At 46.2% G+C, this 864,420-nt stretch overlaps 3 protein-coding genes across 19 annotated transcripts; all 3 read left to right on the forward strand.

The window, feature by feature from the left end:
* Positions 1-21,774: 21,774 nt before the first annotated feature.
* Rbp6 (RNA-binding protein 6) lies at positions 21,775-814,470 on the forward strand. Of its 12 annotated transcripts, none has more exons than XM_076819583.1 (16): positions 21,776-22,857; positions 25,635-25,675; positions 371,114-371,195; positions 507,427-507,511; positions 537,822-537,863; positions 598,825-598,917; positions 672,988-673,036; positions 754,052-754,134; positions 755,635-755,719; positions 762,031-762,063; positions 762,741-762,824; positions 792,415-792,519; positions 793,519-793,584; positions 800,891-801,168; positions 802,613-802,677; positions 803,137-814,470. In XM_076819583.1, the coding sequence occupies exons 1-15, from the start codon at positions 22,793-22,795 to the stop codon at positions 802,652-802,654; spliced, it is 1,233 nt and encodes a 410-aa protein (XP_076675698.1). In that variant the 5' UTR covers positions 21,776-22,792; the 3' UTR covers positions 802,655-802,677; positions 803,137-814,470. The 12 variants fall into 12 exon arrangements, with proteins under 12 accessions (XP_076675699.1, XP_076675705.1, XP_076675698.1 ...); XM_076819582.1 differs by having other exon boundaries at positions 803,165-814,470; XM_076819585.1 differs by lacking the exon at positions 792,415-792,519 and adding an exon at positions 780,384-780,455 and having other exon boundaries at positions 803,436-803,573.
* A 486-nt stretch (positions 814,471-814,956) lies between these two features.
* On the forward strand, positions 814,957-816,356 carry Vps20 (vacuolar protein sorting 20). The gene is made up of 4 exons (XM_076819702.1): positions 814,957-815,148; positions 815,227-815,336; positions 815,416-815,858; positions 815,921-816,356. The coding sequence occupies exons 1-4, from the start codon at positions 815,083-815,085 to the stop codon at positions 815,965-815,967; spliced, it is 666 nt and encodes a 221-aa protein (XP_076675817.1). The 5' UTR covers positions 814,957-815,082; the 3' UTR covers positions 815,968-816,356.
* Positions 816,357-829,569: 13,213 nt separating this feature from the next.
* LOC143373577 (uncharacterized) lies at positions 829,570-850,881 on the forward strand. 6 transcript variants are annotated; one of them, XM_076820984.1, is made up of 5 exons: positions 829,570-829,871; positions 842,398-842,500; positions 846,056-846,306; positions 848,658-848,911; positions 849,798-850,881. In XM_076820984.1, exons 2-5 carry the CDS (start codon positions 842,485-842,487, stop codon positions 849,799-849,801), a joined length of 525 nt encoding a protein of 174 aa, XP_076677099.1. In that variant the 5' UTR covers positions 829,570-829,871; positions 842,398-842,484; the 3' UTR covers positions 849,802-850,881. The 6 variants fall into 6 exon arrangements, with proteins under 6 accessions (XP_076677099.1, XP_076677100.1, XP_076677097.1 ...); XM_076820982.1 differs by lacking the exon at positions 829,570-829,871 and adding an exon at positions 837,557-837,836; XM_076820985.1 differs by lacking the exon at positions 842,398-842,500 and having other exon boundaries at positions 829,582-829,871.
* The last annotated feature ends 13,539 nt before the right edge of the window (positions 850,882-864,420 follow it).

The following is an 864,420-nucleotide window of genomic DNA, read 5'->3' on the forward strand; positions in this document are numbered from 1 at the left end:
GAAACATTGCCGTGCAATACTGCAGTGGCCACGTTTGTGCAATGTTTCGGGAATATTGAGCACACAATACTCGCGGAATATTGCGCATATACTGCGGTATAATACTCGCGGAATATTGCGCATATACTGCGGTATAATACTCGCGGAATATTGCGCACACATTGCCGTGGAATATTGCGCACATGCAGCGGTACAACCTACGTGGAACGTTCCTGCAACGTCGACCACAGAATACGGTGTTACGTTGCACTCGTAACCTATGCGGCGCGTTGCCGCAACGTCGATCACTGAATACGGACTTATATATTTTCACTCGCATCCTACGCTTGCGTTCCTCGAATGTCAACACACAAAATACAGTCTGAGGTTCCACAGGCAACCTCCGAGGAAATAAATGTGAACATGGACAATATGTGATATAAGTAATTAATACAATTACTTAATTAGCATTATAGGTTTGAAGCAATCTGTTAAACTGTATACAGCAACAGAAGATATTTGTAAAGAAGTCTGAGCTGTGAAATGTAAATCCACAAACACTAAAAACTAGAAAATAAAAAAAAATATGTTAAACGATTGTAAGCATTAAAAATGCACTAAAAACTAAAAAAAAAACTTCTCTTGTACTACGCAGGATATTTCATAACAGAATATGAATCGATTTAATACAGCATCAAGCGTCGAAATGAATTTGTTGTGAGATATCCGACTCCACGATTAGGGAGATATAATGGGGTTTGTCAAAACGAGCCTTCGTTTTTGAATAATTTGAGTTTAAAGTTTTACACGGTAGTAATATAAGTTCGGTGCCGCAGGTCGTGGGTTCTCGAATCCCCCTGGGTTAAAAGAATTTTCAATGACAAAAAGATACACGGGCGTTATAATTCTACGATTCTGCACACATTCGTGTCGTCCCGTCCCACACAGACACGTTGGTATACTTTATTATATACCGTTATTTGTATTTTTGGCCCTACTGCCCGAAACGTTGCGGGACCATTGCTGTGTAATATCTCCGAAACGTTGCGTGACCATTGCTGTAAAATTCCGAAACAATGTTGCAGAAATATCTCCTGCAATATTGCACAGGGGCGTACATAGCAATTTACTTGTAACGTTTCGGGGAAATCCCGTGCAACGTTCCAAATGTTGCACCGCAACATAACTGACACATTCCTGCAACAAAGTGCGCTGTAGGGGTTAAAGCAAGAGAACTTTAAATATTACAACCTTCTACAACATGGCACAGCAGTACTTCAACATTTCACATCATTAAATCGAATGCTTCACAAGCCACATCATCCTCGAAATCAATCTTACCCTATGCCTTGGTACGGCAAATCCTCGGGCGTTCCCAGGGCAGAGACAGCGGCAAGAGGAGTGCCGCGAAACAAATCTGTTTACAATCAGGCCGGGATCAAGGGAGAAAGTTTACGATAATCGAAGTTTGATCATACCTTCTGGAATGTTTTCAAATAGCCGACCATCGGTACGTAACACTGCCAGGGGGGGGAGTGTAGTCACCGTGTGCCATTTCGCGGGAGGGGGTGGGCGAAAGGGGTGGTGAGCTTGGAATTTGCGTTTAAAAGTTTCCAACGGTTCCGTTAAGTTTCAACGGTTGCTCGGCCTAGTGTACGACCCCTGCTGGCTAAGTGTATCCAAAGGCGAAGTTCGACGTGCACGTCGCTGCTATTCCTGAGCGTTCGAGTGTGCGTCTGCACGTTGTTTGTTTTCGAGGACGAGCGACGCGGAAGGGGGCCGAGCGGAAGGGGGATAGGAGCAGAAGAAGAAGAGGAGGACGAAGGAGAACGGCAGGAAGCGCCAAGGGGGTGAGGACTGAGGAACGACACGGGGGCGGAGGTGGAAAAAGGTGGTCCAGTAGTCGTATTCGATGCAAAATCGCGAGGAATCGGGCTTCGAGTTAAATAGACGACAGTGGCCGTCGCTCGTTTCCGCCCGGGATGTCCGTGCCGGCCCCTGCGAACCCGGGGTTTTGCAATACTTTTTTTCCGATGTTTACTAAACAGAATAACCAGACCCCCCGTCTAGCTTTTGTAATGGAAAGCTCCGGGTCGAACCCTGGACCCCAGGAGCTCCCTTCTATTCGCCGCCGACGCGGACGTCGCGAGCGGAACCACTTTGTCCGAGTGAACTTTTCGAGTTACTTTCGAGAGATTCGGGCGAAACTCTTACAGGCTTTTCGATCGATCGATACATTTTGATATTGTTTACAGTGCCTCGATTTCAAGCGGCGCACCGCCCTCTGGCACCAGCTGGAAAATTCTTTTAAATATTTTTACCATTTGCCTGCTCATGGACTCGAGAGGTTACTGTTTTTGGGGAACAACTCGGCAGCGAAAGACAAGGGTGGCGTACGCTGAAGTTGCAAATTGGGTGCGTGTAAATATTTTTTCGATGTATGATGTATTCCGCAGAGCGTTTCTGAGATTAGTTGCATGCCTGCGCGAATAACAAAACGAGCTTCGCGCGTTTATGCGTCGAAACGTGCGCCGGAATAAGGAATTTATTTTTTTTCCCCACCAGCGTGCACCGAGCGATAGACAAGGTCGAACGTTTCTGATAGTGGATTATCGGGGATCCTCCAATTATTCGACGGATTATCGTATCGTTTGTCTACCGTGCTGCTCATGCTGCTCCTCCTCAATCCAGTATTTTTGTTCCCTCGAAATGGTCACGGGCTTCCGTTATTGTGCACGTTGAATTCTGCCATGTCTGCCTAACAAAAATTTGTTTGCAATATTGCTACCGTGTGTAAGTAACGGATAGAACGGTAAATAAAACGGTGAGCACGAAATTGCTCGCCGAGATTGCCCTATTCCTGTTCGACTGTAGAAGAAGCAACTTGGTTGACGCGTGGATAAAGGGACAACAAATGATGGCCAATGAAACTTGCTAAAAAGCAGGAGCGCGTGGGAAAACAGTTAGAGGAACAGAAAGAAGAGGGCGTAAAAATTTCCTGCCGGTTTTTGCGCGCCCCCGAAGAAAGGGAGAACTCGCGCAAACTCCGTTTTGAACTTTCGTTCTTTCGCCGCGGAATTTATACGAGCATCGACAATGTCAGCTTCATAGCTGCGCTTCAATTCGCGACACTTCCGGCGCAAGGACGCAACAACTTTTCTCGTGGAAGGAAAGCACGCCCCGCAATTGTGTATCGACGACGCCAGGCATCGGGGGTTGTTTTATGGCCAGTCTGAGGGCTTCGATTCACCCCATGGAGACGCTCCTCTCTGTCTGGCTCGCGGAACAGGAAAGGCTCGAAGACGGAGTATCGGCTGCCTCGTGGCTGCTTCTTGCAGAGTTGACGATAAACTTTGGTATAAGTTAAGTACGAACAGGATGAAGATGCATTACCCGGGCGCGTCCCCCAAGATGGCGACTGATACTAAATTGAAGGGGGGGATCAGCCTTTTCAAGCCATAAGTGAAACGAAAATGTAACTCGGTTCTTTGCTTTCTCATTTTTTAGTAATTGCAAATCCTTTCATTCTGCTTCCTCCTCTCTTTTCTCTCTGGATTGCGAATCGTGCACGTTTCGGGAAGTTCGTGAAGTATTCTACTACGAAAATCTGAAGACTCTTGGCGAGCTTCTTTGTACTCACGTTGAATGGTACGCGTATCTATAATATGACACAAGAGACAGGTAAGCCTCCTGTCCTATTACGTTATCGGGAACATTGCTCATTTTTATCTCGTTAGACGTCATGCGGGATTAAGTAGTGTGTATTCGCATCGGATAAGACCCACTTCGTTTTTGCACAGCTGCTTTTACGAGTGCAGACTTTGTGCCTCGCGTTACGCCTCGATCTAACGCTTCGTGGAGCCGACCATAATAGTTTTCGATGGCGAGGGCCGTCAGAATATTTTCTGAAAACAGGTCAGACGTCTATTCTCGCTGCCGAGCACGATGAGAACGAAAAAGGCGAACATTAGCGGCAGATTGCAGAGGCTTTCCTTCGCAATGCTGCAGCAAATTCCTGCCTACACCGCTGTTGACCCTTTATTAACACCGAAGAAAACGACGCGAATTCTCAGGAGCTTTCTTTCGTCGTGAGAAGCGACAATCTCACTTGCACAGTACAAGCTTGATCTGCCGCAGGATGCAAAACCTCTAAACTAATTATTAGGGGTGAGAGTATAAAAGTTCTCGTATCAACACGCTTGTAGGGACAGTCGTTAAATTATAACAGAAGCGAGTGGAGAGCATTTGCATTACCGATCTTATAAATCGAAAGAGAAACGTCAGATGCAGGGCTGACCGAGGAGGAGCGATGTTAAGGTGCAGCGGAAGTCACCGGAGGTCAACGCGTATCTTCTGTTCCTCAGAGCGGTGGAAAGTTGGTGGAAAGCTGGTCGAAAGCGAGGACCATCCGGGACAGGGGAAGTAAATTAAAAACTGCGATACACCATGGGCGTGTCGTTGTCTAGTTGACGGGCCTGGAGGCGGCACTCGAGGTTCGCCTGCACCCCCGACGACCGCACCATCGCCGTTGTCGCCGGCTCGCGTGGGTGTAGCGCAACGTGACGGTGGTGTAGCAGCCGGCAGCAGGATAGCGAGAGCGGTAGCAAGGGTGGCAGTGGTGGTGCAAGCCTGGAAGGCTTGAAGGGCCTGAGTTGGCAATAGTGGAGAGCATCCACTCGTTGCGACACTCGTGAGCGGCCTCATTGTCTCTCAAGAGGCTCCTCGCTTCTCCAGCTTCGCCCTTTCTCCTCTTCAAGCCCACCTAACACCCCCTTCGCTCCCGATTTCGTCCTCTCGCCCTCATCCCCCACTTTCGGCCCAGTCTGCAACGTCCCCTTGCCCCGCCGCTCCTATTCCCGGTGCCCCCTTTCGGTGACATCGCCCCCCCTCGATCTAACAATCCGGCAGCTTACCCCGCTGCCACCGTTGAAGTCGCATCGGGCGACACGTTGGTCGGTGCAGCAGGTTACTGCCTCTCTTCACTTGTCCTCCTGCTGTCTTCTTTTCCTTCTCGTCCCTCCCCCAGGCCTCTTCCCCGTTGGCTGCGCCGCTTTCCAGCTTCTTCTTCGACGAGAACAAGGGGAAGAGGGTAGAAAGAGCGCACTAGCAACGTGCTCGGTGACGCGAAACCGTGGCAAAGCACCCAACCTTAATAAGCTTATGCAGCACTCTCCAACTATGTTGGAGCTAAGCTCGACCCAATATCTTCCTCGACGTCTTCCAGACGACATCGGGGCATCGTTTGCCTCGCCTTTCCCCGATACATACTTCCGTCTGACGGAAGTCTAGTGCGTCGCGACCTGCGTATCCAGCAACTTATGCACCCGGGGATCTAGATCTCGCCGGCGGGGGTGGCTTTGCCTCGCAACCGTTTATAATTATGCCTCCGTTTCTGATCCGGCGTCGAATCCGCCGACTGTGAACCGGTGGCGTTATTCCCGCAGCGTACACCCCGTAATGGTGTTACGCGAGTGCGATAATGGGTCAGGCGGGAATAAAATTCGCGGCACGGTTCCGTTAGTCAGCTCTTGGCAACTGCGCCCATACGAAAGGCGCACGAGACGCGATCGGGCACGTTGCGAGACAATGGCAACTAAATTCCGCGGGTTCCTACATGCTGTAAGATGGGCGTCGCTTTTGGCGAGGGTGAAACGGGACGAGGCTCGTGGAAGACAGACGAGAGCGCAGACGAGCAGGTAGACAAGGCGATAGAGAGGAGGGGAGACGTAGGGGCTGGTTGGGAAAAGGGAAAAGAGAGCGGGCGGTCGAAGGATAAAGGGAGAGGAGGATGCGAGGATGGGGGGTTGAGGGAGCGGTTGATGAGTGGATGGAGAGAACCGCGAAGAGGATGGGGAGGGTAGAACCCGGATCGGGGTTTGGAAGCGGGGGGTCACGTCCAAGAAGGGACTGCATCTTCCCTTTGTGGGAGTGCCGTAACGCTGGGTAGACACTTCCTTTCATCCGTAGCACCAGGCACGATGGGTCGCGCGGCGTTTTGCCGAGGGAACCAGAGGCGGAGAAGAGGGAAAGAGCGCCTAGATGGAGGTAGAGGAAAACGTCGTTTGAAATTTTTACGTTGCGCCACGGTTATTCTCTCATGGATTCACTTGGATGAGGTATAACGACGTCGCCTTCGACTATTCTCATCCAGCATCCCCCTTCTCTCGAGGTATTTTACGCGCGCCTAAATTGCATTTTAATTAACTGCCTCGAATGTATTCATTAAATAGAGTTGTATGCAGATCCAGCTTGTTGCGGTAATTATTGAAGCAGTTTCAACGCTGGCAATTTAATAATTAACGATATTAATGATATCAATCGAACTGTTGATTCGGTTTAGCGGTACCAAGATATTAATAATCTATGAACTTACAGCAAATATGTTTTGCGTGAACCGTGGCTTGACAAATAATCGGTTACCGTGTACGTTTACGCAATGTGTGTCTACTCGTCGGTCAAACCATAAACATCGCCTGGTTTGTTCTCCGCTTTCATTTATATGCCGCAGTAGTTGTCGCAGTTCCCTCGAAAATTATATTAGGATAGTGTTCTCGATAAGGGCGAGAATCAGCCGCTGGCGAGGGAGCACGGGGTGAGAAACTTTATTAACCGTAACACGTGCCTCGACATTCGAATGCTATAATCGTAAACGTACATCAACCGACAGTAATGAAGTTTAAGAAAGCAAACACATTAACGTTACGCCACTCATAAATGCGAGATGAAGGCTTTCAATATTCTGCCCGCGGCGAACGTGGGGTTGAAGCGCGTAAGACGAGGAACGACATGGTTATTGGTGTCGAAGCCACCCTTCTCTCCCTTCTGACTCTTACTTTCTAGACCGACCGATGCTCCCCCTCTCCCTCAGCCATCCCCGTCCTCCTTCCGCACTCACAATTGGAATTGTGAGAGTCGACCCCTGGTGTAACAACTTTCCTCGCAAGATAGGGGTTGATTCCGTTTACCTCCGTGGAAACAGGCAACTTTGAAAAATATTTCAAATTCGCAGAAAGCTGTGTCACTCTGACATACGCGGTCTACAAAGTGGATTCCTTTTGATTTGGAAATCACAGTGTTCGATACACGCATTCGTTATCTCCCGTAATCATTCGCATTCCTAATCCTTGCGATAGCGTGTAAAACAAATCGGCGATAGCCAAGTCCAGAGTACGCAAACAGATAAGAATGAATAATGGAACGATGAAGTAAAGACCAGATGGAAGCGAAGATAAAGAGGAAGAAGCGAGGGCGAGCGAAAGGAAGCGTTTGTGGCGGCGAAGCGGCGCAAGAAGATTTAAAAGAAAAGACGTAGCGGGGGAGTCGCCACCCTTCTCAGCTTCATCCCCCGCTATTCCTCCTTTCTTTCGTTGAATTTTAAAAAGTCACTTTCCCCAGTCTCCCTACCTTCGACCTGACCGTGATTTTGCAAGCAATATCTCAAATTAGCTTGCAAAGGTGGCTGACCCTACGCCGACCAAGCCGTCCGCGCTTGATTCCCGCTCGTGTCCCGTGGCTGGGTGGCTCATATTCTTTCTCACAGTGTCTTCGTACCGCTCCCCTCCGCTACGTCTTCCTCTATTACGCATTTCCGGCTCGTTGGACCGGAAACGCTAAGATAAGGGGGGCCTACGGCACTCTCTCCCCACGTGGAGGAGAAGAGAAGACAGGGTTAGGTCTGGGTGTGTCTTATCCAGAAAATATTATGGGCACGTGGCCGGCATCGATCTTACGTGTAATGGGTCGGTGAAACGTGCGCGATCGAATTCCTTTTCGCAGCTCGAAATACCACGAGAATCGACCAAGACGCGCTGCGAAGGAGCCTCGAGCGCTGCATGCAAAAACCACGATCTTCGCCCTTGTGGTCACGCAATAGTAGACAAGAGATTTCCATAATCTTTCGCCGCGAATAAATTAACGCAGAAACGTCTACGCTTGTCGGAGTAGCTGGCTGAGCCGGATTATAAGGATCGGACAATTCAATTAGGGGAGACCGGGGCAAAGTGGGACGAAAAATGTTTGAAGTCGAATAAAATTTTTCCCTTTCGATAAAAATGGGTGAAAATAGATTTATAATGTAATTTGAACATTACTGTTGATAAATGACGAATATCAATACTTAAAACAAACTTAAAGTATATTAAAATTCAACTTGAAAAGAAAGTGCAAAATCGACCACTTTACCCCATATATGGTAGCTACTCTCTGGGGTAAAGTGAGCAGAAATAAAATACGTGTTTTAATTAAGAATATAATTATAAAATCAACTTTATTAGAACTTTTCAACTATTTAAACTATTTTTTTCTTAAATATATTTCATTAATACAAGCTTAATGTTAATAATCTGTACTTTGTAAATTTGTACTTTGTGTTACTAACCTAAACTCATTTTTTTTCTTATATATTAAAAATAATTATTTGCGAGGACGCTGAAACCACCACGCCGCGTCGTTTCCCAGGTAGCTGACAAGTTAGGTTATTGCGCACATCACTCGCGCATCTTTTCTTTGCAGCTCAGTTTACCCCGGTCACTTTGCCCCGAATGTGTACTCGGTGGAAAATTAATTATTTAATAATGTTAGGATTAATGTTTTCTCAAACGCGGGTACATGTATGTTTATAAGCTTGTTATAAACACGCAGAAAAAAAATGGAGTTAAAATAACACATTTAAGACTCATTTATCCAAAAAGCTAAATTGAAAAAAAAAACAATTGAAAGTCTCTAAAACTTCATTTTCAATTTTTTAAATGAATTTCCATTTTTCGATACCTGAATGTGCATAACTATCATTGTCGTATTACATTTATTACGTCACCAAAATTTGTAAATATATTCTATTGTTAAAGAATAAATTAAGGAAGCTCATTTTACTCCGGGGTTCACTTTGCCCCGGTCTCCCCTAACTCTAATGCCCCACAGTGTCTTGCTTCACGTAAGAAGAAATAATTTTGGTAACACTGAATGTTCTTCTCTGCCAGCCGTATGAGAACGATTTGTGTTTCTTTTATTCCGATCGATAAAACGTACGCTCATGAATATTTCGGATACGAAAATTGTGCATTATGATAGGTGGTACATGTACACCGAACTCGATGCTAATTCTAATGCTATTCTAATAGTCTGAACGAAGTAGGAGGAAAGGTTGGGTAGTTTACAACAGGCAGGTCAATCGATATTCGCGAGATGATAAAACCGCGGTCTTTGCCGCAGCTGAACGTTTCCATATTCATCGCGCTTCTCAAATACTTTCGTGCCCGCTATCGCACGATTTCGATATAATTAATCCACGTCTCCTGTACTTCACAATTCCACCATGCAATAATTGCGTTAACATTACCGTACGTTTAATTAGTTCACGATACATACGTCTTCCTCTGCGTCGAAGTCCTTTCGAGGATCAGTAGGTACTAACAATGGGGCCGTTCGCAAGGGTTACATTGAAACGAGAGACTTTTAAACCGCGACGATTAACCAACATCTGGGAAACGGTTTCAAGCCGCTTTCAAAGGCAGCGACTGTTTTTTATCGAAGCTTCAAGCACCATCAAAGTCGATGAAATGCCTGACGTTGCAGCCGCATCGCGAATTTGTCGTGGCGTGAAGTACGCCAGGACATGCACCCTACGCCTCTTACTTTTCCGCCACACTTTTCCCTCTCTTTCCCACTTCTTCATCGTTGACGACTCTGGGAAACGCCCGACATCCCCTTGCGACTGCACCCGACTCTTTCCCGGCTAGGCCCCTTTCCCTTTGGCGCCCTCCTCCACGGTTCCGCCGCGGTATGAATATCGTCAGCTCTTTTTCACCCTCGTCGAACATATTTCAACGACAGTAGGCATCGAGAGGCTCGACGGATGCTCCAGCCCTCCGCCCCTCGACACAATCCCCGAATATGCCGCGGAATGCTCGATCGCTCATTCGCTTCAATTGGGATATCGTCGCTTCCGTAGCGGAAGGATCATCTTAAAGGACGGTCGCCGCGAGAAGGGATGAACCGGCGCAAGAGCGGACCGGCTGGCAGGTTCAAAGGGAAAGAATATTGGTAAAGTGAGAGGAGTTTAAGTAAAGAGATGAATATCATTACTTTCACCATGGCTCATCCGTATTTAATTTCGACGGCTCCTCCCGAGCCTCGTGGAAAACTTCTGTCAACCCCTGTTTATCGAATTCTGATTGCTCGTCGTTGAACTAATTGACGATATTCACGTTAGCCGTATCACACGGATGAATATCCCGAGACTGGCGGCTTTTGCAGGAGTCAACGGAAGAGCGATTTATCGATAAGCATTCCTCTGATGCAAGCCCATTAGATGCGTCCTTGCTCCATGCAATCATTCAACCGTTTTCTTTTTTACAAACTTCCTCTTTCCTCTGTTTAGCACTTTCTTTAAAAATCTCCTCATCTCCTCGACCATCTTATTTTCCTTCCCACCTTCCTCGCAGCAGCGACGCTTTGCATCATTTCGAAGAGATTAATTCTCCGCAGCGGCTGCTCCGCCGTTTCTTTCTCTTCGTTTCGCCGGGGCCGAGAAGCTGGGAGGTGGCGAGAACAAGGCGGAAGGGACGAGGCAGCCAGAGACCTATTATCCGCCTTACTTCGTTATGTCCCTTTATTTTATTTCACCTCGCGTCGGCCCTTACGTATTCCCTGCCATTACCGCTTATGTCCCGTCTGCTTCCGTCTCGGTAACCGCCGCTTTGCGGTTTCCGCCAACGATGCGCCGTCTATACTTTAACCACCCTTGTTTTCCTGTCGCCGATACCACTTACTGCCCTCGCGCGTATTCGTTTCTGCTGCCCGCTAGCGGGCGGAAGCAGTTTGATCTGAATTCTACCCTTATCGAAGGGCGTACACGTGTATCGATTGCCAACCGCCGGGGATCCTTCTCTAAGTAATTCAAGACAAATCGTGCGCACTTGATTCGACAGTGCCGCAGGTTCGAATAGTTGTGACGCTTAAGCGGCACTGACGCCACTTTAGTCCTGCCGCTGTGTACGTGCTATCGCACGCATCAGTGACGCGTATGTGGGCGATGTGATTCTACGCGATACCGATAACGTCCACATGGTTGATATCGAGTGTCACGGCTATGGGTAGTGGCCATCGCGATCTACCATCTGCAGATTGCCAATATCCACCTGTACCTGTCAGGGATCAAGTCTGTCCGATATCTGACATATGGGGGATCATGCGACTCGTGCTTCATGGCTACTAAATGATCGTCAATTAACTCTCACAATATCATTATCAATTGATACGTCCCAGAGATTCCCTCCGATACTTAACAATTGGGGAATTTAAAGCCTTCGGTCGCGCAGCTAGAGCGCGCCAGTTGGCGCTGCATGGGGGTCGTCACCCTCATCTGGTCTTTATCAATTTCAAAGCAGTGGCGTTTCGCAGGCTATAGTGCAACTGCTCACCAGGCGTATACATTTTTATTAAGCACACGTAATGGAGTTAAGTTTCGCTTCTGTGGACTTTGTAACTACGATGATGCAAAGGCAATCGGGGACACCGGATCAAAGAAGGGGATCCGAGTAGCCTGGGACTTCCTCCAACGGGGTGTGCAATAATTGAGATTCCTCGCTGTAATATTCCGCGCGGAGCGGAACTGTCACGGGTAAATTATAAAGTAGCAACTAGAGCCTATTAGCTCAATCCAGCGAAATAACGCCATACATGAGAAGCACGTACTTGATCCAGATCCGTGGATTGCCCATAGGCACTCGAGGGAAAGATGAGCCAGAGTACTATCTCCCGTGCAAAGATGGTGCCACTTGCACGATGAGCGCGATTCTGCCACACATTTCCGCTTCCCCCTTTGAACGATATATCATTGTACGCGCACTGGAACTAATATAAACGTTACACGCGTCGCTTCATATGTATAACGATGGGACGATAAAATCGCGTGTAACATCTCCGTCACTTTTATTTTAACGCGAAATATTCCGACGGCGCTGCTCCGTTTTTACACGCCATCGATCGAGTCATTTTATTATTCGCCATCCACGCCGTTTAATGGTTTATCGAACCTTGAAAAATGGTGTGCATGCGTTTCGACGGGGTTCGTTGTTTTCAGGGGGCTCGAATCCAGGAGACGAGTGATGAGATCAAAAACGCCCGGGCGCACGCAAGTGTCCTGCACACGACCCGCCGTGGCCCCCCAAGTGTCGTGTTTCTAACGAGCTGGATGGAAAAGTCGTGGCAGTTTTTCTTAGCTTCGTAATGCGCTCCTAGCACGTGGTGGAATCACGAATGGGACGATGACAGTGATGGACACTCGGCCGGCTCTGATTAATGATATTCTGCCCTGGCTGCGAACGACGGCTGCCAGTGTCGTGGTGCGCAGCCCAGTCGCAACTGGTATTATCGATGACCTCAACCCTTCCTCGGAGCGCGGGAAAGTCGTTAGGTTGTCCCGAACACCAGATTCGAGAACGTCTTCCTTTAAGGGATCGACGCCATTAGCTGTACGAGGTGCTGTTCTTTAAAGTCCCCTCGAGGGTTGCGAGAATAATAGATTGCCCCGCTTCACTGATTTCCATCGTTTACTTAAAGCCCGAGTGGGTCGGCTTTCGGGGGCACTCCGTTTGTCTTTGAGACAATTGAAAGCTTGCGGCTGGAATATTATATCAGGATTAAGATTTTATTTATGTATGTAGAAAAAGTACGATCTGGCACTCTTCGTTGTAGTTGAGTTTGTGGCATTTTCAGTGCAACGATATTCTTTGTTGCAATCGTTTGCAGTATTTCTTAGGGGCACTTCGCGGTCGTATCGCGCGAAAATGTACGTGACTTTTATGATTTTTTCTAGAAAGAAGTACGCAACGTATGGGTCTGAAACTTTTTGCCTTTTATTCTGATACAAATGTAAAGTATAAAACAATTTTTTTATTTCATTTTTGCCCTCTGATGCGCATAGCATACTGCATCGTTGTAAAAAAACAGGCCTAGACTATCGCCGCGATAACTTTAGACAGGATCATCCAAAATTTAAAATCCAAAGATATTCCTTAATTACACATGTGTGGTTATCGCGCTACCCTCGGACAGTGTTAAGAATCAATGTATAACCGATACAGACAAATATGTTTAAGACAGGGCCCCGAAACATGGATTTTACGCACAAAAATGTTTCGTAAAAAAAATTTGAGTGCCTGAAAATTCGCAACGGAGGGCAGTGCGGAGGCCAGTGCAATTACGAGTAGAATCGTGTTTGAATTTTTAGATTCGATCAAGAATTGCATTTTTTGTCGTGGCGATAGTGCGTGAAAAATTGTTTCGGGAAAAACGTATTTAAAGTTTGACGCCGAGCGCGTTCGTCTAGTGACGGGGACTTGCCCGTGAGCACCGTATTTTCTATGTGTGAATTCGATTAAAACAAAAAATTGATTCTTTTTCCAGATCAATAAATGAAAATTAATTAAAAGAAAAATCACGTCTGCGCCACAATCCATCTTAAAAAAAAACACCTATTTTTAAGGCAGTCGCACTGTTTTCCCATCTGAAACTCTTGTAAAATCTGTATCGTTGGGAATTTCGTTCTAAAGCTTTACCGGGTCATTCTTCAGATGTGGGATGAAAATATGTAAATTTTTTTTGTTGATGTTTTCACCGGGAAGTGCCCTTAAACTTCGATGGGAATGGTGACCGCTCTTGGACCCTGAGGGCTAGTAAAATTATTTCGATTACCCTCTCTACCACGGACACAGTGTAATCACATCGATTACCATCGTAAACGCGGTTGCACCCAATGCGATAACCGCTTCTAATCAACTTTTCACGCTTTTGTCCCGACGGGAAACGCCTTTCTGCGGCAAGTAATGGGATTAGTCCTCGGTGCCGGAGACGCGTTCGTGACGCGTGAAGGCTCCGAGGCATCGATGGACGGGTTCGGCCTTAATGACAGGACTAATTGATATACTCTCCGGAAAACGTGGGTCGCGAAGTCAAACGTGCTTAGCCGGCGATCTTCAAAATCCCTTTGATCCTGCAGGGGCTCTCTTGAGAACGGATCTAAACCATCCAGTGTCGGTCGACCGATAACCTCGCAGAGAAACCGCGGTGTCCCCTGCAAGCGTTCCATATCGCTGGGAAGCGTGGCCTTTGTGTTCACCGCGACAATCCTCCGTTACTTTCGACGAACGATTCGCTCGGCACGCTCTTAAACCGGGTTCGCTGGAAAGTTTTCACCCTAAGTCAGCGTGGCATGCGTTACATATTAGATATCAATGCCTTAGTATCCCTCGCATAGACGCGCTACATTGTGGATCGCCGTATATAGTATAATATAACAAAATCACAAATCAGAAAATTACCATTCAGAAAATTCGAGGGAAATGAATGTAAGTGGGAAGCTAAATTGTCAAGAGGATTAATATAAAATGACGAAAGCATTATCGCGTAATTCGAACCGTAGGATTTGGTAATTAATTTTTCCACTTGGCGTCCCGAATAACAGCCCCGGTGAAAATAATTACTCTCGAAATGCAGCTCTCCTCGTTTGCTCGGGGCACGGGAACGTTGATCTCTGACCTTAACTCCTTGGCCTCCCTTTCCATACTCACCTCCACCTACGATTCTTTGTCAGTGGGCTGCACCCCGACGCTATCACCCTTCCGATGGCTGGCACCCTTCCTCCCAGCCGCTGGCATCGACGCGATCCGCATTCCCGGCTACGTCGTTCAAACACCTGCCACTGTTTGCTTAGGATGGCCGGTGCGAGCGCGCTAATTGACTGGTTTCAACTTATTAGTGTGTCTGCAGCGCATTTTAAAACTGGATTAACCGGACGTGCCGGCCATAGGGCGTCCGTACGTACATACGTGCATACGTACACAGGGGCGCGCTTCGCAGGTCCGCCCTGTCGATCGATTCTCTTCAACGACCTTCCGTAATTTCATCGTCAAATTTATCTTAGTCTATGTGGGATGGCGGGGGCCACGGTGAAGCCGATGGCAGAGACCGGAGGTGATGAGGGTACTAATAGAAACTATCTCAGTTTGAATATGAGATTTACCGAATCGGCTATTCAAATTCGGGGAACTCACGCCGAGACGGAGCTCCAGATCCTCGTAATCCCTTGTACCTGATTCTACAGATTCCGCAGCGGCAGCGGAGGGATTGAATGGAAATACTTTCGGATTGTTCGCCCCGGCAACGTTGTGTTTACTCAAATCGTCGGCAATGTTCTCACGAGCGGCACGCTCGGATTAAATGCATGCCGGTTGTCGCGGGGCTGCTCGAAACCGAGGGAGATCCGTTTACCCGTTTAACACGTATCGCGCGATTTATAAACGCCGACGCATTGCCACCCCGCACTTAACGTCACATTGTCCCTGGGCAAAGGCTTCGCGGCTGACGCGCGTCAACCGCGCGGGTACCTCGGAGCGTGTCGAAAGAGAAAAGAGCGGGCAACGCACGGAAGTCGTTAGCGGTGTCGACTTGTATCTTGATCCTCCCTCCTTGCGATATGAAAAATTGTTTCTGGTTGCGAAACTGGGTTAATCTCCGGGACGCGAGTAACAGCTTTACGCCCAAGCTACCGCGACAACGTGATTTTCAATGCGCCCCTGAATGGGGACGGAGCGGTATAGGATCGGATGGAAAGGGAGGGGTGGACAATTGTTCGCGTAAGAATAAATTTGCGAAAGTATGGAGTACGTAGTTTATAATCAAGTAAGACAATAGAAGTTCCGTTACTGGTGGCCCCTCGTCCCACTGAAAGGGACAATCGGCGCCGGAGAAGCGCGGGCTCTATTATCCGAATAGTTCGTATTGAAGCCAAATATCCGCGTACCGTTATCAAAATTTCGGTTGCAAGCTCGCGCGAGGGGCATTCGTGTTAGCTCGAACACCCAAGGGATGGTAAGGCACATACACAGGGATACGCGTGAATTTCCCATCGCCCCGGTTGCGCGGGGGCTTTTATTTGGTGCGAAATGCCGCGAGGCAGTCAGTTTGTGCGTGCATAGAGGGGCGAATGGAACCTCTCAATCAGACGTCGAATAGGAACGCGCGTCGCGCGAACGAAATTCATCGATCAACTCAATTAACTAATTGTTCCCCCCTTGTAGTTCTCCGGTGTTCAGCCCATCAACGCCTTCCTTCCCGCGCGCCGACGATTCTTCCAGGGAGGATGCGCCAGCAGAGCTGAGCTCGCACCTCGACGGGAACGCTCGGGCAACGTCCGCGCTACGTTCGTTATATTTTCTGCATTCGTTCAGCACGCTTGCCACCCTCCGCTCGATTTCAAAGGACTCTCGAAATGATCCACTTGGCTGGCGGAAACGGCCGCGTTTATTGGTCACTGATGGCCTTTGTATCCGGCTAACTCGCCAGCGGCTGCTGTGAAAATTACTGCTTAGAAACTAGAAAACAGCTATTGAGGATGACGCCCAGCGCTTTGAAGGGACGAGGTATCGTGGTAAATGGTTAAAAGGGGTTGTATTGTGATCGCACGGGGTCTGGAATAGTTTTAGACTCCCAATGTGGGGTGGATTTCGAAAAGAAGTGGGGAATTTTAATATTGAATTGATCGAGTCTATTGGAATTTGTATAAATACTAGCAAACTACCTCCGCGCTTCGCTTCGGGACTAAGAGATATTAAGAACTCCATGAAAACACATTTCACTTCCTTTCACCACCCCCTAGGGGTTGATTCGGGCAAAATCTTCAAATTGGCTTTTAGGCATTTACGTGGGTAACCTTCTGAAATAAAAACCAAGTTGATGTCTAATCGGACCGAAGAGATTTTAAGAAATCCGTCGAAACACATTTTACCCCTGTTCACTCCCTTAGGGATTGATTAGGGCAAAATGCTGAATCTGGTTTTTAGGCATTTGTGTGGGTAACCTTTGTAAGTAAAAACCAAGTTGATATGTAATCGGGCCTACGATAAAATAAGGAATCTGAGAAAACATATTTCACCCCTTTTTATCCACTTCGGGTTGGCATTTCAAAAAATTCCTTCTTATCAAGCACCTAAGTCGCAAAAGGAATATGCCCTCTGAGTTTCATGTTTCTAGGGTCAGCGGATTGGGCTGGACGATGATGAATCAGTGGCACAACGATTATATAAGTATACACGTAGATTAGGGTGGCCCTTAATTATACGTGCCAAATTTTTTTTTGTATTTCTTTGCTCTCGTCCCTTAGAATGGTGGCATTTCATAAAAAAATAGTCCCTGAAATAGATTATTGCAGTCGGACAACAGGAAAGGGTGCCAACCAGGCCTTAAAGTTTAGAATTCATCGATGGTTTGAATTTGAAGAATTTCTCAAAAATGGTAAGCGCTATCGAAATTTTGTTCAAATAATTTTAAAACAGCATTCAGTTTTCTACAATTACTGTATATATAATTTTTTCGTGCTTCCAACCATTTTTTAGATCAGGCCTGTTCAAAGATTTGCTCGCACGAGCTACCGCGAGTTGCTCTTCGCTTTTGAAGGCACCAAGCCAGGCCCTTCGCGCCCCTCAAGAGCGGAAGGTCCCAGTGGTGGGGCCCGCAGTTGCTCTTCGAAGACAAGAGCAAAAGTTGGACGGGCCTGTTTTAGATAATAGCGGATGAATATAGAGAGGACAGCACTACGCGCGTATAGACAATACGTCACGCGCGCGAAATGCGGACCTCCCTATATTTAAACCTTGTTATCTCAAAAACCGTAGGAAGCACGAAAAAATGATGTATACAGTAATTGTAGAAAATTGAATGCTCTTTTAATATTATTTCAACAACATTTCGATAGGGCTTACCATTTTTGAGAAATTCTTCAAATTCAAACCATTGATGATTTCTAAACTTTAAGGCCTGGTTGGCACCCTTTCCTGTTGTCCAATTGCAATAATCTTATTCAAGGTCTATTTTTTTATGAAATGGAACCATATTAGGGGGTGAGAGCAAAAGAAATCGCAGGTTGAAAATAAGGGCCACCCTATCGCAGATAAAGAAGCTTGATGGTAGAAAGTGTAATGACTCAAGTGTCCATTCTGAATGTGATGATGTTCAATCACAGTCGCGGTGTGGGTCGTGAAAGAAACTTGAAATCGGTAGCTCGGTACGGATGCAGGAGCAACAGAAGGGAAGTAAAACGAGACGAGAGAAAATCGATAAAAATTTGATCAACCTCCTTACGGTTCGATTGCACCGATCGCTGTGCTAGTCGTTGTTTCCCTTACCATGTACTCGCGATCGCGCGAATGTCTTGAAACCGATGGTCTTTGCGTCGACAAGAAACTTGTCAAGCATGACACGAAGCTACGAGTTTCCCTGTTTCCCAACGTCGCCGACGAGGAATATTGCCTGCGACGAGATGCGCAACGCAGCTGACACATGGCATCGAATATGCTATCTGCAAGGTGCCGATCAGAAGAATCCTACATTGCTCCAAATTCGTTAAAAAATACACGTAAAACTATAATGACTGACTCAACAAGTTCCATCCCACCCACTGACTCCATCGTGCAAAGAAATCCTTCCATCCTAAAGCACTCTACTCTAAACACTATCTTTATTACGATTCACCCGAGGTGCGAGGTAATACGAGCATAAACTTCGGGCATCCGCGTTTCCCATTGTTCTGGCAGTCTGCTCGAACCGAGGGAACACTTCTCTTATTCTACTCGTTTATTGCGGAATAATAACGCGCTCCCTCTATATTTAGAAGCCTATCCAGACTTGACCTTTCACAATTCGCCTCGTTCTAGCTTCCTTCGCGGGCGGCGTAAAAGTTTCCCTAGCGCGTGTCGAGGAAACTCGATAAATCGTAGCGCGAGTACCGCGCCGAGAGAACGATAGAATCTAATTTCCCGCGGATGCCTTGCCGGGGCGGACCTTGAGCGATCAGGCAGCGTATATACGCGTCCGCCCACGCAACGGGCAGAGGATGCGTTGCACGTGTTCACGCAGCGTGCGTGCGTGGTCCCTCTCGAATTATGCAAATTCGCTGCAGCCACCGGTTGTATGATCCGACGCTAACCCAGACCAAAGGGTAAACTAATGACGATAGCTCGCCACCGGCCTAGCATGGAGCGTCTGGCTACAGTGGCTACGTGCTACTAGCAAGCTTGCATCTCGGGGCCGGCTAAAATCCCCGAATAGTGATTGGCAGGCCCCCGACGGTCCTCTGGGTCTGTCATCAGAACTGGCCGCGCGTGACTGCGACAGACTCGGGCCTGGGGAATCATTTCTTACGTCCCGTGAATGCCGATTTGATTCGATTCGAACGGTTGGCTCCTACGCCAACCATTTTCCATCGCAATTGATTACTTCTATTTTCGGGGAGCGCCGCCCGAGAGACGAGGAAATCTCTCGGAGCGGCGATCGCTGGCAATCGAAAGTGGCACGTTAATTTAACGGATTATTGCCGTCGATCACGGACATTGTTGCCGCGAACTGCTTCGGGGGTTTAAATAATTAAGGGTATCACGGGCTGGTCGATATCACCGATCGCACATGCACGAAAGTCTTCTGTCCCGGAGCAAGCGTTCTGCGAGAAGCTTCGGGACATGTTCCGGCAGATCTGACGGTATAAAGTGGTTAGAATGTTATTCTAGTTTATACCCCTCTGAATGGCAGACTTTCATAAAATATACGGGGTACCTAAGTTGAAAGTCGGAGTTACGTCGGTGGAACGCGGAGTTGAAGCAGTGCTTAGAAGTTGTGTTAATTTTGGAGTGGTTGAAATGGCAATATAAATCGCCCTCTGAATATCACTCCACGTGGAAATGCGGAGGTTGGGTGTAGGGAGATAAAAATGTTCACTCTCGCGGTCGCGCATTAATGTAGGGAAAACGCATCGATGACTTTAATAAAATTGCACTCTTGGCGTATCGACGGCAATCGCGAATAGGTGATGCGTGACTTTTAACGTTCAATCGATTGGTGCCGCGAGAAGTGTATATAAATTTTACCAATCGAACGATAATCGTCGATTCTTCGAATTGAACAGCTATCCTCGCTAATTCCGTAATCACCGGGCAGTGTGTTACGGCACTGTTGCCGCACAGAAGTAACAGTAACGAGGAACACAACAACTGTGCGCGCGTATGAGTGTCTTGCGATGTCGTGGGCTCTTTATTTGCTCTTGCGCTGGTGGGAGCAAGAACACAGATACCACTTCGAGGTGGTCTAATACCAACGACAAGCCGTTCCGCCATAAAAGGCACGCCGCGTTTACATTTACTCGATTTTCAGATGGTTTTACATTTTGATAGCGAGCTGGAGGGGCATTTTACTTTACACGGAGACACAATACAACGTTATGCGTAAACGTTGCAGTTTTACACGAAACATCGTTCCGCGAAATGGGATCGAATTGCACGTTAAAGCGTCATCACCAGCAGATGCCAATTACTAACTGCATTTAAATTACGGTGGAAAGCAAATTTCATTGTATACGATGGTGTGGGCGTTATATCATCTTTTAAGTACCTCGCAGTTTCGAGTGCGCATAAAATGGCGCTAATAGAATTTCTCTTCCAACGTTCATTCCGATATACGATAGTTTTAACCTACTGTAACTTTCGAGCAATCCTATACACGCTCGGAAGTTCGATTTCGGGTCTTTAAAATGTGCATATAATTACAACTTGGGGGGAAGTTTAAGGCGCAGCGCAAGACGTTCTATTCGGTTTCTGGTTCTCTTTTTCCCCCGAGCATATTTTTCCCCGGGTGCTTCCAATATTAAAACTTTCCGGTAGAAACAATGAATTCGGGTCACAAAGAGTTTAACTCATTACGCTCTGCAGTGGCCGTTTTTATCGCGGTTCAATATTTCTCTCTAAATCCTCGCCAGGTTCGTCCTTGATGTATTCAAATTGCAGTCGCACGCGGAGCGTTTATCGCTTTCCACCTGTGCATTAGATCCCGGCGAACAACAAAGTATTGTGACCACGGTGTGTCATTAGTGGGCACTTTCGCTTCGAAACAGCCGATGAAGCTGTTCGATACGTGGCTGCAGCAGAAATTAATGGTACAGAGGAGCAAAAGAGCGAGGAGGTGATGCCCGGGCGTGAGATTACTTCAGCTCTCGACTAATCGCGCGAAGACACGGCAGGGCGGAAAAATTGCCCGAGAAGGGCCATCCGTAAAATTCCCCAAACATTCCTCCCCTCCGCGGAAACTTTAATTCGACGAAAGGTCAATCACGTAGCCGCTTATAACACCGCGGCCGGTGGATCGCGTCTGCGAGAATCGCTGACGCGTGAATCGGGGGAAAGCTCGGACCGCCAGCCGTTTCCACGTTATTGGCACGCTCGTGTTCGCCTACTCGCTCGCTGCGCTCCTCACCGAGTCGGCACACGCTCGGCGGTCGCGCGTGTTCGGTCCGTCGTGAGGAGGTTCTCTCGCGGCGGAAGGAAGCTAGAGCAAGTCGAGCAAGTAGTGCAGGCGAGCGGGTGGTCGGACTTTTTCAAGGCGAGAAGCGAGCGAGGCGAGCAGGCGAGCAGACCGCTGTCGGAGGCGGGTACGCGGTCGCGATCTTCCTCTCCCCGCTTTGGTTGGCCCGGCGCGTAGGGACGGCGCAAGCGCGAGATTCTCTCCCACACCCGGTTGACGAGCACGAAGAGAGAAGGAGTTAACTGGAGGAAGGAGGAGAGTGGACCAGGGAGAGAGACCGGGAGGGCCGGGAGAGGCAGAAGGAGAGAAAGAGAGAGGTACAGGTTGCGTCCTGCTACCATCGCCGCCACCGCCACCGCCACCGCCGACGCCGCTGCCACCGCTGCCGCTCTTCCCCACCGCTTCCCAACCACCCCCTCCGCCGCGGCGCCCCTTCCCCCCGCCCCTCGCCCCCAGAGAGCGCAGTGTCGCGTCGAACCTCTCGCAGAGCGCGTCGCACGTCCGAGTACCGGCCGCCGCCCGTCATCAGTAGTCGCCGTACCGCGCAGCCACGTAACCTCTCACCTTCTCCTTAGTTTTTAGTAGTCAGTAGTAGGGGAGAGTGTGGAGAGAAAAAAAACCCAGAGAGAGATAGAGAGAGAGAGAGAGAGAGAGAGAGATCAAGAAAGGAAGCAATAAGGAGAGGGAGAGCCAGAGAACAGGCGAGAGAAAGTGAAAGAAGAGGAACGAAAGAGGGACACAGAAAAAGGGGAGCAACGAGAGCCCGACAGTCGGTCTTTCCCGTCATCGTGATCTCTGGCCTGCTGATCGCCGTCGTCCCCCGACGCCGCCGTCGTTATCGTGGTTCACGTTGCCGTGGCCGTACGCTTTCGTGACCGTTGTTGTCCTGGTCTCGGGTCGACGTGACCAGCGCGGTTATTCCGTCGACTTCTGTACACACAGTGCACGAGCGAGAAACGCACGCGCGTACGTACGGTTTCGCTCGTTCCATCGTCCTGTCGTCGATAATCGCGTCGAGGCTCGCCGTGTGTCGCGCGACGACCAGTGAACGCGCACCCTCAAGCCCCGAGGACACTGAGCACCGCCGGCCCGCCCGAGGGACAGGGAGACAGGTGAGAAGAAGGAAGAAGAAAGGGAGCGTGGAGAACGGAGCACCACGCCAGGGGTGAGAGCGCCAACGACACCGAAAGGAGCCGGGGGAGAGTTAGTCGCGGTGAGAGCGCGTGTCGTGACATCGGGGAAGCATCGACACACACGCGAGTGGTTGCTTGCCATCGGCGGGCCAAACGCGACGCGGTTCGCCTGACGGCGTGATCGAGGCCGGTATAGTGCCAGAGAAATATCCAGGGCGGCTTATCGGCGACACCGGCTGCCACTGTGTACCAGCCTGTTACCGTCGTTGCCGCTGCAGCAACCCCGGACACGCGAGAGCGTTGCGACAACAACAACTAGCCGTGCGCCGCGCGCCGCTATGGAGCCCCAGAACCAAGAGATCGTGGCGAGCGGCTCGCCAGCCGAGGTGCCGAACGATCCAGGGTACGAGAAACGGATATATCCTCATCCCAAAACAGACCTACACTACCATCCACCAGCAACAACGATCGAGCCGTGCGTGAAAAATCGGAGCTAAATGATATGTCGACGAGAGTAAACGTTCAAGTGTGTTGATATGCCGCGCGGAACCACGATGTCATCGGCCGGGATCGTGTTGTTTCTCGTAACCTTGTGTTTTCTGTTGCTCCGCTCCGCGCGAGTGTTTGTTCCGTTGCTGCTTCTTATAACGGTCCCGAGACATCACCCACCGGCGGTGATGTCGAACCGCTGACCACCGGGTGCCCGCCGGTCGTAAACGCGGTCGCTCCGACATCGCCGCTCATAAATCGCTCGCAACGTGGTCGTTGCTGTCGCTCCTGTTGTTGTTGTTGTTGTTGTTCGCATGTTGCCGTCGCCCGAAACCGCGGAACGCATAGTGTTTATGTTTGCCGGGCGCGTGAATATGCGTGCCGCGGCGCTCTCCTCGAACCGGTGGCGCCTTCTTTCACCGCGTTCACCCCCCCAGACTCGATGAAACGAAAGGAGGGAGGCGACGGGGGAAAGTTAGATGAATGGGAAGGAGGGGCAGCGGGGGCGATAGGGGGAGAGGGTCGAGGGGAAAGAGAAATGACTTAACACCTTTGAATTTGCCGCCAAGCATAGAATTCGTTCCTTGGAACCTCGGTAACCAACGAACGGGGGATGATCGCATTGAAACCGGATCACGTGGGGAGGGTTGGAAATTAGTGGCTCGCAAGGGTAAACGCCATCGCGTCTCGCGACGGTCAGATTCTTTCGCTCGGTGCGCGTTGTTCCCGTTCGCCACGTGACTCGCGATTAAAAAAAAAAAAAAAACAGGGGTGCTTGATCGTCGGTCACCGGCTTCGGATATTTCGTTTTCTATGGCCGTGATTTTATATAGATCGTTTAATCGTAAATAGACCGGGGTGGAACGACCATGCGTTGGAATTGTTTCAAGGGAGGGTGACAAGCGTTTAGCGATTCCGATGGAAAGTTGGGCGAGTTAGTTGGTAGCACCGCTCGATCCGTTTTCCCGCGATCGATCCCCCGGCTACGTATGGTCAATGGTTCGTCCTATAAATTCCGTTGAACCTATCAACCGGGTATAGTGCGGTAGCCTACTTTAGTTCTTCGTATCGCGAAGACCTAAAGCGGGAAGAGGAGACGCAGCGCGAGGGGCGGGTTGGGAGGGAGGGTGGACAGGAGAAGGAGGAATGCGTGGGCGAGGGGAATAGGTTATATCGTGCCGCGGAAAATCGATGTTCAAATGCGCCACCACGTGATTACGTCCACTACGCGAGAACGTTATCTTCCTGGATATACTGTTCGGCGTGATAATCTTTGCTTCCCGCTACTGCCTGCGCATTACGCTGCTCGCGTTTAGGTGTACCTTTAAAATATAATTAAAACGCGATGGGGGGGGGGGGGAAGGCCTCTCTACTGACCCGCGAAATACTTTCCTCGTTCACTCGCGTCGATTAATGACTAAACCGGTGCCACGTTAATAATAACGCAGCGTGGACTGACATACGTGTGACGCGCTTGATTACAGGGACCGCGACATGATTACCATCCTTAATTTATACGCCGCTTGACGAACGACTCGTTTTTTAGTGTAAAAGCAATGTTTGCATAAGATGCACGCACCAGGAGCTGCTATTACAAGTAGCAACTCCAACGAGTATATGTTCATTGTTCCATGGCAGTCTTTATGATCCCCGGCAGAAATGTTTCAAGGAGTGGTTGCGATTAGGATAATCATTGTTATTAGGTCTAGTAATACACGTCGCTGTAGTGAAATTTATAACCAGGGCTCACGGTGGTAATCATCGGGTAACTTGGAACGCGCGAAAGCACTTCGCGCGTGTAAATTCACGGCGATTGTTCACACGCTTTTATTTTAAATAACGACGTCGCCGACTCGGAATAGGTTGATCGCGGATTCTTCAGTGAAGCGCGACGCGCGTAAACGACGCTCCTGTTCGAAACGTATTTATATTACGACCGCCGGTTGTCTACGCTGCCGCGAACACGCGGAAGTTAAGCCGGTGTACGAAAGCTTTTATGACACCAATGACGATGGCGTCTCTCGTAAACTGGTTAATAAGTACGATCCGGTACAGTGAAGCAGCAAAGACCGCGCGACGTAAACCGCGGCTTGATTCATGGCCCGGGTAGAAGGACGGGACATTTCATTCCCCTGAACTGGTGGGGGGAGGTTCATTTTTATTAAACTCTCAGGAATCTCGTGAAACGGGAACACAGACGGAAAACGGTTCGCCCCGACAGTCGCGTGGATTAAAGCGAATGGACAATGCGGATATCCGTGATTTCGACGATGCAAATTTTTCAATAGGGCACGATCGACAGATCCATCGATATATTGAGCGGTGAAGGCGCCACGGTTCGGGGGTTGAAACCGGGGCGGGTGCGGGGAGGGATGCTGTGTTTATTGTGTTGCGCGCGTGGTTCGTTTGGCTTCTTTTCCGCGCGTACGCGGCGATCGGCAATCGAACGGGCGTGTAAAGATGAGTTTCTCGTAGAAAGGCAAAAGGGGAGGAAAAGGAAATTATTCCAAAGTTGTTCAGTTGTTGGTTGATGTGTGGTGACACCTGCCGTCGACAAACGGAGACTGCGCAGGGGGTCACGAAACCGGAAGTTACCCTCTGCTGGCAGTCTCCCCCGTCTTCCTTCATCATCTTCTGCCGACGACCGCGGCCTGATGCTGATGCTGATGGATTCATCTTTCTTTTTTCTAGGAAAATGTTCATCGGTGGTCTATCTTGGCAGACCAGTCCAGGTATGTGATAAAGTGATAACGTTTCCTTTAAAAAAAAAAAAAAAAAACTACCCCTTGATCGTGGCTGACAGTCGTCGCGCCGTTTGAATTCGCGCGCGCCACGATGTTCGATTGCGAATAACGAGCGCTACTCGCATTCACGTGTCAACACACATCGGCTCTGCCTTGTCGCGCTGAGCTATTTGTGCTATGAATTCACTTAAACAATAAGCGAATCGACGCGATATTCATTAGTAACGTTGCATTCGTACTGTTCGTACGTGTGCACATGTGAGTTGTAGTTTGGACGACAATCTGTCGTTCAAATGGTAATAAATCGTACTATTCGTCGATACCGATTTAGGTTATTATACGCTGAATTTGATTAAAAAGAGATTAACAGATATCCTAGTCAATAGCTCCTTCTTATCGATTTTATATCAACAAAGGTGAAGCTCTGAATCACTCGACTGTCTTTAACGCCGTTTGAATTTGCGCGCGCTGAGAGGTTAGATGTGGGATCGCGAGCGTGCCCTATTGTCCACACGCCATCGTGCGTCAGTTCGGTGCATACGTCCGGTTCAACGACGCTCTGCTTGCGTCCTTTAAATTCATTTACAAAGAAAGTACAGTAACGTGTTAGTTAGCAGTGCTTTTGCAGCTACTTGTGTGTCGAGACGAATAGAGCGTGAATCAGGTGTTTTTCCTTCGCGTGGTTAGAATGTGTACAGCAAGGACTGAATTTTGGAGCACGCCCGGACGATCTATCATTTAAACGGTAATCCACTTCAACTATTGTGAATATATTTTCGAACCATCATATTTCAAACATGCTTAGATAGAAATAGACCTGCATGATATTCAAGAGCCTCTTTCCATCACTTTCTACACCGATACAGAAAGATGCTCCAATACTCCAGTCAGTGGTTCCCAACCGGTGGGTCCCGACAATGGTTCTTTGTATTTTTTTTAAATTATTAAGTTAGAATTGTATTCAGAAATATCTATTTTTAACGTGTGTTGTTTACTTAATTAAATTTGTCTTATCTTATCTGAGGGAAGGGGGGGGGGGCAGGTTATTTGAATATTATAAAAGCGGATCGCGACTTAAAAAATGTTGGGAAATACTGCTCCAGACCTTTGAACGTCTGTACTACATTGGTAGGTTAGGTTCAGTAGCTATGGCATACTTCAATTCTAATACGCAGCACTTAACACGAACTAGCAAAATACAACCCGCGCTTCGCTTCGAGCCTAAGAGATTTTATGGACTCCATGAAAACACATTTCACCCCCTTTCACTACCCCCTTAGGAGCTGATTAGGGAAATATCCTGAAATTGTTTCTTAGGCATTTATGTCTTAGACCATATGAAGCCACGAGTCATAGTGAAGCAAAAGTAACGGACAAAAGTGACGTCACTTGTGGGCAAAAGATAATTCAAAATGGTGGATAGTACCTCATACCATATATACAGGTGAGGTTATATCTTTTTCTGTGAATAATTTTTGAATAATTATTAATAAAGGTGGAAACATGTTGTATAAAGAATTGCAAAGACAATGATTGAATTCAGGACTTCTTCTTTTGTATGTATAGATAAATATTACATCGAGTCATTGTATTTTCAATCTACGTTGAAGGAAATTAAGGGGACCTTCTGGTCTAGAGCCCAACAAAATAGGTGATCTTTAGCAATTAATTAAAGGAAAACTACTATACATAATTTAATGGGACTTTTTGCATTGTATCAAGGATGTCTTAAGTTATAGAAATATATTTTTTGTTTTATAATTAATCATTGCAGAAGGCACTGGGGAGTCGTTAAAGTCAAGGAGTCAAAAAATTGATCCAAATCGGTGGGACCTGTATCTCCAAAAGTTATTATCCGATTCGACTGAAACTTTTTTATTTGGAAGAATATACTTCTGGCTAGGGGAGAAACCAGAAAAAATTACAAACTGACATTTTTTTAAAAAATAACGACACTTGACGTTTGAAATCACTTTTCCCTATATTTTTCATCTTTCAATGCCTTTAAAATTGACAAATTTTCAATTTTTGTAATTTTTCCTGGTATCTCTCCTAGCCAGATGTATATTCTTCAAAATAAAAAAAGTTTCAGTGGAATCGGATAATAACTTTTAGAGATACAGGTCCCACCGTTTTGAGAACTCTGTTTCGAGAAAAACGCGTTTAAAGTTTTACGTGGGCGCCGTGTGGCCGGTTGTTGCCCATGCATTTGCCGCTACTCAAATGCCTATAACTTCGGGAATTTTACGAATTTCAACAAATCGAAAAATGAAATAAAAAAAATCGACTTTTAGACCGGAAGGTCCCCTTAAGGTAGTTGCTAACCAACTATGTTAGTCAAATTAGAGTTGAGTAATAAATGATAAATATAAAGTAGTATGTTACTATAAAAATAATAATAATAACTTTTAACATCATGTATATATATTTTAAAAAATTCAATGTTAATATAAATAATTGCAATACGAAAACAGAATATTAAATTGGTTAACGTAGTGAATTGGAGCAGCAGATCCGACAACGTCGCATACATTTGGAGCGTATTTTATAACCAAAATATCAGAAAAAATGTTCATATGAATTTGAATCGTCGTTCGCTATTTAAATGTCTAAATATATCGATTGCGCGACGGTGCCACGTTGACTGTTCTACTGTAGTTTCTAAAAAACTTGCACGTAAACCAATTTTTTATGGGCATTTACGAAGAAACGATGTGGTCAGTTTTGCAGAAATTAATAAATTCATTTCCCGACATTTCGATGTACTTTTGTGCCAATTTTGCTACACTTCTTGAATACAGTTTTCCTGTTTCGGAAAAAAAACTGAAACTATAACCCTGTACTTTTTGACTCTGCCATATGCCACTGTGGTAAAATGCATCATCTTTAATTAACGATTTCTCGATAACTATGTGATAAATCGATTTTAAACTTTGTACAAGGGTTTATTGTATTCCAAATTAGTTTTGAACGAAAATTGAAAGTATTCTTGAATTTAGTAGATTATCCAGGAACTGCTTTAACATGAAATGGAGCAGCGCCTTTTCATCGATGTTCGTACCGATGAAGGGAGAGCGCCTTATACGCTCCTCGCTCTCTTATACCGTTTGAATTTGCGCGCGGTGACACGTTAAATTCGGAATCACTGTCATTCAATTGTTTAAACGCCGTTGTATCCTCATGCTTGCCGCGTCGAGCGAATTTACGTTCGCGCAGGTACTGTTTATTCAGAAGGAGCGAAAAGTGACGAGTTGTTTGACAGTGTCTTTGCGTCCAGTTTTAGATCAGCAATCAGAAACACAAGATTCTTAGGCGGTCGTCTTTCCTTTGTTTCATTTGCATGCTTTCGCGTCGAGTATCGGAGTATACAGGCGCGATCTTCTATTGGAATGGTAACGCACTGCAATTTTCATGAATATTACGTCAAAGAGTAATATTTTGAATCTACGTAATTACGATTTTCAATTGAGCGAGCTGATGTTGAACAGCAGCTTTTCATCGATTTTTGCGTTGATTGAAAGTGCCTTTTATATTGGTCGAATGCGTGTACACTGGAAGTTTATGGTTTGTACTTTGGAGCGTGATTTATTATTTAAATCGCGTATTTCCGCGTATAGTTAAAGGGAAATTAATTGAAACGATGTTTCAGTAGCTTGTTTTATATCGACGAGGAAAGATGCTCACAATCAGGCTTCTTTTGTATTATTTGAATTCGTGTATGTCGAGAGTATCGAATTACAAATTTGGAGCGCAATATATTGCTCAAATAATAATCTAGGTCAAATGATTCTGTTACCGCTGAAAGTCGAATGTAATTACTTACGAGTAAGAATATTTTATTGATACACGAAGATTTATGTTACGTTGTAGAGCAGCAGTTAATGCTGAACCTCGCTTACTCGTCATTTTAATTATAATTTTAATTGTAATGGTGCAATAAAGTCATTTAACAATATTTGCACGAGATATGGGTCATCAAGATGTTGGCCATTTCAGCTTTTTAATTAAGTCAATATTTAAGCGTAACGTGAATTCATGAAAATGCACATCTATTTGTGCTTTAATGTTAATATAAAACCAAAGCCATCGGTTGCTAAATGCAGCGCGTTTGCTAATGAGAATATTTACCTTATATACATATTTACAAATGCCACGTTAAATTATTGCGTTTTCAGCTTATTCAAAAAGAACTGAGTCGATGTGTTATTCAATAGCCCCTCTGCATTGATTTTTACGTCGGCCTTCTGTAATAGAGACATGTGTCGTCCATTTGAGATATCAGGGTAAAAAATTCTTCTCGTCTGTCGCTCAATTTTTTACCACTTAAGTATCGCGATAGGAGCAATCGATTTTCACTATAAACCGCTATGAAAATGCAATTTCCTTTACTGGAAACTTACACAGAATTCATTTACCCCTTCTTCTTTTTCCTAAATATCCAACTTATATATTATTAGGCTTTTCGATGCACATTATCAAGTCATTTATCTAGTCATTTAAGAGGCGTCTAAAACTGGCGATCCTTATCGCGCGTCCCCTCAAGTAATCGATCTTCCCGTACTACATTACAGAACAATACCTCGTGTTTACTAAAAAAATATTGAAACAAGGCAGTCTGTTAACGAGAAAAGGTATCGCCACGAAGGAACGAAAGAGCGTGCGTGGTCGGCCAGGTGCGAATTCGAGGCGTTCCTTTCGACGGCCGCTCGCGTGTTCGGGTGTTCGGGTTAGCAGTCCTTTTATCTTCGTTAAAGAGACTCGTGCCGGCCGAGAGAGAGAAAAAAAAGAAGGAAATCGCACGACGAGAGGCTGGAACGCGGAACGATAATCGAGCCGCGGCCAAATGGCCATAAGACGTGTCACGTGCTTCGTCTTTCGAGTCAGCGGCTCGTCGGATGGAAAAATGGGCCTGCATAAAGCGTGCTCGCATGTGTCGCGATAAGATTAACGAGAATAATTGATAGGCTGGGGCTTTGCAGCGCGTACGCCATGATTTTCAGGAAAACGCGACACGCTCTCGCGTGTTTAACGGTTCGACCATTCCTCGTCTAGCCGCTGGAAAAATCGTGGTCGATCTTGTTTAAGTGTCAGATAAACGGGGGTTCGTTTTACATCAGCCACAGAGGAAACGGGTTAACTGTCTAGTCATTATTATTTAACAAACCGAATCTTTGCCGATTAAAAGGGGCACGAGATTCTTTGGAAGGGTAATTTCGTAATCTCGCGAGCGTAAGGGTGGATTTTTCCGCTCGCCGTCAGATAAGTCTGTGAAATAATTAGCGATGCATCGTTGCAACGATCAACGTGTCCTCCAGTCAGTTCCAATTAAAGGATCGTTCCGCTGAATTATTTAATTACACGGAAGAATGTCCCCTCTCGCGTCGTCACGTGCGGAATTCATAGGACGGAAAAATTCGCGTTAATTTACGTGACATTTAATTAACTCTTCAAACGGCGTCAAGAGAAATCCCCCTTGTTTTTTGATTGCTCCGTTTTACAAGCACTGGTGTTTGTTTCCCCCGTGACGAACCCGCGGATGCCGAAGCTGCCAGATTTTCCGTGGAGCGGTTGTTAATTTCGCAGCGCCCGGTGTTCTCCGCGGAGCAGAAAACCTCGCCGTTTAACGGGGGAAAGGAGCGTTTAGATCACCACCGGCGATCGAACGAAGACATATTTGTCTCCCGCTCAATTAAAATAATCGCGGCTCGGCATGGTGTGCAGCAGCATTGCGAAATTGCGGTTACTCGGAGCGATGCAGCTACTTCCGCGACGTTTTCTAGACGGGAGCGCGTGCGTTACGTGTATTTTCGCGATATCTAATCGGGAAGAGCGCGTGACAGGTTCTCCGCGATACCTAGCGCAGACAAACGGATCCAAATTCCTCCTATTGTGCTCCGTTTCGCAGGTGCGCGATCCCCAGAGGTATCGCGTACTAAATCGTCGTCGCGGTTCACATACTATCGCGAAAATTTCTGGTTAGTCGTTCACCGTCATGGTGGCCCGATAAGAAACGTTCGACCGAAGTATGACGTTCCGTAAAAATTGAAAAACGAGCGACGCGAACGAATCGGAATTTAATGTCCGAGATACTGAATCGTCGAACAGCGCACGACGAATATTTCACAAAATTCACAAAATTGCAATTACACAGCCCTGCAAATATTTCAGAATGCCTCCTAGAGTCCCATCTCCATAAGAAAAAAAGATGGACGTCTGACCTACATCTGAAAGTTCCTTAAATATTCCATAATCCCGACGCACAATGCGCGCTGGCGGCCGAGTTGTTCGGGAGAGTGCTGATATTTCGGGAACGAGCTCGAGGCTTTTTCTCAATTACGTACGTCGCTGGAGTAGTTTTCGTGCCTCTCCATCGGCTTGCACAGGGCAGCGTCTCCTGGAAAAAGAATAAGAGGAACGAAGGCGGAGTAGGCTCATTAGCGTTATTTGCCGTCGTTACGTAAGCCGTGTGACTTCATATCGCTCGGCTCCTCTTCGTCGCTCGTTGCTTCTCGCTCTGTCAGTCTTCCCTGCGAGCCGATTGCACGCGAACGAACGGAAAAACTCGTCGGGAGGGCCACCGTCCTTTCCATTTTTTCGCCCCGGGTCCACCGTCTCGTTAAAGGTCGGCGATCGAATTCGCGGAGGTCCCCGCGAGGGGGTAGCGAGTGGTAGCGAGTGGCGGCGTTCCTCAGGGGTGGGAGAAAAATTTGGAGTATCAAGGACGGTCACCCGCGGCGTATTATCAATGAACGATAGCCGATCGATGCAGCTCGCGTTCCATTTCCACCTGTTAGGCTTCCTTTCATCGGCGACGCAGCGAGAAAGCGTGTCTGAAGTAGAAAAAGCGGAGCAGTCGTCCGGCCGTTGCACGCCGGCAACCGTCGTAAACCGTGTTTTGCAGTACTGTTCCGCAAAAGTTCATAGGTACAAAGATGCAGTGTGTGGCGCACAGTAACCGTGGGAAAACGGCAACGAACGCCAGAGGGATACGCTGGGCTCTATCGTTTATCGCGGATCATGAACACGGAACGAGTTACTTTTACAGCGGTGTATCGAAATAATTGTATTCGCGGAAGCGGACGCACTTTAATCAGGCTGATTAATTCTTCGCTGTTCTCCGGCTAACTAGGCTTTCGAAACCTGTTCACATCTTATCACGATAGGCCAGCTAGTTGAGCATTTATTATAAGAAACAGTGGCTGCATACACTGTCGTGCAAAAGTTTGGCTGACGAGCGGATTATAATGCTTGCAAAACTTGGTATCGTCGGGTAACACAAGCGATACGAAGTTCGTCATTTCGTCGCACTCGTTTCTTTGATTACTCTTCAGAATTTATCACCTCCTTGGATCACATCTTATAATTACCATGCATTCTTCCCCGGGTCTCGTAAGAACTCTCTCCAGTCTCGCCTTGGTGTTCAGTAGTGTGTTCTGCGGTAATCCTGTGTCTTGGGTTAAGAAAGTTTCTCTCCGATATAGATATCCGTGGAGAATCATCAAGTTTTTGCGAAGCTGCCAGTAGGCGACCGTGCTGTAAAGGAATCTTTATACGAACCTCTTCGGAACCATTATAGTTTCTGCATCTATTTCTCCCGCACAGTCAGTACTTTTGCGCAGCACTGTATTCAATTAAAAGAAGCACGGACCGGGCATCGATTTAAAGCGCAATTAGCTGCATCTCGTGCGGAAACCAATGTCTACATGCGTTACATAAATAATGCAGCGTTGAGTAAAGTATCAGTATGTATCTGATGCGCTTGTGTTCCTTCTCCCCGCTTTTCCCACTGAAAAACGTCCCCGAGAGAGAGAGAGAGAGAGAGAGCTCCTCTCGTCTCGAGGCGGGACGTCGCGTCGCGGCTTGAAAACCACGGAGAAAAGACTCGCTTGTTCTTCTTTTCGCGGCCTGTCCACGGTCTGTCGTTAAGGCGGTCGTGCACGGAAGACCTTACGGTGCGCGCCGCGTCGGCGCGCCCTGGTGCATCGCGTCACGACGCGGTACGACGCAACGATTCGCTTGCTGCACGACGGCATCTCGAGCACAGCGAGCGAGCTTGCCTGGCCGATCGCGCACCAAGGCGTGCAAAGTTTCCCGAGCCCCCTGAGTGTCGCATTGCCAGCTGCATAATCCCTCATGCTGGGGCGTAATGCGGGAATCGCTGCTTCTGGTATCCAGTCACGGCGTCGGGGATCATCGTCGTTACCTCCGCTTGTATGCAATACTTCTCCGTTTTGTCGCGTGCCAGGCGGCTGTGCATGAACGTCCACTTTCTACTGAGAGTATTTCGCGGCTCCGTTTTCTATCCTCGCGCGAAAATGTAGGCGTGATTCCATGCGACGCAGAGTTTCTTCTAGAGCCAGCCACTTAAGCAGCGCGATCTTCGTGAAAATAGCTTCTCGCGTAGTTGGCAATGATTATCAGTGGCTCTTTATTCAGCGATTCCTCGGAGATATGTATTCTTTAGTAGTGTTCGGGTTAAGCAGATGGAAAGTGAATGTATTTGAATAATGTTTGGGATTTAAGCAGTATACATTTCTCTTTCGCGAATCGAGCCTGGCGCACGTGCATGCCTTTGAAGAGGCTTGTCTTCGTAGAGGTAACTCATTCAAATTTCACCGCGGAAGACGTCGACCCGCGTTCTCTTCGAGACCCAATCATCAGGAGCACATTCGTTTTTGTTTGATTTCGCGACGAGGAATACTTGGGCTCGCGACTGTGACGACAGAAATTTCTAACCGCCGCGTCAGCCGTGTTTGCAAATTCAATGAGATATTCGCAGTCCGTATCAGTGTACACATTATACGTAATGCGATTTCAAAATGCGGCTCGCTATGCAAAGAGTGATTACATATTAATCATTGGCATTGCCGACTGGGGCAACACGCGTCCCATCGTTCCAGTCTCTGCACCGCATAATTTGTTATTTGGAAAATTGATCGACAGGCGGTTGGGAAATCATTTTCCTCTGCCGTTCGATAATTGAACGTTTAAATGATTGCGGATATTACATGTTGGGTAGCGGATTTCTTCGACAAAGCGTCTTACGATCGAATCGCAATGAAATTAAGAGTTTCACTTTGCTCCTCTTCTGTCGTTGCTGTTCCCCCACACTATTTCTCCGAAATTATCATTTTCACATCTCACGCGGTCGTGCTGCCGAGCAATTACATTTTTCAGTTGCCCGGTTCTTTACACCGTATCCAGAGTTATCGCGGCTCCGAGCCATAATCTCGCTGTTCACGATTTTATCGCGTAAAGGACCGCTTGCACGTGCACGCGTCACAGTTTAACGCGAGCACGTGCCAGGAGCGTTGCAAGGATATTCGAGGTTTCGGCCATTTTTTCCCTGTCAGAGTGCCACGTTCCAGCGCTGTTTACCATCCCGCGAAGATTACGGGGGACACATCCCTTTAATCCGCCGCGTCCTCCGCGATTTCAGGCATCCTACGTCGCTTCGCACAATCCTCGCGGAGCCTTTTAGCCCGTCGACGAAAACGCGCCCGAGGCGGGCGTGCCGGCGCGGAATAACATTTTTCTTGATACCCTCTGCCCACGGTTGCAGGGAATACAGTTTGCGAGGATCTCGAGCGCGCGATGGCTTTCGACACCGATGGCTCTTCAGTTTGACGCGATTTTCAGTGGGTAGCGAGTTCAAATTACTGCCCGCGCTGAATCGTCTCGATTCACTGGAAAAACAAGTGACCCGGAGCTCGAATGTATTCTCTCCCCGCGATTGTCGCTGACAATTTTACATGTTCCATTATTGTCGCCGAGCTGAGCGACGAAACAAGCCCTGCCGCGATTTGCCTTTCAATTCCTGCGAAACTGCTTTTGCGCACCCTGTCGCATGGATACCGTAGATCCCACTTCGGCATGACTCGAACCTTGAAACGGCATTTTTTTCGACCGCCGGATAGCGGTCGTCGTAGTAACTTGTTGTGCTTGTACGTTGCGTGAACATTACAGTCACCGTCAGCGAAATTTTCAAGTCATTGAAACGGTTCGTCGCGAGTTTGGGCCGGTTCCAGGTATTGTCGAAACAATGTGGCACAACGGTTAGAGTTTACAAGCGTGCATCAGTTTACACTCAACTTTCATCGCATTCTGCGTCGGCTAACGACAACCACCGCCTTTGTGCCGGCGAAGAACGGCTGCCGCGACATGCAACTGTCCGGTTCGAATTGCTCTCCGACGAGTTCTCGGTTTGCGCAACCCCCCGGTTTGCCAAAACAGCGAGCATGAATTAATTCGCGTTCGTACTAATTAAACTCAGACTTAACGGGGTGGCAAGGAAAAAATCCTCGAAAGTGTGTGCTCGCCGTTAGAATTGCACGGTGCACGGGCATGGTATTGCAGAAAGAAACCAGGCAATAACAGTAATTATCATTCTGCATTTCATTCGATTTCTTTCGCGTAGCGCCCAGTCCGCAGCGAGTGGCCGCGCAGTAGAAAAAGTACAGTCACAGGTCAGCCGTCACGCGACGTCCGACCGTAATCAACCTACTGGAGTTTCACGCCTGATTCACTCCTGCGAGCTTCCTGGTAATTCTTGCGATATATTAATAATACTGCCAGTGTCGAGACACCAAATCTCGATACGTTGAAGAGACACACTTCCGTTGCATTCGCTTCGCCCTCCGATCCGCACAGCTGTACACGTCAATATCATCTCCATTCTCAGTCCCTGAACTCCATGAATTTTATCAGCCACTGTACACACATGCATGCAGCATCCAAGCCGAAAGGCCGCGTTATCGCGTAACAGACTCGGGCGCAGCGTAATTCATAGGGTCGCGAGAAGAAAGCCGTTAGAAGCCGCGGGCAGGCGAAAGTCTGTGACGCTTTTCTGACTTCGTTGTCGTCGCGGCCGTCGTCGCATTCGTCGCCGTGCTCGTGGTCGTCGTCGTGGTGTCTGATGCAATCGAGCGCAACAGACTCTCCTCGACTCTCTCGCTATTTTTAAACGTAATTGCACCCGGCCGTTTTAATGGGCGAGCGGGTACACAGACGGAGATGAAGAGAAACGGCGCCGGGCGGGGACAGGGGAGGCGGTGAAAATTTGTCGACGTGTCTTTCGGTGTGTCACGACGTTAACGAGCGATCCCGAATCGCGGAAATTTTCCGAGAGTTTTCTACCTCCGGTGTTGGCCGCTCTTCTTCTCCGCGCCGTGGCGGCAGGCGTTTCATAGAGAGAGCGTTCAGCGCGCCGTTTGCCTATCCCTCCGGAGCAACGAACAATGGAGGGACAAGCCATCGAGGTTAAATTCATTCTTCCCGCCGCGGCGGATCGTGTTTCGCCTCGCCGTGGCTCCGCCGGTTCTGACCAGGTTCCTTTTCCAACGAAAACGAGGGCCGGTCGGCCGCAGGATCGCCGCCGCGGTCGCCCCGTGGCCGCTCTTAAACTAACGCCAATTAGTGCGGCAGAGTACGGCGCGGAGTACACTATAAATAGAGCGTTAGGTAGGTCTGGGTTGAATTGGGTAAGCGTTAAGTTGCGTATTAACGGCCCCGCTAATGACGCACCGCGCGAGCGTAGGGGTCGGCGCGGGGGGGATGGGGCGGTGTGTCGAGTGTCACACGAGCGGGCCACTCGAATTTGATTCTAATTCTGTGGCCGCGGTACGCGCGCCGAAAGATATCAAACGCGATTCAGAATACGCCTGGGGAACCCATAAAACACGCTGATCGGTTGTCACGGGGCCAATTCAATTTCGCTCGCGCGTGTAAAGCGGAGGAACGGGCACGGGGTCGCCGCAATTTTGGATCGCCGAGGTCGCCGATGCTCGCTATTAAACATATTCAAAAGATGCCCGTACATCCTGCGAGGGAAGTACCGCTCTAAGCGGCGCTGGCACACTGTCGTTTATCGCTTTCCATCGGAATTGAACTCGTCGCCCTCGGACACGCTCCGTGCCTCGGGCCGAGAGCGAGACACGCGGGCCCCCTTCCTGCCGTTGAATTTCCGATCAGCCGATCTTTAACTCCGTTACGTCACGTTATCTAAGAGCGATAACCTTAAAAGTTGAACGGTCGCGAAGGCTCGACTGCGCTTCTTTCGGCTCCACGACGGTTCCGCCGACGGGTCTGAACAAAAAGAGCTAAACGGCAGGCTGGCAAGGGGGAGGCAGACAGAAGACGGGATGCGGAGGCCGGGAACGGAAGAAAAGGAAGAAGAGGGACCCGATCGGTCAGCTGACTGCTGGCCGGGGTCGTCCTTGTCCCTCTTCGGCTCTTCCTCGCTCATCTGAAAGCCGCTAAAGGGGGCCTTAATTACGCAACTAGGTCGAAAGGGGCGTCTAATTTATTTCCAGCGACATAGGTGACTGCTTGCGGGCCTCTCCGCGACAGCTTGCTTGTTAGCGCAGCGGTATTTGTTAACATAAAGGGAGGTCAATGACTCTCGTGGCATCGTTTAGGTTTTACGTTTCCATCGTCACGTTTCCCCACCTCTTTCTTCCTCCCTTTTTTTTCTGTCTAGCGTTACGCGAAATACCGCGTTAAAAGGGTTACGAAAGAGAGCTCGATATCTGCAGCGATGGCCATTGATTGGGAAATAGGATTCGTTTGGAGGAATCAGTGGGATCTATGTCATTTTGTCATGTTACAAGGTTGGAGGTTGATTGGGTATACGTGACGCGGTTTAATCGCCTTGTAGGTGGCTCTCACGAAGCACCGAGGCTTAATGAGTAATTCTAATGAATTTCTTGTGTCGCATGCGGCTATTCGCGAGCGAGGAGCACACTGTGTCGTGCATCAAACTTTTCTTGTGGTTTTCTGTGCACCTTGGTACCGATTGTTTTAATCGATTTACGGGGAAACTTCGTGACTCTATTAACGAAGCTAATCAGCTACAATTGGTACCGCTAATTTCGACGTAGGTACCTATATCCTGCCAATCGGTAAGCTCGTGGATTTTTCGCTAAACTTATCCTTCCTCTCGCCATGTTTTCCTCCCTGAATGTTTACGACATCAGTAACGAAATCGTTTAACAAATATTAAGTCACGGTTTCCCGAGCCTGCCTTATTTAACAGCACTTGCCGTTCTCGGCTCCATGGGGATTTTTTTTGTTCGTGCACTTAACTTGGTCTATTTCTACGCTAAACCAAATATGCACGGGAGTACTTTGCATACCTGAAATCAGTGGTTGCCAACCACCGGCAAGCTCCCGGCACGCGAGGTTATTTTTACTGGCACGTGAATAATGCGAATAAAAAAGAAAACGGTTTAAAGGGAATATGCATACTGCACAGTCACATGCCTGGCATTCTAAGCAGCGCGAATTCGCGAATTCTACGATAAACTGTACCGGGCCGCGTATCTCGCAAGTGTTGACTCCATTATTTTTAGAGCGACAGATTCGGAACGAGTGTGGATCCCGCTGTTTCCTGAAATTCTCGATGCGATAGGCATTTTGTCGGGTATTCGTAGAGTCGCGTGTGCATTACGTTACTCTGCCCGAGTAAAATACGAGCATTATCGAGGATATCGTTCACCTTTCTCGTCGACTGTCACGCTTTCGTTTCGCGTCATTGAACAAACAGCAACCTTCCCTCCATATCATTCAAATTACGGCTTTAATCTGCCACAATGTCGCGTGGAATATCTGTCGTCGGTGGGGCTCCGGTTATCGATTCAGCTAGGTCTCCAAGAAAAATGCTGGTCCCTAGCGTGGAACAATTTTGCAGTTAAAGGCTCGAAGCTACGGTGTTATTCATACGTGGGACGTGCGCTGAAACGCGAGGACGCTAATCGTTTACTGTTTCTCAATGATAAATAGTGTGGTTTCGAATTTTCCTTTGGAACGTACTCTGCCGCATTAGGAACGTATTATGCGCTTAGGAATTTAGGTAAGCGGTTCGGAAATAGAAACACTTTGAAATGAAAGCATAGAAATGACGGTTCGGTGGTAGGTATAAGCTATCTACACAATTTGCAGCTGTTCCTTCTTACAAACTTTTAGAGTTCTACTTTTATCTCAGTTCTATTACAGTTTCATTCTGAATTGCAGCTGGAATTGTCAGTCGGATGTGTAATTTATTCACTTGCTATTTACCTTCCGTTCCGAGTTAATCTGCTTTTAATAGATGCATAAACTTCGAGATCTTTGTTAGAAGAATCACTTGAGAGTCCACGTACCTACCCTATACGCTCTCACGAGCCCGTGTGCCCTCGACGGCAAATGGAATTCGTGCAATCTTGAATCCGGAGCAACAGTCGTTCGCACGGCTGATGATCACTCTTATCCAGCATCATCCGATTCTGCCGGCCTGCAAATCCCGAACAAGGCTCGCGTTGTGCCGATACGTAACGCACGTATGCCCAAGAATCTCGTAAGCACCAGTTCTGGTCGTCTTATCGGTCGGACCGTTGTCGCGATACACTTGCATCGTTGTGCTCCCCTTATTCTTCGTCCCTTGTAGGAGATAAGGCAGGCCCTGAGAGGAGATCAAAAGCGTTTTGTTGAACACCAGCAGTTTCTCGCTTATCCAGACCAAAAAAGGGTGGAGAGATCCTGGATCTATCAGATGTTGTCGGAATCCAGCTGTTCAAATTAGGACTGGGACTATTTGTCGAAATTTTCGGTATTCGAATGTTCGAATACTTCAGTTGCTCAATTATTTGGCGAATACAATTCGAATATCCAAGTATTCGAATACTATTCGAATACTTAAATATTCGAATAGTATTCGAATACTGTTACTTAAATATTCGAATAGTATTCGAATACTGTTACTTAAATATTCGAATAGTATTCGAATACTGTTACTTAAATATTCGAATAGTATTCGAATACTGTTACTTAAATATTCGAATAGTATTCGAATACTGTTACTTAAATATTCGAATAGTATTCGAATACTGTTACTTAAATATTCGAATAGTATTCGAATACTGTTACTTAAATATTCGAATAGTATTCGAATACTGTTACTTAAATATTCGAATAATATTCGAATACTGTTACTTAAATATTCGAATAGTATTCGAATACTGTTACTTAAATATTCGAATAGTATTCGAATACTGTTACTTAAATATTCGAATAGTATTCGAATACTGTTACTTAAATATTCGAATAGTATTCGAATACTGTTACTTAAATATTCGAATAATATTCGAATACTGTTACTTAAATATTCGAATAGTATTCGAATACTTGGATATTCGAATAGTATGGTGTGAACTATAAATCAAGTTCTTTAGTTTCATTTGTCAGGGTGAAATCTTGTAAGCTAATTTTGACCCACTTCACACCATACTATTCGAATACACCAGTATTCGAGTAATAACATTCGAATGCTCAAATATTCGAATAATAACATTCGAATACTCAAATATTCGAAGTTTATTCGTAGCATTCGAATTCTTGTTAAATATTCGAATAGTCCCAGCCCCAGTTCAAATCAGCCAATCAATTGGTAACCTCTGCTCTGATAAATCGCCAGGTGGATTCCATTCGCGGTGGAATAGTTTCTCCCGTGGCTCCCAGTCCTGGGATGCAAGAACTATCGACGGATTTTCTACACAGAGCAATGGATCTAGGCCGTGTCATGAGCTTGACCTATGTCAGTATCGACAGTGACTCTTCCTCTTGAACGATAAGTGCTCGAATTATTTCGATTTTGAATGGAAAGATCCTAATCCAATGGGTCCTTCCTCCTTTCGCCATCTATTCTCCCCAATTAGGAATCTCCTTTCTTCTTCATTTCTTACACAATTGAAAAGAACTACCCAGTATGTACTTTATCGTTCAGTAACGTATCGAGTATGTGCTTTAAAAATCTCCACATGCAATAGAATTTCACGATACATGATTAATTCTCCACCTAACTCCCCAAAACCTCGATTCCATAATCACTATCAGTGGCATGTGAAGTTGAAACTGCTAACGCTACCATTACGAGCGGTCTGAACCTTTCGAAATTCAACCTGAACGTACCTCCCCCGAAAATCACTACTCTCTCCTATTTGGAGCAAAGTTATTTAGCCCAAGATTGGGACATGCATAACCCATAAGTAGGGTTCGACCAATTTGTCCTCCGTGCATCGGTTCTATGATTTTTGCACGAGTTCGTTTCTTTTATCCCTTGGAAATCTGCGCCAGATGGTCCCGGCCGTTTTTCCCCCCCCGCATTTGCAGGCCGCGCGCGCGGCGTTCGACCGCGAAGCCCAGCCTCGAAGCGAGTCGGCCGAAAGATAGGCGGCCGGCAAATTGAATAACCCGCGAGCCAGGGAATAACGCTGATGCAAGCGTAAATGTTTATGTTACGTGTCGCTCGATAACGTTCGTTATCGGTCGTCTTTGAACCGCGGCGCAACGAGGCTCGCCTCGCGCGCCGGATGTGATCTTACTCGCGCCCAAGTAAGAAGGAAATGACTGGCGGCCGAAGTTGCACGAGGCGAATTTCAAGAGATCGCACGAAAATAGAATACCCGCCTCGGTGCGCCCGTCGACCCGCGACATCCTCCGCTCGTGGATTCGGCTCGCGCGCGCTTTGATCCGTTATTTTCGCGCCTCTCCGGTGCATCGTTAAAAGGTGCACTCTATCGCGGCGAATCGACGGAAGAAAAGCAGAGGGAGCCAGCGGGCCACAGCTAGCGGGTTATCTAGCGGAGCAGAAATGAGAATCATGTAACGTCTTCGCCTCTCCAAACAATTAGAGATCTCCTAACGAAAGGCAACCGCCGCGAAAGAAGCTCGACTCCGCTGGGAAAAGTTCCCGCTCCGAGTGGCGATTCTCGCTTTTGTTCGAAGGAGAAAGCAGCGAACGTGGGCTCGTTGCGATTCGCCGCGCGGAATTTCTTCCTTTGAGCTTGCATGATTCTGTCGAAGAGGCTCGGTGCCCTCGAGAAAGTCGGCGCACAAGTAACGTCGATTAATTTTAACGTCAGCCCTGGCTCCCGCCTCCGCTCCTCCTTGACGTTTCGCGAACACCCACGCGTGTGATCGGTACCGGAATCCCCGACGCTGCATCGTGCGCGGCGGCTCGGGGTACAAGAAAAGGGGGAGGAAAATAACGACGCATGGTGATGAAGGTGGGAGCCGGGGCTGGAAGCACGTGAACGGAGCAGCGGCTGCAATACGGATAGATGCGCATCGGGAGGATTTCCTGCGCTATTGCGAAGTGGCATAGTCTCGTCCAACAATGCCAGTCATACTTCTTTTTCATTCTCTTTCTGACTTTTCTCACCGCAGCATCGCTCCGTCCCTCTCGCTGCCGCTCTCCCGGGCATTCTCAACGCTCGAATTCATTCAATGTTTCCAATTAAGGGGTTAGTCCACTTTGCGCCGGCAGTGAGGTGTGACTCCGAGCTGCGGATGCGGCGTTCTCGCACGTTCTAGAACTGCATTCGACCGAAACGCTTATTATTAAGCCCGGCGCTCTGCCGTGCATTTTCCAGCGTGCATTATTCAGATCGAGGGAAAATTTCGAAGATCCCGAGCGTTCATCCTCTCGCTGGCCGTCCGTTGCGATTACGCGCGAAGAGGTTTTTCCGTGAAACGCGCGTGTTATTACATCGTTGCGCTTGTTGCTCGAGCAACGTGTACCCAAGGGAAAATGAAATTCAGTTTCTTCTAGATAATCGTGCATTTGCATAACGCAGCTATAGTCTGTCAACGATACTTCGGCAACGTCGTCGTAATGCTATATAATCTGCGAGCGAATCTGTGTTCTAATGTGTTGTTTCGGTATGCAAATGTCGAAAGGATAATCGCGACGATCAGTATTCAGATTATTGAAATTACTTCTCGTGCCAATTTCGTCGATAATCATCGATCTATGAACAGCTGTCGATAGTTATTAGAATTTAGCCGCGGCCATCACTGCTCGTCCATGTTCAATGCTGTTATATTCATCGAAGTTTGTGGAGATGTATATCGATGTTTGTAGCGTGATATCTAGTTTTACGTAAAGACCGATGCTCCAATTTCCCCCAGGCTGGCGAATAATTATTATATCCGTGATTAATCATAGACGTAAACAAACGGGAATCGTGTCTCGTGCGTCGGATATCGGTAGCTCGCAGACGCTCGCTTTCCTTCCCTCATTAATTTACGATTAACCTTTCGCCGATTCATTATTCTACTCGCGTTCCATGTCCTCGTTAACTGTAACAAATACCTCTTTGAATGGTGCTGCAACGAGATTGAAATTAATTGAACGACCTACGGTCTAGGAAGGGGCATTTAAAATCCGGAGCTTTTGACGCGCCCGTAATCCTCTCCGTGAATTAGTAACTGAAAACTCCAATTACAAGCTGTTAAATGGCCAATGAAACCAGATCTATTATTAAACTTCGCGGCGAGTTATCCTTCCTATTGTTCGAGATCTGTTGTTTTAATCGGCTACACGAGAATTGGTTGCAATCGTTTACAATTTATAACTGCACAGAGTAGAACATGCCACTCGTTCGTGAAATAATAATTCCGCCGCGCAATTCCTGTCGCATTTTCCGTTGCTTTTGTGTTCCCCATCCTCTCGTATCTATTTCATTTTTTACTACAATCGAACCTGTCCCAGCAATCATCCAGCGTGAAAGCTGCCCCCTATTCCCTGCATCTTACTCTTTTATCGCGTCACTATTTATCGAGACGCTCGAAGGTGCGGATTTCCCTCAGGCTCATAGAATTTGCCAGAAAATTCTTGGGGGAATTTGCCGTCGAAGCGTTCGGCGGAAAAGATCGGAGGCTTCTGTGCGCGCTGCGCTCGGGAGGTCACTGCCACGAATGGCAAGGAACGAGAGAAGGCAGTGTGTCGTCAACACCGATTCTAATTTAGATAGTCACGGTTAACCACGTACTGACAATAGGTCGTTTCGGATGATCCCGATAAGGTTACGTGCCCCGCTCCGTTCCGGACACGAATACGCGCCAATCTTCGCGGAACACCATCGGTTTTCGCTACTCCGTGGTATCGTAACTCGTGGATTAGTTTTTTTTTTCAATCCTGATCATTGAAGCTTAAGTAGAATCTTAGGTTTAAAATTCCTAATCTAGTTAAACTATATAACCAGTTCCTAATTTCTGCGACAGTATACCGGTGGCGTGGAGTCTCACAGACTCCTGCAGAATTAGTTTCCCTATATCTTCCTTCTTTCCATTCGAAATTGCTTCGCAGGCAATTGTTTCAACTTTCAGTGATTTTGGACAAAACATGCGAAAGCATCGTTTGAAATATGTAATAATGTCACTAATAACTCCAGGATAGGTATGTTAAAAATAAATTTAGGCTTGACACTGTCAAATTATTAAAGAGGAGCCTGTGACTCCACGTTATCGCTCGTGTCACAAAGTGGGACGTCACCGGTTAAGGGTTAAGTATCACAAACTTATTACCATGCCTCTCTGATGATTTGATCAGACACTCTAATAGATTCTTAGCCTTGGTGCTCAGAGAGCCACCAGTACCTATTACTCCACCGCGGGCACTGCTGCCTGCAAATAACCCGCTTCTTCCCAACAGCGGTTCCACAAAGGGGTTAATACCGAGGGACTCGCGGTTCTGAAACATTGACGCGATCGAAACGCTGCCGTGCCGTGGCAAAAATTTATCCCCCCGTCATTTGCCCATTTTCCCACTTTCCGTTATCACGAGCGCCCGTTCGCGCTCCGCCCTTTTCGTTCAATTTCGATTCTTCTTTTGCTGGCCATTATCGAGGCCCTGGCGTGCACGTCGGCCGTATAAATCACCGTTAACGTCGAACGGGGCATCTATTTTGTTGGAGTTGGCCACTCGACGCTGTATGAAATCATGGCGCTCGTATTAGCCGCTGCCCAACGAGTGGGTCACATTTCCGTGGCGATGCCACGCTATTGGTTAGGTCGGGCTGTAGATAGGCGCTCTAACGACACGGGCACGCACACACGCGGGCACACGGAAGATCGGGCACGCACACGGCGTCACGGATAAACCACCCTGTGTGTCCGTGTATCGAGCCAGTTAGTCGAACAACGGTTACTTCTTAATGGGCTCGCCGCGCTCGTCTATTACCTGGTCTAGCCTGTGTTCCCAGCGCGCACACACGCGGCATCATCGCCACGTGGGTATAGGCGCTGGTGACTTGCCGAGGAATACACATTCGAGCTGTTGCGCCGCGACAGTGGATTCATAAAGCCAGTAGATGTAGCCTTCCACCCTCCGGACATCAGAAATTCTCCCCTGCGACGTGTGTGTCGAGAGCACTAATCATGGCCGCCGCAGTTACGTTTTTTAGGTTGCACGTTTTTCACAGCCCTGTGCTTTATGAGCTTCCGCCGACCATTCGTAAGGAACACGCGAAGCTTCTGTGCAGCTCCGCTGGAGGGTTGGCCCGTTAGCCAAGGGTGACATGGTAGATGGGTCGCCTGCGCGAGCGACTCGAACATGTCCTGCATCAATCCAATATAGTCACCCTCTTTGAGGGACAAGTCATCGCAGATAGTAGCCATCCATGCTTCCAGGCGAGCCGTTCTCACGCGTAGGGATCTTCCATCCGATTCAGACTACAAGTCTAGCTTCTGCGGCGCAGTTGTTAAATACACCGAGCTTGCGCTGGGAAACGGACGGTTTATCTGCGCGTTATCGAGGACAACAGATTCTATCCTTGGAGCCAGCTGCACGATATTATTTTATCATAAGGCAGCGGCGCAACGGGTCAGCGGATCAATCCAGCGGTTAAACGTCCCCCTGTGCCGCGACATGGGCTCGGCAGCTCCTCTGCGTCGCGCTAGATAAAGGCTGTTACGGGCTGGCAGCCGAGGAAAATCGAGTGGACGAGATAGGTACGAACGCTGGAAGCCGAGCGGGACGTATCGCGAACGTCGGTTCGGCTTCGCGGCGAAGTGAAAGGAGAACGGTTTCGTCGGATCGAACGAGCAAATATTGAAATTGTGGTTAACGCGGCGCGGTGAGACCCGGATTCTTTCTGGGAGGGACGACTCTCGACGGTGCAGCGCGCCTATCCGCTCGGCTCCGAGGACGAACCAGTTTCCGCTGTGTGACGAGGTAATCGAGAAGTTCGGTCGATAAATCACGGCAGATATCGAAGATGGTATCTTGATAAAGTCGTGCGAGGGGGATAAAGAGAAGCGACGTCTCACTTGGCGAAGTCGTTGCCTAACCCACTTAGGAAGCGGCGGTTCTGATTGCCTCGAATCGCTGGGGTGCTAATAAATCAGCACACGAGCGTCCCGGCTGCTTTCTCTTCGAGCAACTACACTTATACAGGAACAGCATCCCCGGCGGGCGGTGCAGTGTCTAGTTGAAACACTTGGACGCTTCTTATTTGCCGCGATAACACCGTAGTCGGTAGATAGCCGCGGTAGGCAACAAAGTCTTAGCGCTACCCGGCCCTTAAACCCCTCAGAGTCACGGATGGAATCGTTCCCATGCACGCACATGCACGAGGAATGAACGAGAGGCACTAGCTGCAGAGGATTGCCGGCTATCTCAACCGTTGCATTATCTGTCTACGAAGGGAGAATTACCTTTGCACCTTGAAGAGGGAGAGGGAATCACTTATCTACCGTAAAGGGAGATTCCTCGCGCTTCAACGGGGCTCTAGGTTGAAGGAGAGAGGGGGATACCTATCAATCGTTATCGCTACTCCATGGATGGTGAACGCAGCTCGTTATCACGCCGCAGGATTCAGCGTACCGTCACTGTCGACCCACTCACCTTGAAGCGGTATCCTCTCGCGCTTACGCCAAGAGTTCGATGAACCGACGGTGCTTCCTCGCGAACATTTCCAGCTGGTTCTGATGAAGCAGGGTATATCGGAGCGATCGGCAGTCACGTCGGCTAAACGGGCACCGAAAATTGCCAGCGGGAGGCTTGATACGCGCGCGGCAGTTCGCCTGATGGAAAACGACACAACGGGTAGGAGGTACGTCGGCGCAGCCAGATGTCGCGCGCTCAGGTTTTAATAAAGTCGTGGATTTCCGCGTCTGAATCACCGTAACAGGGCCGGCTATTCGCTCGCGACGCTCGCGAGGGTTACGATTTGCATGAGATCTGAAATTGCGACGGCGCGAGGTATCCCTGGCGGTTATCAGAATTCGCATTACGCGAAACCCTGCTCGCCGTTCGTCGCCGGGCGCGGCGAACATTTCCAGGGATTCGGGGGTTTTTAATCTCGGCGGGCGCTTTTGTCGCGTGCCGGCGCGCACACCGCTACGTGGCATTTCATTACCGCCAGTCGACGATGCGTCTGGCTGCGTGTTTAATTCCGGGCGCACCCGGAAACCCTCGCGCGTAAATTGTTCTTCGGATGGGAAATCCACTTTGAGGGGATAGAAACTTGACACCGCGGGGAAGGTGGAAGAAGATACCGAGGAACTCGGATGTGATACCGAAGTAAGCTCTGCAACTCCCCTCAGCAGCGGAGGTATCGCTGATGGGGGGGTGTACCAGCGGCGGAGTGGTGCACGCCGAGGCAGATAAGTGGGATTCGGTTGCAGGGAGAGCTCCGCGCCGGGGGTTTGAACAAACATCGAATTTTACGCGACGATAGACGTTGCTCGAACCAATCAAGGCCGAGAGCTCGGCGCGAGAGGTGAAGCATTCAAAGCAGTGTCTTGCCGATGACTGTACCGGAAGAAGTCTCGCGGCAAAAAGATCTACAGGGTCTTGGCTGGCTGCGGCCTCGAGGGAACGGAGGGTGTTTAGTCGCCAGAGAGACAAAGGGAAATAAGACGAAGAGCCGAAGAAGGAAGGCCAGAAAGAAGACGGGGAAAAAAAGGAACGACGAGGACAATAAGAAGATGAGAAGCTTCGGAGATAGAAAGCGGTGCAGAGGGTGGAGGAGGGGCGTTCTGGAACCGCGACCAAGAGAAAGAGAAAAGTGCGAATCAAGGGGAGGGGAAAGGTAAGAAGAACACAAGAAGAGGTAAGAAGAGGCAGAAGAAGGGAGAAAGGGAGATTCGCCTGAAGAGCGCCTACCACCGCATCATTTTGCAGCGGTATCCACGGTTCTCTGGCGCTGACTGGGTTCCCTATCTATCCCCGAGTCTATAAGACCGATAATGCAACCTAGTTTGGCTCTATGCCGGCCCGAGGAATCGTTACTGTGCTTGGTGCCGCGTAATATTCATGATAAAACTTTCACGACGCACTCGGTGTACCTGAGGCCTCGGCAACGCGACACGCCGTCCCACAATAGGGCCACTTTTTTATTAGCCTCGCTACTGTATCAGCGGCGACGAGTTCCTCCGTGGAATCGTGCCGGAGATACGGGCCGAAGAAAGAGAACCAGTTACCATGTAAAGGTATTAATGACTTCGTTACAATCGCCACTCCCGCCGCGAACGGGTTCAATTTTCCCAGACAATTATCAACGCCCAGGATCTGCACGGCACGGCAGTGCAGGCGTTGTAAATTCGGGGCGGTTGAAATTCCAGAATGGAACTGAGAAAATTCTAGGCGCAGGCGGTGCTCCTCTGTTTGCACACTTACATTTATAATAAGCGATGAGCTGGCGTGCTGCGTGCAGCAAAAGAGAGGCCTGAAGATAATTTATGCGCGCCGTATAGTAGTCGCGAGGGAGAGGGTATGCCGTTGAGCGGGACGAGCGAATTTTTCCCCAATACTGTGATTTACAATAGCCGGAAGAAGACCCACACGGCGTCGGCGTGAAAGCTGGTAACGGTCGACGGCTACGGAGGATTTGGCCGCCACTTGTTGAGTAATCTACTTAGTTCGGTAGATGAAAAGCCGCGGGAAAGACAGAGGCGGGCAGAGGAAGGAGGCCGAGCGCCGAAGAAAAGAGAGAGGTCGGGGAAACCGTTGGATGAGGCGATGTCTCTTATGCACGCGGCACAAGCATTATGTCTGTGTACGCTCGCGAGGGAGACATTTCCATTCTATCGAGTTTACGTGCTTCTTTCCCCCTTTGCCGGGCCGATTCTTCTTCAGTCAGCTCTTCCGCCAGCGCATTCCCGTGCCGACATAAATTTTCTGGCCCGCGGTTCATGAAAGCGTCCAAAAATATCTGCCGCCCACGTAGTCACCCGCAACTTTGCCGAAGCCGCGTGACGGTTGTGGCTCGCACGAGACTACGGGAATTTCGCGGTGAATTACACTCAAATGCACTCTGCGTCGGCCTCGCTACTGGGAGAACGGCAATCTCGCGTAGCCGCGGCTTCGTTTTCAGAGGGAACGCTCGTTTCTCGATCGGGAACGCGGCTGATCCTCGCGAACGCCGAAGCGAGTTTGTCACGCACGCGGCAGAGACTGGGTCGTTTATGACGCATGATATTTTTTCGTTCTACAGTCGTTTCGAGCTGCTTTTTGGAATCTGTTATTCATGCCCCTGGGAAGCTTCGTTGAACGACGAGCGCGGCTTATTTACGATGCGCGTGCACCACTGGCCGTAATCGTGAACCACCCTCTATTGATAAAGAGACGTTCCTTTTAGGATTCCGTTTAGATCTAATACGCCGTGTACAGGGCCGGGGAGTTTTAGAACGTCGCTGTGTTGCTTATGTAATTATGGTACAGTAATGATACTGTACGATACCGTACTACTTAGGTTCCCTGCTTCGTTTCTGAAATAGTTCCGCAGCTTCGTTAAGTGTCGAGATTGAAACCTTGCATCTCGACACGCTCTCTGAGATTCGTGTGGAAAAAATCGCAAAGTGCACACTGCCGAGCCGGGGAACGTGTCAACCGTGAACGACTGTGCCGTGCAACGATATCCGAGACCGATCTTGTTTCATCGATTTTTTTGATCCCCCGTCGACGAGTTCCGATCGACTTTCTCACGCGACACGTTTCTCCGTGCAGCAACCAAGAGAGAAATCGCGATTACGATCTTATTTATAAAGCCGTTCGGTGGCTGGGATTTGTTGACTCTTAACCAACAATACGTTGCACGAGCTTTGTGTCGTGGAATTGTTTTAAACATGTCCGCCGTGCACCTGGGGCACACGTCGCGGCAATTTCGCCCTCTTAGCGTATTCACACAGCAGACAGCTACGAGAGGCTTTCTTTTACGGTTAAAAATAAAGAACGATGGAGTTATTTTGGAACACGGATGTCCACCATTGACCGCAGACTTTGGAGCGCCTAATTAGGTGAACGGGCACTCACGAGTTGGAAATTAACCGGAAGGAAAGGCAGACTGCAGGGAAATGCGGAAAGTAAACTAGAGAAAAGCGTGGAAATTGCAGAGCTTTCATGTACGTGGGAACGGTCTTTTAAACTTTTCAATAGCGAACCTTCAAACGTGCTCTCTAATTATTAAAAATTATCACTCGCCTGTTCAAGGCACGCGATTCTATCTAAAGTTGCCGCAGCATCGGCCACTGTTCGTCCCATTTATGGCACGTTGACAGGTGTTTGTGTAATTTACATATGAATCGAGTATAACCTATACACATTTGCATTTAAAATTGATTTACTCTGTCCGATCGATTGCAATGCAAATAGTCGCGTTTTATTTATGAACATTTCATTAATTGACGCGCGTTGTTGTTCTGTTCCTGCAACTGCGTGCATGCACCGCGGTCGTTTTAATACACTACCACTACTAGAAAGTAAATACAGACGAATGCCGCATAAAAAAGCAGAATCTTTTACACGTCTCTGGGTATAAAAGTTCATTCGAGGCCACTTTTTTTCCCGCGACTGATATTCAATGTAAGTTTTATGCATTATTAATATTCACAGTTTTTCGCGCCAACGTAAAAAAAACATGGAGGATAAAAATTGTATTGTACCGCACGTGGTTAAGTTCATCACAGAAGGTTACGGATTTCCATTTGAAAGTGGAGTTTCAGCCCTGAAACTACGAACCCCCAGAATTTTTATACAAAATGACAAGGTTACTTTTTTGTTTTAATTCCTCCAGCACCTATGCGTTATTTCGAAAAATCAGAACGCTTTTCTGTCTCGTCGCCAGCATTCTCTGCACGCGAGTGCATACACGCTGCACCAGAGACGGTATTGAGCCGTACGGAGTGGATGATTCATGGATCGTTTGTTCGAAGCACACCGCATTAATGGCACGCGTACATCTTTCTATAAAATTTATAATCGAGCAGCGGCGGCGATCAGCCGGCGAATGTTCCGATATTCACGGTGAATTATCTTCGGTTGCACACGGTTCGGCGGTGCATCCCCCTGGCTGCGCGGAGCGCATCCCTGTCGCGGGCAAGCGGGCGGTGTCACGTGCCCGTTTGATCGGCCACGCATCGGCGTGCTTTCGTGGGACCCGCACACGCGTGCACCTAGGAAACGCTGGCAGAAAGAGCGATCCGCGGCGCAGAGAAGTGTAACGGGATACACGCGTCCGCGTTCGCCATTGCCCACGCGCCCTGCACTCGTCACATGCATTATTTTGCGATGGTTTATGCGACCGCGATACGTGTCTGCACGCGTGTCTATTCATCCTCTCCGTTCCTCCGACGCCTCCCTCCGGTTCGCGCTCGTCGGGCGTAGTTCGCGCGCGTACCGTCGGTGCCGCGGGGAGAAAGAGAGAGGCGAGAAGAGGATGCAGTGGGAACGTCGCGTCGGCTCGAAATGGACGGAGAGGCGAACGGGGAAGTTAAGCGCATGTGTAAGCGACGTGTTAATGACATTACGTAATAGTGAGCAAGCCAATCAATATGGCAGACACTGTGTGTGCACTCGGTGCACCATCGCGTCCCCTTCGCGTTCTATTGCAGCGGCTGGCCGCCGCGCCGCGCCGGTCCCTGCCACGAGGAGTTCCTGTATCGACGCGGGAGAGGAGATAGAAAAAAAAGAGGTCGAGGTTTATCAATTCACGTTCGTTAACCTGTGTCTCCCCCAACGGTGGACGTGACTTATCGATTCTGCGTCCCGTTTCGCAGGAACGTGGCCACGAGTCGTTTAAGGAACGCGCCGAGAGGCAAGAACAGCTATGATCGCGGCTCTCCGATAACTGAAATTGAAATCCCTCTTGTCACGCTTGCTACTGTAATATTTGCCGCATCAGACTCCAGTGCAGTCAGCGGCACACTGAGACTCCTGTGCTCTCATACGAAAGCCTGTCTCCTTAGATTTCTACGAGGTAGGCCTCAGCTGTTCGCGCAGTAGTATGGCCCAGGCAGTAGACAGACAGGGTACATAGTAGACAGTGGACAAAATTAGTGCAAATCAATATAGTTTTTATTGGGAATAAATTTGAAAATGAACTGTCGTGCTAACGATTCTTTTTTCCCCATGCCGCGCCGGAGGATGTATTTCTATATTTCCACTGTTTTGAACGGTTGATTAATCGCCGAGGATGAAGAACAGGACGTAGACGTCCGTAGAAGGCTGTGTACGTGGAACTGGGTGGTAGAACGCGCGAATCTGTTGCTGCCGTTTCGCGACATCCGCCAAGGAAACAGAGAAATAATTGCAAACGAGGCATGTCCGGCGTGAGGGGGGAGAGAGTGACATTCGCGGCAGGAAGCGGCGGCATGCACCGGTGGACGAGCGTCGGGCCAGGACGAAGCGACGAGGAACGGGTGTGTTTACATCGGTGCGTGATCGATCGTCGCGTGTTCCACGGTCGCTGTCGGCTGCAGTTGCGTTGTTTCCCCCGATGCACTGCGTGGGATTGTGTGCTCGGTCACGTGTTACGGCTTACGCACATGCCTGTCACGCTACGTCGCGGGGGAAAGAGGCCGCGAGCCAGCCGATCGGGGCTCGTTAGGATGCGATGCAATTGTCTACGCGAGCTCGATCAGCTGATAGCCGCGGCCTTTTTGACATGACAACTCGGAGTAACGTGGGCACGTGCCTGACATAGGCAGTGCCGTTTAAATACTTGTGCCCCCCTGGAAAGAGAATTGTTGACAGCGCTGTGGCAAAGAGTGAGTTGTTAAAGTTCAGTGGGACCCATATTATTGGGAATTAGGCCATGGATACTAAAACACATCACTAGTTTTAAATCTTGATTTATTTAAGACACTCGGAAAGCAACGGCTTTATGCTTTGAAACGATCCGGCAGAATGAATTCTCGAGGAGACATTCGTTAAGCACGCGGACTCCATCGGTTTGTCACGCTATCGATATAAATATCCTGACATAAATATTTCAGCAAAATATGTCTTCTTATGCAATCCAGGAAGTAATATGAAAGAGAATTTTTTTGTATCAATACGCTTTCATTAATTACACAAAACCAACACATATTACTCTGAATTGTTCTGTGTCTGATGAGGAGTGACGATTGAAGCTTGTATTCTGGGCAGAGGAATTAAAGTGGTGGTTATTCTTAGAATTTTTATAATTTGTTGTTTTTTCTGTAGTTAGGAAAAGTTAATATTAAGTGGATATTCTGTTTTCTATCAGAAGATTGGTAAATGTGAATCGTTGGTATTCTCCCATTACCTTGAGAATCAGGCACGTTGAACAGTTATTATGTCATCCCAGTGTCGTCTATTGTGTCTGCCGTTGTCCGTATGCCATGTCACCACCCACATAGAGTTTGCCTTGCGACAAGTTCGCGAACAGAGAACAGGAGTTTTTCTCTACGTCAATCAAGATACTTGTGCCTTGAAAGTTGTCCAAGTCAATTTGTACAAGCGCTAGTTGCTGTAATTGCCATTTCCGTGTCAATGCGGGGGACGTTGAACGAAAAAAGGAATTCTTCGTAATTTACTCGTTTATCTATGTAGTCTGATATTCTTCATCCACATTCTAAGCACGTAGGCACACTGAGAACATACATATGCGAATAAAGAAACGAATGCAAATCATTACCGTGCGAAGGAACAGTAACAGCTTCATCGCCAAGGGTACGCGGAACAAACACGTTACTAAGGGTACCCTTCGATCGAAACGCTTGTAAAATACGTGATTTTCATGAATTAAAAAAAAAAGAAACTGAACGACATGTAGTAAAAAAGCTTTTTGGACTTTATTACTACATATTTGAAGAATAAACAAAAAAATTATTGTTTGAATTTTATCAATTTTTGCCTTAGATATACAGCATTCACTTTGGAAGTTGGAGCTCTTGACGGGCGCCATTGTAAAAAGCTTAATTATACACCGATTTCAAAAACTCTTACGGCATTCTAGTCATAATTAGACTCGCTATCACCTTATACACACAGAGTAATTTTGGATCACCCTATTTTTATGGACAGATTTATGCGTAGAAAAACTGATTTTTTGCAACATTGTATTTAAACATGTGCTAAAAATCGCCGGATTGTTTGTCTGCAATGAAGACGGATAAGGCGATAACCATTCACATATAGTTTAAAAATATTTGTAGTGTTTTTATTTCAGACGATCTTGTCACAAGTTCTGATGGTGCCCGTCAAAAGCTCTATATGCTGTCAAAAATTGATGAAATTCAAACAATAATTTTTTTTTTGTTCTTCAAATATGTAGTAATAATATCCAAAAAGCTTTTCTACTGTATGTTGTTCAGTTTCTTTTTTTTAATTCATGAAAATCACATACTTTTCAAGCGTTTTGACCGGAGGGTACCCTTAATGTTTCTCATGAATCATGCTTCGATCAAACATTCTAGAACAGTGAGTAATACATTAATCGCCGCGAACGTTAATGAAATAAAGCGTTGTCGAGCAGGTATTCTAGGAACACCCACGATCGCGCAATGAAAGCCTGCGCGGAATACAAATTCCTTAGGAAGCATATCGGGTCGTCGATTATGCACCGACTATCTCGGCAAATATTTAGAGGGCACCTTGGTAAACCAACAGCGAAACAATTTGTCAGGGCCACGATGCAACTTGTTCACGGGATCATGCTACTTGATTGCCAGTTTCCTCTTCGCCTTCTGGTCGCGTCTCACATTTTCCCACCCCCTTCGGCGTGCCATCGCAAGCTCACGAAGGGCAGCATTACGCGTGGCTGGATTCGCCTGATTCAAGGGCGCATTGTATGATCCACAACAGCGAAAGAGACGCGAAATTGCTGGGGAATCTGGCTAGCGTGTATGCGTGATCGATCGTCGCGTGTCGCCCACTGCACGAGACGTTGCATCGCGCCGTGTGCGCAGTCACGTGTCGCGTCATGAAGAGCAAATGACTACGTCATGAAAAAGTTTCAAGGATCGCGTGGGTCTGCGTCTGTGCATCGTGTACGTCAGACATGTTCCCTTTAAACTCGCACAATGGACACGGGAAAATTGAATCGCAACCGCATTGTTCTGATCGCATTTTGTACTGGAACGATGCTCGGCTGAGTTTCTTTCCTTTTTTTTTGTTAAGGGGGTAGACTACCGTGACGGCCCAAAAAGTAGGTAATATTCTGATGCAAATTGTAAAGAAACTAATCAGCCGATTAAATTGCGGTTTAGCACTTGATTTTGGCACTTTGTAAAGCCTTAAAAACCATTATAAAAATTAAGAAATTATATGTATATATATGTCACGAGGTGGCTTCGAACTGATGGTCTTTCTTAAACGGTGTACCTCCCAACTCAAATTTGGATTGTCTAAAGCAAAAAAAACAAAGTTGTCTATTAAGTATAATGTTATTCCTAAGCATTAACGAACCCGTTTTTTAATATTTTGAAAATTCGCTGAGAAACAGCGTGTTGAAAAAAAGGATGCCAATTTTCGCGACGATTCGTCTGTAACTCCCGTAAAAAACGAATTTTCAAAAAATGGTCCATTAATGCTTAGAGAATGTTAGAACAAAAATGTCTGCAAAATTTGGTCACAACTGCATCAATACAGATTGAGAAACCATGTACACCGTTTTGAAAATTATCGATCAGCGCGCAGACATTCGAGTGTGCATTCGGCTCTGTATCTCCAAAACTAAGCTATATTTATATTTCAATCATTTCGCATGTCATTCTATGGATTTTAAACTAATATTTAAGCAAAAAGGAATATTAAATTTTTCGACCGTTTTAGAGTAGTCGAACCCCTTAAAGAATTTAGGCTTCTTTGCGCGGGAGATTGTGTTTGGGTTTAAGAATGGATTCTTGAGGCCACACGTGTCAAATGTAGTTTGAGTATCGATTCAGTGGTGGATAAATATGAAAGTAGGAAATTAAGGACGCGAGGGTGATCGATAGTACCGCGTTACCATCGTATGTTACTTCGTGCGCCTGAACGTCACGGACTTCAAAGTTCAGGGGTGAGTCTCAGACTCCGCGAAAGACAAATCTAATTTCGCGTCGCAGCGGCGAAAGGGGGTTCTGTTTCACGGGTAAAGGTATCACGGGTACAAGCGTAGGGGGGATTGACGAACGTGAAAAACTCGCGGCGCGGGAAGTGAAAATTACACGAATTCACCCCACGACTGATCGTCTCTCATTACACAGTTGTGCCCTGTCTCGAGATTGCATTTACATCCGCACCCGCTTAACGAGATTCTATCTGCATATGCATCCGAAGACAAACTGCGTTTAACTGCATTCTGTCGCGTCCACAGATTGGAATTACGCGATTAAATTCCCCGGAGTCTTTTCCCTCGGCGCACGCTCCTTTCGGCACGTGTAAGTGGCCGTTTATTGGCCCTGCCCGGGAAAAATATTAGGTTGTCCCACGAGTAACGCAGTTTTCTCGTAGTATGCGAGGGAAGAAGAGCAGAATTCATCGCGGTGTACACGTTTCAATTTGATGTGAATGCTGGTGGAAACGGAGCCTCCGCTTTGAAGTAATACTGCAGTTTAATGAGCGCATGGGCTGAATATTTTGTCTCCATCAGGAGCTTGAAACGGAGCTGATGAAATATTGTATTTGATGAGCTATGCAATTAATGCAATTGTACTGTTGGATGCAAGAAGGGCCTCTGTGCTAAAAGTCAGTTTCTAGAGAATTATCTGTAAACATTACGAAGATATTTTTTATTCATAGTGAAGTTGTTGTGAAACTGTCTATAATAGTTAAAAATTGGATACATCCCCTTTGTATTTTGCATTATTAATATCAGAATTATGTAATAAATTAATCAGTGAAATTAATTTTAATTATAACTCTTTCAGACCCTTCTTACATAAAATGGAGAAATATGGAAAAAATGTTTCTTAACATTATTTTTTATTATTTATTTAATATTTGCATAATATTTGAAAAGATATAGAATATTAAAAGAATTAGTCATAAAAATAGTCATAGATTGTGCCATGTTCAGGTTAATGTTTGCCTCAGATACGAGTTAGGGTTAGTTGGTGAACATCGATTTACAAAATTGACCATAGAACTGTCAATTTCAAAGATGCGGCAATGAAATTTAGAGGGCAAATGTAGAAAAGAACGAGGTATCTAAATATGCATTTTACGGAAAAATGGCCAGAGTGTCCTGAATCCGTTCTTGCATCCAACAGTACAATTGCAGCAGTAAAAAGACGTGTCTTCCGGTTTCGGGTATTTACTCAAAATAGTTCTGCGTTACACATGGCACGATCTAATTCTAACACATCCTGACTCTGTTTTATCCAAGTGAGCCTACATATAGGGCATCTCGCTTCAGGTAACCAGACACCACTTCGTTCCGTGTCGCGTTTTCTTCGCCGAGGGGGGTAAGTGCGCCACCGATGGAACGTAACGTAATAGTAACGCAAATATTTCTCGTCTAGCACGGCGGAGCCCGTGTCGTCACCGTTGCACGACGACCAGAGGGGTCACCAGCCATCGTCTTGCCTACCATACAGAGATATTGCCACCCTCAGGGAGGCTTCCTCAAACACCCCTCTGTCTGTCCCAGCCGCCGTCACGCGGGGCTGCTAAATCCCACGACCCGGGAATCGATATATCGGAACGCTTCCAGTGCGTGATGTAGTTTGAGATTCTGTCGTGCCGGCGTAGACAGTCTCGCGTTTGCTCTTGATATTAAAAACCGGAAGCTTCCAATTTCTTGATCATCAATTGAGGGTGCAAATGGTTGATAAAGGGAAGACAGTCCAACAAATATATTCATTTCTCTACTAAAATATCGCTTTTATTGGATTCTGTATTTCCCCACTTCTGGCCACTTCTAGTAATTACTGAGACACGATGGGGTACAGAAGAATAAGCAAGCTCTTACGTAAAGACATGATTTTTCACGTTGAATAGGCACTTATCAAACCATCGAGTATCTGCTTAAGTAACCAAACATGCATCCCGTGTCTTCAGTCCTCTGCCTCCCTATCGAAGTTTCATTGAAAGCCATGCGTAACACCTCATATAGTGCCCGTGTCAGGTACGCGGGCGATTCCATGCCGACGTGTCGTGTACTGAATTGTGTTCGGTAACCTCATTCGGGGCTTATTCCGGTAAGACGACAGAGAGACAGAGAGAGAGAGAGAGAGAGAGGAGGAAGTCCTACGAACGCCGGGCTCGTAGCAGCGACAACGAGGACGTAAATCAGACGAAACTGCACCGTAGAATTAAGGGACTCTCTCTGGCGTCTTGTGTTCTTAATGAATGTAGCGCTGCCTCTAATTAGACGTTCTTAATGCAGAGCGTCTACCCGCGGCCAGGACGGAGAGAAAGTGTCGTCTTAACCGCTATTCATAAATGATTCGGCCCCGAGAATCGAATTTAACCTTTGCGGTCGAGAGATAAGTCAGCGTGAAATATTGCGGACGCGAAACGGTATTGCCGCGCGCGAACAGTGCCTATTTTGCGTTCCCTGGGAAATGCGGCGTGATGAGTTTAATTGAAAGTGTCTCGTGAAGCGCGGGGTGTTTCGAAACTGCGGTGTCTAAGGCTCTGGCCACAGCTGTCTCTGGTAGCAGGTCTGAACATAGTGAACTTAGCAACGCCGTCATCAGTACTATTTGAATTTTTATGAAGCCTTTCGCGATCGAAATCGGACCACGGCACGGCCGTCTTTGCTACCGGGCGGAACATAGTCATTGGATTGATGGGTGTTGCAGCACCGCAGGTTCCGGCCTGTACTAGAGACGACCATGCTCTGGCCTTTCTATGAACGATAGAGTACCATAGGAGCACGGTTCCCTCAGCAGTCAGATACGTAGCGAACATTTCTTCGAAACCCTAACTTATCGTTCTGCGAGTGATCGTCCGAAGAAGTTGAAGCACTTCACTGATTGTCGAACCTCTTTGACAGCACGTAAGGCAACCCTCTGCAGGAAGCCACTCTGAAGAGGAAACGTTCCCAGACCCACGTTTGTATACAAATTTGTTATTAACCCCAGGTAGAACAAGCATCTAAACTTAGACGCCTCATTTCACTGGCACCCTGTAAAAGGGAATTGAAACGAGCCTCTATCTCCCCCCGCTAACGAAATTTTCGCATTCCCCTTCCCGACATTGTTACGTAACACGTTTCGAGAATAGTTTGTAGTTACTTGGGGGGAATGTCGAACACTTGCCTGCAACGTTCGCAGCATGTCGCCTAAGACGCTAGCACTTGCATGAAACAAGCGGGTTGACAATCGACGAACACATGCGTGGATATTCGACCGCTCGATCGCTTCGACGTTCTTCTTGATCAACGAAGATGCACAGACCCAGTACTTATGTCATGTACGGAGCCGCGAACGTAACAGGTTGCTCGGTCAGTCGCACGGTGTTTAACAGCCGTTTCCGAACGCGTGATGATGTCACCTTATCTTTGGTACCCGGTGGAAGTGAATAGGCGGGTCGAACAGCGAGTGGCACACGAACTAGACGGCGCAGTTCCTGTTTCGGAGGGTCACTGAATCCGGGACGCGGTCTTCCTCCACTGGTTACCTCCGCCGAGTTCTCTCCTCTTTGCCCTTCGTTCGCGGTGCACATTCATCCCACCGCCCCCCCCCCCCCAGCAGTGCCGCCACTACCTTGGAGGACCGAATACGGATAATTATCCGCAACCTATTACGCGCTAAAACCTTGTCATTGCGATTATCGTTAGAGCGTAAAGCTACCGTTCGCCGGTCGGAAGCTCATTCCCCTCATTCTGCTCAGACTTCCCCTCTTCGTGGCAGAGACTGCGGCTTAACGTCGCGTTGAAAGTGTCCTGTACAGAACGGATCGTCTAGATTTCGCGGCCGATCAGTCAGGGTGGGGAGGGGAGGTTTTTGTTCGCTGCTGAACGATGTCGTTCCCTCCCTTCTATTTCTGGGAGGACGGTAGATCAGAGGAAAATATCGTTTGGCTGTGTCTCGGGGGAAGATCCTAGGCTCCTGCGAGACTTGGCTGGTAGCTTTGTGTTCGGGGAGTTTCACGGAAAGGAGCTTGATAGATTGTGCTTCCGAAGGATAGGGTGTGAATCTTTGAGAAACTGCAGGCAGTGCTCTCCCTTTGTTTCATACTGTTGTCGATTCCATTGTTCAACAGTGGCGTAGAAGAAATATGTATTGTTCGAGGGTGGCTTGTCAAGCTCTAGGAACTTGAGGAACCTACTAATCCATCACGTACTATGCATTGCTTTTTAGCACATGGTTAGCTTCTTTTAAGGTTCCTGGTATTGATCATCTTTACAGTCACTCGGTCACCTAGGAGACCGATGTTGCAATCGATTGGTGGCCATTTTCCCTAAGGCACCGTCATCTTTGTCCCAGATTCCCGGCACAGCACACAGCCCTAGGCTCCAAGTGTCCCTTCGTGCCCTACGTTTGGTTCGCTGCTCCAAGTCCCAGGACTTGGACTTCGGAACGTAAAGATGAAGACTTCTTGAACATTGTTCGCAAGTAGACGCTGAACCGCGACGCGGCCGCGGTATTTGGCGCGATCGAAGTTTACCACAACGGCATTAACATTAATTCCATCAGTCTCCGCGATACCAACGGTTTAATAGGCGGCAGTGGGCGAAGTTGAATTCCCGTTTAACCGGATAACCATTGAACAATCCGCGGCAGCGGCGAAGCCGTGCTCCCGTTTGGATTGGAGGAGCACTATTTCTCTGTTTGACGGTGCTATGGAGCTGGAATATTATATTCGCCGCGGAATTATGCCATCTATCAAAATACCGATGCCTAGGATAATTGATGCTATCGGAATAGCGACGCCAGTCATGCTAGACAGCACATGGCGTAAAATTGAATATCGATTAGACGTTCTGGGAGGGCTCGGAATGGGGCTGGTCCCGCCACGGCGAAGTTATTAATTTCCCTACGTGGTCGAATCTCTCGATTAAACGCAGGCAATAACGTCGAGAGTTTATAATACGGACTTAGCGTTAATTAATACATCGGCGGGCTAATTAGAAAACGCCGCGACGCCTCCGCGCGCCCTCTCTGTGACGTGGATCTCCATTATCGTTTTAGCAATCACGGGCCCGTCGTCTGGAAGCGTTTCCACGGACCGGGCTCCGCGCACGGGAATCGTCGAAAGACCAGAGTTAACGATCAAATCAATCGCCTTCCACGAGGCAACAGTCCACGCTTCGAAATGGAACAGCAGCTGGTAAACGGATTGCCAGGCAGCAACGTTCCTGTGGGCAGCGACCAACAATAACGGCTAACTCCCTGGCCCGGCTCGGCTATCGATGCTAATCGATCGTCGGACGATATATCTGCGTTGACATAACTCGGGAATTTATCGGCGCCACCGCACACGCCGGCATAGCTCGATATGCTAATAAAGGACTCCCGCGCCGTACCGTTCGGCGTAACACGAACACCGTGCTGGTGTTACGGCTATGTGGGTTTAACCGTGTTCCTTACGATAACGACGAATGTTCGGCTCTGCAGGCTGATGCGTCAACGTGCACCTTCCAATCTCGTTACTGATTGCTGTTTGACCATCGTTTGGAAATCATTTTTGACGCATTGAAACGTTCTGACGTTTACGTATCAGGTTTCTCATGTTGCTGGAGTACGAATATTTTATTTCTTTGCCATCCGGATTCAAGAATGTTTAGTTAGGTATTAACGGGCGGTCGATGAGCAGTCACCTGTCCAAAAGGCCCCTCAGGGCCCCATTTCCCTCAAAAATTATGATTTTATCCAAACACTATATTTTTTCGCTTCCACTAATTTGCATACCACAACGCGTATGCATTTAATTGTAAGTCTGTTATGTATACAGGGTATCCCAAAACGTTTGCCACCTGGCCTTTTTTTGTCTTAAGGGGTCATGCTCAGTCAGGAGGCCGAAAAAAGGGTGGTCTTTGAAAATTTTTTACTCAAAAGCTATAACACATTTCTCAAAAAATCTTTTTTCCTTTTAAGCATTGCATCTAGTACCGTGCATCGTAATTTTTTTATTTAAAAATATTTATCAATAACTAAGTTATTGTCCATCGCTCGAAGGTTCTCTAAAAATAAAGGCTTCTGCGGTGACCACTGCTGCTCGAAAGTCGATCATCTAAAATAAAAAATTCAAAAGAATTTACTTATTGTATTATATTATCTAGTATTTGAACGAAGGACTTTTTAATCCGATGCTTAGTTTTCTTGTAATTGACAAAAATCAGGCACGATTTATGATAAAAATTGAAACTTTTACTTTAAACATCAGCCATTTTTTCCCAAATAAATATTTCGAAAAATCCTTCGTTTAAATACTAGATAATATAATATAATAAGTAAATTCTTTTGAATTTTTTATTTTAGATGATCGACTTTCGAGCAGCAGTGGTCACCGCAGAAGTCGTTGTTTCAGAGAACCTTCGAGTGATGGACAATAACTCAGTTATTGCTTAATATTTTTAAATAAAAAAATTACTATGCACGGTACTAGATGCAATCCTTAAAAGGAAAAAAGATTTTTTGAGAAATGTGTTATAGCTTTTGAGTAAAAAATTTCCAAAGACCACCCTTTTTTCGGCCTCCTAATTTCTTTCTCGTTTGGGGGCACTAAGTCGCTTAAAATTCAACATCGTCCAATACCACTCTACAAGCGGTTGCAAGCCTTGCTGAACTCGTTCCGAGATAATTTTATCGAATTAAACCCATAACGAGGATATATATTTATCTGCATTCCTTTTGTTTTCTCCCCCTTTCCCTCGAAGTCATACTCGAGCAGAACGCTACCTTCGTCGACTCATAACATTTGCTATCCGCTAAATTATTCGTCATGCCATATTCGCGAGCTCTGAAATTTTCCGGCAAGGCGTGCCACTGTTTCGTGGGCCGTTGTTGCTCCGTTTGTTTGCCAGAAGCGGAGCCTGCTGCCTACACGATGAAATTTCCATCGGCAGCTTTATTCCGATTTTTGCGAATGTTGACGTTCCTTTCTCGTCTCTCTCTCGTCTCTCTCTCTCTCTCTCTCTCTCTCTCTCTCTCTCTCTGTTTCTCTTCGACGCTTCGTCCAATAGCGGGGGTGAGGTTTTATTTCCACCCCTCTCGACACTCCACTCTCCCTCTGTTCCTTTCTGAACACCCTACGGCACGGAGATCCGTTTCCAACTGCCTCCGTGTCAGCTCTCCTAGCGAAAGGGAGAGAAAAGAGGGATGAGCTACTCTCGTTCTCAATCGATATTTTAAAGGGACTGAGAACGCTTTCGAACTTTGCCAAGTGATTTGTTTTTAAAGCGCAACGGGCATACGTGCTTCAGGGTGGGTGAAGAATTCTTCAGCAACTTGGGAGTTGATCCTTTCCACTCGTGTTGATATCATGGCGTTTGGAATCTTGCAGGTAGTCATCTACTTATTTCGAGTAGAATGCGTTATGCCAGCAACCGAGGTCTATGCAGTTGCACAGGTCTTCGAGGAAGGTCTGTAGAATTCTCCTTAAACTGTGTCTACGCGAGTCGAATACAAAACAGATGGCATAGTAACGCCCACGACCAGTCCTCCAGATCGGAGGCCAGAGAAAAATGGGAGGAAGTTGCCTCGGGAAAATAGGCGAAATCTAGAATTGTTGCTTCTCGCTAATGCGCTCATTATCCGGTGAGTGGAGGCAGGGAAACTCGAGGGTTGAAGTGGCACGGTGAACTGGAGAATCGGTGTTCGATCGATATGTAATAATTTCTTCTTAAAAAAAAAAAAACGGAAAATTGTTGAGCTGGGCTCTGGTCCTACACACTAAGGTCTTGCTTGCACAATAAAAGCAAAAAGAATGCTCCTCTCAGGCTACGTTCCAGAATGGATATATTAAAAGACAGATGGACTGTGCTGTATGATGTAAAACATGTATCAGGTCTAACGAATTCCAAGCAGAAAGCCAAGCGCTATTCGATTCCCTTCGCGATCACAGAGCCAGAAAGCACGGCGGAATAAAGGCAGCAGCGAAAAATGATGCCTGATATTCTCGTGGATCATGTGTCTATCACGGCTCGCCATACTGTTTCGTGTCTCCTGCGAAAATATTGAGAGATGAGGCGAATAGTAGCTGTGGAAGATGCCAGAGGGAAGGACTGTGTCGCGAAGGTACGAGGCAAAGGGCGAGGCAGTCGTTTTGTCACTTAACGTTCTCGCTGATCGACGAATGGCAGCGGGAAGCGAAGTGACTCTGGAAACGGATTGCGGGTCAAGAATGGGGCAAAGTAAACGTGGCTCGTCGGCGCAGCGCCGTCGGGCGACGGCTGCGGGAAACTGCGAGGAGCAGTTAAAAGAAACGATGCTCGGTTCGGCGGAGGATCGGCGCGCCGAGCACGGCTGAGGGTGTCTGATCGAAGGGAGAGAGGTAAACAAGCGTGGCGAGGCGATAAATTTCAGGGAATCCAGGGAACCAGCCAGCGAAACGGCGCAATTGTTGGAATGGCCTTCTCGCCCCGGTGGTCGCGATTAGTCAAAAGAAATTAGTTTCCCTGCCCACCGGCGAACGCGAGATGTTTATTCCTGTTTATCATCGCAACACCTGCCCGTATGGCCGCGCGTTGCTCTAGTTCCAGATTTATTAGCCGCCAGGCGCAGAATAATTGCTCCCACTCTGTCGACGGGCCACTAAATGGACACCGAAGATTTTTTGTATTCCCCGGAGCGAGGGCGGTGTGTTAAATACGAAGTGTACGCGCGCGGGAATCTGAGTACAGTGGGAATTGGAAGGTACTGTGTCTTGAGTATCGAGGTACATACATACTACGAACGTCTCTGGCGCTGCGAAGCTTCATTTCCCTGTGTAAAGCTGTCTTCCAGTATCTAAGCCGGGTGTTAACGCGAAATCACTGTCGAATAGTGTTTCCCCCGGTATCTTTACGCGCTGTAAGTGTCCTGCATTACGACAGATACCGGCGAATAAACAGTGAAGTTCGAAATAATGCCACGGGCGAGGGAGTCATCGTGGAAATAAATTGCGAAGTACGCGGCGCCATATCCGGGCAGAGGAACGCGCAGGAAGCGAGGAAGTTGTATAGGCGAGCCCGACTCTCCCGCCTCGTCAGTGAATCGAGGCATAAAGTAAACAAGAATGCTCGCGCAACGAAATTAGAGAAACGGGAATGGGCTGGAAAGCCCGGGCAAAATAAACCGTACACATGGAAAACGTTCCGTCGCCGAAAAGCTTCGTCACGTAACACCCTGCGAAATTATACCAGCGATAAAGCTGTAATAATTACCGCGATAATAAGTCGAATGAGCTGTGAACGCGTTACTGCCGGGACAAACGTGCGGCGTTTGAACGGATCAACACGGTCTCGCGGGTAATTTCGACTGTAATTTGTCGTTTAACGTTATTTTCAAACTAACGACCCGAGGTGTTCGTGATTCGCCGTTTTGCCAAGGAGGGGGTTGAGGTAGACGGTTTCTGCGTTGCTGAGTTATGAAAAGGGAATTTTTCGAATATGTACTACTAGGTCAGTGCTAATTCATTAGCTGCAAATAGTGGAAACCTGGATAAATCATGTAATAGCAAGTCCAACTTCGTGGAATCCATTGACCTCCTCGAATCCGACATTTTCTAATATCAAACTTCGTATCAAGCTTTCAACCACCGGCAAAATTGAGGGGATGTTCCGGTCTGGAGCTCATAAAAATAGGTGATCTTTAGGAATTAATTAAAGGCAAGCTAATACAGATAACTTAATGAAACTTTTTGCGTTGCATTAGGAATGCTATAATACTATAGAAATATATTTTTTTATATATAATTAATTATTGTAAATGGAAGTGGGGATTCGTTGAAGTGGAGGAGTAAAAAAAATATTAAAAACGGTGGGACTTGTAGCACCTAAACCATTGGTGTAAAATAAGGAACAAAGTTAGATGATTAAATGGCATGAAATTCCCTAGAGGACATAGCTTTAAAAATGTCAAAAAAAAATGAAACTTTTGACAAAATAATGATACTTTGAAATCACTTTTTCCCTGTTTTTCGTCCTTTCGCCGCCTTTAAAAAATACAATTTTTCATAAATTTTAAATATTAGAGGTTTCTCGACTGCATAGAAGTATATTCTTCAAAATAAAAACGTTTTAATCGAATTGGATTATAACTTTTCGAAGAACACAATTTCGAGGAAAACGCATTTAAAGTTTTACGTGAGCGCCGAATCAAATGCCTGCAACTTCAAAATTTTTTTGAATTTCAAAATATCTTTTTAAACACGTATTCGTAAAAGGTTGAACGAAAATGAAATTCATTCGAAAAATGAAATAAAGGAGATCGCTTTTTCGACATTTTTAGACCGAAAGCTCCTCTTAAGATCAATTCGATGCAGCCTTCGATTAGATTCGCAGTCATTGTCGATCACTCCATCCGTCGCTATCAGAACGAATACACTGGAATGCAAGCTCATCTATCCAGCTATCGGGTTGCGTTAGAAAATCCTTGAAATTCAGGAAAATATCAAAAGCATTATCCTCGATCCCGGAGAATTAGCGGCGTCGTGCTTCATTTTGTTTCCCCTGTAGCTTCCATGTTACGCCGATGGAAAATACATCGTGCAACAGAATCGCTGGCATTCAGCGAATTAATGAACGCGTTGCGCAAGAAAAGGAGCCAGAGGAGGCCCGATAATCGGGAAAACTAGCGTGTCGGTTGTCAATAGGTACGTCCGCGTGGCGCGGCCAACAAAGGGAGAAAGTTCAGGAATTATCGTGCAGCATCTTCGCGAGCGAAGCGTGCTGAGGCTGCCAGGATGCACGGGAATGGAAGACACGCCGACAGATTCAGAAATTACAGCTCGTAAACTCGGCCACTGTGGAAGGTTACGGAAATTGGTAGCGTGCACGCTGTTACGCAATTTCATCATGGTTACACGTGTCTCTTTGGCTTAAGGGAAGGTTGAGTACGTTGTCCAATAAATCATGCGAGAGTTGGGCACCCTGTGAGTCTTTCCTGCACGACGTTGCAGTACCTTTGCCACTCGAAGGATCTGCGAGTTGATGCGTGACTTTTGGGGAATTTCCTTTTTTATTCCAATAGTACTGGATCAGTGGCGGATTTAAGGAAAAAGGCCCAGGTGGCAAACGTACTGGGACACCCTGTATACGTGAGAGAATTGCAAATAAATTGCGCGTATGGTATGAAAATTATGGGAAATAAATAAAAAAATAGAGTCTTTGGATAAAACCATTTTTTTTTGAAGATGGGACCCTTGGGGGGTGTCTACTGGCCAGGGGCCCAGGCGCCCGTTAGATCTGCTACTGGAAGTACTGAATTTTACGTATCGTTAAGGCCCGGTACAGACGAGCGGCTTGCGGCAATTTACCCCCGCGTTTTGGCAGAACATAGATTTATATGAAGCAGTTCACGTGGGACGCAAATTTGAGCGGCTACCAGGCGGCATGTTTGCGTACGTTTTGACGAACGCGCGTACCGCGAATGAACGCTGCCGCGAAGCAGTACATTGTTTTATATAAGGTGAATGTCCCAATTTCTGCTCATGTCCCCATTTCTGATAATTTCGTATCTTTCTTATTATTATATGCGTTACGTTTGTACTATTGTTGCAACAAAATAATTCTAAATTATTTAAACATTTACGCGAGCGTTGCACGAGCTTGGGTCAATACATACATCGCTATTTTTCACGAGCAGAAATACGGACATTTATAGCATTATATATTTAATTACAAATTACTAATAGTTAAACATCTTGAAATATCTTTCTTAAATAGTTTTTGAATTGGTTGATTTATTACTAAAGAATTAATCAATTACTCTGCAAATTTTCATCGCAAACAAATTTTTTACACCTTCTCCATGACGAGTTACCTCTTAAATCAGCAGAAATTGGGACATTCCCCTTGCAAGCAATTCACACGATCGTTTTGCGTTTATTTAACGCAAGAAAGTGTCTCTCTGAAATCCATAAACATAGAACTAAATGCTCCTTTGAGAAGAGAACGCAGCACGCGAATCCTGGCGTTGGAAAGCCGCTCGTGTGAACTGCTAGAAAAATTTCACGCGCGTCTCGCGGCGGCAGACTGTCGCAAACCGCTCGTCTGCACCGGGCCTAGTATAGCTTAATTAGTAGTGAACCTTACCAACGATCAAAATGTAAGAGGCAACAAATCCCCTGGTTCGAAACACGCAGATGATTCCTGGACGGTATTCCGCAGTAGGTATGTACATCGGATTTCATGCGGTGTGTTTCTAGCCCCGCCGCTGGCTGCAGCTTCTCCCATTACTCTTGCTTATTACGTAACTCATCTGGTGGAGGGGAACGTGACCGATGTACGGTAGAGATTACGGTTGCAACAATGCTGGAATCGCCACCCCCGTCGCGAAATTTAAAGCGGCCGCCACCTAGCCGTGGCTCGCGATCCTCGGCGTTGCGTCGACTGTTGAAAATTCCTGGAAGTTGCCTGCAGCCCCATAAAAGTTTATATACGCCCAGGTCCACGGCGCTCGCCCCGAGGAACGCGTAAGGGCGGCCCCGGTTCTGTCCGCCACCTGGTACCTTCTGACACTAACAGTCAGAGCCGGCGATAATCTTTACGAGCCTCTTTCGTTCGGATTACAAATAGCTCCCGCGTATGCACCGACCACCGTTCTACTTATATCTTTATCGCTATTAGCGGCGGCCCCGTAATGGCTCGTAATATACGGCTCGATTCAATTTCGCGGAGCATTACGGAGAAATAATGCCCGTGAACGGCAACGTATCGGCCCTGCTCGAGCACGGGGCGCCGCGCACGCTACAGTAGGAAGAAAATCAAGTGGGCAATCAAGGGAAATCTAGGAGCTGTTGAATTGAGATTAAGACACTGCCGCGTGGTGTCAGAGAAGTTAGTTAGATTGTAAGTCTTAGTGAAGTGGAGGGAAGATTTATTCTTAAGGGGGTATTGGAGTGTAACTGTCCGTTTTCCAGCGACATTTTTGAGAATTTATTTAATAAAATCTATAAGGTTATACTATCAGGCAGGTCTGTGAAGATAGCACCCCCAAATTCGAATTTTTGGAAAAACTCAACGGCATTCGTTTGTCCATCGTTTGCCCACGTTTGCCCATAAAACAATTTCGTTTGCCCACCCTTGAAAAAAAAATTATGGCAAAAAAAAATTTTCATCAGCACCCCCATGAAAACATTTCAATGATTTGTCGGTGGGAAATGATTGTCCTTCGTTTGCCCACGTTTGCTCATACAAAATTTTTTTTGCCCACCCTCCAAAAAAAGTTATGAACAAAATAAAAAATTTGTCTTCATCACCCACGATGAATGTATTTCAATTTTTTAAAAGAAGGATACGAATATACTCGACCTGGCCACGTTTGCCCACTCTCAGATTTCATTTGCCCACCCTCCAGAATTTAAATAAAAAATAAAAACCTCGAAGAGAAGGGTACAGGTGAAGCGATCGCGTTAAAGTTCGATTTTTCTAGAAAATATTATCAAATTCGTTCTTTCAACGATGCAGTCCGTTAGTTTAGATGTAGAAGAGATTTGCCCATGCATTAATTTCGTATGCCCACCCTCCAGAATCGAATTATTAATATAGCCAAGAAGTGCGTCGTTGGAAAGAATTCGAGAGTATCGCAGACATCTGTTTACGTTTCGGCAGTGGCACTCGGCGCTGCCACCCTTTAGGGTATCAGCGCTGCGTGTCGTCATCGAACATGCCAAAACATAAACATATGTCTGCGATATTCTCAAATTGTTTCCAACGACGCACGAAAGTCAGTCGGTCTCCAGAGTTCGGACGCAACTCTTGCGAGACCGTGCATTCATTTACGGTTTGTGAAGTGACTGTGAGATTATATTATTTTCCGTTGTGCGATATCATTGCGGTAATTAGTGAAAAATGACTAGAAAACCACTCTGGTGTTATTCTGCACATGCTGCAGATGTGTGAAAAGTGTGAAGTATTCGATGAGCGATACAAATTGAAGTGGATAGCATGTCACCAAACACCTTTAACCTTTACGGTAAGAACAATCGATTTTGATAATTCATTCGAAAAAAAAACGAACGGAAAGGTATTCGGTTCAACGGGTACCGCACTTCTTGGCTATCTTTATTAATAATTCGATTCTGGACGGTGGGCATACGAAATTAATGCATGGGCAAATCTCTTCTACATTTAAACAAACGGACTGCACCGTTGAAAGAACGATTTTGATAATATTTTCGAGAATAATCGAAGAAGATAATACATTTTTGTTGGTCCGAACCTTCATAAATAACCATTATTAATAAAATTCTGCTTTATTTCATTAGAAAATGAAATATTTCATTAAAAGGCAACTCTTATATCATAGTAACAACTTACCCCAATGCGATAACAACTCGCCCCATATAGGGGTAAGAAGTTCCGCTTCGATCAGCCACAAATAAATTACTTTCTATGGGAAACCTATTACAATATATTAAACACAAGCTTAAAATCAGAAGATATAATAAATTTAACAAGAAATTAGTCAATAGTGAAGAGAATAACTACATTATTTTCCAGTCATTTTTTATGTTTTATCGAAATCGCAACTTTTAGCCCCGGCCTCCCCTACTACTACCTTTAGCCCGTTTTTAGTAAGCTTAGCTCTTCATTGTCCTGAAAAATGGGCACCTCAGAACATTTGGCACCTGGGCCTTTTTCCTTAAAACCGCCACTGCTGTCATGTTACAATTCTCCTGCTATATATGAACACGTGAGAAATGAAATGTTGAGAACGTGAATACAGTTTCTGGTTTCATCAAGCTTGGACCAAGTTGACGAAACTTGTGCGTCTTGAGATTGAATTATCCTATTAAGTTTCGTTTCTTTGATGCACGGCGCACGCAGAATAATTTACGATTTTCAACGAATGACAGGCATTGGCAGGTATATAAATCTTGTTGATGTATCTTAATCGCACAGTGTCAGCAGCAAGCACGCCGGTTTTAATCGACGGTGTGCACCTGTACGGGCGCGTGAAGTACCAAACAGAAGTAGCACGCACGAGTGGACACGTGATCCCGCACCAGCGAACGGGCTTTTCGAAGTTTAATTGTGACTGGTCGCGCAACGTTGTTGATTAACATCGTTAGTTAGCTAACTGGAGTCGAGTAATTTATTCTCGGCGATGCATTACGGGAATTCCCATTGATACGCGTTGCAGAGTGTCAATCAGTGGCACTCCGCTCGGACTTGGCGCGTTAACGACGCGCGTTTCGGTTAGCTGGCTGGCGGAAGGAGTAACAACCGATCGCAATTAACTGCAGTCATTATTACACTATCCGTCCCGGTTACTTTCACATTGGCAGCCCGGTGTATTGTCCCGTATTTAGGAAAAGTAGCCATTCAATCTGTCCCCGTGTCATTTCGCGATACGCGCCAATCATTTCACCCCGTCCCTTCCTTTCATGCGCGCACAGTCGAATTTCCGCACGGTCTCGAGTTGCGGGAGGATGAAAGTCATTCCTGCAGCGGGATGAATTTCAATGGACCCAAAATCTACGGGCTATTTAACTTCGCCCAGCGCGTAGTCGCGGTAATTTCGCGCCAACTTGCTGGTGGCACGGTGGCGCGTAACTTTAACAGTAATCACTGTCTTCACCGGCCAGCGCGTTTTCCAATTTTAATTACCCGTTCTCGCGAGCCGTAGCTAGAGCTGCACCAGCCACTTCGCCTCGCCTCTATTTCGTCACAGAGCTTCTGCTCGACGGAGCGTCTTAAAGGTCCCGGCGCAACGTTAGAGCACCGCTTCCTGTCGTCTAAATATACGATTCTCTTATGTCAGAAGTTCCGAAATGGCTGTTCATTCCGCGTGCCGGCGTCCACGTCAGTTTTCGTTAACTCGCTTCCAGGCGGTGGGTCGCGACGTCGACGTAGACGTGGTCGTCGTCGTCGTTGTCAAGCGATCGCGTTACGCGATTTGAATATCGTGAAAACGCGTGCCGCGATAGTGATCGTATAAACTTCTAGCTTCTGCATGTTGCGAAACTTTCGACGAAAATAGAAATTCCGGGGAGATTACGATCGTGGCTGATTATTTTGATGCTTTTCCAGCTGGGTGTACTTCTAGCGCCTCCTATTCGCGAGAGCGCGATTGATTCTGTCATCGATAACTAATTACCGAGTAATTCGGACGGCGAAGCCTGATTTTCATTAGACTAATTGTTGAGAAGATCAGCTGGCCTGCTGGTTACCTATTGCGTGCGTCGAGCTTAATTATAACGAAGGCGGAGGCGTTCGAGCGAGTCGCACGCGATCATTTTTATCAGTTCACCTGGTTATCAAGTTCATTGGTGATAGGCTTTAGCTGGATCGACGCGTATCGAGCGACCCGAATGGAACGTTGCGTGATAGATTCCCGCGCGCCGATAATAAATCATCGCGGTTCGTTTCAGTTTCCACGCTTTTATCGTTCTGTGGAAATTTTTCCAAAGAGTCCCATTCAGGATGGAGGATTTGTGTCTCGCCTTTGCTGAAAGTTTAGCAGATCTTCACGAAGCTTTTTCTGGGTAAAAAGGGTACGATTATATTTCAATGGTAGATCTAGGACGAGAAGTTTATCACTATCATTTTTATACCTGCGTCACATTCATTGTGTATTTATGTGGTACTCACATGGAACATTATTCAATTGATGGTGAAATCGCGCAGATTTTTTTATATAGATCGAAGGTATATGTCACAAAGGTGACAAAAATGTAAATTAAAGATGCTCCCAAAAGATGGTCTGACCGTAAAAAATCAACACAAGTGGAACAGGGGAAAGAAGAAAAGTGAGGGAAAGAGAATGGCAAAACCGTCTTTTCAAAATGAATTGTCTTTAGTATATGAAAATACATTATGGTAAATGAATGATAATAGATTAATGATAGATAACAATTAGAAAAAATTAATGATAATAAATTATAATACTAATGATGTCGCGCAGTATATGGGGGATCTGTTGATCAAGGTGTGGAAGAAATAGTGTCCACTCGTTGCAGTCATTGTGAAAATTATTATTGCTTCAATCACTTTTTTAAACCTTCTTGTCGACAAGTTTATCATAAATGTAATGGTTAATTACCCACTGCTGTGATTTCATTAGTATTATCATTTATTATCATTAATTTTTTCTAATTGTTATCTGTTATTAATCTATTATCATTCATTTATTTTAATGTATTTCCATATAATAAAGATAATTAATTTAGAAAAGACGGTTTTGTCATTCTCTTTCCCTCACTTTTCTTCTTTCCCCTGTTCCAATTGTGTTGATTTCTCAAGGTCAGACCAGCTTTTGAGAGCATCTTTAATTTACATTTTTGTCACCTTTGTGACATATACTTTCGATCTATATAAAAAAATTTGCGCGATTCCATCATCAATTAAACAGTGTTCCTTGTCAGAGGACTTCACTTCTGTTGTTGTGCTCTAATGTTCTACTGCCCTCTCTCGTCATCAAACTAATTTTGCTTGCCTTCTGTGAGAGACACTTGTTTCTGTGAAAATAATACTTCTTCCAAATCTTTTCCCGTAATTCCTCCTAAATCGTCAAGCTATTTGCTATAAATCGAAAATAATACAGCGATTGTGAGGTGTCGAATTTGAAGTGACCCACATTCAAGGGGCATTATACTATCGTGCTTTACTTCGAAAACAATTACATGGTCAGCAGATTTCAGAGACATTAATCCCAGAGCAATCTAACAGGTTGATAGTGCGGCAATCGTATGTTACTTCTTTAAACGGAAACGTTGCTTCATAGCCGAGTAGAGACCTAATGGTAATCGCAGACGCAAGAGCAGAAAGCCCAGTGTCTGGCGATTGTGCTCTAACCACGAAATAATTGCATGCATCGTAAGTTACGCTAGTCCGCTCGCCAGAGGAAAGGAGGGAAAGTAGTGGCGTTGACAGGAGAGAATGAAATCCGCTCGAAGGAGCAGCGGAAAGGAAGTAATATAAATTATCCTTTCCATTATCAGAGACTCGTGACATGGCAACAGTAGCATTACGCTTGCTCCGAGTCGCCCACGGGGCGAGCCGTATTTTTCTACCTTTTGTTATGTCGCGCACGTAACTAATTGTTTTCAATAATGTGGGACGTCGAAAGGGCTTGTTTACCTTCTTGGAATAACTTTCTTCCGAGCTTGTTAGTGGGTACGTCTCACTTTACCAAGTCTTCCACAGCAACACCGGTCACATCTCACTTGAGAATTTACATGATTACATTATTGAAATTGTCGCGCTAAAATTTGAACCGGTTCCGTGTGCTCGGGGTGTACTTAGGAAGAAGTAACTCGAGTTAAAGAGAGATGTATATAATTTTGGTAGGGCTTGAACTTGTAAATAAATCGTGCGCGAAGTTCGCGATTAATTGGACTCGTTGGCGGAAAATTTCATCGGGGGAATTCGATAGAGAGACGTATCAACGAGGCGTTTCAGGTCGATGGAATTCCAGCGGGCGAGGCGGATCGTGTTTGTGGATAGTTCGTAAATTTACACGGGGTTCTGGCAGCCCTTACGACTTGTCGTCAAGATGACCGTTCAGCACCAGCCAAATTGAAAGTTACATAATTGATTCGGCGAGGAATTCAGTACGTGGCACCAGCTGCTTCGAGGTATCCCCATAAATGTAGCTCGACGGAGCAGGGATCGAATGAGAGTGTCCCGCAAACTTTCTCCAACTATTCGCTGATTTTCCAACGGGGCACATCGATCCGCGGAACAGTCGGTGTTTACGTTATCGATGTCTGTCGAAACGTACAGAACCTGTAACAGATTGAATTGGTCAAATTCCGCACCCTCTGCTAGCTAAATCCATTTTCTATTTCTCGAATTTATTTATTTAATATATAACAGTAGATAATATATATTCCACGTGCATGCACTCTTACTTTGTACCTTTTTTTTTGTACGTTACTTTTACTTTACTTTTGCGTTTTCTCAAGTTTAGCTTAATTAAGATCACTTCACTCGTTTATTCTTACTTTTTGTAATGTTTGTTTTGTTGACCCCATTTTAGTTTAGATTATAGTTCACGGTTAGGCTTGCCAACAGTGTCACCACTGCAGCCTCGCCTTTAATCCTCTCTTCTATGCCTTTTGTAAATACTCAGGTTTCTTCTAGAGTAACAAAGACTATTATTAATAATAATAATTACACTTCCCCTCGTCTTGCTTAGAAGTAACTGGTGAAACTTCGAATGCACCACTGCAATTATACTTTTAGAGCTGCATTCCACAGTAATCGTTTTGTCGCGCTTTAAATAACATCGGTGAAATGCAAAACAATGGCTAAGACAATTAGCAAAATAAGCTGTATTCATTATACAAGTCATCGCGAGCGATAAAGGAATAAGGTCGCTTTAAAATTCACTAACAATAGGTCATTTACATAGTTCGTTTAGAATCGCGACACAACGCGGTGTCTTTCAGTGTCTGGTTTTTAATCAAGGCTTCGCTTCAATACCGTCGCCGCCGTTATTTCTTTCGCGGCTTCGGGGAAAGTGAGAAAAAGACGCGGGGAAGTGGGCGATGCAAGCGCAATTAATCGATATCAACGCAATTAAACCAGCTACACCAGCCGCCGCCGGGAGCACAAATGCGCCGATAATTTCGCGATTTTATGCAAACGATAATGTGCCGTTTAAATCCCGTAAATCGAGTAATGAACCATTACGTTATAAACGGAAACGGGACGATCGAGTCTCGTTGCATTTTCCATGCTCGATGGAAGGTTCCTTGTAGAATTTATACCACGTCGACTTAATTCCTCTTACGATCTTGATCGCAACTTTCATACACGTTATTCGACTCATCGATTGGCTGACAAAGAAATTCTTCTTTCTGGTAAATCAACGATCGAGGAAATAGTATTAGATATCGTACACATTAAAATCAGCCGGGAATAGACCACTTCGTGTTTGTTTAGGGCCCACAGTGAAACGCTTAGATCCTTCTCAAAAGTGAGAATTCACACCAGCGCGATTAACGATTAATTGTCGCGGGGATTCGCTTCGGAGCGGGCTAACCGCGCGTCGTCTCGTACCAGGTTACAATCTCTTGCCGATAAAAATTCAAAACAGTTCATTGTATTCAAATTTCACCTGGCTGGCCGACGGTCGATGCACGAGGAACACTTGTAGAACAACTGCGTACCAGCAGAAAGGGGAGAGACTGCCCGAAGGCCAGGCATGGTGGTCACGCCGCCAAGACGAATTCAGTTAAGCTTGTGCGTTCCTCCACGTTTCCATCGACGGTCCGTTTAGCCGAATCCTTCGTGTTCCTTGACCCCGTCCTCGAAATCGATACACCACCGACACGTCGAGCACGTCGTGTTCTGGAGATTTTATGTAATCGAAGATTGCTTCCACGCTGGGTATTTAGGGCTCTCGAAGTTGGGTAATTCGTCCTTTCTGATGGGTTCGATAACTTGTCTTCAGAAACGAGTAATTGTAATTCGAGCACGATGGAATTTGAGGACCTTGCAGCAAGAGGGGTGCAGCTCCATCTTTACCAACTTCGAGTAAATTAGAAAAAACTGTTTGTAAACTCATTGAAGAATATATATTTTCCATGCAATAAGTAGTAGGTATCGAGTTGACGAGTTTCTATTTCTATCTTTGGCAAATTTTTCAACTCTGGGGCATTCGTATTCCGCAAAACAGTAAGGTGAATGTCCCAATTTCTGCTCATTTAAGAGGTTACTCGTCATAAAGAAGGTGTAAAAAATTAGTTCGTGATCAAAATTTGCAGAGTAATTGATTAATTCTTTAATAATAAATCAAACAATTCAAAAACTATTTAAGAAACATATTTCAAGATGCTTAACTATTAGTAGTTTGTAATTAAATACAATGCTGACTTTTCAGATAAAAATAAGTTACATCTTTTATGGAGATGTTTTATAACGCAACAGTAAAGCATAAAATAATGATTAACAAAAAATAAAATGCCTTGGAATAGAAATAGAGGTTACAAAATATATTGACTGTGAGGCTATGTCGCTAAAATTTTTGTGAGTAGAAATGCGGACACGACGGTGATTCACTTGACCCTAAACCTAATCACCTGTTTTCTACGTAAAAAAATTAAATACAGTAAAAAAATCTACATCCAGAGCACAATACAGTATCTGCTTTTGTTATCAAATAAGAACTTTTACTGGAAAAACTATTTTCTGCCCAATTATCGAATACCAATAGTGACGCTGTTTCTTAGTACAACCAACTAGAACACGGTCGAGAAATCATGAGTCCCTCATTTTAAAAGTTTATCGTTGCTTATGCTGCACTTTGATTAGCCCCAAGCTCGTGCAACACTCGCGTAAATGTTCAAATAATTTAGAATTATTTTGTTGCAACTATAGTAGAAACATAACGCTTATAATAATAAGAAAAATACGAAATGAGCAGAAACGGGGACATGAGCAGAAGTTGGGACATTCACCTTAATGGGTGTAGAATCCCCCAACAAATCGCTTATTTGTTATCGGATTTGTATCAAACTTGCACCAAACGATGTAGATTTTATTTAAATATATCACAGTTACGTCATGACTCAAAAACTGTTAAAAATGAAGCTGCACCCTTCTTGCTGCAAGGTCCTTATTTGCGAAATTTGTAATTCTTCTAAGCTGTGCCTTCTTCCAAATGGTGTGGAAGGTTCGCGTTAGCCCTGACCTTCCACCAGTGCCAGCCACCGACGAGCCCATCGTGGAGGCCAGAAATCGAACCGCCATGGAACGAGAGGATCGTTGTCGAGTGTCTGTTACCGCGTGAAATCCTCCCCTCCGGTTTGCACAGCTTCCCAAGGAACGGTATGCGATTTCTGCAGCGGTTCAAGGGGGTGGGGGGGAGGCCGACGACAACGACGCCCTCGTCGCGGAAGCGACAAGAAAGGAGGAACGTTGACGATAGTCGGAGGAGGTGGACGAGGCTTTAGGCTTGGTCGCAGCTTACGCCAGGGCGGCCGTGTGGGCGCGTGGGTTTCAGTTCGACCCCGAAAGCGAGATGGTGATACGGCACGCGGGTGGAGGAAGTAGGAAAGAGCGAAGGGAGGATAGAGGGACAGGGACAGCAAGAGAGGGTTGGGTTCGCCGGCTCACAGCTATTGATTTTTCCCGCCAGACTGGCGGCCTCTTCGTTCCACTTTCGATCCTCTCCGACTTTCTCTTTCCCACCCTCGTTCTCTTGCTCCATCTTTCTCATTCATACCCTCCCGCCTTCCAGCTTTCTCGATTTCCTCCCTTCCCCCGCTCCGACCCGGAAATACTTTCCCTCTCTCTTCGTCCCGCCGCCGTCCCGTGCATTTTTCGCCCCCGTTCCCTCTCGCTATCTTCCTCCTTAACCCTTTTCTCGCCCGCTCCCCCGTCGCCGCCCCTTCGTCGCGCTTTTCCCCGTTGCCACGTGCGTCTGCACTACACGCGTGCACGCAGAGAGGTGGCGGCTCGCACACGCGTAGCAGCGCGCAGCCCCACGCGTGCGTCCGCCCGTGTAAACGGTCTCCTCTGCATCCACTTCTGTCAGGGTGCCGGCTGACGAGAGGCTGACGACGCTGATTCTCGCACCCCCCTGACCACTCGCGCCGCATAGGTCCTCGCATCTCGCGACCGCCCCTCCTCTGGCCGGCGACCGGTCTAGTCTCCGTTTAATCGGCAATAACTGCCGGGGAAAGCAACGATTATTTCGATCGTTTCTGGATCGTTTGTTCCGCGCCGATTCGATCGTGCATCCCCCCCTCGAAATATCTCGGCGCGGCGGTGGACGGGCGGTAACGGGCGGGAAACGAAACGATAGTTCGGAATGTCTTTCCTCGATGCGAATTTTATTCTTCGATTCTTGTTTGATCAGTATTTCCCGTACCCGAGGAGCACCCACCCCGCGGGACGTCCCATTATCCCGTAATGGTATCTCCGGCGGAGTAATTACGTCGAGATGCCTTACTTACTGCTGTCCGCCGATTCTTTCGTTGCGGAAAGTTTTATCAGTATGTCAAGCGAAGTGCCCGCCTTTTCGCCGGAATATGGTAGCCGGTTGTTAAGCGGCAACGGCTTGCGCCGTCGCATTATGCAGCAATTCTTTTATTGCGCCCCGTTGCGTCGGATTTATCGCGTTACTTGCCGGCCGCTGCGAAGTTGCGTAATTAAAGGGACGGGGGATTTGTTGACTGTTTCGCAATTATTGCGGCGGGGACGAGCTGGGTAGGTACTTGTGTTCCCGTGCAATTTCCAGCGGTGACCGGAGGAAAGTTTGAAATTGATAGGTTTATTCGTTACGTTACACCATTGCGCTCTGATAGATTCCATCTGTACGGTGTAATTACTGCAGATAACCCAAGATCGAATTCCCTATTGGAGGTTCAACGAGATCGGCTGATCTCAACGACGCGTATTTCATGTCGCGAGACGGGTAACTCCGCGATATTCATTCCCCTAATTTCACACGACTCATCTGTCATTACTTCGTCGGGCCGTATCGTATCGTAACGTGTCATCTCACGGTTCCTATTCCCCCAATCCCTTTTTCACCCCGCGTTGGGGCCGCGGCGCAGGCTAATCGGTCATAAAACCAGGTACGCGCACAGACAGCCCGGAATTTCTTGAATGAACGGCTGGTTGATGGATCGCGAGCTTAATCTGAAGTGACAGGTGAACGGTAGCGTTCCCGGCACGACACGTTTCCCTCTTAAACGCTATCTCGGTTCGTTTGTACACACGGGGCATGCGTCTCGCTGGCCCTTGCCGCTGGCGTTATTAAGAGTTTATCATGTTCGACCTATCCGCCCGGTAATCTTATCGGGTCTAGACCGTTTATCAGCTTCCTTGGCCTTCTTCTCCGCGGCCAGAAGCAGAACGCTCCGTCACGGCGTTATCTCGGCCAGCGCGAGTGACAGGTCGTTGCATCTGCTCGCTGCAACCAGGCCGCTCGCCTGCCTCTCGCAGGCTCTCGTTCGCAGCTAGCCGACGAGTTCACGCGCGTGCACAGCGGCTGTTCCGTGACCGTGCCCGTTGATAATACTCGCGGGATCCTGCGGAAGCGACTCGTTACAGTGTAAACACCGGCTTTTCCGCGGGAGAACGAAACGAAAGCGAAGTCTGCGAAGACTGTTATGACTTCGTGCAGTCGGCAGGTTTTATGACACGGAACGGCGTTTGATGGTCGGGAGCTGCTGGGGGTGGGAAAAGGAATAGGAGGAGTAGCGTGTTGTTTAGTTCTGCACTTAATGCAGCAGGGGCAAAAGATTTTAGCTCTCCAATGCCACTGAAGATGTCACATCTGAAGTCTTGTCATATGGCAGAGTTTTAGCTATTTATACACACATCAGCGATAGATGATCTTATGTACTGGCCCAGACGAACTCAAAATTCAATTAAGGGGTTATGCCTAGTCAGCTTTAGAAAAAGGACGCGATTTTCGGGAATTTTTTCTGGAATATCTGCTGTATATTTTTTTTACAACTATTCGCTTATTTTAAAAGTACATGTATGCAGCAACTCTCAGTAATTTTGTTATAGAAAAACGTTACAAAATGGAAGAATAACAAAGATGTTTTGGAAACCACTGTATCGATCGGCCTAAACTTTTGCAGACAAACAATGATGGTGCGCTACCAAAATCCGGTGCCTTCTTAATTTTTTTATGAAAGTCTCGAATTTTTACGGACCATATCAGAGGTTTGCGCCGAAATGACACATGTTCTACACATCCTGTAATTTTTTCCAAGTCGAATTGAACCTCAATTCGTTCGCAATCAGGAAAAATGAAGAGAAACAAATATTCGAGAAAAACGCATTTAAAGTTTCAGGGCAAAGGCGACGCTATAGGTTGCCGCTTGACGTTTTTACCTGTCAAATCTACAATCTTGCAAATTTTACTATAAACCAAGCGGCATTTTACTGAGAAATGATAGTACTTTCGGAAAATGCAATAAAAAATCGATTTTTCTACTGCCTAGTCCCCTTAAGTACCCACGTGAATGCATCAGGATTTACATGCAGGTGCGATTTCGTCACGGACGGCGAGGTTCGCAGTGAATGGAGGTGGTCGAAGGGAAATACACCAATATTCTGACCTGTCGATTTACACTAAAGATTAGGCGGCTCGCGCACGTAGCCGCTGAGACGGAATATTCAGATATGCAGCCAAAAGCTCCCGCGTTTCACGCGGCGTTCTGGAGTATTGACTTTCGTGACTCGCGGCGCGGACATTTTCAAAAGAGACTGCTGGCCGAAAGTGGAAATTACTCAGAGATTTTTGCCGCCTTCAATAATTATTACAATCACTCTCTCCTTCGACGCTGCTGCGGATAGTGTCGGCTTTCGGGTAGATTTTATTGGCCCCCGAATATCATTGATCGCCGAAAAGGCAATATTTATCTGCCTACCCGTCGATGGTGGAGGATTTCAGTTACAGTAGCCACTCCGGTGGATTTCGTTCGGCGACACGTTTCGATTCCTCCCGCAGCCCCGGAACGATTCGATCCGCAATCGTTCTCGCGAAAATCGACACGTCGAGAGGGTATCCGAAGCCCAATGATGTTTTGGTTTCACGCGGCCCCCGAATAATCGTAATTAAACGCGGCCGGGGAAATTCGTTTCGACGCTGCTCGATGTCGCGCGCGTATCGGTTTTCCCGCGAAATAACGTATCGCGGCAGCGACTCTGGAGCCCCGTTTAATTATTGTTCCCGACGTCGACGTCGGCGCAGGAAAAAGGGCGAAAAAACCGGCGGAGGGAATAAACGTCCAAGTTCCATGGAAACCAGCCGCGGTGCCGTTCCAAGTTCAAACTGCGCGCGCAACGACGCCAGCCAGGGGTCCTCGCTAATTGCTCGTTGCGTCTCAATCAAGATCGACTCGCGTTTCTTTCCCCGAGACCCCGTCCCCCACCCCCGGCCAGCTTTTATTTCCTTCGCCGTTCGTCCGCGTGCTTTGTGCGGATTTACCTATGGGCTCGGGTTACGCAACTCGAACGCGGAAAGTATTGGCAGAGAAGCCCGCGGGAAAGAGAAATTGCAAATGCGATATACGCGGAGTTGGACGGGACTCGTGGAACGAGGAGATTGGAGTAGACGCGGAACAACTCCAAACTATATTCCCGTGATCAAGTTGATTGGATAGCGAGTCGCCGAACAATACGACGCGTTCCATCAGCGGCTGGAGAAAAACGAAGAAGTCTGGCCCGGAAGTTATGCGATATTGAATTTTAGGGAACTCACTTTGCCAACCGTCTACGACTGGCTCTCGTGGTTTCTATTAATCATATGCTGTTATTCGGGATGTTGCGCCACTGGGATGGTGTCCGCGCGTTCTTCGGGAAATCTATTTTAAGGGCGGATCGCGCCTTGTTGGCCCGAAAAATAGGTAATTCTTTGTGAATTTTTTATGCAAAAATGGTTCGACAAATTAATTTGAGGTTTGGCAGGCTGTTTTATTGTGTCTTGAACTATTGTTCTGTATTTTTGTGTGACAGTGAAAAACAACGTTGCAGATACAAAGAGAGCGTTGAAAAATAATCGGGTGGTCTTGGCGTTGATCAAAGGTACTGTAAGGGTTAGCCGAAATACAAAAAGGAAAAGAGATTCTTAATCTATATGAATGTGGCTATCGGTGGTAGTAGATGCATTAAGAAAAATAAAAATATGTTAAAATAGCAGCCTTATGAAGAAGATGAAGCGCCCTGATTTGAGTCTGAAAAAGGTTTTGCCTAAAAATCACGAAAACTTCTTTAAATAAAAAAGGAACGATAACAGATACCGCAACAAATCGGCGACGCGATTATTTTTCAACGCTCTCTCTGTATCTGCCATGTTTTTTGTCACTGTCACACAAAAATTCAGAACAGTAGTTCAAGACACAATAAAACAGCCTGCCGAACCTGAAATTAATTTGTCGAACCGTTTTTATATAAAAAATTCACAAAGAATTACCTATTTTTCTGCCCAACATATTTAGAGTAATTAATGGAAAATTCTTATGGTGTCGAATTCGGAGATTTTAGATCGAATGTGAAGTACTATTCACTTGCAATTAAATTCCATCGTAATCTGAACGCAGTAACTCTATCGTTAATGAATCTTCGAACGAAGATATTTTTCCTTCCGTCAGTTTTTATTTCCTCCGTTGCTCCTCGGCCGATTCATACGATGCACATCCAACGGCATCGAATTGGAACGATGCAAAGAACGTGCCCCAGTGCGAGCACAAAGGAAAAACTGCACGGAGGAGTCCTCCACTCTGTTTCGTGATTCATAAAAAGTATTCTACTCGAGCTGGCACGTTGTGCTGCGCTATGATTCAGTGCAGTCGATCTCCTCGTCAAAATCCGCTCTTTGTCGCTGGCACGTGCACATCGACAATAAGGAACGGCTTAGAATTCTTCGCGCGTAATGTGGCTTCGTTGGTCGACGATTCATCATGCTCGCCACGATTAGGTGTAATTACGTGGCATGGTTAATTATGATAAATGTGGAGGCCGAGTGTAAATTATTTATCTGCGAAAACCGGACGAAGTTCGTTTGATGGTTTATCGGGAACGCAGTCGCTGCTGTGTCAAATAAATTTTACTACTTACAATGGCATCCATTCAGGCGAATTTGCAGGGAGATTGATTCAATACGCTTTCACGAATCATGGCTAAAAAAAGAATTTTGTCGAGGCAGCATAATCCTCGTGAAATATGTATACACGCGATTTTAGTTTGAACCGACGATATGCTGCGAGCGGTTGCTCAGTCGTTCGTTCACGGAGTATAATTTTTTCATAGAGATCCGCGGATTGGGGTCGGGAGGACAGCTCGTTAAAAATTAACGTATAATACGTTGCGTCGAGCCGAGCGGCTGCGCTTGTAATTTTCTGCAAAATTGATCCCCCTTTTATAAAGAAATCTGTATCGGGGCGATCAAAGCGCTTTCAAAGTTTTTAGCGAGCCGGCTAAATATCGGTCGCGTCGATCAAAAGGTAACTTCGATACCACGCTGCTTTCTGGCCGAAGAACGTGCATACACGGGAGAGAGGGAGGGAAACACCCCGCTGGCAAACGAGATAAACTTGTCCCGCTGTTAATTTGCCGTAACTTTAACAGTTTGCTCTCAATCCGATTTCACGTGCGCCGGGTCAAAATGTTTCTTTTTTTTTTACAAAGTCGCGTTACGTTAAAACATTATATCCCGCGCTATCGTGTCGATGGATGTGTGCCCCAATTTCGCTGCGTTATGCAAAGGGCACATGAACGAAAGCAAGTTAATCTTGTTTGCGGTAGGAAAAGTGTGCACAGTAATCGATCTCGCGGCCATGTGCTTACAGAAACACTAATAGAGTAATAAGATAGGTTGATCCTTGTAAAGTGTCTGATACGGTTATCTTTAGACGTTGGAAATATATGGGGAAAGTGGTTATCTGAAGAATTTTCAGGTCGTAGGAGTGCCATACAGTAGGGACAATTATCTTTCAGATAGAGGTGTTATCTTTAGGTCAACTTCATTTCTTCTTCTAATGAAATTGATGCCCCTATTTTATCTCAGATAGAAAGGGTGTTGCAAGACGTATTTCACCATGCATTCCTTATTCGAAAGCCCTGAAGATAAAACACGTTTAAATTAGGGATTGCGATATGTTTAACAGGGTTTACCGGTTTCTCGTGAGAAATACCCTAAAATTTTTACCGGTAATTTGCCAAATTTTTACCGATAATTCGATAAATTACATATAGTAATATAACGCATATATGTGTTCATTAATTCCATCGACATCTACTACGTTATCAGTAAAAAAAAACACTTCAATTACTAATAAAGACGAAAACCGAAGTATCTCATGAAGAACCAACTCTGATCCAAAAGAAAACTAAGAATCTGAATCAGTCATGGAAAAATGGACGTATTTTCAAGTAGAAAAAGTAAGGAGAAAATATACACTATGAATGGCACATGCCTACCCGGCCAACAAGTGTAGAATCTGAGAGCGCTTTATCCGTGGCTGGATTATTTTGTACAAAAATTAGGTAGCGATCAGGAGACCAAAGTTTAGACTTATTAGGTATGCCTTTGCGTGCTTATTTGATAAAAAGAATTGTTAAATAAAAAATATTTAATTATGTATGTAAGTTAAGATTCTTTTCACTGTTTTCGTGGTGACGATCCATATTAATAAGTATTGTCAATAGTTATACAAATATATCTATTTTGTGTTATATTATTTTTTATTTTATGTTCAGAATAGTTTTATTTCCATATATTTTTATAATGCTCGATTAGACTTAAAAATAGTTTTTTTTTGTAATGTTTACTCTTATATTTTCAATACCTTAAAAAATACCGGTAAATTATCGGTAAGCCGGTTTTGATTAAAAATTTTACCGAATTACCGGTAATTGACAAAGTCGGTAATTTTGCAATCCCTAGTTTAAATGTCATCCATCAACCACTACCTACTTCCCCCAAATTATCTTTAAAATTCTCTGAAGACTCCCGCACAAAGCATAATTATATTCACTCTACCTGCCTCTAAATGGAACGTTTGTCAACTAGACTACTTCTTTCGGTACATTCTCGGTTTTCGCAAGAAACCGAGCCGCCCTGGGAAACTCGCCGCGCAATATTCCGCTCGCAATTAATGAAGAAACCTATACACCAGAGCGAGAACACATTGCCGTGAAATCGCCCTCGCTCCTTCAACCCCCGACAATGCGGACCTTAACAAATACTTGAACCTTCGAGACCCAGGATTTTGCAGGGAAGTACGCGTACCCTCGTTCGCGGAAATCAATATCTTTTTTTTTTCTTCTCAGCCGTGCGCGTCGACAGAGATTCTCGTGCCACACGCTCGCGACTTGATTCACCCTGCACCAGGCTCTTTCTCTCTCCGTTTCCCGTTCATTATTCGAATTTCGCCGTATAATTCTCGCGTGGCACGGTTTCCTCCAAAAAGGAAGAGAGCGCGCGCGAAAAAGGCGGGGTGAAACAAGCGGGAAGGGAAAGAAAGGAAAAAAGGAGGACGGCCGGGTGTCGCGGCGTTAAACGCGAGAGAAACACATCCGTTGGCTTTCGTCGACGGCGCTGAAGAGATCGATACGCGGGGCAACGGATTTAAAATGGAATTAGAGCAATTCATTTCCCGCTTCCTCCCGCGAGTTTCCAGCCTGCTTATTTGCTGGAATCTTTGCTCCGCGTAATAAACGGTCGTCCACGAGCATCGGGCGGCCGTTGCGACTGGCCTCGTTCCCCTCTTCTTTCGCTTTTCTTCCCATCCCCGCCCCCCCCTGCTTTCTCTCCCCTCCTGGGGCTCTTTTTCATCCCAGCGGCAAAATCTCCGACCCGTTTTCCAGCCGTTGGGAAGCGCGCGCCTGCGTGGGCGGAGAGGCGCGCGTTAATGCGTGAACACGTCTCCCCGCGTATTAAGGCCGCCGCGCACCTCTTTACAATCCTCCTGTTCCGCGGGCCCCGTATTAAAACAGTTTTGCCGGCTCGCAATCTTCTCTCCGGCGTCCATTGAAACACGAGCTCCCGCGGAGTTCCGCCCCGTTCGCAGGCCATTCAATGCGTGCTCGTGGATCTCCCTCTTAGTTACCTTTACGTTACTTGTGGGGCTACTTGTAGCCAGACTCGAGTTTGCACTCGTTAGTTGACCTCCCCCGTGCTCGGTAAGAATCGAGCTTGATAGCTGCTCGGGGAATTGGTGCGTTGCAAGATAGCGTCTTGATGAGTTGCTCATCCTTTAAAGCCGCTTCGCAATGTCTGAGAAAGGGTCCGTGCTCCTCAGAGTGCATGGATATCCTAGTTTCTCCCGAAGCAAGTTTATCCGAACCCTCGATTATCGTAATTCACCATTACAGTCTTTGGAACGCAGTTCCCCACAGCAGAGGAGCCCCATCAACAAAGCAACCCTTCCCCGGAATCCTGCAGTCACAAAGACGCAGGGAAATCTCGGCGTGACGATAATAGCGCGGTAAAATTTCGATTTCTGGCATTGTACCGCGGCTAAGAGGGGGACGAAGATTCGCCTTAGCATTTGCCAAAGGATTCGGCCCCGGGGGACGCAATATTCCGCGGGATGTGGGTCGTGAAACGTACGAGCGAGGACAGTAAGTGGAGTTCGCGTGTGCACGCGGGAAGATCGACGAGTCTCGTCGGAAGCCATGGGGATAGAAAAGAACGCGGCTAGGCGGGAGGGGTTGGGCACTAGCGGGGGAGTAGGATCTAAACGAAAGTGGGGGTGAAGGAACGGTCGGGGGAGCATAAGATAAACAGAGGGAGAAATGTTGATCATGGGGGTGACTTTCGCGATGTCGAATTCGTGGAAACGCGTCGTAAAGCCCAGGGCTGGGCCGCACACTTCGGTTTGAATTCCTCCTCGCAGTTTTACCGGAACCGCGCGATCCCCGAGCGAGCCGGGGAATCTCTTTTCGACCGGGTCCTGCACAAGCTCCCGTCTTCGTCGTCCCGCGATTCGTCACAGACAATGACGAATTCGGCCGCGAACGCAGCCCGCCACGGTCGCCGGTGGTTTATGACGCTCGTATCCGGCCCTGCGGTACGTCGGTTTCGCGGTTCCCGGCCATTTCCAAAAGTCAGCCGTGTATTTAATTACGGCCAACGCGTCGTAATGAACGACCGTGAAAGTGGCCTCATATCGAGCAGCCGCGGCGAAATTATTGCGCCGCTTGACATGCCTCCGGAGAAGGACTGGCTGGCGGGTGTATAAGGGTGAATCAGCTGTTCAGACAGTAGGACGTCCGATTATTTTTCACGGTATCTTGTTTCACTAGGGACACTACCTTGGAGAATTCAACTTGCGACCAGCAATAGACGGAAAGGAAGTGTCCTATTTAAGAAAAAAAAAAGAAAAGGGAATGCCTGTTTTCAGGGGTTTTTCGTGCTCGAGTTTTATTTTCTTTAACGTGGAAGTTTATACCTCGGTTCAGTCTTCGTGCAGATGCCTTACGAGAATTTATTACAAGCCTTTTTCGAACTGTATCGAAGTTTATCCGGGGACACGGCGGAACAGGAACTTTTATGGTTGCCGTTCGTTTTTACAGCCCAATTTTGACACAGCTTGGTTTAGACCTAAAAACAGAGAATCGGGGGCAGACCTCGCGGCCGCTTACAGCTGAAAATCAACGAGGAATCATTCTTTCTGGATCGAAACACGGAATTCCGCATTACAGATGTTTTTCGTGCCTGGGGCAATCTCTTTGCACGTCCGGCGGAACGTTTATAAGAGGAATGGCCTGGGAGGGACATATTTTACGCGCGCCTTTCAGCAACGACTGTCGCGCACGAAATCTTCGCGACAAAAAGTATCATCGAGTGCAACGCGAGTTTAGTTAAGTTGAGCTCGCTGAAAGTTTTATAGTTTTTGGAGCACAGCGCCGCGCAAGTATCGTGTCTTGGAATTTCGTCACAAGTTCCAGGCAGTTATCCCCACACGCCACCGTGGGGAAAATGGTCATAGCGCGAGGGAAAATTGTCTGCAGGTTATAAGGGATCCCACCGCACCGTACTGACGCTTCAACACGTATAGCAAAACGGCAATGAATATTTACTCAGGGGAAGAAAGTTAACCCTTCGTGGTCACACCTTCTTATAATCGCAAGTTGGTCACACGGAGTTCACTGTACCCCAGCGTCATTTTTTGAGTTACCATTATCGTAGTTTTGAATCTTTTAATTATTCAGTGATAATCGTACGTTCACAATACTTATACGATCATGGTGTAATAGTCTAGAAATGTAAATTTTGATATGATAGAATTTGTAGTTGAAAATGAGCGATTTTCCACGGTTGTGGGGAAAAAGCGATTTTTTATTTTTCTTTTTTACTTTTCTATCTTGCGATAAATCCCCTTTGGAAGTCGTAAAGACACGACATTTTAACTCGAAAATTATTCTTGAGGTACAATACACCCCGTGTGACCAAGAAGGGTTCACAACCCTCTCGTACACCAATTGGATGAAGAGTTTATAAGCCTCCAAAGAATTTTCTACCCACGAAGCATCAAATTTTCATAATTTCGCCGTGAATAAAAATGGAGCATTCGGGATTTGAAAGGGGAGGATTTTATGTAGGACAGCAGCGCGAATTTTGACAATTTTTTACCGTACAGAATAACCAGATTTACCGCCAATGTTATGATATTCCGGATCCTGGAAGTTACATTTGAAACTGGGTCAAAATCGCGGTGTACAACCTGGAAAATATGCTGGGACAGCTTCCCCAGGAGCAACTTTGCAACAATATGAAACGCTTTCATGCGTGCAGCCCTGGTGGAAATTCTGTGAACGAGGTCTGCCGTAAACTTTTCAGATCAAGCACCAAGACTCCAATATTATTATTCCATATCTTTCAATTTATCGTTTCGTCATTTTTTAATTCCCGCGAGAAAATTATCCATGAAAGCCGCGGATGGGATCCCGCGCTTTTCACCCCGACGATCGATATTAATATTTTCCCGGGCCGTGATTGTCATTGATTTGGATCTGCAAGCCCGTTACCGTGATCACATCTCAGTCGCGAGGGGATCCGCCACGACCGGTTCATTTTTACGCTGGCGACCAATGATTTATGACGTTCCGTCGATTCGTAATATTAACCAGCATGATGGATCTCCGTTGCAGCGCGGCTGCTCGTAATTACATTCGACAGCCATACTGGGAAACACTTCCTCTTCGTTTCTCCTTAATTAGCTGAGCCGATTATACGCAAACATCACCGTTACGCGTCGCCGCCTGAAAAAAAGTATAAATTGAATCGGGAGAAAGAATCAAATCCCCCCCGTCCGAGGACCATTAATATTCGTCCGCGGAGTTTCGTATTCGCGCGAAAGAACGGCGCAAATTTTCGCGCCCCCCCTGAACGCCTGATCGGCGACTCGGTGGGGCAAAGAGCGCTTCCAGCGTCTCTTAAACAGCTGACGATTTCGATGACGCGTATGCGCGTCGCGACAGCGCCGGATTAAAAGCAATTAACTTAAATAAGGCAGCGTTAATAGTGCCTGGAAATTGGAGCATTCGGGCGACTGCAGAGCAGCTTTGAAAACATTACCGGATAATCGTTCTAGCCGGTGCGCCCCCGGAGTCTCTCACTTGCTCGGGGCCGAAATTAAAGAAAAAGTATCTCCATTCAGGCGCTGGTAAAAGGACATCCGCGTCTTTCAGCGGAAGTCGGGATCGGCGGGGGAGGGGTGCAGCGCAAGTTTCCTGGAATCTAACCTACATTACGCGAATTGTGTTCGCGGGGCATTGTCGCAGTTTATCGGGCCACCGGAACGCGGCTATACGAAATTGTTGCATTTAAATCCGTCGGATTGGCCCGTCCGCCTATTCTGACGACGGGAAGCGAGCTGGGCGCAGGAGCAAATAAACTGCGCGATTTTGCATAGCGAGTGGGGAGGGGGGTTCTCCTCGGTGCTGGGTACGCGACAACTTCGGGAATCGTCCGATAAGCGAAGATACGAATGCGGGAGCAGAGCTGCATTCGGGGACTAACATGTACCTGGAAAATGTAACGTTTATTATCGTTACTCGCCGAGATTCGCGTATTCGCGTGCAGCTTGTACAACTGAACGAGCCTGTTGCTAGGGGAATAAGGTGGCTGATAGAGTTTTGCAACGAATATCCGAGCATCGAACCGACTGCCTTCGAATAGCCAACAACATTCCGTGTCTCTGTATGGGTCAGTCTGAGATGGAGGGTTGACCCGGGACACACAGAAATCACCCGCCCGATCAAGTGGCAAAATTCTGTAGGATTTTAATAATCTCGTTTAAAAACAATTTATTAAATTATAATTACAAAAAATATAGGTATGTAAGGAATATTGGTTTGATACACAGAACTTTAAGTCGTAAGCCACGCTCGATCCGATTCACTCTTTTAACAATAGGCACGATTTTCACTAGGATTCTTAACGACTGTCTTCAACGATTGTTCTCGCAGAACTGCCACGGTTCGCACCGGTCTGCGTCGGTTCGGGCCAGTTTGGCGTACGTACCGGTTGCCAGCCTGGGCGCGCGACTTTTGAACTCTCTTCGAACACATTCATCCCTACAATTCTAATTTGCAAAACGTAAATAGCCACGTACGTTGGCGTCGTGGATTTACCGTTCTACCGCGGACTGGGCAAAAAGGCCGAAGGAAGATCAAAGCTGCGGCAGGTCGGGAGTCGAATGTAGGGGGAAAAAAGGGGTGTTCGGACGGAGAATTAAAGATAGGAGGGGGAGGAAGGGCGTGAGAGAGTAACGGAGAGACGAGAGCAGGTCCCTTTTTCCATTCAGTCGAATCGTTATGAGTCGTGTAGGTATAAACTAGCAGTTCGATCAGACGTGATGGCGATATACGGCACGATATTGCGAGAGGATAGCCCGAAGAGGAGAGTATCGATATGGAATGTTCCCTCATCCTCCGCCTCTTCCTCTCCCCCTCCGCTCTTCTCCCTCTGTCTCTCTGCCTGTCCTTCTCCGCAGCTCGCACACCCCCGCGTTCGCCCTCTCTCTTCAGCCACTTCGGAACTTTGAGAGTGCTCCAGAGAAGGTCAACGATCCCTCCGGGGATTTTCAGAGATCTGGCGACTGAAACCACCGGTGGGATTCGTCACGACTCAATTCGCTGGCGCGAGATGGTAAAAAACGAATCGATTGATCTGGAGGTAGGTGTATACGTGGCAGGTGAGGGGCTTCCATGCGCGGGAACAGTTATTGGGGCCTGGAATCTAGAATCCCGCCTTGTGCTCGTTCGCTTCCAGCCTCCGCGCTTAGTTACGCTTCCCGAGGGATGATATCGGTCCGGCGAAAGTGGGATTTAAGCGTAACGGACCGTCGGAGGCATCAGGTTCGTCGTAAATTAGCTACCAGCGTCGGAATATTAAAGCAGAGCACGTCACACTTGCGCGAGCCAGCTGATGGAGCTCTTTCGGTGCGGATAGAGACTGTCTGTCCAGGCACTGTCAGCTTCTCCTTACCTCGCGCGGCCTGAAACAATGCAGAAGTGGCTCTTTGATTTCCTTCCCGGATGTTCATTGATCCCCGCCATTCCCACTCCGGCTCGCAGCGCTGAATGAGTGGATCAAACCACTTTTATCTCCTGTTCATCGAGCAGCAGTGAAAAAGAGATCACTCGACCTAGATTCGTTGTTCCAACAACCCCTCGATACGATTAAAACTTGTCGCCCGTGCTTGCCACGTTGAAATCCGTTCCGATCGTTGTTCTTCTAACGGCAGCAACGCGTTTCGCTGACTTCTTTATCCGCGGCGAGTAACGAGGGGGTGGCCGCGCTGGCCGACGCGTTAAAAAGTCAGGCGTGCCACGAAAATCCCGGTGCCGCTCGAGTGTTTCGTGCATAAATCGCGGCCGTCGGGAAACTTGAACACTTTGTAGTTTTTATTCCGCGATTATATCTCGTTTCTTCGAGGCGGAATGCGAGGAAACGCGCGTCTCCGTACGTGTACGTTTGTGTTGCGCTCTGGTGCAGGCGAAAGAGACGAGCGGTGCCGAGCGCGCGTAAAAGTTAAACGCTCCAAGTTTCTCCCACCTTTTTCACGCGAGTGGCTGCCGTTTTTACGAGCCCGTACGTCCTCTTCCCAGGACGTGCGTGTGCTCCTAATGCGAGCAAGTTTGTATACGACCACTCGTGTGCGACTTGGGCTTCCGTAAGCAGACTACGCGGGCTGGCGCGCTTCTTCTTGTGTATCTGTCACGGTCGAGGGAAACTTCGGCGTTATAATTTCTCCAACCCTACGCGAGACGGGATGGGGGTGGCCCTACGAGCTCTCGCCTGACCGTCGACAATCAACCGTGGGGGATAATGTCGGTGCCTCTAGGATTCTCTACGTAATCTCTGGTCTGTCTAAATATCAAAGTGAGCCATCGATTGCAGGGTAATAATTTCTGGGACGAACGGCTTTCGTTAGCGATATTACAAGAAATTAAAGCAGTCTGTTAAATATGTAACATAAAAGTCCCAGGGTGATAGTGAAGCAAATTTGTGCGGCTTGAATAATTCCATCACGATCAGTTGTGCAGGTCGCTCGTTTAATAATCACCGAAACAAAAAAGCCAGAGATGAACGCCGAGATACGTTACATTTTTTTACAGTCCCAGGTTATGATTAAAAGTTTTGCTATACCATGTAATATGCAAGCGTAGCTCATTTGCATGCAGCCGCTCCCCGAGAACGAAAAGCGCGATCTTCCGATTCCCCGTTCCAATTGGCCGCGCACGCGCGCGTTAAATATGAACCGAACTCCGTGGAGCGGTGTTATCATTAACCAGCGTTATTAATTACGCGGCCCGCGACCCGTCCCCGATTTATCGGCAATGAGCAGCGGGAAGAAAACGTTAACTAATATGCGTGAGCAAAATCGATGGCTCGCGCGGCCCGATCGATCCAGTTTCGGGTGACGCGTACAATTTCCCTCCCGCGGCAAACGCTGGAGTGTGTAAATACCGCGGTGATAAAAGCGGCCGGTGTTCGGCCCAAATTGACCTCGAATTTCGGGGAGGGGAGAAAAAAAATCCGTAAACGCCAATCCGCGCGGATAATACGCGGCTGTAGGGGCGTCGGTCGCGCCAACGCCTCTTCGCAGCGGAAATTAATTGCCCGCGGCCCGTCAGTTGCACTTTTTGACGATCCGCCGAAACTGCCAGCCAAAATATCTCGTAACGGTACACCGGCCGACAGATCCGCGCAATTAACGCGGCCGCATTGTCGAAGACGCGGTTCGACGGGCACGTTCTGCGTTTCAACGGTGATTGAAGTAACGGAGGCTACGGATATTCAAGATTAATCTGCATAAATGAACCATCTGTGAAACACTTCGCCGCGAACCGGAACCCGCAATTTCTTAATCAGAAAATGCAGCGACGCACAGTGGTCGAAAATCGAGAAAACCTGCCCGAAACGTGAAGGTGGCCTTTGATTTGTACGAAAAAAAGTATACTAAGGTTCTCGAGGTCGCTGATTACGTCCGATTTGGTCTAAACTTGGGGTGTTTTTTGGATATGCGCGTGCGTCATTTTGTTTTTTGCAATTTTTACTTCAGATTCGGAATTAGCGACCTTGAAAACCTTAGAATACTTATTTTCGTACAAATCAAAGGTCACCATCGTGTTTTGGGTAGGTTTTCTCGATTTTTGACCACTGTGCGATGTCTGGAAAGGTCTTGCACTTTCCTGAACAGTCCCTTAGAGCAGTGATGAGCAACCTGCGGCTCGCATTTGTTTCAACCATAAATCTATGTCAGGAATAACAAATTCACCCCATAAATTAAAATTCCTTGATTAGTATATTAATTAACTCTACAGTGCACACGTAAATTAAAATTGCACCATTGCACACGTTAGGACCTACAGGCTGATATCTCCAAATCTAGGAATGCATGGACATTTTGAGAAAATTAATATTTTTAGACTATTGCACTCAATTTTTATTATGAAAAATATTTATTACAAAATGAAATACTGTGACAAATATCTGTTTAGCACTACAGGTCGTCGTTATCTGAATCCTTTTCAATAAATATTGAACAGGCTTACAGGAAGCTGCATAAAATATGGTGTGATTTATTTAAAAGGTTCCTTTTTATATGCAGTTAAATGTTCACTTGAGCCTTTCAGGTACAGTCGAACCTCGATAACTCGAATCTCAAGGCAAGGGAAAAAATCTTCGAATTATAGAGGTTTCGGCTTATCGAGTTTTCGAGTAAGAGAGGTTCAACAAACAAAAATTCGACTTATAGAGGCTTTGTGCTTTGCGACTGTTTATTTTTCGATTTGTGAAGCTATAAAGCAAGAAAAATTCAAGTTTTATAGGTCAATAAAATTGTTTATTGTATATCTACCTATAATCAAATATACTTACAACTTATGTACAGTAGAGCGTCAGTTATCCGAATCTCGGTTAACCGAACCGTCGGTTATTCGAACCAGTGTAGCGGTACCGATTGATTGATTGATTTTTGCATAGTATAAATTAACGCAGTAGTACTTTTGTATTTAATAAGTAATTTTAGGTGTAATTCCTATAGTTAGGAACTGTGCAAAGTACATGCATGTTTCATTCTCCGAACTGTTCGATTATCCGAACAATTCGAATTTCCGAACCACCTCTGTCCCAAGCAGTTCGGATAATTGACGCTCTATTGTACTACATATATACCTACATATATAAAAATAATTATAAGACACATTTTATGCTCGAAATATTACTCTTTATTACATATTAACAAAAATTGTGATTTTGCTTTGTGCTAGTCTTTTAGTGTAAAATGGTATTGTGAATCAATAGCATTTTTAATCGTGAATAATGCAGAGAAAACATTTTCCTCAATACTTTGAGATCTTTCTACAAAATTTCGTAATAGATATATAGAAGCAAACCTCGACTTGTAGAGGTCGGAGTTCTTCTAAATTCGACGTGTAGAGGTGAAATAGATAATTTAACATACAAAACATAGTTCGAGTTAAGAAAGGTTCATTTCGAGTTGCAGAGAGGTATTTACAGCGGAGCTGAAGGGAATGGAAAAAAAAAATTCGTCTTACAGAGATTATCGAGTTATCGAGGATCAAGTTATCGAGGTTCGACTTTATTAGGTTTTCACTTTTGGCCCACTACTAAAGGGTGTTCATCACTGCCTTAGAGACTCTTCCGTAGAAACAGTATCGACTGTATTGTCTAGTTTCTGTGTTGACAAAGAGACTCAAGCCTTAATGAAGAAAAACGCATAATGCTTATCAGATCGTTGAGCAGCGACTGGTCTCGGAAGTGGAGAGCTCGTGGAAGTTGAACGGGTCCCGTTTGCACGATCGCGACACCTCGGTTGCTACCTATCGCCGCCTATTGCAGCCCGGTCTCTGGCCTTGTTCTGGCCTCACCTAGCCATCGAGACGCGCACACCATGTCCGGTGTATAATGCAGCAGGCAAAGCCAAGAGTCATTTATGCCGCGGGAGGATGTGGGAACACGGGGCAGGGTGAGAGGGTGGGTGAACGACAAAGGTGGGGCAACGTTTGAATCCCCAGTCACGTGTTCGCCCACACTCATTCATTTGTTCGGTGACAGTGGTGCTCAACCGACCGAGTGGGAGGCTGGGCCACCCATCCAGTGGATATGGGTCAATCGTACCTCGCTTCATTTGCGTATATTAGCCCGAACGGCGGTCGAGCGATCGCCGTGACGCATTCGAGGAAGAGTTATTCGTATGGTCGATTTAGAATGTAGCGATGGAGCTTTTATTCTGTTAATTTAAAGGGGCGACAGTCTGTGCCATTGCTTCAGCCGATTGGCAACGGCGATTAAAAAATAATTCAGCCGCATTTCTGGCATTCAATTGCACCTGGTTATGCAGAAAGCTACCAACCCTCAGAACGACCAAAAATTAGTGTAAATACAGTATGGATCCTATAATTTTGTGATCTTTATTTTGCAAAAAGTCACCAACACATAGGACAACTTTTACATTACACAATTATCGCAACTACCAAGCCATACTTGCATTTTAGACTTAAGAAACAAAAAGTACAGAAAATTTAAAATAATATTAATTATTACTCACTATTAAATAACCCATTTAAAAACATTGCGAAATAATAACATGAAATAAAATATACCCAATAGAAATAAAGCTACTTTGCTTTAACAATTAATATACTCAAACTGAATTCATTGTCAGCTTCAGGGTCGGTAGTTTTCTGTATAACTAGGGCCAATTATCGCTGCACAGTACCTATCACGAAATACGTTCAAACGTTCGTGGTACTTTTCCTTTACGCAAGTTTCCCGTGTATTTGTCATAGCAGAGTACCAAGGATATAATTACACCACTAACACGCGCCGGCGCGTGTTAACCGCCACGCTCGCGGGCACCGATTCGCGGAATTTCGCGTTTGTCGAAGGCTGCTCGATGAATCGGATCCGCGTATCGAGCGATTCGCGGAAGGAAAGACCGAGATTCCATGCTCGATATTTCCACCGCGAGTCCAGCTCACGTGGAAATCGATAATCATAAGTCTCCGTTGATGGGTGTGTCGAAAGATGGATTCGATTTAGCTTGCGGAAGCGACGACGACGGTTGGCGCGAATAACGCTAAAATAATATTAATCGGAACGTTTCGGAATCGCTGGCGCTTAAGGGTGCCCCACCTCCCTTTCTCTCTCTATCTCTCCGTCGCTAGATTTATCGTTAAATCACAGCCACATAAATTTACATGTTAACTCGCGCACGTGCGACGGTAAATCAAAACTTCGGGGCCGACCCTATTGCGACGAGCACGGACAAATTTCCCCCGGCGATATTTATGAGGATATTTTCGAATTAACGCTTTTACGCGGATTGCGCGACTAAACTGCCTCTCCCCCGGACGAAATTAATCGACCAGCCGCGACGATTCCGAGCGAGAACTCGCCCCTCTAACCGGCCCTTTCTTTCTGTTACAGGTGAGTGTGCAAATCCTTTCTCCGCGCACGTCGAACACAGGAACGGAGCCGCGGACGGCCGAGACGGTGAGTTCTCTGTATATTTCGGCCCGTCGCGGTTCGAAGGCAGCGAGTCAGAGGGCACGTAGCTGGGGAAAAAGAGGGAAATCGATGGTGAAATCGTGTGTGCCCCCGCGGCATTCAGAAAGGGACGCGTTCGCGATTACGCGGTTATAAAGGACTGGATAGGGTGGCTGGAACGAACCAAATGGAAATCCTGATTTCATTCCAAGACGCGCAGTCTACGAGGAAGGGAGCTAGGGGGTGGGGGGAAGTAAGGGTGGGAGCAGGGCAGGGGTGGTCGGAATGCAATTTAGACGAGCGCAAATATAGATGTCAAGATGTTTACTATTAGTTGGACGCGGTCCAAGTCTACCTAGCTAGCTGGATTTCCGTATGCGACCCTTGTACTCCTAGGCCATTCGGTGTATGTACCGCTTTTAGGTGTCGTTAGCCGGAAAGGGCGATTGGAATAAAAGCTTGTAATTGCCTCTTTCGGCGGTCTCTTAAGGGGTGCCATTCTGTTCGTCTTTATCGCGTTGCGTTTCCCTCTTGAATTACTCGGGGGTTGCGCGCATTGCGAGGCTGCTGTTTGGCCGTTCGAGTTCTTCCTGATTTTCGGTTCAAAGCTTTAGCAATCGTAGCTAATAAGCTATCGTCAGCGATCTTCTCTGCGAGATAATATACAGAACGGAGATAAAAATCCGACGTTCGATCCATTTAGTCGTTCGCGGAATAGGGTCGAGAATTGTTGCGGGGAAGATGTCGCTTTTATTGGCCAAAGCCAAGGTTAATAATAATTCCACCGAATGGACGGAACGATCGCTTCCGTATCAGAAGCCACCGTGGTCCCTGGGAACTGCGAGTCTCTTCGCCCGCACGTTCCGCAGCCGTACGTAAGATGACAGTGCTTGTAACAATGCGACGTTTCCGATTTTAAGGCTTTCGATACTATAAATTGGCCGGGTCCATTATCGTTCCCGAGCGATTCGAGTGCGATTCGAAAGAACAACGCAGGCCCTTCGGTCGAGGGTCTCCAGAGATCTAGTCCTTTTAGTCGAGGGGATGAGGGCAGGAAGCCAGCTCGTTCTTTCTTTTTACTCGGCAGCTCGTGGCTCGTCCTTTCTCTCCTGGATAAACTGTATCTCTCTCTCTCTCTCACTCTCTCTCTCTCTCTCTTTCTCTCCTCCTCTCTCGTTCTGGACGAAATCTCGCCTCTTACACAGCAAACAAGTATACCCGACCGCGAATCACCGCGCCTTTATCGCGTGTTTCCCGCAGAGCGATTTTTGCTCCATTTAACTTTGATTATAAGTCGTCTCGCATTACGCGAGCTTTAGCCCGCAGCTTAAGGGACCGAAATCACGCTCAGGAAATCTACGGAACTCGGGCGCGCATTCCCTGTCTCTGTGTGCTCGAGAAATCTACCGTGGCTAAAGACTCCGGCTGCTATCTCGTTTGCGCAACGGGCATCTTTAAGGGAGGATTTTCGGTGTGCTCCGCCCTGGCTTCGTTCTTCAAGCATTTATCGTGGAAAGGCGCTCCCCCGCGACGAGTTATTCGTAGCTCGCGCGCGATACGACGGGCATTCGGGGGCTGGGACCCGGTCGTGCGAGCGATCGCTCTGCATTTCGTCCGGGCGCGCGGCCGTTTGAGCGGATAATAAATATTGGCTCGAAACTTCCGCGTCAGTTTATTCGCGATTGACTCTTTGGAAGGAAGTCGCATCCGTTCTGCTTGATTTTCCAGCAACCGGGTCAAACTTTCGTGCGGTTCGATTCCACTGCACCAGCCAGGACCGAACTTCGCGCGCTCTATCTTCAATTCTGCACCGAAGCGCGCGTGAAGAATTAGACGTTGACTCGTTACGAACAATTATTAACCCCCTACCGGCAATTTTACATTGACTGTCTAATAGTCCCGATATAAATTCGTCCACCATCAACACGAGTTGAGTCACACCTACACAATCTACCCTCCCTCGATTCTCTTTATCCAGATCAAACGCTCCTTGCTACGCGAATTAACATCAGTAATAGGACTTCCACGTAAACCTCCTTCGACCTCCACAGCCCGTGTAATTGCGAAGCATATGCTGACACGCGTTTCTCACGAGTATCGCGTAAAAACACAAGGAGCGCGTACTCGACGGCGTCGGCCGTTTCCTGCGTTCGCTTCCTCTAAGACCGTCTTCGCCGTATTGGAACGCGTAGGCCGCGTCCCGACTCTCATGAGCGCGTTTAATACGTCTTCCTCTGTTATCGCGAACGCGGCACGTTCATCAGCGCTCGCGCCCGCGCGCGCCCAACTTCGTCAGATTCCTGACCCACGATAAGAGGTCTGTCCGGAGCGAGCCTGCACCCGGTATAAATATCTTTGAGCCGTTACTCGGGAACGCGGCTCGCTCGCGCGCTGATCTTCCTCCGCGGTATTTCCGCGTGAAGTAAATTTTCCCGTGCCCGGCAGGCAGGCGAACGGCGATCGTGCGTAAGCGTTCAGCGTCAGCCTCGCCTGGCGGATCGCGGCCGGAGCCACGTGTGGCCCGTTGCGTCTGTGCACGGGTGCACAATCGCACACGCGATGCGCGCACGATGCAACTCCCGGCTCCGCTGTTGCGCTACCGCCGCGCTATCTGATCGCTCGTAACAGCCTCGACGGACGATGCATCCAAATGCGTTCTGCCGGGACTTCTTCTCCTCTCCGCGATCCTTCTTCGCGCTGCCTTCCCCCCCGGATTATGGAAATCTCGAGGAACTTGAACTCGCTACGAGCTGGTTCACTTAGATGAATTTCAGAGAGGAAGGTTTGTCTAGCGGCGTAGTGCGAGAATATTGGTGCTTCGTGTCTCTCTGTCTGGCTCGCTTCGGGATTCTCTGGCCACCCCTTGCTGTCTCTCTCGGCGCTCCTAGTTTCCGATCATGAAGATTTGCGAGGTCTAGTGTGGCGGGGGCTAATGTGTCTTCCTGGGGCTTCTTTTGCCCAAGACTCTTCAGGCCTCTGCGTCTTCCTACCCCTACACTCCGTCATCTTTCCTCGTTGAAACATCTTGCCCCGGCAACTTAATCAGCTCGTTCTCTCCGAAAGCTGAACTGCATGAATGGCTGAACGTGGGTCAGGGTGAGACTGTCGCAAAGATAGGAAGCTGTTGACGAGGACTCCGCGATGGTTGATCTGGATCTCGGGGCTGGCGGTGTTTACAGGTCGCGGGCGAAGACAACCTCGTGGAAGACTAATGAGATTCAGCTTCCTTTCTTCATTAAGCCACCTACCGCGGCTGGCAAACACGCCGCCGCGCAGTGATCCTCATCCAGTGACGTCTCAAACGTTCAGGAAGTAATTTAACTTGAATCTCCCGACGGTGTCGATGCCTCCCGGCCAAACGAGCGTTTACCATCGGATTTTAATATACTCTGTTTAATATACCGGCAGGCGAGGGTGGCGCGGAACGGGGAACGGCCTCGTAAAGAGGCGGCAGTGTCGCCGCGCATGTGGAGCACGGGACAATCTTACGCCCGTTATGTAAGCAACGATAAACGTAGTTTGAGCAAGGCGATGAGTCCATGTGAAACCATCGCGCGGAACGCGTTATCGTCGACTTATCTATGGAAATGCAATACCTTTTTGCAGTGGAACTGCACTCAGCCGCTGCGTTACGTCTTCATGCCCCGTTTACGCGTATCGAACGGCTGAGGTGCTCGAGGGGTCCTCTTTGCACGACGAGAGCAGCGCTTTAATTCCTTCCTTACGTCAGCTTCTCTTCCATTCTCGATTCCTTTGCCTCCCCGAGTGTTTTATGCTGTTCCCAGCAGATTGCCGTATTCGGCGCGACTCTTCTTCCCCCAGAGCTTTTATGCAGGGCAATATTTTCAAGCGAAGTTGTTAAGTATCAAGGCGTGGCAGAAGAATACTTAACTTGTCACTCGAAATTGCGAGCCGTCAAGTTTTACCCGCTGAGTGTTCCTGAACACTTGCTTAAACTTTCAAACTACATCCCGCTAACCAGGATACGCGTACGTGCGGAGGGGCATCCCCAAAAGATACCTCGAACGAAGTGCACCCACGGACCTACATTTATGCGGAATCTTTTTGAAATATTTTATGTTAACTAGGCGAGCCGAGGGTGCGCTACCCAAAGCCGGATGAAACATTTATAAGCGTATCGTGCAACACCCGATATTTTCATAACTCTACAGTTTCCACGGAAACTGCGCATTCCGCGTCCTCGTGGCTCCAATAGTCGGATCCGTGACTACTTGCCGAAACTAGCCCGCTAACCTGGGCTTGCGCCGAGGGCAGGCGGTCGTAGGGCACTCGGGGGCATTTGATAGAGATAATTGCCTCGTTACTGGGCCGCTATAGCAACATGCAGGACGCGATAATATGCTGTCGATCAAAGCCAACGGACAGCTGATCCCGTTCTACGGAACGGCGATCAGGTTGTCCTGTAGTTGGGGTATTTAACCGTGCAATAATCATATGTAATACCATCTCGTGGCCGAGTGTCTCTTCGTTTTCATCCCCTACTCAAATTCTCCGTGGGCCTAGTTCTCCGCTGATTTCCCATGTGGCTGGTAAGCCAGCGGATCTATACGCTCGTCGAAGAAAAACTCACGGTAACAAGCAAACACGATCATCATCCCCCGGCGTTCGTATTTTAGTCGAGCGACCATTAGTTCCCTTTCTCTATTGCTCGCTCTATCGCGTCCACCGAATCGTCCGGCACTGGTAAAAAGTTGGAATACCCTATCGGGCCGCGTCGGTTTTGCAAGGACTCGCTGTGTTTCGCGTATTTTCACAGTTCATTCCGCGTCGATCGTCATCGCCTGAAAAAATTCAATTTCGCGCCGAGCCCCGGCGTATTTATCCCAGCGCGGGAACGCGGAAAACGCTCCTCCACACCGAGACAGGCGAGGTTTATACAGATGAACTTGTCGCTGCACGGTTTACCTTTGCCCGCTATTTCTGGCTCCATTTACTGTAAATCATCGGTTGGTATGATCCGCTCCGTTTTTACGCCGCCTGCTAAAGTACCACCGGATATATCCGATTACGTTTGATCGCATCTTCGAATTTATTTTCAAGGCCCGTCCACCGCACCGGAACACGTATCCTAATAAATGGACTTTCGGGATTAATTTAGGACGGGCGCTGCGTCTCCGCGTCGGATTCGCGCGGTGGCTTTTTAAATGCCGGCTTGTGTAGAGATGTTCAGAGACTTCCGTTGAACCGAAATGATGGGCCACGAGTTACTTGGTCGTTGGTCGTGTATTTATCTCGGGGCTGTTCAAATTTTAGTATCCACGTACAGAGCGACACTCTGATACTCCGATTCTGCTTTGAATTCTGCGAAATTTCCTAAGTATCGGCAAAGTGTCGCGACGACCTCCAGTCGAACGAGACCTCAAAGGAGAATTTGGAAGTGAATTACACGCCTCGGCGATGTATCGCCAGAGTCGTTCGGTAAATTAACTTAATAGCCAGAGTTATGCAAGTGGAGTCCAAGCCACGTATGTGCGTCAGTGGATTTTATGCCTTCCTCAGAATCGTTTTCAATCCGCCGCAATAAAAGCGGCGCGTTCGCGACTTTTCCCTGCTCCGGTTTCAAAGTGCACAGACTTCTTATCGACGGAATTAACGCGAATGCAGTAACGTGGAAGAAAGCATCGGTAAATCGTAACTGATGATCGTTAAACTATGCCGTTTCTTCTGAAATTTTCCACTTTTTTGGGGGGCACCGGCGCCGGCAGCGTACGCGCGTTGCTCGATTCGAGAAGTAGAAGAACTTGGGTGCAACGTTCGAAAGCGATGGGCGCCGTATAACACGTCATCGAATCCCTTCGTTCACTTTTACTTTAAACGACCTTTCCTGCTCTGGCGAAAGTCAGGTGATCTACAACTGCGGAGAAGAACTTCCTGGAACAAAGTTACTCCGCCCGTGGCAGGGATCGAGAGTTCGTAGGTTATTACAGAGCGACGGTGTTGGCCGTGGAAGTCGATCGGACGCAGCGATGAACGACAAACTTGCTAAGGGTACGAGTTAGACCCACTTTGCGCGCGTATTTCGGAGCAGGAAAGGTTCGAGTCTTCGGCGAAGACTCTGATTTTAAGTGTCTAGGATCTCGTATGTACTTCATTCGATCTTGAAGTAACTGGAAGAGGCAACGTGTCGCCGTTTCCTGTAAAATATACCTTCGGGTAAGTTCAGGTGAGTCGGTGGGGCATGAGAGTTGGCGTAGCCGCTATATGTATTTCAGACTCTATGTATATCCAAACGCGCATTAAATTGCTTCTCTAGAAGCCAATGAGTTGAATGAATAACGTCATCTCGCTTCCTTCTGCGTTTTTCTGGATTTATAGGCTATAAACGCTAAGTTCAGGTTACATTTAACCCCTTTGATAAAACAATAGTGTGCAGAATCGTATTTAAAATATACTTCTAAATTAATTTTCTTTTAATGGTTTGGATAATAAGATAGTAGAGACGTTAAGGTGGGACTATACTTTTGGCAACGTTAAAAGGGGCAGGTTTGAGGAATTTTTTCTGGAAAAATTATGAAGCAAATCATTTTGAACTTTTTTATGACTTTATATTTAACTCTTGAAGATTCGAGAAAAAAATTTATATATGCATTCTAGACGCCGCTATCGACGCATCTTGCTACAGCGTCGCCGTCGACGTTGCAAAACGGTGGGGGTAATTTTGAGAAAACTATTCCACCAATCGATTTGCCCTTACATATGCAACTAGATATTTCCAAACTATTGTCAATGGACCTCGAAAACCAAGAAAAGGTCGAAAATTGACAAAATTGTAGAGGTTAGGAAAAGAAGTGCGATTTTGCAGGAAATTATTTAATCTATTTATGCAACATTAAAGTATTAAAATTAATTGTTTCTATAATACTAGAGGTCCATCGACAATAGTTTGGAATTATCTGGTTGTATGTGTAAGGGCAAGTCGATTGGTTGAATAGTTTTCTCTAAATTACCCCTACCAATGCATATTTTTAACATAAATTTTATTTCGCATCTTCAAAGATAAATATAAAGCCATAAAAAAGTTCAAAATGATTTGCTTCGTAATTTCTCAAAAAATATTCCCAAAAATCTGCTTGTTTTAGCATTGTCTAAAGTATAGACCTCCCTTAAGAGACAATGCAGCGAAAGTATTTGGTCTTATTCACCTTGCGTTTCAAAGTAAACAAGAAGGTCTTGCAGAAAGGAGAGATGACGAGGTTATGATTAGGATAGATGGTTTACTTTCAAATTGGGGGTGGGAGATTACTCACTTTCTAAACGTTTATTCTATAAATTAAATTTACAATATTTCGCCAGGGATTATTTTTTCATTATTTCTTTCTTTTTATTATTCTATTTTATTACAATTGTTTATTTATTTTATTTATTCACTTCCGTATTAATTTGCTTTGCTAATCGCCTTAAGTAGTTCACTTTTTGCTTGATGTGTTCTTTACTTCTTTAGAGTAAACAAATGAAATTTCAATAAATCTGTGGTCGTAAATAATTTTCTTTCTTCTTTGTTATTTTTTCATGAATGATTATGTGGATCATCTCTCTCACGGACGCGAACCATCCTTCCTAACGACGGTAGCCATCTTTCCTAGCACCTTAGGAGACATGGTCAGATGTCATGACTTAAGTTTTCATTCCGATTTTCAGCAACTATTTTCTTAAACCAAATATCGACCACTTTTTTCTGAATCAGCATAAAATTCTAAACACATTAGATTTATTCTGATAAAATAAATAATATCAGTAATATCGGCATTAGTTTTAATAGCCATTTTAAATTAGGTAGTCCGACTGTCCTCAACATTGTCTCTGATTCATACAGAGACTACGATTTCATACATTTCGCCTCGATCCTCATCTGTACCCCAAAACTATTCAGGAACCCTGCACAGTCCCCCCACCCAAGAACTTTCAAATTCTGACTGAAATTCATTACCAATTCTCAGTTCAGTTCGGCTCTAGTCCCAGTGAAAGCCAAACCCCAAGTCACTTCCAAATTCACTTGTGCCCCGCGATCTCTGTGTGCCAACGAAACAGAAGTCATCCGAAGTCCCCACCCACGGACGTTAGCTATTCTAGGATCCATTACATCCAAACCCCGTTAGACTCGTTAACTGCTCGTAAAGTCCTCATAGACGCGTAGCCCTCCCCCTTTACCTTGCAGCATAGCTAATCACGTCAAAGACGTCTCTTAAATGATCAACCATCCGTCCATGACCACAGCGCCGTCTGGATCCAAATGATTCATGCCGCGTGATCGCGCTTGCCGGGTCACGGAGGCGCGAGCAACGACGATCGTTCCACGTTCAAGGGGACATCGATCCAGGTGCCGGCGGTTCGTGTTTTCCAGGAAGCGTGTCGTCGAGCGGCTCCAGGTAGCAGCCTCGCCCGCGACGGGAGGTAGAGGAACGTTACCGTCGGTGGCAGTTACGAGGGCTTCTCGGCTTCTCGGCTGCCGCTGCCGCTTTTTCGGCCGGCGAAAATTATAAAAACACGGTGTTGCGGTTACCGCGAATATACGAGGTTCGGTTTACGAGTGAGCAAGCAAGCGGGGCGATGGTTCGCAGCCGTGCGAGTACACCAAGGGCGAGTCGGATTATGGGGATCTGCGGTCGGCAGGTCGCGAAATTATACCCGTAAAACGAGAACAAAAGAGCGAACGGTTCATACGTCCGTCCCGAAGAAATTTTATGGTGCTGCGGGGCTGCCACGGCGAGGGACGTCCGGGGGAGGGGCGCGACGCAGTTTAACATCAATTAAACCGTCTAAAAGCTGCCTCGCTTGGCAACCCGACGGATTAATTCTGTTATTTAACGCACGGCCTCACTTTACACTTGTTCCCCCCATCGCGCGGTTCTTTCTCGGCGTAATTTTTCCCCGGCGCTCGGCTCTTGAACGCGCTCGCCCTGCTCCTTGCGCAGGTGTCCAGTTACGATCTCGAAACAGTCACGTACGGCTCGATAATTCCGTGTTACGTAAACGCTGGCCGGCGGTTGCCGCGACGGAAGCCGCGGAGACGGGGGGAAATTCGATTTTTGTTTCGGTTTCCGAGGCGAGACTTATCGACGTCTCGCGCGAATCATAAACCAGTGGGAAACGACGCGATAAAAATTCATCACGTGTTAAAGGGTGGAAGAGAGTGGGCTGGACGCGAGGAGGCGCGGGGAAACGGTATCCACTTTACCCCCGGCCCGTGATCCTTTGCGTCGGGATCATTTATGACGTTTAAAAACTCGTTAAAAAGTTGGCCGATGCGAACGGGTATAGATCCTCGCCCCTTCTTCGCCCTGATCCACGCCACTTTTCGTGCCCCCCCCCCTTCCTCTGCCCGGCATCGGGATTATAAAAGTTTGATAAGGCGATAAATAATTATCCGCGAGCCCATCGCGAGCTGTGGCTAACTTTTGAGTTACTCCACAGTTTGCAACCCCCTCCCGCGCGCTCTTTCGTTCCTCTACCTTTCGCTATCGTTACCACTAACTCGCACCCCTCCGCCATCTCGCCCTTCCCCCTTTTCTTCTCCCTCTCTGTCCCAGTGTATTCTAAATTTCCCTTGCTTTCATTTATTCCACCTTCCCGCGATTCCTTGTCCTCCTCCTCACTCAAGCCTTCTATCTTCCATGCTTATTCCACTTGCCTCCACTTCCCTAGTCTTTTTCTTATAATTACAGCTAATTTGTCTTCCCTGTCTCTTACCCTTGCTCTTCATCTTCTTCTTCCTCTACCTCTACCGCTTCTGCTTCTACTAATTTACCTTCTTCACCTTCTACTTCTGCCTCGTCTTATTTGCCATCTTCAATTTCATCTTCTGCCCCCCCTCTTCCTCTCGTCCAGCTTCCCCATATACATCTACTTCTTCTTTTGCCTTGGCTCCAGCTTTCTAATTCTCCTTTTTCTCCCATCCCCTGTCCCTCAGCATTTTCTTCTCGCGTTACCATCAAACTTCCCAGCTCCTCCAGCCGGTAGGCACTTCGCGCCAGGGCGAATAAGGTTCAACTCCGCTCCGGTTATACGAGTGCAACGAGTCCCTCCTCGCCTTTGCTCGTTCCTGTGTCCTATGTCGACGTCGGCTATATTCGCTGTCGTATCCATACCGCGCCTCGCGCTCCTCGAGCTTTACGGCCACTATCGAGCTTCGTGACTGGGAACTCGAACCCACCGCCCTGTGGATTTTCGACTCCCAACGGAGGGGAACGACCCGGGTCCTTTCTGTAGGCTATAATTTTCCCCTTCCACGAGCGTTATACACCCGCGGTTCCGCACGTTAGGAAGGAACTTATTACATATAACTTTCGGATGACCCTCTCTACAGTTTCGGGGGGTCGAGAGGGGGGAGGTGAAGGCTGGAACGGCCGCTTTCGTGCACGATTTATTCGTGGCTGGAATCGCGCGTGCCTTCACGAATGTCCGGCCCTTATTGGACACGGGTTCGTTACAGGAAAATACGAGGCATATCGATTGCTTCGGGCTGGGACATGAATCGTGGTTTATTTCTAGCCTTTTCCTGTACTTCTTCAGACGCTCGACTTTTCTTATTGGAATAGGGGAAAGTTTTGATCGTCGAGCAATCTCAGATCCATGGTTTGTTACGTTCGTTACTTCCGTTGAATTATAGCGCACTTCTCGGTGCAGCTACTGTTACGGTCGATACGTACCTACTTGTCGCGTGATCCATTGGAACGTGGCGGACCTTTAACCCTTCGTGGTCACACTTCTGTAAAGCTCGACGGTGGTCACACTGTATCCAACGGACCCGGCCGATTTTTAAACAGTTGCCGTAAGAATTGCATCAGTCCAATCGAGTCCCAAAAATTAGAATGCATATTTTGAACGCTGTAAAATATGAAATAGTCGCGTTTTAGTAAGAAATGAAATGACAACGCGTTCCAAAGAAATCGGAAAGGAAAGCCAGTAACTTACCGGTATCAAGCTGCAAAGTTAAAAACCGGGTCTGTTGGTCCCAGTGTGACCATGAAGGGTTAAATGATAAATTGTTTCTTTAAATATATGTGGTAGAATTCTACAGAATGCATTCCTGACTTCCTCAAACCACCCAATGACACTCTCTAATTGCATCAACAGCGGTATCCACGTAGAATCAAGCTGCAGTAGAATACCCCCCTTTATGATCAGACACGCCGACTAATTGCTTCTCCACTATCTGACAGTCGCTCTACCATAGAACTTCCACTAATAGGTGTACAATTATTCTACATGTAAGCACAGGTGTCCACAGGTTTAGGCCAAACCCCACAGCTTCCATTCCGCGTTACCTGCCACCCTCCCAGCAAATTCAAAGACACCGCGATTAGTCCCACTGATTTTTATCCCCCCCTCATTTCGGTGGTCGCCCGCAGACTGGAGACAATGGCACCAATGCATCTTAAGGCGACGAACAGCGCGGAAAGGAGCGTGCCCGAAAGAGAAGGGGTAGGACGGGGAACGGGAGCTATGGGGCGGCTGGGGCGCGGGCGGGAGGGGCAGGTAAATCGTTGCATCGGTAATGGCCGCCATTGTGGCTTGATGAGGCGGCCGTGTGTGCGTGTACGTGGGCGGCTGGCATTGTGTGGCTCCCATCCAGCATTCAGACGACGGAGGGGGGTGAGGACACACCGTGTATTTCGGGGGTGGCTCGAAACGCCGGCGCTATCGGTCGGCGCAGGATAGCAGCTAGCTCTCGGGATTATGCAGAGCCGAAAGCGAGCTGTGCACCGGCGGAGCAGAGACGGCGACAGGAAGTCGAAAAAGGGTGGGACAGAGAGGGACGCTAAGTCAACAGGGCCGCGTGCACGCGCGGCCGCGCGTCAGCCGTTGCCATTCGCGAGGACTCGCGCGAGCACGGCGAACAGAGACGGCTGCTGACGAGTTAGAGAGATGAATCTCGCCCAGCTCGCGGGACAATTTATATGCTAATTTATATGCGCTTAATAACGATGTCCAACGGTGGTTATCGACACGCCCTTCGGGCAGCCGCCGATTAAATCGATGCGAGCGTCCGCCTCTGTCGATTTCTCGGCTGAAGAGGCATCCACCGACGGTTGAAAGCTACCGACTTTCCCCGTAGGTTTAGAACAGTGCTAGGATGTCGATAGACTGAGCGACAGAATTGAACCATTGGGGACAATGATTGCGTCTCTCCCCCTGCGTGGATTTTTCTAGCTACCCCGCTATTTCACTGCCTTTTTCTTCCAACTTCTCCAATTCACGTCCTGCACAGGGTGTTTATAAAATTGTGGAACACTTTTTTTATTATTTTGCCGAGTAGAACCGATCCTGAAAAAATGTTCCACATTTCTATATACCTATGAGGTTTCAAAGCAGAATTTCTGCATTAGGTCAGTATAATTACTGCAAAATTAATGCTTGCAAGACAAGGTTTGAGCTCTTAATTTCGAAACTCTCATTATCTCGCGCAGAGTGTTTCTTTTGGTCGTTGAAGGTACAGTACGATTCGTTCGTCCTGTAATCGCTAAATAGACGAAAGAGCCGTGTTTCGGCCTCGAATCGATGGAAGTACTGTAATCGAATCCAGTCGTTGAATGGACACGCTATAAAAAGTGATCGGAACGCGCGGGCGACGTGTAACAGGTTGCATCGCTTGCAAAGTAATTAAAGGCGTTTTAATTAATAGAGTTTCGAGTATGTATGCGAGAACAGCAAGCGGTTACGCGTGTCGACGATCAGCTCGTTACTGGGATCCGCAGCGTTCAGCGCTGATGAAAATTAGAGGCCTGTATTTATAGGAAGGAGGCGTTAATGCCGGCCACTTTTAGCGGATAAAGATGAACGGTGGTCGCGGTTTTTCTACCCCTGGTCGAAAGTTATATTTTATGAAGAGAGGATTAAACTTCTCTGGACAGTCTGTCGACTGAACTTGGATGACTCCGATAGAAATCGAGTCGGGCCGAACGGTGCTCTAAACTTCCCACGAAATCGTAGACAAACATGTCAAACGATTTTCCCAATATATCTGAAAGTTTTGGGAACTGCGTTTCGGGCGAAACAACTTCGAAGCATCGAAACACGTATCGCAATGTTACGCTTCCCCTTCGGCCGCAACTTGGGCAATTTCGCGAAGTTCCAAGGGTGGGAACGGATAAAAATCGAAACGCGACGCTGCTAGACGAGGTTCGAAGCGCATAAAAATGTAGGCATCAATCTTTTCAACGATCCACCGCGCTAAGTCCATATTTGACTCTATTAAGTACATAGAATCTTCAGAATGATCTTCTCACACGCTTTCTATTAAGGGGGAACACCACTGTGACCGTCGGAAAAGTAAGCCATTTTTAAGATATTTTTTCAGGCATAATTTACAGTTTTTATAGAAATATTGTATTACCTACCTTTAGTACGCTGTCTTAAGAGACTATAGAAGAAAAAAAATAGAAAAACATCCATAAGTTTTAATATATTAATTAATCTTCTAGACCCCCACACGCGAGCTGGTCGAAGGTGTAACTATCTACACTCATATAGTTTATAAAAAAAAATTAAATTTGATTTCAGACCTGCTGTTCCATAGTTACACTTTCAACCAGCTCGCGTGGGGGATCTAGAAGATTAATTAATATATTAAAATTTATGAATGTTTTCCTATTTATTTTTTTTGTATAGTCTCTTAAGACAGCGTACTAAAGGTAGGTAATAAAATTTTCTATGAAAATTGTATATTATTCCTGAAAAAATTCATAAAAATGGCTTACTTTTCCGGCCGTCACAGTGGTGTTCCTCCTTAAGTAACTTGCAACTTCGTAATTGGGGTGAATAGTGGTATTAAAAGTTCAGTGGTGTCGATACATTATATTAAATAACCGAGTGGCTCCACATCCATTCCGAACTTTCGATGCTTCGCAGAATTTCTATATTTTTAAAAGGAGACATATTTTTCTTCCCTCAGAGTTTTTATTAGCAAACTAGTTTTTATATCTTCGGTGGGAAAAAAAACCGCGAGATGGATGGGATACAATCCAATTTGACTTTCTGCCTCGATTAATTCTGCTTTGACCACACGCGACCATTACTTTGATGAAACGGAATCCGTTGTCTGCTCCGAGGGCCACACTTTCATTATTCCTTTGTCCAGCTTTTCAACTACTGCGGAATAAACGTAAGAGATGTGCAGTAAACGATACATTTACTCTATTCCCCATTGCAAAGCTCAGTCACCCCACACTTTTCACTTCAGCCTCGAACCTGCACCCAAACGTAGCTGAAATTACACCTGGACAACTCGAATACCCAGATCGGTATAATTGAAAAAAAAAAAGCGTAGTGTCGGTAATTCGACCACGTCTGATGAATCGGTGGTTAAAGTGGCTCCATAAACACAACCGGATATTACCCTTTTAGGAGCGTTCGCAGCAAATTGCGGCGCAGGGAGACGATCAAACTCCGCGAAAGCCCCGGCCCCGCTAATTGATGCACGGGCTTGATGCGAAGTATACCAAGATCCAAAGGTCGGATTCCCTCTCGGGAAGGTTGGACCACCCGGTAGGAGACTCGAGGAGGTGCACGTCATCGAACCTCCACTCTCGTTTGTTCGGTGCTCGTTTAAGGAAGGGCAGGAGATCGCGGCAGAAAACCAGTTCGTCTGATCCCACCGTGCTCGTCCTGCTGTCCCATGCCCGGGCCCTATTTGCTCGATTTTTCCCTCCGCTCTAGGCCGTCTCTGGCTGAGTACAGGTTGCGTCACCGCGCTCATTCCCCGTTGCGTACTATTAATTTGCGAAAAACGAGGGCAAAGCGTTCGCCATGCACGCAAATTGGCCCCCTGCCTTCCCTCTAACATCGCGCGTCGTAAATCGAGCCTCGAACTGTTCAGTGACGCCGGATGTTGCCACCGTTTCCCCCGTCCTTCTCTCCGCTCTCCGCGCTCTCGCCATCTCCCTTCGTGTATCTCTTTCTCCCGCGCGCCGGCGGGGGGAGGAAATCGCCGTTGGGAATCGTCGAAAGTCGAGAATTTATTAGGTGACGGATAGTGCCGGATAAAACGGTCCGTAAAACACGCCGCGGGGCCGGGATTAGACCGTGGTAACGACTATATTATCCAATCGACTTTGAAGCTCGCGCGATTTAGCGGCCATCGCCGGGCAAATCCCCCGCCCCGTCTGATGCTGCACGGACGCAAGGGGTTTCGAGCGTTTTATGCGGCACGGATCATCGTTTCGTTCGTGTAGCATTGCAGCGCAGGGTGGCTTGTTAGCGCGAGGGAGATATTTATTGTTCAAGTCACTTTTACAAGGGAAGTTAGGCAACCCGAAGAATTAGAAAATTATGCGAAACAAACCTATTTTTTGTTGGCGGCGTGGTGCGGTTTTAGGGGGTGAAATCACGTCTTGAAGAAAATGCAGAATTCTCTTTTTCGTGGAATATCTCGAGAACGGTGAGAGATATCGAAAAGAAGTTTAAACAAAAGTTGCATACCTTTTTCATACCTACAAAACTGCGTAAAAATAATTATCTAGAAATTTATACTTCTCAAGTTACTCCCACCACAAATTCTTAATTCGATATTTATTTTTACCCAGTTTTGTAAATATAAAAAAAGATGCAACTTTTGCTTAAACTTCTTTTCAATGTCTCTCACTGTTCTCGAAAAATTCCACGACAAAGAAGATTCTGTATTTTCTTCAAGTGGGGTCTTCACCCCCTGAAACCACACTGTGACAAAAAATAGATTTGTCTGTGAGGATGAACTACTCTACTTGCACACAGAGGTGCATAATTTTCTGAATTTTCGGGGTGCCTAACTTTTCTTGTTAGCGTGGTCTAGTTTATTTTACAGGCACCTATGATTCTTATCACGGAGAATGGAATTCCTCACCCCTTACTGTTCTGAATTCGACTTTGAAAACTTGAAGCAAGTAAATAGGAGTTAAGCAGTTTCTGCTTAAATTCATTGACAGATTCACTGTAGGCCCCTTGGGATAGTAGTATTACCCTAAACATAGACTTCAGTTTAGTCCTTTCACGACCCAGGTAACCGCCAGGCGATCCCGCTTTTATCCGTCGCGGGTGCGCGCAATAGAACGCGGCGTAAGTAATCTGCTTGGCAGGCGATTTCAGAAAAGAGCAACAGTGTTACGTTCTCCGCTGTATCGTTGAACTGTTGCCAGTCCGCGGGACCGTCCTACGGATAAGTTATACGAAAATCCCGGCGGCGGCGCGCATTTGTCAAGCTAAACGCCTCCTCCGCTTGCCAGCGTGCGGGAGGATCGTCGCTCTACGGGATTCTGCTTATTGTTTAACCGTGTCACGAATTTAGCACCTCGTTAATAAGCAGGGGAAGCGCAAGAATGCGCGGCGCGATGTTCGTTACGGGGATTACCCGAGCTGGTCGCTGGAGCGAGCAGATGTTTCACACCGGCTCTCCGGAGGGATGAAAGCCGCGGGCCTCGAACCGGAAATCCCCCTTTAATATCGTTGACTTTCCGGCGGAGCCGCCGCCAAGGGGGAAAATCGCCGATCTCGCGGGCAATCTTCTTTCGGAATCCGCGATTATAATTTATGTCGCGGCGCGCGCGGCTCCACGCTCCGGGGGCTGTAGACTTTGGGTACACAAAAGGCCTGGGCGTACCATTATGAGGACGAGGCAGTTACGTGCAGGCCGATGAAGTTCCGTAAAGAGATTTTCATTATGGATGCCGGAGACTGAAAGACACTGTTCTCCGAGAGGTTATGAAAATTTAACACGCCGGAACTCTGGTTCCAGCCTAGGATCGTGACGTGCCTGCTCTCTCCCTCTCCGTCCGTAACCCAGCTGGAATCCTCTTTCTCTGCCATTCGCCCCTTTCCGCGACATTCTTTGCGCTCTCTGGCCTCTTTCACGGTGGCCTCTCTGGTTTTCACTGGCACGCGGATAAAACGATATTCCGACGGCCGGCGTATGAAAGACGTACGGGCTGCCTGTTTCTTAAAACTACTCCGACATGCGCGATGCCATATAGGACCCTGCAGCAAAATCTAATCGCTGCGAATACATTTCGCCGGGGAATAATATTACGGATGGGTCTCGTAAAGATACAAGCGATACTCGCCTTTCTACCTCGTTATCGCGCCTACCAATTGGCGTTATCTGGAACTTGATTAACCGCTACAGCCGCGGTGAAATTGATTAAAGTAGTAATGAAGTAGCCGCGTTTAATATCGCCGCACTGCACCGTGTAAGCATCGTTAATCTATCCAGTTCTGGTTTCCTTCAAGAGCCTTCGACCTTGCCTTTCGCCAACGGGCGATTTATTTCTACGGCGTGCGCGTGCACCTGCAGGAAAAACGTTCGCCTCGTAACGCGTCGCATTCCACGGCCCGGATAACATTTTCCCGGCCGTGCTCGTGTTTCGGCCGGATTCACCGGGGATTCGCCGATGGAACGCAGGCACGCGGCGTGCCTGCGTGCGAGGGAAATTCTTTTCAACGGCTCCCCGTTCAAGTGGCCCGCGCGTGGGTGCGTGCGCCCGGCCAGCCGCGTGGTCCCATGTCTGAATTATGCAAAACAATTTCCATTCGGCCGCGTGACTGACCGACGGCCGATTTAATCCCCCCCCCCGTGCACGGATTGCGGATACCTTCGCTGATGCCCCGTCTCGCTTTCCGCGTCCGGGTTCGTCCGTTTAGAAGAACAACGGCATTTATTCCCGTGGGATTCTAGTTTGAATATCAGGGGAAATCATCCCCCAGCTGGCAGCTAACGGAAGATACTCCGAAAGTCTTTATTAAATCCCGGAGCAGGTTTATCGAACGCTTTCACTTGTAACTTTTGCTAAATGATTGAACTTTGAGCTGTTTAAGTAGTACAAGACTGTCAGACTTCAGACAATCACGGCCCGAGTGTTTCAAACTTCTAACAGTTAATTGACTCTCTTACGCTCGTACTTATATTCCAAATCCCAGCTGACTTTTATAGAACACTTGACCCACGCAATTCCGCCGGAATATTCGCGAGAATTCAGGCGCTTTCAATATCAGCGGGCTCGGTTTCTACTGCTTCTACAAGTAAACACTTGCTCGGCGATCGAAGAAGACACCGGCGCCGATCTCGAGCCGTGGAGCAATTCCTCAAATCTTCCGCGGCATAAGGATCCTCTCGTGAAGAAGGATCACCACGTGCTAACCGGCAAACTGTGTACCCGGCAGCCACGTCATCGCCCGGCTCGTATCTCTTTCCCCAGGCCGAGATATCCGTGCGATTCTCTCGGCCTGAAGAACTCCAAGGATGTTTGCCGAGGCGAGGCAAACGGTGTACCTAATCCATCGACCTCGAAGCCGCCAGCGCGGTGCACTTGTGCCGCCGCGTCTCTTGTGTCTACGTGCACACGAGGATTCAGATAATACACGGTGTTCGAGTACACGCGAGAAAACTGGCTGGCTCTTGTGCCCGTGGGTAACCGAGAGTGTGATGAACCCTGGACGAGAGAGGCGCACATGGCTTTCTCACAGGACGTGCAACTCGGTGGCCGCTTGTTCGACGTCACAAGGCCACCGTGCAAATCCTGGCGATCTTCTTCTTCGTCACATTTCCCAGCGGTCTTCGCTGGGAGGGGTTGGCGGCAGCCGATGTGGCTTTGCGAAGTCAAGGAGAGTAATTTCGGAGTAGTACCCGCAGTAGGTGTTGTAGTGGCTTTGGAAGCGGGGAATTTGTTGATGCGGGCAGTCGTATTTGTGGAGCAAGGAAACCAAAGGTTTAGATTCGATTCTCTGTCGTGAATAACACAGTAGTAATTTGGAGGAAGTTGTGAGGTCGTAGGTGTCTCGGGAGAGCATACTGGTGCTAGTATTCGGTTACTTACGTTAGGGAAGACGTAAACTTCGATCCGTGGGTGGAGAAATAATCACACGCTTCGGAATGATAAAATGTGGACTCGTTTCGGATCCGACGTCTACAATTGTTATCTTGGCCTGACGCGGTTCCAGCGTTTATTGGTCTTTAAGAAGTTTATCGGTGTCTTCGATGCGAGCTTTACGGCTGCCGAACCTCGCCCGTTATTGCTCGTAGTGCGCTTCCCAGAAAAGTGATTTTGAAGAATGATGGGGCAAATTAGTGAGACGTGAAACTGTATTCGTAACAATTTCAGACTGAGGCTCTTTGCCCGAGCGATGGAACATTTGAACAGACAGCTTCATCCGTGCTAGCGGAGCCCAGTAAATTTTCATCGTTGCTCTTGGTTTGTCACTTCCTCCATAAAACCCATCCTTTCGTCCAGTTTAGCGAAGGTGTGTCACTGTAACTATTTGGAGCACCGTTAAACAGCTCGATACAGTATTTTCGCGAGAGGATAACAAAACAGGAGCGAGCAAGGTTCCGCGATGATCCCAATACGATAACCCAGTGGCACAGCTTTCTTCGTACCTCCACGAAACTATTGTCGACCGGTATTTACGTATTACGGCAGAATTTATGGTCCATATCTGCAGCCCGGCTTTATCTTGTCCCCGGGCTGATTGCAGGGTGAAGAGGAGGTCGCGAAGGTTTATCTATTTAACGAGCTTCCTGTTTCCTCCGTTTTTCTCTCCCTCGCAGAGAGTGTTTGTTCCTTCCAAACGGCCGGGAACGATTTCGCGCCTTAATTCCTTAAATGGTCCCGCGAAAAACCGTCGTATCCACAGTGCGCCGTAGTTAATTGTGTCTTGCGAAGAAAGAGCAGACAATTATGCCTCGCTGTTCCACGCAATCGTGATTTCACGATATCATGTTATCGTGAAATCACGAAACACCTGTTAACTAACTTCAAAAGCGTATTGGCACAGATCGAGCCCCGACCATGAATTATTTCATTACGACCTTAGTCACCGCGGCAGATAATTTTAAGTCCCAGCAAATTCTCCATAAAACGAACTAACGAGGCCCTAATTTCTATCTCCGTGAACAAAGAGCGAAACGAATCTGGGTTCGCGAATGCACAGTGGGTACTTAATGAAAGCATCGCGGGCCGCATAGTTGGGTCTGCGGATACACAACGCGTAGTTAATTCAACCGTCAGGATCCGCACAATGTATGGAATGGCCGGGAACACCTTTGGCCCACAATTAACCGAGACACTGTCATAGAAACCGCTTGGCGGTGTCGGGGGGGGGGTTGGGGGGGGGGGGCAGGGGTTAAATGTAAACAGTTGCACGTAACTTCGAGTTACGCAGTTTCTTCGATGCAGCACGGCATTGTGGCTGCTATTAACGCGGGGGACGCGCTGCTGCGGAATTCAAAACCTATTGTCCCATCCACCGTGTAGCATTTCGCTCAATTTCCACGATAACAAATCGTCCCGACGTCTCGCGCCGCTCCCCCGTCGGCGATTACACGACGTGCCGAGTCATTAAGATCTAGTCTCGTGCCACTTTCTCCACCCGAAACGATGTTAAGGTTAAGGGGACCGTGGGCGTTTGATGACTGCCATCAAACTGACAGTGTGGAAGAGTATTATGTTGTAAGACACCGAACAAGCTACACGGAACGGTCTGAGCAGGAAAGTTTGTAACGGATAGGCCTTGGAAGAGCACTCCTACGTTACGCTGATAAATCTTCTGATCGCTTGGACGGTAGAGTAAACCAACCAGTAATTGACCGCATACCAGTGAATGACCATTAGGCTAAGAAATGTCAATTATAAATTTAAACATTATTATATGTTTATAAGTGGAGTGTTGCACTTTTAATATCCTATATTTTTAGTCACGCGTATTAAGCAAACATTAATGAGTACAATTCTTATTAAAAGTACGCGGTCATTTACTGGGCTTCTACACTTTTTGCATTTTATAATTTTCTTTTCTCAAATTACGATAAGGATAAGTAATTATTTTTATAGAAATTTCAAGGAAAATAAATTTAAATGCAATTTTAACAGTTGCTTTGTTGTTCTATATAAATATATTCAGGTGTTAATCTCAAGGGTCCATAGATTCAACAATTCGGTCATTCACTGGTTGGTTTACCATACATTAATTCACCAAGACGTAGCTACGCAGATAATTATGTGTTTGACTTCAGGCACGAGTCAGGTCTTGCCTGTATATCTTGGATGTCTTTGGACTCTTTGGTGAATCAAGAGGCCAAGGTAGATTCCTATGAACGGATGTTCCGTTTTCCTATTTCCATTCGTTTCCCACAGCTCTTCCGTTTTTACCAGAGCGCAAGAAATCCCACCGACAGACGAATCCACGAATCGGGCGAGCATATTTTCGCCTCTTCTATAAATTTACCGCCCGTTTGCTTTCAAGGCGGTCAATTTTTTAATTAGAGGGAACGCGCCGCGAGCGAGTCACGTGCAAATAAAGCGTGCAAACAAAACGAGCGCGCCGATGGACGGATCGTAGAAGATAAAGCGAAAGCTTATCAGATAACCGTGCCCTGGTTGTGTACAAAACTGGATGTTCAGTTTTATCGCATGAAGTTATTCCGAAAAATAAATCTGTCCGAATTCGTTGAAGATGTGCTCCAATATCGGGGTAAAAAGGATTTATCTTGCCATCAGTTTTGTCTGTTTCAAATGGAAATAAAAACAAAGCAACAGCGACAGTGGGAAAAGTGACAGAGAGGGAGAGAGAGAGAGAGAGAGAGAGTAGAGGGGTGTGTATTTGCATTCGCGATATGCATTGTATCTGTGCATGCATTATGCACCAGAAATACGATTACACCTGGCGGGGCGCGCAGGTAATCACCTTTATTTACGTCCCGTAGGCACTGTCAGCCAAATACCAATCGCACGCGATAAATGGCGGCTCTTTGAATCGCGAGACGTTTTCATTGTCGTCATCTCTCCCTGCGCGCATCGATAGCAGCCCAGCATCTCGTAAGTCATGCGACGATGGGGCCCATTTGACTGCGGCGCTTTTGTAATTCTCTTGTCAGTCGGTTACAATATAAACGATTTATCATACTCGCGCGATGACGTTTAAAACGCTGAAATATATCCCCGGGACCTTGCTGAATTTCGCTGCTTGCGTTCTGCCAGTTTGTTCTTCGTATTTATTAAGAAAAACACCACTGACTGTGCGAAATCTGAAGCCTATCAGTTCAAGAATTCAAATACATACAGTCACCAAATAATTATCCATAAAACCACCAAATTATTCGCTGATACATGCTTCAGCGATTGAAAAATACACGATCCGTTTCAAACAAGTGTTCTCCACTCGTACACGCGAAGCAGGAATCGTCGATCGCCCGTTCTTCCCGGACATCAGAACACTCAGCCCCCGAGAAAAATCTGCAATTTTCCCTGAGCCGGGCAACGCGTTACGTAGCAAAAACGTCCCCGTAATTTCCTCCGGCGGTTCGTCAGCGCGAAACACGAGACGCGGAGGCACCTCGCGCAAATTACGATTTCAACCTCGTTATCCGAAAAGCGAGCGCGCACCCTTTGCCTCCCCTCGCCGCCAAGATACTCCAATAATCCTCCGAAACAATTATCGGCTGACAGGCTGGACCGTGTAATTCCGCGGCGGCACGGCAGAAAGAAACAAAGTCGAGGGGGGGTTGGGCAGGGGCTCGTCGATTACCAGAACGACCTCATCCTGCTTACTTCCGCAGTCTAACTGGCAACCGTTGCAAACGTAGTGTCCGACGATTCTCGTCGGGCGTTCGGTAATTGCATCGCTGTTCGCTTTTCCGTCTGTCACGGCTGCGATTCCGGCCAACAAAACGCCTTGCGTCAAAGCCTTTTCCAACCGGCCGTCCTCCGCCGCCTCTTCAACGAGCCCCCCCCCCCACCCCCCCCGCCCCTCCCCTCTTTTCCTCTGTCCTCCCTTTATCACGCGCCACGACCTCTGTCCTCCAACGTCACGGGGAGACCTCTTCCCTTGACGGACACAATGTCTGCTGGGCCTGGGGCAACCCATTAACAGCGCGGATCCTCTAGCGGCGTCGCTGCCTATCCAGGATCACCTGGGAACGTGACGCGCCACGAGAAAGCCGCATGCACGCGGATCGGAAGGAAAAGGGAACGACCGGACGAAGACGGGACGTTTGATTGAACCACGAGATCGGAGGAGCCGGTAGACGCGGTATTAAACGCGCTGCCTCGGATGCAGAGGGTGGTCTGTCTTGTGACCGTACTGTTTCTACTTGAAACTGATGGAGCGGAGTGATGCGCTGGCAAGGGGCTTTCTGGATTATACGAGATGTAATGGAGGGTAATGAGTCTTGGCGAGGTAGATTGCTTTTGAAAATTCAGGTTTTATGGTCAGTCTGTTTGGGGGGAGAAGGGTTTTCGTCGAGCAGCTGATAGCGATTATTTTATTCAGGAGATATTGAATTAAACTTCACTTTTTTTAAATCGAGTGCCACGTGTTCTTTCCGGATTGAAGAAAAGGGTTACAGGTGGCAAACGTTCTGAGGGTCTCATTTCTTTGGAAAAATGAAGAGGTAGTTTACTAAAAACGGGATAAGTGTGGTGGGACAGAAAAAAATACAGCTTTGAATGATATCATTTTTTTTCTTTAACCTTCGGTTGTCACGCTGGGTCAAATTGACCCTGCAACTTTTTTAAGCAAAATACTTTTTGTCGGAACTCTTATTGCTTCAAATTATTCATAAGCATGTTGGCACTTTAAATGTCAACTTTCTACGATGGGCATATATTCTACAATGTTCAAACTTTATCTCAGAATTTTTTAGACTTAATTTAACAAATAGTTTTTAAATAAAAACTGGTTGAAAATTGGCAGGGTCAAATTGACCCAGTGTGACAACGACGTTTGAAAAAGTAGGTGTGACAACCGAGGGTTAAGGATGGGGGCCTTCTGGGCAGGGGCCCAGGCAGCAACTGCTCATCAACACCCCGTTAAATCGGCCACTGTTTTTGAGTAGTGGAAGAATGATATCAACACGAAATTCGTTAGAGTCGCAAAGTAGTTATGTAGTTAGGGACGCTGCGTCTGACCATTGACGAACCTTTTTTACTTGTCCCCGTTCGAAGACGCGGTCGGTAGCATTCATGTGCCGCTGCAATACTTTATGCACCGTTATTCAGAATCTAAGTTAGATACATAATTAATACATAATTATAAAACAAGAACATCTAAAAACGTATCGACTCCTCTTAATACGTATACAACCGGAACTGGGTATACAAAGAATTATTTATTGCTTTTGAACGAGGCTCTGATATTCCTCCATTTCTCCCCCATTACGTGTATGCAGATCACACACGATCGTCCATAGATCTGAGCACCTGAAACGTCAGGCCGAAGTGTCGATCGTAAGACATTCCAGCGTGGTCTCACGGTGCGTGTCACGCAATGCGTGGGCATTCGCTGGTTCCGTGACTACACGGGCTTTACGACAGGGCTCGCAAGTACGTGTAAATTGGAATCCTCCTCTCGTTTCTTGTCGGGCTTCTCGGTTGGCAAAAAGCGGAAGATCCGGGCACCGGTTCGAAGAAATTCCCCGCGCCGGCGTGGCTGTGTTTGCGCGAGCTTCGCGTGTGTATAACGATCGCATTGTTTTTGCTGCGTACACGCATCGCGTCGCCGCGGGTACAAGTTTATCGTGCCTGAGGAAATTGATAATTGTGCTGGGCGATCGCATGATTCGCCTCGGTTCGTTCCCCCCTCGGAGCATCGAGCGTTCCCCGTAACCCGTTTAAATCCGCTCCTCGTTCATGGTAATTTTTACAAGCGTGCACGAGTATCCGTAATAACGCTTGAATAACAACATCTGACAGCGTTCGACTGTCCTCTGGTCACTCTCTGTATACACATCCGTCCACTCTAATGAAAGACTCCATCGAGTGAGCTCACTGCAGGCACGTAAGGGACAGATAGAAGGCGACAGTGTAAAAATCTCCACCAATAATCAAGTGATACACCCTAGGCGCTGCTCTCCTTAAGGGGGGATTCTCGTCTAACAGCCCCAAAAGTAAATGATGTTTAAGAATTTTTTTTTAAAAAACTGTTGGTCATATTGGATTAAACTCTTTTGGGATATAAGGAGGCATCTTTAAACTTGCAGAAAATATTTTTTTTTATGTCGATCCTTCTTAGTATTTATTAATTATTGTGGGATCTTGTCCACCTCTTCGACGATGTAACTCCTGCTGTCGGGATGTGTAGCACTTATCACAGTCATCTGATTGTAAAAAAGAGAGAAGTTTCTTGAAGTTAGATAGTTTACGCTGGGATTGGTCCTCTTTAAAGAAAAAAAATGAAAAATTGAAAGAGTTATAGCGTTAGAAAGAAAAAGTAAGTTTTTTCTTTAGACAAATCTTTCATATTATTCTTTATATCGACGAAAAAAGTATTATATATAAAAATTAAAAGTTTAGGTCCAGTCCCAGCGTAAACTTTAAGAAAAAGTTTTTTCTGTTTAAAATCAGATGACTATTGCAGGTGCTATACCTGACGCCAATATCGTCGAAGAGGTTAACACGATTCTACAATTACTTATTATTAATTAATAACTAATAAGAAGGATCGGCATAAACAAAAAATTCTACGAGTTTAAAGTTGTCTCCTCATATCCCAAAAGAGTTTAATGCAATATCAGCAATAGTTTTTGAAAAATAAAATCATAAATTTCGGGGGCTGTTACACGAGAATCCCCCTTTAAGGGGTCGTCCTTAAATTACTTATGGCTTTTTTTAGGATGTCGCGAATTTCTTACGTTTTCTTACAAGAAGGGGAGAGTGAGTCAGGTAGCGTTTTACGTAATATTTTATCAACCTAATTTTCAATATGAGTAGCCTAAAAAACGCCGTTTCATCGCACACACCAAACCGAGTTACATGAATTAAATAAATCTTTAAAAGAATCTTTGAATAACTGAAAAAAGCAATGTATAAAATACGACGTAAAGAAGGGAGGAGGGTGGTGGAATATAAAACCTTACGAATTCTTATACTTGGGTAGGGAGAGGGTAAGAAATCGCCAGAATTACCCTTACGTAATTTAAGAGCGGCCCCCAAGCGACCAGCGTGCAAAGGGCCTCGCTCGTGTCCTGGGAATCTCCGTCTGCATTGAATAACCGCGGATTCGCCGGTGTTATTGTTATCCTCCGGACCTGCGAGGCGAGGCAACAGCGGCTGCCCATTTCTCCCTGGCTGTGGGAAGGCTTCTCCGGGGCCGAGAAGCAGGGAAGAAGCGGCTATCTCGCTTGTATATCGACGAGCGCGAAAAACCGCCGGTCGGCTTGGCGAATCGCGCCCACCCCCCACACCGCCGCTTCCCTCTCCCTTATTTACGATCCCGCTGGAAGCGGGGCTTCGCGTAAAAATAGCTGTAAATTAGGCGGCGTGACGTTTACGTTGCGGTCGGGTTTTGCGTATGCACTGGCCGTTGCGCGGCGCGTCTGCGGCCGGTTGCGTCGACATGCTCCGCAAACAGACACGCCTCGCCTTTGTCGAGATGGACCGGGAGGACATTCCTGGACCGCGGAGCCGCGACAATGTTGCCTTGGGGACGCTAAAAATGCGCGAAGAGCAAAACCGACGCGGGGAGGAACCGCGGGACCACTAAATATTTGTTCCGCAGCGCGGTGTGTGCGCAGGGGGGCTTTGATTGTTTTTGAAACGTTTCGAGGAGAGTTGCGAGCGAAGACGGGTTTAACGATCGTGAACGCAACCCGAGGCGGCTCGCCGAGTCTACGCGAATGTTGTGCCAGTATTTGTTTGAACTGCGCATCCACTCGGGGTAGAATCGTAATTTTCCGGCGTAACGGACGGGGGTTGCAATTGGAGCGGGCGAGATATCGAAAGTCTGGTACACCGGTTTAACATCGAAAGGAATACGGAGTGGTTGAGGTTTGAAGTTTGAAACTGAGGGGGGAATTTGCAGCTTGAGATTGACGGAAGATTGAGCTTCGAGAAGTTCAGCGAGGGGGTGATGATCGAATTAGACTTCACGTGGATTCCAACCCGGAAATAGAAAGTGCCTTGGGATTAACGAAAGCTGAGATATCTAGCAGGTCTATTTACTCGGGGCGAGCGCGTATTATGCGGTCGCAGGACAATTTTGAAGGATAAAGGATGCGATTGTCGGAAGGGGAGGTCCTCGACGTAGCAGAAGGGTAACGATCGAGGCTAACGAGATTGATTCTACGGGCGTAACAAACGTTGCTGGAATCGAGAGACCCTCGCCGGGGTCGAAAGGGCCAGGACAGGTCGAGCGTGACGACCGTTGGGTCCTCCAAAGATCGGATAATAATTCCCGACCAGACTCAACGTCGATCCAATCTTGACGAGGCGGAAGTCCACGGGCCTGGTCCCGCTGATCCGGAACACGCTCGTTGTACACGTACACCCGCTGGTCTGTGTGCACGCGGGTTCAGTGCTGCGGCAAATGACGAGCTGACAGTATATTCGGGAGGAAGAACCGATCGAGAGGAAGAAGAGGAGGCGCCGAAGGAGAACGCTGCGGAGTCGTGGAACGAAAAAAAAAAAAAGAAGCAAGAGGGAAGGGAAGAACGAGAAGCCGGAGAGGACGGAAGGGCGAAAAGGGGAAGTTCGAAGGGGAGGAAGAGAGAGGAAGGCGAGGGATAGGAAGAGACCGAGGGGCCGTTTGTACGTCTAGACGTAGGTCCGTATTCGCTCTACCGTGAATCGAATAAATGGTCTCAGCCCTCCTCGTCCGATGTCGTCTCCTCCTCGACTTTCCGCCACGGCAATAGCTTTCCGTCGCCGCGATGCGATTAACCTTGAGGACTTCCTATGCCCCACCCACCCTCTCGGCTTTCGTTATGGGCACGCTCGAGTTACGTGGACTACCTTCTCGATCTTGTTCCTGGCCGTCGAGGGCCGTCAATGGGCGCATTCGCGCGGTTTGAGCCCCCTTCTTGCATTACGACGCTTTGATCGAATCGCGAACCTCTCGTCGACAGATTCGCCCTCGCTGTAACGCCTCCCCGATTTCTTGCGTTTCAACACCAGCCTGCCGATCCGACGCGTACGATTTACCTCCGAGAATCCACCGTTCCAGTTCCCGTCGGATTTATAAGGAACGGAACATAAGTTACCCAAGTCTGTGACGAGTTCTTCCAAGTTTCTATCATGCTGCACCACTTACCTAGTTTCTACAACTTGGTCAGAAGCTACGTACCTATACGGCGACACGATGCGCGCGCAAGAATCCCGATAATGCCCGCGGGGATAAATCTTTCGGTCGCGTATGCACCTTCCCGCCGGCCGGCTCGCGTTGGATACGGTTGCGGACAAGTCGATTACCATATCTCGAATTTCTCCGGGCCCCCGAAAGGGGGCCACGAGGGCGCGTATCGACGACGCGCGATCGCCCGGCAGTAGGCAGAGCACGGGCACGATAAATTAATTAATAATGCCGGTGGCCGATAACGTCTTAATTGCCGCGATCCCTCGCGCAACGTCGTCGCCGGAAGGGCGGGGTACTTACGGCGCTACGCAGACCGCGTTTAATTAAATTAGCAATTAAAATGCCGGCTCGCCGGTCACCGTTCCGTTCGCCGAATCGTTTCGGGGTGGAAGGGAAATCGTATCGGCGGGACATACGTCGCGCAAATACCGATCGCGGCCCGACGTCGTTCGGTTTTAATCCGCGCACGGGCCGATTCGATTTGCACGACGAAACGAGAAACGGGCGAAGGGAGGGGGTTGGTGGTGAGCGGAGGATCGCGAATGCACGCGGTTGCTGCCGGTTATCGCTTATCAATCCGACGATTTGCGATGAACGCGGCTTTCTCTGCCTGTCCCTTCCATCGACAGCGGGCTTTCGCTGCCCGTTCGATTATTGTGATCGCCGGTGACGAGGGTCTCCCTGGATTCCCCGATTCCGTCACACTGTCTTCGGGGATGGCCTTGGGTGTTACTATGTGGGGCGCCCTCGAAGCTGACGATGTCACTGGGTTCCTTTCAAGTAAAGATTAATCGTTCGGGGGGAATGATTATAACTCTCGAGAACCTATGATTGTATAATAGTGAGGGAGTTAAAGGAAAATATAATATAACTTTAACACCACACTCTCTTTAACCCTTAACTGGTATGTTGGGGTCGCTCAAGACCCCAGGCACGCAAAGTTCGCTGCAAAATTTTTGCTTGTCTAAGCTTGTAAACTGTTTTTCTAGTTAATTTTATAATAATAGTTTAACTTTCTAGGTTTCTATTATTTTACACATTACCTAAGAACAAAATATTCATAGAGGTTGATTCAGGGTCGACTTTACAAATTTCTGTGTCCTTTTTTATTTGGGGTCGTGGCGGACCCCAAATAAAAAAGGACACAGAAATTTCTAAAGTCGACATTAGATCAACCTCTATGAATACCTATTTTGTTCGTAGGTAATGTATAAAATAATAGATACGTAGAAAGTTAAACTATTATGATCAAATTAATTAGAAATTCAGTTTACAAACTAAGACAACCAAATATTTTGCAGCGAACCTTGCGTGCTTGGGGTCATGACTGACCCCAGGATACCAGTTAAGGGTTAAGGGTTAATATAAAAACGAAGATGTACGTGAAATACACAATCTAAGGAATCGTAAAATCACAGATAGACACGACGCGAGACGTTACCTCTAAGGGCAGGTAAAAGTCAGAGGGTGAATGAGAGCGCGCTTCACCTCTGGATGCTTTTTATACAACCCTCTCAGAGGGACGCGTCCCTCAAGCGACGCCGAAAACGCGCGGCAAATTTCGGCGCGAAAAGCGCGTCCCCGCGCTGGAAAAAACCCCGACCTGGGCGAGCCTGGCTGCCAGATGCATACGTGGCCTAGCATACGAAAAGTCGCGTCTCCAATATGGAGGCGAAGTAGTGAACAAACCGCTACAATAGAACTGTCAGTGCAAAGGAGATTGCTTTTGACCACGACGAGAAAGATTCCCATTCAAGTTTCCTAGATTTCTTTCTAGTTGAATATTTCATTAACCCCCTTGCCGGTGATCAAGGCCTGCGCAATGGTAAATGGTATAGGGGTTGATTCACTTCAAAAAGAGCGACGAAAAAGGAGTCCTAAAGAAGAACAGAGAAGCGTTTGACCGGTCGTTTTTGGAGTTCCTTGTGCGGTGCAGGGAACATCGATCGTAATTTGATCGTCGCGTCACAAGGCGGGTTATAAAGACGCAAAACCGTTGCGGATTGGAGCGGGCCGACTGAACCCGCCCGATGGACAATAGCAACGGCCACTGGCTCGATAATTAAACTGCGGTCTTTCGTACTTACGAGTGGTAACAGAATCACGTTAATTCAGCCGTTTCCCTGCACACACGGCTCCCACTAAAGATATTCAAATTACACGTCAATTTTAACCATACTCCCGCGGGGACACGGTCGACAAACCCGTGGCCGCTCTCGACAAACTCGCGGCATTATTGACTAAACTAAAACTGATCCCCGTAGACAGCTGTCTGTGCACAGGCGCAACAAACGGATTCAATTCAACGATAATCTAGTGAACGATCAAAAGGGGTGGACAGTTTGATAGAGTAACGCAAGGCTGTTCCTGAATTTTACCTGATTAACAAGGCTTAAACGTCACTCGATTTACAAACCCGAAATTTCACGTCCCCATCGTACGAGGGAATATTCCGCTGCCTCGAGACATCTGTGCTACAAATTCGGGGCCCACAAACCGTTCGTTCCCAAGGCAAAAATCTCACAGCAAAGTAACGTTCGCGAGGCGGTTGTTTCGCTGCGCGAGGCGGGAGTCAAGAGTGATTCGTGTCCCGCTTATTGTGTACACGGGCGAATTAACGGGGGATTCCGTCACTTGCCACGAGTGCAAAAGCTCGCGTCAGTTTAATTATCGGGCGAAGGGAGCCGCTATTGTTCGCCGTCGGAGTTCGCGGCCGGTTTCGCGCGTTTAAATCCCGTTCCAATGATTTCAATGGCCACGGGCCCGCCCACCCGCGGCACGTTCAATGGCATTTCGCCGCGCGAAAACCGTCGCCCTGACGTTTGTCCACGCCGATTTGTCCGTCCGGCGATTTTTGATTCCTCTAATTAATCCGTTGTCCCCGATAATTGCGTTTTTGTTCCATTTATTCTTTGTCCGCGGACCGGTTTAGATTGCGCCCGCGTGCCAGCGCGCGAATTCGATTCGCCCCCCCGTAGCTTCGCACGGGACAATGGCTCGTCATCGGCTGGCGATCGCTTCGCGCGTTATCGCGAACCGCAAACACTGACCAGCGCTAACTATTGCCAGGGCGACAATAAACCCGCGAGCCTGCCCGTCGATAATAACGGAGCAAACATCGGGGCCGATTTTTCTGGCTCGTCTTCCGTTACGCCGTGCCACGGGGATGATAAACGGTTGACGTAACGGCTCGGGACGGAGGCGAGAAAAATGACGCGCCGGCTGGAGCGTTGCGCAAAGACTCGGTTCAACGAAACGATAAGCATACGTCGGATACGCTGTTCTTGGAATGGAAATAGACGTTAAAGTAAATTGCTTTCTTGTCGCTGTGACGAGGTGTCGAAATTTTGCGGGCACTTACTTTGCGTCGGGTCGAATACTTGGAAGCGTTCATTATCAGGGAATGTGGGCGCAGGGGTGATTAAAGGGGAGGCATACTATGGTCTGTTTTTTATCTGCCTTGTTTTCTAATTGTTTGCTATTTTGTCTGTAATGGGGATGCTTCTGTGAATAGTCGAGTTCGATTTTTATATATTTTTATGGAGTATTCAGGATCATACACATGAATCCGAAAATTCTTAAGATTTTTAGAGATTGGGATTTTATAGTGGAGATTAAGATGTTTGCATGTTGTATAACAGATTAGCAGAATTTTGTGGGGAATACTTGTGTGACTGCCCGTTTCTCAACGTCATCTTCAGGAATTTATTTAACAATAACTATAAGTTTATACTGTCTAGCGTTTTACCTGCATATTAAGGTATGTCTGAAGTAATACACCGAATTTTTTTGAACTTTTTCATCGCACGTATACATTATAGATATAGGCGGTGGCGCAAACTTTTTCAATAAAATTCTTTTCCCACGGGCGTCGGTGTGGGAACTGTTCTACTCATCCAAAATGAGAAAACTAAGGTTTATTTTCTTTATTATGTTTGTCGCTATTGTTGGAACCACAGAGGCTCCCTAAAAGAAAATTTGCAGAATGACAGAATTTGGAAAAAAATAGTTCGATTTTTGCTGATAAATTTAACTGTTTTCGTTCTGTAGAATTAATTTTATACAAGATAGGAACTCGTCCGAGGTTCCAACCATAGCGACAAACATAATAAAGAAAATGAACCTTAGTTTTTCCATTTTCGATGACTAGAACAGTTCCCACACGAACGTCCGTCAGAAAAGAATTTTTTTGAGGAAGCTTGCGCCACCGACTATATCTACAGTGGCTCGCATTAATATTCGGACACTTTTTAAAATCGACCTTTACTATTCTTTTCGCTATTCCAACCAAATACATTTTTTTTTTTCAAAACGACGAAACGCGTCAGTTAGCAAACTAATCCTTCTAGCTTCTCAAAAAAACTCAAGTTGCTTGGACCAATTCTAAAAAAGTTATGCGATTTTAAAATGTGTCCGAATATTAATGCGATTCACTGTATGTATATATGCGATAGAAAAGTTCAAACAAATTCTCAGTATTATTTCAAACATACCTTAATATGCTGGCAAAACGACAGATAGTATTGACTTATAATTTTTGTTAAATAAATTCCCGCCGATGGCGTTGAAAAACGGGCAGTTACACTAGAGTACCCCTTTAACTACTTATGCAGTCAGATCGCTCGAAAATGAAGTATTTTTTGCGAATTAATTACAAGGAGATGAATGCAAATTGCGACTAGTACTTTTGGGTAATGTTTGTTAATACTATAAACAGTAAAAAAAAATTATTTTAATAATATATACATATTATGACACCGCTACATTTGCGTGATATATATAGGTGTTTTTTTCTGGAGCCGCTGTAATTTTGCAGTGATTCTGGCCGTAAGAAATTGAACTGTGAAATATCCTCTGAAATTGATACTTTGCCGTGGCCCCCATTCTGCCCTGAACGTATTAAAAAGGAAAACAAATCAAAATTATAAGTATAGCGATTGTGAAACGGCAAATTTTAAAGAAATGTGATTTTTCGCCAGGGAGAAGAGCCATTTCATTTTTTTCGTTGTCAAAATAGGATTTTTCACAGATTTATGCTTAAATTCAGGTCGTAACTGGATATGTTTCACATATGTGAATTATTTTTTCCAATCCATTTGTACCTCCGCCTCTTCGCAATCACTGCAAAACGAAGAGGAAATATGATTCCGAGAAAAACGCGTTTAAAGTTTGGAAAGAGGAATTAGTCTACCTGCGTGCACGTAGAAACGGTTTATGACGCGCTCGACCTTTCCGGCTGTAAAATCCTTAATATTGCGAATTTTGACATAAACCAAACGGCATTTTACTCGGGAAGGGTGGTACTTTCGAAAAAGGCAACAGAAGAAATCGAGTTTCTGACTGCCTAGTCCTCTTAAGGGTAAATGAAAGTAGTCAATGGCAAGGCGCAGTTGTGTTTACAAGTTGAACGTACCTTTGTCGACCGGGGCATTGAACCCGAGCTATCACTCCCTACCACTCAAGCTTCTGTGTTTTGAATTCCGAGGCACCACCGATGTCCTTCGACGGGGCTACGGGAAATCAGTCATTGGCATTGCTGCCGTGTTATCGCAAGGACGCCTCCCCGAGCGCGGGTATTTCTCAATACCAGAGGCATTTATTTCGTGGCAGAAGTTGCATTTTCATATTCATTACGCGATACGTAAAGTAGATTCGATTTCGTTAACGACGTTCAACACGCGATTAAAATTCAAGAAATTAACGACTGCATGAATTGAATAAATTATTATCGGCAACGCGTGTGTAACCAAGTTTCGCGTGTGTGAGTGCACCTGGAGTTTGATATTCAACCCGCATGCCCTGCACGAGTTTTGTGTCGGATTTGAAGCCTTCAATTCTCTACATCCCGCAAACGAAGCTGTAGATTGCAGAATGAGATACTTCTCCCTTCCTTTTGGCATCAGGATGTTTCATTTTTGGTTGCTTCCTTGTAAGTTTTTGAACCTTTAACCTTTTTAGTGTTTTACCTTTTATAGATATAAAAATGACAATTATGCCTTAAGATAGTACGTTTCTTGGTCTATCATTTGAGCCCAGATTCAGTCTTACGTTTTACGCAGTGACTGCCGTTGTTACTTTTGTCCTGCAGGGGTAGGACGAAAGTAACATACGGTGGGGGCGAAAGTAACATTAATTATTTTGAGGAGCATTAAGTAAAACACTTCTTCCAACGCAAAATAGGATTTTTTATTATAAAAGAACGATAGAAAAAACATTTAAATACACATATTTTAAGTAACGATACAAACAAATAAATTTTAAATAACGAAAGGTAGAAAGCATAACCAGCTTCGGACATTTCTTTGGTATTGTGTATTTAGTTGAATGATAGGTAGTAAATTTTTCCTACTCCGAATTAAAATTATGTACATACAGTGGCTAGCATTAATATTCGGACAGTTTTTAAAATCACATAACTTTTTTAGAATTGGTCCAAACAGCTTGAGTTTTTTTGAGAAGCTAGAAGGATTAGTTTGCTAACTGACGCGTTTCGTCGTTTTGAAAAATAAAATGTATTTGGTTGGAATAGCGAAAAGAATAGTAAAGGTCGATTTTAAAACTTTATTTTTGTGAGCTTGTAATGAAAATTAAAAGAAAAAACGTTTGTAGATTGCAGTAAGTTGTATACGTGCCTAAAATTTCATCAAAATCGGTTAACGTTGCTCCGAGCTATAAAAATCGCGAAAATTCCCGAATTCAGCGATTCTCGACCTTATTCTGCGATCTTTAAACGTTTATAGCTCGGAGCAACGTTAACCGATTTTGATGAAATTTTAGGCACGTTTACAACTTACTGTAATCTACAAATGGGTTTTTTGAATTTTCATTACAAGCTCACAAAACAAAGATTAAAAATCGACCTTTACTATTCTTTTCGCTATTCCAACCAAATACATTTTTTTTTCAAAACGATGAAACGCGTCAGTTAGCAAACTAATCCTTCTAGCTTCTAAAAAAAACTCAAGTTGTTTGGACCAATTCTAAAAAAGTTATGCGATTTTAAAAAGCGTCCGAATATTAATGCGAGCCACATAGTGAAGATCACCCTTAGTGCAGTCTTTGTGGGACTAACCCTTAAAATCTAGACATTGAATCCACTTCTCTCTCGAACAGCTTTCACTGAAAGGGTCCAAACAAACCAGACATAGACAATAATTATCATCTGAAGAATTACTATCCTGTATGCTATTTTGCTCGCCCAAATAACGTGTTACTTTCGTCCCCGTAGCGACGTGTTACATTTGTCCCCAGCCATGTTTTTCAGAATAGAAATGTTATACCATACAAACTATACAAGACTTGTTGAAATCAAGTACAGGAACTTCTAAAGACATTATCTAAGAACGCTCTAGCAAATAATTGGTTTAATATCCACAGTGTAACTATGAATATTAGCAAAAAAAAAACAAAATAGGAGAAACTAACCTGAATGGTCTAAATAACAATTTTAGCTTGCCCACAGTATACTAGCGTCACTCACAAGGAAACATATCGAACCCGAAAATTCTGATTGTAATGAAACTCCGTACGATTGTAGAGCATGTCGGAGTATGTAAGAAACGATTTTTTTCTGCGGAAAAACACTCTGAGGGGGTGAAATCAGCCCCCAAATTTTCAGCGATTTTTCGTTTTTCGAGTATAACTTTGTAACGGTGCGAGGTAGAAGAAAACCGTAAATGGACAAAATGTTCAGTGTATGATGCCGTATAACGCGCTGCAAAAGAAATGTTTGTACATCCAACAATTTATAAATAAATTAAAATTTTCGTTACTTTACATATAATTTCTAACCGCGAGGGTTGGGGACGATCTTTTTCCGTGTAGAAGTTATAATTCGCAATGGTTTACTAAACTGTAAAAGGAACAAATTTTGGTTCATTTGTTTATTTGTTTACAAAAATTTTTCGCCTTTGTCCATATTACTACCATCTGCCACTTGACAATCGAGGATTTTTTTTTATTTATAAATTGTTGGACGCACAAAAATTTCTTTTGAAGCGCGTTATACTGCATCAAACACTGAACATTTAGTCCATTTACGGTTTTCTTCTACCTCGCACCGTTACAAAGTTATACTCGAAGAACGAAAAATCGCTGAAAATTTGGGGGCTGATTTCCCCCCCCCCCCTCAGAGTGTTTTTCCCCATAAAAAAAATCGTTTCTTACATACTCCGACATGCTCTACAACCGTAGGAAGTTTCATTACAATCAGAATTTTTGAGTTCGATATGTTTCCTTGTCAGTACAATAATAGAGACACTATACATATGTAACTGCGTAAAGCAAACGTTTTGGAAATGTTTGTGGAAGGGGGGAGAAGGTGTGTTACTTTCCTGACGCCGTTACGTTTATCCCGGCTCCCCCTATTTTGAATTTTGAAGTGCACAGGATGGCGGACAAAAGAAACAACGTTCCCCGCGGTGACAGTAGCTTGATTCAACAGAATTTGTAGAGTAGTCCAAAAGCATGTAAGAGAAATACCATTTCTTCCCTGGTTTTATCACTAATTTCCCATAAAATCCTTCCAGCAATTATCATTGCGTAATTAATTCCATATATATATATCGCATTTGCATGACTAATGACACCAGCGTCGAGCGTTCCTGCCGCGGAGCACAGTTTGCTCGGCAGTTGCGCAGTCAAAAGGGAAATGCATTGCGTGTCGCTAACGCAATTCCCGTACAAATTTCTGATTCATACGATCAAAGAAACTTTATCGCGTACATGCTAGACACCTGATCTACCTCGCAGCCTTTCCTTCTCCATTCAACGCGTAGCCCTCGAGCCTCCACTGACACAGAACGAGCAAGGACAGCCCCTTCGTTTCCCCTGTTCCTCTGAAAGCCCTCTGCAAATCCGTGCAAACCGGTTAATTCCCGAAAAATCGCCGCCGCGGCGGACACCGTGGCTCCCTTCCTTTCGGCTATTTTTTTAAAAGTCGCTGGGCGGCCGGGGAAGACAAAGACGAGAGGACGAGAGGTATACGAGCGGAGTTACGCAAAAGTCTGACCGCGGGACCACTCGCGGAGCGGAACATTTTTTCTCGACGGTAATTGGTGTTCGGGCCTCATTGTGTAACTGGTATCGCGGTGGTACTCGCCGCGGTATCGCCACGTTCGATCTTCAAGGCTCGCTTGCGAGCCTTTTGGCCGAACGGTTCACTCCCTATGACGCTCCTTTCGTCCACCATCAAGATAAGGCCCCTTTTCGCGGTCGCTTCTCCTTCTCCTGCCCCTCTGCACCCTCGCCTCTTTTGTCTCGGCCGATCCGACGATCCTCCGCGAGGGTCGCGGCGGCCCCCTCGCCGCGGCCGGGGCGTCATAACTGTCGATCTAGAATCCTCGATCCACGGGGCGGACGTCGATCGTAAAGCGAATTTACGGCGCCCCGATAAGCCGTGCCCTGCGCGTTAACCCGACGTACGCGCGCGAGATACTTCTAAATGGATCGCGTACCTGATAATGGAATGGATTAGCCAGGTAATTTGAATAATGAAAGGTGTTTCCTGATACGGCAAGCAACGTGGTCACCGGTGCCGGCTCGAATCGCGGTAGGTACTCCCGATCGGGAAGTGGCATTGAAGTCTCGCTCGACGCGGTAATTTATGCAAAATTCGTTTCTCCGCTGGAGCACGACGGGATAAGCGAGCCGCGCGGCTCTGGCTGGACGTTGTAGAGGATTATTAGCGACGCTCGAGTTTCGCTCGGACATTGGACTCGGCCGAACTGCTCCACGCCGAGTGTTCTACCGCCGAATTGAATCGAGAATAGTTGGACTGTATAAATTAGACACGATAAAATGTTCGCAGTCCCCCGTGCGGTAGGTAGTATACTTGACGTTGATTTAAATAACTGTGGTCGGCCGGCAGTCAAAGTTTAATCCACTTCGATTAGCAATTTATTATACCGACATTCTGTGTAGGGTAAATCCTTGATTGTCGGTACACTTGATATAAAATAATCATTTATTTTATCAGAATCCTACTGACATAAGTGTGTTTGGATGTTTGTTACTCAATCACGTCGCAATTACGCAACGGATCTTTCTGAAGTTTTGTCTAGTAGCAGGAATAACATATAGGATACTTTTTACCCCGATTTTTTCAACCGAACTGGACCAAATTTTGTATAATTACTCTTTAGAAACCGGCAGAAAATATAGGCTACTATGAAATCTGGACATCCCACCCCTTCTCCCTTATTTCACCCCCTAGATATTCCGTGATAATCGAAGTTTTACCCGGGCAACGCCGGGTAATTTAAGCTAGTAAATCTAATATGTTCAGAATTTTCTACTGATTCAGAAAAACTGGTCGATATTTGCTTTAAGACAATATTTGCTGAAAATCGGTCAGGTGCCGGGAGAAATGGTTCTCGTCATTGGCGTTGATCCTGTCGTTAGTTTAGAAAGGAAGGGTTAATATCCAAATGCTTCCGCTGCATTGTTTCTCAATACTTCTACTATCTTATTATCCAAAACATTCCCCCAAAGATTAACTTAGAAGTAAATTTTAAATACGATTCAGGACACTACAGTTTTACAAGCGGTTAAATGTTGTCCCGACTTCCAATTACCTTTTACAGCCTATAAATCCAGTAAACCACAGGGCGAAGCGAAGTGACGATACCCATTCAACAGTTCAACTTCTAGAGCAGCAATTGGTCTGCGCTATAACGCGTTTTAACGTACAGAGTCTGAAATATAACAACTGTACCAACCCCCCGCCGACATCCCCGGATTTACCCCACCGAAGAACAGTAGCAAGTACATTTTCCTCTTTAAATATCCCAGAAACCTTGAGAATCAATTGGCATTTAGTAACGAAGTGCTTCTAATTACTTCGAGCAACGTTCAGGCGCTCGTACCAGCTAATTCCTCCAATTCTCGTGGAACAGTTGCGAAAGGTAGTCTTCCAGTTTCCCTCGTGTAAAAACCTTTAGGCAACGCGTTGTCATCAGTTCCTCTTTTCCCGTTCAATCACGGGCGCCCCGCGCGTCAGACGGAGCCCGGAAGTTTCGCAATCACGACCCCTCGTCGGGGTGAAGGTCGAATGTTTTTTTTTTCCCTTCCTTGGGTGCGCGGCTCACGCGACACCGGGAGCATCGCGGAACTATCCCCCCAGGTTCCCGCGTCCGCGTTGGCCGGTTCGTACGTAATCTGTCGTTGATGAGCAGCGGATCGGTTTCTTGCCTCCGAGGGCCCCCCTCTGAGTGATTATCGCAAAAACTGGTCGATCCTCTCGGCCGTAACCGAGGACGCGGCCTCTGCGCTTGTTAAGAGATGAGCTCCGTCTCTGCACTCGTCCAGCCAGCATCCCCTGCGCGTCGCCTTTCATGCTAATAGCCCGCGTTTCTTTGCTCCCCCCCCTGGAGACAATATCGTGTAGCAAGGTCGTTCCGCAACTTCCGCGAGTGTGTGGCTACCTTCTTGCAGGCGGTGGCTCGGAGTGAACGCCGGAGCGTGTAGCGTCGCGCTCGGATAATTCTACGATCACGGTGTTTCTCTGTAATCCTATTCTTTTTGTCGCCGTTGATGCTGGCTGTTAACACTCGAGAGGCTATTCAGAGCAGCCGGATAAAAACTAACGACAAGTGTGGTGAAATGGCAGAAGGAAGGAAATTGGGCAAAAGATGCCGCGGATAAACTTCACTGGCACCTTTGATCTTTGGCTCGGGTAAATTAGATTGGAAGCTGAGTTCGCTTCAAATGAAAAGCTTTGCCCCTTTCGAAGCCTCTGAATAATTGCGCGCCTGGCGGAGTCTCAGCTGCAAGGGAGTAACGTTCTGCCATTCGATTTCCGCGGCTCCGCGGCTGGCAATCGCATAAAAATGCACGTACAGACGCATCGCCGCGCCGTTGCGTAACCGAAGCTGTTAAATGACGTACAGGCGGCGCATCGCCATCGCGGTGCAATAGCGAACCGGTTTACAGGCGATCCAGCGCGTAGATCGCGTCATCGATCGCGCGATCCTCTTCCCAGCAGCCCGTTAGCGGGGATCCGCGTTATTTTCGAGGAAGAGAGCAGCAGGTATTGATTACTCAAGGATTCTTTCGCTGCTCTTCCCCAGCTCGAACGCTCGCCGGTGAATAAAGCGCCCTACTTCGGGCTCGCGCGTGCAAAACGTAGGAGTAGGTACGCGGTGAAATAAAAAGCTCCGGCCGGCGCGCTCTCTGTCTCTCCCTTCCCGATTGAATTGAAATTCTTTGACGGAGAGAGACCCGCGCGATTCCCCCTCCCCTCCCCTCCCCCCCCCCCCCCTCTAAGCGCAAATGGAAATAGTTGATTAACGCTTTTTGTGTTTGCTCGCTTTTAAGCGAATCGGAGGATCCCGATTGCGATTTTCTTGGCGCGCGCGTTTACGGGTGAAAGTTTTATTAGAGGCGCGGCGGAATCGGCCCGATCGAACCGGAAGCGATTGGATACGTGCGAACGAACGCGACTAGGGTGGCACGAGAATGCTCTTGCTTCTCGTTCGAACGAGGGAAAGCGACGGGACGCTGCCTGGCTCTCTGGTAATTCAATCCGTCGATGATTATTCTCGGGAATCGCATCGGTTTCCTGGGAATTTCGATTTCGATAATGAAACAAATCTAGAGAGCCCCGTCTGGGGCGCTCGTGCCTTTCGAGGTGCACGACCCTCGCGCATATTTGCTTTGGGTGCGCTTCGCTCGATAGGTGCCTCGAACTCGAGCTATTCTTCAAACTTTTCATTAGATGTTCTTGCGTTTCTAGCTTCCCTCGAGCATTAGAACCATACTCCTCCTCCACGCTGAACAGGAATCTTAAGGGGTTATACCTAGGCAGCAGGCCGAAAAGAGGCGAATGTTTGTGATTTTTTTTTTTGAAGAAGCGGAAGCGTATATTTTTACAAAACTTTTTGCGCTTAAAAGAGAAACATTTAAAGAATATTTGGTAATTTTTTCGGAGAAAAATATTTAGGTTTATAATAAAATAATAACCGATATCCAAGAAGCATTTTTAAAAATTTGGTTTTGCGGTGAGCACTGCCATTCGGAAACGGATTATCTAAAATCAAAAAACAAAAAAGATTTCGTTAGTATATTAATGTATCCTCAGGTTGGCGGAGAGAATTTTCCGAAATATTAATTTAAAACAAAATGGCGGCTATTTGAAGTTGAAATCCACATTTTTTCGTACAAAAATCACGCGAAAAATCATGATTTCAATTTTAAATATCCGCCATGTTGTTTTAAATTAATATTTCGGATAATTCTCTCCGTCAACCTGAGGATACATTAATATACTAACGAAATCTTTCTTGTTTTCTGATTTTAGATAATCTGGTTCCGAATGGCAGTGCTCACCGCAAAACCAAATTTTTAAAAATGCTTCTTGGATGTCGCTTGTTATTTTATCATGAACATAAATATTTTTCTCCGAAAAAATTACCAAATGTTCTTTAAATGTTGCTCTTTAAAGCGCAAAAAGTTCTGTATGAATATACGCTTCCGCTTTTTCAAAAAAAATTCACAAACATTCGCCTCTTTTCGGCCGCCTGACTAGGTACAACCCCTTAAACAGACAAAGCCTACGCACTCGTTCCCCGGAGCGAATGTGCTAATAGAAATGAGCACTTTGACGCAGCATGTCTTAATGTAAATAACCAACGCCCCATTATGCATGCACATATATTCTGGAGCATTCATAGGGCCGCTAATTAATGGCAATACGACTGTTGGGGCCGCGAGGCGGTGCACGCTGCGTTAAACGTAAGTCACTCGATCTGCGGCTCGTTTTGCCCTGGCGGGAAGACGGGCCTGAATATTCTCGGGGAATTTCTGGGAATCATTAGTGATCCGATGTTGCTCTCGGCGACGAGCAATCGTCGATTTAACAGCACCGTTAGCCCCGACCGTCTTTCGGGCCAGGCCTCGGTGCAACCACCTCTCGACGTTCGTTGACGCTGACGACTCCCGTCATTGATTAATGATTCGTCCGGCCGATCCACGGTTAATCGGCCCCCGGTGCCAGCGAAACTGTTCATCTCCGCTAAATAATTGGTTCGCGCGCCCGATACGCGCGTTTCACGTGGACAATGACGCGCGTAATTCGTAAATCAAAGCGTCGAGAGCCACGGATTAATGTCGCCATGAAAGACTACGATATCCATGCTTAATCCTCCCGTTGAGTAATTCCCTGACGGATTCGTGGCGCGGACAGGAGTTTTGTCTCCTCAGCGGATGAACTTTGAAATTTATTTAACAAGTCCCTGAAGACACTTCGGGATAGCGTAACGATAGATATTTCGTGGAGCACGATTAGGTGCTACGAAAGAGTACTTCAATCCCCGTTGTGGATTCGTTCTGGCTACTGTCGAGCCCATTACAAGATGCTGTTGCGTATTCAGAACACACCGCTAACTGCTCTTCTAATCGACTGCCTTCGTACTAATTGCGTTCGCACAGCACTGTGAATAAGTCAGTTGATTATCCAGATCGTTACTTCAAAGTTTGCTGGAAAGCTTTGCACCTGCTCCTCAATTAAAAATCCAAATTACTACAAAGTTCGATCACCTCTCTCGTAGTTGTCGAGGAGGAGGTCGGGGGGGGGGGGGGAAATGATTCGAGCGACTAATAGCGCCAAGTTAACGAATGGGTGACAGACGGAGAGCGGGGAGGTAAGGAGGGGCGAAGAAGACATCCTGTCTGAGGCAGTTTCTTCCTGGAAGCTGGCTATGATTCCTCGAATCATTAAGCGAGGAAGAGGGGGCCCGCGCTATCCGTTGCAGCCAGCTGATTGCAAACGGCTGGACACTCTTCAAACAGTTGGCACCACCGTGTAATTATCATAAATCACCTTTCGCCGGTCGGCCGCGTGGCTCTAGCCACTCTGTAACTTCTGGTATCAAAGGTTTCTTGGCAAGGCCGTGAGTCCTTTCGCGGATTCCGTGGTGCTACCACGGAGCTGGTTCGACGCTGACCGGTATCCGTGTTGCCAGGCAATAAATTTGCCGAATTAATTCGCCTTTTGTGCGGCTTTCGCCCGTCGGTACTGTGTTCTCATAAACCAGCACGATTAACGGCGTCTGTCATATTCTTGGTGGCCCAGGGCCTGTTCCGCGTTCATCGAATTCCACCCCCTCTAGATGCTCGATTCATTACGGGCACTGCCGTTGAAACGATTCTCAGAGTATGTTCGATTCTGCGTCATCGAGTGTAATTATTTATCTAACACGAGCGACATTCCGTTCGTGATCCTTTAGGCATTAAATGAGCCGCGCTGGGAACGCGGAAAAAGCCCCGCGCTACCGGAATTATTTATTCAACACCTCCCCCAAAGTGAACCCTCGAATTTGATGCGCGACGAAATCGAATTCGCCGCAACGAATGATAATTAAACCCAATAACGAATCCAGCGATCGTTGATCGAATTACCTTCTAAACGATTTGCATACGTTGGGGCCTGTAAAATTCCGGCGAATTCGGCCAATCAGAGCCGGGATAATCTCATTTCAAACGCGCCGGAAATTACTGCAAACAGTCGCGTTAATTATCCAGAGATCGCCGCGTTTCGTTCGCACCCTCCTGCTGGTTTCTCGCCGTTCTTTTCCGCCTTCTCGATTTCAGCCTGATAATTATCGCATCCGAAACCGTGCGCGCGAGATAGATTGACGACAGATTGATCGGGACGACGAAGGAGGTCGTCAGGAACGTCGGGTAATTGCTTGGAAGCGCTGCGTCGATGGACGCGTGATTGGCATGTCTGTCCCTAGTAACTTACACATCCGACTGGCCTTTGACTGTTAACCCACGTATAAGGGATGTCCGCGTTCCTCGGGGGATCGTATTTCACTGAGCGAGAGTTGGGAAATTCAGGAATGCACGCACGATGCGGCAGAAACTATTTGAATCTTGCAAAATCGACTTCGCGGAACGAAATTGACCTTTAAAAATACACGATCGAAATTTCTGTTTTATCGCAGGAGAAAGGGATCGAGAACGGACCCCTTAAATCTCTTGTAATAACATTGAAAGTGCCCTCCCATTAAAGATTCTACCGTCCACTGCCTTTTATCTTTAAAGCCGACGACTTACATTTACGTTCAAAGCACATCGAAGCTCTCGTGACATGAAAAATGGTGATCGCGAGAAATCAGCGATTGTTACACGACCGAGGGTCGATAACGATCCAGGGCGATGCATGAACTCCGCCCTCTCGATCCCTAGACCCGCCGTTAATTGTCGCGCGGGAAAAAAGGTAAAACACGACCGCGGTAAATATTTAAGAAGAACAAGGTCGTTTATCATCTCTGTCATCGCGGATGCATCGTGCAGCCCGGGATCTACGGGGGTTCGCGTGTATGTCTCCCGTGACGTGTCGCACCCGGTGCACGCAGGTGCAGCCATTCACGCGCGATGGCAACAATTTATTGTGGGCAGCAGCCGTTGGGAATATTAAGCTCGTCGAGAAGGAATCTGTCTGTGATTTGGATAGCTCAATCGGTTGTTCGCTTTCGCTTGGAGGCGACATCGTTTAGCAAGATCATCCCTCAGTTTCTGCAGGAATGCATCTCTTTTCTGGTTAGGCAGTAACAGCTTGGTGGAACTTTCGATAAGCAGGAAAGACGTGTTGGGCATGCTTTAGCGTTGCTACAAAATAAAAATACTTTCGTCGGGGGAAGCAGGGTTGTGGAGTCGGAGTCCGAGGTCAGAGGGAATTTCTGATTACCGGAGTCGGAGTAACGAAAAAATATATGCCGACTCCAACACCGACTTCATATTAGTAAATTTTATAAAAATCCGAGGCTGTTGAGCTCTACGTGCTTATACACGCTCGCGATATATTTTTGTTTAACACTCGTACGACGAATGCAGGGTCATTTTGGCCCAACTTTGACAAAGTCAGGCTCCGACTCAGTTCTCAGATTACAAATGCCAACGGAGTTTTCGAACGACACTCGTTGTCGCTCTAAAGCAACATTGTTGGCACTTCGTTTCGTTATTGTTTCGCTAGGGTGATCGGGGTACCTACTTTGAAAGAACACATTTCTGCATTCGTCGAAGCTCGTGGCCGCAGTAGCCCAGTTAGTCCAGTTTCACAAAGTTTGTTAGCGTAGCTTTAGCTTTTTATACTGTAGATATAATATATATACTCCTCTTTTTTTTTACCCCCGATTCCGACTCCTGCATTTATAATAGATTGTTAATATACTCAGTACATATGTATATATATATAAATAAATTACTAATATTTAATATATATATATTAAATATTAATATATATTATATTAATATTAATATATATATATATATATATAATTTAATATATATATATTAAATATTAGTAATTTATTTATTTATATACGCATGTACTGAGTATATTAACAATCTATTATAAATGCAGGAGTCGGAATCGGGGGTAAAAAAAAAGAGGAGTCGGAATCAGGGTCGGAGTCGGGAGTTTTGACTGCCGACTCCGCAGCCCTGGTGGGAAGATTCGTTATCTTCCAGATAATTGCAATGTCCCTTTCAATACGTGTCCCTTGCATCCCACCTGTCCCCTACTAATAGCTTGGAGGAACTTCCGATAAGCAGGAATATCCTTCCTTCTTCTCAAATTGTAGTATCTATATTATCGTTCGTTATTCACACATTCTTTCCACTATGACATACTCAAGTACCGCAGCTGGTTGACAGAATTTACACATGTTTCTTATAGGAGCGAGTGGGTAGGTTTGGATCAGATTTCAATTAATCTCTAATATTGATCAAAATGAGAGAGAAACACGGTTTAAATGTGAACAGTTATAATTAGTAAGGTTTTACCATCAATGTTCCATCATCATTTCATTTCATTATTCCAAAGTTAGCTTTAAAATTATAAAAGTTCTAAAAGTAATTACTTGACCCATAGGTACCTCCCTTATGTGGGGAGGTTTGAGCCAGGCAATGGGGATAAATGGGTCGTTTAATTTTTGTATAAGTTTTGGTATAAATGTGGGACACTTTTATATATGTAGGTATGTATGTATTTATTACTTACAGCGTGAAAATATATGTATACGTATAAAAGTAACGAAGTAAATAAACAAAATAAAAGCTCTAAAGGAGTAACATAATAAACATAAACGTATTGAAACTAGTTAATTAAATTTTTACTCTAGATTTTCAAAACTAATCAAGTCAACATCGAATTTAAAAAAATCTGTGTCCTGCTCGTACCAGCTACGTTGTTCGGAGGACATAAGCGCAATATTTTATTTATACAATATTTTCTCGGAAGTATTTCTTTCTCTCTCTCAGTATTTCTTTTATAAGTAAGTGGCGTTGTAGGCCTGTCAAAAATAGTAGCTAAAGCAGTTCATTAAAAAGAAAGTGGGGATGTGTGAACGTTCATAATAAAGCACCTGTATTAGTCAAGCAACGTGCTGTAGGTTACAATTTATAATCCATAACTGTTGCTTGAATATAATATCGTCAACTAAAATTTATTTCGTTTACCAATTTAGGTTAAACTTACCACGAAAATGCACTTCTACTTATAGAAAATTAATAAGCGCTTTAACAAACTTCCCTGTTATTTTACGAATTCCCCTGCTACTGCTACAACGGATGATACATATGCGAACAACGTATGCCTAACAAGGATGGAAATACACTAACTGACCCAAACCTACTCTCCCCACTCGCTTACGATTCCCTCGTGCTGTAACATCGCGAGTTCGAGCTTCGAAGTGCTCTCGAGGCAAGGTTCCTCCATTCCTATACAGGCTTGCAGAGCTAAAGTACTACATAAGTTCATCCTCGATCAACCCGACCAGTATCGTCCCTTCCAGCCCCTCCGCTTTCGCAGCCACTCGGAAAGACTCGTCAGGATTTTTCCAGCCGCGTAATTGGTAGACAAGGGTGAAAGCCGCGTCAGTCTAACCAGCGACCGCGATCTATAGGGATCAAGCGGCCAGGGGGTGGCAGGTGAGGCGGACTTGCAAGGGCCGATACGCGGCCGCGGGTAGTACGCAATAATTGATGATTACCGGTGAGTCGGTGGCCCGTGTAATTAAAATAAATTAATAACGAGCGTGAAATAAAGCGGGAGGCTTGCGGGCGGGGAGGGGGGTTATTACGGGCGCGCGGGGTTGTTAAGGGCCGGCCACTCTCCCCGCCTCGGAAGGGACAAAAGAAGATGGAACGTGGAAAGGAGAAGTCGGAAGCCCTCTCGTATTCAGATTCAGCCGAAGGAACGGCTCTCCGTGGTTCCGTGCCCCGAAAGATTTTCGTGCCCTGGAAACTCCCCCGCGCCCTTGCACCACCCCTCCAGGCTGATGCTTTTCCGCCAAGGCGTTGCGATTTAATTAAAGGTCTGCCCTCCGCGCCGACCGCCACCCACCGTGGCTCCGTTCCCGTGGCTTTTCTTCCCGGCCGGTTAACGAACCTAATTTTTCGTCGGATTGTAGATTACGCCGAGGGATTCGTTCGAACTCGATCCACCATAATTCCGGTCCCTCTCGAGGCAAGACTGCGACGGGGTTGCGAGCCGCGGGGTCGTTCGTTAACTCGCTGGACGAGGCCACGGTGAACCCCGGGCGGCTAACTGAATTTTATAATCGCGGACGGTGTTATTAAATTTGTAGCTCGATACCGTGGCCACGGGGTCCCGCGATCGGGCGGAGGGGAGGGGGCGAGTCGAAGGCGTGGCGAGTCCGTTTTAAATTACGTAAGGATCAATGCGCGATTAGGGATCGGGCTATTGGTATTCATTTACGTTCGTTAGCCACCCCTCTGGGTAATGAACGTAAGTGAATTTCGTAATGGCGGCCGGTGCCTTCTCCTCCCGGCTCTGAACTTCGCGCATTCGCTTCGTAATGTGTACAGGTCGCTTCAAGGAACCCGCTTGTAACTGCCCGTCGCAAAGCCTCCGCAGCAACTTTCCGCTGACAAATTAAGTACCCGCGCAGCGATTACTTCGTCTATCCATATTTAGCAGGACTTCTCCTGCCTCTATTTGAATTTTATTATCCAGTCACGCGTGTCGTCCATAACCCTGAGACAAGCTGTACAGTGTCGGGAGCTGGGCGTGTCAAGAGCGGACGTTAAAGACGCCAAGTTAATTTAAGATTATAGTGATCAGCGCGCGATGCATCGATGCGGCATTAGTATCCCCGTTCGTAGCCCGCTCCTACCATTAAGAGCGTAACCGAATTTCGTGATCGTTGTCCATCGGCGAAATTGCCGAACGGTTAAGCCGGGAGATCGGCATCGTCCCTCGTCCTGCCTCCGCGTCAGATTTTTCCTCGAGGTCCTATCGAAATGACTAACGACCGCCTCTGTAATTGCGACTCGCACGGATTATCATTAAGTTCGCACGTACGTGGCGAGGCGGGGATGGCTGGGGCGCGATGAAAGCCGCGCGGAGACGCGTAATTTCAAATTACAAGGCAGGATCGGTAATTACCAGGGCCCGCTTCGTTACGAGCGTAGGAATTTCTGTCAGCGTTACTTTGAACGAGCGCGAAATCGCGCCGCGCCGCGCCGGTAATAAAGGAATGTCAATAACGAACGATATCCGGCAATTACCGGTGGCCATCGCCGCGGCAAAATATCGCTTCGCGCTGCGACGAAATTGCTTTACGCACTTCATTAATGTAATTACCAATTGCTCGATGATTATATTTAATCGGATCGATTGGATTTCGCGCGTTCCGGCCGCCTACCCCCCTCAGCTAGGGCTGATGCCGAATGCGCTTGATTATCGCGGTGCATCGTGACAATTGCTTCGGGATTTCAGTTCGAAACGTCGGGATTGTGTACCTATGTTAAAACGCTTGCCGGGATGGAATAATCTTGCAAAGGAATCACGAAGTTCGTATGTAAATCAGTTCCGTTTTAATCCCTCCGCAGTCAGTTACACGCGAACTCTGCGCGCGGCGCATCTGCGGTATATCATTCGGCAGGTATTGTCTAATTCCGGGAGCCGCGCGTTTATCAGCAATTTCTATGGATTAGTTTGGGCTAACGTAAATGGTGTTTGTCGACGCCAGTAATTAGGGGTCGAATTTCACGATCGTTTATGTTCATCTGTTCCTCTAATTCGCTCGCTCGGTCGTGAACGACGCGGCGGGTCGGTCGGATCCGCGAATTTCGGACGAATTTCGCAGTTCGCAGCGGTTTGACGGGTGGTTATTGTGAACCGATCCGTGGCATCGCGTCCCATGCGGTCGAAAGTGTGTTTCGAACAATTCAGACAGTCGAGAGCGTCTCCCGTTTACGTTCAAGCTTTGTAACCAGTTCCCGATTCGATCGCCCGCGGTACTCGTTCGTGGACGCAGCAATCGGTTCATCGAGGTGTGCGAATGAACCTGGGTGGAAGGGATCGGGGGTTTGCGGACACGTTAACTAATTAACCAACAAATTAGTAACATTTCGTCGATGCTCGGAACTTCGGGGCATTCGCTTGCCGAGCATCCGTTCTGCAACCGCGGTGATCTACATACGTGCGCGATGACAATCCTCCGCCCCTCGACCTCAGCCCGCCGTAGCCGGCGAGTTTGATTCTTACCCCTTTGGCAGCTTCGCGATACCTGCTGCGACAATTAGACGCGTTCACTCGATTACCGTGGAAATTCTCCGTGACGAGCGTTAAAAGCATTATCGTCGGAATTAAGGGAGCAGTGGGAGGCTTAATTTTAAAATCTCATCATCCCCCATCTCATCAACACTTTATCAAAGTACGTGGTACCACTTTCACCGCGTTAAGTGTTAAGAACGAGGCGAAAGTAATACTTGCCGGGGCTTGCAACTCTTCCCTTTCTGGGCCGCGATTGGAAGCCTCCAATTAGGTCCCTCCGGGAACCCCTAATTCAGGCTCTCCAACAGTAGCCCATTAGAAGCGAGTCCAAACGCAATACCGGACAATTTCCTGCGGAGCGGGGGTGAAGGTTGGAAGAAGTCCGGGAAACCTGCAGCAGTGGCATCAATCACGCTTTACAGCGAGTTCGAAGTATTCGGATTCGCAACCCCCCCACCCGTCTCGATCACTGTCAGCTTCGCGAACGTTGTCGCGGAAGTCCAATAAAGTGAGCTGGTGTCTAGGCTGGTGCTGGGCCAGGTCGTCGAGTGCGTTCGGCAAAGAGATTCGCGTGCTTGATACGATTTCCAATTCCCGACCGCCATTTCCACCAGGCCTGTCCCTCGATGACGTCGCAGCCGGTTGTTCGCTCATCCGAGCGTACACAGGACGACAGATCCTGTTCGCGTGGAAAAGAGCGACCGCTCGAATCGGGAGGGGACTCCATGGCAACCACTTCGCGGAGGTTAGGGTAGCGCTGACGGATCAAGAGCATCCTGTCGGGAGAGTGCACCGGGTCGTTGCCCTTGACCTACCGTCGTCAGGCCGCCACTACCCCGCTCTCTCTCTCTCTCTCTCTCTCTTTCTCTCTTTCTCTCTCTCTCTCTCTTCCATTTGCAAGCTGTGACGCCTGTGATCGTTCGGTGACGCGACACGATGACGTCCCGTCGGTGGAGGGTCATTGAACACTCCGGTGTCATCGCGTTTCGTGGTCGTTCTAGCGTTATTAACCACGGGACCAGCGTTAATTGCGTTCGAGAGTGCGCATTGTTTTCCTGTTTTCTGGTACAATTAACATCTATCCTGATATAGGGGGTGTTAGAGAGTGTTGCTTGTAACGTGTCTAGACGCCGAGAGACTGGTGCAAAATGGGATGTTTCGATTGACACTCTTTGGGAATTCAAGAAGGGTTAAATCTGTTCCCCGCATGTTGCTCATTTGAAACGTTTTTGGCAGTTGTATCTACATACACGCTGCGAATAAATGGTACTTACAGTGTTATTAGAGAGATTCGGGGTAAAAAAATCGAATTTTCTTTTCTCGATTATTTATGCTAGCCATAAGTCTCAGAAGTATTTTGAAAAGGATTTCATTGAGAAATTTGAAAAATTGGGGGAAGGTACAGCGTAAAAAGTAACGGGCGGTCCAATGCAGGTAAACGCGCCGTGGCAGGCTTTAAAGCCGTTTTTCGCAAAACTGTGTTTCTCAAGACGGTGAACATCGTAACTCGAGAACGGATCGACGTTTTTTGTTGAAATTTTAACTGAACCTACAAAACACTTTTCTCTACAATGTGGAACTCGTTCACTAAGATCGTATAACTTTAACAACATTTAAGGCAACATTTATCACAGAAGTACTTCAGTAAAATCCTTCAAAGTTGATATTTGTTGTATAGCTCCGTGAATTTTTATTAAAAGTTTTCGACCGAGTTCCATATTGTGGATAAGTGTGTTTTGTAGGTTCAGTTAAAATTTCAACTAAATATATTAATCCGTTCTCGACTTATGATGTTCACCGGTTTAACGCGTGCATTACGCAGCGCCCACTTTGACGCTTTGCAATTCCTTGAATTTTTAATATTTTTCTGGTTTCCTGGTCTTAAAATGTGTCTTATATACACAGTAAAGTATTGTAAACCGTGCAAATGGTATGAACTATTAGTCGTTCTTAAATCCAACTCAAAAGGAACCGTTCATTTTAGCCGTCTAATATCCGTACGCTATCGCGTTTCTTGTAATAAGTGAAGCAACTCCTTCCCTTGCGTCATCAATTTACTCAGCAAAAACTGCTAAACCAACGATCAGCCTGTGGTTATGTGCGCGTAGTTTCATGGGAAATCTATTACCTTTAACTTATCACAATTAATGGAGCGTTTGAAGCAGTATACCACTTAGACAGCCCATTCTGAAGAGTCCATTTCGAATCCGTTAAACGAATCGCTGAGCCCGTTTCCAGGGAATCAAGCCGCGCGATAGATTGATTCGCAGGCGTCATTCGACCCAGCGTGCCTTATAAACATGCGGTAACAGCGGCCGGGTTCTTTTTTCCATTCCCGTTGCCATTAATCCTGCAACAGCTTTGCACGGATTTCCATTCGACAAGGCCCGGAATCGGCCTATAAATTTCGCGAGGTGCGAGACCAGCTGCATTAACATATTTCTGACGAGTTCGTTTCCCGCGCCGGCGTTCGCTCCGTTTCTTCGTCGGCCGCGGAGTTTTTGCATATGCATGAGATGCGTTGACACCGCGCGTGCAAGGGGATCCATAAAATTGCCGCAACCTTTCAGAGGATAATTTCAACGATGAATCTTGGAGAGCCGTGCCGAGATCTGAGGATCTCGGTAACGCTTTAAAATCAGACCAATCCGTTGTAACTCTTACTGGAATCTAAAGGGGATTCCAAAGTCATTGAACGTGTATATCACAAATTGCAAATTCCCAGCTCCTGAAGGTATTAGATCAGTTTCCCATTGCTTCTCCAAGCGTGCACTGTATCGCGCGTTGCACACATGTAAACGAGAGACGATACTAGTGTTGGAGTGCAACGATTCTCACCGTAAGGGTTTTTAGTCTTAAGGGGGTATACCCGTTTGAACCCTCGGAAAATGTATACATTTTGTGGATTTTTTTACAAGTCAACGGTTTGATGCAGATTTCCCGTTTTTTAACTATGTTTACATAGTATTATGAACTACTTATAAAAAAAGTTTCAGTTAAAAAACTATTGTTTTTCGGAAGTTACGGATACATGTCCGAAAGTCTCTCGATTTTAGACGGCTAAACGGTGGCCCTAAAAACTCGCGCTACGTTCAACCAATTCACTTCCAATTTTGCATGCAGAATCATAATAAGATTCCGCATCGTCCAACGAAGGCTTTTTTTATTTCGATTCCCCGTTTATTATTTATAAAGGAAAAAGGTGGATTTTTCTCTTAGAAAAATTTAACTTTACCTTTGATCTCTCACCATTTCTTTATTTTTCAAAATTTTCAAAATCGCCTTCGTTGGACGATGTGGAATCTTATTATGATTCTGTATGCAAAATTTGAAGTAAATTGGTTGAACGTAGCGCGAGTTTTTAGGGCCACCGTTTAGCCGTCTAAAATCGAGAGACTTTCGGACATGTATCCGTAACTTCCGAAAAACAATAGTTTTTTAACTGAAACTTTTTTTATAAGTAGTTCATAATACTATGTAAACATAGTTAAAAAACGGGAAATCTGCATCAAACCGTTGACTTGTAAAAAAATCCACAAAATATATACATTTTCCGAGGGTTCAAACGGGTATACCCCCTTAAGGGGCTGCGTTTCCCCAAACTAGGAAAAACGGGGAGGGCGAAGGGTCTTGGCCGAACCGTGAAGTAACGACCGTAGTCAGTCTAAGAAATGTGACCACTCCGTGCATATCGTGTTCTGACTCCTAAATTTAAGTTCCTATTTCTTGCATACCTTTATACTTTATAAAATAACACTAGTACGTGGATACACTGTGCATTGTGCACATAATAAGCCATAGTTGTGTTCATAGCGTGACATTAATTTTCTACCTCTGTGAAGTAATTTCCAACAACTAGAAACCCCCCGCAACAGAAGATCCTCATTCACACCGAATGCATCGCACCAAACAATTTTCATCACAAATGGGAGAGGATGAACAGACTTCCCGAGCGACCAAAGCACGCCCAGCGTCCATCGGCTGGTTCGCACGGGTCGCGTTGCTCCTGGCCCGATTTGAAGAGTTAGTAAATCGCAAGTTCTACGGAGAGCAAGGGCGAAAGAGGGACGGAGGGAATCGAGAGGAGGACGGTGTAGAAGGGAGACAGAGCGTAGGTCGTGTAACGATGCTCGTGGCGATAGTTCCCCGGCATTAATAACGCGGGTGGAACACGATTTTGCGCTCTTTATTGCCGGCGGGCAGCGTTAAGGGCGGGCTAGGGCGCACATATCGGTACGGCCCATCCATCGTCCAAGATCTCGTGGTTGTGCACGACACATCCGCTTACGGGATATATCGCGTAACGGCGGCGCGTTGCTACGCCGCTAAGGTGCCTCGTTTAACGTGCCACTAATTTATTGCCACGGCCAAGCACCCGGCTCATTCCGTGCATAAGGACCTTGCCCAGAACACGTTAATGAAACTTAGTGGGCTAGACGGCCCTATGAACCCTGTGGATCGCGCTTAAACGGCCGCTCAATTCTGAGGGAATTCGGTCCTCGAGGAACTGGTTTCTTGAGGAGGCCCTGTTCCTGGGCTCTCGAGGAACTCGTTCCTTGGAGGACTCGGTTCTCGGGGAACACCAGGGCTAGAAACACGCCCTGAAAAGAATTTAGCGAGCCTCCATTTGTTACGACACGTCTACTCGATTTTGTACAGACAAATTCGGTTTCATATTTTAAACGCACGTGTGCACGATACGCATGATGTTTGGTATTTAATAATAATAAATTAACTGGCGGAAGACGTGCCCGGCTTCCAAACTGACGGGATAGCAAACCAAATATTTGATTGTCACGTTTAGTCCCGTTCACCTCGTAACTGGCGGGTTTATTACCAGCCAGCAACCACTTCGCTCTCCCGCGCGAACATCTTGCCCCGGAGCACAAAAGCATTAATGAAAGTTTGTACAACTGACGACCATGTACTGCAACGTTTATGCGCAGTATTTGCGGTATCACCGGCGCTCGTGTTTTGCGGTCTGGACACCGAATATTGACGTTGTTCGGGCTATCATTTCGCTCGAAATTACAGTCGAAAGTGTTCCGCGCTTCGGATTAATAAACGTGCATACAGTTATCGCTGTCAGGGCAGCAGTGACTGAATGTACACCGGCAGCTGTATTATTATAATTACAAATGCCCTCAAGTATATGGACATTGAAACACATTCGGTGTTGATTGGAGTTTTAGTGTTTGATGTTCACTTAGCGGTGTAACTTGACGTTAACGAATTCACGCGAAGGTAACGTGAAACGAAATTTGTTGTCTTGAAGCACAAAATTGAGAGGAGAGACTTGAATTCGTGTCGCAGTTGATATCTCATGTTTCCGAAAGTTCCGTAATATCGGAGTTAAAGATTTGAATTGATTTTAAAAGCTAATTGAAAGTCAAATCCTCAGGAAACATTGTGATTCCTCGTATTTCTACCATATTTATAATTTTCAGAATTCATTTCTCAGCAGATTATTATCTGCTGTTATTCGTTAATTACGTTCGTTATTTATCATTAAAATACTCGTCGCGCAGAACGACCGTATGCTTTGGAGTTCGCGGAAGCAAGTGGAGAAAATAATACCCCGAAACAGCGAGAAGTAATGCCAGCAGGAAACAAGAAGCACAGACCCATAGAGCCGAGTTAAATTGTACTGAGAAACAGCAGTCCGTCAAAAGATTCATATCGGTGCATTCTAGTAACATAATTATCCGAAACGATCGTCCCGGCGACGACGACGCTTGTGAGAAAAACGACAGCGGAGGGAAAGAAACTCCCAGTTTGTATTACTTTACACGGAGCCAGGAAACACGGTCGAGCGGTGGCAGCACGTCGACAAAAACTTTACATTCGTCATGCCACGGAATTACGTGTTTTCCACTTGCTGGACAACGCCTCGAATCTCGGAAAGATCGCGAGGATTCTCAGCGTCCTCGATCGACGCCATAGTTGCATTAAATCTGTAATCCCGATATTAATTACTACAGCATCAGCATCCACTATGATGCATTTACTACGGGGGTCGAATGAAACAGTTAACTTTTATAAATAAAAATTATTTATCGACCTTTTTAATTTTTAAATATTTTTTTTCTGTTTAAAGTTAACTTCGTACATTGGCACTTTAACTCTGTTGTAAAAGTTCAGGTGTAACAGTTATTTTATGTCCGATTAATGAACGTTCTGCAGTATCGTATGATTTTGAACAGACATTTAAGGGTAAAATATAAAAGTTAGGAATACTTTTTTAATTCGTATTATTTAAGGATTTGGAAGCAGGATAAATATAGAAGGGAAAGCACATTGTGATTTTTATACGATTATTTTCACCGAGCTGTTTAAGGTTTCAACTTCAGATCTCCCCAAAGATCTACCCCGCAATATTTTCAGGAAATCTGCTTGCCACAACTTTAACTTTTTCAGAGCAGAATAAATGCCCCCTTTTAACTAGAACTTTTTTCTACTTTCAAGAAAATAAAAGTGTCTTATTTACACAAAAATATGTAAAAATGGAATAGAAGTTTCAGTTAATACACTGTCTTTTATAACAGTTTTCTCGGAACAGAAAAGATAATAGTCATAAAACTAGTTATTTCATAATTACCTGAAAATTTTAACAGTTTCATTCGACCCCCGATTTGCTAGCCTAGAAGATAAACAGTGACTCCAAGATGATCAATTTTCTCTGCATGATTTCCATTCAAATCTCGCGGCATCTTTCTCTCAAAGTGGTCCTTAGAATGCTCGCATCCTTTGGTTCGCCACGATTTCAAACTATGAAAGAATCAATCAATCAAACAGACGATACACGTCGTGGAGTGATTATGGTTTAATTGATTCATCGATTTGTCCATTCCTTTTAGAGGGGTCCACCGTTCGCTCGCTTCATAAATCACGCGCACCTAATAGCGTGAAACGCGACGTCTCGGATTAAGGATGAAAACGTCCAATCATACGGACGTCGTGCTCGAATCCCCTTGCACAATGATTTGTTGCCACGCGAAATCGTAACCCCGCGGTAGTCGGCGCGATTTTCGCCATCCCTCGATTCGTTATTGAGATACCGGATCGTGTCGGATCTATGGACAACCTCGACACGGATATGTCTCCGCGATAACGATCGGCCTCTCCACAATGGCCGGCCGGGTAGAAGCGAGCTTCTGCTCTTACAATGTGCGCGCAAAGACCCCCATTATGAATGGGCACGTGCACGTCGTGTACGCGCTGTGAAATCACGGTTTGCGCCTGGGAGCATCAATTAAGTCTCTTTTGCGCGGCACCGATGAGGCGGAAGGAAAGTTGCTTGCAATCAAAATTGAGCGCACGAGATTGGAGGATGCTTCGCACACTTTGGTAGCCTCAAATTACTCGCGAACTCCACAGTACTTACACGAATACATGGAACAACTGCTCCTTTCCAATTTTCTCAGCTCCTTAAAATCGAAAGTGACTCTGAACAGTCTCAGCTTCACCTCCATTTTTTTCTTTCAATCTCAGTTCGTTACAGCAGAATACCCGATGAAGAGTGCCCCCTTTCCAACCCCACTTTCTAGGAAACAAAGTCTTGGGAGGCACGCAAGGAAGTGTCCTCGATCTGTGGCGTTCTTCCCGCAAGATATTTCTTGGAGCGTGTTGCAATTTCGTCGATCGTCCCGCTGGTAAAGCTAATCCGAAAAAATGCATCCCCCGATGGAGTCGACGCTCGTGGAAATCTTTCGTACGCATTAGAGCCGGGGGAGGGATCTATAGGAAATTTATTCACCCGAGGGGGTGGCCGTAAGGGAGAAGGGCGAATGCCGCGAGAGGCTCTGAAGGGAAGCAAGGAAATATCCCGAGACGTTCTTCGACCGAGGCGATTCACTTCCACTCGCTCGATCTCTCTCTTTCCATTCCCGCTTTCTTTTCCCACCTTATCCGAGTAAACCATCCGCGAAGCAGCCGCCCCATGGTTTTTCGCCAGTTACTTTGTGCGCCATCGGTACTGCCGTGCACTCGGAATCGATACGCGCGCGCTCCTGCACCTGAACGCCGCTGACATTACGGCTCCATCTTTGGTTTTGCTCCCATAATACTGGCTTGTCATTCGACAACGAGGATAACGAAGGGATTTCCTTGGGACACTCGAACTGGAGGGTGCTCTTCCCTTCCTACGATATCCTAGGGATCTCAAACCCTCGGGAACATTCTTCCCTTACTTCCCTTACCACCAACAGCATCCGCGAGAGCTAGGGAACGTAAATCGGTAATATCTCGCAAACTGCCACCGGCAAGATCCGATGCGAGAAGTAATTCCCGAGTTCCTGAAAAACGGGAAAAATCAATTTCAAGCACTTCGTTTACGTTCCGAAACGCCGCCGCACAGATTCCTCCAACGTTCCACCTGATCGTTAATCGCGAATGCTCTATCATCTCCCGGAGTAACCATCCTCGAGACCGGGGGGCCCTCGAACACAGTCGATCAGAATGCTCTTGACGCCGAAATTCGCCGGTGATCTGGGATCGATGATATATCGCGGCCGATTGAATCCCTCCGGCTCCGCGGCGAATTTTTCCGCTGGCGGAGGAGGCGATAATCTTTCACGGTGGTCGGGAAGGAATTGTCAAGGGTTGAAAGGCTCCGTCGCTCCCCCCCCCCTCTCCCGATGACCCGTTTATTGAGCCCGAGCGCTCTTGCGGCTGACTATACGCTTTCACGCTGGAATATACGCGTCAGCCTCTATCGTGCGGCTCTATTCAGCCGGCGGATATATGTCGCATTAATTATATCTCTGTCAATGCGCTGTCGGCCGGAGTAGCCTGGACCGGTTCATGCGGCTCGCGTGTCAGTAACCACAGCTAGCCATTGTTCCTGGGTGGTGCGAGCCGGTTGCCAGGCTAGTTAGATACCTCGTCTGCTGGTCGTCCAGGGAATTGTTGAGCTTATTAGCTCCAAAGCGGTGGCCGCGGCGCTCCGACCCTCCCCGGCCCAGCCGGGGGTAAAAGGACGCGCAAAGAGCTAATGGCGGCTTTGTCGCCTGCTCAACCAACGGGGCGGGAGGGGAGAGATTGTTCTTTGGTGTTTTCGAGCCTCCGCCTTGGCACCGAGCTGGCAACTCGTAGACGCGATTGCCTGGCCTGGTCGACGAGATGGCTGGAAACTTGGGCGACGCTCTAACCAGAGATCACGGCTATTAGATGCCGCGCGCCGCTTTGTTTCTTCGCAGCTTTTGATTCTCCGGGCTCCAGAGAATGGGCAGTTACGTAACCGCGAGTGCACAGTCGCCGAGCGTTGCTAATCATCGTAACTACCGGGGGGGTTTAGGTAATGACATCGGTCGGTACGCCATTCACGTAGCGACAACTCCGCCGGGGAATTGCCGAAGCGTTTTTCCCCCGCGGAATTATAATCGGCGAGCGTCTAACTTCGCCATCGCGTTCCCAAGAATCCGAATGTTCCTGCGGTCGACTGGCAACGCGAGATTGGATTTACCTGTTCGATACGATCGCGGCGCGGTTTTTGTCGGCTGGTGACTCTTTCCAGGGGTGGAGCGGATCGTAGCCCGCCGCAGAGGGATATCTATGCAAACGAGAACGGCCGATTTCGCCCGGGTGGCGGAGAAATTTCTCCCGCAAGTTGATTACGCACGAGGCCGCACGTTAGCCGGGGCGTTTTTAGGTTCGTTACGATTTGTCGCGATGCAACTGGGTGAGCGATAAGGGACACTTTATATTTACTTTTTTATTTAAGAAGTTTCTTATCTCGCGCCGCGTTTTCACGAGGACCTTGGCGGGGACCATAAACTTATTCTACGTTCCCGAGATAAGAGGGGCATTATGCCGCATTTCTCCATGACTGTGCGCCCGAGCAACTTCCCAGCTTAAACGCGACGAGTCGATCGATCGCTCGCGTGTTTGCCGTTCGAGGAATAAATTCCGACACGCTCCGTGTTTCAATCGCAGAACGGAGGAAGAGAGAGAGAGAGAGAGGGAGAGAGAGCGGAGAGGGAAAGGAGTTCGTAAGGGTAACGATGATTTTGTTGCATATCGCGTTGTGTGTACAACGCTGCTGGTGGCTGATTTGCGCAATTTTCCTACGTTCACCTCGCTCAGTCCAAAGAGGGCAAGACAAATCGGTTCCTAATGCTAATGCTAACATGCATGATAACGGTAATGAGTAATAATGATTGACGTGCTCGCGAAACTCGATCGTTTAGATCGAAATCTACTCGAAGCCTATGCATATCGGTCGCTCTGGATCCAATTAACACACGTTGCCGCTTTTTATCACCCTCTCTTGCTCAACCATACACAGTACATTCGTTTTTTGATCGGCAACACGGTTTCTTAATGAACTTGTTGCGTTTCCGTTTTTCTCGCACTCTGTCTCAGTTGATCGGCCCCCCCTCGATAAGTAGGTATCTAAATGCATTCCACATACCTGCTCGCGCTTCTTTTCACTTCGATTTCACATCCCCGGGATACCCGCGCGATTGTGACCCCGAGAAACTTCGCAACATTATGCAAATAGAATCTATTTACCATCTACTTACGGTGATTTGTCGTTTCCTTGTACGCCCGGGACAAATATGAGAATTCGCTGGGAGGGACTCGGTGTTTCCAGCGGGAATGCTGGCTGCTCTGCTCCCCTCCCAAGACAGGCGTGATTCTCGTAAAAATCCTGCCGAGTAATTCTAAAATTTCTGACGTCTTCCGCGACTCTTCCTCCCTCGTTCCCCCGTAATGCACCGCTCGCCTCGCGGCCGCTGTCCCGCCGAGTGAAACACTACAACGCAGTGACACACTTTGTCGCCTGTCAGTTTCGGTCTTCGAATGGGCGCCACCCGGGGCTTCGTCCGGCATTATGAGCACCCAATGAGATTTAATAACCGGCAATCCAGATTGACGAGTGTAATTTCCCCGCTGGCGTGGTTCTCACCGCGCGAGTTCAACGGAACCCGTGGAACAAGTGGCGGAAGATGCCCGAGCGGTTGATGCGTGGTCAGGCGTGTGCACGCACGAGGAAAAGCCGCGAGTGGTGGTGGATGAGAGGGCGAAGGAGGACGAAAGGAGGACGGGACAAGAGGACAGCCGTCACGCTCGTTATTTTTCATCCAATATTCAACAAAGGTTCATTGAATTGAACCTTACACGCCATCGCGGAACACCGAGCGACGTATGCAAATGGCCGGTGACAAATGATCTTGTTCTTCCCCCGTGGCTCTTCTTGCCTTCGCCCCAGTGTCTACTCGCAGGTATTGTGAGCCCTCGCGCGCCTCGTCTTTGAGCCCGTGGCGGACTGGAATCTTCTTCCATGGCCGTTCGATGCATTCCCGTTCATCCGTCTCTCGTTCCCATGCGTTCGAGCGTGAGCCATTCGAGAGCAAACAGGAGAGAGTGAGAGAGAGAGAGAGAGTAACGGGATATATCGGGGTGGCTCTTTCTGAACAGCACCGCGGCGATTCCAGCGCATCTGTCTTCTACGGTACATGTATTTTTCATTTCCGGCTCTCTTCCGCGCGAACGTCTGACCTCGTCGGAAAGAGGGAGGCTATCAGCCCTTCTGTCGGGGATAATTGTCCGCCCTTCTTGGTAAGGGATATTTGAAAGCACCGGGAATTTGATCGATCGACTTCGATTCGTGGTCAGCAGCTATGTTTGTAGCGGAATGTCAGTGGACACTTTGTGACTGCGAATATGGAAACGAATAAAGGGCTTGACAGGGTTAACCTGCGGCATAATGGACTCGACTTGCTTGTAATGCAGTCATTGCTAGGCGGTTGCTGGATAAATGAACTTTGTTCGAGATCCGGGTGAATATTGACCGAACTTTGTCTGACTTGCGAGTGACCGTAACTACTGCGTGCGAATTGATTAATAGTAACGGAGGGTAGGTTAATTAATTAAGAACTTTATCTGTTATAAACTACTCAGTGCGCACGAAATTATTCACTGCCAGAGAAGAAGTTTATTCGTCACTGCTCCTACCCTAATTTTAATATACTTTCCCGTTTCTGTTCTTTCTCCCACGTAGAAGAACAGCAAATAATCGATGCACTTTAACAACAGCTCCGCGATCAGTTTCCATCTCACGAATCCCTTATTTCATTCCCAGCGAACGAAAGCCATCGGCTCCTTTCACTTTCCCGCGAAGAAAGGACGCATTCTCGAGCCGAACGATCTCACGTTTCCTTCGCGAGTCTCGTAAATCCTGATCGAAAAGATGTAGAATCGTATTCTCGTAAGGCACTCGACATTAGACTTCTTCCTACCGGTTCCGGCCCTCGACGACGGCGTCTCTTTCCGTTGGTTTTTTACCCCGCTCAATGGAAGGGAGGGGCAATGGTTGATCGCTCGAATCCTGTTACACGGCGCGTCGGTTTTTAGGTCACAGCAATTATCGTAATCCCCTTGACAATGGAGGGAAGCCGTTCCGTCGTGCACACAGAGAGCGCCGCCAACGATGCCAGCAATGCCAGAAACGGCAGCAATAACAGACCGAGAAGAAACACAACGCGGTCCGGCGTTGTTCGCTGGCGTGAATACGCGCTCGCTGTTGCTTTTGCGTCCTGCCTGTTCGACGGGGCGGCCAGCTAAGTCCTTCACCGAGCAACCCTTACGGCGAAGCCACCCTTCCGACGAGGAGGGTGGACCGTTCTCGCTCGTATTCGCTGCGGGAAGAATAGAGCTCGGCTCCTTTTCTTTTTTTCTTTTTTTTTTCTCGAATTCGCGACGGCGATCGATGCTTTCGCGAAGAATGGCCGCCATTCGGCGCAGAGTGTGCTCCCGAAAGGGAGAAAAGGGGCCGTCGTCTAAAGAAGAAAGAGGGAAGCTGGTGCCGCGTTTCAAGGGACAGGAATGTTTTTTATCGTGTCAGCTGGCCTCATCGCGTAGATAGCTGGCCACTCGTTCCGGATTATGGCCCGTGATTCCTCTTCATCGTGATTACCCTTGTGGGAGTTAATTGTCCTCGGTGGAACGCTGGCAGGACGTGGTGCTCCGCGGCCCGGCTTTGGTGGGAAATCTAGGAAAACATAATTTCGTCTCCCTTATGAAATTGTATCGTATCATTGTCGGTATCTTCTCCAGGATCTCGTCCAGGATATCGCGTAACTTTTTCAATCATCCCTTCGGACAAACAGGTCTAACGAATTCGTATTCGATACCTGGCTGGATAGGGGGATCGAGGGGATGGAATCGCGTTCCTTATCGCCGAGTAAATCGCGGAGATTTCTCGACCGTGGAAGTGGGGATCTCTCAACAATAAGATTCGCGAGCGAGGAGGGTGCGAGACGGTAAAGGAAATTATTTAGCCCCCATTAACGTCACTCGCATTTACTCGTCGCGATGTCTCCACCCTACCCACCCCCGCTGGCTCTCTCACGCTCGTGCACCCTCCCCATTCCTCCCTGTTTCACCCCGTGCTTCTCGTTCTCTCTTTCTACGCCCTCCCCCCCCTCGCCCCTCTCACCCTCTACGCGACCCTTGACGCCTGAAACTCGCCGCTCGTTATTTAACCTCCACGAGCTCGACGAGGGAGCTGGTGGATTTGATTTCATTCGTTTCGCGGGAGAAGGATAATATTATGTTATTCCCGTAACTCTAATAATAACCCGGCTACTTGCGCTAACGACCTAAACGCCCGTGCTAGTTAGCTCCGAATGCTTCATGCAGGGAAAATCGTTCCTAAATCGTTTGGCCAAACTTTACCACTTGGTACTTTATTCGCCGTGTCCATGTACAACACGAGACACGTGCAAACGTTGGTTTACAAATTCTCCCCTTCCGGGTTCGTGGCCTTTTATGTTTACACGTTAAGAGTTACACAGTGCAAATGTTTGCACGTGGCAAAATGTATAAATAATTGGAAATTAGACCATGGTTACTGAAAACACATCTGTAGTTTTAATTCTTAATTTATTTAAGACACTCGGAAGGCTACGGCTTTATGATCTGAAACGATTCAGCAGAATGAATTCGCGAGGAGGGATTCGTTAAGGAACCCTATGGGTTGGTCTCGTTATCGATATACACATCTTGACATAAACATTTCAGCCCCTGTTCTCTTATGCATGCCACGATGTAATATAAAAGATAAATTTAGCATCAATAAACATTCATTAATTAAACAAAACCAACAAAAATAATATATCATGCATTGAATTAAAAATCATTGAGCGGATAGCAGAGTTGAAGGTATTTCTTAAGACGCAGGAAAGTGACGAGACGAATCGCCGGACTCTGCGGAAAAATTTCATTTAATTGCCTTTATCGCACGCATTAAATGCGCAGTCGCTCCCTTCAAGGGAAGCTTAAACTTTAATTGAATCCCAAAGAAATTTACGAGCCGTTTGTGGAGGCACCTGTTGTAAAACGCACCGGACAATAAATTCCGTTCGTCCCGTTATTTAAGAGCAGACTTTCTGTTCGTTCTCATTTCCATCCGGCGGACTTACGAGCTCTATTAATATAATGGACGATATACGTTAATCCCTTTCTTCTTTGCAGCATTAAATTCCGCTCTATTTGCCGAGAATCGCGGATAAGTGGATGCTTAATATCGGTTTAATGCGATTTTATTGTTCCGCTTAATATATCGCGCCGTGTTATTCGGTGGTATTGCCACGTTTTTGTATTCTACACCGCGGAAATTCTCCGGGAAACTCGGTAAATAATTTCACTCCACTTTCGGTAACTACTTCCCTACCACGCGCATTCGTTCGGCATTCCTACTCCGCGTTTTCCGCGTATTTTTCACTCCGTTATCGTTAAATTACGTGCCAAAATTCGAGGAGTCCTTGTTATATTAAAGTGGCAGTCAGCAGGATATTTCTATCATTGATCTATCTAAGTGGTCTGAGTAATCCTTGACCTGATATCGTGCAAACACGGATAAAACTCCCTCTGAAATTCCCACTATTATTATCGCGATCCACCTTTGAAATCTTTTCTCGCGCCCCAACTAATTCCGCTCTTCAGCATTCGATACCGACTCCCAAGCTGCAGCCACGGGAAATAAATGTCGCGCCCAAGAAGAATTACAAACAGTCTCCCGCGGCTTTCGCGTGTCCCATAAAAGCAACCTCCATTTCCCCCGACGTGCCCGACGAGGGCAGTCAAGTACAAATTGCGGGCTCGACTCGGTCAAACGCAGAGCGATAACTGTTTGTCGCGCAGAGACACCGGAAACGCTCTCGCGCCAGAATTTCCACGGCACTTTTCACCGCGGCGACAGGGAAACAGAAAACTCGGCCCCACGTATTCCCGGCGCGTTCCTCTTCCTCGCAGCTACCCCCCGTTCCCTTCGCCGTCCCGCGGTAGCCAAGAGCCAATATTTCCTCGCGACGCGCACGTTTGCGCTCCGAGGCTGGACGGTCTGCCTCCGCGGGCACGTCGACGATCGGCGCTGCTCTTTTATAAATATTTATCCTCATTTGAATCCATCGGGGCCAGCCTTCTCGGCTCGCTTGCCTTCCCGTCTTCTTCTTCTCTCCACGGACGCCCTAGTCCTCTCGACCGTGGTCGTGTATTTGTTCTTGCAAATCTTTTATACGTTTCGTACGCGGATTTGCATCCATAACGGCCCTGGCCGCTCTCGTCTCCCCCGTGCCATCCACCTCGACCCTGCCATGGCACTGTCTATACATATTTTTCCCCTGTTCCGTGTCGACGATGCCGTCCCCCTTGCTCGAACACTTCCTGGGAAACTTTGTTCGTGCTGTTTGAACTGGGACCTGTCGGCGCGTGGAATTTCTGGCTGCTCCTTGGAAGAATTCCCTCCCTGTCTGTGGACGGTGGGATCCCGTAGAGTCTTGTACGAATTAGTTTGGTTTCGCGTGATTGTATGGCGTAACAGGTGAAGTGAGTTTAGTTTTAGGTGGTTATAGTCTTCTAGTCTCAACGTGTATGCACGCGAAGAGGGTGCATCGGGTAGAACGAAGCTTAACAGGATCTCAGAATGCTAGGCCACAGTATATTCCCAAGTATTCTTGAAACTGAATTGGAGAGTTCAAGGCACAGTGTTGGAACAGCGATCTGTCATGTATTCTGGGACACACCTTCTCTTCACCTAACCCCGGGGCCCAGATTTTCAACTCGGCGACCTACAATTCGAGCTATTGATTGCAACAAAAATGAAACACGCCGCAATGCAGCAGCGTAGACAAACACGGGAACAGTTGCCGCGGAGTTACCAGTCACGTGCAACTGAATGAAACGGAGGCTTTAACATCGTCCAGCTGATGGGAGGCCGGTCGTCCTACAGACATCCAATTCCCACATATTTTGCGCGTCGCTGGCGGTAAAGAAAGTCAACTCATTGGCACGACCTCTTTAGATCTAACGAACGAACCAATTGCTCTCGTTGTCGGTTAGCGAAAAAGAAAAGCTACGCAAAAAGCACGGCCGCGCCGCGCAATTGATTCTCCCTTCGCGATCCTGGACACACTGGAACGCGTTTGCTCGTCTCGTTATCCGGGCATTCCGTACGAACCTGGGTCAACGAAGACAAGGGTTCCAGGGGGTCACGGTGGCCAAGAACGCCCGTTATTATTACCCTTCCGAGAATATTAATTAGAGGCGACCACGTCGTGGAAAGCCTTGGTAGCCCGCTTCCGAGAAAGCTTCCCGCTGCTTAACTCGCTTTTCTTCGCATTAAGATCTCGTCGAGATCCGAGCAGCCCTTTTTCAAGGGTGGGCAGACCAACCACGGAACTTTTTATCGTGACTCCTTCCGACGATTCACTTTTGTCCAAGTGTTCCAAAGTTTCCGTGATTTAACGGTAGGGCGCAGCTGTTCCGCGATGAAAATGCTGCTGGACTTTCGGAGATTTCAAGCAATGTAGTAATTAGTATGTAGTAAAAGCACGTGTGTATCTTGTCTGTTAGATTCGTGATTTTATAGTTCCTCGTGCGCGTCTGAATTTGAATCTTCGGTCAATCTTATCTACACTATTATTCGACAGCTTGAAGTTCATGAAAATTTTAAATTTGTTGTGCTCGATGTGAGATTAGGATAATCAAGTTTTGCGGGGACGTTTTACTACGCGTGGCTAATTACAGACATTTCATTGAACGTCTTTCTCTATTTCTTCGAGTGGATGAACATTTTCGATGTACCGACGGGTTTCTTCGAAAAGGGACACAGCCCTACTGTCCCCGTGTTCTGTGAGCACAAATACATGAAAGGGAGAGTTGAGCACCGTCGGGACAGAGCGGAATCACGGAACGGTTGGCCTGGCACTGATGCACTTTCCTCTCTCGAATCTCGCTTTCGGTCCAGACGCCCTTGAGTCTGATTATACACTGTAACCCCCGCGCCCCCTTCGTCGCTGCTGCCACTTTGGTTCCCTTCACCGCGGCCTTCTCGTCACCCTTTTCACGTCAGGTGTCTAACCCCAGACGTGCTCACCTAGCACTACAGCAGCGTTTGACATCAAGGGATCGACCGAATGCATTTGAAGCCTGACAGATTCGCGCTGTCATCGAGATCGCGCAGTAAAGCGTCGCCGGTCTGTCAGAATAACAGCGGGAAAGGTGTCGAACACGAAACCTCGGCCGCAAACTTTACATTCTTTATCTACGCAATGGATGACAAACAGACCAGTCAGTGACTCAATAGTGATTCACCTGTTTACCAAACTTCGGCTCTTTCACCACGATACACTGGCAAAGTGAATTCTCCTCCATCACGATTTACATTTGAACCACCCAACAGTGGAGTCTAAAGAGACCCATATTTGTTTTCAAAGAAAACTCGAAGAAAATTGTATATATTTTTTAAAAATTTAATCGAATGCAGTGTTTTTGGCACTTACAAGGGGAGGACACCACCGATTTTTATGAGCCTTGGCACGATGGATCTATGTAAAAAAAAGTAATTAGGTGTCCGAGCATTTCAGCCAATGGGCCTTAATAATTGAGATACTTACATGTAAATTATTAAAAATTTCATAGTGGCCATGGGGTTTTAGTGGGTAAAAATCCCACACTACCCTGACGTCCGCGGGAGATTCCCTTCTGGAGGCGTCGGAGTGCCTTTTGAAGATGTCTCCACGTTAAAAAAAACTTTATAAATTTTTTTTATTAATTATTTTTTTTATAATTTTTTTAAACTTGGGGGAATCTTCAAAAGGCACCCCGACTCCTTCAGAGGGGAATCCCCGGGAGCGGGGTAGTATGGGATTTTTACCCATTAAAACTCCACGGCCACAATGAAATTTGTAATAATTTCCATGTGAATATCTCTATTATTAAGGCCCATTGGCAGAAACGCTCGGACACCTATTTACTTATTTTCGACATAGATCCATCGTGCCAAGGCTCATCAAAATCGGTGTCTACCTCATGGTCTACCCCTTGTTGGAGATAAATTCCCAAAGATGCGGTATTTCTTGACCTGGCCAAGGTGGTCTAACCCCTTAAGAGTTCGAACTCCCAATCAAAGTACTGTGTTCCACAACACTCCACGATTTTGGAAGAAGTATCTGAAATTGGAGTGATCAACACACGAGCTGTTAGGGAGCCGTCTCTATTAACTAGACAGACGTTCCAGTGGCGTATTTCAGCGAGCTTTCGTTACGCAAGCTCGAGCGTACGCTCGCGGACCGTTTGGCTCCGATTTGCATCGCGCGGCCTCGCGGAAGCCGCCGAGGCAGCCTCCGCTACGTTACTTAGCGCTTCCGTTTCCGCCGTCGGAGCACCTCGTTAGATCGAGTCGCTCGGTGTCGTTGGCGCGCACCCCCGTGGGGCCCTCGACGCTTTTTTTTCCCGCCTCTTTTGCTGCGTCACAACGAGGTCTCTCTGTGGCGCGTATGCGCGAGGAGCGGCGTGCAGGGAACGGGAGGAAAAAAGAAGGGAAAGGTAAAGAACCGAGCGGCTCCTGTTGCCAAAAACCGAAATGAAACGCGCCTGGGGGAGAGGAGGCTCTGGTGGTCGGCCACGACGACGACTGCCAGAGTCGTCGTTGCCATCGTCCTCCTTCTTGCCGCCGATGATTGCGACGGTGGTGGTGGTAGGCGGTGGTTGTAGTCGAGAGCTCTCGTTTCCCAGCGTGGCCACGAAGACAAAACAAAAATCAGGGGGCGAATAAAACTGGGAAGGGGGCCACCGCGGACCTCTTCTGCCTCGGTTGCACAATAAACGGGAGGCTGGCGTCCTGGAGGCTGAAGGAGGAGAGCCTGAGAGAGAGAGAAAAGGGGGAGAGAGCTGGGCGGTGAGAGGGTTGAGGAATGCGATGTAAATGTAATCGTACGATCGCGTAACGGAGGCAGTAACCGGTGGGGAAAGCGACGGGGTGAAGGCTCCTTGGGAGAAAAGTTGTGGCCGAATTAAGTGGCTTCGAAATTTTTTGGCAACGCGCGCCGGTGGTCTTCTGTCAGCGATCTTGCGACGCTAATGATGTTTACTGTTTGAGGTAGGGAGTCATAGGTGATGGGAATACGGTTCTCTGCTAGAATGGTAGGATGAAAGTAGAATATATTTGTCTGATCAATGCTACACGCGGGCACGTACGTATGTATGCACCAAACAGCCAAGCTGATGGATCACGAGATTTCTGCATCCATCTCGCTGCAAAATCCTTTATTATTTGTAAAAGGAGACGTTCAAGTGCTGCGAAACTAATTCCCCAACTCCATCAATCTTTACTGAACACGAGATGCTTTGTTCTTCGAAGCTGAATGAAAATTTTGCTATTCCGGGCCGAAGCAACTCTGACGTTAAATCTCGCAATCAGGTTCATTCAGGCCGGATCAGAAATTCAGCCACAGGAAACCGTTTATAAATACGCGGAGTCTAGTTGCATACTCTTGTCACCCTGTACGCTACAGACAAACTGCTTCGCTTCAGCGCGACGGAGCCTCCAATAAAACAGACACCAGTCCTCTCCCTCTGCCACCAACCCTTCATCAAGCTTCTCAGACGTAAGGAAAACAAGAAGCACAAAATCTCCGCCCCGGGTACTTAATCTCCATCAGCCAGCGAGACGTCAAAGCGATCAGGTGGCCCCGACTGATCGCTCAATCTTGTAATCCTCTCTGGAGATCGCGAAATCACGCGCGTTGGTATCAGCTGACAGGATATAATCGCTTATCAAGTGTCGACGAGCGATTTCATCAAAGTTCACGCTCGCGACTCGTGCGCCACGCTTCTCTTTCCGCCGGCCAGGGAGAGTTGGCATTATTGGCGAGCTTCTTTCGCGTTCCTCGCTAGCTCGGTTGGGTTAAAGGACTACGGCTGTAATTAAATCAGTGGCCCATTAGCGAGGCCCATCAGACCCGCGTCGTCGTCACGGATTCCGTCTAATTAATGCAAAGCAATGCCGATGGCAACTGATATACAGACAGAATCGCAGACAAGTTCGTGGGCAAGAGTGGCTGGGCGGGTAGGAAACGGATCGGGGTATGTGTGTTGGTAGGCTGCCACTGTCGGGAATAACCGGGGAGATTTGCCAGGGTTATTTGTTGTGCGGGGTGCAGTTTATACGTTTACATTTCGCGAGCGTGTAACTCGCGTATGATAGGCTGTAAATTATGGGTCAAGTCGGTTTTAGTAAAGCGGTCTTGTGTGCGCTGAAGGGGGACCCGGTTATGTTTGTTTTGCGAAAGGGAGGCAGAGACGGGGCTGGTGGCTCGCCCTGAATTAGCGGTACATGTTATCCTTGGACGAATATGAAAATGTTTGCTTAATGTGATTTAGGTAACTGCTTTTTAATTTTCTACTATCATCTGCTCCAGTTTCTGTGGGGTGGATGTAATGGATTTTAAAGTAGCTCCAATTACTTTTAAATCGACGGGATGTATTTTAACCCATGAACGACGGAAATTTCATTCACATCTCAGAATAAACTTTCACCGCAGAGTTCGAGCCTGCCCTGATTTAAAATTCTCATCTTCGAGTGATAATACTGATAACAAGTGACGCGCGTGGTTTGATATTTAGGATGAGTCAAAGTGGATCCTATACTCCCTGCGCGGATTAAAATATCTGTGGCAGAAGCTACTGCCAGAACGTAGAAGAATACAAGTTCAAAGCAGGGAATTGTATCGTTCGAATTACATCAGGTTAACCGCCACACGCGCGTTTAAAGGGGCTCAGTGAAACCGCGAAAGGGTTACAAACGGCCACACCGTCGATAGAGTTTAACCTTTGCAGGCCGCGCTCCATTGACGTGGGCAAAGATAAAGGGCCGGTGATCTAGCGAGACGGTTCGCCAATGAGGGTGGCCAGAGGAGGTGAAGATTCGACGGTCACGTAATCGGAGGGGCTGCTGGGACATTTGTTTGTCCTGCCCGAGTGGTGCATTGTTACAGAGACGCCCAGTGAACACGCGAGAACCCCTACTTAATGGGGTTTCTGTGTTTGACGCGCAGCTACGATCTTTGTCTTTTCTGTTCGTTTCCGGCCCTTCGATTGTCGCACGTTCGCTGAAATTAAACGCGGGGCCATCCGTCGGACATTCGCCTAGCTGCACGAAAATTTATCGCCGCTAAATCCTAATAATCTCGATGGTTACTGTGGCTGGAAGGAATCTAAGAAGATTCTTGGAACACGTTCGAGTGGTATCCGAATGGATATTTTTGAGGATGCAATTCATCAAATATATATTTCGATTTCGTGATCCGCGATAGGTAAAAATTAATTGTTTAGGTTTTTCAAATACTATTGCATAAAAATTGTGTAGGATAAATGTCTAGGATTGGGTTAGATTTGGCTTTTGATTTTCGACAGAATCATCCCCTCGTGATTTTCCTACGAGATTGTGAAATTAAATTTTTTAAACAATTCGAGGTTGTTTAAGTTTTCATTTGCACCATCGGTGTATGGTACACGGACTGACCCTTCAGAGCGAAGTAGAAGTTACATGAATCTCGTGTGAAGTGTCGAGCGACGATTTTGACGAAGTATGTTTTTTGTGCGTCGAGTAGTTTTCAAAGAGCATTAGAGGAATGAAACTTCACGGGGAATTCTATCTCCAAACTTGAGCTACAGTAGCTAAGAAAAAGGACGCGTCTTTTGCTTTTGGCTGCTCTACAAATCTGTAAAGTTTCATAAAAATTGGCGTAGGACACTTTGCGAATATTCCTTGTTAGTACTTCCGACTTCCGCGGTACATCCATTTGCAGATTAAAATGGGTCACTGTGTGTAGGCCGGCTGCTTTCTTTCCCCGGTAACTTTTGAAGAACGCAACAAAAGGGCGAAAAACGCAAGTGGCGTGGTAATTAAGTTCAGTAACTCGTCGGGGTTTAACTGCATTACGCGCGAAATTTCCCAACCATCTACTTTATTCCCGGAGGGAGGGACGAGGAGGGAAGAAGAATGCACCGCGATGCATAAGCGAAAACGATTGCAATTAAAACGCCGGTCCCATAACTTTTTCCCCCTTTGAAGTAAAAAGAACGCCGGGGACACATTTTCGCGGACGGTTGCGTAACAGGGGGCACAATTTACGTTACAATTATTTCGGATCGCGTAATTAGAAGGAAGCGGGCATTATTTCGCGCAATTTTCATACGATTACGTCCACGTACTCGTGTTTTTGCGCTCGTCGTTGCTTCACCCGTAAGTAGGCCAAAGAAAGAACTTGGCATAACGTCTCACAAGGGGAGGACACCATGTGATAGACATCGATTTTGATGAGCCTTGGCACGGTGGATCTATGTCGAAAATAAGTAAATAGATGTCCGAGCGTTTCTGCCAATAGGGTTTAATAATAGAGATATTTACATGGAAATTATTAAAAATATCATAGTGGCCGTGGGGTTTTGGTGGGTAAAAATTCCACACTTCCCTGGCGTCCGCGGGAGATTTCCTTCTGGAGGCTTCGGGGTGCCTTTGGAAGATGTCTCCACGTTAAAAAAAAACTTTATAAATTTTTTTTATTAATTATTATTTTTTTATAATTTTTTTTTAACTTGGGGAAATCTTCAAAAGGCACCCGGACTCCTTCAGAGGGGAATCCCCGGGAGCGGGGTAGTATGGGATTTTTACCCATTAAAACTCCACGGCCACTATGAAATTTTTAATAATTTACATGTAAATATCTCTATCATTAAGGCCTATTGGCAGAAACGCTCGGACACCTATTTACTTATTTTCGACATAGATCCATTGTCAAGTCTCATCAAAATCGATGTCTGTCGCATGGTGTCGTCTCCTTGTCAGCTGGGCAGGGTATCGAAGCATTTCAATACTTGATTCCAAAATTCAAGATCGAAGATTGATAATTGGCAGGGTCCACTTAGCAACCAGATTTATGATCGCCGAAGTGGTTGGCCGACGATCGTCCCGCAAGACAACATCGATTTTTCCCTCCGCCCTTCGCTCCACCTTTCGGCCGCGCGAAAATGCCAGGGCTGGTCGTTAACGCGGGAGGCAAACACGAGATCGCGTCTGTCGCGAGCGAATCTAATGCAGTTTAAGCGTCCAGGGTGCATAAAGCGAATTCATAAAGCGACACGAGCCCTGCAATAATCGAGATCGTAGTCTCGGCCGAGTGGAGCACGGCGGGCGAGCCTGAAGATGGAGGGGATGTTCGCGGGGCGGGAGGGCAGAAATGGAACGAAAGAGGGAAAAGAGGGACAGGGAGAGAAAGAGAGGAAAATCTGGGAGCTTCGTTGGCATCCGGTCTACTCGGCACGGCAGACTCATTAAGGGGTTATTTCAAAGTTTAACTGAATCGAGTCGAGGGGGAGAGATGATAAAAACTCAGACCTCCCTCGCCCCGTCTCTGTTGGCCGCCTATAACCCACCCCCTCTGCGCTCGGCGCTTCTCTCTCCCTCCGCAGTACCCTGCCCCCTTCTCACTGTCCCTTTTCGTCCCGCGGCCATCCCCTGGCTCGGATAGACTTCTTTACTCCCCCCTCGGCCGACACTCCGTACCGTCGGCAATATTAATTAACGTCATCCTGCAGCCGCAGTCTAGATATTTGCAGTTTGTTAGCTGAAAAGTCGCTAAGTCGCGACGCTCGTTTCTCCGTCTCTCCTCCGCCTTCCTCGCCCCCTTCCTTTCCGCGGGACTCTTCTTATTTCTTTCACATGTACACCACCCCCGCCCTGTCGTTCGGGGGTTTCTTTTTTTCGCGAGCGGACTCCGGCGAACCCCCTCCCCGTTCGGTGCACGGCTGAGAACGCCCGAAGGTCCCGAGGACCAGGGAGAGGCACGAGGTCGTGTATTAAATTAATCTTCGTCGAGGAACGGAGCTTGATAATCCGCTTAATCGCCAATATCGAGGGAAAGAGAGGCGAATGGAGCGGGACAGGGACGACGGGAATGGAGGCTCGATGGCGTGTGCGTGTGAGTCGCGGAAGGTGTTTGCACTGAGCGCATCTGCACGAGACAGCCATTGAATCGAAATTCAAGCGCCGAAAAAGAATGACGTATTTACCCGGGTGGCGTCGCCACCCCCGGGCCCTCCTTCTCATTCAATTACAAAGTGATCAACGCCCAGTCTCGCGGCAACACGGTTAACGACTCCAGATGGAGAGCTTTGTACGGCTTTCCGCTAGCTAACTCACTTCGCGCTCTAAACCGCGCTCGGGCTCGCGAACCGTGCACCAGCTCACCCGGCGATAACGCGCGAACCTGTTATCCTAGTTTCTTTGATCCTTTCTTCAATTTCCTTTTTCTGTTTTAATCGCAGCCGCTTCGAGATATCGGGATCTAATAGCGAAACCGTGGTTCGCCGTGCGCGCGTACCTTTTAAACCATGTAACAGGTTCCAGGTGTTTTAGAACACTTCTGTCGCGTGCAGGTTACTTTCGATCGACCCAACCCGCACGGCACCTCTATAGACGGAGACGTAAGCTCCGGGTCTGGCTGCCATCGTTCGGCGCTCGCGCGGAAAGCTGGCTCTAAATTACCATTTATCCAGATATTAGTCAGGAACCGTTGAGTGGCATCGGCTGCAGCGGATGTGCCACCAGTACGAGCGCGATCGGCTCAGCCGGCTAATAGACGCCTGAAGACCTCTCGGAGACCGAGCTAAGGCAGCCGTGCAAGGTGTCTGTGCCCCGTGTTGGCGGCTATCCGGTGGCGTGTAAACAAATTGGCAGTAATGACGTCGCAATTTGTCAGATCGGTCGGGGCACACGTACGCGCAGGGGCTCTTAAAGGTGGTCGTGGCGCGTGTATGTTTGCATATGCGACGCGCGAGGGGTGAGAGATTGGTGTCTGATGTGGCGGCCGTACAGGTATACACACCTGCCTGATTTGCATACGTACGCGCCTACCGCAGGTGTTCCCTGGTTCCGCTCACCAGACCGAGGATGAGATTGCGTCATTTCACGGTGCTCCGAGGAACGATTCGATCCGTCCACCCGGACGATCGCTATGAGATTCCCCGCCCGGGATTCCCTGCTGCTGCAGGCGCTTCCACGAATTTCAGGCGGGTTCTTTGAGACGCTCCGCAGCTAGGGATTTAAATGGAAATTCGGTAGACGTGAACGTTCACCGTCTGTATCGAATGGTACAGATGGGAACAGACGAACTCTCAGTGAATTTTCTTTTGTCGATTGTTCGCTTTCTCGAGGGAGGATCGACGTGATCGATCTGTAAATGGGTACAGGTTGTTGGCTAATTGGAGGCTTTGTAGATAGCATTTCGACGAAGTTCTAGAGACCTGGTATCTGCGACACAGTGATCGGTTAGGCGATACTGTTCGAAGGGGTATTCGTACGTAGCATGACGAATCTGATAGCCTTCGTTCGATCACATACTCTAGATAAGCTATTTATTCTGTAGCTGCATTCCTGAGGGCTGATTAACGCATTAATAATCATGAAGCTGCAGTTTTTGAGCCACGCTTTTCCTTCTTATCTTGAAATGTATCTCTTGTGCCATTAACGGTGTCTTTCACTGGCGTGGTCGTAAGAATTACTCGGGGATTTGTCGTGATAATTTAGCGCGTGGCACAGTAGGACTGCTCTTTGTCACTTGTGACCTTTGGAACTGAAAAGGAGGATTGGAATTTTTCATTAGAGAATATGTAATCTTACGAGCTCGTTATTTTCCACCGCGCAGTACTTAAACGTGTTTCCATCCGAATATTCCTACGATTTCTCTTCATTTCGCGGAAATTTTTCAACGCGGAAGGCAAGGGTAGCCCCTCCCCCTTCGCAGAGCAATAAACAATTTCTGAAGCGGTTACACGAGCGAAACCATTAAGAGAGTGCATTCCATTTGGAGGAACAAACCGCTCCAAACGTGCTCCCGGAATGGTTAATCTTACAAGTTCCACCCCCAAGCCGTTCCCTCCCTTAACGAGACTTTTATGGTGGAATATGCAACTACATCCGGTCAAAAGTCGTTTTAACTTTCGCGACTGTTTGCGGCTACGCGTAGACCCTGCAGAGACGCCCGCTGTTTAACTATTCCACGCGTCTCTTCCTAGTAAATTTTCACTCAAAACTCGCCGCGTCACAAGCACAGATCCTTCATCCATTATTAGAACACCCTCTTTACTCGATTAAATGACACGCTAACCAAGACTCCGTTGTTTCTGTTTCAGGTAAGAAGGCACATCTGAGAAATTAGCTGGAAACTAAAGATATAAGAACTCGCACTACGATTCCGTCAATTGTGAGTAATAATACTCTATTGTGTCACATGTACCTGCTTCGCGCGTAGATTTCTATGTAATAAATCAGGCACTTCGCGATCGCGAGACTTCTGGGTTACGAGGGGCGAGAAATGGCCCCCCGATATCCGTCTAGAATCCAAAGTCACACATCAAACTGTCCCCCCGAAAATAACACTAAATTCTTCGGTTCACATCGCTGTAAATATCCCCGGTGAACTTTTAATAAACCCGTCCGAAAACGAACAACGAAAACCGAACAATAGAATCTAATCGACAATGGCCGCGCGCTTTTTCGATATCTTCCTTCCGCACGGGATGCCCAGATAGATCAAAGCCGCGTGGAATGGGTAACAATGGTTTGACAATAGGTCTGCTTTGACATCAGTAGGAGGACAGTGGTCAGACGGGAAGGTTTGCGGCGCGGTTATAGGAGAGCGAGGGGGAAGGAAGCGACCGCTCGCTTTAATTACGCGGGGCCATTGTTGCGGCTGGTTGTTTATAATTAATCGTTCGAAAGCCTGTCTCTGTGGACGACAGATATGACGGCCAATAAAGTACGTCGCCGCACGCCGACGGGGAATTTCGTTACCGTGGAATTTCGGCTCGCGAGCCGTCCAAATCGAAATCCGCAGCTGGACCGTCTCTGTAGGGCCGATCGGCACGCCAAGTGTCACCCTTGTTGTTACTTTGATATTACCGGAGACCAGGCTCGATCTGGGGGCGCAAAAAACCAAAGAGCGTCGGGCGATATTGCGAACGGTGGCTCGGTTCAGCGTGATCGCTAGACGCGCACGCTCGACCGTATCTCGCAGACATTTTGATTGAGTAGGGCGAAACGAATCCAGCGACGCGCTTCAAATATTCGATGCTCGAAGGTGACCGTGCCCTGCGATCGAGGAGAATTTTTTCAGCCAAGGTTTCTGGTGATCGAGCGCGCCCTCAAATCGATCCGCTCCATCTCGGCACAATTATTGCACCCGGCTATAGCTCGTTTAAGTCTCATCTTCCGGAAGCTGGCTGCCTATGCCAAATTCAAACGAACCGTGCTTAATTTCGAACCCTGCCAAATTTGGCACAGTGTGCCTTTTGCCTTCGCCTCCCCTCGTCAGCATTAGCTACCCTTAGATCACTGTGCAAGCAATCGTCGAATTTTCCAAACACTCGGTGCATTCAAACTCGAATGCATTTCCAATTAGCATCCGAAATTCCCTTCGGCGTGTGTACAATTACGCTAACAAGGAACTCCGAGTAATCAGAGTACAGCGAAGGGTAGGTTGCGCTTTTCGTTTATCCGGAGAAGAAACTCCCATCCTCTTTGCATTCCATCCGCGAGGAAAGGTCGGCCGTTTCTGACAGCTCGCTCGTCCCCAGTGAAATAATGCAGCCCCTTGGGGCAAGGGGAACGATATTCCTCGGGGGCTTTTCCCGTGGAAGCCATTCGATAAAGTGATTAGCTAAGTTCCGACGAAACCGAGGAAAAAGGTGGCGAGAGTAGGAGTGGCAAGGGGTTGAGATAAAATGGCGGTTAGCCAACAGTTATTGCAAGTCACTTCGGTGCCATAGAATGGTGTTATCTTCGCGGGCTGTTGGTGCCGTTGCTCCGTATTCACCAGGAACGGTTTCACGAAACGATGCACAGCGACGTGGACCAGCGATGCACTTAATTGACCGTAAAATCGAGGGATTCGTTGAGTCTCGCCGCATGCTAAGTATCCCGTGGGAACGGCGAGATTGTTGAGTGTCTGTCGCTTTCGGTACGTTCACGGTGACGCGTCGCACTGCGGCACCGCCTAGCACTTTGGTCTGTTGAGAAAAGTAGCTTCGTCGGTGTCACCTGCTGTGCGCAAATCGATGTCTTTTCACGAGCAAGCCCGAGACGCGCAGGGGAACAGGAGATAGTGCGGTTATACCTGTTCTGGATTGTTTTATCGACCGTATGAGTCTCGTTGGCGACACGTCAAATTGGTATGGGATAAAACAAACTGCAAGCGCCAAGTAACAGCGGCTTGTAGTGTACAACATGCTTCGCTTCTCAACGCGATCAAGATTGATATTGACGTCACGCGTTCATCGCGTACCACTTACGCGCGTATTCGTTCTTTGTGTTGAACGCGCGTTGGGTACGTCGCTTTTCTTGGATAACGAAGTGCAATCGTCTGAGCATTGAATTCCAACACTTTGGCATGGAACGTGTTTGTTCGTTGCGTTTTCCCATAGAGCTCGGGGCTTGTTTCGTGGGCGATTATTGATTATTCCTTGGAAACTCGTCCCCAAGACGGGAACTGGTGATTTCAGGTACCTGAGCTGGCTCAGCGTTGAGATAATACCTTGTATGTACCTCATGAGAGTATGTAAGAATCTGAGTAATGGCTTTCTATCGTGGATGATAGGATGATCAAATTCAGGACTTTGCAGCAGGGATTGCAGCTCCATTTTTGACAGTGAATTATGACGTGTAATATATGTAAAAAAATCTACATCGTCTGGTGCACGTTTGATGCAAATCCGATAACAAATGAGCGATTTATTGCAAATTTCGAACCTGCAGCCATTACTGTTTTGTGCAATATTTTTGTTTTGGCTAGCTTCAGATTTGAAAAATTCGCCGAAGATAGAAGTAAAAACGTATCGACTCAATAACTGCTACGCATTGTATGAAAATATATATTTTTTCAATTAGTGTTCTCTTTTTAATGTTGAGTCAAAGTAGTAATTTCATAAACAGTTTTTCCTAATTTACTCGAAGTTAGTAAAGATGGAGCTGCACCCCACTTGCTGCAAGGTCTTCGATTCTTACTCCAAAAAATGTTCGTCTCAAACCTTCTCTAAACCTTAGACCAGTGATGAGCAACTGGCGGCCCGCGGGCCACATTTGGTTACAGTACATCAAAGTTAAAAAAAAAGTTTTATTGTAAATCAATGTCAGAAATAACAAATTCAGCCCATAAATTAAAATTCTCGGATTAGTTATATTTATGTATTTAATATTACGGCCCGCGTAGGATAGTAGCTTTCCACTTGTGGCCCACTTCTGACAAACGGTTGCTCGCCACTGCCTTAGACTAGGGTTGACCAACTGGTGGCCCGCGAGCCACCAGGGCACCTCCGCCTTGCTGCCACGCTGAACGGTCCCCTCCGAACCTCCCAAACTCTGACGATCGCAGTCGATTCCTCCTCCTTCCCTTCTCTTTTTGACTGCGATCTTCAGAGTCTGGGAGGTATGGAGCAGAGCCGTTCGAGTACTCGGAAAAAGCGAGCCGAGCCTGACTCGGCTCGAAGAACCGGACCGGGTACTCGAAAAAAACGAGCGGCTCGAAAGAACCGAGTAGCTCGAAGAAAATATGGCTGGTTCACGCGGATGCACAGGAAAGACGATGCAGGCGCTATTGCGAGCAACCTTGTGGCGAAGGTTGCGCAATAACGAGCAAAGCGTGCACGTGGTGCCGGTCTGTGACGCAGCTGGCCACACGTAGGTGCATCTATGCACGCATGCACGCATGCATCTGCACACGCAGACAGATGCACTGTGCAGTGTAACTAGGCACGCTCGGCCCTGCCAATTGACTCAAATGCACATTTACCCTACATCCTCGGCAATTACATAATGGGGCTCCGTTGGAGCGCGGTTCTGGTCGGCCGACTTTTCAGAATTTTCAACGTGCAACCATTCCGCGATGCTGTCTCTTAATCAGCGTAATAGGTGGAGCGATACCGATAGATTGGGGCGAGGAATTTCATTTTTAATACCGAGGCGAGGTACTTCAAGCTCAGACACCATACAGATGTAGGATTAAGGTTCTGAAGCGTGAACTTCCTTTACTGCGTGTAAGGGAACCGGGGAAGGTTAATAAAACGCAGACGTGTCGTTCGTTCGGCTAGTTAGCAACAACTACTTTATTCGACGAGTCGGCTAAGGACGGAGGCCTACCTCGATCGTCCTCCGTTTTCGGCCAGACGATCCACGGCGAACGCCTTGTCGCTTGGCGCGCTTCACAAATATGTAATTCTGTTCTTACACGTGGCTGTAGCTGCGAATTTAATAGAGCACCTTGCAGCAGTAGAGGTGCAGCTACATTTGACTAACTTCGAGTAAATTAGGAAAAACTGTCTATAAAATTATTGACTTAACATTAAATAGAGAACACTAATTGAAAAATATATAATTTCACACAATACGTAGCAGTTATTGAGTCGGTACGTTTTTACTACTATTTTTGGCGAATTTTTCAAATCTGAAGCTGCCCGAAACAAAATTATTGCACAAAACAGTAATAAGTGCAGGTTCAAAATTTGCAATAAATCGCTCATTTGTTATCGGATTTGCATCAAACGTGCACCAAACGATGTAGAGTTTTTTTTACGTACATTACACGTCATAATTCAAAAACTGTCAAATGGAGTTGAACTCCTCTTGCTGCAAGGTGCTCAGTTGTCTTCTGCAGTTTTACGCTAACATCACACGAGTACAGATACAGAGCCAGGTCAGATATCTTTCCATAAATCACGAACTGCATTAGCGAGGCCCACAACTGTAGAATCTCTAACTTTCAAATCCGTGGGAATCAGTGGAAGAAGATATTAATGGCGTAAATTCTGCCCACGCGGCATTGTATGAGTGTCAGGTTGCAAACAATAATAATTTAAACGGTCGGATGGGTTCGCGGCCGAGTGATCCCGAAACGAGGGAGGTTACATGGGATTCTGAACGTTGGTCACTTCCTGAGTGATTTACCGGTATCCGGGCTGATTAGCAAGCTATAACTAGATTCAATCCCGCGGTGTTTAGAAGCCACGGCGAAGTTACGCGAGGCAAACGAGCTAGCGAACGTACACGACGATTACGCTGCTAGGTAGACGACGGTGTCGTCACGGTTCCCCGTCACGGCACTCCGGCGAAACTTTGAACGTGTAAACTTTTGATGAGACATTTGAAGGAAATACAGCTGCGTGCTACTTACACGCGCCGCGACCGAGTTTAGTTCCGTCGAATGCACCCCGGGACGACGTGAATAATTGCTGCCTCTGAATGTCTCCAAATATTTCGCCGCTTTTGCGCCGCCGACTGTTCCGTGCCGACTAACTTCGCCCCCTTGTGCTCAGACGGCTGATACACTGTTAATTATTTAATTCACCGTTACCATTTACGCGCGACTCGGGCGCGTCGCGAGCACGGAAAGCAATCAAATGAAGTTGGAACGAAATCAAGTGGCTGCTCGTGGCTGTGGATAAGGAGCCGCGCGTACCACTGATTCTCTCACCCCTTCGCGCAAATCTACCCGCACAAGGGAAGCTTCTGTCTTTGTCCTAGAGGCTTCGGTATCCCTAATTTAGCAGCTTGATTTTAAGACTTTACTGAACGAATTAGCGATATCGCGTTACACTGTTCGCGCCGCAGCGCATCGCACGGATTCCCTCGTCTCCGACTAGCCGAATGCCATAAGATTCCGTAGCCACGCGCGACTAGCAATCTACTTGACGGACAGTCGCGAAGATCGAGGTCCGGGGATCCACGCATTTGCCAAGAAATGGACCCGGCTCTCTGAACGAACTGCATTCAATGTCGAAGAAACGGACACCGTGCGTGGACCCGGCAGGCACAATGCTTGGCATTAACGACTTTTACGCGTCATAGTCTCCGCGGTACGGAGCGACATGTTTTATGCACGACAGCCTATTGCCCGGAGGATTTACGAGCGTGTAGCCGAGACACTAAACGTGAACGCTGATATTTATGCACGACCATTCAGCCCTGGGCTTCATTGTTTGCCGACCGAATAGGACAGGCCTCTAATTACGCGTAAGAAGCTGTGGAGGCGCGCAAAGTGTTGCGTCCTCGCGGAGGAGACCTAGCAGGCCACCGCTTGCCCATTTCTCGTTAGAGGGCTAATGAATGTAATCAGTGCCCATAATTGCCGTATTGTTCGATCGCCTATTAATTATCAGAGGTTTCTTAATTTCGCCTGGCTGCCGTTTAATGGAGGCGACATCCTGTGTTTGCCACGGCAAGCTGTTGGAGCTGCAGTTGGCCTCGTTCGTTACGCGCCCGCCGCGGTCGAGTAGCTCCCGAAGGGAAATTAAACGGGATTGTCACGTTTTTCCGATGCGGCTTAATAATCTCGTACCCGACGCTACGCGGAAACACCATTGTAGGTCATATTAACACCCTCTCTCCCTCCCTCCCTCCCTCTCCCGCCATGGATATTGAATAAACCATTTCAGAGCGGGAACGGTGTTATCGGTAGGCGTTGCTTTCACTCCCGGCTCGTTCATGGCCCAATTACTCATTTCGGGGTAACTGTGTTTCAACATTCTCTTCCCTCGTCACACTCCGCTCCTTTGTGTTCTTATGGGCTGTCTGGGCGTTTAATTCTGGGTTAGCGGTTTAGCAATTTAGACGCGCGCGAGCTAGAAAACGACTTCCGTATCCTTCTCTCCATTATTCCCCCCTTCGTTTCTATGGTAATTAGCCTTTTCCCGTGAGCCACGGTTCACTGTGCCTGGCATCGGCGATTACACTTGCCGCGGTCCCCGCGTTACATTTCGGCTTTCCTTTCGACGACTGTAATTGATGCGTGTTTCGCGAAAATTAACACGACGAATGGATTGTAAACATTAGTTTTACTTTTCTCGGCATCTGTGATCTGGAATGGGACAGAAACGAAAATGATAAACGGAACATTTTTCCGAAGCAGAAACAGACAGAAATAAAAACCGCGGTTAATAACGCCACTATTTTAAAAAAAAATTAATTGAGCGCGCCCCCTATTTTCGTCATGAATCTATTTGTGCCTTAATGTGAACAGTAGATACCTCCTGTGACTTCGGATTTTTATTTTCTACCTAATTTATTTTTTTTTGTACAGTTTATATTGTTCCAGGCTTTCTGGTGTAAGCTTAAAAACTCTCTATTTTTATATAATACATCATATATATAATATATAATTATAATGTATAATATTTTATAATATAACATATTCATACGAATTTTTTTTTATAAATATGAAATAACCGGTCCGGAACAAAATTTGTTTTCCGTTCCAATGGAAACGATATATTTTTCAGCAGGAACGATATTAACCGAAACGAAATTATAAGTATCGCAGCTGAACCGGAACGAAATAAAAAACATTTTGTTCCAGTTCCCTGCTTGGCCTGCGGATCGCGAAACACCGTGGACTTGAATTTAGTGAATTAGAGTTAGTAGCGTAGAAGCTAGGATGGTATTCGATTAGAAAATTTGTCAAATAGAGAGATATAGATCCTACGAGCAGATTTTGTCTATAAGCAATGGCGATAGGTACTTTGTAAACGAATGCTCGGGGCAATTGTTATTAAAGAAGCGAACGTGGCAGGTAGAGATAAGCTACTTTTGCTTACCACGTCCGACAATTTGAGCATTGGTGTCGGCGTCATTTTGATCGATTACTTTTAAGGGCGAAACGTCACGCAGCATAGCGTGGACTTCGATAATCATCAGACATTACGGTTCGCCTCGCTGCGAAGTTTATTATTGCACCGAACGTGTTCACTGAGAAACTGAAAAAGTGAATTAATTTACATGTCGCCGTGCGTTCTGTCATCGATTATAAGTGCACCAAACGATCGCACTTTATGCGTAAGAAATATTCATATTGCCTGTATGATAATCGCGGCTACATTGCACTCATTCGCCACGATTAATCGTGATGAATATTACACTTCCGCGTTGCCCGCGTTAAAAAGTATCTCGATGGTCATGCACGTACAGAGCACATTTTTTTCTGTGCGAAAATTGATCTCATTTTGCACCTGCAAACAGAAAAGCCGAGGGTTTTCAATTATGAGGAGAAATACTATTGAATATTGTTGATGAGAAATGTATAATGTAGTTAAGATCAACTACCTCTCCCTGTTATTTGCGCAGATGCTTTCTTGTAACCCTTCGTTGACACTCTGGGTGTGAGCCACCCATAAGCTAATTTTGACGCTCTGTACCTTCTATATGCAAAATAAATATCTTTTCTCCAAAGCCGACTTATAAACTATTTTTATTCTGAAAATATTATATCTGAACAACAACTCTGTAGATTTTTAGCTTCTAATATTGAAATTTGTAAAAATCACAATTTTTTTAAAAGTTTCTTCGATTTTTCTCGGTATATGGTAACCTAGAATTTTTCTACAGAAACTGCGATTAAATTGCAATAAAAAAACTATTAGAATATATAGTAGAGACCTCGAAAATGACCCATGATTTTTTTCATAACGATTGGATTCTTTGGATGAGAATGGTAGTCGTTCAAAAATTGCTCTGGGTGTGAGCCACCCAGGTATGTCAAAGTTGATAAAAAAAAGGTGTGTCAACGAAGGGTTAAAGATAACTAATTGTAAGCTTTTCTGTGGCAATCCTCTGCTTTACCTAAGCCCAAGGAAAGTAAACAAAAAGTAAATGGAGGTATATACATAGCCCTTTGAGCTTGGTCTGACATAGCATCGCTTTTTCTACTTAAAAAATGCATGAACACCTAAAGAACTGTCACAGAAATAAAATTGAAGTTCCTGCTTATTGTCAATATGTTCATATTCTATACCCCTAGATTTATAATCGTTGATAAGTTGATAAGAATGGTCTGTTGCCCTACAATGAAAGTTTGTGTTTACTTTACTTTGCTCACATTCTTTCACTGACACAAGTAGGAAAATAAAGTTTCAACGTCATTCCATAGTTTTCTTTGAATTTATTATATCAAGTGTATAAACATGACAATTGAAGAGTCCTCGGAGAACACACTGTAAGTGCCAAAAATAAAATTTTTTTCAGGAGAGACAAAAAACTTCCCTGATTTTAAATTATTTACGAAACTTGATTTGTTTGGATTGCTAAATATGCTTAAGGGGACCTTCCGGTCTAAAAGTCTACTTTTTTATTTCATTTTGCGAATGTTCAACCTTTTCGGAATACGCGTTTAAAAGGATTTGTTGAAATTCGTAAAATTCCCGAAGTTATAGGCATTTGAGTAGCGGCAAATGCATGGGCAACAACCGGCCACTCGGCGCCCACGTAAAACTTTAAACGCGTTTTTCTCAAAACGGTGGGTCCTGTATTTCCAAAAGTTATTATTCGATTCGACTGAAACTTTTTTTATTTTGAAGAATATACTTCTGCCTAGGGGGATACAAGCAGAAAATACAAAAAATTGAAAATTTATAATTTTCAAAGGCGTTGAAAAGATGAAAACTATAGGGAAAAAGTGATTTCAAACTTCAAGTGTCGTTATTTTCTAAAAAAATGTCAGTTTTGTATTTTTTTCTAGTCCCCCCCCCCAGGCCAAAAGTATATTCTTTCTAATAAAAAATGTTTCAGTCGAATTGCATAATAACTTTTAGAGATGCAGGTCTCACCGATTTGACGCCTTGACTTTAACAACTCCCCAGTGCCGTCTTCAATGATTAATTATAAAACAAAAAATATATTTCTATAACTTAAGACATCCTTAATGCAATGCAAAAAGTCCTATTAAATTATATATAATAGTTTTCCTCTAATTAATTCCTAAAGATCGCCTATTTTTTGTGGCTCTAGACCAGGAGGTCCCCTTAAGTATATAATAATCCAAATGCATCACAAAATTTTCTATGTTTTGCATTAATATATTCCAAATTCGTGAAAAAAAGAATTGTATTTGTAGAAAACACTGTGTGCCACCTCTTAGTTGTAGAAAGAAACTGAATGTGCCATTCATTTAAATTTGCAAGCACTGTAAGTGCCAAATCTGTTTGTCCCTGTCTAATTAGCTCTTACAATTGTTTTCTTCGGAAGTGGCGTTGGACGTACCAGCGTTACCATCTTATACCCCTATCGGTAACTTAGTTACGAAGGGAGATTGCATTAAAATTCTATACTATAGTATAGTACTTGGAATATTCGAAATTCTCGTGGTTTCAAGACAATTTTTCCAGCGCTCACCTTCGGAATTTACCACACAGTTGGCAGTTCGTATTTTCACGTACGGCAAATGCGTTTTCAGTCCAGCCAGGACGAATAAGCATGCCTTGAACAACGATACAACGTCGCACACATATTCGCGAGGTAACGGGCATGTAGGTACACGCGTGTACATTTCTAGAGCAAGGTATTCTCTCTCGTTATTTGTTCGAAGCCAATAGGCGGGCATTGCTACCCATGCAGAGTTGAATTTTCCGCGTTCCCTCTAAAAGGTCAGTCGCGTAACATTCCGATTGCAAGTTGTAAAGTTTCAACGGCCGGTGTACCATAAATGTTTTCGCTCGTTAACCAGCGTATTCCCTTTTGCTCTTTAAACGATTGTCACCGGAGAGGGATCGAAAAATAGTAGTATTTGCACTTTGCCAGAGAAGAACAGCTAGTTTTCCGAGCAGCGTATCGTTTCGAATTCGCTGTGTGTTTGCTTTGTTATTCCATTTTCTTTGCAATCCTTTCAACAGAAAATACAATAGGTACCAGCTGACCGTGCTGCTAAAACCAATCAAATTTATCACAGTTACCCAGGCTTCAAAAACTATCATCCCATGTCAGTACATCCCTTCCTCTGCCACTATCATCCCCTGCCCCCAACAAGATACTTCGCATCCCTCATTCCCTAACTGATACCAATCATTCTAATCAACTCATACGTCACACGACACTCTCGACGCATGACCAGAGAAAAAGCAGTGGCCTCAGAGTCGTCCCGAGTTCTGGAGTGCTAGAAACTAGGATTGGCCGGCTGACGAACCTGATTACAATGTCGGTATCGTTCCCCCTGGGGTGTTGCGAGTCTCCGTGCGGTCTCTCCCCTTCTCCCGATGTCTCTCAAATCCTCGTTCTCCCCAGCTATGACTATTCCACTGGCATCTCTAGCTGCCGGGGAGCGCAGCGTCGTAATCACCAGCTCTAACTCCCGTTACTGTTACTGGGCTCTCGCGCCATGCCTCCCTTTGTCTCGCGGATCTGCCTCTGGTTCCGCTTGTATAGCGGCGACACTGTGCCACGAGCATACCCAGCGACGTGTACGTGTTCTGCGCCTGGATGTCTGTTTCGGCCTACCCTGCCGCGTTTCGATCCCCTTCGCCCTATGTCTGGTCCTCGACGTCATCCCTCGCCTGCGCGGCTGTGTACGTGCCCATAGGTGAGGAGCGGTCCGCGTGATTTCACGTCGGTGCGCGCGTGTATGGGCATCCACCGCAAGAGTTACGACGTGCTCCCCGCAACAGGTCCGTCGCGGTTTCCCCCTTGGCGCGGTGGCCAAGGGGAGAAGTACAGGAAGAGGGTGGACCGAGGGAACAGAGAGACGGGAAAGGAACCGGGTGATAAAGAGGAGACGCCGTCTGTCGCCCCCTTCGCGTTGACTTCTCGATCTAGCGGCGTCCAGAGGAGCGCTTCTCGATGGACTGGCGGGGAAGAAGTTAGGGGATTCGGTAGTTCATGGGCCAGACGAGGGAGGCTGATTGTTAGGAGCGTTGGTGAGAGGAGATTTTCATTCGCGCTGTTTTATTGTCCGCAGAAATGAATTTGTCGCGGATGTGGTTCGTGGTAAATGAGATTTCGGGACGGAATTGTGTGTATTTTGGAGAATTTGCATGATGGAGATGCCTGATTGTAGGTTTGAAGCTGCTGCTGTGTTCTTATCGCTGAAGAGCTTCCTATTTCAGATGCCTCGTTAGCGGTAAAAGGTTATTTATTTTCAAGCAGCTGGTAGTTGCTAACTGAGAGTCGAGACAATAGGGTTAGATGTCGAGGGTATTTTTGCTCGGTGGGAGGTTTAATCACAGAAATTACACAGAGTGTCTTACATCGGAAGTCAGCCCTTTGTGGTGAAAATATTTTTTGCATGAGTTTCCATAATCAGAACAGTCTCTGACAGTTTATGAACAGCTACGCATAGGTTTGATACTAGTCGAGTGCCCGCAGCTAAGGGTGTGTAATTATAAAGAGCACGCGTGTATTTATACGAATATTTTATTTACTCCTATCCCCAATTGAATATCTGTTTTCTCCGTGGGCGATCGCCTATTTCATTGTGCTCTCCATTATGAAACTAACATCGATAAAATTTAATCAAAATATCTGTTGTTTACGCAGATGTCGAAGTTGCTCCGGCGCAGGGCTAGCAAAACATTGAAAAGCGTAAACAGAAAAACACCGTGACGTCAATCTTCCGTTTCGTATGATTGAACGGTGGTACGAGAGCTTTTAAAAACTATCCAGCTTGCAATACTGTCGTCAATAGACATCGGAAATTAAAGAGTTCTCAGTAAACACGGGAACTTCATCGCAATACCGTGGCGTATGCACGAACATTCGAGTGCGCTCGCGAAATCTGCGGTGAGCAGTGAAAATGAATTAAACCAAGCCAACGTTCCGACATAAATTTCGGCGATCAACAACGATCCCCCTTTCGCCGCAGAATTTTGAATATTCGATAATTCCGGAAAAACGAATTATCACCTAGAAATTCAAGCAGCGTAAACTCTTTGTATGTTGTTGTATTCCGTATTTTTCATATTACTTTTATTTTATTAAATAACTTTATACAAATAACGGAAACTAAGACGATTACAGATGAATACTAGATTATAGATTCAGAACTAGATTCTCGTGTCCAGACTATTCGGACTGAAGTGCTCAAGTGCTTCTGCCTGGAAGAATTGCGTGTAATATATATATATATGTACGGTTTTCGGTAAGCTGAAAAGCGGGGGTTGTCCTGAGTTTAACGGTCGTTAAGGGATGAGGCATAGAGATCGAGGTTCAAGGATGAGTAATAGGGTACGGATAAGGTCATAGGACTTCAAGATGCTTACTATTGCTATCTGGAACACTAACGCGTTGACTAATACTTTGTTTAGGATGCTTACTATTGCTATCTAAAAAACTAACGCGCTGACTAATACAGAAATAGATTTAAATGACGTTGGTATACAACAATGTCAACACTCAATTTACCTAGGATTTCAATAAATTTTTCCAGCAACTTCTTACTTACCAACGCGTCCAGATTCTACGCGCAAAACTCCAACTGTTCAATCGCCCCGAAAAACTGTTCAAGTGCCCCGCGAAATAGTTACACTTTTCCGCGCCCCTCGCCCGAAAACTCCGCGCCATCGATTTACACCGTTTAACCAAGCCGTGCCGCCCACGTTCCTCCATCCTCCGCTTTATTTATCACATTCCGAACGTTCCGTTGAACTTGGCCGTTCGTTATCGTCGACTCCCATCGTACGTCACGGATCAAGCCGTACGGCAAGCAGTTTCGAGCGTACAAACGGGGCCCCGTGTTCGCGCATAAAATAGTGTTTTTATGGTTACCGACGACGAACAGCGTTTCGCTGGTCCCGATTAAACAATGGAACCGTTTCTCCCCGTGCGCAACCTACGCCCTCTCCCCTCTCTCTCTCTCTCTCTGCCTCTTTGTCCGCTCCTCTCGCTCTCTCCCTCTGGCCGATTCTCCCTCCGACTGCTGCCGGTGGCAGTGTATAAATCAGGAAGACGACTGTACCCACCAACGACGATGTATTGTAGAACGGGGAACGCGGAGGTGGAACAGAGCACCCAGGGACCGTTTCCAGAGGAGCCGGGAGAGGGACAGGGGGCACACGCGATCGGTTCCGCTGCATCCGGTGCAACGGTGCAACCACGATGCATTGTAGGATCCTCCGTGACTAGAATCGCGGGCATTCTACGTCGCGGCCACGCTTCGCGCTCCTTTTTTTCCCCCGTTCCTGACAATTTCGAGTGCCTTCTTGGCTACCCTGCTCGCTCGGACTCCCTCCATCCTCGATTTAGACGTAGTACGCTGTTTGCTCTCCTAGAACGACGGGGATTTAGATCATTCGATTCGGCGGCCGGTACGTGATGTAACCGCAACTGCTCGTTTTCGTGGTAGAAATGTATCGTCGGATGTGTCTGTCGGGCCGCAGAAATCGCTTAAAGACGGAATTGACATTGTTTGCTGGCTGGATCGCGCCCTTTCCTTTGTTTGTCCCCGGGGTTTAGGTGGAAGGTGTTGCTTGGGGGGAAGTGATCGCTTCGGTTCGTCATACTTTCGCCCTTTCCCAGCATCAGAAAGCTACTTCATGGTTTCCCCTCGGCTTTCTTTTCCTTTCAATTTCTTGCGCAACCCGAGACTGGAATTTGACAAAACGGAAACGTCACGTAATACTAAAAGGAAACAGAGTTATTGTAGTAGTAAAATCACAGCGCGTTGTTCGAATGCTGCAATTCTCAGCGCATCATTCGTCGACGCTCGTATCCTGCGCGGTAGGAAAGAGGCCGTTTCGATGTGGTTCGCGTTGTCTCTCGGAATGGTCCTCGAACTTCCGGCGGCGGTGGGATTTCCGCGCTGACGAAATCCGTTACGCTTCTCGGTCGCGGGAAAAAAGGGGGAACGTCGTAAATGAGAACCGTAGGCGCGACCACAATCACCTCCCGGGACAGTGGCAACAAATCACGGAAAAGATGACCGATGCTATCTGCGCTCGAATTGCTGTTCCATTGCGCTCGATTGTTGTTTCGAGCAATAAATGCCCGCTGCCCGGTGCGTAACGGCCGTTGATAAAGTTTAAACGGCACGATAAACAGATAGGGCCGCTCTATCTGTGATTTCGCGATGCGCCCAGGATCGATCTGGACGATTGCTCCCGCGTTTCGAATTTGCTTTCACCGATTAATGCACGCTAACGACCCTCCCCGTGTTATTCCGTTGCCTGCGCGCCGCGGACGCTGATGATTAATGCCGTTCGTTTGTTGACCGGTGTCTTAAATCAACGCGCACGTTTTCGGCGCTGGCCCGTGTCAGTGTCACGTCATCGTGCTCTACTTGTACGATTTCCAAGTTTTCAAGGTTCTACGGGTTCTCTGAGTTCTCTAGACTGTTTAAGCTCTCTAGGCTTTCCAAATTGATATAGGGGAAATATGGGTAAAACCGGGACGCTAAGGATGAAAGCTCATAACTTTGACATTATTAATGTAAAAAAGAAATTGAAAGTAGGGTTCATTAGACTAAACTCTTTATTAATTAATAGTATAAATCCATTTGATTTAAAACAATAAGAAATACAAAAAAATTATGATTTAAAATTTGGTCCGTTTTTACGGTTTTACCCCATGGCCTGGGTAAAACCGGGTACCATACTAAAAACTGGCCCTAGCACCTATAGCAACGGAATTCGTCCAATTCTTCAGTCCCCCAACCAGTGCAGCCTTCGTGAGCCCACTTACAACAAGCTGTACACTGCACCCACCCTTCATTCAATTTGGATGAACCATATGATTCTTGGACATAAATGCAAATGTCTTCGTCACCACTGTTCTCATTATCTTTCGGTATTTTATTTAATTTTCTGGCTTTCTTCCTCTTTAGTCGTAGCCCTTTATTAAGATTAGTTCAATTTTGATAACTTCCTCTCTTTCGTTTCTTTGTTATACACATTTTGTCCAAAATCGGGTACCCGATATTACCCCGTACGGTTTTACCCCAGCATACAATTTTGTAAATATTACGGATTATCAACAATACCATGGCGAAATACAAACAAACTGTCTTAGTTATTTACACTTTAATATGAAACAATTAACTTAATTCACACAAGAAAGTACTTACCTGAACACTGTCAAAAGTATTGTAGGTTCTTTAAGTATCGAAAATTAGATCATAGCCTTCCAAAACACACCAGACGATATAACCTCACTATGCACGATTGTAAGACGATCGTCTTTTGTTGATGGAACAATGCACATCGTGACAATATGTGGCTGCAACGACGCGGGAAAATTTAAGGCCATTTTAAAAATTTTGTCCATATTTCCCCTACTCTTTTTGAAGCACTTTTAGCTCTAAGAAAACAAGGACTGTCGATTTTTCGTGATTTTGCGATTTGTGATATATTTTGTTCGTGGCAATTGGGACGACAAAAGTGGCGAATCACAAAGGGTTATGAAGCTCAAATACCCCCGTAAAGTAACGTTAAATGTTTGGTATAGGTACCTAGGGTGACCGTACCTAATATCGCCTTGCAAATGTTAAATCGCTGTCAATTAAATAATAACTGATATTATTGCATGCAATTCGTTTCGAAGTAAAGAGAAATTATTCATCTTTCGTGTAGCATAAGATAGAATCGTTAAAACCTACGAATTTTTAATTAGGAATTAAAAAACGTAAGACATGCAAAATCCGGTCTTGAAAAAGGTGTACCTAATATCGTCTACTGAAGGAATATTGATTAATTCATGTATATATGAGTTTTAAAGCCATTTTCACATGTGCTTTTATTATTTCTTGCTCCATAAATGTTTTCTATTAATCTTTGATTTTATTTTTACTAGAAAAAATATAGAAATAGGATTTTTTTAAATATTTTATTTTTACGTTCGGATGTACATATTGGACAGATAAAGTGTATTTCGGTTGCTCCGCAAATTTCGTGACCCCATCTGTAACAAACATTACATCAAAACCATTGTTCGGTAGGCGGTATTGAGAACACGCATACTGCTAAAAGAAAAACCCTGTTTCCATTACGAAAAATACTTGAATCGGTTTCATTCCTTAAGTACATCGTTAATTAGGTATTTCTAGTAGATAATTTTGCATTCGCAGAATTATTAGACCTGCCATCTCCGAATGTAATGTAAAATTATAGCAGTCCACTAAACTTTTACCCCTAAGATTCTCTAAAATACTTCCCTTTCTGTAATTGTTGATCACATGACGCTGCAATTACAATATGTCTTCCTACATATGTTTAGGTACCAATTCAGTGCATAACCAATCAATGTTAGTGCTTACTTTGCGAGATATAGCGAGTGGCGATATTAGGAGCATGGGCGATATTAGGTACGGTCACCCTACTGGTTAGAAGTATGAAATCTTCACTCTGCAACTGGAACAAAATACGGTATGTTCCCACTCTTTGCCTATACCCAAACTTTAAGACGCTGTCGTCAAAGTAAAACAAGAAATTATTTAAGAAGAAAATTATATAAGAAAATTAAATTCATCGAGCCCTGCTTCTTTACCAGTGAACTTCGTCGTGGTAACGATGGTAGTATCTAGAGCTAAAAGTACTTTCAGAAAAGTATAGCAATTTAGAAAGCAGAGAAAGCTTAAAAAATCTAGAGAACTTAGGGAACCTATAGGACCTTGAAAAGTTGAAAATCATACCAGTAGGACACGATGACGTGACACTGTCACGATCCAGCGCCGAAAACGTCCGGGTCGATTTAAGACAACGTCGGTCAGCAATAAAGTATTAAAATTTTCTGGATAAAGCTGTTTTGCGACATTGCCAGTTTCTCCTACTTGCTCTTCATGCCTGAAACTCGCGCGAAGTGTACATATTCGCGCCCGATCTCGAAATCTCCAGAAACTGCAACCGTGCACCATCGGGGAGTGGCATTTTTCTGTAGTTGCTCGTGTCAAGGTATCTCGCGCAAGCGATTTACAAATGTCCCTCTGGTAAATCCTCGCGTGACAATAAAGCCGTTCTCCACGTGTGCCGTTTCCCAGCGCGGGATCGTAAAGAAACATCTTACCCATGCGGCCATAGACACCAGTGATTCGTTGCGCTCGACACGGCCTCGTAAAAAAGCGACTGCCCTCCTAAGTTCGAGGGGCTTAGCTTCTTTATTCTTGGTCTGTGCACGACGTACAGAGAACTTTGAGGGCTTTACGGTCGGGCGAACGAGTCAGAAATTTCCCTAAGCAGTAAAACGCCTCTACGCTTGATCCACCCTGGCAGAACCGTTCCCTTTGCGCGTATTTATTTAACATTCCGACGAAATGGGAGCGGGACGATGCTGCCGGATATGTGGGCAGAAAACCACGAAACCCCTCAGCTTTTCTCCGACAGGCTTTTAATATTCCGCGCCGAGGCGCATCCGGAGGAGGGAAATTCTCGAGTGAAAAATCGGGGAAAAGAAAACAATCCGGGTGTCTGGTCAATATGGGGCTCTCTCGGCGTGATTTCTCGATAAACGCCGGGCGATATTAAGAGGAATCTGTGCGCGTAAAGCGTGTCCGTACGGAATAGAAAAGTTTGCACTGTCGAATAAGAGCGGAGCGCGCGCTCGCATAATTTTAAGCAGCCAATATTCGTGGTTCGCTCGGAACCTTCGTTCGCTCGGAATTCTCCGATCAATTATAAACAGCGGCGTATGTTCGTTAATGGGTCACTTAGTATCAGAAACTTGCAAAGTCCAGGTGGCCCAGTCTGACACCGTGAGCCCAGAAGTTCGCGAACTTGCCCGGCTAGCGAAGTGTGATCACGTACTTTTGAACGGTAGTGTGTATCCCCGGGCCAGTGGAACGTTCCCAAACTCCTGTCCTTTGAACCCACGCAGCCACTTTCTCTGTTGGTCAGCGTGGGTTCTTGCAGCAGCACGCGCAAGCCACGGCGAAGGATGTTATTTAGCGAATGGAGACGTACATTTCACGGCGCCTAGGACTAATCAAATCTTAATAGGGGCGCTAATAAGAGGGCATTCGACGCGGCCAGAGACGCAGAGGCGGGAAGGACGCTGGCGAAGCAGATGGAAGGAGGCACGGCTTTCGCTCTTTCTCCCTCGAATTATCCTCTGCGGTTTCGCGAGCGGCGCATTCCGACGGATATTCGTCTCACGTCCCTACCTCGGGCGAAGCAACAATTATTATTACTCCCGGCCCGCGACTTTTGCAATTTTATCTCGCCGCCCCTCCAGCTCCTCCTCCTCCTTCTTCTCACGGGCCGTGCAGACGACGAAGACGCTCCTCCGTCCGCGGAGTGTTCATAATTATGAGCACGTGACTCGTTTAATTTCCTGCCTCAACTCGCCCCTGCGCCTGCACCGACCAATTTCCTCCTCAACGACCGATCGACCACCATTCGACTTCTTCGTCGAGCGTGAACGATACCACTTTTTCTCCCGCGTGGCCCCGTTCTGGATCATTCTTCTGCGACCAGGCTGTCGAGGTGAAAAAAATGCTAGCTGTCCGACGATAATCACTTCTCTCTCTCGATATTATTGATCCAGGGAAGATCGAATTGAAGATAAATTTACGTCAAGCGACGAATAAATACTTTGCGACAGGAAAATAACTAAAATCGATTGTGGAAATTTTCAACGGCCAGGGTTTCTCTGGAAACAGAGGAAACTTGAACGTTTCCGGGCGTAAAATTAGGGTAAATGGGTGTTAAAAAAAAGAAACGAAAAAAGAAACGGAATGAAACATCTGAGATAGGATTTAAGCTCCTCTGTCGCATTGGCCGCGTCTGGATAGTAAACTTTCAGATGAGATGGCTTTTATCTTCTGGCTGAGAATGGGCGGGTTAGTAAATTTTTATCTACGCTCGGATGGCACTATAATAACGCGCTCTCGAAGGAGAACCATACAGCCGATCGAGTTACGACCTCATATATGTATCGGACAGTGGACGGGGATACGGCACGTCCAGAACCAGAATCAAGAACCAGTCCTGAATCCTCCTCCGCGGGAGGTAGGCATCGAGTGACCTTTGACCTGGGAACCGGGGCATCGGCTGCTTTCTCACGTAACGGTTACGACACTGCCTCGGCTGCGGCAAGAAAAGGCCGATGTCGATTTTAAGATACATTACCGATGCCTTCGGTGTCTGAAAGATAAATGTCGAACAGCTCACGAGTAAAATCCACCGCGGACAACAATGAAACTTTTTAACAGAGCCAATCATATTCCGCGGATACGTGCCAAGTGTTTTAATCACCTCGAGCCCTAATACTCTAAATGGAACGAAACTAGGGCGGGCTGCGCTGGTGTTACATGGTCCGCACAATTTCTTTCCGTTCTAATTCGTAGGGATTTATAATCAAGCCCAGAACGAGAGTTGTATGCAAATGAGACGGAGGGTCTTGATGGTAGGAATGGTAACCAGCGGATGTTACACGGCCCGAGGGTTTAGTATTGCGCTAAACGCTTACAGTAATCGCTGTTATTATGGCTGGTGATTACCGATCGAGCATCTACTACCTAGCTCGGGGTAGACGTAAGGGGTTGCGTCTATCTAATCTGCAGACGTGCCCTTCAGGGTATAGCAACTTGGTGGGAATGGGCTGTGATGGTTTCAGAACTACGGGCGATGTTGGTTCCTGAACTTCACTTTCTTCCCTGATCCTACGCACCCTGAAACCTTCGCGCAGACACAACACACGAAAACAAACTCGCCACAGTGTTCCGCGCTAAAATCTTCGTACCCATACCTCTCCCCGAGCAATGAAGCTCGTAAATCATTTACCCCGAGACGCGCGTACAACCGTCCCGAATAATCTCGACGAAAAATCCGCACCGCTACTCCCTAAATCTGAAGCCTTCTCCACCCAGGAAGGAGCCACCGGCAAACAAAACTCTGCCTGCCCATTGTAATCGATTCACACCGTCGGCGGAACGGGAACCGGGCGCGTTCGCCTTATTTTCCTCGACAGCGTTGAATAAATCAAGAGGCAGCCCCGGCACCGGCGATCCGCCCGCGCGGTTCGAACAATTTCGAGCGCGTCGCCGCGAAGAAAGATCGCGAGGCAGAGTCGAAGTCGCGGATAGTACACACACGTAGGGCTGGGAACGATCGGAGGGGTAGGTGGGGCGGGAAGGCGGCCAAGTTGGACGTGCACGACCACGTCGCATGATCGCTGAATTATCGCCCGGGGATGTAGCATAAATATGTATGCGCGAGTAGTATTCCGGATTGTGGAATGCAACGGGAGCGTGCAGCCGGGGCGCTACCGTGCGCTGTCTCTCCCTCCATCCCCCGGTGTCTGTCGACCGCCCCTGCCCCCCGCTTCGTGCCACCCACACGTCCCACCTTTTCGTGTCCCTTTTGGCTTCCCCCTCGACGGCACGTTTGATTCCGCCGCTGTCTCACGACTCCGTCCACGGCGTGTGTCGTATGGCTGCGGCCGCGCACGCGTGTCTACGTCTAGTTAGTCACTTTTCCCGACTACTTCCTAGCTTTCGGGCCGGAAGCCCGCGGATGGCGGGGCTGAAGCTGGCGCGGGGGTGGCAAGGGCCGGTCGCTCGGCCCGCGCCGCGTCCGGACGAAGATGGGGCCGAGCGTCTGTTGCGGATGGACGGGGAGGGACTACCCGCTTGTGTTTTCATCCACGTTCCGACCCGTCCTGAATTATGCGCCCGTGCACCACGAGGCGTGGGTGTACCCCTGCGCCCACCCCCTTTCTTCTGGCTCTGCTTCTTCGGTCTGTACCGGGTGATTCTAGAAGCTGGGACACGGGCTGCGGGCTGCAGAGACGGCTCTTCTGTGTCTTTACGAACATGTGTCTTCTATGAGATCCACCGATGCAGACGGGGGCATCGAAAGGTGGTTATGCTTCTCGAGATTCGTCTCTGCATGTTTGTCGAAACATTCGTAAATTAGTTACGTCCTGCATAAAGCATACAATTTCATTGAAATGAAACAGTGCTCTTATTACACTCTCTTAGGTGCATTTTCCGAAAAACAATGCGACTCTGGAAACACTGAGATCGCTAAATAGTACAGTCCATCCGTCCACAAAGATTCCTCTATTTTCACGTACAATGGAGCTATATGGGCCTGGCCCAGTTTCTCGAATCACCCTGTACTCTCTGTATTCCCTCTTCTTACTTATTCACCCTCTGACTCCTTCTGTCTCGCCCCGGCTTCCTCTTTGTTTATCCCCTTTCCACATTTTTCTCCGTCCTTCCGACGGGGTCTCTGTCCTGTGTCTGCGGGCTCCGCGATGCCGCACGCTTCGTCGCTCCGCGCGCCTATCCCTTTCTCTTTCTTCTGCCTCCCTTTGCCCCCTCGTTTATCCCCTCGCCCCTCGCGCGAGTCGCGGTCGCGGTGATTAATCTCGCCGGGGGCATTCCCGAAGGATACTTAGCCCTGATCTACGAGCCGGGCATCGTACGTCGGGCACGGCTCTTTTTGCCCTCCCCCTCCCCCTCCCTCCCGGCGCTTTTTCTCGCCGCTGGAGGACGAGGAAAAGGTGGAGGCTGGGATTTTTCGAACGATACTCGAACGGGCCTCGATTAAGTTTCGCGCCGCGAAACACGATCCCGCGAAACGCGATACCTCGAATCGCGTTTAATTCCGATTCGGCTGGCGGTGGGCTTTATCGCGATCGCGGCCCGCGACGCCCGTCATTTATAAAATTGCGCGCTATAAATTTGAACAACAATATTCGCGCTTTCCTTCCTCCGCTCTGTTCGTTCCTCTTCCCGTCCCATCGGGATCCCCGATGTGTGCAGCCGCTTCCATTCAGTTTTATCGATTCACACTGCGTCGACCATCGAGTTTGCATAGCTGGTAGCTATTTCAAATATTAGGTTTAGACAGTGGGGCGGGGGGTTCGTGGATGGATTGGACGGTTCAATTGGTGCAGCAAGTCTTCTGGTAAATAGAAGAATTGGCTTCGGGCTGTGGAAGATTCTTCCGATCCTCGGACTTGAGAAGGCATTTTGTATAATTCTTTGGTGGGTAGGGTGGATGCATTTGTGGCCACTTTAAGGTATTGTACCAGTTTTGACTACTGCTTAACCCTTAACTGGTATCCTGGGGTCGCTCGTGACCCCAAGCACCCAAAGTTCGATGTACAATTTTCGGTTGTCTAAGTTGGTAAACTGAATTTCTAATTAATTTTATAATAACAGTTTAACTTTCTACGCTTCTATTATTTTATACATCACCTAAGATGAAAATATTCATAGTGGTTGCTCTAGTGTCGACTTTACAAATTTCTGTGTCCTTTTTTATTTGGGGTCTGCCACGACCCCAGTATACCAGTCACGTTTGCCAAAAACAGTGTACCAGTTAAGGGTTAAAAAATATAATATTTTTCCGTGTAAGCAATAAATGTAACCTGATATTTCTGGCGGCATACTAAACAAAATATTTAGCATGTGAAATTCTCCACGTAATAATGATCTGCAAGCAGTTTAAAAATAAGTGAATTATGCACTAATGGCCACAAACGGTAGACCTACCCTAGGTGCTTGAATGTTGCTTATTCCGGGGATGTTGCAGTTTATGTTGCTTCTAATTCCCTTCGATTTCGCTACTAAATCTTGATTGGCGCTTGTCAAATAGAACAGCAAATTGGCATGGCCGTTGTCTACACTGGTCCTAGAATATTTACTTCTCTGTCGAATTGGCTGACAGCACACAGAGATTACCCAGAAAATTATCCAGCTGCAATATTGCAACGACTACTGTGCGCGCATAAAAAGATCAATTCGGTGAGTGAATAATTCCAACACAATGCATCGTTACCATTATCACAAGTGCATTAATAGCACATAAAGTACGGAATGCGGAGTTCATGGAATCGTAACGATCCCGCGGTGCCCGGCTTCGTTCCATTTTATCGATTCGTGACCCGACTAGAGCGCATATTAATAAAGGTTCGACGGACAATCCTCTTACGCTGATGCGATCGCCTCAATTATAGTGCAGCCTCTGTAAACGATGGAATCGGCCTCGCTTACCAACACTTCTGACCTCTTGAATCTGTAACGCGGCACCCTCTGAACGATATACGCTACACCACCGCCATCGTGAACGGAGGATAAATTTCTAGCGTCGTATTCTTTAATAAACCTCAAACCCGACTGCGAGCTGCAATAACGAAATCGTCCCCCGTGGCTGTCTTTATACCGCGCGACACCTTCTTTTTATCGCGAACCCCGTTGCCACTGTGCACAACATTATCGTCGTTTCGTTGACCATCCACCGGGCCCACTGAAGACTGTGAGCTTCAAGGCCCGTGGATTAGAAGGAGGTCGAGGAATTTCTCAGAATTTTTGGAATTAGGTTCGATCAACAGCAGATCGAGGCCGTCTCGAAATAAAGATAATCAGCAGCCTGAACTCGGTCCCCTCTCTTCAATCTTCTTCTAGGAACGCAGAATACTCGGGTTTTTTTTTAACTGGGAATATCGTTATTCAGGTATTGTAACAGCTTTTTGCTTTCCCTTTGGAGATGCACTTAGGCGACAGGGAGCCCCTTTGTTCGTCTATTAATATTTGAACGGGAACAAAGACTCCGAAACGGGCCAATTGGTTACCACGAGTCCAGGCAGCCACTCTCTATCCCGTCTATAAATACATGAATGTTGCATCGCGGCGCGGCTCACGTACATAGGTAGGAAGGTGGAAGAAACGCTTTCAGATGGCCAAGCTCTTTGAACTATCCCTCCGTCACTTTCGGCCGCGAGCAACGTGCCGCTCCTCTCGCGGCATTTATTGCATCTACTCAGTCCTCTCATTAGACCCGATGCCGTCTTGTTCTGCGGTTCCTCAGATCTAACCGCGCCTGGCCGCCGCCACCCCTCTCGCTGCAAATCATCCAGTTTTATTGCGAATGCATCCATAATCCCGATTGTCCTATTTCCCTTCGTTTACCAGTGCCTCCTTTAAATTGAATTACCGGGGGAATTAAATTAACGACCATCCCTCCTGCCGGCGCAATTACATCCTTTTCCACGTTTCTATACTCTGAGCTAAGAGACACTAAATTACGAACACAATGGGAGCACGATCGTTTATTTGACGCGGGGCAGTGCGTGCAGATGACAAACGGCGCAGCTGCATTTTTAAGGCGCAATCGTTGGTGCATCGTGGATTCGGACGAATTGAGAACCCTGCAGCAAGACGGGTGCAGCTCCATTTATGACAGTTTCTGAGTTACGACGTGTAAAAGAGATTCTACATCGTTTGGTGCACGTTTCATGCAAATCCGATGACAAATCAGCGGCTTATTTCAAATTTTGAATCTGCACTCGTTACTGTTTTGCGCGATACCTACGAATGCTCCAGAGTTGAAAAATTCGCCAAAAATAGAAATAAAAACTTGTTTTATCGCGTGAAAATATATATTTTTCAATCAGTGTTCTCTTTTTAATATTGAATCACAGCAATAATTTTAGAAACAGTTTTTTCTAATTTACTTGAAGTTGGTAAAGGTAGGGCTGCACCTCTCTTGTTGCAAGGCCGTCAATTTGTGAATGTCATGGAAAGTGATATCATTAATCTGTATTCTAGTGGTTCGATATATTTCAAGGTACCTTGAATAATGATAGTATTAGGTACCTGTGGATATATGTACGCAGTCGATACCAAATGGGATATTCTGACGCTTTGAGCACTTGAAAGGCTAGTACCTATAAATATAAAAATGAAACGTCACCCCTAAGGGACTCGGAAAGCGAAATATTCCACTAGAATCCCGTGAAAAATAGTTTTGGTGGTCACGGGCAAAGCCTATCGTTTCACGAGCAAGGGTTTATAACCGCCGGAGCTTGATATTGGCGCGCGGGGATTTTGTCAAGTTTCGCTGTCACGTTAACCGGGCTGTGACGTACAGCTGGATTGTCGATGATAAACAGCCGATGGACAAATCATCGAGATATACGGTTCGGCCACGTAGCCGAATTCGCGACGCGATTCCGTGATTTACATGTAGTGATCGGCTGACTGTCCTCTGGCGACTATCAATTGAGAGCAGCGCCCGGTACGTTGCCTGAGCACCGCGATTCGTGTAAACGTTGTAATACTTGTCCTAGCAGAAAGCCATTTATCGCTGTCCTCTCGTTGCCCATACGCAAATCACGCTTTGTCACGTCGATGGTCGCGGGGCTTTGCGCGTGTCCGTAAAGCCTTTCATCGTTGATACGCGGCATCATTATTGCTGCCGTGTGGATTAGCGGAGTTACTCGGTTCACTTGGGAGGCTGTTGAATCGGAAACAACCAGGATGAGATATAGTTTGAGAGACTCCTGTTACACTTTCAGAAGCTCCGTTGTGTTTCGATAAAAGTCTTTCACTGAATATTGCGACCAATAAAGTTGAACTCTGGGTTTCATCAAAGTTCACCCCTTTCGGTTCGCTCGCGATTACGCCTCGTGTTTAAATTATACTCCGTGACTCGCGAATTCGGGACCAAATCGCGCGATATCGTCGCAATGCTGTACGGCGCGATAAAATTACGTTAACGTTTACACGGTTTTTGAGCATTCGAACGCGGTTCCACGCGCGGTTCGCCGCTGCTCCCGGCGTCCCTTTGAAGTTACGAATGATTAACGCGAACGAATTATTGACGACGATTGATCGCAATTTACAATTTCTGGCGTGTTTTCTGCGACGAGACAGGGTCGCGCGACCGCTGATCGAACCACCGCAAATCATTACCCGTCGTTTCGCATGCAATTTGCGCGAACGCACTGTACGCAAGCATATCGCGGCAGAAAGCTATTTGCCACCCCCTCTAATGGCGGCCTGCGGCAAATTAATTGTCACGTGGCTCCGAACCTTCCGTAGCACTCGTGTCCCTTGTAAAACGCACTCGACCCCCTTCTGGATTGCTGGCTAGTTTATTGAGAAATGGGCAAACGGTTAGTGGCAAATCTTTTGCACAAGTTGCGTATACATCACCTTGCAATTTCTTGGCACTTTTGCATGTCGAATGAATTAAGTATAGATAGGCAGGGGAGACCGCGTCGAATCGGATCACAGGGCGAATTGGATGAAAATATGAATTTAGTCCATATTTCTTATATCGCGATAGAAATGAGCATTTCGATCGTTCGTAGTACCTCGTCCCTCTCCCCCGCACCTACCGCAAAAGCCCGTTAATTGTTTTAAGTCATTGCTGGCATACGTTTTCAGTGACATGGACGCGTGCGAACGTTACAATTTTGGTCCGAATTTAACTTACGTAATCAGCAATTTCATATTTAAAATAAAAAGAAAGCTTGGAAATTCCAGTGTGTTTATTATTATTAGTTTGCACGGTGTGCGAGTTTAGTATTTGATGTATTTTAGACTATTATATCATAATATGTTTATGTAATCTACACCCTTTGAAATACTTATATATGGGTTAATTGGATCACGTTATTTGGGGTGAATCGGATCACTCTTTATTTTCATTTTAGTATTTTTATGATTATAAATATGATAATTGTTTATATACGGATGGTTAGTACGGACATAAAAAACAGCAATCAGGGATCATGGTGTCCATAAAAAAATAGGGTAGATGTACCGTTTTTGGACATTGCACTGTTTTTGGCCATGTGCATAATTATCTAATTTTTAAATTGTTTGCAGATCGTTATTATGTGGAGAATTTCACATGATAAATATTTTGTTTAGTATACCGCCAGAAATATAAGGTTACATTTATTTCTTACGCGGGAAAATATTATATTTTTTAAGAATTAGCCAAAACCGGTACGATACCTTAAAGTGGTCACAAATGGTGCATCCACCCTAAAGGAATCTGTGAGAAGAATTAAATTTAGAGAAATGACTAAAGAAATAAATAAATTAATGGTCTTAAGATGATGGCATTGTATTTACTCTGGTGAAGAATTAATTCGTCCACTTTCAGAAGATTATCTGAGAAGAGTGATGCCACGAGAATTGTGGTGATAAAGGCGGCAAAAAGCGGCAATATCCTTACGATCTGTGTGCTGAGTAGTGTCACTTGACTTCACTGTCATTAAATTAGATTTTCTTATGAAAATTTAATCTTTTTCCAGAAATTTATGGGTTATCCGATTCGCCCCGAACCTTGGGCGAATCGGATATTTCTCACTTTTTGGTTTTTTGTTTGCCGAAGAAACATTTCTAAGATTAATTTTATTTTCTATTATTAATCTTAAAGCCAAAGGTGTACTGGTCACGAATATATAATACAAAATTAGTTTTTTAATGTTTGACTAGTATTTTTTTTACCGTCAAACACGAAGTGATCCAATTCGTCCCGGTTTACCGTACCTACTAAGGAAATGAAGAATATGATTAATATTAATTTATATTGTAGGGAGAATTTAATAACTTTTATTTCTAAGCTAAGTGACACTAGCGAATGCAATTTTCTTGCAATTTCAGTGATTTCTTTTCTATCGATTTTAGTCCACTCTGTCTTCCCTCCCCACAAATTTATCGTCAAAATGTTTTCCATCGTATTCTTCCAATATTATCATTTTCAACAAACAGCAGGACCAATTAGATCCTCTGGCCACTTTCTGGCCACAAATATAATACCTTATCGCGGGGACACCAGAAGTCAATTATAATTTTCGATGATATTGAGTGTATTTGTTTTGGGTTCGGGTGGGAAATTAATGCCGCCGTGATGCAACGGCCGCGCGAGTTTGTTTACAATTATTATCGAGAAAATTCATCGAGGACCGCTAGCTCGATACGATTCGCGAATGTTGGCCGTGCAGTTTTTGCGTCGAAGATACGATCTTCGTTGGTCGCGGAGCCACCGTAAATTGAAATCTCCCGATGTTGCTGCACTCGTGCAATCGTTTGTTACTGATAAATGCGATTCCTACAAATCTGTGGATGCACTGGCGCTACGTGCGTGCGAAACTTCATGTTTCGAAGGGAAAAATTTATGAAAAAATAGCGAAACCTTTATTCGTCTTCGTTACACACTTTCATATTTAACCACCAAAGTTTTTCGGACAACATAGTAGGCATTATTAAGGTGAATGTCCCAATTTCTGCTGATTTAAGAGGTAACTCGTCATAAAGAAGGTGTACAAAATTTGTTTGTGACCAAAATTTGCAGAGTAATTTATTAATTCTTTAATAATAAATCAACCAATTCAAAAACTATTTAAGAAAGATATTTCAAGATGCTTAACTATTAGTAATTTGTAATTAAATATATAATACTCTAAATGTCCGTATTTCTGCTCACGAAAAATAGTTAAAAATAATTTAGAATTATTTTCTTGCAACTATAGTACAAACGTAACGCATATAATAATAAGAAAAATACGAAATGAGCTGAAATGGGGATATGAGCAGAAATTGGGACATTCACCTTAGTGAATGTTTCACATATTTGCCCAGTGTAGCAGGCATCAAGCGACATTCTGCAATTATTGCAGGTAATTCGCCAGTAACAGCGAGCCTCTTGGAGGCAACTCGTTTACGAAGAGAAAGAAAAGGAGAGTCGAATAAACGGGATTCAATCTAATTACCCGTCGGATGCGCCGGAACTCGGAAACAAGGGCTTGTCACTCGTCCCACCCCTTCCGGTTGCCGATGTTATTCATTTGTTCGCTCGGAACGCAGTCTCTCGGCCTGCATCGCGGCGGTGCCTTCGCGTTTTTGTCCCCGCGATCTCAAGCTGCACGGGCTTTTAAGTACTTTTACCTCGGCCACCCCGATCCAGGAGGATCGCGTTCCATCAAGAAGTTCGCGGCGATGCATGCTCCGCGGACGCTAATTGAGTGGTAATTAAATAGTCGATACTGGATGGACCTTCGACAACCTTTACAAGCGACTCAACCGATCCCTGCTGGAACGGTAAGCTTGACGTATTATGCTTGCTCCAAGAAGAAGGGACTCGGCCATAAGCGCCAGCTTAATTGGGGCCGATTGGTCACGATTAATGGCCATGGAATTTACACCTGGACTCAGCCGATGCTATTTTGAAATCGTCGAACCGAAGACTCGATCGCCCACGGTTTTTGCACAGTCTGATTGATCTTCGACGACCTCGGGCGGCTCGTCGGCCGTTCTTACGATTCATCACGGCGTATCAACGATCGAATTTTGTCGAGTAAGTGTCCACTAATTGGCGGGCCCATTTGAGAATCGAGCCGCATAAAAAGAACCGTAACTCTAATTACGGGTTGTAAGGAGCCGAGTACTTGGCTTTAGAGGCCATTGGGCACATCCTTCGCGGGTCACTTCGATCTAAGAGCTCATCAGTTCCGGCTGTATAGAGTCATTTGCGAGGGGGAGCTTCTTCTTTACCACCTGGCGGCGTTAATAGAGGGTTATGCAGCTGGAACCTATAACCCTGTACATTACAAACCTATTATCGAGGATAAAAGATTTACCGATCATTGATTTGCGCTTCGGTGGTAGCGTGGGCCAGTGTCTGGCGAAGCTACTCCTTCGCGCTCTTCGCCTAATTACCGAACCTTTGCAGATCCATGCAACAGTTCAAATAAGAAAATTCAAAACTCTTTTGCGCTCGAAGCACTCGACGCGATCAACCTTCTAGAACACTTTTAATATCCCCTCTGCTCAAACTGTTCCTCGAATGTGACTCCTGCATTTTTCACGTGCTCGAAGTGCATTTTGCGTCGCCCTTTGCACGCGCGGGAGCGCGGCTTAACGATCGGCCTCGCCGCACGGCACACCTTAACCCGTCCGCGCGAACGCTCGCCTCCGTCGACGGGCGAGCAACGTTTTACGCACTTTTTACGCCGCCTCGTGAATTTACTCGTCGTTGGAGCCTACAAAATTGCGCCGGTGCGGCTCGGAGCGCGCGATCGAAGCCGCGTGTTCGGCCACGCACCGGCCTACGGCGGTAACGAAGACTGCTTGAATTTATGGCGCATAAACTCGCCCGTTTCGTGTGCTTTTACGAGGGGCGCACGGCCTCGTGACAGGCCCCGCAAAGCTTCGACTATCATGCGAAAACCTTCGCCGGGGGCTCCTCGTCCTGCAAGCCGAGCTTCCTGCCCTATTTAATAAACGGTGATTTACACGCGTTTCGCCGCTCCGACAAATTCTAGCCGCGAGCCTGCGAGCCGGCTCTCTTAAGCCTCGCACCTGCAAAGGAATTATTTTGCTGGAAGATCGATCGAGTATCCCTGCGGCGGGCTCATGGGAATTCTGCAATTAGAGCCGGCGTTCCGTTTAAAATCTCGCCCCTTAAGGGGGCAGACCACTGTGACGGTCCGAAATGTAAGGGTGTTTTCGGGAATTTATTTCAACCAAACAACGCAAGTTAATCAATGTATTGATTAGTATAGTTAATAATGTACATGTCGAAGGGTAAGAAAAAATTTTTTTCAATCAAATTCATAAATCAGTTTCCTGTGTACTATTTGTCGAAATATGCGCTGCAGCAAAATCGTGCTTGTCGCTTTGTTGATCCGAATTCAAAAAGACAAAAATATTTAGAAACTAGAAGCCTACGTCTATTACCTGACGATCAAAAAAAGTCCAAATCGCAAAATATTACAAAATAGCGGGTCACTGGAAAAAATTATGTTTTCGGGGTACAAAATTCGGGAAATGTTGGTAAAAACAATAGAAGCAGTTCGTTAATTGAAGAAAATGATCGTCACGTAATAGCGACGGGTTTTTCGTACAATAAATGCCCTTGCTCGTGTCAATTGGACGTACCTACAGTTTTCTCTATAGACTGTCAACCCGGTTGAAAAATGTCATTCCGAGGAAAACGCGTTCAAAGTTCCGCGCGGCTCACAAGGGAAGATCCCGAACCCGAGAATTCAAAAGCTTCTAAAACTTTGTGAATATATAGGGGATTTTCTCCTGATTACAACGCAATTTTTGTTCGCTGCCCAAATTCACTCTAAGCGGGTGGAATTAACCCCTGAAAATTCGGCTATTTTTCGATTTTATTTTGTAACTCGCAATCTGTAAGAGACAGGAAAAAGGTTCCAAGACAAATGTTACTTCTTTTAATTAGATCTATCATTTGGCGAAAAAATATTTTACAGTTCACGAGTTATAACACAAAATCGGAAAATAACCGGATTTTCAGCGGTCAATTACACCCCCTTAGAGTGAATTTTGGCAACAAACAAAAATTGCGTTGTACTGAGGAGGAAATTCCCTTCATATTCACAAAGTTTCAGAGTTTCTCGAATTTCCGGGTTGGGGATGTTCCCTTGTCAGTCGCGCGCTTGACACCGCTTCACAGAAGAAAAAAAATCTCCGTCAATTTTGCGAATTTCTGCATAAAATTTGGAGAGAGCATTCTTGAAACGTACGTCTTTGAGAAGATGCGAAAAGGAAAAATCGATATTTCCGATTTTTTACCCCTTAACTGGGGCAAGACCGGCGAACTTGTCGCGCGGGTTCAATGATTACAATCACATGACAGGGGGGTGAGTACAGTGTTGTGTCACGTGTAGCATTCGCCGCGGGCAAGGGGAATTAATTCGTCTGTAATTATCGTTAAATACAGGGCTAGTCACGCTATTTCCATGGCTCGTGCCTCGCACACGGCCGACGACAGAAAAGGATCGTGGGGCAAAAAAGTTGAGTGGCGTGCAACGATGCACTGGGTGGAGTGCAATTGCACTCTTTCTTTTTCACCACACCACGCGCTTCCGCCTATGTAATTTCGTTCTTCCGAACATTCGGCGCGGAAAACCGCTGTAGTGAGACGCCCGTCAACCGAGTGCCATTGGTCGCCCGAATGTTGTGCCACGGGGCTAATCCGCGCGAAACAGAGATGGAAAATCATTACACTCGGAGGACGTGGCTGCGAGAGCCCCGAACCGCCGGTGTATTTTCAGCGAAGCTGCGGGGAACGGAGTTCGAGGCAAGTCGGCGCGCAACGAAATTATAAACGAGTTCCAATAGATCGCCTTAAGCCGAAGCTCGGAAGTTCCTCTAACTTTTGGTAGATCGATTTAAGCGGATTTCCAAGTGGATGTTTTAATAGACTGTGATCCGCGCCCGTCGCGGCACCCACCCCCCGCGAATAAATTCCCTATCCGCCACCCCGGTATCGCTTGTGCTCGAGAATTTATCGCCGAAACGAACATCGTCAATTTCCGAGCGGCGGTTTTCACGGGCGTTTACTGGTTTATTCGTCCTCGCCTTTGATGCCTCTCGCTCGGAGTTCCCGAGTCTCGCGCGGCTGCTCCTTGAAAAGGAGAAACGGTGTTACGAAGAAACGAGGGCCGGAGCAAGGGACGTGTTCGGATTTTATTAAGGATCGCGGCAGAATTCGCTTCCTGCGTTGCTTACTCCGCGGTTAACGCACCTAGTAGTCTATTTCGTGCGCCACCCCCACGTGCACTTAACCGCCGGTGGAAATACTGAGTGGAAAATGCCACTGCGACAAGTGTTTTTAATTGAAACGTTTATTGCTTTTTTTTCGGGTGAAATTCTTACAGTGGCTGGATTTTTAGCTGGTCCGTTACTGTTTCATGCTCTCTGCCTCGATTCAAGTGGATTTTCAGCCACCATTGCTGTACGCTCGTTATTGCATCGTCCTTTTAGAAGTATTTAAGCCGTGGAGATTGACAATCAACTAACCAAACTGTATTCGTTTCTGTTTCAGGTAAGCGAGAATGTGAGACTAAGCAGCGACAGAGTAGAGGTGTAAGACTTCGTAGAGCAGTATCGTAGCTTCGAACTTGGTTAGTGATTAACTCGCCGTTTCTGATTAGGGGTAAGTTGACAGACAACGAGGGGAGAGTACGAGGTTCACTAGCAGTTTCTCTCAAATTTTGCATGTACTTGGTGTGAATTGCATACAGCTAATTGATAGCCGCGATGCAATCAATTTACTTGTCTAGGTATACACACATGTTCTCTACTTTTAAAACATCCATATTATCGCTCATTTAAATTAAGGTAAAGGCAACTCTTTGAACTCGATTTTCCCTACAAAATGTCGAGTACAACACCCAACTTGTTCGCTGCGTCATTACACGTGATTATTTGTATGGAAAATTTGAGTCAATTCACTGGTTCAAGTCTCAAGTACTCCCTCATGGTTCAAATCTACCCTGCGTAATCCCGCGTATGCCGCAGCGAAGATTCCTTAAACGAAAAGTGGAGGAGTCGAGGGTCCCTAGGAAAGTCGTTGGTGAATCTTGGAACGTGCAAAACTTGGGCCGAAAGTTGCATGTGCATAGGTACACGTGGGCGCAGTTGCACGACCTCGGAACGGCTTTCGTTCCACGGTGTTATTCTAAGCGACGTGCTGCCCTGGGAAAAGGGGCATTAGTCATTTTCCGCGCTGACAGCCGCTTTAAAGCGGTTTCCTCCGAAGCCGTTATTTAGCCCGCTACTGTTCCAGCTTCGTGGCCGTTTTGTTGCCCCGTGACGTGCGGTTTTTCGCGCTGTTGTGAAGGGAACGAGATTATTTTAGGAGGAACAGCCGTCGATCAGAGATTTTCTATTACATAGGCGCTCAGAGATGTGTATAATTATTGCTGTTAGTCGATCATAGTTGTCGATGCTCCCTGGGTAAAGTACTAACCTCCATTCTTCAGTAGAACGGGAGAAATGCAACGAGGGGGTAAATTCGTAGGTGACATTAAGCTTTGTGTATTTCATTGAGTGGTTTAGACATGAGTATGTAATTTTTGGAGAGTTGTAGATTCCTTAAGAATTAAAGTAGTACAAGTCAGTCCTACGCCAGCCTATGGTATTCCGATACTAGGTATAGCTGTAGGATTCTTTTTTTTTATGGCTAACGCACAAGATCGTAAAATAATAAAAGAGGTTTATTGACACCATGAAACGAAAAAATAAGATAAGATAAATATAAGCAACAAAAGTTGATACATGGATCACGCTTCGGAGGTCTCAACTCAGCTGGCTCACGCCACCGTCGCGCACAGTGGGGCATTTCGAGTCGAAACGCGGCACAAAACATTTTCTGACTGAAATCATATATTAATCGCTTATTTTTTCATTTCATTCAGTTAGGACGTATATTTGTGGTCTTCTTGGTAGAGAATAATTAATGAAACTTGTTTATTTAATTGTATGGGTAAATCAATTTTTGGGGAAGATTTGAAATCATAAAACATTGAATAGTTATAAAATCTTTATTTATGTTGCTTCAGATCCATTTAACAAACATATTTCAATTAATTATAACAAATATTACAAGCCGCCTTCGTTGCAATTGATCGTTACGATTTACGACACGCACCAGCTTCACTCTGGTGACTCCTCCACTGGCTATGTACAAATTGCCGATATTTCGTGCACGCTGTACGTAGAAAAAAGCTCCGCTCCTTTCGCATGTAAAAATACTTCAATTCCTTTGAATTTCAATGGCACGAAAGACGTTTATGTAAAAAAAAAACGCGTCTTGTACCCCTTGCCCCTCTAACTACCCCAGTAGCAGGTAGTAGCAGCCAATTTTTTCTGTGCGACAAAGGTAAGGCTTCGCCCTTTCCAATGCGACCGATAAGAACACTGAGCTCCACTAAACTCCCGTAAAAAATAAACAATGAAAAGGGAGAACATTCAGTAAGGTATAATTCTAATAATATCAGAGATATCAAAATGAAATTTGGCAAACTTCAAACACATACCACAACACTTAATCCCACTAAAAATTAGTTGAATTCAGCAAAGAACAAAACTATAAATAACAATACTAGTTCTGAAGAGTTTCGAGGTTGTCCTCTTCAAAACCGTGTAGTCGAGTTAAGAATTATTGAATGTAGAGCATAATAATGCTACATTATGACCCAAATGTGCTATCAACTACCTGTAAAAAGAAATTTAATTATGGATATTTAAAAGAAACAAAAGTATGCCCATATTTTTGTAAAAGGACTTAGTGCCGCGTTTCGACCTGAAATGCCCCTCTTTCCACGCCGATCGCTCGCTGTCGTAAAATTAACAATCCTTTATAGTTTATATCTACCATAGACCGTTTCTTTGAACTTCTCAAATGTAAAGATATTCATGCTTCGAACCCGGTACATTTGAGAGTATCGAAATTTCTAGGTAGTATCGAGAGAGTATCAAGGATTTCTATCTAAAATTTTCTTGGAGGCTGTAAACAGCGTGAGGTAGCTGTGATGAGCGTGTTAGCTCCGAAAGTGCATCGAAAATCGTGCAACGGCGTGGTAAAGAGAGGTGAGAAGATGAAGGCAGGCTAATATAAATCCGAGATTAAAAGTGGCCAAAAACATCGTGGGGAGCTGACGTGTAATATCTTGAAAGCATCGAACAGCAAACCGCGGGGAAAATGTGCTGACGGGAGAGGAAAGCTTGCCCGGTTGAAAAGCGGTTTTCTCTTGCTGACAGTGATTATACATAAATTAAACATCATAATGCCGGGGTGCTAGGATCTAAAAAACCATCATTTTAGCGCGCAAAGTCCGTGTTCAGCCCGGCTGTTGACTGATATCGTGTTGTAATTATAACGATGAATACATGTCGCGTCGTGCGCTTCAAGGATAAAGAGCTGCCTTGCTCCTCCCGGGGAAGAGTGCAGAACAAAGGTTTTGGTTCGCGTTCCAGATATTCCACCTGAAATTAACGTTTCAGCCGTGTTTAATAAATTGATTGCGGGATTACGCGGAGCAATTGCACGGGGGGAATTATTAGATGGAGGATCGTGCTTAAATAAATGAAGTAAATAAGATAAATAAATAGCATCATCAGGAGGTCGACTTAAACAGGCTCAAAATCCTGTATAACAATAATTTAATTCCCCTACGTAATTGCTTTCCTCTCTTCATTCCACGTGACTCCTAACCTCGTGCATATTTCCTCCTAAAGGACAGTGCATTCAAAGTCACTCCCCCTAAGACCATACCACGGACAGCCTAAGAAATTCCAGCCACACTGCCACAGCAACTCCGTGCCACCTAAGAACTCGCAATTCTCCTCTAATCAACACGAAACCCTTACCTGTTGTCCGGCGTACCGGCAGCGTTTCTTGCAGCATCCCGCGTCGAACGTAATCCTACGCTTCGATCAATCTAACCGCAGCAACGCGATACAAAAACCCGGCCGCGGGGGCGGCCAAGTCTCTCTCTCTCTCTCTTTACCAGATTCGCGATTTCGGCGCGAATGCGTTAAACGAACAGAGTTTTTCGCCCGGCCATAAATTACCGGTCCACTAAGCGAAACGCGATACCCGCGAGAACGGTTGCAGCCAGAGGGTGGGGCGATGGGTGGCGGTTGCAAAACGTATCTGCACGCGGGGGCAAAAACAATTTTTCCCCGTTTCTCTCTCGAGAAGCAGCGCGATTTCCAAGTCCAGGCCAGGTCGTACCCCCTTCCCGGCGCTCGTCCTTTCGCCCCGTCCCCGAGCCGGGTGGCGGGTCTCACGAACCCTTAAATCATTCGGGGCTCGACGTGCGCGAAAATATCCGGAGAATTCGGAAGTAAGCGGCTGTAGACTCGCTCCTTTTTGCGCGACGTGTCCCTCGTCGGCTGCTTGGGGCAAGGGGGGGGGGGGCTGAAGGGGCACAGGGGGTGGCGTGCATCTCGGGCGTTGGACGGAGACCGGGTGCACGCCTACGAGGGGAACGTGTCCCAAATAATCCCGAATTCGAACGGACAAGTGGGCGGACCTGGCCCAGGTCCAGTGGTACTTTCGGCGCGGCGTGTAGAGTGTGCCACCGGGAGGATGAAAAGCATTCAGCCCCCGTTTTCGAAGGCAGGAATCGTTCTCCGAATCCCTCCTTCGCCGTTCCTATTCGCCTTTTTCATCGTATCGTGGAAAACGCGTCGGAGATGGAGGGACAAAGAGAGCATTCGGTCTCCATTTTCCAGCTAGGGAGCCCTCCACGAACCTTTCGTGTCCCTCCTCGTTGCTTGTCCTTTTCTTCCTTTTTTTCTCCCCCCTACTTCTGCTGCTTCCCGATGAAAGGGGAGCGTTGAGGGGCGAAAAGTATACAGTAGATGAACGTCGATTATCCGTAACGATAGGGAGGCAGAACACTTCTGACCACCGAGTCTTCGTGATGGCCGATCGATGAAGAAAATGGGGAATCAACAGAGAAAAACATTTTCGGTTCGAATTAGTCCGTTGGAATATTCAATTATAAATCTGACAACCTAGTTCACTCGTGCCTTCGTAATCGATCTTTCAATTAAATCACGTTCGAGTATCCACCAAGTTCTTTTGCATTCTCGTTGCACATCCACCAACAGCTGCACCCATTTCTTCCGTCAGGATGATCATTCTTCTTCCTTCGATTCTTCGTACGCTCTCTTGGCGGCCCGGCGTGATTCACTTGGCTCGTTTCGTGCCCCCTCTTCGGATGCACGCGCGACAGATTCACGGACAATCCGCGCCCGACTGTAAATACTACTCCGCGCGTCGTTTACGGCCGCGCCCGTTCCGTCGCGGCTCGGCCGCGTTGCATTTCTCCCGCGGACGGATATCTCGTCGCTCTGCAATGTTGCTTTAACTAGCTGCACCGCGCCGCGGATATTAACAAAATCCAATCTAGCGAAAGAGTAGCGGGCGCGTCCGCGCGCGGGCTGTCGCCGACGGAATTAGAAGCGGGCAGGTTATTCTCGGCCAGAGCCGTTCACGATGTCGTCCCTTAAACATCTTGGATGTCGTTTACGACCGCCTCCTGTTTGGACACGCTGTCCGTGCTACGTGTATTTTACACGGTGTCGCGGAATGGATAAGGTTCGTTTGTCACGAACAACGCCGACGCGGACGATGAATTATGCATGCATATACATATGCTGGCATGCTGGGGTAAATTTTATTGGGGCGACAAAACGATCGGCTGCGTTTCGAGGTTGATCGGCTGGTTCTGCTGTCTGTACATTGTTTGCTGCCAAGGGGAAAATACAAATAATTCCAGCATTCCGGGGGTAATTCTGAGGAGAGGATGTCGTAGTAGTACAAGTCTAGCTTTCGCCTATCATAAATTGAATTAATTCCTAACGCTCGAATTAAATGTAATTTGTCACTTTCGGTGGCCAATTATCCAGCTATATCGATCCTCGAACTTCCCAAAACGCCACGAAAGATTGCCACAGGAAAGCAGAGGGCGAGTGTTTTAATTAGAGCTGTTCGAGGAAAAAGCGAGCCGGGGTATACTCGGTTCGAATAACCGATCCGAGCCGAGCGGCTCGGATGAAGCGAGCGGCTCGAAAGAAGCGAGCGGCTCGAAAAGAAGCGAGCGACTTGAAAGAAGCGAGCAGTTCGAATCTATTTCTGGAATATTAAAACTTTCGAGCTGAATATGAATGCTTAGAATATTGTAAGCTCTATCAACCCTTTCGCTACTATGGATGACTATATTCGTCCAATGCAAAGCGTTTATATTTCAAAAATAGCAACCATGCAATGAAAATTTTCGTATGACAGTTACAAACAAAGAACATTTACGCTGAAAAACTGGTCATTGCAAATACAATTTTATAAACAAAATTATTTTATTTAGATTCGAATAAATTAATATAAAAACGAGTACGAGTATAGTTTCCGGCAGAGGCAACTGTAGCGAAAGGGCTAAGAAAAGGCGTACAGTAATAAGTTCACTGATTCCGAATCCTACGATAGGATTTGTAAAATTAATTTGTTTCAACAATTTGTTTAACAAATTATATTGTAAAAATGTTTTAGAATAAACATATTTGTTTAGTTATTTTCCCTGTAGAACACGATTCTATATGTACCAAAACATGTAATTTTGCAATCATTTGTTTAAACAAATTGTTTGTTTAGTGGACTAAGCAACGCCATTTTCAACGATATATTTATTTATATTTCATTAAGGTTAAAAAACCTTGTCGGGCAGTGTAATCATAATATCTATTTCATTAGAAAACCATAGGATAAAATATCCGAAACATTTATCATACTCGATATAGCGAACTGTTATAATAATATCGATCTGCACGAAAGATGTACATTGCACATACATTGTATGTATGGATCTGCTCGGATCGTTCGAGCTACTAGATTGTTTCAAGCCGCTTGCAACACATTCGAACTGCTCGGTTCTATCGAGCTGCTCGCTTCATTCGAGCGCTCGGATCGGTTCGGAAACCGAGTCTCGGCTCGAATCGAATTTCGAGCTACTCGAACAGCTCTAGTTTTAATAGAAGCAAACGACTCTGAGAACAATGTTGGTAAATGGAGTTTCGGGCTAGCCGAGCCGCAAACGGAACCGCTCCGTCCTGGCCGGAATGAAACGCCAACTATCTGATCCTTAATTAAGAAAAATGCACGGAAGTAGGTAAAAGCGAAAAGTTCTCGGGCAATTGGGGCGCGGCACTGGAGAGGTTGCGACGCTCCGCGGAATCCTCGAGCGGAGCGCGTGTTTTCCCAGCTCCTGGAATTATCAATTTAGGCATTAGGACCACTTTCCAGTCGTTTCAGCGGCCGTAGCCAGAGTTTGCCTTGGCGCTCGGACTCGGCAGGTTCAATTATTCATCCCGAGCTATACCCCGTTTCTTCTTTCGTTTACTCTTTTTGCCAGACGCGAAGGAAACCGCGGATTCTTTCTCTGCTCGTTCTACCCATTCGTCCTATCTTATCTCGCTCCCTCCCTCTTTCTCTTTCTCTCTCCTGCTGTACGTCCTTGCCGGGGCTACCCAAGACCAAGCCGAGAAACTTGCAGCTCTCTTTCGTCCGCTGGGTTCTTCTTGGGATTTCTAGAGAGGCAAACAATTCGTTCGTGTTGTTCCTTTAATGAAAAACGCTTCCAACGGTTTCTCTAGCGGTGGCACTTGATCGAACGAGCCGCGCGATAAATTCATTTGTGTCTCCTTGGAGCGTCCTCCGCCGTGGAACGAGAAACATAATGCCGCGGCAAATTGAATTCCTCTGGGCCGTCTGCGCGCGGATCTTTCCGCGACGATAACTCACTAACGACCGCGGCACGGCAATTTCTTTTAAATCTCTGCTTGGCGAGCCGTGCGTCGCGTGACGGAATACGCGACGCGTCTTTGGTGATGCTGGAAGGCGACGCGGGGAAGGTTCTTTGGGAGCGATCACGCGTCTTCTATCCAATTCCCTGCAAATGGATCTCAAATAGTTAATGTGTAGATAATGTGGATATATCTTCACGTATACCTAATTCATACATGTTCGAGTCAGTTAATTTTGGATCAAAGATCTTTCTCCATTACCTATCCAAAATTAGAGTCAACCTGTTCGTCTCGCGGGAAGCAATTTTGGCACTCAGATTTCAGAAATGGCTATACACTAGGTACAATCTGACTCCCAGAATTGGCTCGTGAAATTTTATAATACCTAATCATTACCAATCTATATTCCCGCGAAACGAATACCTGCACGATCTGGTACATTATCAGACAACTGGTGCAAGCGTCGACATCACTAGCTACTCGATACCCCTGTTGAGAAGAGAAAGTTAAAACGTTACGCTATCGAGGCCAGGAAGGGCCGTCAGCCTATTGTCATGTTTATGTAGAGGACACGCGTCTGTTTTTTTCCAAGCGTAGGGCTGTTGCTCAGTCATATATTTTCGACTGCTCGAGCCATCCCTTAAGCCGGAACTAAGGTTCCCAGGGATTAAGGGTTCCACCCGGGTGGCCTGCATCGACTTGTTTAGACTGTCGCCAAAGCATCGTAAAGCTATAAATTAAGTACCGATGTTTCGAGATTTGGAAAGTTCCCGTTCTCACGCCTCGCAACCACCCTCGAGATTCACACGCCTTCGCCAATAGACAGTTTTCTTTTACCACCTCTCTGTTACAACTCCACCAATAGTTTAGTGTTGTTAGCCCTGTAACCTTAAGACTCCACCCCTGCGAGGAATCTCGGAGTCATCGTTCGCGAGCTAAAGCGCCGTCGAGGCAGAAGCAAATTAGAAACACGCTAAGAACCATCGAGCTCTGCTCGCGAGCAGAAGACTTTTCATAAGACTTGTACGTCGTGAAGATGTGCGAACATCTCCGATAATATTTTTGTTGCTGAGTTTCTTATTTCAAATATAGACTAAGTATTGCGTTTTAAATTGTGTGCGGTGTTTTTCTCAATCACCCCCATTGCGTGCTTCTCATTTTGGAACATCAGTTTTCAAATTCTTGGGCTCTTGCACGATATCATAGTGCAGGAGAAGTGGTCAGAGAATCGTGACGATTTACAACCTTCAACCAAAGCGACGCTCAGCCATAACAACCCCCGACGTAGATCTTCTCATTACGATCGTTGCTCTTCTTTGAAGAAACCCTTCGCTCGTTCGAAGATCGGGCGCGAAATGTCTCGGCCAATGGAATCGCTCCTCCACCTAGCGCCCGCATTGCAGGCTAGCCAAAGGACGATTTACGAATCGTCGTTGATGCGGGATCACCCTCCCCTCCATCTGGCTGCCTTTGCCCCCTCTATCGATCTGCAGCAGGGGAGGATTTAGGGACGCTTCGTTAAACCGCGGTGCAAAAAAGTTCGGCCACCGATTGGGCCAACGGTCCTGGAACCCTCTCGAAGGGGTGGAGAGGCATTCCTGCCTCCTCCAGCTACCCCCGGAGCCGCGTCTCCTTTCGTTCAAGGATGAATCCCCCGGGTGGATCTTCGTCGACGATGGCTTTTGGATGGCCGCCCAATCGTCGCCACATATTCCTATCGGCATCCTGGCCATCTCTGTCACTACTCATTCCATTATCCTTCCCGCGTCCTTCCACCGCCCCGTTATCCTGGCGCGTCGCTGCCGCGATTTATGCGCGCAGCCGCGGGGGCCGAAAAACGCAAACACCTTGGACATTATTACCTTTATTAAATCGGACGGGCCTGGTCGTCGCCCGTCTACGCGCGCCCCTCGACCGCGAAATCTTCCCATCCAAGCTTTACGGTCGGAATGGAGGCGTGGTTGGAGCCGATCCAGCGGACCATGGCTCAACCCGGATGAAGAAGAACGCGTGCAGACGCGCCCCGCTTCATCCAGGCTTCCTGGCCCTTCGGAAAATTCACTCGAACCGACGATCGTGCTTCAACGGCACACTTTCCGGAGGGGGGGCTCCGTTGAACGCAGTTAGCCGAGCATTGGTACTTTCTGTTCGATTTATCGGCACCGGGGATGATGCTCGAAGGAAATGCAGTTTGATGGTGTTGGGATAAATTACCCTTCTTCGTGGGAAACAAGGGAACATTCGGATTTGCGTTTCAGGGCGATTGGAGTAGCGTAAGGAATGACGAAGTAGTGTGCGGTAACGGCAGAATTTCTATCAGCGAGATGAAAATTTAAAACACGAATGGGAACACAATTTAATTACGAAAATCTATTAAATACTGTTTTATTAAAAACGAGACTCGGTAATGCGGAGCGAACTAGTTGCACTTCGTTGCTCCTATATCGGAGTTTATACAATAAATTTAATTAAGCATTCTGCTCTAATTAGAACCTAATGGTTCATTCAAGAGGAATGATTCTGAACAGTGGATCCTGTTCGTCTAAAGCGATCGATACAAGACACGGTTGAACGGGAAGATGGCTTTCATAAGTCGGGCGTGATTTCAATTTTCCTTGCGGGTGTCACTCGGTAAATAGTTAATATTCCACGTCGGTGGTCTCTGCCACGGAACCATTTGGAATTTTAATTCGGCAGCCGACCATTCCCGTTGCTGTTTCGTCGCACCTTGCCCGCGTTTATTAATTTCTTCGCCGTTACCCCCGCGGAACACGATCCCGTAATATAATCAGCTCATAACGCGCTTCTCCCTTCCCAGCCCTTGTTCCCGTCGGGCGGCCAATCTCACCTACTGAACCATCACTCAACCCCGACCTTCCGCGACGTATTAATTATGTATTAAGTCTTTTCGCAGCGCCTGGAATTATGCGTGCCGTGCATACCGTGTGGCACGCCAAGTGTCGTGAGATTTCTCTGCGGAGCGCGACCATGGAATATCAAAGGAAGCGTGAATTTTTCTGCCACGGGCAATCGAGGTTTCCAGGGTAATTGGTCCGAATAGGGGGAACCGAGACACTTCCTCGCGGAAAATAGAGGCAATTTGAACGGGGGTAATCATTGTCAAATATTAGTCCTGGAGCAAGTGCGTCTGTTAGCTTTCACAGAGTACACGTAGGTGATCACTTGGCAAATGAAAAATATTATCCAGCGACGGTGAACATATTCGACGGTAATGGTGCAGCCAGGATTTCAGTGCTAACCTTGTTAAAGTCGAGTACTACTTCTAATCCGGCGGCTTAAAACTTTGCAATTTATATACGTAAAAAATACAGTGCCCCAACAGTTTGGAAGGAAAGCGGAAAAGTGGGGATAGTGTTTAAGACAGAATGACGAATTAGCGTTGGAAGACGCTTCGTGACCCCGTTCAGGCCACTGCAAATTTTGCTGGCTAATTAATCGTTCTAAGGTAAAAATGTCGAGGAGCGTGCTCGATCGATCAAAAGTTTCGCGATGCAACAATTAAAACTCCTCTCGTGAACTTTGTTTGGCCGCTCACGAGGAGATCGCGATCGACGGCTTGCCCAACCTCGATTCCAAACTTCGCAGAAGTCGGGTCTATTATACGGACGTCTCTTCTAGGTTAACAGACATTCCCAGGTAATTCTCTGCTAATTAAAATCTTGACACAAATCCTGCTGTCGGATGATGTTGGCGGTGGCCAGGCGAGGACACGAGGGAAGCGGACTAAAACTGAACAATGAAAGAGTGCAGCGAAACGAGACGCAAGGATGATAGAAGGCGATAAAGAGATCAAACGAGGGTAACCAAGGGTGAAAGCTAAACGAGGAACAGGGGGGCCAAAGGAATACGGGGCGAGAAATGGGGGAGACGGAGGAAACAGGAAATGGAGACAGGAGGGTTGGATTTCACAGAGGTATAAGGTTACGACCTTAAACCAGCAGTTAATTAGAACCGGTCGGTTCCGGGGAATTGGATTTTACGTTCGGTTATTTTATATTCCACCTGCAACCGTGACGTCTGCCGCGCTGGGCTGGGAGGGGCGAAACGCATGTGAATCCGCCAGATGATTACCATTGATACCAGATAATAAGCTTAGTTAAAACTGCCTGGTGCTGCGTTAGCCCCTACTGCTGGTGATAAAAGCGTGCTTTCACGTCGAAATACCACCGTCGCTGTTTCACCTTCCACCGTCCCTTTTATCGACTTTCCCTCCCTGTCGCGCACCGTTTCTCTTTTCCGCGGGCCAGCGATTTTCCACCGCGCATTTTTCCCATCTCGCTTTTTGCCGCGTGCTCATCTCCAGCGACGCTCCGTGTACAGGCAGTAAAAGGAATAATGGTCGCTGCTTTCGCGGGCGAACCAGAACGCTCCTATCCGTGGAGACTCATTAAGGGGTCATTCTGGTTAGACGGTTTGAAAAAAATCGATTTTTTTTAAACATTTTTCGAAGGTACATATCCTCAAGAATGTACTGTTAATTTTTCATTGAAAAATTCCAATTATTTTAGCTTCTACATTGGCATTTTGTAGGGAGCGCAGAGGCTGGGCCTCTATAGACGAAAACTTTGAACGCGTTTTTCACGAGACGTCAATTTTTCACATGGTGCGGGTAAAATCTCAAAATCTGTCGAACCGATTGCTTTATAAATTGAACTGCTTATTCTACACACCTATGCCTCTGGCCGGTACTACAACCAAGTATTTCTGTTCAGTCTAACCTACTTTGAAAATCGAAAATAGCACAGACAACACAGACGAATCACATTGATTCTTGTATTTTGCCCGCCAATTTGTTAATTTTACGGATAAATCATTTATTCTAGTTCGGGCCGTAGCGACAGTCATTCTGATCAATAATCTGTTTGTATTTTTGGATTCACATAAGTCCAACTGCTGAAATCACCTGCACGAGCGAGGCATGAATGTTTAAACATGCCATCAAAATCGCCTGCAAAACCATTTTAAAAGCAATAATTGTATTACTTTTATATTTTTTATTTATCGTAGAAATGTAGTTTAATCAATAGAAAAAGGTTTTATTCCATTACTATGATTCCTGTCTTCGCAATAAATTCCTGAAAATCGCTGAATTTATCGGCGCGCTAACCAGAATGGCCCCTTAAGTAAACTTACTACAAATGTTTACTTATCACAAGTTGCACGAGCCACTGTATTACAACAAGAATGCAAGTTCACGGGAAATCCTATGCCACGAAATGAATCGTTCCCCGTCAAATGTCTCGCCTGGTGTATCTAACAGCTTCATCCAAAACCCTGCATGTATTCAGATATCGTTAATCGAATGTTCCAAAGCAACTTCGAGTTCACCAGCTAAAGCAGTGACCACCATTTCTTCGACACGCTGTACACGTAGTCACATACATCCTGACGGTCCTCGGGACTCGTGCACCGAATTAGCCAGCCACATTTTTCGAGGCTCGTTACCGACACTCGCCCGCACACTTTTCGCTTATTTTTCCGTTTCGCGCACGGTCCCCGATGTAATTTCGCCCCGTGTCACGCGTTTGATACGACTTTATACGTCACGGCGCGGCGGGCCGCAGCCCGTTGCAATCCTATTACGCCGTCAGAACAACCGGCCGAATAATCGTACGCTCCCAGGGCTCTTTTTAATTCCGCCGATTAGATCCCGGGCAGCTATTTTTTAGCTTGATTCATACACGCTCAGATGCCTTTATACGCGCTGTTACGCGGTTCGCCGTGATTTCTCTTGCCTGCTACGCCATCCCAGCCCTCCTCTCGTTATCCCGTTCCACCCCCTCGGGTGCTTCGTCGCTCTATGTCACGGGAACGTAACCGCTGTTTACATTGGCGAAATACACTTCCAGCCTGCTCTCGGTAATACACCTCCGCCTTTGTGCGGGCGAGTTCAACGCCCATTTGAATTAACTCATTCGTGAACGGCGGCACGTATTAACGCGGATGGCTCGGAGCTTCTGTTTGTTTTAAATTAATGAACAAGGAGGCGGGGTTCGGAAAATCTCTGGGACGCCAGAGAATTAACAGTAGGTACTTGAGGGAAATGGCAGACAATCGAGTAATTTACATTCTAATTACTTCTAAAATTTATTAAAAAATACAGTCATTCAATTAACACTGAAATACAACCCAATATGCAAATTGCAGATTGTGTTGAACCTGGGGGGTGGTGCGGGCGGAGCTTTGTAGAAACAACAGCCACCCATTTTCAACCTTAATTAATAATAAATCGAACAAGTGCGTTGAGAATATTCCGTAGGGTTTTTTTTTAATATCTTCATCAAATTATGCCATTCACCCTGAAATTTCTTTGGCGGTGTGCGTTACACAATACTTTCAGCAAGAATCCTTGTATTCAGCCTCTGGTCTGCCTTTCATCGAGCGTCTGTTCCCGGAGAAACGTCATGGGCTTTCCCCGCGAAGCGCTGGCTCGATTAATTTCGCGTCGCGCGAAAAACAGCCGTGGAAACGTCCAGGGGGCGCACGATCGCTCGGTATCGCGGCCCTCCGGCCATTCGTTTCCCACCGAATTTATGGTTCCGTAGGGTGGCGGGCGACAATGGTGTCGAGCTGGCTAACGAACGTGCCGTGGCTTAATTTAAAACCACCGGCGAGCAGGTCTCTTCCTTTCGATTACGGGCTGGACAAGTCTTTCCTGGAGAACCGGCCCCTGGCCTCTCTATCTTTCTTTCTCTTTCGTTTTGCTTTTGCGGGTCACCCCCCTGGTGGCCCACCCCCGTCCACCCCCGCCGTTATCCACGGCGTTTATTTAGTGGACTCGTGTTCACGAGGTGACCGCGCGACCGTGTACATAAATCCAGCTGGCCCCTGCCCCCCCCCGGCCCACCCTCTTCAACCCCGATGTCTTTGTCGTCTCCTCTCTCTCTCTCTCCCTTCCTGTTGGGGGTGTGATTCGGTACGTTGAGTCTGCGACGTAAAAAGAGTCACGCTAGTATTTGGATACGTGCAAGTGTGAAAATGATTATTAGCTGGATTAATGCGAAGGGTTTAGAGATTGCGATACAGCTGTCTGATTTTTCTGCGGATGTCCACTGGGAATCGCGAGAAAATTTTTGTTAGGTGGGTAATAAAGAGGGAGAATAACAGTGTGTGCTAACAAGAAGGAAAGATGTGTATACAAATGGGAATTTTAATGCTGTCTCTTCTTCTGGCCTCCTTATGATTGACTCATTTCCCTTAATTTCATGGAAAAGCTCTTAGCCACCTGACGAATTCAGAGAAGCTTCTTCGAGGGTCATTAGAAATCATTTGGCAGGGTTAGCAGACCACTGTTTTAAGGTAGAACGTGGTAATACCTTGTTCAAATTCTAGAATACGAAGACTAGGAAGCCAAAGTTGAATTTGTCAAGCGACAGCGGCAATTGGTTTACCCTTTCGTCTCCTGCTTCCGCAGTTGTCTACGTCCTTTTCTGATTCTTTCTTGTTCCAGCAATCGTAAGGAATTTTGAGTCGACCGCGACGAACGCACGGAAGAACGGGGCCAAGTTGAAACCCATCGTGTCTTATGAAGTTGAGATTGATGCGTTCCGTGACTCTTCCGGTATATTGAACGGGGTGAAGAGTAGGTCGAGTCGGTGGTAGAATCGATCGAGGGATTACGTGCACGAGGGAAACGTATCGGTCTTGGAACTTTAAGCACGTCCCGCGAAAAAATATTGCGAATGTGACTTTTAGCCTCCTTTCTTTCCCGCGACACTCTCGCGACGGAATTTACTCTGTTTTCGCGACCCTCCTCCCAGCTTCCATTGCCTGTCGCATTAATACTGAATTCGCTTCAAACTGCAACCGCGAGTTTTTCAATTTAAGGACGATAGCAACCGGGGACCGGTACAAAGCGGAAATCGCTGCGCCTAGCTACCTCTCGCGCCACTCTTCCACATTAATCATCCTTTGCGAGTATCCTTGTTCCCCGTCATCTTCAATGTTTACGACGATCTTATAGCGGTTGCAATTAATGCCACCGGTATGTCAGTCCCTCTGAAAGCTTGCCACTGGAATACGAGAAAAATGCATCTCCCGTTTGAAACTCGCGTAGACGTATTCCGCTTACCTCTTGGTATTCGTGTCCTTTTTAATTATACAACGGGAACGGCGACGTCGAGGACGATAAAGAACGCTAGAACCTGCCACGAAGGAATTCTTTCAAATTGGTCATCAAGGCGCAGAAGGATTTTCTATTAATCCCATCCCTCGTTCTATGAAATACCTGTTTCAAAACACTTCAACCTATCACAGTGTTTTCATCCTCGCTACTTCATCCGGGTATAAAATAGAATATTACAGATCGCAACAATTTCATCCACGAATTAAATCTCCCTTCGTGCATACATCCTTCGCTCAAAAACAGAATGATATTTCCATCGCCCATAAAATTCTTTCCCCAGCATGAAATTATGAAGGGAACGCAGAATAATCATGACAGCTGGGCCACTTTGAGTCCAAACGCGCCCTACATATCTCACAGGTTCCGCTACTCGCGAATGAACCTTTCGTTGCCCCGCATTCGCCAGGTGTTTTTTTTCTTCTCGCATTTCGCCGCTGGAATGTCCTCGTACGTCTCGTGACACATTTCTGAACCGGACCGTGCAAATTTCGCCGGGCTGGTTGCGAATTGCGAAAAGAAACCGGGGTTGCAGAGGCACGCGGGGGCGTATATGCAAGAGGTCCGCGCGTATCCCGTGAGGCGCGAGGCCCGCACACGCGCGCGCGCCCCCGTGCTCGTGCAATTATGACGCGCGGGCACGCGGAGTAGCGCGTGTGTGGCCGAGTGTATAGTCGAGTGGACGTCAGCTTCTCTCTCCCTTGGCGCATTAGCATTCGACGAACACGCATTGCCGCACGTATTTGCAGATATAACGCAAATAAACCTCGCGAGCATGCCGCGCGCATGTTCCGCGCGTAATATTCGCCCGGCCGACGAGGGTATTGTCCGTCCAGCGAGGGAGCGCTTCCAGCTAGCTGCCACCGTCGCGTCCCGCTCGCCCTATTTTCCCGTTTTGCATTTTATTCGCGATTGTTCCCCTCCGTCGTTCCACTTTCTTTCCTGCCCGCCCCCCTTTCGGCGCGACGGCTCCTCTTGCTGCAGTTTATCTTGTTCCGTCTCCTGTTGGATCTGTTGCTGCGTACACCGTTGCGTTCACGGGGTGGCCTACTTCGCCGCTGTTTGCCATCCCTGTTACGATTTTGATTCGCTCGCTTTTCTGCCCCCCGCCTTTGTGAGTTAGGGGCACGACTGAGGGCGGCGGTCGAATAACAGCCACGTCTGAAGCTGCTCCTTGTTTTCGCGGAGGAGCGTTAGGGCGCAAGGAGTTAAACAACTAAAAGACACCCCCCGGAGCTGCAATCTGCCGCTGGCGAGTGCCGTATTCAAATGGGCGCGATGAATCAAACATGGCCACCCACGGAAAAATCACTGACTCCGTCGAACTTACTGCTCTATCGGTAAATCTTTCGCGCAAATATTCAAAAGTCCACAGTGTCCAAGGACAGAGCTACCCTCGTTCGTTGTTTCCGCGTCTCGCGTCCTCCTCTCGCGCTCCCTCACCCTCTGCCCTTATTCTCCCATTTCTCCCCGTATCTCTCGGTTCATTTACAACACTGGATCCCCTTTTTCTCTTTTGTTTCACGCTTCTCTGCCCTCCTCGCCCCGTTCTTCGCCGCCGGTATTCCGGCGTGTTCCTCTTTTGGCTCCCTGGCAAACGATGCACGGCTCCGGCATACATACGCGCGCGCGTACCTATACAAGCCAGTGCATGTACACCCGGGAACTTACCAAACGGCATCTCTGTTGGCTCTTTTTTCGCCGTAACCGTTGCTCGTAGTACCGTTGCTAATTGCGAATATGCCCATTACCGTTATTTACAAACGCGCCCGCGAGCCTCGTCTCGGCTTCTCGTTCCAGATTTCCGCGGAATCGTCGAATCGCGTTCGATCTTCTTCCGTTCTCGTTCGCTTCGCCCCCGCGGCTGTTCCCCAAATCTTTACTCCTGGCTTCACCAGTGCCTTCCTCTGACCCCGTTGATGACAAGTGGCATATAAATGTAATTCCCGAAGTCTCCATACAACTGTGAGATCAACTTTCGAAGCTACAAACTGATATACATACCGCAGCTTCCCCCTGTGCCCAGGAAGTACGCTTCAACCGCTTCCTCTGGCTTGCAACTTTAAAAGACCGTGCTTCCAAAAGGAAGCACTCGCGGACCCACCTGTGTGCAACACTTTTTATCAACGTGACCAGCGGGACACGCGAGCAAAGTCTGAACAAACAACAGGGGAACACCCTGCCACCCCCCTACTCCTCTCCCCCTGTTCTTCCTTCCCCATGTCGACGCGGATGGGAGAGCTGAAAAATCGCGGCCGAACACAGAAGCCGGAAGTTCTCTGCAATCTCGACTGCATTGTACCATATAGCGGCGGAGTGGGTCGTTTGTAAGAATTCTCGCGAGGGAGCAGGGGCTGGGCTGCGCGAGACGAAGGCGGACACGAGAGGCGCGAAAGAATTTTAATGCCTCGTTTCTTCCGTTATGAAAATTCGTGGCGGGTGGGTGGCAGAGAGGGGACGGGGGAGGGAAAAATGCGCTCGTTAAATCGCCCCTTTGTGTCTTTGGAATCTCTTCGCGGAGCGGCGAGCGGTAACAGGGCCCTTTTCTACCCCCGTGGCGACAACCGCTTCCGAGATAAGGAGGAGTTTCACGAAATTACAGTTAGCGATGATTCTTAAAATTCAGACAAAAGACGCGCTCGTTCGTTGTCCCTCCGCGACACGCGCGCTCGCCCGTGTTTGTTTCGCCCAGATTAGGGGACTTATCTCCTGTTTTGTAAAATAGGACGGTTCGCCGTAACGCGACGGCTGTAAAATGCGAAATGGAAGTCTTGCTTAACTGCCGAATACCTGCGACGGTACCATTGACGATTCGCCTTGAAACGAAGACGCTGGTGCTAGGGAAAAGTCAACGTCAAATGGCAATTACAGATATAAATAGGACGTAATGTTTACCGAGGCGTTCAGACTTGATATCGGAGAAAAGGTAAATGGAGATTCTATATCCAAGTCTCACTTTAAAGTGCATTATAAAAAAACTCTACCGTAAACTGGGGTGACTTTGCCCACTTTTGAACTTTAAATACCTTTTTTAGCACTCCTAGTGCATTAAATTTTTTTAAAAAAAATACTATTATACGGTAGAGGGCGTGTAGATTTAAATAGGCTTTTAAAAAAAATTCTTTCCTTAAACTACGCTTTTAAAATGCCATAAACATGGTGGGCAAAGTTACCCGCTCAGTTGGGGTGACTTTGCCCACGTCAAATTTTTCAGTGAAAGCATGCCTAAAATTCATTATTGAGTTATGATTGAGCAATCGTTCTAATTCTAATGGATACATAAGACTAGTATTATCAAAATATATGTTTTAAAAAAAATTATTTAAAAAAAGCCTTAAAATGCGCGCTAGGTATTTCACCCCATGCCGAAAACACGCCTTTTTCGTTCCCGGGTCGTCGCTAAGATTCGTCTCGTCGTAATTAAGTATGTTCGCTTTCGGGACGCCTTCCAACGTTTTCTCTATGTGGTAAAAATATTTTACAACCGTCTCGACACCAACAGCCGCACTGGCGCGAGAAATATTTTGACACCTTCTTTCGGTCAGTTCCGTTTTGTGTCTTCTCATGAAGCCCATGTAGTATCAGTCCTGGCCGGGTGTATTGTTAACGAATTTAACAATATTTTTCCCGGCCCTGTCCCAGGATTGTGTAAAAATTTTGTACGAAATTTTAAGGTTTATTTCCTCTCAACAGCACAAAGTTCGGAGATCACAAAATTCACTTGGAAAAACAATTTCGTTTGTGTAATTTTTTACTCTGACTGAAAAATCACCATATGATTGAATTCGCTATTGTTTTTTTCGTTTGACCTTGGAGAAATTATTGCTATCGATTACAAACCACCATACGTTCTAGTCACTTCACAATAAAATAAAATAAAGTTTTTCCGAAAAGTGGGCAATGTCACCCCCGGCGGGCAAAGTCACCCCAGTTTACGGTACCTATATTACGATAGCAGCCGCCTACAATTATGCAGTCAAGATGACCGCGTCTCCCCATTTTTCAAGCGATAAAGGCAACTAACCTTTCGCCCCCTTTCACCGCAAGTCTCTTTTGATTAAAAGAACGTCTTCGCCGGGATCGTAGGTAACCGATATTAAAGATCCCGCGTCGACTGAAAGAGACCCACCCGCAGGACGAATCGACCACCCTTTTTAAGTGTCCTTCGATGCCCGAGACGGCCTTGAATGAAATATTAAAGCGCTCCGTGGAACCGCCGTATTACCGCGAAAGTGGCGTAACTCCAAGTATAAATCTTCCCCTCTGCAGCGTCGCTGTTTCCGGTCGGGAGGGGGGGGGGTGGGAGCCGAGAAGAAACGGACGGGTCCAATGATTAGAGCAGAAAATAATGTTTGCCCCCGATGCTCCGTATAATGCCAGGAAGCAAACAACCCAAGCTGTGGGTTGGACCGAATTCTGAAATGATTTTTTTCCCAAGACCACCCTCTCTACGGGCCTCCGCGCGAGCGTTCCCCTTCTTCTTATTTCCCCCTCTGTTACTTTTTTTTATTTCGCCACCCATCTCCCGCCAGCCATTTATATCACCGGGTAGGGGGAGGCGGGGGCAGACAGCGAGGCGGTGAGGCGGAATAAATCGCGGCTCCTTTAGAAGTGCTGCCAACAGAATAGAAACATCGCCTTCGCCTATCAATTATTTGCCGTGCAATTTACGAGGGCCAGCGGCGGACGTCAGAGCGGGGTTGGAACAGCGGCTACGCGGCGGGTGGGGGTACGGGAGGGTTGCACAGTGGCTCGCTCGTGCACGTTGCAAATAAACTCACCACCGCGGCAAGGAGATGGCATCTTTACTACGACCTTTCGCAACTTCCTGACTGCCTGCTCGCCTGCGAGAACCCCTTTCACTCCCCCTCCTCGGCGTACCCCCGGCGTGCAGCCGGTGTGGTGGCGTGGCTTCTTGCTCAGTTCGACGTACACAGTCCAAATATTTCCATCCCTATATTTTAAAGATGAGCGGGCCGATTTATGGCCTTAGCGAGCCGAATGGCGCTGCGCTTCCGACTTCGCCGCTGCTCCTTGGGATACAAATTGTTCTGTTTTTCCACGGGAGAGTAGGTACGCGAGGGCGATGTCCCGCTGACGGTTGTCCTCGCAGGGGTCGCTTCTAACGAAGGCCGAACTTTGCTTTGTTTGCTGATGCCGAATGAAGATTCCTCTCGTACCGCGGGGGCAATTAACGAAGTTCTGGAGTCTCTAAGCTACTCGCGAGCTTATAGGCGGTGTTCCCCATTCATTCGTTAATTAATTTACCCATCGAGGCATCCAGATACCATAGAATATATAAATTCATTATTTCTGCGCAAGGTAATGAGCAGCAAAATTGACTGCTCGGATCTCGTAGCGGAGATTAAGTTGAATGCGCCCATGGTCAATCTTAGAAGTCGTCCGCTATTTGAATGCGTTCGTACAGTAATTATACGGCAGACCCTATAAACCGTGCTATGCGTCAGTTCAACGTACAATTCGGTGGTGTGATCCCTTCGTGAGTTCCTCAAATGTTTTCGGCGAACGGATGCGTTGTCGATTGCGAAATGTTTAGCTGAGGTGTAAATGTGTCAGACTCTAATTAAGCTTTGTCACTTATGTAATTAATGGGATCATCCCGCGAAATAAATAAAATAAAAATAGAATAAAATAAAATAAATTGCAGATCATTTGTGGATTATGCTCTAGCAAAAACTTAATCCGAAATCCTGAAGATCGTCGGATCTCCGAATGGGAATTTAAATCTCTGCTAGACGAAGTTGCCTGCTGCACAATGACATACAAGCCGCAATAACAATACAACCGCTGTAATTCAATCTTCCTTTGTATCTGATTCACTCCTTAATCCGTACAAAAGCACGATCCTCTATAATCGTTTCGTGCGGCGTACAACGCCGTTCCGTAAGCTGCCTTTCTCCCTCGCATTCGCTGTTAATTGCCCCGATCGTAATAGTTTATCCGTGTACCACCGCGGGCACGATTTACCCTAGGATCCGTTTCGCGCGCGCTCGGCCGCAGTACGCAGCCATTTTCGACTAGGCAGGTCGCGTTTTTAAGCCTCCTCCCCAGGGGGTGGGGGGGGGGTGAAATTCGTTAATCGCACGGTTAAATTTTCACCGTCGCCGCGGCCGGTTTTGACGCGATAACGCGTTAATTATCGCCTGGTAATATTTCGCCGCAGCGTCGGCCCGTATTAATTTCAAAAAGGGGCCCCTCCATGAAAAGCGCCATTCAGCCTAATTACGGGCTGCGGGAGACAATACGCGTCGTTCTTTTCCCCCCATTCTCAACCCCGCTCTCCCTCCCCGCCGACCCCCTATCGCTCTCTCTCTTTCTCTCTCTCTCCCTTTTTCACTCCGCTCCCCAGCGCTGCTTTCTTCGTCCCCGTTTCGCCGACCCGCTCGTTCCTCCCAGGACGACGGCTGGGAGTTTCATTTTTTGCCGTCGCCCGTCCACCGTTCGCGTATTCTCGCGATCGTGGAAACGGCCGAGTCGGAATGTTTTTCCAGAGCGTAAAAACAGAAAGTAAGGATCTCTTAATTCGGCATTCACCGTCACGATTAAATCCCCGCTGCCGCTTTTTATCGTCCATGCCCATTAAAAATATCGCCTCGCTGACTCGGCTGCGCCCGTCAGAGGGTGCCCCCCCCCCTCTCCTCTCTCCGTCGATATTTCTGCGTCCGCGACCTTCGTGCCGATTACACTTCCGGCGAAGGTATCGGGGATAAATCGAACTCCGGGATCCCTGGGAGCTACGGAGGAACACCGTGACGGATGGAGATTTGAGGGGCCGCGATTCAAACAGTTGGACCCGTGATTTATCGACGCTACGAACCGCCGGAATTTTCGGTATCCCCCGCACAGTTATTCCGCCATCCATTAATGAAAGTGACATCACTGAAAATTTGTTCACCGTACGTGGAGAATCCACCTGTTCCATCCATCAGTCGTACGTAATAACGTCTTCCTCTTTTTACCGCACGTATTTGAACGTGATCCGCCAGCAGCAATTGCGAATTCCGCGTGCGTCGTTTATAGACCGGATAGCACGGCGGGGCTGGATCGATGGGAAATATTTGACGACTCGCTCTAAAACGGTTAACGAGACATTTAACTGGACAAAACAGATTACCACCGCCATTCGAAATAATCAAATTGGCCGGTTGGGTCGCGGCCAATGGGCTCGTATAAATACGCGCGTTTGCCTACAAGTTTCTGATGAATACATTCATAATCGACGCCGGTGGCCGCGAATAGATTCACACCTGCCGCTGGTCACGCGCGATCGCTGATCAATCTGTGATATTAATTTGCTGATTACCGCTGCCGGTAATTCGCAAAACCATTTACCATTCACTCGACGGCCGTGCTTTTTCGTTAGATAATCAGGCGAATTTACGCGCGCCGCGCTGTCGGCCCGTTTCCGAGGCCAATTGAAAGGGCTTTCCCGTTCGTAAGCCGGAACAGGAGCAATCGCAACGGGGATCATCGTCAGAGTCGGCAGGATGAAAAGTAGTGTGCGTGCGTCGCGTCGGCGGCGCCAATAATTAATTCCGGCGAGCTTTTCCATATTATTTGCGTCGATTGACTTTCCCAACCAGCTACGCTTCGATGGTCCTCCCGAAATTAATGTGCTCGAGAACCAACGATTCTGTTTTGTACCGATAAACTCGTTAGCCGTTCAACAGTGACTGGTGGAAATTGAAACGTAACTTTTGAGGTGTGCGGGTTTCGGCAAACACAGTGCCACCCTATACACGCGCACCACTATGCTACCCTATCTTCAAGGTAGGGGAGACCGGGTATGGTTGTTTCATTTTCTGATTTTAATTTTTTTACGGGTCATAGCTGCAGGGAAGTTCGTTCAAACTTTGATTAATATATAAACTACGTACGTCCGACTTTATAAAAAAAAATGGACCTGTGGATTTTGTCAACTAGATTAGGAGCTAATTCGCATTATTTGCAGGAACTATTTTGTGACAATATACCCCGAGGTCGGGTTGGTCGTCACAGTATCTGGGGTTGATTGTTGCACATTTGGGTAGCTCAGTTTATGAATAAAAAGTCGATTCAATTATGAAAGTAATATCGTTCCGGGGGCACCTCTCCTCTGGACGTCTTCTTCTTATAAGTTCGCGGCATTATTATTGAAAACTGTTGCCAAACAAACAAGAAAATAATATCACATGATAGGTACAGCAAGTTACAGCGGGATTAGTTTTCACATGCGGCAAATATCTAACCCCAAATGTTCTGTGACAACTTGCCTTAAACCGTTAAACAATTTCACCTCTCTGTTCATGTATTAAAAAGTTTAAAAAATGGGGGATTTCCTCCTGATTACAACGCAATTTTTGTTTGCTACTCAAATTCACTCTAAGGGGGTGGTAATTGACCCCTGGAAACCCGGTTATTTTCCGACTTTGCGTTGTAACTCGTGAAGTGTAAAATATTTTTTTACCAAATGATATAGATCTAATTAAAAGAAGCAACTTTTGTCTTGAAACTTTTTTTCTACCGCTTACAGTTCGCGAGTTATAAGACAAAATCGGAAAACAGCTGATTTTTCAGGGGTTAATTTCAACCCATTCGAGAGAATTTGGGCAGCAAACAAAAATTGCGTTATAATCAGTAGGAAATCCCATATAATATATTCACAAAGTTTCAGAATTTTTTGAATTTTCCGGTTCGGGATCATCCCTTGTCAGACAGTCCTTTTCAATTAAATACTTTTTTACCCACTTTTTACGATTTACAGGAGCATTCTTTTGGGCAATTATGTGTATTCCAATCATAGCACAACACAAATCACGTTTTTTATTATTACGTTCAAACATATCTCATTTCTTCCAACTCCGTTCGAGTCTGCATGACAACTGAGAAAACTTTCAGCGAAACGAAAGTGCACAGTTTCGATGAAATCCGCGGATAAACCAGCGGTTTTCATCCATTAACGCGCAGTTTAATCTGTGACCAATTTATCCAACGCGATTTGTCCGTGAACTTTCGTCGTATGTTAGTGGTTATTTACAGTTTCGATCCGCCGCAGACTTTGATCGCAGGTTCGTCCGCGACGGATGAAGACCGCGGGGAAACCTCCCCGCGTGTGGCCAGCTATTCGCGGTCTCATCGAAATTCATTCGCTCGTCTGCGTGTAGTTCGCTTTGCGTCGACAGCTGGCGCAGCGCGAGAACGCTCTCTGGTCGGCGTCAGGGTCCCGAAAACCCCGTCTCGAACTTGGCGAAGTCGGGGCGCAGGAATCGGCAGCCTCGCTGTCGAAAAGCGGAAGATAATCCCACGCATCCATATGCATCGGCCGCATTAGCATTCCAAATAATCTTCCCCCGACTGCCACGGGGGATGCACTTTGCCGCGGGACTTCCGGATTATCCCGGTTTTTCGGCCGGACCTCGAGCGCACGCGGCGAGAAGGACGCGTCGCAGAAGCAGCTGGGGAGGGAGAAGCGTGCACAGGAGGCTCGAAGCGCGCGGCAGTCGGTAGCGAAACGGCCGCCATAAATCCAAGGGGTGGGCGAACACATGCTTTGCATAATATAAGCTTCGCCTTTGCGGGCGAACCTGGCTCCCCCTTTCGCCGTTTCGTCCCGCTTGCACTCTCAGTTTCCGCGAGACCGGAACTTTCATCCGCGTTAGCGAGTCCCGCGTCTCCTCCTTACGCGGGCCTCCATTCTTCGACCCTGCTGTATCCTCCTTCGTCCGCGCCTCTTCCACTTCCTTCACCGGCTTCTTCCCGCGCGCTGGCTTCCCGTCGCCACGCTCGGTGTCTCTTTGAACGAGTTCTACCGGTTTTCTCGAGGAATCGAGCCGCGGAGAAAAGGGCCGCGCGGGGGAGTAAAGGGGCTGACGGGAAGGGTGAGGAAGGAGAGAGAGAGAGAGAGAGAAAGGGAGGAAGGAGCGAGGCAGAGGCTGGCTGCCACGGATATAGATAGAATCTGTCGATGAGAACCCAGGACCTCGGCTTCCATCCGAGATTTTCACGACGATAATCGTCCCACTCGAGATCCTCGAGACGAAGAAAAAGGGTGGCCCCGTCGGGCGGGGGCGGGGATCTTATTCCTTCCCGCAGACCGGGGGAATCGTCGACCTTGGTAATCCGGAGGGCTTTGCGGAGGGAAAGAGAGAGTGGGTATTGTACGCTTCCTATGAAGCAATCTGCTTGATGATTTCCAGGAGGGAAAGGAATAGGACACTTCGGCCGTTTGCAAAACGATCGTTCCTCGCGAGGCCGGCCGACGGTCCGATTGCATTAACGTGTCGACTCGGTGAATTCGGTGCTATAACAAACGGGAAACAACGCCCGGATGCCGTCAATTCATACCGATTGCCGGCATTTCGTGTACCCTCCATTGTCGTCCCCTCTGTTCACGGAAGTTGTAACGCTTTTATTCAACGTTTCGCCGTGTTGCGTTTGGTCCCTTTGGGATTGAATCTGCGGTGCTGTGAATCGCCGGCGAAACGGACTCACAAGGACTTTATAGACTTCGTTCTCTTTTACGCGGCAAGAACTAGAGATCATCCGGGGCACCATCGCCACATTTGTTGCGCGAAACTAGTCAAGTCTTCTAAAATTCCAAAACAAAATTCCTTCGTACCAAAGAACAGATCTTTTAGAAATCGATGAAACTGAGGGGACCAGAAACGAAGCGCATAAGAACTTTTCAAATATTTAATCGGTCATCCTCCAACAACCCTCTGGCCATATTAATTATGTCGAGATATTTAATCCGAGCTTGATTCATCGAACGGTAGCTAGTCAAGTTTTCTAAACACAAAATTCCTTCGTACCAAAGATCAGTTATTTTAGAAGTCCATGAAACTGAGGGGACCAGAAACGAAGTGCATAAGAACTTTTCAAATATTTAATCCGTCATCCTCCAACAACCCTCTGGCCATATTAATTATGTCGAGATATTTAATCCGAGCTTGATTCATCGAACGGTAGCTACATCGCTGTGCGAAGTTTCTAGCCTGCCTTTTTATCACGTGGCAAAATTTTTCGCGTTGGGAAATGCCGTTATCAATCCCGCGGTAGAAGCGTTGGAGAGCTTATTCCAGGTTACGGCGATGAAATAACGCGATAGCGGCCCGTTTAAACATCGATAAAGCTATCTTCTCGAAACGTATCACCGCCGCGGGTCCGCATTTATTCAGTCCGCGTCGTAGCCGGCATAATGAGTACACCTGTAACACGAGTTTCTTTGCCTCCCCCACCGCGAGCTCGAATCTCTCGTCGCTTATAATACGATCGATACGTATCGGGGTTGTCGCTCCATTCTTCACGCACCTATGGCCGACACACGATAGGAATGTCCGCGCGTTGCATAATTCAATTTCCAGCTGCCGTGAGCTGCTCGAGTTTCACGGGTCTGTGCATCGCGCCGGTTACTCAACTTGGGATTACGTGTCACTCGATTTAAAACTTCGCTGAAATCCAATTTCATGACGATCACGGACGGTCAGCTGCCGGCACAGATAAGGCGTTAACCCCTGCATTCGAAGTAATCCCGAGTCAAGTGGGTCGATGCAGGGAAACTGGACCTCAACGAAGATATGGTATTAAAATCTCTTTCCCTTTCTACGTCTCCTCCCGCGTTCCTCCGATTTATAGCGTGCGGGGACATTTCTCCATTTCCATTCCATCGCGAAACCTGTGACTACGAAAAGTAGAAAATTTTTAAGGTGAACCATGGGGTTGTTCCAATTCCTCGACTGTTCTTGTTCATGTTCTCGCATGTGGGATCTGATTGTCACTTTCTCAGTAAACAGCCCTTCAAAATTAGCACCCGAACATCAGCACACAGCTATCAATTCCCGTGTACCTACCGCTTGTTTTACGAAACTTAGGAGCAACTTTCTCTCCCGGAGATTCTCCCTCGAACAAGCGGGACGCACCCAGGGGATATCAATTAAGCGTTTCCCCTCGGCCCGTGTTCGGTCACGGAATTAAGAAACAGCCAGCGCAGAGGGGGCGAGAAACGAGGCAGGCTGAGGCGACGAGGAGCGCAGCCAGCACGCGCTCGAAGCCTGCGATTTGCGTGCCCCTCACGTTTTTCTGCAACGCGTACCTCGCGTCGCGATCCCGCCGTAATGAGAGAGCACGCACGTGCGAAAAGCCGTGCTTCCCTTCGCCCTGGCCTGTGACACGTACGCCACTCCCTTCCCCCCCGGAGCCCTTTGTATCTCGACGCCCTTTATGCAAATCGTAATGACCGCGAGCATCGCCGAAAGTCCACGGGGCTATACTTATTGTCAGCCGCCGGCGCGCGCTTACCTTCGTACGTGGATAATCTTGGGCTATCCGTTCTCCTCTCGTCGTTGCCGCGCGAATTAACCGTACGAGGTAAAAATCTGCGGCAGAGAGTCCTCTTGCCATCCCACGGCGCTGGGATCGATGGGAATCTTTGCCAACTGAGAATTAAATTGTGTCGTGGAAATTAAACGGGTCCTTTACTCCAATTTTTCCTTTACTTCGGAATTCGAGGGTAGGAAACTATATAAATTATTAATATCGTTTTGGTACCATTTGTGCCCAATGTTCACCCCCGTCGTACGGTATAAATGGCTGGTCAAAGCGGTGGTGATATCGCGAAACGGGGCCCATCGGAATGTTTCACCCGCAAATTTGTATCCAACACAGTAGCTAGCCTGCTCAACAACCCCCTTTGCACGTTCGGCACGCGTCTGTCTCCCTGTGTCGGCGCAGAGAGGATCATGAAAGACGGGGGAGGGTGGAAGAGGGGCAGGCGACGAGATGACACGGCTCTTTCGGCTCGCGGACCTGTTGATCTCCACGAAAAATTCGAGGGACGAACATTGTTCACTCCCTGTCGACGTTTCTGCCGGCCGCGGCCACGCTGGAACGGAATTATCAGGGACGCGACGATTAATGAGCGCGAAGACGCTCCTCGGTCGAAATTACCGCGGCCATTTTTCCGACTGAATCACGCTGATACGTGGGATCTCATTTGTCAGTGATACGGCCGAGGGATTATAAATTGTGATGGATTCGCGGGGATTTCGCTGCGCGGGCTCCAGCGAGTGTTTTTGATTTATGAAGACAACGGGCGGATCGTGTCCAACTGCGTGATCGTTTCGCTTGGACTTCTGTGCTGCCGACTGATTCGATTATTCCCATTGGATTTTAATTAAACGCAATCTGGGTACGGCTATTCAAGCTATCCAGGCAATATTCAGTTTATAATCGGTCATTTTCGCATTAAGCCGGGTCCACATTTATTACCGCACCGCGCTCTGTTATCGCGACCTGTTACCTAGCTAACCGGTCAAATGTAGACGATGTTCTGGTAAATTTTGAATTTAGTTTGAACGTCTTCGCGTACCAAGACTCGTTACCATCTGCGCACAACGCAAACGTAATTTTATCTGTCTATAAGTTTTTATGTTGGCTGCTATTTATTTGAAATTTTAGGTCCGATAATAACGTCGCACCAATATAAACTACTTGCAGCGTACACTAGCGGACAAAAAAGTTAACAGTTTTTTTATTTGTTCTATTTTTGTTATTTTTAGCATTTGGGGCTGTGGTATGTTTAATATGCATATTCTGAGGGAGAATTTAAAGCTGTATAAAACCCAGTTAAAGTTGAATTTATTTGACTGATAAATAAATGTGTTATATGACATTGAACGGGGTAACACATTTCTGGAGCCGGCAAAGATGTTACCACGTTTAGTAACTTTTTAGGATGTCCCAAAAGCTTAAGTGTGCCTTCACAAAATATTAGACTTTTTTTATTAATGTTCAAAAGTGTTCACTTTTTGTTGGCATTAAAAGTGTGTTGTCTTGTTTAATGTTTTGTAGGGTTTTGTTTGTTAGTTAAATAAATTCAACTGTAACTGGGTTTTATACAGCTTTTAATTCTCTTTCAGGATATGTATATTAGACACGTACTGCAGTTGTGAGTTGATGTTGAAAAATAATAGAAGCAGGGTGGTTCGAAAAAGTGGGAACTTCTTTGTCTGCTACTGTATGTATAATTGCGTTTGCCATCACCTTCGCGATTTCTTTTTTAAACGATTTTATTCAGATTCGATCCTCTGTTTGTATGTTTGTTTGTTTAATGCAGGTGTGGTTCAAATCTGGCAACTCAAATTTAACCCACTTTTTAAAAAATATTAACTCTTGAGCGGGTGAAGAAAATTATCCAGTCATCAATAATCCATAACCACAAATCCAAACGACTTGAAATCAGCCACTCGCGTTCTTTACGAAAACGACAAAAAGCCACTGCGTTCGATTACCGAAAATACACAATTTATCGAGAAATGATCCGTCACGTATGTACGAATAGTAAAACTAAAAGTTTGCAAACTAAGCAAACTGTTGAACTGCATACAGCAATAAAAGATATTTGTAAAGAAGTCTGAGCTGTGAAATGTAAATCCAAAAATACTAAAAACTAGAAAATAAAAAATATATATAAAAAAAATTTTATGTTAAACGTTTTTATTAAAAATGTAGTAAAAACTAAATTAAAATGCACTGAAACCTAAAAAATAATTCTTTTCTTATACTTCAATTTTGACGGTGTTAATATTACTTTAAATAAAATTGTGGGGCACCATGTGCAACCAGAAGTTGAAGTATTAAAGTGATTCGTATCCTGTTTTGAAATATCATGCCCCGCGATTTTATGTAAAGTGATATTAACACCATCAAAATTGAAGTACAAGAAACGAATTATATTTAGTTTTTACTACATTTTTAATAAAATCGTTTAACATAAATTTTTTTAATATATATTATTTTTAATTTTCTAAACAGTAATGAATATAAATGTAGGCTGCTGCAGCCACATTTAAATACATGTTTCCACTTTGACAGTCACTCATTACGTCGGAGAGTAATGGGGGCGGCTAACACTAAACAGATTCAGAAACGTGTCCTGCACCGAACCTCGTTGCCACTAAATAAAGTAACACGGTAACAAAGCGAGGTGCGTTGGCAAATGTGGGCCCGGTTTTAGATATCTCAAATATGGACACTACAATTTTCAGAAATTTCCTTTTCAGGAATATTTCGATTCGACGAACACATCTCGATTTGGATTTCACTCGCGTATTCCTGTTTTCCGTCCCTCCACTGCATCCACCTACAGACTCAATTTTCCTCCTTTCAATTAAAACAACTAGCGTCAATTACATCCGATATACGCGCAATTTGCCCCCAAATCTCTGTAAACTGTGCACAGTGCCGCGAACGGGGCGTCGATCGACCGATTAACGCCCCAAGTAACGAGTAAAAGTAACAGCATCGTAACGGTGCTCGAAGCGTCGATTACACGTAGACACGTCTGCTTTAGCTGACCCATTCCACGGGAAACGACATGAGAATCGAAAGATCCCAAGGGGGATGGGAGGGGGTATAAAATAGTACGTTGGATTCCAGCGCGAATCTATCGCGGAGCGAGGATTACGTGGAAACCCCTGACGAGATATCGACTGCTAACCCGTATCGGTGCATCGATGGACTTAGGTGCCTTATATCTTCAACAACTATATCCGTCTCGCTCCGACATATCGCGATAGATTGCGAGGCGCGCGTGCAAAGAGAAGGGAGGAGAAGAAAAAAAAATGAAACGGAGAAAAGATGAAGAAGCACGGGAAAATGGGGATGGGCGAGATCGGAAGGGAGGCGATAGAAACGAGTACCATTTTCCTTCATCCCTCTCTGTCACCGTTGAATCCCCCGCAATCGTCTTTTTCCCGCGCTCTGCCTCCACCCTTACTCTCCTCATCCCCGTCTTCGTTTCTCGTCTTCTGCTTCATTTCTCCGTCTTCTGACCGGATTCCGTACGTGCCCTCTTGCCCCGCCGTAATTTTCCACGCTGTGATATCCACTCTCGATCGCGGAGCGTGTCGGCGTTTAGTCTTGCTTTTATTTCGGGTTGAAACGAAATTGAGACCTCGATACGCTTCCACCCCGTGCCGGATACAGCCAGACCACCGCGGGATCCTCGCCTCCTCTCTCCTCGATACGTTTCCAAGGTGAACGATCTCCCCTGATTTCCGAGGGGGTGGGTCGACGGAGAGGTTTACGAAATCTTCTCGCGTTCTCTCGACGTGTAAAGAAGCAGAATCGCTTCCTCTGTTTGTAAGATGCTCCGAGTTGCTCGGTTCCTTTGAATACATCGCGTGGGAGGGTCAACTAGCGTTCTTGGCACGCGGCGTGTTTCAGAGCGTTCGACCGGTTAAACGAGATTAGGAATGTTTGTTTATTTAGAAACGTTAGAATCTACGTTGACATAGATCCGCGGCGGCTCTTTTTCGTGGGGTGTTACCAAACTTTTTTACGGATATCGAAGTTAATATCGAAATTAATTTTCTGCTTCTGTTTTGCAATAAACACGTTTAACAATAATAATAATATTGGCTTTTATAAAAATTGCATTGCGAAACACTAGCACGCGAATTTGCTAGCTACATCTTTTTACAATTCGAGCACGCAGTATTTTCACAGCCGTCTAAACCGCGGGGTTAGAAATTCGGCGAAATTGAAGCTGTCGACACTACTAATTGGCGAAAGATTGAGAGAATGAACCCTTTTTTTCGTGCCACGGGCGGGAAAAAGAAAGGTAACTGGAATAGACGAGCGCGCTCTAAAACCGGGGCGTCGATTGATTTTCGCTTTATATCGATCGCGCCGATGAAAGGTGCTCTCGGAAAACCGAGCGAATTCTAATTACTGGCCAGCCCAGGGAAGATCGACGTCGAGCAATCAACTTAACCGAAACTTATATAACGGCTTTTATAGCGCCGGGCGGCTGTTTGAACGTTGAAAAACGAACGGGGACTTTAAAATGTACGACAGGAGGTACGTGCCAGCGCGAATTCGGAGTAATTTATTTCGTAATCGTCACAGCTGTTGCCCTTAACTTCGTTTCTGGCGAGCGAACACTGTCCGTTCTCAATTTTTGCCCGTACTACATTCTCGCTCGAGTTTCGTAGCATTAAATTTCGTGAAAAAGATCGCTCTTTTTAATCTGATCCGAGTGCCCCACCCTCCCCCCTAGAATTTCAGCATTAATTAAAAAAGCAAATCACAGTCATCCGCCAACGACGCTGCGCATCGATAAGATTGGCTTATAAATACTTTAGGAAACCCAATTCCTCCCAAAATTGTCCACCTAATGGCATTTGCTCTGCAGCCCCGGCCCATCCCCCAGCGATTTTCCTTTAATGCAGCTCTTTACCTCCTTCCCATCACAATACCCTGTAACCTTTTGAGCACGGTCCATTCTATCCAGGTTGAATCCGTGGCCATCTATCGAAAACCTCGGCTCGTCGAGCAAAGAGGTCGCAGTCTCACGAAAGTCCTCGCTTTTCAGGGGGTGGTTTGGTTTCTGCCGTGGGTGGAGGGGCGGGGCGGTAGCAGGGTAATGAGAATTGAAACGTAACGGCGGAAGGTAGCTCCTAATCCTTGGCTCCTCTGTGCATGGATTGCTTTTCCATTTATCCCTGGGCAGGACTACGAAATTAGGATGATCCCACCGTCGCCCCTTCTTCCCGCTGCGCTCTCCCCTGTGCGCTCTGCTTAGCTTGCGCGGCGTGTCGCTCGATAACGTACGATAGCAAGTGTCCGTGATTAAGGAGACCGTCACTTTGGATCTTGACTGTTGATTAAACCTGTCGCCGGGAATTATGCGCAACGTTGCCATTAATACTCGACCGACGCACGCTTGGAGGAGTTCGCTGAACCGATCGGGGAGTTTCGGGGGCATCGACGAGCTGACGATAAAATACGAGCAGTTTAGTGGGAGTACTTGATAGGGGGGAGCTGTACTAGTATACTTTGGGGGGAAGATTGAGCGTTACTGAATGATTAGTTGATTTAGAGCGTCGGCGTGGAGAAGGGTGACACATGCGAGTATTGCGCAGGGTGCTCCGAGTGCCCTTTCGATCAAGTGTAATAAGTTTCAAGCAAATACTGTAAGAACAAATGCTGGTTACCCCCAGGGGCTCGATCTAGTTCTTCCGCCGCTCTGGGCAAAAACGAGTTTTGCCGCCCTTTATATGTTTTAAAATATAATTTTTGACAATGAGCGAAATCTTTCGTAGGTATTTGTTGAATAACAAAAGCTTTACCTACCTTTTTATCGCTTCTCCAAAAAGTTGCACGTTTCTATTGATTTTAATCTTCTCTTTTTATCAATTTTGCCGCCACCAAATTTGCAGCCCTGGGCAGTTGCCCTGCTTGCGCGGCTTGCGCCCTCCTAGATCGGGCCCAGGTTACCCCTGGAACTAAGGGTGGATCTTAATACAAGTGCCTATTTCAATATTACTTTCGCAATGTTGGTAGATACTTGTATTTTGTTCAACACGTCAAGACATAGTATTACGAAGTCCCAGCGGTCCTTGAAGCTCTCTGTACATTACTCATCCGGCGAATTAACGATTCAGGGGAGAAGGGAGCGAGAATATCGCCAGCGGAGGAGACAATCAACATGAAATAAGGCGAGCCAGCGACACCATCGTTTTACATACTTTGTGAATAAAGCGAGGCACCGCCGTCCCCGCGGAAATATTATGGTGCCGTAAATACCGCGGAGCTCGTTAGAACGTGATAAATTGCTGTTCGCCGGCCGGCGGGTTATAATATCAATTTAATCGGCTGGCAGTGTCGTTCGAAGCGCGTGGGCTCGCTGCGAGAACGTTTGTATCGCGGTAGAATGGACGTGTCGCGGCCAGAGGATGAATTAGCGCGAAGTAATGCGTCTTCGGATTCAACTTCGTGCCACCGAATTCCTGGTGTTTGTCATGGTAGCCAACGTTAACTACTTACCACCCGTCGTTTCCCGACACCACCTCTGCCGTAATTAAATTCAGCAGCACGAGGAGGTTTACATAATATTGTGCCGCGAGTGGTCAAATTAGGGTGCGCGGAAAAGCGTTGGTGCCGTTTCTCCTGGCAACGAGTGTAGAATACTTCTCGTGACGTTCGTACAATCTGTGCTGGTTACTCGAATCTGTGCGAGCATAGAACCGGGCAGTTGTAGACCTAGATGAGTACAGTCTTACGGAACTATTGACCTAGATAAGCATAAGTTTACGAGCTATAGGCGCAGAGAACCGCCTGGAAAAGTTCTAGTACCGTAGAACTACGAGCTGGGTATGGAAACTAACTTCTTGTCATTCAGCGAGGAATACCCACTTTTCAATTCAGCACTTGGTGGTTTTTATTCATTCGCCGAGGGCTGGGGCGATAGCAATCCGGATAACGTGCATATTAACACGGTGTTACACTCGTTAATTGGTTCGCGCGTGGTCCCGAGGAAGTATTAAATTCGACTTGGCTCCGGCACGAAGACCATCCCTTCAATTACACTTTACGCGGCCCCGGAATATCGCAACGGCGAGAATCGGAGCACCGTGGCCGCAGTTGATCCGCGGTTTAAATCGCTCCTCCAATTTGAACTTCTACTTCGCAGAACGCGGAGCGTAATAGGATCTAACTGCAGCCGAACAGCTGTTCCAAGTCGGATTTCATTGGTATTGTTCCCGCCGCGACAGCCAGCTATCTTCATCGATTTAACACGCGAGATCGATGACGGTGGAAAGAATGTCCACGAGGACGGCTGGTCGTGCGACTTATTTCGCCGGATTCGCGGAGAATAGAGAGCGGAGATTCGGCAGCGGTGATAAAATCCTTCTACTTAACACTTGAGAATTTACTCGAGAATTTCCAGCGATAATTACACCTGGCTGTGCCAAGCCGTGCTCCCTCGCGAGTACAAATTAAATCGGCATCCATTTCGCAAGTTCCCGGCGCGACAGGCATTTCTTAATGAATTCTTCGTGTTCGTGCGAGAAGTATCGTTACGAACTTTTCGAGGTTCGGGATGAAAGAGCCTCCGTCGCCACTCGGAACGCGAGTAATCCCCGCTATTGGGACAAACGGGGCATTCTTTCTACCTGCGATCGATCGGGGCTTCGAAACTTCGTTTGATGTCGCCAAAGCTTTTTTTAAGCATGTGTCTACCGGAGTGGAATTCGATTTTCCCCGTGTTTCTTTAGATTCCTTTGGTCCGCGAGAAGGAGATTGATTGCGAGCGAAAATACACGAAAGTGCCCACTTACCTATTAATCTCCTTCTCGCCGTAAGCTGTGCTGCACCTTGCTCAAGATAAATTCATAAATTCAGGGGAACGTGTTAATCTAATATACTCTGGAAGCTATTAATCGTCTCTCGACCTTCCAAATAAGAATCACAATGTAGGTAGAACGCTTCCATTCAATCTCGCAAACTTCGTATTAATACATAGCACAGCCTCCACTTCGCGCCGCCCAAAATATTCCAGAACCAACATTATGAACTCCACCCTGTGTAGGCGTTATAATCTGTGTCATCGCCGTACTTAACGATGTTACGCCTGCCGCGTGAAAATCATATACCTTTCGATTACACGCAGGTGAACCCTGTCGATTTGCATAGTTTGATAAGATAACATTCACTCGTTTACATGTCGCAACTTCTCCTTGCCACCCTCTGCTCCGTCCTCCAGTTAGCGATCTTCATTCTCTGCTCTCTGCCTCTCTTCTCCCTGTCGTTTCTGCCTAATTCCCGATGCCAGCACGGAGAAACTCGCCCGAGCGCTTCTAATCAGCGGCAGGACTCCTCAAGTTTCTCCGCGTCGAGTTACAGTTCGGGCAGGGTGCAGGGGGGGTTGTCTGGTTCCCCCCCGCTTCCGGTGTTCACCGTAACATCCCTCATCTCCGCCATCTTACGCGACTCCTCCAGCAAGCTCGCAAGAACCGGCAACTTTGATCCCCGATTCTGGTTTTACCTGGCGAAAGCCTCAACTTCCACCATTCTCTCAACCTTCATCCCCCGAGCTTGTTCCTGTCGCTGGCTTTTTCACTTGGACTTCACTAATTCCCCCACGAGTAGACACTGTAACGGCTGGTGGAACTGATTTTTGGGAAGTAAATGTAATGGAGCCTTTCTCGGAGGTGGTATGGTTATGACCAAAAAGGGGATGTTTCTTGGAGAGATTTTTAAGGTTTATAACAGGTGAATTTGAGGTATGGGTGGTTAAAGAAGAATGCTTTAACTTCTGGTTCTTTTCTCATAAGATGACTAATATTTTGATAGGAATCGACTCGATTCTATCGTCCTCCATACGCCAGAAATTGTGTTGAACACCAAAAACTCATGTTCATCGTTCCATAATTCGTTCCTCGTAGCGACCCTGTTGGACGTCGCCTAGACATGCGCGTTTTGACATTTCCCCGAAGTTTGTCTTCGAGGTTCTTTCGACATCCTGTTTCTAAATGTCGCAGGGAACGTTCGCCACGGATCGTTTGCGGCGCGTCGCGGTTGCAGTTTGAAACATTGAAGCACTCTGTCCATCCATTAAATTTAGAGTCTGACTCCTGTGGCCCTGCGAGCGTAATTCCACAGTGCATGTTTTACCAGCACTGTTGCGCAGCAAATTATTGCGGTATGTTGCTAAACAAAAGCAAGGCACATTTAGGGAGCGATTTCTTTTCGGAGCATGGCTGTTTGGCTATTTATAAGGGCGTTTGGGCACACACGTCCAGTCTAGATACCTTTTAGGTGACGCACAGTGCGTGTACCAGACCTCGATTTCGTGTCTGTAAATTTAGACTCTGTTGAAACGTGCCGATGCACCTCGGAGGGTATCGATTCTTCGAGATGATCGAAATCAGGGGTTAGAATCCACGAAGCATATAGGGGAGACCGGGTGTGGTTGTCACACGGGTAGGTTGCCACAACCGCTATAACAAAGAAACTATAAACAACGAAGTTTCGCTGCGGAGTCGCATGAAGACACGACGTGTCATTGTTTCTTTTCGTGCGCTCAAAGTAAATTACTCTGTATTTTCTATGAAGTATGTAAGGGTTATTTCTTAGCACTGACTATAATATTGTTGCATTATTCTCGTAGTTTAGAGATTTTTCTAAATTTCTGTAATGATTTTTTTTGCATTGTTTAAACATTTTGGTACACGAACAGAGAGGTGAGATTGTTTAACGGTTTGGGTCAAGTTGTCACAGAACATTTGGAAAGAAGGACAAAGCAAAACGAGCTATTTTATCCGATAAAGGAAGAAATAAAAGAAAGAGAAAGGTATCAACAGTCAACAAAGAAAATGAAGAAAACTATTGCCTCGTGTGCTTGCCTCTGTATTCAGAAAGCAAATCCAGAGAAATTGGGGTTCAGTGATAAAGTTGTAAACTGTTTGTTAATAACGTTTCTCAGGTTAATTTTGTGTTCAAGACTATAGCATTTATAATTATAATAAAAACGTGATATTACTTCCTTAATTGAATCGGCTTTTTATTAATAAACTTAGCTATCTGAATTTGTGACAATCAACCCCAGATACTGTGACAACCAACCTCGGGGTATATTGTCACAAAATAGTTCCTGCAAATAATGTGAATTAGCTCCTAATCTAATTGGAAAAATCCACAGGACAAATTTGTTTTATGAAGTCGAACGTACGTAGTTTATATTAAACTAACAATTTTTTATGAGCCTTGGCACGATGAATCCATTTCGAAAATAAGTAAATAGGTGTCCGAGCGTTTCTGCCAATGGGCCTTAATAATAGAGATATTTACATGGAAATTATTAAAAATTTTAGTAGTCGTGGGGTTTTAGTGGGTAAAAATCCCACACTACTCTGGCACCCTTGGGGGATTCCCTTCTGGAGGCGTCGGGGTACCTTTTGAAGATGTCTCCATGTTAAAAAAAATTTATAAATTTTTTTTATAAATTATTTTTTTAAAAATGTTTTTTTAACTTGGGGAAATTTTAAAAAGGCACCCCGACTCCTTCAGAGGGGAATCCCCGGGGGCGCCAGTGTAGGGTGGTATTTTTACCCATTAAAACCCCACGTCCACCATGAAATTTTTAATAATTTCCATGTAAATATCTCTATTATTAAGGCCTATTGTCACAAACGCTCGGACACCTTTTTACTTATTTTCGACATAGATCCATCGTGTCAAGGCTCATAAAACTCAGTGTCTACCACATAGTGTCCTCCCCTTGTAAGTCTAAATAAACTTCCCTGCAGCTATAACCCGTAAAAAATCAAAATAAAAAATAAAGCAACTGTACCCGGTCTCCCCCACCTACTTCAAGTTTCGTTCCCTCCAGTGCCACTCCTAAGTAATTCGAGGTCCTGAATTTTGAGAATCTCTATATAGATCACTGTCACACGATACCTACACGTGAGTCCAATTTTGGTCTCGCACATCAACAGACTGGACAGACAAGTTAAACACCACGATTCACAAAAATCAATCGATTAATGACGACCGCCGCGAATGAAACACGCTGGCAGGAAGTCCAGATATAACCATTCATGCGGAGATTGCCATCGATTCATTTGCGTCATTAGAATAGGATATTCGATCCTATTGCGCAATGCGCACGAGGACGAATTAACCCCGCAATCGATCGGCGTTTTTGCGCGGCGACAGTGTCGCTAATTGATCTGTAATCACGCACGGGTACCCGATCAATCAAATCGAATCGCATCAAAGGCAGTAATAATTCATGGATCGAGCCGGGACCGCCGACGCGTTTCTATTTACCCGAGTGAGAAATCCGACGATTGTTTAGTCAGTGGGAAACGATCCCGCGGCTCGTCGGTTTCGATGCTACCTCGCGAGCCACCGTCCAATGGATACCTGATTGTACGTCAGAAACGTAAAGGAAGTATCGATTCCATCGAAGCAGTAATTTCGCTCCACCTGTGCGCCGCGTAAACGTAGGCAGGTTGGAAAATATAATTTAGATAAACGGCTCCGTTGGGATACTTATTTATTGCGCGGTCCGCAAAAGTGTACAAAGGTGCATGCACATGGGAACGGAAAGGATCGATTGACTAACGTTGCGCATAGATCCCTGCTGTAACCTTCCACCTCGACACGGAAATTTTTCCGTCGCATGAAATCGCATTGGTTGTTTCGGGATTCTCTGCTAATAATTCTCGCGTTCCCGTTTTCCTACGGTCAAATTTCTTCTGTCGCTACGTGCGCTCCAACATTTCGCACGCGATTCCTCGCGCGGCATGTAGATTGACTCGTATTCAGTGGCTCGGAAACTTCGTGCGAGGCTGTTTGTAAAAGGCAGATCTTCCGGATCAGTGACTTAGTGTTTTAAGAGACAGTCGATACGAAATTGATGACACGGTGGACATAATCGAGATAGATGGGCACACGCGAGTGATTTCTTAATACAAGATCGCCTCGTCAATGTTTCTTGCCACCCATCCCCCTCTCGCGAAGCATCGTCGATCTTCCGCTTGAAAAGCGTGAAACACCTGAGAAGCGACAGTCATTCTGCCGCTCTTAAGCCGTGTCGAAAGGAACGGAACGGCGGTAGAACGAGTTTAAGGCGGGTCTACCTGCGGACAGGTGTTGGAGCGATTTACATGTAACGCACGTGGGCGTCGATCCCCGTCGCGAAACAGGTGCGTTGATTAATCGAGGCGAAGCAATACCTCTTTTCCTTGACGTCGTTATCGTTAATCGGTTTACCTTTCCATTAAGCCGGGGATGTCAATTACCGACGCTTAATCAATATATAAGCGCCGATAAATCAATAAAATCAATTACGGCCTCGGAGCCGGATGTGTATCTCTGTGTGTACAGGTGCGAGTTTGCCAGCGGGCGCAGCGACGCTGCCGACTTTAACCCGTGCGTATTAATTGAAACTAAAACTGCCGATAAATTTGCGTTAACGACGGGCAACGTAATTTTAGAAATTGTCTCCTCTTCTGCGTCCTCATCGACGCGGTGGCTTTAGAACAGGTGCGAGAGTACCGCGCGAGGATGATAGGAATCGATTCGGTCGTTACGTGGAAACGTAGTCTCCTTCGAAAAAGAAACGTGAATTCTGTGTCCTCCTGTTCAGTGAAAGGAGAAGAATAAAAGCTGCAGGATTTTTTCGATACCTTACACTTTCATCCAAAGGGAACGAGTAACAAGTGTTAAAAGTAACATCCCCACTTCCCATCGGGGTAAAGCATCGTACAACTACCAAGGTACCATATTCCGTGAAAAAAAAAACGCTCGAGCCGGATGGCGGCAAGCCGCATTATTCCCCGGCAACAAATCGTAATAATCCGTTTCGCCGACAGACACCGGTGGGTATCACACGTTCGCGCGGAATGGCACTGCGAGATCGATCGAGATTCCGCGGTTACGCGATCCTCGGCGCATCGCGGGCGGAACAGTGGCGCGAACGGCTATAAATAATTCATGAGGAAGCCTCGATAACGAGTTTACGAAGAATCGGAAACAAGGAAAGCCCGCGGAAAACGGTTCCCTCGGATCCGCGTGCCGACTCGTCGAAAGCCTCGCGAAATAGGTAACGATTCGCGTGGCGAGGGCGAGGTGGAAGAGGGAGAGAGAGAGACTTGCGCGAAAAAGGGACGCACGCTAAAGAGGGAATAAGGGCCCCGGCTAAGCCATTAATAATCCGCGTTTGCAAGACTCCCTTTTCTTCCTCATTGTCGGCGCCGCTAGGGTTTCCTCGGAACCTATCTACCGTACAAATGCATATTATCCGAGCGGAGTATATCCGACGTGGTACACGCCGGACCACACGGCTCTAACGTGTTTTATTAGCTTATGGCTGTCCGCTGCAATTTTCAGGGCGCTGTCCTCGATGGATTTCGACAGTGCTGGGGAAAAGGAGGAGGGGGAGCGAGTCGCGTGGTCTTTGAATTGATTAGGAGAAAGCTAGTCTTAATTTTAACGCCTCGACTATTACATTTTAAGTAAGGATTAATTAAAGCATTAATAGGAAAGGTGTCGACCTTTAGACCATCTGCCGCAGACTATCGTTGATACAAGTGTCGCGAATCTTCTTAGCAAACGCTCGTGAATGCCCGTTCGAAGAAGCAACGGCTTCGAGGAAGCCGAAGTATGCAACAGAGCAGGGCGATTCCCGCGGTGGAAAAAGAATTCCAGCATTCATAAAGTTCGCCGAAGCGCGTAAACGCGAACTTGGAGCCGCTCGAAAGAATCCCAAGTATCTCCAACCCTTCCATCTCGCTCGCCTGCGGTGTGCTGCCTGCTCTGCGTGCACGCAAACGCTCTCTGCGCGATGCAAATGAAAACGACAACCTGCAGCGACACCGACCAGCGTAATTAATTGTTTTTAATTGCAAATGGACCGGGACAAGGGGGTGGCTCGAGCGCCAAAGACGAGTCATCAGCGCTGTCTGCGGAGGAAGTAGCCCCGCGCGATCTTCCCCCTTGTCGTCTCGAATCGACGGTTTCCCAGCGACTGTTTCGAGCTCGCCCGACACGACACGGCCCGTTTCGATAATGGAAAATGTTGGAAGTTTCGAGTCGCGAAACCTCCTCGCAGTTCGCCGTTCGTCGACAGGCTTCCCGGAGCAATTCTGACGAAAGTGAACGCGTTTATCGCTTCCCTTTGAGGATTCTGATTTGCTGATACCGCTGGTTGTCTGGTCGTTTGCAAATTGAAAGTACTAAACACGAGTGGCTTTCATAGCGAAGCTGGAAATCGTCGTATTCGCCTCCAGTTTTTGCTTGATGTTTCACAAATTTCACGAAGGATTTTGGGTTGAATGAAAGACGAAGTGGCAACGTGTGACAGTAATTTATTGCAGTTCCTATTAAATTGCCCATATTAATCAAAATTGGACATTACTCCCATCGTTGAGAACGGTAACCACGAGGCATGTTAGTTCAGAAAACAATCCAGATAATCCAATAGCCGGGTGTAGCGTTTGCGCGAGTGGAAAGCTAGATCGCAATGAAAAGAATTAACGTAATCCAAATATAGGGGCAATTGGAACAGCGTTTAATTGATTTGGAGCGGCCATTAGGATGATAATAGAGACGTAGGTTCTTACGAAAGGAATGTGATCGTTTGCACCAACGCTACTAGGGAATGGAACGTCTGTTGGGTGTGAAATAAAGAAGCAATTCTAAGATCGAGTCGATAGGAGAGCGAAACTAGGATTCGCGGTGTGGGTGACTTTGTTACCTTATTTTATCACGGTGCTCCAGCGTTTTGCAGCTTTTCAAAAGGCGAACGCGTCGCGAGTGCCGCAAAATTTAAACTTACGAGGCAGAGCTGGAAAGCTAGAGTTGGAAGCGTGCGCTTTGATACGCGCCACGATGAGGCCGCGGGTGCTAATTATTGTCGCTAATTAAAGCCTTCGTTTTTTCCTCTGGTCCCATTCTTCCGACGGTGTGCCTCGTGCGCGAGTCCTCCCTCTCTTTCAGAGCTGACGGATTGAGTAGCTTATTCGAGCGGCACTCGCTCTTCAACGTCAGCTGCTCGTACGTGTCGCCCCCTTTGTTGCATTGTAAACGCGATTCTGGAGCGCAGTGTCACAGTGTCGTGGGGTATATTATATAGGATAGCCAGGGCGGAGGAGAACGGTTGCACGGTGCGCCTGGCTCGAACGTATACACGTAATTGGCACTTAAACTATCAAGGAAACTCATACGAATCTTAAATTAAAAAAGAGAAATAATTATCATATTCGAAGCGAGCCATATAGATCAGTGTTTCCCAAACTTTTCTGCGTCACGAGCTTTTATTTCATAATATTCAAATAATCTGCGACCCCCCTATATTAGATAAGGTAAAGAAACATTAAAAAATAGGTATTTCAGAATATAATTCTAACTTAATAATATTAAAAGAATCTCAAAAAACCGTGGCGAACCCCGCGAGAACACTTCGTGACCCACAGGTTGGAGATCACTGGTATAGTTCTTGAAAAACTCCCTAATATCCCCCATCAGCCCCCGTGTATCCCTGAAAACCTCGAAGGTTTCATCGCTCTCCAATGCAATAATCATTCTCATGCTGAGTTTACACCTGACGAGTGTTCGGCCGAGTGAGCCCACTGAGCCGAGTACTCGCCCAGTCTGAACGCATATTCTAGTACTCGGCCGAGTAATCCGGCGGGGAAGATTTTCACTCGGCCGAGTAGCAGACCGATGCGAGTCACTCGTCAGGAGTAACCTACCTTCAGGTTCCAATGCTACCGCGCTGGGTACACGGACCTTCTAAGTCGCGCAACTAAACCCTAATGCTTAAGCTAAGCATTAGTTTACACCTGACGAGTACTAGAATATGCGTTCAGACTGGGCGAGTGCTCGGCCCAGTGGGCTTACTCGGCCGAGCACTCGTCAGGTGTAACCTACCTTAAATCCTTTCCAAACCACTACCAACCTCGGTACATCGACTCTATCAATCCCCGTCACAACATTGCCTCCGAGTCACCGACATACATACCTTCCGCGGAGGTGTGCGTCGTACGTGCATTCGTGTGCATAGGAGCTTTAGGGCGCAGGACGGCTGGTGCAGAGGGGGAGGAAGCGTGTTGCATCGGAAGGAGGTGAAATCAGGAGCTGGGAGGGGTGGTGGCGGTAGGGCGCAGGTAGTAGCCGAAGGCAGGATAGGGTGGCGAACAACAATACCGGTAAATGAACCGGCGGTAACTCTCGAGCAACCCCAGCCGCATCTTCAGCGACGTCTGCTACTCGAGATAGTGTCCTCCTATGTATGCCGCCGGTACCTCGGCTGTTTTCCTCTCCTCGTTCCTCTGGCAGCGTGCTTCAGGAGGGATGCACGGAGTCGCTGCGGTTTCAGGGACCTGCATGCCCGCGTTCCAGGGGGACGTCGGCGCTCGTATCGCGCAAACGTGTGTGCCTAGGCTGCAGCGCACCCGTCGCGTATCAGTGGAGCCATAATTACACGGGACTGCGATCGACGAGCGGGTTATTAGGCGCCGGAACCCGCGATGCATTCGCCTGGACAAGGAGAACCATCTCTGAAGTTATTCGCAGAGATTCCAACGGCGAGCGCGTGCATCTGCCCCCGCGAGGGGTGGTGGTTGCGACGGATGATCGATGAAAGCCATTCTTAATACGTATCGCATGCAGCGACACCGTTTTTAGCCAGAATATCCAGTGAAAATACTGTGGAAATTGGATTCAAAGCACGTAATCTCGATACCTGCTGACAAAGTAAACAGCGCAGAGTTTTTATCCGCGAGAATTCAATTTCGCTAATTCATGAATCCAGCCCCTCCGTTTCCATTTCGTATTACCGCGCTTCGCGAGGTCTCTGTAAAAACAGGGAACGGTTTAATTATAAGAATAACGCGTTTACATATCCAGGAACAATATTATGTGCCACGGCGGCAGTGCTCCGCGTTTAATTCACTACATCCGCGCATGGAAGTGTAACGAGCGCCTACGTTGTTACCAGAACGACCGAGTTTCATCCCGGTCTTCTCGCCCGCCTTCTTTTTTCCTCGTCCTTTCTCGCTCATTCTTTTTCACCGCTATTCCACGTTGCGGCAGGAATTATCGGATTTCCTGGGACGCGGAAGATGGGCGGTAGCTTCGCCATCGAGGGTGCGCTGTTATGGTAGCGGTGTAAACGTTGCTTCGCACTTGGTGAATAGGATAGACACGTAGGAACGAGGACGCTATCAACAATAGGAGATTTATGTAATCTATAGAAAACGAAACTAGCAAGATTGCCGCGTGAACTCTGTTATATACTTATTCGAAAATACCTTGGAACACAACGTTCACGCTGGAATAAAGCGCGGGTTGGTTTGAGTTTTTATTTGAAAATATCCGTGCGCCTCGGAGCTCGTTAAGTTAGCGTCGAAGCTCGGTTGAAATTATGCTGCAGTGGTAGCCCACGTCCGTGCAAACTGCCGGATAATGTTCAAGCTGGAATTCGATCTTTAATTCGATTTCACGAGCGTTTCGAATTTACATATTACATCTCGGTTCGGCGATCAGTCTGGTAATTAATACAAGTAGCACGCCCGCGGAACGTTTCAATGTTTCAGCCAGCGTCCACAGGTTTCTTCTCACTGTTTTGCCCGGGGTGTATTTAAACGATGGTATAATGGAGCTTCATCAACTTCGCAGGAGCACTGCGTTATCGGAGGTTTAATAGGATGTAAATAATTCGCGCGCGCATTGGTAATTGAATTTATGCAACACGCGTGGACTGCTTTAATTCTCGATATAAATTCGTCCCCCTTTTCCCAACGCCTGCGTGCAAAAGTTTCTTTAAAGTCTGGCGTTTGACGCGCGAATCAATTATTCCTCCCTTTCATGGAAAGCTTTTTTATCATTTCTGTTTCACCACTTCCATTTTGAACTCGTTAAACTTCATAGTTTTTCAATTAGATTTTTGCTATTTAAGTGTCCGATACTCGCATAAAAGACGGTGCCGAGGCTTTTGCGGAGGGGACGTTTTAATTCGTTGAAATATCACGTGGAGCAGAAATCCAAGCGCGTATAGACCCCTCCTTGGGTCCTTTATAATGCATTGTGCACGACATTCCGATCTGTCGGATATACATAGGCGCGCGAGCGCAAATTTGCATATCGAGGCCGCGAAGAAAGTTCGTAGATAATAACGATTCCACTTTGCAACGTCCACGCCGACGAGCGGCCATAAATAGCGCGGCTAGAGCAGGTCTCTGGGTCTATAGCAAGATCTTGCAGTATTTATATTGCCCGTCGACGTAAACGTATAAATGTTGCAAGACCGCCGTTTCCTGGTAGATACGATCGACCTGCAGGTGGTGCAGCGTGGAAGCGGCTTATAGACACCAAACGGAATAGGGGCACCCGAGTGATATCTAATGGTAATTCTCGGCTCTACTTTTTTTTACCGTGTGTAAAGTCAGCCGAGTCGATGAAATCTTTGCCGCTGGCCTCTTCTAGGTCTCTTTAATCTTCCTCACCTCTGTTCGCCTTCTGTAACACGATCTCCAGTCGCTTTTCATTAGCTTCTGTGCATCGAACTGTAATCCGAAAACGCAACCCTACGAATTTGCTACGCAGTAACCGCGTAAGCAGTAAACTTGCGACAGGATAAGAAAGCACTTGTCTACTGAAAAATTAAGCGACTAAAGGGACTATCCAATGCGAGAGTCACGCAATGGAATCGTTAGAACCTCGACAACCGGGTACAAGCTTCTTTGACGCATAGCGCGCCACTGCCTGGCGCTGTTAAAATGAAGAAGTAGGTACATTGTGACTCAAGCCTTTCTAGGATAACATGATCTACGAATCAACGTACCTACTTCAGTATTCCCTAGCGGATAGAATGCCGTCTACGTTCAAAGGTAGACGTATCTAGCCGACAGACGACTACGGAAACTTTCTTGCAGACTTCCACAAATATTCCCGCCAGGAACGTGACGCGGTTCCAACTCAGCCGGGAGCTTTTTTAATCTGCCCCTCGTGTGGCAGTTTACGCCCAAAGTCTCGCGAAGGCTAATTCCGCAGAAAACGGTCCGTCGAAGACGCAGCACGTCCGCGGCACGTACACCTCCGCCGATCTCTTCTCTATCAAGGGTGTCCGTGCTCCGAATGAAGCGCGACGTAAATGGACCGGCCCGACTGTCGGCCCCGCGTCCCCCTTTTTTGGCGAGATTTTTCCCCAATCAAAAGATCGACGCTCGGCCGTATCGCGGCCGAATTTTATTGGCGTCCGTACGCTACCTTTAAAAGAGAAATACAGAAGCGGCCGGGCAGAGATGCGGTAACGTTCTCGCGGGCTTTGCCAACGCAAGCAGAAATAAAATATTTGAAACACGCGCCGCCTGCGGATTTTCGTCCTTCCCTTTCTATCGCGCCCCGACGGATATTTCCGTCCCCCTTCCCCCCCGCCGTCCATACATCTCTGCCCCTCGAGTCTTCGCTGCTCTTTTTTGCCCGCCCGTCGCCCTACGTTTCCGCTGGCCGATTCCGCGCCTGCTAATCCGTCGATACGAGATTGGTCGGCGCGGTGGGTACAATGCGCGCCAAAGGAAGAGCAAGATCGACGGGAAGGGGTGGTGGAAAAAAAGTAGCGCTCCGCCGGGCGGCGAGAGGGTTTCGGTCGGCTTGTTCTGCGAGGCGCGTTGTCGAGTCGCGCGGATCAGAGAAGGGGCTGGACCGGCCGCTGCTCATCGACAGGAGACGCATTACATTTGGCAGCGATTTCACTCAGCGAGATTAAGCTTATTTTCGCTGGGCCGATTTTCCTGGCACCGTGCGGGGCACCCCTCTGGGTACGTTTCTTCGTCCCCTCGTCGCGGATCCTATCTGTTCGCTCGCCTGTCTGGCTTCCTTTCTCCTCTCCTTGAGTCGAGCCTGTCTTCCTCGTCCGGCACTTCGTCCCCGCCTCCCCAACCCCTTTCCTTGTCGTCTTCCTCCCCCGCGTGGGAGCCGCGTCTGCGAACGCTAGTCGTAGATATCTGCCGGAGCCGATCTCCGCCGACAGAGGGGAGGGAATATCTCCCGGCGAAGATAGGATCCCGCGGCTCTACGAAAATATAATCCGGAATGGGGTACGCCGCGATCCCGATCGGAGGGGATTCGTTGCACGGCCGGAAGCAGACGCTCCGCAGCTCGCAGCAACGCGATTTCTTTTTAAATCGGGCTCATCGGTCCCAGTTGCGGCGGGGCATTGCTGGGAGCGCCGCTGGAATCGGCGCGATGACGCGAGGCAGAACCAACGAAGCCTGCAGGAGCCACCGATCATATTTGAGAGGCTCGGGGAGTGTGCTTTGCGGAACGATACTCCTATCGCGAGGGAACCATGCGAGAATTGATTTCCACTGTTTTGTTGGTTCCTACGGGGGCTACTTTGGCTTGTCTGCATTTAGGATAGGTGTCTTCTCGTGATCACAGAATTGTAATTACATACCTACATATGTAGTTAAAGGATTTGAATTTTTAAATGTCTTCCCCAGGGCTTGGGACTTGTTTCATGAGTGATTATTCCCCATGAAGCATGTTCTCAAGACGGGGCCTGGCGATCCCGGGGTACCTAAGGTATTCTATAAGCTCCAAGGAGGTAGGACACGATTCTATTCTTAAGGGGAATTCTTGTGTAACTGCCAGTTTTTATCGTCATCTTCGGGAATTTATTTAACAAAAACTATAAGTTTATACTATCTGGCGCTTTGCCTACATATTAAAGCATGTTTGAAGTAATACTCAGAATTTTTTGGGTCTAGTTTATTCCAGATATACATAGATATGGTCGGTGGCACAAGCTGCTTCGAAAAAATTCTTTTCCGACGGACGTTGTCGTGGGAACTGTTCTAGTCATCAGAAAATGGAATAACTAAGATTTCTTTTCTTTATTATGTTTGTCGCTATGGATGGAACCACGGACGAGTCTCTATATTGCATAAAATTAATTCTACAGAACGAAAACAGCTAAATTTATGAGCAAAAATCGAACATTTTTTTCAAAGAACTGGCATTCTGCACATTTTTATTGCTAGGGAGCCTCTGTGGTTCGAACTAGGGCTGGGACTATTCGAATAATTTAATATTCGAATATTTTACAAGTATTCGAATGCTACGAATAAACTTCGAATATTTGAGTATTCGAATGTTATTATTCTAATACTATTCGAATACTGATTTATTCGAATAGTATGGTGTGGAGTGGGTCAATATTAACTTACAAGATTTCACCCTAACAAATGAATCTAAAGAACTTGATTTAAAATTCACACCATACTATTCGAATACATCAATATTCGAATACTTAAATATTCGAATAGTATTCGAATACTTGGATATTCGAATTATATTCTCCAAATAATTGAGCAACAGAAGTATTTGAATATCAAAAAATTTCATAGCAAACATAAGAAAGAAAAGAAACCTTAGTTTTTCCATTTTGGAGTATTAGAACAGTCCCCGTACCAACGCTCGTCGGAAAATAATTTTGTTGAAGAAGCTTGCGCCACCGACTATATCTATGTATATGTGCGGTAAAAAAGATGATTATGCGATAAAAATATTTACGTTTATAATAAAAATACAACGACATCCAAGAAGCCTTTTTAAAAACGGTGAGCAAGATATCTCAAAAACTATTGCACCAATCTTTCTGAAATTTCGGGGGCTTATTTTTCTTTTCTATTGTATAGTTTCGATTTTATCAACGAAACACGACCATTAGTGATAACCATGAAGCCATTTTTCATTGATATGATCAAAACTATACATTGAAAGAAAATCCTTCCGGCATTCAGTAGATTTTTATATAACAAATAAGCCCATAAAATTTTAGAAAGATTGTTGCAGTAGTTTTTGAGATATCTTGCTCACCGTTTTTAAACAGGCTTCGTGGATGTCGTTGTATTTTTATTATAAACATAAATATTTTTCTACAAAAAATTACCAAATGCTCTTTAAATGTTGCTCTTCTAAGTGCAAAAAGTTCTGTAAAAATATATGCTTCCGCGTTTTCAAAAAAAATTCACAAACATTCGCCTCTTTTCAGCCTTCCCGACTAGGTGTACCTAACCGCTTAAAGCTTATATTCATCACTTTTCGTGGAATTCCCGTATAAATATAGCTGCTAATAAATGAAGGAAAGCGATCCTGTAATCAGGATTATTCGCTTCACAGGATTAGACGCCAACAAGCAAAGCAATCGCCTTTAGTGTCTGCATATCCCCAGTGATTATACAAGATCAAAACAATGTCCTCTGACTGAGGTCTGGGAACGTGGCGATGATGGAATCGCTGTCGCGATGGAGCCAGCGTGAAAGGACGCAGATTCGGATTATTGTCTAAAGCGACTCTCCTTTTGGAGTGGATGCCATTCAGCCGGATAAAGCCGGACCGGAAACGACAGCGGCGTGGGTGGGGTCGCGATGGTCGAATAATGGACCAGCCATCTCCTTTGAAGTCCCCTTCAGAGTTTTGGCGTTAATTGATGCGAGTCCGTAGTTCGAAAGATCACCCAGCACTTCCAGCCAGCTTCCTCGCTCTCTCGACGACCCTTCTACCTCCACCCTTCGCCCTCCCCCTAACGAGAGCAGATTACGTCGAAGGTTACAGATCCACCCTCGCCCCTCTTCCGTGCTTCTTCGAGTTGTCTTCATCGGACTGTCCCTGTCGAACATTCCCGTGAATTTTCCTCGCCCGTAATTAGAAGATCGCTGCGAACAGGTTTCCCCTTAGTCTTGGCGAATCCGCTGGAATGTTCAAATAGGGACGAGAAAAAGAGACGTTTTTCGCTCTATTCTTATCGTCACGGACAGAACTATTTGCGGCTCTGCGAGGGAATTCTACTGTTCTTGGTCTGGACAGGAGTTCCACGGTTCCCGAGCGGAAAAGGGTTCGCTTGGTAGTTGATTATCAGCCTTTTCGAAACTTTTTGGCCGAAACTAATTCACTCAGTTTCCGCGGCGAACTTTCCGCCGAGTGGTAGAATTCAATTGGCTTAATTAAACGCCGTCTGATCCGAATTTTTCTGCCCCGAAAACCTTCGGGGGGCTTTTATTGAAATTACGTCGGGCGAATGGGGTTTATTTAGAGCGAGAACGAGGCTACCGTTGTTCTGCAGATTTCACAGTTATAGGTCTTGTTTAGTAGCGTTCGTCCTACCTGTTCGGTGAACGTGCTTCCATTCCCCGGCATCCAACGAAATCGCTTGTGTTTTTAGCTTCCGATAAGAGGATTTTGGGTATATCCGAATCCACGTAAATTCAGAAGAATGTGTGCCCGGTGCTCGCGTTTTCATTTGGCACAACGTTGCGTGAAATTATTGCGGACCAGCGTCATTATACACCCCCGGCAACGTTATTACTCCGTTGATCTGGAATACGCGATCGCGGCATGAAAATTTTCCCACGGAACGGCTCCGTTTTGTAAGCGATAATAAACATTCATATTTAAATATTACCCATTAACCGTTCGGTCTGCCATTGCTCGCTTTGAATGTGTCGAGTAAAAACGTTACGAACCAACCGGCGGTTATTCGAAACCGTAACGAAATGAGAGGTATGCGTGAGCCTGTTACGTGTTTACCCGGCGTTTATTTACCGCGGGAAAACAAATTTTCGATGCCACTTTATACATTCTTTTATTGCCCCGTTGGAATCAAACAAATCACATTATTGCTACGTATCGTATTCGGAGATGACGCAGACGAAGCTGCATGTTGGGTGGAACACTTGCTCATTCGTTATTCCATTCCACCCTAAATTTGCGAGACATTCAGCGTGCCGTTTTAAAGGGGAATGATTTTGAATTCTAAGCGGGCATCTTTCGCGAGAACAGAGGGAAAAGGAGTCGCTGTAAAACTTGCGTGATCGAGTTCCATCGTATCCGCGCGCAAAGTGTCGAGGAGATAGAGCTTATGAGTACCTTCGCGTGTTACCCGAGAAGCCGTTCCGCGGATCAGGCGCCCACGCTTCGATACTTCGGAATAACTTAAGCCGCGTAACTGGATCTCGAAACCGTTCTTTGAAGCGCGGCCGTGGAAGAACGTCGTCGGCGGTTCTGCTTCGGCTCGATAATGATAACCTTCGTGGGGATCGAGATTCCGGACGACGTCTTCGCTTCGGGAAGGCGAGAGAGAGAGACTCGGTCTCGACGGATCGACTTTCTGCTATGCCGTGTAAGTCGGTTGACACCGTAATCGATATATTTTACGACACCTTGTTTACTGGTCGCGACCGTGCGCCCCCGTGATGCAAATGGGATGCACGGTGTTGGCCAGTTACCTTCAACTTGCAGCTTCTCACGTTCAGTGTCTGACACGTTGGTGAGGGTGGAAGTCATTAGCGTTTGGAGTGACACTGAAAAGTATTTATGCTGCCGTTGTCACATGGAGACGTTGGTACTGATATCGAAGCTAGAAGTTTTTTTATTATTGGGAGTAGTTGGTTATAATATTTCAAGCTTTACTAGCAGTGTTGTCTAAAGTTTCCAAGGTATACGTTCATTAATATATTGTAATATATCTGTGAGAGATAGTTGAGCATGTTCGAGAAGAGACTAATAGAAGCACTAACTTACTATTTAAACAATCCTTCATTTACCCTCATCTCTCTCTCTCTCTCTCTCTCTCTCTCTCTCTCTCTCACTCAGGGAAATCTGGTAACAATCTAATCTAATGTTGAGAAGCTTCTCGGGGAAGCAGTTAACCCAGATACATTCCCATAGTGCAGCGGCATAAAACGCGAGGGACTGCGTAAATTAGAGGGCTAGGGCGAAGGGCATTTTGGCCGTGGCCGTTTCTACCCACGCATATTTAATGCCTTGTCCCTGGTCGCCAAGGTATTCCTAAATTCCGTCGCCCGGGCGCCACTTATCTCTGATTTTGTAGTCTCCATTGTGCCAGGGGGGCCGGCTGTCGTCGTGCATATTCGTTCACCAGGCACGTAGGCAAAATTTAGTTTTGGACACGTCTCGTGTAACGAGTGGTGTTACGAGGGACAACCACGTTTAACTATCCTTCTCCGTTCCATCGTACACCGCGAGGCCTTGGAGACTTTCGTAATCTCCCGGTGCACGAACAACCACCCTATCGCGATCGAAGCACGTTAAATCTACGTCTCATTGCCCAACTGGGATCGAAGGGACAAATGCGTGATAATACGTTTAGTTAAGGACGACGCAGTTTCTGAATTCAATCGCAGAGAGCTTTCACTTTTCGTGGAACTTCGGGGAGCATTACGTAAGGCAAGATTACAAGGGAAATTTATGGGTAAAGGGCAGAGGTTGGGCGAAGTCAGTGAAATAATTAATTTACGGGGTGTTTTATAAAGATGGAGGGAAGAAAGTTAGAGAACAGTTCCCCTTTAATTTATGATTTGTATTCTCTTTGGGTGGAAGAAGCTTGTTTCGAAATAAGCAGTGGGTTTGTGTAACTTGATACTAGTTGTTATTCGTCGTGGATAATGAATGTATTATTATGTAGAAAATGGAAAAATTATAGGACAAGTCGAACCAGTTGAAATTTTCGAAAACTCCAGAATGAGACAAAGCGGTCCTCTGTCTTCGAGCCACTATGAATTATCGAAACCATAACATAAACGTCGAGCTTGATTTCCCACCGCTGACCTACCTCTTCATGTTCCCATTCCAATGTTCTTGCGTATACCAAAATTTCGAGCAATCAGTCTCGAGGAACGTTTGTCACGACTGGATGCTGTTATCGATATAGAAATCGTAGTTTGAGTAATGTACCAAGTGAAGTCAAGTGAAATAGAGTTCATTACGATTAGATTTCAAGGACGTGTTCAACTATTACGTGCTAAATTTATTTAAAGTCATAAAACCAGAATGATTTAACACTTTTGGCACTCGAGACATCGCGATAAGTGATAATACGTCTGTTAAATCTGTTTAAACATATTAGAACGCCTACAATGAACAGTACAATTTGCGTGAATCTGTGTTTGCTCGCGTTTCGTGTATATTAGTGCATGTGCAACCTGCATCAGAAGTAGGACTCCCAGATTTCAGTCGCCTGTATTCCGAGCACGAAGCACAATACCTAAGGTAGATGATTTTGATACTTTTCAGAACTTTAAATTTACATATTTCCGCTTGTTCTATAATTTTCGAATACCCTTATAGTGCATGTACAATATTCAAAGTGTCTGTAGAAGAGAAACATTTTCCCCACCCTTTAAGAATCTAGCTCCCTCGATAATTTCATTTATTTTATTTATTTATTTATTTATATATACATATGTATGTATATGTTTGTTAATTTTTGTGTTTCCACTTTTATGTATTAGTCCTCTACTGGTTTTCTCTATTCTCTATGTACCAAAGGGTTTCCCTGTGTATATATATATATATGGAGGTTAATAATTCTCGTTAACTTCTATTTACTTTCACTGTATTTTATTCATTCTTGCTTGTTTCCTATCTTGACACTATTTTTCCCCTTTATTTTGTTAATTTTTGTGTTTCTACTTTTATGTATTAGTCCTCTACTGGTTTTCTCTATTCTCTACGTACCAAAGGGTTTCCCTGTGTACATATATATACGTATTAGTACCCTTTGGTACATAGAGAATAGAGAAAACCAGTAGAGGACTAATACATAAAAGTAGAAACCCAAAAATTAATAAAATAAAGGACAAAAAATAGTGCCAAGATTGGAAACAAGCAAAAAGGAATAAAATACAGTGAAAGTAAATAGAAGTTAACGAGAATTATTAACCTCCATATATATAATACATAATATCATAATACATAAAAGTAGAAAATATAAATTTGGCAATTTTTTACTTTTCACCAAATTTTTACCTTTACTTGGAGCTATCGATCTAACCACGTATCCCTACTGAACCAAAGAAACTAAGATTAAAAAGCATTCTCGACGCACAGTCAGAGAAACTGATTACCGTATACGCGTTCAATTAACATTCGTTATTTGCTTCTAAACGCGAGTCATTGCCAAAACGAGAAAAACTTCGTAGCCTGTGTCGCAAGGGTGGCGCGGGGGGTTTAGACGGGGGGGTTGGGTGGAAAAGAAACGGGAAAGCGTGTTATGCTCGACGGGACCGAAAACCTTCGTGTCTGTCGTGTGTTTCGGAGCGAAAATATTCCGGCGGGGGTGGAAGTGCGCGATTCCGCGGCGACGTCCGCGTCTTCGTGCTCCTGGGGCAAAAAATTTCGAAAGCCCTCGAGCTGCTTCGCCGAACTCGCTTTTACCCGGGCGAAGGAGAGTCTGCTTCATCATCCTGGGTTAGCAGCTGAGATCCCCTCGTGCTCTTAAGCCGGGCAAATCCTGCTCGGCCGTGGCGCAATAGCAGTGCAAACAGTTACGTTGCCAGGTCTGAGATTTTTTCTTGACGCCGCCAGCCCCCGGCCGCCCTACCCAGCGATACCGTCGCGGGGAACCATTCGATTTGCTATCCGTGTTAACGAGACTCTCGTTTTTCCGCGCGCCTCCCGCCCTGGGGGGATATCCAGCTTCGATTACATTTACCGGAAGGCTCGTCTTCGTCCAGGGGCACTTAGCGCTCGCACATCCGCCGATCCACCACTATTTGCTCGCTCGTTAACACATTTTCGACTGTATCCGCACCCCCCGCCCCACCCAGCCGGCCGCGGCGCTCCGTTTCCAGAAATTCTCCACCAAGAAATCGACGTTAATTAAGGCGTCCCAATTCTACGGGTGCTAACGACGCTCGCCGATAAACTCGGCCGACCAAGAAAGTCGGGATCTACTCGGAACAGGGCTCCGTGAATGGAATATACATTAGTAGTCTCTGCACCCTCTCTCCGACAGATTTCAGCGGTGCCTTTTTAAACGTTTCATTACGCTCTTTTGGTAGGCACCTCGTTCGGCGGACACTCGCCTTTGATTCTCTGTTGCTAAATTAGTCGCCGGGAGGAAGAAGTCCTCCCTTAATTTAGTATTCGCGATACAATGATAATCGGAGATTTTCGAGCGATTTATACTCGACTCCGCTCGTTTCCCTCAATTCCTTCTTAGATTTCACGCTCCACGTAACCCTTTGCGCTTTCGAATTTCGCCCATTTCAAATTGGATTTAATCCCCGTCGCGTCACGAGTGTTCGAGAACCGTCCAAGGGAACGTATTACCCGCTCCCCCTCTTCCCCCAGACGCAACAGCTCGCCAGACACTCGCGCTTAACGACGAGCGAAATGGACCAAAGAAAATCCTGTTCATCCACCCCCGCGCCACCCCGCCGGGTGAAACTCATTTGTCGTCGACGGTCTGAGAGCGGGCACGAGTTTCCACGACTGCTCGAGCAGTCGATCGGCCCCGACGTCGCAATCGTCGTGCTTGTCAATTTTTTCGTTCCGCAATTAAACGCGGCCCGCCACCCCCTCCTACCTCCGAGGCCATCGACGGTGTTCGATCCCGCGCCGCGACTAAAACCCATCTCTGTCGGCTCGGCCGGGGCTGTCGATTTATATTCGAGGGTCGTCGTAATCGCGCAAAGTACGGAACACGAATCAATTCCCTAGCCTGGAGGGTCGCAAGGTGGCGGCTGGCTGCGGATGACGGCGCGAGGGGGAGCGGTCGGAGGGAGGCTGCTGCGCGGTTCTCGTACGAGAAACTTTCCGGGAGTTCGGTTAAAGTAGCCGATCCGTTCACTCTCTCTTCTCCCCCCCCCCTCCCACCTCTCTCTCCTCCTACCCCTCTTTGCCCAGCCCTTTCGAAACTGATCGCAAAAATCGGCTTTCGACCCGCGGATGGAGTCGAACGGATCCTGGGGTTGCTTTCGAAACTTTCCTTGATAATTGATTGTTTTGCCAGTGGAGTGGCTCTTTCAGCGGCCCTTCGCTTGGCTAGCATCTTCTCCCCCTTACTGCATGCCGTCCGCGCACGTTCAGCTAACGTTGGAGTTCCAAAATCGCAGTTCGAGTAGCCTCTTCGTGTAGCTTCTTCGTCGTTTCCTCATCTCCTGGACACTCTTTGGTAATTCTATGGGGCAGTGGATGGGTGAGACTTGTACTCCGGTGTATCGTTAGTTACATGTTTTGTCGAGGAACCAGCGACGACGACGTGCAGCGGGTAGGAGAGGGAATAGCAGGCTTCCTGTTGTCGTCTGATACTGTATTTACGAGAAATATCAGGCGCAGCTGCGAATGACTTCAGTTGTCATGTTGTGGGCTGACTTGTGAAATAGATAGATTTATTTGTCTGGGATGATATTCCTTAGGAACTAAACCATGGTAGTAATAGGCATACAGCTTTGTTACTTATTATTATTGTTATTATTACTCAATAAATGTGCAAAGAAAAGAACCAGTGATGCATTAAAGCAGATCCAAGTAAAAGGCGAGGCTGCGGTACAATGCGGTTAGGAGGCTATCCTAACTTATCTATTCTTCAGTAGTTACCACTTACGTAAACCCTGAAATGATACGACGCTCGTCTCTCAACTGGTTGGCGGTGGACGTTAAAATACGTTTAAGTGGTTACGGCGAGCCACGCCGATAAGCCAATTTGAATTAGGTTATCGTGTTTATTCTGCGTGTGTAGGTGCATAGACACCAGGGAAACGAGAGGAGCATAAAGGGTCTCGAGCTTGGAAAAAATCCATTAACGTGTTTGCCTTATCTGCGGGAGCTACTAAAAGCTCCGGCGAGATTTATTCTAAATTCGATGGCCGTTTAACATTCGCCGTTTCATGCGCGGTTTGCTCGTTTCCAGGGTTGATCCTCTTTCCATGCTTGCGTTTCAACTGAAAGCTTCCGAAAATATGTATACCGTCGATGGAGAAACATTTGGAATATCCACCTTTGTCGCCGGGGGTGGCAAACAAAGTGACCAGATATGCATGCAAATATCCGCCGGTACAGAAATACGGTAGATTTTGAAAGTGAAATTATTTTGCCCATGAAACTGAACGTTGGAACAGCGATCAAATAATATATCGGGCGTATGAAAATATGAAATTTTATCCGACCTCTGATGAAATTCCACGAAAAATCGAGCAGGTATTTTTAACGGGATCGTTTGTGTTTGCTTTTAATCATTTTTACTGTTAAATCGATATTTCTTCTCTGCGCCCTGCCGTGTAAATAACATCTACAATGTGAATAACAGTATCGTTGGTTAATGAAATTGAAAAATTCTTTCACGTAACTTGTCCCATCGAGGTCGCAATATATCGTTGCGGTGATTCCATGCAGGGCTCAGTTTTTCATAGAAGTGCGCATAGATATTTCGACGAGTTCGCGTGAATAACCAGCTGCAAACTAGACGCGAGCGATTAAAGTTGCAACTTCGAATCGAGCACCAGTTCGATATGCCATCGAATCCATTAGATTTGGTAACTGGTTCGTTCCTGCGCGTTTATCAATAAAGAGCACCTGTTATTTTCCCTCGAATTTGCGCCCACACTTTCTCCTTTCTGCAATTGGGATATCTCAGTATTCCAAGATAACGCGGAAATAAATGACACTTTCTCATTGACACAGCAAGTAGGTAATCGATTTGATATTTGATGGTATTTTTTCTCTAAAACTTTTCTGCAAATTGAGTTCCACTTTTTCTAACCCAGACCTAACCCACACTTTCTCCTTCCTGCAATTGGGATATCTCAGTATTCCAAGATAACGCGGAAATAACTGGCACTTTCTCATTGCCACAGCAAGTAGGTAATCGATTTGATATTTGATGGTATTTTTTCTCATAAACTTTTCTGCAAATTGAGTTCCACTTTTTCTAACCCAGACCTAACCCACACTTTCTCCTTCCTGCAATTGGGATATCTCAGTATTCCAAGATAACGCGGAAATAAATGGCACTTTCTCATTGACACAGCAAGTAGGTAATCGATTTGATATTTGATGATATTTTTTCTCTTCAATTTTTCTGCAAATTGAGTTCCACTTTTTCACAACACTGACTTATAGATCGCTTCTTCTCTATTCATTATTTTCTATGTTCATAATCCTCGTGTTTCGTGGCTCGCAACACCCCGAGGCGATTTCGCGCGAAGAATTACCCAGCAAGAGATTTTCATTTTTATCTGCTGCCACGGGTTTGTCAGGCTTGGTTGTCGTTTCTTTTGACGATCCCGGAAACATAACCACCCATTCAGATCGCGCGCACTTGTTCGGGGGGGGGGAGAGAACAAAACGGGGTGAATGTCGATAATACCGTTATCAGGGGGTGACCGTGTGTGTCAGTTCGGTAATGAGCCGAGCCAAAGTCAATCATCGTGCTGTGAATAGCACGTTTGCAACACCACCGATAACGATTTCGACAATTTTCGAGCGGTTATCTCTGCTGCCATCCCGCGGCATCGAGCCACCGCAAATTTTCTATAAGAGTTTGGAAACGTTACGGTGGACTTCACGCGGATATCGAGCGTTCTCATGGGTCACTGCTCGCGAACACTGATACAGAAATATTATTTACTACCGAGAATTAATTACGAAAATTCGTTTTGTTTCTATAAATACATAGAGGTGGGCACATATCAGAAATCGAAATATCTTCGATAAGCGCAAACGGTGCTATTTCCTACCGAGGCAAAGCTTCCATCTATACCACGACAATTTCGTTGCCATCTACCTTTTTTCTTGCCACTTCTACCCGAGGGGAGAAGCACCTCGTGGCACACGCCTCGCGGAGCCACGCGCAGGCCAGGTCAGTAGAAAGCTGCGCGAGAAAACGAGGAGGAAAATAGCGGGGCCGGGCGGGGAACGCGTCCCTTGGTCCGTGGAACGAAAGCAGAAAATAACAGAGCGAACAATTTGAGAGATTACAGAGGCCCGTGTGCTGGTTTCCAATCGGTTGAACTCGGACAGGCGGGCCGCATACCGCAGCCAGACCTCCCTTTCAGCCTTCCCAGGGCGGCCTTTTTCCCTTCGATGCCCGGTGTCGGCGCGAGCCAGCGTCTCCCGCGCCGTTTTGCATTTTGCATTCTGCATTTTGCGTTTTGCCACGCGCGCACCTCCGACAAATTTAGCGTAAATAATGCGAGCATTCGCGTTCCGCCGCACTGCAGAGCCGGAACGCTCTGATGCTGGGGCGTACGTGCATACGTGACCGTGGTTGCACATGCATTTCAGCCCGCGCATGTGTATCCTATCGTTCGAAACTTTGGTGGAGAAAAAAAATCCACCGGCTGCATCGGCCAACCCAATTTAAGCTCGGCTCTTTCTGTGGCGATTGTTCGAGCAGTCGACGAATCCCTTTCTCCCGAACGTCACGTTCGACTTCGCCACGGCCTACAAAAAACACTTTTATAACCTTCTGTGTATCCCTTCGCGGATATGAACATGAATTTATAAATCTACAAATTTTACATTGTCCTCGTAAAGCCATCTTCAGCAGCAACACTTGAAGATCGTTTAGGTCGGCTACTCCGATTTAAGGGGAAACACCACTGTGACAGCTGGAAAAGTAAGCCATTTTTAAGAATTTTTTTTCAGGAATAATTTACAGTTTTCATAGAAATTTTTTATTACCTACTTTTAGTACGGTGTCTTAAGAGACTATACAAAAAAAAATAAATAGGAAAACATCCATAAATTATAATATATTAATTAATCTTCTACGCCTCCCCACGCGAGCTGGTCGAAGGTGTAACTATGGAACAGCAGGTCCGAAATCAAATTTGATTTTTTTTTTATAAACTATATGAGTGTAGTTTCTGTTGTACATACCGATTTCTTAAACAAATTATTTTTGTAAAAATGGCGCGCTTTAGAAGAAAAGTTTCGAAAATCCGCGAATAAGATGGACAGTTTTTCGAGTGTATTTCAAAAACTTTGCTCTCAATCAAAGAATCCGTACGTACAACGGGAACTACACTCATATAGTTTATAAAAAAAAAAGAAATTTGATTTCAGACCTGCTGGTCCATAGTTATACCTTCGACCAGCTCGCGTCGGGGGGTTCTAGAAGATTAATTAATATATTAAAATTTATGGATGTTTTTCTATTTATTTTTTTGTATAATCTCTTAAGACAGTGTACTAAAGGCAGGTAATAAAATTGTTCTACGAAAACTGTAAATTATTCCTGAAAAAAATTCTTAAAAAATGGCTTACTTTTCCGGCCGTCACAGTGGTGTTCCCCCTTAAGAAGGCAGACTTGAAGGACTAGTAGTAAGAATTTGAATTTGTGGGGACTTGAGCATTGGACTTGAAGGTCTGTACTTGAAACCGCCGAGTATGCGCGCACGTGATAATCTGTGCGCAGAAACGGCGCGCGATTGTGTATCGGGGGTGAGCGTGATACGGTGAGATGTACAATCCACGGGCTTTCACGTCGTGTCGCGTGTACACGGAGATCCTGCAAGGTGCTCGGAAGCTTGGCCTCCCATCCTCGTGTTCCTAGCTCGCCCTGTGACCGGTTATAGATTCGCGTGCGCACACGTGACTGCACTTGCACGCACGTGCACGCGACGCGCCGGCTCACGGGCTCTGACGTACGAGGATTCCAGGATGATCCGTCTTGATTTAGAAGCAGACTACGCGCTTGTGCCGCCTCTCTCATCCTCTCTCTTTCTCCTCCGCCAGCGCAGAGACACCGACTATGCGGATTGAATGCCGGTTACGGAATTAATTCGAGCCGCGTCTGTTTGATTGCGATTCGATTGGATCCGCTCTAACCCGAAAGATTACCGCTGCCTGTTTGGCGGCCAATATTACTGGCTCGCGGGTGCCTCCGCCGTGGGGAATATGCTGTTCATTAGCCTGGAAGATGGCCTTCCCTAATCCCCGCGTGAACTTGGATCAGTCTTGTAGTCTTGCACGAACACCAAGTTCGTCTCCAAATTTACCAAGGACTCTGCGAAAACACACTTGTACTCTGCAACTTCCTCCGAACTCGAACGATTAACAATTCCCAGCGAGTTCCTCGCGAGGCGCAAGCAAGTACGCAAAGAGGGCGAACTTTCGCCGGTAACGGGAGAAGCAGCGCGCGCCCGCTTGCGAGAGAGAATAAACGTCAGGACTGCGGGTTCACGATTCAACGGCGTTCGCGGCAACGCGAGAGAGTTCCGTCAACATTTCTGGCAGCAAGTCGGTCGCGAGATTTCCATCTGTCACGAAAGGATGCCGGGCTAAGAGGCGACGCGACGCGGGGCGGTGGAAGGGACGCGAAGGCGAGAAAACGTTTTCAAACATCCGGCGTGTAGCCCCGCGTCGCCGACGCGAAGTGAGACGCCTCAGACGTTGACGGTGGATGGCCGTCGACGTGGAAGCCCGTCTGAATCCTGGGGGAAGGCTCGAGGAACCGCGAGAGGGTCGGGTGGAAACGGGGCGGTGAGAAACGAGCGGGGAAGACAGAAGCAGACGGAAGAGAGGCGAGCCCCGCGAGAAGAAGCCGTGAGGTAGTTTATTTTGGACACTGATTCGAGGCGAACGCTCGGAAATTTGACATTCCCGGCCAACTTTCCTCCGCGTCGGCGGCTTACTCTCTACGCTTCCGGCGTGGATGCCCGCTGGGAACGTGTTACCCTCGGGATATTCCCTGTTTTCGGGGAGGCCACCGCGCGGTCAAATCTTGGAATACATAAGCGGGTCAGGAATGAATTTTGGAAAGTCACCGACTGTCGCGGCGATTTCACGTGTCCTCGTGGATTCGCGGCTGAGGACGTGCTGCTTTAGCATTCCAGAGGGAATTATCTTAGTACGTCGTAGGAGAAAATGATTGGAGGAAAAGTGTCTGTTTCTTTCAACCTTCTAGCTTCTTTGATAGACACCTTCTTGTATCGTCAAACGCAACGGAGATAATTCATTGTAGAGCTTTTGCTGTTGGTATGTAATAAGTTTTCCAGGACTCAGAAAAAGAGTATCGTCTTTTTATAATTTTTTTTTAAAGTGTTACATACACCTAGAATGGTCGGAACGATCGATTTTTCCAATAAAGAATTCGCAGAAGCTACAACATCAAAGGAAAGCCATTCTATGGCCTCGGAATCGACGACTTTCTGTAAATTAAAAAGAATGATTTCACTTTAACCCGTACTTTAAACTTTGAACGCTGTTTTCTCGAAACTACGTCTTTCAAATCAGGGCCAATGATATTTCAGAAACTACTGTAACGATTTGAATGAAACTTGGTACGATTATTTCTCACATCAATATCTAGTCTCTGTCATACGGATTTTTTTTTGTAGTAGCCACAGTTTGGTTTTAATCATTAAAGAACTGATGAAATTTATCTGAAAAATTGCATTACGGGGTTGAATTAGAGTTCAAACACTCATATTTTTCTTGAAAATGAAATTTTAAAAATAGCATATGATAAAGACTACTTAGTTTCTTTTACATACTATAAGGGACATTTTTCTTTCTTTTCTTTTGGATTACACCCAAAGGAAATATTTTTGGGTACTGCAAACTCCTTACGCGACGACCCTGTTTTGTTCAACAGCAGCTATAAACAAGACAAATTTCATTTTTTTCTTGGAAAATGTTCTGTAAATTATAAGCTTTGAAGTGCATATTACGAGTTTTGATTAACGAGATTACTTGTAGGTAATCAAATTTCATAAAGTGTTCCCTCTTTTCACGATCCTAGGTGTATGTAACCACTTAAGCAGTGTTGCGAAAGAAGCGAACCTGCGTCACACGAATATGGGGAGTTGCAATTAATTCCAGCGAATCTATCTATACCCCGAGTTCCGGCTACACTTTAACACCCCATAGGAAAGAGACCTCTTGACCCGGCGCATCTTTATTAACACACTGTCCCGATTTATTTCTGGATCGATTAATCCTTCCACGGTGTGTGCGTGTAGAGAAAGAAAACGAAAGCTTCGCGGAAGCCTGTCGCACGAGGTACATTTATAACGGCCTCCGCAGCCTGTCGCATTAGATCTCGTCGTTTTACGCTGTTACTTACGCGGAAACAGTGAATGGAATCGTGAATAGAATCGTTTCGAGCGAAGAGTCATCGAAGAACTTGCCACCGCAGCCAATTGAATACCCCATCCAATTACTCTCGAAAGTATCACCTAGCACTACATTTCACGTCCCGCATTCGCCATTTCGGAAACGCTGTTTCATCGCGAATTACTTATTCCCAAGGAACAGGATTCTTAATGAGCATACCTACCTCGCTTGCAAACTTGTCTCGTCGCATTCACTTCGATATCTCTATTTAGAAGCAAACTTCCCTCCGGTATCGCCATAGCGCGACGCGATGCTAATTGCTCCTAGACACAGCGAACTACCCTCGACCGAGTGGCACGGAACTCCGTCCCGCAGCGCCGAATTAAACCAAATTTGATTCTTCGCGGGAGCGTGTCGCGCTGCCCGCAACTGCGGTGCCTGGCGTTTCTAAAATTTCTACCTGGTCGCGCCGAAACGCCCGTTCAGGCGAATCATTGCGGCGACTAAAGCCAGCCATTTCACGCCGCGGAGCGCCCGTGGTCCAGAGTGCCGCGAAACATTGCCCAACCCAACGAAGGGCGAACATCGCGTCAGGTATCATTGTCTCTTCTAGGTTCGTCTGTGGTGGTTGGTGTCCGCGGCGCGATTTCAACGCGGGTCGTCACGCACGCGTTAAAAGAGATAGCGTGCTCGACACGCGAGCCCCTAACGTGGTCGAAGGAATGGAGGGTATCAGGCGAACGATACGAGAGGGTGTCATTGTTTTTACTCGCTGATAAGGGCCTGGTTTAATGGCCTGTGGAGTTTTCGCGATTTGTCAACGCGTTTCGCATTGACACTCTCCGGGTAATGCACACTTTCCCCTCGCGGTGCACTCTGATTCGGCTTTATCGTGAGTCCTAAATAAATTTTGTTCGATCCGGAGATATCATTTATGCGGTATCCAATAATGGAGGGGTAAATATAATTGATGAATCGTTTGCACACCCTTTAGGGAGGTTCTTCCTTTGTTATTTCTGATGGTAGTGTAGGCTCGGTAATTCTTTTATTCGATCCTTTCTTATTATAAAATATTGTGGGAGCTTGAATCAGTGGTTGATTTAGTTTCTGCATGCATTATAAGCAGTGGGAATTAATTATGCGTTGCGCTCCGTATTCGCAGAGTTGTCACACCACTGTGTTATTAACATTCTTTAGCCGCGAATCTGACGTACCTAGTCGGTTGCGGGCTATCGGGGTTGTTAAGCAATATCACGTCTGAGTAGTAGCTATCTGTCGCGGAAAGTACATTTCCGTGGCAATTCTGCGACTGTGATTAATTTGCATCCATGAATTTTGAAGCGAAATTTCCCGAAAGATGAATAATGCAGAAGAATAGTGAACGGCATGGTAATCTGGAAACGAAAGATTACTCCGTCGCGGTAATCGTCGCCGGCAATCGGCAATTTCCGGCAAACGCTGCGCTAACTAATATGCAGCTAATTACTGTTGCACCGCCCGGCGCAGCGTAATCTCTCAAATTGCTTTACGTAGCCTTCTGTTTCTTGCGTTTCTGTCTGTCGTAAAGTCAGGGGTAATTGCACGGCGGCTGTTATTCAGCGATAAATAGTAATCGATGTATAAAACATGCGAGCGAGCACATCTGAACACGCGTTGCCCGTGAATATTCCCTCCTCCGTTATTAACACGCCGCTAAGTGGCTCTTTGCTAATTACCCTGTTGCTTATTATCTTTATTGCGCATCGACTTGGCCGATATCGAAATTTCGCGACACGCCCCTGTGCACGGCAGGTTCGATTACGCGCGGCGGTATTCTGTTACGTCCGGAGTAACTCGATAAGGTGAAATATTTATGGTTGCTAGGCCATTTCAAGGATTACGGCAATACATCGAGGACGGGTAATGGTACGAATTTCGCGGGGCTCTGTTGATAGTAAATGCTCGCCGCGTTGGATATCCCACATAGCGCTGGGAACGAGTGCGATATATATTCAACAATATCGATCGTTTCATTACATAAGTGACGCGATCAATTTCCACCTATACCTCGTAGGTAGCAATTGCATAGCTCGGCTCGGCGCGGTTGAAACGTAAGAGTAGCTTCCCCTCGTTGCCCGTTTAACAAGAACGCGGCACACCGTCTCAGGGGTGAGATGGTGTACCCTCACCTTCACCCCCTACTTCAGCAAATTGCGAATCATCGATGAGTGGCGGCAGAGGGTTAATAGATACCTCTTTTCATCACGCGTCTCTTCTTTCGCCCCGTCCCTGCAGGCTCGAATGCTTTCCGCGGTAGTCGGTTCATTTGCTAGGGTAGTTTGGTAGTTTCGCAGTTTTCCTGTGAGGAGGAGAGGGGGACGGTTTCGGCGGGTGTTCTCGGCACCGTCGTCCATTCGTATCGGTGGAAAACGGCTTCGGAAACTCGGAACGCTGGACCGTGGCCAGGAATTTATCCCAGCCCCTTTCCCTTGGCCTCGTCTGTACTGCAGGTGGAGCCAGCCCCCTGGTCTCCGTGTAAACGCCGTATTTATTGCCTCGTTCCCGATGTAAATGCGCGTGCCGCGGATTATTGGGGAACTGATCTTCCGATCTCGAGGATAATTCCCGGGTTGCAGGCGGCTCTCTGCGCACAAACGGGATCGTCAAGCGAAGCGATCGCCGGGCGATCCGCCGAATTTCGGCCGGGCCGAGGGGGGCGGCCGGGGGCTAAATACGCGCCGCCAAGCGATCATGTAAACCCGCCGCACGAGCAATTGCGAGCGCTGCCTCCCCCGCAACGAGATAATATATCAATTGCGTCTCTGATATATGCGCGGGATCGCACCTATCCTCCGCGCGAGTCATGCCTTCCAGCTTAGTAACACTGGAATAGCTTGGCCAGGGAACCGATTGCCTTGCGGAACGTGGACGAATTGTCGTTGGACCGGAGCAGAACCGGCTAATCGGTTTACCCGGTTTCGCGAAGCTTGCCTCGAATTGTGCAGCTATAAATGCATTCGGACGTGCTCCTTTGTAGTCCCCATCAATACCCAGTGTTTTCTAATTAAGAAAACAGAACGTGCTGGGTTTCCATAGACTTCACTGTCTAATGACTCTACTTCTACTACTTCCAATTCCAATTGTACGCTTCTTCGCGTAGGACCCGGGCTATCTATCACAGAGCCTATCCGTGTAAGCGTACAGAAGCTGCTAGCTAGACTGATCGTTCAGTCCCGTTTCCTTCACGCCACGCCTTTAGGGAATCCTAGATGCGAGCCTACAAGCAGTCTCGGCTACGTGCACCGTCTGTCCGACCAAGGATCCCAGTCTGCGATACCCCGCTGCTAATAGGTGTCTGCGGTTCGAGGGTCTTCCGTGGCCCTTGCAAGGATAATCAGGCCACAACAAGGCAGAACCCTCGAAATCGAGCCTCGCAACCGCGATATCCAAGCCGCCTCCAGCCACGCGTAGTTGTTCGGCGGTCTCTCCGCCGGCCGTCGTGAAACATTCACGCGATACCAGCATGCCTTCTGCTTTAGCGTGCGTGTCGCGTGAGAGATGCGTTTTCCTCCGCGCGGTGTTCCACGGGCCCCGTGTTCCTACATCTCTCCTGAGCCTGGTAACAGAGCCTGCGGACGTGACGTTAACATGCCGCCGGATTGTCAGGGTGGTGGTCGCGGTTGGTAGCACTGAACTGGAGACCCGATGTCTGCGGTTAAGTCGAAGCCCTGGATATCAAGAATTCATGTCTGACCTACACAGCCCTCGCCGGGGCCGTGCCGCGCTCTTACCGTCCGCTCCGCGCTTCTCCAGCGATTCATAATCGCTTCGACGTCCCTTTTCGCCGGTCCAAACTTCGACGCCCCGCAGCCGGGCCCTGTTCGCCTCCCCTGGCCCTTCCCCACGGATCCCGTCGGCCATGCACGAACGTCCGATGAAACTTTTATGCTCGCCGAGACTTCCACGCGGAGACGATACGGTACGGTCTTATGGGAAAATCGATCGACCCCCGCCGATCGGATAAGAACGCTTGAATTACGTCCTCTCCGCCTGGACGTCCAGGCTTTATTGAAATCTTTTTTAAAGGCCGCCGTGATTGGAGAGATACGCCAGGCTAATGGTATTACACGTTCGCCCCGCATTTATGATTTCTTTCACGAGGTTTTTATGTCGGAGGCGCGTGACACGGTTCTGTAAGCGCGACGAAGGTCGGGGATTCGAATGTGCTCGTCGTTCGGGTTGGTCATGTTTCGGGGATCGGGGACGGGGGAACGGATAGTTTGTGGGTGGGAAGTTAGAGGTGCGTTTGGAGTTTCGCTAACGTTAAAGTAGCTTCGCGGTGAAAGGTTGGTAGAATAAATATGAGCAGTGTTAATGACAATGCTTAGTTTCTGGACTGAGGAAGATGAGTTCAGTGGTCGTTAAAAATGCCAGCGCAATGGGCGAAGCAAATTACTTAGCCGGGAAAGTTTCATAATTACGTCGGTATAGGAGGTGTAAATATAGCATCAGGTTGCATGTGGTGTTTGCCGTCGCAGAACCAGTTAACTTGCTTTTAATCATTCGCGAGTACACGTGCTGGCGACGCTTTTGGTAAAAGAAATTACTAGTTAACGAGTTAATTGAGGTTGCAGGTAGAGTTCTTGATGCGTTTCTCGCGGGGATGTGTGAAAAGCGAAATTAGGGAACGTGGAATATTGGTTCATTCGGGTGCATGCATATAGAGTGGAAAGGGTAGCTCATATAAGTTAATATATTTTAAATATTACATTTAAAGTAGAAACTGTCTAAGGGTAAATTTGCACTGCGGTTTAAACTGCTACGTTAGACGCGCTCACGGCGTGAACTATTGATCTACGTCTGATCACATACTGGGCGTTTCTACTTGTCCGTCTCGCCAGGCAAAGGAGAACTTTGCAGAAGGGAAAAAGGAATCTTTTCTACTCTCTCCTTATTATATTGTTGCATCGTATCTCTGATATAATCTATACGCTTCGTCTAGACTTCATCTGTATTTCAGAGAGAATATTACAACAGACGTTACCGACGCGCTCATTCGCAGTATTCTATAAGTTCGCGTAATGAAGTATTCCCGAATAGGGGCTCGATAAGCAGCGTTCTTTTCGCGGTGGCGCGACAGGGAAACTTAAAGTCTGAAGTGGAAGACAAAGCGATAGCGGTCCATGAAAATTACTTTCTCGTCCCGGGGAAATGGCTCGGGAGAAGTGTATATCGGCGAAAGAGTGCGAGCGGGCGATAAAAGGCGACGGCTTCTGGAACGAGTCGAGATCAATTTGCGATTTCGACCTCTCGTTTCGCGCTGAAACTCGGCCGAAGTCCCACCAATCTAGACCGTAAATAACGACCGGAAGTTCCCAACAGCGGAAGATCCCTTGGCAGGTCTACACTTTGTCAGAGACGGATGATGCGGCGCGTTTCGGCGCGATCGAATCGGCCGGTGATTTACGACGGGCCCTGGGATAGCAATCGTTCTTGTTTCGAGACGATTTCGATATACGCGAATTACGAAATCGAGCAAGAAACGGGCGCGATCGGGAGACTCCGCGCCCGGCACGCTCGCTGCCGGAGAAACAACAGGCTGGACGTAATCGTTACGATCGATAGGGACGATGCACGCTCGAAACCGCGGCTCGTTGGCGATTCCTTTCTTCCACTAGTTCCTTGTGCAACGTGCGCGCGTAACATGGGTAACGAAATTGCGCGATCGTATTCTATTCAATCCAGACGAATCGATTCGATGTACGATAGCGGAATCTCGTTTGGAAAGGCGCTGAAATATTGTGCGATCGGGGAGTTCGCAGAATTATATCAGCTGAATAATTGCGGAGGAAGAATAAATTTTCACGAAAGTACGTGCAGTCAGGGCCTCCGTAATCTCGCCTGACTCTTCCCAGTGGTTCTTTGATGTTAAACCTACTGTTACTGATATTTCAAACGGTACCCTCGCGGCGTGCGCGTTCTTTCGGTTAATTTTAACACGATGTACGTAGCAGGATTATCAACGGGGTGTTCGGTTATAGTTAGCCGCGATTCTCATCTAAATTCTCGCCGGCTAATAAATTTCTGACCATACGCACAACTGTGTTTTCCCTTGGCATACTTACGACGCCAGATGCCGGCGTAATTCTCGCGACGCGAAACGGTTGTCAGCTGCAAATCTAGCTGGCGTTTACCGTGACTCTTGCGGACACCTGAGAAAAGGGGGCTGCTTTCTATTGTCATAACGTTATTTTGTAACGTCTCTATGCCTGCGTACGTTCGCCACCACAGTATGTACGCGTCTCTGGACCCTGCTGGATAAAATAGGCATTGTGTCTTGCCTAAAGCTTTAGTCTGCCGTGATTTAAAGCCCGAATGCCTTCTGCTTCCTCTGAACCATATACAGAGTAATTCAGCAGTTTAACCCTGCAGGGACTAGTGGGACTCCAGAGTCCCATTCAGTCTAACACATTTTTATTTACGTTCTATCAATAAGATCGAGATTTGATAGGTATAGCGATCTTTAGTAGGCAGGCAAGAAACTGTTTGTATCATCAGAACCCGAAATTAAACTTTTTACTGTTATAAACAAGTGAATCTAGTTGAGGCTATTGGTCGTGATCTGTGCCTGTTGCAATTTGTCGACTATTTTTATAAATTAAACAAAACTTTTTATAGTGAAATAAGCATATGTATATATAGTAAAAGTGAGTCCTAATTTACAAAATACTGTATGGGTACTGCATTCTATTTGCGTTATATATAGGGGCTTTCGGGTTAAAGTTATGGGACGTGTATGTCTCACCGAGACTTAGGAGTAAATATTTATGAAAATTGTTAAGTACTTATATGTCATTACAATTTCTTTAAATATTCGTACTATTCTATATTATTTGTTAAAGTACGTGGACGCCAAAGTGCCATCTTTTCGAATAGAGCTACCAAAATTTCTAAAACTCGCAAGCAGGTACCCACGGCAGACATAAGATTTGATTCATCATATCATTTTCCATTATTTGTACTATTCTATATTATTTGTTAAAGTACGTGGACGCCGAAGTGGCATCTTTTCGAATAGAACTACCAAAATTTCTAAAACTCGCAAGCAGGTACCCACGGAAGACATAAGATTTGATTCATTACATCATTTTCCATTATTTAGCGAAATATAGACAAAGATGTAGGGGAGACCGGGGCTAAAAGTTCCGGGGGTAAGTTGTTCCGACGGCTCTATCTTCAAAATAAAAAGAGCGTTGTACTTTAAATTATTTTTTCCGTGTGAGTTGATCACGCCACTCTGTCGCCCACTTTAATAGCGTCCGCGACAGCGAATTGTGTGGTTGTAAGCAAGGATCTATTAGTCGCGTACCAGATAAGTAAACATTTTTTTGCCCATGCATTAATTTCGTATGTCCACCCTCCAGAATCGAATTATTAATAAAGATAGCCAAGAAGTGCGGTAGCCGTTGAAGCGATCGCGTTAAAGTTCGATTTTTCTGGAAAATATTATCGAAATCGTTCTTTCAACGATGCAGTCCGTTAGTTTAGATGTAGAAGAGATTTGCCCATGCATTAATTTCGTATGCCCACCCTCCAGAATCGAATTATTAATAAAGATAGCCAAGAAGTGCGTCGTTGGAAAGAATTCGCGAGTATCGCAGACATCTGTTTACGTTTCGGCAGTGGCACTCGGCGCTGCTACCCTTTAGGGTATCAACGCTGCGTGTCGTCATCGAACGTGCCGAAACGTAAACAGATGTCTGCGATACCCTCGAATTGTTTCCAACGACGCACGAAAGTCAGTCGGTCTCCAGAGTTCGGACGCAACTCTTGCGAGACCGTGCATTCATTTACGGTTTGTGAAGTAACTGTGAGATTATATTATTTTCCGTTGTGCGATATCATTGCGGTAATTAGTGAAAAATGACTAGAAAACCACTCTGGTGTTATTCTGCACATGCTGCAGATGTGTGAAAAGTGTCAAGTATTCGATGAGCGATACAAATTGAAGTGTCGTTCGAATAAAGTGAGAAAGAAGTGTGTGCAACATTTTTTGGACAACATGTCACCAAACACCTTCAACCTTTACGGTAAGAACAATCGATTTTGATAATTCATTCGGAAAAAAACGAACGGAAAGGTATTCGGTTCAACGGGTACCGCACTTCTTGGCTATCTTTATTAATAATTCGATTCTGGAGGGTGGGCATACGAAATTAATGCATGGGCAAATCTCTTCTACATCTAAACTAACGGACTGCATCGTTGAAAGAACGATTTTGATAATATTTTCCAGAAAAATCGAACTTTAACGCGATCGCTTCAACGGGTACCGCACTTCTTGGCTATCTTCATTAATAATTCGATTCTGAAGGGTGGGCATACGAAAACACAAGCTTAAAATCAGAAAATATAATAAATTTAACAAGAAATTAGTCAATAGTGAAGAGAATAACTACATTATTTTCCAGTCATTTTTTATGTTTTATCGAAATCGGAACTTTTAGCCCCGGCCTCCCCTACTCTTTGCATTCTAAATAAACCGTTTTCATTTTGCGAAAAGTGTAATGTATATCTGTGTTATATAAAAGCAACAGTTGTTTTTACGATTACCATAAAAAAAACAGAATAGATATTTAAAATTATAACATTATTTTGCATTACTACTTACTGTTCAAACATGATTTCCCATATTAAAAAAATCATTTAAGTACATATTTATGTTGTTTTCTATATTTTCAATCAATGTTAAAAAAAATACCCGTAGTTCCGGGCGGGACTTCTACGTCCCATACCATAAATCAACGATTTTCACATTCTCAATATTCCAACCAAGTAGCTTCCAAATACGAAGTATAAAATAGATTATTTTAACGCTCGAAAAAATTCTACGTCAAGATTAAAACATCCCCATACCTAGGGGGTTAAGATATGGAAATATAATTCATTAGAACTATTTTCTTTATATTGAAGTGTAGAATATCACTGCTGTGGCGGTCTGTATACCAAGTTTCCAAAGTATTATACCTTATGAAACTACTACAGTTAACAGTATTGATTATTAATGAACATTAGCTAATGTTGATTTTCTTTTTTGTTACAGGTAAGAATGTTTCCCGTTTCGTATAATCAGAATGAAGTTGAAGAGACAATGTTCAGCATCATTTTCGTGAGTCTGTGACGATTAATTATAATTAGGAATGGAATATGCAACGAACTGATTTGTTAGAATAGTGTAATGGTGATTGTGGAGGAAGAGTAAACACTAAAGTACGTTTTGAAGTATCATGTGAGCGTCGAGACGGCGATGGTGCGCGGGCCGACGATTACAGAACGCATCTCGGGGGTTGTTTTTCCGCACAAAGGGGTGACTCAAGGGAAATCCGGCCTCTCACGCCGTGTATATGCACGCGAACCCGAGAATTCGTCGTTCTCGGTGGATTCTAGTTTTCCGCGTCAGCGCGTAGATGGCAGTACCGTACACTTTCGGATTTGAAAGCTGTTTGAAAGCTCTTCCTCCCTCCGCAATTGCGTGCTCCTTCCAGTGCATCAGACTGACGCCAATCGCCTGATCTCCGCTTGTAGGGTCAACTCGAGGACTTTTTCTTTCATCAACGAAATCTTCCTCAATTTCTTCTTTTGTCTGACTCTTCCTCGGAAGCTCGATAGAATTGGCAGAAGTATAAACTAAATCGTTTCGCCACCCTGTCACCCCCTAATCTAGAAAATGTACAGCCCATGTCAATGTAAAAGTTACAATTCAATTCAAACGACCGATGATCGCAATGACACCTATTCAAACTAGGGCTGAGACTATTCGAATAATTTAGTATTTGAATATTTTACAAGTATTCGAATGCTACAAATAAACTTCGAATATTTGAGTACTCGAATGCTACGAATAAACTTCGAATATTTGAGTATTCGAATGCTACGAATAAACTTCGAATATTTGAGTATTCGAATTCTACGAATAAACTTCGAATATTTGAGTATTCGAATTCTACGAATAAACTTCGAATATTTGAGTATTCGAATGTTATTATTCGAATACTATTCGAATACTGATGTATTCGAATAGTATGGTTTGAAGTGGGTCAAAATTAGCTTACAAGATTTCACCCTGACAAATGAAGCTAAAGAACTTGATTTATAATTCACACCATACTATTCGAATACTTAAATATTCGAATAGTATTCGAATACTTAAATATTCGAATAGTATTCGAATACTTGGATATTCGAATTATATTCGCCAAATAATTGAGCAACTGAAGTATTCAAATATTCGAATACCGAAAAGTTCAACAAATAGACCCAGCCCTAATTTGAATACTTAAATATTCGAATAGTATTCGAATACTTGGATATTCGATTTATATTCGCCAAATAATTGAGCAACTGAAGTATTCGAATATTCGAATACCGAAAAGTTCAACAAATAGACCCAGCCCTAATTTGAATACCTAAATATTCGAATAGTATTCGAATACTTGGATATTCGAATTATATTCACCATATAATTGAGCAACTGAAGTATTCGAATATTCGAATACCGAAAAGTTCGACAATTACCCCAGCCCTAATTCGAACCCCCGAGGTTTAAAAATTCAGTCCCTCGTGACTCTCCAGGCCGAACCTCCGAGAATTCGCCACCACAATTAGGGCGCATCAAACGCAGCTCGTTTGCCATTCACGATTGCCTCGATTTCCGATTACCCCGCCAAAATTTCCATCACCCGCGAATAATTTTCAAACGTCCTCGTCGGTCGGACACGCAGACAGAAGCAATCCCATTTTTTACACACGCGTACTCGTGGATTCTGGGCAGACCCGACCAGGCAGCCTCGCTATTTTCCCCTGTTCGTTTTTCGCCAGACATGCGTCGTCGCGCGAGAACTCTGACCGTCGAAAATTCACAGCCGCTGACATCGGGGACAATTGTGTAACGAAATCGCGCGGGAACGGCGGCGAACAATGCGCGGCAATTAGGTCGACGATTACATTTAACGAATCGCTTCTCATCCCTCCTTTCTATGATAATTCCCGTGACACGGAAACGCGGGAGTTTCTACGCTAAATGATACTTAGGGGAGAGCAACTGTCGAACGGAATTTCGTGAATATCCGTGAGGCTAGCAAAGTTTCGTAATGACTCAATTAGAGGACTCGGCGAGAGTCGATTTCGAGTTGACGAGCGGCATACTTCGCTTTCTTTAAATCCCCCGGATATATCGCCGTCCAGTTTGGTATGGTTTGGTAATCATGATTCATTCACGCGATTTTTTCAGCGTCTCGCTACGGGCGATAATTGAAATTCGGTGTTTGGCGAATTTTCGATGGCCACCTCGCGAGCCCGCCTCCCTCGTACCTTTGTCGCTCGTTCCGTCCCGTCCGTGTCCATCCCTCTCGCCAATTGCCGGCATGTGCCGTCTTGTTTTATTGCCCGAATCCAATAATTAACTTCGTTTCACCTGGTGGCCGCGTCGCATTGTCCTGTTTCAGTGATCGCTCGATGCGGTTTCGCTCGAAATTATATGTCAGAACATTGCACTATCGATGTACCTTTCCAATTACCGTCCTTGCTGGCGTCCAGTGGAAGCATTGGGAACATCGAACGGTAATTTCTCATTCCCCGAATTACGCAAATTTCATAACTCGCCCACGAAGTAATACGAGCTCGCGCATTACCGTGCTTCAAGCTGAAAATTTCAATTTTCCGCCGTGTAAACCCTTTGAGCTGTTGAATCTGCCACCGATCTTCGACGCCTGAAGCCTTTTCAAGGCAGTTTGGACAATCGCCAAATAATTTCATTAATATTATTGATAATATCTACAGTCCCCGTAACGCCGCGAAGCGCAGACTTGGATCGATTTTCTATTTGCTTCAGCGATGATTGCAGACAATTGTTCCGTCCGGATTGCCTCGATGATTTTTTGATGATTGCGCGGAATGACGTCGCGATTACGCGAAATTGCAACGATGCGAAAGCAACGATCAATACCGGCCAATTAATCGTTAATAAATAATCAATAGTGCACGGCTGGAGCCGGCCAGATTGTCGGTACGTCCTTTGTTTCAAATATGGTGCCGCGACTGCGTATAGAATATACACGTATCGGTGCATATCGGAATACAGTTCGGAATTGCGAGATACTGCGATCAGCGCGATTTACATGATTGATTACGCCCAAGCTTTCGCGACTTACCGCTTTCCACGCGGATTCCTTCGTCCTCTTCTGCTGGAAATTTATCATGCGTGGAGATTAAAAGGTTCTGCGCAAGTAGGCACTTCTAAAATAAACGAGAGAGAATGTCATTGGCCGAATATTTAATATTTTCGATATAAATTTCGTATTCATTGACGCTTGCAAAGTATTTGAACAGTGATTCATGTGCGAGGTCCAATAAACCTTGAATGTTTAATGCAAAGTGATTTGGGCGATGGCAGAAGTTACAGACGAATTCGTTACGTAATTTCGATAGGGAATTTTGATCTATGGAGATTATTGTTTAACTCGCATGGTCCTTTAGATATTCTGCTTACTTTTCCACGTTGGCGAGGACTTAGCCAGAAGTTCGATCGATAGGCGCAACTCGATTCCCAGGGAGGTTACATTTGTTATCTATATGGAAATAGGTATCACGGTCCTAAGACGATTTTTGAAATCGAATTGTTCCCCCGTCGTGACTCTAATTTGATTTCTTGCGTAAAATTCGATTCCGCCGCGATGATGTACGTAGCATATTTCCTCGGCGTATAACCCACGCGAGAATAAATCTCGATTCTACGCTTTAGCGGAATTCTGGCTTCGCTGTACGTTTCCTGTTGTTCGCCTTAAGCGTTTCCCTTGGAATAATCGCGGAAACCCCTTTCGCATTTTACGTTACCGAATAAGGAGATTCCGAAAAGCGTTTTTAAACCGATTTTCGATAATTCCTGGATATTGTCAGTGTTTTACTTCTTTTATGGCACAAGAGGGCCAAATGGATATCGTTAAAAATGTGTCCGATATCTAGCACATTTTTTACCTCTCCCCCTTTTCTTATTTTCGAAATTCTTCCCTCGATTAAGCACAGAAGTTAAACGACTATATGATGCCTTCTCATATTCTTCAAATTACTTTTAATGTACAATCCAGAAACCATAAAGTCGAGCCCCATTCAACCCTCCATGGCCACACGGTGTGTATCGCACCCCATATTTCTGTAAATTTTTGGAGCTTAATAATAAAATTAAAAAATTTGGTGAATGTCAAAAGAAAATTGCTTTTATCCACAACTAATTTTTCAAATACAAATTTCGACATATCAAAATTACATTTCTAGAAAAAGGCTATTAGAACACTATTGTGTGAGTATTACAATTGTACAATTATGACTGAAAAGTTAAAAGATAGAAAAATACGAAAATGGTAACTCAAAAATGACGCTGGACTGTAGTGCACCCCATGTGACTAATTTGTGATTATAAGAAGGTGTCACTAAGGAGGGTTAGACGAAGTACCACAGTACAAACATCGACTTTTTTCACTTCCCCATCTTCACCCCTTTTTCCCACGATTTTCCCTGTCCATCCACTTAATCGCCCTTCGCCTAAAGCGACGCGAATCAAACAAATTTCACACCGCGACCAAGAGCGGTCGCCCTCGAGCTTCATCGCGACACTTCTCGTCCGCGCTGCAAGATAAAGCTCCGTCTCGCGAAATTAATTCCTGCCGGCGGTTTAACGTAATTAACGCGGTCGGGAACGCGTCGAGCAGCCGCCGGTGATTCAAGCCGCGGTTGGGACAGGCCAACTTCTTCGTCCCAGCTCCCCTCCGGTCGCTCCATTTCCCCGCGAAACCAACCTTTTCCCTCGCGTCGAAGCGTATCATCCTAGGACGTCGCGTCGCTCCTCGTGGGATTCGAAAAAGAGCACACGCCCACCCTGCCCCTTCTAACCCTCTGTAGCTTGTTCGCGAGTATTGCGTTCGCGTCGCGGTACGGCGAGTAAGAAAGAAATGCGGCTGTAACACGAGACGACGCGATCCAGTAATGCCGGTGCACCGTGTGTAATTTCAGATCGGCATTCGACCGCGATTTAATCGCTCCAACGTGTCGCCCCTGCTTCATCCAGCGTCGTTCTAGCGCCGGCGGCGTCGCGACCTTAAGGGCTCCCCCAAACCAACGCGAATATCCGCTACGCGCCGCGGATCAGATAAGACAGCAGTTTTTTTTTATACGCGGTGGCTTATGGGCAGTGTTATCTAATCCGCGGCGGATCCGCTCCGCGCCGCGAAATTCACGTTGGTTTGGGGGAGCCTTTACCTGATCCGCGGCGGTGAGCGGATATTCGCGTTGGTTTGGTGGACCCTTAAGGGGGTATACCCGTTTGAACCCTCGGAAAGTGTATACATTTTGTGGATTTTTTTACAAGTCAACGGTTTGATGCAGATTTCCCGTTTTTTAACTATGTTTACATAGTATTATGAATTACTTATAAAAAAAGTTTCAGTTAAAAAACTATTGTTTTTCGGAAGTTACGGATACGTGTCCGAAAGTCTCTCGATTTTAGACGGCTAAACGGTGGCCCTAAAAACTCGCGCTACGTTCAACCAATTTACTTCAAATTTTGCATGCAGAATCATAATAAGATTCCACATAGTCCAACGAAGGCGATTTTGAAAATTTTGAAAAATAAAGAAATGGTGAGAGATCAAAGGTAAAGTTAAATTTTTCTAAGAGAAAAATCCACCTTTTTCCTTTATAAATAATAAACGGGGAATCGAAATAAAAAAAGCCTTCGTTGGACGATGCGGAATCTTATTATGATTCTGCATGCAAAATTGGAAGTGAATTGGTTGAACGTAGCGCGAGTTTTTAGGGCCACCGTTTAGCCGTCTAAAATCGAGAGACTTTCGGACATGTAACCGTAACTTCCGAAAAACAATAGTTTTTTAACTGAAACTTTTTTTATAAGTAGTTCATAATACTATGTAAACATAGTTAAAAAACGGGAAATCTGCATCAAACCGTTGACTTGTAAAAAAATCCACAAAATGTATACATTTTCCGAGGGTTCAAACGGGTATACCCCCTTAACAGCCATTAACCGCGATTTTCCCGAATTCCTACGCTTCAGATGCGTCAATTCACTGGAATCACACCTTTCTACTGCGTCGATAATAACGTTACATTTTTATTCCCTCGCATTCGCAACGTATCAATTGGATCGCTTGTGGTGGAATGAAAGGCCGAGTTGAGAGGGAGCTGGGATGTTACAAAGTCACCTAGCAAACGCGTTCGTCGTTCGAATCGATCAGGAGGTCGCTTAAACACCGACTGGTAAATGGCTTTTAGAAGGAAATGAAAATCAAACGAGTTCGCGCTTAACCGCTCGAAAGAGGAAGCCAGTGTCAAAGGGCGGGCAGGCGGAGGGAAAGAACAGTCGGTGCATCGGTACTTACACCGCTGTGAAAACTGATTTTCAAAAGGGCAATGATTTTTTCGCTTACATTTTTAACGGGCGCCCGAACGGAACATATCTATCCAAAGCTTTGGCGATAAAAACAGATTTGCTCTTCTTGTTTCTCGCGTCGGTGCCCCTCCCGCAGCTACACGCTGCGCAAACATCCAGTTCAAGGCGCGTTGAACATTTTAATTTCGCGCGATAACGAGACGGAAACGAATGGGAACTCGCTTTGGGAAATTCAAACCAACTGAACACAGTGCACGCTGCACTTTCCCCCGTTTATCCCTTTAAATTCTCTTACTTCGAACACACACACAGTTTAATGCACCTTAATCTCCCGGGAACTTTTAATAATTTGGAAGACGATAGTTGTTTTCTTCTCGACACGTTCTTCTAATTCTCATAGCAGCACTTACATATTTATGAATAGGCTGACCCTTACTTATACGTGTGGATTTTTTTTTGTATTTCTTTGCTCTCACCCTCTAATACGGTTCCATTTCATAAAGAATAGTCTCTGAAAAAATTTATTGCAATCGGACAAGAGGAAAGGGTGCTAACCAGGCCTGAAAGTTTAGAATTCATCAATGGCTTGAATTGGAAGAATTTCTCAAAAATGGTAAGTCCTATCGAAATTTTGTTCAAATAATATTAAAAGAGCATTGAATTTTCTCCAAATATTGTATATATAATTTTTTCGTGCTTCCAACCATTTTTTAGATAATAGCGTTTGAATATAGAAAGGTTCGCACTACGCGCGTATAGGCAATACGTTATGCTGTACAGGTGGGGCCTGCGAAATGCGGACCTCCCTATATTTAAACGCTATTATCTAAAAAACCGTTGGAAGCACGAAAAAATTATATATACAGTAATTGGAGAAAATTGAATGTTCTTTTAATGTTATTTGAACAAAATTTCGATAGGACTTACCATTTTTGAGAAATTCTTCAAATTCAAACCATTGATGAATTCTAAACTTTAAGACGTGGTGGGCACCCTTTCCTGTTCTCCGATTGGAATAATTTTATGCAAGGACTATTTTGTTATGAAATGGAAACATATTAGGGGGTGAGAGCAAAAGAAATCGCTGCTTGAAAATAAGGGCCACCCTAATGTGTGAAGGGTAAGGGGGAAAAAACGAGAAATGTCCATTTTTCGTGATTTTGTCATTTATAGCATATTTTGTTGGTGGCAACTGAGACTGCAAAACTGTCGAATCACAAAGGGCTATAAAGTTCAAATGGTCGCGTAAGATAACGTTAAAATTTTGGTATGCCTTCTGGTTAAAAACAAGTAACGTCCACTCTACACTGCAACAAACCACGGTATGTCTCCACTCTTTGCTGAAGCATAAGATTCAGTCATCATGGTAAAACAAGGGACTGTGATAAGGGAATGCCTATTCCCCAAAGACATGCCCATTTCCCATTCAGCAAGTGAGTACAGAGCATACACAGAACTCCTGCTTATTCTAAAAAAAATTTTGCGGTTCTAAGCCTCAGCTATTTTATGACACAGCATCTTATGCTTAACGAGTAAGTGAGAAATAAAATATCTGACAATTAATAAAACGAGTGGCTTTCCTAGTTTTGATAATAATAGAAGAGGAAATTTCTTATTTTGTTTCACTATGCTGCCGTGCTCAAACTTGAGAAAATATTAAAATAATGTAAAACAATTATTATTTTCAAGCTCCTTTTTTGCTGATGCTTAATTAGAGTATAAGCTTCACATCATAAACAATGCAGATAAATTCGTTGAATTTTATTTCTTACTGGTGGACTGAAGTATTAAAACTTAATTTTCTCAATAAAGCTTTTGTTTGACATACCCTGTTTGCCCCTTACCCTTCATATTAACCCTTAATTTTCACTTGCTCCGCAAGAGTACACTGTATATGTTCTGAAAATACATTCATACGTACACACGTCCATATTTCCACCTGCAATGTCAACCCCATAATAACACACCCCCGTTATGAAATTCAAATCATACAACGCAATGTTGCACAAACCCAGAGCACTCAATTCGACCCATCCTGAGCTCTCGCACTAACAATAATCGAAGCCATTAAACATTTCCCATGTACGGTAAATTCTACATCACCTCGAGTTTCAATCTTCTCGCGAGCCTGCGACTATAAAACTCGCAACACTCTCCGAAAGCGTGCAAAGAATTAACAATCGCCACCCGTTTCGCTCGCCCATCGGTTCACGATATCCCGCCGAGGGAGTCGAAGAAAAGGGGGTGGCGCGAAGAGCGTGGGACAGGTGGGCGGCTGGCGCGAAGAGTAAATCCTCGGCGACGAGGCGACAACGTGTTCACGTGGAAAGTAAAGGAAAGTGGTTTTCCGCGACGGTGGTACGAGCAACGGAAACGACGCCGTCTGGCCCTCCGCCGTTCGTAGTCGGTCGCTTAACCTGCCGGCTTAGCGCAGGAGTTCCGCAGGATAGATTGCTTTAATTTAAGTGGAGTTAGGCTACTGCATCTCCGGTACACACTCCGCGAGTTAGGTTATGGGCCGAACCCGCGTCGAGGTTCGGCTTAATTCTCGAACCTCCCTCCCCCCTTTGCGCCTCCCCCTGTCACGCTTTCTCTCTCTCTCTCTCTCTCACTCTCCCAGCCTTTTCCACCCTCCGCCATTCTCTCTGTCTCCCTTGCTCCCTCAATCTCTATCCCGCGAGTCAAGCTTAACCCCAGATTAGTCGTAGTCTTGCGCAAGCCGTGGAATAGTGGAAGTTGCTGGATCACGGCGTATCCACTCGCCGGCGAGGCGGAATCGAACCTGGCCGACTGCAGTATCCGCATCCACTCGACCCCCTCTTGGAATCCGCCAGCTCCACGTCTTCCCGTCTCTTTCCACCCCGGGCCCGTCGCGTTTCCGCTTCTTGTTTGCTTCCTCCTGGCTCATTCCGACGGCGGTCGTCAGCGGCCACTCGGGTAACTCGACTCGCCAATTTGCGGAACGGGTTTGCGGGGATGGATACGCTGGGCACACGCTTGAAAATAATCTTCCCCGCCCGCTATATTGCCCCCATCTTCCGAGGAGATCCCGGGCTCCGAGGATCCCAGCACTAGGCATCGATTCGTTTGCCGGTTCAAAGCTCGCTGGACGATCGTCCGGCGGATCGTATGAGAATACTTTGACGGGCTAATTGCACGGTGGTGGAATTACGCGACTGAAATTACGACAGCTGATGCGGGGCAATTATTTGCGAATTAGATTCGCGCTTCGACATGTCACTCGGCTATATTCCAGCGTCGCTGGGTCCCGGAATCGAAGACCACACCTTTATTTACCCCAAAGAAATAATATCCAGCGGTGCTGACCCACATACTCCGCCGTGAATAGACACCGTGTACTCTGACCTGGCCAGCCTACTGATTCGCGGTGTAAATTAAACAATATGCGGCCAGCTTCGAGGAGGATATAAATATTTCATTGGGCCACAGGCTGGCATTTGTCTCGTGTCGGCTGACACGACCGAAATTCGCGAATTACAATTTCCACCGTCGAACGAAGGCAGCCGGTGGCACGGGACAAGCTCCTCGTCCTGGCACTCTTCCCGTGCACGCGCCCCGATTCCCGCATTAACGCGATAAATTCGCGGTTGTAGCAGGCCCCCGCGCGCGGTCACGCCGGCGCGAGAGATCATCCGCGCCGCGATCATCGATCTTTCACCGGTCGGATCGTTGAACGGAGCGGAAAAGAACCCGCCACGATGGCAAAATCCCCGTGATCGGTGTCGCGCTGGTACGAACATCAATTTCCCGGGCTCTCGCGGGGAATCGACGCGTGTATCGTTATGCTCGGTGTAGGGCGTGATCGGCAGTGACTGGCCGGTAATTTACGCGAATAAAGTGTCTTTAGCGCGAGGGATTGGCGAATTAAGAGCTCGTAAATTGATTTGTAAATCAGCCGTGTGGATTACTCTGCACTGTTGGGGGTTAGGGTACGTTCGTGTTGGAGCTGCGATGAACGATTAGAGCGACGATAAGAGGGAGTCGTCGAAATACATTATATTGTTTTATAATGAAAGTGTTTACATCGGAGCAGCCAGCAGAGCAACGCTTAGTAGATGACTAACGATAAAAGCGGCGAGAAACAAATATTTCTCTTTCTTCGCTATTATCGCCGATCTCATCGACATGTAATGAGAAACCTTAAACGACTGAAACAGTACTATTGTGACAGCTGTAAACACATCGGCGCTCTTATCGTCGCTCTGATTCGTTATCGCAGCTCCAACATAAACGTACCCTAACAGCATTTGCAACTACCCTTCTGCAATCATCTCTTCTAAGCACAATTCTTCTGCAACCCTGAAGCATTAAAATCATTATCGAATTCATATATTCCCAGCCATCTCGTGGCTCAGCACGTGTAACAATCGCTTGGATCGACGTAGGGGAGACCGGGGCTAAAAGTTGCGATTTTGATAAAACATAAAAAATGACTGGAAAATAACGTAGTTATTCTCTTCACTATTGACTAATTTCTTGTTAAATTTATTATATTTTCTGATTTTAGGCTTGTATTTAATATATTGTAGTAGGTTTTTCATAGAAAGTAATATATTTGTGGCTGATCGAGGCGGAATTTCTTACCCCTATATGGGGCAAGTTGTTATCGCATTGGGGTAAGTTGTTGCTAAGATATAAGAGTTGCCTTTTAATGAAATATTTCATTTTCTAATGAAATTAAACAGAATTTCATTTATAATGTTTATTTATGAAGGTTCGGACCAACAAAAATGTATTATCTTTAAAAGAAAACCAAAACGATTTAATAAACATAAACATTATCTTTGGTATAAAAACTATAATCTACTAATGAGTCTTACACTCAACTGTATGCAGGTACCTACTTATTGAGATTTGTACTTGTAGCCTACTGTGGCCTCTTGTCCACATTGTAGTATTTTAATAAATCTCGATAGAATCATGTGACAGATATTGAATTCTCTACCGACAGTTTTTATTCATCTTTACGCATAACTTCGATCGAAGTCGTGTCCCTTTCCGCTTTTCATTCATATGTTCGCACCTTAAAGCACAGCAGAAACAATTTATACATATAATGTTAATTATAATTTTTTTTTCTTGAACAGGTTATGAAATTAACCAGTAATTGTTTCACTGAAAAACAGAGTTGAATTTTATTTATACTATTTACATTAAATTTACAGTTTGTACAATGGTCTTACCTGAAAAACAGAGAAACGGCAATAAAAGTTAAATTTCACCTCTTCTCTGTTCAGTTTATCTAACTTCTTATTAATTTTAATTTATAGCAAGTTAATTACGGATAATTATGGATTGCACATGTGCTCTACTTCCCTATCTCTCTCTAATTTTTGTATGCTCAGTCGTAATTGATGCGCCAGCTGTCAATCATACTCCGAAGCGTGCGCTGAGTATCCAAAGCGCGCTCAAATTCAATTAAAGAGGATATTTTCTCTTTACATACATTTGCGGTGGGGCAAGTTTTTACCGTAACAACGTGCCCCAAGTCACGGTAACAACTAGCCCCACCTACACATGTAGCAATTTCAAAGACTATTCTGCTTATACATATATTGAAACGATAAACACTATTACACCATGTTCTTAAATGTCCTTTGATCCATTAGAACGAATCAATCTATAACATCGACGTTAAATAATTGAAATAGACCAAAAAATAATGATAGAAAATTTTTACTTATCTGGTACGCGACTAATAGATCCTTGCTTACAACCCCAGAATTCGCTGTTGCGGACACTATTAAAGTGGGCGACAGAGTGGCGTGATCAACTCACACGGAGAAAATAATTTAAAGTACAATGCTCTTTCTATTCTGAAGATAGAGCCGTCGGAAGAACTTACCCCCGGAACTTTTAGCCCCGGTCTCCCCTACAGATGAATATACGCTTCGCGAAAGTCGCAGTTAATCGTCTCGTCGTATCGTAGCGATCTCCACGTTTGCAGTCGCCTAGATATCTTTCGTAAGAGCGCATACTTGTAGCCTGTCACTTAATAACGCGAGCATCCCCGCGAACCCGTGCGCCGCGTAATAATTCATCGATGCGACGATTCATATGCGCAGCTAAATCATTCGTCGCGAGAAATAAATTCCGGCCCTTGCTCGACGCCATTTGCGTCACACCGTCGCCGCTGTCCTCGTGACCTTTTCGTTTTGCCTTCGATCTCGTCCCGCTCTCTCCCTTCCACCTCCTAGATAATCCATGCCGCACAATCGCCGAGGGTAACGCAAATTATCGAAGATTCTATTCGACACTGTCCTCCCTCGCCTCCCTCATCCGCCATTCTCTTTCACCGCGCCGGGATTAAGACCTTAAAACCTTATCTTCGGAAAACACGACTCGCCGCCCCCGACGTGGGGATCCCCGTGCTCTCGCTGGCAACTCGGGAATGGGTATAATTCGTCGCTATTCCTCGTCCAGTAGGAACGCGCGAAAACTCGGCTGTTTCGGTTCGCGCCAAGCTCCCTGCTTCTTCGCAGGACACCTCTGCGCTTACTTTTAGCTGCATCCCTGTGCCTTTGTTGGCCTGGTTTGAAGCCAGAAGTCTGATAGAGTTTGGTGTATAGGTGATACCACGTGAGATGAAATTATGCGTGTCTCTTAGAACTTAAGTGTTGGAAATTACTCCGCAGAGGTTGAAAATAAATGTCACACTACAAACACAACTATGGTTTATTGTGTAGATAGACAATACACAGTGTGTCCACGTATTAATGTTAATTGGTTATATATAAAAGTATACAAGGAAAAAGAAACTTTAAGAGACGGAACGCGATCTGCACGGTTTGGTCACAATTTTCAGACTGACTACGGTCGTCTCCTTATGCCCCGGTCAAGACCCTTCGCCCCTCTTCTCCAGAAAAAGAGAAACGCAGCCCCTTAGTCCTAACACTGAGACTCGTTGAACTCCAACATTAAGAAATACTATTCTAGTAGGTACCTCGATCAACCGGGTCCACTATAATACCCTACTTAATTCCATTCCGACAAGTGGAAGAAACTGTCTATAACGAGACAAGAAGTCCGACGCCTCGATCATGCACGAGGGAACGGGAAATGGTATTGTCTCGCTTCCCGACCCTGCTGGTTTTATTAAAAATCGAAGAAAGGGAGGGAAACAAAGTCTCCGCGGACTGTTGGTCGTGTTGGCCGCGTCGTTCGCGGTAGACGTCGCAACGGGGAACCATTAAAACCAAGTCGACGGGTGCCGGCGTTGATTGTCATCGGGTGTTTTACGAAGCACCGCGTAGCTGGCTCTTGTTCGTTCATGGGATTGATATGGGGGATAGGAAGGGGGACGGCCTCGTCGTTACGGCCGATTTTATCACGGTCGTCGTGCTCGGAGCGCGGTTCGTTTCTCCCGTGAAATACGAGTCACCGGGTGTGCCACGTTGTTCAGCAGAAACCGGATTACAGTCGAGCGACGTCGTGCGATCGATACGATTCACGCCAGTTAACTTTAATCCACTGATCAATTTTTCCTTTTCCCCTTCTTTCCTTCCTCGCCGCTGTTTTTGTAACCTGCGAAATTTTCCAACCCTCACCCCCACCCCTCCACCACCACCGCCACCGTCGCGCGGAAACAATTAATCGTGTCGCGCGAAATACGAGAGACATTCCTTTCCTTTTATTTCGACGTTTGAACGGGCAGAAGGGACGAGGATTAGGGGATGGAAATGCGGAACAGTGGAGAATTCGCTTTCCTGACATTAAACGGTTACGAGACTAAGGAGTCGTACTTCAAAGACCTCTCAACAAAGGGACGTTTTCTTAACAACTACTCGTCCCTTCTCACGGACGCAACTCTGATTTCTTAATAATGAGAGAGGAACGTCCACAAACACCGATCTGGACAGGTTCAATGAAGTCTTCGTCTTCATCTCGAGCCTCCTCCACGACCATTTGTATTTCGCGTTCCATCTTCACGCGAGAGTTCGCCGAACCCTGGACAGAATCGGACAATATTCGTGGGTCGCGTTCGTGCCGCGACAGTTATTGTTTTTTAATTGAAGGCAGCGCGCGCGCCGGCACATGTACACGCGGCGAAAGTCTCCTGGCCCCGCGTGAAAGGCGGCACCACCACCACCACCACCACCACCGTCGCGTCGGGTACTGCCGTCTGTAAAAAAGTTGGCTTGGAAATTTTTTCAATTAAAAACCGTCGGCGCGTACCGCGTCCAACGAGCTTCAGCAACGGCCAGAAACTGGGGTAGGGGAGGGTGGATGCGCCGGGGTGTGGCGGCGAGAGGGGTTAGTTTTAATTACTGTAGCATCGTTACGCATCGCCCGCTTCGGTAAGACCGGGCTAGAAAAATTCTGGCGACAGCTGCGACTGTCCGCTCCGAGCGTGACGCGCGCAACCCCCTGAAATAACGTAAGGAGACGAACGCCCCTGAAAGGAATGGGGTGCTGGACATTCCCTGGCTGAATCCCTCCGAGGCTCCTTTTGAAACGTAATAATTTTAATCGTGAGAAAATCTGTGGCCTAAAATTTTCAAAATAATTGCCTAGAATGCTTGCGTGTGAATTTATATTAATTGGAGATCGATGTGGTGAAGGTATCAGCTTCTTCAAATGGATCGTTGCGAGTGTATGTAATTGTGTTTTCAAGATCTGCGTCATTTAGTGCGTATAGTCGTCGCTGATCTAATCTGCATATCAATATACAGTGGCTCACAGCCATAATCGTACACTCTTTAAAATCGCATAACATTTTTTAAATTGGTCCATACGACTTGAGTTTTTTTGAGAAGCTAGAAGGATTAGTTTGCTAAGTGATATGCTTCGTCGTTTTGAAAAAAAAAATGCAATTGGCCGGAGTAGCAAAAGAAATAGTAAAGGTCGTTTTTTTTCAACTTTGTTTTGCATGCCTGTAACGAAAATTCAAAATACCTGTTTGTAGATTTAAGTAAGTTATATACGTGCCTAAAATTTCGTGAAAATCGGTTAACGTTGCTCTGAGCTATAAACGCTTAAAGATCGTAGAATAAGGTCGAGAATTGCGGAAATTCCCCAAAACAACATTTACTATTTTCTTTTGTTGCTATTCCGACCAAGTGCATTTTTTTTCAAAACGACGAATCACGTCACTTAGCAAACTAATCCTTCTAGCTTCTCAAAAAAAAACTCAAGTCGCTTGGATTAATTTAAAGAAAAGTTATGCGATTTTAAAGAGTGTACGATTATGGCTGCGAGCCACTGTATTTAGATTTTGGGGAGGATGAGGATGAATCAATATGAATATCCTAAAACTCACAGCTCTGTGGATCAGCAAAGCATCTTTTTTAGAGTATCTTTCGCACCTGAAATTCTACACTACACACTGAAAGAATGGTAGGTTTAGAGTCTTCAAAGATCTAATTAAGGGGGGACCCCACCCTGAAGCCACTTACAAAAGACAAACTTAGGGATTTTTTTATTCGTATAAATAAAAATATAGAGCTTGCATTTTTATATAGTTTTGAAGCAATCTTTATTTTGCTAGATTTTTTTTTAAATTGTACAAAACGGCCGCGAACAAAATGGCTTCGCGGAGCACTGCAAAAAATCTGGCCCACACTCTTGAGAATGACTGGATCGTCTGAGAAGGAAATACAAAAAATATATATAACCTGGAATATATTATCTTCCATGCGTCATAGGATTTTTTTTAATATTTCAATTATTTAATTTGTTACAAGCATTTGAGTGCAAATTTGTATGTCAAGAATTAAAGTCAATTCTTCAAACTGCTATAATTTCCAAAATAATTCGAATTTTGACAAAATCTTACTCTACATGGAAGATAATATATTCCAGCTTTTATACCTCTTCTGTATTTCCTTCTCAGATGAACCAGTCATTCCCCATTTTTTAAGCAAACTTTTTTTTCTAGGAAAATAAAGATTGCTTTAAAACTATATAAAGAAATCCAAGCTCTATATTTTTTATTCATTAGAACGAAAAAACCCCTAACTTTGTCCTTTGTTAGTGGCTTCAGGGTGGGGTCTCCCCTTAAGTTCCATCTTCTCCCCACATTTTTCCGAACTCTTCGAAAACTGCTGTTTCAGTAGCTCATGTTTTATGACGCAAGTTCGACATCGATCTCTTCCTTCTAAAAATGGACAGCGGAACGTTTGAAGAAGTTGCGAAGGGGTAACTCGTTAGTTTCCGCGAGAATGTAAACTGTTCCGCGGTGTAAGTAGTAAAGTCGCTATTGCGTCAAACGGCATTCAATGGGATTGCCGAACACTCCGCAGCGAAGTGTTTCCTACAATAAAAAAGGAGAATTAAGTGGGGGCGCAATTAGATCGCTCCTCTGTTTCCCGTAGCAACGTTCTCTGATTGCAGCGAAGGCGTCGCGGATGAAAAACTAGGAAAATTGAGTTGCCCGTTAACTCCGGCGGAAAACATTCTGCTACCGCAGCCGTTTCTGTTTGGAAGTTCCCTAGTTGTCCAGGATGGCGGTTGTTCCCGGTCTCCCTTGGTCGAATGCTCGCTTGAAAGTAAACAGTTATGAAGCAACGGGGATTCCCTACCCCGGAGAGGCTTTCTTATCAGGAAAGAATCACATTTTTCTGCTAGAAGTGATGTGGGTATAAGACAAATCTCATTTGGTACTTCATCTTTGGAGACTGTCTCCCTTAACCACCCTTGCGTTGCAGTTCGTAAATTTAGCCTGCTGTATGTCTGACATAAACCGAGCAGATTCGTCGTGAATTCTATTACGAGCGGGCGCGGCAGTAATAGATAATGGAACACAGATTAGATGAAATTTCCTTGCTGCGTAATGCATGGCTGACCCATTCACGCGAGCAGGACAAGACTCTTGAAATTCGTAAATTGCATAATTTTCGAATGCGCTGTAATGCATTTATCGGCGAGTTCGGCGAGCAGAAATCGATGGACCATCGGTTGCAATATTTGATAATATGTAGTGTCATATTTGCCACAATGCCGTTACGTTGTCGCAGGAAGCGTGTGTATGTAGGTGCGCGCGTTGTATCGCTGGCACGCTTACACAGCCGCCGCCTGACTGCAACGCAACACAGTTGCAGATTGCAGCGGGCTTGGTTTACGATGCAACCGGCTACCTAGAGCTTCTCTGTTCTCTCGTTCGCCAGCGTGGCTGTCACTAATCAGTGCAACCGACCGTCGAGTAACGCGCATTGTACAGACACGTTTGTCTAATATTCGCTGGCAACGCGAAACGCCCGCGCGTTCGATTGCCCGTGATCAATTCAAATTTAACGCGTCGTTATTTTCGGTATTAATTGCGTTCCGTTCGAAACCAGCGAGAACGCGGCTAATGTCGTTCAGCCTCGGATTACTTACAATTAGAAACTATAGGTACCGCCGATCTGCTTCCATCTATCCGCACAGAAATCATCCCCAAAATTTATAATAACGAGCATCCTCACGTTCGATACAATTATTCCAAAAAGTGCCCCTCGGCGAAGGGGAAGGAAATTTTATGCCCCCCTCTTTCGCGCGATCCCCCTGTCGCTAGCCAATCTCCTCCCTCTTGCCTCTAATTTTTTCCTTCCTCGCCATTTACCGTCATTAACATAATTGAGACAGCGCTAGGACAGATCGTGCCGGCGCAAGCGACGATCGGAGGCAGGCCCATATCGCGGGGACGTGCTTCTGAAAGTGTTTAGCCGCGGATGGCGCGAGCGGAGGCGCGCAAAGCGAGAGTATACAAGCGAGGAGCGTATATTTATAGCGGGTTACGGAGGTCGTCACGTGGGAATAGACGCCCGGCGTCCATTGACGCGATAAATGTCGCCGTCAGCCATTAACGACGCTCGCCTTGCCTCATAATCAATGGAAGCTATCCGTCCCTCCTCCTAACCCTCTGTCGCTCATGCTCTGGCTCTCTCGTTCTCTCTCTCTCTTCCTCCCACGCCGACCTGTCCCCGCTGTTTCCACCGAGTCGAGCTCGACAAATTAATTTTCTCCGTTTTTCTGCCTTCCAATTACCGTGCTGCCATCAGATCACGTTGTCCTCCAGTGGAGATGGTTGGGCAGGCTCGATCCGCGGGTATTAGCAGATCCTTCCGCGACATTTCGAGGCGGGTAGCGCCGTGTCGCCTTTGCCATTCGGATCCGTCGGAACGTCGCTAAATCTGTTTACGGGCTAACGCGGTATTTTCGCGGCGTAACGCGCCAGTAGATCAGCCCCGTCCGTCGTCAGACGCGGAAACGTCGCGTCGCGTCTCGCCCGCTCCTCCGTGCGCGTATGGCGCGCCGACAAATTGGCGGCTGGTGTTACGGATACACGCGCGTCCTTCTGTTAACGTCGTTCTGTGCCGCGTGAATTTTTTCTTGGGAACAGAACGAAATGGTCGAGGGGCCGCAGGAGTCGCGTGATAAATGCCGATGCATGTACGTACGTGTGATAGTCGCGAGAGCAATTAGATTCTGAATCAGATTCGTTTTGTACAAGGAGCTTGAACCGTGTTTTTATAAATTACGCTAATTACTAAAGTGTTTGATACCGTTAGGATACAAGAATTTATCGTGACACACGATTTCCCCGCGATTTACATCACCATGAATATTCACGCATTATTTAACAGCTGTGAACTGTTATTTATCCCCTTTGCTCCGACCTCAAGACTTTAATTCGATTAATTCCTCAAGGATTCCAAAGAATGACAAATCGCTAGTTCACGTGACCGCCGCAAATGCAAAGCCAAGCAGTCAGGGGAAAGGCAGCGCCATGATAACCCAATAAATTGCGCCTGTCGCGCTGTCGCTATTTCATGCATAAGTTAAAAGGAGTAACAACGTACATCTGAATCCAGATTACACTGTTATACATTACCCCGGTCACATTTGAACCGCAATTTATGGTTCCTCAAAAACCAGTGTACTTTAGCACGGTTGCCAGCATCGCGGATTTTGTAAACCACCGCAAACCGCGCTACATTTTTCCTAGATTGTATTCGGTACAGCATCGTCCATTTCGGTAACCTCCAAAACTATCAGCATCCCTCACACTGGACTCCTAATCACCTACTCAACGAACGAAGACGTCACCAATACCTGACACTCGACACGAAAGGCAGCACAGTTTGCTGGTGCCGCCATGACCACATCCAAGGATCATTCCCTCGGATCGCACGACCGATTTACAGGCCACTAAAGATTCTTTGAACGCCGACGTCCACGAGCAATTTGTTCCCCGGCGTATTTCGCAATCCTGCTCGGCGGTAGCGGGGCCCGGTGTCCGGTTAACGAGGCCGTCTCATCTGGATACGTATCTCGGTGATCGGTTCGAGATCGGCCAGGTTGAAAGCCCGTGGCCGGGGCGTTATAGGCGCCAAGAGGACTCCCGAGCCCGCATCCGCCGTTAACAAGATAATAACCACGCGATTACACGTTTAATTCGCCGTGCTTAAGATGCGTGGCGGCGATAAGACGTGACAAATATTGCCCATAACCCCGACGTAACAGCCGCCCACCGCGCTGACAACCGTGCGGCAGCGTGATAAAACGACGCCAGGGCGACCGACGGGGCAGAGAGGAGAGAAAAAAGGGCGGACACGTGTGCATCCGTGCGTGCATATAAAACTGGCACGACTGAGGGGCCTGGGGAGGGAATGCGGGGGCCGAAGAAGAGGAAAGGAGGGAACCTGTTCTGCCATTCAGACGCGGGCGCCTGGCCTCCTGAGGATCGTTCCCTTCGATCGTCTACTCTACCTGGCACGATTAAAGGGACACCGTACGGAGAGATGGCAGAAGCAGATTCGCTGGCCCCCGAAGTCGGCTTTGTGATTGGAACGGGGGACCCTGGCGTGCGTGGATCGCTTTATTCACGACTTCTCGGCCCCCACTGGCTTACATCGTTCTCTTGCGCTTCCGGTGTATGTAGATCGCGGGGAATTCGTTTCTCCCCGCGGTTCACAGCGCAGTGGATGTTGAGTTTACAGGATGATTGGATTCTTTGATCCATTTCTCAAAAATATACCCTACATCTGTCGAATTCTGTCTTGCAGGAGTGGTTAGACTTTCTGCTTCATTCCAGGCGCTTCCCCTCGCCAGTCCAGTCTGTCGAATTCTTCCGGTGGACACTTTAAAGGGTTCAGAGAAATTTCTGGTGTCTAGACTAGTGGAGACAGCGTTTCGGGTTCTTGTCAAATTTGAATTCTGAGCTCCCAGGCAGATTGGAGAGACTTGTCGCGCAGCAACGCGTTCGCGGCGAAGTGTTTACGAGGCACCTTGGCTTCATCCGGTGTTTCCTCCGCGTAACAAAGGAAACGTACGAAAAAACGTAAAACCCGGATGGCTTCTTTTCCGCGTCGCGGCGGCGACGACGCCGTGCATCAGCCGGGGCATAAGAAATTCAAGCCAAGCGTGAAGCATGCACGTGGAAATTAACAACTTAACTCGGTTACCCAAGAAGAGCCCCTGGTACTCCCTTGGAAGCACCGCGTTAGCGCGAGCTCGACCCGGAAATTCGTCGAAGCACGACGATGAAACTTAACCCATTATATCCCACCGTTCCCCGCCGCCCATACTCCGCGCTATCCCCATACTATCTACGTCGTTATTTCCCTTACGTTGTAATCTTTCACAAGGGAATCGCTGACTCGACTTATGTGCATGCGATTCCCGGTTCAACTCGAATTACGACTACCTGCACCTACCGCGGCAGCTAGCTGGAAAAGTCTTTGCGTGAAGTTTGTCGTCTCCGCGCGGTAGTTACGCCATTACGATAAATTCTCGAAGATAGTGGCGTGTATCGAATCGGGCGCACGGCACTCGATTAATATTCCCTTGGAATGGGAGTTCCGCGAACATAATTTCGTTGATACATCGTCGATACAAACTACACGCTTGCATGGATCATCCTTTAGAGTTTTGGACGCTTCGCTAGCCCGAATTTGCGGAGAGAAGATAGCTGGGCGTTTGGAAATGAATGGTGCAGATAGAATCAGTAGAACTTTCGCTGCAACTCGATAGAAGCTTCGTTATATTATATACACTCGTTTCTTTCTTGGCTTTCAAGGGAACATCCCGAACCCGGAAATTCGGAAAATTCTGAAACTTTGTGAATACGTAGGGAATTTCCTTCTCGTTACAACGAAATTTTTGTTTGTTGCCCAAATTCACTCTAAGGGGGTGTAATTGACCACTGAGAATCCGGTTAGTTTCCGATTTTGTGTTATAACTCGTGAACTGTAAAATAAACTTTTCACGAAACGATAGATCTAATTAAAAGAAGTAACTTTTGTTTTGAAACTTTTTCCCTATCTCTTACAGATTGCGAGTTACAAAATAAAATCGGAAAATAGTCGAATTTTCAGGGGTTAATTCCACCCGCTTAGAGTGAATTTGAGCAGCAAACAAAAATTGCGTTGTAATCAGGAGGAAATCTCATATATATTCACAAAGTTTCAGATTTTTTTGAATTTTCGTTTTCGGGATCTTCCCTTGTCAGTGTGATAAGATCTGAACATATTTTTCCTAAGATTTTCGAAGATGTCAATGTTGAAGGTAACATTACCAATTCGTACAACTTTCAAAACGAATAGCAATAAGCTATTAGCTCATTTTCTCATACACCAACTCCATAAGCTCCCAAGAGAGAACAGATCTTTACTCCATCGAAGTAGTTATCCAGAAAATCGCAATTGCATCACAGAGAATCTAACGATACTGAATTCTCATCTTTCAAGGCAACATCAGACCTTTCTCTCGTGTCTTTAATACTTGTCTCTACACATTTGGTCAGGGAATCTTCGTTTCCCATGCGCACCTCCAAGAGAGCAGCGGAAACATAAATATCTAAATAATGAAGAGTCCTGAAATCGCGCTGTCATTCTCGTAACACGTTGAATTTGACGCATGCCAGGCCGCCAGGATTGGTCTCTCAAAGACACGCTCAACGGTTTCGCTAGCTAGTGGGGGTAGTGATGTCAGGACCTGAGGGCTTTTCCACCGCGTTGCCCGGTCGTTGTCGCCAACGCATCCCAGTCCATGAAGGCACGCTAAGGGCACATTTGAAGAGTGGGACGATTGGTCAAGGCCCGTTTTTCCAAACCGGGAAGGAGGGTGGATAGATTTCGAGGAGACTCGACGACCAGCGGATGATCAGAACGCTTTGAAACTCAGAGCATGTCATACGAACTCCATATTTACATTATAATCGCTTTGTTAACTTTATTCAGTTAAGTTAATGTTTAAATACATATTGTTAAAATCGGAAGAAGTTTCCCTAACGAGGGTGGTCCTTCACAGTCGGCAACCATTTGCAAATTTGAACAAACTCCGAACGAGTCGAACTCAGTCACGGGGACTTAACGACTCGCGTCTCCGCAAACGCGTAGCCGTTAAACGAATTACGTGGAATTAAATCGTCAACCACCCCCGTTCGTTCGTTAGACGTGGGTAAACGAGCTGGAGGAAGAGTGGCCTTTGTCGTCGCCGGTTTTAGGCGGTAGTTTAAATTTAATCGAGTGCCGTTTGATACGTGGCAGGACAAAGCACAGTTGAAACCTCAGGCATCTTTGTGTGAGCGATCATCGGTTTATGGCGGCCGCGTAGCACGGCCGCGCGTTCAATTCCACCTGACTTCGCGACTACCGAAGGCGAATTGCGGCCGGACTCGGCACGCCCGGCACGAGTTTAATTCACCTGGAGTAAACTATGGTGACCATTGTACATTATCCTCCGTCCTTTGTCTCGTCGCTACGTTGACGTTGCCAGTGCGAGCTCAGGTACCCACCCATCACACGCTCCACTGGGCCTAGCACAGTGCTCCTGATAACTACGGGCCGCCGTTTGAACTTTCGGCAGTGCGGAAAGCACCCACTTGTACAGGCTACGGCGTCGATTATTCGAATTCAACTGTTTTGTCAGAGGTCACTCATTTGAACAAGGTCACTTCATTTAGCGACGTCTTCTAATGGAGGCAGAACTAATAGCGTTCCCTATGCAGGGTGTTCCTGAAGCGTTCAAGTGACTCTCCCGTGTCTCTTGTTCGAAACCAGAAAAAATATCTCCAACGATATCCAAGGGAGCACTATAGTCATTCGCATAATCTACCCCGCAATCAGAATGATTTCATTTCTCCTCCGCGGCAGCCGCAAATGAAATGAACCGTAATTCCCCAGGCGCAACTAATACCTGCCCAATAATGGCCAAAAACGGGGCATTTCGGACTTGCTACGGCGCGGAATTAAATTAAACGCAGCCAGCTGACGATTAATGGAAGCAAACGCGAGCCCGGTGTGTAAATGGCGCTATTCCCGCGCTGCGACGTAACAAATATTAACCCGGGGGACTGCCGTAACGCCCGGGATCGTCATCGTCGCTGTACTACGTGCGTCAGAATCTCGACCTTGCGTTTCTTTCTGTCGGCGAGCGGAAACGCTGTAACAATGGCGGGCCTGGCCACCGTGACGGTATCCAGGAACACGGTCGACCCGGCTGCTATCGCGGCGAAACAGAAGTCATTTCACGGGACTGTCGCGGAAGCGTAATAACGCTTAGCCTAGGCCGAGCGCGCGCGAAATGCGGGGGCGCATCTCGTGGCGCGGATTCGGGGCAAAAATCCGCGGTAAGCGGGCAATAAAGCGTAACGCGGCGCATCACCTCGCGACGACTAATTGCCGCGACGAGCAATAATCGGCCGCGCACGCGGACAGCAATTATTTTTACGACAGCAATGATATTGTCCATTTATTCAGCGGTAGCTGGCCGCAAAGCGGCGAGCACCGTCACACTGCCAATATCCCGTTCGCCAGCCGCGATGCTAACGCTCCTATAAATCCTTGGCGGTTGCCTGGCTCTGGATGGCTCTATTCGACGCTGGGCCACGTCCGTTGCCAGCTTTCCGTCGGTTCCATGCAGCAATTTTTGCGGATTCGCTCGAATATAGAGAACACATCGTCGTTGGACTTGGAAACTATTCGGAGGGAGAAATAGCGCGTTTGGAATGCTTAAAGAAGGACGATTTGAGGAACGAGTGTTTCTCGGTATCCGAATGGTGATAGAGGAGACAGTTTTTCAAAGTTTCGGAGACGCGTAGTCGCTTTCCTGCGGGGTCTGATCATAGACGGTCCTATTCCACTTCCCAGCTGACGCTCTGCTTCTCTGTTGCGCTCCTGTCGTACTCGTGTCGTATCTGGAATTATGTGGAAACTTGCTTCAAATACAAGTTACAATAATATTGAAACTCTGAATGTTACGTTGCAAGGCACCGAAGAATAGCAGTGCGGCCAGCCGTAATATCACTCGAGTAACAGAGCGTCGGATGAGAGGAAGGTTCTACTGTATTTCCCACTGCTTTACTAAGTTTCTACGTTACTCGTTTACTTAATTCCTATCGTGAATGCCGCAACGTACACCTTCTCCAACGGCCGCAGTCAGTCGTCGGTCGTCACCGTAGCGAAACGGCAGTCGTAACGCGGTTCCCCGCGAAAGACGCAAGAACTCGATACAGATAGTTACGGTGGAAACGTGGGCGTGGACTAGAAAATTACGGTGGAGACGCTTATTAAGCACGAAGAAGAGAAGAAGCGGCCACACGTCGCGAAAGGACACTACAGCAATACAAGAAACGAAACGCGGTGATTGCGGTTTTCGTTCCTTTCGCGACGGGGGAGGAGAGCCTCGTTGTTTTCCTCCACCTTTCTCCTTTTCTCGTGCTCTTTTTTTCTCTTCTTCCTCCGCTCCTCGCTCTGCTTAGCCATTGTATTTTCGCGTTCTTTGTGTCTCTCGCGTTTCTCTCTCTCTCTCTCTCCCCTCTCTCTCTCTCTCTCTCTCTGGTTCTCTTTACCTCTGTTTCTCTCCATTGTCCGAGGCTACTGGTCGTTGCTCGGGGTTAGATTTATGGCGCGTTATTACATGCCCGCGATTCGTTTCGCCGTGTCCCGCTTTGTTGGCGAACAGTTCGGATAAAGAGACGAATATTCCGCGGCCGATGCATAATTCTCCGCGGTCGCATAATTCTGAACAAATTTAATTGGCTGTCGTGCGCTTTCTCGTGTCACACGAATGTTTATTCGCGAAAGTTTTATGAAAACGTTGCCCCCGGTGCCGGGGAAAAAAAAGTTACCAACACGCTGTATTTCATCGGGAAAATACGGCCTCGCCGAGCGATAATAGTCGACCGGTGTCGAAATCCTCGTTGAAACAGCCGCGTCCTAAGTTCTATGTACCGCAACTATAAGTCAAGACGAAAGATCAACTCTGTCGTCTCGGTGTACTCTTCTGGCAAAGGCAGAGCGTGTCGAAATTTAGGTCGGACGTCGAACTTGGCGGTTTTTCACGATCGTCATAATCGGAATCACTTTGCAACCTTACTAGGGGAGGACACCATGAGGTAGATTTTGATGAGCTTCGGCACGCTGGATCTATGTCGAAAATAAGTAAATAGGTGTCCGAAATTATTAAAATTTTTATAGTGGTCGTGGGGTTTTAGTGGGTAAAAATCCCACACTACCCTGGCGTCCAAGGGAGATTCCCTTCTGGAGGCGTCGGGATGATTTTTGAAGTTTTCCTCAAGTTAAAAAAAAAATTATAAAAAAATTTGTAAAGTTTTTTTTAACTTGGGGAAATCTTCGAAAGGCACCCCGACTCTTCAGGGAGGAATCCCCGGGGGCGCCAGAGTAGTGTGGGATTTTTACCCATTAAAACCCCACAGCCACAATAAAATTTTTAATAATTTCCAAGTAAATATCTCTATTATTCGACATAGATCCATCGTGCTAAGGCTCATCAAAATCAGTGTCTGCCTCATGGTGTCCTCCCCTTGTTAGTCGAAAAAGAATATATTAACGGATAATTTCTGTTGAAACGTGGAAGACTACTTATTGTTAGAGAGATTGATGTTCGATTTACTCAAGTTCCATTTTGAGAATTCGCATTTTTACCTTACGGTTTGCCTCTGGCATTCCAGGATTGAAGTTTCAAGTAGCTTCGTTACACTAGGAACGAAAATATTCATGGAAACAATATTTCTCCATCAATGAGACTTGAGCGAATGTTTACTCGACCAAAAAATAAGGGAGAAATGATTGGAGTGAATCTGCTGTCGGTTAATAATGGGTCGACGATGTACAAGTAAAGGTAACTGCGGTTTTATCGGTATTTACCTTCATGCACAGTACAGTTACGCGCGGCGTGCAGTACAGAAGCATTCGTATTTTTGAGTGCGCGATCGTAGTAAAGTTTGGTATAATTAGTTTACGCAGACCCGCCGCCTCGATTAACAAATGAAAAATCGCCCGATATCGTTGACGCTGTTTTAAACTCGCATTTCAATTGCAGGGTGAATCGCGCAGGGATTCCTATTCCAAATATTCGAGTGGTTAGCCGCACACTCGAATGAAAAATTAATATCGCGGATATTATTTGAACATTTACATCTCCCACTGAAAATCAACTGATCATTTCTCTGTGAAATACCTGCAGGTCACAGATTTACAAAGGAAATCTTCCCGAATCGCTCTTTGACCTGCACCCACAGGCACGTGGTACACTGCGTTGAAATGACAAAATTAATTAACGTCAAAGTTTCTCGTGCATTCTGTTTAATTGAAAATCTCGACAAAGTGTATACGCAACGTTAATTCTTTAAACGTGGGAATGCTTCGCGCCACTAATCCGTTGCGCGAGTGGAGGCCCGTATTTACGGACAAAAATGACGAGAGGCCGTTTTTTAAAAAGCACGGAAGCAACGCGTTTCGGCGGTCGGTCGGAACGAAAACGAGGATCGACGGCGGGCTGTAGGCGCTGTTTAAACAGTGGCCGGCGCTATTTGCATGTAATTACCGGGCTGGCGATTTAACATTAGCAACGCTGCATTTATACAACACTGTGCCCCGTTGCACCATTCGTTACGCTTCCGTCGCGTTCCGTTGCGTACCATTCCGCCTCGCTCCGCGCCGTCCTCGAAGAGCCCGCGGTAATTGTCCCGCTGCCTATCCCATGTACAGAGATTTCACGGACAACCGTTTTCCATCGCTTTTCCTGGAGCTCGTTCGCGAGCGACAAGTTTTGGAATTCGTTTTTTTTTTTTGCGGGGCAGTGTCGCTGGGTGTCCGCCACTTTCATTCATGAAGGTGTTAATGGAAAATTTAAAACGAGAAGTGCCAGTGCTGTCCACGAGTAGTGGGAGCTTTTTAAGCTGGGCGGTAATGCTGTAAGGCCTCTTTAGGTACAGTAATCTAATGAATGGAGGGATAATGATCGAACTGTTCGAGGCGTGTAATAAGAATTGATCCGTGGGCATCATTGAGTACTGAGCTCTTCGTGTTTTATTCCTCAGAGATGGTAGCTATCGAATTTGGCGATTCGCAATATGGAAATATGATGTATGGAGAGAGTCTTCAGAAGATTATGATTCCTTTCTTTTGAAAGGCCTTGGGAAGTAGGTCGGCTACTACTTTATAAAATGACTGGGATAAGGGAAGGTATGAACACGAGGGAGGAATATTATTCAAGTGTACGATAGAATGGTGTGCATATGTATCTGCCTTCTGGGGAATTATAATTTAGTTATTGGATACGTTATTCATTCTCGATTCATTCTGCCGCAGGAAAAGGTCACTGAATTTGATAGAGTCCAATCAAAACTTCTAATTCAGTACGTGCTCTGTATGGAGGAATAGAGTTTGTCCAGTGACACCTGTAAATTCAAAAACCCTGTTTTCCTCCGCTGGAACATTTTTCAAACACGAAAACCCTTTGATTCTGGACAGGTTACGTTGCTTCGTTTTCGGCAGGTTCGCAGTCTGTGAAACAGATCAATTGAACAACGTCACGAAAAAAGTATCAATCACTATTTTGTGGGACATACCTTTTCCCCTGCGAGAACCTTCCATTGCCCGATTCCACTTTTCATCCACCAACATTCACTCTAATTCTATCATATAATAAATAATAATATTAATGCCTACTAAAAATTACATTACCTCAAAATTTACACATTATATTGGCCCCAACATCAAAGAATCAACCTACTTCCACACCTGTGACATTCTCAAATCACGAATGGAACCTTCCAAGAGAGGAAGTGCAGCATATTTAGAATATTGTTGGTAATTTAGAATACCGAAGTATCTAATAAACTGCTAACGTTATTTAATTTGTAAAACCGTAGATAATAGGGGCTAATGACCTGTTAACTAATGGCATTTGTGGATCAACCACCATTTAACATTTTCGACTTAATCTGCAGAATAAGAAAGCGTGAATCTGCAAAACTTTCAGCAAGTATTCAATCGTTCCAATCATGGTTAAAAGATGTCAAAACTTTAGTGTTAAACACTTAATCTACTCATTTGCATGCTCCTTCTATGGTTCCGTGTCAGTTTTGCGATAATTTCTAGAATACAAAGTGTGACATGAAATTTTAGGTTTCAATGCCATGTTGCTAATTCGTAATACCGAAGGTGAAGGTAATTTGGAGTAGTTCATAGCTTGGCGATGCTTTTGTTTCACGCGCAACAGCTACCGCCGCGTCGATTTCGACCAGCGCTGTCCATTTGTAGGTATTTACCCAAGATTGTTCCTATATTGTGATATTTGAGCCTGATTAAATCATGAAAGCAAATAATTTTATTATCTACATGGTTCTTTAAGTTTATGAAGTGAAGGTAAATTGTAGTACCGGTATTCCAAATTACCTGCACCTTAACGAAATCGATACTTACTTTCATTTGTCATTTAGGCCAAAGTTTCAGCTACTTTTTCTTTTTTATTATTACTGACAGTTTGGAATATAAAAGTTTATTAGTTTCCCTATGATATTATGCAGTTTCATCTGTTCCCACCCGCTTGCGTAATTTTTTATTCGTCTTAAACAAACTGGTATTCCAAATATACTGTGCACTTCCTCAGCCTACACCCCATTTCCTAATGGGCCTAAAATTCGCAAGCTATTCCACCTCCCTCTCCGGAATAACTTTTCATTCACACCTACACCGATTCATCATCACTTCCATTCCTTAACAACGATATCAGCCGGTCGCGCTCGCAACCTCTCAATCAAACTCTCCCCGTCGGAAAGATCATCCTCAATTTCACGCTCATGCACGCAGAGCAGCGTTAAACTGCTTCATCCAGTGCAGCCGGCCATTTCGGCCATCATTAGGCGAGTTCGGACTATAGTTGGACCCGCTTGCCGTTCCAATGAATTTTCCACGACGCCCGCGCGCCCGCGCGCAGGGCGAAACGAGCACCGTCGCGCCTAGTTTCTCTAACAATCCCGTCGGGCATGGTTGGTCCCGGTGATTCCGCGTTAAAGCGCGGTACCGTCGCCATTGGCTCGGCTAATTTAAACCGGGGCCACAATTGGTCAATCCGCAGGATGATCTCCCCATTGACCGACGCAGCTGTTATAAGGATCTCAATGAGATGAGCGACATGGTCAGGTGGCTCTGTTAGGCCCGTCCATTCTGTCGCCCGTCTCTTTTCCCTTTCCTCCCCTTCTTTCACCTGCGCCCGAGCCGCCGCGTTCCAATTTGGCCGTTGCTGCCTCTCGTTTCTCAGCCACCACGGGTATTTATAAACTGAAGAATGGCGCGTTCGAGCGGGAATCGGCAACATTTCTGTTGGCCTGCGCCACCCCGTCGCGAATCGCTAGGCGCGTTCCTCGTTGACGGAATTACAGCGTGTCCACCATACGCGATTCGGCGGAATGTTTACGATTCGGCGGCGTCAGCTGCGCAGCTTCTTTGAGGCCAGGATGGTCGTTAGAGAAATTGCGATTCTTGAGTGGCCATTGCTTCTCTGAGAAGGGTTTCATCGCGAAGGTGTGCGAAGCTCAGAGACAATCGAAGAGAAACCACAGGTGGGAGGTTGTTGATAAAGATAGGATGGTAATGGGTTGCTCGTGAGATTTCTTGGGGGTACCAAGATCCTTCTGTCTGATTTTAAGCAATGCAGGAGAGTTATGGCTCGTTCGTGATGTTTGATAGAGTTGGTAGGTTTATACTGTTGAACGTTTGCAGTGTGTTAGGGTGCTTCATATTATAGGATTAAAATTAAAATATTACATTTTTTTACTTTGCTCATGACTTGATTCCTATTAATATAAAAGGAATATCTGACAAATTTTAGGAAGATTGAGTAATATTTAGAGGTTGCACACTTTTCACAATAAATAATATGTAGCGGGCTAAGGAAACACGATTTCCAATGATAATTATTTTTATCCTCAAGTTCTTAAAAAAGGAACTAAACTTCAAAGGAGACTTAGACTTAGAAAAATGTACATTTTATTATTAGCATTATTGTTCACGGCTATACAAATTCTGTACCTTATTATTTTACTCACACTTTTAAAACCTGAAAAAGCGAAAATATGTAGGGTAGACCGGGGGTGGTAATGACAGGGGGCAAATGTATCACGCTTATACATGGATAGTAAACAAAATAAGTTTTCGTTACCCTAAAGTAACTTTTTCTTAGTGACTTATAATTATAATGTAAGCACTCCTTTTGCAAGTTTTTCCTTTTTTTATTCTGTAATTTGCCCCTTTTTAAAGTAATACTGATCGTTACTTAGCACTTTCAAGTGTCTCGTTAGTCACAATTTGTAATTGAAGTTCAAAAGCATGGTCGGGGGCGATTGTAACATCGGCAGCCGGGGTTGGTTGTCCCGCAACAAAACCGAATAAATAGTGTCAAAGAAGACGACTAACATTGTCTTGTTTGCATAGAATCCATGCAGTGTTACAATCGACCCGGGGGTACAGAGACGGTTGCAACAAACACTTTACACTGTAACGTTAGAGTTATAACACTCCGCTTCTGATTTTTTATTAATAACTTGGATATTACTTGACATAAGGTGAAACTGTTGTGGCTCAATAATGTCAGATAAGTAAGCAGCATTTCTGTATAAGAGTTTATGTTGTAAATGTAACAGTTCCTGCGTAATCGTATTCCAAAATCAAAGTGATATTACCGCCCCAGGCCTACCCTAGTGATAAAACTGTACAACCCCTAAATATTATTCAATTTGTCCAAAATTTGGCTTACAGATCACTTAGATGAATAGAACCAAGGGGGCGAGCAAAGTTACATGAAAATAGCACCTTTGGAATATTGAAACACCCTAAAGTGTATCCCTATCCACATTTCATAAAAGACTGTTCTTTTCGCGAGGCATTGGCTTCATTTCCTTCTCACCCCACTAACAAATTTGCGAGAGTTTTTGTCCGCCAGGAGATTGAAAGCAATCGAGAATAACAAAGTGGGATGCTACGTTCTGTTTTTCCCTGTCGGCGGGCGAGTGATTTTTCCAATGTCTGAGTGCCCTACGGAATGCACCTGCATTCCAGAATTTCCTTCGAAAGAAGCGTAACAAATTCGCAGAATTTAGACGCCTCTGACGAAAAATGTTCGCGGTATGTCTGAATACCAGACATGGGAGGCACGAATATTTCACGCGAGACCTCCGACACAACTGCTTTTAGGAAATGGAGTATGTACTTTCCCCGTTGTGGACTGGTTATTATGCTGCAACACTCGCTGCAAAAAATTTCAATATTCTTAAGTAAATGCCAATAGGCGATCGACTTACAGCTTTACAAACGACACGGTAACTTTTCCATTTGAATAAATTGTCTTTGATATAAATTGGCACTCCACCCCTCGAGATACATTTCACACTGTGTACTCCGTAAAGAAACTAATTACCTCTGTGTCAGATGATTATAACGTCCCTTAAATTACCAAAAGCTTCGCAATGAAAATTGGGAATATTCAGTAGTCAAAAGCCGCAGCGATACTGTACTGAAAGAATCCACTCTGCCAAAAAGCAATCAATTCCATCGAAGAAATTTAAAATGTACAGAGAAAGGGTGAGAGAGGAGGCACAGAGGCGGAGGGATGACAAATGTCAGGATCTGGGGGTCGCCAGCAACCGATGAAAAACGTTTCCACCGACAGTCTGTAAATCGAATATTACGGGCGACGAGCGTTTCGAGCGAGCCCCGTTTCCCCGCCTCGATAGCCATTCTTTAATCCCGCGATCGACGTGAAATTATTCAAATCTCGATTTCCGCTTAATTGTCGGGATTTCAATTCGGTCGACCGTGCGCCACGGTCGTCTACGAACTTCGAAATCGCGCCGCGTAGCATTTATTTCGCTGGCGTCAATCATCTACTGTGCGATCTAAAAAAGGAAACTTCTATATAATTACGTTAGATGCTCCATTATCGCCTACAGAAGATAACAGGAGAGATCTAAAAAGAAACCCGGAGAGTTCACATATGAAGATCAAAATCATCGAGACACAACGTTGATATTCAATTAATCTCCACAAGTAGAACAAGTTTATCCATAGCTTCATCTGGGTGGATTCCTGCCTCTGGGTTTACTGGACATTTATCGTGCATCTTTGCCAATACAGCTGAGCGCTTCTAAATCCTGTGACCCCTTTTAGAGCAGGCCATGTAACGGCCGAACGGGATCACCTGTACATTTTGGCAATCCAATTGTATTTTTGGTTGAATCCTTGCGCGAGCGAGCCTCAATCTCATCGAGTCCGAAGGTCTGTGAAGATAGCACACCCAAATTCGATTTTTTAAAAAAACTCAACGGCATTCGTTTGTCCATCGTATGCCCACGTTTGCCCATAAACAATTTTTTTTTTGCCCACCCACCAAAAAAAAGTTATGAACAAAATAAAAAATTTGTCTTCATCACCCACCATGAATGCATTTCAATTTTTTAAAAGAAGGATACGAATGTACCCGACCTGGCCACGTTTGCCCACTCTCAGATTTCGTATGCCCACCCTCCAGAATCGAATTAAAAAATAAAAACCTCGAAAAGAAGGGTACAGGTGAAGCGATCGCGTTAAAGTTCGATTTTTCTGAAAAATATTATCAAAATCGTTCTTTCAACGATGCAGTCCGTTAGTTTAGATGTAGAAGAGATTTGCCCATGCATTAATTTCGTATGCCCACCCTCCAGAATCGAATTATTAATAAAGATAGCCAAGAAGTGCGTCGTTGGAAAGAATTCGAAACTATCGCAGACATCTGTTTACGTTTCGGCAGTGGAACTCGGCGCTGCGACCCTTGAGGGTATCAGCGCTGCGTGTCGTCATCGAACGTGCCGAAACGTAAACAGATGTCTGCGCTACCCTCGAATTGTTTCCAACGACGCACGAAAGTTAGTCGGTCTACAGAGTTCGGACGTAACTCTTGCAAGATCGTGCATTCATTTACGGTTTGTGAAGTAACTGTGAGATTATATTATTTTCCGTTGTGCGATATCATTGCGGTAATTAGTGAAAAATGACTAGAAAACCACTCTGGTGTTATTCTGCACGTGCTGCAGATGTGTGAAAAGTGTGAAGTATTCGATGAGTGATACAAATTGAAGTGTCGTTCGAATAAAGTGAGAAAGAAGTGTGTGCAACATTTTTTGGACAACATGTCACCAAACACCTTTAACCTTTACGGTAAGAACAATCGATTTTGATAATTCATTCGGAAACAAACGAACAGAAAGGTATTCGGTTCAACGGGCACCGCACTTCTTGGCTATCTTTATTAATAATTCGATTCTGGAGGGTGGGCATACGAAATTAATGCATGGGCAAATCTCTTCTACATCTAAACTAACGGACTGCATCGTTGAAAGAACGATTTTGATAATATTTTCCAGAAAAATCGAACTTTAACGCGATCGCTTCACCTGTACCCTTCTTTTCGAGGTTTTTATTTTTAATTCGGTTCTGGAGGGTGGGCATACGAAATCTGAGAGTGGGCAAACGTGGGCAGGTCGGGTATATTCGTATCCTTCTTTTAAAAATTGAAATGCATTCATGGTGGGTGATGAAGACAAATTTTTTATTTTGTTCATAACTTTTTTTTGGAGGGTGGGCAAAAAAAATTGTTTATGGGCAAACGTGGGCATACGATGGACAAACGAATGCCGTTGAGTTTTTTTGAAAAATCGAATTTGGGGGTGCTATCTTCACAGACCTCGAGTCCGATGGGTTTCATTCCGCAGTTTCCTCTCCTCCGGCCCCGATATTTTGTTCCACAATCGAACTTCCAGCGGCGAGGGCACGTGTGCGGAAAGCAGATACGAAATTACGGGGGAATTTAATTAATTCAAAGTTCGCGGCCGGACGATCTCGCTGCTCCTCGTCGCCACCTCCAGGAGCAATTGTTCCTGGATTAACGCTGGCCACTGTCTTTCCGTTAATTGAACCCCCCCCCCCCCGCGGACCGTCTTAACGGCTCGTCTCGATTCGAAAGAAGCCGCCCAAAGGATCCTGGCTAGGAAGAAGGCGTGAGTGGAAGTGGATCGTGCTGATAAGACCCGTCATTGAAGCTGCGCCTCTCGAACGTCTGGGATCAGCCATTGTTGCCGAGGAAATTCGTGAATTTCTCACTTGGCGTGATAGATACGAGATATCTCAGATGTCCATTCTGAAATTGCCGATTTGGAGATGCACACGAGTAGGAAGTTTGTGAATTTTCGTTGATAGAATGGTTATGTTTGGACCATTCACTCTTGGCTTGTTCTTAAGGGGTTGTGCCTAGTCAGCTGGCGAAAAAGAACCTGATTTTCGAGAATTTTTTGTGGAATATCTACTGTATATTTTTTTTATAACTATTCGCTTATTTTAACCGTACATATATGCAGTAACTTTCAGTAATTTTGTTATAGAAAAACATTAAAAAATGAACGAATAACAGTCACTCTCGCGGAAGCTGTTTTGATATCGGTGAGCAAGATATTTCGGAAACCACTGTATCAATTAGCCTAAACTTTTACAGACCTCCTTTATATACCAAGGACTAGTAGATGAACGAAGGATTTTTTATTTTAACAAAAACTATTCTTAATTAACGCAAAACGAACAATTCAGACATCGAAAAATCGTGGTTTTGCTTTAAACGGCCGCCATTGTGTCAAAAATGAACTTTTTGAAAAACCCTTCGTTCATCTACTGAATTCAACCATATATTAACAGAATCTTTTGGAATTTTTAATTTTAAATTATCCGTCTCAGAGAAATCGTGCTCACCGCGCAGCGCCTTTATCAAAACAGCTTACGCGAGAATAGCTGTTATTCGTTCATTTTTTGTTTTTCTATAACAAAAATACTGAAAGTTTTTGGATATATGTACTGCATTGAGCTATAAACATACACAATGGTGTACTGTTAAAATAAGCGAATAGTTGTACTTAAATATACAGTAGATATTCCACAAAAAATTCCCAAAATATCGCGTTCTTTTCCTGGTTCAGCGCGGGAGTTTCATGACCATTTTTCAGAATTTTTTATGGGCAATCGAAGTAAGTGTAGTACACAAACTTTTTCCTAATACCTTAATCGTCCTTTTAACTATATTTACAAATCTTTTTGTAAAAGAAACCCTTTTAAATTCTATGTACGCAGGCGATCCTTCAACACTGTATCCATCAAAGCAAGCGTAGAAAATTCTATTTACTGTTACCGTTCCACGTCCCTAATAATAACTCCTTTTAGTCAGTGAAATATTCTGCTAAACTCGGACTTTAACGACTGTTTAACTGTATCGCGTTTCATCGCGTACCTGCGCGAGAAAGATGGCTGATCCTAGGTATTCCGAGGTGCAACCGTTAACGTTGAATCCGTTTTCCTGCGCGAATCGCAAACGGAAATGAAATTAAATTTATTGTGTCTTGCCGCGGGCGGTATTTCAGCGCAGACAGGAACGTGCATAGGTGTAACGAGGGGGAGAGGCATTACGGTCGGTAATGGAAATATTTAGTTCGCATTAACGCCAGGATGCTTAGCGAGGCGGCGAGGAAATGTAAATTGGGTTTAGTTTATGGATCCGCGGGCTATAAAAAAGGCGGTAAAATCAAGCGATCGAGCGACGCTGAAAATCGCTCGCACGAATCGGCTTCATATCAATACTACACAGCACGACATTACAATGCAATTTAACGCACATCAAAATAGGGCATCAATACAGTGCACGTACAATTTAGAACACATGCAGTGTAACGCACATTTTTTTAGTGCACATCAGAATAACGCACAGCAAGTTTTCACACAGAAGATAATGCATATACAATTTAGAACACATGCAGTTTAATTAGGGAATTCAATCCCGGGATCGTAAGCCCGGGATTCCAGCTGTTTTTTGGATTCTAAAACTCCCGGGATTTGATATATCAAGTAATAATTTATCTCGAGAATTTCGAGAATTTTTAAAAACGTAAATTAGTTTATGAACAACTGAAAAATATAAAAACGGAATCCAAAAAACAGGGGGATCCCGGGATTGAATTTCCTAAGTTTAACGCACATTTTTTTAGAGTATATCAGGATTGCGTACAGCAAGATTTCACGCACAACCAATCATCTCGTCGCCGTCGAATGTTTCATACAGGGGTTTTAACCCGCCCGGAGCGGGTTACTAGTAACATAAGACAGTCTGGTTCAGACAGCCACTTTACGTACTCTGGTCATCCGGTCGAAAAAATGAGCAATCTTTATGAAGTTTTTATGCAATGAATAACAAATATAATAGTGCAAAACTTTTCACATAATATTCATCTACTTGTGCCCTGCTCAATTTTTCGGCCAGATACCAGAGTACCCCCTTAAGTGGCTGTCTGGACTAGACTGTCTTATGTTACTAGTAACTGGCTCCGAGCGGGTTACAATCCCTGGTTTCACAGCCGATGGTATTAGTATTGGTTGGGGCTAGATCGGGGCGGAGAGCGCGCGCCCGCGAGCGGACGCGTAAGGCATGGTAGCGAACCGATGTGACTTTGGGGATGTTCACAATGAGACTGCGGTTACAAAATTTCAAAATTAAAAAATGGGGGGACGGGAGCGTTCCCGGGTAGGAGGGCCTCCACCCACGTCCAAAAAAATTTTCCCCCAAAAAATTAAAAAATTACAATTTTGGGGTTAGGGTCCACACCCCCTCCCTACCCCGTATCGCGCGATGGGGTCAATATCGCTATTGTTGTCAGAGACATCATTCTGAACATTTCCCTTTAAACTTCTTGGCGGTCGGCTTTGGTTTGCGAGATATTCGCCAAAAACTTTTCTTAACATTAGAATTACCGTGTTTAACACATACTCATATCGGTTCGCTACCATGCTTTACGCGCCCGCGAGCGGGCGCGCACCCCCCGCCCTGATCTGGCCCCAACCACTACTAATACCGTCGGCTGTGAAACAGATTTCAATACTTATATTAAGTCGAAAGTTTTTTATTAATATCTCCGAATCTAAGGCCGACCGCGAAAAAGTTTAAAGGGAAATGTTGTTCAGAAAGACGACCCTGACAAGTTCATCGGCAAGTTTACCGTGCTATCCTGTTGTAAACTAAATAAAATCTGTGTTAAGCTGCATGTGTTCTAAACTGTATGTGCACTATCTTCTGTGTACTATTCGGATGTGCGCTAAATTGCATGTGTAATATCGTATTGTGTAGTTTTGATATGGAGCCCACGGATCGAAGGAATTACGGCGATTATACGTGTAACGATCTCGTGACAGAGGATCCTCGCGGTTACGAGAAGGTTAATAATCCTTTTCCACCGAAAATTGCCAATCAGTTGCGTTAGTGAAAAATAGAGAGTGGATTAATCTTGAACTGTGAACTTGCGTTCAAGGAAATCCAACGTGGCTGTTGTATACAGCAGGAATTTAATTGATTGAAAGGGGAATGCTTGTGATTGATGGGGATATATTAGTTGTTCTGCGCGATTTGTTATTTGATCAAGTTTTAGAGAGAAATCTCTTATTGCAAAGGAGAGAGGGAGAAGTAATGGGAAAGAATGGAATTTCTCGTGTTCCTAGATTAAATATTGGAGGGGAGCAATTAGCCTAAAAAGACACTGGTTTCATTCACTAAAACCAGGCATTAAACTCTTCATTAATAGTTGATCCCATCGAGGTGCCCGCTGAAAGCGTGAATCTGCCCTGGGGGGCAACTTTTAATATCTCACCTGCTTCCCCGTGAGCCATTTAAACGAGATTTACGAAGTCTTCTTACATTCGACTGTCTTAAATAGTGGCCTCACTCGTCGCGTAATAAAGTAGGTTCTACCTCTGGCACCCGGTGTTCTTAGAATACCCGTGGCAGAGGCCATCGATAAATCAAGCTGGAATTCGTATATTAAGTGAAGCCGAGTTCATGCGTTACAGCAGCCCCTGCAATTAGATCGTGCACTTATTAGAATGCGAAAACGTGAGCCCGAAATAAAGGGGGCAGAATTTTCATGAAACAGCCTCGCTTTTTAGTGGCGCGTTGCATAAGGTACGTGGCAGACATTCCTTCATAAAGCTTCACAAGTTTCCTATTTTATGTAGTGGTTCAGGCAGTTTAATTCGTGGCACTCATAGTGGTAGGCAAATACTTTAGATTACAAGATTTAACCCTCGGAAATGGTGACCATGGTCGCGTGAGACGAACGCAGGGTCAATTTAACTCATAGCAACATTTCTGTTGTACACGCGTTTCACGAAGGAATTGAATATAAAATGTATTAATTAATTAAAATTATAAATACATATATACATAATCGCACATAAATAAGTAATAAAGAAATACATAAAAATAAATTTATTTATGTACATAAAACAGGTGAATCTTCTGTAAGATTTTTACAAATAAATTTACTGCAATTTGTGCATTTCATCCTTTATTTTGTGTCATTGCCGACACAAATATAACACCGTTATCAACATTGTCAAAGTTGGATCAAAACGACCCTGCATTCGTTGTACAAGGGTTAAACAGAAATAAGTATATTCTAGTAATTCAATCGTCAATTATTGCTCTTCCTTTACAAACTACTTACAAGGGAAGATTCCCAACGCGAAAATTCAAAAAATTCTGAGACTTTGTGAGTATGTAGAGGATTTCCTCCTGATTACAACGCAATTTTTCTTTGCTGCCCAAATTCATTCTAAGGGGGTGACATTAACCCCCGAAAATTCAGCTATCTTCTGATTTTATTTTGCAACTCGCAATCTATAAGATAAAAAATAAACTTTCAAGACAAAAGTTACATCTTTTAATTAGGACTATCATTTGGTGACTTGCAGATCTTAAAGTTCGCGAGTTGTAACACAAAATCGGAAAATAGCCGGAATTTTAGGGGTCAATTTCACCCCCTTAGATTGAATTTGGGCAGCAGGCAAAAATTTCATAGTAATCAGTAGGAAATCCCCTACATATTCACAAAGTCTCAGAATATTTTGAATATCCGGGGTCGGGATCATTGCGTGTTAGTAGGAATTATTTCATTAAGGTGCACGTGGAATAATTGTTCTTCAGCCAAGTGTCAAAAATACCTACTCAGGATCCTAGACACTTGAAACATTGTAGCGTAATGCCTGGCATTCATTCCCCAGTGATATACAAACAAAAGATCAGGTGATTCGCTGAACATGTGCCCAGCTAGTGTTTACTTTGTCGTCAGTCATCAGGTCGTACACAAAGAGCAGGCGATTACAAAGTGGCAGGTGTAGCTTGTCTGCGAGCGTCTCCCGGAAGTGACGAGTGACGTCCAGAATAACCTCGCAGGACATTTAGAGCGGCCCTCGGAACACGCTCATAGCCAGAAACCTTATCGCGATTCGGGTGGGTCGACGTGACGATTGGTCCAGAGCCAAGAACGGCGACCCCACGGCTATCTCGATGTATATCCAGACGAAAACGAAGAAAATTTGATGTCTGGACACGTTAGAAATTTTCTGACCGTGCCTTTTGATCTTATTTCGAGAGCGTATGCTTTATTTTCGGGATCGTGCCGCGAATAGCGGAGTTCGGTTCGCCCCGGTGTACGCTTCCCTCTGCTCCCTTTTTACCGTAACGCAATTTCCGCGGGAACGTACGTTCCGCGCCGCGTGTTCGAGTATTCCTGTACTACCGCGCACTGTATTAATTCGCTTGTAAATTTATCCAAGCCGCGCATTCACGAACTTTATCTCCTCCCTGTTTGCCAGGGCGTCACTCGCCTGTCGCAATTTATCTGCCGGCCGAATTGGCAGCAACTTCCAAAAGAAGCTTTATTCCAACAATCCCAGCGTTTTCCTAAAATTTCACGCCGCTGAAGAGTCTCCTGGTCGCAATCGATACAATTCCCACCACAGAATTCATTTCCCCCGATACATATCCGAACTCCCGATCGAAACACCCATGGAACCAGGTCAGTCATCCCTTATTTCTCCCCCCGAACGGCCTGATTACAATCTTCGAGAGCGGACTACTCGATCGAAATTACAGGGGCGCGCAGCTGCACCCCTTTTCTTCATCCTGAACGTGTCACTGTTGCCTCCTTTTCGAAAGCGGGAACTAGGGTCACGTTATTAAAGCTAGTCGATAATTTCTCGCTTTTCAATCGAACGTAGTCGTCGCGCGTAAGCCCAAGGAGCGCAGAAACGGCCCTTCGCCTCTCTGTTCTCATCTACGTAGTGGAGCAGCTATTGTTCCCAGTTGAAATACAAATGTCGCCGCCGTGTCGTTGAGCGTAATCGCGTTGGGCGATTAATAACGGTGGCGGCTCGCTGGTCGTTTCCCAGCGACGGGGGTAAAGGAAGGAGGGGTGAGAATGGAGCGAGGGCTGGAGCAGCGAGAAGTGCCACGGAGGTTGTAAGCGGCGGGGTCAGAACGGTTAAAGGGAGAAAGGAGACAAGGTGGAAAAATCAGCCACAGCGATGGCCCGTAGGAGTCCCTTCAGAAGGATCGCGCCACGATTCTGGTCACGCGCGTTTGCGGGATTAGGTTCTGTTTCCGCGAGATGGCCAGCCACGTATTACCTCGCGCCCCGAGTTTACACCGCACGATTACTTTGCGACGCGGCACCGAATTCCGTCGATGTCGTCGATGCTCCTGGTCTGGCTGGGGGCGTCGTAATTTACCTCGCGCGGCCCTTATTGAAATCGATTAAATGGAAAGGGGAAGAGTTAGGGTCCGGCCACCTTTTGCTCACCCATTTCGCTCGCGCCAATAGGGTTTGTGGATTCTATAGCGCGGCAAACAGGATTATTGTCTAGATGTAATAGTCCGTCGATTGGCAAAGTCTAGAAGGCATGTGTGATGATAGATGCCTGCGAGGTATGGGGTTGACAAATTAGAAGTTAAGAAAAGCAGGGTTATCTTAACTTCTAATTTTTCAACCCCATACCTCGCAGGCATCTATCATCACACATAAAATTTAGAACAATACTGAAAGCAGGGTTATCTTAACTTCTAATTTTTCAACCCTATACCTCGCTTTTAGGGTTATCTTAACTTCTAATTTTTCAACCCCATACCTCGCTTTCAGGGTTATCTTAACTTCTAATTTTTCAACCCTGCTTTCAGGGTTATCTTAACTTCTAATTTTTCAACCCCATACCTCGCAGGCATCTATCATCACACATAAAATTTAGAACAATACTGAAAGCAGGGTTATCTTAACTTCTAATTTTTCAACCCCATACCTCGCTTTCAGGGTTATCTTAACTTCTAATTTTTCAACCCTGCTTTCAGCGTTATCTTAACTTCTAATTTTTCAACCCCATACCTCGCTTTCAGGGTTATCTTAACTTCTAATTTTTCAACCCTGCTTTCAGCGTTATCTTAACTTCTAATTTTTCAACCCCATACCTCGCAGGCATCTATCATCACACATAAAATTTAGAACAATACTGAAAGCAGGGTTATCTTAACTTCTAATTTTTCAACCCCATACCTAGCTTTCAGGGTTATCTTAACTTCTAATTTTTCAACCCTGCTTTCAGGGTTATCTTAACTTCTAATTTTTCAACTCCATACCTCGCAGGCATCTATCATCACACATAAAATTTAGAACAATACTGAAAGCAGGGTTATCTTAACTTCTAATTTTTCAACCCCATACCTCGCTTTCAGGGTTATCTTAACTTCTAATTTTTCAACCCTGCTTTCAAGGTTATCTTAACTTCTAATTTTTCAACCCCATACCTCGCAGGCATCTATCATCACACATAAAATTTAGAACAATACTGAAAGCAGGGTTATCTTAACTTCTAATTTTTCAACCCCATACCTCGCTTTCAGGGTTATCTTAACTTCTAATTTTTCAACCCTGCTTTCAAGGTTATCTTAACTTCTAATTTTTCAACCCCATACCTCGCAGGCATCTATCATCACACATAAAATTTAGAACAATACTGAAGGTATCCTCTGATTCGTCCTCGTTGTCTAATATTGAAGGAATTTTATGCAACAGTCGAGCGGTGTCAGTGTGGCAAGTAAACTGTAGTGCAGCTCTGCATGTACATACATATATTAAAATGTCAATTTTAAACTTTCCTTTGACCACCACTGCACATGGGAGAATCTCGGTAATTGCAGGGAAGCCGGGCCGAAAGTTCGTGCAATTATCCGGATAACCAATCCAACACATTTAAAACCTCACTTTCACAATGTTTCCTCACCACATATTGTCCATCCTTGAAATTTCATACTCTGGGATTGAAACTTTCCCTTTCACTCCGAACTTCCGTCGTCCATTGCTATCCCACACTCCAACAGCGGAATTTCTCTACCATTTCGTTAAGCGCTGATTTTTCTAGAAAAAAGGCAACCTGTAGAGAATACGGATGAATAAAGATTACCGTTAAGCGAAATCCTGAATTAGTTAATTGAGAGCACGTTTACTGAAAACGTTATCTTTGCCACTAATACTACAGAGCCCTTTCATTTAGAATTCAGGGAAAGGAGAGAAGTCCTTTTAAAACGTTCCTGTTTGACGTGTAAATATATGAATTAAAATTCTATTTTCCAATTTCCCTGTTTGTTTAGCGCACTTCCCTTCAAACGTTATACCTGTTGGCTTTCCACTAAACAATTTTACAATTGAATTATTCCCGCAGCGCCGCGACAGAAGCAACCTTCTGTGAACGTATTACATAATGAATATTGAAACCTAATTTTCTCAGGAGCTTCGCTTTGCCGCGCAAACAACTAAGAAGATCTGTTGAACGGCAAGGGGGAAAAGACAAGTCACTCGACTGAAGCGCTCGGGCGCGTGCTCAAGGAATTTATTATTAAAAACGAGAGCCCCTCAGCAACTATCTTAATTCCCGGTTAACTGCTTTCCGCAGCGTTTGCGGTTACCACGAGGTTCTTGCATCAGATGTGCTTAAACTTCGCCACATCCTTCACTGAGGTATTCGCCAAAGTACTGAAACGTGCCAGCACGAACTTCGCGTAACCAGGAAGTTCAGCCTAATACTCGCAACCTTTTTCCATTAGCACGTCCGCGGGACGTTTTATGCTCGTCTACGTATTTGTTCCACTTCCACCCTTATTCATACACGCCACCCTCTCCCCCTTGAACTGAGAAAAATTGGAGGAGGTACGTCGCGGAAATTCCATGCGTGCACACGTTCGATTAAACTTCTAAGATTAATTGTACAGAGTTCATTTGCAAAATACGCTAGAGCGCTATGAATAGTGAAAACACCTCTAAACCCTGCGACGAAGCAGAGTTTGCTCTGCTCTATTCTGTCCTCTCGTCTTCACTTCTTTATGGGCGATCATCTTCATGGAGATCGTCCAATTTGCTACGAAGCATCCGGTATAAATGAAACGCATTAACACCAGCCAGGAATTTATTGAGAGGCAGCGCAGGTTCTTCTAAAACATAGCCAGCGCGAAGCAACGGTGCTCCCGATTTAATAGGTTCTGTAAACTAGATAAATTGGACTCTAGCGCGGAGGTAAAGGGACGTCCCTAAATTTAGCGAGTCACCGTGCTCGCGAGCCGAGCGCAAAGAACCAGCCGCTTGTTTCCGTCGCTCCGGAGAAACTTACGACCTCCCCCAAAGGAACTTATTAAATTTCATAGAAGTTTTATTCCGCTCCTAGAGCAACGCCGATCCGACCATCGCGATCTATGCAGCCAGCTTTTTAAGCTGCCCGCGAGATTAAAACGTCCTTCCGCGGATTCTGCGGCTGGCGGTGAACTGTGATTAAAAAGGGGTGGGAGATTACGGGTGTTTACTGTTTTTACTCCCTGGTGTTTATTAATGAAATGTAGAAATGGAAGTGGGTGAACGATGTTTATCTTGTTTCCCCGTGCTGGTGTGTACGTTCGCGTTTTACTAATTGGTGTTTTTCTTTCTGTTTCAGGTGAGCACTGCAACTTATATCCATCCAGTCGTACGTAAGTTTATCGATGGCGAAAGCGCCTGTATTTATATTCCGGCCCCAGAAACTTAAGAGAGCGCAGCGTTCGTGTACGTAAGTGCACAAGCTCCTTCAAATTCGCCTTACTCTATAGAAAATAATATAAGATCCTACATAAATTGGCAAGGTTCGTTCTCACGAAAGATTACTCTGAATACACGAAACTTTCTACGATTTCCATCGTACTCTTTCGGTACTGAATATTCAAGCTCCAAGTTCCAAGAGAACAAACTATTACAGAAGACGGTAATCCCTTGTACAATTTCCGAGACAGTCCAGTGCGAGGTATCTCGAAACGTATTAATATTAAGAAACAACGCTGGTTACCAAGACATCGTGTATTAATTATCTCGGCAAGCAGAAAGTGGTCCAGATTAACAAACTGCTTCTGCATAGAACGAACGTAAACGTATACTTCGTAGTCCGTGGAAAATCGCAGCAATCAGATCTAATTATACAAACACAATCTCCTTCCCGTCTCCCTTGCACAATCTACGCAGAATTCCACCGTTCTCTTCTCCCATATGAACAGCGAAAACGGCCGAACAATAAAAGACGAGACAGAAGCGAAGCTCGTATTTCCAGGCTCCGTCGTTTCACGGTAATCGGTTAAAAAATTGTAATCGACTCTAAAAGGTGGGGAATAAAATTAAACCGGGCATGCCGCGACGGGGAGAGAGGGTGGAAGAGGCAAACGGCGAAGATCCCGAGAGGGAATAAACTGAAACTGGTGCATCATGGACGCGACGGTTCCTAAGACGATATCTAAGTGTCTATAAACATCGCGGCGGTACGAGGCATGACGCGAAATAATTAATTCGCCAACGAGCCAGCTCTTCCGCGGAAGTTTACCGTCGACGAGAAACTAGTCCCTGAATCGTCGACTAATGCTCGGAGACTCGCGAGTGGCTAATTAGGTATTATAATAGCGTTGAATCGGTATTGAATCGCACCAAAGCGGGATGAGAGACTGAGGGAGAGAAAGTGAGAAAGGGTGAACGAGAGGGAGAGATAGAGAGAGGGGGGAGAGCGGGGAGAGGCGCTTAGAGAACACCATTTCGAGCTGGGCCGACTTTGAATAATCTCGCGTTGGGAATAATTAAAGGTGAGATTTTAATCGGAGTAACACACGGCCCCGGGAATTTTACATCGAATTGACCTGGTTCCCGCCGCAGAATCGATACGATCGCGGTCGACGGGATTCCACGCAATTACAAAAATGTACCGCGGGAAAGGAGCCGCGGTTTCATTCGAGCGCGGGCCTTTTCAGACGAAAGTAATGATTTTCCATCGGTGGCCGGAACTTCCTTCGCCCCCGGGGGTCGGCTATGATTCCGTGGTTGCGCGAGGTGGCGAGCCGATACGCGTGCGAGGTTACGTGAAATTGATTAGCGATATGCAAGTGGAAAGCAGTGGATGCTAACAAGGGGGCGGGAAATTTTTTTTGGAGCTTCTCCACCTGTTCCCCTTGCAACGTTGCGTTATTTTGCACAACGCGTAGATCGAACGGTATTTCCCGTTTCCCGAGCGCGCGCTCCTATCACTGTGGCGATCTGATCGCATCGCGTTTTGCGAACGGGAGCTGCAGTTGCCTGTTGTAATACTTCTGACGGTCTGGGGAAGTTGAACGAGGGGCGGGGGAAGGAATTAAGGAAGACCCAAAGCGGGAAGTGAAAGCTGCTCGTTCCCGACAGCCACGTCGTAACGGAGTAAAGCTCTTCCTTCAAAGTCAGCGGATTGCGCGCGCCAAGCGCAAGCGCACACCGAGGCGCAATTCCGTCTTAATAAATCCCACTCAATTTCATCGGGGCGGGCGCAACAGAGAAATTTTTCGACAAATCATCCAGCAGCCGTCTGTCTCCGCGTAGCAGGAAGGCGGAGTAATTTCCTCGAGCGGGTTCACTTCGTCATGTAAGGAGGATCGGGGCGAGTAACGTTCTCGGGAAATATATAGAACTCGGGGCTCCGGCGGCGTTGGTAAGGGTGCACCGGGCGGGGAGGGGTTAAATGCATTCGAAACGACTGTCAGACGCTGGCTGGGAAAGATAGATTGATGAGAGCTGCATTCGCGTGCCGAACTAAAACTCCCTCGTTCGTTTCCGCCTCGCTTCTGCTAACGCGGAGCCCTTCTCGGCCTGACTTAGGGCTTTCGTGAATTTTCATTGCGTCCGGCATCGTCGATGCAACATCGATGTTTGGCAATTTGCCTCGAGTTGCGAAGTGATACTCCGGCATTGTTTCTTTCCGTGGATTATACCTTGGGATGAATTCGGGGTGCTTTTTAACCAGTCCACATATTTCGTTCCCCAATCGCCGTTCGATCAACCGAAATCAAACCGAGGATTCAGAATTTCATACCATCGAGTGGTGCGAGAATTTCGGCATTTTCAACCGCATTGAATTTTCCGTCGGCGTCAATGGAACACCTCACGTTCAACGAGCATCGCTTTGCGTCGCACGTAGAACGTTTCGGGGGTCCGGACCGAAGCGTATCCCTCAGATGCTGGCGAATAAAACCGCTCGAGCGGCTCTTCTTCATTACCACGGGTTTTTGGCCCTTCTTTGTCGCGGCGGGGCTGCTCCGCGCCGAATAAAGGATAACGACGCAAACACCCCTCCCGGGGAATCCTCTCGTAAATCGTACGAAAAAGAGAACGCACTGATTGAGATCGGTCAGTCATGCGGGACGATTATACGGTGGATCGAGCTTCGATTGCGGGGCCTCTGCTATCGGGTTGAAAAATTAAATCGACCGATTTACCCCGAATCCTGCTTATCTCTCTCTCTCTTTCTTCTCTTCCACTGTTCCTCTCGGTACGTTCGAGACATCGAAACGGGTTCTCGCCGACGAAGGGAAGTGCATCTGGATCGTTTGCGGAATAAAGGAGAGGGGCAGAGCTGGGAGGGGTAGGGGGGGGGGGCCAGAAAAAGAAAGAAAGGGAGATTCGTTTCCTTTCGCTGCGGTCGATGAGGGTGGCGGAGGTAGATTTATAAGAAGGGAACCCTGCTTGAAATCTCATGCAAATCAATGCAGAGTAGAGGTGCCTGCTAGAAGCGGCCGGGGGTAGAAGGTGGAACGTGTTGTCGATCGTTCTGTGCAGATACACGTAGATACAGCGCGACCTGGGAGAACGAACCAGCCAGGCACCCGTAGGTGTGTGACTGTATTATATATCCCCTATCGCTGGTTTATGCAGCCATAAATAGCGTTTATACGCTCGGTAAAGTATTCCCGAAGCACCGGCGGGCCCTGGCTTCCCGCCTATCCGCTATCTATTCTATTATGCCTCGACATAGTACCTACCTACACCTACCCCCCAATACCGGGGAGCAGCACCCCTCCCCTCCTCTCACCATGGCTTTCCATCGGCCACCTCATTCTTTTATTCCCTTTCGCGTACCACCTACCCTTCCCCCATCGTCGAATTCCATCTCTCACTCGGCGATAAAGTTCCACTCGATATCTCCACGGCTCCTTGATCCGCGCCGCAGCACGATTCTTCAGACGAACGGTTTGTACTCCCGTAAGGTGAACTGTTCTCGTTCGCCAGCCACCTTCGATCCTCGGAGATTGCAGGCCGGTCGCGTGGAGAACCGTTCGCGATGCAATCGTTTGCCTGCTCGTTTTAACGAGTAAATCTTTACGTTATTCCGCTCTCCTAGCGGATCGGACTCCACGGATTTGCTCCCCCTGCGCATCCAGGAGCTCACGGACCCAGCTACCCTCCGCGCCGGGAAATCGTTCTCATGCGATGCCACTTCGATTTTACGGAATCGCGTAAAACACGTCTCGCCCGACGCACCGCGGCGTGTCTCGCAGGCACCGTGGAAGAGAAGGGACGCGAATCAGTGTTCGGTGGAGGGTGTAATCACAGAGTCTCCAGCCTGACTCGCGTCGCGAAAGAGGCGTCGCGCGCGTTTTCTCCGAGCAGGCTGCCGAAGTCAGCACCGTCGGTGCCAGATAACGCGCGCGGCCCTTCGTATCCTGCGGCGACGCGGGCGGGGTTAAAGAAGCTGCAAGCGACGTGAACAAAAAGCGACGGGGGGTCGGTCGGGGCGAAAGTAGGATTGCCGCAAGACACGCGGCCTCGGCTTGCATCAACTTCCGAGTGTGCTCGCTCGGGTTTATTGAGCCCCGCTGAACGCCCCCACCCCTGGGCAACGGGCGCGCTATACGGCCTGGCCTGGCGAGGTGTGTAACGTATTCGATCTAATGCATTCCCGCAATAAAGTTTATTGCCGTGTTGCTTGCGTAGCGGGCTCGATCCATTTCTCGCGTATTCGCGTGTTCGCCGGCGCTCGGGCGCTCCGAACCTAGCCCGGGACTCATAGAAACGCTGCCGCTATGCGGCAGCCTGCAGCCCCGATGAAAATGGGGATCCGGATTTGCATTGAAGCCGGTCCGCGCGCGGCTCGGGTCACCTCCATTCACGCGGCAGAAACCCAGATGCATTTGTTCGCGCAACTTCGAGACCTAGAGACGCGGTAGCGTCTCGACACCCTGTATATGTCGACTGTCGCTACCGCTGTCATTTACTCGTCGCCCGGCTAATCCAACCTTAATTGAAAGTTATTTTATTAATATCTCATCACGCCAACAATATTTCCTAAATTTAAAGGCATTTTTCTGGTGTAAACCGCATATAAGCTTTCGAATAAGACCAAATTCAATAAAATCGGACCACGCATAACAGAGATATCGTAATATCGTCTCATGGATCTGTCGGAAACGGTAAGATTTCTTTTTCTTCTTCAAGGAAATGTTCGTCAGTGTAATACGTATATACGCGTTACACGCATATTTTCAGCTAAAACGAACTAATACATGTTTCGTTCGTCAATCGCTATCTTCACTATGCAAACCACTCCAAATTTTGTCGGCTTGCCATCAAGTTATGACCAAATTAGATAAGTTGTCAAAATTTGAGATGCCACGTGTTTTTACAAATATGTATCGTTGCACCATTGAATTGCAACCAAAATGCAGTGTCAAACACAAGGTAAGTTGGCTAAATTTGAAATACAACATGTTTGTATATCATCAAACTGTTTTTAATTTGTATTCTATTACTGGAACTAGTATACTGGAACTAGTAAAACTGCTAAAAGTAATTTTAAAAGTAAAAAAAATACACCAAGTACATGAAAAAGTCGAGGACTGAAAAGAGTATTATCAAATCAAATAAATCACAAAAATAGAAGATAATAATAATAAAAAAAAAAAGAAAAAAGATGTGAAATCAAAATGTACATAAAGGTGCTTTCCAACTGCGCTTAAGATGACACAACTACATATACGTAGCTAAAATGCAGTGTTCATACATTGTGTTCATTCCATTACTCATATCGCCGACATTTTAATTAACCCATAAAAAAGAAACCCATTTACAAACATTGTCGTAAATTAATAGCTTTACAAAATTAATTATATACAAAAATTGCGCCAATTATAAAAATGGCTATTTATACAAAGAAAAAATTGTATTAAATAATATTAAGCAGATATATTTGTATACAAATAAATATTTTAATACGAATAAATATTTTATTCAAAATACTTGGCACTGCGAAACCGAAAAAATGAAAATTGTCTTAGTATTAATTAATAATTTACAATAACTCCCTTACAATCTAAAATACATAATATACATATACATGCTAGAAACGCTGTCAGATTTATTCTACATATATTTAATTCTAATATCATACGTAGCATATGCACACGCACGTTATGACGCACGATTAATGAAATTTATACATACTTATTCAGTTTAGCAACACCAACTCGGAGCGCAGCGCCAAGTATTTTGAATAAAATATATATTCGTATTAAAATATTTATTTGTATAAAAATATATCTGCTTAATATTATTTAATACATTTTTTCTTTGTATAAACAGCCATTGTTATAATTGGCGCAATTTTTGTACATAATTATTTTTGTAAAGCTATTAATTTACGACAATGTTTTTAAATAGGATTCTTTTTTATGGGTTAATTAAAATGTTCGCGATTGGAAAGCATCTTTATGTACTTGCAGCTCATTTTGATTTCACATCTTTTTTTATTTTGTGATAATTATTATCTTCTATTTTTTGTGATTTATTTGATTTCATGTACTTGGCGTAATTTTTTTACTTTTTTGAAAATTTTTTATGGGGATCTCACTATTTTTTACAAAGATAATTCATGTACTTGGCGCAATTTTTGTACTTCTTTGAAGTTTTTTTTATGGGGATTTCTGTTTACCGCGAGCTGTTATTGGAAATAACGATCAGCGCGGGGTATGCAACGGGGATGGGGATGGTGCGTCGCGGCGGAGCGGAGCTTTGAGCGGGACACGTTGAATGACATCGCGACGCTCTTGGTAAGTACTGTCAAGAGCTTGTCACCCTTTATAAAGACCGCCAATGATCCTCCTCCGCGTATCGCTCGGCCGTCGACATCTTTTGCCAAAAATTTGTTCCCGCCTGACGCTGGGGGCCGCCTACTAGGAAGACACACTCTCGTTCGAGCTTTGTCAGCGGCAACGTTCCGCGTCAAGTTTAAGCGTCATTGCCGAGCAGGCAACACGCGAAAGTTTCGCAAAGTAAACTTAGCCTCGCGCGAGCGGCTTGGCTTCACGGTTAGCAATCGGCCGGCTAGGTAGCCGCCTGGTTGGCTGGCTAGCTGGCTGGCTGGTTTGCCGGTCCGCTGCTCGCGGTGGTTTTGTTGTTTCAACTCTGCTCCCTTCAACAACCTCTCCTCGTTTCGCCCTGCTACTCCTCCCATCTCTCTGTCTATCTCAACCTCGATTTCTCCCGTTCCCGTCCACCTACTCTTTCGCTCCTCGACCGAGCCACTGGCACCATTGTGCACCAGTAGCTGCGTAGAAGAAAAAAATGCCCATGTAAATTACCCTCGAGGAACAATGCCCCCTCTGGGGCCCCCCTCGCGGTGATTCCTCTTCCTTCAATGGCACAGCCTTGAGACGGCGATAGCGGCCGAGGTTCTGCAGCTACTTAAAACTTGAAGACGCGGGGAAACTTTCCTCCTCTCCCCGATGATCGACGACGAGGAATTTTTGGGGCTAGTCTGAGCGACGCGAGGCGACTTGGGAAGTTGACGAGGGGGAGGAGGGTGGTTCGAGCGCGGGGGCCTTGGTTAACAAAAGGCACCGGGCGTTCTTGGATCTCCAGCGAGAGAGGGCTCTCTGCACAACGGCTTTCGATATTTGCCATGATCGTTGAACGGTCGTCGGGGACAGTGAGCATCGCGGGAAGGGAGGGGGCGCGCGATTCAACGCGCATTGTGATCGTTAGAGCGTCATTAACTGTTATGGTGGTCGCGTGGGGTACAGTAAAAGGCTTTACGGCAATCGTAAAGGGAGGATCGACGGGTGGATAGGAAGGGAACGATGCGGCAGGATGTATAATAGTGGACGCTGGAATTCATACTGGATAGAGATTTATATCTTCGCGAAACTGACATTAGTTTCGCGCGAGTGCGTATCGTAAACAACGAAGAGGGTAGATGACCGAAACGTTCCGAAGAAGACTTAATATCGGGTTCGCAAACGTGTGTTCTCTAATTCCTTCGCGGAGCCGCGATAGGTACATCCTGCGTGGGCGTAGAAGGTTTCTAATCACTGCCTCACACACTGCCTCTTACCATTCCCGTTGAGGAGTACCCATAACGTTCGCGTCCTGGTAGAAACGCGAGGCGAATCCAGTAATTTAACGTGGTCGAATTATGGGAATCATCGCGCGTTAGTCGATCTAATAGAATACTCAGGAACTTGGCGGGCGCGGGCAGGAGGAGAAGCCAGACGCTTCGTCAAAGTCATCACCCGTCTAGCCCGGCGACGTATTCCCATTAAACCCAGTCGAAAACGACGAGAGGCAACGAAATTGTTTCTCCGAGCCTACGGAAACTTTTCCATCCCTCCCGCGCGTGCATACGTAACCTTCGTTCTAGCTTCTGACAGGGAGCACCGCGTGACCTTGTCTCTTCGCGTGGCAAAAGTCCCGACGGCTGATTCGTCGATCGTGTCTCCTTTCTCTTTCGTTCCGCACGCGAGCAGCGCGTCGTAAGGAGCCGGAGGAGCCCGGCGGATCGATCCATCACGGTGAAACGCGCATTTCTCATTAAACCCCCGCGGCCCCCTCCCCCACCCAGCGCCGAGAAATTATGAAGCGAGTTTAATTGTTCCGGGGCCGACACCGCCCCTATCGTTTCTGGCACCGGCTCTTTTCCACTTGTCATTACACCGGTCGATTCGCGATAATGACTCGCTCCCCCCGCCCAAGATATTCCACAATTCCACGGTTCCACGGCGCGGAAGGAACGCGCGGGCGGGCAACGGGGGACCGGAGGATCCGCGCGATTTATTCGTCGCGAAACCCGCGGTACTGGAACAGTACGGGGGCGCGAACTTTTTAAATTGATTTGGAGCGGGGCCAGCACGGCCGATTTTCTTCCAGCTCGTTCGTCCGCCTTTGGTCTTCTTCCCGGTTTTTCGCGGCACGCCTAATTGGTTTTATTATGCCCGATACGACGGCGACTGGCCCGCCCGCGATAAGAAACGTTCTAACGACCCCTCCACCGGCTGGTCCCGATCGAGCGGCGGATAAAGCCGCGCGCGGCAGCCTCGAATAACTCCCGGAATTGATGGCGGAGTTACCAGGCCGAGAGGGGGCGGCGGCGGATGAATAGAGAGCTTCGCGAGTTATTTTGCGGCCACTGCGAGTCGACGTTAATGCATGCGATCGCTCGGTCCTAACGTTCGGACGTTTAAAAATGTCGAACGTGGGCCGTTGGTTACGCCGCCAGGCGATAACCGGGCGGAGCCTGGGGAAAGTTATTCGATTCGATTAATTCCTCACGAGCAAGCTTGGGAATTTTGAAGGGAATCTTGGAGGGAATGAAGACACTGTTCGCTGTGAATATATTTAGCACCGAATTATAGTAAGCTGAATGTCCCAATTTCTGCTGATTTAAGAGGTAACTCGTCATAGAGAAGGTGTAAAAAATTTTGTTCGTGATCAAAATTTGCAGAGTAGTTGATTAATTCTTTAATAATAAATCAACCAATTTGTTGAGCGGTACGATGTTATTTTCAAAACTCCAAGCGCATCGTATTGTGTTCTGTATCTAACACTTTGGGACTAAGAATTTACAACCGGCGTAGTGGAATAGGGGCTCTTTGACCGAGTCGAGATTACGCTTCTCCAGACTTTAAACAGACGGCACGACGTCGCGCTGATTGATTTGGTTTCGCCGAAATCACACTTTCCCTTTCCAGTCATTTTTCGTCGTTGAAGCTACATCAGTTTCAACCAAAGGGCAATAGTTTAGACCACCTCCTAAGTCACACCCCCGCAAGGGTTTCGTGGTCTTCGTAGCGCCAGAGAGAACACTTTGTAAGACAGATCAAACAAAACCTTCTTACTGTCAGCATCGACAGAACAGCATACAGCTTTCTGAGACATTACAATCGCGTAGTGTTACAATTATAACTCAACCTTGTCCTTTACTTATTTCAATCAGTAGTGGTTAAAATATATCGTTATTGTTAATTGTTGCGCGCTGTAGTGTCTGTTTGATTTCATTAAACCTAGCACACTGCAATCACCATCATCCAGTGAACTCGTGTGGCGTAAAAAACCGCACGGAGTGTGACATTGTGCCGTCGGAGACTTGCACCCTCCAAGTAGAAAGGCGACATTTTGGCCACAACACAATTCAAAAACTATTTAACCCTTAACTGGTACCCTGGGGTCAGTCATGACCCCAAGCACGCAAGGTTCGCTGCAAAATATTTGATTGTCTAAGTTTGTAAACTGAATTTCTAATTAATTTGATCATAATAGTTTAACAAAATAGGTATTCATAGAGGTTGATCTAATGTCGACTTTACAAATTTCTGTGTCCTTTTTTATTTGGGGTCTGCCACGACCCCAGTATACCAGCCACGTTTGCCAAAAACAGTATACCAGTTAAGGGTTAAGAAGGATATTTCAAGATGTTTAACTCTTAGTAATTTGTAATTAAATATATAATGCTCTGAATGTCCTTATTTCTGCTCATGAAAAATAGCGATGTATGTATTGACCCAAGCTCGTGTAAAACTCGCGTAAATGTTTAAATAATTTAGAATTATTTTGTTGCAACTATAGTACAAACGTAACGCATATAATAATAAGAAGAATACGAAACGAGCAAAAATGGGGACATGAGCAGAAATTGGGACATTGACCTTATGCTGTTGGATTAATTCGGTGTTCATTATCGAATCGAACATCTCGTTGCTCAGTTCTCTGCCTCCCAGGGGCGTGACACCGCTCTTGCCTCTCTTGTTTCCTTTGACGGGAGCTGTCCCATAAATACACAGCGCTCGAACACCGAAGATTCCCTCGCTGACTGCTCCTCCCAGAGAGTGGCATTCCTCTCGATTCCGCTCGGCCGTGGAACGCGTCCCTATCTATCATCCACGCGACTGCCTGCGGTCCAAGAGAAGAACGGCCCTCCGGAAAAGATCGGTTCACCTGGGCCGCGCGCCCTAGCCTAGAAGACCAGGAAACCCAACCGCGCTCTATCCCCCGGCCCGACTAAGACTGATGGTACCGTGAATTCGGCGGTAATGAGCCAAACCGTGTCACTGGGCGGGCCGCGTAATTAGAAATTGCCCGGCCGCCTTACAATGTGCACAGTCCGCGGTGGATTTTAACGATTCGTTTAACCTGGCCGAGACGCGTGTTCACGCACGAAGAATCCGTGCTCCGCCATGCGCCACGGCTGCCCATTAATCCCGCGGCTCGGACGTCGTCATTAAAATACCGCGTGTTTCGCGTGCTTGGAGTAATTAATCCTGGATTTGTTCCCCGACGCGAATGGGACAGCCAAATAAGCCCCCGTGAAACTGATCGCCGTTGCTAACGACACGATAGGCGATCCTTCAAGCGGCCCGCGGAACGCGCGAACGGGGGATTTCGTAGCAGGAAACTGGGCCCCCAGGCGGTGTGCCTCCTGGCGTAATTCCGGCGTGCTTCCACCAAGAGTCTGCGCGCGATCGACTTTGGTCCCCGTCCGCGGAAGGCTGGGTAATTCATGAGACCCGAAGATTCATGGCGTTCGATAGAGCGGCGGAGGACCGGCCAGGTGGATCACTGTCTGCTGGAAAAACACTGACGAAGCTCGGCGCACAGTGGAGGTGCGCGTCTCCGGGCGAAACATACCAGCCGCGCGATCAAAGGGGCTCCCTGGGATGGGACTAACAAGGCATCTGGCTAACGTAATAATGGTTTTTGCAATGGCAGCGCGGTCGGCAGAGCGTGTCCACATGTCTGTATCCGTGGCTACTTGTTGACCGTGTTCTTAACCGTGCAACTCCCACCCGGTCACCCGGTGAATTATTGTCCGCCTGCAACCGGAGGTCCCTCGCTATCTCGCGGACGAATCTGCGGAATTTATAGCCCGGCAGCCGCGAATGATACGCAATTATGGCTCTTTACGGATATATCGAGCCGTCGAGATCGTCGATACCGATCGTGGATCACGCCCCGCGTCCGCGGATCCCGGTTTTTTTTTTCTTTCGCGGTAGCGATCTATCATCGAGACGCGAGCGTTGGAACGCGCGAGTAATCTGTCGATCGTGGGGCTAACAGCCGGGAGCGTCGGATCGCGGGAGTAATCTGTCGATCGAGGGGCTAGCAGCCGCGAAGGCGCGAGTCGCCACGTGACAGTGACTGTTGCATTGAAAGGGAAATATGATTGCGTGGACACGCGGTATTTATTGGAAAATTGAGACGTTAAGTGGGCTGAAAGGTGGTAATGAATCCATCTTGATTAATGGTTTGCCGCGTTTTACCTGTGCTGCGGCGTGGAAGATCGAATCGTGCCTGATCAACGACCGGTCTTACGCTGCTACACTCTTCTGTAAGGTTGAAGTCACAAGGCCTCACTTGCTTTTTTAATAATGACTGACGCGTAAAAGATATATTTTCGCAACAGGTACAATTAGTGGTATTGAAGCGTATAGTTACTTAGAGTTCACTGAGTTCTAGAGTAGTATTACTCTGATTGCAAGTGGTTGAGTGGACATAGTGGTGTCGCGATCGCTCGCAGGAGAACTAGCATTTCCCTTTCCATGGAGCTTGTCGAAAAAGTGGTGGTTTCGGGAGAAGCGTCGAAGACAAAATTATTGGTGGAGACGTGTCATTGAGGACAGTGGTGAGGGTGAAATAGCGCGAGGAAAGCTAAGTCCCTCCCGCGTGTTGGGAGCCGGTGAAAAATGCAGGTATACGCGACGCGGACTTTAAGCCTTGGCGTGGTGACCGCGCGGCTGCAATGAAACGCGCATCTATAGTTGCCATCTTAATCCCTCGGGACTTTCCAAATTGGCTGTGCTAATAGCCACACTCCGTAGGCTTGCAATTGTGATTTTACTAAGGGTCCCGAGTTTATAGACGTGGACGGCAAGCCATGTGTCCGCCAGATGACAAACGCTGCTTGTAGGGAAAAGCCTGACCATCGGCTAGGCTATAAACCTGACTCCTCTCAGTTACTTATATGGGTTTGTTGTAGGATACGTGTGATTTAGGTACCTTGCGAGTTTAACGTTGCAGTGTTAAGTCTGTGTGTAGAGGGTCGTTGTGGATTGGAAAAATTTATCGTGGAGATTGAATTAGCTTTCGCCTGACTGGGGTGATTTTGTAGGCGTCAGTAAATTGGCGATTTTCATGATTCTTATTGGAAAACTTGACGATTAAACGATTTTATTCAGTTTCGATCCTCTGTTTGTTTGTATTATGTATGTATGGTTGAAATTTAGAAACTCAATTTTAACCCACTTCCAACTATACAATAGACTTGAAACTTTGCAGGCGTAGTTTGGATGACAATACAGAATTATGAAAAAAAATCCGAAGGGGTGAAAAAATTACCCGGTCACCAATACTTTAACCCATAATCACAAATCCAATCACGATTTCAAATTATCGCGGTTCCTGTCTTGGAGCAAAATCGGTCGACAGTATATGTATATGGATGTCGCGTACGAGAAAATGTATGTGAACATGAGCAATGTGATATAAGTAATTAATACAATTACTTAGCACTATAGGGTTTAAGCAAACTGTTAAACTGTATACAACAAGAAAAGATATTTGTAAAGAATTCTGAGTTGTGAAATGTAAATACATAAACACTAAAAACTAGAAAATAAACAAATTTATAACAAAAATTGTAAGTTAAACCGATTTTATTTAAAATGCACTAAAAACTGAAAAATAATTATTTTCTTGTACTACAATTTCGATGGTGCTTTTTCACTTTAAATAGAATCCTGGAGCAGGATATGTTATAACAAATTGATTTCGACGCTTGATTCTGTATTAAATTGATTCATATTCTGTTATGAAACATCCTGCTCCACGATTTTATTTAAAGTGAATAAACACCATCGGAAATTGTAGTACAAAAAAAAAGAATTATTTTTTAGTTCTAAGTGCATTTTAAATACAATCGTTTAACTTAAAGATTTTTTTTATATTTTTTTTATTTGTTGGAAGTATCGATATTCGTTTGATACCTTACGAAATTATCGCTACTTCTTTGATACCTTACGAAATTATCGATGCTTGTTTGTTGCTGTACGAAATTATCATTATTTATTTGATAATTGTTTGATCAGATGGCAAAACCTGTTATGATATCTACTTGAAAATATGTATATAATACCTGCTTCATGCTTGTACGAAAGTATCGGTTGCGATTTGCAATTTAGTACTTCACGAAAATATTATTTATTACCAATCATGATTTGATAATATAACAATGAAGTAGGAGTAGGAATCAATATCGTAAACTATACAATTGAATTTTTATTAATAAATGATGTACATATACATTATTCCTTAATGTGTAGAAATTGGTGCATTACACAATGTTATTAAGAACTAATGTTTTGTTTACTTTATTATTCTTTAATCGATTTCTTTTCTTACTTACTAACTCTCCAGACTTTGAAAAAAAAACGCGTTCAGCAGGCACAGGGCTTGCCATAATACAACAATATTTTTTACCAACTCGGCAAGAATGAAATATTTGTTTGCATTTTGCTTCCAATAAATAAGAGGATTTATTTTTCTGGATAAATAAGTTTCTTTAAAATAGTTATGTAATATTATTAGTTATGTATACTGTAATTGTACATCGACAGATATCGACATTTTCAGGTAGGTACCAAACAGGGATCGATACATTCGCATATGTAAGTATCAAAGAAGCATCGGTTCCTTTTGCTACCTTTGACTTTGATATATATTAACACCAGATCGAAATTTGTAGAACGGTATCGATGTGTACCGATACGGTATCAGTCTCATCACTAGCTATGCTATTCACACCCTGTTACCATCAGCGTTTCCGAACGTCACTGCGCAAGTAGAAGCAGTCGATCATAGACAGACATCATAGCTAATCCCTCCGCAATACCGCGCTCACAATTAGCTTAGGAGTCTTCCAAGCCGATTTCCTCGAAAACAAGACGTGGCATGAGTAATTTCATTCCCCAATTTCGAATCACTTTCACACGACGAATCGCCCGCTTTCGCCGCTGCGCTACAAATTACACCCCCCATTCAATATTTATCACAGCCTTTGATCAGAAATCACAGTCGCCGTGGAAACGAAGTGTCTCGCAAACGCGCCGAGTTTTAGGCTGTCCCGATAAGGACTGCCTCAGCACGAAAGGGTCGATCGTGGAAAGTGACTTCTCCTCTTTGTACAGAATCGCATCGTTATAATCAATGACGCCGAGATTGCATCAACGAGATTCATTTTGCGGGTAGACTCGTTTTCCCTTCGCCGTAGTCAGCCCGGCACTTCCACTCTCTCCTTCTCTCTCTTTCTCTTTCTCTCTCCCTCTATCTCCCTTTTCCTCTCCCTACCTCTGTCTGTTCGCCTCGCCGCGATCTGTCGAAATGGAAGGGAGAATTTAGCAGTCTCGCTGGGAAAAGGAGGGAAACGGATCTACTAGAAGGGTTCCGTCTGATGGCGGTAGACGAACGAAGTTAAGTAGATTGGGGAATTGAGGATCATTTTAATGCTTGGTTAAATTGCGTAATTGTGAGTGGCGCCCGTGTGGGACAGAGAGGCCGGGAGAAAAACGGGACGGAGGAAGAGGGACGATATTCGACGGGGATTCGCCAGGAGGAGGCGAGGGGGAGAGGCGGAGAACACGGGGGGGACAGTTGAATCTTGGTTAGGTTCGTATTTACATGAGAAAGAGCCGGAGATTTATAACCCGTATTAAAGTTACTACGAACGTGGCCAGGGAACGCAGTCGCGTTTCCAGCGGGAAGAACGGGATAGTGGCACAGCTTCATTCCACTGCGCGCATTGATCTGTTTCACTTGTTTATCCGGCATAATTAGCGCGTTGTCCGCGGGGCAGCATCGATCGCTGCTGAGTGAGCTTTAAACGGCGTTAATTAATCGAACGCCACCGTCTTCCGTTAATTAATGCCGCGAACGTTGAAAATAAGGCGCAAAGAAGGTCGCTGCGACGGGGTTCGTTGAATGCCCGTTGGTAACGAATCGGAAATAACGTCTTCCACTGTCCAACCGTAACGGTCAGGAGTCTCTAGGCTCTCACACTCGTCTAACGTTTTCTTTAATTCGTCATCGCTTTGAATACAAAAGCGACACATTCGGTCCCCTCTCGTTTCGGGCCGTTTAGCCCCCGTGCAACCCGGAAAACACACTTGGCGGTCCGTGCCTCTAGAAGCATCGCTTTACACAGCACCACCACTATCCCTCCTAAAACTCCCCAGTGGAGCAGACACGGCAAACTTGATCCTACAGGAGAGCGAGTGGATCAGGCGGAGTTGCGCGATAACTCCTCGCCTTATTACTCTGGACGCTTATTTCGGCGCAATTACGTTTCCCGCGTGTTTACACGGGCGCTGAAAGCGGACGCCGTCGGGGCGGGGGAGAGAGAGAGAGAGAGAGAAAAAAAAAGGGAAGTCACTAATTTACAAGGCGCACCCGGAGGAATGCAGCGCGCTGTTTTTCACGAGGGACGTAAACGAGCATCCCCCGGAGCCCGAAGAATCTTGCACGTGCAATAAACTCTCCTCCTCTCTCGTTGCCGGTACGAGAGAGCCACGGCGAATTCACGTCGCGTCTTATGAACCCTGTAAACCGACTGCGAGCGACGCTTTAGGGCCCCATCACCCCCCCCCCCCCTCCGCCCCCGCCCCCTGTTGGAAACAAAACACCGCCATAAAGTATCACAGAAGCAGAGTCGCCTAGAGAGGCACGTAGGCCTTTATAAATTTCTCTCGAACTCATCCCGACTGGCGTCGCTCGCAGAGGGATATCCAGTTTTCCAAGTATTCTCGGCACGTGCTGTTGCTCCCCGCGCTGGCTGCGCCCAGGAAGCGGCGTGCTCCCGCGTTGTTCCGGTCCCCGGCACCCCAGCATGGTTTTTTAAGGGTCGCGCGCAGACAATCGCCACTCGAGCAGCGGCCGCGGCTACATACGTTCCCATTCTTCCCGAGGACAGCTCGGAACCCTGGCCCGGCTGAAGGATAGGCGGCTGTCCCGGGACGACATCGGGCGAATATCCGCTCTACTCTTCCCTCCATTGTCCGCGGATGACATTGTTATCGATGATATCGAGATTAGAGGTTGCCTGATGAATTCGAAGCGTCCTCCCGGGAGCCGAGCCGCCCCCTCTCTTTCATTTTCTTGCGGTCGAACGGGCCGGAGGGGTGTCCACCGTTCGCCCCGATTGAGGAGCAGCCCGACCCGACGGATTAGACTCGTTACGCCGATACGTTAAGCCGAAGAACGCGTCGTTAAGGGCCGAAGGGACGGGGAACCCCTTAGAGTCGTGGAGCACGATTGTTCCTGGCCAATCTGTCTTCCGGATCGTCCTCTGTCCCCTCTCGTGGTACAAGACGAGAATTCCCTTCCCTCCTTTTTCCTGGAGAACTTGCCTCGTTGATTTATTCCGAGGATAAATGAGAGTCGGACCGATTCGCAATCAACTGGTGGGGATCCGTCGATCACGGCGGAGGGGGCGAGCGCATTGGCTGATACCTTGATGAATTTAGAGTGACGGACGAATGAGGGTTCAAAAGGTGAACGATAGTAAAAGTAGTATGATGTAATTCTACGCGGAGGAAGTAGAGCGTTCACTTTACGCGGTGCACGGAGAGGGAATTCATGAGAATGTATATTGTATAAGGCGTGACAGTTTGTGTACCTGTAGGGACGTTCCATGCGAACTCGAATAGATTTCGGAGTCAATTTTCGTAGATTGCTGAAATTTAATTATGTTGTAGTCTTTAGTGATATTTAAACGTACCTGAAAGGATTTTTCAAAATTTTGAAAAATGTCGATTTTACAGCTGTTTGAAGTTAAGTGCTACCTTTTTTTCAATACATTATTGCTATGGAAGTAGTAAACGGATGGAGATGAGCTTTACAGTGCTTATAGAGAAGACATTGAAGTTTTAAGAAAAAATTATTTCAGTTTAAAAAAAGTTTGAATCATTTTTGTGCAATTATTTTAAACAAATGCAGGTTTTTAACATCGGGCGCGATTTTAAAAATCTGAAAAGGAGAATATAGTTCTATCCTTCTCCTTGATGGACAATTTTTCGAAAATATGGACATTTTAAAATTGGCCTCGTAAAAATTGCCGAAAGTTGACGCTGCGTCGCCCAGCACCGGCTCGACTGGTCGGGCCGTGCGGTACCCGCAGCGGCCAAGCGGCTATACCTGATATTCTTATACAGGATTCTCGAAAATGGTGAGTATTCGAAAAAAAAACTGAAGGAGCAAAACTCTTACAGTTTTTTATATCCAACATAATAAGGTATCGCAAATTTTGGTGTTCGCAATATTTTCCTTGAAACGAGGGTGACTTTCAGTTTTTTTAAATGGAATGCTACATATTTGATTACCCAATATGAAAGCGACATGACCTTCACGGCCACACAAGGTTAGGAATGAAGTAAATATATTGAACTATCTATCTAGTAGATTGAGTTTCTTCCTTTCATTCCTAATCTTGTATGGCCTTCAAGGTATAGTATACCACATGGTTGAATTTGTCTTGATAGTCGCTTTCATATTGGGTAATCAAGTATATAGCATTCCATTTAAAAAAAAAACTGAAACTCACCCTCGTTTCAAGGAAAATATTGCGAACACCAAAAATTCAGATACCGTATTATGTTGGATGTAAAAAACATTCAGAGTTTTCCTCTTTCAGTTTTTTTTTCAAATACTTACCATTTTCGAGAATCCTGTATAAGAATATCCAGGTATAGCAGCTTCAACTTTCGGCAATTTTTACGGGGCCAATTTTAAAATGTCCATATTTTTTAAAAATTGTCCATCAAGGGGAAGGATAGAACTACATTCTCCTTTTCTCAAATTTTTAAAATCGCGCCCGATGTTAAAACCCTGCATTTGTTTAAAATAATTGCACAAAAATGATTCAATTTTTTTTTAAACTGAAACAATCTTTACTTAAAACTTCAATGTCTTCTCTATAAGCACCGTACAGCTCATCTCCATCCGTTTACTACTTCCATAGCTGAAATCTATTGAAAAAAAGGTAGCACTTAACTTCAAACAGCTGCAAAATCGACATTTTTAAAAATTTTGAAATATCCTTTGAGGTGCGTTTCAATATCACCAAAGACTACAACATATTCAAATTTCAACAATCTGCGAAAACTTACTCCGAAATCTGTCCGAGTTCGCATGGAATGTCCCTGTAGACAGAGTTCTTTACATTATAATACGTTTCACAAGTTGTGCTCGTAATAGGCGTTAACAGGAAGCACTCTAACACTTGGAAGCCTCAGCAGTTGTAGTTCCCTCTTCCTACAGAGTTATCTGAGATTCGAGTTCCGAAAGAAATCTTGCAAGGCTTCCACCTGAGCGCTAATGTTCTTTCGGCCGTCCCCCTTCATTCCCTCGCGTCTTCGTTAACGAACAACGGCGCATTTTCAGTTCCGAGTCGCTATCGCGGACGTCGTTAACGCCGTCCAGCCGCCTCGCCTTTCTTAACGCGATGTTTATCGACATCCGCGTTTTCCATTTCACCTAGAACAATGCCAGGCGATCCGTATCGATACCATCAGCCGTAATTTCCCGTTGGCGCGTCCATCCAGCGACCAACTCGTAAATCATTCCTCCGGACAAATTGCACACCTGGAATTATTCCAGTGCTCGGCTCAGGCAACTCAAGAAGGAAACAGTGCCAATCCTTTCATCAGACCCGCCACTTCTTCTTGAAGCCGGGGACCGTAGATCAGTCATCTTGACACAACAATTATCGACATTCGTGCAATACGCTGCAGCACGACGACGAGCGGGGGTGAAATCTCTTTTAAACATATTTAAACAGTCGAATCATTTGAACGGTGTCGCTCTGCCTCGCTAGGTTCCGTTCTAACAGTAATTCGATGCCCGTGCCCACGATTCGCGCTTGAGCTCCGCGTGTTCATTTGCACATCCAGCAGTGAGAGGCCGATAAAAATCGGCCGCTGCACGGAGGGCCGAAGGGAATAATAAGAGTTATGTCCGTGGGAGTGGTCGCAACGTTTTAATTATCGCGGCGGCGGTCGATGTAACCCCGTTCTATGCGCGCGCAAATTTATCAAATGCCATTTAATCGGATCAAGCAGCGGCGCGGTCGGCCCACCCTTTTTTTTCCATCCCCCTCTGTGGCCCTTCGACCTCCGACCAGAGAGAACAAAAGTCGAATATTTGCGACAGCTAGGGTTCAGTTTGCACGCCGGCAATCACACACAAAGTCACCCCTTTCACGCGTTCACCCTCTCCCTCTACCTCCGTCCTCTCCCCCTTTCGCTTCTTCACCCCCTTCCTGCCCCTCCTTCGCCCTGCCTAGAACTCTACCATTTTCTCCTCTTTCTTCGTCGCTCGCGTCTATCTTTGCTCACCACCTGGCTGCACCACCCCCGCTTTTTTTTCGCAGTTTTTCCCCTTCCTACCCCTCTGTCCCTTCCTCGTTGCTCCGCTCGCTCGATCTAGACCTCGGTTGTCGTGTTAAACGTCACTTGGCGCTTCGCGTTCGAGCATTGTTGCGCCCATTGTCGCGACGTCGAACGCCCGACGTCGATGCACACACAATGTAAATGACGGTGGAAAAAAAAAACGAAGTTTACGTATGAAAAAAAGGGGGAACCACGGGGGTGGCTGGCAGGAAGCACGAACGCGCTCAGGGGGTCTATGTCGCGGCGAAACGTTCGCGGGGTTATTTCTGGTCGTGGGCAGGTCGTAAACGCGGCCCCTTTTCAGTGCAATTGCTTCGAGGAATCGTTTCTGTTGATGGCTGCTGATTTATGCGGATATGAAATGGTCTTTGTGCTGAGAGCTGATGCATTATAATATGTAACGGAGGATCCGTAGAACGCGCAGGTATCATTCCTGTTCGTTTGACGAACTACCGAATACGTTGGAAGCAGTTTCAGAGGCCTGTGACGAAGCACTTGGCAAAGTACCGTGTAAGAATTAAAAGCAGGAGAGCGTGGAGTGGATAAAGGGCACCGCAGTGCACAAAACCGCACAGTGGCGAGGGAAATAAAAATCGGTGTCGCAGCAAACGCCCGTACCTTACCCGCGTGATTAGTCTACGTGGCTCACGCACGTGAGCCACGCGAATATCGTTATCCTTGCATCGGCGCGCTGCGAACAAATATACGTACACGCACGTGACGTTAACACGAGCATGCGTGCAACATTAACGAGCCACTTCAACGATTGCATGCCACCGGGGGGGGGGGGGTCGCCTTCGTATGGGTGCACGTTACTTGACACAAATATCATTTATGGTTTGCCTGGGAGCAATGTTTCAGATAACGTCAGATGAGAAAGTAACTTCGCCCGAGATCGCGACTGCGAACTTTACGTTCTTAACGATAGCGTAATGTTATTTAAATTCCAATGTGTGTTTAAGTAACATTACACGTTTCAGCATAGATTACACGATATACAGGAGCATCGATATAGAAGGAGGAATTATAGGAAAGTGCAAGAGAGATTTGTAGAATGAGAGAAGATCACCCAGACAGACGAGCGTCAGCCAGTTAATTTATTCCAAGAGAAAAACCTATAAAAAGCACAAGTTTCGTCCATCCCTGTCAGATGTGCGTAAACGGGGCAAGCGTACGGTCCTCCGACAACTGCCGCCCGTCGATAGCAAAAGCGACAGCGAATAAATCTGCCGATCGAACTGAGCAGGGGGCAAAGGGGGATGAAAGCGACCGGACCGCGGGTGGACTTCCTAAAATACATTTTCGCTGATTCGCCAGCCGCCGTTGGTTGTCTAGAGCTTGGAGAGCTGCTCGTCGAGCAAGGCTCTCTCGCGGTGTTTTTCCGCATTGCCGGCGAGGGTGAACAGCGTGGACGGGCACAAAAGTTGGTGGAAAAACTTTCCGACCGTGGGCCAAACGCAGACTATCCGGAATCGCTGGTTATATAGGAGTTCCGGGCAGCCTGAAAAGGGTGAGGGATGGCCGAAAAGAGGGAGAGAGAGAGAGAGGGTGGTCCGTGGAATTGCGGCCCGCATAGCGGAGTCAAAGCCGCGGCACTGCGCTCTCGGATCCTCCTGCTCGACTACCGCCTTTGTACGTTTGAGGTTTCGTGGCCAGTAAAAACTGCGGGCAGTTCGAGGGTCTGGGGGTATGCGAGCCCGGGGGACGGAAGCGAGCCTAGGCGAGGGGTTCGAAAGGTGGTAGTCTGAGGACTGGCCGGGTCACGAGGAAACATTTCGTGTGTTTCGCGAGCCGGCTGCCTCCGTTGGGCAGGGTCAAACACTGGTCGGCTTAGATCCGCACTCGGCCGCGATTTTCCGGGTGGATGGGAAGAAAAAGTGGACGGAAAATCGGCCGCGATTTCCACCCGTGTTCGAATGAAATTTTCAAGGGGGACTCGGGTGCACGCGAGGGATTAGAATTTCTCTTGACGCGACTGCGGCGGAGGTGTTTTCACTCTGTTACGGGACACAGTAGATCAGGAAAGGGAGCTAGTTCATTGGGAAATTCGGGACGAAAGTTTACTACAAAAACTTAACGTGTTATTATATCGAGCAGCTACCTGAAAAGCTTTCTTAAAGTGAAGGAATAACATCGGACTAAGTATCTTCGAATCCCCGTGGCAGTACGTTAGAGAAGAGCCTGCTGTCTGGAATTGGAGCGAATCTCATCTAGCGGCGAAAGGCCCCCAGAATTCCCGATGACATGGCTGCGGAACAGCCGTGGAAAGAATTTCCCAGCCGTTTCTTTGCCCATCCGAAAACACATACTAGTGCACGTTTGTGGGAGGGAGTTGAAAAAGACTTTAGAACCGACGGAGCACTCGCCTTTGGCTTGACGGGGAACAGCTGGCCGCGTCTGACGCGAGGCAACCCAGTTTGCTAAGTTTCGAGGACAGTCGTTCCAGAGACTCTGAGACCGGGACGTATGGAACCGCATCAGCCCTCGTCCACTTTGATTCACTGCGAAATACAAATAACAAATTGCTCGGGCGAAGTAAAATAGGTAGAAGACAGTAACTCGCGGCCGTCGAGGGCGGCCAAACACCGAGGGTAGCTACTGTGACGCAACAAAACGATAGGGTAATTCTGGATGAGATGGCCTTGGGGGTGAGATGGTTCGATCACATTTATGTTCTAGAACATTGCGATTTTTAGTTGTTTTTAGTGGTATATTGCGTCGCTCGTGCTTTCTGTTTGCTTTCAGCTGTGAAATTAGGTAAGTTATTTGTAGGGTGGATGCACCATTTGTGGCCACGTTAAAATATTGTACCAGTTTTGGCCACTTCTTAAAAAATATAATATTTTTCCGTGCAAGCAATAAGTGTAACCTTACATTTCTGATGGTATACTAAACAAAATATTTATCATGTGAAATTCTCCACATAATAATGATCCGCAAGCAATTTAAAAATGAGATAATTAAGCACATGGCCAAAAACATTGACTATTCTCGAAAATTTTCTACGTGTCCTTTAAATGATTATTTACTGACATTTTGCGAAAAAGTAATGACTTTTTTAATGCAGTGCGTTAATATAATGTTTAGGGGTTATATTTACGTTCTTACGATGAGATATTGTCGTAGCATTATTGAAAAAACAAGCGAGTCAGCGCTTCTCGACTCTCGGGTTAGTTGGCCCATCATAAAATCATGCATAATAGCTACTTAGTAAATGTTTTTGTGGAACATGCCAACGGAATACAGACGAAGATATAATCAGCGTAGGAAGTTATGGACAAACGAGGCATTGTTGAAACCCTTAGAAACAGTTCAAAGTGGCAAAATGGGTGGGTTGATGACCGGGTTTGTTGTATGAGCTGTAAAAAATGGTTTCACGAAGGAGGTTCAAAATTTGTGAACTTAAGCAATAAGTGTGGAAAAGTTCTGTGCAAGAAAAACAAATAATTTTTCGTCTTATTAACCTCATAACATGTACCTTTCATATGGGTCATCTCACCAGGATTGTCCCGGAGAGATGGCCTTTCGCATAGGCTGCAATTTTATTTTATTTTTTTTAAATGTATGCTTATTTTTTTAATTCAACTTTATATTATTTATCTAACTGTATTTCCTCTTGCAAATATATTTTTGTCCCTTATAAAACAACTAAATTCACGGTGTACTGATTGTTTTAAAAAAACTGGGCCATCTCTCCCCGACTTACCGTATCGACTCGCATCAACCCACATGGCCGAAGCTCAGGAACTGGAACGAAGATGGAACGGTGGATAGAGAAGGCTGGTCGGGGTCAGAGGCGGATACGGAAGGATCCCCTGGTTCAAAGCTACCTCAAAGGTGGTTACATTAGGCCGCGCGGTCCTGACTGCATTCACATGTTTCCACAATATCTATACGGTGGCCTCTCTGGGTCGGCGGTTAGGCCACCGACACGGGATCCAGGTCCCACGGAACACGATTGTTGCATTATTCGGGGGCCGCAGCTTTCGAACTTGCGGCGTGGAGCTTGCGACGGCCTCGTTCCACTACGGAACCACGAGGAAAGAATTAACCTCTTGAATACACGGTACCCAGGACTGGCTTTTAGTCGGTGCTCCTATTCTGGTTTCGCAGCTTCTTGGCCTTTTTTCTCCTCCCTCTCGGTTTCTGTAATGCCCCGAATCTTTCGTTTTTTTCCCCCCTTCGCTCTCGTTTCTCGTGGCTGGAGAGCAAGGAGCGGAGGTCGGACACGAAAGGCGAGCCCTTCTCGTTGAATTTCTTTCACGCAGGATGCTTTCTTGATGCCTCGTCTTATTATTACAAGCGATTGGTCCTCGTTGCTTTTTATTCCGTGTACATCTCTGCATTCTCTCTGTTCGCAGAGGTGCTGGAATTACAGTGACCCACCTATCCGCGAGAAAGTTCATAAAAATTCACCAGAACCTCGTCCAAACACAAGCGCGAGAACACCGAAATATCCTAGCGATCGTTCACGTAATTCGACGTTGGAACTTCTTTCGCAGCATCCTCGAACGGATAATAACACTCCTCCGCAATTTATTCGCCGCGTTCGATGCTCCGGTTGCGCTTTAATAGATCGGCAGCGGAACGGCGGCGGTCCGCCGCGGGTAAATCGAAACGCAGGGGAATAGGGGGCGTTCGGACGGGCGTCCAGAATTCCAGGAGGAAGAGGAGAACAGTGGCGTTTACGCCGGGAGGTTGCCGAGCCTCGACGTTTCATTTCCGGCAGCAGGACGGAAGTTTCCTTTTCCGTATGGAGGGGTTGTATCTTGCTCGCCGCGGGTCAAAGTGGCCAAACACGGGGGGAAGAGCGTGGGGGGCGAGGAAAAAAGGAAAATGGCCGACGGAGGGTTCCGCAGCGAGAAACAGGCGGCTTAAGGAGTTTAAATATACGTTGGAAATTAAGGCTGCTTGCACGCAAACTGCGCGACCCGGCGTCGTTTCCTTTTTTGCCTCCTCCTATTCCCTCGCCGATTTCTTCCGCGAGGATGCTGTTGCTGCGACGTCGGAACGGAAGAGGGCAAGACACGCGACAGTACATTCGTCGCGGTTAATCGTTTCCTGCCGAGGACTCGAAGCCAGGAAACTTGCTCCCTGCTAGGTCAGAGAGGTCGGAGATGCTGGGGGGAGGACTGCGTTTGCAGAAAGTCTGCGCCATTATACGAGATGTACAGGAAAGTTTTTAGCGAACTTTAAGCATCACACTCGTCGAGGGAAGAAGGAAACGTCGAAGAAGCATGCTTTCGAGGGTCATTCGTTTTCGAGTTATGGAACGTTGCGTATAACCGAACGCAACGGCCTTCTTATCAACGCGCGTCTTTTCTACAGTAAGTTTCTCTTCAGACAAATCCACGTTTCCCCCACTTTCAATCAGCCTGTCCTGCGGATGCTGATTTTCGGGGGACACCCAGCTTGACACTCGTCGTTTTCTTCTGAATAATCACCGGTGTTCGAGACGCGTGGCCAACGCAACGAACACCCTGGCTCTGACTGAAAATAGGCACACCATGAGAGCGGCCTCGCTCGCGCCTGTAGTCGCGCATATATCTTTGTGCCACGTCTGGTACAACCTGGAAGTGGTTATTGAGACGCACTTAGTGATTCGTCTCTTTTTTTTTCTCTCTACTCTTCGGGAACCGGGGTACAACGACGGAAGATTAATCTGTACGAGAAACGGAAGATGAATGGAGCAGTGATTCGAGAAAAATTATGGGAAAAACTGGGAAACCTCGTTTCAGTGTATCTTTCATCCGGCGTGTTTGTGTTCCTCTTTGTGTCTTCCTGGTGAAGATTTGTGCGTTCGGAAGAGGACGTTTTCTTTCGTTGCAATTTTCTTTTCTTGAATGATTCATTGGTTGCCCCTGATTATAATAATAATTAAGGGATTGCCTATTTGAACGGCTTGCGTATCAGTGCAAAATGATCAGTGATTTATTAATATTACACGGCTAGAATTAGTTGCGAATTGAGGTGGACGGATCGAAAGAGAGGTAAGAAAGCGCAGCCAGGTGAAAGAGTGTCGCAATATCCTTCGATGGATTGATCTTTGGCGCGCCTCCCTGTTCAGCGCCCTATTGAGACATCTCAAACCTGATCGCTGCAAGTGAAACTGTTAATTGTGTCGAGCCTGGCTTTGGGATACAATTTATCTCGTCGCACATTTAAATCCTTGAGTTCTTATGGGCTTCGTTACCGTCCAATTCAATTGCTTCCATTCCACGCGAATACTTCAGTAGCTCTTCTTGTTGTCGAAGCTCCATTCTTCCTTCGGAGCGTTGAATGGGGCGATGCTCTCCTCCATTTACTCTAACAAGGGGCATTACTACAACTTTTCAGGATAATTAGAGCCGTGTTTCAAAACCGATTTATAATATTATCAAGGCATTGGCATAGTCTTCTAAAAGTTACAACGAAACTTACCTGGCGTTTGGGAAACAGCTTCAGTTAGGTACCAATTAGTTTAACAGCGATGCGATCGAGATTTTTTTTTCCACGCTTGAGGTTTCCCTTCTTTCATCGATGGTTTACGGGCACCCAGGGGAATTAGTCGGTTTGTTCTCTCACATATGAGCTTGTAAACCGTGCACGAGAAAGCGAACGGATCAGTGAACTCAATACGTTAATTGGAAGCCGACATTTTGTTTTCCACCACGATAATTGCTCAGCGAATTTGGGAGCCATGGTCCGGAACATTTTGCTCCCCGGCGCTGGCACAACTCGCCGTTATTTTCTTGTCACTCTTTCCCTCTGTCTGGTTACGAGCAACGTTTTTCCGAATGGCCATTCCCAGCTTCTCGTTACTGTTCGATATGTCTCGTTTAATCCTCTGTATATGCAGTGTAATAAATGATTCGAGTTGTCTAACACATCAGAATGTCGACTATAAAATCGTTTGCACACTCTGAATTTTAAGCGGAGTAAAGGGCCCAAATTTCGTCCCCCATTTGTACTTGACTCTGTGGAGGGTGTATAAAACGTTAGAATCAGCTGGCACTTGGAATGAATTTTTTCCTAACGTTTCTCTACGTATCCACGAATCGCGAAATGTAATTATGTCATGTCAATACGAAATAATAAACAAAATGTGAAAACCTGCAAAGTGTGAGATCTGGAAGAAAAGTGTTCCTAATTTCGTCCACCAAGAAAATGTTTGTAAAGCGGTAAATAAATTGAAATATTAATTTTTTTATTGATACAAGTGATCTTAGAGTTTACGTGTGCAAGCAATCGCGGGAAATGAACGTCTTCTTTGTGGATGATCGGCAGCATATTTCGTGGAACCACGTGAAGCATTTAGTGTATCTACAAAACATCAAACATTTCTACTAAAATTGCTTGAAAATCGATTAAAGATAATCCACTCCTGTAATTGTTCATATTTCAGCCCTTTTTAGTTCAACTAATAATTTTTTAGAAAATCGTTCGCAATTTCCTGTAGAGTTCCTAATTTCGTCCCCGGGGACGAAATTTGGAATTCGCGCAGTGATTGCCGTCAAAGTTATTGCGTGTAAGAAACAGCAAGACATGCCCGAACAAGTGCTACAACTTCGAATTCGAAATAACATTCGCTTCTACGAGTGACATGCAATCACCCTGAAGTCTGTAAAAACTCACCGTGCTCGAAAACCTTCTTCTTCGCAAACACACAATCACCTAACCTGTTACTTGCAAGTCTGTCAGAATACTGACGTATACTAATGCAACATTTACCACCAGATGACACTGAAAGTGCAACCATAGGAATCGAGAAATGCAGGGGGGCGAAATTAAACGCGGGTACGAAATTTGGGTCCTTTACTCTACTCACAAGGAGAGTATTTTAGGTGTCCGCCTCCGATCATTTTGATTTTTGGATATGTCATAGAGGACCGAAAAATAAGAAATACGTGTTTTTTTATTTTTCCCTGTTTTCATATTTGGGGGGTGAAAACTGCGTTCAAAGTTAGGGTTGAAAAATCATTTTTGTGGAATATCTCGAGAACTATTAGAGATAGGGGAATAGTGTCAATGGACGAATTTTGTGTCTTTGAATGCGAAATATCACTGACTCACCAGATTTTCAAAAATCCAAATGATTTTTCAACCCTAACTTTGAACGCAGTTTTCACCCCCCAAATATAAAAACGGGGGGAAATAAAAAACACGTATTTCTTATTTTTCGGTCCTCTATAACATATCCGAAAATCAAAATGATCGGAAGCGGACACCTAAAATACTCTCCTTGTCAAAGGAATTGGGGATCACGAGGATGGTGTTGTAGAACCATTCTAATTATAATGGGGATGTGAAGTGTTACGATTAAAGATTTGTCGGTGATGATCATTCGGTGGAGTTTAATAATTGAACTTATTAGGTCATCGAGTTGATGGACCCCTGTGATTCTATTCCAGTGAATATTCCTGCCGTGGTTCTGCGAGTCTTGTGTTTTCAAGCCCTTTGGGATTGCGAAGTCGAGTCGCGGGACAAACCACTGCGCCTTTAATCCTCGGGATTGGCTCTAGCCCCGTGACCCAACAACCTAACATCAAATTCGAACAATGCCTATAACCTCTTACCATCGTGCCGTACAAGGGTTATCGGGGCTAATAGAGTAGGTTGCAGCAGGCAACCAAGCGACGCCAAGTTTAGCAGCGTGGAATCCAGCCCAAACACGACCGAAATAAATACTAATCACGATTCTTAATCAACGGATCCTGGCCTCTATATATAAAGGCCGTAATTCTATCGCTGCCAAATCATTTAGTACCTCGAGAATTATTTAAAGTAAAGCCCATCGCTTGGTGAAACGTACGACCTTCGCGGAGACGTTTTTCTAGAATCTAAAGTAGTTTCTCTCCTGCATTATTTAAGATGGGACTCATGAATCCCAGTGTTCTTCTGCATCAATCCTCGCTTCTACTAAACACCTCCTCAAACTGGTATTCCATTTCACCCTCTGTATTCACTCTTTCATCTTCCTGTCTCTCAACCTTCGTAATCGTTATTTATTCAGAAGTAAAGCACTCGGAAGTTCGATTTAAATCGAAGCTGCTTCTTCAACAAAATCCAGTCTACCTCAAGTTTTCTATCCCACCGACCCATAAGGATGGTAAAAGAAATAAACGTCGACGAACATCGGTCAATGAGACCCACGTCCCGTCATCGTTAGCCCATTCTTCTCCCAGATATTCACGGATCGCGAGTCCCGTTGCACAAATGCGCTTGGCATAGTTTGCCACTCCGCACGCGCGATCAGAGTTCCCTCTGCTCGTGAGTTCAACCCTCCCCTTAGATTCTAATTATACGTGATCTATGTTTGGACACCGGGCCGATACTTTCTGGCATTGACAGTACCGCTTTCGTTTCTTTCTCGTTCGACGCGTGCACGCTTCTCGCGATATCGTTTCGCCACGGATCGACCCACTCCACGGGCTGCGTCTCGATCCACGGATACTCGTGAATGGAAATTTATTTCGGTTATTTCGGCCGTATTACGGCTGGCGATTGTTCCCCCCTCGCCAATTGGCAATGCGCAGGGGGTGGTCTTGCAGCGTTTGTGGTGACAAATTTGACTTGAAAATTTCATGCCAGCAAATGGAAATGGTAATCAATTCGTACGTCGAATCGTTCCTCTGTATGCAACCAAAAAATGGTCTCTGTATCATTCCCAGCGCAATTCCGCTCTAAATAATAAGGGGCCTTCCACTTGAGTACCCTTCTCGCTGCATAAAACTCTTTAGTTGCTCGCGAAGCCCTGTATTTAATCTAATTCCCGATTTCGACATCGATCCCTCAATGCTCTAAACACTAAAGAATTTCAAATGTGTCGACTCGATGCAATTATTTTGGTGAAAATTGAAATTACCACGAAGGATCGAATCCACAGCACTGCTCTTATCCCTTCTATCCCTGTAAACCGTGGAACAATCGATTCTACGGTTTTCTCGGCGGATGGTCGCGTGAAAACGATCTGAGCCGTTCCAATTAATAGATTCGTTCACCGATACATCTTCGTTGGCGATATTTCTCGAAACGCTGGCAGGGTTTTACGTACCCGACGGCCATTAATGGGCCGCGCAGACATTCGTACCGATACGCTCGAATTAAAGCGACGTTTTGACGTCACCGATACATTGAATTCAACAAGACCGGACGGTCGGGGTTAACGGAGGTTAACTCGAACATCTACGCACGGTCTCCGCTCGGTTTCGTTCTTTTATCCTCCCATCCTTCACTGGCTGCCCCTCGTGTCTACCCCTCGTTCTGGTTCTCTCCTCTGTTCGCTCTCCCCCTCCCCGACTTTAACATCGATATCGGGATCGCGTACTCCGGGGACACCGATAGAGAGAATCGGGATCTGTTGCATCATGTATCTGGGTTGGTTGCATCGCAATCCAGAAGCGATGCTCTACGGACCAGAGGATTCCACTCTTATCGCGCGGGTCAGTTCTCAGCGGGATTATCATTATGCCTGGAAAAACCGCCGGGGCTTAAATTGCGTCGTGCCCGAGATGCTTTGAATTATGCCCGATCGGAGATACACTTCGCGCCCGCTGGCCAACGACGGGAAACTCGGGGGACGACGGAGCCGCGCCACGAAATATCCAACGATTCCGAGGAGCATCGTGCTCGTGACCCAGCTACGTAGGAGTTTGCGGGTGAGAATATCTTTGGTATCAAAAGAAGGACGTTGAATTACAGTGTGACAGATTGATTTCATTTGGGGCACTAAGCCTTTATAAATCTTTATAAGATCGTTCTCTGATATCTGCCACACAATTGAAGGCTGAATAATGAACTCTAAATATTCTCAGTGCTAAACTTGCCATCGGAACTCACAATTCTACCTTCTACCGCGTAACCATATGCAGTTCGTTAACGCGAGCCCCGCCGATCGACAGGCAAATGAACGTGAGCTTGCGGAGTAAGGGCGCCGGATAGGCAGGGGCAGAGGGGGCCCGCGGCGAAAGAGCGAAACGCGAATAAAAACGAGGCGGAAATCGGATTAAGAAATCGAGCTGGATATTGCATTTTTGATCGGGTTCTGCCGGTCGAGTGGTCTCCGCGGCTCGTAACCGTCCGGGGGTTTGCTATTGGATTGAATTATTAAATTCAATTTTTCGAGTACTGAGAGATTTGAATTATTAAGCCGGCCTTGACGCGGCGACTTTCTTTGCAATCGCGGCGGCCGCCGCGCGCGCTCCACCCCCGGTTTCTCTCTCCATCTCAGTCCCCGTGGCACCGCGCTCCGTCGTTCCGCGCTTCGCCCCACAGGCAGAACCTAACCAGTTACGGGAGGGGGGCTAATATTGTATCGGCGCCCATTGAAAATGAAACTGCGACGGCGGAGCGGGGTGAGGGGAACGGAATCTGGATCGTACCGCGGGCGATCGTCGATTCTTGGAGAATTTAAGCGAGACACTCCGACCATCGGAACGAGCACGTCGAGTTTCCCTTCAGCCACGTACCTCTGGCCCCCGGGGTTAGGTCTATCCCGGGTTCATTCATAGCGCTGGAAATCGAAAAACGCTCGACAGTCGGCAGCTGGATATTCGTGCGAGCCGGGGCGTAATATCGGCTCTCTGGAGAGATCCTGAGGAAGCCATCCGGCTCCCATTTCATCCCCCTTCCTAGTAGTCTACGGGATCGTGCGCACGTCGTGGCTGCCCGTATCGCCGGGCATCGGTTATCCGCCATTTATTCCTCATAAATCCGTGAACAGTCTCGCCCTTATTCGGGGCTAATTGAGCACAGGGACGAATTTATGGGCACCGCTCGCGGGCTGCGTTGCTCCGCCACGCTTCTCGGCCCATCCACCGGCGGATCAGCTGCCGTTTGATCTATCGGATTCAATCGCGCCTCGTTTGCTTTGTTCTTCAGCCGCGATGTTTCCAACGCGGCTCGAGCGTTTAAAAAAGAGGGAAACGGGATTTGTCGACGATGCGAGCGCTTAATGGCGTGTCCCGGAATTATATGCGTCATATATTCCTGTGTGCAGCTCTGAAACACAGCGGTACCTCGCTGGTCAAACAGTCAGTGTATTGTTTTGTAATAATTCTTTCGTTATATGGAGCGCGGGCACAGTGGCTTTTTGTATCGGCAAATCGAATGAATTGAGAATCGCCCTTTGTCGCGCGTTTATCGTGTGATTGAGTTGATCGCTGGATATTCCCGTTATTCTGACTTTCATGTGTGACCAGGGGCGCGTGAAAGGTAAACCAGAGTGCCAGTAGTTATTTAAAATTGCCACTGGTTAGTTATAAATTTTTCGTAACGATAAACGCTCGGTTTACCGAATTTCTGGTATAACCCAGAAGAAGAGTGTATTATACAAATATCTTCCTCGTAAAAAGCGACATCGTTCGCACAGTGGTCCGATGCGGAAAGACTTGTACCACTGCCGTGGATACAGGTCGCTTCCAATATCCAGGATTTACCAAGCGTTTTAATCCTCCATCGGGTTGGGTCTCGCGCGAGCGCTCCCCGAGAACGCTATTATTCAACGGGGGCAAGATAAAGCGTGTCGGTGGCCTCATCCGAAGCTAGACGTCGGTTCCCTTAATAGTGTCCGGCTAGGCGGGATAGACGAGCTGGAAGCGAGACGAACGGCGGAGGCCGGAGGAAACGCGGAGGAGAGGATCTTTACTGGCTAGTTTTCCGCGCGATTTCCCGCGAGAAAACGAGAAAGGATTGAGGGTCCGAGATTGGAGCGAAACGCCAGCGCTCGGCCGGAAAGCGAACCCGTTCCCCGAGCCGCGGGCGAAAGGGGCGGGGAGGGTGGACGAAGTCGAAAAAGCACGGTTAGAGCTTCTTAAGTTGGGCGCCGTTAGAGGTAGCGGAGCAAGAAACCAGCAGGCTGAGACGAAGGAGAAGTGGAGGAGTAAAGAGGAAGGAGACGGAGGAGGCCGTATAAGTGAGACGTGGAACAGTGGCTTAGCGTGGAGTATTATCGTATGAGAATCTCTCATCGGATCCAATAGTTCGAGCGCGCGGATGTGGAATAAAGCTCATCAAGGATTCAGCCCGCAATCCGTATTCGATGAATTAAAGATGTCGCCGGGAGTAACAAGAATGAAATCTTCTTCCGTCTCCGTCCCGTCCGTACCGTTCCCCTCGGCACTCGCGCTGTTTCTCTTTCTTCCCGACCCTCCTGCTCCCTCGCCCTCTTCACCGACCACCCCCGGCCAAGATTTTCTCCGTGGAATCACCTCGATACTTACCCGTCTCATTACGAATAGGATTAACCTCAGCCAGCCGCGTTCGTGGGATACCTTATCGGGGACAGAAATCTATGATAAGGAGAATTGAATTTCAATGGATAAGCTGCGTGGATCAGACGCGTTACTTGATTTTCCGCGGCGAGGAGCTGCGTCTCCGTTCTGGATGCTGCGTTTATTCCTGGTAATTTTATGCTGCATCGATGTTTCTTAGACGTGTAACATTTTTTACATATGATTAGACAAGGTGCAGGGTGTTTTGGAATTAGAAATGTAGACTAATTTGCTGGTGGAATTAGAAATGTAGACTTAATTTGCTGGTAGAGGTTGTAAGTAGGGACACGATGAAGAAGAGTCGAAGAGAATTACAGATTTTTGAAACGAAGTTTTAATTAACTGCAAAGCAAATGTAAGTAGGGGTTGATTTCCAATTTGCTGCTGGAAATGATGTATTTTAGATTAATAGAATTAGTATGGTAGCTAAGTGCGCGAGATATCGATTCACGAGATGAGACGACGCAGAATATTAATCCATGACGATGCATCCCTATCGAGGTCATGCACCAGTTGTTGACACGCTGAACTCCCAATTGACTTGACCGAATACGGTTCTATTGAGCACAGCACAGTACCCACAGTCATTGAGGGTTTTTTTTCATAACATGAAACTCCAAGCGTCAATGAATTTTAGCAATCACTCGGGTTGTACTCCACCGAGTGTCATCTCACTCGAAATTCTCTAATTACTTCGGCACGCGAGACGACGAGATCAATCTAGCAAGCTTGTACCGCAGAAGATCGCTCCGAAGAACAGCAAGCCTGACGTTTATGCAGACTTCGCATCGACACCGGCACACCTATCCTTAAGTAGCGACTTCAGCCTCGGCCGTATAAAATTATGGTCTCCCACATTCCGTCAGCGCTGCAGCAGGAGACAATTTAATAGAAAATTCATGAACACACCAACCGATATCCGTCGGCTTCGTTTAACAGCATCGCTCTTGAACCGACGCTGCCAGGTCTCCTCGGCCGTAGGTATTCATCGTCGCTTTTGCGCCGCGCGAGGAGCGAAATGGGTCGAAAGTGGGTTAACCGCGAAACAGATGCGAATAGCGGAGGCGAATGGACAAATAGATGGACGCGGAGATAGAGACCAGACCGTGGGTGGATGGAGTAGGGTAGGGGGGGGGGTGACGAGTGCGAGGTAGACAGACCCGAAAAAGGGGGGAAAAAGGAGAAGCAATCGGAGGATGGGTGGGTTCGTCGAGGGAAGGAGGAGGAAGTGTCGCGGCGCCAAAGAGCAGCGGTATCAGGGCGAAGTGTCAGCAGAAAATCGCGCGAGTAAGTGCGCGAAAGGCAAGGGAAAGAGAGGGGGCCACGCTGGTTGGAGGAACGGCAGGGCAGAAAGAGAACGAGGGGGCGGCAAAGGGGTGGGTAGATTTGTACCTGCGTGGTTGCCATCATTAGGATGGTGGGCCATAGCTGCAATGCGGGCACCCATGCGACCGAGTGGAGGGGCAGAGACCAGGGTACCCACTATGCACCGACTATGCACTCTCACTATACACCGGCTATGCACTATCACGAATTCTACGAGAGTGGGGTTGGCTCGCGGCCAGGTGAGCTCCAGGTTCTGTCATCCCTCCCTATGCCGCTACGTTTCAGCCTATATGCGCCTACGAAATCAAGCAACCTTTCCCCCGAGCTGTGCCTCCCCCCCTCCCCTTCCCAACCACCATCCCCCCCCCCCACCGACTATGCAGATCGGCCTTCGAGGGAAATGACTAACTAATACGTCTTCCTCGTGGTTCACCGAGCCCCGCGGAGCACGGGGCGCACACGCGAATGCTTTTATCTTGCCGCGGTGCCTGGTTGCTCGCAATTTTCCGCCATTACCGATATTACCGATCCTCTTCTTTTTATTTCGAGTCTCATCGACCTGTCTTCGGGACGTAGCCTGCCCCCAGTCACTCCAACCTTCGGCAGGCCTGATCACGCTTGCGGAACTTTAGGCAGGGTAATCATCCTGAATTTATGGCAGCGATTTTAAAAAGCTGATTACCTCGCGGTAAGTCTGCGCCGTATTATCCGACGCTCGGGGAAACTGTCTTCCTCGGTCGTGCTCATTCTTTGCCCGGCTGTTACCCGACGAATGTTCCCGCTCTAGAGGAGAGAGAATATCGGAGAGAGCGGAATCCACAGCGGATTCGACACAGCGGTCAATAGTGAATCACTAAAGTGGAGATACCGGGATTCTTCTCGCGGTGAACAGATTGTCCTAAGTTTACACTTACAGCGCCGTTAATGGTCCGGCGTAAAAGCCGTCGGGAATACGTATCGCAGTCTTTTTGGGATGCTGCGTATTCGCGAAAATAGACCGGCACGCGAAGGAGAGCAACGTGAGAGCGGTTCTCGCCAATCCTCCGCTCCCCTGGCCCCCACCCTCCTCGTTCTACCGCTTCTGCCGCTCATCTCGAGCAATATAGCCCGTGGTGGACGGATAGGGTGCCAGAACGACTGCGTGCGCGTTCCTGGTCCAGGCCAGCGTGGCAATGTTTATTTGTTTATTCGGTGTACACGACACTATGGCGTCGTCGGATAATTGCTGTCGTCCACCACGGGACAACTCGGCGAAACTCTGCGTGCCCGCCCGTTCGGCGGTCGGGTTTGTTGAACCATGTCAGCGGAGGAGAATGTAAATCCGCTTTGTTGGGGGCTCCTGGTCGATGGGCGGTATTTTCGTCTCGTTATTTCTCGCGGCCGATGCGCGATACTCTTTTTACACGGATGAGTCCATGGCGGAACCTGCCCCGCTGCGTCTATTACTCGAATTTCCGCAGCTGATGGATAGGTGTTCGGTTTGAGACGCTTACGTTGCGAGTTTGGGAAGCTTCTTTCGCGAAGACAGGGCTGGGTTAATACTAATGATAAGGCAAGCTTTGGGTGTAAATGCAGGCAGCATGGAAGCACAATTGAAGGGTATGTTGGACTTGCAACAATGCACATTCTGCAGGGAATGTCTAGGAATCTCCAAACAAGAGAATTACTAAACTTTCTCTGTGTACAACGCGCAGTGCATTTTGGGCAAACTTGGAACCACCTAGATGCTACCTATTTGGGTGAAAACACCCGGTTGTACTTGTTACAAAATAACTAATAGGGAAACTGTATTGCTGGAGCATTCCTTCAGTTATTCAGTAGTATGTGTCAATCATATAGCAGGCATCAGACACCTCTCCGTTGAAAAACTTACCACGTACATCAAGTTCTACTCAGTTCAATTGAAAACCTCAGCCACTCTCAGAGAGATACCTAAAATTCTGAGGTATACACAGAATTCCCAGCAAATCTGCCTCTAAAATGTCGCGTAAGCAACAAATCTAATTTCACTAGACATCGATATTAAATTTGGTCAGAGAATCTGTAGCGTATCCACCGGCTCTTCAGTCCTACGCAACCAAAGTGCTGATAAAGAGCGGCGCTCGTGCTATTTCATGTCGCTTCCACACTCGAGCGCAGTTATCAATTCGGGGGTAGCCGAAAAGATTGCCCAGCGGAGCAAATTCAGGATTACCATTCAGCCCGAGAATGTTGGTACAATCCTTCCCTTCCTTCCTTCCTCCCTCTTTTTCTGGCTGCCTGCATGCCACTTCCCTCTCGAAAGATCTTCCGTTTCGCATCATAGAGCTCGCTACGTGAAATCGAGTCCTCAGAACATATTGGTTGGTACTGTCGAGGATCCGCAGCCACGGCTGCCGGGGCGATAGTGAATAGGAGGAAAAGGGATGCCCGGCCCAGCGGGTTTCATTCAAATGAGATCCAACCTAGAGAAAGCGAGGGAAAAGAGGGCTGGCGAGGGTCGCGCGGCAGGGCAATAGCATAGAGGCAGAGGCGGAGGCAAGGTAAGAAGACGTAGAAAAGAAGGGGATGGAAAAAAAAGGGGGGGAGATCGCGAGCGTTGGTCTTCTCGAGTGTTTTTCTATTCAGAGAGGACTCGCATAAAGTTCTATATACCAAGTTCTATCCCATTCTATAGGGGGAACGTGGATAACCTAGGAGAGTAGGGATAGAAGACGAAGGAGGAGGCGAAACGGGGTGGTTCACCCATTCCAGGGTGCCGTTCATTGAAACGAATGGCCTTATCCACCCGTCTCCCTTCCTCCTTTTGTCTACCCTCTCCCTTCATCCTCGCAGTTTCACCTTGTTACACCTTCGTCCTCTCTCTGTTCGCGACCCTCGAACGCCTTCGTTCTTCCCGTATGATCTCTTCCTTCCCTCCGGTTCCACTCATCCTCCTTCCGCCATTCGTCGCGTCCCCGTCGCCGCGAATCCGCCAGGATTACTTATCCTTCGCCAAAGGACGCTCAAGGCTCAACCTAAAGCATCATTTGAATAAACGCGGAGTTACTGCTCCGTGCTACGAGCTCCCGCTAGAAGAACGGTGGGGGAGGCGGATAGATAGATAAATAGATGGATTGAGAGAGAGAGAGAGAAAGAGGGAGAGAGCATGATCCCGCGACTGTATTAATGGCCTGCGATGTCTCCGGGCAAAAAGGGAATTCCGTCCTCTCTGTTATCCCGGGTATAAGATTCTTGTTGCCGCGGATGATGTTTCCCCGACGAAAGATCGCGATGAAACTACAGCGCGACGGGCGAAATGTTAATTTTACCCTTTACCCTTAATTACTATTCTGCTTCCCATCTTATTGTAAGGTGCAAGGTAGATGAACAGCTCTTTGAACGAACTGTGACAATACAACAGGACTTTATTAAAATCTGCGTGGGAAAGTACAACGCGCTTACGAATACAAATTTCCATCAGTGCCTCTCAAGTTGATGAACAGCCAGAAACGAAGTATTAACTTCTCGACGATCCCCACTGTAATAACTCTGAAACCACCCTGAAGACTCCACACTTGAAGCTTTTCAATCAAAGTTCCACTTATCGCTTTACATTCCTGTCTCCCGCGGAGTACCTACACCCTCGATTCGCAGGCCTCGTTTGACAGACGAGACTCGCAATCACCGTGGTTCGTTTCAAATTTTATTAGCGGCGCTTCACGCAGAGCACTCCCCTGTCCGTGAAACATTAAAGCGCTCTCGGTATTCCGAATCCGAGCGGCGCGATTTTCTTAAGTCGGGCCGCTCTTCAGCCGAATTGCAGCGTCCACTGTTTATTGAGAGAAAAATCCTCGTGGCGAACAAAGCCGCGGAGGTCGGCCCGATCCATCAAAGGGCCGGGTACTACCCTCCCGGGGCTGCTAACGGGTGGCGTTATTTCCTTGCGGCTGGAGACACAGGTTGCTCGCGGGGTTTTAAATATTTCAGGATGGCGTGCAACCTTTGCGCGCGACTCTCGCGAAAACAGCGGTCGCCGGAGCGTAGGCGACCTGCTCGTCGACGAAGAACGGGTAGAGGAGGGTTGGAGAGGGCCGGGGGTGCGCGCTGAATTATTTCGTCGGGACTATGAGCACGCCGGGAATCAGGGATCAGGAAGGGTACTCTCTCTCCTTGGGCCAAAGTAATTCGTTCCGTATCGTACTGCGTGGAAAGAGAGAGAGAGAGAGAGAAAAAAAAGCATTAGCGGGGAAAGACGACGGGAGAAATGGACGCTTGACACGCGAGCATTTTAGCGTTAACAGCGTTACCAGGACGGAATCGAAAGCAACCCCTGTCATACGGACTTCCGTTTCGTGTCACGAATGAATAGCTTGCGAGACTCGTTCTGTGGCTCGCTATAGTTCCCTTTTTTGTTTGCTGCGAACGGTGCACGATAAGTAAAGATTTTCCGTTGCATGTGGCGCTCCGTACGAGTGCGTGGATTAATGAATGTCTATGTGTTCCATAGAGTCAGCTAGGACATTGCAGAGATATACGTGACGGCGTGTGTAATTGAGTTATTTAAGCGGCATTACAACGCTTTAACATTAACACCCCTACATTTCCTGGGCAATCAAGTCAAATGAAAAAGACCTAACATCATTCAGAAACGTGCTAGCGTAATCAAACCGTTTCTCTCCGTTCTTTATCATTATTCAATTCTACTATTTAATTTTCTCTTCTTTAATTTTCTTACACATACCAACCACACCTCCGCAGATACTCTTTCTATCCGGAGGTCCATAGAAGTGGAGGTTCGACGGGGACACGGGATCCGAGCACTCTTCGATACAGCTCGTCTATTTATAAAATTAGCCCGATACAGGGCGTCAGCCGTTGACAGGCTTAAAATATTCAAGCGGCGCGCGTCCTCTCGCATAATTCTGCCGTTTGAGTAAATTGGCACCATTTGGCTCGTCCAGGCCGCCTCGCCTCGCTCCGCGAATTTACGATTCCGCTGGTTCGCCCGTGCGCGCCACGCTCCCTCCTCCCTGGACCAGCCGCGATCCTGTTGGATCCTATTCCGGAAGACAAGATAGGCCTGATAAATGTTGACGAATACGCCAGTCCCGGGCTAACACAGGCCCGCGGCGTGAACGCGCCAGGTGCTCCCGCGCGGTAATGCGATTGACTTTATCTTCGGTAATCGCGTACAAGTGGGAAAGCCGTTTTCTTCGCTTCTCCGCGCTCGGTGTCCCTTTGCGCGTTTCCCTGGACCATCCGACTAGTCGTTATCCCCCCCTCCCCTGTCGTCGACCTCCCCTGCTAATAAAATAATTCCCCGGCACTGGCGGCCCCGGCTATTTATGCCGCGCGAGCGTGTGCACTTCGTCCTGCGCGCTAATGCGCGCGAGATTAACGGTTTGAAATCGTTCTACGGGCGAGTGTCAGCCGGCCCGGCGAGAGTGGCGATCGCTTGGCGGACGTGTTGCTTGTCGGGAACACTTGCGTTCTCCTTTCATCTTCCGGCCTGACGGCTATTGCTCTCCGTGAAAGAGATCTCTTGGCCGATCTAATGGCTGAACGCTGCCAGCAGGCTAGAGTGGCGGTCGAATCGCTCGGGCTTGCTGGACGAAGTTGCGTGCCGCTGCGGCTGGGTTGTGGAATCGCAGAATTTTGCAAATGCTTGTGGGATATAAAAGGGAGGGATTTGTGGTGGCACTTCGGTGCTCGAGGCTCTGGAATTTGATTTTCAAGGGCGGCTATTTAAATGTCCGCGATGCAGATCGAAAATGCGCAAGCAGATCGACGAGTGTCCCTCTTCGGACTATTATGCTGTTATTGGGAAATTAATATCTCTGTTTAAAATGGATTTTCAACTGGCACGCTAGACACGTATTCGCCTATTTTATAACGCATTAATTGTCACTGGCGTTAAACGCATTACGGTATCAGGCGACATAATGCGGTAATTAATTTGTCGCGAATGATTTATCCCTAATAAGTTTTATTGAAATGCATTTCGAACGCGCGTTTCAAAGCGTCAAATGCACGGTAATTAATGTTATCGTATTAATAGTCTGCAGTAGATTGAGCTGCCTGTAATTCCCGAAGAAATTAGGAGCTTTCGCGAAGGGAAATATCGTCCGTACTGCCATTTAGTTTTGTAAATTCCGTAACAGGGGAGAATGCTTTTCTGCAGTGGCGAGTATTGCTTACTGGCGTCCCCCGTGTCGGCTTCGCCCGAGATATTAGCGTGACTGCTTCATGTTTATTAGAATTAATATCTTTTAAGGAAATTAAGTATTTTGAAAGAAAAGGTTAATTTCTTTATAATATTTGGTAAAATATAACATTCTCTCCTTTGGGCGATTTACTTTTCCTCCAGCGCAACATATACCAGGCGCTTCTTCGTTCCATGTTAGTAACGCGTTTTTGAGTCCGTCCTAGAGTATCCAGGAATAACGTGTTCAAATTTCAGGAAGATCGGTTCAGTAGGTCTCGAGTTTTGCGCGAACATAAAATCGGCTCTCTCTTTATATAATAGTAGAGATGTTACAAACGAAGCGCACCAAGGATGCTGGTAAACAAAGAAATTTTAATAAAACAGTGAACCGAGAGTATTCCAACTTCTAAGTGACTGAAATTACGTATCGACAGGGACGAATGAAAATATAAGGCCGCTCGATTTCTCACGGAAAATTGGCAACGCCTTGCGCCCATAAAACAGCGAATTACAACGACACCCCTCGAGATTCATACCATCCAGCTGGATCACGCAAGAAAGACTGCATCGTCTGAGAATCCTCGCGTGAAAAATAAGTTCAGCCGGGGAACAATTAAGGGAATGATGTCCGTAAATTTTCGTGGGACACAGAAACGTTTTAAGGGTGTCCCCTCGCGAACGACGTAATTGCTTCCATCAATCCGTACCGAGACAAATTAAAAGAGCATCAGTGAATCTGCCATGGCAGCTCGGATCTAACGACATTTTCATGGGCCAAGAACGAGAGAGACGGTCCTGAAATTCGGCAGCCAAACGAAATGCAAAGATCGTGCAAAGGAGGAGGCGAAAGAGTGTAGGAGAAATTCAGTCGGATCTGTTCATATTTTCTTTCCCTTCAGAGAGATCAGCTATTCTTTCACAATCAGTCCATATCTCAACGGTTTCTGATCTCATATTCTCGTGCAATAAATTTCAGTCTCGTCGAAAGCAGTGTAAGAAGAAGGAAGACAGAGAGCAATACTTCATTATTCTGTGTAACGACGTACTACCTGTATTGTAAAATTAGGATTTTCCATAAATTCTTAACATCCCTCGGCATCATTAGTGTCGCGCAAATAACTGCAACATTCAAATTACTCGTTACTCGTTACGGGCAAAGAAGGGCCACCTTAATTTCCCGAGAATACTAATTAAGTATCACTAATTAATTCCGTAGGATGATGTAATTTATGCGAACAGCTCGTTACCAAACAGGTGGTATTCACCGGCTAATGACCTGGGAACACCAATAATTCATTGATTAACGCCATCTACTGAATAAACAATAAGCGCTCCACCTCGCTTCCACCCCCGGCCCCATCCCCCCCCCGATGCCCACTTCCTTTGCCCCATTAGGATACGACAATCAAATTTAATAATAACTCTTATGATTATTAAATTAAATTTAATAATCCTCGAGTGTTTTTTCAGACCAGCCAGGGGAAACTTAATACTTTTTCGGAATACCATTAAAAGGGATTAACTTAATAGGTGGTCTCATTACGTCTTAATTGCGTACAGCCTACGCTTTAGCTGGACGCTTCGAGGAAGTAGCGGTGAATTCAGAATTAGGATTCGTTCGTCGACCGTCGCGTCGGCCAGTAACAGATTCGTTTTCGAATCTTCTTCTGGGATTGTCCCGTTCTTTACGGCACGGGACAGTCACGAACCGAATGGACACGAACGGAGGAAGCAAAAGGAAGATAGCCAAGGAACGTATGCACGATACTGTCCCTGGCTGGCGTATCGTGATGGCGCATCTGCAATTTATCGAAGCCGAAGACCGCTCGCGACCGAATGGGCAAGTAACTGCCGAGCATTACGGGCTCTTCAGAGCGATCTGGATAAAATAGCGTATAATTAGATAGGGTGTAAGATATATTTGGAGCGTGTCCATGTTGGCCTACGGCCAGAGTTCACCCTTTTGATATATACGTATAAAGGAGGTCAAGAGGGTGCCCCCGTCGGAGGGATAGCGTCCAGGAACGGTTGTGCATGGTACACGGATTGATGAAATCTCCCGTAAATTATAATGCGTTATTAAATTTCTATCGGGCCCGCGCTGACGTTAACGGCGTGGCCATCGTCCGGATGTTGATATCGTTTAACGACGGAGCACGTGGATAACCTGATCTTCTTTGACGTCAAAGGGGTGGTTGGTGGGAGCTCGAAGTGTAAATGTTTCAATGGCTTGGTATTTCAATGTTCTATGAAAAAGTTTTATCGACGTACTTGCTTGCAAACAGCATCATTCACCCCCTATTGATTTGAAGGCTGATTCCTCGAGGCTCCCTATTTGGTCGACCCTCCCTGCTCGTTTATTGTTTAAATTTCGTATGAACCGTACTAAAATCCTCAGTACCTACGCATAGTACACACAGAATGTTGTAAAGCTTTGGGGGCTGCGATAGACACTCGACCGGCCAAGAAAGAGCTTAGGGAAAATTCCTTCCCTTTATTCTCCAGAGGTTGTTGACTAATACGATGTGTTTTCTCAGCGGCGAATGAAATATCTCGCATGGTGGACACAATGTGCCGGGGTAACAAACGACGCGGAAATGGCGATAAATTTTTAACAGGGATTGTACTTTACACGACGCGTGAAGCAGGTAGAAAGCTCATTGCTTTACTTCTTAGGAACGCAATTCTCCGCGCCAGTTATTTGTACGATTTTTGTGTCTTTTGTCTATTCTATATTGCAAGATTTTTTAGGTGGCATAAAGACGGAGCTACCACGAATTAAGGGGGTATACCCGTTTGAACACTCGGAACATGTGTACATTTTGTGAATTTTTTTACAAGTCAACGGCTTGATGAAGATTTCCCGTTTTCTTACTATCTTTACATAGTATTATGAACTACTTAAAAAAAAAGTTTCGGTTAAAAAACTATTGTGTTTCGGAAGTTATGCATACATATCCGAAAGTCTCTCGATTTTAGACGGCTAAAAACGGTGGGCCTAAAAACTCGCGCTACGTTCAACCAATTCTCTTCCAATTTTGCATGCAGGATCGTAATAAGATTCCACATCGTCCCACGAGGGCTTTTTTTATTCCGATTCCCCGTTTATTATTTATAAAGAAAAAAGTTGGCCTTTTCTCTTAGAAAAATGTAACTTTAACTTTGATCTCTCACCATTTCTTTATTTTTCAAAATTTTCAAAATCGTTCCCGTTGGACGATAGCTATTGACATACTTTATAAGAAGATTTTATTGTTTTTTATTTCAGACACGACATACAGCTGTTTTCAGGACCACCGTTTAGCCGTCTAAAATCGTGAGACTTTCGGATATATATATACATAACTTCCGAAAAACAATAATTTTTTAATTGAAACTTTTTTTTTAAGTAGTTCATAATACTATGTAAAGATAGTGAAAAAACGGGAAATCTTCATCGAGCCGTTGACTTGTAAAAAAATCCACAAAATGTACACATTTTCCGAGGGTTCAAACGGGTATACCCCCCTAAAGCTGTTATGAATTCGGAAAGAAGCGAATGTTCGATATCAGATATTCCTTAATTACACGCTGCAGCTTAACTTGTCAAGTGTGCGCAATTAATTTTCTACGGTGTTACGCTAAGCTAAAGCTCTCTCGCGAACGCACGCGGCGTGTTCATAAATGACGGGGATTACGCTCGGTACTGTCGACTTACATTGTTATCTAATAATTCTAATTAGCGTTAACGAACCCCTCCGTTCCGTTCCACTCAATGTTTCGTGCCACTGAGAATTGAAATCGGCGGGGTTTTCAGTGAAAAGAAACGGCCTTTGAAATCACACACAAATCAATTTCACAAACATATCATTAATTCTTTTCCTCCGATAAAGAGTTTCATCTGGCTTCATATTTCATATTCAAATAAGAATTTTGAGAGTTGACTTTTCTACTTTATAAACTCAGGTACACATAAGTGGATGCAAGCAATCATTATTTAGTTATAGACTCATAACTTTTTCCATAATAATTCCGTAACAGCGTGTCATATTTCCTAGCATTTCTGTTAAAATTTACAATATTTTCTGTGAATCGTTCAGGAGATTTAGTTTGTCCATACCCTGGGTAACAATGTTCACATCGGACCTTGGAACCGTTGCGTGCCTCAGTGTTTCTAGTTCGATTCACAAAAGGTCTGGTCTGCTTCGAGAGCGACTATGATTCTCGAACGAGGAAAAGGGAGATAAGACCCTCGCGATTATTCACCGTTGAAATTCAGTTCCTCGAGTTCAGCGATGCACAGGCCCTCGCCGTTCAAACGAAAACTCCCCCGCCGTAGCGACTGATTTGCTAAAATTATTCTTTAGGTTGGTAGTAACGAGCGTGGTGTTGCCGATAACCGACAGGAAACGGCTACTCGTAAATTTTCCTCGTATCATATGATTCACGGAATGGTCTGGTAGTTTCATTATGTTCTCTGTAATTGGCGACTGTGCTGCGCTCCGAAAATGGATCCTACTTTCGCCAACGATAACCACCGGTGGTAAATCATTTTTAACGAAGAAGTCATCGATAGGAATGGTTATTGTCCTCTCTTCAGACAATCGTTTGCATCTCGTTATTAAAGATTTTAGTCAACTTCGCGATCACTTCGAGAAGATACTTCTTTAATATTTCTATGTTCATGTTTGTGAGGGGTGTATGTAAAATTCAGCGGACATTAAGGTGACTAGGCAGTCGAAAAATCGATTTTCTTATTACATTTTTCGAAAGTACTATCTTTTCTGAATAAAATGCCGCTTGGTTTATATTAAAACTTGCAAAATTGGTGATTTGGCAGCTAAAAAGGTCAAGCGGCAACCACGGCGTCGCCTTTGCCCAGAATCTTTAAACGCGTCTTCTCGAATCTTTTTTCTCTTGGTTTTAGCCTAGTTGCGAATGAAAGGAGGTTCAGATCGACTTGAGAAATTTACAGGATGTATAAAACATTTGCCATTTTACGCGAAACCTCTGATATGGTCCGTAAAGATTCGAGTTTTTCATAAAAAAAATTAAAAAGTCGCGGATCTTTAGTAGCGCAAACCCCCAGACGACCAAATTTTCCTTGAAATAATCGTCGTTTCTCGGCCACCAATTTAATAATTCTGTGTCAATTTCAGTTTTTATTGGTTCCGCGGGAAACTACGGATGTAACCAACAAAAATCATACCTTGAAATTGGATTACGTCACTTATTAAGACCAATATTACCTGAAAACTACAGAAGGACGTTAAAATGTTTACCAGTTAGCACCGCTATTTTTAAAGCACATGTATACATATTTCATACCAACTTTTTCCAATCTCTATGATAATAATAAACATTGGGTAAGAGGGTGCATCCGGATTCGCTTTAATTTTTTTACAAATACATTAAAAAAAGTGTTTCTTTCGCGGAAAAAAACGACTGCCTCTTTCCGACTAGTCCCTTTAGGCGGAATACAATTAATAAGAATATAAAATTTCAGTTCAATTTACTTTTCCATCTATTCTGACTCATATGCATCCCTCTCACGAAACACAAGAACTTTGTTACAAAATACAAAGCACTTTTAAGTAGTGTAGGTCAATAATATCGGTCCCCCATTTATTTCGAGCAGCCCTGCTGTACTTGCAGAGACCTCGTTCTCCCTTACAGCGTTCTACTTACCGAAAATACTCCATCTGCCTCGCCATCGATATTTCAACCCTTAAATCCCCCATACGCCACAACCAGACGATTAACCGCCACTTTGTTATGATTTCAGAGAGCCTTAGGGAGTACTTCACCAAGTATGGGGACGTCACAGAAGTCATGGTCATGAAAGACCCCACCACGCGACGATCAAGGTAAGCCAGACTTCACGGTACTAACCTAGGGAACGTACGCCCAGAAAGCTGCGGCTCTCGATCGTCGAAACATCGCGGAACGTGTATCCGCCTTATCGTCCACTCAGGCTTCTTCCTGCTATCGAGGCGTTTTTATGCGTCGCGATATCAGCCCGAGAGGCATCCGGAGTTTTAACAGCGATACGAATACATACCCGCGATCGCTTATCATCCCGTGGTTTTATGGAACGTCGTTCCCTTTTGATCCTGAGTTATGGGGCCGTTTGACGGTCGACCCAAGGATTCCTAGACCCCTTATTAACAGCGCCGCGGCATTCCGCGTTCGCGTGCTCGCGTTTCCTCCTGCAGCCGCGCGGACATGCAAGCTGCGTTATATTCCTGCGCATTATGCTAATGGCGAGTTGAAATTAAACCGCCGAGGACCGCTAAAGTAACTCACCGTCGATTCATCGGATCGCGCGGGCATTAGTCACGATAATGACGATCGTACATTATGGAGGCTCAGAGTGGATGGAAAAGAGGGTGGAAGACACGAGATAACACTTACAGATAGGCCGTTAACCCTTCTCCACTGTTCGCATGTTCGTGGATTCCTATCGCGGATACCAATGACTGTAAAGTCCGTATATTTTATCGCGTTGACGACAACGGAGCAGATTTACACCCTACACCCTGTTCCTCCGCACCTGTCTGTTCCAACAGGAACGCCGATGCAAGGTTGCGCGTGATGTTTCATCAGGGAACCACTCGGGCGAGGCGTACGCAACGGTTAATGTGGTATTCCTCAGCCGCTATTCCTCATTTTACTTCTTCGTTAATCACGGGGACGCGCGAAGCCGGTCCGCCCGCTCGCGGGTTACGCGCGTGCATGACCCATTTCGGCGTTGGGCGCATAACATTAATAATGACACGTACACTTATAGTCATCCAGCACGCGCAACGTATTCGAAGATGGTAGGCCCAGATGCGCGCCGGCCAAGAATAGACTTATCAGCCAGATAAATGTGACAACGAATGCGAGCTAGCTTTACCTGCTCGCCACGAAGCGATCCCAGGCGCCCATTATTTCCTTTCCCCTATCTACCGCAGATGCATCGCACTTACCAACTCGCCGCTTGCTCGCTGCACCAGATACAGTCTACTCGCATCTGTGCGCGCGGATTTCGTGCCTGCTATCCCGCCCTATCGCGAGCATTATCATAAACAGCCAGGCCGACTCGAAAATGGGTTATCAGCCGGCTCGGTGATTCGATTAGCGATTCTCGAAGGCCATCCCCGTCGGCGATAGCTTGATACAATGTACGAATTTATCGGCGATTTCGTCGAGTTTTCCCTGCTCCACCCCCCCTGGCCTCTGTCGCTTGGATGCCCGCTCATCCGTGCCTTCGCCGTGGAAAACTAAAATAATCTCTCCAGTGGATATCGGTGACGTCGCCGACACGCGCGGACACGCTGAAAATTTCTGCCCGTGTCGGTGAACGGGAGCACCAGTAAATACGGGAAGGCAAAAGTGACTGCCACGCGAAGATTGGCACCTCTATAAATAACGGGGCCTGCAGAACGGATACATATCGACATCTTGCACTTGCTACATTTTCCTTTTACGACACCCTCCTCCTCGGCGCTCCTCAGCGCTCTCGCGATCTTGGCCGCGGTGGCCTCGTTGGAAAATTCCGAGCTCTATCCAGGCCAAATGACGCGCAATCGAAATATATTATACAGCTCTTCGAATCGAGAACCGACTGTTCTCCAAACTCCAAGCTTTCTTCATGAGTATGTTTACTGAAAATTCCATTATTTACTTTGTGGCTCGTTCAATTAATGCAGAAATAATTCGATGATCACTTCTGCGTAAGTATTGACCCTGTGGGAGTTCTTGCTTTGCTTTTCCAGTTAGGGTGCATCCCTTCTCGTAATCGACCGAGAGGATCATCTCGTCGTAAAAGAATCGCAGTGTAATTCAACTGTGATTGAACGCGGAGTATTATCAATCTGTTTGGGCGGCAGCGTCTTAGCTTCGCACGAATTGAAACGTTTAACGAGCAATTTCATTAACGTGTCCCGCCCCACTCACGGTTAATAAGAAACGGTGGCCGGGAAATGCGAAAGATTTCAAGCACCGACCTCGGCTCCCTTTGTATTCCCAGCGAGATAGTTGCTTTCTATTAATTCAGATTGCCGTGCAATTTGCACAGTTTCCCTCTAATTGTATCTTAGCAGCTGATGCAAATTGTCCAAAGTTCCGGTTAAGTTTCCGAGTCGTAATTGTTGTGTCGTGACTTGGTAACCTTGCAGCTTGATGCTCGGTACTTAGACGTCGGCGGGGCGCGGTTAACAAAAATGGGGGGGGGGGGGTGTTCTCGCCCGAAAGGGCGAAATCGAGCAACAGTTTCAAAGTGACGTCGGCAAACAGAAAATCCACGCGCGGCGCGGTACGAACGTTAAATGCCGGCATCAGAGTAATTACCGGGTTTTAAGTGGAGGAAACGAGGGGACGACAACGAGCGCGACGTCGACGAGGGTTGAAAGACGGGGGCGAGATCGATGAAGAGGGTGCGTCGAGCCGGCACAGGTGGCTGTGCGGTGACAAACGGGAACGCGGGGGGCGGAGGGGGGCCGAATTCACAGTGCAAAGTGCTTTCCGAAAGTGGACAGGATCAGTTTCCCAAATCTCTCTGCTCGTGAAGGTTACTGCGGCACTTTGTACCGAGTACGTTTCAGAAATAGTCAGTGATAAATACTTTTCGTGGCAGCTTTCGAACTTGGAAAATATGTTCTCAGGACGGGAACTGGTTATCTACAAAACTAAAATTGGGGTTTTTTCATGCTATAGCCAGAACATTGAGAGCAACAACGGACTAATCCTGGGATTTACTCGGTAAATGAAGGAATAGGCGATCTAAGCTTTCGAGGCAACGAGTGATTTTGTTATGCCATATGGTTTTAAATTGGAAAAAATTAACTTTTCTTATTTTATATGATTAGTACAGACAATTGGAATACATTAGTGCTAGTAATTCAATTTCGCAGAAAAATGTGGGTTACTCCGTTTTTATTCTCAATGCCTCGTAGGTATACAACAGGACTGCGAAGGTAATATTGCGAGATGAGAAGAAGACCGACTACCCACAAGCTGAAATGTCACAGGGGCAAGGGGTATCGTCCGCGCGCTCCACCCAATTCCTTGCAACAAAGTCCGCCGCGTAACGCAGACCGCGAACGAAACTAATCACGACAGCCCGCGGATAGGGACAGCCGCTAAGAACCTAAAAGTAGAACTTCTTGGAGGGGATAGGGTGGAGCGAGCGGGCGATCCCTCTTGCCCCTGTGACATTTCAGCTTGTGGTAGTTAGTCTTCTCCTCATCTCGCAATAGTACTGTAGGGATGTTAAGCCACGTATTCACCTGCGCATTCGGTGCGCACCGATTTTTTGCTCGTTCGGAGCTCTGCGCGCGTTCGCCGCGCATTCGGCGCGCGTTAGGGGTTGAGTGAAATTTGCGGCGTCCATTTCATGGTATTGTTCGGACCCGAATGCGCGCCGCGCCCCGAACACGCGCCGAACACCGGACGAGCAAAAAATCGGTGCGCGCCGAATGCACATTCGGAGCGAATGCGCAGGTGAATACGCGGCTTTAGGTGATCAGGGCAGGAGTAAACTGCACACTCGTGGAAAAGTAAAAAAGCTTATTTATTACAAAGAACAGGTTCAGGCGACGATGCCTCTCGTTTGACGGACTCTGCAGGACTGACTTCATCCATTCTTGTCTTGCGCTCCCCGAGATTCACACTTACAACACACGCTCTTGACACCCGCTCGGGTCACCCAAACTCTCCACGTGCATTCGACGAAACCATTCGAACCTCACACCCCTGACGCGTTCGACACTCTACTATAAACATCCGCTCTCGATCCCAATCGCTCTGACCCAAACATACTGTAGGGTTTTTAGAAAGTGTGACGACTCGATATACATATATAATGATTTATTCATATGGATAAGTAAAATATAAGTAAACTTAAAATCTGATCAATTAATACATCTTCCCGCAATGCGCAAGACACGAAGCGCTCTCCGCCAAGTCTCTCCTCAATCTAGCTTTTCGCACCGCTGACCCGACGGTCCCCAAACTCCCCTGCACCCCCGCGCCAGTCCCCTCGGAAAAGCCACCCAGTGCGTAGGGCACTTGACTTCTAGAAACGCTGACGCCATGCATCCTATCAATGCGTCTTCACCATGCCTATCGCTCGACTGCCCCGACAATATCCGAAGCAATACAATAAACGAAAAGGCTCCAACAGTTCTGGCACCCATCCGCTGGTCTAAACGGAAATGTCCATCCACACCACAATACTTTGTCAATCGAACAGTCTTCGCACTCCCTCAGTACAACAGTGGAATAGCTAAGTAATATGGTAGCCATAGTCGCTCAGTGGTGTGAAGTGTCTGTTTGATTCTGTTTAGTACAGTTTAAGGTATAGTCATCATGCATTCCACTGTGTCATTCCACTAAGAACTCACTAGTAACTTATACCTTACGACGCTTAGGTATCTACCACTATCACGTGAGATTTCATTCGCTGCGTAGCCGTGACGTCGTAGAGACGTCCCAGGAATCATGGATTCCAGGGTGACACCGTTCCCTTGATTATTCATTACACTCGTCATGGTGTACTTACCGTAATGCGCTCCACGAAGTGCCGCACTTTCATGATTTACGCTATTCCTGGGTGAATAGCGGACGGGCTAGTCCTTGCTTTTGATGTACCCTCGAATGGCTGGTGATCAAAGCGTGGTATAAACATGCAAGCGGCAGTAAAGTCCAACGCGCCGAAACCATCGTACTCGCAACGTGGCATACTCCGGGCAGTTTGGGAATTAAGTTCCCCGGCACTTTGACGTATGACTTGACACTGAAACGGGAATAAGAAGGACAAGACGCCGCGGGGGCGACACCGTTTACGATGATTTGATGACGCGTTCCCGCGCCCCGACGCTGGAAAGCGTGTCACCGCTTTGCCCGGTTCTTTCATCTCGATTAATCCAGCTCTCCGGGTCTTTTAACTCTCGTAACGGGGACGCATCGTCCGTGCGACTGACTACCGCCTCCTATTCGATCAACTAGGAAGCGTCGTAATTTCCAGAGCGCGTTGCTACTTGCGGGCCTTCATCTTCGCATTAATGAAAAATTACCACTTCCCACAGATTGGGCTATAAATATCAAACAACCCGGCCACCGCTTCCAATATTCAGCAGCTCGGCGGTTAACAGAAGGCCAGCAAAAAGCGCGCGCTCGTGTGTACACGTGTTTCGCGTTGGAATTACCAACTCGACCGCCGAGGCAACGAGAGCCAGTAGTAGTTCACTTCGAAACTCACGACATCCGCGACGAGCGAACAGTAAATTATTTCCTCCGCTCGCCGTTTATCTTCGGCCCCGCCGTCGCCTTATACGGTATGTGAAATTCATTAACGCCAGGCTATACTACTAATTGGCGCGTTTCTATAACGGCGTGTTGTTTAAAGGGATTGTACGGCGATAATCGCAGTTAAATTGTCGCGTAACTCTTTAAATTGCCCCCGTCCCGGTAGCTCTAGCGTCGCGTACTCTCCCTCGCTTTGCTCTTCTCCGTTTAATTAATTGGCCAGAAACTTTCAGCCGTCCGCCCCGGCTTCCTCTCTCTAATTATTCATTCCTTTCATTCCCGCGAGAGCGAGAGAGAGCGGGAGAGGCGAGGAGGCTGGCGCAGGGAGGCAGGGGGTGTACGAAGTAGCCGGACAACAAAACGAAACACGGGACAACTTACTTGCGCCGAGTTATAAAGCAGAAGCAACAGTCGGGCCTATTCACACCCGCTTATATTATGCTGAAATAAAGCTGGTAGAATCAAAGTGCAGACCCCACCCTCCCTTTGCCAGCCCCTTTCACGTTCGCTGCATTCTGCCCTTCTGCCTCCTCTAGAGGTGGCCCGAAGTCCGATGGCAATGAGGAGTTCTGTTCCTTCGCCCCTCTGAAAGGAACCTAAGTACTCGTGAACATGCCGGTAACATGCTGTTGGATAATCGAGCATTCACTTCTAAGTTAAAGTAAAGATCCGTATAGTGCTAGGATTAGCATTTTACAAATTGAACCACAACGAACGAATCAGGAAGAAAGATACATTCTATAGCACATATTCTAGAATACGCGTTGAAATCAATGTACCAGTAGCTACCTAAGCAAACTCGCCTAAAATATCTAGCAATCGCTATTATCGCAGGGAAATCTTCATCATCCAGGAATTTATCGCCTTAAACTGCTGACTATCATTCTCAGCTGTCCTTCCATCGCAACATGACCGAGTCTTACAGCGTTGCAAGGGGGTCACGGATAACCGCACCGAAAATGGTTCAATTACTTTCGGACAGGCGAGTTTCACGTCCATGTCACGTGACGCGGTATCAACCGGGACGTGTCCCCGATAGATTTAAATTTCTTCCCCGACGATCTGGGAAATTTCTGTGGCAGGTGGAAGCCGCTTAGAGGACGGCTAGACGGAGAGGATGAACGAGGACGACAGGCGGCGGAGATAGAGGAACGCGGCTATAGGGTTTGGGAACAAGGGTGGTTGAATCCCTCAGCGCCACGTCGTAGCTCATATCTGCCGCAAAGGGACGTGGAACCTGTATGCAGGAGGGGCGAGGCATGGGGTTACTCTGCGGGTTGTAAATTAATGGTTAGCCCGTGGCATTGGGGGGTTCGTCCTAAGGGTTCTGCTTGATCTATGGGCGGCGTGTGTGCTAGGTCAAACGGGTCTTGCTCGCTGATACGAGGGCCACGCGAGAACTATCTCCCTCTTTCCTTGATCGCGTGAAAATCGATAGCCAGGCCTGTCCACGCAGCTCCTCTCATTTTTAGGTACTTTCGTGCCTGGCCGTTGCCCGTTCGACGCGCTATCCGCGCTCCGTAATCGGCACCGAGGAGCTCGAGTTATCTGCGCGGACCTGGAGGTGCTGATCCGCGTCCTCGGGATGCAAAAGCCATTCTAGATCGAGCCCCTCCTTCGCGATTTATACGAGCGATTGGTAGTAACGATGGGGTCCTGGCAACGATCGACGCACGACGCTCGGTGTTCGAGAGCAGTTAACTTTAGTGCCCAAGTCTGGGAGTCATGGCCGGCGTAGAAACGAGCAGCCTCGGTGCAGCGGTGCTCGTTTCTGCTACCGTTTGCCGTTCAAGGTCTGGGATTAGTGGCACTGAGGAATTGTGGGGTAGAAAGTGAAGAAACCATTGCGTCTCTGACAGTGGCGCACTTCCGTATCTTAACATAATCACGCACACCGATCGTGACTGTCTTCCTTTAACATTCTCAATCTCCTAATCCTCGTCATACCATGTTCCGCTACTGTATACGACTTTCACAGAGGAGTAGTACCAACATCTTCTACCTTGCGCAGTCCACTATGTGCCTCCTTTTCGTGGCATACACTATACTCTACGATATCCAAGATCGGCGCAGGTCTGCGCAATCTCCCAGACGGTCATCGCGAATCCACTATCGAACAGCAATCGCGTCTAAAAGGAGTTCAGTGTCAGAACGGTACTTTTGAAGTACCTGGGCCGTTATTCCGCCCGTTAAATGAATCGACATCCTCATTTTCTGGCGATTTCACCCCCCCCCCCCCTCTACCTCCCACCCACTGGAAAGAGACGGCCACGAGATAGGGAGAGAATGATGGGGCGCGCGGGAGGGGGGAGCGAAGCGCTCTCCTATCGACAGTCTCATTTCCTGCTTCGAACTTATCAAGACAAATACACGCTGAACACGCTCTCCTCCGTTCTTCCAGCCACTCTTGCGATCAGAAAATATCTCTAATGAACAAACTATCCGATTTGAGCCCCCGCAGCCCTGCCAACCACATTGCACCACGGTGCCGGCGCCACGCTCCTCCCATCAGCCTCGAGAAGGTTGGAAGTCTTCGATAACCAATCTCAATTTCAGCGCGATGTATCCGTTATTTGGTGCCTAGCTTCCATTTTGGACCCTTTTTCGCATCTCTCTCCCTTACCTTCTGCCCCCTTTCGCCCCTGGGAACTGGGTGTTCATGCTCCATGGGGTTTTGTTTTATTAGAACGGTTGGAAGTTACGTCCTCTGTGCTTCTCTCTCGCGTCTTCTGTGCTAGATGGCTCCGAGGAACCGACCACTTTGGAGTTCCCTTTTAACTGGACGCGGGATGTTCGGTGGGCGTAGGAATCTTTTGGTGGCTTCTAGCTTGTGGTCACGTCGGGCCACATCGTTCGCCTGGTAATGAATGATCCCACTTCGAAAGTTCACTTTGAAAAGGGAATTCTATGGAGGAGGCTCTTCAGTGTTCATCGTTGCTCGGAGATCCTGGTGAATTCAGTTATTAAAAGATAAGTGACTATTGTGCAAATTGGGGCGCATAATTGGCTCCAATTTAGCGGCCCAATTCTGTAGATTATTCGGTGCTTGATTCTCGAAGGATCGAGCATACGTATAACACTGTTCGAGGGCAAAAGGATGTATTCCACCCGCTGTGTCTGATGTCTATTGTATTAAGCCCGTGCTTCTCAGTCACTGATCGTCGTGGGATCGCACCTCGCGATCAACGCGCCCACGTATAAGGCGAGTTTTTCCTTTACATTAAACAATGATGCACGTAGGTTAACTTTCGATTTTACAACGGTGTATTTTGCCAAGGCAAGGCGATGTACTACAAAATAGGCACGGAGGGCTTCCTAAGCGGCGACCAGCATGTCCCAAAGACCGAACAAGAGTGACCGCGTCCAGGCGGCCCGGGCGTAGCGTCCTTCCCGCGACGCTTCCGTTGGGCCTGGGTTTTTCCCAGTATTTCCCGCGTAAACGGTCCCAGCCGATGTATTGGGCTTCCGGACGGTAGGCCGCGGTTCCGGGGCGCCATTTTAAAACTGCGCCCTTTGGATTTTCTTACACACGCGACAAGAAAGCAATTTGAAAATCCCGAATTACTCCCTCCGATTGCTTCGACCGGTACCTCGCTCGTCCTGCTCGCTGAAAATCCCATTACCCCACCACCGGTCGAGTTGCTGCAACGAAAGAAACGCTTCGAGTGACGTGATTCGCCATTAGGGGAATCGAACTTAATTTGCGTGGCTGTTCGCTTTATTAGCGAGCCGAGTTCACTCTGGGGAGGGACAAGTTCGTCGCGAAACTTTCTCGTTGTCCGAAATTTCTCGCCCGAACGGCCCGGGCTTCCCTGGGATCGCGGGGCTAAACGGATGGGAAAGGAAGAAACCGGAAGGAAAGACGTCGGGGTCGCGAGGCGGAGGGAAACGATAGGAAGAGTCGGCAGAGCCGTCTAGCCGCCGGGCAATCTGTTAATTCGATCGTAAATCGTCGTTAGCGGAAAATTTAGTTGGAACTTAGCGGCGATAATTACACAGGTTTTGCAGCGGCCGGCGCTGCTCTTGAAAACCAGACGAGATGGAATGGAAGGGAACACGACGTCGGGGAACGGCGCGAGAGGGGGCTAGGGGCGGCAGCTGAAGTAGAATTTATTGGGCGATAAGCGCCCTGCAACTTTCTTCCCTTACGATCGTCATTCTTTATCAGGCCACTCGTGGTCGACACCAGCGTATCGAGGTCGAGATACCAGGCTTTATGAATCGGGATTATTAAGGTCCTCCCCGGATCGTAGATCTTCCTTCCCTGTCCCGTACCCTTTGCCAGCCGCCGATCGCCGATGAAAATGTCGCCGTGCGCCACTTCCTCTCCTCTATCTTCATACCCCGCGACTCGCTGTAAAACCTCCCGCAGACAGTTCGAACTGCTTTCGTTGTTCCCCCGATTGCGCGCCATCGTTTCTCCTTCGCGGTGAAATCTATTTCGACCAGGCGCTATGGGCTGTTTGATAAAAGCAGGGGAAATCGTTCCCTCCGCTGATGGATTCCGTAAAACACTGGCCCCTGGCATTTGTAAATTTTCCGAGCGGCAACTGACGCGTCCGAAGGAACTTTGAAGTTAACGATACTATTAAGCACCGTCTCGTGGAACGCAGGTTATACAACGCTGCCAGAAGCGTATTATTCTACACGTCCCGGGCAACGCAACCCCATGTCGCCCTCGTATCTCGAGGCATCTTCGAACTTCCGTGTTTTCCGCAAGGAGAACAGGGTTGAAGGGTGGTCGGCGGCAGCTCACCCGCTGGTTATAAGGTTTTCCGGTGATAGGCTGGCCGCGTGGTCGAAACCACCGCGGGAGCGATGGATGGGAAAGGTGTTGAGTAATTTATCAGGGGTGGCTGAAAGGTGTGGGTTGCGATGGCACGAGATTCCCGTCGGTGAACGCGCGTGGATCGGCGTAGCGTGAAGTCTTATCTGGTCAGCGGGAGTCCTAGGGGTGTTCATAACCCCGTTGCGGCCGGCCACGATAATCCTCTTAGATACCTCGCGACAGCAATGGAACGTCATAAATCTGATATCCGTTATTCGCGGGCGTTACGTTCTACCGGGTGTGGGAGGGGAGGACAACTGATTCCCCGTGCGCGGTATGCTTCCGTTGCGAGCTCCGCTCGTGCACACGCCCGCTGCTGACAGCGTAGCTGGGCGCAAACTGGTTCGTTACTTCTGATTGCGAGCGGGAGCGTGATCCGCATAAATTGCGCTCATTCCCTGCTCCGCAGTCGCTGTATTGTGAGCAACAAAGGGGCAATGGTAAAATGAAAATACACAGTGGAATCTCGATTCACCGTTTCGCCGAACGTCCTATTATATTTGGGCACCGTTGAAAAGAATGCTTGTCCGTTTCAAGAGGAACGAAAGACAGGGTGGAAAGTGGGAGAATCTTCGTCTCTTCAGGCTGAACGTGGAACGGGAAGTAGGACGTCATCGGGAAATAAACAGTGCGATAGAATTACGCTGTAACGTTGCTTTTCAAGACTCCCACGGCCACTCAGACCCCGTGATAATATACCAGTCGTCGATATTACACGCAGGGAAACATCCGCGGAGGCCCCGTTCCCCGAGAAAGGAGCGGAAATCACGGAAGATCCGAGCTACGGTGCTCCGTCTCTAGCTTTTTCTTGCAGCAGGCCCGCTCGAGACCTCTTCCTCCCGCCGCGTTCGACGGTGTTCCGTGTTTCGCGGCGAAAACACGCGATACCCGCGTTAACTCCCGCAGGGCGCAGCGGGTGTCCTCGCGCGGGCTCGCATTAACCCGCCCCCGCGCCGCCCCTCCGCCTCCTTCAACCACCCTTCGAGCCCCGCGAGTCTCTCGCCCGTTAACTCCTCCACGGACGTGCACACAACGCGTCGGTCGGCTTTCTGCTATCTCGAGTTCGCTTAAGCGTATGCACGAGCCTCCTATCCACCCTCATTTATTCTTCGGCGAACCGTGCGGATGTGCCGGCGTTTAATAACGCGTGCACGCATCGACCGTTAAATTTAGCCTCACGGAAATTAAGAGTTTACCTCGGTTAATCGCCACGAGGCCTGCGGGCACGCGATTCCAGCACGGATTCTTGCGTTACTTCACGTGCACCGTCCCGAGGGTGTCGGAGGGTTCGCGATGGTAGCGAGGCTTGTTCTTCTTCGAACCCGAGTGGAACATATTTACTCGGTCAAGTGTATTCTTTATTAAGGGGGTATTCTACCCAAAAATTCTATGTTTTTTTGTTTGATTTTCAAATATTTTAGGGTTTCGAAAATATGGCTCTAAAATATTAAGGTGAAATTCGAAAAACTCCCAGAGTTATAGGGGTTTAAGGCCGCAGCGTGGCCGGCAGTCGTTCCCTCGACCCTTGTATCTAAAGAGGCTTTGACTGCCAGCAGAGAAGAGAGAGCTGCCCAACATGATTTTTTTGTAGCTCAGGAAGGTTTCCTCTACGGTCCTGGTATATCAGGTTAGCGATAAGTTACAGAAATTAGTTGTTATCTACCGCAACTTCAGTCGTATAGGTCGTACTGCATGAAAAACTTTAAATGCGTTTTTCGCAAAACAATTTTTTTAGATCGGGCGCACATTTTTCTCAAAAACTACTGGACCAATTGACCTAAAATTTGACACACATTCAAAGTGAATCTGTACCTATAGCCGGAACTAGAATTATATCAATAGTTTCAGTACAACCTCCCCCACACCTTGTTTTAGCTCAAGGAAATTCGAAAAAATCGAATATAAATTTTTAAACAGCTGTGATTTCGGTAACAATGTCCGGACTTGGTTACATCTAGTTCGGGCGATAACTACACTCATATAGATTAAAAAAATCTTTGGTACTTTCGATTCAGATGACTAGGACGGCCGCAATTCGTGCGCCCGATGGGGTCGGTTTTTGATGACATGACCTACGCTTTGGCGTGTAACTTGTACAAATTTCAATATAATGCATTCCAAAAATTTGTGTCGATAGTTCAAACACTACTAAACATGTGTGCAAAACCCCTGCTCTGTAGATGCGATAGGTTTTCCAGAATTAATTTTCAAACATCACCTTCAAAAACGAGTGTCTAGACTAGAATACCCCCTTAATAGCTGAGTGAAAATGCAAGCTTCTAATTCCGTATCTTTATCAAAGTTCAATTTCAATATCGTTTTCATAGAAGGTACCAAGCGTTCCCACGCACACTGTCGATCATAACGTAGTTCTCCCCCAAATTGTCGCGCCAAACATATTCAAACTTTGCTGGGCATTTACCGCGAGCATCGCCGCGCGGTGTTCCCCCAAGACCCTAGACACGAGGCAAGGGAGACTTTATGGAAACCCCGTACATCGTTTCAGAGCTATCGACTGTTTAACAGCGCGCTTTTATGGCGCGCCCCCGTGATACTGACGGCTAGATGGTTGTGCCAGCCGCGGGGATACGCTGCGACACCGTAAACCCTTATACCCGTCTGTCCTCCTGTCTTTCTGTAACGTCAGAACAGCGACTATTTGTTCGGCGAACGACAACTCTCGAGCACCGACGCGATGACGATTCGGCCGTGTTCAGCTCCTCGCGTTCTTTTACGGGTGCGCGTGAAGTTATAACGTTTCACGACAGCGTCGCACCGTGCAAATGGAAAACTGCACGTTCCATCGAATGATCTCTGCGCTCCCCTCTTTCCTTTTTATGGAACCCCCGCACAGCGCGCTTTGGCCTGTCGCGCGCAAATTTCCCCCGTGCAGCGCGAAGAAACTGTTCGTCGCACCCTTCAAATTTCCCCCATGCAGCGCGAAGAAACTATTCGTCGCACCCTTCAAATTTCGCGCTCCAAATTAAGCTCTGAGGAACGTGATCCCCGGAGGGATTGGGTGGGTCAGTGTCGCTGTAACAGGCAGTCGGGTGCAATTGTTACCCCGGCGAGTTGCGGTTTAACGCTAAACTAATTAAGCAGAATTAGAGTGCAGTTACCTGCGAGGCAATTCCATCGGTTATTTTCAACCGGAAATCTGGAGCGGAGTCGGTCGACCTGAATAGCCGACGTCCCTCAGTATGGAGGAAAACGCCGCAAATCCAATTATAAATTAAGGATCGCGGGAATAGAACTCCTGGTAAAAGACTCTTCGTGTATTCGCGGCTATCCCGCTCGAATAGCCGAACTTTGTCCTCTTTTCCTTTTTAATGGGCGTTTTCCCGCGGAGCGAAACGAATGGATCGGCGCAGCAATTTATTTCTACACGGTGAATATGATCTGCGGCCACGTAACGCGCGATTCTCCGAGACAGAAATATCGCCGAGCCTCGCGGCGAGCACGCTGAAACCGAGGAAGTAACGAGCTGATGGTTTAATCAGGCCGTCGAATTCTTCGCGATCAATTATCCCGCAACGATGGGGACGTAACAATGCAACACGACGACAGCATCTCTCCGAAGCTGCACCTGCGACCGCGTTCCTTTCGCGTGCGACTGCTCGGCGGCTTCGTGCACAGGCACGCGATATTAATAAGCAACGTCTGGCGTGGCTGCATTAAACAAACAGTCGAAATTACGCTGAACGCGGAGGAGCCGCGCGGTAGACGGTCTGGAATCGAGCGGGGAAAGTGAACAAGTCTGCAAAAATCGACGAGCCCCTTTGGCCTCTATTCAGGAACACCTGGCCGAGCACCTGCGAATTCTATTTCCCTGAAAACGCGACTCGACCATCGGCCATATCGTTACCGCGGCCTGGCGTCTAGCACGTGAATGCAGGCCTGGAACGTCATTAAGCAAATCATGCAGACCGGTCTGTCTGAAATTTAATGGGTATTCGCTCTCCATCGAGCACGCCAGACAGCGGATTTCTTGTTTTCCTCTTTCCCTTTCCTCGTTGCCGGGCCACTTCCACCAGGTACTGCGCACCCGTGAACGCGATAAATTATACGATTGTACTTTTTGCACGGGGCCACAGCGTTCGGGCGATTTATGGGCCGCCATTATTCATTATTTTTTCCAAGATTCGTCGGAGGGGGCATGAATTAACCCTTTGAGGGCTGATCTCCTTTTCATGCGGGAATTATTCGTCTGAATAAATTCTGCTTGATGACCGCGTAAGTCTGTAATTACGCCATATATTATCCGGAGTGAATCGGGGAAAAAGGAGCATACAGCGCTTCGGTTATATGGGGAAGAAGTATCTCGTTAACATTTTTTTTCCACGTGCCCGACGCACAGTGGTCCCAAATCGCAAAAAGCTGGCCAAAATTCAATTTTCGAGGTATATAACAGATTTATGCTATTATAGCAGATTTGTTGTATATACATCAGTGCGTCAAATGCCGCTTGAATTTCTAAAATATGTTCATTGGTTGTTGAGATATAGGCTGTCAAAGTTGACGAAATTTGATGCTCCTTAATGTCTTGAAAATGGAAGCATGTTTAATGTGTCAGAGAAAGTTTATCTGAAAAGATCCATATGTGAAACAGTTTACCATTAGAGTAGGTGTTATAAACATAAACTTTCCACAGAGACAAAGTAAAGTATCTTTGAATTTAACCTTGTAATTCTCTTCTCAATGTATCATAAATCCAAGTCACGTTTTAATAAAATGGAAGGAAAGCAGAGATGAGTGTCACCGAGTGTCACGCTATAACAAGTTTCTTGATATAAAGTAACATGTCAAGTATGATATCCAATTGAGAAAATTTGCGGAAATTTGCGGTTTTTTAAGATATTTAAATTTAAAGTGCCAAGTGTATTTAGTATATGAATAAAACAGCATTCGTTATTTCAAACAACACTTATAATTCACAGTTTTTTTTTATTATTTTTGGCAATACACTTGCACTATTGTGACCTACTAAACGCAGAAATGTTGAGTTTTTCCACTGGAATCGGAAAAACTAAAATTGTCAAAATAATTTTTAAAAAAGTTTTGAAATTAACGTTCATATTAAATTCTACATTCTAATTATATCGTTTTAGTTCAAGAATCGTAAAATAATCAATTTTCACAAAAATTAACTTAAAAACAACGTTTATACCAGGGATATTAGATCCGTCATCTGTTTTTTTTTGCGATTTTGGCTTCAGATTCGTAATCAGCGACCTCGAAACCTGTAGGATACCAAGTTTACACCAAATTTGATATGTTTCTGATATACGGCTCCGCCATACTGGATTCGTCATTTTGTTTTAAAAATCGTGAATTTCAGATTCGTAATCAGCGACCCCAAAACCCCCCGAGCACCGATTTCTGAGTAAATTGTAGTACATTTTAAGAGGTTTGCCGCCTTTCAGCGATTTGGAACCACTGTGCGACGTTCGACTCGTCAACTGTGCGCCGCAATAGAGGGTTGAAAAGAGAGGCTCTGGTTTTCGATGTCCCGGATCATCTTCCCGCCCAGATATACGCTTCTAAATATAACCGCTGCTTTCTGCTCGCCAATCAAGAACGACCTCCCCTAATTTATTCATGAGCGATGGTTCGAGCGGCATCGGAGCGCCACCCCTCCGCTCCGCGGCGAGAGCTAACTTACCCCAGAAATTGTACGCGCAACTTCTAACGACTCCTGTCGTTATTTCTGACCGAGCGTAACAAGAACGCTCTAACCGTGGCGCACGAACGTATTCAAGAGCAAGATAGTCCAGGTAAGTTCGGAACTTTAACAGGCCCGCGAGTTACGCGGGGGCTCGTGTCTTCGCGGCGTTTTCGCCCCCGCTCGTGTCCGAAAATTCACCGTCGATCGATCCACTCCCCCCATCGCGGAAACGAACGGCGAAGAATGCCGTGACGCGGCGTACTTTGTCACGTAATTAAATTCGCGATAGCTGGAACGAGCTCTTCCGCGATCTATCGGCCGAAACGGCCAAAAACTATCGCGAGTTTCTACTACATCGCTGGAATACCCGGGGAGCTCCGCAGTCCTATATAAGTTCGCCCCCCCCAACAATGGGAATTAGCCGCGGCAGTTCGGTTGAACATTTTAATTGCGATCGACCTGGGAAGCATCGTGAGCCCCGGCGACGGGGCACGACGGTCGGCCGGCCTGCAGCAGGGAACCACCGTCCAGAACTATCTTCCATCCTGATGTTTGCGAACTAACTCGGCTGACAGGCGGGCCGCACACGCGCGTGTTTATGCACGTTCGTCTCTGTCGGCGGGACCGGCTTGCACGCGGGATAGATCGCCGGTGACCAGTTGTTAAGGTAGTTCGCCGTGTTTCGTGCCGCTGTCCGGATCGTAATTCTGCTAATTAAATCGGCCCATCGGTGACAGAGAGGCATGGAGGTACAGGAGAAAAATAGTTTGGCCGACTCATGGAGGATTCACTTTGTCGCTTGATCACTGGGACATCAGTCAATTCGCTGTAATGGAGTATGATTAGACAGCTGTCATAGGCTTCCGGACTTATGCGTTTTCAATCATTTATTTGGAAGATTTCTTGTAGCCACGGGGAACTGAATTTTGGGAGTTAGGCTTGATAGTCGTGGAGATGAAGTAATGGCGAAGTACAGCACTGTTTTGTTGACAGTCTTCCATTCTTCGTCGTTTCCTTCGTTCCTCTTTCTAGGGCCAGGTACCATCAGCCAAGTGTTCCTGCTCTTTTAGTGGTCAGTAAGGTACATGGGGTCCTGACGCAATCTTTAAACGACTTAGTGTTCGCAGTGATTCACTCGCAGAATTTAATCTTGGGGGGAGCCGAGTTGAACAGATAAAAATATTTTGAATGCGAATTCAATAAGATTCATTAGGTGATTATACAAATTTATTTGAAGAATAGAATGCAGTTTTCTTTTCTTCTTACTAAGCCTCTTTTGGGGGGCAGGCCCCCTTAGCCCCCCTCTGGGTGCGCCACTGAGTGTCCGTGATCCCTGTTTCATTCAAGTACTCTACGTAGTAACTCCAAAGTCGGTAAAAGAACGGAATGCAATCAAGAGCAGTAAATTGTCTGCTCACTCCCGTCTAAAGCATTCCATTGATCATACCGTTGGCGCGTAATAAAAATTTCCACGGAAGAATATTTAAAAAAAAAAAAAAGGAATCACGCCACGCGCTGGAAAAGACAAAGGTATCCGCGAAAATAGATGAGCGTTCCATTATACGCGGCTGGGGATTGAGTATGTTGAAGAGGAAGTAGAAAAGCGAGACAGTGAGAGGGTGTCTGTGGATGGGGGTGAGAGAGAGAGAGAACGAAGGGTGGCCTGCTGGGGTTGGTTGCCGCGCATAAACCCACGCTGCGCACAATTACAGTAACTAATCACATTGTTTTCGTAGCAACGACACAGCGTAATACGTCATAACATCCTTGCCAACCCCCCCACCAGCCCCCTGATACTTTACTTAGCCGCGACGCGAGCGTTTCCCCCCTATTCGCCTCGAAACTGTTGGCCAACACGACAGGGAAGTAGGGAATATCTGTTGAGCCACGGTCAACGCATCAGTTCCTCGTTCGCGACAGTGACAGACCGACGTAAATGCGTGATATTGTTTATCCATCGCCATAAACCGTCAAGCATGCATCCCCGGCACCCCCTTTTGTAACGCACGGTCGCGTGATTGTGTTAGAAATAATTCTGGGAGGATAGAGAACGTACAGGAAGAAAGATATTTTACACTAAAACGATTGGTTCCGTTTCTAGATTTTATTTCTATCAAATTTCCACGTGCTTCTAATTAACAACGGCCTACAAAGGGAACTTATGTCTCTTCTTCTTCACTCCAGTCTTGTTCAGCTTCGATCTCCAATTCCGCGGAGCCGAGTGGCACCTAACCTGTGACGGATGTTTTCCTTTTTCCTTATCTCCTGTCGTGCCTGAATAACCGCCCCGCTGCGGATGGTGCCTTCAATTAGCGAGCGTGCGGGGGTGCGTTGGCGTATTAAAAAACTGGCGGCAGACGGCCCGGGCTGAAATGTATTTTAAACGCCGGAGAAATTGAAACGGATAAATTAAACGTGGCGGCGCGAACTGTACGGGAAAATAAACTCTCCTTTTTTGGGGGGCGTCAAACGAAGAGGATTCGGTACGACTCTGTGTCAACGGAGGGTAGACAAACCGAGCTGAGCAAACGCGACGGATGCGCATTGGTTTCGGTTCTCGCGCCAGTATTTTTTTCACCCCCGTAGCCAGCTCCCTCTCTATTTCATTCTTCTCGTCTATCTTTCTCCCTGTCAGCCTATCCTCTCGTCGAGTCGATCTCTATACAGCCTCGAACGCCGCGAGTTTACGGGCGAAACCGTTAAACGATATTTGAAAAATTCGCGACGTGAGCACAGAGATGGAGAGAGAGAGAGAGAGAGAAAGGAGAGACTGCTATCGCTGTAACACAGACCCCTTCCGACGATCGTTGGATTTATGCGCTGGCGCCGGTGTCAAGTGATAAAACGAGGAAACGACGAGCTTGTTAGTATCGACGATTACGGATCGACAGTGTGCGGTCATCGAACACCTTTTTTATTACAGTCATTTTTACCATCGGCCTCGGAGGGTTTCGGTTATTCGAGAATTTCGCCATTCGTAAGCCGACGATTTATTGATCTACGGACTCGTTCATTCGCGAACATTGCGACACGGTTATGCTATTCTTTTTTCACCGCCACACCCCCTCCTGTTTTTTTTTTTTTACCGTGTTTCGGTACACGTCAAGTTAAACTAGTTGTTGCGTTCCTGTTGTATTCCCTTCTATTTTTTCGCCTTCGTGTTGCGTGCTCGTTTTTCTCAATAGATAGACAATGTTTCTGCTGCCACGGTGGTTGGGAATTGTTTCAAGGTTCTGAGCGATCCAAGCCTAACCACTTGTGTAAGAATTAATCTTTCCTTATAATTATAATTTTACACTCTGAGGTTTCGTAGAGAGTGGAACGTAACATTGGAAAATACAATCATACGTGTATGTGCAGGGAATGAAATAGAGAGAATTCCCTGGTAAGGCGGGCAAGTAGTAATGCCCAGTATACGATCAGACATAGGCCATTAGTTCCCGGCCGAGGACGTAGCTCACGTTACGCCTCCAATTGAGTTACGAACGTATTACTACTTAGTAAGTAGACCATTGTGTAATATTGAATCTAGTACTGTAATCTACCTTCCTGATCATGTTCAGATTCACTCAACTGTATTACCTACGTATATAATTGCAGTATTGAAGCTACCAAAACAGACGAACTCCTACTCCACTCGTTAGTTACTTGCAAACTTATTACCAACCCTTTTAATTTTCATTCTGCTCCCCACATAACAGGTATTTCTGCATACAGATCGAGTGCACGCCGCCTTCGTATCGCAAAGAACGTTTTCCCACGTCTTTTCTAGCGACCCAAAAATCAATCCCTAACACTCGATCAGTCCCATCGAATACCAACAATTTTTCCGACGATAATCGTCGTCTATTGTTGAACAGACTTCGATTGGCGAGGCACGACGCCTGTTCACGGACATGAAACACGGGGATGCGATTATGCGGCGTACAGTGGATGATGTTTAGCACCGATAATGGGCGTTCGCATTAACGATCAGCACCGTACGATTCCGGCTCGTTAAAGTCATTCGATGACGTCACCAGTTTCGCAGGGTTCAGTTAATCAGTCGACCAGACTACGTCAGACTCGTAGCAGTCTGGCCCAGGGATAATCGTGTTACCCGGGCGATTCTGATTAGCGACGTTAATTAGAGAATAGCGATGATGCGTTGCGCTGTCGAGAGCTTTCGGTGCCCGATGCTCGGTTCCCAGGCGCTAGCCTTCCATTTCGCGGAACTTAATTATCCGATTAGTCTACCTACGGAACGCCACGGCGCCCGCGCGCTCCCGGTCCCTTTTCTGCTCTTCAGCTCGCTGGCAATCGGTCGCCTCTTCATCGCATTGCTCGTATTTGGACTCGTTCTTGCCACTAGCTTCCTTTTCTGAATCCTGATTACATTGGTGCTCTATGCGGATACGGTAGAGGAGCTCGAACGTTGCTGTAAACTTGGGTGCCCTGATCAAGAATTTTAACGATTCTAAACGTTCTGGAGTATCATTATGAAATTGACGCCATAAATACACGAGGGAGCTTTGCAGGTGCATTTACTATCGTTTCAAGATTTAGAAACGGATGCATCATAATCTACGCTGGGGGTGCTGAAGGAGTTTGAATGAGCAATAACGCCGTTGATTCCAATCAGTCAGAGGTTGATGAACTGAATGCGATTGGATTGAAGGATGCAATTGTATGGGAATACATGCAGAAGTAGGATTGAACGTATAAATTACATGAAGTGTATTAAGATATGAAGGACTCAGAATTGAAAACAAAACCAAATTTTTGTTACGAATGGTATACTTTTATTTCTTATAAATCGTCATTAGAGTTTGGTGTTGCATTCTTTCTTATAATTTGTGCCACTCAAGCTACTTCCCTAGTAGCATTTATTGCTGGCATTTTGATGGCCAACTAATTCCCAACTTGGGGATACTGTAGGCTAATCAGAAATGCTACTAGAGTTATACTTATTACAATTTTTGCAATACTTTTGCAAAGTACACATATCACGTGCATTATATACATCACACTTCACACTTCATAATACTCACACACTGCACTCAACATAGGAACTAGTCGCCTAGCGATCATGCACAATGTGGTAAGTATTCAGGTAAGTTATTCGGCGCCCTGCGAAAACGCAACAAAGTTGCGCAAGACAAATTCATTTCAACAGTGTTGCAAATTAAATCTCGGTGTTCAAGAAATAAAATCCCGGCTTGCAACTTTGTTGCTTTTCCACAAGAAGTCAAGTTTCGATTTGCAACTTTGCTGCAGGTTAAAGACCACTTGTTTCAAATTCAAATGCCCGATTCTTGCAACCTGCACGACCCACAAATGGTGGTTTCCCACAATGGGAATTCTAGACGACCCAGAAGGTGAAGCAAAATTTTCTTTCCCCACAAAACGTACTTGCTCCCGCAAAAAGCAAAGTCTCGGCCACGCAAGCGCTTCTTCTGCCCTTCTTGCAGGTGCAAGAATCGTGCAAACAATTTCGGAACACCTTGTTTTTAAAGTGCTGCACTTTCAAGAGAAGCAGACTTTCGCGTTGCACCTGCAAGAGAAGTTTTTGACAGTAGACCTCTTTGTTGCACCTGCAACGAAAGCAAAATTTCGGTTTGCAACGTTATCGAGACCTTTGGGAAGGTAACAATGTTGCAAAGCGGGGTTTTGGTTTACGCACGCGCAAATTCCATGTGCAACATTGTTGAAAATAATGGGTCATTTGCAACTTTGTTACGTTTTCGCGGGACGCTTAAAAACGGTTTGCAAACTTATGAATAATATTGTATGTTGTGGATTGTGTGTTGTCTTTTGAACAGTCGTACATTGTATAAAATATACTTTACAGTGGAGTGACTGTATGTGAGTAGTGAATAGAGGATAGCGACAGGGTAGTGTAAAGCTACTGTAGACCTGGTGCAAAAGTACTATAAATGTATTGTGGAAGTACTGTAAAAGTAGTGCAAGTGTAGTGGGTAAGTTGTGTCGAAGTAGTGTTAAACTTTCTTGGGATGTGGTGTAGAAGTAGTGTTTAGGTTGTGCGGAATGTGGTGTATAAGTATTATACGAGACGTAACTGAGTGGCATAGCCCATAGTAGTCATAGTGTCAGTGTAATATCGAACTAGTGGGTGTCGTGTACAAATATTACAATTGCTATTAGTATTGAATGTGGAGTAATGTGTATCGTACAATGTACACTGTTATGCCGTTTCCTGCAAAGTTTACTCTAATCTAATCTCTAATTGCAATGTGCTATTTATAAATTAACAATATGCATAGTACTGTGAAGGTGTTCAACGATGAGAAGCAAATGCTTCGTCTCCATAAAGAGATAATCCGTGAAACACTTTTGTATATAACTGATGACTAGCAGAAATGTAATGTGAGACGTCAATTATATATAATCGATCGGATATATTTAACAAAATGGTGCTAGAAGCACGGAGGATTGTAGGTGTAATATTACCGTGTCGATTGCATCCGCAGTGAGTCTAATAATATAGTAGAAATTAGTTCAAACCCCTGTCTACACATTCTTCGTGTACCTACGTGTCGTGACACTTCCACGAATATTTTAATAAATGTTTTAAACCAGAATGGGTTTCGGAAGACTGTTAGACTTTTGATGCAGCAACGGCACAACCGTTTCGCTGACATCGCCGTTTATTTTCCCAGTTAAGCCACCCTTTCCTGCAACCAAAGTGGATGGCGACGAAAAGGCGGCAGATACGGGCAGGCCGTGGCCGTAAGGAATAATTGAAACGTCGGAGATGTTTGATTCATTTCCCGCGGCTTTTCTTCTCATTTTACACAGAGCCCCCCCGCGGATTGGTGGCGCGGTCAGGATTCTTCGACGGGGCGCGGCAGGGGCGAGAATGGGAGAAGAAAGGGGCGGAAGGAGACGCGGACGGGGGTTAGAGGAGACAGAAGCCGCGGAAGATCGCGCGATACGACATGAGAAACGTCAAAGACTACGGTATATCTGATTGGACGGGACGTCTAGGCTCTATAGGAATGCACTTATCCGATTGGCTCTGCAATTCAGCCGTGTCAGCTTCTTTTCCCGATGCGTCGTACCCTGTCTCGCCCCCTCGGTGCCTCTCGCCCCTTCCTGCGCCCCCATTCGATAGACAACCACCCACCGCGCGCGGCTGATTCTGTTCTACGAACTTTCATATCAGATAGGATTTGAATTTCCTTAAAATAGAGGACCGTCGCCATGCCTCATGCACGATTCCTTTCCGTCTCCCCTTTCTTTTCCTCTTCGTAACGCCCGCTGAACAGGTCCCATTGACGCATAAATGTGAAAGTTTGCCGTCGTTGGGTCATAGGAAATTTAAACATCGCAACTGGATTCACCCGAGAAACCAAGCCTGTTTAGCCGATTCTTCTCGCGTTCTTCGTTCCGGCTGCATGTTTCGACCTCCTTAAGGGATTTCTGCCCGCTTATATCGGGAGAAACTCCACTATCGTTTCATATTCAACGGATTTCGAAAGCGCGATGCAAATGAAAAATGTATCGTAGGCGGCTACTGTTTCGGTGGCCCTGCACGCCTTGGTGAACTACGGGCGAACGTTTCCCCGCTGAAGTTTTCTACTCGTACTTGCTTCCACTTACTTCCGTACGTTGAGACGACTTTAACTTATCTCTTTTGATGCATTTCCCTTCGCTCCTAGTATTTCAAAACGGAAACTAGAACAAAAATGCAAACCGAACCAGCAGCGAAACTCGGCGCTGAAATAGTCTGGCGAGAAACGACATATACTACTTACAAGTGAGAAATTCCATTCAACGTCGCGCGGCCGACCCTTTAGCGCCCAGATCACGTTCAAATTTGTTGGCAACGCACATTCTATCGCCAGAGAAGAGATCCTAACGATCGTAAATATAGTCGAAACTAGCTTGGAGTTTCATTAGCCGGGATAATGTGTTTACTACCGTTCCAGCAATACGCGGCTGTAACCCTGCGTTACATGTTCGCCGGCAGCCATGAAGCCAGCTGCAACCACCTTTCCTCATAGTGGCCCTCCCGCCGTATCGTTCCAACGTACGTGCAAACGGTTGTTCGTTCTGGTGAACCTTGGCTGAACCGGTCATGAATAGTGCATGGTGGCCCATGGTGGTTCATGGGTGGTATGCGCGCTACAGCGTAGCAACCGAGTCGTTCCTTGTGCCTGACAGTGGCCCAGGGTTAGTTCGCAGCGAATTGAACAGTACACGTCATCTAATATACAGGGTATCACGCATGTTCCACGATGCGTCATGTCGTTTTGGCTTGACGTTATTTATGACCGCGTTGTGAATGCTTTATGTCACTCTGAATTTCGCGATGTTCCCCCTCGAGTGGATTTGAGAACACTTTAGTCTGGTCTGTAATCTCTGCATATACTCTTACGGCTTCCACGATCCTGTCCCCTCTACCTTCCTTTCTTTCCCTGTCAAGCAAACCCTAATATAGTTAAATTTCACAACAGCAATCCCTATTAAACGTCACCCACTTAATAGCATCATATCACTCACCCCGTCGTCCTTTCGGTGTATTAAGATCACTGTTTTCCTTACCTACTCTTCTTTCTAATGTTACTACTTGATTCTATTTTACCTCCTTCCACCACCCCTACGTTACAACAGCCTCTGTTCTCCACTTCCCTAATCAACTTGCTGTAATAACCCCCTTATTCATCTCCCAGCTTTGCTCTCTTTCTATTTACCTTCCATTTTCCCCATTTCTTCATTCCTCTTAACCCCTTCGCCATCTACTTCTACATCTCGCTTTGCCCATCTCTCTTCCAGTTATACAACCACAGACTCTAACCCAGACCACCTCTGGGTGCTCCCGTTGCATCCGGCGATGCAAGCCACACATGCACGCACGCACACGCCCGCAGAAACTTCCCCTCTAACTGCTAGTACGCGTAACGCTCACCACCGTCGAAGTTCAGCCGTATCTCTTGGACCTGTTTGTTTACAGCCTCCAAAGTGTAACTCGTAAAACCCCGAGTGATTTATGCGTTTCGGCCGCTGGCCCTGGTCTGGCCGCTCTTTTCAAAGTCGTTCCGCTAACCGCCGCCACTTTTTAATGATCCCACGCTCTTGGCACTTGGCCGGCCCTCTCGCCCGCTGGATTCCCTGGGAAATCGCTCGTGACTTCCCACCGACGTTCCCGTGCCCCGGTGTTTTTCGTCGGCTGTCGTGTAGGTAAGTGGATCGTCTTCGCGTCGCCGCGAGTTTTACAACGGACATAAGCACGGCGATACCGCGATAGCTGTCAGCCGTGGACGCCTGGGATGACTCGCGGGATACGTTCTGCGGTGAACAAGTCGAAAACTCTCGGGGAAAGGTTAGTGGCGAGTCCAGTTTTTAATATGGGGCCTCAAGCACCTCTGAAGTTTATGATTAATTGATGCGAAGCTTATACGTCGAACTTCTGATAGCCAAGGGAAGTTTGATCTGACTGGGAAAGCCGACTTCTTACCACGGAATTCATCGCGAAGAATTGATGGAATTGATAATCAAATAATTATGAAGATACTTAATTAGTTAACTTTCTATCCGTGCACTTGAAAACTCAGTACAGTAATGTGTGTGCTGTTTCTAATTTTCGAGATAGAACGTTATATTGACGCTTACACTGAGCGTTGAAAGATTGTTCTAATCTGCAGTCCGCAATAGTGAAATGATAAAACGATTTCTAAACGTTTGCAACGTTCTCCGCTGAGCACGTTCGTCCAAGAAAATATCGTATCTGCGATCGCCATTACTCACTTTCTTCCCTCCCGCATCGATGCGATTATTTTACTCTATGAAGCTCTCTCGCCCAACAACAATCCCTTTGAACCGCTTACAAAGGATGTTTAAGGAGGGGGGGAAGAAAAATGTTCCGGCGTTAGCGAAAACGATCGCGCAAAACCCCGGCCCCATTGGAAACAATCGTATTCCGTGGACCATATAACGGACGTTCAGGAAGTACGGGATTTACGTCTGTTGCGTCACAAAGGCGAGGCGAACACAGCCGGTAGTTCCGGTTTCTTTCGATGGATCCTGCCAGAAAAGGGGGAAATTCGAGCGTCCTTTGTAGACGGTCCGCGCTTTGAGGATTCCGTAAGCCCCGTCCTCAAAGCAAGTTAAACGTCGAACGGTGGAATCGATGGGACGAGCTTTTATTTATCGACTCGACCGAAATATCTAGCTGAACTTAACGCTTTTGCCACTCTCCCACCAATAGAGTTCTTAAAATATATATACGCTGCTAAGCACGTGATCGACTTGCACCTGTGTGAAAAAGTCACTTCCCTTTTCAGTGGACTACTGGTAGAGTTACCTCTATTTACCTCTGTCATCTTCAGTTTTGACCTGCTTATGAAGGGTGATCATGAATAAGTCGCTGTTGCTACGTGTAAAGGGTTCAGCACAGACATTCAATGACACTCGAATGAATAAATGTATGAAGCTGTCGTTCTGTAAAAGACTCGTTTTGATTCCCACGATGGCACAACGATTTTCGCTTTCGTTGAGCGTTTATTTTCGAAAGCGTATCATTCGTCGCTCTGCTCAGCTTCAAGGGCGGTTCGGTTCCGCGGGGGACAGCGTCCACGTGCCTAAACAAAGCTCACGCCGAGCGTCGCGACGATAAAATAATTAAAATGCATGGGCGGTGGTCTTGCACGGTTCGCCGTGGCGGGCGAATATTTTTTTCTTCCCCCCTCTCTCGCGTCCCGCGGGAGGTGGAAACGGCGCGGAAATAATTCTCGCGTGCACGCCGAAAAAAGGAAGGGCGGAAACGAGACAAGCTGTGCTCGGTCGGCGCGCGCGTGCCTCGAAGAAACGCGGCTGGATTATTTGCTGGACACCGGACGAGAGATTAATAGCCGAGCAGTATTCGCGTGACACGTGAAAATTATGTAACCAGCTAATTGAAGTTGCGTGGCGTGGAATGGTCTTCGTTGCCCGCGATAGGGTGGCTTTTTATTGGGAAGATGGATGGATGGACGGATCCGTGGGTCTAGGACAAGTTTTGTAGAAGCTGAAAGAAAAATGATACTATGCGTTAAGGGCTCATTCCGGTTAGACGGGTTGACGATATCGATATTTTTTTTTAAACATTTTTCGAATGTGCATACCCTCAAGAATGTAGGGGAGGCCGGGGCTAGTTGACTAATTTTTAACATTTCTAATTTTTATAAATAGACCATTGGTATTTTGTTGACTTGCTGCACACCAAAAGTTTGCAAATTTCGTTAGGTATGCAGGCTTAATTTTTAAAATTGTTTTAATTGAGTCTAGGTCGTAGTTTTTATTATATTTAGAGTAGTGAGACGAATAAGTCAACAAACCCCGGTCGTGGGGTTAGTTGACTTGACATTTACTTTTCAGTTTTAACCCATCAATATAGTATATGAAAGGGGTACATATATGTCCTACGACCAACAATTTTTTTAAAGTTTTTTCACTCCTTCACACTGTTATTTTTTTATTAAGTATCATGGTGTTAGATACTGTAATTATTTTCTACTTGTTTGTTATGGTCTATTTGGAAGGCCTGAGAGTTTGAAGGGAGGATAGGGTGTAAAACTGTTAGGGGTGAGTTTGGAGGGATTTGTGGTGGGGGAAGTGGATTTGAGCAGCTAAACTCTTTGCCTTGACTGCACCTTCAGGATAAAAAGTGCAATTTTTAGTGGTATTCCTATGCTTAGTCAAGTAACCCCGTCCGATATTGTCAGCATGTTAAGGGTTGTGCGTATAAAACCTCCACGCACCGCATAAAATAAAATACCCTAAATTATAGTGAATGTATCACGTTTCCACAAAATATTCATGAAAAACAGAAAGCAATACTTGGTGAACAAAAATTCATAAATAGTCGAAACAAAAATATTTGCTTCTCGCCGACCTCTTTAGATTTTGCATTCTCACTGATAGAATACGCAAGGTTTTGTTACGGTGACACATTAAATTGCAAGCTGGTAATTCATATGCTTTAATATCGCGAATCGCAGCATAATTTATAACATAATACAACAATTAAAGGGAATTAGTCAACTAGCCCCGGTCTCCCCTACTGTTAAATTTTCATACAGAAATTCCGATTACTTCAGCTTCTACAGAGACATTTTGTAGGGAGTGCAGAGGCTCGGCCTCTATAGATGAAAACTTTGAACGCGTTTTTCTCGAAACGCTATTTTTTCATAACTAGAAGATAAAAATCTCAAAATCTATCGAACCAATTTCTTTATAAATTTTACTGCTTATTCTGCACACCTGTGACTCTCGCAGGGACTGCAACCAAGTATTTTCATTGAGTCTAACCTACTCTTAAAATCGAAAATAGCAGAAGAAAAAAGCTGAAAAACACTTTTCTTGCATTTTGCCCCCCCATTTTGTTAATTTTGAGGTTAAATCACTGATTATTGTCCGACAGTCATACTGATCAAGAATCTGTTTGGATTTTTGGGTTGAGATAAGTGTAACAGCTAAAATCGCCTTCACAAGCGAGACATGAAATTTTAAACACATCATAAAGATCGCTTTCAAAAGCATTTGAAAAACAATAATTTTATTACTTTTATATTTTTTATTTACTGAAGAAATGTAGTTTAATAAATAGAAAAAAGTTTTATTCCATTACTATAATTATTTCCGTCGCAATAAATTCCTGAGTATCGTTGAATTTATCGGCGCTCTAACCGGAATGACCCCTTAAAGTAAATGGGGATAATATTAGAAATGATAGAGACGCATTTCGGTGTATGGTAGGAATGGATTTCTTTATGATACTGCTCATTTTCCGATATGTAACTTGAAACCATCATTTAATACTTCTTCGAATAATACAAAATAGAGAAAATTGATTTCGTGCATGAGAGTCTAAAGAAAATAAACACCTCAAATACTACATAGTAATTGATGTACATACATGTAAATCACTTAAACATTCTCAGAACAATGTAGGTAACTATTCTGTGCACCATTTTCTAGTAGGTCTGCCTTTTATGTCATGAAAAAAATGATTCATACCTTCACATAAATGGGAGTCGTAAATATCGTACACTTCGTACTCCTTTATTTCGTTGCTTATTCGCTACCACGATACTGTACTCCGAAATATAATATGGAAATTGATATCCTTGGTGAACGGACAGTCAGAAATTTTAAACCCCTGCCACCGTCGCATTATACGCAGATTCCTATTTAACGGAATCGTGCAGCTGCATTTCCTTCAATTTCGCTCAGTTTCGCAAAAATCCATCAGCAAGCCTAATGTAGGTCAGCCGTGAAAAGAGACACGCGCGCGTGTGTTGGATGCTCCTCGGGTGTGTCGGTGAGGCGCACGCTTATCGCAGGCAGAAGTGGCGGCTGCACGCGCTGGCAAGTTAATATTTCACGTAAAGGGTCGAACGCTGGAATTGCGAGGGGCGGCTGCCTCGGAATTGATTGTAGGGAATTCTTACACGAGCTCCCCCTGCGGCCGGTTTCCCTTCAAAGCGATGTCAATGTTGCTGGAAGTGGGGTGATCGTTGCACCTCGTGCTTTGGGGAATTCTATTTTCATATTTCTCGCGAATTACGCCCGTCGTCGAGCACTCCACTTGGCGTTTTTCAACCTACTTCGCGCTGAATTACGTACGACTCGAAATTGGGCTGCTGTAATAACACGAAGTAGAATACGAGGTTGAGGAGTAGAAATAGATAGTTGTTAGCGGTGGGAATATTTAGCAAGACTAGCCGGGGATTAAATAACGAAGTCGGGGGGAGGGTTTGATATTTCACGAGAGCGTTAATTAAACATCGGCTGTGCTTTCTTAACGTACCGCGTTTTTGTTTCGCTGCAATTCAGGGGATCAGAAGCAGAAAGTCCGGTGCATAAAGGCGAGCTGCGGGCAGAAGTTACTGCTAGGTGGTCAGCGAGTATCTCTTTGGCATTAAGCTCCTCCCTGAAACAGACCCACTAAATCAGCTTAAGTACTTTTTGAATAACACCGAATGGCACGTGCGACGGCAGCAAGCAGTATTACTACGCGGCTTGTCAAACGCTGCCCAGCAAAGTGATGGAAATCTCGCTTTAACGAGAATGCGTCGACGAAACGCACTTAGCATTAAATTTTAGAATTTACATTCAATTCCTTTGCTGTTATAATTACCCGCGTAACGAACATCACAAGTTCCACGTGAATGCGAGGGCGCTGAAGCTATTCCTTAAGTTACCCCTTTTTAGGTAGAATTACTTGCTCATAGGACTTCTAATTTACCCGCGCCATTCTAAAGTGTCGCGCTAAAGAGAAGAGAATGGTTTCTGAACCGTAAACAATTCGAATGAAAACTTAAAATACAAAACGGCTCCTGGAGGTCCACGATGCTCGGCTCCATTCCCAAGGGGGGCAAACGTAGCCGACATTTTTGCGAAACGTAGAGCTCGGTCGGTGATAAAATACAGGCATCCCGTTTCATCTCCAGAACATCCTCGAATTTCAAGGAAATATGCTGTCCGGCCAGCCGTTACGACGACTCCATCCCGAAAGCTACTCGAATCTCTCCCTTCTCGCCCTTATTTTCTCGCTCTGACCTTCTCCCGCTTTCATAAATGCGCATAATCCGCGCGAAACGTACGGCGGATAAATTTTTCGCGAGAACGGCGCGAGAGGATGCAGAAGAATTCCAACGGGGTCCCTCTTTCGAGCGCCTCTTGCAAATGCTCCCTCCCTCCAAGGACGTGGCAATCAGTGGACGTTGCTGCCCGTCCCGATGCTTCCCGCCTGCGACTCGATGACTCGGGAACAAGCCCGCCGGGGGACCGAGGATTAGAAGGGAAACGATAATGAAAAAGGGAGGAGAAAGAGGTAAGGAGGAGCTGGAATTTTCGGCGGCATTTTCGGGGCGCACCGGTTGGCCTCCGCCGTGGCGCGGGTCCCGCGTATGTTTAAAGCTAATACAAGAAGAAATTGAATAACTTCGTCGAGCAGTTTCGCGTGTCCCAATGAGAGGCGGGAAAATTGCGACACCGCCGTAACGGCGGGAAAAAGAAAGGAGAAAGGAGGGCGAATCGAGCTCCTTCGCTTCGCCTTCAGTACGCGCAAGGACATTCAGACAGCGCATTACCACCCTTAAAAGGGACCATCCAGCCACGGTTTTTCCAGCCCTCCTCCCCCTCGTTTCGCCGTGCCCGTACAGCGGGCCAGAACGAGATGGCGAGAAAGATGCTTCGAATCTACTGGGAAGTTGAACAGTCTCGCGAAAACTTTTCAAAAGGGTAGAAAGTAGGGAATCGCGCGAGGGGGCGCGAAGGGTGGTTGAAGAGGGAGGTAATGCATGCACTGGCTCGGGTAAAGTCAAAAATAAAGGATGATGTAGATAGCAGAGAGTTTTACGTTCTACTCGTGCAACAGAGAGGGATGAAAGGGAGCAAGATCTGCAATCCGTTAGCCAGGGGCGAGGAATAAACAAACCAGCTAGTTACAGACTCTGGTGCTGCCATCTTACGGTCCCTGCAGCAATCCGAGGTGGTAAAACGCAACGTGCCGTTTTCATTCGTTAATTTATAATTACGATAATCCCGTGACCCCGTCGATGCGCCTTCCTTCAACGCCTACGTCCGCTTTGTCACTCGCGCGGCTGCAGCTTTTAACAGGGATCAGTCACGGATGTGAAGGTTCCCTCTGCTTATATTTATACACTGCGGCCAATAGAATCGCCCGGTGCAACGGTAGAAATTGCATCCCCCTTCTGCGTCGTTTTCAATTAACAGCGTGCCTCCGCAATCTTCGTTAGGCATTTAATTGGAAGTGCCGTTAATTTCATTTTTAACCAGCCGTAATGCCGCAATTACGATGGGGCTCCCTTTCATTTTAATTTACGCGGCCCGCGAGCGGCCGTCAGGCAGCAGTAAACGTTTCAGTTTAATTTACAATCGCCGCCTCGTGACACGTCCCTTTATCTCCCCCCCGGGGGAGGTGTGAAATTAAAATTTTATAACGTACTCTAATTTCCATTAGCCGACAGGGGGGAGGTGGTCGATGGCGATAAGTGTGCACGTGTGGTGCCGATCAAACGGCTCGGCCAGCCCGTGGATGTAACGCGTTAATCTGACACCGATGTGGAAAGACCACGGGTCGGCGTTATCGCGACGCGATGAAAAGATTACGTGGGAATTTACAGCCGGTGCTTGCACCTCGGAACGACACCGACTCCACCCTTACGCAGTTAGATTATCGCACGGTTTTATGTAAGGAAAGTGTAGGGGGCCGCCGATGACATTCGACGACAGTGGAAAGTCCTTAAAGCTACCACAATCTTCAGTGTAGATATACACGGTGAGATTTGCGTGACGTAATTTCCAGTGTTCTTTAAAGTACCCCGCGGAAAAATAATGTCTGTACTCGTCGCTGTGTCTGCTCTAAATTCATCAGCAAATGTGCGCCAGCAAGATGTGAATAAATAAGGAGAATGGGTCGTCTGTAGTCAGACGTGCCTACTGCCTGTATGACGAAAGCTGTCTTCGCAAATATATTAAGCGTTTTGGATTCATGCAACTGTAAACTGTTCAATAGACAACGTGAAATATCTCTTACATCCCACTTTTTTAATACAGAATATTTTTCAATGCTCTTATTTTTTTTATTCGATTTTGGACTTAACACGCTCCGTGCGGGTGACGTTACCGTTGCGTCATGAGGAATTCCTATCCTACGGGGATGACGTGCACGGTCGCGACATGGGCCCTGTGCCAATAAATGTGGAAGGAAAAGTAGAGCTTTGCAGGCATCGTGTTTTCTTTTTGCGTAAGCATTCAGTACGAACGTTTTTATCAGTATGTGCAGCCGTTACGAATTTGAACTATTTTTCACCATTCTACAGCTGTTTTTAGTATTTAGCAAAGTAACTTGCATTTCTTCTGACGAATTCTACTTCTTATCAATATTTTTATTCAACTTCTTTATTAAATATTGGGGAATATACAATTTTGAGGTGGTAAACGTTGTGAAAAAAATGTAACATGATGGAATTTTTGCGACTACTTGCGCGGTGTTCAACGAAATTTCTAATTATTATTTATTTCGTACACTTTCTTTATCAATTTTTTAGTTCATTTTCATTACTAGTATAATGAAATTATGAACTGGTTGTGAAAATACCATAAAAATAATATTTATTATATTTCACCCACATTGTTTTGTCTACGAAGATAAATTTTCAAGTTTTGGAAGAACTCTTTTTGCTTTGTCATTTGAACGTGGAAAATATTCGCCCTTACCGAAGGTAATTGTTGTTCAAAAAATTGTTTCAGTCATCTATTTTTGTGGGCATATTTTCACAATATTTTGTCATACAGTCATGCTGAAAAGGAAGTGGACTGAAAACATCGATGCTTCTTCATTCTTAAAATCCAAAAACATCACAATTTATAGCCATATGTAAAAAGGCGAGCCGAAACCTGTTTTCCAAATTAAACCCCTACGGTATGGCGGGTGACCTGGATGCCACGTCATGCCTTTTTTCAAAAAAATAAAAATTATTTCTGGTTAAAATGTTTCAAAATGTCGAAAGTAGCATAAACGGGTAGGTACATACAATTTATAAAAAAATCAATTTCCGCCACCTGGGACGGTCAACTAATTTTGGTGCCGCACGGAACGTGTTAATATTGCGCCTCTTTCCACTGGATGTATAATACTTAAGCTACCAGCGATAGTTATGAAGAGTTATTTCAAGTGAAGTCGCCTGATCTGCCAATACAATGGCCTGAACAAGATTTTCAAACGACGTGTCCCCAATCCTTCGCGAGAGAGGACGTCGGTTGTTCGTTCCTTATAAATCAAATTGGAATCGAAAGGCGATAATTACGACGGCGTAATGGCCGCCTTAAATATGGACGAGCACTCAATCCTTTTTGTTCTCTCGTTTGGTGGCACAGCAAGTAATGTAAACTGACTGACAGACCGAAGGAAAGACCGAAAAGGGGTTGGGTCACACAATGGCTTTCGATGCCTGGAAGGTAGACGGTAGAAGGAGCCGGGGGAGAGGGCCAGCAAATGGATCTCCTCCGCATCCCGGGGCCGGAAATGAACGAAATGGCCGCTAAGCGAAAAGGGTTCCTTTCTTTGAGCCTTCCAAGCGTTCCAGAGATGGACGCAACGACTCGCTGATAACTGTTGCCGCGTGAAAACGGAATTCTGATTTCTGACCGTCTGCCCCTTTCTCCAACCATTTACATATCGATTCTGATGTATATTTACCTTGTAATCGGTTGTCCCAATTTTCTAGCAATTTTTTACAACTGAGTGATAGAAAACGATGACGCGTAATATCTTAACGAGCATCTATTGCTACCGTGTCAAAGTGTCATATATCTTGAGGTTGTTTCGTACGTTTCCGCGTGGTGTACGTGTCCTTGTGGCCCCGAGAATGTGTGGACGTTTAAGTAATTCATCATTTTCATAAATCAAAAGCAGGAATAAACGACAGTCATGCTTGGGGCCTCACCCTCTCCGGTATCTGTGATCATTTTTAAGATTAGACTGTTCGTTTTTATTCCGCGCAAGCACGACCATCCGTTTTATACACTAGGGGTGGGAGTAATGACTACAATAAGGCCTGAAGATGATGCGGCATTAGTGTCGGGCTCGATGGCTCGCATATTTGTCAATAGGTGGCTGTTAATGACAGGGCGTCGTCCCTCGTCTCGTAATCCCCCAGGATTCACCCCTGTTTTACTCACCCTTCTGCCTTTCCCCCTCTACCTTTCTCTCTTTCTCGCCCGGCCTTCGTCCCTTTCCAACGTTAATCCCGCCAGCACCGACTACTTATCCGTTCGCTTATAATCCTTCTAGCTTTCAACTTATTAATTATGCCAATTTGAGGGACAGCTGTCGAAGCAATTCACGCGGCCATCCCTCCTTGCGTGATGTAAATGGCAAATAGGAAATGAGGGGGCGCTGCTTGAACCTTGAACGCTGGTACACTCTTCTATAAAACACTCGTTTCATGCCATGGATTTACAAATTTTTGATTTTCACTTTCTCGTACCAACGGTCAGTCAACTAATCCGCGATAAAGTACAGCGAAATATTACAGGAAATAAGCCAGGGGAGAGATAAAAATCACTGATCCAGTTCGAGGTGCAATAAAGCCTGTCGTCGCTAAGGTAGCTCGCAGCAACATGCAAATTCACGGCGACAGAAATTCGCCCCGTATAAAACCTACATTGGCAGTGCTCGGGCAGGCTCGCGACGTTCTGTAACGAAGGTAACCGATGAAGAGACGACGAGGGAAGACAGGATCGCGGTCGTAAGCAATAAACTTACGCCTCGCGGCGCACGGGGATCGTGCCGCAGAGGGCTCTAAACATTCTGCGCGTCTATAAGGCGTTAAGCGCAGTAGCTTTATTGCCTTTCGGCCAACCAGGATAGAAACGAGAGGTGGTTTTATGAGCGTGAAGCTTAGCCCTGTCCTGATACCCGGTTAACTCCCGCGATCGTTATCAAGGCGCAGTCATGGCCGTCATTGTATATACTAACGACACAGAGGGATGTGTGAAGTTTCTCCCTAAACGAATTTGCCTTTGCTCGCGCCGCATTGAACGAAATTTACAGCGTTACGTTTAATGCATCTGGTTCGCCGCAAGGCATTCCCGGAGCAGTTGATTACTTGTTGCTTTTGTGCCCTGCTGATGCGCGGCGCTATTTTGCGCGGGGTGGAATGCTCGGTTCCTTTCCTGAAGATAGTTTACGGTGTATGCGAGCGATGCCGTTTGGAGGAGCCGGTAACAGTACGAGGCATTTTATGTTCCGAGTCCTTAGGTGTTTAAACTTTTTACTATGAATACTTGAAGGGGCGTAAAGCGTACCTTTCCTTCCCCCTCGTGTCTCGCACGAGAGTTTACTAAACTGGAAGAGATTCCGGTTCAGTAAAGAGGCAATTTAAACCGAGACGTGCCTAAAAGCGTGACAATACGTGTTCACGTTGTGCACATTCTCGCCCCGCAGAGGAGCTCATGCGCAGCCTCTCTAAAAACCACATTACGCGTATGACACAGTTTCGCGCTGCCACTAGAAACAACAACCACTCTTAGGCGTCAGATTTAAATACGTCGCTGGACGGCTGTTCCGTAGCAATCGCAGGATTACCCCCGAACTTCTTGCCTCGTTACGCGGCAAAAATTCCCCGATTACCGGAGCCACGGTTCCCCAGAATCCCAAGTAGCCCATTGGCCAGTGCTCGGAGCAAGGGGAACTGGATCAAATTTATCGCTGCATTATTCGGCAGCGAGTAGCTTAACGACTCCGCGCCGAGCGCCAGCAGCCAGTGGAAAAAACGGCTAAACATTAACTAATTCCAGCGGAATATGTTAATCGCCGTGGCAAAGCCCCGGCGGGAGCGAGAATGCCCCGCAGGTGTTACCCTGATGGGCGGTGCGCAGCGGAGCGCGCGAAAGCACCGTTCTTATCAAAGACACCTTTGCATACTTCGCCGGTAGCCGTGATCATTCTCTTTTTCGTCGCGGCACCTGGCCTGGCTCGCCGTTCGACGACGCCCAGGACGAGGAGGACGCAATATTCAAGCCCTTAACTCCGATCCGTAGGCGTCGCGCACCCTCCCCGACGCTTAGCCGCACTCGCTTCCTCTTAGCTCGTTCCAGCCGTGCCGCTCACGGCTGATCCATATGTAACGCGAATGAATATTCAACCCCGGTACGAGCCTCTGCACCACCACCATCGCCGCCATCTCCACCGTTTCCTATCGCCGCACCATCGTCCTCAACGACGCCGACGTCGCAACTGCGAACCATAGTCCTGCTCGTTTCCACGGTCCCCGTGTCTCTCGCGACGAACCCGAGCTCCTACTCGCGTTTCTCGGTCTCCGTGCCGCCCCCCTGCCCCAGCCTGCCGCCCTCGACCTTCTGTCTCTGTCTGCCAGCCGCAAGATCTTAAGTGCACTGATAGCGCAAACGACGCGCTATCTGCCTGCGTCCTCCTCCTCCTGCTCCCACATCGCGTTCACTGCGTGCTCTTTCCTCCCGCGGTGTTCGTTGCCTCTTTATCCCGCGTACTTGTGATTGCTTGGGATAAATGGGCACGCTGAGGCATGGCGAGAGATCGTTGGGAGGAGGATGAACGGAGAATGGTAGATGGGTGAGGTGAAGGCAGCGAGAAGGAAGACACTGGGATACGATGTCTGACAGGAAGATTCGAGTCTTTGGTTTCTATGCTGGAATTCTGCATTCTTCTTTGAGAATGTATAGCAGTGTTAAGGTATGTTGCTGGGTGATGAAGTAAGTGGGAAACCAGGGATTAGGGGAAGGTGTATTGGTGGTAGAATGCAGGGAGCAGGTGGGTGAAAGGAAAGGGGAAGTGTAATAGAAAATCGCGAAGAAAGCAATGGGAAGGCCGCATTAACGGAGTATAAATTTGCCCCAGGTTCAAAGCGTACCGCGAGCCGACCACTTTGCGAAATTAATAATCCAGATAGCGGCTATTGACGGTATCATGAAAATTGCACGACTCGCGGGACGCTATCAGGGACCCAGTGCGGCTGGAAAGAATGAAGATGAATGTCGAGGCGTGGTTTAATTGATTTTTTAACGGGACGGCTGAGCCGCGAGCCCAATGGGTTTTACGTAAGCCAGGGGTTCAAGTGTGTGCTCCCGCGAACACGGACGGAATTTGCATTGGTTTGCAATTCGTCGCGAGCGCGGAGGCCCGTAAGAGTTTTCTTCCATGCTTTCAGCTATGTAAATATTTCTTTGCCGGTGGATACGAGATTTCCTTCAGGACGTTCAGCGAGATAGCGGCTTCCGCTTTCCCACTGTAACAATGTCAAGGAGGATATGGAGGGCTGAAGATGAACAAACGCTCTTACCCGTTTTGCTTAAGATTTGGCGTTTCCTGCTGGCCCCTTCTCTGCTTGGCGTTCCTTAATGGTAGACGACAGCTTTATTAGTCTGCGCGAGTGGCGCACTGTTACAGAGGATGGATTAAATGTATAATTGAAGAGAATATGTGAAAGAAAAGAGTAACTTTAGAGGGGTAAAAATCACAGAGTCGATGTGCAATCTGCTTTGACTGGTCATTTTAATACTGAAATTTTAGTAAACCTCTTGCATTTATGAATAGAATATCCTAAAATTATATAATCGGTTTAAAGAAATTAATGTTCATTAGTTGAGCCGCTTCAAATATCTGTTTTAAATTTCGCGGTAGACGGGCGATTTTCAAGCCATAGCGTGCGAATTCTTTACCGTCACCATGACATGTAACAAAATGACGATCGGTAGGGTAGTCCGCTTTAGCTGTGAGTCAGGAAAATGTGTTTCATCGTGTTCAGAGTGAAATACAAAGTAAAAGCTCAATTAAAGTATATAAGATAATTATTGTAATGTCTAAAGTTCTTGGCTACTTATTATAAATTAAAGCAAATTGTTGTTTTTACATTTCTTCCCGAGTTACTAGAGTATGGTCAAATCTCTCCACATGGTGGATCATATCTCCCAGCGCTCGGGGAGAGATGAGCCAAATCTTATTTATTATAAAATTTAATTTCGTGCTTACATTTATTAACTTATTAAAATGATATAACCCTCAAATTATAGTCTGATAACAAGGCTTTATTGTGACATAAATATAAAATCGATGCATTTCATGCCCTAGATTTCACGAGCCTTCAAGTAAAAGGTGTTTCAACTCTCCCGGACTCCCCCTACTATCCACCTCAAATTTCTTACTTTACTGCGCTGTCAGAATTGAAAGTCACCACTTATCCCCATAAAATCAAACTTACAAGACCTGCCGAATATTCTGCCACGAATTTGTACAGTTTTCCAATTTATTTCCCCGTCCATCGAATGTCCGGCGTGTTCAGTAAAGCTTCTTATAGCGGCGATCCTCGCGTATTCGACGTCAAACGATAATATGTCGGCGGGGAAACTTTGGCTATTAGCAGATACATGTAGGGGGTTTTGAAAGATATCCCAGGATCGTCGGTAATGGTTTATCGCAAAAGTTTCGCCGGAGCATTGTGTTAACGCGCTTAAAACGTCTCTATATTGTTCGTGCGCGAAGAATCGCAACTTTCGAGCGCCCGATGGAACGATCTCTCATCGTTATCATTGAACCGTGAAAGAATTGGCTGCGCTTTAATCGCACTTGTTTGGCCTAGGAACGATAACGCCGCTGCTAAACGATCTCCCATACGAATGTGTTTACCGTGAAAGTTCGCCGCGATTTACATTCGAACATCGTCATTGAAACTCGAAGAAGAGAAATCTGCGCGAAGAAACTGCTCCTGCGCGAGGCATTACGCGTTACCATTAACCATATATTCGGCTTTGCGCTTGGGTCCCGAAGCTCGTCGCGCTGTTCAACTTCAGCGTCCTAATTTTTCCGCTGCTGAAAACGTTCCGTATATAAAATATCAGAAAAATTATTTCTCACATCATAAGGAATGGAGAATTCAGGTACAATTTAGCAATCTGAAACTTTCTCTTCAAGATAGAGACAATTGAATTTTAGAATCGCACGTAACTGCCTTTCCCACTATTTTGAAGTATCCTGTAGAATAAAAATCTCACAACTCCAGTGATTCTGATTGCATTCCTCGCAATTAATTTGTCGACAAGCACGCGACAGCTAAGCAGAAAAGTAAGAGCGGTCTGCGTACAGTATATCTACGATAATAGTTGAGGCAACGTGTTCCAAATATTCCCGAGGATTTGGTCCTCTTTGGGCCAAACCCATCCACTTGCTCCCCGCCAAGGATTTCCTTCGATCCTTCGGAAGAGAACGGAGCGAAGGTCCTATCTTTCGGTGAATCAAGCCTCGGAAATATCGCAGGAATTGCTCGGCCCGCCGACGATTACAAGAGTTCGGTGGAAAATAATTTTTGTTTGAATGCTCCCGAGGATCGATCCTTGGAAGGAGCGCGGCGAAGGAGCTCACGGTGCTGGAGGGTGCTCGAAGGTTTTAGTGGAAACGGTTGAAAGTTGGAAGAGCGTTGCAGCGCACGGCAAGGAAAGAAATTTATGGCAGTTGGGTGAGACTTTATGCGATCTGTTCCGAGAAATTGTTTTATGCGCTCCAACGCTCGAAGAAGTACGCGTGTGCGCCCTTCCGCCATCGATTACGAGCTGTCTCCAAGCTTTATATTCGATGCCTGCGAGTACGCGATTCGCGTGCTAGCGCGAAATGCAGAGTTGAAGCTAACGAAAACGAGAGAGATGCACGATTTGCCTGTTAGCATTATTTTCGATCACACTTTCTCATCTCGTCAGGTGTCGGGTATATAAATTTGCAGTATCCAAGCACGTTGCTTCCTCTTCTATATTATTCTGCAGCAAATCGCAATCGGAGTTTACACCTATGGCTGGGTCCGCATGCACGTGCATATAATTCGAACAGAAAACTGGTCGGAGACTTTATTTCTAGTGATAAACCCTTCCAAATTAAGTTACAAGCGGTCGGAGAACAAACTTTTATAATCGGAGGCTCGTCAATCGGAGGACGCCCATTGCGCGAGAAAGAGAAATGCGTCCAGCGCGATTAGTCTACGGAGAAAGGTAAAAATGTTCACCGTGTGTCTCGCTGGCGCATTGCACGCCGTCCCGCGCGATGAGATTATTTATTAGCAATATTTTTCACCGACGTGTTTTCGCGCCGTCATTTGTTTCGCCGTGCTAGGCGACGAAAGTGGAGGACGTTTATTTCGACCGAGTCCGCGTTCAGTTTCTTACGTCGCAACCACCGCCTCCGCCGACCTCTTCCTCAGGGGGATGGCCGCGTCGAACGGGGAGGAAGAAGACGACGAAGAAAACGAGGAAGAAGCCTCGCAGTATTCGTGGTATGCGCCAGCCAGTATGCTTTGTCCAAATTTTTCTGGCCATTTATCTACACATCCGTTCCCCTATACCATTGATTCCCTTGCAGAGGCCACCCCTTTGTCACCCACCCCCCTCCTTTCATTTCTAAAGCCAGCACGCGTCCTGCGAGCCTCGCCAGTCCCTTCTACACCCTCCGAGTCCGAAATGCCTTTGTTTTTTGCTGACTACCTTGCGATAGCGTCCTAAGCGCGATTGCAATTTCCGCGGGGTTGCTGTTTTTTTCCCCCCGAAACCCCCGCGATTCCGTTACCCCTTCCACGGGCTCCTTCTGCCGTCGGTGCGGGCGAATTTTTTGCGTTAATGCTGCCGGAAGAAAGCACGGAACGGCCTATCTCTGTTCTTCTGCAGGCTTCGTCCCTCTCGCCGCTGGCTCGGAATTTTCGATGAGAAATTCCTGACACTGGCGAAGGGTCGGAAGGAAAAAAAAAATGTGATTGCGGACGCTAGTTGCGATTTCCGTTGTCGGAGGACCGTCTACCCTCTGAAGGATTACTTTCTCCCCCTTTCTGGTGCGCTGTTGTCGCCGCAACGATTACCGCCGAGTACAAGAAATTCTTTCCTCAGTGAATGACATTTCTTCTGCCATTCTTTGCTGGAGTATTTTTTCAGGAAGTCTAGGATAGGTACGGATTCTTATTTCGTGGGAAATCTCAGCTTCCTGCAGAAGCTCTTATTCGATGCTCATTAGGGATCAGGTTCGAGGTCTTGGTTTAGGGCACTTTTTTAATTTCCTAGGAGAAAATACTCGGGTTCGTGCACGTGTGAAGTTAGCGAGAAGATAAGTGAAAGGTAGGTGTGGTTGACTGGGTGTGGCTTTTGAAAGATTCGTGATTAGTTCGAAGATGGGGTTCGATGTAAGGCCATTAGGAGTTTACCGTTGCTGCTCAGGATGACGAAGAGAATTTTAGGTCACTGATTGATGATTCCTATAGGAGGGGTGTTAAATTGAGGGTGTTACTTGCTAATGTCTCTAAAATTAGTTCAGATCTATCAAAAGTTTGGCAAGACCTTCTGTTCCCTGAGGGTTATCTTCAGTGGGTCATCATGACATTAAGTTAACTTTTTTTATAGATGGAGTTTTTTCCATTTACAAAGCACAATGCAGTGTTTCAGGTATATACGTTTGTAGCTTGTTCCTTCGCGAATAAATAGACCATACAGAATCAAAATTACACTAAGCTAGGAAAGAAACGTATCGGTTAAAGCCCAACAAGAGGTGCAAGTAGTAACGCCCAGTATGTGGTCAGACACGGGCAAGTAATTCACACTGCGAGGGCGCGTAGTGCTACGCTTCAAATTGAATTACGAAATACCTCCCTGTAATAAACTCTTTCAGTATTAAACATGGTACCGTAAATTTCTGGTTCCATTTTCTCTTAATGCACTATTTTTCCATCACAACTTCGACGCAATCACTCGAAGTCAAACAATCCCCGGAATCTATTCCGAAAGACTCAAAGAATCAATCTAAAACCGCATCACGTTCCTCAACAACTCGATACAAATCGCATCGCCATTACCACCACTGATTACCCACACCTTCCCCGAATTTTATATCCCTTAATTCTCCAGAATTCCTCCCGAGCAAGTATCACGATCCATCGCTCAACATTTTTCAATCGCCGGACAGAGAACAGACTCCTTCCTCCCGCGCAGTATCCCCCAGCCGTCTTCGACACCCCCTCAAGTATTTCGAAAATATTAGCTCAGCACTCGCCGTATGCTCGCGTCGACCGATCCAAGGAAGACGGACGCCTCGGCGGAAGGGCAATTAATCAAAAGGCTCGGGGCTGGCTGACTTCGGTACGACTGCTAGTAGCGATACACGTGTACGGGCACGGTTACTGCGGCGACTATCGTCGTGAACGACATCGATTCTTGGGTCGCCACCTCCGTGAGGTTGGTCGGTGATCGATCGTTTTAGGGTTACCGCAAACACACGGGACACGCTCCGCTTCGATTCCCGCCGGGCCTCCACGGAGGCAGTGATCTTGACGGCCTTTGATACCGCTTCATGAATGTGTAAAGTAGGTAGTCCCTGGTTCCAACGGATTCCCCGGCTCGCTTGGAAACGCGCAGAAACTATGGTGGTCCAACGGTAACCCCTTCGATAACGGGAACAACCTCGCAGCGGCTCGGTCTTAGCCGTTACGTTATCAGGAAACAATGGCTGTTTTGCCTGGCTCTCTCTCTCGTCCCCTGACTTTGATCGTCGGCTGTCGGACTAAGTTTGTCTTACCTGCACGGGATCCTTTGAACGATCACTCCTCCCATCGAAATTCTCTCCTAATGGAGCATTTCGGCTGGAACTCCCTGTCGGCCCCGGGTATTATCGGACTCTTATTATCGTGTTACCACGGTATCGGTTGTACGAAGTTTCGCGACGTGATGCGTCAAAGTTTCCCCTGTAAGCGTACCTGGGCTCGTAACACTGACGTGGGGACTTTCGTTTTACTCGACTGAAATTTGGTTTTCTAAAAATGGTAAACAGTAATAAGTCGCTGGGATAAAATTACAGCGTGTCTTCGACGCCTACATACTCTTTAGCAAAAGATTTCTCCTTAAAATCTAATGATTCTTGTGCACACTATTGCACGACACATCAATACACTAGCACCTTCCAGATTTTTCTAAGAATCATTCCCCTGTCCATCACCATCGCACACCGAACATCCCCATTTCACCTCCAAATATATGCCTGCACATCACAGTTCAATCTGCAGAATTTCCCACGTCACGATCGTCAGGAAGGATCGCTCTATCGGCAACCGAGTGGTGTGCGAATCCATCCGAAGCAAAGGGAAACGCTTTCTTCCCGCCTGGCAGGCCAGTGTCCGGTACCAGGTATCCATTAACGAGGGATGTTTTGTCAGTCATCGAGCGGCCAGTCCGCGTCATTAGCGTCTCTGGGCCTATCCTCATCAGTCATCCTTACCGCCGCGGATGGCAAACCGAATTCGCAATGCGCCGTACCAGATTGATGGATCTATCCGCTCCTCGGTACATCCTTGCGCACCGCTTCCGGGCGCAAAATTTCTCCGCACTCTTGCGCCGGCAATCCAACGGCCATTAGTTATCAAATTATTTCGTTTGCCGAGCATGGACGTTAGGAAACGTTTATGCACGTGTCACGATGATTTATGGGGATATATGCCGTAAGGTTCAGCGCGGCTGGCGCGCGACTTAGGGACATCCCCGAGCGTCCCGCGGAAATAATCGATGGCGGTGGAATTATGTGGGTCGTGACTCAACCGGCCGCGCATTCGGACGATATTGCCCGTCAGGAAGGTTCCGACAGTGAAGCGATTGCGGCGGAAGATTCGCAGCAATTCAGGAAGGACGAGATTCTTCTCCCAGGGAGACGTTGGTTCTTAATTTACATGCTTAAGGAGGAGAGTTCAAGCAATTTCTGTTTAGTATGAAAGTTCGTTCTTTGGGATGATGCTTGTTGGGAGGGCGGAGGAGGGGAGGGGGGAAGGAACCGTGGGGATTTATGAAGGATGAGACGATTTTTTAAAGCAACTTTTCCCCAGTATTAATCTTGACGTTTATGAAGATTTCAGACGATTTTTTGCGCACCACGAGGGCGTATTCTGCGGAACGATTGCTGTTAAAAGTTCGCCGGAGTTTAGAAAAGGGGGGAGCCTTTTTTTTCATAAATCTGGAGATTCAATTTTGCTATTTACGATTTCTTTCCTATAGATTTCCAATATCAGGAATAAGGTGATTTTCGTTGGAAATCCCTCAGAGGCAGGTCTTTTAAAAATTTTCACGATGAAAAGTTGAACGCGCGCCCGAGATTTTCCGATGCTGGCTCGTGTACGCCTCGCCAATCTGTTATTTTTCCACAGGCGTATGAATATTCCGGAGCAGCAGCGCGAGGAACCGTTTCGATGGTAAAAGGAAGCTTAAGTACACGATAAATAAAGCTTCGCCCTGGCGAGGCGCGTAAAGGGGAAATAACGTTCGCAGTCTTTGCTTAAAGAAAAGTAATAAGAACTCGGCGGCTCAAGGATTATTTAAAATTTAGAATTCCCTTAACTATTACTGCCACAAATTCGCGTCATCAACGCGAGCCGTTCGATCCACTGTCCCTCCTTTAATTCAACGCTCCGCTCGAATTGAGCCGCGACAGAAGCTGTCATACTATCTCATAATCGTCGCGCGTTCTCCCATTCCCTCGGAATTATTCATCAAAAAGAAAGCAAACGGCGTGCAGGGAAAATAAGAAACGCCTCGTTAGCGGAACCACTCTGGCGACTGCAGGAACCCTGACGGTTCTGCATAACTTTGGTTGTCAAAGGAGCTGCAGTTTATTTAACGTCAAACCGACCTAGGGGACCGTTCCCACCGATACTCCGTTCCAAAGCTGACAATTAACGCGACGCGGCGCGTAACCGGCGCGGAAACGGATCGCGGTGTATTTTTAAAGCGGTCTTGCCAGCTGCTGGCTTTCGCGGATAAGTGTCGCGTCGCTGGACATATTGGAGGACCCGCGTGTCCCGGTCGTGCCGCAAGAATCGAATGGGAACAATTTCATTAGAGGGAGAACGCGTGGCACACTCGCGGAGCAACGCGGGATTTTACAGGGGGTTGCGCGCAACGTGTCGCTGATTTATCGAGCCTGCACCGTGTCACGCGCATACCAGTTGCATTTTAATTATTCCTCGCTACGCATTAAAAAATTTGTACCCGTTCGCGAGCCACGGGGGTGAATAACGACGATCGTTTCGCGCAACGAAACTTTTGCGTGCCCCCATGAATCTCTCGCGCTGCGAATTCGGGCGATCGTTAATCCCTACCGCGTTTCATTGGCGTCGAGAATTAATCTTTTTCCACTGTTGTTTCGAGTTTGAGATATCTTGTCGCGTGCGCATTGGAAAAATGTTTCGGGCGCGATGATGTTGTAATGGAAAGTGGGTAAAATCGTGGAAAATACAGAGATGCTTTGTACTAACTTTTGAACTGTTGTATGGTAACTAGATAGTAATGCAATCCGAGAGGAAGTTGAACTTTCATTTTTCTTAATGTTAGTTAGTTTTTAGTCATTTAGTTAGTTATTTAGTTATGATTAGGCTTCTAACATTATTGTACCGCAGCCTCGCTATTTACTTCGCTTGTCTTTCTGTATTATTTTCTTCTCTGGATGTGTCAAGTAATAAAGACGAATAATAATAATAATAATAATAATAATATCACTTACTAAATTTATAATCCGGGGCTTTATTTTCACGATAGAGCTAGCTGAAGTTTAGTAGCACACCTTGCGGTATACGGTGCTTGAACAGCAGTCACAGTCGCCCTCACACGCGAGGAGCACTGAGAGATATGTATACCTATTTTCACGTCACATCAGTCAAATTCTGGTTTTCACCTGGATATAGCAGAACGCGTTACGATTAACATCGCTCAAGAGGTTGTCTCGTTATCATAGCTCGAATAATACTGAACACTCGAAGCAACCTCGACAAGGGTAGCGGTGTTTCTCCTGAAATTCAGGCAGGTATGTAGTTCGGAAAGGAGGGAGATTCGGACGGTGCTAGAAATATAGGGATAATAACACGATCACTATGGTGTGAGATGAGGCCCATAGGAGGCGTCCATTTATGAGGAGTTCGGAAGACCAGGGACCGTGGAGAGTCGGCGTAGCTCGGTTTCGATTCCCCGCGCCGTGGCTCTCTTTTTCCGACTCCTACAACTTTATGACATCCACTCGGTGGGGGCACCTTAGCAGGAGGGAATATTTTGCAGTAAATTAAAAGCATACAGTAGTGCATTCGATCTAACTGACAAGGGAAGATCCCAAACCCTAAAATTAAAAGAATTCTGAAACTTTGTGAATATGTAGAGGATTTCCTCGTGATTACAACGCAATTTTTGTTTGCTGCCCAAATTCACTCGAAAGGGGTGAAATTAACCCCCAAAAATTCGACTATTTTGAGATTTTGTGTTATAACAGTGATAGAAAAAAGTTTCCAGACAAAAGTTACTTCTTTTAATTAGATCTAGCATTTGATAAACAATTATTTTACAGTTCACGAGTTATAACACAAAATGGGAAAATGACTGGATTTTCGAGCAAACAAAAATTGCGTTGCAATCAGGAAGAAATTCCCTACATATTCACAGAGTTTCAGAATGTATGGAATTTCCGGGTTCGGGATGTTCCCCTGTGAATTTACTGACTACAACATTAAAATTCTTAGAATATATTCAATCAATGCATTCGAGTTATATCGTTCTTGCCATTGTTATGCAATTGCGAACGACACCACGACTGTCATCCTGCTCGAATACCTAGAATTTGAATTCCCAAGCCCTTTAAAGCACACGCAGAACACTTTCCCTCGACTCGCAGCGTGTCTTGAATAGGTGATGTCTCTGAAACTTCTCAAAGATTACCTGCTTTCTATTAAGAGAAAGGAAGACAAATGAAACCAAAATTCCAGCGCCGTTTGCGTTGATCGAGAACGGGGAATATCGCGTAAGGGGGCACAATGGATCTTTTCACTCGAATCGACAACCCTTTTCTGATTTCCTCGGTAGTAAGGGAGACAAAGGACGGCGGGGAAATGCTGACTAAACATTTTTCGCCATTGGATATTCTTGATAAAAAAAAATCCGTTCGATGAAAGTACGCGGCTCGCTAGACGAGAACGTAAAGGGTGTTCTTGAAATTTTATGAAAAGGGGACGCGCCGGCGAGAATTTATTATTCCTTATATGGGCACACGCTACCAGAAATGAGAACGTACTTTGAAGCCACGGAAATGTAAGGTAAAACTACTGGCTGTAGTTAAGACTCCGAGTCTCTTGACATTTCCCTTCGAAGAAAATGTTTCTCCTCATTTTGAGAATGCTCTTTCTTCTTGAAAGAGCCCTTTCAGCAGCGTTACTTTATACGCAATACTGTACTGAAGTTCTCGATTAAATTCTGTTGCTTGAATAAATGAATTTCCGGTTACATTACAACCACCACGCTGTAGCTGATTTACTTAAAAATATATCAGGTTACTTCCCTCGAAAATTGTTTTGAACAATGGGAGTTAGTTTTATGGAATACTTCTAGGAGCAAATGCTTTACAAATGCAACAGCAGTGATATTTCTAGATGCACTATTACCTAATATTTAAATTTTAATGCAGTCAGTAATTCCTTATCAATTTACTTGAAGGACTCTAAAGTAATAAGTTATATATGTTCCATTTCTCTTCCATCCCTGTCTTTTTACAATTTAGTTAATGTCACAGCTATACCTTGATACTCCCTCCCAATTAAATTGCCAAAATAAGTTACCGTAAATATGTCGAAAACACTCTAACATCGTCGTCGCAAGAAAACAGTTGATGCAAAATAAATCTGTCGTCTATCAAGTCAGCCCAAGACTTCTCCGCAGCACCGTCCATTACAAAATTGCAATCGACTCCCCCAAAACGCTATTAATAAAAAAAAAAAAACGTACGCATTCAGTAAACTTCCAAGAAGAACTCAGAGCGACAAAGGATCGCGCAGATTATTCTTATGGCGCACATCGAACGCGAGATGCCTCCCCGCTGGATGCTATTATCTTTCCCTCCTCGATCGTTCTCTCTGGCAAAGATGCCTCGGCGTTCCCCGTTTGGCGCTGTTTGATTCGTCGCCACACGCGCGCGGCTTCAATGATCCGTAGCGTTCGCTTTCTCTAATTCCGGGGACGTTCACGCATCCGGTGTGAAATTTTAATATACCGAGATTGCGGATCGCGCTCCACATTTCCGACTACATTCAGCCGCGGCTGAGGCGCGGGAAATGTAGGTCTTGCCCGGGATGTATCTCCGAGAGGGGGCGGGGGGGGGGGGGGGGGGCGCCGGGGAGTGTGGCCCACAAACGTTCGCCAGCCCTCGGAATGAAACAGGAGCGATTCGGGCCGCGGCTTTCGAATCAATTCGTATTCATTTAGCGCAGGTGTTGCTAACGGTGAAAAATCGTTCTTACCTTTCTGGTGCGCGAGGTCGACGAAAGGTACTCGTTACCCAGCGCCGCGAAACGATGCTGCCACAGAAGGGTGGATACACTAGGTGGTACCTTCGAATGATTTATCGTTCGCGACACTCGCCTCCGTTCCTTTGATAAAAATAGCTTCGAGTTCCTCGCGGGCTTCGCTGGAGGAATGGGTGGAGCGAAGTAAACGTCCCCCGCGATGTCGTCCGGGGGAGAAGTTGAATTTCCAGCCGACGAAATATGCCCTGTCATTAGGCCGCGCTCCCACGGAACGCCCACCGACGTTTTTTTCCTTTTTTTTTTGGCTGTTGTGTTTTAATGAAGGGACCCACGACCACGGCTTCTAATGGCCTCGCGATTTTCATCGGTTTTATTCTTGGGAACTCGGTAGTGGGTTAATTCGTGGGGAATTTAAATGGGCAGTGATATTGATATATATAGATAAGTGGGAGTATAGTATGGCAAGAATATCTGAAGGCAGAAATACATTCGTAACTTGTGATAAATTGGGTGCTATTTATTAAAGACTACTTTTCTCTCCATTCGCAATTTGATCTAATATTGATAGATGAACGGGGACATGCGCATATCGCAACATTGGAGATTAATTAGTATCAGATTTTATGGTATCGATTGCGAATGTTTTAATGCTAATTTTAAAATTCTCCACGCAATTTGCGCGTTCACACGTTGTGTTTAATTCATTCCAATATGCGTTCGAAATACGATATTGGAAGGCCACTTCGTTCGCGATATTTTAATGAAGTTCCTCTCAAATAACTGCAGTAATTATAGGATATACTAATTTCGTAAGATCCCTGCCCGTAACGGCGCGGAAACAGCCAATGTTTTATTTCATTCGATTGTTGTAATTCAATCACTCATCATTATCCTTCTGTTTCCTCTGTTTCAGGTGAGTAATTTACTGTTAACCTCGTTCCGCAGCTGGAAATTGCTTTTACGCGGTAAGTCGCTTGACTGTGAACAAATTGGTTACAATTAATGGAAATTTCGCTCTATCTCCCTCCGTGCCAACGCTAGACCGAGCCGTGCCACGTTCGTTCGGGGTTCAATGAAAATTCAACGCTGGCCGCACTTATTTAGCGATAAGTGATTCAATTGACATGCTTCCTTTCACTGTAGCAGCCGAACATTTTTTGACTTTATGAAATCAGATATCAGTCGAACAACGGAGAAAAGTTAGAATTTTCTTTCCAAAACAGAAAGCATAATTTGTCGATGAATGTAAGAAGTTCTGTATCTATGCGTTAGTAGTTATAATTAACTGATAATATTGCTGAAACGCAGTGGGAGATATACCGATTCGAAACACTGGCTAATTATTCACGCTTTGGTAGCAAAATTACAGTTATTTTTTCTGGCGCCTAATGTCAATAAACATTAGGTAATAATTATGACTTAGTAATTATCGTATCCGACTTAGAAGAACCAGAGTTATTCGTCATATTCAAAAAGGGAGCTAGATAAATGTATTCGCAGCAAGGAACGCAATAGATGATCGTATGTCTGACTACATATGTGGCCATACTACTTGTTGGTCTCCAGATCTGCTTGTTTATTAATTAATCCTGAATTACTACATGTTAGTTTTCATTTCGACTGATGAATACTTCCCGCAAAATGCAATGAATGCATTTTCCATTAGTTGTAAGCAAACTGTTATTAATTTCAAGTATGACACGAGCATTTAACCGGAATTTCACGCAGAGGAACAAACTACTACTATGCTACGAACGTTGTAGAACTTTATGCACTCAACATTCTCAATTTTTCCAAGCCACTAAAAACCACTATCTCACATTCAACTATTGTAATACACCTCACGAACTTCAAACATTATTAAATATCGTGGATCCATTGAAACTGTTGCCCGTCGAATTATGTTGAAATTAAAGTAACAAAGGACAGCACAAATGCTCCTCTGTGTCCCCGCAAATCAAACACGACCCGCGTTGCGCGTAAAAGACGAAACGGATCCCCGGTAACGCTGTCGCGTTCGATGAAATAAAAAGCTGCATGTCGGTGCTCGATACGAGCTGCTCATGCAGCGGACGTCTCGCGAGGGTCGGGATTTGAGACGGAAGGGGGGGGGGGAGTCGAGTAAGGATGAAAAAAGAAAGGAAAGCGGAGGGAAACGAACGGGAAGAAGAGGAGACGAAATGGCCAGGCAGGCAGGGGAGAAGAGCGTGGAGTAGACACCGTCAACCGATCGCCCGTGAAGCTGGCACGGCGAGTAGAAAAATTGTGTGATACACGTCTGTGGAGGGTCGGATTCACCTCCAACGAATAAGCCGGGCTTGATAGCGAAAACCGTCGATTCACACTCAGCGGTAAGGTTAGAAGGGACGATGAGAAAGAGAAGAAGAGACTGCTGGGCGAGGGTTCGGGAACACGAGGGGTGAACGAGGGAGGGAGAGGCTCGAGCCAGATGTAAGAGAAGGATTATCTTGCGTCGGGGCTTCGAATCTGATAGTGACTGTTCCGGAGGGTGTTTTCAAAGGTTGGCACGGGGGTTAAGCGGGGTGAAGGGGTGTGCTTTTAAGGTATTGGCCTCCGATGGGAAGCGAGCCGAGCGGAGAAGACCGCGGCAACCACGTTCACGAACACCCTGACGTATTATACCGCGTAAAATTGAAGTTCCGTGGTAAATCCGTGACGCTACTTACCCCGAGAAACGTTCCTGACCTTATCGAGCCCCGCATCGATATAAATCGCCCGATGAAGCTTCTCGTTTTGTCGCGGCTTTTAAAGCGCCCCGCGATCGTCGCGACTTCTCGTCGTATTCCTATCTCTGCTGGGTTATTGTCATCGACCGCGGGGCTCCTCCAACCGAGCGAAAGTTCAAAGGTGGCCCTGTTCACTCTGTTGATACGAGGGATTGTTTCTTTCGTCGCAACGCTGGACAGAGGCGAGGCTTAATAGGTCTCGGTGTGCCTCGGCCTTTTAGCGAACTCTCGGCTTGCGGTTGATTTATTTGCCATCCGGCGTAGTTTCCGGGGCTGGGGGCATTAACTGAGTTTGACGCGTAAACTTATCATCGGCCCGATACGATAAATTACTGTCTTCCCTTTTACCGTCCGGCCGTGACGTGTTTCCCTCGCATTCGGTGCTGCATTCCAACTCCCGGGGGCAAACTTTGGGGTGGAAAGATGCGTCTTGAGTATGCCGTTGTCGCACGGGACTTGGGGACACGTTGAAGAATGTGTCAATAGAGAGAGAGAGAGAGAGCGGTGCACGCATTTGAGTGGAATGAATAAGAAAGTGCAATCGACCATCGTTCCCATTAATTCACTTCTTATTTCCCAGGCCGTGCTCCTTCTTTCCCCTCTTCGAAAGCCGATGCACCGAGCTCTAATCGCGTCGAAATCTCGTGCCCGAGCTGAGCGGTTCTTAAATCAGAGTCCCCGCGGCGGGAACGGTGGCGGCAGGTGTTGCTCGCCAGCCAAGTTGATGAAAGATGACGCGCCGTCACCTTAGCTGAAGATCCTTCTGACTGGTGGTTTCCATCGACCCTGTCAGTTCGAGCATGAAATTACCAGCGTGAACGGTACAAGAGCGCCCGTGCCAGGGCGGGAAGGGTATGGGCGGAGGTCGATGGCAACAGGGCGAAGAGGGCGGGACGGACGAGGCGACGAGAACGCGAAGAACGGCGGCGAGGGGGAGGAAAGTGGCGGGGTCGGCGAGGGGGGGATCAATTATTGTCATTCCGGGCTGTAGTCGCTGGATCCTGATGGCTGGTTTCGCGTTGTATGTTGCTCGGTGTGCCTGCAACACGACAATCCGTTACCGAAGGCAACCTCCGTGCCCGACCTCTTCGCATCCGTGTTCACCCACCGCCTCACGGCGACCTCACGGCATACCAGCGTATCACGGCACGGTAATTTGTCACGAATAACGCTTATTAGCCGATTCAGCCGTTGCCCCCGCTACGGTCATTTATCGACGCGTCTACGATACCCGTGAATTTCATTAAGACCACCCTGCCTCGGGACATTGCCAGCCGACCGACTCGTCTCTGGTATGCGATGATCGTTACAGCAGCCGAGTCTAACGATCGGCCCCGTCGCTCTTGGATCACCCTCCTTGCACGGTAATTGCGAGTAATCGATTCGAGGCTATGGCTTCCCGGTAAACGGACGGTTACAGGGACTTTGCGCATTCTTAGGGGCAACTGGGTCGTTTCTAGTTCATAATCTTTTCGATCAATTTCACACAGCTACGGGGAACTATACTGCTGACAAACATTCTGTTTGTACCAACTTGAAGATTACGATTGAGAACATCATGGTATAGGGCAGTGGTGAGCAACCTTTTGTCAGAAGTGGGCCACAAGTGGAAAGCTACTACTCTACGCGGGCCGCAATATTAAATACATAAATATAACTAATCCAAGAATTTTAATTTATGGGCTGAATTTGTTATTCCTGACATTGATTTACAATGCAACGTTTTTTTCTTTAAATTTGATGTACTGTTTATTAGTAATATATACCTACATATTATAATATAAACAGGTATATGGTATAGGTATGAAATTTTTTAAAAATGATCGTCGTAATCGACTCGGTGACGAACGATTAAACAATTGTATTAGAAACCACTTAAAAGGGCATTAAATAAAGTACCAAATAAACAGTTTTCAAATTTTGTTATCACAATTAAGTTAACAGAAATGAAAAAAAAATTAAATAACCATAAAAAATATATAATTATACAACATTAGAAAGGGATAATTGTATCCTATTTTTTGGCGCAAAATTCAATCGGGGGTTATCTTTTACAGTTCCAAAGATATATGCCAATGTTCAGGCGGGCCGTAGGTCAGCAGCTGGCGGGCCAGATGCGGCCCGCGGGCCGCGTGTTACTCATCACTGGTCTAAGATAAATCCGGGAGACTATATTCAGCCTCTACATCTGCGTGTATGCAAAAGTGTGTTAAGATTCAGAACAATTAAATCTCTAAGAATCAACTGTTTCGACCAACTCTCCGGCCCAACCGCGTCTCCCGGATTTACCCCATGTGTGCTCAAAAGGGAAACACAAAATAATTAGGCCTTAATGTTTGAAGAAAAGAAACGTTATATCGATACGTATGTTGCACGATTTCGTAGGGTCCGTGAGAGATATTTGCAGTGTCCGAAGGTTCCCGCTGCACTAGCCAATAATCCCATCCCGCGAGTTGATCATCAACTCGCCGTCTGCGGTATGGATCCCGTGATCACGCGATTAAGCAATAACGTTCAGCGTAAGTACACGGTTGTCGAGGATCCAGCCTGGCTACACCATCCTCCGTGTGCATCGAGCGCAATTTAACGGTCGACGAGACGCATCGTTGATCCGAACGAGGAAATAAATGCCTGTCGCTGGCAATCAGGCTGCTTTTGTGGAAACACGCGCGATTCCGCGCGAAATACCCACGACTATTTATCGCTAAAAATACGCTTCCGGCGGGGTGAGCAGGCGGAACAAGGCTTTTAATTGGATTGAACGCAATTTGGGTCACGCGGAAGAAACACGTGATTATCATTACCACCTCTTATGGGGCGATGCGTTCTCCGTGTTTTCCGCTGCGTGCTTCGTGATTCTAGTAATGGCAGGGCTCCGCAATTAATGGACTGTCAAGGAGCTTTTTAAACAACCCGCCCCAGCACTTCGTAATGCTACAATTCTAGCAAGACGATGAATAGAATCAACTGCAGAGAGATGAATTTTTTCCCCCCCCGAAACCTCATCAAACTCCGCAGAATCCGCCTGTACATTCTGCTCAACGGAGGGTTCCGTTTGCGAAAAATATTCATCAAAAATCCGCACGCGCGTGCACCGTTTGAAAAAAGAGTTTCGCAGGAACCTACGGCTTTAAATACGATTTCATTGTCATTAATGCGTCCTTCGTCGTTTCATCAACGGAAAAAGTGGTTTAATTTGCGCGCGGCAGTAAAAGTGCCTGCGTGTTGTAAAATTCTAAATTGAAATACATGCACATTGGGGGGGGGGGACAAAAACCGAGTAAATTGTTGCTCGCGCGGCGCGCCAGGCTGCTGCGGCTAATTGATTCCCATGGAAATGAACATGACTGCGAACGAATGCGGATCGGTTTGACACTCGATATTGCTGTGCTTTATGCTTTCACCGCAGATTTTAAACGACGCGAATGAAATTCGAGAAACCGCCCGCGAGACGTGGCCGACGCGAGGGATGACGGTCGCCGGCGTAACGGACGATTAAAAAGCTCGTCACGAATTGTCGCGGGGATCATAAGTCATCGTCGGGGTGCGCGACGATTCGGCCAAAAGTTCGGGGAAGAGAACAGAGGGGAACGCGGGGGTGGAAAAAAAAATGCATCGAGTGAGAAAGTGGGTCGCGTGTAATGACTCTCCCGCATGGAGGCGATTTCCGCGCGGGCGGCGGGAGGAGGTCCGGGAGTGGGGGAGGCGGGGACTCCTTGATTTCGCGATAAAGTTATTGCTCGGCGGAATTTAAATATGCAACGTGTCCGACGCGGTCGCAAAAAGGAAGAGCCGGGGCCGTTCTCTACGGCACTGCGCGATTCCCGTGGAGGGAAAAATTTTATTTCGCGGCGGCCGCCTCGTAACAGCTTGCACAAAACTGTCGGTGATATACGAGCCCGTGCAGCTACCTGGAACGGGGCCATCCGCATTAAAAATACAAGGCAACGCCAAAATTGATGGACGAGCGGTAGCTGTAATTATTATTATAAATCATCGCGGCCGGCGGACACGAACCATCTCCTCCCACGCGGCCGACTTGTATTGTCTACTCGCTCGTGACGTTTTATAATTTATAAAATAACGAGGACCCCGGGGGGTTGGAGGCTTTCGGGGCGGGCGGATCGGCAAACTCGACCGTTCGACGTTAATATTTTGAAAAACGGTCCAGTGATTTTTGGTCCTGCAGATTTCAGGTAAATGAAGTGGGGCTGCTTCTGTTATTCGAAGGTACAGGAAGGCGTGATTGCGTGTTTAATGCGAAATGTTCAATGTAAATCACATATTAATTCACGTGTCGATAGGAAAAAGAAAGAAAGAAAAGAAATGAGTTTCGCGGAATATTTAGGGGCTCCTAAAGCGAACATTTTTACTGCCAAATATGACAGGCGTTTTAAAACGTGTAACTACGTGGAATTACATGTTTCTCCATCCCACAGTAGAGTGGTCGCATAACAGTGCGTTTGGATAACAGAGATTGGCATAAAAATGCAAGACTAATTAATAAAGCCGCGATATTCTTCACGACCGGCGTCCATAAATCACGGGAAAATGTGGAACAGTCAGAGTTCGTTAGCGAACCGTAAAGCGAAACATCAGCTGTATTTTACGTTTCATTTTTTCTCGTTTTTCTTATGGCGCTCGTATAATTTAGTGATTCTGTGGGTACCAGTGGAGGCATAAAACTGGACGCGTGATAGAGAAGCAAGGCTGTAACGTTTCGTATTTGGAAACAGCATCTAAAATAAAGCCTAAGGTGAATGTCCCAATTTCTGTTCACGTCCCCATTTCTGCTCATTTCGAATTTTTCTTATTATTATATGCGTTACGTTTGTACTATAGTTGCAACAAAATAATTTTAAATTATTTAAATTATTTAAATTTCATGACCAGAAATACGGACAGTTAGAACATTATATATTTAATTACAAATTACTAACAGTTAAACATCTTGAAATATCTTTCTTAAATAGTTTTTGAATTGCTTGATTTATTACTAAAGAATTAATCAATTACTCTGCAAATTTTCATCGCAAACAAATTTTTACACCTTCTCTATGACGAGTCACCTCTTAAATGAGCAGAAATTGGGACATTCACCTTATTCGACTATTTCTAATCATAAAGTGATTGCATTTGAATGTGACATTCAGAAAATTATACCGGAGCAGTGTATTAATTAATGTTACTGTTCCATTCGTCCGTATGAAATATCTTTGAAAGCTTGATATCGGAGAAGGGGGTGTTACCTTTTTGATTGAATTAAAGTGAAATAAATATTCAGTGAAATATTCACATTAACTGTAATACAACATGCTGGAAAAATGTATCGAATTACCTATTGAAATGTGCCTGTATTTGATTAATTGCAGATATCATTCACTCCCACGGTTTTCAATGTGCGTAGCATTGCTTAAAATTGAAAAATCACATATCGATATCAAGCAGATTTATAAATTTCTCGTCCATTACGTACTTCGTACATTTTTCATAAGGGTATGTAGATACATAGTTAATTAGCTAAAGGTACTAAAAATAACCACATACTTACTAAACGCACTAGAATATATAAAGGGCCAATTCGCTTCGTATTCGAGGTGTTGGGATTCATACACAGTTCTACAAAATGCTCTGATTTACCAGCAACGTTTCTACACTAAGATAGCCAAAAGCGGAATGTCTCATAGCGTATTCGGACGGTTGCACTGGAGCGCGCTGAGTGTAAATTTTTTCACCAATGCGACCGTCCGAACATACTATCACAGAGATCAAACATCCCAGAACACCAATTTCTTTACAAATGCAATGGTGCACCTTGCATCCACATGCACCGTGCCTCCAACTGCATCTTCGCTATTCTCCACCATACACCCTTATCTACACCAAATCCACTTCCAAAACCGTCCACATCGCCGCCAAAATTTCTCTGCAACTCTGACATACCCCAGGTTACCACCCTTACGACAGACTACATTCCGCAATCACTTTCACCTGTCCTCGGTCCAAAACGCTAATCCCAGCCGGGCAGGTGGTGGCTAGCAGCAGGGGGATCAGGTGGACGTGTACAGGTCCCGTGGTGATCGAGCATTTCCACCCCGCTCGGACATCCAAGGTACAGCGGAGGTCTGAAGACGTCGGTGTCCGTAGGCGGAGCGGGCGCGGGCTCGTGGTGCAGAAGCAGAAGTGGGATTGGTCGTGGGGGTGGCGCGGAGAAGGACGGCCGGCCTGCTGGTTCTCTCCTAATTTGACGCTTTCGATAAATTTAACAAGCTCGTCACGAAGGAAGGGCCCTGTATGTCCGGGCACGATGCCAGACTCTTGGCGCGTCCGACGCCGCGCACACCCGACACCATTACCTTCCCGTATTCCTGGCCGTGCCGTGTCCCCCGGGACACGCCGGGTCGTCCACTTGGTAATACGCTTCCTCCTCCGGCCTTTCCACCCGCCGCGCCGTTCCTTCCGAACCTTCTGCGACTCCTTCGCCGTGTAGCTCCGCTTTTGCCGCTTCCCAGACTGGCATCGTTAGGATGCTTTTGCTCTCGCGCCCCCCTCGCCCCCTCGCCCTCTCGAACACGCCGCTGGCAAGCCCCTCGCCAAGCCCCCTCAGTCCCTCCAACGATCCTCCTTATATCTTTCGTTCCCGTGGAAAATTCGCCTTTAAGGCCGGGCTTGTTGCGAATCGAATGGAAAACTCGACGACTGGTTCGGACACTTGGACCGTGGGACGAACGTGCGCACGTACACGTATTCCCTGGGAGATGCTCGTCTCCCATGGACAAGCGAATCTTTTTCTCATGCAAAGTACCAGAATCGCGTTTTGGCTGCAGTTCGACGCAGCTCAGAGGCTTTGGCTCGTGGTGCTCGTTCAAGTGGACCTGCAAGACTCGATGGTAGGGAAGACAGGAATGGATGAGGCTTTGCCGACGTTCTTTTCTTCTGTTTCAAAGCTGTCTTTCTGGTGTGAGCAGCGTTAGACGTTGGGGTAGATGCGTCCAATTCAGGTGGATTAAAGATTAGATGAATATTAAAAAAGGTGTAGGTTGTTTCATTTTGCGAGGTCATTTTGTCCAGTGTGATGTTATAGAACTTAAAAGCATGTCCTGAGGTTGATCATGAGTCTTAAGATCTCTGGCTACCGCTAGTCTCTCTGTCGAATTTATTTAAAGTTCCTTGATCATCGCGAACTTCTAGCAGGCCAGCTCACTTTCTTCGTCATTTTGTGGCATCTATCCGAGCTCGAATCTTTCTTTACGATCTCTCGGACCGGAGTTTCTGCTTGCCTTTCCGTGATCGCCAGAAGTTGCCGGTCCCGAACGGCTTTCATTAATAACATAGTGAAATTTCCGCGGCCCGAAGACTGTCCGAGGGAGTTCTGCTGGTTCTTCATTCCATACTCCCGCAAATCCGTCGGGATTTGAGGCAGCAGCCACCGGTTTCTTCGGCGGAGACATAAACAAAACGAAAGTGAACCGGAAACGCTCAATATTTGCACGGTGTTCCGGGCTTTAATGCAAACGAGACGGAAACGAGACATCTGGCGCGTACAAGACTTTCCCATTTTCACCTCGCGACTGAAATTCTAGATCACGATGGGACAGAATTCACGAAAATAATTTCGCTCGGCGCTGAGGATGATGTAAAACAGATGAAGCAGAATTTAACAAAAATCCAGCAGAAATTGGCTGTCAGTTATCGAGATCCGATACTTGACAACCTTTCAATATCACGAATTTAAGTTCAGTACTTCTGGAATGTCTGGCATGTTTATAAATCGTAAATAAGATCATCATCGAATTCTAATATCCAGCTTGGTCCATTGATCTTGAGCACAGTTTGACCAGCGCAAGGCAAACCCTAAGAGGCTTCGTTAAAATTTGTATTTTTTAAGACCCCGAACCAGCTGCTTTGGCGAATCCAGACTACTCTATTCTTAAAAATATCGAGGATCGATAAGCCGCCGCCGCGGCCTCGTCATCGTCCGTTCCCGCGTTTCCACCGACCTTCCCCCGGAGTCAAGATCCGCGTCCCTTTCGGCCCTTATTCGTTCCTTCCTCCGCTGTTCGCCGTAGCAGGTAAATTACTCGATAACTTTTACTCCGGCCGCGCCATCGGCGTCCGAAAACTTCGCCGCAGCGGGGAACAGTCTCGAAGAGTTCGAGGATGATCTGACAGCCAGCTGGTGCCCCCGCCTGCATATATGCAGCCCGTGCCTTGCGCGGCCCGCGAGCCGTCTGTCGGAGTTCATTTCGTTCGGGACTTAATAAACGTTTTATATGCGAGAGAAAAAGCTGCGACGCCGTTCATAAGTTACGCCCGACGGCCTCGCGGAGCGTCCAGAAACGATATCGTCGCCCCTTTACGCGCGGTCTAAATTTCCTCCACGGCCCTTCCGCCGCGCCTTCGCGCCGAGGAGCGTGATGGTACGCGCGAAGGGGCCGCGGGGCGGTGCACGAGGGACAGGGTGGAAGTGGTGAACTGCGAATTTCGCCCGGGCCGTCCAATTTTGAAGAAACGAGGCGAGGAGAGAGCGTACTCAGAGCAAACGGGAGCGACCTAAGAAGCAAGATTGGAAAGGAAAGGAGGGAACAGGGCGGGCGAGAAGGGAGGGGGCCGAAAGTAGGAGAGAAAGAGTGCCTGTCAATCGTCGAGAAGGTGCGCAGCCGAGGCAATTTCGCAGGGGTGGAAAATCAGGGCGATTCTTGAAGTCAGTAAATTTTCTCTATCCTCCGCCCTCCCGCCGCCTGGCCCCCTCGCCCCGCTTTGGCCCGTGCCTGGGGATGTATACGCTCCTCGAAGTGGCCGAGAGAGACGGCGAAAGGGCTGGGGAAGGAGGAGAGGAACCGGCGGGGGAGCCGATGGGGCAAACGTACGTGGGCATAACCGGAGCAAAGTGAAAATTGCTGGGACCATTCGGTAGGATTGACCTTACGTGCCGCCCTATATCCCTGAGACCGTTCGCAACGGGCTTGTACACATGCCGCGTATCGTGGGCCACGTGTATGCGCTTCGCGTCGCGTCTGTGTGCACGCGTGCACGTACGCGCCACGGGGACGTTCCACGGTACACATAAATATCTAGGATTTTCTCGGTACGATGCAAGTACTTCTTAGGCCACCTTTCTCTTCGAGATTGTCGGGGATTTCGCAGGATAGGCGGCGCGAGGAATTGCAGAATAATTCGTCCGTTCGTGAGATCGACGGAGGAACGCTCGCGATGATCCTGGGCGACTCGCTGCGGGAGATCCGGCGTCTTTGAGGCTCTGGTTTCTCGCCGGTCTTTGTACTTTGCTCGCTACCGGCGATGTTTCGGTGATACGCACGAGTTAAGACGGAATTTTGCGGGAATACGTTTCATCCTCGTGTAGAAACGGTATAATGACAAATAATCTCTGATCTGGTGTAGAGGGATAATGATCTGACTACGATAAAAGATAAAGCGTTTAACCCGGGAGTAGGCGCGCCAAATAACTTACGTTAGTAGGCGCACGTCGGTCATTTCGACCGATGGTGATGTAATCAGAAATAACTTAATGAAATGACTAAAATGATATAAATAATGCATAACATTGTATTTTACTTATTTCGGAATCGTTATACGTAAATAATTTTCATTTTTTATGATAAAATGATTAATCGTATTATAATATTATGGGTTCTGGAAAATTTATTTTTATAAAAATGATACATTTTAATTGACTTTAAAAATAAAATGTTATATAAAAATTTGTGCGAATGCAAAATATAAAATTATATTGTCTATTTAGCAATTTGAATTTATCACTTGATTTTTAATTTTCAATAATAGCAATTATCTGATATATTTTATATTTATATTTGTTTTTCAAAAGATATACTTATAAATTTATGGTTTCATAAACGTATTAAATATTTATATTTTCCTCAGAGTAGGAACTGCATCTTGAGAATAAAGAATAAATACTTACGTTTCCTTCGCTCAAAGTACATGCCTCCTCTACATCTGATATCTCTATATCCGCAGAATCAATTTCCGAATCTGTATCGTGATCGGATTACATAACATAATCGGAATCTCCTGCGGAATCACTGATCTCGTCTTCAATGTTTTCATTCAATAAGAAATCTCGGAAATTAGTATCAGCCATGATTGCCACACAGTATGCGTCGTATGCGACAGACGAAATGAGACTATGGTCGAAAAGACCAACGCGTATCAATGTATGATTTAAAACCTACACGAGTGCACTAACAAGGGGAGGCCGCGACATCTGGGATTTTGATGAATCTCATATATGTTGTAGCGTAGGTGTAGTAGACCAATATATGTCTCACATGTTGGGTCCACTACCCCAGAGTTTCTGAAATATTAATAAAAAAAAGATGTTTATGCGTTGATGAACAGAAGCGATAGCGAAGTTTATTGTAATGATGAATAGCGGCGCGTGTAAAGGGCAGGTCTCGCCCTGGAACTTTCACCGGTTCGATTCGCACTGCAATCATTTGTTTTCTATAAATGTATTTTGTATTGTTTTATTCCTCAAAAGATAAAATACTATTTTTTACATTCTAAAATATGACATTTATATTAATGAATCAATGAAATTCACGACACCATGCACATCTAATAAAAGATGTATAGCCACAGGTACATTTTTTGTTCTAATATCAGGTGGAAATTGCACCTGATTTACATTTAGAAAAATGTTTCCAGTGTCTGTAAACATCTTTGTTTATTAATATTTCGGAAACTCTGATATCGCGGCCTCTCCTTGTAAGTGTCGCTCCGTAACATAAATAAGTCAAGAACTCCTTCAAAGAGGAATAGCTCCACGAAAAAAGTAAACAATCCAATGCCATGGATCATGTTTAAAACATATGAAATCTTCGGTCGAAAAGACCAACATGCGCCTACTCCCGGGTTAAACGATTTGAAAGTGTTAACGGGTGCTACATTTATCTGACAAGGGCATGTGCAACCATTAACACGGGAGCTTAATTAATACCAATTCCAACCAATTTCCTTCGTTTACGATATTTAACACGACATTTCTCAAACAATTACCGGATACACTAATTTCGAAATGCTCAGTGAGCGTATCGAAGAGTTTAAAATGGGTTCAGCAATTACGCAGGGAATAGCAGCAACGGTAGCTAGAATATGAGAGGGAAGCCACGAGGAAACGGAGCATATTCCGGATTATGCCCTCTTGCATCGAATATTCCATGAATACCGTAAAACCGTGAATTGCTTCTCCAATTGCAAACTTATTGCCAGTCTTGTCCGACCGTCTACGGTTATATCCAGCCTTCCATGGTAACCCGCGGGGCATATTGCGCCACGTCGATCGCCAGACGCGGCCGGAGCCGATCGGACGGTGTCTGACATAGTCGTTTAAAAATCTTCTTCCGCCAACGCCTCGCGCTCGAACCCTTATCTCTCCTTAATTCTCTCCTCCACCCTGCGATCTTTCTACTTTCACGTCGCTGGAACGAAGGTCAAGCCCCGCGCTATCTAACACTCCCCCGAGCCTCCGCGCTCCTCCCGCCATCCCCCTCATCTGCGGACAGGGACACGCAGCCTGTCTGCGGATTACGTCGAACCCGAGATCGTTCCCAGTGTCCTCCCCGGTTTCTTACTCTCGCCCTCCCTTCTTTTCGACAGATAAAGTGATATGTTCCCGAGATTCGGCCTAACCCACCTACGAGGAGGGTTAGACGGGCGGAAGGACGAGGGGACGAGTGAGAGCGGGGGGAAACACGGAAAGGGAACGATGGGGTGTCCGCGCGACTCGAAGACAGTCAGTAGCTGTCGCAGCAGCTCCCGATGGTTTAATCTGCTCGATTTTTTTCCCCGGACCTGGCCAGTAGAGACGCACGGGCGAGTCGAGTGGAAGCCAGGGGCGAGGGTCGCAGAGGCGCAGACGGTTGCGCCAGTGCGCCCTGGGCCCGAGGAACGACAATAGCGGGGGGAGTGGGCGAGAGAAAGCGATCGGGAAAAGGAATTCGTTAGTGAAAACTGCTGCCCCGAGGATCGGGGATCTTTTTGGTTGAATTGTCGTCTGGATAAAGCGATGGAATGCGGTTACGCTGTGCTCCCGGCCCGCGCCACCAACAAAAGGAATTCGATCGTTAGCCCGCCGCTCGGAATGAAACTGTTACCCTGGGCCCGGAACGTACGATGCACGCCTCTCAGTTTCCAGAGTTCCGGCGCAAGATGCTTCCCTCTGGTCTCGAGATAATCTCTAACCCCGCACTCTAGGAATTTCCGATCATCGTTCCCGTTTTCCTGTCCAACTATGCTCGCCACTGTGCAACGGGTACACTGGCACCGAATTTTCCGCACAGTGTGTTCGTGTTCCATCGTGGGTTCGGTTGAGAAATGGTATTGGTCGTTGATATAACTTTCGCGATACGTTTCCACTTTTATATAGAACCGTGACGGTGAAAAGCTTTGTGGGACTGAAATGATTATTTGGTAGATCAGGTCGCTCAACAGCAGTCGATTTCATTAAGTTCGATTCAAGTTTACCATTCAATACGTCGACTAAGGTGAATGTCACAATTTCTGCTGATTTAAGAGGTAACTCGTCATAAAGAAAGTGTAAAAAATTTGTTCGTGATCAAAATTTGCAGAGTAATTGATTAATTCTTTGATAATAAATCAACCAATTCAAAAGCTATTTAAGAAAGATATTTCAAGATGTTTAACTATTAGTAATTTTGTAATTAAATATATAATGCTCTAAATGTCCGTATTTCTGCTCATGAAATTTAAATAATTTAAAATTATTTTGTTGCAACTATAGTGCAAAACGTAACGCATATAATAATAAGAAAAATACGAAATGAGCAGAAATTGGGACATTCACCTTATTCTACTTAAAATTTCTTTCAACTCGATTTCTATGCGAAATTTTTTTGTGCTCGTTGTTCAAACATACGACAGTTCAATTCTCACGGAAGAAGTGGTGGTGTCCTCTGAATTCTACATGCACGTTTAGCCGTTTAATTTATCAGGAATCGATTGCCATCTGATGAAAAACTCTAAATAGTTAAACGTTGCAATTAATGACGTAACTAATGGACCCGCAATTGCGCAGACGCATAGAATATTAATTAAACTGTTATTGCAGCGACGTATCATTGGTGAATTCATGGAAATTACTCAATAATGATAGCTCGCGCATTCGCCACGAGCAGTGTCCTCCAGAATTTGTGAAAAGGCTTATCAATTTGTTACATGATAAAATGGAATTGTTGAATCCTTCGGCGCTGTCCCTCGACTGAAATTGCTTTCGCGAAAAATCACCACCGTGGTAGGGAAAGTTCTAAAAGACGGCCAAAGAGGTCGGTGAAATTAGTCGAGGCCAGCTTTCTCGCATTTGACTTTATAACGTTCAATAAAATGGCCCGAGTCCTTTACCTCGCAAATTTCCGCGTCGAGGAGCTTTTGGAGTTCTTTCACTGAAAAATAATACAGGCTGGCGGGCGTGGGAGGGGCGCGCGGGACGAACGATGGGGGAAACTGGGCACGGGCAGAGTGATAAGAGCTAAATCGAACTCTCAAAGAGGCCGATCGGACAGTCAGGCGTGCGGACAATGAGAGGGTAAATCGAGCCGAGTTGTCTAATGCATATTAATAAGGGGCCAGAACGTCCGCAAAACTCCGCTTCAATTCCAATGGTGCTCGTTCCAAGACGCAATCCCCTACGATCAACTGCTTTTTTCTTCCATTTCAACGATTCTTCTGCGGAGAAAAAGAGTTCCATTCAGGAAGGATAATTGATTCCACGGTATTTCACCAGTCAAAATTTGTCTCGTCCCGTGGAATTGGAATGGAGCGTTATTCCGAAAGATTATTTCAAGCTTGATTGAATATTTACATATCACGATATTCTTTGTTCCCGTAACATTGGCTATTACGTACTCCCAAATCAACTGAAACATTGAAAGCACCGTCGCGCGAGAGTAACCTACTCCAATTTTTGTTCCCAAGTGTTTTTTGAAAAACCATGACCATCGACACTCCGCCGCGTAACAGCCCCGGGAGATTCATTTTTCGACGTTTACACGGTATCCAGTTTTCATTCCGCGAACGCGAACGCTCCCGCGAGCCACCAGCCGGTATTTGTACACTCTATTACACCCTATGCATACCCACAAATACGTGCGTATGCTGGTTTCCATTTGGCGCATTACAACCACCGCACGGCGAGCCGGTAGGTAGGATTCTAAAGACCATTAAGGATAATAAGCCACAATTTCGACGTCTAAATCCCTTTACCAGTGGCAATTTGTTACATCGGGGCAATTTACCGAAGAATCGTAAAGGGTACGCCGTTTAAGCATACCTATTCAAGATCCCATAGTGGAGGGATCGAGGGATTAGGGACACGGAGAGCGGAGGATATTTTGTCAAGTGAGAAACGCGAGACCTTAATAACACATACACGAAGGAACAACAAGAAAATTATACTTCAATTCCAGCTAACCAGAACCGCAATCTCAGAGCATCCTACAACTTAAACATTCCAAGTCTCTCATCTCCGCCGACCCGCGCACCCACGGTTCCATTCAAAGGTACTTGGTATTCCGAAAAACAACGAAGACAGCTCTATTCGTAGAACAAATTCAGCTCGGTCCAGTGTCTTTTAACGACGCTCCCTCCGGCTGAAATATCGCTGCGTGGTACGTTCATTAGTCGAAGGGAGTCCCTTGCAGCCGGGAATCTCGTCTGAAAAAGGGGGGAAGACCGTAAAACAGTGGCTCGATGAGTGGCTCGAAAAGCGGTCGACAGGGAGTAGGTAAGTCGGCCAGGCTCCTCTAATGCATATTGATAAGGGTGGAGCGAGAACTCGTCGTTCATCATAGTCGAATCGACTGAACGGTCGTCGCTCCCCTCCGTCGTCCACCACGTCCCCGTCGTCTTGGGGGACGTGATTGACGAAAAAGGAAGGTGATACAGGCGTCCCGCCACGTCCCACGCTCTAAGAGGCGGGATTGTCTGGCGAGGACAATAGGTGTAATCATATTCGAGCGGTAAATTAACGCCCGGGCATAAACACCTCCCGGACGATATTAGGTCGGAGGGATATCGTGGGTGGTTTTATAGCGTCGCGGAATTACGGCTGACATTGCGAGATTAAAATGGGCTACTGCGGCAATTTTGCGTGCAGGAATGAGCGCGCGGGTATTAGCATAGAGAAGAGAACAGCGCGGGGGGGAACGAATAAACGTTTATTTATGGTCTCGCGCGGGGAAAGTAAGTTGAGTGCGTTTCACGCGTGGCTGGATAATAACGGGGTGACAGGTGGTGCCTTGATTTCCCTGCGCCGCTAATGGGAGCGAGATGATGTTAGATCGTAGATTACATACGGATGAAGATCTGCCAAATTAGGGTTTCGTGCATCGCCAGTATCGTAGAAATGGACTCCTCTGAGCAGATATCAGATACACCCTGTACATCCCTCTCGCCGTGAAACGATTTCTGGCCCCTGTTAGACGCTGGACTCGCATTCACCCTCGTCCTTTAGCCGTGCCTCCTTGCCTGGACTCAAGCCGGATACGTCATCCTAGTCTCTGCTCGGGATAAATACTCGAATCGATCGTCGAGAGCCTTCGACTGGCCGTTGAAAAGGCAACCAGGAGTGGGCTGGACTCTGGGGCTGTAAATTGTCCCGGTAACTGAACAAGTTAAATTCCCGGAGCTCTCTGAGACTAGGAAGAACGATTCGTGACGCGAAAGAGGCGCGAGGTTGGGAGGGGTGGCTGGCGAAAAGAGAAGAAGCTCCGGCTTGGCGTTTCACATGGTAATCCTCTCATGAATATCCTCAAAGGACACTACCTCTCCCCCGTGGCTATACGCCTCTCCTGCTTCATCTGCGCGCCTGGAACATCCGCGCGGTCGGGAAGTCGCGGAAGACGCAGACGTATTGCTGCCAGCAGTTACGCGTCAGCCTGACGCTGCGAGGAACTTGGGGGGGGGGGGGAGAGACCTCACCCACTCATTCGATTAGGTCGAAGCAAAAGCTTAGCGGCACGCGCGCCCCTTTGGAGCCGAGTAATTTGATTAAAACTCCGATGACGCGTGTAGGTGTCGATGTCGAGGATCCGCCTGCGAGAACACCCACGGCTGCGACTCGCGCGATACGCCGTGGCGGGAAGCCGTACGAGGGCGACTTCTCTCGCTTCATCTGCATTCCGACCGCCTTTCGCCGACGGAACGCCGGCACTGGCTTTATCTTTTTTCATCAATCGAACGCTGACGGATTCTAAGTCCACTGTCACCGCTGTACACGTGATACAATATCCCCGTGACGAGCCAGCGCGGGCAGCGAAGGGCGGGAGGTTCGAAAATTTCGGAATCGAGATGGCGGAAGTTTGGAGAAGTGCCAGGTGCCGTACGTTTGAAAATGATACCTACTTTGAACGTTGAGCGGAGAGGGTGCGATTAGCTGTGGTTCCGTCTCTATTCGTACACGTAGAATGTAAAGTCCCCGTTTGCGCGTGCACAGTGGCGCGGAAAGTCCTCAATGGCGACAGTGAAAGTTCAGTCCTCCAGTTACACCAGTAACTCCGAGCAATAATTCTCGAGCCGCGTGTCACGTACGGCTTCGATAAAGCATAAACGGATTGAATGATCCGGGTGTTCCGGTTCGATCCATTGCAACCCCGAGCGGCTGTACGTCCGCCGCAGAGAGCGTCCGAGTTCCGAGCGGAAAGAATCGCAACGATCTGATCAATATCCATGAGATATAGCCGGATAATCGAAGCCAGGAATTTCGCAGCGTCCCATATTACGTTCTTTCAATCTTCCGTTCTGTTCTACGGCGGAGGAGGAGGCGTGCTCGATGGGCGCACCAGCCCCGAATGTTACCCGAATATATACGGGGCCTCTACGACCTCGGTCCCCGTTGAAAAATATGAGGCGATAGGCGAGGGGGGCTGCGAGGGGAAAAGGGAGGGCGGCACAGGGTGGAAAGCGACGAGCAAAAGCGTTCTTTCACATGCTAATCCACCAGGCGGGCTACGTTCATGAATACCTACGGTCAAAGCACATCCCTCTTTATCTCTCTGTGTCTCTCTTACTCCGCTACCCTCTCGCCCCTTCCTTTCAGTCTGTCTTCCTCCCCTTTACCTTTTACCTTGGCTGGCTGTCTCCGTTCTCCTTCCGCGGCACCCCCGATCGCTCTCTGTAGCGTAAGGTACATCGTTGCACAGCCATCCCTCCCTCTCTCGCCCCTCACGGCAGCCCCTGTCGCGCCTACGAGAACCCTCTGTGAAGCACCCCCGTCCGTCCTCCAACCCCCGTGCGGCGAGGAGGCATCGCTGCAGCAGCGACAGCAAGAAAGGCCCTCGAGAAATGGCGCCGCTTTGTGTCCCGAATTTGTGCCGCACCGTTCTCCCGTGTTCCTTTACGAGGGGCGATAAGTCAGGAGCCTCTCGCCCTCTCTCTCTCTCTCGCTCTCTCCCTCTCTCGCTCTCTACCCCTTTCTGCCCCTATATCGAGGTTCTCCCGGTACTCCTCGGTACGCTGACCTTAGCCCTCTGTCTCTATTCGCCTTTCTTTCATTGGAAACGCAATCTATCTGGCTCCTAGTCATACTGACGTTCGCAGGGGGTCGCGGACGTATCGCGATCCCGTTCAAAGCAGGGCGATGATGCCTGTCTGGTGTACGACCTTCGCGTGCACGCATTCACTCCTGTTCCGTTGCTTCCAACCCTAGGAGCTGAGGCTTGTCTCATGGGTGATTGTTCCTGGGAAGCGTATTCCTTAGAACAGGGACTAGCGATCGTGACCACCACCAGAGTTGGCCTAGCGGATAATGTTTATGCCAGAAAGGAACGTGGGGCGTAGGTCTCGGGACCTACTAGAATGACCCGTGAATGGATGCTTGCGTCTCGCTCGACAGGTGCACTCGACTTACGAATGCATAGCCATGTTAACCAAAATACTTCCAGGACTCCAGCAGTATCCGCTTTCGCCGTCGCTCATGATACCCACTGATAACCTCGTGAAAATAAGTCATCGTCCATAAAGACCCTGAACAGCCTCATCGAAACTTCATCCCCTAAAAAATAGATGATCCCAGCGCCAAATAACTGCCCCGACCAGTGTCGCCTCTCTCCGTTTCCCAGCCCTCTCCTTCCTGTTGATGGGTTATTAATATAAAGAAGACTGGTTATAGAAAAAATCACATATAATACTGTAGGAGGAATAATAATCACTGGTTTAATAGCAAGGTGTATATATACAGTGACTCGCATTAATATTCGGACACTTTTTAAAATCGCATAACTTTTTTAGAATTGGTCCAAACAACTTGAGCTTTTTTGAGAAGCTAGAAGGATTAGTTTGCTAACTGTCGCGTTTCGTCGTTTTGAAAAAGAAATGTATTCGGTTGGAATAGCGAAAAGAATAGTAAAGGTCGATTTTTAAACTTTTTTTGTGAGCTTGTAATGAAAATTCAAAAAACAAACCCGTTTGTAGATTTCAGTAATTTGTATACGTGCCTAAAATTTCATCAAAATCGGTTAACATTGCTCCGAGCTACAAACGTTTAACGATCGCAGAATAAGGTCCAGAATCGCTGATTTCGGGAATTTTCGCGTCGATTGTTAATCGACGTCATTTCGGTCGCTGGCAAAATAATGTCACGCTACGCATTTTCGGTCTGCTTTGACTTTGACGCTTGCGCCCGCGTTAGTATTGGACTTCGCGGCCCTACAATACGAAAAGAACGCCCGTGTCGGATCGCAACGCAGCACAACCGTCTTGATTCTGCGGAAAGAACTAGAACTAACAAAACACGATCGCGACCATCGCGATCTCCAGTGACTGAGCCATCCGTCATACCCCGGTGGTGCCCCATTCAGGGCGCCCTTAGTAGAGTATACTGCGCAGCATAAAGTTTTTCCTTCAACACTCCCGGACACGCCGGTTTCTCCCCGGGAGGCTGTATGCAGCGGAGGCGGCGTCACCGCAGGAGTCGAAAAACGCCGCGGTCGTTCAATTTCGTACCGCGAGCACCGCGTAATTGGGAGCATGCTCGGCGGGCTCGTTGCCGAGAATTTAGTTTCCGGTTCGCGGTAGACGGTGGCCCCGTGTACGCGTGTCCGTGTGCCAGTCGGCCGACGATGGTGGATAGTCGGTGTGACGATACCAGCGGCGGTGACCGTGGTCGGGGGTGTGGGTGGGTGGGTCAGAAGAGGGGCTGCAAGCAGAGGGTGAGAGGGGAGGGGAAGCCCATCGGTGTACTGGCGATGTCGGGTGGCGCGCGAAAGGGATGGCGATCCCACGTGCTGCGCTCCCATGCATAGAGAGGGCTCATGTTTCCCTAATGCAGCCCGATAAATATTTAAGCATAACGTAATCGGTCGGATTATCCAGCGAGAGAAAGGGAGACACGGCGCAGGGAAGACGGCCGCGGAGGAACAGGGAGCGAGGACGCAGTGCAATCCGTAATGCTCGGTCGTGTCCCCTATTGGCTCGCGAAACGGTGTCTTTCGTAATCCTGCACAGCCACCGTACAGCGATCTGGATCGGAACTTACCTAATACGCCGATTTAGCGACGCCCGGGGCTTGAATTTTTATTGGGCTTACGCTCTGGGAAATTGTTTCCGGGCGCGCGGATCTTCGAGGGGCGGTTGCGTCGGAGGCGTTCGAGGAGGGTCCCCCGGCTCTCCTCGCGGAGCCGTGATCGACGGGATGACAGTGAATAATGTGTCACGGCGGTGAATTTGAAAGGGACGATGGGCAAACGTTGATTGCGGGGGGGGGGGGGGGGGAATCGATTAATCCGAACATTGATACATCGTGCCCCGGTTTTACCTGTAATTTCAGTCTCGTCGTGCCATCGACCAATTTACCTAGTCGCCGAGCCATGTGGAATGTCCAAGTTGAATGTTCCACCGATGTCTATCGATTTTCGAGTCCCTTTGACGCATTATCGACTCCCCGCGGGATAAGTAAACGTCAATCCTCGCGCTCATACAACGACGTTCACCGTGGCAGCGAGTCACGCGGTCGCGTTGCTCTTTTTCGAAATTCATTTATCGCCAGGTGGGGAGGGGTTGGTGGGTGGGTTGCCGCTTTTACGAGCGACAAAATACCAGCCAATCTGTCCACCCCGCGACCACAGCGGCAAAATAGTTCGGTAGAAATCGGCGATAGGGGAGTCGGTTATAGGAGGGGACAGTGTGGGTTACCCCGTGTGGGTGGACAGCTGAAGGGGGTCGTCGGGGGTGTCAGGGATGCAGCGGATGAGTTCGTCCAAAAGCGGCAGGAGGTGCACGGGGTGGTTAGGCAATTTTACGCTCTCCCAGTTACAAAAACCATTTACGCTTAAATGCTCTCGCGTCCCCCAAAGTCCCGCAACCCCTCGATGTCCGCCACCGCCCTTCTGTCCACCACTTTTTCCGCCCTCCCTCCCGCCCCCCCTCCCACCGGTCGCTGGCCTCCTCCTCTTCGAAATTCGCTGCCGCCTACTCGCCCCATGCCGTGACACGATGGACAGCCACCCTCCAGGGGCTTCGATGTCCTGCAAATGTCCGGCTGGAATACCGTGGATGTATCGCGATCGAGCCGCCATCGTCCCAAAAACGAAACCCGCCACCACGGATAGGTTTATCGTTAGCAGCACCAACGTACTACCTATAAAAAGGTTGATAAAAAGTTAGCCAGACCGTTGCGCGTAGGTGGTGACGCTTGTCCGTTTTAAATTTTTGTTCCATTTTTTTTTTTTTCGCGGGGATGTTTCGTTGGGGTGTGCTTTGACTGCCGGATAAATTTTAGAGCGGCGCTTCGCTGCGATGTTCTTTGCGGTGGAAATTCATTTACCCAGTTCTGCAAGGGTGGGATAGTATATTTTGTATAGGAAATTATGCAGATGCGCAGCTTGATAGTAGAGTCATAAACTCTACTTAATCTTTTAGCAGGATGGTACGAGAACGCAATAACTCAGAGGCGTTAGAGTTATGTTGCAGGTGAATATGACTGTAGGATGAAACTGTCCCGGCCAGCCAGTTGCGCAACGTTACGTTGTCGGTGGCTATCGTAACATATTAAGGATTTAGCGACGCATTTGCAAGCATGATGGTCGGAAGAATGGAAAAGTATCAACGCCGTTTTACGGCGAAACTCCGCGGATAAAGTCATGAATGCCAAACTAAGTGCTGAAACAAGGCGAGGGAAATGAAAGCCCGACCCTCCTGGTCCCTACGGTCGATTTATCGATTGACCAGTTTTGGATATGCATACAAATGTCCAACGATAAGCGCGCGTGTGCCTTTGATAAGCTCATACCTGAGCGGTATACGAGTGCAGCCAAATAAAGTAGTTCGTGCGACTGCATGCAAAGGGTTTCATTCGTAGAAGGGAGCGAGAGTTCCGAAAGTTGCGACGGGAGAAACGAAGGAACTCTTTCATTAGAATCGGCCTCACCTAATTCTCAATAATGGCGAGATTTCTTCGGGACTGCAGACTCGATGTATCACGATTGAATCCGTTCAAGTTTCAAAGGTATCCGAATGGACTCGATACGTGTACGCTGCAATTCCAAGATTGGAGTCAGAGACCTCGGTTCTGACGTGACTTGGGTTTCTGTCCTTGAATACAAAATTGCCGCGTTACAAACTTACCATGTTTGACAAATTGTCCTGGAGTTGTTCGAAGCGGCAACCTTTTGCAGTCGAATACCTTCGAGGATTGTCCTCCCCCCACTACGGGTACATCAGCACGAGCTCACCACTGTGGACTTGTTCTGTGCCTTGTGGGATATTCCTTCGCAAAGTCTCTTCATTTCCACTGTCTTTTCCATTCGGTGCACTAGCTTGATTTATGCAGACGTACAAACACATCGATTCATCAACAGAAGTCACAATGACGTCGGACAAAATTGGGCATCACCACAGCTACTGTACAATGTTCAAACGCACCCCGTGGATTAGGCAAAAAATGGTGCGGGAATATCTATCATGATTTGGCCGGGGATAATGAACATTTAATTAGGGGAGAAAAACTGGCGTCAGTACCGGAAGCTAGGTGCGTGTCAACGACACCGATCGTTGGCCCGAGCTAGAGCCTAGAAATCACGTATTCATCGTCGGTCCATTCGTAACCCGTTGTGTGGTCAAGGAAGGGGTGAGATATGACGAACAGCAGAGGAGAGACAGAGAGGGCAGGAGATGGTGGTGCTGTGGGGAAGGGGGAAGCGATTAATTTCACAGCGCGATTCATAATGAAGCCCCATCAATCACTGCCGCCAGTTACGCACAGAATCGCGCGCACGGCGACGCTGGCCGAACGTGGGCGATAATTAATTTCGAAAAATTATTAATCGCAATAATGTCCTCATTTACATAGCACCGTGCCGGTACGACTGTAGCGTTAATCAAGCGATTCGTTAAAATGCCGCTGGTACGCCCAGTCGTCGGCCACTTGGTTAAAGATAATTTAGCTAATAGAGTGTGAGGTATAACAGTCTACCAGGGCCCAGAATAATACTTTCATAGAAACTTCCTGACAAGTTCCTTTCGAATTCATAGTGTGGAAGTAAAGTTTCGCTTCTTTGTAAGATGGATCGATGCAAATGGGGGTATAATACAAGGTTAATCCTAAATTGTTTGAAAAAGGTGAATAGAAACTTTGGAAGATTATTGTATCACATATTTTCATAAGTTTACGCTAAGGCATCTGTGGTAGTGAGAGTTCAGATTAATAATACAGAATATTTTATTTGTTTCAGGTATGTAAAGGAATTTCTATCAAGGATTACAATTGTTTCCTGCAACTGGCTCACTGGTAAGGCAAAAACTTACATAGCACGACCTAAGTGCGATACAAAGCTCTTTTTTCGCCCGGGAAATACGAGTAGTCGTTTCTTAAATTGATCTCGCGAAAGTTGTTAGAAGTACTGCGGCTTGGAGATAAATGTAATCGCACAGTGACTAGGGGACCTCGAGGACGCGGCGGAATTAAGTAGTAGAGGACGCTGCCTGGTCAGACATGGCTGCTTCTCCTCGCGCACGCTTTGAAATGAACGACCCCTTTTTTTCTAAATCACGGGTTATTAAATAGGGTGGAACGCAAAAATCAAGATTGTGTGATTGTTTTCTAAAGTGAAAAGGACGTGCCTTTAGTGATTCAGATCAAGCTTGCAAAAGCTAAAGTGCCGCGAGAACCTTGAAGTATTAACTATTAACTTTTTGCTTTTTAAACATGTTTTTAAGGTTCTGTATATGCTATTTTTTTTATAGTCTTACCACGTTCACTGTTCAGACCTCTAACATAACTACAACAGAACGCTTATTGTTAGTTTAAAGAGTTTAACGCTCATCCGTTCTTCATTTCGCGAACTGAATCTGTCCCCCGGTGTCAAATTGACACAGTGGTTAAAGATCGATGAAATGACAAGGTAAACAGTTATTTTTCGATATTTTTTTATGCAAATTGATGAGTTAACATTTGCATCTTAGATGTTTCACAACTTTCGCATAAAATAAAACTATGTGCAGGACATATTGCTTGTTTACAAGAATCGCAAATTATGATTTTATAACAGTATAACTTATTACGGGAAAACTATGTTAAATTGACAGGAGGGGCGGATAAGGGTTAAACATTTGCGTTTTCATTTGCCTATATAATGTATCGTCACTGCTTTGTCGTAGCTGCTTTCTTCAATTGTTGGATAATAGTAAGTTATCTTTTAAAACGAAGTGCTATCGTATGATAAAATGAAATTCATAACATCAATAAAAATAATAATAATAAATTGTGATCCTATATTTCGTTCTACCCTATTACTAAATCTTACAGTAACAAAAATATAGCATGCATCACATTTTCCAATTACTTTTATCCTTCGCATAGTCGCTTTAAACAATTTGCTCAGACACCAATGAAACTTCAGAGAACATACAAGTTACACCCATTCCATACAGACAAAATTAATATTCAAATAAGTATCATTATATTCCCTTCTTGTCATTCGAAAAAATATTTCTTCTAACAACGAATTGACGTGTCTTGTTGAACAGACTGTGGATAAAACTGACACACACAGATGGTGAAACAGAAGCTCACTATTTAACCTTTACGCCCCGTGTATATACGTATATCGAAAGGTATATACCGTGATACGGATCGTGGTTAACAACCCGCGACGTCGTAAATTGATAATAAATGTCACATCCGGATTGCAGAATAAGAACGCTCTGCTGTGGGAAAGCTCCTGCTGCCAGCAATCACTTAGTCGTTCACTCCGCGGAGCATGAACATCGCTAGCATTGCTTCTTCAAGATCGCAAATCCGAGACATTGAAATATTCCATTAAAACGCCGATGAAAACGGTTACCGTTGTCGACTCTGACGGAACATTTTTCTACCACGCTTTCGTAGAATAATTGATTCTCTGTACTCACTTGCAAAATTTCCATCTACACCAGTGTAATTTTCGCGAATCAATGTTAATCGGCAAAGATCAGCTGTTTCCTAAACACGTGTATACCTGGTGTACCCAAATATGGTTGTACACGGCACGGAATAGTATAGTTTGCTGATGAACGTTGAAATCGGCGAACGAATTACAAACGAGGCTAGCGCGTGATCCCAGCCCCGTCATTATCGGTTAAGCCCTTCGTTTGACCTTTCCCCCGTGCACTCGCGTGCGACATGGAACCTAATAAAATATGAAAATTGCAACTTCGGTGGCTCGAGAATTTCATAAGAACCAGCTGGATGTTGAACGAGATCTCCTGATTGCATTCAATGTTATAATTTAATCAATAATCAACCCCAGTTTTTTCTGTCACTTGAAACCTGCACGCCACCACAGGGAATGGATTTTGCGATATCATGCAGTGCAGTCATATCGATAGCTGGGTGCACAAATATTGTATGTCAACTTTTAGCGTTTTGCTGATTTTTACACAGCATAAAGAAACAGTGAAGAGTTATTTGTTGCATGTAAAAACTCAAATTTCTCAAAAAGCGTATATACATACAATATTTGTGCACTAAGCCATCGATATGTCCCCACATGGTATGCTAATATTCCAGAAGATCGTTTAAAACTCAGTACGAACGCTCTTGATATTCTCTAAGCACAAAACGATACATTTGGTCATGCATTGAATTACTTAAGGAGGGTATACTCGTTTGAACCCTCGGAAAATGTGTACATTTTGTGGATTTTTTTACATGTCAACGGCTTCATGAAGATTTCCCGTTTTTTTACTATCTTTACATAGTATTATGAACTACTCATAAAAAAAGTTTCAGTTAAAAAACTATTGTTTTTCGGAAGTTATGCATACATATACGAAAGTCTCTCGGTTTTAGACGGCTAAACGGTGGGCCTGAAAACAGCTGTATTTCGTGTCTGAAATCAAAAACAATAAAAATCTTCTTATAAAATATGTCAGTAGCTATCGTCCAACGGGGCTAATTTCGAAAATTTTGAAAAATAAAGAAATGGTGACAGATCAAAGGTAAAGTTACTTTTTTCTAAGAGAAAAGACCACCTTTATTCTTTATAAATAATAAACGGGGAATCGGAATAAAAAAAGCCTTCGTTGGACGATGTGGAATCTTATTACGATCCTGCATGCAAAATTGGAAGTGAATTGTTTAAACGTAGCGCGAGTTTTTAGGCCCACCGTTTAGCCGTCTAAAATCGAGAGACTTTCGGATATGTATGCATAACTTCCGAAAAACAATAGTTTATTAACTGAAACTTTTTTGTTAAGTAGTTCATAATACTATTTAAAGATAGTAAGAAAACGGGAAATCTTCATCCAGCCGCTGTCTTGTAAAAAAATCCACAAGATGTACACATTTTCACAGGGTTCAAACGGGTATACCCCCTTAACCACTCGCCCCCACAATCATACAAATATACACATACTCTTAGCGATTTCAGAACATACATGATACCTTCTTTCCGAACAATTCAATCATACATACACCCCAGCAAGTCTTGCTTCCATAGTAGTGTTAGAAGACAATCAGAAAGTCATCAACTCCATACCCTTTATTGTACTTAATTACAACACGTAGCTCGCGCCCAAGGTACGCTGCAAGTTACGCACCCACGTTGCAAAAAAATCGCGGCATCGCACCCACACAGGAAAGGCGAAATTTTTCTTTCCGCCGTTGGTACGATGGCAGTGAAACGGGGGAACGAGTAAACGGGCGCATTCGCCGAAGTAACTGCCAGACAATCGATAGGTCGCCTATCCCTGTAACGCTTCGTTGTGTCTCTCAATTTCGACCGGGGGGCTTCATGAATACCCAATGGCCCGGGAGGAACTCCGAACCGTTCTAGGAACACCGGCTGGCACCGAGACCCGCTTCCATCCCTTCGAAATCGACGTTACAACACGCGATCCAGGGCGGCGTAGACGCGCGTGGCCGCCCAGTGATTCTGATCAAGCAATAAGACGACGATTTTGGGTATCCTCGCAGGATCGCTTTCGTTTCATCCTCTCGATCGGCCTTAAACGTAACAGGTACGAGAGACAGACAGACCCCCTCTGTATCGCAGCGTCTAAACTTTCTTCTCTGCCCCACGTCTCGTTTCATGTAACTAAGGGTTGCAGGTTTGCAAGAGTCAACAACGACGATTAATCGGCGAAGTGGTTGTACAGCGGTTTAGGAGGCAACGGACAGAAAAGCATTGCGAAGGAAGTCGAAAGGAAACGCAGCACTCTGCTACTTAGTCCGCGAGTCGATTCGAAGTTGGCACTGTAAATCGCGTTTTCATGAGTTTCTTGAGAGCCTGCCGCGCGGCATTAAGGGTAAATGGTATGGTCTATAAACGCTAACCGCTCCTTGAGTGCAGCGCGGATTTGGTGGGGCACCCGGTAGAAAATTAGGTCGACGTCTGGTACTTCAATTAAATCCCTACCCCGGGGCTCAACCACTGTCCAGTTTCATTTCAGAAGTTTCCGCACAATGGACCATTCCTATCCGGAAGATCCGTTCGACACGAAGCACGCGGAGAGTTCCTGACTCATGGATCCTTCTGCCGAAGCCCCGCGACGATAACCTCGCCGTAATTGGTCTAAATGCCTGGGCCTGCCCCCCTCTCCCCGACGGTCCCGCCTCGAACCAAGAACTTTCTAGATTAAACGCTTAATTACACGAGGGCTATCTCTTTCGGCCAAGAAACCCTGCGAGCCCTTCTCTCAGCCGCGAGATACCGCGTTTCTACGTATGCTCTGCTCAGCTCTGTATTCACCTCGGATCAGTGAATTGAATTTCTGAATACTTTCGATTCCCAATCTTCTTCCATCTTCTTCTTTCATTCAACTGCCAGGTTTTCTCTCAGAACTGTGTCTCTGATAATTCGTTCGCAGCATCTGTTCATCTTGCTTGAATAATTCCTCGTCATAAATAGTTCCCTTATGCAGGGTAATTGAGTGCAGGCGTGTTTCGTAAACATGGATGCTGCATTTATCGCAGCAGGTGCTCTGAATTACATTCTCCGCGTTCAAGGCGGATGCAAGCAACCGAATACAAAAGGAATAGTCCCTGCAAAGGGACTAACTGTTTGTAAGATTGCTCCGCGCCCTCTCTAATTCTTTGATCAACAATCCCTTTTGCGTTCCACTTGAGATAACTGATCTAAATAAACACATGACTGTGCGCAGCACTCGGATTTTACGAAGCTGCAGTTTGTAAAGTCAAACGTAATTTGCATTCTTGTATCTTGTCAGTCTGGCTTGATGAAAATATGCGTACACGTCAAACCGACGAAAATTGACAAAATGATAAAACTCGGATAATGATAAACCACCGTTTCAGAGGTTGTACCTAGTCAGGCGGCGGAAAAGGGGCGAGTATTTGTGATTTTTTTTTGAAGAAGTGGAAGCGTATATTTTTACAAAACTTCTTGCGCTTAAAAGAGCAACATTTAAAGAACATTTGGTAATTTTTTCGTAGAAAAATATATAGTTTATAATAAAGTAACAACCGACATCCAAGACGCATTTTTAAAAATTTGGTTTTGCGGTGAGCACTGCCATTCGGAACCATATTATCTAAAATCAAAAAACAAAAAAGATTTCTTTAGTATATTAATGTATCCTCAGGTTGGCGAAGAGAATTTTCCGAAATATTAATTTAAAACAAAATGACGGCTATTTAAAATTGAAATCCTGTTTTTTTCGCGTGACTTTTGCACAAAACAATCAGGATTTCAGAATTAATTAGCCGCTATTTTGTTTTAAGTTAATATTTCGGAAAATTCTCTCCCTCAACCTGAGGATACATTAATATACTAAAGTAATCTTTTTTGTTTTTTGATTTTAGATAATCTGGTTACGAATAGCAGTGCTCACCGCAAAACCAAATTTTTAAAAATGCGTCTCGGATGTCGGTTGTTACTTTATTATAAACTTAAATATTTTTCCACGAAAAAATTACCAAATGTTCTTTAAATATTGCTCTTTTAAGCGCAAAAAGTTTTGTAAAAATATACGCTTCCGCTTCTTCAAAAAAAATTCACAAATATTCTCCTCTTTTCGGCCGCCTAGGTATAACCTCTTAATGCGCCTGTAAAAATTCCAAGCGAAGCTGAAGCAATGTATCCATTCTGTTAGAATTTTTCACTATTTCATGGAGGATAGGTTGAAGGGAAACGGTGCCAAAGCATTCGGAAAAGTACCTCCGAGCATCGAAGGGGGCCTGGTATTGCGAATCTTTCACGAGTCGATTGAAATGCCCCTCGACTTCTCCGAGCTACCCCTCTAACTGACTATCGAAATTTCTCCTGGTTCCTAGAGATTGGTCATTAACCGTGGCTACCCCATTGTTCTCTATCGCGAACTGGCTAAGACGTACACAATACGGTCTCAGGCTTTCCATTATCTCCGAGATTATCGCTGGCTGTTGCAGCGTGGTCTTCGAGTTCCTAACTTCGGCGAGGTCGGAGGCAACGCTGCTGGAATTTTAAAAAACCCAGCTCCACCCTTCCGTTCAATCTTACGTATAAACGGCTGTTTTAATCGTGGCGAATGATCGGATCTCGTTGCATGCTTTTACTACGATTACGCGTTCCCATGATGCGGCTCTTTATCAGATTGGAAATGAGCTGGATGCTGGATCCTCGGGGATCTGAAGTAGCACGAGTCAGTTTAGAAACTGGCAGAATACGGTACTATACAATTTATACATGCACGCATAAATTGCGGTGAGAATAATCAGGCACCTTGTTTCGAATGCCTAATATCCCACTTCGGCATAGACGTGATTGCGAAGCAATCAAGTAACGTGCAATTTCCTGTAAGATACAAGCGTATGAAATCCCGCCTATAGTCAGAATTTATTCGAACGTGTGCAAATCCTCGCAGGGGTCCGCTGTAATTTTCCTCGACAGGTAGGTAAACAAGAAAAACGAGTGTAAAGAGAGCGTGTGTTAGGGCGTGCACAGGTACGTACGGGGGTTGGAGAAGTGGCCGGGCTCGGAGAAAATAACGTAATTGGCTAGCAATACCACGGTGGGTCGGCTCGTTAAGTTTTATTAATCCGATGCGAAATACAAGAGCGCGGCAGAGAAGTTCGAATACGGAAAGTCCCTAGAGCACGGTGAACGGGATAAAGGGAAAGAGGCGAAGAAGGAAGGAAGGAAAGGAAGGCAGGGAGAAATAAAGAGAGGGTGTAGGGGAGGGCGGAGAGAGAAGTCGATGCTCGGACTGACCCGAACCAGTCATTCTTAATTAAATATAATTGCGGAGGTCAGGTCGATAGGGTCTCGATATGCTTCGATTTCCTTTCGAAGCGAGACCCATCGGGGAAGCTTTCGCGAAGTTGCGCCGGAACCGAGGCTGCTACTCTTTTTCTTTCGAAGCCGATGGCCTTCGATGTTTCCGAGATATCTATCTCTTGCCCTCGTCCACCCCCCACCCCCCCCCCCCCCGCAACCCCGAAAAGCTCCGCCTTTGAAGGAGATCTTGGAAACTTTTTCAATCGGCGACCTTTCCCCGATTCGAAGGCATCGATGGCGTTGGACGGAATATGAAGTATTCGCCAACTATTTCCATCATTTTATGGGCCCCTCGAACAAACAGCTCGATGGCAGCATTGTGCTGGGTTTCGGGATCATCGTGATGAAATTACATGGTGGATGATTGTATCTTTAATCAGTGACAGCAGGAGTCAGGCCAGGTACGGGCAAGAAGCCTCGTCTGTTTTTGTGGTGTAATCAGGTTACGTGCCTATGGCTCCGTGTAAATGGAGACTCATTGATCCTTTTTGGTGGACTAAGGGGGATCAGCTCAGAGATTTCGTGGACGTCAAGGAAATAAGAAGAATGGGAGGGGGCGAGAGGCTCTGCACGAGGCTGGTTCTCTCTTTCCCACGAAGGTAAACACTCCCGACCGATCGCTACGGTGGCCACGAAACGAAAGTGTGGAACAAAAAGTAGATAAATGGTGACTGGATAGTAAGGGTGGGCCAATCTATCACGCCCCAGGGGAGTGTTATTGACAGTGCAAGAACTGTCTAACCCTCGACCTCCCTTTCTCCGTGGCCCCCTCTCTCCCCGTGGCTGTTTTCTCGCTCTTGCCCTCTGTGTCGTCTTCTCTGTCGGTGTTCTACTCGAGGATCCTCGCTGAAACTCTGTTTCAGAAGCTGCTGCGGTGGTAGAGCAGTGCCTGAAATCTGGAAACGCGTTATTTTGCTGTTGGTTTGTCAAGGAGGGTGTCGAACATCTGCTCGAATTATCTAAACGAACGATTCTACTGAACATTTGTCATTTGATTACAATATGTGATGTTGTTTGAACACCAAGTTGATGCAGGTACGCGAATGATATTAGTGTGATGTGTATAGTACGAGTAATAATTAACAGAACGGTATTGAGGACCGACGTATCACGTTAATGAATTGAAACACTCGGTTTATTGTGCAAATAAGACATGTTCGTTGTTGCATGGTACAATATAATTACACCACGCTTACGAAACATAACAATACGAAAATTACCGCTTAATTGCAAATAAATTTAACAGTAGCTTGATTGAAATGCTTTAAGTGCATGGAACACATAAAATGAACACACAAATATTCGTTCAAATCCGACGCTACACCCGGATGAAAACATATTTTTACAGCAACAGCATCGAAAACAATTTGCTTAAAAGCACGTTTCTTTAATTAACTTCGCAGGGCGTGGAAAACACAGCACGCTTCAGGCCAGCGATGCGTGCGATCGCGAAACATCAAACTGCATATTTCCTGCATTATTTTCACGGATTTTCATATTCCACTAACCCGATTGCGTCAGTTTAACCCATAAACACAAGCCGGACTGGCCACAGGGGGGGGGGGGGGTGTCGAGCTGTACAGGGGCGCCAGAAAAAAGGAGAAAACAAGAATAGAGAAAAGAAAAAATAAGAACGAAATTTGGTTTATTTGATTAAAATTGATTTAATTTTATAAATCGCCTGCAATTTTGCTCTCAAAACACAGAACTGACAATACTACAGGCACATCACAATTGTGATTAAGGTAACCATTCCATGGTATGCGAGGACTGTCGAAAAATAAATTAGAACATAATTTCTAATATCCTAATATAATAAATTAATATTATTAATGATATGGCAATACAAAGTCATATATTTAAATATGTTAATGTTTATTTCTTTTATTTTGTATATTTATTATCTTTATTCTTGTTGTTGATTTTCCTTTTTTTTCGTGGAAAAAATGTCATGTTTTCTTATCGTACAGAAATTGTTTGGGGCCCCAAAATATTTCTTGCAACCGGGCCCCTTTATAGAGGAAGCCGGCGCTTAACTAAATTAACCACGGCGTAGAAGTTAACTAACTTCAACGCGAAGGAAATCCTCCTGGAATGTCATTGAAAGCCGCCAGCTCGTTAAATCATTACACAGCGCTTACACGGAGAAAAGTTGAGTGTAATTTTCATTTACCCAAATTTACTTCTTCGGCTGAGTGGCCCGGTGGCAGGACATCCAACCACGGGCGGCGGGATAAATCCGTAAACACGGCCCGAGCCGTGTTCAGCTTTTAAACTCATCCCCTGAAAAGAGGGGCCGGGAGGAGGAGGCAATTTTGTGAAAGTTATTTTACTCCCGACCGGATATTGACTTCTCGACGTGTAACTCCCCTTAAATGGCCGCCAGTAACATTAGCAGCGTTGACCACTTGGGCACACGTGCGCCCTTCTGCCAGGATGTACAGCAGGCTCGCTTGCAAGGCTGGGATTTCCTCCTCGAGACCGGAAGCTTAAGAGCGGCTCGCCCGGCGGAGTTTAGCTAATGCCTAATGACGGGTCGTTTCAAATATTTACCGCCCGATTCCGCGAACTCCAGCCACCACCGTAAACGCGATTACGCCCGACCATAGGGTGTACGATAGCTATCCCTGCCGGAGAAATCCCAGTAAGAGCAGCCATCGATCCGGCTGCCTCGTGAATTTTCTCGAATTACGCAATCGCCGGATCAACTCGAAACGTCCATGCCCGCCCGATGCTCTCATAATCCGTGGACCCTCGAAATTCATAGGTATCGTCAGGATAGTTGCTAGGTGCCCACCGCGCAACGTGATCTGGGTTAGGTCTTCAATGATCGTGTTCTCGATTATTGCACCATCGCGAAGGAATACTCAATTACAGCATTAACAACTGACGTGGCTTTGCGAAGCTTTGTTCAACCGAGTGATAAACAATAGGAGATCAACAGGTGATGAAAGTAGGTGAACTTTCAGTGACTTTTGATATTCTTATTCACTTATCTCTTACGCGTTTCGAGCACCTCCTATTAACTGAGCAAATATATAGTTCGAACGCGAGAATATACCGTAGTCGTAGCTTGACAGAAGCCCGCGCTAAATACAGCCCAGCAGTCAAAGTGTTAATGGAACCATCGCGATCTCCGCGCGCACTTTTGTGCCGTGGCGCGAAAGGAAAAGGGGCCACGCGTCGAATCGTGAACACGTCTGCCGCCATTAGGCGTTCAGTTAGTTGGGCTGCATCATGGACGACAACGCTCATTGTTACCTTCCTCTATTTTGTCCTCCTCGGCACGGGCGCCGTCGCGTTCGTCCCTTTCCCGTCCAACTGAGCGCGGATGCTCGTCCTTCCTTCGGGGAAAGAATACGGGAAACGAGGGGTGGCTGGGAGGGGTAGGGGGGCAGGAAAGGGTGGCGTCGTTGACATCGCGGTGTCACGAGCGAAGGGGGACGCCGGGACGAGCGAAAACGCGGCACGGTGCTTCGCATTGTTTCGAGTTGAGTGGCTTTGCTCCGCTGTCATCATCATTTTCAATTAGCACGTGATGACTGGGTGACGCGGTGTTCATTGAGCGGGCGCGCCCTCAGCGGCGAGTCGAGTGACTTATTAATTATTAAGCTGCCTTCGCGTATTACGTTAATTAAAAATTCAGATAACACCGAACAGAGTACTCGTTTCCGCGGCCGAAGCCCGCGCTCGTTCAATGGTTCTCCATTCGCGTTCGTCTTCCCTTCGACTGCGTAACTTGGAGAACTCTCCCATCCTCTCCACTTCTCCCCCGCTCGCTCTGTCTATCATCCTCCTCTTTCCCTCTTTCCATCCAGCTCCCTTCACGGGCTTACACATTCGACCGCCTTAGCCCCTTTCCGCCTTTATTGCTCCGCGCACCTTTCGCTCGCTTCGTGACAAATGAAATCGCGATTATTTATCATCCGGGGGCTATTATGTCTGCCCGATGGCAGCTGCGCGTTGCCGCGTCGTTTCGGCTTCCCTTTATCACGGAGCAATCTGATTAAAAGAGGCGTTATCGGTGTCACGGGGATGGATCGCCGTTGGAAGGTATCGAGGACTTAATTGCCGATTACGAATCTTGGAAGCTCAATGCTGGAAAAATAGGGGTAGTACATAGAGCGACGATACACGGTGTCGAAATCGCGATATCAATAAAAGATATTTCGTGGAGTATCGAACTTCCTGCGCTCTGCTCGTACTCAGGACTTTTTGAAGAATCCTAATCGCAAAGCTCGCTAAGCCTAAAATTCCTCTTCCAGATTGTCTGAAACTATCCTCACTATTTAGCAGATCTATCTTCAGCAGGCCAAGTTGCAACATTTCAGTGAGGGAAATTTTGGGAATTCTCGATTCTCTCATTTCTCTTTTCCTCGCCCCAGCCATCGTCTTCCTCCCCCCCCCCCCCATCTTCCCCCCTCGCTGGCTAGCGTTTGCCAGCTTGGGCGGAATTAGCATAACCAAAGCAGCTTTGATCAATCGTAACGGCACCTCGTTGCGCGACTATGGCCATTAGTATGCACCATTGACCATGAGTCGGCACCGCGTAATTAGCATAATATAGCGATATCATAACGCGCGTAGAGGGAAATGTGTTGGCCGCGGCAATCGTTGGCTAGGTGGACATCGAGCTCCGAGAGAGAGACGGCCTCTCCTGGCTACCCCCTTGGGATACCGCTCTGACGTTCAAGCATATGCGAAAAGCGGTTTCGCCGACTGCCATAATGAACTCGGACGTCGTAAACCTCGACGAAACTGCCTGGAGTGGTTGCTGCAGATTCTGGGACGATCGCGGTGAGAATCCACTTCGTGCACGGCAACAGTTAGTTTAACGAACTCCTTCAATTTTAATCCATTCTAATTAACAACTGTTCTGCGAAACATTAAAAGCGTTCTTCAAGTATACGCGAGCGCCGCGCAACAGGGGCTGGCCCTATACTCAGCACAAACCACCCGTACATTACAATAACATCAACAGGCAAAACTAGCCGATTCGCTAAGTGATCCATCATACGCGAAACTGAATACCGAGCATCATCCCCGTGACTCGGTGCTAAAACGAAACTAATCTACGCCCGGCGGATAGCCCGTTCACGCAGTTGAACGGCAGGCTGGCCGGAACAGGATCGTGAACGGGGTAGAACGTCGCGGATGTCATTCCGGCCGTCGATTCATTGATTATCGATTCGGTATCGGTGCCCGGGACTATGGAGAGGCTTTATGCGCGAGTCACGTCAACCGAACAAACACGATGGTCGCTGCGTTCGTTTGGCCGTGCATACACACGTCGAGAGAGAGAGACGCGGAGAAAGAGGGAGGGAGAAATCAGCAGGCAGATCGGTAGGATGGGAGATTAAGATACGATATTTGCGGGGTTATTAGATAGCAGTTGCAATTCCCCCCGCGCTCGCCGCGCGCAATATCGATCGTGCATTTACCTGATGAGCTAGCCATGCGTTATGAACACCCGCAGGGATGGGTAGTCGCTCCGGTTTCATATGTAAAAAGTGCCGATGATTACGGACGGCTCATCGTGATTCCGTGCCGTTTCTTATTCACTCTCCGCGTCTCCGTCCCTCTCCCACGCGCTCTCTGTTCGCCGCTGTTCCCAGGGCTGCTGCTGGACTTTTACCCGCCCCCGTTCGCCCGCGAAACACTCTCGTCCCCGTGGGCCGAAGCGCACAGCGGCGCGTAGTCGCGCGCGGATCGTCAACGGTTTCGAAGCCAATGACACCGACGGCCAATTTATGAAACGCAACGACCCGTGAAAGCGATCCTTTATGAAATACATCGTGCCACCTCTACTCTCCCGAAGGAACCCATCAGCTGTGTCCCGCTTCCACGAGTAATCTGAATTCATTGGATCGGGACCGACGGTGGCTCGCGCTTACATCGCTAATGCAAGCTGGTTCGGACGTCCACTGTTCCGTTGTTGCTGATGACGTCCGGACGGACTTTGCGCTGTCACGTATTTATTGCTTCCTGGCGTGGCGGGCGAAAGGGTTGGCTCGCTGAATGGCTGACACAGGCTAGCGTCCGATTGACAATGTGTACACTAAATAGATTCGTTGGACTCTGAAGCGAATGCTGAGCGGGATAATGTGGGCATTGCTACTCGTGGCACCTGTCGGACTTTCTTCTTTGCTAGTCGAGAGGACGTAGGTTGTGGTTGGGGTTATTGATTATCACTTAGGTGTTATTGATCGTGATTGTAAAGTTCCCGGATTCCAGGGTACGCGCGACAAAACTGTTTCTATAAATCACCTTCACTCGAGTACAACTAACTGATAGCAGTGTCCTCGTTACGTTCCACAGGACTGTGCTGGGGAGAGGGTTCTTGCGTTGCGCTGTTGTCATGTGCTGCAGTGATTATGAGAGGTTGTTAGAATTCTGTTGAATATGTATGGCTCATCGCGGAATACGGTAATTTTATTAAGGAATTTCTGGATCCTTTGTCGAGTAAATTAAAGGCACCTATGAGGCCGGAGTACACAGGTGCTTGCCACTTATGTGGATCCGAAAAGATGAAGGTATTCGACTGAATAATTTGAAATGTTTGTGACGATGAAACGTTCGCGATGAATAGAATTCGCCGAGGTAGGGGGATTAATAAATTGGAGAATTATTTACGTGCTGGAAAACTCTGCAAGTTTCCCCGAGTATTCAGAGCTTTCGTTGCGTAAATAATTCCATGCAATTATATAGAACAATGGTTAAAAATTGCAGCGTTTCAATCTTTTTCGGATAAAAAATAATTGCTCGGGAAACACGTCAGTTTATTTGCACGGTCTACATTTAACTTCGCGAAATGCTGACGTACAAAACAATATTTTTAATGGAAATGTGATTCCGCATAGAATCGAATTCCTAGAATAACGGTGTGCAATATTAAATGGATTTTAAGTAAAATGGGGCTGCAAATTAATTGCATTTCTGTGTCGAAGTTAACGGAACTGCGTTAAGTAGTATCAGCCAGTGACTTGTTAGACAGCCGCAGATCCAGCAGAACTTCCTGATTCTTGTCAACCGATGTACAGTCAAACGGTACAATTTCCTGCTTCTCCATTTACAATTCTCGTGCTGCGGTGGTTTCTCGAGCAAATGCCGATGCAAACCGCGTTAATAAGCCGTCTTGGAGTGAGAGAGAGAGAGAGAGGAAGCAGATTGTGTTCACCGCTTTAGAAATCATGTAATACGAGCCCCTGGCCATTATGAATCGAACTACAGTCAAATGCCAATCAAGCTTCATTGTAAATCCGTAGCTACGTACGTGGCCTAATATTCACCACTTCGGTTGCATCTTTCAGAGGTTATTGGAGCATGTATTGTGCCCTGAATTCCCTCGAGGTAACTATGACGAGCAGAGTCGTACAAAATCCTCGATGGTTCCTCGTTTTTCTCCTTTCTTCTTTCACTTGTCCCGGTGCAACTTATCGGGCTCAGCACGGGGAAAGCGTCACGAGGCGATTCCCGATTAAACACAGTCTCTAGGAAGACTAGAGATCGAGGTGGCCTAGGTGCGACAATACTTCACCCTTGACTTCCTAAGTGGATCATTATAGGAAGCTGTCTGTGGCACCTCCGACACGGAAATTGCTTGTGCGTTAAGCAAATACCAGACAGATATTCCCCGATAGAACGAGCCGACCAGATTCTAGGTCGTTTTAGCTGTCGCTCTTATCAAACCCCGGTGATTATACTTTGTTGCGATAGAACAATACGATAGAAAGGTGTTCTCCTTCAAACTGGAGTTACACATATTATCCCTTTTATTCGAAACGTTCATTTGATCTTGACTTTGATCCACTACAGCATCCACTGCACTTATCTCAAGAGGAGCATATTCCCCGCATTTGTGCTTTTGACGCAGCTTCGCCCATAATTCAGGAAAACTTGCATCCCCCTCGAAGAAAATGCACGCGATACATCCAGCCATCCAAAAAGAAAGGTACGAGCAATAAAGTTTTGATGAACTTCGCGCGGCAAGTGCGCCGCTTTATCATCGAAACGCTAACCCGCGGCTTTATCGTTCCCATTACAATGCACAAAATCCTCGCAGCGCGCCGTGCGCGTATAAAAGTCGCGTAAAAGCCCCATAAAAGCTCACGTGTAACACGTGCGCGCAAAGTGTCACGTGCTAGTGCGTTTCGCAGGGTCGACATGGTTCGTTCGTGCGCGAAAAAAAAAAGAGGATCACCCACCCGAGACGATTGCGAATGGTGTTTTCTGCGTCTAAGCATTGGGGGAAATGATTGCGCTCGTTATTCACGTGGTCGTTATTTAGGTCTGCTCGGCAAGTGTTTGACACACTGTTTTAAGATAGAAAGGCGGAGCTACTGTAACTTCTACTTTGCGGTCCTGCATCATTATAATCTCGATTAATCTTCGTAAGCACCGTGCCGAGCCACGAACTTCTGGACGAGTTACTTCATTACACTGCTCCAGAATTTATTACAAAGGAGTTAATGGAATTCGTCTACCGCGTACCTGATTTCTTTTTCTTCCTTAAGTGAATCACCCGGTGAATTCGACTGCGCGCGTTCTCGGTTCATCGCCTCTCGTGCAGAACCGTTGCGTTTCCAAATTGTACAATTAGCAGCGAGTCACCCGCCGTGTTTACGAGGCCAAGGATCGTGTTCAGCGGGCGTCTGAAAGAGCTGTGGAAACTTACGTGTGCGGGTGTGTCGAACACGCGGCCGTTACCCGCCGGAGAAAATTATCGTGCTCGTGCATAGGAGAAATGCGAGAATGCCATGGAAACGAGTACGCGGTACCGAAGCGCCGTACGCCATTAACGGTTATCGAAATGGCTGTCGAAAAAAAAGAAAAAAAAAAAAAATTCCATATCCAGCGCAGAGTGGAGAGCTCCGTGCGGCGGAGCAAGCGGCTTTATGAACGAGATTTCATTTCCCGAGAAAACACCGCCAATACGCGCGGGCTTAGAGAGCCGAACCGATTTATTCCTGGGAATTCAAGCCGACCGATTCGTCCGCTGCTTTGTGCAGGAATTAGAATCCCCTTCTGTGCTCGCGCGTCGCTCGATTAAACGGTTTACCCCTCTCCCCGCGCCACCCCCCCCCCCCTGCCGCCAACCTCCCTTTTGTGCCGAATTCGGAGAACAAATTTTTGATGACGCGGATTTGTCTTGGCTGCCACCGGCCTGCGCCAGAGCCTGTCAGTTTCCAGAGGCTGATTCGGATTACCGGAAAGCTGGCTCTGAAAATGCATCGCGGTACAAATACGCTGAACGATCCCTGTTATCTCCTCGGTTTCGTGGATAGAATTTCAGTAGGAGCACGTGGCTTTCGGGTATTGTAGCGAAGGGGATGTTTCCGAAGGAGCATATTCGGGAAATCTCTTGCGAGGATCTTGACACGCGCTACCTATCAAACGGGATTCCTCAGCGACACCGGGGAGACACCCGCGACGTCCGCGAACCTTTGGCGCGGGTAGGCTTCAATCGACCGCGTGGTAATTTAACCTCGATGATCTTAACTGCTCCGCGGTGGGTGGGAGGTCGCGAGAGATCGAGGGTACGAAAAGAGGAAGGGAAGGAAGAGAGAGAGCAGGCAGGCCGAAGGAGGCAGATTAACAGGAGCAAGAAGAGGAACATAAGGGGTATGGCGTAGCGAAAACGCGGCACGAGGGGAGGGGCGGGGGATGTGAATAATTTCGAGTCGTTCGGAGCCAGTCACGCACACCTCGCGTGTTAATCATCCTGACTTATGTGCGGCAGCGCCGGTATCGCCTGGAACAAGCGATGGTGATAAACGTTCGATGCCACGGCGGAGCGCCTCCCCGGCTCTGCCGGCCGAGGAAACGCGGGAAAGTGGGTGCGCGAAGCTTGGAATTAATATTTGTACCTGAGAGCCAGGCTTAGGAGAAGCGACGCGACGGTTGCAAGCCGTTTAAAAGTCGAGGCCGCTTGCCGCTAGGCGGGAAATTGCTAGGAGAAGCTGAACGCGAGCAGATCCTTGTCTCTCTTCATTGGTACCTTCACACTCCTACGGTCGCAGTCTTCAGCTAGCTTTTCTTTCCTCCTCTTGCCACCGTTTTTACTCGGCGAACCTCTCCAACTCTCTCTCTCTCTCTCTGCGGGCAGTGATTTAGGCGTTGTAAATCTTGCCATGGCCGCGCGTACAATGGGCCACGGAAGGACTGCGCTCGATACGAGGATAATTGCCTCCTCCGTTGGCCTGCCGGTATCCTTGAAAGCTTCGCCGGGTACTCCCGTTTCCTCCCCCTGGATGGTCGGATCGGCGATTAATCTACTCCGCCGCGGTGCGCTCCGCCGCGAAGATCGTTTAGAGGAGATGGCGTCGAGAAATAGACGAATCGCCTGCTGGAAATCTGAATCGAGCTAACCGGAAAGTTCGGAAGCTTAAAATATTGCCATACTTCGGAACTGGATGGGGGCCGCGCCCCTTCCACCGCCCCCGTCGACAACTTTGATTTGTGATATTTCATGCGAGCCGCTCAGTGAAGTCTCGCTCCGTTGTATCGGTGAATTTATTTCGGCGTAAACTAACCGAGAGAATTTCGCTGCGAGGAAACAGCGCCAGTGAAACTGACGATCGACGCGTTCAACGAATTCCATTCCACTGTCTGCGAAGCCTCGGGTGGCTTCTGCCCAGTTTCACTTGCGAACTCATTTGCGGCCTAATGGAGACACAGAAAGTTCAGACTGAACGGAACTTATAAGGAGCAGAGGAACATTTTCACAGGAACTGGTGATGTAGAAGTATTGGCGTCCGAGTACGAAATAAAGAAACCTTTCTACGTAATGCTATATAAAGATAATCAAATGGACCTAGTTATACAGACAGCTACCAATCCTCAAAATGGCAAAAAAATTACTTAAACACAGTACGGACCCCATAATTTTGTGATTTTTGTTTTACAAAAAATTACGAATCTATAGAACAACTCTTATATTATACAATTTTTAAAACTGCCGAGCCATAGCTCCATCTTAGGCTTAAAAAACAAAAGTTGCAGAAAATTTAAACTAAGTAATATTAATTATACTACTCCCTATTAAATAACCCATTAAAAAAAAAGCATTGTAACACAATAACAAGGAGTAAAACATACGCAAATTAGAAATAAATATTTTCTTTAGCAAATCTTCTCTATTTCTCTACTTCTCGTCAACAAATCTTCAAACTAAATCTACTCAGTTACAGATCACTGGGGTTGCATAACTAGGCCCAGATGTTTATTCACAAAGCAGTCTGAATTCCCTTGCAGCGCATTAATGCAGTCAGTGTAGTACAAAAAAAAACACCAACCTTTAACTGTTATTACGGCCAGGCGAAAAAGCTTCCGAGTGTCTTGGAATTTTTTAGCCTGGCGCGACCGCGAAGTAGTATAAACATATTGTGGCTGCGCCGCGGCGTGTTTCCCTTCAATTTCATTCCCGTCGAGTGGCCCTGGTGTGTTGGAAATTTGTTAAAAATGCGGGCGACGCGCGTGCACAAGGTAGAGAACGGGAAAATTGGTTGGCAACAACGAATCCATTTTCCAAACCGTTGAAAATGGGTATACGCCTCTGGAAGCGAAACTGTTGCAGTATGGCACGATGAACTTTAACGCTCGGCCGGGCAACAATAACGGCGCTTTTATCGGGCAATTTTTAGCGAACGGCTCGGAGACCGACGCGGATCCTGGCGCAAGTGCCGGCTAACCATTAAAACATTAGCGCAAGTTAATACTTTATGATCACCGACGTCACGGGAAGCTCGCTGGATCCTGGCCGTCCTAATCTCAATGAGTATTGGCAGCCAGGAAGATCGGGGGTGTGAATTTTATCGTGAAAGCGGAACTGTGTCATGAGAAGCATCGGCTATAAAATCTAGGATAAACTTTAACCACGAAATTTATACGGGATATCTGAAAAAATGTAGCACTCATATTCCCATATTTGCACACACGTGCGCTTCTCTCCTGCGCTCTTAAGGAGTCATGCTCAGTTAGGAGGCCGAAAAAAGGGTGGTCTTTGGAAATTTTTTACTCAAAAGCTATAACACATTTCTCAAAAAATATTTTTTCCTTTTAAGGATTGCATCTAGTGCCGTGCATCGTAATTTTTTTATTTAAAAATATTTATCAATAACTAAGTTATTGTCCATCACTCGAAGGCTCTCTAAATAAAAAGGCTTCTGGGGTGACCACTCCTGCTCAAAAGTCGATCATCTAAAATAAAAAATTCAAAAGAATTTACTTATTATATTATATTATCTAGTACTTGAACGAAGGATTTTTCGAAATATTGATTTGGGAAAAAATGGCTGATGTTTAAAGTAAGAGTTTCAATTTTTATCATAAATCGTGCCTGATTTTTGTCAATTACAAGAAAACTAAGCATCGGATTAAAAAGTCCTTCGTTCAAATACTAGATAATATAATACAATAAGTAAATTCTTTTGAATTTTTTATTTTAGATGATCGACTTTCCAGCAGCAGTGGTCACCACAGAAGCCTTTTTATTTAGAGAGCCTTCGAGTGATGGACAATAACTTAGTTATTGATAAATATTTTTAAATAAAAAAATTACGATGCACAGTACTAGATGCAATCCTTAAAAGGAAAAAAGATTTTTAGAGAAATGTGTTACAGCTTTTGAGTAAAAAATTTCCAAAGACCACCCTTTTTTCGGCCTCCTGACTGAGCATGACCCTTTAAAACTCCTGAATAATGCACTATCCTTAGATTTGTTTCTGTCATTGTTGCGTGGTTCGATGTCCGTGTCCCATCAACGATGTATTTTGCTAGCACTAATAGAACGTTTTAAAGAATTGTGTACCCCTGCAGTGGTAACCGAGTGAAACAGTAAACGGTAGGGGAGACCGGGGCTAGTTGATACAGGCGAATTATCTCGACACTGTTTATGTGTAGCTCCATTTCAGCGAGATATATGATGATTGTTGTTCAATTCTTTCCTACGATCCAGCGTACGTGTGTGTACATTGACGTTAACAATCGTTCTTTTAACTGTTTTCGTTTATATAGAGAAAAAGTAAATAGTTTTGATACATCCAAATTGATCGTCAAAATAACATTTTTTCATTCATTTTATATGTATTTTCTCAACTTTTCATTTACAATATATTAAAGAGGAAAGACTAAAGTATATTTTAGCACATTTGTTATCGAGTAATTAATTCAAACAAAAATATAAAAAAAATTGAAAACTGAAAAACGTATCAACTAGCCCCGTTCTCCCCTAGGTATTGAAGTTTTTTTTTAAAGATATAGAGCCTAAATTTTTACCGAAAAGCATTTGCGTTAACTCTCGGCGGCATAACGCAAGAATTCTCTGTTGCGGGGATATGAAAAGCTTCGGTGGAGAAATGCGCTAAGTGCTTTGTAAAGATGAAGCTTAGAGGAATGATAACCGTCGTTCCCATTTTATTCTTTAAAAGGAAAGTTCGTCTTTGATGTATCCTCGCTTCTCGATTCGCCCTCGTATAAAAGTAAAACGCTCCCTGCGACAAAAAATCACTTCCCTGCGTAAATAAAACCGACGACGGGCGAAGCGTGCTCCACGGCGGTCGCGGGACTTTGGAAGAGTTAGAAATATTTATTGAAATCGGCAAAGGGACGCGGCGAGTTTTAATCTTCGCAGGGGCCGCGAGTATGTTTCCGTGTAGCGGCTATTTACTTGGGAACGTCCACGCGAAACGGTAAACAGTTTTAGGAAATCCGTTCCCCGTGGAATTTGAAACTTCGACAAAGAATCCGCCGCCCGTCCCATTTCTCCTGTCATTGCCGAGGCGGAAATTCGCGCACGGTCCGGCGTGCATCGTCGGCGTCCGGTTGACGAATACCCGAGGAAGCAATACTTTTTCGTAATGGAAGATCGCCAGGCGGTCAAACGCCTGGGACTGAATTTCATTAGCCAATCCTCGCCGACATCGATTCCGTCTATACGCGTGTTCGCGGCAAGAAAATAAGACGCGCTGAAAGAGAAGAATATCCTCCCTGCTTGGTTACGTTCGGTTGAATCGATGTTATTTCAAAAGAGATACTTCCCTGAAAAGAGATACCGAGAATCGTCCCAACAAAGAAAAGTTTTCCATTTTTCCTCTTTATTATGTAGCCACTATTGTGTACGTGCTTGTGCTTCTTCCTACATAAAGATTTAGTTTACCGTTTAAAGTAACGACCACTTCAGGTACAACGCTGTTCCCATTATCGCAGGGATTCAACAAACCACCGAGCCTTCCATCGCTTAACGTCCGCCCAACGAGAGAAGCGAGAAAAGAAAGAAGCCAGCTCGACGCGGATGAAGTTAAGGCCGCTAGGTCCGAGAGGACGCAGGGGAAACAAAGGCCATTCTTCTCGCGAAATGGAAAATTATTTGTTTCTGACCACCCGCTGATAGAAGCTCCCTTGGCCGAGCTGGCTCTCGGCCTTCGGCCTGGCGCGTCTCACCGGCCCGCGAGGACGACACTGCCGCGGGAAACCGCTGGCTCGTCGCGCGTTCAAAGGCTGCGAAAGGAGGAACGGAAATAAGAGCAGGTGACGCGGACGGCGCGGGAGGGAACGGGGACGCGATGGGGGAGGCAAGATCGTCGAGGCGATACGCGGGAGATGTAAGGAACAACTTCGCGGCAAGTGACGAGAAGCCGACTTTTAACCGTCAACGGTGCGACGAGCGGAAGTGGATGAAGCCCGGAGGAAAAAGAGGCGTCGCGGGGAACGGGGAGGATGGTGGATGGGCGAGGCACGATGGAAAAAGAAAGCCCAGGGAGAGGATACGACGACGGGGGTGGATGCTGCAGCGCAGGCGACGAACTGAGATTACAGCAAGGCGGTAAATAACACGTCACCCGCTACTCCGTTTACTTTGCGCCGCCATGGGTGACGACGCTGGAGTTTCAGCGAGGAGAATACCCGTGCCGTCCTCATTCTTCGAGGCGGAGAGAGGAAAAAGATGTCTGCGTGAGGATGAATGGTCAGGCGTCCGGGAGGCGATCGGATCTTAATTAAATTCGCGGTGAAAAAAGGGAGGGGGGAGCAGAGTGGAAATGATCGATGCGAGGACCCTTCGATTAGGCTGCTTCGGTCGCAGTATGCCGCAAGAATCGCATGAATATGCCGAGAGCCCTGAGTGTTTCCGACAAGGGAATAAATATCCTGATCGACGCGAGACTGTCCAACGAATATTGCTCGCCAGAGAAGAGTCAGGGACAAATGAAATCGCCGCGGCAGTTTTCCCATATAATCCTCCGCCCCGCGGAAAGTATTCGCTCGACGTGAAAATAGCCGTCGCCTCGGATGATAGGGCTCCGTCGCGATGATGTCATCGGCGGTGATCTATGATCGATTCCCAATACAGTCGGGGAGGCCCCTGAACAATGAATTCACCTTAAGAGCATCAAATGGGCGCACCTCGGTGAAAGCCACTTCATGGTAATTACATCGGCGATCCCCCGATCATCTGGAAGGCGTTAAAGCGCGAATGAAATCAGCCGGGGAACACGGGGCAAAGGAGGGGAGGGGGGGTGGATGGAAAAAAGGTACCCCGAGGGTTTACAGCTCAGCGCCACCCCCGTTGCGACGGAGGATGATGGATCGGTTCGTGCTGGAATAACGGCGGCGTTCCGTCCTAACAGCCATTTCGTAATTACACCGGCAGTGATTCGCCCGCCTTTCGTCTTAGCTATCGGGACCCATCAATAATCTTTCCCCGTTCTTTCGCATCTTACCGTCGCCGTTTCGCCGGGACGCGCGCTACGTCTAACCGTGACGGGGGCGCACCGCGTGTCTATTCCTCTCGATGATTTTAGGCTAAAGCACACTTCCGCGAGGCTGAGGCCGCGGAACTGCCGGGGAAGCAAGCGAAGGCTTTTAGAGGATATTACATACCTCCTCGAAGGATATTAAATTCTGAGATTTATCTCGCCCTCTCCGCGTCGCCCTATCAACCCTACCGTGTTCAGCCGCCCGATTATCCAGTCCAAGTCCGACCCCCGACTCTGCTACCCTTGTCTGTAGCTGCTACCCTTGATTGCAGCGACGCTTTTTGGAAAAGTTATACCACAAAGAGCGTAACACCGTCGACGGTTTATGAGGTCTGTGTTTGTTCTCCGCCTTTCTTACTGGCGGATTCGCTCAGCGCTCGTTTCGCATTGTAATTAAAACGGAGAGGGGGTATTAAAATGGGGTCTCCATCTTGCGGCAAGCGTATCGACTGGGTTTGAATGATGAAACCTGAATCGAGTGTACAAGGTGCAGGCGAAAGGGAAGCACGCTGTATTGAGGTTTGGTAAGGAATGCCGATAGTAATAAAGGAAATTGTGGTAAACTTGTATTTAGCATTGGTATACCTTTTCGGTTACTTATGTTCTAGAGGCGACCATTCACGGTTAGGGTAAAGTAGCCGAATATGACGACCTCTCCTAAGTTTCTGTTGTCTTCGTTTCTGACGAACTCTTGAATGTCATAGCGATGCTATTTCTTTACTGACTAATCGTGTATTAGTTGCTTTGTCCGCACAGTGGCATTGTAATCAATTGAGCGTCTTGAGCAAGCACATATTTCTGAAATACGTTGCAGAAAGTGTTTGAAGTGGTTCGATTTAATTACAAATACCTCTAAAGTGGTAAGTGTATAATGATTTTTATTTGCATAGTGCTTACAATGGAGTTTAAGGCTTACTAGTTGTATAAAATTAAATGATGAAGACTTAACTTCGAAGCTACTTAACATTATCATGTTATTGTTTCCGAATATGAGACCCGTGGAAGTTCAACTGATGAGAGTGAAGAAGAAATTGTTGCGAATGATGAAAGTGATTAAGAAAGAAAATTATGATACAGAATGCTTGTTTTGCACAGGTCTTTATTCTTCAGATGTGCTAGCTGGTGAACAATGGGTTAAGTGTACGTATAAAGTGTTACGATGTTCGTGGTGGGCCCACGAAGACTGCGGTAATGAAGAAATAGATTTCACATACAGACTTTATAAAAAAAGAAAGAAAAAATAAGTTTCCATAAAAAACACACTGGGTCTCTTATTAGGATCCAATTTTTTTTTATCTGCTTATTTGAATGTCTTTCGTTTATATTTTATTACGAAGAAACTGAATTTTTGTTATAGTACTTTCCAGTAGGTTGCCAAAGAATGCACATTCTACTTTTAAAACGTGCATCGAATTTTAATAAAAGTGTTCTCAGTCAAGAGTTATGATGTTCTTAAGAAATGGGTCTCATATTCGGCTACGTTACCCTACTTGATTGATTCTGAGCGGTTCTGAGTAGTCGTGCAACATTTACCATAGTTTATACGGTAAATCGTCGGGCGAAATACGAAAACGCAGGGATTGCGATTGCACAGATTAGCTGTACAGTAGAATCGAAATATCATTTCACGGCTTGAATAATGGAGAATTATCCGCGCGGAATTAATTCATGGTCGTACAGGAATCGTTCTCGATTATCGCATCCCTCGTGGTTTTGTCGGAGAGAATTAGGGTTATATTTGCACTCGTATCATGAGCGAAACTGTATAGTTGAAATCCGCCACATTACTGTTCTCGACGTTTTCGAAAGCTGTTATGGTTGCCATTACCTCCCATCCGAAATTGGGTGAAAAGCCTTTAATCAGAAGAAACACGATTTCCCATCTACCTACAAATAGCCCAAGTTCAATACAGACGATGAATAGGGTACCCGAGTGGAGAGCACCTACCATAAGTCAGCCAGCACTGCAAACCTAAAATGCACATTCCGTGTTACCCGTAAGGAACCTGTGGACAAATCACTTACTTCGCCCACTAAGTATCCCGACATTAACGTTTCCGCAAGCAGCGGTGACAGATGATCGCACGAGTTATCAGCACTATCTCGCGTCTGAACGCGTCACGCAGCATCCAGAAGGCTACAGCTCGGGGAGGGTACTCAATTAACCGATCCATGTCGTCGGGGTAGGGAAAGTTTCCCTTTGAACATAAATATCAAAAGGCAGAGGCACCGCGGCCGGAAACGCGACGGTGTACACGTGCGCGAGCATGAAATCAGTAAACGTCGGCTGTCGGGACCGCGTCGCGACGCGTGTGATTCTACTCGTCGGTTCCGTGTCACTCGGTTTCCCAACGACTGCAGGTAACTAGGTGGAGGACAGTCTCGCCGTATGATAGAGGAAACTAATTACTGGTCTACAAAGGATACGCGGCGTCACTCTGATTGTCACCCTATCCCGGAAACGTCAGGACCCCCCGCAGCCTGTTGTGCGGTACACGCACCCGAGAGTTCGGCTGCCCCGCATTTATTATCACGGCCTCCGTCGGCGTCCGTATGATTAATTGTCCCGCGCGGGGTTTCTTTAGGATGACTTTGCCCCGGCGGAGGCACGACATCGTTGGATATCGATTTAAGTCGTCGACGCGGCGTATCAGGAGGGGCCCCCGCCGGGGGAGGGGCACGAAAACGGTTTTTTTCCGCCGCAGCGGCACCGACGAAAATTCGCTGCGGATGACGAGGGCATTAGTTATGTTTTTCGATAACGGCTCAACGTCGGAATAAATTACGCCTCTTAAAATTGGCTCGCCCCGATGGCGGGCTCGTCGAGCTCAGTTTCGCTGGAATGACGCAAAGAAGTCGGTAAATGCAACTTACGAGGACGGCGGCTTGCGTGTAACGAAGGCAACTAAGTGTTCTGTAACCTGTTATCGAAATGGTGAACCGTCGGAGCCATTAACCGGGGAAATAAATTTCCTTTTTACGGGGGAGGGTGGTGGGGACGCTCGCTCGGCCACTTCGGCGGGGGAGAAGAGGACGTAAAACCAGAACGCCCTCCTGGAACGATAGGAAATCTTTAATGGTTGAATAATAAAAGCTAATCGCCTATGGGGATATGATTAAGTGACTCGCAGTAAATTCTATGGCACGTAAAAAAGTATATTAATGCGTTTCCTACTGTGCACTGAAACCCAATTAGCGACGATACAATTTTGCCTCGGTTGTATACTTTCTTCCTCGATACTTCAAAGCTAATGAACGTGAAATTAATGAACTTCCTGCGCCCGTAACGACGATATGATCCGCGTGGCGAATAATTCATGCGACGAATATCCGTTTGTGTACACGCTGCCTTCATTATTTATCGCGAAAAAAAAAGAAACAAGCTGTCCGACGCATTGATATCAGGTCTTTTTTTTAGTCGACCGCTTCGTTGCAGGGACAAAATACCCGTCCTGCCAGCATTCGTCCAGAAACTACATAATTATTATTCAATTTTGTCGCAAGAATATCGTTAGCATCAGTCACGGCGTCCTCCAGTCATTTCTGTGCTGTGTTCTGTTTCATTGTAACGAAAGTATCCTTTCCATTCTTCCTTTCCTTTTCCCCCGACGACAACGTATTTGACCGGCCCTGGCGTTATTAGTATCGACATTTATGGAGAGAATAATAGACTTCTGCTGAGCACAGAAATTGGATATCCTCGATGTTAAACACTCGGCTACACGCTACGTTCTCTTCTTAATACAATTAATTGAAGCTTCAATACGAACATAGATTTCCTTTTAGCTCGCATTGTTTCGAGAGAAATGAGATAAATTGGTATGTACAGGTAAATTGAAACCATTTTTGGGTGAAGACCGTTTGCCTGTTACTTTTTCCGCGGTCAAGCGTACCTTTCCCCGACTTAAATAATCTGGGTCAATTTAGATAGAGTTACGTGCTGAGGTTCGTGGCTGTATGTATTATTCAAAGATTCCAGATAGAAGCTATATCGGTGCATTTCTTATTTTCTCGTCGCATCGAAAGCAAACACGAACGTTCATCCGAGAGCCCGCCAGTGCCATAATCCTCCAGGAAAATGAGCTAAATTTGGCTCGCTAGTCGCTTTTGTTTCTCGGCGTTCCGCAGTTCCAGCCCTGGGGCACCAATCTACCGTCGAACACTGGCCTAACTTTATTATCGTGGGCAAGTGGATATTTCCAGGGGTATAATCGGGGACAGGGGGGAGGTTGTGTTCGCAAAGTCGGCGGGACGTTTTAAGCTTTCGACTATTTGCACCTTTTAACGCCGCGTTCCTGTAACCACGCCGACCATTTAAGCGTACGACGTGCCTTTTAACCAGATAGCAGATTGTCTCCGGCTAGGACTAGCAACCCTTGCGAATTACCCGAGCGCCGTACTCCCTTCCCTCTCACCCTTTCTTTTTCAACCCTTCCGTAGGTCTCCGTCTCTCTATTTCTGCCCACTTCTCCGCCCCCCCCCCCACTCCCTGTGCTGTCTCGCAACGTGCTTGAACGTTAATGTAATACGCAAGGTCTAGCAGCGTTAACTTACACAGTGTGTCCGAGGATTACCGCGCCGTTGCTTATCTGCCCTCGCCAGCTTCGTGTTGGTATACCACGACGACGGTTCCCCGTCGGAGATATGCACGTTTCAATTTATTACTCACTGCAGACAGACTCGAATTCCCACGTATACCTTTCCGCCGTCCCCTGAATATTTCAGATTTCCGTCGCAACGCCGTCGCTGTAAACTAGACCCGAGCGTGTTGGCCACCTTTTGTCACGTAGCCCGGCATAAATCTCCCTCAGCGGGAAACGGAAACGCGGGCCCTTCGATATTAATGGAGAAACGGCTACGTGGCGAGTTTTAAATTGTCAACGGCGCAGTAACGAGGCCAGCCTCACTGTGCACGCGGAGGGAAAGTTCTTTTATTGTAGCCGCGACAGAACCTCGCAGAGAAGGGGCACCGAAGATGCGCCCTGTTCTTGCGCTCTCAGGATTTCAGCATAGCGAAGAGTAGTTTTAATTAGTAATGTAGCGGTTTATTCGCTACTTCGCCTCCGTATTGGAGACGCGACTTTTCGGTTGCTTGCGTTTTCCCCCGTGGGCCTGGGTGAGTCTGGCTATGGCCGCGTATGCATCTGGCAGCCAGGCTCGCCCAGGTCAGGGTTTATCCAGCGCGGGGACGCGCTTTTCGCGCCAAAATTTGCCGCGCGTTTTCGGCGTTGCTTGAGGGACGCGTCCCTCTGAGAGGGCTGTATAAATAGCCTCCAGAGGTGACGCTCGCCCTCACTCCGTTGGAACTGCCTGTAGTGGCAACGACTCGCGCCGTTTAGAGTAATAAATTGTTAGTTCACTGATTCGCTGAGTATCACCTTTTCTCGCGTATTAAAAGGAGTGTGGTGAAAGAGACCTTAGTTTTCATTATTCCATTCGCCCCTCAGTAAAATGAAAGGTGGATTCAGAAAATGCCACTTATCGACGTTCCCTGGGGGTGGAGTGTTGCGATCCGGGGGTTGACAATGTCGCGCATCTAGAGGATTGATAAACGTGACGATCTGCATCGGGAAATCTACGGCCGCGCGTAGAATCGTATGTTATTCAACGCGCATTACTGGAACAGATGAAATGCCAACTGAGCGCAAGCAGAGCGCCAAGTGAATCGATAATCAGCGACAGCCCCCGTTCGTTTTCGCCCGCTGGCTGCCAAAACTCGACAGAACAAGCGGAGACGCGAAAGGAAATGGGGGTTGACGAAAGAGACACAGGCGAGAGGGTGGCGGGGGGCAAGATAGACGAATGAGTGACGGACGAAAGAACGAGAGGGCGCAGAGAATAGGATGGAAGGCGATTTCGTCGCGAGGAGTTCGATAACGAAGATGATTGGAAGCACGATTGGTGGCAACGGTAACTGCGTTAACGTGGTAATAATAACCAATCTCGAGGCGATTTCCTCTCGGCTGTACCAATCAGAAGACGCGCCCCCATTTCCGTGCCTGGACCCTTCGCGTGCCTTGCGCCCGAGTAATCGGATTTTTGAGCGGCTCGTTTTCAAATCTCGAAAGTCGCTCGTTTCGACGATGGAACGGTGCCGGGTCCCTGCGCGAAAACAATGCTCCCCAGCCATTCTTTTTCTCCGCCGAGGGAACCCAGGGGTCCTCGATGCCGCTCGACTCCCAGCGATAACAGTCTCCCTTATCAGATCACGGTAGATTCGCTCTCCGTAGCGTGTGTCGCCGATACGGTGCCAAATTTCAATCAAACTTGGCCAAATTTCAGGAGCTCCGGCACCAGGTGATCGGGGCACATCGTTCAGCCTCGGAACGATCTTCCGACATCACCGGTGCGAGATAGTTTCGAAAGTCCTGCCGTTCGTAATGTCTATCGTATAACCGGGAGTATCGCGATTCCTGTTTGGATCGTTTTAACCCCCATTTGGGAATTGGGGACGAAACATGCGCCATTCTCATGTATCCCGTGGCATTGAATGCAGCCAGCTCGCGACTGGATGTTTGTCTCTATCGCGGCAGCGAGTCTGCACCCCGTGTGCTGTTTGTAGTTTGCGCAACGTACACGTTGCTTAGCGTGGCCGTCGTGCAAACAGTTGTAACGACACGGAAGAATCACGTTCCGTTCCGAGCGCGGGCACCCCTTTACATCGTGTTCCGCCCCGTCCTTTTCTGCTCCCTTCCCTTTTTAGCGCTCGGCGTGCCTCCCCCTCGCGGCTAAGCTGCATCCAATAGCCTTTTCCCGGTCGTTTCTTCCTTCCGAGCACGCGACATTCTTGGCGGCGGAAGAGGGCACCGCGACACCGGTGTCCTTTTGCTTGTCTGGCGCAAGGATCGTCGTCTCGATGGACGGTAAATCGCGAGAGGGCCCCCCCCCATCCCCACCCGATTGCCTCTAAGGAAAGCGTTTATAGAGCTAAGCCAACTCGTAAAGGAGGCGTGTCTTGGCTCGGAGACAAAGCCACCAGATGTCCCCGACGGCCACACCACTGGCCATCCATGTCTCTTCCGGTTATCCCTTTATTCTTGCCATTCGATCCTCCACTCTTCGTATTCGTTTCTCGCCTCATACTTGTTTGCTACCTCCCCTAATCTACTTTTAAGACTTTCGGCTGGTAGTGTAGATTCTGGTAGTGGAAAGTGAAGGAAAGCCTCGGCGAGCTCGATACCACCATGTTTCTCAGAACTAGACACATTCCTGTCGCGGACTTCGAAGTTTGATAAAAGAGAAGGTGTAAGTTGATTGACATTGAGAGACGATTATTCTAGCAAAGGCTGGTACGCTCTCTACAGCGCTGATTTTCTGCATTGCCGCTCTAAAATGACCCCAGTCAGTGCCACCTCACAATTACCACTAAAATCGGGCACTTCCGACCATTCAGATTTTATCATCCTGTCAAACACCACCAATTCTCATCTACGCACCAGCACCGCGGTGAAGCGTTCAAACACTTTGCCTCGTTCCGTCCAATAAAATCGCTGTCGGCTTTATTAAATCGAAAACGTAAATTTCTCATAATCCCCGGCGCGATGGCAACACACTCCGAACACGCGAGAGCACACCCTCGGAATATGTATAATCGCGACAGTAAAATCCGCGTTCTCGTAAATTGAACGTGAACGTGGTTGATCAATAACACCGGTGAATTCGTTAAGAAAGAGAGAGAGAGAAGAGAGAGAGAGAGAGAGAGAGAGAGATAGGGGGAGAGGGGGTGGAAAGCGTCAGGTAATTTCGTTGGCTAGTCATTCACCCGTCTCGTCGACGTTTCCGTCCCTCCGAAGTTTTTGAAAGAAAGTTCCGACGTTTCTAGCCGAAGATTCGTACGAAACGAACGAACCGGAAAGGAGATGGCGGCGGAATTGGCTAAAAGCGGAGGTGGACTGTGGGAATGTAAGGGAGAAAGGAGGGTTGTTGGATTCTCGAACGGAAAAGAGCCGTACCACGTTCCCCGTGGCCGGGGCTAACTTAGACTCTTTCCACGGCAAGTTCGGTATAAGTTCCAGATATAAGCTCTCCGCCTTATTTTGCTCCATTTCCTGACTCTTAATTACTTTGCTAATTCTTAACTAGGAACCTCGGCGTCGTCCCGGGCTCTGAAATAACAACTCGCATCCCCGCGGCACCCCCGGCCGCCCCTCGCCTTATCTACTTACCTCTCGCTCCGAACTGTTTAAACCGAGGCGATTCTTTCTTCCTCCCTTTTTCTCGTCTTCGTTACCCGGCCCCCTCGCGCCGTTTCCCCGCCAAGCCAACAACCAATTTCGTTCGCCGTTAACATAGGATCGTTTATTTGCAAAACGGCTCCCGTCCGTGGACGAGTTATTTGCTACGAACTTGCCCTCGGTGGATACCTCGCCTTGGATACCACTAGCAAAGTTACTTACCGCGGCCGGGTGGTTTTGTTAATACACAGGGCCGGGCGTAATTTGTGCCGCAACTGAAAGAGGGATGGACTGTCGTGTAAAAGTAAGTCGAGAATCTGGTATGCAAGTTTCTTATCGAGGGGTGCTACTGTCTACGAAATTGCTAAAGTGTCTGCCTATTGCGCGCCGCTTCCACTTGTCCACGTCACTTTTCACGTGATATACTGTTCTTGTTGTACATGTTGGATTCATTCACGTACTAATTCTGCTATATGCTTCGGATAGTTGGGCGCACGCCAGTACGGCCATTGAAATAAAATCACGAGCACGGGGCTCGTAACTCATCTTGCTGTGATCTCCCTGTCGCACAGGTACTTTCATCCTCCACCGTACACAAAACGTTTGTGATACACGACGCTCCGAATCGGAGCCCATATATCCAGGTCGAATCAATGATTGGCCCACTGTATCAAGCATCTCGCTGGAAGATCGTCGAGTTACTTGGAGATGCAGGGATCCATGCTAGCGCGTCATAAATTCCGTTATCGGCAGGCAGTCTCTCACCACACCCCTTTTTCTGAGGCAGAATGGGGTGGTCCGGTCGGCCGTTGTTAAACTTGCGGCCAATAAATCACGTGAACTCGTATAAATTTGTTACCCACGAAAACGTACGTGGATAGCCCTCTCGCACCCTTCCATTTCTTCAGCCTCACCCCTTAGCTTCTCCTCGCTGCCGCTTCCTCTTCTTCCCTCCTGTCCTCTTCCTCCTTTCTCCCTCCTGCCACCCGAGTGCGTTTCTTACGGAAAGAGGAGATTCTTCCTCCCATTCGAGTGCTTCCTTTCTTTTCTTCTCCCTCAGCCGCTTTCAACCCTATCTGGCTCGCACGCTGGCTACCCTCTCACGACGGCGCGTTTACGATCGTTTTCCACGTGCATTTTTATCCGTTGCGTAAATAACTACTGCGGCCATAAAACCTGATATACCGCCGATGCGGATTTATATATCGCCGCCGCGATAGATGCACCCTCTCACGGATGGTCGGCCGTCCGACTGGCCGACCGACCGCTGCCGCCTCACGGATTTATAGGTGTTTTCTATGAACGTCCGGGAAAGAGGAACAGCCGTGCCGTGTATGTACAGGCGGGGGTTTTATTTTCCCCTGCGCATTCGATGCATCGTCTCCGCGCGAAAAGCTTCGGATAAGGAGCGTTGAGCCGTAGAGTGCAACTTTGGGCCGGTACAGTTGGCTGTATCGTGGCAAATAAGCGATGAAATGGGGGGGATCTATGGTTCGTGCCTTTCGACGGAGGATGCAAAATTTAGCTTATGCAGATTAATCGATCGTGTATCGAAGTACTGTACTGAAGATGAAGGAGAACACTCAATGCGGGAGTCTCATCGCAACGTACACCACTGCAATTCTAATGTCTGCGAAAAAGGTTCGAGTCATGTGATGTCTGTTTAAGGGGTTATGCCTAGTCAGGCGGTCGAAAAGAGGCGGATATTTGTGAATTTTTTTTGAAGAAGCGGAAGCGTATATTTTTACAGAACTTTATGCGCTTAAAAGAGCAACGTTTAAAGAACATTTGGTAATTTTTTCGTAGAAAAATATTTACGTTTATAATAAAATAACAAGCGACATCCAAGAAGCATTTTTAAAAATTTGGTTTTGCGGTGAGCATTGCCATTCGGAACCAGATTACCTAAAATCAAAAAACAAAAAAGATTTGGTTAGTATATTAATGTATCAGGTTGACGGAGAGAATTTTCTGAAATATTAAGTTAAAACAACATGGCAGCTATTTAAAGTTGAAATACTGATTCTTTCCTGCAAAAATTACGCGAAAAAATCAGGATTTCAACTTTAAATAGCTGCCATGTTGTTTTAACATAATATTTCGGAAAATTCTCTCCGTCAACCTGAGAATACATTAATATACTAACGAAATCTTATTTGTTTTTTGATTTTAGATAATCTGGTTCCGAATGGCAATGTTCACCGCAAAACCAAATTTTTAAAAATGCTTCTTGGATGTCGCTTGTTATTTTATTATAAACGTAAATATTTTTCTACGAAAAAATTACCCAATATTCTTTAAATATTGCTCTTTTAAGCGCAAAAAGTTCTGTAAAAATATACGCTTCCGCTTCTTCAAAAAAAATTCACAAATAATCGCCTCTTTTCGACCGCCTGACTAGGCATAACCCCTTAACATAACTGGACACTTTCTATTGCAGATGCTTCTACGGTGCTCAAAAACAATTTTCCAGATTTATATGAATAGCACATTAGGAGGGTAACAGATCCTGCCCGGAGTGCAACTGTAGTTGTAGCAGTTTGCACTCAGGGCGTACTAGTCGACGCCTCTCGAACTAGGGAGCAGCTACATTTTCCTAAATTCTTCCCTGCCGTTCATCATCGTGCAATCGTGAAAAGAATCCGGAACATGGCAGGCGCGAAACAGACGCTGTTAACAGTCCGATCGTGTGGCCGTTAGAGAGAAGGGATATCAAGAACGTAGCTAAGTGAATCGGGGACAGCCATTCGGGGTAATTAGCGAGACGCCTAAATCACCGGAGCAGCATTGGCGACTGGCAGATAGGCCATGCCGCCTGCGGGTACCACGATGTTACTGGTACTGAGGAGAGAGGCGCGGGCAGGAGCGACGGTATTGGGATGGAAACGCGGCAAGAGGGAAGGAGAAGAATGATCCTCCGTTTCTGCTTTTCATTCTACCTTCGCCTCAATGTGCATTGATTGGACAATGCTCGGCATTCAGCGTCGTGCCGCTGCTCTGTTTCTACCTATTTACCATGGCTGCTTGCGTCGTTTTGTACATACAGATCCTGCTCCGTCCCTGGCGACGTTAATTTCAACCCCTCGAGATTATTTCGTTAGGCTGTTTTAACGAGGAGAATTACGCCTCTGATTGGACAGTCGCCTTCGATCTCTTCGAGGTATTTCTTATAAGTGTGGCGGAGTATTGATCCACCATTAGCATGTAGACTGAGGTAGGATGATTAGATTTAGATTCTGAAGGAACGTCGATCTCCATAGAACGCAGGAGAGCCGCAGGGATGAGACAATTCTTCGGGTTCGCGTTTTAATTCAGCTTCGTCTGATTAATTCAATCCGAAGACTTACAATTAGTCACGGTTGAATGAACCAGGGTCCTGTGGCGCCAAGGACGCGACAAAGGAAATGTTAATGTCGCCGCGGCCGACTAAGTGAGTCGTAACCCTCGGGTAACAAACTGGCCGCTGATAGTTGCGGTCGTCCTAATCAACGGATTGCACCCTCAGGAGTCGGAGTTCCGACAAAATGAAGAGAGAATGAAAAAGAGGGAGAATGCGAGAGGCGAAACGACCGTGCGACCCCACGATGTGCGTGCTTCTTAATTAAATTTCTGCTGACCGAGATTGCCTTCCGAGATGCGCGAAGGAAGGACTCGAAGGGTGGCAGCTGACGTCGCATCGACGATAGAGAGACCGACTGTGTTGGTTAACTACGTTACCAGTCGTTCTGTCACCTAAATGCTTGTTAAATTGAAGAAACTTAGCAAGCGGCTTGGTACTTGAGCTGCAGTTTCAAGCGTTTGTAACAGAAAATGGGTCCGGCTTCGTAATGATTGACTTGTACTACTGGCGATAGTGGGAAACGAGCTGTGGGTTAAGGATTAATGCACGATTTCGGCAATAAGTAAACTAAATTTAGGTTAAAAAGGTACTCCTGAAGTACCGTGACACGTTTTTCGCCCGAATAATATTTTCTTTGAGTATCAAAGTTTTCTGTGCATAACTTAATTGCTGGATCAGGTGTCGCAGTCCTAATACCTCGCATTGTCGAAGCTTATCTATCCAATGCCACTTGTTTCCCTCGTCACTGCAGCAGTGACCAATAAAGATAGCTATACAGAGGTGATAGGAGCATGCACATGGTCGTTTCGACCAGAAAAGTGCTTCAAAGAAAAGCACAGACCGAACTGAGTGAGAGGTTGCAAGTCGATACGTGGACTCCAGCACGGAACACCGTGTAGTTTAGATATTCTCAAGCCGTTGCATATTGCAAGCCAGCCAACCAGATTACAGAAGGTGTTATAAGGTTGATACAGCTGAGCCCGTGGGTCGAGGGGGAATCGTTTGTGACGTGCTAAGATGTCAGTCTAAAGCGAAACGATAACATCATCCTTGTAGTCATCTACGTCGTTTTCAAGTTTCTGGCCGCATCTCTCGCGTTACAGGGTCTAGCACTCACTTTTCTAGGTAAACTGGCTTGCGATACGACGTGGTAGAATACACGCTGCTTTATGGGCATCGCGAGTCGGTAATTTGAATGAATACTGGATGCCATTTTCTTGGTGCCATTGATGTTCCCTTAATCAACTTTGTTTTAACTCGTTCAACGAAATTTCCTTAATTTTATTATATCGCTAGGTTTTTTCGTTCCGTGTTTCCATTGATGATGGTTCTAGAGTAAAGGCAGGTAATATGGAACATCTGATTTACAAAGCTTGTGAAAAGTAGGGGAATTTGTTTTTTTTTAATAAAACTGACATGAGGGGGCGAAGGAACTAATGTTGGGAACAATTGTTTTGCAATTTTAGTAAAAACAACTGAAAAGAGTGAAAATCGGCCGTTCGAAAAAATGGGTCCTAATATGGAACACCTAGGAAATTTATAAGCCAAACTCAAAGATCTTTACTTTTTTTTACTAAAAATGAAGATTTATTAAGTAGAAGATACAAATAAATAAATTTACATCATTTTTGGAATTTATTCCTGCTTTCTGCGTCTCCTACATTGGGTCTACTTTTCATTGTCATTACTTTTATAATTACCATCGCAAAATAAGCATTTCGCATCACCGTTTTCGTTGCCATTATCAACTTCATCTATGTTACTCGGTATGTTCCATATTACGTACACACATGTTCCGACAAGAAATTAAGAATTATACTAAGAAGACAGTAACTTTATTGGTTAACTATTGTTGAATAATCAAGCACACGTATTTAATGATAAATTATATCAAAATAATACTTTGTAACATACCTTCGCTACAATATTTAACTGTTTGATGCACTTTTCAGAAACTTTTACACCCCACGAAAAATATAAACGTTTCTCTTTCAATGATGGAAAGCCCGACTGATACTCAATTGTCAGTATCATCGTCTATTGTGTCTAGGGATCTAAGTAGTACACACGATCGCCTGAAGAGTTCGTTATTTCTTTATCGAAATTTTACGAAGTTCCATATTACCTGCCTTTATCCTGTACAGTGTTAAGTAGGTTCCTAAAGCTGGCGAAGGTAGACGATCAGGGTGTACTTTTAAACGTTGTTCACTGCATCTCCCGCGTATCCTTCATTATCAGCGAGTATGGCTTGCTGTTGAATTACAGCTCAGCTCTCCAGAATCACCTCGTATGGTATAAAACAGTCGTAAAGTAAAGGGAAAAAACAGCGCACACAATACCCCCATTTCATTTATCATTCAAGCGTGCCGTTTCTAGCCTGAAGTCTTATTCTCGGAAAGTATTTCCTTTAGTACACGCAATAAATTTTTGCCGTCCCATTGGTCGTTTGTATTTCTAGCAGTAACTCCGCTTGATAACTTCGCAGCGATGGCGATTTCGTTTTACGGGAGTTTAATTCCCGCCATAAACTGATTCCATTTTACATTCGCGTAAATACGAGAGCATGCTTCCGCTTTTCCTTTTTTTTTCTCTCTCTCCCGTTCTTTCCTCCTGCCCCGCGCCGTACGGAATACCTTTTCGGTGTATTTTATTCTATTTTCTACGTGTTCTCCCCACGGCTGCCCTTTCAAGACAAACTCCTTCGACGGTGTTTCGAGCGCGGGGCAATTTACTCGAAGAATTAACAGCCGTGGATGTCTCCCTGAAGACCGGTAAACCACCACGTCAGGAATGTTTCTCTTTCAGCGGAATAACCGATATAAAAATTGCACCGTGTCCACGGTATAAATCTTGAATTTATTCCGCGGCACCTTCTGGTATGATTATTCCGGGCGAGGTGTTTAAAATTTTATGAATCCGGCGTTCTGTCAACGGTAAAATTAAAATCGCCCGTCGCGGCTGAATGTTGAATAGACGCGACTGTATCGTCGTGTCGAACACTGGACTCGCGATATTTCATTTCCCACGGTAATCCTGCGTTGGGTGTCGTATGTGACCAGAAGAATCACGATATTCGGTAGGGGAGACCGGGGCTAGTTGATACGTTATCCAGTTTTCAATTTCGTTCATTTTTCTTTGAATTAATTACTTAATAACAAATATGCTAAAATATGCTTTGGTCCCTCCTGTTTAATATATAGTAAGCGAAAACTTGAGAAAATGCATACAAAATTAAAGAAAAAATATTATTCGGACGAAGGCAAAATGTATCAATTTACCCCACTGGGGGGCAAGTTGATACTGCTCTGGGGCATGTTGATACATCTGTAAAATATGCGTTTAATGAGTAACTAATAAGTTTGAAAAATATAATTTTAATCTATAGTTACCTTTCCAATAATATAGACTAAAGATATGAGCAAATACGTATTCTGGTAACCAAACAGATTTTTGAACAAACATAGAAAAACATTTTTATCTTCATTTTTTTTATGTCTGGAATATCCCACTTTAACATGAGGTGTCTTCTTCTTTTTGTTAATATATTTTAATAAACTCATTTTGTCAATATTGTATATTTTCGCGCTTTGCCTTAATGATATCGAGTCTTTCTGCATTGCTGCACACGCTTTTTCAAAAATATCTTGCGATATTTCGCCACGATTTGTGTTTTATATATAATTTGGAAGCATTTTCCTAGAAATAAAAGGAAAAAATTAAATTAAAAATAGTCGGGGAAATTTGATACACTGTGTCAACATGCCCCAGAGAAGACGTATCAACTTACCTCACAGGAATTCATTATGTATAAACATGTCCTTAAAAAAATGTGGAGCATATAAACAAAATAACAAAACGTAATCACCTTACCTTCAACAGACTCAATGCGAGATGGAAGTGAACACAACTATTTACTGTTTCTCTATATAAACAAAAACAGTTAAAAAATGATTGCTAACGTCAAGGTGGGCACACATACGTACGCTGGATCGTAGGAAATAATTGAACAACAAACTTTATATATATCTCGCTTAAATGGAGCTACATATATACTGTGTCGAGATAATTCGTCTGTATCAACCTGCCCTTCTATCAACTAGCCCCGGTTTCCCCTATCATAGTTTCTACGAGTACAAATAATTTCATCGTAGTTAACGGAAGAATAACACCTGTGACCCAGAATTTCAAAGATAACAACTGAGATAGAATTTGGAAAGTTGGGCATCGAGCTGTACCTAGCTTGGCATTATCAGTAAACTTTTCACGGTGCACAAATACCAAAGAGGATAACGGAACGACCTCCCACTTATGGGATCTGATCGCGACGATCTTCGAGGATCAGCCGATTGCACCACTCCAAGGTGGCGGACCTTAATTGCGACGACCTCAGGATCGTGGAACGACCCCTCGAGTTACACAGATCCAGTGGCCACAACTTCAGACTCGCTGAAACGGAACGCGAACACCCTCAAGTCAATCAGAATCCTTAACATAGGCATTCCTACTTCCCAAACATCCTTTAAACGAAAGAATTCACGGTGGGTAGCAAATATATTCAACTATCTTTCCAACACACCTTCCCTGAAGTTATATTATTTCAACTTGAAATTAGCTTCCGTGAAAGAAATCTCTTCCCTCTCGTTGCTTAATGACTTCCATCGTAATCTACGTTTCTCGCAATGTGCCTTAACACGCGTGACTACTTGAACTACCCTGAAAGAGTCTCCCACGTTAGACTGCACCCTCCTCGATTTTTCCAGCGACGTCCCCAGAATCGTCTCAGCTTTGGAGCATTTTCAGCCCGAGTTTACGCATTAAGCAGTCCGCTCGTCACGCGAAACGTAAACACGTGCCGTGGAGAATAATCCAACACGTCGTCCCGATTTATTCGTCGGAGAGGGTGGAGGAGGAGGGTCAGGTGCGAGCGTTCTTCCCTCTTTTGCCCGCGATCGCCGTGGGCTGATTTACTTTGCCGCACCGCGTGACTCGAAGGGCGCGCACGGAGGCGCCGCTGGTTCTGTTAATAATTCGCGGCGGTTGTTACCCCGCGGGCTTTTCATCCCCCAACCCCTCCGGTACGCCGTCGCGCTACCCATTTCACGGCGACGGCACCACCAGCAGCGCCGGCAGTAACGCAAACACACCGCCGTCTAATTCGGTTAGTCGGCCCGCAAAAATTATATCCAATTACGTTCTTACGGCCCTACGAACCAGCCAGCCAAACGCTACCCCTACAAGAACTTTCGGCTCTGGCTGCTGCCGTTGCTGTATTACCCGCCATCCACCTCCCCCGCGATATTTTTCTACGTGATCTTGGCGTTTCGTCGACTACCGAAAAGCGATCGTTCGTGGGAGAAGCTTCTAAGTGTTGGTTCTATTATTATGGTGTTTTGATCCTTCGATTGTTTCCTCCAGGCGTGCAAACTGGGTGAATCTGCGCTCGTTATTATAGTATTGTAATAAGCAATTCTACTGGCGTGTTTCTCTCGTTTGTTTATTCGATTAATTACTACGCGGCGCTTGCTATTTAAATGCGGTCCTCGCGTTTAGGACGTGGACGCAGACGTATCCCAAATAATTGATACATTTAGGGAGACGGTACTTGATATCAACAGGTTTGACCCACCACGCCGAACGAGGAGGAATCTTCAATCCGATTCTACAGTTTCGCGGGGAATTCTTCATTTCTTTGAATTCTTTCCTGGACCGTCGAACTTTTCTCACTGAGTACCACCTTCTTTTAACAACATAGTTGAAAAGTTATACCTTTCGTCCCATCCAACGATATTATCCAGCAATTATCGTACGAGAAGATCACCCTGCGTCGATGCATGCACCTTTTCCCTCCAGCATACGGTTCCTACACCCCCGCGTCAAACCGCGAGCAATTTAGTACCCAGTTTCTTGCCATTTGTTGTAATCGTCCCCAAGCGTTCGCGCGCCTTCAAAACGCCAACACACACTTCGAAGTAGAATTACCCCGTTCGCCGCAGCCGAGAGTTTCCCTCCTATTTTAAGTCGCACGCCAAACGAGCGCTCGTATTTCCTCGGGATCGCGAAGGTAGAAGTCCCCGTGTCTCCTCCTCGGCAACGAGCAGTAAATACACCGCCCCTCCTCGCCCCCCCCCCCTGCAGGCTTGTACGTAGGTGCGTGGTAGAACGGGACGAATGGATGAAGAAGAGGTTTCACTCGCACCATCCGGCGTGTTCTCGAGAGACTACGTGTCCCAGGACTCAATAAACCTCTCCACTTCCTCGCTTTTCAAAGGCAGAGGAGATTTTCCCTCCTGCAGGTGTCTCGCCGAGTGGTTGGTAAAGATTCGAATCCGCTTTCTTCCTCCTTTCCTCATCCTCCTCTTCCTACTCCTTCTTCTTCTTCTTCTTCTTCTTCCTCCTCTTCTCTGTTTCCTCCTCATCCTTCGTTCCCTTCTTTCCGCTCCTCTGCTTCTCCCTCTCGCCTACGCTCAACCATCCCCCCGCCTACCAACGTCTCACCCCCCGGGGCTGCGCGCCCGGTTTTCTGTTTCCCTGTATTCTTGACGTCGTCGCTTTTCACCGTTGGCGTCGAGTAAACATTCAAGATTCCGCTGCCGCTGCATCCATTGGAAATTGGCAGATTTAGATAGCAGGAGCGAGGTAAATCCACCAATTTTCGACGAGCCCGCCGCCCAGAGAACTCTATTCGCCGTTTGCGCTACGACCGGATGATCCTGCGTGACAAGGAGCGTCCATCCGTTTCGGACGCGTCTCCCTATGTTAATACCATGCCTTTGTTTGCGGAAACGGGGACTTATGTCCGGGGGTACGTATGGACGCGCAGAGATGTTGTGAACAGAATTTCAATGGGTACCAACGAATTTCAATTTCGCTTTTATAAGTGCCAAAATGAAAACTTGTAGACAACTTAGCGACACGTTTCGACACCTTCATTAATGGCTTCAAACGCACCCTCTGTTCCGTCTTACGAGACAAAGGCGGACTCAGGGCGAGGCGAAAATTCAACGTCTTTTACGGTGGGCAATTGCCGTTTTTTCGACTATTTCGCAAGTTTGGATCAGTATATACCGTCCTCCATTGCCAACTCGCGAACAATACAGTCTTAAACCGTGACCCTGGCTGAACGCTTCGACTAAACACATTAGCTAGGTTTGCTAGCCAAATGTCTGGTTTTTCCCTTGCTACGTCACCAAGAAGGAGAGGCTCTTCCTCCACTATCAAATTCGAAAAGGAAGTCTCCTCCCTTTCAAGGAAAGACTAGCCAATCAGCAACCTGACACCTCCCGAAATTCTGATGTCTTGTCTACCTTCGACGTCGTAAAAGGCTGGACTAGACAGAATTCAATCGTCTCTCGAACGAACGCATCGATCTCTCGTGACAAACTCATTCAGCACGCTACTGATGCACACGATACGGTTGACTTCACGTGATCTAGTCAAGCATTCGTGACTAAGACTCTGAATCAACAGCTCTCTTATTCTAGTCATCGTACGGACTAGCGCGTTTAGTCTAGTCAAGCATTCGTGACTAAGACCATCGATCAAAGACATTCTTACTCTCGTCTGGTCATCATACGGACCAGCAAGTTTTTCTTTCCGACGAGTCAATTAAACAATCACTCAAAATTAATTTGGCGAGTGACAGAGTTGTCAGCACCGCGTACCACGGAGTCACTTGGGCCTTACAACCCCAAGAGAAGGAACCATCCTTCGCGCGTGTGCTGATAGCTAACACCCTCCGCGGAACAGTTTCACACCCCTTTATTTCGACAGTTTCATCTCCCGAACAGTCTTCATTAGTTCGCTCGTTCATTGCTCCTTTAACCTATCCTTTGGCAACCTCGAAGCAACAGATATTACTTTCCATCGCGGACCAGAAAAGGAGGCTGACGAATCTAGAGGCGATAGACCGTTCAGCCATGGTTTTCAGTTCCATTGTGCCTCGTAATGCCCACTTTAAGCGACGCATAAGTGCCTCTATACAGCGCTTAAGGAAGCTTGCGCGTACAACAGGCTGCCCTCTCGCTTTCCTGGCACACGGAGCTGCACACGTGCCCACCCACACATGCTCGCGCGCGCGTGCATACCCGACAGGATCAGACCCTCCCTTTGGCGCTTAATTTACCGTGAAAAGAACGTCATTACGCGGACGTCTATATTGTAACATTACGCGTCCCTTTCGTTTTTTTATGATGATCAGCGGAACCCCGTTTTACGTGTTCGGCGGGCCACGCGGAAGGCGCACGAATCCCCGGTGCATTGTTATGACAGACGTTTACGCTTCCTATGCATGGAAGTAATAAACTGCCGGCCGCGGCGAATAGAGACCTCCGACTCTGTCCTTTCACGCAGTCCTGACATTTCCACCGAGGGTGTTTGCGCGACCGGCGAGTCGGGCTTTGTGCGGGGGTGTCTTCGCCTCGGCAGCATCGGCTCCCCTCCCCCGCCCCCCGCTTAGTTTCCTTTCAAAAGTTTGCGGAAGTATGGAAATCTGTGTTCGCGCACGGCAGTCGTAGGCGAGCGAGATCAAAAGCAAAGAGGCGGTAGGGCTGGTTGTGTTTTCCGAACGCCGAAACACTGAGATTCCCCGTCGCTGGAAGTTGAAGAATGTTCGGGATATCGAGGAGGGAGTGCGTAAGAAATTTGTTCCGTATCGGTGGTTATTCGGGGGGAGAGGGCAGCTTTTGGAAGTGATATTAATATCTGTTGGGATGATTAGAGGTGATACGCAGAGAGTAGGTAGCAAAATTGCGGTACATTGGCCACCTTTAACACTATTCCTACCGACACTTCAAGTATAGGTACCTATTCCTACCGCGACCGGTCAAATGACCGGTCTTTAGCACAATTTATATTTTTTAATATAGAATGGAGATAATAGCCAATTTGACAGTATAAAAATATAGTTTCTTTTATTCAGCAGTACTAAATTTAAGTTAATATCATGTACATACGTATATTTGAGGAAAAGTCGTGAAGTTTGAAGGCGATTCAATTACGTTGCATATAGGAAATTCTAATCGAAATTTTAAAAACGGTCATTTGACCGGTCGTGGTAGAAATAGTGTTAAATATCGTTTGCCGGCTTTGGCTCGCAGGAACGTAGCTGTACACGTCCGTTAATTCCAACTCTAACTTTAATTGTATTAGTTATTAGTTCCATTATTTTATTGTATTATTGTTTGTTTATGTATGTACTGGCTTTTCTTCTCTTTTCTCTTACATTGTTTATTTCTTAACTTTATGAACAGTTCATTGTAAATTAAAGGGTCTTTACCCGTGGAAATGAATAATAATAATAATAATAAAATGAAAGAAGTGACTCTGGTGATGAATAATCGTTCATTCCTCAAATAAAACCCATAATTTGATTAATAATAATAACTATAACTCTAATAATAATTATAACAACAATCATTATAAATTTCTTCACAAATTCAAATACAAGTAACTGGAAATGGGTGACTGCTACCTAATGTAAGCAAATAACTAAACACCATGCTACGAATAAGTTTTTACACGCATACCTGTATCAAGTATCCTTCCGTTTCCGCTTCTGTTGCACCGTAAACTTGGAGAATCTGCTTCCACTACTCGTCACGCAGGAACGAATTCTCACTTCTCGAAGCGTTCTAAACAGCCGCACACGCGAAAATTCCGCCGTTATTGTTGCAACACTCCGCGAACGTTACAACGTGGCGAACACATTGAAATTCCACGTAATTTCAGCCAGTGGCGGAACACACCGCCCGCGGCGGCTCTTATTTACCAAAATTATAACGTACATACCTCTCAGCATCCACCGCGTAAAGACACGTCTGTGTACGCGCACAGGGATGAAAAACACATCGTCGGCTCGCAAATTCCGCGCGAGCAACGCACCCTCCCACCGTCGCACGTGTGTAACGCAACCGCGGCCGGCCCCAGCCGGCATAAACTTATATTAAACAATAACATGCAAATAGAACGCTTTATACCTCGGACGGTATCGCGTAGGACCGGCCCGGGCTCGTGATTTCCCGTGCAGCCCTCCGCTTCCGGCGCCGTGCGCACGCCGAACGACGCGCAATTCAGTTTCACGGCGGGAGCGCGGACGCGGAAACGGCGAGGGCGGGAGAAAGATCCTGGCGTTTCAGGGTCGTAATTAAAAAATGACCCGAAATATCCGACGGTGGCCGTAACTCGGGATTGTAGCTTTTATTCAACGAATCTCGGTTACGGCTCGCTCGAGGAACGGCAGAATTTAGCCTCGCCGCGAGACAGAGGAGGGCAAACAGCCGCGGAAAGAAGGAGAGAAGGATGGCTGTGGACGGACGAAGAAAGAAATTAAACCGTTTAAGGATCTTAATTAAAAAATGACTCAAAAGCGGGCCATCCAGTTGGCTGAAGCTTATCGCGTTTGCCCAGCAAACCTTGATTACAGCTCGCTCGAGGAAAACCACTGGCTGGCTGGGTTCTTATTCATACGTTACCGGTCGCGCCGCGAGTCTGATTAACAACGTGCCGTTACTACTCGCCCTCTCGCACTCCGCGTGAATTATTACGAGCGAGCTTGCACGCCCCGTAATTAGACTCCTTTCCCCCCCCCCCCCCCATGGATTCAGCGACGAGTGCAACGAGGGCTTCACCAACTCGACGATCGTAAACAGTTTTATCCCCGAAGATAATTCGCCGCGGCGGTAAATTGGGGACGCGACCCGCGACGGCGAAATGCGACGTCTCCTTTCACCGTCTGTTGCGAAAGTGGCGAGCGATTCGTTCGCCTCCTCCTGTTGATCGTCAATAACGTCCCGTTGCCCTTTAATGAAAGCCCGCGATGCCACTGGAATAAAGTATAACGACGTGCAAACCGAGGGACGGGGGCTCTTTCAAACGCTTTTAACGAAGCTGCGGAATTATGCAGGGGAACAGAAAAGAAATCGCGGCGAAGGTGAAGAGGAACGTGGAAACGCGACCGTTACTCGGTGGCTCGGAAGCGTTTCGATTCAAAGACAATTATTATGTTAATAGTATTTTGCGGTTGCGGTGCTCTCTGAGATTCTCGCGAAAGGAGCAACAATAGGGCGAATAAAATACGCGAATCTATTCGCGCAAGCAACGAACGCGATTTTCGAAATCCCCAGCTACACACAGTAACTTAAACTGGAAATTTTCTTCCGCTTGCTCTTCAAATTCATTCGAAGTTCCACAACAAGTGTGTTTCCAATGCTGTCCACGAAGTCACGGAAGCTTTTGGAGCTAACGTTCCCGTTTAAAGCGCATTCAATGCGAGCTAACGAATTTGTTTTTATGTATTGAAAGAACGAGGTGGCGTTTTGTATATTTCTGATGATATCTTGCGATCGAACGCAATGGAAATGCACACGTCTGCCTGACAGTCGTGTCACGTTATTGTCACGTGTCGCACGAATGTTTTCCCCTTAAAAGGACTCTGCGTGTACTCTTCAATACAGAGTGCATCCTGGATGCCCGAGGCAGGAAAAGTTTACTTCGATATACGTGTATACGTACGTGTATATATGTATGCGAACGTGCCGCGGTTCCATTCGATCCTCTACATGATCCATTTTCGATGAAAGTCTGCGGAATATCAAGTTCCAAGCTCTCCCGTAACCCATTTCTAGCTTCTCCCCTATGTTTCTTCAGTTTTATTCAATCTATTTCTATAATTCCGTTTTATCGGTTTCTACGGCTGGCATTCAAGGGTGTAAAACCCCCGCTTCGTATGGAATAATTTCCCACTGATCGTTATTAAATATCTCGGTCCCGGATCGAAGACAGCGGGGAAGGGGCAAGATTGGAATTTCAAGTTTGCCTGGAAAACACTTCTGTCCCCAAAGGATATTAACGTTATTGTGCTCGGCACACTGTTGTGTTATCCTGTCCTCGAAGTGTGTATACAAAGGAATTTTAATAAACTCCCCTCTTCGCGGATATCAAAAGACGGACGGAATCTTATTATGTTTATCGTCACGTATCAACGGCACGGACGCAAAATATTCAGATACCCTTTACGAGGAAATGATACGTCGCAAGATAAAGGGAATAACTGAGTCATCGGGCCGAAGGAAATAACATTAACGTTTCTTTCCTGCGTGCGGTCCGTTTTATGGCAATTTTTTCCTCGCGCGTTGCTACGCTGTTATCGCGTTCCCTAAACCGAGGGGTCGGGGGATATGTGCCACCGTTATCCCCGGTTTATGAATATCGGCCACTAGCAGGGGGAATGAAAATCTCATTTTTCTCAAATCGACCGCAACTTCCGCGCGCCCTTATGACACACCCGAGGCTCGTAAATGCAGCCGCGTTATGTTTTTTCTTCCCTAGCAGATTCCTACAACCACGCTTCCTGTAACTTCCGTATTCTGCCTTTCATTTCTAAACGCAGCTACTACTGCATTAGGTTTCACAATACTATGCGACTAGTAAGGGGAAATTAAAATACACTTGTGCATTTGAGGACCTTGCAGCAGGAAGTGTGCAGCTCCCTTTTTACCAACTTCGAGTAAAAGAGAAAAGACTATTTATAAAATTATTGCTTTGACTTTAACATTAAAAAGAGAATACTAATAAAAAAATTAATATTTTCACAAAATAAGTAGTAGTTATTGAGTTGATAAGTTTTTATTTCCATTTTTAACGAAGGAATATTTTACAATAACAACATTAATACTTCTATGTTTATTTATTTGCAATAAATCTCTCATTTGTTGTCGGATTTGCATCAGACGTGTAGCAAACGAAGTAGAATTTTTTTTACGTCAGAAACTGTCAAAAATGGCGCTGCGCTTCTCTAGCTGTAAGGTCCTCATTTCATGTTATTATAAAAGCTGATTCTAATATCAACATCACACATCTGCTACCCACAAAAAAATCTGTCCCCATAGAAACTGAATCTCGATACGTTTAAATTATAATTATATCAGCAATCGTCGATTTTTCATCACAGCAAAGTGCGCATCTCCTCAACAAACCGCCGGGCTAAATAATTGCAAAGCAGTTCGACTATTCCACACATGTACATTGACCCGCATAAAACTTAACACCACTTAATCCGCAGGTGGTTGAAACGACGCGACTCAAACTAATAAAACTAATCTCCACTTACTATAATCTGTACAACATACACGCTACGCGATAACTAATAGAAAGCGACCCCTCAGCCCTCGTTCTGGATTCGAGACTAAATCCCAGCATTCGGGCCTGGCGCAACATGTTGCGAATGCACGAGGAGAGGAGGCTAAGAGACCGGGGGGGGCGGTCAGATAAAATGCACGAAATTGTTGCCGGTATTCATCGTCTTTCGGGGAGAAGAAAGGGGGCAGGGCGTCTCAGAATGCGGGGAGGAAGCGCGCCACGGTCCCAAGTATGCGCTAATGCAGCTCGTAGCTCTCGCGGGAGTTTGCTACAGTTCCGCCGTCCCCCATTTCCGGTGACAGAATGCGCGGTCCTTATCTGAATCTATGCGAGCATTTATGCACCGGGAGGCGGCCCCCCGGCAAGCGGACGTGGAGCACTTGCGCGTTCGAGAATCTGAAAATTGCATTCCTGGCATCCGGGCTCTGGTGAACGGCGATGCCGCCCGGGCGATTTTCCACGGTCGCGTAAGTGCTCTAGCACAGTGGGACTCGCGTTAGGGCTGGCCTCCGAGAATTAGGCTGGGGGTTGGAGAACTGCCGTGGGGGGGGAGGGTGGGGTTCGTGCCGATGCTTCGTTTCCGAATCGTTTCTGCGACCGGAAACTGGAACGAATTTAGCCACGCCGGCGAGAGGGTCCGCCTAAACGTTTCGCAAATTAAGACGGTGGATCGATCGAAGGGGATGCGATCACTATTTCGTTCACTTTTCGTGCCAGTTTGTCCGATTCTTCTGCGTTTGATTATCCTCGGAAGCGATGGCGAAGCCTGCGACGACTATGCTGCTACAGGTAGCTTGCAGATGGTGCTCAAGAAATAGTGGCGTGGTAGTTGCTTACAGGGTAATAAGGAACAAGTTCAAGCATTCAGCTGCTCTGCAAGAGGCGACGTACGGTTTTGCAGAGCAGCTCGTGCTCTGTCACTCGAAGGGTTTTCAACGATCGAAGATGAACAGCGAAACAGCGTGGCGGAAGTGTTACGGTATCGGCGAGGGTCACTAGGGGGTAGCGGTAGGATACAAAGTTGGATTGCAAAATGGCAAGCCACGGCAACGCAGGATTATTGTACGTACAAGAGATTTACCGCCTCTGGCCCTTTTGCTCAGGCAAAGGGCGGCCGAGGTCGCTATGGCAACAGACAGGCGGAAGCCAGAGCCTACCCTTCCATTTCCCCGGATGCAAGCACCCGGCGTCTCGCTCTCTTGCGTCAAGTGATTCTCTTGCATCGTCCTGCAACCTCTTCTCCTTCCCCTCCCTCTCTACCTCTTTTTTGTTTCTCCCTTTGGCCCCTCTGTGTCTTCTCCTGTCGTCTTCTCTTTTTCACTCTGCTCTCTAGCCTCCAACGGCGCGTCGTTACGAATCTTCGCGTTCCTCCTTGGTCCGAGCTCCATTATCAATTCTTTTTGCCAGGGTCGGCTCTATAGGATGAAGCGAAGAAAATTGTCGACGATCTCCGGCTAGAATACATTGGTCCATTCACAGACTGTATCGAGCGACTCTGACCGGCGTATCTGGAAATGCAGAGCTGAAGTAGACCCTCTCGTGCTTGTTACGTTATACGAGGAGAAATGAAATGATGGAATCTCTGAATCAGCTGCCATGCAACATTGAAATGTGCATTTCAAGTGCCCCGTCGAAGGAGCGCAGATACGTCCTTTTAGCTTGAAAACAGGTAAATGATTTCCGGGGTTGATTCAATGGATTTTTAAGGACCCGTCATTGGTAGCCTTAGGAGCACAATACGATTGTTCAGCGGAAGATCTATGGAATAGACACAAAGAACAAATGCTCAACTTGACTGCGCCGAGTCGTCAGCAGGTATCGGAATGTCGGGTGGCGTTATTAATTAGCTCACGTCCAACCCTTGCTCGTCACGACGCATCCACGTCGTTAGACGAAGAAACAAGACGGAGGAGCGGAACGAATGAGCGGCCGTCACGTCGGGGCACGTTTCTCGCAAGTGAAGCTGGAGATCAAAGTGTTGGCTGAATCTGGGAGGGTGGCTGGATTCGAAGCGGGAGCGGCATCGGAAGAGTGGCTACTTCGTGTCTGCTCGAGACTTGAAGAGGGCGTTGCAGCCAGAAGAGAGCCAGAGGGGGAAAGAAACGCACGGCGAGGATATAGAACGAACGATCCGTCCACTCGACCGTACTCCTGGGAACGTTCTCAATCCTTCGCCTCCACTCGAGCGTTCGCGTACGAGGATCAAATTGCAATCCCCCGCGACACAGGGGCAAAAGCGATATCGACACTGCCACGGTATCAGCCTCGTAATTTCCTTCGGCCGTCTGCCGCGGTCCGCGTGGCCAATTCGTTTAGGCCTCGGCGCGATTAGGAGGCCGGGAGGATCTGTTTATCAGAGGCACGTAAAATATTTGCAATAATCACTGGACAAGACTCGCGGCGAATATTCAGGAGCGCATCAACAGGTGGTCATTCACCAGTTTTTTCCCATCCCTTCGCCGTTCACTCTTCTCGCCGGTATTCTCGGTATTCGGCTAGATTCGGGGAATCTTACAACTCCCCTGACCGCATCGCCCCGCGGTCCAGCACGGAATTTTCACGTTGCCCCGCTCTCCGCCGGTGGGATCGTTGCGCTCCCTGTTGCTGTTCGCGCAGGCCGATATTTTTCATACAGGAGGGTCCTCTGTCGAGCGGCTCGATGCTAGCGGACGGCGAAAAGAATTCCAACTAGTTGGCTGTTACACGGCGGCGGGAACGTTTGATCCCCTATTGCGCTGCGCCCCGATGAGAAAAAATATTGAAGCGAGGATGCGAGAAAGCGCCGAGTCAGAATTACGCGCGGCTATCGAGTTATTTCAGCGACGAGATAAGCGTTATCCGAGCCAACCATCCCCCGCGGCTATGAATATTAACGAATTCCGGCGTCCTGGGACGGACAAGACTTGAAAGGGATCGACTGGACTCGTGCTTGTGTGCGTGACAATCCGGGAATGAAATTAATTTTCCACTCTTGCGACGTATCACCCTAATGCTTTATGCCCGGGATAAATTATTTGTCGGCAGTTGAACAGGGGGCAGGTGGGTAATGTGCAAAATCATTTTTTAATCTCGCCTCCACCGGCGGGGTGGATTAATTGTCGCGTGTTGAAATGCGGGATCAACGCTCCAGACACTTTTCATTGTTTCCGTCATGATAGCTATGGAGATGATAGAAGAAACTGGGTTAATTGAATCTGGCGTTTGGAAAGTGTTTCCATAAGTGGCAAGTCAAGTAATATTCTCGATGAAAGGTTTGGAAAAGTAGGGATGAAATATCCCCCTTGTCCATTCGTATAAACTGCCTACTGAATTCGACGTAAACTTACATCGATACACTGTACACATCGCTTCACATCGAATCGAGACACACAGCCTATTAAATTTTCAACAAAATGCTCTCCGTCTTCCATGAATAACGAAAACAAGCCAGTTCAAAACAGCTTATGCAACAAGCTGGACACAGCAGATATGCTATTTCAATACACTAACTTTGTCGACGAAATTTTCACCCCGCCTATATTATAAACCCGGTAGTCCGGTGGGAATAAGTTGACGCGTAACGTGCACGTCACTGTAATTTTAGCGGCCAGCGTTCGCACATGGGTTACGGCTCTATTTTCGTCCTGACGTTTGATAATCGTGCTTCGTCTTGCAGCTTCTCTGGGCGAGTTTTTCGTAAATCATATTCGAGAATCCCTGGCTCAAGAAGTTTGCCGGCAAATCAAATAGAGTGGACCGGGTTTCTCCTCGTAGCAGCTCGTTCTGCACTCTCTGTGTCGGACAGCGGACAATTATTCTGCCGCTAATTGAGTTACGTCGCGGCCTAAATGCCCGATGAATATTCATATCCCTGCCCGAGCTGTCCCGCGCCCGTCACCCCTCTCGCCCGCGGCAAGAAAAAGTTGTCGCGAGTTAAAAATGTAATAAAATTAGAAAATTACGTCCGCTCATCATTCCGAGCGAATGCTGCGAATTTTCGTTTTCGTTTCTTTCCATCCCTTTCCCACCCTCTAACTTCGTTTCTCCAGCCCCTCGTTCTTCTTCCACAGAGCGCAGGAATAAGCTACAGGAAAAAAGCACCTGCAGGAAAAAATATTTCCCCAAGCTTAGACGATATTCCTTTATCGATTCGGATGGATTGAAAACACGTAGCAGATACGAAACACTGCGGTAGAAATATTCAAACAAATGGAGCGAGACTCATTTACTTCGATCCTGACAAATTTCTGCGTACTTCACTTTAATAGGGAGAAATGTAAGACGCGGAAGTTGTTTGGTTGCAAGTTTTTTACTTCAGCACGAAACTGTTTTTCGGGGCCATGTATTGCAAAACTTTACGGTCACTTCAGACACTCTCTTAAATTAAACATTCACCTTCTTTTCGCTGCTGTCTAGATAAATCTGGAGCGCTAGGAATATATGGATTGTCTCCCATAGAGACTGCTTCTTTCCCAAGGCTACGTCTTCAATCAGACAACGAGAACCGCCAGGACAACGCACAAGAACATTATTTAAATTCCCTCCGATTGTTAAGCAGCGGCCAGCTTATCGCAGGCAAAACAAAGCGGAATAACGGCTGGCTTTAACTTAGTTTTAACTGATTCCCGCGAGTTTAATTACGCCGCGGAGTCGCGCCCGATTCGCAATTCCGCGGAAAACCGAGGGATAGTCCAATTATGCATGCGGGCCATAATTTTGTCGTTAGACCGTTGATGCTGATTCCAATGTACGGCTCGAGGCGTCGTTATCGCGTCGTCGTTGGAATCCGTGGCGGAGGAGGGACGGATCAGGCAGATTTTCTTCTCGGTTTTTCCGGCTCGATCTGACCGTTCCTTTTTTTTTCCCCCTTCCCCCCGTCGTCGTCGCGGCTCCGGCCGCCTGCAGCTGACGGACGAGGTGACTTAGAGAGATTGCGATTTGCATAATGCAATTCAACGGGATCCCGTTTCAAGGAAAAGTCAAGAAGAACAGGGCAATTACAATGAAACTCCATGGGACGCGGTGGCTTTCACGGCCTTGCTACCGACCACCTAGACGATGTCGACTTTATAAATATTCAGCCGGTCGTTAAGACGTGCAAGACAGAGAGAGGGTTAAGGCGACTCCGTAGACGGAGAGAAACTGGGGTGGAATGGGCCAGAGACGCGGAGAGGGTGTATAAAAGTCGTGCAGCTCGACGCGGAGTCGGGCGTTATTACGCGCTCCCGCGGTTTCTTGTAATTCGATTCAAAACGCCGGTCTGATAATGGCGACTGTATTGCCTCCGGCCGACTTACTTTTTCCCTTTCTATTTTCGTGTCGCTTGCTGGCTGGCTAGGCGAGGGTGGTGCGTCGTATTAACGCTGCGGAGAATCGGCGACTGTTCCGCTCGTCGTCGTTGCTCTGATCGGGCGAAACGCACTTTACTAGGTGAAATATGAGAGTTCCACTTTCAAGAATGGACTCAAGTGTAACAGCTTCCACTTGTCAATTTATAAAAAAACACCACTGGACATCGGAATAACGAGGCAACGACAAGAACCTCGACAAGATTCGCGAGAAGTACCTTTCTTAGCGGGGGTGGGCGTAATGGGGGAGAGCGAGAGCATCGACGAAAGACGGAAGATCGAAGGACTCTGTACAACGGGTTTCGCCGGCAGGGTGATTGTCTTCGCCTCGGAGAGAGAAAAGCGGATTAAGGCGGTTGGTTAAAGAGCAGTTACCATATAGTTGAGCAACGAAGCAACGGGCTGGGGTGGTGAGCAAAGGGAGGGTGTGGAAGGTGGAAAAGGAGATGGTTTCTTGAATCGAGGTGGTAGAAGGTACGCGTGGAGTTACTTCTCGCCCCCGCCCCACCCCCCTTTGCCGCCCCTTTGCCGCGTCCATAACTAGCTTTAGTTCCAAGGCAAGGAAGGCAGCTCTCCTCGAGTAGGTATATGGCTGCTGCCGTCGTTGCTGCTACCACCGCCACGGTTACTGCAATAGCAGAAACTGTCGAGTTAAGTAACTGCCGGTACTTACAGTAACTTCGCGCGCAATGAGACCGCCTACATAAATACACCTAATACACTCGCCTCCTTTCTCTACTACCCCCGTACCTATCCAGTCGTGTTCGCCTCGCAACGTGCAGGATATACCCTATCCCCCTTCGCGTTGCGGTAAATTCCCCGGTTGCTGGGGCTCCGTCGCGGACTTCTGCCGCGATACGACAGTACACGGCTTCAGTCGCGCAGTTACATTCCACGCTTCATCCTCCGACCCCCTTTTTTCCTCCCCCTCGATTCTTCCGCTCGCGGTGGTAACGCATCGCAGAACAGCCCACCGCCCTAATGATGCTCGCTTTAATTCTTGGTTGCCTGTTCGCCTGCCTTGAATGGGGTGTTTGATGAAGCACCGCGGTGTATCGTAAGTATCAAGGCCCCAGCAATGGTTCGTTGTAATAATTTCAATTACTCTGCTCGAAAACCGTTTTACAATCCCATGGTGAGCGTATCCCTCGAGTCCCAAAAGGAGTGCCATCTCGAATTTCAAGGCGTACGTGTGGCGAGCATCGATGCTCTGAATAGGGGGTTATTTGATAAAATCGTTAGTGCTCGGTGGAGATATTGTTGGACCTATAGTGCAGTGAATATGCTGTTCGGTTGAATCGTACCAGCGCTGTCATTTTATTATTCGTGATACAGAGTTGAGTCGAGTTGCCACGGGAGTAGAAGTAAAAGGGGAAGTGAAAGGAATAAAGGGGGCAGCTTTTTCTTTTAATAATGTCCGCGTCAAACTCAACGATGAGCACTTGAAAATTAAAAAGTGTCTACAAAACCGTCCCGCCGGAAGGGGACGGCGACTCTTTCCATTCACATTTAGTGAACTTAAAGTAAAATTCCTTTTCTCAGCCTATAATTTTTCCTGTCGCTTCGGAGCTCGTTATCTCTGACAAAGACTCCATTCGACTAAAGGTGATAAAAAATCTCATTATCTCAGCGTAAAGATTACTCTGCAGATTTATTATGACGTTATCCTTCCATCCTGCCGCGCTACACTTATCGTTCAGAATTTTTATCCACGGCCGACCAGGGGGGACAAGAACCATCTTCGCTACTTTAAACTGATGGAATTAAAACTCCATCGATCACGAGCCTGTACATCCATCGCGCGCTGCGACGAAACGATTTTCCAATTCTCGCGGCTGAAAGAGATATACACGTGACGTCGGGGTGCAAAATCATTTAATTCGTCTGTGGATGACGCGAAGCGAATCCCCTCTAATCAATACAAAATACATCGCCGACAATCTCGGTGATCTCCTTTCACGGACAAGGCCCTCCCATGAACCCTGTAATAAAAGGATTAGCCGACGGATAATCCATAAATCCTTTACAGATTATCTCTATTAATCCCCGAAGCAACTCCTCGCCCCTTGGTCGTTGCCGATTCAAGAGGTGTGCTCGTTGTGTAATTCCATCATCGGCGATCGCGCGTTTCATTACGCCCCCCCCCCCACCCGCGAGATTCTCCGTCACCGTCCACCGTGAAACATAGGTAAACGCTCGCGTCGAGATAAACACGGTTCCGCCCGATTTCACAACGGATTCCCTTCCTCCCGATCCATCTCGCCTATCCCCGTACACAGGCAGAGAGCCTCTTTTTCTCGCGGTGGAGAGGGTGTGACAAACAAATGCACCGCGTCAGCCCGGCGTGACACTCTTCCGTGGCTGGGTTGCCTCGGCAAAAGGGGGAAGTAAACCAGCTGAGGGTGGTTAAGGCGAAGAGGGCGGTGGCCGGAGGAGGATGAAAAGTAGAGGATCGCAGAAGCCGTGCTCAAGTAGACAAGGGACACGTCAGCCGCCATCCTTCTACTCAGCCTTTTATAGATTATTCACGTACAATGGTCGAGTGACAAGTGGCGGGCCACACTGCTTGGAACGATGGATCTGCTCTTCCCCTCTTTCACCCTACGAACACGAGGAAATCTCGATTTTTTGCTGCATGCGGAAGAATGTGGTCTACGGTGACACGTGGGGAGGAAAAACAGCGAAGCGATCAGTTTCACGAAGCACTTCCCGGGGATACCGTTTCGACGTGATTCGAAAATAGAGTCGCTCGCGTAGGCTTCTGTTGGGGCAATTTCCCGGCGAGTGGTATTATGGTCTTCGCGGGAACTTGATGATTTTACAGCGGGAGGGATGAAAACGAAGATGAGTAAGTTCTCATGGGGTTTCGGGGGATATTATATTTTCCAATAGTTTTCAGAAGCTTCGCTAATTTGTTTTCTAAAGAGCCGAGGCTTGGGAAATGCTAAGAAAGGGTGGAATCCTTTTGAAAGTCTCCGGACGCCGCCTTACGTTCCCTGATTCTACAGGAACGCATCGAAATGTATTCTGCCGCATATTGTCACTTTGGTATTCAACGAGGAACAGATGGTGGCGCATATCAAATTACAGGATCGATGAATGTTTCGCGCGACATCGCGACTACGGCATCCGCGATTCCGTACCCCGTGAATCGTCGTAAACACGAAGTCGTAAAACGCACAGTAGTTGGCTGAACGCATGTAAATGCATGACGTCGATAGCGGCGGTCAGTGTTTTTCCCAGCGTATTCGGTATCGCTAGTGTTTGGCGTTTTAATGTTGATTGGACGACAGCCGATTCAGCGGACGTTCGTTTGCCGCGATTGTTACGTCGACATGAAACGTGGCCGAGCGAGAATTTTCAAAATTCTGCGTGTACATACGTGCCGACGCAACGTAACAGTACGTGGATAACTCGATGTCAAAATCACCGGCAGAGATAGATTTATTCTCTCTCCAATGGGTATACGGTGTTGCGAAGTTCTTTGAGAATTTTCTCAGTACTTTGATTAATCAGAAATACCGATGATAATTTAATTTAGCGGTCCTATGCCAGATTTTTCCCTGTTATAACTCTGCAATGGATACCAACGACGCGACGCGTTCATTGTTCCAAACTCGTGCATCTAACTCTTGAGAAAATGTAGAATTACTCGCTGAATCTGACAGAATATATAGTTGACGTTGATAGTTGCCGGATGCAAACACTGCTGTTCGCAATCACTCTCACTTTGTTACCACCAACAGATTTATTGCTAGATAAGGGACAGGTATATGGGCGTGTATTGTTATTATAAGGAGGGATCTATGGAAGCTATGAAGCTGTCATGTAGCAGCTGAATAGCAGAGATATATGCGTGTGCGGTACGAGTCTCTAAGTAAACGCTTAAATATGAAAGCCCGTCCAGCTACAGTATACACATGCGGGAATTTTGATGAAGCGTCGCTCGCTTAAACAATCTCTCTTTAGTGAGTCAATAGATTTAAGCAAGAAATTTGGATTCAGAATGTGGATCTATTCTGACGGCGAGTAACATTCGTTGGAGTAGAAAATAACGCGCCGGGTTCGTCTGCTAAACTCGTCGTGGATTCATTAAATTGGCAAACAGTGATTACTCGCGCAGAATACGCGGTCCAATATTTTAATAGTCCCTCACTCACAATTCACCACGAAGAATTTGCAACACACAGAGCGAACTTTAGCGCACTACCGCAATCGAGTGCAAAGCATTAATCGCCTCAGAAGCAGCTCTTGTAAATCAAGTCCCATCGTCGGAGCTGTTATACGCGATATCCCTTGAAAGCTGCCAATTTTACGCATCCGCCATCTAGTATCCCTTTGCCTCTTAAATTCCCCAAACGAAGTACAAAAATGGCCAAAGTTCACGCGATCCCAGTTCCACGAGAGCAATGGTTCCCGCTCGTATTCCAGTCGTTCCAGGTCGGGTATCCTGTGTATCGCGTGTTCCGAGCAGCCAGTGGAACCGTGTCGTGCAGGTCGATCGCGCTTCGTGCACAGAAGGACATCAGAGGCGAGTCGCGAGCGGGAAACGAGCGAGGACAAGGCGGAGGCAACGGTGAACACAGGCCGGGCCCATCAAAAATTCAATTCATACGTGTATGCCCTGTGCTTGGAGTTTCGCGGCGAAGGGCGGACGCGGGGAACAGCGCGAATCGTTTCGTGGAATTCTCGATGCGACGTGAACCAATGACAAATGTATATGGACGCTGTTCTTACGGAGGAACTGGGAAACGGGAAGAGGGAACCGGAAAAGGTGCGCGTAAGGGCAGAGCCGAAGGGGGTTGAGGTACATCGTAGGAATTGGCGCCTGGCTCCTGAAGCATGTGTGCCCCATAAATAACATGTAAATATTTTCAATAACTGCCGAGGCAGCCCCAGCATGAAAAATGCAAACCGCTTTGCGTCCGGTATCGTGCCGTGTGCGCCCAGACCAGGCTCCTCCAACCCCCGGCGAGCCACTCGAGATCGGCCGCGCACCCTCTTCAACCGCCTCCCCGCCCCCCCCCCTCCTGCCAGCCCGCCGTCCTCCTCGGCAAACTATCTTTTAATATATCTGTATGTACACGGTGTCCCGCGTGAAATTTATGGTACCGGACGCCGGCCGATATTTGTTTCACTCGAGCGTTCCAGCGTCGCCCTCCGCTTCTACTCCGCTCGCCTTGCCTCTCCGAGGGTTATATGTTCCACGTGTTTGCCACGGCGACGACGGCAGCCCTCCGTTCGTAAAAAGAGCCACTACACCGGACAAAATAATTTCGCGAATCGTGACTGTAACGCGACGTTCCGTACGATGGGACACTTGCAACCCTTTACCCTGTGACGCATCCGTGCCGCGATGGGGTAGCTTGCAGTGATTTTTACCTTGTGCCTGGCCGTATTAAACGTGGGACTTTGGGATGGGACGTAATGTAAGATTACGTGGAGGCTACCATTAAAATTGCGAAGGTGAAAATGGAAAGGAAAATGTGGAAACTTTGCAGAATCATCTGATGGAAAATTGTAACTGGAGATCTGTGTGGATTTGCGCGTGGAAATGGCGCTACAGTGATTTAACGATGACTAGACTGTGTGAGGAGTTTCAAAGTATAAGAATAAGGGAATTGCGCTGTAGGGTTGACGGAAACTAACTGAAGAGTTCTTATGAACATACCTAGGTCTGCAAACTACTTAATTGTTTATAGCATTTCTGCTTTTGTATCTCAATACGCTCCTGGACACAGGTAGTCCGAGATCTGTGAAGATAGCACCCCCAAATTCGATTTTTTAAAAAAACTCAACGGCATTCGTTTGTCCATCGTATGCCCACGTTTGCCCACCATTCAAAAAACAAATTATGGCAAAAAAAAATTTTCATCAGCACCCCCATAAAAACATTTTAATGATTTAACGGTGGGAAATGATTGTCCATCGTTTGCCCACGTTTGCCCATAAACAATTTTTTTTTGCCCACCCTCCAAACAAAGTTATGAACAAAATAAAGAATTTGTCTTCATCACCCACCATGATTGCATTTCAATTTTTTAAAAGAAGGATACGAATGTACCCGACCTGGCCACGTTTGCCCACTCTCAGATTTCGTATGCCTATCCTCCAGAATCGAATTAAAAAATAAAAACCTCGAAAAGAAGGGTACAGGTGAAGCGATCGCGTTAAAGTTCGATTTTTCTGGAAAATATTATCAAAATCGTTCTTTCAACGATGCAGTCCGTTAGTTTAGACGTAGAAGAGATTTGCCCATGCATTAATTTCGTATGTCCACCCTCCAGAATCGAATTATTAATAAAGATAGCCAAGAAGTGCGGTACCCGTTGAAGCGATCGCGTTAAAGTTCGATTTTTCTGGAAAATATTATCGAAATCGTTCTTTCAACGATGCAGTCCGTTAGTTTAGATGTAGAAGAGATTTGCCCATGCATTAATTTCGTATGCCCACCCTCCAGAATCGAATTATTAATAAAGATAGCCAAGAAGTGCGTCGTTGGAAAGAATTCGAAAGTATCGCAGACATCTGTTTACGTTTCGACAGTGGCACTCGGGGCTGCGACCCTTTAGGGTATTAGCGCTGCGTGTCGTCATCGAACGTGCCGAAACGTAAACAGATGTCTGCGATACCCTCGAATTGTTTCCAACGACGCACGAAAGTCAGTCGGTCTCCAGAGTTCGGACGTAACTCTTGCGAGACCGTGCATTCATTTACGGTTTGTGAAGTAACTGTGAGATTATATTATTTTCCGTTGTGCGATATCATTGCGGTAATTAGTGAAAAATGACTAGAAAACCACTCTGGTGTTATTCTGCACGTGCTGCAGATGTGTGAAAAGTGTGAAGTATTCCATGAGCGATACAAATTGAAGTGTCGTTCGAATAAAGTGAAAAAGAAGTGTGTGCAACATTTTTTGGACAACATGTCACTAAACAACTTTAACCTTTACGGTAAGAACAATCGATTTTGATAATTTATTCGGAAAAAGACGAACAGAAAGGTATTCGGTCCAACGGGCACCGCACTTCTTGGATATCTTTATTAATAATTCGATTCTGGAGGGTGGACATATGAAATTAATGCACGGGAAAATCTCTTCTACATCTAAACTAACGAACTGCATCGTTGAAAGAACGATTTCGATAATATTTTCCAGAAAAATCGGACTTTAACGCGATCGCTTCAACGGGTACCGCACTTCTTGACTATCTTTATTAATAATTCGATTCTGGAGGGTGGGCATACGAAATTAATGCATGGGCAAATCTCTTCTACATCTGGACAAACGATATGCATAGTTAAACAAACGATTTCATCGTTTAATTAATTAAAAATCGAACTTATACTTGGTCGTCTCAACGGGTACCGCACTTCTTGACTATCTTTATTAATAATTCGATTCTGGAGGGTGGGCATACGAAATTAATGCATGGGCAAATCTCTTCTACGTCTAAACTAACGGACTGCATCGTTGAAAGAACGATTTCGATAATATTTTCCAGAAAAATCGAACTTTAACCCGAACGCTTCACCTGTACCCTTCTTTTCGAGGTTTTTATTTTTTAATTCGATTCTGGAGGGTGGGCATACAAAATCTGAGAGTGGGCAAACGTGGCCAGGTCGGGTACATTCGTATCTTTCTTTTAAAAAATTGAAATGCAATCATGGTGGATGATGAAGACAAATTTTTTATTTTGTTCATAACTTTTTTTGGAGGGTGGGCAAAAAAAAATTGTTTATGGGCAAACGTGGGCAAACGATGGACAATCATTTCCCACCGTCAAATCATTAAAACGTTTTCATGGGGGTGCTGATGAAAAATTTTTTTTTGCCATAATTTGTTTTTTGTATGGTGGGCAAACGAAAATTTTTTATGGGCAAACGTGGGCATACGATGGACAAACGAATGCCGTTGAGTTTTTTTAAAAAATCGAATTTGGGGGTGCTATCTTCACAGACCTAATTGTTTGAAATGCATTGCATATTCTCCAAGCAAGTATTCGCGAATATTTAGAAAATACCACCACTGACAACAACCGCGATCTTCAAAACGTTGGAGCTCAAGCACAAGTAAGGACTACACTTTCGCAAAAATATAATAAAAAACATTACGATAAACATCGAAAGAAAGGACACCAGTTTAGTGTTGGTGATTATGTTATGGTAAAAAATTTTGATAACACACCTGGTGTAGCTAAAAAGCTTATACCTTCTTTTAAGGGCCCTTACGAGATCGATAAAAAATTGCGTAATGACCGTTATCTATTAAAGGATATCGCAGGTTTTCAAGTTTCACAAAAACCATATCACGGAGTATGGGAAGCGGCTAACTTACGGCTTTGGCACAAGGGATTGCAAACTGATAACTTACCTTAACTATTTTTATTTGTCTACTTTTACTATATACAATATTCAGTTACTTTTAATCATTTATCATTCTAATATTCATGTAATTAATAGTTTAAGACACGTATTAACCTATTCATATGTGTGTGTGTTTGTACGTATTTTGTAAAACCATAGAAATTAAGAGCTTGCGGGTGACCGAAGTCGGCAACCGCGGAAGGCGTTGCGTCGTAGCATTGTGCGTTTTGCCGTTTCTTTTGTTATTCACGCGACGGCGTCAGTCGTTGCCGAACGCCGAACTGGCATGTACACATTTATTAAACGTTTTACACATTGAATATGTGTATTATATATTAATTTGTATACGATAACACGAGATTAACAGCTCGAATTCATCACGATTCTTCCAAAGAAGCTTTCTGCTATAAAGAAATTAATATCGGAATAACGAATTGTTCGTAAAATTTACGTTTATTACGTACCCTATTCATAGTTCTGCAGCTTTCGATGCTTCGTATTTCGCGCCATTGTAAGTTCGCAACGAACGACGCTGACGAACGCTCTTCGTGAAAAGCGTTGCTTCGTTATTGCGTTAAATTATACATTATTAATTACATTGCAAATTCATTAAAAAAAGTAGTGTATATAGTTCCCTGAATCTAATGTAGAGTCTGTGCGCGTGCAGTGTTCGTATTTTGAAAGTGTTCTTCCAAAGTATATCCGAACACTTCACAACCACAATGTCGAGGAAGGTACAGACTCTATTTTACATTAATATCAGTATTTCTTGTAGGATACACATTCATTCGTCACTTAATTCCATAAAGTAACCACTGTACTACTCCAAGTAGTTAAATCTGAAGTGCGAGATCATTGTTTATTGCAGTCTTATTTATGTACGATTCCTATGTGTTACAGGGGCTTTGGATTCATCACGTTTACAGACCCCGCTAGTGTGGACAAGGTGCTGGCACAGGGTAACCACGAGTTGGACGGCAAAAAAGTGAGTGCTTAATATTCCAATGAATTATGCCTCTACAAGGGCTGCGTTTTCATTCACATTACCGACTATCTATTTAAAATCGTAAATTTCTCTAAATCGCATTCTATGTATGTAAGAAGTATACTTTACGTTGAGGAATATTTATGCCGATGATTATAGTATGAGCAAGTGCCGGTGATTAAGTGGTATAAGTAAAAATATATAATTAATAATAATAATAATATTAATAATTAAATTATCACTTATTTTGTAATATTAGGTGATGTAACACAAAATAAGTGATGAATTCAATTGTTTCAAATTTTTTACTTACGCGACTTTCATAATTACCGGCATGTTTACTTACTGGAAAGATATAAGAAATTATTATTTAAAAAAGACGGTACTGTTTACATGTATCGGACAAAAAATACTGACGAACTTTTTACTACAAAGATTATACAAAAACCTCCCCGGTTTTTTTTATTACGAAGCATTTGGATGCTCTACTTTTCTCGGTACTTTTAAAATTCCTCGCGAAATATACTGCATCGTACAGGATGTAATGTTCTCTTAATCAGTCGTTCTTCTGGCAACGATACCTTTAATATCCAATATCAGCCGCATGATATTAAGTACTATTCACTCAACTGAAATGATAGACATCTGCTAAGTTGATTAACACGTTCGCTACCACCTTTCACATATTTGTAGCATTCCAATTTCCCGTAACAGGCGGGAGTTCCACATTTTTCGTTGATAAAGCCAGTGCTTTTGTATTGCAGTTTCATAAAACGAACGAGGTGCACTTTTTTCAAGTATCGGAGTTAGATATTCTATCCATTAAGGGTACTAGGCAGTCATTCCTGTCTAAAATGAAGCATTTGTGCTTCAATTAATTACAAAGAAACAAACTGAAACTGAGACTTGTTCTTTGGCATGAAGTTTATTAACTTCATAAGCTTTAAAAAATATGTTTGTTTAGTCAAAAATATGCATTATACATTGTACATGACGCTGCAGATGGAACATTAAAGAGGCTTTTTAAAAATGTTTCTTTTGTTTTGCAGTGATAACTCAAAAATGAAGGTTCCACTCGATTCAAATCAAATTTGAGAATATTCACAAAATGTGTAGTTTCGGACCGTACCTTAATTAAAGTTAATGAAAACTCTTATCCTTTATGAAAATAAACTAAGACCTCATCTTTTGGTGCTTGGGGGAGGGTAAAGCTCGTCAATGGGATTTTAGTTTCTTTTCATAAAGAATAAGAGTTTTCATTAACTTTAATTTAGGTCCGGTCCGAAACTACACATTTTGTGAACATGCTCGAATTTGATTTGAATTTTGTGGAACCTTCATTTTTGAGTTATCACTGCAAAATAAGGGAAACATTTTTAAAAAGTCTCTTTAATGATCCATCTGTAGCGTCTTATACAATGTATAATGCATATTTTTCACTGAACAAACATATTTTTTTAAAGCTTATGATAATAATAAATTTCATGCCAAAGAACAAGTCTCAGTTTCAATTTCTTTCTTTGTAATTAATTGAAACCTTGAACTACTTAAGACCACTGAAAATGCAGCATGATCTGTATAAAATCGCTTTCCAAGTGCATAGTTCTAGTAAACATATTACCGCGAGTGCCTGGTCATACTGAATTTCATAACAAAATAATGTCACCCAATTGGGCCTAGATATGCAAAAAGCTACCAACCCTCAACGATCTGAAACTAAATAAATTTATTTCGAAGATTTTAATTGTTAAAGAAAAGTAGCTTTATTTCTATTGTATATACTTTATTTCTTGTTATTGTTTTACAATGTTTTTTAACGGGTTATTTATTAGCGAGTATTATAATTAACATTATTTAAATTTTCTGTAGCTTTTGTTTTTTAAGCTTAAAATGGAGCTATGCCTTGGTAGTTTTAACAATTATGTAATTTAAAGGTAAACTCTCACTACGCTTCGTCTCGCCTCGGCCCAACTTATTTTCGCACTCACATCTAGGCTCGCGTCACCTCGAGTTTTCCGTACCAGAAGTTATCTGAGCTTGCCTCGCTTTATGTGCTTGGTCAGTTGCTCAGAGAACCTCTTCCTTCCTCTTTCAGCGGTCACCAAAAACGGTGGCATTGCATCCACTCATTTTTAAAATATTTTACAAGCGATTTACCGAAAAAAAATTGTTTCTAAGTATTTTTCGTTCCATACTGCGTTCGACTAATATTTTGTCATTTTGAGGGTTGGTATCTGCATACCTAGGCTCAATTGAACGTACAATAGCGCACACTGTCTGATCAGTTGGCTCCGCTTTGAATCCCTTCACCCCCGAAGGGTTCCCGAAAAAATTCGAGGCTCATGCAGGAACTTCGTTGCCTAATATTCCGCGACGTTATCTCGCGAAGTAATCGAGGTTACCGAGCGAAGCGAGGCTCGTAATTCCTTCGAAGTCAGGGCCGTCGAAACGTTTCCGCCCGTGGCCCGCGTATCTTCATCGCCTGCCGTTTCATCGTCCGCGCGAAACGGGGAGAATCGCTGCTGCCTGCACTACTTTCGAGCGGGCGCAGAGAAACGCGAGAGAGAGGCCGGGCGCGGTAGATACTTATCGAAAAAGCAGGGTGGAGGTTGTTAGGCCATGGAAAACCGGGCGGCGTGTCTTGTTGACGGCGGCGTTCTATTACGCACTAATTAGGGGATCGTTAGTTCGTCGGTGCCTAACGACCACTTAAGGTCGCCGATATCCGTTCGGGTATACCCGTGAGACGCGTGGTAAACAGTGACAGGCGGAAAAAAAGAGGTAACGAGCGACAGCGGGCTAAGCGGAAAAGGGAGGGAACGGTTGTTGCTCGGACATCAAACAAAGAGAAACGACGGCGTATCGATCGCAGACACGCGAAGACAGCAGCACGAGAAAAATCGGTTCGCACGGCCGATGGCGAACGCAATCAAATGCGTGCCGCGCGAGGGCAATTAACTGTCGCGGAGTTGTTGATCGAGATAATTGATACAGTACGGTATCGGTTGATTGATCGCGATGATAGATAAATATTGGTCACATCTGGATTCCTCGCGGGCTGGTATTTGTCTCGATTTGCCGAGGAAAGGAACGTAGGGGTTGCTGGAGACGCGTTAGAGAGCAGGGGGTGGAAAGGCGACAGGGTTCGCGAGTAGGAGATTTTAATTGCCCATCTGTGCGGTGTGTGGAGTGGCTCGCATGAAACTTGTTTGATTCGCATTAACCGAGTATTCCTGTAACACCTGTCTTATTACAAATCATCGCTTCTGAATAGACACTAAACCCCCCCAGTTACTGTTCACTTTTCCGCCGTCGTCGCGTATCGTTCCCCTGCAATGATGAGCACGGTGCCGGAGGGGTTGCTCTTCTGGCGAATACGTCGAACGGGCGAACCGAAACGGAAGCAAACGAATTAAACGAATTCCGCGAATTCGGAGGTTCCGCGTTAACGATTCGCAGCCGCGATGGGTGGGGACGAGCGTGGACGGCGACAGCGTTTTCGGCGTCGAAACTTTTCGGGGGTGGCTCGTTTTACGCGCGCTTAGACAATTACCAGCGACGAATCCGGACGGACACGCGTCGCTGCGTCGCCGCCATCGACCGGAACGATGCTTTTGGCAGAGATTAATCGTCGAAACAGCGACGTGTCACGAGTTTGGCAAATACGTTTCTGTCCGACCGTTCTGAGGAGACAATACGCTGGGAATAATATCGTAAGGCTGGCGGGGACAGTCGCAGGGTAGGGGGGGGGGCGGAGGGGACAGAGAGAAATAGTTGCGGACATTAGCTGTCCACAGAGCCATAAGTACGACGACTGCGCGGTCGCTTCCCGTAAGTACTCCGAATGCGTATTAACCGTAGGACCGCGCTCTCGCTACGGGTATATCCAGACTCACATAAATTTCCCGTAATTCGCTCGACTAATGCAAATTGCGAGCGCACGGTGCCGGGGCCTAACACCTCCTCGATAGTACACGAGAACGAGATAGCACCGTGCACGAGGACGACCCTGCCGCATCCTATTAAGGTTTCTGTCGTCTCCTCCCACCTTCTCTGCCCTCCTCTGCCTTCTCGCTGCATCCCCCTTCCATTCACTCGTACCATGCACGTTGGGGGTGAGAATCAAGCCCTCGGACAAGAATCAGTCGGCTTTTGAGAAATCTGTCGGCTTCGAAATGTACCGTTTCTTGAAACAGCTTCCTTGGAAAGATAGCGATGCATTCTTGAATCGAATGCGGCTCTTCTGGGTTTCGATTTCCCTCCGCACTGGGAGGCATCCCTCTCGCGCTCGTACGCCAAAATTGTCACTGCATAGCAGATTCTTGAATCTCGATCCTCAGATTAGAGTCCACTTAGGTCGTTGATCAGGTACGTGGGGAGAAAGAAATGTGTAAATGGTAAAGCTGGCTTCGGGATTAGTTGTTGCAGAGATATCTAGCACGCATATATTTCACGAACGTCCTATTTCGAAAGGATCTAGCGAATGCAGTAGGGCGGAGATATTAACCCTTAACTGGTATACTGTTTTTGGCAAACGTGGCTGGTATACTGGGGTCGTGGCAGACCCCAAATAAAAAAGGACACAGAAATTTGTAAATTCGACCCTGAATCAACCTCTATGAATATTTTGTTTTTAGGTAATGTGTAAGATAATAGAAACCTAGAAAGTTAAACTATTATTATAAAATTAATTAGAAAAACAGTTTACAAGCTTAGACAACCAAAAATTTTGCAGCGAACTTTGCGTGCCTGGGGTCATGAGCGACCCCAAGATACCAGTTAAGGGTTAATCACGAGGCCGTGACGCATGCTCGGCTGATTAGGCGAATAATATAACTCATCCTTTCGTATCTCTCGTTCTCTCTGTCTTTTTCTATTCCACCGTGTTCCCGTTTGTCCTCTTCGTTCCTCTCCTCCCTTTTGTCATTCTTCACGGTGCAAGACGAAGCAGAAAGCGAAGGCAGGGGCGTGCAAGAAACGCAAGCAGGCAAGGGCGCGCACGACACTCGTCCACTGACAAGCTTCGTCACATTAATTAGCGGATCGTTCGTCCCCGCTTGCGTTAAGCCGCGTATTCACCTGCGCATTCGCCCCGAATGTGCATTCGGCGCGCACCGATTTTTTGCTCGTCCGGTGTTCGGCGCGTGTTCGGGGCGCGGCGCGCATTCGGGCCGATCCGCTTGTTGGCGGTCCATCAAAGCGCGCATTCGGGTCCGAACAATACCATGAAAAGGACGCCGCAAATTTCACTCAACCCCGAACGCGCGCCGAATGCGCGCCGAATGCGCGCTGAGGTCCGAACGGGCAAAAAATCGGTGCGCGCCGAATGCACATTCGGGGCGAATGCGCAGGTGAATACGCGGCTTTAATGAACGCTCTCGGGTAATTCTGGAGAGGTCCTTGGCCCGTGTTGCTTGCGCGCGAGAGAAAATAAACGGAACAAAGGGGGGAGAAGTAGTTTCGGGCACGGACCAGAAGTCACGACCACGAGGTGGATCATCCGTTTGTGCGCCGACGGTGCATCGATCAAGGGAGAGCTGGATGCATTGGATGAAAATCGTCGCAGATTCTCAGGGAGAGAAGATCTCGATTGCGTACATACCGTTGAGTACAGATCAGTCGTGGTTACCTGCACCTTACTTTGCTTACCGCCATCCGTTTTATGTTTCACTCGAGGACGCAACTCCGTTCGTTCCTTATCATGTTAATTTCGTGGCCCCGAACTCTCTGAGTTACGAAACTAATGAAGTGTATAGATATTTCACGCTGATGGAGAATAATGCGTAATCAGATTCAGATATTCTTCCTTCGCACTGAAATTATTAGGATATAATGACGTAAGACGGCGTTGAATTGAATCGCTTAGTTTTGATGGTGCCTGAATCTTTAGCTCTCCATCTACTGCAAGAAAGTCCTAAAATTGAGGGTATTAACTCGCTTTCTGAATTATTCGTTATATATTTATATTTATTCCGATGTTAAAGATCAGTAGAGTGGAGAAGGTCTTTCTCGAGTCTCGATTTGTAATCGACTGCCTTTCCGTCCCGTGGAAAGTCCCCTCTTGTCCTTTTGGGAAACTCCTAAGGACCCCGATGCCAATTTATGGTTTTTATGGCTTCGCACTGGTCGGGCCCATCGTGGCTGTACGCGTCACGCTGGCCGCATCTGCTTAAGCTCAAACTTGCAGCCCCTTTTACAAGGTGGTGCTTCAATATTACTAACACTACTATGCATCGCTTTATTTCGAGAAAATCATATCAATTTCTGCCAAGCGTCAACTTTCTTTTCAACTTCACAATTAGCTGTATTTAAAATTATCACGGAACCAAACCACCCTAATGAACAATTAAACGACGAACGATTATCCGCGGTGTTAACACAGACGAGTAGAAGGCGACAGCAGCGTGAGGGTGTATTTTCGCGATTCGGTTTGCCGTGCGTGTCATCGACAGACGGCAAGAACGTTAATATTATCGAAAATCGCGCGGCAACGCTACGCAAGAGCGATTTTACGAATCGATAGTCCGCGCCGTTTCTCTCTGTTTGTCGGGGACAATGATTTCGCAAGCTGCCGCGTAAGCACCCGCAGCGTTTGGTGCCTACGGTTGATCAGAATGGCCGTCAAATTGCGCTTAATCGGCCTGTAGTTCTAATTAAAAAATACGTGGATCGCACGCACCGGGGGCTGCTCGGCAGCCTCATTTGCCTACTGTATCAGCAATAGTTAAATACATTGACGGTATTTACGCGCGGCGGAACGGGGACTGGTCAAACATGATAACGATCGACGATATAAAATTCCCGCCCATTGTTTGTGAGCATTCCTCATTATCGTTTCACGCGAACCAGGCGATCGTCGAGTTTCCCCGTAGTTTCGCGATTTCCACCCGCGCTCCTCAGATTCGCTTCGCGGCTCGAATATTCCGTGACGTACGCAACGGGCACGAATGGCGTGCAATTAGGTTCGTAACTCCGTAATGAGCTTCGAGGCAAGCTACAGCTGGAATATGCGTGGCTGTGTGCAAGTGTGCCGACACACCCGAGAGTTGTCACGAATGAACTTGTCCTCTCGTCGTGTCGCGTACAATGTCACGTGTCATGTTCTTTTCGTGTCGCGATACCCCGACGCGGAACGCGATTATTAACTGCATTACATTGTACGTGCCGCGGAAAAACTGTCGCCGAGTGAAATCGGCGATAAGCAGAATCGGGGCTGGATATTTCACGTACTAATCGTGATTCGTGTTTAATTGGACAGAATTCTTGGGACAGCGTAGAATATAAATGTCCCCCGCCGTGATGCTTGGACGTGATTGTCGTTTGAAACGTACCATGGGAATAGAATATCTTGCCGAAGGTGTAAACATGAAGCTTGCGTTAAAATTTGTTTAAGCCAAAATTTTATACGAGTTTCATACGTTTCGAGGTCAAGGAGGCCTGAAGGGTGCCATTCAGAACGGAGGATTCAGATTCTTCGCGAAAAATTGATAGAAATAATACCGCGTGAGGTCATAGACAGGGTAGTGACGAGCGTGAAAAGGACAGAGGGTGGGTAAAGAGGGGAAGGCGCGAGAAATTGTCAAAGCTCTTTAGAAATTTCTGCGTGGCCCGCATTCCTGGATATTCTGAATCGACCCCAGTATTTTCAGAGGCGCGAGCGTCGACATACTATTCCACGGAACCTCGTGCCCTTCTCCCACTTCCTCTCCTGCTGCTTCGCGAATAAATGGGGTAGCTAGTAGTGGGAAGAAGCGCGAGGATATAACCCTTTTGACTTAGTTCTCGCGGGTAACGGGCGCTGCGGGAAACAGCGTCGTGGAAAATCGAGGAAAATCTGGGATCGATATTCCATGACATGATTTTTTTCGTGCAAAAATCACGCGAAAAAATCAGGATTTCAACTTTAAACAGCCGCCATTTTGGTTTAAAATAATATTTCGGGAAATTCTCTCCGTCAACCTGAGGATACATCAATATACTAACGAAATCATTTTTGTTTTTTGATTTTAAATAATCTGGTTCCGGATGGCAGTGCTCACCGCAAAATCAAATTTTTAAAAATGCTTCTTGGATGTCGGTTGTTACTTTATTGTAAACCTAAATATTTTTCTACGAAAAAATTACCAAATGTTCCTTAAATGTTGCTCTTTCAAGCGAAAAAAGTTCTGTAAGAATATATGCTTCCACTTTTTCAAAAAAAATTCACAAACATTCGCCTCTTTTCGGCCGCCTGATTAGGTACAACCTCTTAATATAATATCGTTTCTCCAAAAACGGTCGAGATGGAAGCCACGGGAACGGTCCTGTTCCGGTCAAAATTGCGTCGAAATTGATTCCACAATTTCTGGAAGGGGTCCAGCTGTGATCCGCGATTTTACTAGCGATGGAAGTTCGAGGATGGTGACTATCTCGCTCGATAAACGAAAACGGCCGCTCTACGTCTTCGGCGTAGCCCTTCTTGTTACTGATACTCCTTAAACGCTTCACGTACACTTTGAGCACCCGTTCCTGGTAGGTCGGAAAACGGTGAAAAATAAGCAGCGTCGCTCATCCGCGGAATAATTTATTTGGAGAGCCCGAAGCCACTAAGCCCCGCGGAAATTGTCTGCAGTCCTTTACAGAACTTCAGCCACCCCTGATTCTCCTTCCCTCCCTTGAACCTTCCCTCCCCCTGGCCCTCGCTCCTCTCTGCTCTCCTCTGCGCTCTCTGGCGTACACTTCTGCGCGTTTCTTTCTTCTTTCCTCTCTCCTTCGTCGAGTGAGTCAACAATACGAGAAGCGTCCATTGTCGAATGCTTTTAAATTTGAAATACAAACCGTCTGCCTTACCACCCTCTCCTCGTGCCTCAATCCCACCCTCCGCCACCTATCAACGCCAACGTGCATGCGCGCCTTCTATCCGAGAGGCTTTCTCACTTGCATTTTTTTCTGCGTCGCGATTTCCAACTTTCCGCCTCTGCCTCATTCGTACCTTCGCTCGCGTGGCCACCCCCCGCCCCTTTCAGTAGCAGATTCTCCGTGCAGCTAGTAGGTTTCAATTATTCTCCTGCGCCGACTCTCCTCGGTGTCCCGTGTATTCGGCTTTCGCGAAATCGGCACGAAGAGTTGGTAAGAACGTATGGTCGAAGACGTATTTGTTTTGTCCGCCTGATACGAAAGTCCGTGAATTATAGCTGAACCATGCGTTCGCTACGCGATCCTGTTAATCTCCGGCAGAGGGTCCCGAAGATATATTTGCCGGCCTTTCTAGGAACTTCCGCTTATCACGGTCGCGAATTAAACTGCGAAGCAGAGCCGCGGCATCTGTTGCTAGCGGTTTAATTCGTTCCACCGTTCGCGGGGCGTGCATTGTACGGGCTGTAATCACAGCAGAAACAAGTCGAAACTAGGACGGTCGGTATCGCGCGGTTGCTGGAACGAAATCGCGGAAAAATTGGCACGCATACGCGCATTCGGTGGTAGCGGGAATCGCCGGCCGCCGCGTGATTTACTCTAATTGTTAAGCGGTCACTTTGTTGGAGAAGTCTCGTTTACAAAGCAAGTTGAGAAACGTCGCGATTTTTCTCCCTCGTCCCTTCTCCACCGTGCACATGGCATTTTTATGACCGAAACTCCCGGAGATACAGCCAGCGAATATATATTACGCCCCGCAACATTTTCTTTTCCGCGCGCGCAACCCTGAAGATGCATACCAAGGACGTCCGACTAAATCAAGCACCGTCGCGTTTTATGACCGTTTATAAGCTCGCCGGTTATCTTTCCAGGCGACCGTGTCCCCCGAATTCCACGGATGATTTATCCTCCTATTTACTGATATCGAACGGGACGCGAGACGCGACATTTCCCGGCTAGATACAGCTGAGGCACTCCACTCCGTGCCCGCGTATCCCTCGAAGTCATTCGCGACGAGTTATAATTCTAGCCCACAGCCACTTCATTGCACGCGTTGAATACTTCGGCAAAGTATTTTCTTATTGAAAGTGGGACGTGTACAAGTGTACTCGTGTGTAATCGCTCGCTGAAGATCTTCGTAAGTTTTTTTTTATTTTAAATCTCATAAGAGATTTATTAAAACAGTATTACAGGAAATGCACAGTATTTAAGGGAGGAAACATAGAAAGAAAGAAAAAAAAACCAAAGATATCAGTATGTACATACAGAAGTATACAGTAAGATTGAACCGTTAATTCATCCTAGATACGCAAATTACAATTGTTTAGGAATGCAAGAATATAGTGGCAAGCTTTAATATTAGGATCAGCAATTAATGACGTGACATCAAGCGGCAAATGAAGATCTATTTTACTCAGCTTAAATATTAGTTTCATTCTTTGGACGTTATATAAGTTACATTGCCATAGGACATGATTAAGAGTTTCGTCTTCAAGATTACATTTGCATTTAGGACTATCGATAAAACCACTACGAGCTAAGGACGCGGCCAAATGATAGTGATCCGCTCTGCTTCTGTTTAAAGTAACAATAAATTGCCGGGATAGCTTTTTGTTCCCATACCACGGCGTACGATTGTCACTATGGTAGTGTTGAAAATAGAATTTACCTTTATATATCCCTTGGTCCTTTATTATTTTGTCCGTATGTGAGGAGGCTCTTTTTTTGAATAACTCCGAAAGATCGGTGAAAGGTATTCTTCTTCGTAAGTTCGTAAGAGGATTTGGGAACTCTGAAGCGAAATTTTTTCATTCATGTCAGAATGACGAGCAGTAAATTCAGTTCGCTGCGATCATTGATAGCCAGGGGAGCGAGTTGGAGCTAGTGTTAGGAAGATTTTCGAAGGTATCTGGTAACTGACATAAAATAAAACGGCCAGCCATCCCTCGTCCGCCTTAATACCATTCCCTCCGATTTCCGACATCGGGGAAACACGATCCCTTTAATAGCGCGTAACATCAACAGGAACTTTTCCTGTCCAATTCCTTTCCTCGTCAAGCAGTAAACTGTCACTGTCAGCCAACCAGTCGAAATGGGAGACTCGCCCGGGAAAGTTGCCTTTAGTTATAAATCACATCGGAGGACGGGGACTTAAATATTTTACGACGAAACTTTTGCTTTCCACCGTGGAACTATCTGTCGGCGGACGCGTTTCGCTCGCGGGGGGGGGGGTGGAGGGCTGTATTATCCAGCGCCGCCTCGAATGGAGCGATCTCTTTCAAAATTTAAGAAACGCCCGCGTTTAAACGGTTCGACTAATTAAACTTCGGCCGAAATTGTTTAATCTCGCGCGACTGCATTTTCTCGGGGATCAAAGTCTCGTCGAGTGAGAAAGAATATATATTTGCGTGCAGGATTACGACAGTGGGGAGGAGGAACGCGATGGAAGAAGGATCAGCAGTTGGCGTTGCGTATTTAAAACGTGATTGGAGCTAATATGATCGTAGAGGAAAAGGAATTCCCTCGCTGATCACAGAAATTTCTATATACGACGGCATTTGCGTTGCGGTGTCTGTAGTAAATTCGCTTCCCCGGCGAGTTTCAGAATTAGCAATTTTCTGGCGTGGTTTTTTGAAATTTGAGCTCGAGTGGTGCTGGGATAATACGCGGGTGATCCGAACGGCCAGAAGTTTGACGATATTTTCGTGACACTGGCCGGCGGACCGCGCGGATAGAGTTTGCACGTTGCACATGGTATATGGCGACGTATCGTGAGTGTAAAATACCGCGTACACGTTGTAGGCAGCAGGTACCTGCGCTACCGGTGCATGAAATATAAATAATTAGTATGATATATAAGCCGCCTGCGGCCGGGTGTGCCGGGCGCGATATATCGACGCGACCCACGGCTTTATTTCGAGAGCGGCCACATTTTATCCGCTAAATTAGCTTTTCCACCTGCGATTTATGTCGCCCACTTCGAGGAAATTACTGGCAAAATTAGATAAAAGACGACTGGAGGAAAGACTTGGGAAAGAAATTAAGGAACTTTTTATCAACAAGCTTCGCCCTCCACGAGACATTGTATTGAGTTTCCCAATGACAGAGTAAATCATTCTCGCTGTGTCGACGGAAATTATTAAGCTTTTCATCCATATTCAATTTCTTCGGGATAACGGAAGCAAGGCTCGAATCAAACGATTATCGAAACCCAGCGGGGCTCGCGATAAAACGACCAAGCAGTTTATGGACACTTTCCTATCCAGCGAAACAAGCTGTATATCGGTTTATCGCGCGGTCCCAGCCTCCCGGCAGCGTACGGCGAACGATTTATGTGGTCATCGTAAAAATAACCCTCCGCGCAATCGTGTCGGAAGCGAAATGGAAGGGAACAATTAAATCACTTTGTTCCTTTCGCCGGCACATATTCGGCCGGGAAATAACCGTGGAAAGTGCACGGAGGCTCGGCTCGGTCAGTTTTTACAATAGAAGTGGAAAAAAGGATAACGAGGAGGAGACGACGACAGATAACGCCGAGCACTGACTGGCGTACTGGCTCCAAACCCCGCCGAACCCCCGACCCTCCTTTCGCTAACTCTCGGTCCCTTCAACTCGCCTCATAGAGCCACATTCTCGAGCGATCCATTTCCAGATTAAACACGCGTAAAACTCCACTCCGGTGCGGTACATACAAGAAGCTCCGTTGCGCTCTGTCCCACGGCCCGCTCCTATTTCCGTTTCTCTCCCTCTCATTCGCCACCCTCGCCCCGCCTCTCTTTCATCCACACTCCCGGGGATACCGTGGGGTCTTATCTGTCCCTTTTTGCGCATGAGTGCCAGGGGTGGGAGACACGAGCCTCAGAAAAACGGGTATGCACGTTTTCGTCTACCGAGCTCGGTCAAAAAGTCGTTGAGGTGAATCCGTCACTCGAAGAAAGGACTTTTTCGAATCGCCATTGGGCGCCTAATGGAAGGCTTCTTCTCGAAGGTCCGCGGCCATGAGTCTGCCTCGTAATAAGTAAGCTGTCATCGCTCGAGCGATGACAAGGGAGTTCTTTGTTTCAGGGGGTTGATACACTAAATCCCATTCTTCGAAATCAGAACTGAGGCACGATAGAATAGACGTTGCCTTGCTTTCGCGGAAATACGCACACTTTTCGGTACGGGTAAGCCGCGTCCCGTCTTCTCGTACGAATCTCCTTGGCGAGTCGGGGGAATTTGACAAAGTTGCATCGAGGTGAAAACGGGTGGTCCGGAGACGAAAGCGGGGAAGGTATATAGAGAAAGAGAGGACCTCGGAGAAATTACCGCAAGCGTTTCGTCCCTCTCTTTTTCTCGGCCTTTCCTCCGCCAGCCTTCGTCTTTTTCACGCGTGGACTCGGCTGGCACGTCAATGCTTTCAGGCGATAAAGTGCTTTTCTTTACGAAACCACCATCCGTCGCACAAGCGCGGCCAATCAGGCGACAATGGCTCGTAAATTCGAGCCAATCAGGAGGGAAGCCGAGACGTGACCGCGGCAACGGTGCGATATTGCTTATGAATTATTTAAGCGGCCAGAATAACAATGTCCTTTCTCTCTCCTCCCTCCCCTCGTTTCTATCTCTCCATCCCCGTGTTTCCTCTATTCTACGTGTAGGCAATTCACGCAATACGCCAAATTGTCCGCGTCTCCTTTCCTGGCCGGCGTTCAGGTCCGCGTCCGGCTCCCCTTCGCGATTAGCAGGGCCAGCTTTAATTTATGACAATCCCGTCGGATCTCGGCGGGACGCGCTACGTCTTATCGGCTTAAGTGTTTCCAATAACACCGGGGACAAGAAAACGAACTATGCAATTACCTGGCAAGCTTCGACTTCGATAATCGACAACACCCTTTCGAGTTCCCAGCCCCGTGCCGGACCACCGTGTCGGCTGACTCCAAAGTCCCGAACTACTTACTCCGTGGGAACGTGTACACACTGTTCGATTCCTGCTCCGATCATTGCGCGCCCTCCGCCCGTAATGGAACGTTGTTTAAGAGCGTGCGCGTTACGAAATTGATTACCGTGCGACGTGAGCGGCGCGACTCGTTCCCCTTCCGATTTCATCTCTGAGTTCCCGTTAACGACGGGTCAAGAGCGAGGATCTCACATCGGTGTATTAATTTCAGAATCGTTGACCAACGATTGAAATGCAAACTAGTGGAATCGCTGAACACTGTGCATTTCACTGGAATGTTCACTGGACGCTCCACGTATTTTGATATTTTACTTCGCGGCGAGCTTTCACCTCTTCCAGGTCCCCGGGCCTGGCTCGTGTCAATCCGTCGCCAACAGTTCGGCAAGTTCACAATTCCGTCGACGCTCCTTCTTCCGCGACCGACTCGCGAGTTCCTGAAGGGATATTATGCCCGGTACGCTCTGCCTGCAGCCGCAATTTCAGTTCGGTCTGCTGGACCTCGTTGTCCGTGACACTTTGACGCAACTCCGGACAGAGGAGCGGTGTCCACAGGGCGCTTGTGCAAGGCAGTTATGAGTTGCTTAATTGTTTTGTCACTGTTCCTCGTCCCTACCCTCTGCGTCGTCGCCGCCCCCTCGCCGTTTCTCTCGCCCTCTCGCCCCTTCCTTGTCATCGTCGCCGTGATGGTGTGCTCGTCGCAGAGGCGCGTCCTCCTTCACCGTTGTTGCCTCCGTTACGTCCTGGCAGCTCTGTCGTAGAGTTCCTCGAATGCTCGGGATCGCTTCTGGAATAGTACTGGCTTACCCCTTGACAAGTTATCCGTGGGATTCTAACGTTAGGAAAATCGATATGTACCGGGACACCATTGTTTGCCGACGGAGATTCGCAGGATGGACCGCGAGGAATAACTGTTGCTTAAGTTATTCACACGCCGGGGGAAATCAATTCGACGCGATATTCTCCCTCGTTCCTTTTGCTTTCTTGCCCCTCCCCCCCCCCACCCCCGCCCCTCCATTTGCGCGCGTTGCATATTTATGAAGCGTTTGGAATGTTGAAAGAGTCTCGAGCAAGCTCGTAATACGCTTTCGCGGGACCGGTTCGAGAAGCCGAGGGAACAAGGACGTTTCTACGTGGATAAAGTTAAACTGTAGTTAACGGTGTTAGTGTAATTTTGATAGTAAAGTCCTCTGTCTCTTCCTCTGACGATTTCCAGGGTCGTCTCATAGACACGAGTTGTTCAAAGAAGAACATTGCAAGGGGTGGATTGTTATAACAAGTAGCCTTTTATGTTCTTTTTGTAACCGCAATTAATACGCCGAATAACCAAAGTTTGGCACCGTGTAAGTTACTTATGTGAATAGAAACAGAAACTGGGGCTTACGCATGCATTTACATAGTGAAGTTGTTATTACTCTTGAACTATGACTCTTGTTCGATGCATCCATAAATAATAAGCAATTGTTTAGGTCAGGCCTTCCCAAGCAGGGGAAATGCACTTCTAAAACAGATGTTTCGGTTCTCCCTCCACCGGTGCGCCTTCAGCTAAGGTGGGACGACTCCTACAACCCTCTCTCCGAGGAGACAGTAACGTCGCTGAGAAGCATGTTGGGCGCTTTAGGGCGAAAGTACCAAATGTGTCAAATTTTTATAGGAAATTTCATAATGAATTAAAAATAGTAGGAAAAATTAAAATTTAAACTAGTTTAAATTAAAAATTAAAAATTAAAATTTAAACTAGTTTAAATTAAAAATTAAAATTTAAACTAGTTTAAATTAAAAATTAAAATTTAAACTAGTTTAAATTAAAAATTAAAAATTAAAATTTAAACTAGTTTAAATTAAAAATTAAAATTTAAAATTTAAACTAGTTTAAATTAAAAATTAAAAATTAAAATTTAAACTAGTTTAAATTTTAATCTAACAATGTATGTAATATATTTTTTGTAATTCTTTTTACGTCATTTTGAAATGCTAGTTTAAATTTTAATTTTTCCTACTATTTTTAAGTCATTATGAAATTTCCTATAAAAATTTGACACATTTGGTACTTTCGCCCTAAAGCGCCCAACATGCTTCCCAGCGACGTTACTGTCTCCTCGGAGAGAGGGTTGTAGGAATCGTCCCACCTTAGCTGAAGGCGCACCGGTGGAAGGAGAACCGAAACATCTGTTTTAGGAGTGCATTTCCCCTACTTGGGAAGGCCTGGTTTAGGTAATCAAAGGAAGTCTACTTGATTTATGATCAATCTGATAGCTCGGTACTTCGTCACAGTCTCAATATCGTATAGGATGAATAAACTTGACACTCTCACGTAACGTAGGTAAATTTATTCACTGAACTTCACAGGAGCAATTTAAATAGATTGAGTGAACTGCGCGGTGCGCTGTCCAACCAATGAACGCCCGAATGTAATGTAATGTTGTCCCTTGCGCTTATCACAAGGTATTCCGGTCCTCGGGGTGGGGCGTGTTTATTAGCGGACACCAGGCTTGCCACACCTTGTAGTTATACCGATGCTTTTGTCCCAAAATTCACGACAATCGTAACGTGAATGAGGTCGACGAGAAGACTATAAGACAATTGATTGCCCAGCCCTTTCGGAACGACTAGAAGGAAAGATACCGCTATCTCGACGAATGATCTGCTTATGAATTCACCGAAACATTGAGGTTGCAATTTTGTCGCTGGGGAAAATGCAAGAGCTTCAGTTGCAAAATCTATGCATCGTTCATTTTCGTCGAGGTACACTTCCGTGCTCGTTCCTGCATTATATCGCGCTACGGGCACCGTGGATGGGTTGTTTTTACGAGAAAGAACGAATAGGGGACGGTGGAAGGGAGCGTTTGTAAAATAAAATGAGCGCAACATTAATTAGTAATTTGTAGTGGCCGTTTTAATGCCCGTGCTCCGCCAGTAGCGACGCTAAAATCTGGGCGAGGAAGGAGAGGGGCGTGGAAGTAGCCGAGGGTAAGGAAGGAGGAATATTAGGGGTTTCATTAAGTCGACGCGAAGACTAGAATAAAGGGTGAAGCAGAAAGCAAGAAATAAAGGAATCCCGGGAATTCGAGATTTCGAAATCCCGTAAGTGGAAGCCAACTTTATGAATGCCCCTTCAAGGATCGACGCTTTTCATTGCTTCTTAAGAATGATTGCTTTATTTGTCGGGGAAGTAGTACCGACGAGGATCAATCGCTACTTCGAGGAAGCTTTTAATTAAACTTTAATCCGCGGACCTACCCTGCAATTTCCTAGGCTACCGACGCAGCTCTATTTCGTATTGTTGCCATGGGGTTTCAAGCGTGCATCCCCCGGACGCCTTAATTAGTGAATTATTTCCGGGTAATTTGACGTGCGAAGTATTCAATTAGGTTAATAATTTAGCTACCGTCGTTGATACAGAATCTCATAACTTCTGGTCACAGTCGGTTTACGTTTATTGAATTCTTCTTCGGTGGTTTTTCCTTCTCAGTAAGAGAGAGACTGTCTCCCACGAAACAGTTGTTTATAAGAAGAAAAGCACGTTATTACAGATGAACCGTTAGTTTGCTTTATACGGGAAAAGAAATATCGCCGACGGTGTTGATCGTCCCGTCGTTGACGCTTGACTGACCGACGTTTTGCTTTCGCACCCGTGCGCCAGTGACTTGTTTGTGTTTGAAAAATTCCTACGTGTTTGCGGAGTGTTTGAGTTATAACGCGCTTGCAGCAAAGCCTCGATAATTTGTCACCGGCGCGCGACCTATTTTTTATTTTCCGCTTTGTTTTCCAGCGGGTCTCTCGTACACTTGGTTCCATTACTTGTGTGCATGCATAAATCTGCGTTACTTCCTCTCCGCGGCGTTCCCATGTGATTCGTCCATTCCGCGGGTTCGTCAGTCCTTGGCCGCGCGAAAAATAGCAGAAGCAAGACAGGAATATAGTTCAAGAACAACGACGAGGAATAAAGCCAACGACGCGTGGTTGCGTGCAACATTTGCTACCATAAAGTGGGGCCCCCGTTCCTGCGAATATCTTTATTGGGTGTGTAACAAACAAGGACGATATTCTGCTAACTAAAACAGTGGAATATATCCAGGGCTCGAGAGAGAGAGAGGGGGAGAGAGCAAATCCAGACTAGCTCAGGTGTTTATTATTTCTGGAAAAGCAATTACACATGCACCAGCACAGAAATCTCGCAGCGAACGAGCAGCTTAATTTCCCCATATCCGTTGCTTCGACGCGACCCGAAAATATCCTTCCTCTCGGCAATATGATCGAAAACAAAAGAACACCAGGTCGTGGCGTTAATATCCGGGGAAGGGTGGGGGTTGGGGCGCGGACGAAAGTGTCGGTGACAAGCGAGAGGATTACACCAATCCCACCGCGGCAGTCGAAAACCAAGAAACGGCGGGAGGGGACGTGTGACACGTATACGTATATCCCACTTTTAATATCTTTTTATTCTGAAAATAGTTAATTAAAATCCGGCGTTCGCGCGGCGCCCGCGAAAACCGCCCTCTCGTAATATCCATTCCGGCTAATCTCCGTTGAAATATCATTGGACTAATAAACCTCGTTTTTAGCCGGCATCCGCGCGTGGCTCCGGGATTTTACATGACAAAAGAGACAAATACATTAAACGAATCAAAAGGGCGTGATTAGTGGCTTGCCGACGCGCTGCCTTTATTTCTTAATAAAGTCGGATTAGACGCGCGAAGCTCGTCGAGCTTTCTCTCGTTTCCCGCGGGGCCGAGCGGGCGGGGTCGTTATCCGTTCGTTTCCTCGACCTGTCCTCGCGTCTCCTTCGTAAAAAGGAAGTACATCGTGTCGGCAGATGCCGGCTGCTAAAGCGTTCAGGCCGCGCGCCGCCCGCGATATTGGCTGGCGCCGAATGCCGGTGACGTTGCCGAGAAGAATTCTGACAAGCGTTGTTATTAAAAATTCCCTGCCACCTCTAGCGCGCGCCGGGCTGCGGTGCTGAAAAAATCAAAACAGACGCGCGTGTCGGGCCGACAGCGCAACGACAGCGCCGGATAAATCGAGGGTGCCCCGGCGGCAGCCCCTCTATCGATATCGTATCAATTCCCTTTTTGCTCCTGAACTCGGTCGGCGGTCGCCTGCTGACGAGACTCCGCGCAAATACACCGTGGCGGACGCCACGTGACTCGCCGCGACCGGTAATTTATGCGCAAGGGCGACGCGTGGCCGCCTACTCGCCTGTAATTGCGAATGCAGGACGCAACGGACACCGTAGGTACTCGCGGCGGGGGATGTTTTGTTCTAATCAGACCGACCCAATTACGCTTTAATCCGCCGCGATAAAGGCTGGCATTCGAAAACGGGCGACGTGCACGCGCGTATATAACCGCGTGAACCGGTAATCGCGGTTAATTTCTTGATTAACCTTTGGCTTTGATTCATAATTTGCGCCGCGGTTATATCGTTTCGCCTCGGCTTTTAAATTCACCTCGCGCCGGTTGCGTGTACCTGCGCGCGCGTGCACTAAAATATTATATAAAGTGGAGTGCGGAAAATTAACGACCTGAATTATTATCAGTTGCTTCTGAAACTGATCGTCGCCGGTATCGTGTGTAGTAAAGCAGAGTCTTTGAATAATGAAATCGAAAAGCAGTGGAAGCTCTCGTTGCTACGCGAAGGGTCAATATTTCTTTGTGTTTTATTTCGATTTCGAAAAGCAGGCAAGGCTGAAGAGAATACAGTTATCAACGTGATACGTCGCGTCGTGGTGCACGTTTAATAATAATTGCGACTGCAGCTTCCTAGGGTACCCATCACAAATCTGCCATGCGCACACACGAATCCCATTCGAATGGCACATTACGAGACGTATAATTCACCGTCCTACATTCCTGCTGATTCGCAGGCTCGCTTTAAGGTGGTCGTCGCTAAATTTTATCACTCGCATTTTTTATCCTTCACCAGACGAGGGAAAAAGGCCCTCGCTGGGAGGCGCGCATATCCGGCGCGTTTTATGCGGCAACGCAGCTGAACGCGGCGAGTTCCGTTGAAATTCCAGCTCGCGCTGCTAAATGATAAAACTGGATTACGCCATGCTCCCCCTCCCTTTCCCATTCACCGGGGCCTTTCAATAGCGAGAAATTACAGGCTCTCCCTCTCCTAAACCGTGGAAAGGAAAGGCGAAATTCACAGGCATGTTACAAGCGTGCGCGCAATATCGATTACACGTGGTCAGTATGTCTGTTGAACAATAGAGGTCGTGTTTCCGAAATTATTTAAAATTCCGTGCGCCGTTCGTTTAACTGAAAGATAATAAAGGAGATGCTGTATCGAAGATCATGCGAAGCGAGTTTAAAGTATTAAAAGGGCTGTAAAAGTCAGGGGTCGCGGCTTGTTTTTCCAGTCGCTCTTTTCATTACACGTAACTCCCGAGCGCGAAATAATTTACATTGGATCGAAGTGGACCGAGTCCATTTTTATCGGCTATACATCTTGGAGCGCGGTACATCGGCTGAGAGAGGGTGAGGGTTGGTTACGCAGCTGGCGCCGAATATTAAAAGCGATCGCTCAGTTCGCGTAGTAACTGACCACCCTATCTGCCTGCAGATATAATAAATCCGCGGCCTCCGTGTTACAGTATTTCACAGCGTTGCTCGTGGTTAGTGGATGTAACGAATGCATCGCGATAGGCCTTGACATACGGCGACAAGTGTAACTTTGTCGAAGTAATATGATTCCCTGACAACATAGCTTTTCGATGCGCAGTCTGATTTTCTTCTAAAATATTCATTACGTTAAAGAGTATAAGCGTTCAATCAATGCTCGAGAAGCTACTAGGTTTTACAATAAATTAACTTTAGCCACAAGCACTAAGTTTCTGTGTGAAAAAGTAACAGAACCAGGTCTTACTGGAAGGGAGAGCAAGAAAGCTTCTTAATTTCAAGATTTCTTAAACACATACCGCTTTTATAAGATTAACAGAACTCGGGAAATAAGAAAGTATATATATATATATATGTATTCCTCGCGATGAAGTTAAGAAATGTTGTTCCTCAATCTTCCCCGCGGTTCTTTGTTCAACAAGTCCCCGGGACGAAACTTTCCGATCCTTTTTGCTCCACCCGATCGTAATCTACTCTGGCAAATAACTTACATTACATTAGTTCCTCTATATCCCAGTGACGTCCCGAACTGCCCGGGAATGACAGTTACAACAGCCATTACGGCCAGTTTCGAGGATACGGAGGAACTTTATGACCCGGCAAAAACATCGAACTTTCGTGTACTTTCCAGTTTGCTGAGAGAAATCTGTATTTTCGCGGTGTCTGTGCCGACACGAGCTGTTACAATCATTAGAAACTACCGGAAGAATGCTCCTATGTTTTTCAAGTAACAAACACTTCCATTGGGTCGTCCCAGGTCCGTCTGGGGGCAATATCGCGAGCTTGTTGAACTTTTCACTGCTTCAAGGCGAAAAGTCGAAGTTTTTCATTCAGCAGATTTGTTTTCGCAGGAATGAAAAAATACTCGTACGTCTATGGATTACCAGACCAATGGTAAGGACGATTGGTTATTTATTTCCTTGTGGAAGACGTGTAGTTGCATACAAAATAACTGAATCACATAATCGCGTATCGACTGTAAAACACGGTGATAGAAGAGGAGCGTAAGTAGTAGTGGACGTCTGTAGTCAGACACGCGGTACTCTGCGTACAGCTGCTGATATATTTGCTCGTACCTTCTTGCGCGTTCATTACTTTGCAAAATTGATTAATGGAAAGGTTGCTTCATGTCATGAAGGTACATTTCCTATTTCCTCTGCTCGAACAGTTGTTGCGCAATCCGAGTATAACCAGAGGAGTTCAAGGACAGCGTGCCATGAGCACTGAGCAGTTGGTACCAGTCGAATTTTCGCTAAAGAGATGGATAACAAAAAGAAAAGAAGCTGTTCCATCCATAGGACCGGTTTATTGTCTCTGGCCCAGTTTTCAAGCGATGACTGTATTGTCCAGCTTTAAGTCTCTCTCCCTCCAGCCTTCTGCCTCTCCGCGTCACGCTTCTCCTCCCTTTGTAGACCTTTCCGATGTCCGATTTCCATTTAGACGCTTCGTTCCTCCGGTTCGCGCTCCGTTTCTTTGCTCCTCGTATGGAATCTTCCATTTCCCGTTTCAGCCCCCTAGCACCCCCTTCCTTGTCGTCTCGCTTTCTCCACTGTCGTTTGCGCGTTCACTCGCGGATTTGCGAGATCACAGCGGAACGATGGTGCAGAGGGACGACGAGCGTGTCGCGTGGCGATACAGACGCGAACAACGGGCGAAAGCTCGCGGAAAAAAACGAGGAACTGGCAAAAAGGGAACGGTCGCGGTGGTGGAAAAAAAAGGAGTGACGACAGAGGTAAAGAGGCAGGCTTTTCGTCAGGACGGCGAGAAACCGGGAAAACTGGCGACAAACAACGCGCTCGATCAAAGCGTCCAGTGCCATGCGCCCCGCCGGACAACAACGGAACGATGAAGAGCAAAGGGGCGGGCAGGGGCGGGCGTGGGGGAAATTATCTGCTGCAAAATCACCGCAGCGTATTTGCCTTTAATTTGCCTGGTGAATGAGGCGAGTGTTTGAGGGCGAAGGGGCCAACGTGACCGTCGTTACCGTCTAGAATGAAAACGAATCGGCGATCCCGCAGATTTAATAATAATTCGTGTTTCCTCCATCTTCGTGCTGGCCAACGTCAAATATAACGATGTCCGCGATGAGGTCTGTTTCGTTACCTTGTCCCATGCACCCTGGATGTCTTCTGCTCTTGTTCTCCATGTTCATCACCCTGCTTCTTTCCCTGTGTCATCCCTTTTAATCTTCCACTTAATGTAGGCTAAGTCCGGTATAGTTGGGACTTATCGGGTACAATGGGAGAGTCCGGCCAGTGTTGATGTTTTAAGACTGACGCAAGAGAGGGCACTGTGTGTCATTAATACAAAAGAATTGAATGCGCTTGTTGTTGATTTTGCATTAACCATTGTCACAAATATATATTTCAATTATCAGAAACACTTAAGACTTTATGCGAGTCTGAAAGTTTTCAGAGCAAGTTACAGTGCTGGTGATGTTTGAAAGACTGGTAAGTTTATTTACACTCTTCCGATATTGGGGGATATAATATGCATAAAACTAAAGTGTCACCCCAACAATATGTATGTATTCGTTTTCAATTTATTTTGACAGGGTGGTAGATCACTCCCTTGATTATGGGATAGTCCGACCACATTAATGCGGGACAGTCCGACCACATTAGTTAAATATACAGTGTGTTAGTTTTATCTGGAAAAGCGTAACTATCTCGAAAAATATAAATGGTACCAAAAAGTGTTTCAGACGAAAGTTGTAGGATGTCGAGGGGGACATAGCATGCTCGTATTGTTTTATTTCTTATTCTTGTAACTGACATCGAAATGTTTTCTAAAAACTACCTACATGTGTCTTTTTTATTGTAAACCCATCTTCAGATTCAGGGAGCGAAAATTCCATTCTACAATATATATGTCGTTAAAACACTGGGACGAAAACGAATGCGTGGGATGCGGCGAAAACTATTTCGAAATCTCGAAAAGCGACGATTGGATTAAATGCTGCAGCAGTTGTTTTCATTATACTAGATGCTCCACGTACAAGAATGTTTGCGATTTACGTGGAAATTAACTTCTTCTTGTATTATACTTTTCGCAAGCTACACTTTTTGTTATTTTCCAAGGTCCGTCTCACTCGTAGTGGGTGGACGCTCTAACCCCGACATGCGTGCGATACCGACCAGTTGCAGTGCCAATGTTTTTGGTTCAAAATGAAAATAGATATTTAAATTCATCGCACGCTACAATTTATGTATACTCTAAATTGCTTCGGCTTTGCTTTAATTTCTACAAAACGACAAAAATGTGAAAAACAACGACGCCACAATTTATTTTCCAAAAAGTGGTCGAACTATCCCGGAATTACAATATAGTATACTCTTTTTTATTTTCGTGATACTCGTTTCCTCTCCTGTCTTCGATATTACGAATCAATCGTGTTTGTAGAGGCAATTCCGAACGGAATAGGAATAAATTATAAAAGCGTTGTGTTTAATTAGCTAACGAGTAATGGGGCCGAGGAAATAGTTGCAAGACTTGAGTGACACTTTACCGGACAGTCATGGAAAAATTCATACTTTTGATATTTGTACTTTGCAAATTCTACTCCTTTGTGGTTGATAAATGTTTCACTGTTCGGCGAGGTACAGAAACTTGCTTCTTCCACGAACCTGGAAAGGTTGGCTCGCAGAACAAAGTTCATCAGTAAATCATACCGATATTATGAATATATTCCTTAGGAGCTCCTTGGAAGTCAGTCAGCCAAACATCTTCCCCAAGCAACCGCACACTGTGTGATTTATTCGCCGAGTTAACAGTGTCTGTCTTTTGAATATTCTAGCGTGAATTAGGCTAGGCGAAGGCTCGTGCTCGCTCTCGCGTGATACGTCTACCTACGCGAGCCACGGCTGCGAGCATAAAAATTGTAACGTTCCACGTTCCGGCGTAGCCTACATTTCTTTATGGATACGTCGTGCTGCGGGTGAAACTCATTACTTTGGCATTCTCCCCAATAAGAGAGGAAGGTCTTCCTGCGCTCGATTAAAATTCAGCGTGCGTGCGGAAGACCGGCTCGAGTGAGTTTGCAGCAGCCGAGAAATGTGCGTCATCGACATAAACCGGGGGAAAATAGGGGAAACACCGGGAACAAACGGATTAAGTTATACGTGAGGAATCTTTGACTGCTCCGCGGCGTTTTATATTCGGGCCATCTGCTCCTTTGAGAAAGATTGCGCCTCGCACCGTGACGGGTAACTGCCGTCTACGGTAGTTTATGCCTCGCGAATGAAATAAAAACAAGGCTTAAATGTCGCTTCAGCTTCCTTAGATTATTAGCGGCGTAAAAAAAGTTCTTTTACGGGACTATTCCGGGGCGATAAAATAGGGAAGCTACGTATCGCGCGTGACGTGTCGTAATCTCTTCGGTGTAACCTCGGACGCGTGCGTTTGCATGGAAATTCGTGGGTAATGAAGTTTCTCCTTTCAGAGGTAACAGTCTAACGTCATCGGGAATGTAATAATTATATTACAAGCTCCGCAGGTCGGAGAATACATTTTCGTTTTGAAAACTGGGAAATATTAGAACGCAGGCGAAAGGGTGGAGAAAGTTAATGAAAGGAATCTAGAAGTTTCAATGGAATCTATTTTTTTTTCCTATTTATGAAACTGTCTGCTCGGCGAATAAAGGAATTGGAAACACAGGGCTAGGTGAAGAGTGAAACACAACAAATTGCATGGAAGGTGCATCAATCAAGAGCTTCCTCTCTGCTAAAAACCTTTCAGCGTTCATTGTGCGCGGGGCAAAGCTACTCGAAACTTTCGGACCTGGAAAACCATGCGCCAGGGACAGAGCGAATTAGAGAGGGCGACGGAAAGATTGTTGGCGGGGTGAAAAACGCGAAGGGGGAAGAACGCTGATGGTTGGGGGGTTAGGGAATCGCTCGAGAGTGGGAAAATCTCCCACTTGTAGCTCGCTGATATTTACACCGATTTTACTGAGACTGTAGTTAAATCTTGAATGGCACTCAGGCTTCGCTCTCTACCCATCTGTTTCAACGCCCTTGTCGAAATGTGTGAAGTGTTGAAAGTATCTCGATGCTGAATCGACCCAGAAAAAAAGAAAGAAATTCGAACGCAGCATTCTCCATCGAAGTCGACCCAGTGGTGCTGCCGAAGCGTAACATCCTCGCAAGCTTCCCAAATTCATTTCCTACCCACGTTGCTCCGCGTTCGCAGAAATCCCACTTGATAAGAGCAACATCAACGCGGGCCATAATTCTTAATTACCCCTTTCGAATCCCTGCGCGTAGCAACACTGGGCGCCGTGCACTTTTAATCGTTGCTCGTTGCGTTCATAATTTAAAGTTTAATAATATCCACCCTCTCGTGTGCTTCCGTGTCTCATCTGCGAGCCCCGCTCCCTCCCTCTGGCATACACTTACATAGCTCGCGCAACAATTTAACCCGCGTATCCAGTTTGGATTCCGACGGAATTACCGCGGAACTCGCGTGTGAAATTCGACCCTCTCGTATTATCCGCGGATGCTGGCTACGAAACCGCTTCCCCCTCGCGGGCCGGGGAACGAGGACGCGAAGAATGGCGGTACCTGGATTACTTTTCCAAATGTTGCCGATACGAGTTCTGGGTTCTCCTCGTGCTGGAGGCTCCCGGAATCAGCCGGTAGTTCGGGGATAGGTGGCTCTTCCAATTTCCAGCCGTATGAACCAGATTGAATTTCTATCGTCGTAGTCGTCGTCGTCGTCTTCGCCCGTAGCCGTCGTCGACGATGGTTGGCGGCCGATCATTTCGCGCGATACCAGGTAACTGGGTTATGTTTGCGAGAATGGCTTCGAGCCTCTCGATTTTTCTCCGTAATGCCGCCCCCTCTGGCTCTCCGCTTCTCCCATCCAGCACGGAGATCCCTCGACTTTTGTCTCTCCCCTTTGCCTCGGCAGCGCGATACTCTCCGGCCCGGAACCGAACGGAATGAATCGAATAACCGGACCCGTCGAGGCTAATCTCGTTGGCCGATTCGTCGAGCACGATTCACTGTCCCAGCTGACAAACTTCGATCGACCCGGAACGGTATCTTTCTCGGGGATTGCACGTAATGATTGTGATTGCGTGTTTCATAGGGCTGGGGTCCTTCGAGGTAGGACAGTTCCAATTTTCAGTGCTGTTCCGTTACTGACTCGTGGAAGTGAAGTGTGACCTTTAGTAAAATGTTAAAGGGATTCCACTTACAGGTATCTGTGCTCCTGCGTTACATTTCCCAAGCCTCCAATCACGTCATCGCGCTAAAATTATGCATGTAAGCCGTGTGAAAAAACTGTTAATCTTATCCCAGGCTCCACGGTAATTTACGCTCGAGATTCGTTGTAACTCGTTCCCGAGGGGTTAGTGGCGAATTTGAACGAAACTATATTCCTCCCCTCGTCCTCTTCCTCTCGTTCTTCGGTAACGGAGTCGAGCTGGAAGGAGAAGGATCGCAGTGGTGGCACAGAGAGGCCTTCTCTGCTGTTACATCCCTCTTACTATGGCGCTCCTCTTCTTCTTCCCCACGTTCTTCGGCAACAGGGCGTGTTAGGTGGAGAAGAATCGCGCTGGTGGCGCAAGAAAGACTTTCTCCACCCCCGTCGTTGTAACCGCCGACGTCGGACCGCTTGACGTGCTCTAGGGGGCGTGCGAGCGACCGGTGTGAACTTTGCCGTAGGGGATTATGCAAACGGGGCGGTTCGCGGGCGCGCAGAGAACAGGAAAGGGAGAAAACACAGGAGAGAAACGTCGTCGTCGACGCTCGTTGGCACGGATGGCGGCAGCGGATAGAGGCGGGTTTTCTTGCTTGTCATTACCACGTTCGTGGCTTCCGCTACCCCCGCGAGCTACGCGTTTTCTCTTGCCTATCGCGGAAGAAGCGCCCGCGGGGAAGCTGAAGTTCCGTAACGTGAACCTTGCGTGTTCCGTATCGGAGAATCATTCCAGGAGGCGTATTTTGGTTAAACAGCGGCTCACTTTCAGACTCGCGGTGGGAAAAGTCTTGATTTATGATCGTACACGACGATTGGTCCACGTGGTCGTTTCATTATTTCTGTACTGTGACTTGGACGTTAGCTAATTAGTAAAAGATAGGAAATATCCTAGCTCAGGTATGTCCTATCTAATAAGACTTGGATGCATCGTTATGTGCAGAGATATTTGTTTTTAACCTGGTTGTGTAGATTGCAAAATGTCATTTGATATTGAGGAATTCCCTTTCACTTTCTCTTCGTGAATAATTTGTACCCAATAGTTTCCTGAATTGTTCCTTGGAAATATTGGTGTCTGGTTAATGCACGATTCATTTGTAATCAGAAGAAGCCAAGGTTTAGTGCCTGACTTGTTTGGAATTCGTAATGAAGGCGCAAGCGGTACTAGATCGCAGTTAAGTACGTTGGCTGACCATATACCGACCCATACTACTCATTTCTACTTCTCACGTAAAGAGTCGATGTCTAGCAATCCTTTGTGTGCAAAATTGATTTTCCTAGCGCAAATACTTTACGAAGAATCATTGTGTCATTCAACTAGATTTATTTTACGATATTTTCCCAAGCTTATAAATATTATAAGAATATTCGTACCGCGCGATACATCCTTCTTATTTAGTTTTAACTGGACATAATAGTCAAAATATATAACAGCTAGGGTAGATGCACCATTTGTGGCCACTTTAAGGTATTGTACCAGTTTTGGCCACTTCTTAAAGAATATAATATTTTCCCGTGTAAGCAATAAATGTAACCTTATATTTCTGGCGGTATACTAAACAAAATATTTATGTGAAATTCTCCACATAAAAATGATCTGCAAGCAATTTAAAAACAAGGTAATTACGCACATGGCCAAAAACAGTGCAATGGCCAGAAATGGTACATCTACCCTAACTTCCTGACACCATTCCACTAAGAAAACACCAGCATGTGAAATACTCCCTTTGAGTGGCACACGAAACACTGCTGCACATAGCTGTGCCTGTGCATTTCATTTATCAAGGCCCAGCATGAGGGATGAAGCGTCTTTTAGCGCGTCGGATTATCTGGAACACATTCATCTTAATTACGACGCTGCGTCGGAACGTCGAAAGGCGTTCCCAAGGATTTGTAATGAAAACCGCTGATTATTCGGTAGTAAAGTGACAGCCACCATCGGAACGAACTGAATAGATTTCGCGAGCAGAACGTGGAAGCGGATCTCGTGGTAATTGATCCTGATCAATTTTCGCGAGAAATTGAAAGCGAAACGATCTGTTGCAGCAGGAGTATTACCATAAATCATCCATCGGAATGGGAGACTTTATTGGCAGCGAAGCTGTCGTTGCTTTTCAGTGAAAATATGCTGCTTTAAATAAAGAAAGGAGAGACATATTAAATGGGGGGAAACGAAGCATCGCTGTATCATGTTTGAATAGCTTTGAAAGTGCGATACGCGAAGAAAATTAATGGCGTCTTGACGTTTGTCTACATATTTGTACATGTACTATCAATATTACCAGTTCGATGATTAACAATTTCTCGTCAGAATCCCAGTTACTGGGCAGAATGAAACTCAGCGCTTCCCCTGTACAAAAATTCACTTAATCACGAGATGGAACTCCAAGGTACATGCAAAGAACTACAGCAAATGTTTTCGACGTCTGTGGTGATCTAGAAAAATATTTCGCGACGGGGTTGCCGGGATAAAAAATCTCCGAGTTTCGCGTCTCGAGTCGAACGATAAAAACAAGAAGAGTGACCCACTTCGGGGAATGCAATGAGGAGCTCGGCCTCGATAAGAAGTCGTCGAATCAGCATCACCGACGGATCGGTCAGAAATTAAATGTTTAATGTATGCCCCGGTCCGTTGCCAGTCCGCAACTTTATACAAGTGACGGTAATTGAATATTTCCAATCTCGCTTAACGAGCAGTAAATTTTAATTTAATGCGTAACGAGGGAGAATCTACTGCACCCTAATGCCGTGGCACGCGATTCCCAATTCTCTGAATTCCCTGAATCTTATCGTTCCCTGGAAAGAGGCGCGCATTCTCCCCGACCGAATTATTATTCGAAACGTACGCTAGCTATCGCGCGTGTCCGATATATGCAAGTCTGTCTGACGGGAGCGGTCGGAAGCGGGCGACTCGCAGTTCCCGAAGATTTCCAAGGCAAAGACGGGCCGAACTCTAAACTTCTCGAATGGCTGGGTGCACGGCGGAACGACGCCTCTGCGGTCACGTACGTTCTCGCGTAGCTTCACGCACGTAAGTTCGAGGTAAGGTCACGGGGAAGCCGTGGGACGAGCATTCGAGCGGCTCGATTTCGCGCCGAAAATTTACGTCGCGACTGCACTGGGAATTCCATGGCTTCGCGGCGCTCCAGCCCCCTCCGGGGGGATGGGTTTTCGCTTTTTAGCCACGTAGAGCGTAAGGTGCGGTTACGTCCGACCTGGTTGCTCGTCCCCATGGGGTGAAACGTAGGCGACTGAAGTGGGGAGAGAGGATAGGGTAGGGGAGATGGCTGAGAGTTCGGTTAGTCGAGCGGTACCGATAGCACTCAGACGGCGAGATCCCCTCTCGCGACCCCTTGCGGCTCTATTCAGAGTTTTCAAGCAACTACTTTTTATTACTCGGTAATTAATTGTAATGGGAGTTCCAACTGGGAAAACAGACGGCTCCTTCGTCTCCGTTTGTTCCATTTTGTCCCATTTCCTTCCTCGTTCCCCACGATACTTCGGTTTACCCTTTGGCCGACTCGCCCGATGTTATCGGCTTGGGATGATCTCCTGTATCTTGAGGATTTGATTTACTGCAGATGCTGTGGTTAGGAACGTAATAATGTGACCACTGCTTCCTAGATAACTCACTAATAATCACGTCTTGTTTTTGTTACAGATCGACCCGAAGGTGGCGTTTCCCAGGAGAACACATCCGAAGGTAACATTTCTCTACACTGTCATTAAAACACCGTGTCCATTAAAAGGATCCGCGGCTGTACTCTATCTTTCGCGCCATAAATTCAAGTGCCAAAAGCTAAATAACCTGCCGAGCAGAAAGTAGCAAAATTCCGCGATCCTTAGGTATCGAATAACGGAGGGATGGACATCAAAAAGGTGCACGTAATAGAGAGAGAGAGAGAGAGAGAGCAGGAGGAAGGGACGGCTGAAGGGAGAATAATAAAGCCCTCTCGTTCTCGTAATAAGGGCAATTAGGTGTAATTCATTTCTGAATCCGGAATTATTTTCTTCCCTAACGGTCGAAACTCTCACCGCGGGAGGCTGAAGCGTCGAGGAAAGTTGGCGGGACGGGGATGGAACCGTATCAAAAGGGAAAGAGGCAGAGTGCAAGTAGAGAGGGTTGGGCCGTCGGGGTCGCGCGTGTATGCGTGTATATTCGCGCGAGGCCAGCAGAAGGGTGGCAGGGGAAGCGAGAGAAATTTGCACGGCTTAATAATATAAATGCCAGGCACGCGAATTACCGGCGAGTGACTGAATTGCGCTAATTTTAATTGTACCCTTTCCCTTCTTCCCTCTTCCGTGGACCCTAACCAACTCGCCCCTGCCCCCCTCCTCCTCCTTGCTCGATGCTCCGTCGATCTCGTTTCCACCGTTTCAACCGTGGCTCTTTCCAACGCCTCTCGTGCCGAACCACGCGCTCGCCGTCGCGACATTTCTGCATTTTTTACAAAGCCTCCGCCTTCAATTTTATTTCACCCCCGCAACGTAGGCCGGACGCGCATAAATTACGGTGGGAAACCAACCCGAACCGCGATTCGCCCGCGTCTATCGATGGTAATCACGTATCGCGGCGCGTTTGACGAGCCGCTCGCGCACGATCGGCACGGATTGCCTCTAGGAAAATTTTGTTATTTCTGTTTGAAAGACTCCTGTATGCATAACGACGCACCAATTTGCGCTATTATTCGATAGACGCGAGCGGCTTGGAAATATCGTTGCGCTCGATGCTAACCCGTTGAACGAGCGTGAAGATTTATTTGCAGCAGAGGATAACGGATTTACGAATAATAAAGAGCATCGAATTCATCGACGGTAGTTTTTTATGTCGTCCGTGTGTCGTGATTATTTAACTATTTGCCCTGCGCGGCGCATACCCAATTTCCACGTTCATCCATAAACACAGTGTTGTGTCCTCGGTTTCGATGATGCGAAGCTTCGGTCTCGCAGAAATTTCCCTTCGATGTTCGAAGAAAGTCGTATCGGTCTCCTCCCGTGCAGTTGAAACGTTTCCAAAAATGTGTCCGCGGTCCAGTCAGCACCTAGTTCGATAAAAAAACGACGAGGCTCGCGGAAAGTTAGCCACGGCCGGGTCCCGGCCGCGTGCAGCGGGGCCGCGTATTCGAAATAAAATAACGACCATTAATCGCGAGATGGAAGTAACATATTTCGCCTGAACGCTCGGGGGCAGCTGGAACGGGCGGTGCAATTTTCATAAAATGGCGTTGGCTGCACTGGCCCCGAGCCCCTCTCCTCTGCCGTCCCTGTCGTCCCTCTTCGTCCGCCGGTGAGCTCGTTCGAAAAACTAATACGAATGCACGCGTTCCGTTTCGAATTCGGGAGAGATGCCAGCAGCCCCCGTTCGGCCGCGCGTACGATACGATACTGGCGCGTCTAGCGCGATCCACGCCGCGATAACTCGACGCTATAATAAATGTCATCGTATAGCCATTCTTAAGGAAACTCCTTTTATTTCCACGTCGGATCGCATACACGCTCTCGAAGTAGACATAAAACGAGAGGGGGGTCGTACGTTCCGCGAGGATAATCGACGCTGGGCGAAGCATCCGCCCTAGGAAACGTCAAGCTGAAAGCGCTTACGTTTACGTAGATTTACCTTTCGTTGAATTGGATTGGAGAACGCTGGGAGAGTCGCTCCCACAGGTTAAGGGAATAGCTACTTGCCTCTTTTCGTAATCGGGGGCTTCCACTTAACGACTGTGTCGGAGGAATGCTTGAGGATGGTATATTGTAGGGATGTTAGGTGATCAGGGCAGGAGTAAAAAGCTTATTTATTACAAAGAACAGGTTCAGCCGACGGTGCCTCTCGTTCGATGGACTCTGCAGGACTGACTTCATCCATTCTTATCTTGCGCTCCCCGAGATTCACACTTACAACACAGACTCTTGACACGCGCTCGGCTCACCCAAACCCTCCGCGTGCATTCGACGAAACCATTCGAACCTCACACCCCTGACTAGGGATGGAGTGCAAAATCACTAACAGTGATTTATCACAGTGATAGCAGAATCACGATCACGGTCGTGAATGAAGTTAAATCACGACCGTGGTCGTGATTTTTTTAACTTGAGTGAATTGTTTACTGTGGTCCTAATTATTGACCTTGATTGAATTATTTTCTTATAAAATACTTCAATATAGCTTGTGTTACAGTCAAAGCGTGTTAATCCAGCGAATGTATAGTATACACATTCATAAATAGTCAATGTATGCACGCATTGATTTGATTGGCTAAAGTATTCACATATACATTATACTTTTGAATTAAAGTGAAAGACTATTCGTTAATTTAAATAGATCAAGGACGATTACATTCGTCTAAAATATACAATTGAAATTCTATAAGCACAGTGAGGACTTGAGAATGTTTCAAGAGGAATTATAAATTGGGGTTCTGTGGCGCGTGCAAAGAGCAGTTACGATTTTCACCAATCAGATCACGTAAATCGCGAATCACTGTTCTGCCTGCACTAATCAGAAGCGATCGCAAAAATTACGGATCACTCTTCTATCTGCATCAATCAGAAGCGATCACGAAAATCACGGATCACCGTGAAAAATCACCGTGATTGGGAACGAACGTGATCGGGTCACTCGTGATTCACAAATCACGGTTCTAGTCAACACTACCCCTGACGCGTTCGACACTCTACTATAATCATCCGCTCTCGATCCCAATCGCTCTGGCCCAAACATACTTTGTCGATCGAACAGTCTTCGCACTCCCACAATATGTAGTCGGTATTTAGGAAAAATTCGTGTACAGGGCTGCGTGCTAGTTGGTCATCTTGAAAGCTCCGTAACTTCGCTCGGTGTAAATGTGCTTTTCTATTTGAAATTCGATATTACTTAGCCGAATGCCTCCGTTTTCCATGGCACGCTTCAAATATTGCCGCACGACGAAGCTTCGGCGTTCAGTTGGACAGTTCCAAGTCGCGAGAGTGCCGTGAACTTTGCAGCGGCGTTGCTAGTCTTTAATCCCTGAACGAGACCAGAAATTTCGTGTCAAAAGTTCGTCAACCCCCGAAACCCATGTTAGACCCGATGAACTTTACGGAGAAAATGGCTGCGCCACAAAGTTCATTGAAATGTCACCGAGTGTCCCTACGCTACAGCCCGTCGTAACAACCTCCTCGAGACCGCGTGGCGGAAGCGCTTTGTTACCGCACTTCCGGGCTAGCGGAAATGGCGCAATGCGCTTCCGACACGGTGGAAAAGTAGCGACAGTCATTACCGAGTCCTCCAGGAACGCCTCGGCGTCCCCTTTCCCCTCGGTTACTCTTCTTTCTATTCCTCCTTTAGCCTATTGTCTTTCGCGCTGAATGCGTGCCAGTGAGATGACAGGAAGGCAGAAAGGGAGAACGAAGCAGACGAGAGTTAAATAAGGATGGCTGTGCTTAGGAGGATGCAAATAATTCCTTTACTATTGCTATCCGTCCAGAGTTGCTTCAAGTCGCGCAAAATATCCTGAATGGATATTCAGCAAACACCAGCAAAACGGTCGAGAGATACGCGCAGTCTGACCCTGCTTCGGAACGAAAAATCCGACCGATGCACCGAGCGACCCAAGCAATTCGTGGGGCGCGCGATGTCCCCGCGGATAAGAGGAGAAATATCCGTTGCAAACTAGTGCGCCGTTATCGCAATCCACTTCGCGGCCAACGGTTGCAGAAAAATCTGCAGGCCGACGGTGGAGCAGCACGGCGCGGCGCGTAATCGCCATCGAGGCTGGCGTCCCCTTAACCAGGGCCGACAGAGGTCCGACGGGGTAGCAACAGCATTGGCAGCGCCGGTATAATATCCACTTGTTACTGAGTAGCGATACGTACGTATAGGGACAAGCGTGTACGTGGGACATTATTCAGACCGCCGCTGCCTCGAAAACGTGGGGCGTTGAGAGCGGGGAGAGCAAGGAGGATAGAGATAGATGTGCAAAAGGATCAAGGTTTGAGTGAGCCAGAGGGCGAGGCGGTGGGGAAGCGAGAGGTAGAATGGGGATGCGAAGGAAAGCCCAGGAAGAGAGAATAGAAGGGAGAAAGAGGGCCGTACCACGTCTCGCGTAACGAGCTGCCGGCTCCCTAGGGTGTTCAGCTCCTCTACGTTCACCCCTCCCGGTTCGTCTCCTCGTCTAGTATCATCTCCTACCTCGGTGCCCTCGCCCACGTACCTTCTTTCAGCGGGCTCGTTTTATTTTCTTCGTCGAGTGTGAGAGATACCCGGCTAGTCGACTGGTCGTTGCCGTTCGTGGTGGTATGAACGGTGCTGGTTCTGTGATCCATCCCGGCGCTATGCTATTTCGCGGCGTTTCCCCTCGTTTAACACGTTCGCCGCCCCTGGCCCGTACGGGCATGCAGTCGGGCATCTGGCCCCGGAGCTGGCCTCGTCAATGAACGAGCATTCTGCATAATGAACTCTGTAATTGTGGGCGACGATGCGCAGTAATTACAGAAGAAGGTAGCGTATTTATTTATTGTTACGAGCAGCTCGTCCAGGGGTGCGAGTGAATTCATGTTTAAAGGCCTTGTTTACGGACGCGTTCATGTCGCATGGAACGTTCACTGATTCGGTCGCATCTCATTAGTTTCCCAGCGAAACTGAAGACAGCCCTGCCCGAGAGCAATTATTCCGTTGCCAGCTAATGATGTCTTCGTCCTAGACCTAGAAAGCGACCCACTCATTAGGGCCGATTAATTACTATATCGAGCTTCGTTCCGTTTTCCTTGTAGCGACGGGGATCGGGAACGTTCAAAGCCTGGTGTGTAAGCAAGCGCCCGTTCCCCGGGGCTCGCTTCGAGCCAAATCTCGAGGTCAAAGCGTTAAAGATTGTAAGGATCGGCAAGGATCACGTGATAGCGCCGAGCACTCCCGAATGACCAATTTGCGATTCCGAGTAGAGCAAGGACCACGACTACATGCACATCCTTTGGGTACTTTCTCGGCTCCCATTTCCTTTCCCGAAGGGCGGGTCAAAAGAGACCTGTTACATTCATCTTTCGGGGCTAAATACGCTCCCCGGCAAACTCCCTGGCCGGCATTAGAGCGAAATCCCATGCATTTTATACGCGGCCGGGTCATTCAAAGCGACGGCTCGTTGGTTATACGGGGTGTGTACTCTGGAACACCCCCGCTCCTCTACGGTTCACCGGTGGCACCCTTGTGGACACAGTCCAACCCCGAGGACCTTCGCAACCTTCCTCTGAAACGTCCAGTTCTCTCTTCTTTCGCCTTGCCAGCTAGCAATGCCCACTTTCTCTTCAGTGGCCAGCCTTTCGGCTATACGGACCGACAGCCTTAGAGAAAAGGGGTCGTGGCGCGCGGGAGGGGGCGGGAATGTTTGCGCGTCGTAAGTGGCGTCCAGTGTCTGTACAGCGTTTTCCGTCCCTGAAACTTTCTACAGCCAGAGTCAGGGATCATACACGCCGTTCGGTGACAGATACCGCAGGATCCGAGTGCATTTACGGCTCGGAACTCACGGTGGCTAGAGGTAACGTGGAGCCGGAGGTGTAATGTTATCGTTTAGCGGGAAACTACCCGCGTTCCTCGAGACAAGGAGAGGCGGCAGTAAAAGTGATGCCACTTATCGTTACACGCCGTGAGTGGCGGCTTCGAGGTCTCCTTCGACACTGCGAAATCTCTTCAAACGAAGATTTAAAATCGTATCGGATAATCTGCTTCCATTGCACCAGCAAATCTCCGTTCCTGCTGTTATCTGGTTTCTGTAATGCAATTGGCGGTCCGGATCTGAAATTCGTGGCAGCAACATCGTTTCTCACTGCCGAAAAGTGAGTGGATTCGTTGGCCAGATCACAGGGACACTTAACAGGGTCACTAGCCCCTCATTTTCGAGATATGAAAAGTTCAGTACCTCTAGTTTTCAAAAGGTACGAACCGATAATCTCTCTTTTATCCCGGTCTATTCTAACTGGAGGGTCGATCGTTTCGAGGCTCCAGATTGAAATTCGTAGCTCGACCGAGCGCAAAGCACTTTAATGCTCTCCTCCCTTCCCCTGCCGCCCCTCTTCCTTTCCTCCTATCATGCGGATTTCGAGGTGATCAATTTTATTGCCCTGCTCTCAGTCTCCGCTGGTCCTTATCCTCGACTTATACAATCGCTTCTGAAAAACATCCGGGATTTAAAGCCTGTGCATCGGAACCCACGGTGTCTTTTAGTACCAATTGATACAAAATAACGACGCTCAATACCGTTCCAAGCAAACGTTTGTCATCATTGCTTCGGATCAAGTTTTCCCGAATCTTAACCCTTAACTGGTATCTTGGGGTCGCTCCCCAGGCACGCAAAGTTCGCTGCAAAATTTTTGCTTGTCTAAGCTTGTAACACTGTTTTTCTAATTAATTTTATAATAATAGTTTAACTTTCTAGGTTTCTATTATTTTACACATTACCTAAGAACAAAATATTCAAAGAGGTTGATTCAGGGTCGACTTTACAAATTTCTGTGTCCTTTTTTATTTGGGGTCTGCCACGACCCCGGTATACCAGCCACGTTTGCCAAAAACAGTGTACCAGTTAAGGGTTAACGTGTCACTGTCTCATTTCTTAATCGCTGAGCAGCAAGTGTTAAGAACGATCATATTAGAATTACAGAAGCAGTTCGTAGAATCCTCAAACACAGTATTCCCCTTCGTGAAATCACGAAGATTCGCCAAAAACGATGAACACGGCCCGTCGGCCTTTCGTTCGCGTCATTGATACGCTATCAGAGTGTCGCTCGATCAGCCGTCGCCCGAATGTTTGTCCGCATAAAACGGTCATTATGACTCGTTCCAGCTCGTCGGTCCGCGAAAATCTACTGTCCCTCAGAAACGAAATAAATCGTCGGGTTAATCTTCGACGGAACTTTTGGGGAAGCATGCTGCCGCAGCAGTGGGGTATCGTTTGACCGCGAATCTCGCAGTGGCTGCCACCTGTCGCTACTGACAGTAGTTTCTCGGCCGACGGGAGACGGAAGCCTCAGATATGTTGTGTCGCATTGAGATAAGCTAAGCTCTCGCGTGATGGAGCAGCCCGTAAACTCGGGGAGCCGCGCCATGATGCCACCGAAATGGCTGCTAGATAATGTATAGGTAGACGTGATGCGCAGCCAACCCCTTCCTCTCCCCGGCTCATATAGGTATACGCGGAACAGACACATCCACGCGCCAGTTCACAGCGGATACACGCGCGAGCACCAGGGCGCGCGCACACACACTTTCGCGCGTTCATCGTCGCTTCCACGTACTCGTTCCTCTTCTATCGTTGGTTTTTACGCGCACAACCCCCTGGTACTGTCGTACTATCGTTTCCCCTTGGCTGAGAGAGGAAGAGAGCCAGCTATTTTCGGAGCGACACCCCACTTGCTGGGTTACAACTACCTGCGGTTTAGAGAAACGAGCCCCGGTCGAGCTTCCGGTGTAACGCTCCACCCAGATTTTTCGGTGTCGCACGCCCGCCAGCCCGACAGTCCCTTTTGTTTAGCGAACATCATTAAAAACGTTATTTTATGCTCGACTCGCGCCACGTCGCCCAGCACACCCCGTTCGAGGCTGCACGGTAATCTGGAGGTATTCATCATCCCGCTCCGCCCAGCCCGCGGGAAATAGATCTGGAGCGTTGCAGGCGGTGGGTCAGAGGAGGCGGATCGCTTTGCGCAACGAGCTTCTCCCAACCGAGGGACTTATCGGAGCTGTAAGTTTATTTGCGGCTTCGTTAAAGTATTACCTTGCATTTCAAGGGATTGAAAAGTGAACGACCACTGCCCCGTCTTTTACAAGCACTGCACGCTCTTAAATTCATCGAGCCCTTCGCCCAGCATCAACTTATCGATTAAAAGTTTAAATCTGTGTCTGCAGCGCGCTGCAGAAAGCGCGCCTGTGTTTAAGCAATCCATTAGCATATAACGCTAGGCTCCGGCTCCACACATTTCGATTTCAAAAAACGGCGCACGTCGAAAGAATCATTTTTCACCGGGAAGTAATTGCAATTTTATCGGAATGCTGGATTTCGTTGCATGCGAGTTTTTAAGTGTCGACATTCTCGTCCCGATGATTAACGACCCACTGCCACTTCGATTCTACGAAGCCTCTCGTGGCCAGGTTTCCTCAGGCGCAGGTATTTTTTCGCAAAATTCTGCCGCGGCGGGATGCAAATTCGCCGAGGCTTGTGCGCTGCCCGCCGTGAACGCGGCTCGCGTTCGAGTGATTCTCGTTTGAGATTTTAAAACCGAGCTTCCGAATTAGATCACGTTTCCCTGCGCCGTGCCTGCAAAGAAAACAAATTACACCGCGTTTAATGGACACCTCATGAATATTCAAAAACTTCGCTGTTGTACCTGTTGAACGCCTCTGCCTTCCAGCTTATTTATTCCGTTATTCTTTTAATCCTTCCACTCCTTTAAAGCTTCCACTCGCGTTTCTTCGCGGCGATTACATCGGCGCCTCCATTGTTGTCGCTCGTAAATCTCAGCCGCGTCCCCGCGTCGGCTTTATTTATTGAATCTAATAAGTACTTGACCGCGGAAACACTCGCTCACCCTCCGCGAGCTTGTCTAATGCGCTGGTGGCTTGAAATACGCGCTGGAACCGAGAGGAAAGTGATTCTACGGATCGAGATAAGTTCATAATCACGGGATAAATATTCTACGCGAGAAACTTCGCCGTTAAGAGCCAAGCATTCAACGACACCTAAATTTCAATCAACTGCACGAGTTTCTCTTTTCGCAAGATCCTCCAACACTACTCGGCCGTACCGGGTATTCCATACCCACCCTGTATACTTAATAGCTCCAGTTTTAATGACGACTTAACGATAACGGGGCGCATCATGGACGACGATGTGCATCCACGAACAAAGCTGGAAACAATGTGGCGCGGCACACAGGTTCGCGTTCCGTCTAGCTCGCTCGCGCCTCATCCGCGCCGGGCGGACTCAAAAAGCTTTTCATTTTTCCTTTTTTTTTTCTTGCCTAGCGCGCTTTTTATCATCACATTGAATCGACGTGCAGCGGGGGCCGAGAGGGGCAGAGGGTGGGTCGGAGAAGCGAAACGGAACGGAGTGTGTTGCGTGCGCCACGGCACGATTCTCTGTTCTTTCGTCGACTTGCAGCCGCGCTGCACACGCTTCCACCCTCCCCGCGCCCTACTCTTTCGCTCTCTGTGCGTTACCCGACGCGTGTCTCAGCGTTGCATCACGGTGAATGGGCCTGGTAATTGCACGCTTAATATTTCAGGGCTTTCTCCGTGTAAGCATGTAAAAAAGTCCGCGATTTAGCCCTGTGAAGCCAGCCAAGCTACCCCACCCCACCCCGCCCCCTCCCCCTCCCCGTGGGCGTTCCTCATCCTTTCCTTTCACCCACGCCATCGTTCTTTCTTGCCGGTGTTTGCGATGCACTGACGAAAGTAGCAAAGCGGAAACTCGTTTCTCTCGCGCATCGTCGGCTTTATCCTGTCGCTCTTCAGTCTTACTTTCCCCTTTGCCGCGCTCCCCCGGCCCGCTTCTCGCCCGCTCCACCCCCCCCTCTCGTCCGGCCGCTTCGCTTCTCCAGAAAGCTAAACTTCGCGTGTCCGGACGATTTTTTGTTCCCCCGTGAATCGTTGGCATCTCTTCATCGAGGCGAGCCACGGTGGAGGGAATGGAGGATAGGAGAAGTGGTTTCGAGCGTCATCTGGGCTCGGCCTTCTAGGTCGACGAGAACGGAACGTCTCGTTCATAGGCGGAATCATTTTTGAAAAGGTCAAGGGAGGCTCGTTTCTTCGGCAACACACTTGGGTCTCCTCTTGCACTCGATGCTTCGCGGGGTACTTGAGGAGTTGAATCAGTGGAATGCGTGGTCTTTGGGGGTTGCAGAGTGGTGGTAACCGAAAGGTGGTTCAACTGTAGCCAGCTTCACGGTTGTAGGTTGTTGTATTTCTGCTGCGCTGTCTGCTACCCTAAAATATACAAATTTCATTCCGTCCGCGTTGAAGTGTACACGAAGACGAAATGTTTGAACAAGAGGGCAGTCTACTTCTTGTTTATACGAGACAACGTCGGTAGTCTACTCCAGGGTAACGCAAGGTCTCTTCGAATCAAACTAAACTCATCTGTGTAAACATTTAGTTTGAAAAGTCTCGCTGCATTTGCACGAGTCAAGTCTGAGCCTTAACTACAGCTGTATTCCTAATACGCTTCTTAACATTAATTACACTGAGAATCTCCAATCATTCTGGGCGAAACAGAAATTAATAATTCTTTCCAAGTATATGGAACACGTGTGAGTGTCGAATACACGTGTTCTTGGGAGTAGAAACGACGCGCTTGGATTACATCCACCGTGGAAACATCCTGCACCGAGATCCTGAAGAATGTGGCCGAATAGACTTTGAATTCCTGCGTAACGTCCGGGCGATCGAAGGAAAAACGGCTCTTTCAAGCAGAAACCGTGCCGCATTCCCGTCGCCTGATAAGGGACAAAGGGTGTCCTAATGCGAGCCCCTCCGACAAAGCGCCATTTCGGGTTCTCTCCTTCCGTCGGATTGCGCGACAAAGGCCGCCGCGATCTCAATCACAAATTGACAATAAAAAATGTCCAATTAACCCAAGGAGCTCGAAGGATAGAATCGACTCGAATTGACTCGAACCACCCCTGCCCCACCTATGCCGTACCATCAAACGTCTTTTCACCGCAATGGGGGAATCAGGGAGAAGAAGAGAGAAATAGGGCGGGGTGTCTGGTGGAGAGAAACCGAGACAGAGGGTCGAATCAAGGCAGCAGAGGAGCAAGAGGAGGAGAGAGACAGAGGGTAGGAGAGTGGGAGAGTGCTCGCGTGAAGTTGGAAGCAATCGAGAAGGTTTAATCCCACTCGATTGCGTTCCTTGCCCGGCAACTTCAGTTCTTCGCCGCCCTCTTCACCCTCACGTTTCATCCCCTGCCTTGAGCGAGCCACTTTTCCCCTCTGCCACGGCAAACGACGCTCGTGTGCGAGTGGTCGCGCCCGCGCGAGTACGCGTACCCCCGTCTGGACGTGTAAAAGAGGAAGAGTCCTTCTTTTGTTCGCCCGCTATCTTCGTGCATTCCCGTAGTGGTCGTATAGAATCTTGAATCTGAGTGCAAGCCACACGCACCCACACACCTGGAGCCGTCTCTCGACGGTCACAAAAGGTGCTGTCTAGCCATCTGGGTAGTCGACTGCGTCGGTGTTGCGGATGGTGATTCTGGTGGTGGTGGTGGTGGTGGTGATGTTCGAACCCCGGGCGGAGGTGAGACCACCTCGTAAATATTCTACGGCCAATTTCCCGTTGTACGCGAATACAACGGTGCCCCGGCGACGAACGAATCGCGGCACAAGGGGCCAGGGAAAGTCGAGACATCCCCCGAGATATTTTTCACCTCTCGCGCGCCATCGAACTCAGGGATTTCCGTTTATCTATTGTCGATGAATTCCTGCGGAATCGTAGAGACGTCTTTTTTCTTCCCCCCGAATGCACGGGAGTCGAGGGTGAAATCTAAATCCTGGCTGAAAGAAATTATCGAGCAGCGGAATCGTAAACGAAAGTCGGGCTTAAAGGTTCTGCAGTTTGTCAGTGAACCTCCCCTCAGAATTCCTTGACATCTCGCCTACCACGGTTTATAGATAGCTAGCTCCTAGCTCCTGAAAGCCTTTAACAACCCCACGGCGTACATAGTTCCCGACATATGCCGCCACTATATAATTTAGTTAAAATATGCATGACGTCTGATTCGGATACCAAGGACGCGGATCAATCGGACGACGTGGTTTAATTAAAGCTCCGTAGCCACGCGTTTCAGTTCTTCCGATATTATATTCAAGCGATCCGACATGCGTCCTCGTTCTAATGTCAAATTTAATCTACGCTGGAAACTCGGTCAAACTAGATTCATAATGGCGGTCAGAGGAAGGTCTAAATGCTGGAGGATAACGAAAGCGACTCATCTCCCAAAAAAGATTTATGCAACATACGAAGAAGGAATTCATTTATTTATTCCTAAATTGTTTATACCGACTTCAAGCACAGAAGTAAGACCCTCCAGTCTCTCATTCTCGATAGATAAAGTGCCCTCGGCGGTCTTCGTCGCACACTGTTCCCGGACAAAGTCGACCAAGTAGTGACGTCCCGTATGCGGTCAGACGCGCGTCAGTAGTTCACGCGGTGGACGTGCCTATGTAGCGTTACCCCGCATTGTTCCTGCATGGAACACACGTAACAAAATTGTCGATTGGTCACCTCGCTAATAGGAAATCGTACAGACGAAAGACTTCAAATTTGGCTTTGAAACTTTCTCGTTTGGTAAAAAAATTTGCAGGTTTTGCTGACATTGAAATCTGGCGAGTCTGTACGAGTTGTTGTTCGTTCAGCCGTCGGGGAAATTCCTTGCGCCTCCGCGTGGGACGGGCGAATTAATCGCAAACGAATTTATCTTTGACGCTCCGGGTTAAACTAAAACGCCCAGATATTACGGGGAAGTAAGCTCGTTAGAGGGTTTACAGCATCACCGGTGGTGCCTCGGCCAACCCCACGCCCCTCCTGTATTTCTCGCGTAGGTGGTAGTAGCTTGCGGTCTGGTAACCGCAGTCTCTACTGCGCTGTCGGTTGCGGATACCTCAGCCTCGTGTGCAACCTCGCGTCTGTTTTGTGCAAAGGGCTTTCAAAAACCGCGACTGCCGAACCGTACCGACTACTCCCCAAGAACAGACGCCAGCGGTACGATGTGCCAGAGAGGCCCCTCTAAAGCACCGTCGAATACACTTTGACGGGCACGCGCTTTCGATTAAGCTTGAAATCTACTCTTCAGGCATCTCCCTACACGCTAATCTCGCGCGTTCGTTGCAATTACTTCGTGAAATTTCGGATCGTTCACTGTTGGGGCTGTTTCGGTAATCCCTGTGTCACTCGCAATACTAAGGATCATTCGACTGCTGAGTATCGATGGACATTGAATGGACAATGAGCAGTGAGATTGGATGACCCGATTGCCTTTGTTTTTAATGGAATATTCTCGAGAAATTTGCGACAATTTGGTGCACAGGGGCGGCTCGTTTCTTTTGCAAGCAATGTTTTATTACTTACAAAATCCGTTACTGCGAATTGCAACGTCCATTGCTGTCGGTAAAACCACTAACAAGCATCCCTTCAGGTGAAAAATTGGTAGGTCCTTTCAGGGAGATTGACTTTCCCCTCGCATTTCTTTTCAAAGGGGGCGGTTTTCCAGGAGATAGTAGGAGATACATCACGATTCTAGGACGGGAAAAAGGTAAATCAGATCCTTGATTGATTAGCGCGCGTCCCGGTGGGTCGACCATCTCACGCTTAGTTGACCGTGCAGATGAACACTGGAAAGGACACCTGATTTTCTTTAACAGAATCCCCTCGAAACAGCAAAAACACAGTGCAGGATCTCCCTTCGGCGAAACCAGGGAGTACCTACGTTGGAAATGCGTTGGGTCGAAGTTCCGTCAGCGCCAGTTGACAACGGCGCAAATATTGAAGTTTTCGAGAATGGATTCGGTAAGACGGGCCACGAATTTGATTATTAGGAGGCGCGTGCGTGTTCGTGCACTTTCAGCCCACGATCCCTTTTCACCGGTTGCCCTATCTAATCACTAATTAGAATCTGTGGATATACGTGCGTCTATCCCTCCGTGGTAGTCCTTCCGCGTGCATGTCTCGCCTCCCCGTAGACCCTCTTCTAGACTGCTGATTAATATTAAGCACGTTAGTCGCGCTGTTGTGATTAATATGACGTATCGATCGACGTTATCTAAGTGAATAATTAATTCGGGGTTGTACGTGCGTTACGCAACGGGCACGTTTCCGTATCGTCTTGAATACACGTGTGTCTGCTTCGCATACACAGATTCAGATTTGGCGTACCGCGGAAATTTCAATGTAATTATCATTACGATGACACGCAACCTGTATAGCCTATCGTATTGTTATCACGTGGAACAGCAGGTCGAGGTACATTAGTTCGGAGAGAAGATTCCTTTGTTGATTTTTCCAAGGTATACGCAGAGAGTTCGTATCGTTATCTCTCATGTTAAGGAGCGTCGATTACTTTTATCGTTATTACAATTCGCATTCCGTGGCTGTGAGCGTACTTTCTGATTCGCCGATTTATAATAGGATCCTTGACGTAGGTGCTTGATATGGTTAATAAAGATATTAATTAATATCGAGGAAAATAATGCTGGCGGTGTGGTTATTACTATCATTGTTTAATATTCATTTCAGTGTAATGATAATATTGAAAACAAAGGGGAATCGGCAAACGAGAACAGCGGTTGCTATCCAATTAAATAGAAGTACATAAGTGAACGTGTAATATGTGCGGTTATGTGGGCTCGGTGGAAGGGATGTTCGAAACACAAGCAATAATATATATATAAAATATGAACATCAAAATTTCCTCAATCTTCCACTTCCTCGAGTGACACAAACCCTGTTAAACTTTAAAGCCAAAACCCTCACAGGTAAATATCTCGCCTATGGTTGCATCGATCCAGAATATCCGCACCTCGGTGTCCCATCGTCTGAGGCACAGGCAGTGACCATCGATATTTAACGAGCAAACTCGCCGGAGAGCCAACTTACCCCCGGAGTGACTTACGCGGTGCGACAAATTACCAAGAAGCGCCACTCGCGGATACTTAACGTCAGCAGAGGCGCAATTTCCGACGACAAGATTAGAAAATATCTGTCGGTGGTTCCCAAACGACCGATTCATTCCGAGCGGGGCCACGCGTAAAGCCTGGACCGCCGCGCGGGTTCCACGAGGGTCGTTCGCGAGGCTTCCAAGGAATGACCATTATGTCCGAGGAGCGTGTGGCGGCAGCTCGTTCCGTTTCGCACCGGCGACCGCCTAACCTGAGGGGGCCAGTTAAAACACGTGTTCGCTCGCCGGCATAATGGTGGCAATAATTCCTCCGCCGAGAAATAAATTCTCCAATAATAATTCTCTTCTTGCGCGCCGCCGTATGTAGCTAACGTACCTAACTGGCCGCGATTTATCATTCCCACATTCGCGCCTCTCGCTGAATCGCCTTCCGCCTCCGGCTTTCCTCCGCCGGCCCACCGACGTTGTCTCGCCTCATCGCGTGCTTTTCCAGCTAAGAATACCGCCGCGTATTTTCACGAGGGTGCTTTAAATACAGCTTCATAATCATCGCATTAAAGGCAGTCTCGTATTTATGTTCCGCGGTAAATATACTGTGAATACAATCTTCGAGTTCACAGTGGCTGTTTTATGGAAGAGATTTCGCGAGTTTAAAAGGGGAGAGATTTTTCAGGATTTAATTATTTCGTATGAATTTTACGATGCACGCGGGTGGCTGTATATGCGAGAAACGTGGACGTTTCATTACCTTTTGTAAGTAAAACACTCCGCGCGGAATACAGGTGTTGGAAGTGCAGATACAGTGTTACAAGACGCGTCACTAGGAATCTACTAGCGTGCGTCAGAAGAGACTGCGCAACGTTTTAACAATATTTCTGAACTACATCGTGTCCATCCGAGACAAAAGGAGCGCCGCACGCCAGGAAAAAGGGTTTGTCAGAACGGATAAGAAGGAATCGTTGATTTATGGGCAGCCAATCTATGATTTGCAAGTCAAATACATGAATAAAACAACGTGGAACGGTATCGATGAAACACGACCGTCCGAATATGAAAAAATGATCGATGGCTCGTCAAAATTTCGCTGCGGGACGCGCTGCAACTCCCTTGCCGCGCGGTAATTGCCATCCTGTTCTATTCCGTTTCGTTCTCACCCGCTTCCGTTTCGGATCGCCCTGGCAACGAATTAAGCTGCTTTATAAAAATGTAAAAGGCTTCACCGGGCGAGCCGTTTTCGAGGCAGGAATAGGTAGATTCGTGGATAGAGACGAGCGGGTGAAACGGGAGGGAAAGAAAGCGAACTGGAGGGTTCCAGCGGCACCGGGAACCTGGGGAATCGCAAATGCGATTGGGAGCTTCATTGTTTCTCGGAAAAGGAAAGAAAGCTCGAGACTTCGAGCCAAGGAGAGAGTTTAAGTCGAATGGATGGGAGAACCGCAAAAAAACGGAACAAAGTGGAGCTTCTGCGCAAGGGCGAGGTTGCGTGCTGTTTCGAATTGCAATTTGAACGACGATCGACGACTATTCGTTTGAATATTTTCGACCCAGTCCCACTGTTCCTACTTGCGAAACGCTTGTCTGTAATTAATTGTACGTCGTTTAGATGAATATCGTGATAGATGGGGGCGATGAGGGGCGCGATTAGGGCTGTTCTTGGAAACGGTGATCTATCATCTTAGACCCGATGATCGAAAGGTTGTACTAGGGATAAGGTCAATTAATTGTAGGGAGGAGTCGGCTTTTAAAAATAGGCCAAGTTTCTCCTTACATGTTCTGCTACAAAGTGTTTTTCTCCCCACATTATCTTTCTTAACCCTCGGTTGTCACGCTGGGTCAAAACGATTCACAACTTGACTTTGAAGTAAAATATCTTTTAGGCATCATTGATGTAAATGGTTCTGCTGTTTAAACATGATGTTGCTTTAAATGTTAAGTTTCAACAGTGAACATATATTCTACGATGTTCAAGCTTTATCTCAGAATTTTTGCGACCTAATTTAACAGATAGTTTTTAAAGAGCAGCTGATTGAAACTTGAAACAGTGTGGCAACTACGTTCTAAAAAATACGCGTGGCAACCGAGGGTTAAGACGTCACGACCCTCTGTGGTACAATTTCGATTGCAAAATTGAACTACCACACCTCGTCTGCAGAACTGATCAGCCCTACATTTGGCATCCCCAGTCATGTCTTTATTATTGCCACAAGGAAACGAAATGAAGATGCCATCCCCATAGGATTCACACAGCCAACGTAGTCCATGAATTTCTGCGTAAGCGTCCATACGTCTGCTCCTCTTCCTACGACGTCCATTGAACCTCCCAGAGATCAGGTTCGAAGGAAGCCATCAAGCCTGTTCGCAATTCCCAATTGACTCGCGACACCGTGCGAATGTCATTACCTTTTTATACATTAGAAAGCCGGCTACGCATCGAGGGGTGAAAAAGAACTCGCCGACACGGTGTACCACGGGAAACAACACGCTCGGCTGTTGTAGACCATGCGACCGTGCTGCATTACGTATTCATTCGTGATTTCCTTCGGTCGTGGAGGTACAGGCCGGCTGGAGGTCGGGGGTGCACAACTGTACAAAGTAAGATTCCGATTCCGAGGCATTAATTGAGCGGAGCCCGTGTATTTCCCTGCGGGCTACGTAGACAGAGGCGTCTTACGCTACCAATCTCCAGGAGTTTCGGTTTCAGGCCGATAGAAATGGAACGAGAGGGAGAGGCTGAGCAAGCGGATCGGAGGAACGGAGAAGGGAATGTTAAACTTGCATGCACGGTGTAATATGGCGTGGGTGTGCAGCGCGGGGAACGAATACGAGGGTAATAGAATGTGCATGTAATAACCGAAGGAAATATACACCGTGCAGACTCCGAAGGGAAGGAAGAAATAACGGAGGGAGCCAACTACGGGAAAAGAAATTCTTCCGTTTTCCCATCCCCGCTCGGAGTTTTCGCCACCCTTCCCAGGGCGCGAACGCTCACCCGCGGATTTCGAGGGTTTGTTTGCTGGAACGCGCTCGCTTTTGTCTTGTTTCGAGGCAGACACGCGCTTGAGGAATTGCAATGAGATTTTTCGTAAGCGAATACTCGGTTCCACTCGTCGTACGAGGCATTGCTTGCCCATGCCAGCGTGCTCGGTTATATATACTTCCTGCAACCTTAACTGTCAAGTAGCACAAAAATTACAAATTTTAATAACTTGAATGCAGTATTAAGGAATCCAGCACCTAGATTTCTTTGGTTTGGAGCCACTTGTCAAGGGTTATACTTACTCCACTCTTCCTTGTAAAACCCCAAGACTAAGCGTGCTTCGAAGAACTATCTCTCAGATTCAGAGGTACAACCCTTTAAGGGGTTACGCCACCCTGAGGCGCTCGAAACAGCACTAAACTAGACGAATTTTTTTTACCGATACTATGAGGTTGAAAATTATTTATTTTCTTCTTATGGGTAGAGCATGTATTAGTGCATATATTGTATAAATACTGTACAAAAATATTAAAAAATGACCGAGTTATTTGTTCTCCCGCGAAGCTCGTCCGCCGTTACACGCGTGACTAACCTAACAAATTATAACGAACATGTTCGTCTGAAATCAAAAACCCGATGATTTTCGTGTTCCTTAATAAAATACCTACGATGTGGCATAGGGATTTGAGAAGAAAAAAAATATTGCACAAATGAGAGCAAAGTGAAAAAAATGATACGTTTTTCACATGAAAAAACGAATTTAAACCATTAATTATATACGAACGGGGTATAGGATGGAAAAACTGATATGCTACATCGTAGATAATACCATTAAGAATATGCGTGCCAAGTTTGAACTCAATCGGACAAATAGTTTTGGAGATATTTGATAGGTCATCTTTGAAAATGTAGTTTCGAGAAAACCGCAAAAGAAGAAAAGTAGAATGGTCGCTACCTGCTGCGGAATATCGACATCCGCGCCTCGTTGAATGCCTATAACTCGGCTATTTTGGGGAATTTACAATGACTTAAATTATTCTTAAAACTTCACGTAATAAGAAACTGCAAAGAAAGAAAAATCGAGTTTTCAAAACTTTCAGGGTGGCGTAACCCCTTAATTCAATTGGACACATTTGACGGAACACTGCCCAGCAACTATCCCCCCCCTGTCCAAATCCGTTTGCTGATGTCGGCTACAGAGGCTGGTTCGCATTTTGTCTGCGGGACACCGCAATTAACTGTCTAGAATTTCGCGCGAACTCGCACGACAAGAGCACGCGAAGCGTCAGGTGCGTTTCTGGACACCTCTGCCGTCGCGTCACATTCAAAATCCCTGATAGGCGAAGATCCTCGTGCAACGGTCTCTTAAAAGGATGCGCACAGTCTGAAGCAAATGGACGAAGCGCGGTATAAATCCAGGAGGAGAGTGTAACTGAGGAAGCTAAAGTAACGAATTGTCAGGGACTCGGAATCTTTCGCCGATGGAGGGATAAGGGGGTCTTCTGCGTGAACGATTCCAGGTCTAAGTTCCGCCGATAAAGCCAGGATTTCCACAGACCTACGAGTCAGTCACCGCGGCTCGAGTTTTATTATATTAAAGTAGTAAACCAGATAATAAAGCGAGGAACGTCCCTCGGTGTCCGCCGGTTTACGACTGCCCGTACGACATCTTATATCGCGTACTTACAGTCACCCTCTGTCGATCATAACCGAGCGCATCGGTCTCTCCAGGACACTGGCGCGCTGGTAGTTTCCCTCGGTCCTCTTCGATCGTGGTCAGAACGTATTATGCTCCGAAGTCATCGCAGGGAACTTGAAGGGAAGCTCCTCCCCTCGAAATCTGAAATGATGATGGGTTCGCTTGGACGTTCATCAACAGACAAAGGTAGAGTTTCATGTCTGGCTTCACCTAAATGGCGAACACGTGGAGCTACCATGTCTATTCTACTCCCAGTTCAAAATACCCTCGCGAAAAGATCGTACTCGTGCCGGGAAACCAATGGGGACATTTAAATTGTTTTCTAAACGATCCGGAGTCGGATATATATTCATCCCCCGTGGCAGATAGGCCAGTAAAACGAACGGTTGCGCATAGACGGGTGGGAAAGGAAGCGCAGCGTATAAGGAGGCACGATAGTCGGTGGTATCGGTAGGAAAGGGTCCCCTAGCCGAGTGCAGAGATTGCTTTCGATGTTGATTGAAGTGTAACGCAGATAACTCGAATCGTGACCAGCGGAGCGCGGAATGCACTTGTGCACGGATAGGAGAGATTAGTAAAGGGCGTAATGGAGTACCGGGCAACTCAAAAACGGTCATGCTTCGTTGGAGCATCCGTCACCTAGCCACGCTCATCTTCGGCTGGTCACGTGCTCGTGTAATTCCTGATAGAACGTCGTACGTGATTCATATCTGCAGCGGCAGTCTCCTCTTTGTTTACATAATGCGAGACCGTTCCTGGAGACCAGCCAACTGTGTCCGTCCGTGATAATCGTCACGTTGAATTTAGTCAAAACGGCGCTGCCTGATAAGGGCGCGAAGATGAATCAACGTCAGGCTGAAGTGGGACGAGCCTGTTTCTGAAATCCAATGACACGGCAAGAATCGCTCGACGTTGAGGTATCTCGCTGGCTTACCAGTGGCAGTTAAAGCCTTTCTTTCCTCCTTGCCGTGGGTGGAAGCGTTGGAGAACATTGTTTCCCCATTCAATGGACGAACCTCAAGTCCCAGCGACGTATACAAATCGAGCAGGTACACACATGAAACGGATACCTTAATTGCTGGCAAAGAGAGCTTCTATCTGCACGAATCAATCTTCATTTATCTCGCATCAACCGATGCAAATTAAAATAACACTCACTGTTAACAAGATCTCCGCTCGCGACAATTCGAGAAATAAAATGCTGTAATTAAAGACAGAAGAGGCTCCGGACAGATGACGCAGATGAAATGGCTCACAGACGTCTAGGCGAGTGCTAGCAGAAGATTCTGACGACACATACATCGCGCAGTGTTATGGCAATCTAAGTTGGCATGTTTAGTCAGCTCGAATAAGGCGCGCCCGTAGCAAGTCTGATAGCTGGCTGAGTCAACATTCACGTATTTGCCGTGGCATCGCTGCGAAGCCATCCAGACGAAGCCCAGTTGGCGAACCAAGAGCGAGGGATGCCTCGTACCGCGCACAATTTGGTGCAAGATATTGCTTTCGAATGCAACCTCCTTACCCTTTACCACCCGGCCTGTTACTGGTGTTTACCCTACCTGCTTCATGATAGCGCGTCAGACAAACCGTGCCATCTGCGAAAGGTGCGCCCCGGATAATGGGTTTCGGGTGTTTCCGATAACACAGCTAATTAGTGGAAGGTGAAATGAGACGCGTCAGCGGCGAAAGTATCGGGCCAACCCCCGGAAAGTTAGACACCGAGGTTAACGGATGGATCGAGGTAGCGGTAGGTAGCAAGACTCTCGATAACGCCATCGTCATTTTTACATGACTCGCTCGTGTTTATCTTCTTGAAAGACCTATTTCAATATGGGCTTTGTAGGATCCAGTAGTTCCGAAGAAGTGGAGATTGAACGGGGAGGATCAATCTTTACAGACTCGGGGCCAGGGCGTTCTCTTTTCTGATAAGAAACCTGATGGTTTTGCAGAAACTTTTAGTAATATTGCATTGTTCTCTTTTATACGACATTCTCTTTTATACCCGAGCGTTTTTGCAGTATCTTTTACAATAATTCTCGCCAGACTTCCCCGCGGGGTAGGTTTCTTCGAATGTTCCCTGAACATCCTTGCTTGAACTCTGTGTAACTTCATCAGCCAGTAAACAGAACTTTCCTACAGTACGCTTATTCGCTTCTCGCACCAGCAAAAAGGTTCCGTTCTTGTTTCTGGCACGGGGAACGTATCAGATATTGAAAAGTTACGATCCTTGCAAGGTACTTTCGCAAAGCGGATTCCTGGATACGCGAGACCCGAATAATTTCGCGGGTCTACAAGGAATCGCGGCGTCTCCCGCGGAGTCGGAATTGTAAGCGAAGATGTTAAACAGTTGTCAAGTCCATCCCTTTGGATTTTCGGTCGATAGGGGGCTCTCAGCTCGGTCTGACGAAAATTATACAGACCCGCGATAAAAAGGGGAGGGGGAGGGAGGGAGGGCGACGATGGGGGCGGATGAGACTCGGCCAGATAGAGAGGAAGGGAGAGAGAGGGAGGGAGGAAGACATAAGCAGACAGAGGAACAGACAGTCGCCCCGTGAAATTGAATTACAATAAGCAAAGTAAAGTTGGATGATCCAACCATTGTGCCCTCCCGTCCGTTGCTACCTCACTGCCAGTTATCTCCTTTCTTCTTTACCTTGGTTCTACTCGCTTCCATACACCATCCTGGAGTCCCCAGTCGAGGAAGAAGTTCTCTCGAGTACCACGACAACCGACGGTATTCTTACGCCTTTGTTCCCCCACGGGGCTGAATTAATTGCTGCGTTTTTGACATCCATTCATTGTCGGGTCCCGGCAGACGACGCCGGGATGAGCGGATAAAGGGAAAAGTTACCGAACGCCTCGTCTTCGTCGGTGCTTCCCTCTTTCGCCAGGACTTTCGCTCGGATTTGCGCGCACCACGGAATATTATTCCTCCATCCAATGCCTCTCATTGAAATTCGGTACTACCATTCCGAAGGACCGAAGCGATGTATCCCTTTCGCCTTTGTTGGCTGCGTAAATTGGCTAGGCAAGGGCCCTGAACAGAGGAACGTAGTTGTTCCGTGGATCCGATGAGCGAGGGCCTGAGGACCCTCCTCATTCAGACGATAGTTACCGCTGCACAGAACACTATAATCCTTGGATCTATCCACCGAGATACAGCTCACTACGTACAATTTCAACCAGCTATTAACTTACCCTGATATATTCACTAACCGGCACTCAGGTAAATATCCCTCAGGCAACGAATCTTTTTCCCAGACCAGAGTGCGACTAACATTCACTTCGCACACAAATTATTAAATCGACCAAAGACGCTAGCTTCCAGCTGCAACTTCCCGGCGCCGTAATTCTCATCTCCTTCGATTGCTGAGACACGTCTGTACCGCCGTGCTTGCTCGTAATTACGCGGTTCATTGCGCAACGCTAATTCAGTTTTAACGATTCGCTGCTCATCGCGATGGTACAGGCGGGCCCGCGGCCGACTGATGCGTTCCACGTGACGCGTAAGTTGATGGCACAAGTCTGGCAAGTTGGCCGGGAAGTCTGCGTCGCGACAGATCGCGGTAAATCGCGGCGCAATCGTCATCTCTGCCCGGCTTTGCTGGAAACTTGCTGCGCCCCGCGAACTTTCCGTGGAAACGGAGGAAATTGCTGAGCGGGGCCAGCTTTTGTCCTTCCGGTGCATCTGAACCCCACCGCGCCGGGAGTGCATATAACCCCTTCCGGTTCCGACGACTACAGCGACGTCGCCGCGGGGAAACTATTGAATATGCATAAGTTATATTAAATTGGGCCAGCGGGTGTATGGTGCCGCGCGGGGCTGGAAAATACCGACCAATTACAAGCACTTGGATGGAGTTCGGCTTCCGCCTTCGAGGGCGGAAAGTTGGAACCGCGGTGGATATTTGAGACGCCTGGTATTGCGCCTGTCTCGACTATTCTCCAACCTACTTACCATTCTTTTTTTCTCGAACGAGCGATAACGATTGCCAGCTTCGTACGTGTCTCGTAGGGCTTCGCAGACCTGAGCGACACTTTCACCGTTCAGGAATTAGAGGCTCGCGAGTGCACTCCCTTAAATAGCAATTTCTTGTTCCTCTCTAACTCATCACACGCAACGTTGCAACAGAATTCAGCAATGAAATCGCAGGTGACCTTCGTTATCAAATAAAGCGCGATCCCGTCGCATTATTTGCAACCGTATCACCATCAGCATTCGCAGACACAAGCAGCGTAATTAAATTACAGAGGGATACCTACATTAGTCAAGACTCGGTCGAGTGCACGGCAGCGCGATGAATTTTCAAATTCCATTTTCTCGAAAATGAAACCTCTGTCATGAACTGCGCCCCCGCGGTGCATGTGAAATTCATTTGCGGCTGTTTAATGACTGGTAGCTTAAATTGCCTAACAGGCTAAAGATATCTCGCGGACGAAATATAAATGATAAAGGAAAAATACAATGGGGAGAAACACGGCAGCGCGGCATAAATTTGTAAAATCTTTGTGAAATGTCCGCGTTTCAGGGCGATAATAGCGGTAACATATTCTTGCGCCATTTAATCAGCGGGTCGACGCTATCTAGCACAGGCGTGATAACAGGCCGAGCCACTTAGAGTTTTCTTGTATCGCGCCTTAGCGGGCCGAGATCTTTCGCAAATCTTTATTAGTAGGTCGTTTGTCGGTACAAGAGATCTGTCGCAACGACGACAAAGTAAAATCGCATACGTCTAGGATCTGGCTCACCGCAATTAACCGCGCGGAGTTTCAAAGCCATTCCGTGGCTCTTAAATACCCTTTTTTTTTATGTTGACTCTAAATAACTTGCATGTTCCCTTAGCGTGGCGCATACAGGGTGTTTCGTTAGCGGTAACGAAAAGCAGGGTTCGTTAAGCGCTGCCGAAACACTATTACACGCTGCATAGATTATTGTGGAACGGTAAAATTAGACCATTACTGAATTGGAGCAAACAGCCTTCTCTGCGCGGCTTTTAAAGGGTCGCCTGCGAGCCGTCGCGTGAATAGAAGTATGTATCCGAAGTAGAGCTTAAGACGTCGATAAAAGAGAAAGGGGGGGGGACCCGAAAAGTAAAGAGAAGACGGCGACGCGAGGTAACCGAAACAAAGAAAACGGAACACGGTCAAGGGTGGGAAAGATCGCAGCAAAGACCCAGAACGGATTAGGCTTTATCCACCGGGCGCGTCTGCTCCGTAAATTGGAAAGCCAGGGGCGGGGATACACGCCGAACCGAAAGAGGAGATAAAGCGAAAGTGCATCGAGGGTAATTTTTATCAATTGAAAGGCATCCGCGCGATTGTGTTTGGAGTGAGCGAGGCGAGTCACTCGTTACTTCTTTAACGACGCGAACAATTCGTTCCGCGGGCGATGGCACAGGCACCGCGTAACAACGTTTCTCCCGTCTCCGGCCCACCCCCGCGAACCCTTCGCCGTCATTTATATTTGATGTAGCTCGGTTATCGCGAGCCGCTTAATGTGTGAAAAGTCGTTTGACGTTTATTCGTTTAGCTTACCCAGTTTGTCCGTTGAACGCACCAGGCCGCTTGCTCGCTAACGAGCTTATCTTCCCCCAGACCAGACAGAGCCACTCGGTGGCCAGGATTCGAGAGGCAGGTTCTCCAGGTGTTCCCCGGTCGCTTTTGACCGCTTCACGCTCGTTGACTTGGGTAATAACATAATACGCCGCGCGGACATGCCCGGCGTGCACAATCCGCGCCCGCGGAACCCGCAGTGATACATTAGCGGCCTTTGATACCTGGCCCGCTAATGCAGCGCATTTCGGGATGAAATTAGCTTCCCCGTTTGCCGATGTTTCTCTCGTTTTCCTTATTCCCCCGTGTCGCGAGCAAAAACTGAGCAGCCCCGTCGCCCGTATCGTCGGGCACACCGGGCGGGGTAGGGCGAGCCGTAGACGAACGGGAACGAGCGTGACGAGGAGGAAAGACGAGACGCTGAAGGATCTTTGTAGCATCGCGAAACAAAAGGGACACCGTCATTGTGACCCGGAGAATCACCATTTAGAGGGATGTTTGCGCAGCAGAAACGGAGCTGCGATGTTAATTACGGTTCAACGGGTTCGGTTTCTCGAGCGAAACTCTTGCTGGGTCGCTGGAAGCGTTGAAGGGATCTGATTAGAGGCGCTGAAGCAGTTGGCAAGGCGGGAAATAAAGGTTATCTCGTTAATGAAGCAAGGGGTGAATGCTTTAAGAAATTATTGCGCCAGTAAGAGACAGTGCGAAGAGGCTTCGTTAATACTGATTTTAGTATAGAAAGTTCGACAAGCTACGAAATTTAGCGAGCGCAGGTATGTGCCGAACTTGGAGTTACTAGTTCGTCCCAGATATCCCCGAATCCGGGACGACGGTGTATAATTATTTCAGCTCAGTGGCACAGAAGTCAGTGGTCTCTGCCCGTATCTGGGCAGACTACTTTGCCGTGGATCGTTCGTGCGCGGGGTCGGTTGTATCGATTTAATGAGCGATATTGATTAATGGTGTCGCCGCGTGCGAATAGGCCGCATCGGTTCGTATAAATTAGCGGGCCGATTCTCGTTGCCAACGCGCGCATTAAGCAACGCGGCTTGCTAACACTGGCTACGGACCTGGCTCACGCAGCCTGGGCGCTAACTCGAGTTAAACGAGATGAATGTCGGTTCGCTAATAGTTGTTACGAATTGCCACTGGAGCTTGCTTAGCCCGCTTAGAGAGAGATTTAGTCGAGCAACTAAGATGAGCTCGCCGCCTGGCGCTCTCCTTCCACCGACCGTTTCTTCTCCCTCGCTCGTTCCCTCGTTCCCTCATTTCCCATCGCTTTGTCCCGCTCCGACGCCGCTGTTTGGCCAAGATTAGAAGGCTCGCGGTCCTGCTAGCCGCGTCTTCCAGGATCAAAGTTTGACCGCAGACAAACTTTCGCGTGGCTTCGCTACAGAGTCGTCCGCTTAAGCGTCTCGCTGAGCTTCTTTAAAGACCCTGCTTTATCATCGCGATCAACCGTGCGATCTCCCCCATCGATGGTGCTCGTTGAATCGATTAGGAGCTGAGCGATAAATTAATATTGTAGGAAGAGCTAGTCGGATTTCGAGGTGTACTTCTATTGCCTTCAGGAGAGCATCAAACTTTCGACTGTGCAACTTCTTGAAGTTCAACAGAAAGTGCACCGCATTAAACGAGACAACTGAGATCATATTGCTGTTGGTAACGGACTTTTAACGTCTGTTGTCTATATGGACGACGATACAAGTGATGGTTACAGTAGGGGTTAGCGAGGTGAATTTACAGTGCTTCTTGGACCCACGATTCAGCTCCGTTGTACTGATTAACTTGTAAAAAGTGACCAATTCCCAATCCAGCTAGCTGGTTACACTGTCTGTCTCGCGAATCGATTAACCGTGTTGTTCAGACCGAGGGCAATTTCCGTGAAATCCCATCCCCAGGAGGCGTTGCCTGACCGGAAGTCGATTCGCCCCCGGTTCCCCGGGATACTGAAATCTCAGTAGATTCGCTAAGTAGCAATATAGGATAAATTAGCTCTGTCAGGGCACCGAGGTCGGCCCCTGTTGTTCCCCTTGCCCCTTTTCTCTTTCTCTATCGTTCCTCATCCAAACAGCGGCCTCCCCCGAGATATCGTACCTGTCTCGCGATGCAACGTTGCCCCTGCCAGCCTTCCGTTTCCTCCATCATGTCTGGCTTGATGTATACGTGCAGCTAGACCAACACAATTCAAACCACCACCCTCCTTCGTTCGAAGTGAAATGGTCTTACGAACCCTTTTCCCTTCTACTTGTTGTATCAAATCTGGTAGAAACTCCCACTAACAGAACGGGGATGTCTAAAACTCACCCTTCTTGTTTATTTTATTCAAAACGGGAAGCTGAACTTATTCTAGCTGCGCATCTCTGGGCACGCATCAACTCCACAACCGGGAATAAATTTGGCTACAGTTCGTTACCAGAAACCACCGTTTATTACCCATAACCACAGTCGAACTAAGTAGCAGACACCCATTGTCAAACGAATCAAATAAATAATTGATATTTCTCAGTTCCTGGATTTAGTTCCTCGGATGTCCACTTGAACGTGGCTTCTTGATGTTAGTTCTCGTTTCCTCAAATCGCACAACCAAATCGAGGAACGCGCAGAGGGATTATGTAGAAGGGTCGCGTATATATCTTGTATATATTTTGTGAACAAGAATAATGCGCCCTGTCGTACGCGCATAAATACGTGTTTCCAAAACCGAGCAATGGATACAGCTGCGGAGTGAGCATTTCTTGGGCTCGAAGATGGAGTCCGGGAGCTCATCAAGGTAATGCAGCTGGGATTATCCTGAAACCGAGCACGTTCCCAATGCCGGGAGTCAGGAATACTGGCACGGCTCTCGGGAAAGGTAGAGCCTCGGCAGGTTATTAGTTGATCGTTTGATCGAAACCCCGCGGAGACCGCCAGACACTTCTGACACATGCTGCACCTCTGTGTCTAACTTTGTGTCGTGCACCTACTATCCCAGTGACGCTGGATTGTTTATTGAAACAATTTGACAGTCAGTACATCGCGGGAGGGGCGACTGATTAAAATTCCCTTCCATTTAAAAGTCCTACTCTGAAAGAATTTCTTATAACTACGTTCGGAAGCCTGCATACTCCAACAGATTTTACCGAAACTAATAAAACTTTCGTGGAAAAATTCCCTCCGAAACTTCGGACGGAGGAAAACTTTCACCCCTTGCCACTTTCTTATAAAAACACGTCCCTTAATGTCACCCGCTACGCAGACGTGTATGTAGTTTCTTAAACGGAAGTTACATGGGACGTACCCTCAAAGTTCGCGAATGACTTTATTGTTCGGCTAGGTGTGTCGATAGCTCGAGGGTACGAAATATTATAAGTACAAGGTACTGGCTCCGATCTTTTTAGAATTGTACAGAATCACGGCTCCCTGTTTCGCGCAGTGTCACTGAAGAGCTGAAAGTAATTCGAGTTTAATTAAGAATCCGAGCGATTAAGAGTGCGCGACGGAGAATAGACACGTAGCCAATTATACAGGAGGTAGAAAATTCCTCGTGCTCCCCTTTCTCTGTCAAGAAACCGTGTGCAAAGTAAAGAAATGCCAGTGCAGGGGTCGCGCGGGCCAGACGAGAGGTCTGGTTGCTATAGCTTTCCAGTCGAACACCGCCGGTTCGGCTAGATCAGATTAACCAGACACCAGGGAATTTATCTCCAAGCGTAACGACTACGTCCACGTCGTCTGGGCGACGGGCGCGGATAAATACGTGCGTTTAGCGGATTGATTGGCTACAGCACACTTTGGCTGAGCCTCGGCTCGGCCCGATGCACTTTTGCCATCGTCGCACCGAATATAGATGCGCTCTTGAGTCACACGCGACGAGCGGATCGTTCCTTGCCATTCGTGGCAAGGTTACATTTTGCTCTGGCGCCACAGAAGAGACCAGAGGTCCTTGGTGGACTGGCTAAAAACGAGCACCATCCTCGAAACAGAGTCGTTGGCAATCGCGGCATCAGTTACTCGCGAATGGCACGCGTACATCAATACTACGACCGGAACGAAAATATTTGTTGCATCTAGAGGGATTTGGGCATCTTTTACAGCGAAGTACTCTTCAAGTGACTTTATTATGTGATCGCATTAGATGGTATATAGTGGCTCGCTTTAATATTCGGACACTTTTTAAAATCGCATAACTCTTTTAGAATTGGTCCAAACAACTTGAGTTTTTTTGAAAAGCTAGAAGGATTAGTTTGCTAACTGACGCGTTTCGTCGTTTTGAAAAAAAAATGTATTTGGGTGGAATAGCGAAAAGAATAGTAAAGGTCGATTTTTAAACTTTTTTTTTGTCAGCTTGTAATGAAAATTAAAAAAAACCGATTGTAAATTGCAGTAAGTTGTATACGTGCCTAAAATTTCATCAAAATCGGCTAACGTTGCTCCGAGCTACAAACGTTTAAAGATCGCAGAATAAGGTCGAGAATCGCGAAAATTCCCGAAATCAGCGATTTCGTTAACCGATTTAATGAAATGTTAGGCACGTATACAACTTACTGCAATCTACAAACGTTTTTTTTTAATTTTCATTACAAGCTCACAAAGAAAGTTTAAAAATCGACCTTTACTATTCTTTTCGCTATTCCAACCAAATACATTTTTTTTGAAAACAACGAAACGCGTCAGTTAGCAAACTACTCCTTCTAGCTTCTCAAAAAAACTCAAGTTGTTTGGAGCAATTCTAAAAAAGTTATGCGATTTTAAAAAGTGTCCGAATATTAATGCGAGCCACTATATACACATTGATAGTCGTATATCATGCGTATCTAAGTTTGATCCAGAGTTTCTTTATCTTCTGCTTGATCTAGATTAATTCGTGATTGGGTAATTTAGTCGCGGTGTGTGTAAGTGATTAATTGGTAGCAAGACTGATATCATTTTAAGTGGCGTGTTTCTTTGCAACTGGTGCGTACAGAGTTAACTGACTGAAGCTGTTGTGTATCTTGAATATAAGCTCCCTTTCAAAGTTTATTTTACCGTAGCAAACTTTCAAAAATACTTCGCGAAAACGAATAACTATACAGCTGTGAAAGCAATCCGAGGAGCTTGCTAACTTTGTTAACGCAATCAAGACAAGCAGAAAGCTGCCAGAAAGATTCCTGCTTTGACTCAGCCAGAAAGTTTCAAAAACACGTTATTGAAACGGTGAGCTGTAGAACTGTAAATTCGAGTGCAGCGCTGCATCGGCAGAAATAGTCGGGGAACGTTAGAGATCCGCGCAACGGATGCACCGTTCACCAAACATATCAGCTCGTAAATCATTTCTCTGCAGCTCCGTTCCCGACCAATTTAATTAAAACGCCTCTTTATGTTACTTGTTGCAGGTAAGAAGCCGGGCAACGTTCGTCCCCCGATAGTCTTATCGTTCATCGGTTCGGTGAGTGGTGCAAAGAAATTTTAAATTGAACCGAGCGCCTTGCGTTTCGCCGCCGAGCCTCCGGCGACGCGTTAAGGGACGCTAGAATGGGGCGACCGGCTTTTAATTACGACACTTTCTCCGCGAGGAAGGAGATACAGTCGAGATTGCGTCGCGGTCGCAGTTGCACCTAAAAAAATTGTCACTAGCCGGGGCGAAGAGGGGCGGTGCAACTGGGATCGTTCGACAGATCCTTTGATATCGGTGACGAGAGTGCCGCGTGGCGGACTCTCCTCGATCCTCGATGGGGGCTGATACGAACTGCCAAATGTCACTGGGCCAGACATTTCTATATTTGAATTCGAGGTTCGCATGACGGCGGTTCGATGTAGAGAAACGGGAGAGGACCGACGTCTCTATCTATCGATCTAACTGCCGGCTGGGCCGCGTGACGTTCAGTCTGGAAATAATGTTTTGTGAGTCTCGTTGGGGTAGTTGGTTCGTTCTTCTACCCCCTCCCTACGCCGTGACCGCGGTGCCGACCCTCTTTCCTCCGCGCGGCTCTCTTTTTCCTGGGACAGTGGCCACTGATAGCCGTGGATGCCGCGACAAAAATACAACGTCAGTCAAATCCTTAATCCTGGAAATAGAGGCGCTTATCTGCGCTGACGTAAGTGGCGCAACCGTATGAGAGTATCGTGATACGCGGCTATCTCCTTCGACACTATCTTTGGAAATCGATCGCGAGGATGGACAGAGCGGGTCAGAACCGGGCACCCACGTTCTCCAGTAGCGTTAGATGTGTGATTACGAAGATTGTACGTAAGTCGCACGCTGTTCATCGTCCACGATGATCGCGCTGGAAGAGGTTCGTTACACCTCGAGGGACGTCGCGTTACCCATCCAGAGGGCGATACGGGAGGGTGCGCGGTCAGCGATGATTATAACACGGAAAATCGGTGAACAGTCGAGGAGCGGAATTCCCTCGCGCGGCGCAACATTAGCGGGTCGACTTCTCTCCGCTGAGATACAGTTGCCGACGATGCGGCTGGCGTTGGGCGAGACACGAAATTCACGTCGAGGCCTTAAGCAGCAGCCTGGTAATATCCGAAACGGTAAGTTGTGCACGCTGCCGGTGCGCGCATCCGAATCCACCGTCTACTACCAGCAGGAATATCCATTTCAAGACATTTAACCCGGCCGACTGCCGCGACGAGGTGAGACGGGATGTACACAGCTTCTAAGATTACTAGGCAGTTTCATTACGCTTACGAAAAGACCTCTCCCCTACTACGTCTCGGTCTCTACCCCGTCCCCCCCCCTCCCCCCCTTGTTCTGCGGCTCCCTCTCCCCCGTTCCTGTTCCCTTTGTGTCGCGCAGAAAGGTTTTCGAGAGGATCAAGACCATGGCACGTCAAAACCGGAGACGAGAGCACCCACGAGGAACCGAGACGGGACTTCCTCTTCCTCCCTTCTAAAGTTTTCTGGAAAGTGTCTCGAGCGATGGGGTCGCGGAAATAAAACTGATATTCCACGCTAAATAGACTGGTCCCTCTTGCCAACGACAAAGGGAGGAATTGGATTCGTGATGTGAGCCTGATTTATTCCTTACATTTGAGATTCTGGATTCGTCTGCGTTACCGTGACGGTATTCTTCGTTTACTTGCTTGCGGTAGGGAAGACTTCGGGGTTCTCATTAGGTTGCTTATAGTGTATTAGGAATTCGAGGAGCGTCACGAAAATTCAGTCGCACTTGTTGACGTGGAAATTATTGTAATTCTTTTGTCATTGGAGGCTCTGGTTCTGATTGCACGTGAAAATCGTTGGCTGCGAAATAATCGCCACCATGAAATTCGTTGGGGTTGGCAATTTCTGGAGTAATGGCTGGGACCTGATTGAAGACAATTTTACGTTTACGATGGGTATATAACCTCACGCGAGGGATATTTGCTGGTATTATTATGCTGATAGCAGCTGCAGTTAATTTTATGCCTTCCGTTTGTAAAATTTCATCCTCCATTTACGATTGTTCGCTCGAAGAGGAAAATTGCGAGGCTTCACTGGCAGTGCCGCTGGACGGGGATGAAAAACAAGAACGCATCGCGTCATTTCCATCGTTTCTGGGTAGACGGCAGTTAATTATTATCGACACGAGAATGTTATACACGCGAGAATTCCTAGCGCATTTTCAAAGGGCGCGGATCTTTTAATTACCGTTCGTTAATTACTTTCGCGTATCGCGTAATCCCTGTTGATTAACGCGGAACGCGGAACGGTTATCGTTCGGATAAAAGACACACTGAGTTATAGTGGAATTTTCGAAGGAGCTGAACACGTGCTCTCGACGTAATTGACGTCACGGTTCAAAAACGGATCGATCAAAATTGTCGGCGATAGCTCAGTGCTAATTGAATGCGAAGCATCGAATTTTCCAGGATCAAGCTCAGTGATAGGTCACTCGATAATCAATTTTAACTCGCAGATATCGACATTCCTGACAAACGGGGGAAAAAAACAGAACTGACTGCGAGAAACACGTACGATTATATTAATACTGTACTATTATAAACGTCGATCAGACTTAAAGTGTCTGATATAAATGTTAATATATAGTATTAATATATTTATAGATACTAGAACGTATTAATACAATCAAGAATAACTTAAAGTATATCCAATTTGAAAAGCTCCACGAAGAAATGTACAGACAGCGATATCCTTGGTAAATCGAGAAAACAAAGTTACGACGAGGCTAGAGTTCATTGATGAATGCGCGGAGAATCGACTCGAGGGGTGAATCTGGCCACGAAAGGTGGTCATAATTCGAGAAGTGGTAGGGAGTGTTACCGACTAACCGGCCACGCACCATTACGTCCTAAAGCGCGCATTACGTGTAAACCAATCTAAACGAGCGACAGTCATTACGGAGTTTCGTGGAACAGGGATGCAAGGGACATAAACCTGCGTGTACATTTGGGTGTAAGTTGGTGCGGAGTTACTGTTGGTTTCTCTTCCTTTCGAGAACGAGCACAAATGACGTGGCTGCATTACCGAACTGCGATGTGGCGGCTTCCGTGTTTCGTCTCGTTAAATTCCTATTCGAGATCACAAATTGGAATCACGAGGAGGAGTAATATAAAGAAAGGTGATCGAAGAATTCAATAGCAAGTAGTGTGTTGACGATGGAACGCTCTTGAATCTATTGAAATGATATGTTACGAGGTAATACAGGGGCTATTTTCAAATTTTCTCTTCTCGTTACCATTGCTTTTATCAAATATAACTTCTCTGGTTATCATTCTAACGTAGCTCGCGATATTAGCAGAGTCTTGATACTTTCATAATTATTCCCAAGATATTTCAAACATCAGCATTATCTCAATCTGATTGTATCTTTTTCGGGATATACTACTTCGGTAAAATTGATCCACCACTGAGAACGCCAATTAATTTTCGACAGCCACTTTATCGCGACAATTTTCTGAAAACTGACAGAAATATCTGCAGCGATATTACACTGCCGATCGCGCAATTTCCGAGGCGACATTAATTTCTCCTTAGCAGAAAACAACGTCATCCTTCTTATATAAAGTGCATTCCGTCCCAACCCCCTCAGTCTCGGCAAATTTGCAAAAGGAAACGGTCGAATTTAACTAACGCGCCTTCGGATGTTGAATTACAGCCGACAAGGGAGCAGGCCGCCAGGGTTGTTGTACGTTTGAGCGCAATGCTAACGACAAACACGTAAATACGGATCGGACGCGGTCGTCGTAGTGTACTTATTCGTGGAAAAAGCCACCGAAGGAGCCATTAAGCTGCTAGTATTCAAACCGACGCGGAAGGAAAAGAACGACGCGTTTCCTCGAGGCTCGGTTCTGCGGCAAAGGAGGCAACCCTCTTATTAATACCATTAATCACCTCATAAAGATTCAGCGGAGGGACCGGGCGGAGGAAAAACAAGGGCTCGCGGTAAAAACGAGCCGGGGGGGGGGGGAAAGGTTCAAGGAATCCGCCGAACTCCTTCGAGGATAGTTTTTAAGGGCGTAAGCAGTAAGAAAGGGCCGACTGGCAGCGTATTGTTTCTCACGCAACTTTTCACAGATTTCACTTAGTTCGCTTCGAAGCAAGGAGCTGGCTCCGGTTCCGGGAGAGTCCAGGCCCTTTTCTTCAATAAAAATTCATTTCCTTCCTTTGATTTACTTTAAGCACCGAGCCAACTCGTTCTTTCCTCCCCCCCCTCTCGCCCCCCCCCACACTGCCATCCTTTCTTCCCCGTCTCCTTCTTTCTCTCTTTTATCCAATGCCCTCTGCGAGGAGACGCTAAGAAACGCTTGGAAAACGCTTGGGCCAGATATAAATTCCTTCGCGACGGCTCAAGCGCAACGAAATCCTCGTGAAAGCGATTCACGTGACAAATTTCGCCGCGTTCCGCTTACCTTCGCCGGTAAATGGCTTCGTCGCTTAATGAATCTTTCTTTACGAGAAGGATACGCTCGCTGACGGTTACTTCTTCAGGATCCTCGTCGACAAATGGTGTAAAAACTCTGCGACGGCGCGGGGTACTTCTTTGCTGTTTGTTATGTCTGAAGTGGTACTTGCAGTGGCTTGCATACATATGCTCGTGTTTTTTTTCGAGGGATCTTGGTATATAACAACGCTATTAAATGTGTTAATCGCGCTATCATTCTGCTTACTCCAGCTTAAGTATCTACGAATAATATTCGAGTTGAAGTTACGGTTTCGCAGTTGAGGATTTCATTGATCAGCGTTGTCTGACCATGTCGTCTCATTCTACTTGGCGTAGGAACTTCATATAGGAACTCGCTGTTACTTCGAGCTCCCTTCTTTAACTCTAGACGCAAGTGTGAATATCGCGTTCGCTTTGCTAGAAGCCAATCTCAGAACGAGGTTGCTTCATCGACAACCGAAATTGAACGCGTCCGACTCATTTGCATCTCGAAACTGCTCGCGAAAAGAGCCGAGACGCGGTCGACCGCCGTGAAACAAACGCCAATCTCGATGAGCGTTACGCCGAAGCACAATCTACCGCAAAGCGTGCAAAGCTTCTTCGACGAGCGGGCGAGAATCTCGAGAGCCCCTGATGCCGCGGTGCCTCGTTTTCGTGCACCCTATTAATTACGAGGCAACGGCTCGCGTGATTCGAGCTATTTGCCCATCCACCCAACCTTCGGTTTTCTTAGACCGACTCTAGACTCCGCTTTTCTCTCTCGCGAATCACGAGGCAGCCTTCGAGCGAACGGTGAACAAATTCCAAGCAAATGAGAGCCGCGGATTCAGCGGAAGAACTGAAGAAGACGGACGCCCGGTTGCCACGGATACGCCGAAGCGGTTGATCGCGTCTGATGTTTTAGGAAAGTTCTTGAGCTGCTCGTTTCGATTTTGTAACAGGGATCAGGAAGAGGAACGCCCGCGTGCAAGCACACGCGCGTGCACATATGGGGGTGCTTTTCGTAAGAAAGCAAGAGGAAGGAAGGTCATGGAGAAAGAGATGGCAATGGCAAAGGGCGGTTTCGCGGGTGGCAGAAGGAAAATGGAGGTGAGTTGGCTTGGATGAGCCGTATCTTGGGGGATAAGTATCGAACCTGAAAATCGCGACCAAAAACCCGACTGGCGCAGCAACGTCATGCGGAAAACGACGAACTGGGTCGATGCCGAAGAGTTTCGCTGCAGTTGGCTGGTCCAATCGAGTATCTATCCTCTCTTCCTTCTACCGTGCCCTTCTTCTTCCTCCACCGTCACGCTCACCCTCCGTCCTCGTTCGTCCCGTATGCGGGGGGGGCTTTGAAACTCCGAGCGACTGTTTTCCTCATCGCCGACGAAAACATGTTGCCCTTGTACTGTCGTCGAGACAAATACCGAGAGCACGAGTGGCGGCGGCAGGGGCGAGAGGGCGGAAGAGGGTATCCGAAGAAGGATGGAAAGTTTTCCACTGTTCTTTTCGTTTATAATTTATGTTTCGCCGAGCTCGGCTGAGACATTGTTATCGATTCTGTTACGTAAACAGGCGGGCATAGTTTTTGCGAGGCTTTGTAACGCACTTAGCTGTTTAAACGCTGGCTTTTGTTCGATCGCGGAGTCGCGGTTGAAAGAGAATCCTGTGGTCGGAAGAGTCGGATGCGCTGTTTGCTCGCTATTGACGTAGCTTCGCGTTTAATTAGTAATTCATTCAGGGTGAAATAAGCTTTCGTCGGCACAAACGCTGCAGTGGGACCACTCCTTTCCAACTTACTGTGTAATATCGTCAAACAACAAGGGCCGGCGTTGCGCTTGTTTGTATCCGGATCAGAGGCTAATCCAAATTTGAATCGGAAATTAGTGATCTCCATTCGGCTGGTCCACCTAAGGTAATTGTGGGAGAGTTGCCGCAGCTTACGCAAAATTGTCATCGTGTCTAAATTTTGTAATGAAATTTTTTTCCAAGGTAAAATGCTATTAGTTGGACACCTTGTCCTACTACTAGTATTAAAGAAAATCAAAATTTTAATATTTGTCATCTTTTAAAAATTGAAACTAGAAACGTCATTTTTTAGGAGAGACGCCGCACATAAGGGAGTGGTGCCGCATTTGGAAAACGTTTAATTTTCCATTTAAACGTGTTAATTTTAACTTATTATTTTAAAAAATAGTAAAAGCAAAATAAAATGAAACATCTTTTTTAATTTATAGAGTTATAAAATTACACATAAAATAAAAATAAAATGCGAAACAGAGTAAAAAGCCCACAAATATGTTTGGATTATCAGATTTGTCATTAAAAAAGAAATAATTTGCCTTCCGATATCACGGTATATATTTTGTGACACTCTTTTTATTTTTAACATTAACATTTAACATTTTATCATTAAGTCGACTCAGGTAGCTTCCGATACAGTGCTTATAAAATTGCGGCATCTATCCCAAATGCCCAGGAGAGACGCTGTACTTTCATATGTCCAAGTGCTGTGTCGAATGTGACCTACTCTGGCCGAGAAATATTCCACAGAGTTCCTTTAACGTATTACAAAAGTTATATCTCGAAAAACTAAGAATTTTTAACTACTGCGATAGCAAAAATAAACTCAACGTAGGTACAACTATTGAGGCAAAGTGCGGCAGGCTTACCTCGAAAAAGAGCAAAATCTTTAAAGGTAGTAATGGAAACACGTTCTTGCTTATTAATCTAACCTAAACTAACAGCCTAAAGCAAACAAAATCGTCAGTGTTGTATTTTATTACCGATAACCCCGAAATACCGAAGGACGGCGTCTCTTCCAATGCGGCATCTCTCCCACAATTACCATAACTAGTCGCGCAGGTTTGGTAATCATCAAAGGGTGCAAATATGGCGTCACGTTGATTACAGCGTTTCCTCTGGGCACATCTTATTAATACTCCTTTAATCACTTTTAAATATACAGGGGCTATTTCCGCGCCGATGACCGACCCAGATCGTATACGAACTGAAATAGATTCTACATGTCATCGAATTAATGATTAAATCCAATTGCATCAGCTACTCATGTAATTACATAATGATTCAATATTGCTCGTCTGTCATGATCGTGAGTTCCTAATTAGGAGCCCCACTGTTCAGCTTATCGCTTCACGACGTCCGCTATAATTCCCATAGAGCGAGGCTCTAGCCTCGCATAAACGGTGTGTTGACGTGCCCGCGAAGCCCGTGTAGCGCATGCTGACCGATTGAGACCCTGGGGGAAAGGGCGAACTCCTCCCACGCCCGGTGATAATTCAGTTATATTCCAATATCATGATTACATGTCATCCTTGGCAGTTGACAATCCCCAGAGTAATGACTATTGTGGAACGGTTGCAAGCGGTCGTACGATCACGTCGACCGCTTAAATTCTTGAACCGAGAGAGAACACCCGGACGTTCGTTCTCTAATCCTCAACGGCCGAGGAAACATATTGCCGCACGTCCCTGCTTTAATCTTACGACGTAACACGGTTCGTGAAAGAATTCCTGTCTTCTTAGCGATCCAGCCGCTCGGGAAACTTTCCTCATTTCCTGCACGCGGGGCTCTAATAATTTAGAAATCACACTGCGTGAAGTTTCACATTCGTTTCTGTGCCCCTCATCGATTTTGATACATTTCTAACAAATGCTGCTGCACATGTCCAGCGTGCTAAATAGGCTCTCCGTCAGGTACATAGAATTCGAAAGCTAAATGGAATCACGTACGCAATGATATCCCAGCCGGGGGCAATTACGAAGTCTTCGGATCACAAATGACTTTCCCCTACTCGGTGAAGATTCAACGCTGTTTCCGTCAGTTGTGAACGCGCCCCTCGCCCGACAGAAGGAAGCACGCGCTGGTGCGGTTTTCCCGCCAAGTTCATTCAGCATCTTGCGTTGGATGTAAGCCAAATGCTGAATACAGCAGCGTCTTCCCCCTCGCCGTTGCCTCACGTAGTTGTTATCATCCTGAAATGGCAAGTTGATGTTGCTAACACCACCGAGCGTCGCTGGCGCTATAGAACAAGTAACCCAGGCTCTAATAAGGTCGCGCCGTGGCCCTATTTCGCAATATTTCGCGACCAATTGTGCGCGACGTTAGGCGGGAATAAATGTGACAGCCAAATCCGGCCGGGAGTTATTGGTCGCATTATTCCCAGAGAATTCCCCCTTTACGGAGGTGTTCATCGCGCGCAACGGCGGCATTAACAATTCTGAGAAAAATTCCGTTGCTTCGCTGCTGCCGGGCGATGAAATTGGAAAGCGAAGCTTGCTGCATTTGAAACTTCTTCAGGGAGGTCCAGCTCTCGGAGAGCGTTTCACTCGTCGCAACAAGTTATCGGGTGCTTTCTTTATTGAAAGAGCAACTTACCTCTACGTTGAATCGTTTACGGATGCGATGCGAAGGAATTGCGTGGGAATCGTTACGTAGACGCTCTTTGATCTCATTCCGACTGAAAGAGGAAAACACTTGAATATGACGCGATTCACGTGACTCTGATTTCAACCCCCTATTTCTGTTTTTCCACGAATCCTCGCCGCGTGCCTCAGAAACGAACACGGCTCGGTGCGCGGGTGTGCGTACCGTTCATAGTATTGGCAGCGAGCCAAGTCACGTTGCGGCTCAATGAAATCTTTCTAGGTTAGGTTAGCCCCTTCCTTCCGCGTTAAACGTAGGATACGTTTACACCGACACGTTGGCCGTCCGCGCGCGCGTGCTCGCACGGGAGAGGGTGAAAGGAGGGAGAGAAAGAGAGAGGAAGCTGGCCTTTGGCCAGGGAGAGAGCTCGTCGAAGTGGCTGCCTTTAGGATCCGACGGAAGTAGTGGTGGTCAATATTGGTCAGACCAGAGGCTTCTTAAGCACGAGCCCGTACCACTTCGAGGCTCGGCTCCGGGGTGTTGCTCCGCTCCCTGGCAGCTGTCAGTGAGATATCAAATCAAGAGAACGGTCCATGTTTCAGACCCGGATGTCCCAGATACCGGACCCTGAAATAAACCGGCGTTACTGGGCGCCGTGACATACACCGATCCCAGATAGCCGAGGTGAATCAGGGGAACGATTCCTCTGAATGTTTCTCGGGATTAGATTTTTCAAGACGTGTCCCCTATCTCGCCCCTCCCCGGTTCCGCCATTTTTCATATACACGATCGGGCGGCGAAGTGCGCACACGGTATCGCGCGAGTACGCTCCTCTGACAACGGCCCCGGAGATTCGCGCGAAGAAACACTCCATTCAATATATCGCGCCGTGCCAGGAATTTAGCTCGCGGACGCGTAACAAGTAGTCATGCACCGCGTTTCGGCATCGCTACAGTATGGCTCGCGAGAGCACAATCCGCCCTCGCACCCTCCCCCGAAGCCACCCCCTGACGTTCACCACTCGACCGTTCTCCCACCCTCGTCGTGCGCCTCCATCCCGCCGTCAAGCGAGCGTGGCGTGGCGAGGAGGAGCAGTCAGGCAGTCAGGCTCTCCGCTGGCATTAAGTATTCCCGTTGGGTCGGCGTGGCGAGGAGGAGCACGGAGTGGCGCGGCGCGGCGTGGCGTGCGTCGCGTCGGTCGATGCTGGGGTGCTCGCGAAGGAAGGAAGGAAACGAGCGAGAAGGAGAGACGCCGCGCCGCCCCGTGCCGCGCCATTCACCCTCGCCCATAACCTCTGCCTCTGTCTCTGTCCGCCTCGCTTTTCTACCCTCACCACCCCCAGCTCCCTCTATCCCGCAGGGGTGCTTCTCCCACCCTCTTCGTCGCTCTCGCGAGCTTTCTCCGGTTAGGATTGAGAGGCGCTACCCCCCTCGAGCGACGCCAGCGCCCTGGGGGCGCCTGCGCGCCTCGGAGGGGTGGCGGATCGCCTGACAGTGGTGCGAGCATGGGCGAGGGGAAAGGGGCCCCTCCTTGTTCTGTCCCTCGCTCCTTCAACGTGCACCCCACCATCGCGAACCGCGCGCCTCCATCACCTCCCCCCCTCGCTACGGCTCCACTGCCCGGGCCTCCACGGTCGCCCCATTCCGTTCTCGGCATCACAGCGTACAGCACTGAACCCGACATACCACGACAAGGAGCGCGACAACGACCACCTGCCTCTCTGTGCTCTACGGATCATCTGTCTGCCCGCGCCCGTCTCTCTCTCTTCTCACCTTCTCGCCTGCCCTGTCCGCTCGATCGCCGCTCGTTACGCCGCTCCCGCGAGAAGAGAACAGTAGCCCAGGATATTACTCCGTTCAGCGGCTGCGAGACGCTCGTTGTCGCGAATATACATAAACACCCCGTGACTGGAACACCGTACCGTGACGATCCAAGGAGTCACGCTCCGAAACTGGTCAGCCCCGCAGTGTGCCACTTGTCTTCGTTGTTCCACGCGTGTTACGGTCCAGAGGGATCTCTAGATTTCCAGTGTCCGCGGCTTGGGTAGCGACCACGGGTTACGTGACTAGTGTGTACCGCGCGCGAATGTAAGCAGTCGAGAGGATCTCTCGACTCTACTAGCCAGCTTGTGTTGCTACGACGATTGGATTCACCGTCGTCCCTCCGTTGTTGTCATCGTTGCCGTCGTTGCCGATTGTTGTGGCCGTCTGCGAGGCTTGACGTGCGATCGCTGGATACACCGTGAGGAGAGCCACTCGCCAGACCTGTCACCGAGTGTCTGATACGTCCACGTATCCAGGAAACCGTGCCGAACGAGGCATATATACGCGCGTGTGCTGAGAAAGCGTGAACGTGCGACACCGAGACACCACGTCTCTTTCTCCTTTTCTTTCTCCTGTGACGGAGAAAAGCCATAGCGTTGATCGCACGGCACTCGGTACTCACGGCAGTACTGAGTGACCTGCAGCACCCAGCAGTCATCGAAAAGTGTACACGACGGCGGTCACCACGTACATCACGCCGCTCATCACCCCAGAGAAGGTCAGTGGTACATTCAAAAATCTTTCCCGAGTAATCGTAAACCTTTCTGTCCGCGGACCTCGAGCGGAGTTCCGATCATCCTCGAGGAAACTGGTGTGCCCCGGTGAACGTGTAGACGTGTATCGATGCTCGCATCTCCTCGCATTTCTCTCTATAACACGTACGCATATACGCGCGTGTGTGCGGGTGTACGTCGCGTGCTGGTCGGAGGCATGTGTGTGGGTGGAGCTTGATCCTGGACGTCATCCGTCGGACAGAGACGAACTAACTCGGGCTCGGTGGATCCTCCGTCTCTCTTTCTCGCTTTCCACCCTGTCCCCTTATCTCGCGCACCGTTTATTTCTCCGGACAATGTGCAGTGACCGAAAAGTTTCGCGTAGATGACGTTCGGGCGATGCTCCGCAGCCCCAACCCCTCCCAAGTCTCCCCCACGGAAGTTCCGAAATCCTTTTCTCGGAGACCATCGTCTCCGATGCGCCCTGGATCTTTCATACCCCTGTCATCTGTTGTTCGACTCTTTCCCTACCCTCCGTGTTTTCCTTTTACTTTTCTTATGGCCGCAAGGGCAAGTTTTCCGCTGACGTCTCTCGCAGGATGTCACTCGATAGAGCTAACGTTTCGACGAGAGAAAAATCCGCGACCCCTTTCCGGTATTCAGACGCGAGATAAAAACTTCCATCCGTCGGTGTTCCTTTCATCGTGTCTGGTCTCTTTGAGAATCGCGGTCGTGCTGGTTCGTCAAATCGGATGAAGGAATTATTAATGGAATTAATAAGTTGAGTGGTCCAGCGGACGACGGAGGGTAGAGTACTATTTCCTTTTCAACGGGGGGAGGAAGGGGGAGGGGGGGAGGGGGAGAGAGCGCACTCTAGTTCCTTATTACGTTCCCAGCCCTCTCAAGCAACTTATTATCTTAAGTCCTTGGGTTCTCCAAGCGAAACGATAACGAGATCGTTACTTTCGAAGTTCCCGCCTCGCGGCCGCCGCTCGATAATTATTATTTTCCCTTTTCATCGGGTCAGTCGAGCGGGCTCGAGAGTGTAGTTTCAAGACTGCTCCCGAGCAAGTTATTCCAACGAAATCGCGCGGATGTGGCAGCCCGACGATATCCGGCTTCTATTTTTCTGGGGCATCTATTCCAACACTTTGTATCGCGATTTTAAATACGTTCACCTACTTCCTTTGTCGCACCATTTCTTTGCCCGTCTGTCTGATCTCAGCGAACGTCTCCGTCCCCCTGTCGGCCGGGGACGGGGCGGTTCGTTTCTCCAGCAGATTTCAATTTATCCTAGATGAAAATCGTTTCCCGATTAAAGTACACAGTCCCGTCGATGAGGTTTTTAATTTATCTGCCGCCGGAGGAACGATCGCTTTCGTGAACGTGGCGCGCATTAAAACGATCACGAACGAACCCGCTGATGCGTCAAGCGAGAGTAGGTGCCGTTACGTCGTCGAGATTTGGGTCGCGACCGATTTCTTTCGTTCCGCTTTATTACAACGGAGCCTACCCCACCGGAGTATCGACTTCGATGACTGCGTGGATGATCGCCTGCCTCGAAGCCCCGCGCCTCTGTGTCTGTACGCCAGCGAAGATGGGGGATGAGTTTTTTCATCGGAAGCTGGGTTCTTAATGCGACGGACGTGGTTTCAATTCGCGACGCTTTTATCTCGTGCGTGGTACACGCATCGTTTCAGAGAGAAGACGTCGACATATTTCCCCATGTATCATGGGGGGGGAAAAAGGTAGATTCCCTCGTACATCACGCGAAGACAAAAACGGAGACGTCTGGCTACCGCGCATGAAAGCTGAAATTTACGAGTGCTCGCGCGAGAATCTTTTCTTGAGGCCCCGGGGTGGTAACACTTACACCGAGTTGCCTGTTCTTCTTGGATTCTATTGCCAGCGGGTGTGGAAATGGAAACGAGTCTCGTCCTGCTTGCCTGTGAATCCTATTCAGTTGTGTATCGTTTCCGCACTGATGTTAGAAGAACGTGCAAGGATTTTGATCGTTCTTTTTTTACGAACGTGTCGAGGGTGATAACGAAAGGGAGGGTAGCTGTCCGATGTGTTCCTGTATCAAGAAGTACTAAGAATTTCAACTAGGCGAAAGTGTTTTGGAATCTGAAAGTGAATGGTTGTCAACTACTTCCAATTCAACCCCTTCTCGCCCTCTGACTTTAAGGGTCTCTCTGAAAGAGTAGTTGATACAATCTGACAGTTACTACGAGTTCTAAAGAAAGTGATATCGCCATGTTTAGGGCTGATAGCTTAGCAGGCACTTCCAGTTTAATTCCATCCAACTACCATTAATCGATCACTCCGTTTAACTCCGATTACCTCGGTCTACACTCTTGCTATTCTACTCAAAGCCCGCCCATACATCACGGAACAGTGATCCCTTGCAATAAAATCAAGTTGCACGGTTTCCAGCCGTGCCACCGCCATCCACGATAAAGTGCCAGAAAGCCCCCGCAACGTGAACATATGAACGCAATAAATATTTTTCATTCCCGTGCGTGAAAAGTTTCCTCAAAGACGATTGTTGGGGAAGCGGGAAATGCCCTCTTGATTAAACGTTGCGGCAGCGAAATGTATTATAACCCCGGCGAACGACGCTCCAGAAGCCGCGGCAGTCCACTGAACTTAGCAGGATTTTTCTCAGAAAAGCGATACACCCTTGGGAGTCTGGCGATTGTTCCGCGTCTTTCTCCCTGCAGAATTCTCTAAAGCCCTCGCCCTTCCCCGCGACTCTCCCCGAGCTATAGAGCGAAACGGCGAAGTTGCTGGCGTGACGAGCTCCTCGTTCCCTCCCTGTTGCACACGCAGACACGTACACACGTACCGGTGGGTCCGGATTTCAGTCTCGGCCGACGAAAGAAGCTCGGTTTGCTCGTTCCGTTACCGCTTTACGCGAGCAAAAGGGACGTAAGCGGATTTCGTGGCGGCCGCGCGACGCTGGCTATTCTAGCGTACTGGAAACACGAGGGGAAGGCTTGTTATTGGGAAGGGACGAATTAAAACCGGCGCGCAGCGTCGCGACGCGCTCCGTATGGCGGCTCCTCTTCGGGGGACTCTTCACAGGGCTCCGCGGAGAAATCGAGAGGTCAGGGATTCTTGTTGTGCGGCGAGCACGAGCTCCTTAGGATCTGGCGGTGGTAGATGAGGCGAAAGGGAAGTAAATCCTCTTTGTGCGTAATTATTCACAGCAACCAGTTTCGCGATACTGGCTCCGGATTCTCTCGAGAGTACGTGGGAACTTCGGTAGAACCAGTAATCGGATGAAAGAAGAATGGTGCTTTGGGGTTTTCAGCAAGTCTTTATACCCGATACTCTATGAAGACTACTGTGATGAAATAAAGTCGCAAAAGTGTCGTTCCATATTTACTCCTGCGCTACTATCTTCCCCTAAGAAGATCGACGCTCCGTGCTCCGCCAGACAAAACAGCATTACCATTCTCCCAGAATTAAGTCGCTGCTGGGAACACACGAACCTCCAAGACAAGCTTAAAGCTCGCAGCCTCGAAAGAGCCTCGTCAACGCGCCGCTGCATGGAGTTGCATTGCGAGTTGCTCGGCGAGAAATCCGGAGGAATAGTGTCAATCTTCAGGCGACGAGAATCGTGACAAATATCAAATAGTGGGAGCAGCGGGGAAAGTGTGGAGGAAGCTGGGAGGCTCTCTATTCGCGCCGACTCGCCTGTCCCTAGGGCGCGTGTGTGCACGCCAAGCTGAGCGCAGGGGATGAAAGTGGTCGGTTCGAGTCACCTACTTTCGCATTTCGCTCGTTTGTTAACGGCAGAGGGTGCGACGCGTCGCAGCTATCCTCCGAGGTGGCTCATCCGACTGGACTGGCCAGGCAAGATTTAAAAGCGTTTCGATGTAAACAGCCCTGTTATTCGCGAGTTCGGCCACCTAATTCCTTCGATCGGCGACGCGTGTTCTTCCGTCCCTTCTTCGCGCTCGGCACATGCCCATCCCTTGCTTCCTACGGGGCGAAATCTTTTCAGTATCGGGAATCTGTGTCTCGCTTGGAAGGAGGGGCGGTGGAAGATGGAGAGATTCACTCTTTTGTACCGTGCGTTGCGTAGATTCTCTACCAGAGGAGTGATCGACATGTTTCTTGAAGGAAAATTGCTTTGCGTAGACTTCGTACAAATTGACAACGGAGTTGAAATGAAATGGAATTTCGAAAGTTAATTTCGACGGTGTCCAAAGGCATTTTCACGGTGGCGCAGTAGCAAAGATTGGCGACTGTGCCGTTATCGACAGCTCCGCAGTGGTCCAGTGCAATTATCGCGTTAATCGCCTGATCAATTATACATATAGTCTCGTCGCTTTTCCCAGTTCATAGAAAATCACTGTTCGAATAATGCCACGCCACCACATCGGCACCCCTAATTTCCCCTCACGCGCAGAACCGTCCATGACAGCGTTGTATTATTAATCAAACGATTACCTATTACATTATTCGCGCGCTACGCTGCGGGGCAATCGATACGGTCCTGACAATAAATTGTCCATGGCGAAACTATCGAACGAACTGTTTCCCCGTGGCTGTGAGCAGCGAGAAACAGCACTGGAATATCCACGTGGAATCAATTGCAAGCTGGTGGTCTATGTGATGAGAAGATCGCAAAAGAAAAACTTGTTTCGGTCAATTAACGAGACGCGTGGCAATTATGAGCAACGTTTCCTGGATCTAATCGAGGATGACGAATGGTGGAAGGGAAACGGTGGGGAAAAATGGAAATAGAAAGAAAACGATCGCAGGACCATTCTGCGGAAACATGGAACGTGAAACTTTTCGCCGATATTCAATATTTGTCATTTTCTAAAGCCAGCGTGCTCGCGCATATAACGGAGCTTAGCTGTCCTGCGTGCTTTACCTACCCACTTCCTTTTCTGTGCCGGGTAAATCGAGCGTGTTCATCGCGTTGATGCATGCGACTGGTGCGTGAAAATACGTGCACGCGGTTTCAGAAACACGCGCGTATTGGCGAATTCCCGCTTGCGACGCGATCGAGAGGATCGACCTTTATTAATTAACGCCCCCGGTGAATTTCGTAGCTTCCTGTGTCGACGTAGCCAGCCATTTCCAGCTTGGATGCCTCGCGATTTTCGGGGAAATTAACCGAACACCTTTCACGGAACATTCTCTGCTAATAGAAATTGCTTGTTTCCTGTCGCGGTTATTTGTTGTAGACAATTGTTTGGCACATTTCTAACTGCTCTGGAGCTTCTTAGACAAATGTAATAATGCTTTGAAGGATTAAAGGGTGAACTATATTCCTTTTACTTTACATAAGGGAGGATGGAATATTGATCGACTGGTAGGGATAGTTTTGATTTGACTGCGATGTTATCTGTCACTCTTTCTACGTTCCGCCTGGGAGTTGCGATCGCAAGTGAGAAGAATATGTTTGCAATTAACATTATCCAATCACACAGCTTCCCATTCTTTAAATAATTCTCTTAGTTTTTGCAGACCCCCGATCAAAAGGATTCTCCACAATTTCAAATGGTGCTTTCAATATTTGTCATGTTCTACTTAATTTGGAGTACGTAAACAAGTTGCTGAATTCAAGTGTGCAAACAGACCGTTTGATTTGAAACATACGAACAGAATATTTGAATAAAAATATCCATCAGTCTAGTCGAGTCGGGGAGCGTAAACAAGTTTATAGAAATAAACTAACGCCGATCAATTTGTACATCCATTAATGATCCTTCAATTACACGGTGAATTACGCCGCTGTAATTCAATCAAAAAGTAATTCAATCTGTCCTGAATTCTTCTCATCGATTAAACGCCTGCATTCGTTTAGTACCAGTGTGGATTTTTTTTGTTGTACTTGGTGATAGAGTATTCATCCTAATCGAAGATTATAAATCATCCGGCATGAGGGATGAATTTTCCGCGATTGCCTGACAAAGGTGACGGAAATGCCGCGGGCGTGCGGCCGACAGAGAATTGAGGTTTCTACCTCGACGAACACAGAGATGTCGGCCGACAGGCATTGGCCTCGCGTACAGCACACGAGTCGTTAATTAATCCCTCGTTACCGCGCATTTGGTACGCCCAAGATCTGCGCTAACAGAGGTAACCGGAGGTTTGACCGTCAAATCGCGTTTAAGTAGGCGTGCTTCGTGGCTGTTTGAACCGGGCACGCTCGAAGAAGTATCGCTAATGCGCTTTCGAGTGCGGACCGTTTCGGAGCAATTTCAACAGGTCCCTGCTAACGAAGCTGCCAACGTATTCACAAATATTTCCACGACTAATGAGCTGAAAATCTCATTTCTAATCGGATGCAAAAGCACGGTTGATTCTTCTTGCAGTTAGCTTTGACGTTTGCACGTGTTGTATGTTCATAAGTTTCGGAGATACTTATCTATTTCCCATTATATACCTCATATAAGTGCAATTTCAGAGCAGAAAAGTGTTGCCACAAAGTAGAAATGAAAATACCACCCACATCTGAATAATTGGCGTACCATTTTATCTGCTTCCGAAATTTCGATTGCAATTAAGCTTAAAATAGCGCACTTCTAATTAAGGGTCGATTAAATTTTCAGTCATCAAATAGTATAACGATTGTCTAAATCCAACGATCGCTAAAAATGGGGTAGGAGTTTCTAATACTGAATCATTAACTACATGATATTCTTATTCTTAGAATCCTAGATTGCAAAGAATAGTGATCTAGCACACACTTCGATTTATATCTTTCGTGTGCTTTATTACTAACCCCTCAACGACCACCTCAGTATCTGGTACGGACCCTGTTTTTTCAAGCGGCTCCCGCGTCAGTACTATTTAGTAAAATTATTAATAAATAATATTTTTTCATTAGATGTCTGAAATGCAAGAATTGGTCTCTTAAACCATATTATAGTACAAGCGAATACTTCTAATGAATATTAATAATCTTTTATTCCTCAAATAAAACCTATAATTTGATTAATAATAATATTAATAACCTTAATAATAATTATAACAACAATCATTATAAATTTCTTTACAAATACAACACTATCAACTCAAAAAAAAAACCAAAAAAGTTAATTCAATTAAATGAAAATGATAACAAATCTATTCTCAATCTTTGACCCATCAACCTATGCAACTGGTTATTTATGCCGTCCCTCTGTTTATATAAACAGCGATATATTAACACAAATTATTTAAACTATTTATTCAAAGATGTATCTGTACAATATATACACAATGATAGATATAAGATCAAGTTTCCTTCACAATAATTATTCCAACTGCGTGCAATCTAGTTTTATTACAAACTTTAACAGATTGTAAATTAATAAAATAAGACAGTCTAGTCTAGATAGTCACTTGAGGCAAGTCAGTGATATAAAACTGAAATTAAACGTGGAAAAGAAATTCAAAAGCCTATTCGTGTGCATGATTACAACACATACATGGGAGGAGTTGATCGTAAAGATCAACTTCTTGTACCATTTTTAGTAGAACGAAGAACGACAAAAAAGTGGTACCTAAAACTATTTAGAAGACTACTTAACGCTACGGTATTGCACAGTATGATAATTTACCGCCATAACATGGCAAGCTCTATAAGCCAGCAAGAATTTAGAATTAATTTAATAGAAGAACTTTTGTTAAATCTGGTGATCACATGAATAACCAACATTCAACGACACTCGCAAATACTGTACCGCGATTGACAGAAAGACATTTTATTAAAATTGCTCCGAAAGGGACGAAGTGAAATCCCCAAAGGCGTGGTGTAGTGTGTTCAAAGAAGGGTAGGAAAAAAGATACAAGATACTGTTGCGAAAAGTCGATGTCTGCTTCGAAATCTACCACACAAACCTTCATTTCAAAAGATAAGCTATTTGTTTCTATCAGGCTGCGCTAAAGGCTGTCTGTACAGTGATGTTTCAGTGCCGAGGCCTCAGGTAGCAAAGTGACGTTTCCGTTCCGAGGGCCCGGGCCTCACGTTCAGTTTTTCGTTTCAGGGGTCGGTCGTCGAGGGGTTAATGAAGCCAGACGCGTTGGCTAGTGAATCCCGAAACGGTGTTTTTAAACGTCCACAGTGTGCACGGTGTGCAGTTCGTTGGCTCTCGCATAATCACGCGCCTGCGTGCAACGGAAGCATTTACTTTCAATCTTTGTTTCTATTAAACAGCTGAATATGATTAACGCTCGACGATCAGTGACACGAGGCATTGTACAGTGATTTATACCCGCAATACACCGCCGCGAACGGCACGTTATCATCGGCTGCCAGTTCTCTCTGCGCTCGATCGATGGAAAGTGTGCTGGGAATGCATATTGCATCAAACCTCTCTCCCTGTGCCTCATTTAAGGTGGGCGCTATGTGACGTGTTAATACGTGATAGCATCGCGACATCGCAACGCGTCGATGCTCGCATTACTACGCCAACGGGTTGGGCATGTACTTTTCGCAAACTGTTTCCATCAGTAAACGGTGACTTACAGGATCCGTTGAATTCAATGGGATAAAATAATAATTCTAAAATTCCCAACTTTCGTCTAATCTTTGCAACGTTAATGCGAAAGTTCATCGTCGTCGCGTTGAAGATTGCGATAGTTCTTCATCATCGGAATCGCGAGTGACTTGTGAGCGATAAATAATTACACGAAGACAGAACTTAATGAACCATTCGACCCACTTTCGAGAACTACCCTGCGTAATTAAATCTACGTACAACTCTCATCTTAAAGGCGTGGCTTTACGTTAAAGTTCAACTTCATTAGTTTCGGCGAAAACAGTCCACGCATTGTTGCGCTCCGTTCACAGCAATTCCCTGCTCGAAGTGTACAATGTTCACGAGCGATTCCGGTCAATTCGGTCGGAGGCCTCTAATCAGAGGCAATCAAAGGTGCTTAATTGCGGTCGAACAACGTCGAATCAATGCCGTCTGAGGAACTGGTTTACATTTTAATTGGCTACGGTGCAAACTGGTCTTAACGGTGTTTCTGTTGTGCACGATTGAATGGGGCGTCACAATGGTATCCTTGCGTTCAATTCACCGCCGTTTCGTGACGTGGCAAGCGGCTGTTGAATGTACCACCTCACGGGGTCGCCGTGATCGAGTTTACTTCGTTATTGAATTTCTCTATGTGCTCCCGTAGTGTAGACGTGTGATTAGTGGCCTCCCTTCGAGGGTCTTCTTTCCTCTAAACAACATCCGTGACAGGCGTATCCGTCTTAAAAAGAAGAGGAATTATAAATAATGGCGTGTACTCTACTGTGAAGCAAAAGGGGTAATCGTTAAACTACTTCAATCCACGTTGCAGAATGTTTATTCAGAATATGGCACACAAAGTAATTTTAATAATTGCAATCAGTACTGCAAGGTTTCTTTCTGGTAAATTTTACAATAATCTTCGATAATGTTATTACAATTTTTTGCTAGCATTTCGAATCGTTCTCGTCTCAAGGTATAGAGTTCTTCCCAAGGTATAGAGTTCTTCCCAAGGTATAGAGTTCTTCCCAAACATTTCAACCCCTAAATCAATTCTCATAAGTGGCATTGCAAATTGTGGTTTATAGTTTGTTCTAATTTTAGGCGGACCCTATACGAGGAAACTACGAGTCCTCCCCTCCTCCCCCACCCCGTAACTTCCACGGGTCTCGTCGTAGTTGAAGATATTTCGCGAAATAGCCCAGCAACTCGAAGAGGGGATAAGATTTTAGGGTAGAGTTTTACGAGCGTCGTCGAAATCTCAGGCATGCAGCTCGATAAAAACCGCTCCGTGGGAGCTCGAGTATCCTCTTTTATTACCTAATACTCGTGAGACTCGGTCACCAGCATATCTGGATTCTATTTTCTCCTTTTCCTCGATTTTCGTGCGAGCGCGAGTCTCGGGAGCGATTCAATCATCGCTCGCGCGCGGATCGATCAAAGGAACGCCTACACGTAAGTTGCAATAACGACCCCGTAAAGTGGCTGACGACAATTTTCAAACGTCGGATCGATCGGTAATTCGCCGATCGATCTCTCCCGAGAACCTGTCTACCTTCCGCGACCTGCTCAAACTGCAAACGTTCCATTCCGTTCCGTTCTGTCGCCCTGGAAAATGCACGCGCGTTATCATTCTATTTGTCTCTTCTCTCCGCCAAGTCTTCTCGCTGAATTCAACACTCGTCCGTTACCAAAAAGGGCTGGAGGAATTCCATTCATTTGGGGTGTATAAGATTTTGACACACATTCGAAGTCAGAGGAACATCGAATAATGAAATCGTTTCAATACTTGCTAGTTCGAATACTGATGATGGAAATAACCGCTGTAATAATTCCATGTATTAATGTAAAATTGTTTCGCTCAAAGACAAGGCATTTTAATTATTTCTCCACACGAATGACTACAGTTGCGCGGTAGATATAGAAATCGGAGCGGGAAGTATTGAGAGAAACGGAGTAAGAACCGAGAAGTGCTTTGTAACTCCGTGCACAATAATTTTCATTTCCTTTGATTGGAATTCCAACACATGTGACAGAAAATAACCAACGGAAAATGGAAGCTCGCTTCCGTGGCGCAGCTTTGGAGCGTTTGAATTTCAAAGCTGCAATGCAAAGTTGCCGATGTTTCTTGCGAAATTTTATTTCTCCCTCGCTCGCTCGCCGTTGCGCCAGAATTTTAATCAAAAGTGAACCTTCGCGCTCTCCTCGGCGGGTTTTCCACGCAAACACGCCCATGAGCGGCGTTAAAGGGAAAAATCGATATCGGCGGCGAACTATCGCGTAGCGTAGGGTACACCAGAGAAAGAAAATATAAGGGTAGAATCGTGGCCGCGCGACTTCCGCGTAGCACCGCCGTCGCCGTCGGTTTTAAAAGAGCGCCGAGCATTTCGGGCGTCTGAATAAAAGGCGAGTCCTGATAATGTGCATCAAAGGCACCGGATAAAAATAGAGGAGCGTGCTTAAGCCACGCGTGCACTTGTCGGGCGTCGATGCTTTCATCTTCGCGTTCAAAGAGCGACTCGTAAACGTTTGATGCCGCAGGATCAATAAATGTATCGTAGACGAGTCGAAAGCCGACACATCACCGTCAAATCTGTTCCGAAAGAAAAAAGGATACCTGAATGTAGAGACTTTTTTTATCGCGAAGCGTTTGGCGAACTATGCGGTGGAGAAGATTCTCCTTCCCGTCGGCTTGCACCCTACGAAACGTCCTGCGGATGAAACGCTGCGTGCTTGAATTTTGACGCTCCGTAACGTAAATAATCCTAATTAGTACCCGATACGTCGCAAGTATTAACGTTTATTTTAAGCTGCAGGCCATCTTGTTCGGCTTTTATCGCGTTTGAGTGTAATTGTAAGTAGGAATGTAACTTCTCACAGAAAGTTATCCGGAGGATCGAAGTTTTCTTCGAAGTCGTGGTACGTACGTGTAAAGATAATTCGGAAATAATCAGGGCTAGTTTAACCGTCGGAAGAGGTTTCGGAGCAGGGGAGTTCGGTAAATTCTCTGGTAATCCCCTAAAGTCGCAAGTTCAACAGTTTAAGTCAGTGGAGTAGCTCCGTGAATGTAATGGGCCGGATTTAGGGCGATAGCGAAAGGTGTATCGATCTTTTGATTATTAAATTTAACTGCAAGCTTCGTGGATTTACTGGGACACTAATTCGCCGGTGGAAATACTTTTAATCGCATCAAACGTTCTCTTCTGTAAATAATTTTGCAGCCAGGTACTTGAGAAGTTCTGTCTTGCGCGTAGTTTTAGCGCGCTCGAACACATCGCGGATTGTATAATGTGCTAAATATATCGCGCGCTCCACTTTATCAGAAAATTCCCACTATGCAAAAGAATCCTCAATATTTTACGAGTACTACGAATTTCCCCCCCCCCCCGAGAATGGCGGGTTCGACCCATTTCGCCCGGAATTACTACCCCTCAGAATATCGGATCAGAATTTTCAAGCACTTTTCTCGAAATTTAACGCTCCAAATTCATCCTGAATCGCGTATGGCAGCCGATGTAACGTTCGATGCATGCTCGAAAGAATGTCGGGCAGTTCGGTGATTGTGCAAATTTCCCCGTGAGAATGTCAGCCAGCGATCTAGTTAGCCTTGAACTACTGGCATTCAAGCAACTTCTTCACCTCGCCGGGGCTCCTTTTCTTTCGGGCCATTCATGTTCCACCGCACGAGAGCAGATGTACGATGATTACAATTCAAAAGGGAGTACAATGCCAGGGATGAGTTCTCCATTGAAGCGGGCGAGCCCTCATTGTTTCGGTACAGGGATGGCCTCAGCTAACGAGGAAAAGAGATCCCCCCCTGACCATTTAATACGAGGCAACCACATCTATTACATCAGCTGGTCGTTTATAGAAATGTATTTCGCTGAATCCGGGGATTCGTTTCCGCGTGATCGAGAGATCTACTTTGCTCGTCGTCCGGTCGCAATCAGTCTTTGTCGACGCTAACAATGGGAAAAGATCGTGCTGATAAAACGTTGAAGACCTTTCGGAAGGTAAAGGAGAAATAACTCTTCTGTTGCCATGGAGGGGAAATTTTCTATCATTCTACTTTAAACGTAATGGCGAACCCGAGCTTCAAAGTAATTAAAAACGTCTGGGGAGGATCTAACTGTTCTGTTGATCGGTTCGTTGATTGCTTCCCCTAGATTCCGGAAACAATAGTGGCGCTAATAACTAAACAGTTAATTTAATCGGTTAGCATTGAAACGAGGGCAGTCGAAAATGAAGCTAAGCGGTGGGTACTCTGGGTAGCAGTTTAATTAAAGTTTTCGTTCTGGTGCTTCGTCACTTTAACCGTTAGATGAATTAAATGGATGTATTTCTACGCTCGCGATTTAAAACTTCAAACTCGTTCCTCGGGAAGGCAACGCGAATTTCCGTATCGTACTATTATATTTAAGGGGAGTAAACTTAATACCCCGGTATCCAATAAATTCACCGAAAACGCTACCAACGTTCCGCAACTGTGAAAAAAAGGACCGCCAACAGAGGCTAGCGTCTGCGGGGGCAATTTAAAATCAACCCCTTCGTAGTCGTTAACCACTGTGTTGGTTCGATCGTCGTTCAAATACATATTGCGAAAAAAAAGTTCTGACCCGTAGAATAGCCGGCGATATGAAGCATGCATGTGCCGCGTATGTACAATCTACGCGAGAGCACGTACAGCGGCGAATTTGTAGGATCGTCCTATAACGCAGCCATGTAAACCCCGACAAGGGTACGGTAGGGTCAGGGCTGGACAGTGCGATAGCAATGCCCCGAGCCACAGACGAATGTTGAGCGCCTTACCGTCCCCTCTCGCTGATAACCGCCCATCCTCGTTGCGCAACCTCTTCTCTGTATTTATGGCCGGTAACTTAAATTCTGAAACGTCGGACACGCGAGAAATTAGCGCTGCACGCGCCCTCCGCTTGCAGCTGCATCCGGCGAGATAGACGCAGGGAAAACTCCATGTCCCTCGTTTTAAATCCAGCATTTCGGTGTTCCTGCTTTGCCGCCCATTCTTCATTAACTAATGCAGAGTTTCAGCAGAGTATCCCTTCGTGTGTGCTTTAGGCTGCAAATACAAGATTCATTCTCGAGTAACTTCTTCAAAATCAGTCCTTTCTTTGGAACATCGTTCCTAAAACAATGAGCTTCCACGCGAACAATGTGCAGAAATTTAACCACCATTGCAATCTCCACCAACAATACCGGACACATTGTTGCGGGGTAACAAAAGGAATCATTGTTGCTCCCTCTTTTATAAACTGTACATCCTATTCGAACCTGAAGTCGTAATAATTAAGGGAAGTTTAAATGGCTGTAACCTGCCCAGATACTTCGCACAGTTATTCACTTCTGTCGACCTCGGATCCCGGGATTCCCTTCGAGTCAAGGTTTTAATTAACATCCCTAACTAACCGCCTGCCGTTTTGAATGGACGACGTTCTAAAGGAATACCTCGACGAGCGATGCTGGAGGGGCGGACAGAGAGGGGGGCAGCAGCTTCGGGAGGTCGAAATCGCGTGGCACAGGATAATTCTGTTTTGCCGCGAATGGAGGTCGAAGGGTTGAGCGGGATGAGGGTGGAGGCCGCGTCTGAAGGATACGCCGAGATAGGGAAAAAAATGGGCCGCGGAAGCAAGAAAAAGGGACGAGGGGGATCCTGCGTATATCCGAGGCGAAGCTCGTAACCCTCCCGGATGATAACCGATTCGCCCTGCTCCTTTCCCGCCCTTTTGCCCTACTTTTACATCGCAGCTTCTCCGGGGGGGAAGCGATGGCCTTTCCAACCCTTCACTCCCTCAACGATTCGCTGCTGCCTTCCGAACCATCTAGGGATATCAATCTTGGAAGGCCGCTCCTTTCGTGACCGACCACTTTCCACGGGGGCATGTAGCGTGTATCTACCTATGCAATGACTCATCGATAGGTGTCGGATTGACGCGTGGATGAGTTGCGCGCCAGTGCAGGGAAACGAAGTTCCTGTACGTTTGCATATTTATGGTTATCGATTCTCAAACAGCTAGAGTTCAAGAAACTCGGAACTGATTACGGACGTTTGAAAGATGACGGATTAAAAGCACGGAAGATCCAGATGATTAGTATACGAATGACGAGATACAATTCCCGCGACCAGATTCCTGCGTTTCTCTGTTAAAATACCGCGTCGTTTAAACGCTCTCGGAGAGCTTTCTGTTGCCACTGTTACGAGCAGAGGGAGGAGCAGAAATTTCTGCTATTCGCTATTCGCAGCGACCGATTAAACATTCACATTAATTGTGAACGAGCAAAGCGTTCTCCTTGCCACTCCAGGTGACAATATCCGTGCTCGCGAGGCAGATTTAACGGTTGGGCCCACTGAAACTGGCACGGCCACTCGCCAACGTTTATTCCAATATTTATTTTACCCATTTCCCTTGTTCCACACCTTCCACCCTCGCCTCGCGCTCGATCCGTTCTTTTCCACACCGCGGCCGATTATGGAGATTAATCAGAATACACCCGCCGCCTCGCGGAGCGTTTAACGAGCCCCGACGAGACGAACTGATATCCGTGGCTTTTTTCGACATCGAGTTGGCTGATGGATTGTCTTCTCTGTATCTTGAATGCCGATGATTTGTGGGGATGAAGTTTCTGCCGCTTAATCTTGGCAAAGTTTCGACAACTGCTGGTAAAAAGTGGCCGTAAGTTACGCGAATCTAGCTGTCGAACGGTTGGATTAATCGACTGTCGGGATAAAATTGCTTTTTTTTCTGCGATATATTAAATTTACACATATAGTTTGACGTTGAGAACGGTGGCGTCTGCAGAGAACTGACAGAAGAAAAGAAACATTTCGATTGAATTCAACTAGATGCTTTCTATTCATTGCTATGTATGTTAATTACCGTTGAGCCAATAGGAACGCAATTGCGAATCCATAAACGAGATAAGTAATCGAGAATTACCATAGACGAGGAAGTCTCTTTCCAAGGGGAATGGGAGCGGCGGATTTCCCAAAGCCAGGGAGAAATTTATAGGGCTTTTTCCGCGGCGACAATTTCATTTTTGCAACCGAGTGGCAGGGGGTGGCGGGTAAGCGCTGTGATAGGGGCGCGTACGGGAACGATCGCCCGCTCTCGGGCCGCGTGGAAACCGAAGAACAAGGGACGGGGCGCGGGACACGGGCCCCGGAGCGATGAAACTATAAAGCCACTCGTAGTAAGTTGTAAAATTGTAATAGCCTTCCGGTATTTACATAATGCTACGGCATAATAAGTGGAACTCGCCGAGTTTCCATTACCATTCCGCTGCTATCCGCTCTTATCTTCGCTAACGACCCGGTCTCCATTCCTCCACCCACCCGCCCGGTGACTTATATTTTTCCACCCCGCTCTGTGTCAGACACGCGTGGCTCGTCCTCCCCGCGAGTCCTCCGCCAACTCCCCTAGTGTCTCCTTGGGTGCGCGGTCGAGCTCGGAATCCCCGCGACTTCGCTGACGAACGGCTCTCTAAATCCTCGGGAAACTTGGGCGAAGTAATTACAAGCGGATGGACCCGCGGCCCTGGTCCAGCCAATCCGACGTAGTCCCCTCGACAACGGGACAAAAGAGTTCTCGCGCCACGCCGAAAGAAGAAGAAGGGCGGGCCGGTCGGTGTCGTCTCCGTCGTGGGAGTGACTGGACCGGCTGAAGTGTCTCGTTTGCACGACAATGCGCTCATTACGAGACGAGACCGGGCGTAGCGAAGTGTAATAAAATTTCAGCAGCTCGGCCAGCTCTTAGGCCGAAACCCGTCCAGTAACAGCACCCGTAGCAGTAGGGGCCGTAGCAACAGCGGCAGTAGCAGCACAGGGATATCAGGAAACTTCAATTCCCTCTTTCGGCACATCCGGCCGAGCCGGGGCGAGCGAGCTACTGCAACTTCATTCGAATAAGTGGTTCCCCTTTGCCTCGTGTTCACCCTCCCGACCCACCCACCCCCCCCTTGTTCCTTCTCTCGTTATTTATCCACGTCCATCTCCCTCCATTCGCCACGCCCTATACCCGCTCGTTGCTGTTCCTCGGCCGCCGTCTGTCACTCCGGAGTTCTTTCGGTGGAGCGGCGCCGCGGCCAGGTATTCGCCGACGAAATCGAGGCGAGTCATTTATTTAATTTTCGAGATCCGAGCCGTTTTATTTTCATCCCCGGGACTTTATACACTTCGTTGATTAGCCAGCCAGCTCGGCGGGGCTCGGGGAGCCGGCACTCGCGAGTATCCTCCGCCTCCCGTGAGATTCAGAGGGACATGGGTATGAGCGCCAGCCGGGGGAGGGGAGGTGGGATTAGAACGAGAGACGCGGAGGAAAAGAGAGCGGGGTTTGAGTTCAGGACCACGAGGTGGAAGGACTTGCGCCTAGGGGTTTGCGTTACTCACCGGATATAGAGAGGTCTAAGCCCAGCCATCACTGAAATTACCAGAGTTTACCTCTTCTGCCGTTTCCGCTGTATTCAGCCGTCTCACCCTCCCCCCCCCCCTCGACCACCCGCCTTTCGTTTCCTTTTCCTTGCAGCCAGCCCCCGCGAGTGGCTTCCCTGCGAAATTTTCTGCGCGGCGAGCTTTATTACATCGCGATCGTGTTATTAAGACGTTCCGTCTGAATACTGCCTTTCTTTCCCTTGTTCCCTTCTTTCTCCCTGCCCTGGCTCGATCTCCTCGCGCTAAAGCACTTCGCGGTAATTAGTTTGGCCGCGATACGCCGCTGCCGCGGTGATTTCGGGCAGGCGCTTTTATTATGGTCGTTACGCGACCATGTTTCTCTTCGATGCCTTCTTTTCCTATAATCTTGTCGAGAGACTTAACCCTTAGCTGGTATCCTGGGTCGCACATGACCCCAGGCACTCGAAGTTCGCTGGAAAATTTTTCGTTGTCTAAGTTTGTCAACTGAATTTCTAATTAATTTTATAGTGAATAGTTTAACTTTCTACGTTCCTATTATTTTATACATTTCCTAAGAGCAAAATATTCATAGAGGATGATCTAGTGTCGACTTTACAAATTTCTGTGCCCTTTTTCATTTGGGGTCTGCCACGACCCCAGTATACCAGTCACGTTTGCCAAAAACAGTATACCAGTTAAGGGTTAAGAGACCATGCGATGTCGTATCACCGGGATACAAGAGACGATCAAATGAGTTTCGGGTTCCTTCTGCCCCGGTGACACACGACAATCAGCTGGTCCAGAGGGGCGGGGAATTGGACACGCTCTATAGTCTTGGGAATCTCTTTCCGCGCGTCGTTTATAGATTTGCACGCACGGTTCACGGTTTATCCCCTTAACCGTAGAAGACATTTCGCGGTGCAGCAAACGTTCTTCCATTCCTGGAATGTGTAAGGCGGGCCTGTATGGCAGCGACGATTGGAATTGACATTACGGATCCGAACAAATATGAAAAATGTCGTCCACGAAAAGATCTTTCCCGTGGAAACGGCGCGGTGTGCTCGACGTTGGCCATTCATATTTTATCAGCTCCTTATCAATTTCTTAAGCACGACCGTGCCATTTTTCAGCCGTCTCTCCCATTTCCTCCGTGCGCCGCAGCCCTCCACTTCTTTCCCTCCCTAAACACGCTCTGAAAAGGGCATTATTCCCGTGGCATTTTTGTATCCGTGAATCTACAAAGTAAACACACTTTGAAAGGCACGATAGAATCCTTTCAAGGCCTTTCGAAGTTCAAATGTATTATAACAGTCGCGAGCGGAGCTCGATCCAAAAAGGAAGCTTGTATTAAAACCAGCGAAACTTAATCGGTAAGAACACGCGCGCGACTTTTCTGCAAGCTTTCATTCGCGAGAGGAATTCCAGCGGCCTCTTTCAAAGGCCACAGAGCCCAGCACGGAGGACGCAGGTGAAAAGTGTCCCAAAGATATTCTTCCGCGAGGAAAAATCATTTCCCCGGATCGTATTACACGGGATCTACATATGTGAATGCGATATTCGTGATCCCGGTGTGCGCTTCAGCGCGCGGAGTCTTTTTAATAAAATTTGTTTCGACGCTCCGTTAACGGAATTTATTGAAAATATGATAACGAGTTTCGACACATTCTCGCAAAGGAAATAAATATCGCTCCTGCTTCCTGCACGTTCCATTTTTCATGCCGGCTATGAACACCTACGTTTCTACGGTGCAACGTGCGCGCACATACGCTGACGAAAATACATATACGTCGATCGATAGCAGTTTACAAAAACCTTCTCCACGCGGTAGAAATTCCGATTTCGAATTTAGAAAATGTCAAACTAATATAATTTCCTCAGAGAAAATTCGTTTCAATTCCTCAGAATATCGTCATTGCTCACTCTACCTATATCGGTGTTAAAACTTTGGCATTAAAGAATTCCCTCGTCGAGAAGTAATCTGGACCGAAAGAAATGTAAACATCAGCAGAGTCCCAACGATAACGTTCATGCTACCCGGGCAGGCTGATCTTAAGCACGTTTTCGCGACACCCCCCTCTCGATCCTTCAAAGGGGCCATTTCTAACCCCCTATCTACCCAGGCGTATCTCCGCGATACCATTAATAACACGTGCCTTTCCCCTCTGTTCGTAGATGGTGACAAGGACAAAGAAGATATTCGTCGGTGGACTCTCGGCACCGACGACGCTGGAGGACGTCAAAAACTACTTCGAGCAGTTCGGCCCGGTGAGTACGCACGCGTGAGAACGCTGATTAATGAGATTAAGGGTAAACGATGCAGGGCGGCCGGGACTCTCGGTGTCGCCGAAACTCGCTGGTGACAAACATTCGACGGGGACGGTCGTACATCACTGGCAGTGCGTCGCGTCGACTCGCGTCAGGCCGCTCCGTCATTGTAGCCGAAATCATTGGCCGCGGTCGGGGTGTGCGCTCCTTCTCCCTCTTGTCAACGGCGGTACATTGCCAGCGATCATTGTCGCCGGCCCGTCGAATCATTATTATCGCGCGGCGCGCGCGCGCGCGCGCGACACATCGCCGATACGATTCAGCGTTTTGCTTATTTCCTGCGGCGGTGGTCGTCTCGTCCGACGGGCCGCTGGTAACGCGAAAATTTGACAGAGCCAATCGCTCGCGACGAGCAACGGGCACTCGCGACCCCTCCGCCAATTCGACGCGTTTATTGTTTCAGGGATTTTAATGGGCTTGCTTCGCGCCCCGCTTTTATTGCCCTAACGACAGGAATATCGGCCGCGGCCGTTTACGCGTTCAAGCCCCGGTATTACTATTTGAATAGAATCCCCGATGAATGCCCGGCTCGATCGATTCGTGTTTGAATCAGTTTTCTGTCATTCCCCGGCTTGCCCCGCAGTCATAATTTTCGCTTCAGAATTTCGGACACGCTGCTGTGTGTTTTGTCTTCCTCGTTCAAAGTAGAAACCGTGACGTATAAACTCGTCCGACAGGGTGGAGGTTTTAACGTCAGTGGCGATGGTTTGCTGAGAGGGTTGAGTCTCTGGCAAATCACTGTGGCGCGATATCGGTGTTTTAGGGTTTAATCTTGGCAGGGTGTTGTTGCAGTAGCGAGTAAATCAGTGAATAGGGATGTACCTAACTTTTTATTTATGAAAAGGTTGACTAGTATAAAACTAACAATTGAAATATGTGCTATTGAATGGCAGGGGATGATTCGCAACAGCGTAAATTTTGGCCACGTATCACCAGGGCAGCGGCTTCAAAGCGCATTGAACTTGTGGAAATACTCGAGACGCCCTTCTCGCCTGGGTGGATAAGTGATTAGGAATCGGTAGAGGAGGACTACCTGAGACGAGGATTTCTGCTAATTAGCCTTTATCGAGCTCCGTCGAGGCTGCGCGGACCCATTACGCGTTATTGTGCGAACTTCTCTGGCTTCTATCGCCTCGATAATAGCCGTCGCGATTCATCGGCTCGGTGTATGAGACAGATAATGGTGCTTGAGCGTGATTTATGGAGCGGTGGCAGTTGCACGGAATCGTTTCTCGTCCTGGCGATGAAGTAAATAGAATTAACGATTCGGTAATTGGCGATAACGACTACGGTTCACCCTTTTTTTTTGCTGGCACTCTGGCTGAGGGCGGATATAAAGTAGGCATTTCAAGATCAAGTTCCAGGATCCCGTACGTTTTGGGGAAATTCGTGGAAATAAAGCGAAGCCAGCGGGACACGCTCTCTGAATTCATTTGCATACGATACTAGTAAATTCGATATCTTTCGCGACTGCAGATCTCCCACCCTTCGAACGTGAATTGATTTTCTCCGACGGAGATAAATCGCGGGAGCACAATAGAGATTTAGTTCTGCGATCTATTGTTTTATTAAAACTTCTTCCCCGGGGAATACCTACATTAAGAATTTGACGAAGGTTCAACCTCGTTCCTTGACCGACATTTCGCCAGAAATTCATCGAGGTTGCGTGCAAGGAGGAGACAGTAGAGCGAGAGGAGAGCCGATGTGAATCCGGGGGTGGGGAAGAGGGGAAAGGAGAGAGGATCTCGACGGTTGTCCGCGGTTCGTGGCACGAGCCAGAAATGGATTTGAGATATCAGAGCGAGGCACTATCTCCGGCCTAGACTCTTGACTCGCCCCAACCCCCTGCCTCCCTCTACCTTTTTCAACCTTCTCTTTCGTTCTTCGCTGAAAGTCTCGTCCGGTTGCGAATGCAGAGTTTCCTGTTCTCCTCGCCGTGGCTGGGCTTCGCCTTCCTCCTCGTGTGTCTGACCCACATACAGAGATAAGATCGAGCACAAATCGAGTTCCTACATCCACGTACACACGCGTGCCTGTACACGCAGCTGTTGGCTCGCGCGCACGGCCATAGGGGTTGCAAACAGGCCGCGCTGCACGCGTGTGCACGCGTTTCAGGCTCCGCTTCGTGCGGATAGACGCACAGAGGTGCACGTGCCCACGATACGTGGATGGTGCCCAGTTGTACAAACAGGCGCGTCTGTGTTTTCACCGTAAACAGACGGAACTGCGGAACCCCGACGTAACCTTATATCGTTTGCCGGCCGTTTCAGGTCAGTCCAGTTTCTCCTCAACCCCTCGCTACGAATCTCGCGCTGCTCCCGAAGAAAGGGGCCAGGGCGAGAGAGATCTCTGCCGATGAAATAGCTGGGTTTGCGCGTCGACTGGCGCGGACCGTGGTATCGCTGGTAAATTCGTTATATTCAGCTTCTTCGCGATACCTCAGTTCGCTGGAGCTGCTCCTGAAGCCACCAGCGAGTGCCGTTGCTCCTGATTCTGTTGTGATTCCATCGAGGTAGCTCTCCGCAGACTTTTATACTGGTTTCGAGGGGGAATCTTACGTGGAAGTGGTGTTCTTAATTCGATTTCGACTTTGGTCTTAATTTCTTCGTCGATCTGGAATGAAGCGTGTTATATACCTAAGAGGCTGATGCCGGAACCTGATCGATTTTTTTGCGGCTTCCTCGACGAGCCCTTTAACCTCGTTTCTGTTGGATAAAGGGAACGCAGAAGGCTGGGAAAAGAACAGGAGGAAATAAATCCCTATCGACGACGTATCGGAATTACGAGTTATCCGGGGAAGCTGATGATATTACTGGTAACCGTGATACGTTTATTTGTATCGCGAAGTTGTTTCGTGCGAAAATAATCGTGTACTCCGCTCAAGATCGATCGCAAGCATGGGTACGATCGACGGCATGAACCTTATCAAGGATTTCCTCCATAAATCCACACTGTCGAGCCGAGAAGAAAACAAGCGTTTCTCACGGATTAGTATCGGCTTACTCCCAAGTTTCTGCGTTTAATAAGAACTTGCTGGATGCGATGCGCAATACATTTCTCCTTATGAAAGCACGATAATTCTGTGGCGATAAAATCTTTGCTATAATTGACAGTCGAGCGATACTGCTTCTTTGGAAACTATTTTCGGTGTAATTCGTGTCAGTCAATAATGGCGACCGCGTCGAAGTCGATCGGACGTTGAGAGTCGCGTGGCTAACGTACGAGCCGGGTCTTCGTAACGAAGCAAGGACCCCTCGTAGGAAAATTGGCAAGCAGTGCTGTTTCATCAACGCCCCTTTCATGAATTTTTATACCGACAATCAGCGGCGGCGCGGCTTAACACCTGGTCACACATAATTACCGCGCTGCTGCTTCGCGATGCAAATTTCGACCCAACGAATTGTAACCTTTCCTCGGCCGCTGGCCAGCTTCCCGAAAGCCTCGCGATTCAAAACTGAGACAAGGGGTTATTTCGTCGTCGTCACTTGAAAAATGCATGGATCCCCGAAGAGACCGGGAGACAGCGCGGGCACGGCGGGGCCTGTTAATTGCACTGGCTTTCAAGCTTCGACTTCTTTTCGTTCGACAGCCGAAGTGCGAGGGGACAGGGTGGGGGTGAAAGAAGACGAGGAGCTGTGTACACTGCGAGCTCGAGACCTCTTTGACGCGGTGCATAACGGCCGACTGGAAATTAAGAAATTAAGAATTAACGCATCTTGGGATTGGTTGGCCTGGGCACCCCGCTTCGTTTTTTTTCTCTTTCTTTCTTTCTTTCTCTCTCGGTCCCTTCTAGAAACTATCGTCTCGACGAGCTCGTTTAATTCCACGCCGCAAAGCGAACTTCGCTTCCCGGGCGATCGTTTATCGATGGAGGAGGGCTCCGTCTCGGAAGCCTTCCGGGAAGTTTACCCTTCGCCTTCCTAAGCTCGCTGAAAGACAATTACGTCATCGAGATTGGCCGATTGGAGGCACGAAGATTGGTTCGTTTTATCGGGGCGCACGCCCCGCCGAGAAACTTTGACTTCCTCCGTTGTAATGTACTGTGTTTACTTATCGCTGAATCGCCCCGTTTATTCGAGCCGCATCAAGTTTATAATTACCGCGGTTGTGTACCGAAGCTTCGCGGGGACATGGTACTGTTTCTCGAGGGCGAACAGCAGTGGAAGAAGAGTAACCGACTGACACCGGGGCGCAGTAGCGGTGGTCGCTTTTTAGTCAGACGCTAGTCGAGTCTAGCGTTTGACTCGCGTTTTTCCTTGCCACGTGCACAGGTTTATTCACGTTACCCGTGTTCTCCGCTTAATTAAATCTGATTGAATCGCGCCACGGGCAGCCGTTTGTGTTCCCAATCGAGGTATATGTTGAGAGAAGCTATGTTATAATCCAGCCGATGGTCAGGGTTTTTCCCTGAACTCGGGACTTTTATTAAAACTCAATTGTAAAGCCTACTGAGTGTGGCTATTAGCGCAGTCAATTTGGAAAGTTCAGAGGGATTAGAACAGCAAGCAGATGCGCATTTTATTGCAGCCGCGCGGTCACCACGCCAAGGCCCAAAAGTCCGCTTCGCGTATACCTGTTGTTTTTCACCGGTCCCCGACACGTAGGAGGGACTTAGATTTTCTCCCGCTATTTTCACCCTCACCACTGTTCTTCACGATACGCTTACGCCAATCAGTCGTTTTCAACCCTCTTCCTAGAACCACCACTATTTCGCTGAATTCCTTGGAGAGGGAAATTTTAGTTTTCCTGCGAGCGACCGCGACACCAGAATGTCAGAATTCAACATCACTTAATCAGAGTCACGCAATTCGAGAACTCAATCACGTGTAAGCAGAATCACACGATTCGAGAACTCAGCAAAACCTTAAGAATTGTACGCTTCAATAGTATTCACAGTACATTTGTAACTGTTGACAATAAATCTATCACGCGTCAATTACAATAAAAATTCAGTGAGCTCCTGTGATTTTAACCCGTCATAAGAGTGTGGCAAATTCAGACTGGTCGTTGATCATACACGACTCGATCTTCCACGCCACAACGGTATAAGAAGGAAGTCGATGAGAAATACCTACAAATGTTCCCCCGACTAGATGAAGCCTGCTAAATATTTCTCGTGCAAATACTAAAGTAGGATGAACTGCGCGCTGCACACCGAATTTGTAATGCACGCATAACGGCTCGCGTGCACTGCCGGGCCATTTACATGAATCGCTAATAATTGCTCAACCAGTCCTCTCTCACCTGTGGAACACGGTCCAGAGGCATCGCCGGGATTTCTCGAATGCGGCCCGCGCCTGCGTGGATGAATAAATAAATTTAATGGCGCTTGTCACGTAGCAAAACGGGATAAATTCCGGGCGTCTGACAGCCATTTAAAACAATGCCGTCGCGAATACACGCCATTTGTAACCCGATGCTTTTGTTTCACGTTGCTATTCATTCCGCCGCCCCCCCCCCCTTCGCCATCCACCATCCCCCATTCTCTACCCGCCAACACCACCAGACGGCCGAACCGACCCGCGCTTGCCGCCGCTTCGATAGTAAACGCGCTCGCGCGTTCCGCCGGATTCACCATTCATTTTTTATCCCGATAAAAATGCAATTAAGGCTATTTGATAAGGCGGGAATCACAGCGGCGGCGGCCAGCCATTGTGCTTGATCCCTCGCAACCTTACACCTACGCCACTCGATTCATCGCGGCCAGTTGGAAACAATTGTCGCGTCGTTCGCGAAAAATTGCCGCCTCCGCGAAGGTAACGGCGGGGAGGATCTGTCGGTTGCCAATGGCTCGTAATAAATCCGCTATTATCACAGGGCTCCGCGGTTTAATTGCTTCGCCGGGCGCCCGGCCCGGCATCGATTTTACCATTAACATTTTTGGACGATGTGTCGGGCGGCCGCCGAAGCTCGTTCACCAGACCTTATCGCGCGGAAAGAGGGTAACGTAATTTGCCATTTTCTTCCCTTCCCGACCGTTTTTACGGCTGCACCAGCCGAGAGAATTTAATCCTGAATCCGTCCCGAAAGCAAGGAGCATTTAAAGCGCTAATCGTGTAAAGCGATTACCCTGCATCGCGCCGGATGTTTTGTCTAAACTACCCGAATCCGTCAGCGTTCCGCCCCTGCCGCGGTCCGACGTTCCTGCACGTTTTGTTTTCTTTTTCTTCTCGTAATCGTTCAGCCTCGAACGAGCCGAGGGTCGAAAGCTCGTGGCTCCGCGACGAGCGGAGAGCATTCCTTCATCGGGGATGAAGGGAACCGCCCGGGCGGAGGCGCTGGGGCGCGTGGAATGAAATTTATGAAGGTCCTTTATTCCAGCAGCTAGGGGGTCGACTTAAGTTTGAGCAATTCATTAATTTCCTCGTGTTTCGGTACGACGCTGGCGACGCGTCCCATTCTACCCTCTTGAGGAAGAGATCACGCCCGTCCCCCATCTTTGCGGGCAGGCTATCTTCTTAACTGGTTAAACTCATCCTCTTTTGGTTAAATGATTTCCTATCGGCTTCGAGCTGCAGCTGTTCGACCTATAATTTATCTCGATTTAGTTCAGGGTCTCTAGAAATTTCTGTAAGAAAACTAAAAGTAGGCAGATCTTTTCACGAATCGCTGGAAAAGGAAAAAATATTATACAACCTTTATTATGCAGAATTTTGTAGAAGTACCGCTATTTTTAACATTTGACCCCAAAAAAGGAGGAAGCCGATCGGCGGTGATTTTTCAGGGGTTGATACTTGTCACTGAAACAAGTAGGTTATTCGTGAAATAACCTACTTATTTTAGTTTTTTTGCAGAGTTCACACTTTTCAGTCTAATACTCCCGGAATAATTGGGACGATCAATTTTCTGAAATTTAGTTGTTTGAATGTACCCTGTCAGCCGCGGAAAGTGATAGTCCCTGTTTTGGATACGTAAGATCATCTGCAATATGAAATATGAATTGTGGAGACCACTAGTCCCATCAGTTTTCAGATTGAATTTATTTTTATGGCATGAAATTTTACAGCGGATGAGAAATATTGCGCGGTTATTCTGTAACTGAGTGGCACGGAACCGTTATATTTTATCCTGTTAGCGACAATTTCCGCGAGAGAATTGTTTAAAAATTAACGAACAGGGCAGCGCATTCAATTGCGATTAAAATTCCATTGTCAGGGACTCTTTTCATTAAAAATACTTAGCGTTTCGACGCGGGAGTGCGAGAAATTTCCGCCTGCAAAAAATTAAAAACATTACCCTAATTGCGCCTCAGAGCGTCGCAATTAAAATTGTTGCGTTTAAAATTCTAAAGCGCCGCGTTTTGTCCCACGCACGCCTCCATTCATATCCTCTAATTAGTCCGTATAATCGAACCGTTCCGTTTTATTAATCTCGTTGAACGCGAACGAATTTCCTTTCCGCGATTTTTCATATGCGCGCGTACATTCAAAGCGTTTCAGCCGCTGCATTCGGTGATTTATTATTTCCCACCGTAATTAGAGGTGGGCGGGGAGCACAGTTTTTCACAAAACGCAATTAACTAAGACGGTTACTCGTTCGCTAAAATACATATTTCACGCGAAAGCACCTTCGCGCTTTAATTCACTTCACCGACGAGTCCTGTGATTTATCCTTCTTCTTCGCAACCTCGCAGAACCTCTCGAGCACCATCGCACTTCCAGGCAAGTATATCCCGAAAGCGTAATCCGAAAATGTAATCCGAAAAATTCGCCGGAGTTACGTTTTCGCCGCTCGGCGGTGCTCGGAATCTTGAAAGGGGATTTCAGAAGAGACTCCATTCCCATTTTGTTGGAGGTTTGCCAAGAAATTTACGCGAATGGAGGGCAGGTCAAGTACGGCTTCATCCATCGCCCACATGGCCGCGTGGACGTTGCTTCTGACGTCAGAGGGGCGCATCCCCCGCGCCGTGACGCCGCCGTGACGAAGGAGGAACCTTGCAGCTCGCTCGGAACGGATCTACGTGTGACGGTTCGCGTTTCTCTGGCTTGAGGGACAGGAAGAAAGGAGAGGGGCCGCGAAAAAGGGGCGATAGGGGGAGAGAGAGAGAGAGAGAGAGAAAGGGATGAGAGACATCGAGGCAGCTCGCAACTCTCGTGTGCTTGCTTGTCGCAGCTTTTGTCTGGCGATGCAAGCATCATTAGCGTCGGGCGTAATGAGCACACTAATCACCAACAGACTGCGTTGCGACGTACTGGAGCACCGGGAGCCGAAGGAAAAAAGCATCGCGCCTTGCTGGGGACGCGACGGTGACGGCAAGAGGGAAAAAGCGGACAGAGGGCAAGTGGCACGAAGTGCGCGAAAGGGGGAAGCACACCAATACGTGTGCAGAAAAATTCATAGCGGTTTCCCTCCTGGAAGCGGGAATGAAGGGGTACGCGGAAGACGACGCGCGAAAATCAGACGGTCATTGTTACGAGATGGGGCACCGCCGCGTGTTGGATTATTGGTGACGCGTCGTTCAATAAGGCGCACGATTTCTCCGCGACATTAGCTTGTTAACTGGAGAAGAGTTAATTGGAGATGTCACTAAATTCGGCAGGACGTGTCCACGCATTCGGTTCTGCATTTCTAGAGAACGATGACTGTGATGAACAGATTTTATTCCTCACTTTCGACTTGTATCGTAGAGAAGAATTTGCCTCCACTTTATTTTACCACGAATTACGCTGCACTGTGTACATCGGAGGAAACAACAGTAATTGAAGAATTTGGAACAGCGACGAGACCTCCTGGGAATTGGGTTAAATAAACCAAACGGGGAATTAATCTCCATTTTATTCCATACGTTGGATCGTTTGCTACGTCGGCCCCAGTGTGCAGAAGATTTGGATAATTGCAGGCCTGATGAAGATAAATTCAATCTGTCAGAGTTGTCTTTGTGGAGCTGCCGCTCCTGCGAATGCCTCTCTAATTCGCCGTGCTTTATCACCTAAAATGTAGCACAGTACGCGTGATGGAAAATGTACACTGGATACGCGGCGGCACACCTGTTTCACGTCGATATGAAATTTTGGCAAGGACTTCCCGCGGCCTCTGTTTCGGTTTTGCTGTCAATACGCGCGCGCCCCGTGGTTGCTTGATTACAGTAATTATCGTGATACTGATTTACGTATTTGTCATGTCTGTCGCGGGAAATCCGTTGCATTAGTCACGTTGGCCGGGGCAGATTCATTACTGTAATAATTACATAAATTCACGTTACGTTACCGCTAATTCGTAATCGCGTATTACCATAATTATCTGTTACGGCGATTCATAATTGCGTCCCTGTCGACTGCGATATTGCCAAGGACACCGGTTTCATCCCTTACCCCTTGCCGGAATTTAATTAATTTCAATGCAGGATTAACACGCAGGGTTTCTTTGTGTTCACCGCTCCACTGTGGTTTAACCGCGTTCTATTCTCCTTCTAGGTGGCAATATTTCTTTTTTTTTTTTAAAGAGCACGCAAGGAAAATTCAAGTAACTTGAATGTCCTAATTTCTGCTCATGTTCCCATTTCTGCTCATTTCAAATTTCTTCTTATTATTACATGCGTTACGTTTGTACTATAGTTAAAGAATTTTAAATACTTCATTTATTTCATAGTCTGCTGACATTAGAATATGATATTCTGAATTAATACATTTTGTCCAGCACGCTTCACGATTGATTTCTGCCGAATATTGAAACGACCCTTGAATGTTATAAGGCCCCTGTGAAACCGGGGCGAAACGATTTGAAAAGTCTGTCTAGAATTGATTCAGGCGCAATAATCATTCCGCAGGAAGTTGAGTGGAGCGTAAACGGTGGCCATTTGCATTCTCAGGTAACAGTTTATCGCGCGAGTGTTTGCTCGCTCGTTTTAGGGCGTGCAGGCCATTTCGCCCCAAGTACCGTTTCGACGCAGAACTCGCGCCGTTTTAAACCCGCACACCCTGTCGTCTCTTATTCGCTCGTTAATTTTACATCGCGAAATCGTCGTCACGTCACTAGGGCGTTCGAGAATGCTCTTAAATATTGTCCCTGTTACGCTGTCTCGACATTTTATAGGCGAAACGCCATTGCCAAATTCGTCTCTTATCGAGTCTACTAGCTAAGGAGGTTCTACTAATATCGAGGCAATTTTCCGAAGCTGTCTACGCGAGTATTTGAATATCAACTTCCACGAGATGTCGGGAGCAAGTTTACAACGCCAGATTTTAAAGATTTGAAAGCTTAAAGTACAAAGGCTCAATCTCCAAGCTTTGAGAATCCAACCAGCTCCGCAGAAAAGTTTCGATGTTAGAATTAATCAGTGCAGATTAGTTAGACAATCGTGTTGATAATCTTCAGCTGCACCGAATTCCTTTATTCCTTCCGCGGAACTTCCACCGTCAGGAGAAAGAAGTGTCCGTTCCACGCGTTTATCGAGAAGCCACTTGGAAGATCTCTCCTAGTAACAAGCCCGGGCCACATAATCGTCAAGTGCACCACGAAAGATTCGATTCGGAGCGTTCGATGGCAGCTTTGGAACGAGCTAATCGGCGAGGCATCCACTCGGGGCCACGGGAGACATCGCCGGGACATTGTGTCAAACAGAATCGGATCACGAAGTAGGTCAGCCGAAGTAAGGACTCTGCAATCTTCCAAATGGCCGTTCGCTTTGCGAGGACAGGACGGTCCGAGCACTAAAGTCGAATCTAGGACCAAGGAGAGAATCGGCCACTCGTTCCGCGAGAGGCCGCAAGCGGAAATGGTCTGGTCGCCGGGCTTCGGGCTGCAAAAGGGTGGGGGTGGTATAGAGGGGCGATGGTGAAGAGGGTGGAACCGAGAAGAATGCAGAAGGGACGAGGGAGGGAGAGAGAAGGCCTGCATTTAACAGTCCCGTTAAACATTAACTGCCGTTCTGCAGTTTTCCCCTATAACTCCGGGTTAACTTTGATTGCAGTTAACGGCCCCTAGGGATAGTGCCTTTAAGAGGTGGGGGAAGGGAAGGTGGAAGGCTGGAGCAGGTTGATGAAGGAGGTAAGCCCGGAACACGAGAAAGAGGGACAGAGAGACGGGGGCAGGGAGAGGGAAGGAGGGTGAAATAGGGGGTGGGAAAACGATGAAGAGGAGAGTTAGACTACAGGAGGCATCTTATAACTTCTTATAATTACTCAAGACTCGAGGGTTTAACTGCTGTTTAATTTCATTCGGCAATTAACCGGCACTTTATCGACGCTCGAAACACCTCGAGCCATCGTCTCGACGGCCATCAGCCCCTGTTTTATCGCGCCCTCGCCCGACCGCTCTCAATGTTGTGTCGTCGCGTGCGAATCGGAATCGACATGGCTGAACGACCGTGTGGACGCCCGTTGATCGCGCGGCATTCCAATGACGGGGCATTACGTGCCTAGCATGGAATCCATTAATGCGATTAATGAACGCATTGTGTCTTGCGGCCCACGAGTTACGTGCTTAAGAGTTACGGGGGCGCGCGCGTTCGTTCCTCGCGCATTAAACGCTGCGAAGTCGGCTCGACGGTTCGCTCGGACCGGTATCGGTAAAACGGTCGCGGAGCGCCCCGGAAATTTTATGCGCCTGCATGTCGGTCGTGACTGTGCAATACTCGTAGCGAATATACGGATTTATTGTAGGCCGTCGCCGGACGAATAAACAAAACGTGGCGGCAAACAAAAACGCACCGGTGTAACGGCGACGTTTCGTTCTGGGTAAACGTTTATATCGATAGGTGGGATTTATTAATTCATGCAATTTAGCTGTACGATGTAGTGCGCGGTGTTTTGATAATATATATATCTCTCTCTCTCTCTGCATACGACCCATTAAATCTTTCACGTTACTTCTACTGTATTTCCTTGAGTCTGAAAGATTCGAATGGAAGATTCTGAATAAATTCTGATTTCGTCTGTCCGAAAAGAAAATGTCAGGCGTCGACGAACAGATAATAGCTTCGGTTTGGTTGGTGTTCTGCACGAGTGCCTGAAAGAGTAGAAAACGAAGCAGTCCGTCATAATAAAGTTCAATAACTTTGTTAATAGATACAGGATTGCAGAGAATCCAACGCTCGCGTGGTGGAAGGGGTCTAAGCACAACAGTTTCGTTGGAAATCACCGTCGGTGTGCCGGGGCTGTAAATTAAAAGGCAGACAACGGGCGTTTGCAACTGACATGTAATGAGACGTATAATGATTTTATCGGGGCGGTTGCCGGTGTTTCGCGTTACAATGCCGATTGGACGCGAATAATGGTCCGTCCGCATGAGGCATTCGATCGTTGATTGCCCATTCGACCGTCTGCCCCGGACGCTCGTTGCGTTTGACCGCTTCGGCGACGTTTCTCCTTCCCCTTCGAGCCCCTAAAAAAAAGCGAGACACAGCCACGAAATCCCCGGCCGATTAAACCGAAGTCTCGATTTTAAACGAGCAATTTTACGGTACAAGATAGCGCTTCCTCGACTGTAATAATTCGATAGAATAATTCTGGGCGATCGTGCGCCGCATTCGGATCGTGTACGTGACGATGACTTAACCTTAGGATGACTTACTTCGGCCGAATACCTGGTGCCATTCGAGACCCCTCTCGAGCATAAATTTTATTACCTTTGAATTTGCCGAATTCGTAGTACCTTTAGTATCTATCTCTCCGAGTAATAACGAAGATCAGTGGCTTGCACTGTTACAGTAACCGCTGCAGTGATCGATTGTTTCACTGTTTAGCGTGTAAGGAGAACGAAAGGTATTTGTAGATAGAGGTCATTTAAAAGTAATTTAGACAGTGTTCTACTAGAAATGAGATCAGGAATCCTTGGAGACTATAATCGCTTGAATGAAAGATCGCCAGGACTTTTCGAAAACACTTTTTGTTACTCATTGAACAGAAAGAAGGTACAAAGGCATTGCTGGAAATATTCTTGAAATTCGTCCAAGATCGGGACTCCGCGCAGCTTTCGCTTTTTGTTGGATAAAGCAAAATGCAGAGTTACAGCGGCGGCAGAGAGAAAGAAGCGTGTCACGTTGGCCAAAGTTTCTGCAGTGTGACCGAAATAAAATGGCCGTGTTTGCTCGAAATATTGCGCATAAGTTACGGTAACAAGCCAGAAATCATTATGTGCCCCGGCGCAAGGACAAGGGTGGAAAGGTAGGGCGAGGGCGGAGGGGGGTGGGCTGAATGAGGCTGCTCTGCATAGTTGAAACTGCGAAACACTCCGGCACGTTGAATTCGCTTCCGTTGAAATTTGTTTATGCAAATAATTCGCCGCAGCGACAAAGTCGACGAAGGTGTATCCTCCAGTTTTCTCTTTCCCGGTTCCCATCGTCCATTTGTATTTCAAATAGGGCGGTCCGCGACGCAGTCATATTCTTCGACTCATCCGTCTTTCACATTTTTCCCTGGGAACGGAATTTCCACGGCATCCCGCTGTAACTTGCAGCAGGAAACACAGAGACGAAGGGAAACTGTCAGGCGCAGAAACGCAGCTAGAGATTCGAGGGAGTAAAGAAAAGGTGCAGCTTACGCGTGGAATTTCTTTCGTTAGATTTGCTTTTAAAAGGAAACATTAGTTTCGTTGTCGAGCAACAAATAACGGGCGTCGACATTTAAGGCTACGCCTTCCCCCGTTTCCAGCCGACAGATTTACACGAGCCGTGAATCACATTACGCCGCGGAACATATTTTCCTGGCTTGAATTAAACTTCGAGGTTGCTTGATGCATCGCCTCGCAGTGATCCATCGCCATTCGAGATCACCGTGCGTAGCTAGCGAAATCCCCCCGCGTTCCGTGAATTTAGAATGCCCCGTTCCTCACCCTGTTTGAAAACCATGCATATTCCATATTACTTAGCCCAACTGCACGTTTGCTTATTTAAAGGAAAAAACCTGTCGCGAATAAGATGAAACCAATTGGCATTGTAGGTACAGACAGACTCTGACCCGCTGCTTCTCCAAGGATCTACAAACAGGAGAAGTTTTCGTTCGCTGAGCTTCCATGTCTCACTGGTTCAAACACTTCCACGAGCCTAATATTTCTGGGGTCTGTTGTCATTGGGAGAGATCGATTTTAAATTCCTGACGCCAGAAGGGTTCGCACCCTCTGGTTGGCGCGGTCTACACGCGCCGCGGGTGCACAGGGATATCCCCGTGGCTCGCAAAACCCTCGAGGGAATATTTCACCGTAGGAAACGGCGTCTAGATTACGAGTTTATCTAAATGGCGCTAGAAACGCAGGAATAACGTTAGAGTGGTGGCGAGATTATGGAGTGAGTTGGGCTAAGGTATCCCCGCGGGCTGGGGATGTTTATGGTTTCATGACAGGGAAAATTGTGTCCTTGGGATAAAAGCTTCGGGAATGGGCGGGAATTCTCTATCTTCCACGGGCCGGTTGCTGTCGAATCGAAGTGGCCAAATATTGCGAACGCATCAGACGCGGAAGGGGAAGACTCGTTTCCTCTGCAGAATTATTTTGCGTAGCTGAGATTGTGTCAGGGAACGATGGGACTTGAATGGGAAGCTTGAGAGTCTCTGCGGATTAAGAATAAAGTGCAATATAGTATTCGAACAATAGCATGGAATACACCATCGAGGGTAATGCAAACAGATAAGGGGCTGGAGGTAATCTTACATCCCTCGAGGGTCAGAATTTCCATTATTACAAGCTTCATTTATCTCATTTCCGGAAATTTGTGTGGGAAGCGTAATGTCGTTTTCGATAATAGGTATCCAAACGATGGAACATCGAGTTTCGTCCTCGGCGATGAGAGTAATAGCACAATCTTCTTGTATCAGAGAGAAGCGTTCTCTCGGTGAACACGTTTTAACCGCCGCCCGGAAAGGAATTCTTCTTCTGGCAAGGCTCACGCTCGATTTAGTCGCAAGTCTAACCCTCCGAAAAATCGTTTCCTCCGGGGATATGACGTTGTAAACCTAGTGCTCGTTGAGCGAAATCGAAGCCACCGCCGAAGATGAGGTTAAAATCTAATAGTCTGGCCTGGTACACTCCTCAGGGGGGTGAGCCCCGGATGGGGTCGCGCCCTTCAAATTACAACCGGTTGACGAAATTTGGATTTTCTTGGCCGAGTGCCTGCGTATCTCCCGTCCACCAGCCTTCTTATTGAATTTTACATCAAGACGAAATGCATGCATCACGAATTTCCTCGCCACATCTTGCTTTCGGGGAAATAACCCAGGCAATTTGCGTGTTAATGAAACACACGTATTATGTTTATACTACTTTTGCGTCTTTTTGAAATGCTAGATAAAATGAAGTTTCCCGTATGAAGTAGGCATTACTCGTAGTTAAACTTACCACAAAAAGCTATATTAGACACCTCGCGATATCGATTATAAATGCTCGCGCGCATCGTTTGTCGATTGCCTTCGAAGCTAAATTTACTACCTCTGGACCAAAATAACTAAAATGTTCGTTAACCAAATTGATATGTGTCGAACGAAAAGCTTTCGAGCCATTCCTCTTTTAGAAACAAATATAATACGGGAAGAGGTAGCGAGGTAAGATGGGGTATTGTATAAAAAACATAATCGAAAAATGCTAGACATTTGATAAATGTACCAAAAGGAAATCATTGTATTGTAACAGTTAGGTCGTTGATAAAAATGAGTAGGGAAGCATGCGTCTTTGGTTTCGAGCTGTGAAATCGTCCACGTGCTGCGTGGATCTTATTTTGCGTAGTAAAAAGATTTATAATAAATACATATTTGCATCGATTGTGGACATATTTAGAAATTCGTATTTGCATCGATTGAGGACATATTTAGGGGAACCCTCTTGCCCCATTTTCGGTACCCCGTCAAACCCCGTGGCAGGGGCAAGATGGTTTTTCATTACTTTTTTTTTTTAAATTTTAGTAACTTCAAATTTTTATTTAAATGTTGCTCAAACTATGTACCAAAACTATGTGCCCCCCTCGGGGTATGATGGGGAAGCTAAGCAAACATGCAAAAAAAATTGATAATTATACCTTTTATTTAAGTTTTTATGAATCATAATATAATTATAAATTAATACTTTAACCTTTGGTATATAGTTTGAGCAACATTTAGATAAAAATTTGAAGTTATTAAACTTTTAAAAAAAGTAATGAAAAACCATCTTGCCCCTGCCACGGAGTTTGACAGAACTGTTTGGGGGGGCTTCCCCTACTTCAAACAGTTCTGTCAAAGGTCAGGAATTTGTCGTTTCTATTCTGAGAATATATGAAGCAATGGATCGTTGTCATAGGTGAAGGAAACAGGTGATGAAGTCGTTGAAATTCCGCGTCACGAATTAAGGGCTAATTTCCAACGACATTAACTTGCACGTGTATCCCACACGATTCAAAGCGCAAAAGACCGGGATGCTTGTTCGTGCTGGCGTCCTTTGAATAAGACTAACTCGCAGCTTGAATCTTCTTAAGATTGCTTGCCGGCGGGTTAAGTTTCCTGTTGCAAACAAAGCAGTTCCTCCTGCTCATCAACGCCTCGAATGTTCCCGTTTCCAAGCGTAATAAACTGCTGGATGCGTATTTACGCGGGCGGGATTATATTATCACGAGTGTACGCTGTGAACAATCTGATCGTGTGATTCTCTGCTCGTCGTTGTTCTTGCAGAAGGATGTGATTCAAGTGGAAGGAGAAAGTCGCCGTTCCAGAAAGTCAGAAATCGAGTGACTATTTTTCATTTCTTATCTCAAAATTGATACGGTATAAAATAGATGTAACGAATCATGCAATATATATATTTTTTATATATATTACAGAGTTCAGAATGAGAAATAAGTAAATGTTATTGCTTTCCGTTGAATGTTTCTCTTTCTTTTTAATTCCACTGTGTGGCAATTCGAGGATTCAAATTATGCAATGTACGCGGGGAAAAACACGCTGATAACTGATTCAACAGAAGCAACATCCCGTAAATGTTTGAAAGGCATAAGGAAAGTATTTCGACCGAGCTGTCAATGGGAAGTAATTTCGATCGCCAACTCTAACTGTGCGCGACAATATTTGAGGAGTAAATAAATCATTTTGTAATTTCGACTTCTCATCTGTGCCGTAATTACACGCGCGCCGCTGCTCGAGCCGCGCAACAACGGCCGCCGGCCATTACATGTAACAATTTAATAACTGTCTTGATTGGGAAAACCGACGGGAATGCGGAACAATTTATCGCTATTGGAAACCGCTCGCAAAACCCGTGATGATAAGCAAGATACAGTGGAACGGGCAAATTGAGCCGATACACGCTCGCCCGAACAAATTTGACTGCCCCCTTTATTTGTCGGAAAGTGCAGAATAATCCGATAAAATCCGTTATTATGAAGGAGCAACGTCGACGCGTTTTTACTCTCGTTCACTGCGTAATGGATGACAATTCCACAAAAGCTTGAAACCCGAGTTACTTGATCCCGAATCACTATATCGATACAGCCGCTAAGGGGATTTTAAGAGGATACATGGCTTTAGTACAGGGCCCGGTCTAGCTCTTCCGCCGCTCTGGGCGTCAATATTTTTTTGCCGCCCTTTATATTTAATTATAAATAATTATTTAAAATATAATTTTTGCCAGTGAGTGCATTTTTTTCGTAGGTATTTTTTTTAATAACACAAGGCGTATGTTTTATAAAAAAAGATCTTTAATATAGGTACACACCTTTCCCTTGTATAATAGTAATTATATGGGTTATTTAAACACAATTTATAAGTTTGATACTAAATTCAAACATGAAATACCTACTTTTTACCGCTGTTTTAAGAAGTTTTACATTTTTATTTATTTTAATTTTCTGTTTCCACCAATTTTGCCGCCCTGAATTTGCCGCTGTGGGTAATTGCCCTGCTCGTGCCCCCCTAGATCGGGCCCTGCTTTAGTAGTCTTGTAACTAGACACAGAGGGTAGTCGAATTTTGTGGAACGCGTGCTTTAAAAGTGTGACCTTCAACTAGATAGCAGAAACGACGCATTACATCAAACATGCATGTCCATTATGCGTTCGCGTTATCCGGACACTCGGCTCCTCGCATAAAAGGAGAATTAAACAAATTGCACCTCGAAATAAATCCCCCGGGCGAAACACGCGTGGCGCGGTAAATTCATAAAAATTGCATTCGCTTAACGATGAGCGCATCGGCGCGAAAGTGATAAGAAACTGGGGACGATAAGTGCGAGCGAAACATTTTTGCCCTGCCCGTTAAATCTACCGTGATTAATGCGGGCCAAGAATACTGCGAATTACACCGCTCGCTATATTACCCTTATGCCTTTTATTATTTCTTTTCCATCTCCGTTCCGACGTCTCCTCTTTTTTCCATACGTTGACCTAGAAACTTTGAAACCCGACGGAATAGTGCACGAAATCCTGACAAATTAAAGCGCAGGTGGTCATTAAGTAATAGCTTTTCCGGTTTTATAAAGCTGGACGGAATCTTTTTCGAGGAAAAAAATTCCGTTTGAGAACGGGGGGATGGCTAATCCTGCAAATTCAGCGCGGTACTAACGAAATTACTTCAAGAAACGAGGAAAGTAGAAAAGGGCATATCTAGCGTTTCGTGAAATTTAAATGTGGAGCGGGGCTGCGCGAGAATCAAAAGAATAACTCCTGATTGTGGGGATTCTCGGAGTGGTAAAGTATTTTCATTTTATTCGACAGTGCGAAAGGACGTCGCTTTAGCCTGGTCTAGAATTTTCAGAAATAACTCTATGCACGGCGGTCCGAATTTCTCGTGTGTAGGTATTATGAATAAAATAGGTTGCACAGAAAAGGATTCCACAATACTTGCCAGTACAATCCCGCACGCTACTAAAACATTAAGGGGGGTTTGAGCCTTTTTGGGCCGAAAAATAGGTAATTCTTTGTGAATTTTTTGTACAAAAAGGGTTCGACAAATTAATTTGAGGTTTGGCAGGCTGTTTTATTGTATCTTGAACTATTGTTCTGAATTTTTTTGTGACAGTGAAAGAAAAAACATGGCAGATACAAAAGGAGCGGTGAAAAATAATCGGGTGGTCCTGGCGTTGACGAAAAGTACTGTAAGATTTATCCGAAACATAAAGAATAAAAGAGATTCTGAATCTATATGAATGTGGCTATCGGTAGTAGTAGATTTATTGCCGTATCTGTTACCGTTCCTTTTTTATTTAAAGAAGTTTTCCCGATTTTGCGGCAAAACCATTTTTTTTATATTTATTAATAAATCTACTACCACCGATAGCCACATTCATATAGATTAAGAATCTCTTTTCTTTTTTGTGTTTCGGATAACCCTTACAGTTATTTTCGTCAACGCCAGGACCACCCGATTATTTTTCAACTCTCTTTTTGTATCTGCCATGTTTTTTTCCACTGTCACAAAAAAATTCAGAACAATAGTTCAAGATACAATAAAACAGCCTGCCAAACCTCAAATTAATTTGTCGAACCGTTTTTGTAGAAAAAATTCACAAAGATTTACCTATTTTTCGGCCCAACAAGGCGCAAACCCCCCTTAAGGGGTCATGCTCAGTTAGGTGGCCGAAAAATGGGTGGTCTTTAGAAATTTTTTACTCAAAAGCTATAACACATTTCTCAAAAAATCTTTTTTCCTTTTAAGGATTGCATCTAGTACTGTGAATCGTAATTTTGTTATTTAAAAATATTTATCAATAACTAAGTTATTGTTCATCGCCCGAAGATTCTCTATAAAAAAGGTTTCTGCGGTGACCACTGCTGCTCGAAAGTCGATCACCTAAAATAAAAAATTCAAAAGCATTTACTTATTATATTATATTATCTAGTATTTGAACGAAGGATTTTTAGAAATATTGATTTGGGAAAAATTGGCTGATGCTTAAAGTAAAAGTTTAAAATTTATCATAAATCTCGTCTGATCTTCGTCAATTAAAAAAAAACTAAGCATCGGATCAAAAAATCCTTCGTTCAAATACTAGATAATATAATATAATAAGTAAATTCTTTTGAATTTTTTATTTTAGATGATTGACTTTTGAGCAGCACTGATCACCGCAGAAGCCTTTTTTTTAGAGAACCTTCGAGTGATGGACAATAACTTAATTATTGATAAATATTTTTAAATAAAAAAATTACGATGCACGGTACTAGATGCAATCCTTAAAAGGAAAAAAGATTTGTTGAGAAATGTGTTATAGCTTTTGAGTAAAAAATTTCCAAAAACCACCCTTATTCGGCCTCCTGACTGAGCATGACCTTAAATAATACCTACAAAAATGGAAGCTCGGCAGTGGCCGAACGGATCCCCACAGACGACAAGCTTCCTGGGGACGTTCCGTGTCCACCTATCCCCACACGGTATCAGGGATTATTACTAACGAAAAAAAAAACCTTCCAAAACGAAGCACCGTGTAACAGCTGTATGAGCTACCGTTTCGAAGCGAGAAACCGCCAATCGGTCGGGGCGGCACAAAAGTCTCGCGCTGCCGATCGTTGGGCCGATTCTCAATCAGCCGTGCTCTATCCCAAGAGTATACACGTTTCGGCAGAAAGCTCCCTGCGCACGCTCGAAATCCCCTGGCAGAAACTGCATAAATACAGTTTCGTGCCAATGTTTTTCATCGGCGGGCGTCGGTGCCGGCGAGAACACAGATTATTCCTTCTCTGTTTATCCACGCTTCATAGTCCCGTGATTTTTCCGCAACGGCGCTTTGTCACGGCACATCCGGCCGCTTCCGGCGCGCCCGGGCCCGGAAGCAAGATGGCCGCCGCTGCCACGCCGGTGCGGCTACGATGAAATATTAGCGGAAAAGCCGGGAACGCTGCCGGGGAGAGGGAGGCGGAAAGAGAGGGTAGGTGAGAACCGGGGACAGAGGGCCCCCGGGAAATTTCGGAAAATCCTTTAGCCCTGGAAGCGTGGCGGCACTAGTCACCATCCAGCGCCTTATATCCTCGCATTTGCCACGTTCCGAGCGGAACCGGCCGCCTTCGGTCATCCCTGTACATTCGGACGGGGAGAACGCGGCGTGTCTCCGCGAGCGGAATGCACCACCGTGCCGGAGCCGTGAAAACAGTATAAAGGGGGGCGCTGGAGAACAGTGAACGGAGGAAGAGTGGAAAGTTGCTCCCCTGACGGATGAAGGACCTGTTGAGGGAAGACGAGTCGCTTCCGGGTGAAATACGCTCGCCTCGCGATAGCTCGTTCCGCGTTAGCTCGTTCCGCGTGCTCTACCGCCGTCGTTCTTCTTTAGGTATAGATTAGCGTTCGACTCCGAGCGGGTGCAATTGTAATACGTTTAATCGACAGAATTTTCATAGAGAATGAAAGGGGTAGGTAAGTTCAGATTCTCTTGAATCAGCTCCTGACTCCTGAGCCCATTGACTGCTTTCCGCGCGATGCCATGCATCGGAACGTTGCGATTGTAAGTGGGCGACGGTGTGTATATGTAAGCACGCGGAAATTGAATTTCAATTATTCGAAGAGCGCTCGATCGCATCGCCGCGATTAGTTTTCGACCATGGGGACAACAGATCGCCCCGCAACGTTACGAAACAAGCCGTCGCGAAGGAGATAATGGTGATTCATGGATCGAAGGATAGCGCGGATAAGCTCTGTGGAAATCGGCGCCGTTACCCCGACGTTTATTTAGCTTCGACCTTTTCGTCGATAAATAATTCGGCTCTGGTACTTCTTCCTTTCTCCCTAACCCACCCCCCGCCCTCCCGCTCCACCCTCTCGCCAATTCTATCGCTCTTCTATTCTGTATCTCTTCTCTTTGTCTCTCTGTGTGTGCCCCACCCCCCCCCCCCCTCTCTTCGACGAATCGAGCGAGCTCACGCGAGCGCTTCTCTTATCAAACGGGTGTCCATTATTCACGCGTTTGCGAAACTCCCTCTGCCTTTACAATGGCTGCCTAACCCGCTGGGTCGTGTTTGCGATCGATCGATCAAGCCTAGCCGCGCCAGCCATCCTATATGTCTATTGTTTTTCAAAGAACAACCAGCGCGTGCAGTTCGATCGTGACTCCGCTGAATTTTCTTTTGTCCCTCCCTGTTCCGCTTCTTTGGCCCTTTTGTCTGCTCATTAACGAGGCCTTATTAAGAGGCACCAGCGACTTTAAATGGACGCGCGCTAGTTCGTTAGCCGCCCTTTAATTCGGCACTCGGTTATTATTTAAGCTCGTACGTTCGCTTAGCTGTCTGCATTCATCGCTAATAAGTCTTGTCCCTCTGTAATCGAACGTAGTTGGCCGCAGTAAAGCAGAAAACAGATTTGCCAGCGGTGCCGAGGGTGAGAGCGCATGGCAAAGGGTCGGGAAATTATCTTTCACTGGGTGAATCAGAGTCGGCTTAGAAGGAGCTAAAATAATACAAGGTTCGGTTAATCTAATGACTCGGGGAAGGGATATATTTTGATCGCTTGCTAATACTGATTCGAGGTGCATAATGTTTTCAGCTTGGTTATATTCCACTAACCCTTCCACTGTTATATTACCCCCAACTCTGGGGCGGCTGGTTACTCTTCCCAAAAACAATTTTGGGCAACATTCAAGGAAAATTCTGCTACATTCCACCGCTTAGAATTTCGAATCCGACAGATCCCTTCACCGCAAATATTTGCATCTCCCCGGTGTTCTAACATGTCTTTGGATATCGAAGGAGAACGATATCTGCTCCTGCTGTTTCGTCGATCGCGTACGTAACGAATACGGGCTAAAAGAGAGGGTCGAGCCGAGCTCGATGTGAGACCGCAAACATATCCGCATACATATCTCCGCGGGAATCCTGCCACCGACGTTGGTCCGAGGATGAAAAGCAAGCATCGACTCGACTCGCCCTCCGCCAACCCAGCTGCTGATTCAATATTCGTTTTTCTGCAGTATAACTTTCCATTTGCATGGCCTCTGCTCCCTCTTACCGTCTTCTCATCCCTGTACTTCCCTCCTCCAGCATCGCTCCCTCTCCCTTCTCCTCTAAACTTCTTTCGACGCGGACCTTTGGCTCTCTAACAAGTAAGGATCTTCAGCTCTCGCTATACGCCCACATGTGTTGCGTAATATTGAAATATTTTGATACTCGCGGGAGAAACGCCTCCGGCGGTGAGCTTCGTCTCGAGTATTGCTGGCTACCGCGTTTAAAGTACCCACGTTATCGAAAAGCACGACTCTGGTCTGGAATGGTGTTTATATATAAATCAAATAGACTTTGGTTTCTATTCACCGCTGCGTTGGACACTCCATTTCGGAGGAACTCCAGACATTCTTGATATGTGTTTGAGACTCTAATTTCGATATTTCAATCTGCAGCCTTCTTAACTTCTAAATAATGGGTAGGGGAGGGCAGGGACAGATTGTTACAAAGCAGTTTAAATATTTGTCGCTTGGACTATCGCTTCGACGATTAAGTGGCTGATGTGTTTCAACCATACAGTTTTGTGTACGGTGTTTTTTTGTAGTCGTATCACGCGTTGTCACGTTATTACAGATTTTTAGGTTTTCCACTTCAATATTTTCTACCGATCAGATAAAGTCAGATGAATGTATGTAAATTAATGCGTTTGAATCAGTGTTCCTTTAGCTACAGATTCCTGCCAAGAACGTAAGAATACACCAACCTGGTATGAACTTGTAGCATTTTATACACAATGGTGTCAACGGGGGCAAGTTGTCACACAAGACAAGGGGTATGTTGTTACATACGAAACGAGGAAAGAGCATGCTGTTATATTGTATTTAGTAATTAATTTATTAATTTAACTCTTTATTTACCACGAGCCACTGTAGTAGCTTCCCACTAAATGATTTTTTGGAGACCGAATGCCACTATAGTGGCTTTCTGCTAAAGATTTGACTAAAAAGCTTTAAAAATGAAACTGAACACTAACAAATCAAAACAAATGCAATAAAGAAAAGACAGCTAAGAAATAAAACCACCGAAAATATTAGACAGTCTTCCTCCGAAGATGAAGAATGCGTTTGCTTGCATTGTCTCTCCTAGCCCCGGTCTCCTCCCGTACTTCCAAGGGTTCTCTAGCATTGCTGTCCCATTTTTAGCTTCACATCAACGATGTGCATGTGCGCAGATAAGAGTCATAATACATTTCCGTTACTTTCTGATCCATCGCAGTTCGGTAGCACTCATCTGAATGATTTGCGAACGAAAATTGCGAGGCACTAGGGAACAGAAGCAGCAGACAGAGGGCTACGAAAAGCAAGGTTCGTAAGCAACGGGAAGCTTCTCTGGGCGGAATACTTTTCCACGGGAAATAGCGGCCGTCGTCTACGGTAGATCAGGGCGGAACAGCGGAGGGTCGGGCCGCGAACAAGTCCAATTTGCGATTTTGCAATTCCAATTGCCGCGGTAGCTACCCCTTAGCCAAATATGCAGATTCGGAGGACGCGACGTCCTTCTTCGCTCCTTTCCCCGCGACATCGCCGCCCTAACCCGAACACGGCAAACAGGGATAAATTTCTGTTGGACGCGGTCCTCTCTCCATTTGCCCTTGGCGCACGGGAAGACGCGTTTTCGAAGAAACGCGACCGCTCGGCAACCGAAACGGTCGCAGCGCGCGGCTGCGGTGACGTTGCCCGATCGGTTGGGCCTGGCCTCGAGCACCGTTGCAATTTGTACCATCGAACAGTGGTAATTACCCGTCTGTGTGGCTACCAACAAACCGTACGCTCTGTGGCGGAAGCGGAGGTTTTGCTTTAGCTGACCAACGTAGGCAGTGCAGAGAGTGGAGCGCTTAAAAGTATACATCTCAATGCCGCAGTTAGCTTTAAATCTGTCGGGACCTGGGGGCTGTTTCATGGTTTATTCCCTGCAAGGATATCCTCCATATGGGAACTGACGATCCTGTGATACCTGAGGGGATTAAAGGGGCTTCTGTTACCAGGAAGTATAACAGAATAATTGTTATGCATTAACGTTCCAATACACTCGGAATGGTGGACCCGGCGCTGACGAATCGCGTCGCTGTGTTCACTTATCTAATTCGCAGTGATTTGAAGGTGAACGAATTCCGTCGTGATCGAGCGCAGTTCGTTCCAGTGGTCGAAGCCTCGCCTCGCCTCGAATGTCCAACGTGATCGCAATGTTCGCGCCATATTGATCACGTTGCGCGTGCAGATAGTACATGTATGCAAGCACCCACTTGCATATTTACAAAGACCAGGCCACAATGCCACTTGCGCGCTCCAATAATAATGGCCAGTAACGAGTCGGAACCGTCCACGGGCCGAGTTGCCCCATTCCATTACTACACAAATCAGTTGGGAGGGCAAGCGTTTCGAGACGCGAGCTGGCGAGACCCCGAAATTGGTTCGGTCGATTTGAAGATAAGAAAGATTGCTGGTCAAAGGAAAGAGTTAAAAGAGGGATGGAAAAGGGTAGCAGTGAGGGGTGAAGATGGTAGCACGCTACAATTCAGAGTGTTCAAAGCCTACAGTTGTATTCTATGCAGATTTCCAGCATTAGCCGAAGTGTTTCGGTAGACTTCTTCAATTCGTTTATGTTGCTTACGGCTGTCCGAGGATTCCTCTCAGTGCTGTTACCAGTAACAAAGCAATTTACAGATCCCCGCGCGGCGTGCGATACCAAATTTTCCGCAACACCTGAGCGTCGAAACAAATTTCAGACTACCTGCATTCAACAATTCACGATAATATTTGCAAATGTATGCTTCCCATCGAAAGTTTCGCCGGACAGCTCCCGGCGAAGCACCGCGTTACCGAAACTCGGTGAAAACGGCCCTCGAAGTTACGTGCCTCCGCCCTACAATATTTTCACCTACAACGGCAACAAAGGGCGAAAAGCCGCGAACGGGTTCCAAGACAGCCGCGGACCCCAGAGGCAGCGGGAATATAAAAGTCGGGTATAACGCGTGTTCCAGTTACCGTTCCAGCGATTAAGGTCTCGCGCCGGTGAATACGAACGAATATTACAGGTCGCCGGCAGGATTAAAAGCGGCAGACACGCGGGCTGAAATGAAGAGCACGCCGCGCGCGACGCTGGATTCAGTTAGGGAGGTTATAAATTGCGAAAGCCTGCGAACCGAAGTCCCTCGGGCCAGAGGCGGCCAAAGTTTTCTGCTGGCGCTCGCGTAACTCGAAACTCGTGCACCCGGAAAACGGAAAAGAGCTCCCTCGTACATCACTCTCCGCCTCCTTCTGCCTGAGCCGCTGTATCTCCTTTGCTCGGTGTCGCTTTTTCTCTGATTAAGGTGATGCGAGCGGGGCAACGAGAACTCGAACGGCGACGCTAGCTCGCGTCAGCTCCGATTTAGAGGAGTTTCGGTCGTCTGGACTCGATGACACGGCCACTAGGCGCTGATAGTTGAACAGTGAGTCGAGGATCGCAGCTTCAATTCTTGGGGTACACAAGTAAAGGATACCGCTGCCTGCAGCTGTCGCTGATGATCGATTGGTAGCAGACAGTGCAACGCGGATTGCAGTTTAAATTCTGGGGTCGCTTCTGCGAATGACGTGTAGGGTTGTTTGAAAATCGTATTATTATAGTAGAGAGTCCTGTGAAAATCGAGAGGTTTTGCTAGAATTCAAATATGCGACATGCCCAATTGTAATTTTACTAATTGCGCGCGTAATCCTGTATGCACATTTCTGTGCATAGGCTCCGGAATATACGGCTGGCGGTAGTGTATTAATAACAACGGCCAGGACACTCGCTATGCATCATTTCTGTTCGCGTTATTATGAACGGCCTGAACTCTTCCCATCGTATACATTATAATGCATTATGGGAGCGGCAGCCAGCGGTGTCCCGGCATTCCTCTCTTGCCAGTTTTTACGCTATAATCGCGCAGTTAAGGAGATAAATACGATGTCAGTGGCAGCAGCCAAAGATGGGGGTGCACGTGTTGAGAAAAAGTATACCTTTCGGCCTGACTAAGTTGCTGTTCGTGTAGGGATCATGAAAATTGATTGCCGCTGAGAGCATATATAAAGCGGGGAAAAAAATGATCATCGTTGCTCGGAGCGTGGGGGAAGATATTAAACGATGAGCAGGAAATTAAATGAACTCAGGTCTGAGAATGATAATATGGGCACCAGTAAAAGGTCCCTTCGAAGCGGCTACAGACATTTCCTAAGAAAAATATCCATCTAACCTGACAATATGATATTTTCCTTCCACCATTCTTGACTTTCGAAGCTATCGTCAGTAGCCGTCGCGATTATCCCTCCATCCCAGGTACAGTGACGCGTTTATCCTCGAATAAAACGTATCCGAAGGTAGTCGCCGTAAAATTACCGTCGGAAATTCATTCGCGATACCCTTGAAGATTCTGCAGGAAGGGATTCGAAGGATCTCGCGCTGGGCGAGCAGGGGCGGGGGAAGCTGAACGAGATGGAGCTCGAAGGATTATCAGGGACCAGGTCCCTTCTTCCGCCTCTTCGTTGCATTAAAGTCGTTTGCTAATTGGATCGGTCCCCGTGCCTTCCTCTCTCCCATTTTTTTCACCCTCGTTCTTCTTGCGCTCGCCGTGGATGGCATCGCGCTGGAGACGACGAGGAACGAGGAAAGTTTTCGAGAAGTGGCCGATGAAAAACACGCTCCAGGATCGTCCTGCGGCAAGAGCGCAGGTACACAGGCTGGTGTGTAACTCGGGCCGCTGTACACTCTAATCGGGTTTAGTTTATCTCGCGAGGACACGCGCTATACAAGTATTAGGTATCTACGTCTATTCCCCCCGCCGCCTTCTCTCGTCGCCCATCCCGCTCTGCCCATCTTGGCTCATCATCTTCTGGAAGCAGTTGGCCGGGTAGCTAGAGCTCTCCCGTCGTTCTCTCTGCCTCTCTAGGTAGCTAACTCATAACTACGTCACATCCTGCAGGTAATTGAAAACGTTATCTCGCACCCGGGGAGTTTCCATCCTTTCCAACCAGCGGGCCTGTTGCCTCCAACCCCCGTTCTCTCTGCCTCCATTGCTTAAGGCTGCTTCTGCTCCTACCCGTGCCTCTCCCCTCCCCGCCTACCCCTTTAGCCAACGGGCCGGTAATTAAGACCCTCACTCGGGGTGTCCAGATAACTCCTAGGAAAGTTGGAAAACTCGCAATAGCGCGTGGCTCGCGTTCCATTTGCTTTTTACTTTCTTCAAGCGGTGGTGTGTGCGTGTACGTGCAGGCAGCCATACCGAAAACCGTCGATCATCCCAGCTTGTACAGTGGTCTTCGTGAAATACATTATACAGAGTGCGAAATAAGAATCTCGCTGGCGAGTGTCATTATAACTAAGCGAGGTGTGAGATTTCTGTTTCATTAAGCGGTGATTTAATGTCGGAAGGAGAAGATCAGTAACCGAGTTAAATTCTGTCGAAGTGGTAGTGTGGCGTGTGATACCAAGGTTCCAGTACTGTGTTCGGTATGATAATGGTCTACTGATGGGACAGTTGTAATCCGATTTCAAGAGAAAGTTAGACACGCGCCCAGCGTGAACTGTCCACCCAGGTCTGACCATATACTGAGTGCTACTACTTGCCCGTCCCATTAGAAACCACTGAAACACGTCTCTCGAGCTCTGTATCTTCCACTTTTTTCATTATGCACAATCACTTTACTGGTCCTGCAATGCGTATTTAAAAAATAATCATTTTTAGCATTTAAAAAATCAAGATGGAAAAACAACAGTACTATGCCTCTACCTAGCAAAATTTGAATTAAATATAAACTTGCGTGGTTGACTGTACGCGCTCAATTTTCGTTCCCCCTGCATCCTCACTTTTGTTTCCTGCAGTCATGCAAAACCCCTCGTTGTTTCCCTTTTACTTGCTCCGCTCCTCTTCGCTCGAGACGCGTGGGTTATCTGGTCCTCAGTTCGTAACTGTGAGTTGTGTCCCAAGGAAAATGGACCTGGGACTTTGTTCGATACCGTGTCTGTTTATCCCGCTAGCTTTTTGTGTCTAAGAATACGAGTAGAAGCAACGACGGGACGAAGGGCAGGAAAGAAATGCGACTGTTGGTTATGGCGCGCTTACTAGAATGAAGGTTGAACTTTCCCTCAGCCTTGGAGCATGGAGTTCATTGTACGTACCATATTGCGGTCGATGGGTACTGAAGTAATTTCACCAAAAAACAAGCTAGATACTACAGATCGTGGAGATTTTTCATTATAGTTATTAATCATCTTGAAAAGGAAATTGGTAACACGGGTTCCTTGAGAGATTCTACGCTAATTTTCTATTAGAGCACTGTGTTTAGTTCAGTCTACTTGTAAGTATTCAGCTGAACTCTGTTAAATATTACTCAAATTTTTCATCATAAAATGTGACTGTATATAATAATGATTTAATCAGCGGAACCTTATGATTCCTATGACAGAACTAAAGTACTTTAAACAGATTTTTGATCGTGTAACTACCCTCCCCTTAGTCCAACGGGGAGTATAAACTTCCCTGTTTACGACACGGTATTCAAACGGGAATATTCAAGTAGGATACGTCGCCAGATAGGCAGAAGCAGACGGGAAAGGCCAAGTTTTAGACGGTAACGCGCGTACGTGCCCTTGGCGTAGAAGAATGCCCGATGTCGAATCGTCGGAGCGCCCAGCGCTCAATTATCATAAAATATATATAAAATAAGTTTCGTGGCGAGCATTACGTGTCAGAGCTTTATGTACGCGGAAGCGGTTCACCCTTCTTCAGCGAAACCGAGTGGAAAGGAGAGAAGGATGACACGTAAGGGATCGATTTTCCTCCCGTCTACTTCTGTCCCAGACAGTGATAAATGGAGGACACCTTTCAGCAAACTCTTGAAGCATGACACCCTTCTCCCTTTCTTACGTGGCGTCTGATGTCGTTCCATTAATTAACGAAGAATTAGAATCTTTCTGCCTCCCCTGAACAGCGAGCCAACAAGTTGAAGGAACGTGGGTTTTCGGTGGGAAACGGAAATCGCTGTCCTATAGCTAATTATGAGCACAAAAAGCTGCATGGCGGTTCCTTCGTTGCTCGAATGGTGAGCAAACTGACAGTCCACTCAGTCTTCCTCTTATAAAACTGATATTCCTCAGGTAATTAGATGTTCAACGCGTTTGAAGGGCGAACACGCCAAAGCGTGAATCTCGTCGCTAATTCATGAAACAGATAGCAGAGGATCCTGCTCCGCGTTGTTTACCCTCCTAACCGCGGACACACTTCATGCCTAAACAATAGGGCACACCCCTCCTACGGCATTATATCTGCGCCCTTCGGCCTACAGCAAACCGATCCTAATGTTTGCCGACGTATAAGGGACAAGGCGATAATTCACGTCGTGGCTTCTTAGCTCCTTGATGTCTCAGCGGTTTCACCGCTTTGGGATATGAATACCCAAGGGTTGGGGGGGAGATAGAAGCGACAGACCGGAAGCCTACAAGGATCCATCCAGCAGACACCATTCATCAAAAGTGTCCACCCCGACCTCATCTTCCGTTTTCCTCTGCGCGCTCAATCCGTCTAGGAGTAGTCACTTTTCGAGGCCCGCGTCACCTCCTTCGGCGTCACCTTTGCCTAGCGCCTCTCCGAAATGCCATTCCCATTGATTAATCGAAGCGAGGCATGTCGGGACTTGGCAACACCCTCCATTTCCTCCCTTAACCACCGCCACTAATACAACCTGCCTCGGTTCCCAAACGACGACGGACTACTTGCCGGCGACCATCGCCGTTGCTTGTCACCCCATCAATGTCAATAGAGGTGCAGGGGCTGCGATTTCACCCTGCCGTGTACACATCCAGGCCTAGACAGCAGATATATCGACTGGCCAGAGAGAGCCTGAACGGTCCTTCGCGGCACCGTGGCCGTTGTCGATTCCACTCCCGCGACTCGAGCAAATGGTTTTTACGGTGTCGTTAAACAACTTCCCTTGAAATGCTTTGACGATCGGATTCAGCGGGCCCGGACGATTCTGGGAGCACTGTTTTACGAGTTGCGATGGTTTCTCGTACTTCTAACTACTTAGGATTCTTCTTTCCTGCTGCAGCAGCTTCTTAAATTCAATGCTACTGGTCACTTTAACAATTTCTAGATTGGACGATTCTGTGCTTTGGAAGCACTGGAGATTGTTGTTACGTGCCAGAGGAATTTGAAACGATAGAATTGTCTACACTTTGTACACCGAATTAACTTTGACTACACAAAACCAGCTGGCCCGCGCAAGTATTAGCTATCGAAGACTCGAGGTTGCGCCAGTTGCAGCTAATAACGCCGACGCCCCCGGACCGCCCTCTGCTTCCTAACGACCGCTGCAACCTGTTCCCACCTATAACGTAAAATAATCTCCAATTCAGCTCGTAAACCTCTGTCTTCGATCATCCGACGTTCTCCCGTCTCATTTGCCGTGAACGCAGCGATCGGACGGGGAAGCGCCTCATTTACTGCGGCGTAAAAGTGAATTCCAAGCGCGCTCGCGGGGCAGGAGCGGGATCTGGGTTAGCGTAGTTTCTAAGGCCGCTTGCTCCACGGCCTGCAGGATTCGTAGACATTCTAATACCGAGGGCGGCGAAACGAGGGGCTGAAAGAAAAGAAGAAACCCGGGGCAGAAGAATAAAACCTACCGCCAGGTCCCGGTAACGGGCGGTTTACTCTGCCTTAATGTAAGCGCGTTATAGCGGCACTCGGCAGGCTGCTGGCAGCAACGCGTGCTGGATTTACTGTAAACCGCGGTTTATAGTCGATGCTGGAACACAGCCCGGCTGAGAATGGAAGCACGCGTTAATCACGGCCGCGTTCCTAGGTGGCTGTGGAACCCGGCTGCCAGCTACCGTAAATTTCATTCGGAGGCACCTTCTCGAACGACGCTATTTTTCCGCTCTAAATTTTGCATAGCTATCGACAGCATGCTTCCTTAAAATAGAATACCGCGTCGTATTATCTCACCTGCTAATAGCATGTATTCGAATTCAAATGACGTAAGAAGATTCACTGAAAAAATAGCAGGAATCGCAGGGCAAACGTTGGAAGCAAAAGAGCACAGAATGTGTACAGGTGTAAGGAAACAGCGCATTCACATTTTTCTATTACTTCACGCTGCTCGAGCGGCCAGGGGGGTGAATGCCAGGCGAAGTTCACGAGGGCCGTTGGGCATGGTCGCCGTCGGAACGACGACGACAGGAATATCCCGCAGGATCAGCTCCAAGGAACTTGTATTACGAGCTGACCAACAATGCCATGCGGCTCGCTAGGCGGCAAGTAAAGCGGCGCGCACGGACCGCGGGATGCTGGCCTGCATAATGATTGAATTCCGCTGCGACGCCTTCAGCGTATTTACCGGATGCGTGGAATTTCGGTATGGCGCGAAGGAATCCGCCGCCGCCGGGGACAGTTTCGTTTGAAGGCCTTCAGCGGTGCCGCCGCAGCTCTCCTCGGTGCCCTGCCGCGCCGAAGGAGGCACTCTTCCACCCTCGCGTCGTCGAGATTGCGGGCGCGGCTCGCCGCCGCGGTGTTTGCCCGAAACATCCTTCCGCTCGGTGTTTGGATTCCTTCCGCGTTTCATTTTTCGCCGCGACGATGACAGCGAGGGCCGGTTACGCGATGGCCGGCTGTGCAACCCCCCGATCGATTCGGTTCACGTAGCGGGCTTAAATTTTTCCCAAAACGCCATGCATACGAAACGGTCCCCGACCAGCGTTTCGAATCGGTTTTTTTTTCCCCCCCGTCCGCCTGGGAAGGTTTCGATGCGAAACTGGGGGAAATTGGAATCGAAGAACGAGTCCTGCATTCTGTGCTCTGATGGCTTTCCCGGGGTCGCGGGTGATTTCGACGATTTTCGGGGGCGATAGCAACGCGAACAGTTGCGCGACATTGTGAACCATGCAAATATTGCAAATTGAAACTATCGTATTTCGTTCATTCGATATTAGTCTATTGCTGAGCTCGTTGGTGAGCAGGATTGATACGAAAGTCGAGGGGGGGTAGTTTTTATTTAAAATCGTCGCACTGATCACAACTGGAATGAAAGTATTAAATCATACCCGGGGAAGGAGTAATCCAGCGGGAGTTCCAGGTAGCATCTCCTGGAGAACTGAATTTCATTCCCCTCGAGGGTCCCAATGGAAATATCGAAGGGGGTCAACGATGTTGGCGAGGTATTATCATCGATCTTCGCGATAGACCGTTTAAGTAATCCAAATGACAGACCGCGTTCTTCGATCCTCGCCCCTGCCCGCGATTCCCCGCTCTACATCTTCGCATTATTCAGCCAGTGTCGAGTTTCGGCTTTCGTCCTGCATATAGCAGGCTTAGACGTCACTTTGCGGAATTAGATGGAAGCAAGTGGCCGTAGCATGGTCGTCGTTTCAACGGCGGGATTTTAGGAATCGGTGACTGCCTCCTCAAAAGTTCTCTCTATCCCCTCGGGACTGGCATCCGCCTAGTTCTCCCTTTTATCGCATCAACTTCTTCCCTCCCCCCCCCCTACCCTCGGCTTAAGCGTCATCTTTTCGCGTTCTATTTTCCCTCATCGACACGCCGGGCATTCCTCGAGGACACGCCACACTTCCGCCACTAATAGATTTTTCACGGGACTGATTCGGAAGGACGCGCCAGCTTCGATTCGTCTTTGATCACGGGCGTGTCCTTCGCTCAAATTTCTCAAAGGGAATCCGCTTGGAGTTTTATTCCAGCTTCGGCTCGCGGTACTTTAACGCGTAACTCATTCCCACTGACGTGCCGATAGGTATCGTTAATTTCGCGCGAGGCACGCAACGATGACACGCTTAAACGGTTCCCTCGTTCCGGCCGATCCGAGCTTTCCACGCAACCATGATCTCGCTTCCGACGGACACGGGAATCGCGTGATTGCGTGCGCGTGGCTGTGTGTCTGAAAAGCAGAGTGAATGCTGTGATCCTCGCGACAGAGGGGACGAATGCTAAAAACGCCGTGGCACGGGTTCCTGAGCTTATCCCTTTGGGAAATGTTTGCAACCCCCGTAGTAATCTACCGCAACACCAACCTGCGTTCTAGACGCGAACACGTAGCACCAATATTACCACTATACAATCACCTAAATACCGGAAAATGTATGTTATTGAGGACCCATAGGGCTACTATTTGCATTCCATCGTCGTATAAGCTTGCTGACACTCCGTTGGCTGTGGTGACGGAAGTCTCTGGCCTTGGGGTTACATTTACTTCTGGTTTGGACTTTCGTAACCATTATCGCAGCATCACGTGTAGGGCGATGAAAACCCTGGGGTTTATCGCCAGGTTTGCCAAACACTTCAGACAGATCAGGACGCTGAAATTGTTGTACGTTGCTTTGGTAAGGCCATTAGTAGAATACGCGTCGGTTGTCTGGAGCCCAAAACATAAGCATTATGTCTGCTTAATTGAAAGGGTCCAGCATAAGTTTCTTAGATTTGCTATGAGAGCTATTGGTAGCCCCATGCGGTTTGCTGACCATGATTACAGTCCAGCTTTGCGAATGATGAGGCTTGCTAAATTCAGTCACCGCCGTATCTGTTCTGGCCTATTATTTTTGTATAAAGTAATCCATGGCCAGATTAATTGCCAGGATTTAGTCGCACTGATTCGTCTCCGAGCCCCACAACGGTTATTGCGTCCGAGAGCTCTTTTTGTATCGGGTGTCCCTGAATATTATCACTATACTGTCGATCCCTTAAATCGTGCTATGGATGAGATGAACCAGTGCCCCGCTGACATAGACGTGTTCGCTGTCTCCTTCGCTTCGTTCAGGAACCAATTGCTTAGGAGACTGTTACCTCAGTAATTTAATTCAATTTAAATTAATTTAAGCACCTTTGGTGCTGTGATTAGGTCTTAGGGCTCAGACTGTTTTGTTTGTTTTTATTTATTTTATCTCACTTTATTTTATTTTATTGCTTTACATTTCATTTTATGCTATTTTATGTTTTTGTTATATTTACTTTATCTTTGCACTAATTTGCTCTATACTTTGTATCTAAAGGGTTCTCCCGTTAATTTACTAATAATAATAATCACACTCATTCGTCAGAAGAATTTCGGTGTCCCTTTATTAAATCATTGTACTACCGAAGCTACCTAACAAACGTCCGGATCAATATCGTTGCACATCGGGCTCGGCATCTCGATGCCTCCATTTCCGAACAATGGAACACCGTGAGCAAGTTTAAAGAATCATGACACACATCTCGCCCTCGTTCAAAGCCGCGACTCGTTGCCCGACCCTCGGTGGACTCTGAGCGCATCCTCCCTGGCGCGACAAACGAAAGAAGGGAAAGGCGGCGATAAAGAGGTTGCAAGCTTCATCTTGCTCCGTGTCCTCCGAGCCGCGAAGATCCACTCTGTGTAACCGTAGCACTACAATTACACGAAGCATCTGGCGTCCGCGTGGATAGCTCTCTAGCCGGTTCTTCTCGGTTGACCCGGCGACAAGAGCAACAGCACCAACAAAGTCAACGACGGCGCGCACTTACGGGGACGGCTTGTTAGCCACGAGATCCGCGTATTTCCGTACGTCTTATTTAATTAGACACCTTTCGACGGCATTGTTAGGCAGCGTCGGGGCACTCATCCACGCCGCAGCGTCCACGATGCGCGGCCTGTACGTGCTCAAGTTGGCCCCCGGCCAATGAGCGACCTGGGATTAGAGTTCTTTTCGAGACTTCGTCCGTTCTTTCGTTTCTACGCTCGTTTCCTTTCCATCTATTCAGCCCCCCCCACCGATCACCGTCATCCCCCTGCCGCGCGAGTTCCGTATCTTCTTCTCATTGTAATCGCACTTGGGCGACCGTTCGCCCCCGCTTTCTCGCCCGTTCCGAGCGGATGCGAGGCGCAGTTTCAAGCTCGAGGGGACCCTTGACCCGGGAAGACTCGATTCGAATCCCATAATCCGCCGGTCTTGGTGGAAATCCCGGGTTCGAGACCCGCGCGCATGCCGATATACACGCGCGCTATTGGTGCTCGAGCAGTTTCTCGAGTGGAGAACAGCGAAGTCAATTTTGGAGTCGTCTAATGAAGAGTTCCACGGCAACGAGCACTCGTTACTTGTTCCTGCTTATGCCGCCAGGAGCCCCGGTTGCCATTGCGATGAACGCGGCTCGCGGTAGGCACGGGGTAGGGAGATCTCTCGTCGCTGGAGAAGAGCTGCGTCGCGATCGGCCCCGGCAGACTTGGCACGCGATAAAAGCGCGATACCACGGCGGGGGACGCTCGGGTATTTCTGTCCCGTGGAACTCTGGCAGAAGCTTGTTGGGAAATTCGTAGATATACTATCGGGTTGGAGAAGGAATCGACTTGGCTGATGGGAGAAGTTTCAGGAACAAGGGTCCCCCGTTCTCTACCCCAGATCTACTGCTCTAGACACTTTGGGGGAAGTATTAGAAAGATTGTTTCTGAAACAGGTCACGAATTGAAACGGGTATTAATAATGCCTGCTCCAACTGGTCTCAAGTTCACGCGTCCCTAACAACTGTCTAACAAGTGTCTTCCTCCATTGATCGAGTGCTTAATGTTTAATCTACCTCTAAACCATAAACAAGAACAGGGGTGATCGAAGAAAACATTATCTTCGGAACGTATAAAACTGCCATCATCGATGTATCAATTATTACCGCCCGCTGCACTGCTATGTATCACAGCCTGCTGCTCGCAGCCGAAGAGAACCGAAGGCGAGGAAAGTTGTCCCCGGCCCTTTATGCGTCAGTAATCAGTGTGGCCGCTGCGTCAAGCGACAGGTCGTGCACGTATCCGCCGAAAGGTGGAAAATCGTTCCCTTCGCGTTCATCCCTTCCGTCTCATTTATTCCACCTTTCCCCCCCTCAGGAGACTTACTCACGGCTAAACCCTCGGAAGCCTCGCAGCGGAAGCATGCACGCGCATATCATTCATTAGGATCACACACTAAGCCGACGGAGGGACCGTAGGGAGCGCGGCTCGCCACTTGACGCGTCACAGTAACGAAGTAGTGACGCGCATGCCATGGCACTTAATTAATTCTGATTAACCCGTAATCATGTAGTCGTTCCGCGGCGCTGCAGGGCCCCCCGTCCAATTTGTGTCGTTGGCTATTAATTCTTGGCCTCTGACCGCCCCACCTACCCACCGTCCATGTGATATTTTAGGACACTTTGCGGCTCCGCGATACCCATCGAATGCCGCCCTACGTGTCTTTCCACCGCTCTTCCCCTTCGGAAGGTCGCTTACTTAACGAGCCAACCTGCGAACGCAGCGTCGACGATAACCGGGGGGCATCTTTTGTCGGTCGAAATACCTTTGCGTATATCTAGCTCGGGGATAAGGTCGGGGAAGTGCAGTTGCAAGAAAGATCACTGGGAGCTTAGAGAACTCCCCGTTCTTGCTCCCTTGTGTGACCTATTCTTGGAATTTGGAGCTTATACATGAAGGATCTTCAGAGTTTAATGTTTAAGGTATCGCAGAACCTTCCCTCCTACATTTTGGAGTCTTGCTCTGCTTTGTGTGCTCAGAACACAATGGGAACGTTAAATTAACGGTAATGACAAAGGGATTAGAGCGACGATAGTTTTTACTTCTTCAGCAGCGTTTGAATTATTTTGAAATTGGGTTTGCAAGTGCTTCTTATTGGCCTCGAGTTCAGCCGCGCAAAGTTTGCCCAGTGTTTAGTTTCTAAGGCCCGGGCAGTTTATTTTGTAACTTCTGCTTGAGAATGCGCACTTTATTCAGACTCGGGGGACTTGTTACGCGAAGATTCGCTCGTTAAATTCACACGGCGAAGTTTCGCGGGAGAGTGAGAAATAACGGTAATTCATTCTCGCCCGATAATTGACAATTTTAGATTGCACAGAAGAAAAAGTTTCTTCATTATTAATCTATAACTTTAGCTTTATTGGTTCTCAAAGTAAAGGAGAACTTGGTCGGCGAAATTAAAACGAGAGTCCGAGCCCCATTTTTTTCCCCCCGCTATATAAAGTTCGTCTTAGTTCTCGCGTTCCCTCGAAACAAAAAAAAAAAAAAAAAGAAAAAAAATGAAGCTAACAAAAGAACGTACTATTCCCAACTTTCTAGTTAAATTAGTTTTAACGAAGTTACTTTTATTATCGTCATTTTCGCCCTTGGCTTTCCTCGTTTTGCCATTAAATCCACTGAAGCAGCGATTTTCACCCTGTATCGAGATCACTCGCAATTAACTTATTCCACTCGCCAACCGAGGGGTTAAATTTTTTAAACAAAGTTACCCGTCGTTACGCCGAACCGTTTACCAGGCACGGGAGGAGCAAACCGATTACAATGTTGTTCCACCAATGGACCATCAAGAGCGCGAGGGGATCTCGGCGGAAAAAAAAACATTAGAGTAGGATCATCGCTTAGAATTAACGTCCGAAATAAACGGAAGCGATTCGTCGTTTAGCCTGACAGCTTTGTCTCGACTGCGCTGCAAAGAGCATCAGAGAGCTTTGCAGAACATTCATACATATTAATTTCATTCTTTTTCCCCATCGAACTTCGGAATTTACTCGCAATTCATTCCCAACGTTCTTGCCCCGTGCGTACAGTCGAAACGACGGTCGAGTAGCAGGGTTCCTCCGCGTTTTTTGTTACAGGGGCTGTCCACATTAGCGTCGCGGAAAAAGCTCTCGTATATTCATGCGTTTTTATTAAGCCTTTTTCACCGCGATAACTCACGGAGCCTCTAGAGCGTAATCTTGTAATTAAATTTCAAGCGGTGTGCACTCTCCCCGAGAGGTCGATATCATTGTTGCGCAAACCGTGCACACCGTGAACGAAAGTATCCAATAATTGCATCTGGAAACAGCGTAATTACACGAGGACGATGCGCGTGAGAATTTAATCAAAATTTTTCCACAGTCGCCGGGTAAATAAAATAATTAGTGAGTCCGTGCCGTCGCGCAGAAAGAAGATTAGCGTGGAAAATGTAGGGAAATCACGGTGCAAGTAGCGCGGAAACTTGGGGTGTTTTAAATTCCGTAAAATATAATAGGCACACTGGAAATCTTCATGGTTTCTTGCGCGGTTGAGCAGACTCCCAACGGATATCGCCGCAAGAATTAGCCAAACTCGCGGCTTCTTGAAACAACCACCGCGTCCACTGCACAAGTTATAAATAATCGTGCGTTCGTTCCCCGATCGATCCTCCTACAAGCAAGCGCCTGTCTGTTTCGCATTCTCGCGGCGGGCAGCGAACATTCGCCTGACTTAAACCAAGTAAATGCCAGTTAATCCCGAGGATTGTGCAACAAGAGCGGCGTTTCGGCCGCGCGGCGCATCGATCTTCATCACAAGCATGGCCGCAATAATCGAGCCGCGAGTTTATCAAGTTCCAAAGTGCGGTTCAGAGAAGAGAATCAGTGCCAGTGGCACTTGGCTCGCGCTGACTGCGCGTTCCTCGCGCCAGCTGCTGCATTTCACATTCCGTGCAACTTAAAATTGGATCGCCTTAAGCGGCCGAAATAGCTTATCGAAATAGCATCCCGACCGGCTCTTCCTCCCATTCGCGGTAATTACGAGTATCGACTACGTGGACTGTAACTCACCTCAGCATCCAGGAGCTCTGCATTCATTACACCACCGGCGTTCAGAGATCTGCAAGTAGCCGGTGTTGTTCCCATTAAGCTCCCTCGAGTCTCCGTCTTTGGTTTTAGCAGGGTTTTAAGGCGGCCGCGATATTAAACCATCGAAAGTCTTATTAAAATTCCGCTGGAGAATAGGAAGGTCTTGGTTAGATACTGCGGCGCTTCGTAAATGGCGCGCAAAACTGTTGTAAGCGAAAGGATTGTTATTACGAAGACCACCCCCCCGAGGTGCTTTTCGCCGCTTGGTTTAAAATGCTAATACGCGAGGTTTGTTCAACTGTTTCGAATCATTTCCGGGGAGGAAAGCAGCGTCTATTGTGTCGGAAAATAGAGTTTCATCGGAAAGAATTTACGGAATACAGGGAATTGGGATTTACTCTTTCAGGGCACTTAACTTCGGGGAAAGGAATTGATTGATAGGCAGAAACAGTATTAGATTCGTTCTTTACAGATACGATGGCTGGGTTTGTTTCAGGAGGGAAACTTTATGGAATATCTCTGTTTTTCCAATTACCGAAAAAGCCTATCTTCTACATATATGCAAAATAAGTAGGCACCTTTTTTTCCAAAGCCGACTTACAAACTACTTTTTTCCTCAAAATATTGAATATTCGAATATTGAAATCTGTGAAAGTTACAATTTTTTGAAAATTTTCTTCGATTTTTCTCGACATGTGGTAATCTAGATTTTTTTTACAAAAACTGTGATAAAATTTCAATTAAAAAACCATTGGAATACATTCTAGAGACCTTGAAATTGAGATCTTTAGACCTTTATTAACCTTTAGATAAAAATGGCAGTCATTCAAAAGTGATTAGAGTGTGCGCCACCCAGCATGTAAAAGTAGATTGAAAAATGAGATATCAACGAAGGATTAAATCGCTGTTACAATGTAAGAGAAAAGAGTGTGTCATGAAGTCTACAGGATGATAGTCTCGCCTGTGTGAATTTACTTTCTGAAAAGGGGTCACTAACTTCTTCCCTGCATGCAAATGAATATCAAATCATCAATATCGAAGTTTAAACCCTGGCCAAGCTTAGAGTATTTAAACATGAAGGAAGCACGCAATAGGCGAAAATGTAGACGGCGTTAGAAAGAGAAACATATACATTGGGGACACCCTCTCTGTTTCTAGCGCCAGGGGCGGCAGTATTTTTATTTTGATGTACGAAAGAGAGAGGGTGTCCCCAATGTACATCTTTCTCTTTCTACCGCTGTCTACATTTTCGCCCATTGCATGCTTCCTCCATGTTTACATGCTCTAAGCTTGGCCAGGGTTTAAACTTCGATATTGATGATTTGATATTCATTTGCATGCAGGGAAGAAGTTAGTGACCCCTTTTCAGAAAGTAACTTCACATAGGCGAGACTGTCATCCTGTAGACTTCACGACACACTCTTTTCTCTTACATTGTAAAAGCGATTTAACCCTTAACTGGTATACTGTTTTTTCAAACGTAACTGTTATCTTGGGGTCGTGGCAGACCCCAAATAAAAAAGGACACAGAAATTTGTAAAGTCGACATTAGATCAACCTCTATGAATACCTATTTTGTTCGTAGGTAATGTATAAAATAATAGATACGTAGAAAGTTAAACTATTTTGATCAAATTAATTAGAAATTCAGTTTACAAACTTAGACAACCAAATATTTTGCATCGAACCTTGCGTGCTTGGGGTCATGACTGACCCCAGGATACCAGTTAAGGGTTAATCCTTCGTAGATACCTCTTTTTTAGCCCGCTGCACACATCCGATTTTTCAACGTGCGTCGATGGTACGGCAACGTAATTGCGGTTTGAAGTACTACAAATTAAATTAGGCGATGCACATTTCTTTGCGTCGACGGACGCCCGTGTACCCCTTTTGCTTGAACCGTAATTCCAGCAACGCAAAAGCACCGCACGTTAAAAAATCGGACGTGTGCAGCGGGCCTAAGTCGCCAAGCGAAAGAGATAGAATTCGACATGTAGATAAATTCATAGTGACTCGCCGAGCGCAACTCGTTCCGTTTCATTGAACGCACGATGAAACATGCCCCTGAAAATATCAGAAACGACCAGTGTCCACCACGACCCCTAATAATTCCTCAGCAATTGCGTTCCCCCATTGCCGCGCAGCGGGCCGAAAACGTCAATCGCGGTAATCGAACGACGACCGGGACGAACTGTGAAATTCAGCGACCGTCGACCGGTTAATCCGTCAACGATAAACGTGCCTCGCCTAGTATCTGCTCCACTTGCAGCGATAATTAAGGGTGACCGTTACTTTTATCGTCGCCGATAAAGCCCAATAAAATATGAAAATTGGACGGTGTTCGGGACTGTCCGCGCGGCCCGCTCGCCCGCGGGGTTTGGGGGCGCGTCGAAAAAAATCGTGGGCAAAAAGTCGAACGCGGCGCTGGAAGAATAGAGAGAAAACGAGACGGAAAAAACGGGGGAGGATGGGTCGGCGCTGGAAACGCTTCCGGTTGCGGACCAGCCGGACAGTATCGAGGATTCCCGGGGGGCAACCGCGCTCATTCGATCTGACCCCGTGCGGTTGTTACCGAAATTAGTTCGGCCTGTACCGCTGACATAAATTGCAGGTAACCCGCCCAGGTGCATATTCATGCGGGCGTAAATAAAAGGACGCTGTACGCCGTCCGCCAATATACACTTCTAAGGTTTTCTCCCCACCCCCTACCCTGTTCGGACTCATACATCGCTGCACGTTGATTTTATCGGATCCAGCATCCCCTGGCGGCCGCCTAGGTCCGTCAGCCTTTCCGTTCCTTCCCCCGTCCCTCAGACAGGACGGTTCCCCGTTCCTTCTCCTTTTTCATCCCCGCTGGACGGTTAAAGCCGCTCCGACCGGGGAATAAAAGTTTCCAGTATGAATTTTTAACTGACAGGAATTCCTTGCTGGCCGGGCGATTGGACGTGTCGTTCGGGGACGAATGCATGCCGCGTGTAATGGCCCGCGATTAAATTAAACGTTTCAATCGAATCGATCGGAGCGGCAATTTTGACGCGAGACCGACTGTTGGGGACAAGTCGGGGGATTCAGTTTTGTGGACTGGCAGACGGCCTTTGAACCTGCGCGGACCATGTGTTTGCAGTGGGTAGGTGGATCGAGGTGATTTTTGGAGGAAAAGGTTTTTGGGGCGCGTTAGCGAGGGGCGTGGGATGAATACGTGTCTGTTAATTCCTAGGCACTGTTTTCTTAGCGAGTATTGGTGATGCACGTCATTCGATACAACATACTGCGACCCCTAAGCTTTATTTTCCACAAGCATCCGCTGCCACTTAACTGCCATTAATGTGACAATCAGTGGCTAACAATGTACGTCCCTCTTTATGGAAGAGCCGATACGGCGTATCGGTAACAACGTCAGCTTCTTTTAAAACTAAAGCGAACGCGATAAAAGTCTTCGTTAACGGCGCGGTACTTATCCTCTTCTGCTCTCCTATGGAAGTACTTCCCCGTCTATCGGGGAAAAAAACGAAGGATGCATGCGTGAATGGTCAGTGCTTTCACAAGGGGAAAGAAGCAGAAAGATTACGCGAATGGACGGAGAGTTAAAGAGGATAGCCAGCCGTGTAACCGGGCAACGAACAAAAATGGAACGATTTCGCGGGGGTGGAATACCGCCGTACAATGAGCCCGGTGATCGTAATCGCCATTGTGCCGTGTCCCACCCCTCCCGTTCCTCGTTATTATCGACGGCTCGGTGTCATCGTGACGGAAAAATGGTCCACGCATTTTCGAAGTGAGTCCCGCCACCGCCTCTCCCTTTTCTGCAGACGATCGATCGCACGCTGGGAAACTTTTCGCTTCTCTACCGATCTCCCCGTCGCTCCCTTTCTGCCCTCCATCGCGCTTCCTTCCACCGCCTTGCCCTCCGCAGCGGACGAATTTTAAAGTCGATTGAATTTCCAGTCGGACAAACCGCGAGGCTGCCACCAAACAAACCGTCGCTCGTTTCTCAACCCCTCTAACTTGGACGCAAAACAGTCTTTCATTGGCGTGTCTTCTTCTCTTCTGTATTCTTTCCTTTCTCTCCATCTTCTTCCTTCGGGGTAAAAGCTGCGGGGACCCAGTGAATTTGACTGTGTGAAATTGCCAACGTTTCGAAGCACAAATTACAAGCTGCTGCTGGCGAGCAGAACTGTATAGATTGCATTCTTCGGCTCGTCTTTTCTCGTGGTTTATTAAATAATTCCAGCCGGATGGGCTGGTTCGTTTTTGCGGCGAAATAAAAAATACCGACCCACCGTGGCCGTGAAAAATGGCTTATTCGTGATTGCATTTTTCCTGCCGGCTGATTTTTCATAAAAAATCGCGCCACGGAAATTTTAATTGCGAAAATTCCGCGGAAATAGTCGCGCGCTACATTCTCTTGGGCGCGAGCGTTTTGATTTCATTATTTTTCGAGGGGCGCAGGAACTGCGGCGGTGCCGATTCAGCAGCCCTCTTTATTGATATACCCGACGAATCGAGCCATCAGCGTTATCCCGTCGTTCTTTACTCGATAAAAATCGATGCTCGGCGGGGAGCTGTATTTATACACATTGATTAAAGCGTCGACGATTATTGGAAGTCGAAAGGGCGCATTGGGCCGTCGATACGCCAGGCATAACAGTTAACGAAATGCCCATTAATAAACCGAATCGCCAGCGCGGATCGAGGAGAATTTCGAGATGTAAAATTAACAAGGCAACCGCTGCCAGTAGTTTTACTCGAGAGGGAGGTTTTAGAATCGAACGCGCGGCGGATTTAATTGTGGCCGTGCAACGGGCAATAACGGTGATCGATTATTGATGGCGGTAGGTTTGTATCTCAGTATTTGGTCCTGAAGGTGTTACGTTAATGTACAGGGTGTTTCGTGGAAGCTGGACTAGGTGTGTTATCGAAGTTTTATGAATGTTATATGGGTTGAAACAAATAATTAGCAAGTAACCTATTAAAATACACTCCAGTATAATTTTTACGTAAGTAACTAGTCAAACTTTGAAGACTATTAATACAGACTATAATGTACCTAAGTAACTCCTTCTTCAATCACTCGTCACTCGCTCATGAGATGCAGATGCAGTCAGAATTCATTCAGATTAGACGTTGCAATACCGGTTTACCGGTTTCTCGATAAATCGCGAGAAATACCCTAAAATTTTTACCCGTAATTCGCAAATTTTTACCGGTAATTCGATAAATTACATATAGCAATATAGCGCATATATGCGTTCATTAATTCCATCGACATATACTATGTTATCAGTGAAAAAACACTTTAATTACTAATAAAGACGAAAACCGAAGTATCTCATGAAGAACCAACTCTGATCCAAGAGAAAACTAAAAATCTGAATCAAGTCATCAAAATATGAACGTATCTTCGAGTAGAAAAAATAAGGAGAAACAATAACACATGGCATATGATTTCTTAATGCCTACCCGGCCAACAAGTGTAGAATCTGAGGGCGCCTTATCCGTGGCTGGATTATTTTGTACAAAAATTAGGTCGCGGTTAGGAGACTAAAGTTTAGACGAATTATGTTGTTTGCGTGCTTATTCGTTAAAAAGAATTGTTAAATAAAATTTATTTAATTATGTATGTAAGTTAAGATTCTTTTCCATATTAATAAGTATTGCCAATAGTTATATCATTTTATATTTTATGTCCAGAATAGTTTTATTCCCATATATTTTTTTTAATGCTCGATTAGAGTTCAAAAAAAAGTTTTCTGTAACGTTTACTCTTATATTTTCAATACCTTAAAAACATACCGGCAAATTCCCGGTAAACCGGTTTTGATTAAAAACTTTACCGAATTACCGGTAATTGAAAAAGCCGATAATTTTGCAATCTATAATTCAGATGCAGTATTCTTGTAATCAATCCTCGCCATCGCGTTCCTCGGGTCTCAATACTTTCGATGACACAGAAGAATGCCGTGGAAACGATAGTCAATGAATCCAACGGTCTGATATGCAAACGACGCAAAAGACATCACATATTGGTAGAACGAATGCCAGTTGTCGTCGCAATTAATCGTTACATAGCCGGAAAGATTCGAAAGCGGTTTGGCGGTACGAATTTGCACTCGAAAAGCGTAATCCTGGTCGAAGGCTCGAAATCAAGTAGGCGGTATGTCGACGGCACTCGATCGCGGGTTCGTTGACAAACCAGAAACCAATAATAGAACAAAGGGCAGCCCCGTTGAACGCGTGTACGTAATTCGATAAGCTTTGAAGGCCAAACTCGCAACGAGCATTCACGGCGCACAGTGGCTGTATCGCGCGACGACTTTGCGGCAGGGGGTTGCGACTCAATGTGAAACACATCAGGACTTTTCAAACGGGCAGCCTCGAAACTAAAATATGGCGAGTATGAAAACGTACCTGTACATTCCGACGAGCGTAATTCCATTAAAAGGTTACGTATGCCACTGTTCCACTCGGACATTAACGAATGCAACCATCGAAATGAATTCAAGTATTTCATCGATAATTCGCATGCGCCTCGGAACGGCAGCCTTTCCAGCCCCATCGTGCTAATAATGTTCAAATATGTGCGCAGCATATTTCGGGACGGGGTACGCGAAAAATCAGCGCCGATTCACGCACTCGACGTCTGCTCCCCTCGTCCGCCTTTTTCCGCTTTACACGCTGTTTTACACGAATTACGGATCGCGCGCTGTTTCCGCGCTGTTTAGCTAGTGTTTTATTTCGCTCACCCACTGATGCAGAGCGGCGCAGGCCGGTCTCGGTTGGCTTTATCAATACGCCGCGCAGCGGGAACTGCACTCCGCCTAATTTGATATTCAAAAGCGGACGTTAAACGGGATACGGTGACTTTTTATTAACATTTCACGTTTGATCACGCGGATGCATCATCCCTCTAATTGATTCTATTCATCATCCGCGGAACCATCCCTCCGTTCGCTTCGTGCGCCTTCGTTTCCGCGACCCGGAACTGAATTACAAACAATCCACAAACGCGCGAGCCGAGTCTAGGCCCCGGGATATCCTCCTACGGTTCACGCGCGCCTTTCGCAGCGGCGATCGCGCCACACCGGTTCGCTGGAATGAAAATTTAAAACTGATGGAAGCTGGTGGCCCTCCTCAAAAGCTCCGCGCAGCAAACATCATCGTCCCGCTCATAAATCTCGCCGCCCCACGCGGCGATTACGCGCTCCGCCCTGGCGTCCAGTCCTAACATTCTCATTCGCGTCCCTCCCGAAGCAATTCCAGTAATCTCCTAAACGAAACCCTTTATCTCGGCATTACCATAAATCCTAATTAATTGGAGCTAGACTCGGCTGCACGCTGCTGGTCGGCCTACGAAATCCCCGTACGTCTCTCCCCCTCCCCCGTCCCTCTGTCTTTCGGCTCTCCGGTGGAATCGCGCACCCGTCACCCCTGTTTTTGGCATGATGTCTTTCCTGTCTAAATTCATCCTCGCCGCCCGGAGTCGTCGTACGCTCCTCGGAGAACGTCCGGCCCGGAAGAGACTACGGCCGTAGCACGATTAATAGTTGGCTCGGTTCTCGAAGCTGGGTCCAGGCCAGCCAACCAACCAATCCGAGGGAGGGGCGTGGGAGGGTGGCTCACTGTATTCGACGTGGGATAAGGGGATGCTCGGGGGGTGACACGGTGGCTGCAGTGCAGGCCAACACAGCCAGGGGGCTGACTGGAACCATGCTGCCATAACACTGCCGCTAATTAAACGATTAATCATGCAACGAATGACACGTACCTAACCGGTTCGCGGGGAAATCGCTCCCGCCAGACGTGGCGAAGGTTATGCCTGTTATTCCCTGCATAACCTGCGCCCGTGGTGCGTAACATCTGCATATTTCGGTGCATCGATACGTGCAGGGGATCGTGGTTAAACGCTGCTCGAAGGTTTTAGCGTTTAAAGTACGTTGACGATTAGACAGGAACGTATATAGCAGCGCGAGGCGGCTCCTGTTATGATATTAAACCCATGTACTTCTGAATGTTGTTGTAGACAAATTAAATAACCTGTATTTATCTTCTCTGTTGCAGGTAAGCACTTGTTGTTTGGTAGTTTGAACCGCGTAGGATGCCGTATCGTAAGTAACGTTTTAATATCAACAATTCTTACTCCTCGGAGCGGAGATTGAAACAAAGCTTCGCCGTGGAATGGAACGCTAATGTAAACCGTAGGTGGACGTGATGCAGTCGAACGTAAATCGAGGAGCGATCGGGATGAATTTTAATTCGAAGATGTCGCGGGGGGTGAGTGGAAGCGTCACGGGATGGGACGAAAAAAGAATCGGACGGGAGATCGAGAGGAAAACGCGTCGGGAGATAGTTACCGACCGATAGAGAAGGATACGGATAACGTTTCGTAATCGAATCGCGTTCCACGTGGGTGGAGGACACAGAAGGGAGATCGCAATCCCCCGGCCTGTTCTCTGTGCACGGGGGATGGTCAAGTCCGCTTTCACGGTCCATGCCGCGCTTCGTTTCGATTGCTCGACGCATTCGATACTCGACATCAGCCATGCCCGGCTATTATTCGTTACGGCCAATGGTCACCAGTATCGCCGTATATATACCCAGTTATGATTTGTTGCTCTGTTTTCGACGTATGTTACTGCGACCAACGAACTTCTGCCTGCCCCTCTTTCTCGCACCCCCCTGCGAACTCTCCCTCTTTCTCTGCGATGCTTGTTGAAATACTTCGTATCCTTTGTGCGATAAGAAGAAATGTATTTACAGATTCGTCTCCCTTTATCCGCTCCTTTCTATCGTATAGTTCCTCTACGAGCTATAGCGACTTAGGGTACGTTTATGTCGGAGCTGCGATAAACAATCAGAGCGACGATAAGAGCGAAGCGTCGAAATACATTATTTTGTTTTATAATGGAACTGTTTACATTGGAGCAGCGAGTAGAGCAACGCTTAGTACATAGACGACCAACGATAAAAGCGCCGAGAAAGAAATATTTCTTTTTCTTCGCTATTATCGCAGCTCCAACATAAACGTACCCTTAGGTGTGAGGTACCCAGCGGGGTCTTAACTAGGGATTGCAAAATTACCGAATTTTTCACTTACCGGTAATTCGGTAAAATTTTTAATCAAAACCGGTTTACCGGTATTTTTTAATGTATTGAGAATATAAGAGTAAACATTACAAAAAAAACTTTTTTTTACTCTAATCGAGCATTATAAGAAATATATGAAAATAAAACTATTCTGAACATGAAATATGAAATGATATAACACAAAATAGATATATTTGTATAACTATTGACGATACTTATTAATATGGATCGTCACCACGAAAACAATGAAAAGAATCTTAACTTACATACATAATTAAATATTTTTTATTTAACAATTCTTTTTATTAAATAAGCACGCAAAAACAGACCTAATTCGCCTAAACTTTGGTCTCCTGATCGCTACCTATATGCGCTATATTGCTATATGTAATTTATCGAAATACCGGTAAAAATTTGGCGAATTACCGGTAAAAATTTTAGGGTATTTGTCACGGTAAATCGGTTTACCAATATTGCAGTCCCTAGTCTTAACCGATACCCTGCTGGGTACGGGCCGCTAAACGTGCCCCTCCTACTACCCCTTGCAGGACTGTGTTTAGGGAAGACCAGTACAAAACCTGGGCCCTAAAGGGTAAAATAAGATACTATTATAAAATAATTTATATTGCTACTGTTCTAATGCAGTACATGTACCTTACTGAAATGAATTTGTATTTAATATGTGCTGACAATGAGACAATTTTTAATAGCCAGTAGCACAGCTTAATTGGTGTCTTTTAATAACGATAAACAGAATCTTCAATTTCTGTTTTATTTTATTAAACTCGAAGTTGTAACACTGAATCTATAGGGCCCCGGTTTTGCCCTGATCCTCCCTAAACACATTCCTGCAAGAGGTAGTAGTGTGTCACGTTTAGCGGCCCATACCCTGCAGAATATCGGTTAAGACTCCGCTGAATAACCTCACACCTAAGTCACTACAGCTCGTAGAGGCACCGTAACATATTGGCTGGCGAATGTATTTATTATGTTCCCATCTCCATTAATTCATCCGAAATAAATCCGCGCGAAGCTTGCATCCCTCGTCACGTATTATCCCGAGACAAGATTCTCCACCGTCGTCGCGTCTAATTACTTTTAAACACTGATCAACGAGTCCTTCGCCATCCCTCCTCGATCTTGTTGCACGTCGCCGCGCGAACGTTACCCGTTCACCGACTTCGCGTAAGTTTCGCCCGCCGCCTCGAGGCGGAAATCCATAGAAGCGCCGCGGCGAATGGGAAGAGGGGCGAGAAGAGATTGCACGTATAACGCGCGGCTATAAAGAATATGAGATCGGAAAAGGTATAAGAATGGGGCTTTTCGCGTCGCCCTCGGTATACTGTATAATCCTCCGATTCTCCCATTATCCTGTTGTTTCTCCGCTCGTGGTCGCAATTTATTATATTCCCTCCCTCTCGCCCCCACCGTAGGCGACGCCTTTCGCGGCTCGCTCGCCCCTTTCGCGGCAGCGCGGCCTCGCTTCAACCCTCGTCAGCGCGAAGGGGGTTGGGGGGGGGGGAAAGGGGGCAGAGAGGGAGAGGATCGTTGTGCTACAGGTGTCGACGAGATACAGGTGTTGCTAGGATAGCTGTTACCGCGAGGAGGGTAGAAACGGCGCCCGCCGCCTCGCGGCCCTTCGTCCTCCGTCCCCTCGCGTTCCCGGCCTCCTACCGCGGCTAAACTCACGGGCGAAACTTTCGGAGATTGCAGGGCTTCGCAAAGACTCGGGGGCACGTTCGTCACCGCAACGCGGGGGCGTAAACTGAATTAACGACGACGTTGCCGCTGATTCGTTCGACTGCGTCTTTATTGTCCCGAACGGCGTCGCGGGGAATTTTCGCGGCGAGGGTTCACCGCCTGGCGGATTCGGGGAGGGACGTAGTTCGAAGTAGTTGTTTCTAATTACTTGGAAACGGTTCGCTAAGGAATGGCTAAGAAGTTGTTTAACGCGAGGGAACGCGAGGCGCGTGTATGGGAACTTGATAATCTTCAGGGTTTGCAGATGGGGATGAGTTTTGTTAACGATAACGATTGTGCTTAAGCTGCAGGGGGGGGGGGGAGGATGTTAGTTTAGTCAGCGTTTGCAGCGAAATCTCGGGGATTTGAAAGTGTTATGAGACGTAATCGCGAAAGCAAATATTGGGGTAGTAAGTAATAGGAGATTCCTTCGCCAAATTCGAGATAATCCTTGGATCGCGTAATTGATCATAAATATAATCGCTTGTCAATAGCGGGAACGAATAACCCTCGGGTTGCCGACGCCCTGGTTCGCAGGCGAGCGCGAATTCCCTATGAAATCGCGCCTGGGGCACGAGATTTTCACGAGCGGATAAATTGGGCGACAGAATTGGCAGCAGGAGGGTGATGCTTGCTTGATGGGGGAGAACCGTGTCGCAGAAAAGCGAACGCGTAAGGGACGAAATGTCGCCAGGGCTGACGCTATAATTGCCACATGATGTATCGCCGAAGGCGTAGTAACCCACTCGAAAAACCACCCCGCATTTCGTTTCTCGTCCGTCCCTCTGCGTGTTTATCGGGGGGCGCACCTTCTTACGATTCCTATCGGATCACTTCGGTCATTACAGAGAAATTCATCATTGAAATCGCAACGTTACGGCTTAGATATCGAAGAATATCTCATAGGATTAGTCTCTAACAAATACTTGTATATTGAAATCAAGAAGAACGATGGTTTAGCAATTTCCATAAAAATTCCACGAGTCCGTTCGACTCTCACGTCGCCAGCCTTCCGCTGAGAGTTCCCGCGGCAGCACGGGCACCAATTAAACTTCCTCCTGAAAAGGCGCACGACTCCTCAAAGCTACGGTTATAAATCTAAACGAAAAGAAGCAGGTACTTCTCGTTAGAAGCATTTTAATCCGACTTCGGCCATGAGAATGCTAAATTTGGTTCCGCGGTTGATCCAATGTACTGTACAATACAAAACGCGCTTTAAGCCCGAACGACAACGGGTCCCCTGAATGGCCACGATTCAATTAACAGAACCTCTGTGCAATTACGAGGGCGTGCGCGGGGCCAGCTCCCCGCAGCGTCCGGCTGAATAGAAGCGGCTAAACCAATTTTGAGGTTCGTTACCGAGAGCCCGCGAGAACGTGAAAGATGATAAGCCGGCGCGAAAGAAAGAGAGGACCGCGGAGACGGGATCCGTTGAATGGGGGAGGCATCTGTCGCCCGCCATCTTGAAAAAAAACACCAGCCCACCCTACCCTCAAGATACTCGCCCTATAAAACAGCGGGCGTACTTGGTGTCCCGCGAGATTGGATTCTCCAGTCCCGTTCTCCCTTGTCTATGTCGCCCTTGTGCCGGCGACAAGAGCGAGTAGCGCGGCGACACGTTCCGCGGCCTGCTACTTGACGTTAACGAAGCTCATGCGGTAATAAAAATCTTCATAAAGCACTCGAGGAAGGGAGGGACTCGCGGCCTCTGGCAAGTGCAAACAACGAGGCGCAGCGGGGACACGTAATGAGAGCATGCATGAATCGTAGCCGGAGGAATCTTGCCGGAAAATCGAATTCCACTTGGCTGGCGTATTTAGACGATTACCGGGATACTCTTCCACCCGTGCATCCCAGTTTCCCTTCGACCGGGCCCGCGCGAATAGGAATACGAGAAGTGGTGAGCAAAGCTGGCTCTGGCCCGGGCGAGCGGGTTAAGGGGGCGGCAATAAGGTGAGTGGAGAAATATACCGACCAGGCAGGGAAACTTTTCTATCACCGGCTCTCTCGCGGCAATACAATTAAAAAGATTGCGAAAGTTCCCAGTGCGCGAACGGCGCGGGCCGACCTAACTTGCCCGCGCTCCCGGCAAAGGGAGCGGAGAATGTCTTCAGCTTGCTTCTTCGGCGGTCAGACTGTTTGTTTGTCTTCCAATCGGTATCCTGGCCGAGCAGCTTCTTACGCTTCTAACCTCGTAATGCTTTCCCAGCCGTTTGTTCGCCTCGCCACTCGGCGAAACTTTCGTCTCGCGGCGATTCACCTTCCTCGAGGGCCCTCTGCAGCCCTTAATAGGCTCCAACGAGCCGATTCACCCCTTCTCGCGTACAAACTGATTGCAGCAACTTCCTATTAAGGAGGCTGGCAGGATATTTGTGTTCTGAATAGTTTTTCGAGCAGAGAATTTGAGGATTACTATGGGTAGGAATTTCTGGCGTTTTCGGTTACGCGCGCGAATGTCGGTACACTTTTCGAAACATAGAAGTATTTTTGGGCAGGTGCGCAATTTTTAATTTAATATACGTCGAGGAATCTGTGGAGTCGTGAATATTTTACTGGGAAGAGTGTGAGTGCAAGCGAGTGTGGATACGTTCTCTGTGCTATGTAATATTTTTAGCGTGCTCGCGATTTCCATTGACCAATATTTCGCGGAACATTTCGTTTCCAGGGGGCGTCATGCTTCGGGGAATGGGTTCTAAATTTCCAAGGAACCCTCTTTCATATTTAAATGTGCGCCTCACATGGAATCACCCGGTTCGTCGAACACGTGACAGCTGCGACATATTTCAGAATGAAACTGTATTCGGTGTATATATGTATCCGCGGAGGACCAACTTATTCTTCTTCCTTAGACATTTTTGCGATAACGATGCGACGACGGCTGCACTCGTCCTGCCTTCGATAAACGAGTTACAGAACTTCCATTAGTCCATTGTTTGCACCACTAATGATAATTAAGTGATATTTTACTAAAGGTCTCGCCTTCTTGTACTTCGTACTCCGGAAACTTTATTTCAAAGGTTGCAGAGCTGTAGAATACTGTTATGCTCGTTACGCTGTCGCGAGATTCTTCAGACTCTCTGGATAGTCGTGAAAATAATTCTTATCCACTATTATCAAATATATTCTGATATGAATTGAGACGTGGTTGTAATGTTCAGAAGGTTCTACTTTATTATTTCTTCAAAATGTATCTAGTAATTTTGCGACTTTAAATATATTCAAGTACGTTCTTTGTGAACAAATTTTTACATTTCTTCCACATTACCTATATCGGAAACTTCAACTAGAGCTCAATACTTCTGAAGCACGAATCGAAGTGGCTATCCCTCGCGTCGCCTTTGAAGCAGCAGGTGGTAGTGGCAGATTCTAGCCAGACGCAAAGCGTACAAGTAAAATAGTCTATTTATTAGCATCAGTTGCTCAAAATCCAAACACTATAGAGACTCCTCTCGTTACATTCCCAAAACCTAACCCAACCTTCGCCCACATTTCTGCAAACACAGCCCATGTGGGCAGCCGAATTGAAACGAAATCTCACGGTGATTTCATTTATCCTTATTACAGGGGGGCGCGTAATATTCGTCTTCCGCGGGAACGACGTTCATGAACCGATAATACGGGGACGTCGCCGTCCGGAAAGCCGCTAGGTAAAATATGAGGCGTATCATTGCTAATATTTTTCTCCTGGAAACGTTCACGGTCCTCGCAGCGAGCACAGAGAAGAAATGCCCCGACCGGAGGCGATAACTCACATCCTCGAGAATCCTTAAGGGCGCCTCGTCGAAGTCAGAACGGAAACAGAGAAAAGGAAAGGGGAGGGCCGAGAGAATAACTCAAATTTATGAGGTGCAGAGCCAGACCAAATTCCCCGTTCGTGCCCGTTTCCCCTCGAGTCCACTTACGCTCGACCGTTCCCGAATGCTTCCCTGAGAAATTCGTGGCCCTTCGTCGATAACCGTACACGCCGCGTTAATCTATCGATCTCGACCTCTGACATTCACCTTATTTCGTCTGTTACGGAAATTCGCCAACCCCCTCTCACCCCCATCCTTAATTTAACGCCACGGTTTCGAAGTCGCGTCCGATCTATTTTTCCAGAGAATCCCATCGAAACCTCATCGATCGTACTACTTTCGAAACTAGGTCCTTGTGGCTGTGGTCAAGGAATTCTTCATTACAAAGTTGCACGTTTAGTTCGTAGAGTTTAGAAATATTACTCGTGGAGATTTCCAAGGGAAGATAGGCTTTTCAATCGTGATAGGCTTTAACGAATTTCAGAACTGACAAATACGTAAGATGGAAACTTGACATGGCATCTCGTGTCAATAATAGGAATTCATACATTTTACGAGTACCGATTATTGACCCCCATAATTATTATGAATTTAATAAAAAATTCGGTGATTTTTTATTAAATTTGATTTTTTTTAAATTTTAGATTTTTTAAATAGTAAATTTACAATTATTTTTTAACTTATTTGAATATATTTTTCTTACATAAATATAAGCATGCAAGAAATACTTAATACCTAAAATTTGGCCGCTCTTAAGTTCGGTAACAAGAAACTACTTTTTCATGGTTTTGTAGCTGACACACGTGAAAATATTTATTAATTACTTAATTATATGTTATGATATATATTAGCGAAGCCATCAGCAAGATACTTTAAATATTCACCAATCGAATTCAATACTTTTAACGTCCGTTTCGAACCGAAAAAAAATCATATTTAAATATAAAGGATAAAGTGTCAATAATTGGGACTGGGTCGCTAATTGGGACATTTACCTTAACTGGTAGCTTCGCGAATGTTTCGTAAAATTCTGCAGCGATACAACAGCTGAAGGTAGATAGTTTTTAATTTGCGTAACAATATGTATGTACAGGAAACTATATTCGTGAACGTGAGTTGCAATTTTATGAGACGTTGCGTTGTTGGAGCCTCAATTTTATCTCTTTCGATCGTTCAATACTGTTTTTAGTCAAGTGTATTAAATCTACTAAAGTCTCGCTGTCAATTCTGGCGTACAGCATTTCCATTCTATTTTCGTTAGAATTCGTCACACTCTTTAGTGTCACGTCCGAACAGAGTATTGAATTGATTTAATGCCAACGAAATAGATATTGGAAATATGTCAAGGAAGTTACTTTGTGGCAGTGTCCACGAATTTGTAATTATCTGAAAAGGTTTTAAAGCGGATAAAAAATGACGTGGACCATAATTGTTCAATAAAGGAAAGATCAATTCTGTGCCATCGAATTGTTTAATTTTTCCTTGAATAAAATTAGTAAACTTATAATATGGACTTCCCAATTATTTCCACCGTCTGCTTGGCTATTTTCCGCACGATTCCTGAACGAATCCCTTCCGCTACAAAGCGCAGCGCTCAGTCTGATTACTTCTGAAAATTTCATGGCCGCCACTATGAGACTTGCCCCAGCTAGCGGCTATAAATTCTCAAGGCCCATACTTCTTGGAAATTCGGTTTGAAAAGTATTAGGGAAGCCAACTCCAGGAGTATCATACATAAATCACTATACTTTTGCTCCTCCTTATCATCCAAGAATTTTATGACGCAGTAAAAATTAATCCTTCCCAGCTATATATCCCAGGCGTTGCCGCGTCATCCTCCGAACTTTGCCTCTTATTTCAATATTTAACTATTATCCGCCTGTTTGGAAGCTTATCCGGGTTTCCGCAGGGAAGTCATCGTCGTTGCAACATTCCCTGCCGTCGTTGCAATGTGAAATATCGTTTATCAATAACGAACGATGGTAAGTCGATGGATTTACGCGGTGCCGCTTCTACTTTGCTTTGTATTATTACCCAACTCCACCTACAGCGCATACAATCCATTAAGAAATGGTAGATTGAAGATTACAGCTCAGCCTGCGTTTCTCCCGTCATAAATACTTTTTGCAAACAATTATTCCATTGTTCTCCGCGTCTTATAATTACCGTTTTAAATTCGCTTCCCTTGTCGCGACATTATAATCTGACGATATAACGATGACGAACAGCGACAAATCGCGCGCAGTGTCTGCAGTGATGAAACGGCCACTCCAAGCAAGCAGGGAAAACAAATCAACGGAGAAGTCGGAACCCAATTTGCGTTCGTCGGCACCGCGAGTCCCGGCTCGCAAATGAGCGCTCTGATCCGCGCGCGAGAATATCGACGCCCACGCAGCTATCGGTACCGTTATTAACGAGGCTCGATTTCCAGCCTGGCAGGTCACCACATCGCTCTATGCGAAGTCACAACGCATGTACACGATCGTCGTACGTACCTGCTTCGCGTAGACGTCCTTATAGTGAAATAATCCTTGCTAGCTTCTTATAAAAAAAAAAAACACGAACACCAAGGAAGGATTCCATAATTGAGCATCTTCAAATTAACCGAGCGCAAAAATAACAGTAGTTGTTTGGAATCAATCGAATAAGTCCAGCGATTAAATCGCCCCCAACGATCCTTTACTTGCAGACGTCCTTTCGTCTCCGTGGTCCTCGACGAAGCTTGAAAATGCTGTAAGCTTAAAAGTACTCGCTCATGTTTGCTTATATGGTATACTTTTTTATCACTGTGCTTCGTGGAATACGCTGTTAAAGTTTGAAACGATATAGGGGCGCACCACAGATGCAGCGCACGAACTGGTGCACCTATGCACACCGCGAGCTATCGATCGGCCATGACTTTAGGTGGCTTTACGAGCAATTCAATCAGAAGTTAGGGGCGGCATTAGCGTGACAAACCGAAAGCCTGTTCACGGATATGGGTTGAAAGGGGTGGAATAGAGGGTGGGGGAGGTGAACCGTGGAAGAATGGAGGGCGCTGCGGAGGCTCGTGTGTCTGTAACACTCTTTACTTAAGCGATGCCTCGCTCTTCGACACACGGCACTGTCGCATGCTGAATACTTCATGGCTCGTATCTGGCGGAGCGGGCCGCGCGTGTGTTTGCAGGCTGGCCCCGGGAAGGACACGATTATCCTTTTACTGGCGCTGGGAAACGAGGTCGACGTACGCTGAATAAACCATACCCCGGGACAAAGAAAATGAAAACGCGGGAAGAAAAATCGGGCGCGGTTTGCATCTTGGACTTGACGATCGATCGATTCCGCGACGGTCGACAGAGGTACGGAACGACGGTCCATGGTATCCGCTGAAATCGCCAGCTCTACCGTCGGACTATTTCCATTTTTCCGAATAGCTAATCAGGCTTTCAGGGTATTGTAATCTGTGCCTGAATCGAGCCGCGCATCCCTTCGTCAGCAACTTAGATTCATGTTTTTCGATCAACCAAAGCGAGCATAAACGTTACTATTAATCGTAATCAATTGCATACACATGTCGGTCAAGATAATACCGCAATAATGTATTCAGCAAAGCTAGCGCAGCGCTACCTTTCATCGGTGATTAATTAGGCACATTCGAGCTGGAAGTTATAGAGGTATCCTATTCCAACGATCACCGGCGAGCAGCTTTTATCAATCGCGATGTAGCGACCGTTCGAAGCCTTCATTTACATGCGCAGAATTGGTGCCAGGCGAATGTCTATTCAATATACGATCGGCGCGGTCGAACGGACCGGCTTCTGCAGCATTCGTTTCATCGAAATAAATGTATTATGAGTAGCGGTAAATTTCACAGTGGGCCGTTTCGTAATGTATCGATAATCCGTGGCGCGCCGAGGCCAGTGAATGATAAACTACCCGCGCCTCGGTAATTGATATAAACGTTAAGTTATTAGCAAATAATAATAACAATGGTAATAGAACAGGAGCCAACGGCATTTGCAGCAACAAATCATGAACACGAAATATACACAATACGAGCCGGCCCGATGGTCCCGCTGATAAATCCACGGTGTGCAAAGAGCCTGACATTTATCACGAAATTTACGCGCCACGGTCAATAGGAATTTAAAATAGATTCGAGTCCTCTACGCCTCTTTTTCCAGGGCAGAATTTCACTCTGTCAAATTCTGCTCGACGCGCCCCGCTGTAAATTACCGGCGGATAATCGCTTTAAAACGCGAACAAGAACAATCAATGGAACGCAAACTCCGAATACCTCGTCGCGGAATCATCGAAACAGCAGAGGATTCACCGAAAGGGGAACAGAAACCAGTGCCACCAGGAGCTCCTCGAGCTGCGCGGAGGTGTCTGATATCAGGGCAGGAGTTCGCAGCAGCTCCGGCGAGGAAAAACGCGTGGCGCGACTAATACTTACCGAAATCCCTCGTTAGAACTTGGACCTTAACTTCTAATCGAGTCCCAGGACAAGAGACACGCGTCCTCCTGCCGCGTAACTCGTTTATCGACAGGGTGTTCCGCCCGGTTGACACGCCGCTCGAAGGAGAGAGCGAAACGGCTATCGGAAATTTCTTGAACGCTGGATGCCCGTAGCACGGTCTCAGCGGGCGAAACCAGAAGTAATGGTATTAAGAAGCCCCTGAAGGCTAGAGACTGCAGCCGCCTAACTGTGCAGCCCCCTCCGCGGCTGTTTCACCCTCTCCCTCGCGACGGCGATACCCTCGAATCGCCGTGGCTATGCCACGACAATGACGACTTTGCAGGTGAGCATTGCTGCCTGCACTCTAACCAGATCCGACTCCCTGTCTGCTTCAAGCCGGCACGTATCGGCCGGTAAGACGATCTTATAAGGGTTGAGAATCAGATTCTTTCCGATCAAGTTGTACACGTCGAGAGAATCGTTGGAACGGAGAGGCGACGTCGAGGCTGGGATAATCGCCCGGTCGGATCCGGCTTCGAACGACGCCATTAAATTTAATGATGGAGCTTCTTTGTACCGTCTGCCGGGGATTTTTCAAAACGCGTACGGAGATTCGAGGGCCGAGCGGGGCTGTGTATGTGTTTTCACGGGGAATCGGGTAAATGTTTCTTGGATCGGCGGCAGGGTATGAATGAAATTCGGGGTGTCTTTTATTGGTTTGGCGAGGGGTTCAGCTCGATTTACGCGAAGATTGGTTCAGTGGGAGTTGGGTAGCCAGCGTGTGCAAGTTTGCGACTTTGCGAATGTCGACTGAGACGATGGGGACAGGTTGTAATACTGCTTGTGGTGGACGGTCATTGGATTCTTAAGGGGGAACACCACTGTAACGGCCGGAAAAGTAAGCCATTTTTAAGAATTTTTTTCAGGAATAATTTACAGGTTTCATAAAAAATTGTTATTACCTACCTTTAGTACGCTGTCTTAAGAGAATATACAAAAAAACTAAGTACAAAAACATCCATAAATTTTAATATATTAATTAATCTTCTGGACCCCCGACGCGAGGTGGTCGAAGGTGTAACTATGGAACAGCAGGTCCGAAATTAAATTTCTTTTTTTTTTATAAACTATATGAGTGTAGTTTCTGTTGTACGTACGGATTCTTTGAGTGGAAACAAATTTTGTTAAATACGCTTGAAGAGCTGTCTATCTTATTCGCGGATTTTCGAAACTTTTCTTCTAAGGCGCACCATTTGTACAAAAATAATTTGTTTAAGAAATCGGTACGTACAACGGAAACTACACTCATATAGTTTATAAAAAAAAAAAGAAATTTGATTTCGGACCTGCTGTTCCATAGTTACACCTTCGACCAGCTCGCGTGGGGGGGTCTAGAAGATTAATTAATATATTAAAATTGATGGGTGTTTTCCTATTTATTTTTTTCTGTATATTCTCTTAAGCTAGCGTACTAAAGGTAGGTAATAAAAATTGTCTATAAAAACTGTATATTATTCCTGAAAAAAATTCTTAAGAATGGCTTACTTTTCCGGCCGTGTCACAGTGGTGTTCCCCCTTGAGGGAGTCGCATTCAAAGCTGAGATAGAGACTTATAAAGCCGAGGCAGTCGACGGAATTGCCAAATTTTTCGTACGAAGCCAACAGAAGCGATTTCGACCGTCTATGAAACATGTATCACGTGGGCGCAGTTTACGACCACTTTGTGTAAATTGGTGGTAAAGTTAGCGTCTTAATATACATTGGTTAAACTGTTAGAGGAAGTTTGCGAACAGACGAAGCGCGATGCTCGCTACCGGGTCGGTCCACTTTGCGCAGCCATTTCGAGGTCCATAATTAATCTCGTGGCACGGGAAACCATGGGAAAACGGTTAGCATAGCAAATTAATATGGGACGACAATTTTCTCGCGCCGCGGCTTGTGTTAATCGTTGTGTAAAATTGTTTAAACCGTCCCGCTACGAAGAACGCGCGATTCGCTAAACGAAAATGCTTTCATTAGCCATTAACCGCCAACCCAGCCAAAGTCCCTAGAAACTCGTGTAACTTGCGCATTCATGGCTATCATAATATTATCATTAAAGGGTCGTTACAGTTTAAATGACAGAAATTTCCAAAGTGTCCGGGTCGCGAATTAATTACACGCATTTTTACTACAACACGCGCGTAACATTTATGAATAGTTAGCAAACGAGGGCTTGAATTAGCCGCCGTTGGTTTTGCTTGCATACGTGTTTCGCGGGAGGATCGTAAAATTCAGCGAAACGCGCACGCCGCGGATTTTATATCGACTAGTTGTCTAGCGACACACCGTGGCGCACCGTGCGTAACATAAAAACAGAAATTTACGCGTGCGGAGCCATCGTCACGTTCGTAATTGGATCCAGAATTGTCGCTAATGCGTGTGTCGGAATGGTGGAACAGGTGTTAACGAAACGAAAATGCTTCATGCGCGTTGCCGCGCGCGCTCCTTTTATTATCCGTGCATGTTTTCCAAATTCGTTCACCTTCCATTTTATTATTCTCTCCGTTCCCAAGGAAATGCAGACATTTGTTTGAAGCCCAGGCTATTTTCGAGACGACGAAGTTGAAACTCCGTCTGGGGTAGTAAGCGAATGCATTTGCAGCAAGTCATTAACAAATCATGGAGAATTCCGTGGCTCTATGGGAACGAGGGGCATTCGAATGACGACGCTTCCGACTGACAAAGTTTCATTAGTTTTCGTTGGAAGTTCAGCGGAAAGCCAATCGAAAAACGATATCCGATAACGTAAATCTTCCCATACACAGGCCACCTGGAAAGACACGCGAATTCGTCCGGCTCGTTGAATATTCTGAGACCGCACGAGGGGAAAGATAGGGCCGTTACGGACAATGCACGAAATCAAACGTTTCGCGGAACTCCTGGACATCACGTAACGCCGATATTGCGAGCGTAATAGTATAAGAACGGGGGGCAGGATTCAACGAAACACAGATACGTCCAACACACAGATTCAGTTTCGCGAAAATAATAATTACAATAAATCCGCAACAGGAGCAGGTACCGAATGAAATGACGATATTGATTATAACAAATTCTTTGTGCCTCGCGACAGTTCATTCATACACAATTGAAAGTAGTATAGAATGTGTATTACCTCTGCAGAGCACACGTAAATTCAAATTACACCATTGCACAAGTTGGGCTTCACAAGCCCGTATCTCCAAATCCAGGAATGCATGGATATTTTGAGAAAAAAAGTATTTTCAGACTGCACGTACTCTATTGCACTCAATCTTTATTAAGAAAAATATTTATAACTAAATAAGTACTGAACAAATATCCCTTTAACACTACGGGTCATTGTTACTTAAATCTATTTCAATATCACGAGAACTGTTCACTTGGGCATGTCAAACTCCATGTGTGCACTGTAGGCTTAAACCCCATTTCCTTCTTCACATTGGAATAAAGGAAGCAATGTTATTGGAGCTTCAGCTATTAGATAATTTAATTCTTTCCTTTCTATACGTATTTCTGTCGTTTCATTGGCAAACGTGACACACACGATTGGCAAAATGATTCAGCGATATTCCAGGGCATCGTCCGCTCCGGATGAAGCGGAACACGTAATACACTAAGCTGATGCCGCGTGTTCACGACGGCTGTGCTCGTGCCAGGCACGTCCTTGGTCACGAACTCGCTATCTGCTCGTATAAAACAGCCCTAGTGGAGGAGGAAGAAAGAAAAGGGTGGCAATGAGGAGGGGGAAGTTGGCGTTCCGCAAACGGACCTATGATCGTTGATAATAAATAAACCAATCACTATTTCCTCCGCATGGAAATTAGGTGAAACGATCACGGTAGAACAGGTACAGATCAACGTGTTATGCTTTCGTGGCAAATATTAAGTTCCATTTCGTTGCCGAACGATCCGTTCACACGAACCTGCAGGGGGCGGGTCGTTTTTTCAAGCGGTACCTAGTCAGAAATATCCCACTTGGTTCGCCGGACTTTTATTCCTTTCCCTATCGTCTTTGAGCGTGCTACACGTTCGGCTGAATAATCGACGATAGCATCACTTGCCGAGGGAACCATTTCATCGATTGTTTATCGAAGTCCAACAAGCGGCTCTTCTCTCATTTCACTTTAAAGGAACACGCTGTCTGCGTATAAATTACTGTCAGAGAATATGGTAATGTGGGACACGCGGTGCCAGCTGCGAGATGAAGGCGAAGCTGGCTCGTTACAAAATTCTTATGTATCAAGTCCTGAAATATGAGCTCCGTTCACCCACTACCCTTCGGAAGATCCGCGGTGTCCCATGGTGATATTAAATCGCTGTATTCCTTCTGACAATCCACTCCACCAAACCATTATCTTACTTCCCTTACCTATCCATGGAACAAGTAGCATCTGTAATCATGCATTTGCATGAAAGCGTCTCGCTGATGTCCACGTTGCGCGCAATTGTAATATAAATACATTTATTTCAACTGCAAGCTACGAGAACACTTCCTTCTTTCCATTCTACCGACGCAGATCTCTTCTTTGCTCGACCTAAAAATTGGATGTACTTACCCAACCCTCTCCCCAGCCCCATCGCGACCAAGAATCCATTTTACTGTCCAAGGAAACCGAGAAATAATCAACGATCGCTGAAAGTTCCCGACGCTGTTACGACCTTTAAACCCTCGTATAAACTTTCGGAATTACGTTGGAATAATCAGCGGCGGCTTGATTAGCACGCGGAAGGGTGGCGAGCGTACGATTCGCCGGGGCTGGTTTCGACAACGCCCGAACCAGGATTTTCTCGCCCTTTTTGCTCCCTTCCTCCCGCCGGTTCGGGGCTCCTTTTTCACGAAAGTAATCCCCGCGAGAAAAACCGACCCTTCCGCACGAGGACTTCTTATTCCCGGAACAACGGTAGGGGGTATCGATCTGGCATCGAACGACAGCCAGGGCGACGTGTATTGATAGCCGCGGCGGCGGCTTGTTTGCACGAAACATCGAATTTCCCGTGAAAGTTTACCGCTCGCTCGGCCGTGCTCGCTCGCGCGCCCTCGCGCCCTTCGCGTCGACGAAGAAGTCGGAGTCGGCTTACGTGTCGCTGAATAAACGGATCAACCCTCCCGCGCTCGCGTCTCTTTGCGAGCTACTTAAGTTCTTTGCCACCCTTCCTCCTCTGCCCGCCTCCTTCCGTCTCGCCTTTCCGCATCATTATTCGTCGAGATGCTCGCAGCAAGGCAGAACCGCATCAATGTCGAGGGAATTTTACGAGGCAGCCGCGTCCCTGCTTTGGAAACATCGTCCCTGGGATTAGCGGCCCGCCTGTTTGAACGATTCTGCCTCCCCCTTGATTCCATTAAAAAGCGCAACGGGGATGTCTGTCAATGTTTCAGAGTGCGATCGAAGTTTCGCTAACGCATCGTGCGATTTTTTAGCGTCGCTCCTCTCCGACCGCGATTACTTACAATTACATACTGACTGTGCAGAACGAAAGGGGGATTTCTTGACAGGGACATGCGGGGACCACGACTCACGAGCACGGGATTCTCAGAAATCTGTCACCCCCAGCAATCATCCGCTGGAGAACGTTGCCCTAGGCTGCAGGGCTGCATCCCTCGGAAAGTTTCTCGCACCGTTCAGTTCCAGCGCGGTTCGCGGCGCTGGTAGTCGGAACTTCCGTTTCGGATCTCTTATTTCCCGTTTCCATGGGACGAACGGGAAAAAATGAATCGTGTTCCCGATGAAAAAGCTCGGCGAAACTCTCCACCGCGCCGGAGTAGTTTACCTTTCAAGTCGGGGCGATGAAGTCGGCGGAAGAGGAATGGAGGACAAGAGCGGGATGAAGAAAGAAACTGGCGCGGGGAGTGGCGGGGAGGGGGTTAGTGAAACGAGTTCCGTACGCAGATGTGGAAACCAGACTCCGGCTCGGTGCTCAAAAATGAATTTAAGCTGAACGACGTGCCTGCACGCGGACCGCCTTGCGCCGGAAACTTTCGCGGAAAATTATATGAGATGCGCGCGTACACTTTCCGCCTAACGTGGCCAGACGCCCATCCGCGTTTCCACCCCCTCCTCGAGCCGTCTCTTTTTTCGCCAGCCAGAGGGGAGGAATCACGGCGAACGGGGACTCCGCCTCTGTTCCATTTAATTTTCTAACGCAGCTGCAACTGGACGAATTCTCGTTCCTCGCGTGAGTCGCGGAATGGAGATTCCTGACCCATCCTCCGCGAAAATCGGCAGCTCTATCTGACACGATTTTATGGGGGTGGAAAGTGAGCTCGAATGCTGACTTGGTCTTGTGGGAACTTCGTAATGCAAGGAGAAAAGGGTGTAAAATTGAGTAGGTGAAAAAGTACAAGAGTGGAGGATGTTTTGAAAATGATGGAAAGATTGAGTATAAAAAAAAAAGAGTTAATATTGAAATCAGGCAAGGAAAGAGGAATTAACAGATACATAGTTAAAGCAGGATATTGACTAATTAAAATTGTGATTTACATAGGTGTGTGGATAATATTAACCCTCGTACAACGAATGCAGGGTCATTTTAATCCAACTCTGACAAAGTCGATTACGATGTTACATTTGTGACGGCAATGGCAAAATATAGTATAAGATGCCTAAATTGCGGTAACATTATTTGTAAAAATCATACAGGAGATACACCTATTTTATTTATGTAGCAAATGTACGTGAATATTTTTTTTATGTATTTTTTCATTGCCTATTTATGTGGGATTAATTCATTTTATATTCAATTTTTTCGTGAAACCCGTGTACCATAGAACTGTTGCTATGGCTCAAACTGACCCTGCATTCGTCTTACGCGACCATAACCACCATTCGTCTTCCGAGGGTTAAACAATGTATGTACTGTTTGCAGTGTTTGCGCTATTTTACGTCGCATGCAGATTATTTTAAATCTCTGCGTTCTCCTTCGAAGTAAAGGATTAAAGGGGGACGGAGAGGCAAATAATTAAGCGAAATAGCAATTAAACGGGGGCTGGAATAATCCATTAAAACCGTGCCGCGCTGTGAACTTCTTTCACTCCTTTATCGCGCACTTCACGATCATTATTATGTTTTCTACGGTCGCGATTGGGAAAATTCTAATTGGCGCGCCTCTCAAATTAACCCAGCCGACGTTTCTCGCACTGTCGTTGCGATTTATTGTTATTCTGACCTCGCTGAACTGGGCTGCCAAGCCGAGCCCTTTCTTCCCCCGATAATTATTATTTCTAATTATTAACGGCAAGGCAAAAGGAAGGGGAATCGGTACACCGACCGAATAAATATGCAGTACAAAAATTTAGCACCGTATTGAGGCAATTGAGTGCCGAGGGTGTTGAATCCGCCGCGTTCGCAGTCTTTATTGTGTTGTGTTTCGGTGAATAAATCGAATTGTGCCGACCAATTACAATTCCTCGGATCACAAGGACACCAACGAGCACGGAATGGAGAATTGAAAGCAACGGGGGCTAAGTCCATTCGTGCAATTCTTGTGTGGGTTAAATGCCGTTCCCCCAAAACCTTGGAGAAATCCGACCAAGGATCCCATCGAACTTAAGGACATTATTGTTTGCTGGTCACCAAGCATTGACAGAAATCAATCTTACGAAGGCCTTTTTGAATTCTCGTACGAAAGTACAGAGTAAGTACTTCGCAACTACCCAGTTCAGTCGATTTGCAATGAAGGCTGCACTGAATTAACTATAATCTTGAAAGTTTGACTGATGCAAAAATGATTTTTATTATGATTTTTCAAATATAATCTTTTGATTTCACGATGTACAAAGTAATACTTAATTAGAGTAACCACGACTCGCCATCTTCCAGGCAGTTGAGTAAATTCGCCTCATTATAATCAGACAGCCTGCAAAGTCGCCACCCTGTTACTGAAGACCACAGTTACCACCCGGGTGTCAAGCATTCGACGGTACAGGGCACGGCGTAGTCGCAGAGCAAAGACAAACGCTACAAAGGTCGGGGGTGGAAAACTCGGCGACACCATGCTCGGGTAAAAAGCAGCCCGTGTCGACGGCCCGGCAGGGGCGGAGAGGAGGGCCGTCGGAATCAGAAAACGAAGCGGGAGCTTGGAATCCCTCGAACAGCGGAGATTTAATACAGCTCGCTGCATACTAAATCTACAGGGACAGAACAGCGGCGGTTGCGATAGGGCGCAACGCGGAACGCGAAATGGCCGTGGAGAGAGGAAAAACTCATCGAAATCCCTAGCTGCAGGTTCGCTCGATCGTCCATGAAGGGTAGCAGGAGGGTAAGACGAGCCTGGCAAAGGGGACGGCGAGAAGGAGAGCGAGCATTCTTTGGAAATCCTAGAGCTGCTTGTGTAGCGGCGCTTCTGTTACCAGAGGGGTAAATCGGTATCGTTTCGTTTAAATCCACGTCGTTTTACGAGCTGGTGGCGGAGCAGAAAAAAAAAGGAACAGGGAGGAGGAAAAAAGGACGGGAAACCTTTCACGAGACGGCGCGGCGGGGCGAGCTGCTGGCGAGCGCGCGTGCTCGCTCCTCCGGCGGGTAGTGTTTATTTTAAAATGCTTCGTTCGTCTCCGTAAATGCAATTACGGTCTTCCCGCGGGAATCGATTATCGCATTAGGTTATCTCCTCGACGCATCGGCTTCTTGAACCGGCGGGGGTTTAAATAGAAACATTTTCGGACGGGGGTGGCGTGAAGGTAAACAGTCGACGGTGTGAATACGATATTACTCGCAGCGATACCAACTTCTCGTGAACTTTAGGGAATTCTGGGGTAACTGTATATTATTCGTGTATTTTGGAAATTCGTAGGAATCTGTTTAAACTTTTGGTAGAACGAAGTGGAGCATGTGTCTGACTAGAAACAATGCACTACTACTTGCGTCTTCCTCCTTTAATCCTCTTGCAAATCTTTTACACTTGCGTATACGATAAACTAAATTCTGCGCGGCCAATGCCGCGAGTGAGAAAACCCAGGAGCGAGCGAAAGGGAACGAAACAGTTGACACGAAGTTGCCGTCGACTCTTTCGTTCCCTCTCGCTCGTTCTCGGGTTCTCTTACTCTCGACCGAAGGATTTCAAGGTGGGTATAGTCAACGGGGTGTACTACGCATGGTAAAAAAGGGGCTATAACGAAGATTTACTGTACTTAGAGTTTCCTATGAATACACTGTGTTTAATTGAATTTAGGATAAAGGTACATTCATGAAACATCGTAATAGACCGTGTACGAATAATTTACAAAGAATTATGCGCTCATGATTAAAAGCCACCAGTTACCGCAACGTTTATGACTAAGGATTTTGTTGCCAATGTGACGAAGGGTCGATGCCGAAAGTCTTCATAAAGGTTACACTCTTGACCCAGTTCTAGGCGCCCTTTTAAATTAGTTCACCGAACAAGAAAGCCGGAGCTGAGGGAGAAGAAAGGTGCCGCGGGAAATGATACGAGGTGTGTCTGCGAAAAGGGAACGCCTGCTGGTATAAAGGGCAGGGCTCGTAAGACAGCAATCTACAACACGGTCCACGGAGAGCTGTAACACAGCTAGAATCGAACTTGTAATAAGGCGCACCTCGCCCACTCGACAGAAGTCGATTGCTCCGTAGGGACAACAACCCTCGTCCTGGTCTTTCTCTCTTTCCTTCCATAACCTTTCGGTATTGTTCGTTTGCCAGTTTCCCCGCCCAGAAGGGAATGCCCCGAGAAATTACGGTGTTACTTCGAATCCAGTTATGTAAAAGTATTACGGCAGAATTCATTTCGGTCACGGGGATTATTCTGATCCGAGTGAATGAAACTAGGGGGTGAGAAAAATGAAATTTTTATACGATTAAATTAAGAAAAAGGGAGTACCAACGTAGTCGTTTTTATTAAATTTGAAATGGCCCGCGAATTACATCTGGGATCTTTTTTTAGTTAGAGCTAATTATAATCTGAGTGAATAGTACAAAGTGCACGTGGAAGTATTTCTTGTTTCTCATTTTAGCTTTTATACCTCATAGAAGGAGGTTTTTAAATGCGTAAGCATGTTCAGAAACTGGTAGTGCGATGAAATTGTGAACACTTGAAGCCTTTGATCACGGTAGAAAGAGTTAAGCTGTAAATGTTTCCCTCGCGCGTCAGATGTGCAGCGTGAGAGTGTCGGTCTGAGCAGTGGCTGACCGCAACTACTTAAAGTGTCAGGAGTGGCATTAAAATGCCATATAATTATAAGATGCTTACCATTTTTATTCGACACAGAAATATCTATTTCCAAGATATCTTTCGGTCAATTTTGTGTGAGTTTAATTAATTTAAATAAGCGAGGTTCGCAAAATTAAACGAAGGAATCACTGTTTCTATTATTTACGAAGCCACTGTGTCGTTTATGATTACTGTTCCCTTGTCAATAATTCTCGCAGCCAAAAATTAAAATTTCAAGGCTGCATTTTTAACGAACGGTATAAATAACACAAACATTAAACGTCGAGCAGACTGAAAATGAATATCCATAATACCGCGGACGAAGCTTTAGAAATATTGTACAGCAGGGATTTAAATGCGTTTTTCCAAATAAATAATGGAAAGTGCAATTAACGACAGGTTATTTGAAATATTTCTATGACATTCGTTAACGTGCACTTCATAAAATATCGTCGGCAACGAAACGAAATTCGTCAGGGATTTAAATCACTGAGATGTTTACTATACTTGTCGCTTAATGGGAACACAGTAACTTCTCTGGAGAGAGACGAAAAGGAAGTCGTGAGGAACAGTCGAAGAGGGAGATTAATATCGATTCGACGAGTCGAAGCCGGGGGGTGATTCCGTCGAACAACTCGAGGACGTCAAAGTGTATTGGGAAGGGTTCCGCCGTTCTTGCCCCGAGGACATTACGTAGACCACCAAGAGGCAAAAGAGCAGAAAAGTTGAAATAACTCCGCGATGGAAAACGTGGCACAATCCTCTTTGTTTAACGGAACACGGCGGCGAACTAAATATTGGAATGATCAAAGGGATAGAGCCCCGACGAAGGATCTTTTAAGAATTTATATTGTTTCATTTCCAGTGTTTAGTTTTAATTAAGACCGTCTGAAGGATTTCAATGGGGATTGCCAACTTCTTGATCCATTTAAAATTTCAAGCTAGCTGCGTCTCCTTTTCCCGTGGGAGGTATAAATATTCTTTTTCGATCTCTTGCAAAAGATAGTTCCTCAGCGTGAAAGAATTAAATGATTGTTACGAAGCGCGGCTTATATATTCAGGAATTTGAAGAAACAAGCGATTAATATTGCAGTTTCGATTGATCGCTTGCCATCCACCTTTGTAGTTGTCATCGGACGTACATCCACCGGTGCTACCACCCCGGGTGAAAATCGATGCATACCTCTTTCGCGTTTCGCCATCGCTCCACATCCCAAGTCTATCGATTGTGTCGACGTCTATTTTTACTTGCGCCGTGCCGCCCACGACGTATTTACCTTAGAATCTTCGCGAGACACGTTATCAGGTTCGACCACGAGAGAATTCCCGAGAATCACGCCCAATCGATTTCACTTTCCATCACCTGGCACCTGGAGAAGAACATTCGAGAGGGATCAGCGCAGTAGTACGGCTGTTCAAACATCGATTTAACTGGCGGCGGCTTAGCAGAACATATGCTGCGACGTAATAGGAGCAAAATAATGAAAAGACGCGCACTTTGTGAGAAAGAAAACAACGAGGGTGTAAAAGACTTGGCGATGCAGAGGGTCCCCGATATCAGTCTTGCCTTACGCCGCGTCGCCTCTTTTGTTTTCATTAAAAGCTTCGGCTGCCATCCTCTCGTCCCTCTCGCCCCTTTCCCTTTACCCGTATAATATTACTCTTCCCTTTGAAAGTAAAAACGGGACGAATGTCATCTAAGAGACTCAATTCCTTGGCATGTCTCTCGCGACTTTTGAAGCAACAGGACGTGGAGTCGTTTCGACGAATAATCGTCATCCCCGAGTCACGTGAGCCTTTCTCCCTGCGTTCCCTCGTTTTTAAATGGATCGACTAGCCACCGTTCCTTTCTTGTTCCTTAAGACAAAACGATCCCCAAGATAACGGTGGCGCATTGAATCCTTCCTCGCTGAAAGAGACACAGTGTCTACGAATCTTACACGTGACTGCTCTCTCGTTAGCTCGAGGAACAAGCTGTTGGTCGCTCCTTTTTTAGCGTTCGACCCCCGCCCCCCCCCCTCGCCGCGTTCGCGAAACAGTTAACGATATCCAAACAAACCCTCCCTCGTCGACGGGACTCGAATCCAGACGATGCGACGCGGATGAAAGCGCCCTGCGTGGCTGGTATCAATCTCCATCCAAATGATAAACACGACAATAATTCTGGCGGGCGATAGAGCTAAGTATTTGCCAACAACTTTGGCACATTTCTTTTACTACGTATAGCGCAGATGTAAACAACTTTTTCTGTCTTCACTAACGAGGAGCATCGGGACACTTGATCCCAACGAAAATTCAAGATAAATTTTTAACAGATCCCGTGCCACTCGATGAACTTCAATCGATCATGGAGCAGTGAACGTGTTCGCCCTTCAGCCAGGTTTTATTCCCGATGAACAACATTTTCGGACACCTTAAGGTCGATTTATATTATCCGTTCAGACACACGGAACGTTTCGGTTCAGACAACAACAATGTAATGTTTATACCATCAGTTCACATTCGGCAACGACAGGCGACAGGCGTCAGAATAATATATATTTCGTATAGGGGTCATCGTTTCAGATTCTACCTGAACTAAATACATATCATACGAGTCTCCGTTCAAAAACGGTCCGACAACTTCAGTCACGTATCGCTTCTGTCGAAACATTCTTTTCGAGAATGTCGATCGTCCTAAGTCCAAAGCGTAACGTGTTGTAACTGATCGCGACGCTGTAGGGGAGAGGTGGAACGAAAGGGACATTATTTGAAAGATAAAGCATCTTCCCACGACGAAAGTATTTTCATTTTGTAGCAACACTAATGCATGCCCCAAACATGCCTAACTGCAAGTCGCTGCCATTTCGGAGATGGCGGTGATACACGGTTGAATTTTTTCGTGCTTCAAAGTAAAATTTTTTTATGTTTTTTTCGAAACGTTTTGCCAAGTGCTGTTACCAATGACTGATTTCTTTATTACTATATCTGGACTGATATTTATTCAGGAACAATAAGATAATATGTTAGATTATCTTTTGTTTAATATTGTAGCTGTAGAGATTAGATTTTCAATTGTGCTGTCATATTTATGGGACACAAGAAAAAATTATGAAAGGGACACACCTTTCCTAAGTGTTTCCTTCAAACCCTTACTATGATAAATGGAAAATTGGTAATAATAGAATATTTACCGCACATCAAGATGTTTTTGATCAATTTTGGTGCCAATTAGGATCTTTTAATTAACATAGTTTGGATTAATCTAAGGATTATGTATTTCGTTTTTAATGAAAGTATTATCCATTGTTTTTTAATGTGAGGATTATTTTTTGTTATTTAAGTATGTAAGCTTAATGTAAAGTTTGTTACAAATATTTTGGCAATGCCGGGGTATTTATGTAACTTAAGAAAAACGTCGACTTGTAGACCTGTCGACATCAATACAGCGATTTCGGAACCAGCAGAAATAATAGTTAAAGGAATAATATTAATATTACCTTGCTTTATTACACTGTCCCATTCATAAACACCCATGTCCCTTTCAATACAGCCAATTTATGAAAGTGACAAAACACACTTTGTTGGAAAGCGAAAAATAAGACATGTAAATATACAGAGAAGCTTAATAGGACCGCTATAACCAGATAACTGTCCTTTCTAATGTGACCAATTAGAACTCGAATGGTTATTTAGTTTTTTTACTATCTGCTCCTAAACAAAACTGCCCCTTTCGTCCCACCTCTCCCCAATACAAACATTCGTATCCAATAACCCATAACAATGTTTGTCCGAATCAAACCGTTCCGTAACGTCCCGTGTCTGAACGGACAATATAAATCGACCTTAAATCAACGAGCACACTGTCTCCCGACAGGCACGCCCTTCCTATGTTACTTTCACCACGAAACGTATTACATAAAGCTCGGCGAACGGAATTACGTCACGTTGACAGATGCAAGCGGGATGAGAGGGTGTTCCCTCGTGCTCCCAACGAAGTCCATCGAATGTTAATCGCATAATCTAATATTCCCTCTCGCCCCGTTACATCGCGGCTCGTGCCAGGTCATTGTGTTTGTTTCCTAGCTGCAATACAGCGCGAGGAATATGCACGAATCTCAACGTGCACTTTAACACAGTAGATTGGCAATGCAGTCTAATTCGCCCTTCGTTTTATCCACGAATTAAGAGAATAAATAACGAGAATAATTTCAATTTTTAAAATTCATATCTTCAAGTGAAACTTGAAATGTTCGGTTGTAAAAGTGAATGACGAACGTGAGGCAAGCGAGTGCGCGACTGTCCAAAAATTCCCTTATCCGAGTGTCGCGTCTCCCCGTTAGCTGAGATAAGAGAGGCGCCGCTGTAATTTCAATCTGTTTTCGCGTGCTGCGTGGCCTCCGTGGTCCTCTCGCCGGAAGTAGGAAGAAACAAAGCGGGGACGAACACTCGAGGAGGTGGACGGGGGGTGTAAAGGTAATCCCTATTGTTTCTCCTGTCCCATAAATCCTACTAGCCGCGTCGCCTTCCCGCCTCCTGCGCTTTTCCTGGTCTTGCTCGCGCTTCAGTTACCGACAACACCCCCAACCTCCACCTGCTGCAACTATTCTCGATCCCCTCGCTACGCCTTTCCCAGACGTAAATCTCGGCCCAGCTGTGCTTTACGACACGCGTGTACTTCCTGCAAGGATACAGACGATCCTGGGATTGATTCGGTGGAGTTTCACTCGCCCGCCGCGAGGAATCGTTCGTGGAGGTCAGTTCGACGTCAAATCTGGAGTGGGTGGATTCTTTTCGGAGTCTCGGTGCTTCTAGAGGGATTATCTTATGATAGAATTGTGGAAATTCAACGAGGGCAGTTTCTAATGGTTGTGAGATAGTAGATTTGAGGTGGAAGATATAATGGGTTTATTTTTGCTTAATGTTTAGGATAATAAGATAGTAGAGGTATTGAGGAACAATGCAGGGAAAGTATTTGGCGCTATTAACCCCTCCTTTCACAGCTAACGAGAAGACCAACGACGAAACTATTTCTCCCAGCACTTCGGGAGAGATGGTCAGATGCCATGACTTCAGTTTTCAACCTGATTTTCAGCAAATATTGTCGCGAAGCAAATATCGACAGGTTTTCTGAATCAGCATAGAATTCTGATGACATAAATATCAGAATAAATAACAGAAATCTTCAATTTCAAATATATATCACGATTTGAAGAGTTTTCTGAGATTCGCATCTGTACCGGAGGAATCTGTTCGTCATTCAAGATGCTTGAATACTATCGCGACACTGCCCAATAATTGTACCGCCCAAGTATTGACTTGGCACTTGCCTAAATTCTGTGACTCTTCAATTTTAACCTGTTCTTTATGAAATCATGCTAATGCACGCGTTTTCATTGAAATTGCAGATCGAGGACGCCATGCTGATGTTCGACAAGCAGACCAACAGGCACAGAGGTGAGTGAAATATATGATTTTCTGGGGGGCCCGGTGTCTCCCTCCGACAGAATAGTTCGATGCGAATGGAAGGGCACTGGTAATTAGTGTTTAATCACTGACAATCGTTAAAACGTGAGGGGAGTGCTGACGACGCGATAGATTCGATGCGGAAATTTCGGTTGTGTGCGCCGCCGTTCCATGAAACTTCGCGCAAATATGTTGAAAATATGGTCGAGAGACTATTCTGTTTAGCGAGTCAATAACACTGGCGTTCCGCTCGAGGATCGCAGACCGGGTAATTAACGAGGCAGCTCGAAACTATAATTAGTAATCACGGTAACACGCGACGCCAATGCGCCAACGTCGGTGCGGCCGAAGATAAATAACATTAATTCGACGCTCGCGATCAATCGAAGCGTTAATCACGACGGTGATCGCGTCGTTCTACCTTGCCATCCCCATAATTCCTTGCGATCGCAACGGCTGCCTGCTTGTCGCGTTCGCGACGCGACACCCCGCGGATTCTGAATGGCGGTGGAAGACGGCGCTTCTCCTACCTACCCTTGCTGCCTGCGCTCGCGACGCGCGGGCAAAGAATGCCCCAAGAGGAATTCAGAACGATCTTCGCATTTGTAAGGAAAACGAGAAACACGACGAAAGGTGTGTTATGCAAATGTTATAGGCCCCGTTCTTTCATTCATTCCGTTCGGATTCTAATCGAGACGGAATGAATTTACATTTTCATAGTTGCGCCCCGCGGGCAGAATTCCTCTCGTCGTTTCTACACGCACGCGGGCGGGATGTAAATGCTCGCCGTTTCGATTCCCAGCACGCGTCGCTTCTTTTATTCTTTATGTTAATCGCATCTGAACAAAAGTCTGCGTAACCGGCCGCGCCGCGATCGCTTATTCCTATGCGTGGCGCGATCTGGTTGAAATTCAACGACGTTACGTCGAATTTACTGCTACGCCATGCGATCAAGCGACGAGTGTCGTGTCCGGCAGCTTTCGTACAGCAGGATGAAATAGGTAGCAGCAAGATTTGGATGGCGGTGAGCGGCAGGCAGGTACATTTGTTCCAAGCATTGTGTGTCCGTGTTCGTCTTGTATCAGTCTATTCTTTCGCCCCAGTTCATAGGCATATTGCGATGATACCTGCCGCGCGCAAACGAGGCGCATCGCTTCCGTGACACCATTGCCGGAAGGCTGCTTTGAATAGCAAAGTTAAATGCATCAGCCTGCATAAAAGAGCGCCCGTGAAAATCAAATGGAAGCAGTTACAGGGGTGGTCCGCGAGACGAGATCGTTCAATCGAGCTGGAACCGTGGGACGAACAATCCGCCAGCCAGGATGAATGAAATATCAGACTCCTAATGTAATATATACGCCGGATCTACTCTCTCGCCTCCTTCTGCCGACGGGTAAGAGAGGACGGGGACAAGAGGAGAGGCAGAATACGAATTGCAAGGGTCTCGCTGTCGCGAGCCCGGATCCATTCACGTCGTTGCCTCAATGGGGTCGATAATCGTCAGCGATCGAGGTTCCCCACCCGACTGATAATCGGCAGTCTCTCTATCTTTTTTAACGGGTCTCCTTATCCTCCCTGCCGCGCCCCTCCCACCTCCGTCTCCTCGTTTCCATTCCCCGTCTGCACTTCAGTAGAGTGCCTGCCGGGTCACAGTGATAGATTCTAATATCGCTTATGAAAAATAGGGGCAAATGGGATATGAAAGCTGGCTCCCTTCAATGCCGCAGGGGGGTTTCACGCCGCCTCGAGGGTTGGAAACGAAGGGATCGAGACCGCCGGCTAGAGGGACGTAGACGCCGGGGAACGGCGGGGAGGATTGCGTTGCGCGTCTCAGCAAACGGACGACAGCGAAGAAAGGAGTAGGTGAAATAGCGGTGTACCTCTGGCGAAGAGAGAGGGGCAGATAGGTTGCGGGTGAGAAGAAGAGGAGCGAGAGGCGAGGGAGAGGGACGGAGGACTCTTTCAAAGCGGTGCGTAATCTCTCTCGCGATGACATCCAATACCATCCCCCGTCGGACGAGTCTGTGAGCCTGAAACCTCGAACATCGCTGCTCTCCGGCAGATTTCACAATATGGCGCTTCCATAGCCGGTCTGCGACCCCTAAGGGGATTATTGGCGGATTTTCTGTGAACGCTGCGCGAGCAACTTCGGCCGCAATCAACCGGGACACCGACAGGATCCTTATTCGTTGGTCATTGTTTCCACGCAGCCCTTACTTACGTCGCCCGCGACCGCTGCGCGCGTTTCACGCTCGTACCACTGCCGCCGCGTGTATCGTACGCCGCCAGCCACTTCGATAATCAGGATCAAAGGATGGCTTTCGCTCGTCGCTCATAAATCGATTATACGACAGGATTTCAGTTGCTGGAATTCTGTGCGCGGCGGAGGAACTGCACAGGCTGGTAAAAGAATCACGGAGGGAAATTACTTATTCCTTTGGTCCACATACGGTAGCCGTTTCAAGAGCCATTGAACGTATAGGGAGCTTGGGAAACGAGCTCAAAGGAAATGCATGCGACTCGAGGAACCTGCAGATGCTTACTTCTCTACCGAATAAGAAGCTGAGATAAAATAGAGGAGACCTTCTGCCGAGTATTCTTCCCCGAGGTTGCGAGATTCCCCATCGAGGCGCGCGAGGAACGGCAGCCCGAACAACTGGCTCCTTTACACCGAATCGAAGCGTAAAACGCGTGTCAATCGGCGAATAAAGGGCGGCCGGGGGGGGAGGATCGGTTGCGAAGGAGCGAGAGATCGTCTCCGCGATAGTCGACAATGGTGGACGGGCCGGGTCCCTTCAAGGTCGTAACGTTCCCCGGCACAGATTCGATTCCGATCAGCAAGGATCCAGCGAGACGTCACCGGGCAACGAGCCGTCGTGAGGCGGTCGTGGAATTGCAAAGAGAGGGAGATCCTTGTCGATGCTCGGCTGGCGACCCCTTTACGTCCAAATCCCCGAAGAAGTTGGCCGCCGTGAAAGAAGAATCCAAGCGTTTCCGGACAATTTCGAGTCCCGCGGCGAGCTATGAATTCCACGCGGATGGGCAGGCTGCAATTGCAGCGAAGCGTGTCTTCTCTCTGGCGAGAAGAGGCGCGACTATAGCTCGGGGCGCGATTATCCAAGCTTCGCTGGCCAAAGGATTTTCTCTTCGTGGGCTCCACCCTTACGCGGACCAGAGGGACGGGAGGCAGAGGGTGGGGGAGGGTAGAGGGCGCGCCTATAAGGCTGAGCAAACCACGGTCCCGTAGCTTCGCACACCCGTGTACGTACATACCTACCACGTACAGGCACACGAGTGCACACCTGTGTACACAGGAGTACACACGAATACACACGCAGGTTTATATACTCTGGCGACGGCAGCGCGCGTGTTTGCGCGTGTACCTTGTCATAAATTGCTGGCACATTGCTGCTGGATGGAACGTATGTGTCCCCGCTGCACGCCCCAGGACCGTTCCTCCTCTTCTCCGTTCTTCCTGATTGCCTGCCGGCGATCGTCCAAAAGAAGGACCGCGGTTTACTCATGCGTGAACACGCGCCAAAGGGACGTCCACCTTCAATCGTTCATTGAATCCTCTCCCCGTTCGCGCATCGCCGGCGATCGAGGATCGGGAGGATTCGATGTAGGTAGAGAAAATTCTGCACGAGGTAACTACGCTCTATGGACTCCGTGGATGATTTCTGCCGGCGCGGTTTCGGTATTCTTTGCCTCGGCGAAGGTATCTCTCGGCTCGGGTTTCGTTGCGAGAGGTGAGACGGCGAGATTTGTAGGTTTGAGCGTGATAAATGTGTGGAAGTATAGAGAGCGATGTGGGTACAGGGATGTTGATGGAAAGTACACTGCGAGCGGGAAGGCAGATTCGACGCCGTCTTCCTCGAATTTAGGAACTCGAACTTGTTCGAGTGTGAAATTCCTTGGTGTACCGTTCCGTGATTAAATCCCTAATTTAACATTGAAAGCATCCCCCTGTTCCGAGCTCCGAGCAGGCTCGAGTCAAATAACGGTTCAGGAGCCGATAGAATGGAGCAAGGATTCTACTTGTCATACGTCGGCCACGTTGTGTTTAATGCTTCGTCACCGAAATAGTAGTATTAACTTCCCTCGCAGTTCCCGTTGCTGGTTATACTTTTACGGCCATTTTAAACCACCGGCTAACCGCAACACGCGACGCTGCCAGATCAAAGTTTTCCCCAGCGGACAAGAATACTGAAGACAGTCGCGATGCCTAAAACGATCCATGGGACTCGTGGTTCATAACTTGGAAACTCGTATCCAAGCCAGACCAAACACTCCCTCAAAGAAGCAGCCAAGGCTCGCCCGTGATAGTCGAATCACGACAAACGAACCGTGTCACAAAGTCTCGACTTAACGAAGCTCGGCGTCCCGGAGTCACCGAGAGGAAGGGTGCCGTCCCGGTTGGATGCAATTACCGGGGGCGGGCGGGGCGGGTGGGTTAGGGTTTCCTCCCCGCTGGACAAGGAGAATCCACGCCAAGTCTCGGCAACTAAGGGGAAGCTCCAACGACAGGGGGCATCTAGGCAGACAGGCGGATACGTTATGGCGGTGGTTCGACGTAATCCTGGGCCATCAGACGGTTCGGAACTCGGGGTGGCGTGGGTGCTGTTTCCGCGAGTCGTCGGTAAATTCGCGCTTCAGGGTCGTAGCAAGTCGCATGGCGCGCGGTAAACCGTGCACCGCCAACTTCGTCACGTATGCATACTGCACCGTCGCGTCGCGCCCATTTCTACGGCCCGAATAGTTGCACACTCGCCGAACTTCCCGCAGATCGGGCCGAAATAGTTTCAAAGCTGTTTCTAGCACTCCGTTCGGTTTCCGTTGCCTCTGTCTGCGGAGGTAACTTCCAAGATCACCTCCGCCGCGGAATCAGTCGCTTCCAGTCGGGCGGAAAGCCGAGATTGATTTCCACGGAGTTCCGCGTTGCCGGTTCTCGATTGGTAATTGCGGTGCCGCGATCGATAACGCCCGTGGAGCGCGTTGTCTGAGAGCGTTGGCGACCGCTCCTCGGCGATTACGTGCGTGCACGTGTAGAACGAGATGGGTAGGGCGTAGAAAATCGTCGTGGCAGAGTCAGCGATGGCTGAAGGAGCTATTACTTCGGTGAACGGGGATGATGCTCGCACGGAAGTTCGTGGGAATGATAATATTTCTTGCCCAGGGCTATGAAGTTTCCCAGCATTGCGTGCTTGCGATTCTGTTGGGCATATCAAACGTTTTGAGACCGACGAAAACAGAGGACGGTAGCGGGGTGGAAGTATCGCTCCCCGCTCTGTCGGAAACGCAGGAGCCTCGATGCAAGTGACGCTCCAGTTTAGCGAGAAAAATCGACGGAAAAAGAATCAGAGACGGGTAGCTGGAGGGTCTTCAAACGCACGGGAACATACGGAAACGTTACAGAAACGTCAGCGGTTTTGAATTATGGAGGGTTAAAAATTTCCGGTACTCGTCGAAGCGTGTTAAAAAGTTTCCCCCCTGGCAGGCAGCGAGCTTGATGCGAGCTCTCATGAAAATATCGTGTCTTTTATGAAGGATCTCGCGTCGCGGGAGAATTTTTCCCTCTCAGCCGCGGGGTTTCAGTCGGCCAAAGAAACTCTCGAGGCGTCGCCTTTTGGGAGCAGGCTCGGCGAGTATCTGCCTCCTAGCAGAGCAACAGAATAGGGTTTCGCGCGTCGTTGGAACTTTCGAAAACTCGAGGCTGCTGGAAGTCGCCCAGCCACTGCTTCGAAACTTCTGAACGATGGATGGTTCCGGGTCGTGGATGTTACGTAAAGGATCAGTCTCGCTTGCTGTCACTGGTCCGATTCAGCCGAAATATGTCGCTGGTCCGAAGAATTATCGACGAGTTCCTATTTCAAGATCCTACGTCAAGCCACTTTAAATTCGGCGGCTCCTTCTCTGTGTTAGCTCACGCGACTGCCTTTCATCCCTTCGAGTTTTCTCAAGCGATAGAACTGAATGACAGAGAGTGGGAGATCAAAGGATAAGCAGCTCGTGGATGTTGATACGTAGGTGTGATTGGAGAACTGGTTCAAGGCTACGTCAAATTTCATTTGGCACTCAACAGGCCTCTGACTGAATTTATTCAATAACTTTTTAACAAAGAACAAAGTTACGTGTGGTACTTCAAAACTGCATTGTATCTTGAGAAGTATTCAATATTTCTCGAATAATGGACTGAATCTCTTTCCCACATATCTACCAATCAAATTTTCACACTATATCGGGCAATCTGAAAGGCGAAGTAACCGATTCTTCTACAACACGACCTTCTACCTTCGACGAGCTTTCCATCTCAAAGCAGCCGTGTTTGAAGCAAGAATCAGTTTCATACCCCAGAATAGTGCCGCGGATTACATTATCCGTAATATAAGCGACAGTGGTTCGACGGATAGAATTGATTCCTGCGTTTCCATGTCGGCGATATCTCAGTGTGCCCGACGTGTTCGTGATTCCCTTAAATCCGGATCTGCGGGACGAGATAGCGACGAATCTTTATCAGCGAGATAGCGAACGACTCCGGGATGCTCCACGACATCCGCCATGCATAACATAATCCGGACGGTTTTCGGTATAAAAGAAAACCGATGTTGGGACGGCGGGGGTGGCAAGGGACGAGGGCGTTCTTCCCATTCTATTACGGGAATCTTGGAACGGCGCATCGACACGCTCCAATTGTCACCTGCATTACGACCATCCGCCATACTATATTCGAGGTGGAAGATCCTCAGGGTTGAAGGGGAGGAAGGAGGCAGGGGATTCTGAAATATTGAAACGTAGAAGACGGTTCTTTTCGCACCCCCCGCCCCTTCTCTCGCCCCGCACACACCCGCGCCGCCTTCCTCCCCGTTATCCTTCCACCCTTTTTCTTCCCGCTTCCCTGCCGGGCTCTAGCGATTTAACCAACTGCCAGACGCAGCGAGCGTTTCGCGCGCGATTGCATCGAACCCGATACGAAATCCTCGAGATACCGCTTAAGTTTCTCTCTTAATCTTCGCGCGCGATGATATAAATTGAGTGTAAAGTGCAGGAAGCGGAGGGATAATATGCTGCGGAAAGTTTCCCGGGTATCGATGTCTAGGTTCTGTTCTTAATTGATCGTCTTACTTGCGGGCTGATGAGAATCGGATATACTTGATGAATTGTCCTACTTCCTACTAATATCATAAATGCGAAAGAGTGTTTGGATGTTTCAATCACGACGCAACTAGGCAACGGATCATTCTGAAATTCTGTATACACGTAGTCTTGAACCAGGAATAACATATAGGATAATTTTTATCCCGATTTTTTTATCCGATCAGGGCGAAATTTTGCATAATTACTCTCTAGAACCCTGCGGAAAATATAGACTACAATGAAATCTGGACATCCCACCTCTTCCCCCTTATTTCACACCCTTGACACTCTGTGACAATCAAAGTTTTACCCGGGCAACGCCGGGTGCGTCTTAACTAGAGCTGTTACTTTTTGACCCGTCGGGTACCCGGACATTACCTGGGACAACTTCAAGCATTTGAATATAGTATTGTCTGTGATTGTCTGTGGTATAGTCTGTTGTTAGCCGAAAATGATGGAACAATGCCACATTCAATGGCTTGAAGTTATTCCGGGTAGCCGCGTACCCGACGGGTCAAAAAGTAATAGCTCTAGTCTTAACTAGCTTACTAGTACGTGATATTTAAGTTCTAAGGGTGTAGATTTTCAGAATGTTTTTTGTAGATTTGTTACGACAGAAAAGCCAGGGATTAATTTAATTCTTCTCAATTCAACTTCTGTTTATTACATTGTTGTCTACCTAAGAAGGTATTAAAGATAATAAAGGAGGGACAAAAGTAATATAAAATTGCTTGAAGAAGGCTATTAACTTTCAGTTTACCGCTAAAATATTCTCTATGGAGTCCACACAGCTTCAACGACGTAGTCCAAACACGTGGATCCCCCATTAATTTCACGAGATTCTCCTCGTCCGATCGTTACTCCAGCACTATTCCAACATCCCTAAACATTCATTGCCACATCTAAACACTGGCTTCCATCTCGTTTGCCAGTCTGATCCCCGTCTTATCGGTTACTTTATACGCTGACGCGTGCCTCGTCTGGCACACCCAACCCACAGTCACACATATTTATTATCGAATCCGGCGCTGCTCCCCGAATAATCCACGATCCAACGGGCCGAAGCGTATTTCCCTCGATTTCCTGGCCCTCCAACCCCCGGCAGGCTCGCGCGCGAGGCACCGATAGCGCGAGTTTCTCGCGCGATTGAATTGAGCCGCTCCGGGTGCAATTTCGTGGACCTGCACTGGATCCAAGCTACCTCACGAATTTCCGCCCCTATCTATCGTGGGCGCTCTTTCAACGGGGATAAAAAGAGGATCGGTGGGAGTACCGTGGCTGCGAAGGTGGAGAGCGTGGAAAAAGGGAAGAAGGAAGAGATGGAATCTGAACTGGCAAGCTGTTGAACCAGGGAGCGGCGGAGGGAAGGAACTGCCGTGACGGTGGCCGAAGGGTGAAGGGAGAAAGGGGGGGGCGTCGATTTCTCGGTGTGTAGCGAGAGAGAGAGAAAAAAAAAAGAAGAGCGACGAGTAGATGGCGCGGAGGTGTGCGCCGACCCCCGGAAGGACGCGAGGAGTGTCTCTTGCTACTCTGCCGTGCGTCTCCTCCGTCCTTCTCCCCGTCTTTACTCGCCTTCCGGTCTATCCGTCTGTGTTCGGTGCCATCCAGAATGCTGATCTCATCCAGGCCAACTTGACCCCTTCGTCTCGTTCGTGCATCGGCGAGCTTAATCCATCGCCTGGGTGTCCTCCTTCTTCCTCCCTGTGCCTCGCCTCCGGAAAATCTTCCCATCCAGAGGGGAGAATTTAAAATTCAAACGTAAGTGGCCCTCTCGAGCCGTCGTCCTGCTTCGCGCAATTCCTCCTTTCTAACCCCCGTCGCCGGCACCCTCCAGGCGTAGTCGTTCCAGATGCATGCATTTCGAGCTGCAGGGCCTGCAGGTCGCGCCCAGCTCACTTACCTAGCCGTGGAGAAATGTCGACGGCAAGGAAGACAGAATATCGGGGCACCGAGAGAAACACCGTGCTCATCGACGGGCCGGGTCTGCTTGTCTTTCTTCGGTTCTCCCTTCTGCTGCTTGTTTTTACCCGAATCTTCTTGCTTCCTCCTGGATACTCTTGCTCGCTCTGATCCTGCCTGTTTCCCCCGAGCTTCGGTTAGTTGTTTCTGACTCTCTCCTAAGCCTTCTTTGACCCTTTTTAGCTCGCCTTGCTTCGCTGTTGCTTCCCCGATTCCGCTTCGGCTTTTCCTTCGCGCAGAAGCCTGGTAAGGATCCTAATCACTCAGAGACACTTACGGGCGGCCGAAATTCATCTCGCTGACAACAAGCGAAATTCGTCTGTTGTCTCTGACGCAACCGCATCCCAAACGTCATTCTCTAGGATAGAGTTCGCGTTCCGCGTGCTCCAGCCTCGGAGTTGATGAATCGATCGGGCCGTCCCAAGGAAGCCTTCTAGAGACAAAGCTTTCGCCGAGTTTAAAGGCATCCTGCGAGCATCCAGGAGACTCGATCTCGCTCCACGAGCCCGGGACATATGGCGCGGTTCGGCCACGACGAAAATACGGAAGTATCGATCCAGCATAGGTATTAGTCGCGGAGTTTAGAGCCGGCTGAAACTTGGGAAACTTGCGGCACACGTCGGCGTAGTAATCGGGCGGGCTCGCGCGGTTTGCGAACGACCGGCCGGAATTCAGCGATGAATCCCACCCCATTCAATTTACCCCGGCCCGCTATTATTTCTCTGGTTATTATTCCGCCGATTGTTCTGGTAATAGGCGCAAATATAACTTCCACGAGCGCAGAGGGAGCGCGTGTACTGGATTCGAATGATCTGCTTTGTTCGAAACAAGTCATCAGGCCCAAGTCGAAGCCCCTCTTCTCTTTCTTATGACGGACTCTTGCACCATTAGTTTCGAATAATCACGGAGACTTTTCGCTTCTTCGCAAATTTTTATTCACGAATAATTCGGTGCAGGTACTTTCGAACAAACGTGAATTTGATCAACAAGGGTTCAAAAGTTCCATAGTCTGCCGTTCTTTTTCACCCTTCAGGTATATGTAACCCCTTAAACAGGCTAGGGGCGGAGAGACGAGATCGTGGCACTCCACACCCTTCGATCAACACAGGCCAGTTGAAACGAGGGGGTTGGGAGCGCTCATATATGCTCGGCCGTTTGACAGGGAAGCGTTTAAACGCGAAATGCGATCGGTTAAGTGCGCCAATCATTGCCAGGGTGTTCGCCAGAGTCAAATAGAGTCCGGAATTCGAAATCGCGGCGTCATACGCTCAGCGTGAAATTACGTGGCTGCCTGGCGAGGGAAGAAGGGTGAGAAAGAGGCAAGAGGGCAAGAGGATTCGTAATTTCATCGCGGCGCGCCGACTGCACCGAATCGCGGGACCATTTCTCGGGGTTCGTTTGTGTACGGGGAGCCTGGGGGAGTGAGAGTTTTGTTGCGTTCTTCGGTTTGGTTTCTCGTGGAAATTGAGTGACGCTTTTCCTCCGCGCTGCTCGCGAAATATTGGACGGGGCGGACGTGGTAATAATGGAATAGTGGCTGGGTTTCTGTTGGGATTTCAGTTGGACGCAGTGGAAGCCATTATACAGACTTTAAAATTAATAGTCTCGCAGAATATTGTCTGTGAAAGTAATGTCTCTAGAATTACCGCGCAATGTCTGGTCATACACTGGGCATTTCTACTTACTCAACTCTTCAGAGAACTCTGTATCCGATGAGGGCGGATAAATACCTAATAATCTTACGCCTGCAGTATCTACTTGCGTATAAAAATTCACCTCCTCAGACACAGAAACTATAAACAACAGGAATATACAGTGACACGCATTAATATTCGGACACTTTTTAAAATCGCATAACTTTTTTAGAATTGCTCCAAACAACTTGAGTTTTTTTGAGAAGCTAGAAGGATTAGTTTGCTAACTGACGCGTTTCATCGTTTTGAAAAAAATGTATTTGGTTGGAATAGCGAAAAGAATAGTAAAGGTCGATTTTTAACCTTTTTTTTTGTGAGCTTGTAATGAAAATTCAAAAAAAAAACGTTTGTAGATTGCAGTAAGTTGTATACGTGCCTAAAATTTCCTCAAAATCGCTGATTTCGGGAATTTTCGCGATTCTCGACCTTATTCTGCGATCTTTAAACGTTTGTAGCTCGGGGTACGTTGTCACAAAATAGTTCCTGCAAATAATGCGAATTAGCTCCTAATCTAGTTGACAAAATCCACAGGACCATTTTTTTTATAAAGCCGGAGGTACGTAGTTTATATTAATCTAAGTTTGAACGAACTTCCCTGCAGCTATAACCCACAAAAAAATCAAATAAGAAAATGAGACAACCATACCCGGTCTCCCCTATAATTCAAGCAACACCCATCGACAAATTCTTGAATGATGCCTCTCACATGGACCTCGAGATATCTACCTCTGTTGCGCGCAGTCACGCATCGATCCAAGAAGCAACAGCACTCCTCCGCGATACCTTATATCCAGACAATTGCTCTCAGATGGATCTCGAAGAATATTAACACCCACGACGCGGAACCCAACCGCACAGAAGATCCCATCGTCCGCGATATACTTACGCCGGAGCAGACGCGCCGCGAACTCGCATTGTTCCCAGGGCGAGACAACGGGGGCGCGGAGGGAAGCAGCAGGCCGCGTTTCCTCGAAATTTCTTGAATTGATCATTATGCACACGGCGGAGAGGCGCAAAAATTCTACCGCGACTCGACAGAAAAAAAAAAGAAGAAAAAACCAAAGAAGAGAAGGGAGAGGCGCGTCTATCCGCGAGCGTCTATATCAGCGAACGACTCCATTATGGCGGTGGGGCGCGATGAAGCCGCGGCCCATTATTCCCGTCGTCGGCGCGGAATCATATATGCCGCGTATTCGCGGCGCGGGATGAATGGAGGGAAAGCCAGCGGCGCGAGCACCGGAGTAGCAATAACTCGGAGATTAAAACAGAATTAAAAAGTGTATCCCGCTGGATGTGTATCTGTGTCAAGCGGCAGACGGGCCAGAGAGCCATCCGTTGTCGAGGTATCGGAGTAACCCGGGCCGCGGAGTGGGGAGTGAGAGAAAGAAAATAGAAGGGGAAGGAAAAGGGGATAAATAAGCGCAATGTTCGTTACGTCCGTTCGCCCACTCTCGCCCTCCCACTTTTCCACCTCTTCGTTGGTGCGCTTTCTATTGCGCCAGGCGGGCACTTTTTGCTCGCCGTTTCAACGATAAACAATGTGCCCACCCCCGTTCAGATGAAGATACAGGCTAAATGCACGCCCAGGCCCTCGGTGAGTCGTTAATTAATTTCCTGATTATTCGCTGATCCAGTTTCTTTCGCGATAGACCGCAGCGGGCTCCGCTTGAAAACGCCTACCCTCCCGCTCGTTCTCCTTAGCCGCCGGTGATGTTATCAATTCGTTATAGTTGAAGGATCCCTTTGTCGTCGGTTCCGATAATGCGCGTCCGCGCCGATTACCAACGCGAGAAGTATTCGTCGGACACGCTCGGCTCGATGCGTGCATCGGTTCGGATGTGTCGGTCATTGAATCCAGCCGGCGGATGGGATGCGCGGATAGGGCGGATTGAATCTACGGAAAGGAACAACTGCGGGAAATATGCTTATTGCGGGCGAGTGTCAACCCCTGTGACTGGCGAGGCGGTGTAAAAGTTGGGTGGTCGTGCGGCCAGCTCGTAGTTTCGTTTTACCAAACACGGCGGCTAGCCGCGAGAGTTGTAAAACGCGGAAGTCGTGACGGGGAATATGGTTTATTTAAAGGACACCTTGAATTACGAGTTGTGGATTGTTTTATGTAACGCGCGCTGTCAACGCGTGTCAGTGGATTCTGGAACAGTGAAATGTATGTAGAATGAATTTGGTACTGTTTGTGGCTTCAATGGCTTTCGCCGTTGTTTCGCACTAATGGATGTCGGAATATTTCAAGCACAGCACCGATCTTTCGGGAAACATGGGCAGTTAGTGTTGGTAGATAAGTCAAGCATTAAATAGTAATTTAAAACTTTGGTTTTTAGGAATTTAAATTTATTTCACAACTCTTTCGAATGATAAGCTTGTAAGGTTTAAGGACAATGCGAGTCGTATCGAATAATATTAAATACCGAATCGAGTGCTATCGGCTGAACAAATCGTATTGTTTCTGTTACATGATTCCACTTAAATTTAAAGCTTCGACTCCATATCCCCAGGATCGCATTTCGATCTGGCAAACGCCTCGTTAAAACGTGCTCCCCTATTTTCCGTGCATCGTACCTCAGGATGCGCTCGCGGGTCGAAATAGATCGATCACTCGTTCGCCTCGTTCTACCAGGATGACAACGTCCTGAGTAGTCTTGAGCACTGCCTAACAGGTTCCGACGAGACCTCGCCGAGCTTGCTGGAAGCAATATGCGATAGATGCTCAATCATTTTCAGCTTACGAGCAGGCCATCACCGCAGGGCCAGATTTCCTGGTGCACGCTCTTTTACAATGCGGTGACAGTGCTGTACTCAGCATCTCCATCTCTTATGCGCGGTTATAACAACGTGATCTGAAACTGGGAATGAAGGGGGCTCATTAAGGATGAACGAGGACGCGTCAAAGATGCTTCATTTAATCTGCAAACGAATATATAGCAGAAAATAGTTTAAATTAGATAAAGTTGAATATACCGAAGATCTCTGAATTTTTTTAACGTTTACGTTCGTTATACACTTGCACTTTGTGCGTTTACATTCTTTAAATGGAATTTATATTTATAATTCAAATCTGTAGAGAGGGTATACTCGAGATTATTAATTGTTTCACTTGTAATTAGTGAGATTGAGAACCTGTTGTAGGTATGAAACGTAATATCTTAAAATGTAAATGTAATGTTGGAATATGTACAACGATAGACTGTTCCTAGAGTTAGAGTGTCAGGGACTTTAAGGACCCGGTAATTTATGAGTTTTCCTTTCTGCCAATCCGAGAAAACCCTCTGAACGGATAACTTGTATCGCGCTAAAGACTATTCTTTCTATTACTTTTAGTTGAAGTTTTATACAGTTCTTATTATTATTACACTGACGTTCGACTGTGTAACTTTTATTTTCTTAAATAAATAAACATTATATTCTAGCATATAAATATTTCATGAATAGTGTTTGGAGGAAGCTATAATTATTAAATCGAACAATGTGAGGTTGTTTACGTAATCTTATTGAGTCCAGTAATAATAGCGAGAGGCACAGACAATTGTATTTAATGCTTGAACCTTAAATTACAGGAAACAAGGTCGAGGAGTGCGATACATTTAATTAAAAGCCACACTGCGACTAGTTTCATAAGAATCAGGATGTCGCATTTAAAACCTAAGGGATGCGGCGAGAGTTGTGAGCTGTTTTAAAAAATTACGTCGGGCATTAAAAATGTAAGGTCTGCCGTTTTTAAACTGCAGGCTGGTTGTTGCCATGGGGACGAAATAAAAGAAGGAAATAATCGCCACGCTTAAGCTCGAAACTGGCACGACCTCGAGGCGGTAACTCGCAGCAGCTCGAAAAGATTTTTCCTCATTCTATGCTATTACAGTGTGTTCACATTCGAGTCAATGAACCTCGTCACTTCAACTATAAAACTATTTTACATATCCTACAATACACGTCACAGAATTAACTTAAACCTATACAATGGTTCAAAAGAAAAAGCCAAAACTCCAATTGACTTCTCTAATGTGTTAAGTATTACGCAATACCGGTCTATTCACCGTCTTAAAACATTCGTAATTAAGGAATAGAAATAACACAAGTAATCCTTTGGTGAAAGTTTCTTTAATAGATACAAATGTAAGGTAAACATTGAAGAAAAAATACAACTAATAGCATTGTGAAATTTTAACAGCCAATGCACTGAGGAGATAGTGGAAAGTATGCACTTGAGAATGGAATTTGTTCCAAGTCGATATCTTGATTGGATCCCGAGATATGGGACTCCAAAGTCCAGCGTGTAAGACTCACGGAATCGAATAGCGATCGAAAACACGGAAGTACCGTGACCTACTTTTCTTCGCGACCTTACGCACGACGCGTGATAAACACTAAAAAAAACGCTGACTCAGCGTCTGTCACTGACCAGCGCAAAGGTCGCCAGCTTGGGGCAGGCCAGTGATACGTGCAACTGAGAGCTCCGATTGCGCGAGTGAGAAGCACGTCATAATGTGTTCAAAATTACGGTCGACTTTAAACGACCATATCTCGGCAACCAAAAGTCGCATCGACGTGAAACAAAAACTGTTTTACAGAGGAAGGTCCCCTGCTTCCAATAGTATTAATTATTACAATTATTATCCACATACTCGCGTTATAAATAATGTCAAAGTTATGGTACATTTAATGATACTTTCTGCTATGACTTCACTGGCAACGTCAACCACAATGAATTAGTATCGTTAGTGAATGATTGCTAATATACAAACCTATCATAAATTCCTTAATTGCAATGTAAAAATACAGGAATTTTTATGGAAAAGAGGAACGAGGGGGCTTTATAACTAGGTTAACACAAGAAATACCAAACCAGTCAAAATGACTGTTTTAAATTTGTTAAAAAAATGTACCATTTTTAAGTATGAAATACCTGTATTTTTGAGTGGTATAAATATGTATAATATTATATATATATTTTGACAATTTAAAATTAAAAAGATATGAATCACGGTTTATTTTCCGTGCATAACGTATTTTATAAATAACAGTTATTTTCACTCGTCCGGTACAAATAAATATACATCAATTGTCGGTAGTTCTCGTGTTAATAATGTAGGGAGAAATGAAGAAATGCGAATATCGTATTTCTTGGTAGGAATAAAAATCAGTTAAATTGAAACTTGCTTGAAAAGTAAACTACACAAACATTTTTAAACAACCGTATTATAGATTAACAATTTTTTGCAGTTTTGTAAGCAGGCGGTTAATGGGACCAATCTAGTCGTCTCCGACCTCATTAAATCTGTTAATCGAAATTCCATAGTAATTATAATATTTTGTTATCGAAGGAAACTACACGTTGATGAGGCTTGCATGTATAAAACAGTAAGACGCTAATAAATATTCGCAGGTAGTTGACGGTGTTGTAGCGGAGACGATTATCGATATTAACAACGCCAGGGGAGGGAAGGGCTGTCTTGGTATTTCAAAACGAGCAAAAGCTCAACGAGAACAGCAATTTGCCGGTGTATCTGGAAGCGGCGCTAATGAAAACTTCGCTAACTGCCGGCAAAACTAGTTTCGGATTAGAACTGTGCGGCCGCGAACAAAGAGGGAACGGAAATTGCACGGAATAGTTGCGCAAGATCCATTGAAACGCGTTAATCAGTGAAATTTATGAAACTGGTAAGCACAGTATCTTCGACGTAGCTCTTACCTCCAGATAAGTAACTGGGCAGACCTGCTGGAATAAATTTGCACAGTCGAGTTTTTATATTTTATATTTAATATTTTCTTATTTTGTACATCATTCTCTTACGAGGATGGTGCATGAGATTGAGTGCACTGATCTGGCTAGAATTTTATAAATAGTTGATTGATAGTGTAACAATCTGTTAAATTCACAGGGTATACTATTTAATATTTCATGAAAAATCGTATTCATATTTTGCTTTTTAAACGATTTTATTCCGCTTCGATCCTCTGTTTGTTTGTTTGTTTTTTGCAACTCAAATTTAACCCACTTCCAACTATCCAATTGTCTTGAAACATTGCAGGCGTGCGTAGTTTAGATGACAATACAGTATTTTAAAAAAAAATTAACCCGAGGGGTGAAAAAATTACCCAGTCATCACTAAATGCAACCTATATACACAAATCCAAACGACTTGAAATGAACCACTCGCGTTCTTTACGGAAACGATAAAAAGCCGCTGCGTTCGGGACGGTAGTCGCATCGCCATTATCGAAATAACACAATTTATCGAGAAATGATCCGTCACTTATGTACGAATAGTAAAATTAAAAACTTTGCAGGCGTTCTTAGAATATCATCATCGAAACTGTAGTACAAGAAAAGAATTATTTTTTAGTGACACTATAGCGTTTAAGCGAACTGTTAAACTGTATACAGCAATAAAGGATATTTGCAAAGAAGTCCGAGCTGTGAAATGAAAATCCACAAACACTAAAAACTAGAAAATAAAAAATATATCAAAACAAATTTTTATGTTAAACGCTTTTATTAAAAGTGCACTAAAAACTAAAAAATAATTCTTTTCTTGTACTACAATTTTGATGTTAATATCACTTTAAATATAATTGAGGGGGGGGAAATTTTTCATAACAGGATATGAATCAGTAATACTTCAACTTCTGGTTGCACACGGTGCCCCACGATTTTACTTAAACTGATATTAACACCATCAAAATTGTAGTACATGAAAATAATTATTTTTTACTGTTTAGTGCATTTTTAATAAATTCGTTTAACATACAATTTTTTTTATATATTCTTTGTATGCAAGGATCAGAGCAGCAGAAGCCTATCTCCGTTATATAGACGGACGATTAAAACGATCGAACCATGTTTAAATGTAGTTTCACTATCGTCGGTACGAATCCACTTTCCACGTAACAATTCAAAAGCTGGGGAAACTCGAAGGCAGTGGCAAATCCAGTATCTTTGATGTGATTCTGGCCATCAAACAAGAAGCGAAAACCCGGGGAAGGTTAAACGCGTTTGCAAAGCAGACAGAGCGCTGGAAAGCATTCGAATTTGCAAATCGAATTCCGATACAGGCGACCTTGATTCTCCCGCCGTTTCCGACGTAATAAAACTTTCCTCCGCTGCGGGGAAATTCGCGAGGTGGGCGAGATTCTTCACGTCGCGGAAACCGAGGCGAAGTTAGATATTCAAAAAGTCAGTGCGGGGGAAGTAAATTTGATTTCCAACCGCGGGCGGCCGCGATCATAGGTCAGCAATTTTTTTCTTCCTCGAATATCCCTCTTTCCCTCTCCCGCTCTGTCACCCGTTCCCGCCTTCCTCTCGGGGAGCAGCAGCTAGGCCAGAAGTTGCGCAAACTCGTCAAGGGTCGTATTTGCTGGAAGGGCGGGTATTGCGAGTGACAGCTGGCTGTTCATTATTCCTGGATTACTCGACTGCCACGCTGGGATGGAGAACCGGCGGAGAGAGACGAAAATAATGGTGGAACGAGGGGAAAAACAGAGAGGATAGCGCTGGACGAGCTGAGCAGGGACGCGTGTAAAAGGGACAAAGACACAGCTTCCCTCGGGTTACATCGAAAACCGTGCTTACCACTCAGCAAAATAGAGGCCGTTTTGTTGCGTTGTCATTAAACGTTCTGAACTCTAAAGATTCCCCATAAATTTTTCTGCATCTCCCTTTCTGCGCTCGTTCTTTTTTCGTCCCCGTTGGAAACGTTGCACGCGTTGAAGGGAGCGAGAGGAGCAGGGTCGAAATTACTTCTACAACGGGGGACTTTAAATTTTCAAGGCTTACGGCTCGCCCAATAAAGCGCAGCTTTTTTTCACGCGTAATCCCTTGACCTCAATTCCTTTTTCCAAGGTTCTGGGGCGGTCTGACGCACCTTTTCAGCCGTAAAATGACGCTGATCGATCTTCCAGCTATGCCCTTCAATCGTTACTTAGACTAATAACAGTCGGGATTAGTTCCAAATTATTCATCCTTCGACGGCGACCTGAAATTAGAAAGCTATTTCCATCCTCCGCGTATAAGAACACGAGTACTTACAAATCTTCATTTAAGTACAGTGAAATATAAATCCTCGTTGCCGAATCGTGACACTTTTGTTACCCCTCGCTTAGCAAACATTCCTCACATTGTCAACTTACGGCACGTAACATCCAACATATAACAACCATGGCCACTCGTAAAACGTCCACGATGGCCCATGGTCGAATCGCTCTCCGAGGGTACATATTAAACTCAGCGAAGAACGCGAGCGTGGCCATGCTGCAGCGTGGCAGGAACGAAGTTAAGGTCGCGACAGATCCCCAGGGGGGGGGGGGTGAGGCTTTTAAATCAGCACACGTCTCCTCGTTTCGCGACACGACGGCTCCTTTCTTTCCCCGACCACCCTCTCTCTGTCAGCCACGATTTTAATAAGGCTTGATTACAAGCTTTACGACGTCTGGCCGTGTCGCACGATATTCAAGTGCGCCGCGGCCACGAATAATTAAGTTTGTGAGTGGTTGCGGTGGCATCGCGGAAAGATGACTCCACGCTCCGTTCCCCGAGCCTACCGCCGACGATCCTCGCGATTGCATTGACGATTTTACGAGGATAAGTGAACCACTTCCACAAAATATATATTGATAAGCAGATGGGTGTGAAAGGAACATTAAAAAATTATTTTGCAGTTATATATTACAACGTCGATAATTGCTGTTTTAGTTTTCTAATTGGAACTCTAATCTGATCGTTGTTGACAATAGATATTGTTACACTCAAGGCTTTAAGGAACACGGTTCTGTTCGACATGAAATAGTCAATATTTGTTGAAGCATACAATTTATTTCCATTATGAGGCTTGGTAATAAAATAACAATACATGCGATATGACATTTCGAACGCTCCTCAAATAGTCTGCGCACGGCAATACGGTGATTAAACTTTAAAGTTACACAAGTGTCCGTTCATGTCCTGTTTAACGTTCCAGACAATTTGTTCCCCGTTTAATTAGATTCGCCTCCCACGCCGATCGATTTCAAGCGATCAAGTTACGTGGGCTCAGAAACGGAATTACAGGACATATGAGAGACTACTGAATAGAACGTTGCCCGTAATTCTGGCCGTCACGGAATAATCCAATTTACCTCGCTTGACGCAGGTATGCTCGCTCCCGCCGGGCGACTTTCCTGCGTAAATTCGCTCGCCGATTTTCTTTGCGGGCACAGCCAGCTTACATAACGCGACACGTGCCTACGAAATGGGACTGTTTTCCATTGGCAAAGTCGAATCCCCTACCACTTCTACGTAGTATGTGCTCCTTGGGTCTGAAGGGCGATCAGTCTACTGTTCGCGACCGAGGTGACAACATGCGCCGCTGTTGGCCTGTGCGCGATCCGAGCTAACCGTGTACTTTGTAAACACCACGATTGCGTTGCTAGACGACTTTTATTCAGTTAACGTTTAGTCGCGAGTTACAGAATTCATTTTAGTGCGGATATTTTGTGAATAATAGTGAGGTTTGAGAAGAAAGTGGACGGATAATCGTGGTAGCAGTCGAGTTTTGCCAGTATCGCAGGGATCTTACAGGTAGGCACTTTAAATTAAGTCCTGGAAATAATTTACTAGTCTGTAAAGTTATCAAGCCTATCTGAACATACAGTATCGAGCTATTAGGAAAACTGTAGTTAATAGCAACGTCAAAAAAATAGAAACAATCCAGTGTATAACACTCCACACGGTTGTCGACGGTCCGTGGTTGAAAATACTTGGGAATTATATCAGTAAAAGCAGAAATAGAACGTTTTGTTAACGAATATAAAACTAGATTGAACAATCCGAGTAACATAGCTAACGATTTGTATAAAACAATTATACCAGGAACGTTGCTTGAAAAGCAAATAAATTATTCCACCACTTACGAATAACAAGTAATTGCCGTTATATACGAACAATGTGTTGAAATAATTTACCGAATGTTTTTAAGAACAAATTGTAAATTTTCAAGGGTTTAGTAAAAAAAAGTAGGTAGGTATCACATGGATTCCTTGATTATGCTTTTCGGTTTCGTCTTGAACAGAGGAGGACGAAGTTTGAGCACAAAGTAGGATTCTGTAATTACAAATAGAATCTGCATTAAATTATATTTTATGCAGATTCTATTTGGTTGCTTACCCCTTGGGGGTGAAGTATCGCGCACTAGATCTCAGGGATTTATTTTCTATTTTCTGAATATTTGTTTTGAAATATTTCATCGATACATTTAGAACATAAGAGTAATTTCGTTGAAAGATGTCATTCATGACAAAAGTGGTCGTACATTTTTGCTTAAAAAGATTTCACTTTAGTACTGACTCAACGTTCTAACAATTTATACAAGAGAGCATTGCTAGTGATTCTTCCAAATTGAAGGGAGAATAAAATGTCCTAGAGACGGATCGGTAGACACTAAAAGCTTTACTGCTTTCGAAAGAACCATCATACTGGTTACTTAAAGATCGTAAAACCAGAGTGCATAATTCGGTTGGTGAACGAGCGTCACACATTTCGGGTTTAAGGTCTTTAACGAACATTATACGTTTCCCCGAGGTACTAAATAAAACGTTTTTATTGCATGGAAGTCCCCCTTCGAATCTTAAACGACACAGAGTACAAACTATCGCGTATAGACTTCCCTCCACTAAATCCTGCTACTTGTTAACGATGCCAGTTTGAAACTTTAAAATGTCCTGCATACGTTAATGCTGTCGTACCATACGAAGTATTCTGGCATAATGAATTGATTCAGAACGAGGGGTGGCGTCCCGAGTAAAAAGCGGTTTTTATCTGGCGTCTTCTATTCATGCAAAAACGAACAAAAGTCAGTGCAAAAATACTCCATTTTTGTCGGTGTCGCGTCATCATTGGTCAAAATGAGGTCAACTCCAAACTATAAATAGGCATTCTAAAGTGATATACGTTACTCTTGCTCTGCATCCACTTTCGAATTCAGTCCCATTAGTGATTCGATTCTATTTCAGTCATGCGTCCGATTCAGTTGCGAACAGATGATCGATTCACTTTATACTATGCAATATTAGTATCATTTTCTATTTACACTTCCCTCCTTGAAAGCAGGAAATAACCGATTTACACTGTAATAGCAATGCATAAATTGTCAAATCAGAATATAGCGTCACCCCTAATCATTTCGATCCACGCATCAATCCTCTCGCTCATACCCCACTCATCGTCCCTAAAAATATCCATCCACCCTTCGGATAATTTTGAAAAAACAAGCTCGAACGCACCCCAATAGAACAATTATACCTATAATCAAGATCAGTGATTGTATGCACATTACAAGTTCGCCGACAGCTCGAATAATCCAGTCGGTTGATGGAGAATCGACAATTTTCACGGGCCTGACCAGCCGAAAGCGTATCGGCGGGGCGAAAACAAAGGGACATTAAAAGCACTCGATATGATTCGGTCGCGGCGAATGGATTTGCATAATATCAATATAGGTACCTAGGTGGCAAGGATATAATCCTCGCGGTGGTCGGCCTCAAAATATCACGGGGACCGCGTACAGCACGGTACAATCCCATTTCTTCAATTTGCATATTAAATACGCATCCCGAGCTGGCCGCTCTCTCTCTCTCTCTCTCTCTCACTCTCTCTCTCTCTCCTCCTTTCTAAGCCCGTCCAGCGTCGCCGTAGTATTTATATGCGTATCCATGATTCATTCCCGGGACTTGGCGTGTGTTCATTTTCCTGTGGCCGCGTGCACAAACTCCGCCGACCAGCGCTGGGGACACAGGCGACGTTATTAATGCAATTAGTTAAGAAGTCAATTAGCGTTGCCTCGGATATTTCAATTCAGAGTGGACCCTCGTGCGTTCGGATTATTTGGTGGCACCGTGATTCTCTGGAAACGAAATTTTCGGCCAATTAATTGTTCGCCAACTACAACGCTGGATGACGAGACGCAACGCGCGGATGCGACCACTGGCCCGATTTATAGGAACTTGTCACGGTACCGTGCAAAATCTCAGGTGTTTTCATTCAGATTTTAAGGAACCTCGGGATTTCAAGTTCAATTTACCTAGTTTCGGTGCAGCGTAACACATTCCTTTCGACGTGGCATTATAGTCTTTAAGCCCAGTATTTGAGGGGATAGGTTTCAGTGAACACGAAATTCGTAATTTTTAGAAATCTGTTAAATTCAGCTGCTGTGGAATTCGATTCTGCCATTGCGAAGTCTTTGACGTCGACGCAAACACAATTAGCGATCTTTCACGAAATAGAACACCGACGTTCTACGATCCACAGTTCCCGAGAGCGCGCATTAGGTTCGCAATAGTCGCCGATAGGCAATCAAGGGTAAAAATTTAATCTTTTTCGCTCGAATGATTCCTCGGGCTCCTCCTTTCCATTCCTGCCGCTTCGGTCACGTCTCTAGTCTCAGAAAGAGAAGCTGGTATAGATCGTGTGCAGCGGTGGAAAAGAGTCAAAGGAGACAATAAGGGAGGAGAGAATCGGGCAGGGGAGGGATGCTGTCGTGTCAGGAAGAAATGAAGACAGAGTTATCAGTTACAGAACACCGTCTGCACGGAAGCAATTCATTCCGCTTCAGTGTTCAACCCTTACGCGTCCAACGTTTTCCTCCATCCTTCTGATCTTATACCTCGTCGACTTTTGATCTTGCACGTTCTTCTTCGCTCGCCTCCACCGTCTAGCGGCGTAAGGAACTCAAAGTACCAAGCGTGATGATATTAACGATACCGTCGGGAAACAGAGTCGTTGGAGATAACTTCTGGAACGTCTACATGTAACATCATCCTTCGACGTGACTTTGATTTAAGCAATGCGCGACGTTCGCCTGCGACACTCTACGTTAATCAACGCGTACCGTTTGGAGGACAGGCGTCATTTCAAACCGCGGACATAAATTTTCTTCCGCTGTTCCGTTTGATCCGGGAATAAATGTGAATCCACTCGAAACTAGATTTAAACGAAAAGGAATTTACTCGGGTCGTAATGGTTTCTAGGAATACTGAATTAAAGTAACGTGGAATAATTATTGGGGGCGATGTGCCGTGAAAATTTGCTCTGCACTTTATTAAGCATCAGTTCATACCCAATTTGGTGTCAGAGAGCGAATTTGAGAGGCGAAGTGCGAGTGCTAGGGAACTAGAGCAAACTATAAACTTCGAAACGTGTGGAGGGCCAAGCAGAATCAATAATAACTCTACCTAGGTAACATAATTCTGTTATAATGAACGAAACATCGTTATAATGAATTTGACTAGTCGTATCAAAGTTACAAGGGAAAAAATAGAGAGTAAAAAAAAGACAGTGTTGAATTCTTTTCCAGACAAGATACAATGAAATTATGAAATAATAAATTTCCATTACTACAACACTGATGTGGTGCCTTGTATTGATAATAGCGGCTTTAATATAATAGCATATTATACTGACAGCATATTTCTAACAAAATTTAAAGTATAATGTGAATTCTACCTTCATCAGATTCATTACTAATGTCTGTCTGACCAAACACTGACCTGTTCCACTTAGCTATCTTCACTCATATGGTCAAAAGAGGAACATTCCTTATTTTTAACTTCTTATTCTTTCACTGTGACTTTGATACGATCTTCACTGTGATCTTAAGTATATATAACATTAATAAAATCATTTAATCTCATATATCCATATCTAAAGAGATCACACAGACCTCATTATGACATACATGCTTACACTTAGAAGAACATTAACTTGATCACACAATGCATTGTTTAACACCAAAAGAATCTCGAGAAAGGAAGAGAATTAGAAGATTTTACTCATTTTCAAAAACGTTAGACAATAATACTTCCAATTCTACTGTCCCCAAAGGACCAGTTGCAGAAGAATTCCCACAACAGAGACTCGTACCGCAGCCCAATTTCAAATTAAAATACAATTCTCCTAGCAAATCCATTTCTCTATCAAGTATCTCGTCCTATCAGTCGGCTTTAATATTCCACCGCATCGTGTGCAAAATTCGACGCTGAAATTTGACGTTCCGCGAGCAGGAGCGCATTTTTTCCTCTCTCTCTCTCTCTCCGGATTCGATCGTACGCAGCCACGGGTCCCCGGGGAACCATAAAACGACATCTCCATATTTAACCCCCAGCCAGTAGCCAGCGCAGGCTCGAATCGCCGTGCACAATATACAGTACGTAATCGTCGTTACGATGCACTTAAAACGCGGTACTCGTCACCGCCGCCGATGGAATTACAAAAGCGTGATCGGCCTTAATCCAGCCAGCTCGTAACTCATAATACCGTTTTACGAGCGTCTACACGACCCCCGTACGCTCGTATTATGGGCCAAATTCGCGCCCGAAGGGGCCTGCATTAACCGTAAAGAGTAATTCCGCGGACCACAATGGCAATCCGTCTTAACCGTGAAACGGCGAGGCTCGGGAGCAAAGGGAAATCGTCCGTGTTCTCCGGCCCCGGCGGCCAAACTTGTAATATTCGGCGCGGTTATATGGGTTCCTGTTCGTGGGACGCGTCATTAAGAACGCGGATACCGTTTTAATTAGCAGTTTGAAAGGGGCGCGAAAGAAGGCGGGTTCTAACGGGCCGTTGCTGTTCGAGGTTTCGTTACTACTTTCCGCGACAAGATTTCGTTGGCTGTTAAACTTATATAGTCGATTAAGCTCTCCCGGTTTAACGCCGTTTTTAGGGGAGTTTTATGAACGCGAAACAGATGTCGAGATAACGAAGGGCGTAGATGTGAAGATATATTTACAGGGAGTTCGAACGTACTTATGGCGTGAAACTGAGGGAGTGTATCTTAGGAGGTGATTGTTTGAGGTGCGAGCTTTCTTTCTGGAGGAAATTAAATTTGGAAATCTCTAGAATATACTTGTATTTGATTACTATTTCAAATTATACCACCGCGTAAATATAATCGCATCTGAAATTCAGACAAAATTCCGTGGAACTCCGACAAAAGATTCAATCAATTCTACGCTACCTTGAATTTACTGTAACACAAAATTCCTTCCAAGTATTCGGAAAAGTTCGTCTCCGCTGTATGTTCGATGCATTCGGCAGTTTAATAGGCCGCCGGAAAATTCAGATAGGGGGCCACGAGTTCCTAATAGAGAGCCAGCTCTCCCTTTCACGAAAGAAATATCAGGGCACAGCCTGCTTCGGAAGGCAGTCGCTTTTGCATGTCAAAGTGCATGTCGCACGAGCGGTACAAAGCATCGCGGCGAGATGGCTGGTTTCTCCGCCGCTAACTCACGACTTTAATTATCCCGACTAATTACGCGAATTAACTCGAATTAACCCCTTACCCGTTTGACCCGTCGTCCTGCGCCAGTCCCACTACCTGCCAGTAATCCGGACACGGTGCACACTGATTACCAACGATCGGTTAGCTCTCGCCTATGCCCGCCGCAAGCTGCAAGTCAAAACGCCAGGCTTTGAAGTTCTGTCGCATTAATTTCCCCGCCCATCGCGCCCCGTTGCTGCTCGCTGCTCCCATCGTGGCCAAGCGAGCGCACGGGGCTGAAGATCAAGATCCCCCGGAGCTCTCTGATTGCCACGGAGCAGAGGGATGAGAAGGGGATGTTACTTAATACTTGTAGGTAATTGTTATTTTGTGATTAATGTTTTCCATTTCGGACGAATCGCTGCAACTTTGCTAGGAGGGACAGCGGGGGAGGGGTGGGGGGTGGAGAACGAGCACAAGTATTCGCTTCCCGTGCGAAATTTACAGTGGGTTAAGACTTAAGACACGTTCGAGTCCCTCCTTTTAAGGAAACTCCTCTGCATTTAACCGAACCTCGGGTGCAGACCCTTTCCCGAGCACGTGGTATTCGAATCGTTATATTCTTCCGTCGCCTGTCGCGCTCGCTACAAATTACGCTCCCCCCGTGTCGACATACTTGGGCGGGACACAAAAGACGCGCATACCGACGGGATATTAAGCAAAAGGCTCCTCGAACGGTTTCCTTCCGCGTTGGCCGATAAATTGGACAAACTGGCGGGCTCGTCTTTCGCGGGGGAACGCTTCGATGCCGCTCGTTATTAAAATTAAATTGCATTATTAACGCTTCGCGAACGATTTCCGACGGTTTGTACGGCAATTTGCGGCCGAGAGCGTCCGTGGAAATTCGAAAAGGGATTACTGCTCTCTGCCACGGCAGCCACCCTTTCTCCACCTCCGCCCGCTCCCCCTGCCGCCCCTAACCACTTCGCGGGCCAAGGGATTTATACAATTAATTCTCTAATTTGTCGCGCTCACGTCGGATTTCGCCGGCAATAGATTTTCATCGATCGTCAACCCGTTTCGTTTCCCTCGTCGTTCCTCCTCCATCGCTGTACCTCTGCCCCTCCCCCACCGACCCCATCGCGCAGCCACCCCTGGCTGCACGTTTTACTCAATGTTCATACCTCATCATTATTTTCGCCTGGGTTAACCGCCCGCGTTAATATCCGCGATACGATTTTAATTAATAAATCGCGTTGATTAACGCGCCCACGTTGGAGCTGCGGGGTCGGGAGTTTTAAGTGGTTTCCGATTTTCTTCCGTGCTGATGAATTGGGAAATCAGAGTGCGCCTGCTATCTTCTGAGAGATTTCCTTTAAAAAAAATATGCAGCTGACGTTTCAGCGATTATTGTCGTTTGGTGGAAAATTTCTACTACGCTGCAACGACTCGCGGAAGATATTCGAGGGAATACGAATCTTTACGTCTCGAATCAGTATGTTGAATTTAGTTAAACGACAGTACAGGGAATAATTTTCTTTACATTGGAAGCTTCGAATTACGAAGGCACCGTATTTTACGCATACCGCGGTCAATTCTTTAAAGAGACTGTCCAGTTTATTTCCTAGCTTCTCCGCTATTCCTTACCATTCGCCCGGCATTATTCATCGCGTCGATCTTCCCTTGACGCGTGAAGTCTCAACTTTAATTAGCTACCAGATACGCCGTAATCTATTACCCATCCACCAAATTAATAGAATCAATAGTACTCACGGCGTCGATTCAGCGGTTCACTTCACCCCTAGCAATTTCTAGTACACACGCACATGTGCACGCGTTCGTGTACACGTATGTATCGGCAGCAGCGGCGGGAAGCATTTGCACGGCATGGAAAACAGTTGACCCGATTAAAACGGGATCAGCGCTTTCTCGTTCTTCGCGGGAACGATCCACAAGTGCCATTCATCTCTGGCCCTCGTAAGAATGGGAATAACGATAACAATGATAATAACAGGAACGGCCGTAAGGATATCAGGGAAATGAGCGGGCCATCGATCGTCTGCCCGTGGTTTCTGCTGGTAACGAATTTATATTTCAAGCGATCAATCTCCCTTTCTCTCTCTCTCTCTCTCTCTCTTTATGCTCCTTTCTCGAGTGCCTCTTTTATGGTCCGCGGCACGAGCTACGAGCAGAGGAGGTGAGCGATAAGGACGGCGATTAAGGAGGGAGAGGAAACGCGCTCCGCGGGTTCAATTAACGTTAACCGTTTGATATTTGCTCGGCGACGAGTGTGCAAAATAGCGAAACAAAGGTACTCACTGTAACCCGGTTTTCCTCGAGCGGCACTCAGTCGGTTCTTCTTGAAACGGAAATGTCGTCTTTTGAAGTGCACAGATTTGTGGCGAATTTCCACCGCGTGTCGAGGCTACGCTCCGTTCTCTTGGCTCTAAACGGAAACACGGATTCTGGGCGGGTAATAGAGGGACTCGTGGTTGGGAGTGGAATAGTTAACAAACGTAGTTTTGAAGGTAAAGTGGCACCTTGCACACATGTGCCAAGAAAGTCCTGTTTCCCACTGATTTTGCACCTTTCTATTTACTTCCTGGAATCTGTCAGCTTCCTCGGCTTCGATTAGCTCTGTGCTTGAGATCTGAGCCCAGGTTAAGCCACAGGCTCGGTTCCGTGTTAGATCATTATCTAGTTCAATTGGGATTTGAACCGAGACAGTCTTCGAGGGCTGAAGTACGAGTATTTAAATTCCTCCTCTGAATTGTTCTCGTGAAAATTCAGCTCCCTGTTTCGAATTATATTCTAATAACGATTCGAGCTCACGGCGTGGAAATCTGTGTTGAAGAGGCTGAAAGGATGACTGGGGAAGAGCGAACGAAGGAATTGAACCGCGAGGATCGGCGCGTTTCCGTGGGAAATCGCGGTTACGAAGCCGTGGAACGTAGGAAGAGCGAGAAATGGGAGGCAGAATCGGCGAATTGTTTTAATAAAGCGGCCGCGGAGCGTAGTGACGGTGGTTGAATCCGGTAATTGACTTGGAAACTCACGCCTGCCCGTTGAACGCGGACCGTGGATGGGGTTCAAGTGGCGAGAAGAAGAGGCAGCACGAGAGAAATATTTAAATTCCTTCGTTACTCGCTTAAAGAATCGCTAATGCTAGATGGAATTGCGTGGAATATGATTATTCTACTATTTTAACAACCCCCACTGTTCGCACCAGCCTTCGTGCTCCAACTAAATTATTCTTCCATCCCAGACGAGTAGCCCACGGAGCCGAAATAATTAGCTTGTCTTCGAGGCGAATCGATGGCCGCGAAGCAATTAGAGTGGAGCATTGAACGAAACGCTGAGACAGGACTAGAAAGTTGGATACTTTAAGGGCTGTTGTGTGTTCTTATCGCCTTAATATGCTCGATGTTTTGTTAGCAGATATATTTTTAAATGACCAGATATTCCAAATGGAGTTCTTGCAATCTTTTCCTCGGCGCAGCCAGTTAATTGTTACTTCTTGCTGCGCAGAGGAATTTTGTGGGAAACGGAGAAATTTTCATTTTCCACTCGTGAAGGGGACATAAGTAAATATTGTCGCGGAATAATAAAGTGGCGGCAGGATAGCTGACATGGCTAGAATTTGCTTACGAAGAGAAATGCTGGCGATTAGGGAACTCGAACGGAAGGGGATTCAGTTCTTTTTAATTTCTGGAAGTTTACTCCGACGGACGATTCCGTTTCCCCCAGAGTAACTTATTCAAATAATAATCTATATTACTTATTGACGCATCGGGAAGTAGAAACTTATCCCAGTGGCCGTTCAATCTCTCCAGAAACGAGGGAGGACGACGTTTTCCGTGGGTAATATTTCATATCTCTCTTCCTTGCAGCGGGCGAATAAAATTATCCTCTCGGAAAGTTTCCTGTTAACATTACGTGTTACTTCTTAACGCGGAAATTTTCTAAAGACCCCGGGATATTTAAAAGTTTCTGAAACCGTTCGAAGAACTTCGAAAATGTCCAATGACGTTAACCGTGTTAAAAACGCTTCCTTATTAGCTTACCGACACTTTGGCGATATCAGTTATCTCTTCAACATATTACTCTACCTTGTGTCCCTTTAAAGGTACAAAATATATTACAAAGTCACCATCAAAGTAATAATCTTTGCAAGTGGAACAGTTAACATAAACACGTTAAACAGAATACTTCGAGCAAACGAGCTTCATTCCTTTATAAGTCAGATCGTTATGCTTCAAAAACCCTGATTATTGTATTGGCATATCACAACCCAAAAGCAGAGAGAAACAAAATATAATAATCCACTTGTATCCTCATAAAGTAAGCCTAGGTATATGCTCACTAACAAGCACTGTAAGTTCCCTGAATATCTTCCAATACCACGACATAAATCTGCTTGCACGTAAACCACCCCTTTCGGCGAATTCGTAGATACTGAAATACCCAGTGCACGCATCGCGATTATCATAAGACAGTGCAATATCTCGGCCCAATGCAGGGAAGCACGGAATGCGAATCGTTTGGAGGGTGCAAGCCGGTCGTGGGTGCTGCGACACGGCCACGTGTCACTCGCAACGGCCAGTAACGTGACAGCAAAAGCTGCCACGACGCTGGGCAGCCGGATTAAAACCATGGAACCGGAGTAATTTCACCTGACACACGCGCTTCGTGTACGAAGTTAAGCACGAGCCTCGGCCTGACGCGGCCTGCATCGCGAAACACAAAAATAGTTAACGCCTATCCAACGTGCGGTCGGATGTGCGTCGCTGCGAATCGACAGATTTTTCATGTTTTTACTGATAAATCGTTTGGCAGTCGTTGCGGGTAAGCAGAGATGTTGGTAACCTAACGGGGAGAGAATTTCTAGCAGACTTTCCGCGAGTGGTCTTGAATAACGAAGAAGGTTTAAGTGAATTTTAATGGAACGTGTAGGGGAGAGTTGCCAATATCGTACTGGTCACCTAAATCGTACCTCATCAATTTCTCAGTAATTAATTAATATAAATGGCATCTGATGATAAAAATGTCGGGGAAATGAGAAATAGAAATGAAGCCTTTGCAGCTTGCACCCTATTTTGTGCGTGCTATAAACATTTAAAATAATCAGGTATGATTGATGTAACTTTTTACTAGTTTATTAGCTGATAATAATCAGACAATGCAGTTTTATCCTGTATTTTTGTATTTTTCTAAAAGCGGGTTTAATGTAGAATATTTTACAATCATTTTATCTACATATTACGTTCATTATTAAGTTTAAATCGATATTTAGAAAGAAATTGATCCTGTTTCCTAAATCGTACCACTACTATCGTAGTAAGCATTTGAGAATAGGTTATGTCATATAGATTATGTACAAATATCATTTACATAGATTACTGCGACCTGTGTGTGATCTATATACACACGTATATGTAACTATATAATAATCATTACTTTATGTTGAATATTTTCTTCTTTCTTTGCTATTGACGCTGTTTTTACAAGAGGTACGATTTTGGAAACCGAGGGGTACGATTTAGGAGACCGGTTGCCTAAATCGTACCTTTTACAGTATGTCACAAAAAGATTAATAACAAATTAATTTGTTCTGAACTAAAGGTTAAGCATGCAATAGTAGATGCCTGAAAAACCAAGCTACAATATCCAGTAGACACTTGCGTTAAAATTAGTACCAAATCTGAAATATAACGTAAAATATCTTAAGTGGTACGATATAGGCAACTCTCCCCCTATTTCGCGAAATGTTTCCTTCCCTGGCTTCAGGAAATTAAGAGAGAAATATTGTACGATAATCATAGTTTCATAAACCGATTAAGGTTACCTTTGTTTTATTAAATGGAACGTCGAGTCTTTTTTCTATGTACGTATATTAAAAGTTTAAAGCCGAGTACGATGTTCCGCGATACTTATAATAGCAATATTTAAAATGGGAGAATCACAGCGGAATAATAGTTCGGGTGCCCGAGGTATCGCCAGAGTAAGGAGCTTAATAACAGAGAGACGCGAAATAATTAATACAAAGTTCTTTCGTAAGTGAAAAAGTTTACAATACGCGACGAGGAAGGTACTGCAGATAAATCTGTTCAATCCGCAATTAGCGTGTTCCGCCTTTGATTAAAGAGACTTCCTGCGACGTCGTTCGGGGAGTTCGACTTGCCACGCAATTTTTAATCACCCTTATCGTCGAAGGAAACGGAGAGAAAGCGAGGCAGGGAAACGTCGGGGACAATTTGTGTTACAAATAGGCGGGGAATGGCGTAATAGGTAACAAGAAGAAAACTAAGCGATCGCATTAATTGCGTCCGTGGAAGGCGATTTCTTTCTTTTACCTCCCTCGGCGCAGCGACGTCGAGAAACAGCGGTCTGCGGGGACAAATTATTTCGAATCACCACTAATTAGAAACACGTCTTTCCATCTTCCCCGCATGCATCTCCCTATCAGTTCCATTAATCACCCATCCACGGATAATCTATCTAGAAACGAGGCTCGTCCTACGTTTCTCCCAGGAAACAAAAAAATTCATCTCATTGCCAATCACAAAACTCGTTATCTCGGAACATTTTATAATCAACATTGCACCGTGTGATGTACCAGGGAATATATACGTGTAGGTACTCAGCACACACAGCTGCTGGTCGATGAAACAGGACTTGCATTCTCGTTTAGGAATTCCCTCGATTCCATTTCGATGGAGCTTGTTTCCGTTCGCGCTGGAATAACGATTGCCCTTCATCGAGCTCTTTATCAGCTTCCAACGAGTGTCATCCACCTTTCGGACAGCCCAGACGATTCCACCACCCTCCTCCCCCCCCCAGAATTGACCGCGGGGCGTTTCGAGGGGTCGGGGCGATAATATTGAATTTCAATCGGCATCATGCAAATCGATGCGCGTTTCATATTCAATGAGGCAATTAACGTACACGTGGTTTCACGTTGGTGGGCTTCGCGAAAGGGCAGCAGGACGGAAGGGACGCGCGCCGTCTCCGCCTAGGTATATCCAGGGGCATTGCTAGGCTATTTCCTATTGAAATATTAATCGTAATGCGATGGGATAGCCAACATCCACCGTGAAATACATCGCGTGATTCCTCGGACGGGTTCCTCCTGCCTGGTCGATTCCCATTAAAGCGCACATCGCCGGGGATTTCGTTCCCCGGGGCTACGTGACAGACGAAAAAATCAATTTATCGCGTCGGTCGTATTAGGGCACCGGTTGTATCGATACGCGCGAAGGGGGTGTAAAGCGAGACGTGACTGTTACATGTGGGTAACAATGGCGCTGGAAATTGAAGCGATTAATTTTCATACACAGGGTGGGTGGTGGGGCCGTCCGAGCTTGGATTTGAATTTTATTTAAGCTGTCGTTGACTTGCCATTTTTACAGAATGTCTAATGAAAACAGGGAGTGTAGTCTCTTTTTCTAACTGCGACGCAAAGTGGCCCGAAGTTTTCTGTGGAGAAAGTGAAGATTTCAGAGAATCGCAATTGGCCGTGTTAATTTCCCGTCTCGTCTAACGCGAGTTCTTATCTCGAGCAGTTTCCCCTAAGTTTCTTAAACGCGAGCATTTATAAATGCAGAGCTCATAAACTATTATGCGAGGAGAGTGGCCGATCGTGTCGAAACGATTAAGAGTACTTCTTGCCTTACATAATTAATCACACTCCGACGCCTCAACGCGAGAACAGCGCGGACGTTCCGCGAAGTTTCGCCCCCGTCTTTTATTAAAAAAGTTATCCACTGTCTCCTAAGTTGCACTAGAATATACGGAGCGAATTTATCTATATGTTAATACCGACCTAACAACGGGAACGTGACACTTCCCGGCTATATCTCGCCGCCCCCCTTTCGCCACTGCTCTCTGCTATCCGCCGAAAGTTAGTTTAACCCGAACAGCTTCTCTCTATTTCGCGACTGACATTACTATCTTAATCGTCGCGTATTTCGCACCCACTCTTATCGCGATCTGTCCAAACGCAAGCGACGCGACGGCACGGTTTATTTATTGAAATCCACCTTGACGCTCCTAAGCTTGAGCGAGAAATCCGCGCGCCTCGATTATTGATAATATCCCGGTGTTTACGTCAGCGTAATTAAATAAATATCACGTTTCGCACGGCGAACAAAAGCTGGCCACATCGGCGTTACGTTCAAATAAGTTCGAAACTTTTCGAGAATAGAGCCTGACACTCCTGACGCGGCGTAATCGAAATGTCAGAGTTGCGCGAGCTACTCAAAACGTTATTTACTCCGCGACGTATATGCGCCGGGCGATGTTTGAATTAATACACAGGCGACGCAGTAATGCAGCGACGATAATTCAACATTGATAGTTGCTACTTTGACGTTGCTGGAGACAGGAAATCGGCGAAGCACGGCTACTTTGACGGCCAGATAGAGGTGATTGATTAGGCATCGTCGCTTCGTATCGCTTCGGAACGGGACATTAGTCATGCGACTACACCTGCTGTTCCTCTCAGATATTTCCTAGTAAATCGTATACAAATATCGACCAAACTCGGCTGCCAAATTGCCTCAACATCTTTAGTTGGAGCCCGGCCAGAACTTGTTCAAACGACCATGGTCTATTCTTTTTTCCCCCCTTAATAGCAATTATGGTATGAGAGTTAAGGGGCCGCCGTAGTGGTAGTTTAAATTTTAGTAGATAGGGTGGGTGTGCCTGCTGTCGTTATCTGGAAGGGGTCGCGAAAGTATTCCAGCGTAAGGAATTAAAATTTTTAACGAAGCCGATGTATTGCTGGAAGTAATCAGCGTGCCTCGTCTGATTTATAATGCACCGGAGCTTCTGAAGTGGTTAAAAATTAAAATAGTTAGGACAATAGCTGTCGAATGTCTCGTCGAAGATATAATTATCGCGCGGCACATCGCTTCCAGCGCGATAGAATCCACCCTGCTCCCACTTCATCTACCACTTGCATCATTAGAGGCCTTTCTGAAGCGCTCCGAGTCATCTCGACACAGAAATTCCAAACTTATCGCGAATCGTTTGAGAAGAATGGCAATATCCGTGGCGAGGACGATCAAAGGAACGTCCGCGATAGCGGCGGGGGCGCGAAAGTTATGAGAACACTTGGGCCTGAGCCGTTACCCATTCACGAGGTATAACGCGTGGGCGGAGGTATCAGCATCGACGGTTGCTGTTTCAGCTGTTTACAAGTACCGCCAGCCCACCCTTCATCCCCCCCTTTTGACCTGGTCTACCGTACCGTTAAGCCGTAGAGCAAAGGATTAGGTCTACAGCGCGGAAGTCTCTTCCCCTCCGTCGCCCTCTCCTCGCACCACCTATCTTTATCTCCTCCTCTCCCACGCACGGCCACGAATAAAGGCCAACACGAACAGTTACACGTGCAAGCTGATGATGCAAATCCGAAGTCGTGTGCGCAAAGGTGGCTACCGTGGCGTGACGTTGGCGAGGCATCAAGTCATTCTCGCCAGGCCAGCTAATTGGTCGAATGTATTATCCTCTGGTAATTAAAGTGATACGTGTTATTTCGGGTCCGTCGAGCTTCTCTTGGCAAAGTAACGGATCGTGCTATCGGGGTATTACGATAGATCTTGCCAATGTATTTTATTAAATCGGACTGGCGAGAAGGCATCGCGTAAGTGCGAGTATCTCTGAGAAAATATTGGGAGGAAACGAGCTCGGCAACGCCGTCCGATTGATCTAGGTCCTGAATATTTAAAACGAGGCATATGATTGGCGCGCGGAAGAGTATTGGATTGCCTGCTAAATTAGTAACCGCACTGCGATGCAGCGATCCAAGTGTTCCCGTGTAAATGCTCGAGCAAAGCCGAATTCGTCGGAACTTTGCCCCAATTAGCCGCCATTACGTTGATACTTCTAATCTTGCCCACTATTTGCGAACCACTCACGGCCCGGGCATTATTAAATAACACAGCTGTGACGTAACGATCGGGCGATTAGCCGCGTGTACGTGGTAGTTTGAAATACGAATACACGGACGGAGGAGAGAGCGGAGAGGAGAGCATGGCTGAGAAAGTTTCTAATGAAGTAGAAGGGGCCGATAGAGAGCGGGGAATAATAAGTTAGGAGGTAACGAGCTCGTGTACGACAGACAGCATGGCAGTTTTAGTTCCGCTAGATGCTAATCTAAACTTTCAAAAACGCCTCGATGTGCTCGAGTTTATTAATAGTCACGTTGTGCAAGCGGCTCGGGATCACGTGTCACGATTTCACCCTCGCGGAACCGGCGAAAAATCGACGACCCTAATTGCTCCTCGCCAGGCGAATGATGGATGTGGCTGGTAGAGAAGTGTTTCGTGCAACGCAAACAGGCGCGCGATGGTGCTACGCGTTTTAATGCCGCGACGGTAATGAATGAAACTAATCGCCCGGGCGCTCTCCTCGACTAGGAACCGAACGTGCGCGCGTCGTTAAAGATGAAAAATTCCGGAGCGCGGCGTCGTGGGTGCAGCGAGACAGCAAACGTTCCAGCGGAATCAACTGTTCGTTACTCGATAACGATCGTTCATTACGCTCGTAAAGGTTTCCTTATCGTTCGTTATAGTCGACGTTTGAAACGTTCACGCGGCGAGCTAAATAAAAACGGAATGCCGCGTTGCGACGCGCTGGGATTCATAAAACGCGTCGCTTCTGATAAGCGTCTCCTACTTAACTGTAATTACGTGCACGCCACTGATCGCTATCGCCAATGACACTCGCGATATTTCTCTCCCTGCGCAATGGTCTCCTCGTGACAGGCTCATCAAGGTGGCATACAATTAAGCAGAAACTACTTAGTCGAATGTTTAGCCTGTCCGGCAAATTCATAATAGTACTTGTAATAGCACAGGCATTAGACGCGTGTGCAGTTAAAAAGCTTTGTACAGCACACATAATTTATTTTTCATTAAGAAATGATCGCTTATCTGCTGTATCGCCAGCAGATTTCCCACACGAGGGCAGGTTTAAGTAGTTCGAACAGAAATTGGTCAGCCACTCAGCGTCACTCTTGAGATTATTTTACACTAGTTGCGGCAGAATTTATTCGAAAAATCTAGCTGCCGAATTTAACATTGTCCGCGATATAAAAGAGCCCGTTATGACTTTCACCACGAACATTACCCGGGCAAGAGCCACGCGGAAATTTGATTATCTGACGTAAATGCAGGGTTTCCTTGGCGAGCCGAACACGGTTACCGGGTTACTGCAAAATGTCAATGCATTCCTTATCGGCAAGTCAGGCGACCTCTAATCCCCGTTCGCTGCTTATCAGCCGCAGTTGAACCGTTATCTTTGTTCCTGGCTTCTGTTACCCTCATGCGAGCGGATGGCAGCGGGGTCAGGAATCGTTAACGTATCGTTAACTCGTTCGATATCTGGCTGCTGGTTAAGCCCGCTCTTCCTCCGTGCACTGTCGTCATTATTGAAGCCATCCCCCGCACGCCCTCCTCCCGCCTCACTCCACCTTCTCGCACAAGCCTTTCCCAGCGCCGACACGTTCATCCGGGACATGTCACTGGGTCAGACGATTGCATAGGAACGCGAGCGGGGACGGCGCGGCGGTGTTTGCTCGTTAGTGCGAACCGGGTTAAAACTGCCATGAACCGACTCACGGTGAAGGGGGAGGGGAAAAAAAAGGTGATTTCCTAACTTCGGTACTGCGGGAATGAATTTCAAACGGCATTAGAGCGTGTGCGGGGGAAAGCCTCCAGTCTTCTTTCCACGTTTTTCGTACTGCGTTTGAAGTTCCCGGTGATATCCCGCTTTCCCGTTTCCCCATTAATTGTTACGGGGCTTTTTTTGCGATCGCAGATTGTGCACGGCGTTAACAGCCGGTTCCCCGTCGCTTTCTCCCGTGCCGATTCTTTTGGCGGCACTGCAATCAGTTTTAACGCAGTAGCGAAGACATGTATTGCATAAGAATTTTATGCGCCGTATTTCGACCACTTTTTGCGGTTATCGTTATCTATAGAATTATAATTCCGTACGCGGGGAGGACCAGTGGCAATGATTAAGAAGGTAACAATCACTGAATACACACATCTGGTCCCCATTGAATCCACCGGATATCCCGCGAATGTCAGCCGCATTCAAGCCCCGCGTAATCCATTCTAGTCACTCTGAAAGGGTAATACCGAGATTACGTGGGAAGCCCATAGGTTCAAGGCTGTGCCGGGCATTAGTCAAGGTCGCCCGCGAAAGGACTTGATCAGGAAGATTCCGGGCGTGTCGGCCGGGATATCCGCATCAGCGTATTCTCGAGCCCCAATTTAGAGTAGCCAAGAGACTGAACGAAGGCGGATGCCTGGAGGGAAGTTTGGCCCGAAAGGCTTCGTTATCCACTGACAAGGCACTTCGCGTCCCGAACGATCCCTTTCTCCGCGCGCCGCCCCCCCTGGCGTTCCTCCTTCTATCCAGCTAACCTCATCGGGATACATAGAGAGCGATGTGCTTCCTAAAACCTAACCCAGTTTCCTCTGTGGTCGAAGCCAGTATGCTAATCCGCTACAACGTTCAGGCATCTATTGAAACCGCAGCTTCCTCGTGCATCACGGACCGTCGGAGTTGCCCCAGCCATGGCATCTCGTGCAACAATGATCTATGTAGCACGACCAGCTTCCGTGTTGGGTGGCACGGCATAGGGCCACGTTAGATCAGAGCTGGACGTTAATTGCTACTACCAATCAGCGACGTAGCACCAGCGAGTGCACCAGCTGCCTGGTACTCGACGGCGCTAAGGGCTAGTCGCTGGCAACCGCTCTCCCCAGCTTCTCTCACGTCGCGCCGCGCAGCTCGCCCTTGCCCCTGATGGCAAATTCGCCTTGTCTTCCAGAATGTGAATCGATTAAGAGGGCCAGAGATGTATTTGTCCACGTAACTGAGCCGCCTGATTGACGGAGCACGTTCGCAGAACGGACTGTCTAACCCCCCCTCGCCGTGTTGCTCGTTCCGGAATGGGATGGCATTTAGGTATCAATTATCACGTGCCTTTCGAATAACACCCCCTTTCCTGGCCGCTTTGTGACGTAGCTGTGACTCGCCGTCAGACCTCCTCCAATGGCCGAACCGTTTAATACGAGTACCCCACCTCCTCTGCTAATTGCAAGATATTGGTTTCTCTTTTGATAGTTGATATGTCAATGGGAAGCTGATATATTCGGTGGGATCTAAATTGAATTCCATACGTACACTGAAGTTCTTGGTTATAATACTCCCCTAACTTTGGTCTGTGAGGGTAGAATATGGCTCCGGTTGATCCCATGAAATAGTTAACGATGCCTCGTAGCTTCCAAGTTTCAGTATTCAATAGAGATCCGGGACTCGGCAGTGAACTCTGCTGAATTCCTGTAATTTTGCCAAAAGAACGGAAGCGTTAAAGGTGTAATTGTCGCGTTCGACGAGCGTCCCCGTCAATCACAAGTCAGGGGCGCGGAGGCAGGTCGTTACGAAATCTCAATTAAAACTCGATAACAATTCGGGGAAGTAACGTTAATGCCTCCGCGGCGATCAGCAGTTTTCAGACTTACGGGGAGCAGTTTACTTTATTCCCGGCAACTTCGGCCCTCATTACCTGGGACCGTTTTTCATCCGCGGCGACGCGGCGAAACGAGTTTCGGGACAATACTTCGCGGAACAATCAGGAGATTCTTTCTTTAGAAACTCGAAACTTGTCCGTGGAATTACAGCGGCGATTCTGAAGCGTTGCCATAGCCCCCTATTGTTTTTGCAGCCCCGTCGAATGGGGCGGCGCGGAATGAAACGAATTTGTACGTCATAAATGGACATGCATAAATTTCCACGGCGAAACGCTACCCTTTGGCGAACAATTTAGTGCAGCGCGCGCAAATTGCACGATTCTCGGCATCCGTAACGAATTACATTAGATGTGTTTGTGTTCCCAACAAGCACCATTTCCAAGCGTTACAAAATTTTCAATTATCAACTTGAAGAAATCTAATTCGCATCGTTTTCTCGTCATCCCAAGGGACAAATATCGACCAGATAATCGATTCTAGAAGAACAGCGTTCTGCCAAGTTAATTACTTACGTTTAAAGGTGGGTGCTCCAACTAATCGAACAATGCATCCCACTGAGGGAAACATTGTATTCACATTGTTCGACGTTATTTCCAAACAACGGTGAACACAGAGCCGAACAGCACAGCTCAGCCTCGACCTAGCCGAATTTCCCAGCGAACCGACTCAACTTACTTTCGCGTTCCATGGAACTTGTGCGCCGCTGGTTCTGCCTGCAACTCTCGTACAAATTCGGCGCATGTAGAAGTCATGTTTCGTCGATGCGCCGCGAACCAAATTTCTCGTTTCAAACGCAAACTTGCCGAAAGCAGCTGTAGTAATCCGTCGACTTCTCATTAACGTCCACAGCTAGCATCGTCCCTCCCCCTCCCCGATCATTGTCAAGATCAGCCTCGCAAATTACTCGAGCACCGGAACTCGGCGGCTGGTGGCGGAGTAGGACGGACGCGAAAGTTTGTCGCATCTGGCCCCTCGGTCCCTCTGCCTTTCTAATCGCCAAGGTTTTCCCGGTGTATTCCGAAGAATCGAGCGCGACCCTGGTCTGCCTCGGCGTGGCGAAGACCCTTAATGGAAATCTAAAGTTATCGCGCGAGCGGCCCGTTATCCTATCACCGGGCCACGGAGCTTTCGCCAATGACTTTCGAGTTTCGAACGTCGGATTAGATTAGGATACGGGCTGAGTAATTGGCGATTAATAACACGCCCGCCCGAATATAGGTATAACGTTAGACGCGGGCGATCGGTATTGTAATTAGGGGCCGCCGACGGGGTGCAACGTCGTAGAATCGGAGCCTTCTGGAGCGCTATCGCATCCATCACGTGCCACCTGGCGATTAATGTCGGGAAAGTTCGGATGCTTAGCCGTGTTAGATTCACCATCGACGAGGCATTAGGCCACCTGAAGCGTTGCGTGTGCCCGGAAGTTTCCTCCGGGGCCCGTTCATCGATTCGAGTCATCGTTATTCCGGCAAGGAAGCGCGAGAGGATCGTCTCGGACGATTCCGATAGCATCGACATCGTTTCTCAATTGCCCCGTTTTAGAGCAGCCTTGGTGTCCGTCTGGCTCGTTTCCTTGTAGTGCTACGCGATGGCCGTGGAATTGATTTGCCAATATTAACTGGTTTAAAGGGTAGCTAAATGTACGATTGATAATTTTGTTGGCGGGAGTTGAGAATGAGTGACAGGTAGGATTGAAGGAAGGAGAAGGAGCTTGGCACTTCGTCATGGGCCGATAGTGGAATTCATTGGTAAAGATTAACTAGTAGGGTCTGCCTTAAACGCTGGGATGTTAGGAGATATGACGAAAAGGGTATGTAGGGGAGACCGGGGCTAGTTGATACAGGGGCAGTTTGATACAGACGAATTATCTCGACACCGTATATATGTAGCTCCATTTCAGCGGGATATGTGAAGTTTGTTGTTCAATTCTTTACTACGATCCAGCGTACGTCTGGGTACTTATCTCCGCGTTAACATTCGTTTTTTAACTGTTTTCGTTTATATAGAGAGAAAGTAAATAGCTTTGATACATCCAAATTGATCGTCCAAATAACATTTTTTCATTCATTTTGTATGTATTTTCTCAAGTTTTCGCTTACTATATATAAAAGAGGAAGGTCCAAAGTATATTTTGGCATATTTGTTACTAAGTAATTAATTCAAATAAAAAATGAAAAAATTGAAAACAGAATAACGTATCAACTAGCCTCGCAATGGGGTAAATTGATACATTTTGCCTTCGTCCAAATAACATTTTTTCATTCATTTTGTATGTATTTTCTCAAGTTTTCGCTTACTATATATAAAAGAGGAAGGTCCAAAGTATATTTTGGCATATTTGTTATTAAGTAGTTAATTCACATAAAAATGAAAAAAAAATTGAAAACAAAATAATGTTTCAACTAGCCCCGGTCCCCCCTATATATGTATATAGAATTTGCGAAAGAGCGGTACGGTCTAGAGGCCCTCTGATGGCGGAGTCGGAGATATCGCTACAATTTTAAAGAAATTGTTAATCGTAGTGTAATTAGCTCGATCGAGATGCATCCGGTAAGCTCGAAGTAAAGGAGCCCATACTCGTTGAGATCTGTATCGCTACATGTTGCAAGTATCAGTATCGCGATACAAATCTCAACGTGTATTTGACTGTCTCAGTATCGATGTATCAGTATCAGCTGGTATCTTCGCCTGTATCAAGGTACTGAAACGCCGATACCTCGAGTCTGCAACTGATACGAATATCTGCATGTTTCAGCGTGTATGCTGTTGTCTCTCGTATCGCGCTACCAAGGTTTACTTTTATTTTAATAGACGGACACTTTTAGAAGTTCAGCACTTAAGAATGTTACCAGGAAATTTCACGGAAATCGAAAAAAGTATCGTAATCAGTCTTTCTTCAGCACTTCCTCTCTCATGACAGTATTATGTTTTTCAATTTTACATTTTACCGTTTCCAAAGGATTATTGAAAAGTGTGTCATTCATTCGCAAATAGTTTCTGAAGTCACTTTGGTCATTCGTTCCTAATTCCTGAAGTAAATTTATAACAGTATTTCCCTCACATAGCCATCGCTTTGCCCATGCCCTTCTCTGCCGCCTTTTTCTCTTTAAGGATTCTGTTAATGCCACAGCAATTGCTATACACACCGGTGGTGGAGGCAATATTTCACCTACCGCGTATTGAACTGAACTGATGTCTCATGATTCCGTTTCAACGTGTATGTGCTGTTCGATACCTGACACAAATCTCAAGATACACGCATCGCGATCTGTATCGATAAATGTAGCGATGCAGATCTCAACGTGTATGGGGCCCTTAAACTTTCTGGTATCAAGCGGGTGTGGTTGGTTATTAAATGATCAGCCAGTTGGTTAGGCGAACATTTACTGGAGGATAGGCTGGGATAACATCTTGGTCGTTTATATGGGATTTCAAGAGAGATTTACAGAGCGCTGTGTCCCTTTCAGTTTCGGGCCCATTATTGCTGATATACTGAGAGATTAAGAGCACATGTTACGTACATCGAGCCGCAATGTAATGTATAGTAATAAAACGCCTCTGGTCCATAGCAGGATGTGAACTTCATGCGGGTTGCCATCCTGCGATGTTAGAGCTGGGTAACGCATCGCTTCTAATAAATTCGTTGAAACGCGCCACTGTTCTCGAAGGCGTGTAAGGTTATCGCATATTTCTAAAATACGAGATTTTCAGAGCAATACAATACGACCAGTTCGTTCATTTACATGGACAGTATGTATTCAAGTTTGAAGTCTATTTAGTAATTGTGGTTCCCTACTGCCCCGCGATTTTTAATCGAATATTCGGAATCGAGGTACCTTGTAACAGATACAAATGTCACAGTACGCGTGACACAGAATCCAGGAGTGCTCCAATTCCAAGATTAACACTAAAATCGATAGGTTTAAATCAGCGCTACACGGAAAGGGTATCGTGTAATTAATATGTCTGCATCGGGAACACGCGCTCCAGGACAATTTAATTTTCATTTAACCTGTAATGAATACTGAAATATTTATCGCGCATTTGTGCGCACCTGGAGGATGAAATTTCCAAGATTAATTACAGAAGATTTATACGTTTCAGTCGTTACATTAGTACGTGAAACTTTATTCGATTTCCCGCCGTGACAGTAATGTGAAGTACCATTGCGCTACTTTCATATTACTTTTGAAAATATCGGTCATCGGGCTTGAATCGTAGCCCGGAATTTCTCTCTCTCTCTCTCTCTCCCTCTCTCTCTATTGGACGAGCAGATCTGAAGAGATCTTGAGAATTCACAAGGTCCTATCTTAGTGAAATGTCAATATCCTTTTCGAAGATAAAATCAGGTGGACACTTCGATGGAGATTGGAGCGCCTATATTTGAAATGAACAAATGGTCTTTGGCCTCGGTAACTTTTAGAATTTAAGCGACGCAAGTACAGGAAGTACATTAAACTACACTTCGATTATGCCTTCAATGTATTTTCCACAGTGTAAACACGCAAGGCTCCCCATTTTCATAGAGTACCTACTGTATAATAATCTATTGAAAAAAATGGACAGAAAGGAACGCATACTCGAGGATCAAGCAAACCGTTCGTTATTCCTCGTAACGAGGCTTTAGCGGACGGCCGCCGCGCCGGTGTTTCAAAGCGAAAATTTGCTCGAGTAGCTTTCGAAATTCTATGGAAACAGCGACTGTCGCGCGTCGATCGATCATCCGCGTCGAATTTCATTGTGACTTACTTATCCTATCCTTTTGTCGAACTCAACTGTTCGAGAGTGCAGCGAGACGAGAGATTCCGTTCGGCTGACTCGCAACTATAATCAGCCGAAGAGAGGAGAGATCCCTTTGGTCCGTGCCACGAAGAATCCTGATGAGGTCAAACAATGCGACAGCGGGCACAAGTGGCCGGGATAATTCGGTCGACACCTTTCTCGATCTCTATCGGGGGGGGCTAATTACGTAATTCGATAGCTCCCGACAAGCTTCCGTGCCCATTGGCGGATAAGAGACACGGCGGCAGCCACGGTTCATCAAAACACAATGAGTGTAATGACGAGCCTGCCGTATTGACAACGCTAATTAACGGGGACGGGGTTAATGAATGTCACCTAGATAGAAGTGGCGCGGCTTTCTCGCGGTTTTCACGGCTGATCGAACGGGCATTTCTCATCTTACGTGGTATCGATGTCTGTTAATTGGAGTACTCTGTCGCGTGGAAATGTTCGCAATCAGTCGAGAGACTTTGTAGGTAATTAAAATAAACAGCGTATATTTTATCACTTGCAACATTCAGATGACTGTGCGGATGCAGATGAAAATTGCGAGGTATTAAGGGAATGGCTTGAATCTACGCTTCGAGGCAGATTAACAAGAAATCTGTGTCATTTATTTGTGGAATATTGCGGAGGATACAATTGGTGGGGATACTAAGTGTATTCAGAATTAATTCACTTGGGAATTGTACATGTTTAATCGAATTTCTCTAGTAGATAGTTAAATGGGCTTATAGGGAATTATTATGCAGTTTGATCCAATCTTTCCTCTACTATTCCTTTTTGAGCAGCTGACCCATGGGCATTAATTAACACCTATTTGCTACGTTTTCTAAGTTCATACGTCGAATGAACGAAACAACGCGTCAACTTTCTCTTCTGCAAACAAAGTTGTTCGTTAACGTAACATCGTTAACTGTATCGAAGCTGGCGGAGTTATGATCGAGGTTTTTCACGGTCTGATAAAGATCGACAATCCCCTCGAGAGTTAATTCAATATTCGCAGCATATCTGCTTACGCACGTTGTACGCAGGCCGAGCTTCGTTTGTTCGGCTCTGACAAGAAAAACCGTAAAAGCGTTTTTATTTATTTTATTTTATTTATTTATTTAACGGGACTAAGCGGTTCCATTACAAAACTACACAGTATAATATTACGCATGCAATTTAGCACATATCAGAATAGTGCACAGAAGATAGTGCGCATACAATTTAGAACACGTGCGATTTATGGTGCACATACAATTTAGGACACAGAATATAGTGCACATACAATTTAGAACACATGTAATTTAACGCACATTTTTTTAGTGCACATCTATCCTGATGTGCACTAAAAAAAATGTGCGTTAAATTGTATGTGTTCTAAATTGTATGTGCACTATCTTCTGTGCACTATTCTGATGTGTGCTCAATTGCATGTGTAATATTGTACTGTGTAGTTTTGATATGGAGCCGACTAAGCCCAGTATATACAACAGAGAGTATAATACCATAGTGTAAGTACACACGAGAGAAGCAATATAAAAAACAAAACAAGAACAACAAACAGTAATGCCTGAATGCGATACCCCCCAAGCGATTCATAACAGCGTGCAAAAAGTGGATACCACTTATCGTTTGAAAGCCTCGATAGAGATGCCAAAGAAGCTAATACGGTCGGCTACGTCATTCACACGTAAACATACTCTAGACATATGGTCCCTCAGGTGAATATTGGTTCTGTAAAATTTAACCTGAAACACCGGACAATTACGCAACGGCCTGGGTAATACACTAAAGCTAATTAACCCCAGTAGTTGGGGACAATTGACATGCCCATTGAGAAGTTTGAGTAGGAAGGTTAGATCGACTAACAGTAAGCGCTGCTGCATTGTCAAGAAATTAAATGTGTGCAGTATCGGCTCGTATTCATGATCGAATCCATGCATGGGTTGCCCGAGGCGGATTGACGCAAACCGCAAAAACCTGTGCTGTACTCGCTCAAGTGCGCCAAGAAGGTACTGGGTTTAAACTTGGTGAGGAGACCATATCACAGACGCATACTCCAAAAAGGGCCTAACAAGAGCGTCATAGAGCAACTTGAGATTAGGTCCGCCGGTTGTTGAAATCCTGCGAATGCCTTATTATAAACCCAAGTTGCTTAGAAGCTGCATTAGTAACTCTGTTGACATGAATCGAGAAGGAAAACGCAGTTTTTAAACGATTTTATTCAGCTTCGATCCTCTGTTTGTTTGTTTGCTTGTTTTAAATTTAGAAACTCAATTTTAATCCACTTCCAACTATCCAATAGGCTTGAAACTTTGCAGGCGTACGTATCATAGTTTGGATGACAATACAAAATTATGAAAAAAAACTGGAGGGGTTTAAAAAATTACCCAGTCGTCAATAAATATAACCCATAACCGTAAGTCCAAACGACTTGAAATCAGCCTATAACCAGAAATCAAATCAATTCAATCGACGTGAAATCAGCATATAACCACAAATTAAAAACTTAGATACTACCTAATAAGTAAATAATAAAAAAAATATATAAAACAACATTTTTAAGTTAAACGATTTTATTTAAAATGCACTAAAAAATAATTATTTCCTTGTACTACAATTTCGATGGTGTTTTTTCCACTTTTAATAAAATCGTGGAGCAGAATATTTCATAACAGAATATGAATCAATTTAATACAGAATCAAGCGTCGAAATGAATTTGTTGTGAGATATCCTGCCCCACGATTTTATTTAAAATGAAAGAACACCATCGAAATTGTAGCATCTAAACGAAAATAATTAGCTTTTACTTTTTAGTGCATTTTAAATAAAATCGTTTAACTTAAAACATTTTTTGTATATATTTTCTTTATTACGAATTGTGGATGAAAATTAAAAGTTTGACACTCCTGACATTGTGTTTCGCTTTAATATTTCACAGTAAGTTGTAGGGAAGTGTTGATTGTTTGATAGTGTGTCTTCTGAAAGCTCATTAATTTGAAAGTCCTTTACTTTTAGATTGAAATAATCAAAAGATTTTAGAGACTCCTTATCCACGAATTTACGTTTTTCTATTAGCTTTGAAACTGAAACGTAACTGGAAGTTTTATTTCAATTCTGCGTATAAAAAGGTTGACCTTACTGTCGAGCTTCGAAATAAAGTTAAGGAAGAATTATTAACTATTCGAAAGTTTGTGGAGGTAATAGTTGTCTTCATTTATCTTCATCACTTTCATTTCTTTAAACTTCCTTCCTCCCCTACTTTATCTTCCCTTGCCTAGAGTATACACAAAATACCTGGAGATTAATTAAAAATCAGATTTTCTCGTTTATCCACGTCTTTAAATTTCGCTTCATTTTTCACGTGAATTTTCCTTGGACGTGCATCGTCAAGAAATTATGTACTCCTCGTAACGTACTCTTAACAACTGATAAACGAACCGATTACTCTTGTATTTCAGAATTCAGATCATCCAATCCCATTCTCAAACTGTTACGAATACTATCAAACTTCTTAATGGAGACTTTCCCAACGCCAGTAACGTTCGAACAATTTCGTTTCTCCAAGAGATTATCAACTGATTCCAGAGATTATCAAGGGACTCGCGAATCTATGTAACTAGTAATCCGTAGCAAGGGAACAATTGTGCATAATCTAATATCTTATCGGTTCCTTATTTGTCCCCGTCAGTTCCCCGCCCACTGATCACTCGCCAATCTTCCTCAATTTCGCGCTGATTGATCGCCAATCGAAGCCGTGATTATCTGCCGAATAAAATCAGATTATATCTCAAGAGGAAACGGAGGAGATCGACGGGGGACAGAGGATATCAGGGCGAGATAACATTACCGCTCGATCCTCTAACGAGCGGGTAATCGCCGAGGCTTATCCATCTTCATTTCCCAATGAAACCGTGACTCACGTATCCCACGTGCCTACATATTGTATAATACATACACAAGGCCCGCCGCCGAGAAAGCAGACGCGTCCTAAGAATAAAGACGACCGACGATTGGTCGACCATTAATTTTTCATCGAATTTCAATCGACAGGAATTACTGGTGTTTGGAGAGTGGCGTGTCCCGTTCCAGGCTCCCGTTGATTATTCGATTATCGAAATCGATTCGGAAATGACGATAAACCTGACCAACTGTCTCTCCCTCGTGTCTGGCGATATTTCGAAATTTCCTAGCGATTACCCGGTGTCCCGTGCGGTCTTCTCCGTTCGACGGGCGAAGGGAAAAAGGGGGCGAGTCCTCTCCTCGTAGACGACGCGTCAAATACGAAGTTACGCACCATCACCGGGAGTAAATTCGCTGTCTGGCCTCGCGTCGAGTGGCTGCTGGCTTAATTCGATTGCCCCCACCCCCCCTGGGGCGAGGTGTGTTCGATTGCGCGTGTACAACTTCGTTCGTTTTGTCTCAGAACACGCCGAGCCACGTCGGACATGTTTATAACACGCTACCGGCGGGGCGGGTCGCCGCGAAATCCAATTCAAGTAACGCGGATACGCGGCGCAACGACGTCATTGCCTGGCTTCCTTTTTCCCACCGTCGCCCATCGTGCAACCCCAGCGTGCAGAAGTTCGTTCCATCGATCGGGCGGATCCACTTCTGAAGGGTGTAATCCACGTCATTAATACCGAGTCGGTTCTTAATTATGTCAAGAGTGCCGTGCACGGCGATACTCTGCCACCGCCCTCCTCCCACGGACTGTCTCTTCTCGCCGATCGATTTCTGCTGATTTTATGAAAAATGCAGCAACCGTTGCAGCGCTGTGTGAAACGTGGAAGGTAGCGGCAGTGGTGAATGCATCGATCGACGAGCCATTCTACTCTAAGTTAATTGCATAATTGGCGGTTATAGGGATACAGTGCGCGCCGATCTGTTGCTCGAACCTCTTTATGATTCCACGGTCTCTCCTCGAACGCAAAAGTATCCGCATTGGTTGTATCAGACCGCGCGGGTGCACTCGTAACACTTCAAAAATTGTACTTAATGAGGAACTAATTTCGAGACTAATTTAGAATCAGAGTTATGTAGATTTGCGAACTGTAAGCTCTCGAAAATATTCTCATTGCTCTTTCATGGATCCAGCAACCCGACCCATTTAAAGTCTGTGTATTGAACTTTCAAACTCTTGAAAAATACATTCACATCGTTCCGAGACTGCTAGGTTTTAATGAAGATTTATATAATTGCGAATGGTATTTCTGTTTCCCGAACAATCCTTCGGAACTTTGATAGCGTCGTGGAAGCTAACATTTGTTTATTGATGCAAACGAAAAGTTGCTCCGTCGACCTATATTTCTCGGCTCGAACGAATCAAAGATAGACCCCCGATAGGGAAAGTGGGACAAACGATTGATGCGCCGAAATTATTTCCTCCGTGGAGACCTGATGTTGCCGGGCGACAGTTTTAGCATCTAATCGCGATAAAGGTCGACCGAATCGCGAGCGGAATCTCGTTTCGAAAACGAACGGTGTTGCAGCCAAATCGAGAATGACCGTGGAGGTAGGGCATATCCATAGCTACATGTCGAGTTTAATCATAGTAAGTGCACCTAGCAGCCCTTTTCGCCTTATCGGATTGCAATCTATTCCTCCAAAACTACGAAACCATTGGATCGTCCTAAATGCCAAGATCCCATGGAAATTCTCGGTTTCCTATATCCAATATTAACTAGAATTATGTAATTCCCTTACCAATAGCGTTCATTCCCATTCGTTCGTTCTGTCTGGCTGAAATTTCGACGGAAATTCATATTCTTCTCCTGAACAGCGTTACAATTTCGTGGAATTGCTTATTCACGATGTTTCCTTTTTGTTTGTTGCAGGTAAATGTTTGCGCCGCCCCATAATCGTTCCTGAGGGTTTCGTGAGTTAATTACACGGTCATTTATTAATGAGATTTGGATTAAACGATGTTGGGTTGAATTATAGATTTTTAATACGAAACGTGAGTTTGAAGCAGAATTAATGCGATTGTATGTTTATGAATAGAATCAGAGGATAACTGTTACGTGTCAGTTATTCGATACTTTGTGGAGAGAATTTGAGCGTTTCTGCCGGTGACTGAAATCGTAATGGAGAATTTTCGAAATTCAATTTGATTGCGAAATTTCAATGTAAACAGCACTTCGAAATATTAGAGAAATTTGTAACTGAAATACATTGAGAGTAATGTGATATGGGATGTACGGCGAAGCTTAAATCACTGTAACTTAACCCAATATCTTGTGGCAGTCTTGCCATGTGTTTAACTCTATGTACTTAACTCTGAGTTCAATTTTATCTTGGCTCGCGTAAGTTTTACAGAACTTCTTATAGATATGCCTTCAATTCTCCTTTATAAAACTACTTCGCGTGGCCCCGGAATATTGACTTCCCCTTCCGAGCAAAGGTTCCTTGGGCTAACATTTCCAACTTACTTTTACGAATTTATTTCGCTGCACCATAAATCCACAGGACAAATGTAATGGAAGTTAAGCTGACTTTAAAAGCAAGCAAATTGACTTTGTCGTCAGCCAGCAATCTCGACTGGAATTTAAAATTCGCTGATCTGAAGCTTTATTTCCCTCGCGTCAGGTTTAAGTTAGGCCGAGTAAAGGTTCTTAAAAATAGTATTCTACATTTATTCCCCTATTACACGAATTCCTTTCGAAATAAACGCGATGCCAGGTAAAATCGACCTTTGCCATCAGCCAAAGATATCGATCCAAGCGCATAATTCAGCGTTCCAGGAATTTCAGACTAAGATTAAGTTGGGGTTTTCTTTAAAACTTTCTAGAATAACATTTCCAATTTATTTTCACGAAGTTACAAAAACTACTCGCACTAACGCAACGTAAGCCAACGTAATCTGAAAAGCAAGCTACTCCACAGGATCACTATCAGTCCAGGATTTCGATCAAAATCCACAGATGGGTGTCCAAAAATTTTATTCCTCTACTGTCGGATTCGGCTATTCCTTTCCAGCGAAGTTCCCCCGAAATACCACTTCCAATTTATTTCTACGAAACTCTTTCGCGATAACACAAACTCCCCCAACAAAGCCTAACTTAAACCCCCACAGATCAATCGGACGCACCTTCGCGCGACCGCCAATCGATTCCTTACAGTGACATTTCCAATATATCCCCAATGAAATTACTCCGCCGTTGCATAAATTCCTAGAACGATCGCAGGGCGAGCCAGCATGGCCCGATTGTCAGTGGCGGGCAGATCAATCTTCGCCATCTGGCCAGAGTTTCGGTCGGAATCCACGGCCCGGTGTCCCGAAACTTCATTTCCATCGCGCCAGGAGTCTCCTGGACACTCGATAACGGAAGCAGCAAGAAATTGTTACCGTCCCTCCATTCTGCCGGATAACGGACAGGATGCACTGCACCAGCAAAAACTGATGCATCCCTGTCTGCCGATAAAGGCTGCCCACTCTATCCTCTTTAGCCCCAGATAAGACCGTCCGCGTCCAAGGAAGCGAACGAGCGAGCCCGTCTTTGTCGCGCTCTGTAAGCAGCTCAGAAGGAAACGGACCTTTTTCCTCGGGGGCAGAAAAGTGGCCAGTAGCCAGCGGCGGGCTTAGCCGCGGACGAACAGCGGAAATTTTGGATTACGCCCCCTCAACAACAGGATTCTTTCCCCTAACGCGAAGGGTCGACGGATGGAGGCTCTCCTGCAGGCAGGATCCTCCTCGCCGAGCGCTTGCCCCCTTGGCGGGCGTTCATGCGAACCGTGAACACGACTCATACGCGACGATAGCCCGCCGCCAGGGGCGCTTTTAGGACTCGTCCAATTTCCAAAAACAGTCGGCACGAGCAGCTGAAGGCAGAGTTGCCAAGGATTTATCGCTCGGCTCTTTTGGAAATCTCCACCCGTCCTTTCTGTGAGAAACATCCATGTCGGAGGTGGAGTGCCATTGCATAAGCACCTCGACGCTAGCAAAGATTCTGCGGCTCAGCAACTTCTTTGCCCTTCTCTTGTCCGTTCCACGGCATCCTGGTTAACTCACGGTTACCCGCTTCCACTTGTGTTCGGCTTTCCGCGGACCTCTTTCCCTTCAGAGCTTCAGGCGTCGCTGTAACGCAATGATGCTTGTGAGGTGGCCTAAGAAAGTGTAGGAATCTTTGTTCTAAATGCGTGAATTTTCATGGTAGGGTGGGGATGCTCAGAAGTTGGTCGTGAAGTGAAACGAGGTTTCTCAGAGCACGTGCCAATGGAAGGATGAGGTAGAAGTCGCTGGAGGTGACAGTGGAAAGCTGTGTAGCGATGACACTGGGGTTTATTGAGTTTATACTTAATAGCAGTGGGTTTCTTTAATTTTCTGCACCAAGAAACCTCGCCTGACTTATTCCACAAAGGACTTTCCTCGTTGTCAAAGGGATAAAGTGGAGGAAAAATAGAAGGAAAGGAAGAGATCGTAACGGATGTTTATTCCAAATTCGCTTATCAAAGAGAGGGGTGCTTTCATTGAGCTCTGGGGTACTGTTTATCCTATCGTGGAAGCTGCAGCCGCCATGTTACGCACAATAAAGCGAGGGTTGGCATAACAGCTGACTACTCGCATTATCCCTCGGCTGTAATTCGCATACAAACCATAACTGAAAGTGGCGCGTTTGCTCCCCCAGCACGACAAACATATTAAATGACGTTGGATTGGCCCATGATACCAGGACCGATTACCAACCTCCCTCTCGAACGATACAGACGTCATTTCGTTTGATGGACTCCCAGGACGGTGAATGGGTGAATCTGTGTCGCCCTATTGTTGCTGCTCTACTAAATATCTCTGGCTGGTGGTACACGTTACCTTGTCACGGTTCTGTCTTTGAACCTGTTTCATTTAAAATGCTCCCGTATCGATCAACGATCCTTCCTTTACTCTGTCGCTTTTTCGTCGCATCCCTTCGTGGCATCAGCTGGCTACCAGAGCATGGAGAAGAAGTTGAGATATCACGGCATCGTACTTCGAGCAACGATGCCTCTAATGGAAAGTCTGTTGAAATCTGTGAATAGGCTTAGGTTCTTCTGTACCCAGCGTTAATTACTTAAATTCTAATATTTGCGTAAGATTAGCCTACGAAGAAAGCTGCACTCATAATTAGCAGTGTGTTCTGCTTTTGTGGTAGAAATTGTTGCTGACGTGAAACGTTCAAACTAATATTAATACGGCATTATTGTTCGTGAGAATTCAAGGAGGGATGGTTAAATGTTTCTTCTTAAATGATGGCTTCCCAAATTGATTCCCGTATTGTTGGGTTAATTAGAATTCATTAATTTCCATATCCCTGCAGCCGACTTCATCTTGGAACGTCAGTGCACACGGATATAAATTACCCGGGCAGCCAGTGCCAGCTGTTAAATGATTCGCCTAATGCCCCGTGAAATTCCGCGAGCACCTTAAACGCCGTCTGTTACAATGGAAAAGTTTGCGCAAAACTCTGGCAGCATTCTGCCGGTGGGAGGAAAAAGTCTGCTGTAAGTTGTAAATACTTCATGGAAATACGCTTGGAGCACGCGTGGTGCAACGAGCATTAATTTATTTATACCGTATTTATACGGCCGCTGAAATCTTGGACGCGAAATTGAAAGGAAACTTTACGCTGCCTCTCTGAAGTGGTTCCTTTAAGAATTGAGGTCACGATTCCCTGTTTATCATCCGTCATAAAATAAATAAGACTCGGGGAAACTTAAACGAGGGAAGATTGAAAGAATTTTTACAGCCAAATACACTTTGTAGATATTCTTGACGACCAAAAGTGAATGGTGGAAGTCAAAGTGACTTACTCTGCCCCCGAACGCTGTGTCTGATCAAACACTGGCATCATCTACTCGGAACTCCGCGCACCGTATCCGAAGTCTGTTATTGAAGGTTGAGTAAAGCGGAGGAAATTTGCATTGCCAAGATAAAGGGAAGTTTTTTATCAATCAAATAAGAAGATAAAGGTGTTCCAGCCGCTGTTAAGTTCCAGTCGCCACTTGCATTTCGACGTTCTCCTTCAACATCCTTCATAAAATTACGATTACATCGCGCAACAAAGATGTTCGCTGTCAGATTACTTTTCTCAACGGAAAGATTCTCCTCGACGAGCGCAAATAGATTTCCTCAAGAAAAACCAACCACTTCCACGACAATCCTCAACGAATTCAAAAAGACAGACCCAGGCGGTTGCCTTTTTACGTGCCTCAAGACGCTGATTACAGGATATTCCGAGAGGCGGGCGGCGAAAGTAATTACCTGAAAGCGACATGGATATTCCGCGGTACTTATTCTAAGCCACTTAAACAACGGTCCCCGCAGAGTCGTCGGTTGGACCTTCGGCCGTGGTACTGAGTAGGGATTCGAAGGTTTTTGGGAGTCGTGGTCGGATCCTGGTAGGATTTAGTGCCGTGTACCGTTCGCTGAAGTGTCCTTCGAGTCGGTTCCACGTATATCGCTGGCCGAGCCGTATAGTAACGTCTCGTGTCAACTCCGCATAATCCCGGGATCTGGAGGTGCCACGGTTAGGAAACACGATCGAACGTGCTACCGCCGCCGCCTCCTTCCGTCCTTCCTTCCTTCCTTCTCGTCGTCCTCCCACCCGGGACGGAAACGGTTCTGTGAACAAGGCGAAATACTGTCCGATCCACGGGCCCGAGCATCTCTCTCTCTCGCCGGTTTATGTCATCTGGAATGGTCTCAGGATTCTCACGGAGCTAGTTCCCCGAGTTTTCTCCGCCGCTCTTTCCCCCCGCCTTTTTTTTTCCTTTCTTCCTGCGAATTCCCACGAGTTTTGTGGCTCCCTGTCACGCAGGCATTACCAGGGTAACGGTTTGCGCGCTGAACGAACTCCGTGGGAATGAATAAATCCGAGGATAAGTCGAGCTTGTTGAACTTGGACCGTGGGTGGAGAACGTGGAATGTATCGCAGAGCGTCGTATACGTTTGGGGGGGGTGGTTTGAAGCGTAGCGTTTTAAGGATAACTTTCTACCGCTTTTGCAGAACGGATAGCTCACGGAATTACGCACTGTATTATTTTTATACGCAACCGTAGATTGTAATTACTCTGTCGCGCAAGCATTTTCAATATCTTTGTACCGCGAGCGTTTAATGTTGCTATATTGAAAATTCCTTGAAACCCCCAGAGTTATGATGAAACTCCAGAGGATTGCACACTATTATAAGCGGCTGAATATTCAATTGTGCTGGTGTTCGATTTTCCAATTAACCGAGGAAGAAAAAACTAATAGAAAACACAGGTGCGCCCGTTTATCGGAATCGCATTATCACTTTGAACGCGCTTAATTATAAGAGAGACGCGGACAATGCGATTATGCAAAGCATTTAGCGCGCGCGCGCGCGCATACGCGCACACGGTTCTACTCGCGTCGCTCGTTTCCGCAACTTTTTCGAACAGTTAAAGCGGTTTAACTTTCATAGCGTTAATACGGCAGTATGCGCGGCCACTGTCGAGCTCTGCAGCGCGACGTTGCAGCGTAGCCGAGCGTTAATTCAAATTAATTGCGGATGAAGGCAGTGTTAACCTTTCGCAGCCTCGGAGCTTGTTGTAAAATACGTGTTCCGCTGGCAGCGAATGAAAGATAGGGCAAGATATATGGATGGGAATTGAACAGCGCGATGTGTCGAGATTAAAATTTCACGCTTTGAAAAGCGACGGTGCGAATGAGGCGAATTTCCCGCCGAACAGGAGAAAAGAAGTTTCGCGAGCGAAACGAACGGTTGTTGCGTCGGTTTAAGAACTTCATAGCACCAGACTGAGCGTCAGAACAGACGCCGTCGACGACAAGTGGCATCAACGGCGTCTTTTCCGGTCCTTTGAGCTGGCAACTTCCGCAGCTTTTAGGCATGGAAAAAAATGTTAATTTCCTGACAGCTCGCCACTCGTCATCCCCTAAAACGCCCCCTTCAAGCATTTACCACCGCTGAGAACCAGTGATCTTTAGTCCCTGACCATTTACTAATTTTATTCGACAATTTCATTCAAAAATTCATATATTATACTTGAGTATTTGCTTCCAAATCCTCGTAATCGATTCAATGACATTCACTGGGATTGTGGTGACAACATAATCTTATATTTCTCAGTGCTTCAAATTCGAGTACCTCAAATAGAAAGCATCTACGACGATACTTTATCCCACACTTTCGATTCTTTGCGTATCCTTCCTCGAACTAATCGGAATTCTTCTCGAATCACCAAAAATATTAGAAAGTTCAGTCAAATTGTAACGTGCTGTTCTCCAAATTCGGGTCACAAGCTCCCACGGATGCACCCGTGCCCTTGCACCGCCGTTTTCTTAAATATTACGATCGCTTTGCCTCCTTGCGTCAAGAAAGCGTAACAATGACGGAAGTAGAATGCGCGACCCGCGCGGCTGACATTTAATGGTTGACATTTCATCGTTGTCACCGAAACGAGCGTCGCGATGCAGCACCGTTGTGCCTGGCTGCACGTGGAGCCTGGAACAGGATGCTTCGGTGTCTGTGTGCACGTGTGTGCGTGCTCCAGATTTGCAGCACGGTTGTCCCGAAGGTGGCACGACCGAATTTCAATTTGGCTGAGCATTTCAGTCACGTGTAGCCCGCTGCTCCGGGGACTGTTGCCTTCGAAGCCATGAATAATTCCAGCATCTGAAGACGCGTGACGGCTGGTACCGATGCAACAGCCAACCTGTGTAATCCGCACGACAAATATTTCCGCGCGGTTGATATCGGTTAATATTGAACGGCTCCGTCGGCTGCTTCGCGTTCAGAGGCCTGTTTTCTTCGTATCTCCGTGCACGCGACCAGAGGTGAGCTTTTAATTTATTGACGAGCACAGACGATCTGGCGTGTCGCTGAGCCGCGGGGAGAGCGATCTTCCTCTCTCTGGAATTTAATATAGGCGGGCGAGGTTTCTTTTGCGTTTCGCTGGGGCGTCCCTTCATGGTGATTTCTGGGCAAATGCTCGAGTGAGATTCACCGAGTTCTCCTTCGTTAGCCTTTGCCGTTGTTTCTTGGCGCTGTAGCTTTTCTTAAAGGAGAATTCGTATCTTTACGTGGTGGAAGCGTTAGCGTGCGTCGGTTCGATAAAATTTTCTCTATTCTTCTTTCTGTATTTCACTGGGATTTCATGATTTAACAGGACGGCTTATTCAGTCGTTCTCCGAAGGAGATACTAAGTCTAAAGTCCGGAAGGAAATTCTCAGCTTTACTAAAGCCAGTTATTAGCAGAAACGGAGGCGCAATAAACGTGCTGTGTGTTAGATAGCGGGAGGTAAAGAAGAAAATGCCGAGGAAAAGCGAAGAGAGTGGCCGTGCGTCAGGGACACGGGCACGGATTGGGAAGAAAGAGAGAAGAGCGACTGAGTGGCCTCTCCGAAATGGTGACGTAGCCTTAGGATACGGGCGAAGAATATAGGTTAATTACTTTATCCTTCTACCCCGTGGAGGATTTAAAAAAATAATTATTCTCCCTTGCACGCGGATGAGTTATTTCCCTGGCATTAGATAAGAAGCCCGCGTTCCCTTCGCGCTTCCCCCCTTCGACCTAAAACAGCCACACCGTGGCAAATGTTAGCCTAGACAGGGATCCAAAATTCGTTGAACAATTGTTCAAATTAAACGCACTCACATTCGTCTGCAGTAATTTAATCTTAACAGAGAGAGAGAGAGAGAGAGAGGGAGAGGGAGGAAAGCGACGAAGAGGGGAGGGTTGGAAGGGAGAAGGAGAGACAGAGAGAAAGAGGGAGTCAGGGAGCCAGACATCAAAGGGGATAATACCGTTTCACGGTTCTCCCTTTTGTCTGTTTTCCGGCGGAGCGTCGCTGAAATTTCCCCCAGTCGCGCGCGACGAGATCAAAATTCGAGGAGAGCCGAAAAAAAAGCCAGGCGAGAGGGGCGCGTCAGAGAGAGAGAGAAATTAATTAGAAGGGTTAACAGCGCAGTAGCCGACCAATTTTTACGAGGGCAGAGAGACGGACAGGTCGGTGGTGCCCAATCGCGCTGATTCCAGCAGACGACGTAATCACTCCGTCTGTCAGCGGTGACGAATGAATGTCGCTAATTAACGAATACTCGGCTGCGCGAGGCACGGCCGCGAGTACCGATTCAGGCGGAAAGGGAGGCCGGAAATACCAGCGACGGGATTTTAAAACGCGCGAAGCCGAGGAGGAGACTCCCGCACATCTGCGCCGAGGGAAACGGATTCGCCACGCAGGAGTTACGCGAACGATATTGCGTGGCTCGCGTCTCGAACGCAACCCTCCCGCCCCCGTCGGGCGGCGGGGGCAGGTTGATTGGTGGAGGGCCATTTGTCAAGGCGAGGCAAGAAACGGGTGGAATTCCGGTTCGTTCGTCACTGGCTGCGCGGAGGGTTAATTGAAAGCATCGCTGAAGTGCCCAGCTACCATATGGGCTTCCCTGAATCAATCGATACTAATACGCCTCTAGCAGCCAGCGTAACATTACCTCTACCACTACATATTTTATACGGCCTGTTCCGCGAAGGAAGCACAGGCATACCGCGAACGATCCAGCTCGGAATTATTGTTTGAGCAACGGGATTCTTGCGGATTCCGTGGATTGAGTTCGTGTTATATTTTTTATGGGGCCGTGTAATATGATCGACGATACCGCGAAACTCTGGATTTCCGGGGGAATCTGAAGTGGTGATGGAAGAATTAGGGTGGGGTATTCGATTGTAGGAAAGTAGTAGCTGGATTCAGTAGGAATATTGCAGCTCCTCCATCAATTGTGAAGTTCGTAATCGTTTTTAAGGGGAGGTTCCGGTCTAAATGTCGATTTTTTTTTATTTCATTTTTCGAATGTTCAATCTTTTAGGAATAAGTGCTTAAAAGGATTTGTTGAAATTCTTAAAATTCCCGAAGTTATCACCCGGCCACTCGGTACTCACGTAAAACATTAAACGCGTTTTTCTGGAAACAGTGTTCTCAAAACGGTGGGCGCTGTATCTTCAAAAATTATTATCCGATTCGACTGAAACTTTTTTTATTTTGAAGAATATACTTCTGGCTAGGGGGGAACTAGAAAAAATTACAAAAAATAAAAAATTTGTAATTTTCAAAGGCGGTGAAAGAACGAAAAATACAGGGGAAAGTGATTTCAAACTTGAAGTGTCGTTATTTTCTAAGAAATGTCATTTTTGTAATTTTTCTGGTTTCCCCCCTAGACAGAAGAATAATCTTCAAAATAAAAAAGGTTTCAGTCGAATCGGATAATAACTTTTGGAGATACAGCGCCCACCGATTTGGATCAATTTTTTGACGCCTTGATTTTAACGGCTACCCAGGGCCGTCTGCAATGATTAATTATAATACAAAAAATATATTTCTATAATTTAAGACATCCTTAATACAGTACAAAAATCCCCATTAAATTATATATAGTAGTTTTCCTTTAAATAATTCCTAAATATCACCTATTTTTGGGGGCTCTAGACCAGAACCTCCCCTTAATCGTTCAATTTTATTACGCGCCTCCTCCTTCGATCACCTCGTAGATGTTTAAAGCGGATGTTTATACGGCAGCAGGATTTACGTTCACATATATATATATATATATATTTATCTTAAATGCAAACGGGAAAACCAAACCTTAAAAACCTCCATTCTTTTTTATTTTAAATCTAAAGTAGCCTCTGCAAAACCGCTACCATTGCTTACTACGATACTTCGATCATAAAATTTTGCAAAGGTCTCCGACTGGGGTGTCCAGACTGCTGTTTCTCGAATGACGTCAATGTTAATGCCGGCTCTCTTCGCCGCCGAAGGCGACGCGTGACGGGTACTGTACGCCGAAAACACTGTGCTATCCAGGCCGCTTCTTTTTAGAACGGTCTTGATCCACTGACTCAAAGTCTGCGTTGAGACTGGCCTATACGGCCTCTTCCAAGAAATGAACAGACCCACTGCATCCCCTCGCAACTCCCTCATACGTGACGAGATTAAATGTGACTACAGAATTTCTGTCAACGGAGATCACGATGCTTCTTCACCGGTTTATGAACGTTTGAGAATTCCGCGAGTTTGCCAGTGAACGATGTTCACCGGAGGGTGACAGACCAGAAATCACGAAACTCCACAAGTAACGATACAGCTTCTCTCTTTACTGGCACTTTTATTCATTTCCCTCGTTTTACGAGCGATAAACCCGGGGCGGCCTGTAACATTGCTAGATTGAGAACTCATCGCTAGGAACCCGGTCTCCTCTAAGGTCAAGTTCTAAAAGGTTCGCTTCTTCGTTCTCTTCCTGACCACGTCTGGGATTTATTATCCATATTTGCCGAATGATACCGCTGCCTTCGCTTTCGCGCAGCTTTGCGGAAAATGGTCCAACGAAACCTGATTTTGGCTTTACCTAAGAAAAAGGAGGTAAATCTCAGCTTCTTTGCGCTCTGCACTTTCTTCTGCTTCAACATAGCAGATGCAGCGTGATATTTAGGGACACACATAGCAAGGTGAATGTCCCAATTTCTGCTCATGTCCCCATTTCTGATCATTTCGTATTTTTCTTATTATTATATGCGTTACGTTTGTACTATAGTTGCAACAAAATACTTGTAAACTACTTAAACATTTACGCGAGTGTTGCACGAGAAATTACTAATAGTTAACAATCTTGAAATATCTTTCTTAAACAGTTTTTGAATTGGTTGATTTATTATTAAAGAATTAATCAATTACCCTGCAAATTTTGATCACAAACAAATTTTGTACACCTTCTTTGTGACGAGTTATCTCTTAAATGAGCAGAAATTGGGACATTCAGCTTAAATTACAATTGAGGACCTCGCAGCAAGAGGGGCGCAGCTCCATTTTCGACAGTTTTTGAGTTACAAGGTGTAATATATGTATATATGATAAATGAGCGATTTATTGCAAATTTTGAATCTGCACCCATTACTGTTTTGCGCAATACGAATGCTCCAGATTTGAAAAATTCGCCAAAAATAAAAATAAAAACTTATTATCTCAATAAGTACTACTTATTTTGTGAAAATATAAATGTTTCAATTAGCGTTCTCTTATTAATGTTAAGTCAAAGAAGTTGGTACAGATGGAGCTGCACCCCTCTTGCTGCAAATCGTATGCGTCTTCCTTAATTTATTTAATTCGTGTTGTGTCACCATCTGAGGGATAAATAGATTTATTTCTTGCAGAGATGGAAGGTCCTTTATTTAATATCTTCTTCAAGTGCCAATGATTTTCTTTACTCGTCTTCAGAGGTACTTTCTGGTGCCATCATTTTTCAATAGATAGCAGTGGATTGCATGCAGTATCCACCGTATCGGATTTCCCGGATGAGATTTATCCCATCATCGAGCACGTATTTGATAATTTCCCCCAGGTACATTGGAAGCTCATCGCTGGGTATTATCGTGCTTAAAGGATCGTATCACCCAAAGGGGTTGTTACCGTCTTCGTCCTGCCTTTCCCTCCCCGTGTACATCAGCCAGGGACGTTAACGACCATCCTTAACGTCACCTTAAGCCGCGTTTTTAATCAGCACTCGTTTTCCCTGCTAATAGCGTTTACGGGGCGGGCACAATTATATAATCTAGGGTTTCTAAAACTGCTGCTCTGTATCTTGATAAAACTTCGTATTAATTACTGCAACAGGTGTTGTTCCCATTTCCGTTTCAAGAGGCAACAAGTATCTATGAGATGTTCGCGTAGATTCGAATATTTCAATCATGAATATCGAGTGTAAATTCATATTTTATTAAGTCGAAGCGACCCCTCAGTTTCCAAACAAGTGTCGAAGCAAGTACTAAGATTAATTAATTAACTGCTTCTAATTAATAAAATTAGAAGGTAATTGCAAGATTAAGTGCAACCATAGTGTTAGAGACATTAGCCCACAGTGCTCACCATTTTTACACTCTGTGGACCACGCTTCCTGTTTTACGCTCGCAGTCGCCTCGCTCGCAAACACCCTTCAAGAGATCAATGTCCCACTTCCCCGCTTCCGTTTTAAAATACGAAACAAATGTCAGCGGAGCGGGTTAAACCGTTGAAAATAACGCGGCTCCCGATAGCGTCGTTGTTTTTCGCGACCGTTCGGCTTGGCGAAACTGAAAACCCCTCGGATTCGTAATTCACGTAATTCACGGTTATCAATTGGCGGGTCGCGTGCCCACCCAAACGCGCACCCCGCACACCGGCCCCCGTTGATCATTTTTCCGGCTCCGTAATTTCCGTTGCCCGATAAAACGGTCGTACATATTAAAGAATTATAGGGGAGTATCGAATAAAAGCGTGCGCCTAAGCACCGCCGTCGATTATTAATTACTCTGGTAGCTACGACTCCGCCGTCCTGCTAGGCCACCACCGGGCTACCATCCCCCAATGTCGCCCCCGTAAATCAGGAACGCCGATGCGGCTCTGCGCGCTGTTTTTCGTCCCATCGAAAACGATTAAAGCCAGGCACAGGGCTGGGATTATGATCGGTGCTCGCAATAAACCCCCGGTCGCATAATTCCAGCGGTGCTCACTGAGATTTCTCGTTCCCGAAGATATCCCACGGCTGGAAGGAAGCCGCGCAACCGATTTCCATTGATACGACAAGCGAGACTCCTGTTGTTCCTCCGCCTGTTCTCTTCTCCCCTATGTCCTTTCTCTCGCACCCCTCCCCGTACAGACCTCCCTTCTCTTTCTCCGAGCGACCTCTCTTGTAAGCATCTTCCTACCAGCATCGTTGTAACAGCCCGTAGGGCGGCATTACATTAGGCCATAGTGGCCGCAGTAATCTCAGCTATGTGTATCCATTTAGCCCCGGGCATATAGTACGGCCTATCCAGTGTAATCCGAGCTTAATTGCCCGCCGAATCAATGCCATGACCCCACCCCCATATCCTCCCCCTCTCCTTTGCTGCTGCCCACCCACGCCAGGTACTTATTACGCATTGTGCGCGGTAGCGATCGAGGTAATGCGCGTCTTACTTTCAACGAGTGTACAGTCTGAATGGCAGGCTGTCGGGGCGAATATTTCACGAGTTTTCCATCCAATACCTCAGAAGGTGGTAGCTTGAATGCAGGCGAAAAGCGTTGCCCTGTCAAACAGCCGATGCAAATGGGCGATTAGGAATTCGGTTGCGTACGGAACGCTCGACGAAACGAGGATCGCTATTTTCCTCCGCCATCCGTGGAGGCTTGCCTGCCCGAGTAATGATAGGCCCCCGGAGGAACTCGTCGAAACGAGTAATGATCGGCCGGCAAGAAACAGAAACGGAAGAAAGAAATATCACGTGCGTGAGAACGATAGCGGGTAGGGGTGCTCGAGGGGGCGAGGTTACGTCTGTGGGGGATTTCGAACGTAATAGAGGCGGATACTCTAGCAGCACGCATTATTCTCGTTACGGGGGGCTGAGGCTGAGGTTTATGGCGTGGATGGTTATAGTCCGTGATAGCGGTTTATGCCCTACATCGCTGCTTTCCAGAGCCTTCCGAAGTCGACTGATGCCGCGAGTTAACCACCCTCCCCCTCCCCCGCACTTTCCCTCCCGCCCTCTTCTACCCGCTTCGCCCTCCTGCTTCCTGTTTCCTTTTTGCCGTGTCCGCCTGCTCGTCGTCATTTTTCTCGTGTTATCGTCGTGACTGCTGCAAGTCATACGGGCATCCTTCCTCCACGGTGGCACAATAAAACGGAGCAGCGCCAGCCGTTACCCGCAGACCCCCGTTACGGCCGCACAATGGTGTCCATCGATGTAATCGGGCCCTGGCACCGATTTTTCTCCCTCTCCCTCCTTCTTTGTCATTTTATTACTGACCCGGGAGAAGATCATCGAGCGTTATCTTTACGATTTCGGGCACGGAGTATCGACTGGCCGGGCAGCAAGTAGAACTTAGTCGCCCATTTTATCGGCACGTTGGACTGGACTCGTAGCGCATGAAGTAGGCTATGGCGTGGCATGATTTAAAGGGTTCTCCTAGGGTGATGGCTGAAAAAAAAGTATAATTTTTCGGGAATTAAAAAGAGAAACAAGTATTGCACGTGTGTAGGTTTATTGTACTCTTTCGCCGTTTAAAATTATAAAAAAAATGTTGTAAGTTGAAATATACATTTATAGCGGAATAGGAGCATCGTGAAGAGAATAATATCCTTCCGGATGCCAGACCTGATTGCGACAAATTCAAAAGTCCCGATTCGTTTTAAATATAGCACCCATACTCAGTAGACGTTACTTTATCGACCGAACTAGAATTTTGGAAATGTTTTGAATTACTACGATCAACAAAACCATACTTCTTTTGCTAAAATCGAGAACAATTGTTTAAGGCGGTGCCATTTCTTTGTTTTTCAATATTTGTTCATTATGCTGGTTCAGATGATAGCCATACGTTTAAGGATTACTAGTCTTTCAGAATTTTGTGTTTGAGATAAATACAATTTCTGATGTCAGGTCTGGCATCCGGAGGGATATTGTTCTTTTCACGATGCTCCTATTCCGCTGTAACTGGATATTTTTATAATTTTAAAAGGCGAGAGAATAAAGCTACAAACGTGTAGAATGATAGATGCAATACTTGTTTCTTTTTTGAATTCCCCCAAAAATTAAGGTTTTTCAGCCGTCGTACTAGAAGGACCTCTTAATACAGTTTAATTTAATATTATTTGCATTGACTTCCCCTATGATTCTCCCCCTCAAAACGCGGAATGACCCCTCCCTAGAAACTATCGAAATAAGTAAAAACATTCGTCTGTTAAATAATCAATAATTTTTTATTCAGTTCACTCTTTGTTTGAAATAAATATGTAGGTAAACGATTGTTATAAAATGTGTATGTACATAAAGATTTCCTGTACCTATAAAAAAAGAGAGAGGGGAATGGGACTTGGCCTCCCCAGGCAAAAGTCTTAGTTACGCCAATTATTATTTTATATCAAGAAGGATCATTTCTTGCAGGAAGCTGCTTGAATGAAACAAAGAAGTGTTTCAAGCGGGGATCCTAACTGTTATAACCTAAATTTTAAAAGTTATGGCATAAGAATTAATGTTTTTGTTTAAATGATTTTGGTTATGAATAACCATTCTCGATGACCAGAATTTTTTTTTGGTTACGAGTAACCAATATCGTTGCCGAGAATTTTTTTGGTTACGGTATAACCAATATCTATTGCGGAAATTTTATTTTGGTTACAGCGTAACCAATATATATTGCGGGAATTTTTTTTGGTTACGATATAACCAATATCTATTGCGGGAATTTTTTTTTGGTTACGGTATAACTATTATAATTTCCGTCGTCTATAACAGTTATTAGTGACCAAAAAATATTTCCGTCGTCAATAATGATTAGTGACCACAAAATATTTCCCTCGTCAATAATGATTATTAGTGACCACAAAATATTTTCGTTGACAATAATGGTTATCAGTAACCAAAACAGATAAATCTTAATATTTTTTAATCGCTTGATTTTTCCGAGAATTAATGCAGTATTTAATGAAGACTGACTTCCATTTAAATAAAAATTAACTTTTTCTCAATGATTTAAAAAAAAAAATAATTACAAAATAACTGTTATTTCTGGTCTCTGGTTTCAAGAGAAGGTTTTCCCATTGTCTGGCTCAATCTCTGTAATGCCCACTGCACATTAAAGCAGAAGACAATGACTGCACAGTGGACGTCACTGTTGCTTTCTACCTGATTGACGAAACAGCGAAACGCGTGCTTCAATTGAGCAACCCTTACATCCCTCTGCAGCTTTTCCGCTGAAAGAGCAGGGGGGGGGAGATGGAGTACAGGAGAGAAAAAGAAGGAGAGATATCCTAGCTACTACCGACCGATAATTGAACTCAGTGTTCGGCTTTCTTTTCTTCCTTCGCCGCCCCGAAGTCCTTTTCACCCACCGAACCTTCTCCTTGTCCCCTTTTCTTCTTTCTTGTAGTTCCTTTTTCGTGCTGTAATCGAGTTATATGGCACTGTGTTCGATTCGCGAATCGCTTCGTGAAAACCGGGGGAAGTTTTTCAGGGCTCGGGACTCTGGTAATGCTTGGACGATAAAGGGCCCCTCGATAGGGGCGGCAGGGGGACAGGGGAAAGTACGAGGGCAATCTCGTGATGCTGCAAGAAAATACGCATACCGCGGATCGCCTTGCTGATAAATCCGATGAACCGAAGGGGGACGATCAATCACGCTGGGACGTTTCTGCGTTTTCGATACTCCACCCGGGAATATTAATGTTCTCTCTGTTGTTCTCGTCTGAGGGAAAAAAGGGAATTGAAACGTAACATGAGTAGGATATTACCGACTTGTCGTGTGCTTAAATACTTGTAGAAATCTAGAAAGACTCGGTTGCTGTCAATTTACAGAAGCCGGATATGTTTTAGAAACTCGGTGAAATTTATTCTGAAGTTGATTTCTAACTCTCCTTCGAATCCACAATGCCTGGCAGAAGAGACCTAGGTATAACTAATAAAATACATTACACTTGGAAACAGGAAAACGAAGCAAAAGATCATGGCCCCAGCAGAGACGAAATTCTTTTTGCACCACATCTCTCCGCCTCCCCTCTACTTCTATACTCTCGCCCTTTTTCCTCTTGGCGACGACACCCGACAACAAGTCAGCGGACGCCTGAACTTTTTAATGTAAAATGCAAGGCGCGATATTACCGTGTCTACGACCACTCTTACTCCAGCTCGATACGATAAAACTTCGACCGTAAATCAAAGCGTTCCCCGAGCACGGACCGCCCCAGGAAAACTGGGATTCTCACATATTTTATTGTTTCATAATAAAACTTCGCTGCCGTCTACCGATAGGGAATCGTGGAGAACCCGGGAGAAAGAAAAGGGTAAGGAGAGGTCCGCGCGATAAAGGGTCACGGGGTGGACGGGGGGTTTACGATCTTACAAATCTGACGGAAAGATACTCCGCTGATTTTCGTCCCTATTCAGCTCTTTTATGGAGATCCTATCCCGGAGACGGGGCGATGGCGGAAAAGTTCGCAGGGCATCGGGACTCGTCGATTTTCTCGTAAGAAAACGGATCCGACCGTTCGCCGGAGCCGGCAACTATCGGGAAACTGGAGGAGCCTGTTGTTTTATCGAGGATCCCGCGATTTATGAATCGGAAAATGCAAACGAAGCCGCGCGACTTTTAACTCTCGCGACAAATAAGCGATTTATTAAAATCACTCGAAGGGGATTTATCATCCCTTCGCCCCCTGAACTTTCGCTTTTAAATTTAAACGCTCGTGCCGGTTTCCCATTTCTGGCTACGTAATTGGATCTCCGAAATCGGGATTAGGATTGCGTTTGAAGAACGCAGGAATACGCTGGTTATTTAAACGCAGCGAGTACGAGAAGTCTCTGTAACTTGAAGGTTTCTGTTAAATCTGTAGTCGAAGAAAACTACTTATTGTTAGAAAAATGCAAAACCTAAGAAAAAAATCTCATAATACTAAGGGAACAATTGAGCCTAGTCATGCAGAAAGCTACCAACGCGGATCTCATAATTTTGTGATCTTTATTTTGGAAAAAATTAGCAACCTATAAAACAACTCTTACGTTATACAATTATTAAAACTACCAAGGCATAGTTCCAGAAAATACAACAAAAATGCTACAAAAAATCTAAAGTATCCCACTCACTATTAAATAAGCCATTAGAAACATTGTAAAAAAACAACAAGAAATAAAATATACCCAATAGGAATAAAGCTACTTTTTCTTAACCATTAAAATCTTCGAACCAAATCTACTCACAAGGAGAGTATTTTAGGTGTCCGCCTCCGATCATTTTGATTTTTGGATATGTTATAGAGGACCGAAAAATAAGAAATACGTGTTTTTTATTTTTCCCCGTTTTCATATTTGGGGGGTGAAAACCGCGTTCAAAGTGAGGGTTGAAAAATCATTTTTGTGGAATATCTCGAGAATTATTAGAGATAGGGGAATAGTGTCAATGGACGAATTTTGTGTCTTTGAATGCGAAATATGACTGACTCACCAGATTTTCAAAAATCCACAAAAATGATTTTTCAACCCTAACTTTGAACGCAGTTTTCACCCCCCCCCCCAAATATGAAAACGGGAGAAAATAAAAAAACACGTATTTCTTATTTTTCGGTGCTCTATAACATATCCAAAAATCAAAATAATCGGAAGCGGACACCTAAAATACTCTCCTTGTCAGTTTCAGATCATTGTGGGTTGCTACCTTTCTGCATAACTAAGCCTAATTACTTCCCCATTTCATTTCACTGTTATTCTTAATGACGGCCCCCGGGTCATTTCCTCCAAATAAAATCCCCAAATCGTTTCTGGGAAGCTCGTAAAGCGTGCGACATGTCTAGGACACGAAAATGAAAAAGGGAGCAATCCCGTTGTCATTAAAAAATTCGAGAATGCCGGAGCCGCATCATGCAGCCCCATTTTCTCCCGTTCATTACCGCGTTGTCGCGGCTAAAATCCTTTTACCCTCCGGATGGGGGCGGCTGGCGAGGAAGAACGCGAACAGTTAAAACTCGAAAGGAGTTTTCCTATATCTTCGTCGTTCAATTTCTCCCGAACTTCAGCCGGCGTGGCTGCTCGTACATACGTATACCAGCCCCGAGTGTATACACGCATACGTATCTAGGGTGGCTGGTGGTGCTGGCACCGCCACTACATTCACAGCAGACTCGCTACCGGGGCGGTAGTAATTGCGGCGTAAACATTTCCCCGGGCGTTGATTGCGAGACTCATTACTTCGGCGAACCTCCAAATCGAGAATCGCGCTCGAGATTCGACGACTCGAAGACGCTGCGCGGCAGCTTGATTAAGGGAGCGGGCTGTCTCATTATTGCTCATAATCAACGCGCTACAATGGGAAGAGAGGCACGCCGAGCAAGCAGATATTTCTGAAAATTCCTTCAACACCCCCACCCATCCTCGCGTCGATGTCGTTTCTTGCCGTTTGTCGAGCATTTCGCCACCGTTAACGCGCCTGGGATCTTCGTTTGTTCCCTTCGTCGGCGGTGTCCTCGATAACGAGTGAAAGGAGGGGGGCACAGAGGGAGGAGTGGTTTCAAGTGTGATTTCACTTGCATTGTTTCGTTAGCGATATCGAGAATACGCGTCGTTCGCGGAGCATTGCGTTTAACGCTTTTGATCCTGTTAGTGCACCCCTGAAGTGGTGTCAGTTAAAAATTCACTCACGACGAACAGACACTTCTGTCTTTTTTGGGAAGCTAGAATCATTTGACGGTTCTTTAGCTTCCCTTTTAATTGAAGCTTGCTTTGATAAATTATATCCGCTTTCCGTTTGAAGCGTGACGCGTTCAAGTTGCGCAACGTCGGTCTCGCAGAGTTTCAGCCTGGTTTTATGTCTTCGGCGAAACTTTTCCCCCAAATGTTTCCCCTGTTCAGTTTCCAAGACACTCTACGCTATCTTCCACCTGGCGAATCACGAAACGCAAAGTTCCGTGCCCTAACGATCCCCCGAAATAATCAGGCGCGGCGAGGCACGAGCAGGGACGAAGCAAAAGAACGGAAAGGAGGAAGAAAAAAATCGAGGATATCCATCAGAGAGGGGGGGAGGCAAGTTGCGTTTGGACGTACACGGTTCTCTTGCCGCTGTGCGGGCTTGGGGGCGATAATAAATCGCCACAATTTCGTGGGTAAAAGGGGGATGCGCCGCGGCTTACATACGAAATGCCACTCTCGCCCGTTGCTCTGACAAATACGATACATGGGTACCGTTTCGGGACGTCCTACGACCTCGAGGAAAGCCCTGGAAAAGCGTGGCAGGCCTGTTCGCGGGTAAGAGGAGCATCCAGGAGAGCCGGGGCGCGAAGTTTCGCCCCGAGCGGCGAAAGCAGCGTGAGAGGGCTAGCGCGGGCGATGGCCAGCACCTAATAGAGAGGGATTCCGTTCAATTATATCTTCTAACGGCGCCCTCGACGGTAATGGCCGACGCTGCCGCTCGTCCTTACCGCGCCGGCCATGGTTTTCAACGTGGAAAGGTGAAGGCATGTAGAATGCAGGTGGAGGCTGCCGGATGAAAGGTCGGCGCGTCGCTGGAAGCTGGGAAATGGTGGAAGGAAAAGGCGCGGCGGAGGTGGGGGACGAGCGTGGGGAAAGAAGATCGAGATTTATCTTGGCGCGGTCCTCCCTCACAATGCGATGTAAAGTCGAGGGAAGACAAAGGGGTGTCGGGGATGGAAAGTTTCGTTAATCGGGGCGCAGTCTTCCATAGAGCGAAATCTTTGCCAGTTTTGACGCGCGAGCTTAGACGTCGCCGGTTGACGGCTCCGTCGAAAGTTATAATTAATCGTTCCTCGTTGAACGGCTCATCGGGCAGGCTTCCGGGCAGAAAACTCGGTTGCGGAAGAATGACTGGCTTGATGGGACTGTCGGCGCAATTAGACAGCGATGAAACTCCTCGGGCTCGTCGGCTCCGACCGTCGCGAGGGTTTCGCGTGGGCTCGAGCGTGCTCTGAATCGTATCGGTTCTGTATTTGCAGCAATTACGAGGGATCTAGCGATGCTCTGCGACGAATGGGGCACAATGGAAGTACGGAACGTTCTTTCGGCATGAAGTTTCGCAATTTCCAATCAAGAGAGAGAGTCTAATCTCGCGGCAGCTGCTGAAATCACTGCGCCGGAATCGTCCAAAGAGTTTTCGTTTCCAAAACTCGTCCGTCGGAGCTCCTCCCGTCGAGCGGCGCGGTTCAGCGATTCCCAAGTTCTTTCTCTGCTCGTTTGATCGCTAACGGCGAAACATTGAAGTTTCCGCGTCAGATGAATGCATTCATAAAGCAGCTCGACTTAAAAGCACAGTTTCGCCTAATCTTCCCGCTATCTCCCTCGAGCCCCGCCGTCTCTCGCCCCTTCCCCCCAGCTTTCTGATGACTTAAGTACCTCAATTTGGTTCGTTCGTTTAATCTCCTTTGCACGCGAGAAACGAGGGCGGCGGAGAGGGACGGGGGGGAAACTCCGACGAGGGGTGGAGAAGACGGCGGAAGTATAGGAGACAGATGCAGCCGGCTGATGGCAACGCGGAGCTGCACGCTAAGCGAATTGCAAAACGTGGCAAAGTGCAGTTCGCAGTTCCGCGTATCTCTGATGAAGTCTGTCAACTGTGCGCGGCAAAAAGCAGCCGAGTCAGGCCAAGGGGCTTACATCTAATTAACCGTGATTAATTAAATCTGCCGCGTGTTTCTCGCGCCCGTTACCCGAAAATGCTGCGCACCGAAAGCCAAGATGTTTTCATCGACGTGAAACGGACAGTCTCAGCGCTGAATACAAATGGTCTGATTATTCCGCCCCGCCCGGGGCCAGAATTTTACGCGAGCTTGATCGTGTTTAAGACCACACGGCTGGAACTCAATTTCGTCCCCGACTTACAGCACGAGAATCGCTTAAAATAATTATTCCACCCCGCTCCATTATCGACTGTTATTGGAGCAGGAAGCCCGTGACGAAGCTGGAAGTTTGACGGTCTGCTGTACGTGAAACAACCGAACGACGTCTCGGAGAACTGGGCTAAACTGCGGGCAAACTTCTTTCCCATCTCATCTTTCACTCCACGGCCTTCGCGATATATAAAACTCGTATTAACTGCTTGATTAGCAATGATAATCCAGCGGACCTCGCTCCGAGCGTGCCAAAGAACCCTCCGGACCGGGAAGAATAGAGAAGTTTCCAGCACTCCGGCAAACTTGAACGAAAGCCTCGCGACGACCGGAAGACGTGCCTCTAGAAACGGCTCGGCGATCTCGGCACAACATTCGACCCAATCATCGCCACCTCCGTTTCGCAATTAACTTGTAAAGTAGGTAATCTCGCAAAGTTGGGCGGCTACGAACGGGATCAAACGTTATCGATCGGATCGCGCGATTATAGAGTAAACTGAAAAACTCGTATGACGCGGCGGACCCTTGAATATTCATAGACGTTTTAAATCGACGGGTACCGTGGAAACGAATAACGAAGAACTGGAAGACAGAGGGTGCGATAGCTTGGAGCTGTCCGCGTGAATCTGCTAGGGCGCTCCTTTCTGGATGCCGCGTGGAGCGACGATCGATTGGCGCGAATTACTCGCGAAGTCGACGAAAACAACGGCTGTTCGGAGGATCCGTGTGCGTGTTAGGGGGATACAGTGCCACTCGAAATAGCGGCACATCGGTGTATGGAAGTTTTAGGACGGCCATTAGGAGGTGATGGCTCACCGAGGGAGTTCGAACGCCTCGGAACCACAGTTCCGTGGTTGCTGCTGTAAATCAACAAGTTGATATCCGTTACTTAACCCAACTGAGACCACATCTGACGGAGTAACGCTTCTGGCGGGCGGATAATGGTTGTCGGGATGGATGACGAGATCAATTTTGGGATTTAAATATCGTCGTTCAGATCTGTCCTCATCGTTGCGTCGGTGCGAGTTCCCCTGCTTTGGAATTTTACTTATTGACGAGCAGGAACATTTTCGTTGGCAGATAGGAAGTTAGCAGGGAATGTGAAGTATGGGAATCTTTGGTCCTTATAATCTTCAGATGAAAATGATGGGGCTGAGGTGGACTTCGAAGAAGAGCAGGCAATGTTTTCAATATGGTTACCTAAATTTAAAAATGCTCATTCTAAACGAATTTCTTAGAAAGCTGAGTAATGAAGATTGTTTTCTACTTTTCGAATGTTATTAATAAACATCGAAATCTATGGAAGATGCTACTCGATAGTGTTTTAATCGGTTATGGTTGAAGCTGTGCATTCAAGGAACCCCTGAACGAGAACGTGCTAACTTGGGTCACTGGCGACGTGTTTCTGACCTTTACTACCTTTCTAAAAGGGCTAGAAGTTTTACGGGCAATAATCGTTCTGGGCTGACCTTTTTCGAAACTTTTTAAAAAACCATTGCAACCTGGCGTCGGTCGGAAGCGTCATACTACTAAAGTCTGACCATTTCCTACTCATTCCACTTGCTTGTGTGCAACGCGCAATCTAGATCGCCTTGAAAATTTTAACCGACCCGTAAGTAAAGTTTGAGGGAGGTATAATAATTATAGATACTGTTATGGGTTTTCTTAAACAGTTTTATCAGGAAAAAACTTGGGGATCTTTAGTAGGTACGTGAAATATTAACGTTAAAAGATTGCGAGCATCTTTCCCCTGATATTTGCTTGATTTTAAAACTACCTTTATGCTATATAACAGAAATATCTGCCCATATAATACACCTTTCATAGCAATCTATGCTTTCTAAGTCTACAGAATTTAATTTTAACGTAGACTGCATTAATATAATAGCCACTGTTGAAGCGAACCATTTGCTTCTGATTTACTACTGGCATATTATTGGCAGACAGAGGCACGTCTCCAGTCGTAGCCTTAATTTAATAATCTATTGCTTTTAATTACAAGCTCCGGCATGCAAATGTCACCTGAATTAGGGCAGGCATGCGCTCGATGAAATTATAAAATAACAGTTGACGCTCCGACGTCTGCTAATCTGCAAACTCAATAATAGCGAACTTGAATCGAGCGGAGTCGTGTGGCGCGGATGAAGATATGGCCTAATTAAATTAATACTTAGAGCTAATTACAACTTGCTTTCAGTCCATGAGCAGAAATGTTATTTGCGACAGGTGAAGCGTGATAACTTGGCGTCGCGTCTAACCAATTCCCATATGAAGCAATCAGAAATTCAAATTTCAAAATTCAGACTTAACTTAATGATTACGATTTCAAGATAAAGGAACCACTCTCAGAATATACAAATTAATCTTTCAACTCATTTCCCCGCATTAACACCATTGAACATCATGGCAGTATACAATATGCCTCTTAGAACCTCTATATCCATTTTATTTAGTCTCTGAAATTTCACCTAGCCTATATATACACCCACAATCTGCTCGAATGGAAGGAAGAAGTATCTCGCGTTACTGGAACCCTCGATCGCTGTACTTCGTAGTTACTGAAACAACTATTTCCCCGTTAATGCGATCGAATGCAGCCCGCGCAGCTTGGGAGATAACAATTACGACGTTTTAGCGCGTCCGGACGCAAAATTAACGTCAGCTTTTCCCGCATCATCAGGCTGAAAGTTTGGTCAGGAGCCCGGGATACGCTCGCTCCGGTAATCCGTTGCGAATCCCCGCGCGCCGACCGTCACAGCGATCAAGTGCATCGGAAATTTGCGATCGCGAATTGGCGATTGCCGCGCTAACGAGCGACTGGAAATTCTAACATTGCGAAATTCTGCCGGGCAACGAAATCGAAGGATTGCAGATCGCCAGCCGCGATACTCTCCTCCGTCAAACGCACCGCGAAATCGGATCGAGGTTTGCCCGCTTAATTCGCGCGAAGGGCTCGCACGGTCCTCGCCCATTCAAACGCAAGAAAAATGGCCATCCATCGACGCTAAATGGAACTTGGTAATGCTTTAATGCACCGCGAGATAAAAAGCTGGACTTGAAATAAATATCGGAGAACTGGACAGAAACTGCCGTTGATAAACGGTTCTCAATTCATTCTAACGGAGAGGTTCGTATGAAAAGTCGATTGGACGGTTACAGTGGCTTCGGAGCTTTCGGAATCGAAACGTCGGCGATAGAGGCAAATTGATTTTCAATTGGACGCTTGGGGGCTGCTATGATGTGCTATAAAAGATAAAGGCGGGGCTGTAAACATGAAACAGTCGATTCGGGGCACTAATTCTCGTGCCGCTTCGGAATGGTAAGATCGCAACGCGATTCCGGTGAATTCGGTCCGAGCGTCGCGTTTCTTTCGGATCGCTAGAGCTGCAGCTACGGAAGCAGTTTGAACCGTCGGACTACGAAAGAGGCAATTAACGACTGAATATCTGCGAGCGAACTTTCCACCGATAGCCATCGGCTCCCGTATAGGATTGCAGTTTGCAGCGCGTGTTATTGCGTCCGACTTGAAGAAAACACGGTCGGGAACGATGCTATCGAGCCGACGGGGTGAGTACCGTTGCCAGAAACTTTGGTCATCTTCGCTTTACCAGGAAGCGATTAGGTTTAGAGCAAGACGGGGGGCAGGAAGTGCGGCGGGGGTTGGAGAGGGTGGCGTACAAATTGGCACTACACCCGTAGATCGTGGTCTTGATTTATTGGTATGCACTAGGATCGGTAATTGGGTTGCACGCACTAAACTGCTTAATCAATAATCTGGGACGATCATCAATCTATAATAATAACGACATCACGCATGGAAACGACCCGGTAATAACGCGAACACTGTCTCCAGGCGCGTCTGCTTCTACAATAAACATTGCAAGAAATTCTCTCCGAAGCAAACAATTTCTGGAAATTGTTTGTCTTTGTTTCGCGAGTCTGTACGAATGGATATAATATCGATATCGAAGTGTATTTATTCTTTAAGATTCAGTTATGAAAGACGGAATTCAACTCTGTAGAGGAACGAGAAACGGAAATTTGATAACAGCTTAGAATCTTTACGACCCCCCTTTATTCCTCGGATTTTTCGCATAAAACGTGGATTACATCTGGGCCGTTAAATCTTTAACAACTGTACAAGTTGTTCGGAGGGGAGTAACGATTTCGAAAAATGTATATGAAAGTAAACATCTTCCGCTTCACGAGCGCCATTAAACAGTTCTTCGAAACGGTATAATTATTAGGAATAATGGAGGCAGTATCCCCTCTGCTGAAACGTTTCCCATTATTTCACTGGATTTTACCCCTCTAGGGGTCGTTCTCGCGCAAATGGATCTTGAATCAATTTTGTAGTCATAATCTTTGAACGTTCTGCTTCGTGGTTTTATTACGCGAGACAAGGATTTGTAACTTTCACGTTTAATTTCAGTGAACTGCTTTTCGTGTACCGTACTCGGATACTAGGTTTCGAAATAATGTTCACACGGTTCATTTTGCACATCGTTCCTGTTGAATTATAGCAGTTGAATAATTCTTGTAGGTTTATTAAATTTAATACTGTTTTAAGGCCTGCTTTCTTACGTTAACAAAGGAAAGCTTTGATTCCTCGCTCACCATGAGTCCATAAATGAACTCAATTAATTCCTAATAAATTCGAAGATAAAAGAACTTAAAAAATCACACTCTATTTACTTCTTGCTCCATTATTTCTTGTCAGTTGGGAATCGAGCGCAATTACCATCTCCGTAAAGGATTCTTGCTTGTTAAGAGACGCTATCATTTCTTCGAATTCTCCCCAAGCATTCGTCTAAAAGACAATCGCAAAATGGTTTATGATGTTCGATCCGCATTAAGCCCGATTGAACGTATAAATTCGATGCAATTACCAATTTAACGACGGACCCTCTTGGCCTGTTGCTGAGGGCCGGTCGACATCAAAGCCCGCGGACGTTTTGCATCACTCCAGTGACTCGTGAGATTCATAAATGCGACGATACTCCAAGATCATCGGATCCTGGCCGCATTAACGGGGACAAACAAACGCTTCAGAGGAAGTCGGCCAACTAACGGAAAGGACGCTGATGGCGTGTAGACGGAAGGAGCGAAGGAGAGAGAGAGAGGGAGATGGAAAAGGAGAAATGGAAAAGGGAAAAAGACAGTGAGAGCGAAGGTTTAAGCCGTATCCATTTACAAGTTTCAAATCGTTCTGCCAGCCAAGCCTTTTGAAAGAGACCTTTTACCATTCTCAATAGACGGTAAAATTCTGAAACGCGCTTAGCAGCGGAGCGTGGCTTTTAAACGTTAACATGGCCACTGGTACAATGGCGGGGTCGCATTATGCTCGAGAGGGAGACGTGGCGGAGGGAAGGACGAGGAGCGAAAAGGGCGACAAGAAGGAGCAACGACGGGGACGAGAGGAAAAGCGAGCTGTGGAGGACGCCGATGCTTCGCGGAACAGAGAAGAATTGCTCTCTTCCGTCAACGCCTGCTGCTCGTAACCATCAGCTTCCATTTTTCCCCTTGTCAAGAGAATTTAGCCCTAGAACGAAAGTCGCCTGACACTTGTCCGACTCTGTCATGGAATTCGAAATATCGTCCCCGACGATGGATCGTTTCCGTGATTCGAACCTGCAACGAGGAACCTCCTGACCGTGAAACCAGGCCGGGATCTGCGCAAGGTGTGCTGGACTTCCTGTCAATCCTTTATGAAATGGCTGTCGGTTATACGAAGAAAGTTGGATGATGAACTGATGCGCGTAGCGGCATTTATAATACATAATCGTGGATCGAACCGAGATTGGTAGCACCGCAATTTCCTTCCCATCACGCGGCAGAACAAGCGGCGATACAGCCTGGGAAATGTTTTCCTCCAACTTACCATCCGAGCTCGATAAAGCCAGCTATACCTCTCGCAGCGTGGAGCGGGGAGTTAGTGGGAAGTAGTCGGATAACCAGCACGGGCTCTACAGTAATATCACACTGATGGTGCCGTTTATAGATCATTTAAGGAGACTCCCGGCGTGGTAAGAGAGCAAAAGGTCGCTCCCGGGATGGGAAGGAGAAACGGATATTTGGGGGTGTGTTTTTTTATTGAAATGAGCGCATCTGGCGTCCGACGTGGGGTCGGACCGCTGAGCACGCACTTTTTCCTCCTCCGTGTCCTCCCTTCAGCCCCCATGGGGGTGGTTGGCGAGCAGTTACCTCGTTCCTACGCGGGGGTGGAGCATTCGAGAGGCCAGGACCACGGACATAAATCCCCTTATGAAAATTCGAACTCGTGGAGCCAGTTTTTCTTTGGAAATTTATTGGAGCCCGGTCAGATCGCTGACCGCGCTGACCTCTCTACCCTCTGAAGCTTCCTACCCGTCGTCCCTGCCATCGTCGGGACTCTAAAAACGCGCGACCCCTCCGCTGGCAGTTCAATACGTCCCACCGACACGTGGCCCAGCGATATAATTCGCGTTTTATCGGGGAGAAAGGTGCAGGCCGGGTCGTGCGGGGCACCGCCAAATGAGGACAGTCGTATTTCGAAACGCGTAAAGCAGAATATCTCCGGCTACGTAAAATGTATGCGGGCTATGCCAAAATGTTATGCCGAAAAGACCAGAATGTTGGGCCTAACTTGTGACGGTGTAACGTAGATGCGAGAATGGATCGATGCTGTTGGTAATTACATTCCCGCTCGTCACTGTGCCTCGCTGCCGGGGAAAGAAACCGTGAAGCACTTTTGCAGCCGATAGAAGACTATGACGAGGTATGCACTCGCGCGGGTAACGCCGTCGAGCTCTTTAACGCGGATGAAATTTATGAAACACCGTAATTTCATTTCCCGCCCAGCCGAAGGACCATTTTACACGGTGTGTGCCAGTGCTATTATAAATTCATGCGATAGTTCGCATACATCACGTGCCCCGTGCACACACCTCGCGGCCTTTTGACTTTATTTCCTGCGAAAAGTGACTGAAGGACGTGGCTCTCGACGGGAACAGTACGTCATAACTTTTTAATACCCGTCCCGAAGGAAGACGACTTTGTAGCACCCTGCAGGATATTAGAGTCCGCTTTAAAAGGCGAATAATATCGGCGACGGCCGGGGTTGAATACCTCTGCCACTCGTCCGGGGTCTCGGACTGTGTGGCGCACGCTCGGTAGACTCCAACAGGAAGTAGTTAAATGTTACCGGTGTCAGGGCACGGCCTTTGTGCGCAAGGGAGAGTGCTCAAGCTCCGCGGAGTTAGCTGACTGGCAGAGTACTATAAATTACATAAATGAAGTAAGCCCCTTCCTCACTCAAACGAACGTCTTGCCCAAGTTTATAACTTAATCACTCGTGCTTTTCACGGCGGTGGAGGAGCTTAAGGGTCGAGGGACGAGTAGATAGTGTAAGTTGCACGGGGGGGGAGGGAGGGAGGGGAGTGGGGGATGCTTGGAAAGGAACGAGGGTGACGTGGAAATAAGGGGTATTCCGTAAGAAAAGAATTGTAAGGAAGATGAACGAAGTGAGGGGGTCTGTGGATAATTGGATTTTGAACGCATTTTACTTCGACATTTCATTATCGTCGTTGTCTCTTTTTGAATAATGATAAGGCGAACCGATGGTCCGCCAAGTGTATAGAAACAATGGAGTGCTGGTAGTTTAATGCAGACTGAAGGACTGGATATTAATTCAATAATGTAGCAAGTAATTGGTCATTTATTGATAATGATTATATATTAAACAACGTTTATAGCCTGTTCTATTATGTGTAAAATGTGCATGTATTACTTAGGTCATCGTAAAAGAAATAGCGAGTAAAGAGTCGGAAGAATTGAATTTCTTGCAACAGCAAGCAAGGAATTTACAATATAATAAATTTCCAACATTAATCAACATTGTATTCAACGTATACTAAAATAGTCTACTCATTGGTGGTACATTTGTAATTCAGTTTGAAGTGAAACGTTAGCTGAACGCGTGGTACGTCTGACTGCCCTATGTCTGACTATACCCCAATCGTTCTACTTGTTCTGGACACCGGGCACAGAAAGGCCACTTCATCGGACTCTTTACTTATTACTCTTCATTGTGTATAGCCATTCTCTTCGTTATAAAATAAGCTACAAACGTGGGTATTTATAAACATATTTTACTCACTCCAAAAATCAATATGACCCAATACATGATTGGCATATTGCAAAACTTGATTCCATTAAGATTCAAATGCTTCTCGCAAGAAAAACATTTTTTTATACCAGTGTTCTTTGCTCATCGATGCTCTCCGATGTCCTTATGCCTAGGTCGATCTTCCTCAATATTAACCACCACAAAAAAAAAAATAGGAATGGCGAATCGAGATCGATCGACGTTAATTACTCGAACAAACCAATGAAGTGGCAGTCCGCGCCGTCGCGCCCCCCTCGCTTCAATGTAATTTAATTCGGCGGGCTTGTTCCCATTTCCGGTGTAAAATTTAAGAGAGGCGAACGCTCGAGGAATCGCGAGGGCCGTCGACTCGCATTCGACTCCGGTATCCATCGGCTGTGTTTAATTACAAGTCACCGGGCGTAGTTTCGCTCTCGCAGAACTGCCTCAGCACGGAAGCACTAACTCCTGGTTATCTTAAGCGACATCGCGCGCTGGATTCAGTATAACTCGTCGGATAACTCGGGCCTGAATTATGCTACGGCAGCTCGAGAGACAGAGACTCGAGTAAGGGCGAGCGGGGCTGGGGAGGGGCGAGATTAAAATCACCTGGAGACCAATGCAAAGTTTTTAATAACCCTTGATGCTTGATTAAGTTATGACTCTTCCACGGCTCCACGTCCCTCTTTCTCTTCGTTCGTCTTCAGGCGAAATAAATTTCGAGCAGAAACGCTTAGACCGCGTTCGAGTGGAACGGCGAAGAGGAAGGGTGGGTGGGAAGGAAGCGAAACTCGTCCGACTCTGCTGAATTAATGGAAGATCCGGCAGGGATAGTTATCTTCGCGGCAGAACGCATGGAAGTTACGTTAACTTGGACGTTTTTAAGCTACGGGAATTACTGGGAATAAAGGGCGCATTCATTGAAACTGCGCACGACGAATTTAACACTTTGACTGTTACCACACCCTGTATAAGGGACGACAGTTTTCTATACTTAATCGTATGTAATATAAATGACTGTTTCCCACCAATTATTAAAAAAGACTTTTCACGAGTAATTGATAGGTACTTTTAAATTCGTAGTCAATTATACCGCATTATTTGCTGACCCACCCAACTTTCTCACTTCAAAATAAATCAACCCATGGACGGTTGTTTAACGGATTATTACAAGACACCTGTTCTCTCTGTTCCAGGCTTCGGCTTCGTCACGTTTCAAAGCGAGGACGTGGTGGACAAAGTCTGCGAGATTCATTTCCACGAAATCAACAACAAAATGGTGAGTCGTCAGGCAACAAAGCCTCTGTTTGTCGAACGAAGAGAGCACACTTCCTCTCTCTCTCTCTCTCTCTCTCTTTCTCTCTCTCTCTCTCTCTGTCTATCCCGCCTCCCGCCACGTGCCCGCAGAGGTGGTATCAAACGGTATTTGTCTTCCGCTTTCCGTCTGCGGATACGGCGTCGAGTGGAATTAATTTTCCGTATAATTGAGAAGGGCTGCCGTGGTTATTTGCATTTGACACGCACGCACGTGAACGCATACGCGGCAGCGCGCGCGCGAGCGACCACAGACGACGAGCAGATCACGCAGGGAAGACGAAAAGCGGATTCTGGGAAGCCCGTCAGAGCGGAGATCACACGGGTCCTACTCGGTAATAGACACTTCTGTTTGTCGTCTACCCCCGCCCGAAATTCCGCTGACGTCGATCAAGGATTTATCAGATGCCACTTCTCGTTACCCATAAATCCATCGTCCCAGATGCTACTGATTCTGTCAATAACCTTCAAACACCCGCGCCCACCCCAGCGAAGCATTAACCACTTTCTCCGCGATAAAACGGCCTTCGTGTTTGCTACGATAATATTACATCGACATATTACGCTGATAAACTGTCGTCGAATTGTCCTTACTTGCACACAGTAGCTCCATGAAAGTATTCCGAGTGTGCTGACTTTTCATTTAAAAATAAAACTCCTCGCTACAGATGACATTCCACTGGCATAATATTCAGGAGCTCTCGATACTTATCGACTCTCAAAAAATCAGTCCTGCATACATCTCCTGCTAACAAGGGGAGGACACCGTGAGGTAGACTCCGATTTTTATGAGCCTTGGCACGATGAATCTATGTCGAAAATAAGTAAATAGGTGTCCGAGCGTTTCTGACAATTTGCCTTAATAATAGAGATATTTACATGGAAATTATTAAAAATTTTATAGTGGCCGTGGGGTTTTAATGGGTAAAAATCCCATGCTACTTTGGCGCCCCCGGGGATTCCCCTCTGAAGGAGTCAGGGTGCCTTTTGAAGATTTCTCCAAGTTAAAAAGAAAAATTTATAAAAAAATAATTTATATACAAAATTTATATTTTTTTTTAACGTGGAGACATCTTCAAAAGGCACCCCGACGCCTCCAGAAGGGAACCTCCCGCGGACGCCAGGGTTGCGTGGGATTTTTACCCACTAAAACCCCACGGCCACTATGAAAATTTTAACAATTTCCATGTAAATATCTCTATTATTAAGGCCCATTGGCAGAAACGCTCGAACACCTATTTACTCATTTTTGACATAGATCCATCGTGCCAAGGCTCATCAAAATCGGTGTCTACCTCATGGTGTCCTCCCCTTGTAAGCCCCAACCTCCTCCTTTCAACCCCTTCAAACTTGACCCTTGAAAAACACCCGACAACCGAGTACCGCCAACCGATTAATCGGGCGCCCAATAAAGTCTGACTTGATCAATAGTCACCACTGACCGTCCACTCTCTTGAATTTCAAGGTCGAGTGCAAGAAAGCACAGCCGAAGGAAGTGATGCTCCCGGCGAACCTGGCGAAGACGCGAGCGGCCAACAGAGGCGCATACGGTGAGTTGGTGATGGTCGCGACACCCACCCCCACCACCTATCGTTACGCGCCGTATCCCCTGCCGACGGCCGCTGCAGCCGCTGCACATGCAGCTGCAGCAGCCACCGCCGGCACTCCTCACCACCACTTGCTCGCCCCGATAGTCGCTACCGCCGCGGCGCCGAACGCTGCCGCTACCTATCAATACGCCACGGGCGCGACCGCCCCCGCGGCCGCGGCCGCGGCCACCACCGCGGCCGTCTACGACGTGAAGAGGGCCCTGGCCGCAGCGGCTGCGGCCGCGGCCGCCGCCTCCTACAGGCCTCATCCGGTCGCAGCCGCGGCGGCCTCGCGGGCCGCCACTCTCACGTACTCCATGAGCGATCTCCTAGGCGTGCAGGGTCTCGACATGGGCGCTGTCTACCATCCGATACCCACCATCGGACTATGACCGACGATACTAACGCCCCTCTCCAGGCCGCAGTAGCGTGCCAGGGGCGTTAAGCTGACTCCTGTCAGCGTCTGTTGGATTCGGCTGATTTATTTCCTTTCTTTTGGACTCTATTGCTGTGCAGATCGATCGATTTGAGGGTTGCGTAGGTGGATAGAGTTTTTGGTTTTTGGTAGGTTCTTTGGGAGTAATTTGGGATATTTAAAGCTGTTTGGTTATATTTAAAGCTTCTTTTGTTGCCGTTGGTGCGTAGATTGACTAAGTAGTTTTGGGGTAGGGTACATGGGAGTAGGAGGGTGGAGGGATTCTTATTGTTGGCATGAATGCGTGGGGACACTTGGGGTTAATGATCAATTGGACGTGCCAAAGGAACGGGTACAAATTTGGAAACGTAGCTGTAGGTTTGTAGGGCTTTTATTCGGTGAGGGAGGATCGTTTAGTGGGTTTCGAAGAATCTGTGTGATGGGTGGCTCAAATTTTGTCCGACTTTCATGGACTTAGGCGTATTAGGTGTCTCGTTTATTTGTGGAGTGTTACTGAATGGTACAGTTGAACTTTCATTCGACGAACTGGCTAGCATTGTTTAATCTAGAGACTTTCCTTTTCTCACATTGATCGCTCTATATTTCAGGCGAAGTCGGAGACGAAAAAAATAGCAGAGAGAAAGGATTTTCTTAAAATGTTGCAATTAGAGAATATCTGTTCTGCATACTTTATTTGAACCATAGTTCAAGTGGTACAGCGGTTCGATAGTGGCGATTCTACTGTACTATTTAAGCGCGAGAGATAGTACCTAAGTTACCATTTTCTTTGTGATTAAAAATAATCTTCGAAACGGGATACCTCGTATCTTTGGACGGTACATCGAACATTCCTCGATTAGGAGCTATCGCCTTCGTTTACGAGAAAGTATTAGCGTAAACTACCTTACAGTTGATTTCCTACCCGGCTTAGAAGCAGATCAAAGACATATCGAAAAGTGCAATGAGGTAGTTTAGTCGGAGTCATTCCTTTCGTACCCTGAATTCGAGTATGGGAGTAAGCAAATTCTCGGGGGGGGCTGCTCGAGAAGCTCAGTTCAGTAAAACTGTGATCGTAGTGAGAGGGAAAAGACGAGAAGATATAAAGTAGTGGTAGTGGATCGTAGATCTGTTCGACGGAACTCGGTTAATCACCTATGGGGCCTCGTTTTTCTCGTAGCCAAAGAGTAGACGTTATAGCAACGAAACAAACGCATCGCAAAAGACTGGTAGTAGTGTTCTCGTAGTTGGTTAGCAAGGCAGATAGTAGGACAATAAGATGAAGTGTTCAAATTTAGGGAGACGCAGGCGAAGTTCGTTTCGGTGAGCAGAGCTCGGCAGCAGGTTGTCGATACGTACATCGAGCATATATCCCTTCTCTGTGTAAACGCGTTTACCCTTCGTTCTTTATCTGATCGAGGGGTGCGACATCCCCGACGTCAGTGGCATTTTTAGAATCGTCGACAATCCAGCGATTACTTTCAGTCGTTCAATTCGCAACGTTCGTGACAATTGCCAAAGAGAAACGCTTTAAGCTAAGGAACCAGCAGCATTCCCGCAGAGACGAGAGGGGAAAGTCGAAGGATAAAAGAGTCTCAACAATGCAGCGTTGTTTAGATAACTTTCGACGGGCGAGTAACAGATTCCTGCCTCGAACGGCCCGCGTTCGCGACAACACGTCAATTTGCTCGTAGCGCGTAGATCAAAGTCGTAGCAACTCGAACGAAGCTTCAAGGTAGATTTCTCGCTATTCACGGAGGCGCGACGCAGCTCGATCCGAGCCGCGATCGCGAGGAAGCGGAGTGCCGGGGCTCCGAACGTAGTTGGGAGCCGAACGACGCTCCACTTTCCGCGGAGACTCGAAGGCTGTTCGCTCGGTCTCGAGGGCGCCCGTTGTCGAGGTCGCAGATTGGCGAGAGTCACATCGAAGGAGACGAAGAATCGACGAGGAGAAAGAATATATCATTCCAAGGTAGCGGCACGCTTATTATTATCGTACTACTCCCCCCTCACCGAGGGGTGGTGAATTTCGGTTTTGTCGCTAAGCATGAGCGAGCGAGCCGTAAATCGCGGACGACGATGGCGGATAGCGCGTCGTGGGCGCGCGGCAAATGGTCGGCGATAAAGCATTTCTCATTCGTCGCGCCTTTCAGAGTATTTTTCGCTAATGAATTTCATGAAATTTCATAATGTGTCGTCAGAGGGTGGCGGAGAACGCCACCTCTAGCACAGTGTACACGCGTGCACGATTAGAGAAAAAAGAAAAAAAAAATGAAAAGAACGCGAGGTCACGGAGCTATCTATGTGTGTATAAATTGCGTATCTATATACATATAAATAGAGGACACGTACGCGTGCTATTAACGTACATAATTATATGTATATGAGAATATACGTACCTAAACGATGAAAGGGAAGATTATGAGGAAAGGAAAACTTATGATCCATTCTAGATAACAGCAGACTATACATATACATATTAATATATTGTTTTGTATCTATGTATTTGGTAAACGCCATATATAGTATTTGATATTGATATCGATATATTTTGTGAGAGGCGCATTAAAAACCTTCTAGTTTTTTGTAATAGACCTACAGATATATATATACATATATATATATATATACATATCGGAGCATATCTATTATCTCTATCTATACATATCTAGGTAATTAGGTAAACGTTTATGTTGTTACAAACCTTAGTATTCTTTAATGAGACTTTTTAGGTGATCTAGGTTCGAATTAGTTAGAGCGATAATAATTTTTGACGAATTACTACTACTATGTATACGTTCCTATCATTGAGACTACTAGTTTTAACTAATAGTTTTTTGGGAAGTCACTATGATACCGTTAGATTAGAATATACTCTAGGTGTTTCTTCTTGGAAAAACTTCAATTCTCTGCACTTCTAATCGGCATCCAAAGAAATTCATCGGACCCCGTCGAAGGGGAGATTGCAAGAATGCGGCTGTGCCCTTACGAAGGGAACACTGTGACAAAATGAGAAATGAAATAAAGTAAGAGAAACCACAGGGTTTTCCACGAAGAATGCATACTATCAGCGGCTTCAAAGAGACCTATTACAATGTACCTATTACTTTAACAAGCTACGTTACATAGTACGTTTACATTACGTTACACGTAATATTATACCTCTCTATAGGATATATACTAAATATATGTCGTGCGTATACCCGTCTATACCTTACCCCTCACCCACTTTGGTAACCCTTTGTCACCTAAACCTACGTACCCCAAAGTTACCTATTACTCGTTATATAGTATTTAACTCTTCTAAGCTATATAGCATCATTTACCTTAATAATAATGCGTGAGACTTGTGTCCTAGAAAGTACGTACTTTGCCCGAGAGGCTCAACAGTGTCAGTTTCGTAAGTAGACCAGATCTTAACATGCGGTTTATCGTTTTCTGTTCACCTTTCTGTACATGCTTTTTGTTGGGCCGGATTTTGGTTGTACGGGGAACGTAGCCGTTGCGCATAGATTAAACGAGAAAGAAGCCATAGTAAAGAATAGAACATGCGCCTCCCTCCTCCGTAAACATTAGGTGGGCGCCTACGCAAGTACGAACAAACGAACCGAAACCGGGAAGAAAAGGAAGAAAGGAGGAAAAAAAGGAAACGAAAAGAAATGAAAAGAAATGACAAAAGAAAAGTGTTTGCGTTCCTCGGCAAAAATGTTTTTCCGCAACATTCTCTTTCTCTCTCACTCTCTCACACACTCTCATTTATTTACCCCACCACATACACACACACACTCTTTCTGTCTCTCTCTCTCTCTCTCTTCTGGGAAACATCCAGCGGAGGAAAGGATCAAACGAAATAGCCGGTAAAATTCCGAAAGAGTAACCCAATGGGATTCCACGTTGCCAAAGCTATCGATGTGACGTAAATGTTAATCGAGCGGCAACTCGATCGTAAACTCGAGCGGAACGAGCTTTATACGCTCCTCGAAACTGCAAGAGACTATTAATGTTAATGTCGTACGTAAACGTCTGCCCCACGTGAAATCAATTTGTTGCATCTGAGAAAGTACACGTATATTATTATCATTATCCTCACTAATATTATCGCTATACATGTACGTATAATACCACATTCACGAGATGCGGCAATAATGCCGGCTACATATACCTATAACAACACAGAATTACATTACGCGTTGCAATATGCACGTTACAAATATTATTTATATAAATAAATAAATATATATATATATGTATACACATAAATATTATATATATATACATATATGTTTAACAAACGAATCTATTCACGGAATTATACATAAATCGATATATATATATATTATTGGTATATATATAAATATCTATCTGTGTCTATACGACGATAAAGATCAATGGTATTCAAATAAACACGAGATAATGTTCGATGCACATGGCGAAGTTTTCATTGTTTTGTCTTACGGACGGATTTTCGGAAAGAGAGGAAACGTAAATAATGAAAATGAAAAGAGAACGATACGATGTCACGTGAAAAGATAGAGTTGTGTTGCGTGCTTGACGTAATCAAAACCAGCCCGGTAGAATGACATTTAGGTACGGAATCACTAATACTATTAATATGTATCAGTGTATCTTTAATGGCTAGAATAAACGCTCTTATACTTTTTTCCATCTGCGTAATATTGTGAGAGCAGCGTCGATATATGGACACTAGAATAGTGATACAGTAGTAGTGTAGTAATTGTGGTCGGTGTTTTTTTTCGATATTGTATCGTCGATCTAAATGTGGTAGTGGCGTCGATAATGTGTCGCGCGGCTTGACGAAGTATGCACACACCCATATTACCATTCACCATCTTCACTTTATGTATAAATTCAGAGACATCTAACAGTCTATCATCCGGAGATGCTTCTCCGGAGAGGTGATCGGAGAATTGCGTCTTCCTCGCGTACGCAGGACACATAATCGGCCCTTAGATAAATATCTAATAAGCTATATAGTCGGCCTAGCAAATATTACTTAACGGTAAATGATTAACCAATACCTTGAAGGCTACAATAACCATAGATCATAGGAGGGTTTATTTTGTCGTAGAATTGGAAATACCTCGGCCTCGGCCACGCGTAGTTACTAGTACCTTGTCACAGAATTTAGTCGATGCGCTACATAGTCGATGCGATATACATCTATAAATAGTCAGAATCTTAGTTGTGTGGTCTTTTCAATTAGTATCAAATTATGAAATTTCATGGATGCCTTTCTATCTCTCTCTATAATCTTCTACTTTCCACACTGTTTCTGTCTCTCTGTCTTTCTATTAATTTCTATATATTTTCATCTATATCTTTCTCTGTCTAACCTAGAAGGCTTTTAATCCTGTTTCTGGTTTCGATTACTTTCTTTTTTTACCCTTCTCTCATTGTTTGAACCTAGTCATCCGTTACACTCGAATTACCGTCTACTACCAAAGAATTTCTGCAACGCTTTGCTTCATTACTTAACTCGTCTCCATGTACATATCTTAATTATTGTCTACGCATACCTTGGCCCGCACGAAGGAAAATATTGCCCAAGGAGTTTGCACACGACCAGGAGCAAATATTCAACGATTCTTCGATCTTATCCTTATCACTAGCCCATTGTCATTAAACGTCGTCACGTTTATATAGAAATATCCCGATACTTTTCTTCGTGCTTGGTTGCAGAAATTTCTATCGAGACTCAAAGGATCGTTGCACTAACCGATACAAAAAAGAACATATGAAGGGAAAAGAATGATACAAAAAAAAAAAAAAGAAAGGAAAATATTTTAACCGTTTTGATGGATCTGAGCTTGGCATTAATGTGATCTGTTTTTCCTTATAGATTTTATATGGTCCCTGGGAGCATTACCTGATGGTGAGTACATGAAATATGCACGAGCATTGCACAACCAAACGTGACATACCAACCGTTTCGTAACAACGTCCAATCACCCTTGACGTAAGACCATCGTTGTAATATTCACGCGGCGATCAATCATACCGCGAATCGAAAATTCCGTATTTGTTATTTGCACAGTTAGTTTGCGAGTCGCCGGGGCTCATGCACGATTCACGTGTACATACGACCGATCACATTCGTTTCAATAGACAGCCACGCATAAACTAGCATTTCTATGCAAATCACTTATTCGATCAGCAACTAAAATCGTGTGACACTTAACGTTGCTCATTAGGAGGATAACATTGACTGCACTGTTTGCAGTACGCAGGAATTTTAAATTATCATTACATTCTCTTAACTTCTGCTATTAGTCCCTTCTTTCACAGATTAAACATTGACTTTAAAAGCAACCCACACAAGAATTATCACAAATCGTGCCTCGTAATTTATGATATCGAAAGGAGGGTGAAAACTATATCACCCTTACCGCATACCGCATCGTCACAGCGACAAAGTTTCCTCTAAATGATTTTCGTACACCTGACCAACACTATGTAACCCATCGGTCCCGCGCAGTTCGAAGCTCGCCAGAGCTTCGAGCCAGCCAAGGTGGGAATAAGATTTAACGTTGTCTTATCCTCTGTTCACAGGTTTCTCACCGGCGGCGTACGCGGCATACGCGGCAGGCCGTGGCTATTCTGGGTACCCTAGTTTCGGACTGCCCTACCCGACAGGTAACCACCTTAGCCTTAACCACCTTAACCACCATAATGCGGCCCACATCGCGCCCCTGAACCTGAACTTGAACCTCATACAGGCTCAGCCTGCCCCCCATCATAATCCCCCAACACCGACACCGCTCTTTTACCATCCCAATTTGGACCTCTACAACGCCATGCCTCTGTGAACTAACTCGTTAGAATTCTAACAACAAAACTCGTCTCGAGCTATGCGCACACTCTAACCCCATTGCTACACGCTAACTGTGCTCTCGCTGTCGCGCACCGTCGTCGTCTTTGTCGTCGAGCAGCCCCGGGAACCCACGCCGCGGCGCACGCGAGTTGGGTGACGGGCAAGTAGTCGGGCCGCGGCTATAGTCAGACGAATCTCGGCTGTCGCCCCGGTGCGGAAGAGGTCTTTGTTTCTGGAACCGGGGCTTCGGCCCGAACTTCCCGGAAGTAAGGGCTTCGTCTAGACCTCCGTACACGCGGGCCGAGCTTCCTGAGACGCGGATCACTCGTCTGACTTCTCAGGGCTCGCACTACTGCGAGGCCACGTCGGTGTTTACGACGCCTTCAATGAGACGTAAAAATCGCGAGATCGTCGTTCCAAGTGGAGATCGAGATCCGCGGTAGGCGAATTAATTCCACTCGCGTTTGAGAAATATATTTTGGTCGGGGCGAATTAAAGGGGTGTGAGTTGCACTGCTTGAAATTCGTTCTCACGACCAGAGTTTTTTCGACAACGACACACATTCGGGTACGAGTTAGTAATAATTCATGTGTCATCGTCGTCGATGTTCGGACACAGTGTGCTTGTGCGCTTTACGTCCTCCGCGAGGGACATTGTACATTATTGGGCCACGCGCGTCCGCATCTGACGATCTTGCAACTTCCGCGCGGGAAGCTTCAATCGGCAGAGTGTCGGGACGGCGAGTCGCTCGATACCAAGGAGCGGTGAACATTGTACAAAGAAGGCTATAAATTATCGTATCGATATTAATAATCGTCGAGCTAAGATTTAAGGGTAACGATAAAAGGGGGCTTCGGCTGTTAGCGAACATTCTACCCCGTTCCGCACTCGATCGGCGAGATATTTGTCTAGCGATCGTCTCGCATCGTGATTAATTAAATGCATATCACGTTCACATCTATATACTGAAGTATAGCGTAGTGATCAAAGTTCTGTTCATTCTGACGTTTTAAATCACGCGTGAATTACCATCATCCACAAGCAACCCAACCCTTTTGATATTATTTCATGGGAAGGCACACTTCGTCGCGACGCTACGCCACGATATTTTTATCAGATTGGTTTTCTGGTAGTTTTTAAATAATTCAGGGTACTGCTTTCTAATGGGACATACAGTTAAATCGTTTTAATTGAAATGTCGCGAATTAAAGCGTCTAAGAATCGGAAAATTTCTCGATTCTTTTGCACACTGACTAATTCCATGATACGCTGATTTCACAAGGCACACCTACGCGAATACGTGCGCAACGTGTCGATGTAAAACTGTAGATAAAAAAAAGACTCAATTCAGCGAACTAGGACAAGATAATGAAGGGTTGATGTATGGGGAAAAGTTACGCCGTTAAATCAACCCTGTGTTTCTTACTTCGCTCGATAGTAGGTTGCGTGCCTTCAACTATCAATACAAAGCAGAACCCCGGTGGTACGGAATTTTCTTTCCAAACATCGTGGCTTTGCGATTCGAAACTGTTCAGCATTATTCCCTCCCCTCGATTAATCAATTTCCATCGCGTCCTTCGTACGAATCGTTAAAACACCCATCGAATCCAATCGACAGATTCCATCTAATGGAAACGTACCTCGCAGACTGTTATCAAATCAACGAATATATCGAATTAAAAAAATAAAAAATCTCGATGCAAAATTCACACACCAAATAAGCCTTCGACATTAATTAATATTAACCAGTTTGTTACACCAGCCTGCATTATTACGCGCGAGAAGTCCGTCGGAATTCACGCCAAGTGATCGCCATCGAACCCGCGCGAGGTCAAAGCTGTTCTCCAATTTCCCCGGGATATATTTAAATCGTTGGCCCATTAAGTCGATCGTAATTTAAAATTAATCGCACGCTCGCGGAACGGGGTAAAATGTCATTGTTAATATTGGGCACGGGGGGGGGTGTGGGGAGGGGGGAGGGGGGGGAGGGCTGGACCACCGGGAGGGCGAGTATCGATTGCGAACGATATGCGAGGGAACCGCGCCGCGGTTGACCCTGCACGCATAGATATACATGCACACATGTACACTGGAGCAATTAATAGGAAACGTTTCGAAAATGAACGCATCCACGGCTCGGTATCGGCTGATCCAAATCGAAACGGTTGATTGGAGGTAGTTGCGGGCAAAGTTTTCGGGGTCAAGCGCCCTTCACGTTGGATTCGAGCTCGAAATGAAAATCCGCGGTCCATGACGGACGAAGAAGACCAAAATGGAGTTGCAGGGCCCGTGTCGTTATACATATATACGACCATCGGAGTGAGTTTCACCCGCGGAGTTATACTCTCACTGTTAGCTTCGATTGGCTCGCGGTAGACGCGTCGCGGAAGGGTCCCTTAAGCTCCGCAACAATCATCTCTCTTCGGTTCACTTCGTTTCACGTTTAAGTTTTGTGTTTCTGGTTTATTACTTATTCTTACGTTGTACAGTGTTATCGTTTTACGTCGAGCAAGTGCAGATTAGTCAGTGGCGTTGCGTCGAAACGAACGCTCGAAAAGAACGGCCGCGTCGAAGTCGATCCACGTGGAAACAGAGAGATACAGCGCACTAATCACGTCCCCTGTGGCAGGCTTTCGCAGACGTAACACTAGTTTCAGTAGAAGCTTCTTTCGATCCTGTAACTTCACCCTTGCCCTCTGTTTGCCGCTCAGCCCTTGCTCTTACACGTCTTACTAGCCCATTTGTTCCCCTTCTCTATTGTCCATTTCTGGTCATTTCTCTGCCTAGCTTGTCTCTCTTCGCAGACTATCTCTCTCTCTCTCTCTCTCTATGTCTCTTGTCAACCTCTCTTCGTTCTCTGCACAATCACCCCGGGAAGAAGAAATTCCGAGGGAAAAAAGACTCGTGTCCCCTTGCCCCCTGAACTCGCGATGCCGCTGCTCTGTGTGCAAGCATGGCACGAAACGTAGCGAAAGAGTAACGTAGAACGTCGATGGTAGCGGACAAACTGCGACAGGTGTCCCATGCAAGTCGGCTGGACGTGAATTAACGATAAGATAGAAAGGGACACGAGCACCGAACTCTCGAGCAGAGTGCGATACTTGGAGGCGAACGCACGGCCGTGCTTCGATACGTTTCCGAGTCGATGGAGAATCGACGTCGCGCTTTTTCCCGCCTCCCCCCGCGCGCATCGATCCGTAGAAGAATTCCCGTGGACGGGCAGAAAGAGAACTCATAAATAATGCACAATGTTTTTCGGACGTTTGCTCATCCCTTCGGAACAAATTCCGTGTCCTCGTTTCCCCGTTTCCCTTTTTCCGACCCGCCCCGAAAAGGAGAAGCTTGCCGGCGCTTTACTTTCCTCCGGGGACCCGGCGTCGATGCTTCCCGGAATCGCTTCCAATTTCCCTCGCCGCCCGCTATTTAACGCATCTGAATAACTTCGCCCTGTGCGGCCGAGGGCGGCGGAGGTGGGGTGGCACGCACACAGACACACGCCACCTCGCCTTTCCCCCCGTGCTTTTCTCTTACACCGCGTTATGGTTCACGAGGCATGGCGGTGGTAGACGGAGACGGGGATATATCAAGCCACGATGATTGATCACCGTGAAACGAAAATCCTTCCCGCCTTGAAGCCGTCCGTACACTCCCCAATGTCCGAAAAACATTCGTCGGGTTAAGCCACCCTCCCGTCGCGAGGGTCGGGGCCCGACGCGCGACCGCGCGCCAACGAATTTCCTCGGCCAGAGGAGCCCGGATATTCCCCACGTCGTGAGATCGAACCGGCTCGGATTTACATTCCGTGAGAGAGATTCCCTTTGGACTGTGCAGAGAAGCTAGTACCCGTGGACGTGCCGAGAGAAGGAAAATGTATCTCTTTCCGGGGGAGGCGTTAGTGATTTCGCGTGAAATTGCTCGCTATCTGAATGGCGTTTATTCAGTCGAGACGATTCGTGGAGCGTCGGTATCCTCGCTCGAGGAGAGATAAAAAGATTTCTTCCGTAACAAGGGAGAAATAGATTCTCTGTTTATACGTCGGCTAGTTCTCTCAAAGGGGGATTTGAATGTAAAGGGTACATTGGGCGATGTGGCACTTGCACGGAGAAAGGTACTCTCGTCCTGGACTGGTAGATCTCCGCGTTGTGCATCGTCAACTCTTCCTTTTAACCCCGCAATTAAAGTTCAAGCGTGATTCGGTAGAGAAGGAGGCCATTGGTGGTAAACATTGAGCTGGATGATAATTGAATTGTTACACTGTTCTGTGTCGATTGAAATCCACGTAGCGTTACATAGCCTTGTCATTAACACTAACGAAGTAACCAAAGTAGGTATTATTATACGTAGGAAATCACGTTGTACCTCAGACTTCTTCCCAGCACGTCTTCTTCTCACTGCACACATAAGTCTAGCGAAAGAAAACCATGCTTCCCCGCAATAACGCGACGATTACATATTCCGCGCACCTAGTCACCCGTCTCGCAAAGGTACCACGAGTTTAACGACATCGACGTCACCCCTCGAAGACGCTCGGAAAGCTCTCTCTAATTCAGCGACGCGAGGATAAGGTTGCCTCGACGAGAGGGTAGCTGCCGCGAACGAAACCATTACATTTCTCTCGCCGCGTTAACGATTCGCGAGTACGGGTTCGTACGATTATTATCAATTCCCAACGAACAAGCACATGGGGCACCGTACTCGCAGTTTCTCCGTTACGACGCGCCAGCCGCATCTGGCGCGTGTATCGCCTTAGCGCGCCGCCTGATAACCGTCTCGGTAGCTCTGATAACTCGTGCTAACGAGGGGGAACGAGGGAATACATTGCGATCGCCTGTCTAACCGCAGAAACCCCGGGGCAAAAGAGAGGAAAACGGAGATTGCGCGAGAGAGAGACGGAGCACGGTCTGTTAAGAGGAATAAAACCGCGAGGGGCCCAGCGGGGCCTAGGGACTTAGGGGAACGGTGGTACTTTCAGGTGCCTTGGGACTACCGCCCCTATCGGCTGGAGACACGTCGCTGCACAGCTTCTCCGCGGAGTACAGAATCATTCCCGAACAATGAGCAGGAGCCGCGCAAAGACCTCGATACCGAGAGTCGAGGCGGGGCACGAGAAGGATGTTAAAAAGCGCGATGTGTCTGAGAGCGTGTGCACGAGAATTCACGGTGTCAGGGGAGACGCGTAGGACGGGGCGAAGGAAGACAGGGTGCGTGCTTTATAAACGGAGCGTGATTATTTTTTGGGGACGACTGGGTGAGTGAAAGGGAACGGCGAGAGGCAATGCGGGTTCTTTAGACCGACGTCGTCGTTGTGTCTGTTCCTTGACGACGGGAATGTTAGCAGGCTGTGTGAATCGTAATTTCGTAGATCGAGTGAGGGAGCGAGAGACTCGCGGAGCAAATAGATAAATCAATTCTTCCTCGGTGGCTGGTGGAACGTAGCAAACTTCGCTCCTCTTTGACACTCGCTGCTTCCTACTCTGCCCTTATAATAACGTGACATGTGATTCTCACCCATTTCTTCTTCGAACCTGTTCGTGATAACGAGCTCCCATTCCGCTTCCTGACACTTTTGCATACGAAGCAAGACGTGTCACGGATACTAGTCGCATCTTTGGCGAATTTTAACGAAGGATTTGAGATTTTAAGTGTTCCTCTTGTCTGCTCCTTTCCGTTTCTATCGAGATTAAATATCAAACGTGACTGATTTTCCGTCACGCGAAATTCCACGGTGTCGCTTTAGTTTCCGTGATAAAAAATAGCGGGAATGTGAATATTCCTTGAATGAATGCGATGTGTATATGCAACGTTGCGGGCGTAAACATTATTTATTGTTTGGACCGCGTTGTCAAAATAATTGTCGTCCTTTCGGAGGATCCTACATTTCCGAGTGAACCTCGGTCGAGTAATTTTGCGAACAGTGTGTCGAGTCATGACAATTCTGGGTTTCATTGCGCGGTACTATCCCGTATTCACTCTGCCGGGTGAATATTCATTGGATCTTGCTACGCGAGGGAAACGTCGAGAGTTGATTAAATCCGGAGTAAATCGGTTTCAATTTTAAATACGTATTAACCTAATTCTTATAATCTTCGGGCTAATTGAAATTTCCACTTTCAGCGGGCAGCAAATTAATGGCCGTTGTGTTTCGTCGAATAAACACGACATTCTGCGTTGAATAACGATTCGTAACTGTTTATCAGTACACCTTACGCCCTTTCAAATTCAAGTTACACAGTTCGGCAAACATTTCCAACCTCCGCATTCAAAATACATTTAATCTTCGTCGAACACTGCTGTCACGAAGTTCACCTGATCAACTACAACTCGACAGATTCGAAGATTATTATATCTCCAACAGCGTAGCCCGATAAAATTCGCTGAACGTCCAGAATCAACAAGCAATTCAAATTTCAAGTTCCTCCGACCGCTGGTATCTTCCCAGCTGCCTTCGGATTGACATTTCCACCCGCCTGTTATTATTTATCATCCGTCAGGTCGCGCATTTCGTCGTAGCAGCCGCGATATAGACTAGCCCGCGAGTGCGCGATCGATGGGGGTTCTCTGAAAGTACTCTTTCAACCCAGCGATATTTCCACGCGCATACATCAATCCGACGTACGATTGGTGTACGCGCTGCACGCGCGTGCACGTCGTACGCGTGCACACGCTCAATCCGAGTCCCGTCCTTTTCATCGGGGGGGTAGGTGTCGTGGTGTGTGCAAGCCTGCCGGGGCATCGGGCGAGCAAAGGGGTTGGTGCCGGGGGGTTGGAACGGGCTGGAGAGGTGCACCGTCGTATTTCACAGTCATTACCGTAACGTGTTACCGTGCGCGCTCGTTGCGCCACGCAATAAATCGTCGGTTACCGTTACCATGGATGGCGCGCAAGAAGGGAACGGGTGTCGGAGGGGTGGTCTCGGGTGTTATTGTGGCGCCCCAAACCCCAGCGTTCGTATCAACCCCTCGGGCTGCCTAGCGGCCTGCTCGTAACAATCGTAACCTCTTTTTCCTCTCTTTCTCCCATCAGCGACGGAGGCTCTTTTCGTCGTCGGACGACGCGAACTAGTCGGTTGACTGCTGCTCAGATTTCGCGCCAAAATTTCATGGTCCGTACGTGACGTTCGTTAATGGCTACGCCACGCGGAATGCACAGGTCCTCGTAAGATCGCCGAAGTTAAGCTGCGCTTGGCAAGGTTGATTCTCGGATGTCTTATCATTTAAGAATCAGTGGCTTTAGTTCGTTTAAATGTACAGGGATTAGGTAACGATGAATTGTTATCAGTTTGTTCTTCTTTCTTTTGTTAGTTTCCTTTATGGTGCTCTTTAGTTTTGTCATTTTAAAATGTTTTCACTGATTTCTTCACCTCCATTTTGGTGCGCCGTTGTTCGTCGCTGCCCGATGGGTTCGTGTTCGTAGTCACTGTCGAAGTAGCTAGGAGCAATTTCGATATAAGGATGCGAGAAACTGCATTGATACTCCCTTCCAGAAATCAGCCTACCCTGAGGGTCTTCCGGATCAAATTATTTTGTGGCTTGCGCGTGGAATTGGGATTATATTCGTATGTTGTGTACATTTTTCCGCCTTCTTCTCGAAACGCTGTTGTCTGTGTTGTGTGGATATATCCCAGCCAATCGTCAGCCACTGGCAAGAAGATTTTTCGAAGATTCTTCTTTCAATTTCCACCTGTTTTTACAGAATGGTAAAACACAAGTCCCTGTTGCTGTATGTAAAACGTCGAGTGTAGATACTCAATAATTTTAAAGATATGAGTCGTTAAAGATAATGTTCTTTAAGGCATCTATTAATGCTGTTAAAATTACAAACTTAAGAAACACCGAATTCAAAGATTGAGAACGTCGGTCTTTAATTCTCAACGTAACGTGACAAAATTTTAAACAGTAGCAGAGTTTCTATAAACGCAGTGCACTTCCATGCCTCGCGTCTCATTAACCGTTGACTAGAACTACTTGCCCCGCCTCATCCTTTCTTAGAACAGGTACTTCCAGACACATTATTCAAACCACTTGCATATTAAAACTTGATGAGTATCTGCCCCCATCATTTTACACAGATTTCAGCAGAAATTCTTATGCTACCATCCTGCAGAAGCAAGTGGAAATTCGAGAGTGTCATTCGAAGCATTCCCCGAATAACGTTTGCATCTGAAACAGCCCTAATCAACGTCGTCGCTTCTCGACGTGGCCCACGACTCCCCATAATCTCTGTTTCCCGTGCTAGCTTGTAATCTCGCGTACCCAGTCCGCTTCTATTCTCCGGCGACGTTAGACTTTGCGCTCCCCGTGCGCGTTTCTCAAGGGTTGCGCGCCCTACCACTTGTACCATACACACCGACGCTGTTGTACATATATTTCGCTGGCACGAGGCGGCGAAGCCACGCGTCGTGGCTCAAAGGAAATCTCGACGTCGCGTCAAAGAATCCCGAGTATTCGGGGGCTTAGCGCGCGTCAAGGATTTCGCGTTGTCATCGTTCGCGCGCGCTTGAAAGCGCGTGCTGCTCGCTTCTCGGGACGAATGGAATCTCGCCTACGTACGTGCTCGGTACAAATGCGCTCGAGATGCATAGATACGTATACACGAGGGCGGTCGGAGGGCGGGAAGCGTCCTCTTTCATGGTGTATTCGATACTCGCGAAGAGGAACGCGCCGCCGCTTTCGGACCACCGTGTACATACGCGCGTTAATGCGGTTACTCGTGGACGCGTGCAGATGCATGCGTGGGTGCGTGGGGTGCCTCACAATCCGTTAAGATTGAGGAAATTGGCTGTACGATATTGGTTTTAGAGAAACGAATTTCATTTGGTAGCTTTAGATGGTGTAATTTATTGATTGGATTAAGAGAGTTTATTCTGTTGGGTGGAGTGGGTTATAGTTGGGATAGAACTAAGTGGTGGCTCGAGTATATTAAGAGGCTGTCTTCGCGACGTAGATTCACCATCCTTTGGAGAAGATCTCTTTCTCTTGGATGGAGCAAGGAGACATGGAGTACAAATAGGGGAGTTGAAATTATTTGGAAGTAGTGGTTGTGCTTGGTGTGATTGACTGTTAAAAGAGTGACCAGTTGGTTCTGCTCCAAGTATAAGTATTTGAGTTATCATTGAGGTATTATTTAGTTATCATTTCTACTGATATTTTTCTATGACGTGTAATATTTAGTGTCTTACGTGTAGGGAATACAATCTTTCGATTTTTTAATGTCTATCTCGGGATTCCGGGACTAACCCCGGGAATTGGGTAATAGAAATTTTCAGTAATTAAAATGATTTATTAGTCTGAAGCATAAGCTAAAATCATTTTTCATGATAAAACAGTAGAACAATGATGAATAATAACGTCTCAATAAGTAGATAATGTCAGTAAACCATTATGAAGATTTTGCGACTTAACATTATTATTTAAATAAATCTTTATTATTATTGTCCTTATTATTATGGAATGACTATGTTCATTTATTCTGTTTATTTATATATTTTTTCAGGTATTCATAAAGTAACTCACAATTTTAAAAAATCCCAAAATTCTCAGGATTAGTTATATCAAATCCCGGGATTTTTGGAATCCAAAAAACAGCCGGGATGCCGGGATTGTATTCCCTACTTACGTGTCAATGTCCGTTTCTGTATTTCCCATTTTTTGTCTCCTTTATTAAGTGTCTTTCCAGAATTTCATGCAATGGTACGTCAGTAACTCAATGAAACTTAAGTGAGCACTTTCCACGCACAGGCCCAGGCATACACGCGCGAAAATATACATATATATATATATACATAAAAATATATATATATACGATTATCTATATATAAGAAAAAGAATTATATACATATAAATATAAATATATAAATATATATATATATATAAATATACAAAGGGAAGTATGTAAATTAACGTTGTTCATATTTGTTGAGATACAGATCGTACATAAATTGTCGATCGAATATCATTGATTTCTACGATAACGATCAACCGCCACTAATAAATAATTCTTAACTATCGCTACTTACAACAACGCGGCGTTATTCGGCAAATCAGTCTGTCTGATTACTTTTTTCTTTGTACATCGGGAACAGGATCGCTGATACTCTCTTTTATCTGTGTCTCTGTTTTTTTGTAAATTCGTACGGTGTTTCGGATGTCGAACAATCATTGTCATCGCAAAACAACGCGATACCGCGGCGCCTCTAATTACAAAGAACCGATTTGACTGACAAGCTGGCCTTTGTTCATTCGTGATTGGCCACGGCCACGCTTTCAAATACGCCCGACAATCGGTCGGAACGACCGCCATTGTCTGGCCCCATGAAGCTTTTTCGTTTCTATCAGTATCTGTTTGCAAGAAACACGAGCATCCCCCGATCGATGGGACGTCGTGACAAATCGATACGCGAAGTCCTCGATTTCCGCCCACACCCAACCCTCCGCGCCCCTCGAGTATTCCAAGAAGCTTCGATTATCGCGTGTCGATTGTCTACGTTTCCACCGTGCAGGCATTACGGCCACCTTAGTCTTACGCAGAGGCGATGTACCCGCGACGTTGAAAAGTTCCCCCGAGGTTATCGCGCTTCTGCGTATCGATGTGTCACGGTTCATCTGCGAGAACAGTGTTGGGAAAGCGTTTACGAGTCTGCCGCGCGGAAACGAGCAGATTTCCCCAATCAGAACGTTAGAGGATTATCTACAGTTCTCCCGATGTAGCCAGAATGAAATTCGCAGCGAAGCTTCCCCAACGCTGGGCAACTGAATCACTGAGTCCCCCCTAATCGCTCTGATTATCCGCGCAGTCGATTCGGAATAAACCGACCGACAAAAATCACACCCTCCTCTCACGTGAATCTCTTGACCGGCAGTTACGAAAATGTTCACAGACGCATGGCTGGCAAACTCTGTGGTCCTTCGTCAAGCAAAGCGTCGCCTGCCTCTACCCCCATTCCATTAGGTACTGTTTAAGACGCGAGATATCGAATGAGTAACGACACGCGCACGCAGCACACGCACGCGACACACACACACACACACGTACACCATCGTCTATCCACACGATCACAACACAGACGCGTACGACGCGCTGATAAGCGGGCGAACACGTCACACGTTACACACCATGGAAACACGAGAATGGCCTGCGACGCGAAGGGGAAAAAGATCAGTTGCGAAAGCGCGCAGCGCCGCTCTCGCCGCGGAAGCGGGGCGGTAAAACGTTTCACGTTCGAACAGACAGGAACGGAGGAAAGTCCGTGCGTGGAAAGAAAACGGGTAAAACACGTGAACACCGAACCAGAAACAAGACGAGAACGGAGGGAACAGAGGGAAATCGATGGGGAGAGGCGAGAACAAGGCGAGCGTCTTGGCGCTTGCCGACCAACCCCGACCACCTTCTCTCTTTCCCTCTGCTCTTCCATTTTCATCAGGAACTTCTTCTTCTCTCTCTACTTACCAGTAGAATTAGGTAGATTACTGTGTACTCCTGAATACCGTCGCTTCGAGAGGAAACCATAACGAGGATACGGAAAAAGAGTACAGAGATGAACGCACGTCCGAATCTAGGATGCCCAATGGCGAGGCTGTGCGTGTCCGTCCGTTCCTACGGTCGCAGAACCGTGTCTCTGAAACAATCCTCACTTGCCAGATGCCAATCGGACGCAACACTTTGACGCCAGATCACAGAATCCCAAATGCTTCGAATCAATTCAGAACTTGCGGAAACGCTATCTATTCTAAAATATTCAAGCGACATCTGGACAAACCGGCGGCAGTTCGAAGTAGAAACAGTCGCCCGTCTTTCTAACGCGAACGATGACACGCCCAGCATCGCCAGCCAGCCAAAACCGATAGCCAAGAAAATCCCCGTCGAAGTAAAAAAAAGAAAAAAAAAAACGTCAACGATCAACGCGAAAAAAAAGAGAGAGAAAGCTGTCGTCATTCTTGCCCCCTTCGTTATATTGTGCATGCGCCTTTTGAGGGGGAGGGAAGGTAACGAAGTGAAAGACAAGTTCGTTCGGTAACGTACAAAGCAGTAGGTGAATCGCCAGAGTTCGGGGGTAGACACTCTTGCGAAGAACTGCCAATTTACGAGGGCAATTGTGCCCGGGTTGCAATTAACTTTTACAATTACGATGCCTCTCCCTCCCCCACCCACCCCCCCCCCCCCCGATCCCTCCCCCTCGCCAAACCGTACCATTCTTGCTGTCTCTTTTCCCCGTCCCGAAATCGAGACTGGTCGCGCACCATCTTTTTCCCTGTCTGCTGCCACCCTTGGAGGATTGCTACCCTCTTCTTCATCCCCGTCAGTCTGGAAAAAGTTTAACACGTGTTTCTCTCTAGTAGACGTTTGATCTTCGTAGTGGTTGAGATGTAGTCACGTTCTATGTAATCTCTAAGCTAAAACACTTTAATCGAAAACACTTAGCGTAGGTCGTATAGATAAATAACGATATAGGCGTTCCCGGGTGTTCAAGCTGAAGCATCCTGCCGCTGCCTGATCGCCGATCTCTCGTCGCTCTTAGACCGATCGAGGCTCCCGATCGCGATCGTTGCCTGGTGCTGCTAGAAATTCTGAAAACGAACCCGACCACGATTTACCGCGTTGTCTTTTTGCAAGCACGCGACGCGCGCGATTCTTTGCGCGCGGGATATCAGATCGCACATCCTCCGGTCGGTTGTAAAGTATTGATGACACGTTAAGGGATGTTGGACGAAAAGCATTTAAGTTCCTATAGAGTTAACGAAGCACATCGGGGTTTCTAATCGCAGGATAGGTGTCAACGGTACAAGTGGGATTATGCAAGAGCCTTTCGTTTTCGTAGTTCGCAGAATTTCAATTTAAATCGAAGTCAGTGTTACCGAGGCCTAGAATGCTGCCGATTGATTTCACCTAGCGTCATTTTCTGCCTAGGTGTAGGTCTAGATTGAAGTGATTTCTTGAATAAAAGAGAATTGGCAGGATGCTGACGTTGCGATACCGCTATCTCTTATCCAGAGCAAATTACATATTGCTAAACGTAGAGTAAGGCATCCGCTAAGTTAGGCGAGAGTAAAGAACGTAAGAAAGAGAATACCGACCCTCGTAGAAGAGATTACTGCACCGAAGCAAACTGCCCCCCACCCAAAAAAAAAAAAAAAAATGGAAAGCCGTTCGAAACGAGAATAATCGTGCTTTCTGTATCGTTCTCCCGTTTTACCTTCCTTTACTCCTGTTCGATGTCCCCGATCTCCATCCTCGGCCACCTTTCTGCCGAATATTTGAAACGAAACGTCGAAGCAAGGTACGATTAAAAAAATAGACGCATCTGAACCTCACTGTCTTTAAGAAATTCATCTCCTTCGCATCTTAATTACTAACATTGGCTTTCAAACATCCCATTATTATTGCGCTCAAATCTTCAGTATTCCTCCTCCAACAAGTATTAAACATTGCGCGAGAAAAGACACCGCGAGCTTGAATATTTAAGCGATCGCTCACTCGGAAACAGGCACACGTTAGTAATTAAGGCTGGATCTCAATCCTAGGGAAGCCCGGGGGATCTATTGTCCCACCATTCCAAAGAATTCTAAATAGCCCGAAGCAAACATTTTCGAAAATAACTGTGACTAGCCGTGACCGTTAATTGGACAATGAATAATCAATAGCAAGGATTCATTACTAAATGTAATTATGTAATTCGATTCAGCGCGTCGCGAGTTCTCTTTCAGCCTTGCTTTTCCGATCGTTCTTCCCGAATACTTTACACCCCCACAACCCTCCCGCCCCCCAATAATCCAATCCCCTCCCCCCGTTGTAACGTAGCATGCGTTCGCGAAAGCTGTGATCCGATTTCTATTGCGTTTTCGAGTCGTCGTTAACGAACGAGAAACGAAAGATAGAGGATTCGCGGATCTCGATGGGATCGCGAGCCACGAGACCGCGTTAGTGACGAATAATTACGTGGGCACGATTCAAGTTGCGTGCACGGAACGAAGAAAAGGACGCGACACGTCCTCGTACCGATACATTAAGAGGAAGCGAAGATTCACGAGAGGAGCGAATCATCAGGTTTAACGCTCGTTTTTGCATGAATTATAATTTCGTCGACGAAACCAGCGACGTGCCTCGAACGAGAACATGGCGCGAACCATCTGTGAGACAGAGGGGGAGAGAAAGAGAGAGAGAGAGAGAGAGAGAGAGAGCGAGGGGTTGAGAGAGGGACATTGAGTCGCTGGTTGAATATAAGCTGACGCCAAAGAGAAGACACATCTGTCCTGAGCTTATACATATGTTAAAGACACGATGCTTAAACAATATTATTGATACTTTTATGCGTGGCTATAGTTCGCTCGCGTTAACGTCACCGTCCCCATCCAATTTTCAACGATCAGAGGACAAGAGAAATTTGTTCGCCTCGATCACTGCGCGAGATCTTACGGCCTTGATTGCTTGATTTTCGATTCCCCCGGTGGATTCTAACGATCGCCTCTTGGCCCGGGGGCGAGGAGAACAGATGCCAGAAAACGGCCCCACGTCTCCGGTGGCGGCGTACACGGAAGCGACGCGGTTAACGTTATCGAGCTATGGTCCGATTGTTGCTACTCGTAAGATTGTTGTTATACCGCTGTGATCGCGCGTGGGTTTCTATAATACGTTGCCCGATCCGGAGATCCCGTTTGATCGTCCGCGTTTCGCGCTCACCGAATCGTTTGCGAGATTATACGCAGTGCCCGGCGGCACTGGCATCCGTAAGAACACTTGAAGACACACGCGTCGCTGTCGTCACAATAAGTTGGTGAATTGGGGAAACGTTCGAAACATTATACCGTCCATGATGTTGAAATATTTATGGGGATCGCACGATAATTAATCGCGAATACGAATACGTTGCGCGGATCGGTTTCTATTCGCCATTGGTCTTTCTGTTAGTAGCGAACGGTCGGTTCGCTCGGTGATTCCGACAGACGTGTCCATCCCCCGCCAAGGGAAGGGAGAGTGATTTGATACTGATTTTACTCGATAAATTTTAATCCTCGCCTATCGAAAATCTTTATCGCCGTTGCTTTCATCGAAATGATGTATATTGTATATATATTTTAACGCTCGTTACGGCTGCTCGGATGCTTTCCTTTCTAAATCTAGTTTACCTTCTGTCATCGCCGCGAGGAGACGAATGGTATCTCGCACGCAATGTTCTCTCAGGAAGTCACTTCAAGTTTTCTTACCCATGCTTACTGATAATATTCGACTCATTGGCAGGTGAGAGAGTTCTATGTATATTATACGTATACGTATATGTCGTTCTTCGTGTAAATTTTTTAAAAGTGAAAAAGGAAAAACCGGTAAAACTTCTTCTTTGAAACCCTGTGAGCTCTAACGACGATGCGCCTTGGAAAGAGGATATTTGTAAAAGACGGCGAGACCATCCGAGAATTTCCGAGACCATCTCCTACCAGGGTTCGGGCAATTTATTAAAAAACACCAACGATAAGACGAGAAACGAATAATAATAAGAGGAAATCCACAGTCAACGAGAGTTTTGTAAACGTTCCAAATGGGCACTCGGTAGAAAAAGAAAAGAAAAAAAAATATGAAAGAAAGAACGTAACAGCTAATTGTCCATCAGAGATATCAATCTCTTCATCTGCGTTGAAGCAAAACGAGGAGAGGAACAAGTTTATTTACACGTGCGTACATATTAACGACACACAATGTAACGATTCGCTGAAGCTCTATTATTATAATAATTAAGGATTATAAATAATGAATGTCTGTAATAAATAAAAACTACCACGCAAACGGATGACGTTGAAAGGTAGAAAGCATATCCATGAGCGTCTTCATAGTGAAAGAAAGGATTTTCCAACGATTTGGATTGAATTTATTGGTATTTCGATTTGAATGAATATTTATTAGATTACGAGATTTTCGTTCACTGACGATAAACGTCTATGTCTTTCTTCCAGTATGGGACAATGCTTTTCAGTTCGAGTTACTATGAGCTAGGTATCATCTGATCGGTACGCTTCTTTCTTGAAGCAATTGAGGTATCCTCACATTTTTCCACTATCTGTCAGTTTTCATCTCGCCGCATCCTTCTGGCGAAATTGGATTACATTCTGGCATTAAAAAGAGGAGATAAATCATGTAATTGTGTACTTTTGAACGAGTGCTGTTCTGGTATCACTGGTGCGCAACGAGGAAAGTTGAAGGCAACGAGCAACTTTGACTTGCATTTTCTAGGACGTACTCGAAACTTGCGATGCTGGGTTAAGCGCGTTCGTAAGGATATCAAATATCACGTTACTCGCATCTGTTTAATTAGAATTATGATTTAAGTGCTCGTTAATGGAAGAGCTGTGTTGCCGAGTTTTGCCTCGTTCTTGACATAAAACATATCAAATCACGAAACTTATCTAATATTTCAGCTGCATTATCGTTATCAAACGTAATTAATGCACTCTTCCAAGTAAAGTCCGTGTAGAAATTAATTAAGCAATTGGTTTCTTTAACCCTTCGTTGACACGCCTACTTTTCCGATCAATTTTGACATACCTGGGTGGCTCACACCCAGAGCAATTTTCGAACGACTGCCATTCTCATCTAAAGAATCCAATTATTATGGAAAAAATCATGGATCAATTTCAAGGTATCTAGAATGTATTCCAATAGTGTTTTGATTGAAATTTGATCGCAGTTTTTGTAAAAAAAATCTAGATTACCACACGTCGAAAAAAGCGAAGAAAATCTTTTAAAAATTGTAACTTTTACAAACATCAATATTAGAATCTAAAAATCTACAGAGTTGTAGTTGGGATATAATACTTTGAGAGAAAAAATAGTTTGTACGTCGTCTTTGGAAAGAAAACTATTTATTTTGCATATAGAAGGTACAGAGCGTCAAAATCAGCTTATGGGTGGCTCACACCCAGAGTGTCAACGAAGGGTTAGACCTCTAACGATTACAAATCACCTCTTTACAATTCTTCAAAATTTTTGCAACTTTCCACTAAAAGCCTTCTCACATTCAGACACCTTTGTTGCTCAGAACTATTTTAACATCTCAAATACATTCGCACAATTACCATATTCTTCTATCATCACCAAAACAATAAACCTATCCGAAATATCAATCGCGGACCACAAAAGTGTCGCATGTGAGAAACCTCTAAGGAAATACGATCGCTATTACTTCCTACCACAGAAGTCTAAGCAAAGACGATAAATATTGTGACGCGACGCGTGGCAAAACGTGTGCCTCCTATGGGGCTTAATCCAGCAGCAGAGCGCAGTAACTCCCACGAAACCTAGCGTTACTATTAACCTTATGCCCGTTAAACTTCTATAATCGCGATGTCCTGGGGAAAAGTGTGCATAATATAAGATCGGTGATGTCTGTTGTTGGGTAGGAGCGGTCGTGTACCGCGCACTGGGGCCAAGGGTGGGCCGAGTGTCCGTGAGCCCCAGCGGGGGTTGCACCGGTAAGCTTCAACCCCAAAGTGCCAGGTTGTTCCACCAAGTTCTCGTGTTCTCGCTCGTGTTGACGGTAATCGTAATCCGTAGTACGTAGTACGTACCCAAATTCCACGTACACAAACATAGACACCCACGCACACGCACGCACACACATTCGCGCTTAGTACACGTATTTTTCCTTTCTCCGTGTCCTTTCGTTTTTCCATCGTCACCGTCGCGTCGCGATTTACAAGACAGCAGCCACCGACGCGTATTCGAAATACCGCCACGAACATCCGTTAAATAATTACTGTTTTCATACCGAAATCTCGGAATAGAATAAAATTGTATCTTGTGTTTCGCTGCCCGAGAGCCACATTGTCGCACGATCGATACGGGGATTCTCCAAGTACAATAGGAGATCGGTTGTTTGTGGTAGTAAATAGATAATTAGCCTGGATGAAATTATAGCGACGTTCTCTTTTGTTCTGTATGAAAATAACGTGGATGAAATGCCAGAGCCATCAATGCAGCCTATTGTTCGGTAATTAATACGAGTGTGCGGAATTTATATTTCAATTAGCGCGTCGGTTAAGCAGTTTCGTGAATAAAACGATTTAGTATTTCGGATTACCTTTTCGTGTCCTCTTGGAACTTAAGGGGGCACTCTAGTGTAACTGTCCGCTTTTCAACGCCATCTTCGGGAATTTATTTAACGAAAAATATAAGTTTATACTAGCTGGCGTTTTGCCTGCGTATTAAGGTATGTTTGAAGTAATACTCAGATTTTTTTTGAACTTTTTTATCGCAGATATTGTCGGTGGCGCGAGCTTCTTCAAAAAAATTCTTTTCCGACGGGCGCTGGTGTGGGAACTGTTCTAGTCATCCAAAATGGAAACACTAAGGTTCGTTTTCTTTATTATGTTTGTCGCTATGGTTGGAACTGCGAACGAGTTTCTATCTTGTATAAAATCAATTCTACAGAACGAAAACAGCTAAATTTATCAGCAAAAATCGAACATTTTTTTTCGAAATGCTGACATAGCGCAAATTTTTATTGTTAGGGGGCCTCTGTGGTTCCAACCATAACGACAAACATAATAAAGAAAATAAACCTTAGTTATTCCTTTTTGGATGACTAGAACAGTTCCCACACCAACGCCTGTCGGGAAAGATTTATTTTTTAAAGAAGTTTGCGTTAGCGACTGTATCCGTGTATATGTGCGATAAAAAAGTTCGAAAAAATTCTGAGTATTACTTCAAACATACCTTAATACGCAGGCAAAACGCCAGATGATGTAAACTTATAGTTTTTGTTAAATAAATTCCCGAAGATTGCGTTGAAAAACGGACAGTTACACTAGAGTGCCCCCTTAAAATTCAGTTCTTGTCTAAGTATACGCATTTCGGTGCTACTAGCACATCCTGTAATTTCACTCGAATAGTAGAAAAAGTCCCGAACTTTATTCCAATCGCGAATTCACCGAAAATTAATGATCCAATTTAACCATCGGTCGACCGTACAAAGTGCATGCGTATTGTACGCTAAATTATACTCATCGTTTAGACATCTACCGCAATCATTTACGAATACCGTTCCAATCATAAATTCGTACCAATGTTTACGGTTTCCTGATAACATCGGTTCACCTACATATGCACACGTCAAGCTGGACACACCTTACACATGATACGTTACTTGTTCTTAATTAATTGGATACGAGTCGTTGTTGCCAATTAGTTGTCTTAGGTACCCATAGTTCGAGCATTGTTGCCGAATAGTGTTTATATTGAATTGGTAGGAGTTTTTGGTACATATATTGTTATATATATATATACACACATATATATTCTTATGGAATGCTTAGGAGACAGAACGCCGTATTTTAGTTGTGCATCCGTTTGTTCGTTGTTTCGCCTGTAACCATTTCGTCAGCGAGGCTGACAGGATATCCGGCCACGTGACGAGATTCGACAAAATATTCATGAATACAAAAATGGGAGAAAATAGCGTTTGCAAAAATCAAAGTTGGGACGTTATCCAATTGAATTTTTATTTGCGGTCTTACTCGACTTTGATTTCATCGATTGTTATACACAGTCGTGTTTGACTGTCAGCCATTACTATCCACGTCACGGTTGATCATTTTGTAATCAGGCAAGAATCTTATTCGAATGACAAGTTATTGTTTGCATTAAATTAGTGATGGATGTAATACTTTATTTCTAATCAACCTACACATTTCTATTGGTATAAAAATTTATATAATTTGTGCTTGCCCAGAGACTCACTTCGTGCACTCTCCAGATCAATATTCAAAGTAATCGAAATAACTGTTCAGCCGAATAAATAGGGTAAACCAACCAGTGAACGACCGAATTGTTGAATCTATGGACCTTTCAGATTAATACTTGAATATGTTTATGTATAACAACAAAACGACTGTTGAAATTGCATTTAAATTTATTTCTCTTGAAATTTCTATAAAAATAATTACTTATTCTTATCGTAATTTAAAAAAAATTATAAAATGCAAAACGTGTAGAAGCCCAGTAAATGACCGCATACTTTTAATAAGAATTGTACTTATTAATATTTGCTTAATACGCGTAACTAAAAATATAGGATATTAAAAGTACACTCCACTTATAAACGTATAACAACGTTTAAATTTATAATTGACATTTCTTTGCCTAATTCACTGGTATGCGGTCAATTACTGGTTGGTTTACCCTATCTATTTTTTACCAAGTCACTACCGTCTCCATGTTCCTTCCATCATTCGAATAAGATTCCATCCCCGGCGTCGGCCACGAGAAGCAAACGGGGCAGAAATTAATCAGAAACCAGCAAAAAAGGACGCGTGTCTAAGATCTTTCGTTCTTTTGACGAATCAAACCGGAAATGCACAGACACCTTGCCGTCTCGCCAGCTCGAAAGTCTGAGAAACCGAAGGAGGTACGAAAGAAGAAGAACCGTAGAAAGGAAGCCGAGCTGTGCCATTTTTTTTTTTCTCACGCGACTGGATCACACCGATGAAATGACCATCTGGCTGATTTACGCGAGAAGCTGAGCACGGAAACGCCGTCGTATATTATCGTCGCGTAAAACGTTCCTGGGAACGAATCGATACCGGCCGAAAAATAATCATTTTCGATTCGATCCCATCGGTGGATGCGGCGAGATGCTGGTGTTTTCCGTGCTCTCGTCGTTCTCGCCGAAGGAAAAACACATATTTTACGCGCAGTCGGACGGAATTTAATTCGCTGAGGGGTTCGCCGGTCTGGGTGTTTTTCACTGGCACGGATTCGCTCGAATAATAACGCGCGACGCCTCCGACGCGTTCCGTCGTCGATTAAAAGCAACAACTATATGTACAGGGTGTTACATGACTGTTGGGGCTTGTTTTAATATTGGATTCGGCACTGTGACAAAGCAGGAAGAATTTCCGCAAATTTATGACCAACTTCCATCTGGATGCAAATAGATGAATCATAGATCCTTTTACAGGATGCAAAAATTTCAAGTTTCCTTCAAATATATTCGCAATATTCTTGGGAATGGTGCTGGAGTATTCGAGTGCTATCAATTAGTGTTTTATTAAGCTCATGAATCAAGCGTCTGTCACGAAAATTATGTGATAACAGTTGCGACTCAATAATTAGACGTATTTGTAGGAATTTATAATTTCCTATCCTTCTCTAGCCCTGAGTACAATCTTAACGCAGATCCCTTTAATAACAAAACACTCTGTACAATAAAATGCGGAATCTGTTAGAAGAATGGCAGGTTGAAAGGGATGAAATGTCGCGCGAGAAATATAAACATTGATGCAGTTGATCACCGGGAAATTCGAGAATTTTCACTTGAGAAAGCGAAATGAATAGAGAAGTCGGTAATTTTGTTGGTGTAATTAGTAGATTTGCTGCGAGAGCAGTAGATTGAGCGACGGGGATAAGTATCGAAGAAGCGATTTAAGGGGTGGCCGCCACGAACGATTTCATCGGTGCGTCGGGAACTTTGAATTACTTTTCGTTGACTCTTTTCAATCTTTTCCCCTGTCTGACCTCGTTCATGGTGCGCGTAATGCATTTCTGTTTCTCGAGGCGACTTCTGTTTACTCGAATTGCTACGAGATTCTTGGGAAACTTCCTGGCGGAGGTTGGCTTCCTTCTCGTGGATCTCTGCGCGGCGGAGTTCGACGTTCCCCGAATAAATTATTATTCCGATTTTATTATTCAGACATATTTCGAATTGTTAATCGTATTACTTCGCGCTTGCGTGTTACTCGAATTATTCTTCTGACACGAAGAAATAATGTACTCTGAAATCGAGTTTCAGTGAAATCTTACTTGAATGATTAATAACGACTAGGACTGATGACTTAAGATTGATTTGATAATAGTAATTGGAATACCACTTTAATCAGTTCCCTGTTTATTATTTGAAAGGCATACTTCACTTGTTTCTGATGCATTAAGGGGACGACTAATTCGGTACACAGTTACCTAAGTAGCCATTTCACTAAGAATACATTTATGAGTCACCAATGATTTTTTATTCGTCGCTTTTAGTACTCACGTGTTTTTCAAATAAGATTCTACTGAACCATTTTCCAATTCACGTGCTTGCTTCAGCTTCTTCGATATTCCTCAGTGTCGCGGCAGGTCTGCCTATTAACTGACGCTTCCACTGCGAAGGCCAGTTCTCACGCAGAAAATTAACCTGTCTTCAGTACTCACTTCCTACAGCCGCCTAGCCTCGCGAACTTAACTGCTCCTTCCCACCGTTGTTGTACACGCCGTCCTCGTTGGAACTGGGCGCCAGTGCAAGGAATGCTTAAAATTTCATTAAATCAACGCCATAGTGATTAGAACGTTAACAGAGTCGTAATACTTCGATATGTCAAGTACGTGAGAGAGATAACTGTCTTATAAATAACAAACGTAGCGTAAGAGTCTCCATTAAACAGTATTCTTCCTATATTCTACTTTTACGTGTCGTACTCGTCTCCATAGTGCCTAGAATAGCCCAGAAGTAATGGTAACGAGAGATTTTTTAACTAACATGTATACTATATACATATCTACATACATATCTATATATATATATATCTACTTAAATCCCGTATCTCGTACTGATGTTGGATGACTGCCTAGCTCATAGTAAATAGATTACTTCCAAGACTTCCAGTTTCTATTATTCGTATGAGTAACAAAGCCTAACCGCTGCATTAGTTTTCACTAGAACTTAGCCTAACGTCTTTAGACCTGTCTGATTTGGGGAAACGGCGTGGACACGCCGACGGACGTCTGTGTAATAAAAAGCGAACGTGTGTAGCATGGAAGCGAGAAGGCCCCGAATCCTTTCCGTCGGACAGCGCGGAAAGGATTCCCCGTCGGCGGAGGAGAGAAGGTATGGGCCTGTACTGAGCCGCGGGCCTGCTCCCGACTCTCGTCGCGCGATCATTGCCCAACGGAGGCATCCGGTCGGAAAGAGTTGCATGCGTCCAGGCTTCGATGTCCGTAGTTCTAGTGAAAACTGAAATCGGCTCGCGGCCAAAGTAAACGCTTTTCGAGTCGACCGTGCGACCCATAGCCCGACGAGAGTGCTGATCATTGAACATTGGTAAACTCGCTTCGCTCTCGAGTCCCTCGGCGCCATGTTGAACAGTGTTCTGGTTAGTGCACGCGAGCTTAGAGCCTCGACACGCGTACACTTTGCTTCACTTCCCCCGGAGTCGTTCGCGTTTTCGTCTCGCGCACTCTTTGGCCTCTTGCTGTCGCCTCGAGACTCCCACGCGTTCCCCTTCGATTCGCCGCTTTGCACCGGCTATGGGTCACCCTTGTACCGCGCGAGACGCGATTAAATTTGAGTCGAGTAATCGCAAAAAAGAGGAAGGGGGAGACGTCTGGGCCAGGACCCTTGCTGAGACCGATGACGAAGACTACCTTGAAGAAGCAGTCACCTAGGGGCGAGTAATCTACCATCTACCTAAAACCTACTGTCTCTTAGAAACGTCGTCGTATATAAAGTGGTTTTTTATTATTATACATTATTCATAGTAATGAAACCTAGTCCAGCCACCACGGGGGTGATCGCCAGCGATTCTGTCCAGGACGATAATCGGGCGAACTTCACCGTCGCTCCTAGCGCGTATCTGCAGCAAGAAGCGCTTATCGGATCGTCGCGAATAGCCCTCCCGTGGTGGCGCGAAACCGTAGACAACTTAGAGAAATCGAGCTGAACGGATCTGAATAGTCTCTGGTTAGAAGCAGTCAGTAGCAAGATTCGTTGTCAACTTGACTTTTGTAATTTAACGTTTACAGTAATTAATCTTAGTTACATGCTGGGATTGCCAACGTTTCTTACGCGCGCTCCTATGATCTTTCACGCCCCAAGCCCCGAGCGGCCGGCGGATTCTAACGGCGCGCGGCTAGAGTGACGGAAACAAGAGCAGTTGGCAGCCTTGGCGGTGTTTAGGCTATAGTCAGAGTTTCGTTCTGAAATAGAACACGTCGACCGACCGTAAACAGTATCTTTATCCGTTGGAAGAGAAGTTTTAAGTGTCGTCTCAGTTTGATTAAATGGTTATAGACAATAGTAGTACGATGGAGGCGAGTCCGAAGGCTGCGGTGGCGTTCAGCCCGCTGCCTTTCGAATCGCCGGTCCATAGTTCATAGACCAATTTTCATAGAACAGTAGATTAGTGCGTAGATAGTATGGGAGTGTGATACCTTTCTTTTGTGTGTCGTGTGTATATCCGCAGATTTAACTGTCCGTATCTTTCGTAACACGTATATGTACATTAACATATCTATCCTTTTCATTGTACTGACCACCCGCTGTGTATCTGCGAATAGTATTCTTTTTGATATACCAGTACTTACTTAATACCCGTCACATTATCGACCGTTGTCACTGTTTAATATAACCGTTGGAGTTTACTTGACACTAGTGTTAGAACGCTAATTTAGTTGATAGCCGAGTGAGACACTCTTTTGGCGCGTACGTAGTTTAGAGAGTTTCGTCGCTGGGCGAACGAGTTTCTTATACTTTCACAATAATTACACGCCTATTACATACCGCTGAAGGTTCACAGTGTTATTTATCGATATTTGTCATTGGATTACGTGTGTGTAGTTTAGGATGTGCAGATTTAACCATGTTTAAAGTGTTTCCTTTGTTGACGCTTCGCGCCCTCGTCGCTGCGCGAGGGGCGGCACAGCCAACTAACCAGCCCCGCTGATTATAATCAACTTTAACCGCCGACGTCCCACTGTTGATCGGGCACCGTGATTCGTCCAGTGTGTTGCTTCATCAGACCTCTGTACGCTTGAGCTTCTCCCGGGCACCAGGGATGCTTTCACGCTACACGAATACCATCGAGTCGCGATCGCTGCGCGCTTCAAAAGAAGCTTGCGTTACGCTCGAACGCGATAAGCGCACTTTAAACGCCTCTCTGTCAAGGTTCGTCCTTTCGAAACGATCTACCTTCCTTCGAGTGGCGCTAAAAATTTTTTTTAAAAATATCGCACACGTCGCGCGGAACTTTCGTTAACCCGAACGTTATTCTTCCCTCTTATCGCTTGGTAAACCACATTTATCCTCCTCTCGCTTGCCGTACGAACGACGCTTATTTTATCCTCCAGTGTGTAACTAATATTTTAGAAAGAAGTATTTTATCAGTATCGCAGAGTATATCATCCGATACCCAATCCCCCTTCGAAGGCAACGAATCGATGCTCGCGCAAACGCTATGCACACGGGTAATACGTACGTCCAAGTATTCTGTTAGAAGCACACGTGTGTTTTATTGCCCGTTCGTAGAATCCCAAGGCAACATATCGATCTACGAGCAGTCTCGTTCTCCCAGGATACCTGGCCGACACGACAGTATGTTTGATTTAAATTTTCCAGGGCTTTAACATTTATATTCGATTTTTACATCGCGCATGAAACGAAGGAATTGGCACAACCTCTGCCAACGTACCGCTATTAATTCTGTTCACTTGAAAGCTCATTTTCATCGGTTTTCCTGGACACCCGTGCAGTTCGTTCCGCGCTGATTACTCGTTATTTCAATACTCCCCAAAAGAAGCGATGCTTGATGGCTTGAAATTGCTGGAGTGAATATTCCAATCTGCCCGCAGCATGTCAATTTTAATTTCTCAGCCCCCGAAGCTTGTTCCCATTAATCAAATCGGGACACCATCGCTTTGCCGCCGTCGATTTTCCGGAAGACGCAACCCGATTCCATACAAAATAGCATCCGAGGCACCAGGAGTTATTTCAATTTATACCCGGTGCCCGGATTCACTCGAAGTCAGCATTAAAATGGATCCGAGGAATTAATTGCCCGGGCCGTCGGGAGTCGCCGCGACGTTGGCCGGCGAACAGTGAAATCATTCTCCTGTCGCGATGTCACAATTTCCTTGCCCCACCCGATATTTCATATCCCGCCAGTGGATTTTGCAGCGCAAACCCCCTTATCCGGACACTCAATCGTATCTACGTCAGCTGGAGATACACTCGAAATAGATGAACTCTTGGCCTAGATCTTTATGCGTCCGTCGTTCCGTCGTGAACGATCGAACCTCGCCTCTAGAAGAATTTCACATCGGTTTCGAGGGGCCCCCGTGCACGTGGACGGCGCAGCTGCGGCTCGAATGGCTTCTTCTTCGCCACGCGCCATCATTTTTTGGCCGAGATATAACCGGTGCCCTCGAGGCACTCATCGATACCCATGCAAGCGAAATCCAGGGACTGGCTCACTCGTCCCCGACGCGCGCGGCCCCCTTTTCTTTTCGACGAGACGTCCGATAAACGTCCACGGGCAAGGTTTTCCGGTTCATTCGTCACTCCGGCTGACAGCGCTCCGATTTCGTTCTTTATGCCCGTGTCCCCTGTCTCAGAGTTGGCGGGCGAGGTTCCATTGTTCGTGTATTTGTATTAAGTTCGATGTGCTCTTCTTATCGCGGCTGGATAGGCGGGTTACCGATCGCGAGCCCGAGACACCGTCGTGTCTGACACATCACGGAGCATACTACTGTAAAGCTGGGATATCTAGGCGCGCGGAGACGCGGTCACGTTTCGGGCCGCGTTTGTTTCGATAGTGGACACCTCTAAATCCTCAGTGAAAGATAGAACCAGAGAGCACCGAAGCCGGCCTCGAATGCGAAGTACAGAATTTTCATAAAACGAATCGTTTTCGATTCTCTGAGGTCTGAGACTTACGATCAGCGATGTATCGTATTCCGCGCTCCAAGCGCAACGTCCAGGCCACTATCGGTTAATCGAATCGAGGCTCGAATTTTCGTGGATCGCATTTGCCTGGAACACAGTGTCCCGGTCGAGGACGAAAATTCTAGCGGGACATCCGCCGTTCGTTTCTTATTGTTTCCGGTGTGCCCTGCTTCCTTGAGCGTTCGTAATCCAGCGACGAACGTTTTTCCGTGTAATCGATGCATTCTAACCACAGTATTTCCATTTACAGGCCGGAACACAGGGGAGGACAAAAAGATACGAAGTCACGTAAATCGTCACGCGATAGAGAAACGCGGCGAATATTCCCCTGTAGAGCTGCACCGGCTCGAAGCTTCCGGTTCGAGCCCCGCCGAGCCCGATAGAGACAAGCCACACCATTAAGCTGCGTGATACCCCATACAAATCACGTCGATCCGCGATTTATGATCCGTTCACCCTCTCACGCTATCGCGTTATCAGTCCCGCTGGTTACAGTCTCTGAAACGAGATCCCACTCTCTAAATGCTCCCCGTTTTCACACCGCTCGAGCGTGGTTTCTTCCCTTCTGTGTTAACCTTGCGCCCCAAACGGATACGTTTCCTCTGTCTGCCATGTTTCTTGGTGATCTCGATGAATTCAAAGCTCGTATCATCTGTCATATCAGATACGAGAGAGTTCGGAAGACTTCGATGTCTTAAGGTGACTGTGCTGTTGAATTGTCGCGGTACTGTGGAATGTCTGTTTACTGTTTCCTCTTCCGTTCCCACGAAACTTGGCTGACTTTAAGCTTTCTTTAAGTTCAATGTTTCATTTAGCTGCTGCAAACTACTCGCTAACCATTTATTACAAACTCCGCACTCGGTAACGCTAACCCAATTAATATAGAGCTCGCTGTAGCGACGTTTCGTAACACTTTATGTTCTATAGAAACTTTTAGCTACTTTCATCGATCCTTTCCTATGCCCGTTCTAAATTCCTAAAGCCTACCGTTTTAAAACCTACCCCCAGTGTATGGATCTACCGGTTAGAATCAAAGGAATTAGGAGTACACAGTGCTCGCTGTAAGCCCTACATTAGATCGATATTTTGTACCCACTTCCATGAACGCTGCGCGCTTCTAAACCCTTCGCCTTCTTCAAATCAGCAATTTATTTCTCCGCTGCCGTTCGCCAACCCTCGGCGACGATTCGCCCCAGCTCCCCATCGATCTTTACAAGCCCACAGAAATTTCGAGTCAACCTTCGTGCACGCCTCCGCCCTCGCTTTACACGGTTCCCAACAGTGATTACAATTCACTGGCGTGCATCCTCTGTTCTCGTTTCCCGTCTTTACGCCCCGTCCCTGTCCATTTTACTCCCGCTTCCGAAGCCGCTTTTTCCGGGCGCAGCAACGTTTCGATGGACCGCCTTTTCGCGCGACTTTAAACCATTTACCCCGGGATCCCTTGTGCGATATTTTTTCCCTTTGATTCTGCGGCTAAACGCCTCCCTCTCCCCGACTGGCGTAATGCACCGACGAAGGCCTTCTGTTTGTTTCGCGGAAAAGCGTGGCCGGGGAATAAAAAAAAAAGAAAATTGCGGAGCGTGACGTCAGACCGTCCGTATTCATCCGCGGCACAAAACACGCTGGGTGTTCATTCAACCGGTTTAAAGGATCCCCGATTTTTGTTCTCGCCGCGCCGCAAGCGCGATGAAGTTTTCCTTCGTCGAATTAAATTCCGCGTTATCGCCGGCTCCCGCGGCAGTAATTAATGCTCCGGGATTAGCGTCATCGTTGCCGCGTATTTAGAGGAATAAATCCTTGGTAAATACCGATCCTTGCCCCGATTAAGCGTCGATATACGATCGCATGGTATCCCCTTCCGTGGAATCGTTTCGAGAGACATCGGTATTTTTATTTCACGCCGAGCTGCGATCCTTTCGTTTCGCAGTCGCTCCCTCTCCCTCCAGCAAGCATAATTTCGCGCAGGCCGACGTCGAATTCGCGCTGCGACGGGGAAACGGCGATTCCGTGTACAAAAATGCCCCGGCAATGTGGAATGAAATATTTCCATACGTGACTTTGAGATCGGTTCAGAACGCTCGCTGAGTATTAAAAATTCGCAATACATTCTCCGCCTTGTTCTCTACTTCCGGCTCATTTTGGTACGGAAAAAATTGCCCCTCTTCTGGTTGCACCGCGAACTGGGACGCAGCCTGCATATCTCGAGAGCTTCGGCGCGCTGTCAGGTTGGGCAGAATAATATCGAGGAAATGTTGATACAGCGCCAGTCGAAATTCTAACGCCGCCTGCTTTGGAATTGCATGATTTCATATAACAGTCGCTAACAATGGTGAATTAACATCGGTCCCGCGCAAGTGTAAGAACGTAATTATCATTCTCGGTTGCCGGCTTACCATTTCTAATAACCCCGGGTGAATAATTGGAAAGCTTCTGTTATTACACGGAACGATCTACCGCTGCGTTCTATGCGAACTTCTGCTCCCTTCTGTTCCTTATTACGAGCTCCCGTAGCCGGTTGAGTGTGTACCTATAATTTCGCAACGTTCTGCGTAAGTCCGCAAGCAACTCTCGACCGACGGTACTGAAAAGCCCCCGAGCAGGGTCGCGAGCAAGCGTCGACGGGAGAATCTTTTTCTCTCTCTCTCTCTCCCCCTCGCAATTCCCCATCGTCCCCGTTTGTGTTTTTATTTTTTTCCCACATTCTCAGCTCTCTTCTTGTTCTTTATTAATGTCAGGAGTGCCGGCAGTGTACTACCACGGAACCGGGAGCGAGAGCGCGAGCCGCGCGTATACGGAGACACCGATGCAACACCTCCAACGGGCTGCGCTCCGGAAGAAATGTATGAAGTCGACGTTCACTTTGGACTGGCAACACGCATCACGCCCTACTGTGTCCCCTTTGGTCTCTCTATCGTTCGGCCTCTCCGAACTTTCATCGCGAGCCACTACTTTCTTCGTCCCTTTCTCTACTTCTCGTCCTTCGTCTTCTTCGCCGCCTGTCTCTTCGCCCTCACTGTTTCTTCTCCGCGAATATTCTCCGCCACCGTTGTTTTATCCCACGCGCAGAAGCTCGAGGATTCCGTTTGTCGCTTGATGTACCCGTGAATGTTCACCAACCATCCACTTCGATCGTACATCTCTGGCCTGCTGGAGAAATAATAGGTCCGAAACGCGATTCGGCGAGTGCTGCTCGATACCCTCGTCAATGCACTGTCGTAACCCCTTCGCCAATCGATGCGCATAGGTTCTATTATTACACGACAAATATTTTACGAGCACTCGTCGCGAGACCGCGCGTCTGCGGATACCTTCGACCCCGTCGGTGCCGACTTCGAGGAATTGTCGTGCTGAACGGCCGAGTCACGCGATAGGGAAAGATTCTGCGAGTGTACGCGCCCGAAGGAATCGGATCTATTGCTTCTGGATCGATTGTTGTCCACTTCTAAACGTTTCCATACCCGTGCATCTGGTCGCGACCACGTTGCGCCCTGTACTTTCCACCCGATCGCGACGATCACTGAGGATGAAGGGTGCGGAAAGATGGGAGTAATGGAATGAGAGTGCGGAGAGATGGGCTTGATCCGGGAACGGAGAAAGAATCGCAATGCTCGGCGCAGAGAGGATCAGCGGCAAAGCAACACACATGGAACAATCACGTCTCCGCTTTCCTTTCGGCCGTCACTTTGACGTCACACATGTTTTTGTTACCTCTCCTGTTGATTAGCCACGACAGTGCAACCGCCAATCGGGTGGCAAACGAGAAAGACCCGGAGTAGCAAAGCACACACGCGCTATTGCATCAAGTGCGGAGCAGTTGTGATCAGAGTTTTATGTTTCAGTGGATCTAACCAACGGACAGCTCACCCCCAACAACAACACGCCCTTGCTCACGCAAGCACTTTCTGGTACGTCTCAAAATTTTCCATTCTTTTCGGCTTCGATCCTACCCGCTTTCTTGATTTGTCTCGCATTTCAAGGGTGTACCAGTATTCTATAGGGTGATTCAGAAATAGCCGGTCAAGCTTTAGCAGTGGATTCTGCTTAGCCTGGCGTTGGGCGCAGGTTGTACATGGACGTAGGTCGAGAGAAACTTTCTTTTGAATCGTGACAAACACGAAGAGTGTGTATATTTTTGTAGCAGTGTTGTTCAGAGTCTTTAGGCAGAATATTAACCATGCAGAAGCCAGGAACTCAATTGAATAGCGTTGTCGCAAAGCAACTAGCTATACTACTGAATACTGGGCAAGCACGTGACAAAGGAAGTCAGTAGTACGAGTCAATCATACTCGAGCCGCGTCACGTATTTAACAGGATGGACTTTGTATCTGTTGCATAATATTTCCTGATGATGCATAGAGCCCAATTTCTCAAAAATACACACTTGCAACTAGTTACATTAACTATAGCTAATAGAGAAATATTGGAGAAGCTTGCAAATGTTCAAGAACCCACTAACGATTATCGTGAAAGTATACGATAACATATGACTTATATTACGTTTATACGTTACCTGATGAGTGAAAGATTCACATACTCCTGAACAACCTAACAAATTACTTCTGTACTATGTTGCACCCTTATCAATACACTGTCGGCACAAAGTGTTAATGGAACAATATATATCTAAACTGCAGAAGAATTCTTACACACTCTCTGCCTCAAGAAAACTGTACTTTACCTTTCGAACAGAAAGCATTTCGGAACCTACGTTCAATTTGGTCCTCTTCCGCCTTTAAAGATAAGTAGAATAAGCTGCTAAAGTTCGCTCGCCTAGCACTGAATCGCCCTGTACACGTCAGAATACACGGACAATAGGTTCGCTGGGAACGACGCACGGTTTCCGATTCTTGATAGCATTTCATTATCGAGTCACGCGATAGAACGAAGGCTAGAGAACGGGCTGGGACCGGGCGGGGATAGCCTAGCTCGTGGGCTTCTTACGAGGCCCTTCGTGATCGTTGGATCGAGACGTTACGATATATACCGGAGAGGGATCTGGTATTACGGCGCGCTGCAACTACAAGACTGGAACTCGTGTAATTCAATCCTCTTTCGTGATTCGATTCTCGAGCTTTAACCGAAACAAGCTTTGCATTACAACGTAATGGCAAATTGCGGCCCTCCTTCGTACTTGGAGCCAAGGGAATAGCCGCGTGTGGAGGCTCGTCCCTGGTCGCGGGACTCAGCGAAGGTTAGCCAAGATGGCTGATTGCTGTGCTCGAATAATTTCTCAGTTAGAGGGGCACCAGGTTCCTTCTTCAATTCTCGAATGGACGAGAGGTAGTTTAGTGGAAGCTCGAAATCACAGAGGGCTGACACGATTGCGTCCTTGTTTCTGATGGATGGATAGGTATGCATGCACACGCGTTTCTTGGTGCACGGCGCTTCGGGTTAGGTCTGATTTACGGGATACTCAAATTTGTGAGAAGTTCATTTAATTCTAATTTTCTGAAAGGATAGGACGATTTTAAGAAGTAGTTAATTTTTAGTAGAATTTAACACAAATATGTTGAAGAGTCTATTTCGAATTATGACAAGATCGAATGGGAAAGGTGGCGCTACATTTCAATTAAAATATCTTTGATTAAAATCATAGAAACTAGCGTAGAGACAATGGAACGTGCAAACTTTTGTAATCATTTCCCACCATGACTCTCAGAGCGGACACCTAGCAGATCACAATTTAGGATAGATTCTACACAGAAAATCTCCACGAAGAAAGCTTCTAAATAAGTCAAAGGGATCGGCGCAATTCCTTCTAGGATTCTTTCGCCAAGAATCCGCGTTAATTTCTCGAAAATGGCAGCAGTTCCGAGCGCTTTTCACGGCGCACATCGTGAAAGGACTTTCTTCTTAACTCGCGAGCAGCGAGGCCAAGAGGGAGATGGAGTGGGTTGGCAATCCAGTCAGCAGGGAGGGAAGAAAAGCGGCATGGAATTCTGAAAAGTGTCACACATGTAGGACGCCGAGATGCCGGCAGCGAAATACACCAGCTCCTCGGAAACCCTTTTATTTTTTATTCGTTTCCTCCACCCATCGCCTTCCCCCAGGTCGCTGAATCCGACCTGATCCGTTCACCTCCCTCCTCCTCCCCCCCCCCTACCTCGTTTCCTCGCAGCCGCCCCCGCCGTCCGCAATCTCCTCTCAAATAAATCAAACTTTTGAATCGCGCTCGGGCACCCTCTCCATCGACGAACCCGGCCACCGGCAGAAAACTTTGTAACCGGCCGCCATTGTCAAGAGTTTAAAAGCTGAATGGGGTTTTAGATTGTACATGGAGCGCTCTCGGTTTGTCATACTCCGCCCTCCGCCCTCTCCACCAGAGAGTTTCGAATTCTTCGCGTTCCTCCACCCCTCCAGCAATCTCTCGTCGTCTTCTTCTCCCGCGTCGACTTCTTCTTGCTTGCCTCCTTTTATGCGCCTTTCCCTGCCACGTTAATCCAGCGCGTATCCCGCGAGCAAATAGAGGAGAGGACATGTAGTGGGTGGAAGAAATCTAGTGAGGTACTCTGGGGACACTTGAGTTGCGTTTGATATAAGCTAGCTTCCAGAGCGTGCAACCCTGCCGGATATCTTTCTCGTAACTCGCGTCGGGGGTGCGTGGACCAGAGATCGGTATTCACTTTGCGCGTTCATTGGCGTCCTTAGCCAGTACACTTGCACAGACATGAAGTACGAATATTTTGAAGTACATGATTAAATAGAACGTTTCGGGGTTAACGTAGGTCTGCGTAAAAGTAGGACGCGCGTAGTCGAATTAATATAGTAGACCGAGATCGATTTTGGCAGTGAACGTGTCGATATACCGATACCAATTGTGTCCCGGGGCTTTTAACAGTTCGTGCTTTAGTGCGCTGTCGTCGTCGCTACTGCTTTCTGGACCTAACTATATTTCTTCCGTCCATCGCACGGTACTTGGTGCTGAGAGAAAACACGTGTGCGCCACGTCCTCGAAGGAGTATCGTGCACATTAATCTCTTTCGTCGTTTCGCTCAGCCGGCTCCACGGAGATCCGCAGAGTGTACAGCTTTTTTCCGGCTGAATGTGGATGACAAATCGGTAATTTATTCTTCGCCCTGCTGGACTTCCGCCGTATAGAATTTAGGGGGCATAATTCAGCCCGTCGCGGCGGACCGTAGACGCTAATAGAAAGAGGAACACGTATCCTTGATGGATGACCCAGAAAAGTCTTCGGAATCGATACAGTTCCTTTCGCTTCCGTTCTTACCTCGTGACTCTTGGGGATCGTTGCCCGTGTACTTCTGGCTCTGATATTAAGTGTTTGTGTCCGTTCGATGTGTTCGTTTCGCTTTGCATTTTCGCGCGATTGTAGAAGGTGTGCCACAAGGTAATCGGTCAAATTTTTCTGCACCGTTATCGGGTCATTCTGAATCAGAGAGTTCGTGTAACTTCAGATTAAGGGTATATTAATTGTAGCGAGAATGAAGATAGTCCTGTCAGAAAGTAGAAGTAGACCGAGCATGGCAGACAGCCTACATTCTCTGAATAACAAATGAGGATAAGCGCATTGTGCACCGGAGATTCTAAATTCAGGATGACCTTTCAAACACGGTATAAAACTTTATTACTTACTCCGTGGTACCACAGACGAGGTATAGGATAGACCAAACATCCAGATAACGGTTGCATCATTTTCATATACAACCTACAGAATTTCCACGTCACACTTGTCAAATTTCCAAACGAAATTTCACTTATCCCGGAAACCCAGCGAAGTTGCAAACCGTGGTTTTGGTTCTCGAACGACGAACACATCGTCACCGAATTCGTTTGCAAAACTGCCCGGGGAAAAATGTATCATTTGCAAGTTCGTTGCGTTTTCGCGAGAAGCCTAATTTTAGTTTGCAACTTCGTTGCGTTTTCACGAGGTGCTGATTTCCCGTTTGCAACTTTCCTATTCTCCTGCTACCAAAAGATTCGAAATGTGATGTGGAGATCTAATGTAAGCTGTGGGGTGGAAGTAGGGAATTCAATCCCGAGATCCCGGCTGTTTTTTGGATTCTAAAACTCCCGGGATTTGATATATCAAGTTATAAATTGTCCCGAGAATTTCGAGGATTTTTAAAAACGTGAATTACTTTATGAACAACTGAAAAATATAAAAATGGAATCCAAAAAACAGCCGGGATCGCGGGGTTGAATTCCCTAGGTGGAAGTGATGTACGTGTGATGTGGAAGTGGTGTGGACGTGATGGATGAATTATGATACGTATTGTGTGATATGTGCTGTATGCTGTATAAAGTATGAACTGTAGTGTATGAGTTATGATTTGAGGACTGTGATGTGTGAAGCGTGAGCTATGATGCATGGACTGTAAAGTATAGATTGCGTCGTGTGGATTCGTGGATTGTAATTCGTAAGAATTCTACTGACTTTACCGGCTTCTGTAATTCACTTGAATACAGTTCCCAGAGTCACCACTGTTTAATGTAACGTGCGCAACAAAATTTTCACCCAGTCAATTTTCGAATTCACGTGACACGAACTCGCATAAAATATCAGGTCTATCCTACAGCTCGTCTGTTTTGGGACAGTCTTTTCTTTATATGGAACATCGCTGTTTGCTCGCAAGTTTCTTCTTTCTCTGTATTATTCAGAAATGGGTAAAGCTTCTTTAAGCACAGCGTCGGTGGTACTTCAATGCATAAAAATTCGTATAACTTTTCATTCATTAATCATTTAAATAGTAATGTTCATCGTACACAGTGCCTAACAGTCCAGAATATCGAGAATGAGGGAGATTCCTCACCTAAAATCGAATCGAACACAACCCTAGTAAAAAGAACTACATATTTCCATCTATAGTTCACAATTAAATATATACTAGGATTTATTTAAATTTTTTTTATTCATTTTTTAATCATTATACAATATCCATATATTACAGACCTCCGTCTAACACATGCCTAAGATTTTATCCGTGTGCGACAGTTAAATAATCGACACACGATTGCATTTACGTAATTAACGAATAAAGCTCTATTGGTATGAAATAATATAGACAAAGAATTTGTTCGAGTGGCGCCCAGCTCTGGTTCTGTCTTCTTTGGAATGCGTGCAGCAGCGGTTTGCTCCTTTTCTGTTCGCTTCGTGGCATGTTTCCTTTGTTGTAACCGGACTAACACGAACGCAGCGAGACGGGGACGCGATTCAGAGGAGCAAATGATTCCTCTCTCGCTGGCGAAAAAAGAGGGCCGACTCCGAGCTAAAAAGCACGTGCTTGACAATCTTTCTGTGTCAGCCGCCCCGTTACTGTCTCGTGCGATTGCGTTGCTTGTCCTGGCGACGGGGTTATGCAATATCCGTATCCGCGCTGTTGGCGGTTCTTTCTGTTGTTCCATTACGCGCAAAAGCTGCCTTGTAATCCGCTTATTGAGTATCTCCGTTTTATTTGCTTTCCCCACGTTTCACGGGTGTCACACGATTATTCGTCTCCGACCCGGAGGCATTCATTTTGGATATTATTCCGAAAGGGACCGGTAGCCGATCGAGATGAGGTTCGGGAGGAGGGATGGGGAGGGGGTGTGGACTCTACATCTAAAACTGTAGCTTCGGGTATTTATTAAATTCCAAAATATTAATAAAAAAAATATTGTTAATTTTTTTTTGGGAAATTTTTCTTGAACGTTGGTGCAGACCCCCTAAACGGGACCCCTCCCGTCCCCCAATTTTTTCATTTTGAAAATTGGTAGCCTCAGTCTCATTTTTAGCATCGCCAAACTCACATCGGTTCGCTACAATGCTTTACGCGCCCTCCGCACTAATCTAGCCCCAACCAATACTAATACCCGGTATAATTTGGAAAGTGGTATGTATTGCATCGGTATAAGTCAACAGAAATATTGTTAAGAGGAGGGAGCGCGGTAAAGTGATTAAAAAGAATCGGTAAGGTGCACCCTTTTATGCACAATTACCCCTGTATCTTTTGAGCGCATTAATTGCCGAAGCAAAAATTTTATATTTGGGGTCTTTCCACACCTCTCGTAATTCCCACCAAGTTTCACCTCGATCGGCCACCGGTCCCTTTCGGAAGTACAGCCTTCATTTTTACTACTCTTTGTGTAGATGTGTCTCTCTGTTGTACGCAGTGTCGCCGTGTTCTCTATTGATGTATAACTCCGTCTTCGTTGATGTTGTGTGTGACGTTTTACGGAGAAAAGGAAACGTAGATGATCGTTGAACAGAATTCCTTCTGGTTTGACGAACCGAACATGTTAATTGATATGCTGCGGGATATACACATACACAGAAACACCGTCGTAACGTTGATTCCGTGAGTTCGTTGCTGGCCATTGTAAAGCGTGTTTTGCGATATCGAAGGAAATGGTAGTTTCGATAAATTCCTCGTTTAACAACAACGCCAGTAATGGTGTAATTCTGTAACAGTTACAGCGGTTGCTTCGAAAGCGTACCGACACGAGGGGATCGAGATAGTTGCTACGCGAATGATTGTGAATAAGTCGATCGACACGTTTACCTTTTTAGCATGCTGTTACAACGTCTTTGTACATGTAAGGTGTCTGATACTTCGTCACACGACTCAGGAATTAGAAGACAATCGGATGTTTCGTGCCTGGCGATGATTACACACTTAATCAATTTCGCAAATTTTTGTACGTAGACTTGTTACACAAGAAGCTATGCATCGACAGTTTATACCATTAGTTTCCTTCACGTGCCTACATCTTTGTAACTTCACAAAACTCTATTTAAAATCACAAGATTCACTTCCCACTACATGCCCAGGTCCCTTCAATCATTAAAAAAGAAATCAACAACAAACATCACCGCACTAAAACAACCCTCACAAATATAGCCAACGAAGTGTCTGAAAGATGTCCGATCGCCTTCCACCCAGAACCCACGGTCGCGAAAACGAGCAGGGCCCACAAAATTCATCCCCTCTCATTTCGCTATTAATTTACTCGGGCAGTGGATCGTTCGATCCTCACCGTCCCCCCTAAAAGACAAATACCCATCGTTCAATGTCGAAACGTTCCGCGATGGTCGTGCCCCCTCTGGAAGAAGCGCGACAGCTCTTTATCTTCACGTCGTTACACCCTCGATCAGTCGAATAGCCCGCGAGATACAGAGAGGAGGATTGCCGTCACGGCCAATCGTGTTGGGTTGGTGTGAGCCGTGGGGTAGACGGGGAATGGTGGAAAGAATTAAGGCCGCGTTCGTTGCAGTGATGAACAACTACCAGGCGGCCGCAGCGCAGGCCGGATTTCCGCCAGCGTCGCCGCACGCGGCCGGCGGCCACGGTGGGCCACAGGGCCGGTCATTTCCTGCGGCCAACTCGCCGGGCCCCATCGACATGTATAGTTCAAGCGCCGCAGCCGCAGCAGCAGCCGCAGCCGCGGACTCAGCAGTCGCCAGCTACGTCCAGGCCGCAGCTAGCCCGCAGCCCCCTACGACCGCGTTCCCTGCGATCGCCGTGTCCCGTGCCCCGCTCAACTACAGTCCCGTAAGTCCATTCTTCGAGCCCTTCACGCCGTGGTAGGACCCCGCGCCAACAGTGTTCTGGAGCGCACCGAATCCTGAGTTACTCTTATGCTCAAGTAGTACGAGTCAACCATAAGTAAATGTCACAGGGGTTTGGGGTTGTAGCATCCAGTTCTCACAAGATATTGGTGTATTACGGGTATACAGAGTATTGCGAGATACTTCAGGCTCCTATTTGGATGTCTGAAAGGATACCCTTAAGGGTACAAGGTGCAATGGACTTAAAGGGTCTGTTCACCTTGGAGTGGCCTGGCTCTTGATGTCAGGATGTTCAGGAACGACAGAGAATACTTGAGCACGCTACCGACTTCAACCCTTCGATCTCAGGACCTCTGTGTGTTCGTTTTAACAGGAAGTGTACTGTGGTTGAAGTAAAATTGAGTAACTGTGGGAATTGCGAATTATATCAAGGCTTGATACCTTGCTTTGTAGACATAGAGGCAAAGTATAGAAGAAATGTTTGTATCTTTAATTGAGAAACAATTTTAGAGCAGTAGGATCATTAAATTTCGTGCTTTCCATGATATTGTATATTTATATAGTGATGAATTCTGCTGGGATTGCCTGCAGCTTCAAAAACTCCTGAAGCTTCGTTAATGGTTGACTTGTACTACTTGGAATCTAGTTCCCGTAACTAGTGACACTAGTTTGACGCTGTTTTCGATATTGGGGAAGTGAACTATGATGTTTTACATCTGTGCTCCATAACACTGTGTCCTGGAAGAGCATCCTACTATTTCCGAATATGAAAAGTAACAGAAGGAATGTCAATTCCTTGAAGTGAAATGGTAGTTATTGCTGTGCATTCTCGAACGGTAAACATGTAAAAGTTGGCGTTGTTTTCACACCAGCACAGAGTTGGTAGTTTAAATTAAACTTTTCGCTCGTCGAGAGAGTCTTGTTGATCAGACTACTTTTTCCAAGTATCCAAGTGTCCGAGAGCTAACCGTACTAACAGCATTGAATTATTAAACTTGTGTGTGATATATTTTCCTCCATCCATTAAACGTGTGTCAGAAAGATATTGGAGTAAGGTAATAAAAAAAAAAAAAAGAGAGCCGAGAGATCCCGAGAGTATGTTGCAAGTTTTCTCTTCTTTTATTCGTTATTAGAGTTTTGTAAAGCTATGTTGCTGCAGCTTAGATTGCAAAACAGCTCTGAACGCCGAGCTTCTCAGTTCCGCCGATGTTACGATTCTTCTTTTCACGTTCTCCTCCCTTCTAATATCTTCTATTTTAATATTTACGTTCAATTCCAACGTTCGATGGTGCAATCTTTTAGAATCAAGTCTCGCAATTGCGCGTAATTACACACGTTAGTGAAGATTCACGAGATGATCGTAGCGACTTATGCCCGTTGAAGAATTGCACGAGAACCTTAATGAAGAATTTGTGTCCTTGTTTTAGGGTCCTCTAATACCAGCGGCGTTCACTAATGGCTACCATTGAGCCTTGTTAAGACCTAATAACAGGTACGTAATCAAGTTCCCTCGCGTATTCTGTATAAAATCTTCTGCCTGGTGTTTCGTGGTATGTTTAATGTCAAACAGCTTCTCTGTATTCGATAAAAAGCAAGTACTCGTAGGGCCCTTTTAAGATATGCAACGTAAACTATCGCAGAGTATATAAATTGAAGTATGTAAACTTCCTGGATAAATTTGCAATTCTAAGCATTTAATCGCTTTACTCATCAGAAGTAATCACTCAGCTAAGAATAGATAAGAATGATTGAAACTGCGTATCCTATTGTCTCTTTCCAAATTTCTAATCTCTTTCCAAGTAATCTAACGAGTAACGGTAACGAATAAACATTCGCCCCTCTGTAGCAAATGCAAGCGCGTTCACCAGAATTGAATATAACAAAACCACCGTCCCCCGGAACCCCCCATTTTCCTAATGCCTCTAATGACTAATTGTAAGTCTCAGCTTAGTGTTCTATTATTGTTCACTTAATTATAGTGCCAGAAGGGAGATGCTTTCGTGATTGCAAGTGATTTTCACCGTTCGATTGCCGAGTTCGATGGGGAACAAGAGTTTCGATCGCCTGTCACGAAAGGATCTTATTCTCCACTTCCACTTGTCGTCCACTATCAAGCACCCCAACAATAACACGACCCGCTAGCGCCGATTCACAAGATCATGGCTTCTTCTCGACGACATCGCGTACCGTTCGAATTCCCCCCGGGCACGCTAATTCGCCGCTAACGGAGCTCGATTTTCTTTTCGGCAGGATGGACGAGAGGGCAGAACGCAGCACGGTCGACTGACGGTACAATGAGCGATGTAAATGCCTTTGAAGAACTCATCACGATGAACGATCTCTGGACGGAAGTGGATGCGTACCACCGCTAGCAGCGAAGGACGGGGGGGATGGTCGCATTGTAGGTAGAAAAATGGTAAAAAAAAAAAACAAAAACAAAAAAGGCTTTCCAACCGCGAGGTGACTTTTGAGCATTACGATTGCGATCGATCGGGTGGATAAATCGGCGCCGATCGAAAGGACATTAGGCGATCTTCGAGCGAGCGACGGAAAACGGGATCGAAACCATCGGGGGATATAGAGGAGCGTAAAGAACGAAGGTGGATTGGAAGCGGAGGAGCTAAAGGGAATTGTACATCCGTTCAGAATCCAGAAGGTACGCGAGTAATGCTAATGGAAGAGAACCAGAGTAATAGAGGGCAGAAAATGGAAGAGGAACACAGGAAGGGCAGAGAAGCTGCGTACAGCTAAATTATGGCCGCAACTGCGTATCGATGCCCGTTCTCCGACATTAATAAAGAATAATATAATAATAATAATAATAATTAATAATGAATTAAATTAATATTATTAATTGCTAAACGATTAAGCGACTAAGTCTAGAGTATATAAATACTATACATATAAATATATAAATATATATATAAATATTATATATATATATATAAATAATTGATAAATATTAGATGATAACGTATGATCCTTAGCGTTTAAGGTCAGACGAAGCGAAGGAGGGAGAATACCAACTTACATACGAATATTATTATGAATTACTGGTTATTATACATATAATATTATGGCGATTATAATGATTAACAAAATGGGAAATGGAGGACGACGAGAGAAGGGTTGAGGAGTGAAGCCGCGCCGTGTCAAACACGCGCCGTGTCAAACACGCGCCGTGTCAAGCACGCGCGCGCGCAATATACATATATAAATATAAATACGAATATAAATATAAATGAAAAAAAATTATATTATAATTATTGTACGCGTTCGCACCCGGGAAGAATACGTTTCCTTCTCGGGCTTTCGAAAGGTTTTAGGGCGAGTTTTCTTTCTTTCGTTTTTCGTTTTTTCGAAACGGGGGAGGAAACGGTGCGCGGAGAATGAATTTTTCGAGGACAAGAGGAGGGAGAAAGGGCGAAACGACGGGCACGAAGTAGAAGACGTCGACGTACAGGCGAACGGTTTGGGGGGTAGGGGAGGGGGTGGGATTAGGTGACGAGACGGCGAGGGGGTAGCCGGAGTGGCTTCGCCCTTTTTCTTTGTTTCTTGCGCGCGCGTGTCCGCCACTTCTCAGCATGCTCTTTGCCGGCTGAATGCCGGAATGGCACTTCTCTCGCCCCGGCGTCGTCGAACCACTCTTCCCTTTTCCCGGGTGTGCAACGAGGGAGAGAAAAAAAGAATGAAGGAAGAATGAAGGCACGTGAGCAGCGGCAAGAAGGGAAGTTACGTACACGCGTAGGCAAGCATGTCACGCGAACGATACGACGTTGTTAGGGTTGCTTATCGGGCGGAGTGGAGGGGGGGTGGAGGGGGCGAGAAGAGCAACACTGAGGAACTGAGATCGACCGATCGTTCGGATTCCGCAGGGCTACGTAGTTAGGACAAAACACAAGAGAGCAATCAGTTGAGAGAGTGTGAGTGAGAGAAAGAGTGGGTGGGGTGGGGGCGCTTTTAAGGGAGAGAATGAGAAGGGAGGAGAGCCGTTTGCAGGATGGACGCGAGGCCCGCGAGGGTCGCTAGACGGGCGGCCGACCGGGCGCGCTGGGCCCCGAGCGTTGTATCGTCGAAAATCTGGCCTCATCCAACGTTCATAACGATGACCGTTGAATTTAATCGGCTGTTGTATAGCTGTCCAATCGATTACTTGCATTAACCTCGGTAACGTACATACATACTACGCGTACGCGAATTATTGTATCATTGATTTACCATAATGGCGTATATGCATGACCCTATAGAGGAGCCAGCGGGAAACATAAGCAAACCTTCACCGACACCCATTTCGCACACGTGTTCACACTGTAAAACTTACATTACACGCCTATTACACACACACACAAACACACACGTACCCATTTACGTGCATTTTTAAACACGACGCATATATAGACACGCGCGAGCGCGCCCTCGCACGCGCCGGCAGCTTTTTAAACAGACCCCTTCACAAGGACACACACCTGAGAGAAAACCACACGGGATCCTTAAGTAAAGTTACTCGAGACATTAAACGAAAAAGGAAAAAGTATATATATGTATACACACACATGTACGCAGTTATTATACCGTTCGTCCGCAATGTACAGAGCGTTAGTTAAAGGCGAGAGTACGAATCGCCGATTTAAATGCGCGCTAGTGCGCGAATAATGGACGCGGAGGCGAGGTGGTAAGCGAGAAGGACGATACTCCGACGAAGCGAGATTTTCTGCGTCTGTTTCCCCCAAAAAGGATGCGTGTGAAATGCTGAGAGCTTGTGGGTACCTGTGTGCGAGAGAGAGAGAGAGAGAGAGAGAGAGAGAGAGAGAAAGAGAGAGAGAGAGAGAGAGAGAGAGAGAGAGAGAGAGAGAGAGAGAGAGAGAGAGAGAGGGAGCGTTATGAGACATTTAGGATTTACGAGACACGGTCATCTAAATGCCATTCACGATTCGATGTAAAGTAACGAAGCGCGAGCTAGGAGGGAAGAACGTGAGCGTGAGAGTATCGGGAATAATTCTGTGCGTAGCCTTAATCGAGGAATGACGGGGCGCCAAATTCTCTCGCGTCTCGCGAGACCGCCGGTCGGATGGGAACGGAAACGGACGCTGCCGTTCGCTTATTCGTTATTCGGGATCCCTGCGACGTCGCGCACGGTAATCAGGGGGGTGTCGCGCGAAAGAGAATCTCCGTTTTCATTTGGTGCAACGACACTCTGCGTTCGGAGACTCTCGGCTCGGAGGACCGGACTGTGCTCCGGCGTCGGAACCCACCCTGCTTCCGGCTCCGAGTGGCAAACCGTCGACGCGCATCGATTCGTTCCGCGGACTAATTCGCGTTCTGTTGGCCCCGCTAATTCCATCGGACGATTGAAACGCGAGCGATTTAATTATTATGATTGACTAAACGACGGGGACGCTAGCGCGGCAATTCGTGGCGCGGTTATTATTGTATTCAACAACAGGGTAAACAAACGAAGAAAAAAAAAAATATGAGAGGGGAGAAAGGGGGTGACTTTAAATTGGGACGCGTGTCACGTCGAACGGCGGCCATTTTGTTTTCCTGTGCGCGGGTGTGCGAGCGCGCAACGAGAAAAAAAGAGCAAAAAAAATATGTAACGAAGAAGAGAGTAATAATAATAAATAAACGAACGAGTCAATTCTTACGAACGTTAGCAATACTTCGTCATGACCACAAAAAAAAAAAAATGATAAAATGGCAAATAATGAGCAAAGGTGAAAAAGTGGAGTGGTAGTGGGTTAATTGTAAAATATTCTTAAGTTTGGTAACGCGTGCCAGTGTGACCGGGTGATCCCGCTCGTCTTGAGAAGCGGAGGCCAACCGACCCGTACGGGGGCACAGCGGAGAGAACGGTGGGAACTGCGGTCGCGTGTGTCTTCGACGCTGCAAATGCCGATTTCTTGCAAGCGAAACAAAATGGTAGCTGCTTCGTTACGCCCCAGCATTAACGATAAATCGCGTGTAAAAATGGTGTATGTTTTCGGACCAAACGCGGTGCCCAGGGAAGGTAAAAGTAATTGACGGCAGAGTAAATTGGATATTCCATCGTATTAGAACCGCGTAAAGTAAAGGAACGCAAGGGACGGAAAGACGGGCGTCTCATCGGCGATGTCGGGTTCAGGTATCTTGCGTTTCGACCTTATCATTCGTTTCTCCAAGTGTGCAAAAATTTTCAGGGGTTTCGAGACGCGCTCAATCGTTGCCAGTTCGGTAAATAGCTTTGGCCACTCCTTCTCGATATGTTCGTTAGATCCACCGAGAGACAGGTGCGTTAAACAAGCGTGAAACAGCCGCGTCGCGCGCTTCGCGTATCGCGACACCGCGCTAATTGTTCGTACATAGGCGAGGAGACTTCGCGAAAGGGTGAGGAGAAGGGAGACACATAGGCGAGGAGGTAACACCGCGGTGAGCGTAGAATGCAAGTCGATATTCGTCGTACGTAGGTTTAAGGGACCCTGACGCGCGAGATCGTGGCAGAAGGGCGAAACAAGACCCAATGAAGACATTCATACAATAGAAGAGAAGGGAAGGCAGTCATAACTAAGTGTACAAGTTGTAACTTTTCGCAATTAGGGTTGAAGGGCGTGTGGAAAGGATTCTGGGTTCCTGGCCGGCAAGCTTCACTTCGCGCAGGCGTTTTAAATTCTGCAAAGGGTATTACGAGTAATTGGAAGTGAAGAATATTTCACGAGTATCCTCTAGTTTGTTCTATGGGCAACAAACCAATGTGATAGTCATTATTGCCCTGAGAAGTTTCGCACTTTCTAATGTTACTTCAGCCGATTCTGCATTTGGTGTAGCCTCTTAAAGTTGTCTATTTATCTGTTCCTTTAATGATAGAGCGGGGCGGGTGAGAATTAACGGGAACCCGGACTACTTTCAACGAGAATCCTCTGAAAGAGAATTATTATATATAAATATATAAATATATACATATTCGAAAGAGATCTACGATCAATTATTAATTAGAAGAAACAAAGCAAAATAAATGGAACGCGATCGGTATACACGGGAGTTGAGGCAAAAAGAGAAGAGAAGATAAGGGATGACAAGAATAGAGAAGAAAAGCAAGAACAAACAAAAATATATGTGAGTACAGTCCACGCGTTTATATTTATAAATATGGAATAACATTGATAATTGAAATATTACATCTATATCTACATCTAGTATATATATATATAAATATAAATATATATATATATATAAATATATAAATATAAATATAAATATAAATATACATAATGAACGATTAAGAAAGGCAAGAAAAATATATATATATATATATATATATAAACGATTAAGTGTGACAAACAAACAAAACAAAAAATATGGAGGATTATGGAGATGAACAGATATATTGAGACATTGTTTTATGCATTTGTATATATATATAGTTATTGATGTTTTAAAGAATGCTAATAATATACTATTGTACTGACAAATTTTTCGATCACCACCGAGATCGCGGTGACGGTGGAGCCGAGCGAGGGTGTGACCGTGGTGGGGAAGGGTTGTAGAGCAGGAGTTGGGTGGTAGAGTTCGGGAGGTGGGAAGGAGGAATAAAAAGAAAGAGAAAGAAAATTGCGACCAGGGCGAGCTCGTTGCGCGATGCAGTCCAGTCTCTTACTTTGCGATACCTTCTTTTCTACCGCGGGGGTGTTTCTCGCGAAGAAACGAGTCGAGAGGAGTGAAATAAGGGCGAAACAAGCTCGTCGACCGAGCTCGATCACTCGTCGCTCAAATTTACACGCTCACGCATAAACACAACACACGCATATGTATGTAAACAGTTACACACAGCCACACATACGAATATAAATATACACGCGTAATAAGTGATAAGTAATAATTATTGGTAATCGAAAAATAAAATATATATATATATACACACCGCGAGAAGAGTGTGGGAGGAAGGAAATGGAGGACACCTTGTAAAGAGAGTGCGAGGAAGATGTTGATTAATTAATTGTATCGATTATTGTCGTTCCGTGGTCGAACAGTGAAGTGAGACGAGAAAAACACGACGAACATTATTCAGAATCGAAATCGTTTTGGTACTATTACACGTAGATACATATTCTATGGAAGGGTGCAGTGAAATAGCAGCAATTTCGTGCGAGTAGTAATTAACAGTCTCCTTGTTCTTGTTACCGTTACAATTACTGTTATCGGTAAGTACCGAGGCGGGTGTGAGTTTTCAGTTCCTTTCCTCGCGCGGTCGAGGAAAAATTTCGTTCGCAGTTCCATGGTTCCTTTCCATCGGTTACTGGTCTCGGCCATCCAGCGACAGCCGGGTGGAAGTGTCGCGATGTCGTTCGATCGTACGATATTTCATAGGGAATAAAGCAATATCGAGTAATAATCTAACGAAAGGGAGCCGCGTCAAGCGCGGACGCCACATAATCAAGCGCGTTTATGGGATTCGTAAACCGTGAAAATTGTTCGTAATTAATCAGCTACATCGAGTGAATATATACAATCTTAGGGAAGATAGTTTCAGCGACACGGTGCATATTCACGGGACTCATTTCTTTCGCGGCCGAGCGATGAGCAACAGTGGCTCGCGCCTATAATAATCGTTCGCCATTCTGGAATAATCCATTTCGCGTATCGCTCTGTATTTAATAATAAAAGTTAACAGTTCCTCTTTCGGGACGTGCGAACGCAGTGGCCGAAAAAAAAAAAACGATGCGACTATGCTACTTTCAATTGTATCATCTTTCGAACCGCAAAACTGTTTCACCAAGCATCTTGACCACGTTCCGCCGCGACGCAATGAGACACGAACGTACACGCGAACCACGCTCGATCGAACTCGTCTGAATAAAACACACACACACACATACACAGGCGCCGAAAGTTACCACGCGAAATAATATTTAAAATGGATGGGCAGAGGGGGAGGAGGAAATGGGAAAAAAACTATAGTTTCACCTGGTCTCACGGATTCGTCGATATCGATCCTCGTCGATCACTTTCTGCGCACCCTCTATTTCTTTACCGCTGATATGTTTCCTAGAACGGCTAGTTTAGCGTGCGTGCATTTGTTTTCGCTGTGCGACACACCAGAGCCCCATGCGTTTCGGTTTTTCGTTTCCTCTGACGGGAGGCCGGCAAGGAGGCGGCGGCTCGGCTTGTAGCGCGGGCAGAGGAAACGCGGAAACACGATGCCACGATATTCGAGAGCAACCCCCCGTCGCTCTGCGCGCGACGTGAATGAATCGAGGAGGATGGAGCATGAGGCGAGAACGGGATGGAGAGAAAGGGGATCGCGTGAATGTGGGATGTGCGTATGCGTATGAAACGAGCACGCAGAAGTCCGTAGATAGATAGGCAAATTTTCGAAACATCGTTCTCGTGCGTACGAGACGAGAGAAATTCACCGGGTTCTTGCTGCGACCTGGCACGGTACCCGCGCGGCGAGCGTTTTCCTCGCGGCACGGCTGGGGATCGTGTTTAATCCGTCGGCCGGTCGCGAGCTCGCATAAAGAGGAAACACGCCCCGACGAGGGCGCGACGTTTGGTCGGTCGACTTTCAAGTCAGTTGTAATATAATCGATCGGCCGGCGGTCGTGTGCCTCTCGGCGATGCTTAAAAGTGAAACGTCGCAGCCAAGATGTTAGGTATATAAACGATCCTACTTGTAGGAGTTACATTTTATTCGCGCGTCAAGGGAACATGTGGGCCAACGATGCTCACGCGTTTATCATTATTATTATTATTATCGATATTATTATTACCTTTGTTTTCTCTTTTCTGTTGACTTATATATATATTGTATTGATTATATTATTACTACTGATCGTGACTATGATTCGATGTTATCGTTGGGGGTAGTATTATCGAGATACGTCCTCTGCCGTTTGCTATTTGTCATGAACGCAATAATCACTCTGTTACGAATACAATTGCCATTGTATTTGAGGTGGACTTCGTTTTTCTTTATCAACTTTTTATAGAAGAGCGCGACCCGAAGGAATCGCCGTGGTTTTACGTCACGGATATCGACGAGAGCGTTTCGTTTCGCGTACTAATCAGACGATGGCTGGAAGGGTGGCTAGAAATAAAAATAAAAAAAAAACAGTGCTCCGCGAATCGGCGAGGAAGAAACGGTTTGATAATAATCGACGCACCATCGCTCGTCAACCGTTTTAGCTAATTAAGAACGACGTCCAGGGCGAGCGCCTCGGGTCGCGGCTGTATGTGACGTGAACGCGACCCCGTACGATATGTATGTACATATATATATTATATATATATATATACATTTGAGCACGAACAGCATAAATAGTACGATAAGTATATAATCATGTAATTACACGTGCACGCCGTTCGGATGCGCAGTTACATGTAATCTGTTAATATTCTTCCTGCGTGCAAAACATGGAAAACGGCCACGAGCTTCGATGAAGTTTTGCTAACCGTCGTACAGTAACACCATACGAATTCGATTCGATACTTACCGTTGCCGGGATTACTTTACCCTCGGTGTCTGTCGATATCGATCGTTTGTTCAATCAAGGTGTAAGGAAACTTTCTTAATGATTTCACGACGAGTGCACTTTCATTCGGGCCAACTGAAACCCACTACTGAGCGAGCCGTTCCGCGATGAATTAGGAGACCTCTTCCTCTTTTTCCATTACAACGCGAGTTAGTCGCACGCCATTCAGCAGCGCGACGCCCTACTGTCGTGACGTTTCTTCGTTTACATTATCGTGTCAGAGTTGCAATTTTCTGATAAACGTTCGGCACTGGTTCGTGCAGCCCGTAAAAGGCAAACGCGATAGCAGCTTTAGTGCCCGCCAACGCCGGGGCGTTTCATTTTCCTTCGTTCTTCGGATCGGTTGACCGAGCTGTTGCGTCTTGAGTGTCCCATTCGCTCGTCCGCGATGCTGGCTCGTTAAGAGAGGGAAGATTCAGTGGTCAGCTAGCAGAAACGTGAGATGCTTCTTTCCCCTTAGCTTCGAAGCACTCTTGTCCCTTGTTTCGCTTCTTCGATTCACATATCAGAGCCAATCCGCGCGATCTAAAAGTTGTTTGATGGTTTAGCGCCGTGCCGTCACTGGCCGTCGTGCTTTGCGGTTTCGCCGGTACCCCCGGCAATTTCCTTTCCATCCGCGCAAGAGAACAAATGATCAGCGACGATGTTACTTGTATTCGTGAATTGTGCCATTGTTCCGTTTCTCCTTCGACGAGTCTCTTATACAGAGACGAACGGTCACGCAAAAAGAAAAACCGTACACGAACATACCGAGCACGCGAGCACAATTTCATTGGGCCGTTCCGCAGGGATACGGCGGAACGGTCCTTCCCGAGGCAGCAAGCAGGATGTCTGAAGAGCAATTTTGATAGATTCGAAATTTTGTAAGGGAACTGCATCGTGATCGTTTTGTATGCGTGTGTGAGAAGCAAAGAACTTGCGAATTCCGAGCATCCGCTTGTCCCGCTCGTCGTTGCCCCCTTGCTTCTTTGATATAATATCTCCTTTCGTTGCGAACCAACGAACACCAGCAGAATGTTCTGTGTACACGGCATGTTATGAATTTAAAACGGGGGATCCGGAGGATTTCCTGCCAAATACGCGTCCGCGTAAATAGGAGGAACCGTAGATAACGTGATTACGTTGTTGCAGCGCGTGCGGAAACGTTTTTAAATAATTTTTTACGACGCCCTCGCAACTAGACGGAACAAGAAAATTAAGGGAGAAAGGCGGACGGCATGAGAGAACGAACGGAAGCTCGGGCGGCATGGTACAGCTTGCCATGAGGAAACTTGCAATATAACAAGCAATAAATAAGCCACTTTTAATGCCCCATGTATATTAAACAATTATGTGGATGCTTAATGAGATTTATTGAATTATAAACGAGCAAAAGCCAAGAACTAAGACGAGAAATACCGATTTTACATATTCTTACTAATCGTAAACGATTACAAATACGTATAGCGACATTACTAAAATTATACGATTATGTATCGATTTAAAAGAAAAAAGAGCAGATAAAGAAAAAAATGGTAAATAAATAATTATTACAAAAAAAAAAAAAGAATGTGGACGGCCGCCGGGCGGTGGAGAGCATGCGCCGGCTGTCCGATAATCTAATCTTGCGTAAGTACGTAAAAGTTTGAATTTTACACTACCGATAATAATGACATAAACGGTAAGGCTCTATATAAGATATAATGATGATTTATAATAATTATAACGTTGTACAGAATATTTATGAAAGGCGCACTGCTGGCGAAAGAGCCGCGCGTTCCTCGGGGATTCGTCGATCGCCCGCCCCCGACTAAAGGCGATTAAACCGGGCGGAAATTGGTAGAAAACAAGAGGCGGCGACGATTAATAGACGGGCGAGAAAATGTTTGCCTTCCGCGTAATCAATGAAATTGCTCGAGTTCGTCGGGACTTTGAACATTTCCTGGCATCCATAGTGAACGAAAAACGCGCGACTCTCTAACCAAAAGCGGCCAGACTATAATGGATGTTTTGTAAGATAAAGCAAAACGATCATGGATTCTATTAAGATCGCGGTTCGAAGAAATGTATAGTCGGTTGCGTATTCGAGATCGTTCGAATTAAGACGACGACGCCTCTCCCTACGGGAGGGGGAGGGTGGGGGGGGGAGGGAGAAACAAGGGCGGGAGACGAAGCCGATACAAAAAAAAAAAAAAGGAGAAGAGATAACCGCGGCTCTTTTCTTCCGCGAGTATTCGAGCGCTCGCAACGTCGCAGGGGCGCGCATTATTACGGCCCTTGGATCGAACGGGGAAGGAGATTAAAAAATAACAAAAAAAAAACATGATAACACGAAAACGCGAAACAAAAAATAGAGGCGAAAGATAGATAATGAAGAGAATTTATCCGCCGCGTGTGTGGCGTTAAGAAAGGGCCGATAATCTAATTCATTGTGTATGTATACAGACAAAAGGTAAATATAATATTGCGATTATAAATATTAAACTAATAAAGAATAACAATATTGTACCCCTCTGTACATATAAATATATATTACAATACGATGATTATTACTATATGATTTATTATAAATATATATACATAAATATAAATATATCTCATGAATTCACATTATTATGTTTATTATTGTTTACTTATTATTATTAAAATTATTATCATTGCGATGATAAACGAGGATGATGATGATGATGATGATTATTATTATGATAATATTATTAATATTTAAGAAAAGGTTCACAACGTGCCGTGTGTATGTGGGAATAAAATATATAATATAATGGACATTGTTCAATTCAATCTAATGTCTTTGTTGTTTTTCTCTTTCCATGCTTCTGTTACCTTCGACGAGCCCAGTAGAATCCAATCATGTTAGAATCCCCGAAATCCTTCTCTCTCAGCACTGTTTAAAGCCTAACGAGAATAAATATACGTTTGAAGCTTTCAGCGTTCGAGTATTTCCTCGAAGCTGCTTTAAAAAGTATTTGGTAGTAGTAAATATTCTTATTTAAATGCAAGGACTTCGCTTCGATTAGTGTTAACGACCCGATATAAGATATCTTTACTTGTTATTTGGCGCTTACATTATTCTTCGCTATCAGCAAAGCTGTGATTCCACTTTCAGTTATTCTATATCGAGATTTCTTCAGTTTTATTCATATATTCTACTATAAATAATATATTTTCGTTGTAGAAGCAAAGGAAGCCGCAAGACGAAGTTCCCTCTGTCTTCTAAATTCGTATTTCGCGCCTGAACGCGACTGGGACTATCGATAGATCGAACACTAAACATGGCGCCGGCCATGTTAGATTCTGTTATCACTATTTCAAGTACTCCTGTCAAACGTGACATGTATTTTCTTCCGAGCACTTCGTGGCAGTTTGACTGATAGAGACGTCGAAGAGTTGGCAGCAAAATGGGTATTTTCTTCGCGAAGAAAAAGCCACCGAGTCGTGTCACCAATCAGGACAAAGCCATTCTGGTACGCTGTCTCAGATTTCCTAACCTCTCTGTTTTCATCGCAATCGACAATTACTACAGTACTCATTCCCCTTCGCAGCAATTAAAACAAACCAGAGATAAGATCAAGCAGTATCAGCGGAGGATCGAGCAAAATCTCGAAAAGGAACGGCTGCTCGCCAAGAAACTTATTCAAAATGGGCGAAAAGAGTGAGCACCGAATATCTCTTTATTCGTAGTTTCATTCGAACCTTCGTACTGTACTAAGTATCGCAAACTTTTGTTTCAGCCGAGCTTTACTACTGTTACGGAAGAAGAAGTTCCAGGAGCAAGTGCTATCCAACACTGATGGCCAGCTGGAGAGGCTTCAGCTGATGGTGCATGATATAGAATTCGCACAGGTGGAATTGAAAGTTGTCGACGGCTTAAAGGTGGGCAATGCTGCGTTAAAGAAATTACACAGCTTGCTCTCCATTGACGAGATCGAGAAAGTTATGGATGAGACCAAAGAAGGCCTCGAGAAACAGAGGGAAATTGACGAGATATTGCTGGGAGAGCTCACGGTAGAAGATGAGGGTGAAGTTGAGGAAGAATTAGATGCCCTTTTGGCGGCGGAAGTTGAAGAGAGACTACCGGAGGTGCCGGTAGTACCAGAAGACGTGACTGTATCAGAAGAATTGGAAGATGTAACGTTGCCAGAAGTACCAGAAGAATTACCTCGGAAGAGAAAAGGTGAAGCGATACTTATCCCTTAAGCTGGGTAAGTTACTTAATTAGTTATTTTGTTTTTACAGAACGTACAAAGGAGAAAACACAAGAGGCAGTTGCCCTGGAAGCATGAGGCGCTATGATTAGTAAACCTTTTACTTTATTCGCACGTTGCGTGGGGGTCTATGTATATATGTACAGTACTTTGTATGCGAGGTTCAGCGTGAATTCGAAAAAACGGGGTTACAGTTTTATTACAGAGAGATCATTTCGAATGGTGAAGACTGCTTTCCATTATGCCGTGCGCGCGCGTGACTTTAATATAGTGAAAAGAAATTTCGATGCAGTGGAAACTCAACTGCATATTGTTCTTTCATATACTACACACGGTTGGATGTGTTCAACAATGTTAATTATATTTGTACTGCCTTGAATGCATGAGTAACTTCTAATCTTTTTATTGGCCTCTATTACGTGCATGTGTACAAGTGTCAAGAATTTTAATAAATATGATTTTATTTACATGTCGCTGCGAAGATTAAACTCCCTACTGTAACATTCTAAAGTTTTTAACGAAGATCGAGGTTACTCTCGAGTCTGTGTACTACGGGGTTATACCTAGTCAGGCGGCCGAAAAGAGGCGAATGTTTGTGAATTTTTTTTTAAAAAGCGGAAGCATATATTCTTACAGAACTTTTTGCGCTTAAAAGAGCTATATTTAAAGAACATTTGGTAATTTTTTCGTAGAAAAATATTTACGTTTATAATAAAGTAACAACCGACATCCAAGAAGCATTTTTAAAATTTTGGTTTTGCGGTGAGCATTGCCATTCGGAACCAGATTATTTAAAATAAAAAAAAACAAAAAAGATTTCGTTAGTATATTAATGTATCCAGATTGACGGAGGGAATTTTCCGAAATAATTTAAAACAAAGTGGCGGCTATTTAAAGTTGAAATCCTGATTTTTTCGTGCAAAAATCACGCGAAAGAAATCAGGATTTTAACTTTAAATAGTCGTCATTTTGTTTTAAATTAATACTTCGGAAAATTCACTCCGTCAACCTGAGGATACATTAATATACTAACAAAATCTTTTTTTGTTTTTTGATTTTAGATAATCTGGTTTCGAATGGCAATGCTCACCGCAAAACCAAATTTTCAAAAATGTTTCTTGGATGTCGGTTGTTATTTTATTATAAACGTAAATATTTTTCTACGAAAAAATTAGCAAATGTTCTTTAAATGTTGCTCTTTTAAGCGCAAAAAGTTTTGTAAAAATATACGCTTCCGCTTCTACAAAAAAAATCACAAATATTCGCCTCTTTCCGGCCGCCTGACTAGGTATAACCCCTTAAGGTGACACCCCCTAGAATTGTGCCATTGAAAGAAAACATGGTGTGCAAAATTTGAAATCGATTGGACAACGGGAAACCGAGCCGCATCTGCAACAATATAAAAACCAAATATAAGATCATTCCAAAAAAAAAATGATGACCTTGAAATCTCAAAAATTTGAATAGAGGAAGTGCAGCATATTTAGAATATTGTTGGTAATTTAGAATACCGAAGTATCTAATAAACTACTAACTAGCTATTTAATTTGTAACACCGTAGATAATAAGGGCTAATGGCAGCTTAGCTTTTATTTTACAGTTAAACACTTAATCTACTTAACAATTAAACTACTCATTTGCACGTTCCTTCTATGGTTCCGTGTCAGTTCTGCGATAATTTCGAGAATACAAAGTGTGACCCGAAATTTTAGGTTCCAATGCCATGTTACTAATTCGGAGTACCGAAGGTGAATGTAATTTGGAATATTCCAAAGCTTGGCGATGCTTTTGTTTCACGCGCAACAGCTACCGCCGCGTCGGTTTCGGCCAGCGCTGTCGATTTATAGGTATTTACCTAAGATTGTTCCTATATTCTGATTTCTGAGCCTGATTAAATCATAAAAGCAAATCATTTTATTATCTACGTGGTTTTTTAAGTTTATAAAGTGAAGGTAAATTGTTGTACCTTTATTCTAACTTACCTGCACCTTAACGAAATAGATACTGTCATTTTTCATTTAGGAAGAAGTTTTAGTTACTTTTTCTTTTTTATTATTACTGAGAGTTTGAAATATCAAAGTTTATTAGTTTCCCTATGATATTATGCAGTTTTATTTGTTCCCACCCGCTGCCATAATTTTTTATTCGTCTTAAACAAACTGGTATTCCAAATATACTGCTCTTCCTCTACTAATTTTAATAGACACGCAGCTTAAGTGTTCAGTCACTGGACAGGTCTCCCTATTGCTATACGTAATTTATCGAATTACTGGTAAAAATTTGGCGAATTACCGGTGCAAATTTGAGGGTACTTCTCAAACCCGTTTACCGGTATGGCAATCACTAGTGCGGCTGGTGTCCGAGATTTCAGTGCACACATTGTACAGTGTACACTCGGCTAAAACAGATCGCTCCAAGTACCTTTCATCCATCTACTATCTAGCCCAATTAAAATTCAACACTCGATATCGATTGCAAGATAAAGCAGGAGGCATGTCACTCAATCTTCACGTGCTTTTGTTGCGATACGAACATGCACTATCAGTGCGCAAAGTACTTGTAAAAAGCTATCGGCACCTATCGATATTTCTCCACCACATCTGAGAGAGTACTCTCCCCCTACATCTGTGGTAGCTGGATCGATATTTATTACCCGATTGTACCCCGTACGGCGTTACGGAAGACGGTAGTTCTCAAATTTAATCGACAGGCTTTATTATCCCCTTCTTTATTCCTTCGAAATAAGTGAATACATATTATACAATTTTCTGTTCACTGACCTGCAACACATAAATTTCTACCGCAATTTTGCATACCTTCTTTCACTTCGCTTCCAGTCGACGACAAAGAGTACACAGAAATAGAAGGTCACGCGTGACAAGTCGGCGTAAATTATTCAAAGCCTGATAAGATGAAATTACAGAACTGACGTGCTCGAATGTATTTGTTGCCCGCAAAATATTTTGCACCCTCTGCTCTATTCCCCTTACCATGTTATGTTTCGTGCATTGCGAGCCACTTAAGTACAAACAAAACAACGCGTAGATCCAATTCATCGGTAGTCCGAGTTAGGAAAGTAATAGTATTCACGTTGCAAAGGAAGCACAAAGAAGAAGGAGGTCGTGAGACACCTCCGGTAAGTGTGATTCATGGTGTCGTAGTTTAATAAAATTTCACCCGTGCTTCACCGTAATTTAGATAATTAAACAAACACTTTGTAACAGAGTGTATTAAATTACACGCGCGTGATGATGGTCCGAGTGGCTTGCACAGAAATTTCGTGGCTTGTTAATACTTACTTTTTGAAGCCGAGAAGACAATATCTCTTGAATGTACGAGATTGGGGCTCCCGAGAATTTTCAGACTAATTTACAATTTCTCACTGCGATGCGAATTAGATTCACTGTCGATCTATGGAAATTTTAACTTCGCATAATAATGTCGTTGGTTATGTTAATTTAAAAAAGAAGTCGAAATATTAAATTAATGCTTATTGGATGTGACGTTCTCAGACTGTTTTGTAGTCTCCTACGGCCAAGTGCTTCAGCCGGTTTTGTAAATATTCGCAGACCTTCGCTCAGTTTATATCTGGTGATTTGCATTCTTAGTATGTAAGAGACAACTTTATATATATTTGCTAAACTAATGCAAAAGTCACTATCTGTTTCCAGCGCGAAGTTGACGCGAAAACGAAGCTTCATAGGTAGAAAAAGCGAATGTTCTCCGTTTAAAATTTTTGTATCTGCCTCGCATAGATAGGATAATGCCGAAACCTGCTTACTGCTTTTAAGGTTTTAAGTGTTGTGGAACTAATATGCGTGGCCTTCAGTGCCCTACTTTAAACTCATTCCGCTTGTATCGCACTTTATTCATCTTTTAACAATTAATTTTTCAGTAGAACTACGCTCCGAGACTTCGATTTCGCGGCTTGCTTATGTAAAGGTCACCCAACTTTTGACATATACAAGTCGCGTGAAAATTTAATGAATGTATAAACCGTGGCAATCTGTCCGGTATATTACGCGGTATGTATGCTTCTGAGACAGCGTTTGCAGTTCGCGCACTAGCAACTAAATTTCATTTCGAAAAGAAACCAATTTAATAGTAATTAATCAACCTTTGCATTATATCTTGTACGTATACAGTACAAGGTATTTTAGAACCATAGACGAGAATTGAACTGATTAATGTTCCTGGGCTTCCTAAACTCATTGTTTTCGAGATACTCAGTTTTCCATCTTGTTGAATGAACGATATTTCGAAAATTCAGAGGAGAACGCAAGTACCAGCTTTATAATATTGTTACGAGCACCGGGTATAGGCCCGTGCATAGCCTGCTGGTGCTCGTAGCTGAAGATAGAAGAAGGTCGGTCCCCTTCAAGAGGACGATCGGGAGGCCGACGAGAAGACGGTCCTGAACCGAACGCTGTGGCATAAAAAACTAATAAGACCTTTAATTTTAATCTTCCAATAAAAAAATAATACCACAAGGTACCAGTTTTCTAAGAATGTATTAGTCGTACCAATATACTAAACATTATTAATTATATTCGCTTCAGAGGACGTAGAGACTGTTTAGCAAATCAGATAAGAACAATACTAAAATGGTGTAAACTGGAGAGTTGAAGAAAATTTATTTTTATTACGAGTGTTACAAGTTTACTAAAAAAAATATGTACATGAATATATTTTATTAAATACTTGAATAATTGAATGAAATAGTTATTTTATGGATAAAGCGAATATTAAATGTAATAATCAGTACTATTTACACTAGTGTCCAGGTACTGGGACGTGTCCAGGTATTGGGACATTGACCTTAGTTGTGTCGCGTGTGCGCCCGTCTAATTATTCTACCCCTTTGCGTAGGGGTGGCCGGCGATGAAACGCCCCGGCGCAACAATATCTACCATTTAGAGCATTGTAAAAATCATCTTCACCGTATGAATAATTTAGAGCTGCAAACGTCTTGAGACACCAACAGCAACGTTCAAATTGTTCTAACAAATCAATTGGCGCCTAGAGAATCGCTTGAAATACTCCCGAGATTAACACAATTTCAATGGTCAGGGACGATCAACTTGACAGCGAGTAATCGTGACGCGATCGGATGCAGTAATCGACGTTAATCAATTATCGAATTCCGATTAATCATGTCAGCCGAGCATGCCTGCGTGAACAAATCTTGCACGTATCTGCTGTTAGGCCATTAATTATTTACAGGCTCTGTTACTTCTTACTAATATTCCAACTTCGAGGCAGAGAGAGAATCGAGGATTCTCAGCGGAGATTTGTACAGTCACGGGCCAACCTTGGCTATCTATCATTTCCCTCTAAACGATCATCCCCGATACACGGAATTTCTCGTCCAAGGAAAGAGAGAGAGACACCTTCTTGCGTGAAAATAAATTTTTCATTCAAGAAGTGATACTTTGTTTTACTCTCCCAGAAGAATCCATTACGAGCAATGTTTATATGCACGTGAACACGTAGGGGAAATCACAGAGTTCTTCGAAGACCTGGGAATATGGGACGTTCACATGAATGGAATTCCATCGGCTGAAAGAAACGCATCCGTCTTGGAAAAGCTAGATAGCAGTAAATTGCAGGAAGTGTCGCAGTCTCTTGATACTTCGAATGAGGCCTGTAATACGAATCAACGGTTCCGTATTTAAAACCAGTCGACCTTCGTGGACAAGAGAGGAGGATAGACGAGGAGAAAGGAAGAACAGCCGAAGAACGGTATCCGTTGATGCGAACCTTTCGATCCTTCGCCACCTGATCGACGAAGATTATTGCCCGCTTGTCGCCACAGTTCCGGGATATATCGGAGAGTTCAATGATTCGTTAGCAAGTCATAGACGATACGCGATATCGGGTTGTTATACAATATTGGGAATTAATGATATCGTCGCGTCGAGTGCTACTTAGCTTTCATAAGTGGTGATCTGCTTGTTAGCTGTAAACATCTTCGAACGCGATAGTAGGGGGTAGTATTGGCTCTAATCAGATTTACAGTGCAGATAATTGAACATTGGTTAATTATCTACAAAGCCAACACAAAGAATTATAAATGAAATAAAACTTTGTCTCTCCGGAATTACCCGTAGCTAGCGGGGCAAACACGAACCGCTGCTTAAAGATCTTGATCTTTACTAAACACTGGTTTTCTTCCACACTGTGGGTCTGACACAATCTTTCTTCTTGTATGATCGAATTGTAGTTGCTCGTGGGATGGAATATTTATTTGCTGCCTGACGAATGGAAAGTCTTTAATCTTTAACTTCTTTCACGGGTATCTCAAGATCTTCCAACGAATATGTACCTATATTCTTCCTAATATGTATAATTCTGCGGTACTGGATACATGAAAAACTTGGAAATGTTAAGAGAAAAGGGTAAATGCCGTCGTCCGTAATAGCCTCATACACGCTGTTCGTAATACCCCAAATGAACAGAAGTTAAGAAGTTTCAAATAAAACAAATATGAACATGTATATATACAAAGTGATCCCGCGATTTTATTTAGAATTAAGTAACGGAACTATGAAGACATTATGCTTTGTTGGGTAGTATAGGTTTAATGCACTGTAGACCAGAGATGGGCAAAGATAATATCTAGATAATCTCAAATGAAAGATTCTTTGCGTTTATCCGTTATCCGAAGATTGAATAAGATGATCTATCTTGATTCGGAGCGCCATGGGTGAGGCATTATGCAGAATCTGAATTTGTTTATTTTTCATCGTATCAATATGAAAGTGAAACACCAATGGATTCTTGGCATTCTCCCGATTAAATACACAGAAAATAATTTTAGTCGGAGTAGTGTTAAAGAAACGGGCTTTCAATTCTGCAAATAAATTTTTCACGTAACTTCCATAATTATGGTCCGAATTATATCATTTTTGGGGCCAATTTTATCGAGATGCCATGCTTAGGAGGAATCGATTGACGTCGCTTTCGCAAAGATCTGATTAGACATGCAGAAATGCAGATTCCTCCGTTGGATTCGAGCGTCGAAGCCCACGAAACTCAGCGAGTCGCCTGACGCATGACAAGGAGACGCTCGAAACCTGGAAATTAAAAAAAAAATCTGAAACTTTGTGAATACGTAGGGATTTCCTCCTGATTACAACGCAATGTTTGTTTGCTGCCCAAATTCACGCCAAGGGGGTGAAATTAACCCTTGACAATTCGGCTATTTTCCGATTTTATTTTGTCATTTGCAATCTGTAAGAGATAGAAAAAAAGTTTCAAGACAGAAGTTACTTCTTTTAATTAAGACTATCAGTTGCTAACTTACAGTTCTTGCAGTTCGCGAGTTATAACAGAAAATCGGAAAATAGCCGGAATTTAAGGGGCCAATTTTACCACCTTAGAACGAATTTGGGCAGCAAACAAAACTTGCGTTGCAATCAGAAGGAAATCCTCTACATATTCACAAAGTCTCAAAATTGGTTGATTTTCCGGGTTTGGGATCTTTCCTTGTAAGCAGTGACGAATCTGCAGTTCTCCAAGCTCGAAATACTGCACGCACGCGTTCTACACATGTTTCAATTATACGGGGGCATGTTCGGACTCGAGGGAAGAGTTTCCCAAAAAGTTTTCTGAATAATGTGTAAATTATTGTGGAATCTTATTGAAGGATCTCCGATGCTGTCTAGTAATCGATGAAATTTAAGCAGAAATTGATAAGTCAAGAAATATAATACCCACACAATTTCTGTCGGTGTCAAACGTTATCTTATTGGACTTACTTTTATTACGGCGTAATTTCTGGATTGCCTCGAATGATTTCATCGCCTGGAAATGACTATGACGATAGTCTTCCTATACAGATACGACACTGAGAGTACTTAAAAGTGTCAATCCTGCTATTAGCATCGATTCCTCTGTGTTAGCAATGGCGATACCGTGGCGAAACGTGCGCGCCGTGATTTTACTGCAAACAATTGTAAGACGCAATTTCGTTAAGCTTTTTCAGTCCAGATAACAAAGTCTTGCTGGGTGATTTATTACTGAAAATATGGCATCTGTTTTTTTTTTGTCTGTCAAGCGACGACGATTCTTCTGTGTGCCATGTAAAAATGAGGAATTAAAAACTTTAATTCGTTATTACATAAATAATATACAACGCGTCATTTTCAAAAGTGTGCTTGCTCTGTGTCCACGCAGACCTGTAATTCTTAGTACAAGTTTCAGTTTCGATCGACACGAATGAAGTAGAAAATATAAAACAGAGCCCTAAATCTGTGGCAATGAATTCGAAGAAAATTTTCGTGTTGAAACGCAGTCGTGGGGATTTTATTGCTCGGAAATTTCAGTATCCCCATTGTCCTACGATCAGCTGCTTTCTGTTTTCAAGAATATTATCTGTAAATGCAGGTTGATCAGAATATTTTGCAGCAGAGGAAATTGTTTCTTATCTCGATCGTGCTATCACAGATAAAACATTGGGGCGTTGCTTTATCTGCGTCGCATTACGTGGTGCCTTTCAGGTAAGTGCTCCAGGTCATTCGATGTATTTGGAACTTTCGTGACACCCATCAAAGTCAGGCGAGTGTGATTCAATATCTTTGATTGTTACTAGAAATCCTTTTGGCGATTAAGAACTCTGTGGCAGCAGATTTAGATAAATATCGATTCCATATGTATGTAGATAATATATATGAATACATGAAATAAACGTCCATTTTATAACTACAAAAACTTTCCTACTTTTCATCAGACATTCATGAAGATTTATAATTAAAAACATTTGATGTTTCAAAGTAGCATAGAACCCCAAGAGAATTCCAAGAGATGTCTTCCAAGCTTGGAAACCCTCTCTATATTCATCATCAAGATGTATCAAACGACTCCGTTATTTTTTTATAAATAATCGTGCCACTGCTGTTTAAAGTACAGCCACCTATTGGCTAAACCTTTATGTTCTCTTGCCTGCTCACACTTCTTTTCAGCTATAGTTAAAACGGAAACTGTAATTCGTGTTCTAATAACATTAACCACGCGCCAATCAACTTAAATTGCTCGAGGCATCGATTTGCATACATTGACTTACCTTCGTTAGTGGTGTTAGGCAAAATTTGCATCAAATCATTTCTGAATTTATTCCTTTGATTTCAACACTAAGATATCCCGAAATCTCAGGACTTATGTGAAGACATAAACCAGTAGAATGTTTCATAGAACTACCAGCTCAACGTTATTCATATATTAAAGCAGACGTTCGCTGTTGAAGGATTTTCTTCTAAAACGAAAATGTCCAAACTTTCCAATAACAACCACTTGGAACCTGAATCGTTTTTTAAAGAGATCAGAAACCACAGCGAAAGTTCGTGCATCGTTAATACCGAGTTTATTGATAACGACAGCGAAGAGAAAGCTTCGCACCGGGAGATTACGCAGGGGAGTGGCCGCCGCGCCGAAGGAAACTGCTATTAAGTTCAGGGGAAATGCAGAATACTTCAGACGTTAATTGGGCAGAGGAACAATGGAGTAATGTATTATTCGCCGACAAGTCGAAATGAGTCATGCCCATGCGCAAGGAGAGGCGCTCAGCCCTACAGTCGAAGCAAAATCAAATGGACGTTCGATGCATTGGGAAGATAAACGATGGTGCTTTCACAGCACAGAAATTAACCAGCATCGTGGGCTATGAAAAATACCTTATCACTCGCTCCTCAAAGTACGAGAAACGAATTGGCTTTCGACTTTCATATTCAATCTTATTAACCTTCTTTTTTTATTAACTAACAACTAATAATCTTAATGTATAACATTTGCAGAATCAGATCATCACGTCGCAACTCAGACATTTAAAGAACGTTGTATATGATTTAAGTCCACTGTGACGTTTTGAAAAATTAAGCTATTTTTCAAGATTTGTTTCTCCGTAGATTCAACATATAATGCAATAAATCTTTTTGGTCTTTATTAAGCTAATCTTATATTATACAAAGAATTAAAAGAATTTTTTTAATTTGTTTTAAAACTTTAAACGCGATTATCTCAAAATATTTTTCAACTGGTGCAGGTGATTGCAAAAAAAAAAACAGTTTGACCAGTCAGTCTGAAATTTATACATGTTATTCAGTACATCAATGGCTACTGCCGGGACCACGGAAATCTTTTTTGATTAATCATTTCATACTTTTCACAAGGCAAAATGATTAAAAATTCACCGTACTGCGACACTTAAACTTCAAACCTCCGCTATTTTGTTAATTTTTTATCAGTAAAAATAATCCTGCTTCCGGCGGTAACCAGACTCATAATGATTACAACACACTTTGATTTTTTTCTCCCGGAATCGCCTGCACCAGCACTACATCGCTTTCTGAAAGCGCTCACATCAGTGCGATATATATTTAAAACAAACAGTTAAAAATTAAAAAATAGCTTTTTTATACTGTCAATAAGTGTATTAATAAGTAGACAAAACATTATTTACAGTGGACATTCCGTTTACTAAAAAATAAATCCTAAAAAATGACAATTTTTTCCCGACTTCACAGTGGACTGACCCCTTAACGACCAGGAAACCATAGTCTTCGCAAATGTAGCAACACCCTCAAGCATATCACGTACTCTTCTTGGCAGGTCCGCACGATGCCACTTCAAATTACAATTTTGCAAGAGGCAGAAAACAGAGTTGCCCAGTTGTTACGTTGAACTCGTTGCGATGCATGCTACGAATTTCAACGAGAGTCGTGGTACGACCCCATCGAAGGATATAGAAGTGGCCCACGCTTCAAAGTGTACGATAATTTCTAAACACAAACGACGACCATGTTTTTCTAACTTTAATGCCGTACGAAATAGTTCGACTTGCTTGCGTTGGACGATTCATCGCGTTTATAGGCGGCAATTTGCGATCCAGGTGATCCTCTGGGAGTTCTTATAAATAGATGAAGAACACGAGAGAATCGTCTCGCCTGGAGAACGTTAATTGTACCGTTGTTCCAGGCGAAGCTGATACGTGCAAGCGATGCGGATCGAGCCGCGAACCGTGCAACTGGTTGCCTTGAAACGTTTCCCAGCCTCTTATCGTTCAGCGAATCCGACTCTCGGTGTCGTTGTCTATTTTTTATCGGTCTGATCGCGCGAGAAACTCTCGGCGTCTCCGTTCTAATCAAAGGCCGTCGCGGGTCAACCGGGAAGCGTTAATAGACAATAAAGTGAAATTAATGTCCCCTGACGTTCTTGAGCCCGATTGACATCTTGTCAATGCTACGCGAGCACATGAAATTCGCCAAACTGGTATAAACCGTCCCGTGATGTCATCCCACTCACACCTTCGTTTCGTATTGGCGCTCAATGCATAACAGTTCGTTGAAAGGTTGAAAGTTAACACGAGCCCTATTTAAGGCAGATGTGCAAAATGCGAGGGGGAAAGAATTGTAAGTGGTACGGTATAAAAAGTTGATACTGGATCCTCTGATGGGGGGGATATACAACGAGATTAGCATATCCAGTTTTGTTCCTGGAGAAAAAGTATTTTAAAACGGTTTTGGAAATTTTTGGCCTATCTGTACTTTAATACACTTGTGCCGCGAGAATAAAAGTTTGTTGATTGAGAGAGCTGACGTGGAAGATTGCTATTGTAATATGAACCGAAAGGCTCACGGAATAGATCGCTAGAGTACGCACAATGAGAACCAGAACAATCTAGAAGAATAGCAGAATGAGCGAGAAACGACTTAAGTGGTTCCAGACGGTCAGTGTCAGGCGAATATATCGAAACCAACTTAATTGCCCACTGTTTACAGTAGGGAAGAGAAATGAGTGAGTACAGTGTTAGTAAAAGTTAAATTGTACACTTGCTTCAAATCACTCCATCGTGAAAGAAAATAATTCCTATTACCAGTTTTATAATCAGACGATGCTTCATTTGCGTCATCGAGAAGGCGATTCCATCGTTGCTTGCTATCTTTGTGACTAAAGTTCAGTTACTTTATAATTTTACTTTTATTCTAACGTACATTAATAAGAAGTACTCAACAGAAGCTTTTCGTGGAGAGAACGGTGTACAAGAATAGTACAGTAGTGAAACGAATTAAGAAGGTATTCGCTCGAAGAATAGATTTTTTAATATATTTTCTATTAGTATGAAGGTTCTTAAGTATTCTGTTGAAGTTTTTTGTTGAGAATTTCGAAATATTAACGAAGTTACACAGAGGTTTGAAGTTAAACGCGGATTAACTTTTTTTCTCGAATCTACACTTTTCAAGCTGGTCATTTATCAAGCAAGGGCATTTATTGTACGAAAAACCCGTCGCTATTACGTGACGATCAATTTTTTCAATTAACAACCTGCTTCTGTCGTTTTTGTCAACATTACCCCAATTTTGACGGCCCCGAGTGGTATTGGTGTAAGGGACTTTAAACTTTGAAGCCGTTTATCTCGAAATTACGTTTTTAAACACCGAACATCACCGTGTACATCATAACTTTCGAATGAATGAATATTTTCACTTGAAATTTTAACTGGAGGTGTATAATTCCTTTCTCTATAGCATGGGATTTCCGCATCAACATTGGATGTTTGTCAATTTTTTTGTAAACGATTAAAGACGATTTTCTTCCGTAAAAATGTGGGGTAAAATTGATTCATGTGTAACTTTTAGAATTGTTTCTTAAATTTGCCAGTCTAGTTTCATGCTGTAGATTTTGGTGTACAAATTACTCACCCCAAACCATTTTGATTGCAGATGATTGGTTCGCGCACTACGCAGGCCCATTTTCAGCGCTTAATAATTTCAACAAATTTCAACATTCCGACAATATTTTTTTTGGCAATTACTCGGAAATGCGTTCACAATAAACTGTGAAAAGTACGAGTATAATGATTACTTGGTACCTATGCAATCCGACAGAAAAGAAACCACCGATTTTACCTGTCCAATAGTCCTGTGTCCCCTTAATTAAAAAGCTGTGCATAAGAATGAGATGAGTAAACTAGTGACTAGAACTATAAATCTGCTTAGGATTTAGAATTAATAAACTGTAATAACCTACATCGCCCTCAAACTAACAGAAAATCAAAAGGTACTTCCCCTACGATATCTTTTACATTATTGTAACACTTTACCTCCTTACAAATTCCATTGCCCATAATTTCGCTTCCATTACAACACAGATTAACCAGAAACAATCAACAAAAGCTTCCCCCATTCGGAACACGCGGAAAACATTAACATAACAGCGAAACCATTTAAGTAGTGCAAGTCAACCAGAGTCAGCCCACACCGAAAAACCCTCCAAACGTGTAACAGGTGCACCAATCAACCATTTACCACATCCACCCTTCAAATCTACATGACATCGAACCATTCGACAATAAGCTAACTCTAATTTCTCAGAAATCCATCAGAAATTACGAGCTACTCTACCGGCGCCGAGCCTGGCGTCCCACACACTCGAAGCTCGCAGATTTCATTTTCCACAACGCTGCTTATTATTCTAGCACCAAAGTTGCATAATTACCAGCAACCGTGGGCGTTCCTATGTCCCTCGTAGCCAGATGCAACCACTTTGTCTTGGGCAGAGCGGTCGGAAAGAGCGAAAGAGGGAGACGTTCGTACAGCTGCGCTCAAGAAACGCGATCGGCGTTGTCACGGCGGGACGGCGACGGGGAACCTTACGTCTGCGCTCACATCGATGACACGCGCTCTACCCATACCCGACTCGAGCGGTAAAACTGGCAGTGTGGGTTAGACAGTGTTCAGAACCGGGAACCGTGTCAGTCTGCGGCGAGTACTCCGTGTGGGAGCTGCGCTCTCTTGGTGCGTTGAAACGTGGGTGGTTGGCCCCCCGTGCAGGATCGTCCCCTATCGTTTTAATTAATCTCCAGATGCACAGAGGAGAAGCGAGAGCTCGACAAGCGAACGCCCTATATACAGTGAGTGTGAAGTTTCGTGTGTGAGAAGCGAGGATCGTCGTCGCTCAACGGCCCTCATCTGCCACGATCTGTCCAGGTAGGTTCCAGTCGGGCGATACTCTCATTCCGTGACCCTGATGACGAATACCGGAGACAGAAGCTGAGGGTCTGCAATAGACACGACTTGCTTCACTCCTTGTCCCTCCGTTCTCTTCGACGGTTGGTCGCTCTAAAGGGCAATGATGTACCTGCGATGTTCTCTGACGAATTTCAGGCCTGTAGAAGCCCCTTTGGGGTGGATGATCTAGCATCGTTTCACGATTCTCGTGCAGTTTCTTGGTGATTGGGCTTTGGGAGGATAGGTTGGTTCATTTAGGTTCAGGTGGATTGTCGGGGAAGAGCTGAATTTATGAGCAACGAATTTGGAAAGATAAGAGATGCAAACGTCGAGAAGACAGATGTAGGATGGAATAGGGGGCTTCTTTTTTTGGTGCACAAGTGTCTAGTCACATGAATGTTGTTTCTTTCTGTGTCGTATTTCTTTCGAGATCTCCGAGTCGTAGAAGTTCTCTGAACTGATACCAGGCGACTTCACTGACCTACAACAACATGATTATCAAATAATCTTCGGGCAGATAATTTCTTATCTCCGTTACTGAATACTCCGACGTGATACTAACTTCGAATTTTCCAGCACGAAAGGATCTTGTGAAATACTGCATGTGTTTACAATTGTACTAGTCTTCGTTAATTAATAGTTCTCAAAATGGAACTTAAACCTATTTGTTATTCGAGAGAAATAATCTGTAATCGAAGTAGGTTTTCGTTGTTTCTTTTCAAAAAACAAAACCTTACCTGGCAAGTGAAAGATTACAATTTCTGCGGAGAATATATTTTACAAAGAAGAATAGCAGATAAATCCTGCAAAATCGAAATGGAAGAACCTATAACGAAGAGATTGAAACGCTTTGGTATTGTGTAATTGAAAACACCGTGTAAGAGAGTAGTTATTTATATGCTCCAGAAAGCGCTTCCTAGACGAGTCGTTCTTGGTAAAAACAAATTAATATATCGTCATCAGTCTACGACGAATTGGGATAAGAAATACCAGCAACTGTTACTTCCTTGATTTGGATACAGGTTACTGGAAACACGGGTTAAGAACACAAACACTGTATGCTTCAAACACATTTTCACCGATATCATCATTCTTGAAAATTCGTAATATCACGGGTTGCAGCTGCGACACACTCAATATTCCAACAAGCAAATTGACTTGCTCTACACACAGAGTTAGAAAAAGTGTCTGAGCTCAGCCAATAATAACTTTTTCTATAAACCTCCAAGTTACGTCAGAGAAATTTTCCCAAAATACGTACTTCATTATCTTCATATTATTATTGTTTATATTTGAAGCATTCAGAGCAAAATCGCACTAACCCACACTTTTTTGCGAAATTGAGTAGCAACAGCGTATTCCACTAAGCTGTACTAATCATATAAAATCGGGAAAATTGATTTTTTTGTAATGTTAATTTTTTTCTCAATGCCTCATTTCACTTCTGCCGAAAGACGCCAGCAGATAAAGTATACCTAGTTAGAATTAGTAAGTAAAGACTATTTCTACCGATTACTTTACAGTATAAATACCCTTTCCTATTAATTTTTCCATTTCATCAAAACATTTCAATTATATTCCCCGGAAGCTACGTTTTTTTCTGTAAATTGTCGTTGGTTAAAATCGCGGCATCTAGGTGTGCGCAATTTTTTGTCACAGTAAATCACTAGTTACACGCTTGATCATCGTAGCAGCCTGATAGTATCTGCATAATAATGAACGGACGGTAAAAAATGTAAAGATTTTCTGATGTTTGACTTTGAAAGCGTCTCCTGTTCCGGAGGCGTGTGTCGGCGCAGGTCTGATCGGCGAGCGGGATTGGCCGTCTAAGCACGGCTACATTCTACTTGCGAACCGGTAATCGTGATCACCGTAAATCCTTTTCCATTCTCGCACCGGTTTACCGTTTCTCCCCCCTTTCAGCCAGCATAAATGCCCTGTAGTTGTTGCGCGGCAAGAAACGCGAATAAAAATTAGCCAGCTCGTAATTGCGAGTCCGTTGGATCGAAGACACGTGGATCGCCGTCAACGTCTCTCAGTCAGTCGTACGGCGACGATCAGGAATACCCCGCAGAAATGACTCACCCACGGAGATTTACTCTATTGGCATTCGAATTTAAAAGGCCCCAGAAAATTCATTCATCCAGATTACACGTGACCGTGCGCCCGTCTGGCCGATACCCAGATATTCTTAGAAGCACGAGGCTGATCACTTTTCATCTTATTTGGGAGTGAATCATCGATCCACGAGGGAAGTACAGGCTGACGCAGGAGCCAAGACCAGCTTTGCAGTGGTTCTTTTAAAAACAACACGTAGCTGTGTTATCGCTTCAAAAGAAGGAAGATAATTGTTTAAAATTGCGACGGAAACTTGCGTCTATTATATTCTATTTACATCGAAATAGAATAATGAACGTCTGAGGTTTCAATTTCTATTTCCTCGGTCTCGTGTGGAATTGTCCTCTGTTCTTCTTAATTATCGGGAAAATGGTTGTTAATTGAACCTTGCTTTGCCGCGTCCCTGAAATCCGTCCTGTCGCCGATGTTTGAACGCCTGACAGTGTTGTGGATGGAAGAAACGGTTTGAGAATTTGTGTACAGATTCAAACGCGAATGTCACACGGCGGGTTTTTTTTTTGTTCTCGTTGTTATGGATACATCTTGGAAGCGCGTTAACTTCGACGATACACAGGTGATACCACGCGTCAGGAAGAATTATTACTATAAGCTGGGTGCAATGTTTCGAACGGACGCTCGCTTTTAATTAAACGGGGCATCGTGACAAATGTAGATTAATCATTGATTTACAGCTACCACTGATTACTTCGGTTGTGTGCAATGGTTTTTATCTCTCCCGAAATGTAAAAACAAAAATTAACACTTCGAAACAAGAAGCACAATTCTTCAGTACATATTCGACACAGCCATTCGCCTTACACTGAAGCATCTCTGCGAGAGCCTGTAATGGAACAAATTACCTCTAACAATATTGTACCACGACTATTCTAACTATAAATTACTACAGGCTTGTCACAGAGCCAGTGATAAATGCGGCAAGTTTGACCCCGCCATTATCAGCTAATTATGAAAGCACGCTGAGGCGCGAACCGGTCGAATTGGAAAATGAAATTAGACCCGGCACGATAATTTAATCAAGTTGACAACCTGCACTCGTCGAGTGCGTAGCGACCACTTGTAAATCAATTTTTTTTCTTCTGCGATTCATTAGAATACGCGAGGACTTCAATAATGGTATTACGCTCGTTATTACTTAATACCATTGTGGTTTGCCTGTGACCTAATGGCAGGTGTGACTACTCCAAGCATAGATCAAACAAGAATCGTAAATTCAACTTTTCCTGAGAAACGTCCTGAGAAACACGATCGGACACCGTTCTCTTAAAGTTGTAGAAAAATCGGAGCGAGAAAAGCGAGACTTACTCGCGACTCACGCACAATCGCGAAAGGCCGTTCACTATGTCGCAATCCCCGCATGGTTTCGCGAGCTCGCTATGTACAACGCATAGCCTGCACGCGAGTTATGTTTTTAAACTACACGCCTGGAATCGACGGTTGAAAAAATACCCGCGTGTACACACGTTGGAAAACACGTACATCCCGCGCGACAGCAACACACTTTCACTGACTTTTCTCTTTCGCGTGCTCCAATTTTACCCGATACCCGTTCAAATTCGCGCGATGCGTTTCCTCGCAGAATTCAGCGTCGAGGGCTAGACGAGAATGGATCTTCCTTTCTCGCGGGAATCGCACAGCTGACTGAAAAGCCACGTCGGGATAAAGTTAGCTGCAAATTCTCACATATTCGTACTCCGTCACTGATCTTCAAGGCTAGGATGATTGTTAACACACTATTGCACAGCAGAAGGACTTAGTTAGTAGCGCAAATGAGGATTCTAGAAAATATTCAAATCGCAGGAGATGAGGACATAAAATGCATGGAAAGTAGCAGTGAGACAGAAAGAGTGGACGGAAAGAGTTGGTGCGAAGGACGATTCCTAATGAATTCACGTAAATTTTACCTGTGGACAGGATACTTTATGCGTTTCTTTCTACAGCGAGTTATAACTCACCGTTTAACACGTGGTGCTCGGCGTTGTTAGTGTCCTTTGCTAGGATAATCCTCGAGATCCACGGTCGCTTCTCGATTGTCCGCATCGCAGATTGCCACGAGCGCTAAGTTCGAAGGGACAGGCGGTATTAACCCTCGGTTGTCACACTGGATCAAATTGACCCTGCAATTTTTTAAGCAAAAAACTTTTTGTCGGAACTGTTATTGCTTCAAAAAAAATTTAAGCATGCTGACACTTTGAATGTCAATTTTCAACGTTAGGCATATATTCTACAATAATAATAATAATAATAAGTTTATTTGTACTACAGGCTCACAGCCTATTACAAAGAAGGTTGTTTGGTTTTCACATCTACATCCTTACTTTTATCTGTTTTACAATGTACTTAAGCCTAATACCCATACTTTATATATTATTTATACTCTTATAACCAGTAGGTATATTCTACAATATTGAAACTTTATCTCAGAATTTTTCAGACTTAATTTAACGAATAGTCTTTAAATAACAACTGATTGAAAATTCTCAAGGTGAAATTGACCCAGTGTGACAACGTCGTTCGATAAAGTAGGTGTGACAACCGAGGGTTAAGAGAAGTCTGAGTCGAGGCGTGATTGTTTATGTTGAGTCTATGAAGTAGCGATAAGTTCGCTTAATATCAATGACGCAAAACCATTGCCCCACGCATTCCTCGCCTGCGTACTTAACCGTCTACTTTTAATTAATCCTTTTTTGTTTTCGACGCTCAACTCTCGCGTAATATCGTTCGCGAGATCGTAAATCATTCATCGGAGCTAACGATCGGTTTCTTTGTTCGCATCACACGAACGTCGCGACGGACATCACGAGTGATTCAGTGGAGGCGTTGCTTTTTCTTCCTAGCTGTATCGACCGCTCGCAATCGTACGTACATTTTTTCGTTGCCTCGCCTGTCTCCATCGTTTTCACGGTGCTGCGATGGCCTCAGAAAATGCGTCAGGAGTTTCAGTGACCCCTGTTCTAACGCATCTTCGCGCTTCACGATTCCTTCGCTACGAAGTCTGTAGCACACGCAAATTCGATGGAACGTGCAAAAAATTTCCTCAGCGAAATCCTGAAAGTGAAAATTGCAATTCAAAGGATCGAGAATATGACAGGGTTTCCATTGAAAGAGAACATCGATTACGTGTTACAAAGATTCCTATATCAACTCTCGATGCTTGTTAAACACTTAAGCACTTAATACAATTGCGGCCCATCCTATACGTCAACGCTAATGACGTACATACCCGGGTTAAGCAAGCTTTCCTGAATCTCGACTGGTAGAACAGGCATAAAGTACAGCGAAATAATTTCTACAAGATAATGATTATTAAGCTAATGAACAGAGGACGTCAGAATACAATAGAATTTAAGTGGAATTAAACGACTGTACGTCAGCAGAAATTCCCTCGTCGTTTGCAGTTTGTAGCTGGAATCCTCTGCCGCGGAACAGTCGAAATGGACAAACGAACTTCGTACCGCAAATGCAACCCCCTCTTTTCTAACGTCGCGCAGTCACTGGAATAATGGAGAGAACCGCAGTCTCTGCAGAGAAGTTTCAGTTCCCTCGCGACCGATGAACGGCAACAGACGAAACGGTACAGATCGCGCGGGCCGTGAAATATTTAATGGGCAATTTAGCCTGTGCAGTTAGGCTGGCGTACAGTTGATCGTTTATTTATCGTGGTTCGCGGCGAGGTGCGAAATCGGGTTAAGGTTAACCCGTGTAACCGGTAGCCATGTAACAGTTGCAGCCAAGTTTGACGCAACACATTCGGCTGGCTCGAAAGGCCCCGCCAGCGGGATTGCCGCGATGCATGCATAATTTATGATGGGGGATCGTTCGTATTAAATATAGAGAAGAAAAAAAAGTGGCAAAACGTACGGCACCCGAGCCCCCCGTCTCGGCTGCTGGCGATAAGCACGCGAAACACGCGAAAGCGCAGGCGGATCGATTTTCCGTCTGGCAGGCTCGCTGATATCGCGCGTTACACGATGCACGGTGGAACGAAAGAAATATTCCTTCCACTCCGCTGCTTTTTGGAGAACGAACGCGGCTGTTGCGCGTGATCCGGCCCGATTGCCGACATGCCTCCGCGTCCCCTCGAGTTATTAGTGACTCGTGAGCTTCGTCGCTGGAAATGATCGTGCACGTTCGAAAGAGTCGAGCCAAACGGGGCTTTATTCGACGAATAAGCAAGGGACGCAGGGAGGGATCGTTTCCACTACTGATTCGCCTGCTCGAAATTAGCGTCTCGAGTAGCTGTGCTTTGGCTGCCTTCGAGAATGCTTGATGGTTGATGGTTCCTGGGAGTACGTTGGACTGTAACTGTTTTGTGCGAGGTGGTGGGAAAATTTGGTAGAGGGGAATGCTGCATTGTTTAAGGGGTTATACCTAGTCAGACGGCCGAAAAGAGGCGAATGTTTGTGATTTTTTTTTGAAGAAGCGGAAGCGTGTATTTTTACAAAACTTTTCGCGCTGAAAAGAGTAATATTTAGAGAAGATTTGGTAATTTTTTCGTAGAAAAATATTTAGGTTTGTAAGAAGGTAACAACCGACATCCAAGAAGCATTTTTAAAAATTTGGTTTTGCGGTGAGCACTGCCATTCGGAACCAGATTATCTAAAATCAAAAAACTAAAAAGATTTCGTTAGTATATTAATGTATGCTCAGGTTGGCGGGGAGAATTTTTCCAAATATTAATTTAAAACAAAATGGCGGCTGTTTAAAGTTGAAATCCTGATTTGTTTCGCGTGATTTTTGCACGAAACAAAACCCTTAAGAGGCTCTGTCTTCCTTTTGCTGTAGTAGTTTTCTGGCTGCAGCGATGCACTGGCGAAATCTGCAGTCTTGCTGAAATGAAATTCAGTGCAGTTAATTTAGTGCAGTTAATGGTACGCTTAACGGTTATAAAAATAATGAGTATTAGAATATGAATGTTTGAAAACTGAATTTAGTTAAAATTGGCAAGGCATTGAGTATTTGAAAGACGTATTGCCCGTGTAGATTTACGTTCTCTGTGTGTCTCCATTTTTCGCTTATTAAGCCTTCGCGTGTGAATATTTTTATACGCAAATGAGCAAAAAATATCGACTTGTTCAAGAAAATAATTAGTTCTATTTAAAGGGGAAAATTACAATTGGGGACCTTGCAGCAAGAGGGGTGCAGCTCCATTTTTTTTACAGTCTTTGAGTTATGACGGGTAATATACGTAAAAAAAGATCTACATCGTTTGATGCAGGTTTAGTGCAAATGCGATAGCAAATGAGTGATTTATTGCAAATAAATAAAAGTATAAATATTAATATTTTTCTTATAGAATATTTTTTCGCCAAAATTAGAAATAGAAACTTATCAACTGAACAACTACTACTTATTATCTGAAAATATATATATATTTTTAATTAGCGTTCTCTTTTTAATATTAAGTCAAAGCAATAATTTTATAAACAACTTTTTCTAATTTACTCGAAGATGGTAAAGATGGAGCTGCACCCCACTTGCTGCAAGGTCCTCAATTGTACGTTGCAAGTGCTTTATTTTGTTTGTAGGAAAGCACAGTCGCTGGAAGACAGATTTCATTAAAACACGGAATAATTTCCTCTCCAATCAATTCTATTTGCAATCCGGAGAAGTTGGTAGCTCTCCTGCGATCAGGATACCACCCAATGTATAAACAGTCCCATTGCCCGTGTGGTTTCTTAACTCGAAGAATGATTCCAAGGAGGATGCTGAAGCGAGCGAATGATCGAGTGGCGGGCACGAGAAATTTAATTTTTTAAGAAGATCCCATCATGATCGAGGGAACGTTACCCAACGCAATAGTCCCAGGTATTCATCGATCTCCTGTAAACAAAGTATACTTTAAAGCCGGCTACTGCAACGTAATAAGCTATAATTTACATACTACATGTGGATGCCCCGGCTAACATAGTTCAGACACGTGTTCCTTTGGAACTACATTTATCGAGCTCAATTACACGTTACATGGCTCGATTTTTATCCCTCCACGCGAAGAACGAACGATACACTCCTTTTTCTGTTTTTACATTCCGCTGGTCGCGATAAATTAGCGGCCCCGGACGAACAGCGATTGCGATTCTGAAAACACCTCGCTCGCGAAGTGAATATTTAGAGGCGGGAATATCCTCAGCAATTCGGTCAACAGGCGGTTGAATTTCGATCACGTTTCTCGCATCGAGAATATCATGTTTCCTGCGCGGCACGTGTTGCTGGCCAGAATGTCGCCGTTTGAATATCGTAAGCCGCGAATTCTTCGATATCCATGCGGAACAGGCGAACAATCGGTAACCGTGCACGCGACAGTGATAACCAATCGCGAGTAATTCTGCTTCCTTCTTTTTTTTTTTTATAAACGAAAATAGATATCAACAGACGTCCAAGTGTAGTTCCTATAATTAACTCGCGCTTCAAGCACTTTCCTATACGTGGAACGCGTTCGATCTATCCAATTGCATTTTTACGTCTTATTATAGACTCTCCAGTGAAAATGATACTATAAATCGAACACCTCGTCACCGATGTTTTTGTCGGTGCTTGTTTGCCTCGTCCGTCAGACAAACATAGGAATCAATTTTTTTCGCTGTTTATCTGCGATGTAGAAACACAGTAACGGCGCGCATGCGGCGAGGCAATGGAAACGTGAGCAGAATTGAAATTTTTCCCGAGGGAGTTTTTTCTATGCAAGTATTTATTTATTTATTATTGTTTTTCCTGTGTTTAAACATGATGACGTTTCAAACGTACTGCTCCTACGTATTTCCCAACGAACTATAGTGTGTGTCCCATCTTTTCCCCTCCTCTCTCTCCTTCGACTCCCAGCAGCAGCAGCGCACCGACAGAAAAAGTGGTCCCCCGGTCACCCATCTTTCCCCAGTACACGCCCCGTGATGTTTAACTTCGGTGATCTAACGAGAACCTTCTTTTTTAAATAGTAAACATTATTAAGAAAATAACAGTATGTCCATAATATATATAAGTAGTCTTAATACATCAATGTACTTAGACAAAATATACTCTCTTAAGCCTAGTTCCTGATTAACCTAATAACCTTTACCTAGCGTATTGGATCAGTCTCGTGCACTTACAGTGTTTACGCTTGTTCGGTGAGATTGTCTTAACTATTTGTGTCTATTTCTATTGTTGATAGTGATTGTAGAATTGGAAAACTATGTATGATAAAAACCTATTTTCAGCATTTACAGATTACAGGGAACGTATCTTGTGTATTTGGATTATGTTTCATTCTTTGAACATCGATAATGCTTGATAGGGTAGTTTATGTTTGATTTGGAATTGAGTATTGCATTGTCTTATACCAGTAATGTTCTTCAATAAGGGATTGTTGTTTAACTGACTACGATAAATCTAACGAGAACCGGTGTTTTCCATCGCGGCCGCCGCAGCTGGAAAAAATAATGCAAGTAATTTCTTTTAAATAAAACGGCACCCTTTCTGTGGATCGTAGAGCGAGAGATCGCGAAGTTGCGTGCGTGCACTGGCGCCCGAACGAAATAAATTACTCTTAATTCGTGTATACATTGTCATTGTTGTTATTACAAATACGCTTCGCTTATTCCGATCTATCAGGCGCGCTAATACGTTGCGCACAACTTAAGGATTTATCTTCCATCTAGCGACTACCACTGTGTCGTTATCATGCGGATGGCTAACCAACGCAAGGGTTATTATTTTAATATCAGGCTCCACTCGGAAGCGTTGCTATATTTGAAAAATAAAGTGTATATTATTCCGATACGACGTGCTAATGTATAATGGAGTTCGCCTATCGACGTTAAATACATTAATGTATATATGTAAACTGCTTCGACGATGTTTTTGCTTGAACCAAGAACGGGTTTAGCCTCTTCTAGTTATTTTGCGATATTTATTTCGTTGCACCATGTAGGAAGATACTGCTGTGTAAATTATCGCGTGCCCCTCGAGCAGACAACTCGAGGTTAAACGACAATTAAAAGTAATCAAGAGCAAAGATATCGAGCCAAGATATTGCAGTTTCTGTACAATTGATACGCATCGATGGGATTAACTTGGCGGAATCCGCACCTCCGGTTTTGGTCGTCGCGATAAAACGGCGCGCCGTCAACTACCACGCATAAGTGCAAATTCGTTGTACCGTGCGCTATGGATCGTTGAAGATAAGCAAATATTTACACGTAACCTACAACTCCTATCATAGATTAGAACTTTTTTCCCCACTTCTATCGAAGCCTCTAGATACGACTATCGCTGGGGTGCGTGATACTCCCACTATGCTTTCCATTAATTCGACTACGAGCAAAAGTTGAACGGTATCTTACACATTTATTGTGCCTCTGTAAAATATCTAAAATAAACTATGCAATATTTACGGGATATTATTATCATCATAAATATAACTTTGCTTGCAATTACTAAATTTAGGCGAGATATTGCAATAATTCTGTAAGAGCAGACGGTAGCTTCCTTATTAGTTCCGTTTGGTCATTCACTTATGATTCAACAACTCCGAGAATTGTCATCTTAATCAGAAAATCTGTCGTGCACATTTAAAATCGTGTCTATACAGCTGTACGTGTCAGAGAAATACATAAAAGGTAACTCCAGGGTGTTTGTTCAATTACAGCTGTTTTCGAAGTGAGGAAAACTATAAATGATTAGAGAGAAGCGTTTAGCGAGTTCTGTCTTTCTATATCTGCATTGATTTTTAAACAGTGCATCGGCGCACTTGCAGTGTGTAGAAGCAGTGTCGTTTAAATGAAGCCATGCACTTTCTTTACATAAATCAATACTCCTCTTTACTACTGTATTTGAAAATGTTCAATTCCCTTCGAGTATTTTTCTCTATTCTAACTTGAAAGGTAACTATAGCCTAGCCCAGTTTCAAGAACCACCTTGCGTACAAAAATCCTCTGAATGATCGAAACTAGGTCTCTCATCCACGAACATAAATTAAGAACCCCATTACCTTCTTCATTAATCATTAAACACCGACGTATATTTATATCTAACGCTTTAAACTTTATATTCCAATTCTCACTCATAAAACTATAATTTATTTCGTAAATCCCGAGGCACTAATATTCAAAAAAAAAACCGCGATTCAATCTAATTTCTATTCGAACCCGTCAAGGACCTTCAATCTTCGGTCGTTAAATATTAAGAAGGTTATTTTGTTTTTAATCATTTCCATAATCCTACATACACCCAGTGTAACATATGAGTGCACTGATCAATCACAATTGTATCGTACATCGAAGGTTTTGCAAGTACGACGCATCGAACGTTCCCCTAATCAGCGCAGCCGTCCGATCATGAATTTTTATCTCGTTGCTGTAAACATCGCGAAGGTTAATCAATTCTTTCTCATTCTCATCGGAAGATCACTGGAAGGTTTGCCGTTGCATCGAAAATAGCGGCCTGGCTGCAGCACGGTGCACGAACAGCGAAGCATAGAACGTGACGGAGAACTTGTCTGACCAGCACATGGACCATTTTACTGTTGGGAACGTTCGCACGTATTAGCATCGCGATTCTTCTATTGTTCGTGCTACAGTGTCTCGAAAGCGTGAAATTCTCGCGCGGTTGATTCTTCTGCCAAAAATAGTCTTCAAACAACGAGAGTTGTATTTAGCAGTGAATGTTAATCGCATTGTAAGAGGCTCGGCAAGTTGAAGTAGGCTTATCGGTGTCGTAGAAGCTTTTTAGCAAATACACGTGACTGGGCATAATTGCGGAGCACTGTTGCAAATTCTCATGCGATCGTTTGAATATTTATCGAGACCAGGAAGTGCAGTTAACGGTGATCGAGGGGAGTGGAGTAATCTTTCTCGATACGTGGGTAATTCAACCTTCGACGTACATATTAATGGGTCGGATTTTCATAATTATACAACAGACGTTGAGACCGATGCTGGGATTTTTGTATCGAACCACTCGAATAGATGCGGTGCTTCTGATTACTTTTCACATATCATTTGCGTAATGGATCGTGATTCTTCTGGCACAGTAGCCGTCCACACGCTTCCCATGGCAGGATATATGGGAACAGTTTCTCGGTAGGTTATCGAAGAAGTTGTCCCAGAAGTCGCGGCTATATAAGTCGGGCTCTATTTCGCGCCCGGCACATCCGTCACGCTTCTATCTTATCCTTGCCTAGAGTGAAGCGAAGAAAATGCACGTCAATGCCATCCGCTAGATCCGTTAGACGTAGAGAAGGATCGGCTTTGCAGACGTCGCGCGTGTATTTGGGTAAACTTATTTGTGACGACCGAGCGATAAGTATCAAAAATACCATCCCCTTATCTTTATGATTTCTGTCCCGTTATCAGATGTAATCCTCCGTATAAAGACGTAACTCTGTGTGCCGCAGATCGACCCGTCTGTATTTTAGTCGTCCGGGAAGTGGTGACGCTTATCGAAGTGCGAATTATCGCGTGTCCGTGTCCCATATTAGAGAATGGACGAAATCAATGGTAAAGTATCCACAAAGACACTCGATTCGTACAAACGATTCTGTCGGTCATTGGTCCGTTCCTCGTACGCTTGTACCCGTGAGAGTCCGTATCAGTGTATCTAAATCATGAATCAAACACTCCATGCGCACGGATTTGAAATCTGACATCTTCGTTGCTGATCGACAGTTTGTCGTCATGTACCTGTCGCGGAATGGATCCTCGCAGATATCTGATTTCGATAAGTGCGAAACCGCGTTTAAAAGCACAGTTCAGTGAATAATTGCCGATCAGGACAGTGTCTTTACGTATTGTATATAAGTTCGATCAATTACGAAGTGAAGTAAAAGCTGAGTTTACTAAAAATGTAAGACGTCACCGATATTTTTCATCTTATATCTTTTCATAGCGCTAGGTACGTGGATTTTTCGATACTCTTCTTACATTTTGCTTAATCTCTGCGCGCACGATCGTTTGTTTCTGTCACTACTCCTCTGGCACTTACTCTGTTTAGTAGTTGAGTATATTAGCTAATTGTAAGAAGGATTCGCAAGGGAATTTTATAGAATTTAATGCTACTTTTGAAGCTACAAACAGATAAGGCACGCTGTTTCTTAATTCCCCTTTTTCTTAGTACTTGTGTTCTTATAAAAGTTATTATACACGTGTTCACTATACAGCTACTGTACTTATCCTTTCCACCAGAGGCCACGAATTTCCTGATTCGTGGGAATAAAAGTTGCTCCCGATTCTTATCGCGGGGCATAGTTCGGGTTTCCTATAGAACGCGAGAACATCAGTAAAATGGGCGCGTTAATGTTTTATCGCTTCTTACTACGAGAATAGCATGCAGCAACGACAGAGAAATGACAGATATCGATCGAGCGATCGCTAATGCCGAGATGGCCTACCTTCGCGGTATGTATATTCATTCTCGCCGTAGCCTACTTTTCGTACACCGCGGGAATATTTATAGACTTTTACTCCGTGTGGGCATATATTTCTTTAGCACTTAAAACAAACCCGCTGCTGATCGATTTATACTTCTGCATGAGGTCTGCGAGCACTTCGTTGATCGTAACCAGCGTCACTGAACTTTCAAACAAACCGGCGCGCAACATTTGTTCAAACATCGGGCGCAATTAGCTCTGCAGCTCTTAATTTGGAGCATCATAAAAGTGTCAAGGATCCTGTCCAATTTATATTTATACGAATGTGTGCAGATACGTTACGTGTACGCGATGTTGAAAAACAGAGTTCATGATTAAGAAAGAGGTAGGTAGGTACTCTTTCGAAGTTCCACGTCTGTCCTTGGCGAGCATTTTCTACTTAACGGAGGAAGAGAGTATTATTTGCTAAAACTTGGGAAGCTATGACCCAATGGTAATATTAATTGTAATATTAATTTGTATAACTTATTTCGCATTAGAAAAGCACTTGCGTGGTCAAAAAGAAGTGGGGATACCGGACCTATGAATGGAAAGAACCGTTTCTAACTTTCACTCGGTGAATTCTTTGACCTACGTTGCCAAACTAGCTTTCATTCAACGTAATGGATATTGAACACCTCTATAAATTCTAAAACCCTTCTTCCAAGATCTAATAATAATAATACGTGTATCAATGCAGAGGAATAATTGTCTGCTAGCAAGGTCTCTTTCTCTGAATACCCCTTTCAATTTCAAGAACTCTCAAACGCAAAGATAGATCAGATCATATTTTAATTGTAATCGATCACCTCGAGTGCGAATCAGTATATAAATGGAATCTCTGACACTTTGATGCTGAAAGGAATAATAATCGCCTACGTGGCGGATCGAAGTGCGTGCTCGACCGGTTAATTTTTCCTCAGAAGCTATTACTTATGGTCCACCTAATTCTCGACCCTATCCCACGTCATTTCTGATGGCACCCAATAGTGAGTGCCTTGTTCGACTAACCTACTTCGACAAATAAGTTCCATTGCTTCTACCTACTAGGTGCGGACTAATCAATGATTCTGTCACCGTTTATATTCGCCAAGATTTATTTTGCCTTCTGTGACGTCTACGCTTTATTTCCAAAAACACGCACTTATATTCAAAATACTTCTGTAATCTTTGAAGCAGATGTTATTTAACTTTTGGTCATGAGATCGAGAATTTAACTTCCTTTATATAGGAATCATAATTTTAGATAATCTTCTCATTCTATTTTATTTGAATTATTGTAAAATGATTGCGTTTAAATTTACTGCAAAATTTGCGGTGACGCGAAAATTCAGTAATATTTGCAAATATCAGTTGATTAATAAATCACGATGTTGGAGAACCATTTGGTGCCAGCCCAAGAACGCGTAATCATTACCCATTATTTTGCCACACGTTGGAGTTGCCTGAGACGCGTTACGCTGTTACTCGACGAAAAAAGTGAGGCAGAATTTTATATGTATGCTCCGCAGAGAGATCCTATTCTACTAGAAGCACGGGCTGCGTGATCTGAAACGAAGTTCAAAGTAGCAACTACGTACATACGTGTCATCGCGTATACCGCAAATCAATACTGCGATAGCTGGAAATAAAGTTACGTGGCAATATCCTTACCGTAGTTATATATAGCTACTTTTCTAAAATTGACCAACGCCATAAATAGACGTCACTCTTCGCGAACGTGACTACCAACAGCGTAATTGAGGCACGAAAGTAGGAAATTATCTACCTATAAATACGACGCGGGTGTATCTATGAAATTGTCTCTCGCAGTACTAGGAAATCCCCTGTTGATTAAATATTTGCAAATGTAATAAAGCATGCTTTCGATTCATTCTACGCAAAAAAACTTTTCACAAATCTTCGCAAATGTAATCAGAATATTCCCCAGAATTCCTTAAAAAAATCTATTAAAATTTATCACCCATTCCGATAGCCTAAACTCTCTTCTTCTTCAATCCTCTTTCCCAGACGCGTTCCCGGTAATACACATTATCTCTTTCGAGGAAACTGAATTTTCCTCCAAACCTTTCCTCTTACATTATATCGCACGCAATATCGAGAACCCAGATTCAAAGAACAGAGATTCAGTGTTGTCTCTTGTTGGTGCGCACGGAAATTACTACACATCAATTCGTAACAAACACTAAGCGTATTAACAGTAACAACGAGAGTAAAATATCTATATATCACAGATACTTGTACTTTGAACTTCGACTGCGTACTGGCAGTACCTGGTTAGAAAATTATTTGTTTTGCCCGGGGGACAGGCACGTTGTAGGGGCGAAACGCGTTGATTGGTTCCCGTTCCGAATTCTGAGCTTGGAGAGGGCAATGATTGCATTTCATCGGGGAGTCCTCGGTCAAGCGAAAAAGAACACAGAGTCTCCGCATTGGAAATCATAATTCCACGTTAATCTGTCAATTCCGCAGACTTCAACGTAACATTCGCCAAATACGTGTTACAGAACTAATCTTCTTAATAGAATGCAGACCAGAATCCGTTTGTTTCCAAAGTGCATGCAACACGCTGACACGTGGCGTGCAGCGAACGAAATGTGATAGGAAAAATTTGCAAAATTGATAAATGGTGTGTTTGCGATTTCAGCGATGTCCTTGGAGGATTCGCGGCGTTCCCAGCGTCCATACAGGTACGGAATGGTTCTCCTTTGCGTTGGAGCCCTGATAAACTGGTTAGGCCTAGCGGAGAACTACGTCGAACCGGTACGATATGTCGGTGTCGCTTGCATAATCGCGGGGGCTCTTCTCATATGTGCCGCAATGTGTTGTTGGCTGCACGCACCGCCAAGTAGGGCAACCATGCACACACAACACACTAATCATCCGATCACAGCGCAGGTAAGCCTTCATTTCATTCTAATACAACGGTAAACGTTTCGCTGAAAAGTGTCTGTTCAGTCTATGCGTGTCAGATCTGTCATACGATGTTACCGAAGAAGCACTTTTGCATACCTTCGCTATAACTGCCTTCGGTGGTCACGCGAAATTACGAAAACGAAGAATTCCGCGTGCGTCGCTCCTCCTGGAGCAATTTCTGCAACGGATGAACTTGGGACGCGGTACGATTAGTCGAATGGGTGAATCGAGTAGCAGTTAAGCGCTGGGTATGCATCAGAGATTCTATTCTTCTCGCCGAGGAATTGAACTAGCGTAGAAAGTATTCGTCGCGATTCATGGGTTTCGAAATGACCGTTCTTGGTCGAAGCCTCCGAGGATTACAGCGTTTTCAGATCGATCTGGGTCAACCTTCTATTATAGATCGCGAAGTGTTTGTCTATAGTGTAATGCACACAACCTGGACGCAATTACTGGTGCTTGTGAACGGACTACGCCGTAGAAATAATATTCCGACACCTTCTCCGCGTGTACTTTAGTCGAGAGACCCCGGAAGACGAGAAGAAGACCTGTAATCTTCGCGCGGAGATCCTTAAATTCGCGATGACGTATGCAAATTCGTGATGGACGTGACCGCGAATTAACGAGACTTACTGTCAACGTTTATAGTTCAAGATAAAATTGATATACAACCCCGTTGTAGTATTTAAATCAACAAAAATCCTGCCACGATGCTTCATCGAAATCAGTGATTGCACCACGCGGATGAATCATTGTATTTCCTTCGCTCGAGTAGTCGGAATCCCGACTGGCATTCGAAGAAGATTTTCCCTTGTCCTCCCATCTTCCTACGGTTCTATTTTATTTTTGTCCACGGCGAAGTTTCGTCCAGATCCTCTGTCACACGTCGCTCGCATCAACATTTATTCCAGAAAGTCGTTCCCTTTCTTGTTCACTTAAATGGTGCATAGATATAGCGTAGAGGCACGGCTTAAAATAGCAGCCGTTCTTCTTTCGTTGCACGAAGGGAAACAATAGATATGCAAAGGTCTGTCGATTCATAAAGGAGGTCGGTGGTAGTTGCAGCGCACTTAACTACCGCCGGAAGGATGTTCACCCGGAAGCTCGTGTCTATATTTGTCAGCAACCATCCTTCGATGCACATATACGCGATACAGTTTCGATTGATCCATGTGTGAACGTAAGAAAAGAGAAATTCGAAGCGCAACATCACTTTCCAATTCATTTTCGACATTTCCGTCATATCCCATCATCGGAGAATAAGCAAAGTCCGGTATTGAATAGAGAAAATTTCAAACTTCCCTTCGTCTACTACTGTACAAAGAAACCTCTTGAAAGAATCAATGAGATCACTGAAATCGAGGACGAAAATTAAATGTTTGTGAATTAAGAAATTTCAAGAGTTTTCTAGAAGAACGTGAATTGCTATGTCATCCAATTATAAATACAAATTTTCTAGAATCCCAAACTTAACAGTGAGACAGGACCTTTGCCTTAAACCTCCGTAGCTTAAAATCGCCACGATTTCATCTGAATTCTGCCAGAAAACATTTGATACTCAAGCCAACGAAGTAGCCAGGATCCACGTGCATAACTCCCTCAACCAATCACAGAATAAATAATCTCCAGTCCATCATCCCTCAGCTCATCACGCAAGTCATACACCGTAGCCACGCTCCTTCCCCGAAAGATCGAACTCCATCCCGCCGATTCCAAAACCACGAAACATCAGTGCTTCGACGAATTGCCAGCGGTGTAATCGCGATCCCACGGAGCCCGCTCGGCTAACGAATCCCGCCGCGATGAAACAGCCGATTCAACGAAGAGGTCCCGACCATTCGCTTCAGTCATTCACCTTGCGATTTAGCCCGAAAACGATTATGCAATTTTCCCCGGAGGTTTCCTTATAGCCTCGAATAACCGCGACGCTATTTCCATCCTCCGTGCCCCATACGTCAGTCTTAACGCGCCCTTTCGCGGCTTACAGGTCCCGCTAGCTCTATGAACTTTATAAAGAGTGTCGAGGCGAGCGTGTAGCTAGATATCTATAGACGACCCGCGATATATATAGAAGAATGCCATTTCGGGGTTAATATCCTGCGGCTCGGGCATAATGCTGTAAAGTTACACGACGGACGATTCGATTTATCGGTCCGCTCCGCTAGACCAAAAGCTTGACTGTTCGTTGACGGTAGCACCGGGTTCCTCGTGTTCACCCTCCCCCCGATCTTCGCTTCAGTTGGAAATAGACCACGCGTAGGATGGCGTGCGACAAGCCTGACGTGTCCGTAGTTGACCGAGCATGATTCATACTCGCAACTTTCTCCTCGCAGATCGACGATCCGATCCATGTGATCTCCATCGAGGAACCCTCCAGTGGATCCAGGCAGAAGCCTCCGGATTACGAGGCGGTCGCAGACGCGCCGCCCAGCTACGACGATGCCATCAAGTTGAATCCTAGTCACCTGGTTAGGTTGAACAACAGCTGCAGCGCGTTGTCGCTGCCAACCGTGCACAACATGGTCCCGAGAACCGTGGAAATTGTTTCCAGGGACCCGACACCGTCACCACCGCCACCGTACGCGAGGTGAGCTTCATTTCCATCCCGGGTCTTGCTAGTTGAATATCCAGTCTCGCGTCGATAGGATCAGGTGCGAAGATTCCCACTGAATAAAGTGCAAAGAAAATAGCTTGTAAATCGCTCGTGAGAATTACTCGAGCTGTCTGTACGCGATATGACAGATGGGGGTGGACGAGGACAGTAGGTTGAAACAGTGACGTCACTTTACACCCTTGCTTTTCTCTGCTACGACGCTATAGACTGCTCCATAAAATCTAGCGACGTCAGATGTTGGTTGTGAACTGAAATAATGACGTCACTTTGCGCTCTTGCTCTTCTGTGCTATGCCGTTATAGACTGCCACATAAAATATGGTGACGTTAGAGCTTGGTATAGATGCGGTACCAAACACTTTGCGGGGTATAGTTGAGCGTTAATATAAGTAGATTAGCGGTTGTTAAATGAGGACCTTGCAGCAGAGGGGTGCAACTCCATTCTTCACAGATTTTCAGTCATGACGTGGAATATGCGTAAGAAAATTCTACATCGTTTGGTTAACGTTTGATGCAAGTCGGGGGCAGCCCCAGATTTGAAGAATTCGATAAAAATAGATATACAAATTTATCACTTCCATAACTATTAGGTACTTGTTGCGTGAAAATATATATTTTTCAATTAGTGCTCACTTTTCAATGTTAAGTCAGAGCAATAATTTTATAAACAGTCTTTTGGAGCTCCAAACATGGAGCTGCACCCCTCTTGTTGCAAAGTCCTCAAATGAGTTAAATGAGTCCTCATTGCACTCTTTGGAGAATTTTCTGATTGTGAGTAGAGTTATTTGGTAATGATCAACCTTTGTATGTTTCTTTTTGTCAATTCACATCGAGTTGATTGGTCTTTTCTTGAATTGCAGGTGAGATCTTCGGCATCAGCAATCATGATCGCAACGAAACAGGCTTGCGGCGTGCTGGTGGTCCAGCGTTTTTGAAATACAGCTAAAAACCGAACGAGTACAAAAGCGTGATGAGAATACGAAGACTCCGTCGTCCAATGGCGCGAACGTGCTCGAAGACCGATTACGATGAAAGTCTCGTCGTGATCCTTAAACCTCCTCGATGCAGACTAAAGTATCTTTGTGTTCAGAAGGGTTAAAAGAGTAATTCCTCAGACACGCCCTCATTGAAAACCTGCAATCACACGATGGATTGTAGAATCGAAGGTATAATACGCAGTGATAGCCATTCTGTTGAACAGTGGATTTATGTAAGCGGCGGGCAACGAGCCATCGAACTTTTAGAAGAGACCGATAACCGAACAGACAAAAGGTTAGCCAAGAGATGCCTCGAACACAGTGCCTTTCGCGAAACGAGCCTAAATGCGTGTATGAAATACTCACAGCTAGGAGTTTCAAAAAAACAGTCGAAAATTCGAGCAGACTCGGGGATGAACTTGTGTGACTTGGGAGTATGGAATTACCGATTTCGTGTGGCTAAGTTAGAGCGAGCCTGAAGTAGCAAATAAGGGGTGGTTGATGAAGAGACACGCGATATATAATATTATTAATATTACATTGCGTCTGCGTGTGCGGAAATTATCGAGATGTATTCGTGTGCGACTAAAATATGGCTCTTATGATTTCCGAGGGGAGCGTTTGCGACTGTCGAAGCGTTCGGGAATTTGCGAAAAGGAGAGAGAGAAGAAGAATAGGCGTCCTAAAAGTCGGAATCGAAGAGATTCCGAGTGTCATCGCTTAGACAATCGTGCGGCTTATTAGGGGGGACGTTTTTTGCTTGCCATATGATTTCTCCATGATTGTCATTTTACACGTTTACATACACATGCGAAAGCCATTCGCACGTCCATTTTTATTGTGATATACATTATGATGATGCTGTTATTACGATGTGTCACCGTCGAGCGCGACGTTGCTTTGTAAAACAAGACTCTGTTTTTTTTTTATAATGGAAATGCAAATATAAAGATAGTCAACTTTTGAAGTGGAGTCGTTGTTTTTTCACCCACTACCTTATGTAAACTTTATGGTACAGTGACATAAATTAAGGGGGTAGACACGTCACGTGACCTGGCCGATTCGGCAGGTCGGTATTACAGCATTTTTTTCTGCACAGAAACGGTAATACCGATAGATCGACGATTATCCGGTGAACGCGAGAGGGAGCTGTTTGCTATTTCTGTATTCTATTCTGAATAAGGAAAGAAATTCTCAGCTGTTCCGTTATACTTATAAAAATATAAACGGAAAGTCGGCTGGTACTGTAAACGTAGGATTTCAATTACTTGAAATGTGCTTATGCTACAATATTCTACGTTAGCAGTAAGGAATTCTAAGTGAAAAGGGAAAATAGATGAGGGAATGTCCCCAGAAAATGAAATTTGTTAGGTTAGACATTTTTTTATTAGTAAAGCACCGAAACAGAACATGAAATACACTTATTAAACGTCCTCTGCAGAAAGCAGTTATCAACAAACATTATATATACAAAATTGTATTGAATGTTGAATTGGGCTAGTGAAAATGCGCAGACTGGATACGCGTGATTATTATGCGGTCGGCTCTTCGAAGTGACAGAAAATATAACCTAAATATATGCTATATGACAACAAATGTTTAGTGGCTATTTCAGCTTCAAAGGCATCGCCTTAAAGTTGCAAATAAGAGGCGCAGGCCTTTCAAAAGGCGCTCCAAAATTCTGCGTCTCTTCGTTAAACAGTCACTGTCTCGAAACATCTGCGCCACTTCTCGCTCTTTAATTTGCTCTCCGGAGACGTTACTTTGTGCCACCTCTTTCGACGGCATGTTCTCCTGTTACAAAGCCCAATTTTGTGCATTCTGAAAATTTTTGCCAGATTTTGGCCCAGGTATCAGGAGAACATGATGTCGAAAGAGGTGGCACTAAGTAACGTCTTCGGAGAGAGAATCGAGGATGCCTTCGAAGCTGAAATTCAGAATACCTCTTTTCGCTTCATGTTCTCCTGATACATGGGCCAAAATCTGGCAAGAATTTTCAGAATGCACAAAATTGGGCTTCGTAACAGGAGAACATGATGTCGAAAGAGGTGGCACTAAGTAACGTCTTCGGAGAGAGAATCGAGGATGCCTTCGAAGCTGAAATTCAGAATACCTCTTTTCGCTTCATGTTCTCCTGATACCTGGGCCAAAATCTGGCAAAAATTTTCAGAATGCACAAAATTGGGCTTCGTAACAGGAGAACATGATGTCGAAAGAGGTGGCACTAAGTAACGTCTTCGGAGAGAGAATCGAGGATGCCTTCGAAGCTGAAATTCAGAATACCTCTTTTCGCTTCATGTTCTCCTGATACATGGGCCAAAATCTGGCAAAAATTTTCAGAATGCACAAAATTGGGCTTCGTAACAGGAGAACATGATGTCGAAAGAGGTGGCACTAAGTAACGTCTTCGGAGAGAGAATCGAGGATGCCTTCGACGCTGAAATTCAGAATACCTCTTTTCGCTTCATGTTCTCCTGATACATGGGCCAAAATCTGGCAAGAATTTTCAGAATGCACAAAATTGGGCTCCGTAACAGGAGAACATGATGTCGAAAGAGGTGGCACTAAGTAACGTCTTCGGAGAGAGAATCGAGGATGCCTTCGAAGCTGAAATTCAGAATACCTCTTTTCGCTTCATGTTCTCCTGATACATGGGCCAAAATCTGGCAAAAATTTTCAGAATGCACAAAATTGGGCTTCGTAACAGGAGAACATGATGTCGAAAGAGGTGGCACTAAGTAACGTCTTCGGAGAGAGAATCGAGGATGCCTTCGACGCTGAAATTCAGAATACCTCTTTTCGCTTCATGTTCTCCTGATACATGGGCCAAAATCTGGCAAGAATTTTCAGAATGCACAAAATTGGGCTCCGTAACAGGAGAACATGATGTCGAAAGAGGTGGCACTAAGTAACGTCTTCGGAGAGAGAATCGAGGATGCCTTCGAAGCTGAAATTCAGAATACCTCTCTTCGCTTCATGTTCTCCTGATACCTGGGCCAAAATCTGGCAAAAATTTTCAGAATGCACAAAATTGGGCTTCGTAACAGGAGAACATGATGTCGAAAGAGGTGGCACTAAGTAACGTCTTCGGAGAGAGAATCGAGGATGCCTTCGAAGCTGAAATTCAGACTACCTCTTTTCGCTGCATGTTCTCCTGATACATGGGCCAAAATCTGGCAAAAATTTTCAGAATGCACAAAATTGGGCTTCGTAACAGGAGAACATGCCGTCGAAAGAGGTGGCACTAAGTAACGTCTTCGGAGAGAGAATCGAGGATGCCTTCGAAGCTGAAATTCAGAATACCTCTTTTCGCTTCATGTTCTCCTGATACCTGGGCCAAAATCTGGCAAAAATTTTCAGAATGCACAAAATTGGGCTTCGTAACAGGAGAACATGATGTCGAAAGAGGTGGCACTAAGTAACGTCTTCGGAGAGAGAATCGAGGATGCCTTCGACGCTGAAATTCAGAATACCTCTTTTCGCTTCATGTTCTCCTGATACATGGGCCAAAATCTGGCAAGAATTTTCAGAATGCACAAAATTGGGCTCCGTAACAGGAGAACATGATGTCGAAAGAGGTGGCACTAAGTAACGTCTTCGGAGAGAGAATCGAGGATGCCTTCGAAGCTGAAATTCAGAATACCTCTTTTCGCTTCATGTTCTCCTGATACATGGGCCAAAATCTGGCAAAAATTTTCAGAATGCACAAAATTGGGCTTCGTAACAGGAGAACATGATGTCGAAAGAGGTGGCACTAAGTAACGTCTTCGGAGAGAGAATCGAGGATGCCTTCGACGCTGAAATTCAGAATACCTCTTTTCGCTTCATGTTCTCCTGATACATGGGCCAAAATCTGGCAAGAATTTTCAGAATGCACAAAATTGGGCTCCGTAACAGGAGAACATGATGTCGAAAGAGGTGGCACTAAGTAACGTCTTCGGAGAGAGAATCGAGGATGCCTTCGAAGCTGAAATTCAGAATACCTCTCTTCGCTTCATGTTCTCCTGATACCTGGGCCAAAATCTGGCAAAAATTTTCAGAATGCACAAAATTGGGCTTCGTAACAGGAGAACATGATGTCGAAAGAGGTGGCACTAAGTAACGTCTTCGGAGAGAGAATCGAGGATGCCTTCGAAGCTGAAATTCAGAATACCTCTTTTCGCTGCATGTTCTCCTGATACATGGGCCAAAATCTGGCAAAAATTTTCAGAATGCACAAAATTGGGCTTCGTAACAGGAGAACATGATGTCGAAAGAGGTGGCACTAAGTAACGTCTTCGGAGAGAGAATCGAGGATGCCTTCGACGCTGAAATTCAGAATACCTCTTTTCGCTTCATGTTCTCCTGATACATGGGCCAAAATCTGGCAAGAATTTTCAGAATGCACAAAATTGGGCTCCGTAACAGGAGAACATGATGTCGAAAGAGGTGGCACTAAGTAACGTCTTCGGAGAGAGAATCGAGGATGCCTTCGAAGCTGAAATTCAGAATACCTCTCTTCGCTTCATGTTCTCCTGATACCTGGGCCAAAATCTGGCAAAAATTTTCAGAATGCACAAAATTGGGCTTCGTAACAGGAGAACATGATGTCGAAAGAGGTGGCACTAAGTAACGTCTTCGGAGAGAGAATCGAGGATGCCTTCGAAGCTGAAATTCAGAATACCTCTTTTCGCTGCATGTTCTCCTGATACATGGGCCAAAATCTGGCAAAAATTTTCAGAATGCACAAAATTGGGCTTCGTAACAGGAGAACATGCCGTCGAAAGAGGTGGCACTAAGTAACGTCTTCGGAGAGAGAATCGAGGATGCCTTCGAAGCTGAAATTCAGAATACCTCTTTTCGCTTCATGTTCTCCTGATACCTGGGCCAAAATCTGGCAAAAATTTTCAGAATGCACAAAATTGGGCTTCGTAACAGGAGAACATGATGTCGAAAGAGGTGGCACTAAGTAACGTCTTCGGAGAGAGAATCGAGGATGCCTTCGACGCTGAAATTCAGAATACCTCTTTTCGCTTCATGTTCTCCTGATACATGGGCCAAAATCTGGCAAGAATTTTCAGAATGCACAAAATTGGGCTCCGTAACAGGAGAACATGATGTCGAAAGAGGTGGCACTAAGTAACGTCTTCGGAGAGAGAATCGAGGATGCCTTCGAAGCTGAAATTCAGAATACCTCTTTTCGCTTCATGTTCTCCTGATACATGGGCCAAAATCTGGCAAAAATTTTCAGAATGCACAAAATTGGGCTTCGTAACAGGAGAACATGATGTCGAAAGAGGTGGCACTAAGTAACGTCTTCGGAGAGAGAATCGAGGATGCCTTCGACGCTGAAATTCAGAATACCTCTTTTCGCTTCATGTTCTCCTGATACATGGGCCAAAATCTGGCAAGAATTTTCAGAATGCACAAAATTGGGCTCCGTAACAGGAGAACATGATGTCGAAAGAGGTGGCACTAAGTAACGTCTTCGGAGAGAGAATCGAGGATGCCTTCGAAGCTGAAATTCAGAATACCTCTCTTCGCTTCATGTTCTCCTGATACCTGGGCCAAAATCTGGCAAAAATTTTCAGAATGCACAAAATTGGGCTTCGTAACAGGAGAACATGATGTCGAAAGAGGTGGCACTAAGTAACGTCTTCGGAGAGAGAATCGAGGATGCCTTCGAAGCTGAAATTCAGAATACCTCTTTTCGCTGCATGTTCTCCTGATACATGGGCCAAAATCTGGCAAAAATTTTCAGAATGCACAAAATTGGGCTTCGTAACAGGAGAACATGCCGTCGAAAGAGGTGGCACTAAGTAACGTCTTCGGAGAGAGAATCGAGGATGCCTTCGAAGCTGAAATTCAGAATACCTCTTTTCGCTTCATGTTCTCCTGATACCTGGGCCAAAATCTGGCAAAAATTTTCAGAATGCACAAAATTGGGCTTCGTAACAGGAGAACATGATGTCGAAAGAGGTGGCACTAAGTAACGTCTTCGGAGAGAGAATCGAGGATGCCTTCGAAGCTGAAATTCAGAATACCTCTTTTCGCTTCATGTTCTCCTGATACCTGGGCCAAAATCTGGCAAAAATTTTCAGAATGCACAAAATTGGGCTTCGTAACAGGAGAACATGATGTCGAAAGAGGTGGCACTAAGTAACGTCTTCGGAGAGAGAATCGAGGATGCCTTCGAAGCTGAAATTCAGAATACCTCTTTTCGCTGCATGTTCTCCTGATACATGGGCCAAAATCTGGCAAAAATTTTCAGAATGCACAAAATTGGGCTTCGTAACAGGAGAACATGATGTCGAAAGAGGTGGCACTAAGTAACGTCTTCGGAGAGAGAATCGAGGATGCCTTCGACGCTGAAATTCAGAATACCTCTTTTCGCTTCATGTTCTCCTGATACATGGGCCAAAATCTGGCAAGAATTTTCAGAATGCACAAAATTGGGCTCCGTAACAGGAGAACATGATGTCGAAAGAGGTGGCACTAAGTAACGTCTTCGGAGAGAGAATCGAGGATGCCTTCGAAGCTGAAATTCAGAATACCTCTCTTCGCTTCATGTTCTCCTGATACCTGGGCCAAAATCTGGCAAAAATTTTCAGAATGCACAAAATTGGGCTTCGTAACAGGAGAACATGATGTCGAAAGAGGTGGCACTAAGTAACGTCTTCGGAGAGAGAATCGAGGATGCCTTCGAAGCTGAAATTCAGAATACCTCTTTTCGCTGCATGTTCTCCTGATACATGGGCCAAAATCTGGCAAAAATTTTCAGAATGCACAAAATTGGGCTTCGTAACAGGAGAACATGCCGTCGAAAGAGGTGGCACTAAGTAACGTCTTCGGAGAGAGAATCGAGGATGCCTTCGAAGCTGAAATTCAGAATACCTCTTTTCGCTTCATGTTCTCCTGATACCTGGGCCAAAATCTGGCAAAAATTTTCAGAATGCACAAAATTGGGCTTCGTAACAGGAGAACATGATGTCGAAAGAGGTGGCACTAAGTAACGTCTTCGGAGAGAGAATCGAGGATGCCTTCGACGCTGAAATTCAGAATACCTCTTTTCGCTTCATGTTCTCCTGATACATGGGCCAAAATCTGGCAAGAATTTTCAGAATGCACAAAATTGGGCTCCGTAACAGGAGAACATGATGTCGAAAGAGGTGGCACTAAGTAACGTCTTCGGAGAGAGAATCGAGGATGCCTTCGAAGCTGAAATTCAGAATACCTCTTTTCGCTTCATGTTCTCCTGATACATGGGCCAAAATCTGGCAAAAATTTTCAGAATGCACAAAATTGGGCTTCGTAACAGGAGAACATGATGTCGAAAGAGGTGGCACTAAGTAACGTCTTCGGAGAGAGAATCGAGGATGCCTTCGACGCTGAAATTCAGAATACCTCTTTTCGCTTCATGTTCTCCTGATACATGGGCCAAAATCTGGCAAGAATTTTCAGAATGCACAAAATTGGGCTCCGTAACAGGAGAACATGATGTCGAAAGAGGTGGCACTAAGTAACGTCTTCGGAGAGAGAATCGAGGATGCCTTCGAAGCTGAAATTCAGAATACCTCTCTTCGCTTCATGTTCTCCTGATACCTGGGCCAAAATCTGGCAAAAATTTTCAGAATGCACAAAATTGGGCTTCGTAACAGGAGAACATGATGTCGAAAGAGGTGGCACTAAGTAACGTCTTCGGAGAGAGAATCGAGGATGCCTTCGAAGCTGAAATTCAGAATACCTCTTTTCGCTGCATGTTCTCCTGATACATGGGCCAAAATCTGGCAAAAATTTTCAGAATGCACAAAATTGGGCTTCGTAACAGGAGAACATGCCGTCGAAAGAGGTGGCACTAAGTAACGTCTTCGGAGAGAGAATCGAGGATGCCTTCGAAGCTGAAATTCAGAATACCTCTTTTCGCTTCATGTTCTCCTGATACCTGGGCCAAAATCTGGCAAAAATTTTCAGAATGCACAAAATTGGGCTTCGTAACAGGAGAACATGATGTCGAAAGAGGTGGCACTAAGTAACGTCTTCGGAGAGAGAATCGAGGATGCCTTCGAAGCTGAAATTCAGAATACCTCTTTTCGCTTCATGTTCTCCTGATACATGGGCCAAAATCTGGCAAAAATTTTCAGAATGCACAAAATTGGGCTTTGTAACAGGAGAACATGATGTCGAAAGAGGTGGCACTAAGTAACGTCTTCGGAGAGAGAATCGAGAATGCCTTCGACACTGAAATTCAGAATACCTCTCTTCGCTTCATGTTCTCCTGATACATGGGCCAAAATCTGGCAAAAATTTTCAGAATGCACAAAATTGGGCTTTGTAACAGGAGAACATGATGTCGAAAGAGGTGGCACTAAGTTACGTCTTCGGAGAGAGAATCGAGGATACCTTCGACGCTGAAATTCAGAATACCTCTCTTCGCTTCATGTTCTCCTGATACATGGGCCAATATCTGGCAAAAATTTTCAGAATGCACAAAATTGGGCTTTGTAACAGGAGAACATGATGTCGAAAGAGGTGGCACTAAGTAATGTCTTCGGAGAGAGAATCGAGGATGCCTTCGAAGCTGAAATTCAGAATACCTCTCTTCGCTTCATGTTCTCCTGATACCTGGGCCAAAATCTGGCGAAAATTTTCAGATATCTCTAAAATCAGGCTTCGTAACAGGATAACATGACGTGGAAAGAGGTAGCGCAAAGTAATGTCTCTGAAGAGAAGTAGAAGCCTTGAACGAAAGTCGATAGAGTTTGAGAGTAGGGAATGGCATATTTAAAGTAGTGCTTTAATGCGAAGATTTTTAAAACCACTCTGCGTGGAAGGATCTTTTTAGGTGTTCTTTTTAGCATGTCTTTTATATGTGATTTGGAATAGGAAGGAGTAAGTAGTGTTCGTTAAATAAAAAAACTCTTTTACCACTTAGCTCCAATTTATTCAAATAAGTGAAATGCAATACAATGAAATGTTACAAGTATAACTGGGTAATTCGGCTGAAGCAGTATCTTGTGCAAATTTCATATCAATGAACACAGTCGAAAATGCAGCCGGTTTAACGTCTTTTATGTAAAAATTCCTTACCTGTAAAGCAGAAATATACACGATTAATAATCGCTCTAGTTACAGTATGTAAGATTAGTTACATCGCATCGGCACACTCTAAACTCTAAACATGTCACACATATACAAGCACGAACACACGCACAGCATTTTAACAGATCTCAGAGTAGGTAGTTGCTGAATTGGCCGCTGCTCGTGTCGCACCCAACGTACCGACTGATTCTAAAATAAGATTACAGTGCTACGAGTGGTAGGAATTAATATTAAATCTTACCGGAAACATATAAAATCTAAAACGACTAATTTCAATCAACATGTTGCACAATAAAATTATTCCCTTTACTAATATATTTTCATACTTGACAAAATGTTGTAACGTTTCTCCCATTTTCAATAATAGACAAGTCATGTTACTAAAAATATTTTTCTTCTTACAGGTTTTAACTTCGGAATAATTCGACGGAATGATGGAAACCTTGATAGTAATCACAAGAAAATAGTGACTTTATATACCTTATACTTTATTGTAACACTGTAAAGACCTGTTATGCAAATATATTGAAAGAAACTTGAAACAAACTGTATTATTATTCAGAAATACCTTTTACATATTCCTATCCAAATTTCAAATATCTATGGTATTTCCTTAAGAATACCATAGATTTCCTTTGTTAATAAGTCGATATTGAAGAAAATTTTGCAACTAGTGCCCATGGAATACTATTCAGAAATTACAAGCTTCGAGTCTTTCAAATGCATCACATTAACCGAGAACTATTTAAAGGCCCATGAAAGGCGTAGCTCTTGTTTGCTACTTGAAGGCGATGCCTTCGAAGCTGAAATTCAGAATACCTCTTTTCGCTTCATGTTCTCCTGATACATGGGCCAAAATCTGGCAAAAATTTTCAGAATGCACAAAATTGGGCTTCGTAACAGGAGAACATGATGTCGAAAGAGGTGGCACTAAGTAACGTCTTCGGAGAGAGAATCGAGGATGCCTTCGAAGGTGAAATTCAGAATACCTCTTTTCGCTTCATGTTCTCCTGATACCTGGGCCAAAATCTGGCAAAAATTTTCAGAATGCACAAAATTGGGCTTTGTAACAGGAGAACATGATGTCGAAAGAGGTGGCACTAAGTAACGTCTTCGGAGAGAGAATCGAGGATGCCTTCGAAGCTGAAATTCAGAATACCTCTCTTCGCTTCATGTTCTCCTGATACCTGGGCCAAAATCTGGCGAAAATTTTCAGATATCTCTAAAATCAGGCTTCGTAACAGGATAACATGACGTGGAAAGAGGTAGCGCAAAGTAATGTCTCTGAAGAGAAGTAGAAGCCTTGAACGAAAGTCGATAGAGTTTGAGAGTAGGGAATGGCATATTTAAAGTAGTGCTTTAATGCGAAGATTTTTAAAACCACTCTGCGTGGAAGGATCTTTTTAGGTGTTCTTTTTAGCATGTCTTTTATATGTGATTTGGAATAGGAAGGAGTAAGTAGTGTTCGTTAAATAAAAAAACTCTTTTACCACTTAGCTCCAATTTATTCAAATAAGTGAAATGCAATACAATGAAATGTTACAAGTATAACTGGGTAATTCGGCTGAAGCAGTATCTTGTGCAAATTTCATATCAATGAACACAGTCGAAAATGCAGCCGGTTTAACGTCTTTTATGTAAAAATTCCTTACCTGTAAAGCAGAAATATACACGATTAATAATCGCTCTAGTTACAGTATGTAAGATTAGTTACATCGCATCGGCACACTCTAAACTCTAAACATGTCACACATATACAAGCACGAACACACGCACAGCATTTTAACAGATCTCAGAGTAGGTAGTTGCTGAATTGGCCGCTGCTCGTGTCGCACCCAACGTACCGACTGATTCTAAAATAAGATTACAGTGCTACGAGTGGTAGGAATTAATATTAAATCTTACCGGAAACATATAAAATCTAAAACGACTAATTTCAATCAACATGTTGCACAATAAAATTATTCCCTTTACTAATATATTTTCATACTTGACAAAATGTTGTAACGTTTCTCCCATTTTCAATAATAGACAAGTCATGTTACTAAAAATATTTTTCTTCTTACAGGTTTTAACTTCGGAATAATTCGACGGAATGATGGAAACCTTGATAGTAATCACAAGAAAATAGTGACTTTATATACCTTATACTTTATTGTAACACTGTAAAGACCTGTTATGCAAATATATTGAAAGAAACTTGAAACAAACTGTATTATTATTCAGAAATACCTTTTACATATTCCTATCCAAATTTCAAATATCTATGGTATTTCCTTAAGAATACCATAGATTTCCTTTGTTAATAAGTCGATATTGAAGAAAATTTTGCAACTAGTGCCCATGGAATACTATTCAGAAATTACAAGCTTCGAGTCTTTCAAATGCATCACATTAACCGAGAACTATTTAAAGGCCCATGAAAGGCGTAGCTCTTGTTTGCTACTTGAAGGCGATGCCTTCGAAGCTGAAATTCAGAATACCTCTTTTCGCTTCATGTTCTCCTGATACATGGGCCAAAATCTGGCAAAAATTTTCAGAATGCACAAAATTGGGCTTCGTAACAGGAGAACATGATGTCGAAAGAGGTGGCACTAAGTAACGTCTTCGGAGAGAGAATCGAGGATGCCTTCGAAGGTGAAATTCAGAATACCTCTTTTCGCTTCATGTTCTCCTGATACCTGGGCCAAAATCTGGCAAAAATTTTCAGAATGCACAAAATTGGGCTTTGTAACAGGAGAACATGATGTCGAAAGAGGTGGCACTAAGTAACGTCTTCGGAGAGAGAATCGAGGATGCCTTCGAAGCTGAAATTCAGAATACCTCTCTTCGCTTCATGTTCTCCTGATACCTGGGCCAAAATCTGGCGAAAATTTTCAGATATCTCTAAAATCAGGCTTCGTAACAGGATAACATGACGTGGAAAGAGGTAGCGCAAAGTAATGTCTCTGAAGAGAAGTAGAAGCCTTGAACGAAAGTCGATAGAGTTTGAGAGTAGGGAATGGCATATTTAAAGTAGTGCTTTAATGCGAAGATTTTTAAAACCACTCTGCGTGGAAGGATCTTTTTAGGTGTTCTTTTTAGCATGTCTTTTATATGTGATTTGGAATAGGAAGGAGTAAGTAGTGTTCGTTAAATAAAAAAACTCTTTTACCACTTAGCTCCAATTTATTCAAATAAGTGAAATGCAATACAATGAAATGTTACAAGTATAACTGGGTAATTCGGCTGAAGCAGTATCTTGTGCAAATTTCATATCAATGAACACAGTCGAAAATGCAGCCGGTTTAACGTCTTTTATGTAAAAATTCCTTACCTGTAAAGCAGAAATATACACGATTAATAATCGCTCTAGTTACAGTATGTAAGATTAGTTACATCGCATCGGCACACTCTAAACTCTAAACATGTCACACATATACAAGCACGAACACACGCACAGCATTTTAACAGATCTCAGAGTAGGTAGTTGCTGAATTGGCCGCTGCTCGTGTCGCACCCAACGTACCGACTGATTCTAAAATAAGATTACAGTGCTACGAGTGGTAGGAATTAATATTAAATCTTACCGGAAACATATAAAATCTAAAACGACTAATTTCAATCAACATGTTGCACAATAAAATTATTCCCTTTACTAATATATTTTCATACTTGACAAAATGTTGTAACGTTTCTCCCATTTTCAATAATAGACAAGTCATGTTACTAAAAATATTTTTCTTCTTACAGGTTTTAACTTCGGAATAATTCGACGGAATGATGGAAACCTTGATAGTAATCACAAGAAAATAGTGACTTTATATACCTTATACTTTATTGTAACACTGTAAAGACCTGTTATGCAAATATATTGAAAGAAACTTGAAACAAACTGTATTATTATTCAGAAATACCTTTTACATATTCCTATCCAAATTTCAAATATCTATGGTATTTCCTTAAGAATACCATAGATTTCCTTTGTTAATAAGTCGATATTGAAGAAAATTTTGCAACTAGTGCCCATGGAATACTATTCAGAAATTACAAGCTTCGAGTCTTTCAAATGCATCACATTAACCGAGAACTATTTAAAGGCCCATGAAAGGCGTAGCTCTTGTTTGCTACTTGAAGGCGATGCCTTCGAAGCTGAAATTCAGAATACCTCTTTTCGCTTCATGTTCTCCTGATACATGGGCCAAAATCTGGCAAAAATTTTCAGAATGCACAAAATTGGGCTTCGTAACAGGAGAACATGATGTCGAAAGAGGTGGCACTAAGTAACGTCTTCGGAGAGAGAATCGAGGATGCCTTCGAAGGTGAAATTCAGAATACCTCTTTTCGCTTCATGTTCTCCTGATACCTGGGCCAAAATCTGGCAAAAATTTTCAGAATGCACAAAATTGGGCTTTGTAACAGGAGAACATGATGTCGAAAGAGGTGGCACTAAGTAACGTCTTCGGAGAGAGAATCGAGGATGCCTTCGAAGCTGAAATTCAGAATACCTCTCTTCGCTTCATGTTCTCCTGATACCTGGGCCAAAATCTGGCGAAAATTTTCAGATATCTCTAAAATCAGGCTTCGTAACAGGATAACATGACGTGGAAAGAGGTAGCGCAAAGTAATGTCTCTGAAGAGAAGTAGAAGCCTTGAACGAAAGTCGATAGAGTTTGAGAGTAGGGAATGGCATATTTAAAGTAGTGCTTTAATGCGAAGATTTTTAAAACCACTCTGCGTGGAAGGATCTTTTTAGGTGTTCTTTTTAGCATGTCTTTTATATGTGATTTGGAATAGGAAGGAGTAAGTAGTGTTCGTTAAATAAAAAAACTCTTTTACCACTTAGCTCCAATTTATTCAAATAAGTGAAATGCAATACAATGAAATGTTACAAGTATAACTGGGTAATTCGGCTGAAGCAGTATCTTGTGCAAATTTCATATCAATGAACACAGTCGAAAATGCAGCCGGTTTAACGTCTTTTATGTAAAAATTCCTTACCTGTAAAGCAGAAATATACACGATTAATAATCGCTCTAGTTACAGTATGTAAGATTAGTTACATCGCATCGGCACACTCTAAACTCTAAACATGTCACACATATACAAGCACGAACACACGCACAGCATTTTAACAGATCTCAGAGTAGGTAGTTGCTGAATTGGCCGCTGCTCGTGTCGCACCCAACGTACCGACTGATTCTAAAATAAGATTACAGTGCTACGAGTGGTAGGAATTAATATTAAATCTTACCGGAAACATATAAAATCTAAAACGACTAATTTCAATCAACATGTTGCACAATAAAATTATTCCCTTTACTAATATATTTTCATACTTGACAAAATGTTGTAACGTTTCTCCCATTTTCAATAATAGACAAGTCATGTTACTAAAAATATTTTTCTTCTTACAGGTTTTAACTTCGGAATAATTCGACGGAATGAT

Source organism: Andrena cerasifolii, chromosome 9 (genome assembly GCF_050908995.1).
Source record: "Andrena cerasifolii isolate SP2316 chromosome 9, iyAndCera1_principal, whole genome shotgun sequence".
NCBI lineage: Eukaryota > Metazoa > Arthropoda > Insecta > Hymenoptera > Andrenidae > Andrena > Andrena cerasifolii.

Coding starts and splice junctions, on each gene's coding strand:
- Rbp6 (XM_076819580.1), top strand. CDS start 22,793: ATGGAGCCCCAGAACCAAGAGATCGTGGCGAGCGGCTCGCCAGCCGAG. Junction 755,720..762,030: donor GGCCAACAGAGGCGCATACG/GTGAGTTGGTGA, acceptor TTTTCCTTATAG/ATTTTATATGGTCCCTGGGA. Junction 792,520..793,518: donor GGCTGCGCTCCGGAAGAAAT/GTATGAAGTCGA, acceptor TTTATGTTTCAG/TGGATCTAACCAACGGACAG.
- LOC143373577 (XM_076820980.1), top strand. CDS start 843,346: ATGACAGATATCGATCGAGCGATCGCTAATGCCGAGATGGCCTACCTT. Junction 843,398..846,055: donor CGAGATGGCCTACCTTCGCG/GTATGTATATTC, acceptor TTGCGATTTCAG/CGATGTCCTTGGAGGATTCG. Junction 846,307..848,657: donor ATCATCCGATCACAGCGCAG/GTAAGCCTTCAT, acceptor TTCTCCTCGCAG/ATCGACGATCCGATCCATGT.
- Vps20 (XM_076819702.1), top strand. CDS start 815,083: ATGGGTATTTTCTTCGCGAAGAAAAAGCCACCGAGTCGTGTCACCAAT. Junction 815,149..815,226: donor ATCAGGACAAAGCCATTCTG/GTACGCTGTCTC, acceptor TCCCCTTCGCAG/CAATTAAAACAAACCAGAGA. Junction 815,337..815,415: donor ATTCAAAATGGGCGAAAAGA/GTGAGCACCGAA, acceptor CTTTTGTTTCAG/CCGAGCTTTACTACTGTTAC.